Source organism: Sceloporus occidentalis, unplaced genomic scaffold (assembly GCF_023333645.1).
Source record: "Sceloporus occidentalis isolate IW3139 unplaced genomic scaffold, rSceOcc1.0.p SCAF_4, whole genome shotgun sequence".
Lineage (NCBI taxonomy): Eukaryota > Metazoa > Chordata > Lepidosauria > Squamata > Phrynosomatidae > Sceloporus > Sceloporus occidentalis.
The window spans coordinates 133,944,743-135,075,369 of record NW_028316984.1 but is presented as its reverse complement, the minus strand read 5'-3'; the positions used below and the strand labels follow the sequence as shown (position 1 = coordinate 135,075,369).

Below are 1,130,627 nucleotides of genomic sequence, written 5' to 3'. Positions count from 1 at the left end.
AGAAATGCCAAAGGGTTTCTTTGGCATAGTCATTTAAGTGTCAATAGCAAGAAAATAATAAAAAGGCATATCCCATCCATATACATATAGATGGGCATCGTCAATCAATTTGTAAAAGCAGATAAAATTTCATACAAGTCACATAGTCACACCTTCTTTGTTGCCCCCTTTATATAGAGATCCATGCTTTTTATATAACTTCTATTATTAAACAACTACCCGGAAGAAAGAATAAATTCTATGTCAAATATCTTTTAGCAGACTGCAACAAATATGTAACCAGTAGAGTTGCTAAATTCCTTGCAGCTGCTATTACTCTCTGTATAAGATATTTGAAACAGATACAGTAAACCTTGTAAAATTAACTATAGCTGCCATTATTACTGTGGATTTTATGTGGTTAACATATTTAGCCATCTTAATTATATGCCAGTTACCATTGTTTGAGCAAGTATCCATTCCAATCACTCACTCTGTCGGTTTTCAATAAGATACTATAAAGCCTGCATCCATGAAGTTAAACTATGAATCATTGTGATGCCTGATAACATGCCAAGCCATAATTCAAATCAAACTAGAATTTCTGATCCTGCTTGTTTGCACACCACTGTTCAGACACCACATGAAATTAATGTCCTTTTATTTTAAGTGTACTTTGTGTGAATGGTTTTCAACTTTAGTGACATATAGCAAATGATGATGTCATATCTGTATACTTACACACAGCAAGAGAAACAAATCAGGATACATTAAACAAATACATTAGATTCTGATTTAATAAATGGTTTTCAAAAACTGATCTGTTACAAGCGATGAAGGAAGCTATAAATCTTTTGCCATTACATCTGAACCACCATGTAGAGAAAATATGTTGTGCAAATAGCACTGAACTGACAGCAGCAGACATGAGGAGCTATTAAAGAGAAAGGAAACATGGTGAGGAAACCTTGAACTATGCCACAAAATGGACTTTCTGTCTAGCCAGAGCCTATACTGACAATGATTTATGATGGTTATTGGTATTTAAAGTAGAGATTACACATTCTCGGGTTTTATAAGTTGTAGCAACATTCCATATTACCAGTGCAACAGGTCAGACTCTGAATATCCTTCCTAGACATAAAAAGGACATGAGTGTGACACCACGACTGTATATTACATTAGCAATACCATGAAAGCTTTTATTTGACCTGTATCAAGACTGAATGATTTATTTTCAACATGATTACCCTGAAGGTCAGAAACAGCAAAGTACGCAGATATAGCAGACAGCTTCATCCTTCAATGATTCGTACTACTTTTTAAAAAAAGACACAGTGATACAGTGCCCTTTCTGAATATGAAGCTGTTTGGATAACAGCATGTAGTTTATTCCTGCTGTGACTTCGAAACATGTTTTAGGACTTAGACATGATATAACGCTGCTTAGTTATTTTATAGTTGTATGTAACCAGTGGGGTAGAATGAAGATGTGTATGAAGCTATTTTAGAGGAAAATAAGGCAGTAAATCAATTAGGGTGGGGTCTGTAGCAGGCTTGCCAGAAACTGCACAGTCCACTGGCTATAGCTGGTGTCTTACTCAGAAGACGTGATAAGTCACATGGCTGAAATTTTGCAACAGGTGCAGGTCTGTTGAAATCCTGGGTGCAGCTGTTGTAACAAACATTCTTGCATTCCTGTCTTGTTTACTGACCTGGCCCAAGCCCTGAGCCACTTGCTTCTGGACTTTGCTTCTTGACAGCCAAAGGTCAGAGCTGTGCTCTAATTTGAGGTTGCTGCCTCAGCTTTGCTTTTGCAGACATGGGTAGGACTGAGCTGGCAGCAGAAAAAGCTGGGTAATGAGGGTGAGGAGGAAACTATTTTGGGGATTGTTAATGAAAAGATAAAGAATTCTACATCTATCAGAGCTGGGGCCGTATTAACACAATGCAAGTTTTTTCTCTCCAGATTTACTGGTACAGACTTCTTCTTTGCTCCTGGTCTCCCCATTTCATCTTCCCTTGATGCCAAACTCAAAGCTTATTCACTATTTTCAAGCACTTAAAAATGATATTGACTGGCCCTGGATATCTGAAAGATATTTGTTTTAAAAACATCTATAAAAAACATTCCCTAATAAGAGAAATGAGGCAAAGATTTCACATAATGATTCAGTTTTATGGGACCCCTATAAGGAATTGGATGACTTCCTTACTGACTTCCTTACTGGTTCTCCTTTAACAGTTTTGGGGACCATTGAATGAACTATATCAACATTTCTGAAGCATAACTGATAGAGGTGGGCAGACTTTCAACAATTCAAGAACAAACAAAATCCATCCTGTGGTGATGCCAGTATGGGCCTAAAGGTATCGCCACAGATTTAAGATTTTGTTGTGGTCTTTTTATGGTCAAAATAACTACTGTGATTTTTTTTTCATCAAGAAATCAAGGCATCTTGTCCTGGAGGTGCTGCATAAGCACAGTTTCTGACTTGAAAGGGCCCTCTATCGGTCCTACCAATAATCACTACCTTCTCTTTCAGTTCATTTGAGTTCAGCTCATCCCCAACAGCTCTCTGACAGAACATGACACAATGGAATCAATACTGAAACTGTATTCAGAAACACACAGAAAAAAAAAATTCCAAAGGTCACCTTAGAAAATGTGCTATGGTTCACCCATATGAGACCCGAAGAAGGGCGCCAAGCAAAGTTGAACTCAGTGGAATGCTATGACTGCCACCCTTGGACTGGTCTTTAATTCCAAAATTATCATGATCATTTTCTGATGGTAAGAAACCACACCATATGGTGTAGGTTTCCCAGACCAACCAACAGAAGCTCACTTTCAAGCTCATAGTGGATGTGTTGAGAGAAGCAAAAGGTTTGTCTGGTAGCTTGTGCATCCAGGGAGCTTTCTTAACTATGAAACCCTCAAATTTTGGAGTACAAACTAAGCATTTTGCAGTAGCATCCAGACCTGTGTAACAAACGTACCCACTGTGGGGCTCCACGGATTGCCCCAAAGCAAACTGTCATTTTCACTGAAAATATGAGCCAACATCAACTCTGGGTATTGTGGCATCACTCAAAACTATAACCCACATAATCAGTGTTTCATGCTGAAACCAAGAGCTGTACCATGCATTATAATTTCCTAATGATAGTCATTTTGCAAATATTAGAATATGGAATGTGTGAACACAAAGCTGCTACCATTCCCACTCTATTTTGCCTACAGATTTCTTCACTGTGCTGTCACTTAATAATTTCACATGATATTGTGAACAGCAGTATTGGCCCTGCCATATGAATCCATATAACCATTTATCAGGGACGTAGCCAAGGGGGGGGGGGTTCTTGGGGTCTGGACCCCCCCTTCCATTAGAAAAATGCATGGTGTGTGCTGCTGCACCACCGCACCTAAGCCCCATTATAATGGTGGCACTTAGTTTGGACCACCCCCTCTTCCTAAAATTCTAGCTACGTCCCTGCATTTATCCATATTTATCCTGGTGATGACAGGTTAAACTGGTCACAGTACTTTTTTGTAGTAATGAACTAGTGTATATTTGTGTATACAGAAACAAATAAAGAGAGATGTATGCATGTAATTTTTTAATCTATATTTATATGGATGGGGTGTCATGAAAGCCTGCTTTCATGAGTATTATTTTGTCTCTAATCAGATAACAAGTATGGTTTACTTTTACTATCATTTTTATGACTGTTACTTTTGGTGTTCATAACTGGCTAAAGCTCATTATCTGAAGAATCTATTAGCACAGATATAGGAATCATAAGGACCTCCAGATTTTACTGGACTGCAACTCCCAGCAGCTCTTACAGCATAACCAATGGCCAGTGGTGAGTAATGCTGGGCAGTCTAACATCATATGGAGGGCCACATTTGTAATTGGTTGACCAGCCAAACCCAAAGGGTGCTCAGTAATGGTTCTTCTTCATCCTGGAGGGAAGTGACCAGTGGAGTGACACAGGGTTCTGTCCTGGGCCCAGTGCTATTCAACATTTATAGCAATACAGAATATCTTGATTTCAGTAAGGCCTTTGACAAGGCTCCCCCATGATATTCTTGCAAACAAGCTAGTAAATGATATTCTTGCAAATAAGCTCATAAAATATGGGCTAGACAAGGTACAGTAACTGTTGCATGTATTTGTAATTGGTTGACCAGTTGAACCCAAAGGGTGCTCAACAACGGCTCCTTTTCATCCTGGAGAGAAGTGACAAGTGGGGTCCGACAGGGCTCTGTCCTGGGCCCAGTGCTATTCAACATCTTTATCAATGACTTAGATGAAAGAACAGGAGGCATGCTTATCAAATTTACAGATGACACCAAATTAGGAAAGGTACAGTAGATAATACCACAGAGGAGAAGATCAAAATTCAAAATGTCCTGAAAGCTGGGCCAAAACTAACAAAATGAATTTCAACAGGGAGAAATGTAAGGTACTAAAAAATTAAATGCACAGATAGAGGCTAAGGGACACCTGGCTTAACAAGACTACATATGAAAGGGATTTAGGAGCAGACCACAGGTTGAACATGAGTCAACAGTGTGATGCAGCAGCTAAAAAGGCCAATGCTGTTCTAGGCTGCATCAATAGAAGTATAGTGTCTAGATCAAGGGAAGTAATAGTGCCACTCTATTCTGCTTTGAACAGGACTCACCTGGAATATTGTGTCCAGTTCTGAGCACCACAATTCAAAAAGGATGTTGACAAGCTGTGTCCAGAGGAGGGTGACTAAAATGGTGAAGTGTCTGGAAATCATGCCCTATGAGGAGCGACTTAGGGAGCTGGGTATGTTTAGCCTGATAAAAAGAAGTTTAAGAGGTGATATGATATTCCTGTTTAAACATTTGAAGGGATGTTATATTGAGGATGCAGAAAATAGGACATGGAGCAATGGATGAAAACCACAGGGAAAGAGATTCCATCTAAACATTAAGAGGAACTTCAACAGTGAAACACTCTCCAAAGGAGTGTGGTAGAGTCTCCTTTGGAAATTTTTAAACAGAGTCTGGATGGCCATCTGTCGGGGGTGCTTTGATTGTGAGTTCCTGCATGGCAGTGGCTTGGACATGTTTGCCGCTGAGGTCTCTTCCAACTCTATGATTCTATTACATGATTTGCACCCTAGCCCAAGGTTATTTCTCTTATGTGGAGCCAATCTGGGCTGTTAGCAGTTCTATGAGAAGACACACATACACCCACTTGGTAGTACTAGCATCATTAAAATGATTACTGCACAGGAAATCTGAGGTACAGCTTGGCACATTTATCAATGATGAAATTAAGTCCTGCTCACTTATACGTTACATACCTTTCTAAAGAGTAAAGAATGTGAATAGTTTTGGGTAGTGGCAGTACAGAAGCCAGGCTGGTTTACAGCAAATGTTTGGCATCGGTTTTAAATGAAAAGGCCAATGTAGGCTTCTGGATGTTAAACGGGAACCCTGATTTGATCTATCAGCTGCAAAGTTTGGTGTAGTGTTGCAAAAATGCAATTTGATGTGAAACTTTTGGGATTCACTCATAGTTAACAAAGCCCAGTAAGTCACTTTTTTCCCTTTCCGACTGGCAAGATCCTCAAGCTGTAAATCAAAGGTGGTCAAAATGCATTTCTCCAGTTGTTTTGTTCTATACCTCCCAGAATTCTTCACCATTTAAACTATTTTGGTTAGGTCTGATGAAAGCTGCAGTCCACAATAACGTAAAGGCTGAGCATTGCCCCATCTCCATTGCAAGCCCTGCAATTGTGATAATCAAACCCCCATCTCACTTGGCCCCATGTTTGAGCATCCTTTCAGATACCTTGCAGCAATTTCACTTAAAAGATCAACTCTGGAGAGGCCCTTCTGTATGCCAACTCTCCCTGGCTCTATTTTCACCATTCCAAAGAGACATTCTTGAGGCACTGGTGTGCACTGTGGTCCTTGCACTAGCTTAAACCTGAGCTCCAGGAAGGTTCCCACAAGGGCTTGCAATTAAGTAACAGAGTGGAAAACAGAGTGTTGGAAACAGTTGGAAACCAGAGTGTTACTCTCAAAGAGGTGGGACACAAGGGATGGGAAAAGACCAGGCTCCTCATTCACTTCTACCAAGATGGCAGCTCCTGTGCCAAGCGCCCATGGTGCTCATTGTCTTTGAGGAACTAGCAAGAAAGGCCAGCAGTTTGCTTTGCTCTGCAGATCACTCTTTGTACAGACTTTGCTGGGAGGTATTTTCCACCCCTGCTCTCCACAAACATCAAGGCACATTCGGAAGATTCTTCTCCACATGGGCGCAAAAGGGCAGTGCGGCATTTAGCACAGGACAGAAGGGGCAGCAGCTTCTCCAAAATGGTACGAGAAATGTGGGTGTTTGTGTCTTCCCTTAACTCAGCCAGAAAGGCTGGGGCTACACTTACATCATTCATCTTTTGGAAAACATAGACTCACATTGCAGCTGCCACATTTCTCCTTGCCCCAGGGGCCAGGAGGCCTGCAACTTGAGGCTAACTCATTTGCACAAGGATCTGTCAAGCAGATTTGGGGGTAGGTGGTCAACACCCAGACCAGAAACAGCTCTGTTTAAGACAAGCTTGTATGCATGCCTGAAATCCCCAGCTGTGGCAATGTCCTTGGACCCACAGGATTGCTGTATGGCTCCTCTGCACCATTCCAGAGCATCTAAGCTCCACCAGCATGGAAGCAGATAAAGAATGGTGTTTTCTCCTGCCAGTATATGGGTCTGCACCATCCACTGCAAGCTGTGCAGGTTCATCAGGAAGCCCAGGAAGTCCCATCGATGCTTACTCAGCTCCAATAACTCTCCAGAGGCAATGCGTAGTTTGCGAAGCAGGTTCTCATACTCACTGCAGAGATTATTCAGGATAGTCACACTAGCAGGGGAGAGCGGTGCTTTGGAGCCTTTCCCAAAGGCATTCCAGCTGTTGCATACATCGAAAACAGTACTTAGAAGTCTAATAAACTGGGTGGTTGCCTCATGACCCTGAAAATGGGGTAGGCCTAGCCTGGCAGCAAAATGCAAAGCCTGAAGTGTTCCCTTGCTAAATACCTGTGTGGTGCCATTTCCCCAAACTCGCTGATCCTGCAGGCTAATGCCTCCAGCCAGGCATGCTGCCTGGAGCAATCCTACTTCCTGCAAAGCACCCAGATACAGGAGGTAGTCCCAGCAAATAGCCTTGCTGTTCACTTGAAGGCTACCATCAGTCTGTAGAAAGTTATGGATCAGTGACAGCAGATGGTTGGAGTCAAAATAGTATGCAATTTCTAACTTAGGGGTGGCTGGATGGAACAACGTGGACTTGATGGTGAGACCATGCACCACCACATCCAACCGCCTGCCTGTGTCAATATTAGGAGCTGTGGCATCAGATGTCACTGAGATTACCTGCCCATCAACATCATACAATTTGAGGATACAGTAGTGCAGGAGCTAGGCCTGTATGTCGTCTCTTAGGTGGCAAGGAGGAAGTAGCCAAGAGGCACAATCCATTGACCTTGGAAACCAACAGCAACAAACAGGAGGGCTTCTCCTGCTGCCAAAATTTCATCAGCATCATAACTCCCAGCACCAAAGTTCACCAAGCCTTGCAGACTCCTGGTAGAAGGGTCATAGTAAAATCTTCTCTACAAAGGCATTGTCCCAATAAGGAGAGAACACATCTTGAAGGTTTGTTGTTGGCTCTTTCCAAGATTTACCTGAAAACCATGGAGATGTAAGAAAGAGAGAATGAAATTGACATCCTTCGTTTCTTGTTCTGGAGATGACGAGGAAATCAAAATGTTGTCCAAATAAGGAAAACGATGGAGACCTTGTAGTCGTCATGATCTTTATAAACACCCTCGGTGCTGATGAGAGGCCAAACGGAAGCACCCTGTATTGAAGATGTCTGTTGTGATAACAAAAACATAGATATCTGTGGTAGTCTTGATGTATCAGAACATGTAAATAAGCTTCTGTCAAATCCAGAGATGCCAGATAATCGCCTGTTCAAAGAGACTCTGTTATGATCTTGAGCGTTCCATTCAGAAGCGATGTTTTGTCACAAATCTGTTGACTCTTTTGAGGTTGAAGACAGCTCTCCATGATTTGTCCCTCTTGGGGACAAGGAACAGGTTGGACTATGACCTGCTCAAGATCTCCAGAGTGAATGGGCTCAACTGCCCCAATCTGGATGAGATGGTTGATAGCTTCTAATATTAATAGATGTTTGTGTGGTCTTCGAGATTTGAGGGAAGCAAAGAAGTTTTCCTTTGGAAGATGAGTGAAGTCTATTCGGTAACCCGAAGACAATGTGGATAGAATCCATCTGTCTTAGGTAGTTAGAGACCATGTCTGAGAGAAAAGCTGAAGTCTGCCTGCCACCTTGGAATCTAGATAGTCATACAGATGAATTTCATTGTTTTCCAGCAGCATTGGTGTTATTGGACTGTCCTGTGTTGTTTGATCTTCTGAAAGATTTGTTGTATTGGGGCTTAGAGGAGGATCTCTGGTCAGACCACTGTTGTCGGCCACCTCTGCCACCCCTCCCTTGGGATGAATTAAAGGAGGATCGAGAGGGACAAAAAGAAGCTTGTCCCTGGCTGCAAGATTTCCTGTCGTCACAGTGGGTAAGGAAGGGAGAGCATTTTTCTTATCTTTAGTTTCTATAAGGACCGGATCTAAATCTTCACCAAAGAGCATGCTGCCCCCGAAGGGGGCCAAGGTTAAATTTTGTTTTGATCTCACCAGGATCGAGGCTGCTTGAGCGCGGGCACTAAATTGAATAACAATTCAAGAGTCTGCAGCGAAAGCTAAGACCTTAAGCAATTTGTTAATTCCTTGGCGAAGCCTAGTATTGCCACAAGGAACCTTTAACAATAGGACTTTGGCCCAGAGATGAGCCCCCTGGATTAAAATAGACATGGAAGATGCAGCCCTGATGGCGGTGGAGGAAGCCTCAAAGGACCTCTTAAGGGCGGAGTCAGCCCTTTTATCCTCAGGCAGTTTAAGGGAATCTTTGTTGTCTTTAGAATAGATGGCTGAAGTAACGAGGGATGAGACGGGAGCATCTACCAGAGGTATCTGAAGTTTGGTCATAATAGCTTGAGGGACAGAATAAAATGTTTTGACAGAGCTAGGATTGGGTCTGACCATGGCCAGTTTTGTCCATTCCTCTTTGATGACCCTCATGAAATCAGATGGAAATGGAACCTCGTCATTAGCAGGGGAGGGCTCAGGAAAGGAGTCACTTTTGCCCCTTGAAAGGTCAGAAGAGGCTGAGGTTTAATATCTAATTCTAGAGCTCTTATGGCCTTTTTCAGTAAGATAGGAAAATCATCAACACAAAAAAGCCTGGCTGAGGAAGATGTAAAAGGCTCCTTCCTCTGATTCAGAGGCAGAAGTGGATTGCGACTTAGAAACTGTATCATCTTCAGAGGATCTGCCTTGAACAGAAATCTTTTGTTTTTTGGTTTTTAAAGACTTAACCCTAGAGGGCACTCTGCACTTATGTTTGGACTTTGAGTGGGGGCCAACAGAAGTGGAAGCCTGATTGGTGCCTTTTTTATTTTTGCGTGCCGCTGAGTGTTTGAGCGCGAATTTCCCCTGTTCAGATAGGGGAATGGCGTCCCTTGAAGAGCGGGAAGAGGGGAGAGGACAATTCCCTGGCCCTATTATGTTGTTTGTGGAGCCTGTCCCCATCTGAGCCCGATTCCTGGGTGAGAATAACCAAAGAGGCTTCACCTGTGGGACAGGTCTCTCTCTCAGAGAGAGGCAAAGAGGGAGAGATGGCCGCTGCTTGTAAGATAAGGGAAGAAATAATGGCGGGCAGCTCTGGTGGGAGCGGTTGGGGGAAACGCGGGTGCTAACTGTGGCATTACTCATGCTCCTGATGGCCTCTAGAGGAGCTACTCCCTCCCCATCTCGTGAGAGGTCATAGCATGTGGACACGTTGGAGCACAGAGACGAGGGATATCCCTCCTCCAGCTGTGCCAAGCAGCCTCCTGGCTACGATTCTGGGGCTTGGGCCATCTCTCGCCGGTCTGGGGGGGTGGGGCAAAGCGTGTCCAGATTCACCAGACATACCGGGGTTGTCCATCTCCTCTATCCAAGTCTAGCCTGTTCCGCAAGAGAAAGGGAAGGGAAGGAGGAGGGAAGGAATTTTTTTTGATAAGCAAACAGAAAGGAGAAAAGAAAGTGACCTGATGGAGCAAAGGCAGGAACTAGACTGGGCAATAAAGGGGGTGGATTCCCCCAGGGGTCACGCCCAGAAGTCTAAATCCTGCCTGATTGGAGCGAATAGGGGAACCAACTCTCATTAAGGATGGCTCCGCCTTCACCACTGGAAAAAGAAAAGGATCAAGCTGTAGTGATCTGTGCAGATGAAAATCTTTCCTTGATTAGCAGCTTCCAAAGCTTGTAGTCCTTCATTTTCCTATTTATCTAGGCAAATTCCAAGCAAAATGTTATTTTTACCAATTATATTGAATTATCTTGGTTCCATTAGAGTAGACTTGTGCTAAAGGCTTAACAACAGTTCCACCTTGTTCTCTGCTTAAGAAAGGGTCTGTGGGTTCACAAAAGACAGAGACACCCTATATCCCAATGGCAGTCACTTTGATGCTGCTAATGGATGTCCTTTGTCCTGGTCCCAACATAACCAAGAGGGAAGTGGATTTGGCCTGCACTGTGATCCCGCCAAACCAACTGATCTACAACAGAAACAATATCTGATACAAAATATAGGCCTGTGACTCTAACAGTATCTGATCTTGCATGATTCTTAAATGCCCTTTGTCTGATGAAGAAGCCAATGGAGCTTTGCAAACTTGCACAATGTGTTTTGTGTATTTTCGTTGGCCGATAAAAGCATTACTCTTTTGTGGATTTTGTTTTACATAGGGAGGCATTCTGAGTGAATTCTGCTTTTATACTGTGGACTTTGTTGCTGGAATTTGGGGGGGGGGGGGGATTTCTGTTTTCTCCCCAGCCTTCCTCAGTAACCAAGTAAAGAAACCTCTACACTGAATAGTCATGATGGTTTTCTTTACCTTGTCATTGTTTCTGCACAATAAGCCTTGATCTCACCTACTCTAAAGCTCACTATAAACTGGATAATCAGTCACTATACCATTGGAGGTTGAACAGGTAGGATCTCACTCCAGTGTTACCATATATACTCATCTATAAATCTAAAAATTTATGCCCAAAAAGTGACCCCAGAATCCCAGGTTGACTTATTTGCAGGTCACTATGGAAACGTGATAGCAGCTCTTTCAGATTTCCCATGCGGTGTGAAGAAGAGCTTAGCAAGAAAGAATCAAGCAGAAAGAGCCCTGGGTGATTGATTGATAGATACTGCTGTTTGTTTAAGAGTCTCCTTCCCACCCTCACGTCTGGGTGAAACAAAAGCTGAAACGATGAAGCAAAAAGCCTCAATGAGAGCCTCTCTTGCCACACACATACACACACTGATGGAGCCTCCAAGTTTTACCCTTGACCTATGCACGGGGCATGGCAAAATCCAAAATTTTGGCCCCAAAACCTGACCTTGACTTATAGTTGAATATACACAGTAAACAAGAAGGAGTGGTGCCCCAAACAGTGGATGGTACTCTCCAAAACAGAAAAGCCTTGATTCCTTCAGCTCAGTGCCAGTCTGTGTGCTTCTACAACTCCTACTTCCTACCTCCCCTTTTTAATTCCTGTTGCTTACATAGCCCAAAGCTATTTCCATCATACTTGGGCTTTATTAAATAACGTTAAATTATCTAATGACATATTCAACTGAACCATAACACCTTAAATCTATTACAATTCCATTTCTTCTTGAGTGCAACTGAACACTTGGATGCAATCAACCATTAAGCCTAATGTTCTCATCACCAATCCTATGTGCTGGGGTGCAGATCAAGAGGCTTACCAGATGTAGCTGGACTACAATTCCCATTGTCCTTTCCTATTAGCTATGCTGACTGTGGCTGATGGAAAATGCAGTCCAACAACATTATAGTTCTTAACTCTGCTATTTATATTTACCTGTGATAAAGACCTATGATAAAGAAAGTCCTGCTGAGAATAGTGACACATATATTTGACCAAATACAAAATTGTGCTTGATTTTTGTGGGGTTTTTGTGCTATGTGGCCATGTTCTAGAAGAGTTTATTCCTGACGTTTTGCTGGCATCTGTGGCTGGCATCTTCAGAGAATGCTGGCATGGAAGTGAGTGGGGTAAATATGTATGCTGTGCAACTCTAGGTTGGGAGGAGCAATTTGCATGTTAATCTGTGTATTGTTCTGTTGTTGAATGACAAGGCCTCCCGGTGAGAGGATATGTAAGGAGGATTTGTGTCTGCTTAATTAGTGGTCCATTGTCTCCTGAGAAAAACCCTGATCCCAGTAGCCAAACTTTGGTGCGTTACAGACCGCCTGAAAGCGGCGGTCTGCCGGCAGCGCCGGTTGTTCCATGAGGGAGCCGCAACTTCCGTACTGCGTGGCTGCCTCGCAGAGCAAAAAGAAGACCTAAAATGGCGCTTCTTTCTGTGCCCCAGAAGTGGCACCGCAAGTGCCCAATGGCGCACTCGTGATGTCACTTCCGCCGTGAGACGTGCGGACGCTATGCATCAGCTACGTCAAAATGGCAGTGCCCGTGTGGAACGGGCGCTGCCATTTTGTACGTACCCAGTATGTACTAGGGTTAGGGGCGTGCATAAAGCACGCCCTTTCCTAACCCTAGTACGTCCTGGGAACGTACTTTACACCCGTCTGGAACGGGCCTTAGTTTACTTTAAGGGTTTTTTCTTTCCTGTTGAAGTTGTCCAGGTGTTTATGGATTTCAGTGGCTTCCCTATGCATTCTGATAGCTGTTGGCATGGTCCAGAATTTCAGTGTTTTCAAGCAGCATTTTATGCCCAGAATGGTTTATAACATGTTCTACTACTGATGATTTTTCTGGGTGACTCAATCTGCAGTCTCTTATGTTCCTTGATTCATGTTTGGACACTGTGTTTAGTGGTCCCTATACAGATTTGTCCACAGCTGCATAGTATGCAGTAAACTCCTGTGGCTGTGAGAGGGTCCCTCCTGTCTTTCACTGAGTGCAGCATTTGCTGGATTTTCTTGGTTGGTTTATAGATAGCCTGGAGGTTGTGTTTCCTAACCTATTGCATCTGTGACTCCTTTGATGTATGGTAAAAATGCCTTTCCTTTGGGTGGTTGTTTGTCTTCTGGTTTTTTGTTTTTTTTTTGTCTACAACTCCACAACACACACACACACACACACACACACACACAGCACAATAATAGTTACATAAAGTCATTTTGTTCATTTTTATTAATAGTAACTCTTTCCTCTATCTCTTTCCCCCAGTTAGGGCTCTGAACAGTGGTTATCTCCCTCCAATTATTTCCATACAACATTCTAATACTAAATTGATGCCCAGCTGGTTGTGGAGCTAGCTGGCATACTGCTGAACATTTGCAAAATGAATTTCAGAGGATTAGCTATTTCATTGTTGGACCAAATCCTGAAAGAATCCTGTATAATTTTAAAGATTAACTATCTCTCCCACCGTGACTATGCCTTCATAAGCACAATACTTCATCACTTACAAATGATGAACTAAACCCTTTTTACAAAACCCCTTGTCACTGTCTTCACCATACAACAAGATTCTTTCTGTTCCAGGAGGTCATGTTCCTTCTCCCCCCAAACTCTGATAGTCAATCTTAACTCCCGTATTACCAAAAAGGCATACAGTCCTCCCTTCGGACCCCCCCCTCAAATTTGGACGTTCGCATATATTCAAGTCCCATTCAACCTTTGAATGGCCGTGTGCTCCTGCATAGAGCCATGTACATGTGTCATGGGCGTGTGCCCCATTAATTTTAATGGAGGTTGCCCCTCCACGAATAATCAAAACTGCAGATCTCAAGTCCATAAAAATGGAGAGGCGACTGTATATCCCCACTGACTGACTTATCTCTCCTTCAGATGACACCCATTTTGTCCAATGGTGTATTGCCTATGTAGCTCTTCCTAGGATGATATTCTCCAATTTGGCTTCTTGTTTTTGAAATAAGAGAGCCAACAACTTTTTTTCCACCACCTCAAGCAGATTGCTATGCTCTATAGCATCCTCTGTTTGATGGCACAATTTATTATTTATTCATTGGATGTATATCCCAATATCCCAAGACCTGCCTGAAATGGAAATGCTGTTGTTTTTGTTGTTGTGTGCATTCAAGTTAACTTCAATTTATGGCAACCCTATCATAACATTTTATTGGCAACATTTATTCAGAGGTTTGCCATTGCCTTCCTCTAAGACTGAAAGAGCATGACTCACTTGGCTCCATCCACTCTGTGGGAGGGGAGTTTGGGGGAAGCTTGCCCCTTGCCCTGGCCGTTTCTCTGTCCCATGGATCAGCCAGGGCTTTGATAGGATCTCCTGCACTGGCAACAGGAAACAGGATTGAAAGGCATTGTTCTGCCTAAGGATCTTTATGCTACATCATGCCATACAGGATTATGGCCACAGTACTCATATTTACCTCTGATTTACCTCTCCCCTTCCACTATTTCCCAACTCATCAAATTATACACTGTACATTTCTCAGGGCAGGGACTTTTTAAATCATAAATGCTTCTTATTTTTGTATTCTTGAAAACACCATGCATACTTAAGGCACATAACAACAACAACAACAACAACAACAACAACAATTCACTTTCTTACTTTCCGCAGTGAGAATTTTTCCATCAAAAGTTTTAAGACTGAGCTACGGTAATAAAATATTATGACTTTTATACTTTAGATGCCAGAAGGATACAGTGGACAAGTGTTACATTTCAAGAAAATCCACGGAAGTGTCTCTTTCTTTTGGGTGGTGAAATTTTCTTTTTCCATTCATCCTTGACAAATTCCTGGCTTCAGTCCAGAGTTCTTCTGGCTCCGTCAATTAGGTTTAATAATGCAAATCTATTTTTTAACATTATCTTTGAATTCTGTGGAGATGTTCTTCAGGTTGTATTTTGGCACAATGGCTAATTTAGTATTCTTCTTTAGCTTTGTTCTAATTTTTGCTATTAGCAGTTAATAACCTGCTCCTGGTCTTGTTTTTGCAGAGAGAATGGAGTTTTTCCATCTTCTGTTTCCAGTGATATCATCTGGTTTCTATATTAGTCAACAGATGATGTCCATGTTTACAGGCACTTCTTAGATGGCTTGAAGAATGTGTTTGCAATGAACAAACTGATGGTCTTGCAAAATTCAACCAGCTCCTCTTTTGTTTCATTTCTTGATTCTAGGCAAAATTTTAAAGCCTAAACATTTTGAACTTGGTCAGGATCTGCCTCAGCATAAAGTCTAGGGAGCAACAAGTTCCAGTTAAAGGGATTTAGAGGTCAGCAAACAAAGATAAAACTGGAGTTTAGAAGTCTTTCCACATTACAGATGGCTCAGGTCCACCATGTGCCACAAACAGCAAAATGAATTTCCATGTGCTGCCCAACAGTGTTCTCAGCCAGAGATCAGTCATTGACAGGAAGCTTTCACTGTCCTATTCAAAGAAGTAATTATCACATTTTTGCTGCTTTTACGGAAAAGCAGGGGATGAGATCAGGAGACATCTGGCTCTTTTCAGTTGTGCCAGAAGCTAGAGCTGTTGATGGGACAGATTTTTTGAGGGACCCAGCAAAAGGTTTTGAAGAGACAATCAGCCCTGTTGTTCCTTGACAACCATCCTTCGCCCCCTTCAGAAATGGGACAGCAGGAGGGATGACTTGCCAAGTCATATGAGAGTCAAGCTCCTGGAAAGTTATTGTGAACTGTTTAGTACTATTTACTCTTCTGCTATTAATATTCAAAGGACTTTCCTTTCGAGTGAATTTAAAGTTTTGGGAGATGGCAAAGACCCAGGCACTCATTTTTCGACTGAAGTAGCAAACCCTGCATTGTACCAGTGTCTTCTCACAGGATGCTATGGTTATATCACTAATCCAAACCAGATGCTGAACATTTGGGAGACCTTTTCTTTCTAAATGCAATTACCTAGGCATCTCTCTTAGAATTTTTGTACAGGGTACTTTAAATAGCATTTTAAAATCCTGGTTTCTTTATGCAGAGATACCAACATACTTCAGAACCCCACAACTTGTTAAAATGGTTATAAAACAGCCTCCTTTGCAGCCTGAAGCTACACATTGACTGAATGTTACGATGCATCTGGATTAAATCATTTGCCTCTAGAGGCTGTTGTGCATTTCTGAGATATCATCTTACGATCCATGAAACCCTGCATCATTTGCCTATTCACAACACTTTTGCTTTTTGAACATCATAAGCAGTTGTTGAAGTTTTCTGAATGAGAGTTTTCAATTATTATTATTTTAAGAAAACAGCAACTGAATGTTACTGGATTGATCAGTGGAGGCTCCAGGTCCAGGTAGAACAGATCCCCAGTGAATTCTATAGGAGCCACTCCAATCTAGGCTTGACAATACTAGATGACTGGGCAATTGTGGGAAGCTGGGATGGATGCATTATTCTTCCCCAAAGAGACCTTACAGGGCTACACCTCCAATGTGCCTCCCTGCAACCCCCCTGCCCAAATGTTGCCAACCATCCTCTAGTGGCATCTCCTCCCTTGGTGTCACCCAGTGCAGGGCACCGGAGATGGGGCTTCCAGGGGCAGTGCGCTAAGCTTCCCTTGGGCTGCTCCATCCTTCTCCTCATGAGGAGAAAGAAGGGACATCACAGACGGGAGCACACTTGGCCTCCCTCAGGTCACCTTGTCTTCTCCTCATGAGAAGGCTGGGACAGCACAGGGGTGCTGGGTGTCTCCCCTCTTCTGGAGTATCACTTGATGTGGCCTATATCCCCTGAACCCCACTAGTAATGCCACTGCCAACCTCAGGATGCATGTGTATCACATCTCTGGAGTTTATCAGACCAGGGAAATTGGAAGTATAATCCAAAGGCAATCCGAACGCAATCATGTTATTGTTTGATAGAATACCACACGCAATTTCAGGCAATGGGGAGTCAGTCCGAACACAATCATGGGGTTTCACGTTATTGTGTGAGAGGTGATCACACGCAATTTTGGGCAATGGCAAGCTATTTTCGGGCAATGGGAAGTCAGTTCGAACGCAATTTGAATTCACGTAAATTCGCTGAACTAGTAAATTCACGTGAATGCGTTCTGGCCCCACTTTCTTTTCATTTGAAATTAAGAGAAATTCCTCCTGTGTGATAAACTCCTTCATCAAGTTTTTGGCTCCTCCCAGACCTTGTGAAGCCTTGGAGAAGCCTTACTTAGCAACGGAGGGGGTGGACCCTGAAATTACCTCCTGCTCACTTCCCCTTTTATACAAAGGTTTCTTCTGGGCTCAAAATAGTCTAGGGGTCAAAAATATCTCCCATGCCCTTTAGACTTGGGGTATTTGGCAGCAACCCCCTTCCCATTTTTTTAAACATATTGTCTCCTGTGGGCCATTGGCAGTTGTGGGGGCTGTGTATGGACCACCATGTGTCCCTTACCCACCCCTGGAGAAGATGGACACATCTCTCAGCACCAGGCATCTTCCTCTGACTGAATGTCTGCCTTTTCCACCCGTGAAGAGCTCCAGCCTTCCTCATCTAGAACCCTGCTTCAGACTGTAGCCAGCAAGGTGTTTCTGGAAAGAGAAGCCCCGTCTATTGAGTTCGTGATGCTCTAACTCAGGCTAACCAGCTACCCTGAACATTGTTCCCGCCTGAGCCTCAAGTGAATAACAGCAGCAAATGAATAAGCAAGGGAGGAAAAAAACATCTTCCGAGAGACACAGATTGTATTATTTAAAGATGAGATACTATGCAGGACACTGTCCAAAATAAACACTTGCAGGTTTAGAGCAGAGGGCATCTGCCATGGCTATGAAGGCACACAGATCGCCCGTCCCAAGAGAAAAAAAGAGAGCAGTCAAAAGGAAGCCTTAGCTAGTTATGCGCAGCTGAATACAGAGCGCAAGGGAGGAAGGGGAAGCCCCACATGGCAGCTAGATGATAGTATCCCCTCTTGTGGCAAAATCAAACATTCATTCTGTGCCTACAGTTTTAAACTTGGTTCAGTAAAACAGCAGCCTCATATTTTGTATGGAAAAGAAAATCAGTAATAATTTCTAATTAGCCATTATTATTATTATTATTAATGATAACTGTGTTTATAACTTGCCTTGTTGTCGTATTAGAAAAAGCACCTAATAAGAATAATGCAACAGACATGAAATACACAATTTTAATTCAATCTGTATATAAATCCATGACTGACAGAGTACAAACTGAAAATGTTCAGCCCTAAAAGAATGTGCAAATGCAGCGTTTGCTCAGCCCCGCCATGGCCTTCACTTTTTGCCTTATCCTTTCCCCGACTACTAAAGAAACCGCACATTCCTTAGAGATGCACATCAACAGCAAAATCATCTCACAAGTCTAGATGTTATACTTGTTCTGTTCACTGCTGATTTGTCTTCTGCTTCCAGAAAATGGGCACATTCCAGCTTAATACAAGCAATGAAGTCCCACAGGGCAAACAAATACATACTCTAGTTATGGGATGAGTGGAGGACCTATAGTCAGAACAACATAGGAGTTTTGCGTGTTGGACTATGACTCTGGAGACCCTGCTCAGCCATGAAACCCACTGGCACTTAAACCCAGGGCACTTAAACCGGGGCCAAACCGGGTTGTTTCTCCAGTGTGGATGCAGCCTCAGTTGCAATGCTAAGGAGCTTCTGTTGTAAATATTTGGAAACAGGAATATAAAAGCCTCCAAGAGCCTTGGAAGAAGAAGACAACTGTGTCTGTGCCTCATTTCAGGTTGGTCAATGCTTGGTTGCCAGATACCGCATACTGGGCTGTGCTTCTGCACTGTGAGCTGCTCTTGAGGCCAAGCACCTCAGACAGCGCTGAACGTTGGCACCTCCGCCTGGGCCTAGCTAGGAAGCCCCGCCCCTGTCACTCAGGCCCCGCCCCCTGTGCAGTTCACAGCCCGATCTATTTCTTCCTCAGCTAATTGGGGAAGATGCAGGGAAGAGGGAGGAGATACGGTATAGCCCCGCCCCCAGCCACTCGGGACCCGCCCCTTCCACGAAATCCCCGCCTCTGTCACTCAAACCCCCTGCTGTCCAGGCTTCGCCCTATACATAGGCGATCCATAGCCGGCATACGCTTCTCCCTTCGGAGAGGGCGGGGGATTGTGTAGCCACGCCTCCTGCCCCTCAGGCCCCGCCCCGTGTTCGACCTCTTTCCTCAGCTGGTGGCCTTTGGGGAAGCTGAAGGGTTAGCCCCGCCCCCAGGTCCTCAGGCCACGCCCTTATGCTAATAGCCCTAACGGCCGCCCCGCGTGCCGACTCCGAGCCCTGCCCCTGCGCGGATTGGCCCCGGCCGCGACCCGTCGCCGGCTGCCGCGGTGGCTGCTGGGAGGAAGAAAACATGGCGGCCGGGCCCAGTAAGGCGGAAATCCAGACCTTGTTCAAGCGGCTGCGGTCGGCGGCGCCCAACAAGGTACCCAGCGGGGAAGGCCTTTCGGACTGCCCCCTTTCAGTCGTCCATTTGTAGCGCTGTGATGCGGAGGGGTTTAGAAAGGAGACTGGTCCAGAGGGTGGCTCTCTGCAGCAGCAGCAGCAGCCGCCTCGCGAAAGCAGTCAGGCATGAGGTTGCGGGCCAGGCCTTGTGGCAGGACCCCGTGGCCTTTGTGGAGCTCGGAGGCTCTGTCTTGGGAAACGGGCGCCAGCTGGGGCCAGGGCAGAAGCGCTTTGAACAAGGAAGGCGAAGCCTTGAGGGGGTTAATGTTCCTCTGGGGCTGCAACCGCCCTGGAGAAATCACCCACTTTTAACTGCTGCTGAGACAGACGAAGTCCAGTAAGGCCCATAGTGGGACATAGAAAGCAAAGCCATGTGGAAGCATTCGCTCTGTCTGTGTACGAGGAAAGGGATTTAGATCAGGGCCCCGTCAGGGATGCAGAAGGAAAGGGCCCCGTGCTCCGTCTGCCAGGGCTTCCTTTGGCGCCTGCTGGTTTCCCTCAGGAGAGACAGAGAGCAGCCTCCTCCCTGGCAGGGAAGGTGAGGAGAGGAAAGAACGTAACCCAAAGCGCCTGAGTGGGTCTTCATGTCTTCATGGATCTTTGCTCTGGTTGCAAGAAAGGTCCGTATGTTTAAAAGAGAATGTATGGAAGAGGCCTCTTTGTTGGAACCCCTGTAAAGCCTGCCATTTTCTCAGAACAGGGTCCCAGACTCTTTGGAAACTATTCCCTTTTGGGACTGCCGGCAATGAAGACTTGGGTGCCCTCTCATTCTCCTTCTCTCTCCAGCCAAAGGGTTGCTGTGGTGTTCTGGGAACTGTAGTCTTGTGGGACCTTTAGCTCTCTGACAAGAGGGGCATTTTAACTAAGGCCCAAGCCACACTGCGGAAATAACCCAGTTTGAGACCGCTTTAACTGCCTTGGCTCAATGCAAGGGAATTTCCGAGAACTAGTTTTGTGAGACATGTAAACTTTTGTGAAGCCAAAGGCCTTCATGGCCAGCATCCATAGCATTCTCCGAAGATGCCAGCCACAGATGCTGGGGAAACGTCAGGAATAAACTCTTCTAGAACGCGGCCACGCAGCCCAAAAGACCCACAACAACCTATTTCAGCCTTTCTCTGTCAGAGAGAGCTCTGGTGCCACAATAAACTACAATTCCCAGGATTCCCTGGCACTGAGCCAGGTCTCAAACTGGATTATTTCTGCAATGCAGATGCTGCCCTTGATAGAGAAAGTCTTCTTTTTGAGGGAGGTGGATCCAGCCCCCCTGGCTACTTGGGAAGGTCCCAGAGAGCGCTGTGAGGATATGGGATGCTGGGTTAGATAAATCAGTGTTCTGGCTCAGGATAACGCATGGCTGCCCTCCTTATGTACCCTCCCTCTTGCCCTCTTGCCCCCTGGCTCTGTATCTGCTGTTTTTCCAGCCTGTCCTGTTTCTTGTAGTCCTGCTTCGACTGCGGTGCAAAGAACCCAAGCTGGGCCAGTGTTACCTACGGAGTGTTCCTCTGTATTGACTGTTCTGGAGTCCATCGGTCCCTGGGGGTGCATCTCAGCTTCATCCGGTGAGTACTGGTTTCCTGGCAGCGATAGCAATAGAGCAAGTACACTTCTGCACTGCTTATCAGTGCACTTAAGCACTCCCTAAGCGGTTTACAATCTGTAAGCCAATTGCTCCCAACAAGCTGGGTACTCATTTTAGTGACCTACGAAAGCATGGAAGGCTGAGTGGACCTTGGAGCCCTGCCTGGGATCGAACTCACAACCTTGTGGCTCCAGGGCGGGCATTTAACCACTGCGCCACCAGGGCTGCTGGTAGGATGGTTGTTGTATCATACATAGGACCCTTTTCAGCCAGACCTTCAACCTCTTCAACTTGACTGGGACAGGTGATTGCCATGGTTTACTGTATAACCCCAGTATCTTGTCTAATTGTAGTGGGATAAAGTCTTTTGTCCATTTTAATGTGTTTGAGGAACATAAAAATAGCCATCCTCAAGTACTGAAATGTACTTATTGGGTGTATTGTTTGAAAATAATGGGATATTGATACAGGATTCATAACAAGTATACATTTCTTATACTGAAATTCTTCTAGAATATAGTGCACAAAAAGGGATGGTTACATGTTGGTCTTCGCAATTAGAGATATAGAGAATGGACTTTACTGTAATATAGAGCTGCAAAGAACATATGTTTCCAGGATCTACTTTTGATTTTACTTGAACTGTGAGATCCACCAGCCAGAGTCCATAGAGTCATAGAGTTGGACCACAAGGACCATCCGCATCATCCCTCTGCCATGCAGGGCACTCCTGTCTGGTACAAAATACATTCATTTAGTATTAAAGAAAACAGAGCACAGGAATGGTTGTTTGTTTTACAGTATCTGGAGTCATTCCATATAAAAAATCTGCTTTTTGTCACCCTAAACATGCTTTATTTCAGTAGAATTGATAAACAGTGTGAATTGATTGACTGCAAGCTTTGATAATGTTATTATTTCCTGTAGACAGCATTTGTTTTTAATTGTGTTATAGAAAATGTTTACATTTTCTACTTCTGTGGAAGTGGTCCCTCGGTATCCCACAACAAGCCGTTCTGGATCCCCCGCGGATATCAAAGTCCGTGGATACTCAAGTCCTATTGTCCTCAATGGTGGTGTGGCCATGCAGCCATGCTACCATTGAAGACAATGGGACTTCACCATCCCACCCACCCTGAAGCCAGCCGTGCCGCTCTCATCACGGCAGGAGGCTGCCTCTTCCTCCTCTCCTCCCCCACAGCCGCCACCTCCACATATCCTCCTCCTCTTCCTTATCTTCTTTCTTCCCTCTTCCTCCTCTGTCCCCCGCCTCTGCCTCCACTCTCTCCTTTCCTTCCTTCCTTCCTTCCTTCCTTCCTTCCTTCCTTCCTTCCTTCCTCCCTCCCTCCTCCTCTTATCTCTGCTGCTGCTTTTCCTCTTCTTCCTTTCTCCTCCTCCTCCTCTTCTTCTTCTTCCTCTTTCCCCCTGCCACTGCCGCTGTTCTTCCCCTTCTTTTCTCCTTCTCCTCTTCCTCTTCCCTGCTCCCTCCTTTCTTCTCTTTTCTCCTCCTCCTCTGCTGCCCACCCCCCCAATGGGCTTGGTATCTGTGGATGCTCAGATCCATGGATGGCAAGTCTGCAGATAATTAGGGCCCATTGTACTAGCAAAATAATTCTATTTGCTTATGTTCAAGAACAGTGCTTTTGATACTGGAATAGTTGTTAGGTATAGCCATTGACTGATAGCTTTACTGTGCGTGAAAACAATGGAGATGTAGCTGCTGTCTGTCCTTTCTTGTGTCTCTCCTTAACCTTTTTTCTAACATAAAGATCCCTGACTTGATCTTTCCAGTCATTCCCTTAATCATTTTACTTGCTCCTTTTTGGACTTGGCTTCTAGAGAGAGCTCAGGTTTGATTTGCTCTAGGACCCATTGATTGCTCTTTTTAACAGTCTGTTGTATCCACAGAACTCTCCTCCTGCACCACATTTCAAACGTGTTTATATTTTTTCTATCAGCTTTCTTCGTTGTCTAACTCCACAACCATGCATATAAATGTGAAATGCAATGGTATGGACACTTCTAATTTTAGCATTCAGTTATATATCTTTCATTTCTATACTTCAGGATCTTGTCTAATTCCTTCATAGTTGCATTCCAAGTCCCAGTATTCTTCTAATTTTTTGACTGCAGTCACCATTCTGATTAAAGATTGCACCTAGGTATGGAAAATCTTTAACTATTTCAGTGTCTTTATCATCTAGCAATAGCAAGTACATTTCTATACCTCTTACCAATGTACTAAGCGGTTTACAAAGTGTAAGCTAATTGCTCCCAACAAGCTCGGTACTCATTTTAGCAACCTCGGAAAGATGCCAGGCTGAGTCAACCTGGAGCCCCTGGCTGGGATTAAATTCTCAGCCTTGTGGTTTGTGAGTGAGTGGCTGCAGTATAGGCATTTAACTACTGTGTCACCAGGGCTCTTTACAGTTATGTAAATCATCTGTAGTCATTTTTTCTTAATGTTCAGCAATAAACCTGCCTTTGCACTTTCTTCCTTGACTTTCTTCAGTAATAATTCAAAGTCTTTGCTATTTTCTGCTAGTAGTGTGATGTCATCTGCATATCTTAAATCGTTGGTGTTCCTTCCTCCAGTTTTCACACCTCCTTTCTCTGAGTTTAATCTTGGTTTATGTATTATACGTTCAGTGTACAAGTTAAACATGACAGGGTGATAATATGCATCCTTGCCTGACTGGATACCATTCTGTTTCTCCGTATTCTGTCCTGAACAGTAGCCTCTTGAGTCCAGGTTACGATCAAATATGGTATACCCATAGTTTATCATTTTATGTACAGTCAAAGGCTTTGTTATAGTCTATAAATCACAGACTTTATAGGTCAAGAAAAGATGTCAAAAGTACCTTCGCAGTTTCTCTGCGTACCTCTAGTTCTTGATCTGATAGCATAAGCTCTTTAACCCCCTTGTTTTCTGTCTGAAATGCTTGAAATTTGACCTTTTAATGACTAGAAGTCAAATCTAAAGTTAAACTGGAAGTGTTTGAATTGTGTAAGTAGAAGGTCTTTTTTCTCCTGAGACTTAAGACAAATTGAATGTGTATAAACCTTGAATCACTGCTGTATCATGTGACAGAATTAGAAATTCAATATTGATTGATTTCTGGGCATCTTATGGTTGACAGGACCAGACTGAAACATCATCTGCACTGCAAAAATAATATAGTTTGACATCGTTTACCTGCCATGGCTCAATGCTATGGAATTCTAGGATTTGCAGTTTTGTGAGATATTTAGCTTGTTCTGTTAGAGGGCCCTGGTGCCACAACAAACTACAGATCCTAAGATTTCATAGGATGGAACCATGACAGTTAAAGTGGTGTCAAACTGCATTATTTCTTCAGTGCAGGTGAGGCCTGAGGGAACTGAAAGACATCCATCTTGGACATGGGAGCAAATATCATGGGTGACAAAGAGCAAAGTAGAATTTCTTGTGCTTGGGAATTCTTGCATTAAATAAATGTGCAAAGCGAGGTCGTCACATTATTTTTAACAGGGAACTGTGGAGTTAATTGCTGTCTCTCTCTGATGTTTGTACCTTACTCTAATATAATTAAAAGCTTGTGTTCTTATGGAAGTACAGACTCTTCTGTGAATGTAAATTTAAATAGAACTTATAAGAACATATATAAGAGGTTGACGTAGTGCAGCTGACAACAAGCCTAAAGCAGATATTATATGAATGAAAGTGTAAATGCTTTTCAGTTAGTGCTGAGGAATATAATATATATATTTTAAAAACTAGCCTTCATATGTGTGCACACGCATACAATTTCCCCCATCCATACCCATTTTAGTAGTTCCCTATTTGACTTTCTTAGGGTGGGGAAGAAAGTTTGTGAGCCAAGATGGTTGTGTATATTTAAATCATTTCCTTCATGTGTCCCCTAATACAAACATTTTGGTTGCTAAATCATAGTCAGTTCAACACCTTGAATTCAGGATGAAACAAATCTTTGATTCTGATCTGAATTTGCCTGAAATGGTGATTCTGGCTTTTCTTCTCTTCAGGTCCACAGAGCTTGACTCCAATTGGAGCTGGTTTCAGCTGAGATGTATGCAAGTGGGTAGCAATGCTAATGCGGTAAGGATCCATTTAGAATTGATGTTCTTTGGTTAAACACTTGTACATTTTTGGCATGTACTTCTTTGGAAGAAGCCATACTTGGCAGAGATGACAGTGTTATTGAAAAAGTACTCAGAAAACTGTTAATTTGTAAAGTAAAGCAAGTTAATGAACTTATAAAGTAAGACAAGTTAATGAGCTTTTGCTGGATCCCAGTGAAATGCTAAATCGTTGCAGTTCCATGATTAGAATTAGGCTTTTTAGCTGCAAAGATTTTTTTTCACTCCTTTGACTGTGATGTTCTTTTCAAGTCAATGACATTTCCTTTCCCTCCCAGATTGCCTTCTTCCGCCAGCATGGTTGTACCACCACCGATGCCAGTGCCAAGTACAATAGTCGTGCAGCTCAGATGTACCGGGAGAAAATTCGGCAACTGGCAAGTGCTGCCATGGCCAAGTATGGGAATGATGTAAGTACACATGAGCCTATTTAATGTTAGAAAGGAGGAAGGATCTGGTGTTTGCTGTGAATTCATTAGATCACCTTCTTCTTTTCCAGCTCCTAATTGATGGGCTGAGTGGAACTCCAGGTCACTCCCCAGAAAAGAGTGATGCTGATTTCTTCCTAGAACACACACAGGTGAGGTGTTCCAGGCTGGACATTCCTTTTCCTTTCAAAGGTATTCTTAATGGGTTGTCTGGGAGCATTACATAGGTTATGACTGGATTTTAAATCTCTATCTTTTAATAAAGTAATAATTGATGGAGATTTGTTTGGATGATCAGTCTGGCTCAATGGTATGGGCCTGTCATATTCCCCCTAAGTTTGTGGGCTATATTTATACACATGAAGTTGCCTCATGCTGAATCAGAATAGTGGCCTGTTTTGCAGTGGCAGTGATGTATTTTGTGCCTGGAATACTTCCTTTCTGAGAGAGAGAGACAAGGTTGTTCATAGACAGATTTCCAATTTGACCTCTCAGCTGAAAGTCCCATTAATTTAAGTGGCACTTCTATGTAAATATTTATAAAACCGTATTGCTAGTTCCAAGGGCCTTCCCAAAAAGTACATCTGGAGTACAACTGTTCTGCTACTGATGACCAAGAAGCACCACTGATTGAAAGATGTCTGAAAATATTGTGTGAGGCCAATATATGACCTCCATATATAATAATAATAATAATAATAATAATAATAATATGTTTTATTTATAGACCGCTATTCCGCGATGATCATAGCGGTGTACAGTAAAATCGTAATACAATACAAAATACAGTTAAAGGAGGGAGAAGTCTCGTCCTTCAGGCAGTCCAAGATGTTGCTGGGTCTGCCTGATGGCTCCCTCTGAGGCCGAGATGACAGTTGAGGAGGGAGGGGCCTCTTCCTTCAGGCAGTCCAAGATGTTGCTGGGTCTGCCTGATGGCTCCCTCTGAGGCCGAGATGACAGTTGAGGAGGGAGGGGCCTCTTCCTTCAGGCAGTCCCTGATGTTGCTGGGTCTGCCTGATGGCTCCCTCTGAGGCCGAGATGACAGTTGAGGAGGGAGGGGCCTCTTCCTTCAGGCAGTCCCTGATGTTGCTGGGTCTGCCTGATGGCTCCCTCTGAGGTCGAGATGACAGTTGAGGAGGGAGGGGCCTCTTCCTTCAGGCAGTCCCTGATGTTGCTGGGTCTGCCTGATGGCTCCCTCTGAGGCCAAGATGACAGTTGAGGAGGGAGGGGCCTCTTCCTTCAGGCAGTCCCTGATGTTGCTGGGTCTGCCTGATGGCTCCCTCTGAGGCCGAGATGACAGTTGAGGAGGGAGGGGCCTCTTCCTTCAGGCAGTCCCTGATGTTGCTGGGTCTGCCTGATGGCTCCCTCTGAGGCCGAGATGACAGTTGAGGAGGGAGGGGCCTCTTCCTTCAGGCAGTACAAGATGTTGCTGGGTCTGCCTGATGGCTCCCTCTGAGGCCGAGATGACAGTTGAGGAGGGAGGGGCCTCTTCCTTCAGGCAGTCCCTGATGTTGCTGGGTCTGCCTGATGGCTCCCTCTGAGGCCAAGATGACAGTTGAGGAGGGAGGGGCCTCTTCCTTCAGGCAGTCCCTGATGTTGCTGGGTCTGCCTGATGGCTCCCTCTGAGGCCGAGGTGACAGTTGAGGAGGGAGGGGCCTCTTCCTTCAGGCAGTCCAAGATGTAGCTGGGTCTGCCTGATGGCTCCCTCTGAGGCCGAGATGACAGTTGAGGAGGGAGGGGCCTCTTCCTTCAGGCAGTCCCTGATGTTGCTGGGTCTGCCTGATGGCTCCCTCTGATATATATATATGTTGTGATTACCTTGGGACATATGGTATAAAACCTGAGAACACTGATGATAGTTAATGGCTACCTATTTCATTTTAAATTACTGGTTTATTAAGCCCAGTTGCTCCTTTGGGTTGCTACCTAATTGTACTGAATTAAATTGTTGATTCTTCCTGATGGTTGGTTCATTTTCTATAAGGCTTGTAATACATGGGATGTGGCTGAGACAAGTCAGAGCATGGTGGAGCCCTCACTGGAGCTGGAAAAAGCACCAAAGCCATCTGAAAATAGTGAGGACCCACGTGAGTGCTTTTGCTAAAGGCAAATGCTTAACTTCTCTTCCTATGGAATCTTCCTAGGCCTGGATAAAAACAGGCTTGTTTTTGCAGTGGATGACAATTGAAACATTCATGCAGTATGGTTAAAGAAGAAAGGAAATTGCTTCATTGACTAATGCATGTGATAGCATCTCCCCAGAAATGTATAACATTTTGCTTTGACATGAGTATTATTTTTGCTATTAGAAAGGAGAGGTGAATAGTATGGCATCTTGTGTAGTGAAACTATCAGGTATTTGGAAGGAGCTATGTTAGTTGCTTTCTTCTTGGTTTACAGCTGTTTCTTGGTATCTATTTGGAGTATTTTTCTCCCTCTCTTCAGCCATAAAAGCTCTCAGAGTGGCTTCGAAATTATTAAACTGACAGTTCACTGCTGTTAATCTTACAGTAAGACACAGAAGGAAGAAAGAATGACTGTGGGGAGAGGGGATTATGTCCAACAGAAACTGCTTTTTCTCACCCCAGCCCCGCCCCTAGTTGGAGTGGAGGGAGTAACCTCTAGGGTAGGGGTAGGGAACTGGGGCCAATTTTCCTCCTTTAAATCCCTCCCCCCAGCAGCCTGCACACCCATGCATTAATATTCATGTTTCCCTCTCTGTCCTACAAAATGGGTGGTGGAGGTAGAAATGGCATAATGCCACTTCCTATAGCCAGTTTAGAGGAGACAACAAGAAAAGGGAGGCATTTGAGAGGGGTGGGGGCTCAAGGGGGCTAGGATAGGTTTTGTGGCATGCTTGCGCACACTAGAGGAAGGTATCATTTTTGTGCAAACATTACCTGGCAATTGTACCGAAAAAGAAGTTTAAAACCTTGAGGGTGATTTGAGGGCTATTTTGGGGAAAACACAAAATAGTGATTCTAACATGCAATTTCAAATGTCCAAGGAACTGGAACTTCCTTGCTGGTACTCAGCTGGCATTTAAAAAAAAAACATACTTGCATGTTTTTCATTGCAGAGTCCGATAAGGGTCCTTCTATTGATTTGCTGAGCACTTCTCCCAAAGGGTCTCTTGGTAAGTATTTTGTTTACTATTGCCTTACTATTCAACTTCACCAAGTGGTTTCCATTAACAACACTACTTAATCTGGAGGTGCTCTATAGGATATAGGCATCAGCATGTCTGATACCAGTTTAATTTAGTTCTTCCAGTAAAACCATAGATTTGGAAGAGACCATAAGGGCCATCCAGTCCATCCCCTGCAATGCAGGAATATACAATCAAGGCCCCCCAACAGATGGCCATTCAGCCTCTTTTCAAAAACCTCCAAAGAAGGAGGTGGAACCTCTTTTCCAGTACAGTGAGAGGATGTGAGACACTGGTCTTTCTTTTTAGAATTCTGGAATCATAGAGTGGAAGTAACCACATAGATCACATAGGCAGAATTCCTGCTAATGCCAGAAATAGATAGCTACAGCTTCTCTAGCAGATAGTCATCCAACTGTTGCTTCAGAACTTCTCATAAAGGAGGGTTCATCATCATGCAAGTCATCCTGTTTTTTTAATCAAATAGCTCAGCACTGGGTCTGCCTTTCTTTAAACTTAAAGGGTACACAATTAAACTTTGAAGTTTAAAATGATTGCAACTTCCATGGGGCAGATTTTTTTCCCCAATTGGCTGGGTGCTCAAGGGCTTGTGTGTCTGAAGAGGACATGGCCTAAGGGAAGTAGGTAGAATATAGTGGAAGTTGTTAATAAGTTACAAAAATAGGTATACACTGGTTAAAATATGTAAACAATAGGAAATACATGACAAAATATTTACTTGATTATAATAAAAACATTTTTTTTATTAAAGAATGCTCCTAGATCCACTAATAATAAATTTTGAAAACCTTAATTTTAATTAAGTATTGTAGTTTTCTAGGATTAGAATTAATTCATGTAGAGTTTTAAAATTATTTTTATTTATTATAGAGTAATTTTAATTTTAAATCAATATGCCATGTATTTCAAAATAATATACTCTAGTACAGCAGCATTGATTCTGTTGCATTGGCAAATTAAAACCTTTCTATTCCAATTAACTGAGGCAATACTTGGAAAAGATAGCATAAGCCAGGTGCCTACTTGACTGGTCATTGACCAGGTAACTGACTGTATTAGTCAGTTGCATTGTGTTAATGCATTTGGTGGTTTGACACAATTTCCATGCCACCAGTGGTAAATGTTGCTATAAATACTAGTACCCTTTGCCAGCAACCCTGCTTCAGTTCTCACATTGTCAGATTATACCTAGAACGTGTCTTGTTAGTATCCAATATATACATATATGTCTTTTTCTCCTTCAGACGCATCCATGTGTCTGTCTCCTCAAGGGGCTGCTTCTGCCAGAGGTAACTGGCTAACAGCTTACACTGGCTACTTGTGGTGCCTTTGCCTTCCATTTCTTTGGTTCTGCCTTCAGCCCAGTGTTTGTCTGTCTTGTACTCCAAATGAGATGGGAGTTGGTACAGCCTCACCAGTAAGATCAATAATGCATCCTGCTCTCTTGACACTTTTGCAGTCAGCCAGTTAGATGTACATGACTAAAGTGGTAATTGCAATTGCTGCAGTTGCTGGGAAACTGCCTAGAGAACACATCTTCAACCCTACAGTGATGCTCTGTTGTTCTCCTCACAAACAAATCTTAAACTCTTTGTCACCAAATTCTGAATTCCCATGCAGCCACTTTTACTGTAGTCTATGTCAATTCTTGGGCAGCAGAAGTCACTTTTCTAAATTGTATTCTTTGAAGCACAGCTTTTTGGCATGTTTTATGCTGTTTTCATGACCAGGAGAAAAGTTCCAAGAGGCTGTTAATCTGATATTGCATGGTGTGGCCCGTCATACTGGGTTTGGATTTCTGTGCTCTGCTGCCAAGACTGTGGGTATATTAACCATGCATATGGCACATTTGGTCTAGCGGTCCTTGTGCTGTAAAACCTTTAAACTATCGCTGCAAGTGTTGGTATAAACAGCAGCTTATTTATTGCTGTCTTCTAATTTTTTTCATTCTTCATTTTTCTTGTCATAGAAATAAAACCTTCTCTTATTGGAAAGAAGAAGCCTGGTGCTACAAAGAAAGGGGTATGTCTAATGAAAGGATTACTTCTCTTGCTACAAGCATCCACATTTTCCTGGAGATTTGCCTGTTTTTGCCTCACTGATTCTTTGGTACCACTCTCAGCTCTTTGCCATTGCTGTCTAGTGATGATTCATCCCCATCCATCCCCCACCCCCAAATTTAGCTTCCTATGCCTTCTGTATTCTGCTCATTGGCAGAATACATCACTTAAAAGGCACAGTGATACATTGAAATGCATCTGCTGTGGGTCTTTACCTCTTAGTGACAATGACACCACTAATTTGTAATGTCTGTAATGTAGGAAAAATAGAGGAAAAGGATTTGACAAAGTACAGAATATGGCAGCAAATCATATTTATTTAAATGTGTTGTTTTGTCTTGACTTCTAGACTTGAGGCATTAAACAGTCTGCTTACTGAATCAGCCTGTGCATTTCCAGAAATGCTTGGACTTCTGTCTCCAGTAGCACGGGCTGAAAACAGTCACTGAGAACTCATCTCCCTGTGCTTTTTGCTGAGTTTTGGTGGCATTGCTCAGTGGGCATTCAGCCACAGTGGATAGGCAAGGAGAGGGCTACTTAAAGTAGTAGTTCCTAGACTGGTCCAGTCCCTGGTGAGTTTCCAGGAAACAATAATGTAATTGTAGCTGATGGGCAAAAATATGGTGCTGATCCTTGGCACAATGGGGGGTGGGAGTGGGAATTGCTAGTGCCTTGCATAGTCTAAGAAGCGCTATGCTCAGAGATGTTCTGAGATAAAGCTAGGCCCCATGTAAATTTATAGAGAGGACTGGTGATGTGCAGTACCTTGCACTGTACAATGTTCCTAATCAGGACTCAAAAAGCAAGCTGAAGTTCAGAGTAATAACTGAGGATACAGAAAACTGACCAACAGCAGAGCCAGCAAATGATCAAGTTCAGCTTGAATGCCCTATGAAAAAAGCGGGATTTGACCTTTCACTTGACACAGCCAAAGACTTTTCAGGCTTTCTTGGGAAATGCGTTCCTCATATTGGCATTGCAACATAATTTTGGGTTTCATGACAGAGGACCATGCACTTAAGGATTAATATAAGGTCTGAACTGTGATGGTAAGAAACATATCTAGCAATCTCTACAAATCCAATCCATGTGTTTCAAGTTCAGTGAGCATAGAGTCACTTAGGAGTGTGAACTTCTTATCTGGAGAAGCCAGATGCAAGCAGTGGCCTGCCACAGGGTCTGTGCAGGATCACTGTCTCATTCTTCCCTGGATTTTGTTTCAATTCATAGTGGTTGCTGTTTGCCCTTCAAGTAAACTCTGACTTATGGTAACCCTATCCTAGTTGTTTCTTAGCAAGATTTTTCTAGGGAAGGTGCTGCCACTGCCTTCCTCTTAGGATGAGAGAATGTGACTTGCCTAAGGTTACTCAAAGGCTTTCTATGGTTGAGTGGGGATTCAAGTCCTGGTCTCCTGGAGTTCAGCACTCAAACCACTATACCACACTGGCTGTGTTTGTTGTCCATGACCATATACTTTGTGTATAAAGAAATGAAGTTGGAAAGCTTGTTGTGTTGGAGTGTCTAAGTCCTTGGCAAACACACAGCATTTCATGGGTCAATATTCCTTCTTCCAGTAGCTTAGATACATCACACAAGGGAATAGTATAACCTCCCTGTAGTGCACCTATAATCTAGCAAAATATCAAACTTCCTTCCTTTTCAGGAGTTAGTGGGCCACTCAAATTAATTTTTGACATAGCTATATTAACAAATCTCTAGATTAGTTCCTTGGATGTCTTTGTGCCCCTAGCACAGCTTGCTGTTAAGATATCCTAGTAACTCTGGTGTTGGAATTTTAATAATTCATTATGTTTGTGGAGTCCTGGTTGTGTTTTTAGCCTTTTTTCTGCTTGTTCTTCCAGCTAGGAGCCAAAAAAGGTCTTGGAGCGCAAAAAGTGAGCAGCCAGAGTTTCACTGAAATTGAACGGCAAGCACAAGTGGCTGAAAAACTGAGGGAGCAGCAGGCTGCAGAGTGCAGGAAGCAAGCAGAGGAATCCATGTGAGTAGGTCATGTTTGTGACAACTTCAGATGAAGAAAAATGGATGTGTTTATACATCTCAAAATGGTGAAGTACTACGGCAGTGAAGTAAGTCAAAATACAGAGTTCCCTGCCCAGGCCTGAGTATTTGAAGGTAGCTAGTTCTTGCCACATATGTAATGACATTGTCCACTTGCATTGTTTTATATACATTTATGTCCTGCCCTTTTTCCAATACTTGGACTCAAGGTGGATTACAAAACAGTAGCAACCCACTGCAGATTAAAATAATACAGAAACATCAGGGGTGTGTGTGTGTTATTTTAGAAAAACACTGCAAATCTTTGTTCAGAATTATGACACTTAGAGAGATTATATATATCATGGAGAAAGTCTACTTGAATTCTGTAGCTGATTAATAATGCTGCTTCTTTCAGAGTGGCCTCAATGAGACTGGCCTACCAGGAGCTGCAGATTGATCGGAAAAAAGAGGAGAAGAAACTTCAAAACCTGGAAGGGAAGAAGCGTGAACAGGCAGAGAGACTTGGCATGGGCTTGGTGTCCAGAAGGTACTTGCTGTGCTTGAAGAACAAGAGAGTGGGGCACTTGGCAATTGTTTTGTTGCTGTCTCAACAGGCATGACTGTTGTGGTTTAGGAAACCATGTCAAATGAACTGTATGAAGTCTACTCTGTTTAGAGTGTGTGAAAAGCAAGCCTGTTTGAATAAAATTATTTGTGTCACTGATTCACTAGTTCCTAAGGATTCTCATCCTTACTTGGGAATCTGTCTTACTACAGTATGGCTCCTTTTATAAGGAGGGCGAAATGAAGGACCTCTGACTAGGATATTATAGAATATAAATCCAGATATATTAGGAGATTTCATAATCTTGGAATATGCTGTACTGTTCGAGCTATCTCATTTAAGTAGCTTTAAAAAGTATTGGCATGATATACAATTAGATTAACAATGACAAAACCCTTCCTTCAGGTTCCAGTCAAAAACCTTATCTGTCTGTGCTATGATCTGTATGAGCTGGCCAAGTTCAAGGCACACTCTGCAAACAAACAATGCAGCAGCCTTACTGTAGCCAAGGCGCTTTGTGTAATGCCTTAAATATTATGTTAGCCCTTTTGGAGTCTTGAAAGGAAAGTGAGATACAGTCGTCCCTTCCCTTACGCAGGGATCTGTTCTGCCCCTGTGTGCCCCCCCCCCCCGCTAAGGGAAAAAACGTGGATGCTCAAGCCCCATTCAAATGAATGGGGCTTGTGCCTGTGGCGGTGCGGGAGCAGTGCGCGGGGGGCACACCATGGGAGCGTGCACCATTGTTTTCTTCCAGCACATGTCCCCCTTCCTTCTGGTGCGGCTTCCAGCGTATGCTGGAAAGTGTGTAAAACACACCCGCATATAATGCGGGCACACTGTATAATAAATCTGGTCCCTCTTTATGTGACAAGATAGTCCTAGTGTTGAGAATGAAGCATTTTCATATATGGAGTTCTGCCAGGCATTAATTTGGTGCTTCTTCCTCCTAGTTCCATCTCTCACTCTGTCCTTTCTGAGATGCAAGTGATAGAACAAGAAACACCAGTGACAGCGAAGTCCCCTCGGTCCCAGCTAGATCTCTTTGAAGATACTGGAAGCTTCACATCTGGACCACCCAAGTAAGCTTTGTGGTGATCCTTCGGACTTGCTTGATATTGTTTTATCTAGCCTGTATAAATTCTTCTCTCATTTGTTTTCTAGGTACAAAGATAATCCTTTTTCATTAGGGGATGCCTTTGGCTCACAGTGGGAAACAGACAACTCCTCCTGGGGGCTTGAGAAAGGGGAAGAAGAGGCAGACATTGCTATCTCCAGCATCCGGCCCATTGGTGACAGGTAGAGTGAATGGAATGCAGTCCTTTCTACACTTAGGAGATTCCTGAAGAAAGAGTTACGGGCATGTTGTGTTGCTCTTCAGTTAGTGGTTAATCATGCCCCTTTGCCCTTTCCAAAATATTTGTCTTGAACATTATCCAAATAATAAAGGCAGGGCACAAGACATCTTCTTTACTGGTTTCCATATCTCCTCTTTTATCTTCTCCTCAGACCCACTAATAGAAGAGAGACAGAGAGCAAAATATCAGTAGTGGAGTCCAATGAAGCTCGGCAGAAGTTTGCAGGGGCCAAAGCCATCTCATCTGACATGTTCTTCGGACGGGAAGCTGATGCTGAGGTTAGTTCCATCCCCAAGCTCCTCTGTCCTCCAATTCATGTAGCTCGTGGTCTTCTTCTCTTTCAACTTCTCTCTACCTTCCCTAGCATTATTGTCTTAATGAGTCATGCTTTTTCATGTTGTGGCTGAAGTACAGAATCCTCAGTCATATCCTCAATTTGGTAATCCTGGCTTACAGGGAGATTTCAGGCTTGATCCATTTGTTTGTCTTTTTGGCTGTCCTTGGTATCCTTAGCACTCTTCTCCAGCAGCACATTTCAAATGAATTGATTTTCTTATCCGCTTTCTTCACTTCCTGCTCTCACATCATACATGCTAATGGGGAATACAGTGGCTTGGATGATTTTAACTTTAGTGCTCAGCTGTATATCTTTACACTTTAGGATCTTACTTAGTTCTTGCATTGCTGCCCTTCTCATTCCTAGTCTTCTTGTGAGTTCTTGGCTGCAGTCTTCATTCTGATCAATGTTTGATCCTGTACCTTATCCTTTTTCTTTTTTCCAGTATGAAGCCAGATCCCGACTCCAGCAACTTTCAGGCAGCAATGCCATCAGTTCTGCTGATCTTTTTGGAGAATCTGACACAGTGAACTCAGGTCAGGAAACAATCTGAAAGATGGCTGTTCATGGGAAGCACTGTGTTGGGGGATAGTGTCTAAGGGACTGGCGCAGTTATACCAGTGACTCAGAAAGAGATCAGTTGTGGGTGGTCAGTCAACTTGGACAGCTCCTTTCATTTGCTTGTTCGGGAAGGGTTGGTATGGAGTATTAACTAGATTATGTTGGAATTGGAATTACAAAATGTTGTAGGTAAATTCTGACATTGGAGTGCAGGTAGAGGACCAAGTTTTTGTAAGAGGAGCCACTTTTTAATCTCGTAGAGTTGTCTGATACATTCTGTCATCATTCTTATTCCTGTCACCAGGAATTCTTTCCTCCCTGTATGCACTTGTTTTTATTATATGCTCACCATAGATCTTTAGATAGAAAGCAGGATGTAAATACTTTAATAAAAATAAATACATTTTAATAGGTGGTGTATCAATTGGAAATGTACTGCCTGCTGCTGATATTGCCCAGTTCAAGCAAGGGGTGAAGTCTGTTGCTGGCAAGATGGCTGTTCTGGCCAATGGTGTGATGAACTCTCTCCAGGTGAGATGTGGGGAATGTTGCATACATGCTGTGTAATCTTGGCAAGTGGGCTTAAATATCCTAATAAAATGTGTACTCTACTATCCAAGCTTATAGCGGTGAAATCAGCATGTGAGGGCTATTAATTTTGTCTTGTTCAAATGTCAGCAACTTACAACATACAGGCATACCTCAGTTAGTGAAGTAGATAGGTTCCTGGGAATTCCTTCTTTAACAGAAACTTGGGTACCAAAGGTAGAAATAATATGGAAAGAAAGGTCAGAGCTTAGTCTGTCCTGTGAGAATCTAAAAGAGGCACTGACCCTCTGTACTTGGAGTGACTTCTGGCCTTTTGAATACCTGCACAGGAAAATGGTGGTGGTGGCAGCTCTTTGGTGCTTTCCTTCAAAGGACTGGTAGGAGAGTAGAGGGTTCAGTGCTTCTTTTAGGTTCTTTCAGGACAGACTAAGCTCTCAGTTTTTGCCACTCAGAGGAGGGGCTATGAAGGATTTAAATAAGATATGTGGGTGTGTTTAGGGTTTTCTGGATTAAAATCAGGCAGTATTATCACATTAAAGACTGTAATCACTGTTAACGTAGTTGCCAATTTCTCTGCTTTGCTTTTACATCTTTTTTTCATATGTGCGTGTTTTCTTAGTCCTGCCAACATCTAGTCACCCCTCTCACACATACACTACACAGCCATCATTTACTGTAGTTCCCTGCTCATCCATCCAGTCTTTAGGCTAAGCACAAAAAGTTATGCCTGCTGGAATTTTCTAAGTTCTTTGGCACTGGTTTTCTTTGTTTTGTCCTGTACAACCTTTGTTACATGCTCCTAAGTTTTAACCTCACTTTATCCATGGGTCCTATTAAAATCCATAATTTTGGCCCCAAAACTTGTTCTTGAATTATACATGAGATCCGACTTATACATGAGTATATATGGTGTGTAAACAAAAACGTTCTGAATCTTCTAGAGACAACTTGGAAGTTTCTTCCAAAATTTATCCAGGAATGATTTTTCATCAGTCTCCAATTTCCTTATTTCCCACTCAGGGCCACACTTATAGATCTATGTTGTTATTCAATATACTGGGTATAACTTGTGAGGCAGGCTTATTTGCTCTCTTCTCTCGAATTTGCTGTTCACAGATGCTCGATAAGGGATTCTGGAGCATCTGTCATTTACCTTGACTGTTGTAGAGAGACACACAAAGCTACAATAGGATCAGCTAGAGAAGAATTCCATTCTTTCCCACTTCAAGCTTTATTGTATTGTTTGCTGCGCCAAACGTTTGTGTTTCTGTAACCCTCCTTCACCATTCTTTCAGAACTATATATGTTAAGTTCAGATTCTGAAATGTTTTCAGTTTGTTTGGTCCCTCCCAGTTAATGATCATTTATGTAAAACTAGCCTTTGTAATTGTAAATTACATAGGCCTGGGACAGACCACCCAAAAAGGGCAGCCTGCCAGTGGCCTTTTCTCCTCTGGAGAGAAGCCGCAGCCACCAAACCATGCGGCTTCCCTCTGGCGGAAAAAGAACCCAAGAAAAGCGGGTTCTTTTTAAGCTGCAGGGGCGGCGTAACAAGTGCACCACTGGTGCACTCATTATGTAAGCGCCATGTGGCAACATGTGGACGCCACGCGGCACTTGCCTAACAGTGGCAGGACCCGTGTACACAGGGTGCCGCTAATGTTACACCATCCGTCCGTACTAGGGTTAGGGACCGTGTGGTTGCTGCACGGTCCCTAACCCTAGTATTGGCCCTGGTATGCCGCTTATTGGCGGTATGTATCCGGGCCAAAAATACAGTTGCTTAAAAAGCAATAAAATGAGGCTCTTGTAAAAGTTAGTTGTCTAAAGGTAATAGCAGTTATCCAGACATGTGTATGCACAGAGACTTTGGCACAGCTCTTACCTTGCTCTTAGTGCTCTGTGTGATGTCCCAGGCTCAATCTTGTACTCTTCTAGCTACACATTTGGCTTGTTTTCCTAAGTATGCCCACTAAGTTGCAGTCTTTTCTCAACCTAAGAAGAGTCATGCTGGAACAGCCTAAAACCTCTCCAATTCAACATTCTGTTGGACAGTGATCAACTAGATACCTGTGGAAAGTGCATAAGTACAATGCAAGTGCAATTTCCACAGCAGCTAGTGTTCAGAGGAATACTGACTCTGATGCTGAAGGAAGTGTATATCTATATTAAATAGATTTTGTTGATACGTCTTTATCTTTCATTAAAACAGGGCTCTGAACACATTTCCCTTTTCTCTTGTGTTCTTGCTTCTAGAAGCTACTTATTTGCTTTTGCCTATTGCCAAGGTTGAAGTGTGGAATTCTCCATTAATGAGAGCTTTTCTAAAATAAGGTTCACAGGACCTTCATTCTGAACTTGGCAGGATGAGGTTTCTCCCCCATACCTGAAAAAGTATCTCTTGGTGTGATGTTCACTGATCAGCTTTGGACTGGATTTAGTCTACTGATGCCTAGAAATCTTTCATCAGTTTTCCAGACAATTTTCTAAGCTACCTTTCTTTTCCCCCTTTTTAGGATCGCTATGGTTCATATTGACGATTCAGGGGATGTGCATCTCATAGCTGCTGGTGAAACGCCACTTGCACCTTGAGCCCACCTCTAAAAACTCAACAGGATTACTTTACAGCTGAGCATGACTGGGTGCTGCTTTGAGAACAGAAGGAGAAATGGACATGCCTAGCACTTGCTCAAAACCTCTGTGGACATTATTTTGTAATAGAAACAAGTATTTCTTCAAAACCCAGCCTCCAGCTGAGAGTGCATGGGTCCTTCCAGAGGACATCCCTCTATTATTGTGCATCATCAGCACAGGGCTGGAGACAGGCCATGGTGGAGCTGCTCTTTATGCTTTTATACCCCTCCCTGGCTGCTGTTGGTGGGATGCATGTTATGGAAGCAGGAAGTCATGTGTAATATACTTCACACATCTGTGCTGGGAGAAATAGAAGTAAAGGATGTGCTGCTGGGGAAATCCCTAGCATCCAGGCTGTTCCCTAAACAAGGGGAAATTCCCACTTCTGCACAAGATAGTTCTTGCTGCCTCTTTGAACCAATGTGACAGATGTAGTTCTTTTGAGGACTATGACTGAAAAGTCAAAACCTAAAACAAGCAGTAAAAGGTCAAGGCATGTTTGGGCTTAGTAAAAATCCTTGAAGTATTGTGTAGGTATAGTGGATGGCTGGGGAATTACACCCCAGTATACCACACCATCATGGAACATACGAAAGGCATTTCTTTAGTGGGAAGAGATGATCATCAGGTCTGCAGTTCCATGTAATCTGCTGCTTTGCCTCATTGGTGGTTTCTAAAATGAGTGTGACAGTAGCTCTGTCTCATTCCACCCACTTGTCCAGTATTCCTGTCATACAACCATTACTCTCTGCCTTCTCTTCTTTTGGCTTCCCTGAATGTCACATCTTTCTGTGTATTCCATTTCCAGAAAGGAAGTAGATTCAAGGAATACCCTCTCCTTTTCAGGTTTCATTGCTGCCCCTTTGCTCTTTCCAAACTAGCATTTGGGGATTTTTCTCTTAAATCAGTGCAGTTCCACTTCAATTGGTGGAAGAACTGCAATAGATTAAAATAACACCTCATTTCATACTACAAGGCTGCTCTTTAGTTTAAGTGAAAGTATCCTACCCCTGAGCACCCTCTTGCACCTGCATGCTTTATCCTGTCTTGGTGTTGGGTTTACTTTTCCACTGGAAGTGGAATCTCAACGCACTGGAATGCCAAGTCCATGTGAAATGGAGCTTGTTGTTGTAACCATTTTGCACTTACATTGCATGATTGCTGCACCTGTGGGTTCATCTGGAAGGCTTTATCAATCTGCTGTGTTCCATGGAGTACAAAAACATTTAATTTCTCTTATTGGGAGGGCAACCACTAACAGTGCACTGGAGCGATGTCGGGTTTCAGTCAGATAACTTGGCTGGAGGGATGTGAGATTACCAGTGTAGCTTGACCTTTTTTATGAAGCAATGTGTTGCCCACTTGCATATTCATTAGTATTCATTAGTGCAATTGACCTCCTCTTGTGCTTCCTAAGAAGGTAAATGTCTGCATGGACTTGTTGGAAATCTCCTTCCCATTAGCACCTAGGCTCGGTTCCACTTCAGTTTTTGCTCCCTCAGTTCTGAAAATGCACTGTTTGACTATTACAATTTGTCTTAAAGCACTTGCTCCTTTGTTGGGCAAAAGGAGTTGCAGAACTTTAGTTTGGCCCAGTATTGTCTACTCTTAGATGGGAAGAGGGTTCTCTTCTTGGGCTCTGTGTACTTTGAGTTAATGGTAGTATTAATGAGCTTTGTGTGGCCAGGGTTGGGCCTCTGCTGTGTGAGGATCTGAAGGGGAGTGATGTGGATTTCTCCCCAACCCCTCAAGTGAATAAAATCAAATACCTGTGTGTTCAATTTCTGTGACTGTTCTTTTCTTGATATGGAGCCCCTAAAGTATTAAAGCAACAGAAACTTCCTTTTATCTATACTCTAGAGATGGGTGGGCATGTTGCAATGAAGCGGTTAAAGTTCATTTGCTGATAGTCTTAAAACATTCCAGTCTACCAAGATGTTGTGTTAAATTTCTTCCATAATTACTGTCCTGTGTGTAGCATATTACTTAGTACAGTCCTCCCGATTCATGGGGGGCCCATGCCAAACACCGCCCCCCTGCAACTCGGAAAACCCACAAATATTGGAGCCCCATTGTTTTTAATGGCTGCGCACTCCTGAGTACATGCCATTTTGTCCTTCCTGGCTTCCTGTCTGTGGAAATTCAAAACTGCGAACGGGAAGTCAACGAATCCGGACGGACGTCTGTAGTCGAGACTGCATATCTTTCATCAGGACATGCTATGTTCTATTTTTCTTCCCCAGGGAAGAGATCTCACTTGAGTAAGCCTGGCATTGTTTTCCTTCCAGAAGACTTGTGTAAGGTAGAGAGTGAGCAGAACGTTGATCAGTTACTTTTTGCAACATAACTTTGAAAGAAGTCTCATTCCATTTTACAGTAAGTTTTATTTCAGTTCTTACTGAAGTTTAAAGCTTTAGTAAATAATAATGTTCAATCATGTTTCCCCTAAACTAAGGCCAGAAAGAGTGAGCTGAAAATTATCTATCAGCTAGGACGACCCTTTCCCACAACATACATAATTATCTAGATGTCTTGCCAAGGTCATGCAATAGTATCTAATTTGAACAGATTCTTGAAGGTATTCTGGAAGCCTTTATCAATCTGGAGTGTTCCATGGAGTAATAAAACCATTTCATTTCTTAGTGGGAAAGGAATCACTAATGGTGCACTGGAGCAATTTCTTGGGTTTTATTCAGATAACTGGGCTGGAGGGAATGTGAGGTTACTATGCAGGAAATGCCATTTGCAGAAAAAAGTGTAAAATAAGCCTCATTTAAATTGTGAGTCAAGGTCCTGTAAAAGGCTGGCATCCTATTACAGTATCGTAAGTTAAACTTGAGACATTCTAACAGCTTTGCATTCTCACTTGTGATTGTGGTAGTATTGCCACAATTGCAAATGACCACGAAGCCCACCTTAAAAGCCCATCTGCTATCTGGAGCCTCAAAGGTCTGTGCTACCTGTGAGTGGGGCGCTGCTGGAAGAGTAAGCAGCCCTCTCTAGAAACTCAGAAACAGAAGAGGCACCTGTTACAACCCTTTGCAGCATAGCTAACTGGTAGGAGGGGGCTGGTCACATGATGCAACACACAACTCTCCAGCAGAACACTCCCCTCCTCCCCAAATCAGTAGGGGTGGCTGACTGCCTTTTAAGGTGTGCTTCAAGGGTCATGGGAGGTTAAAGCGTAGCTACAACTTCATGGCTGCATGATTCATGCAGGGGCTTGGCCATGTTTCCTCCCCCCCCCCCCAAAAAAAAAATACTGGTTGAGAACGAAGACAGTGCTGAATGGAGCAAAATTTTAGAATCTGGACAAATTCCTACAAAGTTGAAAGCGAGACAGTTAGCCCAACTTTACTAATTTGCCTGCCACAAGAGGGCAATATTACCTTGCAATTGGAATCGGATTGTATTTAAGGCATACCCAACGCTCTACTGAGTATTCCTTCATCGGTTTTGGATGAGAAAAGACCAGTTTTGTTGGATGGCATGGTCAGCTTTCCAAAGAGGGAGATGTGAGTAATGTTTTCAGCCTGTTGGTGGGGAAAGGAGTATCTGAATTGCTATTTTCCCTCTTCCTCAAAGCCCACATTACTTCCATCATAAAGACCTGAAATGAGTGAACACTCCCATACTGTACATCAGTTCTCAGAAGAATCTGTCTCTTCTGTGGAGCCGTCACTTTCAGTAGCCATTTTCCTGCGATGGTGAAGAGGCCTCCATGGGGAAGTGATCCGGGAAGGAGGTTGGGAAGGCAAGTTGGCATTATCCCCACCAGCACTGGCAGAGTTGGAGATAGAGAGCCCTGATGCCTGGGCTGTTCTGAAAGAATACGCCAAGGGGGGAAAAATTGGCATTGGTCATGTTTATTATTTGTGGAGAATGAGAGTATAAGTGAGGAGCTGTTAATACATGTGTGGTAGCTGCACTTACTTCTCAACCACATAGCCAACTGCCTTTGCATTTAAGAAAATCAGTCTTGGAGAACTTCTCTCCCCCAAATTGCTTTTCACTAAGTAGTCAACAGTCTAGTGCAGAGCCCAGGAGCGGCTATTAAGAAGGCCCTGTCTTCTGTCACAGGTTTTCCTGTGAAAGGGGTGGGACTGAAAGAAGAGCCTCTCTTGAGGATCACAGGGTCTTGGCAGGCTTCTATGAGAAAAAGCTGTCTGTCAGACCCATGCTATATAAGGCTTTATAGGTCATAAACAGTACTCAGAAGCTCAGAAACAGACCAGTAGGTAGTGGAGTTGTAATGAGGGAATCCCTAATCATTCCTAGCTAACTACTTGGCCAATGGTCTTTGAAAACTCCAAAGACAGCACAACAACAAAGGGACTAGCATGTGTAGGCAACTCTTGGAGATTAGGAGGCCACACTGTCCTCTCCAGGAGGCTAAAATAATAAAGTCACCCCCCAAATTCCCAGTAGCATCCTCTAGGGGGCATTTTTGCTATGTTTTTGGTTTCCCTCAAGCCATTTAGACCTAGGTGAGCCCTTTTTTTACAATGACCTAGAAATCACTTACTGTTTTTAAAAGGTCCTCTACTATGCCTAAACAACTCAATGGGGGCCAAAAACATTGTGAAATCCCCCCTTAAAGGGTGTTGGGAGCAACTGTTTGACCCTGGAGGCCCCAGGGCCATGACAACTGCCAGGCAACATTTTGTCCACCCTAAACTAATGCAATGTGTCACCACTGTCAGTCATACCATCTCCAAGAAAGGGAGCAGTGGCTTTAACTGCAAATGCACCCTTGGCCACCACAGAAATCTTGGGTCTCAAGGCTGAATCTGGGACCAAGACCAGCATCTTCAGGAGTGTAATCCCATCCGACAAAGGCTAAATCCCTATCCCTTGATCTGCCTTTGAACGAAACAGGAGCATAGTACTGCCTAGTCAGGATTAAGCTTTAATTTGTTCACCCTTATCCAATTTATTAGTGATGATAGACATGCTGGTGAAACACTGAGCTTCCTTGGTGTTCACTGGAAAGGGAAAACATACTTTAGCTTGATATCAGTGGCATGAAACCAAAAGTCTCTTGGACAAACTCTCCCAGTAGTTTCATAAATACGTCAAATAGCATGGTGGACAACGGAATCCTGCAGCACTAACATCTTAGGCTTTCCCCTTCAGGAAAGAATAAAGCCACTTTAAGCCAGTTCCTCCTAGTCCCATCCCAGTAAGGCAGCCTGGAACAATCCCATGGTCAGTGGTATCAAAAGCTGTTGAAGGGTCCAGCAGAACCAAAAGGAATGCACTCCTCCTGTTTAGTTCCTGTCAAAGATTGTACACCAAGGCAACCAAAGCCATCTCCTTCACCAAAAACTAAAGTGGAGGTGGGAGGCCATTACTGGCTAAAATATGGTGATAATGTCTCCCATACTTTTCTAGAACACCATGGCGGAGTACAGACAGCGGGAAAGGGGCTGTCCACACCCACCCCTTTTCTGGTTGGGTTGGAGGCAGAGCAGCCTCACCGGCAGCCCCTGTGACCGGCGCTTTTCCAGGCCATGGAGAAGCGGCAAAATGCTGCTTCCCTGTGGCCTGCAAAAGGGGTGTCGTTGGGGCTCCATGCCCCAGGACACCCCAACAGCTGCAACCAGGTGCCGTTCCCGCAGCCATTTTGTGGCTGCGGGAACAAAGCGCGTGCTAGAAGGAGCTCCGTTTTGGAGCTCCTTCTCGCGCCACTGTTAGGCTGCCACAAGCGGCCTGGGGCAGCATGAACATGTCACGCCTGTGCCGTGCCATTTGGACGTGGCGCAGCCGTGACGTCATAATGGCAGCGCCCATGTTCACAGGGCGCCGCCAATATGCTGCTGCCGGCACGTACTAGGATTAGGGAGTGTCTACATTGAGCCCTGGTGGCGCAGTGGTTAAATGCCTGTACTGCAGCCATTCACTCAAAACCATAAGGTTGCGAGTTCAAGACCAGCAAAAGGGCCCAAGCTTGACTCAGGCTTGCATCCTTCCGAGGTCACTAAAATGAGTACTCAGACTGTTGGGGGCAAATTAGCTTACTTGCTAATTAGCTTACTTGCTGTTCCTCGCTATGATCTTTGGAATAGCGGTATATAAATAAAACAAATTAAATTAATTAAATTAATTAAATTAATTAATTAAATTAAATTAACCCTAATACAGTACCAGCACTCGTACGCCGCTTTTTGGCAGTCTGTACCTGCTCAAGTCAGTTATCAAGGGGAGGGGGGATGTCATCTGAATTTTCCTCTCAGCTGCCCAAGCCAACATAACCTATGCTGTGGATCATTGGAAGTCACAGCCCAACACTTGGACTTACATACTTTGCCCTGCCCAACCCCCTTTTGAATTTTTTTTTTGATGTAGGGTGTTTTTTTTATCTCGCCTTCTAGGATTCATAACCAAATACCTTTGCTCATCATGTGTTATGGTAACTGTAGAGAGCCAGGCTGCTGACTCCTCAGCCACACCACCGCTTTCTGAACAGATACAGGAAAAGATTATGCTATCTTGCTCACTGCCCTTGTAATTTAAACCTTTAAAGGGACTTACAGTTTCTCTAGTTCCTGATCCATAAGTGGGTCAACTAGTAGCTCAGCTTTGTCTGGGAGGGCTCCTAGAAAACAATTGAAAGGAAAGGATTAGCCTGAGTTTTGAGGAAGAGCAATTGACATATTCTATCTACAACAATGATCCATGATGTGAACTGACTCCCATGAGAGGAGGTACAAAATTAGTGCAGACCTGTAGATATTTGCTCCTCAGCTGACCAGAACATGAATACAGTATTCATTGTTCAAATACAACTCCCTGTGCAGTATATAATACATCCCTCTATTTCATATGATAGCAAGCAACTGCTAACTATTGGCTATGTTTGCCAGCCTCTCTCAAAATACAACAGATTTTGCAGAGCTATATGTATCCAGATGACCCCTTTTTCATAATTGCTGCATTTGAGTCATTGTGGGGTATGCTGGCTAGGGCTGGTGAAAACTGTAAGCCAAAAACCCTGGCAGGCACACTCACTTTTGCTACAGACTTCCCAACATTGGGAATCATTGGGGGGCTGGGCTGGATTCCCTCAACAGACTGGGTGATATCAAGCGGCACAACCATGTCTCCACCTGATGCCAAATGGCTTGATTGGACCTTTCCCACCTAGCACTTTTATTGTGGCACCGAACTTCCTGCGCTCTCCTCAAACGCTTGAGAATGTTGGCTGAGAGCATGGCACTGGTCCTCAGTCACAGAATCACAACAAGGGTTTGCTCCCTGCCAATCTTTCTCCCTATCAGTGACATGAACTCTGTGCCATCCTTGCCTTATCCTTGTCTTTGTAAGAAGCATGGAAAGGCCTGGAGGGTGTGCCAGTCTCTTCGGAGGACTGGTAAACAATACTTAAGGAGGACTGATGAATCAACATTGACACAGGCGTTAGGCTGGGCGTTGCAATCTGCCTGACAAACTCATCCCAGCCTTGTGCTAATCCCTAGCCTTCTCTTCCTCTTCAAGGCCCCAGTGAGACTGGAGGGAGTGTGGGGCCCTGCCTGAAAGCTCCTTCCCACTCTGAAGCTCTCGTCTGGAACTGCCCTCGCTGCAGGGCTTTGGGGAGCCTGTGATCCCCGTAGACCAAAGCCTATTCAAATCATCCTGTGTGTAGCAGGGAAGATGAAAAGACACCAAGAGAAGAATCTGCCTTGCCTTGCCAGGGACAGAGCACCTGTTCGACTTGCGGCAGCTGCCCCTCCCTGTGCGAGGCCTCAGCAGGAGGCTGGCAGGGGGCCAGGAGAAGAGGCCTTCCTGAATGGAAGGGAAAACCCATGCATTTTGTCCATAGTATGGTGGGCAGGGCTTTCTCAGCCCATCTGTTTGCTTTGCACCTTGCTAGAAGTGAATTTGCTAAAAGCCAGGAAGAAAGGCCTGGCTGGGTGCAATCCAGGCGGCCTGTGAAAGCACCGCTCTCTAAGCCTGTTTGCAAAGGGGATTGCAGGCTTGTCTGCATGTTGCCTTTGATATATAATCTATGTGGAGCTGCTGGGTAAACAGCCCTCCATCAGGAGAGCATTAGCAGCTCAAATGGTCAGCAGGGGCCTGGGGCACAGGGAAGGAGGGAAGAACAACCCTGGTCTGTGCTGTGATGACATACTGCTTTGATAACAAAGGAACAGCCAGCAGCTCAGGATGGCCATTTACAACATTAAAAGAAGGGATGTACCCAGGACTGCACCTGCAGCAATGATCTCTAATAATGTCTTCCAAAACACTGCCACTTGATGAGTGTGTGTGTGTTACTCTTTCACCACACTATCAATGCCAGCGGGAAACATACAGTTTTTGGCTGCTTCTTCATATGTGTGTAGGTGCAGGACAAACACAGCTTTGGAAAGTGGAGAGAGAGGGTGTGACTGGAATTCAGCCAACTCTGGTCAAAAACCAAAAGGCCTGGTACTTCTTTTGAGGCAGAGGTGCATTCCAGGTGCTTACAGCAGCTTTAATTACTAAAAAAAGAACAGAATTCTGCTGTATGCACATACATATACAGTATGTCTAAGGAAGAAAATGCACACCCATTTGTTTACTGAGCACATTTCCCCCCACTATCAAACAGTGAGAAGAGGGACCAAGATTTCTGCTGGGAAGGGCTGTCTCTCTCCTATAGATCATCCTCCGGCTTCTGAACTTGGGGCTAAAGTGCACAATCCTATAGTGTACATTGAACAAGTGAAAGAGGAAGCAGGACTCTGAAATGACTGGACCAAGAATTAAACCTGGAAGAACTGTTGAAGGAAGAGGTATATACAATGCACCCACCCCATACACAGGCTTGCCATCCACAGCTTTAAGCTTACATTGATGGCAAGCCCTGGATGTTAAAATTGTGTGCATGCCAGTGGCGCATGGACACAGCACCACACGCAGATGTGTGCAATCATTGAAATAAACAGGACTTGAGGTCCCACGTTTTTTCCCTTACACGGGGGGGGGGGGGGGACAGATCTGCTGTGTATACTGATTTAAGTATTTACGTACAATTACACTGTATTTAAGTACAATTACTTTTCTTCTGTTAAACCACAAAATTTAGAGTCAACAGAGATCTATAGTCAGCTGCTTCCTATATGAGATCTATGATTCCGAATGAATGGTTCTCTTTTGCATGCTGTTATCATAAGTTTGATTATAACACACTGTTATAACAACAAAAATGTAATGTATCAAGGGGTTGTTAAATGTTTCTATATGGAAGTTTCTAGATGGAAAGTATTTTCGCTGTAATGCCTGGAAACAGAAGACCTAGATTTTTTGCTTGAGCCATCAAAGCTTCTTTGCTCCAGAGGAACTTCCCTACAATGCCTCTACACTATACTTGTAGCATATTGTGGTCCTGAGAATGGTACAGATATCGAAAGCCAGTCATCATTTTTGATACAGTCAACCACATAATAATGCAAGGAACATTTCTTTACCAAGGGTTCTGTTAACTCCCTGATGTTTGGCAAGAGCCATCAGAAATCCATAGAAAGTCAGTCTCTGCACACTGCTCAGAATTTCCTTGATAACAGCAGATGGAGGACAGCTAGACAAACAAAGAGTAAAACAGGACAAATAATGTGGCATCAGTTAGCACTTTGGTCCTAGATGTGTTTCAAGATCCACCTGAAACATCATATGGCCCTAAGTAAATTGGTTTACTTTACTCTGGAGTCTTTTCCCATCTCCTGGTTTTATGGCACCCAAGCCTATAAGCAATCCTTGTATTTCAGAGAACATATAGGTTGGGTTAGCATGTTTACAGAGAAAACCATGGAGACTGCCAGGTTCTCCCAGATTCTTTGCAGTGGCTGTAGATTTTGTGGAAGTAGCAATGTGCATTTTTTAAAAAAATTCTCACGGCCATTCTGGTAATTTAAAAATAAAGCATGACATAACAGTGAGATGCCTTCTTATTTCTTTGGGTTAGGGCCTGAACAGACAGGCCAAAATAAAGCTACTTTGGGTCACTTTGGATGTTTACTGTTTAAATGATGCACGTGTCTAAGAGACTGGAAGCTGCTTTGGGGCAGCTTCTGGCTTCTTAAGATGCATGTGTCGTTTAAACAGCATACATCCAAAGTAAACCGAAGCAGCTTTATTTTGGCCTGTCTGTTCGGGCCCAATATTACAGTTCTGAACGCTCCCAAACAGAACCCAAAGTGAGAACAATTTCTCCTTGAAGTTCTCCTGTGGTTTTACTCATCATTGCAGACTACTCATTGCAGACACATGGTAAAAGCATTAGTTAACAGATAAAAGGAGAGGTTTGTGTGTTTAACCTTTCTCCCCGTCCCCAGTACCAAGGTGCCCACCAAGTTCCCATTTTCTCATTTTGGTGCATAATGCTGGGTAGAGATTACCTGTTGACAAGGTCCCTTAGAGGAAGCTGGGGATGTTTAGCCTGGAGAAGAGAAGGTTAAGAGGTGATATGATAGCCCTGTTCAAATATTTGAAAGGATGTCATATTGAGGAGGGAGCAAGCTTGTTTTCTGCTGCTCCAGAGACTAGGACCCGGAACAATGGATGCAAGCTACAGGAAAAGAGATTCCACCTCAACATTAGGAAGAACTTCCTGACAGTAAGGGCTGTTCGACAGTGGAACACACTCCTTCGGAGTGGAGTGGAGTCTCCTTCCTTGGAGGTCTTTAAGCAGAGGCTAGATGGGCATCTGTCTGGGATGCTTTGATTTGGATTTCCTGCATGGCAGGGGGTTGGACTGGATGGCCCATGCGGTCTCTTCCAACTCTATGATTCTGTGATTCTATTCTAAGAGGTCTCTTGATGAGGTGTGTGGGCAATTTTCTCCTCTCCAGTTGTTTTTCAGCCGTGTAATTTTATCTCCCTTACGCAGGACAGTAGAGAAACAGCCCCAATTAACTTGCATATTGGAAGAAAATGTTCTCTGTAGGGTTTTGTGTATGTATATGTATGTTTTCTCACTCTCTCTCCTCCATTCTCTCCCTCCTCAGCTATGTGTGTATGAATGAAAGAGAATATATAATCGAGAACACAGCTGAAATAAAATGATGGGAAAGGATGGCACTGTCGGCATGTTATGATTTGCCAGATTACAGCAGCCATGCTGTTACTTGTAGGTACACTTCTACAAAACTCATTTTGTGCCTCTATCCTGATTATAAAAATTGCAAACAACCCTCCCCACAAATAAAACCTGGGGATCTTTGCTTCTTACTCTTGATAGCTGTCAGTAGGCTATGGCTATTACTGTATATACTCATGTATAAGTCTAGAAATTTAGGTTAAAAATTGACCCAAAAAAACTGAGTTGACTTATCTACGGGTCAATGTAAGTACTGTAAGTACTGTACTTTAATTCATATGATACACACACACACACACACACACACACACACACACACACACACCCTCTGGTGAAAGACAAGAGCTTAATCTGCCCTGGAACCACTGACCCTCTTCTACTCTCTCATCCATCCAGCCTTTAGTAAAAGCACAAATAGTTATGCCAGCTGGAATTTTGTAAGTTGTTGGCATCATTTTCCTTTGGTTTGTCATTTACATCCTTCATTACATGTCCCTAAGTTTTACCCCTCACTTATCCATGGGTCATATCAAAATCCATAATTTTGGCTCCAAAATCTGCCCTCGACGTATAAATGAGGTTGACTTATAGTTGAGTATATACAGTAAGTAGTAGGAAACAATACTTTGCTTGTCCTCAGAGGCAGTTTTGCAGGATTCAGTCCTGACATCACAGTGAGTGTTGGGGAGAGCCCTGACTCAAACAGCAAATGCCACACTCTACTTTGTTTAATCATGTTTGTACAGGGATGTAATGCTTACTGCAGCTACGTACAAAGAGATGGACTAACCATACCCTTATGGAAGGATCAGTTCATAAATTTGGCCAATTTTAGCCAGCAGTTCCAAGACAATGTTCCCATTCTGGTAATGCCAATGTTGTGGGAAGGCAGGGAGAGACATCCAATGAAATCCGAATCTAAATTTTGTGTCTTAGTATAGTGGTAAGAAGATGCTCATTTAAAATAAAAAGTACAATACAAAATATGTGTTTTTGTGGGTCTTTAAAAGGACAGTTCTTCTTTAACTCTCTTCATACAATGCTGTTTCCTTCTTATTCCATCTCTAATAATCCTGCATCCATCCTAATCCATTTTTTCCAGGTTCCTATATCATTTACATCCTAGGTGGCATTGAACCAAGGTAAAATAGTTACATTCTAAGTGCTTCATCTCCATTGAACCTACAAATTCAATAAATCCAGAAGCCTCTAGCTACCAGGCATTTAAGACTCTGGAATTTGAGGTATGCTCACTGTTACAGGGTAATCTGAAGCAGAGCTGGTGATAATCGCTTATGAATTATCATAAACAGACTGGAACTATTATTTCTGACACCCATGTACACATGTAATACTACTTTTTGCTGGTTTCAGGAAGCAGAAAGATAAGGATGGGGCTGAGGATATAAAACATGTCAACTGTCTATTCTTAAATCTGTAATATAATTTCCTTGCCTGGATTATTCTTGCAGCTAAAGTTTCAAAGAGCCCCAACCTATCCCCAAGGCAGGCCAGCTGACCAGCTTCCACCTTACCTGTACTTGGAGCGGTCACATAGAGACTCAAGGCACTGGTAAAACGCAGATGCCTCCACCCCATCAAGAGGGCTGCCCTCGCTCAGAGCTTGGCGTGAACGATGCTGCCCAAAGGATGATGTGGGCACAATGACAGTGTTGGGATTCTTACCCGTCAAGAGCTCTTGATAGATAGCAGCCACGCTTTCCAGGAACTCTGAAAATTGAGCAATGACATAAAATTCATGGGCATTGGCCTACAAAGTGCTTCAAAATCACCTAGCCTATAATATTATTGACTGCACAGCAAACTAATGCCATTTCTCTTCTTGCATGGGGGCCTCTTGACAGCATAGACCATATGGAAGAATGTGATTTGACTTGCCTTGTTATGCCATGAGAAGCCCCCAGATCCCACAGTAATATAGCCTAGTAACAAACCTCTTCAAGATGGGACAAGAAAGCCACTCAAGGATTACAGAGTTTGATCTCTAAGGGCCTTGTGGATGAACTGTATCAATCCTGTCTTTGACCAGGGTTTCAATTAGACTGTTTTTGTTTCTTTCCTTGTTGATTCTATGAAGGCCAGTGAAAGTCAAGGCCACCCAATCACAGTAGTGGCTTAAACACGCAAACCGCTGTGATCAGAGAGATAAACATTACAGAGTCAGAAACTGGGCTGTTTGGAATTGTTGGGCAAGCCAAGGGAGGTGGGTTCAGCAGGCTCCAGCCAACATCCTAGTGTCCTTCAGTACAATTCCAAAGTAAATACAAGATGGGGCCCAAAGGGAAGATAGGAGAGAAATTGGCCAAAAGTGCTCTCCTTCAGGCTCCAAGCTTCCCTTGCTGTTTATTCCCAGAGTCTAAATTTAAACAAGTTTGTTTATGGACCTGGCGAGCCATTTACAGATGTAGATTCCACTGAAGAGTGGTTTGCATGCATGTGGGTCACTGCAGTAGCATACGAAAGTGCTGAGTCTGGCTAATGGAAAGAAGAATGGAAATAGGGTTCTGTGGTTTGGGTGTGGAGAACTCTACAACAACTTGGGATATGTACACAAGGGAAGGATGACTAGTTAAGGTAATCTTTATGGCTCACAACATTCCAAGCATGCTACATATTGAAAACAGTCCCCATTTTCAATTCTTCTTCTAGGTCTGCTCAGGAGTGACACTCTGAATTATGGCATGATTGGGTGGGAAACAGAACCTACAGAGGGGGCATTAAATGCCATGAAGCTGGATTTCATCCCTTTCCAGAGAGAGACAACAGAAAGACTGGTCCTAGGGATGAGACCTAAGCAAGCAACCTAGGGCTAAGCAAGCAACCTAGCACATGCTTCCATTACTAGCAGCAACATGACGTAAATAGGCATTTGCACGTTTGTCACAAGTAAAACCTACTGCCACCATGGAGAAGCTCTCCCTAGACAGCCACTAGTACCCTCATTCACCCTCTTGCTTTCACTGAGTTACCAGCAGATACAAAAATGCTCCCTAGAAATTGAAAGAACTGGGCTGGCTTCACACACTTCAAATTACTTAAAAGCAAAATACATTTATGAAGGGAGTGTAAAAACTGTATAGTCTCTGCCATATGCGGTAGCTGCATACTGATCTATTTAATTACAAATCGAGCAGCAGCAAAGGTCCGTGGTATGCAGTTTCCTAGCCTATGCACATAACCTGGAGGCTTGCAACTCCTCTGGTATGGTTTTACACTACTCCTAAAGAACTTGGCATGCAGTACAGCCTACTCCTCAGGCCTAATCAGGCATGGAGAGCAGGAGTATGTGCACCACTCCTTCCACCAAAATCCATGGCATGTAGACCATAACAGGAGGATTGGTTGCAGGGTGGATTCTCAGCTTGTTTAGCCAATCCCCCTTTAGACTGTCCTCTTTAATACGGGAAGGTTAGCAGTGAAGTGAGTGTGTGAGATGATGCTGAGGTCAAGTCTTAAGCACACAGGCTGAAAACCGCTACTACCTAAACAGGTGTCAGTGACCTCAGTGACTCCGAGTGCTGTTTGCCAGCTTAGGCTGATTCATCAACTGTGATTTCATCAGGAGAAAACAGTCCTGGCCTCCATTACATACAGGAAGATTACATCCTGGCTAGGCTACAGTAATATTCTCTGTCTACAATTCGCCTCTGAAGGCAATCTGGAAATTTCAATGGCCAGGATAATTGTGGGGGAAAGGTGATTTGATTAAATCAATTTTGCATGAGTTACACAGGTTACCTGTTCATTTGGGTTGTGGTCTTGGAGGAAGAGAAGCAGCAGCAGACACAGCTCCAACATGCTTAGGCCCAGCAGTGGATGAAAAGTCCTCCCCTCCATTAAAACTGTCACTGCTGTGGCCTCAGAGGGAGAGAAGAAGCAGGCACAGCTCCATCATGCATGCAATTTCCATCTTTTGAACATCTGTAGGATCTGTAAGTTTTTGACCATAGAGACTGCCCATCTGCTTGTCCAAGTCTTGGTTATATCACGCTTGGATTATTGCAATAGCCTTCTGGCAAGTGTGCCTTCTTGCTCTCTTCTTCTTCTGCTTTTAATTCAGAACAATGCCATCTGGGTTGTTTTAAATCTCCCTAGACATTCCCATTTCCTCCCTCTGTAACTCCCTTTACTGGCTACCAGGTCAGGCCAGGGCCATTTCCACACTTTTGTTCCCTTGTATTTAGGGCTCTGTATAATAATCTCCCCCAGTATCTGGCACCTCAGCTAGCATGGTATGTACCATTTAGGAATCTAAGATCAACAGACAAAGGATCATTGTTTGTTCCATGAATGTGCACAGTCTTCTCAAGGTTGGGAGCCTTTCAAGATATGGCCCCATCTGTGGAGTAGCCTTCTTTTGGACCTCTGGCTGGAGGAAAGTCTCATCCATTTTGATAGGAGGTGAAGATCTTCCTCTTTGATTTGCCAGATTAAGCTGCTGAGTTGGGCCAGAGGTTGCTGGGATGGGTAGTGACTGTGGCATGTTGGGGATTTCATGCATATTTACAGTGTTATGTTTTAATGTTTTTGTATTTAATTCTTTATGTTTGATGTTCCATCCTTTGGTGGAAGGGGTGTTATAACTGTTGTTCTTGTTTTGGCTGTTGATGTTGTTATTATTATTATTTAGCCCCAGAAATAATTCTTATGTTTTATGTTTTACTTAGATTAAAAGTCTGATGCCAGGGAACTGTCAATTTAACAATTTGAAAGCCACTCTGGGGACATTTCTGGCTGAAGACTGGCAGTATAAATACTCTAAATAAATAAATGCTGGAAGTAACTTTTAAAGCCTTGAGACAGATACTATTCTAATGGCGACATTTGTCACTCAATGCAATTGTGTGTGTTTTTCTTAGCATTTTTATTAAACTGCTTAATGAGAGTTTGCAGGACAGACATTGTTGCTGTTGTTGTGTTCCTCCAGGTTATTTTTAACTTATGGTGATCCTAAAGCAGAGTTTTCTTGGCAAGTTTCTTCAGAGGGTGTTTGCCATTGCCATCATTTGAGGCTGAGAGAGTGTGATTTGCCCAAGGTCATCCAATGGGTTTTTATGCTTGAACGTGGAATCGAACCCTGATTTCCAGAGTCACAGTCCAATACCCAGGCCACTACACCATGCTGATTCTTAAACATATAAATAAACCAACCAATCAACCATGAGATAGATTGGTATTCAAAGTTCACACATGATATGCTGCATGTAGTTTTCATGCTTTATCTTTCATGAACATATTATCTGTAAATCAGTAGAGTTTGAAATAGTCCTCTAACTCAGACACATGTAACTGGATGCAACTTGTGCTGTTCTGTCACAAGGATTCCATATGGCTGTCTGACCCAGTCCTGTTGCATCCGCCCAGTCAGCTGCAGTTGTGCAGCATGAGACAAGAATACATATAAAGGGCTCACCTGAATAGTAAAATTGGATCTGGAAGGCAAACAGGAAGTCTGAAAAAGACATCAAGCAGTCTACAGCATCATCCATAAGAACAATCCTGGAAACAAGAAGAGACACACAATTCAGCAACAACCAATTGCTAGACTAGCTGACTTGCTACTGTGATATAGTTTAATGCAAGCAAGGAAGGCCCAAAAGGAGCTGACAAAAAGAAATTAACATTCTGCTCTGTGTTTGTCTATTTTATTTCTGTATGCAGATGTGTGGCGTAGCAGTTTGAGTGTTGGAGTACAACTCTGGAGACCAGAGTTCATTTCCCAGCTCAGCCATGAAACCCACTGGGCAACCTTGGGCAAGTCACATGCTCTCACCCTCAGGGATAGCAATGACAAACCTTCCTGAAGAAACGTGCCAGGAAAACCCTATGATAGGTTCACCTTAGGACCGCCATAAGTTGGAAACGACTTGAAGGCACACAATAACAACATCAAACCTCTCTTCCCCTCCAAAATAGGATCCAAAGCAGATCATAACAAGACTGAACAAAATGCAATCCAAACAAAAACAACTTATAATGTTAAAATACAATTAGATGAAAGCACAACATACTATTATTTAAAACCATTTTCAAACACATTGCTAAGGCAAACAGAGCCCCATATATGGTAAAAGTCATTTCATCAGCAACTGGCTAGCTACCTGCCTAACTACCTGTTTAAATTATATGCTACCTGTCTCTCAACATGACACCCACAGTGGGTTACAGTATAGGTTAAAAACAAAAACAGAGGTAAAACAAATTGAAGTCCATAGATTTTAAAGAAAGAATTAAACAAGCAGTCAAGTTAAAAACTTTAATTTTATATAATTTAAAAATGATTAAAAACCTAATAGTTAAGATAAAGTACAGCACACTCTATTAAAAATTGTTCTGCAATGGTCAATTTATAACTGAAGGTTGTTTGTTCGATTGTTTGTCTGCAGAAAGAGAGGTACAAAAAGTTACCCCCAAATTAGTCTCAGGATCTGAATATTTGGGCCCAATCACACATGAAGGCTATGGAAATGTAATATTAAGAGTGCTGTAGTGTGAAAAAAAGATTTGCGCTATTAAGCCTAGTCAACAGGGAACCAGAGAACTATGGGCAGAGGTCAGTACATAGTCAAAGAGGAATTTAAAAAGATACCAGTGGTCAAACAGGAGCAGAAACAATGAATGTCAGAAGAAACCCTTCAAACAGTTAAAGAAAGATGAGAAGCAAAAGGAAAGGAAGACAGAAACAGAAACAGAATCTTGAATGCTAATGTCCAATGATTAATGCATAAGGATAAAGAGAACTACCACAACAATCAATGCAGAGAAATAGAAGCTGACAATAAAAAAAGGAGAACATTAGACCTCACCCACAAAATCCAAGAATTCAAAAAGAAATTCAAACCAAGGGTGGGGTTCCTCCATGATCAAAAGAGGAACATAATACAGTGGGGCCTCCGCATACGCGGACTTTTTATAAGCGGCTTTGAGCGTACATGCTTAAGCCGCTGGGCGCACGCGGGGCGGAAGGGGCGGCGCGTCCCATTCAGTTGAATGGGCGTGTGCCCCCGTTGCGCCGCGTGCGTGCCCATTGCACCCCGCGCACCTCTGCGCTGCCGTGCACGAGCCCCATTGTTTACAATGGGGCTCGAGCATAGGCGGAAATCGCCATACGCGGCGGGATCCGGAACGAATCCCCCGCGTATGGCGAGGTTCCACTGTACATGACCATAATGGGGGAAAAATGGAAACAATACACAGAAGAGCTATACAATTGTGAAAAGGTTAACAAGACATGGGAAGAATAAACTTACAAAGCTGAAACCCAAATTTTGGAAAGCTAAATGAAAACCACTCTCAAAGCAATTGGAAAGAACAAATCGTCAGGAACAGATGACACCCAAATAATACTGCTACAATCCACAGAGACAGAATCAAGCTTAGTTTTAACTAAAATCTGCTAACAAATATGAAAAACAAAGCAGTGGCTCACAGACCGGAAGCGATCAATAACTATATACCTATTCATAAAAAAGAGACACAAAAGATAGCAGCAATTACAGAACTATCACATTAATTTCCCATGCAAGCAAAATCATGCTTAAAGGTTGCAGCAAAGATTCCTATCATATATGGAGCAAGATATTCCAGGGGTACAATCTGGATTTAGGAAAGGAAGAGGAACTAGGGAGCATATGTTGGATAATGGAGCACACCAAGGAATTCCAGTAGAAAGACTGCATGTACTTTAATGACTACAGCAAAGCCTTTGGCTGCACAGATCATGAAAAGCTATGGCTTGTACTAAGTGGAATGGAAGTGCCACATCTGATAGTCCTAATGCACAACCTGTAGTCAGGGCAAGAGGCTGCCATCAGAGAATATGGAGAAACAGAATAGTTCCCAATCAGCAAAGGAGTCGGGCAAGGCTGCATACTATTACCCTATCTATTCAACCTGTATGCAGAAAACATGGTATATAAGATTCAGAGGCAGGAGGACATAGGAGGAAGGAATATTAACAATTAAGATACACTGATGACATAAAACTAGAAGAAACAAAGACTTGAATAATTACTGAAGAGGTTCACAGAAGAAGTTGGATTAATGCTGAACACTTAAATAATAATAGTAACAACAACAGAGAATCTACAAGAATTCACCCTGGACAATGAGAAAACTGAAAAAGTTCCCATACATTGGTTCAAATATTGATCAGAATGGAGACTGCAACAAGAAATCAGGAGACTAAGGGGCCGAACAGACCAGCCAGAATAAAGCTGCTTCGGTTCACTTTGGAGGTATGCTGTTTCAATGACACACACATCTTCAGAGGCCAGAAGCTGCACCAAAGCACCGCTCCAGTCTTTAGGACTGGAGTGTGGCTTTGGAACGGTTTCCGGCCTTTTAGGATGCATGCATCATTTAAACAGCATACTTCCAAAATTACCCGAAGCAGCTTTGTTTTGGCCTGTCTGTTCTGGCCCCAAAATCGAGAAGGGCAGCTATAAAAGAACTGAACAAAATAATAAAGTGTAAAGATGTAACTCTGAACACTAAAGTGAGGATAGTCCAAATGATAGGAGCCCTGGTGGCGCAGTGGTTAAATGCCTGTACTGCAGCCATTTACTCAAAACCACAAGGTTGCGAGTTCAAGACCAGCAAAAGGGCCCAAGCTCAACTCAGGCTTGCATCCTTCCGAGGTCGCTAAAATGAGTACCCAGACTGTTGGGGACAAATTAGCTTACTTGCTAATTAGCTTACTTGCTGTTCACCGCTATGATCTTTCGAATAGCGGTATATAAATAAAACAAATTATTATTATTATTATTATTATTATTATTATTGTTGTTGTATTCCCCATCACCATGCTAAGATGTGAGAGCTGAACAGAGAAAAAACTAATAAGAAATTAAACTCATTTGAGTTGCTGTGCTGCAGAAAAGTACTGAGAATACTGTGGATGGCCAAGAAAACAAACAAATGGATTCTACAACAGATTAAGCCAGAACTCTCTCTGGAAGCCAAGATGACTGGATTGATGCTGTCATACTTTGGCCACATCATGAGGGAAAATGATTCATTAGAAAAAACAATGATGCTAGAGAAGGTGGAAAGCAGTAGAAAGAGAGAAAAACCACACATCTGATGGTTAGACTTGACCAGGGAAGACATGAACCTGGGCCTGCAGGACCTAAGCAGAGAGGCTGAGGACAGGGGAACTTGGAGATGTCTCATTCATAAGGTCCCTATGAGTCAAAGTCTACCTGTGGGCAGTTAGCAACATTGAATGAAAATCTAAGGAGAAACATAGAAAGCTAGATTGCTTTCAAGAAATGGAATGTTCCTAGGATGAGATCCTTTAAAATCTTTGTTTCTCAATTGCAGTACTGAAAGGTGATGGTGGGGGAGGGGGTAATAATTTTGTAGTCTCTGGACTTTGAAATTTCACAACAGCCACTCTAGTCTTGGCAGACAGTGTCTGAGAGAAGAAACATGTAATACAAGAAAGCTAACAGGTCAACTGCTCCCGTAATACATTTCATCTGCCCAGTTCTAAAGTGATAAAGTCATCTATGTGACATCAACTCATTAAGAAAGAGATGTCTGAAACTTTATTATTTTTTTAAAAGACAGTGGTTATTCTCATGAGCACGGAAAAGCATTCCCTTCTTCCTGAAGTTGGATAAACTAGTGAAACAGACTCATTTTTAAGGATGGTGTTGGAATCCTAAAGGGACAAATGATGTAATACTTTCTGCTGGCTGGGTTTGGCACAAAATGGTAATGCATTCTGCACTCAAAGGCTAAAAGTAAAACAAGATTATAGCAACAAATTCCTCCTCTTTGCTGCTTTGACCCTGGACAAACACAACTAATGCTGGCGGGCAGGGAAAGGGCTTTACTGTGCCGATTTAGGCTGACGTTCCAAACTGCGCTTGATATTTATTAAACCAACAGAATGAGATGAAAGCTAAACCTGGGATGCCCTTAACAGAGGATTCAGGAAAGAATCCTTTTGTTCCCTTCATCTCACAAGAATGGCTGGAGTGAGCTGAAGCTCCAGCTTCAATGAGCTAATTAAAAGGCTGTACATGAACAGAGGGGAAAGAATTTACATCAGTTTATCATAGTGTTAATTTGTGAGGGTTGTCTGGGTGACTTAAAAGAAACATGGCAAGGTTAGTGGGTGAGTTTTATATCTTTGACAAGGTAAGACAAAAGGGAGATATCTTTGGGGGGGGGGTCTGTTAAATGTGAGTGTTGCTGATGTCTGTTTAGAGGTCTCCTGATCATCTGGTGCATAAAAATGCTGCTTGTGGAAATTTAGAATAGTTTTCATATGGATTCAGCTTCAAGACTCCCCAGCCAGTATGGCCAGTGAAGATTTCAGTTTTGGATACTTCCTAAAGAGGATATATGGTTTCATATAAAAAAATTCTATTTTGTTTCCCCCAGGGCTGGCCCAAGATGTTTTCCTGCCTGAGGTGAGAGAATGATGGTGTGACTCTCCACTCCATGTAGAAACATGGCAGAAGCTTACGATACTTTAACCCTGGTGACAAGACAATGTCCACCAATGCAGCTGAAGACATCAGGCTAATTTAGTGGGTTCGGGGAGGCCACAGCTTTGTCTGTTTTCCACTACGCAGCAATTACAACCTGAAGCAGCTGCCTCAGGACAGAAACCCGTTAATGAACTATATTAATAGTTAGACATTTTTGTGCAGCAGTGGTGAGAGAAAGAAGACAAAAAGTGCTGCCCTCAAAGAGCTTATTTCTCTAATGCCTTACTTATTTTGTGGCTGTAGCAGCCATGACCTTTTACTTCCTACCAGAGGAAACAGAAACGAGACATGTCTCAAGATGCTCAATGGAGACATGGCTCTAGTTTTTTCTGTTTATTTCACTGGGTGCTTATCCACCCATATATTAAAGTACCGTAACATCCAAAATCTACAAAACAGTTATACCTTTACTCAGCCAACCACAATGCACAAAATGTATGATGCAAGCTTTCGAAGGTCAACTGGCCAAATGTAGTTCCACTTTTTTAAAAAGGTTTATCTTTGTTGGAGGCAAAAATCCCAACTAGTAAAGACTCAGTCCATTTGCTCTCTCTTTAGGATTGTCTGTAGCAGCTAAAGTGCTAAAGAGAATCCTAAAGAGTGAGTCAAATGGACTGGGACTTTCCTATTGGAGATTTGTACTTCCAACTAAGGTAAAACTTTTTTTAAAAATTGGGATTACATTTGGCATATTTTACCAAAACAGTACCTAATTTTTTCTTAATGCAAAAGTATGGAGGCTTCAGTGTTCAATGCCTAACAAAGGGGGCTGTGACCTCACAAAGGATGGAGATGTCTTGGATCTCAGAAGTACTTCTTTGTATTGCTAATAAATTCAAATTTTATCATCTGGACTTTGGAATGTTTTGTTCCCAGTGCCATATGGTCAGGAGGAGGAGGGGCTGCTTTCATAGATATCCCTCCACAGAACGACAACAACAACAACAACACTTCAAGAAAATGCAGGCCTGTGACTAATATCATCATTTTTCCTCCTGTATGATGCTTTAACACCTTTGCCTGATGAAGAAGCCAGTGGAACTTTGTAAGCGTGCATTATGTATATTATGTATTTTGGTTGGCCAAATAAAGATATCACAGTTTTGTGGATTTTTGGATGTTATTGTACTTATACCAGCATGTGCATCAAGAGAGTTCCACCCACAATTGTTATAATAACAGGTAGCCTTAGTTCTCTTGCTAGACAGCCAGCTGGTGATGTAAATGACAAGCTTCATCCTTTTTAAAAAATCTATTTTCTCTTATTTCTCATCAATGTTTTAAACAAGGATGTGATGGTTTTCTCCTGTCTAAAATGCCTGGCCCATTATTTAATTCTATCAAAGGGCAGGTGACAGTCTATTATTGCTTTGGTTTACCTATCCATAACTCTTGCTATTCCCCCCTATATGCATATATTCTAGAAATAATACAAAAACTACACTCTGCTATACTGTTTTAACTGTACTTTTAAAAACTGCTTTTTATCATTGCTTTAGATTGTTTTAAAACAACTGTTTTTAAACAGTATGTTTGAAATCATTTTTAAATTGTATGCTGTAAATTGTTTCTAAATGGTCTTGAAAGCAAAATTCAAAGGCAAAGGCAACCCCCCTCTGAACAAATCTTTCCAAGAAATCCCCATACGCCAGAAATGACTTGAAGACACAAAACAAAAACAACAAAACTGCCTTGAATCCCAATTCTAGGGGGGAAAACATAGGGGGATATATAAAGTTGTTTGTTGTTATTGTTGGGTAAAAACTTAATTTGCTTAGATAAGTGGTAAACTATCATGGGGGGGGGGACACACCCCAGTTTTTGAAAATATGGAAACCATAGCCACCAAAGCAGGAACTCATTCTACTGAGAAGAGTTTGGGCCTAAGATTCCCTTATACTCACTGGCCCTGAGTCATGACGGCTTAGAGAAGAAGGGCAAGGAAACTATACAGGAGAAGGAAGAGATGGAAGCTACTGGAGCTATCTGCAAGCGAAGCCTCCCTCCCCGAGATTCGGACCAGCTCAGTTCAGTGAAGCAAATTCAAGTCCGCAGAGCAGCTTGAATTAATTACTGCAAAGAAGAAAGGCTACGGCTAAGAGGGTCCCCAGGAGAAAAGCCACTATTTAAAACAAAACTCTTTGAAGATGTCAACATGCTTCTGTTTTATTTATTATGTCCCAGAAACCTCCTCTTCCTGTTGCTGTCTAGAGCAGCAGCAGCAGCAGCTCCAGTTCTTAATTCCCACTAATAAGCATGTTACGGAGATTGTCAGTGGCCACATCAAGAGGATGGCTTTGAAGCGGCAGACAGAGCATCTTCCATTGCACAGGCAAAACAGAACAGTCACTGGCATCTGAAACCACTCTTCAAGCCCTGAAATGCTACAGGCCACATCAATGACTCAAAGCTCTGTCCCTTTCTATGCTGCTCAGACAGTCTCTATTAAAGCAATGAACACAGAGCCCTCAAAGGCACTGTCAATATAGTTTTATCCCTGGGTTGGGAGTGAGTGGGAAAGGAAGCTTTTAAAAAAGGTAAAAGAGATCCTTTCCAAGAAAAGGGCTACAGCTTGCTGTTCCAGGAGTGGGAAACTAGTGCCCTCTGCACCTATGTTGAGGTCTTCACCACCACCATAGACTCAGTGTTGGCCACCAGCTTCCAAACCACCAATGTTACGGCAGCTTTGTATTTTCCATTCCTTTCCTGTTGCTACAAGGAAGGAATAAGACAGCCTATGATATGAGAGGAAGCTCTACGATTTTCCGGCACCATAAAGTTTATCCTACACTGATGCGTGTCCTAAGGTGTTGAATGGTAACAGAAACAACACAGAGCGGGGCTGCAACCAAAGGAAAAGGTATAGGGAAAAATCCTGTAGCTTGAAACAGACAAGCATTAAGAGTTAAAAAGGCAGCAATGTGGGGCTTATGCTTTGCAAGTTTGTGAGGCCCTTAATATATTCTGAAAACACTCATTTAATAAATTAGTTAATAAACACTAAGATAACACAGTTTGAAAGGGATGGATACCCCATTTAATCCTTAGAAAGGACACAAGCTTTAGGGAATGAATAGATATTCTCTTGTGCTGATATACTGGTATACTTTCAAAAGCAGGTGTTTCTGATGGTAAGCAATCTCATCATTAGAAACTTAAAAAAAGCACACTGCAGAAATAATCCAGTTTCAGACTAATTTAACTGCCCTGGCTCAGTAGTAGGGAATCCTGGGAACTGTAGTTTATTGTGGCACCAGAGCTCTGACAGAGAAGGCTAAATGTCTCATAAAACTATAGTTCCCAGAATTCCCTAGCATTGAGACAAGGCAGTTAAAGCAGTCTCAAACTGAATAATTTCTGCAGTGTTTTTGGACCATAGACAACTGGACTGTGATGGCTATGCAAATACCATGGTAACATGTCTGCCTCATATGAAGGTTGTGTACACTTTTACTGTTCTAGATAGCTTGGCAGATGGTGCTGAAGTGGAGCCAGCAGTAGCAATACATTTTGGTAGCAATAATATGCATAAATACTCTTAAGAGATCTTGGAAGAAAAAATTAATTCACTACACAAGAAATTATGAAAACCAGAATTTTTCTAGCTTTCTCTGAAATGCTATCCATTTAATGCACAGGGACAGTTGAAGCCAAGGGGTCTCAACATGTTAACAAAATGTTGTTGTGAGGCACTAGAGAACATTTTGGGATAAAACTTGTAAAAAAGGGACAACCCCCAATTGAACCAGAATGGAACCAAATTGCTGATGCTTAACATCAAATAGATGGCAGCACAGCCTTTAATCTGATCCTCAGGGCAAAGGTAGCAGTAGTTGGAAAGCATCTGGTTCAGGATAAAACATCTATAGGAAATGAGAGTGAAAACATTTTTGATTGTCCAAATGGAGAGAGGAGAGATTGTCCATGGGATGGAGAGAGTCCACAGCACAGCATACAGTAGAACATAACAGGCAGTCAAAAAGGACATAGGTGAAAAGGTACATACCAGAGACACTTGAAGAGGGATATATGTCTATATGCTGATGCCAAAAAAAATTCCTAATCAGACCGGTTTTAAAGGAGAAGTGGACAATATTGGCACCCTGATGGAATGAGGAGATCAATGGGGGAAAGGACACTGAATTACTGTAGTTGTTTCCTTGGTATGAGTTACCATGACCCTTCTTGTTTGCATATGACAAAAATAAGTTGTGACTCAAATGCGGTGGTTTAATCCTACTCTTTTACAAATTCATTTTCCTTTCCCTTCATCCCTTCGGTTCTTTTATCACTTCCTCTCCTCTCTGTCTTCATCTTTCTATCTAAATCGATTGAAGAGTGTCACAAAGAGAAGTGGACCATAAATTACTTTTCAGCGGTAACATTGAAACTGTCACCTTTAGCAGTACTAATAACAGTGGTTGGTTGCTAACCAAAAGGATGCCTAGCTGAAATAATGTTCTCACTCTTCCCAAAAGACCTGAGGAGAACTCCAACATGTACAATGGGCCCTTGGTGTCCACCAGTGTTTGGTTCCAGGGCGCCTCGTAGATACAAAAATCCATGAATGCTCATGTCCTATTATATACAGTGGTGCAGCAAAAAGATGTATAAAAAAATGACAAAGTCAAGATTTGCTTTTTGGTATATTTTAAAGTTGTGGATGGTTGAATCAGTGGATGTAGAATCCGTGGATGCAGAGGATGGACTGAATTAAGAAAGTGCCCAACAAATTCAGACATCTAGGAAACCATCGAGCACTAAGTGAACTTCCACATTCCTTTGGATGGTCCAACTTCTGATTGCTTTTCTCTCTGTGACACTCTTTAAGGGGTAGAAGGCTTGATAGGCTGCTGATGGACTGGGCAAATAATCCTGCCTTTAAAGGACTGCAGCTAGCGCACCTCCTTTCCCTTCAACCCAAGCAAGACCAACTGGGCTCATGTCACATGTATCTCATTATTCTAATTTCTTGCCTTGTAGGTTAACGGGGTATTGGAGAGGGTGCTTAATATTAACAAAGCTTAACATTAGCAAGTAGAATGTAGAGAGATCTTGTAGCACCTCTGAAACTGAAGTAGATAGTGAGAACCACAAATAGTGGCAAAAGCTTTTGCCATTATCTGCAGTTCTCACTATCTGCATTAGTCTCAAAGGTGCCTCAAGATCCCTCTACATGCTGATTCTACAGACTAACATGGATATATCTTTGACTTCTACCTCTATTAGCAAGTAGTTACAAACCTTTGTTTAAACATGGATAGATGGGCACATATATAAATCATGTGGTGTGCATACATTTCTAACATGTCCTAGTAATTTGCTTCTAGATGGAATATTCTTCATTGTTCCATCTTCAAAATAAAAGCAAGTACAACTCATGCACAACACAGCCAAAGATAAAAGCTTGCAATCTGGCTGTGACCAATGACTTGTTGACAAATGTGGCAACCAGCCCACTTTCTTGGGACTGAGCCCTAAGCTAAACATGATTGCAGCTGGCCTGAATCTTTAAATGTGTGTCTGGCCAATTGATATATAGTGTGGGGCAAAATGTAGATTACAATGTAAAAAGAGAATGTGAATTGGAGCTGCTGAAACCTCCTTCCTATGTGGACTCTTCCCCAGACATCATCTCCAGATGCTTTTCTCCCAGCCTAGTTTACTTCCTTAGAGATTGGAGTTATTTGGAAGGATGGACTGTAGGGATAAAAGCACTGGGCACAGGGTACTGATGCCTCTCAACCACTCTTTCAGACTTTGAAAGCAATCACACCCTTGCTTTACCTCTCAATTGGGCAAATCTTCATTTAAGGACAAAGGACTGCCACTGTTGTGCATAGATTGGTCATCAGGGTCCCATTTGCATCGATGCTTCCTTCTCCTCTCTGGCCTAATGTTGCATGATTTCTTTCTATTCTAGTGTTTGTTATCAGCACATAGCAACAGTCCCTGAAAGAGCAAGCTGTCCAGTGAAATTGTGTAGCCATGCAGCTTCAAGGATACCAAAAGACTTAGGAATGATGCCTGTTTATGAAATCATAGCCCCTAAGGCATATCAATCGACTCTCCCATTATGTAGTAAGCATAACTTATAACCTGCTCTAAATGCCCCTATGCTGCTGTTAGAGACCCCTAGAAAGATATGTGATCACTGCAAACTACTTGCAGAAACTGTACACAAAGGGGCAGTGGCATGGAAAAATTAATCTCACTCTTACAAATTCATCTTTCTTCCAGGTAATGAGGAAAATGGATCAGGGAACAAGAAGAAACGGGACTTGTGGCATAAACGTTGGGATGTGTGGGCAGAGGCCGAGGAGAAAATCCCAAATAAAGGGCTCGAAAGGTGTAGATGAGGAAGACAGCTCCATATTTAAGGCAGTATCAAGTAACTTCACTTGACTAGCTCTGGAAGTGACAGCAGAGTGTTCAGCACAAGGAGGCTCACAGCCCAGGAAGAGGAAAGGCAGTGAGATCATCCCCACCTTGGCCATGGCACCCCAGAGACACAGATCTCATTTTTCTCTCACACCTGCTGGCCCAAAGCCTCCAGCTTATCTGTCTCCAAGGCACACACACACACAACAGAGGAGTTGTGCAAAGGCTGTCTCCACAGTTGGGCCTCAGCTTTACAATGGCTTGGCAGTTTAAATTCCTTGATATCACTATCATCATGTTTTGGTGGCGGATTCATGGATTTAGTTTTATAGCTTGGTTTGTGGAGGCTATGGACCAATCATGTTATTCTCAACAAATTTTCTCAGCCGTCCTCATAACCAGCTCCTGTGGTTGGCTGCTATTCATTTCCTTTTTTAAAAATAGAACTGAGTTGAATACATAAGCAACTTGTTTAGTTTGTTCCAATTAAGCTATTTCTACACGGTGTTTTTAGGCAAAGGCTCCCCTAGGCAAGGCTTAAGGTTAACATAGGAGTGTACTGGATTTGAGCTCAGGCTTCACAGGCTGAGTATTCTTTAAACCACTGAGTAGTGTTTAGTGTCAATAAAGATGGTATACATTGTTAGTATATGCCACTGTTGCAGTGGATTTTACTGGCCTCTAGCTTTCTGATTCTGCTCTAGGAAACCTGGTTTTCTTTCAAAGCTTAATGAGAAGTTCAGAATAAACAAGGAAACTTTCCTGAATGGTAACCTGTCCATCATTCCCAACTTTCCCCGACAATCTGCAGATACAGGAGAGCGCTGAGCAATGTTATTACATATAGGGAGAAGGTAAGTGCCCTAAAATAGGGGCCAACTGGTTTATGGGATCTATCTTTTAAAAAAGGCTCCTGGGAGCCGTTAAGTGGAGATAGGAACAATATACTGATGGGGTGGTGATCCCAGATTTGATGAACACAGCTGTCTCTGAGCATATCCTCAGCCCAGGAATTTTATTTTCAATACCAGAACCAAGATCACAATCCTTTTATACAAATAACTACTCCTGGTTTTCATGTTAAACATCCTTTAACTGCAGCAGCCAAAATGAAAGAGCTGGGTGGGGTAGGGCTTGTCATTGCTGTTATTCTTAACTGGGTATCAGAACACCTCATTTTTCTATTGAAGAATACCCAGGGATTTACAAATAGAACCCAATCTATCTTCTGTCCATCCACCTTGACCTCCAATTTGCTCACAGGTCTGCTGTAATACACCATGGTAGTCATTCTGAGCAGATGTACTAGTGTGGGAGGTTCTTTCTGAAACAGATCTAGAATAGCATTCCTCCTGGAATCAATTAGTTTACAATGAATTCATTTTCAGTAAGTTTTGAACCTAGAACAAATAGTACCAACTATAGCCTGTGATGCAGACAAAGCTTTCAGATCCAGTTCAATGTCAGTACTATCAAACTGGTTACATCTAAATGAAAAGGTCTCAGGCTAGAATCATAGAATAATAGAATCATAGAGTTGGAAGAGACCGCAAGGGCCATCCAGTCCAACCCCCTGCCATGCAGGAAATCCAGATCAAAGCATCCCCGACAGATGGCCATCCAGCCTCCGTTTGCCCAAACTGCTCAGATTACTGCTGCTTCTGCTGTTACTACTACTGTTGCAGGCATATCCAAATTAGGCAAATGTACTCTTTTTTAACATTTTATTTTCTCTAAAAGATCCTCATTCTCAGCCAGAGTGCTGTAGTGGTTTGAGAGTTGGACTATGACCCTGAGGAGCAGCATTCGAATCCCTGTTCAGCCATGAAACCTCCCTGGATGACTTTTGGGCAAATCACACTCTCTCACCCTCAGAGGATGGCCATGGCAACCCCCCTCTGAAGAAACATGCCAAGAAAACACCATGGGTTGCCATAAGTTGGAAACAACTTGAAGGCACACAACAACAAATCTTCATTCTTTGTCTAAATGGAAATTTTTTAGAAGCATATGCAATGGGAAGCCAGTGAAGACAGGCCGGAGAAACACAGACTTTTGGTTTGGGTTCAGTAGCTTGTTTGTAGAAATAGTGAAATTAAATATGAGCTGGGAAATAATGGGATTCTATTCTAGCCGATCCTATGTGTGTGCCTCCCTACAACAGGTAAAGTAAACAGTAGCTTTTTCCAAAATCCCCAGGAGCACATGTGAACAGCAGAACAAATAGAAAACAAATAAATCTGCCTCACCATGTAACCCACCATGTTTTCTTTAAAGGAAGGCTACCAAAATGTAAATTAAAAAAAAAGTGGAGCCTGGTGAAAGAAAGAAAAAAAATCATCGCAGGATGCATTTTGGAGCAGGCCTTCAAGCAACCTCCAGAAGGCTCAAATGTTTTTATTTACTTAGGCAAAGGTTATCTGACCTAGTTGTTTCATTTCATACATGCTTATTGTTAATTTTGAATAGAAAGTTTGCTGTAATGTATTGATTTATTCCTTCTTTTGTGTGATTGTGTAGGTAGCTATGCCTATTCTTTCCATGTTACTTCTGCTTCTGGTATCAATTTTTTTTATTAAAGAAGTTAAACCCAGGAACATACCTATTTTGTTAACTCAGGTACACTACTACAATACTACTGCCCTGTCCTGTATTACTACTGCTGCTGTTGTCAATTTTCCACAAGTCGAGTTTGACTCATGGTGACATCTCCAAGATCCCCTGTCCTCAACATCTGTGACCAGGTCTTGCAGGTCTCCCTGATTGAGTTGAACCATGTGTGGTCTTCCTCTCTTTCTACTGCCTTCCAACTTTCCTAGCATCATTGCCTTTTCTTTTGATTCATTATGCCTTCTCATGATGTGATCAAAGTGCAACAGCCTCAGTTTAGTGATTCTGGCTTCCAGGGAGACTTTGAGCTTGATCTATTCTAGAATTCATTTCTTTGCCTTCTTGGCTATCCATGGTATCCTCAGCACTCTTTTTCAGTACTGAATCTCAAATGAATTTATTGTCTTTCTATTAGCTTTCTTTGCTATCCAGCTCTCACATCTGTACATGGTTATGTGTGTTACCCCTTGGATTAGCCCTCCTTCACCTCTGACATCATGTTACTATTAAAGGGCTGTTTTAGGCAGGTAGCTGAGAGGACATCTCAGTGCAGGAAAACTAGCCATGGAACTAGTCAAAAGGATTATATTTGGAGATCCTGCTGGCTCAGCATAGGGGAAGCTGGGGCACTTAGCCAGAATAGATAAATTAAGATCAGAATCTGTATAAACACTGATAGCAGTGATGATGGGTGATAAACCTTGGGCTTACACATGAACAGAAGGCCAACATTACCTCCATCTGGGAGTGGGACTCCTTTGTCAAGGGACATTCATGGTGACTGTCCAGCTACTACACACCTTGACTGGGGGGAGATACAGTACTGTTCTGCCTCAGGCAGAAAAATGTCTTTGGTAGCCCTGCTGGCTTCTATATGGATTAAGGACTAAAGTAGCTATTCTCTGGATGACTCTGGTCAGGGAAAAGGACAAAAAAACAAAAACAAAACACCAGCCTTTTCCCTATTCTGCTATAATCCTTAGCTTTATTATGGCAGATCAGTACGTAATGGCAACTTACGTGCAGGCTTTCGTATGGATATGTAATGCAGCTCTCTGAAATTATTTCTGTTAAACCCCAAAAATGTAATATAAAATCCTAAATGAAGTATACTTCTTACTTCAGTTGCTGCAGCTCTAAGATTAATATTTTAAAATTTTAATAGTACCCAAATTTAAATAAGGGGTAACAGCTCTGCCAATTGTGAATAACACTATTATGTTTACATTTGCCTTTCATGCAACCAAGGATGGAGTGAATGTGTCCTTACTTCTGTGTTTATTGCAGGGAAACTGAGTCATTCAAAAACATGTGCAGCTGCTGGTGAATTCAGACACCCTCCCCCCATTTTTTAAAACTATGTTGCTGTTGTTATGTGCCTTCAAATGCTTTCCGACTTCTGGTGGCCCTAAAATGAACCACAGAGAGAAAGATTATGTTGCCAACTTCTTTCTCTCAGTCTCAAAGGTTCTACAAGATTCCTTTGCATACTAAGGAGAACCTATCATGGAATTTTCTTGGAAAGATTTGTTCAGAGGGAGTTTGGCTTTGCCTTCCTCTGAGGCACAGAGAATGTAATTTGCCCAAGATCACCAAATAGTTTCCATGACTGAATGAGGATTCAAACACTGTCTCTAGAGTCAAATCCAAAGCTCAAATCATTACACCACACTGGCTTTCCTACTCAAGTATAAAAGGATAAACTGTCTGTGGCTGTAGAACCAAACTCTGAATGGCTGAGGGTATGCAGAAAAAACTCACCTTGCAGCTTTCTGAGTAAGCTCCATGGGAAAGTCAGGGCAAAGCAACTGCAGCAGGCAGTGGTACTCCTTGGCTGTCAGAAGATCTGCAAGAGAAAGGAAAACGAATAGAAGAATTTGACATTAAAATAGATAGTCCCTTCATCATGCAATCTGGGCAATGTGTTTCCTTTTTTCATGTGTGAAGGAACACCAACCATCTACGTTATGTGGGTGACAAAATATTACTAGAGGAAAACATCATGGACTTGAAACAATTACTGATGATGTTCAAGGAAGAAAGTGCAAAGCCAGGCTTGCAGATGAACATAAAGAAAACAAAAATAATCACCATGGAGGACCTACATAAATTCAAATTAGACAATGAGGAAACTGAAATAGTCAAAGATTTCTTGTACCGTACATCAAACTTTGTTCAGAATAGAACTGCTGTCAAGAGATAAGAAGACTAGGAATAGGAAGAGCAGCCATGAAGAGCTAGAAAATATCCTAAAGAGTAAACATATACAACAGAGCACTAAGGTTAGACTCATCCATGCCATTGTATCCATCACTACATATGGATGTGAGAGCTGGACAGTGAAAAAAATGAACAAAACTAAAATCAACTCAACTGAGACATGGTGCTGGAGAAGAGTGCCTAGGATACCATGGAAGTGAAAAAGACAAACAAATTGAACAGATTAAGCCTGAAATATGCCTAGAAACCAAGATGATCAAATTGAGGCTCTTGTACTTTGGCCACATCATGAGAAGGCATAACTCGTTGGAAAAGACAATAATGCTGGGAAAGGATGAGGTAGCAGAAAAAAGGCCACGCAGATGGCTAGACTCAATTAGGGAGGTCATGTGTATGAGTCTGCAAAATTTAAGCAGAGAAGTGGAGGACAGGGAGTCTTGGAGATGTCTCATTCACATGGTTGCCATGAGTCGAGTTTGAATCAAAGTCAGTTAAAACAACAACAACAACAACACTGAAATGGAAACCAAGGATGGTATTGTGATTTGAGCACTCCAGGTTTGAATCTCCCCTCAACCCACGTGCTAGGCAAGTCACACTCCCCCAGTCTTAGAGGAAGGCAGTGCCAGGAATAAATCTTGCCAAGACAACTGTGAGATTGTCATCATAAACTGGATTTCAGGGTACATAACAGCAACAAAGTGACATACTAGTTATTCTTAGGATATTTCATACAGAAAGCACTTGAGGGCTAGTCTAGATGTAAGTGCATTATGCAAATTGCAGCAGATTTTCACACATTCACACTTGTCTTTACTTTCCTGTGCAAATTTGTGCTTATTCACCCTCCCTCTTGCCATAAAAATCGATGTGAAGTGGATGGATAGCCATGTTTGATAACGTGCATCCTCACCAGTGTTGCCAACAAGCCTCGAAGATATTTCCCCACATGTTTGACCAAAACACAGAATCCCCCCATCTCACACCAAATATTCAGTCAAAATTCCCAGAAAATTCCCGTAATGTTAATATGGCGGATCTTTTGCAAACAGATGTAACCCTAATTGAATAAAATAACTGTAACTTATTTCAACTCTGAAAATTACCACTGAAGCAAACAAAGAATCTTTCAGTCCTAATACTTTTAAGATACTTATTTTGACATGAAGGGGGTCCAGGAAGCTTTGTGCCAAATAGAAACGTGTTGGGCTGCAACCGCGCTGCAGAAATAACCCAGTTTGACAACCCTTTAACTGCCCTGGCTCAGTGCTATGGAATCCTGGGAATTTTAGTTTTGTGAGACATTTAACCTTCTCTCTCAGCAAACTCTGGTGTGACAACAAATTACAGTTCCCAGGATTTCATAGCACTGGGCCATGGCAGTTAAAACAGTATGAAAGTGGATTGTCTCTGGAGTGACGATGCAGCCTGACTTGGGTCCAAGACACACTGCAGAAATAATCCAGTTTGAGACTGCTTTAGCTGCCCTGGCTCAGTGCTAGGTAACCCTGGGAATTGTAGTTTTGTAAGACATTGAGCCATCTCTATCAGAAAGAGCTCTGGTGCCACAACAAACTACAATTCCCAGGATTCCCTAGCGCTAAGCCAGGAGAGTTGGCTGAGCTTTTCCTGAGGGCGGGGGCGACCACTGTCCTCTCTCTAATTGGCTCTTAGTGTGACTCCAAACAGGATTGGTTGGTCTGTAGCCTGGCTCTCAGAGGGAGTCAGGGGCTGAGAGAGAAAGAGAGAGAGAGAGAGAGAGCTTTTTCTGAGGGCGGGGGCGTTGACCACTCTCCGATCTTCTCTCTGATTGGCTGAAAACTGTTAGTGTGTAACAACTCCAAAGGATTGGTTGCTCTGTAGCCAGCCTCGCTCTCAGGCTGGAGCTGAAATGTGCAAAAGTCACCAAATCTGCACTGAAATAGAGCTAGGCACCAAAATCACACCAAAAGCTCTTTAAAAAACCCCATTTTCATGTGAAAGTCACCAGATTGGCAACACTGAGATACTCCAGTAAAGAATGCAAATCCTTTTTCAGCAGAGTTTATGGAGGCATCCTCTCCGCCTGCAAAAAGCTTGAATTCTTCTGAATCATGTCTGGCTAGATCACAGCCTAATCTATTGGAATGAGGAGTATTTTAATTATGTAGACAAGCACATGGGCGGGTTACATAACGCCATTTGGGACGTCCCCAGGACGTCCCAGTTTTAAAAAGGGGCATCTCTTCTCAGCTTTGTAATGGCAAGTAAATGTGACATCAGGAAAATTCTCTTTGTACCAACTATACAGCTATGTATTCCCATGCAAAACAAAAAGAAAGCTCAAGAGGTAGAACAGATCTTAGAATGTAGTGTAGACTATGCTTACTCATAGCTGCAGTCTGGATGTCCCTTGGAAGAGATTTCATTTCAGGAATTCAAGTTAGCCTAGTGTTACAAGCTTGAAATGTGAGATGGATGTTCCTGGTTGAAAGACAACGTGGACAGGTAGGCCACGTTCATTTATTACGTCTCTCCCACCACTTGTAATACAGGAAAATAAAACTGATTTACCTCACACTGTTGTTCAAAGGTTTTGTGAGGTAATATAGTTGGCTCTTTATATTTGTGAGGGCTCCCACAACTTCCTCTTATGATGGATGAAGTGGTTTTAAAATGTGTATATTACACCCAGTCGACTGTCTTGTAATATATGTATTTAATTTTTTTTTTAAAGTATGCTGGCTATCTGCCGTAATAAATGAATGCTTGAATGCTACCTGTGAGAGATCCATTCTGAACTCTCTCATGGATGCCAAGAATTGCAGGACCTCAACTCCTCTTGTTTTTAATGGCAGCTTCTTTAGCTCAGTCAGTTTCAACATACTGCTACAAGTTCTCTTTGCAACATAAGTACTGTATGTTCCACTGATTTAACTGGTGTACCAGCAACTACCAACTTTTGTAATTTCCACTGATTCAAGAGGTCTACTCTAGCTGAGACGAACAGTTGGATTTAGGCAGTAGTGTTTAAAAACCCTTGTCTATACAGGGCTCTGAATTGCACTCAAAGCTCAGAAAGAATTGCAGCAATTCAGCAAGAATTTTTCCCTCTTCAAAAAATATAGTTTTGTTTCTTACTCTGTACTATCCAACATGGTGTAGTGGTTTGAGTGCTGTACTATGACTCTGGAGACCAGGATTCGAATCCCGGCTCAGCCATGAAACCCACTGGGTGACTTGGGCAAGTCACATGTTCTCAGAGGAAGGCAATGGCAAGTTTCCTCTAAACAATTTTTGCAGAAGAAACCCCATGATAGAGCTTAGCATCACCGTAAGCTGGAAATGACTTGAAGGCACACAGCAACAACAAACTATCCAAATGTTCCTTATTTGCTCACACCTCTCCTCCTGCTATTACACTGCTCTGCCAAAAATAAATATTTTAAAAATCTACAAAAATGCATATATGAAATTCATTTACATGTGCAGCATTGCTTCCCCTAGTTTATTTTGAACAACTTATTTTCTGACTGTATCACCAATCCCAATTAACATTGGTCTTAACTCAGGAAATGTGGATATCAGAGGAAGAGGAGGAAAAGCAAGAAAGAAAGAAAGAAAGAAAAGTTTGACACAGGTGAGAATTCAGAAGTAGAAGAGATTTAGTGGGTCAAATTAAATGCTGTGTGTAGATGTGGGTTGCAGCATTACACCAATGGCTCCTTTTAAAGAGGAAAAGTCACAAGGGGCAATTGGAATTCAAGCTAGGCAGAGAAGGTCCTAAACCCATTCCCCCACTAGCTATTTCAACATTTCAAATTGGCCCTTGATTGGTTTTCTTCTCCAGAAAGGCATTTGGAAGGGCCAAGACATATTTCATGGAATCACAGAATTGGAAGAGACCACAAGGGCCATCCACTCCAATCCCTTGCCATGCAAGAACACAAAATCAAAGCATTCCCATCAGATGGCCATCCAGCCTCTGTTTAAAATCCTCCACAGAAAGAGACTTCACCACACTTTGTCAAACAGCTCTTGCCATCAGGAACAGCTCCCTAATATTTAGGTGGCCCCTCTTTCCTTGTAGTTTTAATCCATTGCTCCATGTTCTAGTCCCTGGAGCATCAGAAAACAAGCTACCTCTATGCTCAGTATGACACCTTTTCAAATATTTTAACATGGCTATCATGTTGAAACCATCCGAGGGGATAAAAGCTGCTTGTGGAAGTCAAGATGGAAGTTGGTAAATAGAGGGTACCAGCAGTCCTTGGCAATGTTATTTTTTGGACTATGGCTTCTGGAAGTCCAAAAATAATACACATCTTTCTAAGCTTTGTGTACCAACCCATTCTAAAGCACATATGAACACACACACACAGATCCAGTTGCCCCTCCAGAAAAGAGACCATAATGGCCATGTCACACATATCTGTATGCAACATCTTGTTTGGCCATGAAAAGTCCTGAAAGTCGCTGAAATTTATTAAAAATCATTGGCATAGTATCATCTACTACCACATGCTTGGAAAAACATCCAGGCAACATCTGGCAGCCTTTGAAAAGGCAAACAAGTTTGAGGGACATGTATGAAGAAGTATGGAACGTAAAGCCACAGGCATTATTGCTTTGGCATCCAGCAATACAGCTGGACGGCCTCTTTTGGAATTGTGTGTGCAAATCTGGTGACTATATTAAAAGAAGGCAAAGGGATAACATCCAAAATACACAAGGCAGCCAACCCCATGATTCATCTCTTAGAGAGCTGCTTTGTGAGAGACTGGCAAAGAACTGCCTCTGTGGTTTGTATGGGAGGGGAGTAAGGGAGACTGAAGAGGTGAAGCTCAGGGACATTTATGGGATCTAAAGAGAATGGAAACATATTGATGTCAAAAAGCTGTTCCTGATTGCATGTTCGCTGTCCAAAAGCCTGTGGACTAAAGTTAAGAAGAGGACTGATTGAACAGCAGTAATTTTGCTGTATTTCTATATTTAGAAGAATGCAAAACAAGGAAGACAATCCAGTAGTAGAACTAGAGCCAGGAAGCAGGCAGGGAGTGAACCCAAAGGACACAGAACAAGGATATGGATGAAACCTTTTTGCTCATTTACTTGCTACCCCTTAATTGCTCTAACCTTAGAATCATAGGCCCGGTACAGACCGGCATCATAGCACGTCATGAAGACGTGCTAGGGTTGCCTCGGGGCATCTCTTACAGACGCCCTGCAACCCTATCACGTCTTCCGTATGTCAAAATGGTGGCACCCTGTACAGATTGGTGCCGCCATTTTGACACAAGGGACGCCTAGCATCCACATGTTGCAGCACCATAATGACGTCGCGAGTGTGCCATTGGCACACTACGGTGTCATTATGGCACCGCAAAAAGAATCAGCTTTTTGTGGGGTCTTTTGCTCCGCAAGGAAACCGTGCAGTTTGTCCGCTGCGGCTTCATCGCAGAGCAAACCAGGGCGCCGGCAGACCACCCTTTTTGGGCAGTCTGTACCAGGCCATAGAATCATAGAGTTGGAAGAGACCACAAGGGCCATCCAGTCCAGACCTCTGCAATGCAGGAACACACAATCAAAACACTCCCAAGAGATGGCCATCCAGCCTCTGTTTAAAGTCCGCCAAAGAAGGAGACTCCACCACTCTCTGAGGAAGTGTGTTCCGCTGTAGAACAGTTCTTACTGTCAAGGAAGTTCCTCCTAATGTTGAGATGGAATCTCTTTTCTTGTAGCTTGCATTCATTGTTCTGTGTCCTATTCTCTGCAACAGCAGAAAAGAAGCTTGCCCTATTCTCAATATGACATCCCTTCAAATACTTATCCTTAGCTATCTTTTCTCTCCAGCCTAATCATATCCAGCTCCCTAAGGTTCTCCTCATAAGGCATGGTTTCCAGGCCGTTCACCATTTTGGTTGCCCTACTCTGGACACGCTCCAGTTTCTCAGCTTCCTTTTTGAATTGTGGTGTTCAGAACTGGACACAGTATTCCAGTATTCCTGACCCAAGCAAAATAGAGTGGCACTATTACTTCCCTTGATCTAGACACTATACTTCTACTGATGCAGCCTACAACAGCACTGACCCTTTTAGCTGTCGCATCATCCATACCTTCTTGCTCTAATATTAAATTCACATGGTTGGATCCAAAAGACATGTGTGTGATTGCATGCACTCAGAGTATTCTTGAGCAAAGGTATGGAGGGAACCAATTTCTCTTTCTGTCTGCAGTTCATCATGATTATCCCTAACTGCTTTGTCTACAGCAAGAGTGGGCAAATGTGTATAGGTCAGGTGCCAATTCCCACCCCCAGAACCTCCCACAGGCTGAACCCTAACCCTTGTAGTTGTTAATTTCCATCAAGTGAACTTTGACTTATGGTGACCTTATGAATGAGAGTTTCCAAGACTCTCTCATCAACAGCCTTGCTCAGGTCCTGCAGACTCAGGGTTGTGGCTTCTTTGATTGAGTCTATCACCTGTAATGTAGTCTTCCTTTTTCTTAATGCCTCCCACTTTGTCAAGCATTACTGTCTTTTCAGATGCATTCCGAACACCTCTATTTTCCTTTGCAGCCCCTCTCAAAATGATAGCAGGAAGTGACACAGCTTCAGGTGACACAAATGTGGGATTCACAGGCTACACTATGCCGCTGCCTTGTATAGAGGATCTGTCAATATCCTGGAGAAGCTTTTCAAGAAGGAAATGCAGTAGGAAGGGAATTCTTTGTAAAGCTAGTATGTGTGAAGCCTTTTAGATTCAACACTATACTTCCATCCTGAATTTCATTCAATCTGGGGAAGTTTGTGTGCACACCTCCAGATATTGCTGGACTGAAATTCCCAGAATAACTTATCATTGACTATGCTAGGGCTGCTGGAAGTTGTAGTCCAACAACATCTGAAGGACTGTGCAATTCCCACCTCTACTGAATGACCATCTCTCAGGGATACTTTTAACTGTGATTTTCCTGTACTGGCAAGGATTGTATTAGAAGATGCTTGGTGTTCCTTCCAGTTGTACAGTTCTGTTACTCTAGGTCAGTGATGGTGAACCTTTTAGAGGCCGAGTGCCCAAACTGCAACCCATGACCCACTTATTTATTGTGAAGTGCCATGTCCCTCTAGCTTTCCAGTAACAAATTCTGGCAAACTCTGTGCTGGGGCGATGGCACTGGTGACCACAAAAAGGGCTCTGAGTGCCACCTCTGGCACACGTGCCATAGGTTCGCCATCACTGCTCTAGGTCCATTCTACCAGACTTAAGTTGACTCCTTATTCTACCACAGTTCTCACTTAACGATTTCACATTTTTGAAGTCGAAGGCTTTCACAGCCAGCATCCATAGTTTTTTGTGGGTTTTTTGGGGCTATGCAGCCGTGTTCTGGAAGAGTTTATTCCTGATGTTTCACCAGCATCTGTGGCTGGCATCTTCGGAGAATGCTGGCATGGAAGTGAGTGGGCTATGTGTGACCCTTGGCTGGGAAGAAGTTGTTAATCTCTGTGTTGGTCTGTTGTTGAATGGCAAGGCCTCTGGGTGGGAGGATATGCGAGAGGATATGTGTGTCTATTTAATTAGCATTCCATTGTCTGTGGGCAAACCTCTTGAGCCTGGGTGGTGTTCATTTGCATGTGACGAGTCTTAATTTTGGTGTTTTTCATGACTGGTCACCAAACTTTTTTTATTTTCAGGGTTTCTTCTTTCCTCTTGAAGTTGTCCAGATGTTTGTGGATTTCAATGGCCTCCCTGTGCATTCTGACCTGATAGTTGTTGGCGTGGTCCAGAATTTCAGTGTTTTCAAATAGCATTTTATGCCTAGGTTGGTTTATAATGTGTTCTGCTACTGCTGATTCTTCTGGCTGGCCCAGTCTGCAGTTCAAACGCGAATCAAAGAACATGAGAGACATTGCAGACAAAAAAAACTATGGATTTCCCAGCTGCTCTTTAAACCCAGCATGCTTGCGTTACACTTGTATATGGACAAAAGTGTTGAGTGAATGATCAAGGGACAGAATACAAGATTCTTTGAAGGATGCTGGCAGAACTTTGCTTCCCCTCCACTTGTCCTGTCTTCTTTCGTGGCAAGATATGAAAGGGGACTGAGCTCTGTCCTTCTGCAGACCCCACAAGATGGGGCTTTAGTGGCTCATTGCTTCCCATGGGCAATGAATCTGCTTGGACTCCAGTTTCACTCCAATCTTTCCACACTGAATTTTAATAACCCATTTCCTGGGTTCCAATGACTGCACAAAGCAGCCATGACTAAGGAATCTGAAAACCTGACACCATCTCCAGAGAGGCCAAAGAAGGGAGGGGGGATTTTGTCCATCCTAACAAAGTTAAAAGAAGCAGGTGTGGTTGTGTAGCAGTATCTCCCAAGCTGCAGCAGCTGTGTATGTCTATGTATTATTCTGAGTTGAACACTAATTCCTTGGGACTGAGTCTCAGTAAAATGATATCAAAGGATTTTTCGTCAGCTCCATTGCTGCTCCTAGGTTTTTTTATTATTATTATTAATCCCCAGAGATGTGCAAGCCTTTCTATTATCCAGGAAATGTTCAGTTGCTCTGCTGTTGAGATGTACAAGACAATGAAATGATAAGTGTTTGTTTCTTGCTCAAAAGAGAAAACATGCACAGAAATGCTGGCAAGCTCCAATCCTGTCCTCTTTTGCTGTAAGATAATTGCAAAATGCATGGTGAAATTATGGAAACACAGACCAACAAGAATATTTGCATGGTGAATATAGCTCTCTTCCCTTCTATTGCACAAATGCTGTCACTTATATCTTTGGCTGAGGGGAAGAACCATGTGAACTAGGCATCCACCACAAATGAAAAGTGACATTGTGGAAAGGAAAAAACAAACTGTTTCACAGCACAGCTAAATCAGGAGGAAAGCCCGTTGGTGCTCTACCACTGTAGAAGCAGGCAACATAGTCACTGTGCAACTTAAAGTCACGCAAGAGCATTACAAAGTCTGAAATGAATCAGTTTTCATGTTTTCTGATTGTTATTGTCAAACAAGAGGGCTAAGAAGCTACTTTAGAGAATCAAGAATCTTGAGAATATTGAGACAGATTTATCTGAAAAGACAAAATACTTCTATAGTCTTGGTGGTATGACTTGGGGAAAAATAAGTCCCTTTGATATGTCTTCTGAAATTCCATAAGCAACTCTGAGTCAAGGAGCCTTATGTGGCCCGTAGGAGAGAATCCTTGCTTTGAAGCTGTCTGAAGCTGAATCTGCTATATATCCCTGCTCACCTGTAAAAAGAGGTTTCATTATCAAGGAAAGGAATACTAGCCCCATTTACATCCAAACATCTTACTGGCACATACCTACCCAACTAATTTTAATCAATTCATTAAATAAAATATTTATATCCTACTCTGTATCACTATATTTTGTGGACTCAAAATGTGCATGAAACACACAGATACCACATGCTGCTTAATATTACACTATGGAAACTGTGGCTAGCCATAACAGGAGCACATCCTTTTATAGTTTACAACAAATTAGCATACATGTCAAATATTTTTACAATATAATCATTCTAGGATAAAGTCATCACTCATTGTTCAGTTATCTAGTGAGTATAGCCTAACTCCTTGACACAATTTATGATGTAAATAAAGTTAGCTATACAGCTGCAGTTGAATTCCATGTGGACTTTAATCCTTCATAGGAATTTCTATCATTATAAAGACATACTATTTAAAAAAGCTCAGAAAGATAGCCAGATGTTTTCTTCTGATTTTCAGATAAGATAAGGGGGAGGGCTTGTAGAAATCTCTACTGACATAAGAAGCAGTGTAAAGATGGATAGAAATAATTTTTCAGTGTCATCCATATATAGATCTCATGCCTGAACTGCTTCAAAGCTAAGGCAGGTTTTTTTTGGTCTTGAATTTTTAGCATCACCATTATCAGTTATACAGTAGGCCCTTGGTATCCGCTGGAGTTTGGTTCCAGGAACCCCATAGACATAGAATGTGTGGATGCTCAAGTCCCATTAAATACTATGGCATAGTAAAATAGTGTCCCTTATATAAAATGGCAAAATCAAGGTTTGCTTTTGGGAAATTATATCTTTTGGAATATTTTCAAGCCATGGATGCTCAAATCCGTGGACAAAAAAATCCATGAATGTGGAGGGCAAACAGTACTGTGTTTTCCAGAACATTCATTCTCAGATTCTGGCCTTTCAGATGTTTTGTACGTTCATTAAGCAAATCCATGAGCACTGGCCATGCTGGCTGGGACCTCTGAGAGCTGAAAGTCCAAAACCTCTGAAGGGCAAAAGGCCCTTCACTGCTTGAGAGAAAATATTTTCTCCAAGCTAAAAAACAGTGTTTGACACAACATACCTGGATTTCTCTGACCAAGAGTCATGATTACCTAGTGTATTTCTGGCCATTTTATAAACATTAGGGCTATATTGGAGAGAGTGATACAGTAATATCCAGTAAAATTGCCATTATCATATACACATACACACCCTGGTGACAAGTACACTGGGAGATTGCTATATTTAAATATTTGGGGTTTTGAAGTCTGGCATATAGCTTCACATATCAATGTTATAATAAGGACACATGTCTGAAACTTATGTGGCCTGGTTAGTGATGGTCAGCACTTCTGATGAGTTTTTTATGAAGAGTTGGTAAAGGTAACTAACAACCTTTTAAAAGTTATCAGAGGATTTAGTTCTACCTGGCTTGTGACAGCCACCTGTACTCCAATCCATAAGCATCAACTACACAGCATGGACATACATTCTTTACAGTCCCAAGGAGCAATTCTGATTTCAACTGGAAGTATTATGTATGCATACATATACATCTTCATGTGTACACACACATAATACCACACAGTTGCCCCTTCTCCCATCTGCAAGAGACTGCCACCAAGATCACTGTTTCTTTACTATCAACAATGGGAAAACAAAAATCTTGGAATCCAGTTCGCTGGGGGTTGGGAAAGCTAACTAATAGTGGCTAGAAAACAACAATCTCAGACAACTGGGGCTACAAACACCACCACCACCCTCACAACAGGCTGATCAGCTGAGCAGTGACAAAATGTGACTGGCTTTCTATTGGTTTTAGAGACCATACAGTGAGTGACCATGAACCACATGCACCTCTAGGACAAAATACTGTGTACCTCTGAGTGAGGAAAAACTGGGATTCCAGGTCTCTACTGTGACAAACCCACCCGAATCAACATTCTGGGGCTTATATCCCTTTGCCAATTCATTCCTTTCTTCACAATAGTCAGCTGGTCTGAGCAATTTTGTCAGAGAAACTCAAACCTACGAGGAGGATGAAACCATCCTTCCAGGAAATTTCTGACTGGCTGCTTTGATTACATACAACAAAAATAGAGCTTTGTACAATGTAAGTCCAAGTCTAGGACTTTGCACAATATCAGTCCAAATCAGTCTAGGAGAGAAGGAGGTCTTCTCCTGGTCTGAAATGCCCATATGTAAGGTCTAGGCTAATCCTTTAACTCACTTACAACCAAGTAAACCAGGCAACAAAAGGTACTCTGTATCATGTTCCCCAGCCACCTTTCTTGTATGGAACTCTGTAAATGTAAACTCAACTCTATCATATCAAGTGTAACTAAGCATCTAGTCTTTGCATTTATCTGACAAATGATAGTACAGTATTCTATTTCCTTTTTCTGGAAAGTATTTCCCAGAAATATTTTACAAAATCTTTTTTCATGTGCTAAGTTATATGGGTGTTGACCTTTCCCTTAAAAAAGAAAAGCAGGAGGGAAGAATTGAGCAGCCTCTTTGTGACTGGTTTATTTGAGTATAAGCTTTCACAAAGTTGTAAAGTCGAAGGCTTTCATAGACGACATCCATAGTTTTTTGTGGGTTTTTCGGGCTATGTGGCCATGTTCTAGCAGAGTTTCTTCCTTCTGTGGCTGGCATCTTCAGAGAATGCTTTGCCTGGAAAAAATTGGGTGTGTATATACTGTGTGAGCCTGGGAATGCAGGAGTGATTTGCATGTGTATTGTTCTGTGCTGATGGCTGGTCTCAGGCTGGGAAGCTAATGCAAACAAGGATTAATGTCTGCTAATTGGTGATCATTATCTGCTGGGAAAGCCCCTGACTTTGAATGGTTTCCCATTTGCATTTGCTGAGTCCTTATTTTGCTATTCCTCAGGACTGGTAGCCAAATTTTGTTCACTTTAAGGGTTTCTTCTTTCCGGTTGACATTGTCCAGGTGTTTGTGGATTTCAATGGCTTCCCTGTGCATCCTGACATGGTAGTGGTTGGCATGGTCCAGAACTTCAGTGTCTTCAAACAGTATTTTATGCCCAGGATGGTTTGTGGCATGTTCAGCTACTGCTGATTTTTCTTGCTGGCCCTGTCTGCAGTGTCTCTCGTGTTCCTTGATTCTTGTTTGCACATTGCATTTGGTGGTCCCTATGTAGACTTGTCCGCAGCTGCATGGTATGCGGTAAACTCCTGTGGTTGTCAGAGGGTCTCTCTGGTCCTTGGCTGAGTGAAGCATTTGCTGGATTTTCTTCGTCAGTTTGTAAACCATTTGAAGGTTGTGCTTCCTCACCTCTTTGCCTATTCTGTCTGTGACTCCTTTGATGTATGGTAAAAATACCTTCCCTTTGGGTGGCTGCTTGTCTTCACTTCTCTGGGTATTCCTGGGCCTGGCAGCCCTTCTGATGTCTGAGCTAGAATAACCATTGGCTTGTAGAGCCTGGTCCAGATGTTTCAGTTCATCTTGCAAGAAGTGGTGTTAAATATCCAAACTCTGATATCTCCTGGGCTTTGGGAGAAATGCTTCCTCTCTTTTTCTTCTTCCAGAGCTGAACAGGCAGGAGAAACCTTTGTTCACAGGAATTGGAAATCTCATCCAGATTCTAGTCTGATGCCCCAGATTTTCATCGAGCTGAATAGTGACAAATTATCTTGAGCCTTTTCACATTTGCATACAGTGTGATTTAGTGGTTAGAGTGCTGGACTATGACTCTAGAGACCAGGGTTTGAATCCTGGCTCAGCCATGGAAACCCACTTGTGCAAGTAACAATCTCTTATCCTCAGAGGATGGCAATGGCAAACTCCTGTTGAAGAAGCTTGGCAAGAAAATTCCATTATAGGTTCATTTTAGGGTCACCATAAGTTGAGAAAATGACTTGAAGGCACACAACAACAACAACACGATCACACTGTTTTTAACTAACTTCTTTCCAGTAATTTAAATAGGTTCTATCGATCACAAGGTTGCAAATATGATACCAGCCCTAGAAACCCACTTGACAAGATTATGAGCAGAAAAGAATGCAGCACAGCTTCTTGAGAGGACCATTTAACAAAACTCCAAATGTTTATAAACAAGGCATATTTCTACATGTTTGACTCCTCCTCCGAATGGAAATCCATACTGCTCAGAGTCAGATATGCAGTAGCCCCATTGGTAAAAGCCTCAAAATGAATGAGTCTGGATTTATTCATATTCTTCTCTACCTCATGTGGTCTAGAGAAATAATAATAATAATAATAATAATAATAATTATTATTATTATTATTATTATTAACCTTTATTTATAAAGCGCTGTAAATTTACACAGCGCTGTACATACAATCTTTTAATTGGACGGTTCCCTGCCCTCAGGCTTACAATCTAAAAAGACACGACACAAAGGGAGTGGTGGTGGGGAAGGGGCCTCTCTAGTAGGATAATACATATAAAATACATAGCAATACAGGAAATGATTCAATAAAACAGACAAAAAAAGAACATCAAATAGCAAGTGACAATTATGCAATGCCTGGGAACGCTGCCCTGAACAGGATTGTCTTCAGCTCCGTTTTGAAGCTGGTTAAAGAAGTGATGGCTCTTGTTCGCGGGGGAAGAAGGTTCCAGGAGTGAGGGGCAGCGAGTGAAAAGGGGCGAATCCGAGATGGGGCAGAGGAAATCCTGGGCTGTGACAGCAGACCTTGACTACCAGAACGGAGGGCCCTAGTGGGAAGGTGAGGAGAAATAAGGTCTGATAAGTAAGGAGGGGCCAGCCCATGGAAGGCTTTAAACGTCAACAGCAGGAGCTTATACTGAATGTGGAAAGGGAGGGGGAGCCAGTGAAGGGATGCCAACACAGGAGAGATATGGTCACAGCGGTGGGCGGATGTGATAATGTGTGCAGCTGAATGCTGGACAGAGATTAAAGGACAGAGGTGAGGAAGAGGAAGCCCAGCCAGGAGGACGTTACAGTAATCCAGTCGTGAGACCACTAGGGCATGGACCAGGATCTTGGCAGTAGAAGCGGAAAGATAAGGTCGAATTTTAGCAATATTGTACAGAAAGAATCTACAAGCCTTGGCTGTGGTCTGGATCTGAGGGATACACGACAGAGAAGAATCGAAGTTATAGCAACCTGCTTCAAGGAACCAGCCAGAATTGTTCTTTGGCCAGGCGCTTGTTCTTTCCGCTCCTTCCTGGTTTCCACTAGAGTGCTGGACAATCAGCCCATCCATACACCTAAAACTGTCTTGATGCCGCATGTATCTTCTTAATGTAATACAGTGGTACCCCGGGTTACGAAATTAATTCGTTCCGCCGCCGCTTTCGTAACCCGGAAACTTTCGCTAGCCGAAAAGCCCATAGGCGCTAATAGCGAAAGCCGCGATTTCGTGCGAAATCGCGCCGAAAAGCACCAAAAATTTTCTTCGTAACCCGGAATAACCTTCGTAACCCGGAACTCTTTAATTGAATGGATTTTTTTCGTAACCCGGAAATTTCGTAAGGCGGCGCATTCGTATCCCGGGGTACCACTGTATATCCTTTTCCAATAGTGGACAAGCTTAAGGACACTAGGTTATCTTCTGTCACCACTGTCACCACTGTCTCTGCAGTACTCTCCCCAGCAAGAGTCCTGCCACCCAGAATGTGGGACAGGGCTCACAAACAAGCAGGATCATTTTCTCAGCTAAATTACTCATTGCACAAGGAGGGATCACCACTGCCCTTAAGAAATGTCTGCCATTTGCTATGATTACTGGTTTCCAATGAAGTCACTAAAGGTCATGTGGGAAAATGGCAGTGTCTTGTTGACCTATCCAATCTGCCAAGGGCTGCCCAGAATAAACAGAGGCAGTTTGGGTACATGACCACACCACCCTTCCTGTCCCTAGGGCACTGAGGCCACCAGCCAGGCCACAGTCAAATCAACAATGATCACTGCTGTTCTACAAGGAAAAGCATGGCAGGATGAAGAAAGATACTGATCACAACAAATAAAAACCCAATGCATACAGTAAGTGCCACAAATTACCATTTGCAAACATTCATTCCCAAAAGGTCACACTTATGACAAATTCAACAGGCAATTCAAAACAAACAACATTCCATTTTGCCCACCAAGCTATTGATACCACCCATGAACTCCTAGTGAGACATGGAGTCACTATTGAAGACTGAGTGCTTTTGGGGTTCTTTGATAGCTAAGTATTGTTCTATTATACAGAGACTGAACTGCAATGCTTTAAAATCAATATTTCATCTTTCATGATGCAGTGCATATTGTTCAAATTAATCACTAAAGCACTGTTTGAACTACAAGAGGCCAGAGGAAACCCAACAGGACTACTTTGCAGACTTGTGCGTAGTGCTCTAATTACGATTCACCCCCACAATGGCCTATGAACCTCTCAGTATCTGCCACAACTTCAATATTTGTGAAATCCGTATCTAGCCTTAGAGGTAAATGGCTTTTTCCTTGGAAACAGATGCAACACAGTAGTAATCTCTCCTGTTTTAAAAGAAAAGCAGGAGAGAATTCAGAATGAGAAAGCAACATCTGTTACTTCAATTTTTTTTTTACCCACAGGATCCCAAATGATCTAGACCCATTTTGATTTGAAGTTTCGTTTTGCACAAAAACTAATTTGGCAACCTAATGGACGCATTGCTGAAGCATGGAGGGGGGATATACTTTACGGGGCCCAGAGATTTTGTGGCAATCCAAATTAGAACTCCAACACCACAAGGAAAAAGACCAATGCTAAAACGTCTTGTTGGAGGATATTTATAGAAACTTTCCCTCCTGAATTTTCTCATTATCTAGGACTTCTAAAATTCTTTGGAGCCTGACAGAAACAGTGTTAGAAAAGAAAAAGAAATGCTGTGAATGCTGAACTGCTGAACTAAGCCCCTCACTTTTTTAAAGAAAAGAGTAGATACTTGTGCATTTAAACCAAGACTTGTCTAAGAGACAGAAAGATTTGCATTTCCATATAGGACATACGGTACGCTTTCAAAATTACCACCCCTAGAATTCCTTGTGGACAGAATAAAAATCAGAGTACTATAATCTCTATACTCTTTTATGTTGCTTTAATGTCATTGTAATCAGCTTTTTTTTTAAAAAAAAAGTTTTATTTTTTTACAGTATGTCATCAGTGCACGCGAGGGCGGCAATAGTGCCGCGTGTGTGGAACAAAAGGAGCCCACCAGGAGCAGGTTCTTTTTATGTCTCATGGAGGCTGCACCATTTGGTTAGTGCGGCCTCCATCCATGGCAAAAACGGGTGGCTGCAGGCCGCCCTTTGGGGCGGTCTGTACAGCCACATAGTAATGTTATTACAAATTTTTACATCCCACTTTTCTATAAATTATGTCAATTTTTAGGTTGTCTCTGTTAGTGAGAATACCCCACCTTTCTCTAGTGAGAGATCCTTTTGGAAGCTGGTTCTGCTGGGCCCCAAATCTTCCGCCACCCCCCTGACACTTATAACAGCTGCCCCAAGGTTTCTTTGTTTGTTCCTCCTTTCATTGGGTCTTGTCCAGCCCCCATTCTCCTCACCCACCTTACCAGACCAGAGAAGCAGCTTTTCAGACAACTTCACCTGCAAATGGGAGTCCCTGGGTGGCTGGCTAGTAGGGAAGTCGTGAGTGCAGGCACATGCTCTGCTCCAGTGGCTTGCAGGAAGTAGTGCACTACTTTCCTGGCCAGCTGGTCCAGCATGCCATTCATCCAGGAGCACAGCCACCAAGACTGTTTCTCCTCTGCCTCTGAGGGGATACAGCCAGGGCCAGGTGATGGCAGTGGCCCCGAGCAAGAGGCACTACTGGTTTTCACCACCATGGATAGACTTCATCAGCTGCCATAAACACCTTGGGCACACCGGACTGAGCGGGGGGGGGGGGGGTGTTGAGCCTGCAGCAGTGTTTCATCCTGAGAACTGAGCCAGTGATGGGACAAGTGGGGAAGAAAAAGTGGCAGCTCAGGATGGGCTCTGTCAGAGGCCATGATCCTATGAGCTTCCCTACTCTCCTTCTCCTCCTCCCTCAGGCAGAGGTGGCTGCTCCAAGCACCTTGCCTTTCTCTCTCTCTCCAGGAAAAGGGGAGAGGAGGGATGAGGGCCTCCAAGTCTGGCACCCGGGGGCCCACCCCACAGTTTGAGAACTACTGGGCTAGACAGACTTATTGTGATTCACCAGAGCTTTTCTTATGTTAGTATCAAGGAAGTTGCGGATCTCAGCATATAATGAAAATTTTGAGCCTGGAGGGCAGAGCAATGACTATTGAGTTTGATACAACTTTTCCATAGCAAAAGAGTCAAACATAACTGTGTATAGCAATATGCAAAGGGATCTTGTAGTACCTTTGGGACTAACTGTACAAAAGAAGTTGTAGCATAAGCTTTCATATACTTTGGTCAATTTCTGTAACTTTATGCCATATAGTCAAATTTATGTGACTCCAACTCATGGTGCAAGTAAAAGCCACATATGTTTTTATTTGTGCTAACATTACATATGATTTGACTTTGTGCTTCATTTATGTGTCATGGCCAAACCATGGTCAGGAATGTGGTCTGTGATCATGTCTGTCCACCCACCCTCCCACCCTCATTTGAACATTTTGATTCCTCCACTTCTTGGTTTGAGGTAGCCAATGTTTGACCTAACATGTGAAATGGACAAATGATGTTAAATGCCAACCATAGTTTGCCTCCCAAGTTACATAAACTATGGTTTGAAGATAGTTTTTGAATATTTCTTGGGAGTAAAGTATACTTAGTAGACATTATTAATAATATGTCCAGTTCATACATTGTGACAGAAATTATTCTCATTAACCAAAATATGCTGAAGACTGTGGAAATGCAATAAAGACTTGAAGAGCATATTCAGTACACAGAACATATTCAGTGGCCAAACCATAGTTTGGCTGTGGCATTTGAACTGAGCCATAAAGTTAAAAAAAAAAAAAAAGTGAAAAACAAGCCACAGGGGAAAAGAATGCCTCAAGCTCCTCTAGAACAAAGCAGATGGAGAGATTGTTTAAATTTAAACATAATGTTAGGTATTAGATTTAGTTCTACAGTTCACTATTTATATATATTTATATACTTTGCTATTGGGTAATTTTATGAGCTATCGGTAGATAGAGCTCTTTCAGCTTAGATGGGGCTTATTTAAATGAAAGATCTGAATGAAATATATGGACTGTTTATGTGACTAATCTGCTTTCTGAATGTCAAGGCCAGCTCAAAAATAAATACAAACCAGGGCAGATAGTACATTTGTGGTACTTTTAAGAACTGATTTTCCAAACACACAAAAACAGAAACAGCAGTTGCCTTAATTGTTCCCACTACTGAGACTGAAGATTTAACAAGGACAAACTGAAATAATACAGCCAATCTTGCATAACACACAGAGAGAGAGAGAGAGAGAGGGGGGGGGGGAGAGAGCGAGAGAGCGCATAAAATGTTGCAGTTGATGCCAAGATGACAACAACAATCAAGTGAAGTGCAACAAAACCAGTTAGCCACTTCTGAAGTAATAAGGATGGAAAGAGTTGCTAACTACGCACACAGTTACCAATTCAAAACAGTGTTGATTTTAGAATTGTACAAATTGCTAATACTGAGAAAAGTGTAATTTCAGCAATACACTGCAGATTGTCTGCACTACACCCCAGCACAGCTGGCAACTTTTAGTCCAACAAATAACTCTACTGTCACTTTAAATGTGCCAAAACATGGTGGATACATTCAAGCCACTACCACTCCTGCAACCTGAGTACCGCTTCATCTCTTCTTTTTTGGACTTGGCAAACTAAGCTATCCAATCATGTACAAACTGCTCCACTTGAAAGAAGAGTAATCATTATGGATATGACAAGATTTTTGAGGAAGGAAATATCTGTCACTCCGGGAGAGGTGATTACCACAGTGGGATTTTGATCACACTTGGGAGTCTCGACATGTGGGCAGCAATTAGTTTAACTGGTGCACCATTCTGAATGGAGGGCAAGGAGCCAAGCTCTCCATCTCAGTGGTCTGTCAGCAAGTCTAGCCCACTCTCTTCCTCCATCTCACTTTCCCTTCTATACAGACATGAAATGGCTGAGGGGAAGGGAAGCATGCAAGCAAGCAAAAGAAGGAGGTACCCTTTTGTATAGCCTCTTCTTACTCCTTTCTCAAATCATTTTCCAACTTAAAGAGGCACCAACAGCGGTATGATAGAAAAGGAAATGTATACTCCTTTGGCTTCCATTCCCCCTCTTTTCTTGTTTTTCCATCCCACTTTCAGCTGTGAAAAACAAGATGAAGACAGTAGGGTGCACAAGGCAGAGAAAATTCTCTTTCCTTTACATCTGTCTCTCCCACTTATCCCTCCAAAAAAACCTTCAAAAATCCTGGAAATGGATAAAGGAGAAGAGTGGCAAACAGACAACATTGCTGAGTGAGCTGGTTCCCAGCTTCTGACCCTTATGTTACCACAATGTTAATAACAAGTAATTAATAAAATAGTTATTCCACTTTTTAAAGAAACAAAAAATGGATATATACTACAGAAACATCTGGCCTGCAAGAGGCTTGCAGCAGTAAAGACATATTTCTTTCATGAGGAAGTTTGCAGCAATTCCCCTGGAAGAAAATATGACATCTAAAGCAGGCCATCTGACTACTAAGGTTTGGCAAGAAGGCCAGTGCTTCTGCTCAATAACACTTCTCGCTTAGGGCAAGAGCTTAACAGTCATTATGTGCAACAACTGTATCATAAAGCTTCCTCCAGTCCTTGAGACTTGACCCCACTAGTTTGGAACAGTGCCTCTGGCCTAACATGTAATTATGAGGTCTTATGAGTGGATACTAGACAGTACACGATTTTCCTGCAAAGACAAGGAAATTAAATCTCCCAGATATCCCTTCATGGCATCAAAGCTAAATCCTGAGTCAACATTCATTAGAAAGATAAAAACAAAAACAAATAGACACAAAAAAAATCCCTCTATAAAGTTTCTTTTACTTGATCTAGCATAATACCATCTTTCATCCAATTTGTCATGCCAAGGACTTTTGTGTGTGTATAATTTGATTGTTGTTGTTGTCGTTAACTGCCTTGGAGCCGACTTCCACTCATGACCTGTGGATAAGACATCTCCAAGACCCCCTGTCCTCTGCTCAGCTCCTGCGGACCCAGGCATGTGTCCAGCCTGATCAAGTCTAACCATCTGGCATGTGGTCTTCCTCTCTTTCTAGTGCCTTCCACCTTTCCTAGCAGGGATAGTTTAGACTTGATCTGTTCTAGAACCCATCTGTCTGTCTTCTTGGCTGTCCATAGTATCATCTGTACTTACTTCAGCACCACATCTCAAATGAGTTGATTTTCTTTCTGTCAGCTTTTTTCACTGTACAGCTCTTACATCTGTACATTGTGATGAGGAATACAATAGCCTGGACTATCCACACTTTAGTGTTCAGAGTCTTTACACTTTATGTCCCTGTCCATTTCTTTCATAGCTGCCCTTTCCAGTCCTAGTTATGGAACCAGATTATTTGAAGGACTATATCTCCTTTTATGAGCCCACTAGAGTGTTGAGATTCGCCAGAGAGGCCCTTCTCTCTGTCCCACAACCACCTCAGGCTCGTTTTATGGGAACAAGAGAGTGGGCCTTCTCGGTGTCTTCTCCTAAACTCTGGAACTCCCCCCCCTAGAGAGGCCAGGATGGCCTCATCTCTGCTTTCCTTTCAGAGGCAAATAAAAACATTCTTGTACCATCAGGCTTTTTCAAACTAACAAGAGTTGGGCTTTAAATGGTGTGTCATTCAGATTTTAAGGTTTGTATTGGGTTTTTGACACATATGTTGTAGTGCATAACTGTTTTAAATTAGTTTTAACTTTTTAAATTATTCAATTGTTTTTTAAATATTATATTTATACATTTAATGCTTTTGTCCTGTTTTTAAATTGTATTGTTTTAAATTTGCTGTTCATTGCTTGGAGTCCCTATATTGGGAGAAAGGCAGGATATAATTAAATAAAATCATAATCACCACTACCATCATCATCATCTTCTGATTTCTTGACTGTAGTCTCTGTTCCAATCAGCATCTGAACCAAAATATGAGAACTCTTGACCTATTTCAATTGCTGTACAGTAAGTCAGCATGGCATAGCAATTTGAGTATTCGACTATGACTTTAAAAAACAGAGCTCAAGTCTCAGCTCAGCCATGAAATAGTCAGATGGAGCCAGATCTGGTGAGTAGGGTGGATGGCCTTTGCACTCAGATCCCAAATTCTTAAAAACATCTATTGTCTTGCCAGCCCTGTGAGGAGGTGCATTAAGGTTTTTCCTTCAATGCCTCTTTTTATTGGCACAGCAAGTTATAGTAGTAGTATTCTGCATTAGCTGTTTGGGCCTTCTGAAGATAGTCATCAAAATACCTTCTGTCAAAAAACTGTGGCTGTTGTCTGGAAAAGCTGCCAACAGCCGAAAGCAACAGAGTCTTTGCTTACAAGATAATGACCAAGCAAAAGAGCAAGACGAACACAACGTCTGAAACAATCCGAAGTCCAGAGTATCAGATGACAAAAAAAAATCAGAGCATACTAAGAGTTCAGAATCGCAGAAAGAAGGGTCATCAGGTTGTCCGAGAGTCCAGGGTTTGAGCAAGAAGACACGCCAGGCAGTCCAAGAGTCTGGGGTTTTAGCAAGCAGAATCATCAGGCAAAGGTCTAGAGGGTCAAGCAGCAGAAAGATTTTAAGACAAGGGTGCTTTTGCCAGAGATGTCATTTAACCCCTGACAATGTCTTGGCATTCTTCCCAGGCTTTTATCTCCAGCTCTCACTTGTGCAGCTGTTACTTGACTATTTGGCCTTTTTCATAAATTCTTTGGGAGCAACACACATCTTCGCTTTCTAACTTTCACTGGCTGAACAAAGGCACAGATACGTTTGCCTCCTTATTCTCCTTGGTGCCCAAGCTGGCAGGGACCTCTGCTGTACTGGTGCCAGGTTCCTGCCAGTCTTTATTGCCAGCAATCTCTGCTGGCACCGGCACTGAGGAACTGGGCCAGGCTCAAGGCTGGGTTCCTCTGCTTCCTCCTCCAAGCCTGCAGCCTCTATGCAGGGCATGACAGCCAGTACCTTACCTCGTGGATTTCTTAGCCGTTGAGAACCGAAGTGCTACCATTGCAAAGACTATTGTTCGGTCTCCAGACCATAGTGATGTAACCATGTTCCAAAAAAATACCATGAGATTGCTCAAAAAGCTGCAAAATTAAGATGGAGGTATCCACTCAATTTAGTTTCTGGTCAACATTCAAACCTTCTAGCACCCACTTGGCTGACAGCTTCTGCATAGCCATCTGTTCATGAATTATAAACCCAATGCATTCCCAGGATATCTCTAGTGTCTCAGCAACTATTTTAATTGAGATTCAGTGATCTGCCAAAATCAGGTCATAAACATGCCCAACAATTCCAGGAGCGAACACTGTTGAAGGCTTCTCAGACCTTGCTGCATCTTTAGTCTCAAAATCTCCATATGAAAGTTGGCACAGCACATCTTCACAGTTGTATTTGTCATTCAATATTTGCATCATACACTCATGAATTTCCTTTGGAATTGTCTTTTGCAGGAACAGGAACTTTATGATGGCCTAGCGTTCAGTGCTTGAAAATTATACAATTTTCATTGACATAGTTTCATCAAATCAGAAATTAGAATTACAATCTTGCAAACTGGCGATTTTTACAATACAAAAGAACACTCTTTAAAACTACAGTTAAAAAAATATGCTCAGATTTAAATCTCCATCCTATCTCAATGCACACGCAAACAAAAACACCCTACTGAAAAGCAATGGAACAGAGAAAAGAATGTTATTTCATATGAAGTATATTAACTTGCAAAACCTCTCCTTAACTAGCAATACAGCTTGCAGGGTGGCATGAATACATGCCATCACACAACGTAATGCATGATAAGGGCAATCTGCACAGAGCTCAACATATGAAATGGCCTGATTAACACAATTCTTTTTCCACAAAAGAGAAGTAAAAGTCTGAACCACTTATGATTCACTAGAATGACAGGTTGCTTACCTGTAACAGTATTTCTTCGAGTGGTCATCTGCGAATACCTACAAATGGGTTTCACTGCGCCTGCGCAGTGCTGTTCGGAAACTTCTGGAATCACTGGGCAAAGTTTACTTTACAACATATAGAAACTTTTTGGCGGTAACTCCGCCCACCCGTTATAAGGCCCCTGCCTTCCCGCTCTTTTCCCCAGTTCCGCAATTTTTCCGCCAAGCAGGCGATGGAAAGAGCCAATGAGAGCAGGACACTGAGGGGACGGACGGGTGGGATTTGTATGTATTCGCAGATGACCACTCGAAGAAATACTGTTACAGGTAAGCAACCTGTCCTTCTTCTTCATGGTCTCTGCGAATCATACAAATGGGTTTAGACTGACAAGCTTAGGTATGCGGCGGAGGGAGTGTCCTGAAACCAAAGCTATAGTAAACCAAAGGTATATTTATTAAAACAATAAACACCTTGAACCATAAAGGGAGTCAGTCTTTTTGTTACTGCACGAACCAAACATAGCAACAACATTGCTAAACCTTAGAATGGGAGATAAGGTCGTGCAAGACCATCCCATTGAATTTGTGCAAATCAACCTTCAACAGAATGCAACTCAAAGGCATTATATACATAAATGCTGAAACACAACCATCAGTAGTGCAATCAATGCAACCCTGAAACCAACACAGCCCTCCCGAAAGCTGCTTCTCGGATGGCCCTGGTGTCCAGCCTATAGTGCTTTATAAAAGTCAATGGCTGGGACCAGACAGCAGCCTTACAGACATCCTCCAAGGGGATCCCCGACAGGAATGCAGAGGATGTCGACATTGACCTTGTGGAATGGGACCGAACCCTGCCCGGGAGAGGTTTGCCCAAAAGTTCATAGCAGAGGTGGATGGTACCAGCCACCCATTTAGAAAACCTCTGCGCAGACACAGGCAACCCCTTCTTTGGCTCCGAGTAGCATTGGAAAAGTCTCTCGGATCGACTGGAGGCAGCAGTTCTGTCCAAATAAAACGCCAATGCTCTCCTGACATCAAGAGAGTGCAGGCGTTGCTTCGCATCCGACGTCGGGTTGGATGCGAGGGTAGGCAGTACAATGTCCTGGCACATGTGGAAAGCAGACACTACCTTCGGCAAAAAAGTAATGTCTGTCCGGAGGACCACCTTGTCCTTGTGGAACCTCAAGAATGGTTGGTCCCTCCGTAAGGCACAGAGTTCGCCCGCACGGCAGGCAGAGGTGATGGCCACAAGAAAGGCGGTCTTCCAAGTCAATAGTCTCAAGTCCGCTGTGGCCATTGGTTCAAAGGGCTTGGATTGGAGGGCGGACAGTACCGCCTCCAAACTCCAAGCCGGTGCCGGTACCGACACAGGAGGATACAGGTTGGCACATCCTTTAAGGAACCCCTTCACCAAGGGGTCTTTGAAGAAGGAAACCCTCCCCCCGAACTGATATTTGGCACAAATGGCAGACAAATAGCACTTAATGGATGCGAGAGATAGCCCCTCATCCAAAAGTGCCATCAAAAACTCCAGCACCACTGGAGTGGACACTTGAGCAGGAGACAAGCCACTTTGGTTCAGGAAAAGGCCAAATTTTCTCCACTTGGAGGCATAGGACCGCTGGGTGGAAGGTTTCCTTGCAGCCAGGATCACCGTCCTTACCGCCTCTGGCAGGGCAGTCAGGGCTGTATCCTCCAGGCCACCAGCGGCAGGTTCTCGATGTCCGGGTGGAGGATCCTCCCGTCCTGGATCGACAGCAGGTCCAGACGAGGGTCGAGGCGGAGAAAGCATCTCCTGGAAAGGTGAAGAAGGGATGCAAGCCAGGGTTGTCTCGGCCACCACGGGGTGATCAGGATCGCATGCGAGCGGTCCGTTGTCATCTTGGACACTACCCTGATGATGAGAGGGAACGGAGGGAACGCGTAGAGAAGCTCCCCCGTCCAGAGGAAGGCGAATGCGTCTCCGAGGGATCCGTCCATCCGCTTCCTGGAGCAGAACTGGGGACAATGGGTGTTCCACCTGGTCGCGAAGAGGTCGATCCGGGGGGTTCCCCACCGGTTGAAGAGGTCGCTGACCATCTCGGGATGGAGCCTCCACTCGTGGCACACCGACGGAGATCTGCTGAGGCGGTCTGCCAGGTCGTTGTCCTCTCCCGGAAGGTGAATCGCCTGGAGGAGGATTTGTCTTTGGATGCAGCAGTCCCAGATGCGGAGCGTAAGGTCGAGCAGGGTCTTGGATCTGGTGCCTCCTTGCTTGTTGATGTAATACATCACGGTGGTGTTGTCCGTCCTCAGGAGGACCACCTTGCCTGTGACGGCGAACTCGAACGCCCTCAATGCCTTCTCCACTGCCAGCATCTCCAGGGCGTTGATGTGGAGGAGCTTGTCTTGGGCGGACCACTTGTCCTTGAAGACCAAGTCGAGCAGGTGGGCGCCCCAGCCCTCCAGGGATGCATCGGTTGTGAGAGTCAGCTGCGACTGGGGCTGATGGAAGGGCATCCCGGTGCCGACGTTGTGGAAGTCCAACCACCATCTCAGGGAAGCCGCTACCGGTCTCGGTACCGTGAGCCACTTTGACGGGGGGTCCTCCATCGGAGAGAAGGCGGAGAGGAACCAGGATTGCAACGGTCGGAGGCGAAGCCTTGCCCAAGGCGTGACAAACGTCGTTGATGCCATGTGGCCCAGAGCGACTTGGACATCTCTGGCCCTCACCCTTCTGTAGGAGATGCAAGGCCTGAGCGACGCAGTCAAGGCCTGGAAACGGTCTGGAGGGAGAAAGGCGGAGCATCTTTCGGAGTCGAGAATGGCCCCGATGAACTTGACCTGCCTGGTTGGTGTGAAGTGGGATTTTTCCCTGTTGACAACCAGTCCGAGGGAGTCCAAGAGGTGCAGGGCGAATGAGACTGCCTCTTGCAGTTCGAGTTGTGACTCGGCGGCAAACAGCCAGTCGTCCAGATAAGGGAAGACCATGAAGCCCTTCTGATGAAGGTATGCCACCACCGGTGCCATGCACTTTGTGAAGACCCGAGGAGCCGTGGCCAAGCCGAAGGAAAGGACGTTGTAGCGGTACGAGGTGGAGCCGACCGCGAAGGCGAGGAATCTCCGGTGGGACTCCCGGATCCCGACATGGAAATAAGCGTCCTTCAGGTCGACGGTCGCAAACCACAGGCCCTGGCGGAGCAGAGGCAGAATGGAAGCCAAGGTTACCATCCGAAAGCGACGGTATTCAAGGAACAAGTTCAATTGTATCAAGTCCAGGATGGGCCTGATGCCCCCATCCGCTTTCGGTACCGTAAAGTACCTAGAGAAGAAGGCTCTGGGACATTGGTCAGGTGGTAAAGGGGAGATGGCCCCTTTTTCAAGCAAGGTGCGCACTTCGTCGAGAAGGGTGTCCGAGGGGGGAGTGGACATGAAGGCTCCAGTTGGAGGGAGCTCTTGGAACTCGAGGGCATATCCCCTATGGACGATGTTGAGAACCCACGAGTCCGATGTTATTGAGGCCCAGGTGTTAGCGAAGGGCCTCAAAATGTCCAGAAAGAAGGGGGGTGAGAGGGAGGCGAAGTGCGCTGCGTCCCTTCAGGCTCTCTTCTTCCCCTGGTCGGTGTCCTGCCGACGGGACTTGCGATACCGAGGCGGGAAGTTACGGCGGCCAGAGGAGGAGGAAGACTGCGAGGGGTAGCGACGTCTCTGGGAGCCCTGCTGTTGGGACTGTCGATCCCGAGGGAAGGTCCCCTGTGACTGACCTTGCGGCTGCCACGGGCGCTGACGCCTTCGAAATGGAGAAGCAGGTGCAGAGGACATGCCATGCTTCTTAGCTGCCGCCTTCATCCTGAACTTCCTGTTCAGGCGATCGTCGGTCTCCGCATGGAAGAGTCTGGTCCCGTCGAGTGGCATGTCCTCGATGGCCGCCTTGACGGTCGGGTTGAGGTCCGAGGCCCTCAACCAGGCGTGTCGCCTGAGTGCCATGGAAGCAGACATGGCCCTCCCTGCGCAGTCAGCCATATTTCTGGAAGTGGTGATGAGCCAGCTTCCGATGGAGTGAGTCTCGTCCCTGACCTCGACCAGCTGCCTCTGGACATCATCCGGGATGTCCGGGATGAGAGGGGAGATACGTTCCATGAGGGTTTGAACGTATGCCCCCATGCAGGCGGTGTAATTGCTGGCCTTTACCGCAAGGGCCGCTGCCGAGTAGGCCTTCTTGGCCAGGCCATCCACCTTTTTCGCCTCCCGATCGACGGGGGAGGTAGCCTGCTTCGGCACGAAGCTGTGTTGAGCTCCCTCACCAATAGCCGAATTGGGCCTGGGGTGGTCAGCCAACCAGGGACAGCTCGCCGGGGCGACTCTGTAGAGAGACTCCACCTTGCGGGATGAGGCAGACAGGTTGGCCGGAGAGTCCCAAGACCTTTGAACTATGGTCTGGAGAGATGGCAGCAGAGGAAGGCGGGGTGGTGTGGGCACCCGTCCATGAACCCGGCGTTCCACCGGATCCTGAGCATCATCGTCCGGGAAAGCAAGCTCGATGTCGAGGGCCCTGGCCATCTTCACGACTTGCTCACTAAAGGAACGGACGTCGTCCGATGGGGAAGAAGGTTCAGGATTGTGCATCCTCTGGGGCGACGCCGACACCGAGAGGACATCTTCTTCCTCGGATGGCACCTCGGACGGGGGCACGGGTTCGTCGTCGGAGTCCAAGTCAGAGGAGAGGACATCAACCACTGTGACTTGGGATCTCGGATGGAGCGAGATGGGATCAGCCGAAGAGCGTGGGCGCCGTCAAGGTGGGGATGGAGGCCTCTCGAACACGGAGACGGCCGGAACTGATCTGGCCGACGTGCCCTCCTGTGGGTCAGCTGGACGAGGGTTCAGTCTAGTGAACTCTCTGAGTGCCACTTCCTTCGTGACCGACATGAAGTACCGGCCCGACTGGGTGTCAAGGAACAGATCCGGTGCCTCTTGAGCACGGGGCGGCTGCCCGTCGTCCTCGTCCTCGGAATGGGGAAGTGACAGTGCTCCAGAAGGAAGGACAGGAGCGGTATCGTCGGTCTCGTGGACAAAGTCCATGGTGGGCTGAGGCGGTGGCGTGTCCGGTACCGGAGACCGCTGTACCTCAGGCGCAGTTTGCTCTGGATCAAGAGGAGCTGCCGGAGTGGAAGCACGGGCCTTCTTAGAAGGAGAGCGCCTCTTGTCCTTCGCCTTAGACAAGTCGGTCCCGGCCTGCTCCTTGGAAGGCTTGGACATTTTAGAGCCAGGGTCACGACCCGCCTTGTCGTGATGCCTCTTCTTACCCGATCTCGGGGTCTCCTCCAATGGAAAGAAAGGATTTTCCGGGAGGTCCAGGAGGACAGCAGTCGCTCCAGATGAAGAGGGCCTTCGGGACCTTGTCTTGTCCGAGGATGGGACATGGGTCGCTTCCGCAACCGAAGCCGACTCCCTCGGATTGGAGGCGTGACGAGCTGCCTTGGATGCCTTAGAGGATGAAGGCAAGGCGAGTTGGACCTCCGTCCCGGTCCCTTTGCTCGCGTGCGAACCGTCTGGTTTCTTCGCAGATTTAGGCGCCGGCTCGGTACCCTCAGTCCCCGATGCTTTATGGGGGCGCTTGGAGGGTTTGTCAGTGGCACTGGGCGGTTTGGAGCCACGGGCCACATCGGAGGTGGTGGGAGGGACTGTCCTGGCCGGGACACACACCACGCTGGAAACGGTGGCCCTGGCGGATGTCACGCTGGATACGCTGGCCCTGGAAGATGAAGCCGGGGGCGCGGAGGGCGGGACGGATGAAGCACGAGAACCTCCCTCTTGTACCTTGCCCAGGGCGATCGCCGAGGTGAGCCAGGACTCACGGTTCTTCCGGGCCTGGGAAGAAAGGGACCTGCAGAGCGAGCAGGACTTGGTGTCATGGTCCTTGCCGAGGCAGAGAAGACAAGAAGAGTGCGGGTCCTGGACGGGCACCTTGCCCCCGCAGATGTCACACTTTTTGAAGGGTGCAGGCATCTTGAAAGGACGACACAGCCGAGGGAAAATCTGAGAACGAAGTCAACAGTCCGAAGTTCAAAGTTACCAGGGGCGGGAGACAAAGAATGGTCAAGAATACAGTCCGAGGTCAAAACGAAAGTGATTCCAAGCAAGCAAGAGCAAGCGAAAGTTCCCTGAAGCAGCTAGCGTGGCGGAAAAAAGGAACTGGGGAAAAGAGCGGGAAGGCAGGGGCCTTATAACGGGTGGGCGGAGTTACCGCCAAAAAGTTTCTATATGTTGCAAAGTAAACTTTGCCCAGTGATTCCAGAAGTTTCCGAACAGCACTGCGCAGGCGCAGTGAAACCCATTTGTATGATTCGCAGAGACCACGAAGAAGAATCTCATAAAGCAATAGTGAAGTGTAAATAGAGGAGGAACTTACATAGACATGAGAGGATCACTAGATATATTTTACAAGGCTAATATCAGGTTACTCTGTCTAAGATTCAGGCTAAATATAACTCAGCCATTTAATCAGTGTAATAACATCCTATTTACACAAGCTAGATAGCACATTACATATCCAAAAAGACAGGCTAATACAGTTCAAATGTTTGCAACTCATATAGAATAAAACTAAATTTTAAAATACCTTCACATGGTGTTTTACTAACTGACTAAATAAAAAAGCATTTAGTTGGTTTATGTGTGATTTTCAAATGAATTGGGTGGATCAATAAAAGGCCACTAAAGATGAAATAACTGATTCAGTTGAGGCAGCCAGCAATCGGTGGCAGCCCAGAGGACCCTAGGAAGGAAGAGATGGGGAGGGGCTAACATCTGCTCACATTTCTACTTCTTTAATAGTGCTGTTGGTAGGCCAAGGTTAGGGAACCTGTGGCACTCCAGATGCTGACTGACTCCTTCCATCATCCATTCGCCATTCTAGTTGGAGATAACAAGAATTGCAGTTCAACATTCAGGTGGCCAAATGTTCCCCATCCCCATCCCATTATGACCAATTCTATCAAAGACCCATTTTCAAAACAAAATGGTGGGAGCCCCTAATTTAAGCAAACCTAAACAGTTGGGCATTCCCAGTATAATTTTTGCCTGTTTCTTCTTTTAGAGGGCAGACCACCATGGTATAACACAAATGGCTTTGGAAGGCCCCTAACACCTCATTTTCAAAAGTGGTTTGCCATATGGCAGTCATAACTTCCTTCAGCATTAATATGAGGATACACAAAAACAAAAAGGGCAAATTTTCACCACACATGAAAAAAACATGTGGCAAACACACGGTGGTTTAAAAATTCATAATGGATAAAATAGCCTTTACAAACACAGACAAATCAATGTGCAGGAAAATATATGTGTGCCACTAGCAGATTTTATTTTTAAAAAATGACCACAGTCACAGGATATGAGTTTTCCTCATAGCTTCTCTTAAAATTAAGCAGAGTGCTTTATAATAAACTTGGCAATTAAACTTTGAAGAAAATGGTAAAGTGACAGATATGAGGTGAAGAAAGATTTGGATACCAGAAGCCAGTCACATTTTACCAATACTTTCTGAAGAAACAGCTAAAGCTCCTAAAACTATTCTATAAATTAATACTGAGATGTCTGTAATGTTGATCTGTTAAGGTCTGCAAGCACAAGACTCTATGTGTCCTGGAGGAGAGTTCTATGGTCCTAGAGGAGGACAGGGTTTTACAGATACCATGGACTGCTAAAAAGACAAATGACTGTGTGTGAGAGAGAATTGGGACTAAACTCTTCTAAGAAGCAAAGCTGACTAAACTGAGTTTTTTGTTCTTTGAGCATATCATAAGATGACATGACTCACTGGAAAAGATGATAATGCTTGACAAAATGGAAAACATTAGGAAAACAGGAAGACAGCATTACAGGTGGATTGATTCAATCAAGGAAGCCACTGTCATAAGTTTGGAAGATCTGAGCAGCACAATTGATAACCAGGGCTCTCAGATCATAAATTGAAGTTAACTTCATGGTAAATAACAACAAAAGTAAGATTGATGCAACCAGGCAACTACAGGAAAACAATAAGATACCACGAAGCACAGGCATCACAGGTAATCTGGCTAGAAATCCTCTTTTTTGCTGCACCATCCATTATTTAAAGAGCTGCTTGAGAAATTTCCAGCATATGCTTGATACATAATGAACAAAAGATGATCACCAATCAATCTGCCTTTCTTGAATTTCTGAATTTTAATAAAATTAAGGCACGGGCAATTCAAAAATTGAGCTCCTCTTATCTGCCCACAATGGCACCAAATATGAAACTTTACCTGCTTCCAGGTAGGAAGAAGAGTGATGCTGTCACCATGTCCCTTCCAGGGACAAATGTACAGAAAAGAAAATGGCTGCTCCTACATTGGGCAACCGGTTAATTTTCCATCCAATGTCCCTAGAAAGAATAGGAAATAACATCATTTCCCACCTCACCCAGAGGCATGTGTAGTTTCAGTTCATGGCACATGGCAGGCAGATAAACTCATCTCATCTGCTGGTCTTCCTGTTATCTATCATAATTATAATTAAAAGAAAAAGAAAAAGAAGGGAAGGGAAGATAGATAAGCCAGATCACCTCCTCATGTCTTTGTCTCATAGTAGGAATCTTTGTCCCATACTAAGAATTTAAGTGTGACATGCAGCCTATTTATCACCAATTAGTCTGTTAATTAGTCTGAGGGAACAGTGATATAAATATATTAACTGAATAGAGGAAATTATTGAAGAAAAAATATTTTGAAGTAGGATGAGCATAATCTGGAAATGAATGTGAGAACTGATTTAGATGAACCAGAATGGAGAACAAATTGATTTATGATGAGAAGTGATGAGAAATTAATTGTTTTGCCTTCTGTCAAATACTTCTAAATTTTCAATCACATACATTTGCTTATGTAAATTGGCATCCTCTTTTTCAATAATGAATGCTCTCATTTTTTGACAATTTTTTTTGTAACTGACCACTCTATTTGGCATGGCAGAGTAAGTTATGCTAGTGACCACTTTGAATTTTCTGTTCAAAACAACTTGGCTCACAGCAGGGCCAGATTACTACCGATTCAAGTGGAGCAACTGCTCCAAGCCCCTCTATTTCTGATATAATGACGAAAGTATAGAAATGTCTGTTAATAATGTATAATTAGATGCCTGTTTAGAAATATTTAGTGCCTCAGCAAATGAATACGTATCAATACTATGCAAGGTGCTTGATTCCTTACATTACTGTATTTTCTGATATATAAGACTACTTTTTAACCCAGGAAAATCTTCTCAAAAGTCGGGGGTCGTCTTATACGGAGGTGTCATCTTATAGGATGGGTGCTGAAATTTCTGAGCCAGACAGGAGAATCTGTGGACGCCGCATATGGTGGGAGGAGCTCAAAAACGGCTGCGACCACATCCCCACTGTATGCAGTGACCATATGAAAGCAGCAAGGGCAGCACTGTACAAGTATGGTAGAAGAAAATCTTGGAAATAGGGAGGGCTGGGCAGGCAGGGAGAGCTGACCAATCCAAGCAGGCTTTGTATACAACAAGTTTTCCTGCTAAGTACCTGCATGTCATAAGCATTTGAATTAAAATTACCATATTGAAATCAAATCTGTGTGTTTTTTTTAATTTGGTGTGCACTGGAAGAGGGGTAGTCTTATACGGCGAGTATATCCCAAACTCTATATTTTAACTGGAAAAGTTGGGGGTCGTCTTATACGCCCGTTGTCTTATACGCTGGAAAATACGGTATATGAAATGGATGGTATTATGCTTAGACTGTGAAGTCTATGTGCCTCCCTAAAGGGAGTACTGTGTATGTGTGTTACTGTTTTGATTATGTAAATAAATCACAATTCTTTAAAAGGCTCTTTAAAAAAAGTATTGGCCTCCAAGGGGAGAAGCAGCAGTAGGCACAGTTCCACCATGACTAAGCCCAGGTGCAGATGAAAGGCCCACCCTCCATCCCAACTGCCAGTGCTGGACATTTTTCGTGTTGAGTCTTACTTAGATTGTAAGCCAGAGGGCAGGGAAGGGCAAGTTGCATACATGTAGCTGAAGTTCTTTGGATTGTCATCTGTGAACTCACACAAATGGGTTCACTATGGTTCTAGGACTGTTTTGGGGAATTACAACATAGATGCTGAAGCTGTCCTGATTGGGTCAGCTCAAGATATCATTGCTACCATGTCAACCATGGGGCTATCTCAGCACACTGTTGGTCCAACACATCAAGCAGGGCATGCTCTGGATTTGGCTTTTGCTGTCTTGGTTTACAGAAGATCTGCAGGCAATGAAGCAGGATAGACAATAGGTAACACAGATCTTCAAGTGAATGTGATCAGAATCAGCAATGGCTCTTCATTGTGCCTACTATGCCACAGTGAAGCAGGCCATAAATCATATTACATCTCCAGGATTGTATCCTCAGCCTTCCACCCAGCAGGCCTTTCCCAGGTGATGAGAACTCTCTTGGGTATGGGCCCAGAGAGCTCAGGTATGTAACCCACAGCTACCTGTTATGAAAAAAAATCTAGATACTTGGAGGAAAAAGTTGTTCACATTCACTCAGAAATTGACACCAAACTTATTACAGAGCCTAGGGAAGTGTCCTGTACACCATCTGGTCACTTTTTATGGGTTCACTTTTTGATGAAGCCTGATGATGAGAACAAGACTAGAAGCACTTTGGCTTAATAATAAATAAATAATAATTTGTTTTATTTATATACCGCTATTCCAAAGATCATAGCGGTGAACAGCAAGTAAGCTAATTTGCCCCCAACAGTCTGGGTACTCATTTTAGCGACCTCGGAAGGATGCAAGCCTGAGTCGAGCTTGGGCCCTTTTGCTGGTCTTGAACTCGCAACCTTGTGGTTTTGAATGAATGGCTGCAGTACAGGCATTTAACCACTGCGCCACCAGGGCTCAGTTAGTGCTTAACACAGTATCCTTCTGGAGCACCTCAGGGAGCTGGGTATCGGAGGCACTGCGCTCCAGTGGTTCCAATCCTACCTCTCAGGCAAATTCCAGATGGTGAAGCTGGGGGACACTTGCTCCTCTAAGAGGGAACTGACATCTGGTGTCCCTCAAGGAGCTATTCTGTCCCCCATGCCATTCAACATTTACATGAAACAGCTGGGAGAGATCATCCGGAGACATGGGGCGCGGCGTTATTAGTACGCTGATGACACCCAAATATGTTTCTCTATGTCTCCAACTGATACAGGGACTAAGGATGGCATCTCTCCTCTGAATGCCTGCCTGGAGTCGGTAATGGGCTGGATGAGGGAAAACAAACTCAGTCTGAATCCAGAGAAAACGGAAGTACTTGTGATAGGTTCCTCGGGTCTAAGAAAGGAAATTTGCCAACCTGTCCTGGACAGGGTCACACTTCCCCTGAAGGACGAAGTTCGCAGTTTAGGAGCACTTCTGGACTCATCCCTGCAACTGACATCTCAGGTAGATGTGACGGCCAGAAGTGCTTGCTATCAGCTTCGGTTGATACGCCAACTGCGACCCTACCTAGACCAAAGGAACCTTGAAACGGTGGTACACGCACTGGTAACCTCTCGTCTAGATTTCTGTCATGCGCTTTACACGGGGCTACCCTTGTACCAAGCACAGAAGCTTCAGTTAGTGCAAAATATGGCAGCCAGATTGGTCACCGGTTCATCAAGGTTCGACCATATTACACCTATCTTAAAAGATCTTCACTGGCTCCCTATTTGCTTCTGGGCACAGTACAAGATGTTGGTTATTACCTATAAAGCCCTACATGGCTTGGGCCCGAGTTACTTACAGGACCGCATCTCCCTATATAATCCGCCCCGCACTCTTAGAACATCGGGTAAGAACCTATTGGAGATAGCAACCTCCAAGTATGTTGCTACTTCACAAAGAGCATTTTCAACAATGGCTCCGAGACTCTGGAACAGTCTTCCTGAGGAGATCCGCTTGGCGGCTTCGTTAGAAACATTTAGAAAAGCAAAACCGAGCTTTTTAGCCGAGCATACCCCATCTGATATGAATACCCCCTGGATATGAATGACATGCCCTGTCTGTGTATGATCCCTGCCTGCATGTTGATGCTATTGTTATTGTTTGATGTTGGATATTTTATTGTTTTTAGCTGCTTTTAATTGAATTTTATGTAAACATTTGTGCTTTTATTTAGTCTGTAACCCCGCTTCGATCCACTGGGAGAGGTGGGGAAACATAAATACATTTTATTATTTTTTTATTATTATTACCACACGTAATCTTGACCCTTGCCCTTCTTGGCTGATAAATTGAAGCACGACTGGACTAACTGGATGGGTCCAAGGGGTGGTCAATCCTTCATTGTGGCATGTGGGAGGTGCCTACTGTCTTGAAGAAGGAAGTGGTGTGCCCTCTCCTGAAGAAGACCTCCCCTTACCTAGAAATATATGGGAACTATCATCCTATTGCAAATATTTCCTTTTGGGGCAAGTTGCTTGAGCATGTGGTGGCTTGACAACTTCAGGCGTTCTCAGAGGAAACCAGATTATGTAGACCCATTTCAGTCTGGTTTCAAGCCATGGTATTGTACTGAAATCAGCTTAGTTACTCTAGTTGAAGACTACTCTGAGGAAAGACAGGGGGAAAGCTACCCAGTTGATCCTCCAGGCTTTCTCAGTGGTTTTTGATACCATTGATCATGCCATCTTACCATTTCTAGCCTGTTTAACCCGTTTCAATGCTATTGAAAGCTGCCCTGAAATCTCTTTCCATAGTGTGGGCTATAAATACTTTAATTAAGTTATACAGAAGCTTTTCTAGTTAGCAGCAGAAATGTTGCTTTAGAAGTTTGCATCATTTGAAATAAAAGAGACATAAACAGAGAGAGATTTGGTTGGTTTGTAAAGTCATTTCTTGCAAGACATTTTTTCTTCCATCAGAGTGCTAGCAGAGTTGCTCTCATGACATTTTGGTACATATTTCAAAGCCTGCCAGGAGAGTGGACATATTTAATGAAACAAGTTGAGACAATTTGCAAGAATACTCTGAAGAGACATTGGGGTGACTACAGTACACGCATTTTGCTTTCAGGAATCAGAGTCTACATAACCTTCAAACACACATATTTTTAGAGATCAAGCCACTGAAGAACTACACTATTGATCAAATGCACAAATTTCCCTACAGGATAAGGTTCAGGAGAATATGGATTTGCTGGTTTGCTAGGCTCTTCAAAACACTGCTACCATGAAGTCACTATAAAAACTAACTGGGCTTTTGAGTATATAAATAGGATTTCCAAATCATATATTTTTAAAAATTACTATACAGTGGGCCCTCGCCTTACGTGGGGATCCGTTCCAGATCCCTCCGCGTAAGGCGAATTCCACCTATGCTCAAACCCCATTGGAAACAATGGGACTTGTGAACGGCGCGCCACCCCTTCCGCTCCGCGCGCGCCCTGCACACACCCCCACGGCTTGAGCGTGTATGACGCGGGCACGCTGTACATATATACACCTACTCCTATCTAGGGCTCAAAAGGTCTGGTCCTTGTTTTATGTGCATTGAGCATGCATACCTATTGTGCTAGAGACTTATGCAGCATACAAGGATTCTGTTGCACCTGTGCAGATGGTTATACACAGACGAATCAATGTAGAAAGGATTATCTCAAATTATACCTATAAGAAAGAAGAATGGGCTCTGAAGATTTTTTTAAAAGAAAATAAAAAACTTTATAGACAGTCTCATAATGTTATTACCTAGAAGGGTAACCTTGGACAGCTATTCCCATCAAACATAGCCAACACACCTACGGGTTAGCAATGCCAAAAAAATCAGTCCTACAACATCTGGACAGCTGCAGTTTGCCTGGGCTAAGGCATTCACAGTAACACAGTAACATTACAGAATGTTATGCGATATTCAAGGAATCAAAAGAATAGATTCATATATTTTGTAACAATCTTCTGAAGTCACAGAAATGGAACCAAGACTGAAGCTAGTATTCCTGTGGACTGTACGTGCATGAACACATGCATCCCTCACTGCCAAAAGAGCATTTTGTACAAGTTCTCACTGAAAGTGGTGAAGGCAACTGAGATATCCTTTCCAGTGCCAGGCTTTACATTGGACATACAGTCTCTTTTCCAAAGGTTTCCTTTCCCAAACCAGCATACATAATTAGCATCTGCTAAAGCTGCCGGGGGGGGGGGGGGGGTTACAGCAAAGCTACTCGATACTGCATCTAAAAGTGCTCCTGTTCCGGCTGTGTAATGAGTAGAGGATGAAAAGCAATATTTTCTCTTCATGTGGAGCTCAGTGAGGAAAGTTCCAGGCCTGCCACACACAACTTCTTTAATAATGCAACCCAGTGCCTTTGATTCCAGGAACATGGAGAAGAATAAACAACCTATTAATCTGAGTTTTCAAGTTTGCCTCAAAGTACAAAGCAGCAGTGAATAAACCTCTTGGCTAAACCAAATGTACTGAAATACAAAGTCGCTTCTCCTCACTCCCGCAGAATTACTCACAGGGAAATAAAACAGAAATGGCTTTAATGATGGCTGCTCAATTACAACAGAGGGTGCAAAGTAGTCTGAACAGAGCTGTTTTGTGTTTTCACATGAAAGCACTTTGATATAACCGGATACACTCAAGCCAATTATGAAAGGTGCAACGCTATCCAACCCAAGGAGTGAGAATCATCCGCTTAGCCAGTTCTCAGTGCAGCATCACTAAGTACACTGAGAAAAGCAGAGATAATTTTGTGTGCCTCACATTCTTAAGGATTTATTTGTCTCGGATAACTCTGCAGTGGCCTGTGAATGAATTATACAGTTTGTATGCCGCCAATATGAAAGTACAGGATGATGATGATGATGACGACGACAACGATGACTTTGTATCCCACCTTTTCCCTAAAACTAAGATTCAAAGAGGCGTACAGTTTAAAAACATAGTACAATTAAATACTTACAAAAGTGACAATTAAAATAGAATTAAGCTATTACAATATTAAAGCAGATCATTTGTTTAAAAATAGAATACAATTAAGATAAGAGCACTTAAAAACATACGTTTTAAAACTGTACAACACCCCCAGGGAATTCTTTAAAAACTTTGTTTTAAAAACATGTCTGAACAAAAAGGTCTTAGCCTGCTAGCAGAAGGACAATAAGGAGGGGGCCATTCTGGCCTCCCTGGGAAGGGAGTTCCAGAGTCTAGGTTGGAGCAGCCACTGAGAAGGTCCTCTCTTGCATCCCCACCAATGCTTGCAATGGGGGTAGGACTAAGAGAAGGGGCTCTCCTAAGGATCTCAGAGCCCGGGCTGGGGTTCATACAAGTAGATACGGTCTGCCAAATAGCTTGGACCTGAGCCATATAGGGCTTTATAGGTCATAGTCAACATTTTGAATTGTGCCAGGAAACAAACTGGCAGCCAGTGAAGCTGTTTCAACAGAGGCATTGTGTGGTCTCCGTAACCTGTCCCAATTAACAGTCTGACTGTGGCTCTTTGGACCTGCAGAAGTTTTCGAACACTCTCCAAAGGCAGCCCCAAGTAGAGCGCATTACAGCAGTCCAAACAGAACATAACTAAAGAATTTACCACCAAGGCCAGATCCAGTATCTTAAGGTATGGGCACAGCTAGCACACAGATTTTAAATTTGGAAAAGCACTCTTGGTCCCTGCAGAGACCTGGGCCTCCAGGTTCAAAGCTGACTCCAGAAGTATCATCAAAATGCAAACCTGTGTCTTCAGGGACAATGTAGCCCCATCTAACACAGGCTGGATCCCTATTCCCTGATCTGCCTTCTGACTGACCAGGAGCACCTCTGTCTTGTCTAGATTAAGTTTCAATTTGTTTGCCCTCATCCAGTCCATTACTGATGACAGACATTGGTTTAGCCTCCTTGGATTGAGGTGGAAAGGAGTAGTAGAGTGTCAGCTGCATATTGATGGCACAACACCCCAAAATGGCAAATGTCCTCTTCTGTCAGTTTCATGTATATGTTGAATAGCATAGGACAAAACAGGACCCTGAAGGACTCCACAAGCCAATGGCCAGGGGGTCGAGCAGAGGTCCCCTAGCACCACCTTCTGGGTTCATCCCTCTAGGAAGGAACAGAGCCACTGTAAAACAGTACCTCCAAGTCCCATACCTGCAAGGCATGCCTCATCCAACCAGGTCTCTGTAATATAGGCCAGGTCAGCGTGCTCATCCAAAATCAAATCTGGAATGGCACTTGTTTTTCCATTAACCAGTCTGGCATTCAGCAGGAGCATTTTTAACCCAGGGGGACTGTCACCAAGGCTATTTGAGCTATTAACAAAGCAGCTGACAAAAAAGCTTCTTTTTACAAAATCTTTTTGCACCAGTCAACCTCCTTTTCCTCCTTGCACTCTGTGTCACTGGAATATTTTTAGCAGCATTGGCACTGAAATGATGGTGAAGGAGGGCTGAGAATCCATCATCATAAGGTTGTAGCAGCATGGCTACAGTAAGAAATGCAATAAAGCTTAATCTGGAAAAGAATGGGATTCTACTGTAGCTGATCCTATTGTAGCTGTACGTGCCTGCAAGGTTAACAGCTGCTGCCACCAGAATCTCTTACTGAGCATGCACGAAGAGCAAAATAGAGAGAAATGGGGAAATTGGATAAGTCTGCCACACCAGCTATCCCCAGCATGCTAAAAAAAAAAAAAGGAAAAAGGAAAAAAAGGCATATATCTGGTCACCAAAATGGAAATCATAAAAAAAGTGTAGGTTGATCAAATAAAGAAAAAAATCATCCCTGGATGCATTTGGAAGAACTTTTCAGCTGCTTTGCAGAAGGTCCAAAACACTTTTCTTCACTAATGCAGGACTTAACTGACATGGTTGTTTCATTTCACATGCACATATTGTCCCCTAAAGGACAACATTCGCAGTTTGGGAGTACTCCTGGATTCATCCTTACAGTTATCATCCCAGGTGGATACGATGACCAGAAGTGCTTGGTACCAGCTTCGGCTGATACGCCAATTGCGCCCCTGTCTGGACCAAAAGGACATTGAAACTGTAGTACATGCATTGGTAACCTCTCGTTTAGATTTCTGTAATGCGCTCTACATGGGGCTACCTTTGTACCAAGTTCGGAAGCTGCAGTTAGTTCAAAATGCGGCAGCCAGATTGATCACGGGGACACCTAGATCCGACCATATTACACCGGTATTAAAATCTTTACACTGGCTGCCAATTAGCTTCCGAGCCCAATACAAAGTGTTGGTTATTACCTTTAAAGCCCTAAATGGCTTGGGCCCGAGTTACTTGAGGGAACGCCTCTCCCTATACAATCCGCCCTGCACTCTCAGAACAACTGGGAAGCTCCTACTCGAACATCCTAAAGTGAGATTAATAGCTACTCACCAAAGAGCGTTTACAGCTATGGCCCCAACGTTTTGGAACAATCTCCCAGAAGAGATACGACTCATTCCCACACTAGTTCAAAAAAAACCCATCTCTTCCAGAAAGCATACCCCTCTGACCCTTTATAAGGAAAATCACCCCTAACACATACCTACCTCAGGATGTGGTTCTTTTTAATTGTATTTGTAAATAGTATGTTTTTTAGATATGTTATTTTATGAAGCTGTTTTTAAATTATTGTAATTATGATGTATCATTGTTTTGATACTGGCTGTAATCCCGCCTCGATCCGTGGGGAGAGGCGGGAAAATAAAATTAAAATTTTATTACATTATTATTATTTCTGAATTAAAGGTCCACTGAAAATGGTGAACTGCTCTCCTTTTTTTCTGATTAGGGAACCTATCCCTAATTTTCCCATGTTATTTCTGCCTCTGGTACGGATTTTTCTGTTTAAAATGTGATGTCCAGGAACACCTCTGCTTTGTTAACTGAAGTAAACCTGTATGCATTTTGCTTACTACTGGGCACTACAAGTGAAGCCAGTTGAAGGACTGAAACTATTTAAAAAATCCTACGAAATACATTTCTGCTGAAAACATTGTACTTGGGTACAATACCCCCACAGTCTGTTTCCCCTGGGAGAATCAATCCTGTTTCCATCAATGATTTGGAGAATGAGTTTATTTGGACAAAAGCAGGATCATAGAATCAAAAAACAGTAGAGTTGGAAGAGACCACAAGTGCCATCCAGTCCAACCCCCTGCCATGCAGGAAATCACAATCAAAGCATCCCTGACAAATGGCCATCCAGCCTCTGCTTAAAGACCTCCAGAGAAGGAGACACCACCACACTCCGAGGGAGTGTGTTCCACTGTTGAACAGTCCTTACTGTCAGGAAGTTCCTCCTAATGTTGAGGTGCGATTTCTTTTCCTGCAGCTTGCATCCAGTGCTCCGGGTCCTGTTCTCTGGAGCAGCAGAAAACAAGCTTGCTCCCTCCGCAATATGACATCCCTTCAAATATTTAAATAAGGCTATCATATCACCTCTTAACCTTCTTTTCTCCAGGCTAAACATCCCCAGCTCCCTAAGTCATCCCTCATAGGGCATGGTATCCAGACCCTTCACCATTTTAGTTGCCCTCCTTTGGATACGCTCCAGTTTCTCAATGTCCTTTTTGAATTGTGGTGCCCAGAACTGGACACAATATTCCAGGTGGGGCCTGACCAAAGCAGAATATAGTGGCACTGTTACTTCTCTTGATCTAGACACTATACTTTTATTGATGCAGCCTAAAATTGCATTGGCCTTTTTAGTTGCTGCATCACACTGTTGACTCATGTTCAGTTTGTGGTCTACTTGGACTTCAAGATCTCTTTCACATGTAGTTTTATTCAGCCAGGTGTCCCCCATCCTATATCTGTGCATTTCATTTTTCCGCCCTAAGTGCAGTACCTTACATTTCTCTGTGTTGAAACTCATTTTGTTAGCTTTGGCCCAGCTTTCTAGTCTATTCAGGTTTTGAATGTTGATCCTGTCCTCTGGAGTATTAGCTATTCCTCCTAATTTGGTGTCATCTGAAAATTTGATGAGTATGCCCCCAATTCTGTCATCCAAGTCATTGATAAAGATGTTGAATAACACTGGCCCCAGGACAGAGCCCTGTGGGACCCCACTGGTCACTTCTCTCCAAGATGAAAAGGAGCCATTATTGAGCACCCTTTGGCTTCGGCCGGTCAACCAATTACAAATCCATGTAACAGTTACCTTGTCTATCCCACATTTTACAAGCTTGTTTGCAAGAATGTCATGGGAAATCTTGTCAAAGGCCTTACTGAAATCCAGATATACTATATCCACAGCATTCCCTTCATCTACTAAGCTGGTCATTTTATCAAAGAAAGATATCAGATTTGTCTGGCATGACTTCTTTCTCTGAAACCCATGTTGACTTTTTGTGATTATGGCATTGCTTTCTAGATGTTCATAGACTCTCTGTTTAATTATCTGCTTCAGAATCTTTCCTGGTATTTGATGTCAGACTAACTGGACGATAATTGTTGGGATCCTCTTTTTTCCCCTTTTTGAAGATGGGGACAACGTTTGCCCTCCTCCAGTCTGTTGGCACTTCTCCTGTTCTCCAGGAGTTTTCAAAGATTATTGCCAATGGCTCCGATATTACATTTGCCAGTTCTTTTAATATCCTTGGATATAGTTCATCTGGTTCTGGAGACTTAAATTCATTTAGATTAATCAGATATTCCTGTACTATCTCTTTACTTATTCTGTGCTGAAATTCTCCTATTCTGTCTTATTCCTCCTCCTTTCCTGTTTGGCCTATTTCTCTTTAAAAGGTTATACCCTTCTATTTCCACATTCCAATTATGAGACTCATCCCACCAGGTTTCACTGATGCCTATTATATCATATTTGCTTTGTTGTACTAGGAGTTCGAGTTCATCTTGCTTATTTCCCATGCTCTGTGCATTAGTGTAGAGACATCGCAGACCAAGGGTCCCCTTTACTTGCTGCCTGTGCAAGTTTTTTTGCCTCCCACTGTTGGGTCCTTGCACTATTTGTCTTGTTTCCTCTATGTCAGTTTGACTATTTTCTCCAGCCCTTTCGCCTTCCTTAATATTGTCTCCCTCCCCCATGAAACTCAGTTTAAAGCCCTCCTGATCAAATTCTTGAGACTGTTGGCAAAAACATTTCTTCCAACTGGTGTGAGATGCAACCCATCCATTGCAGTCCCTCCTCATGGAACCGCAGCTCATGATCGAAGAATCCAAATACCAGCCCTTAATACCTTTGTGTGCCCAATCCAGGTTCAATGAAATTTAAAGCAGTGCCCATGGGAATACAGTGCAATTAATAGTCTCACAAAGGTTAATCCTACACTTGGCTTAAAAGTAAACTTGACAGCAAACCTACACTGAACCACAATACAGCAATTACATTTATGTTTCTCTCTGAGTACATCTCACTGTGCTCTTTGGTGGTCTCATCACATAAGATTTGCCACATAAGATTCCATAAGCCAATAAATCTTTGTACAGACTACTCTGGGCTTCCAAACAAAAGCCCTGAACATAAATATTAGCTTTAACAAATGCAAGAAAATCAAGTCCCCTCAGACCAGGACTGCATGTACCAGACAATGCTTCAAGGCCTCAGAATTCAGTTTTTTGGGAATCTGATTGTGGGTTGGTTGGGTTGTTAAAAACAAAATAAGTTTCTAGTCCTTGGGCTAAAATATGCTAATATGGATGTAGCCAATGCTCACTGAAAACCAAGAAACCAGCTGGCTGCCTAAGATTACCAGCTAATGAAAGGCAAGTCTTCCATGCCTGCACAGCCCCCTTTGTGTTACCTCATGGCTCTCACAACCAAGATAAATCCTAGAGGAACAATGAACATTTTGTTATAAATTCTGCAAAATAAGAGACATCACGAAATTTCCTCTTAATATATATACAAGTTGCATAACTTGTGTGGAGACAACATCTAGATTGCCAGATGAAATTTCAAAACCCAATGAAGCATTTAAAACCCAATGCTCATTTTATTAACCATCATGATAGTGATGAGGATGAAAATGAAGTTGAGGATATGAGAGTTTGAAGGTAATGATACAACCCCCAGAACTGATTTTAGGATGGGGGCTCGACATTGGCAGCCTGTTATTAATTTAGCCTCTTTGTAGGTATTCTCAGGGAGAAGGCATATTATTTTTCCTAGCTGTTATCATGGAAACATATTTAAATATGAAGCCTCAGTGTCGCCAGTGTAGAATTCAAAGATATAGCCATATTAGTCTGTAGAATCAGTATGTAGAGAGATCTTGTAGCACCTCTGAGACTAACTGAAAGAAAGAAGTTGGTAGCATGAGCTTTCATTGATGCATCTGAGGAAGTAGACTGTAGTATACGAAATCTCATGATGCCAACTTATTTCTTTCAGTTAGTCTCAAAGGTGCTAGAAGATCTCTCTACATACTGTCGCCAAGTAAGTACTCCCAAGTAAATCTGCACAAAATAAATTGCAGGCTGTCTTTATGATTCTTGGATGGGCTCAACAACAGTAGTTGTCTTGATATTTCCTAGTGTTTGATTGTTTAGTACACTTTTGATTGATAATGCCTGATTCTGCTAGACCAGTTGGGGAGGCAGGGAAGCCCTGTATCCTACACTTTAAGGGTACTTAAGCCTCCATGTTTTATTATGGATAATGATGGGAGGAAAAAGAAGGGAAGAGAGGAGGAGGAGGAACACCCCACCCCCACCACAAAGATTTTAGAAATTATATTTGGCTGCAGTCCAGCACATGTATGTGGATTAGGCCCAAAATATTGTACTGTAACCTACTATTCACTCCTGTAACAGAAAATCTCATAGATATTGTAACTTCTTTTCAATATTAAAATTAATTTCCCCAATCTACTCTGTTAAATCATACAAGATTGAACTGATAAGGGCCTCCTTCCTTTAAAGTAAGCTAATAACTGTTAGGACTGAATCATTCAGTGCAATGCTCATCCAAATGTCATCTTTGCTTTCTTTCATTTTAATATTGTTATTAAACAGGACAGAACACCACTTGCCTTGAGCAAGAAAGTGTTGCAGCCAGCTCCACCCAGTTGTTTCTAGGACACAAGGTGCAGAAAGGTGTATCTCCTTCAATCAAATCCATATATGCCTTAAGGTCTCCTACATGAATACAAAAATATGTGCTCGTATAAGAGAATGACTTATCTCTTTGATGTATGAAAAGTTATTTATAGAAAACAATTTACCTTTATAGTGGGATATGAAACATGACAGACCTATGAATAAATCCCATCGTATAATAATACTTTGTGCAAAAAGGTATCATAAATGATTTTTACTGATTACTGTTTCACTGAAGCCGAACTTTTAAAGTAAATATTGTTTCTTCTTATAGTTTAAAATGTACATTGACTTTTTAAAAAAAAAGTCCATGGGTTCCAATCATGTTTCTCCATTAGGTCTGCTGCTTCTTCCAATGAAATAAGGATTTGCTCCCATCCACCCACCCTCTAAACTGCCAAAAACCTGGACTAATGAGTGGGAAAGCTTTGGAATAGCTTTCTGGAATCACAAAGGGCTGTGGAAGCAGAAGGAAGTCCCGACTCCACTGGTGGAAACTGGATCAAGAGAAAGTACACCACTGGATCTTGGTCAGAAAGCAGATAATGTAGTAATAAATATAATTCACACTGCTTCTATAACACCAAGAATTGCACCTAATTAAATAAATACTAGTTGGTCTGTTTATAAAAATGAAGTTGAGCAGATTAATTTGCAAATAAGGAAACAAGCCAACAGGTCACTAATTCTGAAGAAGTGTTTTAAAGGATACATGTAACTGTAGCAGGCACCATAGTAGAAGAGATACTTCTTTCAGTATGAGTAAAAAGGAAGCAAAACAAATAAACAGCTTCATTTACAGTATCCACCGCTTCATACTGAACTAACAGTGTCTAAGCGGTTTACAACTGTATGCTAATTGCCCCTAACAATCTGGATACTCATTTTATCAACCTCGGAAGGATGCAAACCTGAGTCAAGCTTAAGCCCTTTTGCTGGTATTGAACTTGCAACCAGTGGCTGCAGTACAGGCATTTATCCACTGTACCACCAGGGCTCCTGGTGTTTCCTTTTAGGAGAGTGCTTGGCATTTGCACTCGTTATAAGAACTTCTATGAACTAATTATACATTTCTTTTTAAAAAATATATTGACTGTTTCATTGTTGCACTCTTTCAATGATCGATCAAAAATGATAGATCAAAAGAACGCATTTATATATTTACTACATTTAGCAGTCATTTTTGTAAGCTGCTTTGAGTCCCCTGTTGGAAGAAAAGCAGGGCATTAATTAATTATAACAAAAAATAGTCCCCAAGAGATTGCCAGTAAGTAAAAGATTAACAGTATGTGTGTAAAAAGAAATCAAAATGAACTGGTGAAAATCAATTGAACCTTGTGGCTGTTAGTATATATATATTTGTTATATATATTTTGTGTATTTTATTTTATTCTCTTTATTTTTATTGTTGTAACCCGCACGGATTCCTTGTGATTATTATTATTATTATTATTAAAATAATAATAAATAAACCTTGCCTATGCCTATGCTCTTCGAAAAATTCTGGAATACTAGGTTCACTGACCAAGGAGAAGGAAGAAGATATTGTACTGATAAAACAGCAGCTCCACACCTGCATGAAATTTGAGGACAGTGTCAGACATGACATTTGTTCAGATATCATTCTATGCAAGAATGCTGGCACCCAGCTCTGAGGAGTTCCACAACATAGATCATTTGAAGGAGTCTCAACCTTTAATGCAGTGCTTCCCTACGTGGTAATCCTTGAAACAGAGACAGTCATTGAGCCACTGGCTGTCAGTCGCTTACAAGTTTCCAAGAAAAAAAGAAACAATTGCATTCAATGGGCATGAATGTAGTGGCAGTCCTTGGCACACTGGCGGGGGGGGGGGGGGGATTGCCAGTCCTCCACATCTGGTAGCCTTGAATGCAGTGTTTTATGTACTCAGTACAAATATCTGAAAGACCATACCTACCTATATAAACCTGCTCGAGCTGTAAGATCTTTGAGGGAAGTAATTCACTACCATCCAAGGAACATTTGAGGGCCTTCTTGAGGACTGCTCCCAAACTTTGGAATTCCTTCCCTAGGAAGGCTAGGATAATAATGACAACAACTTATCATACGGCTTGGGTCCAGGTTATCTGAAGGACTGTATCTCCCTATACTCTAGGATCATCTTCTCTCTGTCCCACCACCCTCTCAGGCTCATTTGGCAGGAACAGGAGACAGGGCCTTCTCAGTGGCTGCTCCCAGACTCTGGAACTCCCTTTCCAGAGAGGCCAGGAGGGCCCCATCCCTGCTCTCCTTCCGGCAGCAGATAAAAACATTCTTGTGCCATTAGGCTTTCTCAGATTGACAAGGGTTGGATTTTAAATACTGTGTAATTCAGATTTCAAGGTTTATATAGAGTTTTTAAAATACATTTTAAATATTAATGTGTAATGTTTTTAAAATTGTTTAATTGTTTTTAAACTTTGTATTTACATTTGAAATGTTTTTGTATTGTTTTTAACTTGTACTGCTTTAAACTTTTTGTTAGCCGCCTTGAGTCCCTATGTCAGGAGAAAGGCTGGTGGTAAAAAATAAATAAAATAAAATGAGTAATAAATAATAAATATTAATCTATTTCAATTTATCATCTATTATTATTATTATTATTATTATTTGGGGTTGGGAGGGAGGGGAGGGGGGTATCTGGCTTGTGTTTGTTATCGTTATTGGTATGGTTGTTTGTAATTGTGTCATATATCTGTTATCCCCTCTATTGTAAACCGCTTGGATTCCCAGTGATTGGGCGGTATATAAATAAAACCTATTAATATTATTATTATTATTATTATTATTATATAAATATTTTTTTAAAAAATATTATTATTATTATCATTATCATTATTATTATTACCTGCCTCTCACTATGGGAACAAAAGATTAAAATACAGCAGATGGACACATAACATTAGTTAAAAATGCATAACACCTTTGACTAGCACGTGAAAACTTTCCTATTCCAGCAGGCTTTCAGGATCTGGGCACAACAGTTTTTTAATGGTTGTGTTGTTTTTCCATATGTGGTCTTTTAGTGGATTTTTAATGGTATTAATTCCATAGGCCATTAAATTACTTTTTAAAATAATATTTATATAGTATTTTACTGATTTTTCTATGTTTTTAATCTGCTCTGGTTTCAATAGTCTGTAAGCTGCCTTGAGTCCCAATATTGAGAAAAGGGCAGGATATAAGTGAATAAAATTATGATGTTGAATATTATATACTGTAATTCATTTCTTTAGCCATGAACATCACAGATATTTTGTAGATGAAATTATTTGGCAGGGGACCCTTAAAAAAACTATTTCTGAAGGGAAAAAAGGTCACAGCATAATTTATTATATCTAACAGGGCGTGGGGAGAAGCAGGAATAGTAATAAAATGTACCTTAAGTGTGGTATCAGAAGCTAGCTCTTATATTATAGAACTCTCAACAACTCCTGTTTATACTCATGCATAAGTCTAGAAATTTTAGTCAAAAATTGATCCAAAAAACCTGAATTGACTTATCCACAGTTCAATGTACCTAAGTACTTTAATTCTTATAGGAAAAGGAACCATCCCCTGGTGAAAGGCAAGAGTGTAATCTGTACTGGATCCACTCACCCCTCTCTGCTCTCTCATCCAGCCTTTAGACTAGAGCAAGCACAGTTATAGTTCTTCAGCATCGTTTTCCTTTGCTTCATCATTTAGATTCTTTGTTACATGTCTCTACATTTTACCCTCAGTTTATCGAAAGACTGTATAAAATCCACAATTTTGGCCCCCAAACCTGCCCTCAATTTATATATTAGGTTTATAGTCGAGTATATACAGTATGTTGTTCCATTCGATTCTTAGATCAAAACATACTGGAGGTATCAGCCAGATAGACTTGAATACAGTTCAGACATACTGGAAGCTACATTTAGGAATCAAGATGATGCTGTCTCTTCACTCTTATACACATATTGCTTCTGAATATTTTGCACCCATTTTGTCATAACATGGGATCTGTCAATTAAGCCAGTTAAAAAGAAACCAGACACACTTCAAATTCACGTTGAGAATCTCATCACGGTGCTTAGACTGAGTTTAGAAGTGTACCTAGTCAGAATCTGGCAAAGTTACTATAGGAAAAGAGATTCCACCTCAACATTAGGAGGAACTTCCTGACACTAAGGGCTGTTCGACAGTGGAACACACTCCCTCAATGGAGAGCGGCAGAGTCTCCTTCCTTAGAAGTTTTTAAACAGAGGCTGGATGGCCATCTGTCGGGGATGCTTTGATTTAGATTTCCTGCATGGCACGGGGTCGGACTGGATGGCCCTTGCGGTCTGTTCCAACTCTATGATTCTATAAAAAGTAACATTCCTAACCTTTACTGTTAGTTACAGTTTAATCTGGGTTAACAGACTAACAAACACACAGTGCAATGTACTGGCAAGAAAAAGTGGAGGAGGAGAATGCGCATGAGCCCATGGCCTGTTTTTGATCCCTGAACCTTGGCTTTCCATCAAGACATCTTAGTTACTACGTAACTATTGGGATAAAGTTATAAACATTCTCTTGGGAGTAATGGAATAATACTTTCTCCTCAGCAGCAAGATGCCCAGTAACACAACTGCCAAGTACAATCGTGTAGCTCTAACTCAATCCATTAGAGACCCTGGCAGAGACTATTAATATTAAAACTATGCAGTACTCCACATCATTTCATGTCTATTTACAACTATTCTTCTCAAATGCTAATGAGGACATTGGCTCTTCAAAGGAAAGGGAGAAAGCTCGCTTCTCTTGCCAGTCTCTGTCTTGGCAGTCTCTGTCCCTGAAACAGAAGTTTTCAACAAGGGACTGGAGCCAAGAAGTGAGAATTCAGGGAAGAGCAGAATGATGTGAAAATAATGTCTGTAGTACTATAGTGTAAGGGACCCAGTTGGAAGCTTAAAGGAAGTGTTAAAGGAAGTACACATACCAAATATTATGTTATAGTATGTATCACATCACATACTTTCAGGATAAAAAAGAACTGTCAGAAAACCAACAACCCCACCTCCATGCTAAATCTCAATCTTCAGTGTTTTTTTACCATGCATGTAGAATATACAGTATTTTAAAATTAGGATATTAAATAAGCAGGGCATAATAATGTAATTTTATTTCAACAAAAATAGGCTTTTTTACTTTGCTGTTCATATAACCATATATTACAGCAGTCTTTTTTTAAAGAATGTAATCCCAATCTGCACAGGATAACATGAACCAGGAATATGGCTAACCCAGATACCCATTTAAACCAACATACTCTGCCCTCCATCCACCTGACAGCAAAACCCAAATCCAGGGTATGCTCTGCTTTATGTCTTGGACCAACAATGCGTTGAGACAACCCCATGGTTGTCATGGCAGGGATGCTGAGCTGCCCTGTCAGGACAGTCTCAGCATGTATGTTGAAATCTCATAGAACCACAATCCTAGGGTTTTCCAACACAAACTCCGAGACCACCTCAGTCAGTTCATGCAAGAAGACTGCTAGTAGCAGGGTGGGGTGTACACCAGCAGCATTCATCTTCTGTGTCTCTAGCCAAACCCAAGGTAGAAACCCTTGAAACTGGTGCCTGGGCTATGTGGGGCTTTATAGGTCATAACCAACACTTTGAATTATTCTCAGAAGAGAGTGGGAGCCAGTGAATCTGCTTGAGTCTAACTAGAATGTTTGTAGGAAATGATTTTGCATGCATGTTGTTTGGAGAGAAGGATTCTTAGTGGGAAAGGAATTTTAAAGCTATATACAAAAATTCAGTCCTTAAAAATACTTAAGAAAGTAGTCAACCTGGACACAAAGCGTCCCAGCACCTAGTTGATTTCCCCAAGAAGCTGATTTTAAATCTGTAACACAGAAATCAGTTTAGCTGCTTATTTGTTAAGAGCTTTTTACTCTTTTGTTAAGATCATTTAAATTAGTATATCAGTCTTAAGGTCGGAGAAGCACTGATATTGTTAGCTCTACTTAACTAATCTGTTGATTGGAACACAGAGATATAAGCATAAGGATCGTCAATCCTGTTCATTCATTAATTCTTCATAAAATCTGTGCAAAAGCCTTTCCCAAACAACAGCCACAACAAAATTCATACAGTAGACAGCTGTATGAGTCTGAGTCTCTGAGGGCTAGCAGTGGATGCCTAGTGGCACATGTAGTCCGATCAATAAGAGTTGTACAAGAGCTCTACTAACAGGTCAGGCCAATAGGCATTTTGCTTGGACACCAGGAGCCCTGGTGGCGCAGTGGTTAAATGCTTATACTGCAGCCATTTACTCGAAACCACAAGGTTGTGAGTTCAAGACCAGCAAAAGGGCCCAAGCTCGACTCAGGCTTGCATCCTTCCGAGGTCGCAAAAATGAGTACCCAGACTGTTGGGGGCAAATTAGCTTACTTGCTAATTAGCTTACTTGCTGTTCACCGCTATGATCTTTGGAATAGCGGTATATAAATAAAACAAATTATTATTATTATTTAGCAGAGATGTTTTGCAAGCCCAGAGTTCTGTTTCAGAGCTACTTAGGCGCGTTACAGACCGCCCTTTTGGGGCGGCCTGTAGGCGCTCCTTTCCCCGCCGGATTGGGGCCTCAGCTGCCACAATGGTAGCCTCCGAGGCCCCAATCCGCCGCTTTCCAGGCCACAGGGAAGCGGCAAAAGGCCGCTTCCCCGCGATCTGGAAAGGGGTGTCCTTGGGGCTTTAAGCCCCAAGGACACCCGGCGGCAGCGGGGAGGAGGAGAAAGGGGCCGCTTGGCCCCTTTCTCCTCTGCGTCGTTGGTGCAGCCATGTAAAGGCTGCGCCCAGCGACACAAAGCTGGAAGGAGCTCCAAAACGGAGCTGCTTCTGGGGCCACAGAAACTCGCGCGGCCCCACTACGTCACAACCGCGCCACCCCGTTTAGAGGCGGCACAGTCGTGACGTAGTCATGGCGGCGCCTGTGTGCATAGGGCGCCGCCATTTTGTATGGACTGGGTCCATACTAGGGTTAGGGGCGTCAAGAAGTGATGCCCCTTTCTAACCCTAGTATGGACCCAGTCCGTACTTTTATGCCCGTTTGTAATGGGCCATAATACTGAATAAGGATGTGTGGAAGCTGCTGTAGTCACAACAGCTGTGATATTTTTCTGTTCTTGCCAGAGGATATGGTAGCTGCAGCAACTACATATTGGTTGTACTGCTGGAAGAGAAGGTCTAGCAATTTGACCCCCATGTATCTACTCTTCAGCTGATTTCATGTAGAACTACTCAAAACCTTCCTTTCCTCAGACTTCTCCCAAAAGAGTGCTCAACCTGGGGAAAATGGAGCAGATGACGCAGAAGGGGAAATGCAGTACAGAAGAGATAGTACAGTAATCCCTAGCTACTCTAAATGAATTCAAGTTCTCAGCACCAGATTAACTATGGTATATCTGAGGATACTGAAAAGAACTGGCAGAAGTAATCTCACAACCACTGGCAATAATATTTGAGAATTCCTTGAAAACAGAAGTGCCAGCAGACTGAAGGAGGGCAAATGTTTTCCCTATCTTTAAAAAAGGAAAAAAGGAGGACCCAGACAATTACTGCCCAGTCAGCCTGACATCAATATCAGGAAAGATTCCATACCATTAAACAGACAGTCTGTAATACTTAAATATTAAGTATTATAATATTAAGTCAACAATATTAAGTCAACACAGGTTTCTCAAAAACAAGTCATGCCAGACTAATCTTATCTCTCTCTCTCTTTTTAATAGAGTTGCAAGCTTGGTAGAAGAAGGGGAGCGCAGTGGATGCAGCATATTCTCATTTCAGCAAGGCTTTTGATCCTTGCAAACAGGTTAGTAAAATGTCAGCTATACAGTGCTAATATTAGGTGGGTTTGTAACTGGTTGACTAACCAAACCCAAAGGGTGCTCTGCAGTGGCTACCTGGACTAGTGGGGTGCCATAGTGTTCTGCCTTTATCACTGACTTGGATGATGGAATAGAGGGCATTATTATCAAATCTGCAGATGGCACCAAATCAGGAGGGGGTAGCTAATACCCCAGAGGACAGGATAACACTTCAAAATGACTTAAACAGATTAGAAAGCTGGGCCAAAACTAACAAAATGAATTTCAAGGTACTCCATCTAGGCAAAAATTGTAAGGTACTGCATCTGGGCAGAAAAAAATGAAATGAACAGATACAGGATGGGTGGCACCTGGCTTTACAACAATACATGTAAAGGAGATCTTGAAATCATAATATACCATAAACTGAACATGAGTCAACAGTGTGATGCAGCAACTAAAAAAACCAATGTGATTCTGGCCTGCATTAATAGGAATATAGTTAGATCAGGGGAAGTAATAGTGCCACTGTTCTGCTTTGGTCAGTTCTGGGCACCGCAGTTCAAGAAGGATATTGACAAGCTGGAACATATCCAGAGGACAACAACTAAAATGGGAGATGCTTAGGGAGCTGAGTATATTTAGCCTGAAGAAGAGAAGGTTAAGAGGTGATGTTAGCCATGTTTAAATACTTGAAATGGTGTCATACTGAGGATGGAGCAAGATCGTTTTCTGCTGCTCCACATACTAGGACATGGAGCAGTAGATTAAAACTATTGGAAAAGAGATTAATCTAAATGTTAGGAACAACTTCGTGACAGTAAGAGCTGTTTGAGAGTGGAATGTGCTGCCTCCGAGTGTGGTGGTCTTCTTCTTTGGAGGTTTTTCAACAGAGGCTGAATGGCCATCTGTCAGGAATGCTTTGATTGTGTATTCTGGCATGACAGTGAGCAGGACTATATAGCCTTTGTGGTCTCTTCCAGTGCTATAATTATGTGAAAACTAATTCAAAGATAAAGCAGAATAAGAATAATAAAATCAACAGACACCAGTAATTTAATATTCAGCCTAGACAGTATGAAAATCTAAAAATTCAAATATAGTCAAAAGTAAGAACAGCCTTTCAGGAAAGGCTGAAGAAAACAAGTTAGTGTTCACAGAGTCCCCCAAAGTTTCCAAATGATGGCATCTATGGACTCCAGATGAGTCTAAGGATTCCAGAGATGCGGACCTGCTATGGAAGAGAAGTTTTCTAGTATAACATGGATAAGTGAAAAGGGCCTCTGATGCTCATCAAATTGGCTATTTCTAACAAAAATCCACAAAATAATAAACTACTAAAACTAATCTTAATTCTATTTACCTGAATTCAGTGGGACCTACTTCTGAGTAGACTGTATAGTAAACTGCTTAGCGTTTAAACATGCCATATATTTAAAGGTGCATCTTGTTGTTTTAACTTACTGTATCTATTATCTAAAATCAATATATACTTAGAGACAGGAACTGTGAGCTGAGCCAAAACCTTCTAATAAATTCTTCTGCCAGCAACAGTCCCCAAGAGTGCCCAAGAAGGAAACAATTGTTCAGCTGAAATCTGTAATAGAGATTCTGTTTTCTTTTGGATTTGAGCAGTAGTCCTACCAGAATATGATTGTTACATTGCTTAATACCACTTGGGAAAATTACAAAGGAAGAAATGTCTTTCATAAAAGGCTATGTATCTCTTCAAGAAAAAATTGCTTCAACAAAACTTCAGAGAAAGTGCCCATGAGCTTGGCCCTAAGCTACAAGAGTGTCAGTTGTTATGCCAGTAACTTAATATATGCTAGTTAGACAGCTAGAACACAAATACCAGACCTGGAGATTGCCAAAGAGTTTGGCATGCTAACAGTCCTTACTGTGAGATGCTTCTTTATAAGCAGCATAAATATACAACTCTGCAAAGTCAATGTATAAACTAGATTGCTCAGGGCCTATCTGACTAAGATGGTACTAAAATATAACCACTAAAATCACTAAATTGAAGTCTGTGGCTAAAGATGATAATGATGATGATGATGCAGATTAGCGACACATTTAAATTGATTATGCTGCCATCTAATGACTGAAGGTGGCACTAAGTATCATGATGTGCTTTAAAACGTAAATATCCTCAAGATACATAAACCCACTGAGTGGCCTTGGGCACTCAGTCTCTCAACCTCAGAGGATGGCAATGGCAAATCCCCTCTCAAGAAACTTGCCAAGAAAACCCTGTGATAGGTTTGCATTAAGGTTGCCATAAATTGCAAAAGACATGAAGGCAAATGACACCAATGCACATAAACCACTTTGGGAAGCCACATTTTAGGTTGTCTTGGAGCTATGACAAAGATACACATGCATACACTTTATTAGTATAGACAGGAGGTGGCAGCAAGTATGAGTAGGACACATAGTTTGATAACTAAGAATTTTACTCAAGTAATTTCAAATGTTTTTATTTCATTCCCAGCCTAGAGTATGGTTTTATTATGTGCTAGCTCCACTTACAGTTTATGATTTCTATTTCATATGTTTAATTTTTGGTATATTAGCATGAGGATGTCTGTAAACAGGGTGTACAAAAATACAACAAACAAACAAATATGTGTGAAGTCAAAGGCTTTCATGGCTGGCATCCATAGTTTTTTGTGGGGCTTTCGGACTATGTGGTCATGTTCTAGAAGAGTCTCTTCCTGGTGTTGCATGGGCGAGTTACACACCGCCATGAAAGTACGCGCAGAGCGCATACTAGGGTTAGGGAGGTGCGGTGCTTCCGCACCTCCCTAACCCTAATACGCGCTCTGCGTGTAAAAAATGACGGCGGCCGTTCCAGACGGCCGCCGCCATGAGGACGTCACGGCCGCGCCGCCTCTACACGGGGCGGCGCAGACATGACATCCTCACTCCGCACCAGGGCGCCTAGGGCGCCCTTAGCACAAACCAGGAAGGAGCTCCATTTCGGAGCTCCTTCCTGGTTTGCGGCGCCGCTTTGCTTCGCTGGGCACAACCTTCAGACGGCTGCGCCCAGTGAAGCAAGGGAGAAAGGACACCCCTTTTCAGGCTGCGGGGAAGCGGTGTTTTGCCGCTTCCCCGCAGCCTGGAAAGTGGCGGATCGGGGCCTCAGCGGCTGCCGTTCTGGCAGCTGAGGCCCCGATACACCGGGGAAAGGGGCGGGTACAGCCCGCACCAAATAGGCGGTCTGTAACCCGCCATAATGTCCACAAATATTCAGGTTTATGCAATTGCGTAATCCTTTCTTAATTTTCTCACAAACTACAGCCAGCTTCTTTTTCTCACTTTGGAGGATGACACACAGGAACATAGGTCAACCTATTTGTCCAGCTAGTCCAGTTTGTCTATTGTAACCATCAATATAGTTCTCCAAGGTCTCAGGCAGAGATCTTTCGTATCACCCATTATCCTGAAATGGGAAATACCGGGGATTTTGCTCTTTCACTGAGCTATACTTTCATTCCTAGGGAAAGTGGGACCCTTCCATTGTTCACCACTTCTGTTACCCCTTTTGCTTGGAAAATACATCTCTAAACTGTTTTCTGTGTGAAGAATGTAAGCACTTCCAAATCATAAATCACTAAGATAAAATCTCTTGGATAAGAGCCGACTTAGATGCCATCATTGTAGCAGAAGTTGACAGTGGAGTATCCACCAACTCTGTGAGTGGGTAACACTGGACACTGGATCAGTTCCAATTGGTGACTACTGCCTATGTGGACAAGTTTCTGGGGCAAGTAAGGAAGACAACTTGTCCTTGCAATCCCTGTCCTTCTTTGCTGGTCATCCAGGGAGCAGAGACAATTAGATTTCAATTACAATATATTATTAATGCATCTTTCAGGAAAGGACGTTTTTCATAATGTTCAAAAGAAGCGATGGTATAACCACTTCTAAAAATGACCTCCCTGGGCTCCCTGGGCTTAAACAACTATAGGCGGGTTACAAACCGCCACTTGGGACGTCCTCAGGACGTCCCAGTTTAAAAAAGGGGCGTCTCTTCCAGATGTCCCTACTCCTGTTATGGACTCTGTCTGTAACAAATGGCGGCGGCCGTTCCACACGGCCGCTGCCATCTTAATGTATTGGACGCTGTGCATCCGCACATCGCATGGCGCTAATGACGTCACGAGTGCGCCACTGGCGTCATTAGCGCGCCTCCAGAAAAAGCTCCATTTTGGAGCTTCTTTTTTGCTCCGTAAGGGAGCCGCACGGTTTGGCTGCGGCGGCTCCCTCATGGAGCAAACAGCGGCGGCGGCAGACCGCCGCAAAGCGGCGGTTTGTAACCCTCCATAGAATAGTATCAAATCTCCCTTTTCTGGGCAAGGTGATCGAGAGGGCAATTGACTTCCATCTCCAAGAAGGCTTGGATGATACAAATTATCTAGATTCATTACTTAGGGTTCCCGGGGCTAGGCTTGTCTCCACTACTAGGAAGACATTCTCCATCGCTGCCCCGGCCCTCTGGAATACGCTGCCCATAGAGCTCCGCTCGGCCACCTCCCTGGCCCAATTTAGAAGGGATCTAAAGACCTTCCTTTTTTGTAGTGCATTCCCCGACTAAAGTCCAATGGGCCTCCTTCCTCTTCACTGGCAAGGGGATTGGCTAATTCGGGGCTTTTTTGTTCTTTTTATTGAATTTGAGATGTTGAATTTGTATGTATTGATGTTTTTACTGTACTGTTTTTTAACTTGTTGTTAACCGCCCTGATCTGTTGGAAGGGCAGTATAAAAATAAAAATTTTATTTTATTTTATTTATTATATCAAACTGGCTTCACAGCAGGATACAGAGTTGAATACTATGGCCGCCTTAGAGGATGACCTTCGCCTGAGCATTGACAGAGGGAGTGTCCCTGTTGGTGCTTTTGGACCTCTCAGAGGCATTTAATGCCATCGACCATGGTATTTTTCTGGAACACTTAGGGAGATTTGGGAATGAGAGGCACTGTGCTTCAGTGTGTCTGGGCCTATATCTTGGGCAGGTTCCAGATGGTGGTGCTTGGGGATAGCTGCTCCTCAAAAATTGAGCTGTTATATGGCATACCACAAGGTGCCAACATATCCCCAATGATATTCAACATCTACATGAAACCGCTGGGAGAGATCATCCAGAGGCTTGAGGCAGGGTCCTATTAGTATGACACCCAAATATATTTCCCCATGCCTTCAAATACAGCCTCAGCTAAAGATAGTGTGTCTCCTCTGAATGAATGCCTGGAGGAGGTAATGGGCTCAATGAGGAAAAACAAAATGAAGCTGAATCCCACAAGACAGAGGTGTTTAGTTTCAAAGATCCTAACTTTGGAGGTATGTCAACCAGTCATGGATGGGGTTACACACACACCCACCCTGAAAGACTGTGTTTGCAGCTTGGGGATGCTTCTGGATCCATGGCTCCAAATAAGAGCTCAGATAGATGTGATGACCAGGAGTGCTTACTATCAGCTTTCGCTAATATGCCACCTAAGCCTCAACTTAGAACTGGAGGACCTAAAAATTATAGTGCACGTATTGGTAACCCCCAGGCTGGACTTTTACTGTGCATCTGTACCAAATCCTGAAGCTTCAGTTAGTTCAAATCATGGCAGCCAGATTGATTACTGGGACATCCAGGAGTGATAATATTAAATACTTATATTAAAATCACTCCACTTGCTGTCAATTAGTTTCCAGGCAAGGTACAAAGTGTTGGTTATTACCTTTAAATCCCTACATGGTTTGGGTCCAGGTTACCTACAGGATCGCTTCCTCCCATATAATCCAGCCCATACACTCAGGTCCTCTGGTAGATGTTTACTCCAGTCAGCCACAACTAGATTGGCAACTCTCTGCTAGAGGACTTTTTATTCAGTTGCCCCTAAACTGTGGAATGACTTGCCGGAAGAGATTCAACAACTGAATACAAAATCTGAATTTACAATTTTTGTAACAATTGCAACAACAATTCACTTAAAAAGACATAAGTTAAAACACATATCAGTTTAAATCCACATTTAAAATTTACAGTTTAAAAATCAGCTGGATAAGACTGCTGGAAGAGACTGGTCTTTAATACTCTTTTTAAACTGTGAATTTTATATGTGGATTGTTTTAATATGTGCACATCTTATTTAAACTGATATGTGTTTTAACTTGTGTCTTTTTAAGTGATGTTAATTGTTCTTTCCCACCTCAATCCATGGGGAGAAGTGGGTAAGAAATATATCACCATCATCATCATCATCATCATCATCATCATCATCAGGGAAATTTAGTTCAAATGTGGTAGGGAAGCATTTCTCAGCACAACTCTTATTCTGTTCTGCCAGAGAACAAGGTATCTGTCCAGTAGAGTTGGCTCAGAAACGATCATGTTTTACCAAAATACCAAAAAAGCACAAAGCATGAGTAAATCTGGGCTGAGGCCTGGAGTACAATGCCTTCAGAAGGTAATTGGAGAGGGCAACAAAGAGGAGATCAGTGCTTTTTCCAGAAATTAAGTTTGCTTTCATAATGAGCTTCTTAATTGGCTTACTTTCTTAATAAACATAATGGCAAGTAAATAGTTAATAATAAAAGCTGTCCCAAAGAAGGGGGAAGAAGAGAGATGGATGACAAGTGATGTGGCTGCACGCTAGGAAGCCTGCTCAGTGATCCTTTTCGCTTACACATGGAAGAAGGAGAGAGGGCAAAGCAGTGAACTAGGAAAGCTGACACGAAGGGGGGAAATTAAACCTTTCCTTCCTAATATATTATAGATAATAGAGGGAAGGGGGTGCAAAAATCCTCAAAATCATGTTAAACCCAAAAAGAAAATCCAAAGATGAGACTTGGCCTCAGCAAATCTTTATTGGGCAGAGTCTGCATGGCATGGATGTGCAGAGAAAGCAGAGCTTGGAAAGTTGCTTTTTAAAAATAACTACTAACTAAATAAAATAACTAATAAATAAAAACTAGGGAAATGTTACCAGTAAAGTAACTTTGTTCCCACTCATTACATTCCTTCTGGGGCATTAAAAGTACTTTGTTGCAGGTAACTAGAGGACCAGCATCATATAGCAGTTTCAGTGTTGGACTAGGGCTCTAAGAGATGGAGTGTTGACATTCCAACTCAGCACTCAGCAAGTCACTCTCTCTCAGCCTTAGAGGAAGGCAATGGCAAAGTTTCTCTGAGTAAATCTTGCCAAGATGACAGGCTCACCATAAGTTGGAGTCAACTTTGAAGGTATATAAAAACAACAACATACCTTACTATTAGTAGACCAGATTATATTTTTCCTTGTAAGAGCATTTTCTGAAGATCACGGGCTAGAAGTACAATGACAGCTAGTCAGCCAGAACTTTCATACAGCTGATTAACCAAATGGTTCTCTCTTTGAAAACTCTTGACAAAAGACAAATAGAATACAACTCAAGTGACTTTCTAGCCAGCCCTATTTAGGTATTCTATTTGTGTTTAGAATCAACATGAAAAGGGGCAGAGTGGAGACACGTGTAGCACCTGCTACACCCACCCACAAACACTATTCTTGCCTTCCATGAGTTGGCACCAGCATCTGTAGCAGGAATCCTTTTCTATGTCTATAGGTTTCCAGACCATTGAGAACCCTGTAATACAGTGGATTCTTCTTATCTGTGGGCTTGCGAGCTGCGGATTTGAGCCTCCACATATGGCAAGCCTTGTTGTTTTAAATGAAGGTGCGTGCACACTGTACTGTCATAGTAAAAAGCACTTATCCTGCATTTTTTGTTATATTTTTTGTTGGGGGGGGTCTGGAACGGATCCCCCACACATACTAAGGGACAACTGTACTGAGAGCCCAACTTAAATAACAAGGAGACTCTGTTACAGATATGTATTTACCTTTCCCTCCAATTCAGTGGGCAAGGTGTGACAGAGAATCTGAGTAGTGCTAACCCTGGTGGTGCAGTGGTTAAATGCCTGTACTGCAGCCACTCACTCAAAACCACAAGGCTGCGAATTCAAGACCAGCAAAAGGGCTCAAGCTTGACTGAGGCTTGCATCCTTCCGAGGTCGCTAAAATGAGTACCCAGATTGTTAGGGGAAATTAGCTTACAGTTGTAAACTGCTTAGACACTGCTTAGGTGGTATGAAGCGGTATATAAATGAAGCTTGTTTGTTTAGCACTCAAACAGCCAACTGGAAATGCTCTTAGAGGAAGTGTAGAATCAAATCCAGCCATGGCTTTAATCAAGAACATTCCAGATTGGGTCCTTACCAATACACACACAGTTATGCTAAATGAAGGCAACATAACAGAAAAGCTTGGGAAACTATAGAGCATGCAGGAATGGAAAGGTCCATCCCCCCCCCCCTTTCAAATGGCAAAATAACCCTTTAAAGATTACTGCATCATGGACAAATTTAAGTGTCCACTCTTTGTCATAACCTTGATGCTAATGATCATGCTTAAAATTACAGTTTATGCACTCATGCAAGATTACACTATTCACCTCAGGCGAACGAGTGAGAGGAATTTGGCAAGTCTGAATTAATTAGCTTAATTGATGACTATCAAGACAGAGTACAAGGGAAGGGCAGGAGTGTCTGTACAAATAATTGGACTGGTATTATGTTATGTACTGAGGTTGATTTATTACTTGCTTTTGTATAAAATATAAATATACCTAACAATATATTATCTAGATATGGAATGAAGTCAACACTTTAAACCAGAGCCATAGAAGCTGAAGCCCTCCAGATGTTGTTGGGCTCCAACCCTCATTCTCCCATGCCATTTACCATGGTGGCAGACCCTGGTGGGAGCTAGAGTCAAATAATATCTGGAGATCCATCTCTTTCTCACTCTCCCTTTAAACAAAAGTACTCATAAGCAATCAATGGTCATATTTACACACTCTTAAACATATACTCTAGAATGGGGAGCCCTGGGCCATCCAGTGTTTTGGGCTTTTTTCAGCTCTCAAAAACTCCAACCAGCCTGACCAATAAAAAGGTACAATGGAGAATGGTTAGGTAAGGGAACAAACATACTTCTACACTCTGAGATGTAAGGATAAGAAAAAACGTGTTTAAAACAACTTCAAGGACATGCAATATCACAAATCTACTGCAGAGTCACAAGTGGGAGAAATAAAACTTGGTTTTTAATTACATTTGTTAACTACGTTAGTCCCTTTTTTAGTAGGAAGGTGGGATTAAAATGACATAAACAAACAAACAAACAAATGGGGAAGAACCCACATACACACAAAATAATTTTAAAAAGAGAGTGAAATAGTCCATAGCTCAAAATTTGTGTTGAAGTCCAATTCCAACATGAGTGGTATCAGCCCCACTTTTGCTTTGCACCTACTTCATTTAGGGTCTGAGGTTTGCGTCTCCAACATATTAATCACATTCTCTTGACTTAATCACATGAAGCAAGTAAATCACAATAACACCAGGATAATATTGCTTTTGGCTGGAGCTTATCACATAGTGTCATCCCTCTTCTGTTGTTCTGATGGAAGACTGTTTGGGAAGGGTTTCTTTTCATTAACACACACAAAAATTTAGAGAATCCCTTTCCTGCTACTGTTCTGCTACCATTTCCAGTATTCAATTCTGTTTTAATGTCAATTTTGAGTGGTAAGGGGGTATGTTTTGGGTGTGGCTTAGGTACTCTTTGCTTACCAGAGAAAAGCCAAAGGGGTGGAAATTTTCATAGAATCATAGAATCATAGAATCATAGAGTTGGAAGAGACCACTAGGGCCATCCAGTCCAACCCCCTGCCATGCAGGAAATCCAATTCAAAGCATCCCTGACAGATGGCCATCCAGCCTCTGTTTAAAGACCTCCAAGGAAGGAGACTCTATCACCCTCCGAGGGAGTGCATTCCACTGTCGAACAGCCCTTACTGTCAGGAAGTTCCTCCTAATGTTCAGGTGGAATCTCTTTTCCTGTAGCTTGCATCCATTGTTCCGGGTCCTGTTCTCTGGAGCAGCAGAGAACAAGCTTGCTCCCTCCTCAATATGACATCCTTTCAAATATTTAAACAGGGCTATCATATCACCTCTTAACCTTCTTTTCTCCAGGCTAAACATCCCCAGCTCCCTAAGTCGTTCCTCATAGGGCATGGTTTCCAGACCCTTCACCATTTTTGTCGCCCTCCTTTAGACACGCTCCAGTTTCTCAATGTACTTTCTGAATTGTGGTGCCCAGAACTGGACACAATATTCTAGGTGGGGCCTGACCAGAGCAGAATACAGTGGCACTATTACTTCTCTTGATCTAGACACTATACTTCTATTGATGCAGCCTAAAATAGCATTTTAATTTGCTTTACTTTCATCTGACAAAGTAACTGAGGAACTTTAAAAAAAAACCTGCTCCTACAGAAAAAAATTCCAGTGGCAAATTATCCCTCCCAACTGGGCCTTGTCAGAGAAGCCAAGAAAGGAAAACTTTGCTCACTGCCTTCCCATCCTGCCTTGTAGCGCCCTGTCCCCACACACACTCACACCTAGAAATATCAGTGGAAAGGGGTCTTACATTTAAAAAATTATTTCATTAATCCTGGTGTCTCTTTCTTGCTGTTTTCTTCTCACTGTTGACTTAACTAATTGCTAGGAGATAAAACCTAGCATCAGGATAGATCAGAACAGCTCCTGGCTTTCATCTCCCAGCAATTAGTTAAGTCTGTAGCTAGAAGTCTGATCTATCTCGATCAGGAAGCTGCCCCCAACAAGGGGAAAGAAAGTCTCATTTATATTTCTGTGGCAGGAGCATCTGTGTGTGCCAAACTAGGGAAGGGGCAGGGATAATGTCTTGGAGAAGGTACTGGGTAGTACTGGGCAGACAGTCCCAAATGCTTTGTATGATAAGCTGTTAGTGCAAACAAAGGCTGCAATCATTGAAAAGTCTCCTAAAGTGTGATAGAAAAGAGAATCAAGTGACTACATAACGTTTTTAGAAACAACACATTTGAATTTAAAAAAAAATATATTTTTATTCAAGATTTAACACGTATGTCTAGACATACATAGACACAAACATAGAAATAATGCATTTTTAGCAGGAGAAGAGCGTCCTACAAACATAGAAATAATGCATTTTTAGCAGGAGAAGAGCGTCCTGTGATAAAACGTTTCCTGTCTTTTTACAAAGAGCTCAAAGTAGCACACATAGGGGCAAACCAATTTGATCATCACATTATTCCTGCAAGGCAGATTACTCACATTTGAGTAGGAGTGATTGGCCCATGAAAAACCAGGAAGTTTTTTTAGCTGAGCAGGGATCTGAACCCCTGTCTCTTTGGGCAAGGTCCAAACCTGTTGCTGCACTGATTGTCAAAAAATCTGCATATGTTCTTGGTTTATTTTTAACATTTCTTCTAGGTCTTTGGAGACCAGAGTCAGCAGCATCTTAGATAATGAAAAGGTGTGGCAACATAAAATTGCTTTGAGATGAATAATCTTGCAAGCCATTTCTTTTTTGCCCTAAATATCTGATAATCTTTTTCCTTCCAGATCACTTTGGCTGATCATCTTTCTCAAATAGCCACTGTATGTTGGATGGTACTCATACAGCAATTGTTTTCTGAACACACTCAAAGTTCTCTACCATATGGACTTGATCAAGTTCTAGGATCCTGTGCTTTGGGATGTCTACTCGATATAATAAAATATGTTACAACAGATAAAAGGCATTGCGATAGATAAATAAGTAAATATGCTATTGTTGTAGACACTGCACATTGCATCTGCAATGCTCATGCTCATGACCTATTATTTGCATAGCATATGCCAGTTTGAGGTGAGCTAGTCCATGTATCTTTTCCCAGAAGGCACATCCCTGTTCAGAGGCCAACTCCACAATGTGTTTTACCAAATGCCAGAATCAAAGATTAACAGGAAATTTTGTTAGAAGGGGAATGATTTGCGTTACTGAATGATTCAATTTAAAAAAATTATAATTAATGTACTAACTGTAATTACTAATAGGACTTCAACCTTAACTCACCAGGGTAGAGCAATATGCAATTGGGTGTGTTGTTTTTAGTAGGTATTTAAAGTATTTTAATTGTTTTAATTGTTAATGCTTTTAAAGTCATGTTTTAACTGGATGAATGGTTTAATTTTTAAAAATGTTTGTATAACATATTGTTTTAGATGTTCTATTTTAATTTATATTGTAAGCCGCTTTGAGTTCCACTTGGGAGAAAAGAAGGATATCAATCAAATAAATAAATAATAAACAATGGGCTCTTCTAGATTGGTCTAAAATCCTACATTGCACCAATTTGGTTCATAAAAAGCTGCACTTGTAGTTCAGGCTGTAAGTTTTACCAGTGTTATCAGTAAGGCTGAACAATCACTTACTCACTGTTGCAATTCTAAACAAACTACCAACATTTATTTGACTTAGGTGCAAAACAGATGGGCATAATATGCCGGCTTTGGGGCGGTGTGAGGGCATGGGGTTAGATGACACCTTCAAGCTAGTGTCGCACCGCCCAGACAACAGGCAGTGTGGAAATGCTCCTGCGGCAGAGTGATTAGATGCTGCATGCCACAGGAGTGGAGAAGAGCTGCCATGGCAGTGAAAGGGGCATCTTTTTCCTGTTGCAAAAAGGAGCAGCTTTCTGCTGCTTCTTTTTGCGCCTGGAAAATGCCAGTGCACAAAGCAGCGGTATGACACCACCCCTTTAGGCCCATCTGTTTTCTGCCTTAATCTACACTCTGGATCATACCATATGCCAGTCACAGAGAGAAGCAGCAACAACAGTGTGATGCATGACTACAACCTACTAAAACTGAATATTAAAACTAAGATGCCAACCATATCAGCAGTTACAAGAAGCTTATCCACAAGTAAGGAAAGAGAAAGAGAAAATAGCCACCTTTCTCAGAGTGGGTGAGAAGAGGAGTTTCCTAAGATGCTGAAATAGGACTGCATTCTATAGAAAACTGTGTCTACATTGCTTTTGCCATACTAAAGCTGGCTGGTGCAAATTAATTCCACTTGTAAAAAATATGCCCTCTAGAATAATTGCAAACGTCATCACGATCCTATTGGGTAAATTGAGAGCCAGTGTGGTGTAGGTAGGGTTGCCATACGTCAGGACCTCCAAACCAGGACGAATGTAGGGCAAATGTAGGGCAACATTTTCAAATGTAGGACACATTTTTAAAAGTGGAGGACACATGAAAAAAATGATGATCCCAAGCAGGCATAGCATTTGCAAGACCACAGGCAGTCCCTTGTGCCACTGCAAACTACATTTCCCACTCCCAAGCCTTCTTAGCAATCCCCCTTCCTCCTTCTCCTTGCCCCCTCCAACCCCCCCCAAAAAACCCTCACCCCCTTTTTTCCCCAGGTATGTCTCAACTTAGGGGGGATTTATGGGTCAGATCCCTTGCAAAGTATTTTTCTTTTCTAATGTGGGCAAAGCCTTGAGAAACCCTGGACCCCTGAGAAGAAGAGGAGGGGGGGCTTAGAGAGAGAGGGGTAAATAAGGGGGCTAGAGGCAGGGTTGCCATAAGTCAGAAAGGAGTTGGGCACACAACAACAACAACAATACCACCAACAACAGCAGAGGAGGAAGGGGGACGAGGAGAAAAAAGGGGAAGGAGAAAGAAAAGGAGGAGAAAGAAGAAGAATAGGAAAAAAAGAAAAAGAAGAGGAGGAAGAAAGGAAGAAAAAGGAGAGGAGGAAGAGTGGAAGAAGAGGAGGAGAGGAAAGAAGTTGGAGCTTGCCCAAATAAGGAAGCAGAGAGCTGGCTCCTTGAGAGGGCTGGCCAATAGAGGCAGGGCAGACCACCAGACCCCACCCCCTTCTAGCTCCAGCCTGGCTGCTGCTGCACTCCCTGGGCTCAGCACTTTATAAAAGGGAGGCAGCAGTGCTGGTAGCACTGAATCAGGCAGCCACCCGGGAATGGGGGGAGGGCGGGACGGGACCGTGCACGCCCCCCAGAAGGCGGGAAAGTCCCGCCCACTGCCGTGAAATGGCAACCCTAGGTGTAGGGGTTTGAGTGTTAAACTACTACTGGAAACTAGGGTTCAAATCCCTCCCCAGCCACGGAAACTCACTGGGTAACCTTGCGAAAGCCACACTCTCTCAGCCCAGAGGAAGGCAAAGGCAAACCCTCTTCAAACAAATCTTGCTAAGAAAAACCCATGATAAAAGTTACTTTAGGATTGCCATAAGTCAGAAACAAGTTGAAGGCACACAACAAAAATTCTGCAACCATGGAAACTTCTGAGACTAACTGAAAGAAAGAAGTTGGCAGCATAAACTACAGTCTACTTCCTCAGATGCATTACTAAGATAGGTTTGCCTTCGGGTCTCCACAAGTTGGAAATGTCTTGAAGGCACACAGCAACAATACCTCAAATAACAAAGTAGATGTGTCATGGGAATTACTTCTTTAGTAGAAACTTTGGTATCAGAGGCAGAAACAACATGAAAAGAATAGGGATGGGTTCCTGCACCACAAAAAAGAAGAGCAATTCAATATGTTTTGACACACTTTTTATCCAAAAATAACAATATGCACATGTGAAATGAAATGACCAAGTCAAGTAAGCCTTGAAAAAGTAAACAAAAACATTTCAACCTTCTTGAGACCACCTGAAACCTTCTTCTAAAAAGCATCCAAGGACAATGTTTTTTCTTTCACCAGCCTCCACTTTATGATATACATACAGCTACAGCAGGATTGGCTAGAACAGAAGTCTGCTTTTCACATCTGAAGCTTCGTTGCATTGTTTGCTGCAGACATGCTGCTGCAACCAGTCAGTGAAAATCTGTATTTCTCTAGTCCTCCTTCACAATCGCCAAGAGCTGATGCTGCATAAACCTTCCAGTTAGGCAGAGGGAGAAAGGGAGTAGACAGGGATAAAAAGTCTTTGTAAAAAAGGGCTTCTTTGTCAGAGGCTGTATGAATGTAGATAATATACAGCCACAAATATGGTTTACACATTTTAATTTAAACTCATCTGGGATATAGTCCCCAAACTTATAATTTGAATAATTCTACATGCTTGAATCCTGGGATTTGTGGTTTAGGGAGGGGCATTTAAAATTCTCAGCCAGATATCTCTTAAAGATAACTAAACTACAAAACCCAGAATTCCACAGAAGGTAGTCACAGCAGCTGAAGTGGAATAATGCAATATTGAAAACAGCTGTTTTCTGAGCAACAGCCATATTTCTGCTTTGAGATGTCCTGAACAAAGTTGGCTTGTGCCAGATGCTACTGCAAATGTAAGTCTTGAACGTGATTTGTCCAAATTACACAGGAGCCTTCTAGTACTACCAGTTACATTTCTCGGACTACCAGCCACATCTTCTGTAGCCACTTGTTTTACAATTCTACAGTTGGAACATCATGTAACAGAAGGGTGAACATGGCTAAAGAAAAAATCACTTGAACAAAATCTTCTTGAGTTTCCTAAGAAGGTTGCAAGTCCCTCTTTCTATCTCTCTGCTGGTTTGCCACTTTCTGAACTAGACAAAGATGCCAAAAAGGACAAAATCTTCTACACACGTCATCTTAAGTAAACCCTACCAAACAAAGTGGTTCTGGCTTTTGAGGAAACATCCACAGGGCAAGGCTGTAGAACCCTGCAGCCTTACATATATATGTTCCTGGGAAATTCCACTTGAATACATGTGATCTACTTCCAAGTAAATGCATTTAGGATAAGAGTATAATGTTCTACTAAAGTGTTTTTGTAAACATGATGAACAACTATATTCACATTAACACTCTGTCTTCAAAAGGATGTTTTAAATATGAAATAATCCACTGGCACATTTACAGAGCAGCTGGTAGTACATTAAGGGCAATTCACCCGTTAAAGAAGCAAATAATCAGTGGCTTGTAACAGCTAAACACAACTGGCCTACTTGTACAAGCAGAATACCATTTGAGGAGAGAATGCAAGTGAACAGCAGAATTCAAAACCTTTTTTTTTAAAAAAATGCTTTAGACATATGGTTTTGGTACTGGACAAAGCTTCTCCTACTGTACCACTGGTACAAGTCATTCCACTTGTAGAAGTCATTGAATATATAAATATTTGACTAACTGTACACTTAGAAACTTAAATCTATATGCCCCTTTGAAGTTATAAGATATTAGATGGAAATTAAAGTTTGTCTCCAACCCCAATATGAAAAATGTTGTCACCTAGCAAAATGAGAAAAGCTGCAGTGTAATTCTACACTTTTTATTCAATCTCCTGGTAAACAGCTGGGGAAATAAGCTTACAGATCATGGATGACATAGATGCCATCAGTGACATGGACAATAAGAATTTGCAACACAGCTGGTTGAGGCAGAGGAGCCCAACATATTTTGCTGCCTGTGCCAGAGGTACAAAACAACACCCCTAATAACCCAGTAAAAGGGCATCATATCCAAAATGAAACAAACTATTTTGGCGCATGTAGTAGGAAATCTCACAAGCTTAACCCCATTCCCTGGCAGTAAAAATATAGTAACAGAGTAAATAACTAATAATCTGCTGCCTGGATAATACAGTCTTAATCTATTGCCTAAGGTAGCTTTAGTGGTAGGGCTGAACCTGGCACAAAATTAATGCTTTCACCTTCATCACTATGCTGTTATTTTTTCTTGTCTCAGCAGAACAATAGCAAAGCCAAGCAAAAGTTCCAACAGTAGCTCCACAAGTATTGCTGTGTGTCATACAGTAGCACTTTTCTCATAGTTTGAGATAAATATCTAATGAATTTGCCAAAAATGTTGACCTACAACGAGGAAAAAATAAGAAACATCCTACTTTGCTTTTTGCACTAATGTATCAAACCTAGATGAGGAAATGCACATGCTCTGGCAAAAAGGAAAGCTATATATGTATAATTTAGTCCTTTTGAAAACTGCAGAGTTTCATCATTTGAATTGGTAAAACAGGCAGGAACCTAATTGGACATGAATATGTCCTCATACTTGATTGAGCATGCATACATTTTCCACCAAGGCATCTGTACCTGGATACCGAAATCAAAGTGAAATGCAGCCCTAAGGCAATATCAATGTGTATTTGAGTTGTTATGTTTTTAATGAGATACAGTTGCTACAGATTCTTCTTCTTCTTCTTCTTCTTCTTCTTCTTCTTCTTCTTGATGTTCTTCCTGATGAATACTTGTCAATGCACCCAAAAATAAGGGGGTGGAATAAGAAAGGTGCCAATGAGAAAGTTGCCAATCTATGTCAACAAGTTTCAACTATTGGGGCTGTCATCACCTCACCGACTATTCATAGCTGAGAATTACCATGCCATTATTCCAACTTGAAAAATAACCTGATCAAACCAAGCAAAGCCATGAAATTCAAATGACATCACTGAATACTGAGCAACACCTGGCTAATCCCCTTTACATGGTAATTTCCTCCCCGATTATTTCTACCCTTTTCTCTGTAATTATTATCCAGTTTGGTCACTGGATACTTCTGAAAACTAACTTTTTTTCCCCAACCAGGCTGTGCCATAGCAATAAGGGACATGAAAGGTAAACATAATAGTTTGCTTGCTTTCTCTCTCTCTATATATATATATACAGTATATATATTGCTGTGTCTCAAAACAGACAATACATGTGGGCACTATGCCCGCAACTTTCTAGCACTGTAAGCCACAGATATATATGGAATCTATCATTTCCTTAAACTAGTCTGTTATTAGAAGAGGAAAGTAAAATGATAAGATCTTAGCAATAAAACAGCCACTTATAAACCTCAGTTAAATAAAATAGAATATTAGCATGGAGTATTAATGTGGTTTTATTTAAAACCATTCTGCTTCCTCACATGTCTTCTATCTTTTCTACATGTGGTATGATTTAATAAAGATTGAAATGCCTTTGACAGAGAAAAATTAGGTCTAACTTTGTATACACAGTGAATTTTTAAATCCCGAAACTGAGGAAGTACAGTTGTCCCTCCATATTTGCTAGGGTTAGGGGAACAAGACCCCTGTGAATATGGAAAAACCACAAATTACAAAAACACTGTTTTTACCTGAGAGGACACCTCTCTAGGAATCTCTAGGTCCTCCAGTGCAACTCTGTGGTCAATGTCCAACATACACTGACCATAGAATGGCACTGGAGTAGCTACAAATGGTCTTTCAGTGCAACTTTTAGTTAAAGTTGACCACAGAGTTGCACTGGAGGACCTAGACAGTCCTAGAGAGTACATATTAATGAAATCCGTGAATAATCAAGGCCGCAAATATCAAAGCCGCAAATATGGAGCGATGACTGTAGTGTGTGTTAGTGGTCAGCTATCAGACTGAGATGATGGATCAAAGCACTCCATACATATTACCAAGATTACACATGAAGTTACCTATGAACAACATACTTAAACTAACTCCCCAAGGCTGTGAAGGCTGTCAGAATTAGAAGTCAGACACTCCCAACTCTTAGACAATCATTTTGGTGCCAGGTTAAGCATCTTCAACAAACTTCCTCACTAATCCTCCTAACTAGTCCAATATAACAATAAAAAGTAGACACCATTCTTCCTTTTCATCCATCGATTCTACTTTTAGAATGGATAGGAAACTACTCCAGTTTATCTGCACCCATTGGAGGCCCATGAGATGTTTAATGCTTATATACAATGTAAAAATTGCATGTAACATCCTGCTGAAGTACAGAACAATCGGCTAATTTGAGATGGCCTGTTTTGAAGAAAATCTTTTATCAATAGCAAGCTTGCTTTTCTGTTGTACAAAAGATGTTACATAGAAAACTGACTTTTTGTGCCCTTTTACCTCCAGGCTTCAGAAATTCAGAGGTCTCCCACACTTCATTTAGTCTGATCCATTTCAGGTTGATGTGCAACGTAGCTAACATCAACAACTGAAAATGAAAAAAAATTATAAATAAACAAGCAAGAAAAATTAAAATTAAGATGAGAGCCAAGATAATTAAATTCAACATTTGTCATGCTAAAGGCCTGTCGGAAAAAAATAGTCTTGTTGTTGCATCAAAAAATTATCAAAGGGGTCTAGATAGATCTTTCATAACAGAGTTGTTGGGAAACTGACATACTAGAAAATTCAAGGTTTGTTCCCACTTCCTTTTTTACTGTGCATTAGGATTAGGAAACATGATTTATGAAAAAGATTAAAAAAGGGGACGGAGGAGAGGGCAAATAATGGCCATAATCTTTGATCAGTACGTGAAGGAGTGTAATATTCCATGCACACAGTTCCACTCCAGCAGCTATTAGGACCTGAGAAACTGGCATGACCATGCTGGGGCTGGGGATGTTTAGCCTGGAGAAGAGAAGGTTAAGAGGTGATACAATAGTCCTGTTTAAATATTTGAAGGGATGTCATATTGAAGAGGGAGCAAGCTTGTTTTCTGCTGCTCCAGAGACTAGGACCCGGAACAATGGATGCAAGCTCCAGGAAAAGAGATTGCACCTCAACATTAGGAAGAACTTCCTGACAATAAGGGCTGTCCAACAGTGAAACACACTCCCTTGGAGTGTAGTGGAATCTCCCACCTTGGAGGTCTTTAAACAGAGGCTAGATGGCCATCTGTCGGGGATACTTTGATTTGGATTTCCTGCATGGCAGGGGGTTGGACTGGATGGCCCCTGCGGTCTCTTCCAACTCTATTATTCTATGATTCTATTCTATACCTATACTTATTATCACACCTTGTTTTGCCAACTAATAGGCTAGGCAAGTACAACATCTGATTTCTTTCCTTCTTCATAAATGAATACTCACATGTTCCAAGTACAGTATAACATTAGCTGAGCATTTTCTTTTAACTTAGATGGACCAAATAATCTGGGATCATTACAAATAAGAAATGAAACATGCCACAATTAATTTAACATTCATCCACCTATACCACTAAAAAATGGATGTAAAACTTTGATAAGCTAGGGGGGTCACATTAGCCCCCCCCCCAAAAAAAAAAACACCTCAGAGGGCCATACTCCCACTACACCTCCTGCAAATAAATACAACATTTGCTCCCAAATGCCCTCAACATCCTCTACAATGCATGGGGGACATTGTGTCATGTTTCAGGCTCCTATTTTACAGCCAAAGATGACTTTTTAACAACCAAATGTAACTGGAAGTCTATGCCTGTTCATTTCCTAAATTAAAAGCAGTCCTCTCTTGGACCTAAATTAGATAGGACCTAATTTTTCCCCAGGGCATCTGGTGGCAAAACAGTTTGATTCCTGAGGGATCCTGGAGGCTATGTTCAGCGCACAGGTCATACTTTGTTCACCCCTTGCATTAAAGCATACAAAAAGCAAAAATATAATAATCTATTTACCAGATTTATGTAATTTATGTAACTATAAATCTACTTTCTACTAACATGAAAGCAATGAGAGAGAGGAGAACAATCTTTCCTACCTGGGACAAGTATGGTATCACAATCCGCTGTACTTAATAAAAATGTTCACTTGCTGCATATGCAAAGTTTTCTAGTGCACATCGCCTAAGAAAAAGCTGGATAACATTTAGCTAGTAACATCATTCAGAGGTTATACAGATGTCTTTTCAAGCCTTCCAGGAAGGTGATAGTGAGCAACAAATGTTAGGTTCTCAGTACTATCTCTTAAAAAACCAGCCAGTTAGGCAAGTGTAAGGGGAGTTTAAAAATATTTGCAAGCAGGTTCCCAATGCATCCAGCCTCTGTCTGAAATTTCCTGTTTTAAATGGGTACTAAAGTATTCACATACTATGTTAAACATTAGTGATTTGTTGAAAAGTCTTGCAGACTGGTTTGTCCTCCGGAAGAAAACACAGAAAATCCAGAAAAGGGAACCAAGAGGTCTCTCTTCTTTACTCCTACCCTGCTAACCCACGAAATTAGCAAAACAAACTAAAAACATCAATCTGTCAATGGGCTCTATGAAACAACTTCCTTCTGCTTAAGTCCAAACTATATGATAATTAAATGCATTATCATACTTGCTTGTCTTCCTATGCAAAATTTGCAAATCATTAAAAGATTTGTGGCATCAGCTTCTTTCTTGGGGCAAAGAGCAGTAGGGATTACTGTTCAACTTGTATTATGGGGGGAGCTAACCCCTTGCTCTTATGTTGCCAATCCAGCTGGGTCGGACACACACACACACACACACACACACACACACATATATATATAGAGAGAGAAAAGTTATAAAAGTGTGACAATGTAATATATTATCAAGTTTGACCATTATTCTAGATAGAGAGAACAGCAAGAAACTAAAATGTAAAAAAGCATATTTTTAAAAATAAATCAAATGGACTGCAATCCATAAAAGTATTCTATAATATGGCTGTTAATCTTTGAAGTGTCACAAGACTCTGTTGTTTGTGCTCAAGAGTAAGGTAGTTTATGGCCCTGTACAGATAGTCCAAAATAAAGCTGCTTCGGGTCACTTTGGAGGTATGCTGTTTAAATGATGCATGCCTCCTAAGAGTCCTGAAGCTGCATCAAAGTCATGTTCCAGTCCTAAGGACTGGAGCATGGCTTTGGCACAGCTTCCATACTCTTAGGATGAATGCATCATTTAAACAGCATACCTCTAAAGTGACCCAAAGCAGCTTTATTTTGGCCTGTCTGTATAGGCCCAATGTTAAGTAGATGAGATTTGGGTGCAAAACTAGTTACTTCTGCATTAAAGAGGCTCATGCAAGCATACTTCCAGTCAGCAAGATCTCCTACTCAATGATTATTCATAAAGCTAAAGGCTGGGAGAGAAACCCTGAGAAAAGAAAATCACAGACTCTCCCTCTTTGGGATTCATTACAATCCTATAAGCTTTGGTTGGAATACAACACTCCAAAAGGCATTCTCCTGCTTTTTCCTAAGAAGTCAATCATTCTTACAGAACTGCCTGTTGAAAAATGGGCAGAGACGAGAACAAGATGGAAAGAACACCCTTTTCACTGCTATAAGGCAAAATTTCCATATTTGAAAGCTGTTACACAAAAGCTGTATACAACTGTATACCTGGTCTAGCGCGGAGGGGGGAGGCTTACCAAGAACCTTCAATAGCATTTCTGGATGCTGTCCAAAGGTATGAAAGTCTGTGAAGAAGTTTCAAGGGACTTGGAAATTAAATACTCTGAGACAACCAATACATCGGTAAAGATTTCCCCCCTCTTGTCCTGGTTTAATTTTGCATAGTATTTAAATCATATCATACTTTCTAACAAACAAGCAAAAAGATGCAATCAGTATAAATCATGCATTATTTTAGCATTAATTTTTTTACTCTTCAGAGAAGAAAGGAAACATGTTAAGTTGCCTTCACCCCAGGGAGACAAATTCCCTTATTAAAAGTCCTATTAGGGGAAAAATATTTTTTTTAGATGTAACACTTAACAGGTGGTTTCTTGATCAAACACCTGAGCTTTTACCTCATAATTCATCTCAACTGAAGGCAACTTAAAGTAAATCTATTTCACAAAGATGTTTAGCCAAAGAAAACTTACATCAGTCAAACTTGGTTTGACTCTCTTGGTCTGGAGATTTCCCTCCATTTGTATAAATATTACCCATATGCAACAGTAGCCTTTTCTGCTTGAGAGTACATTTTATTCAGCTATTTCATATCAATCCCAGCTGGATTCAGCTACAAAAACTGTGGCCTGCTTAATAATAGGTCACAATTACCCTTTCAAATTCTGCCTTATAATTCTAGCAAAGAAGAGACAGTAAATTAGGTTACAGAATCTAATTTTTGACAAGGCAGATTACAAAATATGGTAAATTTTATTTATTGTTAAATTTGCATCCCGCCCTTCCTCCGAGGCAATCAGAGCAAGGTTTTAGCTGCATGGCAAATTTGAGAAAGAGAGAGAAAGATTAGACTGAGAGATAGGAAAAATTCATTCATGAAGACACTTCTATCCATGGAAGTATAAGGTAATGGCTGCTGTTTGACTTGAACTGGAAGATATGAGGCACTGACTGTATGAACTGGCACCTCCAAAAGTTAGTAGTCGCCACTGCTCAACTCCTGGGAAGGCAGTAACGTGCCTAAGGGCACCTAGAGCTTTCACATGAAAAAGGGATCCAAGTTTTTTGTGGATTTTTCGGACTATGTCGCCATGTTCTAGAAGAGTCCCCATAATGGACACTATGACACTCATCTGACAATTTTTTCCAGAGGACATCACAGCCCTGTTCGAACATTGCCTCACCACAAGCTATTTCCAGTGGGACAATGGATTCTATGAACAGAGAGATGGGGTAGCAATGGGAAGCCTTCTAAGCCCAGTGATAGCAAACTTTTATATGGATCACTTTGAAAAGCAAGTCCTGGAAACAGCACCGAAAAAGGCCACAACTTGGTTCCGATACGTGGATGACACCTTCACCATCTGGAGCCATGGAGAAGAATACCTGGCTGTATTCCTGAACCATCTGAACAACATCTACCCCAACATCCAATTCACTATGGGGGAAAAAAAGGAATGAACATTGCTATTCTTGGATGTCCTAGTCATCCACAAGCCGAACCAATGTTTGGGTCACACAGTATACAGAAAACCTACAGATACAGACAGATACCTGCACAAGAATTCCAACCATCACTCAGGACAAAAAATAAGCACAATAAAACACTGGTATACCGGGCAAAACACATCTGCGAACCCCATTTCTTGCAAGATAAATTGAAGCACCTAGACCGGGCTCTACAGGTGAATGGTTATTCCAGCTCAGATATCAGAAGGGCTACCAGACCCAGAAAAACCCAGAGGAGTGAAGACAAGCAATCACCCAAAGGGAAGGTATTTTTACCATACATCAAAGGAGTCACGGATAGAATTAGGCAAAGTGGTGAAGAAGCAGAACCTCCAAATGGTTTACAAACTGCCCTAGAAAATCCAGCAAATGCTGTGCTCAGCAAAGGACAGGAGAGACCCTCTCATAGCCACAGGAGTTTACCGTATACCATGCAGTTGCAGACAAGTCTACATAGGGACCACCAAATGCAGTGTCCAAACGTGAATCAAGGAACATGAGAGACAATGCTTACTGGATCAGCTAGAAAAACCATCCTGGGCACAAAATGCTGTTTGAAAACACTGAAATTCTGGACCATGCCAACAACTATCAGGTCAGAATGCACAGGAAAGCCATTGAAATCCACAAACACTTGGACAACTTCAACAGGAAAGAAGCAACCCTTAAAGTAAATAAAGTTTGGCTACCAGTCCTGAAGAACACCAAAACCAGGACTCAGCAAATGAGAAACCACTCAGGGCCAGGGGCTTTTCCAGCAGACAATGATCACCAATCAGCAGACACTAATCCTCTTTTGCATATCCTCCCACCCTGAGGCCTGGCCATCAACAACAGCACAATTACACAGATTAACATGGGAATCATTCCTGCCTACCCAGGATCACACAGTATATATATACCCACTCTCTTCCAGGTCAGCATTCTCTGAAGATGCCAGCGAAACGTCAGAAATAAACTCTTCTAGAATATAGCCACACAGCCTGAAAAACCGACAAAAAACTATGGATGCTGGCCATGAAACTCTGGAGACCAGGGTTCAATTCGTGCTCAGCCATGTAACCCACCAGGTGACCTTGGGCAAGTCACATGCTGTCAGCCTCAAGGGAAGATAATGGCAAACCTTCTCAGAACAAATCTTGCCAAGAAAACCCCATGATAGGATCACCTTCAGGTCGCTATAAGTTGGAAATGACTTGAAGGCACACAACAACAACAACACATCCTATACCTACCAAACAACAAACAGGAACCAGCTCAATTCAGTGGCTACCATACTAGAACTTCAACAGAGTCTGTGCTGCTGCAAATGATGATATCAACATTAAAATCCAATGTAAGTACCCACACAAGCACAGTGAGGTAGTATCTCCACTATCAGCTGAAGGAAACAGGGTGTCCCCTCCTTAGCTTCATCTCAGCAGTGACAGCTGGGGATTGAAATGTGTACCTCTGTTTCAGCAGATGTTGCAAAGTAATGTGGCCAAACATCAGGAATAAACTCTACCCAGAATATGGCCGCATAGCACGAAAACCCCACAAAAAACTAATATGAAGTATGTTATCTGAAACAAAGACTGTCAGTGTTTGAAAAGGCTTTATGAATTTAAAATCACAAACCTCTTTCCTGATGTTACAACACAGGACAGAGTTCAGCCAAAGCACCTTATGCCCCAGCAATTTCAATGGGAGAGCTAGGAACATATTTAACTCCTTAGTTTTTTGTGGGTTTTTCAGGCAATGTGGCTGTGTTCTGTAAGAGTTGGTTCCTGATTTTTCGCCAGCATCTGTGGCTGGCTGGCATCTTCAGAAAATGCTGACATTTAAGTCCTCCCTATAGAAATCCATGCATTATAATGTTCACCATTAGGTATGTATGAGTTTGACCAATTTTGTTTTGTGGGGAGACTTCTGAATCACCCCAAAGATCACTATACTGCCTGTCCTCACAGATAATGCCTCTTTCTCATGTAACCAAAAAGAAAGGAAGAAGAAAAGAAAAAGAACAGTTTCTCAAAAACAAAAAACAAAAAACACCACATTAAATTGAATGAAGAGCACTAAAAGAAAAAATATAATAATTAAAACCAGAGAGTCACCAAGTCTTGCAAGGCTTGGGAGAGACATGTGCTGACCTTATGAAACTCCACAGCAGATCCTTGAGGGACTGTTTATACTTTGGAAATACTATTTTAATTAAACAGTCCTGGGGAACAGACAACAAGCTGCAAAAAGCAGGTCACCTAGATTCCAAAGGTCAATTGAAGAGAAAGCATGAAGGAGACAAAGTTTTTTGATCACACTTCCTTCTTTTGCAAATATGTACAGCACAAGCACTTTCATCAACAAATTAAAAATATCCACAACAAAATATATAACTGAACAAATTTATATGTGCTCTTCCACTATATGTTGTTTTATAATCAGAAACATAGTCAAAATGCTACAGCCAATTGCTTGCAAGTATTATTATAACTGATGCACGTTTTTTTAATATGCACATAAACTACAACAGATACTTTGCTTGTTCTCAAGCAACCATATGACTCAGCACACCAATTTACAGGTAGGTGTTTTATAGTAACAATGTATTCCAATGGATGCATATGGATTCCTGCCCACATTTGCCTTCTCAAAATTCTTGGAGCAATCAGCATTTCAAAATCATTACAAATGTTGTGCCACTTAAAAAAAAAAGGACGAATTTCACATCTGGTACATGGTTGTTGTACTTGTTTGCATGTAGTAATGATATCACTTTGTATCACTCTATTTACTGAAGATTGCTATTCTGTCAGTTTACGTATACTGTCCAAGATACATAGCAAGTAATGCAAGAGGCTGCCAACCCCATTTTGCAAAACAAAACATAGCCATGGGGCTGTATTCAGGATGTAAAATTACATTCTGGTTAAAAAGAAACTACCCAGATGTACAACTGCACCATATTTAAAAACGAAGAGGCAGCAAGGGTGAAAAAATTAAAAAAGAAAAGAAAAGAAAAGAAAAATAGTGGAAACTGAAGCTTTATAATTCACATTGTGCTTATATAAGCAAATTATCAAAGCTAACAAATATTTACTTAAGTCATACTTTAAATCATTCTCAGTTGATGAGAGGGACTGGATTGTCTACTCATCTCTCACAGCTTGCAGCATTTATGGCTCAATGAGTCTGCTGGGCTTAACTAGGAAGGTTCTAAGCAAAGAAAGAACATTCTTCAAGACATTTCATGTTTAGCCCAAAATTGTACAAACAGCTAGCTGATTGAATTGGTGAGTCAGTCTTTTCCTTCATTTCCAAACAGGGTGAGTGGAATCCCCCATTCCCTGAATAAAAAGAGCTTGGTGCTGCTACAAAATGCCATTTTAATTATATCCCCTTTTTGATTAAAGTTCTACACAGAATCTGAAACTATGCTTGAAGCCATTTTTTTCATTGCCATCATTCCCAGAGGTGAAAAGTCTAGATCATTTAAATATATATTAAATAATGTAAACATATTTAATATTAAGATTGTCCCTTCCATTGAAGTTCACTACTTAAAAGATTATGAAGCAAACAAAGAACATGTCTAGTCAGAATATGGCCTCATACAAGTGAGGCCAACTTCAGAGCTGGAAATGTTACATTTGGATTAGAACTCCGAAAATCTCTTCATACACCATTGTTTGTGTTTATGTTCTTTACGATCAAGTAACAGCCTGTATGTGTGAAAGAGTCATTAGCTCTCTCACACAACAAATGAAACGTGTCAGATGAGACTATATTTTCAGATTAAATACCAACAGAATCAGTTCACACATTTAGTTGGATGTCAACAAATATCAAAAACAAGTAATAAGCAATATACAGGCATATGGGAACCAACTTTCAGGTCCTCTTTAAGCAAACAAAAACTGAAAAAGCAAGACATTCATGATACCATCAGGGATCAACCTGATACGTGACTTCTTCATGCACTCTTGTCTAGCTTCTATTACTTCTGCTGTACAAGGAAACACTATACTGGAACACAGATTCAAATCTATCTGCCTCACTGTATGAAAAGGATGGCAGATTGGTCTGTTAAAAGCTAGCATCCACACTCCATCAAGGTATGCTTCCTCCCAGGTAACTCTAGCAGGAAGAAAGTGAGCTGTCCTGCTAAGAGTTGTACAAGCGCTCTCTTCTAGCATATACCCAACTGAAATAAACAAATGAAGCAGCAGAATATTCTGGGGATCAATTTTTGCATTCCATCACTGAAGATCATGTTTCCTGTCACTGTGACACCAAAGACATCTGGAATTATCGCTCCATTCATTAAAAACAAAGCCATCACCACCCCAAACCCAAACTAGTATGCCAGACAGAATATTCTGGCTCAAACTCAAATATTTGATTGTTGAAAAACAAATTAAAGTAATTTCCAAGTTCTTAAAGCTTCCTGAGTTGTACTAGAGTTTAAAGTGGTACTATGTTCTAAATAAATTTGTTTGGAATGATGAGAAAAACCACTACAGATATAATAGAGAGTGTGGTAGTTCTAATAAACCGGTTGAAGACTATGTACAAACCTGTAATACCTAGGCAAGATAAACTAGAAAGGGAAAATTTGAACATTTTGTTCTATTTAGATTTCTGTTCTTAAAGATATGTAAACTTTATTACTGTATATAATATATTTTATTATTGTATACAATATAATAAAAACTCATGTATTATTTTATTGGTATTATTTATTAATAAAAGTGTCATGCTTCCAAACTGTTCATATCTTCTTTCCTTTGAATTCTTGCCGTATGTCATGTCGAATCAAAGGAGGCATGGTATGTTAAAATAGATGCTGAAGTCTTAACTACTACTATAAACCTCTATTTAGTATAGTGGGATTCACATGAACTGTCTCAATCTCAAATGTGCTGGATATGTCTTGCAGTTATGAGTGTGATGGCCACAGCTTAAATCCTATAAAAATTTCATTCAGAAACCAAGTTCTGATCCAAAATCTGCAAAGTTTGGGAGGGCCAGATTATTTCAACTAGATAGCTCACCTCACAGGCAGAACAATCCTATGTAGCAGGAGAGAGAGACTCAAAGTCAGCGGAACACCTTTCCTATGGCCTGCTGGGTTCAGTGCCCAATTATGAGAAGTTAGTAGGGGTGGTATTCTTCTTTTCTCCTGTACTAGTAAAATTCTTAAAACTTGGCTAGCATAGTTTTCCCTTCCTAATGGGTGTACAGTTGAGGAACAGAAATGTTTGGGATCCTGTGGATCCAAAGCTTCTTCCAGAGTATTCCTAGAATGCCATCACATCCTCCTGCAAACCCCAATGCCGAAGGAACACCAGCTGGAGACCTTCTTGATGCCTCATAGGAGGTTATGAGGGTAGATCTCTTTCTAAGGACTTTATCACACATGAGGAATTTCTCTTAATTTCAAATGAAAAGAAAGTGGGGCCAGAACACATTTACGTGAATTTGCTATTTCAGTTAATTTACGTGAATGTGAATTGTGTTCAAACTGGCTTCCCATTGCCCGAAAATAGCATGCCATTGCCCGAATTTGTGTGTGGTAGTCTATCACGCAATTACATGAAACTGCATGATTGCACTCGAACTGACTTCCCATTGCCCAAAATTGCGTGTGGTAATCTATCACGCAATAACGTTAAACCCCATGATTGCGTTCGGATTGCCATTGGATTATACTTCCAATTTCCCTTGTCTGATAACGTCCTAAGTGTAGACTGCTTTCTCCCTCAGAGAAGGAGATCCAAGGAAGCCTATGGCCCCAGGAAACACTATCTTAGGAACCATAGAATTGTAGCCTAGCTGTTTATTGGCACTTTTTACTAAATACTGCTTTTCATTTTAATATCTTAACATGTGTTTGAGCTGTTTCTATTTATGTATATCATAAATCAGACCTATCCACACCTAATTTTCCCTAGCATGAGACAGGCTTTAATTTGAAGCCTTGTCTTCTAAAAACCCCACCACCAGAGCTACTGGCCTTGTTTTACCTCAACTGTTAGAAAGTAGCCGGTAGAAACCTACGGGGGAAAAACAGACTAGAAAAGGTTTGCCTGGATGAAAGGAGAGATTGCAATCAAGATAAAACACCAGACATTACTGAAGAGCATATGCTTTTATGAACTACACAGATGTGAAAGGACATGCAGATAAGGTTTAGAGGAACAAAAAGTTCAGCCAATAAGTTAAAAATATTAGATATCAAAGTTCTAGTCATACATTACAATGAACATGTTAACATAGTACAGGAAGTCTACCAAGAAAGGAGGACAGAGATTTTCTTTTTAGACTTACCTCCATTTTTCCCCACCGTCCTGAAACATCGCCAAAAGGTCCTTAGAAATGATGCTCTATTATGTGGTGTTGCTTGGATAAAGTTGAACTCTCTAAACAAAATATGAGTTCCTTGACGCACGCTGTTAAAGCTAAAACAATAAAGTAAAGCATTGGTGTCAGTTGCAGCAATAGGAAGGTAAAACCAGTAAGAAATCATGTACTCAACTGGAAGATACACAACATCCAAAGGTCTATACCTCCTGGGGTTATGGGCATTCACTTGATGAATTTGAGGTCCTCAATAAGTTAAAATCCTGGAAAATGTATACATCTACAAGAAACAGGAGCACATTTAGTTCAGTGCTACTCAATGTAATGATTCACTGACGGGTACCAGTTTGTAGCAGTTTTTGTAATCAATGGTCACAAATATAGTACTGGTCCCTGACAAACTAGGGGAAAAACACCAATATCATATCAGATAGCTTAAGAAGTACACGTTTAGCAAATACCTGCCATTATCAACAGTCTTGGCAGAAACTTGATAGTTCACTAGTCACAACAGTGAGTAAGAATCCCGAACCACCATTTTGTAAAATCACCCTTCCAAGAAAAAATAGAAAGGATTTGAATCTTTGGTCCAGCACAACCAACAGAGATATACTCCCTCTGTTCAGTTCCTGATCGAGACTGTCCAGTAAATGTGAGAAAAGCGCCTTTGTTCCATAACTATGCCTGAAGCCAGGTTGAAATGGATCTAGATAATCTCTGTCATCCTGAAACACTTAGCAGTGAGATGCCATCATATATGCAAAACAGGAATAAAATCAAACCATTCTTCACGAGCATTCTAATGCTTAAATCTGTTTGGTAGTCTCAGCTAAAGTATTTAATCAATGGGAACTTGTTAACATTTACATATATCTTATTGATTCAATGTATAGTTGAGAGTGACAATCAGATTTAGGTCTATGGCCCTGTCAAGATGGGCCTTTTAGCATGTATTGAGTATGTGCTAGGGTTGCCTCGGAGCGTCCTTTACAGACACTCCCTAACCCTAGCATGTACTCCGTACGTCAAAATGGCGGTGCCCTATCTACATGGGCACCGCCATTTTGACATGACGGCCATGCCGCGTCCAAAAGGTGGGGTGCGGCCGTTACATGCTGGTGCCGCTACAGGGCACTTGTGGCGCCCTTTCAGCGGGGCTGAAAGGAGCTCCGAAACGGAGCTCCTTTCGCCACACATATCACTGGCGGGGCCTTTACACGGCTGTGCCAGCAATACAGAAGAGAAAGGGGCCAAGCGGCCCCTTTCTCTCTCTCCCCGCCGCTGTTGGGGTGTCCTTGGGGCTTCAAACCTGTCGGGGTGTCCCTGGGGCCCCAAGGACACCCCTTTCCAGGCCTCGGGGAAGCAGTGTTTTGCCGCTTCCCTGAGGCCTGGAAAAGCAGCAGATCGGGGCCTCCAGGGCTGCCGCTGTGGCTGCTGAGGCCCCGATCTGTTGGGGAAAGGGGCGGTCTGTATCCTGCCTATGTTACAACTAATTTCACTTTTAAGTGTCCAAACCCTGCTGCACCTGAAAACATGCTGGGATCAAATAAAACCTATTTCTGCAGACTTGGATATTTCCTCCTCCTTTCCCCAAATTTAATCTCAAACAACCGCATTAGGGATTTCAATCTCTGCCACATTCCACCCCAGATGCCACCTGCAAATAAAAGCATTGCCGGGTTTTTAACAGGTATCTTATGAACACTTTGAACTTTAAAGAAACACAACCTAAATGCACCTTGTTTATTTAGTGCAATAAATGTAAAATTCAAAGCAGTGCATTTATAAAGGATGTAGCTGAAAATAAAACGAACACATGCACAAAGAATTATATCGCCTTCATATTTGCAAGTTTGGACTAGGTGGTGGCTGGTTATTCCACAAACATCCCCCTAGAGGCTGTTTGATTATGCCACTGACATAAATTATGCTAGTACATAAGAACAGTTCTTCACAGAAGATATAGCTGGTCTGGAGCCTCTAGCACTTGCTAGACTGCTGACTAGTGGTCCAATTTATTCTAAATAATATTTTAATTTTACACAGAGCTAACATACACATAACTATTTTACTTGTGTACACTAGGCACAGAATCTCTGCAAGATTATCATTATGATATTTTTTAAAGTGAAAAATGCCAATTTATTTGTGAAATGTGTTTCACTAGTTGTTTCAGTATAAGCCTCAAAAGAATAGTAGGAAGAAAGCTGCAAGGAGGGCTTGCTGTTGTCAGTTCTGATGTTTTTACCAAAGGAAGGTATTCTCTGCACTCAGAGACACTTTTGCAATGTCAGATTTGCAAGAACAAAACATTAAACTTTCATGTCAGATAACCATTGCTTTGGAATGTATACAAAAAGATTTTCATAACCAACTCATGTAAATAAATCATTCTGTCTGGTGCTTCATGGCAAACAGGCCACTGCAAGAATCTGGTGGATTTCACCTATCTTTTCCCTCCCTAGCTCCCAGCTAGGGAGATTATTGCACCTGGAAATCCTGCTGGGATAGACGCAGTATTGAAAAGTAAAAAACAGGTGTTATCACATACAGCTGCAGTGGGGCAAGTGCAACCCATGTGCAGCCAAGACCCCAACAGCACTTATCCAGCCACTTTTCAAAAGCAGGAGCTTGTTGTTTTTGAAAAGCATATGGATAAGTGTGGCTGGGGTCCGAGCTGCATATGGGTTGCACTCACCCAGCCGTGGTTGCATTTAATAACACCCAGTTTTGACTTTTCAATCCCACATTTATTCCAGCAGGATTTCCAGGTGCTATAATCTGTTTAGATAAAATTCGTATTAAGTAGCTTCTCTAATTTGAAATGTAACCGAAACCTTTGACTGACTCACACTTACACTTGCTTAGTAGTTTCACAAGCTATGTGAAATAGAAGTTTCTACCTTATGTAATGGAGGCTATGGCTTTAACATGACAGAACAACAGTGTGGATGACTGTCTGAATTTCAATATATTAGTGCTGTGAAAAAGGAAATCTTGCAAGGGTCTGTGTGTTTCTGTCAGAGGAGAACCAACAGCTGTTTGAAAATTAATAACTACACTTCCTTGACACTCATGTTGATTATCTTGGTCTAACAATACATTCCATACTTCTTGCTAAGTTCTAGTTAAACCAGCATGCCAATTTGCTTGTCTCTTCATATAGCTGATTCTATATTCTACTTTTCTCTAATAGTTCCCTCCTCTCTCTTCTTAACATATTCGTGTTATCCAAGTTATCCAAGTTAATGTTAAACTTTTGCTATTTGGTACAATCTGTTGTATACTGTTTTTATGGAAATTTTATGTGTATTGTAATATTACTTTGATTTTTGCAATGGCCATTGGCCAAAAGCAATAAAGAGAGAGAGCCCTCCTCTCTCTTCTTTTAGGATTTCCTGGGTTTCCCTGATAAAAAGGAGGAAGGGAGGGAGATGAAAAATAAATGTGGCATCAACTTTATGGCTAATTGGTTTTTAATTTAGCATGAGCATTTGTGGATATAAACGCACTTCTTCAGATGCAGTACAAAGTAATAATAATAATAATAATAATAATAGATTTATTTCTAGCCCGCCCAATCACAAAGAATCCGGGCAGGTTACAACAAAAAAATACAACAAATTACAATAGAGTTAAAAAATCAAACCCTAGACCTACCACCCCCCCCTCATTCCCAGTACTAAAACAAGAATTAAACAGTAATAATATTAAAACATTAAAAACATTAAAAACATTGAACAAAAAAAAAAATAGGCAGAAACATTGGTGGGGGGAAATAGACAGATGAGGGGACAAATATCTCTATATCTGGGGAGGGTAACTAAGTTGGAAAGGCCTGCCGGAAGAGATCCGTCTTGAGCGCTTTCTTGAAAGCTGCCAGAGTGGAAATGTGACGGATCTCCTCCGGCATGTCGTTCCACAGTTTAGGAGCAGTAGTAGAGAAGGCCCTTTGGGAGACAGATGTTAGCCTAGATTTTTTTTTGGCTGTAGTAGATTTCTTCCAGAGGACCTTAGTGTGCGGGACGGACAATAGGGAAGAAGGCGTTCCCTCAAGTACTCTGGGCCCAAGCCATGTAGGGCTTTAAAGGTAATCACCAACACCTTGTACTTTGCCCGGAAACTAATAGGCAGCCAGTGCAGGGACTTCAAGACTGGTGTTATATGGTCATTCCTAGAAGTTCCCGTGATCAATCTGGCTGCCATATTTTGTACCAGCTGAAGTTTCCGAACTTGGCACAAGGGTAGCTCCAAGTAGAGCACATTACAGAAGTCCAATCGAGAGGTTACCAGTGCATGTACTACTGTTTCCAGGTTCCTCGGCTCCAGGAAGGGGCGCAGTTGGCATATCAGACGAAGGTGATAGCAGGCGCTCTTGACTGTCGCATCCACCTGAGCTGTCAGTTGGAATGACGAGTCAAGAAGCACCCCCAAGCTGCGAACAGAATCCTTCAGGGGAAGTGTGACCCCATCCAGAACTGGCTGACACAACTCCATTCCTGGATTCGGGGTTCCTATAGCAAGTACCTCCGTCTTACCTGGATTCAGCCTGAGTCAGTTTTCCCTCATCCAGGCCATTACTGCCCCAAGACAGGCATTCAGAGGAGAGATGCCATCCTTAGTCACTGCTTCAGTCCGAGACATAGAGAAGTATATTTGGGTGTCATCAACGTACTGATAACACCCCGCCCCATGTCTCCAGATGATCTCTCCCAGCGGCTTCATGTAAATGTTGAATAGCATTGGGGACAGAATCGCACCTTGAGGGACCCCCGATTTGAGCTCCCTCTTGGCCGAACAGCTGTCCCCAAGCGACACCATCTGGAACCTGCCCGAGAGGTAGGATCGGAACCACTGCAATGCAGTGCCTCCAATACCCAACTCTCTCAGGCGTTCCAGAAGGATACCATGGTCAATGGTATCGAAGGCCGCTGAGATGTCCAAGAGCACCAGCAGGGTCAAAATGATCTTAAAGCCGTAGGTATACAGTATGGAAGCCTCAGTAAGAGAAATTGTATGGATACAAAAGCCAGACGGATAGTGAAGAAAGTGGAGAGGAAGAAAATAAACTCAACTGAGATGTGGTGCTGGAGAACAGTGCTGAGGATACTGTGGACAGGCAAAAAGACAAACAAATGTGTCCTTGAACATGTCAAGCCTGAACTCTCTGTGGAAGCCAAGATGGCAAAACTGAAACTGTCATACTTTGGCCACATCATGAGAAGGCACAACTCATTACAAAAGAGAATAATGCTAGAAGTAGAGTGCACCCACACCATATGCGTCTTCCAGCTTATGCGGAAGCCGCACAGCGAGAAAAACAATGGTGTGCATGTTAGGAAATGACATTTATGTGTCCACAAGATAGAGCTGTAGCGGAACCTATTACAATTCCAGTGGCAGTTGACAGTTGACACTTGCATTATGGAATGTTGATGCTGTCAGTCCTGAGAGAGAGTGTCAGTTATGACAGTTGGTGTTAGAGTAACTGCCTCTCTGTTTTGTTGTTATGGTTGTTTGGTTGGCAAAGTAATTTATTTATTAAAGTAACTTATTTATTAAAGCCCTCGTGTAGAGTGAAGGCTTGAAGTGCTCTTGTCGTTATTTCTCAAGCCGGGAGCTTAAGGCCGTTTGCAGTAGTGAAGGAATCTTTTCCTTCTTGGCCTGAATACCTTTGCAGACATCTCTTCAGATTCCTTCTCCCTGGTGTCCTGTCGACGTGGTTCAACTCTGTAGGTGGTCATGTTGGACACAGCGCAGCTTTCCACGTCCTAACAGTGCACACCCGTAGCGTGTGCTGCCGTGTCACTGCATGACCGCGTCCCATTGTTTCTAATGGTATGTGAGCATATGCAGATTCCCCCTTACTCGGGAGGATCTGGAACGGATCCCTCATGTAAGGGGAGGACCCACTGTAAGAGTAAAATAGTAAAAAAGGAAGAGTTAGAAGGGCTAGTCAAATAGAGAAGGCTTTTTAGTATTAAAGAGATGAGCTCTTTCTTTATATGTAAAGGTTTCATGATTATTTGTTACAGGCTTGGGGCGGGGGGTTATCTTGTCTTAAAATAATAATAAAAAAAGAAAAGACCATAATGCTAGGAAAGGCAGAGAGAAGTAGAAAGAGAAGAAGACAGCACCGCCACATGGCTAGACTCAATCAGACAGGTCAAAGGCCTTAATCTGCAGGACCTAAGCAGAGCAGTGGAGGATAGGGAGGCTTGGAGATGTCTCATCCACACGGTTGCCATGAGCTGTGGATGACTTGAGGGCAGTTAAGAAGAACAAACAATTGTGGGGGTGGGACAGAAGTTATTCTATCCCCAAGTTATTTATAAAACTTTGATTTAATTAAAAGTAATATGATAATTTGGGCTCAAAACATTGGACATAATATCGAATTGGAACAATGGGAGTTTACCTGGAACAGAAGATTAAAATATACAAGAAGCCAAAATCTAAGAGAAAATTATTATAAGATGCTCTATAGATGGTATATTACACCAGAGAAATTAGCTAAAATTTATGGAATTATCAATCAATGCTGGAAATGTCAAAAAGAAAAAGGAACTTTTTATCATAGCTGGTGGACTTGTTCCAAAGTTAAAAAATATTGGCAATTAATCCATAAAACAATTTGTAACATACTGAAAATAAAATTTAAATTCACACCGGAGACCTACTTGTTAAATATAATTGATAGATCATTAGAAAAAAAACACGGTAGAATAATATTTCTCTTGATCACTGCAGCAAGAAATCATATTGGCACGTAGATGGAAAGAAGAAAGCTTACCAAAATTGGAAGAATGGATTGTTAAAATTTATGAATTAGCAGAAATGGACAAATTAACAAGACTATTGAATAACGAAGATATAGAAGAATTTCACAAAGATTGGAAGGAAGTGATGGATTTTTTACAACAAGAAAGAAAAGAACTTTTTACAGAAGGATTTAAAGATTAAATAGAACTAAGATATAGTAACAATGTATTAATCATATTAAAGATACCAGACTATGATATGTATATAGAATATCAGACAATAATGCTAAGGAAATGATTACATATGCTAGAGTTCGTTAGAAATAGATTTATTTATAGATAGCAGGTACATGATAATAGCACAATGATAAACAAGGACCACAAAAGAAGTTATAAATTATATTATCTAAGTGCAAAAGAACGGAAGAATTGTTTTAGTTATGTGTAGTTAATGTCTAGAGTGTTTAGGAGGTAATGTAGGAAAATGTATAGTGTTGTGAATTCTTTTTTTTTTCTTTTCTTTTTTTTTCCTTTTCTCTCTTGTTGTGTTATGCTTTAGGTATATGTGAGTTATTTATTAAAGCCCTCGTGTAGAACTATTGGTTGTGTTTTATGTATTATTAAATGACATAATCTTTAATAAAAATAAAAAAAAACTTTGATTTAAGATGGCAGCATCCTGAGTAAGTGCAGGGTGAAAGCATGTGAGTACACTTCTTTTGTTTGTGAAAAGTCACCCACAAACTAGATCTCAATAAGAGTATCACTTAGACTCATTAAGTCTGTGACAATGTTATTTAAAAATGGGGATGCTTTGAGGTTGGGCTATCTGTGCATAGAGTTATAATGTCCAAAATGAAGCACATCAGTTATATTTTGCAGAACTGTGATGTCTGTGAATTGGGAATAACTCTTTGAAACAAGGGCCATCTGGTAACTGGACAGTTTTACTTACAGAGTCCTTTGCTCTATTACAAAGTTTCAGTTTCTTAGCTGTGAACACTGCAGGGCAATGTCATTTAATAAGTCTCTTGGTCTCTCATGCAGTTTCTTTGTTTCTTTTTAGAAAGATCTTAGAAATCAGGAATATCAAGTTTCATGAGCATCTGAAAGTGCCCCTTTAAGATGCTATTAAAGTTCAACATGCAAATTAAATCGTAACACCACCAAAGAAAAGAAAAGAAAAGGCACAATACGAGATACCTTAAAGAAAATGGATTCATGCTGTTCATGACCCTGTACTTCACTTAAGTTTGGCAAATGTTTCAAATCTTCCAGAGAGATCATGAAAGTATTTCTCTGAGACAGCAGCTTAGTGAGTCTCCTGTGAGAAAATTAATGAAAAGATTCATGCTTATCCTCAGTGGGGGAAGATCTTCTCAACAGGTAGCTTCCCCACAGTAACCAGAATCCATGGCAAACAAGGGACCCTCTTAGTTCTTTTGCACTTCATAGAGTAAGATCCATTTAATAACATTTAATACACTAACTGTTCAGTGACAAGTCAGTTCCCCTCCAGAAAACTTTTGAAAACTGTTTCAAGATCTTTTGTGAACCCACTCTCATACCCACATACACACACACACACACACACACAATAACAGAAAAGTTAACTTTCTGCTATGGGTCTAGGAAAACTTCTCTCTGGACATAACATGATTAGTCTCCAATTTGCACAGTCATGTTGCTCATTTGTCTAGTTATACATCAAAGTAATATCAAAGTTTTTCCCCCAGCACAGCTAGATTTTTTACCCTTTCCCTTCAACTATTTGCTATTTTAGGTAAGTGCTGCTGGACGCTTATAAATTCTTTTATAATTATCAAGTACTTTCTGTATGTACAAATCAGAGGAAGACACAAATTGTTACTTAGCAGTAGATGACAAGATAAAGACATGACCAGAATAGACCTACAATGCCCCAAAGGCCTGATTCAAAGTGCACTGAAGTCAATTAAAAATAACTCCACCTTCACCTAGCTTAGAACATGTTTCAGATAGTTTAAAATAGTTGAATCAAAAAGCTGTCTTTAAAAAGAGATACCTATAGTTTCTTTGACATCTGATAATAATGACACCACTCTTTTATTGTACTTTATGCTCAAAAGTGTGCAGGGCTCAGAAACATGAATAAAAAAGATCTGAAACAATCTGTCACAGTGCTTGTTAATAAAAGCTCAATAATAAAACAGCTATCCATCCATCATCTCTGCCTTTTCCTAAAAACATTCATAGGCAATGCATACTTACATTGATAATAAATAATTAGATCAGTGGTTGTTCACTTGTGGTCCACCCTAGGAGGTCTGGAAACGATTGAAGAAATGTTATGAACTTTTACAGTTAAAAAAGGATATTTACCCAAGTTATTTTTGTATCAAATTTCATCTTGATCCATCAATTGTACTAATTGTACTAACCTACCACCTCATTAAAAACAACAGTTTAAAAAATGGTTATGCAAATAACTGTTTGATAGCAAAAAAAATGTACTGAGCACTTGCACATGTGAAAACATGCAAGTTAATGACGTTGAGTGGGTGAGAAAAAGCACCGGGCAGTTCTTGCTGCCACATGTACAGCCAAAAACTGCCTTCATAGCTGCACTAATATTTTGTGTTGTCCATGTTGTGCCACCACATTCTCAGGACATCTATTGCTTCCCAGAATTCTATAGCTGTGTTGGGAAAGCTCTCAAAGAAATTCATGTGTAGAAGGATGGCCATGTTTGCAGGAAAAGTGAGTTGGAGCCAGTGAGTGTGAATAAGTATTTGGATTGATAACTGCGGATGATTGAAAGTGATAGTGTTTCTTCTTCAATTTCTGCACATAAAAGGAGTTCGTTATTGCTGGGAAAATGACTTTTAGATGTTATTGTGGTGAATTTCATAACAATACATATTGACTGAACTTCAGGCTGGATTGCTGTCTGAATTTGAAACATTATTTCAAATGTTTGTACAGTACTGACAAAGTTGATATGGGTGCATCCTGTTCAAAGCAAAGCAAAATCTCTTCCAGTAATCTTAAAGGGCATCACTGTTACCACAAGGAATATCCATTGATTGGCTTCAAGTGTACAGGCTTAGAAGACAAGCAACTACCAACCGTGTGTCACATTAAAATGTCCTAGAAGAAAAGCAACTACCACAGTGTGTGTTGCATTACAATGGATTTCCAACGAGGCTATGAAATTGTCAAAACTGCAAAGACATGTTGATACTAAACATAAAAAACATGCCACAAAGATCATTGTGTGTTTGTTTGTTATTTCAGAAGTAAGGAGCAAGAGCTTTGATAAAGTCAGTGGGAAGGAAGCAGTAGGCAGACTTGGTTTCAAGGTAGTCAGTCACAATTTCTGTGAGGGGTGGCTGCAGGTGATTAGAAAGTATCACAAGCAGGAGTGTGTGTTCGCGCAGAAATAGTGGGGGTTGGGGGCTGATACCGATCGGGTGTCAGGCTGACACAGACAGGGTTTTGAGCTAATAGAGAGAGAATTTTGGATTTGAGAAAGAAGGCAAAACTGCCTATGATATTGGGAAACCTAAATAACAGAATATTAGAGTTTATTATATTCTCATACTGAGTTTAATAAATCTATTTCTGTTGTTATTTTAAATCTTTCTCTGTCTGTCAACCCTGTTGACATACATACGAGCGAACCCATACAATAACTGAGTTGCAAGTTCATATATAAAGAGGTCACCTTGAAGCTTAGTAACCGAACCCAGAAAGGGAAGAATTTGGAGAAACAAGGTTCCAAAACTCACTGCAGACATAATCCAGTTTCAGATCACTTTAACAGCTCTGACCCAATACTAGGGAATTCTGGAAACTGTAGTTTTGAGAGACATTTAGCCTTCTCTATCAGAGTTCTTTGGTGCCACAAGAAACTACAATTTTCAGGATTCCCTAGCACTGAGCCAGGGCAGTTAAAACTGGATTATTTCTGCAGTGTGCTTTGGATCAAGGGAATGGTGAGTGGCACGATTCATATAGGCTGGAGTTTTGGGGACCAGCCTGGGTAAAGGGATAATTTTTGATAAAGAAAAAAATGGTAACTATGATTGCAACTGGTTGTAGTGACAAAATGCATTAAAAGTTTCTTAGCTAACAGCAAAAACAGGAAAACCACACATAACAGCTGAAGAACTTATATTACCTGCTGGAATCATGGTTTCTGCATTGATCAACAAGAAAGCTGTCTGCCAAGGACCTTTCCTTAATACCTTTGCTAATGACAAAGTCAGGAAGTGTCATTTGTCAGCCAATATCAAGGAACAGTTGTTAGAAAGAATTCACACATTACTCTGCAACTGGACGAAAGCACAGACATAACAAAGCAACCTTATTGTGCTACGTTAGATATGAGTACAACATAAATATTTTTGAAGACTTATTATTCCTCTCCTCATTGGAGAGGAACACTACAGCTGAAGTAATATTTAATACAGGGGTCGGCAACCTCCGGCCCGCGGGCCGGATGCAGCCCGCGGAGGCCGTTGGAGTGGCCCCCGACTGCGGCTGCCGCCGCCGCCGCCACCACCGGCGGCGGTCGCGGCTTTTTGCCGCTCTGGACGCCGCCATTTTTTCGTCCAAAATGGCGGCGAAGTCTCACGCGACCTTCTCTGAGGTCGCGCAAGACTTCACCACCATTTTGGACGAAAAAATGGCGGCGCCCAGGGGCGAAGTCTCGCGCGACCACACAAGAGGTCGCGCGAGACTTCAGCCTCCAGGAGGCCCGCTGCAGCCGCCGGAGCTCTCAAATTGGGCTCAGACGGCGGCAGCGGGCCTCTGTGAGGCTGGGGCCGTCACTGGCGCCGGCGGGCGGGCTGCCAGAGCCAAGGAGGCTTCGCTGTAGCGAGGCCTCCTTGGCTCTGGCCGGCTCTCCCCGCCGGCGGAAGGGCTTCCAGAGCCAAGGAGGCTTCGCTGTAGCGAGGCCTCCTTGGCTCTGGCCGGCTCTCCCCGCCGGCGGAAGGGCTTCCAGAGCCAAGGAGGCTTTGCTGTAGCGAGGCCTCCTTGGCTCTGGCCGGCTCTCCCCGCCAGCGGGAGGGCTGCCAGAGCCAAGGAGCCCCTCTGCAGCAAGGTCTCCCTTGGCCCTGGCCGGCTCTCTCCAGGCAGGGAAGGAAGGCGCGGGGGGGGGAGGAGGAGGAGGAGGGAGGAAGGAAAGAGGAAGAGGAGGGAGGAGGAGGAAGGAAGGAGGAAAAGGAGGGAGGAGGAGGAAGGAAAGAAGTAGGAGGAAGAGAAGCAGGGAGGAAGAAGAAGAGGAGGGAGAAAGAAGAGGAGGAAGGAGGAAGAAAGGGGAGGAAGGAAGGAGGAGCAGTGCATTTCTGTGTAGTTTCAGTGCATTTAATGCTAAAAGGTCTGCTGTAACAATGATAGTGGTGGTCGTGGTGATGGTGATGATGATGAGTGAGCTTGAGAGCCATGCAACTACTGTTTCTGAAGCTGAGAAAGTTTCACCTTCCAAAGCGTGTTTTGTGTGCTTTTAATGCTAACAAGTCTCCCTTGCTTTGACAATGATAGTGTGATGATGGTGATGATGATGAGTGAGCTTGAGAGGCAGGCAACTACTGTTTCTGAAGCTGAGAAAGTGTCACCTTCCAAAGCGTGTTTTGTGTGCTTTTAATGCTAACAAGTCTCCCTTGCTTTGACAATGATAGTGTGATGATGGTGATGATGATGAGTGAGCTTGAGAGCCATGCAACTACTGTTTCTGAAGCTGAGAAAGTGTCACCTTCCAAAGCGTGTTTTGTGTGCTTTTAATGCTAACAAGTCTCCCTTGCTTTGACAATGATAGTGTGATGATGGTGATGATGATGAGTGAGCTTGAGATTCATGCAACTACTGTTTCTGAAGCTGAGAAAGTGTCACCTTCCAAAGCGTGTTTTGTGTGCTTTTAATGCTAACAAGTCTCCCTTGCTTTGACAATGATAGTGTGATGATGGTGATGATGATGAGTGAGCTTGAGAGGCAGGCAACTACTGTTTCTGAAGCCGAGAGAGTGTCACCTTCCAAAGTGTGAAATGCACAAATGTGCTGTTGTGTGTGTTTTGGAATGCAGGTTGGGGGTGTTTGTCCAGAAAGGGACCGAGGAGGAGAGGGCGGGCACACGCCTCTTCCTCCTTGCGGGGCTTCGGTGGAGGCTCCGCCCCTGGAGGGTGGAAGCTCCGCCCCCAGCACGCAGCCCCGCCCCCCCCCCGGAGGGTGGAAGCTCCACCCCTCGGCTTCAGCCCCCCAACTTGTCTGAGGGACAGCAACCCGGCCCCCGGCTCCAAAAGGTTGCCTACCCCTGATTTAATATCTTAAATGAGGTTCATGAGGACATGGATTGGTTGAAATCTGTTGGAATTAGCACAGACAGGGAATGAGCAATGTCAGGAAAGTTTACTGGATTTGTTGCCCAGATTAAGCAAATCATACTGTTGGTGACTTGGTGCCATTGCTACATTCATAGGGAAGATCTAGTTGCTACTAAGTTACCAGAAAAACTAAAACAGACTTTAATGAATCAGTCAACATTTTCAATTTTATAAAAAGTAAATTACTGAATTCAAGACTTTCTGAACAGTTTGCAAAGATATAGAAAGGTTTTGCTACATTGTCAAGTTTGTTGGCTATCACAAGGTAAAGATGTGTCTCATTTTTGGGAACTGAGAGACGAGATAAGAGTATTCCTTGTGGAGCAGCAATTTCACCTCAGTGATCATTTGGCAGATTTTTTCTGGTTACAAAAATTAGCATATCTGTCAGATATCTTCACTCATTTAAATATGCTCAACTTAAATCTTCAAGGAGAAAAGTTACAGTTTTTCAGGTTGAAGACAAGATCAAAGCAATGATGAAAAAGCTGGAATTGTGGCATCGTCGCCTATCGAACTGAAACAATAAGACATTTCCAAGCCTTACACATTTTCTTGTTTCCAACAATGAAGAGTTGTTTCAAAAGGACACATCACTTATCACATGGCATTTGAAAGATTACAGCACAGATTCTGTGAATATTTTTTTGCTCCTGATGCAAGCAAAAACTGGATTAGAGGTCCATTTTCAGTTGATGTTTATGAACTAGAGGGATTCACAACAGCAGAGGAACACGAGCGCATAGAAATATATATATATATATATATATATATATATATATATAGTTTGAGCAATCAGATTGCTCAAACTATTGAGGTATAACACTGGTCTCCAACTATCGAGGTATAACACTGCTCTCCATTGCTCGAAAAATCCTTGCAAGGATACTCCTGAACAGATTAGTTCCTGCTATTGCAGAAGAACTTCTCCCTGAAAGCCAATGTGGCTTTAGAGCTAATAGGAGCACTACAGATATAGTATTTGCCCTTAGACAACTGCTAGAGAAATGTAGAGAGCAGAACAAAGGACTCTATGTAACATTTGTTGACCTCATCAAAGCCTTCGACACTGTGAGTAGAAAAGGTCTGTGGCAGATCCTGGAACGACTAGGATGCCCCCCAAATTCCTCAAAATAATTATCCTGCTACATGAAGGCCAGCAAGGTCAAGTCAGATATGGCGACACTCTCTCAGAGCCCTTTCTAATAACAAATGGTGTGAAACAAGGTTGTGTTCTTGCTCCAACTCTATTTACAATCTTCTTCAGCATGATGCTCCAAAGGGCTACGGCAGATCTCGAAGAAGAAGACGGCATTTATATACGCTACCGTACTGATGGTAGCCTGTTTAACTTAAGCCGCCTGAGGGCCCGCACTAAACTATCTAGTCCGTGAGCTGCTTTTTGCTGACGATGCAGCCCTCGTTGCCCATACGGAAGCAGCTCTGCAGCACCTAACATCTTGTTTTGCTACAGCTGCAGAGCTCTTTGGGCTGGAAGCCAGGCTGGAAGTTCTCTACCAGCCAGCACCACAGGAAGCACACTACCATCCCCACATCACTGTAGGCAAATCTGTGCTTAAGTCCATCCAGCAGTTCCCCTACCTGGGAAGCATCATCTCCTCAGACGCCAAGATTGATAAAGAGATCGATCACAGATTAGCAAAGGCATATAGTGCATTTGGAAGACTTCACAAAAGAGTCTGAAGTAACAAACACCTGAGGCGAAGCACAAAAATCGGTGTGTATAGAGCCATTATACTGTCTAGTCTCCTTTATGGGTCTGAAACATGGGGCACCTATCGCCAACACCTACGACTCCTCGAACGCTTTCATCAGCGCTGTTTATGCACAATTCTAAATATGCACTGGACTGACTATGTGACAAATGTTGCTGTCCTTAAGCAAGCAGGGATCACCAGCATTGAGGCCATGCTATTGAGGACGCAGCTGCCCTGGGTAGGACATGTTTCTAGGATGAAGGACCATTGCCTCCCAAAAATAATATTCTATGGTGAACTCGCCACGGGTCAGTGTAAGAGGAGCGCTCCAAAGAAGAGATACAAGGACTCCCTGAAACAACATCTCAGGCTCGGCCAAATTGATCACCAACAATGGTCCACTCTGGCCTTGCATCAGGAGGCATGGAGACGCACTATCCACGATGCTGCAGCCTTTTTTGAAAGCTCACGCCGAAGTCTCGAAGAGAAACGACAACACAGAAAGAACCACAACCCGGAAACATCACCCAAGGAGACTTTCTGCTGTGCTTTCTGCAACCAGACTTGTTTATCTCGGATTGGTCTTTTTAGTCATCAACCTGCTTGTAGAAAGCATGGGATGAGTCCTTCCTGAATCTTCATTCATGAAGAAAAGCCATACACTCACTCACTCACTCACTCACACACACACACACACACACGGAACAGTATGTTCAAAATTTCTGAGTTCACTTACAAGCAGATTTTTCAGAAGAATCGAAAGGAGCTATGAAAGTATTGATGCCTTTCATAATGACATACTTGTATGAAAAATCATTATCTGTATGTCTGTGATTTTCTTCTTCCTTTGCAATCTTCTATTCCTCCTTTCCAAAAAGCTACTTCAGGCTTGGGGACCTTCCAGGATACTGTAGGAGATGGTCTGGGGTTAAAGATGAAGGAATAATCAGTGAAAACCAACTGCTTCATCATTCCCACTGGTGTGAATTTTCTGATCACAGTTCCATTCAGGGAATGCCAGAAGAAACAAAGCTGCATTCAATCCATTATCCAAATTAATAGAAACTACTTTTCCCTATACACTTATTATGCCTTTGAAATGAGCAGCTGAACACCTTTCTCTGGACAGATCAGAAGAAAAGGTGATTTCCCAACCCAGCTTAAAGCTGTTGGTTGCCTTTTCTGTATCATGATGTCACCATCTGGGATCATAAACAGGGATTAAAGCAAACCTCACAAACCACAGAAATTAAAAGCAAGACAGAACTCAGCTGAAAGGGAATCATTACAGTGTCAGAGCCAGTAGATTATGCCAAATCTTGATTTTCTAAACATTGTCTAAAAACTTGAAGTCTGTGAGTATACCATATTAAAATTACTGAATCGTACGTAAGCCCATAAAAAAATAACCCAAAAAAGACAGTGTTGTTACAAACTGAAGAGCTTTGTGATAGGTGCATAGTCCCATAAACGGCTACTTTTCTATCCTACTCACAAACACAGAAAATTTGTAAATTTCCAATCTAAAGAAGGACAAGACAGCAATAATAAGCTACACTAATGTAATATAAACATGTTTGGGGAGGAAATCCAGTTATATCTAAGGTTGCTCATACTTGCCTTATTCAAATCTCAGTCTAGACTAGGGAAAAGAAATAGTGTACAGATTTTTTTTACTGCAACTGCCATAAAACAGCAATAGTTTAACACCAGCAATTGTGCTAGCTATAATCCAAAACATACAGAAGGCATTAGCCTACCTACTATCTCTAGCCTAGAACAGGGATGGAGAACATATGGAGAACATGTTATTGAACTACAACTCCTATCAACCTGCACAGACAATGGTTGGAGATTATGGGACTGGCAGGCAAACAACACTTGGCAAGCCCCATGTTCCCAATTCCTTTTCTACGAAAAGAGCACTATAAAAATACCTGAGCCTCCAGGAGTACCATTTGACCTAAAATGATCTGACGCAATACAATGTTAGGATATTAAGAGATGTCAGTGTCTGGCCATTTGACTGCATCAGATACGAACAATTAATTAATTTTTAATTTGTTTTATTTATATACCACTATTCCAAAGATCATAGCGGTGAACAGCAAGTAAGCTAATTAGCAAGTAAGCTAATTTGCCCCCAACAGTCTGGGTACTCGTTTTAGCGACCTCGGAAGGATGCAAGCCTGAGTCGAGCTTGGGCCCTTTTGCTGGTCTTGAACTCGCAACCTTGTGGTTTTGAGTGAACGGCTGCAGTACAGGCATTTAACTACTGCGCCACCAGGGCTTTTGGACAAAAGCGAGGGGGTTATATAAACAATAAAAACGGAGAATTTAATGTATCCCACTGCACACAATAAGACTTCAATGAGTTGAGTAGCTCATTGTTTATATTCTAACAATAAAAGCGCATATTCATCATGTTAAGAAGGTATTTCAACATTTTCGATAATATTCACCATGCAAGGAATACATTATTTTTCTATAAAGAAGTATTTTCTGGAATTTCTTTAAAACTACATTGACTACATTGAAACCTGGAAAAGGGGGGGGGGGGATGGAGGAAGGAATCTAGCAGCAACTTTAAAGCTGATCTATATTTTAGCATAAGTTTTTGTGACTATCAATCCACTTCTTCAGGTGCACCAGACACTGAATCCTAGTAACTGGTTGTGCATTTTCATCCTAAGCAGTGCTTCAAAGACCGATTACTTTACAACTAGTATAGAGAAAAACAGAAGAGGGGTTTCTTTAAGCAGAACAAATCTGTTCCATTAACATAGCCAACAGGTGCATCCCTTTACATGTTAAGAATGACAGCCACTACACAGTTGTCAAATCTTCTTGGTGAAGCAAGAGACTTTCCATTGCTTTGTCCTCCCCATAGCCTCTCAGGGGAGACAGGCAAATTAGAACATTAAGCTGAAGTTACCATGGACACAGTTCCCAACATGTCTACTTGCACTAGCAATTAAAACTAAAGCCCTCATTAGTACTCTAATATACTTCAAGCACTTGCATTTCACTCAAAGGTTTCACTGGGTTGATGGGCACTCCCTTCAATAGCAATAGTTGCCTTTCACATCACAGTGATAGGAGCCAGAGGGAGGGACAGGAGACAAGATCCAGGCTAATTCTGAAAATTGTGAAAAGGCTTTTAGAGCACTGCGGGTATCAGCAAAATAATTCTGTGCTCAGAGACCTTGCCCTTACATGCTCGACAGAAGGCAAACAAGACAGGAATCTTCTTAGAGTGCCAAGGAGTGGGAAAGATGTGCCTTGCAGCATACTTGCTCTACACACATGAATAAAGTAAAATGATGGAGGACTCTGCCATAATGAAACCAATGTTCTTTATTTGATGAACATGTGTGGGGATCACTAGTGCTCAGGTGCTGCTTCTCTGAAAACAGAACGTTCTCTTAGTAAAGCTTTCTCTGCCATTGTCTAATTACATTTAAGCAATCAGCCAAACCTCAGTAACCTTCAAGTACTCCCCTTAAATCTTTGGATTTTAACATAAGTTGTAAAAGTTCTGTGATGCTGCGGTAACATCCAGATAAAAACCAGTCATTGGTTATTGACCTAAGACTACAAGAGAAGGCCAAGCATTTGGAAAGATCTTCTAGGCCACTTTCCTTGGAGGATAGTAATTTTGGCTCCAAAGTAAAGCACTGAACTAATTTACAGGATGTGTCCCCTTATCAAAGAGGCAGCAGGGAATGTGAAGTGCATCTGGCTCTTCAGTTTGCAAGAATTTTCATTAAAGTGAGGGTCACATCATACATGATTTATTTCCTGACAAGGAGATAACCTTGATATAAGAAACACACAAACAGTGAGTTGTTTTCTCTGCCATGTTATCAGCTCTCCATTTGGTGTAACTGCTGTTGGGGGGGGGAGCAGGATATACAGACTGCACTGTGCAGGAGTGAAGGAACATACAGTTTGTCCACCATATCCATAGATTCTACATTCATGGATCCACCCATCCACAGCTTGATTTTTTAAAAAAAAAAAAATCCCAAAAGCAAACCTTGATTTCACCATTTTATATAAGGGACACCATTTTAATGTCTCACGTTTACGGATTTTGGTTTCCTGTAGGGATGTGTATGTCTTGGAACCAAACCTCATAGGGTCCACTGTATTAAGCAGCCTTGAGAAGTAAGTGCTTTCTTGAAAAGGAATCTGATTATATGAGAATAAATACCAACAACTTGTACAAATACAAAAGGTGAGAAAAATTCCACAGATCAATTTAACCAAATTTATTGATTTTATGTTTAACACAAACTAGTTGACTCTTTCCTAGCATCAGCACCAGGGTGAAGTGAGGAGAGGAGGAAGAATAATGAGCCTATTTATTCAGCAGTACCTCAGGGAAAAGGTTTCCACCCTCCTGATTCAAAAAAGAACAGAGTGTGATGGTTGTCATTGTCAACTCCTTGGTGAAGGACTGGGCAAAGTTATCCCCCTTCCTTTTAGTGGGAAAACATGAGGGCTCTGATGCAGCAATTCCTCAAAATTCCCTCCTGCTGCCATCTAGTAGGAGCAGCATCCTCCACCCTTCTGTGGACAAGACAGAAGAGACAGCAGAAAGGGTGCAAAACATCCATCAGACTTTACTCTTCGGGCTATTTCCTAGATAGTGTGTGCGTGTGTGTGTGCGTGTGTGTGCGTGTGCGCGCGCATTGGAAAGGTAGAGTCCACCCAGTAGAGCCCCCACCTCTGGTCTTTTGACCCTTTTAAATTACAGTACTATATAATCAGAACCCATTAATTCAATATATGGTTGAAAGAGCAGACCACAAGTTCACTCTATGGATTCTGGGTATAATTCAGAAAGGTCAAAAGAGCAAGTTGTCAGAAAGCAAAGCATCAAAAGATGGGGGACACCTGTATGACTTCACTGCTGTCTTGTTATAATATTAGTGGAATACATAACTCTAATCTGTGCATATACAGAGGTCTATCATCAAGGAGACATGCAACAGTATTTATGCCTCACTGCTTGAGTCCCATGCTTCCAGTTTGATAGATACTGTTCTAATGAAGTTATGACTTCTGGAAATGAGATGTGCCATTTTCCCAACATTCAGAGCTACAAACAACAGTGCAAGTGACTGCTGATGGTCCCCTTTTTATTTTTGTTCCTGCCATTCCTATATTAGGTCAAGAGATGCAACAGAGAACTAGGTCAGTTAGTTTATAGCCTGATCCCTCCAATCAAAACATGCACTGTTTTTTCTGCGTTGAATTATTGGGCCACTATATTTAAAAACAAAAGAGAGAAAGAAACAAAGAACAAGAAGAAAGAAAGAGACTTTTTTTAAAAAAACAACAGAGGTCTTTTGATCAAAGTTGCATAGTACAGCTTGCTGTAATTCAAGCTGGCCATTCTTATGTGGCAGGAATTAAGAGTTCCCCCTGCCAGGCAGAGGCCTATTAAAAGACAATGGCTGTTTGAAAAGGATAAGCAAGCTGATATGGATATAATAGGCCACATATAGTGCATCCTTTCTACTCTGAAATAAAGCATTTTAGAGTTATGAGTTGGGAAATCCAGTATGCTGAAGATAGCAGGCCTATCATATAAAAGGCTAAGTAGCCATGGAGAAATGCTTGGAGATAGCTCAAGGAAAAGGAAAGAGAAGTTCCCAGCAATACATCAACAGTTAAGAATTAGTGTTTTCAAGTGCTATGTTCTATTCCATATAGACCACATCATTGTAATGCTGTGTAACTGGCAAAGACATCCAGTCTTCCGCATGAATATTGGAGCTGAAAACTTCTTGTGCAGAACAATGGAAGATTATTAGATCACCTTCTAATCACTGATAGTTCTGGGAAAACAGGACCAAAATTACATTACATTACACTTCCCAAGAGTATCAACTTGCCCTGGTTTTCAATAAGTGCCACTACAGCCCAAGTCACAGTGACATTTAACCCTTCTTTCCATGCTTCACTGACTATAGGACAGAATGCTGGGAAAAGCAAGTTGAGGCACATATAGCCTCATACCTCAATTTTCCTTAGCTATAACGAATTTACAGACTTGGATGGGGTGAGAGATTATATTCCATGTCTGATGCTCTTTCAGGGGCCAGGGGGAAGACTTTTAACAGTGATACTGTACTTGTACAATATCTCTGTTTTCTTTCACACAAATGACCCAAAGATATAGTAAATTTGAATTCTTTTACAGGTGTAAAAGTAGCCACAAGATAGGTTACAATCTGTTATGATTCTCCATCACCACCATTTTGTAATGCAACACAGCTGAACAGATCTCCCAAGGGTAGACTCTGTTAACATTTTTCTTCCACTGACAAATGCATATTAAAATAGTATATTAAGATGTAAAATCCATATGGAAGAAAGGTCTGTGAGCAAGCAAACTAGGATCCTCATGTTTATGGACTCTTTCTGGAAAACCCATGTGGATTCTACATTCCAATGTGACAGTTTTCACAAGTGTTTATGCACAAGGAAAAGGTATAATATTGCAATCAGCCTTCAGTATTTTACAATGTATGTTTTATAGTGATAGGATTACCACAGTTTGAAAGGAATTTCCATTTTTAGTTGAAGATTTTTTACAAATTATTTCATGAATGGGGGGGAGGGGAGTTGTATTACTCAATGACAGGCTCTGTTATGAATTCCACTCCTTTATGTGTCCATTCTGAATTTAATTATGGGCACACTAGCCAGAAAGCCAACAAAGCAAGATATTAAGATAATGTTCAGTGTTCAAATAACAGGAACATGTAGTTCAATAGATACCCAGACACCCAGCTGAATATAAGCATCTGAATATTCTATGACTAAATAACAATAAGAATAACAATTAACACAAAACAGAGGAGTTTTAAATTGGGTCAACAGCAACAAAAGACAATCTGCCATCATATATCTCAACATAGTACCTCGGGCAATCCCAGTTCTCTGAGAAGTGTACATGCATGATAAATGAGTTTTCAAACTCCTGTTTATGACATTTAGATTTTACATTTTTAGGTGTTACCTTTAAAAAAAGTGTAAAAGCACACCCTGAAAAACATATTAGCTGGAATCCTGTTGGTAGCACACACACACACACACATGTAATTCCAGATTATGAGTGCATATACTTTGCTGTAAACATTAGGTACTATAAATTTGTGAGAAGCTAGTGAATAGCTCCTTATGCAAGGAGTTATTCACTAGCTTATCACAAATTTATGCACTAGTTTGTCATCCCAAAACACTCCTCAACTGTAGTTGGGACAGGTACTCCCTAGTCAACTCCCCCAACTTTCCCATCCAAATGGTCATGCCAGTATCTCAGGTCCTAATAGCTGCTGGAGTGGAACTGTGTGCATGGAATATTACACTCCTTCACATACCGATCAAAGATTATGGCCATTATTTGCTCTCCCCTCTGCCCCTTTTTTATCTTTTACATACATCATGTTTCCTAATCCTAATGCACAGTTAGAAAAGGAAGTGGGAACAAGCCTTGAGTGTTCTAGTATGTCAGTTTCAGAACAACTCTGTTATGGAAGATCTATCTAGACCCCTTTGGTGATTTTCTGACGCAACAACAAGACTATTTTTTCCCGACAGGCCTTTAGCATGACAAATGTTGAATTTACTGATCTTGACTCTCATCTTGGTTTTAATTTTTTCTTCCTTGTTTGCTTATAATTTTTTTCATTTTCAGTTGCTGATGTTAGCTACGTTGCACATCAATCTGAAATGGATCAGCCTAAATGAAGTGTGGGAGACCTCTGAATTTCTGAAGCCTGGAGGTAAAAGGGCACAAAAAGTCAGTTTTCTATGTAACATCTTTTGTACAACAGAAAAGCAAGCTTGCTATTGATAAAAGATTTTCTTCAAAACAGGCCATCTCAAATTAGCCGATTGTTCTGTACTTCAGCAGGATGTTACATGCAATTTTTACATTATATATAAGCATTAAACATCTCATGGGCCTCCAATGGGTGCAGATAAACTGGAGTAGTCTCCTATCCATTCTAAAAGGAGAATCAGTGGATGAAAAGGAAAAAGAATAGTGTCTACTTTTTATCCCATAGAGGATCATTATTTGCATTTTAAGTAACTCTAATCACAATCCTGTAATTTGAAATGAATAATGTATATACATACATACACATAGTTACATAGCATTGCAAATATGCCATTTTCCTTTTTGCCCAAACTCTTAAAAGCTCATACTTCCGAGATGCCAACCGCTTGATTGTATACATTATGCATAAAACATAATATTACAGAGAAGTTCAAAGAAGAGCTCCTGTTGAGATGGAAATCAGTTGAGTCCTTCATCTCTAGATTGAGAATAGTGATTTATCTCACAGGATTTTTGGAAGGATGACAAAAATAAGAACTTGAGATGTCCATCACACATGTGTGCTCAATCTGCCCAGCACTTAAAAAGGCTATGGCTGGAACTAGCTGATGGGTATGGTCCATGCCTTTATACAATAAGACAGGTTTCCAATGTCTTAAAGAGGCAGTTGTAAGACCTCTGTGTTAAAAATAAAAGCCCTTCCTGAATCATATTACCCAGGATTAATATCAGTCAGTGTCCAATAAAAATTTTGCACAAGGTAACAGTCTGTGTAATCACAGAAGCACAGAGTCGGAAGAGATATCAAGGGTCATCCAGTCCAACTCCTTGCAATGCAGGAATACACAATCAAAGCATTCCTGAGAGATGGCCATCCAGCCTCTGTTTAAAACTTCTAAAGAAGGAGACTCCACTACACTCCGAGGGAGCGTGTTCATCTGTCAAATAACTCTTACTGTCAGGAAATTCTTCCTAATGTTGAGGTGGAATCTCTTTTCCTGTAGTTTGAATCCATTGCTTTGGGTCCTATTCTCTGGAGCGGAAGAAATGCTCTATCCTCAATATATCCCTTCAAATATTTAAACAGGGCTATCATGTCACATCTTAATCTTCTCTTCTCCAGGCTAAACATACCCAGCTCCAAGCTCAAGGGACTTCTGGATGAGATGGGTTTCCTATGTGTTATTTCAAGTTTGGTTTCAGGCTCGTGCTGGGATGAAGATGATAACAATAGCAATAGCAAGTACATTTCTATACTGCTTATCAGTGCACTTAAGCACTTCCTAAGTGGTTAACAATGTATAAGCCAATTGCCCCCAACAAGCTGGGTACAATTTTATCGACCTACAGAAGGATGCAAGGCTGAGTTGACTCCAAGTCCCTGGCTGGTACTGAACTCACAACCTTGTGGTTTGTGAATGAGTGGCTGCAATACATGCATTTAATAGCTTTGGTTGTCTTGGTGGATAGTCTTCGCAAAGAACTGGACAGGGGAGGCGTGTCCCTCTTGGTTCTGCTGAACCTCTTAATGGATTTGGTATCAGCCATGATATACTTCTGAATTGCCTTTCTCAGATGTGACTTGGAGACACTGCTTTACAGTGGCTCCATTCGCTCCTAAATGGGTGAGCACAGAAATGGTGCTGGGGATTACTGTTGAACAAATTGGACACTGGTCTGTGGAGTCCCTCAGAGTTCTTTTTTTTACCCCTCAGTCATCAGGTATTTCACATATACATAAAACTGATGAATGAGGGTGACTGGGGGCTTGGAGTCCATTGCTACTGATTGTCATGTCCAGCCTGGAAGATGATTCAGAGGACTCAGAGGATGAGGCAGAGCCCCTGGGACCTGAACCTGTAATTGGGGAGCCTGAGGCTGGCCCTAGCTCTGCTGGAGCAGAATCTGTGGCCTCTCCACAGGCCTGGGGCCGAGACTGTGGTCATAGAGGAGGATCTGCAAAGTGTGCCTACCTTCAGGGAGCGTCAAGCCGAAAAAGAGGACCTTTGCAGATCACAGAGGCTTTATGAGAAGCGTGTTTGTGATCAGACACACCTGAAGGCCTGCTGCTGGCCTATTTAGGCAGCTGGAGCAGGTGTGGCTCTTTGTTAGTGGTTATCTGCCTTTTCTAGAGGAAAGACTCTGTCTCTGGCTCCTGTGGCTTCTTGGAACAAATTCAGGTGCTCCAGAGACTAGGACCTGGAGCAATGGATGCAAGCTACAGGAAAAGAGATTCCACCTCAACATTAGGAAGGATTTCCTGACAGTAAGGGCTGTTCGACAGTAGAACAAACTCCCTCAGAGTGTAGTGGAGTCTCCTTCCTTAGAGGTCTTTAAACCTTAGGTCAAAGCTATCTGCCCCCAACAAAACAATCTGGATCCTTGCCAAGCTTCTTGCCAAGAGATGCACTTGCGGGTGAGCTAAGAAGTTCAATCATAGTATTTTATAATAAGTGGAAAATAAAATTATCCTATCTTTGACCTTCTCTATTGTAAATGTGGAGGACATATTGCCAATACAACTGCTGACACAAAGTCCCACTGTATCTATGCCTACTAGAGGCAGCTGTTAATAAATGACTATTAATCTTTCAACTTATGCCAGCCAATATTTAAAAATAACAGACACACACTTTCAGATGCTTACTGTACTGTATGCATTCAATTATACTGGGATCCTTAGCTGCGAAGTAGGACAAATAATGGTTTTCAAGGAATTGTATAAAAGCCCAGTGAAACACCTGCTAATTTGCAGCTAAATGAGATCCAGAACATTTTTGCACATTTAGAAGATTAACACTTCTTATTGTCCAGGATACCATGGTGGGTTACAAACCGCCATTAGGGACGTCCTGAGGACGTCCCAGTTTGAAAAAGGGGCGTCTCTTCTAGATGCCCCTTACCCTATCACGGACTCAGTCCGTACAAAATGGTGGCGCCCTGTTCATACGGGCACCGCCATTTTGACGTAGCGGACGCTCTGCATCCGCACGTGGCGCACCAGAAGTGACGCCATGAGTGCACCCTTTGGCACTTGTGGCGCCTCTTCCAGGGCCTGAGAAGGAGCACGATTTCCACGCTCCTTCTCTGCAGCGTCCGGGAGCCGCGCCGTTTAAAGGCTGCGGTTCCCGGACGCTGCAAGCAGAGGCAGAGCCAGACCGCTGCTTCTCAGCAGTCTGTAACACGCCCATAACACATTTGGGAGACAAATTTAGCTTCTCAAAAGAGCTGGATTCAATCCTATAAATTTCCTGATGAAGCATCTCCAATATGTTCACATATTTTTCTTGTTTTGAGAGGAAAGCAGCATGTCCTCTTAGTTTATTCATTACGGGAATAAAGCCACATTTACCTACAATGTTGGAGGTGTTCTTTAGTATATGGAACTGAGTGGTACAGCAGCAACAGAATGGAATGTCAAATTCTTCCTGAACAAAACTATTCCAGAGTCTTTTAAGTAGTACTCTAGGTAAGAAAAGACAGGTTTTCATAAACAAACAAATTATCTTCCAGCATAACACAAACTCTGAATTCTAGAAAGCCTAGAAATGAAAGTTAAGCAGTCTCCAAACCAGGTTGCAGCTTGAACACAACAAATTAACCCACCTATAAATATCATAGTCCTCTCCACCCTAATTATGTATCATCCCAACATAGTTCTCAACAGCAAATTCCATTTCAGGTAAGGGTTGCACCACACTTTCACTCAAGAAGTAAACATCACAATCATGGCAAAGAAATCCTGAAACTGAAATTGTTTTGTTTTTTAAGTTGTGCATTAAATTTTCCATAGCTCCTATTTTATCCCACATAGGGTTGCTGTCCTGAGTGTATCACTGTGAAATCATTTACCAGCAATGCTTCCTTTAATACACACACACATCTTTAAAGCATTTTTTATCATTTTCTTCAGCTGAAAAGATTCCCATGGCATCTTAAAAAGGTCAGTAATGAAATAGTCCCTGCTTTCAGATTTATAGTCTAAAAGATGCAATACAGAAGGAAAACAGATACAGAAGGGAGGAAAAAAGTAAATTCAAGCATAGTTCTTAGTCACAAAATTGCTATAATTACTGACTTAATAGAATAAAAGGAGTTTTTAGAAGAGGAGGAGCTAAAATTTGCTCGTCTCTCAAAACAAGGCTCATGAAATAGTCCTGCTTCATTCTCTCCCTCACTGGAGTTTGAAGGAATTTTTCTTAGGACATCAGTTTCAAGAAATGGAAATCTCAACTGTTACAAACAAATGTCAATATCAAATTAATGTCATCTGCTCAACACAGAGCAGGGCAAGATTACAGAGCACAGACTGAATGTCCCAGCAACTATTTTACAAGCCAATTAAGTCTTATGCTATAGTATTTTTCTATGCCAACTAGTGATGGCACAGAATACCAGTTTTGGCTCAGTGAGCATAAGTAAGTGGCTCCCAAGAGCAGACTGTTGAGAAGATGTCAACACTCAGGGCTTTAGCCTACATTTATGTGAGAGCCTTGATGAACTTCCCCAACCGAAAGGAAGGCCCAATTACTGTAGTAGGAACAGAATGTGGTTGCAGATCAACATCTCTGACTATCAATTATAAGGAAACAGAACTGTACAATCAGAATAAAAAAAATTGTGGATAAATCACTCTTCCAACCTTACAGTTGATGGAAGATAGTGAAATACTTTCAGATGAAATACAGAGGGGAAGGAATAAATAAACTTAGCAGACACAAAAATAAAGATATGGAAGTACCTGAAAGTCTGGAAGTATAGTAGCATTCCTGCTTACTTCTTTCTCCTATTTTTTCCCTTCTGTTCTGTATGTCTCTGAAACTCAATTTTACCAAGCAAATCCGAAAGACAGTCAGTATAATGTGATCGATTCCACAAGCCTTCTGATGTCATGTCACAGTAGATATTGGGCAATGGATGAACTTGCAAAAGTAGTGGAGTCTTCTATTTGCAAGGGTACTGAAACCTTTTGGCTCTTACTGGTTCAACAAGAATGATATCGGAGCAAAGTGACAGAAACAGCCCTGCCATAAGGTTGACCCCAGGCACAGGGATTACCAATTTGAGAGATAGAGAAAGAGAAAGAGAGGCAGAGTGAGATTGGACACAATTCTGTAGCCTGTTTCCTTAATCTTCACCGGAATATTTCCTCTCAACCAGGTCCCAAATTTGGAGCTGGACTTCAGTTTGTGGACAAAAAAAAATAGAGTCTATGTAAAATATACACTAACTGCAGCTACCAGGTTGGACACAACACACAGAATCTAATTGGCTCTTGTTTATCTAATTTAGCAATGACTGCTGCACTATTCTGACACTCCATAAATGATGGTGGAATCCTAGGTTCACTATAGAAATCAATTGGATATCTAGGAATAAAACTTTTAGTGAACACCATCAATTGTATGCTACAAGTCGGGGCTATTAGTAAAATAAATGTGCCTTTTTTAAAAAAGATGCATTTCCTAAAAATGAATCTTTTTCTTTATATCAAAAAGAGAGGTGAATATGGCAGCTTCTACTGATCCAATGGTGGAGGAAAAGTTGGATGAGGGTGCACTCCACAACAGGTGCAAAACAGAAGGGGGTGCAATGGTAGTTCCTTACTTCCCCCATCCTCCTTGAGGTGCTAAGAAAAGGAAGAAGGGCTCAGCTGCAAGGAACGTGAAAACTGAATAGCAGACACTCACAACTTGCCTCAAGGAGAGCTGAATTCCTCCCCTCTTTCCGTTTCCCTTTGGAATTTCCTTCAATAAGCCTTGAGTAAGCCTAGAAAGCCTTTCCTTTAACAAAAACCTGTGAAATTCTTGGGGTCGCCACAAGTCAACAGGCATCTTGAAGGCATGTGCACACACAGTGAGTCAGGAAAGGAAAGAGCTGCTTCAAGCTACAGAGATAGAATCCACTGAAATTCTAACTAAAATCTGCCAACAAATATGGAAAACAAAGCAATGGCTGACAGACTAGAAACATTTGATACACATTCCAGTCCCCAAGAAAGGGGACACTAGCAACTGCAGTAACTTCTAGGACATTGTATTTTTCTCCAGTGCAAGAAAGTGATGCTAAAAAAAGAAGAAGAAGAAAGACTAACATCCAAACTGGGTTCAGAAAGGGAAAAAGAACCAGGGATCATAAAGCAAACATACATTGGAAAATGGAGCACATCAAAGAAGTTCAGAAGAAAATCTTCCTGTGCTTTATAGATTATAGCAAAGCATTTGGTTACGCAGCTCATGCAAAACTACAGATCAATCCTAATAAAATGGGTATACCACACCATTTTTTTATTGCCCTGGTCTTGTCTTATACAGGACAAGAGACCACCGTCAAGTCTGAATCAAGTGAAGCAAAACAGTCTGCAATGGGCAAGACTACATTTTATCATGAAATCAAATTGATATGCATGCTACACAAAAGGTGAATTAGACCTGGAGGAAGGAGGTGTGAAAATTGGAGGAGGAAACCTCATGATATAGAGATGACATCCCACTGTGTATGTGCCTGCCTTCAAGTCACCTGTCAGCTAATGGCAACCCCATGAATTTCATAGGGTTTTCTTAGGCAAAGAATATTCAGAGGTGGTTTTGTCAATTCTGCTGAAAATAAAGACTACAACCCCTGGTATTTATTGGTGGTCTCCCATCCAAGTCCTAAACAGGCCTAAACCTTCTACAATGCTACCAAAAATAGCAAAGACTTAGATCGACTATTAAAGAAAGGCAAGGAATAAAGTGCAAAGCAGGACTACAGTTTGTTTGTTTTTACTGACACAATGGTATATATAAATACATTCAATAAAAAAGTATTTTCACAATCTATGCGGTTTTTTGTACATTATTATTATTCATTTCATTTCATTATTATTACAGAAAATAATTTTGTTGCAGAGAGGGAGGTGTTAAAAATGATCCACAGTAACTGTCCAATATATTAGGTACACTACTGTATGGATATAAAAGGAGGGAAAGGGTAGCATGAACGTGACATCAAGCACACAAGTGGTTGGGAGAGCCAGCATGGTGCAGTGGTCTGGGTGTTGAACTAAGACTCTGGAGAACAGGAGCTTACTCCCTGCTAGAACATTTTAAAAAAAAACAAACACTAGGTGAGCTTGGGCAAGTCACACTCTCCCAGCCTCAGAGTATAGCAATGGCAAATCATCCTCTGCAGAAACTTGTCAACTCTATGATAGTCAATCATGCTTAAGGGTTATCATAAGCCAAAATTACTTGGAGACAAACAACAACAAAACAACAACAGGCCCAACAAGCATACGAACAGTGCTCCGGACCTGAACAGAATCATCTTGGTAAGCAAGTTAGTATAGCAGAATGCAGGCATAGATAATGAGGGAAAGGCAGCAAGAGGGGCCTGACTATGAATTGTCTTTTAAAAATTGCTCACATCTCAAACATGTCACAGCATCAAGCCCTCAGAAACATTGATTGTGTGTACATGTGCAGAGACATGTATATTTGTGACCTCTCAGAAAGTGCAAAGCTCCTTAAGCAAACTGGAGGATCTGCTACAGAATCCATCTGATGCAACATTATCCACAATTTCTGGAGAGTATGTCCCATCACTTCTTTCATTCAACAAATCATTGGGATATCAAGGCAAGCCTTTGTTAGTTAATGTTCCTTCCCAACGCTCCTGGGAGCAAGGAAACCTAGCTATCACTGAAGACCTGTCAGGAATCTGCAACACAGAATCCCAGTGGACGCTTCTATCTGAAAGGATCACTTCACAGCCAGGTTGGTGACAGCAGTAGCTTCACACCTGTCACACAGCTTGTTGTAGACAGCCAGTGTTTGTGAGATAACAGTGTCATCTCCTCACTGGAGCAGGGACAATGCTGAGGCCTAGAGGAGGAGTAATGAGGGAGATAAATTTAAAAATGCACTGATAAAAAGGCTCAAAGGAAGAAAGAAAATACAGAGAAGGTCTTGGACAGGGGGATGAGAGCTACAGGATGCAAATATTTTAAAAGATATTAAGAAGCTCAGAAGATAATGAAAATCTGAACCGTAATCTCAAAATTGTTCTGAATGGGCTTGAGGAAGAGAAAAAACAGACTCTCTAGCCCTGGGGCTATTCTCCAGCTTGCTGTCTGGTGGCTCAATCACAGGCCGGAAGAGTCTGCAATCACCACAATTTACTATTTTTACTCTGAAATTATCCCCTAACCCCCACCTTGTTGAAAACAGCCTTTTTGCAAAATAATCTGACAGAAATTAAGAAATCCCAGAACAATCTTTTTGATCAGAAAAAGATGCACAAACATTTTGCTATTTCTTCTAAAAAGGGGTGTGTGTTTGGGCAGGTAATATTTCATTGTACCTTCATTGAAGATGTTACATTTCCTAAAAAATGTGAAAAATAAAAATATAAAGAGATAATTTTCCTTCCAGAGGTGAAGAAACTGGATTCTTAAAAGTTGCAATGTTTCCACAAACTTGCCAAAATGGGATATGACTTCCAGTTTGCTATCAATGAACCAAGTGTGGCCTGCTGGTGAAAACTGACACCCCCCCCCCTTAATTGACCATCAATTTTTTTGGGTTTACAACATCCAGAATAATTTTTTAGAGTTCCAGTTTTACGAATAAAGCAGTAAAACCCATTGGCCCTTTGGGTAGCCACATCTCCCAATCAAGTACTTCATTATGGTCATCTGCCATGGATGCCCCAAAAGGAGAAGAGAGCTTTCTTTTCTGGTAAACTCTTTTGTTAGTTAGGAAAATAATACAGGACTCAAGCTGCCACGGTGCCAGACTTATACTGAACCTGATGTGCCTCCCTGTCACACCAAGCTTGAATGGCAGATCCCATGGATGCTATCAGTATGCTGAAGACACTCTTCAAAAATAGGCTCAGCTAAGGATAATGTGTCTTCTCTCAATGAATGCCTGGAGGAGGTATGTTATGCATCTATTTTTTACTTTTTTAACCTGTTGTTGGTCCTCATCTCAATCCATAGGGAAATGTGCATAAGAATTATTATTATTATTATTATTATTATTATTTAGTCCATTTACCCTTTTGGATAATGACATGTCCAGCTACAACTCACAAAAGGAAAATTATAGTAGCAACACCTGAAAAAGTGTTCTTCTGCACTGGTTTTTAAAGAGGCACTAGGGAGCATTCAGTTAATAGAATGAATAGAAAACCCTTCTGGAATTCCATATCCTCTCTTCAAGAGTGTCAGAGAAATACAATCCCATTTTCAAAAACTTTTGATCTATAAAATCTGAGCACACTGGCAATCGTTCACTCATGTTCTATGCTGGCTTCATATTTACAAAAACAGCCATAGGTTTGTTTGATCAGACTCAAAAACACACAGACCAAAACAGAGGCCCATCAGATCAAGAACTACAAAGCTGGGAAAGGAGGCTGACACTGGAGATTTTAAGGGAATGCTTTCATCAGTACAAGATCACTATACTTAGAAATTATTAAATGTAACCTTAAAGAAGATGCAATTGATGCTTATTCTAAGGCTTGTTCGGAAGAGATCCGCAACATCTTCAAGGACAAGCAATGACAAAATAAATGCTTGAATGTGATTCAAACAGGGATATTAAATTTTGTCAGTTGAATATTCATTGCATTTCTCAGGGTCCAACTAGCATTCTCATGCCGTCCGAGTTCCTTTGTTAAAATGCACTGTACACTGACCTACCTTTGTACTAAATTTGGAAATTCAATTAGTTGAAAACATGGCAGACGGATTGATCAGCGGTAGATCTAGGAGTGAGCATATCACAGTGACATAAATGTGAGCCAACTGACTAGGACCCAAGTTGCTTCAATGACTCAACTCAGCAATAAATGACACACTAACTGGACTTACAACCTTTTTATTTTTAGCAAGTGACTTGCTGGCGTCATTCACTTTGAGCAGCAGGCAAGACCCACTCCCAAACCATGGGGCGCATTTCTCAGAGGTGAACAACAAATGCATTAGGCAATGAGTTTGAGGTAGGAGGATCCTTCTAAAGTTTTTGAAAAGCTTTAAAAGGCTCCTCCAATGTGTGTACTGGGGATAGACTGTCAAGCAGACCTCAACCCCTGCCACAAGCCCACTGAATAATACATTTGCTGTTCCGCTCTGAGAAATGTATCTTGCCTCCTTTTTATTTTTAAATTAAAATTGACTTTCAGACTTGACTTCAGACTTGATTTGAAAGTATCTTGCAAAGACCTGACACTTGACTTGAGACTTGATGTGTGACTTGGAGTAAAAGACTTGAATACACCACACCAATATTAAAATTATTCTACTGGTTTCCAGTTAGTTTTTAGGTAAAGTACATAGTTTTGGTTATTACCTTTAAAGCCCCATGTGGTTTGGGGTCCAGGTTACTGATGGGATCGCCTCCTCCCGTATAATCCACCCCATACACTCAGGTCACAAACACAAAGCGAGCCAAAGAATTCCAAAAAAGAAGAAAAAAAAAACAGCACATGCTTTATAGACTATAGCAAGCGCTTTAACATGAAAAGCTATGGAATGATCTTAAAGACATGGGAGTCCCACAACATTTGATAGCCCTGATGAGAAATCTGTACTTAGGAAAAGAGGCTACTATAAGAATAGAATATGGAAAAACAGAATGGTTCCCAGGGGCAGGCCACCCTGCATTTCATCACTCTATCTGTTCAATTTGTATGGAGACAATATCGTATGTAGAGCAGAAATATTATTATTATTATTATTATTATTATTATTATTATTATTATTATTATTATTATTTCTTACCCACCTCTGCCCAAGGGTCAAAGCAAGATACAACATAGATGAAAATACAAAATACAATTATTATTATCATTATTATTATTGGGTTGCAAATCTCAAACCCAAATATGTTCATATTTTGGTTTGCAATTTTGCTAACATTTACATTTTTCACACATTTTGTCCATTGTCTGAAGTATATCTGACGGCATTTTCAAACACATACATTTAGTCGCATATCATCATTTGGGGAAGGTGAAAGAAACATTCTCATGATTTCTTGCCAATGATAGGAAAGCTAAAAATAGCTAGGCTTAGCATTTAGCAGGTTCTACCTCGATAAATCCATTAAAATTTTGGTTAATATTAGTTTCTTTTCTATCCCAAGGCTCAAATGGCATATTGGTTAAATTTGCAGGACTATTCACACTGGCCAGTAAAGAAAATCGAAAATATACATTAGTAATACTTTTATTAAGCCAGCCAGAAAGCTGAAAACTAGCATCTGAAGCTCACTGACATCTTCATCAGGCAAAGATGGCCAAAAAACAACACAGGAGAAACAAAAGTGAGTCACAAAAGCCTGCAGGGATCTGTATCTTGTAATTTTGGATGTTAAATCAGAGTGTTTTTATGCAGGCAAAAATGTGAGTCCTCACTCCCACCACAGTCCCCAGCACAAAGGCTGAAAGGAGACCGTAACATTTCAGTTCTCCACTGGAGCCACAAAAGATCTTCTGAGATCTGAAAGCCCCTTTTTATTACCAAATTCTTTGGTAATTATTTGATATTCTTTTGGTAATTATTTGGTAAATTTGTACACCACAAAGAGGATGTTCCATGGTTTCTTTAGGCATTCCAAGTGGAAGTCACTGAGCATCTATGTGCCTCCACATACCTGGATTTTTGGGTCATATAAACAAACCTGCAGAATTCCAGGATTCAGCCTGGGCAAGCTGTGAGCTGAAGGAGAAACCATATTCTCCGAGTTGCTTTTTCACCCAAGCAGAAGAAGACACAGGCATACCAAAGCTTACTCACATCCCTTACTATGCCATATGATTGAACAGTTGCACAAAGAGGTCTAATTATACTGAACAAAGCAACTAGTTGGGGAAAAGTTCAGCTGTCCCCCTACCATGCCCCTCATCTTTTATTTAACTGCATTTCTCTGGGCTGCTTTAGGTTTTAAAAAATGTGGAGAAAAATATAGACTTTGCATGACTTGCCATTTGCTCCCATTGCACAAAAGACATTTAAAGGATTCTCTGCTTCATATCTTTGCTTGGATGGAAGATTTTACTGGGAAACAATGTGGAATGTCAGGAATGCCAGCAATGTTCAGTACACAAATGGCCACCTGTGCCACACACAGCATGGCATTCCCCAATACTGTCATTTTTCACAAGCTGTGACCTCCCTTACCCCTATTGACCTGAAGACAAATACATCATTCTTGCAATTATCTGTTATTCATGTTGAGCCATTGCAGCCTGGTTTTAGGAACACTTAATTCTTTAAGGTATTCACCATAGTCTTCACATTGTCATACCTACATTAAGGATTAAGGAGTCAAGAGAAAATTCCTATCCTTCCAAAAACAAAATCTGTTTCATTAAGGCTATTTGTTCCTTTTGAATTGCCTCAATATGAAATCCCTCAGATCTAGGAAGAGCATAAAAGGCTATACATCTTAAATATTTGGAATAAAACACAAATCAAAGTGCCAACAATTGGAAGTCAATTCAATGTTTTTGTTTTTTCTATTTTTTCCAAAAAAAAAAAAAAAAATCAGTTTCTGAAAGATGAAGAATAGATAAGAGTTAAAGATTAGTATACCGCAAAGTACAGTGGTTATTTAATTACTTTCTACTTTGTGTTTCTTTTGACCAGGGACACAAAACAGGGTATAAATTCAAAAATTTTGGAACAAAGTCCAGTTAAACATTACAGTCAAGCCCTTCGTATCCACGGAATCTGCATCTATGGATTCAATCATCCAGGGCCTGAAAATACCCCCCTCCCCAAAAAAATTCACAAAAGCAAACGTTGATTTTGCCGCTTTATACCAGGTACACCATTTTACTACACAACTGTATAAATGGGACTTGAGGATTCATACATTTGGGTATCCATGGGGGGTCCTAGAACCAAACCCTAGCAGATACCAAGGTTTCAAAAACACGAAAGAAGGTAAAGAAGAATTTGGTAGAAATCAAACAAAAAAAGTCACCAGGAGAACACCAAGTTTTTTCATCTACAGCCTTATTATGAAAATAGCATTTTACTCCTACAAAGGGAAATGTAGTCCTCTGGATGTTACTGAGCTACAATCTCACTGTCTATGTTGGTTAGGGTTAAAATCCAACATCATGGCATATTCTTCATCCTCCTTTATACAGAAGACCTCCACCTACTCATGTTTCCTTCCTCCTCATGTTTAGTATAGGGAAAATTGGAAATACAGATATACCTCAGTTATATTCTTTCCCTGTGCAACCTTTATTGCACTGTTTACTACAGACGTGCTGCTGCAACATGACACCAAAAGTCTGTGTTTCTCTAGCCCTCTTTCACCATACCAATGCTGGTAGGTGGAAAGAGGAGGTGGGTTGGTGTAAAAAGACTAAAAATGAACTTCTTGTCAGATGCTTTGTTAACTGAGATGTGTCTCTATGATGGCTACAAGCTGGAGAATAACTAAAACCAGAAGAAATAAACAACACTGACTTTTCTTTATTCTCCAAACTCTTGCTTTAGGAATTTCTTCCAAAAGTGCCAATCAATCACTTTATTTACATACGGTCTTTCCCCCCAAAATGGGACTCAAGGCAATTTACATAATAAAAGTGTACAAGTTAAACCAAATATAGTGAAAAACATGCAAAAGGTTACTATTAAAAATAATACTAAACTGTCTGTATTATTAAAACCGTAGAAAATATTAATTTAAAAGCACAAAATAAAAACACTACCACATCAAAATAGAAAAACCATTATATAAAACAGCCATTTCTTTAATGCCTGCTGGAAAAGAAGCCTTCACTTGAGAGCAGAAAAATAGCAAAGAGGACACTGACCTAACCTCTGAAGGAAGGGAATTCCAGAGTATAAGAACAGCCATGTAGGCCATCTCCCACCAAATGTGTCAGGAAAGATGGTGGGATTGAGAGAACTTACTTCCCCAAATGTATTAGTAAATTAGAAGGATACAAAGTACAATGAGGTTTTGTGGACGGAAGGTACATAAAAATGGAATTGATTTCAGTTGTTTCCAATTCCAAAACTGCAATTCAGCATGGGTGCAGATATAACAGGTCAAATTCCATCCATGCTGCGCAACCTGGAGGACAAGGCACTCTTTTACACACACACACACGCACGCACACACACACACACTGACCAGACTATATTGTTTTCTCCTGTCCACACATGTAAGCCATCTAGGAATGGGACCTGAATCATTAAATTCCAAAACAGAACCAAGTTTAGAAGGTATTTATTATACAATAAAAGAAAAGAAGACAGAAGAATATGACTGCACACACACGGAAAAATAAACAGAATAGATATAGGCATACTTGGACTTTCATATAACGCACACACACAAACACACAGTTCCTTCGGTCCTTCATTTATAGTATGAGCAATCCTTCTGGGATGCCTCTAATAAACTAAATTCCCATACTGTCTCACCTAGGAAACTGCATTTTTCAGCTTAACATGCTACAGTACTACAACAGTTGCAAACCATGACTGGCATCTTGTTCAATATTTACAAGACTGTAAGCGGGACCTTTTTTTTAACTCCTGAGATTCACATTTACCATCCTCAATGACCAAACATGGCAACAGAAACTTACCTCTTAAGCCAGGCAGAACCCCAAACAATGGTGTATAGATATTGTAGATCATGTAAAATTATGACTGCAGCACTCTCTCGTTTGTAGGACACATTGAGACAAACAGTTGCAATATGACCCCACAGAGGTATCTCCAAATGTCTGGCTTGTCCCATGGCTGAGACAGCACTGCAGTCTTAATTTCCCAGCACCTTTATTTGCAGAGCCTCAGAAACCCTTTTCTTGGGGCATTGCCTGGCTTAAGTAGTAGGTTTTTGAGAAGTAACATTGGCAGAGGTAACTATGATTGTAGAAGTCCATCACAGCTATGTCGGTTGATGTATATCTTCGTCAACGATTTCACATGAACTGGCCATGACATTAACTACAATTTGCTCCAAACCATGCTGATCAAAGACAGAACTCCTGGCATGTATTATCAACTTAATGCATAGAAAAGAGTTGAGATTGGCATTGGCTGCCATTGTAATGGCAATTCTGTAGAATTCTGTGTGTTGCTAATTGGACACCACACACACACACACACAGGAATGACAGACTAGATTATACAAAACACATTAGTATTACACACACGTACAGTTAATAAGAATGCATGTATAGATATTAATTCCATGTATAAAAACATTTTTCAGGGTGTAAATACCTTGAATGCACCAGATCCTGTTTGATCTTAGAAGCAGAGTCAGGTCTGGTGCATTTGGATGTGGGAACGTAGGACCAACAAGAAATACCAAGTACAGTACTACACTACATTTCAGAGGACGGGAATGGTAAACCACCTAAGTATTCTTTGCCTAAGAAAATCCTATGAAATTCATGGGGCTGTCATAAGTCAACAGGTGACTTCAAGGCATACAAAAAACATCATGTGTAAAACACTTCTCAAACACATATTTGGCATCAAGCCAACCACTACTATTGCTGTTGCTGAGCTTTCCAAACTTTCCAACAAGATTACTTCTTGCTTTGTTACTTTTTTTCCATGCCAGGATCCTGTCCTGAACCTCCCTGCTTTTTCATTCACACTAACACAGATTCTTGAAACTCCTGCAGTTTTCCACAAAGTAACTTTCCTTCACTGTGGTTATTGATATAATTCTCAATCCAACACCTGTTCTCAATCCAACACCTGTTAGATATCAAATTAGACATGGAAGAAAAAGGCAAAATAAAGGACTAGAAGAATTATGACCAAATGTCAAATTTTTCACAACTGTATTTAAAGAAATGTATATATTGTGTCTATAATCTGGCAACTAACATGGAAATAATACATCAAAACAGGCAGTGCTTCCTCACACAAACAAAAATTATCCACTGGGTCCATTTTTAACTTTTGTATTGTTAAGTGATAATTGTGCCAGTGGGTAAGCTACAACAGGGACAAGAGCTGCAGGCATAATGTTAATAACTGAAGCAATTTAAAAGGTTTGATGATGATAAGCGACGTTCAGCACAGAAACAATAAATAGTTCATACTGTAAACTCAAACAGCTACAGTGCAATGAATCCAATGATCTCTCTCTGACTCTAGAAAAGCAAAGCAAAAGAAAAGAAATGGAAAAGGAAAAGTGAGTGGGAGAGGATAATGGGAAGTCCACAGTGAATTGATTTTACAACCACTGAAAATGGGGAGATGTTGGGGGGAAATTGAACGCACATTGATGCAAAACCCAGAAATTAATCTTCTCTCTGTCACAGGGAGAACTGCAGTCATCTAATCATAATGACTGATTTGCCATTTTTAAATAAGACCCATTTATTGATATTAATCACTATCTTATTGGAACCAACTAAGGGGCGAAACAGACCGGCTCTAAACACCAGCTGCCCAGCAGCTTGGAGGCATAGGAGGTTGAATCCAGAGCAAACGGAGGTACTAGCGATAGGTTCCCTAGGTCCTGGGAAGGAAATTAGTCAACCTGTCCTGGACAGGGTCACACTTCCCCTAAAGGACGATGTTCGCAGTTTGGGAGTACTCCTGGACTCATCACTACAATTGACATCTCAAGTAGATGCAACAGCCAGGAGTGCTTGGTATCAACTTCGGTTGATGTGCCAACTGCATCCCTACCTGGACCGAAAGGACCTTGAAGCAGTGGTACATGCACTGGTAATCTCTCACCTTGATTTCTGTAATGCGCTCTATATGGGGCTACCCTTGTACCAAGTTCTGAAGCTTCAATTAGTACAAAACGCAGTAGCCAGATTAGTCACTGGTTCTTCGAAATTTGACCATATAACACCTACCTTGAAAGATCTTCATTGGCTACCTATCAGCTTTCGGGCGCAATACAAGATGTTGGTTATCACCTATAAAGCCCTACATGGCTTTGGCCCGAGTTACTTAAAGGAACGCCTCTCCCTGTATAATCGCCCCGCACTCTCAGAATGTGCGGGAAAAATCTGTTGGAAGTACATCCATCCAGACTGGTTTCAACTTCTCAAAGAACCTTTACTTCAGTGGCTCCTAAACTATGAAACAACCTCCTGGAAGAGATCTATCTTATTACCTCCTTAGAGGATTTCAAGAGGGCAGTTAAGAAGGATCTCTTCTGGCAAGCCTATCCACCCAATCTTCTGTAAAGACATAATTCACTCTTCTATTCAGGGTCAGAATATTATATCTTGTAATTGGTTGACTGTACTGTTTTTAATTGTTTTAATGCTTGAAAATTATATGTTTTATTCTTGTATGTTATTGTTGGGTTGTAATCCCACCTTGATCCACCTGGGAGAGGCAGGAAAATATAAATAATTTTTATTATTGTTGTTGTTGTTGTTGTTGCATTTAGATGCCACATGCCCACAATATGCTCGGGAGTCACCCAGCTGCCTAGATGTGGGCCAGCTTCCAGGTGCTCCAATGGTGCAGCATTTAGAGCTGGACACTACAGGAGAGCCATAAAACCGCAGCAGGGCAGGAAAAGCTGGCTTTTTCCTGGCTCAAAAAAGAGTGGCAATTTGCCACTTCTTTTTAGGCTAGCAAAAAGGCAGATTGGGGTGGCTGTGTGCAGTTGCCACAGCCTCAATCCAGCTTTCTCAGGGGCAGCTTCAAGTCATCCCTTTGAGGTGGTCTGTTTCGCCCCTAAACAAAGCTGAAACTAGAGGTGGGAGAGAACTTTGGCCCACATTTTTAAGCACAACAGCCTAATTCACACTTTCTGGTTTAAAATGCAGATCACAGCACAGTTATCATTCAGACTATGCATTTATCTAAAAACATGTCATTTTCTTCTCAGTACCCATATATGTATATAAAGGAAAGTGGTGTACAAAACACAGTGGGAAAGAATTTGGCAGAAGTGTTTGAAATATACAATATCCCAAACCTGAAAGAAAACTGATATAAAATGTTTTATCAATGGTATCTTAGCCCTAGCAAATTGGCTAAAATATATAAAAATTGTAATAGTAGATGCTAGCAGTGCGGTGAATCTGTAGGAACCCTCTTCCACTGTTGGGGGACGAGTAAACATGCTAAAAAATATTGGAGAATGATTAACGATTTAATTAGTGGGATAATTGGTAATAAATTAGAACTGAAACCAGAAATTTATTTATTGGGAATATTTGAAGACCAAATTGAAAAAAAAATTGAGGAAATCCTATTTTATATGATTACCATTGCCAGAGTCCTGTTTGCACAAAAATGGAAAGTAAAAGAAATTCCAAGTAAAGAAGATTGGCTTTGGAAACTTTACAATATTATTGAAATGGGTAACCTAACTTGTTTATTAAAGGGAAACTCTCTAGAAAAATTCAACAAGGATTGGGAGAAAGTTACTGAATTTATAAGAGAGTAATGGGGGAAATAGCAATTCTGAATTTGAAACAGAGAAATAGGTTGATACCAAGGTAAAGCTATAGATATGTGAACTAAACAAGTCAATGATGAAATTATAAAAGATTTATGAATAAAATAAGTATAATGGAAGGTTATATTATGAATTATATTAATGGAGAGAAGGAAAGAAAAAATAAATAAAAGTCAATATATATGTACAGAAAGAAGGATTAATAGCGAGGAAGTTGGAATGAATGTTTAGTATGTAGGTTTAGTATGTTATTATATTCTGAATTTCTTTTAAGTGGATAAAAAGAAGAATTGATGTGGGAATGGATTATGAGGGATAGGTATGTAGCTGAAGGTGAGTGTATATTGAGAAAGAGGAGTAGGTATAAGTAAGAAGAAGGTACAGTGGACCCTTGTTATACGCTGGGGTTTGGTTCCAAGATCCCCCGTGTATAACAAAATCCGTGTATGCTCAAGTCCCATTAAATATAATGACATAGCAAAATGGTGTCCCGTATAAAAAATGGAAAATCAAGGTAAATTTATACTTTTTTGGAACATTTTCAAACCGTGTATGCTTGAATCCGTGTATAAAAATCCATGTATAAGAAGGGCCGACTGTAGTTAGGCGAAAGAAAACGAAAGTAAGGAAGGAGAGAAAGATTGGAATGGAAGAACAAAATGGCTAAAAGGGAAGGGCAGATTGAGAAAGAAGAAGAAGAGGAGTAGTGTAAGAGAGAAAGGATAAGGAATAATTGGATGAGTGGGGCAAGGAAAATAGGAAAAGGGAGAAAGAATAATTAGTATTGATGTGGTTGTAAAAAAAAATTCTTTGAATTTGTTGTTTGTTTGCTTTATATTTTCTTATTTTTAACTGAAACAATTAAACATTATTATTTTAAAAAATTAAAAAATGTGTTTTTAAAAAACCAGAAAATGGTGCAAGAATAGAATTGAATTTAAGCCTGAATGCCCACAAAATTTGTCTATTAATTTATCCTCACTAGATGAGAACTATTTTATACTCAGCTCCTTTGAAACACATTTAACTTTGTATCAAGTATTAACTACTGACATGACTGGATATTTCTTTCGGTAAAAGCAACCAAAAACTGCTTGTTTGATACCACTTTAAGTGCCATGCTCAATGCTACAGAATTCTGGGATTTGCAGTGTTGTGTAATAGTTATCCTTCTTTGTAATTTGTAATATTTAGCCTTCTCTGTCAGTGAGCTTTGGTGCCAGAGCAAGCTACAAATCGCAGGATTCCATAACACTGAGCCATGGCAGTTAAAGCGGTATCAAAATGCATTATTTCTGCAGTGCAGATACAGCCTTGATAAACTGTACAGGCAGCTGAGCTGGACTTCATGGTTCACTTAAGTGATTCAACTGGCATTTGATGCCTGCATCGAGAAGTGATTTTCATGTTGCTCTTATTGCAATATTCCCCAAGTACTTACTATTCAGTGAAGAATCTGGCAATACCATATTGACTAATATCTTCTCTGCTTTCCAGAAGCTGACTCACTGCATCTTCCATATATGTGATGACATGTCTTTGAGCTGAAATATAAAAGAAAAACAATTCTAGAAAACTGAAATATTTGGGACCATGAAATTATTGATTTGTTTGCTAGGCTCTCAGTCTTTCGGTACATTACAAAGAGAAAGGATGTTTATCTTATTAATGGTAAAGACAATTGTTTTCCTATCACTTCTCTCTTTCCCCTAGCTTCACAGAATAGTTAAACATTTCTGGATTTGTCACCTGCTTTATGTCATTAGATTTTGCAGATGAAACACATACTGTGATGTAATCTTGTCATCATATTAATCAAAGGTGTTATGTAAAGCATAAATGATAAATGTTATATCCAAGATGATCTGACAGTTTTTTTCCTGGATCATTAAAAAATATATTAAGGCTTGATTTACATTACCATTTTTCACATGTCAGTGAAAACTGCCATGAAGGCACAACTGAATTATAAACTGAAGATGTGTCTTTACAAAGGACCAAACATTAGTGCAAGCAGTGTCTAGAATGAAAATAAGCAATGCACCCAAGTCAGTCTTTTAGTGCAGCACTAGGAAACATAGATATAGTAGTTTTTTGTGTTTTTTTCAGGCTATGTGGCCATGTTCTAGAAGAGTTTCTTCCTGACGTTTCACCAGCATCTGTGGCTGGCATCTTCAGAGAAGATATAATAATAATAATAATAAATAAAAACTTTATTTATATACCGCCTTTCCGCAGTGATCAAAGCGGTTCACAAGACCACCAAATACAATTGCACAATACATCAAATACAAAATAAGTAAAACCGCGAGTGCATATATAATTAAACAAGCATCCTTAAAATCACAAATAAGAACATTAATAACATCTGTCAGTCATAAAGAGCATCTTTCAACAAGGAATAATTTCTACAGGGAGTCAGAAGGATATGCTAACCGGAAAAGATGGGTCTTTCTTAAAGGCATCTAAAGAGGAACTAAGCCTTATCTCCTCCGGAAGCTTGTTCCAGTATGTGGGAGCTGCAGATGAAAATGCTTTTTGGCGAGTTGATGCCAATCTCGTCTTAGGATATTCAAGTAAGCATTTCCCAGTAGTTCTGAGAGTGTGGGGCGGATTGTATGGGGAGAGGCGTAGCCTTTTAAAATTTTACCATTAAGCTTGTGAGGGTATTTTTAATTAATTAGTAGTATACTTTCTTTCTCCTTCCCCCACAAGCATGGGCCATCACTTCTTTAACTAGTTTCAAAACTGAGTTGAAGACCATCCTATTCAGAGAAGCGTTCCCAGGCATTGCGTGACTATTATTTGCTATTTGACGTTTTTAATTTGTTGCCTTTTTTATTGAACCCTTTCCTATATTGTTATGTGTTATTTATATGTATTATACTATTATTTCTTAGATTGTACCTCATGGGTAGGTTTACTCTGATCTATTTTATTGTTTGTATGTACAGTGCTGTGCAAATCTACAGCGCTATATAAATAAAGCATTATTATTATTATTATTATTATTATTACTACTACTACTATTACTATTTTACAACTCCAAAGAAATCAAGTACATGCTTTTAAATGTTGATTTGCAGACAAGACTTTCTGAACAGTTCAACCAGCTCATCCCTGGAAGACACCCAAATAGATACTTTTCCAGGAACAACTGGGTGCACATCACAGCAATGAGAGAACAGTAATTATATAAGAAGCATATGCTCAAGCGATTGAAAATGTGAACACACCATTTATAACTAAAAGAGCGGCTCAAGGATAAGTTTAATTTTTTTTCAAATGGCTTGAGATTTGAAATGACATGTAGGAAAATAAACTAGATCTGTAACAGGTATTATGCTGGTATTGCTGTACCATTCAACAACTGTCCAGAAAGATGGAGCACTATTTCTTCTTCAACGCTCAAAAGAAAGCAATGCTCTTTGGAAGCAACCCTTGCTTGTGGTGTATTGTTAAAGACCATGAGAACTCTTCTTACAAGTGCCATGGAATGCAACTGACCAAGCCATACATGTGCAGATCCAGTTGGGAGAGAAAATAACAAGTACAGAATTTTTTTGTGTTCAAACAGAAGAGAAAACTGTATGAGTTTATTCTTAAATCAGCTTGTAAGTAAGAACTTATAAAATTATTGGAAGGCTGTTCCAAATGTCCATGCCCCAAAACTTCAACTATAGTTTAACAGTTACAGTACAAGGACACAGAACTGTGCACAATTCCATCAGAAAACAGCACAAGGAAAATACTTTGGGGTTACAAATAGCTGGTGCTGGATTATTATTATTTTCTTCCTTGTCAATCGCCCCCTCTCCCTCTGCTTATTTCCCCAGCACCAACTCTGAGTGTAAGTTCTGCAGGCCAATTCAACTATGCTTGTAGTGACTTCACACACCTTTAGTACTTACAATGATAACCTCTGATATCTCAGCATGATTCATAGTTGGAATGGGAGGGTAGGCTGACCATAAGAGGAGACGTAGAGAAGATAATTTGCTAGTAGCAATTATGATTAAAACTTTAGAGGAATTCTGATTGTTATCACAGGTTTTTGCTGTCTAGAACACTATTTAGTACAATGGCAGACTAGGTAAAGCACACCCTGGAAAATACCTTGCAGCCGATAGCCAAGACTGAGCCAGAGGTTCAAAGATATTATCTGGCAATAAAAGATACAGGGCGTAGCTTTATTTAATTATTTTAATGCAAAGGAATAAATTTTAATTTATGTGAGTGATTAAAGAAAAATAACTCTGCGCACCTGTGTCGCCTCAGGGAGGAACAAGTCGTGCAACTCAGGCAGTCGCACTCCTAAAGTTAACAGCAACCAGGTTATTTTCATCTTCTCTCCGCCCTTTTTCCTGCGTGCCCAACTTCTGTACTCAGAGATCTCCCTCCCAGAAATTAACTGAGACAGCAGCGATACTTATTTGATCCAAATACAACATGCCAGTCAACAGTCTTGCTCTTCCTCTTACAAACTTCTTCCCCTATTGCTAGTGTCAGCCCCTCCCTTTCGTTGTTCATTTGTTTAACACTGTGGAAAAGGAGATGTCTTTCTTGTTTGGCCTGGTCTTTTGCCTAAGCCCTGACCTCTGAACATCAGTGAATCGTTACACAAAGTCATGCCAAACATGCAACTGCTTTTGGTGCACCACAAAAGCTGTACTTAACAAGATTATGCTGTGCAACCTGTATTTAAAGGAGTTTAATTTGCTATGCACACTCCTAAAACCCTTATCAGCAGTCTCATAATTCTGCTACAATGGTGGCTTTAAATGTTGAAATAAACTTCCCAACCAATTACTGTTGATTTGGGGGGGGGGGGGGGGAATTCCCTGCTCTTCAGACAAAAAAGTTTCCCATCTAAAGGACATCACAAAAAAGGGAAAGAGCTTGAGGTGGGAAAAGAGAAGGAAAAAAAAGAAAACACAGGCACTAGTTCTTAGTTACAATGTTCTTTTGATGACCAAGTGAAATAGAAATACTTCAAAGCAAGTATAAGGGAGTACTGCTGGCCTCTCAACAGAAGTGATTGCACAATCCTTCCTTTTGTTACAACCTGCTGTGAAGGTATCTGTTGGGTGACAACTGAGAAATCATCATTATTGCAAACAAATGCACCTAATTTATAATTGCGAAGTTGAAGGCTTTCATGGCCGGCATCCATAGTTTTTTGTGGGTTTTTCAAGCTATGCAGCCCTGTTCTAGAACAGTATCTTCCTGACATTTCGCCAGCATCTGTGGCAGTCTCTGAAGATGCCAGCCACAGATGCTGGAGAAACATCAGGAAGAAACTCTTATAGAACATGGCCACATAGCCTGAAAAACCCACCAAAAACTAATTTATAATTGTTTGAATTAACTGATTTGTTCAGTAGAATGCTTTGAATAATTATTTCCCTCTCAAATGTCTCCACCCATCTTTTACATAGCCCAATCACTCTTTTTTTTCTTTTAAGGGGATGGATGGTGCCATATTAGTTGGTAAGTCAAGCTCAGCAGATAACACATTCAAACACTGATATCTAAGGAGAAAGGGTACAAATAGGAGCAAATGGGAATGGTGACAAAATTAAGCAGAACACATGTTTACCATAAATAATGCTTATTGGTGAGACATGGTTGTATATACTGTAGTTATGAAAAAAATCTGAAGGGGAAGATGAAGCAACTACTTGACTTATTTCTATTACTAGGCAAGTTAATTACTTTTTGAAACTCTATTCCTCCCCCCCCCCAAACACCTCATTTCTTGGATGTCTGCCAAACAAGAATAGAATTTAACAGTTAACTGATGAATCTGTGTTCTCATCTCGGTAAATTCTAATCAACATTTTATCCTTCACCTGTTCCTTTTATATAGCTTTGCTACTGATAAAGTTATTTGAGGGCAATCATGGAATCATATCAATTATAGAATCATAGGCTGGTTACAAACCGCCATTAGGGACGTCCTGAGGACGTCCCAGTTTGAAAAAGGGGCGTCTCTTCTAGACGCCCCTTACCCTTTCACGGACTCAGTCCATACAAAATGGTGGCACCCTGTTCATACGGGCACCGCCATTTTGATGTAGCGGACGCTCTGCGTCCGCACGTGGTGCCCTGGAAGTGACGCCACGAGTGCGCCCTTTGGCACTCGCGGTGCCTCTTCCGGGGCCTGAGAAGGAGCGCGATTTCCACGCTCCTTCTCTGCAGCGTCTGGGAGCCGCGCCGTTTAAAGGCTGCGGTTCCCGGACGCTGCAAGCGGAGGCAGAGCCAGACTGCTGCTTCTCAGCGGTCTGTAACGCGCCCCCGAGTTGGAAGAGACCACAAGGGCCATCCAGGTCTAAGCCTCTGCCATGCAGGAACTTACAATCAAAGCATCCCTGACAGATGGCCATCCAGACTCTGTTTAAAGATCTCCAAAGAAGGAGACAACACCACTCTCCAAGTCAGTTTGTTCCATTGTTACTGTCAAGACGTTCCTCCTAATGTTGAGGTGGGATCTCTTTTCCTGTAGCTTGCATCCACTGTTCCGGTTCCTGTTCTCTGGAGCAGCAGAAAACAAGCTTGCTCCATCTTCAATATGACAACTCTTCAAATATTTAAACAAGGCTATCATATCACCTCTTAACCTTCTCTTCTCCAGGCTAAACATACTCAGCTCCCTAAGTCTCTCCTCACAGGGCATGGTTTCCAGATGCTTCACCATTTTGGTTGTCATCCTCTGAACATGCTCCAGCTTCTCAACATCCTTTCTGAATTGTGGTGCCCAGGACTGGACACCTGACCCAAGCAGAATAGAGTGGCACTATTATTTCCTTTGATCTAGATACGACACTTCTATTGTTGCAGCCTAGAATCGCATTGGCCTTTTTAGCTGCCATATCACACTGTTGACTCATGTTCAACTTTCACACGTAGTCCCATTAAGCCTGGTGTCTCTCATCCTATATCTATGCATTTCATTATTTTTCCCCCTAAGTGCAGTACTTTACATTTCTTTGTATTGAAATTCATTTTGTTAACTTTGGCCCAGCTTTCTAATCTATTAAGGTCATTTTGAAATGTGATCTTGTCCTTTGGGGTATTAGCTATTCCTCCTAATTTGCAAATTTGATAAGCATGCTCCCTATTCTTTCATCAAAGTCACTGATAAAAATGTAGAATAGCACTGGGCCCAGGACGGATCCCTGTGGCACCCCACTGGTCACTTGGCTCCTGGATGAAGAAGAGCCATTGCTAAGCACCCTTTGGGTTCGACTGGTCAACCAATTACAAATCCATTTAACAGTTACCTTCTCTAGCCCACATTTTACCAGCTTGTTTGCAAGAATGTCATGGGAACCTTGTCAAAGGCCTTACTGAAATCAAGATATGCAATATCCACAGCATTTCCTTCATCTACCAAGCTGGTATTTTTATATATATATATAAAAAGAGATCAGATTAATCTAGCATGACTTGTTTTTCAGAAAACCATGTTGACTTTTTAAATTATTCTTCTAAATATTCTAAATATTCACAGACTCTGTTTAATGATCTGCTCTAGAATCTTTCCTGGTATTGATGTCAGACTAACTGAACAATAATTGTTGGAATCCTCTTCCCCCCCCCCCCCTTTTTGAAGGTGGGGACAATGTTTGTTCTCCTCCAGTCTACTGGGACTCTTGTTCTCCAGGAGTGCTCAAAGATTAATGTTGATATTTCTTAGAAAACTGAAAGGACATAGTTATTAAGGTACATTTTTATAATCTAAGATGATTACAAAGGCCTATTGCTCTGACATAAATAATGAATCCAGTAGATGGAGGTACATGGCAATCATAACAGCAATGAGGCTGGGACAATCAGCCTCTATTCAATAACAGTTGAATATTCTAAAGGTAAGTACTCCCCAATCTTTTAGCAGGTGGTTCCCAGTTTCAACTGAAGGATAGGAAGATTAGCACTTGAAGTTAATAACTCTCCCAACATTTTCTTGATCTTTTTGCATTTTAAAAGGAAATCCAGTGAAACTGTCAGATTCAGTGGCAGACCAAAGCACTTATTGGAAAGCTGGGGGAAGAGGAACAGCAGGCTGGGAAGGGGAACAGAAATCATAGCCAGCAAACCCATTACATACTGGATGGAGGGACAGAAGACAGATTAGGAGCTAACCAGGGAACCTCCAGTAGAACCACAAGGGTTTCCTGCTCCCTTTGTTTAACAGCAACAACAAAAAAGGGTGGGAACCCCAGTCCCCAAGTTCAATTAGGTTAATGAAATGCAAAATACTAAGAACACCAACCATGGATCTCTGTGTAAAAATAATGCAAGTTAGTTTCTAGTACTAAACCCAAGGTGAGCATATGCTCAGAAGCACTCTGTTTCCCTTCACTCACCCCTCTCTTTATGGAACTATTTTTAAATCTCCAAAGCTGGTCCCATCTTATCTATTCTCAGACATGTTTTCTAAGCAAAGCAACAGTCATTCTGAAGATTATGAAGACACTAGACATTAGGCACTTGTCCCTTCCCAACTAGCAGTGCAATCATGTACACATCTAGTCAGAGGTAAGCACTACTTAATTCAGTGGGACTTAATCCTAAATAAATGAGTATCAGATTGCAACATGAGGGTTGTCAAGAGCATGCTGTCTGGAGGAATGTGAGATTGTAACTGCTACAAAGACAGAGAGGATATGATAATGCCAATTTTTCATATCAGGTCCTGGAAAGGCTGAAACATATCACAATACAAACAATGCACTATCACTCCCTATTTAAGTTACCGTTTATTCTAAATGCTTATCATGAGAATCCACTAAACTTCAGGAGAGTTAATATTTTTAAAATATTAACTGTGATGTGTTTTAAACTTAATTTTAATTTATTAAAAATCAGTTTTATGAAATACTGTGGAGGGTAATCAAAATGTTTGACATTTTATCCTATCCTTTCTGAAAATACTAGCAGCCAAACTTAAGCAGAATATTAACCTGTCCCTAAAATCCTGATACACATTTCCTGATGCCTACAGGTGACAAGATTGATTCCAGACACTAGAGTACTTTGGCTGCCAATCTGATAAGAATTTATTCACAACCAATGTTCTGTGAGCATGTACAACAGAAACAAAATGTACAAGAACAAATTGGGTTATTATATCTAAAATGCTAAATTTTGTCCACAGAGGTTGCACAGTCCTAAGACACAATGAAGCATCAGTTACTTAACAGTGTCTTTGTAGACATACATAATGCAGAACAGTTGTCTTAAGATATGAACACTTTTTGAGAACAGTCATTCTCTTACAACAAAAGAGTACTCTACACTTGAGGAATAGTGTCCCTTTGGACAAAGAAGTATTTAAAAAACAAAACACACCTTTCTTGTATTGATTTATATCTGGAAAAATATATCAAGCCTACAGTCACACTAAAATTCACACTGGAACACATTTGACACATTTAGAGTTTTTTTCATGTAATACATATACAGCAAGAGGATTTATACTAAGTATACCGGGCAGTATACTTATCTCCCTGGAATCTCCCTGGAATCCAAGATGAGAAAGTTGTGGTTATCATACTTTGGTCATTATGAGAAGGCACAACCCACTGAAAAAGGCAATAAGGCTAGGAAAGATGGAGGGATGTAGAAAGAGAGGAAGACCACATCCTAAATGAATGGACTCTATTAAGGAGGTCACTGATATGACTTTGCATGACCTCAGCAGAGCAGTGGGAGATAGGGAGTCTTGGGGATGTCTCATCTACAGGGGTGCCATGAGTCTGGATCGACTCAAAGGCAGTTAACAACAACAAAACACCAAGCAGTGGAACCAGCATGGTGTAGAGGTTTGAATGTTGGACTAGGACTCTGGAAGACTAGGGTTCAAATCCCCATTCAGGCATGGAAACTCACTGGGTGACCTCAGGCAGGTCAACCTCTCTCAGCCTTAGAAGAAGACAATGGTAAACCATCTCTGAATAAATCTTGCTACAAAAACCCTAGGATAGGATCACCAGAAGTTTACTTGAAGGCACATAACAACAAACACCAATTAAGGAGCTAGAATGTTGGATTCAACAAAAGACACAAAGATTCACGGTCATCCTAAACCATGAAGGACTCTGGCTGATCTTAGGCCAAATAATTATTTATCTGTATAATCTTGTGAAATTACTGTGACCAGCGCAGTTGGTGCACAAACTTTAAATGTGCAAAAGCACTTCTGGTCACTGCAGAGACCTGGGCCTCCAGATTCAAAACCGAGTCCAAGACTACCTCCTAACTGCGAACCTGCATCTTCAGGGGGAGTGTAACCCCATCAAACGCATGCTGGATTCCCGTTCCCTGATCTGCCTTCCAACTGACCAGGAGCACCTCTGACTTGTCTGGATTAAGTTTCAACTTGTTTGCCCTCATCCAGTCTATTACAAATGACAGACACTGGTTTAGGTCCAGGACAGCCTCCTTGGACTGAGGTAGAAAGGAGTAGTAGAGCTGAGTGTCATCGGCATATTGATGGCACTGCACCCCAGAACTCTGGATGATCTCTCCCAGGGGTTTCATGTATGTCAAATAGCATAAGTGATAACATAGAACCCTGAGGGACCCCACAGGCCAATGGCCAGGGGGTTGAGCAGGTAAAATTGGTAAAAAGGTAAAATTGTGTGCCAGACTTACTTTAATATTACATGCTTTGACTACGGGGGGGGGGGGGGGCTGGTTTAAAACTAAAAACAGTCTAAATACATTCAGGTTTTTTCACCCAAGATTTAGGGTTAAAATCAAGGCATGGGAGCAGCAGTAAAAAATACAGGTGTTACAAACATGCCCTGTCTGCTAGGTAGCTGGACAGGGTTTCACATTTCACCATTCCTCTGTGGCTGAATCTCACTGCATATATAATGCAGTTTGACACCACTTTAACTGTCTGGCTCCATCCTATGGAATTCTGGGATTTGTAGTTTGTTATGGTACCAGAGCTCTGACTGAGAAGGCTAAATAACTCACAAAACTACAAAACCAAAAATTCCATAGCATTGAACCATGACAGTTAAAGCAGTGTCAAACTATGTTATTTCTGCCATATGAATAGAGCCTTTCGCTCCAGTACTACTGTTTAGAATAGAAATGGAAAAGACCACTGCATATGAATCAGAAATCTTTTGAGAAGTTGGTGGGCTAATATAGCAAGTATGCTTCCTCATAGCCTGCATTGGGCAAAAACATTTTTTAATAGCACCAGACTATTTCAAGTTCTATAGAAGACACTACTGTCCATTAAAAAATAAAAAACAAATGGCTGACGCTGGAAGAAAAGATCTACATATGTGTGTGAATCAAAGTAAAATTGTCATACATTATAGAAATCTTGATTTTTGTGTGCTGTTTCCTTATCAGATCATATCAGTGTGCCTCAATACATATAAAGCCTCCATGCTAACAGTACAGCACAAAATATTTTATTTTCCTCACTCTTTTAATATTTTGCAGCTCTGGTGCCAGAAGCTTAAACTGCTCTTTAGAGTGTGGAGGTTAGCTGAGCATTACATTTGGTTGACATTACAGCCTGCCAGGAGTACATTACTACAATGATTCGTTTTCTCAATGCTTATTTCCCCCCTCTGTTCCAAGGTTTTAGACCTTATCTTCAAATGCCTGTAGCCAGGCTATTCTGGCTGACACTCAAAAAACATGTCCTGCCACAACAGCTACAGTCCACTGAACTATTCAAGCTGTCAGCCAAGAGAGGGAGAAAGAGAGACACGCACGTGAGGGCAGTTCTGTCTTGGCAGATGATCCCATGCTGGCAAAGTTGAAGGTGCTGATAGTCAGGAACAAGCTGCCCTGAATAATAAGAGCAATCTTTGTTGGTTATATGCTTCACTAACTGAGGCTATGATTTGAAAACCATTTAGCTGGGAGTAAGCCTTGGTGAATTCAATGAGAATTACTAAAGCAAATACATCTCTAGGATTGCCTTGAAAGGTGCTGAAAACACAACTATTTGACACAGTACAAATTTATAAAATCCACTATTAATTGTTTTGGAAGCCACTGGAATCTGGCTAGTATCAGAAGTTTGGAAACCTAAACCCACAATTGGAGGAATGTTTTTAAAAGTCACATTCATATGCACCTGGGATGGAATCTGAAAAATATCTAGACTTTGTATAGTTCAATTACTTTGCTTTGAAATTTGTTCCAGTGATGTATGGGAAACTGGCATCCCCAAGTGTTTTTACGACTGCAGCTTTAAACTATAATCTTCAAAGTGCTAGCTATACATCAGGCTTCAATGTCAAAATTGTATTATCAGGTATAGATAGGTTCCTGCTGCTTAACTGCTCACTCCAGATGGGCTACCACACAGTGGGCAGAGTCATAATGAAATATAATACATTCTAACTTTCTTAATATCTTCTTAATCAAAGTTGTTTTAACCCGCACTTAAAACTTCTGACCAAAGAATCTTGTGGCACCTTAATGACTAACATTTTTTGGTATTTAAGCATATGTTTTCATGGACTACACCCACTTCCATCAGATGGGTTTTTGCCAAATAGTTTGTGACAAATAAAAGTTGTTAGTCTCTAAGGCTCCACAGGACACTTTGTTGTTTCTTTGCTGTAACAGATTAACATGTCCACCCCACCCGCCCCAGAAACTAAAACATCAAACATGCAAACCTATTTTTTGTCTCTTCAACGCAACTGATTGTTTGACACCATATTTTATATTTATAGCAAGGACTCTGCAGAGAGCAAAGAGGACAAAGCAAATAACTAATCAAGACAAACAAAACGTAGCTAGTTGTTTGCCAACAACATTTTGCCTTACACTTGCACAATTTTGTGATTCTAACACTTTGTTAACCCCGTTTATCACTATTTACAGGGGACTTCTCTACTCTTTGGCAAAAGGAGTTGGCCTGGCATGTCATTCCACAGATAGTGTTACAATGCACAGTACATGTTGCTGATCTACGACATGTGTTGCAAGGCTATACAATCTGGCAGTATTTTACCACTAAGGACAACATGGGTCAAATGGAATCTAAATTAAGAACAAAAGCATTTCTCAGCCTTGAGCTCAGCTGAAAACAAGCACTTCTGTGTTAAGGTAGCATAGCAATAAGAAAGAGCAACCTTTACAGACAGACCAGGCTGAGACTGCCACATAGCCTTTCAGTGTCTCTCTTTTATTTAGAATACAGGTATATCTCAGGTAATCAAATAGATTTTCCTGGGCATAGTTTTTATTTTAAAAAATGGTATCAGAGGCAAAAAAACATGAAAAGAATAGGGCTAGATTCCTACAACACAAAAAAAAAGCAGTCATACATGTTTCAGAAAACTTTTAAAATCCAAAATTGAAAGTATGCAAATGTGTAATGAAACAACCAGGCCAAATAAGCCTTGCATAAACACAAAAACATTTTGAATCTTCCAGAGACCACCTCAAAGCTTCTTCCAAAATGTATCCAGTGATTTTTTTTTAATTTTGTTTATCAGCCTCCACTTATCTGCTTATCATTTCTCTCCCTGATAAGGGACACCAGATAACCCCCTCTTGCACCACTTCCAGAATTGATCTTAGACTAGTTTCCATGCAGAACTTCCGCTTGAGAACAAAATGATTGACCCTGTGAAGGTCCAGTATAGCCCTCCAGTCCTTGTTTTTCTTTGGAACCAAGAAGAGCAGTGAGTAGGATTCCAAAAATCTCTGCTGAGGCAGCACAGGCTCTATAACCTTTATCTGAAGCATGTGTTCCATGGCCCAAAGCATCTGGCAGTGCTTTTTCACAAACCTGTGACTGTGTGGCTGGATAAAAAAGTTTGAGGGCTTTTGAGTGAAATGGCTGGTGTTACTGTCCCTCACAAGCCTGCACACCAAAGTGTTGAGAGATGTCTGCTCACTGCCATGGACAAAGTGCAAGAGGGAGCCCCCACTGGGAGCTGCGCCAAGTCAGAAGGTTTGACTGGACCTTCCACTCTGGTGAAAGAGCAGAACCACCTTTACTGAACCCAGAAGACTACTGCTGCTGCTGGGGTTCTTGTTTAGAAGAACCCAAATTCCTGTCAAAACTGGGACCTTGAAAAGCCTGGGCTCCAGGCTGTAGGGGCTTGCAAAATGATGATGCTTTCTTATTGTCCTTGTCTCAATCAACACCTCATCCAAGGCTTCACCAAATAATTTGGAACTCTAAAAAGTGTATGTAATTATATTAGCTTTGGATTTGTTATCAGCATTCCAATTCACAATGAATAACGGCCCTGATAAATAGGGAGGTCATTGAAGCAGCTCTTAACTCTTAAAACAACAAAAAGAGTTAGTTTCAATTTCTTCATCAGTAAACAACAAAATACAAGCATTTAGCAAAAGCTGGAGCTGCCTTTGTCACAGCAGGATGAGCCCACTGCCCTCTACTTCAGGAAAGGGTACAAGTAAATGCTCTTACTTAGCCTTATCTCTGATCTTTGGAACCCCTCCCACATTAGTACCAGAAATCTGGCTGCTAGAAGTCAATCCCAAAGACTTTCTCACTTTTCTAAAAAGGACAGGATATAGTTCAGATTCAGACAAAGGGGAAGAAACATAATCAGGAAGAAAATCCCCTTTCTCCAGGGATGTCTCACATTTTTGCTTGTCTAAAGTCTCTGGAGCAGGGGTAGGCAACCCTTTTGAGCCAGGGGCCGGGTTGCTGTCCCTCAGACAACTGGAGGGCCGAAGTCAAAAAATAAATAATTAAATAATTTTTTAAAAATTAAATAAATAAATAAACCGGGACAAATGTAGGACAAAATTTTCAAATGGAGGGCACTTTTTTAAATAAAAAATGGAGGACACGCAAAAAAATTTGCTGATTTTTAAAAAAATGTTAAGATAAATGCATGTTTCTGAGGCTTCTATAGACAATTGCCCCACCATGCCCCTCGCGCGAGACGCCAAAGGCTCCCAGTGCCAATGTTGCTAAAAAACAACAACACCTTTCTAGCTAGACAGAGGATAATGAGGAAAAGTGTAGAGTTAGGTGGGCATAAAAAGGGTTTGTAAACAGGAGTTTTGCTATCAGAGACCTTAGCCCTTATCAGATGAGTCTGGAACTGGGGGTCTTCAGCACTGGGCGGTTCGAATTCACGTTATTTCGCACAATACCATCATACCTGGGAGCCCCTCCGAATTGGCATGATTCAAATTGGCCAATACGCATTCGCGCGAAGTGCATTCAGTGCAGAATGTTTTGTCACACCGGTGCTCAACATGAGGATTGGCCGATTCGTATCAGCCCCCTCGCACATGCTCAGTGGTGCCCTGCATGGGTTGCGACCTTAAACGCTTCCGGGGTGAAAGGGGAGGTCACGTCATGACAGCCCGGTAAACAGCTGGAGAGCCAGCTCATGCACATTAACAATCGCGATACAACGTGCCCTCTCTACATTCCTCTCTGTTTCCTTTCTACATTCCTGCTTGGTTTTAACGTTACCATGACCTTCCCTTGCAACAAATTAGCAATGCCCGGTTGTACGTGTGTGTGTGTGAGTGTGTGAATATGTATTCTGGGGGGGGGGGGGAGGACCAGTTCCAGCGGCTGTCAAAGAGGCTGGATGGCCATCTAAGTAAATGGGGATGCTTTTTTCCTCCTCCTCCTCCCGGCTTGGGAGCCAGCATAAGCTGCATCCCAAGAAGGGAACAGGCGCGGGGCCGCTAGAATCGCGGCGATCGCCGCCGTTCCAGCGGCCCCCGCGCCTCTTCCCTTCTTGGGATGCAGCCTATGCTGGCTCCCAAGCCGGGAGGAGGAGGAGGAGGCTGCCGGAACCACGATTCCAGCGGCCCCCGCGCCTCTTCCCTTCTTGGGATGCAGCCTATGCTGGCTCCCAAGCCGGGAGGAGGAGGAGGAGGCTGCCGGAACCACGATTCCAGCGGCCCCCCGCGCCTCTTCCCTTCTTGGGATGCAGCTTATGCTGGCTCCCAAGCCGGGAGGAGGAGGAGGCCGCTGGAACCGCCCCCCCCCCCGCTTCCCTGGAACCGGCAAGAGGAAAGACCCACCGGAAGTTAAAATTGGAATCTGGGGGTCTTGCGATGGAATTCAGGATTGGGTAGTCACACCAGAGCCATTCGCACTGAGATCAAACAGCGCCCCAATCCAGGATATTGCCAATCCCCTTATCAGCGCACTGGCCAACACGCTCCAAAAAGAGGAGCCAGTACGCATTCAGTTCGGCATCTCGCGCATTCACGTGAGTTTGGATTGGGCCATTCGAATGCTGGTATGATGGTATTGTGCGAAATAACGTGAATTCGAACCGCCCAGTGCTGAAGACCCCCAGTTCCAGACTCATCTGATAAGGGCTCTTGTTAACAGAGGTATGCTTGTAGGTTTCTCTCCTTCATGAAAACAAGAGAAGCAGCATTGTGTGTACATTGCTAGTCAACATATTACTACTGTGACAACAAACTATCACTATACAAAAGCCAGGGTTGTCTTTTTTTAGGCCTTTTTTGTTATGGACTTGTCACCCTTTATAAAATTATGACTCAGGACTTATCTGCACTGCATTATTAATGCATTTTGACACCACCTGAACTGCCATGGCTCAATGCTATGGAATCCTGGGATTTATAGTTTGTTCTAGAACCAGAGCTGTCTGGCAGGAAAGACTCACAAAACTACAAAATCCAAAATTCCATAGCAGTGAGCCATGGCAGTTAAAGCGGTTTCAAACTGCATTAATTCTGCAGCACAGATTAGACCTCAGAGTTGGAAAGGACTTTGTCAACATTCTTCTTCAGCTATGGAGACACACGTTCTACAATTAGGTGTTTTGGATAAAGGTCATACTGCTAAGTTCTTCTTGTGATTTACGAAAACCCTGAGTCCAAGCACAGTGAACATATGGGTCCTCCAGATGCTGCTGGACTGCAATTGCCATCTTCTGTCCCCACTGACTAGGAGTGATGGGACCTGATGGAGCTGCAGCTCAAACTCTGGGTGGCCATCAATTCCCTATCCTTGTTCTGGATCTTTTTCAGAAGTACTGAAGCTTTGCAGCACACCGTAGCTACCACTGCTTTCTCTTGTTTTCTCTATTCAGCTTATTCCCTTAGGCTGAGGGGACTTTCACAGCTTTTCGGTAGTCAGAATTCCAAGGATTAGATCCAAACCAAGTTAATTCCACTTAGATCCCACTGAAAATAACAGAGTTAGTAATATTTAACTGTGACTAAGTCTTCAAGTCATTTCTGACTTGTGGTGACCCTAATGTGATGTTATAATGTGTTTTCTTGGCAGAATTTGTTCGGGGGGGGGGGGCTGCCTTCCTTCAAGGCTGAGAAACTGTGACTTGCTCAAGTTCACCCAGTAGGTTTCCACAGCCAAGCAGGACTTCAAACCCTGGTCTTCCAGTGTCATAGTCCAACACCCAAATAACTTAGCTGGCTAAGTTGACCCAGCTGCAATTCATAGACCTTAAGTATAATAGAAAAGCAAAGTTACTAGTTTTCTTTAACTAACATATCTATCAATTCCAGGTACCTTTGTTGCCTAACAAATTGTTAACTGTTATGAAGAAAAGCAGCCAGACATGAAAGAAGGTGTAGCAGCGCCTGTTATAAGGCATCAAACACATCAGCAGTTCATTTTCATGCATTAAAAGTCAAGGAGTCTTTAGCTAGTAATAGTAGAACTGTCCCAATCCTCAGTTACTCTCCTTTCATATGAGAGCACAACATCTGTGGCATCAATACATACCAGAGTTTACAAAATGCAGAGCTTCCCTGGCAGGGAGGCTCATGTTCTTACATGTCCTCAGTTGGCACAAGATGAAGGAAAAGGGATTCAACAAGAAAGGGGAAGGAGAAGTATGTAACTCAAGAGAGAAAATAATTAAAAGTTTCAAAATTGTTCTAAAACAGTAAGCCCTCAATTAGAGCGGGAATATGTAAAGAACTTCACTGAAAGGGCAGCATTTTGTCAAAAAACCCCAAGAAATCAAGGCTAAGAAACATAATCGGCCATGGTGTAGCCACTGAAAAAGCAAGCTCTGAGCTAAGAAGGTTCTAGTCAAGCAGCTATGAAGTCACAAGGCAGCCTTAGCACAAGGGTAAGCCAACATCCTCCTTTTCCAGGACATGTCCTACATTTCAATCTTCTATCCAGGAGGAATTTCAAAATGTCCTCCATTTTGAGCATAACTAAAAAGCATGAATTAATATTACTGAGAGGGTTTTTAGCTTTTCTTTGGTAGTGTCCTCCATGTTTATCGAATGTCTTACATTTTGCAGAGCCTCGTCTTACTTTGCAGTGAGGACATCTCATCACCCTATCTTAAAAACAACCACTGAGCCTTAGCCCAAACTCTACAATACAGAGATAATTATGACTAACCAGACTGAATATTACACGTGTGACTGAAATTATGTATTTAGAGCACTTTGCACACACTTAATAATATTACAAGTATTCTTTTCACAAACTATGCACATATTTAGTAATACTACGAGTATTCTTTTCATAAACTATAGTTTCTATCTCTGCAGCATTCTTGACTTCAACAAGTATCTGAATATTGTTAAACAAACAGAAAGGATATCTTCAGCTTGAAACAGGGATCCCAATTTCACCCTGCTTCCATTTCAAATAATCCATTTATTTTCAGTTTTCATTCATTTCTGCTTTTTCTGTCTCTCTTTATCTTGAATTGACTCAATTTCCTGGGCCTGTTCTGTTCTTAATAATGTTTACCCTCAGAAGAACTTTTGTTCATGGCAAGGGGGAAAGATTTCAATAGAAATGTATTGACCAAGAGTATATGTGTACCAAGAAAGCATAGAAAGGTTCTGCTTGCTCTATTCCCTGTCCAGCCAAACAGCTAAATGAGCAACTGCAACACTTGTATCTTGCTTAATATATATTGAAGATAAAAGTCAGTAATGATAAAGAGAAATATCTTAACATTGGAAAAAAGTACCATGTTGTTCAAGGGTCTAGAAATATGATCTTTGTACCTAGACTTAGAACTAATGTCCAAAATACACTGCAGAAATAATCCAGGTTGAGATCGCTTAACTGCCCTGCCTCAATGCTAGGGAATTCTGGGAACTGTAGTTCTGTGAGACATTTAGTCTTCTCTGTCAGAGAGCTCTGGTGCTACAATAAACTACAATTCCCAGGATTCCCTAGCACTGAACCTGGGCAGTTAAAGCAGTCTCAAACCGAATTATTTTTGTAGTGTATTTTGCATCTATGTCATATTGTTATTAAATCTTGTATAGAAAATATTGTGGAACAAATTGACACAGGCAATATTCACTAAGGCTGCATTTACAGTGCAGAATTATTGCATTCTGACATCACTTCACCAGCCCTGTTGTAATGCTATAAAATACTGGGATTTGTAGTTTTGTGAGACATTTAGCCATCTCTAGTGCCACAACAAATTACAAATTCCAGGATTCCACAGAATGAAGACATGACAAATAAAGCAGTGTTAAACTGCATTAATTCTGCAGTGTGGCAGCAGCACATCAGGGGATGTTGGAAAGCTGTTGAAAAGCACCCCCTAAAAGCAATGCCTGGCTATTAGCAGTAGATGTGTCAGGGCTTAAAGTTAGTCTGCCCATTCCAAAGAAGAGCAGCTGAGCTAAGAGGCTCTTCAAAGAACACCTGATATGAAAGCCTGAGGCAACAAACAGACATTTGAATGAGATTAACATGATTTGGTTTCTCCAGTCACAATCACCTATAGTCTCACAGCCAGATAATGCTATTAGCAAGACCTTGAGAAACACAATAAAGCACCTGGAGGGAGGTTGCTATTCTTTTCAAATAATTTTGTTTGAACAAATGCAGGTCAATGCTGAAAGAGATTCAGAAGTGCTTACTTTTACTGGATTCCTATTTGTCAAACAAGCTCTCAGTCAACATCTTTTGTGAAAACTATATAGGCTCTCCTCACTTTGTAATCTAGCACTACATACATACATACATACATACACAGAGAGAGAGAGAGAGAGAAAGAGAGAGAGGATGAACCTCCCTTACCCAGAATTCCAAAATCTAAAATATTCCAAAACCCAAAACCATTTTTCTTGAGTGGCTAAGATAGCGGCACCTTTGCTTTCTGATGGTCCAGTGTATACAAATTTGGGGGCTCAACAGAGGGGCAGCTCCGCACCGCCCGTCTTTGCCCTGAGTTGGTGCTGCAGCAGCTGCACTTTTTTGTGGCGCCATAAACAGGAAATGGTCCTGCCATGACGCCACTTCCTGCCTGCGACGTCTGGATGCTGCACAACGCTTACTGTGGACAGGAGGCAGCCACGATGGCGCCGCCGCCATGCTAGGGTTCGAGAGCATGTGGTTGCTGCACGCTCCCTCGGACCCTAGTTCCGGCCCAATTACAGCGCTTCCTGCACGTCTGTACCTAGCCTTTGTTTCATGCACAAACTGATTTAAAATATTGCATAAAATAACCTTCAACGTATGTGTATAAGGTGTATACAAAACATAAATTAATTTTGTGTTTAGATTTGGCTCCCATCTCTAAGATGTTTCATTGTGTACGTGTATACAAATACAGTTATTCCAAAAACCAAAACAAGCCAAAATTCAAAACACATCTGCTCCCATGCGCTTGTTCTTGTTGTTATGGGCCTTTACTGCCAACTTACGGCAAACCCTAAGGCGAACCTATCACAGGATTTACTTGGCAAAATTTGTTCAGAGGAGGTTTTCCATTGCCTTCCTCTGGAGCTGAGAGTGTCACTTGCCAACACTACAGTCGTCCCTCCCAATTCGCAGACTTGGAGTCAGGGGTCTTGATCATTCACAGATGGCAAGTGGGGAGAGACAAAATGGTGCACGTGCTACCATTCAAATGAATGGTGGGGGGGGGGGGTCTGGAACGGATCCCCCGTGAATTGGGAGGAACGACTGTAATCTAGGAGGTTTCCATCTCTGAATTGGGATTTGAACCCTGGTCTCCAGAGTCATGCATGTACATGTGGAGCTTTGGTGCCACATCGAACTACCATTCCCAGAATTCCATAGCACTGAGCCATGGTGGTTAAGTAAAGCCAAACTGGATTAGTTCTGCAGTGTGGATGCAGCCTAAGATTGCACTATAAGGATCCTCCTTCCACTGGCCCATTTGAAGCAACTCCTCTGTCTTTCTTCTCTAGAAAGGAAAAGGGGAAAAAACTTGAAATTTAATACTGAAGTATGTCTAATGTTGCTCCACCCAACACTACTATACTGTAATTCTAGGTAGGCAGGGAACTAGATGACTATTGCATTCTACCTTTGTATTATGAATGTAAGGGTTATTATGAGTGTTTGAATTGAATACATATGGCACACTCATGGTGTTGATAGCTGGCTTGGATATTCCTTTCAAGCAGAAAGTAAAGTTAAAACATTAAAAGGAAGATGAAACAGCAACATGTCCTCAAGCACCACACTACCTTGCTCTGGTACCGAAACACACCTTTCAAACACACACACACACCCCTAGGGTGCATCTACATTGTGGAAATTATGCAGTTTGGCATCACTTTAACTGCCATGGATCCATCTTACAGAATCCTGAGATTTGAAGTTTGTGCCAATGCTCTTTGGCAGAGAAGACTAAAGACCTTGTAAAACTACAAATGCCAGGATTCCATGGGATGGAGCTACAGCACTTAAAAGTGGTGTCAAACTGCATTATTTCTGCAGTACAGATTAGACCTAAGGGCATAGCAACACTGCAGAATTGAAGTGGTTTGATACCAGGTTCACTACCATGACTTATCGTACAAAATCCTGAGATCTGTAGTTTGGTGGGGTATTCAGCCTGGTCTTTCGGAGAGCTATGATGCCAACGAGTACTCGGTTGGTTCAAATCTCATCCTACTCCCAAAATCCTCCTTGAGGAGGTTTAAGCGCAGGCAGGAGGGTCATTGTTCTTCAAAATTAATTCCTCTTTGGTGCCATGTGGGGAGCTGAGCCAAATCCAACAAAATGAATTTCAACAGAAATAAAGGTAAGGTTCTATATGCAGTTGCACAAATGGATGATACCTGGCTTGGCATATAAAAATACATATAAAAAAGACTGAGGAGTCTTACTAGACATCAGTGAAACATGAGTCAATAATGTAATTTTGGTGCCAGAAATAGTAATGCAGTTCTAGACTTCATCAATGGAAGGTAAAGGAGAATGCAGCCAGCATGGCATAATAGTTTGAACGTTGGGACTATGGCTCTGGAGACCAGGGTTTAAATCCCTCGGTTCAGCTATGCAAACCCACTGGGTGACCTTGGGCAAGTCATACTCTCTCAGCCTCAGAAGATGGCAATGACAAACCCTCTTTGAAGAAACTTGCCAAGAAAAACCCATGATAGATCGCCTTTGGGTCGCCATAAATCAAAAATTACTTGAAGGCACACAACATCAACAACAACGAGTAACACGTATTCAAGCTCAGCTAAGAGGGGGAATGGACCGGGGGGGGGGGGGGGGCAGGAAGGAAGCCCTTTGAAAGGAGGGGATCACAGGGTGACCAGGTGTGGTCCTCTTTTTCAGGACATGTCCTACATTTCAAATGGCCTCCATTTTCAGCCTGACTAAGAAGCATGGATTTATATTTCTATGCGTGTTTTTAGCTTTTCTTTGGTAATGTTCTGTATTTTTCTTGAACTGCCTACCTTTTGCAATGCCTTGTCCTCCTCTGCAGTGAGCTCATCCTGGGAGAACAGGGTTTGAATCCCTGCTCAGCTATGAAAACCCACTGGGTGATCTGGGGATGTCACAAATTCTCAGCCCCAGGGGATGGCAATGGCCAACCCCTTCTGAACCATTCTTGGCAAGAAAACCCCATGATAGGGTTGCCTTAGGGTTGCCATAAATCAGAAATGACTTGAGGGCACACAACAGCAATAAGCAACAGTGAGAAATAGTGTATTCAAGCTCAGCTAAAGGGGAAATCATAGAATCACAGAGCTGAAAGAGACCACAAGGGCCATCCAGTCCAACCCCCTGCCATGCAGGAACTCACAATCAATGGACTGGACAGAAAAGGAGGGACCCTTTTGGAAGGAGGGGAGAAATCATTGAGTTACACACATCCTAGGCCCATCTCCTCCAAAGGAAAATGAAGGTGAAGCAGGGTGTCCAGATATCATAACCACAAAGGAGGACAAGGCACCACAAAATGGAGGACATTCAAGTAAAAATGGAGGCCAATACACAATAAAAGCTGAACAATAACAGTCATAGAAATATAAATCCATGCTTCTGAGTCATGCTCAACATGGAGGACATTTTGGAATTCCTCCTGGAGGGCTGAAAAGGAAGAAATGTCTGGAAAAAGGAGGACTATGTCTGGTCATAAAATCATAGAATCACAGAGTTGGAAGAGACCCCAAGGGCCATGCAGTCCAACCCCAATCTGCCATGCAGGAACTCTCAATCAAAGCATCCCTGACAAATGGCCAGCCAGCCTCTGCTTAAAGACTTCCAAAAATGGAGACTCCACAGCACCTTGCACTAAATCCATGCTGGCTTAGGTCTAAAACACACTGCAGAAACAATCCAGTTTGAGGCCGCTTTAACTGCCCTGGCTCAATGCTAGGGAATCCTGGGAACTGTAGTTCTGTGAGAATAACATTGCGCCTTCTTCCCTTCTGTGATAAAGAGCTCTGGTGCCATAACAGCCTACAATTCCCAGGATTCCCCAGGGCAGCTAAAGCGCTCTCAAACTGCATTATTTCTGCAGTGTGTGTGTTTTGGAGCATAGAAATGTAAAGCTATGCTCCAGATGGTGGAGGACATTCCTCCCGGAGAGGAGGCTGGAATGGAGGACGTGTCCTGGGAAAGGAGGAGGGCTCAGCCTGGTCACTGAGTGCGAATCCACCTGAGGGCCTCACCCAGATACTCCAGCCCTGACTGAGAGAGGCGGTCGGGGCTCAGCATCCTCCTCTCGTCCCTGGGAAGCCACCGCCCTCTTCCTCCTTCCCTCCTTCGGTCTCCAGGGCACCCAGACGCCGACTGCAGCAGTAGCAGCAGGAGAGGCAGGGGAACGGCTCCGGGCAGAAACAGGCTCCCTGGCAAATGGGGCCCTCCTCTGTGGCGGGCGGCGCAGGGGAAGGTGCTCCCAGGATGCTCCCACCGGAAGTCCTCCCTCCCGCCATCTTGCCTCCCCCTGCAGCCCCAGGGCAGGGCATCATCAGCACTCCTTGTTGTCGTTGTTGTTGTTGTTGTTGTTGTTGTTGTGTGGCTTCAGGTCGTTTCCCCCTTATGGCCACCGAGTGGTTTGAGGAGAACTCAAAGCCAGAGCCTTGTTAGTCTGTAGAGAGAGATCTTGTGGCACCTTTGAGACTGACTGAAAGAAAGGAGTTGGCAGCAGGAGCTTTCCCAGACTAAAGCCTGCTTCCTCAGGTGCATTTGGTGGAGTGGAGAAACTAGGGACAAACATACATGTGGGTGTGTGTATATATATATATACACACACACATATGTATATGTATAACACCTTTGAGATTAACGGAAAGAAAGAAATTGGCAGCAGGAACTTTCCTAGACTAAAGTCGTCTTCCTCAGATGCATTTAGTGGAGTGGAAACCAGGAACAGAGGTGGATAGATAGATAGATAGATAGATAACACCTTTCAGATTCACTAAAAGAAAGAGGTTGGCAGCAGGAGCTTTCTTAAAGCCTACTTTTTCAGATGCATTTGGTGGAGTGGAAACCAAGGACAGATATATATATATATATATATATATAGAGAGAGAGAGAGAGAGAGAGAGAGAGAGAGCACTTTTGAGACTCACTAGAAGAAAGAAGTTGGCAGTATGAGCTTTCCTAGACTTAAGCCTACTTCCTTAGATGCTTTTAGTGGAGTGGAAAGCCAGGGACAGACAAATAGGTGTGTGAGAATGTCAATTCAAATTCAGAATCCTTTGTGTGTGGAAATGAAGCAGCAGGTCCAAAAGGCTAGTTTCCATTGCCTTGGTTCACTAACGACCACCTTGGCACTTCATTTCCATACATAAAGGATTTTGAATTTGAACTGACATTCTCACACACCTAGGGCACATATAGGTCTGTCCCTGGCTTCCACTCCATCAAATGCATCTGAGGAAGTAGACTGTTGTCTACAAAAGCTTGTGCTACCAACTTCTTTCTTTCAGGTAGTCTCAAAGGTGCTACAAGATCTCTCTACATAGTGGTTTGAGTGTTGGACTATTAGCTTACAGTTCTATACCACTTAGACACTGTTAGTTCAGTATGAAGCAGTATATAAATGAATCTGTTTTGTTTTTGGACTACAACTCTGGAAACCAGATTCAATTCCCACTTGTCTATAAAACCCCATTGGGTGACCGTGGGGAAGTGGCACTCTCTCAGCCTCAGGGGAACACAATGGCAAAACTTACTCTGAACAAATAATGCCAAGAAGACCTAATGATAGGGTCCCTTTAGGGTCGCCATAAGTCAGAAATGACTTGAAGGTATACTCTCTCTCTCTCTCTCTCTCACACACACACACACAGCAAACTTATCATCGAGTTTTCATGGCAGGTTTCTTCAGAGGGGGTTTACCACTGCTATCCTCTGAGGCTGAAAGAGTGTGACTTACTCAAGGTCACCCAGTGGGTTTCTATGGCCGAGTTGGGATTCGAATCCTGGTCTCCAGAATCACTGTACAACCCTCAGACCACTACCCTGTCCTGGCTTCCTACGGTCACTCCTTATAGGTCCAAAACACATTGCAGAACTAATTCAGTTTGAGACTGCTTTAACTGCCCTGCCTCAATTGTAGGGGATTCTGGGAACTGTCGTTTTGTGAAACATTTAGCCTTCTCTATCAGAGAGCTCTGGTGCCACAATAAACTACAGTTCCCAGGATTCTCTAGCACTGAGCCAGGCTTTAGCCAACTTTTTTGCACTGGCTTGTTTTCAAACCAAGCTTTGGTTGCAGAGCTCCAAAGCTCCTCAGAAATTAATAAATCAACACTCCTGGAAAGCTAGATAAACTGAAATAAATCTCTTCTTACTCCCAAAAACTCAGGCCAAAAAATTCTTAGAAACACACATGAGAATTTACTTCTGGTTTCATTTTGGCCATTTGCTAGGGTGGTGCAAACCAGAATGTGACTGAAAAATGGGAACTTTTAACACTATACCATGACAGCGGTAGGATCCCATGTTAAATGCCAGAGCCGTATCCTGTGGAATCCTGGGGTTTGTAGTCTTGAGAGGCACTAGAGTTTCCTGGCCTTCTCCCTAAACTGCAAATCCCAGGATTCCATACGGTGGAACCTTGGAAATTAAAAGTGGTTAAAAGTGGGATCATAGTATAATTTTGTGGTGTGAAAAGACTCGGTTTCTCCACATTCGCCCACCTCCATCTTGCCTAGTTCTTCCAGTCAAGGGATTCCCCTCTCTGTCTACAGCTTTCAATCATACTGTCAAAATCTTTATCCCTGATAATCAGGGGCTTTGTTTTGTTTTGTTTTCAAAAATACCATGCAGCTGTCTGCAGTCAACAGTATACTATGAGTTGCTGCATTGTTCGCAGCTTTTCAAAATTAAGCTACCAGCAAAGTAAACATTTAAAAGAGATTACTGTCATTGTTTGCTAAAATTGTGCACCTGGAGGAAGCTGCCTAACTATGTGCAATACTGGTTTCTATAGACTTCTCCAAGATACAGTCCTATGGACTCTTCACAGTTCCTAATAATTTTGTGATCAGCATAGGTATGTTGGGGTCATTCAGACAATAGGTTTGTTTGACAGATGGTGCAACAGCACCAATGGCTTCTGCTCCCCTGGCACAGAAGATCAGTTCCCAGTTCCAGATGAAGATAATAAGTTGTGAGACATCCCAGTGATTCAATTCATACTCCATTTCTTAATTATTTCATACTGCATACAACAGGGCACTAGTAGAATATTGTAAAAAGAGAGACAGTACTACAAGTGCAGTCTACGACAAATGCAGGAAATTCACAGCTAACCTGTTTAAAAATCTCCCAAAAGGAGGGCCTACAACTGGTAGCGCATGTCACGGTCAAATACATCTCACCATTGGGAAGTTCTTTCTCATGTTCGGCATACTCTTATTTTTTGTAACTGAATCCACTGGTTCAAGTCTTAACTTCTAGAACAGAAGAAAACAAGGTTGCTCTGTCTTCTGCACAACAGCACTTCAAAGGCTTGGAAATAGCTATCATATCACCCTTCCATAGTTAACATACCCAGAGCCCTGAACCATTCCCAATCAGGACTCAGTTTCCAAGCCCTTCATCATTTTTGACACTTCCTCAGGACACATTCCAGCTTGTCAATGTCCTTCTTAAACAAAACTGGTGGCCAGAATTGGACACATTATTCTGAGCAAAGCAGAACAGAAGGCACCATTCCCCTTTACCTGGACAAGAGACTATACTCCATTGATGCAGCCTAGAATTACATTACTATTTTTGACACAGAAATCACATTATTAACTCATGTTTAGCTCATGTCTACTAAGACTGCTCGGTTCTTTTTATATGTACAGTTGGCCCTTGGTATCCACTGAAGTTTGGTTCCAGGATCCCCCGTGGATACCAAAATCTGCAAAATTGGACGTGGTTCCATTAAAGGCAAATTCCATTAAATACAATGGTATTGTAAAATGGTGTCCCTTTTATAAAATGGTAAAAGTAATGTTCGCTTTCTGGAATTTATGATTTTTTAAAAATATTTTCAAGATATGGATAGCTGAATGGTAAAGAATCTGTGGATTGTACTGTTGCCAAGCCAGGTATAATCCATTTTTGCATCTGAATATAGAACCTTACATTTATTTATGCTGAAATTTATTTTTTTAGATTTGGTTCAGTTCTCCAATCTGCTGTGGTCATCTTGAATCCCAATCCTATTGTTTGAAATATTATCTCTCCCTCCCAATTTGGTGTCCATTGAATGAGCACACCTTCTACTCATTTAATGAATATCTCTTCATCCAAGTCATATCTGAAAATGCTGAACACTTGGCCCAGAACAGAACCCTGTGTCATCCCACTTGTCACTTCTTTCCAAGATTATGAGGAACCACAAACAAGCACTCTTTCAATATGCCCTGTCCACCAGCTACAAATCCACATTAAACCCACATTTCTCCAGCTCTTCTGCAAGGATATAAATGGATTAAGATATTTTTATTCTCTCAGATGTTTTAGTCCTTTTGTTGTTAAAGATGGTAGCCATAACTTTTTAGATCTTTGCACTGTGTTTATCTTCTGCTGCTTTTTTAACTTAAATTCATTCTGTAGTCCATTTAAAAAGCATTTTTGGTACATTGTGTAATGTTGTCACAGTTCTCATATTTTATTATTTTAATCTCATTTTTGTAAACTGCTAAGAGACCTTTAGCTCTTGAAAGGTATAAAACCATACCAAACAAGGAAGCAAACTGCTAAATAACACATGCTTAGGCCTTGTTAAATGTTATTTGTTTTAATACAATTGTTAGTCTCAACTAGAGCAGAGCTGCTGAACAAATTAAACCTGAAACTATTGACTTGCCAAGTTCTCACTGATGCAGTGGGAACTTGTTGAGTCTAAATCTACTCGCATCTGGGATACATCCATGCTGCACATTTATAGTGGCTTGATGCCACTTTAACTGCCATGGCTCCATCCTACAGAATCCTGGGATTTGTGATTTAGTGAGGTACTTAGAATTTTCAAGTGCATTCCCCTGAACTACAGCATTAGAACTCTCGGACAATGGCTGCAAAGCCCTTCGTTAAATTGCAAATTAAAGGATTCCATCGGATGTAGCCATGGTAGTTAATGTGGTATTAAATTGTTACAGTTGTATAATGCGGACACACTTTCAGACTGTACATTGTTGTGTTTTGGATATTATATGTCCTTTGCATGATGTAGACCAGGGGCCGGCAACCTACGGCCCGCGGGCCAGATCTGGCCCAGCGAGGCCTTGGGACCGGCCCCAGCCCAGTCCTGCCGCCGATTGCTGCCCCCACCGCAGCTTCCGCGCCGCTCCGGGCGCCATTTTGAGTTTGGCCCCCCAGTTATCTGAGGGACAGCAACCCGGCCCCCGGCTCAAAAAGGTTGCCTACCCCTGATGTAGACTGTTCACATCATACTGGGTATGCCTTCAAGTCACTTGTCAACTTATGGCAGTCCCATCAATTTTATAGGGTTTTCTTAAGCAAGGAATATTAATGCCAGGAATAAACTCTTCTAGAACATGGCCACATAGCCTGAAAAACCCACAAAAAACTATGGATGCCGGCCATGAAAGCCTTTGACTTCACAGTACTAAGGTGGTTTTGCCAGTTCCTTCTAAAATATAGCCTACAATACCTGGTGTTCACATGTACATGTTATATTATATCTAGAAGTTGGAAAAATTATTGAATTCCCAGAATCTCCAGGCCAGTGGCTTTGTTGTAGTATAGAGGCCAGTTGTAGTCCAAAAAGATAATTTTTCTAAGTTCTACATCTAGATTTAAAAGGTATGTTTATATTTCTATAATCACTTTTCTTTCTGCCACTTTTTCCAAAATGTATGTGTCACTAATATAAGGGTTTTTTTCTCTCCCTTTTTCTCTTTAGACGAGCTAAAGGGAAAAAGTCTTCTTTTTGGACACAAAGCCCATTTGTGGTTGTAATAATGACAAGCTTCAGCACTACTGGCGCCCGACTGCTAATGACTCTTTAAAAAAAAACTAAATAAAAACAAGATGTTGCTTCTGGAGCCCTTAACACATTTTACTCTGCTTATTATCACTTCCCCTTGGTCTGCCAGAGCCTTGCATTAGTTATTACAAAATTGACTGTCAAAACCACCTGTTCTTCTACAAGTTAAGAGGTTTATCAGAGTTTTAGGGGCTTTTCCTTCCTAAGGTCACGATGGATCTAGTAGCACTTATGTTGTTTTATAATCCCGACTCTCAATTTGAGGCAAACATTGAAAACAAATAAAGACACAAGTAAGGGTACGTGCTCAGCATCGAAGGGCCAATTCACATTACATGCCTCTTTTGGAGTGTCAGGCAAAGTGCTGAAGCCATCTAGACTGCCATTTCACAGGGTAAAATAGCTGTCCATCAGGCTCATGGCAATTATTTATCAAGCTCCTGCTGAATCACTTGAAACTCCTATGCTTATTGGCTCTCTGCCTGTGGCCAGCCAGCCACAAACATGTTGAAATATTTCCCACAGAACTGTGCATCTACATTTTAGTTGTTAGTTGTGGCATACAGGATGCTTATTCCTGTGTAGGGAATAGCACCAATGTAGTGGTGGCTTCACTTGACAAGCTGGCCAAGGGCATGGAGCCAACATGCTCAGGAATTCCAAGTGGCTACTAGAAGGTTGATTGTTTGTGTATTGTCTCCATGTGTTTCCACAACAAGCACAGAAGTGCACAGAATGCAGGTCAATGTGCCATCACTAATCTTCTGAAAGAGGATTTAGCAACTGCATGCTGACTTGCAGTCTTTGCTCATTATGAAGTTCTCAGGCTTCTAAGTTCCTCACAAGCAGAATGGCAGCCCAAAACTCTACGACGGACGTCTTGACAGCTCAAAAGAATTGAGTGAACTGACCATAGATTAATAACTGGGAGATCCAAGTTAAAAGTCCAACCCAACCTTGCCCATAGCAACTTGCAACAGAGAAGTTACTATTGACCTTAGGTCTCCATTTGCAAAACAGGAATAACATGGGTGGGTAAGTGTGTTGTGTGCCTTCAATTTGTTTTGGACTTATGGTAACGCTAAGGTGAACCTGTAATGGGGCTTTCTTGGCAAGATTTGTTCAGAGGAGCTTTGCCATTGCTTTCCACTGAGGGTGAGAGAATGTGACTTGCCCAAGGTCACTGCAGCAATAATTTTTTTTTTTTAACAGCAGTGCTTTACCCACAACAGCAATGTGAGAAACATTAAAAAAGAATTTAAAAAGACCAATTAACACCATGCAACTATTCCACCGGAAATGTCTTGTTTCAGTCCTTGGAATGTCTTCATCTGGTTTAGTACACTCTCTAACATATTAAAATATCTGATTTGCCTATATCTATGGCAAATTTTATTGTCATACTAGCTGTGTTACTGTGCTGGAAAATCTACGTTACAGTCAATGCCAACTTTTTTCCCCCAATGCTATAAGCAAATTCATCAACAGTTTAAAGTGTTTGGAACATTGTTTTAAAACGCGTCTGCTTTTCAGATTATCCAAACTGATGTTTCCAAAATTCCTCTTTGAGACAATGAACAAGAGAACTTAACTTTTTCTGAACTAGAAAAAAAATATCTATTTCTAGAAGAACTCAAATTGATAATATATAAAGCAAAGTATATCAATTCCACATTACTAGCCAACAGTTAAGACTGATTTACTTTTGTGAAGTGGACATCGACTGTGTCTGCACTGCAAAAATTATGCAGTTTGGCCCCATTTTAATTGCCATGGCTCAGTGCAATGGAATTATGGGAGTTTTAGTTTGGTGAGACATTTAGCCCTCTCTGTCAGAGAGCTCTGGTGCCCCACCAAAATTCCAGAATTCCATAGCATTGAGCCATAGCAGTTAAAGTGGTGTCAAACTGGATTATATTTGCAGTGTGGATGCAGCCATTGTTTCACTGCTTATACCAATTTGTGTGTGTCAGTTTTAATTTTTTTGTTTAAAATTGTCAAAATCTGCTTTTAAAAAGCACAATTATTTTTTACTCATCTTGTGTCTTATAATTCATACACACACATCCTTCCTTAGAACTCCTGATCTAAAGACCTAAACCAAATCCACTCCACCCTAACAGCTGGGAAGGCAAGGGCAGCAACGCACCTCACATAGATAAGCAGGTATCTGTGCTACAAACTGGATCTACTACCAATGCCATCCCTATGCTATATATGAATACTTGTCTTGACTGAACTGTACTGTACTAACACTACTCGAGGATGGCAAGGAGCAGTATTTCACTCACTCACACACACACACACACACAGACACACACACATACGTAAAGATATCTGTTGACCAAGAGCAGAGACATCACTCCTAATACTACACTGATGGTCAAACACTATTAGCATTTTTCTCTTACAAAACCACAACCCAGCCACATGGTGCTTACCTGCAGGGAGGAAAAAGATGTTGGGAAAAATTTAAGAGACTTTTAAAACATTTTAAACATTAGTTTTAAACATTTATAGCCACTTTTAAAGGTTTTTAAAAAAACCTGTCCATCAGCTTCAAGAACAAGGTAAAAAAATTAATATAAACTCAAAGGTTGGGTTTTAAATTAGCCATGTGTGTTACTGTTTTTTTAAACTGTCTGGTTTTAGAGCTATTTTAAAATAGGATTTTGCACCGTTTTTTAAAATTATATTTTGTTATTTATTAAATGTTTACATCAACTGTGCATCACCTTGAGGACCTTGATGAATCAAGTCATAATAAATAAATGCCTCAAATGAATGAACATTAAATAAATAAATAAATAAATGTAAAAAAAAAAAAAGACAAACCAATCATGGTAACAAAAACATCCCACCCAGACAAAGGAGCTTATCACACGGGGGTAAATTGCTTAAATCCAGTGCAGAAATGTGATTTAAAAGTCTGAACCACCCCCACCCCAGCAAAAGTGGGTTGTTTTTCAGGGTGGGATGTTTTTGTGCTTGTGTAAAGGAGAAATAACACGAAAATAGCCTGAACAGAAAGCTGCCTAAACCACCTTCTTTTTACTTTCGGAAGTTCCAAAAAGTAAAAAGGAGTGGGTTTTGGTGACTTTCCGTCCAGGTTATTTTTGCATTATCTCTCTTTCACCCAAACGTCACCTGAAAAACAACCCGCATTTGCAGGTTTTTCTACTATCTGTTTGGGTTAACCCCAAACATCATATGAAAAACAACCTGCAAAAGCTGGTTGTTTTCACATTAAATCTAGTTTCTGCTTCTGTGTGATAAACTACAAAGAGTGAGATTAAAGTGGGAATGACATTAAATCACATCAGCAGCTGTTACTGTCAAGAAGTTCCTCCTAATGTTTAGATAGAATCTCTTTTCCTGTAGCTTGCATCCATTGCTCCATGTCCTATTCTCAGGAGCAGCAGAAAACAAGCTTGCTCCCTCCTCTATATGACATCCCTTCAAATATTTAAACAGGAATATCATATCACCTCTTAAACGTCCTTTCAGCAGGCTAAACATAACCAGCTCCCTAAGTCACTCCTCATAGGGCATGGTTTCCAGGCCTTTCACAATTTTGGTCATCCTCCTCTGACACCCTCCAGCTTATCAACCTTCCTTTCTGAACTGTGTTGCTCAGAACTGGATGCAGTATTACTTCCCTAATTCATTCTAAAGACTATACTTTTAGAAAGCTCTCTTTAAAAATATTTTAATTGATATACACCATTAAAATGTAGTTACATAGATACACAAGTATCATCTAAGAAATTCTAATGAAATAGCTATCTCTTTCCACATGTGGCAGTTAAGCTCTTTAAAGAATTCTGACAAAACATTACAGAAACAATCAGAACGTAATGGTTACACAATCATTAGCTTTACTGACACTGTTTGTAAAAGATAACAAAGATATATCATGTGAAAAACTAATATTCTTTTGTTCAGCAGCAAGACTACTGTTTACATAGCAATGGAAATGTGTACATAACTTGGAGTTTGGAAAGAGAAAATGTGGTCACTTGTCCTTACAGAGGAACTTGCTGGTAAAATTCAACACTCTCAAAATGAACACTAGGAATAATTTTTTACTGACTGGTTTTCATTTATTTATTATATTAACTACAACAAAGATATATTAATGCTTCTGCAATTTCATACTGGACTTTGAAATTAGGTAACTAGTTATTTTGTAAAATGCTGCTTCCAAATCACGATATTTGAATTTCTGTCAGTAGTTGTCTTAGTTTTGCATTTGATTTTATATTTCATATTTTATGTTGTGTTTTTTCCTATAATAAAACCCACTAAAAACAAAATATCACCTTCATATCTGGTGTGATATGGGGAGCAGTACTATTCTCATACAGCAGCTATTGGCATAATTTGTGTGTGCAAAAGTGCGAGAATGGCATCGGCAGCATACAGAGCTAACAAAAATGGAAATATGGGAACAGGATAGCAGAATTTTAGGAGTTTGCAGTGAGCTGATAATTACCTGTATGATAAGCAAACCATGGAAAGCTGGTGTGGCTCAGACTGGGAGATCTGAAGGCAACACAGATGATACACAGAGTGCGGAGGTGTGTGATGGCTATGTGCCAGCTTTGTGTGCAGAGGGTAGGTTTTAGAACCATATTTGTACCTAAAATGTAGCCTCAAGTAGTAGGTTATCTCACCAGGTAACAAAGGCTGGATGTCTTTTCCCAGGAATCAACAATGGGATTTCTGAGTGATTGATGATTTTAATTTTAATGTGACAAAAACAGTGATTACATCAGGATATCCCCAGAATGGATGAACAGGGAAGTTTGGGAACACAACAAGGGGTAGGCAGGAAGATTGGCTTACTGCTTTGGAGATCCTTTGTCTTAAATTGCAAAAGGAAACACAAATGACTTGGGAGAAGGAAAAAATGTTTGATACACCCATCTGGATTTGATTGTCTTATTTATTTGGATGTGCATATGCCTCAGGACATGCTCCTTTTCTATTAGGAACCTGACCTAGTGTTTCTGAAAGACCATTGATTTTGTTTGTTTGTTTGTTTGTTTGTTTTCATTTGTATGCCACCATTCTCCCAGAAGGGACCCAAGGAGACTCACATTTATGTCAACGAGGAGTACAAGAAAGGTGTTAAGGGGAGGAATATATCTGCCACATTGAACTGGCACTTATTTTGATTGTTGTTCTTACTCAAAGGAGCTTATTGCTCAGCATTTTAAACCAGTTCCAGCCTCCTGGGCTGGAGCCATGATGCGGGATGGAGCCTGGGATTATCGCACACTAAATCGCCACTGAACTGCTGGCCTCCATCAGCCCGGGTCCCAGCCAGGTCCAAGCCACACTCTGCCAACACTTTTTAGAAGTCGGAAAGCTGATGGCAGCCAGTAGTTCAACGGGCATTTACTGTGTAATAATCGCCACCTCCATGCTGTGTTCTGGTTCAAGCTCAGGAGGCTGGAGGCAGTTTAAAATGCTGAGCAATAAACTCCTAAGAAATAGTTTTTTGTGGATTTTTCAGGCTATGTGGCCATGTTCTATAAAAGTTTATTCCTGACATTTCGCCAGCATCTGTGGCTGGCATCTTCAGAGATTGCTAACCTGGAAGAGACGTCAGGAAGAAACTCTTCTAGAACATGGCCACATATCCCGAAAAATCCACAAAAAACTATGGATACTGGCCATGAAAGCCTTCGACTTCCTAAGAAATAACTTTTGACATTTCCAAAGAGGTAGCTGTGTTAGGGTTTTTTGTTTTTGTTTTTGCAGCAAAAACAACAGGCTATAGTATCTACCTTTATCTACCCAGCAGTGCCTATCCTTAAACATGAGCATGAGCTTTTGCTGACTGCAGGCCACTTCATAAGACACAGGGAGAGTTACCTCAGCTGGCAGATATTCATACATATGACCGGGATGGGAAGATGTAATTAGTGAGGTGAGAGGGAAGGAAAATGTAAAAATTACATTAATAATTACTCTCACTGTTATTATCTAATGATAATTGAGTGGGAGCACAGATGTCCTACCGCATATGAGTAGTACCTGTTTAATTAAAATGGGAGAAAGGCAGTTAAGCTGACTGTTATCTGTTTATAAGAAGACATTTATTCTGTAGCTTTGAAGGAAATCAGACATACATTTTTCCTTTAATTTACTTCTATGTGTCCCTAGTTTCCTCTGGATCTTGCACTGTGAATCAGATGACTTTTACTCTTCTTGTGGTGTTTTCATGGATCTGAAGCTTTGTGCCATTATTTAAACACTGATGGTAAAAAAGAGTGATCTGATGAGAACACCACTAAAAGTCTCTGTGCATATTAACATTAACTATGTTAATATTATTTATTGTTCTTTTATTTGTACTACACTAGAAAAGTAATTGCCTACTTTACATGGTATCCTCTCCCTGTTAAACAGCACAGCAATCCTGTAAGGTAGGATTTATTGTGTGAAAGTGGTGGCCCATAGTCACATGATTAATTCCATGACCAAGCAGAGATTTAAATTTGGGTCTGTTCCAAGTTGATCACTTAAAACATTATCCTGGTTATCCTGATTCTCTCAGATCAATTGAAACTGTACAAAGACAGTAGGAAGTTTGAATTAAATGCCCAGAATTGAGGAAGTGGAATAACACAACTCCAAGATGGGCACTTGTTTCCCCATCCATGCAAAAATTATAGAGGTACTGTAATGCAGTGGATGATCAGTTTGAAGATGTTCAGATGCCATCTAGCCTAACAAAATCCTGAAACAAGAAGTATTATACCCTTTTGACCTTGCTCTGTCATGCCTTCCACGAGGGATTCAGTATTCTAGAAGAACCATAATTAAGGCTCTGGTTTCTTGAGCCAATCTGACAGTCAACGTTTGTTGTCCCCATGCTAACCACAGTGAACTAAATTGGGCCTGCAATTTCCACTTTTTACTTTGGTGGTTTGCTGGAAAAATTCTGGTAAGCACATATTGCAGCCTTAGTGACTCAGAACATCTAACCACAAACTATTGTTGTAAAGATTTGTAGTAAGCATGCTAAATGAGATGCAGCAGCATAGATAAACATGGGTGCAAATGAGATGCAGCAGCATATATTAGGACGTAAAGTACATGAAAAAGGGGAATCAGGGTTGGCCTCACCCGGTGTGGTAATTTTGGGAGGCAGCAGCAACAATCTCCCCAAACACCTCTCAAAGCCCAGGAACTGCTTTGCCAAGGATGGGTGGCCCAGCCAAAGCCCAACTGGGGGGGGGGGGGCAATTGGGAGGGAGGTGGTGAGGAGCCCCCCAATGAAAGAGAGAGTGCTTCAGGGGTATCTCCTCCTCCTCCTCCTCCTCCTCCTCCTTGGTGGGAATAGTTCAATAAGGTAGTATGCATGCAGGCAGGTGGGGAAAATCTAACAACTCACCTACCTTCATGCTGCCCAGCCGAGAGCTACTATGCTGCATTTGCCACCACAGAGTAGCCTGGTGCCTTGACTGAGCAGACTCATGTTTCCGCCCACCTCGACATTGCCCAGTTGAGGCTCAGTGGTGGTAATGGTGCTGCTGCTGCCACTGCAGAATAGCCTGGTGGCTTGACCAAGCAGTACACAGGCAGACAGTGGGGAGTCCCCTGTTGCCACCTGTCTAGCTCTGTGCTGCCTATGCTGCCACTACTGTCAAAGAGCTGGAGGAGGAGGAAGAGCTGCTGGCAGGTGAGAGAGAAAAAAGACTTCCTTTCCTGCCTGGTCAGCAAAGCCTCCAGACCCTGAATTTCAGCAGTTTTTCTGAGTATGATGTTGCTGCTGGCCAGGCAAGAGAGAGAGAAGAAATGAACAGATATAGGATGGGTGACACCTGGCTGAATGAGACTACATGTGAAAGGGATCTGGGAGTCCAAGTAGACCAGAAATTGAACATGAGTCAACAGTGCGATGCGGAAGCTAACAAGGCCAATGCAATTTTAGGCTGAATCAATAAAAGTATAGTGTCTAGATCAAGGGAAGTAATAGTGCCATTCTATTCTGCTCTGGTCAGGCCCCACCTGGAATATTGTGTCCAGTTCAGGGCACCACAATTTAAAAAGGATGTTGAGAAACTGGAACGTGTCCAAAGGAGGGAGACCAAAATGGTGAAGAGTCTGGAATTGATGTCCTATGAGGAACGACTTAGGGAGCTGGGGATGTTTAGCCTGGAGAAGAGAAGGTTAAGAAGTGATATGATGGCCCTGTTTAAATATTTGAAGGGATGTCATATTAAGGAGGGCGCAAGCTTGTTTTCTGCTGCTCCAGATACTAGGACCCGGATCAATAATATAATAATAATAATTTGTTTTATTTATATACCGCTATTCCAAAGATCATAGCGGTGAACAGCAAGTAAGCTAATTAGCAAGTAAGCTAATTTGCCCCCAACAGTCTGGGTACTCATTTTAGCGACCTCGGAAGGATGCAAGCCTGAGTCAAGCTTGGGCCCTTTTGCTGGTCTTGAACTCGCAACCTTGTGGTTTCAAGTGAATGGCTGCAGTACAGGCATTTAACCACTGCGCCACCAGGGCTCCATCCAATGGATGCAAGCTAAAAGAAAAGAGATTCTGCCTCAACATTAGGAGGAACTTCCTGACAGTAAGGGCTGTTCGACAGTGTAACAAATTCCCTCGGAGTGTAGTGGAGTCTCCTTCCTTAGATGTCTTTAAACAGAGGCTGGATGGCCATCTGTCAGGGATGCTTTGATTTAGATATGCTGCATGGCAGGGGGTTGGACTGGATGGCCCTTGCAGTCTCTTCCAACCGTATGATTCTATTATTCCCACTAGTGCACTGGATGATACATACCCACCCACCCTGAGTGTGGTCCACACTCCCTGCATAATGACACCCCTACCTTACATGCTAAAATGTATTTATTTTATTATTTATTTGCTTCATTTTTATGCTGCCTTTCTCATAGAAGGGACCCAAGGCAGCTCACAGACAAAAAAACACAGACAAAAAAAAGGCATGTTAAGAACATCACAATAAAATTCAAACAATTAAAATAATGTAAAAACATTATACAATAGCCAGATCTGACATCTCATGGAATGGGTGCAGCTGGCACACTAGTTTTAACTGTGCAAATGCACTCCTGGCCACTGCTAAAACCTGGGCATCCAGGTACTGGAGAGCAATACAAATAGGAGAGCAAAAAAGCAAAGTACTTAAGAAAGTACATTACTTTCTATAATTAGAGGTATTAGGTAAAGAACAGACCTACATTTGCCCCAGAGATTTTTAAATTTAAACAAGTGTGTGTTCTGCTTTGAGGCAGAGAAATCAGTTCTGTAATCCACTAAATGATACCTAGAGCAGTGATAGAAACCACAGGCAGCCACTAAATCAAACTATTTAAACTGGCATCTTGAGAACCAATGTAGCAAAGTGGTTTGGGTGCTGGGCTAGGATTTCGGGAGATCAGGCTTTCAATATCCTCTTCAGCAGTGAGGCTGGGCAAGCTACACTATCTCAGACTTAGAAGGCAATGGCAAGCCTTCTCTAAACAACTCTTTGGGAGTGGGGGGAACCACAGTAGAGTCTCCATAAGTTGGAAATGAATTGATGGCACATGACAAGAAGAAGACTGGCTCAGAGAAATGCTGGAAAAAAAGAAGAAATGGAGACAGAAAGCCCAAGACATTAAAATCTATTACAAAATGTGTCCAATACATTTTCTTCTTTTGCAGGTACAAAAAAGTGATGTATGTTGTTCCAACAGCTAAATCAGATAACTGAGAAACATGGAGAAGGTGAGGTTTGATTCCTATCATCTCTAGTAAAAGAATCATATAGGAGTGATGAGGAAAGCATCTTCTTGAGAACTGCAGAGGGAGAGGCACTGCCAAAGTAGATATTACTCTACAATGGAGGGATAAATAATGTGATCTGGTATAAGGCAACTTCTATTATGATGCTCACAATTTCCAAATTTAGTAGTCACCTTCCTGCTCACCTTTTACCAGGTGCAGGCAAAGACTTCTCATTTCAAGTAGAGATTAATTGGTTGCTGGGGTTATTTTCATAGCAGTGTGTGCTGTATTTCTAACACTGTGGTCATGCTCTTAAATGATTTTACACTTTTTAAAATATAATGAAAGTATAATATGATTTTCATATGATAACTTGTTTAACAGTGTTTTAACTTTAAAATTTAATGGGATTTTAATATGATTTTAATATTATGATTTGTTTAATTGTATTTTAGCTTTTTTATTATAAAGTTTTAGATTTTGGTTTGATTTGTTTTTTAGTATTTTTATAAGCTACCTTAAGTTCCATCCCAGGAGAAAGATGGGGTATAAATGAAATATATTATATTATAAATTTATGAGTGACACTCTGGGATTTCACCAGTGCTTTTTGCTCTCCATTTAGATGTCCTCCCTTTTTTCCAGCCCAAAGGAAATGCCCCAGAATTAGCCAAGCAATTCTGTTTTTAATTACTACACTTATAAATCATAATTTCTTGAAACATTCAGATTTGGAATGCAGGTAGCGGGTAGCCACTTGTTCCCCGTGCCAAATCAATTAACCAAAACATAATTTAAAATGCAATCCTATAATCCCTGGCATAGTATATGTTATTATTAAATGTCAGAGATAAGCAAAATTTAATTTAATATGAGTGTTGTGAATACAAGTGGAAAGAAAAATAAGTTAAAGGAAATGAGAAACAAAACCCTGATAGTGTATCAAAGAGGCTAAGTCCCCTCCTTCAAAAGACTCAAATTTAGTAATTCATCTAAGGTCAGGGAAAATATTTTAATTGCCTAGTCATTCCAAAGCATAGGGGGTGCAATATTATTAGCAATAAATTTTGATAGAAAAAAGGGACACAATGGAAAGATTTGTATTTCTAACAGGAAAGCCAGAAGGAAAATAAATCACATAAGGATAAATTACATGGACCAGGTTCAAAAAATGTTTTTGCAAACAACTTTCCAAAAATAAAACATATTTAAAGGGTAGAAACAATGTTGGCAGGAAATCTGAACCTTATTAAATAAACATAAGCTGGTGGCACATGAAGACAAACCTTAGATGAAAAGGGTTATAGCTTATCTTCCTCTAAGGAACATACAGAAGAATAGATTTGCTTTTTTTTCTCAGTCACTGATTCATGCTCTAAAATTGTCACAAATTGGGCCTATTAGAGCTTCAGACTACACAGCCCCTCTCATAACTGTGTACATCATAGCAGAGCAAAATTCAGCATAGATTGGGTGTCTTAACTCTGTCTTATTGCAAAGGCGAACACTGATTGCAACAATGGAAGAAGATATCAAGGCGAGCTTGCTATGTTAAGGCTTAATTCACCCCTTTAAAATAATTTGTACTCTTGATCCTGATCCTGTTTGAACACACAACATTTCTCTGGATTCAAAATGAAAGAGCTTCCTTTCAACACCTGATGGCTTTAAAGTGATTTTTTAAAAAAGCCCCCTTTTAGTCTGCAATTTATTGGGCATAAAAGTTTCTTTAAAAATGTATGTCCTGCATTCCAAATTGGGATCGGGGTTGGGGTGGGTGGGACAGGTTGGTGTGAGGTCACCTTGGCATCCTCATCCAGCAAACATGGAGTTGCCATTTGTAACCCACGAAGGGCAAAAGGAAAAAGAAGGAGAAGGAGGATGGAGGACAGAGTGGTGGGAGTGGAGGACAAGAAAAATAAGAAATAGTGGTATTGGCTAGTGAGAAATGGATGAAAGGGGAGAAAACAGGAAAGTGGGGCTTCGTCACTGTGAGTTCTCCTTTGAGCCCTCTTTCCCCCTCCAAGCACTGCAACATCCCAGACTCCAGGCAGTGGCCATATTTACAAACTCTCCAGGCGCATACTATAACATGCAGGAAAGGGAAAAGTTGAAGACTCTCTCACACACAGGCTAGCCACCCACCACCACCAAGAATAGCTTGAGGTGGGCAAAATTCACAATAGGAAGGTTCCCAAAGGAGTTTAGCTTGGCATCCCAAGCCTGGCAAGCATGGTGTCAACATGTTTTAAAATTAAGTGTATTTGAGCATCCTAAGGGACGCCTCGGTTTCAAAGCCCTGTGAGCCTTCAGACATTTGAAAATGCATAAATAAGAAGGAATAATCCCCTAATTTCAGCTTGCTCTAGGGAACCCTTTTAGCCAGGAATGTTGTATTAGTTTCCAAACAGGAAAATATGGTCTCTAATGTGTGTGTTTGGATGAAAAGCTGTGAGCAAGTGTGGCTTGTACTTAAACATAATGCAAAATGGCATGGCCAGAGGTGATTTTTAGGTCCAGGTTTTGGCCTGGAAACTTCAGGGCCTAAAATGAACCTGAACTGGCAACCCTACTTAGATAATGTGATACACATGGATCATTTTTTCATATGTTGTTGAAAGATATTTTATTAATGTTGTCAATAGATGTAATGTAATCCCAAATTAGCTTTACTATTTTCTAATGGTCTAATTAAAATTTATCATACAACAGTATATTTTATATCATTATTGTTGAAAATAGCCTCAAATAATAGTTAAAAATGTGAAGTCAGTCATAGGACTTTTCTTAGATGATTAGGTCCAAGCATGCTGTAGGGAACTAGCAAGAGCAAACAATAAACCAAAAAAATGGCTGGAGACTAGACCAGATTTAGAGAGCTGGCATTCCTCAGCTATGTACACAAATAGGATAAGCATGATGAACCCCCATCTCCACATGGAAAGCTAAGGAAATCTTTTTAAATTAAGGTTTGAAATACTAGAAAATATGATGCTTGACAAGGTAGAAGGCATAGGAAAAGAAGAAGACCCTGTTACAGATGGATATATAGAATCAAAGAATTAATGGCCCTTGCAGGACCTGAGGAGGGCAGTTTTCAAATATTGCTTTCTGAAATCTGTAAGCTCACTGCCCAATTGGTGTGTGCTACTATTCAGGCTCAGTACTGATTGAGGATTGCCAGAGTAAATTTTGGAGAGGGCTCCTGCACCTTTAATGTTTGTGTAGAAAGGGGAATTTTAGTTACTGACAAGTAACATCTGCTGAAATTCCTTCTTCTACACAACCATTAAAGGTATAGGAACCTTCTCCAGTTTTCAACCAGTCCAAAAGCATTCTTCATCTTCAGAGTCTGAATGCCTTCTATCATGAAGGACATGATAGCTCAGTGGTTAAGACACTGACTCTGATGATCACAAGGTCAGCTGATCAGCAGTTCAAGGCCCAAATGCTACATGACTGAATAAGCTCCCGTCACTTGTCCCAGGTTCTGCCAACCTATCACTTCAAAAACCTGTAAAAGTGCAAGTAGATAAATAGGTACCACTTTGGTGGGAAGGTAATAACGTCCCATACAGTCTTGCTGGCCACATGACCACGGAGACATATTTGACAATGCTGGCTCCCTTGGCTTACGAAGGGAGGTGAGCACTGCTACAGTCAGACATGACAATTATGTCAAAGGGAAAACCTTTACCTTTTATCAAGAGATTTAATGTAGACATAAGTAAAACCTTGTTTATACACAATCTTATTTTTTGGGAATAATAATTCATTTTAAAAACAGTTCATAGAATTTCTGTCTACTGTGGTAGGATTGGGGCAAGCAATCTTCATGTTACACTCTCAGTTCTGAGTCTCAATACTAACACTGTGTTGTTTCTTGACAGTGTATTCAAAACTCTTCATGTGATGTTATTGAAAAATATTAAAGGAGGTTTCATGGCCTTTCTATTGTAAATTGGAATTTATTACTGTAACCTATTTTCCACATAGAGCAATAGACACAGGAAAAAATGACAGAAGGCAAGAGGGGTTATGAGGATTCAGTATGACCTTGGCTTGGTAAGATATCCTTTGTTGGTTTTAATTGTTCTTCAGAAATTACAAATAATCAAGATGCAATACAATCATTAACACTAATACTGACAAAGGGAAACAAATCTGATCTTTATAGTGCATAGGTTGTCAAACTGGGGTAGGGTTGTGGTTTACTGCATCAAGCTGGCCTTCAGGTGTTTATCACACGTGAGACTGGAACTCTAAACCGAAGCGCTTCCATAGCAGAGTCACTTTGAATCCAAGGCAATTCACGTGATGAACTATCACACATGAAGAACAAAATTGTGGTAATTACTGGGTCAAAGCAGAGTGAGTGCACATTGTATCACCACAAGTTGCCTTATCATCAACAGCCCTGACAGTCTTTACTTACAAATCAGTCTATTGGATAGACTCTATCCCAGACTCTATCTTGCAGCTAATATAGAAATAGACAAGTGTGTATTTGTTGCCATGTAGTTTAAAATCCTGTTGCTGTGTTCAGGACAGGAACGTTGTAATCTGCTAGAGGTGACTGATGATTACATTAAACTCAGGGGAGGTCATACTGTGGCCATTTTGAGTTCGAGCCATTGCAGATGAGACACAGATTTTTAGAAGAAGAAACCAAAGGAAAGTCTCTGTTCAAATTATCTCTTCAGCAAGGAAAAGGACACATCTTTAAAAGTACTTAAGTATCAAGCAAATGACCCTTTACTGTTGGAAAGCTGCCTCACTAATGATGCAGAGGAAAAAAAACAGCCATTTTTGGCAGACTAACAGTTTTAAAATGCTTGGTCAAAATATATAATACTTGGAAATCCTGGCATAGGAAACGCATCTGGCAGCCAAGATTGAACTCATCTTGGGGGGCATCTCAGGAAGTCTTTTGCTTCTCATCCCTCTTTCTAGTTTGCTGAAAATTCCCTGTAATTCAGTACTGTGCCTGTCCTCTTGTCCAGATGTGTGGACATGGATGTTTCTGTCTGTAGGATGTGGGTGGAAACACAGTGAACATTAAAACTGCTGTATCCTCTTGGGTAAGTGCTGGGATCCCAAAGAATAATTTTCAATCAGAAGTGTACTTTCGGTATGCAGAATCTTTAAAAATTAATTATGTCCTAAAATGAGTTGTGTTGCTGCGATATTTTCAGAAGAAAACACTGAAGATACTGAAGAAAGATAAATAATATATGGTACCTTACAACACTTAACAGAATAAAAACCAGGATGTGTGTGGCCAAGCAACATCAGAGTGTGGTCACAGTGGCAAAAGTTATTAATGAGGAATAATACACAAGCCAGGAGAGGTTACAACAGTTTGCTTTTGCCGGCGTGCACTGTAAATTACAAAATTTTGCTCCCTCCTCTCCTCTTGCCCCTGTTGAATTAAATGAGTGAAAACTGCTTTTGCACTTTGGGCTCAATTTGCAACAATTTATGCATGCTGTGGAAAAAGATGGAAATAGGACAAGAAGAGTGAAACTGGGACATTTTAAAAGCAACTGAAAAAGTGAGGTGACAGAGGATGAATTGGGACTTTTACTGCCAAACTGGGACAATTGGAGAGTATGAATGAAGCCATGGGAAATATGTAGGATCAGAGAAGCAACAAAACAGAGTGTTGCAGTAGGAAAAGTGCAAAAATATTGTTTTCCTTTTTAAATGTCCTAATAACTAGCAATAGAATAAATACAGAAAAGTGTGTCCCTCTGTCCTTTCTTTGTAGGCTGAGTTGCAGCTGGGGACACTTTCAAGGATGTTTATGGTATTATCTGTACAAAATGTGAAGACCAGAAGGTTTGGAGCATTATCTGAGTCTAGAGAATAAAATGAGAAGCAGATGATGGTCAGAATGAGAATCAATTATAGAGAAGAAAACAAATAAAGCAGGGAAAAATTAAAACCATGGTGACATTTTTTAAAAGGGCACTTCTAGATATGACAAACAATTAGAAGTTTTTAATATTTCTCTTGCCTACATCCTGCTGCTCCCTTCAGCCCCATCAGACATAAAGGGAAATCTTTTGGCTTTTATATTACAATATTTGAGTCCTGTATTTAACTATTGTGATGTGCAGTTTTTACCTTCACCCAACAACCAAAAGATCACAGCCAGGTACCCTTCAAATGTGTTAGCCTACAACATCCATGATAATGGGATAATGGAGACTCTAGTTAGGTGCTTGTAGGTTGGGGAAGGCTGTCTTAAATTTACTAGTCCTGATTCACTCACCAAAACCACGTTGCTATTAAAGTTAAAACAACAAAGCAAATCCTGGACAAAATTTATCTAGAATTTTAAAATCTCACGAAGACCACAAAATGTTAATAACAGCTAGGGGGGAAAACTTTTTAAAAATTAATTATGAGCTCTCAACTTTGGAGAGAGAGATCAAATACAAATCTAAACGGTGTGACTTGAAACCATATTTATTATTTACCAGCACACTGATATGCTCTGTACAGAACAAAGCAAAAATGACACAACCTCTATGCTGAGATCAGACAATCTGCATATTTAAAAATGCAGCAGATGTACACACAAAGCTCTAGAAGTTTAGAATATAAAAATCTCTGTCCTAAATATGCTGTTTCAACTCCATACAATTTAATGGGCAGCATATATTTTGTTTTTAATAAAGCTCCTAGCATCTCTGTCCTTTCTATTTTGTTTACCATCTTCTTTTTCAAAAGTTGCCAGGATGTTTGCACTCCCAGTTAATTCCTAGACTGCATGCAAGATGTCAGCAATTATTCCAATGCAAACTCTGCACAACAGCAGGAAGTATATTACCATCAGATGCCAAAACTGGGGAACCAGTAGGTTGATGCATACAGCAAAGAGATAGCAAGTCAGATAACCATGTGCAAATGTTGTGTCATGTGTATAAGCCACCAAAATGTTCTTCAAACTGCTCCAGACAAACATATAAAGTAAATATAAGAACACTTTTCAGTGTATATGCACTGTGGATAAAGTTTCAGAGTTGATTAGCATATATATAGCCAAATAGGATTGACATGGAGTAGATCAGGAAACTAGACTGAATCTTCTTTTAAGAACTACCTGTGCTTCTCTCTCCTCTCAAATACTTCCTTCAAAAAGACCCATACTTGAGAAGTAGCCATATCTGAATTAACTGTCTGAGATTATGAGTCTAAAGAACTACTACATATTAGATTTTTTATAAGAATGCTGAACTTTGAAAAGACTGAGAAGTGTATCATGAGAATAATCAGATGAGAATAATCAGATGTATATGTTCACAACAGGACGTTAGGACAGACACTCTAATAAGATGTGATGACTGTTTTTGGTTTCTATGTCTACATTGAGCATTAGACTAAATCCCAAGGGATTTCTTTATTAACAGCTACTGGCCATGATGGCTAAATGTGCTTCCACTATTCAGCATCACTGATTACTGAATTATGGGACAAACAGTGCAGAAAGACTGCTGTCTTCATGCTTTGCTAATGACCTGCAACAACACAAGTAATTCTTTGGTGGACAGACATGGGCATTTTAATACAGATTACCTTGTGATGGTCATCTTTGATAAATATTTTTTGAGATAACCTCAAGGTCCATAGTTAGAGAAACTCATCCCATCTCCCAGATGTATAAGAAGGACTGAATAAAAAAATGTATAATCTATTCCAAATGATTTGAGAACTAGAGTTCTGCTGCCTTACTTAATTATAAAGACAATTCCCTTAAGAAGGAGTTTGTTTTTACAGATGAATCTACTCATTTAAAGTAAAGCAAAAAAAAAAAAAAAAAATCCTTTCTCCATGGCTTTATCTGGCAGTAATGCAACATGTTTCAAGCCTCCAATTCACGAACTCTCATGCTCATTCTCCAGCATGGAAATATTTGCTTCTTTTGAAACCAACAATGATTGCTTGTTGTTATGCTCAGTGCCAATTATCAAGTATGGTTATGAGCAAGAGTCCCCAGCATTTCTTTTTTTTTTTTTTAATTTTTTTTAAATAAGTTTATTGATATAAAAAACATGTATACATATTCTAATATCACAAATCAAACAACAACATTAAAGTAATAAAACAAACAGTCCCGCACCAGACAACAACAACAACATATTACAAACATACTATTATGACAAATATACTCACGATTCCCTACTCAAGTATCTAAAACATATTCTTCTTACTTCTTTCTATTTCCTAAAAAGTGTTTCTCAAACCTTGAGTATTGGGTCTTCTGATCTTCTCATTCTCTCTAACTCTCTCTCTCACTTTGACATTCATACAACTTCCTTTCCTTTCCGTACTGTTTATACCGCGAGTAATCAGTCGTGACCTTCTTTCCTACATTATATGTTTTGCGACTTCACCTAATTCTATTACCCTAGGATATCCAAGTAAAACAATGTGTCTGTTGAGATTATCTTAATTTGACCAGAATATACAAGTTACCCGGTTCATTTACAGATCCCAGCAATCCTCTCTATTTCAGCTTATTCTATCTAACTGTAACGTTCCATTCTCTCAATTATGTAAATTATATATATCTTGTATTCCAAGTAACCCAGAATTACCGCCCCTTAATACAACCCATCGTCTAAACTACCCAAATTTTCCTTAAGTAATCCGTCACAGGTTTCCAGTTGTCATTTACAGTCTCTGTCGATTTTCCTCTTAAAATTTGCGTTAGCTTATCCATTTCTATTGCTTCATAGAGATTAGATAGCCATTCCTTTTTGTCCGGAATCACTTCTTCCTTCCACTTCTGTGCCAGCAGGATTCTTGCTATGGTAATTGAGTAAAACAGAATTTTACCAAAGTTTTCCTCCAAAGATATATCAATCATATTAAGTAAGTACAATTCCGGCTTCTTATCTATATGTATTTTTAACATATCTGATAACGTTGAATTGATCATATCCCAGAATTTCCCTATTTTCACACAGGACCACCAACAGTGGAAGAAAGTGCCAGGCTCCTTTTTGCATTTCCAGCAAGTGTTACAGCTGTTCTTATATATTTTAGAGATTTTGTCAGGCGTCAGGTACCAGCGATAAAATAATTTGTAACAATTTTCTCTAATTCGTTGCGAGGCAGTATATTTTTTAATATTCTGCCATGATTTCTCCCAGTCTGCCAATTTTAATTCGTGCCCAATGTTTCTAGCCCACTTGATCATTACTTCCTTAATTATTTCCGATTCCATATCTTCTCTCAATAATATATCGTATATTCTCCCAATCATACCTCTCTTATCTGCCAGAATAACTTTGAATACTTCTGGGCTTTTGTTCTTATCTATGAATCCCCACTGTTTCTTATCCAGACAAAATCTTTCAAAGATTTGTCTGTATGGAAACCAGTCTATCTTAATTCCTTCTGCTTCTAATTTGTCTCTGGTTTTTAACTTTGCTACATCCACATTAAACTTTAATAATGTTCTATAAGTAAGCCACTTTCCGCTCTGAATGGTATCCCTCCTCTGAAACGCCTCCGTGGGAGACACCCAGTCTGGCAGCTTAGCTATCCATCGTTTCTTGTACTTTTTCCACACATCTAGTAAAGACCTTCTAATACAATGATTATTCACCTCAGGGTTAGCTTTCGCTTTATCATAAATAAGGTAGGCGTGCCACCCAAACCGCAGACCTGCCCCTTCAATGGTTAACAAATTGTCATTTTCAAGGGTAATCCAGTCTCTTAGCCACGACAAGCAACAAGCATCATAGTATAGTTCAATATTGGGTATCGCCAATCCTCCTCTTTGCTTTGAGTCTTGTAGAATTTTCAACCGAGCCCTGGATTTTTTCCCCTGCCAGATGAAAGACGAAATTTCCTTGTGCCAATTCTTAAATATTTTTTTCTTTATTGGTATCGGGATCATTTGAAAATAAAAGATCATTCTGGGGAGTATTGATAGTTTAATTGCCTCCATCCTTCCAAGAAGGGATAACCTAGACTTACTCCATCTTCTCATATCCCCTTTTATTGTTTCCCAGATCAATTTATAATTTTTATCAAATAAATCTCTATTGTTATTAGAGAGGTTTATGCCCAGATATTTCACAGATTTCTGTGTCTGTATACCCGTCCTAGCATATAGCTCTTTCTCATCCTCTGACGTTAAATTTTTAATTAAGAAGGCTGACTTATCTTTGTTTATTTTGCATCCGGTAATTGCACCGAATTCATCAAACCTTGACATCACCCTTTCTGCGCTCTCGCTAGGTTCATCCAGTATAATCGCCAGATCATCTGCATACGCTCTTGTTTTATATGAGTGTGTTTTTATTTTAAGTCCCTTGATCTCCCTATCACATTTTATATCTTTGATTAAGAGTTCAATTATTAAATTAAAAAGCAGTGGTGAGAGAGGGCACCCTTGCCTCGTACCTCTTTCTATGCGGAAAAATTGGGTTCTCTGGCCATTGATACTAATTTTGGCTGATTGTGTTTTATATATCTCCGTGATCCACTGTCCAAATTTATCTCCCAATTGCATTTTTCCTATTATATAACGTAGAACATCCCAACTGACAGTGTCGAAGGCTTTCTCCAGGTCAGCGAACAATATTCCTAGCTTCTTGTCAATTCTTAGTTGGTAATACTCCAATGTATTTAGTATTATTCTTAAATTGTCCTGCATATGCCTTCCCGGAAGAAAACCTCTTTGGTCAGTGTCAATCCAGCATCTCATGCACTCCTTCAGTCTGTTGGCTAATATACTAGTGAAAATTTTGTAATCCTGGTTTAAAAGGGATATGGGCCTATAGTTTTTCGGATCCTTAGAGTCTTTGCCATCTTTAGGAATAACTACTATACACGCCTCAGTCCATGATTGCGGGATCCCTTCTCTCAAAATAGCATTCATAGTTTCTTTTAAAGGATTAGCCAGTTCGGCTAAAAAAGTTTTATAAAATTTTGCAGTAAATCCGTCCATCCCTGGGGCCTTGCCTTCCTTAGAGTTCCTTATTGCCTGGGTGACTTCCTCTAACGTTATTTCCTGATTTAATCTCTCTAACTGATCTGAAGTGGGGGTATAAACACCTATCCTGTCCACATAGTCCTTACTTTTCTTTGTATCTGAGGGTCGCGCTTTGTATAGGCCTTCGTAAAAATTTAGGAAAACTTCTTTAATCTTTTCATTGCGAACCAAAGATCCTTCTTCATTTATGATCTCTGATATTATACCTCTGTTTTTCTTTTTCCTTAGCTCTGCAGCTAACCATTTACCGACCTTATTGGAGTGTTCAAATGTAATTTGCTTTGCCCTTTTTAAATTTTTCCCTATCTCGGAGATATTTAAAATATCTATCTTCTTTTGAAGTATCTTAATTTCCTCCCTTACGTTTTTGTTAGCAGGATTCCTTAATAGGATTTTTTCTTTTTGTTCTAATTCTTTGTTTAATATGTTCATACTCTCTAGTTTTTTCCTTTTCCTAATTGAGCTGTGTTGTATAAAATGCCCTCTCAACACTGCCTTACAGGCTTCCCACACCACAGTAGTTTTTGTTTCTCCTGTCATATTTTCTTTAAAATATTGCTTAATTACTAATTTTGTGTCGCTAATGAGATCCTGATCCATTAATAGGTCATCATTAAGCCTCCAACTATAGGAATTCGCCATCTCCTTTAATGTGAATGAAATTTGGTTGTGGTCCGAGATTGTTCTTGGGTAGGAGTCAGATTTGATTAGCTGCGCGATCAGAGATTTGGAGAAAAAGGCCATGTCTATCCTGGAAAATGAATTGTGCCTTTCTGAGAAATAAGTAAATTCTGTTCTATTTTTATATAATTGTCTACCCCCATCAATCAAATCTAAGTTTTTGATCAGATTGAAAAAAGACCTAGGAAGTTTCCCTTGATTAGCCCCAATTTTCTTATCTGATTTTCTATCAATCTTTGGACTTATCACCCCATTGAAATCGCCTAATAGTATGATATCCATGTATCCTAATGTGTTAATTTTCTCATGCAGTTTCTTATAAAATTTCCCTTTGTTTATTTGAGGTCCATATATGCCAACCACTAGTATTTTCTCGTTACCCCAGTCCACTTCTATGCCAACATAATGTCCATCAGAGTCGTTAAATATCTCTTTTGGGTTCAAATTCTCTTTAGCATGTATCACCACTCCTTTTTTCCTTAATTTGGACGCTGATACAAATTCTCTTCCTATTTTGTTACATTTTAAATATTTTTTGTCTTTACTTTTGATACGCGTTTCTTGTAAGCAAATCAGACTGAATCCCCCTTTCCCAATTATATTATACACTTTCTTACGCTTTACTGGTGAATTCATTCCCTTTACGTTCCAGGTTGAGAGCTTCATTTTAAATTTATTTCTTTATTATTACTGTTATTGTTATTGTTATTTTTTTTTCCCCTCTACTAGTCTCCACTCACTTCCACAGATACAATTTCAGGTCACAATTACTTCAGATCTTAGTTCTTTTGGTGTTCTCTGTTAATACTTACCTCTTCAATCCAGTAGTCAGAATTCTAAATCTTCCCCCTTGTTCTCCCTTTGGTTATCAGTATTTAAGTCCAAGTCTTCGTCTGTTATTCCCTCTCTTGACAACACTTCTTCTTCCAGCCGTTCTTCATCTTCAGGACCCCCTTCTTCTTCGTCTGCCGAGTGTTCTTCTTCCCTTGTCCTAAAATTTTCAATTTCCTCTCGATATGTCTTCCAGAATAGTTGAGCTGCGCTTAATGAGTTCAAGTTAACTCTTTTTTGCTTCCAAATCAGTGATATTCCCTCTATCTCGGCCCATCTATATGAAATTCTATGTTTTTTCAAGGGATCTGTCAAAAATTTGTAGCTCCTCCTCCTCTTCAAAATATTTGAGGGGATGTCCTTATACACGTGAACTTCTTCTCCTTGTATAACCAATCTCGTTTTAAAATTTTTCTGTAGTAACTCATCTTTAACACGTTTTCTGGTCCAATATACGACAATATCCCTCGGGAGTCCTTTTTCTCTTGCTACCCTCGAGTTCAGGCGGTACATCCGGTCTATCTCCCAATTAAGTTCTTGGGAGGTTTTATCTAAATATCTTGCTAAAATTGGTGTTAAGAAAGCATATAAATCTTCATTAGGTTGCTCTGGAACTCCTCTTAGTTTCAAGCACGACTCTCTTTGTTTTAATTGCACCTTTAACATCGTTTCTTGTTCTTGTTGCTGTATCATTGAGATTTCATCTACCCTTTTCTCTAGTTTTTTTGAAGTCACTTCCAGTTTCTCTATTTTCCCTGTAATTTTACTTATATCTTTATTAATTCTGTCCAAGTCATGTCTAATTAATTTAGTCTCAGCTTTTAATTCCGCGGACATCCCACTTCTGGATTCCCTAATTTCTTGTTGCAGCTCTTGTTGAGAGCATTTTATGGCTTCCATCAACTGGTTGGATTGGTCTTCACCTTTAAAGTTCACATCTGTAGATAATCTTCTTTGTGCAGCGACTTTCGGCGGCATATTTCTTAGTGTGACTGGCATCACTTTCTGCAAGATTCTCTATTCCTACAGGTACCTGGGTATAAGATTCTTTAAGTTATTACAAATTGCAGGACTTTCCTTCCTTTTTACTTTTCTACTGTTAGGATAGTGTTATATTCAAGGTTTTCTACTATCAACTTTTGAGTTTTAAGTTAAATTCTCTCACTTTAGTCCTATATGTTTACCTTACATCTGTGAACTTTACTCCTTTTGTTTGGGAGTGGTATCAGCCAGATGTCTGTTGAGTCCCCAGCATTTCTGAGCCTGTGGGCATATTTAGAAATTTGTAAATGTTGTGGGCATTTTCACAAAATGGATGCTGTAGGCAGCTCAGCTACTAAAAAATATAGCTGCCATGGAGTGTATATCCAGTTGGATCTAGTAAATTAGACGAACAAAAAATATAATGAATCTACATAATTTTAACATGAGATGTCAATACACCTACAATCAAATAACAGAATATATATGTGGGCACAGACATGACCTATTGATTCTGACCTTCCTTGCTCACCATGCTCTTCTCTCCCCACATTCCCCACCTGTCTCCCTCATATGCATTATTTATCCAATGGTACCAGTTATTTTGTATTTCTCTTTTTCAAAAATGTTTTTGTAGCTCAGCTGGGTATACCTCAAAGCTAAATGCCAATGAAGTTCCAGCTGTTCCTATATTCAGTTTCCAGATCATGCCACTGGGCTTAGCTCGGGCCCCAGAGGCATTCTGAAGAAATTAAAAAGATGGGCAGTTGGAACTTTGCCAGTGCTTACCTTTGAAGCTGTGCCATTAAATATTTTTTTAAAAAACATGGGGATGCATTTGAAGATGTTGAGACCTTGCAGGTATCATGGGAAGTTTCTGCAAGCAAGAGGGAAAAGGTAAGTTTTTTTAAAAATCCAAACATGAATTATAACCCTGGCTCACTGGCCTAAACCATAGTTAATATTAGTCACTGTTCTGGGAAAGACATAACAATAAACCACATTTAATTGAAAATGGAAATTGAAGCTTTCAGTTTCCTCCCCACAGCTGTGCCAGGGAAGAAAGGGTATGGGGAAACACAGATGCCCAATAATCATCGAATCATAGAATTGTAGAGTTGGAAGAGACCACAAGGGTCATCCAGTCCAACCCCATTCTGCCATGCAGGAACTTTCAATCAAAGCATCCCTGACAGATGGCCATCCAGCCTCTGCTTAAAGACCTCCAAAGAAGGAGAGTCCACTACACTCCGAGGAAAGAGTGTGTTCCACTGTCAAACAGCCCTTACTGTCAAGAAGTTCCTCCTAATGTTGAGGTGGAATCTCTTTTCCTGGAGCTTGCATCCATTGTTCCGGGTTCTGTTCTCTGGAGCAGCAGAAAACAAGCTTGTTCCCTCCTCAATATGACATCCCTTCAAATACTTAAAACAGGGCCATCTTATCACCTCTTAACCTTCTCTTCTCCAGGCTAAACATCCCCAGCTCCCTAAATCTTTCCTCATAAGGCATAGTTTCCAGTCCCTTCACCATTTTGGTGGCCCTCCTTTGGACATGCTCCAGTTTTTCAACATCCTTTTTGAATTGTGGTGCCCACAAATGAACATAGAATTCCACGTGATTGTCTATACCTGTGGCTTCAAAAACGAATACTTGCAAGAGGAGGAGGAGGAAGAGGAGAACATAGGGTAGTGAGTAGGGGTTGAGGACAAGGGCTGAAGAGATCATGAGGGGCCAGCAACAGCCTGATTGCACTAAAGGAGGGATGTGCAGTAGGGATTGTTCCCAAACCAGTATGTATTGTACGCAGTTCCCTTCATTAATGTGATTGCAGTGAGAATGGGGCATGTCATAAACTCCAGTGTGAGAAGGAAACTCTAGAGAAAGATTGCTTTTCAATTATCTTTGCATTAAATTCTCAGAATTTCCAAAATATGACACTGACCTCTTGGGTAAAGCAGAGAGCATTTCCCTTATTTTGTATGTTTTTCAATAGCACAATAGGAATAGCAACTTGTTAGCAATAACAAGAGTACTGCAAAGTACTCTTCTGAGTACAGTAACTATAACAAGTATTGATCTGTTTGGCAGTTAGAGGAGTAAGTAAAGCAGTTTATTTTAAAGAGTAATGTTCCAAGCTCTGGGTCAGCACAAGGATTTATGACAGTAATGCAGAATGTGTGTCCAGGAACAAAAATATCTAGATCATTGAAGAACTAAAGAAATTTTATTGAACAGAGATAAGATGTACACACCCTATGCAGTACATTATAATGCATTTCCCCACAAGGCTATCATGCAATAAAACAGCATATTACACCAAAGACTTCATTCATAACAAGGAATATAGTTTATTACAGTTTTAAACTGTCCAGTAATCAAAGTTCTCTTCTTGGTGTACAAACATAAAATACAAGGTAACAATAAAACAGTTGCTATAAAATGTCCCCGATAAGAACAAAGTAAAACAGGAGAAGAACATAGCAATAAAAAGGTGAAGCCATTTACTGAACAAAAGTGGCTCATTGCCTCCTATTCAGCAAAGGAAGAAGGCAGGCCTCCAATGTTTGGATGGAAGTGAGATCTGAACATTTACTGTCCTGAACCACACTGACAGTTGGTCTTAAAAATTAACACAATGGCACCTTTCCTTAAATCTAGTTGGAACTAGAGAATTCTTGCTTAAAGGTGTTAGCTACTAACTGATCCTATTATATCAGTTTCAGGGGGAAAAACAGTATTTGAACCAAAAGGATACAAACAACTAGTTACTCATTATTCATAATTCTTATTTCTCTTCCTCTTCTTTTTTACGATAAGTAAAGGCACAAATAAATTTTCATTATGATAATTTGGTTATGAGTAACCTAATTAATTTTGGTTGAATAATGATAACTTTTAGTTACTTATATTAATTAGGATGTGGCCTCGCTAAATGGTGAAAGACAAATATAAAATGGCTCAAAGGTGGCCAAAGTTGTGCCTCAAACGCCTATCTTGGCCGCAGTAACACATGTCTTAGGCCCTATACAGACCGGCAAAAAGTGTCACCCTGTGGGCAGAGACAGGGCACAGCATCTTCCTCACACTGGATGTCCTAAGTCCGCCCCCATGACACCATTTTGGCACATGCTGGTCCACACGATGGACACCATCATGGCGCACTTCCGGCACTGCATCCACATGATGGTGTCCCTTGAAGGGTGCAAAAAGGAGCATGAGGTTGCTGTGGCCCCGATCTGGCCAGGAAAGAGGCAGCTACATGCCGCCCCTTAGGGGCAATCTGCATAACCCTTAGTCACATCCCACTAGTATTATTATAAAGTACTTTATGTAGGGCTGCCTTTGAAGAGTGTTTGGAAACCAAACAGCTGCAGTCAGATTGCTAACTGGGTCTGGGGCTGACTACTAGTAGCACATAACTCCCGTGTTGCCACATCTCCTCTGACTGCTGGTCACAAGTCAAAGTGCAGGTTACAACTTAGAAAGCCACATACATCTCAGGTATAGGCTATCTGAAGAACCATATCTTCCCATGTGAGCCGGCCCAAGCTTTTTCTGCAGGGGAGGCCCTTCTCTCTATGCCACCACCTTCATGTTTTCTTTGTGGATGCTGCCATGCTTTGGAACTCCTTCTCTAAGGAAGTTAGATGGCTCCTTCTTTGTTTTCCTTTCAAATGGCAAGTTAAGATCTTCCTTTTCCAGCAAACTTTTGAAAACTGATTTTAACAACAACTAGAAAAAGAGCTACTATGATGTTTATTTTTTCAGCTGTTTTAAAGTAAGATGTTAATTTAATTCTGTTGTTTTTAAAAAACTGTTTTAATCTTATATTTTAACTATCCGTGTTTTATTGTATTTTCTGCTTTTTTGTAAGCTACTTAAAGTCCATGCCTGGGACTAAAGCAGGATATAAAGGGAGGAAAGGATGTCTCACACTTTTTGCTGGGCATTTAGGTGACACTGAGGTGAACTAGAGGAGTCTGAGTTTTGTTTTAAAAAGCAGTGCCTTCCCCCACCCAGAAAAAGTAAGTAGAAGCAAATATTTGAATTATTTTTTATAACCAGGAAAACAAAGAGTTATTTTTTTATTACTCTAACAAATGCCTGGTTTTGCCCTTTGAATGATAATGGTTAGAGTACCTTTTACAAGTAATTTCCCAAGCCTATAATTTTTATCATATTGAGGCCACCCACATTAGACTATTTTGGCAGCATTAGCAAACTGATATATTACGTTCAGCAGAAGAATTCAAAATACCAATGAATAAGTTTGTAAAAGTTCAGGAACTTCTCATCTGATGATGATGATACCTTTATTTATTTATATCTCACCATTTCCTAATAATTTAAAAATTAAACCACATTCATTCAATATGAATAAAAACATAAAAGATCATTAAAATTTTATAGAACATTTTAAAAAAATTATACACACACTGAAAAATAAAAGATAGTTTAAAAAACAGTACAGCACCCTAATAAAATTCATTATTTAAAAACAGTCGGTTCCTGAGATAATGAGCAGATGTGTGGGGAGGAAGTATGTGCTACAAGTACTAAGTGTTCTTGTGGGAAGCCATATCTTGGGGAGGGGGAGAAAGGGTAAGACCTGGGAAGATAGCATGATCTGAATTGCTGACAAATGGGGTGAAAGCTTTTGAACTGAATTGTTCTAACGCTGCATATATGGTGTCACTGAACAAAAGATCTTTAGTCCTGACAACAGTTTATGTACTGTGTTCTACTCTGCTTTTCTGAATCTACCCTATACACTGGACTATAAATTGAGAAATCTATGCCCTAAAACTGACCCTGAAATCCTGGGTCGGTGTATATATGGGTGAGTAACTAGTACTGCTCCACTCTTGGTGCTTCTTGGTGTGTGTGTGTGTGAGTGAGTGAAAGAGGCAACCTTTTTCTTCTCATGGAAGAAACTTCCCATCTAATACCATTTGCTTCCCTCCCTAATCTGATTTGCAAGCCTCCTCTTCCCATGGAAAAAAAACCAACTTCATTTAACACTACTTTCTTCCCTTCTCAATCTGATGTTAAAATCTCTTCTCCAGCACCTGGGAATTGGTTTTAAGTGGTTGGAAGAGGTCTAGAGAAGGAGAAGGAGGGATAGAAGTGGCATTTCTCCCTTTCCATCCTTTGTTATAACCCCCTGAGTTCTACCCTCAACTTATCCATGGGTCATATCAAAATCCATGATTTTGACCCTGAAACCTTCCCTCAACTTATACATGAGGTCGACTTGCACACGAGTATATATGGTACTCAAGGCTTATGTTCCTGGAGTGAGGTTAACCTGTACACAGTTGTTACTAGGGTTGGTGTCACTTGGTGAGGGTGCTGGAAAGGGCTGCTAGGGGGCAGTGGTGGTTGTAGACTGGATTGTCCTGCCCTGTCTACCCACTGTCTTGCACATTGGCCCACTGCAAACCTCCTACCCAGCCAGACCCGGAAATAGCTGCCAGGGACTGTGGCAGACTGCCCTAGCCTGTCTTACCTCCTGCAGCCTTGGTCGCTCACCCTCATCCTCTCCAACCAGTTAGACCCAGAAGGGGCTGCTGGTGGAGTGGCAGTGGCCTGCCTCAGTTTAGTTCATCTTTATTGAATATGTCTCCACAGCATTTCAAATTAAAAAAAATATTACAAGATAAAAAAGAAAAAAAACATACATAGTTAAAACTTACATTTTAAAAATCTCTATAAAATTTAAAATATTTGAAACTGATTACACCCCTCTTGTAATTTGCACAACAGTCTATCTGAGGCCCTTTTCTACTTCTTGCTTCCGTAAAATAGCAGCTTTCATGGCGAACAAGGCAACCTTAAATGTTATAAAAGGCTCTACTTGAAATAGCAGAGACAGTTTGCTTTCACCATCCCTTTCCCTCAAATTTCTGAGGATGGGAGCTAGATATTGCTTTCTAATATAATTGAAAATGCAGCAGATTTTAGGTGCCCCACATATACAGAGTTTTTCAAGAAAAAGGATACCCTGGTATCTTCCTTGAATCACCCCTGAATCTATTTGCTCAAAGCGAAGGTTGGCTCCGATGTTCTCTTTTCGTAGAGAAAAACAGATATTTCTCTTCCTGGAAGTGCATTTTGGCCCTTGATAGCCATTTCAAGGATTTTACTGAGGCCAGACCTGCTAGATCCGTTCGAGCTCTAATGTCAAGCATTCTTTGTTTAAACATGCTGCCAGCATTTGTATTGATCTTTCTAATAGCCATAACGCTAAAGCCCACACTGGAGAGCCTTTTAGAAAAGTTGAAAAACCAGGAATTTGATGTAAGATTATTCTTCTGTTCAATTAAACATTAACTTGGGTAGCTTATCATCACACATTTGTGTTAACTTGATCCAATAATTAAACATTCTAAATACTCACAGGTCAGAAATAGCTGCCATACGAAATTCACCTGTTTACTCATCTTGTCTTCTAGGGAGAGTGATATTGTGAATGAAGTTGCTTTAAATCCTGGGATGCCATCCATTACCAGCTGGTGGCAGGGTTTACTGTCTCAGCCTGAAAATATTTGTATGTGTGTTATATTTGCATAGTTTTAGTGCACCAAAAAGGTAAGAGTCAGCGGAGGAGATAGTGGATCCATGCACTTGAGCTCATCATGCCATTTAGGCAAAGAATGGAGCATCACCATCGCACGTTATGAGTCTTCTTGTTGCACATGTCCTACCAGCAGCAACACAGGAACATAGGGAGAAACACACTGTGAGCTGGCAGTGAGTCCTTCTCAATCACATAGTAGTTGCATAGTCCCTGGGAAAACTTCACATCTGCCATATGTGCTGTAAGTAAGGAGTAGAAATGGCACCTTTGCTTTGCTGCCTGCATGGACACCAACATGAGCTTTTGTCCTCAAATTTGTGCTGCTGTATTACCACATTAGCTGGGTTTCACACAGTTTGGGAGCCATTAACCTGGATTACTGTTTCCACAAACCATTGATGCAGAAATATGCCCCTTCCCAATCCTTCCCATCCCTGTCCATGACATCATGAGGACATCTGCTGCTGTGACATCACAAGGAATATCTCCTTTTCCTCATTTGCCGACCCTGAAATCTTAAGGAATGGGGTGCTGGTGACAGGATAACCTCACTGTGTTCTTCTTGCCTTGTCTGTGGCTTTCTGCTAGTTAAATAAGGGCCTGGCACATGTGCAGTCAATCTGCTGTCACAGGGAAACTCTGCCACCATTCGTCCCTCATTATCAGGCCTGAGAAAGGGCATGATATAGCAGATCGGGAGGACCTCTATCTAAATAAATATTTAGAGTCTGTGCAGACTGGCCCGGAAGAGGCAGCCTGCAGCTGCCTCCATCTTCGCCAGATCGGGGCTGTGGCAACCACACACCACGGCCCCAATCTGGCTTTTCTGCAGCGCAAAAAAGGAGCCGCAAAAAGTGGCTCCTTTTTACACCCTGGAAAGTGTGCCGTAGCTGCCAATGCTGTGGCTTTATGGGGCTCCTTTGGTGCTGCGTCATGTGGACACAGCCCCAAAGCGGCATCATGCTGCCATGAAGGCAGAGGTGAGGCATGCATCGTGTGGACGCTATGTCCCAACTCCACTCCCAGGCCAGCCTTAATAGCTGGTCTGCACAGCCTGTTAGATACATATTTATTTATATCCTGACTTTTTCCCAGCAGAAGTACACCCCTATCAAAGGGGGCAAATGACATCTGTCCTGAAACTTGCATAGATGTTTTCCTTCCTTACTGTAATTAATGGGAGGGAAAATGCAACATCTCAGAAATAACTGAAAACAATATGTACACCTTCTTTCAGTTTAGCAAAATGATAGTGATTATTTTGCCATAGATTCTCTTTCCTTTTTCCAGGTATAATTGCTTAGCCCAGAAGCAATCCTATACAGACTTACAAAGACGGAAGACTTGTTTAACTCAGTAGGACTTATTTCTGGGTAGGCATGTATAGGCTGGCAGTTTTAAACAGTTAAATCAGCACTCACAGAAAAGCCTTATATTTGGAGGAAAGTGCTTAGTGGTAGAAAATCTACTCAATGTAATTAAACTTGTGGTTTATATACTCAGGGTGGGGAAATCCCTGAGGCTCTGGAGGGGCCAGATCTCTGAGGGCCTAGCCCTAGACAGTGAAAAAGCAAATAATACATAGTATCTCAGCAGACCAAAGAATGCAGTTGCTAAATTTAGAAGAGGGGGCAATCACACATGTTGCCCAAGCCCAGTGCCAGTTCTCAGCAAACCTAGATATACCTCAGAAGCATGTTGGAGAAGTGGGTGGGGTTGTTAAAAGTTGTTTTCTCAGTATTCTTTGTGGAGCTGTGATTTAAAGTAAGTAAAGAGCAATTAACTTTTCCTTTTTTTAAAATCAGGAACTAATATGAGGAAGGAAAGAAGTGTCAAAAGATGTCTCCGATTCAGTCAGATGATAGTAAAAACCAGACAGTTGACACACTGTCTTTTGCATGCTGACATTGCTTGTTTCCCTCAAACTTCCAATGAATGTGTTTGTTCTGAATCAGTAGAGCCAAAATGCATGCCATACCCATCTGTCCAGTTTCATGGGCTCCAGTTACAAGAGGAAACTGCTGATAGCATCCTACCATTTCCTGTTCAGCAGCCTTTTGTATCAGAAAGACTGACTTAAGTGTTGCCAAATGTCCCGATTTTGGGGCAAAGGGTTTATTAATTTTCTAACATGCTTTGTATTAAGAAAATGTATATTGTCCAGTCTTCCATACAAAAAACCAAGTGAAACCATTAATGGAAAGAAACCAAAGTACTGTACTTTTATAGAAATTATATTATAATGTCCTTCTAAAATGCTGAATGGCCATAAGTCTCATTGATTTCATACTATCGTAACTTTTACAAGGAAGCTTCATTTAGGCCTATGTGACTTTTTATTAGGAAAGCCTTTTGTGTTTTCTGTGATTCTATGATTGAGTTGAAGCAATAAAAAATGGACTTTTGAAATGGAAACAAATTAGTTCTACTTTTAGTCTAGATTATTTAATGTGGATTGTGTTCACTTTAAATGATTAAATGGATAGATACAAGTACCCCTAACTTGCAGTAGCTAACACAAACAATTCACTATACCAGTTTAATATACAGGAACGCTTTAGGAAGAAGAAAAATAATATTATCAAGATCTCAGTCTCAGAGCCTCTGCACATCCAGTTTTAATGCAATGGGGTTGAGTTCCAGAATTTAGCTTCAGATGACACTCACATCTGGAGGTATCCTAGGGAAGGCAACCCAAGTTTTGTTCCTATACAAAACAATTTTATTTTAGAGACCTATATGACATTTTCCTCATTCCAGAGTATTTCCTGTGAGCTGCCAGCAGTACCAAACACTTGTCATCTCATTTCCCAACCAGTTTTAATTAATTTAGTACAGGTACTTTCCAAACTGTGTGTTTCTACTAGTCGTGGAAGCAGGTTGCCGCCAGCAAACATGCCTGTTGTTTCCAGGACAAAGATTCAACAGAGACCAAGTGAGGAAAAGAGGAATGTTAGCACTAAAACAAAATGATCTAAAGCTCAATTAGTGTAATATTGGTGCGGTACACACTGCCAGGAAGCAGTGTCTTGGTGGCGATAGTAGGGCTCGGGAGCGCGCACCAACTGCACACTCCTGAGCCCTATGATGAGAGGCACCGCCCACATGGTGGGCGTGTAGATGACGTATGGGCATCTGAGCAACCAGAGGTCTCATAGAGGAAGCAGCATTATATGACGCTGCAAAAAAGAAGCCACTCTAGGCAGCTACTTTTTTGCTGCACAGCTTTGCCCCACGGTTTTGTTGCTTTGGGTGGCTGCACTGTGTTTTTAAAAATAAACAAGAAAGCCAACAATTAAAATGCATGTAACTTGCAGTTTCATTATAAGTAAAATAATTAAATGGAAGACAAAAATGAGAAATGTTTGAAAAAGGCAATGTGGCTGCACAGTAAACTCAAGGAGAAAGTGAAAAGAAAAAAAACATGCATAAAGAATGGAAGGAAGAGTGACTCACCAAGGAAGAGTACAAATGTGTAACCCAAGCTTGTGGGAATAGTGTAAGGAAAGCTAAAGCTCAAAATGAACTGAGACTGACTAGGGAATCAGTAAGCAACAAGAAGGCAGTGTGTGTGTGTGTGTGTGTGTGTGTGTGTGTGTGTTCAGATATGTTTGAAGCAAGAGAGTAATCAAGGAAATTATGGCACTGCTTCTCAAAAGTTTGGTAAACAAATCCAAGAAATCTGTAAGGTGTAGCCATGACAGTTAAAGTTGTGTTAAATTGCATTATTTCTACAGTGTAGATTCACCCAAGTATCACCAGGGGATGATCCATCCATGATCTGCTCAGCTTAGGACAGAGAATAAAAGAGCATGGCCTGTCACATTTTGGGACACCCTTAACTCCATAATGGTTCTGATAGGTCTGAAGACAGTGAGGGGAATTTTTCCATAGCCACATTTCAAATAATGAAATTACTGAAAGGACTGGTCAGGTGAACCAGGAATCTGCACACTAATGCTCACTGCAGCTTCTTTGCTGCAACATCACATGTCTGGGCCATGTTCAAGTTAAGATCCTCAATATTAACATCTATGGAACTACTACCGTAAATTAAAAATACAACAATAATCCCCAAATCCTTTTTGCATGTAGTACTGCTGTGCCATGTATCCCCCAACCTATAACTGGTTTTTGTGGCCTAAATACAGAATTTTGCATTTGTTACTACAGTTGGCCCTCCACATTTGTGGCTTTAACTTTTGCGCATTTGATTATTCATCGATTTGACTAAAATGTTCTCTCTAGGAATCTCTAGATCCTTCAGCATGACTCTGTTGTCAATGTCTGCCAAAAGTCACACTGGATGACCTAGAGAGTCCTAGAGAGAACACTTCTCTAGACATTTGTAGATCCTCCAGTGCAATTTCATCGTCAACTTCTGGTAGATCTTGGCCATAGAATTGCCCTGGATGACTTAGAGATTCTCTTAAATAATAATAGTAATAATAATAATAATAATAATAATAATAATGTAGTTTTTATTTATTTGCATTTTTTCATGGGGGTCCGGTGCCCCTAACCCCAGTGAATATGGATGGTTCACTGTATTGAATTTCATTCAAATGCCTTTAGCCTCAGCTCCTTTTTGCTGGCATTTCTTCCAAGGAGGTAGGGATGTGCTGGGGATCCATACATCAGAAACCGTGACCACCATCCCATCCCCCAGCCAACCAGGATTCATGCCTCTGGTTGCCTAGGTATAGGTTTTCTTCTCCTCTGCCCCACCTCCTTGTTTTCCATTCTAGATTCACAGGTAGGGCAGTTCAGGAGCAAGAGCTGCTTCATTCTGGAATTTGTGCTCTTGCTGGATTCCTGCTGAAACATATTGAAGGGACAGAGCTGTCAGGGATTGATGCTGTGACCTGGATGAAATCTGTTTGTGAGCTGGATATAGCTGATGTGCTGGGACCTGGGGATTCCCCACTCCAGATGTACAACCAAAGCCTATGATATCATATTTGTTCTAGTTTTAAAGATTTACATTATGTATTCTTAAGGCTACAATACTCACATAATGAAGAGAAGATACCACTCAGCAAAATCAGTGAAGAAACCAGTACATTAGGCTTGTATCCAAGAGTTGCCTATAATTAGATAGGTTCAGAAGAGAAATTGACAAAATGTCAGTATTCTTGTCATATACAGAGTCCAGCCAAAATCATTCCAGCGAATTATTAATAATCTCAACCCAATCTAGATTATGGTTATATTTATCTCTTATAGGCTGTGGCTTGTTCTTGCTTTTAGGCAGCTTCCTAATCTAAAAGCAAAGGGATCTTGCAGCACCTTTGAGACTAACTGTAAGACAGAAGGTGATAGCATGAGCTTTCATAGACTTCAGTTTACTTCCACAAATGCATGCCACCACATGCATCTGAGGAAACAGCCTGAAGTCTATCAAAGCTCATCCTATCAACTTCTGTCTGTTAGTTAGTCTCAAAGGTGTTGCAAGAGTCCTTTGCATACTGATTTTCCAAACTAACTAACATGGCAAAGTCTTTGAATCCTAATCTAAAACATACTCACCAGCAAGGACACCTAGTATATCTAAAGGAGCCCTAAGCCTGCAGCACCTCTTGATGTTAACTCTGCCTACATTCACAAGCAGGTAATACTATTATAGGACTTAATGACATCAGCCATACCAATCACTCAGCTGAGCTGCAAAAGCAAACAAAGATCAAACATTTCCATACTTGTAAGCTCTTTTCCCCTCCCTTCTGATTTTGTGCCAAACAAGAATTTGCCATTACATCTGAATGTATAGGTGGGAGAAACTATGATTTATATTCAGAAGTCCAGTTAAAAATTGGTTGAACTCTTGTTTGCAGTCTTGCTCACAAAAGTACTCTGAATATACAAATAAACAATGGCTTGCTACTAAATTGGAAGTGAAGGAAGAAACCAAAGAGTGAAGGTATGAGCAGAGTATGCAAACATAGGGTTCACTCACTCACAAAACATTAGTCAGTATTTGCGTTGTAATGTTGCTGAAGTACTGTACTACACTAGTGTTACATTGGAACAGACATGTGTGATAATATATCATCATCTGCCATCAGTGCCCTTCTGCAGGTCATACAGGACATAGTAACTGTTGTAGTTGCGTACCTCCTTGTTGTTTCCAACTTATTGTGACCTAATCATAGGCTTTTCTTGGCAAGATCTGTTCAGAAGGGGGTTGCCTTTGGCTTCCTCTGAGGCTGAGTGAGTGTGACTTGCCCAAGGTCACTAGTGGGTTTCCATGGCTGAGTGGAAATTCGAAATCCTGTTTTCCAGAGGCATATGACACCACACTGGCTCATCACTTTGCAAGAGAATAAAGGGACACAACCCTGACATGAGCAAAAGTGGTAAAACATTTAAAAAGGGAGAAATTTAAAACTCTGTTGCTAACCTTAGATTCACCATACATCACCAATAAATAAATAAATCTGGCTATGTAGAATTCTTCAGTACAAAGTATGTTATTACTGTCAAAGTTAACTGCGTCTCTTATTTCTGTAGAGTAGGTGTTAACTTCACGTGTCATAGCCAGGAAGATAACATTATCACCATTGTTGTGAATGGGTCACCCTGTTCTTGTATACATTAGCACAGAGATTTCACAGACAGATTTCTGTACAGATTTGGTGCCCTTTTGAACCCACTGTTTACAAAATATTTTCTCTGCCTAGTAACCAGGTACGTCTGCCAACTGAAGATAAAAACTTGTGTATCTGATTAAGTGAGCTCTAGTCTATAAAACCTATGTCACAATAAATCTGTCAGTCTTTAAGGTGGCACAGGATTGTTTGTTGTTTTCAAAATGAATGTTGTTTTTTCCATGAACACAGAGTATTGTTTGTGTGTGAGAGAGAAATCCATACAGATTATGGCAATTTAACTGTTTCTGCCTGTGGCTAACTAGCTATTAAGAAGTGGGGGGAGAGAAAATAAAGAAAAATAAATACGCCAGTGCCTTTAAGACTAGTCTTAAGACTAGACTTTAGGACTAGTCTTATAGGTGCTGCCACATTTCTTTTTCTCTCTTTTATTTTCTTTCTTCCTTCTTCCTCCTTTCTTTCTTCCCTCTTCCTCCACAAAACAGAAGTGAAATGTAAAGGTGTTAATATGTTATTGATTTGTTAACTAAAATTCCTAGATATTTAGAGTACTTAGTAGACAGTTTTAAAAACTGGCTCTAGACAGCAGGATCAATCATAGACTAACACAGCTACTACTTTGATGGCTACAATATTAAGAGTGTTCAAAGTTGTCTGTTAGTCTATGATTAATCCTGCTGTCTGGAACCAGTTTTCAAAACTGTCTACTAAGTACTCTAAATATCTAGGAATTTCAGTTAATAAATCAATAACATATTAACACCTTTACATTTGGCTTCTGTTTTGAAAGATGCTAGTATTCAAATGGATAAAAGGCCTTCATGTCATCCCAGCTCCCATCTACATCATTTGGATCTCCCAACGTTTTCCTCACATAAATTCTTCCAGCAGTTAAATTCACTATTTTGTACATTTGTCTGGAACTACCTGAAATGTACATGGTGCTGCCTGAATCCAAACTTATCACTCCAAAAGGGTGGACGGAGCTTCCTGTTTTCCTGCTTACTGAAGGAATCCTATCAGCAATATCACAGAGAATCCTCTCCCACTTCCCCACCCTTGGATTTTTGTACATAATGAGATATCTTAGAATCATAGAACTGTAGAGTTGGAAGAGACCACAAGGGCCTCCAGTTCAACCCTCTGCTATGCAGGAACTCTCAGTTAAAGAGCATACCCGACAGATGGCCATCCAGCCTCTGTTTAAAGACCTCTAAGGAAGGACACTCCACCACACTCCGAGGAAGTATGTTTGAATTCTGCTTTCTTGCAGTATTTTCAACGGCAGCACTGTCTTTGTTCCAACTTTAGTTCCAATGCCCTTGAAGCTGCAGTTTCATTGTGGGGCCATTTGTCAAGATGTAGCAGTACATTGCATTGTAGATCCTGCCCTGACAAGGGGCTAGATTAAGACTGGATGTCTTCACAAGAGCCTTCTAATGCTGTTTCAGGCCTAAATGCAATTGCTTATTCCATCTGCAATAGACCCAACTGAATCAATGGAAAATTGGTATGTCAACATTTTAATATAAACTCCATTGACTGAATGAGTGTCCTCTAGCTGGGACTAGAAAGTGGATTTAGGATTCTATGTAAGGCAGGGCAGGTGATACCTATCTACCCCTATTTTGTTTATCAACTGCATACATTTTGTGCTACATCCCATGTTGTTCTGGAGCCTTTTGGAAACTTATACAGCATGAGTGGGAATGATGTGGTTCTTCAGATGTTGTTGAGCTGCAACTACCTCACCACTGACTATGCTGGGTAGGGCTGCTGGGATTTGCAGTTCAATAATTTCTGGAGGGCCTCATGATTCTCACCTGTATGGTAGACCAGTGATACTCAAAGTGGTGGTCCCTGATCCAGTGCCAGTCCTTGGCCAATTTGCAGTAAAGAAAGAAGTAACTGTGGTAATCAGGCACAAATATGGTGCCAATCCTTGGCACACTGGAAAGGGAAAAAAACTGCCAGCCTCCTATGCCAGATAACCTGAGAAGCACTGTTGTGGATCAGTGGTTCTCGGTCTTTGGTCCTCCAGATGTTTTTGACCTCAGCTCTCACAATGAGTGACCAAATGAGTGATCATGGATGTAGCTGGCTGGGGAATCTGGGATCTGAAAGCCAAAAAATCTTGAGGACCAAAGTTGGGGAGCCACTTGCTTTACCTGGGATTGGCAAAATCCAAGTGCCCTGCACTGTTTCAGCAAAAGATTTTTCCTCCCACAGCAGAATGCTGCCCATGCAAACATGTTCCTCTGGAGTTTAAAGTTTAATCTCAAATTTAAATCTGAAGCTTTATTTAAACATTCAGTTTTTTAAATCAGAAAAAAATGTAGGCAGAAGAAACTGGCAAAACTACCTCTGAGTAACCTTGCCTAAGAAAACCCTTTGAAATTAATGGGGTCACCATAAATTGTCAGGTACATATGCACACCAAACAATTTTCATAGCACTTTTCCACTTCAGCCACACAGAACAGTCATGAAGTGCTGTAGCAAAACAATAAAGAAAAAGCTCTCCTATGAAAGGAGAGAAAAGTGTATGCATCTGCAGTAAGAAAACCAATGCCTGTCAATAAATCTGGGGAAAAAGGGACGGTAGATATGTGTACGTTTGTCCCATTGGGTGAAATTCAAGACAGGAAAGAAAACACAAGTTGAAAAGTAAAAGAAGACTTTTCAGGGGTTGGCTGAGCACCAGGGCATCCAAAAGAAATTTTGCAAGGCAGAACAAGACTGTTTTTGGGCCTGAGGGAGGGTTCGTCTCAAAAGTGAGGGTTTAATGGATCAAATATACCTGAAATCCTCAATTAAGTCTTTTAAAGGAATATAATGGTATAACATGAAATTTTAAAGTTGTAATTTTTCTTTCTTTTTAGAAAAATATGGTTATGATAAAATATTAACAGTTTTTGATGTATGATTATGGAAGTATAATTGAACATGATGGCTAATCTCAATCTATCTGAATATGGCCACTGGTAAATTTTGTAAACGCTTTATTCTTGCTGCATCAGAATGACCGGATAATAACAATAAGCCTAATCAGCTACTGAAATGAGCTTTTCTGGCTCTTTTGTCCTTTCCTGTCATTTTGAGGATGGCTTTAAAAAAGTAACGTGTCAAATTTGGACCTGAAAGACATAGTAAATATGTTACATATTGAAAAAGTGGCTTTCCTAGTTACAATGTTAATGTGACCTGTGATCAGCAACCAGAATTTAGAATACACCCCTTTCACAAAGTGACATGGAAGTGTTGGTTTTACAGGAGAAATAAATAAATAAAAAGCCAAGAAAATACCTGAAGAGCTACAGGTTGGCTAACCTTTCTAAAATAATGCAATGGAAAGGGGCTGTGAGGGCTTTTTTTTGGGGGGGGGGAGGGAGGGGGCTGTCAGAAATGAATGAGTCCCTCCTTGACTCTCAGACCTGGAGCAACAGACTGACTAAACGAAACCCCCTTCTAGGTCCTTGCTGGGTACCTACATTGTAGCAGACACACATGAACATGTCTTGTGGCACTTTAAATGAAGACAGTATGAAGTTTTATCTGGCATACTTTGGTGGACAGGGCAGTTAAAGCGGTGCCAAACCGGGATATATTTCTCCAGTGTGGATGCAGCCCTGGAAAACTTTGGGAAGCTCTGCCTGGCTCCTTGGCAGGACTCCTCCTCCTGGGAGGGCTGGACCTGGCCTGGGCTGGGCAGGCGGAGCTAAGGAGGAGCAGCAGCAGCAGGAGGAGGAGCAGGAGAGCCCAAGCCAGAACCAGAGCCCTGGCTGCTGCCTGCAGAGGAGGAGGGCTGCTGCTGCTGCTGCTGCTGCTGGCTGTGCCTCTGCTGCGCAAAGGAGCCACAGCAGTTCTTCAGCCAGTCTTTGGCCACAGCAAGGTCGCCCAGCTCTGCAGAAGGAAGGGAGGGAGGGAGGAAAGAAAGAAAGAGCCCAACTTTCCCCCTCCAGGCAGCCCAGGGAGAGGAGGAGGAGGAGGAGGAGGAAGAGAGGGAAGCCCGCCTGGCTCTTGCAGGGCTAGCCACCATGAGGCAGCCGAGGGGTCTCCTCCTGCCGCCCAGCCCAGCCCCGAGCCTCCTGCTCTTCTTGCTGCTGCAGCTGGGAGCCCTTCTCTCCGAAGCAGGTAAGCGCCCTCGAAACTCCAGGAAGGGGCCAGACTCGGTCCTCCTTTTCCAGGACACGTCCTCCCTGCCAGCCTCTTGCCCGGGAGGGATTCCCAAAGGTCCTCCATTGGGAGCAGGGCCATGGGTTTACCTTTAACTCAGGGTGACCAGACTTGGCCCTCCCTTGGAGCAGGACTAAGAAGCATGGCTTTACCTTCATAGGAGGGCTTTAAACTCAGGGTGACCAGCTTTGGTCCTCCCTTCCAGCCTCCTGCCCAGCAGGGATTCCCAAAGGGTCCTCCATTGGGAGCAGGGCGATGGCTTCGCCTTTAGAGGAGTGTTTTTAACTCGGGGTGATCAGACTTGGTCCTCTTTTTCTAGGACCTGTCCTTTCTTTCAGCCTCCAAGACCCAAAAGTCCTCCCCTTGAAACAGGAAAAAGAAGCATGGCTTTACCTTTATAGGAGAACTGTAAACTCAGGGGGACCAGGGTTGGTCCTCCTTTTCCAGGACCTGCCCTCCTTTCAGCCTCCAGGAGTTATGCCCAAAGGTCCTCCATTTGGAGCAGGACTGGGGGTTTACATATATAGGAAGTATGCATTTACCTTTATAGGAGGGTTTGAAACTCAGGGTGGCCAGACTTGGTCCTCCTTTTCCAGGACATGTCCTCCCTTTCAGCCTCCAGGAGGATGCCAAAAGGGACCTCCATTTGGAGCAGGACCAAGAAGCAGAGAGAGATTGACATTTATAGGAGTGCTTTAAACTCAGGAGTGCCCTGAAAAGGAGGACTAAGTCCGGCCACCCTTTTCCAGGACCAGCCCTCCATTCCAACCTTCTGCCCAGGAGGGATTCCCGAAGGTCCTCCATTTGGAGCAGGACTTCGCTTTTCCCCTTGAATGCCTTACATTTTGCGGCCTCTTTTGGGCATTTGGTCCCTCCTGGGCGCAGAGAGGATGGCAAGCTCAGTTTGGGGGAAAGTCCCAGGGGTGTGTGTGTGTGTGAGAGAGAGAGATGTGTCCTCAGTCCTGGCAGCCCAGCCTCGCAACCCCCTTAGGTGTCCCCCCCCCCCTCAAAGGCGCTCAGCTCGTGCTCAGAGGCACTCTTCTTGGCCCCTTCTCTGTTGGCTTGACTAGGGAAAGCCCTGGGGGTCCTTGGCAGGCGCCACAGTCTGGCAGGGACTTTCTCTCCCTACCTTTCCATGGGTTTCTCTCTTTTTTGGGGGGGGGGGATTTTTACCTTTCTCGCCTCAAAGTGAGGCTGCCTTCCTCCCTCCTCAGAGGTGCAGCCTTTGCTTAATTTCCGCGGGAACCAGAGTCTGGGCACAAATACTGCTCCCCATTGGAGGACCTGTCCTCACTTCTTGGCCCCCTTCTTTTCCAGCCCCTTTGGTTTCTCAGGGGAGAAGGGGGCGCATCCTCCAGTTGTGTGTGAATGTGGGGCTGTGAGAGAGAGGGAGTTGTGTTTAGTTTCTGCTGGTAGTAATGGACAGAGAGGAGGGATATAAATAAAGTTATTATTGTTATTAGTTAGGAACAAATACTTTCCACATTGTTGTTGTCACTGTGTTCTTCAAGTCCTTCCTGACTTAGGGTGACCCTAAGGCGACCCTATCCTGGGGTTTATCTTGGCAAGATTCGTTCAGAAGAGGTTGTCCCTGGCCTTTCCCTGAGGCTGAGAGAGTGTGACTTGCCCAAGGTCAGTTTCTGTAGCCGAGCTGGGATTCGAACCCTGGTCTCCAGAGGCATAGCCCAACACTCAAACTACTACACCGTTTCCTGTCATAGTTTAATTCTCTTTTAATGTATCACTTTTCTCTCTTTTTAGTTTTATTTCTCTTAATGTTGTGAGCCGCACTGGGTCCCAGTTCTGGCCAAAGAGTGGGATATAAATAAATATAACAATAGCAGCAGCAGTAGGCCACACTGGCTCTCACTTTGCAGGAACTGAGGTGCAGTATTAACACACATTCTATCCCCTTTCTATGTACCAGGGCTGATGGCCCTCCACATATTTCGAGAGCCTTGAAACTGTGTCCCCTTCCTCCACCTTTACTATTGGGAAGAAAAGATGGTGGGGCAAAGCTCTGATGAACTCTGGCTCAAATTAAGGCCTTTTTTGCATGCAGGAGGCGGGTGGAGCGGAGGCGACAGGGGCTCATTTGCAAGAGGTGCTGGGGAGTTTCTGGCGCCAGCACATGGGGCCTCCTGTTGAGCTAACTACCTGCTTGCTTCCCTCCTTGGCGTTGTCTTTGCCTGCATCCACATTGCAGAAATAATCCAATGTGACACCACTTTAAGGCATGGCTCCATGCTATGGAATGCTGGGAAGTGTCGTTTGTTGTGGCACCAGAGCAGCTCTGGTGCCACAACAAACGACACTTCCCAGCATTCCATAGCATGGAGCCATGGCCCTTAAAGTGGTGTCACATTGGATTATTTCTGCAATGTGGATGCAGCCATTGTCCCATCTGTCTCACACACGCCTAGTTTGTGTGTGTGAGTAAGTTCTTGGTCTCAGTCAATTTTAGTTCCTAATATATTCTTGACTCGCCTGAACCATTGATCCACTTTCTTGTCACAGCTTTCAAAGCTTTCTTCCTCCAACCCAGCCGGATCCTTAGAAAGCCGCCACCACCGAAAAATGATCTCAGCTTCCTTGGATGTATTCATGCCTGGAAACATGTCCTTCTCCCCCCCCCCCCCCTTCGCCTAAGAGGCAGCCTTCTCTTTTGATGTATCAGTGCCCACCCTCCCTGCTTTTCTTCTGAAGTTCATCTAATAAATTTAGCCCTTTTACATCCTGCCTCTTGCTTCTGTTTCCCTTTTCCCCTTCCCTTTCCTCCCCCCCCCCCCTTTTGTGACTTTCTCTGTTGTGGGTGAGTGAGTGAGAGAGACTTTAGCATTGTTGAATGCAGAGCTGGAAGGTTGTATGTGTGCAGGTTATTTCTAGCCTGGGTTGCATGTTGGGACAGCGGCCCTTCCTCAACAGGAATGCAGCTGCTCTCCTTACTAGACAAGCCCCTTAAAGGTACCGCTGGAGTTGGGTGGAAATTTGTGCTGCCATTTCTCTCTCCTTTTTCAGATCCTGGCAGTCTTCAGAGTGGCGGTATGTGAATGTGTACATGTGAAAGGAGACACACTGGAACATAATGCCAAAATGTTATTGTTGTTGTCTGCCCTCAAGTTGTTTCCCACTTATGGCAACCCTAAGGCAAAAACCTATCATGGGGGATTTTCTTGGCAAGATTTGTTTGGAGGAGGTTTGCCATTGCTTTTCCCTGAGGCTGAGAGAGCGTGACTTGCCCAAGGTCACTGCATGGTTTTTATGGCCAAGCTGGGAACCAAACCCTGGTCTCCAGGGTCATAGTCCAACACTCAAACCACCACACTAGGCTGGCTCTCCAAAATATTAGGAGTTGGCAAGTAACTAAACAAGAAAGGAAACAATTATTTCTACCTATTTTGCCTGTCTGTCAGAATTATTTTGCAGAATTATTACCAGTTAAATGTAAATATAAATTATTATGGCTCATAAGTTAGTGTTGAGCATATTGCTGGTACTAAATAAATGTTGGTAGAATAACAGTAATATCACTTTTCCTGGAGAAGGGGATAGGCATCTGTTGCTGTTTATGAATTAGTTAGAGTGCTTTATAGAGGGAAGTTAGAAGAATGGCAGAAGTGCATCTTCCTGTTACGTTTGTCTCCTTTTGGCTGCTGCCATGTAATTTTATCCACCTGTCTCTCCAGATGCTGACTGGAAGTTGGAGGAAGTTTCTGATCTGAAAATATAGGCTCTCATCGTTTTCATAAGCGTTGGCCTGGGGGCACAATGGGGCCGTATTTAGCTTAAACAGTTCCTTTCTAATCAGAATCTGACTGCACACACACACCCCTGTGATGGTAGAATGGATAGCTTTAAAATGCTAGATAGAGCTGCCCTTTGATTTCTGTTATTGTTAAGTGCGGGATTCTTCACCACACATTCAATGAAAGCAAGAAGGAAGAATGTAAAGGCAAGAGCTGCTGGATCACTGCTTAGTTGAAAGGACTGGGTGGAATTTTTTTGGCTTTTACCCAGGTGCTTCTAGTTAATGTGTCCTGGCAGTTAATGACTGTTTGGGGGGATGGTTTGCTATAAAGTGCAGGTCATTTGTCATGCTTGCTTGTAAGTGGCAGTATGTTGATGTCTGCAGGAATCATTTTGTGCTAGCTTGACTGAAGAGAGCAACATCTTTTAAGTCTGCTGCTCTGTTCCCAGCACTGTGAGAAGATTCTGGCATTTAGGCTTAAATTTAGGATAGGTTTAGTATACTGTACGTGAAGGACTGATCGCTTTCAGATAGCAACCTTTTTCCTCTATTAATACTGCGACCTTAATTACTGAGGTTACACCCCATTGAACTCAAGCTGCATCATCACTTGAGCTTCCTTGATGGAATTACTGTACTGAATTTCAGCAGTCTACTTTCTTTGTTTGTAGACTCAGCATTTGCATTTGTGCTGTTCCATGTGGCAAAGGTGGGAATTATGTGGTCCTCCCAGTGTTGTTGAACTCTGGCTCCCTACGTTCCTAATTGCTGTCTGTGCTGCCTAAGGTTGATGGGAGTTGTGTTCAACAAGTTGATGGGAGTTGTAGTTTAGTGAAGGTCTTTGGGGAAAGGCTTAGCTTTCAAGCTTCAGATCTCAAGGGGCTTTTGTCATGTGAGATGTGTCAGTTGTTTTTGATGTGGTGCTGTCCAGTGCTTTATTTTCACTCATAAAAACGAGTGGCATTCCTTCATTTGTATGAAAGAAAGTAAAGTGATGTATTTGAAAAGAGACATCTAGCAAAGTGGATGTTGAATGTGTTTCCTGTCCCTGGCAAGTCCACCCTAAAGGATCAAGTCTGTTCCTATCTAGATACCTAGATAATCTGTCTGCATCTGAACTGGTGCTTGCATGCATCTCTGTAGATATATTTCTTACTGTTTTATTATCTTTATTGCTCCCCCACTATCAAGTTCAGGTGATGAGAACTGAAATGTTATGAGTCAAAATTAAGTCACTGGAAAATTCACCACTGAAAGCATGTCTGGGTGAACCCCAGTTTTGCAGATATAGCTTCCCCACAAAGAAATCGTACATGGCACCCTGCCTCCCCAAAAGCATCTCACTGAGGATTTGACATTCTCAGTAACCATAGACTTGTGAGTATTGAAAAAGAACAAGTGAAAAACATGGTAGGCTGAGTGGAATGTAGTATTTTGGAGGAACATTGGCCAGTTGACTGGAATCCTGAATATGAGCATTCTGGATAGAAACTAAGAATGTTTTATGACATTTCCCTGTATTTCCTTATATTGACTCTCTGTTACCCAGTATTGTCTGGTTTTCAGTTAGTGTTCTTCAAGGTGTTTTGTAGTTGTGTGTATTCAAATCATGTCTGCTTTATGGTGACCTTAAGGCCACGGGATTTTCTTGATTTATTCGAGGAGGATTTGCCATTGCCTTCTTCTGAGGCTGAGAGACTGACTTGCCTAAGGTCGCCCTGTGTGGGTTTCCATGTAAGTGGAGACTTGAACTCTGGTCTCCAAAGTTGTACCACAACACCAAAACTGGTTCTTTCTCCAGAACAACCTTGATCATATAACCCACAACTTAATGTAACCCACAATATTAGAGGCACTTTCACCAGCTCATCATCTAATATGACATTGCTCTCCTCTGTCAACAGTGCTCCCCTTTAGCACTCTACATTGGACAAATAGGCCAGCCTCTACACCCTAGGATACATTGACATAAAGCAGATATTAGGAATGAGAACACAGAAAAACCTTTTGCATAACATTTAAATCTTCTTGGGCATTCCATCTCTGACTTCAGGACAGCAGTACCTGAACAAAAACAAACAAAAAATTTCAAAGGAAAGTTGGAAAGAGAAGCAGCTTAATTACTATATGTCCACAAACTCCAGTCCATCAACAGTGAATAAAGTCAGTGGCTTTCTGGCACACTACATATAACACTGGATGGTCTTAACTAGTTTAACATATCTCTTTTCTGGTTCAGAGCCTGCACACACCTCATTCCACCCACCCTGACCTCAGACAACACCTTTTCTCATGCCTTTTCCTTTCGATGACCATAGATAAGACTGTACGTGTCACCTCATTACCATACCTACAAGTTTTGTATGGCTATTTATACAGTGATGATAAAGGTCCTTGTTGGGCACCAGTTAACTCCACATATCTGAAGTTGTAAACTAAGTCTACAAAAGCTTATGCTTCAGCTTCTTTCACACAGTCTCAGAGGTGCTGCAAGTTCCTCTTACACACTGATATTTTAGATTAACACAGCAATATCTTTGAATTCAACTTTGAGGGTGTTAAACATAGATTTTTCCCAAGCCACACAACCTAAGCTACTTTTCACTAAACTGAACCTGGGGCTGTTCTGACCAACACATGCATTCTACTTCAGTGATGACCCTTTCCCTATTGGGTGAGATGAACTACACATACTTGGAGACAGTCTTCATTATTACTTCAAGTAACTCAAGGTTAAATGCTGGATTGTAGAAGATCCTGAGGCCAGTGATGGCAAAGACTGTGCTCAAAATTGTCTGCAAATTTCCTGACTGTGAAGATTGAATATCCAGATATGGAATAACATCCAGAATCCACAGAACAGTGATACAGTGGGCCCTTTGTACACACAGGGGATCCAGTCCAGACCCTCTGCCCTGCATATGGCAAAAAAACACAGGACCTCAGGTCCTGTTTGTTTTAATAGCTGCGGTCACCATGGGTGCACACACCATTGTAACATCTGGGGTTTTCCATCCACGTAAGTTTATAGCTGTGGATGGCAAGCCTGCGTATGGGGCACACACACACTGTATCTCTATTGGGCCAACCCAAAATGCACAAAATACATCATGCAGACCTTTGAAGCTCCACTGGCTTCTTCATCAGCAGGCAAGGATATTAAAATCATACAGGGGAAGAAGAAGAAAGGATGATGGCCTACACAGGCCTGCATTTTGTCAACATGTTGGTTTTATTATTGTCAGTTAGCATGGTCTGGAAGGATATCAATGCAGGCAGAGGCCATTCCTCTCTTTTGCCTGATGAAGAAACCACTGGATCTTTGAAAATTTGCATGATGCATTTTGTGCTTTTTTCATTGCCATTATTGCTGGATATGTATCCTGAAATGGGTTGCTCCTCCCTCTTGCCTTGATAGGCAGGAATGGTGAGGCTTCCAGCATGTACTGAGCTAGCCAAAGAAAAGCCAGTTAATGGAGGAAAGTTATGTGTTCTGAAATGCAGAATAGCAGACAATTATTATTACACTAATATTATTTTGTTAATACAGTATATGTGATTGACTTATAAGAGATGATTTACTTCATTTCTTAACTGCTTTTCAAGATTGGAATTTTACCACAGCAGCTTTCTGTGAACTAAACTCTTCAGAAAATCAGACTAAGGTGAAACTTTTATGTTGTTTGGGCCATTTCTGTTTCACCCATCAGGGAGGAAAGCATTTAGAACATGCAGACAGTGATGCATAGATTCTACTCTTTGTCTTTGCTACTGATTATGTGACCTAGGAAGGCTCTTGTAGCTTTTGGGGCCTCTGATTTCTCATTTATTGCTTCCAGAATCATTACTACTTATGCTACTTTGGATATTGGGATTGTCTGATCTACTATATGCAAACAAATTTGATCACCAAGGAGGAATGTCTTGAAATGTGTTTATAATTTACACCTTATCATGTATAGATATAAGTAATGGAAAAAATCACTTTGTCTGGGAACTAGAGAACATAGTTTATTAGTAGCATATAAAGGAGCACTTTGCAGACACAAATGTTTCTCATCTTTAAAGCACTTTGTAGACTCTAAAAGTATAGTTGGGTCAATTTGAGTTCATAGCTGCAGGTTCAGAAAGACAAAGTGTTAATATCATGTAAGAGATTATAAAAAATAATTTATTTACTGTCTTTTAGATTTAAAAGGCAGATATACTTCTCTGTAATGACAACTGTGATGTTTAGGGGAATCTAAAGTAAAGAAATATTGTATAAAAGCATTTCAATTCTAAATTGTATGTGTCACTAGTTTGAGCAATTTAACACTAGTGGTTAATAATAGATCATTACAAATACTTTCAGTCTACAACAGCCGACATATTTACATAGAGGTGAAATGTATTTTCCCAGTATGGCTTCAGTAGTGTTTGCTTCTCAACACAGAAAAAATGTTTATGGCTCTAAAAACAAGACAGAAATGTTAACAGACACTTCTCCATTTATCTAAGAATGAAGATTGCAAGGTGTATGTATAGTATATTTACAGACAGTTTAAACAAAATGATAACATGCCAGGGATAAAAGAAAAAGCAGAGGGATGGGCATGGGAAACAGAGATTTAATAAACAGACTGGAGTTCACACAAAAAATATGTATAAATTAAGAAGCTTTCAAAGATGCATTGTAATAAAGTTCATGTATAATGAAGTGCTTATTACAAAGTGCACTAGTAATCAGCTTGAAAGATTGTATTTATAGAAATTTCCCTCTAGGTGAAAATTGCAAGAGGGTGCATAAAAATTGTAAAAGTTTCTCATACAGAAATTTGGTTCCCTTAAGTTCTTTTTGCTGTTATGTGCTATCAAGTGGGCTTTACATTATAGTAATGCTATGACTGAGAAAACTGCAGGTGATCCTGTTATTAACAACCATGTTCATGTCTTGCAAACTTGGGACCATGGCTTCCTTGACTGAGTTAATCCACTTAACGTGTGATTTTTCTATTCCCCATTGCCTTCCCCTTTATCGTCTTTCCCAGTGATGCCTCATGGTATGTCCAAGGTGCAATAGCCTCAGTTCAGTCATTTTGACTTGGAGTGAGAGTTGAGACTTGATTTGTTCCAGGAGCCATTTACTGGTGATTATGAGTGAAGATTACAAATAATTGTTTGTTTATTGCAAATGTTTTCAGACACATTTGGATAAACAATCAGAAAAGTTTGCTTAGGGTATTTAATTATTTAGGCCAGGATTTTGCTGTTCTGTTAACTGAAATAGTGAGGGATATTTCCTATTCCCCATGTACCCTTAAAACTAGCTGCGATACCCTGAAATGGTTTCTGTGTGAAATGCATTACAGATGGAAGAAGAAGAGGCAGAAAGTTGTGCTAACCTGGTGTTGTAGGTTATAATTCAGAAGAAGGAACTGGCAAAAACGCCGCACAGTATTTTTTGCCTAAAATCCTGTGAAATTCATGCGGTTGCAATAAGTCAACAGGTGACCTGAAGGTGTACACACATACACATGGGTTCTGTAGAAGTATAGAAATCTGAAACTTTTTGTTGTTTCCAAAGTGAGATAAAATAGGATTCTACTTAAACATATCTGTTGAGATCCCATAACACCATTTCCATCTTTGAGGTCTCTGGAAATTTAAAGCTCCATTTATTCCTTTTTCTTCATACAGTACTGTGAAAAAGATTTAAACAAATAGTGAAAGATGGCTGACTGTCTATGTAAAGGTGGTAACTTTTCTTTTATTTGGTACTGTAAACTGACATTGCTTGTACAGTCATTGTTATTTCTGTCTGGTTGGACTTTTTCTTGTAGTGATTGAAGCCCAAACAAGTGGTGGAGAAAACAAAATAAGCCTCAAAAGCAGGGGTAGGCAACCTGCGGCCCGCGGGCCGGATGCAGCCCAGCGAGGCCTTGGGACCGGCCCCAGCCCGGTCCTGCCGCTGGAGCCTTGGGGGGGCAATTGTCTATAGAAGCCTCAGAAACATGCATTTATATTAACATTTTTTTAAAAATCAGCAATTTTTTTCGCGTGTCCTCCATTTTTTTAAAAAAGTGTCTTCCATTTGAACATTTTGTCCTACATTTGTCCTGGTTTATTTATATATTTAATTTTTTAAAAAAATTATTTAATTATTTAGTTTTTGGCTTCGGCCCCCCAGTTGTCTGAGGGACAGCAACCCGGCCCCCGGCTCAAAAAGATTGCCTACCCCTGCTCAAAAGCATGGTCAGTACTGAAGGTGGTTGCTTTTTCACCTTTGCTCATTAAGGATTTAAGAGCTTTCTCTACGAGTAAAATTGACTAGCCCAGAAGCTGCTTGCAATTTAGACATTTTCATCACGGCAGATGTTTATGTGACAAAGGAAGATGTCTGGATTTTGCAAATTGCCCTCCCTGTCTCTCTTAAATTTGTGGCCACAGCATGCGCTCTCTCTCTCTCTCTCTGTGTGTGTGTGTGTGTGCCCTTTAGTTGTGTATTGACTTAACTGCATCCCCCATCAATTTCATACAGAAGGAAAACCCTATGAAAGGTGATTTTGCAGTTCCTTCCTCTGAAATATAGTCTACACATCTGGTATTTTTTTGTCAGTCTCCCATCCATGTACTGTATATACTCTTGTATAAGTCTAGAAATTTAGGTCAAAAATTGACCCCCAAAAAAACTGACTCAACTTATCCATGGGTCAATGTAAATACTGTATCTTAACTCTTATTTAAAAGAAGGAACCATCTCCTGATGAAAAGCAAGAATATAATATGTGAAGCACTGACCCGCTCTACTCTCTCATCCATCCAGTCTTAAGAGTAAACACATAGAGTTCATTTTATAAGTTCTCTGACATTGTTTTGCTTTGCTTCGTCCTTTAGATCCATAATTTTGGCCCCAAAACTTGCCCTCGACTTATACATGAGGTCGACTTATAGTCGAGTATATACAGTACTTATCACAGCTGACCCTTAGTTTCCAAGTTCAGAGAGGATCTTGTGCCTTTAGTGTATTTAGACTGGTTACTAATGCTGCAAGGCTAATGTAGATGTAAAGGATGACTTCATGCTGTTGCTCCAGAGAAGTGATGTATTGAACACAGTGATTTTACAGAAAATAATGAACCTGTTCTTGAGAGTCAAATACAGGGACCGAAAAGATTCAAGAAACAAAGCTTTTCTTTCTTTCTTTCCTTCCCATTGTCATTTCTGTGGCTGATGCTTTAATATTAGTAAAAAACCTGCTCAGGGGTTTGATTAATCTTTCCTTCCTGAAAGATATGAGAGTGCCTCTTTAAATATGCTGGCTTTACCTTTGAGCTGGGCTTCTCTTGGCATGCAGCATGCTCACACTGCATTAATTGGCATACTGTATTTAGTGGCTGTCTGCATTTCACACAGATCCTGACAAAGAACACTAATCGCAGCTGTCATCCATGAAGTTAATGTGCCTAATGGTTCAGCTTTTACCATTGGGTTTGCAAGATCATTGGTTCACTGACACAGCTGTTATGTTAGGCGTCAGTCTTATATGAGATTTTGTTCTCTGAACTGCTCAAAAATGGAGTGTTAGGGATATTAATTAAAACCCTTTTCTCCATCTCCATGGAACAAAGTTTGCTGATATAGAAGGGGGAAATAAGGGGTATCCTCCACTGCACTGCTAGTACTAAATTGCAAACCCAGAAGTTATGTTCATGGTATGGTATGTTCATTTGTATGTAATTAATAAAGGTAAGTTGTGTTTTTTGCTTGCTTGGATGTAGATGAGTTCATACATAGTTTTTCAATGTTCTTCCATAGTAGTTCCCACGTGTAGCTACAGTGAATTAAGTACATAATGTGTTTATTTTCTTGCCTAATGTAATTATTCTTCAGTGGTTTGAATGCATGTTAGAGGATATTGCAAGACACGCAAAAGGGTAATTCAGCACAAAGTAAAATCCACTGAAATCAACTCTAAGTTGCAGTGTAATGTGAATGTGAATAAAGCAAGTATAGAAAAGGCAAGAGTAAAAAGTGTTCCTTCATTTCTCCCTTTATCTATTTTAATTACTGGCATTACAGTGTGTGAACAGCTGTTGGTCAGCAAAGTTTTGTCACTTGATTTGGAATTCATGGCTGCTTTGCAAATTAATGTGCATATATGCCATTGCCTTATAATTATAATGAAAGATACGGGGTATTGTTCCTTTGAGAAAGTGTGGTAAATCGTATAAAAACTCTTTTTCTGGACTTAAGTAATACATAGGTTTTTCAGTAGCTTTAATGATTTCCCACAAATCTTTCACACTTAAGTTGTTCTGCTCCATTCACAAGTTATGCTTGTCCTCTTCTGTCAGTGTAGGAGAAAGTTTTTCTGAACATGCTTACCCTAAATGCTAGCCTATTTCCCTCTTAGCTTGGACAAGGTCCAGTCAAGATACAGCTGATGTATTACCTCTCTTTCTCCATTGCCTTCCTGTATGCCCACCCACAGTTTATTTCACCATTCCCATTCTCTGTTAAAACTGGCATGATAAAGAGAAAGAAAGCCTTGTTTGTCATGATCTTTCATCAGGTTTCTATAAATATTAAAGTATTGCTATATACGTCAGCATTGATGTACTTGCATTTACTTTTTTGAGAGGGAGAGAAAGCAAAAACAGTAAAACTGAAGAGTCTTTTCCTCAATTTTATTAGCTTTATTTGAAGCTGAGAGAGGAGACAGTAAAGAACATCAATAACAGCAACAGTTGCCAGACAGAGTTATACTGAATAGCACCCAGATATATTTCTTTATAGACAAAATAATTTAAAATATGGAAAAACTTGTTTCCACTTGTAGAGAAAACTGGTGAGGAGATGAAGAACTGAAAATAGCCTTCAGTTGGTCGGTGTACATTTGCTGTGAATGCACATACATAAACACCTGTGATTGCAAATTTATTTACTTTTATGGCAATTAATCCATTAAAAAACCCTAACAGAACGTGTGAAATCTTTGGTTTATAGACAGCCAGTGTTGGATAATATAATTTATGAGTCCGTTCAATTGATTTATATAGCTAACCAGATACAAGCAAAAGAGCTGCAAGTGTATGTTCCTTCTTAGAAAATGCACAGCAGTTTAAAACACCTTCATACAGTTACCCCACATAAGATTGGAATTGGAAATGACAGTCATCTGCCATTTGAATACTTGTTTTCCTCTAAAGCTGACATTGCTTGTAAGACTGTTCCGAAGTGGTTTTTAACACCCATATAATCATCTGCAAAACTGTCCCAATTCTTATGTGGGTCCTGTGTGCAACACCTTGATCACTCAAAAAATGTAGCTAGTAATAGTGACAGGAGCAAAAGTGCACTGGCAAAATCCTATTGTTGTGAACATTAGGGAATAATTCAACACTGGGTGCCCTGTGGTGAATATTAATTTCAAGAAATCCAAACATTATCAGCAGTGAAACTATCTGCAAAACACACCTACTAATCACTAGCACACTGGTTTGAGCTTTGTTATTAAGTAAGGCGAGATCTTTTGTAACTCACAGATAACTCCTCCACGGTTATAGAGTTGCATAGTAGCAAGGTTTTTGTTGTATAGTTTGTTAATGTTCAGACATAATTGGGCTAACTGTCATAGCTCTCTCATAGGAACTCTCACAGTCTAGCCCCCCCCCCCCCATCTCTTCCTTGCATTTCTCATATGACCCCTGTTGTCACTTTGTTTTCGCCTATTAAATTTGTACTGGTGATGTGGCATGTGTGCTGTTTTTCCAAATAGACTGAAGTTGGCTGTAACCAGGAGAAGCAGTTAAATAGTGCCCAATTTCCCTGCTTCCTGGCGTTCAATTGTTTAGCACCATTTTCTGGATTTCTACAGTTTTGATTTACAGAGAAGCAAACCTCTGTGGTGCCTCTGGGCATCTCTTAAAGCCAGTAGAACAAACTCCATTCTTTTCATGTGCTTTTCTTGTTCTCTTCATTCCAGAGCATGCATCACAATGATGTATTCCCTGTAAAGCCTTTTGGAAAATGTTTAAGATTATCTTTTAACACTTGGGGACGTTTCCAGGTTGGAAGAAGAGATTGGGGGAGGATGAAATTCAGAACAGGTTTAGGGACAGTCTCACTGACTTGCACTGAGCCTTGACCTGTTATCATCTCTGACTTTATCTCTGCTGCAGAGGGTGTGGTATTAACAGAGGTGAACTGAAGTTGGCCATGAAAAACTCTGGGAGAAAAATTTATCTGACAGAGAAGTGTTGGTACAAAAGTGCTGTATAATTTATCGCCAAGACTTTATTTCTGGTTTCTTTTCCTGGAAAAGACAAAAAGGTGCCTTTCTCAGCTTGCTGTTGCCTTCTTCAAGGGAGAAGCTAGAGCAGGAAAAAAAGGCAGAGGGAAACTTTATTGCTGAAAGCTCCATCTATCTTCCACTTTCCTTCTCATGACTCTGCTTTCCCCCACTCCACTTGAAAGGGCAATGCCTTTGGCAGGAACTCTATTTTTGTCATTGGTCTGCCAAATGGTTCAGTTTCTTTTAAGTCTTTGCCTCTTTCCTAGTTCTACTCTTTAAAGTTAAATTGGTCTTGGACAGGTTGTTTGAGGAGGTCTTCTTGGTTTGTATTCGAGGTCATGGGAACTTTGTTCCACTTAGTATAGATATATCTTTATAGTAGATATTTATTTTGGTTAAATGGCATGTGCGAAAAGTGAGATACTCATTGAAAGGGAAGCAGTGTATGTTCATTTTGACATAGGATATAAAGTGGGCATAATATCAGTATGGGAGAATTATGCATTCTGCTCTTTGTGTGCGCAGTCTTAAAACTCAAAGCAGGAATGAATTCAAAAGAGTCAGATTGTTTGAGAGGAGGGACAAAAGTTAAAAGATATAAATTTTCCATGGGAAGAAGATGGAAACTTAAGTGTTGAAGAAAATGTTTGAAGTGCCTCATCTGCAGAGAGAAGGAGAACCAGTAGAGGTATGGGCAGGAGATTGTCTATTATAGGCAAAGAAACACTTGCGGAACAAGACGGAAAGCTATCCAGAGTCAGGCATAAGATGAACATTGCTATTTATATATTGAAAGGCTAGTTGGGTGAACCAAAACAGCAACTGAATGAAAGTAAGGGTAAAAAGAAGAACTGTAGTGCTTCAGATTGAGGAAATGCCTGTAGAAAAAATTAATTAAGAAGGGAGCAAAAGTCTAGAAACATTGTTAGAGTGGAAACCATATCTATATGGATATTTACATGGTAACCAGGGGACAGAACATTCTGTGCAGGGTTTTAAAATATTAACAACTCAATTTCTTATAGGAGAGAAGGTGACTGAAGGTTGACATTAAAGAAGCTGGAGAAAGGAGGCAGCTGGCAAAATAGCAAGCAGATTGCTTGCAATAGGGAAAGAAATTGGAAAACTAAATATAAAAAGAGGAATAATTGCATCAGCAGTGGTACAAAATTAAAATATTTATGATTAATCAAGTTTTTCTTCAGCTTTGAATGCAACCATCATTAACATATTAAATAAAATATTAAATCTGCCTGTTCTGAACTATTTTTGACTATTGTTAGTGTTTTTTATTGTTGTCCTAGCTAGCATTATGTTGAAGAAGTGGCTAATATTTTATTGTTCCACATTGGCTCCCCAAATGGAATATTAATTTAAATAAGTATTACTGTTAGCAAAGACCATTGGTCACTCACTCAACTGCAGTCCTTCACATTCTTCTCTTCCTTTCTTGAGCCCTATCATTGTTTAAATCTGGTTCTCATCAGCATTTAGTAGTTTTCATGAACAGAAAATCTTTATGTATTCTTCTCTTAGCACTAGCTTACACACTCCCATTTTATTTGGCAGTATAGAATAGTGGCACATGGGGAAAGCATCCAATAAACCCATTGCTCAAAATGAGAAACAACACACACAACTAACAAAGCTTTATGTGTGGTGAGCAACTAGAGAATTTAATCAAAAGCAAGCAATGTGGGACAGGAGTGGGGGTTCAGCCAGAGTGGGTTTAGTTTTAGAGATGTGTAAGGAAGTGTATGGTGCATAGTCATCCCTGCTGTCCCCTCTGAATATTACATATGTTGGGAGATTTTTGATGGGGAAAGTGCTTTAAAATGAAGGACTCTGCAACATGCTTTAAGCTAATATAGCGGGAGACATGGTGTTACAGATGCATATGCACACTTCTGTCAGTTCTGAGCCTTTTGTTGAAAGGAAACGATTTGCTTCTTTTTTCGGCTCCTGGGAACCGTATAAAAGGGAATAAGCAGAAACTGCTCAGTGAAAAGATCATAGCCAGCAGGATGTGAATATAGAAGAGGAACAGAGTGGCTGACATGTGCCTTGTCCCTAGGCTGATTGTGCTATGCTGTTCATTCATGTTGTTCGTTGACAGTTGACAGCACCTGGAAGTAAGTGTGTGTGTGTGTGTATGTGTTCATTCTGATCTGGGCATTAGCTATGCAAGGTGTCAAAACAGAAATGACACCTGAAATCTGTTTAAAGATCTGCCAGTTTTTAAAAATTAAAAGCAGTGTAGCCAGTGGCTACATTGTTTATAATCAAGACCATAGCAACCAGAGAGAAAAAAAGATGTTTCCACTTTCAGATGTTATTTGGCCTATTGAATACAGTATGAGTTGGTCAGGGAAGGAAAAATGAAAGCTCTGGACACTATCTGGTATCAATAGGGGGGAAATGCACATTTTCGTCTCTTGCTCTGGTGTGCTAAACCGTTTGTTCAACTACTGAGTGAATCCTTTCTTTAGCAACTCTGTAACTCAGTGGAAAGAGCAGAGATTAGGATTATCTGGCACATCTACCCATCCTAAATTTTGCAGCAGACGAATGGACATGGTGTATAGTTGTGGCAGAAATATTCTGCATTTTAGAGCTTTCTTATCTGTTTTGGCTGAGGGTGCTTCCAGATGAGGGCTCCTAGTGCTTCCAGTCAACAGGTGCTATGCAACTGTTCCATATTTTCCTCTTTAATGGATTGTTTCCTGAACCCCTTTCCCCACTTCTCATGCTAATTGAAGAACCCTTTACAGAATATTCCAGGATATATGGAATGTCACACAAGTAGCTGCTTCTAATGTGTTTCCCTCACATAACCGTGGCCTATTCAGAATTCTAGAATGGATAGAGAGGACATTTTAAATGACTTGACTAGTTGTTTTTCCCCTTTGAGAGTGCCATACTTGGCTTTATGCTATTAACTGTTGAACTTTAAAGACCAGGGTTGAATTCCTAGCTTGGCCATGAAACCAAATGGGCAAGTCACGTGCTCTCAGCCCCAGGGGAAGGCAATGGTAGGCCTCCTCTGAACAAATAAACAAAACCATGATAGTCGCCATAGCCTTAGATTCACCATAAGTTGGAAATGACTTGAAGGCACACAATAGCAACAACAAACTTTAATGGTTTATGTGAGACTAGAAGTGAAAGAGGAAAAATGCAATACCGGAATCCAGATTTCCAATGCTGCATTTGAATGATCATTTACATTGTTTCAGAGATTGACTCAAAGGTGTTACTCTGAATGAATATCTCCTGTTTATACATGTAGAGTACGGTATTTCATATCTTCTGTTTGGAATCATTGCTAACTTACCTTGTGTGCATGATATGGATATTGAACTCCACTAAATCTGTTTACCTGTAGAAATTGCCACATGTGGGTTTTTTTTTTTTTTTTTTTTTGTTTTTTGTACAGTTTCTTCTTTCAAGATAAAACTGTGGCTTGCTTCCTTATTTTTAGTCTCTCTCAGCCTTGGTTTTAACCCGTTTGATAGTGTAAACAGATTAAAGTGAGTTTAAAGCCACTGGGTTTGTTATGTCACAATAATTGATCATGTAAACAAGCCCCCAAATAGGTGGAACGCATGGCCTTTGGCAAGTATGAAGAATGACAGACTAACCCAGCACTGAATGTGTCTGCTTATCCCAAGCCAAGTGCTGAATGTCTAGGACTCCTGGGGAGTGTTTAGAGGGGGTCACTGGGGAGATTATTCAGATTTTGAAGTGGTCTTCATTGAGTACTGGCTGACTCCCACACCCCTTTGAGCTGCCTGTCTGAATGGACAAGAGCACTCAGAAGCACTTGCTACTTAGCAGACAAAGGGTGCTGTGCACACTTTTCCCACCCCCTTATCCTTGCCGTACTATTGGGACTCTTGTGCTTGGTGCCCTTTCTCTCCATTGATTGGGTGCTCGCCCAGTGATTTGCTCAGGGAACAGGCTCTCTTAAACAAACAATACTGGCTGGGTTTTAACTCTCTGGTGTGGTAGAAAGAAATATTTAAAGGAATGTGACTTCTCAGGATGTGAGCTGATAGATCTTTTTCATTTGCACCTTATACATCTGATCAAGATTTGTCAGGAGACTCTTTAGTTCAAGAATATAACTTTCTCTCTCTTGAACCTCTTGACATGAAGGCAAGGGGGGGAAATTTCAAAGCTCTAACTGGGAAAACAAGAACTGGTAACCCATGGCATGACTATAATCCCGGAGAGAAAAATGAAAAGAAAGCTTGTATTAGAATAATTGATGGTGGGTTAATGGTGCTCTCACACACATCCTGCAGTAATTGAGACAAAATAAAGTCCCCATCAAACATAAAGAAACGCATTCCTCAAAATGATTCAAGTAGCTAGCACAATTGGAAAAGCATAGATCTGCCTCCTGTACCACTGAAGATGCACGCAAAGCTGGGCTGTAGAAAGCTAGGAAGATGTACCTTGAGCTTTAAGCATATTTAGTTAAGCTTGGTTCTACTTTTGGTAACTAAGAGGATGACCTGGGTTCACTGCTATATTCCAATCCCATGCCTTGCTCTTGCAATTGCCAGCTTTGGGTGAAAAACTTAAAAATCTTTTCCTCTAGACAATTACTCTTTCTAAATATATCCACTTCTTTTTCTGTATGTATGTTTTTTGTATAGAAAACAAATTTCTATCTTGTAGACATTTGTCATGTAAAGCAATGCTTAATCTATTGGATGTGGTGGATAGACGGTTTTTTCCCCTAGTGGGCCAAGGACTCACACCATATTGATGCCCATTGACTACAACCGTTTATTTCCTTAAACTTGCCACAGATTGGCAGTCAATAGTTTACTGACTGGCATTCATCTGTGAACCACCACTTTGAATAACACTAATGTAGGGCATATAAAGAGGAAAGATGTCAGATTTCCGAAAGCATGAAAACATCACTATTCTCATATAATACAAACTGTTCCCTTCCCATTTTTCAATATTGTTTTTCTCCTTTTGATTCTCTTTTTGTAAATGGATACTGGAAAAGAGTAGCCACAGTATTAGAAAAATTGCATAAGCATGTCTGTACAAGAGTGCCATCAAAAAGTCTTTAACATTGACAAACTTAGGTAGAAGAAAGAATAGGAGCTCAAGGATTTTAGTGCTATAGGAAAAATATACAGCCTACCACTAGGCAATAGTTTTGCTCAGATTTCTGTCCCCAGGTACCTGTTGGAGTGATATTCATAGACCATGAATACACTATTTCTACCAATCTAAAAAGAGATGATTTTCTTGGTGGTACTTATACCATGTTACTGTACTATCCCTCCACATTTATGGGTTAAGCATTCACAGATTTCATTACTAATGTATTTCTGTATTTGCCACCACCTCTGCTGTTGCCCTATACGTGACTGAAAAATAAGTTCTCTCTAGGCATTTCTAGGTCCTCCAGCATGATTTTATGGTCACCTTCTGTGGAAATTGACCAAAGAATTGTATTGGAGGAGCTAGAAATGCCTAGAGAAATATTCTCCCAGGTAAATAAAAATAGCAAGCCTCTTTTCACATTTCCCCCACTTTTGCGGTGGTACTGCACCCCTTGCCCTCATGAAAGATGAGGGGCAACTATAGAAGTGCATTGCCTTAAACCTGTAAATTAGATCTAAATACCATTGCTACTTCTAACTAAAGTAGACTTATTCAACTGCAAAGTGGTAAATCAACAGTTACATAAATTCCATTGATTCATTTATCTACTATAGCTGTAACTAGCTTTGGGATTTAGACTTTAATCATAATTACTTATAGAGAAACTGAGCCTTGCCCTTTCATTCTTCCTTGCAAGATTCCAGTCTACACCTCCAGTATTCAGTTCTCTCCCAGCTAAAAAGGATGATATGTATATTATGGTGAGTCTATTTGTTACTTGCCTTTTTAATATGCCATAAATGTTTATGAAAGGGTTAATACATTTTATTATCTATTTTTGTGCAGTTGCAAATTAGCAGCATAAATTTGTGCAGTCCTGTCATTTTTTAAAAAAACTTGGAAATGCACAACTTTTCTGAGAGGTTTGTGTATGTGTGTGCTTGAGTGCACAGAGGAACATCTACAAAAGTGTTAATTATCCCGCAACATACTTTATCATCTAGTTAAGGGTATCAGCTTGTTAAGGGTGGAGAAGGTGCAGCCAGAGGGCTGGAGGTAGCTTTCAGAGTCCCACTTTGCAACCTCAAGGCCCAGAGCCCCCTGAAAAAATATTTGATTTTGGAGGAGCTACAAAATCTCAAAATTGCCACATGGAATGGGTTTGCAGCCACAAACTCCCAAGATCCTCTACAACACTCAGGCCACCAAAACCTTTTTAAAAACAGTTGGAAACTGACTGAAAATGAAAAAGGAATTGATGTCATTTCTGATCACCTTGGGCACGCAGGGGCAGTGTGGAGTGAAAATGATCCCCACTACTTCCTCTACAGTTCTCCTCCTAGTTATTTCATCATGTTTACTCTAATAATAAAAAAACCTAATACTTCAAAAGGACTTCACTTTCAAGAATAGGAGAGAATCAGAGACTTGCCAAAGATGATGAGCATTATTAATCAAAACCACATAATAAAGAATACTATAAAGTCACTTGCGTTGGAGGTATGCACAGAAAGTAAATCAACAAAGCAGTCTTTACCCAGTATGCTAGTAGTTCAGTGTCTGACAAAAAAGATATTCTTACAAACCATATTGCATATTAATAAACAGCTGTTGATTGACATGTTACCGTAGTAAGATTTATTGAAGTTCTGCAGACTTTCCCATTCCCCTGAGCAACACAATATTTCCCTCTTTATTTCTCATTGACTCTGTATTGGTTCCAGGCCTATTGGCATTGTTTGTTGTTGCCAGAAGCCAGGGACGTAGCCAAGGGAGGGGGGGTTCTTGGGGTCCGGACCCCCCCTTCCATTAGAAAAATGAATGGCATGTGCTGCTGTGCCGCTGCACTCAAGCCCCATTATAATGGTGGCACTTAGTCTGGACCCCCCCCCCCCCCTTCCTAAAATCCTAGCTATGTCCCTGCAGAAGCTGTGGATATAGTGATTTTTGCTATCATGAAGTGGGTAAACAGTTTTGTTCATAGATACATTAAAATCTTTTTAGTTTCTGCAACTTGAACTTGAAAATGGCCATTAGGCATTGTTTTCCATTGTCAGTTAAAAGGGCATTGCTTTATTCTTCCATTTTGAGCAAGAGTCAGTTCATTTTATTACAATAAAGAAAGATGGTAATGATGGCTGTGTTGGGATTGTATTCATCTAGCTATATAGATACTTGATTTGTGTTAACATGCCTGCAAGGAGATACTAACACACCCTTGAATTATAATAATTGTCAACTGAACCATTCAGCTGTCATTGTTAAGCTGCATCACTAGGTTTGGGATGCATAAAAATATGTATTAATTTAGCCATCAATTAATTGCCCTTTTTGAGAGTTTTCTTTGACTTGTACATTTTAATTTTTAGATTCATGTTTGATTAATAAGAAGTGGAATGATATGATGTTCTTTGTCTTAAATAAGGCTTCCAGAACTGACTGGAAATACTAAGATGTAAAACAATAAAATAACCAAAACAGCAGGGATTCCAAACATAATGTTTAGATCCAGAAAACTTAAATTATCTCTTGTTGAATTATGGCTAATTATAGGCTTTGTCCTTTGTTTCCCTTCATCCTTTCTCCCTCCTATTTTTAAAAATAACTTCGTTTATTTTTTTCCTTATCCACATGATAAGATACTGATATAGGCTCCTTTTTCACTAACTCTCCTTGTCTTTTCTTTAGCTGAAATTAAAGTTCTATAAACCTTTTAAATGTTAGAGGGTTTTTTTTAGCTATTTCACATGGCATGATATAGAACTGGCAATAATTTACATGGTCTGTCTCCAATAACTCTCATATTCTATAGGAATGTCATGGTGGTGTGCTGTATAACTTGCTTCAACTCTCTCTGTTGTACAAATGCCCAGTAAAATTTGAGGAACAAACAGATGTAGAAACCTCATCTTTAAAAGCTTGGATGGGAAAAAAACTGCTTCTTACACCAAATGTTTTACCTGTTAGAGTGTTTTCTTTTGTTGTGATCATTATGGATATTTTGTTGACTTAATCACCTTTCACACTATATGACTGTAGTACTGTTATTCCGCATTAATGCCATGGAATGCTAGAATTTTATTCTGGGGAGGCAGGAGCCTCTGGCTGCCTGGACCCAAACGGTGCTCAACAATGATTCCTCTTCATCCTGGACAGAAGTGACCAGTGGGATAGCATACAGTTCTGTCCTGGGTCCAGTGATATTCAACATCTTTATCAGTGACGTGCAGGAAGGAATAGAGGACATGGTTATCAAATGTGCATATAATACCAAATTAGGAAAGGTAACTTAATACCCCAGAGAGCAGGATCAAAATTCAAAATGACCTTAATACATAAGAAAGCTGGGCCAAAACTAACAAACTCAATTTTAACGGGGAAATGTAAGGTACTACAGTTAGGCAGTAAAAATGAAATGGACAGATATATGATGGGGGACACCTGGCTTGACACAGTTCGTGTGTAATGAATCTAGGTGTCCTAGTAGACCTCAGGTTGAACATAAGTCAATAGCATGATGTGGCAGTTTTAAAAGCCAATGTGAATCTAGTCTGCATCAATAGAAGTATAGTGTCAAGAGTGAATGAGGAAAGTAATAGTACCACTCTATTCCGCTTTGGTCAGGCTTCTCCCGGAATACTGTGTCGATTTCTGTGCACCGCAGTTCAAAAAGGATATTCACAAGCTGGAGTTTGTTCAAAAAAGGGTGACCAAAATGGTGAAGGGTCTGGAACTTCCTGACAGTAAGAGCTGTTTGACAGTGGCACAGACTCCCTCAGATTGTGATGTAGCCTCTTTCTTTTGAGGTTTTTAAGCAGAGGCTGGATGGCCATCTGTTGAGGGTGCTTTGATTATGTATTCCTGCATGACAAGGGATTGGACTGGATTATTTTTTCATGAGGTTAGAATTTCCAAAAATTTTACATCTCTGCTCATAATTGTTTGCATGTGAACACATGTTCATGATAACATGTGATCACCCTAGTGCAGTGATGGCGAACCTATGGCATGGGTGCCAGAGGTGGCACTCAGAGACCTCTTTGTGGGCACATGTGCCATCGCCCCAGCAGAGAGTTTGCCAGAGTTTGTTACTAGAAAGCCAGAGGGACATGGCACTTTGTAATAAATAAGTGGGTTTTGGGTTGCAGTTTGGGCACTCGGCCTCTAAAAGTTTCACCATCACTGCCCTAGTGATATACTTATCTCTTGGATTGTAACACATACACCATGTATATATTAAATTATTCATGTTATTTGAGAATAACACTTAATGCATGCAAGTAAGTGGACACTGGGCTGTAGAAGATTATGATAAATTTGAGAGCCAGTAACTGTGGTTTGTTCTTGCTGGCAAGAGAATACCATGGTTATCCTTTTGGGAAAGTTCAGGCTCATATATCTATAGTCAAAGATGAACCAATTTTTCTGTTAAGATTGTTCCTAGAGTCACTGGTTTGAAAGGAACCAAATCCCTGCCTTGAGGCAAGATTTATACTTTCAAGCATAAATCACAGTGTACCACCGACAGAGAACAGGTGCATTAGATAATATTGGTTGCAGAGCAAATAGCTCATAGTGAGCCAAGTCACAGTTGTTGAGGCTTTATCTGTTGGAAGAAAGGTTTGTAGATTATTAAAAGAGTAACTGGCTGTTCCCATGATGTCCATCCAGGTAATGTTCTCAGAAAATAAATGATGCTGAATTTGGCTGTAGTTTATTTTATTTTTCACAGTAGTAGACCTGTTTATTAGTTTTAACTTTAGAGTGCTATGTGTTAGCAATACATTTTTTAAAAAATGCTTATTGTATTGAAATTGCATTATGCTGTTGTATTGCAATCACCATGGTGACTTGGAGGTCGAGGTTAGCATGTGGGGTGTGATTTGATGGGGCTGCACAAGAGACATATGGGTCACTCTGCCTATGGCCTGCTTGTTTTATCAGTTGCATGAAATGTGCATTTTTTCCTCCTGTACACAGATAATTCATTTTATAGTTTTTGGGCCTGTTTAGTTATGTACTAACTATATTGTATTTCCCATTGTGATGTTAAAAACAAACTGCTCCGTTATATCTTCTTCTGTTTCTTGCTGTTCTGACAGATGGATGAAAAAAGCCCAAGACTAACTGCCTCTTTCATGTACTGTAGTTGTAGTGTGTATGTGCTTTCAAGTTGCCTGTCAGCTTATGGCAACTTCATGAATTTTGTAGGGTTTTTTAAGGCAAGGAAAACTCAGAGGTGGTTTTGCCAGTTCCTTCCTCTGAAACATAGCCTACAGCACTTGATATTCGTTAGCAGTCTCCCATCCAAATACTAACCAAGCCTGATTCTGCTTAACTTCCAAGAAGAACAGTATTGCTGATAAGCTGGCTGCTGAAAAGTGGTACTCTTTTCCCAAAAAAGCATTTTTAAATACGATGTTCAAATTTACAGATATAATATAATTGTGTTCTTTGTTGCTGTGTGCCTTCAAGCCATTCCTGACATGACAGTCTTATGGTGAACCTATCACAGAGTTTTATTGGAAAGATTTACTCACAGGGGGATTGCCCTTTCTTTCCTCTGAGGTTGAGAGAATGCGACTCACCCAAGGTCACCCAGTGGGTTTCCATGGCCAAGTGCAGACTCGAACCCTTGTCTCCCCATATCCTAGACCAACACCCAAACCAGTATACCATGTTTGCTCATGTCCATCCAAAAATATTAATTCATGACCTCAGAATGACAGATCATCACTTATTATGAACATTTAGGTCATTCAGCGGTCACAGAGTCTTAATTTTAGATTGACACAATTCTATTACTTCTTCATGGTTATATTACTTCTGTCAACTTGAGCAGCTCACTTTAAAAAATCATTTATGGTATTTGTGTCAATATTTAGACTGAGATTTTTCTCCTGCTATTCTTTGATTTTCCTGATTTTCCTGTCATAGCATTTCATAGCTCTCCCTTCATGCTTTTTTTTTTCTTTTTCTCTTCTAATTTATCTCCAGGTTTTCATTTTAAACACTTCTTTTGTTCCATTTGTGAGAAAAAGCCTCCCAAATAGAACTAACTCCCAGCAGCATCTGCTTGTGGAAAGAAAATCGCCTGTGTGTAAGTAAGGGAAATTTAAAAGACTCATGTTGGTATAAGAAGAACAGTTGCAAATTGGTACAGCAATATTATTGTATAGAGCTGGCACACAGAAACCCACTGAGTGCAAGGATATTTAAAAAAAAATCCAATGTATTGCATCCTTACAGAGAGGGACATGGAGGAATTCACATTAGCTGCTATGCTGTCTTTTTGAAGCATTGTCTCTTCCCTGCCTGAGCTGCAGAATAGTCACTTATGTCTTTGTTAGAGAAAAGAAACATTTCAGATTTTTTGACCTCTGTGTTCAGTATTCCTTTCTCTTTCTCTGAAAAAAATTGTTTCTCCCCTTGGGCATTGTGGGAGAATCTTCCCCTCTGCAGGGGATTGTGGGAACCATTCTGGCCTCACTTATCACCAGTGACAAATCAATGGCAGCCTTCAGAAAGCAGGGCCCCAGGATTCCAGCTCAGCCTAGCCTGGGAGCAGTGGGAGGCTTCCCTGGTGGATAAAAGGCTCCTTGCAGCTCTGACTTGTTGCCTTAAATCTAATGGAGGAAACCTTTTCACTCCCTTTAAAAGCAGCCTTTCCCCTCCCATCTCAATTTGTCTTGCGGAGGGTGGTGTCTGGGGGTGGGGGGAAGCAAAAGAGAGGCACACACATTGTATGTGGGGTGCGGGGGAGGGTTTGGGTTGGTAATGGTTTTTTTCTGTTTCTTTTTTACAATGGTCTGGCCAGGGCATGCAGAGCTAGGCTCACAAAGCCTCCCCAAAGCGGCTGGAATCCCGCAGGGCTCCTCACAGTGCGTGTTTGCTGTGTGTATTCCTGTGCACAATACAGCAAGACTCGGCAACAATCTCCAGCTTTGGGCAAATATTTCTATAGCTTTCTTGTAATGGCTCTTTTTGGGAAGGGGGATAGTGGTGGTAATGAGGAGGATCCTGTCTGTGTGTGTATAGAAGGGGGAGGATAAATAGGCTGAGAAGTGGGCCTGTTTCATGGCTTGCTAGTTAGTTGGGTTTCTGGCAACCTTTGATTTCAGCTGTTCTTATTTTCTAAACAGAAGGGTGATAGGGTGCCCTTGTCCCTAGCTTCAGAGGCCTGTATACTGTTTTTCAAGAAGAAGACGCTTAACACATGCACATAAGAACTCTTGTTCAGCATAATTTCATGGGCTGGGCATTCTCAGTGTATGTGTGCATGCTAAAAGTGCTGAGTTCTAGCTCAGAAAAAGTCCTGGGCTTGAATTCTGAAGGTGCTCTAAGTGGAGTCTGGTACAGCAGTGCATCTCTTGAAATTCCTAGCAACTACTGCCAACCAGTGCTTGTGTGTGTGTGTGGGGGGGGCATATGTATAGACTTACTGTGCTATCACCAAAACTGACCATAGGTCTGGAATTAATAACATAACACTCTTTCCCTTCGACTGACATTTAGTGATGGGGACAGGTAAATAACATTGCTCCCCTCATCATTGAATATTGCTTCAGTGCAGCTGGAAATTGCATTTTAAAAAACAGGGTGAGATGGTACATGGTGGCTGTGGCTTCTTTCTTAGCTTTATTAGACAGCTCATAACTGTGAGGGCTGGGCCTGTGCTAATTGCCCAGAGTATGTCCTTGAAAGAAAAGAAAATATATGTTATGGTTTTAGAGCATTATAGTGCATTTAATGTCCCTTTTGAGATCCAGCTTTTCAAACAGACAGGAAAAATGGAAGAGTACGAATAACTCCTCTTTCATAAAGGTATGCTTCAATTTTTAATTTGGGCTTAGTATTTCAACTTTAGAAACTTATAAGAAAATAACAAGTGTTTTATTTATTGGAGGAGAAAACTTGTTGGTATGAGATATATGGTACCCACATAGATACAAACACACACATATGTAGACACAGAAATATACTGCTGGCGACACAGGTGGGATGCACAGAGCATGCATTCAATACCAGCCAGTGCTCAGGCTTGACTCAGGCTTGCATCCTTCTGAGGTCACTAAAATGAATACCCAGCTTGTTGGGGGCAATTAGCTTATAATTATAAACTGCGTAGAGACTGCTTAGGTGGTATGAAGTGGTATATAAATGAAGCTGCTGTTTCTATTTCTCTTGTGTTTGCCGTGGTCCCAAGGTATCTTCAGTGTGGCTGTCTTTGTGGCTGTCAGCTTTGGCACTCACTTTGTTCAAGTAATGTTGGTTTAAGACAATTTTGACTTTTTAAAAGATCAGAATTTAGGAGTTTACTTTTTAAAAAGTAATTTCTCACACTCTTATACACATTTCATTGTTAGTTACTTTTTCATTTTTTTATTTTTTATTTTTTTGGGAGGGAGGATATCCAACAATGGCATATACAGTCAGCCCTTCTTATACTTCTTTTTTCTACATGGATTCAAGCATCCACGGTTTGAAAATGTTCCAAAAAATTATAAATTTCAAAGATCAAAGATCAAACCTTGATTTTCCATTTTTTATAAGGGACACCACTTTGCTATGTCATTATATTTAATGGGAATTGAGCATACATGGATTTTGTTATACACAGGGGATCTTGGAACCAAACCCCAGCGTATAACAAGGGTCCACTGTAGTTTGAGAAAAATCCCCTCATGCCCTGCAGCAGTAACAAGACGGGAAAGTAAGAAGTAAACATTTCTAATTAAAAGAGTGGATGGGTGGGTGGAGGAGTTAATAATGTTATCATTTGTTAGTTAAATGCAAATGGACATTTTTATGCCCTCTTTACTCTCAAAACTAACATATTACAGATATCACAACTTGTATTGTATTATTTTCAGGCTTTGAGGAGAACACACTCATTTTATTAGAGCTGTAGATGTTCTTCTGTATGCCCTCCTGACTTACTAAAGATATATTGAAAGACGTAACTGTATTAGACTGTGTCAGTATGAAAAAGGAATCTTCCAGCACTTTTGAGACTGAGAAAAAGAAGTTTGTAACATAAGCTTTTGTAGACTGGGTCCACTCCCACTTCAAGGGAGCTCTGGTGATACAGTGGTTAAATGCCAGTACTGCAGCCACAAGGTTGTGAGTTCAATCCCAGGGCTCCAAGGTTAACTCAGCCTTCCATCCTTTCATAGGTCACTAAAATGAGTACCCAGCTTGTTGCAAGCAATTAGTTTACACATTGTAAACCGCTAAGGGAATGCTTAGATCACTGATAAGCAGTATAGAAATGTACTTGCTATTGCTATTGGTATTCATCAGATTGCACATATGTATCTGATGAAATGGATCCAGTCTATGAAAGCTTATGCTACAGACCTCTTCCTTTCAGTTAGTCTCAAAGGCTACAAGAGCTCTTTGTCTACTAATAATATCTTCCTGTAGCCAATTTCTTGTTAAGCAGACACCCACCTTCGATGAAGAGCAAAGCCTTCACTGACACTGTTTGTGGTAAGGGATTAATGGAGGAAGGATGTTGGGAAATCAGATGCAGACGCCCACCTTCGATGAGAGCAAAGCTTTCACTGACACTGTTTGTGGTAAGGGATTAATGGAGGAAGGATGTTGGGAAATCAGTTTAGGAAGGTGGAGTTAAAGAACATTGAATAAATTACAATTAATTATAAGTTGTTGTTGTTGTTGTTGTTGTTGTTGTTGTTGTATGCCTTCAAGTTGTTTCCAACTTACGGAGACACTAAGGAGAATCTATCATGGTTTTTTTTGGGCAAGTTTCTTCAGAAGGAGTTTGCCGTTGCCATCCTCTTGAGACTGAGAGAGTGTGACTTGGCCAAGGTTACTCAGTGGGTTTCCATGGCAGAGCTGGGATTCGAAACCTGTTATCCAGAATCATAATCTAACACTCAAACCACTACACAACTCTGGCTGCCTAAACCTGTGTATACAACTGTCTATCTGATTCTTGGTGGCTGTTCCTAGATTCTAGCCTTCATAGAAAGGCTAGACTGTCTCCTTCCTTGTCCTTACAGTAGGTGAAGACATTCTAATTGGCTTTTGTTAACTGACAGTTTCATGCAAGGAAAGGCTTTTATTAGTATGCCTTTTAATGGACAATATACTTTTTATACAGATGAGACATGTTTCAGCTGTTTTTTTAATTCTATAGATAGATTAATGGCATTTAATATTAACTTTTTATATGTTTTGGACTATATGAGTTTTGACTGCAGCTCTATTTTTTAAGCCTCTTTGAGTCCCAGCTTTGAGAAAATTAAATAAATAAATACAATATTACAAACTAAACAAAAGAGAGAAACTGCAATTTCTGCAAAATGGAGCAACACAATTGGGGCATTTTTGTTCACTTTGGCTGCGTCCGCACTGCAGAAATGGTCCAGGTTGACACCACTTTAACTGCCCTGGCTCAATGCTATGAAATTCTGGGAATGGGAGTTCCTTATGGCACCAGAGCTCTCTCTGAAAGAGAAGACTCAATGTCACACAAAACTACACTTCCCAGTATTCCATACCTTTGAGCCAGGGCAATTAAAGTGGTGTCGACCTGGATTATTCCTGCAGTATGGATGAAGCCATAGAAAACTTTTAGCAGCTTTTAAAAGAAAAATTAAAAGGAGTTAAGAATGTGTTTGTGGGTAACTGTGCGTATAGAATAAAATGTTGCTGTTTGAAGAATTTTTCTGTTGCTTTCTGTTACAGATAGGAACTCAGAAACAGCAATTTACCAAAACCTCACAAATGTACATGAATCTAGAACTTTATTTTCTCAAAACAGAACAAAACATGAGAGCATATTGATTTTTTTACACCCTCTATAAAACCAGATCAAACACTTTCTCTTTAAATACCTTTGGGGCATATTTTCTGTCCAGGCACATAACCTGAAACTTGGCAGTCTGTTTATGAGTTCACTAAAGGTCTGCCATTTGAAAATCTTCTTGCAAAACATAATAGAGATTTTGGGAACATCAGCTCTTAAATTCAAACCAAGTAAAAAATTGCTCCTCTGGTAGTTTTGATTTCAAGGAGTACATTTGTGGGTCCCTGGCATCTGTTTACAAGCATTACAGGATGAAATATCAGAAAGATGAACTATTGTATTTAAACAGGGGAAGTTCATAGAGGCAGATAGGCACTATATTCCTTTATGCTGTCTGTATCTATTGGAAATAAAGTAATGTGTAGCTTACATGCTTTTATTAATGTGTAAGATTAGGACAGTTTATATAGAGAGTTCACTTCACTGGTCCTGCTATACCAGTAAATCGCAAAGGGAGATTGATTTGAAGAACTGGTGAAAACAAGATCTGACAATGAATTGGGAAGAGTTCCCTCTGCCTTCTCATAACATTTTCTTTTGTGACAATGAATTGCATGATTTTGCCCCCTTCCCATTTTTAAAAAATTATTTGTACAAACATCTACTAATGCTCAACAGTTACAAATGAATAGAAAAACACTTTATTTCTTTGACAAACTGTTTTGTATTTGTTTTTACAAGCAAAATTTCTTTTAGTGGATTTTGTTTGTATAGTCTTGTATTTTTATGGTCATAATGCTTGTAGAAGCGGCTGCCACTGTGACAGACTTGGCAGGATTTTCCCCATAGCTTCTAAGATAATGCAGCTAACTTTGTGGACTCCAGCAAAGCAGCTCTAAATCCACAGTGCTCTAAACTTTACCCAACCTTCAGATTTCTGGGTATTTGTAAATTGCCTAACTTCCCCTTGGGTATTGTTAATTAATAGCAATGTCTGTTTCTAAGATAATGATTGCCATACGGGATCTGATTCTGCATGAGTGGCACTGGTTGGATGAAGTCAGTACAAAGGGAAGAAGGAGAAGGTGAGGAAAATTGACAGTGATGTATGTCTGTCTCACCAGTTTCCCTATTTGTCAAGTCTCCCCATTTGTCAGAACGTTCTGCTTTGGTGCATGTACCTAGTGCTGCACAGATGAAACAAGCTTAGGGATTTGCTAATGTGACCCCATCTTGCAGGCTAGCCATCTCCCAATGGAGCAGGTAGGGGTGGTATCAGACTTGGTGATGGGGTCCTCCAGTTTTTATTTCTTGGACATTTCAGTATTCCTGCCAAGGCCCCCATCTTAGAGCTTAATGGCTGCCATGACAACAGTGAGCCTGCGTCAGGGCTTGGGCCTCACTGGGTGACAGTGGCGGCTGCAGCCTTCATCCTGCTCACTAATGCCTTTCTTCGGTTTTTGCCAGACTATTTTTTCTTTCTCTGCTATTTTTCTCTTTCTCTTGGGTGTCAGACACTTTCCAGCAGCAACACTTAACCAGACATTTTACTGGTCTTTCAAAGCCTTCCATCTCCAGGCAGAAGTCTACTTAATACTGGGTAACTCACTGTCCCAGGAGAAACACTTGGAAAGTGGGCATTCTGCAGCCCTCATTTGGCAGTTCACCTGAAAAGAAAAATACTGGAGCTGTCAGCAGTCTAGATCTGCTCTTTGAAATGCATCCCTTGAGAATGCATGTGTGTTGGGGGCATTTTCAGCACAGACCAGATGAAATTAATTAATACTTTACATCAGACCTAGCAACCTTAGATTCCCCATCTCACTGTACTATGTGATGTACCTTCAAGTTAAGTCTTCCTTCTGGTAAAGTTATAACAGGATTTTCTTAGTAGGATTTCTTCAGTCTGGGTTTGCCATTGCCTTCCTCTAAGGCTGAGAGAGTGTAACTTGCCCAAGGTCATGCACTGGGTTTTCATGGCTGATTGGTATTCAAATCCCGGTCTCCAGAGTCCTAGTTGACCATTCAGACCACTACACCACACTGGCTTTTCCACTAAAATTTGTTGGTACCTAGGTGCCCTGCCATTCTAACTAGATTCCATGCAGTTCTTCAGTCTGAGAAGTAGATGGCAATAAAATGGCAGGAATGAGTATATCAAATAGAGACTGGAGCCCATATGATAATTGCTCTATGGGTATAGTAGTGGCAAAGTGTTTTTATTTCACCAGTGCTGTTACACCAGCATAGCACCACCCAATTAAGCTTTTCTGGTGAGCAAGCTTTCTTAGATCAAAGCCTTAACCAGAAAGTACAGAGCAATTATGCCTGGAGCATCATGCTTATAAAAGAGTTCTCTGGTAAATTTGCTTCCATGTGCTACATCTTATACACCTTTGAATGAGTTCAGGAAGTGATCTTATCTGGTTGTTTTGGATGAATTTCAGTTACCCATGGCCCCAGGCTAAGTTCCTTTCAGCTATTCAGCATACAATATGTTCTCTAGATTCCTTTTCAAAATCAGCAAAGGAATGCTAGTTGATTTTGTTACTGGAAGTAAATGTCACATTGAGAAGGGGAGGATTTTCTATTTTCTTAAGGAGATAGTGGTTAGGCCACTTCTAATGGAAATGAGCTCTCTCTAGATATGGATAATTACAGACCCGGCTCAGATGTTGTCATTTTGAGCCAAAGTGGGTGGTGATCATTTGGCTACAGGTTCTTTTGGCTTGGGTATATTTGCTAGACCCATTTTAGTTTGTAAAATGTCTACTAGAGCGAGCTGTCAGTGAGACTGCTTGGCAGTGGCCCAACATGGTGGGAATCTGGCGGAAGGTTGTTCTAGGATACTATTTCTCCATCAATTATGAGATGTCTCTAGTGGTGCTGCAAGGTTCTGTCTTATTCCACATTCTTTTCAGCATATAAATTAAGCTTCTATGGGAGGTTGCTCAGAAATTTGAAGTGAGGTACCAACTGCTCTTTTTCGTCATTATCCCCAAGGCAGTAGAATCCCTGAGTAGTTGTCAGGAACAGACTGTAGGGTAGATGATGGTGAGTCCTGCCTAAATACCCTAAAGGCACCAGATCCCATTTGAGGTGCTGTAGGCTATATTTCAGAGGAAGGAGCTGACAAAACCACCTCTGAATATTCCTCACCTAAGAAAACTATGAAATTCATGCATGGGGTTGTCATAAGTTGACAAATGACTTGATGACGCATCCACACATTCACATACACACACAAAGTGGAATGAACTGAACTTCAGTCTAGATGAGAGAAAAAGAGATATTACTGGTGTAGTCCAGATTGTTGAGGAATGGTTCTTCAGACTAATTTTTTTTCCTGTTATTTGTTTTACTACTACTATCTATTTGCTATTATGTTAAATTCACATTTTTAAAATGATGGTAAAGATATATTGTATTGAATTTCTTTTATATTACATCTCATTTTGAGATCTTAAGGTTAGGCTAGTTAACTGTAATCTAAATAGCATTGAGTATCCCTTATCTGAATTCTGAAATACTGCAGAATTGTCCACCTAGGTTCATTCTTGTTATGCTAAACTATGGTTTAGTGTTACATCTGAAATTAACGTCTTAAGTCCCTAAAGTGCTTGTCGCTGATCTTTCAGTTACCTGCTGCAATATTGCATTTCTGGTCAAGTGCATTAGGATCTCCTTCTGTTCTCAGCCAAGAATCATGAGCAGTTGGAAGATGCACTAGAGTCTGGTGGCCTAAATACCTAGCATGTAAAGGCCTTGTCCTCAGTCTTGCCTTGTATGTAACTCTCTCTCCCCAACCCAGGCATTTAGACAAACTTCAAAGGTTGTCTATTAGTGAAGTGTCCAAGCATACTAGAGAGATAACACTTCAAATAGCTCAGGGTTTAGTTTGTTTCTTGGCCTTTAGCGATGTTGATTTCTGCTTGGATGGATGCCCTGGATTTTTTGTGAGCCTAGGCAAGACTAGAGCATAGAAGACACAGTAAAAGAAATTGGGACAGTCAGGCATAGACAAGAGCCAAATGTTTATATTCTTGTCCACTTTTCCACTGTTGTTGTCAACTACTGCCCTCTCTAGATCTCTTCACTTCCCCCTTTCATCCACAATTCTTGAGATACAAGATAGGTTATGCCTTTCTTTTTTTGTTCTTTGAGATAACTATATTTATTTTCTATATTAGAAAGCCAGATGTGAAGCATTAGAAATCAATAGCTATGTAATTCCCAATGCCAAAAGTAGGATTCTTTTTCTAAAGTAGTTAGTGTTTTTTCCTATGTTTGATGGATTAGTTCATGAAAAATGGATCGGAAGCATATGAATTTGTACATTAAAACATAGTGTGTCTGTTGTTGTTTTTGTGTGATTTGCTGGCAACGTAATTGCCCAATCTCATTTCAAGTTACCATGAATACTAAAAGAAGTCACGATCTCTGCAAGTTCTGACCTTGTGTAGTTAATGATGAGCACCTAGTAGAGTTGTAATGTTAGTTTTCAGGTTTTCTTTTTCTAGCACAAGTGTATGGTAGACTGAAGAATAAGAAAATCCTTTCTCCTGCTGCATGGCTATTTTCACCTCAGCCACTTTTGTTTCTTTCTCTTTGTTGTAGACAGCAGTTAATAGATACCCAGCCCCCCTGGCTTAGCAGCTTCTCTCTATGATGGCTCCCTTCCTGTCACTTATAGTTTAGGGTGCTTTTCTCCATCATGAGGCCCTCCTCATGTTTTGGATATTTCCCTTAAATCTAAGCATGCTTAGCCTGTGGCCAGGGATGCTGGAAATTGTAGGTTAAAACATCTACAAGGCACTAAACTGGAGAATATTTTTTTCAGGACTGTAGGGGACATCAGAGTCTGGCTACACAACTTTGCACATAATATGTGTTTTGGTTCTTAGAAGATGCATTCAGCAGTCCACGTTACCTTGGTGTATGTGTGTGTATTTGTCTTTCTGCATTGCCACCCTTTCTAGTATGGATGACCAGCTTGCAGAGCTTGTTTCTTGTTGGACTAATAGCTGATGACTGATCACAAGAGTAACACCTCCCATTTGTAGGGTTTGATGCAGAGGGTCATATTTGAATGTGTTTCTTTTCTGCTTTTTTCCTTTCCTTTCCTGTTTAGTTTTGTGTTGTAGCAACTGTCTTTTTATATGAGCCACTTGGTAGGGGTAGAGTACCATTGAACTGTTGGTGGCTTGGTGCTTATGTCCTACTTCTCTCTCAATGATCTGAAATGAATAAGAGGGAGAGGATGAAAGGCCACATGCCTGCACACAAAACAACACTGAGTATGAGCTGGGATCCATGTTGATTTCCACCAGGAAGCTGCCTCTCAGCAATTATAGTCCCAACTTCCTAAAGAAGAAAAGAGTTTTGTTCCCCCATGACCCTCACTCTCCAGCAAATTCTGCACTTTCTCAAACAGACAGACCAGTTGTGGAATGGAACAGGTCAGCTAGGGCCTGAGAACTTTAGGGGGTTTCTTTTGAGGTTTCTGTTTTCTCTATACTGTGTGATGGAGGAAGGCTGGTTCTTGTCTCTTAATCTCACATTATAATAATGGCAATAGTAATTAATAATAATAATCATCATCATCTTCATTCCTGAAAATATATGTTTGTTTGTTATTTAGTCCTAAAAACCCCTCCCTATAAGGTGAAAGGGGACAAGTGAGAACAAAACAAGTCTGGCAACAGGAGGAGATGAATAACACTGGCAGAGACTATTGTTCATTTTAATGCTGCAGCAGGGACAGAGGGAAATGTTCACACGCCATTTTTGGGCATCCTGCTGGGCAGGCAAGGAAAGGGGCATTCCAGCAAATCATGAGATTTGGCTGGCCAGATTGAATTGCGTTGAATAGATTTCTGTCCATTTAGTCTACATTTGTGTGTGTGCTTTTAATAGTAGCTTGATGAATTAACTGCAACAGAACCCAATTAAAACAAGAATCTGAGTCCAACATAGAACAGTACAGACACAAAGCTCTCAGGCTACTAGTATGAATTAGCTTGACCTTAACCCTTTGTCAGCTTTAGAACTTGCTCTTGTCATATTTAACATACAGTCACTCACAGAAACAGGGTGCAGGTTACGTTCATCCTGCTCTAGAACAGTGCTTTTCAAGCTGTCTCATGTGGGGAACATGCAGCTTTCTCTCTCTCATGTTCTGAGGACCTGTACTGTATTTGTTCCAAGTGTCTACAGCACTTTCATTCTTTCATCAGAACTCTCAACGAACTGGTAGCCGATTGCTTGCACACCAGCAGCAGTCCATGGACCTCCACTTTGACTAGCACTGCATTAGAATGTTCAACACCATTAAGAATGTTCATTCTTAATTTCATTCTTAATTTATGAAGAACATCAAGTAACTGACAAAAACAACAGACACAAGTTTGCAGAGAACAGTCTGTACCAGATTACCTAAAAGACACAAACCAGCCATCCCCAGGAACTGCAGAGAACTGGGACATTTAAAATGATAGGCAGTTAAAATGTTTTCTCTTCTTCAGTATGGTCTCATGTTAGAAAAACATATATACCAAGGATGGACAAATTGTCTTGCAGAAAAATTGGGCTACAAGCTCTATAATGTGTAATCCTGATTTTTGGCAATTGTGGCAGGGTTGGTAGGAACTGTTGTTCAAAATATCCTCAAGGACAACGGGAGCAAAAAGGCACTGATTTGCCTACCTGTTACGAACATAACAAAAAGATGATGATAAGTCTGCTTGGGCACCTATTCACTCATCTAGCTTTGTGTACAGAAACCATATCTGTATGTCAGGCACTGGAAACAAAACATAGGACAAGACAAGCAGTAGCATGTTCTACCTTATGAGCACACCTGGAGTCCTTTGGTTGACTATTGCTGGAAATGGAGCAGATGGTTAGATAGACCTTGGTTTTGATCAATAAATTAATTTTTTTGAGGAACTGAAAAAATGCACTAGGTTTGGTATGGTCAGAGCAAAGACCCCAAAGTTTTCCTTAATTAAAGCATGTAAAGTTGGAGATATTATTTGCAGACTTTGCATATAGACTGCTGGTTAAGAGTGACTGATGGTTCTTCTTCTTCTTCTTCTTCTTCTTCTTCTTCTTCTTCTTCTTCGTGTGCCTTCAAGTCATTTCTGACATATGGGGACTCTATTTGTCAGGAAAAAAGCCACATGGGATATATAGTCACAAGAAATATAATATGTATATGAATGTATTTGAAAGTAACATGACACAGCAAAAGTTATTGAATTGTCACACAGGTGTTGCAAGTAATGTAATTAGAAGGTCCTGAAAGCCAAGGACATATGAGGCAATGACAAAGTGAAAAGGTGCAAATTGATATCACCTGAGAGTCATTGAGTGGACAGTAATGTATGATGCAATGTGAGGTCTAGATTGAGCCAAGTATGGTATGTCAATCATAATGTATGTACACGCCCAGGAGGTGGCAACTGTATAATGAATAGAGAGACAAATGTCTATATAAACAATAATGTATGGCAATACTTTTTGTGGGTATTGAGGAGTATAGTAGTGTGGGTATTGAGGAGTATAGTAGTGTGAGTTGTGAATTGTGCATAGTGTATATAGTAGAATAAAAGTAGATCTTTTTAAGAAGACTACAGTGTTGACTGGTGTCTTGAAAGCTGAACAAGAGCCAGCAGACTCCAGAGAAGATTGGAAGACATCTTCAGCCAATTCTCAGAGCTACTGGTCAAACTGGTTGTTCTTCCGCTGACCAAGGGTGGTGAGAGTGAAAGCCAGGAGAAGAGCTGCAACTCCCATCATCCCTAACAAGGGTTACGGGCCCAGCGCCAGTTACTGGAACACCCAGCATCCACAGAAACTGAACTTTCCTGGAAGAGAAAGAAAGTTTTGTGGACGACCGATCAGAGCAAGCTGTGTACGCTGCACTGGTAAGCTCGTGAGTGAAGTGTTTTGTGTTTTGGAAAAGCCCGAGACGAGGCAGCTGTGCAAACTCAGGAAGGACTTTGCCAAATTGAGTCACTGCACAAGATAAGATGGAAGTGTTGAAGTTTAGCAAGTTGAACTCCCACAATTACTCCACCTGGAAAGTTTATGCACAGTCACTACTGATTAAAGAAGGTTTATGGGCCACAGTCGAGACGGGGCTAACAGCCGATGCAAGTGCAGCCGCCAAAGAAAGAGATAGCAAGGCAAAAGCATGCTTGTATTTGATGCTCGAGGAGGACATGATAAACGATGTGAGAGATAAGGGCTCCGCAAAAGAAGTTTGGGAGACTCTTGAAAGGCTACATACTCCAACTACAGCTTTTGCCAAAATGCTTTGGTCTAAAAGAATCTATAGACAAAAGATGACTAAGGGACAGTGTGTGATTGAACATTTAAAGAAAATGCAAAACCTGTTTGTGGAGGCAGAATTAAGAGGTGTCCAAATAAACAAAGAACAGCAATGTTACATCCTAATAGAGTCTTTAGACAGTTCATGGGACTCCATCACTAACAGTCTTCAGAATCTGCCTGAGGCTGAACTAAGCAGAGACTTAATAGTAGCAAGAATTTTGGAGGAAAATCAGAGAAGATTGTCTGAAAAAGAAGACTCACAGAAATCGGCACCAAGACTGCACCAGGCTCCTGAGTTAAGAGAACACCAAGCAGCAGCTCCCGTGAGAGAAAAACGACGTTGTTACCACTGTGGAAAGGCAGGACATTTGCACAGAAACTGTCAACAATTGGCTGCTGACCAGTACAGACAGAGAGATAACAGACCGCAGACGCGGAACTTTCAGCAACAGAGACAGAACAAGCCGACATTTTTCAGGGGCAGTTACAACAAGAAGGAACGTGCAACAATGATAAAAGAGAAACATAGAAAAGATTCTAAATGGTTAATAGATTCTGGTGCAACTAGTAATATGTGTAATGACATTGAGTTGATTGAAAATAGGAAATCTGCCAATATTAATGCAGTAATTCTAGCTAATGGCAATGAAGTAAGTTCAGTAAAAGAAATGGGATCTGTTTACATTCCGGGGTTAAAACAAGAATTTAATAATGTGCTACATGTGAGAGAGTTGGAAAACAATTTATTATCAGTCAGTAGATTAACAGACCAGGACTACACTGTAATTTTTGAAAAGAATTTTTGCAAGATAAAGTTAAATGGTGAGCTTTGCGGAATAGGGCTAAAGAAAGATAAGCTTTATTTTCTAGAGGAAAATGTTGATCATTACAAAGTAGAGAATGTAAACAATGTTGATAATGTTCCGTTACACAAGGATTGTATACATGAGTTACATAGAAAATTTGGTCATGCAAGCTTTAAATGCTTAAAGAACCTAATCAGTATGTGCCCTGATCTGAGAGTGGCAGACTGTAAAAATCATTTGGATTGTACCATTTGTAGTCAAGTGAAAATTAAGTCATATCCTGTAGCAAAAAAGACAAAAAGAATTGCACGAAGACCTTTTGAATTTGTACATGCTGACGTTGCCCACGCAAACTGTTTATCTATAGGAGGTTGCAAGTATTATTTGGTAATTGTGGACAGATACACTAGATTTACATTTGTCAGAATACTGAAAAATAAGTCAGACGCTGGGCAAAGCTTAAAATCTTGGATAAGAATGGTTGAAAGAAAATTTGATTTCAGAGTAGACACAATTATAACTGATAAAGGCGGGGAATTTTTATCTAATGAATTGTTTTATTGGTTTCAAAAGGTTGGCATAACACACCACACAACAAATCCTGCATGTCCTAGTGAGGATGGGCTTGCAGAGAGAAAGATTCAAGAAATCAAAAAGTTAACTGCTTGTATGATGGCTGACGCGGGTGTAAGTGATAATTTTTGGGGTGAAGCTGTTTTGACAGCTGTACACATAACCAATAGACTCTATCATTCAGTAATAGATGATATTCCTTATAGAGTTCTATATGGTAGAATTCCTAATTTTAAATACCTAAGAATCTTTGGTCAATATGCATATGTGTACACACCTGCATGCTTTAGAAACAAAGGTGAACCCAAGAGTAGAAGAATGATGTTTTTGGGGTATTCTGGAAACAGTTACAAATTCTATTTAGGAGGAAAAGAAGTGAGACATTCGAGATCTGCCAATTTTGAAAGATATGCTGGTTGGGAAAAACTCCATGCAAATAAGGAAGTGTTTGTGAAGTTAGGCAACTCAAGTGAGGCAGAGACTCAGACCCAAAGCCAAGCATCTCCAGGAAATGGAGGGGTTATAGTAAAACCAGAAGAACCATCCACGAGTAGCAGTGATAGCTCCTCAGATAGTGAAATGTCCAGACCAAAAACCACACGCATGACAGAGGACAAGAGATTCAGTAAGAAAGCCACAACTTCCAGTGTAGACAGAGATGAGGAAGAGAGAGGCAGAACAACAGAGTTAGTACCTAGACGTAGTCAAAGAACTAGAAAATCTCCTGACAGATTTGTGGTGACCAATGCAAAAGCTTGTTTGGTTTTTGAAGAACCAGAAAGTTTTGCTGAAATAGAAAATTTTCCTAAAGAGGAACAGGAGAAGTGGTGTGAAGCAATGGAGTGTGAATTTGATTGCTTAGAAAGGAAAGATGTTTTTGAAATAGTAGGAAGACCCAAGGATAAAAAAGTCATTGGTTGCAAGTGGGTTTATAAAAGGAAAGACATGCCTGATGGTAGTGTGAAATATAAGGCAAGGTTGGTAGCAAAAGGCTTTTCACAGGAACAGTTTGAAAATTATGACAAAACTTTTTCTCCAACCGCAAAAGCAGAGAGTTTAAGAATGGTATTAGCAGTTGCAGGAAAGAGAGATCTGATTGTAGAGCATTTTGATTTTGAGACGGCTTATTTAAATGCCAATTTAGAAGAAGAAATTTTCATGGAGCAACCTCAAGGTTTTGAAGTAGGTGGTAGTCAGAATGTATACAGGTTGAAGAAAGCATTGTACGGTCTCAAGCAAAGTGCAAGAGCTTGGAATATATGCATCAATGATGAATTGGAGAAGTTAGGTTACAAGAGAAGTGTTGCAGATGCTTGTGTATACACAAAAGGAGATGTAATTTTGTTGATCTATGTGGATGATTTGTGCGTTGCAGCCAAATCAAAGAAAGAAATTGAGTTGGTGAAAAATGAATTGTCAAAGAAATTTGTGTTGAAAGATTTAGGTATGTTGAAGTCTTACTTAGGGATAAATGTAGAATGGACTGAAGAAGGGCATTGTTTGCTGAGTCAAAGCAAGAAAATTGAAAGGTTAATTGAGAAATGTGGTTTACAGAGTGCAAAGGTTGTGAAAACTCCGATGACTACAAGTTTTGTGTCAGAGGAAGTTACAAGAGCTTTTGAGGATAAAAGATTGTTTAGAAGTGTTGTTGGATCTTTACAGTTTATTTCTAGCCATACCAGACCAGACATCTCGTACGCGGTTCATGTTTTGGCAAGAAGAGTAAACGACCCGAGAATTGAGGATTGGACAGCAGTGAAACATTTGATTAGGTATCTGAAAGGAACCATAGACAAGAGGTTGATAATTAGAAAAAGCAATGCTGATTTGGATTGTTATGTAGATAGTTCATTTGCTTCGGAATCAGGGGACAAAAAGTCAGTGACTGGAATGATTATAAGATACAGCGAAAGTCCCATTGTGTGGAGAAGTAGAAAACAGACAAACGTAGCATTGAGCACTAGTGAGGCTGAGTTCGCAGCTTTGAATGAAGTCACAAATGAGGTACAGTGGATAGAACAATTATTGATTGATTTGAATGAAAGCTTTAAAATTCCTGTAGAAATTCATGAAGATTCGCAGTCCTGTATAGCAATGGCAGAAACAGAAAGTCTGAAAAACAGAACAAAGTACGTAGGTGTAAGATACCAGAACGTAAGAGAAATGGTCCAGAAAGGAGAAATAGAGTTAAAGTACATAGAGACACAACACAACATAGCAGACATTTTTACAAAGGCTTTGACAGTTGAAAAACACGAGAGATTGTCTCAGTTGATTGGAATGACAATATAATTCACATACAATATTCTATTTCGGAGGGGATTGTCAGGAAAAAAGCCACATGGGATATATAGTCACAAGAAATATAATATGTATATGAATGTATTTGAAAGTAACATGACACAGCAAAAGTTATTGAATTGTCACACAGGTGTTGCAAGTAATGTAATTAGAAGGTCCTGAAAGCCAAGGACATATGAGGCAATGACAAAGTGAAAAGGTGCAAATTGATATCACCTGAGAGTCATTGAGTGGACAGTAATGTATGATGCAATGTGAGGTCTAGATTGAGCCAAGTATGGTATGTCAATCATAATGTATGTACACGCCCAGGAGGTGGCAACTGTATAATGAATAGAGAGACAAATGTCTATATAAACAATAATGTATGGCAATACTTTTTGTGGGTATTGAGGAGTATAGTAGTGTGGGTATTGAGGAGTATAGTAGTGTGAGTTGTGAATTGTGCATAGTGTATATAGTAGAATAAAAGTAGATCTTTTTAAGAAGACTACAGTGTTGACTGGTGTCTTGAAAGCTGAACAAGAGCCAGCAGACTCCAGAGAAGATTGGAAGACATCTTCAGCCAATTCTCAGAGCTACTGGTCAAACTGGTTGTTCTTCCGCTGACCAAGGGTGGTGAGAGTGAAAGCCAGGAGAAGAGCTGCAACTCCCATCATCCCTAACACTATTATGTGGATTTCTTGGCCAGGGTTGTTTAGAGGGGGTTTGCTTTTGTCTTCCTCTGAGGCCGAGAGGATGACTTGCCCAAAGTCACTCAGTGGGTTTCCATGGCTGACCGGGATTTAAACCCTTTCTCCAGAGTTGTACTCTAGTGCTCAAAATACTATACCATACTGGCTCTCAAGAATGGTTGTACATTTCCTTATAGAATATAATTAAATGTACTTTTATCAGAAAAAAAAGCTGGGACTGAAGGCTTGATTGGCAGTTATTTGCCAATACTGGAAAACCGCCTGGAGTCTCTAATTTCTTCCCCCTAAGTAAAGAGTTTGTGCATTTTCACAATGTTTGGGGACATATAGACGGGATTGATGAATTGTTATTGTTCTAGTCCTCACTTGAATAAGAAAAATGAACAACAATCAGAATAAGGATAGAGAGCTAGTTTGTCCATGTCTCTCTGGGTTTCCTTATTTGTCTTTCTGTTGTATCTGAGCAGCTTGTTAAGCTATGTCTGGAGACTGCTTGATTCATGCCCTTTGGTCCTTCTGCCACTTGTTCAATGTGTTGTGTTGTTCATTAGTTTATTTGTGCTGCTAAGGGGTTCAGCTTCAACACAAGCTACCAGAGCCTTGTGAAAAGGATCTCTGTGCTATGAAAAAGGGCAAGGGAGAAGCAATTCTCACCTCCTTGTCTCCTCTGTAGTGTTTGGTATTCCAAATGGAAATATGGTGATGGGAGGATTGTGGTAATGGAACAGATCATGAAACACACTAAGAAGAGTTCTCTGCCTGTTTTGCCCTCCCCCAAGCCCTAGGGATGACACCCCCCACACACACACGTGTACACTCAGTAGCTTAGAAATATTTTCTGTAGAGAGGTGAAAAGAGCAGGACACAATTGGGAGGAGAATAAAGGTTCTTTGTGGGCCTTTGGGAACATTCTTAATGGGTTTGTTCAATGTCCAGTACACATTTGGGGAGGGTGGGAAACCATGGGGACAGGACCGGGCATTTGAAGTGGGTGACATTGCTTGTCCCTGTTAGAAAAGTAGTGTTGCTGATTGCTCTCCATTGGGTGGCTGCATAAGTAGCACTCCATAAATAATCTCTTCCTTCATTACTAGCAGGAAAAGGAGTGAATATTTAAGGATTACCTTCATCGCAATCCCTGTGAATATGCTTTTTACTTTACAAAAATAACATAGGATGCAGAACTTCCATGTGTCAGTTTTTTAAAATGAGAGGAATCAGAGCTATCAAACTCTGGTGGTTTCTGTGTTTTGAATTTTCAGAAAGAGAACTCCTGCAGAATTCCCAGGCATTGCGTGACTATTATTTGCTATTTGACATTTTTAATTTGTTACCTGTTTTATTGACCCCTTTCCTGTATTGTTATATATTATTTATATGTATTATGCTACTATTTCTTAGATTGTACATCATGGGCAGGTTTACTCGTATCTGTTTTATTGTTTGTATGTACAGCGCTGTGCAAATCTACAGCATTATATAAATAAAGCATAATAATAATAATAATAATAATAGAATTAAATATTGATTGAGGCAGGTGCTCAAGAGAGTTATGAGCCCTTGACCAGCATAAATAGTACCTTCTGAAACGGAAGGCCATTGCACATAAGAGTAAAGTTTTGCTGCATGGTCAGGTAGGCATTGTCTAATGAAAGTGCTTCATAATAATTAAAGTTGTTTAACTTCAGCAGGGGTACAAATTGTACAACCCTCTAGATGTTGTACTGCAATTCCAGGTTTTCCTCACTACTTCCTGTGCTGGCTATGGTTACTGAAACTTGCAGCTGAATAACATACAAAGAGATACATGATTCCCACTTCTGGATTACAACTACACTACTGACCTAGCATGCAAACAAAGAACATGAGTGATGAACTGAAAGTACCTAATGGTGCAGTGGTTAAATGCCAGTGCTGCACCCACAGGGTTGTGAATTCAATCCCAGGGCTCAAAGTTGACTCAACCTTCCATCCTTTCATAGGTTTGTAAAATGCATACCCAGCTTGTTGGGGAAAGCTGCCTTACAGATTGTAAATCGCTTAGTAGTTCCAAGTTCACTATTAAGCAGTATAGAAATGTAAATACTATTGCTACCTACCTAGTTGTAGGAGCTCTACTGTTGATTTGGTCCAATTCCTTTTGAGTGACATCAATGACTATGTAACACATAGAGTGGCTCTTTTTGCCATGGCTGCAAAAAAGATTAGGAAGAGAGAGTTAAACAAAATTGCCATAAATTGCCATGGAGACGCCATGATTATATCATATATGTTTACTAATACCCAGGAAAGGTGTCTCTTTTTCCTTTTGTCCTTTTTAACAATTAACTATTTTTAACCGCACATTAAATATTGGGACATTTTTGTCCTTTGTATTCTGTGCCTTTTGTTTTAAATTTTAAATGTTTTATGTTTTTTGATAAGCTCATTTTGTCATGGCCTTCGGCTAGTACAATAAATGTTAAGTTATATATGTTAAACCTAGTTGTCCTTAGCCTGTGATACCATGGGCTTTCACAGAGAGATAATATTTTCTTCTTTACTGGCATGTTCAACAGATTGTTGTAATACGGTATGTGGGCAGCTTTATAGGCTTTGTTTCTGTTGTGTACCTCCTACTAAAGAAATTTACTGTGGCTAAACCAGCGAAACACTGAAATGATGAAAATACAAGTGTGTATATTCAGGGGACTCCTTTTCTGATGTTGCTTGTTTCTTTCAGGTCATTCTCTCCTCACAGCTCTCAGGGCAACAATTTATAAACAGGCCAGAAAAGGTACAAGGATTATTGATATGTGATGATGTGGCAACTTGGCCAGTTATTTATGTGATTTTAGTCCTATGAAAATTCCATGAATATGATACAAAACTATTTCCCCCTTTATCACATTTACTTGGTACTAGAATTTATACCTTTGTTAATTCCTTAAAGTAGGTTAGGGCTAGGGGAGCTCCTTAGACCCAGGGGAGTTCATTTGAATAGCTGGTTGGAGTGACGTTAGTGTTCTGTGTACTCTGTTTTAGTATATAAACTACATTCTGCACCAAGGTGACTCAAAGTCTGTAACAAGAAAAGCTCAATTTTCTCATATAATCACATTAAGCAAATGTGTTTGTTTAGCAGATCGGTTGTAAATTCTTACATATGTGAATCAGTGGTATCACTCAGTGTGGGGGTGCTGCTGGGGAGCTACTGGGGAGGTAGAGGTAGAGGCAGCCAAAGGGTGCGCTCACCCTTCCCTTTTGTTGTAATGGTGGCTTCCTCCTCCTCCTCAAGACAAAGCTGCCACCACAGTGAAGCTGGAAGGGGTACACTCACACAAAAACAGCTTCAGTTATATACCGCTTCATACTGAACTTACAGTGTCTAAGCAGTTTACAGCTGTAAGCTAATTGCCCCCAACAATCTGGGCACTCATTTTAGCGACCTCGGAAGGATGCAAGCCTCAGTCAAGCTTGAGCCCTTTCACTGGTATCGCAGCCTTATGGTTTTGAGTGAGTGGCTGTAGTACAGGCATCTAACCGCTGTGCCACACCTTCTCACCCCCAGTGGGAGGAGGGCCTGACCAAGGGTCACCTCTTTTCTGATGTGTCACTAGGTGTGAACCGCAACAAATGTACCTCCCTAGTGACACCACTGATGTGAATACAGCATTTTAAAGGGGGTGGGTTATGCACTCATTACCAAGATTTGTACAGTAGTGGGGGGGGGGGGGGGAATCTATATTATGGGCATAGCAATGAAGATTTTTCAACCTCAAAATGTGATGCCATAGGAAAACGTCTGTCTTTAAATAAAATAAAATTTATGGTATCATGAGATTTTATGGTGTCATGACTTAGATGTTATTTTTGTGTTGGTTTGTTTGTTTTTCTGCAACACACACCTTTACACCTGCAAATTGGCATTGTTACTGAACTAAATTGGGAGAGGTCAGAAGCATTGTTTCCTCCTTCTCCCCGTAAATATAGAGAATGACATAAAAATATCCATTGTAGTCAAATCTGTCAAATCTTAGTAAGAACTTGTGTTCGCCTTTCAGGGATATGGCTGTTAAATGCAGAGCTTTAGAAATAATGTGTAAAAAGTAACTCATTAAAAGCAACATTACTCAGAGCTCATCAACCTTCTATTGTTACAGTATGTGTTTAGGGTGGTGAACAATGTAAAGGTTATAATTCTTGCTTAATGGGAATGTATAATGTACTTGCTATTGCAGACATTTCAGTTTGGAAGGAATCTTCCAAATCTTAGAATCATAGAATCATAGAGTTGGAAGAGACCGCAAAGGCCATCCAGTCCAACCCCCTGCCATGCAGGAAATCCAGATCAAAGCATCCCCGACAAATGGCCATCCAGCCTCCGTTTGAAGACCTCCAAGGAAGGAGACTCCACTACACTCCCAGGGAGTGTGTTCCACTGTCGAACAGCCCTTACTGTCAGGAAGTTCCTCCTAATGTTGAGGTGAAATCTCTTTTCCTGCAGCTTGCATCCATTGCTCCGGGTCCTAGTCTTTGGAGCAGCAGAAAACAAGCTTGCTCCCTCCTCAATATGACATCCCTTCAAATATTCAAATATTCTTCTAGGAGATTGAGGGTTGATTAATTAAAAATGTAACATTAACATGTTGTTAATACAGTATTTTACTAGTTCCTCATTAGTAACATCTTACTTGGGGAAAAATAATGACAAATTACTAATGCATTGCCTTCTGAGTTATATTTCCATGTTTATATCTAGTGGATCTGCTAGCATTCTTTGGATAACTTCTTCCACCTAGAGAAAGGTCTCTCCCTTTTCAATGTCCCTATTTTGACTTCCTTTGGTGCTTGTCTCTGTCTGGTGTGTTCTATCTTTGATTGTATCTTAGTAGCTTTGCTAAAGTTTTCCTCCTATGGCTCTGTCAACATTTAACAAATTTCCCTCTGGTTTTCATGTTTCCTTTGGCTATGGATCAACGCAAACTCCCAAAATCCAAAACTAATTCAGGACTCAGAGTAACAGTAGCATTTAAGTTTTGGAATTGTGCCAGTGAGTCAGGCAGCCTCTTCATGGAGGAGTAATCTAATTCCAGTGTCAACAATTGCATTGGAGCTGGCCTTTCCTTTTTAAGGTTAGCCTTTTCGTAATTTAACAGCTAGTACAGGAGATTGCGACCTGCAACAGTGTGTCTTGAGCCTAACGGGGCTTTGTTTTCCAGTAACACAGGATGCTGATTGCACTTTATTTAGGTCGGGGGCCAAGAGGGAAAAGACAGACTGCACTTTGATTGTTGAAGTGGAGCAGGAGGCTTTATTTTGATTTCCTGAGTTGAAGTGTGGAAATCCTGACACACATGTGTGACACTGAATTGGTTTCCATAGGGTTTGCTTAATGATGTGTTTAGTAGCAGCATAGTCTGGTGAGAGTGGGAGAGAGAATGAAAACTGATCTTCTGGCTTAAGCTTCATACATCATTTCAGTGTCCAGCTCTCTCACAGTCCAGGTGGATTGACAAGCATGCCACATGAGCTTGAGATTCAATAATGAAAAATAACTGTAATGGCTGATGTGTAAAACCCCAGTGTGGAATTGTAGAGGTGATTGATTTTTTCCTTGCTGTCTGACTGTTTCCTTCTGTTTGGGTTTCAGAAAAGATTACATCACTGCCATATAGCCACAACATGAAAGATGAAACATACACACGTGTGTGTGTAGCAGTTGAGTTGGTACTGAAGTGTGAAAGTAGATATGGATTATAGCACTTGCCACTTGCCAATGCATAGATCCAAAGATTTGCTGCTAGTAAGGTGAGGAAGTATTTTGTTCTCATCTCTTGAAAAACTGGGTAGTACTCACATAAATCCTTTGTGAACTGTAGATATAGGAGGTTGGAGCCCAGCAACAGAAAGTGTCGAAGAATGAGGCTTCATGACCCATCTAGAGAGCAGAAAAGGTGTGGGTGGGCTGAACAGAGCTGATCTTCCCTGGCTGCTCTGTAATAACTTTACAGCCAAATAGGTGGTTTTTCCTTTTGGCGGTACTACTGGAAATGGCTGGCCCCACATGAACCCATAGAAAGTATTTATCAATGTTGGTTTCCCCCCTTCTCCCACAAAATACTGTCTAAGGTTCCTTTTACTTTCAAGTCTTAATTTCTTCCAGTTTTCTGGTAAGCAGTGGGGGATCTGTGATGACATTGTGGTGATGTGGTGCCCCTGATTTGATGAGTCTGGCTTAGTTCTGCCATAGTCAGCTCAGTCTGGGCAGTTAATAAGCTCTCTATTTTGCTCATTCTTTGGCGGGAAACATAATACTGTGTGTGTTTAGTTAGATGTTTTAAAATTTTTATAGAGCCATTCTTTCTCCCAAGATAGTGACATTTATCTTGTGGTTCTCTTTTGAAGTTCCTTGGCCTGTGGTATTGCAAAGTAGACATTTCTGCTTCATTTTTGCCACAAAGCCACACTTTGTCCTTGCTGAGAGAACTCCTTTTGCATAGTTAAGGTCGCTGTGGCTTGCTTTCCCAATCTCTGGTAGAAGAGAGAGTAGCAGCAAGGGAGCTGTATTTCACAGATACTTCTAAAATGGAGAGCTTCTTATACCAAAATGAACCCTTTGCCTGACCCTTTTTGAAGAAGAGGTCTGGTTTGGGTTCTGCTGCTCATGTCACAGTATTGTAATAAAAAATGTCAGATTGCAGCCCTTGAACCCACAAAAATGTTACATGAGACTGAGCTCGTCTTCTTCTCATCGTCTGGCTCTTGGCAGTTACAGCCCCACTGGTGAGCAAGACTTTTCCTGGTAACACAAATTTGTTACCAGGCCCAGGATAGAAATGTGCTGGAAGAATAGGGTACAGAGCACACACAGAGCTTGTTATAGAGAAGCTTCTGGTTAGATGTTATTAGGAAGACCCTTGAGGAATGATCACACTCTTAATTTATGGACATCTAAGTTCAGTGAAAGCCAGTTGTGCAAAATCTTCCATTCCTGAAGTCTGTGGTCTAGTCAGAAAATAGGAACTTTTCTTAGCAGATGAACCCACACTCTTCGTGAGCTTAAGCTTGCACCTCCAAAGAACTGATAAGTTTTAATCACAAGGGCTATTCTTTAAAAAGAGCTTAACTTTAGGATGCATGTTCAAGGACAAAGCAGAGGTTCCATACATGTTTGGATTGCCCAGGAGAGTGGTGCCTAGAGCACCAGGTAGTCTAGTGGTCACTGTTGAGCTCTATCATATGAGGATACAGGTTCCAAAGTAATTTAGTCTTCAGATGATGTGAAATCTGATATTAAAGGTGTCAAAACATTGTCATGAAGAGAGTAAAGAAATAACAGCCACGAACAGCTGGAACTGGAATTGGACTTCATTCCTAGAGATATAAAAGTAGTAAGCTCTTAAATAATGAGAGACTGTTCTTGCCACTTGGGATTACGCAGGATCTTTAAAGGCCATACAATTAGAGTTGTTGCACAAACACCCAGTGTTTATAACATTGGTCTAGTGTAGGACAGGAAAGAAGGAGATAGTCTTTTGATAAGCATTCTTCATTTTAATGTCAAATGACAAACTTGGAAGTTATTTTTGACAGATAGTTTCCTTTCACTGGGCTGTTGTTGACCCTTAACTTTTACTTCAGACTCCAGTCTTTAAACTCCAGATTGTGCACTTAAAAAAATCTCCAGATCCTTTGCTTAATTGTGGTATCAGTGTTTCTAGACTGTATCCTTTAGCTTGCTTTTGGAGAATATTTGGAATATTTATTCCAGTAGTCAGTTCTGTGGAATAAATTTTAGTGGATGTAAGGAAAGACCTGGGGTGAATTGATAATAGTACTGGAGCTTTTCAGTACTTACATGAAAGTAAATTGCATTATATTCAATAGTGTTTAATCTCAGGTAAGGGCATAGTGGAGCCTATATACCCTAAAGTCACAAGATCTGTCTGATCTCGGAAGCTATGCAGGGTTAGCCCTAGTTAGTACTTGGATGGGGGACTGCCAACAGATACCAGGTGCTATAAGCTATATCTCATATTTCAGTGAAAGGAACTGGCAAGACTATCTCTGAATATTCTTTGCCTAAGAAAATCCTATGAAATCCTGTGAAATATACACATGTAGAGTGGACTGCAACCTTGATGACCCTCTTCAGGTTATTCTGCTCTGATATTCCTAGTCTCTTGAAATAGGATTAATTACTGGAAGGCTGGAGGAACTTATTTCCTTTAATAATTGCGATAATGCTTTCAATAAAATGGGGATAGGAATTGTATTAAAACAATATTTGTATTATTGTAGGACTTGCATTTTGGAAGATTATTTATGTATCTCAGGAAATGTATTTTTATTCTTAATTGGTTCAGAAAGGAAAAATAACAAGAATTCCTTTCTTGTGGTGTAAACAGAAAATCTCTTTTCCTGAGGCAGTTTTGCAAATCTTCCAGTGCTTCCACTGTTACACCAGTAATTTTTATCAGCTTCTAAAAAGTTTTATTTAGAGCATAAAGCAGCCAGAAGTCCCTCCTTTTAAGGTTGCATGCAGTTGACACCTAGCATATAATTTATATCAGTATTCTAGATGATAAGCAGTGAGTATGTTGTACTTTGTCATATTTTGCAGCTGATAAGTTTCAAGGTATCAAACCATGTGCCATTTGGGTGGTCTTGTTTGTTCTGACCTCTAAAGGTTCTTGTAATTTAATACTACACTGAAGAACAGTGAGTGTTCAAAAATTATTCCTATAAGAGCTTGTAAGTGAATGTGAAAATACTAAGGATTAAATGTGTTTTTCTTTTCAGTCTCCTTGAAGAGTCATTGGGTAGTTTGTAGTGTGTGGTATGTGATACTGTGAGACAAATTTAAGTTCTGAACGATATGCATGTACATCAAGAAAAGCATTTGGTAAACAGGAAACACATTTTCTCACCCCCTAGAACTATCTCATCTACAGTACACTGAGGCACTAGAATCAGACCAGTGAGTTGGGACTGATACAGTATGTTGTAATGAGAGGTCTGGCTTCAAGACTGAATTGAAGCCTGTCCCTTGGAAGTACCAAAATATCAGAGCTAAAGCAAATTATTGTGGTTTGAGATTAGATGAAGGAGACCCTGGACACCCAGTGCCATTTTGGAATGCATTGGAAGCTCAGTGGCTGTAGACAAGCAACTCAATTTTGCCTGAAGGATTCATGCCAGGCCACTAGAAAGGGGGCAGGGAAACCACATCTCACCAGATAAGTTTACCAGCATGCTGTGTTGACTCAGAGACATAATGTTAGCTTCAGATTTTCAAAATCATGATTCATGCATGAGTTATGTTTAGAAAGCTTGACATTTAGTATACAGTTTATTTTAAAGTGCAAAATGGTTACCTTTTCAAGAGTTTTCAAGCTTTATCTAGGCTTGAGAAATAAATAACATTCCTGTAACCTTATGTTCTTCCTTTTTAAATCCATATAGTATCTACTATACTACACGGTTGCCATCTAGATGTGCTTCATTACAACCTCTTATTTAATTTAATTATGGTTTCAGCCTAGTCCAAACCTGTTTATACTCAGAAGCAAGTCCATTGAGTCCAGCATGGCCAATATTGAAATGGGATGATGTGAGTTGTAGTCAACAGATCTGAAAGGCACCAAGTTGAGGAAGGATGAAATGTGGTTTAGAATATAAGTGTTAAATATTTTTTGACAATAGGGAACCAGCATTGATGCAGAAAATGATAGGAAGACAATGCAAGGCAGAATGAATAATTAAGATTAGTATTAGCAGCCTTCTTTTCTTTCTATTAGCAGATTTGGCCGAAAAGTTCTAAGATGATGGGAACAAAAGGCCATTCCGGAAGAAATTTGCAGTAGTCTAAGTAAGGCATGATTAGAACATGGATGAGGATTTTAGCAGTAATTATAGAAAGCAAAAAGGTGATTCATGGGTGCAACAGCAACCTTATATTTCTGCAGGCAAAGGAGTTAATAGTCTTATCTGTTACATGGCACAGAACAAGGGTAGCAAATGCAATAGGTTTGCGAGACAATTTTTTGTCCCTGGAATTCTCCAGGGGATTCATAGGCTGCTAAAAATGCCAAAACAACCCCCACCCCAGTAACTGAAAGGGTGTTTCAAACGTTAAAACATTTACATCTGTATGTTCTGTAATGACTATAACAGATGCAAAAGCTGAATAGCTGCTTCTGGAGGTTTCATCCCTATTTGAGGGCAGAAGATGGCCTGAGGAGTCTGAAGATCAATGGCAGAATATTCAGAGAAAATATCTGTAGATCAGGTCAAGATTCAGAGTTCACAAATCTCAGCTTCCTCTTAACATGTCTTGTGTTTTGTTTTGTCTTAAACCGTGACCTTGACTGTGGAGATTATCAGAAGGGGGAAAAAAGCTGGGAGTAAAAGATAAAGTCCCGGTAAAGTCATGCCATCATGCTGAAGACTTTCAGACACATTGTGCTTACCCAAGAGTTAACCCATGAAGATCCAGCAATGCTCCAGCAGCAAACCATGGGGAAGTCCCAGGAATGGTTTGTTGCTGGAGCATTTCTGCATCTTCACGGGTTAAGTCCTGGATAGGCGTGATGTCGTCTGAAAATCTTCAGCACGATTGTGCAACTTTGCCAGGAGAATGATTTTTCTTCCCCAATTTTCCCCATCTGACAATCTCCTATGTTTACTCCAAAGCCATTTTAATTTCGTTATTATTTCTGTTCCAGTAATGATGCTGTCCTATCTTCAGTTATTTGGAAGTAAGCCCAAATGAACTCAATGGACTTGCTTCTGAGTATAAACAGGTTTGGACTAGGCTGAAACCATAATTAAGATTGAAGCATTAGTATTCCTAAGTATGCTTCTCTTGTCTTATATTTGTGTTAGATTGCCTCCCATCCCATGAGCTTGACTTGAGTCTTAAGTTCCTGCCTTTTATCTGGTTTTGCTCCTTCATGAGTATATGTTGCCTTTTCTATTTTGGTGTTGGCTCAAGGCCTCTCAGTGTGCATTAATTCCCACTTCCCAGGTCACTAATGAAGATGTTTGAAAAGAATAGATCTAAACACAGGCCCTGTAGTTTCTAATAGCTCCATCCCTCCTGCAGCTTTGGTACATTGCCGTTTCTCATTACCCTTTGTTTATGATTCTTCAGCCAGCTTTTGACTTGTGTGTTCATATTCGAGCCAATTATCATTATTATTCTTAATAGCATTCCATGATATAAATTTTCATCCTACAAAGGTCTCTAAAATAATTCAGTGAGCCTTTTGCAATACTGTACTGTCTCTGTTTTAAAGATGGATTGTCCAAGATATTTAATGAGAATTTCTTTTGAAGTAGCACTTAATTAGAGTAGGACTGACACAGAATCTTACTTATTTCTTCACTTATTTTAATCTATTTGTATTCTACTGCACTACCTTAAATGATACCCAGGACTGCTTACAGTGACATAGTGCTAATACAGAAGATGAATAAAAGAATAAACATTTAAAACTTGGCTTAAAAACACACCAGTGTAAGGAAATATACAGTATCTGTTCAGTTAAAAGCCCCTGTCACAGAAAGTTATATCAATTGCCAGATGCTCTTGAATAATTAAAAATGTTTTTTGCCCAATGACGGAGAACATGGAGAAAGACTTACTCTAGGTAGGGAGTCCTGGTACCTGGCAAGTCCCTGAAGAAGCCCTCTCTTGTGTCCACACTAGTGTCACAGAAGGTGGTGGGACTGAAAGGATATCTCCCCAAAATCTCAAAGCCTAGCTGGTCGTACTGTATGTGGGAGAATGTAACCCTTCAGGTAATTTGAACTCACATCACATTAGTTACATTTATATCCAACTTTTCCTTTAGTGAGCTCAGGGCAGCATATATGGTAGTTTTTCTCCCTGTTGTATTGCAGTGGTCTTCAGTCTTACTAATTACAAGATCTGCCATCTTAGTGTTATTTTTTAACTGACAGGAAGGAAATGCTATTTTTCTTGTAGTGTTGCTAATTCTTTAACTTCTGAATGAGAGGGTGTACTTAGATACGCATTTCAAACAATTTCTGCATTACCAATATAAACTGTGTATTTAGTACAACATTCTCTTGCCTAGTGTTCTCTGACCAGGGAACTGGGAGTTGTAGCTCACTGGGCCTGGAAAGGCCTTGATTTTGTTGAAACTAGCAGAAGCTTTCAGTGTGTGCTAGAAAATGTTAGGCCATTTTCATTCCAGCCATTTGCTTTCAAGGCAAATTGTTAGAAGTCCTCCTTTCTCTTATTATCGCCCCTTTCCCTCCAAGTGCTGAAATGAGATTTACTGCTTTCTGTACTGCGTTCTTTTATCATGGAAAAATACTTTCCTCAGATTCCAGTTAATCTTTATAGCATGTGCGATTGATGTCATTTATGCTTACCCAAGTTGTAAACCTTATCTGATCTGTAGAGGATTGCTGTATTTCTTTTCCTCATCTGTACAAATTAGACCTGCTAAATTTGTTCCTATAAGTTTTTAAGAAATAAAAGGAAAACCTTTGAATATCAAAATATTGTACATTAGTGTGTCAAATAAGCACTGAGGATGAGGCAACAGCTTCCTTGGTGCCAGGAAGGAGGTGAGTAATTTGCAATCAGAATGGTCTCCTGTAATTCAAAGGAGTCTCCCCTTTCTCATTAATGTTTATGTATAATAAATGCTAGTGGCAAGATTGATTGCACAAGACTTGCATTTATAGAAAGCTTGACTTCAAATGCCACTGGTTCCAGAGCTTGGAAGATAAGCTAGCCTTTACAATCATCCTTAATGCTGCCTTGCATCTTTTATATTCCACAGATGGTATGTTAAACTTCTAATCCCTGTTTTCATGTTGTTGTAAATGGAAGTTTGCACCCAGCTTCTGCTAGGACCCCATTCGCACTGCAAAATAACCCAGTTTGGAAACCGGGTTATTTCCCTGTTGTTCAGACTTGTACCAATTGTACTCGGTGCAGTTTGCAGGGAGGCAACCAAAAAACCCATTTAAGCCCGGTACATTTGGCACCTGATCTCTTAGCAGTTCTTTTTTTAAGTACTGCAGTGATCCACGTCTCCCATAGTGAGAGTAAGCTATTGGATTGGTTCAGATGGCACAGCCACTGTTCAGGAAATGGGTTTGCCTCCATTTTGACATGGAATGGTGACTAATGGGAGCTTCAAACCGGATTTAAATGCCATGGAGAGATTCACTGCCTTAAAACATAGTGAGAATGGTGAATAGATTTTGAATCAATTCACAGATGCAAATTTCTCCATGAAAAAAAAATTGACCCCTATGTTTGTCCACAAATGCAACATGGCAAAACTGTTATGAGGTAACTAAGATTATATTTGTGTCACCATCACCAAGGAATGGAGCACAAATGGGTTGATAGTCCTTGACAGTTGCATCCACAAACACCCCATTATGTTGTTTTAAGTAGTTTGCATTCTTGTCAAGTGTCAGATCCCAGGAGGCCAAAAGACCCACAGTTGTAATTAGTTCTGCCTCTTCTACTATTAGCCCAACTTGGTGGGCTGCATCACTGAGTGATGTTTCTACTGTCATCAGAACATATGAGTGCAATGTGGCCATCCCAGTTTCTGTCAGAAGAGTTCTCTTTTTAAACAATGGGTCAGCAAATCCCTCTATTAAGACTGGATTAACTGTTCTTTCCTTCAGTGGGAAACTGCTACTTGAGGATCAAATTGGTTTATCAAGAGACAAGCAAAAAACCTGCAGGCATTTGCTTCAGTTCTTGCATGGGAAGGGTGACCTTCAGATCAGAGAGGATTGTTCTCCTAACTAACCTATGCATAGGACTTCAGTCATTCTCAGATATTCAGCTTGCTTAATGAGGCAGTTCTCCAAAGAAGATAGACCAATAAGTATGGATGTGCTGTAGTGGTGATTGATTGATAATGTAATTGAAGAATCAGCAGAAGCCAGGAGCCAAACAAAGCCTCCTGCAAGATGATATTCGGAGGGGTGATGAGTATCTCCTATTCCATTGAGGCAAAGTAGGCAGAAAAAAATTATTGGTAAATCTCTTAGTGTTTTACGGTGTTCTGACTCCTAGGCCCTTATCACACAGAGGGACTTACATTGCCAAAATGTTGCTGAACTGTTGCAGAAGTGCGAAAGTGGAATTGCCCATCATGCTTCTAAAACCTAATTAAGGCTTCTCACTTTCCTTCCGTCAATGAAGTGTGTGCAGAGAAGCCAGGAGAAGGCATTTTTTGAATAATATCCCGTTATTCAAAAAATGGCTTCTCTGCACATGCTTCATTGATGGAAGGAAAGTGGGAAGCCTTAGTTATGTTTTAGAAGCACGATGGACCATCTCACCTTTGCGCTTCTGCAACAGTTTGGCAATGTTTTGGCAACGCAGGTCCCTCTGTGTGAAAAGGTCCCTAGTTGCCTAACAACTAAAAAGCTTCCTAAATTAGGTTGCTGAAAAAGAACACATGGAGAAAACTATGAGTGAGTTTATGTGTCAAGGGCCATGAAAGCTTGGGTTCTGGTTTGTTATTAATAGCTGTCAAGCTGGCTTTGCCTTATGGTGTATGCCCTATGTATAAGAGACCTCCAAGTCATCCTCTCATCAACAGCCTTCTCAGCTCCTGCAAATACAGTGCTTAGGCTTCCTTGAGTGAATTAAAACACCTGTAACACAGTCTTCTTCATTTACTAATACCTCCCACTTTCCCAAGCATCCCCCCACCCCCAACAAACCATGTTGTCTTGTGATATATCCAAAGTGTGAGGGTCTTACTTTCATCATTTTGGCTTCTAGGAGAGTTTAGGCTTGATTTCTGACTTTATTTCCTCTTGGACCCGTTTATTGTTTTGGGCAGTCAGGGGTATCTATAAAATTTTCAAACAGAAACACATTTCAAATGAGTTGATCCTCTTATCAGTTTCCCCCCCCACTGTCCAGCATTTATATCCATACATAGAAATTAGAAATGCTATGGGTGACAGTTCTTGTGCTGATCGTAAATCACTGAACTGAGCTACATGTTCAGAGTCACTCTGTTCCTTAATTCTTAGCATATGTCCTCCTGACATACTAGTTTGCATAGTCTAGTTGTTGTACTTCAAGGTTCTTGTTATAAAACTTCTCACAGAATTTAAAAAAAAAATGAACGCACAGTACATCCTGCAGTCCTAAAGTCTTCCTGCCACGATACACTTAGTAGTTAGTAGTTGATAAAAATTGCCTTGTGTTCTGCCAGCTTCAAAAATGCTAGTGAAATGTTTCAACTTCAGAAATGGTAATGGCTATTCCTGATTTAGAGTCTGCAGCAACACAAATAGCAGAAGAAACATTCTGACATGATTATAAGAAGGGTGCATATTATCCCCTTAATCACTTGCTTAACTTATCCAATAGGCCGGTGGCCTGACTTCCGGCTCATTTCCGGATCTCCTCAGCTGACCGGAGTTGGAACATGAGACAGTGAGAAGGTTCAGTGCACAGATCCTGCCCTGGGTTTCTCAATCACTTGAACAGCATGTCACACATGCCCTTATTTTAGAGACATAGCTCACGTATAAGGAATATAGCAATGTATCTTCAGGGAAAACACCAAAGATATATCCCATTTCATATCAGTAGGTATACATGAGTGTATTATTTGTAAAAATCTGAAGAAGAAAATCTGAAGAAATACATGGCACACAGGGTGGGGAGCTGCTACTTTGTGAAAGAGAAATGATGCCGTGGGCACTGTAGATTTGGGAATGTAGTTTCTTTCATAGTTTTGTGCTGTTTGCTTCAGTTTATGTACAATTTGGAAATGGGTAATAGGAGTAAATCAACAAGTCTATAAAAGTCTGTAATTTATGCAGGATTTTAAATGGTGCTGTGCTATTTTGAACAGTAGAGGTAAATGTAAGATTTTCATACCTGTCTCTACAGACCATTGGAGGCTTATAGTTCTGACACCAGTGAATCCATTCCAGGCAACAGCCCTCCTTGTTGGCCTGCCGGTGGTAGGCTAAAACCTTTTTATTCAGAAAGGCTTTTAAAACAGTTTTTAAAGAAAAAGCTTGGGGTGCTGTAATGTTTTAATACCTGTTTTTAATTTTTTTTAAAATTGCATTTTATTATTTTATTGTGTAATTTGTTTTAATACTGTAATAGTTTAATTCTATTTTAATGCACACTTTTTATATTTTTAATTGTATTGTTCCAATTGTGAGCCACTGCTACAAACATCAGTTAATGTTAAGCCCATTATGTATCATTGTGTATAAAATGTATCTTAATGGTTGATTCCCAAAGGCAGTGTTGTCACAATGCTAATCTATTGGAGGGCAAAAGGGACCATGACCTAAATTTTCTCTGAACAAGCAGCTTGTCCATTACTACTCTTCTGTCATACTAGGTTAAGTGTAGGCATGTTTCACGCTCTGGAATCAAGTATATCTCTGAAGTCTGTTCTGCAGTTTACTAAAAGCCAAAGATCCACCACTTGAAGCAAAATGCAAAATAAACATGGGTGAAATCAAATGCAAAACTGTGGTTCAATAAGTGGAGTGAGCAATTGTATCATATGAGCAATATTACGAGATTGACCTCTCTTTGTAAGAACAAATCTGTACTCAAGTTACTACAAATCTGACTGTAGAACAGCCAAGTTTGGAAGCAGTGGAGCCATCCATTTTGCTGTTATTAAACAATTTAGAGCCATACACCCTTGCTGATTTAGTGTGGATCTTCCAGCAATCTACCAGTCACCTTCTGCCCAGTCTTAGTTTTCAGCATGGGAATTTTAGAGATTATCCTTTTAGTTTTAAACTGCAGATTTTAAAAATAGAAAACTGCTTACCTTCCAGACTTGCTTTAAACTCTCTACTACAGAATCTGAAAATGGACCAAATGAGCTATCCACTTTTGAGATGAGATATGATGGGAGAGGGACTGGAGATGGGCATGTTTGGGTGAACAATATTGAACCAAATTGTCCCAGATACTTGGACATGGTACTGATTCCTAGATTTTCTTTCTTTCTTTCTGAATGATTGCATTTAGTTGTTGTTTCCACTCAGTTGCATCTCTGGAATCGAAGACACAGAGGTTGTGTGTGTGTGTGTGTGTGTGGTTTATATGTGGGAATATATTTGCAGTGTCACCTTGCTCTGTATGCTTTCATGTAATGTAGAATAATTTGTGTGCCTCTTTCTTGTCTTATCTCTAAAGCATGCTGACTGTTTCTGTCAACAGGTGCAGCAACCAGCATGGAATGTTCCTGTGGACGCAACCACTTCACCTGTGCAGTTAGCGCCTTTGGTGAATGCACGTGTATCCCTGCTCAGTGGCAGTGTGATGGTGACAATGACTGTGGGGACCATAGTGATGAAGACGGCTGCAGTAAGAAAATAATCTCTTATTGGGAAGGAAGACGAGAGGGAGGGATTGAGGCTCAAAACTACTTCAATGCATTGTGGTGTTATAGTCTAAAATGCTATACAAGAGGGAGGTTATTGTCTTGCCATCATCCATTCTTATAAAAACTGCAGTAGAACCAGTGACATGTTGTTAACATGGAGCGTGTGGAAACATGTTCTATTCTCCAAGCATTGTTTTCACCGGCTTTCCTGTGATTCAGAGCCTTATTTATTATTTAATTAAATGACCTGTACATTTAGCAAAGGAAAGAAAAACAGTGTTTGCAGTTGGGGTGTGTGTTCCTATAAAGATCAGTCAGGATACAGGTCACGTTGGCTGTGTGTGTGATGCAATCCAGGATTGCTTCTCACTCACTGGCCAGTGTACTTGCTGGCAGAGAAGGAAGATGTGCCTGGCAAACATTGTAGAATCCTTTAAATGGGCTGACAAATTGCAGGAAGGTGGGGAGAGAGATTCCCAAAGAGTGCAGGATGACATGGGGAGGATGTGAAATACATTGTATGGAGCCCAGCAGAGAGCCAGAAGGTATACAGAACAGATATGGAAATAGAAATGAAAGAAGCAGTTTACCTGCAGGAGGAGAATTCGAGGCATTTGAAAAAAGTGGTGCAAATTTTAATTTAAATCAGAAAACCTTTGAATTATGCACAGTTTCAGCTCCATAGGCCGCACTACTAGAGCATTATCTTGCTATGCTAGCCATGCTGCCATCTCCCAGGTCATCTATAGCTGCCATATAGTTTGTCTTGGCTATTTAGAGAGGTTTTGTTGTCATTAACTACTATCAATTTGACTTTTGGCAACCCTATGAATGTGAGACCTCCTGTTCAGGTTTTGCAAACTCAGGGCCATGGCTTCTTTAATTCAATCTATCCACCTATAATGAGGTCTTCCTCCTTTCCTGTTGCCTTCTGTCTCACCAAGTATTATTATCTGTTTTAGTGAGTCATGTTTTCTTATATGCCTAAAGTATGACTGTCTCATTTTGATAATCATGCTTCTAGGAAGAGTTCAGACTTGATTTGCAATAGAACATATTTATTTTTGTTGCTTTTAAAAATCAGTCCATGATATCATCAGAACTCTCCTCTAGCACCACATTTCAAATGAGTTGATTTTCTTTCTATCAGCTTCCTTCACTATCCAGCTTTCATGACCATACTGGAAATATGATAGCATGGGCCATCCTAACTTTAGTTTTCAGTGATATATCTTAACATTTCAGAATCTTCTCTAGTCCCTTCATACCTGCCCTTTCAACTCCCATTCTTCTTCTGATTTCTTGACTGCAGTACCACCTATCTTTAAAAACAATCACATCAGTGACTTGACTATATACAGTTTTAACTGTATCTGCCTGACTCCAGTGATGATGCTGGAATGTTACTTTGGCCTTGAGGAAGCATCTGCCCTTTACAACTCTAGTTTCTTCTCATGTTGTGAACACAACCAATGCTTGGCTGTTCCTGAAAGAGTGGGTAGCAAAGGTAGGCTTTGGGTGCCACTTTCCTCCATCACTCATGAAACTATTTACATTGTATATCTTTAGGATTGTCAGATATCACCATCTTGTAAGCTTTGCTGTAAGTATCCCTAACGTTCAGCCCCCAGAGTCTAAAAGCCCCTTGAGAAGAACAAGCAGGCAGATTTCAATTATGCTTAGGCCCAGAAGCAGATCAAAGATCCCTCCATCCCAGCTGCCATTGTCCTGACCTAAGAGGGAGGAGATGATAATGATGATGATGATTGTAGTAGTAGTGATGATGATGATGATGATGATGATGATGATGATGATGATGATGATGATAATGATGGCACAGATCACTTAAATGTGAAGTACATAACACATGCACATGGGGTTCACCTTGACAAACTTTATGAAGGTACAACAAAAGAAAGGAGGAAAGTGTTTTCATCAAACTTGATCAAACTGTTTTCATCAAATGGGACAAACTACCTAAAAAGATGGCTATTAAAATCCAAATAGTCAAATATCATGTGCTTTATGCATCTAATAATGATTCTTTAAGATTATCAATATACTCTTAAATTTTAGAAGAGCAGAAGCTTCCCTAGAGATCTCTTGTTTTTGAATCAATAGAGTGCAGTTATGTTCCTGAGATCCTTTACTTCTGTAGACAAAGTTCTTCAACAGCAGAACACCTGTCACAATAACTGCAGAACAGGGATCCTCGCCACTGATGTATGTTAATATCAAACTGTACCTAGAAATGAAATCCCAAGGTGAACATATAGTTTGCCTGTATAAAGTTAACCATGAAAGGCTTGTTTTTCTAAAACCTCTTATCTAGAGGTAAGGAGCAGTGATCTCTGTAATGAAGAAATCAGTCAGAAAGTTATCTAACATTTGTTTTCAAATACATATAGGCTGAATCCTATTGGTTGTTTCAACTTAAGTAGACCCATTGAGATTTTTGTATGTATTGGTTCATAATTAAACAGTTGATTCAATTAGTGTACTTTTGGGTGGGTACGTTAGCCTATATATTTACACCTAGTTTTGTGTAGTCTTGACTGTCAGCAGCTGCCTCTTCTCCTGCCCCTTCTTAATTGTGCCGTATATTTAAAAGATTTTGGATTGGCAGTTTTATTAGTGCCAGGAAATTTCATGATAACAAAACAGTCAAGGTGGAGCTTTGGGCAGCAGATGATGCTTGAAATAGAAAACGGAAGAAATAAAGAAGAGCTTGGAGGAAGATCTAGGACTTAGATCAGTTTACATCAATTGTTCATAGCCAAAATAGGGCTCCTTTCTCCAGTGGACATGGAAAACAAAGGGGAGAGGGGGGGCACAGAATAAAAGAGGGAGTTCAAAGCATACATAAAAGGAACAATGACACTGACTTCATTTAATTTTCCTGCATCTTATACCTTGTTCTGAATAGATTTCCTCTTTCTCTTGCCAACACTCCCTATACTTAGTGCAGTCTGGGGTGTTTTGAATTTCCAGTTGTGATTTCAATAATAATTTTTACCTTGGGAGTGGGAGAGTTATGACAATAAAATGGGTTGGTTCTGAAGGTGTTCGCTCTGCCTTATGTGCAAGTTATTATATGAAAATTGTGTTTTAAAGAAAGGGTGCAAATAAAGGGCAAGGAACCTGTGCTGTGGGAGGCATTGAATTAACTGGATGTTTTCACATAATGGAAAGGAAGAACTGACTGTGGGTGGAACTGAGCAGATGCACTTTTACTGCACTGAGTGGGAGAGGCACATCTGGCAAAAATATGATAATTGCTTTGTATCAGGTACAGACACGAAACTAACAGTTATCTGAGAAGTACCATTTAATTTTCACCTTTGGTGACTGTCCTCAGCTGTACGTCTAGTGGAGTCTGTTCACCATGTGGGATTCTCCTAGGTATGATTACTTGATGAATCTTAGTGAGGTTATAAGTCTCACTCATCACCTAACACTTCATTTGCAATCATTGGTCTTGCCAGTCCCTTGTGATAAACCTCACTTCTTAATAAAGATAGTGGCTCTGTTTTTGCTTAGCCTTCAACAAACAGAGCATCTGAGAGACTTTTATGCTCTTCACACCACTGTCTACCCAGTTTCCTTCCTGTTAATGTTTTTTTTCCTTTCTTTTTGAGGAATTGTTCTCACTGAAATCCCTTCAGTTTTTTAAACTTTTTTACTTGGAAGGTGTTTATATAAAAAGTATAACAGATGAACAGGGAACAGGAAGTATCATTTGGGGATAAGAGGGGCCATAACAAGCCACTTCTGTTCGTATTTATTTTCTGTCTGTTACTGGAAAAAAATCTATAAAGAGAAAGTAGAGATATTTGGACTTTTCTATCTCAGATATGGGAACAGGTCTTCTGTGGCTAACTCCACAGTTTTCAGAGTTTCATTGCTGTGAACCTGGAATAATGACTGTATAGTAACTGCTCAATTGGGATAAAACAGTTGGTTCATCTTGTTGTGGAAGTGAGCTTTTTTTTTAATCATCTAGTCCCCATGCCCCACTGTTACTTAAAGAAGGATGAGAGTCTGGGGAGAGATCCCCACTAAGTATGTCAGTGTTATTTTAAATGTTGGATAAATTAGCTTCTGCAAGAGGCTGGGTAACCTTTAGGACCATTTGCACCTGTATATACCAGTAATAACTGAGGAGAACTCCAGGTTTGGGGTGAAATAAGAGAATTTCATTTAAAAAATGTGAAGTGCAATCATACACACAATAGCAATCCACACAGACACAGCAATGAGAGCTAACTGAAATGGAAATGTGGGAAATGGATAATGGAGTTTGCAGCGGAGTGATAATTACCTGTATGATGAATAGACTAGGGAACACTAGAGTGACTGAGACTGGGCAAGTCTGAGGATGGCACAAATATTTATACCTGGAATCTAATCCCAAGTGGTGGGCTATTTTGTAAGGTATAATAAATGCTGATGCCCTTTCCCAGGAATTGACAGCAGAATTCTGGATTTGTTGATGGCTTTAATTTTAGTATGACAAAAACAGTGTTTGGGATCAGGATATCCCCAGGATGGATGGACAGAGATTGGCTGGGAACACAACAGGGGTAGGCAGAATGGTTGGCCTATTATTTTGGGTGCAAAGAAATCCTTTGTCTCAGTGTGCAAGAGGAAATGCAGATGACTTGGGGGAAGCACTGAGTACAGCCATTTAGATTTGATTGTCTTATTACCTGGATGTGCACATGCCTCAGGTCTCGCTCTTTTTCTCCTGGGAACCAGACCTGGTGTTCCTAATGGTCATTGTGACTGGTTCCAGATATGGAACATGGGGATCCCAAATCAAGAGTGGGGTATGCAGGGTGTCTTGCTTCGCCTTGCTGCTCTCTTTTGCAATACATTATGAACTGTGAAAACAAAAACTCTGGAAAACATGGTGGCAGATTAGTTTAGACACATGAACACATTTTCATGCAATTCCGGAGCTCTGCTACTGTCAGTTACCACTGGTTAAGTTAAAAAGAAGAAGAAGAAGAAGAAAAGAAATAGGAAACATTGTAAAATATGTCTAATCATGAAGGTGAATGGAGTTGAAATGTGATTGCATGATTTTACAGTTCTTTGTTTCCCAGTCCCCACATGTCCCCAAAAATGGGGGAGGGGATGGCCTTTGCTTGCATTGATATCACTCTAGTCTAGACTATCTTAATTGACAACAGAAGAACATCTTAAGACAAAATGTAGGGTTGTGATTGTAACATTGTCATGTCTTTCTTTTCCTGTATGATTATTAACATCTTTGCCTGATGAAGAGGCCTGTGGGGTTTTGAAAGCTTGCATTATGTATTGTGTGCTCAATAAAGATATCACTGTTTTGTGGATTTTGGATTTTGTTATATTTAGCCTCAACAGTAGAGATGTTCATGTGTTCATACGGTAAAACTGGAAGCCAGGAGTTCAGTTCATAGTGAGATGCAGCAGTTGTGCCTTTCCCTGTAAGAAGAGTAATGCTGAAGTAAGCAACCACTAGTGTGAGATAATTAAAGCCCTGGGCTCATTTTTTGTTGTTGTTTTGATTTTATCCCTTAACAACTGTAGAATGAGTTTATCGATTTCTTGGTTTATTTGTCCTTGCCTTTGCTCCCATCTGTTATTATCATTTTTCTTTTTTCTCTGACGGATTTTCTTCCTTGAGTACTTCTCTTTATTATTTGATATTATTGTTTCAAAGTCTGTGAGCCTGTAGTTTTAAAGATCTCTTCGTGTCCCGGGAGAGGGTAGATTTATAGATAACAGTTGGCTTCCCTTTATTAGGAGTAGAACTCTCTGCCTACCTGTCTTTGGCAAGGGTCATTTCTGTCTCTGTGCTTGCAGTCTCTATTGCAATGTTTACTTCTTCATTCCATTGACTTTTTCATTCCATTATGTTTACAAGCGTAAACATTAGAACAATCATGGTAACAGGCTGCTTGAGAACTGTCAATACCAGACTTATTGGTCAAGCAGTAGCTAGGGCAGCTCAGTTGCTAGATACATATCGCTAGCTGTAAAAAAGAAAACCACAGAGAATTGGTCATCTTGAAAGTTTGGATGTACCCTTTATCAAATTACTGTTAACAGTTGTTCTTACTGATTTCTTATTCCAGGTCTGTGCAACAGTGAAAAGCTAGTAATTGTGTGCCAGTATTCTGCTGAGATGCATTTTAATTGTTTACTTATCTTATACATCTATATCATTTCTTCCATAATACTGAAAGCAGAATACAGCGCGCCCGTGTCATACGCGGGCGCACCTTACTCGGCTTGAGCATATGCACGCGGGGCGGAAGGGGCGGCGCGTCCCATTCAATTGAATGGGTGCATGTGCCCGTTACGCCCTGCGCGCCGCCGCGCCGCCACACCGCCATGCACGAGCCCCATTGTTCACAATGGGGCTTGAGCATAGGCGGAATTCGCCTTACGCGGAGGGATCCGGAACGGATCCCCGCGTAAGGCGAGGACCCACTGTACACAGGTTCTAAGGTGGTCTCCCATCCAGGCTATGACCAAACCCAGATTTGCTGTACTTCAGCAATATTGCTGCATTATGCTTTCACATGGCCAGTTTAAGATCTTTAGAGACCCCAAGCACTTAATAGATTTTGGTGTCCCCATTTGTTGTTGTTATTATTATCATTATTATTATTATTATTTCTTACCCTCCTCTCTTCATGGCTCGAGGCGAGTTACAGCTTAGTTAAAACACAATCATTACATAAAATACACATATTAAGCTAAAAAATGGAGAAATCTTCAAGAAGCCATAAGTCAGAGATGGGGTATATTTTTTTTTCTCCTGAGGGCTGTATTCCTCATTATCTTTCTCCAGCCACATGAGACATGGGTTTCAGACAGGCAGACATTTTCAGAATCCTGAGTAGTCTCAGATTAAGATGAACTGTACTCATTAGACAGAAACCCATTATGACTTTCTCTTTTTCTTTTGCACAGTGAAATGTGATGACCCTGCATTTTTGTCCCACTGTTATTTATTATGCCATTTTATCTTACCTCTTCTTCCAAGAAGTTTAGGGGAAAGTACATAATCTAAACCTCTCACTCCCTGCCACATACTTCTTGTTCCAGTTGTGCTGTCCTCATCAGTGCTTTGAGGTTAGGGTTGCCATAGCTGAGGACCTCCAAACCGGGACAAATGTAGGACGAGGTTTAAAAATGTAGGACCTTTTTTTTTTTTTTTTTTTTTAAAAAGGTCCTACATTTTTAAACCTTGTCCTCCTTCTCCTTCCCGGCTTGGGAGGAAGCCTCGGCCTGCTCCCAGGCCGGGAAGGAGCGTGGGGGCCGCCTGTCATCGCGGCAATCGCCGCGATGACAAGCGGCCTCCACAGCCTTGCAGAGGCCTTGGAGGACCCTGTGGCCGGAGCTCCGACCACGGAGTCTTCCAAGGCCTCCCTGGGGCTTGGGAGACGATGTCTCCCAGGCAGCAGGGAAACCTGGGAAGGGGCTCCGCAGCCGCAGAGCCTGCTCCAAGGCCTCCCTGGAGCTTGGGAGAGGATTTCTCCCAGGCAGCAGGGAAGCCTGGGAAGGGGGAGCAGGGCACCGCGATCGCGGCGATTGCGGGCGGCCCCCACTCCCTTTCCCGGCCTCTGTGGAGGCTTGGGCCTCCATAGAGGCCGGGAAGCAGGGAGAAGGGCACCCGCGCTCGCGGCGATTGCAGGCGGCCCCCACTCCCCTTAGAGGCCAGGAAGCAGGGAGCAGAGCCAGGCTGCCTCCCTCGCCGGCGGAGGAGGCGACAAGGCAGCGGAAAAGGGCCTCGCCGAGGTGAGACCCTTTCCTGCTGTCAGGCCGCTTCCCTCGCCAGCGGAGGAGGCCAAGCAGGGAACGGAGGCGAGGCTCCTTTCCCTGCTTGGAGTTCATCGTGGGGTGGGGGGTGTCCCGGGGGTGGGGCCAAACCGGGGTGGGACCGTGCGGACCCGCCCCAAACCGGGAAAGTCCCGCCCCCCGGCGGGATATGGCAACCCTATTTGAGGTGAGTCACTTTGACTGAGAGATGGTAACTGGTCCAAGGTGACCTAGAAATTTTCATGGCTGTACATGAATTTGAAACTTTGCCTCTCTGGTCTGTGTCCAGCACTGCAACTGCCATACTGTTGATCTTATGTTTGGGAGGCGGAGGGCATGAATTTTGAATATGTCGTCTTCTTTTTACTGGTGGTTTGAATGTTTGAAATTATCATGGGGTCTTCTGGCAATGACCAACTTGGATTTAACATGAAATTACCACTTATGGTAAGCCCTACACTGAAAAGCAGGGGTGTTTCCCATTTTAGCCAAAGACAGTCTGACTTTAGCTGAATTGGCAGAAATGCTTATTTGCTGTTGAAGTGGGAATAAGGGGCCCCTTTTGTGTATATCTGTTTCTCTGTGTCATTTTCACTCCCACCCCTCTCAGTTTCCCTAACCTGAAGCTCATTTTTCATATTTAAGGAGAGTATTAAATTGGGAGAAACTGCTCCCTGTAGGGTTGGAATTTTCATTTTGAGCAGTTGCTTCGTGAGAGTAGCAGCAGTTCAATGGGATAATGGTATCTGCTCTGAACCAGTGCTAATGGCCTAACCCTGTGGGAGCCTGAAGAATTCTCCCCCAGAGAGCCAGCATGCAAATTCTCTTCCAGGCGGCTACTGCACAGGCCTTTGGTGATTAGTCACGCTGGGGCTCAAGGCTGCATATGTTGAGAAGGGGAGGGGGTTTGGGTCCTCCCCCCAAACCTGCATCTGAGGCCTGGGAGAGTGTGGTCAGTGAGTAGAGACTGATTTGATGGGAAAGATGGAACAGTGTGGGCTGCATCTCTTGTTCTTAGGCTTTTTTTTAATGGTGAGGAACACAAGATTTCCGGAATTTAGTGGACCTTAGAAATCATGTTGCTATGTAATAAGGGTGTAGAAAGTGCTGACTTCTGATTGCATGGTGCCCCCAAACCCTTTTGTCCTCCCAAGCAGCCACTGATATCCCCTCTCCAACTTGCATACCCTGAATTTTATTTCCAAACATTTTTGGATGAAAGTCATCCCCAAAGGTTCAGTTTGTTTGTTTGTTTCATTTTCACACTGTCTTTCTCCCAGCAAGGGACCCAAGGTGGCTCACAAATAAAAACATTTCAAAGACTTTACAATAAAAGTTTTAAAAACATCAAGTAAAAACAGTATAAAATTACATTACATTAAAACCTACTATACACACCCCATATAACAGACACCCCATATAATATCTTATTTTTTAATTTATTTATGGTATTTATACCCCACCCTTCAGCCCTAAAGGCTATATAAAAGCTATCCCATGATTAGGTATTAAAAGCTTGCCTGCATAAAATAAGTTTTGCTTGCCGACAAAAGGAAAGCAGGGAGGTGGCCAGCCTAGCCTCCCATGGAAGGGAGATCCAGTGCATTGGAGCAGCTTTTGTGTCCTCACCATATGAGCCTACAAAGGTGATGGGACTGAGAAAGCCTTCTCTTGAAGATCTTAGGGGTCTGGAAGGTATGTGTGCCTAGATGCGTCCAGGAACAGACTACTAAATCTTACTCCTCTAATCCCACTGGGATGCTACCCACCCCCCCAAAAAAAAAATGTGCAAAAGAAAACCCACCCTGGCTTTTGAGTTATGCTCTGCATAAACAAAAATGGAGAGGTATATATAGTTGTATAAGATGTAGACAGTACAAAAATGGGGTACAAAGATTTTTTTCTTAGGTGTTTTGGAACTGACCACATTGTAAATAATTTCTCGCTTCATTACTAGTAATAGGTTGTAATTGTAACTGACTCAAGAACTGTGTCATCCTTTATTGTCAATCTGGAAGTTTAAGGTTCCTTTCAAGAACCATGTTTTTGTGCTTAGTCAAGTCAAAGACTATTTTTATTTTTCTTGTTAACATAAGGCAATTTAACGTGGCTAAAGAAAAAGAAAGCTGCATTGTAGTTAAGTCCATGTGGACCCCTGCAGTTATGCTGTAAGATGGGCAACATGTGTGGGACAGTAATAGGTGTATGTCAGTCTTGGCTCCATGTTGTGTTTGATTGCTTCACTTTGAGCACAGTTGGCCTGCCAAATCCATGATGAGCTGAATGAAATAACTCATATGAATGGGTTCTTAATTGCTGTAGAAGAAGGAGGGCTGTTCTGCACATTTATAAAACAAATGGCACAAGGTTTCTGGAATTAATACCACTTTACAATGCAAATGGGGATCTCATGTTTGAATGCTCCTCCATGTCAGAACTGCTACCCACTTTATTCACTCACATGTTAAAAAGCAGAGGATAGAGATTTAACCTGGGTGCTTTATTGGCATGCTTGTTTTCACTGCACATAGCATTTTTGTATAGGGAGATGTCTTAAACCAGTGGTAAGGAACCAATTTGGCTTCTGGATGCACATATAAGAGTCTCATGCATGTAGTCCCTGACGTGTGTCCTTCTACCACAACTTTACTTACTGCCATTCATGTTAATATAAATACTGTACATGGCGGCAAGGCAGACTCAATTGGCATTGGAAGAGCAATGAGCAGTGCGAGGCACTAGTTGAGTATGTAGCTGCTTTGCTTACCCCTTGTCCTTCCTTAATCTAAATTTATGTATGATTTCTCCCCGTCTGAATTCTGAAGAGCTACAGTTCCAGAAGGGCCTATATACTGCATGCTTTTTCATAAATTCATGGATTGCTTCTGTGTAACTGAGATGGGTACTTCCCTAAGCTGGCCCACATGCTGAAAGCAAGGAGAGGGATGGGGTGGGGTGGGGAGAATGTCAAATGCTAAAACATTTGAGCTTTTATAACCCATAATTCCAATTTGTTCTACATAATTTGGATTTCCTTGTTTGTTTTAAGATATAAGAATGAACTGTGGTTATGTTAATAACATTTGTAGGAGGGAAGTGGATAAAATGTGCGATGAAAATTGTGGAGCCCTCCAGGAAATATTGAACTATAGCTCCTAGTAGATAGCCAGGTGAGTGGTGATGACAGCTGGGAATTGTAGTTTGATAACATCTGGAGTTCAATAACATCTGGAGATGTCACAAGATTCCCAGATCCAGGCTTCCCTGGGCAACTGTGGAAGGTTAGGGGGCTGGGTTCCACAAAAAATAAAAATGAATTTATCCCCCCAAATGTCCTCTGGGGACATGGGAGCATTGTCATTCACTGTATGTATTTCAGGTCCTGGAGATGGGAAGTGAGCAGAAATCACTTCCTATTTCAAAAATTCGTTTTCTAGGCCTGAATTGGCCCAGAAAAGCCCAAAGGGCATTTGAGGGGTAAAAAAATTATAACGTTTTCTTTTATGCCTCGGATCTCAGGGTGCCTTGGGGTATTGTGGAAGAAAATTTACCTAGGGTGGAAGCAGAAAAAGCCCTGGGGCTGCATTTGTAAAAGTGTAAAAAAAGGAGACTGCAAAAGCTCAAGGAAATTAGGTTCCACTTTCCACCAGCTTCTAAACACTGAACCACAATCTCATGTACTTGAGCTATGTGGGGGATCATCTAAAATCATTGCTGTTTTTTTCTTTCTGTTTTGGCAGCATGGCAGGACTGGAATTACAATCTGCTGCCTCCCATATGAGCCCACCAGAAATTTGAGATCTTTGTAGAGGAGGAGACCCTGTTGTGAGTCCCAACACCTTGTAAAGTTCCGTTATTGGGTACTATAACTGGGCTTTCTCTTTAGCAGTGCCCTGACTGCAAAACTCCCTACCCTAGGAAGTTAGGTTGGATCAATCGTTGAAGCTTCCGGCAGGCAGACAAAACAGTATCCAGTATTTGAAATTGCTGTTTTAACTATTTCAAAACTGGATTGTTTTTAGACTGTTTTTAGGAGTTTTTAAAGGGTATTTTAATGTGTTTTAAAATGTTTTTAAAACAATGTAAATTTTCACATTGTAACATTGTAAAAATGTAACAGGAACATTAAAAATTTTTTTAAAACAGGTGGGTTCTTGAGTACATAAAACCAGAAATTTCCCTGAAAGCCAAGATAATCAAATTAAGGCTGCTATACTTTGGCCACATCACAAGAAGGCATGACTCATTAGAAAAGGCATTAATGCTTGAAAGGTGGAAGACAGTAGAAAGAGTGGAAACCTGCATGCCAAATGGATAGACTCAGGGAGACCATGAGTCTAGAAGACTTAAGCAGAGCAGTGGCGGATAAGGGGGCTTGGAGAGGTCTAAGCCATGAGTCGGGGATGACTCAAGGGCAGTTAACAACAACAAAAATGTTTTATCTTTGTATTGTTCCAGTTGGCTTTTATGTGTTCATCACCTCGGAAGCCCTTGTGGGCTGGGAAGCAATACAGAAATACTTTAAATAACTAAGTAAATAATAATTATAAACTTGGATGTAAATAGGACCAAAATATGCTTGTTTTAATGTGTCACTGAAATAAAGTTGGTTAGGTTAGGTTGATTTTTTTTCCATTCCACATTTTGAGTCTCTTTGCTTACATGTCTGTTCCATGCTATTTCAACGTTAATTTTGTATTTAAAGAGAGAGAGAGAGAGAGAGAGAGCCTGCTTTAAAATGTGCACTTAAATGAAATTTGAAAGATTTTAACACTGAAAAGTGTGCCACCAAATCATGGGAATTTCACAGTTTGAAGGATAGTGTGCATGTAGTATACTGGTAGCACCTGAGTCCAGTAAGTGCAAATCTGATTAGTTTTGATTAGTTTTGTCAGTTCTGAATTATAAATACTGATTTCCACCAATGTTTTTGCACTGAAGGTACCATTGGGAGAAGGAGAACACTGTTCAGGGAGCTGTGCTTACGATTTAGTAACCATAGCAGGATCCCAAATTATACAGAGGAAAAGTGTGTAAATATTATTTGTTGTTCTTTTTATGGAATGGGTGGCATGTGTAAGTAAGAGTAGATTAATTAATTTTGAACCTATTTACCTATGGTTAGTAAATTATTTTCTTAGTCAGTCAGGCTCAACCATATTGCTGAAGTGCTGAAGTGAGTACAGCAATGTGCTGTTTGTTATAATTGGCAGCATCAGCTGAGAAAAAAAAACCCAGACCTCTCAAAGAGAAAGAAAATTTATAGTAAAAAAAACCCCAAGAAGCTAGTAAGAAAAAAGTAGCTTGTCTGCACAGAACACAGATCAGGTACTATATTTCTTGTGATTTTGTGCTGTCCTTTTTAGCAAACCTCTGGGATGGTTCTCAGCATGGGTAGTGCTAACAGTGCACTGGAAATAGTGTGGATCGAATAATGTCACAGTAACAAAAATGCGTAAGACAAACCTGAGTGAACAATGGGAAGCCCAAAAGAAATATCTATCTTATCCAGAGATTGTAAGTTGCTTTTTGGACTACAATGTCTATAGGTTGAGTCACCCTTATTCAGAATTCCAAAATCTGAAATATTCTGAAATCCAAAATAGTCCACATGGCTGAGATAGTGTCACCTTTGCTTTCTTATAGTTCAGTGTAAACAAACTTTTGTTTCATATTTAAAAAATTGTGTATGCAATTACCTTCACGCTATGCATATAACTTCTGTATGAAACATAAATGAATTCCATGTTTAGACATGGGTCACATCTCCAAGCTGTCTCGTTATGTATATGCAAACATTCCAAAATCAGAAAAACACTGAAATCAAAAACACTTCTGGTCTTAAGCATTTTAGATAAGGGAGACTTAACTTGTACAATATTGGCTGAGGAATTCTGGGAGTTAGCATTCTCCAGAAAGCACTTTTCAAAACTCCAATTCTTTGCATTTCAGCATTCTATTTCAGAGGACGTCCTCCAAGAAGGCATACAAAGCACATCTCCACTGTTTGGTTTCTTTTTAAGACTTATAGTTATACTGTCTCTTGACATGGAGATTCCATTTAATTGTCATAGGTAGTAGCTGTTAATAACCCTGTTTTCCAATGATTTGCCTGTCTCCTTTTCAGCCCATGAAGTCATTTACTACATCTTGTAACAATAGAAGTTCCACAGGTTAATTTGATGTTATCTGTGAAAAAGTACGTACTGACTTGTTTCTTGAGAATACTACCAAGCCACTTCATTCAGTGATTGCAAGTTCTAGTTTTTTGAGAAAGCAAAAATCAACTTCAACTCATTTTCTCCTAAGCCATTTCATAACTGTATGGTGTTAGTCATCCCTTTTTATATTCATGTATTTCTTTATTTATTTTTATTTTATATCCTACCTTTCTCCCAATATGGGGACACGAGGCAGCTTTATTGTTGTTAACTACGATCAGGTCGACTTTAATTTACGGCAACTGCATGAATGAGATATCCAAGCTGCACTGTCACCAATAGTCCTGCTCAAATCTTATGGACTCAGGACTCTGGCTTCCTTGATTGAGTCTATCCAACTGAAATGCTGTCTTCCTCTTTTTCTACTGCTTTCTATTTTACCAAGCATTATTTTCCTTTCTAGTGAGTCATGTCTTTGCATGATTTGTCCAAAGTACAATAGTCTCAGTTCAGTCATCTTGGCTTCTAAGAAGAGTTCATGCTTTATTTGCTCTCAAACCAATTTATTTGTCTTTTTAGCATAGGATCATAGAATCATAGAGTTGGAAGAGACCACAAGGGCCATCCAGTCCAACCTCCTGCCATGCAGGAACTCTCAGTTAAAGCATACCTGACAGATGGCTATCCAGCTTCTGCTTAAAGACCTCCGAGGAAAGAGACCCCACTACGCTCCAAGGAAAGAAGTGTGTTCCATGTCGAACAGCCCTTACTGTCAGGAAGTTCCTCCTAACGTTGAGGTGGAATCCCTTTTCCTGGACCTTGCATCCATTGTTCCAGATCCTAGTCTCTGGCGCAGCAGAGAACAAGCTTGCTCCCTCCTCAATATGACATCCCTTCAAGTATTTAAACAGGGCTATTATATCACCTCTTAACCTTCTTTTCTCCAGGCTAAACATCCCCAGCTCCCTGAGTCTTTCCTCATAGGACATAGTTTCCAGACCCTTCACCATTTTGGTCACCCTCCTTTGGACACACTCCAGTTTCTGAATGTCCTTTTTGAATTGTGGTGCCCAGAACTGGACACAATATTCCAGGTGGGGCCTGACCAGAACAGAATAGAGTGGCACTATTACTTCCCTTCCAGGGGTGGGCCGAATCTGGCCCGGCGAGGCCATGGGATCAGCCCTAGCCTGGTCCTGCCGCCGATTGCTGCTGGTGCGGGGCAGTCGGCGGCAGGACCTCTCACACGAGCGGCCTTTGGCCCCGTGCCCTCGCACGAGAGGCCCATGGCGAGGGCGTGGGGCCTTTGGGGGGTAAGGGGGGCAATTGTCTATAGAAGCCTCAGAAACATGTATTTATATTAACATTTGTTAAAAAAAAAAACAGGAAATTTTTTGCATGTCCTCCATTTTTATAAAGTGTCCTCTATTTGTAAATTTTGTCCTACATTTATCTTGGTTTATTTATTTATTTAATTTTAAAATAGTTATTTATTTATTTATTTATTTATTTATTTATTTATTGGCTTCGGCCCCCCAGTTGTCTGAGGGACAGCAACCCGGCCCCCGGGTCAAAAAGGTTGCCTACCCCTGATCTAGGCACTATACAGTGGTACCTCGGGATACGAAATACCCAGGTTGCGAAATTTTCGGGATACGAAAAAATCCCATTGGAAAACATTGTTCCGGGTTACGAAAGTTTTTTCGGGTTACGAAAAAACTTTTGGTGCTTTTCGGCGCGATTTCACACGGAATCGCGGCTTTTCCCCATTAGCGCCTATGGGAATTCGGCTTGCGAAAGCCTTTCGGGTTACGAAATTGACAGCGGAACGAATTAATTTCGTAACCCGAGGCACCACTGTACTTTTATTGAAGCAGCCTAAAATTGCATTAGCCTTTGGCCTCTACAGCAGTCTGTAGACTGTAGAATTCTCCTCCATCACCACATTTCAAGTGAGTGGACTTTCTTCCTATTAGCATTCTTTCTGTCCAGCTTTCGCAGCCATACATAGAAACTGTCATGGCCAAGGCATTTTGCAGTAAGTTAAAATAAAGAACAGTTAAAACAAGGGAGGATACAGAAGGTAAAAACAAATTACGGTAAGCAAAAATATCATATTACATATGATTTAAATTTAAAACAGAATTTATAGTAGTTTAAAAGGCAACTAAAACATGGTGGTGGTGGTGGTGGTGATGATGATGATAAAAATATAGTACACACCAATTAGAAGGCCTTTTGTAATGGCAAGTCAACAAAGGCTGGATCAACAAAAAGGTCTGCCAATAGAGAAAAAGCTAATCAAGTTTCAAAATATACAAGCCTCATGCAATGGAAACACATAGAAGGGGAGCAGGTTTACATGAGCTAGTTTCCAGTGCCAGCTTCCATGCTTGGTCAACTGCGTGGAGGACAGGGATTCATTTTTTGTCCTTTTGGACCACACCAGAATTTTGGCAATGTACAAGTGACATCGCATCACTTTCTGTTCCTATCGCAATCCCATTCTCTTCTGTATGAATATTCTTTACCCTTTTTTTGCTGACAGGGGAAGCTGGGAGTCACAGGCAAACACATCTGGAAGTCGCCAAGTTAGAGAAGGCTCTTATAGACTTTAGCATTGATTCCAGGTGGTTGGATGTTAAGCATACCAGCAAAACTGACTATCCTGAGTGACATTCCTAGCTTTCAAAGGAAATGCCTCTCTTCCTCTTTCTCTTGTTACTGCTGCATTCTTTTCCTCATCTATTCCCTGTGTTTGGTGGTAAGGAAGAAGCCCAGCCGATGACAGTTGGAAGATAGTATCAGTAGACCAGCAGGGATGGAAATAGTTCTGTAGTCACCATCTTCTTCTTGGTGCTTTCTTTCTTTCTTTCTTTCTTTCTTTCTTTCTTTCTTTCCTTTTTTTTTTTTTTTTTTTTTTTACATTGTTGAACTAATGTCATTCCTTTGGAGAACACACCTGTCAGGAGAAAAATCCTGTGTTACTCCCTTCTAAGTCATAGTTGGCAGCCCTTGAAAGCAGAGCCTCTTACAAGGCTGAGAGTTTCTTTCATCCCGGAAAAGAAGGGTGGGTCATGATTGATTTATGCTGTCCATTTGAATATCAGCCTTTATATAGATGACAGCTTCAGTTTTTCTAAAGGGTTTTCTTTTTCTTTCTCAATGGGATAGATGATGCTGGCCACATTGAGTAGCACTGTTGTTTGAAACCTGTATATGCATTTTCACAGCAGCTGTGAAAGAGTCTTTCCAGACAAACAGTTTATAAAGTATTAAAATGTGTTCTTGCTGCCTGGTTGTTGCATATGGTTGTTTAACTGAAAGGAGAAACAAAAGGGGTGATGTTTCTTTTTTCAGCAACCTGAAGTACAGTACAATATTCCTGCATTGCTTTTCCTTTATAACTGCTGTGCTTGAGATCCAAAAGCTGTTTTTTAAAAAAGACATATCTTTCAACCCTTTTGATGCCCCTGCGTTCTTAGCCAGTAGTCCAGGACCAGTACTCCTGAATTTGAACAATAGAAAGCTCAGGAAAACTTTTGCTTTCCAGTTTCCCAGATCAGAGAACTTCTGCTTTACAGTCTGTCATTCTTATAGCAATATCAATAGCAAGTTCATTTCTATAGTGCTTATCAGTGAACTAGCACTCTTTAATCAGTTTACAGTGTGTAAGCCAATTGCCCCCAACAAGCTGGGTACTCATTTTACTGACCTGTGAAAGGATGGAAGGCTGAGTGGATCTTGGAGCGCTGCCTGGGATTGAATTTACAGCTCTGTGGCTGCAGTACCACTGCACCACCGGGGCGCCTTGTTCTTGAAAGTCTAGATCACCTTTATATTCAGCAAGCAGATTTCCCCCCAACTCCAGGCTTAGCAGCAGTAGGCCAAATAGTTGGATTTTTCCTATTAGCTAAAAAAGTTACAAATGCTTTTCTTCAGATCAGCATAGACCGTCTCGTTGTCAGCAAAGTAGTGAGTATCTTGATTTGCTTACTGTTGATCATTAAGAAAACAAAAATAATGATGACTACAGAGGATTTATATGAATTCAATCGAGACAACATGGAAATTGAAATAGTTAAAGAATCCCCATACGTTGGATCCACCATTGATCAGAACTGAAACTACAGTCAAGAAATCAGAAGAAGACTAGGAATGGAAAGGGCCGCTGTGAAAGAACTAGACAATATTCCAAAGTGCAAAGATATAAAACTGAACACTAAAGTCCGGATCATCCAGGCCACAGTATTCCCCATCCCCCATGAGAGCTGGACAAAAAATAAATCTGATAGAAAGAAAACCAACTTATTCAAGGTGTGGTGCTGGAAAAGAGTTGTGAAGATACTGTTGGTGGCCAAAAGGACATACTAACGCATCCTAGAACAGATCAAACCTGAGTTCTGCCTGGAAGTCAAGATGACAAAATTAAGGCTGTTGTACTTCAGCCATATAATGAGAAGACATGCGTCACTAGAAAAGACAACAGTGTTAGAAAAGGGGGAGGGCAGTAGGAAGAGAGGAAGACCACATATCAGATGGATAGACTCAGTCAAGAAGTCACAGTTCTGAGCCTGCAGGACCTGAGCAGAGTAAATGAGGATAGGGAGGTTTAGGAGATGTCTCATTCATGGGGTTGCCATGAATTGAAGTTGACTCAAACAACAACAAGGGAAGAACACAGACTTCAGTGCCCTTAATTTAGAGGATGCCAACTGTGTGAGGAATTATGTGACACATCCCCTCCTACTGGAGCTGCCTATCTGACTGGGATTGAACTGAGAAGTGACAGCCTTTTGGGCAAACATGATCTTTTTGGGGCTTGTGAAGAGGGAAAGTAGGTAATATCAAGAAAGCATAGGATGAAATAAATTGCAAAGAGCTTGGGGATAAATATTTTGTGGTGATTTGCAAAAATGTCATGAGGTCTGAGACCACTGGATGTGGGCTACATAAAGGTTTGCTTTCGTTGTTGTTGTTCACTTCCACATGTCAAGATAATGGCTGTTCTTCATCATTCCTCCTACTCCAATCAGCTGGCGAGGGATATGCCATTGCTTATTTAGCAAAACCATAAGAAGGGGAAGAGACTCAGAATATCATTCAGGAGGATGTGACTTACTCATGGAAAAAGTGAAAAGGAGGCCCCCACACTGCAACAGTATTTGTTTTCTGATTTTGAGGTCATAGTCTAGTTTTAAATACTCAGGAGTGAGAGGCATGATGAGGCTGTTCCACTCCCTGCTTTGGAGCTCAGGCCAAAGACTAAGAAATGGATCTAATTTTACATCATTCTGTGGCGGGTTTGCTTGTGAGTAGCTGTGGAAAGGCTGACTTACCTGCCTTGTGTCTTTTGGTTGAAATATTTTTAAAAAAATTTGGCACTGGAAGACATGTTTCAGTAGTAAGATAAGGAGAAACTGGATTTGCTTTCAGTTGTGAGAGGAACTGAAAATACTGGTTTGCATTGAGATCAAAATGACTGCAGTCACTATATCATTAGCAGATTTTTCAAGACCTCCAGTTAGCCAGGTAATAGGAAGGCTGTCTCTTGGCTTATATAATTGCCTCCTTCTGAGGAAAGAAAGTGAGAGATGTTAATCAGAGATGCCTGGAACTCCATATTATTATAGGGTTTGTGTGTCCTTAAGTTCACCACAGCTTCAAATGAGTGCTCTGTTGTACGATGCTCCTTGTCATAAGATGCTCTGTTGTAAGATGCTTCTTTTCATATAAAAGATCAGAATGTATTTCCTATAAACACTTGCCTACTTCACTGCTGAATTAGCATTACTTTTAGTTATCTCTCCACCAATATTTGTTTGATGTGATATAGTAGCAAAGAGATGCACTTGGGATCTACAAGGGAGGGGTAATTAGTTGTCCTTTTGGCATAATTCAGAAGGTATTGCAGCGTTGTGTTTTCTTGGTGATAGAAACTGAGCTTAGGAAGAGCCAAATTGGATAATGAAGGATTTGGGGAAGAGTTATAGGATTTTCTTAGATATGGCAACACTGCTAAGCTACAAATGTTCTGGTTGCTGCTGCTGCTGCAACTATATCGCCAACACCATTATTATTATTATGTATTTTCTCTGTTTTCCTTATGTATAAGATTTTAAAAAATAAACATATAAAAACTTCTATTTACTCCCAGTGTCTTAATTTCTTTTCTTCCTGCATTGCAGTGCTACCCACTTGTTCCCCCTTGGATTTTCACTGTGACAACGGCAAATGTATCAGACGTTCATGGGTCTGTGATGGAGACAATGACTGTGAGGATGATTCTGATGAGCAGGACTGCCGTAAGTCAGCCAGTGACAAGTTATTTATGCAGAATCATTTTATTAAAAGAATTTAAATGTTATCGCCATTATTATTGGCTCTTCTTGGAAATATATGTGTAACTAATTACTTGAGTAGATATTTGTGTTGGTTGTAGTGCCTCACAGGGTCTACTTTCATCTTTAATTGGTTTGTCAACTGTGATATTCCTTGACTGGAATAGTTTGGGCACAGTATTCCACACCTTTGTAACTTTACATCTTGACTACTGCAACGTGTTGTATGTGAGACTGCTCTTTCAGATGGCTTAGAGGCTTGAAAAACTTATGCAGCATGCCTTTAGTCAGTTACAGAACAGTCTGTAAACCTGGGGTCACATTACAAATGATTTTCCATGTGCCTGTTGATATCCGAACCTACTTCAGGATATTGACGTTTCCTTGTCCCTAAAGCTGTGGTTCTGAAACAGTGGAGTGGGACGCCCCACAGGGTGTGTGAGAGTTGTTCAAGGGGAGCATGGAACTTGGAGGCCCTGATCTCACCCACTTCCTCCTCCTCTTCCCAAACCTTTCCAGCCCTGGAGGGGAAGAGAAAGGCTAGGAGGGTGCTTGGAGCCTCTGCCTTAGGGAGGGAGAGAAGGAGGAAGAGGAGAGCTATTTCCTTATAAAATGTTAAAATATGAATATACATGAATGTATAAATGAAAATATGCACACTACACAAACAAAATATTTTTATTCATATACTATGTCACACGAGAGCCAGGATGGCATAGTGGCTTGAGTGTTGGACTGCAACTTTGGACAACAGGGTTTGATTTCCTGCTCGGCCATGAAATCCACTGGGTGATCTTGGGCAAGTCATATGGTCTTAGCTTCAGGAGAAGGCAATGGTAAACGTACTCTGAACAAATCTTGTCAAGAAAACCCAATGATAGCATCACCTTAGGGTCGCCATAAGTCAGAAACTACTTGAAGGCACACAACAACAAGAACAACAAAAATTATGCAGCTCCCACATGTACAGTGGACCCTTGTTATACACTGGGGTTTGGTTCCAAGATCCCCTGTGTATAACAAAATCCGTGTATGCTCAAGTCCCATTAAATATAATGACATAGCAAAATGGTGTCTCTTATAAAAATGGAAAATCAATGTTTGATATATGAAAATTATACTTTTTTTGAACATTTTTAAACCGTGGATGCTTGAATCCATGTATAAAAAATCTGTGTATGAGAAGGGCTGACTGTAGATGTAAAGTGGGTTACAAGAGTAAAAAGTTTGAGTATCACTACCCTAAAGAGCATGGGAGCCCAAGTACTTGCTGGAGATCCACACCCAGTAGGTACCAGCCTGGAATTTTTGGATGGGATTTGTTCATAGTTCTGCCTGTGGGCAGTGCCTAGAGAGCAGTGGCTTGAGTAAGGGTCTTATCAGTTGGAAGGCACAGTATGGAACTCCCTGTGGTTGGAGGCACAGTAGGTGTCTTCATTAGCTGGGCTTTGTTAGCTCTTTAAGATGCAGTACCTCTTTCCCTATACTTTTGGGTCCTGTTTGAAAATATGTTTTTTGTTCAGTAAAATTTGGTATGCATTATCTCGCTGCTGGTTGGATTTGATGAGCGTTTGGAATTTTACTAGTATTGCTTTATATTGACTGTGTTTTGTTTTTTATCTCTCAAAAGGCAAAGGGGGGGTCCTTTAATTTAAAGCAAACAAGTTGGGGTTAGAATAGTTCATCTCAAACCAATGAAATTTGAACCACAGATCACTCCCCTCCCTGTGGCAACTCAAAGTATGGGTACATTGAATGACTCCTCTTGTACCTTTACTTCAACTTCAGATCAACACTAGAGGTGTGGAAGAGATGAAATTAAACACAAACCTTGATAGTGGCATCCACGAACAGCAGATTCACAGTGTATGCAGTGAAAGCATCTTTACAATCGAGTTGGCCCATTTTTGGGGAGAAGACATTCTAATGTAATTTATGGCTTTAATTCAGGCAGACCAGGTACACAGGATCCCATGGTATCACTTACAGATACGGTTTCACCATTAGATATAAAAATTTCCTGTCTCTGTGCTAGTTTTGAACTGTAAATGTTAGAACCTCTTCACAAAAGAGGGTAATACATTCCTCGCAAAAGAGAGTAATACATTCAGCAAAGCTAATGAAATCTGTGCTGAGTATTCTGCAATGAGTAAGAGGTTAAAATATTCTTACAGACTTTCAAAACACTTTACAGTTGTCCCTCCACATTCATTAGGGTTAGGGGAACAAGACCCCCGTGAATATGGAAAAAACGCAAATAACAAAAACACTGTTTTTACCTGAGAGGACACCTCTCTAGGAATCTCTAGGTCCTCCAGTGCAACTCTGTGGTCAATGTCCAACATACACTTACCATAGAATGGCACTGAAGTAGCTATTTTTTTTCAGTGCAACTTTTAGTTAAAGTTGACCACAGAGTTGCACTGGAGGACCTAGACAGTCCTAGAGAGAACATATTAATGAAATCCGTGAATAATCAAATCCGTAAATATCAAAGCCGCAAATATGGAGGGATGACTGTAATTTCCTGATATGAAACACAAAAATCCGTTCAAAAGAAATCTAAAAGAAATCACATTGGAATGTCAGCATCACACTTAATCAAAGCTGAATAATAACTGAATCAATAAAAATATTAAATTTGTGAAAGAACAGCGTGTGCCATGACATTTTAATTGTGTTTTTAAATTTAGCATTCCAAAATACATTAAAAGCAGCTACAATATTGAAAAAAGTATGCTACCTACCAAACAGCATGCTTTGTAACAGATTGGGCTGCTTGATGCCTAGAGCTACAAGGGCATAGGTTACAGCACAACAATTGTTCATTATTGAACAGGCTGTAATAAAATACTTTTTTCCATGTTGTTTTTGACTTTCTTCCTTTTTATACCTTGTGTCTCAACAGCTCCACGGGAATGTGAGGAGGATGAATTTTCGTGTCAAAATGGATACTGTATACGCAGCTTATGGCATTGCGATGGGGACAATGACTGTGGGGACAACAGTGATGAACAATGTGGTTAGCATCTAAACTGTGATAAATAAAACATTGCTTGGCATTTGTACAACCAGGTGCTCTAGAATTTTAGGCAGAGTATTAGTAGGATTGCAATCCTGGAGTGATGGCCTGTAAATGATGCCTTGCAAGATTCTCATTTGCTGTGCTTCCCAGTAGTGGATGTTCATCATAGCACAAGGGGCTAGTTTTTCAGTGTTTCTGTGATCAAAACAAAGACCAGTGTCTACAGTTATGTTTCCTTAGGGAGATTTTTTTTAAAAATGAGAATTACTGTCCTAGCTGGTAATAACCATCATAGAGGAAAATATTACAGAATTGGCTTGCTATATTAAGCAACCTTCCTTCCTTTCTTTTGGTAAAGGTTACAACTGGAGGGTTGTGTTTGCACAGTGTCTCTTACAAGCCAAATCATCATACTTCATAGTAGTTCATCAGTGTATCTGAATACTACCAGTGCAGTGTATCTGTGCTTTTTAATCTGTTCTGTTTATCTGTTAAAAAACACCACTTTGTAATATTAGAAAACTAAGCATGCAAATAATGATCAGTGCAGGAAGTAAATTTCTTTGGGAGCTACAAGCCATACTAGCCAGGGGATGCTGCAGGTTCTAATCCAAAAGGAAGCTTTTCCAAGTTCTGGTTTTAAGACACCCTCAAGGGTTAGAAAAGTAAAATCTGGTTCCCAAGAAGCTATATAGGGTGCATTGTCCTTAAGAGGGTATGCTTTCAGTTGAAGTGGTCCTTCATCTGTCCTGCAGATATGAGGAAGTGTTCGGACAAAGAATTCCGCTGCAGTGATGGCAGCTGCATAGCTGAACACTGGTTCTGTGATGGTGACACAGATTGCAAGGATGGCTCAGATGAGGAGAACTGCCGTAAGTATCCTCTTTCCCTCATGGTTTCCAGCACCTCAGATCTTCTTTATGCTTCCAGCCAGAGCCTTCTTTAATGCACATCAGGTGTACTTCAGTGTTCTCAGTGTTTATGTAGTGTCTCATTGTGACTCTGCCATGCTATGGTGTAATAGAGTACATAGATTAGTACTGCAAATCTGTTCAGGCACCGTGCCAAAATCATATTCATGAGTCCAAATCCTTGCTTAAAATTACATCACCCTCTCCTCCCTTTGATAACAGCATGTGTCTCTTAAGTTTTGAAATGAAAATGGAGATCAGTTACTATAGCTGAAACCTCACAGAACTCCATTCCTTTCTTCTTGTTTTGAAAGAGCAATGTATTCTCTCACAGTAATGCTTCTTAGAATGACTCTAATAGTGGAATACAAATGGAAAAAGTTATTGGAAGTTGAAAATCCACATGTATTTAAAGGAAATACAATAGGTATTAAGGAATCTGTTGTATTATTCAGAGAGAATTGAGTATATATATATATATTTACTTTTGATGTTTTATTTTATTTTTGACAGTTTTTCTTCATATTGACCATTGCTCTTCAAAGTATTATGTGACACATAGAGTTATATTGGAAATGTTTATTTCCCATATTATCCATTATCATTTCCACACTTAGAGACACATGCTGCATAAACTTGAAAACATTTACCTTCTCCTGCCCCTACCTCTTGGAAGAAGACAAATAAATACTGTCCAAGTATTTTCATTGTCTGTAAGCAAACCAGTCCACCCATGTCTTACTTCTCTTACTGCTGTAGGTTGTTTGCAAGATGGCTCTGTGTACCTAAATTTATGGGATTACTATGATAGCTGAACATCTTGTATTTTTTAATGTTAGTCTGTTTGTTCACTTGGCCCAATAAAAGCCCAACATGTTTCTTGTTTTGTATCTACTTGGTATCTTTTGGCAGCTGGAAGCTGTTTTCCCTGTCTGTTTCCTGATTACTGGGACTTTGAACAAGGCCTTGAGCAAAGATTTTTGTGAGCTTGGGAAAGTGGCTTTAATAAAGTAAACTTTGAGACAGAAGATCTGCTTTAATATGTGCTTGAAAATACTTGAAGAAACTCTCTTGAGAGATGTCTTCTTGGGACTCTTTCCTCCCTTCTCTTCCTGCCTGTGTGCATTTGGATCATCCTTTCCTAAGCCCTCTGGACTGGTTGTTTAAGAATTTATTGTGAGTGAGTTAAAAGAGTTTGGAGTTAAGTGATGGCATATAGCACTTCCATCCGGTTTTATGCCTTTACTCCTTTATTTGAGAAGTAACTAACAGTAGATTTTGTGCAAACCTGAGAACTTTCTTTTTCCTTCCGTACTTTTGTCTGAAGGGCATTTCTGCAGAATTTGTTCTAGATAGGGTGAAACTTCAAAGGGTTGGGTTGTTGGTTGGGTGGGGAGAAAATCAGGCCTGCCAGCTTCTGAAGGGCAGAGATGGGGAACAGGGGTGGGGGGTTCGGGTGCGGATGAAGAGGTTGTCTTTCATCTCTTCAGATAATGAGAGCTGGCAAGGTGCCAAAGCTGCAGAGATTTTTGAGCCAGTAAGAGACACAAAGAAGAAACCAGCATCATTCTCGCCTTTCCATTCTCTGTGTCTCCTCTGGTTATTAATATACATGCCTGCCTTGGGAATGGGAGAGGAGCAATAACCTAACCTTGTAGGGTGAAATGAGACTAATAAGATATCCTCTTAATCCTTTGTGTTTCTAAGATACCTTACTTTACCTTACCATATAGATACATTCTTCGCTGTCAAAACATGGAGTGAAGAATTTCCCCTCACTTTTAAACTGTAATCAACTATCTACTTTTGCTTTCCTCAGCGTTCAAGCTAACCACTGTCTGCTTGCTTTAATATGGATTTGAAGAAAATGCTTGGCCAGTGAGATGAATGGAAGAGAAAACCGAATTGTCTTGATGACAGGGCCATTAGATTCTTCAGTTGTCTGCTCCTCTTTCCTGACATGCTCTTAGATTCATTTATACCTGAATATTTCACCATCTTTTGCTGTGGCAATGCCACTCAGATTTCTTCCCAAAGTCTTCTTTCTGTTTCTGCTAGTTGGTTCTGATTTTTTGGTTCCTTGAATCTACCATCTGATCATGCATTCATGGGAACATTATCAAACACAGAGAATTCTCTTCTCCTGTGTACTTCTCCTTAGAAGTTTCTTTTCTGTCCATTATAAAACCTTTGTTTTGGATTATACTGGGACCTGCACGGGGTCAGTGTGTTTGGGAAGAATTCTTGCACAAAAAAGGTGTTTGTTCTAAATTTTGAGGAAAAACAGTGGCCTGCAAAGGCCTGCATTGTTTTTGGTGCCTTCTGCTAATCATTTGTGGCATCATAGCCCTCAAACCAACAGCTTTGCTTTGGCTAATGTGAAAACTACATGCAATTGTCCCTTAGTCATATTTAGATGTGTCTCTAGGTATGTGGAAAATTATAATTCCATGCTACCCTAAAGCTACCTTGTAAGTTAGCTTTCTCTTCAGGCCTTTAGAGAACAGCATGCGCTAGTACTTGGTAAGTGCTTGAAATGTTTGTGGTTCTTCACAAGTGAGTTGACACATTATGTCATACACATTATTGTTGCAGTTCATACATGAGACGAGGATGGTGGATATAAGCATATGTTAAACGCACTAAATTTTTAGAGTTTATCACTGAATTTTTAATATTTAGAAGAGCATGTCCAGATTTTTCTTTCTGGCAAGTCACAAGGGTGTGACACTACTGAAAAGTGCTGCCGGGCTACTCTTTAGTGGTGTGATATTCTTTCTATAACTGGTGTGTACATGAAGGGAGCCCTGTGTACTATCTTCCTGCCATCCTGAATGTGTACAATCTTTCCGCTCTCAGTATCTGATTACAGTAGGTCACTGCTTTTTACCTATCAATCAAGTGCCCTTATATAAGAGCTGATAAGACAAAGTTCTGTGACACTTGGTTGCAAGCAGATTGAATATGTTTCTGTTCCTTGAAGAGTGGTAAAAGATTTCATACCTCAGTGGTTGATTTATTCAGAATTAAAACTATACTGTGTGTGCAGGCAGTTGTGTTCCATTGCAACCAGTACTGTAGCACTTTTCAGTGCAGTGGAAAGCTAATGTTCAGAGCGTCCATTTTGTTCCCTTCCCCTTCTCACAGTAAGTTTTCTGTTTACAGGTCAGAAAGTATAGAGTGTTTTGGAGGAGTCACATTTTAGCTTTGGTTGTTTCTTTTTTAGCATCAGATATCCCAGCAGCAACATGTAGTCTGGAGGAGTTTCAGTGTGCATATGGCCGCTGTATCCTGGACATCTATCACTGCGATGGAGATGATGACTGTGGAGACTGGTCTGATGAATCTGATTGTTGTAAGTTACCCAGGGAAGGCATGAAGGCAGGTTGATGGGCATGTTGAACTGAAACATTTCACTTTCATAGCTTAGAAAATAAGTCAGATATACAGTGTGCTTGCATCATACGTGGGCACATTATACGCTGCTTTCAGCCTACGCTGGAAGCAGTGCTGGAAGAAGCAGTGCCGCATGCTGGAAGGAACAATAGCATGTGCACCTATGATGCTCGCACGCCGCTGCACCACCGCAAGCATGAGCCCCATTACTTCTTACGGGGCTCAAGCATATGCACAATTTCTTTTACAGGGGGTGGGAGTGGTCTGGAATGGATCCTCCACGTAAAAGAAGAGACCACTATATCAAGTATTGTCAAGTTTTGTCCTCAAAATGAGTGAACAAATCCAGAAAAATAGAGATAAGAGGTACAGCTTTGATCCAAGAGGATCAATAGATAACCTAAAGTTCATCCAACTTGTGAAATCCCAGTACCATGTTCCTATTAGAACTCAAAAGAGTTACTTTTTTTGGACCACGACTCCAAATCTCTCAGCCATCAAGGCTCACCAGCCAGTGTAACTTCAGATGTTTTCCAAAAATCCAGAGTACTTCTCTATATTCTGAGAAGAGAATAGCAGGAAAATATTTTAGAGAGTTAATCTGCTATCCTCTGGCATCCTCCCTAAAATTGGGAGTGAATAGCCAGAACAACCTGGATCTAAAGATTTTTAGCAACAGAACATGTAATGAAAGGACATGAGCTTGTTACTCAAATATGGGCTCAACAGAATCATGGATTGCAGCATGTTATCTTTTTTTGTTATAGCCTCCCATCAACCATGTCGCTCTGGAGAGTTCATGTGCAACAGTGGTTTGTGCATTAATGCTGGCTGGAGATGTGATGGTGACTCCGACTGTGATGACCAATCAGATGAGAAAAATTGCAGTGAGTAATTTTTGCGGGGATTGTGGGGGATGAGGGGGAGAATGTAGCTGATGATATAAAACTAGTGGCTAAAAGAAAGGTGTGAAGCCAACAGGTCAGTTTCACTTAACTCTCATTTTCATTCCTTCAGCCACATCAATGTGCACAGCTGAGCAGTTCCGTTGTAAGTCTGGCCGGTGTGTCCGCTTATCTTGGCGTTGTGATGGAGAAGATGATTGCTCTGATAATAGCGATGAGGAAAACTGTGAAGATACAGGTGAAAATCATTGAATTTTTTTTTTTGCAGCATTCCTGTAATGAAGTTCTGCTGTTAAAATTGTATACTGTCCAGAATTAGGAAGAGAATTCTAGATTTTGGTTTCTCTTATGAGGATGGAAATCATTGCTCTTCCAGATGTTGTTGAACTGAAACTCCCATTGGCTGTGCTGTCTAGGGCTGCCAGGAGTTGCAGTCCAACAGCATGTGGATGGCCATACTTTATTCACCCCTACCTTCCTGGATAAGCCAAACCGTTAGATCCTGATTCTCGATGTTAGTATAAAGATCACTGACCTTCTAAATATCCATGTGTAGGTATGACTGGAATCTCTTCCAAGGGGTGGGGTTGGGAAAGGGAGGGCATTAAAGGGTCAGAACAAATAAAACTAAAATTAGAAAGTAATATTTCTGTGTCTCTTTCCTGGTCTATTAATTTTTCCCTGTCCTCTGACATTTTGGGTTCTTCATGGAGTTTGGAATTCACCTTTTCAGAGACTGGCTGATAAGCTTCTTCTATTAGTTCAAGGAGCCAGTTGAATCCTGACTTTATTAGATTATTATATATGGTGAGCATTTTAATGTGGTCCTAGGTTTATAATCAGTTTGCCCCACCAACAGATATTTAATATTTGCTGTAGAATTTTATGTTTAAAATGTTCTTAGTTGCCTTGCTAAAAAAATGTTCAGGTCAAGATATAGTAAATACAGCCAGAACAATAGATAATATTAAGTACTTTAATCACTTAAAAGTCAGTTTTTTAAACAAACAAACCAAGCCATTTCTGTGACATTCAGTGGAAATGGAAGAATGAATCAGCATGTACATGAAAGATCATACAGTGAACAACCTTCATTAGAGGAATTAAGGTATATGTTTTACATGTTGAGGAAAAGCTTTGCTGTCTTCTGGAATGTGGCTGCAAATGGCAATAAAATATTTGCTAGCCCTTAGTATCACTAATTTTCTTTTCTCCCCTTTAGGGAGTCCCCAGTGTGCTCCTGACCAATTTCTGTGTGGGAATGGACGCTGCATTGGCCTGAGAAAGCTTTGCAATGGTGCAAATGACTGTGGAGATGGCAGTGATGAGAGCCCTGAACAAAACTGCCGTAAGTTTTGATTCACAACTCATTCCATCCCAGTTGCCCATAACTGATTTGAGATTTAATCCCAGAGGCACAAGAGGCTGCAGGAAGAGATTCTACAGATCTCAACAGTTGTTTAAGCTAGAGTTGGGAATAGGTACTACAACTGAGCTGGCCTTTTGAGTGAGTAGCAGAGATGAGAAGGAAAATCCTTTACCTGGGTGGGCTACTATAAACGAGCAGAGGCAATTTTTAATCCAGCATTTAAGAGATCTCAAAAGGAAGGATGCCACTGGATTGCTACTGGAAGTTGGGGGTGAACATCTGAAGGTACACCAAGGCATTTCCTATCCTCAGTATCATGGGAGCCTTGTAAATATGTACAAGAGTTCCTTGACTATTACTGATTTTGCCAGCGTGATCAGGAACCCAATATCTTTGAGAAAGGAAATGAACATGGTTGATAGAGAAGGGGAAGGTTGTTAGAAAGACCGCATAGGAAGTAGGCTTCAGGTATGCTGAAGTAGGAGAGAAAAGGCACTGTAGGAAGGTGAGTCAAAGGGTCTTCCTAGTGGTCTTAGAACCTGCTCCCCATATAATCTTATCAAATTCTATACCATGCTCAAAAAGGTTATTTAAGAGAGCAAAAGAACAGGCTGTTTCTGAAAGGAAATGTTTCCTATCTGGAAAAAGAATAATTATTTTCCTGGAGAAACAGGTATGTTGTTGTTGTTGTTGTTGTTATGCTTCTTTCCACACCTGCATCCTTACCCCAGAACAGCTTGTCCATGCGGAGCTTCTGCTACCTTTTTAATAATAGTTTAGTAAACGGTAGCTGAGTTCTGAGTTACTGTCGCATGGAAGAAGCTTGACATTTCTGTTTCACAGGTCCTCGAACTGGTGAGGAAAACTGTAATCTCAACAATGGAGGTTGTGCCCAGAAGTGCCAGATGACTCGAGGGACAGTGCAGTGTACCTGTCACACAGGTTACAGGCTTCTGGAGGATGGCAGATCATGTCAGGGTAATTTATTTATTTTTATTTATTTATGGAATTCAAGGTGGCTTGACCCATTTTGCTGTAAAGCTTACTCAATCTGAAGTCGAAGGCATTCATAATTTTTGTGGGTTTTTCGGGCTCTGTGGCCATGTTCTAGAAGAATTTATTCCTGACGTTTTGCCTGCATCTGTGGCTGGCATCCTCAGAGAAATGAAGGCTGGGATCTCTGAAGATGCCAGCCACAGATGCAGGTGAAATGTCAGGAATAAATTCTTCTAGAACATGGCCACATAGCCCGAAAAACCCACAAAAAACTTAGTCTGTTGGTAGAATCTTGAACAGCTACAACTAGAGTCACTGTGGGATTCAGATTCGTGCCCAGGCCCCTGACTTGGCCTGGCTGGTATTCTAGCAGTGCTAGACCCTGGGGTAGAACAAATTCAAAATGAGCTGCACAGTTAATCTGAAATGTCTGAATGATTTTGTGCTGATTTCCTGGTAGATGGAAGGGATCATTTCAAATGGGTAGCTCTTAGTGTTAACAGGCAAAGCACATTCTGCATCTGTTCCATCTACCCCTGCTCACCTATTTTTTCCATGATAAGACTGAAGAAGTAGTGGGAAGACATGGGAGAGATGCAGGTGGAACCCACCCACCTCCAGTAAAACATCTGAATGAGGGAGAATGATTGCTCCAAAGGCTCTTAGGAGGCATGTAGGTCTGATGGAGTACTTGCAGCATGGTGTCCCAGAAAGATGTAGTGGTTGGAATAATAGACGGGGAAATCCAGGTTCATATTCTCACTGAGCCATGAAATTCATTGAGTGATCTTGGGCTGGGTAGTTGTCTTCTGTGTCTGACCTACATCATATGTGCTTCCTTGAACTTGTTGGTGGAAAGGTGGGATGTTATTGTAACTAACAAATAGGTGTTCTTTCTCATTGTACTGAGCAGCGTATGTGCAAGAGAGTGGAATCCAGAAGTGGGGGCAAATGTCTCTTTTATACATTTAAAGAGGTAGTAATTCCATTTCTCTTTCCCTGTTCCAGATGTAAATGAATGTGCAGAGGAAGGTTATTGTAGCCAAGGATGCACCAACAGTGAAGGGGGCTTCCAGTGTTGGTGTGAACATGGCTATGAGCTTCGCCCAGACAAACGCAGCTGTAAAGCACTGGGTAAGAAGGAATACTCTGTTCTTGTGAGCCGATGGTGGTGATGATGATGATGGTGATGAATATTTATTTATATCCCGCCTCTTCTGATTGAGGAGCGATGATGATCCTGCAGCTGTAGAACCAACACAGAAGCCATAGCTGAGTCCGATCTGATATTAATGGTTTTGCTTAGGGCTTCAGTTTTTCTTTGGTGTAGAATCCTCCATTGTTATTTGCTTCATGCACTAAACCAGGATGAGTCACCCCTAAGGATATGAGGGCTGCACCATTCCTCCACCCAAGACCTCAGTGAGTTGCAACAATCCCTTTTTAAAAACTGGAAGTGACCAAATGGCTATATCTGGCATTGAATGTGGTAGGATTTAGTTACTGTTTGCTTGCTTGCTTGCTTGCTTTTGTTTTTGCCTATATCAGATGGGGAGGAACATAAAATAGTGGTTAAATGCTCTGTTGTGACTCCTGGATGTTTCTTGGAATGTGATTGACCATGAATATGGTGAAAATTGGTGTGAGAGGGGAAATGAGGATTCTGGGGGTCTGCACTGCAGCCTACATGAGCTTCACAGGTTACATAATTCTCGTGGCTAGACTAGACTCATGATCTTTTCTTCTCTTCACCCCTGCCTGCCTGCTTATCATGAAAATAGAAAATTCAAGTGAGAACAGGCAACCTATGCAGGTGTGCCTTTAGCATTTTTGCAGGTATTTGGGCATCATGTAAGATCCAATGGAATTAATGTAAAAGAACTTGGAACTAAATGTGTGATTAATATTATTGCCAGGAGATGAACCAGGAGATTTTGCATATTCGTGTGAACTGTTTTTTTCAGGAGGGAAAAGTTGCAGTTTAGATATCCTGCTTGATCTGATTCCTGAAAAGTCACATGGCAGAACTATGCCAGTTTCCCAACACTGATTGAGCAGCAAGGGTTCTGACCAGCAAAATAAATAGGTGTGGGATTGGAACAGGTGGCATAATCAATGTTTAGACAAATGAACTTTTTGATTTATGACTCACAGAATCCCTTCCCCAGTACGGCCAGTGGGCTTGGGGCAGGAGGAGGAGGAGGTTCTTGGTAGTTGGAGTCCAAAAAGTAATGTATTCCATGTGCAAAAAACATTTTGGAGAATATCTGACTGACAGAAAAGCCAAATCAGAATAGCTGTGTGGGGATGAATTTTCTTGTTGCATAATATTTCTGTGTTGGTTTCCTCTATATGAATTGGTTCTGTGTTTGTCACAGTTAAACTGATGTCTTGCCTGATCATACTGTCTCTTTTTTCTGTCTGCTTGTGTCCATCAGGTCCAGAGCCTGTGTTGCTCTTTGCCAATCGGATCGATATCCGGCAGGTCTTACCCCATCGCTCAGAGTACACCCTACTTCTGAACAACCTAGAAAATGCCATTGCACTTGATTTTCACCATAGCAAGGAGTTAGTCTTCTGGTCTGATGTCACACTGGACCGGATCATGAGGGCCAACCTGAATGGTAGCAATGTGGAGGAGGTAGTATCCACAGGACTGGAGAGTCCAGGTGAGCATCACAAGGAGTCAGAAATCTTCACTTCATATATGTGTATATGCCATCTCATGTTGCGTTTATTGGGCAAGGGATAATAGAGGGCTCTTACTCCCATTTTATTTTAGTGCAGAGGTGAGCAGCTGTGGTACTCAACATATTGGCTGACTGCAACTCCTTGAAGTCCTAGCCAGCAATAAGGATCAGAAGAATTGCAGTTCAGGATAATCTAAAGGGCCATAGTTGCCCACCCCACTTTTGTGGAACAGAAAAGTTTCTTTGGTTTTTCTTAATAGGATTCTGTTGCACAGCTTACATCAGTCTTTTCTAATTTGGTGCCCGCCAGATATTTTTGTGCTGCAGCTTCCATCAATTTCTACTTGCATGTTCAGTTTGCTGTTGCAAAGGTATCACTAGGATTGGCATCACTGGGTGTGATAACTCATGGTGTCACTTCCCCACTGACTTCCCATACCACACTATGCAGAATCTTTAGTAATGTTTTTTGTACTAATGTTACTTATAAATCCTAATTCCCATTTATCACACTGAATGTAATTATAATAGCTGTGATATAAACAACTAGCAAAATTAAAATTATACCTTCAAATTACAATAGCATGCACACAGTTTAAATGTAGTTACATGTACATAGTTTCATGTAGTTAAAGGGAAAATATGATAAGATGTAATCTTTTTAAGGAAAAATTTAAAAGAATAATTAAAAATATTTTTTAAAAAATTTTTAAAAAATTAAAATTTAAGTTAAAAAAATGTGAGGCCTCTCTTTTCACCTCCCACTGAGCTTTGTCCCATTCATACAAGCTTTTCAGTGTTTCAAAGGGATGCAGGTGAAGGCCACAGCCCATTTCGGCCAAAAGACAGATGTTTGGGGAGCTGTGGTGTCACACACACCCTTAGGGTGTTATCTTGTTTGGCCTACAGCCCCCTAATGATGCCCCTAGATTATTGGATTTGTAGTCTTAAAACATCTGGGCAGCATCAGGTTGGGAATAGCTAACCTCAGCTAATTCCAGACATCCTTCTTCATATGGGTTCTAGGTGGGCTGGCTGTCGATTGGATCCATGACAAGTTGTATTGGACAGATTCTGGGACATCTCGCATTGAAGTAGCAAACCTGGATGGCACCCACAGGAAGGTGCTTCTCTGGCAGAATCTAGAAAAGCCTCGTGCCATTGCTCTTCATCCCATGGAGGGGTGAGTGAAATAAAATAACTGGTCCCCATTTTAGCTTCTTTCTTGAAATCTACTGGGCTAAAGTTGGCCATATTCATTGGGCTAGATCCAGATTAGCCCTTCTGTAAATGGATGAACTCACTGAAGGGAGTAAGATTCACTGAAGGGAGTAAGATTCTGCAGAAACTGGAGGGGTGGAGTAAGTGGTTTTGTAAATTCCCTTTTTCCTTTGCATCTCTCATACCAACTCCTCCCACACGGCTTTGGACAATTCCCCAATCCTCCATAGCAGCTTTTCAAGCAATTTTAGGTGAACAGTGGAACTTGTGAAAATCATCTCCTCGTTCCCTTCCTCTGGGATCATCTTATGAGCAGTAGGGAACTCTGGATTTAAGCCATTGTTCTGTGCTGTTCAGCTCCTCATAGTATCCACTATTTCAAGAACTCCTGATTACTGGTGCAAAGTATTTTGCCATAGTTATTGGTTTGTGAAATTTTTGAAGGCAAAAAACTCCAGCCATAAGTGGTGCTTGTTGAGCCGTGGAGAACTGCAGTTTGAATTTATAGCTCTTGGTATCTTACATTGTGCCACTTGTCTTTGCTTTTTGGCTTTATGTTGTTGAACTACTAGTTACTCTTGCTCTTAAGGATCATGGATTTGTATTTGTTCTTTTCTGTTCTCTAATAGCACCATCTACTGGACAGACTGGGGAAATACCCCTCGTATTGAATACTCTAACATGGATGGTTCCAATCGACGCATCATTGCTGATACTCATCTTTTCTGGCCAAATGGGCTAACTATTGACTATGCAGGCCATCGAATGTACTGGGTTGATGCAAAACATCATGTTATTGAGAGAGCTGACTTGGATGGACAGAACAGGAAGGCTGTCATTAGCCAAGGTGAGTTGTGGATATTGAAAGCCGTTCTTCCACTGGAGAGCAGAGCTTGGAAGATTAGTTTTTGAAAGTAATACGTTATCATTTGTTATAGTACTATATACATGTGTGTGTGTATGTATACAGTTGCCTCTCCATTTTTGCAGGGGATACATTCCAGACCTTCTCTGCCAAATCAGAAATCTGCCTATATTCAGGCTTGAATGGCGGTGCAACCCCGTGGATACCTGCAGGAGTGCCCCCATTTTAAATCCCTCCATTTTCCCCTTGCAAGTAAGCGAGGGACACTGATTCAAAGTCTGCACAAATGGAGGGACAACTCTGTGTGTGTGTGTGTGTGTGTGTGTGTGTATATATATATATATATATATATATGCTACTCATTTTAGTGTTGAAAAACTAACGTGACTTGTTGCATCACTAGTTATTTTTTCATTAGTTTTCATTCATTTAGTGGGAAACCCTTGGGATTGATACAAGAATGGCATCCAACTGGAACTGTTTTCAAATAGATAGCCATGTTAAACTATTTCAGCATTTCAAAAAGGGGAGGGAGAAGCCACCTCTTTCAGACGGAGAGTTCAGATGGTTTGAAGGAGTGATACTTGTAGGTTTAATATCCTTCCACAGTGCATCTGAAGAAGTGGATTCATATCCATGAAAATGCATTCTAAAATAAAATAGCCTCAAAGGTGCTGCTAATTCTCTCCCTGTTCCCTTTTGTCTGTCTGTGTGTGTGTATAAAAATGGAATAGGAATGCCCGAAGGTTCAAGTAACTTGTAAAATTAAAAAGTAAAATTCACTCATTATACCTATGAATTAATTATTTCTTATGTCTTTACTTTCAAATATAATTTTGTTACACCATCATCTCCACCTCCTGTAACTCATTCCAGGTGATGCTGCAGAAATTGGAGGGGTGGAGTTAATTTTACTGGGGGGGAAATAGCAGTGATCGAGGGCATAATAGAAGACATCCTCTGGGTTGATGATAGAAGTATCCTTTGGAAAAACTAAAGAGTTGCAGTGATATCTCTGAAGCCTTGAAATAATTCATGTCCTTGCACTTAACTTCTTCTGCAGGTCTTCCACACCCTTTTGCTATCACAGTTTTTGAAGACAGCCTCTACTGGACAGATTGGCATACTAAAAGTATAAACAGTGCCAATAAATTTACTGGCAAGAATCAGGAGATCATCCGCAACAAGCTTCACTTCCCTATGGATATACACACATTGCACCCTCAACGTCAACCAGCAGGTAATTGCAGAGAGAAAAGAGAGGTGAAGACATATTTTAAACATGATGTGAAAATATGATATTCAGATCTTCTATCATTAAGAAACACTTGTAGTGTCTGTGACCTAATAGGGTTTTGGCTATGTTATCTCTCATTTTAAAAACCCTTTGTTTTCGATGTAAAAATAAGCTGTAAGATAAATCAGGAGGCAATGATTTTAAAGGCATCCCATATTTATTTTCCATGTATCTCCTAAGGGACTAAATTAGTGTTCTAAATATTTTGGCAGTTTGCCTTCAGGAAACCTGATAGTGCTAGCTAGACTTGAAGACAAATGTTTGCAAGAGACTGTTCTCATCCACTGTCCATGGCTTTGCACCCATCATTCTGTACCTAATCATAAGTAAACAAACATTAACACTGATTGAAGCTTTCTGGATTTTGTTGGGATTCCAACATGACACTACATGCAGGACAAAGACTTTGTTGAATCTAACCAGAATTCCACTTTGAGTACACCCTTGCCCTCTTAAATATAAGTCATATCATCTTTATTTCGGTTGACTCCCCAATAAATGTGCATAGGACTGCAGCATTTATGCCTCTAGCATTGATCTCTCAGTTGCATTGTGAGCTCTTGAGTGAGGTATGATGACATCTGATTATCTATTTACTATTATTGTGATCTGTATCTAGATAATCATTTCCTGGCACTGATCCTAAAGAAGGTAAAATTAGTTGTAACTGTTATTCTTCTCCCATTGCTAGCTGTATGGTATCAGTGAAGTACAGCTCAACTGTAGTAAATAATCTTAATGGTAAGGGTGACTTTATTATTCATGATTTACCATCACAGTAGTAGTGAGGAAATATATATATAATAAAAATTGCCAGTATCCAAAAATAGTGAAATGCAAATCATCTATCACTTGATGAGGCAGAGAGATTGTCATTATACAACAAAAAGTAATTTGATTTAAAAAAACCAAACCACATTGAGTCGTATCTTTTAAAGCAAAATAAACATTTAATTTTTGAGGGCATCAGCACCACATGTTTGCATTGTAGGGATAAATAAATAAATAAAATAAAATAAATTATTTCTATACCGCCCTTCTATATAATCAGGGCGGTGTACAACATTATAAAACATCAACAGAAAAGCAATGATTACAATTACATTAAAATTTACAACTACATTAAAACAATCTACATTAAAACAATCTAGCCAGCTTGCCACTGCTGACATAGGGAGGGGGGGGGGGGAGAACTAATTGGGGCCTGTGTCAGGGAATGCTGATTTGAACAGAAAAGTCTTAAGCCCCTTTTTAAACTGGGCCAGGGAGGTGGCCGAGCGGAGCTCAATGGGCAGAGAATTCCAGAGGGTCGGGGCCGAGATGGTGAAAGCTCTCCTAGACGTGGAGGCTAACCTGGCCCCTGGAACCCTTAATAACTGCTGCCCAGATGTTCTGAGAGTGCGGGGCGGATTGTATGGGGAGAGGCGGTCCTCAAGGTATCCTGGGCCCAAGCACCTTGTATTGCGCCCGGAAGCGAATAGGCAACCAGTGCAGATCTTTAAGCACTGGTGTTATGTGGCTGGCTCTGGGTATGCCAGTAACCAGCCTGGCTGCCATATTCTGCACTAGTTGTAGCTTCCGGGTATGGTACAAGGGCTGCCCCATGTAGAGCGCATTGCAGAAGTCCAAACGAGAGGTTACCAGAGCGTGTACTACCGTTTCAAGGTGTCCCCGGTCCAGAAAGGGGCGCAGCTGGCAAATCAGCCGGAGCTGATAACAGGTGCTCCTGACCGTCGCATCCACCTGAGATGTAAGGTGGAGGGACGAATCAAGGAGCACCCCCAGACTGCGTACCGAGTCCTTCACGGGAAGCGTGATCCCGTTCAGGACAGGTGGAACCACCACCCTCCCCGGGCCAGGGGAACCTATCACGAGCACCTCCGTTTTCTCTGGATTCAGACTGAGTCGGTTTTCCCTCATCCAGCCCATTACCGACTCCAGGCAGGCCACGAGAGGAGAGATGCCATCCCCAGTCACTGCATCAGTCGGAGACATAGAGAAGACTATTTGGGTGTCATCAGCGTACTGATAACCCCGCGCCCCATATCTCCGGAAGATCTCTCCCAGCGGTTTCATGTAAATGTTGAAAAGCATGGGAGACAGAATGGCTCCTTGAGGGACCCCAGATGTGAGGGCCCTCTTATCGGAGCACACGTCTCCCAGCTGCACCATCTGGAACCTCCCAGAGAGGTAGGATCGGAACCACTGGAGCGCAGTGCCCCCGATACCCACCTCTACTAGGCGCTCCAGAAGGATACCATGGTCTATGGTATCGAAAGCCGCTGAGATGTCCAAGAGCACCAACAGGGACACGCTTCCCCTGTCCATGCCCAGACGGAGATCATCAACCAAGGCGACCATGGCTGTCTCAACCCCGTAACCCGCCCGAAAGCCGGTTTGAAATGGGTCCAGATAATCCGCTTCGTCCAAGATCGATTGAAGCTGGATTGCAACCGCCCTCTCGATCACCTTCCCCAAAAATGGCAGTAGCGAAACTGGCCGGTAATTATTATGCAACAGGGGGTCGAGGGAGGGCTTTTTGAGCAGCGGTTTTATAGTGGCCAATTTTAAGCTGGATGGAAATTGCCCATCCCTCAAAGATGTACTTATAATCCGGTGTAACAATGAAGTTACCACCGGTCCCCCCTGAGCCGCTAGCCATGAGGGACAGGGATCGAGAGAGCAGGTTGTCTTCCGAACGCTTCCAAGGATCTTGTCCACATCATCGGTACTAACCGACTCAAACTGATCCAGTTTAATGGAGTCCACGGAGGCTCTGGACGCCTCTACTCTGGGTTCTGCCCTAATGCCGGCGTTAAGACCTTCGCTTATCCGAGAGGTTTTATCCGCGAAGAAGTTGTTAAATTGGTCACAGCAGGCCTTAGAAGGTTCAAGGATCTGGTTCGGAGCAGGAGGGAGCTGAGTTAGCTCCCTGACTACCCTGAACAACTCTGCTGGACGCGACTCCACGGACGCGATACGAGCACCATAGAAAGAGTTCTTAGCTGCTCGTATCGCCTCTCCGTAGTCCTCCAAAAGGCGGTCTAGGAGAGCCTTGTCGGCTAAGCGTAGGTGTTTCCGCCAGCCGGGATCTTATTTTTATGTATATTTACATTCACAGAAACAAATATTGATTAAAGAATCCATTCCAAAGCCAGTCCCTTGGTAGTTTTGACTGTTTCCCCAGGTACCAGCTAATACTATTCTGTGTCCTACTAGTTTCCTTATATGTGGTTGTTTTTGGCTATTTGAGCAGGGAGAAATCGTTGTGGAGCTGACAATGGGGGCTGCACTCACTTGTGCTTACCAAACAACAAAGCGTATACCTGTGCCTGCCCTACAGGTTTTCGGAAGACCAGCAGTCATACCTGTGCCCAGAGTAAGTTCACAAGAGAAGAGCTAATGCACCTAGATGTATGTGTGCATTACAGACAAACAGATAGATAGAAAGAAGTATTTCAGACAAAAATAAATCCCCCAGTTCCATGTTAGGATTATTGGGGAAAGTGTTGGCAATAATTTTTTTAGAAATTGTAATTAATGGCAAAGCTATATGTAAACAGAACGTTAACATCTTGTTGCATCTCACACAAAAAATATTGTATGTTTTGAAAAGATGTAGGAGGCATCTGGCAGGATAATGAAGGGGTTAGACTACAAAGAAAAATTAATGTGTTTGGGGCCTTTTATCTTATTGATAAAAGTGATACATATACCTTGAACAAGTAGTCAGAACTTGGCAGAAGTTTAGAATATCACGTGGATAGATATGATACTAGAATTCAAGGAACCCAATAGAATTGTTTGTCAGTATATTCAGGACCAGAGCCTGGAACATCACTTTTTGGGGCAACCATTCTCAGAGCCCTTTCAAATAGCATTGACATCCAAGATGCCCAAAAGGAAGTATTTCTTCCCTTAATACATGATTAAGTTATGGCTTTGCTACAAGATGCAGTGATGGTTACTCTCTGAGGTGAATTTTAAAAGAGCTTAAATAAGTCCAGAAACAATACATTCAAAACAGTTATGATAACTTTATTGAGACATGATAACATGATAACAACCATGATAACTTTATTGAGCCTCTAACATTAGAGGCAGTTTATGTCTGAATACGTTTTATGAGGAATAAACTGGGGGAGAACCGCTGTTGCCTTCATGATATACTTGTGGGCTTCTTAGAAGTATCTGACTGATCATTGTTGACAAGAGGTAGATGGGCCCTTGATCTAACCCAAAAGATCTGTCTGTTCTTACTCTTCATCTGTATCCAAAAAAATAATGTTTCCAAATTCTGATAAATATAAAAGAGTACAGACTTCTTTTCCTTCATGTTTAGAGAGACAGAACTGACAGTTCTCATTGGTTTGTGCCTTGTTCACTTCATTTAGGGACAAACCCCAAGAGGCCCTTCCTAGCAATCCACCACCTTTCTACATTTTTTCTGCTTTCTAGCTACACCAGAATTGGTCTCCAACACTCACTGTGGGTTGGATAAATAAAGCTATGTAGATGGGAATGAAGTAGTACAGCTTAGATGTAACAGGATAATTTTTCTGTGTCTGTTACTATGTTGTTGAAGTTAGAGAAATTAAAAGAAGACCTTTCGACCTTTGATCAGGTCTTGACAAGTTCCTGCTTTTTGCCCGAAGGATGGACATCCGTCGTATCAGCTTCGACACAGAAGACCTGTCTGATGATGTCATCCCCTTGGCTGATGTGCGCAGTGCTGTGGCTCTGGACTGGGATGCAAAGGATGACTATGTCTACTGGACAGATGTCAGCACTGATTCCATTAGTCGGGCAAAATGGGATGGAACAGGCCAGGAGGTAATACTTCTTAAAATGGAGAGACACTGCCCTGGATATGTATTAGTAAGATCAAGTTCTGTCTCCTGCTTTTTTGTGTGTGTGTGTGTGTGTGGATTTTGATTATATCCACTTTGTCTAATTTTAATTACACAAGAATTTAATTGAATTCAGTTGTTTCAGATTTTTGAATCATTAACATTTTTCATTTCACTATCTTACCAATGATATGGATGCTCTCATTTAAGCTTTGGGCTGTATAGATTAACTACTCTCTCTTCTCCAAAAACAGTCAAATAATAATAATAATAATAATAATATTTATTTATACCCCGCTTTTCAGCCAAGGCTATCAGAGCACCTTACAATTTGTTAATTAGACATTTCCCTGCCCTCTGGCTTACAACCTAAAAAAGACAAGACACAAAAGGAGAAGGGAATGACAGTAGGGAAGGGGGAAAGTCCAGCACATCTGCTTTCATAGGCCTCTCTCCCCCTCAAGATGGTGGTCAGAAGGAGGGCTCTTCTTCTTTCCAGGCGAGGCCTGTTGTTGCTGGCCTGCCTCTCCCCACCTCAAGATGGTGACAAACATTTGCCAGTGTAGAATGAAACGAGTAAAACTATTAAAATTAAAACATTAAAAACTAATAATTTGAAAACCATAAATATAAAAATGTATTTCTCAAAATTCATTGTTTCTCTAAACATCTTTTGGGTGTATCTACAGTTTATAATCAAAACAGTTTGCTAAATCTAGAGCTTAGAAAAATTACTTTTTTGACTGCAACTTTCTGAATATCCTAGCTGACATGATAGTATGGTACAGAAAAGTAACTTGTCCAGGCTCTGCCTAGATCTTAGTCTAGCCAGTGTTCATCTTTTAGATGTAGAGATGCAGTTAGTTCTGACACCATCCCCCAATTTGTTCTTTCCTTTTTCCACCCAAAAGTGAATATTGCTGGTACAGGTGAGTACAAACTGAGAGAGAATAAACAGAGATTTTGGGAAGGAGTTATTTTCTTATGAACACTTCCTTCTTGTTTTTGTTTCTTGTCAGGTTGTGGCAGATAGCAGCTTGGAGAGCCCAGCTGGTCTGGCTATTGATTGGGTCACCAACAAGTTGTATTGGACAGATGCAGGTACTGCGCTCTACAGAAGAGGTCATTTGCTACCTTAAAAAGTTCATTGGCCCAGGAAGGTTGCCTTTTGAATTCTAAGTGGCTCCCGCTGAAAATTCATACTGGAAAGAATGTATAATAACTCCCTACAATATGCAATGATTATGATTTTCATAAAATTTCATCCTATTTATGCACAGCAGACACAGTGAATTACCAGAAATTCAGATATTGGAATTTTATTTTATAATTTGAGAAAGCTGATATAGTCATTTTCTAACATCTTCTCTAACAACTGCACAAATGCTCTTGCATGACATTTTTAACAGAAATAAATCTTTAATGGTCTGTTACTACATCAGAAATAAAATATCAATTAAAAAAATAAAATGCTTAGTTTACACCTTAATCCTATGCATGTTTACTTTGATTATTTTCTACAGTAAGAAGATGGTAAAACCTTCACCCTGTTGTACTATCTCATTCTGTGGGTTGAAGATTGCATATTTGAATGCTTCCTCATGAGGTTAGAGAGCATTCTGCACATAGAAAACCAGTATGTCCAGGTAGCAGGACTATTCAGTCTGCCTTTCTACTTCACATACTATTTTTCTGTGTACATGCATTCTACTACCACACTGTCCTCATGGTAGGACGTTTAAACATGTAGTTCATCCTGCAAGGGGCACCATCCAGGAAAATCTCTACTATGTTATAAAGCTGATTCAATAAACTTGCCCAGTTTCACAGATGTTGGTGGAGATTTTAAGTAAGGATACTTAGAAATGCTGGCAATAAGATCAAGAGTTTGTAGAGGTCTGGAATGATGTTCTCTACTGAGGATCAAGGCTGCTGCACAAGTCAGCTTGTCCATAGTTCTTGTTGGCCTTCCTCTTGGGTTGTAGGTATGGGAATGAGATTGGAATGTAAATTACACCTCTGTATGATGAGCAATTATTTTCTGGGATCTCTCCTGTGTTTCAGGAGATTTTTTTGACTTTTATGTTCCTTCTTTTCTAATCTATGCAGGAACCGACCGGATAGAGGTGGCCAACACAGATGGGACGATGAGGACTGTGTTGATATGGGAGAATCTAGACAGACCCAGAGATATTGTGGTGGATCCTGTTGGAGGGTGAGAATTACTTTTGACTCTGTTTTGATTCTTCATTCCTGTGCCCAACCCTGGAAAGATTCCATTATAATTTGCAAAAGGAGAGGACTTTAATGTTGGTGCTTGATAGCTTTCAGAAAATAGCAGCACTGGAGGCGGTCAGATTGTTGTAGCCAGCAATAAGGTTGCTGCATGTCCAGCATCATTAACAGACCAACTGATTATGTGCCAAAGACTGAAAGCAGAAAGGCCAAAGTGCACTATATTAAAGGTAACTTTAGAACAAGGTGTTATTTTGGTAAAACAAATAAAGTTGGGTCAGGGAAAGTGGCAATGCCATATGGTACTTTAAAATTCAAATAAACAAATCAACCCCCACAGTGGTTTTCAAGTAGTCTGTTACTTAGTTCATTGAATCACCAGCCCCTCAAATGAATGTTGTAACGTTCTTCTGGGAATGGCCCTATGGTATCTCCTGGTGTCATTGTTGGAAAGAAATCTGGCATATCCACACTGGCCTTTAAATCTCTTTCACACTGAATAACCATCTTTTTTCTTGGACTGTGTGCAGATTCATGTACTGGACTGACTGGGGAGCAAACCCAAAGATAGAGCGTGCAGGCATGGATGCCTCTGGTCGCTTGGTAATCATCTCTTCCAATCTGACTTGGCCCAACGGACTGGCCATTGACTATGAATCTCAGCGACTGTACTGGGCAGACGCTGGTATGAAGACGATTGAGTATGCTGGACTAGATGGCAGTGATAGGAAGGTAAGAAAGCAAATTGAAATGAAGAGTTCTGGGAAGGAATTGTTAAGTAGGAGATTCTTTCTTTCTTTCTTTCTTTTTTTTCTTTCTTTCTTTCTCCCAATATGAAATACAAAAAAGTTTACAGTAAAATAACAAAATAGAGATGAAACAATGTAAAATACAAAAGAAGCCACAATAATAAATAAGCAAACCAATAAAAAACATTAAAACTGTTTAAAAGACATTTAAAACCTTATATTGAAAATAAAGTACAGCACATCGCATTAAAACACACATCTGTAGTGGCCAGTTAACAACTGAAGACCTATCTAAACAAAAATGTCTTCACCTGCGGTGTGAAAGAGAGCAGAAAGGAGTCTACCTGAGCCCCCCATGGGAAAGAATTCCATAATATGGGAGCAATTACTGAGAAGACCCTGCTCCATTCCTCACAAAATGTTTTTGCAACATATTCTTTGGGAGGTCTCTAAGAAACCCGCTGAGAATCTTAAGATTTGGGCAGGTTGATAATAGGGTGATATGTCCTGTCAGATAGCCTGAACATAAGCCATATAGGGCTTTATAGGTCATAATCAGTACTTTGAATTTGCCTAAAAATGAATCTGTTATCCTGAAATTCAGCTGCATTTGTGGCTGGCATCCTGTTTCTGATGTATTTAAATAATTTATTATCATTGGTCTTGATGCTATTAGTGATATGCCCCTCAAAATCCTCTCCCCCCCCCCCCCCCACTAATTTTCCGCTTGCCTTTCCTTTGTGAAAGTTTGTATTATGTTCACCTCATTTGGTTAAGACTTGAAATTTCTAAGGGAGCCTTTTTTATTTTTAATAGCTTCCTTTACACTCATTAGTCATGATGGTGACTCTTGGACTTCTGCATTCTGATTGAGCTTCCATTAATGCAGTTTTAGGCAGGCCCAGGAATCACTGGAAAGATTTTACCTTTTTGACTTTTCAATTCTCTTTCCTTTTATTAGTTTCCTCATTTTTTATGTTTCCTCTTTTCAAGTCAAATTGGACTATGTTGAAGTTCCCATCCTGTTTCCCACTAATATCTAAATTTGACTTGAAAGCATTGTGGTCATTGTTTTTCCCAATTTAACATATGATATTAGGTCTTGAACATGTGCTCCCCCTGAACTTTGCTTACAAAGTAAAGGATACTTCCAGGGGCATGATTCTGCTTCACAATATGTAAGCACTTTATTTTAAAGGAAAGCATTCATTTTTCCATGCTGCCACAGTATGAGAACCCTTAAGAAAGCATATATGGACTGTAACATGTGGGATTCACATTGGCCACCACTGCTTTATATATTTAATAGTCATTTTGGACATTACTCTCAGGCCACTTCTGTGCTATTTCTTTTTTAAAAGCTTGTTTATTTCTGGTGGTTGGTTGGGCATAATCCTCTTAATGCCTTGTGGATTTTCCCTTTGGGGCTGACAGGTATTGATTGGAAGCAATCTGCCTCACCCATTTGGGCTTACTCTTTATGGAACTCGGATCTACTGGACTGATTGGCAAGCAAAAAGCATCCAGAGTGCTGACAAGAGGACAGGGCTGGATCGTGAAACTCTACAGGACAATCTAGAGAACCTTATGGACATCCACGTGTTTCATCGACATAGGCCTCCAGGTATAAAAGATTACCAGGTCACGATGGGAGGATATGAAGTTGCTTGCTTATGGGAAGCTAGAATTAGTCAATTTAGTAGCCTCTTGAAGTTTTGGACTACAGCTTCCATAATCTCTGATTTATGGACATCCTAGTGAGGCTTATGAAAGTTGTAGCCTATAATATCAGTAGGGCGCCAGGTCTTATTCATGGCTATATTCTGTTACCACTCTTCATCCCAGCCGATGTCTAAAACTAAATCATAAGAGAATGTGGCTACTTCGTTAGAAAATATTACTCTTTCTATTAATGTCCATACACTGCTCTGTAAAACATTATAGAATGTGGTTTCTGACCTCTTCTTTGTGATGCATTTGTTTTGCTCTTCTTTCTCTTTCTCTGTGGGTCAGTACACACACCATGCAGTGTTAACAATGGTGGTTGCAGTCATCTTTGCCTCCTGGCTCCGCTTCCTAAAGGGTTCAGCTGTACTTGTCCTACTGGTATCAACCTACAACCAGATGGCAAAACCTGCTTGCCAGGTGAGTATCCACTTCATTTGGTTTGGCTCTATAATAATTTGGTCTTCTGAGTCCCTTCTTCTTCTTCTGGCAGGTTTACAAGTACAAGGGCTTATGAATAGTTTTATTTTCAACTTTACAGGCACAGGGAATGGAAAAAATACTTTTAGTAATTCTGTGTGAATTCGCCCTCAGTTTCAAACATATCTTTGTGTGTTAAAACCATCCAAGCCTCGTTGTGGCAACAATGAGAGAATTAAATCCAAAAATAAAAACTAGGTGACGTAAAATTAATAGAATGACTGTTGTTGTTAACTCCCTTTGAGTCGACCCATGCATGAGATATCTCCAATCCCTCCTGTCCACTCTGCTCAGTTCTTGCACACTCAGGGCTGTGGCCTCTTAGATTGTATCTATCCATTTAGCATGCAGCCTTCCTCTCTTCCTGTTATCCTCCACCTTTCCTAGCATTATTGTCTTTTCTAGTGAGTTGTGTCTTCTCATTATGTGGCCAGAGTACAACAGCTTCAGCTTAATCATCTTGCCTTCAAGTTAGAGTTCAGGCTTGATTTGTTCTAGGGCCCATCTTGGAAACAGAACAGAACAGAACTATGATCAGAATAAATTTTACACAGTTACTATCACTGCATGTTTTGGTTCAGCATAGTTCTGCCTCAATCTTTAGAATTTACAATAAAGAAATGAATAGCAGAAAGCAATGAAGAGTAGCCAGTAGGGAGAGCAAGGAATAACAGGCAGAGAGACCTAAATGAGACAGTAAGAATTTAGTCCAGATTTTTACAGTTTATTTGTCTGATATCTTGAGAAGTAGAAAAAGATGTGATTTTCTGGTTGGCTAATCATTTTCAAATAGCAATCTCTGACCTACTGCCACAAAGAAGCATGAAAGGTGCACAGCCTGGATATCAGAGCCTTAAGGCTGTAACTCTTACTTGTGTTCTTTCATTTCACATCCCCTGAGGGCATGCAGTTATGGCATATAAAAATTACTTTGTGTGCCATCCCTAACTGGAACATCTCTCAGGAGTCTTTAAAATGTTTATAGTGTTTTAAAGGGTTATCTTTGTCTCTTTATAGCTATTGTTATGGTTTAGGTAGCTGAGAAATGGTATTTATGAAGTCATGTTTATGAAGCTTTGATTGAATTGCATTGTCTATCCATACTATTGTTGTGCCTTTAATTCTGCAGGAATGACTAGTTTCCTGATCTTTGCCAGAAGGGCAGACATCCGCCTGGTTTCCCTTGACATTCCATATTTTGCGGATGTTGTTATCTCTGTCAATGTTACTATGAAAAACACCATTGCCATTGGAGTGGATCCTCAGGAAGGTTTGAAATTTTATGTAGTTTCACTTATTTTAAGGACAGAATGGTTCAGAGCTACTGCTGACTTAGTGAAGGAGCTGACATTCCTGGGTGTTCCCCCCTTCCTCTTTTTCCTATTGGGTAGTAAGCGTTCCCCTAGGTGTTTTCATTTTAAAATTTAAAAAATGCTCTAAGACTTGTTTAGAATTTTGTTGAGAATTGTCTTTAGCAAAATATCAGAAGTATTTCCATACAAGAAGTCCCTTCTGCACTTACTCATACATTTTTCAAAGCTAGCCATGACTTATATAAACGTTATGCCCTAGTGAAGAAGAACACTTCACTCGTAACATGTTATGGGCTACATTTATTGTTTTGTGGACTATATTTTACATTCACTGTCTGTAAGTTTCCCTCACCCCAGCAAATCCTATGTGCTGAAATGGCTGGTGGCAGTGACATTAAAAAAACTAGGTTTAATAAGAGGAGGCTAATCAAAAATAAGCTTTTTTCACCACTTTCGTTCCAGAAAAAGTGATAGTCCATTTTAAGTGTCTCTCCACCCAAAGCAAACTTCAAGAAATACTTTAAACATTTTCTATGGCACAAGATTATTCCAATAGGAGATGAAAAAAAATCCTCCTTGGGTGGGAGAATTTAGGATCAATCATATTTGATCACTATCTTTATTAGTTTTGTTGACTTCAGAAAATTGAGAAGATACAGAAACTGAATGAATTAATAAATGCAATGCTGGATTCTATAGTATGGTATGAACTTGTTGTGTGATTTCAAGTCATTTTTGACTTATGGTAACCCTAAGGTGAATCTATAACGGGACTTTTTTGGCAAGATTTGTTCAGAAGAGGTTTGCTTTTGCTTTCCTCTGAAGCTGAGAAAGTGTGACTTCCCCAAGGTCATCCAATGGGTTTCTTAGCCAAGTGGGGATTCAGATTGTTGTTTTTGTGTGCCTTCAAGTCATTTTCGACTTTGAGTTCCTGAGCTGCATAGCGACTGTTGCTGCAGAGGAAGGGGCTACTTTTGTCCCCCATGAGAGGAGACCAGGAGGCTTTGCAAGCAAGATCATGTGGAGCGGGAGAGGGAGGAGGCTATTTAAGGGCCAGCCGCCCACTCCTGTGCCCCTTTTCTCCTGATCTCTGCAACCCACCCACCTTCCTTCAGTGCAGTGTGAGCATTGCCAGTTGTTTTGGAGCTGAGTAGGACATTTTCCCCCTTTACTTGGTTTTTTTTTTTTTAATCTACCCTACACTGTTGGGACTTTCACAGTTGACATGTGATGGTGGCAGTAAATAGGCTTCCATCTGGCAGGTAGTTTGGATCGGTATATACCTTGGCACCCCTTTGTGGTGGAGGATTAGGCTCTGAAACTGTCTCCATGGGACACGGAACTTGGGGGCTTGGGAAACAGCCACCCTTGAGCCTGATCTTAGGGCTTACTCTCTGTTTTGTAGTTGCAGGGCTTAGAGAGAGCCCAGGTTGGCATTCCAAAATGACCATCTGAGATAGCAACCAGTCTCTTTGGATTGCACTTGCAGTCTGGTGTTTTGCCCCAAAGGTGGCTGGGTAGGTGTCATAGGTTGACAGCTGTATCTCAGCTAAAATTGCACCACATTGCTCCCCTCTTTGAGATGCTTATTATCTACAAACAGAATTCTCTAATATTGTCATATTTCCTCATCAGGAAAGGTCTATTGGTCTGACAGCACACTGAGGAAGATCAGCAGAGCTTCCCTGGATGGTTCCCAGTATGAAGATATTATTACTACAGGTAACTGATGCTTTGCCAGAATAACTCAGCCCCCCTCAGCTGTTTCCAAAGATAGACTGTTTCGAACAGTTACAGTTTAATTAGCATTGCTTCCTATGAATTTACTAATGGAGTTCCTGGGATCATAATCAGAATACTTGGGATATGCTCTAGATATTTTAATACCTTTGAAGATTAAAAATCTTAAACCTGTGAGTGGGCTGCAGGAACATTAAAATTGTTATCATTTTTTAAAACTAGGGTTGCAGACTACAGATGGATTAGCAGTGGATGCTATTGGTCGCAAAGTATATTGGACTGACACTGGAACTAATAGGATTGAAGTTGGTAACCTAGATGGGTCAATGAGAAAAGTTTTGATATGGGAAAATCTGGACAGCCCAAGAGCAATTGCACTTTATCATGAGATGGGGTGAGTACTGGTAGAGGATGTCCTCTTGATCAAAGGAAAACCTGAAGCTGAGAAGACTTGGAAATAATGTATCACCTTTTCCATTAACTGCTTATTGTCTTTTTTTTCTTCAGGTTTATGTATTGGACAGATTGGGGTGAGAATGCCAAGTTGGAACGAGCAGGAATGGATGGCTCCAGTCGAATGGTCCTTATCAACAACAACCTTGGATGGCCTAATGGATTAGCTGTAGATAAGGGTGGATCACAGCTACTTTGGGCTGATGCACATACGGAGGTTAGAATTGACATTAAAGGATCTGTAGAGGTTCCTAGTTTACAATTTGAAGCTTTGTACAGTGGTCCCTTGGCTTATGTGGGGGATCCGTTCTGGACCCCCCCCCCATGTAAGCCAAAAATGCGTAAACTGGTGTCCCGTTCAATTGAATGGGGCTTGTGCTTGCGGCATGGGAGAGTGTGCGCCATTCACTCTCTTGTCGTGTGGCTTCCGCGTAAGCTGGAAGCCATGTTTGGGGCGCCTGCCTATAGCGGCGTCGCACTGTATATGAAGGAAGTGATGGGCAGGAGTGATTATTTGGGGAATACAAGTAAATTTACATGTGCATATTCATCACTCAGTGACTATGACATCTCTTGATGATGTGTATGTCTGAAAACACCCATCATGATAAAATATCAAGGGCAGATTCCAAGTTGCCTGACATTATATCGGATACTGTTTTTCAGTGGAAACTGTTTAGATGTTGCTTGATGACTCATAGCTAAAATCATCAAATGAAGAGATATCTATGTGTATTGTGTTGTGAGTCAAATTTGACATTTTAGATGTCATAGCTTGGAGCTAATAGCTTTTTGAAACTATTTTCAGCTTCTTGAAGATTTTCTTTTTCTCTGACAAAGAATATAAAAGTTAATTACATTTCTTCCTTAAAGCGTATAGAGGCTTCAGACTTGAATGGTGCAAACCGCCGCACCCTCCTTTCTCCAGTGCAGCATCCTTATGGCCTCACTCTGCTCGACTCCTACATCTACTGGACTGATTGGCAAACACGTAGCATTCACAGAGCTGACAAGAATACTGGTGGTAATGTCATCCTGGTCAGAGCAAACCTGCCTGGTCTAATGGACATCCAGGCTGTTGACAGGGGGCGTCCCCTTGGTAAGCTTCCACCTTTATCTTCAGTGCAAAGTTCCAGACTCTTTGGTAGAAATGCCTCTTTAGCCACTGGCAATAGTGGGAGCTTTTTAAAGATGATAGGATGTTGTGGAGAATTTGTGTGTGGAGCTCTCTTCTGATTTCAAACTCTATCCCCTGGTGTTGCTGGGAAATAATATAATATACTTAATTTTAAAGCACTGTTTTAAGTCTTGAAATTTCCTCCTAAAGACTTCTAATTTTCAAGTCAATGTGTTCATTCACTTGATTCCATGCCTTTTCATCAGGGTTAACGCTGTTGCCTAATCACAGATATTCAAGGCTTTAAACACCATAACTTTGCAGAAAACACAGACTATATTTGTAAGCCTTCAATATAATTTGAACCAGCATCCTTCCAATTTCCCTCATACTCATAACTTTATTGTGTTCTTGCTCTGTGTCCTGATTTAGTTTCCAGAAGCCTGATGTTATCATGTCTGTAGAGTTTTTTGTTTGTTTGTTTTTTGCAGTTTAGCAATGCATTTTTGCTGTCATTAAGATAGTAAATGAAAATACACCATCAAGACCTGCTTCCAGTTGGTCTGTTTATTATGTTTTTGGGAAGTCATATATTCAGAGATGTTAGATTGTAACAAGCTTTTCTTTGCTAAAATTTAGTTCTCTGCTTGTCTGTTTAGCCTCTCCAGAATGTGCTCTGGGTAGGTACAGTAGACAGGTAGATCTGATAAAAGCTTACAGATGTCTTGGCTATTTGCTTGGAAATTATGTTTACATGACCATGTATGAAAGTAATGAATTAATCATCTTCCTTTTTTCTAAGGTGCTAATAAATGTGGCATGAGAAATGGTGGCTGCTCTCATCTCTGCCTTCCAAACCCTGAAGGCTTCTCCTGTGCTTGCCCTACTGGTATTCAATTGAAGATAGATGAGAAGACCTGTGACCCCTCTCCAGAAACCTTCTTGCTCTTTTCTAGTCGTGGTTCCATCCGGCGGATCTCACTGGATACTAGTGACCATACTGATGTTCATGTCCCTGTCCCAGAACTGAATAATGTTATCTCTCTGGATTATGACAGTGTAGATGGCAAGATTTATTACACAGATGTCTTCTTAGATGTTATTAGGTAGGTATCCATGAGCCTATTTTTGTGTTAATAAATTACACAAAAACCTACACTTCTTTTTCTGGCTGCTCTTTATGTTGTGAGATTTACCCTATAACCTGACCTTTCAGTAGGTGGAGTCTTTTGCTCATTCTCTGTGATTTCTTCTTTCAGGCGAGCAGACCTGAATGGCAGTAACATGGAAACAGTTATTGGCCAAGGTCTGAAGACAACAGATGGTCTGGCTGTGGACTGGGTGGCTAGGAACCTGTACTGGACAGACACAGGTCGTAATACTATAGAAGTTGCAAGACTAGATGGTAGCTGCCGGAAAGTGCTAATTAATAACAGTCTGGATGAACCCCGAGCAATCGCTGTCTTTCCCAGAAAGGGGTAAGCCTAGGTTTGTCTAGAGTCAGGTGCTTATGGACAGAATGAGATGGAAGGAGGGAGAGGTGAAGAGTGCTGACTCAAGGCAGATACCTTCCTTGAGACTGTGGGACCATGTGATCTGCCAGCTGGATAATTGCTTTGTCAGAAGATCTTTTCTTGAGCAAAGACCCAGACCAGTTGTTCAGCTGCAGCAAGTCAGCTGTCTGAACTCCTGCCTGAGGCACTGCTAGACCAATGGCAAATAAGACAGTCTGGCTGTCCAAACCCAGCCTTCCAAGTCAGGCTAGTCATCCTGATGTGAAACTGTAGAATATAAAGTTGCTGAAGGATGTTTTTTATGAAGAGGCAGACATGCCTTCTGTAGTCAGCAGATCTACTAAGTAGCAAGAAGCATAGCTTTTGGCACTTAACAGACTCTACTAATTTGACATGAAAGAGTGGAAGAATGAACAAAGTTCTCCTGCTGTCTCAAAAATAACTCCAAAAAAACATTCAAGAAGGAGAGATAATCTAAATTTGCTTTCTTTTAACTCCAGGTACCTCTTCTGGACAGATTGGGGACATGTTGCTAAAATTGAACGTGCAAACTTAGATGGTTCTGAGCGCAAGATACTGATCAACACTGACTTAGGCTGGCCCAATGGGCTAACCTTGGATTATGACACCAGAAGGTCAGTATAATATGGCATTCCAAAATTACTTGCTATGTAAGTGGCATTCTCACTATTCAAAAGCCTTTTCTCTGTTTTTAAAGCAGCCTGGAGCTGCTGCACTACAGTTATGGGGAGCCAGGAAAGTTTGTTTCTGTGGTTTGTGAGATTACAGTGGATGGTGGCTTCACTTTCATCCTTTCTGCTCTTGTAGGATATACTGGGTAGATGCTCACCTAGATCGCATAGAGAGTGCTGATCTCAATGGGAAACTGCGTCAGGTGCTGGTCAGCCAAGTCTCACACCCCTTCGCCTTGACACAGGTACAAAGAAAGTTGGTGATGTATGCTGCAGTATCACTTGTGTTACAGATCTCCTCAAGGGAATATCATCATCATCAGTTTCACTCCTGTTTCCCAGCACTGAGACTCTAGCCAATTTAGAAAAATTAAAACAAATACAGTAAAAATCACTTGCAAAGACATAAGTACTGTAAAAACATACAGAATGTTTTTGTGAGTTTTTCCGGCTAAGTGGTGGTATTATTATTATTATTATTATTATTATTATTATTATTGTGCAATTTAAGTATCCATAGACTTAAAAACATTTAAAAGAGCATACTTTGATTTATGCATGTTTGGAAAAGTTCTCATTTTTCATTTATGTTGTATTATGGAAAATAGAAGGTGCTTTGCTTAGACTTTGGAGAACAAGCAATTGTATCATCAGTATATTTTGTCAGATTATCCTAATCCTATTACTATTTTTGTATTCTTTCTGAGTAGCAGGACAGGTGGTTGTATTGGACAGACTGGCAGACTAAGTCTATCCAGCGCGTGGACAAATATTCTGGTCGGAATAAGGAGACTGTTTTAGCCAACGTTGAAGGGCTTATGGATATCATCGTGGTCTCTCCTCAAAGACAGACAGGTAAATGCTACATTCTGGGCTTCATCACTGCATACTTAGAATTAAAGAGGGCACAGTAGTAAAACATACTCTAAATCAGTCTTCCCACACTTTTTGCCCTCTGGATGTATTGCTATACAACTCTCATCACCCTAGAGCAGAAAAAATTGGGAAGGATGATTTAGTGTATACTGTTCATGCACCTTCTTTGACAATAGGGCAAGGTGTGCAATTATTGGGAGGGGGGGTTAGGGACCAGTTTTTCACCTCCTGATCCACCTATGGGCCACCACTCCAGTGTGCCAAAACAGCTTTCCCCCCCTTTTTTCCTTCAAAATGGTGACCAAAAGTAACAGTGCATTTGAAGGGGGAGGGGGATTCTGAGGGGGTTGGGAGTTAGGGATGGGTTTTATTTATTTATTTATTTTGTATGGTTGCACATATTTTCACCTGAAAATTGTGCCAGTTTTTTCTTTTTAATTATAGGGTTGCAGGGTGTTTGGGAAACTGGTGGAAGGTTTCATGGGTTGCAAAGTTGGGCTCCGGGCCTCCATGTAGCCCATGGGCTACACGTTCCTAGCTGCTGCTGTAGGGGCTGTGTGCTAGTGTGTGAATAGTCAAAAACAAAAGTGCTCTATCTTGCTTTTTCTCGTGCTCTTTCTCTGCCACCACCTTTTCGTTTCATATTGTCCTTCCCAACAAACTGCTGAGAGAAGGACAGATAGATCTTGCAGAAGCCAAATCTGGTTGCTATCAGTGGGTTTCTGAAATTAGGACCACATAATACTAAAACCAACGAGAACCAGTGTTGTGTAATGCTTTGAGTGTTGGAATAGGACCCTGGGAGACCATGGTTCAAATCCCTACTTGTCAATAGAAACCACTGGGCAATTCACATTATCTCAGCCTCAGTGGAAGGCGAAGGCAAACCTCCTCTGTACATTAAACAAGCATTAGGTTGGAACCCAAATCCAGAGGTATCCCAAGAGGAATCCCAAGCTTGATGAAATTAAAATTTAAAATTAGAAGTCCTTGAATCCTCCAAGCAGGAAAAATGTGATTTTGCAAGTTGTACCTCTGGTCTAATAACAGGTCCCTCTCTTTAAGTATGTACCCTGTGGGTGTCTACCATTTTTCAGAATATACCTCAGTTTTATCTAACATTCTGACAAATGCCATATTAAGGTTTAGAACAGGCATGGGCAGAATCTTAGAAACCACCCTAAGAAAACATCAGCTGTGTAAATATCTATATTATAACAATAGCAGTAGGATTAGCAATAGCATTTACATTTCTATACTGCTTCATAGTGAACTCAGCACTCTCTAAGCGTTTTAAAATCTGTAAGCTAATTGTCCCCCAAAAGCTGGGTACTCATTTTACTGAACTACAAAAGGTTGGAAGGCTAAGTCAACATTGGAGCCCTGGGATCAAACCCACAACCTTGTAGCTGTAGTACGGGCATTTAACCAATGTGCCACCAGGGCTCCTTTTTAAAAACAAACAAACAAATAAACAAAAAACAGGCAGTTCCTAGATTCCATCCCACATAACACCAGGCTACAGGTCAGAGCAATACAGAATTTTTTAAAAGCCTGGTCAGCTTGGTTTTTGTGGAACTCTTTCAATTGTAAGAGGCACAGTAGATCAGGGGCGGGATACTGTAGCTTCCAAGTTGCATTTGACGTACAAGGTCATTTTTGTGCCTCCCCAAACGTTCCCACCCCACCCCTAAATTTGGTTGAGGCCATTTTTGCCACCAAATAGCCAATACCTCCTCTCCTCTGGATGGTGCTATTGGCTATTTCCCCAAGTTTTCAAGCCATTCTGGAGCTTCATCTTTTTTAAAAAAAGGCCTTTAGAAGCCTTCGGTATCTCTTTTCAAACCAGGAAATTCCTAGTTAGCGTTCCTGGAACTTTCTGGCTAGCTACCTCTAGGTTTATGGTCTGTTCTAGATGTTATTGTCTGCTCACCAAATACAAACAATTGAAAAGTCCTGCTTTCACAATCTAGCTTCTACCTGGGTTGACAAATTCTAAACAGATTATAAAACAAAACAAAAGTACAGGCCCTGGGCACTTGGCCAACCTGGACATGGTCCCCAGCCCTACTGCCATTGCCCCTGTAATAAATGATTTGTAGTACAGGATATAACAGAAGAGATCAATATTGCATCTTACTCAGATCAATAGACTAGGTTAGCCTCTACTCAGTGGTGTTCACATGCATTCTTTTACTAGCTCTCATATATAAAAGTAGCAGCTCTTCACTCCTAGGTGAGTAGCATAAATCACTGAACTTGATACAACATTGTTGGAGGAGAGAGATACAGAAACCTATCTACTACACTGTACACTCAGTATCCTGGCCTTCTGTAGAAAGAATTGCATAGTAAGATTAACATACACTCACACGTACACAATGGGTTTACCTGTAAGATAGAGATCTCCCTAAAACACTTTGCCTGTCATAATGAATAATTAATTTTAAAAATTGATTTTACTTAATATTTTTAAAAGAACATTATGACTAACTTCTCCTTTTGCTATAGGCTTCTTTACTTTGAGGAAAAAGGCATAATAGATTTGGTAATTAAAAATTTAGAATGCAGACAAGTGTACTAAGGAGGAATTTCAGAACTAAGACAAAGAGGATAACTGTGCCATGACCTGGTGCTTCTCCTTACTGTCCAGTGGTACACAAATTGAAGCGTTGTCCCCTTAGAGTGAGATTCTTTTTAGAAGAAAGACTGAGAGCTTATCAATCTAGAAAAGGGCTAACAAAAGTTTCCAAGGATCAACCAAGTGTGTGTGTGAGAGAGAGAGATCTGATTTCTGTGATATAAATGGATATCAGAGTCAAAGATACTCGCAATTGAGTCATAGACATTTGAACTGCTGGTAATAGCTAGGACAGATTGCTGAATACAGTGAGCCTGTGCCATATGTGGGCTTCACTTACGTAGCTTTCAGCATATGCTGAATTTCATCAGTGGCGTGTGCGCCCTACACCACCACATGCACGCACCCCATTATTTTCAATACGATTTTCCCCTTATGCAAGGGTATCTGGAATGGATCCCCCCACCTAAGGGGAAGAAGGACTGGATTATGAGTTGTTCTTTTAGCCAAAAGGACAATGACTAGCAAACTGAGAGATAAAAAAGGAAGAAAACCTAAAACAAAGCAAGGAGCTAATAAAGGCTTTGCTGAAAAATGCTAATTAAATTATCATTTTCTGCCACTTGGCTTATGGCCATTAGTTTTTTAGCTGACTTTAAGAGTATAAATATAGCTGCAGCCTTGTTCCCAGCATATAACCCAGTTCATATTTCTATAATTAGATGTAGGTTCCTATAATACCTATAAGTTCTATAATTAGATGTATTCCTATAATTAGATGTATACTGAGATTCTGTCAGGCCTTCACCTGACAGAAAAGTTGACCAAGTTTCATGCAGCCAAGCAAATGAAGCTAAGCTTGTAACCACAGGTGAGTTCTTCATTATCCTTCACTATGGAACAGAACAATTAACAGTTATAACAGCAGTTAACAGTTTTGGTCTAGTTTGTGTACAATCAGACAAAGACTGGAGGAGCACTAGGCACGCGATAGACGTCTGGATGCAAGTAGATGGGCATCTAAGTGCTAGGGGGAATAAAGGTAACTTGCTCACATTGATAAATAGATTTAATTCTAAGGCCTGCTGTAACTTCAGTTGGTTTGGAGAGTCAGCTAATAATATTCAACCTAATTTTTGAGGCTGCACCTGCAGCCTAAAAGACTGGCATTCATGAGGCAGTGTGTCAGGCCTCCCAAAGTCTCAGATTACCAGTGGTGCAGGTGAGATGACATAGTGGCTTCTGGAGGCCCTGGTTCAAAACACATACTTGCACACACTTGGTATCTTAAAAAGTTATGTCACACTTAGTGACAAAACAAATGTTCTATCTTCATGAGCTAGTATTAATGAAATTCTTTCTGCTGTTGATTCTTGCCATCCTCCAGTCCCTTGATTGGCTATGTGGGTTGCTGTGATCCTGTAGTATTGGGCGGTTGGTCAGAACCACTTTATTTAACTTTCAGCACCGTTGATTTTGATGGGAAAAAATATTAAGCCCTTGTGGTTGTGGAGAAAAAATGATACTCTGTGTCAAATGTGTTGTCTGTTTGTTTCTTCTAGGTACCAATGCTTGTGGAGTGAATAATGGTGGCTGTACCCATCTCTGCTTTGCCAGGGCTACTGACTACATTTGTGCATGTCCAGATGAACCAGATGGGCATCCTTGCTCCAACAGTAAGTTTGTAGAACTTAATACATAAATCACAATTTGTGTTTCTGTTTAGCAAGACCTACTTGGAGAACCAGCTCTGTGTGCTTTAGTAAGCCAAGTTTAGATAACAGAACAGTATATACTCCAGAATAATTCATTCAAAAGATTTACCGCAGAGATTTTTATTTTGTTGCCTTTGCAGGCAGTTGCCTTGTAAACTTGATGTTTTTTCTTTGAAATTTCCTTCTATGCTCCAGATGTCCCAGATGCATATTTTAACATTCTGGGTCTCAAAAGAATAGTGTATGTGATTGGCATTTTGTGCAGTGACTTTAAAAATGTACTTGCAGATAATACTGAGGCTTTGCTTAGGGAAAAGTGGCAGATTAATGAGAGAACTCCAGTCTCTTTTGCTGCTTTCATAAAGGCTCTAACAGTAAATGATTTCAGTATACTAATGCTTTCTTCCTACTTTATCATTCTTGTTTTCTTATGAGTACATTATTTGTTGAACCAAAAAAAAAACCTTAAAAATAATCTCCTGCTATGTCTAGAATAATGAATGGCTGATTTTGGATAAAATTTGTATCTTTATAGTTATTTCCTGTTCTTCAGGTTCTGTTTTCATTCTCTCTTCCATATAGTTCCTGGCATGGAGCCTTCAATTCCAGAGACCACTCATTCAAGCAAAAAGTATCAGACTCCCACAGATAGATCTGGTTCTTCCACAACAAGACCACACATATCTGTAGAAATGACAGAAGGAAAGTAAGTGGCTTCATTTATTAAAAATATGAATGTAAAGAAAGATTGCATCTTTCTCCTTTCAGACTTTTCTCCCCTAAGCTGTAAAGAAATGTTCCAACATTACATACCATAAACTATCTCTCTGTAATATATACCATTATTGCATATTCCTTTGTTCTTGTAAGACTGAAATTTACCCACTGCTCAGATATATTAAATAGTTTTTTTTTAAAAAAAAACTGCTGTTCCATTTACATTATATTTGATAAGGAAAAGAGGTTATTGTTATATTTCATGTCTAGTCTGTTCCAGTCCATATCAGCTTGCTTCAATCCGTCATAGGATGACTGGTTCTCTTGAGGCTGACTTTCTGTACCTTTTTTGTTGTGCAGCTGCTCTGACAGGAAGGCTGGCCAAGGCCTGTGCAGCCGAGCAAATGAAGCTGTGCTTGCCACCACAGGTCAGTTCTGCATTTTTATTCTTCACTGTTGAAAATGGCACCAAAAAGCAATTAACAGCTATAAGTGATCAAACTAGGAACACAAGTTACAAGTATATGTGTGTGTATGTGTGTAGGAGGCTGGCTCAAGGAAAAACAAGTCAATTATTATTATTATTATTATTATTATTATTATTATTATTGTCTGAACTGCTCTTCATCTAGAGGGGTCTCAGGGCTGTCTACAGAAGTAATTAAAATAATTAAATTATTAAAACAGTTGTGGATTTGCTTTGTGTTTTTGCTGTTGCTGTGTTTGCTTCATGTGTTTCTCTATCTTATTCCTCAACTCAGATTTACTGTGCTGCAACAGCTGTCTTAAACTTTGCAATGGCACAGTGGGTCTCGGCATACTAAAGAGGTCTTAGTGGACAATGGAGCAGTGATACCACCAGTTATGTTGTTTATCTAAATAAAATATGCTAATTTTGCATATCAGCCCTCATTCTGTCTGAATTGTGTTCTTTGAAAATGATATCTATCTGTTTCTGATGAAAGATTTTGGACAAATTTTTTAGAAGCAAGCAGATTATTAACATTAATGAAAGTAAATTTGAGTTATTAATACTACATTTTGATGGGATAGCTAAGGCAGTTTATAGTACTTGTTTCCCATGAATATAGGTATCTAGAAATGTTGCTGAACAAAGATGAGGCTTAGATTAATACAAAGTCCATGGTAATTGTACATGTTGCAGCAAAAACAGCAGAGTCCTGTGGCTTCTTAAAGATTAACAAACACATTTATTGAGCATAAACTTTTATATAACACATTTCATTAGATGCATGAAGTTTTAAATCTGATCCATTAAATGACAAATTAAATGACACGGCAAGTATTTGCACAAGACAAATTGCCAACAGTAAACTCTAAAATGCTACCAACGTTTTTGTTCCCATTTTGGATTTTGTCTCTTGTAATTCTGTTTGGGTTTTTTTTAATTAAATCAAATTCTATTTTGCTTCAGTAAACTCATTTAGAATGCAAATGTTTCATGTTAAGAACTGAGTTAAAATACTTGGGGTAACAAGATTTATAGCCTTTTACACATGGTAGACACACTTGTAAAATGATGTAAAAACATAATTCAGACTATTTTTTTCAATATTTACAAATATGGAGTCACATTCAGAAATTTAGGAAGAATGTTTCATCTGCCAAGAAACTTACAGTATGAATCATTCCTGATAATTCTCATTACCCAGAAAGATCTTTTATATAACATTTATGAAGACTGGGTTTAAAGATTAGAAGTATAATGACAGCAGACTTTCAGGCTCCCTGTAATTTACAGGCTGTAAATCATGAGACAGCCAAGGTGGTTTCTATAAATTGTGGGATCAGATATAGATTCCTACAAACTGTGGTATTAGGGACACAGCACTGCACCTATTATGAGGAAAATGCTTGGAAATACTGTAGTTTGGAGATGTCATCAGGGCAATACAGATTTCCAGCAAATTTGTGGAGAAGTAATAAAGAGAATTAATACTGGAGGAATGTTCTTAGAAAAATTAAAGGCATAGTAGGATACAGTATGACAATAGACAGCCACTGTAGAGTAGTGGTTTGAGCATTGGACTGTGACTCTGAAGATCAGGGTTTAATTTCTTGTTCTGCCATGGAAACCCACTGCATGAACTTGGGCAAGTCACACACAATAGCGTTTTCTGATTTATGGTGAACCTAAGGCACAACAACAACCTAAGACAGAAACAACTTGAAGGCACACAACAGCAACATTCCAAAAAAACCCTTTAGTGAATTTCGTAGTTTACATAGAAGTCTGTGTCTTAAAAATATACAGTACATAAAGTTATTATGGGCATGCTGTTAAGAAGAGACGGTATGTTTAGAGTGTGGCAAACCTGATCCTATGGTGAAATGATATTTTACAGACCTTTGTCCTTATACATATACATCTTTATTACAGCTTCTGTAACAGGGGCTGTTCTTGTGATATACATAGTAGAAAAGCACACATTCAATTATTTCAGCCGTGCCTGATTGATGAAAGCAGGAATAGGGGATACATTATCAATTTAACTCTTAAGAAATCTTATGATAAAGCATCAAAAGTAACCAAGGTGAGGGTGCTACATTATTTAGGGACCTCTGGCAGTTGGCTAGGACAATTGTTTGCTATAATTTCAAGTTGCTGGGGAGTTCAGAATCCACGGTCTATTTCCCTCAAGAGCTAAATTAGCTTACAGTTGTAAACCGCTTAGACACTGCTTAGGCGGTATGAAGTGGTATATAAATGAAGCTTGTTCTTTAAATGCCAGCTTCTCCCCCTCCAGACATATTGACTACAGTGTCTATTATCACCACCCGTGTGTGTGGATGGTGGAAGTTGTAGTCCAACATGCCTGGGAGATGCCAAGTTAGAGAAGGTTTCTTTATAGCCTGAGAACATCCTTTAACTAACTTTTTGTCCTATTTCAGGAGAAGGACTGCATGTCAGCTACATTGTTGGAGGCCTTCTCAGTATATTGATCATATTGTTGTTAATTGGTGCTGTAATTATATACAGGTAATGTCCTCACTCTCTTTCCATCTCTTTTTCTTTATGAATTTATCTGTTGGTTGGAACATTTCCAATAAAGCCCAGGCATTCCTTGCTATGTTTTTGGAAAAAATTCATTAAAAGTAAATTCTGGAAAGGTAGCCATCTTATTCTGTAACAGCAATACATGTGGTATGATGATAATATTCTTCAAGATTTAACTAGAGTTAAGGAGCAAAGTTTCAGCCATAGACAATAAAAGCTAAGATGCTAATAGTCCCAATATCATTATTGTTATAATATTGTTAATTATCCTGCCTTTCTCATAACATGTAACAAAAACAAGGTCTGTGTTAGTGTTTCTTCCCCCTTTTCCACTTGTCTATCAAAAATGTCAGATGCATTAGGTATGCTTTGACTGAACAAGCAACTGAAGAAATGGTCAATTTGTGATGAAAGTGACTTTCTCATAGTTTGAGTAAGGGAAATGCACAGATTGGAATTACTTGTCTGCTGTAGAACATGGCTATAGAACTTCCTAACTATAATACTGAGGTGCTCTATCTCTTTGTTGATTGTTGATTATTGTATTCCTTTAGACACAAAAAGTCCAAGTTCACAGATCCTAGCCTTAGTAATCTTACCTACAGTAACCCATCTTACCAGACATCTACTCAAGAAGTAAAGATCGAGACAATTCCCAAGCCTGCCATGTATAACCAGCTATGTTTTAAGAAAGAGGTAAGAGATGTTTCAGAAACTGAAATAATTATAGTCAAGAATTCAAAGATATAGCTGTGTTAGTCTGTAGAATCAGTATGTGGAGAGATCTTGGAGCACCTTTGAGACTAACTGAAAGAAAGAAATTGGCAACATGAGCTTTCGTAGACTTCAGTCTGTCAGGGATGATGGGAGTTGTTGCTCTTCACCTCTGGCTCTAACCACCTTGTTATGCAGCAGAGCTGACCAGCTTTGGTCAGTAGTTAATGCTTTTCTTCCAAGCAGCAGAGTTTCAGAGAATAGGCTGAAGACCCTGACAAACTCTCCAAGCCTTCTCACTCTTCTTCCTCAGATGTCTCCAAACTTCTCCAGGATTCTGCTGACACTTGTATCTTCACCCAAGACACCAGACAACTCAGTAGTCTTATATAAAAGATCTACTTTATTCTCCTATATACAAATGCTATATGCCCTACAAATCACAATCTCTACAATCTCCAATATATCTCCAATACTCCACTACCCAAACTACCCACAAAATACATTGGCAAACTTAGCAATTATTATAGCCATTGTTAATCACCACCCACTAGTCAGTTTCCACCCAGTGGGCATGTACATCCATTTTGATTGGTTCACATAGTTCCACCCATACTTAAGAATTTCATCATTTCACCTTGTACACTTAATGAATCTCAGGTGTTTCCAATTGTACATTCTATAATTCTGTCCTTGACATTCAAGTCTTCTAAATTACATTAGCTTTTTCACCTGTGTGGCTTCTTAATTGCTTTTGCTTAGTCACTGTGACTTTCACATACATGTTTTATTTCTACTACTGTATGTCCCATGTTGCATTTTCCTTAACACAGTCTACTTCCTCAGATGCATTCCTCAAATGAATCTGAAGAAGTAGATGGAAGTCTACGAAAGCTTGTGCTGCCAATTTTTTTATTTCACTTAGTCTTCAAGTAGGGTTGCCATAAGGCAGGACCTCCAAACCGGGACAAATGTAGGACAAATGTAGGGCCACATTTTCAAATGTAGGACACATTTTTTAAAAAATGGAGGACACATGAAAAATTGATAATTTTTTTAAAATGTTAATATAAATGCATGTTTCTTAGGCATGCTCAAAATGGAGGACATTTTGGCATTATTCCTAGACAGAAGGCTGAAATGTACTTCTCCTTCTGGCCAAACACCCCCCACCCCCAATTCTACAAGAACATTTCCCACTCCCAATCAGGCATAGCATTTGCAAGATCACAGGCAGTCCCTTGTGCCACTGCAAACTACATTTCTCACTCCCAATCAGGCATAGCATTTGCAAGATCACAGGCAGTCCCTTGTGCCACTGCAAACTACATTTCCCACTCCCAATCAGGCATAGCATTTGCAAGATCACAGGCAGTCCCTTGTGCCATTGCAAACTACATTTCCCACTCCCAATCAGGCATAGCATTTGCAAGATCACAGGCAGTCCCTTGTGCCACTGCAAACTACATTTCCCACTCCCAATCAGGCATAGCATTTGCAAGATCACAGGCAGTCCCTTGTGCCATTGCAAACTACATTTCCCACTCCCAAGCAGGCATAGCATTTGCAAGATCACAGGCAGTCCCTTGTGCCACTGCAAACTACATTTCTCACTCCCAAGCAGACATAGCATTTGCAAGATCACAGGCAGTCCCTTGTGCCACTGCAAACTACATTTCCCACTCCCAAGCCTTCTTAGCAATTCCCCCCTTCCTCCTTTTCCTTGCCCCCTCCAACCCCCCCAAACCCCTCGCCCCCTCTTTTTCCCAGGTATGTCTCAACTTAGGAGGGATTTATGGGACAGATCCAAAGCCTTTTTTCTTTTCTAATGGGGGCAAAGCCTTGAGAAGCCCTGGACCCCTGAGAAGAAGAGGAGGGGGGCTTAGAGAGAGGAAGAACGAGAAAAAGAAGATGCGGAGGGGGAAGAAAGGAAGAAAAAGGAGAGGAGGAAGAGGAGGAGAAGAAAAAAAACAGAATAACAAGAAGAAGAGAAGGAGGGGAAAGAGAAAGAAGGGAAGTAGCTCGCCTGAATGCAAATCCCTCCCTGCTTGGATGTTGCCCAAATAAGGAAGCAGAGGGCTGGCCAATAGAGGCAGGGCAGTGCAGCAGCCCCCACCCCAGCTGGTTTCAGTCCTCCTGCTGCTGCTGCTGCTCCAGACAAGCTGCATAGGCAGCACGCTATAGAAGGCAGGCAGCAGCCCTGGGAGCTCAGAGTTGGGCAGCCACCCGGGAATGAGGGCGGGGGTGGGGTGGGACCAGGCACGCCCCCCAGGGGGCGGGAAAGTCCCGCCCACCACCGTGAAATGGCAACCCTATCTTCAAGGTGCTACAAGATTTCTCCACATACTAATTATAGTCAAGTCACAGTATTATTAAAAGACATTTCTCATAGGCCTAATTATTTTGCCTTGCTCCTAAGCAAACTAGCTACAACTACACCAAAAATTCTGTATCTTTTATTTCACCGATATGGATCACATAGGTAAATTTTTATATTGCTTTTGTTATGGGGCACCAATCATGGGGCATAGGACATTTATCAGCACTTTATAAATAAAGGTTAATAATAATAATAATAATTTTCTGATTTATTGTGATGTCCAGGGGAATTGAAGATCACTGTCTCTGGCCACTGTAATTCAATAAGCATGAGTGGTATTGCAGTAGAAAGATGTAGCTGCACAGTGCATAGATCCCTAGTGGGAGGGAAATAGAAATTTTTGGCATATGACAGGCATTTGTGTTGCACTATAGCTGATGCAGGACCAGTGATTAGCCACAATTCCTTAAGACACTTAGTCTCACCTCTGTCTTTCTTCCTCAGCAACTTTCTCACCCCTCTGATAGTCTTTCACCATTCCTCTTTTGACCTGTCCACAGCCTCACAATCAGGTATCACAGCTCTATGTTTGTACAACATCCACTACCCTTATTTCTGTAGTGGTGAATGGCCTGATGCTGTCCTACAAGTATATTACTTGTCTGCTTGTCTGGCTTTGTATATGTGCGTGTTCACCTGCCCCTTAGAAATCCTTCTGCTGCATTTGTGTGCTGGGAAAGAAAATACTTATTGGAGACTCTTAATATTTGCCTTGATCATCTAATCAGATTTAGTTATAGTTTGTGTGTTTTAATCTGCATACCCTTGATTGTGTATGTGTAAGGTATGCTCAACCAAAGAGGTCTTTCTGTCAGTGTGAAGCACAATTTATACGTACAACATAGACCAGGGATAGGCAATCTTTTTGAGCCGGGGGCCGGGTTGCTGTCCCTCAGACAACTGGGGGGCCGAAGCCAAAAACTAAATAATTAAATAATTTTTAAAAAAAATTAAATATATAAATAAACCAGGACAAATGTAGGACAAAATGTTCAAATGGAAGACACTTTTTTAAAAAAATGGAGGACACGCGAAAAAATTTGCTGATTTTTAAAAAAAGTTAATATAAATGCATGTTTCTGAGGCTTCTATAGACAATTGCCCCCCCAAGGCTCCAGCGGCAATCAGCGGCAGGACCGGGCTGGGGCCGGTCCCAAGGCCTCGCCGGGCCGCATCTGGCCCGCGGGCCGCATGTTGCCTACCCCTGACATAGACCAAAAAATTTGAATTGCCTTAAATAATGGCACACTCTCCTACCTTTTCTTATCAAATTCATGTGCACCTCACTGTTTTTAAATGAGACCTTCCCTAAATTTTTTGCTTTTATCATCATACTGATGTGACTTATCTTTTTAACACTTAACATCAGTGTTTAAGCCTTTGTGATTATTTTTATGTTGCATTTACCAAGTCTGTCTTGTATCCCATCCACTTATTGACAACATTCCTCCACTGCATTCACTTTGTTTTTTGTTCTAACAAAGCTCAGAGCACAGGAGATTGTTTCTGAAAATCATCCAATGGGAGATTGTCCTTCTGAGAATCTATGCTGTTACGTTCTCTGTTGAATCACAGATAATCTCCTAGCTGAATGCTTTTTAGCCTCCAGTACTTGTTTTAGTTTTGTTTTGTTTTCTAGATTCTCATGCATTTCAAATTATTCCTCATTCCTGCCCCCTCAGTATGTCTACTACCTGTGCTGTTATCTCTTTCTGTCATTTATGGGATTGCAATGGAATTTCTAATAACAGTGGTTTGTTAGGAAAGGAATTGTACTGTACGTTGTATCCAGATAGCATTTCATAGTTGCAGGAATTTATGAGTTGGGTGCATTTCTGAAGCACATCTTACTATTTTCATGTTCAGTTGTAACTTGTTTGGACAAAATATGTGTTTCCCCTTCTCTAGCCATGATTTTTATCCTTTTCTCTGATTCATCAGGGACTGCCTCAACTAGTGATGTCTTTTTGTGGGGTGTGAATTTAAACCTCAATTTTAAACAAAGCATTTTAGTGGTGGGTTTGCTCATTCTTAGGATCTGAATTAGCACATTTAGCTTATATTTTTTCACCTCTGTTCACTTTAGATAGTGACCTTGTTTCTTCCCCCATTTTTCGCACCAGAATTGCCAAAGGATATAGCTTATTTACTTGAATCAGAGACGGCTAAATCTGGAAGGCTAGGAGGGCACATTATGTGTTACAAAAAGACATTTCCTGGGTCTAAATGGGTCCAGATATCCCATGGAATGTGGTGGAAATGTGTCCCCTGTATGCTAGTTGGACATTTTTGGGTGACAAAAATTTAAACAATTTTTTGCAAGAATTATTTTTTACTTGAGAGGGCAGGGGGGGTTCCAGGTGTGGTGGAAATCCCCTCCCCCAAACCTTCTAAAGTGCATTAGGACCATTATGGAGCAATTCTTTTTTTGCAAAAAAAAGACTCAAGGGGCCCTGGGGTCTACAAAATTGCCTGGAGAGGTGCGTCCTGACTTAAGTCATTGGAATCAGTTCCACAGTAGATCCTTCTTGCTTTGTTCACGCCATACTCTTTAAATCTGGATTACAATTAGCCTTCCCATTCTGGTGCCCTCAGAATGTGTAAGGTGCCCCTCTTCAGTCATCTCAGTCATGAGATGTTTTATTTAATATCCTGCCTTTCTTGCTGCATAGCACTACTAGGTTGTGAGGATTATCTTAAGTGGAGCTGTGATTTTGGCCCATTTCCACTGTATGCAGTGGCTTTGTGCACAAAACAGGAACAGACTTTTCATTAGTTCTCCTGTTCAAGGCTTCTGCTTTACACTACAACTTTGCAGGTTTCATTTTGTCTGTCTATCTGTCTGTCTACAGGCTGGTCCTGATCATAGCTACACCAAGGAAAAGATCAAGATTGTAGAAGGAATATGTCTCTTGTCTAGTGATGAATCTGAATGGGATGATCTCAAACAGATACGAAGTTCTCGGGGATGTATTCTTCGTGACCACGTGTGCATGAAGACTGACACAGTCTCTATCCAAGCCAGCTCTGGCTCACTGGATGATACTGAAACTGAGCAACTGCTACAGGAGGAGCAGTCAGAATGTAGCAGCATCAATGCAACAGTCACTCCTGAGCGCCGAGGCTCTCTTCCAGACACAGGCTGGAAGCATCAGCGTAAACCCTCAACAGAGAGCGAAGTTTAAAGCACACTCAAAGACACTTCTTCTCTGCCATCCTTCGCACTGACAAGATAAGATCTTGCCTGCTCTTCAAGGAGGAACTCAGACTAGCCTCTGTATCTCATGGAGACCAGAGACTACTTTTGATGAGGCACCTGAACTAGACTGCCTTTGTGGCTCATGGGAAACAACTCAAGAGACTTTTGGCTCATTGATAGTTTATGTTTATTTATATGTCCCTTTTCCTAGAAACTGTGGTGTTGAGTTCAGCAGCAGCTTTTTCCCAGCTGAATTTGATACAGCTTTCATTTGGTGAATGCATGAGTGAACTGAGGACACTGTATCACCAAGTGGCCAGAGTTTCTGAACTTACCTACTCCTGATACCTGTTGCCTTTCTTCTGAGGATATTGGCACTAACTGGATTTTGCACTGTACTCTTTCTACTTTAAGGGGGAAAGGGTTGGGCGCAGTAGAGGTGAAAGAGGTGATGTAAAAGCAGATCAGTTCTACAGATACAGGGAAAGTAAATGCATCTGTAATTTCATAGCAAGGGGTAGTGTAATATTGCTGCCATCTTTTCAAGCTGTAGAAAACCACTACCAAATCCAGCATTGGATAAGAGGAATCTAAAGTGTACATCAGTCTGTTGCTGGCAATAGACATTGCTCCTGCTGTGTCTAGTTCATTGTGCTAGAATGCCCACTTCTCTCCTAAAACATACTTCTGGGCTTTGCAGATATTCCCTGTGGGGACCGATTCTTATTTTTAGAGCTTCCCATTAGCTTTGACTTGCAAAGAATATGTTGAGTGCAATGGTTTTGTATCACAGTTCTTTGTTAGTCAAAAGGCCCATACTTTAGAAATGTGTGCTACTGAAAACCGTGTTAGCCTGTGGAACATAAGTCAGGACTATGTGGTTATTTTTAAATTTTGGAACGTAATTGGATGAGAAGTGAACTCGAAACTCCAGCTTCAATATGCTATTGCATACCGTATATACTCAACTATAAGTCGACTTCATGTATAAATCGAGGGCAGGTTTTGGAGCCAAAATTAAGGATTTTGACATGACCCATGGATAAGTCGAGGGCAAAACTTAGGGGCATGTAACAAAGAATGAATCAAAGCAAAACAATGCCAAAAATATTACAAAATTCCATCAGGCATGTTTGTGTTCACAGTAAAGGCTGGATGGATGAGAGAATAGAGTGGGGTCAGTGATTCCAGGAGATTATGCTTTTGCCTTTCTCCAGGTGATGTTTCCTTTTTAAAATAAGAGTTAAAGTACAGTACCTACACTGGCCCATGGATAAGTCGACTCAGTTTTTTGGGGTCAATTTTTTGACCAAAGTTTCTAGACTTATACACGAGTATATACAGTAAATCCAGTAAGGGACTTTTTCCTATGCCTTTTTGGGGGGGAAGGGAGTCTCTTTAGAGATTCTGGAAGGGAAAAATTTGCTTGTGACTTCTTTTTGTAGTTGCAGGATAGGTTGAGCAGTGAAAGTTTGGTGTCAGAAAGCGGGTATGTGCAATTGAAAGATAATGAATGTTAGGCAGGTACTGAGGCAGGAGACATACTATGAATTGCTTAATCATTTAAAGTTCCATTTTCATTGCAACTAACACATGGCTGTGTCCATACTGCAAAACAGGCCCAGGGCATGGGAAACTGTCTTTTCAGAACATGAGATGGCAGTACGTATCACAAATAGTTGCTGCGCAGGTTCTAGACATCCTTTGGCAGAACAGCAATTAAGTTCCTACTTGGAACTGTTAAAGCACAGTATATATTCCCTGGGTAAGTGCAGCAGTTTTGTTCACCACAGTCCTGCAAGTGCCTCTCCTGTGATAAGTAAGTGTTCCACAGACTGTGTGTTGGGTGAATGGCTTTGGCATCACTGATAAACACATTACTTCCCTGTGTCATTACCACTTTGTCCATGGATCACTTCCTATAATTTAAATGTAGAGCAAGCAAGTAGCTAAAATGTAGTAGTAGACTCCAGCACAGTTATTACCTTTTTGCTTTCAAAATTGTCTCATTCAGTGGTGACTTCAGCAGAAGCTGTTGTTAATTTTTTTTTGGGGGGGGGGGGCTGCCCCCCCTTTTAAAAACTTTATTTGGCTTTCTCTCTGTCACAAATCTGTATTTCTTTCAAAAATCAAAACATTTTATATGCTCATCAGAACTGGCAATACTGCATGCAGTAAATGTGTGTTTCAGTCATCTGTATCAGAATGTATGTGCAACATCACTTGTATTGAATGTTGTATGTTTGTTTCACACTTCACAGAAACTTGTTTGCGCTTGGTTGTCTGCATCAGACCTCTCATTCTTCTTCCATTTCTCTCTGTCATCACATTTGCTTCTGTGTTGTTCTCAGAATGTTTCCAGTTAAATTTGTTCATTGTTAGAGTGGGATTGTATCCACATTCTCCATATTATAAAGAAATATGGAGGCCAGGAAAGTCCTGGGAAACAGTAGGAATGCTAGATGGACTTAGAGCAGCCTGTTTTGGACTAATCTTGGCCTGCCTGACAACTCACTTAACTGCAGGTGTTGGTTTTTTTTTTCATATTATAGCTGTCATGCAAAATCGTATCTTGCGAAAGCTATACATTAGCATTGCTATATGTGATCTTCACTTAATGAAAACATGCACAAAGTTCTGCTGCAGAATCCCATATCAAAGCCAATATGTCCTTAAAACGCAATTGCTTTGGGTAAGTTTTGCCTAGCATATGCCTGTATTGTTCCTTCAAAAATGTACTAGTTCTGGCTCAAGAGACCTGTTTTCATTGTTACAGAGAGGACAGGTGATGGAGTATCATCTTCAACCATGGGCCTTTATTGAAAGTCAGATATTTAAAGTGACAGTTTTTCTCCAATGGAGACTAGTCCCTGTGATTCAGCGAAGATAAATAGTAGCTAACAATAGACAAATGGTTCATTGTGCAAAACAAATCTCATATTCTTGTCAAATATGTATTGCACTCTACTTTAAAGAAGCATTATCTCAAAGCAATTCTTTGAAGGTGGTTAGGCTGAAATATACTGTACTATCTAGTCTAAAATTACCCATTAAACCTTATACAAGTTGAGTCTCCCTTATCTGAAATGCTTGGAATCAGAAGTGTTTTCAATTTTGGATTGTGGGGGAGTTATGGCATATTTGCACATACATAGTGAGATGTCTAAGAAATGAGACCCAAGTATAAACATGAAATTCATTTATGTTTCATATACACATTGCACACATAGCCTGAAGGTAATTTTATACACAATATTTTAAATAATTGTGTATTTGAAACAACTTTGGTATACATTGAACTATCAGAAATATAAGGTGTCACTGTCTGAGCCACCCATGTGGACAACTTCGGATTTTGGAATTTCGGATAAGGGATACTCAACACATACTTGGATGGGAATTTGAACACAGACTTTCTAGGCCAAATCCAGAATTCAGTCCACTGTGAGTTCAATACAGATTTGGAACAGCCATTATGTTGTCGTTTCCAGCATACTAATCGGTATTAGGATGTAGGTGGGCCTTCATAGTGCTCAAAACACTTACTCAAAGCAATTAGTTTTGGTAACTAATGCATACTTCAAAGTATACATTCAAATAGTTTACCTTTTTACAGGTAGCTGTATCCTATCTTGGAGATACAGCTCATAGAGAAATTTCAGTTTGATCAGGATTGTGTGCCTGCTGTTGTGAATTGTATGATCTCATTGGCTCAGAAGTGTTCTCCTTTTCCAAAATAGCCTGTCATTCATATTTGTGTACAAGCCCATTCATGTTTACTGCTGTTATAACATCCCGGGCATATATGTGATTGAACATGAGCTTTGGTTACTTGGATGTAGGGAAAATCAAGTCAACCAAGCCCTTACAGTTTTCTCAGCATGTCTGCTTTTCCCAGACGTAAACTCAGAAAACACAGGACACTTTGGAAGGAACTATATGTTATGTCAGCAAATGTTTATGGGAATGCAGATGTGGCATTCATAGGAAAGGGTTGCTTAATACTGCTTCTCCATCAGTTCTCATCTGTGGTCCTCTTCCAAGAACCTCCCTCTCTCAACAACGAACAACTACTTAGATTCACATCTTATTTTAGAGATTTCTTGGAGGTGGCACAATTTTTAAAAACAATGTGAACAGCACACAGTATAACAGTCAAGTACCCCATCCTGTCCATTGAATTTCTCCTTCACATTCTTGACCCTAGGTGTTAGAATTACAAGTAGAAGAACAGTGTTGAGAACTCTGTATTTAATCCTTAATGTCTGGTTCCATCCTTTGTAAACATTGCCTGTTTTGCATTCACTTCCAATGCACTTTTATTTTCATCCTGTCCCACAGACTCCATGCACTTGACTTTAACGTTGACTTCTGCTAATAACTATGTTACACTTTGCTTTCCTCTTTCCTATTCTGAAAAAGTGCATGCATTTCCAGTTTACTGATAGTTACTGGCGATAGAGGTATATGGACAAGGACAAAAGTCTAGTATCATTTCTTTTTTTGAGAGAGAAGAAAGCAGTGTAAAGGAATTATGCTAGCTATATGCTGGTGTTTTTAACTGGTTGCAGAGAATTATAAATCAGATTAACGAACCCTGGATGATGTGCATTCCTATGACAAATTGGTTATGACTGGGGCATGGAGCTATTTTTGTATTCATTGGTAGGCTTATTTCTCTTCTCTCAGAAAAAAAACATATTAGATTTTAATTTAATTCTGTTTATTTTAATTGGCTCCAACGTTTGTGGTCATGTTTGCTGAAATTTCCTAAGATGAAGAGGTGATGAAATCAAGTCTCATCAAGGCAAGTATATTTAGGGGGTAACTGTATCACAGCAACCCATGATCAAAATTAAGGCCTATAAATATGGGGGGAATATGAAGCCACACTTCAGACATTGATGAAGACATTGAGACTAGAGTGAAGTTTTGCATATAGGCAGTCACGTTTAAAAGAACAATCTATTAAAAATAAATTAGTTGAAAACAGCTTTATCTCTTCACTTCAGAGGTTTAGCAAATCAACAGAAAAAGCTGCTTCAGCAAAGAGCCACTGGATTTTCACCCCTGCCACTTATATTAATCTTCCCTTGAAAGCACTCTTGTCTTGGTAAGGACCCTTTCTATTGCACACTCCAACCTTGAAACCTGTTTTCTCAAAACCTGTTACCTGGCTCCTCCATTCCACCACTAGCAGGAGTCAAAAGAGCTGCCAGGCATTGAAAGAATGGTGCCTATTGTCTTAGTCCTACTTCTGAAATTAGGATGTGAATCTCTGCTCATATATCCAAGCAAGCTTTAGCCAATGCTGCTGATGGTGGTGGTTGTGATTATGGGGCTCATTACACGCATGCTGAAGTGAAGTCTCACTTTACTGAGACTTTACAGAATGGGGGGAAGGCCAGAAGTGGGGACAATCTCTTGAGCACTGATTGACTGTGTAAAAAGAAAATGTATCTCTCCTGTCTATTAATGGAAGTGATATCCCTTCATTCCTGTGTAATAGTTTTAACATTACTCATTGGAGAGAGATGATTTTTTTTCCTGGAGTTATTTAACCACTATGTTCAGTATTTTAGGAAATGATGATGATAATTTAATATAAACTTAGCTTTTCTTAATCATTCTTCTGTCCTTTTGAATTGTGAATCACAAGCCTGTGCTTTAAACATGAGGCTCCATATAGATCCTTATCTCTTGAAGAAATAACTAAACCGAGAGCAGTGTGGGAAAAACAGAATGGGAATTTCACTTGATGGGGCTATACTACACATTCTAAATATGAAAAATGCCTGAACCTCAGATTACTGGGACTGCCACTTTGCTATTAAGTTGACACTGCTTACAGCCTAATTTGAAGCCATATGAAACAATGTTTTTTGTATTTTGCTGATTTAAATATTTAAGATGCATTCCTTTTTTTAAAAAAAAAAGTGCATTGATATGCTGCTTATTGCATTTTGAGAGCCTTGTGGGCTTTTACTGTGTTTTTCCTTTTAGCCCAGAGTCAATCCCTCTTCCAAATACACCAGTTCCTAAAATCATTAATGTAAAGTGAAACCAAAAAAGAAATTTCAAGTGCTTTACTCTATGTCCAGGTCAGGGTAAGCAAGCTGTAGGCAGGATAGCATATGGTGCGGGAAGATGTGAGTTGTGGTCCACCACACCTGAAGGTCCTTAAGTTGCTCATCCCCATATCTTGTCTATTATGTCTTGCACTCACAGTTGCTTTTATAAGCATGAAACACTAAACCCGTTTTGAACAAACTGCTTTGCTTGTGAATAGAATGTTTTATCTTTTACAGGTAGTCTAAAAGCCTATCTTTTCATGAAAGATTAAAAGTCTTTCATGAAAAGTCCATGAAACATCAGTTGACATGATTCCTCCATTTTAGTTCCCTTATGTTTCCACACAGCATAGCAACCTAGAAAATGGCACCATAGCTAGCTTCAAAAGTAGATGAAATGTATGCCTTAGACATACCTTTTAGTGAACCTTTTAGAGACTGAGTGCCTAAACTCAAAGGTGTTCCCGCACCAGATGTCACCTGGTGCTGGAGTGGGACTTCCGGGGGGTGGGACATTAGGGGGCAGAATTCCGCCTTCTGGGGGCAGGATTCCCCAGAGACAGCTGAAGGCCCGGCATGTTTGTTCCTCCTCTTCCCCACCCTTCATGTGCCATCTCTGGCACGTGCCATAGGTTTGCCACCACAGGCTTAGAGCAACATAAACCATGTGGTTATTTCATGAAAGAAAGATATCAGTACGTACTTATATTTTTATAGATTCACATGTAACAAGAAATCTTAAGCCTCTCAGATGTCCATTAAATTGCTCTATTACATGTCATCTGTATCAAGTGTTCAGCAGGCAATTGCAAAAGGATGAAGCAGAAAGCAGTTTTGCCAATGGGGGAGAAGGGAGAGGTCATTGTTCTGCTCCAAAAAGTTATGTAACCATGGTGCGGTACATACCGCCAACAAGTGGCCTACCAGCGCCAATTTTGCGGTTAGGGAATGCATGGCAACCACATGGTCCCTAACCTTAATATGTGCCGGTGGCGTAACAATGGTGGCACCCTGTGTACACAGGGGCTGCCATTGTTATGTAAGAGCTGCACGGTGTCCTCACATTGCCACATGGTGCTTACATAACGAGTGTGCCAGTGGCGCACTTGTTACGCCGCCCCTGTGGCTCAAAAAGAATCCGTTTTTTTCCGGGTTCTTTTTCCTCCGTAGGGAAGCCATGTGGTCTAGTGGCCATGGCTTCCCTCCGGAGGAAAATAGGCTGCTGACAGGTCATCTGTTTCCAGCGGTCTGTCCTGCACCCATATGTCTAGCATCAGCAGTGAGCCCCCAATGGTTTGACTAAGTATGCAAAGCTTTGAGCAATTAAAGTCTCATCTTTCCCTTTGGACCTCTGGCTTATACTAGTATCAGGATGGTGTAAACATTGTGCTTCGTGTTGAAACCAACTGTAGAATGATTTTTTAAAAATAGTGGAAGCTGAGAGCTCCATTGCCAGTCCTGAATAACCAGTCCTGCTTTGAGGTAGTGAGGCATCATATCAATTCCTCCATCTCCCAGTGCCACATCGTACATTTGTATAGTATCAAACATCCATAATATAAAAGCACAGGGGCTATCATTACTACAAACATAGACTGTGCCCAACAGATCTCTGAATTGTATTCTCATGAGCTGGAGAAATTAGAAATAACTTTCCTAACAAACGAAAATGATTCAAATGTGAACTATCTAATTGCAAATAGTCTGTACTGGGGGTTATAACAACTGGCTAGAATGCACGTTGGATCAGGAAATACAAGAATTTCAGAATGAGAAGCTTGAATTAAATGTAATAAGCTGTGGTTCTTATATTCCACAGAAATCACTTCATTGTCCCTAGGTGGTACATCATTCCAACCTGTGCATTATCCACAAAGGGCAAACTGCAAGGTAAAAGATTCATAGTACTAACTTGTGAAAAGTGACTCAGTCATCTTTCTGGAAAGTCCTTCTGGAGATCATTTATAGATGACATATTAAATTGCTTTTGCCTTTGTTTCCATCCACACATGGGACTGCTATGTCTCAATGATTAGCTGGAAATTAAACACCTCCTATTTATTGTGATTTCATTGTTTATTCCAGAAGGAATGAGAATGCATGCCTCAGTCCTCCTGCATTTGCTTCATCTATTCCTGCTATGGCCCAAAACGATATTATGATTTTTTAAAAATCATTTTTTTAAAAAAGCATCTGTTTTGGTATTGTTATATTGCTTCCAGTTGACTCTACTTATGACAACCCTATCACAAGGAAATTTATTCAGAGTAATTTTGCCATTGCTGTCTTCTTAGGCTGAGAGAGTGTGACTTGATTACTCAGTGAGTTTCCATGGCTGAACAGAGATTCAAATCCTAGCCTCTCACAGTTCTAATCCAATCTAATCCAACCTTCAAACCACAAGAGCACTCTGGGCTGCCAGGAGTGCTCAGTTGTGGCAGCACTATTTTCAGCACCATTTCCACTATTCAAAACAAATATTTATTTTTTAAAAATCAAGCATTTGGCTTCCACCTTCTTTGATTATGTCCATAGGAATGGGAGAGATAAAAAGCATCCCATGACAGTTATGGAATTCCCAAAGACTATGCATCAAATTTAGTGGATGATCCAAACATATATGCATCATTTTAAACTAAACATTTGTGACAAATTTCTTCAGGATCCCAAAAAGATGCATCGAATTAAATAAATTACTTAATAAATTAACAAAATGTTTCAGCTTCTGCTTTCTTTAGTTGCAGAAAATAAAAAGTTAAGCAGCAGTTAAGCTGGTTTAGATACAAAACACTGTTATCCACTTACCTGTGTTGACAGTGAAGTGCAGCTGAAAAAGACAAGCCAAAATTTTGCTAGTTTATTGGGTTCTGTTTACTAATCGCTATATCTAAAAACTTGGATAGTGTCTTGTATCCAGGCTTATACGAACAAAGATTTTGCCTCTGCTTCTAGGTTATAAACTATCTAGTTGCAATCCAGTATGTTTTAGTGGTTATAACTACTGGTTAGAATACATCAGGAAATAGACTAATTTAAAAATGGAAAACTTGATTTAAATCACTGAACTCTGTCCTCTAGTGACTGATAAGGACTACTTCAGGCACAGCATGAAAAAACTGAAGATAGATACATTTCCACCTGCAAGCATCTAAGAGAGTGTGGTGTAATGGTTTGAGCATTGGACTACAACTCTGGAGACCAGGGTTCAAATTGCTGCTTGACCATGGATGCTCACTGGGTGATCTTGGCAAGTCACACTCCCTCAGCCTCAGAGAGAAGAAAACCCCTCTGAAGAAATCTCACTAAGAAAAAAAGTGGTAGTTTTGCTTTCGGGTTGTCATGAGTCGGAAATGGCTTCAAGGCACACAACAACAAAAACAAGCATTCAACAAAGGAAATTCATATTTTTGCTACAGCAGTCCCTTTGTATCACCAATTCACTAGTGTGAAATACAGCTTCTCCTTTCCAAAAAGCAGAATTCAGCTGTGGAACTGGCAATGGTCCATTCTAGTTTGTCTAAAAAGACTCATTGTTCTTGTGTGTTGCTGTATCATCCACCAGCTGTCTGGAGAAAGAAGGTCTGTTCCTATTGCTGCAAACAATTTTGGCATGGTTGACAAAGCCATACTTTACTACCTAGCAGGAGCACAAGATGTACTTGCCTGTTGTTATAGAAGTAAGAAGACAATTCCTTAGCCAGGCTACCTGGAACAAACAGAGGAGCTGCCAAAGGCAATACCATCTTTTCACCTTCAGGTGTCGCCTTTCACAAAGACTGGTGTTTGTTGAAAACCAAGTGTGTTCAAATAGTGTTCAGGCTGTTAGAGGGAGTCTTAAAGTTGGAATAACAATTTCCATTTATGCAACCCTACCTTATATTGAATAACATTCAGTACTAAAACAGGTGAGACTCCCACCAGTATCTTTTATCGCAATGATTCCCAGATGTTGTTGGACTACAGCTCCCATCACTTGATATCCCTCTGACGATCCAAACTGGTGTATATTTTTCAAACAGGATGTGTGACTTTTAAAAAGAGAGCGTGTTATACTCAGCATTGTTACATTAGCAAAGGCACTTGTCAGTCTACCTGTACATGTCAAAACCTGAAACGGGATGCACTTCTGCAACATAGAAGCAGAGATCCAAGCTGATCTCCTCTACTGCCCTCCCAGAAACTTTGGGAGACTTGTTAAGAGAAGGACACACAGCATGAGAATCTGTCTTACAGATCTATCAAAAGTTTTATCCCAAAGGGTCACAAACAGTAGTGACTTACATGGTTTTTTGTGGGTTTTTCAGGTTATGTGGCCATCTTCTAGAAAAAAATTTTCCTGATGTTTCGCCAGCATCTGTGGCTGGCACCTTCAGAGAATGCTTGCCTGGAAAAAGTGGGTCTATATATACTGTGCAGAATGCAGGACTGATTTGCATGTGCATTGTTCTGTGCTGATGGCTGGTCTCAGGCTGGGAGGCTAATGGAAAAAAGGATTAATGTCTGCATAAGCCTCCCAGCCTAAGGCTGGCCATCAGCACAGAACAATACACGTGCAAATCACTCCTGCATTCCCAGGCTCATCTAAATGAATTTAAGTCTCCGGGACCAGATGAACTCCATCCAAGGGTATTAAAAGAACTGGCAAAAGTAATATCGGAGCCATTGGCAATCATATTTGAAAACTTCTGGAGAACAGGAGAGATCCCAGCAGACTGGCGAAGGGCAAACGTTGTCCCCATCTTCAAAAAGGGGAAAAAAGAGGATCCCAACAATTATCGTCCAGTTAGTCTGACATCAGTTCTAGGAAAGATTCTGGAGCAGATCATTAAACAGAGAGTCTGTGAACATCTAGAAGGCAATGCCATAATCACAAAAAGTCAACATGGGTTTCAGAGAAACAAGTCATGCCAGACAAATCTAATCTCTTTCTTTGATAAAATTACCAGCTTGGTAGATGAAGGGAATGCTGTGGATATAGTATATCTGGATTTCAGTAAGGCCTTTGACAAGGTTTCCCATGACATTCTTGCAAACAAGCTTGTAAAATGTGGGCTAGACAAAGGAACTGTTAAATGGATCTGTAATTGGTTGACCGGCCGAACCCAAAGGGTGCTCAACAATGGGTCCTTTTCATCCTGGAGAGAAGTGACCAGTGGGGTCCCACAGGGCTCTGTCCTGGGCCCCCCAGTGTTATTCAACATCTTTATCAATGACCTGGATGACAGAATTGGGAGCATACTTATCAAATTTGCAGATGACACCAAATTAGGGGGAATAGCTAATACCCCAGAGGACAGGATCAAGATTCAAAATGACCTGAATAGACTAGAAAGCTGGGCCAAAGCTAACAAAATGAAATTCAACACAGAGAAATGTAAGGTATTGCACTTAGGGCGGAAAAATAAAATGCACAGATATAGGATGGGTGACACCTGGCTGAATGAAACTACGTGTGAAAGGGATCTAGGAGTCCAAGTAGACCACAAGTTGAACATGAGTGAACAGTGTGATGCGGCAGCTAAAAAGGCCAATGCTATTTTAGGCTGCATCAATAGAAGTATAGTGTCTAGATCAAGAGAAGTAATAGTGCCACTGTATTCTGCTCTGGTCAGGCCCCACCTAGAATATTGTGTCCAGTTCTGGGCGCCACAATTCAGAAAGGACATTGAGAAACTGGAGCGTGTCCAAAGGAGGGCGACAAAAATGGTGAAGGGTCTGGAAACCATGCCCTATGAGGAACAACTTAGGGAGCTGGGGATGTTTAGCCTGGAGAAGAGAAGGTTAAGAGGTGATATGATAGCCCTGTTTAAATATTTGAGGGGATGTCATATTGAGGAGGGAGCGAGCTTGTTTTCTGCTGCTCCAGAGAACAGGACCCGGAACAATGGATGCAAGCTACAGAGTCTCCTTCCTTGGAGGTCTTTAAGCAGAGGCTGGATGGCCATCTGTCAGGGATGCTTTGATTTGGATTTCCTGCATGGCAGGGGGTTGGACTGGATGGCCCTAGTGGTCTCTTCCAACTCTACGATTCTATGATTCTATGATTCTATGATCAGGAAGGAAAATTTTCTAAAACATGGCCACATAGCCCGAAAAACCCACAAAAAAAAAATGGATGCTGGCCATGAAAGCCTTTGACTTCACAGTAGTGACTTACCTTGTTTGCTTAAATACTAGCTGCTAGGAAAGGAGCTGGTTGTTTACCTGCAAGGAACAATTCTATTATCATCAACTGCTGGTTCTCAAGGCAATTCCAAGCACTGATTTGAATCTTACCTGGTTTCTCAATTGTTCCTTGGAAACACTGTTATGCAGACATACGTTCATTTTTGGTCATCACTGCTGACATTCACAATCTAGGGATGGGAAATACTGCTGTGTGTATCCCACTTGTTCAAGCTATGAGAAATCCCAGGCTTCAACAAGCCAGTTTCCTTTGAAAAGATATCACGACAGGTTTAAGTGCTGTAGCTTCAGCCTATAGAATCCTGGGATTTGTAGTTTGACAAGTTCTGTCGCCTTCTCTGCCAAAGAATGCTGGTGCCTCACAAAATTACAAATCCCACAATTCTATGGGCTGGAGCCATGGCAGTTAAAGTGGTGACAAACTGCATTATTTATACAGTTCTACTGAGCTCTACAAAGAGAGACAGTTCCCCCAAATAATGTTAGTATATGCAGTCCCAAAACTCAGCTCTATTTGCTGGATTAATACACCCTTTGGTAAAGCCAGGGGACTATAACTCCCAGACTTCCCCAGCCATCAGGGTAGTAACTTTACCAAGCTCAGCCCTTCATTAGTGAGAAGGTCTGCCTTTGTCCTTGATGGCCCTTGCCCTTCAGAAGATTCTTCAAAGCAGCCTTTCCCAGTCTAGTGGCTTTTAAAAAAATGGACAACTACCATCAGTCTTGTCCGGCATGTCCAATACGAAGTGTTGATGGATGCTTTGTCCAAAATCTCTGTAAAGAACTGGTTGGAAAAAGCTGTTCCTAATGGTCCTGTATCAAGAAGTACAGTTGGCACTCCATATCCATGGACTTTTTATCCATGGATTCAAATATCCACAGATTGAAAATGTTAAAAAAAATCAATTCCAAAACGCAAACCTTGATTTTGCCATCTTATATAAGGGGCACCATTTCATTACACCATTGTATTTAATGGGACTTGAGCATCCATGGATTTTGGTATCCACAGGGGGTCCTGGAACCAAACCCCAGGAGATACCAAGAACCTACTGTAACTGGGAGACTACAGTGGACCCTTGTTATACGCTTGGGTTTGGTTCCAAGATCCCCCGTGTATAACAAAATCCGTGTATGCTCAAGTCCCATTACATATAATGACATAGCAAAATGGTGTCCCTTATAAAAAATGGAAAATCAAAGTAAATTTATACTTTTTTGGAACATTTTCAAACCGTGTATGCTTGAATCCGTGTATAAAAAATCCATGTATAAGAAGGGCCGACTGTACTTCTGCATTCTTGTGGAAACATCGCTTGTACATTTACAACATTATTTTCTCAAGGCTGGCTAGTTTTGAATATTTATATTTGCCAGTTCACAACATCATATAAGGCTGTTGTAGCAGGGCCAAAAGCTAATGCAGACCTTTTCTCCCAGTGGTCAGCCAGATAGCTATGACAAGCCCACAGGCAATGAGTGCAAGTTGGGAAGGGGCAAAGAAGCTGGAGACAAATGCTTGAGCTTCCAGAGTCCTGGAGCACCTGTCTTCCTTTTCATAGGTCAACAGGCAGAAATGCAAGTCTAGCCATCCGATCCCTCTTAGCCAAGGGTGGGCAAAGTATGGCCTATGGGCTGTATGTGCCCTCTGGGGCTGTTCTTTAAGTCCTTAGGGATCCCCAAGGGAAATAAAAAATTTTAAATGCTACCTAAATCTTTTAGTGGGCATGGGGATACTTTGGCCATGCTTTTGGCCCAGGAGATTTTTTTTTTAAGAAATGTTGTTAAAAATGCCTCATCTTAGCCTAAAATAGCCTAGAGGATTAAAATCACGGCAAAGATTCTCCCCCACCCCTCTTAGAGGGCATTCTGAGTATTTGGGGGCAACAGTTTGTTTGTTTGTTTGTTTGTTTTTGTGGGGGGAGGTGCAGCAGCTCTCCAAGGTCTCCTGATGGGAAAACTCTGGCTTTTCTCACTTGCCTAGCGCTACACTGAGCTCTTAAAAAAGGTATGAGTCAAAGGCGTATTTGCCCAGCTTCTTTTTTCTGAATAGATATTCAAGGCACAGAGAGTGTGATTTTAACTGGGCACCCCACTGCTTCAGGCTATTTCTGGTACCTTTTTATGATGCTGAGACACCGCATTGGGATTGAGAAACTAGGACATGGGATCACCCAATGGAAAGTACAGTATTCCAGCAGATTCAGGAGAAACAAAATGAAACCCTTTTTCCACACATAACTAAATGTGAAACTAGGTGGCACAATGGTCTCCCAGTCATCTTGAGTTATAGAGTCCATATAGACCCAGATTTACATTATAGATACTCTATAATAATGTCACCTGAAGTGTTGCAAACAATGTCTTCAACATTACAGCCACTTGACATATAGAATCATAGTGTTGGAGGAGGCCCCAGAGATCATCAAGTCCTTCTGCTAAATGCAAGAAATCCAGCTAGAGTGTCCCCAGCAAGTAGCTGGCCAGCCCCTTTTTAAAAAAAAACATCCACAGAAACAGCCCCACCACCTCTGTTGGTAATTGGTTTCAATGCTGAACCACTCTTACTGTCTAGAAGTTCCTTCTAATGTTCAGTCAAAGAGCACCTGCTATCAGCTTTGGCTGATACTTCAGCTGCACCCTTTCCTGGAACCGAGGGACCTTGAAACTGTAATACATGCACTGGTAACCTCAAGACTTGATTTTTGCAATGCACTCTACATGGGGCTACCCTTGTGCCAAGTCTGGAAACTTCAACTGGTACAGAATATGGCAGCCAGATTGATTACAGGAACAACTAGGAGTGACCATATTACACCAATATTGAAATCACTCCACTGGCTGCCTATTAGTTTCCGGGCACAGTGCAAGGTGTTGGTTATTACCTTTAAAGCCCTTCATGGCCTGGGCCCAACCTATTTAAGGAATTGCCTTCTTTCGTATAATCCACCCCATGCACTCAGATCCTCTGGGAGGAATTTGTTGCAGTCTGTAAAGACCAGATTGACTGCAACCTCCCAGAGGACTGTTTCCGCAATTGCTACCATGTTATGGAACGAGATCCATCAAATTACCAACATAAATAGCTTTAAGAAAGCTGTCAAGATGGACCTCTTCTGGCAGGCCTTCCCGGAATAGCACCCGACCACGTAAAGATCCCCCCACAGACATATATATGTGATGACTCTGTCCACTATTCTATTGTTTTTAGATTTTAGTCTTTATAATTTTAATTGCTAGAACTGTTCAATCCTTTTTGAAGGGGGGGAATTGTATATATTATTGTATCATTTTAATGTTGTACACTGCTTAGATTGTCGAATCAAAAAGCGGGATATAAATAAAAGTTTTATTTTTATTTATTTAATCAAAATCTACACTCCTCTCACTTAAAACCATTAGACTTGGCCCTATCCTCTGGGACAGAAGACAGGACTGTCCCCTCCTCTCTGTGACAACTCTTTAAATATTTAAACAGTGTAGTCATGTCACACCACAGTCTTCTCTTCACCAGGCTGAACCTGTCAAACTCCCTCAACCTTTCCTCATATGGTTTGTTCTCCTTTCCCTTAATGTCCTTGTTGCCCTTTTTTAAACCTGCTCCGCCTTGCCTCTGTCCTTCATAAAATGAAAGCAGTATTATTTATTTGTTTTTTTGAATTTTATCTTGCCTTTCTCCAGAGATGGGGAGTAGTCCAGAAGAGGAGTGATTAGCACAAAATATAGTGGCACTATTACTCCCCTTGAAGTGTAGTACTATTAATGCAAGCTAAAATATTATTTGCTTTCGTTGCTGCAGCATCCTACTGCTGGGACTTCATGCAAAGGGGTATTGTTGCAAAGTGGTATTGTAGAACCTTCGAGAATGAGAGAAAGAAAGAAGTCTCAAAAGTGCTACAATACACCTTTGATACTGATCTCAACTAAAACAGCTATGTTTTGGATATTATCAGATGGGGGAAAGGAAGTCCTTGTCCTATTCTTATTGCAAGATCATGATAAGTCTTTTTGATGATATCGTGCTTATCCTGTCAGTGCCCTGTCAGTGAAGTGCTATTGTCTGTGACTGCGCAAAAGACTTTCAGATGATGTTACGCTTATCCTGTCCTTGTCCTGTTAATGAAGAAGATAAGTGTGACATGTGACTGTCTTTCGCACGATCGCGATAAGGACAGGATAAGGATGGGAGAGGAATCCACTTTGCTCCCATCCTGTCCATGTCTGATAATGTCCTTTGAATTTTACTACTGGGTCACGTTCAACAATAATCCAAAGATCCTTTTCACATGCATTGCTGCTGAACCAAGTATCTCCCATGTATTTTTGTTGTTGTTGTTAACTGTCCTCGAGTCAATCTTGACTCATGATGGCCCTGTGGATGAGACATCTCCAAGACTCTCTGTCCTCCACTGCTTGGTTTAGTTCCTGCAGAGTCATATCCGTGACTTTCTTAATGAAGTCCATCCATCTAGCATGTGGCTTTCTTCTCTTTCTACTTCCCTCCCCTTTTCCTAGCAGTATTTTCCCCCAGTGAGTTGTGTTTTCTCATGATGTGTCCGAAGTATAACTGCCTCAGTTTTGTCATCCATGGAGATTTCTGGCTCAATGTGTTCTAGGACTCATTTGTTTGTCTTTTGGGTTATCCATGGAGCTCTTCTCCAGCACCACATTTCAAATGAATTGGTCTTCTTCCTATCTTCTTTCTTAACTGTCCAGCTCTCACATCCATACATGATAATAGGGAATACAATGGTTTATATAATTCTAACCTTTGTGTTCAGCTGTATATCTTTGCATTTTAGGATCTTTTCTAGTTCTTTCATAGATGATCTCCACATTCTTAATCTTCGGATTTCCTAGCTGGCATCCCCTTTCCTATCAGTTCCTACAGTATGCTAACAAGTACTTTTTAAAATCTGTTCTCAAACTATCACCATTCAGCTTCATTGAATTTTCCACATTATGACAGATTCCACATTATGGCAGAGAACAAAAATATCCTAATCCATGTTCTCTAATCCATGTATAATTGTATGAGTTTCTATAATGTTTCTCCTTAATTGCCCTTTTCCCTTTAAATTAAACAGCCATGTTTTGGGCCCCTGTAAATATATTCCTCATGGGGTGAGGCCCTAATATCATTTTGATAGATCTTTTCTGCATTTTTTTCCGCTTTACAATATTTTTTCCCATATGCATGAACCAGAACTGTACAGAGTATTATGGTGTGGGTACAACAAACATTTACTCTATATACTCATGTCTAGAAATTTTAGTCAAAAATTGACCCAAGAAATCTGAGTTGACTTATCCATGGGTCAGTGTAAGTACTGTACTCTTATATACAGTGCACCCTCGCCAAGTGCGGGCTTGCCATCCATGCTTTAAGCTTATGTGGATGACAAGCTCTGGCTTTCTCAGTGGGTGCACGTAGCAATGCGAGCAGGAGAGTGCGCCCACTGACAAGAATGGGACTTAATCCCCTGTATTTTTTTACTGTCCGTGGGGGATCCGGAACAGATCCCCTGCGGATTAGCAAGGGCACAGTGTGTATAAAAAAGGAGCCATTCCCTGGTGAAAGGGAAGAGTGTAATCTGTTCTGGAAGCATTGACTCCCTTCTACTCTGACATCCATCCAGCATTTAGTGTGAGCACAAACAATTATTCCTGCTGGAATTTTGTAAGTTCTTTGGCACTATTTTCCTTGGCTTCACAGATCCTTTGTTACATGCCCCTAAATTTTACCCTCAACTTATCCACAGGTCATATCAAAATCCATAATTTTGGCCCCAAAACCTGTCCTTGACTTATACATGAGATTGACTTATATTCGAGTATATATAATATATAAACATTTTTATATACAGATTATATAAAACACTTTGCATCCATTGTTCTGTGTTCTAGTCTCCGGAGTAGCAGAAAACAAGCTAGCCTCATCCTCAAAGTGACATCCCTGCAAATACTTAAACAGGGCTATTGTATCACCCCTTAACCATCTCTTCTCCAGGCTAAACATACCCATCTCCCTAAGTCTTTCCTCATAAGGCACGATTTCCAGACCCTTCACCATTTTGGTCGCCCTCCTCTGGACACACTCCAGTTTATTAACATCTTTTTTGAATTGTGGTGCTCAGAACTGGACACAGTATTCCAGGTTTTGAACCCGGGTCTCCAGAGTCATAGTCCAACACTCAAACTACTATTGCCATGCTGGCTCTTTGACCTGTTATTATGACATCCCTCCATTTTGAGAACTGCCCATTTATCCGTTGCATTGCTCTCTGGTCTGGTCAAGTACCAATGCATTTGAAGATTTTTCCTTTAACCATGTTAATGTTAATTCAGACATCTCCATCGTTACACGGGATCATATCTGCTGCCTTCCTAGGTGGGTCTTGACCATAAACTCCAACTGTTCTTACTGAACCAAGGAGACAGCTCTAATTTTATATGTACTGTACTGCCCTGGGGGAATCAGTGTCCTAGCAATATCCTCGATTCTCGTCATTTTAATTAGAATTTAAAATTAAACCAGGGAGCCAAGTGGGGCTCCCTTGGTTTTGCTTAAAACCATGGTGACAGGAAATGAAGTAGTTAAAGTGGAAGACGACAAGCCAACCTCATGTATCTTGACTGGCTGTTCCAGGCCAGGAAATGTCCTTTACAATTTTAACTAAATTTAAACTCTGCAGGTATTGCTCAAGGTGGCAAAAAGAGTTGGCTTGAGCAAGGGATGGTGATGTGGGGTTGAGAGGACAATAAGTGGCAAGTCAGGCTTGCCTTGTTGAAATACCTTCCTTCAGTCGACCTGTTATGACACTATAACGTGACTCCCTCCTTTCTGCCTTCTGTTCATAATTTAGTGGTGGTGAACTCCACTGTACTGTACTGTTACTCTCCTAATCTTTTCCCCCCCTGCCCATCCATTTACCCTAAACAACCTGCAGCTTGAATGTTTGTGTTGTGGATGCATGAAAACATCACAGTTCCATAATAAGGGTTTGGAATAAACTACAGAGAAGAATAAAGGCAGTTGTTCCTCCCCTTGAGGGAGTCTGAATTTGTAAGAACTAACCAATATCACCTTGAACATTGGCGTAGGGAAAGTTATCAACATAAATTAATTAAGAAAGGAAATTGAGGCAGCAGTCCAATGCACACCTACTTGCAAGTAAGCCTCACTGAACCAACTGTACAGAAAAGTAAATATGTACAGTGTGGCTTGCTACTGTTGCCATGCAATCATTTTATCCCACTACTGAGCATAAATTGTCCACAAGTAAAGGCATCATCATCTTAAGCTCATCATCTTAAACCCACTGGGAAACTTTGGGCAAACCCCACCCTCTCAAGCTCAGGGTAACGATCATGAAGGTCTCCAGTTGTTCGTTGTTGTTATGTGCCTTCAAGCTGACTTGAAGGCCTTCAAGCATATCATAGTTCATTTGTTTTTTTTGGCAAGATTTCTTCAGAGGAGGTCTGCCATTGCCTTTCCCTAAGGCTGAGATAATGTGACATGACTAAGGTCACTCGAGGGTTTCCATGGTTATGGGGAGATTTGAACCTTGCTCTAACTCTTAACCATTGGACTCCCAGTCCAACAATGAGACCACTAAACCATGCTAGCTAGTCTTTAATGAGATTTGATGGTTTCTTCCACATCAAGGGCAGCCTTCCAAATGTTGCCGGATTACAAACCCAGTAGCATACTGAATGGTAGGAAATGTTGAGAGCTGCAGTACAAGATAATCCAGAGAGATATATGATTCCCACCCAATTTATATAGTATTTATTGGGGGGGGGGGGAAACAATGGTATCAGTTTAATATAAACAATATCTATTAGTGAAGTTGAAGGCTTTCATGGCCGGCATCCATAGTTTTTTGTGGGTTTTTCAGGCTATGAGGCCATGTTCTAGATGAGTTTATTCCTGATGTTTCACCAGCATCTGTGGCTGGCATCTGCTGGCAAAAGGTTAGGAAAAACATCCACCCACAAAAACATCTATTAGTCTTGCACAGTGGGTATTTCCTTTCCACGCACTGTGTTGAATTCTGATGATGGTGTTTATAGGAAGGGTATACACTGAAGGCCCTTTGGGGCAATTTTAAATCTTTGTAGTGGTGGTGGTGGTGGGGGGAGATTTGCTGCCCCCCATAGTCTCTGACAGGGGCAATACTGTCCCCAAACCCCTAATAGTTGTCCACCAATAGATTATGGTCTGGAAGGAGCAGATTGCCCCTTTCACTGGCCATGGGTCCAAAGTCTTTCATTGGCCATGAGCCCCAAATCTCAGAGCAACCAGTTTTGAGGTTAAGGCTGGGGAACTTGTGAAATCTTGACCCCGCATTTTGTCATTACAGCCACTGCTGACGCGTGATGATGGGAGTAGTGGCAGTTAATCACAACCCAGAGGACAACACCAGGCGCTCCTTCTGAGGAGGAGGACTCAGGCTTCCCTACCATCATCATATATTTTAATTAGTATTTTACATTACTATTATTATAGCAAGGCAGGCCAGGCAGATATAATGTGAGGGATGCGGTTATTTGCATCATGTGAGGAGACGCTGCCTGTGACGTGGCTGCGTCTGTGTGTGTGTGTGTGTGTGACGAGAGAGTTGTGAGGCTTTTTAAGGCTGCATCCAGACTGGAGAAACAACCCGGTTTGGCCCCGATTTAACTCTTTTGTGGCTCTTTGCTATGGAATTCTGGGAGTTGGAGTTTGTTGTGGGGTCCAGAGCGGAGCGGAGCTCCGCTCTGGACCCCACAACAAACTCCAACTCCCAGAATTCCATAGCAAAGAGCCAGACAAAAGTTAATCCGGGGCCAAACCGGGTTATTTCTCCAGTCTGGAGACACAAGGCCTCAACCGTCGCCCTCCGTCTCCTAGGAACCCAACCGCCGTGGCCGGATTCAAACCGCCCAATCACGTCGCGCCTTGGTGGAGAGGGCGGGTCGAGTGGCAGCCAATAGGCGACGGGGATATTGTGGGGGGCGTGGCCTGCGTCAGTGCTTTTTCAAACCCTGCGGAGGAGCCGCGGCCTTTCTCAGGTCGGCCTTAGCGCTTGGCTACGGGTGAGTCTTTCTCTCTCTGTTCCCTTTGTGAGGAGGAGGAGGGGGCGATGTGAATCAGGCGAAAGGGAAGGGGGCGGGCGCGCGCTCTCCAGGGCCGTCGTCAAGGAAACGGCCGGGACCCCCCCTCAGCGTCGTACTTCCGCCCCGGCCGCCGGTCTTGAGGCCCTCCCGGCCCCCGTCGATCCCAGCGCCTGCCGAGCGAGGGTTGCTAGGGCAACGGGGAAAGGGAGCGGCGGCGGCGGCGGCCGCCTAAGGCCTCCAGGCCCAGCTCTCCGAGTCTCAGGTGAAGTGGGTCCCCAGGTTGCCTCCACGGGCCTGGCCCCCCCCCCTCTCTCTCTCTCTCTCGCAGGGCGGGGCTTTGAGGGTCTGTCCTGCCCTGTCAGGTTGGTGTTGTGTGCCTTCTTCAAGCCATTTCCGACTTACCGTTGCCCCGAAGGCGACCCTGTGTCGGGGTTTCCCTGGCATGCTTCGTTGCAGCGGGTTTGCCTTTGAGGCTGAGAGAGCGTGACTCGCCTAAGGTCACCCAGTGGGTTTGCGCGGCCGATCCGGGATTCGAACCCTGGCCCTCCATGCCGTCTTTGTCCAGCGCCCAAGCCATCGCCTGCCTTCAAGTCCTTTCTGACTTATATTGACGCTATGGAGGCCCAGCCATGTTTTCCCTCCATTGGCATCTTTCCTCACAAGGGTTTGTTGAAGAGAAGGTTAAGAGGGGATATGAGAGCCCTGTTTAATATTTGAAGGGATGTCATATTGAGGAGGGAGCTAGTTTGTTTTCTGCTGCTTCAGAGAACAGCACCCGGAACAATGGATGCAAGCTGCAGGAAAAGAGATTCCTCCTCAACATTAGAAGGAACTTCTGACAGTAAGGGCTGTCCGACAGTGGAACACACTCCTTCCTCAGAGTGTAGTGGAGTCTCCTTCCTTGGAGGTCTTCAAGCAGAGGCTGGATGGCCATCTGTCAAAGAGGATGCTTTGATTGAGAGTTCCTGCATGGCAGAATGGGGCTGGGCTGGGTGGTCTTTGTGGCCTCTTCAAACTCTATGATTCTGTGTTGTTATTGTCATTGTTATATTTATTTGTATCACAATATTACAATATTACAATATTAAAAAACACAACACGCTTATTCCTTCCATATTTCATAGAATCATAGAGTGAGAAGAGGCCACAAAGACCATCCAGTCCAACCCCTTTATTCTGCCATGCAGGAACTCTCAATCAAAGCATCACCTTTGGCAGATGGCCACCCAGCCTCAGTTTAAAGACCTCCAAGGAGGGAGACTCCACTACACTCCGAGGGAGGAGTGTGTTCCACTGTCCATTTGTGGCTTTGATATTTGCAGATTTGATTGATATGTTCTCTCTAGGAATATCTAGGTCCTTCAATGGTCAGCTTTAACTAAAAGTTGCACTGAAAGACCTAGAGATCCCTATAGAGAATACTCTACTAGGCCTTTGTATCTCCTCCAGTGCAGTTCTGTGGTCAGCGTCTGTCAGACGTTGACCACAGAGTTGCCCTGGAGGACCTAGAGATGCCTAGAGAGGTGTCCTGTCAAGTAAAAACATGGTGCTTTTGTTATTTGTGGTTTTTCTTTATTCACGGGGGTCTTGTGCCCCTAACCCTAGTGAATATGGAGGGTCAAGTGTACAATGAAAAACAGAAATGGTTGCCTTTGCTTTCCTCTGAGGCTGAGAGGGCTGTGGCTTGTCCAAGGGTTTTCATCCTCTAGGCAAGATTTGTTCAGGGCAGGGGACTGTCGAATAACAATTTGTAAACTGCTCTGAGAAGTTTCTGTGGCCAAAAACAGATGTTTATTTGCTAATTGTTGTTTTCCACCTTGATCCGTGGGGAGTTGCGAGTAAGAAATAATGTTTGTTTCTTATTTATTTACTTGGACTATTTATACCCTGCTCTTCAGCCACAAAGGCTCTCAGAGCAGCTTACAATGTTTTTATTATGCAGTTCCTTGCCCTCAGGGAATAATAATTTAATTTAATAATTTATAATAATAATAATAATAATTATTATTATCACTCTTACTATTGCTAGAGCAGGGTGTACGTACTCTAAATAAATAAATAAAATAGAAATTGCCATTCTCTGGGGCTGGGAGGGTGTGACTTGCCCATGGTCACCCAGGGGGTTTCCATGGCTGTGGAGGGATTCGAACTCTGCTCTCCAGAGTCATAGTCCAACACTCAAACCACTATGCCATGCTGGCTCTCAAAGCCCCTTATTTTGACTTGCACCTGACCTCCATGTTCTCCTATCACACACCCCTGACAAGACAAACATTGGGGTCTGCTGCTATGAGAAACAACAGCAGCACCCACTCCCACAGCTCCAAGGGAGAAAGCTGGCAAGGAGACTTTAGCTGCTGATCTTTGGGGCCACGGTTGGCTCCTTCTCACCTGCCTGCCCTGCTGGGCAAGTGAGTTTTTTGCTCCAAGACGCCTGTTGCGGTTTGGCTGCTTGGCTTCCTTCCTTCCTCTTGAGAGTGGGGAGTGTTTCTCTGGTGGAAAATAAGCAGTTCCCAGGATTTTTCCTCTGCTGCTGTAATGCAGAAGCTGCCACATGAGTGAAATAAATAGGGGTGTCATAAATATATCTGTACCATAGTATGTAGTGGTGTCTCCTGTGTTAGAGAAGCAGAGGAGAAGATGCTGCTACTTATCCACAAATAGTGATGGTTGCTGGTAGCAGCAACAGTCACTACATACCAAGAAGGGGAGGGTTCAAGACTAAATGGTGGTAACTGCTATTTCTAGTTGCTGTTATTGCTCACTTGGCCTTGTAACTACAAACCTTGCAGCTACTACCATGCCTTCCTAGTATTATTCAGGTTCATTTTCTCTCTTAGGAAAGACAACCTCCAGCTCTTGAAACAAAAATGGCTCTTATTGAGCTTTTCTAGGAAGGGTTTTCACTCTCTCCAGAAGGCCTTAAATGCAAAACCTGGGTGTTTCTCCTTAAATGCTGGAATGCTGGTTCTCTGTGTTTCTCTTCTCTAGCTATGATAGGTCAGCTCAGGGTCACACATTTCTGATCACTAGTGCTTTCTAATATGGGGTTGCACAACTATTCTCTTGCATTAGCAGCTGTGTACCAGCAAATAGCTAGGTTATAACCCATATAAAAAGTGCTACAGGGCCAAAGGGCTGTCTAATCTAGCATTATCTTTCCTATAGGGACCAATCATATGCTCTTGAGAAGTTCTTCCCTTTTCTCCTTTTCAATAAAGGTGGCTTATTACAAGGGAGAGTTTGAGTTCCTTCAGTCAAGTTATTGAGAATAGGAGATACCTGAAAGGGTTCCTCAAATACGTTGAAAGATTCATTTAGCTTCACTCTTGGCAAGGAGAGGCATAAGTACCTTTTTGTAGAGTGAAGTCCCCCCCCCTTCCAAATGGAGATAGTCGCTATGTCCCAAGAGGCCTGGAAAAGTACTAGGTATCCTGGCACATAAATATTTGATATTGATGTCTTGAAGCTGGAAACATTTTAGCTCTCCACAAGATTGGTAACACCTTACTCAGAGGGAAACTACTGTAATGTAGTATCTGATCAGGCCCATTCCCATGGTACCTTCCATGATCTGAAATCTGCTTCCGTTATGGTTGCTAAGTGCTCTTTACTCCAAAACTTGGAAAGTTCATAGAGCATAATGGTGCTATTACATTCGTCCCTGTACATTTGTGGCTTTGACTTTTGCGGATTTGGTTATTCACAGATTTTATTAATATGTTCTCTCTAGGAATATCAAGGTCCTCCAGTGCAACTCTATGGTCAACTTCAACCAAAAGATGCACTGAAGGACCTAGAGATTCCTAGAGAGAATACTCCACTAGGCATTTGTAGTTCCCCCAGTGCAATTCTATGGTCAATGTCTGGCAGATGTTGACCATGGAGTTGCACTGGAAGACCTAGAAATTCCTAGAGGGGTATTCTCTCAGGTAAAAAACATAGTGTTTTTGTTACTTGCGGTTTTTCAACATTCATGGGGGTCCTGTGCCCCTAACCCCAATGAATGTGGAGAGACAAGTGTATTTCAGAACCCACTTGTTACTTAACACTGTCTAGAATATGTTGCAATTTCAAAATATCTTTCTTTGACATTTTAACTGCATAGAGCTGCTGCAGATATGGGTTGTATCATTTCTAACAACAGCATCTTTGTGGCTTCTAGTACTGTAATAACTTTGCAAGCTTGCTGCAGTTTAGGATTGGGTCCTCATCCATTGTTTAAAAACAAATGAGCCCAGGAAGAGCTTTGTCAATCTGGAACTAAAGCATTTTTAAAAAACTCTCTTAAATGCACTTTTAAATTTCTAGTTCTTATGATTAGGCTACCAATTACTTTCTGAAAGTGTTTTGTCTCAATCTGGTCATACTTTAATGACAGCTTGAAAATACACTGAGGATGCTTTAGATACGGTATGGAGCAAAAACTTTGTAAAAACGAGCTGGAATATTCTGCTTCAGTGTGAAATTAGGTCATGTTTGCCCTGTTTAGAGTCTTGCAAGGGTAGGCTTTATATTAACTATGATTACTTGCTCCGTATTTTCCCATGCACAAATGTCAAATGAATTGCATTTTCTATGATTCGGTGATTCTCCTGTTTAATAATATTGTCACTGTTTGGATTGTTTGCTGTTAGTGTTGTTAATTTTAATAGTGATAAGAACTTGAAATGCCTTACGAGAAAACAAATTGGAAATGGAACTGGAGAATAGTGGCTTTCTCCATGCCTCACAGCACTTCAGTTCTCTTTCCACAGGACATGGTTGTATAAGTGTGTCTTGTTTCTAGCTGGAAAAATCCATTCAATAAAAGACATGGTTTTACAATCATCTCCTGCAGGAAAAGGTCTGACGCGCTATGACATGCGATAAGGCACAGAGAGAGCCACTACTCTCCAGCTCCAGTTCCAAGTTGTTTCTCATGCGATAATGCTTGTTTCCCCCAATGTGGTTGTAGTGCATATGTTATTTATGTAGGTACTTAAGCTGCAGTCCTATACTACACCAGGGAAAGGGAAATTCTGGTCTGCATGTGTAATTTGACCTGCAGGTGGCCCCCTCTAAACCCTTTCCCTCAAAATTCTCCCGCTTCCCCTTTCTCCATGTCAGTCAGAAAGAGGGCAGGAAATGAGGGTGGAATCATCTTCATTGAAAGACTGGAGACAGCAGTTCATGCACCTAACTGGGAAAGTCACCAGTCTCAGAAAAGGAAAAACGAGGAGGAGTTTTACCAAAGTGTTGTTCCTTTTGGAGGAAAGAGCAGAGCAGGCAAATCTTCCTAGACCTGAGTTCCTGCAGTTAGTGCTTGGGCTTTTGAATTGTCTGTACCAAATTCCCACCAGCAGGAGCGTGCAAAACTTCCCAGGTCCCAGAAATACTCCTGCAGCCACTGGATTGGATACATGCCCAGCTTTGTTTCTCTTCTTACCTTCACCCAAAAGAAAGTGAGGACAGAGCAAAGACAAGTCATGACTGACACACGAACTGGAAACTAGGATGTGACCATATCTGGGATATCAAACAGTGTGGCTGTGTCCCTTTATGTCATCTCCCCTTACGCTTACATGGTGATAGAGGAATGGGTGTCTGGCTCAGGCCTCATACCCCCTATAAGCAACTGGACTCCTCGGAGTAAACTCAGTGAACTTGACTTCTAAGTAGACATGTAGTATTGCACTGTTACTGCTCTTATAAAGATAAAACTGTTCATCCAAAGAAATTTAGCAAAATGAATAAAGATTAATTGTGAATTGCTTTCTTCCTACCTTTGTAGTGTTGTGTTTCCTTCAAATTGCTGGATACTGCCTTTTAAATTAACTTTGTTTCCCACTTGATAATGTCTTAAAATTTATTATGCATACAGAGAGCTTGATTTGAATTTAGAAGCCTGGTTAACTACCAGTGAGATCTGTTAGTATGTGATCCTTATTTCTTTCCTTTCTCTGTGCATGAAATAAAATCAAGGTTCCACATACTTTCTGGAGGATGCTGCATACAGCCTTCTAGAATCTAGACCTTAAAAGGTAGAATTTGTTCAGTTCACCGGGTGTTTATCCAATAATTAGCCTCTGTATGTTGCTATTAAAACTATATGATCCTTTGTCTCCTCCTTTGGAGGTTTTTAAACGGGCCGGATGGCCATCTGTCTGGGGTGTTTTGATTGTGATTTCCTGCATGGCAAGGTGTTGGACTGGATGGCCCTTGCGGTCTCTTCCAACTCTACGATTCTATGATTTATGCAATTGCTACTGTTATCCTTGTTCTATAATGCTGTTGTATGTTGGGTGCATTTTAGTAGAATTGTGTTAGCCTTTCATGTTTCCTGGACGTCTGGGTAGTGACTAATAAGGCGTTTGTTTTTAATATATTGGGATATAATTTTAGCATTTTATAGTGTTGTGTTTTATCATCCATTCTTGGTTATTTTTGTGATTTGATGATCCGCCCCCCTTTGGTGGAAAGAGAATGAAGTTAGGGAATTTTAAGAGGGAACTCAAGCTTTGCAACATTGTTTATTAATCATTATTTGCATCATTAAGAAATGTTACAAATTTGTATTCAGCTATAGTCTCTTGGAGCAATTTTGGAGCAAGGTGCTGCAGTTCTAATAGCTTGAGAAGTGAGATGTAGTTGGTCACCCTGAGGGTGATATAACCGGCATGCTAAAAGGGCTGCAGAGTTGACTTCAGCAGGAGAAGCTAACCTTGTATACTTGCAGTTCTGACTTGGAGGGAAGGAAGTATAGTATCTTTCCAGAATGTTTACTGGAAGGAAATGGAGAAGCATTAGTTGTGCTTTCCATAGTCTTTATAAAAGGGGCTAAAGCACAAAGATGGAGGACATGTTTTGTGCATGCTTTTCCAGGTTCAGTCCAGTGCATCTCAAGTAAGAGTGGGGAAGAAGCTCTCAACAGTGGCTAGTAATCAGTGTAGCTAACACTGAACTTGAAGGACCAATGGCTTGCAACTTTTTATGTCAGTTCTGCTGGGGGGGGGGCAGTTTTTCTATACATAAGAACAAAAAAGGGACCCTTGAAGCATTTATTTCCCTTGGCTGGTCAGTGAGAGTAGCACTGCTGCCTGGGCACCATGTGAAGGCCTTCCAGTGTCCCCTGCAGTGGCTCAGGCATGGCTTCAGTGAGACAGAGGGCCTGGATGTCTCTCAGGAGAGGCCCTCTCTGTCCCTGCCAGGCCTTGGGTGCTTATAGGCAGCTGTTGTCGGAGCCATTGCAGGAGAGCTAATAGGCAATTTGGGCAGTGTCCACATGGTAGAAAGAATCTGGTTTGACACCACTTTAACTGCCATGGCTCACTGCTAGGGAATTCTGGGAACTGTAGTTTGTTGTGGCACCAGAGCTCTCTGACAGAGAAGACTAAATATATTACAAAAGCAGAAGCTGTCAGAGTTGGCTAAAATAGTGTATTGTGTATTTAGAGATTAGGGCTGCACTGCAGAAATACTCCTGTTTGATGCCACTTTGGTCCAAAACACACTGCAGAAATAACCTGGTTTGGGACCGCTTTAACTGCCCTGACTGAGTGCTAGGGAGTCCTGGAGCCTGTAGTTAGTTGGGCACCAGGAAAGGCTCAACATCTCACACAATGACAGTTCCCAGGATTCCCTGTCCTTGAGCCAGGGCAGTTAAAGCAGTCTCAAAGGGGATTATTTCTGCAGTGTGTTTTGGACCTTAGGTCAACTTCTAGGTACAGAGGTCATATTTCTAGGCCCTTGAACAACAAGGTATTGCACTCCCCCCCCCCCCCCAATATTAAGATTCTCCATGCTGAGGAATTCGGGGAAGGGTAGGTTTTTGGGGAGTTTTTGCTCTGTTTTGGGGAGACATTTAGCCTTCTCTGCCAGATAGCTCTGGCGCCACAAAGAACCGCCATTCCCAGAATTCCACAGCACGGGAGCCATTCTGGGAGTTGGAGTTTGTTGTGGGGTCCAGAGCGGAGCGGCCCCACAACAAACTCCAACTCCCAGAATTCCATAGCCTCGAGCCAGACAAAGAGTTAAAGGGGGGGGGGGCAAACCAGGGTCTTTGTCCCGTGCAGCTGCGTCCTGGGAGGGGGCCAGGGCCCTGCCTTGTGGGGCTGAGCCCCCTTTCCCTGGCTGCGAGGAAGGGCGGGGCCGGGGCCTTTGTCTGTCCCAGGGCTTCCAGGGATCCAGGGCCTGCCTTGGCTCAGGTGCGGCGCTGGATGGGCCCGCCTCTCCCCGCCTTTGCAGGAGGAGGAGGAGGAGGAGGCGCTTCTCCTCCTCCTCCTCCTCCTTCTTCCGCTGTCTGGCTGGAGATGCAGGCGCCCTCCCGCTAAGCCGGCGCTGGGTAAGGAGGGCTCCGGCCTAGTCAGACCTGGGAGGCTGAGAAGGACAGCCCCAAGCGCCTGCCTCGGTGCGGGCAGGCAGGCAGGCAAGAGCAGCACTGCCCCGGGAGAGGCCTCCTTTTGCGCCTCCGCCTCTGGCAAAGGCATCCTCCCGATTGCCCTGGGTCCCAGGCTGAAGGGAGGCCGGGTCCTGTCGCCTGCGAGGGCTGGGAGGAAGGGGAGCCAAGGGGGGAGAAAGGCCCATGCAGGGCAATGCGAGTAGGCTGAAGGGCCATGGGAGGCCCCTGGCCTCAGTTGGGGATCGGGGGGGGGGGGGCTGCAAGGAAAACAAAGACTTGGTGGGGGAATCAGGGAGGGAGGGGGGAAGGGGATGGGTCACAGCAGTCGGAAAAGACAAGCAGAAATACCATACTGCTCTTCCATTTGCTGCTTTACATTTTTGGGTTTACTGATGGGCCTCCGCAGCTCTGTTAAAATAAAGCAACCCTATTGCCCCAGGTGGCTGAGGAGCAATGATGACAGGCAGCACTCCCAAGCCTTGCCTCAAGCTAGACCTGCAAAGCCATCCTCCTCATTTCTTTCCTTACCTCCTTTGGAAGGGTAGGTTACAGGGCCTTCTCAGGTTGTGGCGTGCCTTCCGACATAGTACCTGGGAAATGTTTTCTTATATGCTTTTCTACTCTGTGAACACGGACACAAGGGTTGGCCTTGTTTCAAGATTTTTAAGTCCTACATAAAATGCTTGCTTTGAAGGTCTGATATCTTTTTGTTTTAAAATCAACATGGTGCAAGAACCTAGTTCCCCCTCCCCAACCAATATCTGGCCTCTGTTTGTCAGCAGATGTCAACATCAACGTAAATGTTGATGTGAATCAGGAGTCGGCAAAGTGTGTCCAAAAGGTGCTACTAAATTATTACCACTTTTGGCTTTACAGTGTAATCTTATAAGTCAGAGATGGGCAGCTGTGGCCCTCCAGAAGTTTCTGGATATCAGTTCCCAGAGTTATTCACCACTGTGTATGTTGGCCATTGCTGATGGAAGTTGTTACCCCAAAACAGCTGGAGGGGCACAGTTCCCTCCTTCATTTTGCTTGTTTACTCAGAAGCAGATTCCACTGTATTGTGCCATAATCTGATGCACATTTACCTGGAAGTAAACACCATTGTGCACAATGGGTTTTGCTTCTAAATTCCAAAAATGCAGAAATAATCCAGTTTTAGATAGCTCTAATTTTTGTGGCTCAGTGCTAGAAAATCCTGGGAATTGTAGTTTATTGTGGCACCAGATCTCTCCAATGAGAAGGCTAAATGTCTCACAAAATTACAGTTCTCAGAATTCCCTAGAATTGAGCCAGGGCAGTTAAGGCAACCTCAAACTGGATTACTTCAGCAGGGTGTTTTGCACTGAACGTGGATTTAAAATTGTACTGTGAAGTCGAAGGCTTTCATGGCCGGCATCCATGGTTTTTTGTGGGTTTTTCAGGCTCTGTGGCCATGTTCTAGAAGAGTTTCTTCCTGACCTTTTGCCAGCATCTGTGGCTGGCATCTTCTGAAGATGCCAGCCACAGATGCTGGTGAATCATCAGGAAGAAACTCTTCTAGAACATGGCCACAGAGCCCAAAAAACCCACAAAAACCCATATAATTGTACTGTAGGTATGGTTGTATTTTCTCCCCTGAGACATAGGTTGACATTCTGTTTCATTTTCCCATAGACAAAATGTAAACATTTTTAAGCTCCATTGTCATTCAGTAGGATCCAGTTAAGCCTTTGTTAATTCTACCATTGACATCAAGAAGACATTATTGTGCTGGACCATTTGATTGATGCCACCTCCTGAGTTATAAGCATGTTGGTCCAAAACAGACTGCAGCAATAATCCAATTTGAGACCGTTTTAACTGCCCTGGCTCAGTGCTAGGGAATTGTAGTATATTGTGGCACCAGAGCTCTCTGACAGTGAAAGCTAAGTGTCTCACAAAACTACAGTTCCCAGAATTCCCTAACATTGAGCCAGGGCAGTTAAAGCAATGTCATTATTTTGCAGTGGATTATTTTGCCATGTGTTTTGGACCATTGACGCAACAACTGAACTCAGTAGGGCTTACTCCTAAACGAGTATACATAGGATTGCAATAAGAAACTTCCAAATTAATCTTTTTGATAACACCCCAAACTGTCAACATTATACAGTACTAGAAACTTTTTCATTTGTGTTTTTAAAACAGTTTTCCCCCAAAATAATTATCTAAGATGGTTTAATGCTTGAAGCTTTGCATTGAGACTTGCTAAGGGAGAGTGCTAGTGTTTCTGTCACTGAAAAACTAGGATCTACTGGAGAGGGAAGACTTATGCACACTGCACCTCTTTGCTCATCACACATACTTGCTGGATGGAACAGAGCTAATTACTGTTTTTTGGCCTGACCTCACAGAATGATTAAGTATAAAGTGAGGTATATGTTTACTTTATAAGAAAACAAAACAGACCTAAAGGTGCTTTTTCATCTTGCAAATATTGGATAGCTGCTGGATTGACACAGAAAGCTTCATTAAAAATTCATCTAAGGTTTTGCTTTTAAATGAAATCTTGAGCCTAGTTTATCTTGGATTGCAGCATAACAATAGTAACTTTCTGAGTAATGGCAAGTGGCAGTGATCCAAAATAGTATTTCAAATGCAGCCATCAGCTGAGTAGTATGTACAGCTGCACTTCCACACATTCATCTCTTGCTACACCTATCTCTCCTTCCTGCTTCTCTGTTAGTTCTCCTACTTGGTAAATTCATATCCCACTAACCCATCTGTTGAAGTATCAGAACTTCCCTCTTGCATGTGGATTCTGTCTTAACTTTCTTTGTTTCTGAGGCCATCCATGTCGTGCTTGTGCTAGTGTTGCTTCCCAACTATGATTTGGTAATTGAACTATTGCTTGTTTTAGATTGGGGCAGTGTCCTGTTTGTGTTTTCAATTGTAAGTTCTGTACTCACCTGATTGAACAGTGCATGAAATGCCAGCTTCCTGCCACAATAAACTTACTGGTATCTCAAAAGAAATGAGAGCCAGCAAGTTGTAGCAGTTTGAGCATTTCCCTAGGACACTGGGAGACCAGGGTTTGAATCCCTGCTTGGACATGGAAATCCACTGGGTGACCATGGGCAAGTCACACTCTCTCAGCCTTAGAGGAAGGCAAGGGAAAAAACACTGCAAACAAATTCTGCCAAGAAAACCCTGTAATAGGATTGCCTTAAGGTTTCTTTATATCAGAAATGACTTAAAGACATACAGCAGCAACAACAGCTTACCAGTTTCAAAAGTGCTGACCATCAGCATTATAGTGTGATCTTCCTGTTCCCTGCTGGAAGGAAGTGCCAGACAGCTGTTGGGAAGTTATAACATAAGCTGCTTTCAGGAGTGTAGGAAAATGCCTCCACTTGAGTTTATCAGCGAGTGGGAGGGAATGGACATACATAGTTGAGTGTTTCTGGTCTTGAGGGGGGAAAGGTAGCTGCTGTAAAGACAGGAAGATCTGCTTGAGTCACTTAGCAGGACCCTAGTTTTAGGTGGCCAGAGGCATTCTGTTAGGATAATGTAGTAGTATGCCATATAGTATGTGAGCCAGCATGGTGTAGTGGTTTGAGCATTGGACTATGGAGACAAGCATTTGAATCCTGACTCAGCCATGGAAACCTGTTGGGTGACCTTGGGTAGTCACACTCTCTCAGCCTCAGAGAATGGCAGTGGCAAACCCCCTCTGAAGAAACTTTTGGAAATTATTTGAAGGCACACCACCACCACCGCAATGCCATATAGTGTCTGGACAGTTGGACACTGAGACTGTGGGTAGAGGAGTTCCCTCTTTGCCTTTTTGTCCTTTCCCTCCACATGTTCGTAGATCAGCAGAAATCTTGACAATACCCCAGGTTTCCTCCTCAACAAAGTGGTCTAAGGCTTTGGTGAGAAGAGGTGCAGAATCGAGCTGATAAGTGGGGTTGCTCATTTTTATTGTTGGAATACTGCAAGACCACAGATCAAAACCCCTTCAGATTCCTGTGACTACTCTGATGTTTTGCACCAAGGCACATGCAGTCAGTTGGAGTGTATTGCAAATAGCATAAGAGTCTATATGTTAAAGGCTGACAGCATTTCCCTCCCATAATTAGAACTGTCTATCCTGTTTTGTAAGACACTTCAGTGGCTGGTTGTTGGGATTCTTGGAAGTTCCTGATGTTCTTGTTACTCTTGGATACTTTCTTCTTTTTCATGGTTTTTAGCAACTCACAAGAAATACCAAGCAAAAACTGCTTAAAGAAAGGTTTTGTAAATCAAAACTGCTGAACCAAACTGTTCTGCTTTTGTGTGACTGTTTTTTTAAATATAGCAGTAGCATTCTTAAACTTGTAACAACTGTTACCATGGACTGATACAGACTGCCAAAATAAAGCTGCTTCGGGTCTCTTTGGTGATATGCTATTTAAATGATGCATGGGTCCTAAGAGTCCGGAGGTCATGCCAAAGCCACACTCCATTCCTAAGCACCGGAGTGCAGCTTTTGGTGCAGCTTCCGGATTCTTAGGACCCATGCATCATTTAAATAGCATATCTCTAAAGAGACCCGAAGCAGCTTTATTTTGGCAGTCTGTAACAGGCCCATGAGACTCTTACTTTAGTACATTCAATGGCCATCATCAACTGCTAATGCATGTTTTGCTTCTAATTAATATCTTTTTCTATGTGTCACAAAAATGAAAAGAGAGGTAATGCTTTATGATTCTAGGAGATGGTGATGTAAAATAACTCTCAATATAGCTTATGATGTTCTCTGTAAATATTATGCTGAATATTCAATACCATTGTGTTGCAATTTATTCCATTTTAGTAAGTGATACTGGGAGCAGACTTTTGAAACCAGCTGCTATATGGTCAATAATGTTTCAAAACTGGTGCTGTAATATATACATAGAAATGGTCATTCTTTCCCAAGCTGGCTTTGTAACTACCTGCTAGCTTAGGTAGTTACAAAAATTGGACACTTCTGTCCTATTATTATGTAAATGGTGTTACATGAAAGACAGCTTTCTTCTATAATACTCTCATTAATGTTAGAGCTGGTAGCTCTCTTGGGTGTTCCAGATACCTCTGCTCTATTGACTTGGGATTACAGAAACTGAGCCCAGGCTTTGCAGATCCCTTGGAAGGGCAGCACATTCTCCTATATGGAGGTCTCTCTGTATGACAAAATCTTTTTATATTCTTGTTTTTCTTCTATAGTTGGGTTTTTAAAATTTTGTTTCTCTGTCTTTTTGTCTGTCTTCCATGTGTTATTATTTATATTATTTATCTTGCTTCTAAAATTGTAAGGCTTTTAACTGCATAGATTGTTTTAAAGATGCTGCTGTTTTGTTTTTTTAATTTTAAGTGTCTATTGGCCATTCATATAAGTTGGTTCCTAATCTCAGAAACTTTTCTTCCTTCTCCACAGAGGTGTCATTGCAATTATCTTCTTGTCTGAACGTTCTGAGTTTTACTTATTGTACTGTGGTCTCGATTCCTTGGCAACATACCATAGTATGCCAGTTTTATTTTAGGATAGTTGGACTAGATAGCCATCATTCAGGTCAGATATATTTCAGCCTTCCCTTTTGTTTTTACAGAAGACTACAAATGATACCTTGCAGTTCTTCTGAATATCTCTGAATTGTTTTGTGCATTAGTTCATTAGCGATTAGGACATGTAGGGAACATTAGTAATGTAGGAGCTGCTTCTGTGGAATAATCTGATGGTGCTCAAATTAATGTTTATAGTAACATTGTACAGTCGGACCTCTGTATCCGTGGGGGATCCATTCCAGATGCCCCCCTCTCCCGCATGGATACCAAAACCCACACATGCTCAAGTCCCATTAAAATTAATGGCGGCATGGCCATGTGCATACACTACCGTTAAGCAAAATGGGCTTGCCATTTGCAGATGGTTAAATCTTATAAATTGACCACAGGAGTTAATTTAAATTAATGACAGATTCATCATTCTTTTTATGCCTTTTCCTCTCTTTAGAGAACAGAGAAACATTTCCTGGACTCGTAGAATTGTAGATTTCAAAAGTAATGGTATAAGGTGTTGAAATTATTAAATACTTTGGGTATATCATGAGACAACATGACACACTGGAAATGATGATGATGTTCTGTAAACTGGAAGGCAGTAGGAAAATGAGACCATATTACAGATGGATTGATTCAGTGAAGGAAGCCATAGCCCTGTGTGGGCAAGACCTTAGCCGTGCAGTTGATGGTTGGAGCTCTTGGAAGTCTTCCATTTATAGGGCTGACAGCAAACAACAAGAACAATTCCTCTGCTGAACTGCCTTTGTATTTATAGTTTTTTTGTGGGTTTTTCGGGCCATGTGGCCATGTTCTAGAAGAGATTATTCCTGGTGTTTTGCCAGCATCTGTGGCTGGCATCTTCATAGAATGCCTTTTTATTTATTCTGTGGTTTGGAACCCTAGCCTGCTTTGAGAAGAACCAGTGAATATATGGACAGGAATATAGCTATCTATCTAGATATATAGATTAATATGATCACTGAGATCTATGTGCTAATTATGTACTGGTCTTATATCACTGCTTGGTTACGAGTGTCACAACTTTCAGATTTAGTGAGAATTTTGAGGGGAGAGATATATAGCATCTGTGCAAGCAAGCTCACAAAAGTTACTACTGGTAGTTGATTCCCTCAGCCTTCTTGAAAACCAATTAATCTGAGAAAGTTCAGGATTGCAAACAAAGCTGTGATAAGATATATGATATGGTATAAAAAATTAAAAAATAATAAAATAAGGGAAAAGCAAATGTAACAGAAGAAAGTACTTAGATTTAGATATACTGTAACTTCAAAGAAAAATGTAGACAAATGCAGCCTGTAGCTGAAGAAGAGCCTTTCAATGCTGGCTTTTCTTCACAAATTGTTCACTCAGAGAGCAAAACAAATTATCTTTACCCAAACTGGCACCACTTTATGACAAAATCATGCAAGGCTTGGCAGGCACCACATCCCCATTTCCTCTGTGCTATTCTCATTTCTTTCATATTTGAGACATAGTTTGCCAAAGCTCAGGTCAGATCTTATTTTACTGCCAGAAGCAGATAAAGCAGGGGTAGGCAACCTGCGGCCCGCGGGCCGGATGTGGCCCGGCAAGGCCTTGGGACCGGCCCCCGCCCGGTCCTGCCGCCAATTGCCACTGGAGCCTTTGGCCTCTCGCATGAGGGTGTGGGGCCTTTGGCCTATCAGGAGGAGGCAGGCAAGGGGGGCAATTGTCTATAGAAGCCTCAGAAACATGCATTTATATTAACATTTTTTTAAAAAATCAGCAAATTTTTTCACGTGTCCTCCATTTTTTAAAAAAAGTGTCCTCCATTTGAAAATTTTGTCCTACATCATCCCAGTTTATTTATTTATTTATTTATTTTAAAAAAATATTTGATTGTTTATTTTTTGGCTTCGGCCCCCCAGTTGTCTGAGGGACAGCAACCCGGCCCCTGGCTCAAAAAGGTTGCCTACCCCTGCGATAAAGTGTAATTTTTAAGCATCAGTGGAGTATTATCATTCTCTAGTTTTTTAACTCTAGAAGTAACTGTGAACAATCTTGCACAGAGATCTTTTAAATCTAAAACAGAGTTTTGAATCCTTAACCACTTAGCAGCACTTTTGTATGTTGCATGTTTGTTTGTGAAGTTGCTGCATCCTGGGATTGACTTGGGATGGAGCCCATATTGGCACAGCACAACACTGAGGCAGCAGGGGGAGGGGAGCTTGTATATTAACAGGTGAAAGAACAAAACGTGAATGGAACAGAAGGAATTGGCAGGTTAGAAAACGCTTAGATCGAAAGTACAATTAAAGAAGTAGTTGAAAATGGTTCACGATGTAGTAGGCAACTGGAATCAAAATTGTCCTGTAGAAATGCCATGAGTTGGGTATGTTTCAGATAATAATTTCTTAATGGCAATAAAGAACATGTTTGCTATTTATGTTAAGCACTTCTGATGAGAAATAACTGCCCCTCAAAGCTTTTTCATAGAACTGATTTCTTTAGAATCAGTTGTTGAATGATGACTCAACACTTGTATAAATTCCACTTATTTCCTTTAGTTGAGACCACTAATACAATTCAGGCCAGTGATTGCAAGCCTTATTTTATCCTTATATTGTGTTTCCTATATGCATTCTGTGGTGAAATTATTAGTGTTTTGCCACAAACTGAGGTTTTTGTGCCTTTGGTAAATGTAAATGTGACCATTGGCCATTGAAAAGAGTATTGAACCAGAAACAGTGTGAAGTGCCCTGCTGATCATGTCATCCTGTTACGTCCCTGTAGAGTCCAATACTTAAATTAGTGCATCTGGCCTTACTAAAATTGATAGCATCAGAAATAGAACATTGATAAGGAAGATATTATAGTAGGGGTATAATACTCAAAGTAAGAAAGAACTTGTACTAATAGTTTAGATTCTAGTTCTTTGTAGCTTTTTTTTAGCAGTTGAATATTGCAACTGCAGGACTCTTAAGAGACATTAATTCTGTTTACTCCCTCATCTTTGTATCTTTTTTACTGCACAAATGCTAAAAGAAAACCTGTACCTCAGTCTGGCTTCAGCTCCCTCCACTTTATGTGGTCATATGATGTAGTGATTTGATTTTTTGGCGTGACTGGTTGACTTTTTGCATGTTTTTTTGAAAATGCACAGTGGGGTAGTTCTGTTGTTCCTGCCACCTCTTCCAGTCTTCGCCTGTTTGTCATACGCCTAATATTTGCCCCATCTCAATTTTCTCAGTTATTCCTGTTCCGTCCCCGAATACTCAGCCTGCAGAGAGAAGAAAACTGTTTCAAACAATGCTTATGCACATTTAAATATGTTTGAGTGCAGAATTTGGACTTGGACTGTGCAGAATCCAAATATGTGGCACGGCTAAAAGTGTCTGCTGCTTTCTCTTTATGGTTGGTTGAGGTTTTTTTTTTTAATGCTGCAGTTTCAGCCAAACCCTATAATTGCCTGGCAGTTCATTTCAGCTTATCATGTTCCAGAAAACTGTTAGTTCATTTCTTTTTGTCTTCCCTAGGAATTACTGTGAAGAAATACAAGACATTAAAGCATCATGGGGGATGATAGTGAGTGGATGAAATTACCCATTGATCAGAAATGTGAACACAAGGTAAGATTATTGTGTTTTAAGAAGTGGCATTTCTCAAGCTTTTGCTCAGGAAGTAAGATAATAATCTCAAAGTCACTAGTTTTAAGAATTTTGTCAAATACCTCACAATCTCAGATTGATTTTGACAAACTTGAAAGTGCACTTCCCTTATTAGCCATAATGTAGTGGTTACATCATGATCACTAACTTGTTTTCAATGACCTATTAATAATACAATAAGTTCTTTGTATGTGCAATCCTGCATGTGGGTAGATGCTTTTGAGATGAATCAGGATGACTAGGAACGCTCTCTGTCCCCCTATTCCCACTATATTTCCACACATGGCATCAAAGGGGGCGGGCAGAGGAGCTAATGCATTTTTTTCTACAGAGGACTACAACAGGCATGAACTTCTTTCGCTGTAGAGTTGTGTGTTATTTTATTCTTCTCTGGATTGTTCTAGTCTACAAATTCTTTTAATTCTTATCTCCATGCCTAGTCATAATAATAATAATAATAATAATAATAATAATAATTTATTTTTATCCCGCCTCTCCAGATGGATCAAGGCGGCTTACAATATGAATGAAATACATAGTAAGAATAAGATAAAATACAGAATAAAACCCATTATCCCTCCATCCAATAGAATAACTTACAAAAACAAATTCAATGCAAAAATATCAAATACTTTAAAAGAATAAAAATGCTTAAAACACATTAAAACAATATAGTACCCCCAGGCTTTTCTTTAAAAACATTCTGTTTTTAAATGCAGGATTGTTTCCAGGTTGAGCCTCTTCACTTTTAACTGCCATGGTTCCCTGCTGTGGAATTCTGGGAATGATCGTTTGTGGAGCTTTCGCACAGAAAAGGCTCAGTGCCTCATCATCACAAAGCTACAAATCCCAAAGTTCCATTATAGCACTGAGCCATGGCAGTCAAAACAGTGTCAAACTGCATTTTTTCTCCAGCCATAGCCTTATTAGGTCCAGAACAAATGCAGAAATAATCCAGTTTGAGACGGCTTTAACTGCTATTGCTCAATGATGAAATAAAAGCTAAAAACACCCATAGAAATATAAATTCTTGCTTCTTAGTCCTGTTCAAAATGGAGAACATTTTGGAATTCTTCATGGACAGAAGGTTGGAATGTAGGACAGGTTCTGGAAAAGGAGGACCTCTGACATGATTTATTTTTTCCCCATCTAGTGGCATAGGAAGGATCATATAGTGAAGATTTGTAAGAACTGACAGGATCAAGCACTTATACATATTTGTTCCTTTTTAAAAAATAATTTCCCTTTGTACTGCATTTTTGTGCTCAGGGCTGCTCACAAGCCTTAAACACACACACACCTTTCCTGATTAGATACCTGGCCATTAGAAAGAAACTCGAATTTGTTGACCCCAATTTTGCTACACCTATCGTGCATTATTTATTTGTTTGTTTATTGTTTATTTGATGTACATTATTTTAAGAATGTTGTAATTGTAATTTGTTTAATTGTATTTTAAGTGTGGGTGGATTCAGCGGTCATGGGATTGTATATTTTAATGTTGGATTGTATATTTTAATGTTGTAAGCTGCCCCGGTTGCATTGCGCAGAAGGACGGGGGATATAAATACTATTATTATTATTATTATTATTATTATTATTATTATTATTACACACTCCACAGGTCAGTGGAACAACATAGAGCTTTTCCACATTTGTTTCAGGTCCTCCTTCCATATCCCAAATCTTCTGGGCCTCTGTTTCCATTCAGTCTTCAATTACAACTACTTGACCCAGTTGCAGATTTTCAAAATACAAACTAGTCTCAGAGATGTTATTGATCCTATCTTCTCATGACAGTTACAGCATTTACCTTTACAGTACATCATCCTACTTTTCTCTTGTTACCTTCCACCTTTTAGGCCACCATAGGAAAACCAAAAAAGAAACACAGGAGGCAGTGAGTCTTGAACCCTTCTGTTACTTCAACACAGCTATCCATTGTTCAGAAATGTAGTTGTTTAGGATTTGCCTAGGTGCCATCTTTTAACTTTTTGCACTGTGATTTCAGTGTCAAATCAGATAGGGTCTTCGGTGTTTGTCATGATGTTATGAACCCAAGTTTCTTTAGGGCCTGCTCATCCACATTATTATTTCTGGTCTCTTTGTCATGTCTCTACATTACACCATTAATTCAGACAGCATGTTAGTCCATCAACTTATATGAACAATATGGTAAACTAAATGACTTGTAAATTTCTGGATTGTTTTTTAGAAATTGCTTGTTGTGTTGGCTGCTTTCTAGTACTCTGGTGCACAGGTCAGAACTATCTAAGGCATTTGCTAGAAGATCAACAGATTTCTTACATAGTCCTAAGAATTTGAATTGTTCAGGAGCTCTTAGATGGATCTGCAGATTAGCATATTAAAATATTAGTTCTGGCACTGGTATCGTCCCTAGATCTTTTTTTAGTAAAGCAGAAAAATTTCATTCTTTTCTACAATTTCCTTTTCCTTCTTTAATCGTTCTTTAATTTCATCATTCACTGGTCTTGCCTCCTCTCTATCTGATTTCCTGATTCTTCATGTATTTGAAAACTTTTTAAAATTGTTGATCTTGGTACTTCTCAACATCTTTTTTCATCCTTTATTGTCTGTTTGTATTTATTTATTTATTTATTTATTTTTGGGTGACTGTAATAGGTTTTCATTGTCTTGAATCACAGAGCTATAGAAGCCCTACGAAGAAGAGATTGAGTTATTTCTGACAAACATTTTTCCTCTCCAAAATATACTTTTAGAAAGGGGAAACTAGAACTTTGAAGTTCTAATGGCATCAGTATCCCGCACAACATAGTACTCATGCATTCTTTCTTTGATGAGTTTCCTACCATGCTGTATATCACCAGATTTTAGAACTGTAGGGTACTGGCAACATTACTTCAAATTTGGCTCCCATTCTAATAGCCATCAATTTTTATAGATAGAATTTTGTTCATGTACAGTGCAAATTACCAATTCATTGACTGAATACTTCAGTTTTATAAAATAAAGAAATGATGCATATAAGAAGAAATAAGATATTGGCATTAATCCAACTTCTGCTCTCATATACACCTAATGGAAGGCACAATATTGCTCTTAAATTTTTATTCTGTAAGATCTCTAATTTATTTGTCTTAATATTTCCCCATACCTCTGCTCCATATGTAATCTGTGATATGACCTTTGCCACAAAAACCCTTACAGAAGAACTGCATTTCCACCTTTCACTCTTGCAAATTTTAAGACTGTTTATATAGATTTTTGTCTTCAAATTTATAGCTGTCAAGTGGTTATTCCATGAGTCATTCTGGAAAAAGCAAACCCCTAAATAATTAAATTGCTTAACCCGTTCCAGGTGAAATGCATTCAGTACCAATCTATGTTTGGGTGGGCACTTGCCAAAGACCATAACCTTTGTTTTTGTATAATTCATGCAGAGTTTTTCTTTGTTACATACTTCCCCAAAAACTTTCAATAATTTTCTCATGTCTATTAAATTTTGTGCCAACAGGACCATATCATATAGTATATAAGATATATTCATATAGTACAGTGCACCCGGGTTATATGCAGATGTGCCTTACGCGGCTTGCAGCATCCATTGGAAGCCACACTGGAAGAAATGGTGCCGTGCATCGGAAAGAGTAATGGCGCAAGCGCTGCCACACCACTGCGAGCACGAGCCCCATTGGCTTTAATGGGGCTTGAGCTTACACAGAATTTCCCTTACGCAGGGGGGTCTGGAACGGATCCCCCGCGTAAGGGAAGGGACTACTGCAAAATATTGATTTTCTGACTTCCCAAGGCCACAGGAAATTTAGAGTCATGGACCATTGCTGTTATATCATTTACATAAATATTAAACAAAAATGGGGCAACCATACAACCTTGTCTCACACCCTTGGTAATTTTAACCTCTTCTGATAAGTGTCCCTTTTTTGCTTACTGGGATACTAGTATCTGAGTATAAATTCTTAATCAAGATCAACAACCATCTATCCATTCCCAACCTTCACAATTTGTGCTATCCCATCAACATGGGTTGATTCCATCTCTCACTCCGAAATAAGGACTTTAATAATTCTTCTAATGTTTTTTCTATTCTTCTTATATTCATGGTCTGTTCTCTCTTGCCTTGGCAACTACCTGCAAAAACAACTATGTTTTCTTTAGTCTTGCTCTATCCCTTTGACTTTCTAATGGCTGAAACAAAGCCAGGCAGGGAGAGACAGTTCATAAGCTGCTGTGCTGCGAGGCAACTAGGCCCAACTCCAGCATTAAAGAAGAAGACAGCCCAGCCATGTCTGGCTGAAGGGGCTGAAAGGTCAGAGAGCCCAGCCACGGCTGGAGGAGGGAGATCCCTCTGTCCTTACCAGATGTGCTCTACTGCAAACTCCAACCCTGGCAAGGGGTCTGCACAGTGAGATGGACAACCTAAAAATTATGGATTTTGATATGACCCTTGGATAAATCGAGGGTAAAATTTAGGGACTTACAACAAAGGATCTAAATGATGAAGCAATGGAAAACAATGCCAAAAAGCCTACAAAATTATGGCAGGCATAACTGTTTTGGCTCACACTAAAGGCTGGATGGAAGAGAGAATAGAGGGAGGTTAGTGCTTCCAGGACAAATTGCACTCTTGCCTTTAACCAGGGGATGGCTCCCTTTTTAATAAGAGTTAAAGTATAGAATTTGCATTGACCTGTGGATAAGTCGACCTAGATTTTTGGGGTCAATTTTTGACTAAAATGTCTAGACTTATACATGAGTATATACAGTAAATACTTTTTGGAGGAAGTTGTATATTTTTCTTTTAGATGATTCAATATAAAACAGTAGTCAGTAGCAGATCTGCACTGTCAGAAATCAGCCTGCTTCTCACCAATCACATTGTTATGACCTGCCCAGTCTTCAGCTTTAGACAGAAGATAATGTGTATTTAATTTAGAGGTGATGTCTAATGAACTAATAGGACGATAACTGGCTGGTAAGGCTTTATTTCCCTTTTTTAAAAATAGGAACCACAATACTTTGTCTCCACCCATTGGGGAATTTCCCAACTGAGTTGATAAAAGTAAAAAGCTTTGCTAATATGAGGGCCCGCCAGTACAGATTATCCAAGAATAGCTCTGGAGAAAGCATGTCCTTTCCAGGTGCCTTCTTCCTATGTAGACTTAGAATTAGTTGGTTCACCTCACTTGCTGTTACTACTGGCCATGTGTGTTTGCATTTGTGGAAGTGGGGATATTGAAGATACGATACACTATATAATACGTTGCAGGATATATAAAACCCCAAGAGATAAGTTTCTGAAGAGAAGCTTAGAATTTGTAGCTAACAAAAACGATCTGGAGAAAATCACTTACTTGTTAGCTAATACAGTTAAGTCTGTTATGTTTAACACTGCCAGATTCGCTGTGAAAGCAGCTAAATTTAGATTAGATTTTGAGGATAAAGGCCTGCGTGGGAATCTGCAATAAATAGATTATACTAATTTGAATGGATTACATAACATTGTGATGTGTTTAGTATAAAACATTTTTGTAATTTTAGTGTAAACATTTTGCTTTAGATGAGAGACAACTGTGACTTGAAAACTTTTTAAAATTTCAATAATTTGTGTAATTTGCTGGCTGTAACCTGTATATGGTTGTCATGAATAAACTGTACTGTACTGTATTTGTGTGCGCGTAATATCATGTTTATTTTTTCTTATTTGAATAGTGCTTTCCATTTCTGGAGGAAACCATGATTCTAGTAGCGTTCTTGACCTTATTAATTATGCACTTTGGAGTTCCTTTTGAATTTGTAGATCACTGTTTTATACCATTCTTTCTTCCTATGTACTCTTGAAATAAGTTTTTCACCCTGGCTAATTCAGCTTAGGCTGCATTTACACTGCAGAATAAATGCAGTCTGACACTGCTTTAACTGCCTCGGCTTGATGCTGTGGAATTCTGAGATTTCTAGTTTTGTGAGGTATTTAGCCTTTTCTGTCAGAGAGCTGTGGTGCCACAATAAACTGCAAACCTCAGGATTCCAAAGGATGGAGCCATGACAGTTAAATTGTTGTCAAACTGCATTAATTCTATGGCATATCTATAACATGATAACCAAGGGATTATCATTATTACTGATTCTTTTGTAAGGGAACTCTCCATCCTGTTCAGCCATACAGGTTAGGAAAAAAACCTTTCTGGATTTCCATTAAAAAATTGTGTGAAACTCGCTGTGTAAGCGTAGCCAATATGTAACTATATTATTTTCAGTTTTGTCTTTCCATATTTCTTACACAAATTAGTCCAAAAACAGCACTGAAATCTCTTTTTACATGTGGAAATTTGACTCATGATATTTTGGGTGCCATCCCTGGTGAAGGGCAGGGTATAAACCCAATAAATAAATAACATTTGCTCCCAAAAGTTCTTGTTTTTTGCATGAATCCTTGGCAGGTTCCTGATACATTGTGAATCACTTATAAATATTCAGAGTTGTGCATTACAACAATATTCAGATCGTCTGAGCTAGCTTCTGGATTCATTTTCTTTTTCTCTCTCCTGTAAAATATTTGTGAATCCAGTTTCCTTTCCTACCCAGTTTTGGAGGAAAAGTTGAACGTTCCCATTTAAATTCATAATCTTGTTTATGGATGAAATCAATTTTCATACAGATTCTCTTTCAAAATATTATAATTTTTTTTTTACAAAGTACTAGGCAATTTCCTAAACTTGACTTTTCAGGTATTTTAAATTTCAATTAGCTTATCATTACAGGAGCTAAACATGTCCATTAATAACCCGATCATGAACCTCAAGCCAACTAGCTGACAGTTAGATTGAGCACTTCTTTAAAAAGTGTTGTTTAGTCTACAGATAAATAATCTGTCTTATTAATGCAACTAATAAATTACTTAATATTGCAACCTTCTATGGAGACAAGCAATGAAGAGAACAGTTTGTTTCTGTGATTAGCTTTAAGAAAAACTACGTAGTATTGTAATTCCACTTGCTTTTGTTTAGTTGTTTTAATGAAAGGGGGGGACTGAACATTTGAAAAATTAATGTCTTGTTTGCTTAAGCTCAATTTAATCAAACAAATGCATTAATGTATCTTTCTAATACCTTTCTATTCTCTTCCTAGTTGTGGAAGGCCAGGTTAAATGGATATGAAGAAGCTTTGAAGTTGTTTGAGAAGATAGATGATGAAAAGAGCCCTGAATGGTCCAAGTATCTTGGACTTACAAAGAAATTTGTCACAGACTCCAATGCAGTAGCTCAACTGAAAGGACTGGAAGCAGCACTTGCTTATGTTGAAAATGCTCATGTTGCAGGAAAGTAAGTAATTTGTTGTATTTCAGTACAGTACTTTTAAGAAGGAATTTCACCAGTTTTTGCACTGTTTGCCACATAAAATCAAATGATGCTAGAGAGAAGGCATTAACTAGTTGACTTTTGGTCATGTGAGACTGAAGAACTGTTCCTGTAAACAGCTATTTTTCTCTATTATCTTTATAACTCTGCTCCAAATGTTCATTCCCCCTTTTGGGGGGTTTCCAAAATAAGTTGCCTAAATAACAGAGTATTACTCTAAATCTGAGCTTGGTGGTATCATAGTTGATGCCAATGCATTGATGTTGGTGTTAAATCAAGATTTAATTCATGAATGTTAATAGCTTTAGTGAAAACTATAAACATTGTTGTGTTAGTCATGCATCAGAATTAGCATAACTAACCATTACCAAATTACTTCCCAAAGTAATGAATTGATCTTTACTTATTATTGTCATTTAATGATTAGAAGGATGAGTTTTTATATTTTTTTAATTAATTAGTAACAAAAAATAAATGTTAAAAGATTACTTTGGGGCTCTGAACAAGTCATAAGCAGAGGTTCCCCTGGATATTTTTTTAAAGCTATTCCCACTGTATATACTCTTGTAATATTCATGTATTTGTCAGCCTTATCTATAAGTTGAAGGCAAAGTTGGGAGCCAGAATTAAGGATTTTGATATGACCCATGGATAAGTCAAGGTAAAAGGTGCGGGCATATAGCAAAGGATGTAAAAGACAAAGCAAAGGAAAGCAATGCCAGTGAACTTACAAATGCTGGAAGGCATAACTGTTTGTGCTCACCTTAAAGGCTACATAAAAGAGGAGGAAACTATAGTAAATGGTGACTGAGGCATAGGGAAGAGGCAACCAGGTGCAGGCAGTACTAAGAAAATGACACATGTCAAAAAGAATGTAAAGGTAGAACCTAAAAGAACCACCAACCTCCTCTATTCTCTCTGTGCTCCTTTGAGCACTGTGAGCTCCCAAAGAGGTGCTGCCACCACTGCCATTTTCCTACCCAGGCATTCAGAAAGGCCAGAAGTGGTGCTGCAGCAAAAGGAAGTGGAGGGGGGTCAGTGTTTCTTTTAGCTGTTCCTGGGACAACTAAGTTCTTGCCTTTTGTCATTACTCATAGAAGGAGATGGTTTATTTTTTTATACATTGACCCATGGATAAGTCAACCCAGATTTTTGGGGTTGATTATTTGGATTAAAATTTCTAGTCTTATATGTGAGTAGTACATACAGCAAGCAGTTGTGTAGAATTCCTAATAAGCCTGAATTATGGGTAACTGTCTTAACTAGAGAGCCAGTGCAGTTTAGTAGTTTGAGCATTGGACTCTGGACAAGGTTTGAATTGCTACTCAGTCATGGAAACACACTGGGTGATCTTGGGCAAATCAGACTCTCAGTCTCAGGAAGACAAGGCCAACCCCTTCTGAACAAATCTTGGCAAGAAAAACCTATCCTAGATTTGTCTTATTATTTATTTATTTATGGTATTTATAGCCCACACTTCAGCCCTAATGGCCATCTTAGGGTTGCCATAAGTCCAAAACAGCTGGAAGGCACACAACAACAATAACTGAACAGGCCTCTGATTTTTATAGAAAACTGGGTTTTTCATATGCTAATTTTCTAGATAAAACCAAAAGGTTCTAAGTAAAGCATGGATTATCAACTGAAAATTGCAAGAGTCAAAACTTTTTGTGAGCCTAAAGCAGAGGGTTGTTTCATCTGGCTTTCAGTCAAGCAACAAGCAGATGACTCTTGATTCTTAAAATAAGATATTGTCCTAGAGCAGGAATGGATGTGTGTGGTGTGTGAACTGCATGTGGCCCCTGGGGCTTTTTTTGTTAGCCTCAAGCTTCCCTCCCCCGTAATGAAAAAAGAAATTAAGCCTAAAGGAACAGTGATATTCTTTAAAATAGCCACCCCTCTAAATGAACAGTAGAAATGCTTTCTGGTTTCCTTTTATGGCTCAGAATGGTACAGTCCACCATGGGTGGAGGAATGGGCCTCTATACCTGCTGTGGCTGCCCATCCCTTTTCTAGAACAGTATAGTGGTTCTGGTTTTTCCTTCCATTCTGTTTGAAAAATGAATCCAAATAGATCATTCCCTAGAGAGCTGCTACCAGTGTAAGTGATAAGTTTATTTTGATAGAATTAAAATCACACAACACATTTGTTTACAATATAATTAAGCTCTTGTATAAGTTGCAGATGGCTGCAGCTGTAATTGTGATAATTGCATTCTTTCTGATACTGAATTGAAAAATATACCCATACATAAAATATCTATTTTAATCCACTGGAAGTGCAGTACATAATGTTTCCAGGGATACAGTAAAAAACCCTTTTTCTTCACCATCAAAAGCACACTTTGTATAAGGTACTCTGAGCAGAGGGAATGATGTGTAGGGTATGGGCAACCTGCACTATTATTTCCCAAAAATATTTATTTATTTATTTTCAGCACTAATCCTGCATGCATTTGGGGAAACAGGTATCTGTGGGAGTCTTATGTGCTGATATTTGTTGCACTTGCCTCTAGATGTATTTCAGTATTATAATTAATGTGTTTTTGCTCTAGTCTTAAAATGAATAAAACCAAGGAAATCAGTAAAACATGGGTATTGCTTTTCCCTAACTCTCATTTGGTTTGATAATGTACTTTTGCTTTAAACAGCTTGAAGTGGCCTGTGTAACAAACGTACCTTTTCCCCTGACCAAATAATTCATTAATTTTTAGAATAAATGTTAAATAAGTTTGTGCTGTTGGATTTTTAGATTTGTATTGCTTTAAAAATATGCAATGGGGAGAAAGGAGAAAAGACTCCTGGTTAAAGACTTGTGCTTAGAAGAGGGTTTAAAATCAATGTGGCTTTTGCAGCTACATTGGAGCAAATTCTTTGTGGATGGCCTTAGAGCTGTTCAACAAATGCATGTGTTGCAATACATTAATGGAAATCCATACTGCAACTAGTTTAGGGAAGAGGACTTCATTCCTGTATGTTCAAAAAATAAAAGTAATCTCCCTAAGGAAGATGAGTGTTAATTTTGATGTGTGCTAAAAGTATTATTGCCCTCTTCTCTTTTTTCTTTTTAAAGAACAACTGGAGAAGTAGTGTCAGGAGTTGTAAATAAAGTGTTCAATCAGCCTAAAGCCAAAGCCAAGGAGCTAGGCATAGACATATGTCTGATGTTCATTGAAATTGAGAAGGGAGAAGTAGTGCAAGAAGAGCTACTCAAAGGCTTGGACAACAAGAATCCCAAGATCATAGTGGCATGTATAGAGACCCTGAGGAGAGCACTAAGGTAAGATCCCCTGAAGTCACTAAAAATCAGACGGTGTCTGGTGTAGGTGACAGTTTTGATTGACAGAATTTGATATTCCTGTGTATTTGAAACTGCAAATACTGTACACAGTAACTCTACGCGTATTACCATATACAACATTAACCTCAGTATATTTCTCTGTTCAGAATGAATGAATGAATGAATCTTTATTTGTATACCGCTATTCCAATGATCACAGCGGTTTACAATCAGTTAAAATATGATACAACAAATCCAATAAAAGAAATCTCCCCACATTAAGCAATAAAATACAACAATAAAAATATCCATCATTCAATCACCTTTTAAAACCATTAAAACTAATAACAGCAATAACCCCAAAGACATCCATTACATTACAATTACAACAGCATAAAGGAGAAGAGTGGAATTAAGGGACATGGGGGAAAGCAAGGCGGAAAAAATGAGTCTTTAGGTTTTTTCTAAAAGACTCTAGGGAGGGGTCTGAGCAGAGCTCAACAGGGAGAGAGTTCCAAGCCTGCGGGGCCAAAGCAGAAAAAGCCCTATGTGCAGACATCACATATCTCGTGTCAGGAACTCTCAAAAGCTGTTTCCCACCCGACCGGAGAGTGCGGGGCGGATTGTATGGGGAGAGGCGGTCCTCCAAGTACCCTGGGCCCAAGCCATTTAGGGCTTTATAGGTTATAACCAACACCTTGTATTGCGCCCGGAAGCCAATTGGCAGCCAGTGTAGGTCCTCCAGTACCGGTGTTATATGACTGGCTCTGGAGGTACCTGTAACCAGTCTAGCCGCCATGTTCTGAACCAATTGAAGCTTCCGAGTTTGGTACAAGGGTTGCCCCATGTAGAGCACATTACAGAAATCGAGTCGAGAGGTTACCAGTGCATGTACCACTGTTTCAAGGTCCCCCCGGCCCAGGTAGGGTCGCAGCTGGCGTATCAACCGAAGCTGATAACAGGCGCCTCTGACTGTCGCATCCACCTGAGAAGTTAGGTGGAGCGACGAGTCCAGAAGCACCCCCAGACTACGAACAGTGTCCTTTACAGGGAGTGTGACCCCGTTCAGGACGGGTGGAAAAATTTCCATCCCTGGACCAGGGGAGCCTATCACCAGTACTTCCGTTTTCTCTGGATTCAGGCTGAGTCTGTTTTCCCTCATCCAGCCCATTACTGACTCCAAGTAATGCCGTCCCTAGTCACTGCATCAGTCGGAGACACAGAGAAGACTATTTGGGTGTCATCAGCGTACTGATAACACCGCGCCCCGTGTCTCCGGATGATCTCTCCCAGCGGCTTCATGTAAATGTTAAATAGCATAGGGGACAGAATCGCTCCCTGAGGGACCCCAGATGTGAGGGCCCTCTTATCGGAGCGACAGTCCCCCAGCTCCACCATCTGGAATCTACCCGAGAGGTAGGAACGGAACCACTGCAGAGCAGTGCCCCCGATACCCAACTCCCCCAGGCGCTCCAGAAGGATACCATGGTCGATGGTATCAAAGGCCGCAGAGATGTCCAAGAGCACTAACAGGGACACGCTACCCCTGTCCATGCCCAAACGGAGATCATCGACTAAGGTGACCATGGCAGTCTCAACCCCATAGCCCGCCCGGAAGCCAGTTTGAAATGGGTCCAGATAATTGGTATCCTCCAAGACCCTCTGCAGCTGGGAGGCAACCGCCCTCTCGATCACCTTCCCTAAGAATGGCAGCAGTGACACAGGCTGATAATTATTTCGAATTAGGGGGTCAAGGGAGGGCTTCTTTAATAAAGGTTTTACAATGGCCGTCTTTAAATTAGATGGAAAACGGCCCTCCCTGAATGATGAATTGACAATACGACGCAACATTTCTGTTGACGCCGTTCCCCCTTGGACTGCCAGCCATGAAGGACAGGGATCGAGAGAGCAGGTCGTCTTCCTAACGCTGCCAAGGATCCTGTCCACATCCTCGGTACTAACAGACTCAAACTGATCCAGTATAACTGAGTCCACGGAAGAATATTATAACATATTCCTAGAACAGAGAAATACTCTGCAGTTATTATTGCAATAATGTCTTGCAGTGTTTAGCTATATGACCCAATTTATCACACTGTTTTCATTAAAATGTCCTAATAGTAGAGTTTTTCAATGATTAGCTGTCTTATCTTGTGAGTTGCTAAAGGGAAAAAAGAAACATGAGACTAGTGTCACAATGGTTTTGAGTGTATTGCTCTAATACCAACTTCCCCTGTCCATACAGCACTTTAAAAAAAAATGGAAGAAAGCTACCTAGCAGTTTGAAAAATCGCATTGACATAATATATTTATTAGGGCAACCAAAGGGATACAAAAATATGTGCTGCACAAAAATTGTTTATGGCCCAAAACATACTGCAGAAATAATCCTGTTTGAGACAACTTTAATTGCTGTTGGCTCAGTGCTAGGGAATTCTGGGAACTGTAGTTTTGTGAGACATTTAGCTTTCTCTGCCAGAGAGCTCTGATGCCACAATAAATTACAATTCCCAGGCTTCCCAAGCACTGAGCCAGGGCAGTTAAAGCAAACAAACAGGATTATTTCTGCAGTGTGTTTTGAATCAATGACACTTTTAAAGAAATACCAACTCCCACCAGGCTGCAGACTGGAACTCGTAGTTCCAGCCCTCCCCCCAAGACTGGCACATGTAACTGCTTTAAGATAAGCTTTTATTTTGTGGTAAATTTTATAGCAAGTGGTCTACAGCAGATGAAAGCATCACAATCCTTTAGCTGATGGCTTCCAGTATCCCTTCACAGCAAGGTAGTTATTACAATAATATAAGCTGGTTGCTAAAAGCAAAATTTACTCCCTGAGTATGTTCCCATCTTTGAACTGCCCACCGTCTTTGATTTTAATTATTTTAATGTTTATGTAATTTCAATCCTTAACTGTTTAATTCTTTTTAAACGGGGAAATATTGTGTATATGTTGTTGTATTATTTTAATGATGTACACCACTTTGATTGTCTTAACAAAAAGCGGGATATAAATAAAAGTTTTATATTATTATTATTATTATTATTATTATTATTATTATGTTAAAGTGAACCAATCTGTTGCAACCAATCTATTATTCCTTATTATGAAGTGTTTGGCTGTGAGTTAGATAAGGATAAGGACTCTACAACCCGTCTGCATGGTGGAAGGGACCACAACATACTGCATCTGAATACCTGTTAGGATCCTGACTACACCTGACATATATGTTCTGTTTTTTGTTTGTTTGTTTGTTTACTGCCACGGAGTAATTAATCCAGTTAGAAGACTGGTTACAAATAGGACAGTCTCATTTACAGTGGGCCCTCTACATTTGCTGGGTTTAGGGATGCAGGACCCCTGTGAAAATGGAAAAACTGCCAATTAAAAAACACTACTTTTTGACCTGAGAGAACACTTCTCTAGGAATTCCTAGGTCCTCCAGTGCAACTCTGTGGTCATTGTAAGGTAAAAGGTGACCATAGAACGGCACTGAAGGACCTAAAAATGCCTAGAGAAGTTTTCTCTCTAGGAATCTCTAGGTGCTCCAGCACAACTCTCTGGAGCTTTTGTCAGAAGATGACCATAGAGTTGCACTGGAGGATCCAGAGATAACCTATTGAATAAAGCTGGAAAGTCAAAGCTGCAAATGTGGAGGGCCTACTGTATTCAATGTTGAGGAAAAGATGTCAGTCTTCAGTAGCCTGTTTAGTTTTGCATTAACGGTGATGAGCTGTTCTTGAAATTTAATAAAAGCTTAGCATAATCCACATCTTTTCAGTGTCATATATCCGCTTTACAGTTTCCCAGTAGATAAGGATGGAGCATCCTATAACTTTGGTAGGCAAGAAGAAGAAAGGCCTTCCAGTGTCTGTCACATGGGAGGAGCAACCTCGAGGTCATCAGGTTTTTTCCTGCCTACTGTTCCGATAGAATGTGTTTCAGTCCTCTCCCAACCTCTGCTTGAACCTTTTTCTTTGTCCTTTCTTTTTTAAAAATAATACCTGCTTATCTTTTTGTTTGTTTGTTTCTCATTTTCTCTTTCCTCAATTTTTTTTTTATTGTTGCCCTTTCGTTACACAGAAGCCATGGGAAGAGTCACTGGTACTGAACTACCTCTGCCTAACTCTAAGTTGATCGTGGGTTGGGGAGGCAAGCTGGCATGATGATGCAGGAGAAGTAGTGAATACAGAGGCACTCCTACACATAATCAGCAAGGAGTCCCCTCCTGGCCTGGCTCTGGGTGCAGGGCGGGCTCTAGGTATTTGGCCACCCTAGGCGAGAAATATTTTGCCCCCCCCCCCCCCAAGTAGGTCCTCAAAGTGTAGGAAAAATGTAGGGCACGATGTAGGACAAATTGTAGGACGTTCAAGAAAAATGGAGGACACGACCAACTAAAAGCCAAAAAACATTAATAAAAACCATATAAATTCATGTTTCTCAGCCATGCTCAAAATGGAGGACATTTTGACATGCCAATCAGCACAACTCTTAAGACCCAAATTCACAACTACTAATTCATTGGGGACAGAAAAATAGAGAGAAACCACAGCACATGCAAGGAAGCCTTGGAGCATTCTGAGCATCTCTGAGACCAGGGTTCGAATCCTGGCTGAGCCATGCAAACCCACTGGGTAACCTTGGTCAAGTCACATTCTCTCAGCCTCAGAGGATGGCAAGGGCAAACCCCCTCTGAAGAAATCTTGCCAAGAAAACCCCAGGATGAAGTTGCCATGAGTTGGAAATGACTTGGAGGCACACAAGAGCAACATCCACAATATGAGAAGGACGCCAAGGTCCAAAATGCACAGCAGAGAGAATCCAGTTTGAGACTGCTTTAACTGTCCTGGCTCAGTGCTGGGGAATTCTGGGAACTGTAGTTCTGTGAGACATTGAGCCTTCTCTGTCAGAGTTCTGTTGCCACAATAAACTACAAATCCCGGAACTCCCTAGCACTGAGGGCTGCTAAAGCAGTCTCAAACTGGACTGTTTCTGCAGTGTGTTTTGGACCTTGGCTTTATGTGCTATAGGAGTCCAAAATTCTTGCTGCTAGGACTCAGTGTATATATACATAAATATAGTGTATGTGTGTATACACACACACACAGAGTATATGTATATGTATGTGTCTGTATATACACACACACTTCTTAGTCTTCTTAGGTCCAAAACACACTGCAGAAATAATCCACTTGGAGACCACTTTAACTGCCCTGGTTCATATAAAGAAATGAACAACAGCAAAAATAAAGTTGAGAACAGCACACTATCACCCCAGAATTGTAGTTCCTGGGAACTGTGGCTTCTTGTAGCCCCAGAGCTCCCTTTGACAGAGAAGCCTTACAGAGAATGTCTCCCTAAACTACAGTTCCCAGGATTCCCTAGCATTGAGCCAGGGCTGTTAAAGGGGTCTCAAAAAAAGGGTTGATTTCTGCAGTGTGTGTCCTGTGGACTTGCTCCATTTGGGAGCCCCTAGTCCTGGAGGGAAGGCTGGGAAAGGAGGATCCACCTGTCTTGCCAGCAGCCTCTTCTCGGCTGGGCTCTCAAGGCTCCCTTGGATGCATGGAGGTAGGCACATGCCATTTTGCCTGGGAACCTCTCCCCAGCGCCCCTCCTGCCACCGCCTTCCAGGGCCAAAAGCAGCAGGAGGAAGAGGCTCCTCTTTCTTCTTGTTGTTGTTTTCAGGTGCCTCCCAAGTCCTTTCCCTCCCAGCATCTCTCCTCTTCCTCCGGCGACTCGCACCTCTTGGGGGAAGGGGGCGGGGCTTCTGCGACTTCTCCCTCTGCCTTTCCCTGCTGGGGCAGTGCAGCCCAGCAAACCCAGGGCAGCAGAAGGAGCACTTTTGGCACCCTGGGGTTGGAGCAGCTCGCGCGCATGCTCCAGCCAAGCGCCCTCTGCCTTTCCCTGCTGCTGCTCCTGCTGCCCTGGGTTTGCTGGGCTGCACTGCCCAGGGAAAGGCAGAGGGCGCTTGGCTGGAGCGTGCGCATGCGCAGCTCTATCCTCAGGGTGCCAAACTCGCTCCTCCTGCTTCTCGGCTGGGGCTAGAGCTGCGCGAGCACACACCCACGCACGCTCCAGCCAAGCACCCTCTGCTTTCCCTGGGCAGCGCTGCCCAGCAAACCCAGGGCAGCAGGATAAGAGTGTTTGGTACCCTGGGCTTGGCTGGAGCTGTGTGCGTGCTCTCCAAGAGGGGCGCAAATTATGCCCCTGATCTTTCTGTGCCCCAGGCGACCGCCTAGGTCGCCTGTATGGAAGAGCTGGCCCTGTCTGGGTGGTCATGGCCCAGGAAGTCATTGCCATAGCTGGAACCTGTTCTGGGGAAAACTAAGGACAGGAAGAAGTCACTAGTTCCTGGTAGGAGAAGGGAGGACAAGAGACACAACAGGCAGAAGTTTCCTTTCTTTCATGATGTCACCCCTTTTTTCAGTTCTGCCTTTTAGTCCAGGGTCTCTAAGGCCTTCAGAACACAGTGGAGTGAACATAGGGTCCACCTCAAGCAACAATCCTTTACTGCAGCTGGCAGACCCCAGTCCAACACAATTACTTGACAATGGAAAGATCAATAGTCCCAACACTGTCCTGCCAATAGGAGTGAGACTCCAGGAATTCACTCACATATGAGAGACATCTACTACAGGTGGTTGGGTACTGGACACTTTCAGACATGGATACAAAATAGAGTTGTCCTGCAAACCCCGAGATATTCATCAACTCTCCCAAGTCCAAGAACCTATGGAAATACCACTTCTTACTGGAAGCCATTGATCAGTAGCTTCATATTGGAGCAATAGAGTATATACCACTCTTTCAGAGGTGCAGAGGCTGCTATTCTGTATTCTTTCTAGTGCTCATTATGAACCGCAAATGGAGAGCCTTCCTGAATGCTAGGAGGGTGAACTGCTTCGTCAGGGAGAGATGTTTCCACCTCGGAACACTTGACACGTGTTCTGGACGTGATCCAGCCCGGGGACTTCCTGTCATCCCTTGACCTTACAGAGACATACCTTTTTATCCTGATCCACCACTCACATGTTCAGTTCCTGCACTTCGGTTACAACCTGCAGAATTAATATTTCATGACCCTCCCTTTCAGACTGTCATTAGTTCCTAGCATATTCACCAAAATCTTGGTAGCCCTGGTAGCTATACATTGCACAGGCCCTGCTGTAAGAATGTCAAACAAATCAGGATCTCCTTGAACCCCCAAGTGCAGTGGTTCCTGAAGGACATATCAAACCATGCACTGCCTACTTACACATATCCCTGAAAGCCTGGACAGTTTCCCATTTGAACCCCTGAGGGAGGCCTCCCTCAAGCACCTGTCCTGGAAGGTGCTAATCCTCATAGCCATTACCTCAGCATTTAGGGTGTCAGAGCTGGGTGTCTTAGAGCGTAAGGAACTCTACATCATCAGGTCCAATTTGGTAGGTCTTCGCCTAGACATAGCCTTCATGCCCAAAGTGAACTCTGTCTTTCATAGGATTCAGGAGGTAATTCTTTTCCTGAAGATATGGTACACCTTGAACATGTGCAGGACAATCCAGATTTATGTGAGGAGGACTAGCAGTTTTCTCTTTTTCAGATGCCCTGTTCATCTGCTTCCATCCCTGATCCAAGGGTAGCAGATGCCTACCTCCACTGTGAGCAGGTGGATCAGGGCTTGCATTATGGCCTGCTACAAGTCCCAGAAAACCCTGATTCCAGAGAGCACCATGGTGCACTCCATTAGGAGCACTGCTACTTCAGCTCTGTCCACTAGCACTCCCTAATAGGGATCTGCAGAGTGACCATATGGAAGTCATCCTCCACCTTCATTGGGCCTTACAGGCTAGATAGCATGGACTCAGCTGAAGCTGGTTTTGGAAGGAGGTTCCTGCATAGGTAGTTAAAGCCTAGGCCCTTGGGACACCAGCACAACTCACCCGAGTCAGGGAAGCTTTGGTAAATCCCAAGTTAAAGGATGCTCCATCCTTCTCTACTGGGAAAAGGAGTGTTGGTTCTTACTTGTGATGAGTCTGTTTCCAGTGGCTGTCAAGCATCCTCTCCATCCTGTGGGTGCTGGCATTGGGCTAGGTGTAGTGATGTAATTAGTTTGCCATCATACGGAGCAGTTTTCGCATGTTCTATTACTGTTCTCTTCTTAAATATCATAATGATTCCTACCAAGTTAATAAATTGGTGAAGTTTCCTTCTTTCTGGATCATTTGTCTCTGTCTGTTTTAGCAACTGACTTTCTAGGGTTTGGTCCGCCCATTTGGGGGACACTGGAAGGTTTTTCTTCTTCCTGCCTTTTGGAGCAAATGGCAGGAACTACCCAAGTTATAGGATGTTTGATCCTCACCTACTGGAAATGGACTTAGCACAGGTAAGAACCATATTCTTTTCTCACACAGAGCTTCCTAATTACTGCTAGATCCTAAAACTACAGTGTTTACTCACTGAGCACAATGAAAAGTACAAGAATATTATCTAACCTGACAAAAAAATGAAAGATAAAATGTTCAACTCCTATGTGTGATTTAAAAATATACAATTCTGAAATTTTATGTGTGGGAAGGGGGAATGCAAAACCTGTTTAAGTAACACTCACATTGTATAGTTTATTGTGTGCTTCAAGGCTTTTAACTGTTATTTGCTAGAAAGTAAGCTCCATTCAACGCAGTGAGGCTTGCTTCCAAGTAAATATATATAGGACTTCTCTGTAGATTGTTTTAAAAACTCACATTTTAAATAAATAAATAAATAAATTTAGATGGGAAATAAAAACATTGGTTTAGCACAAGTAATCCTAGAATGATGCTTTGAAAGCATTGCCAAATATATGTATGACAAAGAGACCTTACATGGTAGTCCTCTTGATGACAGCATAACTGTTACTCTGTTACATTTATTTGTCTGTTTTATGTTTCAGTGAATTTGGTTCAAAAATAATTTTATTAAAGCCAGTAATCAAAGTGTTGCCAAAACTCTTTGAGTCTCGAGAGAAAGCTGTTCGAGATGAAGCCAAACTCCTTGCTATTGAGATCTATAGATGGATAAGAGATGCTCTCAGACCTCCGTTACAAAATATAAACTCTCTTCAGGTAAGTTTGCCTAGGCTTATCTTCAATCATTCTTACCAAGAAGAGTTCACTAAGTAGAGCAGGATACATTTTCTAAGATCAGCTTATACATACCATCATTCAAGACAGACAATAGCATTACTTGTGATAGGGAAGGATAATACCACACCCATATCAGTAACCCAGAATTTTGTGTTTCGACTCTAACAGTTATTTTGATTCTTGCAGTTAAAAGAACTTGAGGAGGAATGGGTCAAACTCCCATCATCTGCTCCCAAGCAGACCCGATTCCTTCGTTCCCAGCAAGAAATGAAAGCAAAGTTTGAGCAGCAACAGGCAGCTGGTGGGGATGCAGATGGAGGTAATTTTGACCTGGAAGTTCAAAGTTGAGATTGAAATTTTTGCTGTCAAGAATCAGATGAAATTGACTAGAAAACACAAGTAGGCACTGAAGCTAAATTCAAACCAGTATATAAATGTATGGATTGCACCTTTCTTTGCTTTGTAGCCTCTGGGTATACAGTATATTTAATACAGTGAAATTGGCAACAAAATTATCTCATCTTTAGTAACATTTGCTAATTACTGTCTGCAGGTGGAGATGATGGTGATGATGCTGTTCCACAGGTGGATGCTTATGAACTTCTGGAAGCTGTTGAAATTCTCTCCAAACTTCCCAAAGATTTCTATGATAAAATAGTAAGGGATGATATAGTTAACCATTACTTCTTCTGTAATCTTCATTTGATCCATAGGAATTTAATTAATCTACCCTCTTTTTGTGGACAATTAGTATTCTTATATTATGGATAGTACAAATATCTACAAAACAGTTTTTCTGTTTTGTAAAGACTTCATGTCCTAGGATTGGCAGCTATTTGGGAACATTTGCATTGTATCATTGGATGTACTGCTATGAATGAAAATAGTAAGAATGCTTCATTTTTTAAAGGTTTGTATGTAATTTCTTATATACAGATATTATGCATAATGCGTGTTCTTAACACTGGATACATTTTTTTGCATTGCATTTGTATACAACATCTTCCATAATATACATAAAAATTCTGTCCCATAGATATAGTATAGGTATTCCTTGGCTTATGATATGTTCTTGGGCTTTACTTTTTTAACAGCAACTTTGGTATCAGTGGTAGAAAGAACATGGAAATACAGTTATCTCTCGCCTTACGCGAGGGATCCGTTCCGGCCCCCACCGCGTAAGGCGAATTCAGCCTATGCTTGAGCCCCATTGGAAACAATGGGGCTCATGCGCAGTGGCGCATGGGGTGCCATGGGCGCGTGTGCCCATTCATTTGAATGGGGCGCGCTGTCCCTTGGGCCCCACGCACGCCCCGCGGTTTGAGCGCCTATGCTCAAGATCGCGTAAAGCGGGCGCACTGTAATAGTGATAGGTTCCTACACCACAAAAGAGAAGAGCATTTCAACATGTTTCAGCAATTTTTTTAAATCCAAAACTAACAGTGTGCACATGTGAATTAAACAACCAGATGGTGAGCCTTGCATGAGTAAATGAAAGCATTTTGAATCTTCTAGAGATGACCTGAAATCTTCCAAAATCCATCCCAGGATAATTTTTTTCATTTTAACAGCCCCAATTTTCCTTATAATTTCCACTTTTGTGATGAAATTTAAAGACTGGTGCTTCTTTTCATCATGCTAGGGCAGCTGGTGAGGCAGGCTAATCTGCTTTCCTCCTTTCTTTCTGTTTTGCTCTTTGTACATGCTCTATAGGTGATTCTGGAGGCAGTTGTTTACTTTTCCTGTTGCACAAGCTAAAATAGGATTGCCAAGAGTAGAATTTCTTTCTTTCCCAGGGCAAACTTTATTGCATTGTTTACTGCAGACATGATGCTGCAACCCTGAAAGTCTGTCTTTCTCCAATCCTCCTTCACTATCCTCCCAGGGCCAGTACTGCCAAAAAACAAAAAAAGTAAACAAAATTAGTTAGACAGAAGACAAGAAAAGGAGGTGCTCGGCTGCACTCCAATAAAAAAACTTTGCAAAATAGAGGTTCTTTGTTGAGGTTTTGCTAATTTAGGTATACTTCTATGTACCTATATGTGTGAAGCCAGCTGTCTGATGGTATTAGAATGTATAAGACTAAAGCATATATAATTTTTGTGTTTGCATTTTAGGAGGCAAAAAAATGGCAAGAGAGGAAAGAAGCTTTGGAAGCAGTAGAAATGCTGATTAAAAATCCCAAACTGGAAGCTGGAGACTATGCAGACTTGGTGAAAGCCCTTAAGAAGGCAAGGATCTCTGTATCCCTCAAATGGATCTTTTGCATCCAAACATAGGCTTCTACTATTATTATACTTAAAAGGTGGAGTGCAGTTATGATGATCAAAGGAATACTGGAGCTTTGAGACTAACTAAAAGAAAGAAGCTCGTGTCATGAGCTTTTGTAGACTTTAACCTACTTCCTTAGAGGCATATGGAAGTAGGCTCAAGTCTATGAAAGCTCGTGCTACCTGCTTTTAAAGGTGTTACAAGCTCCTTGATTTTCCAGACTAACACAGCTATGTCTTTGAATTCTAGTCGCAGACTTGCGTTGATAATGAGAGAGAGGTCTTGCATAGAAACGGAATTGAAGATTAGCTAACAAGTATTTGTGCCTTTTATACATGTCGATAGAGTTAAATCTGCCAGCTCAGAGTTCACGTATACCAAAATGCAAGTATGTGGGAATGCTATTTATATAATAATAATACTTATTTATTTATACCCCACTGTCTTCTTAGGTTGTTGGAAAGGATACCAATGTGATGTTGGTTGCTTTAGCTGCCAAATGCCTTGCGGGACTGGCTACTGGACTCAGGAAGAAATTTGGACAGTATGCTGGTCACGTAAGTTATATTTTACTCACCTGTAGACTTATACAGTTAATAGAACTGCTATTTTAAGTTTAGACTGCTAATGCACTGCTGCTTGCCTATGAAAATCATAGAATCATAGAGTTGGAAGAGACCGCAAGGGCCATCCAGTCCAACCCCCTGCCATGCAGAAAATCCAAATCAAAGCATCCCCAACAGATGGCCAGCCAGCCTCTGTTTAAAGACCTCCAAGGAGGGAGATTCCATGACACTCCAAAGGAGTGTGTTCCACTATCGGACAGCCCTTATTGTCAGAAAGTTCTTCCTAATGTTGAGGTGGAATCTCTTTTGCTGTAGCATACATCCATTGTTCCGGGTCCTAGTCTCTGCAGCAGCGGAAAACAAGCTTGCTCCCTCCTCAATATGACATCCCTTCAAATATTTAAACAGGGCTATCATATCACCTCTTAACCTTCTCTTTGGGGAAGCTACAGGAAAAGAATTTCACCTCAACATTAGGAGGAATTTCCTGACAGTAAGGGCTGTTCGACAGTGGAACACACTCCCTCGGAGTGTAGTGGAGTCTCCTTCTTTGGAGGTCTTTAAGCAGAGGCTGGCTGGCCATCTGTCGGGTATGCTTTGACTGAGATTTCCTGCATGGCAGGGGGTTAGACTGGATGGCCCTTGTGGTCTCTTCCAACTCTATGATTCTATGATTCTGTCCCTTGTAGTGTGGTGGAGTCTCCTTCTTTGGCAGTTTTTAGAGGCTGGATGGCCATCTGTCGGGGATGCTTTGATTAAGATTTCCTGCATGGCAGGGGGTTGGACTGGATGGCCCTTTTGGGTTCTTCCACCTCTATGGCCCGTTACAGATGGGCATAAAAGTACGTCCTGGGGACTTACTAGGGTTAGAAAGGGGCGTCACTTTGTGATGCCCCTAACCCTAGTACGGCAGCACCCGTTCCACATGGGGGCCACCATTACGATGTCACAAACGTGCCGCCTCCAAACGAGGTGGCGCGTACGTGACATCGTCACGCCATGCAAGGGTGCCTAGAGCGCCCTTTCCACAGCACGAGAAGGAGCTCCGAAACGGAGCTCCTTCTGAGGCTTGCGTCTCTGGTGCAGCCTTTAGACAGCTGCGCCAGGGACGCAAGGGAGAAAGGGGCCGAGCGGCCCCTTTCTCCTCCCCCCTGCCGCCATTGGGTGTCCTTGGGACATGAAGCCCCAAGGACACCCCTTTCCAGGCCACAGGGAAGCGGCCTTTTGCTGCTTCCCCACGGCCTGGAAAGTGGCGGATTGGGGCCTCGGAGGCTGCCGTTGTGGCAGCCGAGGCCCCGATACAGCAGGGAAAGGGCCGCTTACAGGCCGCCCCAAACGGGCGGTCTGTAACACGCCTTTGATTCTACGATTCTACGATTCTATATAAGGTAGAGAACAGAATGGAATTAAAATTCCTAGCTTTAACACTTGGATAACATTTTATAGGTTGTCCCAACTATCCTAGAGAAGTTCAAGGAGAAAAAGCCGCAGGTGGTGCAAGCCTTGCAAGAAGCCATTGATGCCATCTTCCTTACAGTAAGTGCATGGTGATGAATGTTTTAAACAAGACTATGAAGGCCTTTCTTTAACTAAAACTATATTCCTTTATTCAACCATTTCAGACTACATTACAAAACCTCAGTGAGGATATATTGGCTGTGATGGATAACAAAAATCCAACCATCAAGCAGCAGACATCCCTCTTCATTGCAAGAAGCTTTAGTCACTGCACTCCTTCTACCCTTCCCAAGGCACTTCTCAAACCTTTCTGTGCTGCTCTTCTCAAGGTAAAAGAAAATGTGTTGCTGAGGTCTATTTTGGACTGGAGGCAGCATGATATAACTATTCTGTAGTAATTCAACAAAAAATAAAACCTATACAAGAATTTTGTTTCAGTCTGGTAGAGGAATTGGCACTTTTCTAAATCTAGAGGCAGAAGAAAGAAGATGAGGTGGTAGAGGAATTGTGCTTTCATGCCCACAGGATGAACAGCCTAAGTAGCTTGGCTGAGGACCTCCATTGTAATTACCACAGTTGCCCTTTGTGTCTTTGGTTTAGCTTGAAAGTGGTTTAACAAAGTGGATTTTAGAGGTAAGACTGATTATAGATCAGTTTCTTTAGGAGTATGTGAAAAAGTAGAAGTGTGTATGCAAGAAGCAGGTTACTACTTTGCTTCTGCTGAAAAGGACATGTTACAATACTGGCTATAGAACACCAGTACCTGCAGTCACAACAAACAAAAAATCAAAAGCATTCCTTCTTTCTCCTGTACCTACAGTCTCAACAAACAAAAAGTCAAAAGCATTCCTTCTTTCTCTTTCACTGAGTGAGGTTATCCAGGAGTACACTTATTTTTTAGACTGGTCTCATGGAATGACTTGTCTTCCATTTGAGGGACCTTTCCTGCTTTAACTTCCAATCTTATCTGCTTCAGCACTTTCACAGAGCTCAGTTTCAGGCTTCTATGCCATTCTGGAGACCAGATACATTGTGTATTTTTTTCATAGTTTATCATGGCCCTTTAGAAACTAATGGTTGAGGGGACGGGACACTTAATGTTCTAATAGTTGTAAATTTAGTTCAGAAGCTTAAAGGGGGAAGAATCTAACCATTTGGCATAATTCATCATTATTGTTATGTCACCTGTGTTTTGTTTGCATTGGCTCACTGTGTTGTGTTTACAAAGAATCTTAACAGTTTAGGCAAATGGTAAGAACCAAAATGATTAAATATAGGCCCAAGACAGACAGGCATAAAGGGGTGTGGCTGTGGCGATTTTAGCATTAGGGACTGTGCACTAACCGCACAGTCCCTAACCCTAAAATGTGTCAGCGGCTGCATCATGGCGGTGCCCCATCCACACGGGCACTGCCATGATGATGTCATGCACGCGCTGCGTCCAGATGGTGCGGCGTGGGTGTGACGTCTCTGCGCTACCCCAGGCCGCTTATGGCGGCCTGGCTGCACCGCGGAAAGGAGCTCCAAAACGGAGCTCCTTTTTGGGAGCTGATAATTTCCACGGCAACCACACAGCCACGGGAATGATCCTGAGGATATCCGCCCCTTTCTCCTCATGGTTCCCGGGATGTCTCGGGACATGAAGCCCCATGGACACCCCTTTTCCAATCCACAGAGAAGCGGCATTTTGCTGCTTCTCTGTGGCCTGGAAAAACTCTGAATTGGGGCCAGTGAGGCTACCCTGGCCCCAATCCAGTGGGAAAAGGGGCGGGGCCATCTGTACTGTGCCATAATTTCCATTTTAGTACAGTTCTGAGTGCTTGAATGCTTTAGAAAAGAACCTTTTATGCTTAGTGTGAACTAGAAATGTATCTAGATGAATATTTGTTATGTTTGGCTGCAGCATATTAATGATTCAGCTCCTGAAGTTAGAGATGCAGCCTTTGAAGCCTTGGGTACAGCCTTGAAGGTGGCAGGTGAGAAAGCTGTGAATCCTTTCCTGACAGATGTGGACAAACTGAAACTTGACCGGGTAAGTTGCATTTGACAGTGAACTTTCAGACCATTACAGAATTGAAATACAACAGCATTGGGGATGGGCTTAGAATGGGTTAGACCAGTGATTTTCAAATGGTGGGGCTGGAACCCTGGGAGGAGGACATGAAAAATTTGAGAACCTCCCTCTGGGGTTAGATGTTTAGACAGCATTGTTTTGGGATTCTGGAGCTTCCATCAGCAGTTTTATGAACCTTGTATAAGCTTAGTTTCTATAACATACTATTGTAAGTAAGCATATGTATTGAATACATTTGTCTTAGTCTTTGATTAGTTAATGTTTTTGTATATAGGATTCCTAGTTTTGTGTCTTTTAAGAGATTGTGTGTGATAATTTAAAAGAAATAGAGCAATCCAGTGACAACAGAAGAAGGTGAAGCACTGTGACCTTGTTATTTTTGCTCTAATACAAATGGTTAAAGCTTGAGGGTGAAATGAATTGTATACTGACAATTTCTTGTAATGCCTTTGATCTCTTAATTCTGTCTGCTAGATAAAAGAGTGTGCTGAAAAAGTAGAGCTGGCTGGTGGTGGTAAAGTTGGTGGAGGAGCTGATAGAAAAGAGAACAAGCCTGTTGCTGGGAAGGCTCCAGTTCTTTCAGGGGCTGCAGGGGACAAAGATACAAAAGAAAATTTAGCCAAATCTGGTCCATTGAAAAAGGCACCTGCTGCTAAGGTATGAAAAATTAATCAGTTCAAAATAGGGGTCTTCCTCTGTTAATATAAAGAATAGATCACATGTTCATGCATTTATTCTGCTTAAGAGCTTAAAAAGGTTGTATGATAAATATGTAAAATATATCAACAGTTAAAACAAAGTGAAATACACAATATGCACTTGTGTGGGTGGATTTACAGTGTGCCCACGTCATATGCGGCTTTCTGCATACACTGAAAGTTGCGCAGGGAGAAGGGGTGGTGCTTCCCATAGAGATGAATGGGGTGTGTGCCCATGGTGCACGCGCACCGCCACGTGCACAAGCCCCATTCATTTAAATGGGGCTCGAGCATAGGCGGTATTTGTTTTACACGGGGGAGTCCAGAACATATCCCCTCCCCCCCGTGTAAAGAAAGGGCGAACTGTATATTTGAAGCCAAGCAGAGTAAACTCCCAATAGTGCTCAAAGGCCTACTCCAGCAAAGATTTCTGACGGTATTAGAAAAACCTTTTTTTTTTTTTTTTGATTGAGTAGACTTGGGACAGTCAGAAATTTGTAATAATGTATATCAGTGCATACAGTATTTTTGTTTAATGCTGTGATTATAAAAAAATGCAAATTATGAGTTGCAGTCTGTCTGCATTCTTAAAAACTAGAATAGACTGAATGGAGAGAAATCACCCAGAAGAGGGTAGGCTGTAGGTGACTCTTCTACATGATTTTATCTCCAGCAGCCTGAGAGTTTCTTGAGAATCCAGAAACCCTGTTGAATAAATTGGTCCGAGGAGGAATGGGAATGGTCAAATATTGGATGGTGGAAGGATCTTTTTGTGATGCTTCACTCTCTTCCACTAACATTTCTCTTAGAAATTGATTTCTAGAAAATGTGTATTGACTTTTACTAGATTTAAAGAGTTTATTCTCTTCCCTGTTAGGCTGGTGGCCCATCCAAAAAGGGTAAACAAATCGCAGCTGGAGGGGCAGGAATTGCTGGAACAAAAGGCAAGAAAGGAGCTGAAGTAAAGGAGATATTTGAACCAGAGCTCTCAGTACGTATGTCATCACATGTTGGAGTCCAATGCAAAAACTTGTGTTTCAAAGTACATCTTTTGCTTAGTTCTCATCAGGCATGCATTTATGCTAGTGTGGAGATTGAGAACTATTTCATTTTGCTGTAAGTGGTATTTCCAAAGAGCAAGACAGAAAATTAGCATGGTCAACATTTCTTCTTGAACAAATGTTATATTTCTAAGCAGCCTTAGGTTGCCTTTAAAGAGCAAGTCAACTTGATTATGACACCTCAGTTTTAAGTGTGCCTAAGAAGGGTGCCAGGATGTAGATGGATCAAAGAAGAGTAGAGAATGGTAAGTGTGTGTTTTCTTTCAGATTGCACTGAAGTGTTACATATCTTGTTCGAACATTGCAAGTGAAGTAACAGAAAATGTGAGAACCCAAAGTTAAAAAGTAGTCTTACAAATTGTTTCTCTATTTTGAATGTTAAATACATAGTTCTTCTTCGTGGTCTCTACGAATCACACAAATGGGTTTATTCTGCGCCTGCATAGCAATGCTCGGAAACTTCTAGAATCTCTGGGCAAACGTTAGTTTGCAACTTTTTGGCAGTAGCTCCGCCCACCCAATATATAGCCCCTAACAGTCCCGCTCTTCTCCAGTTCCTTCATTCTGCTGTGCTTAGCAGCTTGAGGAACTTCACTAGCTTGGTTTACCTTGCTATCGGCCTTTTTTGTGAAAATCTCTGGACTTCTGACCAAGGAATCGTTCTTGACCACTCTCACGGACTATCCTACGGACCTTGTTATCAATCTACGGCTTGACCACAGTATTTTGACTACCCCTCTGACCATGGCCTCCTTCAAAAGATGTGCCAAATGTGGGGTTAAGATCCCAATTTCAGACGGACACGATAAATACGTCCTTTGCTTGGGGGAGACACATATCCCTAGGGATTGCCCCCCCTCCCTGTAAGGCCATGACCACTCAGGCCTTGAAAACTCAGAATCAGAAGTTAAAGGTTTCCCTTTGTGAAAAAGTCCGCTAACCTTCTTCAGCCTCTACTTCGGCTCCTCTCTCAGAGCCTTCCATGAGGCTGTCCACTTCGGTGGCCCCAAAGGAAAAATCCCTAAGATCAGGGAAGGATCTGCCTGGAGACGCTGCAAAGTCCTCCAAGAGGAAACATGGAGACAAAAAAAATCCTCCAAGTCCTCCCTCTCCAATCAAGACACTAAAAGAGCTAGATCTGCCTCCCCTGTGGCAAAATCCCGTCGTAAGGGCCCTTCCAGCACTGTCTTGGCGCCCCCGCCAGACTCAAGGCCCACGGCCACTCCGACTGTGGTGTCGGCGTCCATTCCGATTCCCTTGAAACCAAGAGTACTTCTGTCAAGCCATCTGACTTTGAAGGATGACGATCTGCAGATTGTCAACCTTGACCAGAGCTCCAAATCGCAAGGAGAGATTCCGGATTCTGATCCCCCATCCCTGCTCAAAGGGTTAGGTCTTGGTCCTGTTCTCCTCCATGTAGAGACCGGGCCGCACTCAGGACAGAAGCCGACGAGGCCCAAGCTCATGACCAACCCGACTGTGATCTTTTCGACCTCTACCCTGATCTGGTCTATGATCATCAAACCAGACAATATTTCTTGCCCGTGGATGCCACACACTTCCGCCGCAACCTGCCTGGTCTGACCAGAGTGATGCCCTCGTCTCAAACTCATAGGGATATTGTTGGCCCTTCTTATACACGGATTTTTTATACACAGATTCAAGCATACACAGTTTGAAAATGTTTAAAAAAGTATAAATTTCAAATATCAAACCTTGATTTCCCATTTTTTATAAGGGATGCCATTTTGCTATGTCATTATATTTAATGGGACTTGAGCATACATGGATTTTGTTATACATGGGGGATCTTGGAATCAAACCCCGCGTATAACAAGGGTCCACTGGAGACTCTCAACAGAGGCGTCTGACCCCTTCAAGGGACATCTTGCCTCAGTTTGAAGGCTCCTCGGACTGACGCCTCATGCGGTCTCGTTCTCGGTCCCGGTCACACTCTCCTACACCTAATTTTGATGAGGACGGATCTGCATCTCCTCAGAGATTTGGCGAGCCTGATGCTCCTTCTCCCACAGATGATGTCAGGTCATTCTCCGACAGAATCATCCGGATGGCATCCGCTGTAGGCCTAGAGGTCTCCCAGACCGATGAAGATGCGCTCGATCCCATAGAACAAATAATCTATGGCTGTGCTCCAGCCCCTCCATCTCTAGCCTATCTTCCATCACAGGAAAAGATTGTTAAGAGATCTTGGAACACTCCTGCCATGATTGCATCCACGTCACATAAGATAGAGAACCTCTGTAGGGTGACACTGTTTGGGCCAGCTTGGCTTTTTCAACATCCAAAGCCTAACCCAGCCATTGTGGAAGGGTCACAGACAACCTTCGCTTCCCCTTCATCTTCTTCCCCGGCTGACAAGGAGAGCAAGAAGATAGATGGTTTGGCCAAAAAGTTTTATGCCTCTGCAGTCTTCGACATGAAAATTGCCAACTATGCTGCATGCATGGGGGCCTATATTCAGCTCTTGATGGAAAAGTGGGACCCGACCATCAATGAGCTTCCTGATGACAAGAAGAGGCTTGTTGCTGCCCTTTGCAATGAAGCTCACCTGGTTGGGGGACAGCAGATAATCTCAGCTAGACATTCTACTGATTGTTCCTCCATGATTTTGTCAGGATCCATTGCCCTCAGACGCTATGCTTGGCTTCGCTTCTCTGGCCTCACTCCACAGGCCAGATTGGCCATAGAGGATATGCCCTTCGACAACTCTGGGTTGTTCAGCCAAGAGATTGATGAAAGGCCCTTGCCATATTAAATCTTTCCTCATGCTTCCAAGGCAGTAAGAGAAACAAAGAGAAGGAAAAGGACTGGAGTGGCTGTAGTGAAGAAGTTGCAGAGCAACAGCAAACACATCCTACTGGAGTGATAGGCAGGACAAGACTGACCTTCTAGGGTTAGCTCCACCTACGTGGGGTCACCAGAAGGTCTTTCTTTTTTACTTCCTGCCTATTGGTGTGAGTGGAAGGAGCATAACCCAAACTACAGGATGTGAGGATCTTATCTACTGGTAATGGACATATCACAGGTAAGAGCCAATGTCCCTATTTCCGCTACAGAATGAAAACAGCAACAAAGAAGCATGGCATGTCCTCATCCTCGACATGGTCACCGCGTCAGAGATATGGGTCCCAATGCCCTTGGTACCCTCCAAACCAACATTGACTGTACCAAGAACATGAGCATCAATACCAAGCTCAGGACAGACTTCCTCAGCATCATACATCCCAGTCTCCTTCTGCCTTCTCTGATCGCCGACAACTTTCTCAGCCTAGATATCAACAAGGCTAAAAGAAGAAGGATACTCAAGGCAAGAAAAGATACTGAAGTGTTCCCGCACACTCAGTCACCATCTTCGGAGATAGGTTAAAGCCATACTTTGACACTTGGGCTTCTATCACCTCTGACTCTTGGGTCTTAGACATTGTTCGTAGGGGTTATGCCCTCGAGTTCGAAGAGCTCCCACCCATCAGAGCTGTTCTCTCCACCCTCAGACACCCTTCTTGACTAAGTGTACACACTCTTGACAAAAGGCGCCATTGAACCTGTAGACCTGTCAAGGGCTCAATACTGCTTCTTTTCCAAATATTTCACTGTCCCCAAAAGGGACTCTGGACTTAGATCAATTTTGGACTTACATCAATTAAACACCTTTATTGTTAATCGCCATTTTAGAATGGTAACCCTTGCCTCCAATTTGCCACTCTTACAGAAAGATTCCTGGTTTGTGACTCTGGATTTGAAAGATGCCTACTTTCACATTATGATCTGGGAAAACCATTGCAGGTTCCTCACCTTTGCCATTGGGACCAAGATGTTCCAATACAGAGTCCTGCCGTTCGGTCTCTCCACAGTTCCGAGAGTCTTCACAAAATGCATGGCACTGGTAGTTTCCTACCTCCACCAACAGGGAATCACAGTCTTTCCCTCCTTGGATGACTGGCTTTTCACGGCTCCATCCCAAGATACATTGCTTCAGAACGTACACTTTGCTCTGTCCTTCCTGGACTCCCTTGGTCTCAAAGTCAACTTGGACAAATCAAATCTGAACCCCTCCAGGCAGGTCAGATTCATTGGGACAATCCTCAACTCCGAGACTTCCATGGCATACCTGCCACAAGACAGGTTCCAGTCCCTTCCCTCAGTGGTCCAAGCATATCTTCCTCGAAGACACATACAGGCCCATCTGATCCAGATAGCCATGGGACATCTGGCCTCAACCACCCTTGTCACCCCTTGGGCGAGGCTCTGTTTGAGACCATTCCAATCCTGGTTTCTCTCTGTGTTCGATCCCGTGTGGGACTCCCCCTCCAAGATGCTGACCATTCCAAGACAAGTTCAAAGACAGTGTGTACACCAGGATGCCTTTCTTCTTGCCCACAGCCAGACATCACTCTCACGACGGATGCCTCTCTTCAAGGCTGGGGGGCCCACACCTTGAACTTCACCATAAAAGACAGATGGACAGTACCAGAAAGCCGCCTTCACATCAACGCATTGGAGATGTTGGCGGTGGAGAAAGCACTCAGAGCCTTCCAATCACTCCTCTCTGACAAAGTAGTACTTTTGCTGACGGACAATACCACCATCATGAACTACCTCAATAAACAAGGTGGCACGAAATCTCAGACCCTGCTCGACATTACTCTCAGAATCTGGGACTCATGCATCAACCACAACATTCTTCTCCAGTGCATACACCTGTCGGGAGAAGAAAATGATCTGGCAGACCAGCTCAGCAGGTCTTCCAATCCGTGCCACGAATGGTGTCTCCATCCGGACGTGGTCGTCCTTCTTTTTCAACTATGGGGACAGTCGATGATCGATCTTTTTGCCTCACCACGCAACACACACTGTCCTAGGTTTTGCTCTCGGACCCATGCTCTGTGTTTGTTAGGAGATGCTTTCCAGCTCAAGTGGACAGAGGGACTGCTGTATGCCTTCCCTCCTTTTCCTCTCATCACGAAGGTATTGGCAAAGATGTCATCAGAACACTCTGACATGATCCTGATCACTCCGTTGTGGCCGAGGCAGTCCTGGTTCGCCCTTCTGCTGCACCTCTCCCAAGGGACTTACCTCCGACTGGAGTTCCATCCTGACCTGTCCCTGCACAATGGTCTTGTTCTTTATCCTGATATGGAGACCCATTGGTAGCATGGAGGATGTCGCTTTGACATCTTTACCGAACAACATTAAAGATGTTCTCTTGGCGTCCCAGAAGCCTTCAACACAGAAGTCTTACTGTTACAAATGGGACAACTTTCTTGCCTTTCTACACGACAGAAACATCCTTCCATCCCAAGCATTGGTCCAGACAATCTTGGAATTCCTAATGTCCCCAGCAGACACAGGACTCTGTTTGACTTCTATCAAATGCTACCTCTCGGCCATCTGCTGTCTGGTCCCAGCTGTTGACTTTCATCAAGCACTACAGGCTGGACACCAGGGCCAGACAAGATGCAGCCTTTGGGAGGGCAGTGTTGCTTTCTGGTTTGCGTTGACTTATAGTCTATTTGCATGTTTGACAAATGACAATGATAAGTGCACTTGATATGCACATCTTTATTTTGGTTAATAAATTCTACTGTTTCAATTTGACAACCTGTGTCATGACACTCCCTCCTCCACTGATCTAAGCTTGTCAGTCTAAACCCATTTGTGTGATTAGCAGAGACCATGAAGAAGTTCAGGTTGCTCACCTGTAACGGTGTTTCTTCAAGTGGTCATCTGCGAATTCACACAAACCTGCCCATCCTTCCCCTCAGTGTCCTGCTCACTTTTCTAGCCTTACTGTCGCACCTTGCGCGGCTCATTTGGAACTGGAGAAGAGCAGGACTGTTAGGGGCTATATATTGGGTAGGCGGAGCTACCGCCAAAAAGTTGCAAAAGGTTGCAAACTAACTTTTGCCCAGAGATTCTAGAACAGTGGTTCCCAACCTTCCTAATGCCACGACCCTTTAATACAGTTCCTCATGTTGTGGTGACCCAAACCCATGAAATAATTTTCATTGCTACTTCATAACTGTAATTAAATAAGTGTTTTCCAATGGTCTTAGGCGACCCCCATGGAAGGGTCATTCGACCCCCAAAAGGGTCCCAACCCACAGGTTGGGAACCACTGTTCTAGAAGTTTCCGAGCATTGCTGCGCAGGCGCAGAATAAACCCATTTGTGTGAATTCACAGATGACCACTCGAAGAAACATTGTTACAGGTGAGCAACCTGTACTTATTAATAGCCATAATAAAAGGGAAAGTGTGAGACATTTTACAGCAGGTTTCTAAGGTCTAAAGGTAAAATATCCCTTAACTTTTAAGAAATGCATTGTGAGTGTTCCTGCAGTATAGTGTTAATTTCACAGATGGCATGGAAGTCTTGTTAATCAAGGTACCTTCTCTGTGCATTTCTCAAAACATGATACACAGTGCCTAAATAGCCCCATCAAAATATACTTGGAATACAAGAGTAGGATATCAGGGTGGCATAGTAAGGCACTGTTAACCTTTCTGGATAACAGCCAGATTCATGGTTAACTATTAAGTGGAAGTCAACTACAGATCTCTTAGCATAATGGATGAAAGGCTGTAGATCATAACTTCAAAGGGAGGACTAAGTAAATATGGGAAAAGTGGCAACATCTCAAAACATTGATCCCTTTTTAAAAAAATATAAAATATAAATGTATGTATTCAATAGGTGGGCAATTGTTCCAGGCACAGGGGCTAATTTTCTCCCCTGGGATACTCTAAAAGCCACACTGACTGCCAAAATGTGCAAAAATAGAAACAGAACAACCAGGAATGGAGCTATTTCTGGTTTGACCCCAGTTATCTTCTTAAACAGTGCAGGAAAGACCTGCATTCTATTTAAAAGGTGAATTGTTCCTGCTGGGGGCTTCCAGGAGAGGTGATTCCCTTTTATGTCCAAGGGGGAGTCTAGTGGAGATGAGAGCACTAAAAAGAAACTTCGGGGGATGCATGCAGGTGCAAGGCCCACACTTGGGCCCCAGTATCCTATGCTAAGAACTAAGTTATGAATTTTCTGATGTACTGAACTTTATGTCAAATATTAATATTTATTATTACAGTGAGTATCTTGATAGGACTTTAAAATGTGTACTTTTGAAAAGTACCCAAATGTGTTTACCTCGTATGTAGGTACTGAATATTATTTTTAAAAAATTGGAGACACAAACTCTTTATCTCCTTTCTTTCTGCTAATAGATAGAAATGTGTGAGGAGAAAGCCTCGGCTGTTCTTCCAGCCGCGTGTCTGCAACAGCTAGACAGTGGCAACTGGAAAGAAAGACTTGCTTGCATGGAAGAATTTCAAAAGGTAATCATGTGATTATGATCTTTTTAATCTGCTATTCTAAAGCAGAAAAGTAGTCTGTGCCTCCACACACACATTTGTAGTTATTATAACTTATTCTGCAGCTCACAGAAAATCTTGGAATTGTATTATGCCTCCTACATTTCTGGGTGAATTTTTTAATTAATAATTTTGAAATTGGTGTGAGAAACCCAAACATCTTTCTTCAGTTAGATTAACTGCATTTTTCTCCATAAAAATTTCTTTTATTTTAGAATATCTTCTCATTCATTGTCCATTGTCTTGGACAGTACTGGGTATTTCCCTTCCATCCCCCATAATGTTTTGCTGTGTGTATTACCCTTTTTCATACACATGTTTTTCTGTCTTTGGACAGCTTTTTCTTTTATTCTTGATTCTGAGTACACCTTGGTTTTTCAGTTCAGTAAGTGCACATATAAATATTGAGGTGAAATTTTCAGCAGAGGTCAACCGTTATTACCTTCTTTCTCTATTCTATAGCATTTAGAACACATCTACCCTGTTTATTGTTTTTTTAAAATTCTAGAAACAAATTCTAGAGTGGCATTGGCAGTTTTTATTGTTTTCTGTTATGTCTTAATTTGCTGTATCTAGTTAGAAAACTGCTCTGTGAACCAACACATAAACCATAAAACCCACTTTAGGGTCACCAAAAGTTGGTAATAACTTGAAGGCATGCAGCAACAACAACAACAGAAATCATATGTTCTGTGGTTGTCAAATAGAGACCTGATTGTAACCTGAGCATATGTTAGAACGTATTTGGTTTTGTAAAAGACAATTCAGTTGTGTTTACAGTTCTGAGGATCACTTTGCATTTTCTGTGGATAATGACTGTCTTCTCAACCTTTAAGGCTGTTGAGTTGATGGACAGAGCTGAAATGCCTTGCCAGGCTCTTGTAAGGATGTTGGCAAAAAAACCTGGATGGAAGGAGACCAACTTTCAGGTAACACAATAATCTGTTTTTCTTTTAATACAACAAGCCCCATGAAAAGCTGTAGCGTTAACTGCAATAATTTTTATAACTAATCAGCTACATCAAAAAAAAGTACATCAGATGTTATTTCTTACAGTGTCCCATTCTACACAAACCCATTATATTGCAACAAAACATAGTATAGTGTTCTGTTGCCTCTTGTTTGAATAGAGGTGGTACTGTTCTGTGCACTCCCAGCTTGAGGAATGAAAATGATACTGTTGTAGTAAAACATTCAAACACATTCCCAATCTTGTGAGGTAAAATAAGCTGTACAACAAACTTGCTCTATGTTATTTAGAAGTATTGCCACCATTGTTTGCATTTTGAAGAAGTTTAGTTCCCTAACTATGTGAGGAAATCAGGCTTGTAAGTATATGGAGAAGTATAGGTTCACTATTCAGAGCTCCCTTTTACAGATTTAAAATAAGATTAGTGTGACCAGTGTCATGGATGAAGCCAATCCCCTGAATATCCAAGGGAATTAAATCTGCTCCAAGTTTGGTTCAACACATTTATTAAAGAATCCAATGGAGAAAAGTTTGAAGATCTTTGCTTTCAACATAAAATGAACAAATAAACCCTTAACTAGCTGAGTTTGCCCAAGAATTAGTCACCAAGCCAGTTTTGAGGGGGAGAAGACCCCAGGCCTCCCTGGATACCTTGAAGTCTGTCTTTGCTTTTTGCTGTTCACATGGAGAGAAAGGACATTTCTCTTACAGCCATATTCTCTGTGGATGTGGAGAGGAGACCTGGACCTTCTTCTTCCATGTGATTGCTGGGTGGTTAATTTGGCCAGCAATCTGCACAAGAATGCAGATTTGATCAACAGCTTTCTTGTGTTTTTCATTCAGATATATTCCAAAAGTGGAAGGGTTGTGGGGTGGAGTGGATATTTGGCTCATTGTGCATCGTATGAATTAAAATGCTAATAACTATTAGAAAATTTAAATAGAACCAACCAGGTCTATTTCAGACCTGAAAGTGCATGGCAAGCTATGAGGCAAATGCTTAAGTGGACTGATCAGTTAAATATTAATGACATTTAAAGCTTCTTAAATTATACTGTATTCTGTTATTCAGATGTTGCTATTCATAGGCTTCCCCCTAAATTTTACTTTTGCAGGTGATGCAGATAAAGCTTCGTATAGTTGCCTTGGTTGCTCAGAAGGGAACTTTTTCCAAAACCTCTGCTCAGATCGTGCTGGATGGTCTTGTGGATAAGATTGGTGACGTGAAATGTGGAAACAATGCAAAAGAAGCACTGACATCCATAGCAGAGGCCTGTCAACTGCCTTGGACTGCTGAACAGGTGTGTGAAACTGTCAATATGGTAAAACAACAAAGATTTTTGTAGAATGGTCTATGTATATCATTTATGTACTTGGTCCTACTCAGTGGTATCACTAGGGTGTGTGGGGGGTGCTGATCGCACCAGTTGACACCCCAAGGGGTGTGTATGACACCACTGCTCCTCATATACTTACCTTTGGGCAGAAACTATGGTATTCATCTGCTTCCCTGCTTTAAGAGATGGTTGGAGTAGGGTAAAACTCATTGGGGCAAGAAAGGAGAGACCCCAGAAGTTTTTAAAATTAAAATTTCAAAATTCAATTTTTTTTAATGAATTTTAAAATTTTCTTTAAAAACATCACATTTTGACCTAAACTTCACTATATATATGTAAATACATTTAGGTTGTGCATATGATATTGTAATCTGATGGTATAATATTTTAATTTTGCAAGTTGTTTATGTCACAGTGATTAGCATGACATTCTGTGGCATATGGGAATTAAGATTTACCAGTACAATTAGTGCAAAAAAGCATTACTAAGGATTCTGTATGGTGTGAAATGGGAAGAGGTCAGTGGGGAGGGGGGGTGAATGATACCATGAGTTACTGCACCAGGTGACACCAACCATAGTGATGCCACTAGCTTCTTTTTCTTTTCTTTTTTGGGGGAAGCTCTATAACATCTGTCTAGATGTTCGTATATTCCTGATGATCAAGAGGAGTTGTGAAAAGAAGTAAAATCTTCTGTTTTTATTCTAGGTGATGTCCATGGCCTTTTCTCAAAAGAATCCAAAGAACCAGTCGGAAACATTGAACTGGCTATCAAATGCAATTAGAGAGTTTGGATTTGCGGGGTAAGTTTTGAAAAATTGAGAGAAGAACAAAGGATGGTGAAAACAGTTGGTCCAAGAGGTTGGATTACCCATGATACTAAAGCCAATCAACTAGATGGTGTCATGGGGTCTGAGTGCAAGACTGACTCTTCCTGTGATATTAACTAGCACTGCCACATCCTTTCCCCCCTTTTCCTTTTACCAGAGAGAGGCCCAGAGAATCCTGATCTCAGATGGGAAAGTCTATCCTGCCCTATATCTGGTGATCTCAGGGCAGGATAAGAGACCATAAAACAACATCAAACCATTTAAAAAGAATTTAAGAAATAGAATTCAAAGATAGAGCTGTGTTAGTCTGTAGAATCAGTGTGTAGAAAGCTCTTCTAGCACCTTATGAGACTAACAGAAAGAAAGAAGTTGGCAGAATGAGCTTTTGTAGACTTAAGTCTACAAAAGCTCCTGCTGCCAACTTCCTTGTTTTCTGCAACTCCAGAAACTAGAACATGGAACAATGGATGCAAGCTACAGGAAAAGAGATTCCACCTAAACATTAGGAGAAACTTGCTGACAGTAAGCTGTTCGACAGTGGAATGCACTCCCTCAGAGTGTGGTGGAGTCTCCTTTAAAGATCTTGAAACAGAGGTTGGATGGCCATCTGTCAGGGATGCTTTGATTGTGAGTTCCTGTATGGCAGGGAGTTGGACTGGATGGCCCTTTTAGTTTCTTCCAACTCTATGATTCTATGATCTCTACATAATAAAATAGAGTAATATACAGAAATGTGCCATTTAACAGATTAACTGTAAATTACAGTAACTGGACCTGAAAACCTTTTGTGATGAGTCCATATAGTACAGTGATGGTGAACCTTTTAGAGGCCGAGTGCCCAAATTGCAACCCAAAACCCACTTATTTATTGCAAAGTGCCATGTCCCTCTGGCTTTTCAGTAACAAATTCTGGCAAACTCTGTGCTGGGGCGACGGCACGTGTGACCACAGAGAGAGCTCTGAGTGCCACCTCTGGCACGTGTGCCATAGGTTCGCCATCACTGATATAGTAGTTGAACCTCCAAGCAAGAGGATACCTCTCAACCAGGCTGCTGCAACAGAGGAGGTGCCAAGCATCCCCAACCCCCATGCTGCTTGTGTTCCTCGTGTGAAATCTAAATAGTTTGGGTCAGAAATCCTGTTGCTGTGTCTAGTCTGAGATCAAAAATAGCATTGGGATTTCCTCTACCCTGTGCATTCTTCATTCGAACTGAAAGTGGGAAAATCCCGCTGTTCTCTCAGATTTGAACAGCAGCAACATTCCTTTCCTTGTATTTTCCCTTCCTAATTGGCACTGTAAGATGTGTGTATGAGAATCTGCATTTTGGCTCGGTTCTGACAATGATACAAACATCAGTAATATGAGATAACTATGAACTTAATTGTATGTATTTCACTTTTGAATAAGCTCTAAAAGACAAATAGAAAAGGGGTATTGTATTTTGTCCTCGGTAGTTCATTTTGGTTTCATAATTCATATGTTATGTTGGTTCATACAAGGTTGATCTTTCCTCTATTGTGAATCTCCACCTTCAGGGCTAAAAGGGTCATGCTTCATCTGTGAGAGTAAAGTATCTTTAAGAAGGAAAAACTGTACAATCAATTTCTAGGTTTCAGTTGAAGTGACTAAGATCTAGTTCTTGACTGAAGGCTGAATATAGAGGGGCTGTTGTAATGCAGTTTTTTGTGTGGGGAGTGGGGTTGCTTAACAGTTTCTTTAAAATGGATACAGCAGTGCTGTCAACAAGGGGTATTCTGTCCCAGAAAGGTGGAATGTGTGCAAGTAGTTCTATTCTCAGTGTCATTACATATTCTCTTGTTGGTAACATTTTGAATATGGAAGCAGTTCAGACAAAATAAGACCTTAGCACAAAATTAGCCTCCTGTAGAGAAGGGCTAGATTGAATTTGCACAAAGTCAGTTGTATAGGAGTAAAAACAAGATACAGGCTTTCTTACCATCATACCAGTTTTCTATGGGCTAAAATGTATATGTGTTTCTGTAGATGCACTTGCTGTCATATATGCCTTCACCTGTAGTCTAAAGAAGCGCTACTTTGAGCGTGGGTATAGGGAACCTTTGGCACTCTAGGTGTTTTGGACTATAAATTTCACAACCTGTTACATTTGACCATGCTAGATCATACAATCATAGAGTTGGAAGAGACCACAAGGGCCATCCAGAACAGTTAGGATTTCTATGTTGAAAATGTACAGGGCCAGATGTTTGTAATCTCTGCCATAGAGTTAGATCAGTCCTATGCACAATTATAATCTGATTGTAAAGAAGACATGTCCTTTTCAGCTTCCTCCATCAGACTGTGTGTCTTTACTTTGTGCATGAATTTCTTTCTTATGTGTTATTGTAGAATAAGCATGTCTTACGACCATAAAAATGTGCTGCTTTCAGCTAATCTCTGTGTTTTCTTCTCTCAGGTTGAATGTAAAGGCTTTCATCAGCAATGTTAAGACTGCTCTTGCAGCGACAAATCCTGTGAGTAAGCGTCTCCTCAAGTTAAGATCCCAACACTGTCTGAGTAGTTGAAATTAAGTGTTTCTCTTTCCTCTCTCGTAGGCTGTGAGAACATCTGCTATTACCTTATTAGGTGTAATGTATCTGTATGTCGGCCCACCTTTGCGGATGTTCTTTGAAGATGAAAAACCTGCTCTTCTTTCACAAATAGATGCTGAGTTTGAAAAAGTAAGACTAGAAATCTTCTGCAAGTGCATTGGAGCATTTTCAGCCTAGTAACTTCAGCTAATATTACTGGTAGTGCTTTCAAATAGAGGAGTGATTTCTTCAGGCACTGTTTTGGAAAAGTACATGAACAGGTGGTCATTTTAGAATGAGTTGAAGCCAGGCATTTTAGGATAGTGTTTACTAATGTGAATGGCACTAAGTCATCACAGTGTAGTGCTAATGCTAATTTGTTACTTGATTGGAGAGATGTGTTGGATCACTTATCTGGATAATATACTGAGACAAGGAACAATTTAATTCATGTAGACCTGTTTTTATATCCTGAGCCCATAGCTGACACACTACTCCCATTTTGACCATAACTTTTAAAATTTTAATATTTATGTATAGTATAAATATACACAATAAATATCTCAGTTATGTACTAGAATATTCTAATATTGAAAAGGTGGAGGTGAGAAGAAATATGACTTATTCATCTATTTCAATAAGAGCAGACCAAATGTTTCAAAGTAATCCATTTGTGAATTATGTCTGTATACCACTCTTCCAAATGTTGCAAGCAAATGAGGTCTTGTATCCATTGAATCACAGCTAGAGGAGAATTAAATACTGAAGTATTTAATTCCAAATTTACTCATGTAATGACTTCTTTCCAAAATTAGGCTACTACAGGACATATACAAAACATATTTTGATTATAACTTGTGTGACTTCCAGTTCATGTAAAGTGGAGTGGTCGACCACCTAACTACTATTGATATCTATGTCTATAATTTTCTCCATTCATATCATATGTGTTTATTTCCTATTTCAGATGCAAGGCCAAACACCACCTGCTCCAACTCGAGGCAATTCCCGCAATACTGTTGTCAGTGGGGATGATGGCGAAGAAGGAGAAGAACAGGAAGATGCAGGAAATGATGTTGTAGATCTCCTACCGAGAGCTGATATCAGGTATATTGGAGCTTGTTGTGCTGACAGTTCTTCTTTCTACCATTAAGACATGCAAATTTATGTTCTTCTCCAGCATATTTTATAAAGTTGAATTATTTATAATCATTGTTAATCTATAGGATACTTACAGTTTCTTCTTTCCTGTTTAAAGGAAACTAAATGTAAAATGTTAACTTTTCTTTTTAGTGATAAGATCACATCTGAACTGGTGTCTAAAATTGGCGATAAAAACTGGAAAATCCGAAAGGAGGGTCTCGATGAAGTAACAAGCATCATCAACGAAGCCAAATTCATACAGCCAAACATAGGAGAACTTGCACCTGCATTGAAGAGTCGTCTCAATGATTCTAATAAAATCCTGGTATGCTATTTAAATCCTAGAATGAGGAATGGACCTGTTGCTTTCCCTTGTCCAAATACCAGCTTCATTTAAATCTTGTAAGCGGAAACAAAGGACAGTAATGTTGAGTGCAATACCTTCATTCCATTTCACCCTTTTTAGATAGCAAGGGGCTCTGTATTCCTATAACTGTCAATTTATCTATTGATCTTGCAGTTCTTTTTACCCCAATGGAAAGTGATATTGTTGTAGACTCCGTACACTTTACAGAAACTACTTTGTTGGCATCAGAGCAAAGGAGATGTGTTGTACCATAGAAAGTAAAACAAGCGCACAATCAGGCTTTGTTATCTTCTTGTAACACATGCTCCCAAGCACAGCTGGTTAGATTTCATAACACCCTTTTAATGGTTCTTTTGTTTGCCCTGCAAGTCCATCAGAGATTATCAAAGGCTGCGATTGAAACAAGTGAAAATTAAGTTGACCTCTAGTTCTGACTGCAAATGGCCATAAAATGCAGGTACTGTAGCTCATAACATAATTTTAGCAGTTATGACTAGATCAGACCAGCAGAGTGTTGGGCAAATAATAAATGGCATTAGGCACCTTGCACCATTGTAGATGAACCACACGTTTGCTAGGGAGAAATCTTACTTGGTGTGCATATTATAGACCATGTAACAGTAGTCTTGAAACAATTTTGCTGTATTTTTATATGTTTCCTAGACCAATTCAAGGCTAATTTTCAGCTGTAAAACTTTAAATGACTTAGGGCCAGCGTATCTCCCATATGAACCTGCTTAAAGCCTGTGTCCATCATCTTATACCCCATTACTTGCCCCACTTCCTAGAGAGATGAGGCTAGTGGAGACTCTAAGCAGGACCGTTTCATTTATGTAACTCCTTTCCCAGATTAATTAGATTTGGTGTTTAGATTACTGGTTAGAACTACTGTTCTGCTGACCTTCTGCTAATTTATGTCACTCTGGAATCTTGTGGGAGAGGTTGTATATCATTGTTAGCATGAATGCATGCTGAATGTTCTATGCTCATTCCCTGACAACGCTAAGTAATGTTAGAAGAATTCCTGCCTGCAAGCCTGGAGACCTGCTATCAGTTACTGTAAACAGTATTCAAATGAGATGGTTATGTCTACTTTACACTGTGAAGAACTAGTGGAGACAAAACAATTTTCTCTGTTTTACTGAAGTTGTTATCTTCAGGGGTTTTGTTTGTTTGTTTTGTTTTTGTGGAGTTTGCTCCTCACATTGGCAGAACCAGAGTTTTGTCAGTTCCCACTTCAAACATTCCTTACTGTTCTTGTAGCTACACTTGTAGCAAAAAATAAAATTTCATGAAGGAAATTCAATGTGTAATTATATACTGAACAAACTATATTTATAATATATCAAATATTATAATTTTATGCCAAAGGTATATATAGTGAATATTATGTTCCTAAATTTCCAAAATGACTTTCAGTTTGAAATGTAGCATGAGTGTTGTTATTGCACTTTTCCTGTTTTTCTAAATAGTTCCCTATTTTTCTGAAAATGTCTCCCCTTTCCCCTGCCATCGGTTCAAAATTTCTGGAAATTTCGCATCTCTAATTTGATCAGTAAATACTGTACTAAATACTACCAGTAAATAAATACAGTTGGCCCTCCATATCCACAGATTCTGCATCCACAGAATCGACCGTCTTTGGGTTGAAAATATTTTTAAAATACTTTTAAAATTCCAAAAGGGTAAACCTGGATTTTGCCATTTTATATAAAGGACAGATAATTTTTGAATACCCTGTATATACTGTTTGTATACTCCTACTTTGTCCATTCATAGAGATAAAATATCCATGACAAGCAAACTAAGATCCTCATACTTTGCTGTTTAAATAATGCAAAGCCAGAGAACAGATGAATTTCATAGATTTTCTTTTCCATTCAGGTACAACAAACTTTAACCATCCTCCAGCAGCTGGCCACTGCCATGGGCCCAAATATCAAGCAGCATGTGAAAAATTTGGGCATTCCCATCATCACAGTCCTTGGAGACAGTAAGGTAATTTGCATATATCTCTGATAGCATTGCCAGTGGGATCTCTGATGTGTAATAGATATCTGTTGCTAAATCTTCCTGTGAAAGAGGGACATTGTAAGCAGCACTGCAAGTTCCAGAGTGGAAAGAAGGAATATAAGTGTGTGTATTCCAAAATAACTTCTGAATCAGTGTGGGGTCAGGAGGCTAAGTCTTTTTAGTAAGTATTGAGATATTGGTGCATTGAAAGCCCCATGAGAAGAGAAGGAGGAAATAATAGTATTTATATATATTAAGAGCTGGCAGAAGATGAAGCACAGTCCTGTGACACTGATAAATACAGAATCGATCTAAAACAAATCAGTAACAGTTGGATGCGTTTGAGTTTGGCTAAACATTAGAAGAAATGGTTTAGAGTAGCTTGATGAGGTGGTGGACTTTCCTTTGCTAAACCATCACTTAGGAGTTCTTTAGTTACATACTACCTTCCATTTCCTGTGGTGAGCATGGGCTTGGATTACGTGACTTCCGAGGTATCCTTCAGCACTCTTGATTCTACGAAACCACATGTAAAAGGAGGTTTGCTGCTTAACTTTGACACAGTACACTGCCACATCACTCCCTCTATTATGGTTGTGACCCAGTTATGCAGGTGTGGAAACAAGGAGAAAGATAATTTAATTCTGCATACAAGGTGTGGAAACAAATCTTGGTCTCTTTAAATGTGACCTCAGCTTTTTGGTGTAGGACTCCTGCTGAGAAGTATGTGATCTGTGAATGAAGGTGATAATACTGATAAATCTGTCCTTGTGCCCTTGAGATGTTTTCAACTGCCTTCCCTGGCAGCTTAGGTCAATGGTCATGAATGGTGGAAGTCTGAATCTAGAACATCTGAAGGAAAAACATTGAGAAATGTTGCTATAGATAGAGCTATCTTAACTTAGGCAGGATACAGACAGCCCCCTTGGGGCGGCCTGCACCCGCCCCTTTTCCTGCCAGATCAGGGCCTGAACAGCCACAGCAGCAGCCCTGGAGGCTCCAATCTGCCACTTTTCCAGGCCTCTGGGAAGCAGCAAAATGCCGCTTCCCCCCGGCCTGGAAAGGGGTGTCCTTGGGGCTTCATGCCCCAGGACACCCCAGAAAGCTGCTGCCAGGAAAGAAAGGCTTCATTCCCGCAGCTGTTTGGTGGCTGCGGGAATGAGGCGCTCCCCAGGAAGGAGCTCCATTTCGGAGCTCCTTCCAGTGCCGCAAATAGGGCACCCAATGCGCTCTGTAGCGGTGCGAGCATGTCACATCAAAATGGCGGCACCCATCTGTACAGGGAGCTGCCATTTTGACGTACGGAGTACATGCTAGGGATAGGGAGTGTCTGTAAAGGACGCTCTGAGGCAACCCTAGCACATACTCGGTACGTGCTAAAAGGCCCGTCTGGAGAGGGCCTTAGTTCCTAGGGACTGACATGTTTTACCTTATAATAAGAGTATTCTCAACACAACCACCTCTATTCTCTGAAACTGCTAAGGCAAACTTAGATTTCTCCTCTAAAGTCTCTTAAATGGGGATTATCTCCATGTAACTGGTTTTGTGAAATGCTCAGTGCTTAGCAAAGTTAATTTCATGTGCTGTATTGAGAGCCAGCATATTGTAGTGGTTTAAGCATTGTACTAGAACTCAAGATGAAGGTTTGGATCCCTGCTTGGGCCTGGAAACTTACTGGGTGACCTTGGACAAGTCACACTCTCTCAGGCTCAGATGGAGGCAAAGGCAACCCCCCCAAACACATTTTGCCAAGAAAACCCCGTTGTAGGCCTTAGGGTCACCATAAGTTAGAAATGAGTTCAAGGCACACAGCAATTGAATTTACATGTAGAACTGTCCACTATGCATTTAGTTGACTTAACAAATGTGATAACATTACATGTGCACCTCAGATAACAAGGCCTCTAACAAAGAAGCTCCTTTTTAGAAAATGTTTTATGCCCTTAGATCCCACTTTTCCTCCTCATGCTCTGCTTAGCTGGACTTTTTTAGCATCATCAGCACTGGGAGAAAGGCAAGGGAAGGCTGGCAAAACACAGACTTTCTGTGACCGTTTACAGGAATGTGTCTGCAGTAAATAATGCAGTGCATGAGGTTGGAAGAATGGGATTCTGCTCTAGTCAATCCTACTGGTGCTGTGTGTGCCTGCCTGCAACACACAAAATAAACAAGAGCTGCCTGCAGAATCCCTTACTGAGCATGTGTGAGCAACAAAAAGAGAACAAAAGAGAAAGCAGATAAGTTGTCTCACTAGATGTTTCCAGCACATTAATGAAGCATAGATCTGGAAACTGGGCCACAAAAATAGAAAACATAAGAAAACTGATGGCCAGTGAAATTTAAAAATCATTCTTGGATACATTCGGAAGAAACTTTCAAGTAGCCTGTAGAAGGTCCAAATGTTTTAGATTACTTCTGCAAGGATTGCATGGCCCATTCTTGGCTGAAGCATGAACTAGTTCTTTTTTTGTAATGTAAGAACTATCCCTATTCTCTCCCCCCCCCCCCCCTGTGTTATCTCTGCCTCTGGGACCAAATTGTCTGTTAAAGAGTTAATGCTGAGCAATACATCTGTTTCATTAACTGAGGTATACCTGTATAAGCTTTTGGCACAGAACGGAAAAGTGGAGGACATGCTTTTATAAAGAGAGACAAAAATCTTGCTTAGTTAATTTTCTTACATCTTAAATTTAAATCTTATGTTTCCTTCAGAACAACGTACGAACAGCTTCCTTAGTAACTGTGAATGCCTGGACAGAACAAACAGGCATGAAGGAGTGGCTGGAAGGGGAGGATCTGTCTGAGGAGCTCAAGAAGGAAAACCCTTTCCTAAGGCAAGAGGTAAGGACTGTGTCATGAAAATGAGGTTTGGTTCATACCACCTGAAAAGAATCTCTGTAAAGTCAATCTGCTTTGTATAAAATTTAGAGACAGGCATTGTATGAAAGAGAGAGTGAAATCAGAATGTTTATTGCACTTAGAAGACAATCCAGATGAGGCCCAAGTGCAAGTAGTGTCAAGTAGAAGTATTTACTTAAGAGAAAAGGAATATGTTTACAAACAACAACTGAGCTTGTAACTGTATGAGGAGTACCCCCATCCAGAATTCTGAAATCCAAAATACTCCAAAATTCAAAATTGTGCACATGAGTAGCTGAGATAGTGACACCTTTGCTATCTGATGCTTCAGTATACTCAAGCTTTATTTCATGCACAAAATTATTAAAAATATTATGTATAAAATTACTTTCAGTCTGTGTTAATAAATGTATACAAAACATGAATAAATTTCATGTTTAGGCTTGGGTCCCATCTCTAAGATATCTCATTATGTATATGCAAATATTCAAAAATCCAAATTAAAAAAAAATCCAAAATCCAAAACAATTTTGGACCCAAGCATTTCAGATACCAGAGATTCAACCTGTATATTCTTAATTACATTCATTACATTTCCCTTCATCTTCCTCATTCTTTCCTTCTGGCATAGTTTGTGGATGTTCTTGGTTCAGGCCATAAGAAACAGGTGCTATAACATAGCGTCTAAAGTGTCCATACAGCATTTGGTCACTGATAATGGCCTACTTCCTCAACCTGTTGCTAATTAGTGGAATTCCTTGAAAACTACAAGAAATGTCCTTGTCATTCTCTGGGTGGTTCAGAGGAGCAATCCACTTACTAACGGATTATTTCCTACCTACCAGTAATTGTTGCAGGAATTCTAAAATCCAAAGTTCTTTTCAGTTACAAATGAAACTCCTGTGCCCCCCAAGTCAGTTTTTAAAATTCCTACCAAACCAGCTAGATGTGTTTTAGCCTCCATGTGTAGGAAGTTAAATATCTTGGAAAGAATTAGGATGGAGATACACAGAAATGTAAATAAAATCTCTTAAGATGTATTGCTTTTTCCAGGTTTAAGAGATCTCTGCTTTCTTTCAGCTTTTAGGTTGGCTTGCTGATAAGTTGCCCACTCTTCGCACTGTCCCATCAGACTTGATTTTATGTGTGCCTCACCTGTACTCTTGCCTGGAAGATCGGAATGGAGATGTCCGCAAAAAGGCACAAGATGCATTGCCTTTCTTTATGATGCATCTAGGATTTGAGAAGATGGCCAAAGCCACTGGCAAACTGAAGGTACAACATTTTGATTGTGTGAAAAACTGAATACAGACATGTATTAGGGTGGCAGAGGAAAAGAGCACATAGGGAGGGGGAGAAGGGGACTTCAGTTGGGATGGGACTCGTCCTTTAAGAACAAAAGGATTGGTATGACAAACCCCAGGTGCCAGTTTTTTGTGCTTCATCACCTCCATGGAGCACGCCAGCCACTTGTCTGCTGTGCTTCTACTTGTTTCTTTGCAAGGCAGAAGCAGGTGGAGGAGCACTCGCTGTAAGTTGTTTGGCATCGTTTTCCTTTGCTTCGTCCTTTTCTTTCTTTGTTACATACTCCTAAATTTTACCCTTGACTGGGTCTTATGGGTCTTATCAAAATCTATAATTTTGGCCCTAAAACCTGCCCTCAAGTTAAACATGACATTTACCACATAAGAGTATACAGTAGTACTTGAAATGTGATCATTATCTTCTTTCCAGAGGTCTGTTTGAGAGAAAATACCTTGCAGTTGCTTGCAAACAGAAGAAATGTGGCTTATTAAGTAAACATTAATGTGGGTATCTTCAGAATCTTATTTTTACTTTCTAGCCAACTTCCAAAGACCAAGTACTGGTAATGCTTGAAAAAGCCAAAGCCAACATGCCTGCCAAACCTGCTCCACCTAATAAAACATCTTCCAGAGTGATAGGAACAGCTCCAGCCAAATCACAAGCTGCATCAGGTAATTTTACTTCATCCCACTAGCTTCTTCCCACTTTTGAGAGAGGCCAAATTTTAAGACAGTTGATAAAAATCAATTTATAAACCAGGTGCATCCACAGATGAATGTAGAGTTATCAATGAACTTGTGGCATTATAAACTGTTGTCCAACTGAAGCAATTTGACTTACTGTTATATGTTAAGTATCCATGGAAGAGAAACATTGAATCAAGACATAGTCCTGATTTGCAGTTATGCAAAGATGCAGCCATTTTAAGGCAGAGATGTGAGCTGTCTGACGTAGTTCTGCATTTGTTGTAGAGCTGATAAAGGAGATTTGTCCTAGCGTGCATAATCTTAAATCCAGATGCTGGTTCCATATAGAGTAGATCCAAAGAACTTGTATACAGTGGATGTTGACTTTCTAATTTCCTATATAAAGCTATGCGTTCTTTTCTGTAATATCAGCACAAAGTACGGGTGTAATTGTAGATTACAGGCCTCAGTTTTCTAAAGGTTAGTTAGTGCAGTGGACAATTGGATGGGGTGGCTGAGAGTGATTGTTTCCTTAAAGATGGAACTTAGGCCTGAATAGAAAGAGCCACTTCAGGCATGCCCCAAGGACATGGAAATCCCTAGCCATTATTATTATTATTATTATTATTATTATTATTATTATTAAGCAGAAGGCTTCTCTCTTTCATACTGGAAATAACTTCTGAAAGTTGTCTTAAGCTGCATCCACACTGCCATGGCTCCATGCTATGGAATCCTGGGAACTGTAGTTTGTTGTGGCACCAGAGCTGCCTGACAGAGAAGGTTAAATGTCTCACAAAATTACAATTCCCAGAATTCCATAGCACGGATCCATGGCAGTTAAAGTGGTGTCATACCGCATTGTTTCTGTAGCTCTGTTGGCGGGACAGGGGGACGATTTCTTTTATGGTGATTTTGATGTCAGTGTTATTGTAGTTTGCGCTGTGTTACATCTCCTGCTCTAAGGTTCTAGTGAAGAGTTTTCATCCAGCGCTGTGGAAACCAAACCAGATGCCAAAAAGCCTAAAGCAGGAGGAACTGCCCCTAAAACTAAGGTAAAGTTTTTCGGCATGATAGTTATAATTGGTTGTCATAAGCCATGTATATTGTGTTTGTAATATTCCATCATATCTTCTTTACCCTAAGAAGTATTAACTGACATTAGTAGAAGTCTCTTCCCCCAAAATTGTTGCAACCTTTCCCCTTTGTCAGGACATTTGCTTTCTAAGAAGGAAACCACAAGGTTCCATAGATTCCACCATGGACTGTTACATATATCAGATATGTAGCTGATCTGTTATATATACTGTACCTATCCTTTTATTCAGGTAGCTCAGGACACCTGTTGTATGATCTGAAAGAATATATTTGTTTTGCCTTTTAAAAGGGTTGTGTCATATTCCTTGAGAATGTCGAGGATTGTAAGCTATGAAGCAAGTGTTAAAACATGGATAAATAATGTATTGCGTCTGTTATAAAGGCCAGTGCTAGGAAGAATTTATAAAAATTGCCTTACTACTAAAGGATTCTGGCCATGACCACAAGCAGTACAGTGGGCCTTTGGTATCCGCTGGGGTTTGATTCCAAGATTCCTCATGTATACCAAAATCCATGGCTGCTCAAGTTCCATTATGTAGAATGGCATAGAAAAATGGTATTCCTTATATAAAGTGCCAAAATCAAGCTTTACTTTTTGGATTTTTTTAAAAAAAATTCCAAGCCTTGGATAATTGAATCCATGGATGCAGAATCTGTGCATACTAATGGCAAAACTATTTCTCCAGAGGATTTGGAAGCAGGTACAGTCGGATTGCCTATTATGCAAAGGATCCATTCCAGGACCCTTTATGTAACATGGTTTTTATTTATAAACTGGAATGATATTTCTCTTACCTGAAATGAATAGAAAGTGATGTGCCTAGGCATTTTCTTAAGTCCTCCTGAACGATTGTGGTCAACATCCAGTATATGCATATCATAAAATTGCACCAAGGACCTAGAAAATGCCTAGAGAGATTTTTTTTTCTGATGTGTGTAAGTAAACCTTTGTTATATGAACTTACATAATACACTGCCCTACTTAACTCTCATTTATCTTGCAATGATTCTTTAAAAACCTTTATATTTTACATGGTGTGCCATATTCTTATTAATGTAGAACCGATTACTGTACCTGAGGTTTCCTGAATAAGATAGTTATTCATAACACTTCTGAAGTTTCTTAGGCTTAGTGTGATTCATTGCATTAAGCATAGAAAACTATGTAGTTAGGATTTTTCTGCTTAGAAGCATTTCGCACATCAAAATTCATACTTAAGTTCATGCCTCCTAGGTGTTTAAAAATCTGAAAGGGCCTCTTGCTCTGTTCATTGCTTGAAAAAATAGTTTGCATGGGGAAAGGGAATGATTCTTTCTCAGCTACTACACTGTCTCAGTACTTAAGGTTCCTTCTCTAGAAAGCAGTTTTAGAGCTTGAGATGAAAAGACAGGAGATCTGTATTTAGTTGAACTAGCATGGGGTGTCCACCTTATCTACTGTGTAGTTTGCTATATAGCCATCAGAAAGGAGTGAAGTACATAAGGTTTTACCCTTCTTCTTCGTGGTTTCTGCAAATCATACAAAATAGGTTGTACTGTGCCTGCGCAGTGCTGCTCAGAAAACTTCTGGAATCACTGGGCAAAGTTAACTTTGCAACTTTTTGGCAGTAGCTCCACCCATCCCTTATAAGTCCCCTGCATTCCTGCTCTTTCCCCAGTTCCTTTTTTCCGCCATGCTAGCTGTTTTAGGAATTACGGACCGTTTGACCATTCTTGATCTCCACCCACCCCCCCCCACCCCCCGGTGTATTGTTGACCATTCTGCACGTCTTACAACTTCGATTTAAGGATTTGAATCAGCTCATTATGACTCCGGCATTGTTCAAGAAGTGCGACGTCTGTGGTGGTAAGATCCCGGGACAGGATCCCCACTCTTCATGCCTTCTCTGCCTCGGCGAGGCTCACAATCCTAAGGCTTGTGCCCTTTGCAAGTCGCTAACTCCTCAAGTGAGGAAAAATCGTGACTCTCAGCTGATGGCTGCCCTGTATAAACAGGTTCTCCAACCTCCGCCTGCCTCCTGCTCCACTTTGGCACCTGCTGCCTCAGAGTCAGTACCAGCAGCTGCTGGTCCTGTGGCTCAGAGCTCCACCACTGAGCCAAGCGCCACCACCATGTCTATCCCTGAAAAGGGTGACAGGACTGAAAGAGCATGACAGATGAAGTCTAAGTCCTCCAAAAAGGGCAAGACTAAGTCGAAGGACTCGAGCTCCAGGAAGGATCCAGCCCATGTTAAGGATACGAGCTCCCTTGTGGATTCAAGCTCAAAATCCTCCTCAAAAAAGAGGCACAGGCCCTTGGATTCAGGAGACGGTTCTCCTCAGGGCTTGTCGAAGAAGAAGAGGCCTTTGGATTCAGGGGATGGCTCCCCTCATGGCTCTTCCCACAAGAAGGCCCCTGACAGCACCTGGTCATCCTCCAAAGAGCATGCATCACCTTCAATACTCAGACAGGACGCGTCAGTACCACTTGAAGCCAACTCTTCCTGGGCCTGTCGGACACCGGCTTCAGTCGACTCTCCACCTGCCACGGTTAGCCTTCCACCAACTCTCCGAAGAGGAAGTCGACACTGCCACTCAGTCACCTCGTCGCCGATCACCAACACCAGTTCCTCGGGTTCAAATCCCTGAGGCAGAGGTTCACCAGCAGTAAGACTCGGACTATTACTACGACAGCAAGACGGACAGATATTTTGTCTCAGTCAGTCGTGACGTGGTCCGCAGTCGCTTGGGCCCTAGATCCACTGTGCCACTGTGCCACCAATGGCAAAGTCCACTTTGCCACTGACGTCAAGATCCACTCCACCACCAACGGCTCTGGTACCGTCGCCTGCGTCAGTCCTGAGACCTTGTTCCGTTGTTGCCACTGCCACCCAGACGCGGCACTCTTCTTCTTACGTGGTGCTGGATGCTGACGCCTCTGAATCTGACCATGACGACTCACATCATGGGGATCGTCATGTATCACAGGTTCACTCAGGCTCCTCGGACAAGGTCGCCCCACAATCTTCTCGAGTTATTCCAACCAGGTGCTTCATCTCCCACCGATTACATGCGTACCTTTGTGGAACACATCATTAAGATGGCAAACACGTTGGACCGTCAAATCACCCACATGGAGGATGATGCCGCCGACCCCATTGAGAGACAGATTCACAGCAAGGTTCCGACGCCACATTCTGTCCCACTGCTGCCTTCACTTGAAAGGATAGCTAAGCGCTCTTGGGACGCACCTGCCTCGCTGACACTCACGACCAGGAAGATTGAATCCCTCCACAGGATTACTCCTTCTCAGTCTTCTTGGTTGTTGGCACACTCCAAGCAGAATCCTGCCATTGTCGAGGGATCTCAACAGTCTTTCACGCCAAAGACGTTCACGTCACCTGAGGACTGAGAGGCCAAGAAGGTGTACGGCCTAGCAAAGAAGGCCTACTCCTCCTCTGTTCTGGGACTTAAGGTTGGGACTTAAGGTTGCCAATTACAATGCCTGTATGGGAGCTTACATACAGTGCTTGATGGAGAAGATCTCCCCCATCATCCTGGACTTTCCAGCATGTTCTGACGGAGATCAGAGATGAGGCCCACTCCATTTGAAGCTGGTTGATCACATCAGCCTGGCACTCCACAGATTGTTCAGCCAAGCGTGCTCTCAGGAGACACGCTTGGCTCCATTCTTCAGACCTGAACCCGAACACGAAGGCCACCATTGAGGACATGCCATTCGACGATGCAGGCCTGTTCAACTGTGAGACTGATGAGTGCCTCAACTTTAAATACTGTATGAAGGCGGCTGCCAAGAAACACGGTATGTCAACTCCGTCCCGGACCCCGTTTCGAAAGCGCCAGTGGTATGGAAAGGCCGCTGGCCCTGGCCATACCACTGGCGCTTTCGAAACGGTCTGGGACGGAGTTGACATACCGTGTTTCTTGGCAGCCACCTTCATACGGTATTTAAAGTTGAGGCACTCATCAGTCTCACATTCGAACAGGCCTGCATCGTCGAATGGCATGTCCTCAATGGTGGCCTTCGCGTTCGGGTTCAAGTCATCCCAGTCCTCTTCTTCTTCTGGCTGCCGCCAACCCCCTGCTCAGTCCCGTAGGAACTGCAAACAGGATACCGACCAGGGCAAGAAAAGATCCTGATGAGTTCCTGCATGCTCCATCGCCTCCACCTCCTTCTTCTGCGACATTTTGAGGCCCTTCATTAACACCTAGACCTATGTGACTTCTGACTCTTGGGTCGTTGACATCCTCTGCAGGGGATACGCCCTCAAGTTCAAAGAGCTCCCTCTAACTGGAGCTGTTGTTTCCACACACCCCACCCAGACACCCTTCTCGACACAGTATGCACTCGTTTGGCTAAGGGCGCAATCTCGCCTATTGACCCCTCTCAAGCCCCTACATGTTTCTTCTCCAGATACTTCACGGTTCCCAAGCCCGATGGAGGCATTAGGCCAATTCCACCGTCTGCCACCAGTAGAGGCTCCATCCCAAAACGGTTGACGACCTCGTCAGTCGATGGGGAGCACCCCGGATCGACCGCGCCCGCTCTCAACAGCCACTGTCCCCAGTTCTGCTCCCGAGCACACAATAAGAACTCCCTCGGAGACGCGTTTGCCTTCGTTTGGTCAGGAGAGATGCTGTACGCCTTTCCTCCATTCCCACTGATCACCAGAGTGGTGTCCAAGATGACAAGGGACCTCTGGGATGCCATCCTGATCACTCCCTGCGGGAATGCAGGGGACCTATAAGGGATGGGCGGAGCTACCACCAAAAAGTTGCAAAGTTAACTTTGCCCAGTGATTCCAGAAATTTTCCTAGTAGCACTGCGCAGGCGCAGTACAATCCATTTGTTTGTATTCGCAGATGACCACTCGAAATACCGTTACAGGTATGCAACCTGTCCTTCTATAGCAGGGGTCGGCAACCCCCGGCCCACGGGCCGGATGTGGCCCGCGGAGGCGGCAGCACCGGCCCCAACCTGGTCCTGCCGCCGCCGCCTCCTCCTCCTGGGCCACGCGACCACGCTGCCCTCCTCCTCCACCACCGCGCGGAGGAGGAAGAGGAGGGCCACTCAGCCTGGGGCAGAGGAGGCAAAGGGGGAAGCCCCGCACTGCCCTCCCCGTGCGGCCCCGCGCTGCCCTCCCTGCCTCCCCGTGCAGCCCCGCGCTGCCCACCTCCTTCTCCTCTGCCTCCTCCGCCCTGCCCCCAGGCCGCACGGCGCATGGAGGAGGGAGGAGGAGAAGGAAGAGGAGGGGGAGGAGAAGGAGGAAGAGGAGGAGGGGGAGCAGAAGGAAGAGGTGGGCCTTAAGCTTTTTCAAATTTTATTTTGCATGCTTTAATTCAGGGGTCGGCAACCTCCAGCCCGTGGAGGCCTTTCGGCCGGCCCCTGCCACCGATTGCGGCTTTTCCTGGCTCCCGGGTGCTGCCATTTTGTTTTTCAAAATGGCGGTGAAGTCTCACGCGACCTTCCCCGCCATTTTGAAAAACAAAATGGCGGCGGCCTAGAGGTGAAGTCTCGCGTGACCACAAGAAAGGTCGTGTGAGATTTCGCGGAGGCCCGCTGCGGCTACTGGAGCCCTCGAGCAAGGCTCTGGCAGTGGCAGCGACCCTCTGGGAGGCCCGATGCCGCCGCCTGAGCCCTCTTGGAGAGCCCCAGCAACAGCAAAAGGGCCGGCAAAGAGGAGGAGGCCTCCAGCGCTGGTGGCCCCCACCGGCTTTTTTGCTGGCCTCTGACAGGGCTGGCAAAGAGGGGGAGGCCTCCAGCGTTGGCAGCCCCCGCCGGCTTTTTTGCTGACCTCTGACAGGGCCTGGGGCCCCGTCAAGGGCCAGCAAAGAGGGGGAGGCCTCCAGCGTTGGCGCCCCCCGCTGGCTCTTTCCCAGCCTCTGACAGGGCCTGGGGCCCCGTCAGGGGCCGGCAAAGAGGATGAGGCCTGGCCCCCGGGGGGTGGAAGCTCCGCCCCAGGAAGGTGGAAGCTCCACCCCCCCGCATGCGGCCCTGCCCACAGAGGATGGAAGCTCCACCCCCCCGGCTTCGGCCCCCCAGTTGTCTGAGGGACAGCAACCCGGCCCCCGGCTCAAAAAGGTTCCCTACCCCTGCTTTAATTGCTAACAAGTCTCCCTTGTTTTGACAGTGATAGTGTGGTGATGATGATGATATGAGTCAGCTTGAGAGGCATGCAGGCACTGTTTCTTAAGCCAAGAGTGTCACCTTCCAAAGTGTGTTTTGGGTGCTTTTAATGCTAACAAGTCTCCCTTGTTTTGACAGTGATAGGTGATGATGATGATGATGATGATGAGAGTCAGCTTGAGAGGCATGCACGCACTGTTTCTGAAGCCAAGAGAGTGTGACTTTCCAAAGTGCCTTTTCTGTGTGTTTTTGGTTCTTTAATGGTGATATTGATATCAGAAAGCCTCTGAGGCAAGGCCAATGTAAATTGCTGTGATTTTTACAAACTCATGCGCAGGGAAGAAATACCAAAGTCCCTTGACCAAGTACACACTTCTGAGAAGTACACTTGGTGCAAGAACTGTGAAACCACCTTGACATGTTCAATATACAAAGCCATGTGAACCCATGTTCAGTGTGAAACCCGAAGAGTTTAGTTATGCAATAAACCTCTGAAATATGCAAGAGGCCATCTTCTTAAGTAAAGCCATGTTCAGTGCCCAAATGTGCTGTTTGGAATGGGGGGAGGGGGGTTGGCCAGAAAGCGAAGTACATTTCTGCCATCTGTCTAGGAATAATGCCCAAATGTCCTCCATTTTGATCATGCCTAAGAAACATGCATTTAGATTAACATTTTTTAAAAAACATCAAATTTTTTCGCATGTCCTCCATTTTAAAAAAATGTGCCCTACATTTGAAAATGTTGCCCTATATTATTTAATTATTTATCCCCCCCCCCCCCCCCGGTTGTCTGGGGGACACCAACCTGGCCCCTGGCTCAAAAAGGTTGCCTACCCCTGTTCTATAGTGTTGCCCTGAAGATGTTCTTCCTGTGTATTGAAGGAACATTAGTAACCATGTTTGGGGGGGTCTCTTTTAGGCCCAGGAGGAGCTCTTTCCTAACAGAGAGTCAACCAGACATTGACTTCCAAGTCCTTTCCTGTTGTTAAAAAGCCCTCCTCTAGGCCTAAAACAGCCCCGTGGGGGCCCACAATATGGCACAATTGACTCCACTCTCTCTAGAGGGCATTTGTAGGCAAGATAAATGATTTATTGATTTGTGGAAGGAATGCAGCCTTCAAAGGTCTCGTGATGCTGGTGGAGCACTGTAACCCAGTTGCACCTATCCTGGCATAATGCTAAAAGAGTGATCCAGTGTTTCGCTTTAAACTGAATTTTCATGTTTAGAGTAGGGTGGTGGTCCTGAAGCCTTCAAATTCTGTCTTAAAATGAAATGGCTCAGAAAGAATTCCTGAAACACAGTAAGTGGCATGCTTCAGAAGCTTATACAGTGTGCCCTTTGTATACACAGGGGATCTGTTGTTGACCCCCCCCCCCCCCGCATATGGGAAAAACTGTGGTACCTCAAGTCATGTTAATTTCAATGGCGGCACGCTCCCTGGAGTGTGCCATTTTGTTCCCCTGGGCTTGCCATCCGTGTGAGCTCAAGTTCATGTACGGCAAGCCTGCGTATGGGGTGGGCAGACTGTAGTAACTTACTAATTTTTTTTTGCCTTGTTGCCCTCCAGGTCCTCTTTAAATGATCTTTAAATTATACACATGATGAATAAGAACCCTGCCCCCCCCCCCCCCGAAGCTCCAGAAGTAATTTAACTAACGGTATTGGTAGGCTGTATTTTAGAGGAAGGAACTGGCAAAACCAACACAGAGTATCCCTTGCCTAAGAAAACTCTATGAAATTCATGGAGTTGCCATAAGTTGACAGGTAACTTGAAGACACATGGATACACACATCACATCCGTTGGCTTTTGGAAAGAGTGTGAACAAGTGGCTCTGCTTGAATTTTTGAGCATAGGAAATCTTTCTGTGCATGAAGAACCTGTATGTGAAGGCTGTATGTTGAGGAGGAATATACCATCAATTTAGGGGTTGTCAGGACTTGCCATTCTAATGGTATTGAAGTTTGTGAGTAGTTGTGGCAAGTTTGCACATAAAGGATGTCCCATAGTCTGTTTCATGTAAGGCTAATGAGCTTTAAAAATAATGCTGATGTGACATAGGAGGTCTGAAGCTTCAGGATGATGGTTTGGTTTGGAACCTTCTATTAACCATTGAGCATTTTATTACTTGTTTTCAGCCCTCTGATGTTAATACAAGCCCCACCAAAGGCAATAGCAATCTGACAAAGAACAGGTCTAGTAAACAGGTAATAAGTAGATATCAATAATAGTGCACTGACTCCTAAACACTTGCTATACTAAAAACCGTGGGGCACTGTGGTGGGTTTCTTTTCATAGTACTAAGACATACACCTGATTATTACAGTGCACTTTCTAACTCAACTTCTGTGTTGGCAAGATATTTACCTTGCATGCTTTATGGGACAGGATTTGTTCTAAATAAAACTTATTTTGAGTGCAGTGCTATACATTTCTGCTCAGAAGTAAGTCTTGTTGAACTCAGTTGTACTTACACTCTGAAAGGTGTATAAAGAATTGCAACCAAAAATGAAGTGATTGTTCTCTGGTTTTGGAGAGAAATATTCATTTTTATTTTGTTCTAGGGTATACAAGGAAAGAAGGTACCAAGCAAGTCTAACTTGAAGGAAGATGATGACAGATCTGGTCCAGTTTTTATCTTAGTCCCCAATGGGAAAGAGCAGAGGATGAAAGATGAAAAAGCATTAAAGGTGAGGGGCATTAATATCATCTAGTCTTGAAAAAAGTGCTTAAAAATCATTAGTTCTGAGCTCATTTTTACTCTAGTATACCTAGGATATACAATGAGGCATTTTAAGAGTGCATTCTTTGTAGGCAATAACTTTTGTATATTTAAAACATAAACCATGTAAGGTAACTTGACATGAGTTTAAGGAAAAACTCTTCCATTGGTTTCTGAAAATAATGATGCTCATAATGTTGTCAGTCGTCCAGTTAAATGGACAACAAAATTTGCCCGTCAACATGATCTGGAAGACCATGATAAACCACACTTGTTTAAATTTACAAAGTTCTCCTGAGTTTAAATGTAATGATAAACTTTGATTAGATAAAGTATAAAGTAGATGCAGCAAATTCTTCTTCATGGTAATGCCAGAGGAATGATGGAGAAGGTGGAACATGTAATTGGAAGACTCCTTTTCCACATTTTTGCATAGCACTAAATCATGGTTTAACACTTTCAGAAACAGATCAGTGTTGTCCTCAAAGCTTTGGTCTAATTCACCTAAAGAAAGTGATTTGGAACTGAATCTTTTGAAAGTGAAAAAGATTAAGCTTCACTTATTTGAGTGGATAAAGTACAGTATTTTGCACTTATTTGAGTAGAATTGTGTGTCAGCATTTTAACTTAACAGTTAAACCCAAACAACCTTGACTAGAGAAGAGCTTTTTAGCGTAGGAATTGAACTACTGAGTTTCTAATTTGTATTGAGTAGAATGTTGTGTTCTTTTCCTGTTCAGGTTTTGAAGTGGAATTTCACTACCCCTCGTGATGAATATATTGAGCAATTGAAGACTCAGATGTCCAGCTGTGTTGCCAAGTGGTTACAAGATGAGATGTTTCATGCAGATTTTCAGCACCATAACAAAGCTCTTAGTGTAATGGTTGAGGTGAGAAGAATGGATTTGTTGTGATGGCAGATGAAGGATTACAGTAGTAATGCTGATGGTATAAAGGGTGTCTTTCCTGAGTAAGGAAGTTTTGTGAACACCCTGTTCAGTTTAGAGATCTACGTAATATTCTTATCAGAACAGTTAAACAAGTGTAATCTTCCCCGTTTTCCCCTCAAGGCATTGTGCATCAGTTGTCTCAAGTTAATTGTTATAATATGATGCAAGGAATTATGAATGCTTCAGGTAGCTATCTTCAGTGTCCATGCTACCAGTAAAACTAATAGTTTGGTTAGCCAGATGCCTCTTTGCTTTATCATAGTGTAAATGCTGTCTTCTGTCAAAACTTAACCCATGTTCCATTTTCTCTCAAGCACTTGGAGAGTGAGAAGGAAGGAGTGATCAGCTGTTTAGATCTGATCCTCAAGTGGCTCACACTGAGATTCTTTGACACCAACACAAGTGTTATGATGAAGGCCCTGGAGTACCTCAAGTTGCTGTTTACAATGTTGAACCAAGAGGAGTACCATCTTACTGAAAATGAAGCCACCTCCTTCATCCCGTATCTCATCCTAAAGGTATCATAATCTAGGAAAGCAGAATAATTATTTTACCTTGGTTCCAACTGTTGAGTGGAGAAGAGAAAATAGGAAACATCTTACTTAGACGATAAACTGAAAAACAATGATAGAGGCAGTGGTCACTGGGAGGGTGCAGGAGTGTGCCCCGTACCAGTTGACGCCCCAGAGAACAAATGACACCTGGTTGAGCCCTCCTCCCACTTGGGGCAGGAGGAGTGAATGCTCCCTTTTACTGCCTGCTCCACTTTCGAGCTTTCTCCATGCACCCCTTATGTCCCCTCTTGCTGCATCACTCATCCAGTCAGTGACTAGAGAAGCAAGCCAAGGGAGTCTGCCACAACCCTTCCAAGGTGGCTGAGCAGCTGCATGAGCTAGCAGGAGGAGGTGATGCAGGCCACTACCATGCCCCCCACCCACCCAGCAGCCCTCCAACACTAGCTGTCACCACAGGTAGTGACACCATTGGATAGAATTCTATAAGTTTTCTGGTGGGAAGAATGGAATTGGAAGGTAGTTGCTCAGTTTAGTATGGTTAATTCTGTTATTCCCAGCAATCTATTGTGTTGCTTAGAAATTTGTTTCTAAGCTCAGTGTTTCCTCTTTAATCATTCAGGTTGGGGAACCAAAAGATGTTGTCCGTAGGGATGTGCGTAGCATTCTGAACAGGATGTGCCTTGTTTATCCAGCCAGCAAGATGTTCACTTTCATAATGGAGGGGACAAAGTCAAAAAACTCAAAACAGCGGGCAGGTAGGAAGCTTGTAATAAAAATGACTGATCACTAACTGATTGCTAACAAGTAATACAGTTCAGAATATGCTTACATTGTGTTTTCAAAATAAACTTTTGTGGCACCAATAAATCTAACGAAGTTATTATGGCATTTTGTAGACTAGGGTCTATTTCACTGTTACTCTCAACTGGCCAGTGTATTAGTACAGATGCAGATTCTAACTTCATACCAGCATAAATGTTTGTAAAGTAAATGGTGATAATGGTAACTGTCCTGGTATTATTACTCTAATTGACATCTATAGTAGGAAGGCTTATACAGGCCCTTTTTCAATAGGGAAAACAGTGTTTTCCCAGTAGATAAGTCCCCCACTCCAGTCCTTTTCCTTCTCTTTGTTTCTCTTACTGCCTTGGAAGCATGAAGAAAGATTTAATATGGTAAGGACTCCCAGGATTGGAGAAAGGTCTTGGCTTTGCCTATGACTCTCCTCCAAAGCTGCCCCCTTTCATGGTGGGAGCACAGGGGATTTTTGCGAACAGTTTTACAGCACATGGGAACCGTGGGAACAGGTGGTGAGGGGTTATCCCCTCCATGTCTCTGTTTCTCCACATCACCTCCGCCTAGCCTGTTCAGGGGCAGGGATTAGGGAGGCAGCTGGCTAGAAGTTATGGAAACTTCCTTTCTTAACATCTCTGCCCAGCCCGTTTAGGGCCAGGGTTCAGAGAACAGGCCTGCCAAAAGCCATGAGAAAAGAGTTTTCTCTACAGCACCTCTGCCCAGCCTGAAACAGGGCCAAGGTCAGAGAGTCAAGCCAGCCAGAAGACACAGGATAAGGGGTGAGTACCAGGGGCCCCTCCAGTCACCAATAAACCAGGTTTTTAGGGAGGGAAATGCTTCCAGTTGTGTGTGTGTGAGAGAGCATTAATCCAGTTCAAGAGTGTGAAAACATGGGATGAAATAGCCACTTGTGCTTCTCACAGATGACTGGGGAATGTTGTAGGGATTTTTTTTCATTGAAAAATATAAAATAGTTACTTTTTATTACCCATGAGATTAGTTTACCTAATTAACTGAATTTGGGGAATGCAGAAATGTTGATAAGTCTCCTGATTTTAAAATATTATTGTGGCTCTTAATGGATATCTCTTTTTTCTGGATATATTTCTGTTTATTGCCTTAGAATGTTTGGAAGAGCTGGGGTGTCTAGTTGAATCGTACGGCATGAATGTGTGTCAGCCAACTCCAGGCAAAGCCTTAAAGGAAATGGCAATTCATATTGGTGACAGGGATAACACTGTCAGAAATGCTGCACTCAACACCATTGTAACTGTTTACAATGTGCATGGGGACCAAGTGTTCAAACTGATTGGAAATGTGAGTAAAATTAAATGAGCAAATAATCTTAATTGCAGTGAGTCATTCAGATCATGAAATTGATAAACAACTATTCTGGCTTCTGCCTGTTAAGATGTGTACCGAGATCTCTGATTAAGAACTAATACTGCAACTGATATGAGAGTGGGGTGGGGATAGTGTTTGTTTAAGTAGTTACTATGTACTCAACGATTACATCTACTTTACCTTGCATTCATTACCATATTACTGTAATCTGCCTGATAAATGCAACAATAGCCCCACCCCCACCCACCTACCCAAAAGTCCATAAAGGAGCAACCTGCTTCCAGATTTGATCCTGCCAAACATCAAGGCAGATTGTTGACAAATGCATGAGGTTAAAGTTTCTCAGACTCCTTCTTTCTAGTTCCTTGTGCCCAAAATACGCATGGGGAGACTTGTTGTAGTATTAATAGTCCACCACTGTTGAAGTGCATACATAAGACACTGGTTAAATGTACTTCCAGATAAGGTTTTTGTTATATGCTGCTGTGCCTCATCCACAGAATTTTATTGGGGAGCTCTAATAATTTGTCATCTTGTTGTAATGCTCCTATGTGCCCCCCTATGTATATTTTGGGCACAAGGGACTGGAAAGAGGGAGTCTGGGAAAATTTAACCTCATGCACTCCAAAAATTGGAGGAAGCCACTAGCACATAGCAAGGACTCCCCCTCCTTAAAAAAAACCTTCCCTCAAAAGAACAAAAGTTTCTTCTGTTGCAGAAAAATGAATTACTTCCACAGTTTCTTTTAATTGGAGTATTAGTGGCCGTCTATCGATTCTAGAAGCATCCATAGTCTTGTAGTTCCAGTAGTCAATGCATAGTTGTTAGCCAGGATGCCAGCTATCAAATGGGGAGGTAGTTTTTGAGGGAGAGCATCTTAGGGGACAAAGTCCAAGAGCAGCCTTTCCCAGACTAATGTCCTTAAGATGTATTCACTTTTAATTCTCATAACTTCTAGACTATATTGCAAGCTAGTTAGGGACTGTGTACAACACCCTTACAGGATGCTAAATGGGGCAAAACCTTATTAACTGAGAATTTGTTGATTTAATCTAAGGGGCCTACCTAACTTTGAAGTATCATTTGAATAGAAAGTTCAGAAGATGAATGTGTGCTTGTATGTGCTGCATCCTGATGTTTATGTAAATGAACTTTATGTATTCTCTTAGTTGCAAAAAAGTTTACAATCATCACTTAAATAGGGGCTCTCGCCTATGACTTACTACAATGTATATCAAAGAAAGAAGGGCCAGATGTTGATTAATTGATTGGGAGAGTGGAATTTTTTTTCTAAAATGGCCCTCAAGAGCATGGATGCTTGATTATGCTGCAGAGCTGTCTGGATGGAACTGAAGGTTGAGGTCATTTTAGGTCCAGGAGAGGGCTTCTTTCCAACAGGAAGTGACTGGCTAATGACATGGAAGGGCCACTATGTTGGGAAAAAAGCTACTTGTGGGCATAAAGCAGCTTAAAGTGGACCCATACATAACAAAATTATCCCCACATCTTGGGTGGGACATTTGGGAAAGGTTGCTGGGGTGTCCTGGAGGCTACAAATTCAGTCTTCCATGGCTCCATATGGACCTTAGGCTACAATTTCCTGAGCCATTGTATAAGGTATTTAAAATGTTCATTTTGATTTTTCTTCCATGCACATATTGTATATATCTTAAAAATGATGAGAGAAGATCATTGTCCCCTGGCTTTAGGCAAATAATCCTTCAAGTAATCCTGATCATATCCCCCTCTTTGAAGATTAGGACAATTGGTTTAAGATACCTTGGCCTGTTACAGACTGCCAAAATAAAGCTGCTTCGGGTCTCTTTGGAGGTATGCTATTTAAATGATGCATGCATCCTAAGAATCCGGAAGCTGCACCAAAGCTGAACTCCGGTGCTTAGGAATGGAGTGTGGCTTTGGTGCGACCTCCAGACTCTTAGGACCCATGCATCATTTAAATAGCATACCTCCAAAGAGACCCAAAGCAGCTTTATTTTGGCAGTCTGTAACAGGCCTTAGATTCATAGCTGCATGGGGTTATTGGAATGTGTTCTACATTGTGAGTTCAACTGGTATCTGGAAGTTCTCTTTCTAACCACAAGAGGGGTAGGCCAGTGGATGGGTCTTTACAGACCTAACATTAAAAATGGTGTTATAGGGATTTAGGAAATGAATATAAATTCAGAGCAGCCAGGATTTTTATCTTGCACTGTAAACCCAAAAGCATTCTGGAGGTCCTGCAGGGCTTGCCAACTTAGTGTACAGATTCACTATTCTGTGTAGGTAACTTAACTGGAAAGTACTTGAAAACTTTTCTGGGGCAGGTTTATTTTGTCATCTGTGTGGGGAGTTGAGAGGAACTGAGGCAGATAGGGCTCTTCTACTCTGTTGGCTGGACTAATACAACTGTATCTTCTTTAGACAGGCTAGCTTGGACTAATTTCTTCTGCATGGACAGGAAACTATGGGGAAAATGCTTCTTTTACATGTTATGCTTTTAAAGGTTGTGCTATCAAAATATGTTGCCACCCCTTGGATATCTAGGTGCCTGCAATAAAGGTGGGAATTGAATCAGTTTGTGTATTACCTATAATTAAGTACTTCACAAAACAATTTAAACCTATGATCTCAGCTTAGGTGCTTAGTCTAGCAGATATATAAGATAAGGAAAGGTGTGTGATTAATTGCAAAGTCTAGCAAAAGGACAGATATTGAGTGTCTTTAAAACTGTAAAGAAAGCAGGCAAGAATGGGAAATTCCATTAAATATGATATTTTGGAAGCATAACTGCACAGACATAATAAAGGAATGTGTTCAGTGGATGTTACTGTTTCATTAATTGAAAATGTTTAATGCTTCAGTAAACAAATTGTCTTCTTTGGAATCTAACTAGTTTTTAAAAATCACTTTCTGACCAAAATCCTCTAATTATTTCCAGACTAGACACTGTGAAGGATGATGCTGGCATTTCATATAATTAAATGCTAGGTTATGTCTTGTTCCTACTTCTTGTTTGGAGAAATCTTTACAACTTACAAAAACAAAGCATCCCCCCCACCCCCACCCCCCAAAAAACCCCCACCAGAACTAGAAATAATTTCAGAATATAGTAAGTCTCCTTTGAGCTGAGTTATAGGAAGGTAGCAAATTGGATTGTTCTTCCTGGCAAACTTGTCATGACATTGAAGATTTGCTTTTCTTGTGCAGCTTTCTGAGAAAGACATGAGCATGCTGGAGGAACGAATAAAGCGATCTGCTAAGAGGTCAAATGCTGCTTCAGCAAGGCAGGTGGAGGAGAAACCGCAACGCATTCAGAGTGCCAATGTCAATGCTAACATACTGCGCAAGGGACCTGCTGAAGACATGTCTTCCAAGCTCAAGTATGTAACGTGGGCAAGTGCAAAATTTCTCTGACATTTTCACAGTATGTGCTAAAAGCATACCTTGTTTCTGCCTTGTGTTTGTCTTTTGTTTTAATCATCAATGTCTGCATGTCTCACAAACTGCAAAAAAAAAAAAAAAAAAAGCAAAATGTTTGAACCTTTCTTCATTTGTTTTGTCTTGTCTTGAATGCTTTCTAAATGGTATTGTGCCTTTTTTCACTGCTTCTCCATGGACAGAATTATGTATCGCACTTATAGGATGTAAGTACTGACCACTAAATCCTTGGTAGAAAGGCATTGTCTTCATTTCCTCATGCCCTAATCTGAAACAGACTCCAAAATAAGTTTCATTGACTTGAATGCCAAAATATGTAATAAGTATGCATAGGATTCTAAGAGGTTCTGGGGAAGAAAGTTGGACTTGTTTCTGGGAAGCCTAGCTTCAGATTCTATCTCTGCTGTAATTAAGTGGCACCAGGCAAATTGTAGGTCTGTTTCTAAACTGGTAATAGCAGCTTGTCCTCCTGGGGTGGTGTGAAGGGTAAAACAAAAGCTATACAGGACTCCTTGAACTAAAAGTGATGCTATCAATTTGCTTGATTTTCTAAATCTGTCTACAGTTCAGTAACAATAACTAACAGGTGGTTTTGATCCACCTAAATTTTGAAATATCTAGGAAACTGCAAGGTATACTGTAAATACAAATTGCTACAGCAAGTTCCTAGTAAAATATTTGGGAAACTTGCCTGTTGCATTGGATTTGTTGATACGGTTTCATTCTTTTGAAAGCTCACAGAGTGCTGTACTCAGATGTATCCCATCACCATTGGAATGGACACTGCTAGAGGCATTGATTCTCCAACTTTGCACTACCTTAATTCCTCCAAACATGTTTCAGAGGGTTGGGACAGGAAATCTGCTTACACAATGTTGGGTATTACCCAACATTAAATTAAGATGTAAATCTTTGAAACCTTTTCTGGAAACTGATTGTTTCCTGTTGTACCTAATGCTATATGCTGTTCATGTTCTAGAATAACCATCTTGTATGTAGTACCTAGCAAAATAGTCAAGTTAAACAGGAAAAAATGTAAAACTTCTCCAGCTAAAGTGCCTTGGAGAATTTGGGCTTGAAAAGGGCATGTTTACTGTAGAGCCCTTTGCCTTTACCAAAAAGAAAAGAAAAAAGATTCAAATGATGAATTCACCAGCATTGTATTTTACATAATGAATTTATCACAACACAGTAGTGCTTATATTACTTGGTGTTCTGAAACCTGTCATTGTAGGTGGAAACCAGCATCTCCTTAATAAACCTGCTAAAAACTTCAGATTGCCAGTTGCTAGGGCATTGAATAAAGTTCTTTAGCTGTGTTGACAGTGGATTTCAATCATCTGGATTATTGCATTCACTGATAGTGATAGGTAGGAGTTTGTAAATTGTGGCTTGGTTTAGTAATCATATTATTTGTGGTCATTGCTGACTGCTGTGATCCCCCCCTCCCCTTTCATCTTTCTCAAGTCCTAAGCAAGTTCAGAGGGAAATCGAGAAACCTCTCCTTTTCCCTCCTGACTTTTCTGTGAAGTTCAGAGAACTTTGTGAAGACAGGAATAGTTTCTCTGGCAAAACAAAATTGTGATTTCCACAAAATCACAGTATTTTGCAGCTTCTGCAGAATCTCAGAAAGAAGAAAGGAAATGTACTCTTTCTAAAGTTACTGTATATGCAGCTCACAGAGAATTCACAGTGGATGGGGTGGAGCAATCAACACTAGTAACCTAATGAGTAGGATTTTGGAACTCTGCTAATGAAAAAAAAATGCTCTTCTTGGTTTCTGTAGCCAAGCACGTAACATGGGTGGCCACCCAGAGACAACTCACGCTGTTCCGCGGGAGTTTCAGCTGGATCTAGATGAGATAGAAAATGATAATGGCACTGTGCGATGTGAAATGCCAGCACTTGTTCAGCACAAATTGGATGACATCTTTGAACCTGTCTTGATCCCTGAACCCAAGTAAGTGCAGATGGACGGTTACTAAGGACCAACAGTGTTGAGGATAATGAACATCTCTCCCCCCCTCCCCCCCCCCAGTCTGCTTATCTTCCTCTTCCATCATGGGTAAGAAACTTCAACATAACAATTCCCCAGCCCCTCATTTGACCATGGGAATGAGGTAAAACACTCTTGAGTGGTGGGGATTTTGGCATTGTGGAGTTAAAATAATGTGTGTCCTATTTGAACATAGAATTCAATTTAAATCTATTACATGGCAGAACTTGATGATGGTAGGGTGTGTATTATGTTTCTTCATTGTCCTACATGGAGGCTTTGTTTATATAAGATGAAGCTGTATTTCCACCAGCTTTGCCTGCAGGTAGAGATTTTTGAAAAGTAGAAGCATTAAATGGTACACTTCAAACAAGAAAGGCTTTCAAAATGCTGAACTTTCATATATCTTTTTATTTCTGTTGAACGCTGTCTTCTTCCCCATAATGTCTATATATGCATCTCCTTACACATTGGGCATCTCGGGAATCATATATATTCTCACTAGGAAAGAGGATATATTTTTAGCCTTTAATGCAGTGGTTCCCAACCTGTGGGTCGGGACCCCTTTGGCGGTCGAATGACCCTTTCATGGGGTCGCCTAAGACCATTGGAAAACACCTATTTAATTACAGTTATGAAGTAGCAACAAAAATAATTTCATGGGTTTGGGTCACCACAACATGAGGAACTGTATTAAAGGGTCGCGGCATTAAACCACTGCTTTAATGGCTATGGTAAAGAGAAGAAGGTGAGACAACTTAAGAGCTTTTTACAAAATCTGCAAAAGGCTGGCTAGAAATTTTTGAACAAGAGACTTAATGCCCATCCCATTTTGTAACAATCTCTACCTGTTGTTTTCATTCACCTAGTCCTTGAAAAATAGTTCTTTTTGTAAGTAGAATACATTTTGAAAATAATCAGGGATGTCAACAGTTCTGCATAAACATAGTTTTGAAATTTTCTTTAACAAATACAACACTTTTGCAGGTGATTTGTTGGGATTTCCCCTAATAACATGGCTTTGGTTTATTAGTTGAGGCATTGCATTTCATGAATAGTATTAATGTGCACTGCCTCCGAAATTAATGACAATTTGCTGTTTCATCTCTAAAAAGTGGAGGTGAAGTTTTGAACTAAAATGGCAGAAATGATTTTATGGCTGCCATTTTATTTTAATCAATTTGAATCTTAAGTGCAAGGGCTGTACTATTAAGTGTGTTGCCCCCTTACTATTGCATTCTTTCTCCACCCAGGATTCGTGCTGTGTCTCCACACTTTGATGATATGCACAGCAACACAGCTTCAACAATCAACTTCGTTATTTCCCAGGTAGCCAGTGGTGACATAAATACTAGTATCCAAGCTCTAGCACAGGTAAGTTGAGCATTTGTTGGTTATCACTGCTAGCAGTCAGGAAGTAACTTGCGAGAGTGATGAGTTGCACATTTGGTGGAGCTGAGTGTCAGTTGACACAAACTCCACTCATAACCCCCCTGATGACAAAGTCAAGTGCACAGGGGCCATCTGACTCGCTACACTCAATAACAAGGTAAACAATAAAATAAAATTTAAAAATATTGGCAACATAATATTTCCACATTTCTTGAAACAGTTGATTTCTGTATTAAATGTTGATATAGTAGTGTTTTGTAGCACCTACTCCATTTATAGCACTTACTCCATATATGGGTTGATTCTCCCTTATCCAAAATAAGGTGGGACCAGAGGTGTTTTGGATTTTGGAATACCTATTTGTATGCCCATATCTGATGAGATATCTTGGAGATGGACCCAAATCTATACACAAAATTCATTTATCTATCATATGCACCTTATACATATAGCCTGAAGGTAATATTTACACATTACACTGAATCATCAGAAAGCAAAGTTGTCTGTGGCCCGGTACAAATGGGCGATTTGCGCTGTCCTGCCAGGAAACTAGGGTTAGATAAGGCTGGGCATTTACATGCTCAGAAGCCCTAGTCCACCAGCACGCCGCCATGATGGCTCGCCCCTGTCTACACGGGCGGTGCCATGATGGCGCGAGTGTGGTGCAGTGCCCAAACTGTGCTAGCCGGTAGTGACACAATCGGGGTGCACAATCGCATCTCTTCCAGGAAGCTGCTTTTTGCTTCTGAGAGGGAGCTCATCATTGCTGCGGCAACGATGCAGGGCAAAGACAGGTGGCATGGAGCCACTCATCTGTTGAGCCCCACTAATCTCAGTCATGTCTTGCCATGAAAAACGTTTTGGATTTTGGAATAATTCAGATTTTGGATTTCCAGATAGGGGAGACTCAGCCTGTATTCACACTGTTACAGTGGAAGTAGAAAAGCTGTTAAATTGGACTGGAGTGGAGTGGTCTCATAGGACTCATTTTCATCCAGTCACTTTTTCAGTTTGAAATAACTATTACCAGTTGATTGTATTATACTTGGCCCTGCACAGATTCTGCATCCACAGAATCAACCACCCACTGCTTGAAAATACTCAACAACAACAAAAAAATCCAAAAAGTAATGCTTGATTTTGTGATTTTATATAAGGGACACTATTTTACTAGCACGTTATATATAATGGGATTTGATCATCCACAGATTTTGGTATCCATGGGGGGTTCCACAACCAAACCCATCAGATACCAAAGGTCCACTGTACATCATTTATTGTCTTGCTTAATTAACTGTGGAAGCTTCTGTTGGGATGGCTATATGCTGTGTGTTGCAGTTGTGTAGCAGTGTTCATGAATGAAAAAAAATGAAATGAAAACAATGGACTGTCTACCACTGCTTCTGTCACTATACATGGCCAGATGCTTCAAATGTGTACATTGGTTGTGACTTCCAGAATTGCTGATTTTCTAAGAAATAATGAAATAATAGGAAAGAGATGAACTTGGTTATATAAGGTGATTAAAATTTTAGAAGAGAAGCATAGAATTTAGACAAATACGGAATAAGGTTGTAAAACGGAAAGGTCATAATTACAAAGTATTAAGATAAATAAGATAATAAACTATATAAGTGAGCTTAACAAGAATTAGATTCGGGACTATTACAACTTAAGTAGATGTGGTGAACAATAACATACTAGCAATAGAAAGCCAATATTAGAGGGGAAAACAAATTGGCAAAGGGTAGAAAGGAAGTAAGGAATAACTGTAGAGTAAGAAAGTGTTTGAAGGTAAGAGTATGTGAATAGATGGTGAGTGAAGGGAATCTGAAGTTTGATAAGGTTAGGGAAGATAGAAAAATAAGAAAGTAATAAGAAAGAATGAGGAAGAAGAAGAAGGGGAAAGATGGAAAAGAAAGTAAAGGAATGTTGAGAAAGTCAAGCGAAGTTAAGAAGGGAAGAATTATGGATGAAAAGAGAGGGGGAAAGGAGGGTTCGCAGTAGAGGGTTTTAGAAAGAGAAGAATAGTTGAAGGCCATCATTGTCAAATATATTAAACAACAAGCTATGATTGTAAAACAATATAGATAGTGCTATGTATGTTTGAAAATATGTATTTGTGTTTGTGTAAAATTGTGATTGTGTGATTAGGATAATGTACTGTATAATGTCTGATGTTTTAAAAAGATTTTAAAATCTCTAATAATTTTTTTTAAAAGAATGGTATAAAACTGAATAAGAACAGCTTTACTTTTGCATCATTCTCTTTGAAGTATGTTGATGCCAATACGATAAGTACTGTACAATATGAAGAAAAACAATTATTGTTTCTTCCTGCAGATTGATGAGGTTCTAAGGCAAGAAGACAAAGCAGAAGCTATGTCTGGCCACATTGACCAGTTCCTAATAGCTACATTCATGCAGCTCCGTCTTATTTACAATACTCACATGGCTGATGAAAAACTGGACAAGGATGAGATTGTCAAATTGTACAGTTGCATAATTGGAAATATGATTTCGGTAAGGCTTTTGTTCTTTGGAAATGGAAAGGAAACTTCAGTCATTTGCAACAGGGAAGTAAAATCATCTTGTCTTTAGTTAATTTGTTGTGCTATATAACAGCCTCTTAACAAGTATTCTAGCAATCTTATTCCTAATAAGTGTAAGTGTCTTTGGAATAATTATAGTTACCACTATACTTATGTAACAAGCAACACTTGCTGAAATTCCTACTTCTACACAACTATTAGAGTCCTCTCCAGTTTTCAATATGGCAGTCCTAATGTAGGGGGAGAAATACAACAATTAAATTCAAGAATCTCATTTAAAATTTAAGACATCATCTGGGTATTTTTTCTGTTGAGAGAATGTGATGGTACCATCAAGTATGTGATAGTAAATAGATTAAGGATAGAATTGCAGAATTATCTCAACCATCTTAATAGCAATAGCAATGGCAAGTACATTTCTATACTGCTTGTCAGTGAACTAGCACTCCCTAAGCAATATGTAAACCAATTGCCCCCATAAGCTGGGTGCTCATTTTACTGACCTACAGAAGTCTGGAAGTCTAAGTGGATGCTTAAGCCCTGCCTGGGATCGAGCTCACAGCCTTGTGGCTATGAGTGGCTGCAGTACTAGCATTTAACCACTGCGTCACCAGGGCTCCTCCTTATCAGAATATTTTCTGATAATTTTATTTAAAAGGTTCAGTGAAACATACATACATTGCTGATAGCCCTAAGCCCATAAAGAATATATATTTCCTGCATAACGTCTGCTTAGATTGGAGTGGAGCAACTTGGTCCAGGGTTGGAATCCTGTTGGTTACACCCAACTAGAGTAGACCCGTAACATCAATTGTTGAATAGTTTGTCAAATATGGATGTAAATCCGCATGATTCAGTGAGTCTGTTCTAGTGAGGACTTACAGTAGGATTTATTCCCAACTGTTTTTTACTCAAATTCCCTCAAACCCCATTATAGTGTGTGGTGGGAAATGTGGGAATTGTAGTTCCAAACAGTGATGGAATAATCTCTGCCATAAAGTTTAGACAGCACAAGAAACTGAGTTCTGGAAGGGGAAGCTTAATTGCAGTGTTTTATCCAGAAGTCTGGTATCTAACTCTTGAATTCAATTGACAGCTATTTCAGATTGAAAATTTAGCCAGAGAGGCATCTGCGGGAGTGTTGAAGGACTTGATGCATGGCCTCATTACTTTAATGCTAGATTCAAGAGTTGAAGATCTAGAGGAAGGTCAACAGGTTATCAGATCCGTTAATCTCTTGGTGGTTAAAGTTTTGGAGAAATCTGACCAAACCAACATTTTGAGGTAAATCTGTGCAAAATTCAAAAACCCAAGAGGGTCCTTCATTATGTTGCTGTAACCTTCTGCCACAAAACTGAGCACTTACTGTAATCTGAGCACATTTTCTTGGAGTACTTCACTGCCTCACTTGGTCTTCCTCAGAATAAATGACTTGTTGATCCCTTCAATTATTGAATAAAACAGATTAGACTAAACATTTTTTTCAGGATTTAAGGGACAAGAAATGTTGCTTCTGCTGGATAATCCCTTGCCTCACACAGCAGACCATAGTGAATGAGAGAGTGCTGAAATGAGTATATTTCCCTCCCTCAGCTGGGACCTGTCACTGTATGAACAACCTATTTACTGATTTTCCGCTTCTTTCTCCTCATGCCCTCCTCTAATCTGAATATTGCTGCTGCTGTTGCTTTTGCTGTTTTCCTAGACCTTCCTCTCTAGCTTCCCCCATAGTGCTTTATTCAGGGAGCAACACTGTCAGCACCCTGGGTCTGCCCTACCTGTTCTCTCCTAGCAGCAGCTTCTTGTCCCTACCACTACCAAAGATGTGTGAGTCTTTGATGAAAAAGAGCAGAAATTAATACAGTGTGCCCGCGCCATACGCGGGCGTGCCATACGCGGCCTTGAGCATATGTGCTCAAGCCGCGAGGCACGCGCGGGGCGGAAGGGGCGGCGCGTCCCATTCAATTGAATGGGCGCGTGTGCCCGTTGCGCCCCGCACACGAGCCCCATTGTTTCCAATGGGGCTCGAGCATAGGCGGAATTCGCCTTACGCGGAGGGATCCGGAACGGATCCCCTGCGTAAGGCGAGGACGCACTGTAGTGTTGTAAAATGCACTTGCTTCTTTCTGCCACTTCATTTGCTTTAATTGGTTACCCATCTTCCTTTCACTGTTTAACAAACAACAAAGTCCAAGTCAATTGGGGTCAAACTCACTTAGATACATACATCTCTGAACATTTCCACCAGACACAGAGCATCTCAGGTAGCTATTAAATAAAGGAGGAATGCCAGGAATCTGCCTTTAGGCATACATTTTTGGAATTGATCGCTCTGTCTAATATGTATAAAAGGCAGGTAGGATAAAGACAAATGTGCACTCATTCTCCCTGGTATACATTCTCATTTCTTTTTTTTAAAAAAAAACAAATCAGTACAATTCTTTGTTTCCTTCTTACAAAGGGGTACAAGCTTTAGCAAATAAAGATTTCAGACCCCCTTATGGGCAATGGTGTTCATAAGTCAGGCAATAGAATACAGTTGTCTCTTGAAAGTTAAGTGATCACATCTTCATAAGACACAAGTCTAAAAATGGGGAATGCTGAACTTGTAGATTGCCTTTTATCAAGAAGAAATCATATTCAAACATCATGATTTTAAAGCAGGGCTGGGGTGCCAAGTTCTCTGTTTGAGAGGTTTATTCTTTAGGAAACAAATATTTGTGTTATTAATAAAAGTCTATTTTAGTTTGATCTCTGCTTCTAATAGCAGCTCATATGTCATTTATTTAATCTGTTCTTATTTTTTGTGGGTTTTTCAGGCTATGTGGCTGTATTCTGGAAGAGTTTATTCTTGATTATTCGCTAGCATCTGTGGCTGGCATCTTCAGAGAATGCTGGCATGGAAGTCAGTGGGGTGTACATACACACACACACACGCACGCACACACACACTTTGTGACCTGTGGTTGAGAGGAAGTGATTTACATGTTAATCTGTGTGTTGGTTTGTTGGTGAATGGCAACAGACACAAATCCTCCTCACATATCCTCCCACCCTGAGGCCTTGCCATTCACCTACAGACCAACACACAGATCAACATGTAAATCACTTCCTCTCAACCAAAGGTCACATAGTATATATATACCCTACTGACTTCTATGTCAGCTACAGATGCTGGCAAAACATCAGGAATAAACTCTCCCAGAACACGGCCACACAGCCCGAAAACCAACAAAAAACGATGGATGGCAGCTGTGAAAGCATTTGACTTCATATTGTTCTTACCGTATATACTCGGCTATAAGTCGAAAAATTTATGCCTCAAAATGAGCTTCAAAATCCCAGGGTAGACGTATATAAGGGTCAATACGGTAATCCCCCTTTCCAAGGCTGGGCTCGCCAAAACCGGGAGAAAAAAAGAGAGTCCAAACCTCCTTTGCAAAGCTGGGTTCGGGAGGAAAGCAAGAGAGAAAGAAATGGGGAAAGATCAGCTTTGCATCCCAAACCTCCTTAGCAAAACTGGGTTCAGGAGGAAAGCAAGAGAGAAAGAAATGGGGGAAAGATCAGCTTTGCATCCCAAACCTCCTTTGCAAAACTGGGTTCAGGAGGAAAGCAAGAGAGAAAGAAATGGGGAAAGATCAGCTTTGCTTCCCAAACCTCCTTTGCAAAACTGGGTTCAGGAGGAAAGCAAGAGAGAAAGAAATGGGGAAAGATCAGCTTTGCTTCCCAAACCTCCTTTGCAAAACTGGGTTCAGGAGGAAAGCAAGAGAGAAAGAAATGGGGAAAGATCAGCTTTGCATCCCAAACCTCCTTTGCAAAACTGGGTTCAGGAGGAAAGCAAGAGAGAAAGAAATGGGGAAAGATCAGCTTTGCTTCCCAAACCTCCTTTGCAAAACTGGGTTCAGGAGGAAAGCAAGAGAGAAAGAAATGGGGAAAGATCAGCTTTGCATCCCAAACCTCCTTTGCAAAACTGGGGTCAGGAGGAAGGCAAGAGAGAAAGAAAGAAAAATGGGGGGAATCATAGAGTTGAAAGAGACTACAAGGCCATCCAGTCCAACCCCCAGCCATGCAAGAACTCTCAGTCAAAGCATACCCGACAGATAACCATCCAGCCTCTGTTTAAAAACCTCGAAAGGAGGAGGCTCCACCACACTTCGAAGGAGTGTGTTCCACATCTAACAGCTTTTACTGTCAAGATGTTTCCCCTAAAGTTGAGGTGGAATCTCTTTTCCTGTAGCTGTCATATAGAGGTATGGAAATACTCAGGATATTTGGAAACTACATTCAGTATTTCATTTCAGCAAGTATCATTGATCTCTTAAACTCACCAGATCAGCCTTCTATCCCAAACCTCCTTTGCAAGGCTTTTTTCTGGCAAAAGCCGAAGGAATGGCAAGAGAAACAGAGCGGTGATAGGGGTTTGTTTAGTAGTTTTCTGCATTAAAATCAGGCAAAGTTATAGTTTAAAAAAATAGTACTGAAAAGCCTCCTGGAAACCTATGAACAACAGCCTTGGGGATTGTCTATTCACCTCTTTTCTGATTGCAGTCCTTGTGATTTCATCAGGGTCAACCAGTGTGCAAACTTTTAAACTAATAACCCATTGAAGCATGTTATTGGTTTCATTAAAATATACTTCTAGTTAAAAACGTATTCAACTACGTACATTCCATTCTTTATCAAACTATTCGTTTCAGTTCAATGTAAAGACAATTCTTATGTTAAACAGGATATTATGATGTTGCTTTGCAATGAATTTTCTTTTTTTTTAAAATGTGAAGTTGGTGCTTTACTACATGATCAAACTTGCACTCAAAAGAGTTGTAAAATATAAAATTTATGGAAAGTTATAAAGTTACATAAATTAATCACTGCTAGTTCTCTGGCACTATTTTCTTTTGCTTCATCTTTTAGATCCTTTGTTACGCATCCCTAAGTTTTACCCTCAACTTATCTAAGGCCTGTTACAGACAGCCAAAATAAAGCTGCTTCGAGTCACAGTGGAGGTATGGTGTTTCAATGATGTATGCATCCTAAGAGTCCAGAAGCCACACCAAAGCCACACTCCAGTCCTTAGGGCTGGAGCGTGGCTTTGGTGTGACTTCTGGACTCTCAGGACGCATGCATCATTGAAACACCATACCTCCACTGTGACTCGAAGCAGTTTTATTTTGGCTGTCTGTAACAGGCCTAAGGGTCATATCAAAATCCAAAATTTTGGCCCCAAAACCTGCCCTCGACTTATACATGAGGTCGACTTATACATGAATATATATGGTATATTGTTGCAATGGAATAAACTGTCAGCCGCTTTTTGAATGTGATCTTATTCTGCAAGAGACAGGTCCCCTAGCAGACTTGCATTTCCCACAAATCATATAATGATGTGGTCTGTTCTCACAGTGTCCATCAAAATAAAATGCATTGCCTGCTGACTTTGAAAAATCAGGTATTTTCTCTCCTTCCTGAGGAAATACCAAACAACACTATTATTTGTACTACTTAAGTACAGGAAACATAGACATGAAGCATTATTTCATCCCTTGAGTCTAAAAATCCGTTAAGAACCAAAGTTTTAGTTATTGTCAAATGCAATATGTGATTTACATTTAGGGTATGTTGTAAGTTAAGCTAGGCATTTGTGTCTTAAATGTGGATGAAAATTGATATGTCAAACTATCTTACTTAGTTGCTATGAGAGAACAAGTATGGATGCATAAATGGGAGAAAGCAGTGGTCCCAATTATGTTAGAATTGAGGCAGTTATTTTGTGGTCTACTTCAGGTACCCAGGGCCTTGGATCTGTTCTTCAAAGTTGTATAATACAAGGGTATAAAACTGGAAGCCTCTTCAAACTTCTCTCTAAAGCACTAGCCCACTAAGCTTGTCTTCTCATGACATCCTAATTAAACACATGCAATCAATTATATAATGATGTGACAGAAGCAGAATTAGCTGTGTCTGAGCAATTTTGTGCTAATCCTCTGTATGGGTAATGCTACTGCATGTATTCTCCCTAGTGCCCTGCTTGTTCTACTTCAGGACAGTCTCTTGGCAACTGCAAGCTCTCCCAAGTTCTCAGAGCTAGTAATGAAGGTAAGTGTGCATAATAGTCTTCTTTTGATAAACTTCTTTCTGCATAACGCATTACTAGGAGAGACTATATGTTGTAACTGGTCACAACCTAAGGCTTCCATTGCTCAAAAGCCTTGCTAAACTAGAAAACCCATGTTTTGGGAATAATTAAGTTCACCTTAATTCTCTTCAGTTGTATTTGACCAGAACAGCACTAATTCCCCATTTTGTCTCTCTTTTCTTCTCCCTGCTGAAACCTCATGTTTCGTTCACATATCTACTTATTCTGAATGCTGAGATCTGCAATCTTGACAACTTCTCTGTTGTCTCTAGTGTTGAAATATTTGTAGTCTGCCAGGAAACCATAATTTATGTTCAGCCATTAATGATCCATTGTAGTTCTATCATCAGTGTAGTTCATTCAGGATAATGCTGTCCTCTCAAGGACTCTTTGTGGGACACCATTACTCACCTCCAGTCTCCAAATCTCAGACAGGTACTTACCTAACAGGAGAACACTGAACACAGATTTGTACAAAGCCTTGCCACAAACTCAGATGCCAACTGTATCCACACATCTATTCAGGAAATATCATCACAGGCCCTATTAACATCAGTTACAATATTAAAGGGACTTTCACGTGCTCATCCTCCAGTGTGATTTATGCAATACTACATCAGCAATGCCCTTCAGTACTCTATGTTGGGCAAACAAGCCAGTCCCTACGCCAAATGATAAATGGACATAAATCAGACATTAAGAATGGGAATAGACAAAACCAGCTGCAGAACACTTCAGTCTCCCTGGGCATTCCATCTCAGAACTCAAACAGCAGTCCTTGAACAAAAGAACTACAAAGGAAGATTGGAAAGAGAAATAGCAGGATTAGAATGTATCCACAGATGACAGTCCATCAGCATTGGTTTGAATAGAGCTAATGGTTTCCTGGCACACTACACACATCTAACCACAACCCTCATGAGGGCATCCTTGACCAGTGTATGACATTCCTTCTCTGCTTCCCACACTGCATTCCAATACTCAATCTGTGGTTATCTACTCTCCTTGGCTTTATGCAACAGCCTTCCTTCTGCCTTTGTGCCCCAATGACCATATTCATCCTAATGGTGCAATGCCACCTGGATAACTACTTTAATGAAATTGTCTTTTAAGCATCCCTTGTATGTGTTTTTCTGTTAACTCATAGCCTAAGCCTGCTTGAACATTTTGTTCTTGTTGTTGTTGATTTAATGTGGAATTGAAATGCCATAAGTTTTTTTAAAGAAAATAATAAAATGCAATAAAAAAAACCTCTTTAAAACAATACAACTAAAAACTACAGCACCCGCTAACCCGTTCTTTAAAAACTTCTGTTTTAAAAGCCTGTCTAAATAAAAAGGTGTTAGCCTGCTGACAGAAGGAGAAGTGGGGAGCCATTGTAGCCTCCCTGGGAAAGGAGTTCCAGAGTCTAGGGGTGACCACTGAGAAAGCCCCCTCTCATGTCCCCACCAACTGTGCTTGTGATGGTGGTGGGACTGCAAGAAGAGCCTCTCCTAATGATCTCAGAGCCTAATACCAGGAGATACGGTCTGTCACATAGCCTGGACCTGAGCCATAAAGGGCTTTATAGATCATACCAGTTTGCTCTGAGACTTTTCATTTTATTTTTATTTTTTTAATCCAAGTTCAGCACTTGGATTTTAAAAAATTCCCAGGTTTTAGAAATACCTCCTTATCTTGGGTGGTTAGTTTCTCTGATAGATGCTCTCTTCCTTCCTTCCCAGTGTTTATGGAGAATGGTAAGACTTCTTCCTGAAACTATCAACACAATCAATCTGGACCGAATCATGTTAGATATTCACATCTTTATGAAGGTGTTTCCAAAGGAGAAATTAAAGCAATGCAAGAGTGAGTTCCCAATACGGACACTGAAGACCTTGATTCACACTTTATGCAAGCTCAAGGGGCCGAAGGTAAAAACAAATTGCTTCATCCCAGCTTGTGTATTGCTTTCTAGATCGTTAGAAGGTTTTGCTCTAAAAGCAATCACATTTTCTTAGATTTTAGATCATCTAACAATGATAGATAACAAGAATGAATCTGAGTTGGAAGCTCACCTGTGTAGAGTAATGAAACATTCCTTGGACCAAACTGGAAGTAAATCAGATAAAGGCACAGAAAAAGGAGCTTCTCGCACAGTAAGTATTGCATTTTTTAAACGAAAGAAAATTGCCATAAAATGTGAAGTTGTTCAGTTTGCTAAACACAAATGGAATTGTTCTGAATTGTGGATAATACTGTGCCATGTCTTTACTTAAATCATTTTGAGGGCTAAATAAGCTCTCTCTTATGATGGCTTCATGACAGCATTAGGTCAGAAATATAAATATAATTTATATTTATATTATAAAATATAAAGAAATATAAACATTTCATTGTCCGCCAAATGTCTCGGCTTTACTAGATAACATTTCAGACAATTTTCATATTTAAAGGGGTGGACTTTAACACAGTCTGCAGTCTCCCCATCTCTTGATAGGGTGATGGCTAAGCAGGGCATTGTTCATTTCAAAAAGCAGTTGTCGGGAAGGGTTGTACTGTTCCCATCAAATCCATGTAAACTTGGTGCAGTACAAATCCAATTTCACTTAACTGTATTGTATTTGGAATATCCTTAAATTGCAAGATGGTGTTTGCTCATAAAATGGAGAATAACAATTTCCATTGAGTGCCTGTTATTTTAACTGGTTCCTTGGTTAGTTGGATGGTACAGTTACTCTTTCTTGGTGTGTAAAACCTTAAGTGTTTAAGGTTTTAGTATAAACCAGAATATGCAGACAGATGCATCTTACACACACATGTGAAAATACATTAAGGAACTGAAGAGATGAAATTACATGTAGAGGAGAAACATCTTGAACAGAGTGGTGAAATGCTTCCCAGAGTCTTTACTGGAAGTAAATCATATCCTGACCCCCACAACAAATCTTGCATCCTGCTTGGGACTGGATTCACACACCATTCAACCATGGATCACAAACATGTCTATTGCGTGGTGGCAGTGTTGTGTTGATGGCAAGTTCTTTGCTTGTACTGTGCCTCCAAGTCACCTGGTGCATGCAACCTGTGGTACAGTACCTAATGTTTGACCACTAGAACTGCACAATTCTAGTCTATATTGGTGCTGAAGGCAATTCTGATTTGCACATAATATCCAAAATATATTACTGATAAGATGAAGTTCACTATAGGTATTATGGTACATAACACAGTAGTAGTCCTAGCTGATTTGTTTTCTGGTATGTGGAGGGAAAGCCCAGCTTATATGTTCCTAGCTTCAGCTGCTGTAACTTCCACGCTTTTGGAGTTTTTTTGTTAATGTATTTCAATTTCTGATTATAGGATGAGAAGTCATCAAAGGCCAAAGTGAATGATATTTTAGCAGAGATATTTAAAAAAATTGGGTCTAAAGAAAACACTAAAGAGGTAAGGATTTTACCACTGTGGAGAGACTGAGGAATTGATAATTATGTCTTCCTGTGTGTGTTGAGCACTACATCTCTCTGTATGCCATCCTTTGGCTGGTCAGGAGAAGAGTGTGGGCTTGCAGAAAGTTCATGTTCAGTCCCTGACATCTGCAGTTCATGCTTGGAAAGGTTGTTGTCTGAAACCCTCAACAGGCTTTGCCAGTCATAGTACGTCAGGGATGGGGAAAGTACCCTGCATGTTCTCTGCAGTTACACCTCCCACCCTCCTCAAAATGGTTTTAAAATGGTCAATCATGCCATGCAAGTCACAGGGGAATGGTGGGCCATTTAAATGCTGTGAAGGAGAGGTACCATATATACTTGACTATAAGTTGACCTCATGTATAAGTCAAGGTCAAGTTTTGGAGTCAAAATTATGTGTTTTGATATGACCCTTGGATAAGTCAAAGGTAAAACTTAGGTGCATTTAACAAAGGATCTAAATGATGAAGCAAAGGAAAACAATGCCAAAGAACCTGCAAAATTATGGCAGGCATAATTGTTTTAACTCATACTAAAGGCTGGATGGAAGAGAGAGTAGAGGGAGGTCAGTGCTTCTAGGACAGATTGCACTCTTGCCTTATACCAGGGGATCGTTCCCTTTTTAATAAGAGTTAAAGTATAATATTTACATTTGACCCATGGATAAGTCGACCTGGGATTTTTGGGTCAATTTTTTGACTAAAATTTCTAGACTTATACATGAGTATATACAGTATTTTTAGTCCCAAATAGCCTTTTCCTAATGTCTGTTTGGAGCTTTTAAATACCTAGTAGGGCCTGAAATAATCTGTAAATTGGGAGTTGTGCTTCCCAGAAGCATATGAAACAGTGGGGATAAGGGTGAAAATGGCACCCTTCATTGTCTACCACCTGTCTGCAAGTTGCCTGCCCCAGCTGTAGACAATAATGAATTAGGTGGACCAGTGATCTGACATGGTATAAGATATCTTCCTATGTATGTATGAATCTGCTTGCACAGAGCAGTTTAACAATATCATAGGATCCTAGACCTTCAGTTTGTAACATTTGACTGGTTGTTGTTTTAATTTCTCCAGGGTCTAGCAGAGCTGTATGAATATAAAAAGAAGTATTCCGATGCAGACATTGAGCCCTTCCTAAAAAATTCCTCACAGTTCTTCCAGAACTATGTGGAACGAGGTCTTCGGTTGATTGAAATGGAAAGGGAAGGCAAAGGGCGCATTCCATCTTCTACAGGTAATTCCCCAGTACTGTGATAGCATGGACTTGAGAGACCTAGTTGTTGCTGTTCTGTTGCAGCTGTTGGACTTACTCACTTAGTAATATGTATAGAAGACTTCAGAAGTATTATATATGCCAGTTCTTTTTGAACTGGTGGTATCAAAGTCATGTTTGCTTGTTTGATCATAAGAAAACCTAGTTCATGAGTTACATAGGGATGGGATTTCTGTAGCCTTCCATGGCAGCTACTAGCAGCCCCAGCTATGAAATATGGAGAGCTCTGGAAGTTGCACTTCAGCAACATTGAAGAGCCATGCAGTTACCATCATTGTATGCCATAAAAGAAAAGAAAATAGTATCATTGGAGGTTGAGCTGCATGAGTTTCAGATCAGTAAGATTCACTTTCCCATGCAAGGAAAGCAGCAACACAAAGTGACATAGGTCATTTGTGATTTGTTTTTTCCTTATTTCAGTGTAACAGATAAAGGGTCTTAGACTCAGCCTTTCAAACTCAAAAGAAATTCTAGCGAAAGCAAGTAGTCTCCAAAAAATAGCTGTTGGAAAAAAAATTCTGCATATTCTGCAGCTGTAAATACTTTAGGTAACACCAAATGCAAAGATGTATAAAGACCTGTGAAACCAGAAGGATCCATTCTGACATCTGAACGGCACAGAAGTCATCACAACATGGCTCTTTTTCTTACACTACTAAGAAGACATCAGAAGCCACAGATCCCATGGGCGGAATGGCTCTTTCTCATGTAGTTCAGGGAAGGCAACATTTGCATAGGAAGAAAACGCATTGGGGATCCATCTAGGGCTTCTGAGGGTATCCTGTAAATGTTGGGAAAAGAAGCCCCTCAGCAACTATTACACCACACTGACCCTGCCCTGTGAAACTTCACAATCTCTTTGGTGTCTACTTGGACTCATTTTGTGTGTTGTGTGTGTGTTTTTTGTTTTGTTTTGTTTTCATTTTCCAGGGGTTTCTCCACAGATGGAGGTATCGTGTGTCCCCACTCCCACCAATACAGTCTCCTCATCTATAGGAAATTCAAATGGGGAAGAGGTGGGGCCTTCTGTCTACTTGGAAAGGCTAAAAATTCTCAGGCAGCGATGTGGTCTTGACAATGCAAAGGTATTAAAACAGATTTACATGTGCGTTGATTTCTGTGCTCTAGTATTCTCTATAGACCAGCCTTTCTCAACCTTTTTACCTTGGAGGAACCCTTGAAATAATTTTCTGGTTTCAGAGAACCCCTACTTTTAAAATATTATATTGACAGCTCGTGGTACATTAGTGGGATCTGTAAGTTTTAGATATAATAATTCAGTAAGAATGGTCAATGCTCTTTTCAGTAGAGAATGATAGTTTTCTTTGGATCTGTGTATTTTGACCAGCCTATTAGCCTTTTGTATGGTTCCCCCTCCTCACAAAGGATAGCAACTCTAGTGCAAGTCAGTAGTGTAGGGAGAGAAAACGTCAGTAACTTCAACGTGGAATGAGAGGCTACAGAAGGTAATTCAAGAGGAAGAGGCTGATATAATGACCCTATTTTTCTCCTGTCTTGTGCTCACCTGACCTCCCCATCTGGCATCAAAACCAGAATGGACTCAACAAAATGAACATGGTCCTACCATACTCTGCCACCTCAAACAAAATTGCTAATAGGGTTGTTTGGTCACTGTCCACACTACAAGTGCTAATACTGAATGCCATACCTTGTTGTTGTTTTTTCCAAATCACAAACTCGTGGAAGCCCTAGCAACTTCTCACAGAAACCTAGGATTTCAATTTGAAAAACTGTTCTGTAGACCTTTAAGCTGAATCCTTTTTTGGTTGGCATGCTTGCTTTTGCAATGGAAGTCTCTATGCATCTTTGCTTACAAACTACTTGCTTTTGCTCAGATTTTCTTGGCGTATGCAATTGGAATTGAAGGCAACTTCTGAAGTTAAATAAAAATGAGGCTAGACCATCCATGAGTGATATGGTTTGGATGGTGCTCTTTTGCTACTTGTATTATGATAGGAAGATGAGGCTTGCTGATATCGCCTGCCATGAAACCCATCTTCTGCCCAGATTTCTCTGCCACTTCTTTTTGGGCCAGGAAAAAGCTGTGCGGTTGCCGCAGCCCCAGTCTGATGCTCAAAGGGACGGTATTAAGCCACCCCTTTACAACCATCTGTTTTGGCCCATAGACTGACTAGGGCAGCAGATGTAGCAAGTGGGGATCAGTGTTCCCTTAATTCATGTGTATGATTGAGATTGTGCAAGTGTTTGTTGAACCATTTTAAGTGAATGTAGGGGAAAGAAAGCCTTCAGGAAACTTGTTACTGCTTGATTTTTGGATTTAGACACTCAGTTGTGTACCAGTTTGTCATATGGTAAGCTTACTTGGGGCAGACTTTTCTCCAGGTGACAGATACTGTATGTATAAAGATTTTTTGTGAAGCAAACCAAGATGTGGTAGAAGTATCAGTTACATCATCTGAATTGTCATGTAAGACAGGAGTATGAATCCACTAATTATTTCTGAAGACATAACACAATTTTGCTTTTTAAATTTTTCTATATAGTGATGGCAGAAAACACTGGTAGCCAATAACTTCTGTGCATAAGTAAGTGGTTTTCAACATTGTCTCCATCTGCAGCAGGAAGACAGAGCCCCACTGACCTCCCAGCTGTCCAAACCATCACTCCCTACAGTTGCATCCTCCACAGATATGCTCCACAGTAAGCTTTCTCAGCTCCGTGAATCACGGGAACAGTACCAGCACATTGATCTGGACTCCAATCAGACCCACTCGTCTGGCATTGGAACCACCACATCCTCCTCTACAGCATCCAATATTGATGACTTGAAAAAAAGACTGGAGAGAATAAAAAGCAGTCGCAAGTGAAATTGCGTGAGACAGTGTGGCTGTTGCAGAGCTGGCCATCTTTAGTTTACTAAACTAGAAGTCTTCATAGCTAAGTGGCCTCGTGTAGGCCTTATGTATACAAACTGGTTTCTGTGTATAATACAGCAGATCTTGGAGGGGCATCCAAGTCATTGTGGCACAAGTCTTTGTACATACTTTGCTTCTTTGTGAGCATTTATTTCTTTACTGTAGAAGGCTGTCTGTGTATTAGTTTTAGTGTACAGAGCTGTAAACAACCGTCCTCCTTCTCAGTCCAGTTTCTTATAACTTTATTTGTTCAGTTGTCTTATCTATTTTTAGCTCCCTTAACTCTTAGGAACTTTTCAGTGCATTCATTTTTAATTTTGTAAATTCCTTCATATAATCCTTGAACTGTTTCTGTACGAACGCATGGCATGAAGTAACTAATTTAAGTGTTTTTTGTAAATAAAGTTTGCATTAACTCTCTGTGGGAGCAATAGTAACTGTTGAAGGCAAATCTCCATTCATGTCGCAGGTTGCTAGTGACCCAGCATTTCCACATGTCACTGAGCTGTTGTCAAAATCTTATAGGGGAGTAATTTTCATTGGGAGTACGTAGAGAAGCCGAGATACTAGAAATGCATACATGCTCCAGGTGAAGGAAGCTTCTGATATCTGCCAGTCATTTTGTTCCTGTTACCATGGTTTCAGAATAGTTTGGGCAGAGGCAGAACACTTTAGTCTTTACAGACAATACCTTCTGAAGCCTTTCTTCATGGTATCTAGTTAGCCAGCAAGTGGTATGTAACATTAATATTCCTTTTGAGGAATTAATTTCAATAATTGTTTTTGAGTACTGAAACTTTAACAAGGTGGGTAACCAAAATCCCACATTCAGGACAAGTTGGGCTGCTTCTTATGATTTTTTTCACCTTCATGTCATTAATATACATGCTGGAATCCAAAATATATAGGTTTGTACTAAATGTGTGATTAGCAATTGCTGGTGGCTGAGAATATTCACATGGGATTCTACTTCCAGATGTTTGTGCACTGAAGTGGATCAAATATTGCCACAGTCAAAGGACATCTGTCCAGGTGATTATGGGGAATTGTCTGAGTGACAATACTGGTTTTTTGGATATGGGCTATGCATTTGTGTGCCGCTTGGTGTGATTCCTAAACCTAACTGCAGCATACATAGTTTCTGTAGCATCTTCTAGGACAGTGATGGTGAACCTTTTAGAGACCAAATGCCCAATCTCAAAGGCATTCCCACATTGGGTGTTACCCAGTGCTGGGGGCAGGGCTTCCTCAGAGACAGCTGAAAGCCTGGGAGGGCAGGGGAGAAGAGGAGGAACAAGTACGCTCCTGTTCCTCCACTTCCCCACCCTCCAGGGCCTTTAGCTGGCTCTGGAGAGGCAACTAATGGCATGGGGAGGGTGGGGGGGGGGGAGGATAAGCCCTCAGAAATGGCTTCACGTGCCATAGGTTCACCATCAGGGCTCTAGGATAGTACTTTCTGCTTCTCCCTCCTTAGATGTTTTGAAATAAGTGCTGTTGCCACTGCATAATCACTACATTGGTATAATGCACTGAACTGTAAATTAATGGCTGTCAGAATTACTATTTACAGATGTATGGCATGACTGAGATTTGGAACTGCAGCGAAGCTTTTGTCTAAAAAGAAACCTTCCTCCCCACCCCCAGCCTGATCTATGGCTATAGTTTTCATAAAGATTTTCCATTACAATGTTGGTTTCAGAAATGCCCTATTTAAGCCACTTTTAGCTTAACATAGAGCCAATGGAAATGTTTCTACCATAAGTTTGAATAAATGTTACATTTTACTATTTAATTTTTCTGTAGTTCCTAAATCTTGGTGATTATAGCTGGGGAAGGTACTCCAGAAGAAACAGAACTTTCTTTGCCAGTGGCTGGGAGGCCAAGTACAGAGAATGTTTATTAATAAGCAAAGGACATAACTTAATCAACAGTCATAAGATTTGACCGGTTTCCCCCTGTGTGTCTTATAGAGCTTCGCTCACTCAGGTGAGGAATGTTTGCTGCTATAGGAAAGGCTCAGTTAACAACTATGGATGTAGTGGGATATCATTTTGCTTGCAGAAATGCTACTGTGACTTTTAAAATATCAACTGAATAAAATTACGTCCCTTTAAATATTCCTGTTTATCATTAATGCAGTCTGTCACTTAGTGTGAAATTGGCAGTACTGCCTGGCCTGCATTTTTCCCCTCCTGAAGTGAGTGAAGAGCAGAACCAATCATCTTCCAAAATACAAGAAAAATTATCTTTGCAAATTTGAACTATGATAATTAAGCTGGGGCTTGCCCAGCAATGCATATTCTGCTGCAAGTCTGTCTCCTGTAGCTGGCTCCCACACCTCACTGACACTGATGTGCAGAAGCACTAATCACGTAGTTATTTCTTACATTAGTTCTACATCTTGCATCACTGGCATGGAAAGTGATTGCCACCTCCATATTTTATGTGTGTAAATGAGCACCGACAGTTGAAGGGATTTTTTTCTAGCCACCAGATCAGAAAGAATTTGTAAGCTAGCCCGTGGTTTGCTACTGTAAATGCCAAAGAATGATTATAGTTTTACTATAATGAGGAGAATTGTTCATGCTGACATTCATTTCTCCATGTCCCTGTGTCGTTAGAAGAAAAGGATACTGTAACCCTGGTTTCATTACAGATATATCGTATTCTGGGGCCTCAAACAGGTAAATTCTAAGTTTATCTCCTGCAGTTGATACCAGAGAGGAGAATAGGAACTTAGTCCAGAATTTTTATTGGGGTTTGTGGTCAGTTACCATTTCCTTTTATAAGCTTTTAGTTACTGTAATGGTTAATCTATAGAATATCTATGAACGAAGGTGCCAGTGCTGAAGTTAGTATCCTTTTAAAGCCCATGTCTCTCTGTAGTCTTTTGCAACCATTTCCTCAAGCGGAATACATGGGTGTAGAATCCATATTTGCCATCACGATCGCAGCCTTCTCCCCATGAGACAATACCCACTTGATACCATCGCTCAAGCGTTGGATGCTGAAAGAATAGGAGTGGGGATGAGAACAAAAATACCGAGAAGAGAGTCAGCACCTGGCAAAAGTTGTATGTCATATAAACACGGGATAAACAGTAGCAGCGCTGTGTTGACCACAGGGCCGTTAAAATAGATCCAGAGGTGGCATTGGCTGTAGAATAGAGTCTTCTGAGACCATGTGTTTCTTAAAAGAAACTTGTGGAAGACGCCTATTTGAACCTCAGAAACAAGTAGAATTGCCGAATAATATCAGTGCTTTCCTGTCCATACAACTATTCCACTAGCAGCTTGTATTATGAAAAACAAAAGTCCATGCAAGTAACCTTAATTTTCATGAAATGTTACAGAATTCATATCTTAACTCCACAGTTTTTTTAAAGCAAGGAGAACAAACCCATGATCAGAGTTGGTGAATGCTTTCATTAAAAGCCCCAACACTGAATCTAAAGACAGGTTGTACTTAAATTAATAACATAGAACCAACTGTTTTACAAGCTTGATTCTATGTGATCAGTAGTAGGTTCCCTGAACACAGGCCTAACATATACTAAATCTCTGTGTAAGATTTTGAGGTAATGCCTTTAATCCAGTAATGATCTCAAGAGGTCATAAAAGCAAGTAATGACCATTTCATAGGTGAAGGACACATTAGTTCAGCCTCCAGCTCAATGCAGAACTGGTAATGCACGATGTTACTGCTACCCTTTAATTTTTTTGTGTGTATATTGCACTGCTCTGACCATTACACATACCTTCATGACAAAAGGACCCCCACTGTCGCCCTCACAGGCGTCTCCCCTCTTGGAATCCTCAGGACTGTACCCTAAAAAGAGCAAAGGAATTTGAAGCTGTAGCTGACTAGAGAGAGGTTCAGTCTGTCTTGTGTTTTCTTTAGTTGATTCTAGCTTTTGATAACCTGATATCAACAATTTAATCATGCTTATCCTTTCACACCCACAAAGCAGCAAAGGCCTCCCCCCCAAAGAAAACTTACAACTTCATATCCTTCATACAGTTGGTGTGGCTTGGTGTACAAGTTCTTGTTTGTTTTTTAACTTTATCTTTGCTAAGTCTCTCAAGAGACATCTATTTTTCCAGTGGCATTTGGTATTTGTAAGATTTCATTTCTTTAGTCAGTCAGGATGCTGTGTTATACATATGTACGTTTTGCAAACAGTTTATACGTTTACAGTAGGAATCAGCAGAGGAAGATAATATAAGTTTGCTACAGAAAGCACAGCACATCCCTTGCGATCCAGCTTAGCAGGCTATTAGAGTTCCTTCCTCAAATCTGCTTATCATTGCACATTAATTTTTTTCACATATATCTTTCCTTAGCATGCTTTGTTTTGTGGTTGGTATTTAGAGAGAAAATGAGGGCTAAATTTACTAGTCTGATTGTAGAGGCACCTATCACTTTGAAAATCCCATTGTTTGGGGAAAATAGGTTAACTTTTGGAATATAGTAATACCCCCATGTCCACAGATCTAATATCTGTGGTTTCACTTATCCACATCTGAAAAAAATATGTTCTCTAGGCATTTCTAGGCCCTCAAATGCAATTCTGTGGCCAATGTCCAGCCCAAGCGTACTATAGAATTGTTCTGGAAGATCTAGAAATGTCTAGAGAAGCATTCTCTTTAGGCATTTATTATTATTATTATTATTATTATTATTATTATTATTTATATAGCGCTGTAGATTTACACAGCACTGCACATACAAACAATGAAACAAATAAAAATGAAACCTGCCAATGGTGTACATTCTACAAAATACATATAAACAATAGATAATACAGTGCGCCCTTAACTTTATGTGGGGGATCCGTTCCGGACTCCCCTGCGTAAAGCAAATACCACCTATGCTCGAGCCCCAGTTAAATGAATGGAGCTCATGCACGCGGCTGTGCAGCACCCCATTCATCCCTATGGGATGTGCTGCCCCTTCTCCCCACGCGGCTTTCAGCGTATGCTGAAAGCTGCATAAAGTGTGCCTGCAGTATGATGCAGGTACACTGTACAAGATAGAATTAGATAAAGATAAGCAGACAACAATTTAAAAAGATCAAATATCAAATCAATATCAGATAACAATTTCTAGCTCCTCCAGTGTGATTTTATGGCATGCTTGGTCTGGTAGTCATTGACAATACGGTTCCCTATTGTTTGCACTTTCAGGTAGCCATGGAAGGTCTTAGAACATACAGGGAGTCGTACTATACTATTTACCTTAATGTCATGTCTGATGCTTTATTAACTAAATGTGAGAGCCATCTCCCTCTCTAAAAGGTTACTTGGGTCCTTCACTGTTATTCTCTAATATTGATAATTTTGATAGGAAATATAATCAGATTAAAATTGTTTCTCTTTAAATATTTTTTGTATGTTTTTAAATTGGATTTACAACATTAACAGCCATTTACATAGCTTCTGCCTCATATTAAATACTCTTCTAATTTTAAAAAAAATGTGCCAAAATGTCCTGAATTGATGGTGGGCCTTGATTAATTGTTGTCTAAAACGTGAGATATAAATGGATTCCGAGAACTATTTGGATTCTTAGGATCATGAGCTATAATTCTGTGAGGGGGGGACTTCTGGCAAGGGATGGGTTGCATCTCACCCCAGTTGGCAGAAATGTTTTTGCCAGTAGTCACAAAAATTGGATTAGCAAGGTTTAAACTGAATTATGTGGGGGAGGGAAACAATATTTTGGAAGGCAGGAGTACATCAAAGGCTGGAGATAATAGTCAAACTGTTATAGAGGGAACAAGGCAAATAGGGCAAGGACCCAACAGTGGAAGGGAAAAACTTTACACAGGCAGCTAGAGAGGAGGAGCCATGGTCTTCGATGTCTCTACACTAATGCACAGAGCATGGAAAATAAACAAGATGAACTTGAACTCCTAGCATAACAAAGCAAATATGATATAATAGGCCTCACTGAAACCTGGTGGGATGAGTCTCATGACTGGAATGTAGTAATAGAGGGGTATAACCTTTTTAAGAGAAATAGGCCTAAAAGAAAAGGAGGAAAAATAGCATTATATGTCAGGGATGTTTACACCAGTGAAGAGATCCTGGACATCAATACTGGAACCCAGGTGGAGAGCATCTGGATAAAAATTAAAGGGGAGGGAAACAACAGGGACATTATTGTGGAAGTCTACTATAGACCCTCAAGTCAGATGGAGGAATTGGATGATGCCTTTCTGGAACAGATGACCACACGCTCAGGAGAGATGTAGTAGTGATGGGTGCTTCAACTATCCTGATATTTGCTGGAAGTCAAACTCAGCCAAACCCTCAAGGTCTAGCAAATTCCTCACTTGCCTTGGAGACAACTTCATTGTCCAAAAGGTGGAAGTGGCAACAAGGGGGTCAGCTATTTTAGATCTGATCCTAACCAACAAGGATGACTTGGTTAATGGAGTGCAAGTGGTGGGATCCTTCGGTGGGAGCGACCATGTTCTTCTGAAGTTTGTTATACAGAGGAAAGCAGAAGCCAGGCATAGTCAGACATACATTCTAGACTTTAGAAAAGCAGGTTTCAGTAAATTTGGGAAATACTGGGGATGACCCTATGGTCAAGAATTAGTAAAAGAAGGGCATTCAGGATGGATGGGAGTTTCTCAAAAGGGAGATACTAAAGGCATAATTTCAAACAGTTGATGAGGAGGGGAAATGGGAGGTATATCAAGAAACCAGAATGGATGACTAAAGAATTTTCAGCAGAGCTAAGTTTTAAACGGAACATGTATAACAAATGGGGAAATCAAGGAGAAATTCAAAGGAACAGCTAGGTAAAGGTAAAGTCAGAAAAGCAAAAGTGCAGGATGAGCTCAGGCTTGCTAGAGAGGTGAAGAACAATTAACGGGACTTTTTTGGTTATGTCAGTAGCAAAAACAAGAAGGAGGAAATGGTAGGACCACTGTGTGGAGACAATGGTGAAATGTTAACAGGGGACAGTGAAAAAGTAAAACTACTCAATACCTTCTTTGCCTCAGTCTTCCAAGAAAAGGAAAAGCATGGTCAACCTGAGGAAGATGGAGCAGAGGACACAACAGGGGAAATGCAGTACAGAATAAGTAAAGACGTAGTACAGGAGTACCTTGCTAATCTAAATGAAATTAAGTCTCCAAGACCAGATTAACTATATCCAAGGATATTAAAAGAACTGGCAAATATAATGTCAGAGCCATTGACAATAATCTTTTGAGAACTCATGGAAAACAAGAGTAATCCCAACAGACTGGAGGAGGGCAAACGTCCCCATCTTCATAAAGGGGTTAAAAAGAATCCCAACAATTATCATCCAGTTAGTATGACATCAATACCAGGAAAGATTCTAGAGCAGATCATTAAAAAGAGATTCTGTGAACATTTAGAAGGCAATGCCATAATCACAAAAAGTCAAGATGGGTTTCAGAGAAACAAGTCATGCCAGACAAATCTAATCTCTTTTTTTAATATAAAATTACCAACTCGGTAGATGAAGGGAATGCTGTGGATATCGTATATCTTGATTTCAGTAAGGCTTTTGACAAGGTTCCCCCATGACATTCTTGCAAACAAGCTAGTGAAATGTGGGCTAGACAATGCAATTGTTGGGTGGATTTGTAATTGGCTGACTGGCCAAACTCAAAGGGTATTCAGCAATGGCTCCCTTTAATCCTAGAGAGAAGTTACTAGTGGGATGCCACAGCGTTCTGTCCTGAGCCCAGTGCTATTCCACATCTTTATCAGTGACTTAGATAAAAGAATATGTGGCATGTTTATCAAATTTGCAGATCACACCAAATTAGGAGGAAGGACAGGACCAAATTTCAAAATGATCTTAATAGATTGGGCCAAAGCTAACAAAATGAATTTCAACACAGAAATGTAAGGTACTGCACTTGGCGGGGGGGGGGGGGATTAAATGCACAGATATAGGATGGGGGATACCTGGCTGAATGAAACTACATGTGAAAGAGATCTAGGAGTCCTAGTAGACCACAAGTTGAACATGAGTCAGTGTGATGCCGCAGCTAAAAAGGGCAATTCTAGGCTGCATCAATAGAAGTATAGTATCTAGATCAAGGGAAGTAATAGTGCCACTCTATTTTGCTTTGGTCAGGCCTCACCTGAAATACTGTCCAGTTCTAGGCACCACAATTTAAAAAGGATGTAAAAAGGATGTTGAGAAACTGGAGCGTTTCTCAAAGGAGGGCAACTAAAATGGTGAAGTGTCTGGAAACCATGTCTTATGAGGAGAGGCTTAGGGAGCTAGGTATGTTAAGCCTGGAGAAGAGATGTTTAAGAGGTAATATGATAGCCCTGTTTAAATATTTGAAGGGATGTCATATTGAGGAGGGAGCTAGCTTGTTTTCTGCTGCTCCAGAGAACAGGACTCAGAACAATGGACGCAAGCTCCAGGAAAAGAGATTCCACCTCAACATTAGGAAGAACTTCCTGACAGAAAGGGCTGTTCGACCGTGGAACAAACTCCCTCGGAGTGTAGTGGAGTTTGGAGGTCTTTAAACAGAGGCTGGATGGCCATCTGTCAGGGGTGCTTTGATTGTGAGTTCCTGCATGGCAGGGGGTTGGACTGGATGGCCCTTGTGGTATCTTCCAACTCTGATTCTATGATTCCCACAAAGTTATTTCTGTTTCTGTTGTAACTGGAGGCAGGCAGATGATATACAGGGCAAAGGTGGGAACCTCTTCTGCCTGGTTTTGGCTTGAAATTTATTTGTTTTACCATGTGTGTCTGCCTATACTGGTAGGCTGTAAGGACACGTCCATTCAAACAAGTATTGCAAAGTAGTCTTGACCTTCAGCTTGCCTTTTGTTTTTTCTTAGCTGTCCACATTAGTGCCAGAAATCTAGACTGATTTATTTTCCCCGCCCCATTCTCCTCAACTCATGCTAGAAGCTTCTAGAATCTCGACAGAGGTAATTTTGTTCTGACCATGGTGCTGGCTTAGCTCAGGTTCTCACTTGGCTGGTATCATTCCTTGAATTAGAAGATACCTCTTATTAAGACGTTGTCTTCTCATTGACTCCAACAACAGAATAATACTTCCAATGTAAGCATGAGGCAGCCACCTCAAGTGGCAAAAGTTGGGGGGAGAGGAGCAGTAACAGCAGCATGGTGATGGATGTTATCCAACTGCCAGTGCCAAAAGTTAAGATTTTGTTTTGTTGAAGCTAATGTCTTGTTTTTGTTTTTTATATGGAGTAGGATTGGCATCCTGTTGTCCTTTTTCAGGGAGAAAAGGTGTCTTGGGACAGCCCTGAGACACCTACCTCTCTTCTGTCCTTTGAAAGGATTCTAAATGATGGATTCATTTGCACTAGGTTGGACACGTATCACATTCTTCAGACTGAAGATCACAGATCCTTCCTAGACAAGGTACGTGTACAATGGTGCATAAACACAGCGGAATGGTGCCAGCTGCAGAGTTTCTTGGACAAAGTCATTCCACCTCTCCCTCAGTGAGTGGAGTAGTTGTCCATCCATTATAGAAATCAGACTGGCTTAATTCTTTTTCCATTCAGTATGTGGCTTGACTTACTCCTCTGAAAGTATTAACTTTGCTATTTCAGTAATCCAGTTGCCTGCAGTTTCATCATCTTCTACTATTGAATGTTTGGGAAAAGGTTAAACTTACCCGCACAAAACATGTTGTCTGTGACTTTGATTTTGGTAGAGGCCTTACAGGTTTCCCGACCCACGATGGGCAGGTTCACTTGTTGTAACACATTGGGAAGAACTGAAGGGTTAGTTGTCCATGTCTCAAATAGGTTTCCCCAGCCAGTCACGCGTCCTTTGTATCCAGCTAGCAACAGGCTGCAGAACAAAAACTTTACATGAAAACCAGATTAAGAACACCACAGAACAATGTTGAACATGGGCAGGCTAAACATCTAACTTGCCTTCTGATAAACCACTGAAATTAATCTAATATTTATATTCAATCTGCACTATACATTCTTATGACACCATTTCCAGTGGTATCTCCCCTGTGCTCTGAATTGTCTGGCAGAGAATATGCTGCAATAGGAAGGATGGCGTGGCCTTGTTGGTAATCATCTGTAGAGAAGAAGAAAGACACGGTGGATGCCACAATAAAGAGAGCAAGCTGTAGGAAATAGCAAATCTCTTGCTCACTGCAAACGTCATGCCAATTCTGATCTCACCCAGACTTTGTTGTTAATCTGCCTTTAAGTCTTGTGGCTGTGACTAAGATTGTTATGCTGACTGTCCCTGGATCTCAAGAGAAGTTACTTTTCTGTTGCTAATGGGAACTGATTTTTTATTACCAGTCTTTTATTGCTCTTTGTCTCTAATCTTGACATGGCCAATAAGAGAGTGGCCTCTGCCTCCATTGAAATCTCTCAATACCATCTTAACTGGCTGCATCTCAGACAGAACGTAGGCCTGTGATTAGCATCAGGACCATTTTTCTCCTTGATTTTTAACATCTTGTTGAAGAAGCCAGTGAAGCTTTGGATTTGACCAAAAAAGGCATCACTGCTTGTGGATTTTGTATTTTGCTGTTTTTTGTATTTCAGCTACCCCAAATATTTTTATATAGAGATGTTTCAATATATTGTGCAAGCTGCCTTGGATCCCAACTCTGGAACAAAGGCAATTTAAAACTAAGTTAAGTGGGCTAAATAGGACTTATTCATAAAATTAAGTTTATCATCAAACTCATACCGGTAGTTCACTGAAGTGTAGCAATTCTTGCATGAAACTGCATTCTTTTCCTTCCCATTGTTTCCCCATTATGTTTTCTAGTTAGAAACCAACTAAAGAGTCTATTATGAGAGCTCCAACTTGATACAACTCAAATCCTGTTACTGAAAAGGGAATTCCTCTGTTGATACCAGATCTTTCCTAAAGTTGCCACTACTCTTGCATTTATCAGCAGCAGGACTTAGGAAACTGGTGGTGTGGGAGCTCTTACAACGTTGTTTCTGCTTGAAACAATATCACGATGGTTCCTCTCGTAAAGATTACTTAACAGGGCACATTGTTGGAAAAAAATCTATCTCCTTACCTTTGAACAATCTCCTTGGTGGGCAAACATACTGGCTGTATATAGTCACTGAAAGCAACTGGCTTCTTCAGGTGTAACAATGCGATGTCTCTGTCCAAATTCTCCTTCCAGTTGTATTTGGGATGGATGATGATTTTATCCAGCATGACAATTTTTTCCATGTTCCTTTCATATCTGAAAGGTTTCCAGAGAACAAAAGAATATTTATAATATTTAAAGGCTGTATCAGGATAAAACCTGTTCTGTTTACAAGTGTATTGAACCCTCAGTTAAACAAAGCCCCATCTCCAACCTCAACACAAAGGACTGTGGGAATACTATTGTAAAACCAGGAGTAAAAGTAATGGGGTAAGACACCCTGATAGAGGTGCCATTCGTAGCTAATGACAAAGTTACCAGGCAATTTCTTACAGAAGCTACAAGGATATTCAGGTGAACTGTTTTTGTGGGAACTAATTCTTGCATGACTGATTGCATTTTCAGATGTTCTGAAGAGTGGGCGGAATTTGAAAAGACAGGAGAAGCTTAGGATGATATAAGTGAGAAGAGAGAAGACAAGGTTGTCATTTTGGCATGAGAAGCCAGAGAAGGATATAGAAATACAGTGGGACCTCCCCATAGGCAGGCTTGCCTTCCACAACTTTGAGCTTATGTGGAAGGCAAGCCCCGGCAGAGGTAATGAGGCATGTACCCGCACCACACCGCAAGCATGTCCCCCATTATTTTCTATGGGGCTTGAGCATATGCTCTGTTCTCCATATGCGGGGAGGGGTGGAACAGATCCCCCGCAGATGGGGAGGGTGGACTGTAGGTGTAAAGAGCATCAGACTGTGAACCCCAACCTTTGTTTGTGGACATGCTGATTCCCTCTCCTAACCCACTCCCTAATTTTACTATTCTGAGCAGTAAAGGCTAAAATTGGCTTCTGCGTGAATGGTAAGGTGCCCAGCCACTCAGAGGTCTACTAAAGAGAAAGATTTTCAACCTCAAATCAAAATGGTTTGGAAGATAAAAACAGATAGTTTAAGTGAACAAGAGAATACCTTTTCAGACCTTGCTGCCCAGTGTCTGCAGCCCTGTGATCATGAGGCATGTTTATGTGTCCTGTTCAGGCTTAAAACATGAGAACAGGACTAGAAGGAATTGATTCATGGGCTCTGCAAGCTCTGAGAGAGAAAACCATTTGGAGCAACTACTACTCTGGAGATCTGAAGTTGGCCCATGGATTTGAGCATCCCTTGGATATTATGCTGTGCCTTCACCTGTATGTGGGGATCCAGAGAAGGGGCACCCCATACCCATTGACTTTTCCTGTAATGCCACATACACTTCATGCTCACAGTTGTCTTTCTTCTCTTCCAATTAAATTAAACAATTGGGCCACAACAGTGCGAAAACACCTGACTCTCACCATATTCCTTTCATTTTCCCAGAATGTTTATGGAACCTATGAGGACTCTGATAATGGATAGCTGTAGATCAGGGTTTTGTTTATAACAAAACCTGGCTGCCTGCTAAAAACTGTCCCCTCCTCAAAAAGAGAACAAGAATTGTGTATTTCTGTTTGAGATGGGTTGGTTGTGTTGGTAGATCCCCGGTACATCTGATCTGGTAAATATGGGAAGGAATACAAGGTGATTTGGGATGGAAAAGGCCCTCAGGGTGACTAAAGGATCACTAGGGAAAGTTAGAAAGTGAACTAGAGGGAGATGAGGGTAATCTGTCTGGGGGCTGGCAAACAGGGTGCCTGGGAGGGCTTGGGGCCACAGACTGTTAGAGATGGCTAGAGAGAGTTGCATGGGTTGGAAAGAGGTAACTTAAAGGATTGTGGGGTAGAAGGCTGTGAGATGGAACTGGAGAGGGCATGGGTAGGGACTGAGGTAAAAGGATGCATGTGTGCTTCTGTGGTGAGTGGTGGAATCTCTATTCATGTAATTTCAATCCATTGATTTAAAGTTTAGGCTCTGCAGCAGCAAACAAGCTGTTATCTCAAAGAGAGAGAGAGAGAGATTAGGGCTGGTTTAGCATGACATGTTTTGAAAAAACCATGATAGCCAATCACAGCATTCCTTTCTAAGTAAGCACAGACTGATTGGTTTATTATCTGTTCAAGAAGCTTTCCTTTAATTTGACTTAGAATCCCCCTGCCCCTGAGCTCTTACTTCTTTCTGTTGTGTTTGCCAATCCGTACAAGGAGATCATCCGTAGTGAAATTCTTATCCCAGGGTGGATAGAAGATACAATGAGCAGCTGTGAGGACCCAGCGATCACTTATGAGACTGGCACCACAGACCAACTCCTGTGGGCTTTTCTTGAATAGCATCACTTGCCTATAAGAAGGTCAGGGGGGAAAACCCTGGTGGTCAGCATCTTAGTAGAGATATCAAAAGCCAAAAGCCCAGACAGTACATAAGAGCCTAACACAGTCTTTACACGGCTTCTATTTGCAATGGCAAGCTAATTTGTGTGATTGCTCCACAAAAGAGGAATGAGGCAGAAGCAAGCACACATCTGAGGCACACCTTTGAAAAGGAAGGGAAATGACCAGTTCTCAAATGGCCATTCCCAGTCTCAGGAATTCCCTACCAAGGGATGCTAGCTTTCCTGTCTTTCCTGCTAGCTTCCTGCAAGCAAATACATTTTTTATTTAGGGAAGCTTTTGGCTGCTAACCTATCTTGCAGCAGTAGGGACTTTTAATGGGATAAGTGCTGCTTTTTTTTTTCTTTTAGCAGTGTGTTATTAAACTGTCTTTTAAAAAAAAAAAGGTTTTCAGTCATTTTACATAATCTTACTATTGTACTGGAAGCCATCTGAATTATATTCATAGGAGGAAGGTAAAATTGGAAAAAAGATAAAAATAAATTCACTCTGCAAGAAGTTCTTGGTATGGCAGCAGCATTCCAAAGACTGGCCAATGGCACTTATGAAGCCCCTAAATCATGGCTACTGAATTAAAACAGATGAGGGGACCAATTACCTTAAGTAGTCTGGTGTTGTCAGAAGACATGGCTATGCTCATCAGGTTTGTAGCACTTTGGCCAGAAACCAGGGGCTTTTTCACAATACACAGTTACTGCACTATGATTCCATTTTAACTGCCATGGCTATCTTTTATGGAGTCCTAGTATGTGTAGTTTGGTGAGGCCCTGGAGCTCCCTAAACTGCAGATCTCAGGATTCCACAGGATGTTGCCATGGCGGTTAAGATCTAATTTTATGGCTATGAGTGTGTAATGTAAAGTGGTTCTAGGCTTAGTTATCAAGGGCAAAGGAGCAAAGCTCTGTCACCCAGAACTTCCAGAACTCATATCTGAAGCTCAGTTATCTGGTCAGACACAGTGAGGACTGGCTTTCACAGATGGAGAGGGAGAGTTTTCAGAAGAGTAAATCAGGGGAGTAGACCCATCTGTGCATGCTATACGCCTTCAAATCATTTCCATCATGGGGTTTTCTTGGCAAGATTTGTTCAGAGGAGGTTTGCCATTGCCTTCCTGAGGCTGAGCATTTGACTTGTTCAAATTCACCCAGTGGGTTTCATGGCCAAGTGGGAATCGAACCCTTGTCTCCAGAGTCGTAGTCAAACACTCAAACCACCACACCATGCTTGCTCTGATCTAAATGCCCCCAATCAACAATAGATATGAATGAATCAAACTAGTGACAAAACATACCATGGAGCACTGCCTGCATCAGCATCTGAACCTTTCACAATTCGGCCTGCCAGATAGGATTCCAATAACTCGTGCTCAGAGTTATCAGGAGTCTTCTTTTTCTCAAAGAGGGGACGGACACCACAATCTGAAAACACAATCCCACAGTTATCTATGATGGTCCTGTTAACAAATATGGATCTATCACAATGAGAGCCTCCATTTTCTGCTAGGAAAATGTGTTCTTGAGATATTTTCATATTTTTACCATGCCTTGTATTCCAGCCTTAAGGTGAGAAATAAAGAAATAAATGACGGTGAAAATTTTCATTATTGCTTCTTTCACCAGGAGATGTCTAATCTGATACTGTCCCAGGTCTCTCATCTTAATGGAAATGTGGAAGAATGGGAACTGAGCTGCAGGACCTGAACAATTTATGCTAGATTTGTAGCATTATTTTCTGTGAGTTTTAAAGGGGGTTTGTTGTTATTCTGTGCCTTCAAGTAGTTTCTGACCTTAGATGACCTTAAGACAAACCTATCATGGGCTTTTCTTGGCAAGATTTGTTCAGAGGAGGTTGGCCATTGCCTTCTCCTGAGGCTGAGAGACTATGACTTGCCCAAGGTTGCAAAATAGGTTTCATGGCTGAGCAAGTAATTGAACCCTGGTCTCCAGAGTCATAGTCCGACACTCAAACCAATACACCATGCTTGCTCTCCTTTAAAGGGAACACATAAGTGTAAATTGCAGAGAGGAATAGATGATGTATGTTTGCAACACATTTACCTTTTCTCTCTGGTTACTTCCCCAGTTGGGAAATTATACATCTACTTCATTTCAACATGTCAGCAGAAATATGGGGTGGGTGAAAAAGCTGACAACCCTGGCCTGGGTAACAACTAGTGAAACCAGGCAAGCAAACCACCACCAGAGGTTTTGATTATTCAGCAATTCATTGGAGAGAAAAAAAGCTAAAGCTTTAGTATTAGCTTTTTGTTGTTGTTGTTGTTGTTATATCACATCCTCTGCCCTTGGTTCAGTTTCTCACCTGCTTCACCTTCACCAAAGGTCTTGGGGTCAAATAAGACTTGATGTTCTACAGCAGTTGTCCGACCTGCTCTTTGTTCTTCATCCACATCATCTGCATAATTCAGAACAGTGTCTAAAAGAAGAGAGGAGGTGGAAGTTCAGAAGAGGACAAGAAGGAGGAATTTGTTTTGCAGAAAAAATGAGGATGTAATTCTTGACATATTTTACCTGGAAAAGTTTTACTTAACCTAGCGTGGACTAATTTTTTATTAGATATCCACAGGACTATTAGTTACCTAATTATAATTTAGCCAGATCCTAGCCCTGGACGGACGGACTGACTGACTGACTGACTGACTGTCTGTCTGTCTGTCTGTCTGTCTGTCTGTCTGTCTATATAAAGCATATGACACAGAAATGCACTAAGTTGCTAAGGATCTTCTCAGCAGAATAAGATGAAAGTTGGTGGGTGGTCAGAGGGCTCCCTCATGTAGCCACAGAAAATTCTGCTAGAACTGATTTGTCTGCCATGTTTTGCAGATGGAAACCTAAAGGGAACATTCCTGGGTCATGGTGGGAAACCTATTGATCTCCAGGACTTAAAAACCCCTTTGAGACTGATTACCCATTGTTGAAATTTCCCCAGGTCTTGAAGAACATTTGCTCCTAATACTAGAAATCTTGCACAGACTATCCAAGTGGAAGTACTATTGCACTGGCTGTAGTCTTATGAGCGAAGAAACAAAATCAACTTTATCTTCATAATACCTCCAACCTCTGGCAAATACCAACATGCATATAAGACCTGTCCCTTACTCTTTCAGATCCCCAGTCTTCATTGTCATAAATTCCAGAGTCTTTTTTTTTTATGAAACAAAGTACAGGCCTGCCTCTCACAGGCTGCTCCTCACCACAGTAATCCAAGTCACAATATTCATGTGTCACATTAGGATTTGCCACGTAGCACCAGACACCTTCATCATCACCATCCGGATTGCGACAATAATTCTCTACCAAATTTACATTGGGCAAGAAGTCTCTTCTATGGCTAAGCTGTCTTGTTGCTTCGGAGGCCCACGGCAAGCACCGGGCCCCAGAGCGGGTGACTGAGAGAGACCCAGTGTACTGCAGCCCCTTGTCAGGTACACATGGTTGCTGCTGCTGTTTTTTCTTTGGTGGGCTCGTTCTTGGAGAAAATGGAACAGTGGTCCGGTTCTCACCTGAAAAGCAAGAGAACCATCACTATTAGGAAAGGGCTGCTGGTTATTCAAGAAAAAGCAGCAGGATGTAGCAATGCTGGGCAGCTGTATACACACATGCCCCCACTATGTTGCCTGGCACTGCCGCTACTGCCATGAGTCGCTCCCTTTGAGGTCACAACAAGACACCTAGCATTGATCACATGGCTAGGTGCCTCGTTGTGACCTTAGAGGTAGCAAATCAAGCCAACAGCAGCAGTACTGGGCAACACAGTGGAGTATGTGCATGTAGACAACTGCTCTAACACAGTGGAGTATGTGTGTATGCCTCAGGATTTCCTGCAAAATCTGGAGTAAAAGGTGAGTTATTTTAAACTGGTTTAAGAGCGGAATGGGCTGCCGATCTGGCCTCACATAGTGAAGACAATCTGTATGTGAACTGGGGATTTAGCCCTGCACCATGAAGATAGTTTGATGTGAGGACAGTGGGGCAGGGACAACCTCTTCATTTGGCCCATGTAGTGGTTTGAGCATTGGACTCCTGGAGAATAGGGTTTGAATCTTCACTTCGAATTCAAATAGGATTCAAATCCACACTTAGACATGAAACCCACAGGGTAACCCTTGGTAAGTCACACTCTTTCAGCCTCAGAGGATGTTAATGGCAAATCCCCTCTGAAGAAACTCACCAAGAAAACCCCAATGGGTCAAAAAAAATGTTGGGATTAACTTGAAGGCACACAACAACAACAGGCATACCCTAAGTTGGATGTAAAAGGGAAACTTGATGTATGCTCCTATAAATTAAGGCTGTGGCTTAATCAAAAGAAATATGAAGCTCCAGCACTGAGACTCACCACAGAGGGGGACCGCACACTCTTCTGCTCTCACTACTGGGTCGCGTGTATAGCACCAAGGCCCCAGGGGGTTGCTGTTTGGGTTCCTACAGTAGTTTTCAGTAAGGTTAGCCTGTGGATGGGTTGTCACATTGAACCTGAAAGAAGAAACCATGTAACAATAGAAGGCACAAGAAATAGAGGAAAACAGAAGTCTCTTACAATTGGATTTACTGTATAATAAGGGAGTTATGGATTTCTCAGGTTCAGGGAACACATTGCACTTGATCTTTTCTGTGACATGGAGAGAATATCCATAGAAAGAAAAGAGAGGAAGCTTATATATACTTGTGTGCTTTATTATATTTCTATCCTGTCTTTCCACTAATGAACTGCTGCTCAAGGCAGCTAAAACCCACATTATATATTAAAAAATACTAAAACATATGCCATATTTTGCTTGCATTCTTGCATAAGCACCTATTAATACACATATCAATCCTGTGTCCATAGTTCTTTCTGCATACATGTTAAAATGCTGTGATTGTCCATGGCTTCTCAGCATAAATGGACCACATATCTATATACATAAGCAAAATAAACTGACCGTGTATTTATACGCAAATTTCAGATTTCCCTCAATGTGATCTGGCTGATGGGGTGGACCAGCTGTCAGCACTCTTACCCTTTAACTCAGTGATTTTTTAAAAAAAATTCTGCCTCTAGGAAACCCTTTTTCACACCCACTGGTCTTTGAAAGAACCTCATCATCTGTCAGGAAACCTGCCACATTGCAAGGATGGGTTATTTGTTGACCTAGGATTTATGCTTCTTTTAACGTGATGTGCTAATCCTGGCTATTACACTCCCTTGCAGTTGTGCAATTCAGAGTAAAGGCTGGTTATGAAAGACAAGCTTTCATTGGAGCATTGGCAATACAAATCCTCTTGTGGAGATATCCCTTAAAGAAACTTTTTAAGGAACTCTATTGTTCTCTGAAAATTAATTAGATAGCCTTCCGTCAGATGATCAGTAGCACCTCTAAAGATAAAACATCTTCCTACTTCATTTATTTTTATTCAGATAAATTATTTAAGGACACAAAACGTGCACAAAGCAACCCATAGCTAACCACTGCCCCAAATTATGGTAAACTGTCAGAAATGACAGCTGATGCAAAAGGCAGGCCAGAATTCTTTATCAGCTACCTAGTTAAGTATACTTGATTGAACTTAACTGAGTAACCTCTCCTGGCCCAGCTCTCCCCACCCTGACAAAAACATCATTCACCCCTGTTCTCATTGCTGGCAGAAATGGACTTCATCCTCCCATGCAGCTGATGCCCAGAAAAGTGTTGTGTGTGTGTGTGTGTGTGTGTGTGTATACAATTATGGCAATAGTGTCACAATTGTGAATAAGTAGCAATTGTGAATACAAAACAGTTTTGTATTCATGACTATGACCTAGTCAAGATATCTTTTGGCAATGTAGATCAGTAGTATTCAATCTTTTTCAGGCTACTGCCCCCTTTTCTCTTGGGCAATAACCCTAGAGCCCCCAAACACCTATTTCTTGATTTTAGATCTACTGTTTGTGCAGCAGCCAGCTTGCCAGCAGCATCTACCTCAGATGTGCCAAGCTCATTACTGTCACCTCTTCTGCCTCAGCTTCTCATGTGGCTGTGGTCCAGACTTGCTCTTCTCTCTCATCAATGCTGGCCTTACCACAAAAAGAAGGCCAGCTGGCTGGATACTTGGTTGCTACTTCTAGGGTGTCAAGGTGCAAAGAGAAACCAGTTGAGCAGGCAAAGACACGTGTAGACAAGAGGCTTCTTAGCTGCTGCTTGACCAGCTACTTGATTGCTGTTCCTGTTGCATCTGGGCCCCCTTGGACCACCAACCGGGGAGTGACCGAGAAGCTTCTCACTTGTGCCAGTCTTGCAGCAAACACTGACATAGGCAAGAAGATTCTCAGCTGCTACTCGACTGGCTGCTCCATTGCTGCTCCCTTTGCACTTAATCACTTTGGCAGCAGCAACTAAGTAGCGACCAAGAAGCCTCTAGCCCATGCTGGTCTTGTGGAAAAGACAGGTGCAGGTAAGAGGCTTCTTGGTCACTGCTCCCTTTGCACCCTGGAACCAGCAACTGGGCAGCTGGCTGAGAAGTAACTAAGTCCCCTCTTACCCGTGCCAGCATCAGTAAAGACCATCACGGGTGAGAAGTTTCTTGATCTCTGCTTGACCAGCTACTTGATTGCTGCTCCCAAGATGTTCGGGTGCAAAGGGAGAGGCTTCTCCACTGCAAGGAAGTGGAGGGGGCATGAGAGGGCTTTCTTGGTGATACCTCCATGGTTAAGAATATTCCCCTCTCCAGAGAAGTTAGACAGAGCCTTTCTTTGCTGTCTTTTAAGCAGGCATTTAAGATGGTGTAATTCCATCAAATATTGAGTTCATTTTACTTTGTTAACTATAGGCATTAATTATCTAATGTTGACTTTGAATCCCCTTTTAATACTTTTTTTCAAAACTGTAAAACTGCCTGGGGAGATTTTCCAGGGTTAAAAGGTTGTATAAAACAATTTTCTGAATAGATAAACTTACTCTGGCCTGTGAGGAAATTTGCTGGACCAGTATTGGCATTCAATTCCTGACTTGGTGACAGAAATAGTTCCCCTGTAATTCTGCCCTATATCTCGGACACAGTCACCTGTTAAAATTCAAAATGCAAAAACAAACAAAAAACAGAGTGATTTCCATGGCATGTTTATAGAAGACTTCCCATTTCACATTTGGTTTTAGACAGATCTATATAGAGTTTGTTCACATAAACTTCTATTGCATTATTATTTGAATCTACATTTCAAACAGCACAGCTGCATGTGTGAACTGTCTTTATTGAAACACATTGTGTGGGTGTTTAATTGTGCTTTAAGTTATATAAAAGTGACATGTAATGTGAGATGCAAAAAACAACAACCCCATCATGTGCACAAGTAGCCATGAACTAATACATACATGAAACAACCACACAAAAGCTTTTGTTAAATACATCAGTACAGATATATAACATTTCTTTTAAATATTTTTCTTGTGCCTCAGCTGGCAAAGCCTCTAAAGCAGATTACATAAAACCAATGCAAGGATAAAAATAAATATATTTGTTCACAAAAAAATATTCTTAACATATATATGCATAATAGAAAAGCACTAATTCACAACCAGACCAAAGGAGGGTGTTTTAAAAAAATGTCCAGCACAGAAGACATACATCAGAAAATCAAAGGAAAACAATGTGTGCTTCTGGTGCTTAGAAATGACAACATCATTGTTCTGGCATTACATGCGAAAGGCCCCAATGCCTACTATCTACAGGTAGGTCTTGCTCTTAATTCCTGCCATCTCCAGGTAAGTCTGAGAAAAGATTCCTGCTAGAAAACCCTCAAAACAATAATAGTGAAGCAGTACTGATCTAGCTAATATTCTGAATTAGACTAAGGCAGCTTCTGATGACACCAAGTGGTATTGTTACCTTTTCCCTATTTCTGGGTCCTCAGGGTCTAAAAGGAGAAGCCAGGCCAGATCCACACAAGAGTTGGGAATAGCTAAGACACCCCATAAACACAGAAGGAATGTATTATAGGCTGTATTATAGTCATGTCACACATTACAAGACACAAACTTGTAATAGATTCCTTCTGTGTTTCTTAAGGCACATGCCTGCAGCAAAAAAGAAACCAGATCAAAATAGCAACAATTCCATCTCCAGCTTGTTGCTGCATGCACAAAGCTTTCATATCAACTGTATTGTTCAAAACCTGAGTTTACTAGGCTCACAAGTTACAGAGTATTATTAGCATGTACACCATATCAGCATCTGCTAAACATCTGAAGTGTCCATTATTCTGATGAGGTTTTAGAGAAGAGTCCTTCTTCTCACTGGCAGTGCCCAATCTATGCTTCTACAAAGAAGAAGAAGAAGAAATTGCTTCCACCTTCTTGGAAAGAGGAGCAGCCCTTTTACTGGGAAACATTCTGGCCTTGTTCATGGAATTATACAGAGAGCCTAAACACCATTCTCTTCCATGCAGCCTTCCATGTTTTCCCATTACTTCTTCCTTATGTAATTCTTATCACTCACCACTGCCAAGACAGCTGGATTCTCCTTACCTTTTAAGCACTCATCCAGAATTGTTCTGGGCTTCCTTTGAGAGCTGCAGACTGGCAAATGAAATAGAAGAGAATGTGTTTGTTATTTATTTCATTAAAATATTTGTAATCCAGTCTATATCGCCAGATTCCCGGGGAAGGTAGAGTCAATAAAATCTTGTTAAAACAACCTCATATAGTTTGAACACATTAAAAACAATTTTAAAACAATTTAGCAAACTGACTGTGACAGGACCTTCTTAAAGACCTAGGTTGCTTTCACATTCCGAGCTCAGAAGATCCCCCTGCTTTTACCCTTTTAATACTATCCCGAAGTATACAAGGGCTAGGATCCCAAGTGTCTCCATAAACCACTTTCAATATTTTAGGTAATGTGTACATTCTTCTTTGCAGTTTATATTCATCACTCCAGTCAGAGTTAAACACTGTGAAATGAGCAGGAACTTTTATTGAGAAACATGCAGAAATAAAGTATCTTATGTGAGTTAATTTCATGTTTGTTTGGTTATATCAAAATCAAACACTTTGGCAGGCTTTTAAGCAGTCTTGATCCTACTCCCTCTCTCTTAGTAGAACCACCAACCAGACCCTGACTAGACAAGGCCAGACCAAGTGACACAACTGAACTCTGTTTTGTGCATTGCCTGGCCACCAGCTATCACTGCACCCCAAAAACAGCCAGCTTCTAAAGCCAGTTTGTCACACCGATGCCCCCTAAAACCTCAGACAGGACCTTCAGAGTGAGGATTCGTGCCCAGCATGCAAGGGTCCCAATTCACATGCTGAGAGAGAGATTTTTTTATGGCACCTTATTAAATCTTAGTACACAACCAACACAAACCATGAAGGGCTTCTAACTGAATTAGTACCCAACCACAAAAACACAAACACACAGATGTATAATACAATTAAACTATGTATGGCTATTTATATACATATGTGGTAAAGAATCTTACAAGACAAATTTGGTTCATATGCATCAACAAGTAACTAAAGTACAAAAAATACCCATTTTGTATTATGAACAGAAATTAAAGTAATATACAAGAGGGGGAAACTTCCCAATTGTTGAAAAACAATAATGATTAAACAACAGTTCAGAGTTGTAAGAATTGTTGGCAAGCAGTACTAAATACTGGCTGAGAGCTGCAGCAGGACAGACTATCCCTGGGTGGCTTTCTTCTCCATTTCACCAAAAGATAAGCTTCTCCAACAACATAATTAGCTTGCAAAGAGATCTTGTAGCACTTTTGAAGTGAAATAAAAGATAAGAAGTTGGTAGCATTTGCTTTTGTAGACTTTAGCCTACTTCCTCATCTGAGGAAGTAGGCTGAAGTCTACAAAAGCTCATGCTGCCAACTTCTTTCTTTCAGTAAGTCTCAAAGGTGCTACAAGATCCCTTTGCATACTGATTTTTCAGACTAACACCTTTGAATTCTATATAATTAGCTATGTGATAAACAAGATAAGGCTAGTACCAAACAAACATTAGAATGAACAAACAATTAAAATCAGACAGCAACGTTTGAAGCAGTAATTTTGATGCATTTAGCTTGCTGACATAGGATTCTGACAAACAAGACGGCATGCTGCCAAGTGACCTTCATCCAACTAACTATTGACAAAACTGAATGTAAAACACCTGTAGACACAGAGGCACTGGCAGATAACAATTCCTAGCATAGAAGGTAATTTAATATTAATTTGCCACAAAATGTATTTATAGTGGCCACAAAGCATTATATCACAGAAGTGTAGCAATCTACAAGAAACAAGCCAAAACCAATCTACCCTTTAAACCACGAGGAGCCACAGTGTTGAGACTGTATATCCAAAAACTTTCTCATTTGAGAAGTGCCACTGAGATATCCTGGCAAGCCTCAGTATTAACTACTTGGATCACCCAAAATTTACATGGGTTAGAACGATATCCAGCCTGAAAAATACGTTCCTATAATGAAGAGTCTCTTGCTTCCTCTCTTAGGTGGCTCCTATGCTCTGACAGTCTGTGTTTGAAAGATCTCAGTGTTTTGCCAATGTATAGTTTCTGGCATGGACAAATAACATTTTTAGAATTACAACTGGAAATGAAATGTAAGGGTATTTGCTTTCCTGAGAATAAATACTGGTAGTTTTTCCCCTATACTTCAGTTACTTCTTGATACATATTGAACCAAATATGTCTTGTAAGTTTCTTTACCACATGTGTATATAAATAGCCATACATAGTTTAATTGTATTATACACCTGTATGTGTATGTTTTTGTGATTTGGTACTTCATTAAATCTTGCAAGATTGAGTATACACTGCTCAGTAGCAAATCATGTGCGACACACTGACTCTCAAATTCCCTTGTCTGCACAACCATTGAAGGTGCATGAGCCATCTCCAGTTTTCACTCTGGAAGTCATATTCTGCTCCCTTACCTTTGAGGGCAACCCATTGTTACCAATATTAATTTGCTTGAAAATAAAAGTGAAAGTGTTTTTCTTACAACTTCAAAAGGTATAAACACAGGACAAGATGGATTTGGAAGATGTTTTGGTCTTCCCTGACCTCCACTTTGAAATCGATTGTTCATCCAACCTTACCAGTTAGAAAACGTAGGAAATCTATAGGCTCCAGACAATGGGTCTTGTGGTCCTCGAGGTTTGATTATGCTGCAGTCCCCATCATCCCTTGCCAGCATAGCTGGTGGTGAGGGATAATGGGAGTTGCAGTTCAACATCATTTGGAAAGCCAAGAATTGTCCACTCTTGACCTAGAGAAGACTGTCATAATGGCTAATCTTCTGCTGCAACAGTTTATGAAACCTAACTTACTTTTGAAATCTGATTATACATACAGTATTAACAAATACGGTTTTTTTATAGTTTGGGGACAAGATAAGAGCAAGTTCAATAAAAAAGGTAAAGGTATTCCCCGATGACAAGGTTGTCAAGTTGTGTCCGATCATAGGGGGCGGTGCTCATCTCCATTACTAAGCCAAAGAGCCAGTGTTGTCAGAGACTACTCTATGATGATGTGGCCAGCACGATTGCAAAGAATGCTGTTTACCTTCCCACCAAAGTGGTACCTATTTATTTACTTGCATTTGCAAGCTTTTGAACTGCTAGGTTGGTTGAAGCTGTGATGGGAGCTCAACCCATCATACGGCCTCGAACTGCCAACCTGCTGATCTTGCAATCAACAGAGTCAGCATGTTATGGAAACATCTGAATAAAGACTAGGACATTTTAGCAGTAAAACAATGAGAATGGGCTAGTTATGAATGGGTGAACTATAACAACATATATAAACCTGGAAGCTTGGAGGAAGAGGGACAGGGAGAAAAATAAATCAAGACGACAAAGTTTGAAGAAATTAGTTGACTGTAGGAAAAGAGTGTGTGTATATTTGTATCACTGGCAAAGAAGGCCCAAATAGTATGAACAATTTAAAAAGTACGGACAGATGGGTAGATGGAACTGGATTTTCAGTGGAAGAATTCCATAGTCAAATACAGTCATGTGAAAAGAAGAATTAAGAGATATTATTATTATTATTATTATTATTATTACTATTATTATTAAAACTCAATCCTATGCAGTGATACCCACTGAATTTCATGTACTTTTGGCATCCCTTGCTTATTCAATGGATTATTTGATAGGGACCAGGTCATTGTCTGAAAGTGGAACTGGTTGAAAAGTAGATTTTTTAGCTTGCAAATGCAAGACTGAACACTAAGTGGAGCCAAGTCAACTGAGAGAAAAGACAACAGTGAGCCAAGCAGAGGGAGGCAGGTTGACACCACTTTAACTATCATGGCTCCATGCTCTGGAATACTCTGAATGGTAGTTTCTCGTGGCACCAGAGCTCTCTGACAAAGGCGGCTAAATGTCTCACAAAACTACAGTTCCCAGAATCCCAAAGCATTGAACCATGGCAGCTAAGTGGTGTCAACCTGGATGATTTCTGCAGTGCAGATGTAGCCTGAGCGATAAAACTCTTCAGCATGCTGAGTTGACTGAGAGGGTTACAAATAGAAGCAGCAGTGGTTGAAAGAGCAGCCCAGAGGTTGAAAGGGCAGTACATGGCTATAATCTAGATATGATGAAATAGCAGAATGTCCAAAAGGTGAGCCATTGGAAAAAAGGGGGGATGCCTGGTAATAGTTTAGGACTGATGTTCTAGAGTACCTAAGGCTAACATTGGTCATTGGCTTGGGGAGATGAGATGAGAATCATGAAATCCTTCAGACATTGCTGGACTGTGACTTCCAACATTCTTCACAATTGGTTGCTGAGACTTGCAATATGACAAGATTTGGAGTGCGAATGATTCCCACTTCTGGGACAGATAAGTCTTGAGTCTGTGAGGGGAACTACAATCTAGATATTGATGATCAATAAAGCATGTAAAAACATTGGATTTTTTTTTTACAAGACTCAGGCAAACATACCTGTGTACTGTGTCCAGAAGAGATCCTGCAAGACAAAAACATTCCATTTAGAATAATGGACAGAAAGAATGATAGAAATTTAGTTCTTTCTCTAACATTGTACATATCTGGCCCTGTAACTGTCTGGATGGGAAACTGCTCATCAATACAAGAGCCAATAAGAAACAAAAAGGAGAATTAGGACTGGCTTTGCATCTGCTGTCACAAATCCACTGGCGATATGCTAGGGTCCTTTTCTGCTGTGATTAGATGCAAATAACTCTGGGATAAGTACTGAATGACAAATCCATCTTTCCCTAGAAAACAAGATAACATTCACTTTGGCTGCAATACAACATCCCCTCAGCATAGTATAAACAACCACATGTGGAGATAATGCTATGCTCTCATTAAGCAACCCTGATGTAGAACAGCAACATGGCATTATACATGGTAAGGACTGGGGACTGTTGTGCATTGTAGAACCACAATGTGCAACATTGCTGTGCATGTAACTGAACTTCCACCGCTGCCATCAGAATATGTCCATGGCATTATTGCAAATAATTTGCCCCACAAGTGTCACACAATTTACACATATGTATGCCACTAACAAGATGCCAGCCATTGGTAGCTGGAGCCCTTAATCTTCTTACTTGTGGGAACAAGGAACATTAAATGATACATACTGTTTGTACATCAGACTCAAGGGCTTCACGGGCCTCCTCATAGCTGCAAGTTTCCTCTAGGCACTCCCGCTCCAGGTTGCCTCTCCGCATCTCTTCCAGTAATCCCTTGTTGGCTCGGCGTGTGCGCTTCAACAAGGAGAATGCTTGTCTCTGTTCAAGAAAGACTAGCAAGAGCAAAACACATAACCAGTCACTTGTGGAGCAGAAAGAGACCACTTCCTCCCTTAATTTTTTAAAAAAAGTATTTGAGGAGGAGGAGGAAGAAGAGGAAGCACAGGCCTCCAGCAACCTCTATAGCAACACTCCACAAAGGGTCAAAAAGTGCAAGTGCCTGTGTTAATCTAGAACAATTTCTGGTATACTTTCTATGTGGAGAAAAGCCAGTGCATCTTGTCAACTCAAGACCAAGCCATCCTCAAATACTTTGGATTACAGCAGGGATTATTGACCAGGAAAATCAGTTACAAGGAAAATCAATTTCCATTCCTAATACTGTGGGGATTACAGCTACAGTAACTGTAGGGAACAAGGGAATTCAGGAGGTGACAGAAGATGTCATATTCCCTGCTAATTAAAAAAATCCTGGAGCTTTGACATTGCAAGCCCTAGCCTCACAATACCACTTAGATCATAAGTAAACAACTGTGGCCCTCCACATATCATTAGAAAAGACAACCATGTTTGGTAAGGTAAAAGTCAGTAGGAAAAGAGGAAGAGCACATTTCAGGTAGATAGATTCAATCAAAGAAGCAAGGGCTTTTTATTTATAAGATATGAGTATAGCTGTTGATGAGAGGATGACTTAGAGGTCTTTCATTCATAAGCCAATGCTGACTTGGCAGCAAATAACAACAGCAAAGTTCCTATTAAGGAGTTATCAGTACTCCAGATCAGCTACACCAAAAGAGGCAGCTAACCCCTTTCCTGATGTTTTTGGACAGCAATTCCCTTGATCCTTCACCTTTGGCTCCACAGTCTTGGACTGACAGGAGCTGCAGTCCACTCAAACTGAAAGAGTAATGAGTTGCATTTCTTACAGTATATAATGTTGACCTCATTGGGGCAGAAGAAAAAAAAAGGATACCAAAGAAAAGTGCTTCAAATCAAAAACTCCATGTGGCCCAGCCAAGTGAACTACATCACACCTAGCAGAATAAGGAAAATTATCAGTATGTTTTATGAAGACAGTTCCAGGTCAAAGGTTCTTCCAAGAATACATTTCTGTGATTCTATTACCTACAGAAAGCTTGACTATTTGAAAATAATGCAAATGTAAGAATCCCCTGATCATCAATTCTACTGACTGCCTTATGTCAGCACAAAGAGTTATGTCATTGAATCATAGAGTTGGAAGAGACCACAAGGGCCATCCAGTCCAACCCCACTCTGCCATGCAGGAACTCTCAATCAAAGCATCCCCGACAGATGGCCATCCAGCCTCTGTTTAAAGATCTCCAAGGAGGGATATTCCACTACACCCCGAGGGAGTGTGTTCCACTGTCGGACAGCCCTTACTGTCAGGATGTTCCTCCTAATGTTGAGTTGGAATCTCTTTTGCTGTAGCTTGCATGTCACATTACTAGGCTCCATTTCTAGAATTATTCCCAAAATACATTGTTATTAGCTAGTTTTCTCTGATCTGCAAAACATTCCTTTATTCCCGCTTTCTTTTATTTTTTCCTTTGTGTTAATTTTATTTTTGCTATAGTTTTATATAAATAAAACTCTTTTTCTACTGTTTTATTTATTTAATTGTTGGGTTAAATTTCTTCATCATCTAAAACTCAGTAACATTCCCTCGTCTTGTGAAGATTACTGGGTAAAAGCGGTTTGCAGGGAGAACAATTTTGCTTGGTCAGGCAATACAAAATCTGCTCTTTTTATTTTTCAAAAGCTTTACTATGGTCCTATTGGCTTCCTATCACAGAGGCCTTTCTGTGCAAACAGGAAGGGATCAGTAAAAAGGTGCACAGAGTACATTGTTTGCACACTTTTGGTTCTGTATGCAAATCAAGAGCTGTTTCTGCTACCATAAGACCAGCATATAGCATACCCCCCAATATTTCACAGATGAAAACAGATGCATGTGACCAACCAACATTGGAATGCAGCCGAGATGGCCAAAGTTATTAATGAAAAAGAACACAAAGGTTAGGAGAGGCTGAAGCAGTTTCCTTTGGACTGATCCTACTGAGACGGTCAAGATTACATTTTAAAAACAGTTGACAAAGTGGAATGACAGACAATTAATCAGGACTGTCCCTACCAAATTGGTACAGTTGGAGGGTATGGCATAGACTGGCAATAAATAAAAACATAAAGAGAAAATAAATGACCAGCCTATGATGGTCTTAAGGTGCCAGAACCAGATCTTCTTGTTGCTGTTAATTGTCTTCAAGTCACCTTCAACTTACAGTGATCCTATGAATAAAAGACCTCCAAGAGTCCCAGCCCTGCTCAAGTCTTCTAAACTCAAGGCTGTGGCTTCCTTGAATGAGTCTATCCAACTGTAATTGCGGTGGAATCATAATATGATAGACTTGGAAGAGACCCCAAGGGCCATCCAGTACATCCCTGCCATGCAGGAAGACAAAAGCAAAGCACTCCCAAAAGATGGCTGTCCAAGTCCTCCAAAAGAGCAAACTTAGCCAGAATCTGAGGCAGCATATTCTACTGTTGAGCAGCTCATCCATCAGGATGTTCCTAATGGTTAAGTGAAATCTCTTTTCCAGTAGCTTGAATCCATTGTTCCAGGTCCTAGTCTCTGGAAACAAACTTGCTCCTTCTTCAATATACTGTAACGTCTTTTCAAATATTTAAACATGGCTATCCTATCACCTTCTCTCTCTCCAGGCTAAACATACCCAGCTCCCTAAGCCATTCATCATAAGGAATGGATTCCAAACATTTTACCATTTTGGTCAACCTCCTCTGGACATGTTTCAGCTTGTCAATATCCTTCTTGAATTGTGATGCCCAGAACTGGGCACAGGTGAGGCCTGACCAAAGCAGAATAGAGTGGCACTATCATTTCCCTTGATCTAGTATCTATACTCCTTTTGATGCAGAGTAAAATAGCATTGGCATTTTAAACTGCTGCATTACATTGTTGATTCATATTCAGCTTGTGGTCTATTAAAACTCCTAGCTCCCTTTCACATCAACTGTTGTCAAGCCAGATGTCACCCATCCTATATCTGTACATTTTATTTTTTCTGACTAAGTGTAGTACCTTACATTTATCCCTGCTGAAATTCATTTTGTTAGTTTTGGCCCAGCTCTCTAATTTATTTAGCTCATTTTGAATTGTGATCTTGTCTTCTGGAGTATTATCTACCCCTCCTAATTTGGTATCATCGGAAAATTTGATAAGCATGCTCTCTATTTCATCATCCAAGTCATTGATAAAGATGTTGAATATCATTGGCCCAGGACAGAACCCTGTAGCATCCCACTAGGAACTTTTCTTCAGGATGAAAAGCAGCTATTGGTGAGCACCCTTTAGGTTCAGTTTGTCAACCACTTACAAACCCACCTAACAGTAGCATTGTCTAGCCTACATTTTACTAGCTTTTTTGCAGCAATATCATAGGGTACCTTGTCAAGGCTTCACTGAAATCAAGATATATTATAGCCACAGCTTTCCCATCATCTACCAAGCTTGTAATTCTGTTTTAAAATGAGAAATAAGATTAGTCTGGCATGACTTGTTCCTGAGAAACCCATGTTGATTTTAAATGATCAAGGCATTTCCATCTAAGTTGTTACAGACTATTTAATTATCTGTTCTTAAATTGTTCCCAATATTGATGTCAGGCTGGGTGGGCAGTAATTGTTTAGATCCTTTTTTTCTCCCCCTTTCTGAAGATGAGGATAATATTTGCCCTCCTCCAGTATGCAAGGACTTCTCCTGTTCTCCAGGGATTCTCAAACATTTTTCATACCTGAATGCTTTTGGGGAGAAGCTTTCATGTGGACTCTAGGAGGTTCAAAATGTTTTTCTTTGCTTATGCAAGGCTTACCTGTTCAGGTTGTTTCATTTTACATATGCATATTGTTAGTTTTGGATAAAAAGATTGTTGAAACATGTTGAATTGTTCTTCCTTTTTAGTGCAGGAACTGATTCCTGGGTTTTCTTCATGTTATTTCTGCTCTTGGTACCAACTATTCTGTTAAAGAAGTAATGTCTAGGAACACATCAGTTTTGTTAACTGAGGTATACCTTTATTTTTAGATTTAAAAAAGAATGATGGAGAAGAATCTGCTCTTCTTCTTTCTTATTTACTTGCACTCTACTGTTCTTATGCCTTCACTCCTCCAATGAAAAAGTAGTGAACTGTGGGGAAGAATGGAAAAGGCAGGGATGTACTCTCATCCTGCTATGTCCCTTTTAGTAAAGTTACCAAATACTTCCACTTATTACCAAAGTACCATGTATTTAATACAGAAATGTGCATCTGGTTTGGTCAAACTTTCAGCCCAAAAGAGGCTGTAGGAATCTGCTCAGCAACAGTGGAAGAACAACCAGCACTTGGAACACATGAATTATTAGTTTGCAATATTAACGTTAAGTTCAACACAGGCTAAATGTCATTTCAATCAGTATCAAATTTAATGCAGATCAAAAATGTTGCACATGGACTATCAATTTAAATTAATATCTGGAAATAGTTTAAATTGCTCTGTTTGCTCTGGGTTGCTGAAAGGAATGTTGGCTTTCTCTTTTCCTACTTTACCAAGCATTATTGACTTTTCCAATGACTCATGTCATCTCATGACTTCTGGGGAGAGTTCAGGTTTGATCTGCTTTTGGACCCATTTATTGGGCTTTTTGGCACTCCATGGTATCCACATAACTCTTCTCTAGTACCACATATCAAGTGAGTAAATTATCTTTCTATCAACTTTCTTCAGTGTCCAGCTTTCACAAACATATATAGGGAACTTTCACTGAATTTAATACTACAGTTGTACCAATGAACAAATGCTTGCAAGATGATGGGGCATCTTTTTGATCTATGCACATTTCAATCTATTCCTTCTTGTTTGTATAAAAAGGCCTGTTTATTCAGCCCTCATGCAATGACTGTCTCTTTGGTGGCACGTGCTGGTCTCTTGTTTGTCTAACCCCAGTGTTTGACCCTTTGTTGTCCTCTCCATATGCCCCATGCTGGGACACTCATTTTCTTTTTTTTAGACAGAAAATCATGCAGCCTAGTTTCACCCTCAGGTTTAGAAGAATTAGAGCAGGACAAAAATATATCAGTGGCTGACTGGCAACGGATGGGCTGGGTTGAAAATACTGGAGACCAAAATAGCAAAGAATGTTGTGGCACCTTAAAGGCTAACAAATATTATGGATCTGATTATTTGGGATGTAGTACATAAAAGCCTTTGCCTTAATCAATTTCTTAGGAGTTTAGCGCACAGCTAAATAATCGTTTTACCTTGCACAATTTGAATCCCCTTCTGGGATGCAGACAAATATTATCATATGCATTTTGCTGCCGATGCTGTCTCCCATCTAAAACCTGCCTAAATCCCCCCTCCCAGCCATGCTTAGCTGTATGATTTGCAAAGTTGGGAGCTTTCCAGCTTTGCAAATTGACTGGCTGAGCTCAGATTCTAGGCAGGATTTAGGTGGGTTTTAGGCAGGAGGTAGCATCGATGGCAAAATAATAATAATAATAATAATAATAATAATAATAATTTATTTGTACCCCACCTCTCCCTGTGGATCGAGCCGGCTTACATACGTAAAACATGTTACATAATACACAGAATTCATAAAATAACCAATAACATGAATTAAATCCTCTAAATGTATATGATAATATCCAGATGCATCCCAGACAAGGATTCAAACCAGACAAGGTAAGACAGATCAATTAGCTGTGGGCTAAACTCCTTAGTCTTCAAGATTCCATAAAACCCCTTGTTCATTTAATAGTAACAGAGTTAATAAAACTTTGCTTTGGAAGTTGGAAATGGAGACAAGCTGGTTGGAAAATAATAATGAAGGATATGAAATCAAACTGCCCCTTTCTCCGCCCTATACATGGGCAGACGTTTTCCTCTGAGGGACAAAAGAGCAACCAGGCATAGCTCCATCATGGCTTTGCCCAACAGCTGGTAAGAGGCCCTCCCTCCATGTTCCGACTGCCATTGCTCTGGTCTCTGAAGGACAGAAGAGTAGCTAGTATCTGCTGGACTCAATCTCCTCCCCCACTGCCGTTCCTTCCCCCTATATGTCATGTCTTATTTAGATTGTAAGCCTGAGGGAAGGGAAGAGAACTGTCAAATTAATGATTTGTAAGCTCCCCTGGGATATTTTTTGGCAGACAGGCATGACGTAAATACTCTAAACAAGCAAAAAATTTTTTAAAATATTTCCAAAGCCTGGATAAGTACATTTTAAAACTTTTGGTAATGTTGAATTAAATCCATTCAGATAATGATTTGGAGTTAAAAGGAACAGATAAGGCATCCCTCCTTGACACACACCCTGTTAATCTCTCCAAAAGAAACATGGACAAATACAAACGTATTCAGCCTAGGGTGGTTCTCAAATAATCTGTACTTAGTTATATGCATTGAAGTATAAAAAGAAAATACAAAGTTGCCTGAAAACAGATTTCACCAGAAGCATTCTTCCAGTCTTGCTTTCAGAATTTTCTTTCAAGGCTCACAGGAGATCCTTTCCAAAGGTCTACTTTTCCAGATCTTAATGCAAGTCTACTTTTTTTGGACTACAATGCACAGAATACTCAAGGGATTCTAGGAGCAATACTTTTTCCATGTTCTGATCTTTCCAGTTCCAAAGTTAGGAATGCAAAGATATGTCTGTATCCTGCTGCCATTCCCATCTCCTCTCCACGGTACTGCTGACTATTTCTCTCAATAGTTGGCTGCTTTCTCCTTCACAATAAGGATGTCCTGCAGTCTCTTTCTTCCCAACTATGATAGGGACCTTCAGAATGAACATTTTGTTCCAGTCCCACAACACTATCCTGGATTTGTTGACTGACAAACACCATTGAGTTCAATATAATCCTTCTCTGGTTAAGGACTGCCACCTTCAATGAAAGGAGGGATGATCGGACAGTTTCCATTCAAGTTCACCCACCCATTGCTGGAGGCTCTTACCCTTGTCGTAGCTCAGGGTGAAATGCAAGAGGCTGGTGAGGAGAAAGGCCCTCAGCATTTTGGTTCTGCTCTGTCCCATTGTGTGGGTTCCTGAACTGCAGGAGAAATGCAGAGGGGAAACAGAAGAAAAACTATTGCAGCCCAGCCTGAGTTAATGTTGAACCAGCATGAAGAAACAGGAACCGGGTCACAGTGTGTCAGGGACAGTCATAGTGAGGATCTCACTATCGCACCCACCCTGGATTCCCTCCCTCTCTACAGAACATTTTTGTTTTCTGCTACTTCATTGGCATATGCGAGCAATGTATAAGGACTTCATGCATATATTTGGCCTCAGAGTACCAAATCAACCCAAACAGAGCTAGATATCCTGTGCTTTATGAAATAATATAAAGACCACTTTGCAAAACAGTATGTCTAAATGTCTTTTTGGCTTAGAACAAAATTGTCATACACTCTTTAAGTAATGAATCTAATTGTCACAGAGATTTTGCCAAAGTGTTATCAGATTATTGGCTTCCAAGTCTTTGATTTGGGAATCTAGTTCTGAGACACAGCTACTCCAAGGAGTAGCATTGCTACTTCAGTATGTATTGCTATTTCTGATAAACATTTTAGTAAGATGGAGTTTCCTTTTTCTGTCTTAATAAGAAAGCTCATTGTTTAGCATCTTACATCTTAATGTGCGAATTGCCTCCATGAGCAACTATTCTGTTTTAACTGATGCAAGATGACCATAAGAAGCTGCCCTACTGTTAGTGAAACCATTGGCTCATTCACATGTACAAGTTACACTTGATTTTGTATGCTCATTAATGTGCACATGAAGATACAAATATAGGCTTTTATTTGGAATGATATCTGGATTAATTTTCACTGCACGTAATTCTTTTGATGAAGCTCAGTACTCCAGACAGTTGCTTCTACTGCTCATGACTTTTATTTTATTATTTATTTCATTCCTATGCTGCCATTTGCCCAGAAAGGAACCCAAGGTGGCTCACAAACAAAACTTTTTTAAAAAATTTAGAATAAAAAATTAAAAAACAAATTGCTTTGTCTACAGATTAATTTCCCCCCTTTTCTCGCCTATTTGATGGCTCCATGACTCTTCCAGCCTTTATCTCATGTTCCAAATTTCTAGAAACCAACTTCAATATCCCCATTACTCTATGGGTTCTATCCATCTAATAACATTGTCTAAATTTCCTTTCACTGCTAGTAAATTTATCTTCCTAAATTCTACAAAAGTGTAGAGATGAAGCAAAGAATAGGCCTTTCCAATATGTTTCTTCTTGTGCAGTTTATGTTTCAATACTGGTACCATCTCTTGGCAAGAACTATCACCAGTGAAACAACCTTAGCTCCCCTACAGAACATCTAAAGAGGGATGTTTGCTGCATGACCATCTCCATGAGGAATGAGGCCAGATTGGGGTGAAAAAACCTAGCGAAACACTATCTATTTGGATCCAGTTCAGGTCCATTATTATTTTTGTTTAAATCTCCAGTTTGGTTGTACTTCAGGTACTAACTTTTTAAAAAGGGGTTGGCAACCTATTCATCCCTTCGGAACCAATTTTAAATGAGTAAAGGTCAATTTATACACTTAATGCCATAATCTCGTTGAGACTGTGGTGCAACCCCTTTATAATTACAACAATGAGAAATACATAGCTTGAACAAAATTTAAGAAAACTCAAAAAGTTCAGAGAGACAGCTAAGCTGAAGAACCCAGAAGACTCTTCCATGAAGAAAGGCTTAAGAATATGGGTCCAAATTGGTAGTCATAACTAGAAGAGACTAATTGGATCAATAAGATTTACATAAGGGATGTCTCACCCTTCATCAGCTGATTCAATAGGTTTACTCTAACTGGAACTACCAGAACAATTCAGACTGTAGTGTTTAAGTGGTAACTTAAAACTGAGGTTTTAAAATTAAGAATGTTTAGCGAGAGAACACTCTCGTCATACTGGAACTCAGGGATATTTAATGTGCTGTAAAGCCAAGGCATAAATCTTCAAACAGTTAAGTCCAAGATCTTACTTCTTCTTCATTGTTGCTGTGTACCTTCAAGTTATTTCTGACTTATTGAGGCCCTAAGGCAAACCTGTCATGGGGTTTTCTTGGCATGACTTATTTGCAGGGCAGGGTGTCTTTGCCTTCCTCTGAGGCTGAGAGAGTATGACCTGCCCAAGGCCACCTAGTGGGTTTCCACGGCTGAGCAGGGAATCAAAGCCTGATCTCCAGAATTGTCGTCCAAAATCACAAACCACTACACCATGCTTGCTCGCTTGCTTCTTCTTCACATAGTAAATAATTCACTTTTGCACACATCTCATAATTAATTGGACCATAGGATGTGGTGACAATTACAAGCTGAGAAAACTTTTTAAAGAAAAGGGTTTGGACAATTAATTAATAAAGGCTAGGCTCATCAAAAGGTGTTGACTAATATATTTAAGGCCACAATCCTATACACTTGGAAGTAAGTTCCTTGGATGCATATTACTTCTTTGAGATACTTAGGACTGAATGTAGAAAGGCAGTATACTTCTCAGAACGTAGTAAAAAAAAACCAAGAGGGATGGCTATTTTCATGATGTCATCCTAGTGAGCTTCCAGGGACATTTGGCTAGATGACTACTACAAACAGAATGCTAAACTTGATGGCCTTAATCCTATTGTTACTCCTGATTAGAATAGACCCATTGAATCAGTTGGATTTATCTACATGTTGACTCACCATTCAACAATTGCTTAAATAAGTCTTCTTTAGGTGGGATGAACAAACATGATTCCAGCTGATAAATCCAACAAATAAATTCTTACTATGTTTTCACTTGTATTGGGATATGACTCACTGATACAATAATTAAATTAAAGAAGTATGGACTTTGACTATATGTATGTCTCTTTCAATAGGCATCTTGGAGTGGGGGGGAACAGTGTTTGGATGGTATGGAAAATAATTACATGGATAGAAACACTCAGTTCATCACTTATGAATACTGTAAAGGAAACTCAACATTTATTTTAAATTTTAAGTAGCCTTATTTGGGAGGGTTTTGAGACAACAGTAAACTGGAGGGGAAACACCTTCTGTGCTCCTCTCAATCTTCTTTTCCTTCTCAAATGGTTTTCTAGTTAGTATTTGTTCTCTCTGTCATAGGCAGGTTGGTAAATATTAGCATTAGCACAGCTGGGAAACAACTCTTTGGTCACTTGTACAAAGAGCAATTACACATTCCCCCATTCCAATTTGAGAACAGGGTTTGAAGAACAGAGAGTTGCACACATCTGTTGTAGGCCGTAGAGATAATTGAGAAATGGCTTCTTGGTCACTTCTGTCTACGTTTATATAAAGAGTGTGAAATGATATGCCACCTCAGAAGTGCCTGCAAGTAACAGCTCAAGAGACAATTACTGTACTGTGACAAAGGCCCAGACAGATCTTACATATGTTAGGAGGACACCAGAGAATACAGAGTTGTGGAGTTTCCCAGTCCATAGAATCACAGAGTTCGAAAGGACCACAAAGACCAATCTAGTCCAATTCTTTATCAAGCAGGAATACACAACTACCATATTCTTGAGACATTACCATCCAACTTCTGTTTAAAGAGCTCCAATGAAGGAGAGACCACCACTTTCTGAGGCAGTCCATCCCACTGCTGAATAGCACTTAACATCAAGAAGTTCATCATAACATTTAGTTGGAATCTCTTTTCTTGCAATTTAAATCCACTGGTTTGTGTCTTATCTCTAGAGTAGCAGAAAACAAGCTTCTTCCATGTTCCATACAATATTCTTTCAGATACAAGCATACCTCAGTTTAACAAAGCCACTGACAAAGATGCTCCTTTTTACAAAGTCTTTCTATGGGAATCCAGTCCCCTCTTTTCTCGTCTTCTGTCTACCTGGACACTTTTGATGTTGTTTTCAGCATAGGCATTGGGAGATAGTGAAGGTGGATTGTAGAAAGACAGACCAATACTGGGTTGCAGCAGCATATCTGTAGGCCTGAGACAGACGGGCGACACAGATGGCCGCCGCACTTGCGTCATGGATGCGTCACAGTGCACCAATGGCGCACTGATGTTGTCTGTGCGCACCAAGAAGAACCCAGTTTTTCTGGGTTCTTTTTGGTTCAGAGGGACGCCACGCAGTTTGGCTGCTGCAGTGTCCCTCTGGAGGAAAACTGGGCACCTGCAGCCCAGACTGTCAGAAAGGTATGTACCGGGCCTCTAGTAAACCTTGACCTGGAAAGAATGGGATTCTCCTCTAGGTGATCCTGCTGTAGCTGTATGTGCTTACATATAACAGGCAAGATAAACAGCTGCCTCCAGAATCACTTACTAGACATGTGTGAGGAGGAAAACAGAAAGAAAAACATAAATATTAGCCTGCTTCACCAATTACCCTGTCAGGTTGAAAAAGTATAGATCTGTAAGTTTTGCCAAAGTGGAGACTATTGGGAAAAAACAACAATCCTGGGATGCATTTTGGAAGAAGCTTGCAAATGGTTTCTAAAAGATTCAAAATGCTTTTGTTTACTTATGCAAGGTTTACCTGGTTCATTTCCCATGTGCATAATGGTAATTTTGATAAAAGGTTTGCTGGGACATATTGAACTGTTGCCTTTAGTTTGTGTGTATGGTGTAGGAACCTATCCCTGTTGTTTCCACATGATTTCTACCTCTAGTACCAGAGTTTCTGTTAAAGAAGCCCAGGAACACACCTAGCATATATATTCGAGTATAAGTTGACCTCATATATAAGGGCAGGTTTGGGAGCCAAAATTATGGATTTTGATGTGACCCGTGGATAAGTAATGGTAAAACTTAGGGGCATGTAACAAAGGATCTAAAAGATGGAGTAAAGGATAATAATGCCAAAGAACTTACAAAATTCCAGCAGGCATAACTGTTTGTGCTCACATTGAAGGCTGAATGGATGAGAGAGTAGAGGGAGGTCAGTACTTCCAGGACATATTATACTTTCCCCGTTCAGTAGGAGATGGTTCCTTTTTAAAATAAAAGTTAAAGTACAGTAACTTCATCAACTGAGATATATCTGCATGTATAGATATTTAACATGTCACCTACATAAGTATCTTAAATACCATGAAGACACCAAATCCTGTCTGATATTGGAAACTAAGCAGAGTCAGTCCTGGTTAATACTTGGATGGAGACTTCCAAGAAATAGTGGGTGCTGTAGGCTATATGGCAATCCACCTGAGAATTCCTTGTCTAAGAAAGCCCTATGAAATTAATTGTATCACCATGAATCAACAGGCAACTTGAAGACATACACACACACATTATTTCACCTCTCAGTCATTTCTTCTCCAAGCTGAACATACCCAGCTCTTTCGTTTCCTCATACGGTTTGGTTTCCAGACGTTTTACCATCCTGGTATACCTCCTCTGGTTGCCTTCCAAGATACTCAGGTGTTTCCAGTCACAGGGCTTGTAGTGCTGCCTATCAGAATAGCTTGTGCAATATTCTGTCTTTCTCTTCATAAAGGAGAGGTTAGCTAAGAAGCGAGAGGAAAGAGGATTGAGAAAACACAGGAGAGTAACAAAGTGAATATGATTTTGCCCGGTCTCCAAATATCAGTAAATAAGATAATGCAATTGCACAACAAAGACTTCATGTGGAAAACATCTCTATTCCTTTGTCCCAGTCACACTGCTGAGTTCCCAGGGAAGAGCTGTGATCCATGAAAATCAGGGGCCCATTCACACAACACAATTATAGCCCTGTTATTCCATTTTAACCGCCATGGTTCCAGCCATAGTGGTTTGATGAGGCCTTGAGCATGCTTGCCTTAAAGGGCCAATCCCAATTTCCACAGTATGGAATCAATTCTTAAAGTGGAATAATAGCACTATAATTCTGTAGTCTGAGGATTTTATTAACAAGGATTGAAAAGTGGATTTACAAGCAGGATAGTAGTGTCTGTACCTTACCACAGTAGCTGGTCTGTAGTCCATCCATTACTGAAGCACTCCTCTTTATTGACAGGCAAAACGTGTCAATGCCTTCCAGCTGCTCTGCTTTTCCACTGCTGATGTACACGTGATAAGCTTCTTCCAATAAATTTCAATATGCAGGCAGTCACAGGGTGCAAGTGGGTATGATTCTGTTCATTTCTCCCCTTATGGGCTGTTTTTCTTTTCTCCCCCTGCTCCAATTTCTTTTCTTTATTTACCTCTTACTTAATAGATTGTCATGATCATGTAATTCCACTAAAAGTAAAAATTAAAACAAAAACAAACCGAAAGGCATGCTCAGAAGGGCATAGGACAGGGAGGCAGAGATATGGAGACTGGTATGTGAAAGACAGAGGTCAGGACAGAAGCACTTTGCAGGGCTGTTGCAAGATTAAAATAGGATAACCAGTATACTCTACCCCCAAGTTCCTTAGGGAAGGATGAGAGAAAACATGACATTAATACTCTAGTATAGCTACATATACAACCTGTCTGGCATAACTGTAGTAATCAAATCTGCTTATCAAAATAAAGTACTTGGAGGATTATACAATTTTGGGACAAGGAGAACATGGAGTAATCTAAATTGTGCAGAAAACGACAATGCTGGAATGGTTCCCAGGCCTTTATTTATGTAAAAGCTTGAAACCAAGCTTCAAGTAAACTGTAGAACCTAAAATTTATGTGCTTCTTCTCTGAAAGAAAAGCTTGCTAATTGTGAGGATAGTCCTCCTCCATCATGGGGATGATGCTAGAAACCTCCTTAATATATTTCTGCATGTGCAGAAAGCACAATGAACATAGAACATGGATTAAAAGGGGCAGCCTAAGAGGAATGGTACAAAAAGCAAAGTAATTGACCAAAATTCCATTATGTGTAGGTCTGATATACCATCAATTTAGGAACTTGTGAGGTCTGAAGCCTAGAAATGGTCCTGTCAATGAACATGAAGCTACTGACTAAAGAGATGCCCTCTGACAGAATGATCTGGGATATCAAAAGCCACATTGTGCGGAAGACAAGGAGGATCACCATACCAGAAAACAGCCTGAGAACATTATCCTTACTGATGGTGCACAGCTGTACAAATAAATGTGAAATCTGGGGGCACTATCTTGCTAATTACCCTTTTTTGAAGAATGATAGGGCAGATCCTAACAGCTCTTATAGCATCTTGCCTTTGGATCTGGTGGCCCCATTCAAAACCTAGGTTCAAAACACAGGAACAGTGCTGACTTTTTGCAGTCCTTTGGAGAACAACCAAAGGCTCAGCCTAAACTGTTGTTTTCCCCATAACATTTTCTTGAACCTTTGCCTTTGTGAAAGCTAAGATAGGATGACTTAGGAGACTTCAGTCCAACCTCCTCCCGTTAGAGGAGACTCATAGCATATCAATCTTGTAGCCTATTTTATCAGGCAATTTTTTCACTCCCTTGGTTCCATTCTGCTTGGTTCCTTCTCTCCCTAAACCACTTCAGTTCAACTTGGTGATTATAAAAATTACTATGTAACTTTAAAAACAGGTGTCTTCAATTTCTTGCTTTCCTATCCCTTCCTCATTATCTTTTCTTCTGTGCCAAGTTTTAGTCACAAAATTGTTACTATGCAATTTGGCCCCAAAGTTTACCTGAGCAGGTTTATAAACTCAGAAACAATGAAAGGCTGAACAGCAGAGTTTAAGTAAAGAAGTTCTAAATAAATAAAAAGCTATTTGAAAATATTGGAATAAAGTAGCCTTACTTGAAATGCTGAATTGACTACACAAATCTCTAATGTGAGCCACCAGTTGCAAAAAAGACAACACAAACCTCCATAAGGAATGAAGCTCACTATGTCCCCACCTAGTGTCAGAATTGATAGCTTGTGGTACTGCAGGTTTTGTGTATTTGTTGTTGTTGTGTGCCTTTAGGTTGTTTCTGACTTATGGCAACCCTAAGGCAAAGCTGTCATGGGGTTTTCTTGGCAGGTTTCTTCAGAGGGGGTTGCCATTGCCATTGTCTGAGGCTGAGAGAGTGTGACCTGCCCAAGGTCACCTAGTGGGTTTCCATGGCCGAATGGGGATTCAAAACCCTGGTCTCCAGAGTCATAGTCCAATGTTCAAACCACCACACCACACTGCCAGCATTTTAATGCTTTGCCACTGCTGTCACTGTTTTTATCTGATTGCACATCTGATTCTTTAATTTATGCTGCTGTTTCACATTTCAAAGTTTCTGTTCTACTGAATACTTAAATCCTTTTGAGAGGATAATTTATTCCAAATAAGTGGCTTGAAAAATGTACAAATTCTAAAAAATATCAGAATTAGAAACAAAAATAATACAAATAACCTATCTTACAAAATTGCTTAGATAACAAAATGGAGGTAGAGGGATCATGTACTACCTTGAGTTCAATAAAAAATAAAACCCAGGATATAATGATAAAAGCTGTTAGCCTACAGCTCCAGGGCTGCAGTGATGTAGATATTGTACTTCTTTGACAAGAAAATCCTATTTTTGTATAGGCTTGGACAACATTTTAAATTATTATTTTATTAAAATATTCTCAAAAGGGCATAAAATAAAATAATTTAAACAATTTAAACATAATTTAAGACAATAGAAATAATGTAAACAGAGTAAAAGAACATTAAACATTTTCACAAGTTAAAAACAAGTCAGTTTAAAACAAATTAAAATAGGCTAAATCAATTTAAATCCATGCACAAATTCAATGGAATCAATTACGACATTAGTAAAAACCCATGTTTTTGCTGGCACAGAAATGATAACAAAGTGGACTCTATCAGGCATCTAAGGGGAGGATATTCCATAATCAGTGTACCCACACCTTCACACAAAAGTCCATCAGTCCTTGGGTAGGTGTATTTAGGGAGGCACTCCTTTGAGCTTGAAAATTGCAAGCCATTTTGGGGGAGTTAACTTTTCTCTATTGCTAACTTACTTGTACAGTTCTCATTGCTACTAGGGAGGAGATGGATCATGTGTGTGGACTTTGATTTTCTACATTTGCTTCTGCACTAAACCTCCCTTGAGAGTCCATCTTCCATTTGCCTAGGCTTGAGAAAATGTGTGCACTGACCCAAGTGCTCTATGTGTCCAGCTACAGGGAACTGATTTGATTGCTGGATGAAGGGATACGTCTGCACAGAATTTGTGTGCAGCCCAATTCTACCATTGACTGTGAAGGGTTCTGGACTGCGTCAGCAAAAGGACTGGAATGCTTCACTGCTGTATACCATCTGCTGTACAGATGGCCCTCCTTATCCACGGATTCTTTATCCACAGATTCAACTACCCACAGCTTGAAAATATTTAGGGGGGGGGGGAATCCAAAAAACAAACCTTGATTTGTAATTTTATATAAGGGACACTATTTCATTACTCCATTGTATATAATGGGACTTGACTATCCATGGATTTTGGTATCCATGGGGGACCTGGAACCAAACCCCAGCAGATACCAAGGACTCCCTGCATTATTTATCAATACAGCATATGCTAAAGTAGTCATATTTGTCAGTGTTTGGCACTGAAATAATTCACTGGGATGCCTGGAACTACCCCTATTTCTGGAATGAGACACACCTCTTCTCTCTCCATTTCTTTTTACGCACTCTTTTCTCTCCCTCTTCCCACCTAGTGTGCTGCCCTTTCAGAGACTTGACTTGACCACTTGCATAGGTTTTTAAATTGGATTGAGGGCAGCATGTAATCAGGGCAGAATCCACATGAAAATTAGGAATGTAGGTTGCTATAGAACTAGTTATTAGTTTCCCGTCTTCTTGGATTGGAAGCTGAGGGATGGATTCCACCCAGTTGCAACAGACCAGTGCACACACATTTGTGTAGGTAAAATACGTCGGCCCCCCATAACATATGTTTGTGTAGATAAAACACTCCCTCCCCCATAGCAGAACCTGTATTGAATACCAGGATTCCCTGTACAAATCAGAGAGAGCAATTACTATGGCAGTTACCATGCTAATATCACAGCACTACAATATGACCAGTAGGATTTTCTTTTTTCTCATCACCTATTTGTTAAAAATATACCATCACAAAATCTTGTTTTCAAACTATCTGTAACATGCAAACAAACAGTTTGTGCTACTTCAGATCAGCCCATGAGAACCTTGCTGTCAAGGAAGTCAGATGAAGAGACGTGCTTCCCACCACGGTAAGCCTGAGTGGAAGAGAGATTTTTGGACGCATGTACTGCCTTTCTCGTTTTGGCTTCAGTGAGGTCACTTTGCAACTGTGTCAATATTTGATACATGCAAAAACTGGATTGGTCTCTTGGAACAAACACTAAACCCCCACACCAGCCACCATAAACTGTTATTCAAAATTTTACTGGCTCAAAAAGGAGCTACAGTCAAGTGCTTACAATAGTGACTGCTTGTAAACATACCACAGGATGTAGCAGTCAACAATGCTGCATCTGGTTATTTTTCCAAAACAAAGATGTAAACATGAGAGCTGGCTGGCTGCAATCCTGTACAGCTAACCGTATATTAGGAGTTCTTCATGCCAACCTAAGCTTGGCTGAGCCATATACCACCCCCAGGAATTACCATTCAGCCTATGAAGCTCTTCCTGCATGGCCATCCCATACCTTGTGGGGAGCAGGCAGTATGGGAGAAACATCTGGCTTCGTCCCCAAAGCCAGATGCAAAATGATAACAGAACTGAGATCTGCTGGAGTCCTCCATTTTGTGTCTGACACAGGAACACAGCCAGATGCTTCGTTGATCCCTCCTGCTCTCCCCAAGGCACGGAATGACAATACATGGGGGCAGGTCAGAGATATACAGTATATCCGGATGGGGGGGGGGGGGATGACGACTTTGGGCACTGAGGAGGGGAATACAAACCTTTGCAGTATCCAAAAAAGAATATACATAGACATAAGAGAAACATATACATTTGTATGCTACTAACAAGATGCCAGCCTGTTCAGTAATTATAATGTCATAAGTCTGATTTACACCACTAAAATTAACTTTTATGGTCATTGTACATACAATGACCAAAAGTCCCCTGAAAACCTTACTTTCAGCAACAGCCCCCAAACATGACCATTTTCAGGTTGCCAGAGTGGGGGAGGTGGGATGAGCAGAGGCGTGCCTGGTTTTCTTCTTGTAGAATGGATGTGCTGCGACAAACATCTGCAGGGTCCTCCTGTAGCTATGTCTCTCATTGCAGAAACTTGGTCTTAGTTTACCAAAGTTAAACTGCAATCTGGTTCAGTCGTGGACAAGCCACATGTTGTCTTTGTAGCTACAAAGTGCTTCCATGTAGTCAAGTCTCCACATCACAGCTGCAATAAATGCAACTAATAATTACATGATTTAGCTACATAGCACAGCTTGTTTCCATTGCAACACCAGTAACTTTACATGAAGGATACAATTAGTATAAAAATATACACATGGTGCTTAAAGTCTGCATGATTTATCAGTACAATGTGGGTTTTTTGAGAGCTGCCATATATTGTGTTACACACAAACAGATCCAAAACAGTCCTGACATTATGTTAATTTGAAACCTCTGAGAAAAATCACTGCTCTGTTAGGCACAGCCAGTCAACCAGTCTTAACAACTTTGGGAATCAGACAGTCTTGGCCAATCAAAAGATATCTGTTCCCTTCCTGGTTTTCAAAGCTTCTAAACAATCCAATAAGCACATTGTGATCCTCGTTACCTGTTAACAGGCAGAGAATGAGTGCATTCAAACATCAACATGCTATTTTAATGTTATCTATAAAAAGATTGGCAATCATGTTCCCACCTCTACTTCAATCACCTCAGTCACTGTGCTAAAACCAACACCCTCCTGGATAATGTACATGTCCTCAGAGGAGCTCTCCTCCTGCACAATTATGCATTCCTCCTCAGGGTCTGAGAGTGCAATCTCCATATCCTTCTGTTGGGCAAAGCTCTGCTGTGCAGCAACATAGTGTCTATTGCTTGTGACAAGGAATTCAGCTTTGTGCCTTGGCGCTGCCACATCGACTGACTGCATGACCAGCACTGCAGCCTGCTCCAAAGCTGGTGGCTCCTGATAGCTCCTCCTGCCACACTGGGATGGATCTTTGCCTGAGTTGCTCTTGTGCTCAAGCTGATGGCGTCGTAGGCTCTGGGGGAGGGCATAACCCATACCACAAATGTTGCACCGGTGAGGTTTGTCAGCATGGTGGGTTTTTTGGTGGCGTCGCAATTTTGTGGCTAGAGGATAGGATTTGGGACAGAGATGGCAGCGGAAAGGCCGCTCACCTGTGTGCAGTCGCTCATGAGCCCTCAAGGTGTGGGGATCCCGCAGTGCCTTCCCACACACTGTGCATAGGTGAGCCTCACCTGTGTGAGAAATCAGGTGGCGGCGCAGCTCAGGGCGCTGTGGGAAGGCATCTCCACAGAAGTGGCAATGGTAAGGACGCTCCCCTGTATGCAGACGGAGGTGCCCCCGTAGATTGCCTTGCTGTCGGAAAGACTTGCGACAATAGGGGCAAGAGTAGGGTCGCTCACCTGTGTGAAGCCGCATATGGTTGCGTAGTGAGCCAGGATTTGCCAGCTGCCGCCCACATATCACACACTGGCAGGTGGCTGTGGCAGAAGGGCTGGGCTCTTTGGCCAAGTGTGTTTTACGATGGATGCGAAGAGAGGGTCTGCGGGCAAAGGATTTCCCACAATCAAGGCAGGCAAAAGGGCGCTGGCCTGTGTGCAGGACCTGGTGTTCTTGAAGGTCGCGCTTTGTGCCATAGGTCTTGTGGCACTGTGGACACTCATAGGGCCGCACCCCACGGTGGCCCAATACGTGGGCTTTGAAGCTTTCTTCCGAGCTATAGTTCTTGCCACACTCTGTGCACAGAAATGGTTTATGATCAGTGTGTACAAAGTGATGTTTTTTCAAGTGGCAAAGCTGCAGGAAAGCTTTACCACATTCTTCACACCGGTGTCGTCGCTCACTGCCTGTCTCCTTCAGCTGTTGAACAGCAATCATTTCACAACAAAGCTGTTCTTCCAGTTTGGGATTCCTTTCCTGCTTCCTCATCTTGTCTTTGGGTACAGATATGCCACCAGCATTGGTGACTTCTTCAGTGCAAGACTGGCTTCTGAGCACCTGAGGCTTCTCAGCTAACTGTGTATCAAGGCAACCAACATTGCACAGGAATGGCCGTGAAGAAGCTGCATTCAGTTTTCTCTCTGTCAAAGTCTCATTCACTTGATCAGCCAGAGAATCTGTCACATCATCCTCTGTGTCTCCTTCTTCCTCTTCCTCCATGGGACAGCTCACAAAGAGCTGGCTTTTTTCACTCTGTGAATTGGCCTCCCTCAGCTCACACTGCAGGGCCCAGTTTTCATTCCTTTCCTCGTGTCTGTCATCCAGCCCAAGGGGCTGTGTATCCAATAGCTTTTCATGCAGCCTAGGAAAACAAAGGGATCTTGCTATCTGCTTCACAACCTTGGATGCATCAGGAGCACCTGCAGATTTGAAACAGTAACTGTTAGCTCCCTTAGATAGGCAACAAGGTAATTACTGATAGTTCAAAGGAAAACTTCTTTGTTTCTGTGAACTGCCTCCCCTACTCATGCCCTATATCCAGGACTATCTGACTCAGTGTAAAGATTTAAAGAGTGTTCTTGGTGACCAAAGCAATGGTTCTGAGAATGAGAAAACTAACACTTAGGACATTCTACTTGAATTACTAAAGCCCTAAAGTTTTAGGACTGTAGGAACACTGCTTCAGCATCTGCTAAAATTGATTCTGCATGGCTGTTCTTTTTGGGAGCAGTTTCCCAGAGTTTGTGAAAGATATTCCTTTTTGGACAGCTTCCAGAATCCTTCCAGCCAATATGGCTTGTTGCTGTAGATTCCAGAAGATATCATCTGAAAACTAATGTTTCCAAGCACTTTCTTTTCCTACATAGATGATCTTTGTGATTTTGAAAGAAACAGCTACAGTGATAGTAACTTTAATTTTTGTACTGAGTACACTGTGTTTTTTAAAAAGGTGTTTATGTTGCCTTAGGTCTCATACTGGGAGGAAGGTGAGATATTAAATAAATAAATAAATAAATAAATAAATAAATAAATAAATATATAAATGTCTCTCTTAAGCACACTCTATTTCATCAAAGAGTTTTGTTGCATAATTTCAAATGAGGTTAAAGAAATGTTAAAAAGGAGTGTTGTAATGGACACTTATCTTTCACAAGATTTGTGGTTTTGTGTATCTTTAAAAGAAAAACCAGTAACAGCCACTATGCAGCAACTTAATATCATACCTGTGATAATGATACCCAGTATTTTCCTTTAATTGCCACAGAGTGAGCCACACTTTTTTTTATCCAACATTTTTAAAGATGGGCAAATAGAATAATATCTAAGGAGATGTATTTCTGTGTACACATGTGCATAAGAAAGTGAAGAAATGCCAAGATTAATTCCTGCATGAAAGACAAGAGGCGGCCAGGTATCTGCTAATGTCAAAGATATAATCTCTGCTGTGTATGATAAACCCCCCAAAAAGAAAAAAGAAACAGGAGGAAAAATGATCTGTGAATGACACCTAATTGTAAGCACTCAAAACAGGTTATTTTACACAAACATATATTATATTAAGACATAGGAATGCACAAATTTAGAACGAGCAGAGAACCTTGTGAATTGTAGTTCTTTGATGTGGTAAGTGGTCTAGGACCTTTGCACTTCACTATGCCACAATTTCCATGGTTATTTCCAGGAGGCCACAATAATTTAAATCAGCCTTGTTTTGCAGTATAGACATACTATTAGATACATTATTCTACACACTCTGGAGTGGCCAAGAAACATTCTGATTCAACAGGTGTGCCAGTAATTTTCAAAGCGGTGTACTTTTCAAAGGACTCTACCAGCATTGTAATGAAACAGCAAAGCACTGTTCATAAGCAGGGCACTTGCTAGCGAAAATACAAGCCACTGGACAGAAATTTGTGAAACAATATATGTTAAACTTGTACTTAGCCCTGAATTTACAAAGTGCTCCTAGGAAAGCCTTAAATTGTTTCAGATCCAGTTCCCTACCTCTCGAAATCAGGATATGGAAAGGCAACCTTCTGAGATCGGGCGTCAATGACACAGCCATAGTTAATTCCCAACAATGGAAAGCATGCATGCCCCAAAAATAAAAAATAAAAAGATGTAGGTTATCAAATACTTGATTATATCCATTAAGATGATGGAGGGTGGGAACCTCTGTGTTTATACTATGAATTGTTCCAGTTGGTAAAAATATTGGATACTGAATATGATGAACATTAAATATAGGTAAGGATAGAAAGACAATTAAAATAATATGGAATATAACTCTATATTGGGAATGGGGCACGGGGAAGAAAAGAGGAAAAAACATTAAAAATAAAATTGATGTCCCAACATGATCAACATGGCAAGTGTGGGAGGGATAAAAATACTGAAAACAGAAAATTATAAATGGTTTCCAGTAGAATATTTAAATAAAGATGGAGAGGAAGGAAAGGGAAAATGATAAAGAAATTAAAAGAGAAAGGATATAAAACAAATAGGTGATCTATATGAAAATTAGGGAAATTAATAGATGAATAAATTACTTGAGTTAATAGGAAAACAAGATGAATAAACAAATGTTTGCAAGAATTAAATATTAAAGAAGAGTGTCAATATCCGTTAGAAGTATTAGTTAGGATAAGGGTAGGAGGAGATAAAGGAATAGGAAGAAAATATAAAATGCTATTGGGTCCAAAACACACTGCAGAAATAATCCAGTTTGAGACTGCTTTAACTGCTCTGGCTTAGTGCTAGGGAATTCTGCAAGCTGTAGTTTTGTGAGATATTTAGCCTGCTCTGTCAGAGAAATCTTGAACCACAATAAACTACAGTTCCTAGGATTCCCAAGCATTTAGTCAGGGCAGTTAAAGTGGTCTCAAATTGGATTATTTCTGTAGTGTGTTTTGAACCTTGGTAAATTATTTTAATTTGATAGAAGGGCTAGTGGAGATCTGGGGAAAATTATGGAGGTTTATAGAAAAGAAATTCAACAATAGATACAAAAATATTAGGATAAAAATAGGAAGGTAAGAGAATGACAGTTAACAATTATAGATAGATGGTATAGAACTCTGCACCAGTTAGCATGAATGCATGCATGTATAACTGTTCTGAAGAAAAGTTGTGGCTGTGGAATTTTTGGTTAAAGGAACTCTTGCACAACCATTAGATGTCTGTAAAGTCAGTTTTCAAAAACAGTGCTTCCTGTATTTATCTAGAACCACAAATATAGCCCCTTCTTTGACATCCTTTTTAGGACTCCAGATACAGTACCTGCAACAGAATCCACTGCATTTCCATTTAGGGAAGCATTGCCTTGTTGCACCACAACCTCTACTTCTACATCTGTGGTCTTGGTCACTGTTATCGGTTCTTGTAGTTTTTTCTTCTCTGTAACAAGTCTCCCAACTGATGCCGTCGTTGGTAGCTTTGTTTCTAAGCAAACAGGATTGGCCTGGGGCTCTCCTAACCAATACAACAATTCAGTGCCAGCATCAATGGGGCAGCATACGTGGATGTGGAGCTCCTCACCCATCCACACTAATGTCACATTTGCTTCTTCTTCATTTTGACTTTGCTTCACCAGGCTGAAAAACACATCAAGTTGGCTATTACTAGCCAATTCAAGCTCAATTAAAAATACAGCATTTTTACCAGAGGATATGGCAGTAGAAACATTACAAGAATGTGGACAATGGAAATAGTAAAAGGGGGGTATCAATATGATCTTGCAACAATGGGGCGAAGCAGACAGGTGGCTTGGAGTGGCCTCTGGCCGCTCCAGTTGTGATTGGCCCCTGACCACAGTGAATGGACTGCCCACTTCTGAAGTAGGCCTCCACCATGGTCCCAAACAAGCCTCCAGCAGAAGCACCTTTTTGTCACTCCTTTTGTTGACGGCTTCGGTCATGCAGCCGGAAGCCACTCTATTTGGCTTGTCTGTTTCAAGCCAAAGAGACCTTGACAGTCTGCTAGAAAAGCCAACTTGGATGACTTTTTCTGAGTCTCTTATTAGAACATTGCCTTGTACAGGCACATGTTTCATCTCTCTAGCTTACTACCGTGTACGTGACCCTTTACATACTTCTGAAATGCAATGTCCATCAGCACTAAGCAGTGGATCATGGGGAGAAATGTTGGGAAATATAGTTGAAAAGCATCTGGGAGGCTATATTTGCCCATCTCTGGACTATGCTGACTAGCAGTAGTTCTACAGGATTTCAAACAGAGGTATCTCCCACCCCTACCTGAAGATATCAGAGAATTAATCAGGGTATTTCCACATAGAAAGCAGACCTTTATTGAAGCCAATATCCTGCAACAAACAAATAGCCACTATATTGTCTAGCCACATCCATTTGCATTCATGACAATAGCGCCACAATCACAAAGTAGAATTTATAGCAGTTACAATATCCTATGTCTAATTTAGGATATTGTAACTTACTAACAGGATGCCAAACACATATATTAAACTTCTTGATCTTGGATATTAGAAGACAAGATAGTCTTCATGGATTGGTAATGGAAAAGATTTGTCACCAAGCAGAAACAGCTACATATATGGGTACAGTGGCTTGTAGATATTAACCATTTGCCCTTTGTCTTTTCCACATTTTGTTCTGTTACAGCTTAGAAATGAAATGGATTTAACTGGAATTCTTATCACTTGATGTACACAAGATATCACAGCAAAAGTACAAAATATTTTTATTGTTACACAGAAGATAAAAATAAATTGGTACTTGCTGATTGCATAAATATTCACCCCCTTTGAAATGTTTAAATATGCTCTGGTACAATCCACTGCCTTTAGAAGCAAGTAAATGGAGTCTATTTGCGTGCAATTTCAGTGTCATGCGCTCACAAATTAAATACATTTCTTTCTGGAAGGCCCCAGAGTTTGCTGGAGAGCTTATAGAATCATAGAGCTGGAAGAGATCTTAAAGGCCATCCAGTCCAACCCCCTGCCATTCAGGAACTCACAATCAAAACACTCCCGACAGATGGACACCCAGTCTCTGTTTAAAAACCTCCAGAGAGACTCCACTACACTCCAAGGGAGCATGTTCCACTGCCAAACAGCTCTTACTGCCAGGAAGTTCTTCCTAATGTTTAGGTGGAAACTCTTTTCTGGTAGTTCGCATCCATTGCTCCAGGTCCTATTCCTTGGAGCAGCAGAAAACAAGCTTGCTCCATCCTCAATACGACACCCCTTCAAATTCTTAGAGAGCTATTATATCACCTCAGGAGCTATCAGAACAAGTCTGGAATAAAGTTGTGCAGAAGTAGCAATCAGGGTTAGGTTATAAAAAAGTTCAGCTTATGAACATTTCGTGGAGCACTGTTAAATCCGCTTTTGCAAAATAAAAAGAATATGGCTGAACTATGACTCTGCCTGGAGAAGGCCATCCACCGAAACTAAGTGACCAGGTAAAGAAGTATTAGTTAGAGAAGCAACTAAGAGGTTAATGGCAACTCTGAAGAAGCTGGAGAAATCTGTAGCTAAGATGAGAGAAACATTCATACAACAAATATCACTGAGAAACTCCTAAAAACACAGATTTATGGAAGAACGCAAAACGAAAGCCAATGCTGAAACAAAGCCATATTAAAGCCCATTGGGAGTTCCCCAAAGGTCATGTGGAAGACTCATTAAACATGTGGGGAAAGGTTCTCTGGTCTGATGAGATCAACATGGAACTTTTTTTTTGCCTTGCCAAAAAATATTATGTGTGGTCTAAAGCCAACATTGTTCATTGGCCTGAAAACACTATCCCCATGGTGAATTATATTGGTGGCAGCATCATGTTGTTAGGATGCTTTTCCTTGGCAAGGATTGGAAAATTGGTCAGGAATGAAGGCAAGATGGCTGGACCCAAATATTGGGGAATTCTAGAGGAAAACCTATTTCAGTTGGGAAATATCTTGAGACAGGTTTAGCACTTCACCTTCCAGGTGGACCCTAAACACAAAGTTCCAAAACAAGAACAGGGTTGAATTAGGAGCCCTGGTGGCGCAGTGGTTAAATGCCTGTACTGGAGCCACTCACTCAAAACCATAAGGTTGCGAGTTCAATACCAGCAAAAGGGCTCGAGCTTGACTCAGGCTTGCATCCTTCCGAGGTCGCTAAAATGAGTACCCAGCTTGTTGGGAGGAAATTAGCTTACAGTTGTAAACTGCTTAGACACTGCTTAGGCGGTATGAAGCGGTATATAAATGAAGCTTGTTTGTTTGAATTAGAATATCCCAGTTAAAACCCACATCTCAGTCTGATTGAGAATCTAGGTCAAGGCTGGAAAGTTGCTGCTTATCAAAGGCCTTAGTTGAGACAAAACTGCAGCAAACTATGCTCAAACAAAACCCAAAACATAAGCTAATTTTTGCATAAATATATTATACTTTAATAAATGCAGATAAATAAAGGACAAGAAGAACATAGAGAGCATGAGTGTGGATAGACATAAAGGAGAGAAAAGGAAGCTCCAAAAGGGAACTGAGAAGTAGTTTCCTGCTTGAATCCTTCTCACCCCACCCCCTTGATCTTTTTTCCTATTAATAAGGAATATTAGAAATATGTTTTCAAAGAGAGACATTAATATTTTTAAATTTTATGATTGTCCACAACATGGCTTCTTATCCCACAATCTTCTGCCTCACAGTTAAAAAGCCAAAAAACGCAGCACCATATTATAGGCATACAGATATTGAGCTGGTGGTTAGACACTGCAAATAACATGCGTTATAGACACTCACTATAGAAGATTTATAAAGAGCTGAGAATTTCAGTCCTTTCCTTAACAGATGAATACTTACATGGGACAAAGGTCATTATGGTTATAAATGGCTTCAAGATATGAGAATTCTTGTGATTGATACTAGAAGCCAGTTTAAGGGGAAAGTTCCATTTTTTCACTGCTTGCTGTTTCCCTCATTTCACCTATCTGCACCTTAGAATTTTCCATGAATCTAGTTCTTCTTTCACCTTTTGACATAACATTTCAGTTTAGCACCTCTTGCAAATTAGTCATTGGCGGGTTACACACCGCCAAAAAGCAAGTGCTCGGCACGTACTAACCCTAGTACGTGCCAAGCATGTACAAAATGGCGGCGCCCATTCTATGTGGGCGCCGCTATTTTGACGTAGCGGATGCTTAGCGTCCGCACGTCGTGGCTCAGAAATGACACCACAAGTGCACCATTGGTGCCTTGTGGCATCATAACCACGCTGCAAAAAGAACCCACTTTTTGCTGGTTCTGTTTGCTCCGCCGGGGAACTGTGCGGTTTGTCCGCTGCGGTTCCCTGGCACAGCAAACACGGGAGCTGGCAGAGCACCCTTTTTGGGCGCTCCGTAAAGCGCCATTGTTACCTGTGTAACAGCAGTGGAGTTGGAAACTACTTAACAGTTCTGCCATGTGGTGATTGCCCCCCCCCACATATATATTATGACTCTACCACTTTTACTGGTTTTAATTATTATGAAATTTTAAATTCTATATTGTTTAACTGTCTTTTAAAGGGGGGATATTTTGTATATATGGTTGTACTTTAACTCTTGTAAGCCGCTTTGATTGTTTTAAACAAAAAGTGCGATATAAATAAATCTTTTATTTATGATTATTTTATTAATTCCTATTAGAGCTGTCAAATAATGGAAGAAACTCTAAACAATTAGTCATGCCAATTTATAAAGAATGTGCATATATATTTTTCTATTAATAGAACAGATCTGAATATAGACATTGGCTGGAATTATGTTGGTGATACACACACACATAATTCAGGGTTATGCACATATGCCTTGTATAATTCTCCACCACTACCTCTAAGGCAGCTGTCAAGACCCAGGGATGTTACCATGGCAGTTTATGTGCTGGGATGCCACCAGGCAGTTTCCATCTTGGCCACTGGGGATCTGGGACATCAACCTAATTTCTCTTCCTCTGGGTGCAGAACTACAACTTGAATGGACACTGTCTGGTCACATCCCCCCTCCATTCTGGTTGTGACATCCTTCGTGCCAGGGTTGCAGTGGGGAGCTGCACAGTCTTGTTATGCTCTGCATTCTCCAACACATGATCTCAGCCATTATTTGCACGCTTTTAGATGATGTGTATATTTGTAGCAGCATGTAATAGCCCAGATCCTACATCAAGCAAAGCATTAATATTCCACATGCATAGTTCCATGTCCTCCTCTATCATGGAGGTTATCCAACCTGGGAGGGGGGGCAACTGCTGCTGCTTAGTGAGGAGGGGGGAGAGGATAGAGACAGAAGGTAATTCAGACCATGAAGAAGCACCATGATTCACTAGCACATGGGTACTGGATGCCCTGCTTGATCATCAGCATCTCAGAACAGTTAGTGTGGCTGCCTGGCTTCTACAGTGGGTTGGAGGAGAATGAATTGGGTGATGGATCATAGCTACATCATCGTAGCTGTGCTTCTCATGCAGGATCTCAGCCTCTATTTTCAGGTATTTATTACTGGTGCAGAACCTCATTGTCTGGGTTGGGGATTTAAAATCTCCAGCACCAGAAGACAGAATCCATTTAGGAGGTGTCAAAAGGTACATTACAGCTTTTGGAGGAAAAAGATAACCAAGGAAAGCAACACAAATTTACATCATGCTTCCCAAAATTACATCATGCTTGTTAGCTTATCTGCATACCCTATAGCTTTCTGATTTTCATCAGCATGAAGGAAACATTGCAGGATATATTAAAAAAAAGTCCAAAGATGAACTAATCAGCCCTAGTGGTGGCAGAGAGAAAGTGCAGAAAGCCAGTTGAATTTCTACATGGGTAGCGAAATCATTTCTTGATTAAACAGTGCCCATTTATCATGACTACTTAACATACACAGAAATAAATTCTAGAATAGCCAAAGATTTAGATTCAGATGACTGAAATTTGCTCCAGGTTATGCAGCAAGACAGTCATCTGATTGTTGTGTTGTATGTTTGGACTCATTTTTTCTAAAGCATGAAAAGAAGCTTACTTATAATTTCATATGCTGAAAGCTGCCCCAGCCACATGAAGAAACAATCTGATTATCCCTGCACTACATTAGTTTTGTAAATGATCCTGAAACTGCTGTGTTACAAAGATAGAAAACTGGGCCAAAGCTAACAAAATGAAATTCAACACAGAGAAATGTAAGGTACTGCATTTATGGCGGAAAAATGAAAAGCACAGATATAGGATGGGGGACACCTGGCTGAATGAAACTACGTGTGAAAGGGATCGAGGAGTCCAAGTAGACAACAAGTTGAACATGAGTGAACAGTGTGATGTGACAGCTAACAAGGCCAATGCGATTTTAGGCTGCATCAATAGAAGTATAGTGTCTAGATCCAGGGAAGTAATAGTGCCACTCTATTCTGCTCTGGTCAGGCCCCACCTGGAATATTGTGTCCAGTTCTGGGCACCACAATTAAAAAAGGACATTGAGAAACTGGAATGTGTCCAAAGGAGGGCGACTAAAATGGTGAAAGGTCTGGAAACCATGCCCTATGAGGAACGACTTAGAGAGCTGGGGATGTTTAGCCTGGAGAAGAGAAGGTTAAGAGGTGATATGATAGCCCTGTTTAAATATTTGAAGGGATGTCATATTGAGGAGGGAGCAAGCTTGTTTTCTGCTGCTCCAGAGACTAGGACCCAGAGCAATGGATGCAAGCTACAGGCAAAGAGTTTCCACCTCAACTTTAGGAGGAACTTTGCGACAGTACGGGTGTTCGACAGTGGAACAAACTCCCTCGGAGTGTAGTGAAGTCTCCTTCCTTGGAAGTCTTTAAGCAGAGGCTAGATTGCCATCTGATGGGGGTGCTTTGATTGGATTTCCTGCATGGCAGGGGGTTGGACTGGATGGCCCGTGCAGTCTCTTCCAACTCTATGATTCTATGATTAATTTTTAAACAGAAATGCATATGTTGTTGATGTACCAAAATACAAAGTGCTCTGGTGAGGCAGACAACAATATTTAACTTGCATATACCTAATTTTCAGTGACCTGAAACAAGGCTGGAGAGAAAAGCTTGGTGTTTTGAAGAGTTTTCAGGATAAAAGAACTTGATTTCACCAACACACTTCTCTACTAACAGCAAGTGAATCAGGTGAGATACCTGGCATGAAGCACCAAGGTTTCCAGTTTTGTTGAATTATAGTTGACAGAGCTTAAGGATATTGGCTAGATTCTTAGGCTAGTTTGCACACACATTTGCATATTGGATCCTTGTCTCTCAGATTAAAACTAACAAGGAAGGAACAGCTGGTTGTGCCTAGGAAATCATTAATATCTGTTTGCAAAAGGGAGAGGTCCTAGAGTGTCTGAAAAAGTCTTTTGTAAGACCATTCCTGAAGAGGTCCTCTATATACCTACAAGATGCTAATGTTAGGAACGTATCCTTTTTGGGAAAGATGCAGATAGTTGTAAACCACCTACTGTTTGTATGAATCAATCATATAGGGTCATCATAATTTGAGCAATCGTAGCCAATAGTCGATATTGTCAGATGTATGAAGTTGGCTGAGAAGGCTGTAAAGAAGATTGTACTTTACCCATGTGTTTCTATTCTCCTCACCTCCTCCAACTGGATACTTTGCTGCAGACAGAAGCCCCTTTCCAGCAGGCTGATGAAAATGACTGAAATGGAAAGCAAGCAGGGCCTCAATTAAAGAGGTTTTCTGGGAGTGATCTTATGCTAATTACTATTGCATTAGCTGTGGCTTTTACCTAACGTACAGTCAAGCTAGCATATTAACATATAGACTCATGCAGCCCCAGAAAAAATCATATACAATGCTGGTGGCCTGTAGTTTGGTCTCCTAATGCCATTTTCTTTACTTAAAAGCACCCGTGTCTCCTCCTTTGGATCAGGGTCCTCAATCTTGCCATGTCTCTTCATTTGAAACTTATTACCATATTATCCCCATGTCTATTAGCCTTGCTGGGACAGGGAGACAGGTATATATACTATACTAACAGGAGCTCTGGCGAGAAAGACCTTGATTATAGAAATGATTAATCACAATGAGCACTATTCCTTCCTCAATATCTCCTCCCATTTCAAACCACAGGAAGAAGTGGGTAAGAAATAATAACAATAATAATAATTTTAATTTTTTAACCCAGTTTCAGGAGTGGGATGGAATGTAATATGATACAGAAAGATGAAAATCATGACCCTCGCCCTAAACTTTCAACGGGATGCCTAATGTGATACAGGTCTTTCAGACCTTTACAGTGGTCAGTTAGTGTTGATGTATGAAAGCAATAAATCTGCTTATCAAGTCACTTCTCTCTATGAAGTGGGTTTCTATAGCCAAGTGGAGGAGAGTCAAAAGATGTCAAATAAGGGGTTGTCCGCACAGGTCAAAAGGCCTGTGTCCCCGTTTAGATGAAGCAGGTCTAAACCCCAGGGCCAGGACTGGGCCTGAACTGGTAGACACAGATCTAGTGGATCTGGCCTGATCCTGTGGTAAACAGCTTTTATCCCTGGGTCAATTTGATCTCCAGTTTTCCTGGAAACTCTGTAGCAACCCGCAGCTGTTTAGATGGCCCCCTGCATCCCTTACCTTGCCTTGCTGTTGCTCCTACTGAGAATGTCCCTGTCACTGTGTGATGTGGAAACAGGGAATCTGGCCATATAGGTGCATCCAGGTGTCTCGTTTCCACAACAGACGTGGTGACCGGGAGCTTCTCTGTAGGAGTGGCAGCATGACAGATAAGAAGCATGCACCCAGTAATGGGTCCCACTGGCATAGGGAGAAGTGTGTAAACACTCATCCATCCTCACATCAACCCAGGTGAGCACCTGAGCCAGAACAGTACAGGCTCAGCTCATGCTATCCTGGCCCATCTGCTCAGCCCCAAGTGTGTATTGGATTACAGCCCCAAAAGACTTAGTTTTACAGCAAAAGATGTTTGACTAGTTTTGCTTTACACTTCAGTTTCTCAGATCTATCAGTGCCATCTTGCTCACTCTTAGACTACCCATGGTAACATGGACTTTACACTTGTATAAGGGCTCTGCTTGCTCAGCAAAATGTCTCATCCAATCCAGATATTTGTTTCCCACATGAGCCACTCAAGATGCCTAGGGAAAGCCCTCAAGCAGAACATATTCTAATACTGCCCTCCATCAATCAGTATGGAGTGCTATACTGTGTCTGTATGACACCTACAGCTGTGGTTGCCAAGTATCTCTTATTATGAGAGAGGTTCCTCGTTTGAGACTCAGAAAACATGTCTCTTATAGTACTGGCAGGTGTCTATTACTATAAGGGATGTCCCCTATTTGAGGGTTGAAAAGCTTTTCCTGTTATACAGACTGAACAAGATGCAGACATTTTCAGTATTGAGTGGGGGAGCTTCATAAAGACAGAAATATGTGCTTCATGTCATTTACAAATGTGGACAATATGATAACTTTACAGAAGAAGCACATGGCTAAGTTACCTGTAACCAATACTTTCATTGTGTATTTAGCAGAACACAAACTTGTTAACAGCTGCCACCTAAATGAGGAAAGCCAGTGTGGTGCAATGGCCTGAGTGCTGGACTAGGACTCTGGAGACCTGGGGTTCACTCCCTTCTTGGGAAGCCCACTGAGTGGCCTTGGGCAAGTCTCTCTCTCTCTCTCAGCCCCAGAGGAAGGCAAAGACAAGCCAAACTCTGTTGGTGCTTTTGAATTTCCTTGGAAGGTTACATGGCGAATAATTCTGTCTTTGTAATTCCACAGCACTGAGCCGTGGCAGTTAAAGTGGTGCCAAACCGGGTTATTTCAGCATTGCAGATGCAGCTCAAGAGATGGTGGGTTTGAGGAAGGACATCCACAGCAACTTCAGGGTTCTGGAAGCCCTAGAGCCCACCGACCCCTTCCCTGCTCTCACCAGCTCCGGCTCCTCTTCTTCCTTCAGTCCAGGCTTGAAGGGCAGCAGCGTCCCCGGATGAAGGGGGCGCCCCACGCACCACACGCCGACGCCTCGCTCGGCCGACAGCGACGGACCCAGGGCCAGGCCCCGCGGGAGGCACCACATCAGTTGGCAACAGCAGCAGCTGGAGGAGGAGGACCCATCCTGAGGCATGCTTCGGAGCCGGTCTGCTGGGGAGGAAATGGAAATGACAGTCAGACAGGGTCACCAGATGCGTCCTCCTCATCGCAAAGGAAGGAGGACAACACACCACAAAATGTAGGACCCTCAAGGAAAATGGAGGATACAACCAAGGCTTAAAAACACCCACAGAGGTATAAATCCTTGCTTCTTCGTCCTGAAAATGGAGGACGTGACACAATGAAAGCTAAAGAACACCACTCGATATAAATAAAATAATAATAATAGTTTTATTTATATACTGCTGTTCCAAAGATCATAGCGGTGAACAGCAAGTAAGCTAATTTGCCCCCAACAGTCTGGGTACTCATTTTAGCTCCCTCCTCGGAAGGATGCAAGCCTGAGTCGAGCTTGGGCCCTTTGCTGGTCTTGAACTCGCAAATTCATGCCTCTTAGTCATGGTCAAAATGGAGGGCATTAAAAAAATGGAGGTCACGACACAATAAAAACTTTTTTAAGTGATATATATATATATATCTCCATTCTTCTCAGGGAGGGAAATGGAAAGGAAAATGGAGGACGTGACGAAAGAAAGGCTAAAAACCCCTCTAGTTCGTGCTTCTTGGTCCTGCTCAAAATGGAGGACGTTCAAGAAAGAAATGGAGGGCACCATGATGACACAATAAAAGCTAAACAAGAACGGCCCTAGAAACATAAAGCCCTGCTTCCTGCTGCTGCTCAAAATGGAGGGAAAACTGGAAGACGCGACACAATAAAAGCTCAAAGAAAAGCCCCTACTCCGCTCCTCCTCCATGACGCCTCTCGCGAAGCGGAACCTCGAGCTCAACAAGCCTCAGTTTCCGGACGGACTGCTTTCCATGTTGCCCCCACCGGAAGTCGGTTGGGGAAGGGGTTACCATGGCGACCTACCCGTCTTCCGGTCGAGAGGCGGATGTTTGCGAAGCGGGAAAGAGTTTGACAGGCGGGAGAGCGGAGGCGTGCCGGTGGGCGTGGCGTTTCCTGTTCATGAAACGCTCCACCAATCACGGAACGCGCCTCCCCCCCTCCCCATTGGCTCTGAGGTAACTGCCCTCTCCTCTCTCTCTCTCTCTCGGCGCTGTTCTGGGACCTGGGGGACAGCTATCACCGTCGGGGGACTTAAGGCCGAGAGCGCATGCGCGTAGAAGGGGGCGGGGGAGAGCGGTTGCTGGCTGCGTAGGTTTCTCCCTGGTGCAGCTTCGCCGGAGGGTCTCCGTGCCGCCTGGGAGCCGGAGGCGTCGGGTGTGGTCTTGTCTGGCCTTTTCTCTTTATCCTTCCACTGGATCTGTGAGTGTCTCAACCTTGTATTTGGCCATCCCCCCTTCCCTTGCAATAATGGTTTCTTCCACACTGTTGGGGAGCCCCTGCTGCACAGGACGAGGAGCTCTTTGCTCTTTAATTAAGTTATTCAGGGGCCCATGTCTCAGTCTCTGCCCCTTTAAGAGATTTTGGACTTCAGCTCCCAGAAGCCTCAGCCATGTCGGCCAATAGTATGGGATTCTGGGAGCTGAAGTCCAAAATATCTTAAACAGCACAGTTTAGAGATCACTACTCTACATGAGACTAATGCTTCTAGTGGTCCCCCAAACTGTGCTCTTTAAGGGATTTTGGACTTCAGCTCCCAGAATCCCAGGCTATTGGTCACCACAGCTGAGGCTTCTGGGAGCTGAAGTCCAGTCTCTTAAAGGGCACAGTTTGGGGAACCACTGATGTAGAGGCTGTGTGGGGCAGTGGTTTGAGGGTGGGCTAAGACTCTGGGGGTGGGCAAGGGTTTGAGTGTTGGACTGTGACTCTGGAGGCCTGGATGCAATTCACAGCAAAGCCATGAAACCCACTTGGGGGCACCTTGGGCAAGTCACACTCTCTCAGCCTCAGTGGAAGGCAATGGCAAGGCTCCTCCAGACAAATCTTGCCAGGAAAACCCCATGAATAGGTTTGTCTCAGGGTTGCCATAAGTGCAACCTAAGGTTAGTGCCACCCAGAGGGGTAACTCTGGTGTCCCCCCCCACTGACCTCCTCCCCTTACCACACCATACAGAAGCCTTAGTAATGCTGTTTTGCATTAATGTTACCACTGAATGTAAGACTAATAGTTGTGTCTTAAAACAACTAGCAAATTTGAAATTATGCCTTCAAATCACAATGTCATATGCACAACCTAAATATATTTACATATATATATATATCTGCGGCTTTGATATTTGCAGATTTATTATTCACAGATTTGATTGATATGTTCTCTCTAGGAATATCTAGGTCCTTCAGTGGTCAGCTTTAACTAAAAGTTGCACTGAAAGACCTAGAGATCCCTATAGAGAATACTCTACTAGGCCTTCGTAGCTCCTCCAGTGCAGTTCTATGGTCAGTGTCTGTCAGACGTTGACCACAGAGTTGCCCTGGAGGACCTAGAGATGCCTAGAGAGGTGTCCTGTCAAGTAAAAACATGGTGCTTTTGTTATTTGTGGTTTTTCCTTATTCATGGGGGTCTTGTGCCCCTAACCCTAGTGAATATGGAAGGACAAGTGTATATAGTGAAGGTTTGATTAAAATGTGATGTTTTTAAAGAAATTTTAAGGAGAATTAAATTCTTTTAAAAATAAATTTTTTAAATTAAGTTCAAATATTTTTGAAATTTCAATTTAAAAAACATTCTGGGGCTTCTCCTTTCTCCTCCCACTGAGTTTCACTCCACTCCCACCATCCCTTGAAGCATTTTAAAGGGAAGCAGATGAATGGCACAGCGCGTTTCTGCCAAAAAGCAGGTGTTGGGGGCGCAGTGGTGTCACACACTCCTTGGGGTGTCACCTGGTATGGCTGGCACCCCCCTTAGTGACACCACTGAGTCAGAAATGACTTGCAAGCACACAACACCAACAAAAATACCTTCCTAGGATGAGATGCTGTTTGCCCATGAATTGAATTATTCGGAGGTCTGTGTCTGTAAAGCATCAATCCCATGCACCTTTCTGTAGACTTAGTCTGTGTGGGGCAGTAGTTTGAGTGTTGGACTATGACTCTGGAGACCAGGGTTCAAATCCCTGCTCATCTATGGGACTCCGGTGGGTGACCCTGGCCTGGGCAAATCACACAGCATCAGGGGAAGGCAATGGCACCACCCCCCCCCCTTAAAGAAACTAGCCCATGATTGGGTTGCCAGAAGTAAAAAAATATATACTTGGAGGCACAGAACAACAACAACTTTATGTAGAAAAAAGCCCAGTCTCTGAACAGTGTAGGTCTTATTTCTGAGTAAGCATGAAGAGAGCTGAATGGCCTGGGTTGCTTAGAAGGGAAATAAAATGCTTTTCTTATCAGGGAGAGAAGCATCAGCATCTTCTCCCCTTTTACTCACTTTCTGAGGTGAAAGGAGTCTGAACCTGGTGATGTTGACACTATGCATCTTCTTAGTTCACATAAGTCAATTTGGCCATCTAAGAGAGAACAGTTGTTATTAATTGGATTAGGTCGGTTCTGCCATACTTGTATGGCAAATGTAATCCTGTAAATACTTTGCAGTACTGTATGCTGTGCTGTGATCCAGTCACAGGAACGTCAGTAAGACTCTATGGTCTCCATATCTGGACATATAAAGCGGGAGTTGCATAGTGGCCTGGTTGGTGTTGATATTGAATCCAGTGCTGTGACAAAAACATGGCCGCAAATCCAGCTGTTAGTCCTGACTAAAGTATGCCCATTGAATCAGTCAAATTTACTTGTGTGTTTACTTAGCATTCAAAAATAGATTGAATGGGTCTACTTTAGTGTGGACTCACCAGTAGGATGCCAGCCATGGCTTTTTATTAAAGCCAGTGGGGGTCTAATGGTTTTATGTATTTTGTACACCCATGTGGTTTTAAACTATTTGAAGTTATATTAAATTGTCATGTTGATTAGTATAACACTGTTTAGATATTTTTCATTATTTTAAAATTTTAGTTGTTTTTATCATGCATAAATATTACATTATTATTATTATTTTATTATAGATATAGGTCCCAAACACCTTGCAGAAATAATCCAGTTTGAGACCACTTTAACTGCCCTGGCTCAGTGCTATAGTTTTGTGACACAGTTAGTCTTCTCTAGCAGAGAGCTCTGGTGCCCCAATAAACTACGATTCCCAGGATTCCCTAGCACTGAGCCAGGGCAGTTAAAGCGGCCTCAAATTGGATGATTTCTGCAGTGTGTTTTGGACCATAGAGAGATAAAGCGTGGAAGGCTTTTGATATAGGGCAGAATATAAATATTTTAATAGAACAAATATTGTATAGCTCTCTGAAGGCAAAGGTTATGAAGGGTGATGATGGTTCCATTCAGAAAAAAAACACAGCAAATGCACTTCTTAAATGTATATGGAGTACAGCAATATTTGTTCCAGGGAAACAAATCCTTTCCTCTCCTGTCCATGGGACGGAGCATTTTAAGGGAGCATTACATCAGAATTATTTAGAACATTTTGAAGCAAGAAATACGAGGCTGTTCATTTTTACGGCAGTGTCTGTTTTGAGATCGAGTGAGAAAAAAATCAAAAGTATATGCATTCTTCTAGAATTCTGTCATTGCAGGAACATTAATCCAATCAAAGCAGAAGGCCTGATGCACCCTCAGTAGTGTTTGGCCTATAGCTTATAAATATGACAAGCTTCCCCCCAGCCCTATGCCCAAGCAAGGTTTGTTGCAACATTTTCTGACATAAGCGATCTCTGGAGGAGCTCTGCATGCTCAGAGAAGGCAGGTTATGTTGTGGCAGGGAAGGTGTGGTGTATTTTTCAGGCCTGTCACCTGACATTTCTTGGCACTAAACAGAAGGCTTTGTTTGGGAGCGGATATTGTTTGACTTTGGTTGGCAGCTTGTGAGGGAGGGGGAGCTGTGGCAGGGACTGCCGGCTGTGGCTCTGTTTTTTGCCTGAGGTGGAGCACACTGCATTAATGGTTGTCTTTCTGTACAACATCTAGCATGGATGTGGCAATAATTGCAACTCTGGAGGCCCAAAATAGCTGTGGCTGTCACTCGCATTACTGGATCAACGTGGTTGCTGCTGATATGAAAAAAAGTTAAGGGTGAGCTTTTCTCATGAACCAATGGTGTTAATCTCACAGCATCAGTGATTAACATGGCAGGTGTTTTATACACACACACACACACACACACAGAGTGGGACCTTGTTATCCTCTGGGGTTTGTTTCAAGGATCCCCTGTGGATAACAAAACCTGTGGATGCTCAAATCCCATTAAATATAATGGCAAAGCAAAATGGTGTCTCAAGGTTTGCTATTTGGAATTCATACTTTTTTGGAGTATTTTCAAGCCGTGGATGCTTGAATAAGTGGATAAAAAAAATTCATCCTCTATCTAATGTTTTCTGAAGAAACCCTTTTGTGGATATCATCCTGTGAAGAAGTTTGGCCTTTGGGATTCTGGAGCAAGACATTTTGGAGTACTGCATTTATGGAATAGTTTCCTGCAAAGAAATACTAAAATTCCTAAAACTAGAACATGAAGAAACTTGCAATTTTGTGTGTTCTAACAGATATAAACTGCTTCTTTTGAGACTTTATGGCTGGTTTTACTTCCAGCTATTCATGTTTTTTTCTCTCTGTTAAAAGTATATAGCAACATATACATACATTTCTCATTTCTTTATAAGTAGCTTCTAAGAATAACTTAAAAGGAATAAAACAATCAGAATATTTCACTTTAGAAATTCTAGCAGAAAAATGAATCATAAACACTAGAAATACATGAAATCAGATTCCAGTTGTTAATAATTAATATTAGTCACCTTTTCCTTTAGCTCATTCTAACTTTGAGAATTTTAACAGGCCCAAATTCAAATGCAATAGTTTGAACTATGGTAGACTGCTGGATGATAACTCAGCACTTTGATAAATACAACTGATTCAGGGGTTCCCCCCAGCTGAGAGTAACAATTACCAGTAGATATAGGCGAGCAAAGTGTTATTGAGTTTGGATTTGTATACATTTTGGGTGCCAAGCGATCAAAAATCATGACCCCTGACTGACCCCATCGCAGCTGCCATTACCCTAAAGGCAAGCTGACCATGTAGCCAAGCAGCCTTGCAAGGCATGGCTATAGCAAAAAGTAGATTTAAACCTTAAAGAAACCAGTTCTGGGAGTTGCCCTACAAGTTTCGCAGGCAACCTGAAAGAATGAGGAGAAAGGAAGTTTGTCTCTCCTTTTGATGGCATTAAGTACTCAGCCATCTAGATAGTGGTCCTCTCCCAAAGAAGTGGCAGACTCCTCTTTGTGTATCCATTGTTAGACTTAGTCAATAGATAGCCATCAAGACTTTTGTTCATCAGATAGCCATAGACTGAGGATATGTTTCGCAGTGTCAATAGGACCTAGATTCCTGCCCTCATTGGGCTTGTTGAGCTGAAGTTTCAAACCTCAAAACCTTGCTTGTCAGAGCTGCTGCTCCAGGCTTGAGTTCTCTGAGCCTTGGGCTCTGCTGAAATCACTTGAGCTAAGCCAGTGCTCACTGTCTCTTTCGGGCCTCAAAGTTAGCTTTGCCCGCTGGAACTCAGCTCCTAGCCACCGCGGTCGCCGCTTGCTTTCCCCGTTCCCCCGCGGCTGTGTTCACCATCCACCATCCCTCACATCCATCGTTTGGAGAAGACTCCTAAGGTAATTATTTCAACAGTGCCTCTATCCTTTCTCCTTTACTCCCAAACTCTTCCCCCCCTTGCTTTAGTATTGAATGTGTGTGTGCGTGTGTAATCCCTTTTGTTGTGTGGCTTTAATAAATGTTTATATTTTAATTGCAACTCATTGGCATTGGAGTCTCTGTTTCTTGGGGTTGGACTAGATGACCTCTGGTATACACATAGGGACCCGATCCGCTGCGTGCATTGTTAGGGCACGCCTCTCGTAAATTTGAGCTAATTAAATTCCCCTAATTCGATCCTTCCTAACAAAAGTGTGTCCCTGCAGATGTTGCTGGACTATAGCTTCCAGAGCCCTAGCTAGTATAGTCCATGGTGAGGAATTAGTATTTATTTACTTATATCCTTCCTTTTCCCTAACACTGGGATTCAAGGTACTTTATAAAGATTAAAACAAATGCAGATTAAAAAAGGATAAGTAGAAATATACTAAACTATTTTTAAAATCCGTTAAACTGTCTATAAATGCTGGGAGGTATACTCCAACAACATTTGGAGAACTGCCCACTCTTGAGACAGGCTGTAGACCTATTTTCACTCTCATCAAACAGATATAAAAACTTCTAAGTGCCTTAATCTGTGGTACTTTTTGATCAGAGTATAAGTACATGTATTGTGTGATGTGAAACGTACTATGTAGTATAAAAATGTCATGTGTCCACAGGACTGTCTATAAGTGTAGAAATGGTTGTACCCAAACACCGAACCAATAAACACATTTCTGTTTGGTGGAACACTTTTTAAAGTTGTTGCTATCCCTCCTTGTTTACAAAAGACAAAAACCAAAACCAGTGCAAGTAGAATAGATCTGTAAAAACAATTTTTGTCCATATCTGTCTGTCTTGTCTGTCTGTGCTAGAAAGCTGAAGCTCTGAGACCTTGTTTACAGCTCTTCAAGTGCCAATACTGTGAGATGTCTACCTTGCAGATCTATTTCTTTATGAATTCTATAATAAAACGTGACTCGTGTCTTGTTTGCCTATGTTGGGGTAAGCAAGAAGTATTTTTTTAAGAGCAGTGCTTCTTGGGCTAGTGTGGTGGACCATCAGTTATTTTTTCCATTGTACCAGGGACCAGCACTAAATTTGTGTTCATTGGATACAGTTGTTTCTTCTTGGAAAGTCTCTAGGGTTCAGCAGCTGATGGCTGGAGGAGTGGCATCAATCCAAAGGCTGTCACATTAAGCAGCACAGTCTTGGAGGATAAACATTAGTCTGTCTGTTTGGTTGAAATGCAGACTACATTGTTGAAACCAGGATTGCCTGAGAAAAGGTAGATGTGTGTTCAAGTGTTGTGACACTGGAACAACCCTTTGAAGTAGCACAACACCCTGATTAGGTTTGCCATTTGGGCAGATTCTAAGCAAAATCCCTATACATGGGATTTAAAAGAAGCTTGAATTATGTTTGAATCTGAATGCTGAATACTGTATTGGGGGAAGCCTGTGCCATTTATCGTTTTGGTGCTGACCTGCCTGCCAAATGCTTAGATATGATTTGATTTTTCTCAAGGGTAATAAACAAAAGAGCTGTGCTGGATCAGACCAAGGGGCTATGTCCACACATTGGCCACACATCATTCTGTTCATGCAGTGGCCAATCACTTGTCTCTTAGAAGCCTATTAATGATATGACTGCAACTGTACATTTTTCTCATTCTCTGGCAACTGATATACAGAAGCATATCTCCAATATCAGAAAAAAATAAACCGTCTGGTCTTCATATTCATGGGAGATCTGTTCCAGATTTCCTTGTGGGTTAAAAAAAATTCGGGACCTCAGATCCCATTGTGCTTCATGGCGGGCACAACACCATGCCCATTGAATTCATTGGGGTTTGCCATCCACAGATGTTCAAATCCGTGGATGGCAAGCTTGCAGATATCAAGTGCCCACTGTATAGCCATGCTGAGTAGTAGTCACTGATGAGCATAATCTCCATGCATTTATTGAGGCCCTTTCTAAAGTTGGCAGACATAACTCTCTCATGGCAGTGAGCACATCTTATGGCACTTTAACTATTCACTGACTGAATAAGTATTATCTGTCTTCAATCTCACACCATTTAGCTTCATTGGATGGCCCCAAGTTCTATTATTATGAGAGAAGGAGAAAAGCTGTTCACTATCTCCTTTCTCCACACCATTGTAATTATATGCTTCTACCATTTTTTCCTTTACTTGTCTTTTTCCAAACTAAACATGTCTAAACAGTGTATCTGTTCTTCATACAGAAGCTGCTCCCATACCTTCATATTTTGATTGCTCTTACCCTTCTTTGATGCAGTGACCAGAACACAAGTGTTCCTGATCTGGTCACACCATAGATCTTGTACAAGGGTAGAATGATATTGGCATTTTTATTTTCAATTCCCTTTCTAATTATGTCCAACATGGATTTCACATTTATTACAGCAGCCACACATTGGATTGGTATATTCTTTCAGCTATCTACTTGAGCCTCAAGAGCTTTTCTTGGTCAGTTGCTGCCAGTGCTGATTCCATTAATCTATATGGAAACTTGGGATTTTTTGCACCGATATTCCTCACTTTACATTTGTTTACTTTGAGTCTCATTTGACCTTTTACAGCCCATTTTTTGGAGTTCTTCGCTACCTGCTTTTGTTCTCACCAGCCAATTTAGGGTTATCAGCAAGCATGGCCAAGTCATTACTCACTCCAAACTCTGGATAGATTATGTACAAGGTGAAAAAAGGATCCCAATATAAATCTTTGAAATACCCCACCAATTGGTTACCTCCATTGCAAATTTAAGTTTAGGGGTTTGGCATGACTAAGAAACAGGAAGACTTAAAATGAATTTTTACTATGCCTGTCTTCAAATCAACAAGAGGTGTAAATGAAAGACCTAGTGTAAATGGTTCACATATGTATAGAACTGACTGGACTCTGCTGAAAATATGTGCTGTTTCCATTCAAAACTAGTATTTTTGAAATAGTATGCATGTTTGTTTGTAGTGTTTGAGCTTAACAATATTCTAAGTCATTAAGTGATGGACATGCATGTGCTAATACACCCATGATGGTGTACAACCAAATGCCATTTCGGTTGGCCACATATATCTACTATTTCCCATTTTCTCCCATCTGCTAGTTTGATAGGTCTGTGTTCAGTGAGAGGTTTTACAAAATCCTTCTTTCTTGGCAGGGATGCAGAAGGGATTCATCCCCTTAATAGAATGTTTTGTAGAAGACATATCTCAAGTGCTTTGGCTGTGTAAATCTATGGAAATGAGGGTCTTCAAGAACTACAATGAGCCAGTTGCATTTAGTGTATTGAAAATATTTTGAATCATTATATATGTATACACACACAAGCAAGTTTGGAACTATCTTCATTCTGATGCCAGCAATATTGTGTGCGCATTTTAAATTGTATAGCCTGATCATTGTGAGAGTATGTTGCTAGTGTTGTTTCAAAGCGGGTGAGTCATTGCAACTGCTGGTTAAGGTTTCCATAGAAACTGAAGTATATTGCTAAGAGCAGATGGCTAGTTGCAATTTAAGCATCGTTACAGCATTAGCTAATAACTCAGAAGAGGAAAGTGTACTGATCTTTGCCCTCACTGAGGTCAGGCATCTCCTCCAGTCTTTGAGAGAGAAGCAAAGACCAGTGAAAATTGACTTTGCAAATTTGCCAGGCCCTGAATACTTTTTGATCAGCCCTGAAGATTGTGTGACCATATATGTCTTGTTTTGTCGGGTTACAGGAATGCAATTTGACTTGCTGTGCAAAAGCTTAGAGCCATCTGGAGAGTAATGACAATGAGTGACTGTGTTTAAGTGTTGAGAGCGATATGTGAAGAGGCCTTGTACAGATCACAGCTCCCTTTGACACTCAGTTTGGCCCAGTACCCAAAATTCAATAACATTTTGGACAAAGGCCAGGATACCCTCTTAATGAAATGTAAATAAGATCCAGTGGCACTTTCTCTGCCCAGGTGTTTGTGGAACATCTTATTTCAATTTTTGATATTCATTCATTTATTTATTTATTTAAAACACAACCTGCCCTGTATCGAGGAGACATAAGGGAAAACCAATACTAAAAAGTTAAAATAGTTTAAAACAATTAAAATATTTTAAATAGAATAAAAATATATTAAACACCCCATCAAGTTAAAGCAGTTTAAAATCCCTTTGCATAGCGTTAGAAGTAAGTCAGTGATGGCCAAGGGCTTTATTCAGCTGTGCCTTCAAGTCATTTCCAGCTTACAGAGAACCTAAAGTAAACCTATCACAAGGTTTTCTTGGCAAGATTTGTTCAGAGGCCTTTGCCTTCCTATGTAGCTTAGAAAGTGTGACTTGCTTGAGGTCACCTAATGGGGTTTCATGGCTGAGTGGGTCTCCAGAGTTGTAATCCAATGCTCAAATCACTACACCATATTGGCTCTCAATATGAATTATTTGAATTAGGCCAGCATTGGTACTGTTTTGGCCTCCAAAGGGAGGACAGTCCACAATTCGGGTGTTGTGACAGTGAAAGCCCTCTCCCATGTCCTTACATAATGTATGATCTCACTGGTTGGGACACAGATGCACCCCTTTCCCAGGCTGATCCCAATCCTTCGGCAGGCACATATGGAGATATGAGATGTAGCCTTGGTTCTGTTCACAGCCATAATGTCTTTCTTCCATGTGTTACTTGGGAGATGAAGTTTTGCATTGGCTACATTCTGGAAGATCTTTGTTTCTTCTAGTGTTATGATTAAAATTGCTTTCATGTCTTGAAAAAAATAATTAACTTCTAGTTGCTTTATGTGTATGGTCATTTGTGGACAGTGGCGGTGTTACGTCTTGTGGTGCTTTCTAATCATATTGATGAGTGTATTAAATGACTACCTGAAATACAGTCTTATGGAAAAGTCAATGGTTTAAAAATGTAGGACGTTGCTCTAGTATGCTGTCTATTTGATACAGCAGAGAGCTGTTTGTAGAGTTCTATTTTGCATGTTGCAAAGGATATATATGGGTGTACTGTTGGTGTTTGACTGAGCAATCAGTGAGGATAGTGATATCTGAGAACACTTCTAGAAGGATAGCTTTACTGGGCAGGCTGTTGCAGGGAAGAGCAACAAGTGGGAACTTGTATTATCTGTTTACTTTCCCTGCCATTTTGGTGTAAATTCTACAGATAGAATATAACCAGACCTTCACCAACGAAGGATGGATAGGATCCTTCTCAGTGAAAGCATTTTTGTCTCCACCCCTTTCTCAACTGTAATGAGGGAAGGGAGTGATGGGCAGGACATATGTAGCAGTATACAAAATAAGGGCTTTTGGGGAGATACCATCTACATTGCTTGGTGTTTGCCTGCTTATTTGTGAATTTTTGCAGTCTTCTTTTTAGACTTTATAGCTACACAGTCAAAGCTTGACAACCATGGAGCAGTATCCTGATCTGCAGGAAGACTTGAGTTTGGAAGATACCAATGAATCTCTTAATCAGCTCAAGCTGGCTTCTCTAGATGATAAGAACTGGCCACCAGATGAAGTTCCTGTTTTTCCGAAATCAGGTGAGTATGTTCGCCACTGACTAAGCAAGGTGGGGAAGAGGGGGTTGTGTTTTCTTTCAAAGAGATCCATGTTTTGAAGACCTGTTGTAGGGAGTCTTGCTTGCTCTTCTGAATCTAAATTGGAATATTAAGATATGTGTTTAATCATGTAGTATAGTTGCATCTTAGGGTCACCATAAGTCGGAAATGACTTGAAGGTGCACAGCAACAAATAGGTATCTGGGTATATTTTATTCTACTTATTTCTAGTTGATAATTTAAGAATTATGTGGTGGGGGATTTTAGATCCTTGATTTCTTTCCACTGATAATTTAGACTTGCACATTTACATTCATGCTTGCACTTGTTTATTCTGAAATCTCAGGCTCTTAACAAAAATAATAATATTATGTTTCAATTTTCCTTCTGCACTCATGACCCATCTGCTCTTTTGTGTGTGTTTGCATGTTCTTTCACTTGTTTTGAGATTTTTCTGTTGACAATACTTTTTGTCTTTCTTTATGTAGATGACATGAAGGGTTCTCCTGACTCTGTAACTCACTTACGGTGGGATGACCCATACTATGACATCGCTAGGCACCAGATTGTGGAAGTAGCCGGTAATGATTTCTTTTCACCTTTTTGCTTTCTAATAAATATGACATTTTGGCACAGCTTGGGACTTGGAATAGAAAAAGATAAACTGGGAGAGGCCAAACAATAGTTTGGTTCTCATTGCAGAAATAACAGTATTTTTGTCTAGATAATAATTAGACTCTTGCAGAAAAATTGAGTTCATGATAAGGCAGTAGGGATAAGAGCTGTGATTCAGGGGTACACACTTGTAATATACCTGTATCTTTTATAGTTGTTTGGTGATCCCTTGAAACAGCTGGCTTGAACTTCCAAATTGCTTTTAAAAAGTATATAATTATGAGAATGAAATATAGGAAAATGTAGGCTCGAAACAGATGGGCCAAATACTCCTCTGGACACTTTGGGTGTGTAGCATTCCAATGATGCACACCCCCAAACTGCCCGGAAGTTGCTCTGAAGCTGCCTAAGGCAGTCCAAAACCAATCCCAAAAGAAGTGGCAAAAAGCCACTCCTGCCGGTGGCCCATTCGGGACCGCAGCATCCTGTTGCTGCTGTCCTGGAGCAAACAGCCACAGAGTGGCTTCTGGCCATTCCTTTTGTGTCATCTGCTTCACCCATAGTGAAGAGATACATTTATCCTGCCTTCTTTGTAGGAATGGTGGAATAAAAATATAATAAAAAAGGTCATGTACATTTGGAAGCTGGTTGTTATTCAGAAAGAACCATGTCAAGTTCCATTTAATATATATATATATATATACACACACACACACACACACACACACACACACACACACACACACAAACACACACACCGTATTTGACCGAAGTAAAACCTTTTCCAAGTAATTCTGTTGTGCTTGCAAGGTGTACAGACTCTACGATTACATCAGTGTTCTATTTATTACTCCGTTTGTGGTGTATCATTCTCTGAGCCTGGATCACAAAGATGATAAAACATAAATAATTAAGCAGGATCCTTTTGTGCTATTGCATTGTCAACAAATCATACAGTTCAGACACCACGGATATAAGTGGTGCGCTCTGCAGTGTGGACCACTTTTAATGTTACATACAAAAACATTCATGTAAATCTGTATGTGAATAGTTGTGTTGTTCAAGGTTTAATTCTTAGTAGTTACTGATTTTGTGGCTCAGATAACATGTAATCAAATGGATTTCATTTTATTGGAATGCCTACAGTAGTACTGGATTTTTCCCCTCTCAAATGAGTTTACAGTCACAGAAATCTTAATATCTGCTTCTGTCTGTCAGAAAAACAACATGCAGAAATTCTAATTAGAAATCCTGGCTGGTGTAAAGTCAGCTAGACTAAACTAGATAATAAAGGTTAAAGCTGCAATCCTTACGCATTTCTTTGGGAGTAAATTGATGCTATAGCTCCATTTATAGCAGGGGTAGGCAACCTGCGGCCCGCGGGCCGGATGCGGCCCAGCGAGGCCTTGGGACCGGCCCCAGCCCGGTCCTGCCGCCGATTGCCGCCGGGGCCTTTGGCCTCTCACGCGAGGGGCATGGTGGGGCAATTGTCTATAGAAGCCTCAGAAACATGCATTTATCGTAACTTTTTTTAAAAATCAGCATTTTTTTTCACGTGTCCTCCATTTTTTATAACATTTGTCCTGGTTTATTTGTTTATTTAATTTTTTTAAAAAAATATTTAATTATTTATTTTTTGGCTACGGCCCCCCAATTGTCTGAGGGACAGCAACCTGGCCCCCGGCTCAAAAAGGTTGCCTACCCCTGATTTATAGAGTGTAGTTGTCTGGAAAATGGTGTTATTTTTGATGTATTAAAAAACTCAGAAACAAAATTTGGATCAATACATACAAAAACCAAGAAAGAAACAAAGCTATTGTAAAATATGATATTATTCTGAAAAATTGCTTGATGCATTTCACACTTAAATTTCTTTCTGAGAGTTATCTTTTCCAGTTTCTTGCAGAAGAATAAGTTTTATTCCTTTCAGTTTGGAACAGGAGCAGAAAACTATTCCTCAAGAAACTAGGAAAGTCTCATGGGAAAGAACAATATGAATGTTCTAAGTACCATATTGGAGTAAAAAATCAAGCCATAGGTAGAGAAATCAGATAAATAGATTGTCAAGGAAAGAGTGAAGTCACTTGGTCTTTGACCAGTAACTAAACTGATGAGTTGGTATTCTTGGTTTGCTCCATGTGGTTGCTTGAAGTAGTAAATTAAGTAGTAAATTAAGAGTGAAAAGACAGAAGGCAGGCCCAACTCCATCAGGGCTAGCCTCAAGAAGAGCCCTCCCTCCATGCCAATTGTCAGCATCAGGCCTGGGAGGGAGTGAAAAGGCAGGGCCAACTCATCAGGCCTATCTGTGACTTACTGTGACTTATGTCGCTCTGTTTTATCTTATTTTATTGTATTGTATTTTATTGTATTCTCTATGTATTTTTATTGCTGTAACCCACCCAGATTCCTTGTGATAGGGCAGGCTATACATTATTATTATTATTATTATTATTATCATCATCATCATCATCATCATGTATCCCAGTTCCAGGCAGGACATTCACGGCTTTTCAGCCATTTGGAACGTCCCGTCCTGGGTATGGCAGCCTTCTCGGAACTCCTGGCCACCACCTCCTTCCTCTTAGTTGCCGCGCTTTTAGCATGGCAGTGGCAGTAATGCAAGGCCTAGCTGCCATGCTAGGCCTTGCTGAGAAGGAGGGCTCAGGGCGGAGCCACACAGGATCTAGCCAGTGGGCTGGGCTCCAGAGGAGGAGGCCATGGCCATGCGGCTTCCTCCTCTGGAGCCGAGCCCACTAGCTAGGCCCTGTGCGTCTCTGCCTCCAAGAAGGCTTGCCGCCTAGCTGGGCTCCGAAGAGAGAGGCCACTGCCACGGCCCCTCTCTTCGGAGTCTAGCCGGGATGGGTGAAGCCTTCTCCGGCGGCGGAGGACTGTCCTCCGCCTCCAAGAAGGCTTGCCGCTGTTTGTATTAATGCTTTTTTAATTTATTAATTTTTTGTTTTTTAGTTGTTCGTATCCTCCATTTACAAAATATGTCCTACATTGGGGGGATTTTGTCCTACATTTGTCCCGGTTTGCAGGTAGACAGTTATGGCAACCCTAAACTATAGGCAAACTTGGTTAAGCAGATAAAGGAATGTGATGTGTGGATGACTGATGGAAATGTAATGCTAAAACTTAGGCCTGTTACAGACTGCCAAAATAAAGCTGCTTCGGGTCTCTTTGGAGGTATGCTGTTTAAATGATGCATGGGTCCTAAGAGTCCGGAGGTTGCGCCAAAGCCACACTCCATTCCTAAGAAATGGAGTGCAGCTTTGGTGCAGCTTCTGGATTCATAGGACCCATGCATCATTTAAACAGCATACCTCCAAAGAGACCCGAAGCAGCTTTATTTTGGCAGTCTGTAACAGGCCTTAGAGACTGTGTTTTAACACCTAGGTCCAGCTCTACCACTGAACATTGTGCCTGGTACTGCAGAAATACTACTTCTTGGCTGTATGAATCCTTGTTTCTAATTCATACCAGACATGAATAGAAATGAAGTCTGTTATTTCTAGATATGAGTGATAGACAAAGGAGGGAGAACATTGAAAGGATGAAAATTGAAAATTGATGTCTGAATCTGTAGTAGGCCCTAGCTTACATGACCCATGAACAGGGTTCACCTTCTAGGTTTGCTATGTCTGGTATAAATGCATTCTAAATGCATGCTCAGTACTTCGTGTATCAGTTCAGTAGTCGCATCAGAAAAGAATGGGTTGTATCCAGTGTTGATGGCCAGTCTCCTTCTTCTCCTTCCTCGCCATCCCTGTAAACTGTTGTATATCCTGAAAACTCTCCATTGGATCAGTATGAGGGATGGCACAGGGGTAGGGTTGCCATAATTCTCTACCACAAACCAGGACAAAATTTAGACCAAAATTCAGGACAATTGTAGGATAAAATTTAGCCCAAAATGTAGGACATTTAAGATTGAACAAGGATTACCATCTGCTATAGGATCCTTGGACAATTTGTTCCCTCTGTAATTCTTCCTGCTGTGGTCTTATCACCTTGCAGGTGCTATACATAGATGATAGTAATTGGACAAATGGTGTTTTAAAATGTACTTTACTTACACCAAGGTATTTTAAAGTTTAAATAACTTTAAATTCTTCATGTAGTTTTTTTGGTGTTTTTTTCGGGCTGTGTGACCATGTTATAGAAGAGTTTATTCCTGACATTTTGCCAGCATCTGTGGCCGGCATCTTCACATAATCTTTTGTGAAGATTATGATTAAGTTTAGCCTTCAGCAATTAGTACTCCTTACCTGCTTTATGGAGCTCAGGCTTTAAGTGCCAAAACTTGCTTGAATGCTTGGGAATATTAGTTATATGCTGTATTTGTTGCTTTTATCTTTGTTGGATTCCTGATTTATTAAAATTGAATGTAGTAAGTATTATCACCTCTTTTACACTTATATTGCTTGATTTGTATAAAGCCACTGTCTTAGTTCAAGTAGAAAAGATTATACTCACTCATATTTTAAATGCTTGTTAGAGTTAGGCAAAAGAGCTAACAAATAATTGTAAATGATCAACAGCCATGAACCATTTGTGTGATGGGAGTACTATCAGCACAATAAAAAAAGCTGATTTACAACTTGTGGAAAAGGCTTTGAGTGACTTGCTATGAAATGGTGAATTTCCTGCTTGTGACTTTGCCAGATGCATTTCTTCCTTCTCATAATAGCTAAAAGGACAGAGGACCTGAACTTGTGCTTTCTTGTGATCTCTTGGCACAGAATGGGCTTCAGCTGCATGTCCTCTCTAGTTTCTGTCTCTGGTCTTCTTCTGAGACATGTGAAATACATACCTGGAGCCTGTGGTACATTTATAGCCTTTCATATTTTGGTCACAGGATTTTCTTCCCCAGTAGATCTTATTTTATTTGTTTAACCCAGATGCAGACATACCTCAGTCAACAAGGCCTCTGACAAAATCTCCTTTTTACAAAATCTATTTTTGCTTGCCCAGTCCCCCTTTTTCTCTTTTTCTTCTGTCTAACTGGGCATTTTTTTAGCTGCTTAATGATTAGGAGGATGATTGAAAAGGGCTGGGAAACAAGCATCAGGTTATAGCAGCAAGTCTACAGTAAACAATGTAATACAGCTTGAGTTGGGAAGGTATAAGGATCCACTCCAGCTGATCTTACTGTAGCTGTGTACATGTGTGTCTGCACATAATAGGCATGATTAACAGCAGCTGCCTCCTTAATCCCTTACTGAGCATTTATGAAGAGCAAAGCAGGGGAAAGCAGATAAGGCTGCCTCACTTTCTGCCCACAGCAGCCTACTGTATATACTCAACTGTAAGTTGAAAAATTTATGCCTAAAAATTGAATGAGGTGTTTGATGGGGAGAGAAGGTTTTAACATCAGACTGGGAAGGGAAGGAAGTGGAGTTAAATGGGATGTTTGTTTGGTGGGGAGAGAAGGATTTTTAACATCGGATTCTGAAGTGAAGGAAGTGGAGTTAAATGGGGTGTTTGGTGGGTAGAAAAGGATTTAACATTGGATTGGGAAGTGGAGGAAAATGATTTATTTGGTGAGGAGAGAGATCCAGAAAGGAGAAAGAGGAGGATGGGAAGAGAAGAGAAGGTTTTAACATTGGATTGTGAAGAGAATCACCTCTTTCTCAAATACACACACACACTCTCCTGCTTGGGCAGCTCTTTCAGAAATCAATGCCGAGGCACATGGTGTGGTTCTTCTTTCAGGACCTTTCTAAGCAGTACTATTGTATTGACCCATATATAGGGTCGATTTTGGAGCATAAAGTTTTTTTACTTATAGTCAACTATACACAGCGATTGATTGATTGATTGTATTTATATCCTGCTCTTCTCCCAAAGTGACAGTGCTGTTTTGTGGGTCCCTTATCCCACATTAACAACACATCCCCCCATCCGGGATCCCAAAAGGCAGCTGGGAATGACGTGGTGCCACTTCAGATTGCCCAAATGGCTGCTGTGACAACACTGATTGAGTCCTTTGTGGAGCAAAACACTCACTGGTGTGGCCTTCCGGGCATAGCTTTCCTTATGCTCAGGTGTATCACCTTTGGTCATCACCAAGTGTCCATTGGGAAAACAGTATGTTTATTTTTCTGTAATCAATACTTCCTACTTCTTTCTTGGTAACGTATTGCATTTGCTGACTTTTGGAAATACCAGAATAGTAAGCAGAGTTTTGATGTTCCTGAAAGCTTGGTGTTGAGTTTTTCCATACAGATTTTGCCTAAAGACATTTGAGGTATGTCTTCACATGCAGAGGCCAAACAGCTAAGATTGCTACTTAAACATTCGTGTGATTTATTTGAGTCTTAAAACTTATGTGAGAGAGGAACAGAAATGATGATGGATTTTTTGTTACATGCTTTATCTAGGGCATCTTGTTTCCATTGGTGAACACTTCTAAGGATCATGCAATGAACATGAGAACATCTGAGTCCTAGCTCTTGTTTCAATATTTTCCTTTGCAAATCAGGTCTAACTGATTGAAAGCTGTCTTACTTTTCAGGACCACACCACACTGGTGATTTCTTCAAATTTCTTTCTTTTTTTAAAAAAAGTCTCTGTTAGCTTAAAAAATTCTGTTGTACTTGCAAAATTATGGTGTTTTTCCATAGTATGGAAAAAGTGGTTTATTGAGATAGTAGCAAAGTCTGGAAAAGGGAAACGTCTTAACCTAAAGATTTCTCCAGCAAATAATTAGCTGTTTTTCCCATAAGAGTAGCTATTGGGAGCTAAGGATGTGAGAGTGCATGTGTATGTTTTATTGTTTGTAGATCTTTCTGTCCAGCCTCTTAAGCTCAGTCTTTAGGATTGTTCTGGTTAAAGGACTTTGAATATAACTCTATTTCTATTCCTTCAGGGCAGGGTGCACTTCATGGGGCCCAGCCAGGTAGGTGGAGTACCTAGTAGTCTTGTCATTGGCACCTAAAGATCATGGCATTCTTTAGCATGACTGTGACCTGTGGCTGGGTTATCTCAGGGGAGGCCCAAATTCTGCAAAGCTGCAGACTGCATCCCAGAACCTCATAGTTGCACTTCCTGTTCATTCTGCCAAGTAGATTGCAGTCATGCTTCCTTATCTTTAAACTCATTGTACAACCATCTGTCCCATACTGCTTTCATATTATTTTCCTGACTGGTTATGAATCTTGGAAAATCTCTGACAGAGCTTAAGAAAATCAGCTTGCAGCCTTTGCTTCACATGTACAGTTCTTATTTGTTGGTCTCATTCTTCCACCTTTTTCTTTGGCTTATGAGAGGTGCAGTATCCATTGGGAGAAAGGTGTCAGTTAACTGTGACAATGATGTACTGCTTACCATTATTTGAAGCTATAGAAGATGGGACTTTGCTCATTTTATTCCTGTTTAATGTTTTTAAGATTATTGAGGAAAATCTCTTCTAGGACACCTTCAGTCTTCATCCTGGCATTAGATTGAGACCTTTGTTTGTGAAACAGTCTACACAAGTGCTGATTGTTTGTGAAACAGCCTACACAAGTGGTAATCATTGCTGTTGTCTTCCAAGTTTGCTCTAAATCCATTCCTTACATAAATCTTCCATTCTTCATCTCTGCTTGTGAGAGTTAGATGGAACTATGAGTTAAATGTAACTTGTAAAGTTTTATTGTTGCTATTTTTTCATTTTTAAGGGTAGGATTCATTAAGCTTCCTCAGGTACATCATTATATGCTTCTAGAAGCCAGGTGAAGATCAGAAGGGAGGAGATAACTTGAATTTGAATGTTCTAGTCTTGTTTGTGCCCACAGGTTAATAATGTATTTTTTTAAATTTGAGAAACTGAAATATTTAGACAGAAGTGCTTACTTCTCAAGGATGTTTATAAGTCAGAGTCACTAGGCTTGCTTGTTATCATCAATACTTTTGATTACCTATTTGTTTAGTTCTTATATGTCAGATCCTTTCATTCTCCACTTTTAGGGTTGTGTCATTAATGCTTTAAAAAAGAGAAGGGCAACTTTCTCTGCCTAATCTGGGGTGATGATTTCCTGTGTCACTCCTTGCATACTCCTCTATGTTGAACAGGCAGTTCTTTATTCTAAAATTCTCCCTAAGATGAAGCTCTTTAAGTTATCATTTGCTTTCTTATTCACATAGATCTATTTCAAATGTTGATCCTTTGAGATGGAAAGAATTTCTGGTACAGGAAGTGTTTGTTTTGTTTGTTAACCAAAGGATTCTCAAAAGAAGAAAAAATATTCTGCTGCACTTCAAACCAAGTCATAGGTGCATGCTTTCCTAGAGAGGGACAGTTTTCTTAGTGGTGTTAACTGTGTATCCTCAGTTTTTGCCCTAAAAATATTTTCATTTTAGCAGAAGAGTTCTACAAATAATAAAACATTTATTGCTGCTCTATAATTTTATAGCAAAGGTATATACTCTTGTTTGTGCTGAAAATATATTTTCTCTTTAGATTTTCGTAGAAACTAGACACCTGGCATATGATGCAAAGCATGCCAACTATTGTCAAGAACTTTATTTCATGTTGGCCTTGTACCTCAAATTTCAAGCAACTGGACAGTTTCAAGATAATACACAGTGGTAAAGGTTTCTATTTATTTGAAAGCAGACACTTTGTTTAGTAGCTTTGCGCATCTGCCTGATGCATCTGGGCCACATTTCATAAACACACAGACTTTCTAATGTACATGATATTTTTACAGTTCAGTAGCCCTTGGTTCTTCATTGAAGTTTAGGCAGCTGTCTTAAATGTTTGCTAAAGCACCTGTGGTTTGGGACAATGGGAGTTGAATAATTACTTAGTGTTGTTTGCATGCTAAATGCAACACTGATGGATTGGAATATCATTTGAGGAATATTACTGTAAAGCAGTCCATGTACATTAATCATACACCATGCTTTATGCACTGTCATTTTTTAAAAGCAAACTGCAAAAATCTCTGCAGAAAATTGAACTTTTACAGTTGGTTTCATTAGTGAAGATGCAAGTTTTTCAAATTATTGAGGAACAATCCTAGTTTCAATGTGAAGTCGAAGGCTTTCATGGCCAGCCCGAAAAACCCACAAAAACCAATCCTAGTTTCACACCACTAGTTTCACACCACTAGAGGCATTGATCTTTCTATTCCTAGATACTATTCCTTGGTCTTATCTTAACAATTCAAATTGAGAGAATGAGCCACAATATCATTGTTCCATTTCTTAGTTGAAAGTGGTGGTTTGCAGAGTCAAGATCCTGCCTTTCATATCTTGATCAAAACATAGTCTTTTCTGATAACTCTCTTCACAGCACTTACCCATCACATGATTTGGTACATTTTTGGCCATGGATATATTGTGCAGTTCAGCAAAGCAGAAAAGTAGTTTTGCCTTCATAGAAAGAGATGCAAGACTGAAAAAGGAACTCCACATTATTGCATAATCTACAAGATTGGGAAACCCTCATTGAACTGCTAAAAGCATCTGCAATCTACTCTAGGGCATACACTGGATGGGCATATGTATTGTTTAAGGTCATGGAATTCTTGGGAAGCTGTCTGGAAGTTACTTGCTTAGGTACTTCATTTTGGGCAACCATGGGATAAACTGTTAGATGTTGGTCTTGTGACCTGGCTTTAGTTGTGTATGGTGATTACCCTTGCTGGATTACCCTTGCATTGTCCTCACCTAGTTTTATGTCTCTGGTGGGTGCCATGTTGTTCTGCTGTTCCTTCTACTTCAGCATGCTTCAGATCTGTTCATGGGATAGTATATTACCTTACTCTGCCCTCCCTCGTGGCATTTCTGTGGTGCTGATCCTCCTACCTTAATCATGTTCTTGCCTTTTCTTTTAGTACATATGTAAACATGTGGACTGAGTTACTTTTATCATTATATGATCTCTGTATGTAGTAGGAGGCTAGTGTGGAAAAAAGGAAATGGACAGGGGAAAGGAGAACATTTTCCCCCAGTTAAGATTTTAGTGTACAGAAAAAGAGGGCAAAAGGGCAGACATTTTGATTAGCTGAATGTCCACTCTCTTTAATGCATGTAGGTAGTAGCTGTTTTTATAGTATATGTAAGATAGCAATTTCATACATACTGATATATGATCAGAGTGTTCTCTCCAGCTGAGTGGAACATGGAAGTTGCTGATCTTTGCTGATGGTTTACTTGCATTTTAGTGTTCATCTGTGATTTTAGCAATATGATCTTTGTGTTGTCAGAATCTATTATTGTATTTTATTTACATTTTAAGGCAATCTGGGCTCTTTGAAAGGTATAATGGGATATAGACATAAATAAATAATAGCCCTCTCAATTCTCTGTATATCAATTCTGATGTAGCCAAAACATTCTTAGCAGGAAGCAGGAATCCTTCAGGCCTGTGACTAAGGCTTAAGGAAGTTCAAAAACATTTTGAGAAAAAATCTCAAGGGATGTGGAACCCCAAAACAGTCCATTAAGGACTGAACATAGGTGCTGAATGTTGCATGTCTGTTTGGGATAGGGGGAATTGAAAATGTGTCATTATGAGGAAGTCTGCATTCTTTGAGGCTTTGTGAAGCAAACCATCTAGTGATGTTTCCGCTATTAATAATTTCACGTTTTGTGAAAGCATCTGCTGTGTCTGGATCACGATTATAATTTCCATTACATTGTGCAATAGAGGTTCCTTTATCAGTCATGAATAAGATTAATCCAATAAAATACTCTTTAGCGAGCAAGTGTTCTGTATTGCTTGCTGCCTTAGTTATAACAGATTAGAGAATCTTCAGATCATTTTCCTTCTTTAAAATCCAATATTATATTCTCTCCCATCCTGAGGCATGGCTTGTAAAGTGGGGAACAGAAAGTGTACTGTGCTAGAGGAGGTAGCCTTTGTTGTGAATGATATAGGGAAACTGTATCACCCTTAATTCTCAGCATACCCTGATGATGGTGATGGTGAGAGTCTCATGACATACTGTATTTTAAAGCTACTGAAACCTGCATCCTGTTTTCCTTTGCAGAATACACAACTTTGCACTCATAGGAGAGATTCCCTGGTATTGGAATTCTCTCTGTAGGTTTGTATGTGCAAGAGGGGGGGGGGGGCTAGAAGTAGCTACAAACATGTACAACAGGTAACTAACAGCGGTTGCTTAGATAAGACTGTAAATAGTCAAGGAATGAAGGATTACTTTGTAAAATGATGATACCCAATAATTGAGCCATCCCAGTGATAATCATATAGAATGGAGTTATCATCTGCTTTCCTTATACATTTTAACTTATCCAACATATAACTCATTTCCTCATAAACTGACCAGATGGCCACCCCTCTATTTCTCAAATCTCTTGCTGACAAGTCACTATTATTGCTGCTAACCATAAGCACTGGCTTCTACTGATATCATAAGTTTTATGTTAGTGGTCAAGCATCTGTTGGTCTCTCACTTGATAGGAGCTATATTTTCCCAGGCTTATGTTACAACAAACAAGTTAGGTCACCTGCCTGGTTGGGGGAGCAGGAAGGAAAATAAAAGATTATTTACAGAGTACATGTTGCGGGGCAGTGGCATATTTCTGTGTGTCATTCTGTAGTCTGCTATCAGCTTGATGTAGCTTTACTCACATCTGATTTGCTTTTTTCCATAATATTTGAGAGGTTAGTTCATTAATGTGAAATTCTTGGTTTTGTTTGCTGTGCTTTCCATTTGTTGAACCTCACCCCTTATATCCTGGGACAACAAGTGGTGTGCAGTTGGGTTTTTTTTTTTGGGGGGGGGGGGGGAAATGTGGACAAAAACAGAATTATGTAAATGTGTCCATGCCTTCTTCTCTAGCTTTCTGTGGTGAAGGGATTTTTTACTGCCTTGGAATTAGAAACATCAGCAATGTTTATGACATAAAATTGTTATTTTTCGTCTTTATCATAAGAATGACAATTCATATGGTCTTTGGGTAACTCAGGGATATCACGATCCTGCATAACTTAAAAAAAAAAAAAAAACAGCAACATTCACCACTCTCCTCCATTGCTTGCCTTAGGTCCTCACAGCCTTTTCCAAAATGGAATCCTGTGAGCATTTTACAGATGACATTTTATATAACAGTATTGCTTTTATGATAAACGAGTTTACTTGAGTCTTTTTTTGTGGGTTTTTCGGGCTATGTGGCCATATTCTAGCAGAGTTTCTTCCTGACGTTTCACCAGCATCTCTGGCATCTTCAGAGAATGTTTGCCTGGAAAGGACTTGACTATATATATTGTGTGACCTGGAAAGGCAGGAGTGATTTGCATGTATATTGTTAATGACAGGCCTCAGGGTGTGAGGGTCTGCACAAGAGGATTAATGTTTACTTGAATTTTCCACTAGAATGATGTAGGAAGAGTCAAGCGCTAAGCAGTGCTTGCGTCATTGACTGTCTTTTCTATTGGCTTCATGTCTTTTAACCTGTGATGTGTGCCATTTTTTCTTCAGGTGATGACAAGTATGGGCGGAAAGTTATTCTGTTCAGTGCCTGTCGGATGCCTCCTAGCTATCAGCTTGATCACGTGAAACTTCTGAGGTGAGTGCTGCTATAAGGAAACACCTATTTTTCTGAAGCTTAGTCCTGAGATTCTTCCCCTAAAAATTCCATTCTGTAGATACAGTGATTTTTGGCTGGCTATATCAGTGAAATTTTTTTAGTGCCTCTCATTTATCCCAACAACTTTTGAGAGGCCATATCTTCACATCTTTTTCCTTGCAGTAGCTAGATTGCCTTTATGCTGCACACAGGATAGAAAAAACAAATAAATACTAAAGTCTTGGTATGTCCATCTTCTTTTCAGTTATTTGAAGTATACATTGGACCAGTATGTGGAGAGTGACTACACCTTAGTGTATCTGCATCATGGCCTGACTAGTGAGAACAAGCCCTCCCTGAGCTGGCTACGGGATGCCTATCGGGAATTTGATCGCAAGTAAGTGTACTTGTGGTGGATTTTGAAATGTTCAAGGTGCAAAAATTTGAAGTGTAATTAGTACTATTACAGGATGTCCTAACAGCCAGTATTATGTAATAGTTTGAGTGCTGGACTGCAACTCTGGAGACGAAGGTTCTATTCCCTCCTTGGCCATGAAACCCATTGGGTGACCATGGGCAAGTTACATGCTCTTAGCCTCAGGGGAAGGCAATTGCAAACCTCCTCTGAACAAATTTTGCCAAGAAAACCTTATGATAGGTTAAGGTCACCATAGGTCAGAAATACCTTGAAGGTACACAACAACAACAAACATCATGTAGCCTAGTAGTTTTTTGGGTATGAGTGATTTGGGATAGTTGCTCCTTTTTCTCACAGAAAGTCAAGTTCTCTCTTGTCTGTCTTACCATTTTTAGGTACAAAAAGAATATCAAAGCATTGTACATTGTGCACCCAACCATGTTCATCAAGACACTGCTGATTCTCTTCAAGCCTCTGATCAGGTAGGAGATGGTGAATATGCTATTTTTGCAGCCCTCAAACCCTCTCTGCTCCCCAGATTGCTTTTATCTGTCCCAAAAAGGTGAATTGCCATTTATAGCAGTTTCCATAGTCAGTTTGCTTTTCTAATAGGTTTTGGAGCTCCTCTTTGTCATTAAAAATACTGTTTTATTTTCTGAAACTGGAAGTGGACTTCCAGGTAATCTCTTTTTGATGATCTATGCAGTCCCAGTGGGTCTGAGACAGCAAATTGGCCATCAGACCTACAGTTACCCACCCCTATTCTATTACATGTTTATATTTGACCTTCCTACAAAAATAATAAATTGACCTCTTACCAGTTTTTCCACAACCTTGACAGAAAGGTCAGGCTGAAAGGAAGTGACTAGAACATAGTCAGCAAATGAGGATTTATATTTCTGTCTCCCTAGGTTACATTCAGTAAGCTAACTGCTGTTCTACATTGAATTTAATTTGAATAAGACGCTGAAGTTTGTTCATGGCATGTGTATTCATACATGTCCTCTTTTAAAAGCTGTTTAAAAAAAACCAGCTTTTGCTTACTGACATTTTGTAGTTCCTGTTATAATTCACATGTTTCCCTAAATTTTCCCCTTATATCAAGCTTTCCATGAACAACTAGGCTTGCATAATGTATTTCTCAAAGGCATGAGGGATGGTGCCATGTTTTCACATACTTTGTACTTCTTCAGTAGACAGTTCAGAAATTGTTCTGCAAACCAGTAGCTCATTGATGTGAAAACCCTGAGAACATAGTTTGTTCCTTCCTTCTTTTTGCGCATAGTTAGCTGCAGAATTCAGCTTGATTAATGATGTATTTGACCTGCACTAGACCACTGTCCCTGACTTACAAGAATCATAAGTTCTCAGCTTTTGCGGATCATGTGCTTGCATTGTTTGTGTAAGTGTTGCTTAATTGGCTGATAGCCCAGGCTTCCTACATAGATTTCCTGGCCTCTGACAGGGGTGGGGGGGGGGTAGATGAAAACATAATGCACTGTGCAGTGTTAGCAGAATCTTCAATCTACAGTACCATCTTTAGGAAGAAGAACAGATTCCAAACCTTTGCCAAGTTTAAGGATAGGATATCATTCCAGTAATCTATTATAGTCTGCCCTTCACGTTTATAGGGGTTAGGGGGCAAGACCCCCACTAAAAGTAGAAAACACTCTTTCAGGATGCTCTGTTCCTGGGCTTCCACAGGAGGGGGGGAGGGAGACCAGGATGGAATAGGAGGAGGAGGAGGAGCACACAGTTCCAGGCCATGTGAAGTGGGTGGAGAGCACAGTTGCCCTTCAAACAAACTCGTGAATATTCAAATCCATGAATGTGAAACCCACAGATGTGGCAGGCCGACTGTAATTACTATGTCTGTGCAATTAAAAATAAAAGGGCATGCCTGTCAACCCCTGCACAAGTATTTTTCTTACAACTTTTAGCACCATTTCAGCTTTTTCATACTGTGTCTATCATCCATCCTCAAACATGTTGCTGCTGCCCATAGCTACCCTATTATCTTACATACGGTTTTGTCATCTGTCTTGCAGCTTTAAGTTTGGACGTAAAATTTTCTATGCAAACTACCTGAGTGACTTGGAGGAACATGTGAAGTTGGAACAGTTGGGGATCCCAAGCCAGGTGCTAAAGTGAGGCCATGCTATTTTTCTACTAGCTTTCTCCCAGCTTTCTTACTGAATGAGAAAAAAGAGAAAGGGGAGAGAGTGAGAAAGAACTGTTCAGGAAGGACTGTCTTTAAAGGTCTTTAAACAGAGGCTGGATGGCCATCTGTTGGGGTGCTTTGATTGTGTGTTCCTGCATGGCAGGGGATTTGATGGCCCTTGTAGTCTCTTCCTACTCTCTGATTCTATGGATCCAGTTTGCCTGTAGATATTCATATAATGCTGTGAATTTGTGGGATAACTCTTAGCAAGAATCAAGATTTTTTTTTCTCCTTTATGTTTGGGTCCCATTTCCTACTGTCTTTATGTTGAATGTTGTATCCCAGATAGCCATCTCTGCCCCCTTCTGCCCTTTTTACTCTATTAGCTGTTGCTAAGGAGTTAACGATTAATCTCTTGAATCAAGACTTTCTGCTACTGCCAGTCTGGCCCTGACTATTTATGGTGCCAGATTCTAACACTCCACAACCGTCTCATAGCTTCCTCAGAGGTGTGCAGCAATTACTAGGCTGTAATTGTTGCAGGAGGAATTTGTGAACGGTTTTCCCAGGACCTTCCCTGATGAGTCCTTAGGTAAGAGGATAGCAGACATCAGCTTAGAATTTCTCTTATAAAATGGTATGATACATATCTTTCTGTCTTTTTCTCACTCTAGGTATGATGAATATCTGCGATCATTGCAAAAACCCTCCCAAGTGCCTCAGAAAGTAACACCACCCCGCCCACCATTGCCAAACCAACAGTTTGGCGTTTCTCTCCAGCAGTGAGCATTCCTGTTCTTTTATTTAACATTTTGGTCCAGTGTTCTGTTTGTGAGTAATTCTGGAAATACTTTCCAATATTCTTGAATCTACAGCTCTGCTAAGTGTTTTTTCTGCCATTCTAAGCTGCTAAAATCACATTCTGAAAAAAATTGGATTAGGTTAGATTCAAAGATTTTCAGGTGCTTTTGTAGTTCCCCAAATGCTTGAGTTCTCATATGCTGCTCAGTGTCCAAGGTCTTGCTGTGTACACCATTTAGATCAAATAAGTTTAGGAGAAGCAACAAGAAGGATCTAAGTTTCTCCTTTCTCAACAGCTTAAGGGAGAAGAGCCCAGACCAGAATCCCATACCTCTGGTGGTCAAGGAAACCATTGCCTATCTGCAGGAGCATGGTACGTGAGCTAAGAAAATCTCTGTATCTTGTGCCTCTTTCAGACTCTCACAACGCTCTTCTAGATTGCATGATCTCCAGCCAGAGGAGCTGGTAGATCCACCACCATGATTGTATCCAATCTACTCTGGATTTTACCACCACTTCCCACAGTGCTCCAGGTTGAATAGGAGCTCTGTTGGTTCAGTACCAGTGATGCTCCCATTCAGCTCAGAACTGTCATTTATTTATTTGTTGGATTTATATCCTGCCTTTCTCCCAAAATGCAGTTCAGGTTATGGGAGAAGCAGTATTCAAATCTCGGGTGGATTTGTTGCCTCCACAGTGGCAAATCCCCCTTCCACCCACTCACCTGCCAGTCAACTAACTTGAGATGTCTTAACACCATCCTGTCATAAACACTTTATTTTTCCCATCCCATGTTACTGTTTTTCTTTGAACCAGTATTAGGACTTCAGAAAATCAGAATGAAGTTGAACAGTGGGTAGACAAGCTGCTATAGGTTTCTTGCTACTGATGTGCCCACATACTGCTCCCATTTAATATCCAAGTCATCTTGGAGTAGCGGGAGAAGCTGTGATTCTTCCATTTTACTGATTTGAACTGTTGTTGGTTTACAAGGCTCCCTCTTTTTGGGGATGTGCCATACTTGTTGCTCAAGTTACCAGTGATAAGTCTGCTCTTCTTTCTCTGTGTTCCTAGCTCTTACCACACAGGGGATTTTCCGTCGATCAGCAAACACACAAACAGTCAGAGAGGTTCAGCAGAAGTATAATATGGGTAAGTACTTGGTTTTGTCTCAGGAATATGCTTGAGCCATCCGACTCTTCCTTTTGTTCTGTCTAGTGTCCTTAAATCTACCCTTGGCACGTGGAAATCCTGTCAAACCACAAGGAGTTTTGTCTTTGAACAGAACTTTGTTAGAAACCTGACTGTAACCCAGTAGTTTGTTCTCTTTGACATAAACTATTCCAGAATAGATGTCCACATACTGAGTAAAGGAACGCATTTAGCCTGCCATAGCACTTTTGTTTAACCAGAATAACAACTTTCTCCTCTGTCTCTGTCTGTACGCATCCGTTGTCCCTGCTATTTCTTCTCCAAACAATCCTAGTTGTTGCTGATTTAGAGGAGGTTTAGATGACACTGATTCTTTTGTCGGACTGTTTGTGCTGTCTGCATCTGCCTTGTTTCCAGCTCACATTATTATGGTCAATGCTTTTATGTGCCTGGTTAAAGATAATTTAGCCCTTCCATGGCAAGCCATGCACTTGTGCTGTCTTTGAACTAACCTGCTTTGTCTTGTTCAGGGCTGCCTGTGGATTTCCTGCAGTACGAAGATGTGCATCTTCCTGCTGTGATTCTCAAAACCTTCTTACGGGACCTTCCTGAACCTCTCCTCACTTTTGGCCTCTACAGTGATGTTGTCAATTTCTACAGTGAGTGTTTATTGAAAGAGTCCTGATTTCACAGCAGAATCTCATCCAAATCAGCTCATTCACAGTTAGGCTGTAATTACATTATTTTTATTTATTTTAAATGAAAATCATATACTACATTTCTTATCAAAAGCTCCCAACCTTCCTCCAAACAAGAAAATAATTTTAATACAACACTAAAATATCTAATTCAGAATAATTCAGGGCAACTGACAATGCGAGCAGTCAGAAAAACACTCAGGAAAACAAATGTGATTGAAGTTGTTCTTGGAGAAGTCTGCCCTTAGCTAATCTCAGTAGTGAGCTCATTCCATATTGTCTGTGCCACAGTGGAAAGTTTTCTCAGTACATTGACCAAATGAGAATCAGTAGGCTGCGGTATGATAGGCAGGACTTCCCCTTCGGAATGTAATAACTGGTGTTGGTTTACAAGTCTTTAACCAGTTAAAAGCCCATAATCAAAGAGACTGTCGGTAATTAACTGGCATCCACTTTCAACACAGAAGTCATATGTGTGCAGTAGTAGGCTTCACAGAACAACCTAACTATTAAATTAGCTGCAACTTCTGAAGTGGTTTCGATGACAGTCCCAAATAAATCCTGTTAGAATAGGAGTGCTCATAGCTGTTGTACTAGCCAAAGCTGCAGTAGGAACATTTTTGCTAAAAGTCTGAAAGATCTGATTAAAAGGGCTCTAAACTGAGATGTGGGAAGGGAAATAGTATTCTAGAGGGCAGGAATTTTAAGTGCAGGAGATAATAGTCTAAATGTTATACAGAGAACATATCAAATACCACAAGAGCCTGACAGTGGAAGGAAAAAGAACTTTAAAATACAGATAGGGGAAATCACCTATGGTCTTGGATATCTCTATACTAATGCACAGAACATGGGCAATAAACAGGATGAACTTGAACTCTTAACACAAGAAAGCAAATATCATATAATAGGCATCACTGAAACATGGTGGGATTAGTCCTATGATTGGATTCTAGTAATAGATTTCAAAGAAATAGATCAAACAGGAAGGGAGATAGACTAGCATTATACATTAAGACTGTGTACACCTGTGAACAGATCCATGACTTAAAACCTGGAAGCTGAGAGCATCTGGGTAAAAATTAAGGGAGAGAGGAGCAACAATCTCCTACAATCTCCAAGCCAAACTCAGAGCTTTGATGATACCTTCCTGAAACATATGACCACATGTTTAGAAAGGAAGGGTGTAGAGTAATGGGGGTTTCAACTATCCTGGTATTTGTTGGAAGTCAAACTCTGCCAAAAATTTAAGGTTCAGCAAATTCCTCACTTGCTTTACAGGCAGTTTCATTGTGCAAAAGTTGGAAGAGGCAACCAGGTAGTCAGTTATTTTATACCTGATCCTAACCAACAGGGATGACCTCAGTAATGGGGTAGAAGTGGCAGGATCCTTAGGTGGGAGTGACTATGTACAGTGGAAAGGGGAAGCCAAGCACAGTCAGGCATGCATTCTAGACTTTAAGAAAGCTGATTATAGTAAACTTAGGGAAATTTTGGTGGCAATCACATGGTCAGGAATACTAATAGAGAAGGGGATAAATGAGGGAAGGCAGTTTCTTAAAAGCGAGATATTGAAGACACAGTTTTAAATAATTCCAGTGAGGAGGAAAAATTGGAGTTGTCTAACAAACCAGGATGGATGTCTAAAGAACTTTCAACTGAGCTAAGATAAAAGAGACACGTATAAGAAATGGGAAAAGGAGGAATTCAAATAAATAGACAGCTTGTGTGGGGGGAAAAGTCAGAAAAGCAAAAGTACAAAACATGCTCATGATTGCTAGAGAGGTTAAAAATTATAAAAGGGGCTTGTTTGGTTATGTCCATAACAGAAGAAACAACAAGGAAATGATATGGCTACTGCATAAAGAAGATGGTGAAATGTTAACAGGGCATAAAGAAAAGGCAGAACTACTTAACACCTTCTTTGCCTCAGTCTTCTCTGAAAAGGAGAACATTGCTCATCTTGGGAAAAATGGAGCAGATGATGCAGTAGGGGAAATGCAGCACAGTATAGATAAAGAGGTAGTACAGTAATCCCTACCTTCGCTAAATGACTTCAAGTCTCCAGGGCCAGATTAACTATATCCAAGAGTATTGAAAGAACTGGTAGATGTAATATCAGAACTACTATCAACAATTCCTGGAGAACAGGAGAGATCCCAACACACTGGAGGAGGGGAGATATTGTTCTCATTTTCAAAAAGGTAAAAAAAAAAGAGGACCCAATAAATTACCACCAGTCAACCTGACATCAATACCAGGAAAGATTCTAGAGCAGATTGTGAAATACAGTCTGTAAACACTTAGAAAGGAATCATGATCAGTAAAAGTCAGCATGGGTTTTTAAAAAACAAATCATGCCAGACAAATCTTACCTCTTTTTTTGATTGAGTCACAAGCTTGGTAGATGAAGGGAATGCTGTGGATGTAGTGTATCTTGATTTCAGTTGAAATTCATTTTGTTAGTTTTGACCCAGCTTTCTAATCTGTTAAAATCATATAGAATTCTGATCCTGTCTTCTGAGGTATTAGCTACGCCTCCTAGTTTTGTGTCATCTGCAAATTTCATAAGAGTGCTCTCTATTCTATCATCCAAGTCTCTGATAAAGATGCTGAAGGTTAAGGGGTGGCATGTCAACAGTGTGATGCAGCAGCTAAAAGGCCAATGCAATTCTAGGCTACATCAATAGAAGTATAGAGTCTAGTTCAAGAGAAGTAGTAGTGCCACTCTATTCTGCTTTGGTCAGGCCTCACCTGCGATACTGTATCCAGTTCTAGGCACCACAATTGAAAAAGGATGTTGAGAAGCTGGAGCATGTCCAGAGGGTAACCAAAATGGTGAAGGGTCTGGAAACCATGCCCTATGAGGAGAGACTTAGAGAGCTGGATATGTTTAGCCTGGAGAAGAGATGGTTAAGTGATGATACGATAGCCCTGTTTAAATATTTGAAGGGGTCTTATATTGAAGATGGAACAAGATTGTTTCCTGCTGCTCCAGAGAATAGGATGTGGAGCAATGGATTCCAACTACAAGAAAAGAGATTTCACCTCAACATTAGGAGGAACCTCCTGACAGTAATAGCAGTTTGACAGTGGAACACACTTCCTCGAAGTGTAGTGGACTCTCCTTCTTTGGAGGTTTTTAAACAGAGGCTGGATGGTCATCTGCCACAAGTGCTTTCATTGTGTATTCCTGAATGATAGGGAGTTGAACTGGATGACTCTTGGGGCCTCTTCCAACTCTGGGATTATATGATTCTAGGTCCTTCTTGCCTCCAGTGCCACTTGGGCACCCTTACATTCCTGTCCCTTTAGGAGATTGCTCAATTTCTGGAATTACAAACTAACAAACCACACAACCTGTTTTACCAAAATTCAATATCAGTTTCTTGGCCCTCATTTAACAACTCCATATTCATATCTTCACTAGAAGGATTGTGCACAGCCACCTCTGGGGTAATATGGAGTTTGAGGTGGGGGTCCTTTGGCTGGATATCTCATTCAGTGAGAAATTGCTGTTTCCCAAACCAATGTAATGAACTCCTTTCAGATAGTACAACTTTCTTTAGGCTTTTTTTCCCAGCAAGCTGTTCCTCCCATCCAGGTTTGCATCCTGTTTGCTGGTGAACATGCCTTGCTTGTTTTGCTTCCAGGTGTAGAGGAGGGAAAACGTGTGGATGTTGTTCGCAAAACACTCCAGACTCTGCCAGAAGAAAACTACCAAATCTTGTGTGTGTTGATGGCGTTCCTTGGGCAGGTAAGCTTATCCAAATGGCTTCAGCACACAGTGCATACTTCTAAATAAGATATGACCATGGTGTTGGGCTTTTAAAGGGGTTTTGGCAGTGATGTATTCAAAGTCTTTTACTCTAAATCTCAAATCGAGTCTCAAGTTCAGGAGACAGGTTTAACACAAAAAAGGAGGTGGTGGTCAGGAGACAGGTTTAACACAAAAAAGGAGGTGGTGGTGGTAGGGTGCTTTGTCCATTGCTCAAACCGTTGAAGTGACTTGAATCTGAGTCAGTTGACTTGAGTCTACATTGCTGGTTATTGGACCCCCATGTCAGACAGCATGAGAAAAACATTTCTTCAAAGGGCCCTGCGTGAAGGCATTTCACTCAACAAAGATTTTTTTAAAAGTATCTTTATACATTTGTATGCAGAATCTGCTTATCTCAGCTGTTGTTGTTGTTGTTATGTACCAGCCTCCTTGAATCCCATTTTGGGAGAAAGGTGGAATATAAATCCCATAAACAAACAAACACCTAGCTTTCAGTCTTTTTCTACTTGTGGCGATCCAAAGGTACAGTAACTCTTATCATGTGCTTTTCTTGGCAAGATTTCTTCAGAGGGGTTTGCCCTTGCCTCCCTCTGAGTCAGAGAGTGTGACTTATCCAAGGTCACCCACTGGGTTTCTATGGCTGAGCAGAGACTTGAACCCCATTCTCCAAAGTCTTTGTCAAGTGCTCAAACCGCTTAACCATGCTGGCTCTCAACTGTGACCTGCAGCTGTGAGTTTAGTACCAGCCAGGGGCTCAGCATTGACTCAGCCTCACATCTTTCTGAGGTCACTAAAAGAGTACCCAGCTAGTTTGGGGTAATTAGCTTACACATTGTAAACTGCTTACGGAGTGCTTAAGTGCACTGATAAGCAGTATAGAAATGTACTTGCTATTGCTACCTTTGTTTAATTTATTCATGCATGGTTGTCCTTGAGCAGGCAATAAAGACCTATTAGCAAAATTTACAGAAGAGGCATTAGAAAAATTTACAAAAATACCTGCTAAGTACAGTATACCTGCTAATATTGGTTTGTTGGCATGAATCAACAGAGCTGCCTGTATTTTTTTACTGTCCTTGGGACATGGTTTTTAGGCTGTAATGTTAAGGTCCTGTGTCTACCAGAATTTACCACTCTACCGCTGTCCTTGGAGGGAGGGACAGCAAAGAATATGAACCAGGAGTCAGGGACAGTGGCACTCTAGTGTGGCAGTCTGTAAACAAGTTGCAGCACCTGCATACAGATTACAGAGAAAGATGTAGTAATCCAAGATAGTAGCATTCCTGTTGTTGTTGTGTGCCTTCAAGTCATTTCTGACTTATGGTGACCCCTATCCCTTGATCTTTTTGGCAGAATTTCTCCCAAGGGAATTTGGTACCCTTGTCTTCCTCTGAGGCTGTGAGAGTGTGATTAGCCCAAGGACACCCAATACGTTTCCATGACTGGCTGGCTAGTCAAACTCTGGTCTCCTAGTTTCTTAGCCCAACATGCAAACACTACATCACTCTGGTTATCAATATCATTTGGGACCGTACTAATTCAGACTACAGATAAATGAATCTAATTTCTAAACATTCTACTACATTAAAATGCATACACACAGTAAGGAGGGTTGATGCTCAAAGCTTTCTTCTTTCGTATGAGAGCAGGAAAGGGTTTTTTTGTTTGTTTGTTTTTAGGGTGGGAGACATAGTATTGAAGACCATCCATCTGCAGTCTGACATGGTACAGTCAGGAATTTTGCTGCCTCCATCTACCACTTCATTCTGAGCTTGTTGTTGATGTTAACTTTCCTTGAGTCAACCACAACTGTGTTCCAGCTTCCTGTTAGCATGCAGCTTGTTTAGGAACACTTGCAGGTTACATTTGAGATTCAGACCTCAAGTTTCTTCCAGATTATGAGTTGAACAAACTGTAGTCCATGTACATTCAGTGTTACATACAAGTACCTAAGTTTTTACAAATGTGTGAAAACCAGGAACTGGGCCTGCAGCACCCCTTCTTCCTTTTTCCAAAATTAGCACTAGGTTGATATAGTATATAAAGGTTGCTACTTTTTTTTTTTTTTATCAGATTATGGTTAGAGAGGAATGTGTGTGTGAGAGAGAAAGAGAGTGAAACTGAGGGAGAGCCCTGAAGGGCTGAGGAGGCAAGGGTGCCTGCACTTATTTTTTTTCCTCCCACCTGGGAAAGTGGGTTAGGAAGGGAATCAAGTGTTCAGACACTGCTCAGACACTTGCCTGAGCAGGAACATCTGCACTCACTGGAGAGGAGGAGGAGGAGACAGTGACAGGTAGGCGGGTTACAGACCGCCATTAGGGACGTCCTAGGGACGTCCCAGTTTGAAAAAGGGGCGTCTCTTCCAGACGCCCCTAACCCTATCACAGACAGAGTCCGTGACAAATGGCGGTGGCCATTCCACACAGCCGCCATATTGACGTAGCGGATGCTGTGCGTCTGCACGTGGTACCCTGGAAGTGACGCTGCGAGTGCGCGACTAGCACCTCGCAGCGTCTCTTCCGGGGCCCAGGTAGGAGCGCGATTTCCGCGTTCTGTCCTCAGAGCGTCCGGGAGCCGCGCGGTTTGGCCGCTGCGGCTCCTGGATGCTGCAAGCAGAGGTGGAGCCAGACTGCCGCAATCTGGCAGTCTGTAACACGCCCCCGTCAAATTCTCGGCCCCTTGTCACCTTAGGAGGACTCACTTGCCTTTTCAGAGCTCTTTTGGACTTTTTGATTTGTTTGTTATCTCTCCCCTTCATCATCTCACCCTCTGCCCTGGTTTCTGGTCCCTCGCTCTCACTTATTTTTCCCATACCAACCCTCCTCCATTTCTTTGTTGTTTAGAGCTTAGTCTGAATTGCTTGGGAGGGGGCTGTCTTTAAGAACAACAACAGCAGCAGCAACAACAACCAAAAAAAAGCTATCCGGTCTCATTCCAAATCAACAAGCAAGCAACTAAAAGAGAGGGAGAGAAGGGAAAAAAACCAAAGAGAGGGGTCACTGCCCACACGCACATGCACACACACACAGGCTGCACCAGTGACAGCTGAGGCAATGCAAGATGTGATAGAGGTGGGAGTGAAAGAAGGATGAATATGTAATGTTACTGAACCACGACCAGCAAGTCAGTAGCTAAAAATATGCAAGTCTTGAGTCAAGTCAAGTCAGTCTTTTATTGCCAAGTCAAGTCCAAATTGAGTCATTGCAGTGACTTGAGTCCAAGTCAGTAGACTCACGTCTACATCACTGGGTTTCAAACTCATTTGTAGAGGTTGTCTGCCACTGTTTATGTGCCACATAAATTAAAGGAAGCTGCCTCATTGGCAGTGCACATACAGATAGTAGATGCTACAGATGATCAGTGATGGAGTACAATGTCACTTTCATGCTTTCCTTACTGACTTCTTAGACTCACTGGCCACTGTTTCAGAACAGAGTGCTGGTTCTTTGGTCTGATTCATCTCATCTTTTAAGGACAGGGAGGACCCATGACTTGAGCAGGTTTCTTTCTAGAATATGTTATCAAGACCAAATTGTTTCATAATCTGCCTTCTTATGAATGTTCTGTTTGCAGTGAGACATGGATTTCTTTTTAAAAGCCTGCTTCACTTCATCCTGTACTAGAAGAGTTCTGACTTCTCCTAAGGCAGGGATTGGCCAAATATAGTCATAGAGACTAGTTCTGTATACACATACTTCAGAGTGAGTTCTCTTGTAATGAATTGGCCGTTATTCTAAGTAGACTTTGGATGGCTTTTACATTAATCTTAAAAGATTGGATCTTAAAAGATGAAATGGTGACCTTATGTATCTTGGGCTGAGTTTCCTGAAAATATAGCTGAAATCCTGGGACTAAATCTGTTTGTCTTTAAAGTGACAAGTCTCCTTTTCTTTCTCTCTCTCTCCCATGTAGGTCTCTGCTAACAGTGACATCAACAAGATGACCAATGCTAACCTAGCAGTAGTTTTTGGTCCAAACCTCTTGTGGGCCAAGGATGCAGCCATTACTCTCAAAGCCATCAATCCTATCAACACCTTCACTAAGTTCCTACTGGACAATGAGAGGCAGCTTTTCCAGAACCTGGAGGCTTGATCCAAAGTCTGTTGGGGCTACCGCACCTTTTGTGTCCACTGTGACCATCTCTTTTCCTCTCGTCCCCCTTTTTCTTTCTACCTTGTCTTGGAGCCGTGGCCGAGTCTGGGAAAACTCCAGATGATGAGCAAAGTGAAGGAGGGCTTTTCTGTGTGTATGAGGAAGAGTGAAGGGTTTGTGCATATGCATGATTAAGTGGGGGGTAGGAAGCAGGCCTCTCATCTCTAGATATCCTTGGCTCTTCTATCTGAGATGCTAGTAACCAGACTGCTCTTGAATACTACAGTGCCCTTCTCTTTCTAAGTTGTTTCCATGAAATGTCTCTCCTAGGACTCCAGCAGATGTCTCACCTACTGGTGCCTGTGTGGTCTAGTCTAATATAATTTGCTGCAGTGGCCCTGCCAGGGCAGATATTTCAATTCTTTTCCTCTGGCCCATGTTGCTTCTCCACATGTACCCAAATCATACAGTCCTGAGCATCCTTCTGTTAAAACCAAGTGACTGCAGTTGAGGAGAACCAGTCTTTGACTCTTGATGGAAAAATGAACTCAATGAGCTCAAAAATGAACTCAATGTCCTAGGGCCATAAGAGAAGATTGTACTGTTTCTGGGAATGCCCATTTTTCTTACTAGTACTTATATTGTTATTTGTACATTTCCAGGCATTCTGGCACTTGCTGTAGAATTTCCCTATCTTTATATAGTTGACCTCTGATATTATGGAGCTCACTTACTTCACTGTCTTTACCATTCTGCAGAAACCATCTCTGCCAGCAGAGTTTTTCTTTTAAACTGACCTTGCCAGTAAGCCCTTCTTTTATAATATGTTTAAGCTGGGGTTGTTTCCCTGCCCCCAAGTCTATATAGATTATACAGACGCTGTCTGCCCAGGTGGCATTATCTCCCCAAACTGCCGTAGCCCAGAATCAAGCTGCCAAAGTTACATTCCTGTTATTAAAGCACAGGCACTGCACACACTGGGAGGCATCTGTGTCCCTGGCTACAGCTGTCTATCCATTTGGAATGGAGCATTTTTCAACAAAAGGTTGACCTCTGAAGCCAAACCACAAGCAAGAACTACTCTGCCCTATATTCTGGTGTTTCTTGTGCCAATGTTTTGATGGGCATTAAGTTATTCACATTTCAGAACATCTGTCTTCATGTCCTTGTTGGGCTCATAGTTTTTCTAACATTTGCAGACTTGGTGTGTTTGATACATGGAGATATGGAGTATTGCTGTCACTTTCCTAAACTGAATAGACTTCATGTCGCTGTGTAGTATGGTTACGTTCTTGCCCATGTGAATTGTTCCTCTTTTCAGACCAGGATGCTGTGTCAGTCTGGACTTTGAACCAGGCTCAGCCATTATCACAGATTTTCTAAACCAGTTTTTTAAAAAATCGAATAGCAGTTCCCTGTCTGACATGAAGCCAACTTGCTTTTACATAAGATTTTAAGGGCACTTTTTCCATGATATATTGCTGTGAACTGTCTTTGTCTACAGGAAGTTTATAAACTGACCTGGTAAAATAGTAGGATTACTGTTCACAGAAAAAGTCAGCAATTATATTATGGTTATTTAGAACCAGGGGTTTCCATTACCACTTTAGATTATAGGGAGCACAGCAAGCAACTGTTTTGTAAATGCAAAATTGGCTCCTGTTTAAACCTGAATGAAAGCCTTTGCTGTGGTCTTAGTTGACAAATGAGTACCAACAAGTATGTGAAGATTATCATTAAATGTAGCTCCATATCCAGTGAATTGACTCTTCTCATTAGTATGACCGTTATTGGAATCCTTCCAATTTTTTTCAAAGATGATAAACCAAGTGGGACTACTTTGAAGTGATAAACCTGATAGTCCCACTTCAGTACTCTTACCTTCTGATGTGTTCTTCACAAAAGTTAGAATGGTTACATGAGGAATAGTCTGTTAATAAAGCTTCATTCTCCTCCCATTTTAAAATTCTATATGGCCCATTGTGGTGCTTTGCTGGTTGCTGCTGTCTGATATGTCCTTTGTGGTGGATCACTGGAAGCAACAATGTGCTGATTTCAAGCTGCAGCACTTCTAGTTTGCTTAGGAAAAGCAGCTATTCTCCATAGAAACACTAGTCACAAAAAAATAAAGGCCCTGATATATGAGGGCCTAGGGCTGCTGGTTCAGCCACAGCATTCTAAAACTTGAAAAATTCTGAAGCCAGGCAGGGAGTAAAGAATGTTTGGGTAAGGATTGCCCATTGATGAACAATTTCACTTTTTATAAATTCTGTCATACACTTAAGTATGATTTCCCCTTCCTGTCCCATTGCAGAAATCTGTTTCTAGGTACTGCACATAATGCACTCATAAACTCCTCAAAGTGAGCCACTGTAAATAGCTGTTACTTTTCTCACTTTGCTGGCGCTGCCAGGAAGTCTACAGCACATGATTACTTGTCCTATTCTCTCTCTCCCCACACAACTCATTTTATCCTTTCCACCCTGTGGAACTGCATATTGTGCTTGACTGTACTCTATTAATGATGTCTGGGTCTTTGCCAGGTAGCTTTGAATGACATTCCCTTTTACTATCTGATGGCTGCCTTGTCTGCTATTGGTATTAGTGTGATAGATATCCAAGCAGGCAATTCAGATTACTAGAGGACTGTCATGGGTCCAGCTATATCTTTTCCTTCTCTTATAGAAGCTGAAAGCTAGCTAGATTGCAGTGGCAAACGCATTCTGTCCTCCTGTGTCCCCAGTGGTACACCTGCTTGGTTCTCCCTTACTGCTTGCCTTCAGCATTAGATATTATTGACCACAGTGCTTCTCTGGATGGAGTACTTCCATCTCCGCCATACTCCTTGCTTGCCTGATAAAACCTATTGGTGTCCTTCAGAGCCCTCACCTCTACTAATTCTGTCTGTAATGAAGACAGGTTTTGAGTGATGCACCTGATGATGAGACCAAATGGATGCCTTAAGGCAACCTGTCACTTTGTTGACTCAGTAGAGGTCTTTCATGGCCAAATGGCCTCTGGTTGCTTGCTTGATCACTGGGGCCCTCATGCACAGTTTACAGCTTTGCTTTTTGTTGATGATATCCCCTGCATTTTTCATTCTCATGATTGATGTTTATTGGAAGCAGGGCTGGGGTTTTTACTGTGACATTATTTTACACACCCATGTTTATTTCCTTCTAATGGCACCAATCTTGTATTTCACAGTTTGCACTTTTTGTACTTCAATAAAAACCCAATGCCAATATAAGATCTTCATGTGTTTGTTCAATAACCAATCATCAAAAGAGGTTTGTTAGTAATAATAATAAAAGTTTATTTCTATCCCACTTTTCCAACTATTGATCAAAGCGGCAAACAGTACCATCCTTGTGATGCCTACTCGAGAGTACAATATGCATTATACAACTTAAAATTATATAATTATACTATCCTTGCATAATTGTGCTGTTCTTATAATTTTGTACATAATTTAGTACATTTAATCCTTTTGAAAGAAACGTTGGTCATTCTTAACCTCATTCCATTATCTTGGAATGGTATATTACTGCCCACTGCAGTAGGTTTTCATTACCCACCAGCTGATACATGCCTGCCATACCTTGTATCCCAGCTGTTCTATTCTGATATAATGTGCCTTCATAGCTACCTGTTAATGCAATATATTGTCATAGTAACAGAAGTTAGGTCAACTTTAAACTGGAATGGCAGTGATGACAAATTTATGCAACCTGGCTCTCACCAATTGATCTTCATCTGAGGCAGCAGAGTAATTACGTTCCTAAAATAGAGGCTGCAATGTGCCCAGCTTCTTTGGATATATATATGGCAGAAGAAGTTGGTTTCTGCAAGAAAACTACTTTGAGAGCAACATTTTGTAGTTGGTATGGGGAGGGAAGGAGAATGCTATGTCCTACCTGTACTGGGTAGGGAGAACATGACAAAAAAGGAACTAGGTCTAGATGAGCAGCAGCTACTTTTCCACTGCTGTAGCTCACATGGTCTATAATCCATCCTTGTTCCAGCCTTTCTGGATCCGGACTTAAAGCCAAATGTCACAGACATTAGTGCAGTTTGCACCATGTGGTCATACCACTTTTTGGAGTATAACTATAGTGGCTATGAAATTTGACCTTTTCCTAAGAAATCCAGTTAGTAGCTAGTTTAGAATGATACACCCTCTCTCACACACACAAATGTAAACCATGGCTAGTATGGGCCCCTGAGTAATGGTGTTTATATGCCATTCTGGAGATTTTTTTGGAGTAAGTACTTGCATGGGAAGACAAAACTTATGAAAACCAGAAACTTATGAACCCCAGATTTTGGAAAGTGAAGGCTACAGACTCAAAGCAATAGAAAATAACAAATCACCAGGGACAGGTAACATCCCAATAGAACTGCTACAATCCAGGGAGCCAGAATCGAGCTCAGTTCTAACTAAAATCTGTCAACGAATATGGAAACAAAGCTGTGACCCACAGACTGGAAGTGATCAATATATATTCTCATCCATAACAAAGGAGACACCAACTATTGAAGTAATTACAGAACCATCACGCTATTTCCCCATACAACCAACGTCATGCTCAAAATTCTGCAGTTGAGACTCATATACGGAGCATGAAATCCCAGAGGTACAAACTGGATGGCTTGTGCTGAGGAATGGGAGTGCCACAACATCTGATTGTCTTGGTGCATAGCCTGTGCTTAGGACAAAGAGGCTGCCACCAGAACACAATATGGAGAAACAGGATGGTTCTAAATCAGCAAAAGGGTCAGGCAAGGCTGCATACTATCACCCTATTTACTTAATCTGTTTGCAGAAAATACTGTATGCAGAGCAGCATAGATTCAGAGGCAGGAGGAATGAAGATAGGAACGAACATTAACAATCTAAGATACACAGATGCTTCAGTACTGCTAGCAGAAACAAACAAAAATCTGGAACAATTACTGAAGAAGGCCAAGGTGGAAAATGCCAAGGTTGGGTTAATTCTGAATGTTTAAAAATAAATAAATAATAATGACCCTGGAAGATCTACAAGAATTCACCCTAAACAATGAGACAAATGTAATAGTTAAAGACATCGTTCCCATACCTTGGTTGATCAGAACAGAGACTGCAGCCAAGAAATCAGAAGAAATCTACGACTGGGAAGGGCAGCTATAAAAGAAATGAACAGGATCATAAAGTGTAAAGACATAACTGAGCACTAAAGTGAGGATAGTCCAAGCCATTGTATTCCCATCATCATATATAGATGTGAGAGCTAACAGTGAAAAAAGCTGACAGTAAGAAAATCAACTCATCTGAGATGTGGTGCTGGAGAAGAGTGTTGAGGATACCATGGATGGCCAAGAAGATAAATGGGTCCTAGAACAGATCGAGCCCAAAGTATCTCTGGAAGCCAGGATGACTAAACTGATGCTGTAATACTGTACTTTGGCCACATCACGAGGAAAAATGACTAATTGGAAAAGACAATGATGCTAGGAAAAGTGTAAGGCAGTAAAAAGAAAGAAAGACCATGTGCCAGATGGTTAGACTTATCAGGGAGGACACAGCCCTGGGCCTGTAGGACTTATGCAGAGAGGCTGAGAACAACTTGGATGGGAGATTGCCAATGAATACCAGGTGCTGTAGGCTACATTTCAGAGAAAGAAATTGGCAAAACCACCTCTGAGGTATTCCTTGTCTAAGAAAACCTTAAGAAATTCTGGAAGTCTCCTCCATAAGTCAACAGGTGAATTCAAAGCTTGTATGCACAAACACAATTAGTATACATCATGAGACTACAGGTGTACCTCAGTTAATGTTGTAGATGTGTTCCTGGGTTTTACTTCTTTAGTAGAAATGCGTATACCAGAGGTAGAAAAAACATGGAAAGAATAGGGATAGGTTCCTACACCATAAAAAAAAAGAACAGTTCAACATGTTTGAGCAAACCTTTTTTTTTTATAAAAACATTATGAACACGGGAAACGAAACAACCAGATCAAGTAAGCCTTACATGAGTAAACAACATTTTGAATGCTACTTTGAATGCATCTGAGGAAATAGACTTAAGTCTACGAAAGCTCATGCTGCCAATTTCTTTCTTAGTCTCAAAAGTGCTACAAGATCTCTCTGAATGTTAATGACTGGAAAGCTTATTCTAAAATGCATCTCAGTATCGTGTTTCCTCTTTCAGCAGCCTTCATTTTGGTAAGGAAACTAAGGTTTTTCAACATGCCATGGCAAATGGTGAAGCAGACTGATATGCTTTACCCTTTCCTTTCTGTTTTGCTCTTCACACATGCTTGGTAAGTGATTCTGGGGTCAGCAGTTTACCTTGTGCATAAACATACACTATCACAGTAGAATCACCTAGAATAGAATCCCTCCAGCTTTATTGTAATGTTTACTGCAGACATGCTGCTACAGTCCACCACTGAAAGCATGTCTTCTCTGACCCTCCTTCACCATCCTCCCAGTGCCAATGCTGAAGAAAACAAAACGAAATGAAAAAAAAACCAAAAACAACCATGGCGCCAGCTAGATGGGGGCCGCCCCTGGACTGGGCTTTATTAACTGAGGTAGGCTCAGTTATTTTTATTTGATTATTGTTTAAGACTCTAAATGGATTGGGACTTCAATACATGATGGAATGGCTCCCTGTATATGGTTGCTTGAGTTCAGATCTGCTGGAGGGGCCTTCAGATGTCTCACTGGTGAGGCTATACGTTGCAAGAATGTGGGAGAGGGCTGTCTTTGCTGTGGTGTCCTAGTTTAGAATACTCTTTCCTTAGAGACCTGACCAGAACCAACTCGAGTGTCATTCTTTGTATGCTGTGAAGGAGACATTCTAGATTGGGTTATCTCCTGTTGCTGCCCAGGTGAAGCAAGGGTCATTTGATAGGAAGAGATGACTAGCATAGGAGTTTATCACACTAGGGAGATCCTGAAGAAAAACAGGATTTAAACTAGATATAAATTTTTAAAAATGCAAATGCCCAAAGTTTATCAGATGATGTCACTGTTAAAGTGAAACAACGCGAAGTTAAACTGAATGTAAAGCAGAGAGAACCGTCAGCTTTTACTTTTGGAACTTCCCAAAAGTAAAAAGCTGCTAGTTTTCTCCGCTTTACGTTCAGTTTAACTTCGCGTTATTCCACTTTGGGGGTCATTTGGTGTGATAAACATCCTGCATTTGTAAATTTTCTTTAAATCTAAAATCTCTTTTAAATCCCATTTTTCTTTGGGATCACCATAGTATGATAAATTCCATAGGCTCCTAACTCCTTTTCCAGATTTCCCCCTTGTTCTTTTCCCAGATGAATTGCTATTTTGCTCTGTCTGCTACATGTATTTTTCCTAATCTTCTTAACTTTGTTAATTTTTTTTAAAAAAATCCTTACCATCTTGAGCCTTCTTTTCATTTTCCTATTTTACCCATTTTACTATCCTTCTCAGTCTTTCTCTCTGCCCCCTTCTTCACCTCACTCTTGGTTCCTACTGCCTCCCCTGGGAGCTGTCCATATCTGTGTAACCAAAACCACCACCCCAACACCATATTTTAAAATAATTTTTAATTCAGATTTTAGGGGTGCTACCCTGACTTGGGGGATGTAGGGGCAGCTCCCCAAGCACAGTTGTGTAAACTTTGACCCAGATTTCCTGCCAGTGGGTGAACATGTTGACCCACTTCCACCCAACCTGGATCCTCAATACTGGCCCCAAACAGATGGGCCAAAATGCCACCTTCAGACCAATCCAGGGTCATGGTGTTCAAATGATGCATATCATTGGATGCTTTTGAAGCTGCACTGTGGCCACTTAAGACGGCCCAAACCCGACCTCAAAAGGAGGACAAAATAGCACTCCTTGCTGTCTGTCCATTGCGGATTGTGGTCGCTGCAGTCCCACACTGCTCAGGGCACACTCACAGCTGGAGTGGCCAGAGGATGCTGCAAGCCGCCTGTCTGCTTGAGGCCATTGTTGAGCATTGCTACTTTCTGCAGTTTGACCACCATCCTAAGAGCAAGTTTCTCCCTTCTCCAGTCTCCAGTCCCCCCAAGAAGAGTCTGCTGATCAGCCTAGCTATTCAGAAATTTCTACCGATACTGACAAATCTGTTCCACCCAAGTAACTCTTTCTGGGGCTCTGTTCAATTTTCTTCCTAATACCCAAGGGTGAAAGTATTTTCAGTCCTTGCTGAATGTCAAATATATCAAGTGATGCATCCAGTACAGTTGAGTCAGGATGGAATATGTTAAAACCAGCCAAGAGGTTGATCACTAGGAGAGTCCCTCTTCTCTTATCAGTCTCCCAGAAGCTGACCCTCCCTGCCCTTATCTATCACAATCACAAGAAGTTCCTATGTTTTCATTACAGCTCCTTGTGCTGTAGAGGAAGCTGCTGAAGTGACTGGCTATCACAAAATCACCATGCCTAATAGGTGGACTAAAGACATTAGATGTGCAGAAGAAAAGCATTTGATGGATCTTGTGGGTTTTTTGTGTTGATCAGATGGATGATGTGTATGGAAGGGATAAGGATTAATTGACTAAAGTTTACTATACCAATCATGGATGGCTAGGCACTGGAAAATGACAGAAAAGTCCTTCCTGGCTGGATGTTGGGATGGAGAATTAATTAATGGGTCATCCAAATAAGGATAAACATGGATGCCCCAGAACCTGAGGGAGCCTAATACAGGGATCATTAGTTAATACATTGCTACCCAGGTTCCCTATTCCTCTCTCCACTGGTAGAGGCTCAGGATGCTGACCACCAAGTTTTCAGCATGTCTTTCCTCACATTCTGTTAATCTTCAGACTTCTCTGCAAAATTAGACCTCAGTGTGCAGAGATGGTGTTCATAATCCCTTTCTGGCTCTGTAGGTGATGGTTTTCCAAGGTTCTGGAACTCTTCCTCCAGGGCCCATGTTTCCTTCATCAGATTCCCCCACCTCCTATCTCAAGGGTGAATCTTTTACCCACATCCACCTGTGTACATCTGGCCACCTGGAGACTATGCTGAACTTCTGCCTAAACCTAAGCTATTTGTTTGAAGTGGTAGCTGCTGTCAGACTCCTGACAATCTTGCATTCTCAGAATATATGAAACCACTTTGAAGCCCTTTACTCACTGGTGCCAAATAAAGGTTGCTAATCACTCTAAAGCTGAAGGGAATAATAATAATAATAATAATATGTTTTATTTATAGACCGCTATTCCGCGATGATCATAGCGGTGTACAGTAAAATCGTAAAAAATACAAAATAGAGTTAAAGGAGGGAGAAGTCTCATCCTTCAGGCAGTCCAAGATGTTGCTGGTCTGCCTGATGGCTCCCTCTGAGGCCGAGATGACAGTTGAGGAGGGAGGGGCCTCTTCCTTCAGGCAGTCCCTGATGTTGCTGGTCTGCCTGATGGCTCCCTCTGAGGCCGAGATGACAGTTGAGGAGGGAGGGGCCTCTTCCTTCAGGCAGTCCCTGATGTTGCTGGTCTGCCTGATGGCTCCCTCTGAGGCCGAGATGACAGTTGAGGAGGGAGGGGCCTCTTCCTTCAGGCAGTCCAAGATGTTGCTGGTCTGCCTGATGGCTCCCTCTGAGGCCGAGATGACAGTTGAGGAGGGAGGGGCCTCTTCCTTCAGGCAGTCCAAGATGTTGCTGGGTCTGCCTGATGGCTCCCTCTGAGGCTGAGATGACAGTTGAGGAGGGAGGGGCCTCTTCCTTCAGGCAGTCCCTAATGTTGCTGGGTCTGCCTGATGGCTCCCTCTGAGGCCGAGATGACAGTTGAGGAGGGAGGGGCCTCTTCCTTCAGGCAGTCCCTGATGTTGCTGGGTCTGCCTGATGGCTCCCTCTGAGGCCGAGATGACAGTTGAGGAGGGAGGGGCCTCTTCCTTCAGGCAGTCCAAGATGTTGCTGGTCTGCCTGATGGCTCCCTCTGAGGCCGAGATGACAGTTGAGGAGGGAGGGGCCTCTTCCTTCAGGCAGTCCCTGATGTTGCTGGGTCTGCCTGATGGCTCCCTCTGAGGCCGAGATGACAGTTGAGGAGGGAGGGGCCTCTTCCTTCAGGCAGTCCCTGATGTTGCTGGGTCTGCCTGATGGCTCCCTCTGAGGCCGAGATGACAGTTGAGGAGGGAGGGGCCTCTTCCTTCAGGCAGTCCAAGATGTTGCTGGTCTGCCTGATGGCTCCCTCTGAGGCCGAGATGACAGTTGAGGAGGGAGGGGCCTCTTCCTTCAGGCAGTCCCTGATGTTGCTGGGTCTGCCTGATGGCTCCCTCTGAGGCCGAGATGACAGTTGAGGAGGGAGGGGCCTCTTCCTTCAGGCAGTCCCTGATGTTGCTGGGTCTGCCTGATGGCTCCCTCTGAGGCCGAGATGACAGTTGAGGAGGGAGGGGCCTCTTCCTTCAGGCAGTCCAAGATGTTGCTGGTCTGCCTGATGGCTCCCTCTGAGGCCGAGATGACAGTTGAGGAGGGAGGGGCCTCTTCCTTCAGGCAGTCCCTGATGTTGCTGGGTCTGCCTGATGGCTCCCTCTGAGGCCAAGATGACAGTTGAGGAGGGAGGGGCCTCTTCCTTCAGACAGTCCCTGATGTTGCTGGGTCTGCCTGATGGCTCCCTCTGAGGCCGAGATGACAGTTGAGGAGGGAGGGGCCTCTTCCTTCAGACAGTCCCTGATGTTGCTGGGTCTGCCTGATGGCTCCCTCTGAGGCCGAGATGACAGTTGAGGAGGGAGGGGCCTCTTCCTTCAGGCAGTCCCTGATGTTGCTGGGTCTGCCTGATGGCTCCCTCTGAGGCCGAGATGACAGTTGAGGAGGGAGGGCCTCTTCCTTCAGGCAGTCCAAGATGTTGCTGGTCTGCCTGATCTCTCCCAAAAATTTATGCATGGTCCAGAAGGAAGGATCTTTTAAGAACTTTTACAGGCTGGTTTCAACAACAGCTTCAAACAAAACACTCTCTGACACCAAACTTCTATGTTTCTTTTCATTTGAATGCCTTCTTCCCATCAACACATCATTTCTCAGAGCAGCTTTTCTCTTATCTCCTCTAGTTGTTCCTCTCTTCCCTACTTGGAATCTCCACATGGTTCTTAAAGCACTTACCAAATCCTCTCTTTGAACCCATCCATTCTGTCTCTCTCAGTTTGTTCTCTTGTTCTATATTCTTAGTAGCCATAACTTCTTCTAGAGATGGACTCAGGTGAAGCTGACAGGGGGCTAGGAGTGGTCTCTGGCCATTCCAGCCCCCATTGGTCTCCAATTGGCCTGAGACTGTGGTGACCAGATGGCCTGTTCCCAAAGTGGGCTGCTGCCACGGTCCCAAGCAAACCACCAGCAGGAGTGGGGTTTTTTTACCGTTTCTTTTGCCAGTGGCTTTGGGCTGCCTTAGACCACCTCTGAGCAGCTTCCAGCCACTTTAGTGACGTATGTCGCCTGCACACCATGCCCCTGAAGTGTCCAGAAGCCACTCTATTTGGCCCGTCTATTCAGGCCTGTCAGCCTGATGGCACCTGTGTTGCTTCTCTGTTTTTCATCATTTTCTTCTAGTATCATGTCTTCTTTCAGCCCTCATCCTTCTCACCCTTCTGAGTGATTTTAGCATAACCTTGACTTTAGGAGCCTTTGTTTCATTCCTTCAGACACTTAGTGGACTGATGTATTTCATTTCTCCAACTCCCTGGGAAGAAAGGTCATGTACATCACTTTAGTCCAATTGCTTAAGGCTTACATTTTCATGGTGTAGAAATCTTTGGGCCTTCCAATACCATTGGCTGTCACTGCTTATTCAACTAGGATGGCAGCCAGCACTGTAGCCTTCTATAATGCTTCCTTGGGGGAAATTTGTAGGCCAGCAGCCTGGTCAAATCTTTCTACTTTCACCAAATACTACAAATTGGAAAAATGTGTGTCCCCTGAAAAGTCTTTGGCAGGCATTTTCTTCAGCAGCCAGTATCCCACGCTATTTCTGCAGTAGCTTGGGTATATCCCAATGCAGAATATAGTGCATGCGGCATACAGGGAATGGCACATTGCATAATTATCATGAAAGTACATTCTTGCATGCAGGAAGAGACATCTATTGTGCCCTCATGAGGCAGTCTGTCTCTTCAGATAGTCCTGTTTGTGGCAGCTCTCTCTGTTTCTTTTGCTCCATATCCCTCTTTCCAACCTCACTATGGAAAAAACTGGGGGAGTATTTAGAATCCTGTACTATAATCAGGGATGTAGCCAAGGGGGGGGGTCTTGGGGTCTGGACCCCCCCCCTTCCATTAGAAAAATGAATGTTGTGTGCTGCTGCGCCGCCGCAGCCAAGCCCCATTATAATGGTAGCACTTAGTCTGGACCCCCCCTTCCTAAAATCCTAGCTACGTCTCTGCTATAATTCTCTCTTCCTATCATGATCCTGGTCTGGCCTGGTTCCTAACCGGAGACAAGCCTGCTGTTTATATAGTCTTCAAGTTGCCCACACCAAGGAAGCAAATCAGCATATGACACCAAATTAGGAGGAATAGTTAATACTCCAGAGGGCAGGATTAAAATTCAAAACGACCTGAATAGACTAGAAAGCTGGGTCAAAGCTAACAAAATGAAACTCAACAGGGGGAAATGTAAAGTACTGCACTTCGGGCAGAAAAATGAAATGCAGAGATATAGGGTGGTGGACATCTGGCTGAATGAGACTACATGTGAAAGAGATCTGGGAGTCCAAGTAGACCATAAATTGAACATGAGTCAACAGTGTGATGCAGCAACTAAAAAGGCCAATGCAATTTTAGGCTGCATCAATAAAAGTATAGTGTCTAGATCAAGAGAAGTTATAGTGCCACACTATTCTGCTTTGGTCAGGCCCCACCTGTAATATTGTTTCCAGTTCTGGGCACCACAATTCAAAAAGGACATTGAAAAACTGGACCGTGTCCAAAGAAGGGCGACTAAAATGGTGAAATAATTGGAAATAGTGAATTGATCATTTCTCCCATAGTGCACTGATTTTCCATATTGCACTGGTTGTCTTACTGTTGTGCATGAAGACCCTGGAGAAATAACAGAAGGAATGTATTATTTTATTAACCAGAGGAACTGGAAAACCAACTGAAGGTACATTAAAGTAGTTTAACAAGAACTGGTTTTCAAATAACTTAAGCAGTGGCCCTGCATCTTATGATTACTGCAATAAAATGCTTGCTTTTTTAAAACTGCAGGAGAGTGTTGGTTACTAAAGAAGAGTGGGACCACTGGAGCATATTTTTGTGAAGATAACAAAATGGCTCCACTGCATTTCCATATTGTCTGATCTATCATAAGAACCTTACTATAAATTTAATATATTTAAAAGATAAATTCTTGTATCCACATAATTTTTTGAATGTTTGTTTTGTGCTATTTTAAAAGTATTTGTCCTTTTTGATGTATCTTGAATAAACAGTAGCAAATCTACTCTTATCCCAAGCCTCAATCTGGGTTACCCTTCTACCATTACTGTATTAGTAAAGTATGATAGTGAATTAATTCATACTTCTTCAACTGGCTCCAGCAATGCTACTCCCTGATCATCAGTGTAGTTCACAGCATCACATTTTATAAGAACCCTATAGTGTCAGAACAGTAACTTGTGGGCAACTTCAGCCTTCCCCAGGAAGATAAGGAGTGGAATTAATGGGTGTGTCCTCTCTAGTTATTATTATGGATGTGTAAAAGAATCCTAGCAAATTGCTTCTATCTTTTGAACATTTTTTGTATTTCTGTGTGTATACAATTCAGAACACTTACTGCCATCTCATGGTTTGTTGTTGTTGTTGTTGTTGTATGCCTTCAAGTTGTTTCTGACTTATGGCGATCCTAAGACAACTCTATTATAGGGGTTTCTTGGCAAGTTTCTTCAGAGGGGAAGAAACTATTTCACCTTGATAAAAGTTTGCCATCCTCTCAGGCTGAGTGTGACTTGCGCAAGGTCAACTAGAGGGTTTCCATGGCTCAGTTGGGATTCAAACCATGGTCTCCCAGTGCCCTAGTCTAATGCTCAAACCATTACAGCATACTAGTGTCTTTAGTTAAAATGAAAAACCTCCACTGAACACAGTGGTATATACCTCTGAATCAACACACTTCAGATTGTGCTGTGATATGCAGCCGCAGTAGAAAAGCTATTCATTTTCTAATAGGTGCACCACTGGTTCTGCTAAGCCTGATTTTTCAGACAGAAACACTAATTACACAAGTATAGACAAACTATGTGACAGCTGATTTAAGAGTAACATACATAAAAGTTTTATTGTAAATTATATTAATACATGTTGAAGTACTCTGAAAACTATTTCCAAAGAAATGTAATTTAGGATCTTTCCCCTTCAACATAAGCATTTTAATTATAGTACAGAACAAGGTTAAGTAAGTGGTCAGTATTTTTCTTTGAAATTCTGCAAAAACTGGATCCTTCCTTGAGCAGGTTTGATTTCAGCTAGTAAATTAATGTGTTGATAAGGCAGAACTAAGGAGCAATTTACTTTTAGAATAAGCAAGGTGTCAGTGTTCCAAAAACCACACAGAATGTCGTTCATTATTCTTAGAAAACCCAGCCGCTCTGTACATTCGCTATCCCTTGACAACTATTACCAGCAGAAGCAGTCTACTATGGCAGTTCCCTTCAGAGATACAGTTGTGACTTTTAATCTAAAACTGCACAAGCAATCTTTGTGCTTGCCCTCCTTCAACCATCACAGTATAAAAATGAGGATCAAGGAAAGGATCACTGTGATAGGAAAGATCCTGAGTAGGAAGATGCACAAAATACTTAAGTATAAACTTGGAAGCATCCAATGGAATCTACTGAAGAAGCTGGAGACATGTCTCAAAATGCTCAAAAGATGGTCATTCTATTAGTGTAAAAACGACAAGAACAAAAAGCTCAGTACGTTTCAGTTTGTGTGTACTCTTATGGTCTTCCACATGGACTATTAGAAACAAAGTTCAGAAATCTCTGGATCAGGAATTCTCAAATCATTTACTAGACAAGTAAAAACATAGAGCAAAGGCTGAAGGTTATTCTAAATAGCCTCACATGAAGGCCTCATGAATATATACAGTACAGACAAAATACATCAGACTAATAAAACAACTATGTTTTAAGTATCCTGAGATGTATCTACAGTTTCTTTTGGGGAGCACAAAATACATACCAGCAACCTATTAAGCTCAACATAGTTGGCAGGAAAAATTCAATTTGATCATCACAGCATGAACAATTTAACTGCAAGCAGTTAACATACCTGAACACTGCCAAATGTTTTTTGATTTTCCTAAACAGGTTCTTCTGGTGTTTATGCTTTAAAACCAACCTGTTTAGACAAGGAAGACTGGCTCTATATCAAGATTATCACTCGTCTTGGACACTTCATTGGAAACACAAGGAATACAATGTAGTGTACATGTGTTCATATTCCAGGCTGGCAGGAAGGATAAAAGCTTTAGCCTGAGAGCTAAGGCCCTAAATTATGCACACATTGTGACTAAGAATTGTAATATTTCTCTCCTGCAGATTCTGAGATGCCTTTCGGGCTGTTTTGATGTAGATATCATTCGTGGCAAGAGATAACTACATCAGAGCAATTTAAGTCAGAAACTGGATTTAAGTGTGTTTTTCATGATCAATGACATGTAATGATATTGCTTGCTATTTAATTTGAATAAAAATCTTAAATGTCACTTTCAAGTCTGTATCAATAAGCCTCTCACAATTTGAGTAAATAATGCAAAACAAATTTGCTAGAAGGCAAGAAATTGAGCCTTCAGCTGTTTTCTATGAAACAGCAAGGATTAAAAAGCTCCAGAGGCTACATGGTTAGACAAGGTTGAAGAATGGCGCACTGCACTTTGTGGAATTAACATCTATTTTAATCAGGAAGCCACCGAAGTCCTTCAAATGTAAAAAGGCCTACAGTTATTAAGAAATAACATCTAAGATAGCAGGCAATAGTAGAGGAGGGATAAATGGGTTTCTTCAGCATTTTACAGTGCAACTCTTAGCATATATACTCAGAAGTAAACTTCTGTGTTTAATGAGACTTACTTCCAAAGGATTTTGTACAGGACTGCAGCCTTAGCCTGATTTAAAATAGCAAAAAGGAGTTGTGCCCAGAGTCCAGCTTATCCCTGAGCTTGTGCATATACTGCTTCATCTCTTCCTTTCCTCATACTTGATGAAGGATGCAGAACAGATAACAAGATACAGCAATGCCAGCCAACCACACTGCTTAATGGCTAGCTCACTACAAAAATAAACCTCTAGCCAAATCAAAACCCAACTACCACAAATCTCTTTAAAATGTGCTTCTTTGAATAAGCTATTTTCTAATTGTAGATCACACTGAGCTTATTTTACTAGACTGTCAAAACCCAGCTTTTAAAAAACTTCCTGGAAATTCACTGACATCCATGGACTCTTAACAGGGCAGAATGGAAATCAAATCAGCTCCCAAGAGAGAGGATTTTCCCAGAATATTCATGTCTGTTTCTGAAAATAGTTGTTATGGTATACTCTGTGGAGTGGGGGGGGGGGGGTTGGAGAGGGAGAGAAAAGGATTGTTTGGTACAGGACTCTTATACAAGGACAGGGCAGCCAATATGACTGCATGACAAAGTGAAAACATCACATACATTTTTTTCTTTAAATATAGGTTTCCTTTAGAGTAATAAATATTTTTCTTATTTATCTTATTATAGAGCAGCAACATCTGAGAGGGAATCAAGAAAAGAACTTTGGACTAAAGATCCCTAATTAAATAACCCTAGAGAATTAGGATTCCTAACTCATTATTTACAACTTCTTACTGAAATCATCTCCAAACGCCACACATTTTGTCTGTGCCCTTGGGGAGGTATTATATTGACATACACTTGTGTTGGCAGGTAATATACAGAAAGCATTTCTTTCTGTTTTTGTGGATTGCTTTCCAACCGTACATCACACTGGTCCATCACTTACTGCTTCCGACATACATGTATGCAAAATTGTATTTGCCTTGTTTAGAGCACTAAAGGTAAACATTTGTTCCTTGCCCTAATGCCTTAATTGTACTCGTTGAAGACAGGCTGATTCTGCTAAGCTGGTGTTTGAACCCATTCTAGCAGAATCTGTCCAATCCTCAAGATAGTTAGGTTCAGTCAGAGTATATTCTGCCTGGTGGTAATGCAATGCAAGTGAAAAGAATGCCCTTTAGAAAGCAGATCTTATAACCTAGTTGATGCAGGAAGCAGCTCTGGAACATCTTGAATCAGACCAGAGAATGGAAATAAGGGCCTTGATCTTCTTTTCCTAATGCATTGTTTTACGTACTGTATAAACTTGAAACTGAGAGGAAAGAAATCCATCCCCATCCCAAGGTCAAGTTCAAAGACATATAATTGTTTCTCCATCTGATGGATCAAAGCAATCAGTGCCTAGTAAATGGGCTGACAGGGCATCACAAGACATTGAGAGAAGAAGGAGGCACAATTTATGGGCTTCCTTTTCTAAGGTGTCCAAGAGGATGTTTGGTGCTGTTGTTGTAGAAGAGGCTCAACTTTACTGTAAAGTCTCTACAAAGGCATCAAATTCTTTGACATTTTTCTCATGGACTGCCAGTTTCTCTGGAAGTGAGTCCTGTGAAGAGAAGCAAACAATTTTTTTTTAAAACGAACAGCTACATCAGTCAGATCTGAAAGCAGCTTTGAATAAACAGATGGATTCAGTGCACTGTTTTTATCTAATTTGTGCAATACTCAACATTCAGATCTCTCAACCCATCTCCACAACTCTCTCATGAGCAAAATGCTCTAGCCAGAAACTATCATTGGGCCAAGGTTTGTTCTACAGGCAGGGAGTACAATAGTGAATGAAAAAGAGAAAAGGAGCAACATGTGCATATGAATTATGGAATTTCTTGGAAGAGCTACAGCACACAACTGCAAAGAAAAGGATACTGTCACTTGATAATATGTTTTTTTAAAATCTAGATTACTGCAGGTATTACTATGAACCCTATTCTGATGCTGACATAACTTTTGACTCTTTTTTCACTTGACTGAAATCTAACATTAAAGTGGTTGTAGTTAGACAGATTTTTGCATTGTTACTGAGAAGCAACACAAGTTAGCAATTACAAGATCTGTTTCATCTGTTTTCATACCACCCATACAAAATGAGATTTGAACTGAAAGCTTCCTGGTTCAAAGCTCAATCTGTCCATGATACTACCACAGTTCTCTAACATACACCATAGTAGCTACAGTATTTTAATATGCCCTCTTAAATAAGGCTTGTTCAGGTAAGGTGTGGATAGATGCATGGTAAGAATCAGTGCCCCCCTACATGCTGAAAATCCATTTTCACATACCAGATCTTCTGCCATGGATTGAGCCCCAATATCAATGGAAAGGCTGCTGAGCTGAGGAGGATTCTGAAACTCACGATAAAATGTCCCCAAGTCCATTGGGAGGATGTCATCTTTAGAAAATGCTGGTTTCTAGCATTAAGATACAGACAACAGTCACCTCAACATAGGTGAGGCTGTGCAACATTTTTGAACAATTGTCATCACTATGTGTTACACAGTCCTGCTCTGATGATAGGTAGTATAGAAATGCTTTAAATAAAAGGAAACAAACAAACCACCAGTCATTGGAGAAATATATTATCCATTAGCAACACCTGTCATAGTTTGATCTGGTGATCCCATAATATGCAGCATATAAGTGAACATAAAAGTTTAATTTTTGTCTCATCAGATCTGGTACTCTGGGTACTTTCTGAAGTGTATGCACATTGTTGTTGCAGAGCACTTTTTAGATACAGCTCTTTGCTTATGTCATACTGACACTTGAGTGATCACTGCTTGAAATTAATTTGGAGTGACAGTCTGTGAAAGATCAAATTTTCAGGCAGAAGGCTAAACACAAAGGCCTTTGAGTTATAATACTATTATCACAACAGTTTCTGATCCCTTAAAAGTCTTGTTGCTCTTGAGTACCTGATGTTTTCTAGTGCCATGAAAGAGGCCCAGTCTTTCTGTCTTTTTTTGGGCTATGTCAGTACATTTCAGGGTTTTTTTTTAAAAGGAATATTTATAGAATCATAGAATCATAGAATCGTAGAGTTGGAAGAGACCACTAGGGCCATCCAGTCCAACCCCCTGCCATGCAGGAAATCCATATCAAAGCATCCCTGACAGATGGCCATCCAGCCTCTGTTTAAAGACCTCCAAGGAAGGAGACTCTATCACCTTCCGAGGAAGTGCATTCCACTGTCGAACAGCCCTTACTGTCAGGAAGTTCCTCCTAACGTTCAGGTGGAATCTCTTTTCCTGTAGCTTGCATCCACTGTTCCGGGTCCTGTTCTCTGGAGCAGCAGAAAACAAGCTTGCTCCCTCCTCAATATGACATCCTTTCAAATATTTAAACAGGGCTATCATATCACCTCTTAACCTTCTTTTCTCCAGGCTAAACATCCCCAGCTCCCTAAGTCGTTCCTCACAGGGCATGGTTTCCAGACCCTTCACCATTTTTGTCGCCCTCCTTTGGACACGCTCCAGTTTCTCAATGTCCTTTCTGAATTGTGGCGCCCAGAACTGGACACAATATTCTAGGTGGGGCCTGACCAGAGCAGAATACAGTGGCACTATTACTTCTCTTGATCTAGACACTATACTTCTATTGATGCAGCCTAAAATAGCATTGGCCTTTTTAGCTGCCGCGTCACACTGTTCACTCATGTTCAACTTGTGGTCTACTTGGACTCCTAGATCCCTTTCACACGTAGTTTCATTCAGCCAGGTGTCACCCATCCTATATCTGTGCATTTTATTTTTCCGCCCTAAGTGCAATACCTTACATTTCTCTGTGTTGAATTTCATTTTGTTAGCTTTGGCCCAGCTTTCTAGTCTATTCAGGTCATTTTGAATCTTGATCCTGTACTCTGGGGTATTAGCTATTCCCCCTAATTTGGTGTCATCTGCAAATTTGATAAGTATGCTCCCAATTCTGTCATCTAGGTCATTGATAAAGATGTTGAATAGCACTGGGCCCAGGACAGAGCCCTGTGGGACCCCACTGGTCACTTCTCTCCTGGATGAAAAGGAGCCATTGTTGAGCACCCTTTGGGTTCGGCCGGTCAACCAATTACAGATCCATTTAACAGTTCCTTTGTCTAGCCCACATTTTACAAGCTTGTTTGCAAGAATGTCATGGGAAACCTTGTCAAAGGCCTTACTGAAATCAAGATATACTATATCCACAGCATTCCCTTCATCTACCAAGCTGGTAATTTTATCAAAGAAAGAGATTAGATTTGTCTGGCATGACTTGTTTCTCTGAAACCCATGTTGACTTTTTGTGATTATGGCATTGCCTTCTAGATGTTCACAGACTCTCTGTTTAATGATCTGCTCCAGAATCTTTCCTAGAATTGATGTCAGACTAACTGGACGATAATTGTTGGGATCCTCTTTTTTCTCCTTTTTGAAGATGGGGACAACGTTTGCCCTTCGCCAGTCTGCTGGGATCTCTCCTGTTCTCCAGGAGTTTTCAAATATGATTGCCAATGGCTCCGATATTACTTTTGCCAGTTCTTTTAATACCCTTGGATGGAGTTCATCTGGTCCCGGAGACTTAAATTCATTTAGATTAACAAGGTGTTCCTCTACTATCTCTTTACTTATTCTGTGCTGAAATTCCCCTATTCTGTCCTCTGCTCCATTATCCTCAGGTTGAGCACCCTTTGCCTTTTCTGAGAAGACTGAGGCAAAGAAGGTGTTGAGTAATTCTGCCTTTTCTCTATCTCCTGTTAGCATTTTGCCATCTTCTCCACGCAGTGGCCCTACCGTTTCCTTCTTCTTCCTCTTGCTGCGGACATATCCAAAAAAGCCCTTTTTATTGTTCTTAACCTCTCTAGCAAGCCTGAGTTCATTCTGCGCTTTAGCTTTTCTGACCTTATCTCTACACATGCCTGCTATTTCTATGAATTCCTTTTTCGTGATTTCCCCCTTTTTCCATTTCTTATACATGTTCCATTTCAAACTTAGCTCGGTTGAAAGTTCCTTAGTCATCCATCCTGGTTTCTTGAGACACCTCCCGTTTTTCTTTCTCACTGGAACTGTTTGAAATTGTGCCTTCAGTATCTCCCTTTTGAGAAAGTCCCATCCGTCCTGAACTCCTTTATCTTTTAGTATTTCTGACCATGGAATCGCCCTCAATACTTCTCTAAGTTTACTGAAATCCGCTCTCCTAAAGTCTAGGATGCATGTCTGACTCTGCCTGGCTTCTCCTTTCCACTGTATTACAAACTCCAGGAGAACATGGTCACTTCCACCTAATGATCCCACCACTTGCACCCCATTAACCAAGTCATCCTTGTTGGTTAGGATCAGATCTAAAATAGCTGACCCCCTTGTTGTCTCTTCCACCTTTTGGACCATGAAATTGTCTTCCAGGCAAGTGAGGAATTTGCTAGACCTTGAGGATTTTGCTGAGTTTGACTTCCAGCAAATATCAGGATAGTTGAAGTCGCCCATCACTACTACATCTCTCTTTTCTGACTGTGTGGTCATCTGTTCTAGAAAGATATCATCCAATTCCTCAGTCTGACTTGGGGGTCTGTAGTAGACTCCCACCGTAACACCCTTGTTGTTTCCCTCCCCTTTGATTCTTATCCAGATGCTCTCCACCTGGCTTCCATGATTGATGCCCAGGATCTCTTCACTGGTGTAAATATCTCTGACATATAGTGCTATTCCTCCTCCTTTCCTGTTTGGCCTATTTCTCTTAATAAGGTTATACCCCTCTATTTCCACATTCCAATCATGAGACTCATCCCACCAGGTTTCAGTGATGCCTATTATATCATATTTGCTTTGTTGTACTAGGAGTTCGAGTTCATCTTGCTTATTTCCCATGCTCTGTGCATTAGTGTAGAGACATCGCAGACCATGGTTCCCTTTTACTTGCTGCCTGTGCAAGTTTTTTTGCCTCCCACTGTTGGGTCCTTGCACTGTTTGCCTTGTTTCCTCTATGTCAGTTTGACTATTTTCGCCATCCTTTTCGCCTTCCTTAATATTGTCTCCCTTCCTCTCGGAACTCAGTTTAAAGCTCTCCTGATCAAGTTCTTGAGACTGTTGGCAAAAACATTTCTTCCAACTGGCGTGAGATGGGTCCATATTGGTTCTTTGAAGACTTTTTTGTTCAAGGAATTTCATCAATTTGTATTGTTTGATTCCACTTTAGACACTGGTGATTTAGTAGAAATACTTCTATGAAAATACACAGGCCAATGCAGACTTACAAAATCTACCATAACAAAATCGTCATGGATGTTTCCACTGCTGCTATCACTGGAGCCCACTGAATGTAGACTGCCCTGGAGAGGAGACTCAGTTTCTGGAGAGCCAGGAGGATTCACCTGTTGAAAAGATCCAGGTGTCAGACAATAGACCCAAATGCTGGCATATGAAAGCTAAATGGGTGGGAGAAGCTTGCTTTCAGTTAGAAAACCCAGGTATGCTAATGCATGAATTAGGGCATGCAGGGCTAGATAGAGAGAGCAAGACTGGAAAGCATTCTACATTCTTACCATGGGGTCATTATCTTCCAGCTCAATGTTCTTGGGAGCAAACATAGCGAAAGGAATGTCCAAACTGGCCATGGTCACCTAGAAGTACAAAAGACAAAAATCCCAAAGGACTCAGTTAGAAAGCTGTTCTTTCTACCCAGTTTGCCACATGCCACTGAAAACATGGACAGATAGGAGCACTGCAAATTGTCAGCTCCTCAAGTACTAAGATTATAGAAATATATACACTGCAGTGAAGTTATGATGACACAGCCTATTGCTTACTAACTCTCATGTCAAATAACAAGAAAGTTTTTGTGCTTTGAGCAAATAGCACCCAATGAAGCTACAGCAAAGCAAGGAGCTTAAATTACCTGATTGATGGGCTTATTGACAAAGGCTCCCACCTTCCGGACAAATATGGTCTCCAAGAGGTCATGAGGAGATCCACTCTTTCCTTCACTACTATTAGATACCGTTTCTGTGTCCTCACTGAGAAATGAGAGAGAGAGAGATAGTATTTTGGCTCTGCACTAGCAACAGGATGAAATGGTCTTCCATGAGTGAATCACCATCACCATCAATCATGATAGTAAACAACAACAAATAGATTTCTATCCCATGTTTTCATTGGAGGCACACAAGTCAGCTTACAACATTTTTATAGTGTACCATGAGAGCAAGAAAGCCTCTCTAGGAGTCTTTTTATGGTTGAGAAGATGAGTAAAATTCCTAAAGATAAATTGAAGTTGGCTTAAAAATGTTTTCCAGTATGATTTGAATCTTCATTCCATGAAATTTTATCCTCAAAGGTGGTACATTAATAATGATCATAAACAAAAAATAAAATAAGTTGCAGGCAGAACTTATGGTTTATTTCCATCAAACATGATAAGCCATTTGCACAGACAGATTTGTAAATTATATTTGTTCATGCCATACAAAAGCAACAATTACCACCTTAGTTTTTTAAAAACATACAGGAAATGTTTAAACTTTAGGAATAACTGAAAAATACTAACATCAAGGAACATGAAGACTAGGCAGACAGCTTTTGTATTATTTGTTTCAGTTCCTGAGTGGATAAGTGAACTTCAGAGTCTTTGACAAGCACCCTATGAGGTGAACTTCCTAAGGTGGTGCAGGTAATTGCCTATCAAACCCCTAGGATCGCCAACTTTTCCTCCCCCCACCCCTTTCCCCATCTACTTTTTTCTGCTTCTTAGGTAGGGGTTACAGATCTTGCCAGAGTTATTAAATTGTCAAAGTAGATAAAGAATTATAAACCATTTTCCTCTGATACTTGGGAAGTCTTAGACAAAGTGCTGTAGTTTGGGAAGGCTTGTTATGAAAGATGCCAAGATGCTCATAAGAGACTGGCAATTAACCTGCCATATGAATATAGATGTAATTAAGAGAGATGTAGTTAAGCAAAAGACTTTAAGAAACCAAAGCGTTCAGAAAAATCCAAAGCATAAAATAAAATTTCATACATGATGGCCAGAACAGGCAGATACAGAATCTTACCAAATACACAACCATTATGTTTCTGGCTGGTACCAAAATTGGTGGCCTTTCTCCAAACACCACGACAATACCAAACTTTTTGATCAGGGATGGGAATCAGGTAGCCCTTCAGAGGTTGCTGAACTGCAAGTCCCATCAGCCATAGCCAGCATAGCCAATGGTAAGATGAGGGGAAGCTGCAGTTTAGCATCTGGATGGGTGAAAACCTCCCACCCTTGCTTTAGATACTGCAGCATCAACAGGTTTTTAAATGAGTGATGAAACATTGACAGATGAAATAAAATGTGGACTTAATGTTGTCTGTATGTGCAGATGTCTTTTACCGCGAATAGGTTGAATCAAATAATTTTACTTAAACAATTGCCATACCCTCCCATCTTTCTATAAGGGTCCTACCAAAAATAAATGTAGTAGAAGACGCCCTTGTACAGAATACGTACCTGCTGGATGGAGTAACAGCAGAGTAGTGGCCTCCATCCAAAGGCGTGCATGTTACCATTCTTTCATGATCAGCCTGAGTTCCATGCATTGGTTGACTAGGAATTAAGGGCACTCCTCCATCTTTCCCTGGAACAACCAACTGGAAAGGAAAAGAATAGTCAGTTAACAAATGTTCAGTCTAGTTGAAAAAAAGACTACACTCTTACCTCGGGATACGAATGCGCCGGGATACGAAATTTTCGGGTTACGAAAAAAAATAAAAATAAAAAATATTTCCGGGTTACGAAGGTTATTCCGGGTTACGAATAACCTTTTGGTGCTTTTCGGCGCTATTTCGCACCAAATCGCGGCTTCTCTCCATTAGCGCCTATGGCTTTCTCGGCTTACGAAGACTTCCGGGTTACGAAAATGGCGGCGGAACGGATTAATTTCGTAACCCGAGGTAAGAGTGTACATTAAAAGTAAGAGCTGGGCTACCCAAAATGTAATAACCATGATCTGAGAACATATGTTTGCTAAAAACTTTGACATCTTTCTACCAATCTCAATCACACTTATCATAAATTAAAAGAAATTAGAAGCATATGAAAGAGCTGGAAATTGACAACAGAACGTTGGACAAAAGTGCCATATTCCACTGCAATACTCTCAAACTTAATTAGCCTGTTGACAGACAGCTTGAAACATCTTATCAGGCAGAGCAAATCTGCTCCTTACAAAATTAGCATAATATAATTCAGGTCTATCTGCCTTGGTTTTAATTTATTTAGAGTTATATTCTGCCTCATCATCACAGGCAAATAAACAGTGCAGATGTGAAATCGAAGGCTTTCATGGCCTGCATCCATAGTTTTTTGTGGGTTTTTCGGGCTATGAGGCTGTGTTCTAAAAGAGTTTATTCCTGATGTTTCACCAGCAGCTGTGGCTAGCATCCTCAGAGAATGCTGTCATAGAAGAGAGTGGGGTATATATACTGTTGGTTGGGAGGAAGCAATTCTGCACTGTTTATAGTTTTTTATGGTTTTTTTGGACTATGAGGCCATGTTCTAGAAGAGTTTGTTCCTGTGACTGCCTTTCTCTGAGAATGCTGGCATGGAAGAGAGTGGGGTATATATACTATTGGCTGAGAGGAAGTGATTTACATGTTAATTTGTGCATTGTTATGTTGTTGAATGGCAAGGCTTCAGGTTAATGATCCATTGTCTGCTGTGAAACCCCCCTCACCCTGGGTGGTTTTCATTTGCATTTACTAGGTCTTGATTTTGGTGTTTTCCATGACTGGTAGCCAAACTTCGTTTACTTGAAGGGTTTCTTCTTTCCTGTTGAAGTTGTCCAGGTGTTTATGGATTTCAATGGCTTCCCTGCGCATTCTGACCTGATCATTGTTGGCATGGTCCAGAATTTCAGTGTTTTCAAACAGCATTTTATGCCCAGGATGGTTTATAACGTGTTCTGCTACTGCTGGTTTTTCTGGCTGACCCAGTCTGCGTTGTCTCTCATGTTCGAACACTGCATTTGGTGGTCACTAGGTAGACTCGTCTGCAGCTGCACAGTATCTGGTAAACTCCTGCGGCTATGAGAGGGTCTCTCCTGTCCTTCGCTGAGCACAGCAATTGCTGGATTTTCTTGGTTGGTTTGTAGACCATTTGGAGGTTGTGTTTCCTCACCAGCTTTTCTATTCTGTCTGTGACTCCTCTGATGTATGGTAAAAAAATATCTTGCCTTTGGGTGGTTGTTCGTCTTCACTTCTCTGGGTTTTTCTGAGTCTGGCAGCCCGTCTGATGTCTGAGCTGGAATAACCATTAGCCTGTAGAGCCCAGTCTAGGTGCTTCAATTCATCTTCCAGAAAATGGGGTTCACTGATCCTTTCTGCCTGGTCTACCAGTGTTTTTACTATGCTTCTTTTTTGTGCTGCGTGATTGTTACAGTTCTTATGTAGGTATCTGTCCATGTATGTAGGTTTTCTGTATACTGTATTCCAATGGTTGGGCCACACAGTATGCAGAAAACCTACACACACGGACAGATACCTACACAAGAACTCAAACCATCACCCAGAACAAAAAAAGTATGATAAAAACAGGACAACAGAACAATACATAGATTATTGTAAATTAGAAAAACACCCAGACTGTAGTGAAAATAAGATTAAAATGCATACTACTTCTGTATTCTTAATCTCTGTATAATATCCAAACCATCTTGGATTCCATCCTGGGAGACATGCAGGATATAAATCCATTCAATCAATTAATTCCAGGCCACCAAAATTAGCAAGCAAATCTCACAGCACTTCCATAAGATGTTCAGTTTTGGGGGGAAGTATTCAAGCAGAAGTTCTGTAATTGTAAGAGGTCTACTGAGAATGCATTTCTATACCCAAATTAACTGGAGGAAGCACACAGATGCAATTGACTAGGATGTGCCAATACTATGATATAATGAGAGAACATTAGAAATACTCACTCTTACAAGTGCTATTAAATGCATTTCAATAAATACGGACTCCATTTATTTATCTAACTAATCCCCATTAAGATCTCAAAGGGCAGTGTGAAATTAGCATTCTTTGGCTTTTGCTAGCATAATGATATTTCTAGCTGTTATCCTGGGTTATTTGCCAGTGTGATATAAATGAATACAGATGTATGTCAAGATTTAAAAGGAACAGTGTTAGCTATGTCCCAGACATACTTAGTGGCCTTCAGCCTCCAAGAATACCTGCTGTGGATGTGCAGCACTCAAGCCGCCAGCAAAGACCACTGGATAGCCCAAGTCAGCTGATCCAACTCCCAAGGCTGCAGGCTGATAAGAAAGACGAGAGCTGGAGAGCTAAGAAATGAGAGGGGGGAAGGGAAAGGGAGAGAAAAGGGAAAACCCCACACAGTCTGAATAATTTTTAGAATTGTTGGACAAGGCCAGGAAAAGAACTTGGGTTTGTAGTTCAAAATAATAGTCCCGAACTCTCATTGTCTAACATGCACACTCTCATACATATAGCACAGCATGCTAAATGCATTTGTGCTGAAGAACCAAACTAGAGTTCAAAATTACTAATGGTCAATTCTCAAAACACAGTTTTGCTTAAAATAGCATGTAAATGTGAATTATAGAAATGCCTTAAATATAAGCTCAAAGAAAACAGGGAGCAGGCTACAGTTCACTCATAACATGCTGGACAAGGAAGCCTTCACTTAAGAACTACAATAGCCTGTTGTGTTGCTGACTGTTGTGTCTTATTAGGGGTTTAATTATTGAAAAAATATTGTGATCAACTGCATAATCTTCATTGTCTTCAACTAAGGATGGTCAAACCTGAGCATAAAATCATGGTTACAGGACCAGAGATTTCCTCAACAGGCATTTTGTAGTCTTCAGTGTGGAAGTCTCGCTCAGAGCCGAAATCAACTGTTGAGGAGTTTGTTCCCAATAATTAATACTTTGATAAGAGCTTAACAACCCTAAGTATAGCTAAAGGACATAAATGGTATTCCATTAGATCAAGTCTCCCTTTCACATGGTGACTGCAGGAATGGGCAAATGGATTGGGATTTCCTGGAACATCTCTCTACAATTTGAAGCAGACCTCTAACGTTTAAGGCATCCAATAATTTAAAAGCAGCAACAATAAAAAAAATCCTCTCCTAAAAATTCCTGCCCTAAATCTAGTGGCTGAAATTAGGAAAGGTAAAAAAAAAAAAAAAAAACAAGAAAATATTTGGATATGAAATCAGTTGTGAGACAGCACCAGTCCTAGAACTGAAAAGTAAATTCCAAAGCTGAGCTCCCTAGCACCTCCCTATCATTTCTACATTCACTGTCACCTCAATTCTAGGTTCCTTTTCCTGAGCTGTATTTGGTTTTTGGCTCTAGTATTCCAGTGGAAAACAAAGTACATTGTAAAGGCCTAGTGTCTGCCCTGCCTTACTGATGTATGAATAGCTAAGGAAAATTTATCTCTCAGATGTTTGCAGCAATCAAACTACTACTAAAATAGGACTAAGAAACTTATGGCTCTCCAGATCCTGGGTGACAATTCTCATGATCTTGTCACTGGCCTGCTGAGTGGGGATAATGGGAGTAGGAATCCAACAATTCCAGAAGGACACTCCTGAACACTGTTACCAAAGCATCAGATTGCATTGTAGGAAAAATCCGCCTAGTAACTAAGGTAAATAGGAAAAGGCATTTGCCACTGAAGGGCAACAAAATTCTCTTGACTGTTTGTTTTCCAGACCTTCTAGATTTTCCTAAATGTCAGGGACTCTGTTTTTAAAAAGCTATTCTCCTTCCTTCCAAGAATGCCAAGAATCCACCAATTCCATTTAAACGTTCCTCAATGAGTTTATCCTGCTAAATACTTCTCACACATCCAGCCATAATTACTATTACTTAGATTGGAGTAATAAACTGGATTCCAAACAACATCAACATGTACCAAAATGTTCTTAAGCTCCCCCTCCACACTGTAGCCTTTGCACTATCCAACAAAGCATTCCTAGAAAGGGGGAGGGGGGAGATTTTGGAATTAGCTTTTGACAGAAAGCAAGGAACTGTAATGAGAACAGAAAACTAAGGAAGGGCTGTGATCAATGGACAATTATATGAATGTTTTAAATGATAATGAAAACAAGTATATCCATGTGTTGGGAACGCCTGAATTTCAGGCTATGCAAAAGAGAACACTTTAAAGGCTGATCAGTACATGAATGAGAGGTGTCTGCAAATGATGGTAAGAAGAATATATGTGAATGCATTCCTTCAATTTGCTTGTCAATTAATGACAACCCTATGTAGGGTTTTCTTAAGCAAGGAATCCTCAGAGGTGGTTTTGCCAGTTCCTGCCTCTGAAAGATAGCCTATAGCACTTGGTATTCACTGCCAGCCTCCTATCCAAGTTTAGTTTCCAGGATCAAATGGGATCTGGTGCCTTTAGTGTATTTACAGTATTTAGAGGGGGAGCTAGAATGACTGCACACCAAGTCACAGAAGGTTCAATAAAGCCCTGTTTAACTTATCTCTGTGTTTACATTCCAGAGCTTATGAATCCTTATCTGAAACATTGGAGGAAAGCTTAGTGGGAATATGAGAGGCCTGGCTAAACCACCCATTTCAGCAACAAGCCTTTCCACTGTTCACAAGCACACATACACTCAGGTGTACATGTGGCTGGGAAAAGGGGGCATAATATTTCTATTGAGTATTGTGGGAATCTTCCATGTGTGCTCACTTGTATCCAAAAGTTTACTGGATTCTAGAATGACAAACGGAGTGCTTGGAAGTGAGAAGATAGGTAACAATGGCCTGTTACAGACAGCCAAAATAAAGCTGCTTCGAATCACAGTGGAGGTATGGTGTTTCAATGATGCATGCGTCCTAAGGGTCCAGAAGTCACACCAAAGCCACACTCCAGCCCTAAGGACTGGAGCATGGCTTTGGTGTAGCTTCTGGACTCTTAGGACACATGCATCATTGAAACACTATATCTTCACTGTGACTTGAAGCAGCTTTATTTTGGCTGTCTGTAACAGGCCAATAAAAATGGAGGCATTTTGTGTAACACGTTTGTGCTAGTAGCTCCCCTGAAAATAGTCTGCTTGCTAGGAAAACAAAAATACCCATTTCCTTCTGTCAAATTATAGAATGTGAAATCTGATAAAGGCAAGCTTTCCTAAGTAGCATTCCCATTGTCAAGTAACCGGATGAATAGGGCTGTACAATCTGCCCAAGTGCATAAGCTGAAATTCTAATACAGTAGTCTAAATGAGATAGTAAATACTTCTACAGTAGCAGGGAAAACCAGAAATAGACCTCTCAACATGTTTGAGGTAAAAATATTATCTACACCCTGACTAGAAAAAGGAACCATTACAATTTCAGAAAAAGTTCATCTTTCGTAATGAAACAGGACACCTCTAAATGTTTGCCTGGACCTTTTTAACGTATCTCCATTACAAATGCTAATCTACAAATTTCCTGTTCTGTGTGAAAACAACAAATGTGATAAACTTCACAAACAATGTTTTTGCTTCATTTTCTTACTTAAATAGATCTTAAGTGGACCAAATCCAAAAACCTGCTTTGTTTTGGGGATAATTTCAAAGCAACATTATTTACTGCTTCCTGCAAATATACCTGTGATATATACCTCCAAGTCTGAAATGTCTTTTAAGGCCACATTCTTCTACAATTAACTCACTTGATGTGAAAAGGCCAGCCCCATCACAGGGCCCTTCAAGGTGTCCATCACCACAAGAGGAGAGCTCTGAACATGTGCTTTAGTGACAGTAAACACATACTATACAAAAACAAAGACACAAAAGAAAACACGAAAGGAAGAGAAAGAAAGAACTTCAGAAAGGAAACACTGAAAGGATTTGGATGAACTAAATACTGGTGACGAATCTTGTGGCCAGAGCTACTGGAAACATCAATGTGTGTCCAGTGTATCACATAATTGCAAGTACATTGCACAACTGATAAATTATTTAAAATGTCAAAGAAATTCTTGTGACCTAGTTATAAAGTGGAGTCTCAAGAATGCTCTCAAATTTATACAAACTGGGATTAAACAATAGGTTCTGGCCAGGATCTGATAGTCTACTTCTGCAGGACCCTGCTACTTCTGCTAGAATCAGCAAGCCCCTTCCTCTCTGCCTGCAAAATCTTTTTTACAGGCCAAGAAAATGCTTTGGAGCAATCTTGGAACAATATGGAGGACTGTGGCAGCAGTATATCAATAGATTTTGGCCTCTCTGTACTAACTACTGTTCTTTCCATCCTGCCTAAGATTAAGATATGACCACCACATCTTTGCATAACCAACATATCTTTGAAAGTTCTTCATGTCGTCTCCTCCCTCCAACAGTGTCTATTTGCATTTCTCATAGAGCAGATACAGAAGTTTGTTTGCAGATTAGGACTGTCTTGTTGAATTGGGTTTAAAGATAACTCTTATTTCTACACCTGTTACACATTTATAAGACTTTCACATCTGTTCAGAATTTAGCAAGACCATTAGCTTGAGTATGAAATGAGTTTTTAAAAGTTCAGAGCAGACAAACTTAGATATTCTTAAATATTTAAAAATGGAAAATTGTTAAAAGTTAGAAATGGAAATTATCTGATCTATAGCTGGTCCCCAAGACCAATTCAAATCCTAATATGTACTCTGCTCTCAAACAGCTGAGAGTGGTATCAAATCACTTCTGGTGTTGAGATATATGTGGAAATAAATTTAAGCCTATACAGTAAACAGAGATTAAATTCACCACCTAAATTTTTAGTAATCTTTATATTTACATATGTCCTGTACAGCCAAAACAAACAAACAAACAAACAAAAAACTTGGTTGTCAATAAACTGAAGTGTTTATTGCTGACAAAACATGATTGTACAACACATTCTCAAAAAAGCAGTACACTGGGTAAAATCTGGAATTGCCTTCTTAAAGTAACTTACCTGGGATGGTGGAGAAGTAGAAAAAGAAGTAGTACACGCTTCTTGGGAATCTTCCACAGAAGGGTATGCAACTACATTTTCCTCACCAGTTCTGAAACAAATGGATGAGATAAATTTCACAATGGCGATGTTCAATAAAACAAAGATCTGAAAAGTACAAACTGAGACAGACAATGCAGAGAGGAACCAAAATGTGGAGTGGAGTTGAAAGGAGATTATGAAGGAAGCTCTTATTCTTTCCTTATAAGGGCAAAAGGAAACACTACTAGGGTAGATCAAGTATTTTTGGAAAGGCTTTTTTTTGGGGGTGGGGGAGACAACTCTTTATAAATCTGTTTTAATCCACTAGCTGTAAAGATATACAAAATATAATTTCAAAAATTGTCACAAAATCTAGTTCTGAGCACACTGCCACAACTTTTGGGATGACGATCAAAACGTTAAGGAAAGAAAATTCACTTCAGCTCCCAACCACTACTAAAAAAATGTTACACATGGGAAATTCTTAATCATTTCTGCTTCTCACACTGACATTTGAGCATGCAAATACTAAAATGGATCTTTGCAGGAAACTTGTGTTAGCTTTTTCTTGTAAGACATTTGGCACAGCAACAGTACAGTCTGGGAGAATATGAACAAGGCATAGGAGACTTCATACTAAACCCTGTGTGAATTGGAGTGAATCTGAAACTTTTAAGAATTCAGCAGGCCATATTTCATCTACTCACTCCTTGAAGAATAGAAACTGCAGGCCTTTTCTATGTACATTTTGATTAAAAAAATGAACAGGACTCGCATCCTTTTCTCCACCCAGCAGTGCATGCTGTAAAGGCTCTATACTTGGGAATAACTGCCTTTGTCTATTATCTGCAACTCCTGTTTCCTCACCTGTAATTGCAGGGGTGCATGGGTGAGGAGCTGGGGTAGGGACGGTCCACAAAGTGATCAATGATAATCCCCATGATAGGTGGGGTCCTCTCAAACTGCCTGCAATGCAACAAGCACACGGTGTTATTCATAAGACTGTTTTCCTTTCTCTGTTGCAACCCAAGTTCTGGCAGCTCTTTCCGTCAGTTGTTGGGGAGGAGAGCAACACCACAATTCAACCCTGCAACTCCACACATAGATAAGGGATTTCATATTCAGGAGTAAAATGTAGAGCTACTAAATAATATCACTCTGCAATCCAAGCACCTCAGGACTATGGATTTAAGAAGTGGAGAGCACCCTGGAAAAGCAGTTTAGTTTTGCAGATGATATCCTCACCTGGTAGACATGAAAGCTAAGTTGATTCTATAAGCACAGGACAAAGTGATGGTGCCCAATGGAGTACCCACTGTCCCAACACAGACTGTCTGAAATCCTATGGAAGCAAAGGAGAAATGATTAAAGTCAGAAGTCAGAAGTACTGTCAACTCCATATATCAAGGCTAATTTGCTACTTCCTTGCCTTTGGATGATTGTTTCTATAAAAAACATTCTCATTTATTCTCCTACTATCATAGAATCATAGAGTTGGAAGAAACTGCACGGGCCATCCAGTCCAACCCCGCCATGCAGGAAATCCAAATCAAAGCATTCCCGACAGATGGCCATCTAGCCTCTGCTTAAAGACCTCCAAGGAAGGAGACTCCACTACACTCCGAGGGAGTGTGTTCCACTGTCGAACAGCCCTTAGTGTCAGGAAGTTCCTCCTAATGTTGAGGTGTAATCTCTTTTCCTGTAGCTTGCATTCATTGTTCCGGATCCTGTTCTCTGGAGCAGCAGAAAACAAGCTTGCTCCCTCCTCTATATGACATCCTTTCAAATATTTAAACAGGGCTATCATATCACCTCTTAACCTTCTCTTCTCCAGGCTAAACATCCCCAGCTCCCGGAGTCGTTCCTCATAGCGCATGGTTTCCAGACCTTTTAGTCGCCCTCCTCTGGACACGCTTCAGTTTCTCAATGTCCTTTTTGAATTGTGGCGCCCAGAACTGGATACAATATTCCAGGTGGGGCCTGACCAGAGCAGAATATAGTGGCACTATTACTTCCCTTGATCTAGACACTATACTTTTATTGATGCAGCCTAAAATTGCATTCACTTTTTTAGCTGCTGCATCGCACTGTTCACTCATGTTCAACTGTGGTCTACTTGGACTCCCAGATCCCTTTCATATGTAGTTTCATTCAGCCAGGTGTCCCCCATCCTATATCTGTGCATTTTATTTTTCTGCCCTAAGTGCAGTACCTTACATTTCTCTGTGTTGAATTTCATTTTGTTAGCTTTGGCCCAGTTTTCTAGTCTATTTAGGTCATTTTGAATGTTGATCCTGTCCTCTGAAGTATTAGCTATTCCTCCTAATTTGGTGTCATCTGCAAATTTGATAAGTATGCTCCCAATTCTGTCATCCAAGTCATTGATAAAGATGTTGAATAACACTGGGCCCAGAATCTTTCCTGGGATTGATGTCAGACTAACTGGACGATAATTGTTGGGATCCTCTTTTTTCCCCCTTTTGAAGATGGGAACAACGTTTGCCCTCCTCTAGTCTGCTGGGACTTCTCCTGTTCTCTAGGAGTTTTCAAAGATTATTGCCAATGGCTCCGATATTACATTTGCCAGTTCTTTTAGTACCCTTGGATGTAGTTCATGTGGTCCTGGAGACTTAAATTCATTTAGATTAACAAAGTATTCCTCTACTATCTCTTTACTTATTCTGTGCTGAAATTCCCCTATTCTGTCCTCTGCTCCATTATCCTCAGGTTGAACACCCTTTTCCTTTTCTGAGAAGACTGAGGCAAAGAAGGTGTTGAGTAATTCTGCCTTTTCTCTGTCTTCTGTTAGCATTTTGCCATCTTCTCCACGCAGTGGTCCTACCATTTCCTTCTTCTTCCTTTTGCTGCGGACATATCCAAAAAATCCCTTTTTATTCTTTTTAACCTCTCTAGCAAGCCTGAGTTCATTCTGCGCTTTAGCTTTTCTGACTTTACCCCTACACATGCCTGCTATTTCTTTGAATTCCTTTTTTGTGATTTCCCCCTTTTTCCATTTCTTATACATATTCCGTTTCAAACTTAGCTCAGTTGAAAGTTCCTTAGTCATCCATCCTGGTTTCTTGAGACACCTCCCATTTTTCTTTCTCACTGGAACTGTTTGAAATTGTGCCTTCAGTATCTCCCTTCTGAGAAACTCCCATCCGTCCTGAACTCCCTTCCCTTTTAGTATTTCTGACCATGGGATCACCCTCAATACTTCTCTAAGTTTACTGAAATCCGCTCTCCTAATGTCTAGAATGCGTGTTTGACTATGCCTGGCTTCTCCTTTCCATTGTATAACAAACTCCAGGAGAACATGGTCACTTCCACCTAATGATCCCACCACTTGCACCCCATTAACCAAGTCATCCTTGGTTAGGATCAGATCTAAAATAGCTGACCCCTTTGTTGCCTCTTCCACCTTTTGGACCATGAAATTGTCTTCCAGGCAAGTGAGGAATTTGCTAGACCTTGAGGATTTTGCTGAGTTTGACTTCCAGCAAATATCAGGATAGTTGAAGTCGCCCATCACTACTACATCTCTCTTTTCTGACTGTGTGGTCATCTGTTCTAGAAAGATATCATCCAATTCCTCAGTCTGACTTGGGGGTCTGTAGTAGACTCCCACCGTAACATCCCTGTTATCAACCATGAGGAGGATAATAACATGCTCTCCGACAGTATCCCTGACCTTAGGCTTACGTTTTCCTAAAACTCACTGACATAACATCAGTTTTACTGTGTATTTGCAGTGGTTTTAACCTAATCTACTGTAGTTCTTCATGTCTCCCTTCTATACTCAAATTATTCATACTTCTAAAAATATTATTATGATGCCATATGTCAAGGAAATAAATGATTAAGGGAAGATAGGAGAGGGAGTTAGTCTAGTGAAAAGTATGTATGTGAGGTGGCTGAGAGGGATGTTTATTATTATTACTAAGAAATATAATGAAATTGAATATACTTGTGGATATTGGATGAATTTATATGGCTACTGGATGAATGCATGCTTATGCAAATATGATTTTGTTAATAAAAATTGTAATAAAAACTAACAAACAAACAGTGTGCATATTGCCCAACCATACCTTCGCCCAAGCCACCGAGCTGAACTTCTCCGAAGTATATCCTGCAGTAAACGGGAAGAGAGGGTACACATTCAATGTGGTCTATTTTGTAGTATAAAGCCAGGCACAAAGTCTTCCAAGGAAAGCCAAGATATAAATCAATAAATAATAACATTATAATAACTACTGATTCAACATTTCCAGTGTATAAAGTTATTTATAACCTTAATACTTTTTGATATGTATGATAGCCTGTTTACACAAGGGGAAACAGGGCTGAGGGACTTCCATAGCTGACATGGAAAGCTAGACCCATTAATAATATTTTATCCACTGGATGAGACAGTTATCAATTGACATAGTACCCAAACCAGACTAGTCAGATGCCCTGACAGGTTTTTGCCAAGCTTTTTCTTTCAGATCTTTAGGAAATTTTTATTTTTACTGGCCTTTTGTTAATTTGGAGCTCTCTGATTTAATTGTAATTGCTTTAATTTTCTTGTATCATGTTACAATTCTTGTTTTTCTATGTTTCTGTTATCATGCATACCAATTTAAGAGGGTTACGTGTTAAAGGGCCTAAAATAATTCCAAATAAAATAATTATCTAGAAAATCCTATTCAGACAGTTGCCAACTGGCATAGTTAGGACCACTTCAGACTTGCATTTTCTTTTCAGAAAAGATTTCACCACAGACATTTAGTAAGTCTAAAACTGGCTGCCAGAGCATTCTTAGTTGATTTGGAAATATGTGGTAGTCTCCCGATCCCACAGATTCCTGGATGAAGCAGGTTACTTAGATCTATTTCAGTCTGACTTCATGCCAGGCTAAAGGATGGAAACAGCTTTGGTCAGTTTAGTGGAAAACCTACATCTGGAACTAGATGGAGGAGTGTGTCCCTTTCCATTCTGCTGGGCCTCTCAGCAGCTTTCAATACTGTCAGTCACAGCATTCTTTTGGACAGATGCAATGGTGACACTGAAACGAGTATTCTTCTGGGTTGCCTCTCTGAGCTTGGACTTGGGTCTGGCCATTGGCCTGTTGTCTCTCTCAGTACTTAGTTTTGTTCCACATGTTGTTTAATGTATGCATGAAACAGCTGGAAAAGGCTGTCTGGAATTTGAGGGTACAAAACCAATATACTGGTGACACTCAGTCCTATCTCTCTTTTCCATTCACTTCCAAGTAAGCTTTTTTAATACTAAACCAGACATTATTACCTGCTGTCAACAATAGATTGGATAAGGGTGAACAAACTGAAGCTTATTCTAGATAAAACAAAGGTGCTCCTGGTCATCTAAAAGGCTGATGAGAGAATAGGGATTCACTCTGTGCTGCACAAGGATTATGCTCACCTTGAAATCTCAGGTTTGTTGATTGGGTCTACTATTGGATTCAGCCCTGAGTGTAAAGGCACAGCTTTCAGCAGTAGTCAGGTGTGTTTTTACACAGGTAAAATGAATGTGCTAGCTTCACCTATTCCTAGAGATGTCTCCTCTGGCCATGTTAACACATTCCTTGATTATATATTGTTTGGACTACTGTAATACACTTTATGTGGGGCTGCCTTTGAAAATTTCAGGAGGTCCAAAATGCTGTGGCCAGGCTCTTGACCTAAGCAGAGAAGTGGAGGATAGGGGGTCTTGGAGATGTCTCATCCATATAGTCACCATGAATTGGGGCTGACGCAAGGACAGTTAACAACAACATGCTGGAATCCAGGGAGAAAATGACCACACAGCGAAACAGGACTTGTTAATCATAAGAAATTGGAATGCAAAAGTAGGAAACAGAGCAGAAGCAAAGACTGTAGGAAAATTTGGCCTAGGATCAAGAACTAAAGCAATGACTGATTGAATTTTGCAAGGCCAACGGTCATTGTAAACATATTCTTCAAGCAATCAAAGAGGCGAGTGTATACATCGAAATCACATGATGGCCAATACAGAAATCAAATAGACTACATATCTGGAAGCAGAAGGTAGAGAAGCTGCAAAAACAAGACCAGAAGCAGATTGTGGCACAGACCATAAACTGCTAATATTAAAAATTACAGTAAAGCTATGACCATTGTGCCAACACACAACCTAAAGAATATCCCTGTAGAATTTAAAGTTAATGTAAAAAATAGACTTGCACTATTAAGCCTAATTGACGAGGAGCCAGAAGAATTCTGGACTGAAGCCAGGGACACTGTCAGAGAAAAATGCAAAAAGACACTATCTGTAGCCAAAAAAGAAAAAGAACCCTCAATGGATGACAGATGAAACTCTTCAAGCAGTTAAACTTTTCAAAAATAAAAGACAAGAAAAGTAAAAGGGGACAGAAATAGTTAGAACCCTGAATGCCACTGTTCAGCGACTTGTGCACCAGACATAGAGAACTTTACAGTAATCAATGCAGAAATAGAAGATGACAAAAATAAGGAAAAAGAGACCTATTCCACAAGATTCAAGAAACCAAAGGAAATTTAAACCAATGGTGGTGATACTATACAACCTACAAGGGAAGGCATTACATAACCAATTACAAACTTAATGGAAACAATATACTGAATAACTATAACAAAGATTTGAAAGGATGATAAATTCATCCAAGAAAGAACCTTTTGAAAACGAGCCTACAATTTATGAAAGTGAAATGGAAGCTGCATGCAGATCATTGAGAGAAGGAGGAACAGATGGCATACCAGCAGAGGTGCTTCAAGCTACAGAGACAGAACTGACTCTAATTCTAACTAAAATCTGTCAACATATATGGAAAACAAAAGAATGGCCCACAGATTGGAAATGCTCAATATACATTCCGGTCTCCAAGAAAGGTGGCAAGAGGGATTGCAGTAACCACAGAACCATTGCATTAATGTCCCCATGCAAGCAAACTGATGCTCAAATTCTACAACACAGACTTTTACCATATGTGGAGTGAGAAATGCCAGATGTTCAAGCTGGGTTCAGGAAAAGAAGAGGCACTACGGATCACATTGCAAACATGTGTTCGATATTGGACATTTCGGAAGAAAATAAGCCTATGCTTTGTAGTATGCAAAGCCTTTAATTGTATAGATCATGAAAAACGATGGATCCCTCTTAAAAGAAATAGCTATAGCACAACATTTGATTGTCCTGATGTATAACCTGTACCCAGGATAAGAGGCTACCATCAAGACAGAATATGGAGAAACAATGGTTTGCAATTGGCAAAGGGGGATTAGGTAATTTAAGCTATGCAGATTATATCATACTACTACTAGAAAACAGCAAAAACTTTGAATGATTACTGAAGGAAGTCAAAGAAGAAAGTGTAAAGGGAAGTTTACTGTTGAACCTTAAGAAAACAAAAATAATGACCACAGATGATTGACATAACCTTAAAGCAGACAATGAAGATATTGGAATAGTTAAATATTTTCCATACCTTGGCTCAGCCATTAATCAAGAAATCAAAAGATTAGGACTTTAAAAGGCAGCTACGAAGGAACTAAACATGATCCACTAGTGTTAGGATTCTGAATACTAAAGTTAGGATTGTCCATGACACCATATTTCCAATTTCTATGTGTGGTTGTGAAAGCTGAACAGTAAGAAAAGGTGACAGTAAAAAAAAAATCAACTCATTTGAAATGTAGTGATGGAGAAGAGTGCTATGGATACCAAGGATAAATAGGCCCTAGAACAAATCATACCTGAACTCTCCCTAGAAACCAAGATGATTGCTTCCACACATCAACACTGACTGACCACTATAAAAATCTGAAAGCCCTGTATCACCTTGACCAGCCCTTTGAAAATGTAGGGCAAGGGTCTCGATTTGCATCTTTCTGGATCCTATTACATTCCATCCAACTCTCACAACTATGCAAATATGCTTTATACTTGAACATTTACTAGCACTCTGTACTGCATCTGAAGAAGTGGTTGTTATAGCCATGTGAAAATGAAAACATTAGTCTTAAAGGTGCTGCCACATTCTTTTCTTCCCTCCCCCTTCCTTCCTGCTTTTTATGCTGCAACAGACTATCATGACTACTTCTTTGTAAAATGAGACTCTTGTACTTTGGACATATTATGAGAAGAAACAACTCACTACATAGAAAAGGCAATTGATGAAATCAGGAAAGGAGAAAGAGTACATTACAGATGGATAGACTCAATCAAGGAAATCACAGGCCCTGAGTATGCAAGGCCTGAGAAGGGCTGTTAGGAGTGACTTTGGAAATCCCTCATTCATAGGGTCACCATAAGTCAAAGTTGACCTTACAGCAGTTAACAACAACAATGCCAAATCTTTCATCCATTACTGTATGGAGAACACAAGAGCTGGGGGAAGTAGATACATAGTCTGATAAGTTCAGCTGTGGCTTGAGGTTCCCACACGAGCACAAGTAAAATTAAGTGACAATACAAAAAGTGCAGCTGAAGTTAAGAAGAAGCACCAACCTACAGATACTCAACTTGCTTTGAAGAATATAATTAATGTAACATTACGTATTAACAATGTATTACTTCTTTATAATATGGTATTTTAAAATATGAGTAAGAGTAAATTAACAAGAAAAGCTCAAGAGACCTTCAGAAAAAATTGAGAAAGCATGCTTAAATATGAATGCACATTCTAAGCATACGGAGAGGGTACCAAAAGATAATAATAATGGAGACTTATGCAAGAAAAAAAATTATAGGAAGAAAAGCATAGCTGCTTATAGTGCTATTATTTCAAAGGATTATCAGTGAGTATTACCTGTACAATATTACATATTCATGACCTTGCTTCCTTGATAGTCTATAGGCAGGAGTCACCCTTGTTATAGCAAGCAAGGATTTCAGCAATAGAGACAGTCTATTATACACAGTGTAAGAAATTTTAATTTCTTTATCGCATCTAAAAGCAACAAAGAAAAAGTTAGTTCAACATTCTCAGTAAAATGACAAAAATTACAATAGTAAGATCTAGAGATTGGGAAATTTAAGATCTTCTTTAGAATTAACCGATGTAAAATTAAAGCAACTGAGATTACAGCATGCCATTAAACTAAAAGAATATGATTCAGCTTTGGATATACAAATATTTTGTAGAAGTTGTGCAATTTATTCCAACAGAAACATTATTTAATTCTAATACAAAGGCATTTGTGGGGCACCATACAAATATCTTTGAATCAGAATTTGATAAGACGTTGTACATTTTGTAGCTTATTTTTATATTCTGTAGATACCTATATCCCTTCAGAATTTTTATTACTGGATGGCCCTTGTGGTCTCTTCCAACTCTACGAATCTATGAGTCTATGATCAGTAATTTATTGGAACTCTATATATTTCAGCATATAATCAGATTCAAACTAAACAAAAAATTATGCAGTGGACCCTTCACATTAGCTGGGGTTAGAGGCACAGGACCCCCATGAAAGTGGAAAAACCATAAATAAAAATACTTTTTTTTTACTTCAGAGAACACCTCTCTAGGAATCTCTAGGTCCTCCAGAGCAACTCTGTGGTCAAGATCTGCCAAAAGTTGACCATGAAATTGTGCCAGAGGACCTACAAATGCCAAGAGATGTGCTCTTTAGGAATCTCTAGGTCTTCCAGTGTGACTTTTGGCAGACGTTGGCAATAAGTGTCATGTTAGAGGACCTAGAGATTCCTAGATAGAACATATTAATTAATTCCGTGAATAATCCATCTGCAATAGTCAAAGCAACAAATGTGGAGGGCCAACTGTATTCTGCTCCATCCCTCCGACCTTTCCCCCCAAAAACCAGAGTAATAAAGATTTAACTAAACCATTAAACATTTTCATTAAACATACACTCACTTTTCATTCATTTCTAAACACCAGATTTCAAGCTCCATGGAATCCCCCTGCAGTTGAACAAAGAATATTTAAACACCTGTGAGGAAAATGCTACTACAATTGATTGTAAAATGATAAGGTAACTCTTCAAATAGCTGCAAAAGAAGCAGTTCTCATTGTAATTACAAACCAATCTAAATCTAATTGTGGTTCTGGGGTGTTCCATAAGACTCTGAATAGAAAAACACATTTAGGTTTAGGCTTAAGTTTATGATTATAGTTTGCTCACTTAAGATACATTAATAATGTGTACATAAAAAGGAATCAGTACAATTTGTTGGCCTATATGATGAGTCTGCCTTTCCTTTGCAGTGAATGGGACCTTCCTCATCAGTGTATCATCTCCTCACGTTTCATATAGCTGGATTATTCTTTGGTTTAAAACAGTATTTAAGGTGGAAATTATTTTGTTGCTCTGTTATAGATACTTCTACACAACAACTTCCGCTTGAGACACTTAGGACATGCTCCCGCCCCTAAATTTAATCTTGAGAAGAGTTTAAACTTGGAGATTGCATTTTTTTTCAGAACAGTGCAGCTCCTCTTTTTATTTACATCTAGACTCCCCTTATCAGTATCAAGAGTGGCATACCAACAAATTGGTTTTCTAGGTATCATTTGCATTATAGGAAGACAAACAATAAAACTTAACAAAGCAAAGACGGCAAATTAAACAGATTTTTGTTAAAGTATTACCTCAGAGGTTTTGAGAGAGATTTCCACACACATAGACCGCCCAACAGCAGGCAGCTGTCCTGCCAAGGCTTTTTTTGCTTCATGAGTAACTTCTGGTATATCTTTGATTGCCAAATTGAACTGAAACATTAAAGAATATATATATTAATTTTTAGGCACTTATTTGAGATACCTCCTCTATCTGCCTTGAACTTGGCATCCATCTTGACTTCCAGCTTATTGTAAACCAATACTTTCTTGTTCTCTCAATGACTAGCAATCTTTTATGACAACAACATAATTCTCAATGAAAAGCAGTGACAAAACGTTCCAGCTCCAATCTGTTAAGGAACCAGGAATTCCTCAACTGTATTCCTTATTTGTACACTCAGCCCCAGAGGAAGACCAGGTAGTTTTATGTACAGTATACAAATGAATTTTTTTAAAAAATCAGAATATTGGGCATTAACCTTTTGTATTTTCATTTTAAATTTTTGGATAAAGTGCTTCCTTAACGTGACAAAACAAATGTGCTTGTTCTAAAGTTTTACCCAATCAGAGCCTGTTGGTGAGGATGAGGATCGAGTACAAATCTTTTCTCCAAGTCGGGCTTGGACAATCACTTGTACAGTCTGAAAGGAAAAAAAATTAGCTTACTGAACTCATAAGAAGCCAAGTACAGTTTCTGGAGAACATCAGTCCACTAAAATGGTACTTTTATGGAAAGAGATTAAGTGAAATACAGTTTGTCTATTTCACATGTTTTTGCTGTTCTTCAGTTGTTGCACCTTGCCCCAGTCTACTCTACAGAAAACACTGCCACCAAAATTATTCATTTTTCTTGTTGCTCTGACCTTCATGTCTTCTCTTTAAATCTCTATCGTTGGCTTCTTGTCTGCTTCTGGGTAAACTTTTATCCTTCCTTTCAGAACACTCTATCCATGTCCTTGTGCTTGTCCCCACCCCACTGAATCTTTTAGCTCTTATGCTCATTTATCTATGCCTGTGACCTTTGCTTCATGTGCACCACCAGCTGGCATCTGAATGATTCTGTCCTTCCTTCCTCCTTTGCTGTGCCACATGGCTAGAACCTGACTTACGGAACATGCACTTGATGTTACCTCTCTTACTTCAAATGCCACCTCAAAATCAAGCTTTTCTGTGAAGTCTTTGGCACAATCCCTTAGGCCCCATGCTCACCATAACTAAATCAAAGAATGTATAATTGACATCAATAGATATTCTTCCAGTAATTCCATCCATGTCTTCCTCTGCTTTCCCCACATGTTGAATTAAGATTATAAACTTCTTTGGACAGGGATCTGTTTTATAGTCTGTAAAATACCATGCATATAGATGATATAGTGGACCCTTGTTATATGCTGGAGTTTGGTTCCAAGATCCCCTGTGTATAACAAAATCTGTAAATGCTCAAGTCGCATTAAATATAATGACATAGCAAAATGGTGTCCTTTATAAAAAAAATGGAAAATCAGATATAGGAAATTAATACTTTTTTGAACATTTTCAAACCGTGTATGCTTGATTCAGTGTATAAAAAATCTGTGTTTAAGAAGGGCCGACTGTACTGTACAAATAATGCTGCTGCTAATTGATTCCATTGATGAGTACCTACATTTAATGCATAGCAACATATAGCCACTTTTTGAAAAGTATGGTTTCTGTGTTATATCCTGATAATAAGCAACTACTAAAATGAAAGGAATTGGCAAAAACACTACTAAGTATTCATTGCCTAAGAAAACCCCATTAAAACTCATGCGGTCACCATAAGTCAACAGGTGACTTGAAGGCACATACAAAAATAGTTCTCTAGACCAGTGCTACTTAATGTAGTGGCCCCTGGACTGGTGCTGCTCCCTGAGTTTTGGCTTCCAATCCCTGGGAAGCTTCCAGACAAGAAAGAAAGAACTGTACACAATGAGCACAAATATGGTACTAGCTTGTGATACATTGGAAAAAATAACTGCCTGTTCACCACATCAGACAGCCTGGGAAGCACTGCCCTAGTCAATGACTAAATATTGTACCTAAATAAGATATGTAATCACGTATTTGGAACATTAATCAGTTTACTTTCCTTTTTAAAAAAATTGATTGTTGGATTTTAATAGGTCTTTTCTCTGTTATTTTTCCTGAGATACATCATACCAATCTCAGCATGTTTGCATTCTTTACCATATCTAACAATCTGGTCCCAAACAGTCAGCCAATTTCTTGATCTATAGTACCTGCTGTTTCATATCAAAAGCATATGTATGAAATACCAGCCACTCAAAGGTTAGGCATGTTGTATATAGAAAATGACACAATCTTGTCCATATTTGTATTGTTCATCATTATCTTAACAGCTTACCAATATTATTTGTCTGGATGGAACACATCTTAGTCCCTATCTGACAAGGCACATCGGCTCAAGTATCTCTTATTCAGTTCTTAACACTGTGCCCCATGTGAGGTTAATCTTGAAATGTAGAATTAAGATGACTTGAAAAGCTTAGCTTCCTGCACTGGCATCGAAGCACCCTCTATCCTTCAGGGAGGAAAGTGTCAAAAGCCCACTGAACTCATAAAGATGAATGAGAATTTCCTTAAGAATGGCCATTAAGCACTTTAAACTACAAAACTTTTCTAAATTGCCATATAACACTCAATCTCATTTGAATGAATCAACATGACATAGGCCCGTTACAAACGGGCCTTAAAGTACGCGCGGAGCACGTACTAGGGTTAGGAAGGGGCGGTGCTTCCGCACCCCCTAACCCTAGTATGCACTCCGCACATAGAAAATGGCGGCGGCCATTCCACATGGTTGCCGCCATCACTACGTCACGACTGCGCCGCTTCCAAACGAGGCGGCGCGGTTGTGACGTATTGGGGCCGTGCCAGGGCACCTAGGGCGCCCTTTTCGCAACCCCGGAAGGAGCTCCGTTTCGGAGCTCCTTCTGGGTTTGTGTCGCTGGGCACAGCCTTCAGACGGCTGTGCCAGCGACGCAGAGGAGAAAGGGGCCAAGTGGCCCCTTTCTCCTCCTCCCCGCCGTCGCCGGGTGTCCTTGGGCTTGAAGCCCAAAGGACACCCCTTTCCAGGCCGCGGGGAAGCAGCCTTTTGCAGCTTCCCCGCAGCCTGGAAAGCGGTGGATCGGGGCCTCGGAGGCTGCCGGTCTGGCAGCTGAGGCCCTGATACAGCGGGGAAAGGGGTGGGTGCACGCCGCCCCAAACGGGCGGTCTGTAACCCGCCATAATTAAACACATTTGTCCAGTTGGCCCTTGGTATCTGCTGTAGTTTGGTTCCAGGACCCCAGTGGATATCAAAGTCCATGGATGCTCAATCCCCATTACATACAATGGCATAGTAAAATGATGTCTCTTATACAGAATGGCAAAATCAAGGTTTGCTTTTTGGAAGGATTTTTTTTGGGGGTGTGTGTGTGCAGGGGAATATTTTCAAGCTGTGGATGCAGAATCCATGGAAACAGCGGACAGACTATATACCAGGCTTTCTTTCACTATGTCACTAAATGAAACTACATCATGATTCTTAGTGGCAAACAATATTTCTGTCATCCCTTAGTGAATAGACATTTGTTTTTTTCTTTCTGAACCAAGTGTTAAAATTCTGCTGTTCCCCTAATCAAAATGGCATCCATAAATTGATCCCAAGCGGTAATGACTGTGTGTCTTTTGGTTTCATCTTTCTTGAATCCAAATTCAACATAAGCTCCTTTCTCCTTTCTTTATGGCAGAGACAGGAATGTTGTTTTTTGACTTGTGGGCTATGTTGGCTTTGGACATGCACATTGGGGGCTCCGTGTTAACAGTGAATATGGGCAGTGCAGTAAGCAGACAAGACACCTCCTGTTGGCAGGAGGCCTTCATATATGCTTGCCATGTTGCATACATGATCACGCCACAACCTGGTGACTGTGCAGATCATGAACCTACATCCACTGTGTTATTGTGCACAGCAAAATGAATTCAATGAGATATCTTTCTTGAAGCAATGACTCCTTCCTGAGCTGGCTATAGTGGGCATTTGCTTTCCCCAATGGGAAAGCTCCCATGGTGCTTCTGGCATCTCCCTGTGAGGAGGGTCCTTTATAGGCTGGGCAGGGAGGCCTGGCTGATTGGAAAATCCTGCCCCCCACCCTGATATCAGGTATTTATTTATTCTTTCAATTGTATTTATTGGTACTAAGGAGTTTTAAACTGTTTAAGCTTAATTGGTGTTTTGGCAATATGACTGGTTTTATTTGCATTTTAATGTGTTCAGTTTATTGTTTTGTTATGTACAGCTTTTAAAAATTATTTTGAAGGCCACACTGCATCCCAGATAGGATATAAATAAAATAAAATAAAATAATTCTTCACCCCAAGGATACAGAGTTTGGGTCTAAGCCCATAGATCCTCTGTAGCCACACAAGAGAGTGAAATGGAACATTGGCACACATAAAATCCAAATGCAGACTTATTGGTTTTTAATTTTTCTGTACTGTAATCAACTTTGAGATCCAGTATAGCATATTGGTTTGAGCAGCAGTACAAAAAGTGTAGGAGCAGAATTCTGAGAGACCAGGTATAACTTTCCACTCAGACATGGAAACCTACTGGGTGACCTTGGGCAAGTCATGCTCTTTTACCCTGATAAGAAGACAATGGCAAACGTCCTTTCAATATTTCTTACCAAAAAAACTATATGACAGAATTGCAATAAGTTGGAATCAACTTAATGGTACATAACATAAGGAAACTTGAAGATTTGCAAAAAAATGGTGGATGGTGGCGCTAGGAGACAGTTGCTCTTCTAAAAGAGAGATAAAATTTGGTGTACCCCAGGGCGCAATATTGTCTCCTATGCTGTTTAACATTTACATGAGGCCGCTGGGAAAAATCATCCGGAGACATGGGGCAGGATGTTATCAGTACGCTGATGACACCCAAATATATTTCTCTATGTCTCAAACTGATGCAGTGTCTATGGATGGCATCTCTCCTCTGAATGCCTGTCTTGGGGCGGTAATGGACTGGATGAGGGAAAACCGACTCAAGCTGAATCCAGGTAAGACGGAGGTACTTGTTATAGGAAACCCAAGCCCAGGTATGGAATTATGTCAGCCAGTTCTGGATGGGGTCACACTTCCCCTGAAAGACTCTGTCCGCAGCTTAGGGGTGCTCCTTGACTTGTCGCTTCACCTGACAGCTCAGGTAGATGCGACAGTCAGGAGCACTTGTTATCAGCTTCGGCTGATACGCCAGCTGCGCCCATTCCTGGAGCAGGGAGACCTTGAAACAGTTGTACATGCGCTGGTCACCTCTCGATTGGACTTCTGTAATGCACTGCATATGGGGCTACCCTTGTGCCAAGTTCAGAAACTTCAACTTGTACAAAATATGGCAGCCAGGTTAATTACAGGTACTCGTCGTACCGATCACATAACACCGGTTTTGAAATCCCTTCACTGGCTGCCAATTAGTTTCCGGGCAAGGTACAAGGTGTTGGTGATTACCTTCAAAGCCCTACATGGCTTGGGTCCAGAATACTTAAGAGATCGCCTACTTCCATACTGTCCGTCCCGCACTCTAAGGTCCTTGGGGAAGAATCTACTTCAGCCAATAAAATGTAGGCTAACTTCAGTCACCCAGAGGGCCTTTTCCATCGCAGCTCCGAAGCTATGGAATGACCTGCTGAAGGAGATCCGTGACATTTCTACTCTTACAGCCTTTAAGAAGGCTCTTAAAACGGATCTCTTCCGGCAGGCCTTCCCTACCTAGTTCTACTCCCCATTTACTGTGACTTATGTCACTCTGTCTACCAATTCTTCTCTTAAATTTAATGAGAAGAATTAAATTAAAATTAATTAAAATAAAATCCTTGCCTCAAGAAGAAGAGCCCTCCCTCCATGACATCATCATCAGACCTGGGAGGGAGTGAAAAAGAGAGGCCCAACTTCCATCAGGCCTAACTGTGAATGTACTCACTTCGCTCTCTTTAATTTTATTGTATTTTATTTATTTATTGTATTTTATTTTATTATCTTTATTTTTACTGTTGTAACCTGCCTGGATTCCTTGTGATTGGGCGGGCTATAAATAAATTATTATTATTATTATTATTATTATTATTATTATTATTATTATTATTATAAAACGCAAAATAACAAAAACCCTCTCCCCCCCCCCCCAAAAAAAAAAACCCACCCTGTGCAAAAGGACATCAGTGCTGTGTGAATCCTTGTTATATGTACTAGTAACACCTAAATAACTACAAGGCATGTTAGTTTTTTTCATGCTACATAAATGCTGAAGCAGTATGATTATAACAATAATTACCTTCAAGGCAAAAAATTTGATAAACTTGTCCAAGTCCTTCCTGTCTTGGGAACTGAGATCAGTGTCCATTGCATACAGAGATCTGGAAGAGAACAGACATAGCATATTCAATTTTTATTTGGCTTCTGCATTCAGAGAGCCTATAGTATTATTAAAAACTGATCAAAGCCAGTAACCTCAGTGAGCTAATCATAAAGAGTTGGTAAACTAATATTCAAAAATATTCACTCATTGCTGGCTGAATAAATTTTTATGATCTACATTAATATATTACCAGAATAACAGAAAAGCAAGCTATGAAGAGAATTCACTCCAGAGAAATTTCCATTTTTAACAGTGGCAAAGCATCTTCATTTGTTTTATAATCAACTCAGTCAGGATAGGAATGGGGACAAGAAAAGATCACATTTTCTTTGAACTACTGAACTTGCTACAACTACTACATAATAGCAATAGCAGATTCATTTATATACTGCTTCATATGAATTGTCATTAGGCACATCTAAAGAAAACTAGCTATTTTTTTTCCAAATACAAACAGCAATTTGCACAGTAGCATCCTAGCAATTTATTTATGCCCCCCCCCCCATCTTGGCTGTCCACAGCAGATTTGCTGCTGTCCTAAGAACTTGCAGATTATTTAACAGCTGATTGCTTGGATTTCCTAGTGGTCCAATAAGCTGCCTTCCCCAGGTGAGTGTGCAGCCAGGGACAGAAACAGGATTTGTGAAATGCTTTGAGATTTCCTTCACAAATCCTACTTCAATAGTTATTCAGAGGGGGAGATCCATAAGAGCCTTGACCCTGTATCAGAATTCTTCCCCAAATTGAGGAGCAATATGTTTTGACTTCTTCACCAATTGGAAAATATTAGTGGTTTGCTCCTTGCAATGCAATCATTTCTGTGCTCCCCTCCCCCTGGATTCAGATTTGGATTGAGAAACAGTGGCAGAAATTTCAGAAAGTACAACTCTTGGTCTAATAATAAATGACCTTGCGAAACAACAATCCAGCAGAGGCAGCACTACCATGCACATCTTGGTGATACAGCAACTGAGGGACACAGAATGGGGTCATGAATGCTTTGCAATATAATCCAAGGGCCACATTTTTCAACTAATTAGTAGCATTAGCAGTGTTGCCAACAAGCCTCGAAGATAATTCGGGAAAATGTTTGTCCAAAACCCGCTGAATCCCCCTAGATCACACGGAATATTCAGTCACAATTCCCGGAAAATTCCCATAATGTTAAAATGGCAGATGTTTTGCAAATAAACGTAAACATAATTGAATAAAAATAATTGTAACTTATTTCAACCCTCAAAATCACCATTGAACCAAACAAAGAATCTTTCAGTCCTTTTAAGATATTTATTTTGACATGAACGGGGTTCAGGAAGCTTTGTGCCAAATAGAAATGTGTTAGGCTGCAACCGCACTGCAGAAATAAATCCAGTTTGACACCCTTTTAATTGCCATGGCTCAGTGCTAGGGAATCCTGGGAATTCTAGTTTTCAGAGACATTTAACCTTCTCTCTCAGCAAACTCTGGTGTGACAACAAACTACAGTTCCCAGGATTTCATAGCACTGGGCCATGGCAGTAAAAACGGTATGAAACTGGATTGTCTCTGGAGTCTGGAGTGAAGATGCAGCCTGAGTTGGGTCCAAGACACACTGCAGAAATAATCCAGTTTGAGACTGCCTTAACTGCCCTGGCCCAGTGCTAGGGAACCCTGGGAAGTGTAGTTTTGTGAGACATTGAGCCTTCTTTATCAAAAAGAGCTCTGGTGCCACAACAAACTACAATTCCCAGGATTTCATAGCACTGGGCCATGGCAGTTAAAACGTGAGTGAAGATGCAGCTTGAGTTGGGTCCAAGACACACTGCAGAAATAATCCAGTTTGAGACTGCTTCAACTGCCCTGGCTCAGTGCTAGAGAACCCTGGGAATTGTAGTTTTGTGAGAAAGAGCTCTGGTGCCACAATGAACTACAATTCCCATGCATCTGAGGAAATACGCTTAAGTCTAGGAAAGCTCATGCTGCCAACTTTTTTTTCAGTGAGACTCAAAGGTGCTACAAGATCTCTCTATCATCATCACCATTATTATCATTAATAAATCCAAATGCAGCTGAAGAACTGGACTTAAATTGGCAACACTGATATCCTGTAGACTCATTCTCTGGGGCTGTGATCTGGAAGCGTGCAGGCAATTCCCTTGTCAAACCAGGGAATCCTGGGAATTGTAGTTTGTTGTGACATGTTGAGACACTGCTTTTACCGGCAGCCAGGGCTCCATGCATGAAATTCTGGGCTTGGTGGTTTGTTGTGCCCAGAATCCCATCATCGCAGGGAGCCTTGCAGTTAGAAGCAGTGCCAAACTGGATTATTTCTGCAGTATGGATGGCAATGGAAAAGAGAACGAAAAAGAGAGCCACAAAACAAAATTCTGGGAAGGCAGGGCAGCAGGGGTGCCAACTGACCAGGTGCTCTGCCCATGCTCAGAGGCATATTTAATCACTAACACACACACACACACTCAGGGACATCACATTCACATCACACAACCCAAATGGTCCTCACAGTACAACAACGACCCTGAGAGGTAGGCTTGGGGCACTCTGCCCAAGCTCAGGAATTCATAATTCAAATGTCACTCTCAGGCAGACACAGAAGTCCACAACATCAAGCCATGATACCATGATCAAGTATTGCCTTTGTGTGCCTTAAAACTTATTTCTGACTTGGAAATCCAAGGCAATTGGGATTAAGCCAGCCAAGATCCCTCACTCCCTGCCTCTCTCCAGCGCTGCAGCAACTTAGCTTTGCCCCTGGAGCCTGAGAATGCCTGGGGGGGGGGGGGCAATAATCACTGTCCTCTCTCTGATTGGCTGAACTGTTAGTGTGAATGTGATTCCTCCAAACAGTTGGGGTTGGTTGGGCTTGCTCCCTCCTGGCTCTCAGAGGGAGTCATTAGAGAGAGAGGCCTGTTACAGACAGCCAAAATAAAGCTGCTTCGAGTCACAGTGGAGGTATGGTGTTTCACTGATGCATGCGTCCTAAGAGTCCAGAAGCCACACCAAAGCCATGCTCCAGTCCATAGGGCTGGAGCGTGGCTTTGGTGCGACTTCTGGACTCTTAGGACGCATGCATCAGTGAAACACCATACCTCCACTGTGACTTGAAGCAGCTTTATTTTGGCTGTCTGTAACAGGCCAGAGTTTTTTCTCCAGCCCTCTTGGCTGAAAACTGTTACACTCCAAAGGGTTGGTTGCTCTGCAGCAGTCTGGAGATGAAATGGGCCAAAGTCACGGAAAAGGCACTGAAATAGAGCCAGGCACCAAAATCACACGAAAAGCTCTGAAAAGTCCCCGTTTTCGTGTGAAAGTCACGAAATTGGCAACACTGAGCATTAGTGCAAATCTACAGCGCTATATAAATAAATAAATAAATAAAGTGGTTTGAGTGTTGGACTACAACTCTGGAGACCAGGGTTAGATTCCCAGCTTAGCCATGGATACCCATTGGGAGACCTTGGGCAAGTCACACTCTCTCAGCCTTAGAGGAAGTAAAGGGCAAACCTCCTTCTGAACAAATTTTGCCCCCAAAAACCCGCATTATAGGTTCACCTTAGAGTCTTACTTCTAAATAGACTGCATTTCATGGTTTTATATACAGACAAACTAGAGAACAAATTTTGAGTTTGGTAGAACATTCCTTCAGGCTCAGTATTAAATATGGTTTTATGAAAAGACAAACTAGAGAACAAATTTTGAGTTCAGTAGAACATTCATTCCTTCAGGCTCAATGTTAAGCTAAAATACAAAAGGTGGAGGCAAATAGAACATGTTGCTCATAATGGAAAAGTACCCAAAAAGTGTAATGATCTTAAGATGGAATGCAAGAGGCATTATATACCTTTAACTAGGTTAGGTCATGTAAAATGTAGAACAGATATCATGTTACACCAGCTGAGAAAAACAAACAATGTCTCTTCACCTTTGAAAACATCTCTCTGGAACAATGACATTTTCAGTAACAAAAATTAGCAATAATACAATTTTCTCAGCATTGTTTTCATAATTTTTAATGCATAGAGAAAAATCCACTGAATATACAAATTAATAGGATCAAATTTGTGATCAATTGTTTTTTTTTACTGTCTCTCAGGCATATTTTTCTTCAGGAATTATGACATGCAGGTCAGCAGCAGAATACAATGGGAAACTGAAACATTGTCCCATTGGTTTCACAGGCTGCATCCACACTGCTGACACAGAGTTTGTGTCTGAATAATTTCTTTTTCAGTGCAGAAGAGCATTTGGTGTTATCAAAGAGCAGAGCTCTCTGTTGATGACATCAGGAATTCCTGGGTTCTAAGCTTGGAAATGCCAGTGTTTCAGACAAATAATGTTTTGCATACTTTTTATTGTATTTTTTCTTTAAAAATATACACAATATATATGCAAACTATAGCATTTAGAAATTATGAAGTAGAAAATGGCATTCTAGCACTAGTTGAGAGTTGTACTTCTCTACATCTGGAGATGTCAGACTGTACAAGGCTTTTTGGAAACGATAGCATTTTCACTGTTAGGATGATTTGAAGATTAAGCAATGAAGGAAATACTCATTAAAGGCATCCTGATAAATTATACGCAACTATATTCTAATAAAATGCCTCAAACATTTTATGCAATAATGATAAGTGCTTCGTATTTCTTTATTTGGCTGCAATCCTGCACCCATTTACTTATTGAATTCAGTTATGTATATTTGTGAGTAAACATACATATGATTAATTTTGTCCATTCTTGTATTTGTTCCATTGCAAGATACATTCAAATATTGTGGGTTAACAAGTGGGACGAAGAGGTGAAAGAACATGATGCTGGAAACATGCTAGAAATATACTTGTTTTTTCACATTTGCGCCTTTAACTTTTGCTGATTTGATTATACACAGATTTTATTAATATGTTATCTCTAGGAATATCTAGATCCTCCAGTGCAACTCTATGGTCAACTTAAACCAAAAATCACACTGAAAGACAAAGGTATTCCTATAGAGAACACTCCACTAGGTATTTGTGGCTTCTCCAGCACAATTCTGTGGGCAGAATGTCAGGCAGATGGTGACCACAGAGTTGCAGTGGAGGACCTAGAGATTACTACAGAGGTGATTTCCCAGGTAAAGCCAGTGTTTTTGTTATTTGCAGTTTATCCACATTCATGGGTGTCCTGTGCTCCTAACCCCAGTGAATGTGGAGGGACAAGTGTACGTTGGAAGCACAGATCCTTCACCAAATGCTAAACAATGATCACTAATTTAGGATGGCCAGATCCTACCTTCGGAATAGATTCCTTTGTTTGGGAAAACCATGCTTCAGTGATTAATCGTGGACTTTACATGCCAAACAGCCCAGGTTTAACCCTCAGTTAAAGTGAACTACAGACCAAAACAGACTGGCATAAAAAGCTGGCTTCCAGCCGGCTTGGAACTGTGGCATACAGACGATGCACACCCCCAAGATGCCTGGAAGGCAGCTTCAGTCCACCTGGCTGCCCACATGTGGGCTGGCTTCTGAGTGCTCTGGTGGCATGGAGTTTATATGCTGCCGGAGCGCGTTAAAGCCGGCTTCCGGCCATCATGCAGGCTTCAAGGCAGATTGGGGCCACGGCGTGTGGCTGCTGCAGCTCCAATCCACCTTTGGAAGGGGTGGGCTATTTCACCCTTAAGGTAATTAAAAAAACCTCTGCTTGACAACTTAAAAGTACTAGTCAGCCACTGGAATCAACACTGGGGTAATATAGCCATGGTCCAACTCAGAATGGAGACTGCACTTTATTTTATATAAACCTTTACAATTCACATCAACATTTCTTTTTCCAGAACAAACTCCTTAAAAGCAGAAAAACCTTTAAAGAGATTGCAATTAAAATCCCAAATAAAAGTGCAATAAGGGTGTGACTCAGAATCTGCTTCTCTGGCTAACTGCTCGTGTTTTTAAAGGAGCAGCAGCACTGGCAACAGTTGCATCACCCTTTCCTAAGAGGAATACTAGATATAAAGTTCCAAGCTAGTTGATTATAATTGTAGGAGAAATAATTATACTTTAATTCAAGTTCTGGCAGATTTAATGTATGCCACCTCACCATTAGTCTTTCCTGAGCCTAGGATCAGCATGGCCCATTGGCCCTATTACACTGCTAGAAAAAGGTTTTCACAGTATTTGGCATCTGGATGCTCAACGGCATGGCAGCCAGTTGTAAGCTTCTGTAAGATTTTTTTTAAAAAGCAGGAGAAATGTGATATGCAATATATATTTATTATATATTTAGCCAGTGCATAGAAATCAGATTCAAATTCTAGATTTCCAAATTAAGTTCAAGTACTGAATATCTATCTAATCAGATACAGCAAGAGAAAAAAGCTGAAATCCTGGAAAGAGAAAACAAATATAAACAAAACAAAAACAAAAAATAAAATAAATATAACCAAAAAAGCAAAAATAGAAGCAAAATTGTAGTTCTTTTGCACTGTGTAGGGATAATCTCTTCAGAAAAAATATTTCATACCTGAACTGACCCTTAACAGTCTCTGCCTACCTTTATAAGGTTCTTTTAAACTAAATATGGACAGTAAAACTGTAATCTTAACATTTTGAATGCATTATCTGTATGTATTACCATTATATTACAACAGAAACTATAAGAGAGGTATCCAGTGACTCTGTGGACTATGTTAAACTGGATCACTTTGAGCTTGTAAATACCGATGAAGTGGACAAGCTTCTTGGATGTGTAAGGAGGACAACATGCCCTCTCGATCCTTGCCCATCCTGGTTGACCACTCAGGGAGGGGATGCAGTAACAGCGTTACTCCAACCCATAATCTATGCATCCCTTAGGGAAGGGAAATTTCCATCTGAGCTTAAACAAGCGGTGGTAAAACCACTTTTGACAAAACCCTCCCTAGATCCCCTGATAAGAAATAATTATAGACTGGTCTCCCTACTACCATTCTTGGGCAAGTTGATCAAGAGGGCAATTGCCTTTCAACTCCAGGCTGTCTTGGATGAAGCCGATTATCTAGATCCATTTCAAACCTGCTTCAGGGCGGGATATGGAGTTGAAACTGCCATGGCTGTCTTAGTCAATGATCTCCGTCTGGAAGTGTGACCCTGCTCTTGGACATTTCAGTGGCCTTCGATACCATAGACCATGGTATCCTTCTGGAACGTCTGAGGGAGTTGGGTTTTGGGGGCACTGCGCTCCAGTGGTTCCTTTCCTCCCTCTTGTGCAGATTCCAGATGGTGATGCTGGGAGACAGTTGCTCTCGTAAAAGAGAGCTGACATCTGGTGTCCCTCAGGCGCCACTCTGTCTCCCATGCTGTTTAACATTTACATGAAGCCGCTGGGTGAGATCATCTGGAGACATGGGGCATGGTGTTATCAGTATGCTGATGACACACAAATTCACTTCTCTATGTCTCTGACTGTTGCAGTGACTCTCCTCTAAATGCTGTCTTAAGTGGTAATGGTCTGGATGAGGGAAAACAAACTCAAGTTGAATCCAGAGAAAACGGAGTGCTTGCGATAGGGACCCCTGGTCCAGGGATGGAGATTTGTCAACCTGTCCTGGATGGGGTCACACTTCCTGTAAAGGACGAAGTTCACAGCTTGGGAGTGCTCCTCGCCTCGCCTCTACAGTTGTCATCTCAGGTGGAGGTGGCCAGGAGCGCTTGGTACCAACTTTGGTTGATACGCCAACTGCGCCTCTACCTGGCCCAGGGGGACCTTGAAACAGTGGTACATGCACTGGTAACCTCTCGTTTAGATTTCTGCAACGCACTCTGCATAGGGCTACCTTTGTACCAAGTTCGGAAGCTTCAATTGATCCAAAACGCTGCAGCCAGTTTGGTCACAGGTACATCTAGATCTGACCATATTACTCCAATACTAAAATTATTACACTGGCTGCCGATCAGCTTCCGGGTCCAATACAAAGTGTTGGTCATTACCTTTAAAGCCCTACATGGCTTGGTCCCGAGTCACTTAAGGGAATGCCTCTCCCTACACAATCTGCCCCGCACTCTCAGAACATCAGGGAAGAAAATATTGAAATATGCAAAGACCAGACTAATCACAACTTCCCATAAAGCATTCACAGCTGTGGCCCCCATACTTTGGAACAACTTACCGGAAGAGATCTGTCTTATCACCACCTTAGATGCCTTCAAGAAGGCACTTAAGACAGATCTCTTCTGGGGGATCTACCCATCTGATTTTCTATAATTGATCTTAAAGAATCTTCCACACTTGTTCAATAGTACAGAAACAGATGATGATTTGGCTATTTTAATGACCGTGCATGTATTTTTGTGTGCTTTTATTGACATTTTGTAATTGCATTGTTCGATTTTATTTGTTGTAATTACAAATAATTATAAATATATAAATAAATTGTATTATTATTATTATTATTATTATATCTGTCTTTCATCTAAAGAGCTTAAGCTAAGTTCTTGTTTCTATTTTATGTTCACAACAATTCCATAAACTAGTTAGACTCAAAGAAAGTTAGGTTCACCCTTTGGGCTCCATGGCTCATTTATTCCTGTAAAGACAGCTGAACACGATTGTTCTTATCTCTAAGTAAACATATGAATGGCTGCACTATAAATCTCTGTAGTCCAAAATTTGCCAAAACTGCCTTAAGTTTGTCACAAATCAGAATGGTAATTTAAAGTATACTTTGGAAACAAGGAATGGCTATATTTTTCAAATAACTGTGAGGTCTTAAGATTGCTCCCCCCCCCCTTTTAAAAACAGTGATTCTGAATTGACTTTTTGTGTACAAATACTTATTTTCAAAGGCCAACATCAGAATCCAATCATACTACAGATGCAGCCGTAAAGATACTTACTTAAAGGTAAGCCTCATTAAAGACTGGACTATTTAGTATTTCAGAGGAATTAAAAGCATGTTTCCATTTATTTTGGATTTTGAGTCTCAAGTTATTTCACCCTCATTCACTGAATGATTTAGAAATATCTCCAGATCACACATCCATTTGGTCATATCACATGATGAGGGCAAAGTAAGCAGTGTAAAGACTGGCTGACCCTGAAATGCCTATGTGATGTAAGAACAGTAAGTGAAATGTAACTTACTTGTTGGAACTCTTTGAACACTGTTTTAAATACAGTGGTTAACAATAGCCACCTTCAACTACAGCTTTGGTGAAGCACATCAGCATAAATATAACTCTATTTGCTTACATTCATAAAATAAAAGCAAATGAATTATAGGTGACACTCTTGTTCAATGTCCTGTATCTCTGAATGTGCACAGCAGTTGAATTTAAACCTAAGGTTATGTGCACTTGCCACATCCTACTGTGATGACATCATTTGTATTTAATTATTTTTCAAACCATTTTCAGATCAATAATACTCCTGAACTGGTTTACAAGTCTATGAAAAAGAAAATGCTCATACAAAGAACATTAAAATGTTGAAACACTGTCAAATTGCACAGCAAAAACTAAAAGCACATAAATCAATAAATCAAAATAGCGGCTGCAAATAAAAATGTTAAAATAGGATCAGCTATTTCAAGCTCAACATGGTACAGTGGTTGAGCATTAGACTGTAACTTGGGAGACAAGGGTTTGAATCCCTGCTTGCCCAGGGAAACCCACTCGGTTATCTTGGGCAAGTCACATTCTCTCAGCCTGAGAGGAAGGCAAAAGCAAACCCTTTCTGAACAAATCTTGTCAAAATAAACCCACAGTCTTAAGTTGGAAACAACCGGAAGGCACACAACAATGACAATTTTCAAAACACCACAAATCATCCGAAGGCTGACTGCAACAAAAAGGCCAACAAAGGGGACACACACACACACATTACTCTTAATATTCTGGAAGCTCAGAACTACCACAAAAGGTCTTGTGCATGGTTTACTGTCCTGTTCGTGGATCAGACAGCAGAGAATCAAATGTTGATTTTAAGTCCCAGCCACCTACCTAAGAATGGAAGTGAAGAAGAGAGGAAGAGCTGTATGTAACCTACTGCCCAAATTTGTGGATGCCTTCACCCAAGGCTTTTCCACTTGGAATATTGTGTCCAGTTCTGGGCACCACAATTCAAAAAGGATGTTGAGAAACTGGAGTGTGTCCAAAGGAGGACGACTAAAATGGTGAAGGGTCTGGAAACCATGTCCTATGAGGAATGACTTAGGGAGCTAGGGATGTTTAGCCTGGAGAAGAGAAGGTTAAGAGGTGATATGACAGCCCTGTTTAAATACTTGAAGGGATGTCATATTGAGGAGGGAGCAAGCTTATTTTCTGCTGTTCCAGAGATTAGGACCCAGAGCAATGGATGCAAGCTGCAGGAAAAGAGATTCCACCTCAACATTAGGAGGAACTTCCTGACAGTAAAGGCTCTTCGACAGTGGAACAAACTCCCCCGGAGTGTAATGGAGTCTCCTTCTTTGGAGGTCTTTAAGCAGAGGCTGGATGGCCATCTGTCGGGGATGCTTTGATTTAGATTTCCTGCATGGCAGGGGGTTGGACTGGATGGCCCTTACGGTCTCTTCCAACTCTATGATTCCATGATTCTATGACCAGGTGACTTGAAGGCATACAGACAAATCCAGGATAAGATACAACTTGAGATACTTGAAAAGCAAATGACCATGAGGTAGAACAGATATTTCCCAGTACCCCTGTAGTGGTTTGAGTGTTGGACTGCAACTCTGGAGACCAGGGTTCGAGTCCCAGCTTGGTCATGAAACCGACTGGTTGACATTCTCTCAACTTCAGGGTAAGACGATGGCAAACCTCCTCTGAACCCTAGGATAGGGTGGCCATAAATAAGAAACAATTTGGAGGCACACAACAACTCTCAAGCAGGAGCAATACCACTGGAACCCAGTGCTCTCAAGTCCCCAAGTCCTAACCCACAAAGTCAACCCAGGAAGATACATGTCAATGAGTGGATCAAGAGAACTAACTAAGCAGAGTTCTTGCTGTTTATGGTCCAAAACACACTGCAGAAATAATCCAGTTTGAGGGCACTGTAACTACCCTGGCTCAGTGCTAGGGAATTCTGGGAATTGTAACTTCGTGAGACATTAGCCTTCTCTGTCAGAGAGCTCTGGTGCTACAGTGAACTACAATTCCTGGGATTCCCTAGCACTGAGCCAAGGCAGTTAAAGAGGTCTCAAACTGGATTATTTCTGCAGTGTGCTTTGGACCTATCTCCCATCATAAATCATCTACCAAGGGGATCAAAGTAGTGTATGCCACAAATCCATGACTGAAATCGGACTGGCATGGATTTAAAAAGTGTGTCTGACAAAATCCTATACTGTACTGTACATTAAGTCTCACTTCTGGGAGAAAGGCAAGCTATACATCCAATGAATACATAAACAGGAAACCCAGTGCAGATTATGTGTATCTAACCGACAGGCCAGTGTGGCATAGTGGTGTGAGTGTTGGGACTACAACTTTGGGAGACTAGGGTTCGAATCCTGGCTCAGCCACAAAACCCACTGGGTGGCCTTGCGCAAGTCACACTTTCTCAGCCTCACAGGATAGCAATTCCAAACCCCTTCTGAAGAAACTTGCCAAGAAAACCCCATGGTAGATTTACTTTTTGTTGTTGTTGTGTACCTTCAAGTCGTTTCCCACTTATGGCAACCCTATCACGGAATTTTCATGGCAGGTTTCTTCAGAGAAGGTTTGCCATTGCCTTTTCCTGAGGCTGAGAGATTGTGACTCGCCAAAGGCCACCCAGCAAATTTCATGGCCAAACTAGGATTCAGACCCTGGTCTGCAGAGTTACTCAAACCATGAAGCCCTGCTGGCTCTCTAGATTCACCTCAGGGTCACCATAAATCAGAAATGACTTGAAGGCACCCAACAAGAACAACAGTAGGATGAGGAGCCCTCCCTCCAGCCCATCCACCATCATCCGGCCTCAGAGGGAGAAGGAGGCAGGCCAGCTCCATCAAGCCTAACCCAAAGTAAGGACATTATCCCAGGGGGGAGAACTGGAAGTATAAACAGTGATTAATCTGTGATAATCCCGCAACTGTGCTAATGGGTTTCACACGACGTTGAGATGAAATGTGATTAAAGTGCCATTATCCCATGAATAACCAGGCAAGAAACAGCAGCAAATCATTCATGGGATTTTCCCATGAGTGTCATTTTGCTGTTTATTCCCTGCTTATTTACAGGATAATGGTTCTTGTGTTAATCTCATTTTAATAGTGTTTTAATGTGATAAACCCTAATGATGAAGAGCCCTCCTGGCTCCAGCCCTTCTGCCATGGCCATGGCCCAAGAGGGAGAGAAGAACCAATGAAGTTAATCCCTTTCCCCACCGCCATTCCCTTCTCCTTTTGCTTCGGGTCTTTTTAGATTGCAAGACTGCGGAAAGGGAACTGTCTCATTAAAAAAAAGTATGTAGAGAGATCTTGTAGCACCTTTGAGACTAAGTGAAAGAAAGAAGTTGGCAGCATAAGCTTTCCTAGACCTCAGTTTACTTCCTCAGATGAAGCAGATTGAAGTCTATGAAAGCTCATGCTGCCAAGTTCTTTCCGCTAGCCTCAAAGGTGAGATATATATATATATATATATATATATATGATATATATCCCTGGTTTCCACTCCACTAAATGCATCTGAGGAAGTAGATTGATGTCTAGGAAGGCTCCTGCTGCTAACTTCTTTCTTTCCGTGAGTCTCAGAAGTGCCACAAGATCTCTCTCCTTGTACCGATTCCACAGACTGACACGGCTAGATCTTAAAAACCAAACCAAACCAAACCTGTCAGGCGCTCTGGGAGCCTTTCGTGGCCGAAGAGCGCAGGGTATAAACACTCCAAGAGAGACAGCTTAGGCTTTGTAAAGCGTCCCAGGAGATCGGCAAGCGGTATAGAAATGCACTTGCTGTTGAGATAGCCCTATCTCATAGGCTCACAGAGTTGGGAGAGGCGCCAAGGGCCGTCTGCCATGCAGGAACTCTGCCACCAGCCTCCGCTTAAGGGCCTCTAGATAAGCCCCCAAGCATCCAACCCCCACCAGGCAGAGGAAAGGACCCTTACCAAGGGCCGAGGCGAGGGTCCGGGGTCTCATTCCGGGGATGAGCCCAGAGGCTCCGCATGGCCAGACCCCAGGAGAGACCCTCCCCGAGGGCCTTGGTCTGAGGGGCAAGGGAGGGGAGGGGAGGCTTCCTCAGTCGCAGGAAGGCAGCTCTCCTTTCACCCGCCTCTATGAGGAGATGGGCTCCCTGTAGTCCTCCTCCCCTCAGGAAACGGGGGGCACAGGGCCCTCAGAGCCGCCGCGTCTTCCTCAGGGCCTCTCCTTCTCTCCCGCAGCCGCCGCCATTGCTGTTTGTTTTCATCCGCAAGCCGGGCTGGGCGTTCGCGGAGGCACTTTCGATGGGCGCCCTTCGGGGGAACCTATACCCGGACCTGCTTCTTTCCCCCCCTTTTCCCTCGGGGAAGTAGCCAGGATGTCGCGGGGGGTGTCCCCCGGCGCAAGGGATTTTTCCCAGGGCAAAGCGTCTGACGGTGAGGAATCTGCCTTTGCGAATGCGCAGAGAGAGACGCAACGCAAGCGGAGCAGAGCTGCTTCAGGGAGAACGAGGAGGAGGAGGAGGAGGAGGAGGATTCTCGCGCCGGAAGCGCAGCGCCCGCGAATTATTTCGCGCCTTCTCCAGCCCTGGAAGGTAGGCCTCCTGCCCGAACGCAGCTCCCTTCCCCCGAACTATTACTGCGTCCGCACTGGACAAATAACCCAGTTTGACACCGCTTGAACTGCCAGGGCTCGAGGCTGTGGGATTCTGGGAATATCGTACTATGGGACGTTTAGGTCCTAAACACACTGCAGGAATAATCCATTTCGAGACTGCTTCAACTGCCCTGGCTCAGTGCTAGGGAATTCTGGGAACTGTAGTTTTGTGAGGCGTTTAGCCTTTGAACTACAATTCCCAGGATTCCCTAGCACTGAACCAGGGCAGTCAAAGAGGTCTCGAACTGGATTATTTCTGCAGTGCGGATGCAGCCTAGGTGACACCTGAGGGGCTGCCCTCCTCTGACTCTCTGGGACTCTTTCCCCCTAAGTTTCCATACCATAAGGAAAGGCCAGGCAAGTGTGTGACCAGATGTCCCAACCACAAAAGAGGACAAGATGTGGGGCATTCAAGAAAGGCATTACCCCCCCCAAGCGCCCCCCCCCCACTAATATAAATGTTAATTCATGCTTCTTAGTCATGATCAAAATGGAGGACACTGAGGAATTCCTCCTAGACAGAAAGTTTAAATGTAGGGCCTGTCCTGGAAAAGGGGGGCGTCTGGACACCTTGCACTAAATCCATGAGGCAACACTTAGGTAAATCCAGGGTGACCAGATGTATCCTAACCCCAAAGGAGGACAACTAGGCACAATGCAGTGGAGGACATTCAAGAAAAAAGGAGGACATAACCAAATTAAAAGCTAGAAACACTAATATAAATAGAAATGCATGTTTCTTAATCATGCTCAGAATGGTGGACATTTCGGAATTCCTCCTGGACAGAAAGTTGAAATGGAGGACATTTATTGAGGGGCGGAGGAAGACATCTGGTCACCCTGAGCTTTCATAATCCCTCCCTGTTAGCTTTCCTGGCTAGGGAAGGTGGGAGTTATAGATGAAATGCTCTGGAGGGTCACAGTTGCCCATCCATGGCTGCACTGGCACTGCACAAATAATCCAGTTTGATACCGCTTTAACTGCTATGGCTGAGTGCTCTGGAGTTCTGAGAATCGTCCAAGCCATTGTATTCCTCATCTCCATGTATTGATATGGGAGAGCTGGACAGTGAAAGAAGCTGATAAGAAAATCAGTCCATTTGAGATGTGGTGCTGGATAAGAGTTCTGCAGATACCGCAGACAGCCAAAAAGACAAACAAATAGGTCCTACATCAGATCAAGCCTAAAATCTCCCTGGAAGCCAAGATGACAAAACTGAGGTTGTTATACTTTGGCCACATCATGAGAAGGCAGGAATCACTGGAAAAAGCAATAATGTTAGGAAAAGTAGAAGGCAGTAGAAAGAGAGGAAGACCCCACACAAGAAGGAAAGACGCTATCAGGGAGGGCACCAGCCTGAATTTGCAGGGCCTGAGCAGAGCAGGGGAGGATAGGGTTTTTTGGAGATGTCTCATCCACAGGATCACCATGGGTCATGGTCAACTCAGGGTAGTCAACAACAACAACAGAAGTGACTACTGTATATACTCATGTATACGTCTAGAATTTTTAGTCAAAAAATTGACCCCAAAAAGCTGGCTCAACCTATCCACAAGTCAATGTAAGTAGTGTATTTTAACTCTTCGCCTTCTCTGAGTAGCAAAAAGTAAGAGCTTGCTTAGTTCATCCTGGGAGCACCCACTCAAAAAAGGACCAACTCCATCTACTCTTTCCACCATGATGCTGCTTCTGGCCTTTTTGAATGCTTGGGTGGGAAAATGGCAGTGGTGGCCCCTCTTTGGTGCTTCCTCTTAAAAGAGTGCCAAGAGGAACTGGGCTTAGAAGGATCTGAACAAGACATTTCTGTATGAAGACAGTAAACTTCGTCCTTTACATCCTTTGTTGCATGGCCCTAAATTTTATCCTCGACTTATCCACAAGTCATATCAAAGTCCATAATTTTGTCCCCAAAACTTGCCCTCGGCTTATAGTCAAGTATATACTGTATGTTTTTTTAATACCTTGCCTGATGAAGATGCCAGTGGAGCTTCAAAAGCTTGCAACATGTATACTGTGTATTTTGATTAGTCCAATAAAGGTATCACTGTTTGGTGGATTTTGATGTTACTGGATTTGCTATATGGCCAATATCGCTATCCCTAGATGTTTTCTGGATTTCAAAATACTGCATTATAGCCACAACAGGGAATCCTAAAGAGAGAGCCAGTGGAGTGAGACCTTACTATTTGAGGTTTTAGCTCCAAGAAAGGTAAAACATTCCATCCCCTAAAATTGGAACGGCATTGGCATGGTTTACATCAACACCACCTAAAGTTTTCCTGATTGAAAAGCATGAAGGCTTCTTGAGAAATTCAGTGTCCTCTGCTTAACAAAGGGGCCTGTGGCCTCACAAAGGATGGAGACATACTAGATTGCAAAGGAAATATCTTTTTGTGTTGCAAATGGATGTTCAATTTCCTGGACTTTGAAAATCTCTTAGTAGCCACATGGCCAGAAGGAGGAAGTTCCAACCTGCAAGAAGTACCCCTTCATACACCTGAACTGAGAACAAAAACAGAAAAAATGCAGGCCAATGACTGACATCTTCAATTTTTTCATCTCCTGTATGGTTTTTAAAACCTTGCCTGATGAAGAAGCCAGTGAAGCTTTGAAAGCTTGCAACATGTATATTGTGCATTTGGTTGGCTCAATTAAGGCATCACTGTTTGGTGGATTTTTGATGTTATTAGATTTGATATATTACCAACACAGCTATCCCTGGATGTTTTTTTTTCCCCAAACAAAAGAGGCACTAAGATTAAGTCTGTCAGCTCTGGTGCCATGAGAAACTACAATTCTGACAATTTCATCACATTAAGCCATGGCAGTTAAAGTGTTGTCAAACTGGATTATTTCTGCAGTATGGATGCAGCCCTTGTTGCTCTGCGATTAAGGGATGATGGATCCTTTGGTGCAGCTGGTGTTGAAGAGCTAGCTGGTTCTTCATTATTTCAAGGACATTCACTTTAGGTTCCAGAGGGATTTGCCTCTTAGTCTGTTGCAACAAAAGCAGCAAACGTTTTTGTTGTTACGTCATAATAAAACTAATCTTTAAGAAGCCACATAATTTTTTTGTCCATTTGAAATGTTTCAAGTGAAATGTTGATTTGATCATTTTACATCTTCTTCCTAATCTTTCTTTTCTCAATAACTTAATCTTATTTTCATCTCCTATCCTAGACATTTTATTTCTTTCCTTTCCTTTTTAGTACTCCATTACTAACTATCCTCAGCATTCCTTTTTTTTAAAGAGTCATGTGGGTTTAACCGATGAATACTGTACATGAAAGAGCTTGAAAACAATACAGTGTTTCCTCTCAGAGTGAGGATGGCCACTTTCTGTATTCTTGCTTGCCACTTCACAGAGTGGTCTTGTGGGGATGTACCTGGAATTTGCTAGAGATCTGACCCCCAAATAAAGTTTCTGGAGCACTGTACTTAGTGTCTGCTGATGTTGGCTACAGTCCACACAAACTTATGCTCACACAAATTAAGTCTTAAAAGTGCCACAGGACTTCTCTCTCTCTCTCTCTCTCTCTCTCTCTCTCTTTCTCTTTTGCTGCAACAGACTTAACAGGCCACTCCTTCAAAAATCCCGACATGTTGTTTATATATCCTATACAACATCTAAAAGATAATGTGCAATATTGACGTTTGGAATATCTGTTCAGTAAAGTATTAGAAAAATTTTCATTTCTTTTCAAGTGAAATAGTTGACCAGCTTTTAAAACAGACATTGATTGAAATTCAGTAGGGTCAACAGGGCCTGGAAACAAAGGTTTAGGTTTGAGTATTTATTATGTGACATCAACTGACCACCTCTGAAAAAAAAAGGAACTTGTCTGTAGTTTAAATGATAAGAAATGGGCCTCTAACATATCTAGTCAGATTAAGCCTACTGCTTCTGTTTTATTTTACTTTAGTTTTGCAGACACAATTCAGTTAGCTGGATTCTATATGCATTATAGGACATTTACCTGGCCAGTGATATGGTTTTATATTCCCTCACACATTCTGTGCAGTCCCTTCAAAATGTTATAGTTGTTAATAACACATGAGTATAGTAGTTATTTGTGGGTTTACCATTTACTGTAGGCGTTTAAGATTTTTCTTCTCATTACTGAGATAGAAAAAAAATCTCCTGTATAGATGCCAGTTACAACTATGTTTGTTAATCACTGGGGAAAATAAATCGTTAATCTTTAATGATAGCACAGATCTTCCCTGACCAACAGTGTTTTTATAGGAAATGAGCAATCATCACTCAGTTGTTATGAGCTTCCAGCTAAGGTTTCACTAGTGGAAAAACATGGCATTGAAGCCAGAGGTGAACAGGGATTTGGGAACAGAATGGCTACCACTTATTAAAAGAGCTTTTTCCCCCCCAGGGACATATGAGGCTGAAAATTAGTACCAGTTTGAGAGGACATTCTTATTATCTGTGGTTTTTTCAGGCTATGTGGCTGTGTTCTGGAAGAGTTTATTCCTGACGTCTCGCCAGCATCTGTGGCTGGCATCTTCATCTCTGAAGATGCCAGCCACAGATGCTGGTTAAATGTCAGGAATAAACTCTTCCAGAACATGGCCACATAGCCTGAAAAACCCACCAAAAACTATGGATGCTGGCCATGAAAGCCTTGGACTTCGTATTTTTGTTATCTCCTTCTTCATGAAGCACTGCTCTTTCCCCAGAAACACTCTCTTAATTCTTCAGCATAGATGTGGGCTGGTGGCTGCAAAGGGCAAGGAGCAATCAGCTGACAGATGATACTGCTTTGTCTGCAGACACAACTGGATTTTGCCACTTTTTTGGTAGCTCATGACCTTTACTACAGAAACAGTAATTGAGCAATCACATACAGAGCAAGATAAAGAGTTTAGAGAATTTGGATATAATCGTCTCCTAACAGAGTATTTGGAAAGTCATTTGTTTCTGTAAAACTGGAAGGTCTTACTGCATGGCAAATGGTCTTGTGATTTATTAAAACATAAGAACATGAGCAGATGAACCAAGCACATAACATTTTCAATACCAGGTACATATCCAAATCCTTTGGGGCTAGAACTCACAGCAACGGCTCAATGACATGCCAGCGGTGCAGCCACGTTTGGATGCTGCACTGCTGGAACATCATTGCTGCATGCACCATCTGGATGGTGCCGCGCAGCTGCGGTGCGCCCATGATGTGCTAGGGTTGCGGGGCGTTTGTCTGTACCGGGCCTAAATAAGATGAAGATCTTGAGGCTGTAAGTAAAAAAAAAAAAAATCCTGATAGTCTTGTTTATTCTATCTATGCATACTTAGAATTCTCAGATCATGACTAAATTTGGTTTCCTGTAGGTTACTTCTAAAAGAAAATAGTTCTTTTCAATAATTAGCTCAAACTACAGCTTTTAGAAATAGCGTTTTTCTGCAAAAAACCATAATCCTGTTAACAAGTTCTCATCTGCCTAGCCTAATTAACTTTTCCCACATTATTTTACTGATTGTTTGTGTGCAGTAAAATTACTGACAAGTCTTAGTTTTTATTATTGTACTTGTTGACTTCTAAATTCTCTCAGTTGCTTGGACTTGTGAAAAATATGAACCAAAAAAGAGCTGCACACAGTGTATTTTATGCAAAAGTGCAAATTATGTGGCTGTCCCCAATATTTCTGGGCTGCATGACCTAGTCTCCTTCACTATTGGCAATGCTGGCTTCAGTCAGTTCTGCAATGTCCAGAAATCTACACAATCTCCCTCTTCCCATGTTCACTTGGACTCATAGGGAAACATTCCTCACGTTAAGTATGTAGGCCTTGCCCTTTGTTATATGCCAGTCAAAAGTAAGTGAGGATTTACCTTATGTCTTCACCCACACTCTTTACAGTAAAACTGGGGAGAAACTGCTACTACCTCTACTTGCCAGATTGCCCTCTGTGTGTGTTTTCCAGAAAATTCAACTGTTATTGCATGGTAAAGGTTGAGAATAATCTGTGTAGCTTCTTTGTTAACTTCAGATGCTGTCCAGTCAAAAGATTAAGAAGGATTCTGTGCAAACATCAAATTAATATGTTACTGTATAGTGATAATTTAACATTCTTATTGATTATTGCTATTTTTCATTTATCTTAATTCATTCTTTTACATTATTACATTGTTCTTATTTATGGCATTAGCTTTAACTAATAAAGTAAATAATTTTTGCATGACTACAATGTTTTCATGTTTGCTATCTTGTGAGTATAGAAGTGCATGACTACTGTAGGAGATGGGATAAGCAGTCTAGCCTTGTCCCACACATTTTGAGGGAAGCACATGGATATTTCAGACTTTCACTTGGTTTGGCTCTCTCCTGATGTTTTGCACTTTATGCCCTAGTATTAGCCATACTGGCTGGGGCTGATAATTAGCAGATTATGCAGATACTGTCTTTTTCTAGAAAATGAAACAAAAATACATTAAGGAGAACAGATCGATTATCTTGTATAGATACAATCTTAAGCACACAGACTATATCTGGTGTCAGTATAACTCTTCTTTTACCATTCCTACTTTTTTCCTTCATATTCTAATTACTGGGAATCATTGATAGACATGGGGAGAAGATCAGAATAGCAAAATAATAAATAAATAAACAAACAAACTTACTTCGTTGAATCTTTGATTTTGCAAGATTGGAAATCCCTGTGGTTCCCAGAACAATATGTCCTCTCTGTCAGAATATGACTGACTAGTTTAATAGTGGAGGAGAGTGGATGGGTGGTGCCTCTGTTTATATAACACACTCTTGTAGAGGCATATATTCCCATCACATTTATTTATTATTGATCATCTCCAGACTGTTTGAAGTTTTAGATTTTCTGGGGGCTGAAAGAAAAAAAAACACCTATCTTGAAGAATCATGAGGGAGACCACAAATGATAGAAGAAGAAGAAAATACAAAAAAGTAACTCCACTTGTAGTACTGCATGTTTCTAAAAATAACATCAGCTTTGGTATTACTGATTCACACCCTTGTGTTGGATACAGGCAATTAATTTTTGCATCAACTCTGGAAGAAGAAGCTTTCCTAGACTTGCTTAACTGGTTCAGAAAGCAGTCAAAACATGTCACTGACTGCCTGTAGAACATGCACCCTACAATTCTAGGTTTGCATATGACCCCAGGTCAGTACTAATGGTGTATTCTTGCATCCTGTAGTATGTCCCATAGCTCTCAGGGAAATTTCACACAACTTCAAAAATTTTACACCAGACCTTTGCCAGAATCTTAACTATGATTTGTTGAACCATTGGCTGAAATTCCTATATTTTCCAGTAAAATTTTATCTGGTAGGACTTCGGTATGTTAATAGAACTAAGGTAATTTTATTGTATTTCTTTTGATTATATTCTGTGAATTGCATTTTTCAGTCTCACAGCATCTAGAGCTAATGGAAATTAAAATTAGAAGGTACATTTGCAAATAGTGCCAGTAAATATGTCAATAAATATGTCTTTACAGATGAACTGCAATGAAGATGACAGAAAGGTACAATATTTTTAGCTATGTACTGAATTTCCTTGTTTGGCTGCAGTGCTGGTGAATACCTGGAACAAAATCTTAATCCATCATGGCTGTTCCAATAGCAATCCTGGACTGTGATCTCTTGCTTTATGGTCGTGGACATAGGACACTTGATCGCTTCAAGCTGGAAGATGTTACTGATGAGTATCTGGTGTCTACATATGGCTTCCCCCGTCAGTTCATCTACTACCTGGTAGATCTTCTGGGTGCCAACCTTTCTCGTCCTACCCAGCGATCTAGGGCTATCAGCCCAGAGACTCAAATTCTTGCTGCATTAGGTTTTTACACATCTGGCTCTTTCCAGACCCGCATGGGAGATGCCATTGGCATCAGTCAGGCATCTATGAGTCGCTGTGTTGCCAATGTTACTGAAGCCCTAGTGGAGAGGGCTTCTCAGTTCATTCATTTTCCAGAGGACAGTGCATTCATGCAACAAGTGAAAGATGACTTCTATGCATTGGCAGGTATGCCAGGGGTACTAGGACTGGTGGATTGCACCCATGTAGCAATAAAGGCACCAAATGCTGAAGACTTGTCATATGTAAATCGAAAGGGCCTTCATTCCTTGAATTGCCTAATGGTGTGTGATGCCAGAGGATTGCTGCTAAGTGCAGAAACACACTGGCCAGGCAGCCTGCAAGACTGCACTGTACTGCAGCAGTCTGCCCTAAGGAACCAGTTTGAAGCTGGTATGTACAAAGATGGCTGGCTACTTGGTAAGTTCATTATGATGGCTGACTTTCTGAAAATGTGTTGTGGCAGAATATTTCACTAGCATGTTAGATAATGTGATTATGTCACAAAATTTCCTAGACTTTAGAAATCTCTATAAAAATTAAATAAATAAAGGTTGATTAAATTAACCTTTATCCCTGTCTTTGTTTGGAAGGCTGACTTCAGATGACTATCCAATTCATTATCAAATCCTGGAAATTAAATTGGAATGTCATTTTCCTATTTGTTTTGTGACCTCTCATTTTTGTGTTTGACAGGTGATAATTGTTTCTTTCTTCGCCCTTGGCTAATGACTCCTCTGCATATTCCTGAGACACCTGCAGAGTACAGATATAATATGGCACATTCGGCCACGCACAATGTCATTGAGCAAACATTCTGGTCAATTCGATCCCGGTTTCGTTGCCTGGATGGATCAAAGGGAACATTGCAATATTCTCCAGAGAAAGCCAGCCACATCATCTTGGCTTGCTGTGTGCTTCATAACATTGCTCTGGAGCATGGGCTGGATATATGGTCTTCCCTGACAATGGGACAGATGGAACAGCCAGAGGAAGAATATGAACATATGGAATCACTTGACTCTGAAGCCTATCAAGTTCGCAAGGAATTACTGATCACTCACTTTAGCTAACACAATGAGACATATCACTGATTTTAAAAAAAGGGTGGGGGGGGAGGGGAAATGAAGCAAATATGGCCAATTCTGATTTTCCTTTAAAACTTAACAAGAGAATGGAATGGAGGTAGGATTATTTGTAGGTGCTATGTGGGGGCGGGGAGGTGCTGAAACAATTGCTTTGTATTTGGAAAATATTCCACATTTATTAGAATTGCTTTTTGTTATGCAAGTTTTAGCTCAATCTGAAAATACTCAGCATTTCACTACTAATGTTCAGTCTTTTTGGATGCAGTTCTTCAGAGACACAAATATGAGATCAAAGAAGATGACTGTCCTAGTAAAATGTAATATCTTTAAGGATTGCAAAATGTATTAAAAAGCATCTTGTTCGCAGTGTAATTAGATTCTAAACAATTGCATTTATATTGCTAACTGAAAGTAATTACATATTGACTTGTACACAGTAAAAATCTACATAAGACCCCCCTTTTTTGCTATATAATTTACCACTCTTGTTTGTCTTTTAAAAATGTAGGAACAATTGCAGTTGTGTAAGGGAATGAATGGCACAAAGTCCTTTGTTTCTTGTACAAAATGACAATACGTTGTGGCGTATTTATGTCTTAGTGGATATATGAAGGTATTTACAGAGGCAAAAGTGTAATGGGAGACTTAAAATCTCTTGCCTGGGAACATTTATTTGAAATGGCACATGTGGGCAAGTGAATTTTTAACTGGTAGCATCTGTTTGAAATGAACCAGATTGCTAAGTTTAAGCACATCTCCCATAGCATAGGAGAATTTTTGTTTTCTTGCTGTTAACACAGACAATATTATTAGATTCATTGGTTTGAACAAAGAACTGGTGTGCATTACTTGCAAGAAAAAGCTATGGTACTGGAGATTTTCAGTTTAGACAAAACAAAACCCAGGCAAAGGGAAACTTGATAGAGCTTTATACAATACTATATAGTGTAGCGAAATTGGACAGAGGGTTTTCTCTTTCATTACACTAGAACTCAGGGTTATTCAGTTGAACTAGCTGGCAGGTGAACATAGTTGATTTATGGAAATCACTGCCACAGAATGTAGCAACAGGCAGTGTCTACTAGCTTGCATCATGTTAAAAGGGGACTAGACAAATTCATTGAGGAACAATCTTTCAGTGGCAATTAACCAAGATATGAAATCTCCATGTTGAGTGGTAATATTCTACCAACAGCCAGTTGCTGTGGCAACAGTAGGACAAGGATTTTGTCTTTAGGGCCTGTTTGTGAGTTTCTAAGAGACATCTTCTTGTGCTACTAGTCACAGTGGGAAACGTTGTTAGACTAGGTGGGTCTTTAGTCTGATACAAAAGGGCTTTTACATTAATGAGAGCTTCCTATGGGGACATTCTTATGTATTAAACATGAAAAGATTCTCTCAGGCATGAGGGGTTGATATATATGACAGAAAACAAGGGTATATACTATATTATGGAAGATCACTGGTGGGTGCTAACCTAACCCTTGTGCCCCAGTTTCTTTGGTAGGAGAGGCTTCCGTAATTGCAGCCTCACAGAAATCAAAGGAAATAAATTCTTATCTGCACCTGCCCTGGTTTCCATTTCTTAATCATGGCCTTTTCTATGATCCTTGCCATTGAAAGTTGGCAACTTTAATTATAAAGCCTAAAAATTGGCTTTTATTTGAAACTGTCCATCTGTCCTCTAGTTCCTTCTTGCCATCCTTCCTCTAGTTTGGCTGTGGAGAATCACGTTGGGAAAGTGGTGGTGGTAAATTAATTCCCTGTCCCATAGCCCTGCGTGGACTGGATGATGTTACAGGGTGTATTTCTGCCCCGATATCAGCTATGGCTGCACTGCTGTTGCTGTTGGGTTCCCCAGTAAGGTGTTGAGTTCTGCTTTGCACTTTCCCAGGGAACACCTTTGTCCTTTTCTACTCAGAGAAACATCAATGGGAGTAAAACAACAAACCCCTGGCTGGGCTTTGCTATCCTTTGTTTTCCCCACCCTGGGATAAAAGCAGGAATGATCAAAGTCTTAGCCAGGTTTGTGAGCACCATGGCTGAGTCCCAGTCAGGACCTAGGGCCTGAACAGACAGGCCAAAATAAAGGACCACTTTGGATGTATGCTGTTTAAATGCTGCATGAATCCTAAGTGGCTGGAAGCCGTGCTAAAGCCACATTCCTGTCCTAAGGACTAGAGAGCAACTTTGGTGCAGCTTCTGGCTTAAGATGCGTGTGTCATTTAAACAGCATACCTCCAAAGTGACCCGAAGCAGCTTTATTTTGGCTTGTCTGTTCAGGCCCTTAGTATCATCACTTGCAGGACTGGCTAGTAGTAAGTGGCTGCCTCATTTTCTACCTGCTTTGCCTTCTAGTGGGGCGGATGCAATGCTCAGAGAGGAATCCTCATGTTATCTGCAATAACTGAGCAGAAATAATACGGTGAATTAACCCATGTGCTCTTTTCCAATGGGGAGGACGAGTGAGGAGTAGGATGGAAATTTTGAGGGCAAGGGGCTTTAGGAAGAGGAGGGGCAGATTAGACCACATTAGCTCTAATTCTTCCTGGCTTTGTTCCTTCCTGACTGGGCAGTCAGGATTGACCTTTTGTTTGTGCCTGTCAATATCCTGATGTAGATTAGGCTGTTGGCAAACCCTGATAAACAGCCTAAAGTTCTTCATTTGGATTTAGCTCAGGAAGCTACAAAAAACAATGGCATCCGTCTACAAGTAAGACTGGAAAACCTGTGGGTCCTCAAATATTACTGGATTTCAGATTGTAATTTCTTGTTCTGTGCTTTGCAGTCAGCTCTGACTATTTGAAAATGTATCCTAAGGCTCTATTGGGAAGATATCTTCCAGTGAGCTTCTGCACTGTCTTCCTGAGGTTGAGATTGTGTGACATGCTGTCAGAATCTGGGATGTTCTGCCATGTGTAGATCTGTCTGGTTGTGAATGGTATTGTAATAGTTATAATGGTTTTTAGTTGTTAGAGTGGTGGAGAATGAAGGGACACATAATACTAAGGAAAGCTAGGGAGGCAAGATTCAAAGGGGTGCCTGGTCTTTGAAGCTGGAATGTGCAGATGTGAGTGGGAGGAACTTTCCTAGTTTCTGTTGAGAAGCAGATAATGGTGAGAACACTGGAACAGGTTTTAGGGACTGGGCGAAACAGTTTGTGTTGGGGAGAAAGGGCTGGTTTGTTTTGGTTGTTAAACAAATTAAGGAAAAGCCCATGTAGTTTATAAGTGGGGTACTGTTAAGGTTATGCCAGTGTTTGTGGATTATGGCACTTCTAACTTCAGATGTCTTTCTGTTAACACCTTGGTATTTTCTGGAGTAAAGTTGCCTGTTTGCTACATAGACTTATTAACTAAACAACTGGGGGATAAAAGCAGTTCTTGACACTTGCCCAAAGTAATCTAGTGGATTTTCAAAGCTAAGCAAGGATTCAAACCCTGCTCCTAAACTAAACCTGCAGTCCTAGTCAGATACAGTACCATGCTGACTGTTAGGGGAATAACATCTGTGAGGCCAGAGGTTCCCTAGTCTTAATGTTCCAAGTAAGATTCTAGCCTCCACTATTCTTGTAACCTACAGCATTAAATAAAAACGTGAGGCAATTAGATGCTTAGTTGACTTTCTTTATGACTCCTGCCAAGATGTGAAAAAGTGTAAAGACTCCGAGAGACCCTAGTCTACAGCACGACTTCTCTGTGTGCCAAAGCTATGGAGAGTTGGCAAGTGTCCATAATAGAAAAAAGAGAAGAAAAACTCTTTCAACTCATTTTTAAAGTGTTGACTCCATAATACCATTTTAAAAAATAAAGTTATGTAAGGTAATTGTATAATTGTAATTGTCACAATGACATTTCAAAACATGCAATAATGGTAGGAGAATGTGCTGCTGTGGCATCGAATTAGTATTTTACTTGTCATTTTATTATCCAACTACCATTTAAACAACTGTGCTCATACACACCAAATGTGGAAACCAGACTTAGGCAAAACTGATTAGAAATGAGAGGACCTTATGAAACCCAGACATCACTATGCATAACAAATTGTTGCTTAAGGAGGTGAGGCTGAACCTTAATTAAACACTCATCAGCTCCTAGTGAGATCATGACAGAGCTGTCAGTAATTGGCACTATTACAAAAAAATTAAAAAATATAAGTGGAAACATCAAAGAAAACTTAGTTTAAGTTGTAAATTGGGATGAGATCCTACGTACCCTAATATCTCAAAATGATTCTTTCATATTATTTATGTTTGTTTGTATCTTGGATGTTTGAGCAAAAGCAGTCATAATTTGTGAAAATTATGCAAGACTATCTCACTGTGTGTTTATTTGCATGTACAGCATATCCCAGAGCCAGGGAACTGACAGACTTCTAGATTACCAACTAGTATCCCCCACTATTGGCCAGGTTAGCTCAGGCAAATGGGAATTGGTATCCAACTGCATCTGGAAGATCACACATTCCTTTGCCTTGGTGTAGTCCTTGTACTTTGGGAAGCCAAATGGAGTAGCAGCTTTTTGACACACTCAAGCATGATAAAATAACCATGTGCATGGTAAATGAAGTGTTGGGTATTTGTATTATAACAGAAACACATTCTGCAATTATCTAATTCAAGAGTGGGGAACAACTGAATCTCCAAAACTTAAAAAAAAAAAACCCACTTTTTTTGAGGGAGGTTTAAACCTTTTGGGGAGTTTTAACCAGTTTTTTTTTTTTTGCATTAATGGTTTAATGAAATAATTTGAATCCTGCTTATATTAATATGGTGAAACATTATTTTATGTGTTAGAAATCTTGATCAACAGAGTTTTTATGCTTTCTAACATTAATAATCCAACATAATTAGGCTTTGGTAATAATAATAATAATCATAATAATGATTTATTTATATGCTGCCCAATCACTAGGAATCCGGGCGGCTTACAACAGAGGAATAATACAAAATAAGCAATAACAATAAACATAAATAAAAGAGATATAACATAGCAGCATATTAAGATCACAATCAACAATAGCAGTAGATTACAAAAATAAAATATAGCAAATCAATAGCAGCATATTAAATAACAAAATACATAGCAGTTAATAAAGCAAAACAAGTAAAAGGGAAAACTAACAAACATTCTTTGCAATAAATAATTAAAACAAACTAAGGGAGGGCGAGTTCCTTCAGCGTCCTCCAGCTGGCCCTTGTTGGAGTTTGGGCAGGAGATGGGAGGAGAGCACTGGGTCCCCCCTACCCTCTCTTGGCTGTATGATTTACATCTTTCAATAAAACCTTTTATTCACTACTTATTCCTATTAAATCTGAATATATGTAACTATACATAATAAAACATACAAAGTACTCTCAGACTACATGCAGGGAACTTACATAACTATACTGTCCCTAGCTTAAACTACCTTTTGGTTCCAGTGACTGACCTGGGGAGGTAGCAGAATAATAGGGTAGGAAGTGTGAATAGGTTCATACTACTTCTCATAGTATGGCTGTCTTTATGGCCCCACTGCCATGTTTTCACTACTAGCCCATACTGTCACTCTGATTTCCATCTTCCTTCAGAAAATGCAATGGCTGAAATGGAAAGATAAAGAGCTACGCTTTCCAGACAGCACTATAGGTCTGTAGTGTGAATGTCATCTGGTGGTCCATGTACTAGTCAGGCCCAACCTTGTTTAGCTTCAGAAATCAGATGAAATTAGTATGTTAAGGATCTTATGATGCATTTAGAAATATGATTTTAATTTGAAACAGCATAAGAACTAGATGCTTCTTCTTTTTAGCACTTTTTATTAGGGTAACATGTATCAGTTTACTAAAGGAAATGTTTGCCCTAAATAGTTATCTCAAAACATTTTTGTCATCAGTCTATATTGTGATCTGTTCTAGAAGAAAGGTGTGTTTGGAGATGTATAACCTATACAATTAGAGTTTCAGAGCTTTAGCTATCCCCTTGATGACCTTTAGCTAACTCCTTTATGACCTTTAGTAATGTGATCAAGGATTATTGCAATTCCTTCTTCTAAATCGTTTTCCAACCTCACTACCATGCTTTTTTCATCACATGATGCTCTCTGTTAGTGCTGCCAGTCTAATAGCATGATCCTAAGTGTATTGACGTCAACTGCTACATTTTCCTGAGTTCAATGGGACTTACTGCCAATGCCATTTGCAGATTTAATCCTGTCTTCCTTTTTCTCTCTGCTGTCAGTGGAGAGGCATGCATTATTTATGGGAAACAGATATTAAAATGAATTTTGTGTGTAAAGAAAAGAACAACAGAAATTTATTTGGAAAATGTATTTTTCATTTTTAGTGAGTGATTTTCTATATAAACATATACTGTTTTAAGGAAAACCTGCACTGCAGCACTAAAATATTACTTGGAGTCTCGGCTGATTAGAGACTATTAACAAAAACAAATTACAATAACATCCAAAATCCACGAAACAGCAATACTTTTTTTTTAACATCCAAAACCCACTTTTGTGGATTTTGGATGTCATTGTACTATACTTTGCTGTATTGCCAACACAGCTACCCCTGGATATGTTTTCTGCATTTGAAGGTAAAAACAAATTGTCACGGGTAGCATAATAATGCTATGAGGCCTCAGAAATAATAGCTTGACTTTAATCAGGCTTATTTCCAGGAAATTTTGTATAATATAGGGGCTTTGACCCTTTAAACCCCTTAAAAAGCAGAAATGAACAACCCTTCCAGGGTCTTTATTGGCCTGATGGCAGCCACAGTTCATAAACACCTGGAAGGTCATCCTTCTTCTGAACAAGGTTTTCCTGGACATTTCCTACATTTCAACCTTCTCTCCAGGAAGGATTCTGAAATGTCCTGTTTTGAGTATGACTGAGAAACCCATTGAATTGCTGTTTGCTGTTCCCCTTGGAGAAATGTGTCTACTTGGCAGCCTATCCATGCTGCAAACAGTGGGGTTGGATGGATTGTGGAAAGGACAGGATAATAAACTATAATAAAATACAGTGCAAGTCTGCATGGCATAGTGCAGTGGTTCCCAACCTGTGGGTCGGGACCCCTTTGGGAGTCGAATGACCCTTTCATGGGGGTCGCCTAAGGCCATTGGAAAACATCTATTTAATTACAGTTATGAAGTAGCAATGAAAATAATTTCATGCGTTTAGGTCACCACAACATGAGGAACTGTATTAAAGGGTCGCGGCATTAGGAAGGATGGGAATCACTGGTATAGTGGTTTGAGTGTTGGATGACTCTGGAGACTAGGGTTCGATTCCCAGCTCGGCCACTAAACTCACTGGGCGACCTTGGGCAAGTCACACTCTCTCAGCTTCCTCTGAAGAAAACTTGTCAAGAAAACCCCTTGATAGGTTTGCCTTAGGGTCCCCATAAGTTGGAAATTACTGGAAGGCACACATACACAACAAGTGAGTGAGCCACCTATAGGGCTCCTTGTCCAGGACATGCCCTACATTTCATCCTTCTGTTCAGGAGGAATCCCATAATGTCCTCCATTTTGAAGACTGTTGACACCCGATGCCAATAATTATTTAACAAACACCTAATGAAAGAGACTGCCCATCTCTTTGGGGCTCCTTTGGCACATCCATATTATGTATGGTTGATTACATAATAAAATACAGTGCATGTCTGTAAATAAACTATATGAAATGAGCTTATATTAGTGTTTTTAGCTTTTCTTTGGTAATGTCCTCCATTTCCCTTTAGTACCCCACATTTTGTGGTGCCTTGTCCTCCTTTGTGGTTAGGACATGTGGTCATCTTGTTTGGACTGTATAAAGCTGCCCCCTGGGCCCTCTTAAGCAGGGCAGTTGAGAAAGTTGTGGTTAACTGCCTTTGGGTCAATCCCGACTCAAAGACATCTCCAAGACTCACCATCTTCCACTGCTCTGCTCAAGTCCTGCAAACTCACAGCCTCCTTAATAGAGTCCATCCATCTGGCTTGTGGTCTTCCTCTCTTTCTACTCCCCTCTGCATTTCCTAGCATTATTGTCTTTCTTCAGTGATTCATGCCTTCTTATGACGTGGTCCAAATATGACAACCTCAACTTTCATCACCTTGGCTTCCAGGGAAATTCCTGGCTTGATCTGTTCTAGGACCCATTCGTTTGTCTTTTTTGGCCATCCGTGGGATCCTCAGCACTCTTCTCCAGCACCAAATCTCAAATGAATTGATTTTCTTCCTAGCAGCTTTCTTCATGGTCCATCTCCCACATCTATACATGATAAGGAGGAATACAACGGCTGTACAATTCTAACTTTCATATTCAGTTGTATATCTTTACATTTTAGGATCTCTTTCACGGTTGCCTTCCCCATTCCTACTCTTCCTCTGATCTCTTGACTGCAATCTCTGTTCTGATCAGTGTTTGATCTAAGGCAGGGGGAAATCTTAACTGTTTCGATCTCCTCATTATCCAGGTTGGATTTATGCAGATCCACCACGGTCATTATTTTTGTTTGATGTTCAGCAGCAATTGCCTTTGCACTTTCTTCCTTAACTTTTCTTAGTCATTGAAATATGAGATACCTCACTGGATTTAGCTTTACTCCACACAAGAGCAAAAGAAAAGCACAGAGTGATATTCAGAGTTTCAGTTATTTCAATGTGACTCAAGACAGGCCAAATAAAAAAGGAAGGTGGGAGTCAAATGAAAAGGAAGGTGCTGGGGACTCCAGGCTTCGTGGCTGACTGAGGGAGCTGGGGATGTTTAGCCTGGAGAAGAGAAGGTTAAGAGGTGATATTCTAGCCCTATTTAAATACTTGAAGGGATGTCATATTGAGGAGGGAGCAAGCTTGTTTTCTGCTGCTCCAGAGATTAGGACCCAGAGCAATGGATGCAAACTGCAGGAAAAGAGATCCCTCCTGAGAGGAAGAGATGTTCAATGTAGAATATATATATATATACATACACATACATATACATAACAATTCTTATATTCCTCAGAGTGGTGGAGTCTCCTTCCTTGGAGGTCTTTAAACTGAGCCTGGGTGGCCATCTGTCAAAGTGGGAGCTTTGAGTGAGAGTTCCTGCATGGCAGAATGGGGCTGGACTGGATCAGGGCCCTTGGGGCCTCTTCCAACTCTATGGTCCCGTGACCCCGCCCCTTCTGTGACGAAGCCAACCACTCTCTCGCTTTGCGTTCCATTCGTCCTCCTCTCTGGGTTCCATTTTGCGCATGCGCCAATCGATTGGCTCTGGGCTCTCTCGAGGAGGCTGCTGCTGCTGCTGCTGCTGTGGATCCGTGGGCTAGGCGCTCGGCTAGGCGCCCTGGCCTTGGTAGTAACACGGAGCAGAGGCGGCGGCGGCGGAGGAGGCGGCGAGGCGCTGCAGCGGGAGAGGAAGGAGGAGGAGACTGCCGGCGGATTTGGGTCGCCCTGCGTCCTCCCGGATTAGGAGCCCCCGGACAATTGGGCAGAGGCGCCCCAGGACGTTCCGGGCCTTTCCGGGGACCTTGGTCCCTCCCTATCCAACCCAGGTAGGCTCCGGGCCTAGAGGCTCTGGGCCTGGTCCCTCTCTGGCGGCGGCGGCGGGGGAAGCGGGGGCGAGGCGGGCGGGCGGGCGGCGGAGAGGGGGCCGGAGGGTAGGCCGCGGAAGCCCGGCCTGGATTGGTTCCGCCCCGCCCACCCGATCCTCCCTCCGGGGTCCCCTTGCGGCCTCCGGAACCGCGGGGGCCTTTCTGGGCCTCAGGAGCAGCCCCGCGGAGACAGCAGCCCAGGCCCAGCTCCTAGGGACCCCTCCCTCCCTCCCTCCCTCTCTCCCTCTCTCTCAGGGACAGGCCTCGCTCGGTGCAAGGAGAACCTGCTTTCCTTCCTTCCTTCCTTCCTTCCTTCCTTCCGTTTATGTAAATGTTCAGGCCTCTGGAAGGCGGACCTTCCCTTCCTTCTTTCCTTCTTTAGTTGATAGAATTGTTCAGGCCTCTGTGAAAGGAGAACCTTCCCTCCTTTTCTTCCTTTTTTCTTCCCTTCTTCTATCTTTCTTTCTTTAGTTTATAACATTGTTCAGCTCTATGTTGAAGGAGAAGCTGAATGCCTTCCTTTTCTTTCTTTCTTTCTTTAGTTTATACAATTGTTCAGGCCTCTGTGGAAGGAGAACCTGCTTTTCTCCTCCCTCCCTTCCTTTTCCTATCTTTCTTTCTTTATATAAAGAAAGTCCAGGCCTCTTTGGAAGGGAAGAAACCTGCTTTTCTTCCTTCCTTCCTTCCTTCCTTCCTTCCTTTTTTCTATCTGTCTGTCTGTCTTTCTTTAGTGCATGTAATTGTTCAGGCCTCTGTGGAAGGAAAACTAACCTTTCTTTCTTTCTTTCTTTCTTTCTTTCTTTCCTTCCAGTGCTGACTTAGCTGATATACTTGTTGATGGTGTTGGGCCTCCCTCAGACAGAAAGACACTCCAGTCCTCAGCCGCCCGCCTTTCCTCTTTTCCTGACTCCTCTTCTGCTGCTTCCCTTTCCTTCTTCTGTGGCTGCATCCAGGAGCACCCAAAATACACTGGTTTTCCCCTGTGAAAGCATTGGGGCCCAATTTATATTTCCCAGGAGCAAATCCTACTCTTCTAGAACATGGCCACATAGCTTGAAAAACCCACAGAAAACTACAATTCCCATGATTCCATGCCACAGAGCCATGGCAGTTAAAGTGGTGTCAAAACGGGTTATTTCTGCAGTGCGGATGCAGCCAAAGGCAGAGAGAGATGGAGCTGGTTTTGCCAATGTTCTGTGAAGAATAATCTGAATTTAAGCCCCACAAAACAGAGTAGGAAATATGAATTGGACTGCAATGTATCACAGAGGAAAACCAGTGTATTTTGGGTGCTCCAGGATGCAGCCACTGAAGAAGGAAAGGAAGCAGCAGCGGAGGAGTCAGGAAAAGAGGAAAGCAGGCAGTGGGAGAGGGGACCAGGAGTGTTTTAGGAGCACCCAGAATAACTGATGCAAACAGAGATCCATCACTCATACCTCTGTTGGCCAACCGAAATGGCCAATATACTGGTTGCAAGCTTTCAAAGCTCCATGGACGACTTCTTCAGGCAAGATGTTAGAAACCAAACAAGAGAAAAACAAACAATTGGAGATGTTAGTCAGATGCCTGCATGTAGTTTCAGTCCTTAGTAAAGATGGTTTGCTGCGAGGATATCTTTTGCAACCAGGCTTTTCCTCCTGTAACTGCAAAAGTTATCCTCCCCATGATAACATCTTTACTAAGGACTGAAACTACATGCAGGCATCTGACTAACATCTCCAGTTGTTTTTTCCCTCCTGTTTGGTTTGTAACATCTTGCCTGAAGAAGAAGCCCGTTCTGCACTGTTTTTTGTGGGAGGACACTGGCAAAACCAGCCCCATCTCTATCTGCCTTTGGCTGTATCCGCACTGCAGAAATAACCTGTTTTTGCACCAGTTTAACTGCCATGGTTCCATGCTGTGAAATCCTGGGAACACATCCTCTCGCATATCCCTGAGGCCTTGCCATTCAGCAACAGACCAACACAAAGATTAACATGTTAATCACTTCCTCCCAGCCAAGGGTCACACATAGCCCACTCATTTCCATGCCAGCCTTCTCTGAAGATGCCAGCCACAGATGCTGGCGAAACATCAGGAATAAACTCTTCCTGAACACGTCCAGATAGCCCCAAAAACCCACAAAAAAATAAAAACACACTCCCTTTTGGGCTTTGGTAAACTTCACTTCATATTTAAGTCTCTTACCAGGAAACCATGTACATCTGGGGGGAAGTGTTAGATTTAAAATAGGAAAAATAAGCTTATTTGAACCATGTGATCTGTTCTCAGACTGTTCTTGGCTCGATTTTGTTGTTTGGTTTTAATTTTAATTTTTGTGTGTATTTTTAATTTTTTATGTATCAAATAAAAAGTAAAAATAAGTAATAAAAATTATCCAGTGTGATGCCATTTTAACTGCCATGGTTCAGTGCTGTGGAATTCTGGGGATTGTAGTTGCAGAGCTCTAGTGTCACAACAAACTACAGTTCCTAGAATTCCATAGCATGGAGCCCTGGCAATTAGAGTGGTGCCATAACGGATTATTTCTGTAGTGCGGATGCATCCAAAGGCAGAGGGAGCTTGTTTTGCCAGTGGTCTGTCCCCCACCCCCAAAAAACAACAGTGCAGAGTAATCTAGACTTCAGCCCCACAGAATAGAGTAGGCTTTGCTTCTGTGGAAATATAAATTGGATTGCAGTGTTCCACATAAGAAAACCAGTTTTTTAATGTGCTACAGACAACTCAATCATAGAATCATAGAGTTGGGAGAGACCACAAGGGCCATCCAGTCCAACCCCTGCCATGCAGGAAATCTAAATCAAAGCATCCCAGACAGATGGCTATCTAGCTTCTGTTTAAAGACCTCCAAGGAGGGAGATTCCACTACACTCCGAGGAAGGAGTGTGTTCCACTGTCGAACAGCCCTTACTGTCAGGAAGTTCTTCCTAATGTTGAGGTGGAATCTCTTTTCCTGGAGCTTGCATCCATTGCTCCGGGTCCTAGTCTCTGGAACAGCAGAAAACAAGCTTGCTCCCTCCTCAATATGACATCCCTTCAAATATTTAAATAGGGCTATCATATCACCTCTTAACCTTCTCTTCCCAAGGCTAAACATCCCCAGCTCCCTAAGTCGTTCCTCATAGGGCATGGCTTCCAGACCCTTCACCATTTTAGTCACTCTTCTTTGTACATGCTCCAGTTTCTCCACATCCTTTTTAAATTGTGGTGCCCAGAACTGGATGCAATATTCTAGATGGAGCCTGGCCAGTGCAGAATATAGTGGCACTATTACTTCCCTTGATCTAGACACTATACTTCTATTGATGCAGCCTAAAATTGCATTGGCCTTGTTAGCTGCTGCATCACACTGTTGACTCATGTTCAATTTGTCTGAGGAAGATTTAAAATCTGGTGCATGTTTACTTGAGAGTGCTCTGTTAAGTGCAGTGAAGTCAGGGTGACCAGTCATCCTCCTTTCCCAGGACATGTCCTCCATTTCAGCCTTCTGTCCAGGAGGAATTCCCAAGTATCCTCTGTCTGGAGCATAACTAGGATACATGAATTTATATTTATATCAGCTGTTTTATTTTGCAAGGTCTTACATTTTTCTTGAATGCTCTACGTTTTACAGTGTCGTGTCGTCTTTTGCAGTTATGACATCTGGTCACCGTGAGTGTATCTGACTCCCCAATTAATGTACTTGAGATTGTCCTGTTGTTGAAAGTGTTTTTTTTTTTTTTTTTGTTCTATACATTCTACCCGTAGAAGTTTAAAAGAAAACACCTGGTAAAATAAACAACCTACTCCTGTATGTTTTCACATGTATACAGCACAAAACAAAAATGTTAAATGCCCATACTTTCCCTTTTGGTCCCAGCTTTAAAATCTTGATAACTTTCACCTATTATAATTTGAACAGGCTTGTTATGATGTAAGAGTTAAAAAAGTTGCGCAATTTTAAGAGTGATCTGCTTATAGTATGTACATCTTGGGTTTTTTAAAAAAGTGTTTTATGTTGCTGTGCAGTAAATACAAAGTTATCTGTGCCTGCAGGGATCCAAACATACTCTGGCTGGTGCAGAAAACATAGCATTTGACCAAGAAAGAATGGTTGTATTGTTTCTGTAGTGATGCAGCCTCCCCCACCAGTTATTATATCTAATCATATGATAAGTGTTGTGTGGGATATATTTGTGTGAATGTCATGTGTGTGTATTGTTTAGTATAGCTTACGACTTACACAACCTTTCCCCTTACAGTGAAGCTTTAGAGTTGTGATGATCCATCAGCAAGGCTGCCTCTTGCCTCTCACTAAAACATTACCAATTTGTAGTATTTTTGTTTTCCTCATTTGTTTTCAGTTTAGTTTTATAGTTTGTGCTTCTCCAGCAGGTAATGTGCTGATTATGTAAATAACTCTTTAAAATTCACTGAATTCCTTTCAGTAATATGAGCAAAATTAAGAAAACACTTTCTTCAAGGCCCAGAGGGATGCCGTTCCCTGTAGCAAGAGTATTTCCCAGTATTTCCCAGTTTCTGTGGCATGACCCCATCTATATGCTGTCCTGTCTGTGTTTGATGTCTTAGGAGCTGTACATACAAGCCTGAAAGGCCAGGTTGGGAGCTGAAGTCGGAGTGTAGTGTCTCCTTGACTCATGCTCCAGCTTCGCCCCCAGGGCACAGCAACACCACATGCCTCAGCACATGGCACACGGCCTCACAGCGCTCTTCCTGCTCTGTGTCCGAAGAAGCGCTGAAAGAGCACCGTATGGTTGTGGTGCTGTGGCTCTCGCGCCCTTTCCAGGGTGCAAAACGGAGCAGTTTTTTGCAGCTCCTTTTCGTGCTCTGGAAAGGCCACTTCGGGGCCGCGGCTTGCAGTTGCCCTGATCTGGCTGAAGAAGAGGCTGCTGGAGGCTGCCCCTTTGGTGCTGTTTGCACAGCCCCTTAGTGTGCTAATACAATATAATGCAATAGTAAATGTTGTTGATGTACACTTTAAGAAATAATATGAATAAGCCCCTCCCTTCTCGAGAACTATGTGTTAAATTAATTTTTTGACTATTAAAGGCAAAGAATAGTTCATGGTATCTTGCCTTGGGGCAAGTGATAAAAAATAATCTTGGAAATATTTTTGAGGTCCCATTTCTGACATCTTTCTTTACGTGAAATATCAAGAATGGGTCAAAATCAGCTGAATGTGAACAGGAGAGTTGGCTGTTTATGCTGTTCTTTGCAGGTGGAGGAAGCTATCCGGTTATCTGAGAACTGTTATTTTGAGAACTGAGAATATTTCTTTGTATTCTTTGAGAAAGCCACTTTTAGAAATCCAATGATTTTAATCTTTGGCATAATAATTGGGATTCATTTTTCATTTTGTTATTGGAAGAAATTTTAGTAGGATTTTGTAAATCTGAACTAGTCTCTGTGTGGATGCATGCTGTACCATAAAACCTGATTATCAACTTCTTTAGAAACATTTATTTGGTTTGATTGAATCAGATTCTCAAAAAAACATATGGCTCCAGAGCATATTCGGAACATAGATAATGGTAGTTAGGAATAAATGGGTGGTAGCATCCAGTATAGTGGTTTAAGCATTAGACTGTGACACTGGAGATCAGGGTTTGAATCCCCGTTAGACCGTGGAAACCCACTGAGTGACCCTAGGCAAGCCTTAGAGGAAGGCAAAGGCAAGCTTTCTCTGAACAAATCTTACTAAGAACACTAGGTTCACCTTAGGGTCACCATAAGTCAGAAATGACTTGAAAGTACAACAACAAGGAATGGGATGCAAAGGGATCTTGTAGCACCTTGGAGATTAACTTAGGTCTGATACAGATGGACCAAAAGTGCCAGCTTTGGGCCGTGTTTGGAACATGGCATTTTTGCACGCCAGCCTGAAAGAGCTGGCACAAAAAAGCGGCGAAAAGCTGTTTCTGCTGGTGGCTGGATTTAGGACTATAGCAACCTCACAGGCCAGCTTCCAAAGCAGGCTACTGCTGCAGTCCCAACATAGTTGGGGCAGAAGCAGTCTCTGGCCACTCCTTTTGCCCCATCTGCATGACCCCTTAGTCTCAAAGTTAGTCTCAAAGGTTCTACAAGATCCCTTTGCATACTGATTTTCCAGACTAACACAACTATATCTTTGAATTCTACCAACAAGGAATTTGATGTTTGTTTATTTTAGAGAGTTTATACCCTGTTCTTCAGCTGCAAAGGCTGTCAGAGCAGCTTACAAATTGTTAATTTCACAGTTCCTGTTGTGAAGATAGTTTAGAGAAGAGATAACAAACAAAGCACTTAAGTCTTTTGTAGCCCCCTTAAGATCTGTCCTAAAATGACCATCATACTTTATAACAAAACATTATAAAAATCACACTGAAATGTTTACAATTTCAGATAAGTTACTTTGATGCTGTATCTGAAGCATCTCTGAAATGAAAATGGCGCTGCTGCTTGTTCCTCCTTTTATGTAGTAAGACTGGATGATGCGGGTTTAAAAAGTCATGGAACTATTTAATAATTGTCCTTCCTCTTTACACAAATGAAAGGTAACACTTCTGCAGGAAGAACAATAGGGTAAATATTTTACTAAACTTTCTCAGTTCTGGCTCTGCATAAAACTAGCAGTTGAGATTTCAGTAGTGGTAATAATTGCGCTTTTTAGTGCTATTTCAGATATTACTAATCATTGTGCTAGTGTGTGTGTCTTTGTAAACCACTTTGAGAACCAATCTGGAATTATAATTATAGTGCAATCTCATGCTCTAAAGTAGAATATATGTAAAGTAATCTTTGGGGCTTTCTGCTCCTGAGGGACGCTGCAGCAGCCAAACTGTATAGCGTCCCTCCACACCTAAAAGAACCCGGAAAAACTGTATTATTTTAGGAGTACATGCCTGATGTCATTAGTGCGCCATTAACACACTGTGGTGCATCAGTGATGCAAGTGCAGTGCAGCGACATATGGGCGCTGTGCATTGCTTGCGTCATGGATGTGTGCCCTATGTGGGTGGGGCTGCGCAGTCATGGCGGCACCCGTACATCCTAGGTTTCGGGGGTGTGAGGTTGCTGTGCGCTCCCGAACCCTAGTATCGGCACCGCCATGCCGCTTTTGGCCCGTCTGTACCGAGCCTGTGTTTCCTTAGGTTTCTCTGCATATTTTCAAGCAAGTAAATTCCACAAATGTCTTTAGATGCTTTAGATTCTTACGTAGATTTGTTATTGTATGCCTTCAAGTGCTTTCTGACTTATGAAGACCCTAAGGAAACCTGATTATGAGGTTTTCTTGACAAGATTTGTTCAGAGAAGGTTTGCCATTGCCTTCCCCTGGGGCTGAGAGCATGTGACTTGCCTGAGGTCACCTAGATGACTTCTTGGCTGATTAGGGAATTGAACCCTGGTCTCCAGTCATAGTCCAGCACTCAAACCAATAAGCCATGCTGGCTTTCTCTTATGTAGATACTGCATTTCTTTTACAATTAGGAAAGCTAACATTCAGATGGAGGGTTCATCTTAGAGTCTAGGAGCTATGATTTTTCAAGGGTAGTGCCCTGAGCTTTACTATTCTGGACTCATCTTCTTTGTGGCTTGATGTAGCAACTATTTAAAATAAAACCCTTTTGTTGGAAAAAAAGAGAAAATCTAACATGTACCTCAGTTAATGAATATATACCTCAGTTAATGAATTAGAAGTGTTCCTTGGTAATATTTTTAAACAGAAAATTTGATGCAAGAGGCAGAAATGGAAAGAATAACCAGCACAAAAAAGAAGAATAACTTAAAATGTTTAAGCAAACTTTCCCTTGCCAAAACTACCAATATACGCATGTGAGATAAAACAACCAGGTCTGGTAAGACTGGTATAAATAAACAAGAACATTTTGAACCTTCGTTTTCCAAAATGCATCCATGGATGACATTTTATTTCATCAGCCTCCACTATATTTTGAGAGTCAGACATACAGATCTATCCTTTTTAAAAATATGTTGGAAGTAGCTAGTGAGGCAGACATATTTGGTTTTCCCCTTTCTCTGTTTTGCCAGTGAGGGATTTGGGAAGCAGTTGCTGCTTACTTGCTTGTTGTAGGTAGACATGAAGAGCTACATTAGGATTGGCAACAGTACAGTTCTACTCCTTCCCAGTTCATATCTTGTTCATTGCATTGTTTACTGCAGACATACCACTGCAGCCTTATCCTTCAAGTCTGTGTTTGTCTAGTTTTCCTTCAGTATCTTTCTAATGCCTTTGCTGCTAAAAGAAACTTTCAACCAGATAGAGGATGAGGAGAAAAGGGAGGCTGGGCAGGCAGCATAAACTATCTTTGTAAAAAGGAGCTTGCTGTAAGAGGCATTATTAACTGAGCTATACATGTACCTATATCAGTTTACCTGTACCATATACCCAGTCATTCTCATCTTAGGTGGGATAGATATTAGTTACTTATTAATCTTGAAGGTAAAAGACTTGAATACTGGCAGCATATTATCACCATCTTTGTCTTTAACAAGCCAACTACTTCAGCCTGTCTTCATGAGGTACAGAAAATCTTGAGCTCATAAACAGGGCTCGTGAAGATCCAACTAACATGCTGGCTTCTGAGCAGTACGATTGTCATCTTGGCTTATTTCATTTGTTTACATCATTTCTTTGAAGTAGTGTTGTCTAGCCTGCCATTCCTGCTGTTTACAGCTGTGTAATTAAGAGGATTTATGTATCCATGTCATTATACATTTGTTTGTGTTCAATATCTTTTTGTTACAGTCATTTCACTTCATTTTGATATCATTAGACTTAATTAACTTCCCATTTTATGTGTTTACGTATCTCAGTTATTCATGCTTTGCAGATCTGCGGAAAAAATGGCTGATATCCTATTCAGTAGTTAGGAAATTATAAGATGGACATATGTTATGACTACTGGGGATTCATGTTTTCTCTTCTTAAGGCCCAAATGTGATTTATAGTGTCTAAATTGAGGGAAATAATAGTATCACTCTATTCTGCTTTGGTCAGACCTTACCTAGAATGTTGTGTCCATTTCTGGGCAGCACAATTCAAGAAGGATTTTGATAGGTTGGAATGTGTCCAAAGTAGGGCACCAAAATGGTAAAAGGTCTGGAAACTGTGTCCTGTGAAGAGCAGCTTAAGGAGCTGGGTATGTTTAACCTAGAGAAGAGAAGGTTAAGAGGTGACATGATAGCCATGCTTAGCTATTTGAAGGGATGTCCTACTGTGGATGGAGCAAGCTTGTTTTCTGTTATTCCAGAGACTAGGACATAGAGCAGTGGATTCAAGCTACAGGAAAAGAGATTCCACCTAAACATCAGGAAGAACTTCCTGATGGTAAGAACTGTTTGACAGTGGGACACACTCCCTCTAAGAGAGTTGGAGTTTCCTTCATCGGAGGTTTCTAAACAAAGTCATTTGTCCATATAGTGCTTTGATTGTGTCTTCTTGCATGACAGAGGGTTATAAAAATGGAAAATCAAGGTTTGATATTTGAAATTTATACATTTTTAAAACATTTTCAAACCGTGGATGCTTGAATCTGTGTATAAGAAATCCATGTATAAGAAGGGCCGACTGTACTAGCAGTAGTTAGCAACAACTGGGAAATCCATATTTTGGACCTAATCACTGCTATAAGTAATTGATGAATGATGGAATGGAGAGACTGGATACTGAGGACAACATAATTTTAAAACCTTATTAACTATGAAACCTGTAATAGATATTGCTGATCCAATTGTAAAGCAAAGACAATTAAAATATAAATATGTTCCACTACAGGGAAAAAATCTGTACATGTTAATATGAATGTTAGAAGTCATAGAAGTTTACCAGATGTTGCTGTAAACCTAGCCTCCTAAGGGTGTCTAGATAAGATAGGTATGGCAGGTTGTCCTTATCGTTGTACTCCTCCTGGAGATGTCTTTAAGTATAGTATGACGTGTTTCTGGAAACTTACAGGAACAGGATTAGTGATTGTTCTTGGGATGTACTGTCAAGTGTTAGAAAGATCATGTGCCTATGCATCCTGAATGCTATACAAAATAGGTGGAGTCAAGGCAAGCCTATAGTGTTGCCGTCTACACTAAAACCATCACAACAGGTAGCTGCGATCTGTGCATCTTTTCATGTTGTTGTGCTGCAGCTTCCAGTAGTCCTAGCCAACCTCTTGTTGTTGAGAGTTGCAAACCAGCAGTCTTTCTAGTATCACATTTCCCTGTTGCTGCATCAGGAGAGGGAAAAAGGATTGAATCAAAAAGGGGAATGTGGGAATTGAGTAGAAATCTGTTTGGACCCCCCACCCCCCAAACTTATTATTTCTTCTGGTGTTGGAATTGTCAGATGTTTCAGAAGTGGTTTTGACTACTGTTTACAAAAGATAAGCAATCTCTTGTAGCTTTTCACAGGTGGCATTCCTGTAGAACACATTGGTTCAGGTCTTTGAGTGCTGTAGTCCCTTAGAATGTGTTACATAATTGCTAAGAATCTTGTATAATATATAGTTGTATTGACCTCTGTCTTTCAGAATGTTCTTTCTGACTTGAAAGGTTTTGGTTTATATTGTGCTGGTTTGTTCCGAAAGGGGCTATTAATGAAAGCCTTGCTTGTAGAAAATTGCCTTTTTGTGACTCTTTTTGCCTTTCTGCACTCTTTGTCACAGTGAAATATCTTTTGTTTTACTGAAATATACTATTTCTTGCATGTTATTTTTAGATTTCCATTCAGAAATGCACTAGTTCTAAGCCTGACCGAACTGTGTTATCTGTGAACCAGCTTTCACCCTGTTTAGGTAAGAATTTTTTTCCCTTTTGTAACTGCTGTATTTCTTCATCTTCTTATTTAGGCTGAATTATAAACAACTGGACAGAGCTTATCACAGTGGTTCTAAAATTAGTTGGAGATTTGGTTTAAGTTGTCAAATTTTCCTTTTGAAAATGTGAACAATTGAATTTCTCTGACTGCTTTTGGTTATAGATGTTTTAGGTTATAATTTTGTATTATATAGAATTGCTTAGGATTTTGACTACTTCTCTCAACCAAGTACTCAGTCTTCCAGAGATTTTACAGTGTAGATATGATGCTGTGCTTGAAAGACACAAATAAATGTTTTTTAATTCTTTCATATCATAGGGCATTTAGAACTACCATGCAGGTTATCAGTATGAAAAATATGTGTCACTTCACATAAGCTAAAATGAAAATTGCCTGGTCACATCGACCAGGTGTGACAGAGTCACTGGGAAAACTTAGTTTCCTGACTGGCGATCCTGGTTTGAGCTGACTGTGAGCGAGGTGCTGAAGGGGGGAAGAGTAGATATATAAGGAAGGAGTGAAAGGGAAGTCAGTTAAGTTCATAGAATCGTAGAGTTGGAAGAGACCACAAGGGACATCCAGTCCAACTCCCTGCCATACAGGAAATCTAAATCAAAGCCTCCCCCACAGTTGGCCATCCAGCCTCTGTTTGAAGACCTCTAAGGAAGGAGACTCCACTACGCTCCGAGGAAGGAGTGTGTTCTACTGTTGAACAGCCCTTACTGTCAGGAAGTTCCTCCTAATGTTGAGGTGGAATCTCTTTTCCTGGAGCTTGCATCCACTGCTCTGGGTCCTAGTCTCTGGAGAAGCAGAAAACAAGCTTGCTCCCTCCTCAATATGACATTCCTTCACATTTTTAAACAGGGCTATCATATCACCTCTTAACCTTCTTTTCTCCAGGCTAAACATCCTCAGCTCCCTAAGTCTCTCCTCATAAGACATGTTTTCCAGACCCTTCACCATTTTAGTCGCCCTCTTTTGGACACGCTCCAGTTTCTTAATGTCCTTTTTGAATTGTGTTACTCAGAACTGGACACAATATTCCAGGTGGGACCTGACCAAAGCAGAATATAGTGGCTCTATTACTTCTCTTGATCTAGACACTATACTTTTATTGATGCAGCCTAAAATTGCATTGGCCTTTTTAGCTGCCGCATCACACTGTTGACTCATGTTCAGTTTGTGGTCTACTTGGACTCCTAGATCTCTTTCACATGTAGTTTCATTCAGTGAGGTGTCCCCCATCCTATATCTGTGCATTTCACTTTTCTGCCCTAAGTGCAGTACCTTACATTTCTCCGTGTTGAATTTCATTTTGTTAGCTTTGGCCCAGCTTTCTAGTCTATTCAGGTCATTTTGAATGTTAATCCTGTCCTCTGGAGTATTAGCTATTCCTCCTAATTTGGTGTCATCTGCAAATTTGATAAGTATGCTCCCAATTCTGTCATCCAGGTCATTGATAAAGATGTTGAATAACACTGGGCCCAGGACAGAGCCCTGTGGGACCCCACTGGTCACTTCTCTCCAGGATGAAAAAGTGCCATTGTTGAGCACCCTTTGGGTTCGGCCAGTCAACCAGTTACAAATCCATGTAACATTTACCTTGTCTAGCCCACATTTTGCAAGAATGTCATGGAAAACCTTGTCAAAGGCCTTACTGAAATCAAGATATGGTAATTTTATCAAAGAAAGAGATCAGATTTGTCTGGCATGACTTCCCAGAATAGATCCTGGCCATGTAATGCTCCCCCCACAGTCATATACAAGCAAAGACTCTGCCCACCGTTATTTTATTATTGTAGTATTGTTTTTAGATTTTTATTGTCTGTAATTTTAATGGATGGAATTGTTTAATCCTTTTTAAAGGTGGGGGGGAATTGTATATATTGTATTTTTTAAAGGTTGTATACCACTTTGATTGTGGAAACAAAAAGCGGGATATAAATTAAAGTTTTATTTATTTATTTTACTTCTTTCTCTGAAACCCATGTTGACTTTTTGTGATTATGGAATTCAGCCAGATGAGTTCCGTGCAGTTAAGAGAGTTCAAACCAGAGGAGTTCAGTTGAGGAGGAAGTTTAAGAGAGTTGAAAAGGGTTGAAAGGAGGTGTAGAAAATTCAGTTTAGAGAAAAATACTGAATGGGAGAGAAAGTGTATCGGAAATTGTAAAAAGGAAACTGTGAAATGCCTGCAGCTGTAATATTTATGTAACCATACCACCTTGGGACTGTTCCGTCTAAGCTACATTCTTACTAAATATTGTTCAATTAAGTCAGTGTTTATTTGTTATAACAGAAGTCTTGGCCTGTGTGAATTCTAAATCATATAGGCACATAAAAACACACTATCAAAGATATTAAACTTATAAGAGGAAGACACTTGGGAAGACATTTAGGAAAAGTGTATAAAGGGTGGATGTTGGGCAGGTGTCCTTGAAGAGGGACCTTCTAATAGTGAAGAGGTAAAAGGAACCTCAAAGCATAGATAGGAGGTCACACTTCACACCAGGCAATCCATTTTCCTCTTCCTGTTCACAAATGAGGTTGTAGGGTACAAAATACCATTCATAAAGATAAATATGGTGTACTGTTTGTTTTAAATTGCATGAAAAGAGAAATCCTGGGGAGAATGTGCAGGGGCCTGAGCATCCATACAGAGACAGGCAGGGATACACCAATTTTGTTACTGCCTTTTCTTTTTCTCCCTTGACTTGTGCCAGGTTTACCTCTACTGGTGCAACTCATTTAGAAGATGTACTGATATACCAACTACTGTACAAATGTTGGTTTGGTAGTATTTGTGTCTCAACATGCTGCCGGTACAGTCCAGCTTTTATAATGTTGAAATGCTGTATGCTTATTGTATATTCAGTGAAATGTTCATTCCCTACTCCCCTTTAAAGCAGTACATATTTTTACAGTTGACAGCTGCTTTTGGGGAGTAGGTGGAAGAAGGCAAGTGACTTCACCAGTTCCCTGTGATTCAACATGATGCATGGCCAGCTCCTACAACTTTGAAGTAGGAATATAGATACATGATATAGAAAGAGATCTCATGTCTGATTCAAATTTGGTGCATGCACTTCAATCAGGAAAGTCTGGGCACATCTTTAGACTACCTTCTGCCATTACAACATTGTTTTATTTCAAATAAATTTAAAGAAATGACCAGGCCTCTGTTTAGCTGATGAGAGAGGAAAGGAATTATTATGTTTCTCAAGGTGCCAAGATATTATTCCTCAAAGGACTAAAACACAGCAGGGATCTAGCTCTATAATGCGTTACTTATGATCTGCTGGCTATCTATAGGTAGATACAGATACACAGATTATGTGAACTGAAGTGGGCAGAGTGGCTGTAATTCTCCAGCTTGTGACGTAGAAGTCAAGGGATAAGCACAATTCTAGTTCCTGTATAGCATAATGATTATTTGTCCCGTGGGATGCAAAAGTTTGAAGGCATCACAATGGCCTGTTACAGACTGCCAAAATAAAGCTGCTTCAGGTCTCTTTCGAGGTATGCTATTTAAATGATGCATGGGTCCTAAGAGTCCCGAGGTCGCGCCAAAGCCATACTCCATTCCTAAGCACTGGAGTGCAGCTTTGATGCAGCTTCCGGATTCTTAGGGCCCATGCATCATTTAAATAGCATACCTCCAAAGAGACCCGAAGCAGCTTTATTTTGGCAGTCTGTAACAGGCCAATGAATGATTCTGTGGAGAGCTTCCAGTGCTAACTTGACTTCACTTCAACTATGCCAGATAGTTTTAATAGATGTAGGACAGTGGTTCCCAGACGTTCATCATCCAGGTGTTTTGGACTTTATCTCCCAGAAGCTCTAATTGGCTTAGCCAACAGTCAGGAATTCTGGGAGCTGAAGTCCACAACATCTGAAGGACCATAGTTTGGGAACCAATAGTGTACATGCTGCTTGAAGAGCGCTGGGAGCAAGGAATCTATTTTTGAGTAATGTACAGTGGGACCTTGTTATCTGCTGGGGTTTGGTTCCAGTATCCCCCATGGATAACAAAATCCATGGATGCTCAAGTCCCATGGAAAATCAAGGTTTGCAATTTGGAATTTATACTTTTTTGGAATATTTTCATGCTGTGGATGTTTGAATGTGGATTAAAATAATCCGTGGATAAGGAAGGCCGACTGTATTTGCTGTATATTCTCATCTATAAGTCTAAAAATGTATGCCTCAAAATTGAACCCAAAATTCCAGGTCGACTTATTTACAGGTCACTAGGGTAATGTGATAGCGGCTTTTTCAGATTTCCTCATGCAGTTTCTTTCTTTCTTAAGCCAAGTAGAAAGAGTCCTGGATTATTGATTGATATTGCTATTTGTTGAGGAGCCCCTCTTCCTCTCACGTGCCTCGCTGTCTTGAAAGCTGAAACAAAAGCTGAACGCTGAAGCAAAAACTCTTTGCCACACACACACACATACACACACAGAATGAGCATCCAAGTTTTACCCTCAACCTGTTCATGGGTCATGGCAAAATCCATAGTTTTGGCTGCAAAACCTGCCTTTGACTTAAACATGGGGTCAACTTATAGTCAAGTATATACGGTAATAGTAGTGTTTGCTTCTACTGAAACAGTGTACAGTCAGCCCTCCTTATCCATGCACTTTTAAACTATGGATTCAAGCATCCACGGCTTGAAAATATTTTCTAAAAATAGAAATTCATAGAAACAAACCTTGATTTTGCCTTTATATATCATCCATGGATTTTGGTATCCACAGGGGGTCCTGGAATCAAACCTCAGTGGATACCACTGTATATTATGTAAAATCTGTAACATGTTTAACATCTATTTAATAAATAATAGTTTTGGATTTTCTAATGTGGGTGGGTATGTGCCTTTAGTCACCTGTCGACTTAAGGTGACTCCATGAATTTCAGAGGGTTTTTTGGGGCAAGGAATACAGTGGGCCCTCATCTGCAGATTTGCTATCTGCAGATTTGAGCATCTTCATTGGGACAATTTGATAAAAGTCCCTCTGCCCGCCCGCTCCCTCCCTCCCTCCCTCCCTCCCTCCCTCCCTCCCTCCCTCTGCCTCTGAGGTTTCGGCCCTGGCTTGGCACCCAGTCAGCCAGGGCCGGGGCTTGAGTCTTGGAGCCCCATCTCCAGACCCAGCATTCACGACCGAGCCTCTGGGCTCTGAGACCCAGGCCTAGAGGCTCCATCCCGGGTGCTGGGCCAGGGCCAGGGGCTCTGAGACTCCAAGGCGAACCTATCAGGAGGTTTTCTTGGGAACATTTGTTCAGAAGGGGTTTGCTGTTTCCTTCCTCCTAGGCCAGCGGTAGGCAACCCTTTTGAGCTGGGGGCCGGGTTGCTGTCCCTCAGACAACTGGGGGGCCGAAGCCAAAAAAAAATAATTAAATATTTTTTTTAAAAAAATTAAATAAATAAACCGGGACAAATGTAGGACAAAATTTTCTAATGGAGGGCACTTTTTAAATAAAAAATGGAGGACACACGAAAAAATTTGCTGATTTTTTAAAAAATGTTAAGATAAATGCATGTTTTTGAGGCTTCTATAGACAATTGCCCCACCATGCCCCTCGCGCGAGACGCCAAAGGCCCCGGCGGCAATCGGTGGCAGGACCGGGCTGGGGCCAGTTTCAAGGCCTTGCTGGGCCGCATCCGGCCCGCGGGCCGCAGGTTGCCTACCCCTGTCCTAGGCTAATGGGTTGTGATTTACCCAAGACCCAGTGGGTTTCCATAGTAGACTGGGGAGTGGAATCCTAGGCCCCATTCATACTGCCCTTTTTGTGCTGGATGGTACTGGGCAGATTCGGTTCCCCCCTTCCCCGAGTCCTTCAGGAAGCAAGTGCCCACTACCTCAATTAAGGTATTTTAACCCTGAATGTCTTTTTAGCTCTTGCGGAGAAACCGGTGTAAAATGAAGGCTCCTTTGCTGTCAATCAAATTCAGTTACGCTTTCGTCATAGGTGACGTTTCCTGCACCCATTGGGCAATCGGAAGTGTGCTTCCCCCCTCCTTTAAAAAAAAAAAACAGGCAGTGCGCGCATATTCTGTCAAATTTAAAAACCTCCAGGTGTGTGTGTGTTGTGTGTATTTGGGTCACTACAGGTTATGGCAACCCTAAAACAACCCCATCCTGGGGTTTTCTTGGCAAGAATTGGTTCTGGGGAGATTTGCCCTTGCCTTTCCCCTGAGGCTGAGAGTGTGTGACTCCCCCAAAGTCATGGGTCTTCGCAACCCTTCAGCCTCCTTAATTGAGGTAGTGGGCACTTGCCCAATGCAACCTCCGAAGCCCTTGCCTCCCCCCATACATCCTCTTCCCATCACAATAATACTAATAATAATTCATCACCCCAGAATGCCATCTCTGCAACCTCTTGCTTTGCCAACCCAGAATGCCTCACATACACATACAACAGCAACAACAACAACAACAATAATAATACAGTCGGCCCTCCTTATACGCGGATTTGCCATCTGCGGATTTGAGCATCCGCGGATGGCAAATCGGGAAATTGTCCCCAATGGTGGCGCGCGTGCACGTGTGCCGCCATTGGGGACAATTTCCTTCTCCTCCCCCCTCCCTTGCTTCCCTCCTCCCTTCCCTCCCTGCCTCCCTCCCTTCCCTTCCCCTTACTTACCTTTCTCTCTCGTCGCAGCGGCTTGGCCTCCGCCGCCGTCGCTGCGGGGGAAGCTGGGTGGCAGTGGCGGCAGCGGAGGCCAAGCCTCGGTTTCCTCGCCACCGCCGAGAAAGGGCGTGATGGTGGTGCTGGAGGCCTCTTGGCCCCCAACAGCACCGCCACCGGGCCTTTCCTGCGGTGGTGGCGAGGAAGTAGGGCTGCCGCGCCGGAGGCCTTCAAGGCCTCCCGCGCCGGCATCTGGCCTCCTCCAGGCCTCTGCCGCTGTGGAAGGGCCGGATACTGGTGCTGGAGGCCAAGAGGCCCCAGCACCGACACCTGCCCCTTCCGTGGCGGCAGTGGCGGTGAGGAGGCTGGGTGCTGGCGCTGGAGGCCTTGAAGGCCTCTGGTGCTGCTGCCCTCCGCGCCTCCTCTTCCCCACCTTCGTGCCTTTTTTGGAAGAGGAGGCGCGGAGGGCAGCAGCGCGGGAGGCCTTCAAGGCCATGGAAGGGCCGGGTAGAGGTGTTGGAGGCCAAGAGGCCCCAGCACCGATACCTGGCCCTTCTGTGGCCACGGAGGCCTGGAGGAGGCCGGATGCTGGCGCTGGAGGCCTTGAAGGGAAGGGAGGGAGAAGGAACTTTTGTCCCAATGGCGGTGCGCGTGCACGCGCGCCGCCATTGGGACAAATGGGACTTGAGCATACACGGATTTTGTTATACGCGGGGGGGTCCGGAACGGATCCCCCGCGTATAACAAGGACCCACTGTAATAATAATTCCCCACCTTGGAATGCCATCTTTTCATCCTTTGCTTTCCCTCATTGCCACCCCAGAATACACATACTGTATGTAGCAAAAGCATTCTGTATCAGTTTGCCAAATTAAAAGAGAAACATTTGTAACATTTGCATTGTAGCATTCACATATAAAAATAATTTAGATAAAAAGCCTTTTGCAAAGTGCATGCTGGGAGCAAGGAAATGAAAGGGAAAGTACCACAAGCAGACACACATTCTATCTATATATGTATGTACCTGTAGAACTATGCGCATAGATTGTCAGATATATAAAAAATATAAAAAGCCTGGTGCGAGAAGGAGGCTTATTCCGTTCTGTGCCCTCCCTCTGACTTACCCTGAACTTAACCCTTTCTCAGGCACCCTGATTGCACTTTGCTCACTTCGGTCGCCCTTTGCATCCTTCCTCTGGCTCCTTCCTCCTCCTCCTCCTCCGATGAAGGGGAGGGAATGTTCTGCTCACTGCCCTCCCTCTGACCTAAATCCCTCCCCTGAACTTGCCCCGATCATGATCGGGGGCAAGTTCATATTCGCCGAACCTGTTTTTTTCAAAAGATACAGCTTTTACTGCACTTCCAAATGTCCTGCGCTAAGGGGCATTTGCCCCAGAACGGGTGTGCAAGCCTCTGATTCGCTTGTGGAAGATTCGGGGCGAATATGAACTTCACGTGCATAATTTGGTTCCTGATCCAAGGTAGTCTGAATGGCCCCCTAGTCTTTTGCAGTTGCAGGTCCAAAACACACTGCAGAAATAATCCAGTCCTGGGGATAGTAGTTTATTGTGGCACCAGAGCTCTCTGACAAAGGCGGGTTACAGACCGCCATTTCGGATGTCCTCAGGACGTCCCAGTTTGAAAAAGGGGTGTCTCTTCTAGACGCCCCTACTCCTATTAAGGACAGAGTCCGTAACAAATGGCGGCGGCTGTTCCACACGGCCGCTGCCATTTTGACGTAGTGGATGCTGTGCGTCCACACGTCACACGGCGGAAGTGACACCGCAAGTGCGCGACTAGAGCCTCGCAGCATCTCTTCTGGGCCACAAGAAGGAGCGCGATTTTCGCGCTCCTTCTTGGCAGCGTCTGGGAACCGCGCCGTTTGGCTGCTGCAGTTCCCGGACGCTGCAACCGGCGGCAGCCTGTAACACACCCATATATCTCACAAAACTGCAGGTCCCAGGATTCCCTAGCATTGAGCCAGGGCAGTTAAACTGGTCTCAAACTGAATTATTTCTGCATGTGTTTTGAACCCTGGTCCAGTATTCAAAACTACTACAGTGGTACCCCGGGATACGAATTGATCGCGTTACGAAATTTCCGGGGTACGAAAAAGTTAGATTGGAAAAAACTGTTCCGGGTAACGAAAGATTTTTCGGGTTACGAAATTCATTTCGGCGCGAAATTCAAATCCGAAGCGCGGCTAGCGGCTTTCCAGCGCTAACGGAAAGCCTTTTCGGGTTGCGAAATGTATCGGGTTACGAACGGCGCCGCGGAACGAATTAATTTCGTAACCCGAGGTAGCACTGTACATCATACTGACTTTCTTCTCTGTAATTTTTAGCATTTATGTCCTCTGTGGCATTTCTGAAATCAACCTCCCACCTCCTAGAGTTCATCAAGAGGTTAAATTCTATCTCTTTAGATTTGACAAATGCTTTTTATCACCATAAATGAGTTAATCTGTTTATCTATGCTAGGATGCCCATGTCACTTTTGAAAACTGTGACATCTCTATTTTCCCCTACCTCAGCATGTGCATAACTAAATGACAACTAGGGTTCATGCTATTCTTCATGAATTTGGTGAGATGGGCCTTCTTGAAGGAGAGAGAGGCAGGCTAGCTCCAACAGGTCTGCCTGGAAGAAGAGAAGCCCTCCCTTCATCCACCATCTTGAGGGAGAGGGAGGCAGGCTAGCTCCAACAGCCCTGCCTGGAAGTAGAAAAGCCCTCCCTTCAGCCACGATCTTGAGGGAGAGAGAGGCAGGCTGGCTCCAAGAGGCCTGCCTGGAAGAAGACAAGCCCTCCTTTCATCCACCATCTTGAGGGAGAGAGAGGCAGGCTAGCTCCAAGAAGCCAAGTCCTCCCTCCAGTCCATCTGCCTTGGTCCAGGCCTCAGAGGTAGAGAAGAACTGCTGGATCTCTTCCTCTTCCCCACCACCACTCCCTTCTCCTTTTGTGTCATGTCTTTTTAAGTTGTAAGCCTGAGGGCAGGGAACCGTCTAATTAAAAAGATTGTATGTACAGCGCTGTGTAAATTTACAGTGCTTTATAAATAAAGGTTAATAATAATAATAATAATAATGGGCAGCATTCCTTGAAAGGTTATGCCAAATTAATCTGTATGGTGTCACAATACTTCATATTTGTTACAACAGATTAAAATGGCTACCCCCTGCAAAATACAGTATTGTGACCAGTGCCTTGAACTTAACCTTCTTACATGGTGATTTAAATCTCAATTTGGTGCTGATTACATAAAGCTGTGTGAAATGTGGATGTCTAATGAAACAGATGCAGCACACTCCTAAACATATATTTATTCAGAATTCTGAGCAATCCTACTTCCTACTCAATTTGAGATTACAGTCTGAAGCAGTTATTATCACTCAGTGACAGTCTGAAGAAGTGGGTTTAGATCCATGAAAGCTCATGCAAAAATAAACACCAGTTAGTCTTTAAAGGGGCTGCTACATTTCACCCTCCTATCCTCCTTTTTATGAGTCAAAAGCAATGTTATTTTAGTTAAACTTTTTGAAGAGTTTTTCAGTTTAGATTGCATGTTGGCCTTGGTGCATTATCCTTCAGACAATTCATGGACTACATGCAACAAATGAAGTAGAAAGACATAGCACTAAATTTCTTTTTTTTTTTAAAAAATGGAACACCTCACGAATTTACATATCATCCTTGCGCAGGGGCCATACTAATCTTCTCTGTATTGTTCCAATTTTAGTATATGTGCTGCCGAAGCAAGCACTAAATTTCTAAAGCCTCTCAGTGTAACAGGCTTTGAATTAAACAAATTCTACTGTAAATGAAACTAAAACAATTTCTTATTTTTTGTGTATTTTTGTTTATTTTCCTGGGTGCTTTCTGCCCCTCCAAACCCTCTGCAGCTATATATGATTACTATTCCTTGCATGTACAATTGTTCCTCTGTATTCACGGAGGTTAGGGTCGAAGGAGAATGCGAAAATGTCATGAATAACCCCTCCCTCAGTTACAGAGGTTGGGGAGGAGTACATGCACTTGCCTCTCTTCACTCTCCCTGCCACCCTGTAACTAGCTCAACTGGGCAGGGAGGGGAGGTCTCCTGTCCCTCCAGGCATTGGAAGGGAGGGAGATGGACCTGTGCAGGTCTCTCCTGTCCCCTCCAATGCCTGGATCAGCTGTTGTAGACATGAGAGGGGTCAGGAGAGACCTCACGAATAACCAAATTTGCAAATGCCAAGTTCGTGGATGAGGAGGGATGACTGTATTGTGATACTCTGTGTGGAACAACACTGATTTCTTCTTTCCTACATACAGTATTAAGTATTTATTTACCAAAGAAATTTAGATCTATTGAGCAAGCAGACTGACAACTGACATCCATAATATTACTCAAACTGTAGTGTTTTTCCTCTCCCAAGAGAACTGAGGCTCTTCCTTGAGCTTATTGTTATTTGCAGTATATTTTAACTTATAACCTATGAATGAGAGAACCCCAAGATCCTCTATCACCAGGTGGCCTCAGATCTTCCAAACTCAGGGCCATGGCTTCCTTGACTAAATTAATCCAACTGTAGTGCAGTCTGCCATCTTTTCTGCTACCTTTTGCTTTACTGACATTGTCATTTCTATTGAGTCACATCATTTCATATGTCCAAAGTCAGTTTAGCAATCTTTGCTTCTAGTGATAGTTCAGGCTTGATTTGCGGTAAGACCTATTTGTTTGTCTTTTTATCACTCCACAGTATCTTTATCAGCTTTATTCACTGACCAGCTTTCACATGCATACATATGGGATCAATAATAGTATGGCTCTGATGATTCTGGTGTTAGTATTCAATTATGTATCTTTAGATCTGAGGATCTTATTTAATTCCTTCATAGCTGCCTTCCATGTTTTTTCTGATTTCTTGGCTACAGTCTCCTTTTTGATTATTAAGTCAAAATATGGAAAACCTTTATGCTGCCCCAGAACACACATTCATTAAAATGCAAGGAGCACCCTTTGCACCAGAGGCTTTGTGCTTTGATGCCATAGCCTCTAAGATCTCCTATCAGCTAGGCTGCAAGTCATGTCATGTTAAATATATATGTTATATTTTTTATGCCATGTTGTAAAAAAAAAGTTTGTTCTTCAGTTGAAGAATATTGATCTTATAGCAGTTGGTAACTAACCATTAATTCATAATGGTAAAATATTAAATACAGTATAATAGCTCCTTTTTCATTACTGTTTGTTTGGTTTACATGTGGAGATCATAGCAGCTCATAGTTATTTACACAAGTTGTTTAATGGATCCGTCACGAGAGAATTTTTAAACACAGATGGCTACATATCTTTTCATTTTCCATTGTACACACATTTTTATTCAATTTTACAGATAAAGAATGCAGAGCTTGGGGAACTGGCCAAATTAATTTTGATGTAACACTAAAAGAACTGGTGCTGACCGTACAGCCTACTTTTGCTAATGAGAAACAGCTGTATATAGTTCTCACATATAAGGGTCAGTATGCATGAGATGTTTTCTTTTTCTTTGACAGAAGGCATTGAGACTAGGTCTAATTCGTACCAGTACCAGTACCTCAACCCCAGAATTATTTTGGTGCCAACATTCAGGCCTGACTTAAATGCAGTAATAATAAAGGTGACTTGTCCTCTCTACCTCACCAGGTTCTACATCCAATAAATGAAAGTATAAAAGTTTAGCGGCAGGCAGTCTTCCTGCCTCTTCCAGAGCTGGCACTTTCTGCACTTCCAGCACTGGCATGGAAGAGTCAAACCTTCCAAAGATGACACAGACAAGTATCACTTCCTTTGTAGGGCTGACTCTGTAGTACACAAAGAGCCCATATCCATGCATTCAGTTGTGCATATTTGCAGTGAACCCACATAACCATATTGTCCTTAGCTTAAGCCACCTTTCTGCTCTAGCGAGTGACCTGAGGAGGTAGCAGAATAATAGGTAGGAAGTGTGAGTAGGTTCAGAGTTCTCTTCCTAGTATGGCTGTCCTTAGGGCGCTGCTGCCACCTTTTCACCATTCCATACTGTCACTCTGTTTTGAGAGTTCCTTCAGCAGATACAATGACCGAAATGGAAAGAGGAGCAGCTAAGCTTACCAGACAGCTTCTCTTGAGTTGGTAGTACTATTTTAATTTCTTCTGCCATAGGTGCTGTATGGATTATTGGGAAGAGCTGGACACATATATTCGGTAAATAACAGAAGAAAATTTCCTTCTCACCTATTCTCTCATACATAGAGCCATTTCTGTTTAGTGTGTGTCAGGTTCAAACTTGGTGAAATTATATATATTGTAATGATTTAATAATGAAACTGGTATTTGGATCCATTGATTACACTTGTCCAAATAATCTTTATTTAATTGCTAGAACTATAATGTGTGTATTCAGAGATGTAAGGCAGGGAATCTTTCCCCCCCAGATGTGCTAGATCTCTTTACCAGATACAGTATATGTCAAACATGACTTTGGAATATTGAATAGTGAGCCCACTTCATGAATTTTGAGCCGTTTCTTGGGCCAGCAATGTAGTTTTCCTGTGTCAGATCTGTGATTGACATAGGAATTGATAACTGGGTTGCTTTACAGTTTCTGTGGAAGTGGGAAGAGAAAATGATTGATTCTCCTGTTTCTCTACTTCTACCCAGTTATTAGAAAATTATAATGTGTATGTGGGAGATTTTCTTTTCCTGTCTTTTTGGTGGGTTACAAACCGCCACTTGGGACGTCCGCAGGATGTCCCATTTTAAAAAAAGGGGCGTCTCTTCTAGACGCCCCTGGCTCTAGTACGGACTCTGTCCGTACAATATGGCGCCGGCCGTTCCACACGGCCGGCGCCATCTTTACATATCGGACGCTGTGCGTCCGAACGTGTCGCGGTGTCTGTGACGTCGCGAATGCGCCCCTGGCACCTTGCGACGTCACAGAGGCACCGCAAGAAGAAGCTCCATTTTGGAGCTTCTTCTTTGGTCCGCGCGGGAGCCGCGAGGTGTGGGTGCTACGGCTCCCGCGCGGATCAAGCGGCGGCGGCAGCAGACCACCGCAAAGCGGAGGTCTGTAACCCGCCTTTGTTTAAGGAACAGAAACAGGATGAAAAGCACAGTTTACTTTTGTGGAATGTATGAAATGGCTGTAAATTGTTAAGAAGTAAGGACATGTTACTGTTTTGAAAAATCCAACGGTTGTTACTTATGAAGAAGCTTGGGATTCCTATGCCCTGTTTTAAGCCTTAAGCATGATTCAGTTTATCAGTTTGAAACAAATCAAATCTGGATTGTCTACCCATTAATTTTTATACTATTATTTCCAGAGGCACTCATGCTGGACTCCAAAAACACAACAAAGAAAATTTCATTATATTCAAAATAGATTATGAAAGTTACATAAAATGTATACAAATTAATTAATTTTATGTAAAGTTGTTTTATTGTATCTGAAAGTAAAGCGCTTCCTCCAGAAGTTTTCTGAAGAACGGTGCTAGTGTTCTTTAATAAGAAAATTTTCTCTTGTGGTTGCTGATTAACAGTATATCTCTTCATGAGCAGCTGTTGTCTTGGGTCAGCAGTTTGGAAGCTCTTAAGAAAGTAAAGATTGTTATGAGAGCTTCCTATTTTCTTGCTTTATATCTCCTTTATATATCATATTTGATACAAACATTTTTTCCATGCTCCAGGAAATCCATTTGATCATTTACTTGGACATGCGTACAGATTCTATAACCCTGTACATGTTATGTAACCTTGGTTACACAGAAATCAGGTCACTGATAATGAATGTAGACATATTTGGGGTTTGGGTTTTTTTAAATTGTAATTTTTAATTGTTTGATGTTTTATTTATACTGTTGGAATCCACTTTGATTCCTTTGTGAAAAAGGGGAAAATAAATAAATATTATTGTTATTATTATTATGGTAAAAATAATAATAATAATGATAATAATAATAATAATTTATTTCTTATGCGCCTCACTCTGTGGCTTGAGTGGGGAACAACAATAGATGAACAACATCAGTTTAAAAGACATTAGTTAAACACACACATCAATTTAAAAAAATAAACAAGATGTACATGTATTAAAACAATCCAGATTTAACATTTATAATGTTATTTTATTTTATAAAATTTATTTAAATTCCATAATTTAAAATGAATGGAAATAATAATAATAATAATTAATAATTAATAATAATTTGTTTTATTTATATACCGCTATTCCAAAGATCATAGCGGTGAACAGCAAGTAAGCTAATTAGCAAGTAAGCTAATTTGCCCCCAACAGTCTGGGTACTCATTTTAGCGACCTCGGAAGGATGCAAGCCTGAGTCGAGCTTGGGCCCTTTGCTGGTCTTGAACTCGCAACCTTGTGGTTTCGAGTGAATGGCTGCAGTACAGGCATTTAACCACTGCGCCACCAGTGCGCAGTGTACTATAGAGATAGCAAATGATACAGCATCAGTTATCTTGTTAATCAAATTTAAAAAGCTGAAGGGAAACTGTTTGGACTGGAGACAGTTTTTATTCTAAACAAGAATATTAATATGTACACATTAGAAAAAAGAAAATAGTGCAAAGTGATCTTTACCACAAGTTATATAAAATAGGTTGAGAAGATTTTTAGTAACAAAGTGAATGTTCAGTGAAGTAAGCTAGTAAGAAGGGGACTTGTGGTTCTAGCCATAATAACTGTATATTACTGATCATAGAAATTCAGGTTGGTCACACAGAAGATTACCTTTTTTGGAAGAAAATTATCCAGAATTTCTTTGTGGATTATTATTTGTTGGCTACTTTCTTTGTGACAGATTTGGAACAGAAATATTGCTCCTCAGTGTATCCTTCTGCAACCTAAAATAAATTTGGTTTTATATGCTATAAAGTTGTCTCACCTCTTGGAATCTGATGATGGCAAAGGAACACAAAGATGGTAGGGAATATTAATAAGTAGAGTGGTACTTGGAAAACTCTGGCTTAGGTTTTGAAATATCTTTCCCCATCTAGATTTCGATGCGGATAGCCTTGGAAGGTGTAGATGGCCCTTCTGTAGATTCTTGGGGCTTTTGATCCGGGTGTCTGTTGGTGACTCATTCCCCTGCATTGCAGCAGTAAAAGCCATGAAGGTTGTACCAGAAAAGAATGCCGTCCGAATCCTGTGGGGCCGAGAACGAGGCACACAAGCTTTGGGAGCGCAACGACTTCTGCAGGAATTAGTAGAAGACAAAACTCGCTGGATGAAATGGGAAGGAAAGGTAAAGTTTTTGCAAGTGACCTCTGTATCTGGGAATATGAGAAGCTTCTTTATTCTAAACCAGATGGTGGGGAATTTCAACTCAGTTATCTGCACTGACTGTTGATTTGGGCTGCAATATTTCCTTGTTCTACTTGGAGAGACCAGGATTTGAACTACGAATCTTTTGCAAAGTATGTGCTTTTCTATTGAGCTAAAGCCTGTTTGTGACCATTATGCTTGTGAATTGTTGATTCTAATACATTTCCTTGGTTGATAGATTTGGATTTACCATATATACTCGACTATAAGTTGAGAAATGTAGGCCCCAAAATGGACTTCAAAACCATGGGTTGACTTATATACAGGCAATATGGTAATAATGCTTATAAAGGTTCTAAAAAAAACCTTCTTTCATAGTCAGGGATCTTTAAACAGCTCTCCATTTGAGTCCCTGTGCGCACCCCCCCCCCCCCCGTTAGCCTTCCCTTGCAGCCAAAGCTAACACAGCTGTTGAGGGTCAGAGAGAGAGAGAGAGAGAGAGAGAGAGAGAGAGAGAGAGAGAGAGTGTATGCCGAGGCTTGCACCCCGTTTTGCAAGCCATGAGCCTTGGAAATCCTGGGGGTGAAGGGAAGAAAGAGAGAGAGGTTTGTACCCCATTTTGCAAGCCATGAACATTAGAAACCTTGGAGGTAAAGGAAAGGGGAGAGAGAGAGAGAGAGAGAGAGCTAGCTGTACCCTGTTTTGCAATCCATTAGCCTTGGCAATCCTGGGGGTAAAGGGAAGAGAGAGAAGAGAGAGGTCTTTACCCCGTTTTGCAAGCCACAAGCCTTGGAAATCCTGGGGGTAAAGAGATGAGAGAGAGAGACAGAGACAGGGACAGAGACAGGTAGGTTTGTATCCTGCAATCCATGAGCCTTGGAAATCCTGGTGGTAACGGAAGGGAGAGAGAGTGTGTGTGTGCATGTGTGTCGAGGTTTGTTTCCCCATTTTCCATTCCGAGACTGTGATCCTTGGGAGGGTCCAGGGAGGAAGGGAAGTGGTGCTTTGTTTCCCCCTTTAGATCTTTTGTAACATGCCCCAGTGTTTGGCCCCAAAAACTGCCCGTGACTTACACATGAGGTCAACTGATACACAAATATATATGGTAATATTTGTATATGGTATGTGCCAGAAAGACTGAGAAAACTTTATTGAAGTTATATAACCCATTGATGCTCATGAAAATACTATTAACAGATCTCATTTCTCCTGCATACTATTTATGAGAAGGTAGTGGTATGTGTGATGGATATTTTGGTCTTAGAAAATGTTTTGTACTCTTTAACTTTCAGAAGGTTGAGCTGCCAGACAGTCCTCGCTCCACATTCCTGCTAGCATTCAGCCCAGACAGGTATACATTTATTTTCTGTTCTCTTCTGAATAATCTATATTTCAGAATGTTTGAAGGGAAATGTTTCCTGGTGAGTTTGGAACTGACAGCAAAAGCTGCTAAGGTATATTTCTGCTTTACAGTAACAAATTCTGACTTTTTTGAGTGCATGGGATTATTTATTTGGAGATAGTCTTTTTGACAAATGAGAATGATAATTAGACAATTTGTGACAGAAGATATTCTTGTGAACCAGTGAAATTCTGGTCACGGTGAGTGAAGGGTAGAACTGCAACTCTTATGCGACTTTGCCACCTTAGCCAATGGTGAAGAATACTGGCAGTTTAAATCCAACATCTCGAGGGCTGTGTTTTTCTTAACATCGTTTTACACAGATCTCACGAGCATATCAGGTTTTGTACTCACTGTAGCAATATCTCTTTTGCTTCTCCACTCTCAGAAATCTCATAAATGTTATTCTGGTTGCTTTTGTTTCATATAAAACTAAAGAAGGCTGAGCTATTGACAACTTCACTTATCTTTGTTTTTATAGCCACCTGAAATTCTGTTTCAGTTGGTCCCAGGAATTTGTTTCTATTCGTGAGATCACTGTATTTGTGACAAATACCATATGCTAATGGGATTACTGCAGTCTGTCAAAAAGAAGTGATACTTAAAAATCAGTAGTGTATCTGTAATGTCTGCTATTGTAATAAGTTAAATTCACAGGCTGATACGACTCCAAGGCAGCAGAGGCAGGATTTATTTTTTCACAAACTCCAGCATATATTTTCATGTATATCTGTATCAATAAACAAATATTTAAGAAAATTACAAAAAATTGTCTTTACCGCCATCCTTCCTTAAGGAACAGATCTATCTGTCTGTCTATCTATCTATCTATCTATCTATCTATCTATCTATCTATCTATCTACTGCTGGAGGTATAAGGTATACGTGTCTCTCATGTCCTATTCAAAAATATCTGCATCCACCTTCTCCCATGATACTTCAGGAATCTCATGTGGCTCCTTTTGATTGCTAGGAGCAAAATGAGCACAAAGAGAACAGTTTTTAACAGCTATGTCAATATCTTTTGACGTGCCAGGCCAATATATCAACCCTCCTGCCCTAGCTTTAATTTTATGAATGCCTTGTTGAGACTCATAAAGCTATGCCATTATACTCTGTCTTTGAGATACAGGAGTAATCATTCTCTCTTTCATGAAAAGAATACCATCTTGTTGCCAAAAGGACTTTGCCACTGGAGCAACATCTCTCAAATATTGTTGTCCTTACTCTACATAGTGCTTGAACTGTCTGAGTTGACAATCTTGCTTTGTTGCTTCTTGTATCTGGATGCATGACTAATGTGGTCACTTCATATACTACTCTCTTACATTCACCACATTGTGGGTTTCTTTGGGCTGTGTGGCCATGTTCTGGAAGAGTTTATTCCTGATGTTTCGCTTTATGAGGAAGGTACTTTGCCTGATACTGTACTGACCCTAAAAATCTGAGCACACCTTGTCTTGTCTATCTGAGGGGGCTTCATTTCCTGAATACTGTAGCTTAACTTGCTCATTATCCGGTTAAACTCTTTCAGCAGTCACTATATGACCCATATACTTTACAGAGTTAACCTTAAACTAAATATTTCCTTTATTAAAATTTATATTCTTAGCATGTGCTGTTTCTATAATATGACATGCAAAATGTCATCATGCTGCTTAACGGTCTCTGCTGCTATAATCATATACAGTCAGCTTTTATACACAGATTCAAGCATCCACGGTTTGAAAATATTCAAAAAAAGTATAAATTTCAAATATCAAATATTAAAGTGATAGACAATTAAAGCAATACCTCCACAGTGGTGTATTGAATGTACATAGTTTTCCTCATCAATAACCATCTTTGTCATCTGCAATTGTAGAGACTTTCTTTCCAACTACGTGACTCAAAACTTCTTCTACTGTAGGAATAGTATAATGTTGTCTCTGAACAACTTTATAAGGGTCTCATGGATCAAGATATGCACACAAGGTCCCTTTTTTCCTCCCTGTGATGACAAGGCTACTCCCCCAATCTATAGGGCATACAACATAAGATGTAACATCTTCATTTTCTGTAAGACACAAAGTATCCTTTAATCTATTATTTATTGCAAAAGGCACTCCCCAACATCCTTGAATAACAGGAACAACTGCTGAATCAATATGTGATGATGACCTGAAATTCACCTAAACCTTGAAATATCACAGGATATAGGTTAAAGAGTTTTTCCTGTGTTAGCGATTCAGCTGTGTGTATGCTATCAACCCAATGAACTAAATCCAACATGTCACAAGCTGGTGTATCTGGTAATGGAATTACTGAGCAATCTGTTCCATAAAACAATAATTTAGCCATCCCTTTTGGAAGTGTAACATTCAAACACAGTGGTTTCCAGTAGCTGTACTCTCGTCCTACAATAGGCCACAAGAACTACATCACTCTTAGTCATCACTTTCTTGCCTGCAATCTTACAAAATACAGTGGTACCCCGGGATACGAAAGCACCGCCTTACGAAATTCCCGGGATACGAAAAAATCCCATAGGAAAAAACTGTTCTGGGTTACGGTTTTTTTTTCGGCTTGCGAAAAAATTTTTTGGTGCTTTTCGGCGCTATTTCACACGAAATCGCGGCTTTTAGCGCTAGCGCCTATGGCTTTTTCGGGTTGCGAAATCTTTCGGGTTACGAAGGGCTCCGCGGAACGGATTAATTTCGTAACCCGGGGTACCACTGTATACTAAATGGCAAGACATTTGCTTCAGCACCCATATCTAACTTAAAGTTAACTAAACATCCTTATATAAGTAATAGCATAACACCTTGCACTTTTACTTGCTGCTGCACCAATCACTTCCTGAGTCAACTTTTCTATTATTAAATTGCTTACATTAAGCTCATGAATGTGTTGTTTGTGTTTAATACTTTTATGGTTTAACAACATTACATAACTTGGCATAATGATTTTTCTGGCCACACGTGTTGCAAGTCCTTCCAAACGCTGGGCATCTTCAAGGTCTGTGAACTGTATCACAATGAAGACGCTTTTTATCCAGTCATGTTTGTGTTCCTACTGCTCCCAGAACTTTAACTGAAATTCCTTTATCTTCTGAGCCTTCTGTAGCTCGTATAATTCCTTAGATACTGTTACTAGCTAAGCTCTTGTTACTTCATTAACATGGCATATTTCAGTAACCTTCTCAAGAGTAAGGTCAAATTCTTTCAGAAGTCTTTCAATTACTCCTTCATGCTGAACACAGTTTTATCTCTCTCACCATGTCATTATTTGCACTACCAAATTCACAACTAGCAACTTTCAATTTGAGCTCAGCAACAAATTGCTCAGTGGTAACTCCTGGACTCTACACATTGCTCCAGAAGCAAAATCTTTCAGAAGCAATGTTCTTACAGCACAAAAATGATTTCTAAATTTTTCTGGAACCTCTGAGAAATCTCTTGGATCTTTCTCAGGGAAAACAAAAGTATAAAAGTATAAAGACATTCCTTTCTCCCCCAGACAGTGTAACAAGATAGCTACTTGCCTTCTCTTTGCATTATTTTCAAGTCCAGCTGCAGTGACATATATCTGAAAAGCTTGTTCCTAATGTCTCCAGTACTCAGTTGAATTACCTTGGCAAACAAGAGTAAATGTAGACTGAAATGAGTCCATATCTTCAGTTAGAACAAGCTCACTCCCAACTACAATAAAGAAGATTCTACGCTAATCTCTGATGCTATGTAATGTCTGCTGTTGGAATAAGGAAAACTCACAAACTGATAAAACTCCAAGGTAGCAGAGGCAAGATGTATTCCTGCACAATCTCCAGCAAAGCCTTGTGCATGAAGTCTGACAAACACAAGAGTTTCAGCCCGTTAAATACAGTTGGTACTCCATATCTGTAGATATTTTAACCATGAATTCAACCACCCACAGCTTTAAAATATTCCAAAAAGATACATATTCCAAAAAGCAAACCTTGCTTTTATATATAAGGGACACCATTTCTTATTCCATGGTATTTAATGGTTCTTGAGCTGCCAATAATAATAATAATAATAATAATAATAATAATAATAATAATAATATAGTTTATTTGTAACCCGCTTTTCCAAAATTTTGATCAAAGCGGCGAACAATTATTTATAAAAACATTCCAATAAAATCAATTAAAAATAGCATTAAAAGCAACATAGTAATACTAACGACAAAAGGGCCAGATGGAAGGGGAAATCGATATATACAGTCCAGGGTCATCAATGAAAAGGGGTAAGAGAAGATTTTTCACAGTGGGAAGGATTGGGAAAAGAAATACGTCTTCAGATTCTTTTTGAAAAGAGCTAAGGATGTGGTGGAACGAAGCTCATCTGGGAGACTATTCCAAGATCTTGGGGCCACGATAGAGAATGCCCTCTGTGAGGTCCTCACATAGCTTGTCGCTGGGACCTCCAACAATTTCATCCCTATTTTTATATGTACTTTTTATATGTACGGTGGGTCCTGGAACCAAACCCCAGAGTTGTCAAGGACCCACTCTATTGTACAGTTGCACACACGCGTGCACACAGACCCGCACACAGACCCACACACAGCAGATTTGCTGTAAAGAAATATTTCAGCACAATATCATCCTGTTATGATGATATGAAATATATGAAATAGGAAAATTATTCTCTAAATTCTGTCTTAATATGGAATAAAAAGATATGTAATATAATATGACATGAGAAGAAGATCTAATTAATTAGCCTGCCAGTTATCAATCAGTCAGTCTTTATTTACAGTCAATAGGCCCAGCAAAACATACTATAACTTAAAACCATATAAAATAGAAAGAAAAGCTATAGCAAAATGGTCACAAACATTGTACTGGCCCCCGATATCAGAGAACTTTTAGAAGCACTGTTTTAATTGATAGGTTTGAAGCTTACACTAATTACAAAAATGAAGGAGCTATAGTGAAATGATAATAAATAATAATTAACTTATTGTACTTATTGTTAAGTTTTAGCAGTGTTAAGTTAGGTTTGTATATTTTTACGATGTGTCACTCTCAGTGAAAGCTAGTCAGAATAAGCTGTTACTGATCATTTTTAAAAAATGAACGCAGTTGGTGTTAGAGCTGTGATGTGTGACTTCATATCTGGAGAGGATTCTGCACAAAAGATTCATAATTTTCTACCTCTTTGCAGAGGTTCATATCCTCCTTGCATCCATCCATCTGTCTCTGTTTCTTATACAGCTTGCTAAACAACATCCAACACATGGACCAAATGTTTATAGAGCTTTTTATTATTTCTCAGGACCCTTATGGCATCTACACATGTGAATCACAATATTTATATCACAGAGGTGAAAACGGGCAAGTGTGTGCACTCTCTGGTTGGGCACCGACGTACTCCATGGTGTGTAACCTTTCATCCTACCATCCCAGGGCTTATTGCGTCAGGGTGTCTTGATGGAGAGGTTAGAATCTGGGATTTGCACGTAAGTTCCTTCTAATGCAACTTTCATTTCTTTTTATACAGGGCCTTTAAAATGTATTTTTAATTCATAGGGTTTATATATGCATTGCCACTATCATGTGGACCTCCCCCCCTTGTGATTTTCCCACACCCCTCTGGTAACCTGCATATTCAAAGAACCATGTGGGTGTGTCCAGTGACATGCTTCTTACAGCCAAATATCTCCTCCCAGTCTTCATTGTTCTGAATTCTTCCTGATCTCAAATTGTCAAAGTGTAGCATACTTTGGAGTCTTGCTGTGAGACGGTGGAAGGCATCTTTACTAGATAATGATAAATCCTTTTGATCACTCATTTTCATTTCTGAGAACAGTGGACATTTTGATGAAAGACTACTATAAGTTTTGTGCCATAAGAGGTGTTTCATGCTGATCACTATTTCCTGATGTACAATACCTGTAAAGTCTGTGTGAATTCAGATAAACTGATAAGCCTAGCAGATTCAGATAAATTTTAATTGCTGTGGAATGTGTCATACCCTTTGTGTAGCTTCTATAGTACATAGCAGTGCCTTTAGTTCAGTCAGATAAAGAGAGTCTGTGCAGTTATGGGGCAAATATAAGATGGAACCATTTGAGATAATTCTCTTGTAGGCATGGAATCAGATAAGTGATGGAGTCCTATTTTGGGGGGAGGGGAGGAGTCTCTGTTTTAAACCCATTCATGATTCTAAGCTGATTTGCTCTTAGGGTGGAAGCGAAAGCTGGTTTACAGACAGCAACAATGCCATTGCATCCTTGGCTTTTCATCCAACGGCCCAGTTATTGCTAATTGCAACAGCCAATGAGATTCACTTTTGGGACTGGAGTCGCCGAGAGCCTTTTGCAGTTGTGAAGACAGCCAGTGAAATGGAGCGAGTTAGGTGAGTAGTCCTTTGTGAGTGTATAATTGGGAAGAAATATGGGAGAGGAGTCATCTTTGGAGAAAATCTTTAGGGACATAGTTATACTAGGTAGATGTAAAAGGAAAAGTTTGTCCATTGCACTTCAGAGTTTAGTGATAAACTGGTTTGTGAAAGAATGGTTTTGAAGGTTTTGATGTTGCAAAAGCTTAAACTCACCATACCTACTGTGTGGCTGCAGGATGTCTGGAAACCATATATAAACTGATCTGAGTTTTCCAAAGGAACAATGGGATAAATGTTAGTAGTAAAATGCAAGTTATACTTCAGTTTTTGAACCCTTGCTAAACCTCCCAAAACATTACTCAAACTAGCAGAATTCTGAGACTTGTTAGCAATGGTGGGTTCCACACCGCCAAATAGTACGTGCTTGGCATGTACTAGGGTTAGGAAGGGGCGTCCTTTCCGGATGCCCCTAACCCTAGTACGTGCTGAGCACATACAAAATGGCTGCGTCCATTCTGCATGGGCACCACCATTTTGACATAGTGGATGCTTAGCATCCGCACGTCACGGCGTGGAAATGACGCCGCAAGTGTGCCACTGGCGCCTTGTGGCGTCAAAACCGCACCGCAAAAAGAACCTGCTTTTTGCGGGTTCTTTTTACTGCGCCAGAGAATCGCGTGGTTTGTCTGCTGCGGTTCCCTGGCGCAGTAAACACCAGTGCTGGCAGACCGCCCTTTTGGGCGGTCTGTAAAGCACCTCTGTTAGTTAAACTAAATCAGGGATATGTGTTTAATTTATCTGTTGGTTGCATGAGATACAGTGTTCTGGATATCCCCCCCCCCCCCCCCCAATTCTATTTACTTGGGGTGATGGTAGAGCAGATGCAAAAAGTTTTATATAACAAAAAGTTAATACTTTAGAATATATATATATATATATATATATATATATATATATATATATATATATATAAAAGTGAGGACACTTTCTGTAACCATTATAGTTGATTCAGGATCCTTGGTAGCCAAGGGTGGCAGAAGCTGAACTGTGCTTCATGGCAAACTGGGAATGTCAGATTGTACCATAAGGCTTGGTCATGCTAGATGTTTTAAACTATTAGGTCTACTTACCCCTCCCTAATTTTTGCACATAGCCTAATGAGAAGTACTGGAATACTTGAAAGCTTGCATTTTTGTAGTTGATCTTAAAATATATTTCATACCTGTGAGTATTGGACTATGTGATATAGATTACTTTTGATTTTTGAGGACTTTGTTTTGAGTTGAAACCAACATCCCATGTACCTCAGGCTTCCAGAAGACAGCAAGTGTGTTTATACAGGCTCACTCTGAGACTTGAATTCATAAGATGAAATCCATTCTTACTCTTGTCCAAGGATATCCCTCCTCTTCTCATTGCAGCCTCTTCTATCATCTTCCTAATATGCTCTGGGGAGTGCAGATTTTGAGGGAGTATATGAGACTTTAGGGGATTGGGGGAGTCTCCCCATTCTCTTCCATTGATTGCAGCCATTCTGTTGGCTGAAGTGGTTTGTTGGATACTACCAACAGACAAAAACTGAACAGATACTTGTACAGAGGTTTTGCTGCTTGGATAAATGAATGCAATCTTAATACTGCATTGTTCACCCATTCAAATTCTGGTTTCTGTTTGTTATGAAGATCTATATCTAGTCCATTTTCCATCCCAAAACGAACTACTAGATAATCTGAAATAATAGCATATTCTGTAAAAGAAAGTTCACATCCTACCATGGCTGTGCAAAAATGACAGAATATTATGCTGTCCCACTCTGTTTCTGTGACTAAATATGTCTTTTCCTAAAGTGTGTGTGTGTGTGTGTTGCTCTCCATACTAGCAGTTTACCATTTAGGCAAAATCTGGCTCTTTTGGGATGGATGAACATCCTTCTTCCTTTTAATTGTGAATAGGATAAACTTTTTTCCTTTGAAATTGGGGTACTGCAAGACATACATGCAAGTGATTCATATTGATTACACTTCACAGTGCTAACAGCTGGAACAACTAGTTCTGTTAGTAATTAACATTTCTTCTGTTTTCCAGACTAGTACGATTTGATCCCCTTGGGCATTATTTACTCACAGCGATTGTTAACCCTTCTAACCAACAGGTAATGTGATTTGTCTGTTACTTTGTTTAAGAATGCTACCTGTCCTAGCCCGAGGATGTTTGAGAATTTTAATACAAACTTAAGATATCTCTTGGTGTAGAGTTCTATATGATGTTATCAGTTCATTTTTTTTAAAATTGAGGATGAGTGATCTGGAAGTATCTGATCATATAATCCTATGAAAGATAAATAGATGTGAATCACATAGAATGTGGATTGGAGACCATTGAATAAACCAGTGTGAACTTCCCAAAAGAAGGTTAGGAGGTAAGAAAAAAAGGATCCTTATACCTAATGTCAACCGTTCCCTGATAACTGCCTTCCCACCGCATCTGTTCATGTTAATGCTCCCAAAGTCTACTTCGCTCTGATCATTCTTATGAACTGCAGTAGGACTTTACTGTGTAAGATGTAGATGTGGCCAAATCTATGGCAAAACTGCTCTACCATGCAGGGTGGACTGTAGCAATATAAGGTAGACTTTTCTGAGTTCAGAAAGCAAGTCCTATAAAGAGAAAATTTATTGAAAATGTATTAAGAAAAGAAGATGGGAAATTACCTCCACAGGAGGAGTTAAAATTTTGGAAAGAAGGGAATGGTGGGGTGCACTGAGGGGATATTTAGGATTTTTTTGTTAAAAAAATGAATAAGATGCAAAAGTACATATATGTATGGAAAGAATGTTAAATATGTTTTGTTTTGTAAAATTTCAAAAATACTAAATAATAATAATAAAAAAGAATTTTTTGCTTTGCTTGTTGCAGTGATTCTTTTGTTGTTGTTTTCTGCCTTATTTCAAAACAAGGAATTCAGCCACTTGCATTTTCTTTTGCAGAATGATGAAGAGGTGGAAATACCTGTGGATAATACAGAAATGCCACATTATCGTCAACGGTCCATTCTCCAGTCTCAGCCCGTGAGACGCACACCACTCCTTCATAATTTCCTGCATATGCTGTCTTCACGCTCTTCTGGTATCCAGGTGGGAGAGCAAAACGCCATGCAAGACTCAGCTACTCCCTCCCCTCCCCCTCCCCCTCCCCCTCCCCCACCTCCTCCACCTCCACCTCCTCCACCACCACCTCCAGCTAGTGAAGCCTCTAGAGCATCTGCCTATAATGGCCTCAATGAGCCTGTCAGTTACCCCTCAGTAAAATGTTGCCAGCATCTGGGGGTGTTGTGCCTTTGCAGGCGATGTTCTAGTGCAAGACTTCCTTCTCCTCTTTTCCCGTCCCAGGACAACGCCCCTTCCACATCCTCCGGGTCCACTGGCACATCTTTTTCTTCTGTGCAAATGGAGCCTTACCAGCCCCAGGAGCAGGCATCTACAGCACAGCAGGAGCAGGGACTCCTTAATCGACCATCTGCTTTCAGCACTGTGCAAAGCAGTACTGCTGGCAACTCCCTGCGCAACCTTAGCCTGGGGCCCACTCGTAGATCCCTTAGTGGGCCTTTGTCAGGTCATCCGTCCAGGATCCACCCAAGAGAGATGGCCTCTGGGTTAGAGGGTTCTGAATGGACTCGAACAGTGTTGAATATGGGCCCTCGCTCTGAGCTGGAAGGTATGCCTCCTCCTAGAACCAGTGCCTCTTCAGTGAGTTTGTTGTCAGTATTGAGACAACAAGAAGGAAGCTCCCAGTCCTCTGTTTATACTTCAGCTACAGAAGGGAGGGGTTTTCCAGCTCCTGGAGCTGAAGCAGAAAGCGCCAGTAGCGCTGGCCCAAGCAATCCAGCCAGCCTTCGCAATGAGCTTCAATGTGACTTGAGGCGGTTCTTCTTGGAATATGATAGGCTACAGGAGCTAGATCAGGGAATAGGTGGCGAGTCCAATCAGTCACATCAGGCCCAAGAAATGCTTAATAACAACATAGAGCCTGATAGGCCTGGTCCTTCTCATCAACAGACCCCACATAGCAGTGAAAACAATTCCAATTTGTCACGGGGGCACCTGAACCGCTGTCGCGCCTGTCACAACCTGCTGACTTTTAACAATGATACACTTCGCTGGGAAAGAAGCACGCCTAGCTATGCACCAGGGCAGGTCCAAAGCACATTTGAAGGTGTGCCATCCAGCAGTAGCCAGCTACCATCTTCTGAGAGAATGGAAAACAGAACTTCTCCCTCTAGTAGGCTGCCACTGGGAAGATCTTCTAACCCTCCAGAGGAAAGGACTGTGAGAGTGGTCTTTAACCAGGAGACAGGGCACTGGGAAAGAGTTTACAGCCAATCTGCTTCAAATAGACCTGGGAATGTATCACAGGACGCCTTAAACCAGGAAATGCCTGAGGAAAGTTCAGAGGAGGATTCACTCAGGAGGTAAGACTGTTAGACTCTTCCAGTTACGTGCCTTCTCAATCACTGCCTAGAACCATGCCATCAAATGTGAACAACTGAACAGATGAGGAAATAGTCGTGTTTGATAAGATCATGAATGTTTCTTTTAGAAATCTGGATGTAGGGATGATCTAGTATCTACATAAGGGCTCAGTCAGAAATAAAGGTAATTTAAAATGTGCTAGGGCTATCCGGGGGAGGAAGAACTACACTATGTACAGTGCGCCCGCGTTATAGGCGGGCGCACTTTACGCGGACTTGAGCATACGTGCTCAAACCGTGGGGTGCGCGTGCGGCGCAAAGGACAGTGCATCCCATTCCAATGAATGGGGGGGCCGTGGCACCCTGCGCACTCCCACGCCGCCGCGCATGAGCCCCATTCAAATGAATGGGGCTCCAGCATAGGCGGAATTCGCCTTATGCGGGGGGGGGGGGGTCCAGAATGGATCCCCCGCATAAGGCAAGGGCCCACTGTAGTTGGAAATAATTTCTGTCCAAGGGTTATTTTTTTGTCACTTAGGTGTTGTTTATATTTACTAACCATGGACATTCTTGAAATAGCTTATGCAGTACACTGGAAATCCTCAATAGGATGTTTTCATATAATTTCAGCTGCCAAAAGCAGCAAATGCTGGGATCTCCCCACTGAAGTTGGGTGAGTGGCCTCTTATCTTTCAGGAATAATCCCGCTATACAAGTTGACTATAGTTACTTCTACATATAATAATTTCTTATTTTGAGAAGTATGACAGTTCTTACCTTATTTTGATCTTGAACAGTGTGTCTCACAATTACTTGAAGATGGTTAAGAGAATATTTTAAGTGTTTATTCTCTAGACTTGGAGGGAAACACTGAATTCTTCCAGAAACATGTTGTACTGGAAGGGAAATACTGCTTTTTTGAGGAAAGAACATATTTTTTATTCATCACATTAAGAAAGTATGATTCTGAGTTGCATTTAACACATTATTAAGCAGTTTTTAAGCTTCATGTTTAATATTTAGTTTTTGTGATGACAGCATATCTTTCTGTTTGAAAAACTCTGCCTTACTTCCACCCCTCTGTGCTTTAGTAGTCTGCTGGTTGACTGTACAATTACTCTAAATTTACCTAATGCTGATTTTAACAGGTGCTTATCTCACACCGCCCCCCCCCCCCCCAATATGAATGACTGATCTTACCTTGAATGACTGGTCTGCAGGCTGCTTATATCCACTTTATTTCATTCATACCTGTTGGTAGGTATAGAGGCCCTTCCCTGTCCACTGACATATACAGATTGTACCAATTTAAAAATTTTTATAGCAGCTAAAAGGCTTTTACCTCATGCTGGACTATTACCGTCACCTTTCTGTTTTCGTGGATTTGAAGTCCACGGTCTCAATTACTCATGCAGGGGAGCGCCTTATTGGCTAAAATGCCATGCATGCCTGAAAATGTGTGGCCATTCAAGCCAATGGGGCTTCAATATATGTGAGTTTCAGTTTTCACAGGAGGGGGGGGAGTGAGTGTATCTGGAACGGATCCCCCGTGAAAATGGAGGGAGGACTGTAATATGTTTTGAAAGACATGGGCCAGGCACAGTGTTTGCCACATATAGCAATCTTGGAAAGTTCAATGCTTACCAGAAGTACTGGGGCTGGAAAATCATTTTTGGCAAAGCTTCTTTTCAAATCTACAGACCTTCTTCCCAAGAGAAATGAAAGAGAAAGCCAATTAAACTTTTATTGTATTAAAATTATATTTATTAATATGTACTTCATCCTATAGACTTAGAGAAGCTTTTATTAGTTATGCTACCCATAGTGTGTGATTGTGAGAAGCCAGAAGAGGAAGCAGTGTTTGGGGTGGGGCTGGCTGAAAGTGTGTATGTCTGTGCTTTCAAGATAAACTTGGGGAGGTTATGGAGTGCACCTGTGATGTTATAGAATTGGCTTGAGGGAAGAGAAAAGTAGACGGAGTAGGAAATGTATAGAAGAGTCTGGTAATGATAGAAATACTGGAAGATAGAAAGTCCCAAAGAAAGTATTTTAAATAGTTTAACATGCAGTCATTTTATTTTTAGAAAGATGAGTTTTGTTTCTATGTATCTTTATTGCATTTTTAATTATTTATGCATTTCTATTGCCTCAGTGGCTATACTCTGCTTTGCATTTATTTATTGAAATAACTGAATTAAACATCTGTAGGAGATGAAATAACTGTGATTAGATTACAGCATATTAAAAATAAGTAGGAGTTACCATGTGGACTGTTGAGGGGAAGCAGTGGTTTAGCCACATATTGTGATGATCTTTTTTTTTTTGGTTTAGTTATAGTGTAAAAAGCAAGTGGACTCATTCTCAGAGGATGGACTGCATGTGACCTATTCAGACTGTTCCTTGTTTCTTATGATCTTGCTGATTCAGTCTTTGAGCTGTATTAACTGTCATAGGTGGTTACGTTCTTCCATCTCCTCTGAGGCAGTGGCAGCTGTTCTCAGACAATCTGTCAGTCATTTACCTCTCTAAACAGATGCTTTTTGCTATGGTAAATGAATCTGGAGCAGGCAACCCAGTGCGTGGGCTTGTTTTGGTATGCAGTCCTTGCAAATTTCAGCAGTACAAAGCCCTAGTAACTTTCTTGTACAAAAGACTGTTTCCTACACTCTTTACTTCTGCTATGAATTGTCTCCCTCTCATCACAGTGGAGTGGATGCTGGAGACACAGTGTGAGCATTCTGGACACTTTCCATGGCATCACCTTTTCTGTTATGGTTTATTCAGGAACCATATGGTAGGAGCCAATAGCATGGGGCCTTTTATCCAGTCATTAGCTGACAGCTTGGAGGACAGTGGTGTGGTGGTCAAGTCCTGCTATAAGCCCTTTTCATTTAGTTTTCAGATTCAAATATTAGCAGGAGCAGGTGCTAGAGCTGCTTGGGTCCATATTAGAAGGAATGCAAGATATAAATATAAAAAATAGCAAGGAACTGTTGCAAAGCAGCTCCTGTACTTTGGAAGATAAAAGTGAATAGAATCAAAGGCTGTTCTTGCACAGCAGTACAACTGTGATGGAACATGATTGGGAGAAGATGGTTTTGAGAGTTACTGATGCCAAGTAACAGAGTCTTTAGATTAGAATTTGTATCTTAGGTATTACTAGGAAGGCAGTAAGAACTGCTGAAAAGTCTGGAGGTCAGTTGGCAAAGTGCTGCAAGTTGTACATCCTGTCAACAGGTGGAGTAATGCATTTAGACAGCAGTCCGACATCTTGGTATGTACTTTATGAAGGCAGCTCTTATGCAGAGCACACTGTAGGCTGGTACATAGGATTTTGAGGTTAGATTGGTATATGTGATCAGTGTGCAGTTAATGTGACAAACTGGCCTGACCACTTTCTTAGCTGTTGGAAGCTTTGGTCATATGTGAACTCCATTTGCTAACTAGGGTATGGTAGTACTTCCAGACAGTATGTTTAAATGATCAAGGAAGGTCAGAATCTTTTAATGACTAACAAGTGCTCAGTGACTGTTCACAGATTTCTGAATGTTAGAATTGGTGAACCAGGTTTAGATATGAACAGTAGAGCTAGCTGTTGTCAGTATGCTGTTGTTACTCTGCTCTAGGTTGCAATATTATCCCAGCAATCCCATGTATAGCTTGAACAAGGAAAAGGACCAAAATAAAATAAAATAATCACCAAAACTCCCAAAGAGAGTCCTTAGGTTACATTGATATCCTATAGTGTGGGGATTAGCAGAAGAAATCAATGTATTAATGAACACCCAATCACTTGTTTGTCCAGCAGATGCCACACTTAGCAATGCAGTTATTGAATGGGCAGTTGCAGGCTTCAGATGAAGTGAAATATGTAGTTGGAGTGTTGGCTGTCTCTGTGTCTGCTATCTCTGTGTCAGATTAGTTTTTCTTAACTTGATTTAAAAGTTTGAGACATTGCTTGTTTGTGAAGTGTATCTGCCAGACATAGAGTTAATGAAGGCTAAATGAATGCTGACCGTATATCATGTTTCACACATTGGTCATGTGTCAGAGGTGTTCTAATCTTTGAGTGGACTTGGTTACCGTATATACTCGACTATAAGTCAAGAAAGTTTTGCCCCAAAATGGCATCCAAAATCGCGGGTCGACTTATCTACGGGGTAATGCGGTATTTTGGCCAAGCCTCTCCCCAGCCAGGCTACCTCTGCAAGAGATAGCCCAGCTGGGGAGGCGCTGGGAAAGGTGCCCGATTGCCCCACAGCCCCCCCTTGACTTGGCTCCCTCTGACGGGAAAAGCCCAGCGAGGGAGACAATTGTGCGCCCTGCAGCCTCTCTTCAGCCAGGCTTTCCCCAGAAAAGGGGCCTGGCTGAGGAGACGCCGGGGAGGGTGGTTGCCTTCCCCAAAAGCCTCTCTTCGGCGAGGTCCCTTCTCTGGAGAAGGAGCCCTGCTGAAGAGACGCCGGGGAGGGCGGTCACCTTCCCCAAAGCTTCTCCTGGGTGAGGCCCTTTCCTCAGTGAAGGGGCCTGGCTGAGGAGACGCCAAGGAGAGGGCGCGCGATCGCCCAAAAGCCTCTCCCTGGCTGGGTTTCTTTTGCGAGGAAAGCCCAGTGAGGGAGACGCTGAGGAGGGCACACCCTCGACGTATCCATGGGTCATAGAAAAATCCATATTTTTGGCCCAAAAAGTTGACCTCGACTTATACATGAGGTCGGTTTGTACATGAGTATATATGGTGATTATATTACGTAACACACATAGATATTAATAAGCTTCTAGCTGGCTCTTTTTATTGGTATCCCTAGTCTCATTTCTTTATTGGAAGGACAGATCCAATAAACCTATTAAAAAGACTGTATGCCTCTCCCAAATGGTTTGATCTGAAACAAGATAGACCAATTATGTGATTTAGTGCAGATAGATTTTCTGGTATAGCCAGGAAACTTTGGTCCCAGGTAAATTGATAATGAAAGTATTTTGTAAATGGATACACAATAAAGTGAAACAAAGCCATATGGCTGTTTCAAAGGAATAGAGAGTGTGAAACTTAATTTTCTTCAGTGAGTGTTGTATGAAAGGCAGTGCCATTTGTTTACAGTTGCCTTTACCATCTGTCTATTTGTTGCATCTCAGGGTGACTTAGCTTTGGAAATATTTCTATATAAATGTAAGCTACCTAATTTAATGGTGCTAGTGCATGAGAAGAAAGTATTGGTAGACTGTTAAGCTTTTGATAATATTGTGCACTGTACCTATATTAGTTCTTCTCTAGTTGTGTTTACTCATATATGCATTCTGCTAAATTCAGTAGGATATACACCTAAGTAGGTACATGAATAGGATTTTACTTTAGTATTGTTGGAGAATAAGATTGTCCAGAATCTCTTTGGGGCTTTATACTTGTGTAATGGACAATTGTACATGTGGCTGGACATTTGGCAAGCATTTTCATAGATTCACAATAGTCCATGGTGCTCCTCACCAGTCGTGATGCCTAACTTTCTTGCAGAGTAGTACCAGTGCAGTGTATTTTGTGTTGGCTCCTCACCAGTTTTGATGCCTAACTTTCATGCAGAGTAGTGCCAGTGCAGTGTTTTTTGTGTTGGCTCCTAGTAGGATCTTGGCCAGTCTGTAATTTGCTTTCATGTTGTACGGTTAGTGCAGGAGTATAACACTGCATTTCTATTTGAGAGTGAGGTTGGATAACTATGACCTCCAGATCTTCTTGGATTGCATTTCCCATAATCCTTTCCAATGGAGCACTTCTGATCTTAGAATCTAAGCAGGATCAGATCTGATTAGTACTTGGATGGGAGACCGCCAATGAATACCAGGTACTGTAGGCTTTATTTCAGAGGGAGGAACTGGTAAAATCATTTTTGAATATTCCCTGCCTAAGAAAACCCTATGAAATTCATAGGGTCATCATAAGTCAACAGGTGACTTGAAGGTGTCCCCCCCCCCCCACACACACACAGTAAAGATGAATGTTGTAAGCTAAAAAACAAATTGAGTTGCAGATGCTAGTAGACTGTTAATTGCTTGTCAGTTAAACGTTTGGTGGATGTGTGTGCATAACAATCTGTTCTTTAAGTTTATTTATTAGTTACATTTTTGTCCTACTTTTTGTACAGTGAGCTCAGGGTGGTGTGTATAGCTTCCTTCCTTCCCATTTTATCCTCATAATGACCCTGTGGGGTATGTCAGGCTGAGAGAGTGACCCATGATTACTTAGTGAGTTTTATGGTCCAGTGAGAACTTCAGTGTTGAATCCCAGCACAGCATTCTTGCTGTTGCGCCACACTGGTTTTCAATATAGCAGGCTGTACTACAAACTCTAGCAAAAGGTTTTAAAAGTTGCTTCATTAAATAGCAATAATTGCCAGAAATTTTTTAGCACTAAAAGATGTCATAGCAAATTATCATATTCAACTCCAGTCTAAAGTAGGGGTGATGACATCACAGTTTTTATTTGCCTCCCTTTGTCCAGGCTGCAGGAAAACTTCCCTTTTCCCTCTCTAACTTGCTCCTCTCAAGAATATAGGCCTGTATGTAGTTAAGGTCAAAGCAAACTATGGTGGAAGGGAAAATAAAGTAGAAGAGAAGGGTCAGTTGGAATAGACGTGGGGATAGGAGGGCCATGAATTGGAGGACAGAGTTGGATATTGGGTGGAAGAGCATGCTGGCGATGGGTAGCAGCAAGAGAGTTGGTATGCAAACAGGAAAGGAGGGCAACAAGTCTCATAGTTCACTTGGTGAAAGGACAAGCTGGCTGGTTGATTAGCAGTCCAAAGGTTGAGAGCCAAGGTATCAGTAGGAGGCAGGGAACCAAAATCGACAGGAAGCTCTCAGAAGAGTAATCTGGATTCAGGAACAGGGCTGAGTCTCAGAGTTGGCTTGAATGTCTCTCATGGAGTGGGCAAGTGATGTTTCTAGATGCTGTAGAGCATTTACTACCTGTCTTATCTAGGGAGATTGATTGTGCAGTGCAAACAGCTGGGGCCAGTCCAACAGAGCTGCAAGTTTGCTGAGCCTTTCCCCAAACACTGCAGTCCTGCTAGTTTGTCTGAAGGAGGCCCAACAAGTATCAACAATACTTTTTGATATCCAGCAATACCGGATGGAGTGCTTGTGCCCAGAGTTGTTACCAGCTCTTTCAGCATACTCCGTTTTTGTTCTTGCCTTTCCCCCAGTCAGCATTCCACATACCCTTTTCATGCTTCTATTCTGTTGGACCTTTTTTGGGTATTCCCTCTTAGGACTTGGTTTTTGTTTGTTTGTTTGTTTTTTTGTTCTCCAAGCCTTGCAGTTTTCCAAAACTTGATGAAACCGTTCTAGTGCTTAGTCAGGTTATTTCAACTGCAGTCAAAATAATAGAATTGCTTTTAGTATACATGATATTCTGATATAGAAATCTGTAGATCAAAAGTTCAAAGTAGGAATAAGTGGAGGGAGAAGAAAGAGCAGAAGATTGGGCATCTCATATATTTTCAGCTGGACTTTGAACTCAGCTGAGGAGACTGTACATGCCAAAAATGCTTGTCACAAAGATGCAGAAGGAAGTTATCCGAAAAAAGGCTTTTTCTATAATATACTGTGTAAGAGTGTAGCTTGATTGGCTAAGTGTTGAAGAGAGCAGTGACACTACTTTTGACACTATTTTTATAGCACTATTGGATAACTGGTTATTGAGATTCTTCTGTGTTGTGTTTTCAGTGGATTTGCATTTGAACTTTAGTGTTATGCCATAGTTATACTCAGTTTTATATATTTTAATGACTAAGCTATCAGGGTACTTTTTTGCTGAGGGATTAAATGTAAATAATAATTTGCCAATCTAAATGGATGATCTGAAAAACTGTTTATTAGTCACATTTCCACATATACCTATTTTAAATGGTGTGGATGGGGTTTTGAAACAATCCCCGGTGTGGTCATCTGGAGACAGTTTTGCCTTTTTACAAGTAGCCAAACATTTTGCTATCTAAAGCAAAGGAAAAATTGCTTTCTCTAAAATTTCCGGATACAGAAGCTGATTGCATTGGCAACTAAAATTACTTCAATACTAACCCTAGGAAAGAATCCTGCGTGCTTTGAAGGTACAGGACATGTGTGGCAGTACAGTTCTGTTCTCCAGATACCTCACTACCACTCATCTGCTCCTACTGTATCAGGTGTTCGCCTCAATTATTCTAATAGTAGTAGTAGTAGTAGTAGTAATAATAATAATAATTTTTGTCTATATTCCCTCCTTTCCCTGCAGATTGAGGTGGGGTTACAACAATAAAAACAATTACAAGATTAATTGTACTACAATGTCATATAAAATACACTCAATAAAACAATATACCATTACCAATACAATGTATTGACTAAACCATCATTTAAAATACATATCATTACAAACAGAGGTGGAGTATTTCTAACTCTCTTATAACAGATTGGGCGGATAGGCCTGCCTGAAGAGATCCATCTTAAGTGCCTTCTTAAACGCATCTAAGGTGGTAATAAGATGGATCTCCTCTGGCAAGTTGTTCCACAGTTTGGGGGCTACGGCAGTAAATGCCCTGTGGAAATTTGTTATTAACCTGGTCTTAGCATATTCCAATAGTAGACTCAAGTGGCAGTTTGCAAGTTGAATGATACTCCTTCTTCCCTATGTTAGGCTAGTGGGCCAATCCTATACTTGTATTTTGCTTAGAGGGGCTTACGTCTACATTAGGTTAGTCAATGAAATTGGTCTTGGGGCTAGCCCCTCTGTTTCTGTACTCATAGTTTCTGTAAAATTTCAAGTGGGACTATTTTGTGGTTTGTAGCTATTATTTTAAATAAAATTCTAGCAACTGCCCCTGCTTCAATGAAATTTTTAGACCATGAATTAAAGAGCAAGATTCTTGTCCTCAGTTTGACATCTGTTAAACAAAATTATTACAGAACAAGAGTAACCAGCTTGTAGCTTGGCATGGTATCAGATGAAATCATGCACCATACACAGTTTGTGAGCCAAGCTATTGGCATCAATTCTGTTCCATAGCAGAATGTAAATATTACCGTGTGAGAGTTATCTCTGCCTGCAGTATTTATTTTCCAGTATTCCCTCTAGGTTTTGAGTAAAATCTTACTGATTTTACTTAAAGGGACAAAGTTTCCTAGGAGGAGCAGAAGAACAAGGCCAGAAGAGTTGAGAAGAAAAAAATTGGGAGTGCTTCCCTTCCAGGAAAGAGACTTTCACTGAGATGGTGTATTGGAATATAGCTGAATAAAATGTTTGTCTTCTGAACTAGTCTCTAGGGCATCCTTGTTTAATATTTAAGTTAATTTTATATAATTTATATACTTTTGTCAGACCTTCTAGTGTTGTTTTGTTTAGAATGACTTACTGTACCTACATTTTCTTTGAAGATTTTTTTTTAGTGGGGATGGGAGCTGATAGCTAACCTGTGTTCCAGTCTTAACCTTCTTGATGTGTTGGAGTACAACCCCCATCATTTCCATTCAGTATGGCATGTACTGTCTGGGGATTATGAGAGTTGTATTTTAAAACATTTTGGGAACCTCCAGACCACTTGCAAACAACCCTCAGATGTTTTTATATTAAAATAAGCATGGTATCCATGTGTCTTTCATGCCACTAGAGGGTGCCTTTCTCAAACCTTAAACAGAATTACAGAATCTCATTCTGCTTTTTTCTTCACTTAAGATAATTTGAAAAGGCTTCACATAGTCCATCTTTCTACATCCATGAATCCCCTCTGTGTGGCAGGAGCAGCAACTGTGTAATGATTGTATGGAGGCTGGACTTCATGCAATATAGAGTAGATTACTGGTTCATAGCCTTTTCTGGGTCATGGTCTCCTTTGGGAGTCTGATAAAAGCTATTGACTCCCCACTTGAAGAAAAAAAATGGAACATTTTGAATGCTGTTCATTTTATTTTATTGGAAATCCTAATGTGGGGATAGTAATAATGGTATATTTTCTACTGTATGGTGCATGCTGTATAATACTACATTTGTTTGGAATGAAACAGTATCTTAACAATATCATTTGATGTTAAAAATACATTTTTTCCAAATGAAGACTGAGTAATAGAATGGAAATCAAAGGATAAAAATACATTTTTTGCATCAAAATCTCTGATCATCAAAATCTCTTGAAGCCAGTTTAGAGATTTTGATGATCGGAGATTTTGATCCAAAAAATGTATTCTTATCCTTTAATTTCCATTCTATTACTGGGGGAAAATGAAGACTGTCTATGGTCCACCACTGGACTGGATATTCCTTCTAAACAGGTTATCTTTGAAAGTAATATAACATTTTTTATATCTCTTTTTATATCTCTTTTTATATTAAACTGTTAATCGTGATTCTGTATAACTTTCAAATATTGTATATTAGGGTAGTACAATGTTTCAACAGATTTGGAAAAATACCACTATGTTCAAGAAAAGTCAAGCATTGCAAAGGTTGAGATAGCATCCTCAGAAGTAGAAACCTCAAAAGTATAAGACTAAGTTAGAACTCAAAGGGATATGAACTAATTCAATATGAGTTTAAACTGATTGTAGGGCAGGTGAACAAAGAGACAAATGATATAAAGGACAAATAATTTTTAAAAGCCCAGTAGCGGCAGATAACTAGCCTTAGAGGCTGTAGGCCAATTAGATAATAGTACAGTTGGCCTTCCATTTTCGTGAGGGATCCATTCCGGACCCCTCCCCTCCACGAAAGTGGAGGCTTGTGCTTATTGAAGCCCCATAGGCTTGAATGGAGCATGACCCCATGTGTGCACGCTATTGCAAATAGTGGAGGTCGCCCATCCGCGTATATTCAAGGGTGCGGATCTCAGACACGTGCCTTAGGAGGGGCGACTGTAATCTGAAAGGTTCTGTCAAGATGGAAGAATAGTTGCAAAGAAGCTGGATTAATTCTTTGCATGTCTTTCTGCTTTAGATGTGCTGCATGCTTAATTCAAGTAGGACATTAAAAAAAATTATGTAGTACAAATGAAAATTTATAGGACTGAATTATAGATTAAAAATTATTAAAGCACCTATTCCAGACACATATAATTGAGAGTTGTTAATAAATTTAGACATGACATTTTTGAATTTACAGTAAAAATGAAACTTTTCACTGGATTTAGCTTCTTTGCCCATTGAAGAGTTAAATCTAGAGAGAGCAAGGGAATTAGACTTGATTAATTGATTTCATTTTGTGAGCTTCCTTGGGTTCCACTTTGGGAGAAGGGTGGTATAATAAAGAAATAAATTAAAAATAAAAATTGTTAGGCTAAAGCCTTTCACAGTAAATTAGCAAAATGTGTGATTAAAATTAGAATTATTTGTAAGCATAGAACAAATAGAACTTGGAGGACCGCCTCTCCCCATACAATCCGCCCCACACTCTCAGATCGGGTGAGAGACATCTTTTAAGAGTTCCAGATGCTAGATATGTTTCATCTCGGAGGGCCTTTTCTGTTGCAGCCCCACAGCTCTGGAACTCCCTCCCCAATGAGCTCCGTACATCCACCTCCCTTGATGTCTTCAAAAAGAACCTGAAGACTTATTTATTCCGCCAGGCTTTCCCCCCATGAGCCTTGTTGTTATGCTCTTCCCCTTCACAATGTTTTGCTGTATTCCATTCTACACAGCCACTTGTATGGATGTTGTTGTTTGTAATTGTTTTTATTGCCATTCTTGTAATACTGTTGAGGTGTGGGGTTGTGATGTTTTTATCTGTTTTTATCCTTGTTGTACACCGCTGTGATCTTTGGAACAGCGGTATAGAAATAAAATTTTATTATTATTATTATTATTATTATTATTATTATAAATCTTGCTGAGGAAAAATCAGCATGGCTTTTGTTAGTGTGGTTGTGCAGTCAGCGTCTGGCACCAGATTTTTTACCTTCAGAGATGCAGACAGCTGCTTGTAAGCTGGAAAAACACCTCTCCCCTTCAGTGTCAGTGAAAAGACACTGCAGAAAGACGTCTCACAAAAGAGGCTTTTATTCTTCAGAAGTTCCACTATACACAATGCTATCATACAACTCCAACACCGTCCACCATCCACCATCACAACAACCCACTGCGACCCACACTGTGACTTGAGGCACTCCCCTTTTATAGCCAGGGCTCCATGTGGCCTTTCGACTGGTTTAGATCTTATTTGTCAGGCAGATCTTTTGCAGTGGTCACAGGCGGTCAGACTTCGCCCTCTGTTCCCTTATCCATTGGAGTGCCCCAGGGCTCTGTTCTGGGTCCCCTTCTGTTTTCTCTCTACACACTGTCCTTAGGTAAACTCATTAGCTCTTTTGGTTTTTTCTACCATCTGTACGCCGATGACACCCAGTTGTATCTTTCCACCCCTGACCTTTCTCCAAGGCTTGAACAGCAAGTTTCATCTTGTCTCATAGCTGTCTCGCAGTGGATGTCCCATCGGCGTTTGAAGCTCAACATGTCCAAGATGGAGCTTCTTGTCTTTCCTCCTAAGTCCACCCTCCAACACTCCTTTTCTGTCTCTGTGGACAGCATTTCTATTCAACCAGTGCAGCAAGCCTGCACTCTTGGTTTTATCTTTGATTCTTCTCTGTCTTGTATCGCTCAGATCCAGACCACAGCCAAGGCTTGTAGATTCTTTTTATACAATATGGCCAAAATCCGACCATATCTCTCTGCCTCTACTGCCAAGATCCTGGTCCATGCCCTAGTGGTATCACGACTTGATTACTGTAACATCCTCTTGGCTGGGCTTCCTCTTTCCCACCTCTGACCTTTAATTTCTGTCCAGCATTCAGCTGCATGCATTATCACTTCTGCCCACCACTGTGACCATATCTCTCCTTTGTTGGCATCTCTTCACTGGCTCCCCCTCCCTTTCCGTATTCAGTATAAGCTGCTGCTGTTGATGTTTAAAGCCCTGCGTGGGCTGGCCCCTCCTTACTTATCAGACCTTATTTCTCCTCACCTTCCCGCTCGGGCCCTCCGCTCTGGTAGTCAGGGTTGGCTGTCCCAGCCCAGGATTTTCTCTGGCCCATCTAGGATTCGACCCTTTTAACTTGCTGCCCCTCACTCCTGGAATTTTCTTCCCCGTGAGCAAGGGCCATCATTTCTTTAACCAGCTTCAAAACGGAGTTGAAGACCATCCTGTTCAGAGAAGCGTTCCCAGGCATTGCGTGATTATCATTTGCTATTTGATGTTCTTTTGTTGCCTGTTTATCGTACCATTTCCTGTATTGCTATGTATTTTATATGTATTATCCTATTATATCTTAGATTGTACGCCATAGGCAGGTTTACTCTTATATATTTGTTTTATGTACAGCGCTGTGGAAATCTACAGCGCTATATAAATAATAATAATAATAATAATTTTGGCCCTGCCTCTTCCTCTTGTGTCACAATGATCTCTGTCTCCTGTCCAGGGTGACTTTGCACTTTTGCAGCACTTTACTGCACTTGGTGACCATCATCTCTGATGTCACATCCCATGACACAGCACTGGTGGAATATGCCTTGTCATCATGGCTGACAGTAACCCTTTGTTGTCCAGTCACTATTTAATACCACATTGTACATTTTCTCAGGACTCTATATCCCAACAGCTTTAACTGAGTGAAGTGTGACCTATCAGCTTTGTAATATTCAAACATACCTTCATTGCCAGTAATAATAATGGTGGTGGTGGTGGTGGTGGTGATGATGATGATGATGATGTATTTCCATTCATAATCGTTTTACTGTATTTGTATGCAGTTGTAATCTTATATAACTGGGAAATACATATGATAGATCAGTTGATATGATTCCAAAATGACTAGATGTTTGGGAAATGATCTGTCCTCATGAAGTCATGATGATGTCTTTCTGCTAGACACCTAATGCCTTCGAGAAGGCTGAAATATAGTTGTGATTAGAAGCTGTTGTGTCCTAGTTCTGCAGTCCAGCAAGTGCCAAGGACAGATTTTGAGCTCAGTTTATCTTGGATAGTACCAACATGGGGTGGCTTTAGATAATAAAAGGGATTTTCTTATAATTATTATTGTTTTTAAGAGGCCTCAAAACAGTCTTGTAAATTCCCAAAGTAAGGCTAACAGTGACAGGTATGATGGAAAGTTTATTTTATCCATATATAGGTCATACATATTTTTCTCTCTCTGTTGGCTTACTTACACATATATGGATGGGTGGTAAGTGGGGCATCTAGGTATAACTAAATGTTCACTGGAACACTGCAAATTTCAGACAGACGTATAAACATGTATGTGTATATATTTATTTGTGGAAGATACTACAGCTGTTGAGCTTAATACAGTATCTGTATGTTGTATCACGCTGTAAATTGGATGGGCAGCTACAATGGGCCTGTGGGCTAGTTTTGTTTTGTTTAGCTTTAGGAGCATCTAGGAGTTGTGCAAACGGCCCCTCATGCCCCCCAACCCAGAAGTGGCTGGAAATCTACTTACATTTGAAAAAATGGTTTCATTAAAATAACGCAGGGTGAACCTATTTAAAAGGTAAATGGTTTCTTCTGCAGTTTTCAACTGTAAAATGAATGTACAGTGTGCGGATGCGCTATGCACGGTTTTTAGCATATGTTGAAAGCCGTGTGGGAGCGTGCAGGGCGGCGCATCCCATTGTGACTAATGGGGTGTGTGCTCGTGGCGTGCGCACGCTGCCACGCCACCGCATGCACGAACCCCATTCAGTTAAATGGGGCTTGAGCATGCGCGGTATTTGTTTTATGTGGGGGAGTCCGGAACGGATCCCCCGCGTAAAGCATAGGCGGACTGTATTTGCATGGCTGTGAGGTTTATGGTGCAAAACACACTGCAGAAATAATCCTGTTTGAACACTGCCCTGGCTCAGTGCTAGGAAATCTTGGGAATTATCATTTATTATGGCACCAGAGCTCTCAGACAGAGAAGAATTCCCTAGTACAGTCAGCCCTTCTTATACACGGATTTTTTATACACGGATTCAAGCATACATGGTTTGAAAATGTTCAAAAAAAGTATAAATTTACCTTGATTTTCCATTTTTTATAAGGGGCACCATTTTGCTATGTCATTATATTTAATGGGACTTGAGCATACACAGATTTTGTTATACACGGGGGATCTTGGAACCAAACCCCAGCGTATAACAAGGGTCCACTGTATTGAATCCGGGCAGTTAAAGTGGTCTCAAATGGGATTATTTCTGCAGTGTGCTTTGGACTTTATCTCTTAACATTTGTCTCAGCATTATACTGTCTTCTTCATTTTTATTTTTCAGTCTAGCATTATATTTCCATCCTAAGTAAGGAGGAGAGGGAGCACACTTTGAAGTAACATAATACTTGTAGATAGTACAAAATAATGAAAATGATAGTTTCATGTCGAATGGGAGTGAGGATTTCATAGAATCATAGAATAATAGAATTGGAAGAGACCACAAGAGCCATCTAGTCAAACCCCCTGCCATGCAGGAAATCTCAATTAAAGCATCCCCCACAGATGGCTATCCAGCCTCTGTTTAAAGACCTCCAAAGAAGGAGACTCCACTACACTCCGAGGGAGTGTGTTCCACTGTCGAACAGCCCTTACTGTCAGGAAGTTCCTCCTAATGTTGAGGTGAAATCTCTTTTCCTGGAGCTTGCATCCATTGTTCCAGGTCCTAGTCTCTGGAGCAGCAGAACACAAGCTTGCTCCCTCCTCAATATGACATCCCTTCAAATATTTAAACAGGGCTATTGTATCACCTCTTAACCTTCTCTTCTCCAGGCTAAACATCCCCAGCTCTTTAAGTCATTCCTCATAGGGGATGGTTTCCAGATCCTTCACCATTTTAGTTGCCCTCCTTTGGACACAGTCCAGTTTCTCCACATCCTTTTAAAATTGTGGTGCCCAGAACTGGACACAGTATTCCAGGTGGGACCTGACCAAAGCAGAATAGAGTGGCACTATTACTTCCCTTGATCTAGACACTATACTTCTATTGATGCAGCCTGAAATCGCATTGGCCTTTTTAGCTGCCGCAGCACACTGTTGACTCATGTTCAGCTTGTGGTCTACTTGGACTCCCAGATCCCTTTCACATGTAGTTTTGTTCAGCCAAGTTGTCACCCATCCTATATCTGTGCATTTCATTTTTCTGCCCTAAGTGCAGTACCTTACATTTTTCTGTATTGAAATTCATTTTGTTAGCTTTGGCCCAGCTTTCTATTCTATTAAGGTCATTTTGAACTTTGATCCTGTCCTCTGAGGTATTAGCTACTCCTCCTAGTTTGGTGTCATCTGCAAATTTGATAAGTATGGCTCCAATTCTGTCATCCAAGTCATTGATACAGATGTTGAATAGCACTGGACCCAGGACAGAACCCTGTGGGACCCCACTGGTCACTTCTCTCCAGGATGAAAAGGAGCCATTGTTGAGCACCCTTTGGGTTCGATCAGTCAACCAGTTACAAATCCATGCAACAGTTACTTTGTCAAGCTCACATTTCACTAGCTTGTTTGCAAGAATGCCATGGGGAACTTTGTCAAAGGCCTTACTGAAATCAAGATACACTATCTACCAAGCTGGTAATTTTATAAAAAACAAAACAAAACAAAAAAGAGATTGGATTTGTCTGGCATGACTTGTTTGTCTGAAACCCATGTTGACCTTTTGTGATTATGGAATTGCCTTCTAGATGTTCACAGACTCTCTGTTTAATGATCTGCTCCAGAATCTTTCCTGGTATTGATATCAGACTAACTGGATGATAATTGCTGGGATCCTCTTTTCCCCCCCTTTTGAAGATGGGGACAACATTTGCCCTCCTCCTGTCTTCTGGGATTTCTCCTGTTCTCCAGGAGTTCTCAGAGATTATTGCTAATGGCTCCGATATTCCATTTGCCAGTTCTTTTAATACCCTTGGATGTTCATTTAGATTAACCAGATATTCCTGTACTATCTCTTTACTTATTCTGTACTGAATTTCTCCAAATCTGTCCTCTGCTCCATTATCCTCAGGTTGAACACCCTTTTCCTTTTCTGAGAAGACTGAGGCAAAGAAGGTGTTGAGTAATTCTGCCTTTTCTCTGTCCCCTGTTAGCATTTTGCCATCTTCTCCACACTGTGGTCCTACCATTTCCTTCTTCTTCCTTTTGCTGCGGACATATCCAAGAAACCCCTTTTTGTTGTTCTTTATTTCTCTAGCAAGCCTGAGTTCATTCTGTGCTTTAGTTTTTCTGATTTCCCTACAAATGCCTGCTATTTCTTTGAATTCCTTTTTTGTGATTTCCCCCTTTTTCCATTTCTTATACATGTTCTGTTTCAAACTTAGGTCGGTTGAAAGTTTCTTAGTCATCCATCCTGGTTTCTTGAGACATCTCCCATTTTTCTTCCTCATTGGAATTGTTTGAAATTGTGCCTTCAGTATCTCCCTTTTGAGAAACTCCCATCCGTCTTGAACTTGCTTCTCTTTTAGTATTCCTGAGCATGGGATCACCCCCGTATTTCTCTAAGTTTACTAAAATCAGCTTTCCTAAAGTCTAGAATGCATGTCTGAGTATGCCTGGCTTCTCCTTTCCATTGTATAACAAACTCCAGGAGTACATGATCACTCCCACCTAAGGATCCCACCACTTGCACTCCATTAACTAGGTCATCCCTGTTGGTTAGGACCAGATCTAAAATAGCTGATCCCCTTGTTGCCTCTTCCACCTTTTGATAGATATTGTTTGTGCTTTGCCCAGTATCTATTTACTAGCCCATCTGAAAGAAAGGAGAATGTGTAGCTTTCTGTATATTTTTTAACTGTTACTTCCATCAACTCTAGCCAGTAACACCTGTCTGACTATGGACTCTGTATCTAAAATGATAAATGCAGCTTTGCTTTTTTGCATATTGAAAGCACTTATGATGTTGTAAGACTTTTTTCCTCAAAAACTTGATGTAAAAACAAGTTTTAGTTTTGCCACCAGCTTTTGTAGGCTATATTTCAGAGGCAAATCTACATTTGAGTATTCTTTGCTTAAGAAAACCAGACGAAATTCATGAGGTTGACATAAATCAACATGAAGGTATGCACACGCAGCCTCTAAGGTGGCCTTTTAAAAAGATGGTAGACATACGTTGTCCATAGAAGGTTAAAAGTTAATGGAAGAAACAATAGCTGAAAGTTTTAAAAAAATTGTGCAAACTTTGTAGTTAGACAAATTACAGTCTTGAAATAAAACCAACTGTTGCATTATACTGCTAGGAGTTTTCTTCTGTATATAGGTCTTATGCCTGCATAGAAAATATTTATATTGTTCAAATAAAAATGAATGGGATAAGACTGAAAAACAATATGAGAATTTATTGGGCTATTTCACACAGAGTATCACATTTTAGAAAATTTAACTTTGTTCTGTTAGGTTTAGACCAGGGGTAGGCAACCTGCGGCCCGGCGAGGCCTTGGGACTGGCCCCAGCCTGGTCCTGCCGCCGATTGCCGCCGGGGCCTTTGGCCTCTCGCGCGCAGGGGCAATTGTCTATAGAAGCCTCAGAAACATGCATTTATATTAACATTTTTAAAAAAAATCAGCAATTTTTTTTGCGTGTCCTCCACTTTTTAAAAAAAAGTGTCCACCATTTGAAAACTTTGTCCTACATTTGTCCCGGCTTATTTATTTATTTAAATTTTTTAAAAAATTATTTAATTATTTATTTTTTGGCTTTGGCCCCCCAGTTGTCTGAGGGACAGTAACCCGGCCCCCGGCTCAAAAAGGTTGCCTACCCCTGGTTTAGACTAACTGTAATTGATATGTTTTAAAACAGGTGAGGAACCTTTGGCTGATGTTTTCCCAGGAGTGAGGAATTAAGGGAGTAGTAGTTAAATTTAGAGAGTTAAACGTTACCCATCCTTACTTTGATAGAATTGGTGAGTTGCTCACTGTTATATTTGCAGTTGACAGAATCTTCTGAAGACATTCAGTAACATGTTTAAGCAAGGAATATATGTGTTACTGTATGTCAAAAGATTTGAAGGATAGCTTCTGTGCAAATTATGGGTTTGTTTAACTGTAAAGAGCTTGGTGCCTCTTTATTTCTGTTGTTTCTCTTTTCTCACATCGTACTGCTCACTCTCTTTGTCCACCATGTGCAATCTCAATTTCACTTCTTTGTAATATTAGAGAATTTGTGACACAGCGAGTCTCTATGTTGTGATAACTCTACTTAATCTTAGTTTTGATTGCTATCAATAAAAACAGTGTCATGAAGTGGCCATTGAGCCTTGGTTGTATTTGTGGGCCTTCAAGTTGTTTCCGACTTTTGGTGACCTGAAAGCAAACTTATCACAGGGGGGTTTCTTGGCAAGATTTTTTTCAGAGAGAGTTCGCTTTTGTCTTCCTCTGAGGTTGAGAGAGTGTAATTTTCCCATGGTCACCCAGTGGATTTCTGAATGGGGATTCAAACCCTGATATCCAATCTTAGTCCAACATTCAACCCACTATATCATGCTGGCTCTGTAAGGCGTCTGCAGCTATTGGCTGGTAATGTGAGCCTTTGATAGTAATTCTAATATACTGCATTTCCTTTACAGATTGATATGCTATTTACACATTACTTGCTCTCACACATATTCACTCTTCTTTCAGATAGTACTGATCTGTACAACAATTTGGGTCTGATCAAAGATGGCAAATAACAGAAATATGATTGAAAACTGACAAGGAAGGAATGGTTCACATTTTGAAACTCATGGTTCTGTATGCAGTGAAGTGCTGCAAATGGTCCTTTGTCCACCCCCAATTGTATTACAGCATTGCTGATGGAAGAAAGACAGGCCTGTAGTCTTCCAATTCTTTCCTTCTTGACTCATCCTTCTGTTCAAGAGTTCTCTTTGAGCAAGCTTTTCTGCACCCACTGTAGCTTCCTATTTTAGGAACACTGATGCTACTGCTGTTCCACTACTACTGCCCTTTTACTTTGATTTCTTTTGTTGCTGAGGTTTGGTGGGAGAAGATTTATGCTTGCTCCTCCCTCACTTTCCTAATGACTAATAGAGGACATTATGTTGATTCTTTATCAATTCTGCTGTGTTCTCATCTAATTGGGAGAGGAGAAGGTCTTAATAACTAAACTACTCCTTGTTTTAGATTTGGTTACTCAGTATATACCCGAGTTAAAATGCATATATGTTTCAGAACAACATATCAAGATCCCATATTTTCAGAACACTTTCTAAGCACATTAATTATTAGATTTGTGAATTGTAGGTTCCCGTTTCTACTGAGAACAGCCCCTTTTCCAATCTTAGACTGTGGAGATAAGAAGCAGCTAAACAACCCAATATATGCTGGTAACAAATATTGTAATGAAGCCTGTGGCCATATCTGTACAACTGAACTTGGATGTCATGGTGTATGAAAAATATTTCCTACTCCCTGAAGAACATGAAACTGAGAGTCGGGGGGAGGTTTATGCTATGCAAAGAGGGTTAGACATTGCCAACTAAGAGGTGGAAGTGCTCACTGTTATACCTCCAGCAATAGTAGTGAGTATGTGTTTTTGAATGAGTACTGTATGTTCTCAGACCAGTAGGATCTTGAAAGTTTGTTTCAATGTATACATTGCACAACAGTAAAAGCACTACAAGACTATTGAAGCTGATGGGATCTGAAAAATATCTTCAACAGAAGGTCTGCCTAAATTAAAAATGGACTTCTCTAACCAAATGTTAAGTAACTTAATGCAGGAGTTGGGTACATTATTCTTTGCGGGGTGCGATGGGGTATTTTCAGCTGGAGGCATCTTGATATCTTTCAATCTCTTCTGAGGAAAGAGGAACCATGCCCCAAACAGAAAATTTTACATCTGTCATTATGGTGATGGTGTTGGTAGTCACCAATCAACATGTTGTCAAGGTGGCTTTGGAAGCTACAGCTCATAAACAACAATATTAAAACATATTAAAGAGGCAGCATAATGCATGGCAGGGGGTTGGACTGGATGGCCTTTGGGGTCTCTTCCACCTCTACGATTCTATGATTCCATGCTATGCTTTCTGGAAGACAAAAACAACATCAGCCATAGTTTATACATAGTGTCCAGATTTGTTATATTGAGCCCAGGTAAGTAAAAAGTTCTTCCCGTGGTTCAAGAAAGCCTATTAAACAAGGGCCATGGGAGCCCCTCTGGCAAGGCTATTCTACCGGCATTGTGGATCATCAAATTTTTTTTTAATTGAATGTATAGCATCATATTTTACTAGATGTAATCACAGAACAGTAAACCTAATTTCTCAGCATACCGGATGAAAGGATACATATCTTCGCCCTTTAATATGGTGCTAATTTGATACTTTGAAGAAATGTAAAGCTGATAGTTTAAAGAGAAACAGTTAGAAATAGTTAGAATTTTGCATCCTCTGTCTGTTTATAAAAGCTGCACAGAGTAGCTTTAAATATCCACTTAATGTGCCGTGTTGATTTAGTTATTTGCTCATTGTTACAAAGCTTTGGGCTGGGAAAAATTCCAGCTCTGGGATTCAATTACCTGGAGACCTTAAACCCAGCAGGGTCCTAAGGCAGAAAGAGGGAGGCCTCTATGGCTTGACATGACAAGTTTAACTGGAAAAGTGATTACTTTGGTTTTCTTCAGTTCAGCCATTCTGGTCTGTTGAGTAACTAATGTGCATTCTAATTATTTTTCTGTATGCTCACTTAACTGATTGCTCCAGAATTCAAAGTGATATAACTGACCCCATTTATTTTTTATTCAGACAAAGGTGGAATGAATAGGAAAGATTATCTTCCAGAATGCACACACATCCTTCCTCCCTTAAAATAGCAACTAAAACAGATAATTCTTTCTAATGGTAGAAATTTAAAAATAAAATAAAACTGGAGGTGTTCTTCACTGTGAATATCTGAATGGTTTAACATCTGAAAGGTTGATCTATATTCTGTACAAGTACTGCTCTTAACTACTCTCAGAGGAGCCTATTCCTTGTGTTTCTGTTATCTAAGGCCCAAAATAGATGGCACAAAAGCGCCGTTTGGTTTTCCGATGATGCATGTCCCCAGATTGGGCTGAAGTTGGCTGCAGCCACCTAAGGTAGCCCAAACCTGACCACAAACAAAATGAAAAAAAAAAAAAAAGCGCCCCTTGCTGGCAGTCTGGTGCAGACCGCAATGGCGGCTGGCCTTGGGACTGCAGCGCTTGATCTCCACAGTCCTGTACTGCTCAGGGTGTCAGAGGTCACTCCAAGCCACTCGTCTGCTTGAGGCCTAAGTTTCCCTTATGGATTTGTAAGAATGCAAGTCCAAGACTGGCTCTTATGCAAGAATGAGGTGTATAGTACTATGAGGGCTGGGAACTCTTCTGCATCTCTGTGCCATCAGTGCAACTGAAGAAATGGATTGTGCTAAAAAAGATTGTGCTAAAATCAGTTAGTTTCAAAAGTGTTGCTGGTCACTGTCAGCACCCCTCCCCCCCTTTTTTTAAATAAAAAGCCAGGAATGATTGAAAGCTGAAATAGCATCAAATGCAGAGAGAAGGAGCAAACCTACAAGTCCCAGAGGATGGCTGGAATGTGAGAGGTAAATTGCAGAGGAATTCAGTGGACAGTTTCTTCATGTTAAATGTAGGGTGCTACAGTTAATAGATTTTACACTCAAGAGTAGATGACTTAAGCATTTTCTGTTTTGGTCCACCATTCTCAGCTATTGCGTTCAAGCAGTTCATATTTGTAGAGGCAAGGTGCACCAATTTTGAATGTAAGAAACTCCATAACATTTTGAATCATAGAATTGGAAGGGATTGCAAGAGCCATCTAATCCAATCCTCTTCAGGTCAGGAATACACAGATAGACCCTTGAACCTCTGTCAACCAGTTTCAAATCTATCTAACAGTAGCACTATCTAGCTTACATTTCTCCAGTTTGGATGCAAGAACATAATGGGGAATTTTAACAGAAAGCCTTATTGAAATCAAGAGACATTATATAATAATAATGACAACAACAACAACTTTTATTTATATCCCACCTACTCTGATTAGGATTGAGGCAGTTTACAGTAAAAACAATCTGATACGTAATAAAACAACAGTATTCAATAACCCCAAATTCTACCCCCCTAAAATAACAATTAAATCAGTGATGGTGAACCTTTTACAGACTGAGTGCGTAAACTGCAACCCAGACCCCACTTATTTATTGCAAAGTGCCACGTCCCTCTGGCTTTCTAGTAAGAAACTCTGGCAAACTCTGTGCTAAGGCAACAGCATGTATGCCCACAGAGAGGGCTCTGATTGCTACCTCTGGCATGCGTACCATAGGTTCACCATCACTGAATTAAATCATGTATACATTAAAAAATACATTAAAATCAACAAAATGGAGGATCGGGTGTGGACTAGTGGGTGAGATGGGCTTGACGATGGTCAATGATCAATTCAGTTCAGTGGGTGACTGATATGCTATTCTGGGAAGGCCTGTCAGGTGAGATCTGTCTTGACAGCTTTTTAAAAGCTGTCTAAGCTGGTAATATGACGGATCTCGTCTGACAGGCTGTTCCACAATCTGGGAGCGGTTGCAGAAAAGGTCCTCTGGGACGCCACTGCCAATCTGGTCTTTACTGGCTTCAACAGATTCTTCCCAGAGGACCTGAGGGTGCGGGGTGGATTGTATGGAAGAAGGCGATCTCTTAAATAGGTTAGACCCAAGCCATGAAGGGCTTTATAGGTCATTACCAACACCTGTCATGGCCAGCTACGAGGAGGACTCGGAGGATGATGAAGATGACTCGGCTCCTCAGGTGCAGGAGGAACCTGTGGCTGTGCCGGGCAGAGAAAGAGAGAGAGGTTTCTACCCCCTTTTGCAAGCCATATGCCTTAGGACAGGGGTAGGCAACCTGCGGCCCGCGGGCCGAATGCGGCCTGGCAAGGCCTTGGGACCGGCCCCAGCCCGGTCCTGCCGCCGATTGCCGCCGGGGCCTTTGGGGGGCAGTTGTCTATAGAAGCCTCAGAAACATGCATTTATATTAACATTTTTTAAAAAATCAGCAAATTTTTTTCGCGTGTCCTCCATTTTTTTTTAAAAAAATTGTCTTCCATTTGAAAATTTTGTCCTACATTTGTCCTGGTTTATTTATATATTTATTTATTTTTTAAAAAAAATATTTAATTATTTATTTTTTGGCTCCCCCCCTGCCCCCCCCCCCCCAGTCATCTGAGGGACAGCAACCCGGCCCCCGGCTCAAAAAGGTTGCCTACCCCTGCCTTAGAAATGCTCTTGGTAAAGGGAAGTGTGTGTGTGTGCGTGCGTGCGTGCCAAGGTTTGTTTCCCCTTTTCCATGCTGAGACTATGACCCTTGCGAGAGTTCCAAAGAGGGAGATGTTGGGAGGGAAGTGGTGCTTTGTTTCCCCCTTTAGATCCTTTGTAACATGCCCCAGTGTTTGACCCTCAACTTATCCATGGGTCATATCAAAATCTATGATTTTGGCTCCAAAAACTGTCCTTGAATTATACATGAGTATTTATGGCAATTTATATTAGTGGTTTTTTGTGGGTTTTTTCGGGCTATGTGGCCATGTTCTAGAAGGTTTTCTTCCTGATGTTTCGCCAGCGTCTGTGGCTGGCATCTTCTCTCTGAAGATGCCAGCCACAGATGCCGGTGAAACGTCAGGAAGAAAACCTAGAGCATGGCCACATAGCCAAAAAAAAACCCACAAAAAGCATGGATGCTGGCTATGAAAGCCTTTGACTTCAAATTTGTATTAGGTTTAATAGCAGGAGGGTATACAGTTTGTTGGTTTACTAACAGCTTTGAGAGAATTCTCTCACTTGTTTCACCTCTACAGTATGCTGTTGAATTTTTCTTGATCTCGGGTCTTAAATTTTCTTTAGTGGGTATTCATGTATGTTTTTTGTATAATATTATCAAGTCATATTTTGATTAATGATTCCTCTCATTATATGAAATAAGAAATTATGATAGTAACTTTGGGATTGCTTGGTGAAATTAATCACACACTATAGTGTGTAGTTAAGACTAATTCGCCAAAATCCTGAAGTTTATATGTGACTCCTAAAGCAGAGTAAAGGCAGATTGCAACAAGAATAGAACTAAACACAGTGTTCCTATAATAATCAATGCAGCATTTTCAGTCACCCAACAAAACTCAATCAATTGTATAAATAGCAGTTTTTAAAATTTAAGTTGGAGCAAGAATATTCTAGCTTTTTGATATATACCATTCTGCCATAATGTAAACAGTAAATCATTTATAATCAATTTAAATTACAGTGGTTTATTCTTTTCCCCATTTATACTTTACATATTCTATTTTGTCAAATTATAGAGAGGTTTGTACCCTGGTCTGTTTCATACTGTTCCCTATAGGTGGCTCAAATGAATTCCCTGTAGTAAAGTCTTTTGAAGGGGGGAATAAGCTCTTTCTGCATAGGGAGATCTTCAAGTGTAAGATAGTCTTGTTAAGCAAATGCTACTACTTCTTTTTGAAGTGGTAAGAGTTGAAGATAGCATTTCAGTTGGACATAGTTTTTGGTTCAGTCTTCTGCTTTCTGCATACAAAGCAATTGCTGTTAAATATTGCCCTACCTAATACTTTTTGAAATGTGGAGAAGAGCAATAAAGAATTGTAGTGAACTTGTTTAGCCCTTCATCTTCTTAACTTTTAACTTTTATACAGGATCTTCTGACAAACAAGCATTGTAATAAATATTAGACTTCTGATGATTGATGTAGATGTTATACAGTGCACCCGTGTTATACATGGGCACGCCTTACGCAGCCTCCAGCATACGCTGGAAGCTGCGCCGGAAGAAGTCTTGGTGCGCCAGGAAGAAGTAATGGGGCAGTAAGAGTGGACTATGCTGCCTCAGAGTGTTGTGGTGACTCTTTTGGAGGTTTTTAAACAGAGGCTGGATGGCCATCTGTTGGCAGTGCTTGATTGTGTCTTCCTGCATGACAGGCATTTGGACTCGCTGGGCCTTGTGGTCTCTTACAGCTCTGCTTCTGTGAAATCTGTATTACTATGCCTCATACCACATTTGGGCAAAGGAAAGAGAGAGAATAACTTGCCTAAGGTCACAAAGTGCATTGCAGAGGGAAGACTGAAACCAGCATTTTTCTGATAACATGGCTCAGTTTCATAGCTGTGTTGCACCAGTTCTTCTTTATATTAATTATAGTTCAGTGTGTCTGAGTACCTAATAAACCGTGGAGCTGTGTTAGCTCTCCTGACATACCTTTTCTGTTCAGGGAAGTCTTGGAGATTAGATGCTGAGCAAGACAGATGCTTTATTATATAAAGTCTACAATATTTATTTACCTTATTATATCAACTAATTTAAACCCTTTCTTGAACAGCATTTTTATTTTTATTTTAAAATTTAAGCAAATAGTTACAAAACATTGAAGTCAGATGACATTTCAAAGGAGGCATTTGGACAGAATAGCTTTTAAAGAGAAGTACTAGTTATATAAATACAAGCATATCTGCTCTTTTTCTTCAGAACTGTTGTTTAATTGCGCGTGTGCGTGCGTGTGTGTGTAGATGAGTGGGTTTTCTTAATTGCTAGGTTTCAAAAACTGGTGAAATGAGAAGACCTTTGCAATCATTTTTACAATAAATACTTAGATGACACTCTGAGCTTTTAGATATAACCATTTGAACATTCTTAATTAGTATTAGTATGGTGGTGGTATGAGTACAAGAAATATGAAGAATATAAAATGGCAGGCAAATGGATGAGGAGAGAATTCAACAGTCAAGGTGTCCTAAATTGACATTTTTTGCTCACCAATCAACATACAGTGGATCCTTGCTATCTGCTGGGTTTGATTGCAGGATCCCCACCCCCACCGCCCCTGGCATGGATAGCAAAGTCCATCAATACTCAAATCCTATTAAATACAACGGCATAATAAAATTGTGTCCCATATACAAATTGACAAAATCAAGGTTTGTTTTTTCGGAATTTATACAGTGGGCCCTTCCCATGTAGGGGATCCGTTCTCGGAAACTCCCCCCCCACATAAAAGAAATCCCACCTACGCTGTAACCTCATTAAAAATAATGGGGCTTGTGCCTGTGGTGTGGCGTGGTGCGTGCTCCATAGGCGCACACCCCATTACTACTTCTTGGGTGCACCATGGATTTTTCCAGCACGGCTTTGGGCGTATGCTAAAAGCTACATATATCACGCCCGTGTATGACAGGGGCACACTGTTAATATTTTGAAGCTATGGATGATTGAACCTGTGGATAAGGAATCTTTGGACATGGATGGTCAATTGTAGCTTTTTTGAGTTTGTTTTGTGTGCCCTCAATGATATTTGTCACATATATTGGTTACACCTCACCATTTGGCAACAATGTTCATACTGTTGTCTGGTTGGCAAATAAATTCTTAATTTGAAAATACAAACTTCAAACTGCCAGGGAGGGAGACTTCTAGGTTGCTTCATTAATTCTTGCTCTCCCATTTTTCAGTCTTCCCTCAGCTATTGGCATTCTGCGGCCTCTAAAATTATTCTTTTCTCACAGACTATTCTTTTTTCCCTAAGGAGTTGTTTGTTTTTAATATACAAACCTTGGTTTCCTTTAGAATTTGCAGTTTCTACCTTCTTGTTTGCAGGTGCCACCACTTGGCCTTATAAGAATTTCTACTCAGAGAATCTGCTTATTATCAATATATTATTTTGAAAAGTTGTAGAATACACCTTTAAACACCAAATGTGACTACTTCACTCTAGGTTTGGGAATAATACATTCCTTCAGATGTTGTGGATAGCAAGTTTCAGAAACCATAGCTAACATAGTCAGTGGTGAGGAAAGCTGGGTGTTTTGGTCCAAGAGCATCTTGGGTGACACATGGCTCCCTTACTCTAAAGCAGTGATTCCCAAAGTGGGCAGTACTCCCCCCCCCCCCCGACTGATGGTGCAAAAATCCAGTGAGGTGGTAGGGAAAAAGGGGGTGGCAAGAGGGATTTCAAAGTATTGGCATGCAAGAAAGACAAGGGGAACTAACAGCCTTTAGGACAGTGGTTCCCAACCTTCCTAATGCCGCAACCCTTTAATACAGTTCCTCATGTTATGGTGACCCAAACCCATGAAATTATTTTCATTGCTACTTCATAACTGTAATGAAATAGAAAGGGTCATTCGACCCCCCAAAGGGGTCCCGACCCACAGGTTGGGAACCACTGCTTTAGGATCATGGTGGTGATGTGGGTTGCATGGAACTTCTCTTTCCTGGGTACTTTAAAACTCCCACACAGCCTTGCTGATTGCTTCATGAAGTGGTGTCTCCCATCCTTTTCTTGCCTGTGCAAGCTTACTCGCCTAGCTACATCTTTTCCCAGCAGAGAAGGGGCCGAGCATCCTGATCTTGGGTAGGTCCGCCTGCAAAGGCTCCTATAGGCAGGAATTCAAAAACAAAGGCCAGGGGCTTGACCCCGCCTCATGGGCGGAGCGACCCCCGGTAACCTCAGTCCTCTTCCTGCCTAGCTCCTGGTAGGACACGTTTTTCTGGATACCTGCGAGATCCACAACTATCCTATTCTTCATCTTGGCTCCCCGGACTTGCCTGGCTTGATTCTCTCTTTCTTCCATCCCTGAATTTTCCCTTTAAAAAAAAAACCCTTGCCCTTTCTTGCCTGCCTTCTCTCTCTCTCTCTCTCTCTCTCTCTCCTTCCTCCCCCCAACTATGGCGGGTGAGGAAGATGCCAGGTCAGCGGGCGAGCTTGCTTCCACTCAGCCCGGGCAAGCCCCGGCTTTGCTGGATGCGTGCCCAGAGGCCCACTCCACAGACGACGACCAAGGAGTGGAAGCGTGGCCGCAGTGGGAGGAGGGCGCCCCCTCACAACCCGCTGCCAGGGCCAGGGCCTCCCAACCAACCAACCCGGGCAGGGTTGGAGCCAGGAGAGCCATCGATGGCGCACGAGGCTAAAGAGCCGGTGTTCAGAAAATCAAACCTTGATTTTCCATTTTTTATAAGGGACACCATTTGTTATGTCATTATATTTAATGGGACTTGAGCATCCACAGATTTTGTTATCCAAGGGGGATCTTGGAACCAAACCCCAGGGTATAACAAGGGTCCACTGTAGTAGTGGCAGTGATGGTTGAGAAACTCTTGCAAGGCTTGAACACAGGCAACACTTCTATGACTTAGAATGGTGCCATTTTTGTACATACTGATTGAGTGAACCAAGGAATTACAGCACTTGGTGGCAGGGGAGAAGTGGTAGCAAGAAGTAGCTTTCAAATTTGGGATGCTGCTTAAGCTTTGTGAGCTTTGCTGGCACTTGGCTGATAGGTTGGAGCTGTACTGCTGCTCCTGCTTTCTATTGTCAGAGAAGCTGAGAGAAAAGGTAGCATAAGAAAGAATGCTGGGGGGAAGGAGGAAGGGATGACTTGAAGCTGCATTGGAAGAAGGGGGAAGAGTATCTGGGGTCTATTCTTGGAAAGAATTCTTCACATTGGAGTGATTCCTGTAGTTCTCTCCCTTTCCTTGTCCACACCAGTCTCCGGTCCAGAGCATGTGGCCTCTGTAATCTCACTAAACACACACACTGGCTGTACCCCTCTCCACCCTGGGAAAGGATTGAGAGGCCTTTCTTGCTGAGAAGAAAAGTGGGAAGCTGGCTACACTCTTCTCCATCCCAGTGCAGAAGGATTTAGAGTCCTTCATTATTGGAGAGAAGCTTCTTCCTTAGCACCCAGTCACCTTTGGAGGAGGAACTGAGCAGCCAGTCAAGCAGTGACCGGGAAGCCTTTTGATCACACTAGGCCAAAGCAGTTATGGCAAAGGCTGGCATAGGTGACATGTTTCTCAGTTGCTGCTCAACCAGCTGCTCAGTTGCTCCTCCCTGGGTGACCAGATGCAAAGGGAGCAGTGACCAAGTAGCAACAGAGAAGCCTTTTACCAATGTCAGTCTTTATTGCAAGGACCTTGGGTCACTGTGGCCAGTCACTGATCAGCTGGCTGCTTGGTTACTGCTCCCAAAATGACTGGGTGCAAATGGGGCAGCCACTGAGATTGGTTGTTTTGAATTTGCAGTAGAACAGTAGACCTAATATAAAGGAATAGCCATTGGGGGCTGCTAGAGTTGTTGCCTTGGAGGAAAGCGGGGGGGGGGGGCAGTAGCCTGAAAACGTTTGGAGACCATTGCTCTAAAGAATAACATGTCATGAATTTAGTTTACTCAGGCCTGAAGCAGATGGGCCAAAGGACCACGCCGGCCCTGATTGTGTGTCCACTGCATGATGCAGGCCACCACCAAATCTTGAACCAGACTGCAGGAAGGAGCGGATTATACCCGCTGCTTTTGGCCCAGTTCTTATTGCTTGCTGCAGCCTCTGTGTGATTTCTGGGCATGTGTCATCTAAACGCCATGCCCCCCAGCGTGGCCTAGTTGGCACTTTTTGCCTGTGTGTTCCAGGCCCCAGTCATATTTAGGCTTTTGCTGCTTAAGTTATTTTTGAATTCTCTCCATAGTATACAGAGTCTTTGGCAGGTATAGAGGGGATGATTCTTATAGTCTTAAAACAGTGGGGTTGCTTTTAAAATGCGTTGAGAGAAAAGGAAAATGCATAGGAAGGTATTTATATTGGCTGCCTCTTTTTTAGTATGTGCTAACTAAATTTGCCAAGTTGCTGATGTATGAAGCCACAGAGGTGCTCTTAGAAGGTCTGACAGTGCGAAAAACCATCTTATATCCTAGTATTTAACTTACTTTGCTGTTTTTAATTCCAATATTGCATTACCATTCTGGTGACAGTGTTTTGAGTGAAAAGAAGATTAGAGAGGAAAACATATTTTTTAAAAAGTGTAAATGGGGTTTCCAGGTCCCTTTTTCCTGTTTTCAGAAACAGCTTAAGTCTTTCCATAATAGGGATCAGAACATTGGCAGTTGCAAAGTTCTTTCCACAGGTATAAATATCTGAAAGGCAGAAAATCTGTTGAAATCACAATAGAGAGCAGTGTTGAACAGATGGCAAGTAATACCTCTTATAGTAAAGGAAAAGAGAGGAAAAAGGCACAGGCTAATTTTGTAAGGTAGGTCCACCACATCTTTCATTAATTTTCATCACTTGGGATTGATGGACAATCTGGAGGACGTTAATGTATGACTCTCCTAGTATGTGGGGAAGGATAATAGAAGTTGCAGTTTCTTCACTAATTATGCTTTAGATGCCATTTGTGGCAATTTTCATGTTGTCTAGACCGGTCACACAGTGCTTGCTTCATGAGTCAGTGCTCCTTTGTTGTAGATCTGGGCAGTGCAAACTGGAGTGAACTTAGTAGCTGGAAGTGTGGGCATTCATGGTGGAGTATCAAACTTGATGAGAGCTAGATGAAAGTTTTCAGGGGTGAGAATGCACAAATAAAGCTTGTTACTTTGATCTTTTTCTTGTCCTCCTCCCATTGCCAAATATGCATTCCTGCTCATAACAATTACAACACCCAGCACTTGGTATGTGTATGTTCCTGAATTTTCTCTTTTATTGCAGAGACGTATTCATAATTATGGGTGCTGTTGTAAATGTTTAGAGTCACAAATAACAAGGTGCTTCTCTTTTGTGCTATACCAGGGCTTTATGTGCTGAAAATACTGAAGGCAATTAAAATTGTGTGCCTGGAAAACAGTAAATACTACATCGTGTATGCATTACATGAACTGAGCAAAGCAGTGCCATCAGCCATATCCTTGTGTTGAGGTTCAGTCATTTTTGTCTAATTCTGCTCCAATTTTTATTTCTTGTTTTAGAGAAGAAAACATTATTTCAAAACCCTACTCCCAATTAATTGTGACCAAAGTCCAATTGGGTACTTATGCTGCAGAAGAATCATGTCAGAAGCTTGAGGAAGAAATAGCTTTTGTCCTTATGTATCATCTGAAGCAAGACTTCTTCTTGCCCCTCCCTGTGGTGACATCAGAAACTCTGCTTTGGAGGACTTCCCATCCTTCTGGAGTAGAAGTTAAAGGTGTACAGGGGGTTTCATGTGTGAAGGAAAATCACCACTTCCAGTATCTGCCTTCTATTAGCATAAGCATCCAATTGAATCCTTGCTAGCTAAACTTTATTAAGCTACTCCTGGCTTTTGAAATTTCAACAAGCATACCATCATATTCATAAGAACTAGAAACATACACCTTTGTTAATATTTTCAATTAAATTCTTCACTCACTAATACAACTTCCATTTTTTTCTATGCTTCTGCAAAGTCATGGAATACAGGCCTGACTACATTTGATTTATCTTCTGTCTTCTGTTTCTAAGGCCATGTATAATGTAGGAGAAGGCAAAGTGCAGTTTTGTGATACGTGCAGTCCCCTGAGTTCTTCTGCTGAGGCCACTATGTGCTTCCAAGACTTTTTGTGTTGTTTTGTTTTTTAAATTGACCTCATGGTCTTAAAATTTGGGGGCAAACTGGCTAGACTCACTATAATCAGAAGGAAAATGAACAGGATGTAATAGTGAAGATCAACCAGTTTATTTCAGTATTAAAAGCAATATGAATTTGGTAGACCAGGAGAGTGCTATAGTTGTAGTATATCTGGATTTCAGTAAGGCTTTTGACAAGATTACCCCGTGATATTCTTGCAGACAAGCTGGTAAATTTAGTGGGCTTTTACAGTGTTATAGTTAGGTGGATTTGTAATTGGCTTAACAACAGAACCTGGAGAGTATTCCCCTATGGTTACTCTTCATCCTGGAGGGAAGTGACTGATGGGGTCCCTTAATGTTCTGTCCTTGGCCTGGTATTGTTTAACATCTTTATAAACGACTTAGATATGGAATAGAATGTATGCTTATCAAATTTGCAGATGACACCAAATTACTGGGAGTAGCTAATATCCCAGAGGAGAGATCAGAATTCAAAATGGCCTTGAGAAATTGAAGAACTGGCCAAAAACTAACAAAATGAATTTCAACAGAGATAAATGTAAAGTAATACATCTGGGCAGGAAAAATGAACAATGTAAGATTGAAAGCAGTACGTATGAAAAGGATCTAGGAATCTTAGTAGACCACAAGTTAAATATGAGTCAAGAGTATGATACTGCATCCAAAAAAGCCAGTGCAGTCCTGAGTTGCATGAACATGAGTATAATATGCAGATCAAGAGAAGTAGTAGTCCCATTCTATTCAGCTTTGGTCAGATATTTCAAGAAGGATATTGGCAAGTTGGAAATATGTCCAAAGAAGAGTGATCAAGTTGATCAAAGGTCTGGAAACCAAGCCATATGACTTAGGGAGCTGAGCATGTTTAGCCTGGAGAAGGGAAGACTGAGAGGTGACATGATTGTTATCTTTAAATATCTGAAGGGATGTCATGTATAAGATGGAGCTAGCTTGTTTTCTGCTGCTGCAGAGACTAGAACACGAGCCAGTGGATTCAAATTACAAAAAGATTCTGTCTAAACATTGGGAAGAATTTTTTTTAACTGTAAGAGCTTTTCAGCAATGGAACAGACTGCCTTGGAAGGTAATTGAATCTCCATCTTTGGGTGTCTTTAAGGAGAGGATAGATGGGCAACTTTTTGGAGTGCTATAATTCTGTATACCTGCATGAAAGGGGGTTGGACAAGATGGAACTTATGGTCTCTTACATCTCTAAGATTCTGTCATTGGATAGAATCCAATAGATCCCAAAATGACTTGGTATTCCTGTCCCCTGCTTTTGGACAACTCCAGTTTAATGGATAAAAAATGCAAGCTTTAGAGCAGATTAAAATTCTGCTGCTTTTTGCTTGCAGATTTCTGGTGGGAAACATTTTTGAAAAAGCAACTTGTTCAACATATTTCTATAGTTTTAGATTTTTAACTAGTAATTAGACTTGGCCGACTAAAGAGAACAGAACAATAAAGCAAGACCAGATTTCTTAAAGACTGTTGGGAACACTCTTAATGCCATAGGTCATTGCTTTTTTGATTCTAGAAGCATCTTCATTATTGAATCCATTTATCATGCTGTTATGATGTGTTCTTTATTGCACCTTGACCCCTCAGCCCTGAACAAATTTATTTAAGCTAATAAAACGTTGGTGTTAAAACATTTGGTGTTAGCTTCAGGCATGGACATTCTGTGTAGCCCTCTGGAGTATTGTATAGGGATATTGTCCTTCTGAATCATGCAGCTTGGTTCTTTTCTTGTTGCACCCCTGGATCTTTTTTGCATTAATATGTCCAATTTCCACTGTGTTTTTGTCTCTTGATATTTTCACAGGGCTCTTAATGCAAGTGAAAGTGCAGAGGTTTAAAATCAATTTTGGCAACCTCTCTTCAGGCTGATTAAAGAAAACATCCGGAATGCACTGAGGGTTTCCTCTGAATGCAGGGCAGCTAGGGTTTGGCTGGTGTCTCTTGTGCCTTCCCCCAAGAAGCATGCATTTCTCCCTAATTCTGTGGCTTCTCTGAAGAACTCTGCACACCTAGAAGTGCTATTAAACCTTTTCTGAATCCAACCCTTTAGCTTATTGAAAAGGGAGAAGAATTGCCTTCTGGTGTGCTGCTTCCATGGAGTAGAGTGACAAGAACCGCTTGCTTATAAGTAATAAGAAGATTTCAGACTAGCCTTTGATATGATCCTTTTGTATTTGTGGGGATTTTGTGTGTGGGGGGGAGGGGGGGGGGAGGGAGTACATAGTACATATTTGGATATTTCCTGAAATACTTGAATGTTTTTCAAATATATACCGCCCCATCTATTTGCCTCATTCCACACATGGAAGTACTGTTATTCAGGAACATTTTACTGCTTCTTAAGTCTGATGATTGTATAAACCATCCCTCAGAGGCCAAGGATAAGTGGGGTTTATTTTAGTAGCATGTTGCATACATTTTTAATGACGACGTTTTATAAATGTTGCCCACTTCAAGCCCTCAGGGATAAGTTGGGTTATAAATCTAAATAAATAATAGGCTGTATCTTGAAGACTGTTAAGAAAATGAATCTTCAATGGAATATGTCTAGTGAAAACTTCTTCAGGATTATTTTGCATTTAGCTGTATAATAGCTGAGTGTTGAACTAAGAATGTTTTAGACTGGAGCGCTTGTTAAATATTCCATTGATTTTTCTGTGTTAACTGGAGAATGAATTAACCTGAAAAAAGATGTAAGAAGCCCTTATAATTGAGAATACAACTTCCTTCATCATTCTACTTGATCACAGACCTTTGGATGAGGCAAAGATCTGTGGTTCCCATAGATCATGGGCCTTTAGTTTGGCAACTTCTGTCCTACTGAATATCCTTCCAGCTATGACTAGGCGTCTTAACATTTCTATGGATACATAGGAGGATATCACACGACTGAAATTGGAAGTATAATCCAGTGTCATCCTAAACGCAATCATGCGTATTCACGTTATTGCGCAAAAGGTTACCACACATTATCACTGGCAGTCCAAACGCATTCCAAACGCAATCATGTGTCAATCCACAGTTGAGTAAATTCGGTGAACTAGCGAAGTCACAAACCCTACTCCTAGGCAATTTTGCACTCAGTGTGCAATTGTTTGGTGTGATGTGCATGTCTCCGTTGGTTCTGGTCCCCCCTCCCCCAATCTGGAATTTTGCTTCTGCTTGTCATTCAGCATTTCTGAGGGGGGGCTGCTGCCTGCTAATTAAGAGGCATGGACCGGGAGCTATTGGATAACCATTAAGGTGACAAAAGTGAATATATGCTCGTTTTAATGTGAATAGAGCATGTTCTTTCAACCATTCTTCCTGGCACCCCTCCAACCTCTTTTGTAAATTGGGGATTTCTTGGTTCCTCTCTTTCACTCACCTAAATATGCTATGCTCCAGTTATCTGGAGTCTCACTGAGCATGTGCAAAGGTGCCAATTCGCAGTTAAGAACCCACAGATGTGATGGCTTACTTTGCACAGAATCTGGGTTGCATTTGGGGCGGCCATTACGGTGAATTTAAGGTGTGATAAGTAATCACATAATTGTGTGAATTTTCGAATTGACCTCGCTGTCTTCTCTTTCGAAATTGAGAGCCTCCTGTCCTGTTTGATAAACTCGATAAACACGCATGGAAAGTTATTAGTGATCTGGACTGTATTAGTGATCTGGACTATCAAGAGGCTGAAGGAGAGGTGGCTTGTTTGGCTGGAGAATTGGGGTGGGAGAGGATGAGGAGGGAGAGATAAACAAGTTCCGGAAGGGGAGACAAAGGGAGTGTGGCAAGTCTGAGATGAAACAAAGAATCTTGATGGTGAAGTCGAAGGCTTTCATGGCCTGCATGGTTTTTTGGGCTATGTGGCCATGTTCTAGCAGAGTTTCTTCCTGACATTTCACCAGCATCTGAAGATGCCAGCCACAGATGCTGGTGAAACGTCAGGAGGAAACTCTGCTAGAACATAGCCGTATAGCCCGAAAAACCCACAAAAAGCTGTTGATGGTGTTTTAACCAGAGCTTTAGGATGCTTAAATAGTTCCTCCTTTCATATTTCAGTTGCTCTTATTCTGGCCACTAGAGGAGAGCAGAGCAGCCAAGAATGGATCCCTCATGTTTGGGTAGCATTGCCTGGTGACAGCTCCTCCCTCCATATCCTAACTGCCATTGTTTTGGCCTTCCAAGGTGAAAAGAGGAGACTGCATCAGCTGAACTTAATTTCTTCCTCCACTGCATTCCCTTCTCCTTTTGTGTTCTGTCCAACTGGATTATAAGACTGAGGGCAGTGAGCTTCCAAATTAACTTTTGCAAGCCACTCTGGGAGCCTTTTTGATTGACAGATGGGGTATAAATACAGTACTTTAAATAAACACATATTAAATACATACTTAGAGATCAGAGACTGCACTGAGAAGAGAGAAGGTTTAGAAACCTGGATAACTGTGTCTCAGGACTCTGAGAAGAAGAGGAACAGCAGACATAGCAGAGATTTGGGCTTCAGGGTTTAGATTCTGATGATGTTAAATACTTTTTCTTCCTGGGATGAGAACCAAGAAAATATCCTGTATTTTGAGTGTGTAGCGAACAGGCAGTACCCAAGAATCAAAGTTCTGCCCCCCACTACCAAAAAAACAAAACAAAACAAACAAACAAACAAAACCAAGAAAGGGAAGATTAACAATGGTTTTGTTTATTGTTCCCCTGAAGTCACTTAATTTGGAAAAGTCTTCACCGTAATTTTGGACAAAGAAAAGGAGGGCCACAGGAAACCCACTTATTGATAATAATACAAGGCATTAATTTAGTAGTTATTCCTGTCCTTTGGATCTGTGAAGGTAGCTAGAAAGAAAGAGGTTTCCCCACTTGGTTTCTTTTGCATTAAAGACTGATGTTCCTTTTGAGGGAAAGCATTGTACAGTTGGCCCTCCCTATGCACAGATTCTTTTCTCACTGATTCAAGCATCCATGGCTTTGAAAATATTAAAAAAAAATCCCAAAAGAAAATCTTGGTTTTGCCATTTATATAACGGGCACCATACATTTGTATTTAATGAGACTTGAGCCTGCATGGATTTTGGTATCCACAGGGGGTCGTGGAACCAAACCCAGGGGATACCAAGGTCCCACTGTAATTTTCTGAAGCAATTATCATTGGCTTATATGACCAAGTCTCAATTTGCTAATTAAAATTAAAGATGATGAGAAGCTGCTAATTTTTCTGTATAGCCCATCCTTACTCTGATTGGGGTGTTATTCTCATAACTTCATTAGCTAGGCAAAAATTAACATCCAGTCTGGATAAAACGTATGTCTACTTCAGAAGAAAGCGTATTTTGAAGGCCAAGCTGTATTTGCTACTTCACAATATAAACAATCGGTTCTTTGAATTGTAATAAAAGCTTTGGTTGACAATATGATTGTTTGAAAAATTTAGAACACTCCACGTGACACTAATTTATTTTCATCTTATTTCTGTTGTAGTACGTGTTAATTCTGGCTCAAAATATTATTTGTTATTTTTGGAAGCATAAATAGTGCTAAGTAATGTAAACTACTTGCCTATCCTGTAAACTGAGGTCTGCTATGTACATGATTATTTTTCTATCCTGAAAGCAGTACTGTACAAGAAAAAACAAAAACCCTTGGAAACAATTTGCTATAAATCCCACGCAGTAATTCCATGTGCATTCCCTTTACTGCTTCCATGTGATGTCCATGCAGGGAAGTAGACAGGGGCAGTTGTATCCAACTGTGTATGCATGGGCAAAGTGATGAATGTGTGATTCCCAAGTATGCCAATCCATGTTTTATATTCAAGTTTCTCTTAAAAAATGTGTGCAGGAAATGTTAACATTTGAAATAAGCCTGAGAGAAAATAGTATCTGAGAAATAGATAACCCCCTGCTTTAGCTTTAATTTCTGATTTGTGTGTGTCATAGGGTGATTCCCCCCTCCTGTCAGTTCCCTTCTGTTGCAGGTGATAGAGGGAAATGCTTCTACTGAGGTGCAGGCGCGTGTGAAGACTGGGTCACAAAGATTTAATTTTTAGGCATATTATATTATATTTATTGTATTGTAATATAATATAAAACAATATGTGCAATAAATGAAAAAGGGTGCCATTTAACTAATGTCAAAGTACAATGGAGTTTTGCTATTCTTACATGACAAGAAAGCATATGAAGCCAAAACAAACAAACAAACAACAATTTGCAAGTTCTTCTAACTTTTAAATGGAAGACGTAGCTGGACATAAGGATGATTATAACTTAATTTTGCCAATTAAAGGATATGTTTTCTTCTTTAGGAGGCTTTTGGAGTCATCACTCATTTCACTATCACGTTATGATGGTGCAGGATCCCGGGAGCATCCAATCTATCCTGATCCCGCTAGGTAAGGACAAATTAAGTCACTGATAGTCTTGTGCATTTGTATGAACCTCACTTCCTATGTAGAATAGATGACATGCCTTCTAGTTTTCTTCACACCATGTCAACTTTAAGAAAAAGGGAGTATGTAGATAGATAGAAGAAGAAGAAGCACTGAAATGATTTCATTTTGTCAGTTCCTTGTTCTTAGAACTCACCGAAGCCCCATGCCAAATTACATCTCTTCCTTCAAAAGCCACTTTTCCTGTAAAGTTTTCGGCCCATCCCCTTTATCTTCATCCCCATCTGAAATGAAATGTATTTCATGTATGTGTAATAGCGTTTTATCATAATCATTCCTTTTTAACTTTAGCCTTCCTTTCCCTTTTGTCTTGTGTGTGAATATAAATATGTGTTCATTTCAACAGAGCTGCATCTGCATGTGTTGCTTATGCTTACTCTGGGGGGCCCAAAACCCACTACAGTAATAATCCAGTTTGAGACTGCTTTAACTGCCCTGGCTCAGTGCTATGTGATCCTGGGAACTGTAGTTTACTGAGGCACCAGAGGCCTCTGACAGAGAAGGCTCAATGTCTCAAAACTACATTTCTCAAAATTCTGTAGCATTGAGCTAGGACAGTTAAAGAGGTCTCAAACAGGATTATTTCTGAAGTGTCACTGTTGAGAAAATGGGTTTAAGGATTTACTTTACATACCAAGAGTCCTTTATATTTATGCATGTTTTTGAATTTTGGGACCTAGGCTATACAATTTCTGATTTAGATAGCACCAGAGATAGAGAGAAAGTGTTTTCAGAGCTAAACACAGACTACTTGACCTTTCTAGGTAATATTGAAGATAATGAAATCAGAAGCTTAGAATATAATTTTGCTAAATGTGGATATTGTGAATCTGCTTTATTAATAGTAGGTATTGAATTATGCTAATAACAATGAGATGTTGATGTCTTGGATTTGAGTAAGAGGGAGGAATTCAGAATTCAGTAAGGGCCAACACAGACCAGCTCTAAAAGCTGGCCTTCTGATGGCTTGGGGGTATAGACGCCACCCCCCAAGATGTCTTGAAGCCACCCAGTCAATCACATGGCAGTGGCTTCAAGGTGTCTTGGGGCTATGGTGTTTAGACACCACACACTTAGAAGTCACCTTGGAGCTGCAATGGGGCGCCTTAAACCTGGCCCAAATAGGAATGGATCTTTTCTGCTTGTATTTGGGCTGGATTCCCGGTAGATTGGGGCTGTGGCATGTATAATAATCTTTAAATGCAATAATTAAACTACACTGATGGCAAGTCCTTTTGAAAAACACAATTTCACAAAGAGGCTATTGTAGTTTGGAAAAGCTAAAGTTTATGAATGCGGATACACACACAAAATCTCTACCTACATATAGACTAGCAAGGTAGGGAAAGATGGATGGATTATTTCTGAAATGGTTACTTTCTTTGAAAACTTCTGTGCGATTGATATAAACTCCCTTCAAAGAAAATGACAGCAGTAATGACCATTTTTGGACATGATGAGAACTTTTAAAAAAACTAACTATTGATGGAAACAAGTTAGAGAACGTTAGGAAATGTCTCTGGTGAAAGATGGGCATAACAAGAAAACAAAATTTCTGACAATTATTTCTGAAATATCATTAATAATAATAATAATAATAATGATAATGATAATGATAATTTTTATTTATATTTCCTGCCTTTCCCTGCAGATCTAGGCAGGATTACAACAATAGAAACAACACTACAGTACAAGATAAAAAATTACATATAAAATACACTCAATAAAACAGTAAAACCCCTATCAATACAATACATAGACTAAATCATCATTTAAAATACATATCTTTACAAATAGAGGCGGGGTATTTCTAACTCTCTTATAGCAGATTGGGTGGATAGGCCTGCCGGAAGAGATAGGTCAGAGATTAAAAAAAATATTTGCAACACACAAAGGTACTTAAAAGATGCAGTTCTTTCAGCATTTTACAATTAAATACAAGTTTACTGCTGGGGGGAAGGTGGCTAGATTTAATCAGGCTCACAGATTTTCTGCATCCAGCCCAATGAAGGTCTGGCAGAGGCCCTGCCACTCCACCTCCAACCCCAGGCTTGGTAAGATTCCCTTGTTCTAGATGGAAAAGCCACATACTGTAATGGTATGCTGCTCTGAGTCCCAGTCCTGGGAAAAGAGCGGGATACAAATAAATGAATGAATGAATGAATGAATAAATAAATAAATAAAAATATTGTATGCTAGAAAAGTGATATATTACTTAGGATCTTAATTGCATGCTAAACAATAAACCATTTAATTAAGTCTTCTCCATATTTGAATAGAATTTTCTGTCTCTTCACAACTCTCAAAGATGCTCGATTTATATCTTGCTTCTGAAAACATCTGTTGATAAGATTATGAGTTAGTTTGACTGTCGGTTACTCAAAGTCAAATATAAGTAACCATTTCTTTTGCGAATATTGTGACTTGCCTGTTAGGCAAAACATAAGAACTTTGCTGGATCAGATTTTTTAAAAATGTGGTCTATCCTCGAAGAGGACCAGCCCTCCTTTCAGCCACCATCTGGGAGAGAGAGGCAGGCGAGCTCCACCAGGCCTGCCTGGAAGAAGCAGAGCCCTCCCTCCGGTCCATCTGCCTTGGTCCAGGCCTCAGAGGGAGAGAAGAATGCTGGACCTGATCCCCTGCCCCCTCACCATTCCCTTCTCCTTTTGTGTTGTGTCTTTTAGATTGTAAGCCTGCGGGCAGGGAACTGTCTGGTTAAAAATAATAATAAATGTAAGCCGCCCTGATAGCAATTAGGGCTGAAGGGCGGGATATAAATACCTAAATAAATAAATAAAAAATTTAAAACAAACAAACGCTAAAACAAAATTCTTTTATTATCTATAGAAAAGATGTATTCAAATATTCATCAGTATGTCATAATCAAATGAGGTAAGTTAGAGAAGTAGGAAAGATGTCTCTATTTTGGCTACAGATTTAAATAGTGAAGTTGCAGTTCTACATGTTCTTAACAAAGAAGCATGTCCCATTTTATTTAGTGAGTTTTGCTTCTGAGCTAACAGTGACCTTTCATGTTCTCAGGTTGTCTCCTGCTGCTTATTATGCCCAGAGAATGATCCAGTATCTTTCACGCAGAGATAGTATTCGCCAGCGCTCCATGCGATATCAGCAGAATCGTCTCCGCTCTTCCTCATCTTCTGCTTCCACCTCTGAGAATGCAGGTCCCGCTGTAGAAGGAAATGATCTAGAGTTTGAAGACTTTGAGTAAGTTCTTCCTACACAGAGCCTGTTCAAAGACTCTTTTCTCTTCTTTCAAGGTGTCGTGGATATACTTCAAAGATAATAATTTGTACCTCACAAAATGTAAAAGATTAATATTCTGTTATTTTTATATTTATAAATCTTTACACTGACCTCTTACCTCTGACTTTTTAAAGTGTTAGAAATAATTTAACAGCTTAATTTGACCTTAATGTGACAAAATTGTTGACAAATTAAGTACATTTAATGTATCTGCTTTGAGATTAGTATCAGTCATCAGGGTCACTGTATTTGGTAGTTTTATTTGTGTATGTGTGTTTGTGTACTTTATTAGCCAGTGCTTCCATCCAGTCTCTGTTATGTTATTAAGAGTGGAGAGCACTTTTGAGGACAATCTTTTCTTTTTCTTTTTCTTTTCTTTGTCTTTTTGCTAAACCAGCATTGTGGATTGAGGTGCACAGGTAGATCTGCATTTATTGATAGATCTGTGGATTTCATTAGCCCAGCCTGTTGGCGAAAACATAATTTCTAAAACAGAAATCCAGGAAGATGTGGAAATACTGTCAACTCTATGCAGTTCTAGTACTCAGAACAAATTTCTGGGTTCAGATTTCTTTAATCCTAATTATATGTCTTTTATACCACTTGCTAGTTTGTGGATCCTGGGGTTCTAATAAAAAACAAAGTAGATCATGCAAATCTTAATTGTGCAGTTGATTACACAGTCGTCCCTCCATTTTCACTGACTTTGAATCCACGGTTTCGGTCCTTCACGGACAGGCACACAGGAAGGATTTAAAAGGTGTTCACACAGAGTTACACGTGGGAGCATGTGGCCATTCAAGCCAATGGGGCTTGAATATTTGTAAATTCCCATTTTTGCGGGGGGAGGGATCTGGAATGGATCCCCCGGAAAAATGGAGGGATGACTGTAGTGTGTAAATAGGGAATTGAAAGGAAAGAGTATGACTTACTGAGAATAGAAAACTTATGATTGAGCAGAGTGGTTTCATATTTCTTGGTCCAGTGCTGTAACAGTGAATGTAATCTGACTTTGTGTGTGTTTGTGTGTCTTCCAACTCTATGATTCTATGATCCAAGTAGCCTGTCAAATTTATGGCAACCTCATCAATTTCATAGGGTTTTCTTAGACAAAGAGGTGGTTTTACCAGTTCTTTCCTCTGAGATATAGCCAACAGCACCGGGTATTTGTTGGTGGTCTCCCATCCAAGTACTAATAAGGGCTGATGTTAATTTCCAAAATCAGACATGATCTGGTGCCTTTAGGATATCTGGGCCTTCTTAAGATGACTTCATGCTGGGTACAAAGAACAGTGAGCCCGCACCATACATGGGCTTCTCTTCAGAACAATATAATAATTGGTATGTTCACACATGGCGCATGCGCCATGTGGCGCTGCATGCACACACCCATTATTTTCAATGGGGCGTGAACATACGTGGTTTTGCCCTTATGCGGGGTGGGTGGGGGTGGTTTCCGGAACGGATCCCCTGCGTAATGGAAGGGAGGACTGTATGAGTAAACCCTGCAGTCAGCAGTATAATAGTACAGTAATCCTGTGTTATTAGGTATTCTGCCTGGTTTAGTCTGTTACTCTGTGTCTTGCAAACTGATTTGTCCTGAGTACTTTTCAGATGAACAGTGAATATCTGCAGTTATTTTCCATAATCTAATATGATATAGCTTTAATCTAATATTCTGTGGTACCTGATGACCTGTTGGTTAGTTTTATTTTCTAACCATCTGTTTTTGAACATTCCTTTTAGTTCATTCAATTTTTGAGCAGATTTTAATAATAATAATAATAATAATAATAATAATAATAATAATATGTTTTATTTTTATACCGCTTTTCCGAGGTGATCAAAGCGGTTCACAGAATCAATAAAAATTAACACATCATAAAAACAACATGCAATAAGACAAGCAAGATGGTGGTCGGGAGGAGGGCTTGTCTTCTTAGCAGGCAGAGGCCTGTTGTTGCTGGCCTGCTTCTCTCCCCCTCAAGATGGTGGTCGGGAGGAGGGCTTGTCTTCTTAGCAGGCAGAGGCCTGTTGTTGCTGGCCTGCTTCTCTCCCCCTCAAGATGGTGGTCGGGAGGAGGGCTTGTCTTCTTAGCAGGCAGAGGCCTGTTGTTGCTGGCCTGCTTCTCTCCCCCTCAAGATGGTGGTCGGGAGGAGGGCTTGTCTTCTCAGCAGGCCGAGGCCTGTTGCTGGATAGATAACCATCTACATTTTAGATAACCATCTACATTGTTTTCCCTCAGAAACCAGTCTGTCATTTTCTGTTATTGTGGGTCTTCATCTGATCTTTAATCTGCTTGTCTGGGTTAAATTTTTGTCATTGCTCAAACTCCAGTGTCTGTCTGGAATTAGGGACATGGAGAACTCCATCACACTCTGCTTATTCTGTATTGTCGCCAGTAGGGGTAGAAATATGACTCCTTTATGCCCTTAAATGTTAGTTGCACACCTTTTGTGAGCCAGGTAGTCTGAATTTGTCTCCTTCTGGAACAGCAGAAAATAATCTTCTAAAAGAGAGTTGATGGTGGAGGCAGAACCCTTGTTCTTTCATGCTCCAGCAATTAACTACTTGGAAGCATAAGGGAATGAATGTGTCTTCCTTTTTCATTCTGGTTTTGTTTGTGTAAGATGTAAATGAAGGCAGAGATGTAGAAGCATCAGCCGCCTAATAGCTTTCCCCAAGCAGCACCACAGGCTGCAGAAGTAGGAGTGAGGCAGCCTGCTGGGGCCTATTGAGATGTGGAAAGCTCAGCAAGAGCAACCCTCAGTTATTTCCATTACTGCCTCCTATTCATCCTCTTGAGAAGGGGTTCGGCTGCTAAAAAGAAATGGTACATTCTTCATTCACAAAGCTAGGCAGATACCTGTGGAGAAATGTGTTCCCCTGCAGATAATATTCACACAGGGAAGAGGTCCATTCAGGAAAGCGATTCAGTCAGCCATGCTAAGACCAGAGTTTTATTTCATGCTGAGTGGGGAAAGGAGTGTGTTTCTGTCCTATGCCCTAGCTGTGCTTTTTGGTAACAAATGTTCCATTGTGATCTTAGCCCTTCTGTGCATTTGAGGTATTCTCTCCATTCTGTGCAGTTATCTTCCTTGGCTGGTAGAGAGCCTTTGAGGTGGAACCTTTCCCTACTAATATTTCACAATGAATTTTTTTTTTTTTTGGGCTGAATGTCTTGGTTCATCCCTTTCTTTGCTTTTGCATGTTTTTGTAGTTTTAAAAGATCAAATTATATAACTTTTTAAAAGCCCACACTGCCTTTCTTGGTTGGGAAGGTGAGGCTTTTATCTTTCCCAGACCAGAAAGGGTAAGGTTCCTTCCTTTTCTATGCTCTGTATTGTTTTATTACATAAGGATATAAGTATACTAGAGGCAAAGGATTGTATGTCATTATTTGACAAGAATAATGTATACGGTCTCCCTTAAATAGTAGTTTGTGTTGTTCCTGGTGTTTGGGAAAATGACTTCTAGACTTTAAACTTCATGTGTGCCTAGTCAGGATAACAGAGACTTTGTGACTTAATTTAAATATCTGGATATTTAGTCAAAATCCACAAAAATGTGATACCTTTATTAGACCAGCCAAAATTCACAACATACATGATGTAGGCTTTTGAAGCTCCACTGGTTTCTTCATCAAGCAGGGTGTTAAAAATAGGAGAAAGGAAAATAGGAGAATGTTAAGAGTCGCAGGGCTACATTTTGTGAAGATGTTGTTCTCAGCTAAGATGGTATGGAGAGATCTCCATGCAGGTAGAGAATATTCTCCCCGATCTCTGTTTAATAAGGAGGAGGGTAGCCTCACAAAGGATAGACACAGCCTGGCTCTCAAAGGAAGCATTTTTTGTGTGTGTTGCTAATTAAATTTAAATTTTTATTTCCTGGACTTTAAGACTCTTTGTTCCCTGGTGCCCACATGGTCAGAAGGAAAGGCTTCTGCTGTATGTAGATCCCTCCATACCATCTTAATTGAAACAATAACAACATCTTGACAAAATGTATGCCTGTGACTCTAACATTGTTGTATTTTTCTTTCTCTTGTATGATTTCTTCTATTTTTTATTTTTTGTTTTATCAGATAACAAGCTTATAAACAATAGACATAACAAACCTTGGGAATGAGCAAAGAAAATTTCCACCCAATAATATATTCTTTTGAAGTAAAAAGATCCAAAAGGGGAAATCCTAGATCATTTTGTTACAGTTGGGTGGTCAATGTCCAAGATGTCCTTCCAAAAACCAGCTTGGTGCGAAAGTGGAGCAAAATGAGATATATTGTTGCTCACATAATCACTAAAAACAGACGGGTCCTCAATGAATGTGTGTGTCTTCTTTTGTCTGGATCTGTTCTTAAAGGAATAGGAAAGTTTTTCCAACAACCATATGTCCCAGACCTTCTTCCACCAGTTTTCAAGTAACAAATTCCCTGTCTTCCAGCATCTCATAATTTTCAGTTCTGGATAGAGAGATTAGAGAATATTTAAAGTCTTTGGTATTGTAGATGACTATTGGTTTAGCTGGAAAATAAGGCTGGACAAAATGTCACTGATTTGTTTTATAATGTCAGATATCAGCAACAATATTGCATTCCAAAAAGCATTGATCCTAGAACATTCAAGCCACATGTATGTGTAAGAACCTTGAACCTTATAGCCTCTCCAACAGTATGGTGAAACATTTTTCAATATCTTTGAAAGTTTCATGGGGGTAAAATCTCATTTGTATGTTGCTTTTAAAGCACTTTCCTTTGCAGCTGCCGATTTTGATTTATATATGGAGGAGGACCAGATGCTTGCCCAGGTTTCCTCTGATATAAACATATTTAAATGTAACTGCCTGATTATTCTAGTAGAATGATTTTTGTTTTACCATAAGTGGACTATATTAGGTTTTTGTATATAGTGGCCACTCCTCCCTTGGATTGTCTTTTATCTATACAAATGGATTCATAAAAAGTTGGGCTTCCAAAACTATAGCCTTTTAGCAAGATATGACATGCAACGGAGAGGACTTGCACCGTTTGGAGCCAAGTAAGGATGACTTGTCTCAGCCTTCCTGCATCAAATGAGTCCATTATCCTATATATTCCACATTTTTCCAATTTCTGAAGTAGGCTAATCTATCTGTCTCATAAAAGCTGGGGTGCACTAAAAAGGACAGATAGGTGAGGGATCAGGGATAATTAAGTGCGCCCATTGTTTCCATATGAAGATGAAATTGTTGAGGAATGGATTATGCATGTCTCTCAATTTTCTCTGAGCCTTAGTAGAAAAGAGGAGATTAAGATCAGTTAAATTATTATCCTCTAGTTCCATATGAACCCATTTAGTGGAATGTGATTCTATGACAAATTGGGAGAATTGGTTCAGTTGAAAAGCATGAAAATATGTCTTGAGTTCAGGAATTGCTAATGCACCTTCTATAGCATTGGTGAATTAGGCCGTTTTGGGAAATCTGGTGTTTTTTTTTACCTTGGAAAATAAATTTTTTTGCCAGACCTTAAATTTTTGTGAGGCTGGACTAATAGGAATAGATTGAAATAAAAAGAACAATCTTGGGGTTGGAAACATCTTTACCAAGCCAATCCTGCCAAGGAATGAGAAGTTCATCTTTTTTCCATCCCCTTATTTTAGCTTTCATCCACTTAATGACTGACTGGGTTACAGTTTCTAGGGACTAGCTGAGATAAATTCTTTGTGATGAGAATGCCCAAATAGGAGAATCCAGAAGGCCATGTTTGTAAATTAGAAATACAGTGGAACCTTGCCTTACGTGGGGGGTCTGTTCTGTTCCCCCCACGTAAGGTGAATTCCACCTATGCTCGAGCCCCATTATAGTGAATGGGGCTCATGCACAAGGTGGCACGGTGCGTGCAGCAACCACATGCACCATTGAAACTTGCAGCATGGCGGCCGCATAAACCGGCGCGCCCGCATATGGAGCAGGCGTGCTGTACTTGACATTTTCTCTTGATCTCGATTGGGAGACATTCATATACGTTATTTTGGATTTGTGATAATTACTTCTGAGCCCTGAGAATTTTCCAAAGGTATCTAGGATGCTCTTTAGGACATAGAAGGATGATTCAGGATTCTGGACCTCTAAAAAGATGTCATCTGCATACATCATTATTTTATGGCCATTTATCTGAGGTCCTAACACACTCGAATTTGATCTGATCATTTCAGCTAGCAGTTCTATAGAGATTACAAGGAGGAGTGGTGATAGTGAGCAGCCTTGTTTGGTGCCTCTGTGTAAGCTAAAGGTTCTGAGTCTATTCCACTGACCAGCACTGTACCTTTCAAGTGTCCGTAGAGATGTTTTATTGTAGTAGTAAACTTGTCTCCAGGGTTCTCTTCTTGTGTTTTCAGAATGAAGATGAATCTTGACCTGTGTCAGCTATGAGGTGGAAAACCCTCACCTAAAACTTCTTTGAATAGGTGGAGTAAATGAGAAGATAATTCCACATTAAGAAGTTTGTAAAACTCTCTTGAACAGCCACCAGGACCAAGAGATTTGAATGGCTTCAGTTTACCTATCACCTGTTTTATCTCCTCCAATTCTGTTGGTTTGTTCAAGCATGATGGGTGTGAATCAGAAAGCTTCTTAATACAGTGGACCCTTGTTATACGCTGGGGTTTGGTTCCAAGATCCCCCGTGTATAACAAAATCCGTGTATGCTCAAGTCCCATTAAATATAATGACATGGCAAAATGGTGTCCCTTATAAAAAATGGATAATCAAGGTAAATTTATACTTTTTTGGAACATTTTCAAACCATTTATGCTTGAATCCATGTATAAAAAATCCGTGTATAAGAAGGGCCGACTGTATTGAGAGATTTTATAAACTCACTAGTGGTTGTGTCACAAGTAGCTTCCAATATGTATAACTCTTTATAGAATTTGCTGAATTCTTGGACAATATCTGCTGAAGAGGTGGCCAGACCACCTTTACAAGTGGATAATGCAGTTATTAATTTTCTGTTTACCTTCTTTTTAACTGTTCTGGCTAGTAGGCACGAGTGTTTGTTATTAAATTCATAATGGTATGCTTTGGTATATTGTAGTGCAACTGAGATTGATAGCATTTCTAATTTGATTTTGAAATTTATCATTTGCTAGAAGGGGAGGATTAAAGCTTCATATCCAAGATCGCTGAGACCCCTGTCCTATCCTCCAGTGCATGATAACTGGCTCATGGTCGGAGCATGTGATGTCACTGATTTGGACATCAGTAATCTCAGGAAGGAGCAGCTTAGAAATAAAGAAAGAGTCAGTTATGGAGTAAGACTTATGGGCTCTGGTTGCCTCTCGTGGGGATGCATGGCTCTCTAGGGATCAATCAGAGAAGCCGAGTTAATGATATTTAACAAAGGTGAGCTATTTTAGCACAAGATAGGATTTATCCAAGTTATAAAAGATTGGAAGAAGAGTTTTTGATTTTTATTTGGGGACTAGAAGGTGGTGGGAGTAATCTGCCTGCCTGCAATTGAACCCTTTAGAATGATAAAGCATATCTCTTATCACTAGTTCCTCTATGAATGAGCACAATTTGTCAAGCAACTCCTCTAGCTTTCATAGAGTCACCTGTCATATATTGGGTCTGGAAAACTTTTCAGGAGAGGATTAGTCCTGCTCCCTTCCTATAGGTCTCTTGAAGAAATGTAATATTGGGTTTAAATTTTTCAGATAATTTGTAATTCATGAACATTTAGGAGGAGGAGATCCTAAGCCTTTAACATTAAATGACACTATTCTTAGGTTATCCAGGGCACATGTAGGGGTGTGTGAAATGAAACTTCATTAGGTTTGGTCTGTTTCCCATAGCTAGATGAGAATCCATATACAGAAGTTTAGTCAAAGAGTTTCCCAAAGGTCAAAACATAAACTGCATGAACTTACTGAAAACAATTTAAAGATTAGTAACATCATCACCAAGAGGGCAAGAGCTTGCAGCACGCTGCTAGAATTGTTCACTGCACTGAAGGCTGAAACCCTCTGGCAGGGAGTGTGGGGAGATGGCAAGCAAATACAATTATTAACAGGAAGCTAACCAAAAATGACAAATATGTAAAGTAGAGAATAGTATAAACACAATTGACGCATTATAACAATCTCATATAAAATATCTTAAACCAATGCAGATAAAAGGAAGGTTAGTGCAGGGTATAGCAGGCTCTGTTGCCAAAAGGGACAAAAAGGCAGCAAGAGAAAACCTTCATGCCATAATGTAAGGGAGGAGGAGATAGTGACTGACTGCTCAAAATGGAGGGCCAGACAGCCCCCTCTGTTGGGTGTTGTGAGGAGAGTAAAAAAAATAAAATGGAGGCCACCTCAACCTGTCCTTGTAATCATACTTGCTATGCTTGACCCCTTGAGCAAACATGGAGCTATCTCCTAATTCCTTTCACTGCAAGTTGACAGGTCTTGTTATGAAGAGAAGTTCTGAATCCTAGGGCTGGCTTTTTGTATTTATTATGCACCTTTCTTTTGAACTGTAGCCCACTCAAAAGGATTCATGCTGCATCTAGGTTCAGCATCCAATTCCCGAGGCTCCTTGACGTCCAGCGTCTTGCACAATTTAAGCATCTGGTTCTTGGTAGAGGCTGTCAAAGTGTCATTCTTATGTAAACAATCAATTTGAAGGGAAAACCCCACCAATATTTTCTCCCTGCTTACTGCAGGAGGGAGGTATATGGCCTCAGGTTTCGTCTGCAGATCAATGTCTAATGAGAGATTCTGAAACACCTGTACTGGATGGCCATTGTAAGATAAATCTTTCATCGAGGAGAGATTGCTCAAGACAGACTTTTTGACATGGAATCTTGCAAATCTGATCAAGATATCTCGTGGTTGCATGGATGATCTCCACCTCAGACTAAGCAATCTGTGTATTCTTTCTATGTCTGGTTCTTTTAGGTTTAGCTTAGGACAGACAATATTTATCCATTCAGCTATAAGAGAGAGGAGGTTACTTGGCCCTTCCTCCACACCTCTCACGTGAATGTTGAGGTGGTGATTTCTGTCCTCAAAATCCTCAATCTGTGATTGCAGGTGGTCAGCAGACTTTTCCAGTGCAGAGAGTCTGTCTGCATGAGATGAGGCCTTATGGAAGACCACATTTGCAGTCTCTTCAGTATCTTGGATGCGCTTTTTTAGGGCTGTCAGCTTAGTATTTATCGGTTCAACAGCAGAAGCCCTGTCTCACTGGATATCTTTCACTAGGTGTTCTCTTAATTTCTCTAGTAGTTCTGGAAATGAAGGGTCTGCTGACATCAGTTACTCAGGCTTCCCTCCTTTTCCTGATCTATTGGGGCAACATGCCATTTTGGAGTTTTCTGACAGCTCCGTGTCGTCTGCAAATTGTCTTAGATCTTTTGCTGGAATGCAGAATTCCGTGATCGTTTGTTAGCTAGATGTTTTGCCCACAGTTTAACAACTGTAGAACACATTGGTTAAGGGTAGAAGTTGTTCACTTAAAGTTTCCAAGTCATTTTATTCCCAGCGTGAGTTTGAATATGCGTTTTCCATATCCTCATCTTACATCCAGCTCCTAAACTAAGCTCTCTCAATAAAGGGTAGTGCTGGAGGGGGGGGGGGGGAGATATTATTTTAATGAGTTTGGTATATGGTAAATAGTTTGTTTAAGCTTAAAGTTCTATATTTACTATTTCAGCATTAAATACAGCAGTATGCTGAATTTGCTATCTGTCTCCAGCAAGTGATGCAAAATATGCAGAGTGTAATGTGTTTGACACACTTGGAAATGCAATTATTTGGGATAGTTAGTTGTTCAGCTGTTCGAAAAGCATATCTGAAAACCTTAGTCATCATTGAATAAACTATTTTCCTACATTCAAGAATTACCTACATAATAGAATATAAATCAGAAATTATTTGTTTTTTGGTTTTTTTACAAAATGACTTACAGTTGTCCCTCCATATTCGCTAGGGTTAGGGGAACAAGACCCCTGTGAATATGGAAAAACTGCAAATAACAAAAACACTGTTTTTACCTGAGAGGACACCTCTCTAGGAATCTCTAGGTCCTCCAGCGCAACTCTGTGGTCAATGTCCAACATACACTGACCATAGAATGGCACTGGAATAGCTATAAATAGTCTTTCAGTGCAATTTTTAGTTAAACTTGACCACAGAGTTGCACTGGAGGACCTAGACAGTCCTAGAGAGAACATATTAATGAAATCTGTGAATAATCAAAGCCGCAAATATGGAGGGATGACTGTACTTAGAATTAGTACCTCCTTTCATTCTAGATGCCTTCTTTTCTTACTAACAGTTGTGTATAATTTTTTGTGGGTTTTTCGGGCTATGTGGCCATGTTCTAGCAGAGTTTCTTTCTGATGTTTCGCCAGCATCTGTGGCTGGCATCTTCAGAGAATGCTTTGCCTGGAAAAATTGGGTGTATATATACTGTGTGAGCCTGGCAAAGCATTCTCTGAAGATGCCAGCCACAGGTGCTGGCGAAATGTCAGAAAGAAACTCTGCTAGAACATGGCCACATAGCCTGAAAAACCCACAAAAAACTATGGATGCCGGCCATGAAAGCCTTCGACTTTACAGTTGTGTATAACTTACATCATTAACAGGACTCAGTGTTAGGCCATTGGTATTTCTTACATGTCTTTTCTTTCATATTTTTCAAACCATATTTTATGATTGAATCATTCTGTACAATTCCTTTCTTCTTAAATACCAGGAAGGAGCAGGGAGAGGTTTCTTTTGTCAATATAACTGCTGAGCCCAATAGCTATTGGCAGAAAAACTGCTGGGCATATAAACCAATTCTGGAATATAGCAGAGTAGTTGACAAATTTACAGAAACGTGGTTCACAGTCCTCAGTGAAGATGACAGGCACTGGATGTCTTCCAGAAGTGAAGGAATTGCAGGAATCTCGGGAACTCTCCAGCAATAGATGCTGCTCCAGCTGCAGCTGAAGAAACAACCAGAGAAGCCAGGCTCCTGAAAGTGCTATCTTTATTTAAACAAGCTTCATTTATATACCGCTTCATACCGCCAAACAGTGTTTAAGTGGTTTACAACTGTAAGCTAATTTAAGCTAATTTACAGAGTGCTAACCATAAATCACCAGTGCTATTATACAGATCAAACGAATACGAACTCCTACTCAAACCCACAAGCAATTACTGGAAGCCCTTGAGTTTATATACACTCCAGACCATGCGGTCTTCCAAACTCAGTCACTTCCTGTCCCACACTGTAAAGTGTCCTCCTGTCCATGCAGACACATGTTTCATCATCCAGGCTTTGCTGCACGTAGGCAAGCAGAGTGACCTTGTGCCTATGAGCATCAGCTGTGGCTGATTGGCTTTGTCCTTCTGGTGCTGAATGCTCATGGTCAGACACACACATCTAAGCATTTCTCAGTTTGCTGGCTTTAACCCTTAACATGTTGTCTAGCATGCTGCAGACAGGTGAACTATTCCTGAGTGAAATACACTGCACTGTAGAGAATATGAATAATTATGAATAATTATTTATAGAGCCTCTACATTAATGAGATGCTGTACATGAGATGTTGTAAGACACAGGTGATGCCTCTCAGGCTTACAATATAAAAGACAAGGCACATGGGAAGGGGAAGGAAAGGAAGAAGCAAGAGGGAGACCAGTTCGATGCTGCCGAAATAAATTTGATTTATTGAAACCATCAGTCATAACAGTGATGATAAAAATAGCATAAAACCATGGTGGGGGACAAATTTACACCACTGCTGTATGTAATTTTTTAAATGTAGACTTGTCACTGTTAACGCATGTAATGTCAACAACATTTTTTCTTACCTTTATGGATTTGGGATCTTTTTCTTTGTAGAATGCTAAGAATGCATCTTTCAGTGGCTGGAACGGCAGCTTTTAAATCAAATCCATTTTTGCAACCGTTGGCTTTTAACGAGAGGGTTGGTTGACTGGTAGTTCTGAATTTAGATATTTTGTGTCTATGTGCCTTCAGGTCTTACCAAGACAGAATCATCTCAGTTACCTAAATAAAATATTTTTATCTGGCTGCTTCCCTTAGGAAGCAATGCCATTCTTATGGTGTGTTAAGTTCCATTAATTCTTTTTTGTATATAATCTTATAATTATTGTTTTTAAAAAAGCTTTATTAACAACATAAGTAAACATCTTTTCATGATCATTCATATATTAATTCTCACCACCTATAGCTCCATATCAAAAAAATACAGTTACATTTTCCCATTTCTTCCTAAATTGTTGGTCCAATTTTCTATTAATGAACATTGTTAACTTGTCCATTATCCAGTCTTCTTCTTTTTCTTTCCAATGCTTAGCGTATAAGATGCGCACCGTTGTGATCGATTATAGTAAAATACTCTTTTCATCTTGATCCAGCTTGTCTTTTATTTCCTCTCTTATATTGAGTAGGAAGAGTTCTGGACTTAGTTTAAATTTTAGTTGTAATATCTTTGATATATTCTCATGTATGCTTTTCCAAAATGTTCCAGCTTTTTTACAACAACACCACATATGATAATATGTGCCCCTTAGAAATTCACTTTTCCAGCAGTTGTTATTATTGTTTGTATGGATTTTTGCTAATTTAGTTGGTGTTATATACCATGTATAAAAGAGTTTATAGTAGTTTTCTATCAAGAAATTACCTTTAGTAAATTTTAAATTGTGTTTCCAAACTTTTTTCCAACTTAATAGTGGAATCTCTTTTTCTATATCCTGCATCCATTTGATCATTGTCTTTTATTGTTTCTTCTTCCAGTTCTATATCAAGAAGCAGTGTGTAGATTTTACTTATTAAAGTGCTCCCGCCTTATACGCTGAAAGCCGTGAGGGAGCCATATGGGAGCGCACGCGGCGCAAGGGCTGCACGTTCTGTTTACTTTCAATGGTGCTCGAGCATATGCATTTCTTTTTTACGCAGGGGGTCCGGAACGGATCCCCCGTGTAAAAAAAGGGCGCACTGTACATGTTTGTCTCCCTGAGCTGTTATCTTACCTAGTTCGTTAGATTCAATAATAATAATAATAATAATAATAATAAGTTTATTTATATTTCCTGCCTCTCCCTGCGGATCATGGCGAGATTACATCCAATAAAAATACAATACAAATGCAATCAATAAAATACCAAATTGCATAGGATCATAGCAGCATAACAGTCATAGTCAAGGAAGTGGAGCATTTCATTTAATGAAACTCTTATATAAAATTGGGTGGGTAAGCTCTCTGGAAGAGATGTGGAGTGCCTTCTTAAGTGCTTTCTTAAAAGCATCCAAGGTGGTAATAAGACAGATCTCTTCCGGTAGGCCGTTCCACAGTTTGGAAGTGATGGCAGTAAAAGTTCTATGGGAAGTCATTGTTAGTTTAACCTTTTGATATCCTAATAGGTTCTTCCCAGATGTTCTGAGTGTGCAGGGCGGATTATGTAGGGAGAGGCGTACTCTCAAGTAACTTGGGCCCAAGCCATTTAGGGCTTTAAAGGTAATAACCAATACTTTATACTGTGCCCGGAAGCTGATCGGCAGCCAATGAAGAGATTTTAACATAGGTATTATGTGGTCAAACCTCGATGTACTGGTGACCACTCCGGCTGCCGCATTTTGAACCAATTGAAGCTTCCAAACTTGGTATAAGGGTAGCCCCATGTAGAGCGCATTACAGAAGTCTAAACAGGAGATTACCAGTGCATGTACCTCTGCTTCAAGGTCCTTTCAGTCCAGGTAGGAATGCAGTTGGCGTATCAACCAAAGTTGGTACCAAGCACTCCTGGCCGTCACATCTATTTGAGATGACAGCTGTAAAGACAAACCCAAGAGTACTCCCAAGCTGCGAACTTCATCCTTTAGGGGAAGTGTGACCCCATCTAGGCCTGGTTGGCAAATCTCCTTCCCCAGACTTAGGGTACCTATCACGAGTACCTCCATTTTCTCTGGATTCAACTTGAGTTTGTTTTCCCTCATCCAGCCCATTACCGACCCAAGGCAGGCATCCAGACGAGAGATGCCATCCTTAGTCACTGCAGCGGTCGGAGACATAGAGAAATAGATGTGGGTGTCATCAGTGTACTGATAATGCCGTGCCCATATCTCCGGATGATCTCTCCCAGCGGCTTCATGAAAATGTTAAACAGCATGGGGGACAGAATGGCACCCTGAGGGACACCAGATGTCAGCTCTCTTTTAGAGGAGTAGCTGTCTCCCAGCATCACCCCTGGAATCTGCCCGAGAAGTAGGAACGGAGCCACTGGAGCGCAGTGCCTCTCAATTCCCAACTCCCTCAGGCATTCCAGAAGGATACCATTGTCAATGATATCGAAGACCGCTGAGATGTCTGAGAACACCAGCAGGGTCACACTTCCCCTGTCGATGCCCAGACGGAGATCATCAATGAAGACGACCATGGCAGTCTCAACCTGAAGACGGTTTGAAATGGGTCCAGATAATCGGCTTCCTCCAAGACAGCTTAATATTTTATTATTCCTCTTGAAATCTTCACATATTTGTTGATAAGATAACCCATGCAGGTCTGTTCCATCTTCCAAAAGTTTATATTTTGTTTTAATTTAATTGATCTTCCTGTCCTCATTAAAAGATTTTCATATCTGAGCCAGTTTCCTTTATATAACTTTTTGCTCTTATGAAAGGCTTCTTGGGTGGAAGTCCATCTAGGAATCTTAGACTAAAAGTATTTTTTATATTTGACCCAAGTTTTAAACAATGCTTTCCTTATCAAATGTTTACTAAACTCCTTATTAACTTTATGTCTGTCATAACAAAGGAAGGCATGCCAGCCTTCTTTTAACATTCCTCTTTCTAATGCCAATAATATTTTAGTCTCCAAGGTGATCCATTCTTTCACCCAGATGAGAGCACAAGCCTTATAATATAAATAAAGATTTGGAAGTCCCAGGCTTCTTTTATCTTTACGATCCTGCATTACTTTCATTTTGATCCTAGGCTTCTTTCCTTGCCAGATATAATCATTTAAGTCTGTTAACCAGCTCCTAAATTGGTGTTCTGACATGATTATTGGTATGGTCTGAAATAAGAAGAGCATCTTAGGTAACACATTCATTTGTATGGATGGTATTTTCCCTAATAATTATAATTGAAGATTTTTCCATTTTTTAAGGTTTTATTTGATTTCCTTCTATGTTTTCATATAGTTGTTCTCATATAAGTCCTATTTTCTTTTTGTAATTGTTCCCTGTAATTAATTTCATTCGCATACAACTAAGGTAAGAGAGCCATAGTGGTATAGTGGTTTGGGAGAACAGGATTTGCATTCCCATTGAGCCATGGAAACCCACTGGGTTAACCTTGGGCAAATCATGTTCCCTCTGGACAAATGTTGCCAGGAAAATCCTATGATAGGTTCGCCTTAAGGTCAGCATAAATTAGAAATGACTTGAACACAGTCATTTCTAACAACATACACACGTATGGTAAAGTCCAAGTCATCTGCTTCTCTGTCTTGTATCTTTCATCTTCTTTTTGTTGCTTAGTGAGTCTCTTTGTGAGTAGTTGGCTATCTCAGCTCTTTCACAACCTCCTGATAGTGAGTAGAGCTCCACCATTTGCTATAGGTGCATGCAGAGCTCTTTGAATATAATCCTCTGTAACTAGTGCGGAATCCTTGTATAGTAGTTTAAGTGCTGGCTTTAGACTTGCTGGATTTGTAATCCTAAAAAGGAGGGAGGTCTCCTTAGAAAAGGCCTGTTGGAGAATAGCCTTAAGGCTTAGACTATAAATTCAGTCTAAAAATGCAGGACTTTTATCAAGTGATGTTAGAATAGATAGATAGATAGATAGATAGATAGATAGATAGATAGATGATAGATAGATAGATAGATAGATAGATAGATAGATAGGATATTCTTTTCTGGGTTGCACCAAGAAACTGTGATATCCCAGAGAAACTGCAAACATACTGGGGCAAAGTGTTATCATTCACCATTACAAGCTCCCTCAAGTCTAATAAGATGCTCTTTAGATGAATGGCCCTAGTGTCATTTTAATCAATACTGATGGTGCCTTCATGTAGCATCCACTAATGTTTCAGCTCATTTCAGTATGTATTTGTCAAGGATTTTCTCTTTCCCTTTTGAAATGCAATGACCCATTGCAGCCATGTAATACAGTAGCTTATTGTTGACGTGGTAATTATTTATCAGGGAGAGAGGTAGGATCAGAGGAGACTCATTTAGTTTCTGGGTCAGAACACAAACTTGTGACTTTTTTGCTTTTCAAATTGGCTTTCCTGTCACAATTTATCTTCAGCATTTAGCTGGTCTCTGCTGCACTTGACCCAGGTGATGGATCCTTTTGCATTAGTCCTTTTCAGAAGTACTTGATCTTGTGAAGTGCTCTTTGTGTTGTAGAAATCTTTCTATTCTTTAAATGTCCCCGTGAGAAGTAATCAAAGCTATGTTTTTGACTCTTGAAAAAGCCATTTAATAACTCACTGCCTGTAGTCCTGCTGGCTTAAAACTTTATCAGATAAATTGGCAAGAAGTATTGTAGTGTTTCCCAGCAATAACTGGAGCATAGACTATGCTTAGTAACAGGGGAAAACCAGTTTAGCAACTTGATGGGCATGGCAATATGGTTCTGCCTGGCTGTTATATTTGTTATATATATCAGACATTTGGGTTGCTGGATGAACATCAAATCTAAGATTTTCTTACAGCTACGATGAGAATGTTTTTGTTATGTCATCCCCCCATACCTTAAGATTTATTGCATATCCACTCAGTTTCTTAAGAATCTCCCCCAGTTTAATACACAACCCTTTCAGAACTATTCCTTAATTCAGCACATCTCTTTCATTTTGTTTATACCTGAAAGAATATTTTTGTCTATAGTGATAAAAAGCTTCAAAATCTAAAAATTGTGTTTTAGGTTCTCTTATTCTCTTAAAATATTCCTTTTAACTGAGAGGGTTTTTAGATAAGAACATAGTGAAATAATTGTACTGTTTAATCTCTCTCTCTTAGCTAGAATTGATTACAGATTCATTTATTCTTTTGAATTCAATGTGTTAACGGCAGTTGTATTAATTGGCCAGTGGTATATATCAGTGGCCATTAATTGGCCAGTAAAATAAAGAAAATGTATTTGTTAGACCCACCACATCAATTATACTGATTTGTACAATGAATAGTGGAACATATGATCTGGCCAAATTTGGTCAAGGTTTGTTTAGAAGCCTTAGATACATAACAGTTACAGGTTGCTCATGCTCTCTTTTTATCTCGAATCTACGTAGGAGATAAAAATATACTACTTTTCAAAGATATAGATACTCAGTAAACTTGTATTTACTATGTTCTGTTAACACTCTGTCAACACACTTTTTTTTGTATCACCAATAGTAAATTTGGACTCAGTGTGAAATCATTAACCAGCTGCCACTCTGCCAGTTATTTCTCTTGTCCTTACTGTTTGCAAAAAACTGGAATGTGATTAAATTCTGATCCGACATTTTAAAATAGATACTGAAAAACTGGTTAACATATTCTGTGTGTGCAATGGAGAATTTCTCTTAACTGGAGCATTCTATAATAAATTAGCAAATTTAGAATGTCATTGATGTGACCAACTGGACTCCGCTCCTGAAGTAACCGGTGAGCAGAATTTGTCAATGCAGGTTGAGTATACATCAACTGGAAATCTGAAATACTCTTACATTGTCCACATGAGTGGTTGAGATAGTGACACCTTTGCTTTCTGATGTATAAGATTATTTAAAAATACTGTGTATAAAATTACTTTCAGCCTAAATATATAAGGTGTATATGAAACAGATTTGATTCACAACTTCAAGATAACTCATTATCTGTATGAAAATAGATATTCATATTATCTATATGAAAATATAGATAAATTAAAAAAAATCTGAAATCCAAAACACTTCTGGTCCCAAGAATTTTGAGTAAGGGATACTCAACTTGTAACTTATTTGCAGAAAGTATCATAGGCAAAGCAGGCTTAGACTCAGAGGAAGGGGAAATGAAGATCAGAGGAACCTAAGATATTCAGATGATACCATAATACTAGCAGAAAATAACATAGATTTGGTATAGTTACTAAGGAAAGTCAAAGATAAAAGTGCAGTTTAAAGTTGAACTTTAAGAAAACAAAAATAATATCCGTGGAGGATCTACACAAAAGGAAATTAAAATAGTCAAAGAGGTCCCATACCTTTAATCAGTCACTGACCAAAATGGAAATTGCAGGCAGTCGGGAGAAGATTCGGGCTGGGAAGGGCAGCTATGAAAGAAAAAGACAAGATTCTAAAGTGCAAAGATAATCAACTGAACATTAAAGTAAGGATTTTTCATGCCATCATATTTCCCATCGCTGTGTATGGCTGTAAGAGCTGGACAATGAAATGAAAAAAGAAAATCAACTCATTTGTGATGTGATATTGGCGAAGAGTTATGTGGATAATGTGGATGGCTAAAAACCACAAACAGATAGGTACAAGAACAAATCAGATTTGAATTCTCCCTAGAAGCCAGGATGACTAAATTGAGGCTGTTGTACTTTGGCCTTATCATGAGAAGGAATGACTCATTAGAAAGTAGGAAGATAATAAAATGGCAGATGGTTGGATAAACTCAATTAAAGAGAACACAGCCTTAAGTCTACAGGAACTACAGGGTTGTTGAGGACGGGGTATCTTGGTGATTCACAGGCTCACCAGAGGTCAAAGTCAACTCAAGGGCAGTAAATAACAACAAATAGTTACAAGTAGCATACTTAGGTATATTGATAAATTTGATGTTCTTTGCCTAAGAAAGGGGTGAGTGGCCTCAGCCTGGATCTCAATGGAAGTGACTTGAATGGAGTTGATATTTTATTCCTTGGATTTTACTACTCTTTGTTTCCCAGTGCACACATGGCCAAAAAAAGTGATTGCCCTTTTATTCCTCCAGAACATCTGTAATGATGGCGGAGTGTAAGGGGATAGCCTAATGTATTATTGTTGTATTTTGTTTTGTATCCTATCGATCCTGTTTTGTAATCCACCTTGATTCCTTCGGGAAAAGGCAGAATATAAATAAATAAATTATTATTATTATTATTATTATTAACTGACAACAAAACAACATCTTGACAAAATGTAGGCCTGTGTGTGACTCTAACATTGTCATTTTTTCTTTTCCTCCTGTGTAATTTTTCACACCATTTGCATGATGAAAAAGCCGGTAGAGCTTTGAATATATAAATAAATGCATATTTTCTGCATTTTTGGTTGACCCAAAAAAGATACTGCTTTTTAATGAAATTTGGATGTTGTTATATTTTAAGTATATTAAAAGAGAGTTTGAATCATTGTGTTACTCTTGCTTTCCCTCTAACCCCCATACCATTACAATGCTTGTTGGGATGGGAAAGGAAGTAACATCTTGTGCTGTTTGCCAGCAATATGTTATATAGCCATTCTTGGCAACAATGCTGCCTCTTACTTTCAGGTTGAGGGAGTGAAGTTTGCATTATAAGTTCTGACATATAGAGGAGTTTGAGTGTAGATATAATGTTTTTATACAGACAAACGTGTGTGTATCTTATATGTCTTTTAAAATTTTAATTGTGCAGGAGCCATATAAAAGGCTTTACTGAAAACTGGTTTTATTACAAAAGCATTTTTCCTCCCCATAGAGGTGATTCTTCTCTTGAGATGCAGAATAGTGCTATATTTTCAGATTTTATATGAAATGTCTGTAATGTAGGTTGAGGCCAGATCATTATCTTTAGTGTTCAAAAATTACTACCTTTAATGAGCCTCAGGCATTCTGGACAAAGAAAAGGAAGACTGCAAGGTGACTCAGATCTGGTGGTTTACTCCTTAGTTAGCCAAGGAGGGCCTATGTGGCCACTTAATGAGGTTCCTGAGTGCTTGGAATGTTACATTTGAAATTGATTTGTTAAGTATTAGAATTTTGGAAAATAATAATTTGTTATTAACACCAACAATTGAAATAAATTCAATGAATTGAAATCCTTTATTTATTTCTTAATCTAGTTTTTGAAACAGATAATGTAGTTTACATAAAATGACTTGGGAATGTCATGATTGACTTTTAGAAGTGGTTTTTGTTTATTGACTGCTTAAAATGTGATCTTATTGTTTTAAAATTGCCTTACCCCAACCTGGATTTGGGGGGGGGGGCATATGGATGGTTGTTGTTGTTGTGTACCTCCAAGTCATTTTTGTCTTATGGTGACCCTAGGGTGAACCTATCATAGGTTTTTCTTGGCAAATTATTTTAGAGGGATTGTGCCATTGCCATCCTCTGAGGCTGAGAGAGTATGACTTGCCCAAGGTTACTGAGTGGGCATTTATGCTCAAGCATAGATTTGAACCCTTGTTTCCAGAGTCATTGTCCAACACTCAGACTGCTACACCTCAGTGACTCAAACCTCTTTAATACAGTTGCAACCTAAGATAGTGGGAGACCAATGCATTCAAAAACTGTCAGGTTGGGAATGTTGCCCATAAATCATGGAATCCTATTTTACAACCTGTTCAGTAACTAATTTGCAACTGTGTTCTCTTTCCGCTCCTTGCTAACATGGGCTCTGTTCACTTACTTCTTCAACACCTTATGGGTTAATGGATAACAAGAAGAGGTATTCGTGGTTAGAAAACAAGGATTGTGCTTATTTCAGCTAGAGGCCAGTGATCCACTGTAAGTGCAGCAATAAATGGATGGCTGCAAAGTTTAATAAGTGAATCAAAAATGGTGAATTTGTAATCAGAAATGTTTGAGTATGTCACTGCATAAGCAGAATATTTTTCTGTGCAATTGAATCACTTTATCCTCTTTGCCTCCTCCCCCCAAATAAGTTAGGCGTCCTGCAAAGATCAGTGTTAGAACACATGCTTACAATTAGGAGCCAGAGACCCTAACTTTGCTCTCTAGTTTAAAAGACTAGGTATCTAACAAGCCCACTTTTCTACTGTAGTCTAATTAAATCATGTCATATTTGCACTTATTCATTTTGTTGTGTGTCTGTTTCATATAGTATCTTGCAGAAAAGATTCAGAAAGAAATCAAAGAAGTACAGGAACTGGTGAATACATTGTCATTAAAACATCCAGCAATTTTGTATTTTGTTTGCCTGGCTTTGCTGGTCTTCTGTATCCAAACCTTCAAACTTCCACCCCATCATCTAAAAAAGGGACTTATTAGAAATAAATGCAGCAATCTATAAACACTTAAAGAGGGGGGAAGGGGGAGAGATGGGGAGAGACCCCCTAACAAATTCTAAATAATTTGTTCATGTGTAAAGTTATATATGTGTAAGGTTTTTATAGACTATGGAAAAGCCTTTGACTAATAGATCATGAAAATGTATGGAATGCTCTTAAAGACAAGGGAGTGCCATCACATCTGATATATTTCTGAGAGAAATCTGTACTTAGGACAAGAGGCTACTGTTAGATCAGAACATGGAGAAACAGAATGGTTCCCAATTAGTAAAGGGATCAGGGAAGGTTGTATTCTATCATCGTATTTGTTCAACTAGTATCCAAAAAATATGAGAAGAGCAGGCTTAGACCCAGAAAAAGGAGGAGTAAAGATAAGAGGAAGGAATATCAACAATGTAAGATATGGGGATGGTGCTATACTACTAGTGGGAAAATATCATGGACTTTTAACAATAACTAAGGAAAGTCAAAGAAGAAAGTGTAAAGGCAGAGTTATTGCTGGACAAAACAAAAATAATAACCAGGGAGGACCTACATACAATGAACCTAGACAATGAGGAAATTGAAATAGTTAAAGAATTCCCATACCATGGATCAAACATTCTTCAAGAAGGAGACTGCAGTCAAGAAATCAAAAGACTAGAAATGGGAAGGACATCTATAAAAGAACTAGAGAAGATCTTAAAGAGTAAAGATATACAACTGAGCACTAAAGTTAGAATCGTACAAACCATTGTATTCCTCATTACCATGTACAGATGCGATAGCTAAGTAGATAAGAAAAAAATCAATCAATTTGAGATATGGTGCTGGAGAAAAATGCTGAGAATACCAGGAACAGCCAAAATACAAACAAAGCAAACCCCAAACAAATGGGTCCTAGAACAGATCAAGCATGAAATCACCATGGAAGTCAAGATGATTAAGTTAAGACTGTCATACTTTGGTCATGTCATGAAAAGGCATGTCTCATTAGAAAAGACAATAATACTAGGAAAGGTGGAGGGATGTAGAAAGAGAGGAAGACTGCCTTCTTAGATAGATAGACTCTATTAAGGAGGTCACGGATATGGGCTGCAGGACCTAAGCGGAACAGTGGAGGATAGTCTTAGAGATGTCATGGAGTCACCATGAGTTGAGATCAACTTGAAGCAGTTAACAACAACAACAAGGTTATAGCGAGCCAGCATGGTGTCGTGGTTTGACTATTGGACTAGGGCTCTGGAGACCAGGATTCAAATCTTCGCTGTGCCATCAAAAGTACTGGGTGGCCTTAGGCAAGTCACACTCTCAGTCTCAATAGCAAAGGTCCTCTTTCAGAATATGGCTACAAGGCCTGAAAAACCCACAAAAACAGTTACAGAGGAGCAGCAACAGGAACTTGCCTGATTTTGCTTCATTGACCATAGAATCAGAGTTGGAAGAGACCCCATAGGTCATTGAGTTCAACTCCCATTTCAGCACAGGAATGCCAGCTGGAATATCCCAAACAGGTATCCCAAACTGGTTTAATTTGTGAACCTTTCTTTATGTCAAGAAGTTCATTTTTATCTTCAATCTTAATCTACCTTCCTATAATTTAAAACCATTAGACCTGGTCCTAACTTCTGGGGCAGGGAGACCAAAGCTGCACATTCCTTTCTGCAATTAGATACTAAAATAATCTAATCCCGTAGTCTTCCCTTCACCAGGTAAAGCATGACCAATTTCCTCAAACTTTCCTCATATATATTGTTCCCATGTCTCTTATCATCCTTGTTGCCCTTCTGTGAACTTGCTCCAGCTTGCTATATACTCTTAAAACGAGACATCCAGAACTGAATGCAGTATTCTAGATGAGGCCTAGTTAACATAGAATATAATCTGACAATCACAGTTGGTCCTCTACACCCACAGATTCTTTATAAACCATCCACAGCTTGAAAATATTTAAAACGAAAATATAAATTCCAAAAAGCAAATTTTGATTTTTGTCATTTTATATGAGGGACATCATTTTAATATGCCATTGCATTTAATAAGATTTAAGCATCCACAGATTTTGGTATCTATGGGGATGGGGGTAGCTTGAAACCAAACCCCAGTAGATACCAAGGCTCCACTGTACTTCTCTTGTCTTGGAACCTACAGTTTGGTTACCTCTTCTGTTCTGTTCCATTTATGATCAACAAGGTTCTTTTCAACACAGGCTGAATCCCTATTCTCTGGTCTCTCTTTTGACTGATCAGGAGCATCTCTGTCTTGTCTGGATTAAGTTTCCATTTGTTCATCTCATCCAGTCTATTACTGATAGTAGACGCTGGTTTAGTGTAGACACAGCTTCTTTGGAATCAGATGGAAAGGAGAGATAGAGTTGGAAAACCACAAAACGTGGGATGGCTTTTTCCAGCGATTTCATGTAAATATTAAACAGCATGGAGAACAGAACAGAGCACCATAGGTTACTGGCCAGGATTTCAAACAAGTGCCCACCTGCAGCACCACCTTCTGGGTCCATCCCACCCCACCCCTAGGACATTGTGGATTTTTTAGTTGCTCTGACTTGTAGTGGGACTGTTAAGCAGCATGCATAAGCACACTGCCTGTAAACAACAAGCCAGGTTTCCTGTGGAATTTTGAATTATTGTTCCATCCTAAATAACCCAATTACAATGGGCCCTCTCCTTATGTGCAAGGGAAAATCTGCCTATGCGTGAGCCCCATAGGAAATAATGGGGTGCGTGCATGTGGAGTGGCACGCATGTACCTTGGGCACACACACCATTGTTTTCCTCCCCAAGTGGCTTCTGCATAAGCTGGAACCCATGTAAAATGCATCTGGGCACACTTTAATCTGTTTTTAGGATGTACAAATATTTTCCTAACATTAGGTTTTTGTTTTAAGAAAAACACAAAAAAGCATGTTATTGTAGAATTGTAATGCATTTTAAAATTCAATTACAGGTCACATATCCCTTATCTGAAAATCTGAAATGTTTCAAAATCCAAAACTTTTTTTCATTGATGGCTGAGATAGTTAAACTTTTGCTTTCTGACGGTTCACTGTACTTAAACGTCATGCACAAAATGATTAAAAATATTGTATAAAATTACTTTCAGGCTATGTGTTTAACGTATTTACAAAACATTAATTTCATGTTTCAATTTGGGTCCCATCTTGAAGATATTTCATTATGTGTATGCAACATTTCCAAAATCTAAAACACGTTTGTTCCCAAGCATTTCAGATACCATATATATTCAACTATAAGTCGACCTTATGTATAAGTCGAGGACAAGTTTTGGGGTCAAATTATTGATTTTGATATGACCCATGGATGAGTCGAGGGTAAAATCTAGGTGCATGTAACAAAGGATATGAAGGATGATGCAAAGGAGAATAATGCCAAAGAAATGACAAAATTCTAACTATTTGTGCTCAAAATAAAGGCTGAATGCATGAAAAAATAGACGACCAGTGATTCCAGGACAGGTTACATCTTTGCCTTTCACCAGGGAATGGTTCCTTTTTTAAAATAAGTGTTAAGTACAGTATTTACAGTACCTACATCAATCCATGGATAAATCAACTCAGGTTTTTTGGGTCAATTTTTTGGCTAAAATTTCTCGGTTTATACGTGAGTATATACAGTAAGCAGTAATAGATTAGCACTGTAGTATTATCTTGGCTTTACTTCGCAAATGAAGATCCAGAAAGGACTCATCCGTGCTTTTTACAAGCACGTTGATGACGTTGGATGTATCCTTCGAGCCTGTGCAATGGATTTTTCTGGTGGAGCGCAGCATGCACAGAACTGGCCTCACCATTTAAACCAGAGGTTCGACTGCTGAGGCCTTGACAAGCATGGACGGTGGCAGTGAAGTCCTTGGGTCGTAGGTTTGATTAGAGTTTCCTTCTCTTAGATGGTTGATCTTACAGGGTTAGACGAGCACCATCTGCCCAGGTTTGGGATTAGAGTTTTCCTTCTCCTAGGATGGTTGCCATAAGGCTAGAGAGCCCATCCTGCCCTTTGGCGCTCTGGTCAGACCCTTCGGTTGTGACCTGTCTGGCATGGGAGGCCCTACCGGTGGCTATTATACCACTGCCAGCATAGCTCACAACTTCATTAGGGTACGCAAGCCTCTCCCCCACACAGTCAGAGCATAGCTGGAGGGGAATAGGAGGCCAGAAGATGACAGTTAAGGAGGGAGAAGCCTCTTCCTTCAGGCTAGACCTGATGGAGCTGCGTCTGCCTGATCACTCCCTCTCAGGCCGGAAGATCAGAATTGCCACTAGATAGATTAGGTTCCTACATCAATTAAGTTACAAAACCAGCAGTACCATATCTATGCATAATTTGTATCCCAGATTCTCTCAACATTTCTGCTGGTTTGTGTATGTGGAGTGTGTACAGATGTGAATGTGAATGTGCTTGTGGAAGAGATAGTTGAGAAGATTAGGTCATCCAGCTCTGCTGTGGTCTTGAGGGACATAAGAGGAAAGAAAATAGAAAAAACTTAGTATTTCTAAAATCTTGGTGATACTGTATTGCAAATTACCTTGGATAACCCTGGTAGGCTGAAAGATAGTCTTGAAAATGTATTTATACATAAATACGTTGGAAGTAAGTTGCTTTGATTCAGTATTGATCACAATGATTACTTTAGTATGGGGGTAAATAGAAGGTTGATCTCGTTGTCCCATTAGATCTTTGGTTGATTTGTGTTAGATTGACAACAATCTCTGACTGCCAGTTATTTGACAGTAGCAACAACAAATTGACCCCCCTTCTATTATTCTTCTAAAGTCAAAGAAGCATGAATTAGTCTAGTTTGTTTAGTTTTATTTTGGATTGAAGGACTGCATGATGTAGTCTGTTCCAGTATCAGTACAAATCGTTAAGGCTAACAGTTCCTTAATTCTAAGTGTCTGTGAATCTTACAGTGTGGAATTTTTTATCCCTTTTCTTCCCTAAGGGACAATGGAGACAGATCAAGACACCGAGCCCCCAGGAATGCCCGTATGTCTGCACCATCCCTTGGACGCTTTGTTCCCAGGTAAAGCATGCATTCCTAACAAGGCATGACAAATTTGCTGTCCATTGTGCAGTTCCTTTGCTGAGGTATTACTGTGTCTCATCATGTCAATATCCTCTTCTAGGCGTTTCTTGCTGCCTGAGTATTTGCCTTATGCTGGGATTTTCCATGAACGTGGACAGCCTGGTTTGGCCACTCACTCCTCTGTTAACAGGGTCTTGGCAGGTAAGGATTTTTTGTGCCTACCTCCATTGGGAGAATGTGTTATACATATGCAAGAATTGGTCTGAAAATGAAAATGTTTATATGACATAATCCAGGGGTAGGCAACCTGCGGCCCGCGGGCCGGATGTGGCCCGGCAAGGCCTTGGGACCGGCCCCAGCCCGGTCCCGCCGCCGATTGCCGCCGGGGCCTTTGGCCTCATGCGCGCAGGGTCAATTGTCTATAGAAGCCTCAGAAACATGCATTTATATTAACATTTTTTAAAAAATCAAGTTTTTTCGTGTGTCCTCCGCTTTTTTTTTAAAAAAGTGCCCACCATTTGAAAATTTTGTCCTACATTTGTCCCGGTTTATTTATTTATTTAATTTTTTTTAATTATTTAATTATTTATTTTTTGGCTTCGGCCCCCCCAGTTGTCTGAGGGACAGCAACCCGGCCCCCGGCTCAAAAAGGTTGCCTACCCCTGCCATAATCTGTAAAAATAGATGCAGGAATGGATTCCAGAATAGCTGAATTATCCTTATTTATATATTTTAGGTGGTTAATGATAAGACAGGTTCTGCACTTGAAAAAGCAGTAGTAACCAGGTGAATTTTAGGGTGGAATCCCAAGAGAAAGATGGGCAGAACATTAAAAAAAAAGAACCCAACTCCCAGAAAACCCCCATCAGAAGTGTCTCTGTTCCTTTCTTTCTCCTTAAATATTAACATTCTGACAAGTTAATGATTAGTTTGCTGCAGGTCCCACTAATTTAATTATAGAGTGCCTTGTTCATGTTCTGGCTTGTAAAGCTCTCAAGAACAGTTCAGATTCAATTAGGATCCTAATAGGTGCATATTAAAACTTTGGCAGCATCTGGTTATAGAGCACAGACAATTGGAGAGTTTTGTGTGTTGAGTGGGAAGAAGGTAGAGCCAATGGTACTTTGCCTGCCAGGAAAGGAAGTTTTCTGATAGAATTCTGAAGTGTTGGTTTGTAAGTCTTGAAATATTCTTTGTTTGATACCAGCTGCAACAATGATATAATGTTTGCATTCATTTGGCCATAGCATTGTGCTCTTCGGGTGTAATGAGTGTTGGACTAATATGGATATGCATGTTATTTTACTTTGCTTGCATATTAGCAACGTACTTGTCCTTCACTCTGATAGAAAGTAATATTGCAAGGTTGGAAATTGTGTGACTTCTAAGCATTGTTGGGCTTCCAAGACCCATCAGCCCCATCCTGTAGCCACTGGTGAGGAACGCTGGGAGTCACAGTGTAGCAACTTCTGGATGACCACATGATTCCCACCCGGAATACTGGAAAAATATTTTCATATCAGAAAATTTGCTCTGCTGTGTAATTATATGAATATGTACACCAAATAAGATCTGAGCTCCAATTTAAAGGTATGAAAGCTGTATAAAAACAAAAATTTATAATAATTATGATTACCATGGGCTCTTGCCATCAGCGGGTTTACTATCCATGGATCTGAGCATCTGTGGATGCCAAGCCCTGTTTTTCACAATGACAGTGTGTGTGCTGCATCGTCATTGAGGATAACAGGACTTGAGGTCTCGCGTTTTTTCTTATCCACATGGAAAGGTGGGCCTGGAATGGATCCCCTGTGGATACGAAAGAGCGACTGTATTACAGAATACTGAAAGATTTACTTTTGATCGTTAATGCTGTCTGTGGTTGGAAAGTCTTGGACTTCTGGATCACAGTCTATTTGCATCTGGGACTTGATATTTTTCAGGTCTTTCTTTCTTAATGTATCTCTGCTTGTGATTAAAGAAGAGGATAATTTGTGTTATCTTGTTAATCAAGTTTTAGAAATTAGGGGATTCCATCCCACTTTTTCAGATTCTATGTGCTTTAGGTTTATTCTGAAGTCTTCTTCTGTGATCTGCATTTTCTTGAAATACTTGTTGCAAGTCTACAGCCTGTATGCTGCTTTAGTACAACATGGTTTCATAAGGTGAGCTTCAAGGCTTGTCATGATGTGCAAATGCATTCTCTGTTTTATAAAGTGTGTAGGTAAAGGATAAAGGAAGAGACAGAATTTACACATCTCTTCCAGGTAAATATGGCCCTTGCTAGGGGAAAAAACCCTTCCCTTGTTCTGAGCATTTCACTTTCAGATGTAAGTTAATTTTTAACTACCTTCCAAGAGCTAGCTTGTTGTAGTGGTTTGAGTGTTGGACTGTGACTCTGAAGATCAAGGATCAAGTCCCTCACTTGGCCATGGAAACCCATTGGGTGACCTTGGGTGAGTCAAACACTCTCAGCCCCAGAAAACCCCATGATAGGTTTGTTTAGTGTTGCCATAAGTCAGAAATGATTTGAAGGCACACAACCACTACCACCAAACAAATTTACCAGAGTAGGGGACTTTCATCTTTGCTTATCCCTGGAAAGAAGATTTCAATAGCTAACAAAATCTCTCCTTTCTTTCTATTTTTGTTGGAATACTTTTGCTAAGCAGTCCTGTGTCAGTGCATGTGAAATAGAGAAGAGGCCTCTTACTTTTGTTTGAAATGCATCCTTTCCTTGTTCTAGATCTATGTGTGGGATTTTTTTTTTGTAGGCATATGGAAATAGCTCACCAAGAGATGATAATTTGCTGCCAGGCAACACTGCAGCATTTCTTTTCCAGCTCTACGTTGCTGGAGACATCTGCTTTTACTCCCTGTTCAGAAGCTTTCAGCTGCAGCTGGTGGCAACTGTTCTTGCTAGCCAATTTTGATGGGAGTAATTGGGTTTTGTTTTGTTCACTTTTCTCTTATGGCTGTGATGTGGTATGCTTATATTCTCCAAGAATAGTATTTTTGAACTTCAAGGGTGTGTATAAGTAAACATTTAACACCCCAGGAAGGCACTTTTTTTATCAGTCAAAATACTGTGATGATGTTGAAGTTAAATTGAGATTTTAATAAACCATGAAGCTCAGTACAGCGTGTCCGCGCCAACAATGGGCTTGCCATCTATGGATTTGAACTTCCACGGACAGCAAGTCTCGGCTTTTTAAATGAGTGCATGTGCATGCAGTTGCATGCGCACCCATTGAAAAGAATGGGTCCATGGGGACTGTACTGTACTGTCCAAGCTAATTCTAATAACATGTTCAGGTGTTGTGTTTTAGTGCTTTTGGTAAGGGAATGGATGAGGGCATGTAAACAAGAGTTGAATCAAAACAAGACATGTGCTGTTGGTGGGTGGAGGTAACAATGTATAGGATAGAGTTCCATTGTCCTTCAAAGAACCGGCTTGAAGCTTGAAAACTTTTCTGGCTGCAGTGTTGTTTTTTGATGCCCAGATCACATCCACAGTTTAAAGTATCTTTTTTCAGGTTTGAGGTGGTGTGCTAATTGGACCACCTGCGTGAAAGGAATGGCTTTGCTACAGTTTCCCATGTTCTACTAATATCTGACCCAAGATCAATTACTGAAATTCATTAATTTAAGACTGCCTTTGAAAACACTACAGTTTGTTTACAAAAGTAAGAGGTCATCATATTAGATATTAAGGGGCTTTGTTTGTTTTCCTTTTTCATTTCTGGGAGTAATGTAAAGTGATTTCCGTTACCTTTCTGAAATCTTAAACAGTCTGAACATGAAAGATTACCCATTTCTCTGTATGGCTGTCTGACCCCTGAATTGTTGTTAGGGTTTCCTGGTGTTCTTCCCAGTGGGGCATTTTCTGTTACTGCACCACAGTTAAGACTACCTTTCAGGGTCAAACACCATCTTTATTATGTTTCACTTGCCAGGCAAACTCTGTCCTACATACCTGGGGTTTTGATAGATGGCTTCTATTTATTTCTGTATGCTTGGTTCGACTTAATAGTTTAGTTACTGTCTCTTGTAATTATTTAGCACTTGTGTGTTTCTATCTTAACTAATGTTTAGTTTTTAAGTACTGTTCACATTTTTTAAAAATGATGTAAACCTTCTGTAACTTACAGTGAAAAGTTAGAATATATATTTTTAAAATATTCTGCCATATTTCCTCCATGTAGAAAATTTGTGTTAATTTTAAAGTCTTTGTGAAATCAGTTTTGGTGGTCTTTTTTGAGAAGCCATCATAAGTATACATGTGCTTAGTGTTAATGATTAAAAAAATAATCTAGCTATAATAAAGTGCAGTCCAAAGTTCAATTAAATAACCTTATTCAGAGAGAATGGCTAAGACCAAATTTGTTGTGCCTTTGATATGATATTGTTTAGCTTTTCTAAATTTCAGATAGTTTCTGCTTTCAGATACTCCCCAAACACATCTGTATGAAGTTTACTGAAATTATAATGTGATCTATCTATCTATCTATCTATCTATCTATCTATCTAGGCTCAGGCTTCAAGGACCGACACATAATGTAAAACAGGCAAAAACATTATTTACAACATTAAAAGAATAAAACATTTAAGAACTTTATCTGAAAACAGACTGGGATAGTTTATTTAAAACAATTCTAACAGCCAAAGAAGCCACTTCAGTGCTGAGGACCAAAGTCCTTATGAAATAATGCAGTCTTAGCTGCCCACTGGAAATTCAAGAGGGGTGGCTCAATGAGCCTGACTTTTTTTTGCCGGGGGGGGGGGGGGAGGGCGGATTCCATGAACTGAGGTGCTAGTACAAAGAAAATCTTTTTGCATGTATTTACCAACCTAGATTTCTGCCACACTGCAGAATTAATGCAGTTTGACACTACTTTAATTGTCATGGTTCCATCCTGTGGAACCCTGTGGTTTGTTGTGACACAAATCTCTCTGACAGAGAAGGCTCATAAAACTACTAATGCCATGGCATTGAGCCTTGGCAGTTAATGTGGTGTAAAACTGGATTAATTCTGCAGTGTGGCTGCAGACTTAGTCATGCCACAGGGTCTTGGAGAATCTTATATTTTGGACAGGGTCATACAGAAGGAGGCAATCCTTCAGCTGCCCTGGTTCCATATGTTCTTGGTTTTGTAGGTTAAAACCAATATCTTAAATTGAATTCAAAAGCAAATTGAATGCCAGTGCAGCTTATGCAAGACCAGTGATACGTGATGTAAGGCATAGACCTGACGACAATATTCTGGCAACCTCATTTTATGTTGGGAGTCCAAACACCTTACAAAGGCAGACTCATGTAAAGATTGGAGGCTTGCTTAAAACACAGTATTCCAATTTGGATATAATGTATGCAGTTTGATTATGCAAGGAGTATGTTAAACCATGCCTGGACAGGTGCTTGAGTTTATACTCATTTCTAGTGTCTAAAACAGGGTTTGGGCAATCATCTGAATCCACCTTTTGTATCTCCTTGACAAAAGGATATCTTGTTAGGGAATTCTGGAGCTAAAATTGGTTCTCTAATATATCCTTCACTTTCCTTTTACGTGAGCTACTCATTCAAGTGAGTGACTTATGATTCATTCCATCCCAGTAGGAATTAGATCTGCTGTTTAAATGCCTTAGGTAAGTAGACAATTAGTGGTGGTATGCTAGCTGTTGCTTCAGTAATTAACCCAATTACCTTTCACTTTTTCCTTAATGATGAAAGTGAGCATGTTAACAAGTTACTTTTGTTGCCTTGGAAACTAAATTCCATACAGCTATTCAACATTTCTTTCATGTACTGGTAAGATGCTGTTTCTGCATTCCACTCCCTTTAAGACTAAATTCCTCTTTACTGCTACATTCTCTGGCATAGTTGGATTTTTCTTTATAATCTCCTGTGGTTTTTAAACCAAAGGGAGCTTACCTGCTACTCTTAAGACATCAGTACCACTTTTGAACATTTTAGACTCTTTCCTTTCAGTTTGTGCTTAATTATTGAATGCCAAATGTATTGGTCTCCTTCACAGATTAAGGTCTTCTTAGTTATCTTCCAGACAGTTTATCACTATTCTTCTTTAAAAACATATGGAGAAGACGAATGTGTCCAGAGGAGGTGGGGAAGGTGAGGAGCCTTGAAAGGATATCCTCTCAAGCAAAAATAGCTGATTGCTGTGGGGACTGGGACTACTTTTCAAGTTGCTCAAATGCTCCTGAGGCTCACTTTATTTTATCATTTGAAAAGTTAAAAATACAGAAATATTTGCTAAATGTATTGTAAAATTGATTAAAATTGAGCTTCAGTTGATTGGGGATATGGTTGCTTAGTGGTTAAGACACCAGTTCTTTCTTTCTTTCTTTCTTTCTTTCTTTCTTTCTTTCTTTTTACATTTTCAAATAAAAATAAACCAAAATCATACATACAATGCTCTATGCTAACTTGTTAAAATTGATTCTTCCTGTAGTTTCTTATTAGTTGGGCAAGATATATGTTTCCATATAAGAACCTCTGGGTCTCATCAACTGACATCTGTCCATAGTTGATTTCAACTGTTTTCTTATTATTTGCACTGATTACTTTCCGTAAAATTATTAAATAAAATGTATGTATTGCTAAACAAGGGACAAATTGGGTCTCATCAACTGTCATCTGTCCATAGTTGATTTCAACTGTTTTCTTATTACTTAAACTGATTACTTTCCATAAAATTATTAAATAAAATGTATGTATTGCTAAACAAGGGACAAATTTTCTCTTACCTGATTTGTTTCCATAAACGTACTCTTTATATGTCATACATTCTAAATAACAATAAATCTCTCATACCTGATGACCATTATGCAATTTTAACTTTTAGTTTGAAATTATAACTTTTATGTATTACTTCTGCATTCTCAAAGTTAATATTCTGAATATTTTTATGTGTTGATTTAATTACTTCAACCTTAGATTCCATTACTTCATTCAAAATTTTTCGAAAGGAGGCCAGTCCTTTTCTTCTTTGTTTATGGACCTGTTATTAATTAATAATGTCAAAATATCTAATTCTCTCATGTCCATAACCTTCAGCTTCCATTTGTCTAATTTTGGTACTTCTTCCAGTTTCCATTTTTTTACTGTGGTTAATAATAATAATAATAATTATTATTATTATTATTATTATATTTCCCACCTCTCCCTGTGGATCAAGGCGGGATTACATCCGATAAAATAAATAGAAAATTCAAATACAAAGATACAATCAATAAAATACTGACATTATTAATAAAAATTCATGACAATCATAGCAAACATAGCAGTCATAATCAAAGGAGTGGAACATTTTATTTAATAAGGCTCCTATACAAGGTCGGGTGGGTAAGCGCGCCAGAAGAGATCCGTTTTTAGTGCATTCTTAAAAGCATCTAAGGTAGTAATAAGACTGATCTCTTTCGGTAGGCCGTTTCACAGTTTAGGGGCAGTGCCTGTAAAAGCTCTATGGGAAGTTGTTGTTAATCTAGTCATTTGGTATTCTAATAGATACCCAAGACTTATTATGATATTAAAAAATATCACAAAATCTTGAATGCTAAAAGAAACAAAGGCGGGTTACAAACCGCCATTAAAGTACGGACTCAATCCGTACTAGGGTTAGGAAGGTGCGGTGCCTCCGCACCCCCCTAACCCTAGTACGGACTGAATCCGTACAAAATGGCGGCTCCCCTTCCACAAGGGGGCCGACATGACGATGTCATGACCGCGCCGCCTCTACACGGGGCGGCGCGGACGTGACGTCGTCGGTCCGCGCCAGGGCGCCTAGGGCGCCCTTTCCGCGGACCAGGAAGGAGCTCCGTATTGTGCTCGGAAGTGAATAGGCAGCCAGTGCAGATCTTTCAGAATAGGTGTTATATGGTCAAACCTGGACGCACCGGTGACCAATCTGGCCGCCATATTTTGTACTAACTGAAGCTTCCGGGCTTGGTACAAGGGTTGCCCCATGTAGAGCGCATTACAGAAATCCAAACGAGAGGTTACCAGAGCATGCACCACCTTTTCAAGGTCCCTTTGGCCCAGGTAGGGTCGCAGTTGGCATATCAACTGAAGTTGATAACAAGCACTTCTGACCGTCACTTGAGGTGTCAATTGTGGGGACGAGTCCAGAAGTACTCCTAAACTGCCAACTTCGTCCTTCAGGGGAAGTGTAACCCCATTCAGGACCAGTGGACAAATTTCCTTCCCCGGGCCTGGGGAACCTATCACCAGTACTTCCATTTTCTCTGGATTCAAACTGAGTTTGTTTTCCCTCATCCAGCCCATTACCGACTCCAGACAGGCATTCAGAGGAGAGACGCCATCCTTAGTCACTGCATCAGTCGGGGACACAGAGAAACATATTTGGGTGTCATCAGCATACTGATAACACCGCGCCCCGTGTCTCCGGATGATCTCTCCCAGCAGTTTCATGTAAATGTTAAACAAAGTGGGGGACAAAATAGCTCCCTGAGGGACACCAGATGTCAGTTCCCTCTTAGAGGAGCAAGTGTCCCCCAGGTGCACCATCTGGAATCTGCTCAAGAGATATGATATAATTTAAAGTACATTGACCCGTAGATAAGTTGACTCAGGTTTTTTGGGTCAATTTTTTAACCTAAATTTCTAGACTTATACATGAATATATACAGTATACATTTTGCCACCAAAATGGAAATCATAAGAAAAGTGGAGACTGGGATGCATTTTGGAAAAAGCTTTCAAGTGGTTTCTAGATGGTACAAAATATTTTTGTTTAGTTATGCAAGGCTTATCTGAACTTTTTGTTTCATTTCACATGTGTGAAACATTAGTTTTGAATAAAAGATTTGCTGAAATATATTGAACCGCTCTTCTGTTTTATGCACTAGGAACCTCTCCCTATTCTTTCAGTGTTATTTCTACCTCCAGTACCAACGTTTCTGTTAAAGAAGTCAAGCCCAGAAAAAAACTGGGATATACCTGTAAACTCTTAGGTAAAGGCACTTCAGTGATGCATGCATCTGCCATTCATCTGCTTTGCATTCTCCAACTCCATCTATTTAAAATCATATTCAGGGGTTTTGCATGTTTTTTTTTTTTGTAGAAAAATAAAATAAAACAAAAGTTCAAGGTTTTTGGTGTTGCAGGGTTGGGGAGAGCATGCAGCCAGTGGTCCATACTTGACCCATTTTTGTTGAAGAGGATAGCACAGCTGGTATTGACGGGCATATTTTTGTGCTTAGAACAGCATCATACAGAATTGTGAAAACCAGCCCTTCAGTTTTGTCACTTCTGTGAGACTTTCAGTTTAAATGTTGAGTTTAATCCATCATAACCAGTTCTCATGGTCTTTAGTAGAACATAGCCAACATTTGCATTTACCAGTCTGTATTACACTGGAAAGCAGTAGAATAGTTCCAGGAGTGTAGGTTGTTTAAATCAGAGACACAAAAGTCTTTTTTTTAAAAATGCTTTTCCAACTCAGCTTCTGTTTCAAATCTGCTGAAGCTGCTCTCCTTCTCTATTCTCCATTTTAATCTTTGCATGCTGCAGATTAATGCAGTAGTCTAGAGAATAGTTTCTGAGAAGTGCTCGAAAGGATCATGCCAAGAGATTTCTAGGGTTATGGAAATGTTTGTAGCATCTCAATGTCTCTTCTGTTACGTGGGAAGTGATAATTCCTTGACAGCATGTCTCTATCAATGTAGAGAGGAGAGTGTTAGGAAATGATTAGCTTTCTGTTTAGTAATTACCATCATCATACTGGGAAGAGGGTATTGGCATCATGATTATATTGCTAAATGCAGGTATGAGGATTTAATTACACTGCTTTTTCAGCCTACATAAATAGAGACCTATGGCCTTCATGTTCACTTATGAAAAATGGCATTACTAGAAATAGAGAAATACTACAGGTAGGACCAAGTGGGTAGAAAAAACTGCAGTGCTGCAAACAGCTTCAATTAGAGAACTTTTTTTAATGCAGAAAGCTTATTGCTTAAGGTACAGTGGTGCCTCGGGTTACGAAATTAATTCGTTCCGCTGTCAATTTCGTAACCCGAAAGGCTTTCGCAAGCCGAATTCCCATAGGCACTAATGGGGAAAAGCCGCGATTTGGTGTGAAATCGCGCCGAAAAGCACCAAAAGTTTTTTCGTAACCCGAAAAAACTTTCGTAACCCGGAACAATGTTTTCCAATGGGATTTTTTCGTATCCCGAAAATTTCGTAACCTGGGTATTTCGTATCCCGAGGTACCACTGTATTTCAATCAGTGTTATTTTAATCAACAGTTCAAAAGTCTAACCAAGAAATAGAGAAATTGAGAAAAGTTGGAGACTGACATATTCTTTTCATTTGATATTTCTATAAAGGACCTGATGATAAGTTGATGAGGGTAGCTTTGTCTATGAAAGAACTGTCCCTGGCATACATAGGCATACATTTAATAGAATTATGGCAGTTCTAAGTGTTGAAACAAGAAACTACAATAGCCATGTAAAGACAAATGGGTAGTCCACTTTTTAAAATGGATTTGTACAGGAAGGAAATACAAAACCAGCCAAGCATACTCCCAGTATTGGATCTCAGCTAAAGAGAAGCAATATAAATAAACACTGCATACTCCTTACTTGTACATCCACCATGCAATGTGGATAAAGATTAATATTCCTTATTGTACATCCACCATGCAGTTTGGATAAAGATTGAGTATTCCTTACTTGTACATCCATCATTCTTTTAAAATCAATTCCTTCTTCCTTTCTCATCCATTTACCCACCAACTCTTTACTCATGATTGGGGGTAGTTCCAAGTTTCAGCTAACTAAGCTGCCATCACACTTAGTTTGACCCCTAGTTTTCTTGAAACAGAATTCTGGCCCGCAACAAACTATGGTTATATTTTGTGCCAGCCTTGGTGGCATATCTGCCTTACATTTCAAGCATAACCACACAATTTATTAGCATTGTCCACTGCTAGAAAGGCTAACCTGGATTTCTTTTAAACTAGGAACTGAAACTGCAGTTAAGGAGAATATGAGAGGATAATCATTCCAGAAACCAGGTTCTGTTTGGCTAATCATGGTTTTCATGCAGCCAGTAGATACTAACTGAAAGATACTAATACGTAAGGCCTTTTGACATCACATGTTGCGTTAAATATTGAATTTACTTAAATAAAGCTGTTCCAATTTGAACAATGTTTCCTTATAAAATGTTAAAATGTGAATATGCATTAATGTGTGAATGAAAATATGCACACAAAATAAACAAAATATTTTTATTCATATTGTATGTTGTGTTGGTGGTCACCATCCTCATGTAAATGTAAAGAGGGGTCTCGAGGGCAAGTTTGAGTACCATTGGATAAAACTGCTTCTAAAACTTCTTGAAAGCATGTAACAAGCATTTGCTTTCTCTTTTAATCAACTGTGACTTACTCTGTTGTTTGATCTGCAAACTATACTTTACAGTAACTGTGTCTAACTTCAGCAAACAAACTTTTGGTAACTCCAGGTCTAGGGAAGGAACTTTGTCATCCTGTCCTGGATGGGGTCACACTTCCCCTAAAGGACGAAGTTCACAGTTTGGGAGTACTCCTGGATCTGTCTCTACAATTGTCATCTCAAGTAGCTGTGACGGTCAGGAGTGCTTGGTACAAACTTTGGTTGATACACCAACTGCGTCCCTACCTGGACCAAAAGGACCTTGAAGCAATAGTGCATGCTCTGGTAATCTCTCGTCTTGATTTCTGTAATGAGCTCTACATGGGGCTATCCTTGTACCAAGTTTGGAAGTTTCAATTAGTTCAAAACATGGCAGCCAGATTGGTCACCGGTTCATCAAGGGTTGACCACAGAACTCCAATTCTAAAAGATCTTCACTGGCTGCTGATCAGCTTCCGGGTGCAATACAAGGTGTTGGTTATTACCTTTAAAGTCCTACATGTCTTGGGCCTGAATTACTTGCGGGAACGCCTCTCCCTACATAATCTGCCCCACATTCTTTGAACATCGGGGAAGAATCTGTTGGTATTACATACAACTAGAGTAACTTATACTTCCCAGAAAGTCTTCACTGCAGCTGCTCCAAAACTTTGGAACAGCCTCCCGGAAGAGATCCGTCTTACTACCTCCTTGGAGGTCTTTAAGAGGGCAGTTAAGACGGATCTCTTCCAGCGAGTTTACCCACCTAATCTCTTATACAATATATTTTTCTGTCTCCTTAACCTAGGTTGAAACATCTCTCTCCTTTTCACTTTGATAGTATTGTTTTAATTGTTATCCATTTTTATATTTTATTGTACTATATTGTTGTTTTTATTGTTGTGATTTGCATTTTTATACTGTATATTGATACTGGGCTGTAATTCTGCCTCAATCCACCTGGGAGAGGCAGGAAAATATAAATAAATTTTTTTTTATTATTATTATTATTATTATTATTATTATTATTATTAAATGATAGTAAGTTGTTTTTTATTTTGTTTTTTAAAGAAATTAACGATAGTTATCATTAACCACAGTTTTCACTAGGTGTTATGGTAAACCCCAGTGAACTAAAAATAAAAGTAGAAGTTCCTATTGGGGAAAGGCTGAAGGGCGTGTGAAAGCCCAATTCTTTCTTATGCATGCCAATTTAACATGGCATACAAATTCAGTTTTAATGTTACCAAAGTGCAAAGACTGGAGCCAAGGCTCTGCTTCTTTAAGTTATTAAAGTGATGGTCATGAGGTATTAAATTGAAGATCATGTGCAAATGGGGAGCTGTACATAACATCTAATTTGGCATTGATATCAACTTCAGAGGGGCAGAGCTTAGTGTTTTTGTGATCAAAGTGTTGCATTATTCTACCTCCTCAGTTTTGTGCCAAAATTGCACATTCTAGAAATCTGCTTACTAGAAAGGATATATGTTTGCAACAGTGCTCCAATATCTGTGAGTGAGAAAGGGCCCCTTGAGATTTTATGCCTATTTGTAAGCATTCAGGCTTACTTAGTCAGCCACAAAGTACTTCTCGCATCCTGTTGGATCTTTTAAGAGAGCATTACACACAGTTTTTGTACAGAGATTAAGAGAATGAGTAATGGAAAGTTCCTTGAAAATATGCAGAAATTTATAATTTTTGTTTTCCACAGTGGCTCATATTGTTTGCAATAGACATATCAGAGATGAGTAATTTTAAAAATATATTGTTTAGGATTCTTTTTCCATGCAACCTTGGAAATATAACTCAGGCTTAACATAAAAATAACAGGTACAATCCACTCATCCTGTAAAAATTTGGGGCACTATTTTACTGAATTTAAAATGTTGATTGTGCTCTTAAATATGAGTATTCTCTTACTGAAGGAGCATATATGCATCCTGTGGTCATAGGACATATAACTTTGGCCTGAAACAAACAGGCCCAAAGGAGTAGCATGAGGCCATGCTGGTGCTGTTTATGCCAGGACAGTGGCAATTGCATGTGCCCAGTCCCAATCCAAACTTCCCCCATAGTCCTGAACCAGATTGCTGAAAGGAGCAGATTCTATCTGTTCTTTCTTGGCCCAGTTCTTTGCAAATGATGTGGTGTCGGCACGGCTTCAGGCATGCATCATGTAAACGACATGCCCCCAATGTGGCCCGAAGCCATGTCATTTTGCCCATGTGTTTCAGGCCTTAGTTAGCCTTTTGGAAAATCTGTGAAAAAATTTAGTTAAAAAATAAACTAAAAAAAATCTGGGCTAATTTATCATGGGTCATTGTAAGTGCAATGGGCCCACCATTATTTCCACAGGCTCAGGAGTCATGGATTCAATGAAACATGGATTCCAAATGGTAGTAGCTGAGATGTCCCCACCCCAGTCTCTTCTTGTGTCTAGCATGATTTGACAATCAACTGCTTCTCTTTTTGGGTATGAGGAGGGTAAAAAGTGGGGGCTAAAATTCAGTTTGCCCAGCAAAATAAACAGAAAAATCTTAGAGCTTGATTAGGGTTGAGGGGAAAGACATCTCTCTCAGCTACTGTTGCAGTGTTCCTCCCAAAGAGGGAACCCAAGCTGTCTCCGTCATAAGCAAACAGAGCTATGCTGGGGCAGTGGGAGAAAAGAGCATGTTGGGGGAGTGGGGGAAGAAGAGCTGGACTGCCATTGAGACAAACCCTGGCCACCAGTTCTTCATGCTCCCTTGTGTCATGGTCAGCCAGGGTGAGGACTCAGAGGAAGAGGCTGAACCAGGCCCTAGCTCTGCTCTGCCAGCTCCAGCAGAGCCTGTGACTCAGCAAACCAGCCTCTCCCCAGCAAAGATTCCAGGCCTGGGAGACATAGAGAAGCAGGACGACGAGGTACCTCCCTTCAGCCAGCAAAGGACAGAAAGGGCGTGCCTCCTTCAATCCAGGAGGTTATATGAGAAACGCTCAGCAATCACTAAGCACCTGTGATTAGGAACTGGGCCAATATAAACAGGTGTGAGATGCTGAGCTGCTTTGTCAGATCCTATCTGTGTTTCCTAGCGAAAGCATCTTACTCTGACTCCCTTGGACTTTGTTGCCTGCAACCTTGCCTCCTGGACTACAGATTGATCTGGAACCCTTGACCCTGGAATTGACTCTCTGACCTGCCCTCTGGAATCCTGGACTCTTGGCTTGCCCCCTGACTCTGCTCTATTGGACATTGGACTGGTACTGTAATATTGGATTTGGGTTCTTGCTGTTGCAAAGCCCTTGCATTTGTTTGTCTGTAAAGCTAGCCTCAGCTCTTATCAGCAGTCCGTTGGCTGCTTTCCTGGACACTTTGCCTCTGCGAAGCACACCAGTCACTCAGCTGCAGCACTTTTGCTCGTTCCTTTGCAAGGCAGAAGCAGGCAGGTGTATGATGGAGGCAGAGCACAGAAAGAGGGAGAAGAATGAGACAAGTGAACAACAGCAGGTGGTGCTGTCAGGAAAGATTTGGCTTCTTGGAGTATGGTATGCACTTTGATGAAGAATGATTCCTGGCAAGAGACAGATTGTATCTCATAATGATTAGTAAGAATATACAGAAGGCCATTGGTATCTGGATCCCCCCATGGATACCAGAAGTCCCAGAGTAAGCACAAAAAATTATGCCTGCCAGAATTTTGTAAGTTCTTTGGCATAATTTTCCTCTGCTTTGTGCTTTACATCCTTTGTTACATGCCCCTAGGTTTTATGCCCCTCTGCTTAAGCATGGGCCATATAAAAATCCATAGTTTTGGCCCCAAAACCTGCCCTTGATTTATACATGAGGTCAGCTTATAGTCGAGTACAATTGGCTTCCTTTGGTTTGATCCACTGTGGTTGCTGCCATACTACAGAATTAATGCAGTTTGACACCACTTTGACTGTCATAGCTCCATCCTATAGAATACTGGGATTTTTGGCTTGTTGTGGCATCAGAGGTCTCTGACAGAGAAAGCCAAATATCTCACAGATCTGTAAATTCGATAGCATTGAGCCATGGCAGTTAAAATGGTGTCAGTCTGCATTAAGTCTGTAGTGTAGATGCAGACAAAGGTTCTTTTTACATTCTTATCCCACTGTTCTTCTGAAGCGCTCCAAGCAGTTAACAATCAGGATAAAATCATAAATTAAAATGTTATGATAGATTTTCAGTATAATGGCAGTAAAATGTTTTTTTAAACAACAGCTAAAAATCAAGTTCAGTAAAGTTATTTGTAGTTCTCTTAATCCTCTTCTTTTTCTTCTGTGGTTTGCTTTGCTTCCTTTGTATATTCCCTCAAATCCCAAAGTTCAATTATTTTAATTTTTCCTTGTGATCTTCTCTTTTCCTTGTTGATATTTCTACTGCACCATGAAGAGCAAGTTGCTCTGCTTTCTGGTGACTTTCTCGCAATCTTGATTTCATTCCAGTTCCTTAAAAAAAGCATTTGCGTTACTTTTGTTCTGGCACATGTTCTCTTTTCTCAGCACAATGCTCTTTGTGATATGTGATCTATAATACTGGATTGGTCATCTTCTCTCTTTGCCTTTTTTCTTCCAGCTGACAGACTCAGCAGCCCTTTCTTTTATCTGTGGTTGCTTCTGTTCTATTTGATTCAGTTTCTTCATTTTCTTTTTGAATTTTTTTCAGTGCAGAAGATACACCTGGGGCCATGCTAGGACACCATTTGCAAACAGTTTCCATGTCAGTCAACATTCAGAGTAGTTGACTTTATTTTTAATTGCCTTAAGTGCGGAAAATATACTTGGAACCATGTTGAAGCACCATTTGCAAACTGCATTCATGTCAGTTAGCACTCAGAGTGAATGGGATACTCACTAATCTGTTATCATTGCTATGCTTGGGACATTTGTCTTTAAGTCTGCAGTCCTTTTCTCTTTTTTTCCAGCAAATAATCCCTTTGTGGGGAAGATAATTCAGGAATTTCTCTAAAAAGTTGGTCTGCAGCAGGGCTGCACAAGATGTGGCCCGGGGGTTTGGGGAGGGGGATGCGGCCCGTCAAAGGATTTCTGGAGGCCCGGAGAGGAGGGGGATGTCCTGGCTCTCAAAATCCTTGCCCAATTGCATGGGGCTTTGAAGGACGAGAGCAATGGACTCTTCCCCCAGAGTTTGCCTCTGCTTCCCAGGGGAACTTTTGCTGGGGGCAGGCTTACAGCTCCTCTCACCCCATTGGCCAGGCAGGCCCAGAGGGAGCAACTTTTTGTAGGCAAGCAGCAGAGACAGCTGAGAGGGAAGGGAGAGATCGAGAGAGCAGACAGCAAGAGAGCTAGAGATGACAAGAGAGCCTTGGGCCCTTCTTCTGGTGAGTGAGGGGAGGACGGGAGAAAGAGAGGAGGACATCTGCCCACCATGTTGTCCTCCTCCTCCTTTGCCAAGTTGTTCGCTTTTGAGCGGCCTAGGGGTTTTGCCTTTCAGCAGCAAGACTGCCCGCCTGGCAAAACCCCAAGTAGGCTCAAAAGCAAATTACTCGGTAGAGGAGGAGGAGGAGGACAATGCGGTGGCCAGGCATCCTCCTATCTTTCTCCCATCCTCCCCCTCTTCTTCCTCACTAGGCTGCCTTCCCAGCAATGGGGGAAAGAGACAAGAATGCCTGCCCACCGCGTTGTCTTCCTCCTCCTCTGCCAAGTCATTCACCTTCAAAAGGCAAGGCTGCCTGCCTGGCAAAACCCCAGGCCGCTCAAAGGTGAACAACTCGGCAGAGGAGGAGGAAGACAATGGGGTGGGTGGGCGTCTCTTTCTCCCATGTTCCTCCTTGTCCTCTGGAAGGAAGGGAGGAAGGAAAGAAAGAAAGAAAGAAAGAAAGAAAGAAAGAAAATAAGGTAGGAGGAAGAAAAGAAAGAAAAAAGAAAGAAGGGAGGGAAGAAGGAAGCAAAGGAAGAAAAAGAAGGGAGGGAGGGAGGGAGGGATGAAGGAAGCAGGGAAAGAGAGGAAGGAGGAAGGGAGAAAAGAAAGAACCAAGGAAATGAAGGAAAGGAGGGAGTAAGGGAGAGAGGAAAGAAGGAAGCAAAGAAAGAAAGAAAGAAAGAATAAAGGAAGGAGGGAGGGAGGGAGGGAAGAAGGAAGCAGGGAAAGAAAGAAATGAGGGAGGGAGGGGACACCTTGTCCCCTGGTAGGGTGACTAGACTTTTTCTCTTTTCCCCAGACATGTCCCCCATCTTAGCCTTCCTGTCCAGGAGGAGGGATTCCACAATGTCCTCTATTTTGAACATGGCTAAGAAGTATGGATTTGCATTTTGCTTCCAGCTTTTATTTGATCATGACCGCCTCCAATTTTTTTAATGTCCTACATTTCACCTAAAACTGTTGTCGGCCCGAACAACCTTAGCCGATCTTAATTTCAGCCCCTACCTCCTTCCAAGTTGGGCACCCCTGGTCTAAAGGAATTGGTACCCAGACATTCTGACTGTATTCTGTTGTCTAATAGAGCTACCTCAAACTGGTATATTTTAACCAAAGTACAAATGATTCATACATACATAGGTAATATTTTGAGAGTAAAGGCTGGATGGCAAAAATGGGACGAGTAGAGATAAGATTAAAGCTCTTTAACATTGAGAAAAGTAACAAGTGGTTCACTATGAAAGTGTTTGCAGAGGGTGGCAGAAGAACAAGGACAAAGAGGGATCATGGGGTGGCATGAATTTCATGACAGTGTAGTGCAACTTTCAGCTTCAGAAGTGATAGTGAGAAGGAGTAATTGTGGTAGGACTGATAGTCATGAAGATGCTTGAAGAGAAATAGAACAGGGGGAAGGTTGTTATGTGGGTTTTCTTATTCTGTTTGGAAGCTGGTGAAGGGAGTTATGGTTCAAGATTGAACTGCAGACAATTTACTAGAAAGTTCATGACTTGGAGGGATATTGAAATAGTTTGGGAATTTAGTTGGGAAAAGCTGAATGCAGTTCTGAATCTTGGGGCTCAAGGAATGCTGCTTCTGGTGTTTCAGTGCAGTGGGTGAGCTTATTTAAGCATTTGAAGAACTTGGAACAGTATAGAATGGCAATTTGCAAAGCATACAAATAAAAAGGAAAACTGTGTGCTTGTTTAATACAAGGGGTCATGGGCTTTTAAATGAGTTTTCAGATGAGACTGGCAGTTCTTCCATTACAGGTTACTATACTTCTTAGAATTTGGGTAGCCAGTTAAGAACAACAAGTTTTGATTAGATGAGAAGTGGCATATGCTTGAATGTTTATAATCTTATCAGATTCTGTTATAGTTCAATAGGTAGAGACTGTCCAAGCCAGTAGGGGAAGTTAGTAGGAAATTCGCTTCATAGCCCCGTGAAGCATAATGTTTCTTGCAAGATAAAGTTTTGTTTTCTGTCAACATGCCCTACACGTACAGTTGCTTGGTCAATGCTAAAGTTTAAAAACTTGAAAAAAAGCAATTTACATTGCTGTATCCATTTTATTATATGACAACAAATTGCTGTGGAATTTAGGCTGCAACTATCTGAACATTTAACTGGGAGTAAGCATCACTGGAGCTTCTGAGCTGCCATGCCTGGAATTGCACTGGGAGTCTGTTGTCTATACCTTGATGGATGCAAAAATGTCCCTTGACATTAGTTGCTCATTTCTTTACCAGCAGCACTTCCTACTCTTTCCTGTTAACATCAACATTTTATCTGGAAAAAAAAAGTTATGCTGGGTGTCCACTTTGTGGTCAGTTCTGCTTCGTGAAGTTTTGAAGAACTAATTCAAGTTGGATTAAGGTCAGCTCTGCCCTGAAAAGAAATTCAACTTATTTGAAATATGTATCTTTTTCTTCTTCTTCCAAGGACCAGATGCTGAGTAGTTCTTCTGTATTTTGCCCTAAGCTCAGACTTTATTATTAGCTTGTCTGAAAAAGATTGTGGAATGACATTTTTAAATAATACACAGGCCCCAAATAAATGTACTTATCTGTACTAAAGTATGCTGAAATCAGTGGGCCTACATCTGTTTGGGCAGTGATCACTGAGTATTAAAAGATAACATTCTTTTCTTTTTGTTCTGTACCTAGTTCTGAATTATGTTAAATCCTCCTGAGCTGGAACAGATGTTAGACTGACAATCTGCTGAGCTATCATTAGAAGCAGGCATTGGCCAAATTAACCATTTAACTAGGTGCCAACATAGAATTCTGTTCTTTGTCTGAACTCTACTACCATGCAATTTAACTCACTGAATTTTCTGTTAGGTAGCTTTTAAAATTTATTTTATATTGGACTAAATCCCTTTATCTTAAATGCCACATCAGGACCTTCAATCAAGTCCACAAATCTTCATTCCTTCTTTTTCATTTTCATTTTAAGAATTGTATCATGCCTTTCTGTCCTATAAACTGTATTCTTATACCACAGATTAGAATTCAAAGATATAACCGTGTTAGTATGTAGAATCAGTATGTAGAGAGATCTTGTAGCACCTTTGAGACTAACAGAAGGAAAGAAGTTGGCAGCATTAGAGTAAACTATATTTGATTTAAAAATAGGATACATGGCAATACTTAAGGAACAATATGTTTTATTGTGCTCAGAGATTTTAGAAGTAACACCTGAATTCTGTAGATTAACAAAGAAGGAAGGTGGCAAATTGAAGTCTCAGTTTGGACTCCTAGTTGGTACATTCTCTAAGAAATGGGATGAATACAGATTTTCAAGCTGCTTTTAAAATTCTGTTAGAGGATTGATCACAGGCTCCATGTTTATAGATAACATCAGGCATTTTGTCTATAATAATATCCTCTCATTTCAGCTATTTCACTTGCAGAAGAAGCCAAGTAGAAACTCTCAGATAGTATGTACTGCAAAAGCCATAAATCTCAGTAATTCTTCTTTCCTGTTTTGGGTGAACTATCCCTATGTGTGCTTGTCTTCCAGATTTTTTTAAAAAAAGTTTGTTATGTGAAGGTTAGCTCTGTTTTTGGCTTGCCCTTTTGCTCACCCATGTCCCCTTGCAGCTCTTGCTTTCTACCCTGATGGCTCATTAAGCTACCTTAGCAGTATCATACCATAATGTAATCTTTGATTATACAAGTATCTGTACAGATATTTACCAAATTGTTGCTTCATGTAAAGCTTTGGGACTCAGTGGTCCCTCACTTTACTTGCATGGGAAATTAATGCAGTGGTCCTTTGAGTGCTGCAATTCTTGGTGTTCCCTTTCTTGGGGATTGGAATTTATATTGAACATTTCCAATCTGTAGGTCATTGTTTTGTTTCCCATATTTGTTGACAGATTGTAGTTAGAATTACAGCAGATTCTGTCTCTGTAGCTTGAAGCCGCTCTATTGGTACGAAATCTGTTCCTGGTGATTTGTTTCCCCCATGTCCTCTGAGTGCAGCTTCCACTTCATTTTTTTTAAATCGGTGTTTGTCTTCATATGGTTCTTCTTTGAATAAATCTGTTAGCATTTTATCTCTTTTATATAATTCTTCTGTGTATAGTTTCTTTTAATTTCTGCTTGGTTTTGTGTTCCGTTGTTGATTATATAGCATCTTCACTCTTGGTTTAAATTTCCGTTCGATTTCTCTGATCTTGTAGAAGAGGGGTCAAGCAGGCTGGTAGCTTGGAGCAGCCTCTGACCGCTCCAGCTCCAGCTGTTCCCCATGTGGTGCGGTCAGAGGCTGCTCCAAGCTACCGGTCTGCTTGACCCCTCTTCTACAAGATGCCGCAGTCCTGAGGCTGGCCGCCACCGCTTTTTCAGTGTTCCTTTTGTGGCTGGCTTTGACCCACCTCAGGCATTCATAGCACAGCTTCAGCCCAATTCAGGGACATGCATCATCTGAACACCATGTCCCCAGATCAGCCTGAAGTCAACGCTTTTGTCCTCTCTGTTTACGGCCTAATTCTTCCTTTTTTGTTTTCATCATCTATTTATTTGCATTGATAGTTATAATAGTTCTTCTTGATCCTGCACGCTAGTTGTTGAACAGTTGTTTAGAGGGTTCTGATTTTATTTCTGTCACCTTTTATTTTTGCTTCTTGCCCATCCATAACTGCTTGAAAAATTTCAGGTGTCCTCCATTGACATTTTCTTTTTCATTTTGGCTATAGAGAGTGTCTTTTTGCATTTATCCCTGATAATGCCCCTGGCTTTAGTCCAGAGTTCATCTAGTTTCTGGTCAGTTAGGCTTAATAGTACAAATCGGTTTTTCACATTATCTTTAAATTCTGTGGGGATGTTCTTCATGCTGTATTTTGGCATGATTGTTTTAGTGTTTTTCTTCAGTTCTGCTCTAACTTTTGCTGTTAGTAGTTCATGGTCTGTGCCACAATCTGCTCCTAGTCTTGTTTTTTCAGAGAAAATGGATCATTTCCATCTTTTCCTTTCAATCATGTAGTCTGTTTGATTTCTGTATTGGCCTTCTGGTGATGTCTATGTATACAGTTTTTGTTGTGTTGTTTGAAAAATGTTAGCCACACAAAATCTGGTCAGTTGGTTTCCTGTTTCATTTCTTGATCCTAAGCCAAATTGTCCTGTAGTCTTTGTCCTGTAGTCTCTTTTCCTATTTTTGTATTCCAGGTGCCTGTGATTAATAAAAAGCCCTGTTCTGGTATGTAATCACTTTCTTCTAGGACTCCAGCATAGAATCTTTCAATTTCTTCTTTCAGTCTTTAGTCATATCAAATCTCTTGATACTCCTTTTTTTAATTGCCATTCCTGGCGATTCAGCACCTCACAAAACCTAGGACATTCTGTTCTGCTTTTTCCATTTCTCCCTGATCTTCTATACCTTGGCATCTGCTGAAGATCTCTTACCATCAACTTGAGGGAGAAATCATAAATTAGTCCCGCAGGCACTGTCCTTCAGCCATGTATCTTTCAGGGAAGGTGAATGAAGTCCCTTTTCCTTTCAGTCATAGCATCTGGCCTGGGAGCCATCACACTGGTTCATAGCCCTTAATGAGAACCATGTGCAGTCCATAGGCATAGCTGTCAGCACTTGTTTCCTCCTGTGACACGCTTTACAAAAAGGGTTTTATTTTAAGTTGTCAAGAGTTTCATTTCTATTATTGAAGCTTCATTTTCCTTTTGTGTACACTATTAGCCTCAATATCCCCTCACATTATTATAAATTTGGTATCAGTAAGTAATATTTGAGTAGTGCTCCTCCAGTCATAGGATATGTTAGCTGGAAAGGGTAATCAACTGTAGTGTGTATGTTTTAACCTGAGTCACTTTATAGTGAATCCAGAATTATGTTGGCACACTGGAAGGATTTTTCATTTATTTGCCAAGTTTTTACTCTGTTGAAATAAACAAAATTGATTTTTTTTTCTATAAGGAGAAATAGATTAACCTGCAGTTTCAAGTGTTATAGTTTAATATTAAGGCAAAGAGCACTGAAGTGGGACTTGAAATCTCAAAGAAGAAGCATTGGCAACCTCGCCTTTTATTGCAGAAAATGATTGCCTGTTTCTTATTCATGGGAGTGCATTGCACAAGTGTTGCAGCATGTTTGTGTCTTTTTATTGTTGCCTGAGCACAAACTGAAGAATGTGTTTTTATATTGCAGCTTTACATGTCTTTTATACCCATTTTTGAAGTCAAGTGCATTTTTAGATAATGCGTTGAGGCCCTTGTTGAAGTAAAATTAAAGTACAAAACACATAATATGCAGAAGAATAATTACTTATTTATCTTCCCCCTTCCCCTAAGGAACTGAGGTGTTACAGAATTTGATGAACGTTCCAACTGCTGCTCAGAAGTTAGAAAAACTGTCAGCAGAATGTTGGTGGGAAAGGTTGAAGAGAAGGAATAATAGAGTGGGTCCTTGGTATCTGCTGGGGTTTGATTCCAGGACCTGCTGTGGATACCAAAATTTGTGGATGCTCAAGTCCCATTAAATACAGTGGTGTAATAAGATGGTGTCCCTTATATAAAATGGCAAACTCAAGGTTTACTTTTTTGAATTTATATACTTTAAAAAATATTATAAGTCATGGATGATTGAATCTGTGGATAAGGAATCCATTGATAATCTGTACAATCTGTGGATTGTATAGAGAGCCAGCTGTGTGTTGTTATTTGTCTTCAAATTGACTCTGACTTAAGGAAATCTTGTTGTAGGTTTTCCTGGAAAGATTTATCCAGAGGTTTGCCATAGCCTTGCCTAAGGCTGAGAGAGTGTGACAAAGTTACACCCAGTTTCCATGGTCAAGTCGGAATTTGAACCCTGTCTTGTACTAGTCCAGCACCCAAATAATTACACCAAATTGGCTCTTAAGGAACCACCTTAAGGTGGTTGTTGTTGATTCTGCTCTCAGATTAACCTTGACTCATGGCAGCCCTGTAGATGAGACATCTCTAAGATCCTTGCCCTCCACTGTTCTGCTCAGGACCAGCAGGTTCTGCCCTGTGGCCTTTGTGACTGAGTCTAACATATGGCCTGAAGTTTTCCTCTCTTTCTATTGCCCTCTACCTTTCCTAGCATTATTGTGTTTTCGAGTGATTCATGTGGCCAAAGTATGACAGCATCAGTTTAAACATCCTGGCTTTTAGGGAGAGTTTGGGCTTAGCAATAGTGATTGTAACCTCTGTGTGGAAGAATTCAGCGAATGAGGGGGGAAAACTTAGCGAAGGCACAACCTGTGAATATTCACAGGTCTCTTTTTGTGGCCCTGTACAGACGGGCAGGAAGGGGTGGCGAGATGCTGCCCCTTTCTCCCCTGGATTGTTGCTGCAGCAACCGCACAGCCACGCTCCAAAAGGAGCTGCAAAACGCAGTTCCTTTCCGTTCCACTGCCAATGCGCCATTATTGCCCCGGAGCGGCACGGTGACATCTCTTGTGTGCCACCCCATTTGGATGCAGCACACAAGGCACGTCATCGGCGTGTGTGCTATGTGAATGCGCATGTGCCAAAATGGCACCCGGAGAGCATAGAGCGTGCAGATGCTATGCTGTCCTGAGCCCTAATTTCAGCTCCAGGATGGTGCTTTTTGTCCATCTGTATAGGGCCCTGGTTTCTTTCCACCATAGAGTCTTCCCATCATGGAGTTCCGGTTTAGTTTGACTGATTATTGCAACTTGAGACAATAAAAGCATGTGGGGAGGCATTCTTATTGACACTGAAGGAAGCTCTGGAATGCCTCTGAAGATCTGGCAAAACTTGAGCCAGTCAGTTATTTTTTGGGGGGAGGGAGGGTGTTGTTTTGGTTTGGATGATATCTTACTAGGGATGGTAGAGAGAAGAGTAGAAAGCAGAGTTGGCATGTGGGGTAGAATCAAAGATCTGGAACCCTGAACACAAGAAAAACACCTTGGTCGTATCTATATATTTTCTATCTGAGCTATATTCTTTTTAAAAATACACAACTAACTCACCATGAACATCAAGGACAAGGCTGACTAGAGACTGGGACAAAAATAGTTGCTTTGCTCTATGGAATAGGTCTCACACATCCCTTGATATTCTCCTTTGACAAAAACTTATGCCTGGTGAGAGGTAGCACTGTGGCGCAATAATATGGGGAGATCAGAAGATTAGAGCAGAAATATTTTGGATTGTGTTATCTTGATTCACAGAATGTAGAAAGGAACAGTGAAGCAGTAAGAGAGAGATGGCTTCCTCCTGTCAATTTTATAGTTATTTAAAGATTTCAGAGCAAACATCCCTTATTAGTGGTCAGTAAAACAAGAAAAGAAGGCTGTTGTGATTGCTCTCTCCTAGTAGTTTCATCGTAGCAAGAACATATGCAGGTTATGCTCACTGTAGGAAGGTTGCACTCATTGTCCTGTGTAGCAGGCCTTGCCATCTGAAGCAATTAGGATTAGCAGGCATATTTCATGCTCTGAAAAGTCAGAAAGAGGGAAGAGAGCTTTACACAAAGAAATGCCTGCCAGGCACAAATTTTGCTCTGTTTTTGTGCAAGTTATAACCAGGGATGTGAAGGCTAAAAAGTAGATTCCCCCAGCATTTAATGAAAATGCAAGAATGTGGGCAGTGGGATCTAGGGATAGAACTATAGAGGCCATTTCTTTATATGTGTGACTCTGTAATAGAGTACAGATCAGCTTTCTGAGACCTTGCAAGTTAAAGTTCACAAAGAGTTCCAAAGGCTAATGCAGCAAAGCCAGGGAACTTGACTTTTGTTTTCTAAAGTCACCAGTGAACTGAGAAGGTGAATTAACAGTAACAAGAGCTTGTGAACTTGTCCTTACGTACTTAAGGAGCAAAGTAAAATAAATATGTTTAATTTTATTTTCTATTAACATGGGCACTTTAAAACACCTCTGAGCTGTGGGATAAATAAATATTTTTCATTTTACAGACCTTATTGTTTCTAAGACTTTCAGGTATGGAGTAGTGTCAGATGTCTTTGTAGGATAATAAATGCCCAGCAGGTGCCTCTCTTTTTCATGGACTCCAGACTAATTTAAGTATATAACACTGCAATGTACAAATAGGAACACACTTTAATGATCATGAATAACACAGTTTCTTTCTCTATTCTTGAATGATTCACTATGCTTTAATACCAGCACTCCCTTCTACTAAGGAGATGTCATGCCAGAGCTGAAACTGGCCTTAACAGCAGTTTTAAGATTTTAAGATTAACAGTACTTAAGTCTTTTCATTAAACTCCACTGGTCTTTCATCTCAAATGGGATGAGAACTTGAAATCAACTTGCTTTGGCTCCTGTGTAAACCCTCTTTTTGCAGACTGAATCTTGTTGCTTCTTGCATGTAAGTACACAGCTTTTTTGAAAGAAAGTGGGCTCCTGGGGCAAGTTTTAATAATAATAATAATAATAATAATAATAATAATAATATGTTTTATTTTTATACCGCTTTTCCGAGGTGATCAAAGCGGTTCACAGAATCAATAAAAATTAACACATTATAAAAACATGCAATAAGACAAGCAAGATGGTGGTCGGGAGGAGGGCTTGTCTTCTTAGCAGGCCGAGGCCTGTTGTCGCTGGCCTGCTTCTCTCCTCCTCAAGATGGTGGCCGGGAGGAGGGCTTGTCTTCTTAGCAGGCAGAGGCCTGTTGTCGCTGGCCTGCTTCTCTCCTCCTCAAGAGTTTTCAATGGTTTTCTCCCCACCATCTTTTATCTGGACTATATTTTGTTCAGTAACCTTTCTGTTCTGACTTGTTGGATGATTCTACAAACTTAGAATGTGTTGAGGGCATTCTTTATATGTAAGAGTTTAATCTATTGACATTTCCATCTATGTTGGAGAAGTGTGCTCCTTGTCTGCCCCCAGCTATAATCCACTTTGTTATTTTGGCAGTTCTGATTCTGAACAAGTACTGTTCGTTTTTGCCTTGTGTACTTAATTGACTGAACTTCCCATGCTGGAGTCCAGAGAAGGTCATCATCTTTCCTTAAAAATATAGAAAGTAACCCTACCTCATGCAGACTTATAAAAACATAATTGTACCATGGACCAATTAAATAGGGTTCAATTCCTATAGAATTGTTTTTGAAAACATGTTAATAATTTTGATACTCTGTTCACACACGATAGACATACACATGAAAGTACATTCAGTGTGACTAATCAGTAGTGATTCAAATAATTTATGGTATCCTAAATAACCATTGCAGTTCCCACAGTCACATGTGCCTGCCTTTTAGATACTCTTTTAGACATAATGTTCAAGCAATATAGATTCCATCATACAGGTAAAGAGTAATAACTCTAGAAAGAAGACTATGGAGACATGGTCCATATTCATCTTTCTAGAGATGAATATAGACCATATTCAGAGATGAATATGGAACCAGCTTGGATCTCAGTTTGAGACAAAGGCAGGCTATAAGTGCAAATAATTCTATGAAATAAATAAACAAATGGCTTAAGCATGATCTGAAGGTACTGTTATGTAGCAGAGATGTGTGATAGTGTTGAATTGAATAGTGCTCTTAGCAACTAAAATGTGCCTTCAGCAACCAGCTGGAAAACTGCTTGTGGGCATTATATAGGCCAGTGATGGTGAACCTTTTTGAGACTGAGTTCCCAAACTCACTGGCATTCCCACACCAGGGGTCACCAGGTGCCAGGGTGGGACTTCTGGGAGGTGGAATGTCTGCTTTCCGAGGGCGGGGCCTCTGGGGAGAAATCCAAGGCACATTCTCTCAGCCTCAGGCTAGCAGTGGCAACCCTCCCTCTGACCAAACTTGCCAAGAAAACTCCATGATAGTTTCACCTTAGGGTTTCCATAAGTCAGAAACAAGTTGAAGGCACCACACATACAAGTCATGCTCTCTCAGCCTCAGGGGATGGCAATGGAAATCCTCCTTTGACAAAGCTTGCCCCATGATGATGTCTCACCTTAGGTACGTCAGGAACCAGTGTTCAGAAGGAAGGGAGGGTGCTCCATAAGTTGGAAATGACTTGGAAGCACACAACAGCAGCAACAAGAAGCAGAATAAAGCATAGTAGGCACAGCACAGTAACAAGAACAAAGAGAGCCAGCGGTTTGATCATGCAACTCTGGAGGCCAGGGCTCGAATCCCAGCTCAGCCATGAATTCCACTGGGGAACCTTGGGCAAGTCACACTCTCAGCCTCAGAGGAAAGCAATGGGAAACCTCCTCTGAAGAAACTTGGGGAAAGACTTGAAAGCACAAAAAACCAGGGGCAAGCTACACTCTCTCAGCTTCAGAGGGTGCCCATGGCAAGAAAACAAAATGTGACGAAACCTTGGCCCTTATCACATGTGAAATTGGAACTCCATCCAAAGCCATTTTGAAGGGAAAGGGAAGCAGAGTCGATTCAAATCCAAGGCAATTCACGTGATTAATTATCTCATGTGAAGAGTGAAATTGTTGTCATTCCTGAGGTAAAGTGGAGCGAGTACAAAATAAATTACCACACCAGACAGATTCGAATTGGCATTCTTGCGCAAGCTCAGTGGGGCTCTGAATGGTGGCATCCTTCCCTGCTTCCTCTGTTTGCCCCCGCCTTAGCACCAGGGCACAGGAGGCCAGTGGGGGCGAGATTGGGGTGAAGGAAGAGGAGGAGGAGGAGGAAGCACCAAGACACAGGGGGGCAGGGGGGGCGAGATCGGGGTGAAGGAAGAGGAGGAAACACCAGACGCAGGAGGCCAGTGGCGGCCAGGTCGGGGGGGGGGGGAGGAGGAGGAGGAAGCACCAGGGCACAGGGGGCCAGTGCGGGTGAGATTGGGGTGGAGGAGGAGGAGGAGGAGGCGAAAGCAAAGTGGCCTTCCACACCAAACCAACTTGGATTGAAATCGAAGTGAGGTTAGAAATTATTTTTGTGAATTTACTTGTTACCGAATTCACCTAATTCTGGAGTGACTTTGGATTGACTTAGGATCGGCCTCGGAATGATTCCCCATAGAAAGCAATCACATGTGATAATCTTATCACGTTACAACGTGAATTCGTATGGTTGGATCCAGAGTGGCTTTGGATTGGAGTTACAAAACCCGTCGTGTGATAAGGGCCCTTGCCTAGAAAACCCTATGATAGGGACCCTTTAGAGCCTTCCTAACTCAGGAAAGGCTGGAAAACACAGAAAACCAGGGGCAAGCTACATTTTCTCGGCTTCAGAGGGTGGCCATGGCAAAAAACCCAAACTAACCTTGCCAAGAAAACCCCAGGATAAGTTCACCTTAAGGTCGCCATAATTTGGAAATGGGACCTGATGCCCTGGGAAGCCGAGCACCCTTCTTTCCCCAATCCTCATCCCACGAGGAGGAGAAGAAGCCCACAGGGGATGGTCACTCAAATGGGAAGATGAGAGCCCTTCCCACCCCAGCCCCATTTGAAGTGGCCCCTCACCATACGCACTGGCTGGGGAGAGAAAGACCAGCCCCAGCAGGAGAGGGACCCCAATGGCAGAGGGTCTCAGGGCTGCTCTATTCACGTTGCCAGTCCAGGCTGACATGCTGGGCAGAAAAGTCAGTCCTCCCTCCTTGGAGTGCTCTCCTTTTACATGCCCACCTGCAGCTCTAGCCACCTCCTAGTCAGAAGACTGGGCAGGTGTGTGCATGGGTGGGCGGAGGCAAAGTGGGGGGCATGCAGGGGTTGGACAGAGGATGGCCCCTCTGCAGGAGGGAGGAACAGAGCAGCAGAAGCAGGAGGAGCAAAGGACCCCAAGAAGTGTCCTCTCTCTGTCCTCACCTCACTCACCACCAAGGACAACTAAAACACTGCATAATGAAGGACCTTCTGGGTGGAAGGGGCATGGCTTCCATCCAGAAGGGCCACACAACACCCCTCCTTGTTGCAGCTCAGTTATCCACAGGAGAACCAGCTGCAGCAAGGAGTTGGGAGGCCATGCGCACTTCCCTGACCGTCCTTGCTGTGGCTGCTGCGTGCCTGCTCAGATGGGTTCGTGTGTCAGAAATGGCACCTGTGCCATGGGTTCGGCAACACGGATATAGGCGCATAATAATACTAGAAACGTGTTTTCGATGAAGATAAATTAAGTACTTTTTGTTTATTTGTGGCAGAAAAAATAAGAGCATTATGTACAGCATTATAGCCAGTTCACATTTCTGATGTTTAAAAATAAAATAAATTAAAATTAATGATTGGGATAAATGGAGTAGCTACTGCAATAATTGCAAAGTACAAATAGCTAATAATTAATGGAACAAATACTGATAAAATGAATACTTTATCATTGCAGTGGGACTAAATGTTGAAGTGTCCACAATTTGTTCATGAAATACAAATCTCCCAAATTCAATTAATCAGCTGAATTCACTAGATCTTGTCTCACAGCACTGCCAAATGGAAACAAAGATGTCTTCATATAAACATGAATGTATGCTATAGTTATTCTAGAAATCAAATAACAATCATTTTGAATCATGTTTTCATTAGAAGAATTCAAACCTTTTTCATTTCTGCTGGGGACATGTGAAGTAAGTCTTTTGTTTTACATTTCAGCTTCACTTGGAAACTGGTTGTATATAATAAAGCAAATTTATGTAATTCTTTGAAATCCTGATACCTCTTGTGTTTGGAATGTTTGTCCCTCAAATGACATTTCCCAGTCAAATGTCTTCTAAAATGTACCACCTGCTGAGGAATCAGACCTGTCCGCACCATTTGCCCAGATGTTCAGTTTCCATTTGCATTGCCTAATCCATTCATGAGGCTGATCTTGATATTCAAATAATGGCTAGTAACCTTTTGAAACTACAGTTTAATTAGGAAGCTTTGCTGGCACAGTGGTTCAATGCTGGAGCCACAAGTTTTGACTAATATATTTCAGAGGAAGGAACTGGCAAAACCACCTCTGGAGTATTTCTTGCTTAAGAAAACACTGAAATTCATGGGGGGTCACCATAAGTCAACAAGCAACTTGAAGGCACATACAGACACACATATGATTTAACTCTGAGGGTCTTACTGAGATTCCTCAGCATGTTTCAGAAATACAGATTTGAAGTATGGATTAATAAAATGGATGGTTAGGTTACATTAAGGCAGACTATAATGGGGGTGGGGAGGGGATACAGATTCTTTTTATTGTTGAAGGGCTGATTTCCCCTCCCCCCAACTCATTTGTCATGTGTTGACTGGGGGTGGCTGGATTAAGGGGGGGGGGGTGAATATTGCAGAAAGAGTTTATCTTCATTTCTGTCATCGCCCAATGTTCTATTATCCAGTGATAGACAGGCGCAGGAAAGTTGCCAATCAAACCCACATTCACTGCATTTCAATTGCCCTTCAGCTTGCACTTCAGCATTTTTAAATATAAATAATCTTTGGAGACAAAGAAGTTCTGATTTCTTGTCCACAGCAGTAGCAAACTATTGAGTAACTTCCTTCCACACCTCTGAGTCTTGTCAGACAATGGACATTTCAGAAATATGTCTGAGATTGCTGAAATGGTTTCCTCAAATTATTGACAGTGCAGGCCCGGTCCTGACTGATCTGGTTACAGTGTTCTAAGCTGCTTTGAGGTAGAATGTGATATCATATCCTTTTCTATCACCTAAGGTTTGTACCAGGGAGAAATTTTATTTTTTTTAAAAACATTTAATGTAATTCACAAAAGCAGCAGTCCTGTCCTTCTATGCCCCTAAGGCATTTGTCCCCTTGGAATGTTCATATATATTTCCTTTATTGAAAATATAATATAGATAAAGCCTCTTGTGTATTAGTCAGTTGGTGTGACTCACAGAGCTTCTTCTTCGTGGTCTCTGCGAATCACACAAATGGGTTATTCTGCGCCTGCGCAGCAATGCTTGGAAACTTCTAGAATCTCTGGGCAGAATGCAAAGTAACTTTCTGCAACTTTTTGGCGGTATCCCCGCCCACCCCTATATAAAGCCCCTAGCGGCCCGCTCTCCTTCAGTTCCTTCATTCCGCCGCGAAAGCAGCTTGAGGAACTTCGCTAGCAATCGGCTACCATTTGGACTGAATCTCTGGCAATACTGACCACCGGCTTGAACCACTGAACTCCATACGGACTTTCCCTTAGATTTAGACGCACTGTGTTTTTCTCCGCTCGACCTGGACTGGTAAACGACCTCGACCCCCGCAATACCGCTCTCACCGGCCGTTATGGCCTCCTTTAAGCGGTGCTCCAAGTGTGGGGTGAAAATCCCCATGTCGGATGGCCACGCTAAGTGTGTCCTTTGCCTGGGGGAGACCCATATCCCAGGCTCTTGTGTCCATTGTAAGGCCATGATGTCCCAGGCCCTAAAAAACTGGGACCAGAAATTGAAGGCCTCCCTTTACGAGAAGGTCTTCCAACCATCAACCTCCTCGGGAGAACCAGCTCCCCAAGAGGCATCGTTTGTGTCCCATGCCGAGAAGGCAAAGGCTCCGAAAAGGAGACATGAGGATAAGCAAAAATCCTCCAAGGAAGACAAGGAGAAAAGGCACAAATCCTCTAAGGAGGATGAAGGGGCCAGGCAGGCTTGGTCAGTGTCTCCAGTCCCGAAGACGAGGCGAAAGGGGCCGCCGAGTACAGTCTCGGTTCCGCCTCCGGACCATAGGACTGTGGCTACTCCGATTCCGGCTTCAAGCTCTGTTCGTCCACCTTTGGAACCGAGGGTCTTGCTCGTGCCTCATCTGTCCATTCCTGATGAGGACCTCCAAATAGTCACCTTGGACCATAGCTCCGAATCGGAGGGGGAGATCCCGGATTCCGACCCGCCGGCTTCGCCCCGCAGATTGAGGTCGCCTTCCAAAGGTTCCCGTCGGGCCCGGTCTCCCTTACGCAGAGACAGAGCTGCCCTTGGTACTGAGGCGGATGAGGCCTTGGACCAGGGCCGTGACGACCGCGACTTACCGGATAGAGACCTCTTTGATACCTACCCGGACTTGGTCTATGATCATCACTCCGGACAGTACTTCCTGCCTGTGGATGCTTCCCACCTCTGGAAACGCTGTCCGGGCCCGACCAGGGTGAAGCCTCGCTCTCCACGGCAAGACACCACTCGCAAGTCGGATGACTTGTTTACGAGGAGACCATCTTCGGAGAGGGACCTTTCGCCACCTAACCGACAACCGAGCAGGTCCGTCTCAAGATCTCCATCCAGATCCCATTCTCCGTCTCCATTCCCCAAGGAGGACCAACCTTATGTCTTTGGGGTTCCGGACGCCCCATCCCCATCTGACGATGTGAGATCCTTTGCCGATAGAGTCGTCCGTTTGGCCGACGCACTGAAATTGGAGGTGTCCCACACGGAGGATGATGCCCTCGACCCCGTAGAGAGACGGATCCACGGCTGCGCTCCTGCTCCTCCCTCTCTGGCTTTTCTCCCATCTCTAGAAAAAATTGCCAAGAGGTCCTGGGACACTCCTGCCACTATCTCCTCCACATTGAGGAAGATAGAAAACCTTTATAGGGTCACTCCATCGGGCCCGTCATGGCTTTTCAATCATCCCAAGCCCAACTCTGCCATAGTGGAGGGGTCGCAGACGTCCTTTACTCCCCGTCAAGCTTCCTCTCCCGTGGACAAAGAGGGAAAGAAGATCGATGGACTGGCTAAAAAAAATTACACATCCGCGGCGCTGGACATCAAAATCGCCAATTATGCGGTGTGCATGGGAGCGTATGTACAGCTCCTCATGGAGAAGATGGACCTGACCATCGCAGAACTCCCAGATGACAAAAAGCGGATTATGACAGCTCTCCGCAATGAGGTTCATCTAATTGGAGAACAGCAGATCATTTCGGCCAGACACTCCACTGACTGTGCCTCCAAGATCTTGTCGGGCTCGATAGCCCTCAAACGCCACGCATGGCTGCGCTCCTCGGACCTTACTCCACAGGCGAGGTCTGCAATAGAGGATATGCCCTTTGATAATTCCGGTCTGTTCAACAGAGAGACCGATAAGAAGTTAAGCTTCCGTTACCGGATGAAGTTGGCCGCACAGAAGCATGGGATGTCCTCATCCTCCAAATCTCCTCGCATGAGATATGGCAGCCAGCGCCCATGGTACCCACACTCACAGCACCGGTCCCAACAGCAGGACCGCCAATTTCATCCTCAAGACAGGCCGCCTCAGAGCCGTCCGTCCCAGTCACCATCGGCCCAGCCGGATCGACGCCAGACGTCACAGCCCAGATACCAGCAGGGCTATAAGAAGAAAGATGGCAAAGGCAAGCGTAGGTTTTGAAGTCCCCCAGCGCACTTCGCTCCTTCCTTTTCTGACAGATTGAAGCCTTTCTTTAACACCTGGGCTTCGATCACAACGGACTCTTGGGTTTTGGACATCGTCCGACAGGGTTATGCCCTTGAGTTTCTGCAGCTCCCGCCCACCGGAGCTATTAATTCCACCTTACCCTCGGGCACCCTTCTCTACGAAGTGCGCTCCCTTTTAGAAAAAGGCGCTATCGAGCCTGTGAATCCTGCTCGGGCCTGATACTGCTTCTTCTCAAGATACTTTATGGTCCCGAAGAGGGACTCTGGACTTAGACCTATCCTGGACTTACGCGAGTTGAATTCTTTTATTATCTACAAACGTTTCAGAATGGTAACTCTTGCCTCTATTTTGCCGTTGTTACAGAAGGACTCCTGGTTCGTCACTTTAGATTTGAAGGACGCTTATTTTCATATCTCCATCAGAGAAGGTCACCGTTGGTTCCTCACCTTCACCATTGGGACCGACATCTTCCAGTACAAGGTTCTGCCATTCAGCCTTTCCACAGCACCGAGGGTTTTCACGAAATGTATGGCCCCCGTGGTGGCATACCTGCGGCAAAAAGGGATAACCGTCTTCCCCTACTTGGACGACTGGTTATTCACCGCTCCATCCCAAGAGACGCTACTGCGGGACGTCCAGTTCGCACTATCGTTGCTAGAGGCGTTGGGACTCCAGGTCAATTTGCAGAAATCACATCTCTCCCCAACGAAGTGGCTGGACTTCATTGGGATGACTCTAGACTCCGAAGAGATGAAGGCTTTCCTTCCGCGCCGAAGATTTCACGCTTTGACCTCCTCTCTAAAGGACTGTCTCTCCCGAAGGAAAGTCCAGGCACATACAGTCCAAGTCGCCATGGGCCACTTAGCTTCCACGACATTCGTTACCCCCTGGGCCAGGTTACGCTTCAGGCCTCTTCAGTCATGGTTCGTCTCTGTCTTCGATCCCGTACGAGACTCTCCAGCAAAGGTGCTTACCATCCCGAGGAAGGTCCAGAGATCCTTGCGCTGGTGGCTTGAACCCGACAACGTCTGCGTGGGCATGCCCTTCGTACCTCCACAGCCGGACATCACCCTTACAACAGACGCCTCCTTACTAAGATGGGGTGCCCATGTCCTGGATTTTACCATCAAGGACAAGTGGTCGCGGACAGAGACTTCTCTCCACATAAACGCTCTAGAAATGCTCGCAGTGGAGAAAGCTCTCAAGGCCTTCTGCTGCCTCCTCGCCAACAAGGTAGTACTATTGCTTACGAACAATACTACCACCATGTATTACCTCAACAAGCAAGGAGGCACAAGATCAACAACGCTCCTGGAGATCACCCTCCGCATCTAGGAGTGGTGCATCGCCCACAGCATCTTGCTGCAGTGCATCCATCTACCAGGGAACTAGAACGACCGAGCAGACCAACTGAGCAGATCCCCAAAGACCTGCCACGAATGGAGGCTCCATCCGGAGGTGGTTGCCAACCTTTTCCTCCGATGGGGGTTCCCAGTGTTGGACCTTTTTGCTTCTCCAAACAACACCCACATTTCAGAGTTTTGCTCTCAAACTTGGGGACTGGGCTCCAGGGGAGACGCCTTCCAACTCGACTGGAGCCAGGGACTACTGTATGCCTTTCCCCCCTTTCCCTTGTTAACGAGGGTGCTGTCAAAAATCATGACGGACCAAGCCGACGTCATTCTAATCTCCCCGTGGTGGCCGAGACAGCCGTGGTTCGCTCCACTCCTCCGTCTGTCCAAAAGCCTTTATCTCCGACTCGACTACCGTCCCGACCTCCTCTCCCTCCACAACGGGATGGTCCTGCACCCTGACATGGAGTCTCTCCCATTGGCAGCATGGAGGATCCGCTGTTAGATATCCAGGACGTGATAATGGCGGCTCAGAAGCCCTCTACGCGCAGGGCCTATAGTTATAAGTGGGACAAATTTCTCGCTTTCCTCAACGAGAAGGATATTATACCATCCCAGGTTTCTAGTTCTACGATTTTGGGCTTTCTTATGTCCCTGGCCAACGCAGGACTGTCTTTGAATTCTATTAAGTGTTATTTGTCTGCTATCTCCTCCCATTATACGTTTGGAGATAAACCCTCTTTATTTAGAAACCCACTGGTGAAGAGATTTCTGCGAGGATTCAATAATCTTCACCCGCCTTGTTCTTCCCCTTCCCCTGCTTGGAGCCTAGAATTGGTACTCTCCAAGCTGACCTCCAAGCCCTTCGAGCCCATGGCTACGACGGACCTGAGGCTGTTGACATGGAAGACAGCCTTCTTGGTAGCCATCACCTCTGCTCGTCGGGCCAGTGAACTGTGTGCGCTACGGGCTGACCAGCCCTATCTCCTCTTCCACAGGGACAAGGTTGTACTTCTGGCTGACATCACTTTCCTGCCTAAGGTGGTGTCAGCCTTTCATCTCAATCAGGACATTATTCTTCCCACTCTGGCCCCGAACCCATCCACTGATGAGGAGTGTCGTATGCACTCACTAGATGTCAGAAGGCCACTGGCATTCTATCTGGACAGGACCTTGGGCTCGAGGCTCTCCAATAGACTTTTTGTTTGCTACTCGGAAGCGAAGAAGGGACTGCCTGTTTCATCTCAAAGATTCTCTAAGTGGGTTTCAAACACCATTTATTTGTGTTATGAACTGGCAGGCGTCCCTGCTCTGGTACGGGTTCGGGCCCATGGAACTAGGGCGGTGGCAGCATCCTCAGCCTTCTTGATGGGGATTCCCCTCGAGGATGTCTGCCGGGCTGCTACCTGGTCCCAGCCACTGACATTTATTAGGCACTACAGGCTGGACTCTAGGGATAGGCAGGTAGCAGCCTTTGGGAGGGAAGTGTTACTCTCAGGTTTGCATTGATTACACAGACAAGGCCATGTTGGTCATATTGTTTATTCTGTGTCATTAAATTTCATTGATATACATGCTTGGACACTCCCTCCTCCGTTGACTTTAGCTAGCCAGTCTAACCCATTTGTGTGATTCGCAGAGACCACGAAGAAGAAGGACAGGTTGCTCACCTGTAACTGTGTTCCTTCGAGTGGTCATCTGCGAATTCACACAAGTCCCGCCCATCCATCCCCTCAGTGTCCCGCTCATAATTATTGCTGACGTTACCGTCACGCTGTGGCGGCTCATTCGGAACTGAAGGAGAGCGGGCCGCTAGGGGCTTTATATAGGGGTGGGCGGGGATACCGCCAAAAAGTTGCAGAAAGTTACTTTGCATTCTGCCCAGAGATTCTAGAAGTTTCCGAGCATTGCTGCGCAGGCGCAGAATAATCCATTTGTGTGAATATGCAGATGACCACTCGAAGAAACAGTTACAGGTGAGCAACCTGTCCTTCAGCCTCTGAACTTGACATAGAAGTCTTCTCTCACTGTTACTTTTGCATTAGCATTAGAACCTCCTGCACAGGGGTTCCCATCTTGGGGTGCCTGAATCCCCAGGGAGTGTGAGATGGAATTTCAGGGGTGCAACAAAGAGTGGCTTGTGTCCTTGTCTGATGAGTCACAAGTCATTGCTCAATTTTTTCTGAATAAATTAGAATGTAATTTCTCAATTTAGATGTGCATTTTATGCACTGAATCACAAGCTTATTTTTTAAAGTTAGGTTTGTTCACCTGCAGTATTGTGTGTGGTGCAACTTGTGGTTCAAAAATTAGAAATTAGACTGCTTCATCTTAAAATGTGATAATACTTTTGTAGGAGGTGCAAACATTTCCTAGGGATGTGGTGTATAGAAAAGGTTGAGAACCATAATAGGTGTAATTAGAAACGATGCAAATATTAAGAGTGTTATGTTGAAGGTACTTATTATAAAATTTAATTTATACACAGTTGACATGTTGCTTTTTAATGAAATCCTGTAAATAGCATCATCCCATTCAAAAACATTCTAAATAGATTTCAGATACATATTGGATTAAAATTCAATTACAGCAAGTCTAAATTATTTGTATAAAACATAATTGGTATTTCAAAAGGAATTTTAAAACTTCTAGATTTCATCTTTGTTTTTCAGGGTTCAAATATCTTGGAGTTTTAATTACTAAAAATCCTGCTCAATTAATCCATCATCATTATAACATAATTTGTGAATATCTAAAAGGTAAAAATTATGGGATCTCTCTTAGGGAAGATTGCCAAAGTCAAAGAATATATTTTCCCCAGGTTTCTTTTTCTTTTTCAATCCATTCCACAAAAGCCTAGAGTGGACATTCTGAAAGATGGCAACCCCCCCCCCCCCCAAAAAAAAAAAACAACCCCACTGTTGAATGATTTATTGCTTCAAAGAAATCATGGAGATCTGTAAATGGGATTAAATATGGCATACTTTAGAAGAAGATTGGTAATAGTGTCTGTTGAAATACTGTGAAGCATTTCAGTTAGCAGAGATTTTGAAGTCTATTAAAGCAGATAAACCAACTACTCGCGTGCCCTAGAGAAACATTAACAACGAGCTTCATATGTGTCTTTAATTTGCTAATCTAATATTCATAAAATACCTTATTAACTTAATAAATCCATTTACAAGGGAAATGTTATATAAAATTGCTAGCTCTACTGTTATCTCTACTGTACCCTTTTCTGGAACAAAAGGTAAACACTTTGCATCTACTCAATCAGAAAAATTAGAAAAATTAAGATGATTTTGATTTCTGATTGTCCAAGTGACTACATTTGCATGATACTTACACAGATCTCTAGGATCATTGAAAGCTTTAACTATGTATGAAACTATTTAAATAATTCTCTTAAAACAAAGGATTAGTTTCAAACAATTATGAAAACATCATAGAGGATTCATTTGGTACTTAAAAGGGACAAAATTAATACTGGAGTAAAAAAAACAACAATCCAAAAACATCTGATTTATGTCACATGAGCTGGACTTCCCCACCATAAATGTATGTAAGCTCTTTCCAAAGAACTGGTAATTGAAATAGTTCAGATGTGACATTTACTACCAGTTAAACTACCCAAAATTAATAATGCAATTTCACAAAATTGTTGGAGACAATGCAGGGATGTCAGCACTTTGTAAGGCATGTGGATCTTTTGCCTTAAATTTGTTAAATCAAATAATAAATAGAATATTGTTTTCTTAGAATCTTTGTTAATACTGTCAGTTTTTGATTGAGAAAATACAATACTGCTGAAAAAGATCTGCTCTCAGTTAAGACTGAAACTGCTAGAGACAAAATTGCCAGATCCACAGAATGGATGTGCATCTGATGCCAGCAGGACAGGCTATGGTGGACTGCAGTAGCTGAAAAAAATGACAATAAAAACACAAGTGGCAAAGGAAAAATTAGCAAAAAGACAGCTTTGCAGATATATGGAATCCATTTATATGTAGGGTTGCCATAAGTCTGGACCTCCAAACCGGGACAAATGTAGGACAAAATTTTCAAATGGAGGGCACATTTTTTAAAAATGGAGGACATGCGGAAAAAAATGTTTTTTTAAAAAATGTTACTATAAATGCATGTTTTTTAGGCATGATCAAAATGGAGGGCATTTGGGCATTATTCCTAGACGGATGGCAGAAATGTACTTTCCCTTTCTGGCCACCCCCCCTTCCCCCATTCCAAACAGCACATTTGGGCATTGAACATGGCTTTACTTAACATGGCCTCTTGCATATTTCAGAGACTTATTGTATAACCAAACTCTTTGGGTTTCACACTGAACATGCTATGCATTCATACTGAACATGTCAAGGTGGTTTAACAAGAAGTGGGTTTGCCTTCGGATTCAACTCTACTTCTCAGAAGTGTGTACTTGGTCAAGGGACTTTGTTTTTTTTCCACTGCACATGAGTTTGTAAAAATCAGAGCAACTTACATTGGTCGTGCCTCAGAAGCTGGCTCATATCATCATCATCATCATCATCATCATCATCATCATCATCATCATCATCGCTATCCTCTTCCTCCTCCTCCTCTTCTTCCTCCTTGTCCTTCCTCCCTCCCTGCCTCCTTGCTCTCTCCCTCCTTTCTCTGCCTCCCGGGCCCAAGCGGAGGAGGTGGGTGGCTGCCTTGGCGTGCTCCCCGCCCGCCCGCGTGCCAAGGCAGCAGGTAGGCAGCCACCCACCTCTGCGCGACTGCGCTAGGTGCTTGGCTTGGCCCTGGCAGGCGGAGGCAGAGGAGGAGGCAGAGGTGCCTGCCTGGCTTGGTGCGCTCCCTGCCCGCCCACGCGCCAAGGCAGCAGGCAGGCAGCCACCCACCTCCGCCTCAGCCTCCGCCTCCCGGGCCCGAGGAAGTGCCTAGCGCGGTCGCGCGGAGGCACGCGAGGCGGAGGAGGCAGTGGGTGGTTGCCTGCCTGCTTGCCGCGTGGGCGGGGGGAGTGTGCCAACCCAGGCAGGCACCTCCGCGTCGTGCGATTGTGCGCAACTGTGCTGGGCGCTTGGCTTGGCCCCGGCAGGCGGAGGCAGAGGAGGAGGCGGAGGTGCCTGCCTAGCTTGGCGCACTCCCCGCCCGCCCACGCGCCAAGGCAGCAGGCAGGCAGCCACCCACCACCTCGACCGCGCTAGGCGCTTGCCTTGGGCCCGGGAGGCGGAGCCAGAGGAGGAGGAGGAGGCGGCGGTGGCTGAGGGCCCGCCGGCTGCATGAGCAGCCACACGTGGCCAGAAGAGAAGGAGGCGGAGGAGGAGGAGGTGGTTGGCCGTGGGTGGGGCAGTCCCGCCTTTGGCGCAAAACCGGACTGGGACCGGAACCGGAGCGCCAAAAGCGGGTTTGTCCCGCCTACCAGCGGGATATGGCATCCCTATTTATATGTCAAGTTGAAAACATAATGGTGGATCAAGACCCACCATTAACTTACTACTTTTTGACTACTTTTTGTCATGACACTGTTAAAAAAAATCAAAAGAAATGTTAAAATATAAGGACTGTCATTAACTAAATTCTTTAGTTATATAATTCACTGTTAAGATAAAGTGATGGCTTGGGAGTTTGAATGTGATTTTGAAAAAGCAAATTTGTTAATTAAATTCAGTTAGGGTTTAAATAAGCAGCAGTGAAGGTCAGCTAGAGTAAGGGAGCAGTTTAATCAGTGAACTTTAGCTAGTAGTTAGTAGTTATGTTTTATTCAGAATAATTCTAGTCAGGGTATAAATGTAGTGGTGTGATAAGTGAGGGACACAGGTAGTAATCCATATAGAGATTAATAATCAGTTAATAAATGTTAAAACACTAAGCCTTAAAACCGTATAAACATAAGCTGCTTCACACTGAATAATCTTGACCTGTATATTTATCTTCTGTTAAATCATTCGTAATATATTGACATGTCTGTTGGAATGCTGCAGTAGTGTGCTAATAGTGTAGTTACACGTTCAGACACACAGCGTCTATCTGACAGCAGTTAATTCAGTGCTGCTACTACTCAGTGCTCTGTACTTTTTCTTATCATGAAGGATGATTTTTGAAGTCTTCCTTCCCCCCAACATAGCCAGCTAAGACCAAAGAGTGACCTTATATTAAAATGTCTTTTTCTCTCTTGTGGACTTTATGTCTCTTTTATTATCCTTGTACTAGGGTGGCAGAAGCACGTGGATACATAGAGGTTGTTTGCCTTGACGTTGCTATTAACTGTTGCTCTTCAGTGTTGAAGTATTGCTTCTGTTAAATTGTTAGACCCTTTCATTTCTGCTCAAATCCAGGTATTCTTTAAAGGTACTAAAGTAGGATGGGATGTTTGGTAGGTGGATGTACAGCAATTTTATTTTCATAAATGCTTGCTGTTCTTGCAAGTAGAGTGGAAAACTATACAGTGGGCCCTCGGTGTCCATGGGCTTCAGGTCCACTAATTGGACCATCTGCTGAAGCATTCATATTCACAGTGATGCCAGTGAATAATATGGATATGATCATCCATGTTTACATGCATCTGCGAGACCCCCTAGAACCAAATGCCTGTCAATACGGAGTGTCCACATACGGCAGTGCACAGTTGATTGCAGTTGGAATTACAGGCCTGATGCTGCAGAATTCCCAATTTGAAATGCTTTGGGTTTTGTGCTTGCATTCATATCTTGAACTTGACTGGGTTGAGAAATAAATGTCCAGTGCTTTCTTCAGTTTACCACCTTTCTCCTCTTCTACTTACTTTCTTTTTCACTTGTAAAGATATATCTGAGAGTAGCCTTTCATAATATAGAGCTTCTTGTTAGGTTTTGATAAGTAAAGACTACAGGAAGAAAGATTGAAGACAGATGGCTAAGCCTGTTCCCCTTGCATTCTGTTCTATCTCAGTTCATCGCAAACATGAATCATCTGCCAGAACAGTAGGATTGGCATATAACACAGACCAAGTTGCCTGTTTTGTTTAGTACTGTTGATTGTCATTATCTTCTCTATCATCCTTCTGAGAAAACTGATTCTAATAAAATGATCACATTTCCTAAGAATTCTTAGCTAAATGCTCATTTACCAGCGTTTAAGAAATAAATGGCATTGCCTCTTTTGTTCCTTTAAAAACCATCTTTCCCACCCATTCTTCAACTTTGTGACTTTAATCTCATTCCATTTGAACAAATGAAACTGGATCTAATATCTAACTCGAAGTTTATCATCATAGCTCTTGGGTAATTTCCTGTTGCCATGACACTTGATCCTGTTGACATCTAGCATGGGAAAAGGCAGCTTCCACCAAAATAAACAATAGTGTTACTGACAATAAAGAACTTCAGGTATAACATACAATGATCACTGCTAGTGTGCTGTAAACTAGTAACAGCTAGATAACAAAATATGCCTGCTCAGTAATAGGACTGTTGAGGTAGATTTTGCTTTCCTTTTGAAAAATACTTGGTACCACTTCATACTTTATTGAATCATAGAATCATAGAGTTGGCCATCCAGTCCAACCCCCTGCCATGCAGGAACTCTCAATCAAAGCATCCCCAACAGATGGCCATCCAGCCTCTGCTTAAAGACCTCCAAGGAAGGAGACTCCACTACACTCCGAGGGAGTGTGTTCCACTGTCGAACAGCCCTTACTGTCAGGAAGTTCTTCCTAATGTTGAGGTGGAATCTCTTTTCCTGTAACTTGCATCCATTGCTCCGGGTCCTAGTCTCTGGAGCAGCTGAAAACAAGTCAGCTCCCTCCTCAGAATGACATCCCTTCAAGTATTTAAACAGGGCTATCATATCATTTCTTAACCTTCTCTTCTCCAGGCTAAACATCCCCAGCTCCTTAAGTCGTTCCTCATAGGACATAGTTTCCAGACCTTTCACCATTTTAGTTGCCCTCCTTTGGACACACTCCAGTTTCTCAATGTCCTTTTTGAATCGTGGTGCCCAAAACTGGACAAAAAGGATATTGGGGAGTTTATCATACAATCTTGGGGTAGTTATGGAAAGGGCTCTCTTCATTGCCCTAGAACAGTGATGGCAAACCTTTTAGAGACAGAGTGCCCAAACTCAGTGACGTTTCCACACTGGGTGTCAACTGGTGCTGGGGGGGGGGGAGGAATTCTGGGGGGGTGGGACCTCTGCCTTCTGGGGGTGGGACTTTTGAAGGCAGGACATTCAGGGGAAAAACCCAAGGCACACACTCTCAACCTCAAGCTATCAATAGCAACCCCCCCTCTGGCTAAACTTGCCAAGAAAACTCCATGATAGTTTCACCTTAGGGTCACCATAAGCTGGAAACAACTTGAAGGCATCACATACACAAGTCATGCTCTCTCAGCCTAAGGGAATGGCAATGGAAAGCCCCATGCCCCATGATAGTTTCACCTTAGGGTCGCCAGAAATCAGCACTTGGAAGGGAGGGCTCTGGGCCCATAAGTTGGAAACAACATAGGAGCACACAGCAACAACAACAACAATAACAGACATAATAAAGCATAGAAGATACAGCACAATAAACAAGAACAAAAAGAGCCAGTAGTTTGAGCATACAACTCTGGAGACCAGGGCTCGAATCCCAGCTCAGTCATGAAACCCACTGGGCCAAGTCTCACTCTCTCAGACTCAGGGGAAGGCAATGGCAAAGCCCCTCTGAAGAAACTTGTCAAGACAAACCCATGATACCAAAAGAAAGGAAATCCAGCTTTTGATCTGACCTTTCTATAGCCACTGTTTATCATTATTTGTGAATTTTTAAGTATGTTTTAATTTTAATCTGTTTAATTGTATTTTAAAGGGGGTGGGTGGGAATGATGGTTTGTGTAGGTATATTTTAATGTTGGAAGCTGCCCCGATTGTGTTTCGTAGAGGGGTGGGATACAAATAAATTTATTATTATTATTATTATTATTATTATTATTATTTGTATGCCATTCCTGGGAGACGTTTCCAGCAGCAAGGGAGAGCCTGAAGAAGGGGAGGAGGAGGAGGACGCTCCCAGCTATGGGGAGGCTGGAAAGGCTGGCTGTTTGGCCAGGAGATGGGGCTCCTTCCAAAAGTCCTCAGAGAGGAGCGGGCAGAAACTGTGCAGGAAGTGGCATACTGGGGTTTCGTCTCACCTGGTGCTTGGGGGATTTCTGGGTGGGGTGGGGGGATTTTCGGACAGAAGGGGCGGGACTTCTGTCTGGAAGAGGTGGGGCTGTGTGCCCATCCTTGCTGTGACCTGGGCCTCCCTCACCTCATGTCCTCTGAGATGGCTTCGCATGCCAGAGAAGGCACACATGCCATAGGTTCGCTAACATGGCCCTAGACACTACCACCTCACATAGTAAGCAGAGCTCTTTCCTGCAGTAGAAAAGCAGTCATCTTGTGTGTTATTACCTGCCTTGAATGATGTGTCATTCTGGCAGCCTGCTGGGTGGGCAGAAAGGGTGGCATAAGGATAGACCTGTCCATCATGTTTAACCACTGCTCATGTACGGCTTTTGGGGGGACAGGCACAAATCCCTTGTTTTGTAAAAAAACAAACAAAACCAAAATACAACACTGCATTAGTTGTCATGCAGCTAATTCTCTCTCAATTTCAGTGCAAGATAAGTGCTGCTCAGAAGCCTTTCTTGTGCATTAAATGCAAATACAGTTGGGGAATGGGGATGTGTTGTCTAGCCTTGCTCTAGTGTTACAGGTAGTGATTAACCCTGCCCTTTGGTGTCCAGTACCTTTAATTAAAATGGCTGCAGGGAAGAAGCCTTTCCTGTAAATGCTTGCAACTAAGATGTAGAAACCAGCAGATATGGGCTTGTCATTGTATGCAGGAGTGGAACTGGTCCGTACATTCCTTCTCACCTTTCACCTGCTTATCTCTCACAGTTCAAAATGTGAGAGAGATTTCTAAATAAGGCATTTTGTACCGTTGTTGTTACTTACACAATTTTTGTATGTTTCTCAGAATTTTGTGAATACAGCACTACTGTGCAAACCCATTGATTTACTATTGCTCACCTTCTTTATCCTGTCTCCAGCGAATGTTAATGTTCAACAGCATTTCTAGTTGCATCTGTCTTTTTTCCTTTGGCTTTTATGCATATTTCATCTTAACTCTTTGATTTTGCTGGGGACCCAGGAAATTTTTAGCTGTTTCTCTGTGTCTTTAAACTTCAGTGAGTGAATTAGTAATCATTTCTATTTTTCCCTCCCCCCAGGGGCTGTGATTGGAGATGGACAGTCTGCTGTGGCCAGTAATATTGCCAATACCACCTACCGGCTTCAGTGGTGGGATTTCACCAAATTTGACTTACCTGAAATAAGCAATGGTAAGGAGGAAATGAAGCTGGTACCTATCATGAATTTTAAAATCTGTTTGTGATGTGGAAGGGAAGGAGGCAGAGGAAATTGCTGTGCTGCAAAAGACAAGCCTATTGTTCATGGAGATATAATATGCACATTTCTTCTGAGCCCCAGTCAGTAATTGGGCTTTGATGAATATATATTTATTTTATTCAAATATTGTTATCCTTCTTCATATGATAAGCTCTGAGAGCAGTGTAAAAATAACATCAATTTAAACATTTTTATTTATTCACATATTGTTATCCCTCCCCACATGATAAGCTTTCAGGACAGTGTAAAAAGAACATAATTTAAACACTCATTAAAAATAAAACAGTAAAATTTGAACAGGCTAGAAAAAATATACTAAACAACTTATACTAGTATCCAGTGTGATCCAGAAGAATCATTAGACATTGTCAATGTTCATTTAGTTTCAGCTTCTCTGGAGGATGAGTGCACATTTTTTTAGGTGCTCAAACATTCCTCAGGTTGCACATCAGTGTCAGCTGTTTCTGAGAGAACATACCTTCTCAGTAAATTGCCAAATGCAGTTCTCTGAATAATTTCAGAAAACTTTGGTGGTTCCCAAAGCCACCCTCCCCCCCCAAGTTTATGTTAGAACATGTCAAACACCCCTTCTAAATTTAAAGAAAAATTGGCCACCTGTTTATACTTTATGAAGAAACAAACAGAAACTTAACTTTGTTTATTCAACTAGTGTAAACAAATTTATAAAAATATAATTTTTAGAAGTTGTTGAAATCTTTCAAATGATGTGCTGTGCTACTCAGTATGGATGAGCAAATTATTGAGGTACACTTCAAGTTCCCCCAAAATGGATTTTCTGTACATCATGTCAAGCCATATGAAATAGAGGCCTAAGTCCTGTTGTTAGTGCTGACTACAGACAAACTATTATTAACTTACTAAATCTAAATCTATATAAATAAAATTGACCTTCTGTCTGTCATGTATAAGTCGAGGGCAGGTTTTGGGACCAAAATTATGAATTTTGCTATGTCCCATGGATAAGTCAAGGGTAAAACTTGGGGGCGTATAGCAAAGGATTTAAAGGATGAAGCAAAATAAAACAACGTCGGAGAATTTACAAAATTCCAGCAGACACAACTCTTTGTGCTCACTCTTATGGCTGGGTAGATGAGAGAACAGAGGTGGTCAGTGTTTCCAGGACAGATTATACTCTTGCTTTTCACCAGGGGGTAGTTTCTTCTTTTAAATAAGAGTTAAAATACAGTACTTAACACTGACCCGTGGATAAGTCGACCCAGGTTTTTGGGGACAATTTTCTGACCTAAATTTCTAGACTTATACATGAGTATATACAGTAGATAGATTTACATCAAATTTTGATTGTGTGACAGGAAGCCTGTTGGTAGAGTAGATCTATACAAATCCTGGGTAAAATCCATGAGTGAATGGCCCAGAAGTTTAATTTTATTTATATAGATTTAGATCTAGCAAGTTAAAAACAGTTAGTTTTTATTTGTCTTGTATTTGTAAACAGTTTGTCTTATTCTTAAGAAAACAAAAAATAATGACCACTGATGAATTTATGTAACTTTAAAGTAGACAACTGCCATGGCTCAATGCTAGGGAATCCTGGGAAATGTAGTTTTGTGAGACATTTAGTCTTCTCTATCAGAGAGGTCTGGTGCCACAATAAACTACAATTCCCAGGATTCCCTAGCACTGAGCCAATTCAAGCAGTCTCAAATGGGATTATTTCTGCGGTGTTAGTTAAAAGATTTTTCATACTTTGGCACAGTCATTACTGTATATACACCACTATAAGTCAAGAAATGTATGTCCCAGAAATAATAATAATAATAATAATAATAATAATAATAATAATAATAATAAATATTTATTTGTATACCACCCTATGGCAAACCAATCCGGGCGGTTGACAACAGTAAAATATAAAATATAACAATTAAAAATACTTTATCCCTCCCCCCTTAAGACAGTATTAAACAGACCCTAAGATCATCTTATATAAGGGCCAGTACACTAATACTGGTTAGAAAGGTCCTGAAAGGAGCACCCCCACTCTTCCCCACTCTTTGTGCCTGGAGGCAGGAGTTTTTGTGTGTCTGTTAAAGAGTTTCCTAATCTGATTTGAAAGCCTTCTCTTCCCATCAAAGAAACACCCCATTTAACTCCACTTTCTTTCCTCCCCAACCCAGTTAAAATCTCTCCTCCAGTACCTGGGAAGTGATGTTTGGTGGTCAGGAGAGGAGAAGGAGAAAGAGGAGCGGAAGTGATGTTTTCCCTTTTCCATCCCCTATGTTTTACTCTCGACTTCCCTATGGTTCATATAAAAACCCATGATTTTTACCCTGAAACCTTCCCTCTACTTATGCTTGAGGTTGACTTGCAAACGAGTATATACGGTAATCAGAATAGAGACTGTCATAAAGAAAAGGGAAGACTACGACTTGATAGAGCAGCTAGGAAGTATTTATTTATTTATTTATTTACGGTATTTATACCCTGCTCTTCAGCTCTAAAGGCTCTCAGGGTTGCTTACAGATAGTTATTCAGACGGTTCCCTGCCTTCAGGCTTACAATCTAAAAAGACATGACACAAAAGGAGAAGGGAATGGTGGTGGAAAAGAGGATCAAGTCCAGTGGTTCTGAACTGGAGGGAGGGCCCATCTTCTTCAGGCTAGCCCTGATGGATTTGGTTGGAGGGATCTTCAGTCTCGCAAGATCTTCAAGTGCAAAGATATATAATTGACTACCAGCCAGGAGTGCCTATGCCATCATATTTCTGATTTCTGTGTATGGTTGGAAAAACTGATCAGTGAAGAAAGCTGATAGGAAGAAAATCAACTAGTTTGAAATGGGCTGCTGGAGGAAAGTTCTGTGCATATTGTGAACTGTCACAAAGGCAAATAAATGGAGCATATTGACTCTCCATAGACGCCAAGATGACTAAACTGAGATTGTTGTACTTGGGCCATATCATGAGAAGACATGACTCACTACAAAAGACAATAATTTTTGATAAGGTGGAAGGCAGTAGGAAAAGAGGAATACTGAATTACAAGCAGATAAACTCAATCAAGGAAGCCACAGTCCTGAGTTTAGGAGACCTGACTGGGCTATTGAGAATAATGTGACTTGGAGGTCTCTCATTCATAGGGTCACTATAAATTGAAGTTGACTTGACAGTTAACAACAACAACAACAAACGTTTGGTTCTAAGCAGAAATATTTCATTCAAAAGAGACCTTATTTGAGTATACCATTTTTATACCATTTGTCAAGTTTTGAATAGAACAATTGCCTAGCTGATAGTACTCTGGTGAAAATTCTACATTAAAGATTAGCTAGGCAGGCACCTTTATAATGATGGAAGATAACACTAGTACTGTAGCATTAGTTCTGTTTCTATGGGTTACAGTCCTTGCATAGCCTCAGCTTGTACCCCATCACCCCAAAATTCCTTTGATGTGGTTAATATTAGAGCGCAGTACCTGAAATCATTGGGAAGTTGAAGTTTCCAAAGAGTATTTCATTAGTGGTAGATATTCACAGTCAATTCAAGAAGAGAGATAGGTTTCAATGTATATTTTAAAGAATTTACTTCATATTCATTTATATTCATATTATATTCATTTTAAAAGCAATCTCTTCTTTATTATCTTGGAGAAAAATAGACTTTCTAAAGCACCAGCTAGGTTATTATCTCCTTTTCAACCGTTTAGCACCTATGTTCTGTTTTCCAAAGAATGAGGGACCATATGGACCTTGTGATTCCCCAAGGTACTTCTGCTGCTCTTGAACAGAGCACATACTTAGGTCCACTTGCCAGAGATTAGTTATAATGTATGCTGGAGATATTCTGAATATATTTTACTTTTACTTCATAAATGTGAATCACATTGCATGTGGAGATTTGTATTACTTTTCTACAAAAATAATTTAAACTTAAATTAGCATATTCCTAATTTGGGTAGATAAATGGGTTCTTCTCACTTGTAGAAAGGTTTTGCCCAGAGTTTGGGATTAGATCAGTGTTGCTAAAGTCAGAGACACCATTTCAATTAATTAGGATAGGTGCATTGAGAAAGCAGGGTATACTTTTGGTCAGGATAATGTATGCTATAGGATTAGAGTCAGTTTGCGAACAGTAGAAAACTTTTTCCCTATTTTCTTCAAATTAATTTGAGCTTTTCTGAAGGATTCTAATGTTTTTCATAAAGCATGACAATTATATAAAGCATGACAGTTGTTAAAAAGGCCTGCAAGTAGAATGGTGACATTCAGACATGATACTAAACTGATATTCTTAGTCTAATAAACTAGAATATTAATGGGAGTGAAGGTTTGCTTCTTGATCATGGCTTGTCTACAACAACTTAATCATAATTCCTGGTTCACACATCATAGAAAGATGTTAAGTGCTTAATCTTGACTTGATCACGCAGCACACAGGTGGAATTTTGGTTTAACATGGTTTTTCCAAAAATACATTTTTGATCTGAATACATTAGATGTCTGAATTGTTTACATAAAGAGAGAACAGTTTGATTCTTAAGTAGACATATAATAAGTCTATTTCTTTACTGACACATTTCTCTATTCAGAATAATGTATAATTAAGATTACAGTTAGTAATAGAGTAATGGCAACCTATATCCTTTACCTGATGATATCTTAGGCGCGTTACAGACCGCCGAAAAGTGGCGGCCTGCACCTGCCCCTTTCCCCGCCGGATTGGGGCCTCATTGGTCAGAGCGGCAGCTGCTAAGGCCCCAATCCTCCGCTTTCCAGGCTGCGGGGAAGCGGCAAAAGGTCACTTCCCCGAGGCCTGGAAAGGGGTGTCCTTGGGGCTTCAAGCCCCAAGGACACCCCACGGCAGCGGGGAGGAGGAGAAAGGGGCCACTTGGCCCCTTTCTCCTCTGCGTCTTTGGGCGCAGCCATCTAAAGGCTGCACCAGCGACGCAAGACCAGGAAGGAGCTCCATTTCGGAGCTCCTTCCTGCGCCGACGAAGGGGCGCACTAAGTGCCCTCGTGTGGCGCGATGGCGTCACGGCCATGCCGCCTCGTTTGGAGGCGGCGCGTTCGTGATGCCATCATGGTGGCCCCCATGTAGATGGGGCACCGCCATCTTGTACGTCCTCAGGACGTATTAGGCTTGGGGGCGTCAAGAAGTGACACCCCTTTTTAAACCTAGGACATCCTGAGGATGTCCCTTATGGCGGTCTATAATGCGCCTTAGACTGGTTGTTATACTACTGGATTAAACACATGACTGTGCAAATACAGTTTGAAATTATACTCTTCACCTTTAAAAATGGATGGCTCAGAGGACAAGAGTAACAGGTGAAACTTAAAACAGGCACAAAATTCTGTAGGTGGGTTCTCTTTGTAAAGTTTACAAATCAAAAGGGTTCGATCTTGTTTATGTGCTACCTGGCTTTAGGGTTGTTTGCTTTTCCATCATCTAAATTTGAAATTTGTTTTGTATTTTATCCCATGACATATTTCCTGTAGGTATTACAGGCTGTCAGAAAATCAAATGTTTGATATAAACCTTATAGGATTCATAGAACTAGACTTGACAGTTATTGCTTTCCTTGCTGTCTTATAGATGGAAAGTTTTAAGGGGCAAAAATAGTGAAATGTGTACTCAGTCCATTTAGAACGTGCTCAGCAAGACTGCTGTAAACAGATGAAAGACAAATGACGGCTGTTTGAACTACAAAAACGCTTAAGGCTCTTAAGTGTCTGGATTTCCTGGGATTGTTTCACTCCATCCTCTAGAATAGCAGTAAACAAAAAGAACACTACTTCACGCAGTCCAATCACATTGGCCACTGGCTATGAATAGCTTTTAAAGCAGAATTAGATGAATTCATAGAGGCTTTGACAGCAAAATTGAACCACCATGTTCAGAGTCAATTTTGTTGTTGTCAGCTGCTTTTGTGTCAATCTTGACCCATGGCGAACCTATGGATGAGACATCTCCAGGCTCCCCTATCCTCTACTGCTCTGCCCAGTTCCTGCAATTCATATTTGTGATCACTTTTATCACACTGTATACAGGTACTACATGACAAACAATAAAAGTTGTTGCATTTTTGACTCCAACTTGTGGGCTTCCCAGAAGCACCATGCTGATCAATTTGGGAACATGGATGTGGACTACTGTATGTATAAGTATACTTATACAAGTACACTCGTCCCTCCCCGTTTGTGGATTTGGGATCTGCAGTTTTGGTCCTTTGCAGATGGCAAGCAAGGAGGGACAAAACGGGGCTTGAATATCTGCAATATTTCTGATTTGTGGTGTGTGTGTGTGTTCTGGAATGGATCCCCTGTGAATCGGGAGGGACGAGTGCATAATTTCTAAATTTTAGTCACAAAATCAGTCCAAAAATGTCTCAATGTAAGTACTGTAGCTTAATTCTTGCCAAAATAGAAACCATCCCTTTGTCTTAGTACAGTGGTGAAAATGGAGAGCTTAGTCCATCCTAGGAGAGCCTGAAAGAAGCACCAACCTCTCTCCTCTTTCCACTGCAGCTCTGCGTCTGTCCTTTTTGAACACCTGGCCGCAGAAATTGTGGTTTTCTTTGGCATCATTTTCCTTTACTTCATCCTTTACATCTTTTGTTACATGTCCCTATATTTTACCCTTGACTTACCCTCATAATCCATAATATTGGCCTCCAAACCTGCCCTCAATTTATACATGAGGTCAACTTATAGTTTCTATACTGTATAGATTGTTTCTTAGTGTGATCTATTAAGACTGCATTTATGTTTCTTGAATTGAGGGACTAGAACTTTTAAGTTAGGAAACAGGTAAAACATACGACTAGAAAGGAATAGAGTTGTAGGTGTGTATGCTACTAAATCCCCTTTGTCCCTAAATGAATTTTGAATTCTTGCAGTTTGTGCTTGTAGTAGTTGGATGTGGTTTTCTGAGCCATATTGAGTCAGATTAAAGGCTTATCTTGTCTAGCATTCTGTTTCACAGTGACCGGTTAGATGTCCATGAAAGACCCATAAGCAAGGTATGAGTGCTCCAGCACCCTCAAACTTTCTTTTCCTAGCAACTGTGTATTCAAAATCATACTGCCTCTCATACTGGATGTAATATATAGCCATGATAGAAAATATATTTGTCCTGCAGATTTTGTACAAATAGCAGTTGATAGTAAAATTAAAGCAGTTAAAATGGTTTTCTAATTATTTATGCTTGGCCCATTTCAAAGGCTATGGGAGATAGCACTGAATTTAAAAATACACCTAAAAGCTTACATAAAACAGAGAAAAATCCCCCAAAGCATATCAGGCTAATGGCTTGATTCTGCCCATTAACTTAACCAAAATATGCTTCATACAGAAGACCATAACTACTGGCCAAATCCAATTGTTAGTCTTGACTGCAGTAGACAAACTGAACCAATGGGAACTTACATAATTGATTCAGTGGATCTACTCTAAATGGGAATAACAATTAGATTTAGGCCACTGTGCTCAATCAGTAGTAGTTTTGTTGTAGCTCTGTGCACTAAACTTGCCATTTGTGTTGGTTTAACACCAGCTACTGCAGGTTTAGGTACACATTTTCATTATTAACACTTTTGGCTAAATTGGTATCTGTTTTTGCTTTTTTGTCTGAAAATTTTTTATGTATCATCTCATAAGTGCTGGCCATTGCAGAAAAAGGTGGTGAGGGTTAGTTATGGAGAATATATTCCCTGAAGTTGCTGTTATAGCATACCACAGCAAATTTAATCTTCGGGATGGTTATGGAATATGTGGCCACAATCACCAGTCATTCGCAGGGTTGATTTGATTTAAATCAGTATAAATCCTGATTTAAATAGCTTCTTTGGAGGACTTCATTTTAATTACTTAAATCATTGCTTCATAAGCTTTCTGATGTGGGGTACCAGCAAGATTTTCCCCCCAATGTGCCGGGGATCGGCACTATATTCATGCCCACTGACTTCATCTGTTTCTTTTTTTCACAGCCAAGTAGCTCATGGATCAATCCATGGACAACCATTTTGAATAGCTCTGAATTAAATCAAAGCATAAATCATTAGAATCATAGAATCATTGAATAATAGAGTTGGAAGAGACCACAAGGGCCATCCAGTCCAACCCCCTGCCATGCAGGAAATCTCAATCAAAGCATCCCATACAGATGGCCATCCAGCCTCTGTTTAAAGACCTCCAAGGAGGGAGATTCCACCACTCCCTGAGGGAGTGTGTTCCACTGTCGAACAGCCCTTACTGTCAGGAAGTTCCTCCTAATGTTGAAGTAGAATCCTGGAGCTTGAATCAATTGTTCTGGGTCCTAGTCTCTGGAGCAGCAGAAAACAAGCTTGCTTCCTCCTCAATATGACATCCCTTCAGATATTTAAACAGGGCTCTCATATCACCTCTTAACCTTTTTTTCTCCAGGCTAAATATCCCCAGCTCCCTAAGTCGTTCCTCATAGTGCATGGTTTCCAGACCCTTCACCATTTTGGTTGCCCTCCTGTGGACACGCTCCAGTTTCTCCACATCCTTTTTTAAATTGTGGTGCCCAGAACTGGACACAGTATTCCAGGTGGGACCTGACCAGAGAATAATAATAATAATAATAATAATAATAATAACAATAACAACAATAAAATATTTATTTATATTTCCCGCCTCTCCCCATGGATTGAGGCGGGAGTACATCAGATAAAATCACCATTACAGCAAGCTCAAAGTAATCCAGAATTACATCAGTTAGTTAACAAAGCAAATTCAATAAATTAATACAAATCCATACCTATATATGATTAATGGAAGATAGGGTGTTACCCAGGTTCAGTTATAGTGGATCAAATGGATAAGCCCGCTGGAAGAGATCCGTCTTAAGTGCTTTCTTGAAAGCATTTAAGGTGTTGATATGACGGATCTCTTCTGGCAGGCTGTTCTAAAGTCTGGGGGCAGCAGCAGTAAATGTCCTGTCATAGGTCAATTTCAGTCTGATTTTTGGGTACTCTAATAATATCTTTTCAGATGTTCTGAGTGTGTGGGGCAGATTGTGTAGGGAGAGACGTTCCTTCAAGTAACTCGGGCCTGAGCCATGTAGGGCTTTAACGGTAATAACCAACACTTTGTATTGGGCCCAGAAGCTAATCGGTAGCCAGTGTAAAGATTTTAATATCGGTGTAATGTGTTCCAATCTAGATGTTTTAGTGATCAGTGTGGCTGCAGTGTTTTGAATCAGTTGAAGCTTCCGGGTTTGATACAAAGGTAGCCCGATGTAAAGCGCATTGCAGAAATCTAAACGAGAAGTTACTAGCGCATATACCACTGTTTCAAGGTCCCCCTGGGCCAGGTAGGGACACAGTTGGTGTATCAGTCGAAGTTGGTACCAAGCACTTCTGGAAATCGCCTCAACGTGAGATGACATCCAGGATCACGCCTAAATTGCAAACCTCGTCCTTCAGGGGAAGTGTGACCCCATCCAGGACTGGATGGCAAATCTCCTTTCTTGGGCCAGGAGTACCTATCACTTGACTAATACCTCCATTTTCTCTGGATTCAACTTGAGTTTATTTTCCTTTATCCAGCCCATTACCAACCCAAGGCAGGAATTCAGAGGCGAGATGTCATCCTTGGTCACTGCTTCAGTCGGAGACATGGAGAGATAGATTTGGGTATCATCAGCGTACTGATAACACTGAGCCCCATGTCTCCGGATGACCTTGCCCAGCGGCTTCGGGTAAATGTTAAAAAGCATGGGGGACAGGGTGGCGCCTTAAGGGATGCCAGATGTCAGCTCTCTCTTATGAGAGCAACTGTCCTCCAGCATCACCATCTGGAACTTGCCTGAGAGGTAGGAACGGAACCACTGGAGTACAGTGCCTCCAATACCCAACTCCTTCAGGCGCTCCAGAAGAATACCATGGTTGATGGTATCGAATGCCACTGAGATGTCTAAGAGCACCCGCAGGGTCACACTTCCCCTGTCAATGCCCAGACAGGGGTCATCGGCCAAGACTACCATGACCATCTCTACTCCGTATCCCGCCCTAAAGAATAGAGTGGCACTATTGGTTCCCTTGATCTAGACACTATACTTCTATTGATGCAACCTAAAATCACAATGGCCTTTTTAGCTGCCACATCACACTGTTGATTCACGTTCAACTTGTGGTCTACATGGACTCCCAGATCCCTTTCACACGTAGTTTCATTCAGCCAGATGTCCCCCATCGTGTATCTGTGCATTTCATTTTTCCGCCCTAAGTGCAGTACTTACATTTTTCCATGTTGAAATTCATTTTGTTAGCTTTGGCCCAGCTTTCTAATCTATTAAGGTCATTTTGAATTTTGATCCTGTCCTCTGGGGTATTAGCTATTCCTCCTAATATGGTGTCATCTGCAAATTTGATAAGTATGCCTCCAATTCTGCCATCCATGTAATTGATAAAGATGTTGAATAGCACTGGGCCCAAGACAGAACCCTGGGGTCACTTCTCATTAGTGAGGAAGATTCTAGTTAATCATCATCTTTAGTAGAACTATATTATTGGGCAATACATAGTCAAAAATGCAGATTTCATTATGAGGTAGGTACATACTAAGCTATTATTCTTAATCATATTCAGATGAATTTTCAATTTTCAGTTCATAAAAATAAGATACCTTACATTTATATCCAGAATCCCCTCTTTCAGATCTATTCCATGCGAAGAAAATATTCAAACATAAATCCACCAAACAGTGATAACCTTTATTGACCAATTGAAATGAGCAATATACAAGTTGCAAGCTTTCGATGCTCCACTGATTTCTTCATCAGGTAAGATGTTATATACCAAACAGGACAAAAATTAGAGATGTTACTAAGATGCCTACATTTTGTTGTTTCTGTCCTTAGTTAAGATAGTATGGGGAGGGTATCTTTAGCAGGCTGGCTCCTCCTCCTCTGGCCATGTGGCAATTGGGGAAAGTCTGTTTGCATATCAACAAGGACTCCTCTTTGCAATCCAACATGTCTCCATTCTTGTGAGGCCACAGGCCTCTTTGTAGGCAGATGGAATGGAGACATATTGGAGGGGCCAGCCTGCTAAAGATACCCTCCCCATAACATCTTAACTAAGGACAGAAACAACAAAATGCAGTCATCTTACTAACATTTCTTTTTTTTTTCCTGTTTGGTATGTAGCATCTTGCCTGAGGAAGAAGTGAGTGGCACTTCGAAAGCATGCAACAAGTATATTGTGCATTTCAGTAGGCCAATAAAGGTATCACTGTTTGGTGGATCTTTGTCTGAATTTAGTAAATGGCCAACACAACTACCCCTGCATGTTTTCCGAACAGAATACAGTTAACAGTTATTTGTAACATGTAGTTTTGGTATCTAGTTCTTTTTTTTTTAATCAATTGTTTTGAGAAAATTTTGAAATTTGAGTTAATTTTTTTTAAAAAAACATGATATAAATTTTAACACTTTTTAAAATATAAAATCTTTTTGTTTTTTTAAAAATTATTTATTTTAAATTATTTTATTATAATAATTAATTTAAAAAAGTAATTGCACTTTATCAACTGTGATTATTAGTGTCCCTGGAAGATTCTTTTATAGAAGATAATAGTCCCCCCCCCCCCACAGTCTGGAAAAGGGGTAGTCTGAAACATGCAAGTAATATGTGATCTGGTTCATAATTCTACTAAAAGTAGCAGTTACGGAATTCAGAGTTTTACTTAATGGACACCTTTGAGTCGGTGGCAGTAATCTAATTGAAAAATTAGCATATGCCACAGTATCTGCTTAATAAAATAGGCTATAAGAAGAATCAAACGCTAGACTTAAAAGACGATGTGATTCACAGACCTAATCAAGCTATAAGATTCGTGTTTTCTGAGTCCAGGAGAGCTAGATTTAGATGTAAAGGACATGGAGAGTTAAAGTGAGTGTGGCTTTTGGCACAAAAAAGAGAAAATCTATGCTCTTTAAGGGATAAAAAAAAATATAGAAAGTGCAAATGGAGTTCGTGCCAAGTCCAAATTTCGCACCTCTTTTGGTAAGCTATCTTAATGTCTTTGTCACTAGAGGGCCATTTTACATTTCTGTACATATTGTAGGCTGCCTCAGCCCCACAGAAATCAGCTGGATAACCAATTTTTCTAAGGCTATGAATTGGTCAGATAGAATTTTCCTTTTTAGGAGCTGTCCAACTTCACTGAAGTTTCATTACCTTTACATGTGGTTTTTCATCTGTGAACCCATGCAACCCACCCTCCTCCCTTTTTCCCGTCTTGCCTTCAGTTCTGTTACCATGAACATGGAAGTGAGAAGAATAGCTTGCCAAACCCAAGTTTGATGCTGAGAACAATTCATTTGAGGGTTGTGTATAGGTGAAAACTCCACATGTGTGGGTGTATAGATGAACACTGAGAACCACAGTTACATGTAAAGCCTGCATAGAAGAAGTGAGTCTTGTTGACGCCTTTAAGAGTAGCTAGTTTATTTCAGCATATGCTTTTATGGTGTCCACTGTAGTATTTTGGATTCAAACTCCTTTGGCTTTGGTAACGGAATTATTTTTCAAGACAGAAATGAAGTAATTGCATTTTACATTATTCTTTGTAGACTCCAATCCACATTTTTGTTACACCAAGCTGTGCTTTCTCCTATCACTGAATTAGGGACATATAACCGTGGTTGGACATTAATCTTGACACACCAAATGCTTCATTTTACAACACATATAGGCACCCTATATTTGTACCAGGAGTACAACAAAAGTCATAACTGGAATAAGAAAATGTGCCAACGTAGTACACCCTGTGTTACAGACGTCTCCAGTGCTGTTGTGTGGGATTGCTCCTGATCTGTGGAACCTAGAAGCTGTCAGTGACATTACACAGTAGAGATCCATTGGAGTTCAGTCCTAACTGTGCCATAGCAGGGTGTACTCATCTTGGTTTTACCATTTGTAGGCTATATACCATGTTCTAACACACAGGTAAATGAAAGCATATAGGTATATAACTAGGTTTTTCCTACAGCTGTATTTCCTATTTTGGAACAGTAGCACAATGATTCTAGAAAATGTTCAACTAAGTGTAACTATCTGACAGTTCTGTCTTGTATACTTGATAGAGGGGGGATACAGATGGGCAGAAAGGGGTGGTGAGACATTGCCTCTTTCTCTCGTGGATTGTTGCTGCAGCGACCGCACATCATGGAAACAGTGCGCCTGGAAAAAGGAGCTGCAAAATGCAGCTCCTTTCTCCGCCACTGCAGAGGCTTCATTGGTGCCCTGGGGTAGCACGGTAATGTCCCTTGTGTGGCGTGTCGTTTGGACACGGCGCACAAGCACATCATCGATGCGTGCGCCCCGTGTGAATGCGTGCGCCTGTTCCATGGAACAGATTAAATGATAGTCTAGTGGATTCTGATAAAGATTTTGGAATGGAAGGGGCAGCAGGTAGTGTTGACAGTTGCAGAACTAGGATTTTTGTTCATGTTTCACAAATATGCAATAGTAATTTAGCATGGTCTCTATGTGAAGTGGTGCATTTTCTGTCATTCTGCTTGCTTTTCCATTTTTTAAAATCTGATACAAGATGGTATTCCACATTTTTTGCATATGTATTTTGCTATGGTGAACATGTAGCAATGGCTATCATCTGATATCTAACTAGAAATTCTGCATCCTATATTAACATGTATCAATGTTTAATAGAGAATCAGTAATAATGAGAGGCTGTTTGTCTGTTTCTGATTAAGAATTTTTCTTAACCCCCTGTATTAGTGAGAACCATCTCATAGAAGAAACTGTATTTTTTAGTTTCTTCCCTTTAACAGACATCTCTCCTATGAAAGAAGGGAAGGAGAGGGGAGCCGGCTCTCCTGAGGCTAGCTGACTGAGGTTCCCTGTGTTTTATAACAGGGACTTAATTTTGCCACTAAAGTGGAGCTTGGTTGGTAACCTTAATCCAATATATCTTTCACCTCATATGAGATGATTTTCTCAAAGACCCTCAATGCATGTAAGCATTAGAGATCTGCTGCGTGACCAGAGGAGGGAAGTATCTTTCTCCTTGCTTGAGTCACCCTGTTTATTAGACTTTAAATGAATCTGTATTGTTAAAGCTTATGCTCTTACTGAAAAGTGCTAAGGCTGACACCAATTTGCACAAGGGAGATAGAACCATGTGCTCATCTTATGTCTTAGGCTGTTCCAGCTAAGGCAAAAGGGCTCTGGCCCTAATGGAGGCAGGGATGGAGGCCCATGAGGAGGGAAGAAAAGTCATCATGTGGCTTTTATGGCTAGCCCTCTCCTTTGTTGAATTAGTTTCCAGGCATCTCGTCTGCCCTGGTAAAAAAGAGAGGGGGTTGAGCAGAAACAGCACAACTCAAAGCTCATGGGCTAACAGTAATAAAATGAACACCAGAAAAAGTTAACCAGTATCTCTTGTAAATCTGAGCCTCCAGACCTGTTGATGTGGGGTCTCTCCCCTCCTTGATTTGCCTGATCAGGGGAGACTGCCTGGGCAGTAGCTTCTTCCAGGCTACTGAGGAAACTGCTCTTAAGTTAGCAGTGACTGAAGACCATTGCTAATCATGGGTAGATAGCTGCATATGGCCTGTAGTATAGCTCTGATATTCACAGGGCATTTTATTTTATTTATGTTTGAGACAGCCCCAACTTTAAGCTGGGGTTTAGAAGCTTAGCCCTTTTAATCTCAGGCAGGCTTTATAGTAACCTGGTTGCATTATAGAAGCTGGCTTGGTCCTCAACTCCCTTCCCACTTGTATAGGTAGCTGGGAAGGGCAGAGGAGGCTGCTGTGGGACATGGCTCCCCATTTACCTGAGATATGACCCCATACAGACTGCCAAAATAAAGCTGCTTTGGGACACTTTGAAGGTATGCTGTTTAAATGTTGCATGCATCCTGAGTCTGGAAGCTGCGCCAAAGCTGTGCTCCAGTCCTTAGGACTAGATCGTGGCATTCTTTTCCTTGTCGGGTTTTACAAATACTTTTATGTTATTTTCCTAGGCAGAACTTAGAGACATTTGTAGCTATCACTGGGCAGGACATGGCAGCAAAAAGAAAGAAACAGATATGTTTAATTAAAAATATGACAATTAACAAACATGGATATTTAAGCAAATATAAGAATACATAAGCTATAATGTTCTTGTTTTAGTTAAATTAAACTATTTAAATTATTATTATTAAGGTAATGATTATTCTTCTCCTTCCAATAAAGTACAGCAGAAAAGTTGTCCAAATAGGAATGATTAGCTTATTAAACTGGAGATAGTTCACTTCACAATAATTTCATAATTATCTATCTATCTATCTATCTGTCTATCTATCTATCTATCTATGATGTGTTTCAAATCAGTATTTTTTAATATAACTGTAAAACTATTTGAAAAGTTGTTATTCCAAAAATGAAACCTTCATTTGGTTGTAAATATTAAGATTATACCAGCAAGAATGAGTCTTCGGTAACTCATGAGGTGTGTAATATATATATTAAGCTTATAGCGAGAAAGAGTGCCTTTTTTGAGAGGGTGGGAATCACATGATTAAACTGAGTCTTTCTGAGTGGTGATTTAACTCATGATTTAAATCAAATCCACCCTGGTTCTAGATCATTTTGTTCAGTGATCTAAAGTATTGTCATAGCAACAAGAGCAATTGGTAACTAGGAACAGTAGTATAAGAGTAACAGGAGGTAATGAATACCTTTTTATATTGTTGTTTAGCAACTGAATTAAAGACATGATACCTATGTGAACTGCTATTTGTGAGTGTGCCTGTCGTGCTTGATTCAAAAACGTGCATTGGTTTTCAGTCTTTAGATCCTTTCAGTATATCTTATTTTAAATAGTTTATAATTCAGCAAAACAGTGAATGTTTTGGAACAACTTGAGGATAATTAAAAGTTTTGCAGCTTCTCTTATGAAATAGTGTCCCTTCTGTGTCTGTTTTCCATACGTTCTGATTTACATTCTTAATTCTTGATTTTTCTTTTTCTTTCCTTACAGCCTCTGTGAATGTGCTTGTTCAGAATTGCAAGATTTACAATGATGCCAGTTGTGATATTTCTGCAGATGGACAGCTTCTTGCAGCCTTCATTCCTAGTAGTCAGCGGGGCTTTCCTGATGAGGGAATACTGGCCGTTTATTCCCTAGCATCACACAACTTGGGTGAAATGCTTTACACAAAGCGATTTGGTAAGAGCCTATGGATGGGTCAACTTGTTGAAGGAAAGCTCTAAGCTTGTAGTATGATCATAGAAATGGAATAGTAGCGTTGCAAAGATTGAATTGATACAGTGTGTCATAGCTGTATGAAAAATGTTTGTAGAACCCTGCCCCTGTACTGATTTGGAATGGAAGAGTATATTATGCTGACATAAGAGTATAGAAGACTCTTGCATGGTGTACCTTAATATGTTCAGTCAATTAAATGTAGCTGTACACTGTTTACACCATCATTCGTTGACTAAGGTCCGAAACACACTGCAGAAATAATCCAGTTTGAGACTGCTTTAACTGCCTTGGCTCAATGCTAGGGAATTCCAGGAACTATAGTTTTGTGAGACATTTAGCCTTTTCAGAGAGCTCTGCTGCCACAAAAAAACTACAGGTCCCAGGATTCCTTAGCACTGAACCAGGGCAATTAAAGAAGTCTTAAACTGAGTTATTTCTGCAGTGTGTTTTGGACATAAGTTGACTCTCCTTTGATATTTCTAACTAATGCCTGTAATCTTTCAAGTTTCTTATTTCAAGGAGTTACAGAGCAAGCTTGTTACACTCCTAAACTGTGGAAATGGAAAAGGAGATTAGGAAATGTGTGGCAGCCACAAGTGCTTTAATGGGGAAAGCAAAAACATGTTTGTGTTTCATCTCTAGGTCCCAATGCCATTTCTGTAAGCCTGTCCCCAATGGGCAGGTATGTCATGGTAGGATTGGCATCTCGACGCATCCTGTTGCACCCTTCCACAGAACATATGGTGGCTCAGGTGTTCAGGCTGCAGCAGCCACATGGAGGAGAAACCTCAATGAGGGTAAGTGGTATTGTTTGTTTCACCAGCCCTTTCTTTCTGTGTCTTTATCTGCTTCAGTTGTCCTACAATACAATCTTCTCATGTTTATTAGAAAGTATGGTGGACCCTTTGTATTTTCTGGGGTTTAGTTCCAGGACCTCCTGTGGATACCAAAATCTGTGGTTGCTCAAGTCTTATTAACTACAATAGCACAATAAAATGCTGTCCCCTATATAAAATGGCAAAATCAACTTTTGCTTTTTGGAATTATTTTTTATTTCAAGCCGTGAATAGTTGAATCCATGAATAAAAAATCAATTCTGCTTGTCCATGGATTATTGGATGGCTTTGGAGAAATCATTATCTTTCATTAAAAGAGAAACTGTTGTGTTCAAGAAGAATGAGATGCTGCTTGTAAAGTACTATATTAATAAATAATATTTCTTCGGTCCAGACGTTATCTACATGATATGATCTACTTTCAGATTCTACATTTGTAACCGGTGTTGCTTTCATCATAGGGCAATTAATAAACGTAGATTGTGAGCCCTTCGGTGTCAAGGAATTATGTCTCAGTATACTTGCCTCTTATTCAGAGCTCTTAAGATAAAGGAGGCTATAAATCTTAACTAAAAGTTGCCAGAACTAGCCTGAACAAGCCAATTGATTAAATGATAAATTGCCTGAATACTTAAAAAGTATTCAGGACAAAGTTTTTTTAATTGTTTATGGGTTTAATAATGATATAAAGACCTGGACATGAAGATTAGTTTAGTCCCATCCAGAGATATTAAAACGCTGCTATTGTGTACCTTCAAGTTACAGTGACCCTAAGGCAAGCCTATCACAGGGTTTTCTGAGGCTGAGTCCATGACTTGCCAAATATCATCCAGTGAGTTTCCATGGCTGAACACAGATTCAAACTCTGATCTCCAGAGTCATAATCCAGCACTCAAACCACTACACTACATTGGTTCCCCAGCAAATATGCACAGCTAAGAAGCAGAGGTGGCAAAAGGAAGAGCTATGGGTATGGAATAGACAGAAGTTAATGAAAGATGACTTGGTGCAGTTTAGGTACCCTTGTCATTCTTTAAATGCCTTTCACCTTTGGCTGTCATCTTCAATAGTAACTTCTAAAAAATAAATTCAGATAGAAAAGTTGTGCTATGTGGTTATTCTTGTATTTACCCAAGAATTGTCTTGCTGAATTGTTAACAGAATCAGTGAAATTCGTGTGTATTTACATCAACCTTGCCAGATGTACAGAGTGATTCAAAAGAATATGGTGCAAAAGTAAAACTTGTTACCAGTTTTGCACCATTATTTTTGAATTATCTTGTATTTATTCCTCCCTCCATGAGTGTGAGTCTTTTGGTTGCAGAAGCATTTAAAAGTCACAGTATAGAAAGTTCTGTATTATGCACCTGATAAATTTGTCTTTGGACCCGAACAGACAGGCCAAAATAAAGCTGCTTCGGGTCACTTTGGAGATATGCTGTTTAAATGACACACACATCTTAGGAGTCCAGAAGCTGCGCCAAAGCTGTGCTCCAGTCATTAGGACTGGAGCGTTGCTTCTGGCCTCTTAAGACACATGCATTATTTAAACAGCCTATCTCCAAAGTGACCCGAAGCAGCTTTATTTTGGCCTGTCTGTTTGGGCCCTTAGTATCCTAAAATACTCCTGTCCTTACGAATAAAAGGACTTCTCAACACTTTATGCCTGAATACTCAAAGCAAAAGAAATAAGAGCTTTTGTTGGGTTATTCTTTGCTGGTGAATTTAGTAATGATAGAGTTATTGATGTTTAATTCTAGCCATCCATGACTCAAATAATTCTTATTCAGGTTTTCTTTCTTTCTTTATTAATTCTAATTGATTTCATTTTCAGCTTGTTTTGAGCAGGAGTCTGTTCACTGCCATTGTTTGAGGTGTTTTTTTACTACTCTTGCATTTGATGTCACAATGCTTTGCAGTCAGTCAGATTTGACTGTGTGGTATCATTGCAGACAAACACTTGATGTAAAGCAAGCATAGTGCTGCCTAGATAGTCAAAAGAGTGATCTTCACTAGTCATAAATATGATGAGGTCAGTGGGGGTAGAAAGAGGCTCTTCAGTCCATTCCTCACAGAGGTCTTGCATAGAACCCCCCCCCCCCCAAAAAAAAATGAAACCTTTTAGCTGATTTTGGATGTTGTCACCACCACTCTTTCAGGTCAGTCCTAGTTCTCTTCAGATTCCTGGTCCTAAGGGTGGGGATAACTTAACTAAATAGCCTTGAAATAACCCCAAGAAGTTTAGTTACATAGTGTTACAGCTGAGATTGGGGGGAAATGCCTTCCTCGCTAGTCATGGTCTCTCTTTTGAATCTACTCTGGCAACATTGTTCATCCTGCTTTGGGAAATGAAGGGAACATACCAGCTTCTTAAATTCTGGTTGGTTGCTTTTATGTCACTTGGGAATCTATTGTTAGTCTGCCAGTAATGCAGAGGAATTAGTACCTTGGAACTGCTTACTAAACGATTTGGAAGCATTTCCAGTAGTCTCAGTTTCACCAGCTAAGAAACTATTCCTTGGAACTTTTCGTTAGTTCCAGTATTATATTTTCCATTTGCAGCCATTTGATCATACTAATTTGTTCATGTTATCCTGGCAGGTATAAATATATCCTCTGTTGTGTTATACAACTGCTGTGATTTGTAATGATTTTAGAGATTGAATAGAATAGTTTAGAGTTATATAGGTTTTCCTTGAGATTTAGACTATTAATTAAAATATTTTCTGAGAGACGTTAGTATAAAATAGTCCCATTTATAGGTAATCTGTAGAAAAAAAATTGCCTGGCACCATAGATTAATTTTACAGATAAATTATTGGATTTAGCCTGTTTCTTTTTTTCTCTCTTATTGAGATTAATCTTATTTTCTTTTTTTTATTAATTTAGCATCTTACGCTTATTTTGAATCTCCCTTGAGGTTTTCTTATATTTATAAGGTTTTCAATTTATTACACAAGTGTAAGACCTGCACTAAAAGCCAGCATTGTGTAGTGGTTTGAGTGTAGTCTTTGACTCTGGAGACCAGGTTTTGATTCCTGCTCAGCCATGGAAACCCACTGGGTAACCCTGGGCAAGTCACACAATCATAGCCCCATGATAGATTCACCTTAGGGTTGCCATTAGAACAACAAAAGCCACACTAGTTCATTGTTCCTTATGGAAGGAGTCTTACCCACACTTTCTTCCCATTTCATTGAACTGAGTAAAGTTCAGATTCTACTTGTGGAACTTGATTCAGCATACTGTCATCTGTTATTGTACTGTGATGAACCACACTTCAACAGTAGTGTATGTACTTTTATGCCAAATTCCAGTCTGGATTTAGCCTGTATCTCTTCCCTGTCTCAGCTATAAGTCTGTGTAGTGATTAATTTGTGTTATACTACTTTCCCAAAAGAATTATTTTTTACTCCCCAGCTTTTCATATTCTTTTTATTTGAGCCTAGTTTCTATTCTTTAAAATGTGAAGAATCTTTTTACTTTCAGTAATATGCTCCAGCTTTTCCACTTTTTCAGATGATTAACTAATGTTAAAAACAATTGCTATGAAGCTCAGTACCCTCTGTCTCAGTTGCCTGGCTTGTCTATTAAAGTCTTTTGGTGTTTTAGTCCAGTAGTCTGTGACAATGTCATGTTTGGGCGAATCTGAATGACTGTTCCAGATTTCACATGTCATAGTATCAAGTTTTCCTCTGAAATTTTGCTCTGCTTCATTAACCTGCTGTTTAATCACTTCTTTTGCAATCAAAAGACCTGTCAAAGAAATGGAAACACAGTAAAATTGTAGTTTGTTTTTAATGATAGTGTTTCATCTTGAAAATAAAAAAGCAAACTGATAATTTGTATATCTTCTTAAATGATGAGAAGTGTGTATATGGATGTGCATTTACTCACAAGCTGCTTTGAAGTAAAATTAAAATATCTATTAAAGCTGTCCCCCCCCCCGCCCCGCCCCAGCAAATCACCACTTACTTCAGATGATTAGACATGCTATTACAGTCTGGTGGATGAGATGTACTGTAGTGGACATTTGTTTGGGAATTTTGGATCTTTTGCGGATATGATTTTTTTTTATTATGCTTTCAATTGTAGAAGTGTGAGATATATAGGTTAGGCTTGAAATATTTTATAATATGTCAGAACAGTGGCCTTTATCATTTTTATCACTTGCCTGTTTCCCATAGGTGAAGAATTAAAGGAGAACTAGTCTCCATGTTCTATATGAAAGTCAAAAATGTTATTTCTTTAAAAGCCCAAGGCGTTTCAGCCTTGTCACCATTCATAGTAAATGTGTTTTTGTTTATTTTAGAATAACCCCTGAAGAAGGCCAGTTGGTCAAAAAACCTAAACACATTGGGCTTTTAAAGAAATAAACATTTTTGACTGTCATATTATTATCGCCTTTTGTTCTTCCCACATAGATGACCAAGAATGCCATACAGGTGAGCATATGGAATTCCACACTGTCAAGTGATCACCCTGATGAAAGAGGGACAAATAGTTCATTTGCCTGTTTAGTTGTTTTTTGAGTCAGCTGCACATGAAGCAAAGCCCTTTCTTCCCCAGCTGTACTTTAAGGAACTACAGAATAGTCCAAGCCTCCTCTACAACCTGCACAGTGTCTTTGATGAATATGTATGAAGGATACGTGAGCAAATCTAGCCCCAAAATGTAGAGGGCTGATGGAGGGTGTGTGGTGTTCTCTCTGGTGTCCTGGGGAATGGGTTGAATGTGTTACAGCTCAGAGTTTAACTGATAAATACCGTAGTTTGATTGTTTCACTACTTACACAAAGTTGATAAGTTCAAACTTGTTTAGCTATAGAATGTATTTGCTCCTCCTGAGATTGTTGCATAGCACATGCACACCTTAGTGGTTTTACATGTGCTTTTATACTGAACTACACTTTTCTCCAATAAAGAAAGCTTATTGTAGCTAGTGGATACAGAACTTGGGACAGTCAAACATAAATCTGTTTGAACAAGATCCTGTCCTTCAAAGTGGAAGTCCTTCCCATCTTCCTTTAGAGTGCAAGTGGAAGGTTTCTTCCTTCTCTACAGCTTTCATCCTTGGCTGACTATAAGTTCAGCTGTCAAGCTTACCTGGGGTATGTATGCACAATTCTTGGCTCCTTGTATTGGTTTGGGAGATAGGTTTTCACATTATGTACGTGCACACATACACAGACACCAACTCTCTCTGTCAGGGCTGAAAGGTCTGCTTCTGGTAAGCCTATCCTGCTTGATATGCTGGTTCAGCATTTTATTTGTTTGACTAAAAATATTAATAGAACACTTTCATTTTGATGATGTAAGCCACCTTAAGAACTCTATTATGTGGTGACCCACAAAAACTGACAATGATCAATATGTTTTGAGGTTTCTCAAGCCAAATAGAAGCTTTATCTGTCCCCCTCTGATTATTCCTAGTTCAATCAATATTTCAAAAATCTATCTGAGAAACACAGTACAGGTTAACTCTCCCTTATTTGGAATTCAGAAATCCAGAATACTTCAAAGCCAAAACTTTTTTCATGGGTGGCTGACATAGTTACACCTTTGCTTTCTGATGGTTCTATCTACACAAACTTTATTTCATGCACAAAATTATTTAAAATATTGTATAAAATATTTAATATGTGTATAAGATGTATATGAAACAAACATATTTTGTGTTTAGACTTATCTCCTCATGAACATATATGCAAATACAGGTATTCCAAATTTGAAAAAAAAATCCAAAAAACTCCTGATCCCAAGCATTTCAGATAAGGGATATTCAATCTGTAGTAGCAGTCAAACAATTTGCCCAACCTGTATGCTACAGAGTTTCCTTTTTGAGGTAACTTATGGGGTCGCCATAAGTTGACAGATGACTTGAAGACACATACTCACATGCTGACACTTTAGTGACTGAGTTACTTAGTCATTAGTGGATCCAAATGCAAAATTCTTCATTGTGACAGGAACAATAAAGAATACAGTGCGCCCGCATGATATGCGGGCGCACTATACACGGTTTTCAGCATACGTTGAAAGGCGCATGGGGTGGCGCATCCCATTCGGATGAAAGGGGCACGCACCCAGGGTGTGCACGCGCTGCCACATGCACGAGCCTCATTCACTTGAATGGGGCTTGCACATGCACAGTATTTGGATTACGCAGGGGGTCTGGAATGGATCCCCCGTGTAAGCCAAGGGCGGACTGTACCAGTTTATATTGATAAGCTATTTGCATGTGTATTGTTGAAGATGCCAGCCACAGATGCTGGTGAAACATCAGGAAGAAACTCTTCTACAACATGGCCACATAGCCCAAAAAACCCACCAAAAACTAAGAACAGAGTTCATTTAATTATTTGATTTATAACCTACCTTTCTCCCAGGTCTGGGATGCAAGGTAGTTTCCAGCATAACTTTTAAAAGCTTCCAATAAACAAAACTTCAATAAATTACACATATTTAAAGGTACCTATTATTAAAAATAATTATATTATATCATTCAAAAACCAAATTAAAAAAACCTTTAAATTCCACACAAATAATAAGTAAGCACTAAAGCTTATGTTAAAGCCCACTGCATCCAGTTTAAAAATTACATATATAATAGATGTAACTTATTGCATGTGTAGAAAGATTTTTGCATTCCAACAGGACAATAGGGAGAACCTAACTTAGCCTAAACTCCCTTTACAGTTTCACAAGCCAAAACACAACTCCCTGTCCACTGTCATAGAGAATTCTACCCAATTATATAACATCATTTATCTAGACCAAGGGTCCCTAGCCTTTTTGACTCACTGAGCTCTTATTTCTATGGCAGGGTCCCTAAGAGGCCTACCCTATGTCTTACAAGTTAATGGTGTTTAGGGGTGTGTGTGTATGAATATATATTTATTCTTTAATTTCATTCAATTTTTATTTCTTTAATTTCCCTGGTGCAGCCACGGAACCCCAGGGCTCCTCAGAGCACGGGTTGGGAATCCCAGAGCTAGACTGGTTTTTTTTTGGAGGGGGGGTTGGTATGAGAACTTCACAGAATGCTGCTTTCAAAACTAGAAATTTTCAAATAGTACAGCTCTAAAAAGTAGTCCAGCAAGGCTAGTATCCAACTGAGCTGTACTAATACAGTAAAATTTCCCTTTTCAACTGAAAATGTACACTCTGAAAGGTGTCTATCTTTCGTCTCAGTGTGCTAGTTCCTTTTCACAGTAACTAAAAAGCCTCCAGTTAGAAAGTTAATCTTTTGGTTTTGGCTTGCATAGGAAAGCAGAATTAGACAATGTGTGTAGATTCATAAAACTTTCCTTCATAAGGAAGGGTCACTAAATTCAGAAGATAAAAATGAAATGTAAAAAGAACAGGAGAACAAGGGATCAGGCCTACAATCCAAATCCCCACATGATTCCCTTTTTATATTAATCCATTTTACTAAGTACAGTATATTGCTCCTATGTATTTGAGAAAGACTTGAAGATGGGGAACATGTGATTGTTGGATTGCAACTGACTAGGGTTCATGCAATTCACAACATCTGGAGAGCCTCACATTTTTACCCCTGATTGGCATGCAGAGCTAAAGAGTTTCATTCTCCAGTTTAAAAGAATAGTTAATGCTAATTGTCAAGCCTACTGACCATTACCCCTTCTTTTGGTTCATGTGGGAACCAATGATACCACAAGTCACAGCCTTCAGAATATCATAAGGGATTATGAGGCTTTGGGTAGGAGGTTGAAAGAGATGGATGCACAGGTTGTCCTCTCATCTCTTCTCCCAGTTGAAGGGCATGGTCCAGGAAGGGAGAAGAAAATAATGGCTGTAAATAACTGGCTCCATACATGGTGCCGCCAAGAACGGTTTGGATTCTTGGATCATGGACTGAGGTTCCAAGAGGAAGGACTTCTTTATTATTATTATTATTAATAACCTTTATTTATGAAGCGCTGTAAATTTACACAGCACTGTACATACAATCTTTTTAGTTAGACGGTTCCCTGTCCTCGGGCTTACAATCTAAAAAGACATAACACAGAAGGAGAAGGGAGTGGTGGAGGGAAAGGGTAAGAGGTCCAGCAGTTCTTCTCTACCTCCAAGGCCTGGACCAAGGCAGATGGACTGGAGGGAGGGCTTGGCTTCATAATAGATGGTTAATCATTTTCCAGGGAAAATACATACTCTCAAGTAGGATAATGCATATACAGTACATAGCAATACAGGAAATGGTTTGATAAACAGACAACAAAAGAAAACCAAATAGCAAGCGACAATTATGCAATGCCTGGGAAGGCTACTCTGAACAGGATGGTTTTCAACTCCGTTTTGAAGCTGGTGAAAGACGTGATGGCTCTTGCTTGTGGGGGAAGAAGGTTCCAGGAGTGAGGGGCAGCAAGTGAAAAGGGGCGAATCCGGGATGGGGCAGAGGAAATCCTGGGCTGAGACAGCAGACCTTGACTACCAGAATGGAGGGCCCTGGTGGGAAGGTGAGGAGAAAGAAGGTCTGATAAGTAAGGAGGGGCCAGTCCATGGAGGGCTTTAAATGTCGACAGCAGGAGCTTGTACTGAATACGGAAAGGGAGGGGGAGCCAGTGAAGGGATGCCAACACAGGAGAGATGTGGTCAGAGCGGTGGGTGGAAGTGATAATGCGTGCAGCTGAATGCTGGACAGTGATTAAAGGACGGAGGTGAGAAAGAGGAAGCCCAGCCAGGAGGACATTACAGTAATCAAGTCGTGAGATCACTAGGGCATGGGCCAGGATCTTGGCAGTAGAGGCGGAGACATATGGTCGGATTTTGGCAATATTGTACAAAAAGAATCTACAAGCCTTGGCTGTGGTCTGGATCTGAGGGATACATGACAGAGAAGAGTCAAAGATAAAACCAAGACTGCGGGCTTGCTGGACTGGTTGAATAGAAATGTTGTCCACAGAGACAGAAAAGGAGTGTTGAAGGGTGGGCTTAGGAGGAAAGACAAAAAGGATGGGTTGCATCTCATGCCAGTTGGCAGAAACGTTTTTGTCAATAGTCTCAAGAATTTGATCAGGAGGGCTTTAAACTAAGTTACGTGGGGGAGGGAGACAAAAGGGATGGAGAAAATAGCCAAACTGTCATAGAGGAAACAAGACAAACAGTATAAGGACCCCACAATGGGAGAAAAAATGTTTGCACAGGCAGCAAGTAAATGGGGCCCGTGGTCTGCGATGCCTCTACACTAATGCACAGAGCATGGGAAATAAGCAAGATGAACTTGAACTCCTAGTACAGCAAAGCAAATATGATATAATAGGCATCACTGAAACCTGGTGGGATGAGTCTCAAGAATGGAATGTGGAAATAGAGGGGTATAACCTTTTTAAGAGAAATAGGCCAAACAGGAAAGGAGGAGGAATAGCACTATATGTCAGAGATATTTACACCAGTGAAGAGATCCAGGACATCAATCATGGAAGCCAGGTGGAGAGCATCTGGATAAGAATCAAAGGAGAGGGAAACAACAAGGATGTTATTGTGGGAGTCTACTACAGACCCTCCAGTCAGCCGTAGGAATTGGATGATGCCTTTCTAGAACAGATGACTACACACTCAGAAAGGAGAGATGTAGTGATGGGCGACTTCAACTATCCTGATATTTGCTGGAAGTCAAACTCAGCCAAATCCTCAAGGTCTAGCAAATTCCTTACTTGCCTTGGAGACAGTTTCATTGTCCAAAGGGGGGAAGAGGCAACAAGGGGGTCAGCTATTTTGGATCTAATCCTAACCAACAAGGATAACCTAGTTAGTGGAGTGCAAGGGGTGGGATCCTTAGGTGGAAGTGATAATGTATTCCTGGAGTTTGTTGTACAATGGAAAGGAGAAGCCAGGCATACTCAGACATGTATTCTAGATTTTAGAAGAACGGATTTTAGTAAACTTAGAGAAATACTGGGGTTGATCCCACGGTCAGGAATACTAAAAGATAAGGGAGTTCAAGACAGATGGGAGTTTCTCAAAAGGGATATACCGAAGGCACAATTTCAAACAGTTCCAATGAGGAAGAAAAATGGGAGGTGTCTCAAGAAACCAGGATGGATGACAAAGGAACTTTCAACTGAGCTAAATTTTAAACAGAACATGTAAAAGAAATGGGAAAAGGGGGAAATCATGAAAAAGGAATTCAAACAAATAGCAGGCACGTGTAGGGATAAAAACACAAAAGCTAAAGCGCAGAATGAACTCAGGCTTGCTAGAGAGATTAAAAAGAATAAAAAGGGATTTTTTGGATATGTCCGCAGCAAAAGGAAGAAGAAGGAAATGGTAGGGCCACTGCGTGGAGAAGATGGCAAAATGCTAACAGAAGACAGAGAAAAGGCAGAATTACTCAACACCTTCTTTGCCTCAGTCTTCTCAGAAAAGGAAAAGGGTGTTCAACCTGAGGATAATGGAGCAGAGGACAGAATAGGGGAATTTCAGCACAGAATAAGTAAAGAGATAGTAGAGGAATACCTTGTTAATCTAAATGAATTTAAGTCTCCAGGACCAGATGAACTACATCCAAGGGTATTAAAAGAACTGGCAAATGTAATATTGGAGCCATTGGCAATAATCTTTGAAAACTCCTGGAGAACAGGAGAAGTCCCAGCAGACTGGAGGAGGGCAAACGTTGTTCCCATCTTCAAAAGGGGGAAAAAAAGAGGATCCCAACAATTATCGCCCAGTTAGTCTGACATCAATCCCAGGAAAGATTCTGGAGCAGATCATTAAACAGAGAGTCTGTGAACATCTAGAAGGCAATGCCATAATCACAAAAAGTCAACATGGGTTTCAGAGAAAGAAGTCATGCCAGAGAAATCTAATCTCTTTCTTTGATAAAATTACCAGCTTGGTAGATGAAGGGAATGCTGTGGATATAGTATATCTTGATGTCAGTAAGGCCTTTGACAAGGTTTCCCATGACATTCTTGCAAACAAGCTTGTAAAATGTGGGCTAGACAAAGTAACTGTTACATGGATTTGTAACTGGTTGACTGGCCGAACCCAAAGGGTGCTCAACAATGGCACTTTTTCATCCTGGAGAGAAGTGACCAGTGGAGTCCCACAGGGCTCTGTCCTGGGCCCAGTGCTATTCAACATCTTTATCAATGACTTGGATGACAAAATTGGGGGCATACTTATCAAATTTGCAGATGACACCAAATTAGGAGGAGTAGCTAATATCCCAGAGGACAGGATCAACATTCAAAATGACCTGAATGAACTAGAAAGCTGGGCCAAAGCTAACAAAATGAAATTCAACACGGAGAAATGTAAGGTACTTCACTTTGGGTGGAAAAATGAAATGCACATATGGGTGACTCCTAGGTGAATGAAACTACGTGTGAAAGGGATCTGGGAGTCCAAGTAGATAAAAACATTACATATTAAAAATTAAAATGTATTAAAAACTCTATGCAAACCTTAAAATCTGACTTGCAACATTTAAAAGCCCATCCCTTGTCAGTTTGAAAATGCCTGACAGCACAATAGTGTTTTTACCTGCCACTGAAAGGATAGAAGGGATGAGACCATCCTGGACTCTCTAGGGAGGGAATTCCATAGCTTGGGAGCTGCCACTGAGAAGGCTCTTTCCCTTGTTTCCACCAAAGAGCCAGAGAGGGTGGAGGGATAGAGAGAGAGGCATATTAACAAGCTGGAAGGTGTCCAGAGAAGGATAACAAATAGGCTCAAGGTTCTGGAAACCATGCCTTACAGAGGAAAACCTTAGGGAGCTAGGTATGGTTAGCTTGGAGAAGAAAAGACTGAGATGTGACATGGTAGCTGTCTTTAAATATCTGAAAAGATGTAATGTAGAAGATGAAATGAGCTTGTTTTCTGCTGCTCCATAGTCTAGAACACGAACCAATAGATTCAAATTACAAACAAAAAGATTCCACCTAAACATTAGGAAAAACAGCTTTATTGTAATGACAGTGGAATGGACTGCCTCAGAATGTAGTAGACTCAACCTCTTAGTAGATTTTTGAACAAAGGTTGGATAGGTATTTTTCAGTGGTATCTTTCAGCAGTGCTTTAGTTGCATATTCCTGCGTGGCGGGGAGATGAGCTAGATGGTTCTTGGAAACTATGTTATAGCTAGGTTCAGACTTGAAATGTAATGAATATTAATTTCATCCTTAGGAGCCATGATTTGAATAAGGACTGATCTTGAACCTTAGGAAATCAATAAGACGGGTGAGGCAAAGCCAACTTCAAATCTAAAATGGATGTCTGCATTGTTTGGCCAACACAGCTAAAAGTACAGCAGTATGAATATTAATAACTGCTTAGATGTGTTCTGAATGAGTGCTGCATAATTATGTGTATGCTCATTGATTCTGTAATATTCACTTAAACTGGGATGACAGTTGTGCGGGCCATGGCCTGTATGTGTCCTAGGGAGGTTCCTGTGCAATCATTGCCCCCTCTGACTCTCCCAAATCCCCAATTTAAAAACAGTGGCTGAAAACACAGAGTTTTATTCTTAAATGCTGTTTGGAGAGGGGGTGTGACCTGAAACAGTTAACAGCATCTAAAAAGAGCAAATGGAAGTTACTAGAATGTCAGTTCTGATTTTGGAAAATGGCAGCTTGCAGCCCACAGGTGTTATGAACAACTAGAAAATGGCACCGTGAACTTTTGTGTATTCCAACCCATGATACAGATCAGGGGTGGTGAACCTATGGCCCTCTTAAGTTCTGATGAACTACCATTTCCATCATGCCCCTGATTCCACCAGCCAGGCGCATGAGGGCTTGATTGTAGCTCCTCCCCTTATGGTGATGCTACATAAGTGGGGGCTACAACCAAGCCCTCATGATCCTGGCTAAAACTTTTTTTTTTTAAAAAAGGCTGGCATCTTGTTAGTGAGTTACAATGGTATAAAACCAACTCATGCAATAACTACTTCCCCTCCCCACCCCCCAAACTCACCTTTTCTCTGCAGCAATCCTCCCAACCCATCCATTTCTTGGCTGATGGAGGAGAGAGGAAGTAGCAGAGAAGAATTTAGCTGAGAAGAACCTGTTATTGAGAGGAACATCGTAATAGTCACCCCCTGGGCCATCATAGGGGTACTCCAGAGGCCCTGAGGGCAATGTTGTTGTTGTGTGTCCAGCTGTAGGTAAATAGCTGGACATTTCTCTGCCACTATACTAGCTCTACTGGCCAGGAAACTGCTGAAGTGGGGGGATGCTACAGCAGTGAAAAGATAAGTTTTGGGGAGGGGGCTGGAAGGAAGATGTAATGTGTTTTACATGTGTGCAATATCACCCAGTCCATGATCCTGGCCAGAGTTTACTACTGACCTGTCAACTGTTAAATTTACTTGAGTTACCTGTAAGTAAATTCTAAGGGGAAACATCTAGTGTCCCGTCTGAGGACCAGACCAGATAATTAGGGAGATGCTTTTAATTGTATAGCAGGAAATTAGAAGAGAATTAACAAGGACTAGTTTTTGCAGGAATAAATAACAGTGCACCTTCCACAGACAGAATGACTGTGCTTATTTAAAAAAACAACAGCCACTTTCCTGCTCTTTTCGCTTAGTGACCTTACACTACAAGTTAAGGAGTACTGGTAAAATGAGAACTGAAAATCAGAAAGGAAAGGAATCAATCCGTTTTCCAGATTAGTTTATCTATAAACTAGGCAATGCCCATTGAGGGATAAGCATAGTGAAAAAACAGCAGAAAATATAAAGATAATGGCTATCAGATGACAGAAGATGGATATTGGGGCAGCTCAAATAGGAATGGGAATTGAGCCTAACATGACTTTGCCTCAAGCTACTGCTGATCTCTAGTAAATTGTTCTTACTGTCACCAATCTTGAATAGACTATTCAACACAAAAATACATTTACTGGCAAAAATGTGATTGTTTCTTAGTTTTTGGCCTTTAACTGTTTGTGACCTAGACCTTTGAGTTCCTTGCTTAATTGTCAAGATATAGAAAGCAGCACAAATTTAGCATGGTAAAATTATGGCCAAATTTACAGACACAAAAGATGTGCTTACAGCTGTCATGTCTTCTTTTCCTTCCAGCCAGCTGGGCCTCAGTAGAGTAATATACAAGACCAAAAGTCAATGATATGCTGTCGACATAGTGATATGTTATGCATTTGCTCAGAAGTTTCTGGCCGTGATATATAAATGAAGAAAAGAGCTGAAAATTCTTAGTCTCTATAAAGTAGAGATGAAGAATTATAACTATTTTTTTAAAAAAACACTAAGTCAGTGTCCTTGTACTGTAGCACTTTCTGAGTCAGTCTAAAAGTACACAGTGGATAGCATAACAGGAAATCACAGTGGACCTTCCTTTGACAATAATAAAGAACTATTTTAATATATATATTATTGGTCCCTTGAAATCATTATCCACTGCGGAAGACTATCCTAGTATTGCAGATTGTGTCTGTTAAAGTGTACAATGAGTGTAAACCATTAGCTCAAAACTGAGAACACATCCATTGGGCACTCCTGAGGACAGTCAAGAACCATTGGATAAAGGAATATTATATATGTTTAATTTATTGTTCACATTGTAGATGAAGTATTTTAGCATTTTACTTTAAGACTCTATTTTAAATCTCCAGTTCTACTGATAAATATGGGTTTTGTTTAGTCAGGGCCTGATATTGTGCCAACCTTAAAAACATCTCTTTATATTATAAGCTATAGAAGTTAAGGATTTGATTTTTTTTTCCCCTATGACCATCAAAAACACCTGGGGAAGAAATGATACCCCATGAAGTCATTACCTTAGATGTTGATTTAACATCTAAGTCAATCTCTACATGTATAACAATGTGCATCATATCATTACTTCTGGTTCATTCTCTGATCTCCAAGCTGTGGTTATACTGTTATCCCAGAACAGGAGTTTGCTGTCTCCGGTGTGCCTATGCCAACCAAACAGACACACCAGAGAGGGGAAATTTTTTGTTGTTGTTGTGTGTCTTCAAGTCATTTCTGACTTATGGCAACCCTAAGGTTTTTTCTTGGCAAGATTTCTTCAGAGGAGGTTTTCCATTGCTTTCCCCTGAGGCTGAGAGCATATCTTGCAGAAGGTCAATCAGTGGGTTTTGTGGCCAGACTGGGAATCGAACCCTGGTCTCCAGAGTCCTAGTTCAACATTGAAACTATTATCCCACAATTACAACTATTTTATTTACTGCAGCACATAAAGGTGTCTGGTATTAAAAGCCACAAAGGAAAACAACAGGCATCTTAAGCATTTATTCATTTCTATATGGAAATCACAAAACACTATATTTCTGCGTTGCAACTATGTCACTAATAAGCAGGTCACATTTCTTGAGCATGCATACAAGTATATCCTAATCAGCTATTTACTTGTTGCTACTTCATTAGCATGTTAAGGCTCCACTGGGGAGTGTTTTTAGTTTTAAAATGAGGGGTATGCTACAAATGGTCACAAACTCTCTATGACATTTGGGGTTGCCATAGATTATTAGCCATCTTCTACATGTATGATGACCTTATCTTGCATTATCGCCTATCTGTTACATTCCATTCCCCATTGCCTTGTCAAGGTGATATGGCCCAGGGACATTAGGTACATTAAGTGGACTCTTTCTGGGGGCTTGGTGCAAGGTACAGCAGGCTAGAGCAAACTAACTTCTTTCTATCCATGTCAGCAATTTTATTTTCCATACTGGGATCCCAGTTTCTCCCAGTTTACCTTATCAATACCGGATAAAATGTAAAATTGAGCCTCGCCTTACGCAGGGATCTGTTCCGGGACACACACACACCCCCCCCCCCCCACGTAAGGTGAATTTTGCCTATGCTTGAGCCCCATTCAAATTAATGGGGCTTGTGCATGCGGCGGTATGCTAGTGGCTCAGTAATCTTTCCCCACATAATACAAGGGAAGTGGAAGTGGAAGACATGTTTCCTTTTCTGTTTGCTTGTTTGTTTAAGGGAAAGGATGTCTATATCTGTTGAGGATTTTTTTGTTTTGTTTTTAATATCATTAAACATACATAGCTGACTAGTAAGTAGAGATGAGTTGCTGCTTATCATCACTGATAATATCTATAGTAAACTAAAATTATTATATCCTATCGATAGTAACCTACATATTATCTGTAGTAACCTATAGATTTCCATGGCATTTTTGCACTCAGTATCTTATAAATTTGTTGTAGTCATGGGGATAAAAAAATCATTTCTCAGTGACAAAAATTGCACTGAAAAATGCTGCAGAAGTTTTTCTTTCAAGAAAGACCATGTGAATTCCTTGCAAGAACAAATCATTTATTGTTTTTAAAAGCCAGGTTTTCTTTTAAAAGATCCTGAGCAGTTATGACTGCAGTTAGTATATGTGAACGAAAGCACCAAGTAACTGCTGACAGTGTTCATTATGCCAATATTTTATCTGATAATTTCAAAACCCACATGCACAGTCAACCCTTAATATTGTGCAGCAGTTTCCTATTTCTGTAGGATTTGGTAAATAGCAGGAGAAAGCAGAGCTCTAGATGAATAAAATTGATAGCTGACAGATAGGCTATCCAGGAGACATCCCCAATTTGATATCTTCCAGATATTTTGGACTACACTTCTGTCAGACCTATCAAGTTTGGCCAACGTTTATGTGTTATTGGCAATTGTAAACAAATGATTAGGAGCGTTGCTCCTAATTGCTACTTGCTGAGAAAGTCTCCTGATATATTTTGTCATTTCAGAGCCTTACAGATAGTTTCTAACAGTTAAGTATGTTGCAGTGATTGCAAGAGCTGGAGGCAAGCCCAGGAAACCTGTTTCGTTAGCCACCATTCTTTACCAAAAAGTAATAGACCAGGATAAACTACAGTATTGACTCATAAAATAAGTTTGCCGTTTAATCACTAGAGTGTTCTTTTCATTCTGTCACACTTCAGACAATGCTTATTTTGTCAAAAAATGCTGTTTTGCTCTTATAAACTCCTTCTTGTTATCATAACCCCATTAAAATTGGAGATCTTATAATTTCCATGACAACAGATGCTATTATCAACATACCTAAGATTGTTTGCTACTTAGTCAAGAGATGCAGACAATAGGCCAAATATGCTGAGATAGTTTAAGTATTGAGAACATGAGGGACTTGACAACCTCAGTTGACACTGAATTCCTTTGAATGTCACTTAACTTCACTGAGGAAAATAAAAAGCCAAAGAGCACTGATTAATATCTGACTTGCAAAGAAATCAAGGAAGAGTCATTTGATATTCTGCTAATGTTACCCTTGCAGGGCACAACTTTATTGCTGCATCATTCTTAATTCTTTATTGCTGTATCCATTAAATATTTGAATTTCAGTTCACTGTGCCAGACACACAGCAAAAGGGGTTTCCAGACTTAAAGATTGGAGGATGGGGGACCAAAATCAGGAAGTTGCAAAATATAGGTAAAAGTAGAAGCAGATTTAGAAAGCAATTTTTGTAACAGTTATAGTGCAATAAGATGTTATTCTGATAGTCCCTGTCTTTGATTCCTTGTTTCTGGCCTATCGTATTTCCTGATATCTGGTTCATACTAGCTTTTGCATTATGCCATCGTCTGCACAAGTAGAGAATGCCCAATAAGAACTAGTAGCAAACTGCAATTCCCACTATAATTTGGGTTGTTTTCTGATAGAGGCTGCTATGCAGAGGATTCTGTTAAAGTTATTTAATGTTCATGGTTCCTTATTCCTTATTTGTCTTTTATTTGATGAAAATGCATGTGAAAAATTGATTTGTTCTGCAAACTTGATTTACTGATTGTTTATTTTTATTTTCCTCACAGAGAGTATTCAACGTTTTGTACCCAATGCCTGCTGACCAAAGGAGACATGTCAGTATAAATTCTGCTCGCTGGCTGCCTGAGCCAGGTTTGGGATTGGCATATGGCACTAATAAGGGGGACCTGGTGATATGCCGGCCAGAGTAAGTGGAATACTATGAACATGACACCTTAACTTTCATTCTTTAACAAAAGTGAACTGTCATCAGTTTGTCTTCATTTATATTGAAACTTAGGAGGATTAGAGCTTTTTTCCTAATTAATATTTTGATTTGTGTTTCCTTTTAGAACATACAGTTGCCCCTCTGTTTTTCCAGACACCCCCCTGCAAAAATGGAAATCCACCTATATTAAAGCCCTATTGGCTTGAATGGCGGTGCACCCCCTCCCCCCCCCCCCCGGCGTGGGCACCAAGGCCGAGCTGCATTTCATAATTAGGGGGGAGTTCTTTGTGTCTGGTGATATAATGGCAGAAAGTGGGAGCCTTCAGTGGCATACAGTACTGTACTTATTTCTGAAGGTAATATTGGCCCTTCCAGAAGGGCACCCTAGTACGTACTCCGTACATACTAGGGTTGCCTGGGGGCGTCTCTTTTAGACGCCTCCAACCCTAGTACGTACACAGTACGTACAAAATGGCAGTGCCCATTCTACATGGGCGCCGCCATTAGAACATCACGGCCGCGCCGCCTCCAAACAGGGCGGTGCGGACATGATGTCCTGGCACCGCAGAAGGGCGCCTGTGGCACCCTTTCCACAGTGCAGGAAGGAGCTCCGAAACGGAGCTCCTTCCTTCATTTGTGTTGCTGGCATAGCTTTTACACGGCTGCGCCAGCAACACAAAAGAGAAAGGGGGCAAACCGTCCCTTTCTCTTGTTCCCCACCGCTGTTGGGGGGTCCTTGGGGCTTGAAGCCCCAAGGACACCCCTCTCCAGGCTGCAGGGAAGCGGCCTTTTGCCGCTTCCCGTGGCCTGGAAAAGCGGCAGATCGGGGCCTCAGGGCTGCCGCTGTGGCAGCTGAGGCCTCGATCCGTCGGGGAAAGGGGCTGGTACAGGCTGCCCCAAAGGGGCGGTCTGTAAACCACCATTGCTACTGGTTGCTGACATAGTGATTTGAGCACTGGACTATAACTCTGGATACTAGGGTTTGAATCACCCCTCAGCCATGGATGACCTCAGGCAAGTCACACATTCTCAGCCTCAGAAAACCCTATGATCAGATCACCATACATCACAAACTACTTGAAGGCACACAACAATAACAATTGAAGGCACATAACAATAACAACAAAGTGTTGCTAGCAGGGTTGTTAATAGAAGGAAGTTCTGCATTTGCACTCCTGCACTGTTTTTGCAAAACCATATTTTGGCCCTATTGAAGATCAGCTCATTTCGTAGCCTCTGGCTTCTTGTACCCTGTGTGTGTGAATTATTTTGCTTGTTGCTTTCTGTCCCCCTGGGAGATGTTAAAGCATTGACTAATGTGATGGTACTTGCTTGCAGCTAGACAATTCTGATGTCAATGAAGAAGTAAATGGGCAACTTAGCAACACAGTCTAATTTTCATGTTTCATGTAAAACCCTTGGGTCTTTGCAAATTTAAATCATTCCAGTATACTGAAGAGCAATCAGATACAGTAATGTGTATTTTGAACAGCTTTCCCCCTGAACCAAACATTTTTTCTGACTATGTTTGGCATTTACTAATTTAATTTAAATTACTAAATAATGTTAACGTATCATTACTTCTTTTTTAAAATAGTTATTGCTGATTGCTTATTTTAGACCAGAGATCTGTTTTGTTACTTTTCTGAAAAGATTCTGTAGACTGCCAATTACCAAATTCTTTCTGCTGCTTTTTAAATGTAATTGGGGTTATATTTATTTGTAGTTTTGGATGCCTGTTCTTTCTGCCTGTCTGGTTAGTTAGATAGTTATAGCATTTATCTGTTGCCTTCCAGCCTCCCAGGGCCTGTAAGTTGATATGTAACAGATAAAAATATTTAAAACATTAGATCCAGAAATCAAAACACAGACTAAAACAACTACTTAAAACTAGTTTACAAATCACTAGGCAGTTAAAACAAGAAGAATCATACATTGTTTTAGGAATCAAAAGAGTAACACGGTCTTGGCTGTCCATTGAAAAGGGATTCAGCCAGCTTGATTCCCCTTGGGGGAGACGTACCAATGGGGGGGGGGGGAACACATTAGCTTTGCTTTCCCCTGATGGATATGGAATATCTTATACCAGTTGTAAACATTCTGAATGGGCTCTTCTTTTTTCCTTTCTTTTTCATAAGATTGTCAACTGCCAAAAACTGGCACATTTTCATGGTGTAGGATTCTAAAGATGTCTGATTTATAGGCTTCTAAGATTTTTTTCCTGATGGTATAGACATTTGAGATGTGGTGCTGGAGAAGAGTGCTTAGGATACCATGGACAGCCAAAAAGACAAACAGATGGGTCTTTGTCACAGTTCAAACCAGAACTCTCCTTGGAAACCAAGATGATCAAATTGAGGTCATCATACTTTGGCCACAAAATGAGAAGGCATGGGTCACTAAAGAAAACAATAATGCTAGGGAAGGTAGAGGGTAGACGAAGGAGGGGAAGACCTCATTCCAGATGGATAGACTCAGTCGGGGGGGGGGGGCACAGGCATGGGTTTGCAGGGTCTAAGCAGAGGGGGACAGGGAGTCTTGGAAGTGTCTCATCCACAGTGTCGCCATAAGTCGAAGTCAACTTGAGGGCAGCTAAGAACAACAAAACAGACAAAGGCCCATCTTGAGGAATGCATTGTCAATTTCTTATAGACATGTTTCAAGGTCTCGCAAATACCACAACACTGCTCTGAATATGTAATACACATTGGGTCACAATAGCAATAGCAGTAGCAGCTTCATTTATATCCCGTTTCATACTGCACTAAGCAGTCTCTAAGTGTTTGGGTGGGGTTTTCAGACTATATGGCCATGTTGTAGAAGAGTTTATTCCTGATGTTTCGCTTGCATCTGTAGGTGGCATCTTCAGAGAATGCTGGCATGGAAGAGAGTTGAGTGTGTGTGTGTGTGTACATACATACTGTGTAACCCTGGGTAGGGAGGAGTGATTCCCATGTTAACCTGTGTATTCTGTTGTTGATGGCAAGGCCTTAGGGTGGGAGGATATGCAAAGATGGTTAGTGTCTGGTTAGTTAGTGATCATTGTATGCTGGGAAAGCCCCTGACTTTGGGTGGTTTCTCATTTGTATTTGCTCAGTCCTGATTTTGCTGTTCTTCAGGACTGGTAGCCAAACTTTGTTCACTTTAAGGGTCTCTTCATTCCCGTTGAAATTGTCCAGGTGTTTGTGGATTTCAATGGCTTCCCTGTGCATTCTGACTTGATAGTTGTTGGCATGGTCCTGAATTTTCAAACAGCATTTTATGCCCTGGATGGTTTATAACATGTTTTAATACTGCTGATTTTTCTGACTGACTCAGTCTGCAGTGTCTCTCGTGTTCCTTGATCTGTGTTTGAACACTGTGTTTGGTAGTCCCTATGTAGACTTGTCTGCAGCTGCATGGTATGCGGTAAGCTCCTGCAGCTGTTAGTGGATCTTTTGTCCTTTGCTGAGCGCATCATTTGCTGGATTTTCTTGGTCGCTTTGTAAACCATTTGGAGGTTGTGTTTCCTCACCAGTTTCCCTATTCTGTATGTGACTCCTTCGATGTATGGTAAAAATACCTTCCCTTTTGGTACTTGCTTGTGTTCACTCCTCTGGGTTTTTCTGGGTCTGGCAGCCACTCTATAACTGATTTACAACTGTAAGCTAATTGCCCCAACAAGCTGGGTATTCATTTTAGTGGCCTTGGAAGGATGCCAGATTGAGTGGACCCTGAGCCCCTGGCTGGGATTGAACTCACAACCTTGTGGTTGAGTGGCTGCAGTATTGTTATTTAACCACTGCATCATCAGGGCTTCTAATATCACACTATTCCATATATTATGTTATCCTGGCATGAGGACAGTGGTAGCCTCTCTCTTATCCATTCTTATTTTAATTGGCTAAGCAAAAAGATGGCTGAAAATGCTTTGCCTGTGGCTGGAGATTACATTAGATGACTTTGAAAGTCATTTCCATTTTTATAACTTGATGTAGGTATTGGCTCATATATATTCTGAAATTTGCTTCATAATGCTGAAGGTTGTGATTCCTTCCTTCATACACTTTTGTACCCCTATTAACCAACCACACACCATCCCCATTCTCTCTCACATGTGGTTTACTAGATAGACAGCATGTTCTGAACATGTATAGTACTGTACATTATGAGTTCCATAATTAAAAATGGTGTGAAAAATAACTGTTAAATAAAAACTTTACACAATTTATGCTATTACTAGAACATAGCATATAGCAGACCTTCTCTTTGACTGGAGCGGTTTCCAAACAGACATTATACCAACTGAGAATTTGGCTGGCAAGTTAAACCACCACAAATTCTATTGGGGGGGCCCAGATATTTTCTTTCAAACTGAGGATGGAAGGTCCTATAAATAAGCTATTTCTTAACCTTTCACCTCAAAACTGTCATGGACTGTTCTCAACCAGACCTTTTGTACAGTGCCAAGTTTCAGATCAGTCTGGTTTTCGGAATATAAGCTAGAGAAGTGCCACTGTTCATGCTTGCAGTGGTGGAATGTTATTAATCTGGACCAATAATCACATAGGATCACTCCCACCACTCGATAATGAACGATAGATGAAGAAACAGAACGAGCAGTTTGAAGAGGATAATTTGAAATATAAATTATCTACCGGGGGACCAAGACAGTTGCAGTCTCAGAACCAAATTATAAAACAGATTGAAAAGAATAGAGATGATCAGTGCCATCCCAAAATACTGGAAGCTATGTAACTAGTACCTGCCTACAACTTTTGAGATTGTCTAATAATTATATCAGCATGATATAAAGTTGGTTTCTTTTAATAATGACCTAACCACAGCTGCTTTGATGACTACATTGATAAACTCTCTGTGGGATATTAAGTACCCCTACTGCCCAGTAGATCAGAAAAGCTACAACAGAGCAGGTTCAAGCAGAGTTAGCCTTTGCCTCTTCATGCATTCTACATCTTTAGTGTTCACACACCAAAAATATTCATATGAATATGACAAATAGAGGCAGTGGGAAAACCCAGAATATTCTGTAATTAGTTTTGAGTCTATGCTAACAAATAAAGCATTTTTAGCCCCAAAGAATCTTCAAATTGGTCACAGCAGGCAGTTTAGGATTCTGCTATTTCCCTTTGAGAGTTCAGATTGTAATAGGACCATCACTGTATAAAATAGTTCCCTTGGATAACACTAAGCAGTGGTGGAAAAGTAAGCTTTCGTGCCTGCTCTCACTGCTGTAATCTTATATGTACTCCAGCACATGTTTGATTAGCTTATAGAGCAGGTACTAGTTGACAGTCTGTAAGCTGTTCTGGTTTTCTTTTTTTATTCCCTAAGGAAAAATAACGGTTCTCTCCCCCCCCCCCCCCCCCAGCTTTTGAGGGAAACTTTCTATGTGTTATCTATGAAGATAAGTGAAACTACTGAATAAAATAATACATGAGGGACTCTGAATAGCTTTGTCTGCCTGGTTTAAGTGTTTACATCTTTTTGCCCCTTGTTCTGTCCACAGTTTCCTCCCTGAGTGTAGCAGTGAAATAGGGCACTTGCTGATTTCTGAAAAGATGTAGAAGTTGAGTCAACACAGCAGGATGCATAAGTAATTGGAAGAAGACTTTAGTTCACCAACTCCAGCAGGGATAAAGAGAGAAGGAAAGACCAGGTAGTTTTCCCATATGCTGTGAAAGGAGTGCAAGGAACTGAGTGGGAAGAGGAATTTGGGCTCAAAGTATAGGTGTTCCATGGGAAAAGAATCCTTGATTGGAAATGAACAGTTGAGACTTGTGGCACAGCTCAACCCCAGGAGGAAACATTTAAAAAAAACAACAACCCAGTTATATCTGCTGTCTCTGCCTTTGTTACAAAATGAAGCAACAGAATTTCTCTTTTTCTAAGTAGAGTGAAAGATTTTTTTCATTTGTGATAATGCCTATCACAAATGCCATTTCCTCACTTTCTGTCTCCCATTCCTACCCACACATCAGCTTCCTCTGTTAGCTCTCCTGCACTCCTGTTTGGAGCAAAATAAGAGAGGCAACCTGAAGACAGTTAAAACATCACATTTGTCTTGCTCCATAAATTCTGCTAGCCCTTAAATTTAAGGATGCGAGGCATGAGTCTGCTGTATGCTAACACTTTTGCATAATATTTTAGTACTCAGTTCAAGCATACAGTTATTTTTATGACTTATTTGTTTGTTTGTTTGTTTCATTTACTTATGTCCTGCCTTTCTCCCAATAGGGACTCAAGATGGTGAACAGCAAATTTAAAGCAATACAATTTAAAAACAGTACGAAATCATTAAAAGGTATAAAAATAAAATTTAAAAACAATCAAACAATTTTAAAAGCTAGAACAGTTATGAATTAAAATGTAACATGTTAAAAACTCAATTCACATCTTAAAATTTAAATTGCATAGCATTTAAATCCTAGTCTGTGTCAGTTTGAAAAGGCCTGGCAGCACAAGAATCTCTTTACCTGCCGCTAAAAAGAGAGCAGGGATGGGGCCACCTTGGCCTTTCTAGGGAGGGAGTTCCAGAGCTTGGGAGCAGCCATCAAGAAGGCCCTCTTCCTTGTTCCTACCAAATGAGCTTGAGATAATAGTGAGACCAAGAGAAGAGCCTCTCTGGATGATCTCAACACTCTAGTGGGCTCATAAAGGGAGATATGGTCCTTGAAATAACATAATGAATTTAGAATCATCTTTCTACAAACCATTTTTCTCTTTCTAAAATTTTAAAAGCCTGTATACTGTTTGGTTATGATTGCTTGACCACAGTTGGGATTTAAAATAGGCTAAATGCTATACCTAGCTTAAAGAGTGTGTTGAACTTTAAGGTGATATAAAGACTTAAATAATTTAATCTGATTGTTACACGTTACCTAGTGAAATGAGAAGCTCTATATTTTATGTCACTCTCATGCAGGAACCCTATCAATAGCAAGTACATTTTGATACAGTTTATCAGTACACTTAAGCACTCCTTAAGCGGTTTACAATGTAATTGCCCCAAACAAGCTATGTACTCATTTTAATGACCTTGGAAGGATGCCAGGCTGAGTTGACCCTGAGCCCTTGGCTGAGATTGAACTCACAACCTTGTAGTTTATGAGTGAGTGACTGCAGTACAACAGGCATTTAGCTAAATGGTGTCACATAAGTAAAATTATACAGATCATCTAAATTTGTTAATATGCTAGATAGTTTACAGGGTTATTTGTCCAGTTAATTTTGCATGTAACACTTATCTGATCTTTAGCATTCTGTAGGATTTAAATTTTATGATGTTTGTTTTTGTAGGAATGGCTTCATACCTCAAATCTCTCCAAATGTAATACACTGTAAAATTTGATGAAAAACTGTGTTGTAGCTAGAGCATTCTGGATGCTTTGTGCAGTACAACACAGAAAGTTCTCTCAAAATGTGCTTTTTTGTGTCTTAATCTTCCATTCATTTGATCTAACGTGTTGCAAGTAGTGTTGAACTAGTCTTTAGCTGCAAATACAATATGCTGCAGTTAAGACAGTAACATGTAATCAGTCACCTGTGCTTCCAGACCTATTGTGTTCACTTAAAAAAATAACAGCATGAGGTTAAACAGAGTCCACTTTTTAATCCTGTTTGTTTTGTTAGGTCTGTTTTTGCAGTTTCTGCTGAGCCAATTACTTTAACAGTATTGGCACCTTTCCCGAAAATAAATACCAAAGCTGCAGTCTGGGCTTCCAGTTTCCTTCTCTTGTTTGTTTCTGTTCATAGATTCTTTCTGGGGAAATGCCTTTCTGGGGAGGTGAATTGAAGGCTGTGTTCTGCAGATTATACTTTCATATTTGCATTCTGAAATTATTATCTTGTAGTTTGAATTCTCTCCATTGCCAGTTCAGTTTAGTACCTGTTCTGAACAAATGCATAGAGATGCCATCTTCTGCTTCCTAATAGCCTCTCTTAGAAAGAACACAGCATCCTTTTTATGGAAATTCCATGTCTGTTTGTTGCTGCATATCTCCAATGTAACCACTTTCTTCTAGATTTGTCTTTTTTCTTATCACATCTCTTCTTCTGTAGAGATTAAATGCTCATTGTGTGGAAGGGCAGTCAGACTTCACCTGCATATTATTTCCTGTAGGTTCTCCCTATGGAAGAGTTTGAGATATACAAAAACAAGAGATGGTATTTTAGGCAGACCTGTTATTCAGAACCAGCTCTAATAGGCTCACAGGAAGCAGGAAAGTGAGCCATAAACCTTCAGTTCAAGGAACAGCCAGAAAAGAGAACTGGTCTAAAAGGTCTGAAACCACATTTCTAGATCCCTTAAATCAGTTGAATTTACATAAGCTTGGATGTATAATTCAGTGGATCTGCTCTGTTTGAGGCTAAAATATTGGAATCAGGCCCTTATCAGAAGCATAATGCAGCATCTTTCCCTACCCATAATTCAGTGGCAATCTCACCTCATTGCTCAGCCTTCTATACTTAGACTGCAGATATGCCAACTAATGCATTTAAAGAGACCTGGATGCTTAGGCCTCTTATTGCCAGAGTTGAACCTGAACATGCTTATTTTTACAGCATAAACATTTTAAATACCATGTGTGGAAAATTTTTTCAAAGGTTATTAATTTCCTACATGGAAACCTATTTAGTAGATGATATAAAAACATCTGTGGTCAGACAATAATATCTTACACATCTGTAGATAAGCTAGGGCCTCACTTTATTTGTTACTCTGGCTAAGAAAACCCCAGGATAAGTTCCCCTTATAAGTTCAAAATGACTGGAAGGCAAACAACAATAACAACAAGAGAGCATTACATCTGAAAACAGTTTCTGCATATTTTGTTGTAGGACAATATTTTGTAAGAAATTTTCAACATTCTTAGAGCTGCTTAACATACTTGCAAATGTCACCTTAATATAGTGTATATTTGTTTCATTGTAAAAATGTTCATTTCAACCAGTATGTTCTGACTTAGCTTAAACTTTAATAGAGGTTATTTATCATAAAATCATAGAATTCTAGAGTTGGAAGAGACCACAAGGGCCACCAGTCCAACCCCCTGCCATGCAGGAAGTCTCAATCAAAGCATCCCTGACAGATAGCCATCAAACCTCTGTTTAAAGGCCTCCAGGGAAAGAGACTCCACTACACTCCGAGGGAGTGTGTTCCACTGTCGAACATTCCTTACTGTCAGGAAGTTCCTCCTAATGTTGAGGTGGAATCTCTTTTCCTGTAGCTTACATCTATTGTTCTGTGAAGGAAGCAGGCTGGGAGGATGGAAGGCCCGGGGCAGAGGGGTAGAAGCAAGGAGGTCGGGGGCGGAGAAGACTGGGACGGATTCGAAGCCGCCTGGTTCCCACTTGGGATTAAACGATTTATTTCTAAATTGATTCAGCTCTAAAGACCCAGTGAAAACCAGGGACTTTTTGATGCAAGTTAAATGGGTCAAAAGCATGGCCCTCCTTCCCGAATCGCTTCAGCGATTCAGGTTAAGTGAGAACCATGCTCGTTTAAACTGGATCAAACCGAATGATGATCTAGTTTAAATCATAGTGGGAATGAGGCCTTGGTTGTTCTTAACATCTCTAGCAAGCCTGAGTTCATTGTGCGCTTTAGCTTTTCTGACTGTAATTTATTTTATTTATATTTTCTCTTTGTAAGTCCTACCTCCTGTAGATAGAGTACAATATGGTATTATTTCCAGTTGAATAGTTTCAATAAAGTATGTAAACTTTCAAAGTTTTGGCCCTGTAAAGCCAGGTAACATTCCCAAATCAGTTAGGCAAGCTTCATGATTGTATAACTTTCTTGCTTTCACATCTTGGGTGCTTCCCTGGGGTACTGTCTCAGGGACTGAAGTTTCTTAGTATTTAAAAAGAGACTTGAGGCTCATATACAGTTCCATTGAGTTTTCTTGGATGGAGAAGTGATTACATTTGGAGGACACCATGAAAGCATACTGAAAAAGGGGTACATACTGAGAATAACTAAAGAGATATTAAATTGGCTCAGTTGTAGCCAAGATCTGTTCATCTTGTATAAAAAAATTCCACCTGAGATGCCTGTTTCTGTTTATACAGCTTTACTGGTGTGTGCACTATTTATTACTACCCAGTTCTTTGAGGAGCCCTTCTCCTCTTATTAGGCTCTATAGGGCACTCTGCCACTCAACTTTTTTGACTGGGCTAGTTTATTTGTTAGAGCTGTGAAATGGAAATTGTTTTTAATTTCCATAGGTTCTTAATTTTCACCTTGCTACTTTTGGACATTTGTGTTGGCGTGAAGTTGATGTGGTTGAATTAGGAAATCTCAGTAATTGAACCATTTCTTACATACTAACTGCCAACAACTAAATTAATTTAAAGTGTCCTCCACATTGCAGATATATTTACCATTTTTGTCAGTCAGCTTGTGTGCATGTTTTCCACCTCTGCCTCATTTTGAAGCCGAAGGGGGCTTAAGCAGTTAGATGTTCTACAGGACATGTGCTACGTTGGTGGGATGATGCACCTTCATATAAATTGAGATGGCTTTTCAGCTAACCTCAGATTCCTTACTTTGATAATATAGTCATCATGAGCAAACTTGCAATTTAATAATAATAACAACAACAACAATAATAATAATTTTTATTTATATTTCCCACCTCTTCCTGCGGATCAAGGCGGGATTACAACAATAGAAACAACATTTCATATAAAATACACTCAATAAAACAGTAAAACCGCTATCAATATAATACATAGACTAAATCATCATTTAAAATACATATCTTTACAGATAGAGGTGGGGTATTTCTAACTCTCTTATAGCAGATTGGGTGGATAGGCCTGCCGCAAGTACCATCTTAAAGGCATCTAAGCTGGTAATGAGATGAATCTTCTCCGGCAAGTCATTTCATAATTTAGGAGCTAAGGCAGTAAATGCCCTGTGGGAAGTTGTTGTTAACCTGTTGTTTACATACTCTAATAAGTTCTTCCCGGTTGTTCTGAGAGTGCAGGGTGGATTGTGTAGGGAGAGGCGTTCCTTCAAGTAACTCGGGCCCAAGCCATGTAGGGCTTTAAAGGTAATAACCAACACTTTGTGCTGTGCCCAGAAGCTAATCGGTAGCTAGTGAAGAGATTTTAATACTGGTGTTATGTGATCTGATCTAGATGATCCAGTGACCGATCTGGCTGCCGCATTTTGCTCCATTTGAAGCTTCTGAACTTGGTACATAGGTAGCCTCACGTAGAGCACATTACAGAAATCTAAATGAGAGATTACCAGTGCTTGTACCACTGCTTCAAGGTCCTTTTGGTCCAGGTAGGGACGCAGTTGGCGTATCAACTGAAGTTGGTACCATGCACTCCTGGCCATCATATCCACATGGGATGATAACTGTAAAGATGGGTCCAGGAGTACTCCCAAACTGTGAACTTTGTCCTTTAAAGGTAGTGTGATCCCGTCTAGGCCTGGTTGACAAAATTCCATCCCTGGACTTGGGGTACCTATCGCAAGTACCTCCATTTTCTCTGGATTTAACTTTGGATTCCCTCATCCAGTCCATTACAGGAAATATAAATTATTATTGTTATTGTTGTTGTTATTATTATTATTGTTATTATTATTGTTATTATTATTATTACCAACCCAAGGCAGGCATCCAGAGGAGAGATGCCATCCTTAGTCACTGCAGCAGTCGGAGACACAGAGAAATAGATTTGGGTATCATCAGCGTACTGATATCATTGCGCCCCATGTCTCCGGATGATCTCTCCCAGCGGCTTCATATAAATGTTAAGCAGCATGGGGGATAGAAGGGTGCCTTGAGGGATGCCAGATGTCAGCTCTCTCCTAGAATAGTAACTGTCCCCCAGCCTCACCATCTGGAATCTGCCCAAGAGGTAGGAGTGGAGTCACTGGAGTGCAGTGCCCCCAATACCTAACTCCCTCAGGCATTCCAGAAGGATACCATGGTCTATGGTATCGAAGGCCGCTGAGATGTCCAAGAACACCAGCAGGCTCACACTTCCCCCGTCGATGCCCAGACAGAGATCATTGACTAAGGCGACCATGCCAGTCTCAACTCTGTATCCCACCCTGAAGCCGATCCAGATAATCGGCTTTATCCAAGACAGCTTGGAGATTGGAGGCAACTGCCCTCTTGATCACTTTGCCCAAGAATGGTAAGAAAGAGACCAGTCTATAATTGTTTCTTACCATGGGATCTAGGGAGGGTTTTTTTTAAAAAAGCGGTCTTACTACTGCTTGTTTTAATTCAGATGGAAATATTCCCTTCTGAAAGGATGCATTAATTATAAGTTGTAATAATATTTTCATTGCATCCCCTCCCTGAGCAGCCAACCATGATGGGCAAGGATCGAGAGGGCACGTCGTCTTCCTTACATTTCCAAGGAGCTTGTCCACTTCATCGGTATTTACAAACTCAAAATGATCAAGTTTAATACAGTCCATGGAATCACTGGACACCTCTCTTACTGTTTCTGTCATAAGGCTAGTGTCTAGATCAACCCTTATCTGAGAGATTTCATCCACAAAGAAGTCATTAAAAGCATCACAGCAGGCCTTAGTTGGTTCCAATAAAGAGTTCAGGGTGGGACACAGTTGAATTAGGTCTTTACCCTGAACCAGCTCTGCTGGACGAGACTCTGCAGATGCAGTACGTGTAGCATAGAAAGAGTTCTTTGCTGCATCTATTGCCTCTCCATAGGAATCCAACATGTTCTTATGACGTGTCTTTGTCAGATAAATGTTGATGTTTCTGCCAGCAGTGCTCTAGTCATTGTGCAGCCCGCTTCATTTGACGCAGATTTTTTGTGTACCATGGCTTTTTATTTGAAGTGGGCTGGAAAGGATGCTCGGGAGCGATAGCGTCTATGGCCCTGGTAAGATTGTTATTCCAGGTATCAACCAGGGCTTCGACAGAATCGTCGTCGTTCCCAATCATAAATCCTTCTAGAGCTTCGTGGAACCATTTGGGTTCCATCAGCTTTCAAGGGGGGACCATTTTAATAGGTCCTCCACCTATTAGGGCTCCACTTAGAGGGCTGTATGTAGTAGCCTTCACTCCCACTTTAACCAGAGAGTGATCTGCCCATGACAGGGCAGAGATCTGAACTATTTCTTCCCACGGATATTCCTGATCTGTACTAAAGACTACATCGAGTGTATTACTAGCACAGTGTGTTGGACCCGAGACTATCTGGGACAGGCCCATGGCTGTCATGGAGGTCATGAACTCCCGAACTGTACCTATCAGATCTGATGAGCTGGCCTCGAAGGGGATGTTGAGGTCCCCCAGGACCAAAAGCCTGGGAGACTCCAACACCAGCTCCAAGACCAGCTGTGTCAGCTTGGCCAGGGAATCTGTTAGACAATAGGGTGGACAGTATACAAACAGAATCTCTAGACTGTCCCTAGCCTTCAGGGTCAGGTAAATACACTTGATGAGCTGTTTTCCGGACAGGTCTCCTGGTCAACATGATGGTACATTTATGGACCAAGGCTACTCCTCCCCCTTGCCCACTTTCCCTGACCTGCTCCTTGAGAGCCTTAGCCCAGGTCACACTATCCTCCCCCAGCCAGGTTTCTGTAAAACAAGCTAGGTTGGCATTCTCCTCTGACAAATAATAGATTATGTGAGATTTGTTTCTCACTGACCTGGCATTACAAAGGAGCAAGGTGAAGGTCTGTGGTATGATTGGGATGACCCTCGGTTCTTTTGGGCTAATGGGGTAAGCGGAAGATAGGATAGATTTCAAGCTTCAATCTCGTCTTCCCTTGTATTTCATGCCCATCCTGTTAACGCTATATCTCCCATTGCCCCACACTACTCCAATTGGCGCACCATAGCTAGAGTCTACAATCTTATAATTTTCCCCATCTGATGTTTTCATTCCCTTCCCATTCCTCCATTAACAGATGTGATAATAGTAATACCAGTATGTAAAAAATCAGACTTAGTGGTTGTTTCACAGTTTGACTTCTGGTTCCTAATTGAACTGTTTCCCCGGGGGTGGGGGGGGGGGGTCTTACAATTGGTTTGATGGTAATTATTATCTGCCTTTCAACAACTGATCTGCTGGATATAGTTCTAATTCAATACCAGTATATTCCAAGAAGGTGGTGGAAGTGGGAGGAATATTGATCTCTGTCTCCACTTCTTCTTCTGCTACAATGAACCGCCCAATCAATTCAGGATAGATACAAGTCCACAGCATGGTGGGTGTGTTCTGGCGCTGGCGCTTGGGTTTCTGGGGATGACTGGCGGGCCAGCTTGGAAGGTGCCGCTTCCACCAGCCCCTCCCCTTTCTTTTTTTAGTTCATTAGTATAGAACTCATCCTACTGTCATCCAGTTATATGAGAATGTAGTTCAAATAATTGTTTTTAGCATCTTTAAAAATGTATAGAAATTGAACACCTTTGTGGAGATGAGTCATATCATTATAGTAAATATTGATGACATCTGTTGAATATTTTTATATTTTTATAGTTTATCAGTGTTGGCCACATAACCAACACATAACAAGTGATTTCTGGTGCAGATTTTTGTATTCTTTAGTTTATTAATGTTGACTACATAGCCACAAAGTCATTGGTAACCCTTCTCTTAGACCCAGCACGGTCAGTGTGTATGCAAGAGAGGGCTTTCTCAATAGTTTAGGCATCACAAGGAGGCCAAAATGTCCCTCTCCTTGTCTTTCTGTCAGTAGGCTAAAACCTTTTTATTCTGACAGGCTTTTAAAATGGAAATTTTTAAAAGAATGAGTTAGATGGTGCTGTATTATTTTAACTGAACTGTCTTTAATAGCTTTTTTCATTTCAAATTGCATTTTATTCTTTTAACTTGAAATTTGAATTGTTTTGTTTTAATACTGTGAATAGTTTAATTCTGTTTTAATTTTCACTTTTATATGTTTTTAATTGTATTCTCCATTCTTGGGAGTAAGGCAGGATAAAATTTTTAAATAAATAAATACAGTTATTTTAAATTGTGAGCCTCTTTAAGTCTCAATGGGGGGGAGCAGGATATAATACAATAGAATCAATAAATAAAAATGCCCTAGACAGGTTTTTCATAGAAAAATCTCTTAATTCCCTTCTTGTTTTTGTATGACAGGGCCTTAAACTCTGGAATTGAGTACTACTGGGACCAGCTGAATGAGACCATCTTCACTGTGCATTCCAACAGCAGAAGCACCGAGCGGCCTGGGTAAGTCTCATGGAGGAGTGCAGAGCTAACCATTCATTGTGAGAGTACATGCTGTATGCATGCTCCCATTACATTTTCCAAGGATATTTTCCACTATATTTTCATCTTACTTCCTTTTCAGATGTTTCCCTTTTGAGTTAAACTGTTATCCTCCCTCTGGCACTTGACTGACACCAGATGGTATAGTACCAGTGGCTGTATTTGGTCAGTGCATAGTACAGATTGAAAAATTAAACTACCTCTGTCACCACAGTCCTTCTAGCTGTCAGTGATACTCTTACTTACATCATTTGAAAATAATATGTGCTCTTTATATGAAAACATTACATGAAATTAAAATAAATGGTAAGTGGATGATTATGGACTTATTTCAGCCTAAAACTAAGATCTAGTAGTCATGGTATGGGATCTAACAGTCATGGTAAATACAGGCTTAGACTACTGGTCATACCTTTAATCAAAATCAACTATACAGATAGAAAAGTAGAAAATAACTGAATACCATCTGGATAATTCTTCATTAGGATGCTAATGGATTCCTGATAAAATTGTGGAATGAATGACTGAGAGTCTGTTTTCAAGTCTGTTCAGGTTTGGCATATTTTTCATTCAGTTCTGATGTGTGTGTGTGTCTTTGTCTCTCTTCAGAACTAGCAGGGCCACATGGAGGACAGACAGGGACATGGGTCTAATGAATGCCATAGGCCTACAGCCACGAAACCCAACCACCTCTGTGACATCACAGGGCACTCAGACTCTGGCTCCTCAGCTTCAGAATGCAGAGACACAAACTGAGAGGGAAGTTCAGGAGCCAGGAGGTTCTGCTTCAGGGACTACAGAAGGTAAGATAATGTATGCTAGTAGCAAAATACATCTTTCTGCACACTGACTAAGAGAACCTGATACATTGATATTCTTCCAAGAGGAATATATGTGCACATAGAACAGACAACATCTTGTATGTATGAAAGGTCAGTTTGAGGATAATCCTTGCTAGTTTACAGGGTGTATGATTAGGAAATACTTTACTTAAAAGAAGCTTAAAACTTCACAGATATCTGGCAACCTGTGGCATTATCTGTTTGTTTGTTTTTCTCTTATTTTTCCATAGATGTTGGATTAGATTTGCCAGATAGTTCTTCCATTTCAGCAGTGTCTTTCAAGAAAGAATTTGTTGCATTAGGTCATGAGGAAGCTCTAATATGTGCTATTTTTTCTTTCACATTGATTTTTCATCCCATTTTAGATTATGGAGCTCCATAATGATGATGCCACACTTGCCTGGAGTTGCATAAAAGTTGCTTGCTCTGTATATCTGTTCCATTGAACTATAAATAAAATTTGGGTTCATCATTCTGCCATTGATAACTGTTTGTTTCAAAGGCACTGGTGAAGCTGGAACTAACTACTGCATAGGATGCTATACCATTTTCTGCCTGTGCAATATGTCTCTTGAGGGGGCAGCCCTTAGCAACTCCAATTTGGCTTTTTGGAGCTGAAAAGGTTAACATAACAAAACAATATATTTTGGAACATGGAAAGCCCTTATATAGCATGGTAACTGAACGTTTTCTGGTAGATCATATGTACTGTTTGTACTAATTGAAGGTTCTATAGCATTTCATATGAAAATGTAGATACATATAGGTGATAGATCCATGAGGCATGCACTCCATGTTCACACAAATGTTAGTTGCATGTCAAATAAAATACCAATGAGCACTTCTGAAGAAACACAAACTGTGTTCACTGTCATCTGCAAGATAGGACTTAAATATTACATTATTCAGAAAGATGTCCACTAGATTCTGCTGACTAGTGACAACTTCATACATTGATTTTTGTGTGGGTAAACCTGTTATGTAAACCTATGATGTATATTCACATGTAGAGTGCAAATACTGCAAATATGTATTTTTATAAATGAGTACATTTGAACAAACTCAAGTTTCCTTCTCCATGGTATGCAAAATGTACCTCAGGTATCATGAGTCTCTTGTTGTGTTGTTGTTGTGTATTTTCAAGTCATTTCTGACTTATTGCAACTCTAAAGTAAACCTATCACACAGTTTTCTTGACAAGATTTGCCCAGAGGGTTTGGAAACCAATGGGTTTCCATGTCTGAGTGAAGACTTGAATCTTGGTCCCCAGAATCCAATGCTCAAGCCATTGCACCATGTTGGCTCTCCCTTAAGTGTCAACCACAATAAAAGCAGAAGAGGCATTATAATTTGTAATTCAGGGCTTGCAAACTCTCCTCAAGTTCTAAAAATAACATATAGTGTAGGAGCCCAAACACACATTGTTTTTGGCAACAACCTTTTCTGCTACTAGTACTTCCCTTTGCAAAATGTGCCCTTTGGCAAGTAATGAAAATCGCCACAAAAATGTGTGTGTGTGTTTGTGTATGTGCCTTCAATTCTCCTCTCAACTTAAGATGACCCCATGAATTTCATAAGATTTTCTAAGAGGTGGTTTTGCCAGTTCCTTCCTCTGAAACAGCCTAGCTCTACAGCATCTGGTATTCATTGGTGGTCTCTCATCCAAGTATTAACTAGAGCTGACCATACTTAGCTTCTAAGATCAGATGAGATCTGATGCCTTAAGGGCATTATTTGAGGATTTGTGATTTAAATGCCAGCAGCTTCTTCTAAACATACTTATACTGCTGGGCACTGAAATTCCCAGTTCTTTCCAGCTTAATCTGCTGAACCAAGAGTCACTGGGAACTTTTATTTCCTTGCACCCCTTGATAGGCCATGGTTTTCCCCCAAGGATTTTCTATGAAAGCTTGAAAAACTCTGCCAGTTACAAACCTGGGTACAGTATGTTCTATGAAATAACATGGTTGGGATTCAGAAATTCCTGATTGAATATCCCAGAGCGTCCACAGTCTGGAATCTTTGGAAGTGGTTGAATTTACTTGTAAATTTCATAATAATTTGATCATAGCGGTGAACAGCAAGTAAGCTAATTTGCCCTCAACAGTCTGGGTACTCATTTTAGCAACCTTGGAAGGATGCAAGCCTGAGTCGAGCTTGGGCCCTTTTGCTGGTCTTGAACTCGCAACCATGTGGTTTTGAGTGAATGGCTGCAGTACAGGCATTTAACCACTGCGCCACCAGGGCTCCATTGTAAATTGGAATAAACATTCCCTGTAGCAATTCCTCAGGAGATTTTGTGGATTAATTAGTATTTGTAAAGAGCTTTGTTGATGTAAATCATTAGGAGACTGAGTGGTATTGGTGGCACTCATTTTCAGTGACTGCTTTGAATAGAAAAAGAAGAATTGTATATTAAGGATGAACTGGCTTGTACATTTTTTAAAGAAAAATCTGCTTTGCCAGAGCAGACCTGAAGAAGGGCAAATTTTTTAAAGATGTGGATTTTGTGTGGAAAGAATGAAGTATAGCATCAGCAATGGGTCTTCATAAATTGGTAAATGCAGCCCATACTCCTTCCTCTCTAGGGCTCTGAAGAGATTGTCTTTCTGAGAGTCTCTGCTTCTTCTTTGGAAGGATGATGATAATGTGAATAAAAGTGAATCCCTCTCTTACAGATGTTTCCTTTTCTGACAGTTAATTGCTATCTTGTGTACTCTGTAGCTTGTGAAGCTTGCATCAATCAAAGAAATGTAAGTTTCGACAAAGATTTAGAGAATGACATAAATAAATGTTTGTCTCAAAGATCTCTTGCTGCTTAAAAAGAGAATTTAACAATATAGAGCAGAATCCACAATGAGTCCCATTGATTTCAGTGATAGCACATGCTTAATTATTCCAGTGAAAGTAATGGCATACAGAAGTGCTTAGTTTAGACTGGATCATATCTACAATGCTTAGTATTTATCAATCTTGGCCACATTGTAGTCTAAAGCCATCAGAATACAAACACAATAGTGTCAGTGGAACCATAGAGGAGAACTTACCGAGTGCATGATCCCTAGAAGCCATAAAATCATTTATGAATTTATAATAAGAGCAATCTTTTTCATTTTCAGATCAAATTTCTTAATAAACCTGCCACAGCGAAGAGAAGCAGTGCATCTTAATTTCCTAATCTCTTTAATACTCAAGAGTTTCTTCCATGATGTAGATTTGTAGGCAAAATAATAAATTCAATTCAATAATTTATTACAGTCATAGACCCGCATGAAAACAGAAAGGACAGTTTTTACCACAAGCTGCTTAAAACAAAATAGCACAAAATAGAATAAACACATAAAATTCACATTTAATAATAATGTTAAAAATAATAAGAAACCAAAAGGTATGTCAGTCACAACACTCTACATAAACCTGAGATTTGTACATAATCCATCTGGCCCCACATGGCTCCCACAACTACCTGAATACTAAGAAGTCTCTTTGCATTGTTATTTATTGCTGATTTATCATCTCTCTATGGGTCACAACCGAAGTCACAAAAAATCTAGTGATTTTATCCATGATCTCTGCATCCTGGTCGGCAAGCAGAATGGAAGGATAGAATTCTTATGTTCTGCCAGGAATATTCCATAGAATAGGTGTAATTAAAGCAATACATCCTTTAGCAAAAAGTTGCAGTATAAAAGAAGATGGCTGAGAATTTCTACCACCTCATTTGCACAGGGACAAATGCACTTCTGCCATGGGATCATCTTATGTTTTTCCTCCAATAAAGCAAACAGTGGCACATGCTAATGTAAAACCTTTCTTGTACTTAGGTATTGTAAAATAATTGGGGCAGCAAAAAGGTTTTCTAATAATTCCAAGAATATGGAGTATTTAGTGACTAAACTAAAGTGATTTTGTAACTCTGAGTTCCTTATTTGTTGTTTGATGACAGATTTAGCGTTACTGTAGCCAAGTACTATTAAAGCATTAGGTGTAAACCCATATGCTTAATATGAAGGTTTCTTATTTAGTAACTGTATATCTGCAGCTAGCATTAGAGGAGCCCGCCCAAATGGAAAAATGGTTTTGCCAGTAATTAATCATAAGAGTCCAGGCCTTAATGGGTCTCAGTGTTGATCGGGCTTGCTTCACGATGCAGTGCTGTATTGGAAATATGGGATGGCATATACGCTTCTGAGAAATTTCATCTGTCACACTTCAGAAGAATCAAAATTGTTATAAATACACAATTGCAAACTGTACAACATGGATGCGAAGGTGATCTGACTGATAACATCTATCACCCTATTGATTTACGGAGGTGGTATGGCAAAATATTATAAACTGATGTACAGCATGGTGTAGTGATGATCCTAGAATTGAATGCATAATCACTCCTCCTGTAGCACATTCCATTACCATGTTTGAGATGAAATCTTCTTGGTAACTTAACACGGGTGGAACATTACAATTTTTTTTTTCTGACATTGCATAAGACGGCATTTAATATACCATCAGCTGGATGCACAACAGCTGCCAGAAAGCACTGGATGCAGTCTTTCTCCCTCCCATACCATTGGCCATTTACCACTCCTGGCAAAATCAGGGAGTCCAGGTTCTCTTTTGTTTCAAATTCATTTTGATCAAGAATATAGTACTTTACAATCATAGGATTGTTGGATGATCATTTTGTGAAACTAGGGCTGGAAATAACTGAAAATTTTTAGAAGGCAAAGTGTGTGGCGGAGATCTACAAATGAGATCATTTAGGAATCAGAAGGTAATTGTACCACCTTTCATAAATATGCTGGCAAAACTCTGTACTCTGCCAACTTTAAATAGGATCTCAGCCTTTGGATTCAAAATTAAATGTTAACACATGTAGGAAAATCTTTTTGCATATAAAATGGTTTTCATTGCCTATCCCTTGGGAGTTGATTCTTTTACAGATTTCTTTTCATTAGTTGCCACTTCTACAGGATCTATATTTCTGTTATGTTATTTTAAGTAAAATTAAATAATTTTGAAGGGCTGATCTGATGGATACTTTATGAATTTGTCTCAAAATGATGTCATACTAGGCAGAAAAGATTAGAATTGGTAGCACACACTGATGTCTTGGCTTTTAGGATGAGATACTGTGAAGTACTTGTATGCATAACAGATAGGGATTTTAGGGGTGGGAGGGGCTTTGAGGAGTAGATAAGTTTGAAACATTGGACAAACATCCTTTAAAATGTATTACAATCCTTTGAGATTATAGCTCTGGGCTGTTTAAAAGACCTGGTGAACCTATACTCTGGACAGTGTATGACATCTACCTAGAACAAAAGGTAATGCATCTCTGGTGTTTGAAGGGCAGATTTTGTTTTGCAGGTGATTTCTGGCAAAATGAAATGAGAACAGGTGCTTATCTACTAACACATCTTCCAATGCCTTTGCTTTCTTGTGTTCATTCATTTGTTGGCATAAATTTATCCTTTCTGTTGTGGATTGTCTGCTTTGTCTGGCTAGTGAAGTTGGTGTCACTGTCTCCCTATAGGAGGGCTGACTGGCAGTCTGATGTCTGTGGAAGGGCCCATAGCAAGTTCAAGTTTTAAACTTTTTTCAGGGGGTTGATCTTGAGAATGTCCATAGTTCTTCTTCCTTTTTGTTTTACATGCAGAACCATTTTACTTAAAGGATTAGAAACAATAATAAGATGCAGGAGTTGTATATGTAGGAAGTTCTGAACTTCTCTTCTAATTATCTTATCCCTACCACTTTAGACTTACTAACCTTTCCTCCAATTATACTGAAAGAAATTAAAAGGTTTAATGATATAAAATTATTCTAAATAAGTTATTTACTTCTAAAGGTAAAGCAAGGCTCAATTTTTAAAGTATGTAGTTAACACAGGAAGATTTTATATATCTTGCCATCATGTTATCAAGCTGCATAAAAGAACTTTGTGCCTCAAATTAAACTTTAAATACCGTAATTTCCGGCCTACAAGACGACTTTTTGACCCTCTAAAATGGGGTCAAAAGTTGGGGGCCGTCTTGTACGCCGGTAACAAGAGAGCCCCAGGAACCCAGCGCACTTACCTGGTTGTCCTGCCAGCTTCCAAAGGGCTCCGGAGGCCTTTGGAAGCTGGCGCGGGGGTGCCTCCCTGGATGCCGGCTTCCAAAAGCCTCTGGAGCCCTTTGGAAGCTGGCGTTTGTGGGCATCAGGCCCCCTAAACTTGGCCTGTAGTAGGCCAGGGCACTGCCTGAATGCAAGGCAGGCTTTGAAGGCCTCAGCAAAGGCCTGGGGTAAATAAAAATAAAAATAAAAAATTAGAGAGAGAGAGAGAGAGAGATGAGAGAGAGAGAGAAATAGAGAGAGAGAGAGAGAGGGAGGGAGATAGAGAGAGAGGGGGAGATAGATAGATAGATAGATAGATAGATAGATAGATAGATAGATAGATAGATAGGAGAGAGAAATAGATAGATAGAGGGAGATAGACAGAGAGAGAGAGAAATAGAGAGAGAGAGGGGGGGAGGAAGAGAGAGAGAGAGAGAGAAATAGAGATAGATAGAGATAAGTAGATAGATAGATAGATGATATATATAGAGAGGGAGAGAGATGAGAGAGAGAGAGAGAGAGAGAGAGAGAGAAGCAAGCAGGCAAGCAAGCCAAGATTAGAGAACGAGTTGGGGTAAATGCAGTGATGTTTTTTAAATTTTTATTTGGCGTGCATTGGAAGAGGGGTGGTCTTATACGGCGAGTATATCCCAAACTCTATATTTTAACTGGAAAAGTTGGTGGTCGTCTTATACGCCCAGTCGTCTTATACACCGGAAAATGCGGTACTTACTGTAATGTTACAGAAACTGTATAGTACTCTTCTTGGGCAGAACCTCATGTATAAAAATGAACCTGATTCAAAATGCTCCTCATATACATGCACTCTCACACATTATTTTTCTTCCTGCTGCCAGTGCTTTCCAGTGTTCTTTCTAATAAGTTATATAAATAGTTGGCTATGCCTTTTGCCAGTTACTATTTCTGTGCAACCTAGGTAAAAACTGTGGTAGCAAGATAATCAAAATAAGCAGGAAAACTATGAAATGTATCCAATTGCACAGTAGACTGAGTTCAGAATCCAGCACCCAGGAATTCAGACATCTTTAAATTAAATATTGTACAAATGTAATTCACTCCAGCTATGTTTTCAAGGAGAACGGTTGAATAGCAAATATTCTGGGGTAAAAAAGTGGGGGAAATGTAAGAGATGTGCAGGTTTTAAATTTAAAAATTCTTAAATGCATATGAGTAAAAGAAAAGATTTACAAATGACAATAGAATTATTTTCTGTTGCTATTGTAAGAAAGGAAACACACCCGTCTCTTCATATTCACAGGGGAACTGTTCTGGATCCGCCTGTGGATACCAAAATTTGTGAATAGTCAAGTCCCATTTTCCTCAATAGCGGGCCGCCATTGGGGACAATGGGACTCCCTCCCTCCCCCTCCTTCTCCCCCCCCCCCCCCGGTACCTGGGTCTGTAACCCACGCTGGCTGCATGGGAACTCGCTTTCCCAGCAGCATTTGGAGCCCGGCATGCACATTCCACACTCTGTCCCCCTCCAACGCAAAAAATGGGCAGTTGGCTGCAGCGGAGGGGGTGGAGTGTGTGTACGCTGTGCCCTGAGCACTGCTTAGAAAGTGAGTCTCCATGTTGTTGGCATGGATTAATAGGCCCTGGTGGCTCCGGTACCAGGAGGAAGAAGGAGGGAAGGTGAGGGAAGTTGGACTTGGCATCATGAATGATGAAAACCACGAGTGGCAAGTCCGTGGATACCGACGGATGAGTGCAGTATCCAAACAAAAAGCACTGTAGGTTTGTTTATGAGAAAAGGCTTTTTGAAGCTTGAAATAAATTGCTGGATTGGAGAAATATCTCCTGAAGCATGCAATAAATACTGCATAACTTACTTATACCATCATTATTAGAGCCAAGTTTATGAAATATGAAATAGATGCCATATAGAGTTTACCTGTCAAAAATTGTATTTGGTACTTAAATGCAGCTGTCCATTCACTGTTAGTCTGGGTGGAAACTGCTTCTTCATGTTGACCTTCCACCAGTGGCATCATTAGAAGGGTGCAAGTGGTATGGACCACACCAGGTAACACCATTTCTGCTCAAATATTGCCTGTTAAATATTGCATTCGCCTGTTTCCGTTTAAAATGTTGTAAGAGATGGGGTGAGGCTCAGTGAGAGGAGAAAGGAGAGGCCCCAGATTTTTTTTAAAAAAACTAAAATGTCAAAATTCAAAATTTTAGTTTTAAAAATTTTAAAAAGTAATTTTTAAATTAAAAAAAATCAAATTTTAGCAAATGTTCACATTAACCATATGAAACTGTGCATATGTAATACATTTAGGCTGTGTGCATGCTATTGTAATTTGAAAGTATATTTTTAATTTTGCTAGTTGTTTATGTCAGAACTATTACCATTAGGTTCAGTTATATATGGGAATTATGATTTTAAGATTAATTGTATTATTTTTATTGATGTATTTTATATGTATTTTATTACTGATGTATGTGCTCTACCTTGGACAAACAAGACAGTCTCTGTTCAAGAGGACTGATGGATACCAATCTGACATTAGCAATATCAGTATCCAAATACCAGTTGCAGAACATGTCAGCATTCCTGGATAAACAGTCAGTAATTTACAGGTTGCAGACCTTGAACAAGGAAATTACAAAGCAAGACTTTAAGAATTTCTTCTTTCCTTTTGAAGTTGTGTAGGCGTTTGTGGATTTCAGTTTCCACAAACACCTAGATAACTTTAACAGGAAAGAAGAAACCCTTAAAGTAAAGCCCTGAAAAACACCAAAATCAAAACCCAGTAAGTGCAAATGAAGATCACCCAGGGTCGGGGGGGGGGGGGGTTCCCAGCACACAATGGATCACTAATTAAATAGACAACACGAGGCCTTGCACAGATTAACATTTAAATCACTTCCTCTCAACGAAGGGTCACACAGTATGTATACCCCACCCATGCCAATATTCTCTGAAGATGCCAACCACAGATTCTGGTGAAACGTGAGGAATAAACTCTTCCAGAACATGGCCACACAGTCTGAAAAACCCACAAAAACCTATGGATGCCAAACGTGAAAGCCTTCTACTTCACATTCGTATTTGTGTTACAATAAAATTATTGCACCATCAAGTTTTGAGTCCTTGAATTCCATCTTGGCACAAAGGCAGGGTATACATTTGGGGGATGCTGGAAAGAACTCTCAACTTAGCCTGGATAAGTAACATATTCTAGGGCCCCCTAAAGCAAGGGATCATGAGATACACTCCTTGGATCATCACTCCATCCTTGTATCTTATTCTGAAGAGAAAGTACTGCATGTTCATTACAAGCTAAATTCTTGTCATCTGGGAGAACATCTGGTGGATTTGCTAAAGTTGGCTTATGCCACAATAAATACTGTACATTAAGACACCAAAGCACTCTATTGCAGCAAAAATAAAAACCTGTGCCTCTCTCTGAAATTTCTCATTTAGAAAGAATCCTATCACATTCAGAGGAGACATGAGGTAGGCCAAGAAAGCAATAGGGCAAGTGGTGAAGCATGTGGGTCAAAGCAGTGAGTCTGAAGATCTGTCCTTTGGTGAAAATGCTAATGTTGGCTTCTATGAATTTCTTCATCTTTATTAATCAGATCTCTCCTGACGTGATAAATTGCTGAACAGCCTGTGTTGCTGCTGTGGAATCAGCACCTGCTGCTTCTGTGCCTAGGCAACAGCCTCAGCCCTGGAACTCTGCCCTTGTTGAAGAATTAAAGCCAGTGCACACCATGGAAAAGGAAGGAGGGAAAGATGAGCTACCTGAAAGAAGTGGAAAAGCTCAGCATATTTGCCTCAGTTAATGGGAAATACAACCTTTTTGGCAGTTATGCTCAATTTGCATCTCCAAAAAGCTTGACCCTTCCCATTTTATGAGATAGAAGTGTACAGAGAGTTATATTTCAGGTAGGGTTGCCATATCCCGCCTGGGGGCGGGACTTTCCCAGTTTGGGGCAGGGCCACATGGTCCCGGCCCGGTTTGGCCCCGCCCCCGGGACTCCCCCCCCCCAGCGAGGCCCTGGAGGCAGCTCCACCCCTCCCCATGGCTGTGTGCCACCCTCCCCGCCTCCCTGCCTGGGATAGCCTAGAGAGCAGGTCTTCAGGAGACCTGCCACTCAGAGCTATTGCCAGCCCACTTGGTATATATGTCTTGCAAGAGGCATTACTTTCCAGGTTACAGAGAAAAAATAAAAAAAGGTCATAAATCGTTCCTGTTTCACTGGGAGTCTAATTGCCTCATCTTTTAAATGTATACCACATCAGTATTGTTGTAATTCTTTATCACAGGATCGTTTTTGAGGCCCTAAACACCTTTACTTGTAATATGCAAATTTCTCCCGAAGCTGACCAATGGGAAAGAAGCAATCAGCCCTCCCCTTGGGTTGGTTTTCAATGGCTTGGTGAAGGAAGAGATTTTGCCTTGCTTGTAAATAGGAAGGGCTTTGGGGTAGCAAAAGGCTGCAGAAATAGTTTGACCCCCCCCCCTTAAACATCCATGGCTCAGTGCTATGGGATTCTGGGAATTGTAGTTTCTTGTGGCACCAGAGCTCTCTTGACAAAAGGAGGCTGAATGGTCCACAGAGCTACAGTTCCCAGGATTCCATAGCCTTGAGGAGGAGGAGGAGGAGGAAAGCTGAGTCAGTGGCCATTAGGTCTGCCTTGGTTTTTTGGAGGTTTTGAATTATTTTAAAAAATATGAAATACTTATTTTATTTTATTAATTTTTATTATTCCTTTTTATTTTTTATTTTATTAATTTTTATTATTGCTTGTTTTATTTTATTTCATTAATTTTTTGACTAAAAAGCATGATTATTTATTTATTTATAGGAGTGTTTTGAGCTTTTATTTGGGAATGTGGTGCATCCATTTTGCATTGCCTTGTCCTCCTTTGTGGTTATTATTTTAGTGTTTTTAATATTGTTGTAAGCAGCCTTGATCTCATTGGAGAGCTGGGGTATAAATAAATTATTATTATTATTATTATTATTATTATTATTATTATTTAGGTCACAGAGTTCACTAGGGCCAGAGTCTCCTCAGGAGGACTGGAGTTTTTGGCCCCTGGCTGTGAAGGGAGGACTACATTTCCCAGAGGCCATTGTGCGCAGGGAAGCTCTGAGCATGTGTCTCCATAGCCCTGCTCAGCTCTTGCTTCCATTCAGGGTTATGGCTGAGTGGGCAAAAGCCCTGGCGGGCATTAAAGGGCTGCTATTAGACATTGTGGGGTCCTTTATGACAGTGGAAGCGAAGGAGGCAGAGTCCCCATCCCTGGATCTATAGAGGCTGTCAAAAAGTAAGTGGGGAGGTGCTTTTAGCCCACCTTTTTAGCTCATCATCCCAATCCCCCCCCCCCAAAGCCCCTGCCATCCTTCTGGGCACCTTGCTTATTCTGCCAGAGATGTTGCAGGAGTGTTTGGTTTTTTCCCTCCAGCAAGCAGGGAGTTTGCATCTACATTGAACAATTAATGCAGTTTGATGCTGCTTTAACTGTGGTATATGGCATTCTGAGATTTTGTGGATCTGTGGGCTGCTTAGCCTCCTCTCTCTGGTGCCACCACAAAAACTGCAAATCTCTGGGTCCCCCAGCACTCAGTTTTAAAGTGATGTCAAATTGCATTGTTCCTACAGTGGAGATCAGTGGTCGTCCCCAAACTATGCCTTTTAAGATATTTTTGGACTTCACTCCCAGAAGCCTCAGCCATGTTAGCCAACAGTCTGGGATTCTGGGAGCTGAAGTCCCAAATCCCTTAAAGGGCACAGTTTGGGGACCACTGGTATAGCTATATCCTATGGCTGCCTCTGCTCTGCAGAAACCATCCAGCCTGACACTACTTTGCCATGGCCCAGTTCTATGGCATTCTGGGATTTTGTAGATTTGTGGGCTGCTTAGCCTTTTCACTTTCTCTGGTGCCACAAGAAACTACAGACGCCAGGATTCCCTAGCACTCAGCCATGGCAGTTTAAAGTGGTGTCAAACTGCATTGTTTCTACAGTGTGGATTCACCCTATGGCTGCCCTGCAGAAATCACCCACTCTGAGACCTCTTTGCGGACAGCAACCCTGTCATGGGGTTTTCTTGGCAGGTTTTTTTTCTGAGGGGATTTGCCATTGCCATCCTCTGTGGCTGAGAGAGTGTGACTTGCCCACGGTCACCCACTGGGCTTACATCACATGGCTGAGCCAGGATTCAAACCCTGACCTCCACAGTCATAGTCCAACACTCAAATCACTACACCACGCTCACAGTTTGATTATTTTATTTTATTAATTTTTATTATTGCTTGTTTTATTTTATTTCATTAATTTTTATTGTTGCTTGTTTTTTATTTTATGACATTAATTTTTATTATTAAATATATACACCCCTGCCTTGTTTTTTATTTTTTCCGCATTAATTTTTATTATTAAATATATGGAAGTGCATTTTCTGTGTATTTATGGCGCTTCGAATGCTAACAAGTCTGCCTTTCTTGGACAATTATAGTGATGATGATGATGATGGTGGTGATATTGATATCAACAAGCCTCTGAGGCATGGCCAATGTAAGTTGCTGTGATTTTTACAAACTCATGTGCAGTGAAGAAAAACCACAGTCCCTTGCCCAAGTACACACTTCTGAGAAGTACAGTTGAACCCAAGGGCAAGTACATTTCTGCCATCTGTCTAGGAATAATGCCCAAATGTCCTCCATTTTGATCATGCCTAAAAAACATGCATTTATATTAACATTTTTTTAAAAACCCTCAATTTTTTGCACGTCCTCCATTTTTAAAAATGTATCCTACATTTTAAAATGTTGCCCTACATTTGTCCTACATTTGTCCTGGTTTGGAGGTCCTGACTTATGGCAAACCTAATTTCAGGGTACTGCCTTATGGAATACTTTTGAGTTCTGATATTTAGTAGCACTTGGGAGTGATTTGTCAAATAAACCAATAGAATCTGTGAATGCAGTTGGCATACTGCCACCCAGACATTCCATCCTGTCTGTTGGAAGATTCTAGATTTGGTTGAAACTGCCTCTCCATAAAGAACTGTTAAAACTAGATATGGAATCTGAAGCGGTCAAAGACTGCATGATAAAATGGGCAAAGACTGTGGGGAACCTATCTCATTACAAGAGTGGGAAAAATGTTGGCAGATAAGGCTTAAATATACAGTCTGCATGGACTTCAAAGAACAATATTATAAAATGCAGCACCGATGGTACATGACAAAATCACCCATATGTTTAAGAACTCCAGCGACTGTTGTTGAAAGCGTGGGAAAGAAAGGGGAACCTTTATACATGTCTGGAGGCCAGAAGATACTGGGATGCAATACAAAAAACCATTAGAGATATTCTTCAGATAGAATTAAAGAAAATCCCAAAATGTTTTCTGCTCAGTATGATTGACCATGATTTGGAGAAGAAATATCGTAGAGTCTTATTTTATATGTTAGTGGCAGTCAGAATAGGCTATACAAGGCAATGGAAAGAACAAGATATTCCGTCCACTCATGATTGGATGTGTATTATAAATGATAAATTGACACATTTGATTAAATTTAATTCATTAGAGAAGTTCTCTGAAGATTGGATCCCGGTTTTAGAAGTTATGGAAAAAGTTCTGGACTTGAAACTCAAACCAGGTTGATCCCTGTGTTGATCTCCAGTGAAATGATTTATTTAAATCAAAGAAAATATGTTTTTCACTTTGTAAATATGGTTATACCCAGTACAGTGGGCCCTCTACTTACGTGGGGGATCCGTTCCAGACCCCCCCCCCCATGTAAGGGAAAATCCGCCTATGCTCAAGCCCCATAGGAAATAATTGTTTTCCACCCCAAGCAGCTTCCGCGTAAACTGGAAGCTGCGTAAAATGTGCTCGTGCACGGCACAGACGCACAGATAAACAATGGGAAATAATTACAGAAAAAAACAATATACAATATATGACCTTTCAGTAAACTCACTTTAAAAAAAAGAAAAGAAACCCCTTTCCTTTGAGATAAAATATGTGTTTCCAGTAGGAAGGAGTGCGTGAGAGGCTTGCTTCCTTGCCTTTCGTGGTACATCCCCAGCAAGTAATTACATGTAATGGAATTAGTGAGTAAAAATAGTTTCATTGAGCAATTGTTTTCTTGTTGTTCTGTGCCCACAAGTCATTTCTGGCTTACGGCAACCCTATCACAGGATTTTCCAAACAGGTATAATTATTCACATATCTGGTACTCAGTAACTAAAGGCTGTAGAAAAGTAACTTCTAACTGTCTCTTTATAGTTGTTTCAGTCAACTCAAGTATATTCACTTTTTATTTTTGGCAAAAACCTTGTTCTTGAAGTTAAGTATCACAGCTTTAAGGTAGCTTTCTTTTCTGCTTCAGATCCATCTAAAGTTATCGTGAGGTGGTCTATGTTTTATTTTGCTCCCTCCTTACATCACTTCCTACTTACTTAAACTGACCCCCCCTTTTTTTTTAGATCCAGTTTTAAGAGTCCCACAGAAATTGTCACAGTCAACTTGTGTTTTCACCATCATTAATAATTGGTGTCTTCCATAGACTTGACTACCTCACTGCTCACTCCTGAGTCCAAATCATTTTATGAATAAGTGTCATTGGTTCTAATTCTTTTCTCTGCCCAGTCTGCTAAAAATCAGTACTGCTTCCCCTAGTGTCAGTGTTATACTTTAAGTTATGTAAACAAAATAGAAAAACACCATATTCTTTAGGGGGAAGCACTGTTGTGTAGAGCTCATTCTTATCTGGACCAATTTAAAAAGGGGCTCAAAACACACTTTTTCCAGCAGGCATACCCCTGAGATATCCCCTTTTCTCCCCTCATTGATGCACAATTGTTCTAGTCTGGACAGTTATTTTCATTGTAGGATGTTTTAACTGATGATTGATGTTTTAATACATTTTATTGTATTTCATGGACTGTATTGTTGTATGGTCTAAGTGTTGTAATCCGCCTTGATCTTTGGAAAGGCGGGCTAGAAATAAAGTTGTTGTTGTTGTTGTTGTTGTTGTTGTTGTTGTTGTTATCTGCTCAGAAGTTGGGGCATTTGAGGAGCAAATACAAGTCAATAGACATTATATGTAGTAGGTACAAATCTAGCTTGCCTAGTAGGGACTTGAGAGACTGTCTCCTTATGCTGAACTGCACATGAACTGTTCACGTTCTGATGTTTCTGTACTGTGATAGTGTATCAAATAATTCCAGAATACTTTGGGTACATATCTGTGTTAAGTACTAGTTTATTTTGCTTTTTTATTCAATATTAGCATGTAAACTGTCATCTTTCTCATGTTCTGTTTGGTTTGCCTGTAGCTTGGGAAGCATTTGGCCACTTCCTCCTCTTTTGTAATCAGTTCTGATGACTCTGCAATGACTGCAGAAGGGAGATTTATATCTTTAATAAGGATCAGGTAGCCTATGGTTGCTGCCTCTGTGGAGCAATTCAGTACATTCCACTGAATAAGGATCTTTCCTTAGCAGCCTACTGATGAGAGGCAGCTAATTTCTGATTCTTTCATGAGGCTACTCCAATGAGCCATTTTTTCACTAGGTATGATTTTATTTTGAGGATAGGCACAGGCAGTGCTTTTTTCTTCTGTCTGTGAATAAAGGGACAGTGACTTGTTTGGTAAGTAACCAGAATTGATCAGTGTTGTGCATGCCTCATTTCATAGTTTGGAAAAGTTCCTGTTTGCAATTTACAGCTTCCAGAATCCCCTCACCATCATGGTTAGTAGCCGAGAGATCCTGTGAGTTACAGGCCAAGAAAACAACTTCTTCCAGATCTTACTAGGAAAAGTGAGCCAACAGGGCAGTTGGGCTGAACATAGGGCTTAGGCAGATTCAATCAATGACAGCTCAATTCATGGTCCAAACTTGCCAAATTATATCTTCTTTTTTGTTTGTTCTTTGTTTCAAGGGCAAGAGAAATAATGTAATTTTATACCTTTCTGTTTTGATGACATGGAGTGACACCATTATCATACCTCACAAAGTTGTTTATTTCTAAAAGAGTGGCTTTACTTGAAATTAGTACTGAGTCATGTGCTGCGTCCTTCCCTCCCCTCCATGATAGCATTGCCAGATGCTTCCTGTGGCTGAAAACATCAGAGTATTTCTGCCTGTTTTTAATACCCTATTGGGAGTAAAGCTGGTGCTGAATGTAGATGAACTTACATAGAAGCATTACAGCGGGGCCTCATTATCTGTGGGCATGCCATCCATGGATTTAAGCATTTGCGGGTGGCAAGCCCTGTTGTCCTCAGTGGCGTTGTGTGCATGTGGCTGTGCTGGTGGGTGGGTGTGCCCATCGCCCCACCATTAGGGACAATGGGGGGGGGTCTGGAACGGATGTATACCAAGGTCTGACTGTATTTTTTTAAAAAAGAGCTAGATTAATATGGATAGTTCAGTTCATTTTGATATCTAAGTAGGGAAGCAGCAGTTTTGATAAATTAATTTTGGTGGAAGAGATAATTTGGATGTTGGCTGAGTAGAGGAGATCCTCAAGGACTGCTAGGGAAGATCTGCTAGGACTGGTATCTTGGTTTTTGTGCCTTCAAGTCGTCTCTGACTTATGGAGACCTTAAGGTTAACCTGTCTTGGGGTTTTCTTGGCAAGATTTGTCAGAGGAGGTTTGACGTTACCTTCCCCTTAGACTGAAAGCATGTGACTTGCCCAAGGTCACCAAGCGGGATTCACCTTAATTTTAATGGGCTTACCTGGCAGGAGAAGGCAATTGGTTGCTGATGTTCCCTTACTGGGAGAGGATGAATAGTTGTTGGAAGCACAAAGAAAGTAAAAATATAGGCTGTGTAAATCATTCCTGCTTCATTTGTATCTCATATTTTCATGTTAGGTTATTGGAGAATGTAAGGATGTAATCCAGCAGTAAACATTTTATGTGTGAGACCTCTCTCTATTTTAGCTTTTAGATATAAATTATAGTAGAGGAATGCAAATGCTGCATGAAGAAGGGATTTATATATTTTATTTTGCTGAAATTAAAAAAAATCATCCACTGCTCAAAAAAAATTACAGCTGTAAAAGATAACAAAGCAATCCCACAGGACAATGTATGAAATGGCATGTGTATGCCATGACACTAATGACAAATTAGTAGATTGTGCAAAAATTGCTTCTCTTGTATAGAAGCACCACACTAATTGTAGATAGCCTGGGTATTCTGGGATTTTCAAGAAATATGGTTGGCACCCCGTATCCATGGATTCTTATCCATGCATTCAACTATCCATGATTTGAAAATAATAAAAACAATATATAAATTCCAAAAAGTAAACCTTGACTTTGCCATTTTATATAAGGGACACCATTTTACTGTGCCATTGTATTTAATGGGACTTGAGCATTCATGGATTTTGGTATCCACAGCGGGTCTTGGAACCCAAACCCAGTGTATACCAAGGGTCCAATGTAATAATTTCTTTATAAGCTATTTTGCTTTCTCCTGGTTTGTATCATCATGTTTTCCCCTTGCCGATCTCATGACCTTTTATTGTGTCATAGATTTCTGCCTTTCGGGCACTGGGTGAAAACTGTTTTTGTTTGCTTGTGCTTTTGATTGCATTTATTTGATGGGATTTATTAATAAAGTTCCTGCTCTAATATTTGCTTCTGTTTTACCGTGTGTGTTGTATTGTAGTATGTGAGACGGTTTTTAAATAATCTTGTAAACTGCCTGGAGGACCAATTTTTGATTGAAAGACTTCATAAAAATCTTATAAACAAGTAAAACAAAAATAAATTTGTCTCTGTTTTGTTTTATTCCAGGTAGTCCAGAATATGGTGCTGCTGGGGAGGATGCCCTGATCAGGATCCAAAGATTAATGGCTGAAGGTGGCATGACTGCTGTGGTTCAACGAGAGCAAAGCACAACCATGGCATCCATGGGTGGTTTTGGCAACAACATCATTGTGAGTCACCGGATCCATCGTAGTTCTCAGACTGGTACTGAATCCACTGGAACAGATGGTAGCTCATCTCAGCCATCCACTTCTCAGGAACTGGTGGCTGAACTAGCGGGACGAAGCCTTTCTGAGTCCATGCAGGTGACAGAACGTGACCTGAACCCACGGACATCCTCTGATGAGGTTGAGGGAGAATCTAGTGGACAGGGCCTGTCAGAACAGGCTCAGTCCTCGATGGACACTGAGGGACCAATTGAGTACAGTGACTTAACTAATAATAATCATCTTCCTGACAATACCAACTTCTATAGTAATGGTAGCACTGGTGGAGAGTCTCGGAACAGGTAGAGATGAATTTGGTGTTGGTGCTACCCTTGTACTGCTAACAAGAGACTCGTACCTCACAGCTGACCAGGAACTGAAGAAGTAGGGGGATTTTGGCTCTGACCAGATACTGGTAATTCAGCGGGCATTGGTATACAGGGGTGGGAGACCATCAATTGTATAGGAGGATCCTTGAAGAGGTTTTATTCTGTGTCTTAGCTTCCCGCATCCGTTTTGCTGCACATTTTCTACAATAGCTGTAATAAACCTTGATATTCAGCTGAGCCTTATGTAAATTTCTCAGCTCACTGGCTACAGGAATCCATTAAGCTTTGCCCTAACCCTGCAGTGCTTTTAATGTTACTCTTTGTTTTGGGATTTTTTTATTTTTTATTTTTTAAAAAAGACACTTTCCCCTCTTTTCACCTACCAGCTAATTGGATCAAGGGGACTGTAGTTTCTTCTTTTGGAGACCTGCAACCTTTTTGAGTGTGTATGTTTCTTTTAAGTGCTACTGTGGAGGGGATTTGCACCCCAGCTCTGCTACTGGAGTGGATTTATCTTCCAAGCCACCCTGCTAGGAAGCAGTAGGCAAGTTTTCAGAAGTTGAGAATTGTGGTGGCTTGAAAGAATTCAGACTGGATAAGGCCAAGTACTTTCTCCAGGACTATTCCATTCTTCTTTCCAGCCCTGAACTAGAGGCAGGAGAGCTGTGCTTGGGCTTCACCATCCCTTCATGCTCAGGAACCTCTCAGGAGTATGGGCCTTTTGTTTTCAGAGTTACCTACTTTGTATGCAAGCAGGACCTGTACAAGGGTTGCTGTGGGTTGGTCAAGATATAATTGTAAAGCATGTGGGTAGGGTGGGAACTGCTCCCCAATAAAGATGGCACTTATACAGAAATTGCTCAAGGCTTAGCAACACCATTTGCTGTGCCAACAGTAACATAATGTAATTCAGTCTGATGAGGTTTGGCAGGATCATGGTGCCATGGCCAAGCTACACTTCCCTATTTGGGGTGGGGTGGGGTGGGGGAAGAAGGGGTTAGCTCCGCGTCAGAACGTGAGGTATGTGTCTGTGATGTAAGGTGTTGCATGTGAAACCTTGACCTTGTACATGTAGTTTCTAGTGGAAAAATCAAGGCTCTGATATTTTTTGTTTCTAGTCTAATATGTGATTTTCCTTTTTGTTTGTAACTCTCCATCCCAGTGAGCTTGTAGCAGGAAGGTAGGGGGAGAGTGTGTGCTAATGAGGGAAACACCAAAGATCAACGTCATTAAAACATGACAAACCCTTTTCTGGTCTCCTGTTTTCTCTTACTGGCTACACATATTTTTGAAAAAAAGGTAACCTTTCCCTCGTGTCATCTCTTCATTTGACCATAGTATGGGGAAAGACGATGCTTTCTCTTCAAAGCCCAGAAATATCTTCCTTTTCCATCTCAAGAAAACATAATGGGAGAGATTCTTATCTACTAGACTGTGGAATAAGCAATATTGGTCTGTTCTGGTAAGAAATTGAATTCTTTAGACCTTGGTGGGAGGGGGGGCAGAGGAAGAAATGGAAAAGAAAAAGAAACAATAGGCTATCCTGCTGCCTTGACAAAGTGGATTTTCTCTTATCTTTCTGAGAAATTGTTATGTGATATCTGTCAGAGGTCTCCCACCCTTGCATCCCAGCTCTTGTCTTCTCAGCACCATGAGTGTGTGACAGTAAATAAAGCCTATTGTTAAGCAGCTCTTATGATCGAAGACAGAAGAGTCTGTTAGAGAACATTAAGCAAATGTTGCCTTAAATCACAGCATGGAAATGAACTTTAAATCAAATCAGTGGGCTGCCAGAGCTCATCAGAGTGTTAATGAAGCACTAAAATCTGCCCTGTGCCAGTCGCACTTCTGAGCTACGGGAACCCTGGGCCTGATAATGGAATTCACATCTATAACTTAGTAGCATGTTTACATGAAGATAGGCTAATGCCTAGAATCCACAAACAATTCACTCTGCTAAGGTTAGGAGGGAGTGTGCTTGTGTTTCTGACAGAAAAAGGAGAGAAGGACTGCTTGAATATCGGAATCAAACAAGATGTTTAGTGATGCCCAAACCCCTTGCTATTTTTTCAAGCCTCACTTCCATTGAGTTTGTGAGCAATGCCTGCTAGATAAGTTCTTTATTACTTCTCATCATCACTGATGATGACCAAACAGCCTGACCTGAAAGTTCTTATGGTAAATAGAAGTATTATTATTTTTTAATGCCTTTTCTCAGAATTTGGATTTGTTTTTGTCTTCAAAAGACCATGTTTTGTTTGCTTACTGTTGCACTGCCTGAACCACACATAGGTGTTAAATACTATGACAAGCTAGTGATTTCTTATTTCTGGGTTGGGGCAATGTGGCAGAAAAAAAATGGTTTTGCTGTGGATGTTATTGCCAAGTCTGGGGACAGAACACAAATGAATGGTAAATATCATTATTGGCTTCATCGGAAAATATCCATGGGTTTTAAATGTGTGTCATCCTTTTGTCTCCTGTTTTCACACTGACCTGTGTGAACAGTGCAGCCACATAGGTAGGCAGAGTGCATGTCTTATGAGAGCAGCAAGGTACTGATTCCATGGAAACTTCCACAAGGTTGGGTCTGTCTGTATCAGGGGTAGGCAACCTTTTTGAACCGGGGGCCGGGTTGCTGTCCCTCAGACAACTGGGGGGCCGAAGCCAAAAAATAAATAATTATTTTTTTTAAAAAAAAATTAAATATATAAATAAACCAGGACAAATGTAGGACAAAATTTTCAAATTGAAGACACCTTTTTTTCCAAAAATGGAGGACATGTGAAATGCTGATTTTTAAAAAAATGTTAATATAAATGCATGTTTCTGAGGCTTCTATAGACAATTGCCCCCCAAAGGCCCCGGCAGCAATCGGCGGCAGGACCAGGCTGGGGCCAGTCCCAAGGCCTCGCCGGGCCGCATCCGGCCCGCGGGCCATAGGTTGCCTACCCCTGGTCTATATGGTCACCATGCCTAAAGGAATTACAGTCCAAGTCTTGTGAAAGATAACCATATACTGGGAGATTTACAAAACTTGGACAAACCTAGGTGCATTAATATTTCCCATGCTCTGTGCATTTGTGTAGAGACATTTAAGATCATGGGTCCCCTTTACTTGCTGCCTGTGCAAGTTTTTTTGCCCCCCACTGTTGGGCCTTGCACTTTTTTTCTTGTTTCTTCTATGTCCGTTTGACTATTTTTTCCATCCCTTTCGCCTTCCTTAATATTGTCTCCCTCCCCCACGAAACTCAGTTTAAAGCCCTTCTGATCAAGTTCTTGAGACTGTTGGCAAAAACACTTCTTCCAACTGGTGTGAGATGCAACCCGTCCGTTGCAAGAAGTCCCTCCTCATGGAACTGCAGCCCATGATAAAAGAATCCAAATAGTTCTTGGCGGCACCATCTGCGAAGCCAGTTGTTCACATCCGCTATTTTCCTCTCCCTTCCTGGACCGTGCCCTTCAACTGGCAGAAGAGACGAGATGACAACCTGTACATCCATTCCTTGCTGCTTCCTACCAAGCACCTCGTAATCCCTTTTGATGTTCTGCAGGCTGTGTCTTGCAGTATCATTGGTTCCCACGTGGACCAAAAGGAAGGGGTATTGGTCAGTAGGCTTGACCAGTCTTGTCAGCCTCTCTGTCACATCACAGATCTTTGCCCCAGGGAGACAACACACCTCTCGAGACATCTTGTCAGGCCTACAAATCACTGCTTCTGTACCCCTCAGCAAGGAGTCCCCCACTACGACCACACGCCTCCTCCGAGGCTTAGCAGCAGCTGTTCCCTTGGGTGGAACTCTCAGGCTTGCCTGCTCTTTCCCTGAAGTCTGTCCATGCTGCTCTTCTTCATCCTTGATAAGGGGAAGAGCTTTGAATCAATTCTCTAGCTGCAAGCTCCCAGAACAATCCCTTCTTGGCCTACTTCTCTGTGTGACATTCTCCAGCTTTCTGCCTCCTGTGTACGTGTAGTGACCTCCTCCGCCCCAGCAACTTCTTCTGCATGTTACTTGTCCAAGATAATTAGGTCCGTTCTGTCCAGGAAATCCTCCTGCTCCCTAATATGCTGAAGTGTAGCTACTCTGGACTCCAACTGCTGTACTTTCTCCTACAAGAGTGCTACCAACTTGCACTTGGTGCATGTGAAGTTCTCCACTTCTGTAGGCAAGAAGACAAACATCCCACAAGTGTTGCATGTGACTGCAGCAGATCCCTCAGAGTCCATACTGCGGAGTCTTTAGTAATGACTGAAACAGGTCTGTGGTCTTCCTCCTCAAAAAATCCTCTGGTAAACACCAACGTTGAGGCCCCTGATGACCTGTCCTTTTCACCAGTCTTTGGCAGCAAGCTCAATCTACTGGGAATATAACTTTATAGGAATGTCCTGGCTGCTATCTTATACTTAAAGGCAAGGTTCTGATTCAAGTTCTGCTTCTAACCTGATGACACTCATGTAGGTTTCTTTGAATTAAAAGACTTACTCAAAATGGCTGCCCAGCTACTTCTCCTCTCTCTGGAAGAAGTTATATAGAGCTAGCATCTGCTCCCTAGTGACTCACAGATGTGAGTCAGAGTCACAGAAGCTCCACCCCTTCAGCAACAAGCAGACTTACTCAAAATGGTTGCCCAGCTACTCCTCTCCTTCTCCTCTCTCTGGCATGACTGTTCTGGAAAGCTTTGGTTGTACTGATGCAAGCCTGTATACTTTGTCATATGTAATGAAGTAGCTTGTGGTCAGGTACCTTCAAGTGTCTGACAGTGCTTGAATTACACAGGTGCCAGGAAAGTGTACACTTACTATCTTTTAATACTTCCCATAATGATTGTTTTAAGGCTATAAGGTGATTTGGCTAAAATTGGTAGAATGGGTGGGGCTTATCGTTTTAAGACCCCCTGAACTTCCCTCATGATTTTGAGCACGAGTGTTGAGGAGGAACAATTTTTGTCATTTATATTACATACATAGCAGTGTTCTATATTGCTTGTATTTGTCTCTGGGATCTTTCATGCTTCCTTACAACCTTTCTGGCAAAGCTTAAATAAAGTATTTCAGTGGGACTAATTGAAAACTGAGCCTACCCCATAATGAGGTAGCCCATCCTTTAAGCTCACCAGATTTAGTTGCATCTGTATGGAACAAGGGGATAACTATTCAAACTGCTAGCTGCTACTTCTACAGTTAATGGAGATGGCAAACTACAGGATAAGAGATTCCATCACAACTTTAGGAAGAAGTTCCTGACAGTAAGAACTGTTTGACAGTGGAACATGCTAACTTGGTGTATAGTGGAGTCGTCTTCTTTGGAGGTTTTTAAACAGAGGGGGGGAATGGCCATCTCTCAGGAGTTCTTTGATTATGTACTCCTGCATGGCAGGGGGTTGGACTGGATGGCCCTTGTGGTCTCTTCCAGCTCTGTAATTCTATGAATGAGACCAGCTTTATTTATTGTGTTGTGATAGGAACATTTTGAGAAGGCCTGCAGCCTGATAGTGCATACCTCATAGAGATGACCTGGTCTCTTAATTTATTTATAGAATACTGCTGCTCACCAGGGACTACTGCTGAAAGTATTTCTGTCATAATATTTAAACAAAAATAACCTTGTTAAGCATGACCACACACGGTCTTGCTGTTCACTGATGCTCCTAGTTTTCACAGCTGGGGGTGAAATGTGATATCTACCTTTTGGGTGCAGGAAGTAATCTGAGAACCAAAGGCTTTTGTTGGCTTAACCACCTGCTAGAATTTTTTAAAAGAAGCATAGATAAAGGAAAAAGCTGGTGGAAGGAATGTATTTAACTTTCAAAAGCTTTTTTGATGAAAAGTATCTCAGAAGATGGGTTTCAAGGAAACTTGGCCACCTTTAGGGTTAGAGGTAAGGTTCTCTTGAAGATTTTAAAGCCATGTGTGATAAAAATTAGAAATAAATGTCCACTTCTTAGTGTGAAAAGAGGTTAATAATGGGCTGGGCCAACAATCCAAACTAAAGCCCACATTCTATAAATGCCTTAATGAGCTACAAGAAGGGTGCTAGAAAAACAGGGAGACTTGCCAAAGACATATAACTATCTAGGTTACTCAGGAGGAGGAGGGAACTGGGAAAGCCAAGCTATTGCAAAACTCTGGTTGAGAGCTGGCAAAGACAAAAAGAACTTCATGCTGGAAATGGCAGATTATTTCCCTCTTAGGAAGCAATCGCATATGACTAGAATAGGATAGTTAAAGGCCAAGTCACCACAGGGCCCAAATTGCTGAACAGAATAAAACAGAGGAAGCAGATATAGTGATGGCTGAATGTGTGTGTGCGCATGCGTGGGCGCATATGCCTTTAAGTTGCCTGTCAATTTATAGCGAACCCATTAATTTCATAGGATTTTATTAGGTAAGGAATACTTAGAGTTAGCTTGCCAATTCCTGCTTCTGAAATAAAGCCAAACAGCTCCTGGTATTCCTTGGCATTCTCCTATCCAGGTTCTAACCAAAGCTGATCTTGCTTAGCTTCCACAATCAGATGGGATATGATGCCTTTAAGGTATTAGAACTAACATAGAACCTTGATCATGTTCTTGGGTTTAGTATATTCTCTTCTAATCTCTATTTGATTTGCACCTTTATTATTATCTCCTCTGTTTTACAAGCACTCCAGAAGCTGCTGAAGGAAATATCACTCACTTACTAGTAAAAGGCAGGTCTGTGTGGGCCATCTGTATGGGGTGCCTGTAATGAGTAGAATTTTGTTTGAGATAGGCAATGTCTCTGAGCCCTAGAAGGATAGCTTCAAACAGCGAGCAACCCTACTGTCTTCGGCAGTGATGACAGGTTGCAAGGAAGTCCTATGAACTAGTGTCTGCAACTAGTTTATCTGCAACATGCCTTGTAGAGTATGCTGCAGGTGGAATGCCAAGGGCAAACACAGAGCTTGTGGCCTTACTTACTAGAGAATTCTGGGAGCTGTTGTTCAAAACAGTTACTTATCCAAATAATGAGCTAAGAGGCATCTTGTATGGTATTTCACATCACCCTGGCATACAGGGCTGCCATTTTTTTGGTCAGGCTTTGCAGAGCCGTCTTTTAAACATAGTCACCACCACAACTGGCAAAATCATCAGTAATAGGGACTGAATGGCTACCTGAATGCCAGATTGTTTCTGAAAAGGTGAAAAAAGAGATTATTGTGTTCTTTAATTCACATTGTACTGGTATCTGTTGTCAACACAGCCGACATGTATTCCAACACTAAATGATCATAAAGGACTAAGAATGGGGAGTCGGACACCCAAGAAATCTCAAAGTAATATGTAAACTCATGACTTATTCAAAGAGTGCATCGTACACATAACCTGAGAGCTCCAGAATGAGCTAGGCTCAAGAAGAGCCTAGCTCAGAAGAAGATCTCCATATGATATAAAGGTGACTCCAGATACACTTCATCTGTATCTGCAGGTTTACTAGAATTACTGAATCTGTAGTGGTTAGTCAGAAGTCAAGCTACTGAGCTGAAAAGTGATGAGTCTTGATATAAAAAAGAGGGTGTTGAGTGAGTAAGTACATATAGCAGGGATTGAGAACCATTTTTAATATGGTAGTCAAATTTCAATTTAGGGAATGAGGAACTCAAAATAGAGTGAAATGTAGTTCTTAGCCAATCTGGACATTATGCTACCAGCCATACAAAGCATGGCTCAATTCTAGACCTTTACTCAAAGGTAAGCCCCCACAAAATAGCTTTTGGGCATTCAAAGCAGAGCTTGGTTCTATTCAACAGCTTACCAAGCTGCAAGACATTGCTTAGTTCCATGAAGTAAATTTTCTATGCTACAGAGAATAGCTGAATTCATGACAATTTACTAGTCTTTGTATATGCTTTTTTCCCCTAATAATTTATTGGAAATAGCATATAAAAACATGGGGATAGGGAGCCTCTATAAAGGAGTTTCCCAGTCTCAGCCCTACACCAAACATCTTCCCTTTGTTTGTAAATTGACAAGCTGAATACTCTACAAGATCAAGAAGAAATAAAAAGATGTTGGGTGCAATACACAGAAGAGATATAAAATATGAAAAAATGAATGACATATGGAAGGAAGTGTCAGGGATGATGGGAGTTGTAGCTCTTCACCTCTGGCTCGAACTCACCACCTTGTTACGCACCGGCGCTGACCAGTTTTGGCCAGTGGTTAAAGCTTTGCTCTAAAGCAGCAGAGTTACAGAGAATAGGCTGAAGACCCTGACAAACTCTCCAAGCCTTCTCACTCTTGCTTCCACAGAAGTCTTCACACTTCTTCAGGATCCTGCTGGCTCTTGTATCTTCACCCAAGACACCAGACAACTCAGTAGTCTTATATAAAAGATCTACTTTATTCTACTATATACAGCTCCAAAACTATCCAACACAACTCCAATAATACTACCCACTACTACTACCCACAAAATACACAGGGATTCATAGCACTTATTATAGTCATTGGAAAATACCACCCACTGTTGTCTGTTTCCACCCAGTGGGCGTGTACATCCACTCTCATTGGTTCTCTTGGTTCAACCCACAATTAATGATTTCATCATTTCAGCCTTGACCACTTAACAATTCTCAGGTGTGTTCAATTATCCACTTTGCATTTCTGTCCTTGGCATTTAGGACTTGCTAATTCCATTACCTTTTACACCTGTGTGGCTTCTAATTGCTTCTGCTGAGTCACCCTGACTCTCACATACATGTCTTATTTCTTTCACTGTATATCCCATGTTGCTTTTTCCTTAACAGGAAGAACCATACAAAGACGAACCTCAAGTTCTAGAAACTGAGGTGGAAGCAGCAATAGGAGAAATTGGGAAGAATAAATCATCAGGAACGAAATGATACTCCAATTGAGTTGCTATAATCCACACAGACCGTATTAACTCTAGTGTTAACTAATATATAACAACACATATAGAAAACAAAATGGTGGCCAACAGACTGGAAATGATCGATATACATCTCCATCCACACAAAAAAAGATTCAAAAGACAGCAGTAACTAGGCCATTGCATTAATTTCTCACACGAGCAAAATGATGCTCTACATTCTGCAACATACACTCACACATGCCAAATTATGCTTTACATTCTGCAACAGAGGGCCTGAACAGACAGGCTAAAATAAAGCTGCTTCAGATTACTTTGGAGGTATGCTTTTTAAATGACACAAGCATCTTAAGAGGCCAGAAGCTTAGGACTGGAGCATGGCTTTAGCATGACTTCTGGCCATCATTTAAACAGCATACCTCCAAAGTGACCTGAAGCAGTCTGTTCGGGCCCATAGTCATGGAGAGAGAAATCCCAGAGCTGCAAGGAAGAAGCACTATGGACCACATTGCAAACATATGATGGATAAAGGAGCATACCCAAGGAATTCCAGAAGAAAATCAGCATGTGCTTTATAGACTATAGCAAAGCATTCGACTGCATAGATCATGAAAAGCTATGAATTTCCTGTTGAGAAATCTGTACTTAAGACATGAGGCAACTGTCAGCACAGAATATGGAGAGACAGAATGGTTTCCAATTGGCAAGGGGGTCAGGCTAGGCTGCATTCTATCACCCTATTTGTTCAACTTGTATGCAGAAAATATCATGCAAAGAGCAGGTTTAGACTCAGAAGGCGGAGTGAAGATAGGAGGAAGGAACAACAACAATCCAAGATATGCAGATGGCACCATACTACTTACCACATTACTAAGGAAAGTCAAAGATGAAAGTGCAAAGGCAGGTTTACTGCTAAACATAAAACAAAAATAATGACCACCGAAGATCTACATAAATTCAACCTAGATAGTGACGAAATTAAAATAGTGAAAGATTTCCCATGTCTTGGATCAAACATTGAGCACAACGGAGCTACTATGAAAGAACTAGACAAGATCCTTAAGTGTAAAGATACACAATTTGGCACTAAAGCTAGAGTCATCCAAGCCATTATATTCCTCATTGCCACATATGAATGTGAGAGCTGGACAGTGAAGAAAGCAGATAGAAATAAAATCAACTTATTTGAGATGTAGAGCTGAAGAAGACTGTTGATACTATAGACAGCTAAAAAAGACAAAGAAATGAGTCCTAGAATAACTCAAGCCTGAACTCTCCCTGGAAGCCAAGATGTCAAAACTGAGGCTGTTGCACTTTTGCCCACATCATGAGAAGGAATAGCTCATTAGAAAAGACAATAATGCTAGGGAAGTAGAAGGTAGAAGAAAGAGAGAAAGACCACACATCAGATGGCAAGATTCAATCAGGGAGTTAACAGGCATGAGTCAGCAGGACCTAAGCAGAGCAGTGGAAGATAGGGAGTCTTGGAGATGTCTCATCCACAGGATTGTCAGTCAGGGACAACTCAAAGGCAAAAGGAAGTAACCTCAGGAGGACTTGTGGATGATTCTTTTATTTTGAAGCAATTACTAGTCCAAAAGGGCCTCTTTGGGGCCCTACAGACTGCCCCTAAGGAGCGACGGGAGGCCACCCCTTTCCTGTCCAGATGGAGCCATGGTAGCCTCACTCTGAAGCCCCGATCCGACCTCTGGAGGGCACAAAAAGAAGCCGCAAAAAGTGGCTCCTTTTTGCGCCTTGAAAGGGTGCCACAAAGGAGCCCTGGTGGCGCAGTGGTTAAATGCCTGTACTGCAGCCATTCACTCAAAACCACAAGGTTGCGAGTTCAAGACCAGCAAAAGGGCCCAAGCTCGACTCAGGCTTGCATCCTTCCGAGGTCGCTAAAATGAGTACCCAGACTGTTGGGGGCAAATTAGCTTACTTGCTAATTAGCTTACTTGCTGTTCACCACCATGATCTTTGGAATAGCGGTATATAAATAAAACAAATTATTATTATTTATTATAACCACAGCAGCATGGCTATAGGGTGCTCCTTAGGTGCTGCATCATCTGGACGCAGTGCCAGAAGTGCGCCATAATGCCACATGCCATCTGGAATGGCACATGGCATAATGACACCCTGGGCGGAGTCATGGCATCCATCATCAGGATGCTGCGCCCTGACTCCGCCCACAGGCTGGCCTTTTGGGCCAGTCTGTATAGGGCCTTTGTCTCGGGGATGCATACTGAGGAGGATCCTGAGCTGTTCTTAAACCTGGGAATAGAATACTCCGAGGTCATGGCAGATGGGAGTTAAAAAACTCAGAATGATGAAACAATCTTAGAGAAGCCTTGCCCAACTTGACACCGTCCAGTTGTGTTGTGACTACAATTCCCATAGTACTGTACAGCCAATTTCACATTGAGAAATTGCAGAAATTGGTAATCCAACACATACTGGAGGATGCCAGTTTGGAGAAGACTGTTCCTACAGAAAAGCAACTTTTTTCAGGTAGTGATTAGAAGGAACAGTCTACTTTGACCTAGTTCAGCTGCTTCTGCACCTGAAAGCTATCTTAGATTCAAGATGCTTTACTTCCAGCTCTTCTTGGCTGTAATATTACAAACCCTCCTTTTTCATTTTTCTGTTGAGTCTATTCCCCATTGCTTTGTCCCCTTCTGCTGAGGTTTAGTGTCTGTTCAAGACAGAACAAAACATTATGAAGTTAGACTTCACCACTTCTGTTTCTATGGAAATGCACATTAATTTAGCCGAGCTACAATTGGGGTATGTGTATGTGTCCTGCCTCACTTCTTAGTCTCCAGCAAGCCGAGCCTGGATGAAAGTCTCTTGGAGTCAAAGCTTGGGAATACTACAACTTGGCTGTTATTCCAAAACATAACTTCCCTAAGATCTGAATCAGCTGAATGGCATGGATATAAAACAAAACAAAAAAACTTGTCTCTCCAGCTGCCCCGCCCCAGGTGCATACAGGGTGGGAGTTGCCAATCGGACAAAGGGCAGGGGCCAGACCTGCCTGGCTGCCCTGGGCTGAGGCTGATGGAAGAAGCAGCTTGCCTGGGAGCAGCTGCTCTCTCCACTTAGTCGCAGTCTGTCAGTGAAGCTGTTCTCCAACAGGAAAAGGCATATTAATTAAAGCATGCCATGTGGTGAGCTGTCCTAGCTTTAATTGGGATCTCAGCACACAGCATGTAAATGTCATTCTTTTCTCCTGATTCTGTGCAATGAGAGCTCTGTGCTTAGAAAGGGAGGGGAGAGAGAAAGTGCTGGCACTGAGGGGACATAGCCATTGATTTTCCAGCTGATGCCCTCTGATAGGCATAGGCCAATTACTGTCTTGTGCCCTCCACTCCCCATCCACTTTCCACCAGCCTGAAGGAGCCAGGCCTTCTCTCCACCTCCTGCACCTCCCTGCTGTCATTGCCTGGCATTCTTGCCATGGTAATTGGGTGGGAGGCTCATTAAAACATGTTCACCGCGTTCCAGCAAATATACATATTTGTTTCCCCACAGCATCCCTAGTTGAAGCACATCTCATCTGTTCTTGGTTACTTTCTTTACAAATGTTTGTTTTTACTTTCAAGTGATTGTTGCTAGCACACAGCACATGCCGGGAGGAGCAGCTCCCAATCTGTACCACCTGGTGGACTTGTAGGCCAAGTTGTTTTACACGCTGGTGCCCCATCAGTTGTGACAGACAGTGTAGAGCCAAGAGGGAAAGTTGGTAGCTTCAGAGTTAACAGAGAGAGGGCTTCCATGGGGATATCTCTATCCCCATGGATCTCTATTCCCCTGGTCCAGCTCTCTTTATTCAGTTGGAATCTTAGAGGTGGGAAGAATCCTAAGGGCTATCTAATCCAACCCCATGGGCAAGAATCCACAGCTAAAGCACTCCACTGCTGATCATTCAACCTATGTTCAAAAACTTCCTCAGTGTAGAAGAGTGGACATTTAGTCCATTCCACTGTGGAGCTGCTCTTTCTAAAGTTTAATCAGAATCTCCTTTGTAATTATCAGAATGTTTTGGTTTGGGTCTTTCCTCTGGAGTGGAAGAAAACAGCTCACTCCATCTTCCACATGACCTTCCTAGACATATGTGATATATCATTCTCTTCTCTAATGTAAATACCCAAATCACAGAGGATTTGGCTTCGACCAGCTGCATTTGGACTCATTTAGCTTGTAAATATCTACACTACCTCAAACTCTGCTGTGCAGAACTGGACATGGTACTTCAGGTGATGTCCGATTGAGTTGGAATATCATAGTCCAGTCAACCCTCTGTATATACTGATTTTGCATCCATGGATTCCATCATTCATGGCTTGAAAACACTCCATTTTGAAAATTTCCCAAACTTTAATTTTGCCATTTTATATAAGGGACACCATTGTATATAATGGGACTTGAGTGTCCACTGATTTTGGTATTCATGGGGGAAGCAAACCCCAGCAGATACCAAGGACCTATTGTAATATTACTTTCATTGAAGAGTGGTATTATTACAGTCATCCCTTCCCTTACATGGGGGATCTGTTCCAGACCCCCCCCCCCCGCGTAAGGGAAAAAACGCAGATGCTCAAGCCTGATTCAAATGAATGGGGCTCGTGCCCATGGCGGCATGGTGGCAGCATGCAGGGCGCATGCCACAGGAGCACGTGCCATTGTTTTCTTCTGGCGCGCGGCTCCCTTCCTTCAGTATGCTGCGAACCACGTAAAACGCGCCCACGTATAATGCGGGCACAGTGTACTTACCTTTAACTGTTCTCTAGATACAGCCTAGTGATTGCTGTTGCATCAAATTGCTGATTTGCATTAAACTTGTTGTCTACTATGACCCCAAGATCCTTGTCACATAAGCTTTTGTCAAGCCAGGTACACATCCTATATTTGAATGTCTGGTTTTTCTATGCTCAGATATAAAACCTTACCTTTATCCTGGTTGGAAATAATTGTGCTAGCTTTGGCCCAGCTCTAGAAGCTTTTAGAATCCTGATTCTATCTTCTGATACATAAACTACTCTACACAGTAGTGTACAAATGAGTTTGCCCTCTCTTCCATCATGCAAGGAATTGCAACAGTCACTATCTGAATAGGGGTTTCTTTGAGTTGTGGTCCAAAAAAAGAGTAAATTTTGCAGGCATTGAACTGATTTCCTAAACTCTGTATCTTTGTTTTCCTCAACACAGGGACTCAGAAGCCAGACTGTCCCTAACTACAGCATCAATGTTAGTGTAAATGAGAAGGTGGCTTGAGGGTAGTACTGCCTTTTTTGCCTACTCAGGCATCTCTCAAAGTACTTTAGGGTTGAGAGGCTTCCAGAAGAGACAATACATCTTTGGGGCAGGAGAAGCTGCGGGGGACCCAGGGGATCTGGAAAGGTTGCAAAAACAGGTTGCATGTGGCCCCAGGAACTCACTTTACCCATACCACTGTAGAGGAAAGGAAAAGCCACACCCATACTATCTTAACACAATGTACTCTTGCAGTCTACTTCTTGTTCTCGGGATGCTATTTTGATGGGCTGTAGGTGACTAGGCAAAATCATGTTGGAGGTCTGATGCCAGACGTGTGTCACCAGTTGGCCCTTCCTTCCTTCCTTCCTTCCTCCCTCCCTTCCTTCCTTCCTTCTTTCTTTTTGGAAGGTGGATTGATGTCTGTTGGGATGTTTGCATGCACCAAGCAACAATAATGAGAAGAAATCCTACCTTCCTTTCTCACTTATGTTTTTAATTTTGAAATACAAAAGCCTGTTCACTAGATCTGTATTACATTTCATGTGGCCCCTGGTATCTGGTGTTGCTCTTCTTCCACCCCGACACTAGGACAGAGTGTGGCCCTCCAGATGTTGAGAAGATCACCACACACAGCTTTTAAACTGCAATTTAATTGGGAAGGAAGTGGCTTGGCAATGCTGATCACATGACACCACCTCCCACCCCTAGTTGCTCTGTTCCCCTGTCTCTTTTTGTTCATAAGAGAAACCCGTGAATGGACTGGTAATCCCACAGTGCTTCAGATATGAAAAGTCATTCCCAGGGTATTTTGCATGATTGCCAGTCACATGGTGTCACTGTCCCCTCCTTCCCTTTTCTCCCTTCCCTTTCACTTGTCTTTTTAAAAGTATGTTTTTCAGTTTTCTTGCAATTCCAGAGCTCTGCAGCCTCAATTTAAGTTTTAAAAAACATTTAAAAGCTTAAATTGTGGCTGCAGAGCTGCGGAATTGTACAGAAATGGTGGGAATAATTTCAAAAGCCCAACCCTAATGGCATGCTGGGTAGGGCATAAGGGAAGGAAATTGGGTTAAGGGAGAGGACAGGAATGAAGCGCAATGGGGCAGCAGCCCAGGTCACACAAATGAAAAAGGTGCAGTGGTGGCTGCTCTACAAACGGTATGTTCGCATTTTATTTTCTGTGATTGCAGCGAGAAAGGGGCTGGTGTGATAATCTCCTGAAACTCCCAGCATTCCACACCATTGACTATACTGATTAGATCTGCAAGGAGTTACAATCCAGTACCACTGGGAGGGCTGGACTTTGTCCACTTCTGCTTTATAGTACAGTGTAGTGGAATGCTATTTATAGGAGAATACTGGGGGACGAGAGATAAAAATTAACTGTCAAAAACCATCTTCCACATCTAGCAGTGGAGGCAGGTCCTCTGGATTTGTACTTAATCAAGTTGATGAAGGACTTGTGGAATTGAGAAAATTTTTAAATAAGATGTGAGAGTTACATAACAAAGCAGAGAGAGTTTAAATCAATCCATTTACATACTGCAGTAGAGGAAGATACATTTATTACTAAAGAAATGAGAATGTTCTTGGCAATTGAAATACAAAAAGGAATATGCTACTTAATAAACCTGTTACAAAATTAACTTTCTTTGTCCTAGGATGTTATAAAAAGATAAGGCACCTACTTCTATAGTCACATTCTTCTAAAGAGGATTCACTTCTGTTTGAATTCTGTAGTTAGAGGATTCTACATGATTCATTTCTGTTTGAATCTGGATAACAATTTTTTATCACACTACATTAAATTGCTCATTCACAAAATGACTGATAATAAATGTCCGGGAACTAGACAAGCCAGTGTTAATAGTGTTAATAATGTAACTGCTACAGTCAATAATTCATCATCTAATGCTATTTTGATGTCACTGTTTACAGTCCCAACTCCAGCCATAGATGTATTTGTGTATGTGTGTATAATGTAATAATTATATAATGCACACCCACCCACACTTACCTGAAGGTTAGAATAACACTTCATTCATCTGACAACCAACAAAAGTTTTTGGTTATAGTCTAGGGAAGCGCCTGCTATAATAAATTTGTTAGGCTTCAAAGTGCTACAGTGCTTTGTTGCTTATGCTGATAGGATTCTCTTCTTTGTGCTAACAAAGGATGAGCTGGGTAACTGGTTTCTGCCTACAAGAAGTTTGATTAGAATTTACAATAAGAAAATATGAGGGACCAGCAATACAAAACCACTTCTTGACATTGCTTGGAGAGAGGAAAGACAGCTCCGCTCCTCCCAAGTGACAGGCTGAATTACACAAAAGAAATGCCATATATACCTAAACTGCTTAGAAGCAGGACTTAAGTACTGCTTAGCTCTGTGGCAAAGAATGTGTAGACCTGTCAGAATATAATTTCTATCAGCCCTAACCAGGATAGACAATCATGAGTAATCATGGAAGTTGCAGATCAACATTTGGGAAGGCCGCCTGATTCCCACTACTGTGTTAGCTCCTAAAATTGTTTAGGCCAGTGTTTCTCCATATTTGGTCCTCCAGATGTTTTGGACTTCAGCTTCCAGACCCCATCATCATTTGCCATGCTGGCGGAGGGTACTTGGAGCTGAAGTACAAAAAAGTTGGAGAATCAAAGCTTTGAGAACTCCTGATTTCAGATTTTTTCAAAATGTTGGTAATGTCAAGCTGCCCTATATAAAACAGTCATTGTGGCTATTAGATGCTAGTTCATCATTACAAACTAGTCTAACCAGCAATGTTTCACTGACAGTGGTGAGCTAAAGAGAAAAAAAGTAGTTGCTGTGACCGCTGGGAACACATTTATGCGCATTTGTCCTATTCCCCCAAAGCAGCAGCTGGTGAAAATCTTGGTCCAGTAACTGGACTTATCTTTGTTCTGCTACCAAGGGAAGGGGCACATGTGGGCAACTGCAAGCGGGTGTGGTATGGAGCTGCATTGCCCCTTCATGGGACTTTGAAAGATCACACTAGTGCTTTCTCTCTATCCCACCCCCTTTCTTTTCCTTTTGTGTCAAAAGAGCCGCCAAGAGGTAGTATCGCCTCATCTCATCTTAGCTATTGTGGGCACAGGAGAGGTCTAATTAGGAAATCCATACAAATCAACTTGGAAAAATTAGGAGTATATATACTAGAGGACTCTTGTGATCCCAAAATGGGCCACACTTTCTCCATCCCAGCTAGAAAAGATGTGAAGATAAAATAAATTAGTGGGGGAGAACTGTGGATAGGTGAAAGAAGCAGCAAGTAGGTTGCCACTCCAAGGTCTGGCCCTCTGTGTCCTCCTCTGTTCCAGTATCAGATTGATATCAAAAAGGATGTTTAGAACACACAGCTGTGGGGGTGCCTTAGTATGGGAAACTAACCTTAACATATGAGGACATTGGAGAGGCTCAGCATGGGGGAGCCAGGATAGATGGATGAAGATTGGGTTCTGCATAATTCCTTCACTGATAGGTGTGACGGTGGGTGATAGACCTGAGGTTTACAAGTGAACAGAAATCCAAGTATACTTCCTTCTGGGAACAATACTCCTTTGTCTAAGGACATTAGCACTGATTGTGATTGTCTAGCCATTCACAATTTCCACTAACCCACTTCCATTCTTCCCTCCTGGAAGCTATCCCTCAATCCTGAATTCTGCCCCAGGACAGGTTTTGTACTATAAATATGCCCACTTGGGTAGTATTTGTCAGACTTGGTCAGACAGTCACTCTGTCCGTATCTCTCATGGCATTACTGGCCATTCCATGATCCTAAGGCAGCTTGCTGAGCCACATCTCTTCCCAGTAATCTCCAATTGGAGCTCTGTATTTGGAAGTGGTACAGTATCTACCTCTAAAACCTTACAAACCACTATCTGCTACCACCTTTCATTTTGTTTGTCCTTGAGCATGTATGTGAATGAGTGTCTTTGCATGGGTGGTTATATACTTTTGAAATTGCATTCTGGAGTTCTGTTTCTTAGAGCCAGTATCCACAGGCTTCATCCCCACTTTGAGGTGCCCAGGCCCTCTCAGCTGATTTTTAATTGAGTTAATAAAATTCACCCCAACTGATTATTAATTGTAGGTGCCCTTGCAGGATCCTGGCATATTGGGTAACAAGGTGGAGAAATCTATTGCAAGCTGTGAAGAAATATCTTATTTCATGGCTGATGTACCATGCCTTTGTCACTCTATTGCCAAAGCAAGACCAAAACAAGATCAGGGGAAAGCCAGCACAAATCAGTGGGCTCTGGGCCTGGGGCCTTACTTACACATTAATATAATTATTTGTCAAGTCTTTTTAACATCCATTGTAATATTAGTGAAATTCAGAGAAAATTATGCATGAAAACTGAAATCCCATTTGCGGTTTTTTAGCTGTCCTTCCAGAAGCGTAAAACTGACACTGCATGGGCCAGAAAAGGAAACTGAACTCCTTGGAAGCTGTTCCTACAGCTGCCAAAGGAGGTGGCCTGACCATGGAAGTAAAGTCCTCCTGTCTCCAGCTGAGCCACATTCCAGGCTGCTCCAGGGGCCCTGTCCCCTCTCCCTTGCCTGCTGCATCTCATCTTCTTCCTGCCTTGCCTTGCCTGCCCTCCCCTTTCCTTGCCAACCAGAACTCTTCAAGGGCTCCCAATAGGGTGCTCCTCAGGCTGCAGGTTTCTGGAATCTCTTCCTGTCCACAGGAATTCTAGCGGGGAGGAGCAAAAAAAGATCTCATTCCTCAGATTCTCTCCCCTTCATGCACAGCCAGATGTCTTTTTCCTGGTCACCCTGAGCCCAGGGGCATTTACCCTGCCAGCTGGCCCATGGTCACCCACAAGCATCCCTGTTCATCACACACTGGACTTCTCCTGCTGGTCCTGCCTGTACATTTTCTTTCACTGGGGCCTGAACCTGTTCTCTATCGCCCTGCTGCCAAAACTGCTCTTCAGTCTCCTTTTTGGTTTGGATTTTTGTGGGGTGAGGGTCTTTGTTTTCTCAGCATACATAAATAACATCACTTCTTGAGAAGGACACAGATGTTGGTGAATTTGGAAGCAAATAGTAAAAATTGTTCACCCGTGGGAATTCTGTGTGTTTTTTCCCCCCTCATTTGGAGAAAGTGTACAGCCGTTCCAGTAATTTAATATAGGCTCTGATAAGATCTTAGCTATTAAAACAGGTTGCTCTATTCCCAGTTCAATAGTACAGTAATACTCTGATAGGATCACAGGTTAGCACTGATCACAGATCAACTCTAATCTATCTTTCAGAACAGAGCACAAGGTAAAGCTGCTGTATCAGAAGCAAACTTTAATTTGCAGATTATTTATTTTTGAGGCTGACTTTAGACAGAGCTAAGGCTAAGCAAGATCCTGTTATTTGGCTGCTGACCAGGCATTTCAGCAGCCTTTTTCCCCCAGAGAGGTTTAATAGGCTCCAAAGTGCTTTGATGTATGGTTTCTGAATCCAGCCTCTGTCCTTTCACATACTCCAGCAATACTTCTCATCTTTCTTTTAGGATGATGATGATACTTATATTCATTAAGAACACTTTGACCATTCTATGGAAGCCTTGTGCTGATTTCTAGAGCCCCAAAAGACCACATGTAGCTATGTATTTGTTTAAAATATTTTAAGGTTACTTTTTAGGGCCATATCATCACAATGCAGTATATTACATAGAGAACATAAAAAGTTTTTTTAATGGACTTATTTGACTATGGCTATTGCTAGCTGGTCAGCTATTGGACTACACATCCAGAAAAGTTAATTTTACAAGATGTGATAAAAATCATAGCCATTACAGTCTCTGACTAAAGTCAGCCATTTAAGAAGAAGTTTTCAGGTTAAGTCCAAAAACTAGTATACAGAAGGGGTGTGTCCTATGTCATTGCAAATGGGACTCTACCTTTTTGTGGCCACCACCGAGAATGCTGCATTACCAATCTTAACTGTAGAAACTCATTAAAGCACCCCATCAGATTTCAACATACAGGCAGCACTGTTGGATTGAATGTAGTTGGACAAATAATCCAGTCCCAAGCCATTTAAGACATGAAGGTTAAAGTGAATTCTCTCCCCCCACTCCTTATATTAGCTCTAAGACTTCATGGATGCCATGAGCATCCGGGCTGTTGCACCTTCTGGATTATTTTCTAAGATAGCCCTGCATGAAATACATTGCAATAATTTTACTTGGGACGTAACCTATGAATGGGAAAACTGTGAAAACACTATGCCTATTAAATTTGTAGCAGGGCTTACTTTTGAGTAGCCATAGATTGCATTGTGCTGTAGATTATGTTGGAAAGTAGGGATAAAAGTAGCAATAACTAACTTGTTCTATAGTATGTTTGACCTGTATTCCTCCTAGAGTACCTCAACATTGACTCTACTGTCTGGGGATGCTGTGAATCACACTCTGCCCACCCTGTCCTAAAGGTTGTGTGGGGCTTCAGTTTTGATTAATTTGCTATGCTTTCTGTCATAAAAGGAGAGAAGGGCACTTTTGCTGTTCTGCCTTAGGTAACAAAACATCTTGGGACCCATTGGTTACCAAATTTTATTGAATTGTGGGTACTCAGGAGAAGAGAGTTGACCCTGGTGGTAAATGAGGCTGACCATGGTGCTAAAATTGATACCACAATTCTATTAGGTAAATAAGGATACTTGCAGGGCTGGTCCAAGGCATTTTGCTATACCCACCGTAACCTCATAAAGTTGCATGGTACCTAAAATCAACCATCAGATTTGGCACCTAAGGCAGAAAAAATCCATAAAATGCATTACAATGGATGGGAAAACATTAACCATTTCCTACCCTTTCATGGTGCCCCAAATCATTCTCACTTTGCATACTCTTAGGCCAGGTCATTCCTAAATAACTGTACAAGTGGAATGAAGAAATGATTGATCCAGAAGAAAAGATTCGATTTTCCATCTGTTCAGAGAATATTTTTATGCCACAAGGGGATCACATGGTTACTGATGGCAGTAGGAGAAGTCATGTCCACATGTTAGCACAGTGGTGTATGAGTCGCCTTCACACGCTCAAGCCCTGTGTTCTTTGAATAATATCTGGGGGGAAGGGGATGATGTCTGTGAGAGATATCAGCACATTCACTCCAGGAAGGTGGGTAGCATTATATAAGAAGGAACATATTATTTGACTGGCTGCATGGTCCTTGCTTGGTGTGATACTGGGGAATCAAAGGACTCAATGGGGGGGGGGGGGGGTTAAGTATTTTAGGGTGTTACAGTAATGTATGAGCTGACCCTAAGAATGATTACAGTTGTGATCTTATGCCCACTTACTTGAGAGTAAGCACCACTGGAAGAAAGTCCCATTGAATTCATCTGCAAAGTGACTGTTGCCCATCGTTTTAGATACTGAGGATCAAAGTAGTACTTCTTGTAGTTACAGATATATTCATTTAATTTATGATGAAACCCATACATTTCTACTTGGAAGAAAGTAGACATGTATGGGTTTCATCACAAATTAAATGAATATATCTGTAACTACAAGAAGTACTACTTTGATCCTCAGTATCTAAAACGATGGACAACAGTCACTTTCCAGATATTTTTGATGCTGAACCTCAGCCAACATAGCTAACTTAAAGGAAGTATGAGAGATGCAGTCCAGGAGAGCCACAGTTCCTTTTGCATGTCCTCATGCATACCTCATGCTTTCTTTTTGATGCCATGGCATCCTCTTTGTTTGAGCAAAACATTTTTGTAATGCCCATAGAACCCAACCAGTTTGGTCACTGTAAAGTAATATCCATCCAAAGTATTCCCAATGAAAACAACACAGAAGCCAGACCAAGACAGTGAACTATATTTATCACCTTGCAGAAATAATAATGACAGAGAAGCTGCTGTTTGACTCTTTTACCTGCTCTTCTTCTGAGTAATAGACAAGGCACAGCTCATCTTCAATTATCCCTAGTAATGAGACAGTGGAGCTAATTAATAAGAAGACAGCAGTGTTCTCCTGTCAAGTAAATATCATGGTTGTGTTCTCAAACTTGATCTTACTGAAATGTTTAAGGCCATCCTGAAGCCTCTTCAGTTACCAAATGTCTTGGGTTCAACCATAGGCATAATTAGGAAGGCTTCAATTGCTTAATGAAGACCGACTGAAAACCATTAGTAGGGTGACATTAAAGCATTTAAATGCTATGGAAGTTCAGCAGGCTACACATCTGTCTTCCCACTGCAAAAATGCCTAAGAAACACTGCTAGTAGTCCTGTGGTAATCACCTATATCAAAGCAAACACTAATTAAAGCAATTACTTAAGGAAGAAATGAGGCTGATCCTTGAGCCTTTTCAAAAGCAGCCTTATTTAGCCACTGTTTTCCTGCTGTGGGGCTCTAGGGATTGTTTTTAGTAATAATGACACATGGAATTGCCAAGGGCATGATTTACAGTATGCCATGAAATGTTCTAGTTGCAGACTTTAACCATGTCCTTGTGAAAACAAAATGTAGACTGACACCTTTAGCAGCATCAGCCAGCACTTGATTCCCCTAATGCCTCTGGTAATTCTACTTTGTTTTGTGCTTTTCTATTCCAAAGATGGAATGTAGTCCTATACGTCTTGTTGGACTGCAACATGATTGCTCACCATTTGATATGTGCAATGCAACAACATCCAGGGGGCAACATGCTCCCTACTCCTCCTATGTACCTTACTCTTTTTTCATATTGGCTCAGATCAGACATAATGACAAACTATAGTTCATTGACAGAAGGGCAAACTATGGTTTGTCATTATAAGGACAGGTGCAGATCTAAAATGTCATATGCTTCCTTTTCATCTTCTCTTTCATTTCATAACAGGGGAAGGCAGGGAATTACAAATCTTTTGCCTCTATTAAGTGATAAACCATAATGTATGGTAGTGTTCCAATCTGGCATACTCTAGTTTGCTCAAATTCTTGTCTGCCCACGAACAAACACTAACAAGCACTAATATGAATTTAATATCTGCATTCTCTTTCCTTGACTTGGGTAATTTAGTCTTGATACTTGAACTATTTAAAAAAAAACTAGCTAATAAACAATATTGTATACCTTTATCTTGCTTTTTGGCTGGGGTTCAGAAAGGTTTTGGATGACAGTGTTACAGGCTGAGTGTTGAATGAATAGATATTTTGCAAAAAAAAATAAAAAATAAAATAAAAAGGTAAGCCCCGAACCCTGAAAGGCAGAGAAATAAGCATTTCTCTTAAAAGTATGAGACCAGATTACAAGCTAGTTCTAGGCATGAAAATGTAAACAAAAGACTGGAAAATAGTGAAACTAGGAATTTATACTGTAGTGGTATGATAGGGTTACTTGCATCTGACAACTGATGTAATCACTTAAAAGAAAGCTGATGCAATCTGATGGCAGACAGAGAGGAAACTGTGTCTAGTGACACAGACTAGTGATTGGTCACTGAGTGGCCTCAGGTAAAGATCTCATCTTTGATTGGAAGGGAGAATCATTGTTTACCTTACCAGGGATTAGTGAGGTCTGTCTCTGATAGGGTAGATAAAGACTAAAGATGCTATATAACCCAGCTCTTGAGAGATGGAAGCCAGGCTGTGTTGCTTTTATCATGCTGGTAATGTTGTTCCCAGCTTGGAGATATCCTTAGAAATGCTGGCAGGGGAAAGGAAGAAAGAACTTTGCTCTCAGACAAGTTATATTTCTTATCTCTTTTACAGCTAACTGCCTGATGTACATATAGAGTGAGCCAGCATGGTGTAGAGGTTTGAGTGTTGGGAGTATATCACGCAGGGCTTTTTGGGGATTTTTGGAGCTCAGATCCAAGGTGACTGTGGTCTACAATGCGAATTCACATCACAACGTGAATGTGCTATCAGATGAGATTCCTTTCTAGGGGTGCTCCTTCTGCCGTGCTTCTGCAATGATTCCAAAGTGACCCTTTATTTTGGTAAAATCAGAAAAAAAGCGAATTCACAGAATTTGTGTTCAAGCTCACTTCGGTTTCACTTCAAATTGGTCTGGTGTGGAAGATCACTCCGATATCACCTCCCTTGGCCCCCTGCATCCTGCTCCTTCATCCCTCTCCTCCTCCTTCATGCCATCTCGTCCTCTCTGGCACCCTGCGACCTATCCCATCATCTCCTACCTTCGCCTGCATCTGAACCCTGACCCCAGTGACCCCCTGCACTCTATCCCATCATTCTCTGCCTTCTTCTACATCCAAATCCTGGCTCCAGTGACCCCCTGCAACCTATTCCACCATCCCCTGCCTTCTCCTGCATCCGAATCCTGGCCCCAGTGACCCCCTGCGACCTATCCCATCATCCCCTGCCTTCTCCTGCATCCGAATCCTGGCCCCAGTGACCCCTGCAACCTATTCCATCATCCCCTGCCTTCTCCTGCATCCAAATCCTGGCCCCAGTGACCCCCTGCGACCTATCCCATTATCCCCTGGCTGCTCCTTGAGCCCGATCCTGGCTCCAGTGACCCCCTGCGACCTATCCCATCATCCCCTGCCTTCTCCTATAGCTGAACCCTGGCCTCAGTGACCCCCTGTGACCTATCCCATCATCCCCTGACTGCTCCTTCAGTCCGATAAAGGATGACAGCTAAGGAGGGGGCAGGGAAGGAGGACAGTGTCCAGAGCCCCACTGAGCATGTGCAAGGGTCCCAGTTCGAATCGTTGAATCCGCATGGTATGCACCGGTGTGGTAATACAATATGCACTCACTCCGCTTTGCATGAATCCGCATCACGTGACTTGCCTTGGATTTGATTCCCCCTCAATTTGGAAGGGCAACAGAAGGGCAACCAGGTGTGATAAAACATTCACGTTACGATGTGAATTCACATAGCTGAACCAGGAGTCACCCCGGATCTGAGCTCCAAAAAGTCCCATGTCATATACTCCTTGGACTAGGACTCTGGAGATCAGGGTTCAATTCCCCACTTGGCCATGGAAACCTGCTGGTGACCTTGGGCAAGTCACACACCCTCTCAGCCCCAGAAAACCCCATGATAGTGTTGCCATAAGTTAGAAATGACTTGAAGGCACTGAACAGCAAACACACACACATATAGCACTGGTAATGTGTTTATTCACAAATATTTTAGTTCCTCTATGAATTAAATATGGAGATGCTTATGAAAAAGAAAGCAGAGGACATAAAGGTTCAATTCCTTACTCAACTATAATATCTATATAAATGAATGTGTATGATATAAGATATGCAATGGGAAAGTGATAAATTATATGCTTAGACAATGGAAAGTCTAGGTTCCTTTCTAAGAGGAGTATATCTCTGTACGTTTACTGCTTTGTCTATTACTATGTTGTCCATTTTACATAAATAGCCTAAATTATTACTAAGAGCTTGCTCATACTCTTTTTTAAAAGTCTTTAAGAGCAGCATTGATGCTAACTGTTTAAATCGAGTGTTTAAGAGGATTGTTGATGCAAACTGTCTGTTTGGACTACATCTTTGATCACAAGTTGGGAGCCCAGGCAACCAGATAGTGACAAAAGGGGCCTGCAGACAGATATAGATTAATTGACAGGTAATCCCTAAGCCTGAAGAGATGGGGATTGAGGAAATAATGCTTATTTCAACAGCTCCCACAATCCCCCAGCTGGCATGACAACAGAGTAAGCACTATCTCAAAGAAAGAAAGAAAGAAAGAAAGAAAGAAAGAGCAAAGCAAGCCAGTAAACAACAATACCAACACATCCAAACTGAACACCAGTTATTAATTAGTCACAACCTGATTGGTTCTGGAAATCCTCTAAAACAAAGCAGATCCAACACTTAACAATTTTATATTCTTGGTACTTGGTCACATGTGAGAATGGGAAGAAACCAGATGGCTGCTGGCATTACACTGGTGGATCACTGTGAGCCATGTTGGATGATTTCCCTTTGGTTCTGCTGCAGTTCACACATCTGAAGGGCAGGACTGGCATTCTGGCAGTAGAGAGAGTGCTGTGATGCTGGGGGAAATCTTGTTTTGGATGTGCTGTATTTCTGCTTCCCTAAAGAGAGCCTCATGTTTTGCCAAGGGTAAATGCTTTACCACTTGCCATGTGACCTGAAATGTGTCTAAATCAGGGCAGCCACCTGACCAATTATAAATGTACAGTATAACATATTTGTTCATCATGTGGGCTGTGAACCAGAGGTTCTTGGTTTAAGCCTCTCTTCAGCGTTCGCTTCCATAAGACCCAAAAACCTGATGAAAATTGCTCTTCTGTCAGCCTTGGTCCAACCTCTTAGCCATCTACAACATTAGCATTATAAAATCCATCCAGTTTAAAGGATTGTTTCAAGTTATATTCAGGCAAAATTCAAAGGTGCAATTTAAATGTTAAATGTTTTAAAGAATTACTGTTATAATATATGTGAACCATCTCTCTCTGTCTGGAGTTTATCACACGGGAGGAATTTCTCTTAATTTCGAATGAAAAGAAAGTGGGTCCAGAACTCATTCACGTGAATTCGCTAGTTTAGCTAATTTATGTGAATTAGAATTGCGTTCAAACTGACTTCCCATTGCCCAAAATAGCTTGCCATTGCCCAAAATTGCATGTGGTAGTCTATCACGCAATAACATTAAACCCCATGATTGCATTTGGATTACCATTGGATTATACTTCCAATTTCCCTTGTCTGATAACGTCCTTTCTCTCGTCTGGAATGGGAAACCTTTGGCCCTTCAGATGCTCTTTATCTCCAGTGCCCATCAGCCCCAGGCACCATGGCCATTGTGACACTATCTTGAGGGTCACAAATACCCCACTTTTTGCTCTAGGACCCATCCACTGGTTTTTTTTTAGCAATCCATGGCATTCTCAGAACTCTTCTTCGGCACTACGTCTCAAAACAAGTTGATTTTCTTCCTGTCATCTTTTTTCACTGTCCGGTTTTCACAACCATACATACAAATGGGAAATACAGTGGCATGAACAATCCTAACTTTAATATTTAATGACGTATCTTTACACTTCAGGATCTTATCTAGTTCCTTCATAGTTGCCCTTCCAAGTCCCAGTCTTCTTCTGATTTCTTGACTTCAGCCTCCACTCTAATTGATGACTTTTGAACTATTTCAATCTCTTCATCATCTAAAATTATGTAGATTGTCTATGGTTATATATATTGTTTTCTTGATTTTCAGCTGTAAATCTGTTTTTGTGCTTTCTGCCTCACCTTTCTTCAATAATCTTTCCATATCTCTGATATTTTCTGCTAGTGGTATGGTGTCATCTGAATATCTTAGATTGTTGATGTTCCTTCCTCCAATTTTCATGCCTCTCTCCTCTGTGCCCAGTCCTGCTTTTCATATGATGTCCTCAGCATACAAATTAAATAGACAGGGTGATAGAATACAATCTTCCTGACCCCCCCCCCTTGCCTATTGGAAACCATTCTATTTCTCCAGATTCTCTCCCAACCGTAGCCTCTTGTCCTGAGTACAGATTAGGCATCAGGACTATCAAATGTTGTGGCACACCCAGTTATTTAAGAACAGTCCATTGTTTCTCATGATTTCTAGAATCAGATGTTCTTATATAGTCCATAAAGTACAGGCTGATCTTCTTTTAAAATTCCTTAGTACATTCCATTATCCAGTGTATGCTTGCTATATGATCCCTAGTGCCTCTTCCTTTCCTGAACCCCACTTGGACAGCTGGCAATTGTCACTCCATATAAGGTAAGAGTCCTTGTTGTAGAATTTTAAGCATCACTTTGCTTGCACGAGAAATTAATGCAATTGTTCTGGGATTGCTGTAGTGCCTGGTGTCTCCTTTCTTGGAGACTGGAATATATATTGAGTGTTTCCATTCTGCGGGCCATTTTTTGTTTTGCATATTTGACATATTTTACTTAGAATTAGAGTAGACATATTTTTGTTAGAAATTGGAGTAGATTCTGTCTCTGTAGCTAGTGACAGATCTATTGGTATGCTTGAACTTAAGTACAGAAATTAAACACAGAATTTAAGTACAGAACTTAAGGTACAGAGCCATAAAGAGTTACATACAACTAGACTGACAGTAGGTCTTAGACTGTGCCTTGGTCATTAGGCTTTCAAGTATACAATTATAACACTATATTTTAATTCAAATACCATGGCAACATCCTATCCCTGAGATCTACAGTTTAGTGAGGGTCATTTAGAATTGTAGAACACTACACATTGTAGAAAACCTCAAACCCCAGGATTCCACAGGATGCAATCATGTAAGTTAAAGTGTAGTATAGTGAAATAACTGTGTAATGTGAAAGGGGCTGTCATCTAAAATACATTGCCTTGGTGGAAGAGCTTTCATAGATATTCCTCTAATATTAGAGCAGGCAGCTTTTGATTTAGTCATTAGTCCCCAGTCATTATCTGTCACTATTAGGTATACTGGCAAAATAAATAGTATCAGGAGGGCTACATACTTCCCATCTTGCTAAGAAAGAAGTGCTTTCAGATATTTGTCATGATCCTAGATTGGAAGATGCATTATAAAATTCTGCAAAGGCAGTACTACAGCACATCTTCCTCAGCCTACATTTTAGTTGTTGAAGCCACCCCACCTGACCTCACAACACAGTCATTTACTGGGTGGTAAATGGCACAGAGAAACAACAATAAGTGTCCAGCTGTATACCTGTAGCTGGACGCAAAGCAACAGGCATCATTCTTGACATTGGTATGCAGGGTTGAGTTTGGTCATGTGCTTAGTAAAGAATTCTGATCTCCATACAACAAGGTGAGTTACATAGGGATAAATTGCACTTACACTTTTGAAAAATCACTAATGGGATGCCAGGCATTGTTGCAGACAGGCTGCAACTGCCCTGCAGAATTAATTCAGTTTGACACTATGGTTGAACACTATGGAAATCTTGGAACCGTAGTTTTAGGAGCTATGTTGCCTTCTATGTCAGAGAATTCTGATGCTACAACAAACTAGTCTTGGTTTCATTTTTTATTTTTCTCTGTCATGTATCCCCCAGATCCAGGCCACAGCCAAGACCTGTAGATTCTTTCTCTACAGTACTGCAAAAATCCATCCACTTCTTTTGGCCCCTACTGCCAAGACTCTGGTCCACGCTCTGGTTGTCTCACAACTAGACTATTGTAACCTCCTTCTGGCAGGGCTCCCTGTCTCTCACCTCCATCCTTTAATTTCTGTCCCGCATTCAGCTGCACGCATTATTACATCCCCCCACCGGTCCATAAATATCACTCCTCTATTATCATCCCTTCACTGGCTCCCTTTCCCCTTCCGTATTCAGTATAAGCTCCTGTTGCTGACTTTTAAAGCCCTCCATGGGCTGGCCCCTCCTTATTTATCAGACCTTCTTCCTCCTCACCTTCCCACTCATGCCCTCCATTCTAGTAGTCAAGGTCTGCTGTCTCAGCCTAGGATCTCCACTGCCCCATTCCGGATTCGTCCCTTTTCACTTGCTGCCCCTCACTTCTGGAACCTCCTTCCCCCATGAACACAGGTCATCACTTCTTTAATCAGTTTCAAAATTGAGTTGAAGACCATCCTGTTCAGAGAAGTGTTCCCAAGAATTGCATGACTATTATTTGCTATTGGGTGTCTTTAATTTGTTGCCTGTTTTATTGAACCCTTTCCTGTAGTGTTATGTATTATTTATATGTATTATGCGATCATTTCTTAGATTGTACACCATGGGCAGGTTTACTCTTATCTATTTTATTGTTTGTATGTACAGCGCTATGCAAATCTACAGCACTATATAAATAAAGCATAATAATAATAATAATTCCCAGAATCCCATAGCTTTGACCCATGGCAGTTAAAGTGATGTCAAACTGGATTATTTATGCAGTGTAGATGCAGCCTTTCTCTCTCTCTCTCTCTCTCTGCCTTTCCTCCAATGGCCTTGAGGCAGTGAAACTCCTCCCCCTCTCCATTTGTTCCTTACAACAACACTGTGGGGTAGGTAAAGCTGGAAGCGAGTGCTTGGTCTCAGTTAATTTCATGGCGAGTGGAAAATAGAGTTTCAGTTTCCTAAGACCCAGTTCAACACTCTAACCACTAGCTCACACTGGGTCTCACAGTAAAGGCTGTCTTTTATTTTTACACATGACCACCCCCAGATTTCTTGGATTGCCTGCCTGCCATCCTCTTATGTGTGTCTAGGTATGCACTTGAAGCAATTGGTTGCGGTATGATTGACAATCCTTCACTGATTCTCACAAACAGATGCATCACAATATTTGGTTTACTCTAGTGCTTGAACTGGAGGCAGAGATGGAGGAAAGAAAGTGTTCAATATCACCTAATGCTAAGAAGCTATCCTATTACACATTTAAAGGTCAGTTTGTTCACTCAGTCAGAATGATTTAAAAATGGACTTAATTATTGTGAAGAATTATTATTATTCTAAAGGACAGAATTGTAGAACTGTAGAGTTCATCTGAACTGTGGTGTTGGAGAAGAGTTCTGAGGATACCGTGGACTGCAAAAAAGACAAATCAATGGATCCTAGAGCCAATCAAGCTTGAACTGTTACTAGAAGCCAAGATCACTAAACTGAGACTTTTGTACTTTGGACATATTATGAGAAGACATGACTCACGAAAAAGACGACAATGCTTGGTAAGGTAGAAGGTGGTAGGAAAAGAGGAAGACTGCATTCCAGGTGGATAGACTCAATCAAGGAAGCCACAACACTGAGTCTGCAAGATGGAGCAGGGCTGTTGAGGATAGGATGACTTGGAGGTCTCTCATTCATAAGATTTCCATAAATTGAAGTTGATTTGAAAGCAGTTAACAATAACAAAGAGTTCAAAGAGTCCCAATGTATTAGTCATTGAGTCCAATCCCACTTCCATTCAGTTCCCATTTTCAAGTGAAATATCCTGTATGAGAAGTAATTCAACTAAGAACCTTATTGCACTCACAATTTTCAACGTTTTGGGGACTGAAGGAGGACGCTCATGTGCGCGTGCGCTCTGCAGAAAGCGGAGTTTACCACACACGAAGACGTCCTCCAAGAGGCCCCGTTTCGTCCCCCAGTGCGCACCAGTTCGCGTCCAGTCCTGACGGGTGCCATTTTTTGCTTATGGAAGGTAATCTGTCAGGCAAAAATCACGCCTGTCAGGACTGGATGCGAATGGGTGCACACTGGGGGACGGAATGGGGCCTCTTGGAAGACGTCTTCATGTGCGGTAAACTCCGTTTCTGCAGAGCACATGTGCACACAAGCATCCTCATTCAGTCACCAAAACGTTGAAAATTGTGAGTGCGATAATGTCCTAAGTGTCTGATTAATTTTTTTAACTAAATATTCCCAGGGAATAGAATTCCTCTGGGCAACTTGTTACTGTTAAAACTATTCACAGAACTGGGAGTTTCTTTCACCTAAATATACATCCTTGATGGTTAACAGTTCATTCCTAAGCATTTGTATCTAAAAGTAAGTCAGGTTGAACTCTTTGGAAAATACATTTAAGGAAGCAGTCTAAAATAGTTTATTCTTTTTCTATCTTCAGTGCCTTGGGAGGGAGAATATACAAGAATTTTAGCTTATGTTTAAAACTCTGAAAACTTCCTTACTTAGATTTTTATCATAATATTCAATTAAATCTATTATAATTCTAATGTTTTGCTTAATTTGTCTGCCTGGTAAGAACCCACACTGATCTTCCTTAATCCAATCTTTTAGAATTAATTTCTAAATTTTCACTGTTATTTTTGGATGCTGAAAAAGCTTTCGATAATTTGAGTTGGGAATTCATGCTAAAATTATTTTAAAAATTGGATTTAGGAGACAATATACTAATATGGGTAACAGAAATATACAAGGAACAATCAGCAAGAATTATAGTTAATGGAATAAGAACTAAAGAATGTAAAATAAAAAAAGGAACAAGACAAGGTTGCCCTTTATCACCCCTAATATTCATTATGTGTTTGGAGATATTGTGCAATAAAATAAGAGAAGCAAAACTAATACAAGGGACCAAAATTAAAGGGAGGGAAATAAAGATAAGAGCATATGCGGATGATGTTATGTTAGTCATAGAAGACCCTCTAGAAAATATTCTTAAAACCTTAAAAATAATAAATGAATTTGGGGAACAAGCAGGTTTTAAAATAAACAAAGAAAAAAATCAGCAATAACAACATGTAATATGACAAGAATAAAACAGGGAAAACTACAAGAAAAAATAGGAATCAAAGTCCAAAAGAAAGTAAAATATCTAGGAATCCAAGTGACAAGTAAAAATAATGAGTTATTTGATAACAATTATAAAACAGGATGGCAAGAGATTAAAGGGAATATGAAGAAATGGTCTAAATTGCAATTATCTCTGTTAGGGAAAATAGCAATTGTAAAAATGTGTATTTTACCTAAAATACTATATTTATTTCAAAATTTACCAGTAATACATAACAATCGAATTTTTACCACATGGGAGAAAGACCTTAAAAGATTCGTTTGGGCTAGGAGAAAAGCAGGGATAAAATGGACAATATTGACAAAGATAGAGGAGGTTTAGGGATGCCAAATTTAAAATTATACTTTCATACGAGTTGCTTAGATCGGATTAATAGTTGGATAGAATTAAAAGATGAACAACTATTAAATTTGGAGGAGTTTAACCTGAGATATGGTTGGCATGCATACATGTGGTGGGGAAAGACAGATCTTAATAAGGAATTTAAGGATCATATATTGAGGAGAACTTTGTGGAAAGTATGGATGCTATATAAAGAGAAACTATATAGATTACTACCGGAATGGGCCTCTCCACATGAAGCAATATTAAAAAGGGGGAAAATAGAAGGGAGGGAATGGCTTAGATATAAGCATATCTTGAAAGTGGAAAAGGGAGAATTAGCAATGAAGACGATGGAGGAATTGAATAAAGAAGGATATAATATGAATTGGTACTTATATTATCAATTAATGGACAGATATAAAACTGATGACAAGCAATTCGGAATATCAAAAAAAAAGACAGAATTAGATTTGATAATACTAGACAAAGGAAGAAAAAAATCAAAATATTATAAGCTATTACTGAAACTAGAGTTGGAACAAGAACAAATAAAACATTGTATGATACAGTGGGCACAAAATTCAGGTAAAAATGTTCAAATTGAAGCATGGGAAAGAGCGTGGGGGAAGGATCTAAAATTTACCCTATGTTCAGATATAAAGGAAAAATTTTATAAGATGATATATAGGTGGTATATAACTCCCAGTAGATTGGCAAAAATATATAAGAGCGAAAAAGGAAATTGTTGGAAGTGTGGGAAAAGTGTATGTAGTTTTTTTCATATGTGGTGGACATGCCCCCAAGGTAAATAAATTCTGGGTAGAGGTTCATAAGAGGATAAAGAAAATTATACAACTAGAATTCCCATTATTACCAGAAATGTGTTTACTAAATATAGTGGAAAACAAAACATTAAGACAAAAATTGAAACCACTTCTTTATTTAATAACATCAGCTAGAATTACTCTCGCAAAATGTTGGAGAAATGAGGAAACCCCTAAGATAGAAGACTGGTTAGAGAAGTGTTTAAACGTGATTGAGATGGACACTATGACAATGAAGTTAAAGGGTGAAGAAACGGAGGAGGAAAATAAAATTTGGATAAATCTGAGGGAATTATATAATGGAAAATAGAAAGATAACAAATATGATAGAAGGGAGAAGGGTGACTCATTGCTGTAGAAATAAGCTAGATAATGTATATTCGAATGTTCAATCTTAGTAATTAAGCTAAAGAGGGATGGTTATTGGGAGATAAAGGAAATGATAAGTTAATTTTTTAGAGGAATGTAGAAAGCGTACCTAAAATGAAGCAACAACAATATGAGGATAGTAGAAGGGAGGGGGGAGGGAGGGGAATAGAGGTAGTAGGAGTATGTAAAATAAGAATGATAAATTCAAAGTATTGTTGTATCCCTTTTTAATTTGTATATAATTCAATAAAGATTATAAATAATAAAACTCTGAAAACATCAAAGCTTAATTTAATACAGATCAAAAAGGACTTTTATGTGATTATGAACAGAACTGAGTAACAATGTTGGCCAAAATGGTGAACAAATATCCCCAACCCTATTAAACCAAGTTTAAAACACTTGGAGAACTACCCACTCAGCAATTAAAATGTTGTTGTTGTGTACCTTCATATCGTCTCTGACTTATAGCAAACCTAAATCGAAACTTTCACAGGGTTTTTTCCATTAGATTTGTTCAGAGGAGGGTTGCCTTTGCCTTCCTCTGAGATTGAGAGAGTGTGACTTGCTCAAGTTCACCCAGGAGGTTTTAACAGTTGAGCAGGGATTCAAACCCTCCAGAGTCTTGGGCTGCATCTGCACTGCAGAATTAATGCAGTTTAACACCACTAACTGCATCGTAGTCTTGTGAGACGTTTAGTCTTCTCTGTCAGAGAGCCCTGGTGCTGCAAAAAAATAAATAAAAAAAGCACTTCCCAGAATTCTATAGCATTGAGCCATGGCAGTTAAAGTGATGTCAAACTGGATTATTTCTGCAGTACAGATGCAACCATAGTTCAACACTCAAACCACTACACCGCGCTGGCTCTCCGGTAAAATGGGTACCCAGCTTGTTGGGGGCAATTAGTTTACACTTTGTAAACTGTTTAGGGAGTGCTTAAGTGCACTGATAAGCGGTATAGAAATGTACTTGCTATTGCTAATACCTCCAGACAGTGGCAACACTAGTGGGGTGCAGCCCACACTGGGTGCCAACCCAGATGGGGTGACACCTGATCTGGTCTTCCACCTCCACTGACCTCTCCTTCCTTCTACCTCCACCCCAGCATGTTTTCTTCTAGCTTGACAATGCTCAAGTAAATCTGGAATCCATTTATGTTCCAATTGTTTTTGTGCTTACCTTTCCCTTACCCCATCTTGCTTAAATGCATAGTTTAAGTGCATAGTTAAGTGTGCACACATTTGCTTAAATGTCTGGCAGTGCCCCACCAGCTCAGAAGGAGAGGAAATGTCCAAGCTGTGTGTTTTCAATCTACTCAGGGACGTAGCGGGGGGGGGGGGGGTTGGGGGTCCGGACCCCCCCCTTCAGGCCCTGGGAGCGTTCAAGCTCCTTCCTCCCCCCTCCATCAAAACCACGGAGAACTCGGAGAGGGAAAAGGGGAAAGACAAAACAAAAGTTGCAAGCTCAGAGAGAGAGAGAGAGAGAGAGGAGGGGAGGGGGAGAGAGAGAGAGGGGAGGGAGGAGGAGGGAGTGGGTCCCTGTGATTTCTTTCCCTTTCGTTTCCATCGGAGTCCAGCTTCCACTCCTCCTCCTCCTCCCCCTCCTCCCTTGTGCTTTTGCCAGAATAAAAGTCTCTTCAGAAGAAGGGAAGGAAGGGGAAAAAGGAAGGAAGAATGATAGGGAGGGAGGGAGAACTGAAGAAAAGAAGGAAAAGAAAGGGAGGAAGAGAAAGGGGAGAAAGGAAGAAAGAAAAAGGAAGGAAGCTTCTAAAAGGAAATATAAAAGAAAGAAAAGGTGACTTCTAACTTTCCTTTCAGCAGTTATATCCATATACAATATAGTAAAATAATAATAATAATAATAATAATAATAATAATAATATCCCTTACCCAAAATGCTGAGGACTAGATGTATTTTGGATTTTGGAGTTTTTCAGAGTTTGGTATATTTATATACAGTATGTCTAATGGGATATAATGGGAGATGGGATCCATGTATGTCTCATATGCATCTCATAGACATAGACTGAAGGTAATTTAATGCACAATATTTTTAAAATAATGTTGTGCTTCTGCACACTGAGCTTCAGCAAAACCCTGAGACCACTATTCCTTGTATAATTCAATAATTCAGTAATTGATCTAAACCTTCAGGATTCCCAGGTTTCCTTTTCTTGGGGTCAGACCAGATGCTCTCAGGGTCAGTTTTGGGTTTTGGAATAATTTAGGTTTCAGAAGTCCAGAGAAAGGAGACTCAGACTCTACTCTGGACATTTCTCCTGAGAATGGACTCAGGTTTTCAAAAACAGTCATTTCTGGATTTTTGCAACAACAAAAAAGAGGAGGGTCTGTGATGCAAAAAGGCAAGAGGCTTCCTTCCAGCCTTGTTTTTTCTCTTTTTTTAAAGACAAATAGAATAAAATACAGTTAGCTGGCCCTTTTTCAGCATGTCAATGGGGATGCTTTGATGGAGAGTTCCTGCATGGCAGAATGGGGTTGGACTGGATGGCCCTTCTTGGGGTCTCTTTCGACTCTATGATTTTATGATTAATTAATTAATATATGGAATCAATCTAAGATGATGAATTGGGGCTGTGGAGTCCTATGGCCCTGCTCCAGGCAATGCTAGACTGCAGGCCCCATCATCCAGCAGCATCACAGACTGCTGGGAACTGCAGTCTAATAAGGCTGCACACTGCAGAAATAATCCAGTTCGACACTACTTTAATGCTATGGAAAATCCTGGGATTTGTAGTATGTTGTGCCACCAGAGCTCTCTGACAAAGAATGCTAAATGTCTCACTAAACTACAATACCCAGATATTGCTGTTGTTATTTTCTTATATCCCGCCTTTCTCCCAATATACGGACTCAAGGTGGTGATTTTCCATAGCATTAATCTATAGTATATCTTTCTACAATGTAGATGGACACCTCCATTACATAATTTGTTGAGGATGCTTTGACTGGGAGTTCCTGCATGGCAGAATGGGGTTGGACTGAATGGCCCTTCTAGGGGTCTCTTCTAACGCTATGATTCCATGATTCTATAGCACTCTGAGCCTACTGTGATTTTAATTGTTTTTAAATGTATAAAGGTATAAAGTCTTATAATGCAAGCCATGCACTGATGGACTATTGCACTATAATTTTTATTGATTGATTTTATACCCTGCCTTTCTCCCAAAATAGTATTCTCTTAAAGGGGTTTGTTTATTATAAAAAGAAAGGAACGTATAATGGCTTGGAATTAAAAATTATGGTAGATAGATAGATAGATAGATAGATAGATAAGTCTTGGAATTAAAAAGTGTGTGTGTGTGTATCTTAAAATTAAAAATCCCTCTTGGAAGTGGGAATGAAATGTGTGGATGCAGCCTGGGTTCTTAGCTCAGCTCAGAAATTGGAATACAGTGTCTCAAAGCATGAGCAGAGTGTCTCTGAGCATGAACAGAGTGGCTGCTGCTCATTGCTCGAGCAGCTGCACTTTGCTTTATCAAGCTGAATTTATCTGATGTAAACACCTTCAGAGGAAGGACTCAGTTTGCATCTGCACTGAAAAAATAATCCAGTTTGATGCCACTTAAACTGCCCTTGGCTCCATGTTGTGAAATGCTGGGATTTGTAGTTTGTTGTGGCACCTGACAGATGACTCAACAGGTCCTCAAAACTACAGATCCCAAGATTCCACAGCACGAAGCCATAACGGAAGTTAAAATGGTGCCATCGAGGTGTCGAGGGTAAATGCTCGACCCTCTTTTTGTGTCTTGGGGGGGCTCTTAGCCTCTCAAAATGGTGGCACTTAGTCTTGACCCCCCCTTCCCAAAATCCTGGCTACGTCCCTGATCTACTGGTACACATAACATGTCCCAATAAGAAATGAAGACTGTATCCAAAATGTAGATAGGATTATGATTCATGGCACAGCATTTCACAACATGCAAAGTGCTCCACAAGTGTTATGTATATGCTTTAAAAAAATCTATTCCTTTCCCCTCCTCTCCCCCTTCGATGTTCATCCTGCCATGTAACTTTGTGGGGGGGAGAACAGCACGTTCACAACCTCTTTGCCTACTGCAGCTGCTTTCTCAGAGATACTCTTTTCACCGAACAATATTCAGGAGGAGGCACCGCTTGCTAGAAGCTGCTTCTTATGACGCACCATCTCTAGTTTCATGGATGGCATATGCAAGGACGCATGAAGAACGCAAAAGCATTTCTCTGTGCCAGCTCGTCTCTTTCTCAAGAAGGAAGGGAGGTGTAACCCCATGTGGGTGGGAAGGCTTGTCAATGCCACCACTGGGAGATGATTCAGACTAATAAAAACTTCAGCAGACAAAGTGTATTTCAGCATCTCAGAAGCTTGCATCAGGCCCATAGTGCGGGACAGAAATAGGTTTATCTTCTAGAGATGCCCACATTCCTTGTCTACCAGCATCTACCTACCCAGATCCTTAAAAAGTAGGATACAAATTTATATAATAAATATATAAAATTTAGAGGAAACAAGAAACATTTTGTAGTTGGCCATCAGGCAATTCCTGATTTGCACAGTCACAGCCAGGACAAAATCTTTCAGATGCACACTTTACTCACCAAGGACAACTTTTTAACAATGAGAAGTAGTACAGGGCCCTCCATGAGCCTCATCACTCCCAAGATGCTTTGCAAAAACTACCTGAAAGGCTGAGAGAAGATGGCTACTTCCAGGGATTCATTCTGATTTTCTCAAACCAGACTGCTCTATGTTGACCATGGTGCGTGGCAGGGGGATGGAATTGCTGGGCTTCACTTTTCTTTCACAGAGATCTCAGACTCTGATACATTGAGGAACTGGTCCAGTGGTTTACTGGAATATTCTGAAGTGCAGATATTCATTGTCATAGGACCTTATCACATGGATATTTAAATCAGTTTACCTCAGTCTGGTTTAACACTTAATTTGGGTAGCATCCTGATATTATCACAAGGTTTTTGGCTCCAGTTTGGCTCTCTGCTTCCAGGAGGGCTCCGTCAGCCATTTTTTCAAGCTGGAAAACTCCCGGATCTGAAAAGAGCTGCAAGGAGCAGCTCTGGAAGTGGGGATAGACCCGGGATGTATTCAGGCAGCAAAATTGGAGCTAAAAACCTTGTGATAATATTAGGATGCTACCCAATTAAAGGTTAAACTGGATTGAGGTAAGCTGATTTAAATATCCATGCGATAACCTCCATAGTCTCTGTAGCCATGGGTCCAAGGAGTTCAAAAACACACACACACATTTAGAATCATAGAGTCTGAAGAGAAGGCGTTCACCCCTGTGCCATGAAGGAATACACAACCAAGTACTTCTGACAAATGGCCATCTAGCCTGTTTTTTAAAACCTCCCAAGAAGGAGATTCCACGGCACTCTGAGGCAGCATATTCCACTGTCAGATAGGTCTTACCATCAGGCAGTTCTTCCTAATGTATAAGTAGAATTTCTTTTCCTGTATTTTGAATCCATTGTTTCATGTCAAAGTTTTTGGAGCAGCAGAACACAAGCGTACGCCACCATCAAGATGACATCCCTTCAAATATTTAAACAGGGCCATCAAATCACTTCTTAACCTTCTCTTCTCCAGGCTAAACATACTCAGTTCCCTAAGATATTTCTCATAGGACATGGTTTCCAGACCTTTTACTATTTTGGTCACCCACCTCTGGACAAATTCCAGCTTCTTAATATCCTTTTTGAATTGTGGTGCCCAAATCTGGATGCAGTATTCCAGGTGAGGTCTGAACGAAGCAGAATAGAGTAGTATTATTAGTTCACTTGATCTAGGCACTATACTCCTACTAAAACAGTCTAGAATCATATTGGCTTTTAAACTGCCGCATCACACTGTTGACTCATGCTTAGCTTGTGGTCTACTAAGATCCCTTTCACATTTACTATTTTCAAGCCAGGTGTCCCCCATCCTATATATGTCCATTTCATTTTTTTCTGCTTAAGTCTAGTGCTCTACATTTCTCTCTGTTGGAATTCATTTTGTTAATTGTGGCCCAGTTTTCTAATCTGTTACGGCCATTTTGAATTCTGATCCTGTCCTCCGGGGTTCAGAGATAACAAGAAAACCAGAGAGTGGTGGGGCAGGGGAGGCCATTATTATCAGCTGGTTAAAAAGGAAGTCCTGTCACTAACAAAACATGGGTGTTCTAATTACTCTCTGAGAGACCAGATGTTGAATAGGACATATTTCCAGATCATGCTGGGTGTCTCTGTGCATGCCCTATATCTCACACCTGAAATGGCTTGTGATACCTCAGTCTGCTTTGGGGTTTGGAAGAAGTGGAACCAATACATTCTTGGTTCTCCAAACGCTTTTCAAATAAACTGTTCTGTTCACTTATCCTGGTTGGCTCCTCTGTTATTAGTGACACTTCTGGATTATAATTCCCAAGATCATGATAGAGTCAGTAGGGGAATCTTGGGAGCAAAATTGTTCCTGAATTAGGGGGAAAAACTTGATTGGACTACATCTCCCAGCTGGCTGGGGGATTCTGGGCATTATAAACATGTACTATTTTCAAGCTCTATCTCACTGTGTTGTAAGGGCTTACATTGCTGGAAATGGCCTGTTCAAAAGAAGTGTCATTGCTGCAAGCCTGTTCGTATCCTGCCTGCCAATACCTATCATGGTCTCCAGTGAAAGATGAGGAGGAAGCCAGTGGTTTCAGATGTGGGAGAGCAGAATCTGTGGAGACATTTACTTTTTGCCCATCAAGGTGGCGTTTTGTCTTAAAAGAAGCAAGCAATGAGTGTCAGGCAGGTGCTCCTCAGCTTGTTCACCCGTTCCCACTTCCCAGCTGGTGAGCAGTTATGAGCCATTGCTCCCCCTTTTTCCAATTACTTAACATGAATGGTTGAGTTGAGGGCAATAATAAATCAGCTGATGCTACCAAGATTCTTTTTGCTTTAAGCAGCCCCTGCTCCATCTCAATTAAGGCTTTTTAAATCCATCCAGATGGCCTAATAGGCCTCATAAAAGTATAATTTGTGTCACAGTTCAGCGCTGTTTAAAGAAATACAGCTCAATATCACCGGTAAGAATTCAGCTGTACCTGTCACACATCCATCTCTATTGATCAAGGAGATGAATAACAGAGGAACCCCTTGACCCAGGAACCTTACAGCAAGCAGGAAGCTGCTTACAGAAGCCACACTTTCGTGCTGTATGCTTATACCCTTCTCATCTCCTTTGAGACACGGTTGCTTGGTTTCACCAGCTATTGGCAATCACTGAAGACAGTTGTGCATGAATGCTGCTTCAGAAATCAGTAGGAAATTAGATGACACCCTGCTTCCACCATCCCCTTTTATTTGCAGAACCTCAACCAAATTAAGAAAATTTGTGTATAGTTCCTCTCTTCTATATATATTGTAACTACCTGCAAGTTCAGGCAGGCCAGTGTAGGAACAGCTTGGGATCTTGATACGTAAAGGAGTGTCTCTCCTTGATAATGAAGTCTATTGAAAGGGCCCTCCTTTGTGTTCCACCACTGGGGCCAAAACAATGTGAGAGGATGTAGGACAAGGCCTTCTCTACTGTGGCACTCCCACTGTAGAATATTCTTCCCTTAGAGATACAGTTGGATTCAGCCTATGCTGGATGGGCTTACATTCCCCCTTGAAGAAGCCTGCAGTTTAAGTACAATCAACCCTCCATGTTCACAGATTTTTTTATCCACAGATTCAAGCATCCACTGCTTGAAAATATTCCAAAAATATAAATTTCCAAACAAACAAACAAATAAACCTTGCTTTTGTCATTTTATACAAGGGACACCATTCTTACTGTGCCATTTTATTTAATGGGACTTGTGTATTCATGGATTTTGTTATCCACAGAGGGTCCTGGAACCAAACCCCAGTGGATACAAAGGGCCCACTGTACACTCTTGGATTCAAACCTGGGCCTGGGAGCATAGATTTCAGAGGTGGCTTTTTGCTCAGTTGAGGATTGTGCACCAAATCTGACCACACTGACACATACCTCAGTTATTTCCCATTTGGAGTACTGTAACCCACTCTCCATGAGGCTGCCTTTAAAGAATGTTCAGAAACTTAGCGGGTCCAAAGAGCTGCAGCCATATTGTTAACTCAGGATAGTTACAGGAAACACATAACTTCCTAGTTGCAACTAGGGATGCCATAACCCGGTGGCCCCCGTGACAAACCCGCTTTTGGGGGCCCCGTCACGGTCATGGTCCGGTTTGGCCCCCTGCCCCCGGCTTGGGGCCCGTGCGGTGCCAACCCACCTTCCCCTGCCTCCCCGCGTGGCTGCGCCACCCACCTCCTCCTCCTTCTCCATTCGGAAGCAAAGGAGGAGGCAGTGCGTGGGGGGAGGGTGGCGGGGAGGTGGGGAGGGGGCGCGGGTGTGCGCAGGAGGCGCACCTCCTTCTCCTCCTCCTCCGTTCCAAGCCTCCCTTCCTTTCTCCCTCCTTCCTTCCTCCTCCTCCTCTGCCTCCCAGCCCAGGCCCAAGCGGAGAAGGAGGCAGAGGTGCCTGCCTGCCTGGCTTGGTGCTCCCTGCGCGCGCACGCCAAGGCAGCAGGCACTGGCAGGCAGCTACCCACCGCCTCCTCTGCCTGGCGCGCCTCCGCGCTGGGCACTTCCTTGGGCCCGGGAGGCGGAGGCAGAGGAGGAGGCTGAGGCGGAGGTGGGTGGCTGCCCGCCTCCTGCCTTGGCGCGCGGGCGGGGGGGGGGCGCGCCAAGGCAGCCACCCACCTCCTCCTCCACTTGGGCCTGGGCTGGGAGGCAGAGGAGGAGGAAGGAGGGAGGAAGGAAGGAGGAAGGAGGGAAGAAGGAAGGGAGGAAGAGGAGGGAGGAAGGAAGGAGGGGGAGGAGGAGGTAGGACGGAAGGAGGAAGGGGGAGGAAGGACGGAAGGAGGGAGGGAGGAAGGGAGGAGGAGGAAGAAGGAAGGAAGGAGGGAGGAAGAGAGGAGGAGGAGGAGGAAGGAAGGAAGGAGGAAGGGGGAGGAAGGAAGGAGGGAGGAAGGACAAGGAGGAAGAAGAGGAGGAGGAGGAAGAGGATAGTGATGATGATGAAATGAGCCAGCTTCTGAGGCACGACCAATGTAAGTTACTCTCATTTTTACAAACTCATGCACAGTGGAAAAAACCCAAAGTCCCTTGACCAAGTACACACTTCTGAGAAGAACAGTTGAATCCAAGGGCAAACCCACTTCTTGTTAAACCACCTTGACATATTCAGTGTGAAATCCAAAGAGTTTGGTTATGGAATAAGCCTCTGAAATATGCAAGAGATTGCCATGTTAAGTAAAACCATATTCAATGCCCAAATGTGCTGTTTGGAATGGGGGGGGGGGGTGGCCAGAAAGGGAAAGTCCATTTCTGCCATCTGTCTAGGAATAATGCCCAAATGTCCTCCATTTTGATCATGCCTAAGAAACATGTATTTATATTAACATTTTTTTAAAACCATCAAATTTTTTGTGTGTCCTCCATTTGAAAATTTTGTCCTACATTTGTCCTACATTTGTCCCGGTTTGGAGGTCCAGACTTATGGCAACCCTAGTTGCAACAGTTCTACTGGCTACCAGTCCATTTCTGGGCACAATTTAAAAAGTGCTGGTTTTAACCTATAAAGCCCTATATGCCTCAGGCCCAGGTTTTCTGAAGGGCTATAGTTGCTCATATGAGTCTATCTGTGTTTTGTGATCTTCAAGAGAGACCCTTCTCTTCATACCACCACCCGTACAGGTATATTGGTAGGGACATCAAGAGACAGCCTTCTTGCTGACTGATTCAGAGTTTGGAATTCCCATCCAAGAGAGATTCGGTTGCCACCCTCCTTGCTATATTTCCACAGACAAGTGAAGACTTTTTTTGTTTGGGCAGGCCTTTGAAGATTCATTGCTCAAGGAGAATGGGTTCTGCATGATGTAAAGCTGTATTGTCTATTTGTTGTTTTCTTTTATTAGTTGTGTTTTCAACTGGTTTTAAATTTACGGATAGTTTAATTTTTAACTTTTGTATGAGGTGTATATTCAGCTCTATCAGTTTTTACTATTGCAAGCCACTTTGAGACCTGATCAGGGGAAAAGTTGAAATACTACTACTACTACTACTACTACTAATAATAATAATAATGGGTGCCCAGTCTGGTGTCATGTTGGGGGTCTAAATGATTTTATCCAGATTGGCACTTGTACATGTTTTAAACTGGTTTGGTTTAAAACTGTCTTGTTTTAGGTTGTCATATGGTTTAATATGCTTTTAATTTCTCTCTCTTTTTGAATGGTTAAACCTGTTTTATTGTTGCCCTTTGGGCAACATTTTTCTGGATGCAGATGGTGAAAAAGGATTGGAAACACAACCAGTTTGTTTGTTTGTTTGTTTAATCTATTTAATTTACATCCCACCTTTCTCCTTGCAGAGGATATAGTGATTTATTTATTATTTGCTTTATTAAATATTTATTTCTTTTCTTATAGCATGGGATCTCAGAGTAGCATACAATAAAACAGGTTTAACCATTCAACAAGAGAGAGAAATTAAAAGCATATTAAACCATATGACAAATGGGTCAAATGTCTCTAATGCTTATGAATTCTAGAGTGGGAAAAGTGGACGCAGCAAGAATTCTTTCTGTCTCATAGGACTTAAATATTAATGAAAATGTTTCCAATAAATTATTTTCCTTACATGAATAAAAATACTGGCAGGAAATTCAGGAGTGGAAAAGGGCGGCATATGACACAGACTTCATAGCAGCCCAAATCATGCATCCCTCCAGCCTGCCAAATTCACTGCTATCACCAATGAAGGCAGGCACACACTTCATGCATCTTCTCCCCTTTATAGTAAGCATATGTAATCTTCCCTGTTTGGGGGGTGGAGAAGGGTCTGCCCTTCGAAAACCAGGATTTTGTTGGCCCTCACCATCCTGATCCCTGCTTCCTAAGAGATTACAGCAAACCTAGGAATGGGAAGTCTGAACTTCCTTTCGCCACCCATTGAGATGAGTAGGTCAGAGAGCATCTATGTCTGTCTAGATGTAGGAGAAATGTGTGTCTGTTTGTTGTGGTAAGATCTCCCCTCCCCCTTTTTTTGGTTACAGAGAAAAGTTGTGATGTAAGTTGCCTTGGGTCCCGTATTGGGAATAAGGCAGACAATTAATTAAGCTGTGTTTATGTCTGACTGGTGTGGGAAAAGCTTTCTCTCTGGTAGAGGAAGAATCTCAGGATGTGAGACTGTGGCTCTTATCACACAGGAGGGAAGCACCCAAATCCCATGGATAAATGGGGTTTAAATCAGGGAATATCCTGCAAAAGTGGGCTTGTTTCCAGATGACATTGGGCTAATTGAGCATTACTACAACATTAACCGGTGCAGAAAGTCGCAAAATCACACTGCTTTTTATTTTTGGGAAAATCCCGAAAGTAAAAAGCTGCACAGTTTTGCCCACTTTCTGCATTGGTTAATGTCATGCTAATGTTCAATTAGCCAAGTGTGTCTGAAAACAATCCCACTTTTGCAAGATATTCCAAGGATCTAAACCCCATTTATCCACAGGATTTGGGCACTTTGCCTCCCATGTGATGAGGTTCTGTGATCAAAAGCACACTGCAGAAATAATCCAGTTTGAAACCGCTTTGGAAGAGCCTTAAGAAGGTATAGAAAACATAATGAAAAAACTGAACACCTTTGGGAAATATTCAGGTTTCAAAATAAGTAGAGAAAAGACATGGATACTAACTAAAAATATGACACTGACAGAAGAAGAAATGTTAGTTAAAAGTCAGAATGCAAACTGGGTAAAAATTAAGTATTTGGGTATTTGGCTCAAAAAGAACATCTTTTTGATAATAACTTCAAGAAGACTTGGAAAGAAATTCAAACATTTACTAAAATGGAACAAATTAAACTTATCAATTTTGGGGACACTCTCCAGAATAAAAATGATGATACCTCCGAAGATTATGTTTCTGTTATTAAACCTTCCAGTTATAACAAAAGAGAAAACTAGAGCAGAATGGAACAAACATTTAAGGAAATTTATTTGGAAGGGTAATAAACCCAGAATCAAATGGGACATTTTGAAAGATAGCAAGGAAAAAGGAGGTGACACTCTTTCAGTCTTAAAACTGAACCCGTGGGCTTGGAGTCTTATCTGGATACAAGACTGGATAAAACTTAAAACTAGAATTTACTGAACTTGGAGGGTGTGGATCTAAGATATGGGTGGCATGTCTACCCCTGGTATAGTAAAACTGCAGTCAACAAAGATTTTTACAACCACCAGATCAGAAGCGCCTTACTGAAAATTTGGATAAAGGTAAAGAAAATGTTCTATATCAAAATGCCCCTTTGGATATCAATACAGGAGGCATTCTTTGAAAGATGGAATAAAGATCAAGATTGGTTAATGTACAAAGATATAACTAAATTAGACAGTTAAAGCAAAGAAGTGAACTGATGAGAGAAAATAAAAATGTACATTGGTTTACTTATTTACAAATTAAAGTAAAATTCACAGAAGATATAAAAAATGAAGGAATAGAAAAAACCCAGAATGAATAAGATGAAATTTTGTGGAAAATTTTGTGACAAGAAAAAGATATCTAAAATTTATAAATTACTTTTGAATAGAAATAAGGAAATTGAACCTATCAAAGAATACATGATAAGGTGGGCACAAGACATCGGGCACCCGAGTCCTTTTGAAAACTGGCAAAAGGCATGGAAACATAGCATCCCAAGACCTTAAAGAAAACTTTATGAGAATGGCAAATAGGTGGTATTATACACCTTTAAAACTGAAAAAAGATTTATAATCTAACAGACAATAAATGTTGGAGGTACCACACTGACACAGGTTCACTGTACCACATGTGGTGGGCATGCACTAAGATTAAGAAATTTTGGACCAAATTCACAGACAGATACAAAGAATACTTAAAATTCAGTATCCAATAGTTCCAGCACTATATCTACTAAATATTACATCTACCTTAAAAACACTTGACGAAAGCAAATATTGGAGAGTTATATTATACCTAATAACAGTGGCTAGACTGATGATAGCTAAAAAAATGAAGCACCATCTTTAGAAGAGTGGATACTAAAAGTAAACGAACTAAGAGAAATTGACAGACTAACACATATGATCAATAATAAACCAAAAGAAAAACTTGAAAAGGTCACAAATTTTAGAATACTGGGAGGAGACATGGGGAATAAGAAGGGAATTGTTGATCAACCAATAGAATTTGTATTAAGTATTTGAAGAAACAGAAATTTTCTTTGGCTGAAATAATAGACCGTGAAGAACAAGATTGCAAAAGTAAGATGATTGTTAAAGAGAATTCATCAAAATAAAGATGAATCTACTGTAGGCAAAATTAAAAACAACAGAGAAATGGAGAAGGGTCTTATAACCTGATCACAGTACAAAAAAGAGGTTAAAAAGAATGTTATGTACTAATGCAGTGACAATTCATTAAACAGAAAAGGGTGGGATCGAAGTTTGGAAATGAGGTATTTATGTTAACAATAAGGAATCGATCTGTACAGTAGAACTTATCTAATGGAAGTCATGAGAATTTATTGTAAACAAATCAGGAAAATGTATTGTTGTAAATGATTTTTATTTATAAAGTAATGTTACTAAAATATATTTTAAAAAAATGAAACCGCTTTAACTGCCCTGGCTCAATGCTAGGGAATCTTGGGAACTGTAGTTTTGTGAGACACTGAGATTTCTTTGTTAGAGAGCTCTGGTGCCACAACAAAGTACAATTCCCAGGATTCCCTAGCACTGAGCTAAGCTCAGGATGGAATTGTATTAGTGCAGATGTATTTTTTTTAAAAAAGGAGTACACAGACAGATCAAGAATAGGGTATCAGGAGCTATGAATCATGGTGGCTAGATATTACTTCCAATATCAAAGGCCGTGTGTGTGTGTGTGTGTGTGTGTGTGTGTGTGTGTGTGTGTGCATGCCATCAAGTGGCCTCTTGACTTATAGTGACCCCATGAATTTCACAGCTAGAAAATTCAGAGGTGATTTTTCTCAGTTCCTTTCTCTGAAATATAGCCTACAGTACCTTGTATTCTACGGAAACAGGATGTACTCTAGTTCTAACTAAAACCTGTTAACAAATATGGAAATGAAAACAACCCACAGATTGGAAATGGTCAATATAAATTCTAATTCCCAAGAAAGGAGACACCAGGGATTTCAGTAACCACAGGACCATTGCATTAATGTAAATAAACTGATACTCAAAATTCTACTACAATTACTTTATCATATATGGAGCAAGAAATGCCAAATGTCCAAGATGGGTTCAGGAAAGAAAGAGACACTAGGGATCATATTGCAAAGATATGTTTGTTAATGTAGATTACTAAAGAATTTCAAAAGAAAATCAGTCTGCTTCTTATAGACTACAGGAAAGCTTTTGACTGAATAGATCAGGGGTAGGCAACCTTTTTGAGCAGGGGGCCAGGTTGGTGTCCCCCAGACAATGGGGGGGGGGGCCCGAAGCCCAAAAATAAATAATTAAATAATATAGGACAACATTTTCAAATGTAGGACACGTTTTTTTAAAAATGGAGGACATGCCAACAAATTTGATCGTTTTTAAAAAATGTTAATATAAATGCATGTTTCTTAGGCATGATCAAAATGGAGGACATTTGGGCATTATTCCTAGACAGATGGCAGAAATGTACTTCGCTTTCTGGCCAACCCCCCTCCCCCCATTCCAAACAGCACATTTGGGCACTGAACATGGCTTTACTTAAGAAGATGGCCTCTTGCATATTTCAGAGGTTTATTGCATAACTAAACTCTTCGGGTTTCACACTGAACATGGGTTCACATGGCTATGCATATTGAACATGTCAAGGTGGTTTCACAGTTCTTGCACCAAGTGTACTTCTCAGAAGTGTATACTTGGTCAAAGGACTTTGGTTTTTCTTCACTGCGCATGAGTTTGTAAAAATCATAGCAATTTACATTGACCATGCCTCAGAGGCTGATATCAGTATCACCATTAAAGAACCAAAAACACACAGAAAAGGCACTTTGGAAAGTCACACTCTCTTGGCTTCAGAAACAGTGCATGCATGCCTCTCAAGCTGACTCTCATCATCATCATCATCATCATCATCACACTATCACTGTCAAAACAAGGGAGACTTGTTAGCATTAAAAGCACCCAAAACACACTTTGGAAGGTGACACTCTCTCGGCTTAAGAAACAGTGCCTGCATGCCTCTCAAGCTGACTCTCATCATCATCATCATCATCATCATCATCACACTATCATTGTCAAAACAAGGGAGACTTATTAGCATTAAAAGCACCCAAAATAAAAATTTAAAAAATCTTGAGGCCTCTGGCCACTCATCACCTCTTCCTTCCTCCTCTTCCTCCTCCTCCTTCTGCTCCCCCCTCCTCCTCTTCCTCCTCCTCTTTCTTCTTCTCCTCCCCCTCCTCCTCTTCCTCCTCTCCCCTCCTCCATGCGCTGCGCGGCCTGGGGGCGGGGCGGAGGAGGCAGAGGAGAAGGAGGTGGGTGGCGCGGGCCTGCATGGGGAGGCGGGGAGGGCGGCGCGGGGCTTCCCCCTTTGCCTCCTCTGCCCCAGGCCGTGCGGCCCTCCTCTTCCTCCTCCGCACGGTGGAGGAGGAGGAGGGCAGCGCGGTCAAGCGACCCAGGAGGAGGAGGAGGAGGCGGCGGCGGCGGCAGTGGCGGCAGCGGCAGGACCGGGCTGGGGCCGGTCCTGTCGCCTCCACAGGCCGCATCCGTCCCGCGGGCCAGGGGTTGCCAACCCCTGGAATAGATCACAAAAGGACATGCATTGCTCTTAAAGAAGACAAAGACAACCTTTGATTGTCTTGATGTGTAACGTACTCAGGACAACAGTCTACAGTGAGGACAGAATATGGAGCAATGGAATGGTTTCCAATAGGCAGGGGGGTCAGACAAGGCTGCATTTTATTACCCTGTTTGTTTAACCTGTATGTCAAAAATATCATACACAAAGCAGGAATAGATTTGAAGGAAGGAACAATGAAAAATGAAGCAGAAAACTAGGACTTGGAAGGGCAGCTATGAAGGAACTAGACAAGTTCTTGAAGTGTAAAGATATAAAATTGAATACTAATGTTAGGATTGTCCATGTCATCATAGTTCCCCTTCTAATGTATGGTTGTGAAGGCTGGACAGTGAAGAAAGCTGATAGGAAGAAAACCAACACATCTGAAATATGGTGGTGAAGATTTCTGAGAATACCATGGACTGCTAAAGAGACAAATAAATGGGTTCTAGAGCAAATCAGGCTGAGACTGGCATGTTTTGGCCATATCATGAGGAGACATGACTCACTAGAAAATATTATAATGCTTGGTAAGGTACAGAGCAGTAGGAAAAGAGAAAGATTGCATTCCGGATGGATAGACTCAGTCTAGGAAAAGCTGTTGAGGACAGGGTGACTTGAACACCTCTCGTTCTTAGGGTCGCCATAACTTGATGACAGTTAAGAAGAAAATCCCAATACAGTGCGCCCTTGATTTACGTGGGGATTCGTTCTGGACCCCCCGCGTAAAGCAAATAGCGCGTATGAAAATAATGGGACTTGTGCATACAGCGTGGTGCAGTGTGCATGCCATGGGCGCGTGTGCCATGGGTGCATGCACCATTCTATTTCCATCGTGTGGCTTTCAGCATAAGCTGAAAGCTGTGTAAAAGGTGCCCACGTATGATGTGGGCGCACTGTATTTGTTGGTAGTCTTCCATCCAAGTACTAACAAGAACTGACCCTGCTTAGCTTCTAAGATTAAATGAGTGCATTTAGGGTATTTAGGTCCTCAATCAGAGGCCATATGCTTTTGAAAATTAGTGCTATGCAGGACTGTGATACCGAGCTAATATCCTCCTTCTGTGCTTCTCATAGGCATCAGGTTGGCTACTATGGAATGCTGTACTAGTTGAATCTTTGGTCTGATCCAGCACGGCTCTTCTGACATAATCTGATAGATACATGCAAAGTGGTAGTTGAATTTTTAATGCACTCATCTCCTGCAATACCCTAGTGACACAGAGTTGGGCAATCAATGACCTAGAAACGTAGCTAAGGGAGCACCTGCTTTTCAAACCCTTAGTTTATCATACAGTTGTTGGCCTTCCTATTCTCCAGGTAGGCAGTTTGTAAAGGAAGATTTTTGGTGCTCAGCAGCTGTTTATTGAAATGAGAAAGCTGTTCTGGAAGAGCTATTAATGAAATATGCTCTCAGGTCTACTTCACTCATTACTGTGTACCTATGTGGGGATTATGTACATGCAAGCTAAAAATGTTTACCATAATGTGTGAAGTACAGTTCCCAGTTGTCTGCTATGAAGTATACAGATCAGGAAAATGTTACATGTCAAAACAACTGCTATTTGTGGTGTAAACTGTCCTGTCCTAGGCAATCATTCTGGATTGTCAGGTAACTATGTCCATGGAAGAGTACCTGAAGATTCATTTTATTACAGACAACATGAAGTACAGGCCAAGAACTCCAGGATCTTAACCAGGGAGAGGAGAAATACTTTTAAAAATATTAATCTTTCCCTGAGTGCTGAAGGGCCAGCCCTCTGCTTGTTGGTGAACACAGTTTTTAAATAGAACCTCTTTATCATGCTTAGCAGTCATTAAAGGGCTGTTCTGTGCTACAGTTTAAACATGGCTATATAGAAACATTGCATCCCATTTAAGCTCATTCTCATTTTGTTTTGAACTTTGATTGGTCCTTGAAGTTTTGAAGCCCAGGAACTGGTGAGCCACTTGACTAGTATTTTATGTCAGAGATGGCTCAGAACGATGGGTGCCTTGGTCAGAAAATTCAAATGGTTTACTCAAGGTGATAAAAATACATGGTGCTAATGAACAATTTCCATTTGGATCTGTTGTCTGTAGCAGACTCCCTCAAGTTCAATGGCAAAGATAGTTTATTCTGTTTAGCAGCCATGCTGGTTGAGAATGTTAGGAAGTTCTAGTGCAAAATGGTAATTTTTCCAAGCATGTACAAATGGTCTCCAAATCTTTTACTGACCCCACTCCCTGGTGCACCCAGTGCTCCCCAGATTTTTTTTTAAATTGACATCTCAGTTTGCTGCCAAAATTCAATGAATAACATAAATTACAATTAAAGTCCTGCTATAAATATTCTGTACTGAGTATGATTAGGAACTAAATGCACTATCTTTGTTGTTGTATGCCTTCTAGTCATTTCTGACTTATGGTGGGTCTAAGGCCACCCTATCATGAGTTTGTCTTGCCAGAATTTGTTCAGGATGATTGTCTTTGCATTCCTCTGAGTCTGAGAGCGTGACTTGGCCAATGCCACCAAGTGGACTTTCATGGCCAAGTAGAGATTTGAACTCAGAGACAAGCGAGGAAGAAGGCAGTAAAAGTAACAAAAATATGTAATTGTATACCTTGTTTGTTTCAAAAGGAGGAGGACTAAAGGCCTCCACATCCCTACCAAAACACAAAAGAGATTTGACAGTCATCTCACTTATGGGAAAACCAGCTCATGTCCCTGTCACAGTCCACAGACTGTTCTGTATAACTGCACAAGATTGTGACTCTCAGAAAACACTTTGGAAATAATTTTTCAATATTCCTGGGTAAAACAGGGCCAGTGATATTTCACTGAGATGCTTTCTAACCTCAGTAACTCTACTCCTCCCATTTGTTTACCACAGTGGTGAGAACAGTGCAGGCGTCCAGATGTTACTGGTCTGTAACTCCTAGAAGCACTAGCCAAGGAGAGACACTGGTACAGAATTCTCTGAAGATGCCAGCCACAGATGCTGGAGAAACGTCAGGAATAAACCCTTCTAGAACATGACCACATAGCCCAAAAAATCCCACAAAAAACTATGGATACCGGCCATGAAAGCCTTTGACTTCACAATGGTACAGAATGCTAGGAGCTGCAGTTCAGCAATAACATGAAGCCCATGCAGTTTCAAACCCCTGATTTGTAGGATAAATAGGGAGGTAGTGGTTCTGCAAACAGACCAGAAAACAGATTATACAAACCCAGTCTGCCTTTCACAGCTAAACATTTGTCTGTGCATATAAATGGAAAAGAATCTGTTCAGTGAATCCATTTTTAACATCTTTATTTCTCCTTCAGACATCTTACTCTGCCAACTTCATGTGAATGATCTGCTATAAATATGCTCTACTCATACAAAAAAAATGCCAAAATTGGCAATTGGCAAAAATTGTCTTTTCACTTTGGAGGCCTGAAGGAGCTTGCAAAACTACTATACACACACACATATAAATATCCCCTATAACATCATCACAGAGTTATCCATAAACTCTGCTGAAACTACATATTTCAAAAGAATGGATTATATAGCAATGCTCCTTCAGAAAGTTCTGGGGATATGTTAGTTGGAAAAACTCAAGTACTACGAACTCCAGAATCCCTCAGCCAGTATAGCTAATCCTTGCCCAAGACCAAGACTGATCCCCCCCCCCCCCATGGACCATGCCACTGGATTTCACATCCTCTGTAAAACAAATGGGTATATGTGTTTTCTGTTTCAGGGGATGGAGCATGGCATTTTCTCTTGTCCAAAATGGAATGCTGATTTTGCTGATCCTGCACATCGCCTGAAGGTTATCCATCCTCTGAGCAGCTGGCTGACGTCTGTGTGGCAATCAAGCTTAATGGACTCTTAGATGCAGCTGTGAGAGGGCAACTCAGTTTTTGTGGTCATTAACAAGCAGAGCAGAGTTGCTTAGGGAATATTTGCATACCCTCCAACATTTCACAGATGAAAACCAGGACACATGTGGCCAAGCAACTTTTGAGTGTGGCCAAGATGGCAAACATTATTAATGAGGAAAAATATGCATGCTAGGAGAGGCTGCAGCCGTTTGCTTTTCCCTGAACCTGCTGGGAAGGGCAAGATTCCATCCTCTCCTCTCCTCCTCCTCCAGCTGAGTTAATTGAGTACCAACTACTTTTGCACTTTGAACTCATCTTGTAGTACTTTGAAGTAAACTGAGGACAAAGAGGCCAAGTGGGAGGAGAAGAGAGAAAGTGAGATATTTTAAAAGCAGCTGAAAATGATAACAGAGGATTAACTGGGACAGCCCCTGATTAACTGGGATAGTTGGAGGGTTGCTTCTGAAATGCACAGCTTGGGTTTGTGGCAGCTATAAGGAAAGGGCTTTAACAGTATGTGTAGGCATGGTATATGCAATTTGTCTGAGATTTGCCAGAAAGCAATGAGTCTCTTGATTAGTTTTTTTATAGGGCTGTAAATGTACACAATCCTGTACATACAAATGATCAAATCAATAAAAATGAAACCTGCCAATGGCGTACAATCTACAAAATACGTATAAAATAATAGGTAATAATATAAGATAGAATTGGTTAAAATAAGAAGGCAACAATTAAAAACATCAACATCAACCATCCAATCAAATATCAGATAGATAATCACACAGTGCCTGGGAACGCTTCCCTAAACAGGATGATCTTCAACTCAGATTTAAAAGTGATCAAAGAAGTGATGACTTGTGTTCATGGGGGAAGAAGGTTCCATGAGTGAGGGGCAGCAAGTGAGAAGGGATGAATCCAGGATGGGGCAGTGGAGATCCTAGGTTGAGACAGCAGACCTTGACTACTAGAATGGAGGGTACGAATGGGAATGTACGGAGAAAGAAGTTCAGATAAATAAAGAGGGTCCAGCCCATGCAGGGCTTTAAAGGTCAACAACAGAAGCTTATACTGAATACGGAAGGGAAAGGGGAGCCAGTGAAGGGATCATAATAAAGGAGAAACATGGTCAAAGCAGTGAGCAGATGTAATGATGCATGCCGCTGAATGCTGAATGGAAATTAAAGGACGAAGATGAGAGAGAGCAAGCCCTGCCAGAAGAAGGTTGCAGTAATCTAGTTGGGAGACCACCAGAGCATGGACCAGAGTCTTGGCAATGGTGGTTGAGAGAGATGGACAGATTCTGGCAATGTTGTAAAGAAAGAATCTACAGGCTTTGGCTATGGCCTGGATGTGGGGGATAAAAGACAGAAAGGAGTCAAAAGTGAAACCAAGACTGTGGGCTTCCTGGACTGGTCGAATAGAGGTGTTGTCGACAGAAACAGAAAAGGAGTATTGAAGGGAGGACTTAGGTGGAAAGACAAGAAGCTCTGTCTTGGACATGTTGAGCTTCAAATGCTGATGACGCATCCACTGAGAGACATCTGTAAGACAAGATGAAACTTGCTGTTCAAGACTTGGAGAAAGGTCAGGGGTGGAAAGATACAGCTGAGTGTTATTGGCGTACTGATGATAGGAAAAACCAAAAGAGCTGATAAGTTTTCCTAGGGACAATGTGTAAAGAGAGAACAGTAGGGGACCCAAAATAGAGCCCTGAGGAACTCCAACAGATAAAGGAACAGAGGACGAGATCTGAGCACTGCAAAAGATCTATCTGACAAATAAGATTTAAACCAATCAAAAACAGAATTCGAGAACCTGAAGTCAGAAAGTATATTAACTAAAAGACATTGATCCACAGTGTCGAAGGCCGCAGACAAATCAAGAAGAATAAGAACAGAGTAAAAGCCATTCACCTTGGCCCGTAGTTCAAGGATACACTGGTGTCCTCTGTCTCAGAGCAAACTAGAGAAATACACATACACATAGGTAGGGGGCAATGGCAGGGTTTCCAACATTTTATCTGCCCCCAGGCCACATAAACCCACTGGGCACACCTGATATGTGCATCTATTATAATGTGCTGATCAGATTTAGCAAAAAATTGAAAAACAGAGTATGTGGTCGTATGCACATATAGTGCCTTGTCATAGTCAAAGCACCACAACTGCCTTGCTGCAGGCTGTATACCATGAATCTCACACATGCACACACTCCACTTCTGAATACCCAGATGTTCAGTGGTTTGCCTTGGCCAATCCACCCAAGTCATCATAGTATTATGACACCTTCCTGTTATACTACCTTCATGATCTCTGTAATGCATAATACTGTGCTCAGTATGGCTTATTTTCAGGAAAGTGTGCCTAGGTTGCAGCCTGTGTGAGATATGAGCTTCATATATCACTCTTAGAAATCTACTCTTAGAAATCTACTGCTGTTCTTTGTCAATGGGCAAATTCCCAGCCTTGATACCTCTTGCTCCACTGATTTCTTGGAAGATACTTGCCTAGTTAAGTCCTATGTGCTTCTCTAGCTGTCACACTGCTGAATGTTTTCCTAATGGTCCCTGAAGTGACAGGTGTTCTCTGTTTGAGCCCTTCTTCCTTGATTTGCAGTGAGCCATGTTCTGCAGCATAAACTTGGCTCGCTTTCATTTTCTCTCCCAGAATGCACCACATTGTGCCTGCCTTGTCCCACATGGCATTCTCCAGCTTCCACATTACAAGAGCAGGAAGCCGTGCACAGCATGGTGAAATAATGCTGAGCTGCTCTCACTGTGGGAAGAAGAGGAAATGGAGACCACATGCTAGGCATGTGGCAGGAGATAGGTTCTGAGTTCCAGTGGAGTGTGTCATGACAGACAGCAGCATTTAAATGCTCAGTAGAGAAGATGTGCACCAGTATACAGGGCTGACAGACAGTTTCAAGTCATTTACCAAGGATCATGTAGCTCCAATTTTAAGACAAAGAAAAACCAATACCCAATAGAAGCCTACAAACTGGAGAGAGTTAAGTGAAAAGCGATACCAAGCATGAACTACAAAAGCAACTTACAGACGAAGAGAACATTAAAGGATGCACAGCTTGGCTCTACAATTTAAGTGGTTTCCAATCCATTGCTAGGCAGCATTCAAAGCTCCAGTTCTGTCTCATTAACCTCTACAAATGGCTTGGGGATAAGTTGCATGGAGGGCTTCTATTTCCCTCACTGATTTGCCCAGGTGTTAATATCAGTCTCTGATACATGCTTCAGATCCTACTACTTTCTGAAATAACAGGGTGGTGGTGATGGCTGATGGTGCCATCTTCCACTGTGGCACAAGGACTCATATCTCATCCCCCATGCTATGGGCCCAGCTCTATCTTTTTTTGGTCCATGGGGAAACCTTTTCATTTCCCCTAGTATTTAAGGGTGCAATATTCTGTTAGAATTTTCTTTTATTTGTGCTGCTGTATAGTGTTACATTGTGATTTTTATTGCTTCAAACTGTGAGTTTACTGTTTTACTGAGGATCACTGAAAAATGCCTTAGAAATATACTAAAGACATGCATACATAAATTAATTAATTAAAAATAATAGCCAATATTTAAGGAAAATATTCCTTCACCAATCGCAGTTAGTGAAACAGGAAAGTAAAGACCAGGTGCAAGGTGTATGTATGGTCCAAATTAGAACCCTGGATGTTCTCCCTCCCTTGCTCTTGCTGCATCTACATTGCAGAAATAATGCAGTTTAACACCACTTTAACTGCTATAGCTCAGTGCTATGGAATCCTGGGATTTATAGTTTTTGTGGCACCTGAGGTCTCTGACAGAGAAGGCTAAATATCTCACAAAACTACAAATCAGACCACCTGGAGGAGGAGTAGCTCCATGGTAATGCATCCACCAGCTGTCCCTCATAGGGGCACTTTCATATGCTCATCTATAGCTGATGTCTTTTACATAAACACAGTTGTGTGGAAAAGCTATTACACCAATCTTTCCCATCATAATATATTCTATAAGACTGACATCTTTGGTGACGATGGGTAAGAAGTCATTATCCTCTCTGCCATGGGCACCACAGCCACAGATATCCAGGGCATGGGCTCCTCCATAAAGAAGCGGCTCCTATACCACTGCAAGTAGAAATGAGTGAAGCCTAAAAAGAGCCATTTGAAAAGATGCCTTAAGGCAGCCTTTCTCAGTCTAGCACTCTCCAGATATGCTGGAATGGAACACCCATTAAGCTGTATTTGCTCAAATATATTATTTCTTCATTCTAAAATACAGAGCCTTTCCATAAGACAAAGCTCTAGAAAGTCTTCAGAAATTTTGAATTTCCATTGCAGAATCCCTGACTATAAAGGCTGAACGCCGTGGAACCTGCATTCCAGAAAACGTGGAGGAACAGAAGTTGGGAAGCACTCGGCTCTAACTAAGTCTGGGTTAGATAATGAACTCTTAGCACATGTACAGAGTCTCAGACTAACTTTGCTCTATAGGGAGAGGTATTTTATTTGCATTCCATGTTCTATTTGTGAAGTTCAGGGTGGTTTACATATGAAATCACTTCTCCCCTATTAATTCTAAAAACAAGCCAGTCCAAGTCACCCACTGAGTTTAATGACTGCTCAGGAATATGAGTCCCAGTCGCTTTTGTCTTAAAACGATATCCATTGTGCATTATACTCTTTTGGTCTCTAAGTGCATCTGCCCCTTACTGAAACTGGCTTTACCATTAGGCTGAGTGGGGCAAGTAATTCAGGCAGTAAATGCTGCTGAGCCCCCTGGCCATTCTCTTGACCTGTGGAACTGAACTCTGTGTATCCCACACAGCCTGTCCTTCATTCCACTAAACTGGCCTGCAGCCCTTTTGAGGTATAAATGGGCTTTCCCACTGCCAGTGTTGAAGACAGTTTTAGCTGCCGATCCCAGTCTGTTTCTGCAGGTGAAATGGAATGGAAGGGCTGTCATCTTGTCCTTTATCTCAGACAGGAGAATGTCAGCCTTGCTTGTTATACTGGCCTGTCACCAAGGGTATGCCACTGTCTTTAGCAGTCCCTTCTCACCCTTCCCTGTCTTCTGCCAGTGTCCCTGACTGACATCTTTGGTGGCCAAGAAGATCTGCCCAGGAGGCTCTCAGATACCTTGCTAATGGCCTCTGACCCAGTATGAAGGATGTGCTTAATATGTGCTCTCCTTCTGTGACTGCAAGCACACAAGGAGAAGGGGGGGAGAGCTGGCTTGCTGCTTTTTCACATAAGATGGATGATGTGATAGTCTCTGGTGGCAGAAAATTGTTTTATCTAAAGATGACAACCTGCCAAAAGCCATGGGCAAACTCCTGGCCTAAGAAGCAAGTTGTGTAATTGGATTGTGTTTTCTGATCAACCTAACAATTGGGCAACTTAGTAAACAGTATTGTTAACAGTTCCTGCCTATTTACTACACCATCTGCCATCTAATATTAGCAGCCATCCTGGTGGATCTCTGTTGTGCCCTGCCTCCTTTTGCTAGCAATGAAGAGTAGTGGCTTCCACATTGGTGGGTCAGGGACTCCACTCCAGATTTCAGTCTGAAGTGCAAAGGACCAGTTTTGAGATAGGGTACAGTGCCTTGGATAGTCCCTTTCAAGTTCTTACCAAAACTCAGAGCACCACAAAAACAGAAGCCACCAGCCTCCTCTTTTTGGTAGACTGCAAAGCCTCAAAAGATATGCAAATAAACACAGCAGTTGTGTAACCCTTTGTAAGGAGAATACAGCAACAACTGGCCAACTTGTTTTTGGAGCTGTCATGAACTCAGCTGAACAGGGAGAAGGGCACGGGTGCCCATCTGCATGTCAGACAGGTGTGCTGACAAGGTAGGAACGTAGCACCAGGCACATCAATCTCTCCTTGTAGAATGAAAGTAAAAAATAAATAAAACAAACCCCACAACATTTGGTGCTGGCTGGCTGAGCATGGTTGGCCTCCCCATCCTCATTTTGCTACACTCACTACTCTGAGCCTTATTTAAATAAATGATGCAATTACTGGGAATTAAGGAGAGGTGAGGGATTACTGCCAAAACAGAAGCTTCCAATTTTCACCTTCATTGGATCTTGAGGGATTTGCTTTACAGCAAAAGGGAGAGCAAACTGCTCTTCCAGAAAAAATCTTATAAGAGATGTCAGCATTGACGTGTCTGCCAGATTCCCTCCCCCTGCAACTAATAGACTTCTTTGCCTGCTTCTAATTCTGTGCTGCAGTCTTCTTTGGAAGTTTCTTCTTTTTGGGTATCTTTCTCATAGACCCATAGGGTCATAAGATGGAGGGGCATGGGACCTTCCAGATGTTGTTGGACGGCAACTTTCAATATCTGTAGTCAATATGGCCAGTGCTAGGGGATGATGGTAGCTACAGTCCAGTAATGACTAGAGAGCAATTCATCCCCCATTCCTGCTTTAAAGTCACCCAACACATTGCTGCTGATATACTGTACCTTATCAGACTCACATAAAGTGCCCTGTTCAGTCAGACCAAGCTCTGCACAATTCAGCACCTCATTTCCAACAGCAACCTACAAGATGCTCTCTGAAGGGAATGAAGATGGTAACCATGCCCTATTCTGTGTCTCCATCCTTTGGCAGACAGAGATATCTTGCCTCTGGGCATGTAGGCTCTGTTAGTGGTGACTAACTGCTGCTGGAAGATTTAATCTAATCTTCTCCAATCTTATGCTAATCAGTGATGTTGAACAGCAGTGCCCATCATTCTCAGCCAATAGAGCAGTGGCACTGTTTGAGAGAGATGTGCATTGTTGTCCAGACAGGAAAAGGGTAAAACAACATCATCAACAACAAAAAACCTGGTGCTGAACACCACTGGAAAAATAGCTGGGAAATCCAAAATCGAGTTCTCACAAAGGAAAAAAACTTAGTGGATGACTTTGAGCAGTGATCTCCTTTCAGCTTAACTTCCTTTACAAATGTGTTGTGAGGACAAAATGAGGAAGCAAAAGACCATCACCTTATGCTCACTGAAGGAAAGTGGGATAGAAATGTAATTAAAAAAATCAAATCTAATGGAAAAATAGCTGTTTAGCTGATTCATTTGAGATTAGGGCATTCCTTCACCAAATCTCTTGAATTACTCTGGCTATTCACACCATTTACAGTTTTTTGTGCAGCCCTAGGCTTTTCACCTCTCCCTTTCTGCCTGCTTTATTTGGGACTGTCTCTCTACTGTGTTGATCCTCAACACATCTAGACCAGGTTGGGAAGGCTAATCTAGACCTTTTTATTTTTTAAGGAATCATTGTAAGGAAGGCATCCATCACAATGTCTTGGCAAAGTAGTGAATTTCAGAGGCTGATTAAGTATGGTGTGCTGAGATCTCTTCACAGAGTCTGTCACATAGCCTGAACAAGTTCGTATTTGGGGGACTAGAAATGCCAAAATCTGGCAGCCTATATGCCTGGCTGAAGTATTCTGCCAAGTAAAAAACAAAAAAGTAGTACTTCCAAGCTCTGATCCTGACCACATCTGAGATTAGCTTTTCAATATGAGAATTGTTTTATGTGGAATTCACTTAACATGGCCCATCAGACTCCAAATCCTGTATCCATCAGTATCTGAGCATTGCTTCATTCTCCTCATCTCCTTCCTAGGTTTCTTAGCTCAAAACATGGAGGCATCCAGCAGAGAAAAGATAAGTAGAAGAATGTGGTCTTACAGCACAGGGGCACCCTGGGGAGACACTGATGCCTTTGCTTTATGAAAGTTATCATTTTGACTTCATCTGGCATGACCCTACAAGACCTTTGGGTGCCCTGGAATGAAGCAGCCAAATCCCCTGGTGTTCCTGCCAGGTCTAATAATAGAGACCCAGTAGTATCCTCTTTCATCACCTTTAGGAACATAAGGTATTTGGTAGGAAAGAGAAGGCAAGAAAAACAGGATGTCTTTTGTTGGCTCCATTTATTTTGCAGGTGATCGTGACCTAGCAATGCTATAGCACTATAACAAAGTTGCATCCCCATGAACTGCTGGGTGCAAAGTGGTATGGCCCATCACCATGGTCTCCATTCAATGCACTGTCAGCCAGCTGGTGAAATCAATGTATGGGGCAAATCTCTGCAGGCAAATTGCAATGGGCTGAGATCTGAGCAAGGCATAGGTACAGATTGGTGATGGAGATTTGAGGCTTGCAGTGTTGTCTCCTTCCATTATGCTTCACCAGAGAATTTCTCATGGACTACAACTTTGGGTACAGGATTCTGAGCAGATGGGACGGGCAACTCATAGAGAAGAAAGCAAGGGAACCTTTAATTCTTTTAGTTCTGAGATAGGCAACTGTAGTCCTCACAAGACTCATCAGGTGCCATCAGCATAGCCTGTGGTGAAAGATACTGAGAGTTACAGTCTAACAACACCTAGGAGGGTGGGCACATTTACCTACTCCTGAAATGAAAAAACTAAGGCCTGTTACAGACAGCCAAAATAAAGCTGCTTCGATTCACAGTGGAGGTATGATGTTTCAATGATGCATGCGTCCTAAGAGTCCAGAAGCCACACCAAAGCCACGCTCCTGTCCTTAGGGCTGGAGTGTGGCTTTGGTGCGACTTCTGGACTCTTTGGTCGCATGCATCATTGAAACACCATACCTCCACTGTGACTTGAAGCAGCTTTATTTTGGCTGTCTGTAACAGGCCTAAAAGTGCACTTGCTTTCTTTTGTACAAGAAGTTCCTTGCTAATCTTGCTAATCATTTTACTCTTTTACTTCTCACTGCTGAGCAATCATAAGAGATACTGTTGCTATAGCCTCCTTTCTTATATCTTTGCTCATTCGTAGGAAAGAAAGACATTTTTCTTTTATTAGCCTCTCTCCACCTGTTGTACAGCAAAAAGAATATAAGCTTCCTAGTGCAGCATTGTAATAACAGCCCAGAAACTTCACATCTGTAACCCCCTGCTGAGCAGTGCTTTTTTTACTTAATTATTTACTTAAAGCATTCCTATCCAATGCTCCTACAAAAGATCCTTGTAGAAATTAACATTCTAATTAAAATAGCTAACTACAAAATGTAAATTTTTCCAAGCAATACAAGTAATATCTTAAAACACAACAATAACAACCACAAATCATAGAGCAGTATTACAAATTAAAATTCACAAAGCACCAGAAACCAAAAGCCTGCAGGAAGTGCACATGTCGATAAAGCAAGGAAGAAGCATAGCGAATTTCACCAGGGTAGTGAGTTCCAAAATCAAGGAGCTGCTGCACAGAAAGCCCTGTCTTATGTGGTTGCCTATTATACCACTAAGTGGCTCAGCGGTTAAGATGCTGACTCTGATGATTGCAAGGTTGGCAAGTTGGCAGTTTGAGGCCCAGGTGCTGCATGACGGAGTGAGCTCCTGTCACTAGTCCCAGCTTCTGCCAACCTGCTGCAGTTCGAAGGCATGTAAAAGTGCAAGTAGATAAATAGGTACCACTTTGGTGGGTAAATAACAGTGTTCTGTGAAGTCATGCTGGCCACATGACCATGGAGTTGTTTTTGACAAAGCTGGCTCTTCAGTTCAGTAACAGAGATGACACAACTTGACAATCTGTCAAGGGGAAATCTTTACCTTTACCTTTATTATACCACTAAGGATGATAGGACAAAGACAGGGAACGTTCCTGAAATATACAAACATTTACAATGAACTAAAGCAGAATATTATAAGTATTACTTTTTTAGACTACAATTTCCATAATTCTCCCAACCAACATGTCCGCTGAATCTCTCTTGCTGGCTAAGAATGCATATGGTTATGGGCAGCCACTGGTTTGCTAGGGGAGTTTGGGAGTTTTAGCAAAACAACAACACCCTTTTCCAATTTCTTATCTGAAGTCTCTATGACCTATTTCTGCGCCTAGTACTCAATACAGTCCTTTTTGCTACCTCAGATCACAATGTATGAAGCTCATCATTACTCACCCACAAGCCAGAATGCCGCCTTTCAGTAAGAAAATAACTTCCCCTTGGGCAGCCACATGGCATGTCTCCATTTTATTTTGTCATCAAGCAGAAATCCACATGAAACCTCAACTCTCATATATTAGAGGTCCTTTGATCCTTGACAGTTAGTGAATCCTATGTAACAAGTTTCCCACACTTTGGCACACTTTAACCTACATATTTGAAGTGTGCTATTTATTGATGTTAATGCAAGGTGTTGACTGTTGGGATTATTTATTGATTTGAAAATTTTTAACCATACCTTTTGAAACCAAGCCTCCTCAAGGCTGTTTACGAGATGAAATTACAAAGCTATGAAAGATAAAATACAATTAACTAAAGTAACAGCACAAAACACTTAAAATGACAGCAATGGTAAATATTCCAAGTTTATATTGGCATCCATGTGTTTGAAAGCAGACTAGAACATCCAGGCCTTTAAGGCCTGTTTTAAAACTTTGTGCCAATGTATCTACATTCACTGATAGCATATTTGATTTGACTGCAACACTGCCATTAATGCTGATGGAACTGATGGACATTGGCTGTGTCTACACTGCAGAATTAATGCAGTTTGATGCCACTTTAACTGGCATGGCTCAATGCTAATGCTATGGAATTTTGGAATTTGCAGTTATGCAGCAGTTCTGGAATTTGCGGTTGTGAGATATGTAGCTTTCACTGTCAGAGAGCTCTAGTACCACAACAAACTACAAATCCCAGCATTCCATAAGATGGAGCCATGAAAATTAAAGCCATGAAGGAGAAAGGGTTGTGTGTGCCCTGGTCACCACACTTGCTGCACTTGGGTGTCATGGAGGATATAAGATTCAGCTTCCCATTGGGACAAATGTTCTACATGGAATGGGTAGGGTAGGGCGGAATATCATCTTGCCTGCCTCAAACATGGTGGGGCTGTTGATTTCCACATTATAGTGCAATAAATCTGCTCTGGTTTTTAGTCTTTAAAGGTGCTAAAATCTATCCAAAATAAAATTATTCCATGAACCTAGCAGAGTTAACAGTGGTGTCACTAGGGAAGGTGTCCCCCCAGTGTGGTAACTCATGGTGTCACCCCCCTCTATCGACTTTCTCCCATACAAAATCCTTAGTAATATTTTTTGTACTAATGCTACTCATAAATCGTAATTCCCGAATAGTAGTGACACAAACAACTATCCATTTCCCACCCCCTGTATGATTTTTAACACCTATGCCCGATGAAGAACTAATGATGCTTCAAAAGCTTGCAACATGTATATTATGTGTTTTGGCCCAATAAAGGTATCACTGTTTTGTGGATTTGGGATGTTATCGTACTTAGCAAAATTAAAGTTATACCTTTAACTGACCATATCATATGTACCACCTAAATATATTTACATGTGCATAGTTTCATGTGGTTGAAGTGAAAATTAGGAAAGAGGTGATGTTTTTTACATAATATTTTTAAATAATACATTTTTTAAAAAGTTAAATTTTAAAATTTTAAAAATGAAGCCTCCCTTTTCTCCTCCCACTGAGCCTCGCACCATCCACACTATCTCTTCCACCAAACCCCATCATTTTAAAGGAACACAGGCAAATGCCACATCCTGTTTCTGCCAACAGGCAGACCTTTGGGGAGCAATGAGGTCACCCCCCCCCTTTTTAGGGTGTCACCTGGTATGGCCCACATCCCTGCAGCTAGAGACACCCCTGAGAGTAAATCTAGCTTTTAAGAAACGCAGCTATATTTAATCCTGAATCAAGCATGGACAAGTTCTATGTCCAGTCTCAACTGCTGCAAATTGGTTGCATGTAACTGGAATCATAAAAAAAAAAGTTACGTTACCAGATTTAGGGAACGAAGAATGATCTAAGAGTTGTATGGAACAGATTGTTTTGACAAGTGCATCTTGTCAAATTTTGTTGTTGTTCCAAGTTGTTTCTGATTTATGGGACCCTAAGGCGACTCTATTACAGGATTGTTTTGGCAATATTTGTTCAGAAGTGGCTTGTCTTTGCCATCCATTGAGACTGAGAGAGTGTGATTCACCCAAGGTCAATCAATGGGTTTCCATGGCTGAGCCATTCCATTCAAACATGGTCTCCAGGGTTGAAATCCAACAAACAACTACAACACGTTGGCTCTAGTCATATAGGCAAGAGAAAAGCAGCCGCTGAAGAAATTCTGACTTTTGCAGAACTCCTTCTACAGAACTCCCCCAGCTGTTCTTTGCCACTCAGGAGAACAAGCTGAGGATTCAGAGCAGGGGTTTGAGGGAGAACAAGGATGCAGTGAGGCCAACAAGATCTCAATGGAGGCATTCTTATGAGATGAATTCTTCACAATTTGTAAAATTTACCTTTTTGAACCTCAACTCCCAGAATTTCTCAGCCAACATGGCCATTGAAAACAACATTATCAGGCTCTCTTCCTGATTGGGGAGGTGACTGGGGTCAATCCTTGTTCTCAGAGCTCAACTAGGAGTTAATGGGATTTATTCTTAACCAACCTTGGGGTCCCCCCCCATAAATAGTTATTTCTTGGCTATCCCCCCTCCCCTCCAGCAAATAGCTATGTCTTACTACATTCTAACATACATGCCTTCGGGAGCAAGGTATGTTTAGTTGGGGGAAAGGAAGGTTAAGGGGTGACATAATTTCCATGTTTAAAAATTTAAAGGGATGTTATATTGCCATCCTCATGAACTTCTTTTCCTGCTGCTCCAGCAATTAGGGCATGGAGCAATGGATTCAAACTACAGGAAAAGAGCTTTCATTTAGATATTAGGAATAACCTAGGCAGTGGAATTCACTGCCTCAATGTCTTTCAACTCCCTCTGTTTACCCTACTAGAAAAGATTTATCGAATAACTTGTTCAGCTAATAGAAATAGAAAATTCCCATTTTACAGATGGGAAAGCTAAGATTTAATTAACAAGAGGCTCAAGACCACCACATAAATACAGGACTGAGCTGACTACAGGAGCCCTGTACTCTTAAACAATGAAGGCATACTTAGAGCACATTGCTGTACTTTCATTGCACATTCAACAACTCTTTCAAAAATAAATAAATAAATAAATGGGGGGGGAAATGAAGTTGGCCATGTTGATGTGTTTCTCTGTCTGCCCTTGCAGCCTCCACCCACAATTTCCCCATTATCCCCTGATGGACAAAGGAGGAAGATTATTATAATGATCCCTGACAAGGCAGTATCAGAAATTATACTGATAAATCTAAAGAGACAGCTGATACAGAAATCACAGTCCATAATTTAATATAAAACCATTAGCTTGGCTGGTAAAAAACAGACCCCCACCCCCAGTACCCTGAATATTCTCTCTTCTTGGCCTCCCTTTCTAAAATAGGCTTCTGATTGAATTCTTGCAGTGACTTCTTAAACCTTTGCTCCAAAGGTGCTTCTAGCTGCACTGGTAATGGTACCATCAAACATGCCAGAGTCAGAATACACAGAGTAGAAAACACTTCAAAGCAAAGACACTTACTAGCATAGTCCTTCTGGACTCCTCCTCATGGTTTTGTATGATATCTATTTTACTTTCTATGTTGTTCTATGTTGTTCCTTTTGGCCCATTTTCCAGAGCTTGGAAAAGTTCTATTTTGGTCTACAATCATATCCTGTTTACTTTTGGACTATATCAATCATGCTGGCTGGATTGGGAAGGTAGTCAAAAAGGTGAAGGGAGTATCTATGTTAATTTGTTCTGAGAATAATGGCAATTAAAAAAATCTTATACTGTAACATCTTGTAAAATGATTTTTCACTGCTGTCATAGAAGTTAAAGTTCCTGCCACTGAACTAACTAGTTTTGAATGTTGGTGATGCCAACACTAGTTCAAGCACTTTCTTACTTTCCAGTGTCATGTATGCCAGCAATTGTCTCATGCCCTACTGCATTCTAGATAGGATAAGCAATCTAGTGTCTATGTAAAAGGTGGTATTCAAAATGGCAGTATTCAAAAGCTAATAGATTTTTCATTATCCCAGAACAGTGCCTATCAATGACTTTAAACTGGCTATTTTTGAACAAAGGCCTTCAATGATAAATTTCCAGAGGTTTACCTCCATCCTGTGGCCCAAATAAGGACAAAGGCTGTTCAATCACATGTGCTAACCAGCTCAGCAATGCAATATCTATGTTATCACTCAGTTCCAGTTTTGTTAATGCCAGTTATTGGGAATGTATTTTCAGAGATCAAATTTAACTTTGGACTTTATCACATATGGCTTTTAAACTGCCATAAATGTTTGATAATACCACCTTTGGCGATACCTATTGCACAACTTCGTCTCCCTCTCATTGCTGGCTTGTCTTCCAGTCATGGTAGCCCACGCCTTGCCATTGATGGGGAAAACCCATCAATAATCGCCCAATTATGCTAGTCCTCAGGTGTGATATATTATCCTGTCATAATTCCAGGATTGCATAATCATGTGATATCGGTGTCTCCTCCTCACTCCCTTTACTACTCCAGAACAGCTGGGATTTTTGTTTTACTTTCTTTTATTCCTTTTTCTTTTTCATTAAACTGGATTAAAACAATTCCAGAATTGTATTAAAAAAGCAAAACCAAGAAAAACCTTCCACTATCTACCTCCACCAAAAACAAAAGGCATATTGAGTAGGGCATAAGATAGGGAGGCAGGGTTGAGGAATAGGGTGGAAGCCCACATGTGGGACCAGCAGCAGCCTGGTTACACTAATGAAGAGATGTGTGGTAGGGAGTGCTCACAATCTAGTATGTATGCATTTCCCTTCATTAACATGATCATGATGAAAATGCCAGTTGTGTGATAAAAGTGTCCTGCAAGTTCTTCACAGTGTACCTCTTGGTACAATTAATTTTCTTTCCGGTCAGATTACAAAGACCCCTCAGCATGTGGAAAAGCTTCCCAGATGACACTGTGGAAATGCAACACAGGTGGAAAATCAGCATCCTTGGAACAGAAACTGCAAAATATTTTTGAATATATTTTATTATGCTACCTGAGTTGAGAGATATATAGGAACTGTAGTTTGGTGGAATAGCAATAGCAATAGCAAGTACATTTCTATACCGCTTATCAGTGCACTTAAGCACTCCCTAAGTGGTTTATGAAGTGTAAGCTAATTGCCCCTAACAATCTGGGTACTCATTTTAGCAACCTCAGCAGGATGCAAACCTGAGTCAATTTTGCTGGTACTGAACTCGCAACCTTATGGTTTGCAAGTGAGTGGCTGCAGTACAAACATTTAACCATTGTGCCACCAGGGCTCTGGAAGTGCTGAAATGTTTTTATTAGAGATTTCCCCATCACCACTTAAAGAAGTACATTTTCCAAATTCCTTGAGGTGATGAAATGACTATTAGACCAATTAAGTAATTGTTTCTGATGTGCCCTCAGAAGCCATATGGAAGCTGTGCCTGTGTTGATGCACAATACCCAAATGACAGACTGAGATGATCCATCAAAGGATTGTCTAATGATTGTTTTGCAAAAACCTGTGTGGCTTTACACTTGTTGTGCCTATAGGTCACTGGTGGGAATCATGTGGCCCATAGGCTACATGCAGACCTTTGGTGTTCTCATACAGCCCTTGGGTTAACCTAGGTGCCCCAATCCTGAAAAACACTCATGGGGACAGATTAAGCCTTTCTACACTATTTCAGCCCTCCAGCTCAAAACAGCATTATTGTGATGAATTGTCTTGTCATGTCCACTCCCCCCCCCCCCCCAAATGGTTCACATGACATGTCACTGCAGCCTTCCATACTTTAGGAGAAATCAAGAAATGGTGTGTGACCCTCTGTTTTCTGGATCATGCTTAATGCTGGATTATGCAACTGGATACAATCATACAATCAAAGGTGACCCCCCCCAAAAAAAAAAAAATTGTTGGATGGCAACTTCCTTAATCAAGAAATGATGGATGGAAGCTGGAAATGTTTGGATAAGACTCAAGGACCTCTGGAGAACTTCAACTTGCCCGCCCCAGTCTGAAACAAAACATCCATAATCTCAGACAAAATAAGAGGATGGATGTGTGAGTCAGTTTGCTATGATAAATATATGGTCAAATTCTCCTCTTTCCAAAATTTCCTCCAATAGTTTTGCCATAGTCGCCTGGTATAGATAAAAGCTGCTTTCTCATTTACAGTTAGCCCTTCCTGAGTCATGCAAGCATGTTTCTGGGTTGAGTATTTTCATTATATTTCCCATAATTACATTCTTGCAGACACCACCAGCTCCCCTTCTTCTTCTCTACCCGTCATTTTAAGTTCCTCCATGCAGCAGAGACAGACAAGACCATGTTTTTTTTTATGTTGAAATGAACTCTAAATGGAGTACCTCCACATGCTGCATGCCACTCCAGATGATGCATTGTACAGTGGGTCCTTGTTATCTGCTGGGATTTGTTATCTCTGTGGATACAACAATCCATGGATACTCAAGTTCGATTAAATACAATGGCATAAATCCATAAATGTAATGAAAACTGGTCATGTGGGCTTTTCGAAACTGTACATACTGATTTCTTAGGTCTCTACAAAGAGGACCAATAGCTGCTTTTATATAGTTCTGCTGGCCAACATTGTGCAGATGCAATGGTGGTTGAAAAGACGTCTCTATTAGAGTATATAGTGAAAAACAATAAAAATGTAATCCGGATCTTTATAATATTTTTTAATGTAAGAAATGGGTATTAATGTGTCAAATATCGACTATATAGAAGAATCAAAGATAGAATGAACATATGATGATAACACACTCTTTGAAATGAAAAAGAAGAATAAGGGATAGCACGATAGGGTAAAAAAAAAGAAGAGTAGGAGGAATAACTAAGATAGCTGTTAATTTGACATATATGCTATAGAATATTAGAGTCAACTTGTGAGGGAGGGGGAATTAGAAAAACAAGGAATATATATTAACAGATAAGCATGATTTATACATGACACATTGAAGATTATCGCACCGGGGTTAAAAATGTTGCATGGTGAATCTGCCACAGTCCTGATGTCTGGAATGAAAAACTAAACTAGCGTATTAGTATGATCACTCCCTAAAGTCCCAATCTTCAAATTACAGAACATTCTCACTCATGGATATTCTGTGGAGATGATGGCCATGAAATATTTGGGTCAATGGCTTGAATGAAACTAACTCCAAGAATCCACTTTCAGATTTTTGCTGTGGTAGGGATGACAGCAGAGACATCTTTTCTTTAAAAAAAATAAATAAATAAAAATTTCTTTATATCCTCTCAAAATGCAATTCATCTTCATTTATAGCAATATAATGAAGATTATCGCACTGGGGTTAAAACGTTCCCTGGTGCGTTCTAACGTGCACGCGCAGGGGCGCGCATGGAGCGTGGTGGGAACCCGATGGGGCCCAGAAAGCTAGTTTACTGCACACAGGAATGCTGCCGCCACCGCTGAGCATTCCCATCGTGTTCCCATCGAGTTCCAGGGGATGCCATTTCTGGGAACTGTTTCCAAAGCGTCCCCAAAAATGGCATCCCCTGGAACTCGATGGGAACGCGATGAGAAAAGACGTCTCTGCTGTCATCCCTACCACAGCAAAAATCTGAAAGTGGATTCTTGGAGTTAGTTTCATTCAAGCCATTGACCCAAATATTTCATGGCCATCATCTCCACAGAATATCCATGAGTGAGAATGTTCTGTAATTTGAAGATTGGGACTTTAGGGAGTGATCATACTAATACGCTAGTTTAGTTTTTCATTCCAGACATCAGGACTGTGGCAGATTCACCATGTAACATTTCTCCCAGTATATCCCCAGTAAACCATAGAGACTGTGTCATTATATCCAGGGAAATAAATTCTCATCTTTTCAGTTATATAAGGAGTGTCTGTCCTCAGCCATCCTGAGGAAATATAATCTTTTTCTCTCCTCCTCCTCCTCTTTTTCTTTTTCTCGCTTCTTTCTGTCAGTTTCTCAATTTATTGAACCCCTCTCATTTTCCTTTCCCAATTTTACAGTCCCTCCCCATTTTTTCCACTAAGAATATTTTTTGAGAACCACTAATAAGATTAGGGGGTATCACCCCCCCCCCGGGTCTGTTTCGGCACTGTACATTATTTTGTGCGGCTGTGCTCAAAGCAGCCACACTGTAGCCTCAGAACCCCAGAAACCACAGAAATCAGGGCCTTTCTGTTTATAGCCCATGGAGGACAGAACAGAAGAATCAATTCTTGAGAAATTCAGTGTTCTCTGCCCAGTATAGGGGCTGGTAGAAAGGTCAGCCATTCGAGACCCAAGTGCTGCATGATGGAGTGAGCTCCTGTCACTAGTCCCAGCTTCTGCCGACCTAGCAGTTTGAAAGCAGGTAAAAATGCAAGTAGATAAATAGGTGCCATTTCAATGGGAAGGTAACTGCGTTCTGTGCAGTCATGTTGGCCACATGGCCACAGAGTCATTTTTGACAATGCTGGATCCCTTGGCTTAGTAATGAAGTAAGCACAGCCCCCTACAGTCGGACAAGACTTGACAACATTGTCAAGGGGGAAATCTTTACATTTTTAGCCTCACAAAGAAGGAGGCAACCTGGGTCTCAAAGGAAATACCTTTGTGTGTTGATAATGGGATTTAAATTTTCTTTCCTGGACTTCGTGGCTCTTTGTCTTCCAGAGCCCATGTGGCCAGAGGGAGGAGTGGCCTGACTGCATGGATAACCCTCCATACAGTCTTAACTGAGTGCAACAGCAACATCTATGATTCTATGATACTGACAAAATGCAGGCCTGTGACTAACATTGTCATATTTTTCTTTCTCCTGTATAACTTTTAACACCTTTGCCTGGTGAAGAAGGCAGTGGAGCTTTGAAAGCTTGCAACATGTATGGTGTACATTTTGATTCTTCCAATAAAGGTATCACTGTATTGTGGATTTTGGATCTTATTATATGGCCAACATGGTTACCTTTGGATATACCCTCTAAACATGTTACTGACATTAGCAATTCTGATATTTCTTTTACCTCTGAGGGTACAGGGCTACAGACTGGCTACATTTTGCACATGGTGCTGGGAAGACCAGGAAGATGGCAGCAAAAAGTGTCCCTAGCACCAGCCCTCTGGCTTCTTGTGAAGCATGGGAAGAAAAGCTTAGAATAAACCTTGAAGTCCACCATACATAGCCTATAAACACCTTCACAGTAAATCAATGAATCTAGGCATCAACTGGGAAGGGTGGAGATGGATGTCCAGATTTTAATACCATCTCACAAACAGGGGTTCTCCTTTCTCTTCCTCCCAGAACTTCAGACTTTGAGGTTTCTGCCCCAGCTTGGAGATTTGAAGGAGCATAACAATTCTCTGAGGTTTTGATTGGTTTTATGAGACCTGGCAACCCTAATGTTATCATTGGCCATGTCTCCATGCCCTCCAGCCACATCCAGAGACCCACAGGTCCTCCAGCCCTTCCCCAAAGCATCAGACTTAGCAGTCTCAGTAGCACAGCCAAGACCAATGACTATTTCGCTAGATTTAAACTTTTCCATGAAAGCCTTCTAAAATGCTTGCCTAGCCATGAGGATTTAGACTGAAGCACTGCAGTGAGCTGAAATGACCAGAGGCACCTCTGAAACATTCAGCTACAGATGCAGCCTTGTGCACTGTTCTTGCCTATCTGTGGAATGGAAAGGCGAACATTGCCTTGCAAGATAGTTTCAATTATGTTCTTTCATTATCCAATCTGGGTGACAGGTTCTTATTGCAAGAGAGCTGGGAGGGCAAGGCATGGAAGGTGAGATATGAACAGAGGGCAGGAGAGTTCCATAACCAGCCATGCATATAGAAATTACCAGCTCCCAGAAGCAATCTCTCTCTCTCTCTTCCATTCTCTGGAGTCAACCTATGCCTTGAGAAGGGAAATTACATGTTTTCTTTTGCCTGCATTAAACTCTCTATTGACACAGCAATTGCTGACTTTAAAAAAACCAACAATGGCGGTGTTGCACACACACACCAAAGGTCAAAGTGATGCTTCACAGGCTTTCAGCAGCAGCATCCCTCTTGGTTTGATTACCTTTCAATAGACCTGTGGCTGGCATTAATATTAATGAGAGTGCTGTAACGTTGGTAAATATGTATGGGGGCGGTTTCAAGTTTGTCCAAACCCCAGAGTGCAGGAGAGCTGTCTGGGGTGAGACACCCATGGCTCATTGTGCCTCAACAGCATTGATGATTACATCAAGCAGAGGGGAGCTTTCCAAGCCTTGTTAATAGAAACCTTGAACAATGGGTGCATCAAAGCAAATATTGATTAAGCTGCCTTGTTATTACAAGTCAGGCCTCATCAGGCTGGCTTGCTAAGAGATCAGCCATAAACAGAACAGACAGGGGAAAGAGCACTGCCACTGCTGATTTATGGGTTAGAAGCCCTTGGTTACAAAGCCAATGTTAGTAAGGTGCACTAAGCACCCAAGTTTTGTTTTTGCTTGTGTGTCTTCCACATACTTCTTGAGTGGGCCCTTAGGAGCTTGTAGATTATGGCAGGGTGAGGTTCTAGCCACTCAAGTGACAAGTGTTAAGGGGTGGGGATAGAAGCAATATTTTGGAGGGGATCGATGTGTGCTGTGTATGACTATAAGTATGGTTGTGAAAGCTAGACTTTGAAGAAAGTTGACAAAAAGAAAATCAACTCATTTGAAATGTGGTGTTGGAACAGAGTTCTATGGATATCATGGACTGCTAAAAAAAGCAAATAACTAGGTCTTAGAGCATACCACACCTGAAACAAAGATGACTACATGGAGGATGTTGTAGTTTGGACACCTCATAGATGATGTGATTCATTGAAAAAGTTGCTCAGTACCATTGCTTCATAAAGTGGAAGGCAGTAGGAAAATAAGAAGACCACATTACAGGTGGATTGATTCAACCAAAGAAGCCATCAGCAGAGCTTGCAAGACCTTAGCACAGTATCTGATGACAAGGGATCATTCATAGGGGTGGCCATAAGTCAACCTGACAGTTAATGACAACAACAAAGAGCTGTGTGCCACGTGACTTTCCCTGTGTGCCCTAAGCAAGGGTGGGGTGGAGGGACCCTTTAGGTGGGGTGGAGGGACTCTAGCTCAACCTGAAGGTACATACACAATGACAATAATGATGACAACAACAACACAGTCTCTGTCCTCAGGATTCCATTCTAAAAGAAAAAAAAGATTAAAGGGAAAAGAAATAAAAGAAAAGAAAAGGGAAAAGAAAAGAGGCAGGAGAAAATAAAAAGCAAATTCAGGCACACGTTCTTTTAGTTACAGAATTCTTTTCATGACTAGGTAGGATGGAAACTGTTTGGGGAAATGAAGAGCCAAACTGAGCCAATGAAACTGACTTCTCCTATTCCTTTCCCTCTTCTTTTCTCTCCTCTGCCCCTGCTGTAGCCCAGTGAAATGACCATGCTGAGTAAGAGTTCATGACAATTGATGGCTTTCATGTGAAAGCAGTGAGGCAGTAAAAACACACAGTGTGAACTTTAAAGGCATGTGTCCAAGGTGATGGACCTTATCCTCAGAACTGAATCAGTGCCTTGAATGCTTCCTTTAAATTTCTGACTAAAAACCAGAACAGATTCACCCCCTCCTCTGATGTGGGAACCACCAGACGTCAATGGTGACAGTGGGAGGATGGCTAATGGGTCTGACAGTGCATTTCTATGTCCTCCCGGAACTGGCAGTTTGGAAGCCGCAGGAAGGGTGTCAGTGGTGGTTGCAGAATCTGTGGTGGCTGCTGCTCCTTCTCACTGGTGGGGAATGTAGGATGTAGGAGACACTTTGAGTGATGAAGATATGGCTGGTCTGTTCTCCAGGGGGAAGAATAAGAAGGGTGCCCTCACAAATAGAGTCCACAGACTGCTGCCAGTCTGTAAGCTGTTGGATGATGGTCTACTGTGAGTTTCCAGGGAAAAAAAGGAAACAGTATAGCCAGTAGACAGAAATATGGCCACGATTCCTGACATATCAAAAACAAACAAACAAACAAACAAAAACCCACTGCTGGTCCACCATATTACATAGTTTGAGAACCATTGGTATAAACTACTCCATCTCTATTTGGTGTGTTTCCCCAGCTGAGGTAAACCACTGTTGGTTAAGGCAGTAAGTCTGAACATCTCCCACAGGGCCCTAGTTTGGATATCACCAATTTGTGCTTATGGAGTAAGAGCTTTTATAGATTAATGAGTGCTGGGCATCAGTCAAGCCCTTTATTAAGACTAACAGAGCCAGCAGTAGTTTTCATGAAATTACTGAGCATGTGTAAGCCTGAGGGGTAGTAGGAGATCAAAATATTGCTTAAGGTACAATGACACTTTTTTTTTTTTTTTTTTGCAATCAAGATCATACAAACTGTGCTGGCACAGCGCCTGCTTTCAGCATCAGAACCAAAGGAACCTGGACTATGCTGATTTCAGGCGCTGTGAGCATAATTACACGGCAATGCCAGCAAAGGCAAATTTACGCTTCTTGGGGGAAAGTTACTTAGGCATCTAATGAACAAACAAGCAATCAACTGTGCCGCAGTTGGGAACCTGGGTATTTTCAGCAAATGAAATGAGGGAAACAGACTTAATCTTTGGAGCAGAAACAGCACATTTCCACACCATTCCATCTTTCTCTTAACCAGAGAGAAAGTAACTGATGCACAAGGAGAACACTTAAGGAATGGTCCTTTCAAGGCCTCCCCTGGGAATCTTATATCAATATATTTATTTATATTTATTTATTTACGTCATTTATACCCTGCCCTTCAGCCCTAATGGCTCTCAGAGAGGCTTACAATTATTATTTTTAATAAGACGGTTCCCTGCCCTCAGGCTTACAATCTAAAAGACACAACACAAAAGGAGAAGGGAATGGTGGTGGGAAAGGGGATGAAGTCCAGTGGTTCTTCTCTCCCTCTGATGCCTGGACCAAGGCAGATGGACTAGAGGGATGGCTCTTCTTCTTCAGGCTAGCCCTGGTGGAGCTGGGCCAGCCTATTCACTCCCTCGCAGGTCAAAGGATGACAGTTATGGAGGGAGGAGCCTCTATCCTCAGGCTAGTCCTGGTGGAGCTGGGCCAGCCTATTCACTCCCTCACAGGTCGAAGGATGACAGTTATGGAGGGAGGAGCCTCTATCTTCAGGCTAGCCCTGATGGAGCTGGGCCAGCCTATTCACTCCATCCCAAGCCAAAGGATGACAGTTATGGAGGTAGGAGCCTCCATAATATACATTCCAAGGTTTGGAGATGCTCAGGAAGGCAGGAGGGAACGAAGGAGCAACAGCTCCCATCACAGAAACTTTGTTTCCCATTTGCTGAAATGATGTACTTAAAGCAGTGGTTAGAATCATGTAGCCCTCCAGATGTTGTTTGATCTGTAACCCCTGCAGACCTCTAGGAGATTATGAGATGGGGGAGGGGGGAAGCAGGGAGTAAAAGGCATACTCCTGGCATAATCACATAATCCTTCTGAAGATTTTCAGACACATTGTGCTCATCCAGGATTTATCCTGTGAAGATCCAGGAATGCTCCAGCAACAAAGTATGCACAGGGAAGTCCCAGGAATGGTTTGCTGGAGCATTCTTGAATCTTCACGGGATAAATCCTAGATGAAGGTAACATCATCTGAAAATCTTCAGCATGATAGTGCAATTATGCTGAGTGTATGCCTTCTACTCCCTGCATCCCCCGCCCCCCGATCTGATAATTTTGCTTGTTAGCATGCCTATAAGGAGGAATACTGGAGCTGCAGTCCAACAACATCTGGAGGGTCACATCATTTCCATTCCTTCCTTAAGGATTCAGACTGTCAGGTGGACATCTCTTGGAAGGCATAGATCATCTTGAAGGGAGCATGAAGAATGGATAGACCATATATACTCGACTATAAATCAACCTTAAATTGAGGGCAGGTTTGGGGGCCAAAATTATAGATTTTGACATGACTTGAGGATAAGTCAAGAGTAAAACTTAGGGGAATGTAACAAAGGATCTAAAGGATGAAGGAAAGGAAAACAATGCAAAAGAACTTGCAAAATTCCAGCAGGCATAGCTGTTTGTGCTCATACTAAAGGCTGGCTGGATGAGAGAATAAATGGGGGTCAGTGCTTCCTGGGCAGATTATACTCTGGTCTTTCACCAGGGGGAGATTCCTTTTTTCAAAGGAAAGTACTTACATTGACCCATGGATAACTGGGGTCAATTTTTAGACTAAAATGTCTAAACTTATACATGAGTATATACAGTAATCTTCTGGTAGGTGGATGCTTTCTTCTCCACACACCAAGATCTGAATAGGCTGATCTGAATACCCAGAGCACTGCTTGACTTTAGATCTGTTTCTCCACTGTCCCATCATTTCATTCTGATTTGGAAAGAAGGAAACAGATCAAGACCATCCATCTTAATGGAATCTTCTTATGTGTAGTTTTGAGAAGAGTTTGGGTATATTCTATTCGATTTATTTTTTAATGTCACTGTTGAACTAATATTCCAGAGCTTCACAAATCCTCACATTCTGCCAGTGGGGGCTCCAAACGAGGATGCATGAGAAGCTGCCCTGTTGCAATGCCAGTGTGAGCACTGCAGAAGACAAATGTTTGACTGCTGGTGTTATCATTAGTCAGCTCCTGCTCTCTGAGGTGTAGAACTGACATGGGCAAATTTAGCTAAATACATCTGTCTATTTTGGTGATTCGCAATTGTCTTAGGACTTCAGGCTTGAATCACCTCCTAAAATGTCACTCTTACTTGAACAGCAAATTGCTGCATGAAACCAAATTGGCAACATTTTGCCTTTTTAAACATTCTTTATGCACCCCATTCCTATCAGAAGTGTGTGTTTGTGTGTGTGGATATTTTTGAAAGATTTTTTGCATTTGGATTTTTTTTTTTTTGCACAATCAATGATTTTTTTGGTCCCAAAATAATGATGCATTTTGCGCAGTCCACTATTGCTGCTACCTTGTTTTTCTAAGTAAAATGACTTGATGGGTTGTTTGTCTTTTACTAATCAATAATCCTCTACTTCTGTGCTTGCTGAAAGTGTGCACTTAACAAAGGGGGACAAAGAAAATTTTTGTAGACGCACCTTGTGCAAACTGGAAACGTGGTTTTTCAGTGGTGTGTCTCACCATGTCAAGGAACCATTTTTCATTGCGGATGCCAGAATGTGTGAATATTCTTTGTTACGTGCCTTGAGGTCCACTCCAGTTTGCGGTGTTTTCTTATCAAGAGTTTTCTTGGCGAGATTTATTCAGAGGAGGTTTGCCTTTGCCTTTCTCTGAGAATGAGAGAGTGATTTGCTCTAGGTCATGCAGTGAGTTTCCATGGCTGGACAGAGATTTGATTCCTGGTTTCCCAGAATCCTAGTCCAACACTCAAATTACTGTGACAAACTGGCTCTCTGAATATTCTTTACATCCCTAATTTTCACTGAAGAAAGAAGTGTATGGAAGATGGTTCACAACTCAGAGATGGCAGCTTTTTGTATACATTCCCAGTTATAGTGAGAGACAAGGCAAGAGATGATTCTGGTGACTCTTTTTCTCCTGCTTTTTTAATCAGCCCAATTCTAGCTCATACCTGTCATCCTACTTGTCACAGCAACTGCACAAATGTATAAGATGAAAGGATCAAGAAAAAAACAAAAAGAGAGGGAGAAGCCACAGCTGCCCATCTTCCATAAATACAGAAATAACTGGGGTCATTTCCAAGAGCAGTCTTAAATAAGAAACTGTCTTATATCAAGTTACACTCTTTGTCCATCTAGTGCAGCACTGTCTTCTCTTATTGGCAGTGACTCTATGGGATGCAAAGTCATTTTCCCTAGCTCTATATAGTGATACCAGGGGCTGAATTTGGTACTTTTGCATTCATTCTGCTATCCAATTACACACCTTTCACATAGTCCAGAATGTCCCCATTTTTAATTCGCAGAGGTTGTGGAATTTGAATTCCACTACAGGGGCCACCTTTTGCAGCAGCTCTGATGGGTATGAAGACACATGATAGACTATCTACCATAGGGCCAAGGCCACCCATCCCCACAAACCTGAATTTGACAACCCTAAATAGTAGAGGAGACAAAGTGGTGTAGTGGTTTGAGTGATGGAACAGGATTCAGGGAAAACTGGGTCTTAATCTTGGCTTACTTAGTGAAATTCATTGAGTGACCTTAGGCAAGTCACATTCTCTCAGCCTCAGAAGACGGCAATCACAAACCCATTCTGAACAAATTTTTGCCAAGAAACCCTTGTGATAGGTTTGTCTTATGGTCACCATAAGTTAGAAATGACTTGAAGGCACACACCGCCAACAATGGATAGCAGAGTGGTACATCTCTTGGACAAAAATGGTAACAATTTCACATTCATTTATAGAGACTGCCAACAGTACTTGTTCTGTGGTATTACTAGACCCAACATCTTAGCAATTGATTTGACTTCATTGTGATGGAAAGCTATACTGTAATAGTCTGATAAAGATTTGGAGTTTAGCTTTTTAAAAACACCATAAAAGGAGAGATTTAGAATGAGATACCGCTCTTTTTCTGCCCACAAAAGTTAGAGTTGTAAGAGCCAAGTATGGAACAAAACAATTATATTGAAATATTTCATGTCGTGCCTATGTGGCAAATGTGACAAAATTGAGCGCATCCTTAAAATAGCAGCAACCATCTTTTTCAAACACAAAGTGGATGATTATTGATGGAAATGAGAACACAGTGCACAAGAATGGGGAGAAGAATAGTGCACTTAACTCTAAAAGGAGTGATAATAACTCCACCTTGCTAGAGTGCTTACAGGTATTTTAATCAGGTTTGTAACAGAATTTCTTTTCCAGCTGGGACTTTAATCCTAGAATGCAACAAACATTAATTCATAGGTAGAGCCTTTTTCAAATTTTTTCAACCTAAGGAGAGAAGCGACTAGAGCTTATAAAATAACTTTTTGGACTACAATTTCCAGAATTCCCAGTCAGCATGATCCTGGGGATTCTGGGAGTTGTAATCTTACATTATGGCATTCATAAGCCACAAGATGAAGGCATCAGTGGTAAAAGCAGATCCATAGTAGTGAAGTCTAACTGTTCATACTAGATTTAATTTATTGTTAGGACAACCAAGGTCACTAACATGTCTGTTCCTATATTGATACTAATATTGGATAAATGCCATCAAGTTTCATTGGAAAATCTATGCTGAATCCCCCCCCCCCCCGGTTTATATTAGCAGTTTTGTTCACAAGCATTTTTCCCATACCCACATCACATTCCAGTAGGAGGCAAAGGAAGATGTCCTCTCTCAGTTAGGCTATATGAGTTCATTGAACATGGCAGATATGGTCAAGAGGTATGACATAATGGCCACAATCCTATGAATACCCATTTACTGTTTAGGAATACAGCACAGTGAATCAATACAACAGGTTATCAGTCTTGACACACTCCTCCTCCTTGCTCCCCCTCCCATTTGAAACTCTTTCCTGTTGTATGTAAAGCTCATAGACACATGAGCTTCTTTTGACTGTGGCCCTTAGACATCGCTGTCTAAGGTGAAGGACAAATGGTGCCCCTTCAGTTACACATACAAAAGCCAAATGGACTAGTGCTTGACTCTTACTCCAAGGACTTTATCACACCAACCTGTTGTCCTGCCACAATTGTTCTAGTCGAAGAATGGGAAGCATACCTGTTTGGCATAATTTCTTATCACATTTTTCCCCATGGCACTGGCACTGTGAATGTGGACACAGGAGCTGGCTCTGGGAAGGTGTTGGCCACTGCGGTTGTTAAAAGGGGGTGGTGGAGAGAGGAGGAGAATCATGGCCACTCACACCATGTAACTGCCTGAGAAGCAGAGCTGCAGTGGAATGAACCTATTGCATGAAGGCAACAATGGAACAATATCAAGACTGAGAGCCTATTGATAGGTTTTGCCTGTCAATGAAAAGGTATACTACAGTGAGGAATGAAATGCAAGGCAACAGCAGGATGAACATGATGTTGTGTGATAAATACTAGCCAAAGACACTGTTATCCTGTTAAAATTCTGCTTTTATAGCCTCATGTGATAAAGTCTCCACTTTGGAACAGGACATCACCCTCCACTGAAAGCATCAAGCTATCACAGGGAGGAGAAAATAGGCCATGTGGTACATGTGATTCAATCCTTCATCTTCTCATTGTCTTTTACAGACCTCCCAACTGTCCCAATTTGACAGTCCTGATTAATGCTCTGATTTCCTACTTTTTCAGATGCTTTAAAGATGTCCCAATTTCCCTCTTTCTTCCTCTAACTTTACCGCTTTATCTTCAGCTTATTTTCATTTGTATAAAAGTGGTTCAAAGTGCAAAAGCAAACTGATTCAGCTTTTCATTGTGGTTGTTAACTGCTGTCAAGGTGACTTCAACTTATGGCAATCCTATGAATGAGAAACTTCAAAGTCACCCTGTCATAAATAGCCCTAATTAGGTCTTGCAGACTCTGAGTCATGGCTTCCTTCATTGAGTCTATCAATCTGGAATGTGGACTTCCTTTTTTCCTACTGCTGGTTTCTACCTTACCAAGCATTGCTGTCTTTTCTAGGCAATCATGTCTTCTCATGATATGGCCAAAGTATGAGAGTTCTGGTTTAGTCATCCTGGCTTCTAGGGAGAGTTCAGACTTGATTTTCTCTAGGACCCATTTAATGTCTTTTTAGCAGCCTGTGGCAGCTGTAGAAATCTTCCCCTGACCACATTTCAAATGAATTGATCTTTCTGTCAGCTTTATTTACTGTCCAGCTTTCACAACCATACATAGAAATGGGGAATCAGAAATGCTATAATATGGACAATCCTAACTTTAGTATTCAGTGATATATTTTTATATTTGAAGATCTTGCCTAGTTCCTGCATGACTGCCCTTCCAAGTCCTCGCCTTCTTTTAGCTTTTGACAGCAGTCTCCATATTGATTAATGACTGCACCAAGATATGGACAATCGTGTGTGTTCTGCCTCATTAATAATGTTTGCCATCATGTCCCAGTTTTCTTCTGTGCAATGCTGAAGGGTATATTTTTATTGACTTCTAGTACCAGTTGCCTGCAGTGGCTGCCCCCTCTGCCTAATGATAAGACCAGCCCCACCAGTTTTGCACTTTCATATTTTACAAAAATTGGTTCCTGACCAGCTTGGTTCTTGGACTTCCAGAGATAATTTCTTCAGAAGTATACTCAGCAGACAAGCTTCACTCTGTCTCACCTCTTCTTTGCCCTATTGGTCCATGTTTATCTAAAACACAAATATACACAAAATGAGCTGGAGCTATTCTGTCAAACCGTTCTGATGATGGTGTAATGAGATGTGAGAGTACGGAGAGTTCTTCTTGATCTGAAAAAAAAAATGCAGCTCTTTTCCTATTGCAGTCATCCAGAAATGATATCTCCAGAGAATATTGAAGGAGGACATTTTAAGCGTAGGAAGGTCTATAATTTTCATCTGCCTTGTTACTTAGAGCTGTCATCCATATAATTCTCGAATGGGTGCTTTACAGTTTTTTCAGTGATTCCCCCACCCCATCTGACTGATAAAAATGAGCAGCTAATTGCTCAGCATTATGACAAAGATAACAACATGACAGTGTCCTGCTTGAAGTGTCTAGTACCTGATGAAAAGTGTAGGAATGTAGACATAGGAATCAGAACCCTTCACAGCTTGGGCCTATATCTGGGAAATGTGTGTGCCTTCAAGTCACCTGCTGACTTATGGTGACCCCATGAATTTCATAGAGTTTGCTTAGGCAAGGAATACTCAGAAGTGGTTTTGCCAGTTCCTTTCTATGAAATATAACCTACAGCATCTGCTATTCATTGGTGGACTCCCATCCAAGTACTAACCAGTGCTGATCCTGCCTTGCTTCCAAGATTAGGTCTATGATGTACTCCAATAATGAAATCTGAGCCATAATAATCAAGATTCCTATGTTTCTTCTATGGAGGCCCATTCTACTCTTTACAGGAAGTTACACATTATTTTTGCATTACTAACATTCAACTGACTTTCATTGTTAGGAATGTCAGGAGAAAAGTGGAAAACAAATGGCTAATGGTGAAACCTGTGCTGGCCACCCTGAGATGGCCTCTATAAACTCTGAGCCCCTGGGATTTTCTAATCTTTCTCCTTCCTTCACAACATTTTTATAGTAATTAGAACTTTGTTAGTCTTCCAGTGCTATTGGTTAACTCCTGGTAGAATTATATGTACAGCCACGTGCCACAATAGTAGCTATTACTACCAGTGAGGACTCAAGAAATTTTCCTGCCTGAGGTGAAGTACAAAAAGGTACCTCTTCTCCAGCCAACACAAGATACATAACACTCAAAGCCTGGAATGTTATTTTGTCTCAAAGACCTTTCCTTATCCTGTTCCTCACAGTAACAATACAGTCAAAACATATTAAATAACTAACAATTTACTGTTCTTTTCTGAAACCCTGAATCTGTTGCCAGAAATGGCTGCCTCCTTCTGCCTAATGTTAGAGCCGGCCTTGGTAATTACCATGCTGTATGACTACTCATACCCAACATTTAAATAGTACTAGGGGATGTCTAATACCACAGTAGTCAGTTTTTGTAGAGGGCTGTACACAGAGCTGTTGCCTTTGATTATCTTCAATAGGATGCAAATGACAGTAGTCTAACTTAATGGCCTTTCTGTCAAAATGGCCACTTTGGCGACCCAGCCTTGTGTCTAAATGGCTCCTTTGGCAAGCTGTTTCCAGGAGCATTATTATTTTCCTGCTTCTCACCCTCATCTTCTGTATATCATTAAAAAGAAAACAAAAACCAGGGGCGGGGGGCAGGCCAGAACGCATTCTCTCTGTGTTTTGCTTCAGTTGCTAAGCTAACAATGTATGGTACTTTTTAGTATTGTTTATGAGGAAGAGAAAATAAATTTCCAGTAGAAAATCCTTAGGGATTGAAATCCTATATACATTTACACATGAACAAGTGTAATTGAAATCAATGGGACTTATTTCAGAGTTAAGCTGCATAAATGTGACGTGCAAATCTATTGCTGCCTCTTTAGAAACAGAACTAAAAAGTACCACACTAATTGGGATGCTCCCAATTAATCCTTTGTTGCCCCACTTTTTCAGGTCCTTTTAAAATACTCCAGTTTCTCTTCCCTCCTTCCACTTTACCCCTTTGTCCTCAGATAACTTCAATTGGTGTAAATTGAGTTCAAACTGCAATAAGGGTTTGTATTCAATTAATTTGGGATGGGGGAGAGACAATTGGGTGGAATTCACACGTAGGCACCAGAGATATCAGGACTATGTGGCCATCCTGGTGTTGCTGAACTACAGCTGCCACCAATTCCCTTTACCATGGGAAGGGCCACATATGTGTTTCCTCTTTGTAGAAAAGCCTTGTCTCTCAGATTTATAGTTAAGTGTATGTGCAGCAGTTTGTGGGGATTCTGGTTTCAAGGAGTGGAGGCTCAGTCCATTTTCCACAAGAAGGCACTCAGGGATTTGTTGGCCTCAGTCCTTCCCAGCAAGGTGCTGGTACATCATTGCCTGACGGGGACATGATTTCCTCTGGGTGATGAAGAGAGACTGAATGGGAGAGCAAAGGCTTTGTGCCAGTCCTTGTCGCTTGTCTTTTAGCTAAGAGGAGACAGGCAGCCGCCTTTGTGCTATTTTGATTACCCAAGACAGATGCTGCCTGTTATTTCTCCACTCTAATCCCTTTGTAAATGATCCATCCCATCACACTCTGCTTGTCTGGCTGTTTATCAGGAGCCAAGCAGGTGTTGCCAGTGGACCTCATTTTTCTCAGTAGCAGCAGCAAATGGAATGAAGTCCAGCTCCTGGTGGGGCCTAGATATTGATGCTTCTGGATGAACTGGGTTTTGGGGGTTGGGAAGAAAGACAAAAAACCAAAACAAATTGGGAGTCCACAACTGGAAACTGTCCTTCATTCTCCTTCAACCAGCCACTTTCAAGAGGCGTAGATTAAAGATTCCATCAGTCCCATCAGATAACATATCTGGAGATAACCAGCTGGGAGGAAACTTATGTAGGGATGTTAATATTCAATATTTCATTTTCGCAAATGAGTACAAATAATTTCCAAAGTTTTCTGCACAATTATTGCCTGGTATTTGCACATGTATTTCAGGAAATACATACCATAGAGTCATAGAATCGTAGAGTTGGAAGAGACTACAAGGGCCATCCAGTCCAACCCCCTGCCATACAGGAAATCCAAATCAAAGCATCCCCGACAGATGGCCATCCAGCCTCTGCTTAAAGACCTCCAAAGAAGTAGACTCCACTACACTCTGAGGGAGTTTGTTCCACTGTTGAACAGCCCTTACTGTCAGGAAGTTCTTCCTAATGTTGAGGTGGAATCTCTTTTCCTTCAACTTGCATCCATTGTTCCGGGTCCTAGTCTCTGGAGCAGCAGAAAACAAGCTTGCTCCCTCCTCAATATGACATCCCTTCAAATATTTAAATAGGGCTATCATATCACCTCTTAACCTTCTTTTCTCCAGGCTAAACATCCCCAGCTCCCTAAGTCGTCCCTCATAGGGCATGGTATCCAGACCCTTCACCATTTTAGTTGCCCTTCTTTGGACACGCTCTGTTTCTCAATATCCTTTTTGAACTGTGGTGCCCAGAACTGGACACAATATTCCAGGTGGGGTCTGACCAAAGCAGAATATAGTAGGACTATTACTTCTCTTGATCTAGACACTATACTTTTATTGATGCAGCCTAAAATTGCATTGGCCTTTTTAGGTGCCACATCACACTGTTGACTCATGTTCAACTTTGTGGTCTACTTGGACTCCCAGATCCCTTTCACATGTAGTTTCATTCAGCCAGGTGTCCCCCATCCTATTTCTGTGCATTTCATTTTTCTGCCCTAAGTGCAGTACCTTACATTTCTCTGTTTTGAATTTCATTTTGTTAGCTTTGGCCCAGCTTTCTAGTCTATTCAGGTCATTTTGACTGTTGATCCTGTCCTCTGGGGTATTAGCTATTCCCCCTAATTTGGTGTCATCTGCAAATTTGATAAGTATGCTCCCAAGTCTGTCATCCAAGTCATTGATAAAGATGTTGAATAACACTGGCCCCAGGACAGAGCCCTGTGGGACCCCACTGGTCACTTCTCTCCAAGATGAAAAGGAGCCATTGTTGAGCACCCTTTGGGTTTGGCCAGTCAACCAATTACAAATCCATGTAAGAATTACCTTGTCTAACCCACATTTTGCAAGCTTGTTTGCAAGAATGTCATGGGAAATCTTGTCAAAGGCCTTACTATAATCAACATATACTATATCCACAGCATTCTCTTCATCTACCAAGCTAGTAATTTTATGAAAGAAAGAGATCAGATTTGTCTGGCATGACTTGTTTCTCTGAAACCCATGTTGACTTTTCGTGATTATGGAATTGCCAGTTTTGGTGCCACAACAAACTAAAGTTCCCAGGATTCCCTAGCACTGAACCAGGACAGTTAAAGCAGTCTCAAACTGGATTATTTCTGCAGTTTTGGACCTTAGTTTGCTTGTTCCACTGTGTTGAATGACACAGCCTGGAGGTGTGTTGTTTGGAGGATTTGTGAGGGGGATTTGTGTCTATTTAATTGGTAACCCATTGTCTGTGGGAAAACTCCTTGAGACTGCGTGGTGTTCATTTGCTTGTCATGATTTTGGTGTTTTTCGGGACTGGCAGCCAGCCCTTGTTTACTTTCAGTATTTCTTCTTTATGTTGAAGTTGTCCAGTGCAGTGTTCAAACATGAATCAAGGAACATGAGAGACGCAGCAGACTTGGCCAGCCAGAAAAATCAGCAGTAGCAGAACACGGTTATAAACCAACCAGGGCACAGAATGCTATTTGAAGACACCAAAACTCTGGACAGTGCCAACAACTACTGGGTCAGAATGCACAGGGAGGCCATTGAAATCCACAAACACCTAGAAAACATGAAAAGAAAAGAAGTAAACAAAGTTTGGCTGCTAGTCCTGAAAAACACCAAAATCAGGATGCAGGAACATTTACAATCTTTTGTAATACACAAAGATGAACATAGTAATATTTTAAATATAAGATGGATCAGGAGGAAGTTATAATGAGAGAAAATAAGGGTGGAGGAAAGAGAGAAAGGAAAAAACCCCAGAGAAGTGAGGGAAATACAGTGAATTTTAAAATGCATATTGAGATTAAAAGGTATATGCTGAAAATGATGAAATGCTATTCTGGTCCCAATACATAAAGACACAGAAAAATCCCTTTTGGCATTGTATGTACATTTAGGGATCAGGCCTATGGTGCAGGATTGCATTCTCTGTCCCTAACCAATGCACATTCATTTTGAAAGTCAATATAGACCCAGGGCTTTAAAATGTTCCTTTTATGGGCCTACTCCCAGAATCCCCAGCCACCTTGGGCAGTGAACTTTTTCAAGCTCTGCATTGTTTTTATATGCATACACTCGTGTACCTTTCAGTTCTATGAAGCCCTTGTAGCTTTGCGGGGGTAGAGATGCAGTTACAGCCATCTCCCTCAGAGTGTGAACATTCAAAATGGACCTTTCTCCCCCCCCCCCCCTTCCTCCAGTCTCTCTCAAGCACAGGCAAAGCTGGGCACAGTTTACAACACATTTCCTCTACAATTTCACTTCCTGCACATTCACGCTTTCTCAGATCTCTCTGGTTCACATATAGTAACATAGCCTTCCACAACCCAGCCTTTCTGGACCGCTGCACTACAACTCCTATCACCTAGACCTAGGCTAAGGATGATGGGTAATGTAGTGCAACCCATGTAGAAGAATCTGGGTTGTGTGAGGCTGTCCTAATGCAGGCAGGCAGGCAAAGCTCTCTCGCTGTGTTAGTCACTGATCAAAATTTTTTTTACTCTCATCTTTTTCATACTAATTTTCCCTCTCCCTTGCCTCCATCCTCTGCTTGTGTATAGGGACAAAGAGTTGGTTTTGCCACACATGATCTCAATTTAATGTTGTAAAGAAGGAGGTGACACATTTTTCTTTTCATTTCCAAAGTGGAGGGGATTTGAATCTTCTCTCCCTCTTTGGTTGATAGAAGGATTAGCATGTATCACATGACTGACTACAGAAGGGTTATTAAAAATGATTTACAATGTAAATACTTTCATCATCAACCACATGTTTTCTTTAGACTAGAGTTGACTTTTATGAATATTAAAGGCACCAGAGTTGGTTTAGCAGGTCTGTTAGAGCGTGTGGGGGGTGAGGGGAATGGAGGATTTCTATGAGTGCATAAAGTTAATAAGAAAATATCTGTAAAACCAGAAAATCAGTGTTGAGGAGGCGAACTATCAATCTGTGCAAGAAGTGTTTTTTTTTTATTTAAAAAATTGCATTGTGTGAAGGTCAGGGGAAAAAAAACCTCAACAAGTTTTTGTACTTGTGTGGGCATGAGAGAGAATATATCTGAGACAGAATGAGTGTGTAGTTATTTCTTCTTGTCTACAATGTTTCCTCCATAGTATATTAATCTTCTCCATTCTTGTGATGGGCAGCTCTACATGATACCTACTAAGTACTATTTATGTGTAGGGCTGAACCTACTATTAACAGAGTAAGGCAGCTCAAATGAAATGGCTGCAAATTGTTAGTTATTTAGCAAATTGTTAGTTGTTTTTACTTCCAAGGGTAGGGGAGAAGTGTTTTGGGGATTTTCTGCTTCTTGTACCAAAATAGCCTGGCAGATTGGTTACTCTGCACCTTGACTTTGGAAGTGCAGGAGATACCATTTTCCGTGACAGCAAAATGTTGTTGGCCGTCCCTGTTTGTGCAATTGTGGCGGGGTACAGACCGCCGATTTGCGGCGGTCTGCCGCCGCCGCCAGTACGTCCACGGGGGAGCCGGAGCCTTCAGACGGCCCGACTCCCGCGCGGACCGAAAAAGAAGCTCCAAAATGGAGCTTCTTTTTCAGTCGCGTTTGCGACGTAGCGAGGCGCCAGGGGCGCGCTCGCTACGTCACAAGCGGCGCGACGCGTACGGACGCTCAGCGTCCGATACGCAAAGATGGCGGCGCCCATGAGAAAGGGGCGCCACCATCTTGTACGTATAGAATACGTACTAGGGTTAGGGGGGTGCGGAAGCACCGCCCCTTCCTAACCCTAGTACGTATTCTATACGTACTAAATGGCGGTGTGTATCCCGCCAGTGTTTTCTTGAAAAGTATGGATGTTTGGGGAACTTGGAACCTTTTGCATTAAACAATTACAGTACTATGATTTCAATTTAACTGCAATGGCTATAGCCATTGCAGGCCGCCCTTTTTGGGCAATTTGTACCATGCTTCTGTATAGCATTTGGGTCCCACTGTGGCTGTCCAGGTGCTCATGGGATGTCCACAGACAGGAAATGAGCATAATAGTACTTTCCATGTAAACGTTAGTGGGGTGGGGGTGCAGACCACACCAGGTGACATTTCAGGGAGGGGTGTCTGCCTTCAATGACTAGAGTGCTGCTGGCAGAAACACCAGTGCTTATCCGACAAGACACCCACTGAGAACTTATTGAGGTCTTACGGAGTGGCGATAGGTACAGCAAATAATTCCTCCTATGCTGTACGTATCGCGTCTGCAGAGTCTCGTCCAGCAGAGCTGTTCAGGGTAATTAGAGAGCTGATGCAACCGCCTCCCACCCTGAACCCTTGACTTCAACCAACTAAAGCCTGCTGTGATGCTTTTAATGACTTTTTTACGGACAAAATCTCTCGGATAAGGGATGGTCTTGACACCAGCATTATCACAGAAACAGTAAGAGAGGTGTCCAGAGACTCCGTGGGTCATGTTAGACTGGATCACCTTGAGTTTGTAAGTACCAATGAAGTGGACAAGGTCCTTGGAAATGTAAGGAAGACGATGTGTGCTCTTGATCCTTGCCCATCGTGACTGACCGTCCAGGGAGGGAATGCTATGATTACATTATTGCAATCTATAATCAATGCATCCTTTAGGGAGGGCAAATTTCCATCGCAGCTAAAATTGGCAGTGGTCAAACCTCTCTTTAAAAAGCCCTCCCTAGATCCCCTGGAGAGAAACAACTATAGACTGGTCTCCTTATTACCATTCTTGGGCAAGGTGATTGAGAGAGCTGTGGCCTTTCAACTCCAGGCTGTCTTGGATGAAACCGATTATTTGGACCCATTTCAAACTGGCTTCAATGCAGGATAAGGAGTGGAGACAGCCATGGTCGCCTTAATCGATGACCTCCGTCTGGGCACAGATAGGGGAAATCTAACCCTGTTAGTGCCCTTGGACATCTCAGCGGCTTTCAATACCATCGACCATGGTATCCTTCTGAAATGCCTGAGGGAGTTGGGTATTGGGGGCACTGCGCTTCAGTGGCTCCGATCTTACCTCTCAGGCAGGTCCCAGATGGTGAGGCTGGGGGACAGTTGCTCTTCTAGGAAAGAGCTTACATCTGGCGTCCCTCAGGGCTATTTAACATTTACATGAAACCACTGGGAGAGATCATCCAGAGACATGGGGCACAGGGTTATCAGTACACTGATGACACCCAAATATGTTTCTCTATGTCCCCAACTGCTACAGTGACTAAGGATGGCATCTCCCCTCTGAATCCCTGCCTTGAATCAGTAATGGGCTGGATGAGGAAAAACAAACTCAGGCTGAATCCAGAGAAAACGGAGGTACTTGCCATAGGCTCCTTAGGTCTGGGGAAGGAAATTTGTCCACCACTTCTAGACGGGGTTACACTTCCCCTGAAGGATGAAGTTCGCAGTTTGGGAGTACATCTGGATCCATCTCTACCTACGTTTGTCATCTCAACTAGATGCGACGTCCAGAAGTGCTTGGTACCAACTTCGGTTGATAGGCTAACTGCGACCCTACCTCAACTGAAAGGACCTTGAAGCTGTAGTACATGCTCTGGTAATTTCTCGTCTTGATTTCTGTAATGCGCTCTACATGGGGCCACCCTTGTATCAAGTTTGGAAGCTTCAACTAGTGCAAAATGCGGCAGCCAGGTTGGTCACTAGCTCTTCGAGATTTGACCATATAACACCTATCTTGAAAGATCTACACTGGCTCCCAATTAGCTTCCGAGAACAGTACAAGGTGTTGGTTATCACTTTTAAAGCCCTACATGGCTTGGACCCAGGTTACTTACGGGACCGCATCTCCCTATACAATCTGCCCCACATTCTTGGAACAAGTGGGAAGACCTTGTTAGAGGTGCCAGCATCCAAACATCTTTCCACTTCCCAAAAAGCATTCAGTATAGCTGCCCCTAGACTATGGAACAGACTCCCAGAGGAGACTCGCCTTGTTACATCCTTGGAAATTTTCAAGAAGGCGGTAAAGGCAGAGCTCTTTCGCCGTTCATACCCTCCTGACCTCCTATGGTATGGAATGAGAGCATGTGACCCCGTGATTGATTGATATTTTATGTCTTTAGCTGTGGTTTTAATTGTGTGGTAACTAATGTTGTAATATTGTAAATGTTTTTTACTCTGTTGTGATCCTGTGGGAAGATACAAATAAAAACTATTATTATTATTATTATTATTATTATTATTATTATTATTATTATTATTGTGTGGAGTGTACTTCTGTGCCTCTCTGCAGGTAGACCAGAACTCCCAGAGACTGAAGGGTCTGGGAAAGACCCAGTCCACCTGCCTGGAGGCTGGCTAGGATGCTGTCAACATGCCACAGTAAACACCTAGAGGCCTCTCCCATCACTGAATGGTGCCTGGACCTTCTCAGTACTTGCAAACAAAGCAGGGAAACAGGAACAACCTGGAAAACACTGTCCCTTTGGGTGCCCTGGTCCACCAGCTGGCAGCAGCAAGTAGCCTGGAGCTTTTCCATTCCACAGTGGTACGACGTATTCCTGAAGGACTATTGGCCTGGCAGTTCTGAGCTTGGAAGTGACAGCATGAGTTACCACACTGGGGTTACATCAACCCTAGTGACATCACTGGCACCTTCCTGTTCATGTTTATAAAGCAACTGGTTTCAGAGTTATATTGTTTTTAAGTTTATATATAATGATTATGAAGAGTAGCTGTTCAGAGCTTCATTCTCTGCAACACAAGTGAACAACTGTGCTGGGTCCAGGAGCCACTTTCACAGATTTCCAAAAGTGCAAACCAAACAATAAAAAGCCCCACCATGAAACTGCAAGGAGCTGGATGTCCACTTGTTCTTTGAAAATGGGTATTTTTAAATGTTAAACAGTGGTGGTGGCGGCGGCTGCAACCTATTTGAAGGAGCTGTTCCTAGGACAGGAAATTTTTAATACCAGAAAAAGAATGTTCCAGTGTGTATGAGAGGATAAGGGCCTCAAAAATAGCCTTGGAAGTATCATGCTACAATTTTTTCATCCCTGCTCTACAAGTAGCATTGGAATGGGTAAAATAATTATCTCATTTTGGGATTTCTGTCATGGGAAGTTCTTCACTTGGTGATCTCACTCCCTTAGCTTCATGTGAGGGACTATTTGTCTGAAACTGCAATGAAAATTGTTGAAGTTACCATATTACAGAAAGCATGGCTTTCTGCTTTTTCGTGTGTCTCTCATGATGCATCTCTTAAACCAGTACAAAACTGAGACAATTACTGTTCACAGAGGACATTCATCTTGGAAATGCACACACAAATTGCCCTTTAGGACTTGTACAGAGAGTTAATAAACCTCAAATCTTTTGACTTTGCTAGCAGTATTTCACCCAAGTTTTACACACTATCTCAAATTTGGGGTGTGTGGGTAAGGACAATAAGTTCTGATGTAGTTATTTTGGGAAACTAGGGCAAGTATGACTTCAAAAAACTAGGAATGTGGAGACCATTTCAGCAACCACTTCCCAAAGGATGGGTGCAGGATACTGTCTGCCTGCTCAGGAGAGGAAAAGGCAAAATCTGTCTCAGGCCAGTGAATAATGATATGTGTCCAGAGAGTCTTTTGCTAATTACTTCATTATCTTGCTGAAATGGCTTTCGTTGCTGAAGTCACTAGAGTGGCAAGTGATAGATGCCTCTTCAAGTGGAAAGGGCTTTGAAAGGGAATTATGCCAAGACTTCACAATGAAGTTTTCATATCAAGGTAAAGTTCAGTGCCCGGGTTCAGTGTCCTGGGTTCATCAAGTCCTCAGAAGTCACTGTCAATTCCTGATTCATATCAGATTTACCTTTCTCATGAAATCCCTTTGGCTCCAGATCCTGGCATCCCTTCTGCATTATGCAACTATCAAGAGCAGATCCTGCTTGCTTATTGGCTAGTGCCAGGAGGAGGCAACAAATGCCTGTCCTTTGGATACCAAAAGTCCCGTGCCAGCCCTGGGCAAGGTTCAGCCTCTACCACCCCAACACCATCTGGGTGTTCCCTAGTCAACATTTGCCTCCTTAGAAGTATGGTCAGCATAACTGCCTTCTGTCTCCTTCTGCTTGCCAGGCTTGTAAACAACAGAGAGCAGTCAGGGCAAGTGGCAATATTCAGCCTAGTGCTGACAGAACTGTTGGGTAAAGCCTCCAGAGCCTTAACAGCAGCAGCTCTCATTTCCATTTCCCCTGAATTTTGCAATGTATATGATGCCACAATAAAGCAATATGTTGGGGCTCAAATGTGTTCTGCAATAATAAGGACAATGGCAACAAGGACAAGCGTCACTTGTCTTTTCTCTGCTGGGCATTAGGAAAATATCTTTTTATCAACAGCAAGAAGAATTCAGTAAAACAAAATGAAAATAAATCGAAAAAGAGTTTTTTTAAAAAAAAATATTTTCTATTATTAAACAGCAGGGATGTTGATAACAGAGTGTCTTGGAGGTCCCTTGTTCATAGTTTTGCCACAGACTGAAGCCAAGTAGATGGCAATTAACAACAGATTTTGCCCCAGTGGACAAAAGGCTCTAACCAGAGCTAACTTCAGGCCATTCACAGGTGCAATTAATTTAAAGATTGATTTAAAGCAGAGCTTTTAAACAGACAATAACATCTGTGAGATGAAGCAACAATATATCAGAAATCAAAGGAAAATCAATGCATTCCAGGGGAAAAAAAGATAAAAAATGAGAACAACCTGCATTAAATCATCCAGTGAAATTGGTTCTTACATATCAAATTTAAAACCTGAAAAATAAAGTACAGTTAGCCTTTCATAAACCACAACCCCTCTAGTTAAAGCCTACTATATTTTTGGGTGCTTTTAGCACTTTGGCCTGAAGATTCAAGAAGAAAAAATTCTTATAGCTACCCATCATAAGAGTTAGATTCCCAAAAACCTAGGTGAAGGTTAGGGAAGATCAGTCCAGGAATATTCAGATGGAAAAATTAATCCAGGGAGAAATAGAAAATAAATTTTTAAAACAGAGTTGTGACATTAGAATCTCATCCCAGACTAAATGTATAATTAAATAAAGTGGGGAGGGGGGGGAGGAAATGAAAATTTAATCAAGGCCAGAAATCTATTGCAGCAAAAACTTTGTTGTTGTTATTTGTCATCAAGTCGACCTCAATTTATGGACCCATAGCCATTAATTGCCCTGCTGAGGTCTTGCAAACTCAAAGCCATGTCTTCTTTGCTTGTATCAATCTACCTATAGTGAAGCGTCCCTCTTTTTTTACTACCTTCCACTTTACCAAATGAGTCATATTGTTGCATGATGTGTCTAAAGTATGACAGCCTCAGTTTAGTCATCTTGGCCTCTAGTGAGGGTTCAGGTGTGACTTCCTCCAGGTTCCAATCATTTATCTGTGAAAGATGTTATTCTGGATCAATTTCAGGATGTGGACAAGCTTCTTGGGAGTATGAAAAAGACAACTTGCTCTCTTGATTTTTGCCTTTCATGGCTGGCCATCCAGGGGGGGAAACCAACAAAAATGCTTTTAAGACATATAATTAATGCATCTTTTAGGGAAGGCCACTTTCCAGCTAGTTTAAAAGAAACATTGGTAAAACCACTGTGAAAAAACACTTCCCTAGACCCCCTGGACAAAAACAACTATCGGCGAGTCTCACTCCTGCCATTCTTGAGTAAAGTGGTTGAGAGAGCTGTTGCCATTCAACTCCAAGCAGTCTTATTATTTAGATCCATTTCAGACCGGCTTTAGGACAGGATGTGGAGTTGAGACTGCTATGGTCGCCTTAGTTGATGATCTCTGTTTGGGCATTGACAGGGGAAGTGTGACCCTGTTGGTGCTTTTGGACCTCTCAGCGGCCTTCAGTACCAGAAGATCCGTTATATCACCACTCTTGACACCTTCAAGAAGGCTGTCAAGACAGATCTCTTCCGGCAGGCCTTCCCACACTGAGACTGACCTCCCATTATACCAACATAGATGGTTCCTGTCTGCCCTAAGCTGCCTCACGTCTGTCCACTGGTTTAAACTATTTTAATCTGTATTTTTATTGCTATTGTTTTTGTTTATGGGGGAGGGTTAGGGGATTATGTAGGGTTGGTTTTGTTTTAATTTGTACTCTGTATATTTTGTATATTTTGTGTTTTATTGAAATGTATTGTAACCCGCCTCAATCCGTAGGGAGTGGCAGGATATAAATAAATCATCATCATCATCATCATCATCATCATCATCATCATCATCACTCCATGGTAACCACAGAACTTTCATCTGATACCACAGCTTTGTAGCTCAAGATCCAGCTCTCAGTCACCTTTCTATGACTTTTGATTTCTAGTCCATATCAAACAGTGATGTCTTAGGCAAGTAGCCCAAATGGGTGCCCTGCAGCACAGGAAACCAGCTATACCAGGTTGATCTAGATAGCTCAGCCTGGAAGAAGTGCAAGATACTTAGTCATGGTGAGATCTCTTCAGATAGAAAACAGCATATTCCCTAGACTATAGATAGATGGTAGTGAGCTGGACTGGGAAATTGTTTGCATACAGCAGACAAAAGGAGTTTACTTCTGGGAACAAAACTCTTTTTGTCTGACATGCTGATTGTCCAGTCATTATTACAAACTGCACACCATGCTTCTCTCCTGGGAAAGCCATTTAAGCCTATCAGTTCCTGAAATTATGCCCTTAGGACTCATTTCTGGGTATAAATATGAGAGTGCCTTGGCATTAGCAAATTGATCTAGTCTGAAACCAGGCAGAACCTCTGTTCAATTTTAACTCAGCATCTCAGTAGTTGGCAATCCCACATTGCACAGGCAGCTACTGAGCCACTTTCAATCTGGCTGTCCCAAAATTGGAACTACGCTTCAGGATTGGTAGAGTATTGCTTCTTAGCAACCCTGTAACTTGCCATTACCTACTACCTTTCCTTCATTAGTTCTTGTGTGCATGCGTGTGTGAAAGAGTATGCTTGTGTAGTAACTCCCCTTTATAAATAAACTATTTTAATTTGAACACTGCCTCTGGAGTACTCTGGGTTTGGAACTGTTATACACAACTCAAGATCCTGGTTCTATGTTACTGGAGCCTTCTTGCCACCTCCTATTGAGCTAAATTAATTTCCTCATTGAGTAAAATTTGTGGGTGCTCTAAGAGGACGCCTTGCAATTTAGGGGCTCTGCAGATTACCCCAAAGGGGCAGCCTGCAGTCACCCCTTTTTGTGCTGGATCTGGCCTTACAAGGGCGCAAAAAAGGTGCTGCAAAGATTGGCTCCTTTTTATGCCCTCAAAAAGGTGCCATAGAGACGGTGACATGGCTATATGGTGCCCCTTCGGCACTGCATCATCTGAACAGAGTGCCAGAGGCGTGCATGATGCTGCATGGCATCTGGAGTGGCGTGTGGCATTAGGGCGCCCTGGGGGATGGAGTTGGGCATGCATCATCAGGATGCTGTGCTTTGACTCTGCCCCCAGGCTGACCTTTCAGGCTGGTCTGTAAAGGCCCTTAGATAACAGTTTGCTCCACTGTCCAGCTTTTGCAGCCATACATAGAAATCAGAACTACCATGGCATGACTGAGTCTGACCTTTCTATTTAGCAATATATCTACACTTTACAGGAAAAACTGGTTCTGTGTAAATTAAGAGAAAGTTCTGAATGGAGAAGAGCAAAATCACACAAAAGAAATGAGATTAACCAGGGCAGTGCCAAAACCTAACCATTGTAAAATCTGAAACATATATCAAAACCAAGACAAAGAAGTGAAATAGGGTCTAAAGGGGCCGCCAGAACTGATGGAATTTGCAAAATTTAAAATTCCATTTAAAATAATGACAGCAAAGGTGAGCCCCTCTCAAAGAGTACTAATGATTTTTGTTCCACTGATACCCCCCCCCCATTTTTCTGCCTTCTTCCCCCCCCCCCCCCCTTATCTTTAAAATCTTGGTTGGCTGGAATGATGTTGGGCAGTCACAAATATTGACCCTAGAGGTATACACTCATTATTCCTTTGTACTCATAATCCCTAGTTGCCCCTAGTTTAGGAGATACATAGGGGCTGTAAAGATTCCACAATAACTGAGTTCTGTTCCCCTGTCATTTGGTAAGCAGTTGGCTGATCTTCTGCACTTGGGTGAGAGGTACTGCAGTTACGCTTAAATTTTAAAATATTTTCTGATTTGATATGTTCAGCTAGAAATGACAACATGAAGTCTGATACAAATCACTGTCATCTTGTCATCTTCTTGGATAATATATGTCCTCTTCTTTAGTGTTTTGTATGTGGCCATATTAATGTGAGTCAGTCTCCCTACTGAGATCCAGGGGGCTCTTATTGGAGAGTGTTTTGTGCCTGTTGAAGATGTGTTCATTTGCCCAGGCATTTTTCTGATGACCCACCTAGCCAATTATCTCTAATTATTTTAGTGATTCTAATCATATTTTTATTGCTTTATTGCTGTTTTATCATTTTATAACTTTATTTTATTATATTGCTTGGGTTTTAATGTTGCAGTAGTATGAACCTCGTTGAGGTTTGGTCTGCATGGGTGAAAAGCCCCTCCCTGTTTTGGTGGCATCCTATTTGGATGACGCATGGCCCAAGCCTGAGTTCTGATGCAAACAGTCCAGATGACATCTGGCATATTCAGCACTGGGAGCTATATTCCCTGGTAGTGATTATTTTACTGAAGGTCTCTGTCTTTCAGATTTCAGGAACAGAACTTTGTGCCAATATTCTTTTGTGAAGTTGTGCAGCCTGCTTAAACAACATGAGAAGAACAGACTGGGTTTCTTTAATCCTTAATTTCCTTCTTCTTTGTTTGTTTTCTGGCCCTGTTTCCATGATCAGTTTTTCCATCACCAGATTGCTCTTGTTGTGGTTATTAGTAGAATGCTGCAAAGCAAACAAACCCCAAAAGAGACCACTGTCCTTTAAAGACAGAAAGTGACTTTACAGACTTGGTTTATATTCAGCACTCTGAACGATTTACTTTTTGCCAAGTTAAACATTCAGGATTTGCCCAGGAGCTGTAGGCTCCCAGATTAATAAACTGAATGGAAGGGTAGGGGAAGATTTAAAGCAAAAGGATCTTGATGGTTCTTTGCCAGGTGATAATGGAGACAGAGTGATAGTCAAAGCAGACAAGAATCAGGGAAAACATTATGGGAAAAGCTATAAAACAGAAGCTATCTGTAGATTCCATGGATTATAAATTGAATGTGGGAGTGAGGAAGATTTAAAGCAAAAGGAACCTGGTGGATCTTTGCCAGTGGATAATGGAGACAAAGTAATTGTTAAAGCAGACAAGAGGCACAGACAATTTTATGGGAAAGGCAATAAAAAGAACCCATCTCCAAACAGATAATAAAGTATGATAGCCAGTATAATATACATGGCTACTTATGTGAAAGATGGCCGACCCTGTGACTCCTTTTATGTCCCATCTTTACTGTGATACTTAGTGTCCCTCTTTAGTCTGCCAACCCAATTGTTTGTTAGCCAGAGCTGCATAAAATCAATCAGTCAAGTTCTTCAGTGTCTAGAAGGGTTACAAGTCCTTTTTCTCAAACAAGAACTCCAAACCATTCCAGCCCTCCCTTTCAGAGGCATTAAGCCTGAAGTCAAATTAAGTCTTAACGAATGGCTGTGTTTTAGATAGATATTAATGCACATAAGTCCAGATAAAAGCTGTATAAAACTAGACCCTAGAGACAGGCTTAGAGGCAAGCTTCAGAGCAGTAAAGATTATTAATAATTAGCTTTTACTGGATTGTTTTAAATACTGCCAAAGACAATTTAATAAAGAGCCAACACAAACTGCTTCACAGAGTATACAACTTTCAGTTGCTCTGCAGCATCCTATTAAGTTCATAAGATGAGGTCTGAGGCACCAGACCAAAGACCCATCTAGTTCAGCATCCTGTTTCCCACAGAGGCCACCCAGAATCATATGGGAAACCATGAGTAGGGCATAAACACAATATCTTCTCCTGTGACTGGTATACAGAGCCATACGCTCTCTGATACTTGTGATCCCTCTTTAACTGACCAGGCCATGGAAGGGCAACTATGAAGAAACTAGGCAAGATCCTCAAGTTTCAAGATATGTAATTGAATACTAAAGATAGGATTGTTCATTCCATTGTATTTCACATTCCTATGCATGGTTGTGAAAGCTTGGACAGTGAAGAAAGCTGATTGGAGGAAAATCACCTCATCTGGGGAAGAGTTCTGCTGATACTGTGGACTACTAAAATGACAAATAAAGGATTCCTAGAGCAGATCAAGCCTAAACTCTCCCTAGAAGTCAAGTTGACTAAACTAAGACTGTCATTCTTTGGCCACTTCATGAGAAGACATGACTCCTAGAAAATGCAATAATGCTTGGCAAGGTAGAAGGCAGTAAGAAAAGAGGAAGACTGCATTACAAATGGATAGGCTAAGTCAAGGAAGCCGTGGCCCTCAACTTGCAAGTCTTTAACATGGCAGCTGATGATCTTGGAGATCTCTTATTCATAGTCAACTTGACAGCATTTAACAACTATAACGTGGTGGCTTCACAACTCCAGGGGTTCTTGGATGAGGCAGATTATCTAGATCCATTTCAGGCTAGTTTTAAACCTGGTCATGGGACAGAGATAGCTTTGGTTGCCTTGGTGGATGATCTCTGCAGGGAAATGGACTATCAGAGTGTGTCCCTGTTGATCCTGCTGGACCTCTCTGTGTGTCATGCCCCCCATTGAGAGTTTGGCTTCTGAGGATAAAGCAGACCTTCTGGTCAGGCCCCCACTTGAGAATTCAGCTTCTGTAGATGAAGCAGACTTACCAAAGCTGTGCCTTCTTTCAGCTCAGTCTAACAGCCATCTGAGTGCTTCGCAGGAGGACAAGATAGGTGAGATAGTCTCAACTCCTCATTTCTGATACATGCTCAGTCCCTCTCCCGCATGTGATATGAGAGGCTGAGCATATGCGGGGGGGGGGGGGGAGACACCCTCCTGAAATACAGTCTGCAAGTTGGGTGGCACTTAGTTAGCATGCTTTATAAGTCAAATAATAATAATAATGGGCTTTTCCCCTTTCAGCTGCTGGAAACAATCTTGATTTCTGTCTCAACTCTGTGCTTACAGCTTAGTACTTATGGCAACCTTAAGGCAAACCTATCATAGGGTTTTCTTGGCAAGTTTTTTCAGAGGGGGGTTGCTATTGCCATCCTCTGAGACAGTGAGAGTGTGACTTGTCCAAGTTCATCCAGTGGGTTTTTATTCTCGAGTGGGGAATCAAACCCTGATCTCCAGAGTCATAGTCCAGCACTCAAACCACTATATCATGCTGGCTCTCCAATGATGATACCTAGCTCTATTACTCCATTCCATCTAACTCCAAGGACGCTGTTCCTGTGTTAAACCAGCCTGGAAGCTACAATGGACTCGATGAGGGTGAACAAACTGGAGCTTAATTCAGAAAGGACAGAGGTGCTCCTGGTCAGTCAAAACACAGATCTGGGAATAGCGATTCAGTCTGTGTTAGATGGGGTTCTATTACCCCTGAAAATACAGGTTCACAGTTTGGCAGTACTCATGGTTTCAGCCATGATCAAGAATCTATTAGCACAGCTAAAGCTTGTGTGCCAACTGTGCCCATTCTCGGAGATGTTGGATCTGGCCACAGTAGTGAATGCCTTTAGGTATCCCATTTGGATTACTGTAATGTGCTCTGTATATGGGGCTACCTTTGATAAGTGCTTAGAAACTTCAGTTTGTCCAAAGAGCTGCAGCCAGATTGCTAGCTGGGGAGCCCACAAGTCTCATTTCAATAGCTCTGCTGGCTTCATTTCCAGGCACAATTCAAAGTGCTGGTTTTGACTTATTAAGCCCTATATAGCTTGAATCCAGGTTATTTGAAGGAACATATCTCCCCATTAGCCTCTTAGAGATCTATGATCAGCTGGAGAGGCCCTTCTCCCCATGCCATCACCTTTCCAGCCTTCTTTGGTGGGAACAAGGGAGAGGGCCTTCTCAGTGGCTGGTCCTAGACTTGGAAACTCACTCCCTGAGAGAACAGGTTGGCCCTGCCCTCGCTTTCCTTCAGTCAGCAGGAAACATTTGTATGCCATCAGGCTTTTACAAATGGACTAAGATGGGGTTTTAAATGCTGTGCTATGCTGTTGATAATGTTTATATGTGATCTTTTAATGCTTTTAAACATTTTTAATGTTTTTAATGTTTAATGTTTTCACTTTATAAAATGTTTAATTACTTTTCAGATAACTTATATTTATGAAGACCTTTAAAGGTAAGAAAGAACTAGAACTTTAAGTTCTCCCCAGAAATAGTGTGGAAGTCTCGGGATATGAAAAGATGGCTGGTGGCTTACATGTCAATTGAACAATAAATTTATTCCAGATTTTATCCTAAACTTTAAAAGACCTTGGATAGCTCCTTTAAAATTCACATTAAAACCCACCTGAGAACAACTGCCACTGCAAAGCCTTTCCAACTTGTGATGGAAATTATACTCAGTTTTTTTTAAAAAAATGGTTGAAAAGCATGTTTCTTGAGTGTTGAGAAACCCTATAAAGGAGAATCCTGAACTTATGAAAATCTTTGCAGTTCAGGACTTATTATATACAAATATTTCACATGAATTTTCTGTGAAGAAAACAGCATTTCCTGCACAAAAAAATATTTCTGGACAGAAACCTTATGCTCTACATGAAAACTGCTGCTTCCTAGATCACTTTCTGCACAGAAAATATTATAGAATATAATATTTCCATGAATAAATATTATTTTCTTTACAGAAAATGCTTTTTTCTGCACAGAAAATCCCAAATACATGTTTCTCCACATGTGAAATATGTGCGGAATAAGTGGCAAACTGTAAATAGACTTTGAAAACTGTATAGTTTTGGAAGATTTCTTCCCTGCAGGAAGACAAATGCTAAAATTGCTCATTGCTTCCTTAAAGAACTAAACTGGCAAGGAATGACATCCCTACTCCCAACAAACTGCCCTAGTTACTAACCTCACAACTGTACAGGTCACTAAGTGCAGTTTCCCTATAATCTTCCAAAGCAGCCTCACGCACCATGCATTGCCAATGCTATAGCCTAATCTTTCCTCACTCCCCACTTCATAGAGTCATAGATTTGGAAGAGACCACAATGGCTATCCAGTCCAACCATCTGCCATGCAGGAACTCAAAGTCAAATCAGCCCTGACATATGACCGTCCAGCCTCTGTTTAAAAACCTCCAAAGAAGAAGGCTGCACTACACTCTGAGGAAGTGTGTTCCACTGTTGAACAATTCTCACTGTCAGGAAGTTCTTCCTAATGTTTAGATGGAATATCTTTTCCTGGAGCTTGAATCCATTCTTCCGTATCCTGTTCTTTGGAGCAGCAGACAAGCTTGCTCCATCCTCAATATGATATCCTTTCAAATAACTAAACATGGCTATCACATCACCTCTTAACCATCTCTTCTCCGGGCTAAACATCCCTAGCTCCCTAAGTCTTTCCTCATAGGACATGATTTCCAGACACTTCACCATTTTAGTTGCCTTCCTTTTGACACACTCCAGTTTTTCAACATCCTTTTTGAATTGTGGTGCCCAGAACTGGACACAGTATTCCAGGTGAGGCCAGATCAAAGCAGAATAGAGTGGCACTATTACTTCCCTTGACCTAGACACTATACTTCTACTGATGCAGCCTAGAATCATATTGGCCTTTTTAGCTGCCGCATCACACTGTTGACTCATGTTCAACTTGTGGTCTACTTGGACTCCCACTTTCACACATAGTCTTCTTAAGCCAAGTGTCCCCCATCTTCCTATGCATTTCATTTTTTCTACCTAAATGCAGTACCTTACATTTCTCTGTGTTAAAATTCATTTTATTAGTTTTTGCTCAGCTTTCTAATGTATTACGGTCATTCTGAATTTTGATCTTGACCTCTGGGGTATTAGCTATTCCTCCTAATTTGGTGTCATCTACAAATTTAATGAGCATGCCTCTATTCCTTCATCCAAGTCACTGATAAAGATGTTGAATAGCACTGGGCTCAGGAGAGAACCATGTGGGACCCCACTGGTCACTTCTCTCCAGGATGTAGAGGAGCCATTGCTGAGCACCCTTTGGGTTTGGCCAGTCAACCAATTACAAGTCTACCTAGCAGTCACATTGTCTAGCTCACATTTTACAAGCTTATCCTCAAGAATACCATGGGGGACTTTGTCAAAAGCCTTACTGAAATTGAGATATGCGATATCTACAGTTAATCAACCAAAGCTTGCCAGATCAAAATACCTCATTACCCTTTTTTTTAGTTGCATCAATTTCCTGATACCATGCAGGAGCAAAAATGTCCTTGCTGACCTTTCAGGCAATCAAATGAAAATTACTCCACCCCATATATTAACAATTCCAGGTTTGGGCATGCAGTTGTACAAATATGGGAGGAAATAATACTGCACTGTCATTTCCTGTCTATGTACCTGTATAACCAACAGTACATATCATAACAAAGGGAAAACACCAGATTTTTTATAGAACGGGTGTAGTTAAGTCTGATTCCCCCATCTAACATCTGTTGTTCTAGTACCTTCTTTGTTTGCTGGGTCTTTTTTTTTATATATAGATGTGGAGGTGATGATTAAATAGTACCTACAGTGTGCAAAGGACTTTGCCATTCTTATCTTAGCTCATTTATCCTCACTAAAAACCTAGTGACATAGAGACAGGAAAAGAGACTGAGAGACAATGGTATTTTCAAGGCATCAGTGCTTCCAGGACAGTAATAGAATATACCAGCCAGTTCTTTGTTAGGTTTGCTCAGTGGGATGTCATTGATTTCACTGGGATGTCACTGCAAGCAGGGATTGAAGCCAAGCACATTTACTTGGTAGTTCCCCACACTGCTCAAAGCTTGCTTCTGAGTAAGCTTGCTTTAGCTCTGGCTGCAAATCCTCCAGAATGAAATTCATCATTTTATCCATTCAACAAGATTTACAGATTTACAGCCTGATCCTGTTAGCCTGTTACTTGAAAGTAATTTGAAAAAAAATTCCTCAAATATTTTACATCTAATCGGCATGGTGTAGTGGACAGAGCATTGGATTATGACTCCGGAGATGACAGTTTGAATCCTCACTCAGCCATGGAAACCCTCTGGGTGACCTTGGGCAAGTCACACCTTCCCAGCTTAAGGGGAAGGCAAAAGTGAAGGCAACCCCACTCTGAACAAATCATGCCCAGAAAGCCCTGTAATAGCCACTCTAAGTTAGCCACCTTAGGGCCACCATAAATTAGAAATGAATGGAGGCAGAAAACAACAGCAACAAGTAGCAAATGAAGCTGCTGTTGCATAGGACTACAGCCAAAGGGAGCCTCTGGACTGTCCTTTTCAGCTCAATGGATGTTGAGTTGTGCATATTTAGAAGTTGTCTAAGACATCATTAGAAACAGAACATGGGAAACATTATTTTGGACTACAAGCCTCGGAAATCCCACTGGCCATACTGGTTGGAGGATTCTAGAAGTTGTACTTCAATGAGGTAACATTTCCAGGTTCTGATCCTGAGGCTGCAAATCTGTCAAGGGAGGACTGGATTTTCTTAGCTCTGAACGCACTATATGATGTGTGGGAAAATACTGTTCTTCTGAACAGATCATCCATTGATATTTATAATTCTTTGGTGGATTGGTATGTGGTCTTGCAAAGTTTGAGCAGGGAGTACTTATTAGATCTGAATGACAAAATATCCTCTTCCATTGTTTCCTTGTTTATTTATGATGTTATTACATTTAATGCTGTCAGTAGCTTGGGAGTTTCCAGCACTCCTAGTGCTGGAATATTCTTGTAACACCAATCTTTTTTTTTAACAACAAAAAGTTTGAAAAGCAGCAAAGTGATGTCCTTTCCAGTGCTTATTTTAGCAGCCTTATTATAATTAATTTTTTAAAATATCCTCATTTACTGTTTGCTCCCTTGCTGTGCAAATGCAACTCAAGAGTACTTATCCTACTCTGTTTTTTAAAGAACAACAGCAACACACAACTAGTGAACAGCATCATGGCTTGTTTTCTTTTTCAATCGCAGGCACAAAATAAATTCTCCAAGCCTACTCAGAGGTAAGTCTCTTTGACTGCAATGACATATACTCTGGGTACCACACCCCAGTTTAATGTCATATACCTCCTAATAGCTACACAATACTGCTCCTACATTGGATAGTAAGGTTTTAAATGAGGGACTGGAAAATACAGGCTCAAGTCCTCACTCAGGCATGGAAAGTAACTTTCTCTCAGCCTCATCTTCCCCTCAGTGTTGTTGCTGTGTTGATAAAGTGGGGGAGGAGGAGAACTGTGTCTGCTATATTCAATGGAGGAAAGGTGCAATATAAATGTAACGAATAAGTAAATATTTAAAGCAACCAGATCCTAAAATGTGCCTTAGTGTTATCTGCCTGTAAAATTGTCACAGTATCTTTGCAAAGTGTGATGTAATGAATGGGAATTTAGAACATAGGAGACAACCTTACACTAGGTCAGACTGTTTGTCCTCCTAGTCTCTCAGTACTATCTGCTTTGCCAGGCAGTGGCTTCCCAGGGTCCCATTCAGTGGTCTTTCCCATCACCTGGTACATAAACCCTTCAACTGGAGATGCCAGGATTGAACTCAGTATCTTCTATACGCAAATAATGCACTCAGCATACAGCTTCTTACACATGTTTTGTGATAGTGAACTGAGCAACTTTGGATTTTCCCCTGGAAAGATTTGTTGTAGCATTTCAATTACTATTTAAAGTAAGTCAAACATGCATATGTTCACATTTCTGTGAAGCTACATTAATTGTGTACACTAGTGTATGTACAAGAGATTCCTCCACAGCATAAACATGGCATTTATATCTAAGACTCACCTGGCACAGGCAACATTCTTGGATCCCTATTCCTGTCATTTCAGTGCTAAGATCACAAATATTCACACTGAAATATTTTAGAGCTCAGAAAAGATTTTTAATGCCAACTCCCTGAATCCCAATCTTACTAAGAGAGTTTGGGTGGCTGCTGTCACACTGAAGAATTAATGTAATTTGGCACAGCTTTAACCTGTCAATGGCTCCATCCTATGGAATCAGAGGATTTGTGGTTTGTTATGGCACTAGAGCTCTCTGATAGAGAAGACTAAATATTGCACAAAACTAAAAGTCTCAGAATTCCATAGTATTGAAGCCATAACAGTTAAAGCAGTGGCAAAGTGCACTAATTCTGTAATGTAGATGCATCTGGAAACATCATCTAAAAAAGTAATTTTTCCAAGTATACAATGATAAAAGGCATAACTCACCAAGATCCTCTTGCAAGAGTGCTCAGGTACCTTTCCCTTGATTTCAATTGGGCATTTTGCAGTAATATCCCACATTGGATGGTGTATAGTGCTGTCAGCTATCATAAGAATCAACAAGCTGAGTAAGAACGGTTTAATTTTCTACATGTCTTTTCTATAATATGCCAGCTAAGTTCGATTTGTCTTCTGTAGCTGCTCATATTTCCATAGTGATTTATTCAATTTTACTAAGCCAACAAAAGAATCAATTCTGAGGCATGGTAAACTATAAATTTTTGAAGGCAATTGTGTCTCTGCATTGGCATCTATTGTCACTTGAGCTTTGCAGCAGCTTCAATCTTTGATCTCTCCCAATGTAGGGTGAATAATAATAATAATAATAACAACTTTCTGTTCTATGTATTTACACTGGTGCCAGGACTGGCTGCATTGGAGCTAGCACATTGAACAGTGAAGTGTATACTCCAAAACATCTGGAAGCCTTCAGAGAGGCTAATTTTGCAAAGTGATTCAAATTGCACCCTGTTGATAAAGGGCAAATGTATACCTTAAAAATATAAATTGCATATGTTAGAAACCCTAAAGCTGTCTCATTGCACAGTTGAAGCACACCAGCAAACCCAAGTTAACAATCTGTTCTGTACCAAGCCTGTAAGTAAGTCTATTTTAAGAGAACAGTTTGATAGACTTGAAGACAATGCAAATCTTGAGGCTCAACACTAGACAAGCTTCAGGTTGTCTGCAGTGCAGGGGGAAGGAACTATGAGATGAGGGATACAAGGTGGCACAACTCTTGTTGGTTTAGTTCATTGTTCTAACAATGGAAGGAGCAGAAAGAATATGGTTTCTGTTTTGAATGGCAAGTGGGGACTCTGCAGTGGAACTTCCTAAAAGCATCTGAAGCAAGGATAAGTGTATTAAAATTCTTAAGATAGGGGGAGGGAGATTTGGAGGAGCAGTTTGTACCTTGGTTGCATTAGAAGAAATATTTATTTGTGCAAGAGAAGCGCAAAGTTCTTACTGGTGAGAGTGGGAGGAACTAGCATGTAGTTAACCATGGAAAAGCTCTGCTTTTTCCACCCAGTTTGATTGCACTTTTTGATCTCAGTATCTCATCAGTTCTGGAGAAAGAATATGTGGTGTTCATTATGGTCTTGTGTCTATCCATGGGGAGCTGAGGCTTGAAACAGAAATCCAATCAACTACCACAACTCCAGTGTAATCAAACTGTCTTTGAAGCAGAGCAAGTTGAGCTTCTTTCCCCCTGCTGCCTTCATAAGAAAGTTCTCATAGTTTCTTTAAAGCTTTGTTGTTGATGTTTGGAAGAAAAATGGGTGGGAAAGACAGGCCAGAAAGGAATTAATTGGCTTGAAATTAACTAATAAGAGGGAAGATTTTTGGGGGAGGGGGAGGAATATCTATTTTTATGATGATGACCATCTTGTTGAACCAGCTGGATGAAACTGATTCCTTGGAGGTTGGAGATGACTTGTATGTTGCTTTCAGCTGCTTTCTTGCATGTCCTGTTGCAGGATTTCATTACTTTTAGAAGATAAGGAAAAAAGAAGGATGTTGGTTCAATCATGGAGCTTGTGTATTATGGTAGAAGATCCCTGGCATTACAAGTTACAAAAGACCTCAGATGATGGCTGGGTTAGAAGGGATAAAAACTGCTTGAGATGTTGGGGAACCTCTGTAAGTCAGACTGGATGGTACTGCTTTAGACAGGCGAACCTTTCCAACTCAGTGTCTTCCATATCTTTTGGACTACAACTTCCATCATCCACCACTACAGGTTACTCTGGCTGATGGGAAGTGTATTCCTACAAATCAGAGGGCTCTAGACAAGGATTAGTGGAATAGACAATTGCCACAAGTATTATGCTTTGCCCACTAAACTGTATGACTCTTCAGCAGCTCATACATCTACAAAAAAACCTTTTCATTCTGGGACTACTTAAGTCCAAATAGAAAATCTGCCACTAAGAACTGGGAAAAGTTACATTTTTGACTACCATTGCCAGGATTTTGTGAGTTTTTGTCCCCTAACTAAATTTCACAAGCTCTAGTCCCATTGCAAAGTGGACTGGCCTTCCAGTGTTCAGTATGGATGTAGCAGAATAGGAGGGAGATTGGAGCTTATCAGTCACATGAGAACTGTAGCATGTGAACAACAGGTTACTGAACTATGGTGCTGTGCTTGACATTGCTATCCCAGCATGAAAAGCACACCTTTCAGTATAACTACAAGCTTCCTCCACTTCCTTCTCCTCCACCCAGTGAGTTTTCATCAGATTCTTTCTTCCCAAAGGTTTCCAACCCAAGATGACTAATTTAATATAAGCAGTGCTGAGAAATGGCCTATGAATATGAGTCAGTGTGGCCTGGTCTTCTTTTCACTAGACTGCTGGGAAACACAGTGTTCTCTGCGTGTATACGCATGAGTATAAATTCAGTATTATCAATGAGGAGATAAACTGGCCAAATTGCCTCCCTGTGTATATCGCCTGAGCATTGCTGGAACAGATGAACTGAGTTTGGGGCTGAAGAAACAGTGAGGAAAGGCATGTTTGCTTATTCTTGTGTCTGCTGTCATACAGTGTATTAAGTGCCTGGGCATATTTGAGCATCTCCCTCTCTCTCCCTCCCTCTCTGTGGGTTTTTTTTAAATAGGAAAAGGAGCATGTGGATAATAGAGAAATCCAACTCTTTCTTTTTATGAGCAGACATTTGAACTAAAACCAGGAGCCTTTGGTTCTGTGTATGGTTGGATGTGAGATCTCAAGATAGCAGTTTAGCGAAACTTCCAGCCAGCAGGGAATTATTGCTAGGATGATAGCCATGCTAGTCTGTTGCAAAACCAACAGAGACTCTAATGGCGCTTTAAAGACTAACATGTTTTATTTGGCATATGCTTTTCTGAATGCCAGCTCACATCATCAGATGCATCTGATTAATGGGGCCTGGAATCTTTGAAAACTTAGGGTAAGTAAAACATGTTAGTCTTTAAGGTGCCAGAAGACTCTGTTGTTTTTTTGCAACAGACTAATATGGCTATTCTAGAAATGTTCACTGGGTCATTGTCAAAGAAACAAGATCTTCTTGGCTCTGGTGTGTTTGTGACTTTCTTTGCAGCCCTTGGTCCCACTCCCTAGTTTAGTGTGCCCTCGCTCTGACATACAGTTTCAGCCAAAAGCCAGTCTGGTATAGTGATTAGGGTTTGGGACTGAGTACTGTGGGATCTATATTGAAATCCTCACTCAGCCCTACATCTCACTTGGTAATGCTGGATCAGTCACTGTCTTAACCGACTTCCTAGGATTGCTGTAAGGATAAAGTGGGGAAAGGAGATCTATATAGAGGAGAAAAAGAAGCTCAATTAATAATTAAGTACATGATCAAACTCCTGGCTCCTGTTTCCCATCTACTGGATGGCTCACCATTGACAGATGCCTATAGTTCAGAGTTTACAGTTGTAGAATTTGCCTCCACCCCTCCACTTCACACAATTCCCATCGGAATAGTTCACAGCTGAAAAACAGTGCTTTGGAAGTGAAATAGGGGTAGGGTAAGGCACAGGGGTGAATGAAAGGACTTAGCTATCCTCACCTGTTATATCCCATTTGGTGTAATATACTTTATACATGCACAACACCCCTGGCCACATTAATAGCAAAAGTGACTACTATAATCAAGGCTGCATCTATAATGTAGAATTAATGCACTTTTGGCACTACTTTAACTGCCAGGGCTTCAATACCGTGGAATTATGGGATTTGCAGTTTTGTAATATATTTAGCCTTCTCTGTTAGAGAGCTCTAGTGCCACAGCAAACTACAAATCGTAGAATAGGATGGAGCCATGGTTGTTAAAGCTTGGTCTGCTTTGTCGTCAATCTAGTGCCTCAGTTTCTTTGAGCCAAGGACCTGTCCCAATGTTTGGACAAGTTATGCATTTGTGACTACAATGCCTAGATAGAGGCATTGTAGTCAGCAAGTACCACCTGTTTCAGGGTGCTGTCATCCAAAAAAGTATATTTTCCAAGCTCTGCCTTTGCTCATTCATTTCTAGAAGCTGATTTGCAGATGCTGAGCAATGTGTGAGACTTCCTTGTTGTGAGAACAAACCAGGCTTGTCTGTGGTCTGTTCACCATGTCCAGGGAAGATGAATTTATCAAGGATAGGTGGGAGGAAGACCACAGTAGTTGTGGCCAACAGATTCTGTGCCTGACCTTTCCCAGAGATTGAATGATGCATTGAAACTTCCAACACTGACAAAGTGACAGGAATGAAAACAGCCTTCATTACAATATGGTATTATCTTTGCTATGACTCAGAAATGTCTTTGTCTCACAGGGCAGGAAACTCCAAGTGAGAGCATAGTGGAGATGGCAAGCTAATCCTCCCCTTTGCCCTTTAGATTGTGGGATCTTGAAAACCTGACAGTTTCTTAACAAGGGATACCATAAAAATCTGCACAAAGGAGGGGTTACAGGATTTGAGTGGGCATCCTTCCAACTGCGTCAAAAGCCCTGTAATGAGACAAGATGAGGCAGCTGCCTCAGGCAGCTTGTTTTAGGTGTCATTAAAGGCAGCAGAATGGCAGACAGAGAAATCAGCTAACCCAAGGGGGCAATCAGCCAGGACAGTCTCCTGCCTGAACTTCATTGAAATGAACTGGAGTTATGCAAGAATGCTTCTTATGCACCTTTCTTTTCTTTTCTTGGAAAAGGTTTGGTCAGCAGAACCTTCTGGTAGATTATGTTCTCTGTTAATTGGTAAGAGAGAGTCAAGCATTGGGATTTTCTGCCATGGGCCTCAAAATGCATTGAGGATGACTGTAAAATATGTTGGCAAGGAGACCAAATAGCTTGATTTCTTTTCTTTCACTTATTCACCTTCTCTTTATCACAAACGAGATGCGGCAGAAGTACTAAGAAGCAAAAATACTGTTAGGAAATGGTGCTTTGCTTCTAGCAGACTCTATTTTACCCTTAAAATGGGATAATGTGTTTCTTGCAAAGCTTTCTGAACATCCCCCTTGAATAACATTCTTATTTCTTCTACAATGCAATTTCAGTTCCCCAAAGTGTGTTAGTTATGATAAAGACATAACTTGGGACTGTCTCTACAGGTTTTTGACTACAGCCTCTCTCTATCAGCTCAGGCCAGCATAAAGAATTAGAATAGCCCAAAACATCCGGAGGGCACCAGGTGTCCTATCCCTGTGATTAAGTGTCTGATTTCTGCAGGTAGGAGAAAAACTAACAAGTCTGTCTGAATGAAGAATATTAATCTGGTCACTTGACAAATTGGCTAGCACTAAAATCTAAAATGGAAGAAAGATAAACTAAACATAGTGGGCTCTTGGTATCTGCTGGGGTTTGATTCCAGACCCCCTCCCCCAAGGTGGATACCAAAATCCATGGAAGTTCAAGTCCCATGGAATACAATGGCACACCTTTCTATAAAATGGCAAAATCAAGGCTTGCTTTTTGGAATTTATATATTTGAACAATATTTTCAAGCCATGGATGCTTGAATCTGTGGATAAAAAAATTGTGGATATGGAAGGCTGGCTGTATAGTTTTGTTTTGTAATTGAAATACATCTCTTATATAATAATGGCATTTCTCAGATGTTTTAAGTGAGAGAGAACATTCGTGTTTCTGCACTTTCATTTGTACACTTCTTTCACTCTTCTGGGAGTGCTTTCATTATAAGCTGATCAATGATTCATTCTTGGGCAGCCCATGTGACAAGTTTCTCTCTTGTGTAGGAATGAGCTCTCTGTCCATGGTGCTAAACTGTGGGTGGTTGTTCTTGGGTGTGCCACAGGGCAGGCTGAGTCCTGGAGCCAGATCCCTATGATGGTCTGCTTGAAACAGGGATTCCCAACTTGGGGTGCCTGCACCTCCAGGGGGTTTGAGATGGCATTTCAGGGTGTGTGACAAAGAATGACTTGTGTCCTTGAGTGATGACTTACAAGTCATCACTCATTTTTCCCCCTGAATAAATTAGAATCTAATTGCTCATTTTAGATTAGCATTTTATGCACTGGTTTACAAGCTTATTTTTTAAAGCTGAATTTGTTCACCCACCATATTACATATGGTTCAGTTTGTGGCTAGAATTAGAAATTAGGTATCCTCATCTTCAAATGCAATATTACTTTTGTTGGTGGTGTGAACATTAATAAAACATTACCTAGGGGTGTCGGGCATAGAAAAGGCTGAGAACCATTGCTTTAAAATGACCCCAGAACTTTTTGACACATCGTCAATGTTATTGTGAGAAAACCTCCAATGACATATTTTTGAAAAAAGAAATCAAACTTACATTGGGGGAAGAGAAAAAATACGGGAAAATAAATCTCCCATCAATATTTAAAATGAATGTCAGGTGAAATTGCAGGGTTTCAGATCAATGTGTCATCTGCTGAAATGTGAACAGCTGCTGCTTTTGTGGATGCTTTCCTTCCCCTGGTTTTTTTATTATTATTATAGCATCACTGATCTCTTATCTGCCTGATCTGTTGCACTGACAGAAATATCTGAGGAATTGGGATATGGAAGCACAACCTAGCCTAGAGAAAGCAGTGAGGAGAGAAAAGAAACAACTTGATAGAGTGACATTTTCTTCCCAAAATACTACTATTTATAGCTGGTTCTATTGCAGTTATGGTATTCTGCTGTTCTAGCCAAGTAGATCCTTAGTGGTATTTGGACTCAGGACACTCAGCAAGTGGACTCATGCATTTAATAATAATAATAATAATAATAATAATAATAATAATAAAATGTATTTCTATTTCCCGCCTCTCCCTACGGATCGAGGCAGGATTACAGCAGTCAGTATATCACATCAGTAAAAACATAACAATTACAAAGAATAAAATCTACATACTATCCATACAATATAATTTACAATTTTTCGACTCTTCATGAGGACAATTGTGTTGTATCTTAGGTAACCCAAGAACTATGATGAAGTGTCCTTTATTCTGATGGCAGGTTCTTCTGTGGCAGTACTATTCAAAATGGTGGTCTGTGGATGGTGCTGGTTTATAAATCATCAGCTGCTGGTATTGTGGCAACTTTTCAGGAAAGAAAGGATCAGCTGTAGCCAATGCCTACAAATATGCTACTGCTACCTGACACAATAAGGGGAAAAAATGCGGATCCCCCACATTAGGTAATTGGAGCAGCACTGTTCTATGGGACTAAGTGTGTCACTTTTTTTCTGATCTAGCAATAAAAAGCAAGATCTGGGCCTATAACTGGGAGTTTATGGAGGAGGGCCACTAAAAGTCAACATGACATTCTCAAAAACAAGTCATGCCAGACTTGAGTGTTCACCAATGGCTCTTCTTCATTCTGGAGAGAAATGGCTAGTGGGATGCACCAGGGTTCTCTCCTGGTCCAGTGCTATTCAATATCTACATAAGTTACTTGGATGATGGAACAGACTCCAGTAACGCCCTCTACTTGGGGCTGCCTTTGAAGAGTGTTCAGAAAATTCAGCTGGTTCAAAGAGCTGCAGCCAGGCTGTTGATGGAAACAGGTTTTAGAGATCACACGATGACCCTGTTGAAATAGTTTCATTGGCTGCCAGTTTGTTTCTGGGCACAATTCGAAGTGCTGGTTATGACCAATATGACCCAGATCCAGGCTATTTGGCAGACCGTATTTTCCTATATGGACCGGCCCAGGCTCTGAGATCCTCTGGATAGGCCCTTCCCTCCATCCCACCACCATCACAAGCACAGTTGGTGGTAATGCAAGGGAGGGCCTTTTCCATGGCTGCCCCTAGACTGTGGAACTCCCTTTCAGAGGAGGCCAGAATGGCCCCTTTCTAGTTGGCCTTCCACCAGAAGGCTAAGACCTACCTGTTTAGACAAGCTTTTAAAACAGAAAGTTTTTAAAGCATGCGAAGGGGGGGCAGTATATTGGTTTGAAGTATTTTTAACATTTTTATCTTTTAATTGCGTTTTATTTTGTAAATATGTCACTTGTTCTAACATTGTAACAGTTTAATTCTATTTTAATGAGCTATTTTTGTATGCTTTTATTTGTACTGTTATTTAAACTTGTGAGCTGCCCTGAGTCCCAGTTTTGGGAAAGGGGCAGGATATAAATAAATATAATAATATAACAATATAATAACATAGGGCATGCTTACCACATTAGGAGAGGTAACCAATACCCCAAAGAACAGGATCAGAATTCAAAATGACTGCTCTGTCCCAGGTAGGAAAATGTTTTTGGCCTGCCCTGGGATTAGTTGTCAGTGGTATCCATTGGAAAGTATTCTGCAGTGAGGGTTGGGCAGGATAAAATGAAAAAGTGGTAATTTTCCCAAAGCCAACAGAAATGTCTGTAACTCTGTTGCCAAGTGCAAGAATCTGTTTATTTTCACATCCGTGCATTCTTAGCATCAGAACTGTACATGGTGAATCAAACAATTATGTTAAGTTCAAAAGCTTTTGCCTGCTGACAGTGAAAATCTTCCTTAAATAAATAAACAAGCACTTTGTGTTTTTTAAACGGCTAGACTTATAGATGAGATTGTGCAGGCCACGTGAAACTCAAGTGTAATGGAAAATGTCTTTCAAACATCTTGAGAATAAATATGTGGCAACAGTTGTTTCATAAAAATTAAGGGCTTTACTTATAAGCAGTCACCCAAGGAGACCACCAGTGGTGGCTTGTGGACTTACTGGGGACTTACTGTGAAATGGAAGGAGATGCACACCCAGTTCAGATGTGGTCCATGAACCACCCATGATACTACTGTCATTCCCAAATGAGTCTGGGGAAAAAATATACTTTTAGCTGCTTTTTAACCACTCATTCACTCTGAGTTTAGGAAGGTTCTTACAGGGGGTCACGGGTTATTTAAAGCAAAGTCATAAAATACTACTTATAACTCATGCACATTCTAGTTTTTTATTCCCCTCCTTTGGGAGGGATAGCATCGGCTAGGAATATCTCCCTTCATTACATTTACTTCGTTCTGCTGCTTTCCTTCAGTTTACCTGTGAAAATAGAGCCTTTCATTCAGTAATTAAACAATTATCTATGCCCCATTAATGTATCTAACACTTTTAAACAAGCATCTGAAAAAAGCAGCCAAAGACTGAATCTTGTTTCCTAGGTACACAAGGGCAGCTGGATGGCATCCAAGCACACTCCCATGACTGATCAGTGGCCAGAATGGGGGCGGCTTCACATTGTCCTTGCAACCGGGGACAAAGACATAGTGCAAGGAGGTACTGGATAACTTCTTGCAAAATTCCTTTAAGTAGGGGTGGGGAAAGTGCAGCCACATTGGGCTCTTGGGGTTGTTTTTGTGGCCTCTAGGGCCCAAATTATTATTATTTTTAATGGGATAAGTCAGTGGAAACAATGAGACCCTCTAAGCTCTGACAGTTGCCCACTGCTCCCTTAAAAGGTATTTACGCTGGCATAACGAGACCAGCATAAACCAACAGAAAGATTGTGGTCTGTGACAGCAAACACTGTATGCTAATTATGCCTTGTTTCAAGAAGCACTGTGATGCTGGGGGAAGAAGCTGCTTTTAGGGTAAATCCCTTTTGTAGTTTCATGCTACCTATAGGCTATTACACCAAAAATTTCACTTTCTCATGGATTGCAACAGAATAGGAGCTTATTCAGGGATGCACATGCCATGTGATACTGACAGAAATTATTGGACAAGCAGGGACTGCACACCTATGCCACCTGTTCCATGCCACCAGTTGCACAACAGTGCTGTCCAGTAACTCCAGTGTAGCTACAATGGTATAATGTAACACTGTGCAGGCTCTCAGCCTATGATTTATGCTGCTCCAGCTTGACTGGTACTCTTCTTGGCACAAAAGTTAAGATGAAAAATCTCTGTGATCTAGAGTAGAACTGGGAAGACTTCAGGCTGGGAGAGTCTACTTTGTAAAAGAAGTACACACCTAGAATGAAAGAATTCTTAGTCCAAGGATTGGTCTCATGTTTCAGAGCTTCTAGACATACATCCACTCCTGGCTGCCACAATGGCAAGTTGAAATGCCCTTCCTATTGATGTGCCTACAATTCTCTGCTTTCTTCTCAGACAAGCCTTTCCTGACTAACAGATGCCAGTCATTGCTTTAGTACTGTTTTCTTTGTAAACTTTTTGTTTGCTTGCTTTAATCTATTGTATGCTACTCTGAAGTTTCCAATAGAGTGCTTCTCTGTTCAGAAAAATGCTGTCTTCCTTTTGACAGTATAATTTATGGTGGGAAGGAGTTGTTCTGCCACTGCTGTTGGTAAACAAGTTTAAAAAAAATCTTTCCAATCTACTGCAATTCATCCAGAGATCCATAAGCAGACCCATATCCAGTTCATGTCTACTTCTAGTCTACCCTCTAGTCTAGTTTAACAGGACAGGTTGCAGCTGTGCAGGTGTGGCAGAGACTGGGGAATGTTATGGTTAGATGGATTCTTTTTTAAAAGCAGTTTGGCCAGGAGAGAGCTAGCCTCCAGACAGAAAATCTCAAACCATACATCATATGTCATTCCATTAAGTACCGTTGCATGCTCACAGTCGTAATAGCCAATCCAGCCATAACTTAAATGCAATCAGGGTGATGCATGTCTCAGAAATGTGTCATGAGCCAGACACAAAGCTGGGTAAATCAGGTGAACAAAAGTCTGAAGCGTTAACACTTTCATGAGGCACTTCTTGGTACTGTTTACCAGTACTTACAGACACACATGCACACATGGAGAACCCCAGAGGGGCTTTTGTAGGCAGAAATAATTGCTCTCTCTTCAAAAAGAATTATCATGCCATATGTTTAGAAGTCTGCTATTCAAACCACCAGGCAAACTCCTAAATTAGGGTATATAACTTGTAGCCCTCCAGACGTTGACTGCAACTCTGGTAGCAGTCCAGTGACATCAAGAGATCCACAGTGATTTTGATGGAGTGATGAACACCCTCTGATTTTAGTCCAGTTGGTAAAGGATAGCTATCCAAGGTGCCAAACACTCCTAATACAGCCATACCTTGCACACTGCCTTTAACATTCACACTAAAACCAGGAGCAGATTCATCTCCCTACTGGTATTGAAGCCACCACAAGCTGCTGCCGTGCCTATGTTTGTCTTAGGCAGAACCCACCAACCAGTTCTTCAGATGAAACAGTGCACTCCTTGGCCCCACCCTGAAACAATGATGAGGCACCACCTGGCATATGCTTCATGGTGTACTCCTTTCATTAATGTTCTACTGTTCTGGTAAGGTAGCAAGAGTACATGGCATTCTGTCCAAGATGTGGCTGGCTCTTCAGGATCGCCCAGACCAGGTGATCCTGACTGGCCTGGTTTGAAGATAATAATATTGTTGTGGTTGTGGTTGTGTGTCTTCAAGTCACTTTCAACTTTTGGTGACCCTAAGGCAAACCTATCATAAGGTTTTCTTGGCAAGAATTGTTCAGAGGAGGTTTGCCATTGCCTTCCCCGGAGGCTGAGAGCATGTGGCTTTCCCAAGGTCACCCAGGGGGTTTCACAGCTGAGCTGGGAATCAAACCCTTGTCTCTACAGTCATTATCCAGCACTCAAACCAAGTTGGTTCTATATATATTATTTGATATTCTTAGGGGAAAACACTTAAATGTATTGGACAAAGCAATAAAGAATTATGGAAAGATAAATGGCATATTGTGATTAAAAAAGTAGAAGAGAAAATGGGGTCTGAAGACAATAAAAAATTAATTAATTATATATTCAATATTGCTGAGAATTATTGTTAATTTAAATGGACTGTAAACTCTCCATGTGGCTTTTTGTGGAAGTGGAGAAAAGGGAGCAAAGAAAAAAAAGTATATTATGAATGATGGATCATATCATTTGTACTACGTAAATAAATAAATAATTTAAAACACATCAACAACAACAACTAGTGACTATGCCTGGATGAGAAATTATATGTACTAAAGTGGAGAGGAGAGGAGCGTCTTTTTGGATAGGCCTGGATCTCTTTCTGCCCAGAACCATTTACCCAATGTTTTAGAAAGGTGCCCTAAATTGAGACTTGAATTTATACGCATTTATTAGTACAACTGGTAGTTTTCTGAGCAATAATCTGAGATTTTCCTCAAACCAAACTTGCTACATTTCTGTTGTGGCTCATAGTTTCCACTCACCAGCCCTTGCTCAGACCATTCCACACCTATCTCTGTCATCCTCAAGGAGGTCAGCAATATCTTCTCATTGCTGATGGTGGGTGGTGGGGTGATCAGGTGTGGCAGGGCTCAGGCAAGGCGATCAGATGTTCACCTTTTCCAGGACATGTCCTACACTTCAATCTTTTGTCCAGGAGAAATTCCAAAATGCCCTCCACTTTGAGCATGACTAAGAAGCCCATTAAGTAACTCTTTGCTCTTCAATATACTTGGCAGCCTGTCTTTGCTACAAATAGGAGGATAGGATGGATCCTTCTACAGTTCTTTTTTCCTAGGACCACCAGCAGACTAGTGTTGCCCCTAGAGCTTAAGGGAAATGGAAAGCAATGAGCTGCTTGAGGAAACAGTGCAAATGATGAAAGTCCTCCTCCTTTAATTTCAGCACAATGTACAAATGAAAGAAATAATTTAAATGTAGATCCTGTCAAGGGTTTGTTGCTAGTAAAATACAATGCTAAGCCTTTGTCTTTCTCTGAGTTCTATAAGCATATTGCAAGCCTACAAAGCATTTTAATTAAGATATGTTGATTAGAAAAATATGGCTGAGTACATAATAAAACACAGTATCTGTAATATAGCTGTAAATAAACCATATGCAATGAATTTTTATTTACATTCATGTTTTAGCTTTTATTTGGTAATCTCCTACACTTTTCTTGAATGTCCTATATTTTGCAGTACCTTGTTTTCCTTTGCAGTCAGAACAGCTGGTCACCCTTCTATCCCTTGGTTAAAGTGTAGAGGAGAGAAACACTGTCCCAAGGAGGAGTATCTTTTTGGATAGGCCTTGATCCCTTTCTGCCAAGGTGTACAGTTGGATCTCTGTATCCACGTATTCTTTATTTGCGAATTCAACCATGAACAGTTTGAAAATATTGAAAAAATATATAAATTCCCCAAAACAAACTCTGATTTTGCCATTTTCTATAAGAGACACCATTTTGTTATGCCATTGTATTTGATGGGAGTTGAGCATCCATGGATTTTGGTATCCACAAGAAGTCCTGGAGCCAAACCCTAGCAGATACCAAGAGCCCAGTGTATTTGTTGGAAGATTATCTTTTCTTAGATTGATAGGGATTTCCTGCATGCAAACTCTCTTCTCTCTCATTCAGACTAACCATGTGATTTAGGTCACTCCCCCTTTGGGAATAACAGAGATACTCTCTCAAAGATTTTCAACTGAGCTGCATGTTTTCCATCTTCCTCTTTTAACTTTCTTTGGAAAGATGAGATGGAGAGATAAAGATAAATATTTCTTTTTATGCAAACTATTCACTATCTTGATTAGGATATAGCCTTTATGTATATATAGATTAAAGCCATTAGTAAACTTTTGTTTGAACTACAAGCAACTTGTGCTGTTTTTGGAGTCAGTCTCAGTTCTTAGGGACCCACATGGCCAAAATGAGGAGAAGGAGGAGGAGGCCTGCCTGTCCTGGCTGCCTGAAGACCCCTCCGTATCATCTGAACTGAGGCCAACCACAACATCTTGACCAAATGTGGGCCTATGGCTAACACTGTCATCCCCGCTCCCCTTTCTTTCTTCTGTATGATTTTTAACACCTTTAACGCCTGATGAAGCAGCCAGTGGAGCTTGTAGAGGCTGAGATGTATATACTGTGCATTTTGATTGGCCCATAAAAGTTTCTGTTTTGCAGATTTTGTATGATCTTGTACTTTCCTATATGGCCACAGGGATCTCCCACTGGATAGATGTCCTATCTCAGTCACCCTCAGAGAGAATTCAAAGATATAGCCATGTTAGTCTGTAGATTCAGTACATAGAGAGATCTTGTAGCACCTTGGAGACTCACTGAAAGACAGAAATTAGCAAATGCATCTGAGAAAGTAGACTGAAGCCTATGAAAGCTCATGCTGCCAATTTCTTTCTTTCAGTTATCCTCAGGGAGGTCAGTGATTCCTCCCAGGGCAGATGGCAGGCTGTGGGCCACTCAGGGGAGGCAGGTCTAGGCCAAGGGAGCGCCACCTCTGAAGTGAGAGCAAAGCTAGAAAAGAATTGGAACCTGGGACCGTCCCAAGCTATCAGGGTCTCTCGGTTCCAACCCTATGGAGGACACCTCCTCCTCCTCGGAGCCCTGGATGACAGAGGGGCTCCAAAGAAGACTTGGAAGCGTCTCTTTCAGACCCCTACTCTGCCCAGCTGCTCTTCCTCCTCCTCCTCCTCCTCCTCTTCCCTTCTCTTCCTCCTCCCTCTCTCCTCCTCCTCCTCTTCCTCCTCTTCTATCTCTTCCTCCCTCTCTTCTCTTCTGTTTGCCTAACCTCCCCCGATAAGGCTCAAGGGAGCTGTCCAGGTGCTGAAACGCCCCGACGGACCCTTTTGCCTCTTATGTCTTGGCCCCCAAAGGGCCGGCGCTCGAAAGAAGTGGGCAGCGGGAGGGAGGCAGCTCCTTGGGGAAGCGGAGGAGGAGGAGGAGGAAAGCGGGCCTGCTCTCTGGCCACCTAGGGCCAGGCTGTTGAACCGGGTGCCTTGCTATGCCGCGAGCGGCTGGCCCCAGGGGAACTGATGGTAGGCCCTCTTTCCTCCTCCTCCTCCTCCTCCTCCTCCTCCTCCTCCTCCTCCTCTTGCTCCTGAGGAGGGTCTTGACCTCCTTGGCTTCCCCTTCTCTCTCCCTCCACCCTCCCAGGCCAGTCTGTCGGTTCCAAAAAAAGCTTCACCCACCACCGACTTCAAGGTCTCTCCAGGTCACTGCCAAGTCAGTGGCATGTAAGCCAATGTAAGACTATGTGGCATGTGAGCCTGGAAAAGGAAGAGGTCTCTTTAAAATCATCATCATCATCATCATCATCATCATCATCATCATCATCATCATCATCTGCTACGAGGAGGATGCTTCATTTACAAAATGAAGGGAAACCCTCTGTGTGGCCCTTTTTGGGAAGGTGGTGAGATACGTGTCCACACACAGAGACACACACACACACACGGAACCCACTGGGTGACCTTGGGCGAGTCACACTCTCTCAACTCCAATTCCCAGAATTCCATAGCAAAGAGCCGGACAACGAGTTAAAGCGCTGACAAACCGGGTTATTTCTCCAGTGTGGATGCAGCCTCATATTGGTGTGGTCTCTCCCCACCTTCTTCACCTTAAAGGAGAGGAAGGGTCAGGGCACCCTCTGGCCTGGAGTCTCTCTCTCTCTCTCTCTGTATGGTAAGAGATGGGTCCCTCTGGGTCTCCCCCCCCCCCCAGTCCCCCTCTTTGCCCCACTTCCCCGGCTGAAGTAAGGAGCCCAAAGAGCGCCCGGAGCGCCTTAAGGATTGGAGGAAGCGCCATGACATCATTCCTAGGATTTCTTTCACTCTCTCTCTCTCTCTCTCTCTCTCTCCCCCAAGCCCCCTCCCCCCAAAAAAGGCTGCTTGACTGGTTTTCTGGCACTGGGGGAGGGGGGGCAGTGGCAGTGTGGTAGTTCCTAGGCACAGGAGGAAGCGCAGGAAGAGCAGAAAGAGAAGGAGGAGAAAGAAGAGAAAGAGGAGAAAAAGAAGGCGGGAGAGGACAAAAAGGAGGGAGAGGAGAAAGAGGAAGAGGAGAAAAAGGGGGAGAGGAGGAAGAGAAAGAGGAGAAAGAGAAGGAGGGAAAGGAGAAAAAGGAGGGAGTGGAGAAAGAACAGAAAGAAGCGAAAGAGGAGAAGAGAAAAAGGAGAAGGAGGAGAAAGAGAAAGAGGAGGACAGGGAAAAAGGAGGAAGAGGGGGAAGAGAGAGCTAAAGAGGAGAGGAAGAAGAGGAAGAGAAGAAGAGGAAGAGGAAGAAGAGGAAGGCTGCTGGCTGTGCCTCCTCCCCCTCTGCTCCTCCCCGTCCCTCGCTCCCTCCCTGCCTCCCTCCCTCCTCCTGTCCCCGGCGGCATGTGCTCCCGCTCGGATCCCGGGGGGCTGCTGGGGCTCCTCCTGCTCCCGATCCCGCTCCTGCCGGGGCTCCTCTGAGCGGGGCTTGCTCCGGGGCCATGGGCTCAGCCGACGCCACCCAGGAGCAGCGCTGGGACCTGGCGGCCGGTGAGTTGGCCCTCCCTCCGCCTGAGGCTGAGCGGACCCTCGCGGGGAAAGAGGGAGGGACGTTTGGGGGGCTGCCCTGCCAGGCCACGGGGCCCCCTTCGGAGGCAGGGGCCAAGGGGGAGGAGGAGGAAGAGGTGCTTTGAGGAGAGTTCCTGCATGGCGGAAGGGGGTGGGTCTGGATGCCTTTGGGGTCTCTCCTCCAACTCAGATTTGGGGACACTTCTTCTGCTGCCTTGTCTCTCTGCTCCTCTCTCCATCCTCCTCACCCCATTCCTTCACATTTCTCTAACCCTCAGGAGAACATGAGAGAGAGAAAGAGAAAGAAAGGGGAGGGGGGAGGATATATATATGTTTGTATGTATGTATGTATGTATGTATGTAGGAAAGCCTGCAGGTCTGTTGGGAGCCCCCCTGAATCGAAGTCACTCTTGCAGCCAAGAACCTGACTGTGGAAACTGCCTGCAGGATTAGCTTGCCTTGAGAACTAGGTGCCCTGGATTCTGGTGGTGGCATTCCAGCAGCGGAATCCAAGTTTAGGCAAATGGGGATCATCCCTCTTTCCTTCCCTGCCTCCCTCCCTCCCTGCCTCCCTCCCTGCCTCCCTCTTGACTGAGGCAGGACTCCTCAGGAAGGCACCCCCAGCGAAGGAGGGGATCCTCTGGCCTTGGGACTCCCCTGGACTGCAGGGGAGCAGCTGGGGATTGGGGCCCTGCTCTGACCCTCAAGTGTGTGCAGTTTCCTTGACAAGATTCGCTCAGAAAGATTGACCTTTGGCTTCTTCTGAGGCTAAGAGAGTGTGACCTAGCTAAGGTCACCTAGTGGGTTTCCATGCCTCGGTGGGGACTCAGACCCTACTAGAGTCCTAGTTTAGTGCTCAAACTGCTTCACCAAGCAGGCCCCTCAACTGAAAAGCAGGGGTGGCAAAAGGAAGAGTTTATGGGCATGAAGTAGACAGAAATTCCTGAAAGGTGACTCAGTGCAGCTTAGGTAGCCTTGCCATTCTTTAAATGCCTTTCACCTTTTGATATTCACAATAGTGGATCCAGGTTCAGGCATGGGAAATTGTGTTGGCAATTCTTTGCTCCCCACAGCCCCCTAGATATGCGTAAAAGGGGATTTGGGAGATCTTGCTGAGTGGGGTAAATTGTAGCACAGGAGGTGGGGATGGGAGGCATTACAAATGAAAGGAACTTTATGAATCAATGGGGAGCCATTTCTGTCAACAGGACGCAGATTCTGGATCCAGTCCTGTCATTGCAAAGACACATAAGAAATTATTTTGCTTATATTCAGTTGCCATTATTTAACTTACATAACTTAGGATACCTGCAGAGGCAAACCTTGGATTCTGCTTCATGAAACTTGCGGTCCAAATTTCAATACTGGAAAAGGAAGATAAAGGGGGGAGGGTCAGGGGGCAGGCATGGTAAAGGCAAGGATGAGGGAGGGTGAAAGTTAGCAAAGTTATTCCAGTCCACCTAAGGACACTTTTTAGGCTTGGCATGTGAAATGGCATACTGTGTCCTGTTGGGAGTGGCTACCATCTCATGACATGTGTGTTGATGTTTGTGTGTCGTGTATATGGCAACACATACACGCGCACACACACACTCCTATAAAACCACATATAGCTTAGAGCAGTAATAGTGGTGTTTTGTCAGGGGAAAGTGTGGTTTCTGTTTCTAAGGGCCTTAAAACCACTCTTGTCAGATTTGCAACAATATTTTGCGGATGGGGGAATGCTCTATTAAAAGTGCTCATGCCATCACTCTTCATTTCAGAACTAAAAAGCTGACACCCAAAACTCACCAGATTGGTGCACAAAGTGCAAGATTTACAAGAAGTTTATTTACCCAGAAGCAATTCCTGCTTTGTTCAATAGGATTTGCTTTAGCAAGAGAACTAATAGCATTTTTTTCTTGTCAAGGATCTCAACATCCCAGTACTAAATCCTCATCTGTGGACTATTTGTTTTATTTTTATGTACTTTTTGATGCCACCAATCCCCGTAGCGTTGCCCAGAAGCATTTTTCCTCCTGTCACTGTATACACTAAAGGGTGTAAAATGACTCAGAACAGCCCTGGGTAAATAAGCAAGCAAGACAGGAATATAACACGATGTTCTACCCATCACTGTCCTCTCACTGCGGTCATGTTTAAACAATGGCTTAATTTTGGTGCGATGCTCATATTGTTCGTTTTGATGGCAGCCCTTAATGAAAGTGTTGGTTCTAGTGACACGAAAGTAGGAGGCTTTTGGCATTCTGGCATCAGAAGAAGCACCTGACGTTCAGTTTCTTCTACCAAAGAGAAGTCTTTTTACAGCACCAAACCACCTTGCGTTTCAGTGGCTCCTTTCCAAATAAATATCCCTATTCTCAGACATCACTAAGTAGGTAAACAACGATGGTTATGACATGGCCAGCGAACAAGTTGGTGGAACAAGCCATGTGTTGAAATCTGATTAGTTTAGATAGAATCACCTGCATACATCTAAATTAAAATAAAAACATCTGGCGTCTCTACCCACCATATACTGTTATGGGGGAGAAAACCTATTAACCAAATGCCACATGCATGCAAAAATAAGCATTCATATGGCACTGAAGATATTTGTGCACAGGTGGGCTAATTAAAAATACAGGGAACCTTGACTTACCAGAAAGAATCCAGATTTGGGGATGTTTCAGATAAATGATTTAAAAAAATAAATACAGGAGTTGCGAGTTGAAGTCAAAATGAACCAGCTAAACCCCAATGGGTATGTATGTGCTGAACCTTTTATTTTTTTTAAATGGCACATAAATTGAGCCAAAATGTGCTGGAGTGAAGAAGAACCCAATCTGAGTGTACTGGACCTTTGTCAAGCTTGGTCCAACAAATCCAGATCAGATGAAAAAGTCAACGTGTGTTGGCTTTAGCATGCTTAAAGGTGCCACGGTTGAAAGGAGACCCTCGACTGAAAGGTTTTTTTTACTCCTGATTGTCTGGCTTTTGAGTTGTCCCTCTAAACCAGCCATAGTATATATAATAACTTATGACTACAATGCATTTATTTAGATTTTATACTAGCTTAGCAGTCATACTTTCCCATAAAGAATGGTTAGGATTATAGTTAGGTGAGATGGTGAAGAATTTTCTATTAGATATCCGTAGACCTTGTCACAAAACTATAGTTCCCAGGGTCCTTGGGAAGAGACTATTAAATCAGTCTAAATCTGTGAGTGTGCATGCTCATAATTCATAACAGTTATGCAGCCATGATTATTTCAAGGACAAAAAGCAAGCTCCTGTTTCAGAAAAACCAGTCCTGCTTTTGCAAGACAATAGCATCTCTTGGGAGATGGGAAATAGAAACTCTGTGCTTAAAGAGAGGTAACCCACTGCCAAAGAAAGCCCAGCTGACCAAAACAAACAAAGCATAACACCAGTTCCATCCTGACAACATAATGCCATGAAGAACACCATACCTCATATAAATAGTTACAGATCCACTGAGGAATGGTGCGCTTTTGTTTTAGGTCGCTAGCTGGGAAGTCTAAAACAGAATGTAAAATTCAATTCAGTAGCCAAAGAAGTGCCATCAACAGAAAAGGGAGAAAGAGAGCGAGGCTGTTGCCACACTGCAGAATTAATGCAGTTTGACACTGCTTTAACTGTCATGACTCCATCTCAAGGAATCCTGGAATTTGTAGTTTGTTGTGGCACCAGAGCTCTCTGAGAGAGAAGGATCACAAAACTACTAATGTTCTAATTCCATAGCAGTGAGCCATGGCAGCTAAAGTAGTGTCAAACTGTATTAATTCTACAGTGTAGATACAGCCAGAGAGAATGAAAATGAGATTAAGAAAACAATGTTCTCAGATGCTGTCTGGTTTTCCAGAGGAGTAAACTTGCTAATCTGCTGTAGCAAAAACAACCCCAGACTCTTAAACTTATTGTATCACAAGGTTTAATGGACTACAGTCTACTTTATGAGACAAGGAAGTGTTATATTGAATTAGCTATGCATGTGTGTGTTAATATACATATATGACTATTCAAGGTGATGCTCTCTGAATCTGTTGAAATGGATTCTTGTTCACAAAATTTATGCCCAATTGCTTTGTTATGCCATAAAATTGTTTAAGAAGGGAATTGCTCACTCATTTGAAGTTAGGAGAATGCATTGTAAGCAATATATGAAAAATTGCAACCCTGGGTGGTCCCGCTATAAGACTTCAGAGGTATCTTGTAATATGCAATTGAGCTGAAGCATATTGTTACAGTCAGCCTTAATGATTAAGAAATTAATATTGCTATGAAAACTGCTCCAGGCATTGACTTTCTTTGTCAGATTTGAACTGTAGAAAATCTAGATAAACCAAAAGAGGATATAGATGGCTGTAGTCTGATCTTGAGCAAATATACCATTTTAGAGTTTGATATATGGGATGCACTTACTTCAGTGGAGACTGGCTCTGTGAATGAGGGTTAATACAATACACTTAAATGGGTTATCTTGCTTTAAACATATACTGACCTCGGCGGATGAGTGTGATTCCCCTTAGTGCAATTTCTTTTTAATCTGACTAAAAATGATGAATCATTAATGTGATTCAATTAATGGGAGCACTACAGAAAAAGACAATGTTTTCAGGTTAAAAATCTGCTCCCTACTGGATTCTGTCAATTTGGTCAGTGACAATAATTGATAAGGGACTTGAAACTTCACATTTCACTGATACCAAGAGGATGGCTGTTTCTTACCAGTTGTTTGTCCCTTGGAGTGTGGGGTTCGAAGCCAAGCAGTGCAATATTTGAGGACCTCAGTAAACACAAAATGAAACCCACATTTGAAAAAGAATGCTTAATATCGCTACTTTGATTGTGAATTAAAGGCAGTCAACGGGGTGAGGAAAAGCAATGTTACAGTAAACGATAAATAGCAGTTGCTTCTCCTTTCCCTTCAGAATAAAGACTGCAGCATCAAGCACCCTTTTCAAATATGTATTTCACTGCATCACGTTCAGTAGACCCCTGAATTATTTGTTGCACACGTGCGTGCATGGGGAGGAGGATGTTACAGTGTAATTTCAAATATATCTTCATTTATTTTTGTGCATATGGAAGGTGTTCACACAAAGGTCAGTTTATAGATCAGAGGGGGTTAACTGGAGAAGGACTTAGTGGTCAATTTTCTGTCCCTGCGGTCATATAGGATGTTTCCAGGCGTGATCTAGAGTGCTAAAATAAAGCCAGAAAGTGGGTGACAATCAAAAGTCATTTTAACTGGTTTTTTTAAATAGGTATTTTTGATGTATTGAGAGCCAGCATGGTATAGTGGATTGAGTGTTGGACTAGGACTTCTGAGAGACCAAGCTACAAAGCTATGGAAACCCACATGGTGACCTTGACTGAGTCACATTCTCTCAGCCTTAGAGGAAGGGGATGGCAAACCTCCCCTGAGGAAATCTTGCCAAGAAAATCCTAGAATAGGATTGCCTGAAGGCACATAACAATAATTTTTGATGTGAAGGGACCCTCTTCAACCTATTTCAAAGGTGAATTGTCATATTTGAAGGCTTTCAGGATGGGTAATGTGTCCTTAGTAGGGACAGACAAAGGTCAGTCTAGGGATTGTGGACTGGCCAAGGGCTACACAAGCATTCTTGGGTGTTTCATGTGACCTGAGGGCAATGTTGTGCCCACTCTGGTTGCAGATACAGCTCATGTCAAGTTTGATCCTTATCCAATCAGATGTGATGTTTTATTCTCCTGTTTTATTGTAGAATCCATACAGAAATGGACCCATGAGACATACATTTTATGATGTCGTTTTCTAAAGAACTGTAAACAAAGCACCCATGTTTCAATCACCTGCTGTATGCAAGGATTTTTGTTTTTCTTGGACAGAAAGTGCATTTTACTTGATAGTGGAAACAGACTCAGATCAAATTTGAAAATTGAACTTACTGTCAGGTTTGTGATTATCTGTGTGATTCCACTGGATGTTGAGTTTTCCTAGCTTGTTCTCCTGAAGCATCCCTTCCTATTCATGGAAATAGGACTGCCAGCGGCTTGGTAGATGTTCAGTGGGGATGAAGAGGTTGTTTGTTGATAACTGTCCTCAAGTCGATTTGACTCATGGTGACCCTGTGAATGAGACATCTCCAAGACGCCCTGTCCTCAGCCTCTCTGTTCAGGTCCTGCAGGCCCAGGCCCATGTCTTCCCTGATTGAGTCTAGCTATCTGTCATGTGGTTTTCCTCTCGTTCTGCTGCCCTCCACCTTCCCTATAATCGTTGGTTTTTCTAATGATTCATTTTTCCTCATGCTGTGGCCAAAGTACAAAAGCCTTAATTTAGTCATCTTGGCTTTCAGAGGTAATTTGGGCTTGACCTATTCTAGGACCCCTGTGTTTGAGTTCTTAGCCATCCATGGCATCCTCAGCATTTTTATCCAACACCAATTCTCAAGTGAGTTGATTTTCTTACTGTCAGCTTTTTTCACTGTCCATCTCTCACATTTGGACATATATGGTGACGGGGAATGGAGTGGGTTTGACTATCCTCATTTTAGTGTTTTGAGTTATGTCTTTACACTTTATTTTCTTGTAAATTTCTTTCATAGTTGCCCTTCCTAGTCCTAGTCTTCTTCTGATTTCTTGGCTGCAGTCTCCTTTCTGATCAATCGCTGGAGATGTAGTTACTGTGATATAACAGCCAAGCACTTGTATGGAGAGGTTTCTCGTTCTTATTCTCATCTGAGCAACAACTTTTTAAAGTGCCATTAGAATAGGCTCAGTCTTATGCCTTGAAGGTGTTGCTTAGCTATGTCCCCCATCCACACCCCCAGAATACAGGAATGAGGATATTGACAGCTTGCAAGCTTGTAAGAATTCTTGGAAATAAGAAGCACGTTTAGGTTCTGTAAGTGGTTCAGCCAGGCAGCCAACTAGCTTGGTGCAATAGTTAGAGTGTTGGACTTGGATTTAGAGAGCCAGGTTCAAATCCTCCCTGGGACACCAAGCTCAGCATCAGGCAATCATAACCTACCAGGCAGGGTCATTGTAAAAATAAAGTGTGGAGAAGATTATGACATGTCCATTACCTGGATTTGTTTGGTGGAAAGACAGGATATATATATATATATATATATATATATATATATATATATATAATAATGTAAGCTTAAGTTAAGCAAAGTATGTGTGTGTGTATATATACACACACGACTGGATAATTTGCAACTGCCCTTTGATAATCAGCTGTTCAATGCATTCTTCTTAGTGGAAGCTGGCAGAATAAAGCCTGTAGCAGGTATGAGATTTGAGATTACAGCATCTGTTAAATTTCTTTGCCCAGAAGCTTGCAAAGAGCAGTTTTTGGATCAATGGAATGTTCTATTTTACAGTATGCACAAACTGGGTACAACTTTTCTATAGCCATTGGAGGGCAGGGAAGTGATGGGGAAATTAATTTTTGTCATCTAATTACTCCTTATTAGTTATAAAGATTTGTTGTTTGGAGGTGACATCACATGTTTTTGAATGAAATGGGCAAGTCTTTTAGACTAGGAAGAAAAATTAGTTGTGCCTGACTATTGTTGCAAGCCTGTATGACTGTGATTTGCCCAGATCTTGGAAAAGTTACTTTTTTGGAATAACACTCCTAGAATCCCTCAGCCAGCATGGAAGCTGTAGTCTAAAAAGTAATTTTTTCAAAGCTCTGGTGGTGTGGCATCTTCCGAAGGCACCCCAGGGTGTTGCATGGCCTTAGCTGGCTGAATCAGTATTCCTGCAGTTGCAATAACCAGATGTAGCTTGTCAGCGCTGTGCAAGGCAGTTATTCCCTTGAGACATTAGCAGAGAAGAAGGGGCACAGCAGGATCATGATTCCTGTACATGACATCCCAGTGGTATTTTTCCAAACATGCAGACAGCTGCTTCACTAACCCCCGTGCACAAATATTTAGTATTAATTGTGATAGGCACTATAGCAAAACAGACTTGCTTCTCAAAGAAAGAAAGAAAGAAAGAAAGAAAGAAAGAAAGAAAGAAAGACTGTGATGATGGATTTACATCAGCACAAACTATTCTGTGCAGTCTACCTGTATGTGGAGGTGTGGGTTTTTTCTAGTGTTTTCTTTGGGGTTGTCCTGGAAACTTTGTCAGCTCATTTTTCAGTGTATCGACAATAGAGTGGTAGTGAACATATCTGTACCAATTCCAAATCCAGCAAAAGATGGCCTATGACAACTCTTTCACTAACAACAATAACAACAACATTGTTGGGGAATTTTGTTGCTTAAAGATTATATAAAGGTCTAATTGGAATGTTAGCCAATATTTTCATCATGCAAGTTGCCACTAAACCAGTTCCTATTTGCCAACCATACATGCCCCCCTCCCCCTGCAGTTTGAGAAGTCTCTTGCTTTTGTTAGATAGTATGTGGCTATCCAAACAGGTCAGGCGTGGAACACTTAATAGATGGCTGGTGAGTTATGTTCAGCTTGGTGGGTTACAAGTACGGAGGCCTTAATCTAGAAATATATTTCCTTACACACTAGGAATGTGCCTTCAAGTTGGGAAGGTCATAAACTGGCAGTCATCACCACGTCACTTGTACTGCAGTAATAAATAACCAAAATTCTGTTGCTTTCTAAGGGTTTTGCTCCCACAGACATTTTAAAGAACAGCCCCAACATTTCTAGGCACATTTCAGCATTTGCTCTGCAAATCCTGAAATGTGTTCTGAAATTCCACAGTGTTGTGTAGCTAATTAGTTATTGCATTAATTAGTTGCAAGTCCAGCCACAGCAATTTATTATCCTTGTCCTGTATCAAATGCTTCTTACTGTTAATTATGCATTCAATTGGATGGCTCCCTGGGCCTTGAATTTACTGGATTTGTTCTTGTTCACATTGCTTCTCTAGCCATGTATTTGTATTTGATCCTTTGCATATGTTCAGAGTAGTCTATTGGCTGATCTTGTGAACCGCTCATTTTTTACTCCTCTGTTTGGCTTGCGGCCATTCCTTTGGGCCAGGAAATGCATGATGAATATCCCTTGCCAATTTGTTAGATGAGGTTTGATGCCAAATGTGAGATACCCTAGAAGGGGTATAGGGGGTGAAGCAGTGTAAAGAGTGGTGGAAGCACCATATCTGCAAAATTTGCTTTTCCACTGCAAAGCACAATAGCAAACATTTTAGCAAATGGATCCCAGTCTTTGTGCAGATAACACTCAAAGGCACCATCTGCACACAGACTTAACATATTAGCTTTACTCCTTCCTTGTCTGCAGGTGATCGGTGTAGGGATTTTTAAAATAACTGTGTTTCCTACTCACCTAAAACACCAAGTTATTTAATATGACAACTCTCTAGAAGGGTGAATATGGATGATCAGCTTTCTGTGGATGCCACAGTTCACTCAGTCACATGCAAGGGAAAATTTGGAGGGCTGTCTGTTACATTACTGTAGCTGTTGTGCAATTCCCCCATGTCTAGATCACATGTGGGCTGCTCCCACATACATATATGATCTTTTGCAATTCTGGTGCTGCCTGAATGGCATGAGATCTAACCATAGGGAAGGCACATCCTTGTGTTCATTGTGAGAAAAACTAGGGAACAAATTTAAATTATAAAATCTAAATATCCATACAGTTCCAGATTAGTTCTGACATACACTCTCTGAAACAAAATTCACTTGACCATTAAGCAATATGAACATATGGCTTCTAAAGGATGAGCCTGGTGGTCCATGTATTCCAGGGGTTCCCAACCTTTGGTCCTCTAATTGTTTTGGACTTTGGATCCCAGAGGCCCCAGACAACTTGGCCAAGAGTCAGGAATTATGGAAGCTGAAGGCCAAAATATTTGGAGGACCAAAGGTTTAAAAACACTAATTCTAGCCAATGATTATGAGCAATGATTATAAGCAATGAATGCAGTTACAAGGCTTTTGCTAGTCCTGCTACTACCAATTATAATATTTTATGTGGTCTTATAGGAAAAGTGGACCACAAGCCTTACTCCATGTGCCCTACTAGTAAAATACTACTTTAGCTTTGTCATCTTGCTCCTCCTGCATGATTATAACATGTATTGAACTTCCTTGAGCATATAGCTCAGTGGTAGAGGGCATGCTTTCCTTTCAGAAGGTCCTGAGTTCAAATCCTGTTAAAAAGAGTAGGGAACTAATGTGAAAATTCTGTGCCTGAAACCATGGAGATCAATTGCCAGTCAAAGTAGGCAGTCATGGGCTAGATGACCTCCATTCTGAGTCATACAATTATGGAATCATTGAGGGGACCCACAAGGGTCAATCTTCTGCCATGTAGGAATACACAATTAAAGCAATCCTGAAAGGTGCTCATCCAAACTCTGTTTAAAGACCTCCAAAGAAGGATAGTCCACCACCCTCCAAGGCAGTCCATCCCACTGTTAAACAGTATTCATATACCTGGGAACATTTATCAGAAGATCATTTCTGATGGTAAGAACTGTTCAGCCGTGGAATTTGCTGCCTCAGAATGTGGTGGAGTCTCCTTCTTTGGAGGTTTTAAAATAGAAACTGGATGGCCATCTGAGTGATTTGATTGTGTATTCTTGTATGGAAGGAAGTTGGACTAGATGGCCCTTGTGGTCTCTTTCAATTCTAAGAGTCTATGGAGATTATCACACGGAGGCTTACCATCCTTAAAACATGGCTAGATTGTCCCTAAAATGTGAGGGTGTGATCACCAGTCGCTCTTGTCTCCTGTGATGAAATTGTCATGGAGGTATCCTGTCATTAAAGTGTTTGTGGAGTTGCCATTTCTCGGCATAATGAGAACTTCTGTTATGCAGAGAAATGGCGGCTCCACAAACGCTTTAATGATGGGATGCCTCCATGATGATTTCATCACAGAAGACAAGCGTGACTGGTGATCCCAGCCTCGCACTTTAGGGATGATTTAGCCATGTTTTAAGGATGTTAAGCCTCTATGTGATATTCTCCTATGATTCTGGCTATACCTGATGAAAAGTGAAATTCGGCAACTCTTTCAGGGCATGGATTTTCCAAGCCTGCAATGTACCACATAGTGCCTTTAATCAGAGAACTAAAGTTCTTTCTAAAGTAGAGAGTATAGCATTGTCTGCAGTAAGATAAATGGATACAGTACATGGACTACCTTGTGCAAAATCCCAGAAATTATGAAAGGCATTCACTCCCACTGCCACCTTATTCAGGGGCCACCCTACCATGAGGCAGTGATGTATTCAAATGTTTTAGTCCAAGTTTCAAGTGAAGTCTCAAGTCTCTATGTTGACGTCTCAAGGCAAGTCTCAAGTCCTTGCAAGATACTTTCAAGTTGAGCCTCAATCTGGGAGCCAATTTTTAACTACTACATAAAGAGTGGTATGCATTTCTAAAAAGGAACGGCAAGCACGTTAGGCAATGGGTTTGAGGCAGTGGTTGAGGTCTGCTTGGCAGGCTGTCCCCACTGCACATCACTGGAGCCTTCTCAAACTTTTCAAAAGCTTTAGAAGGATCCTTCCACCTCAAATCACTGCCTAACATAATTGCTGTTCCCTTCTGAGAAATGCCCACCACAATTTGGGGGTGGGTTTTGTCTGCTGCTCAAAGTGAATAGCACCAGCAAGTCTGTCATTAAAAATATACAAGTCTCAAGTCAAGTTGGGTCAGGGTGTCATTTCTACCAAGTCACAACACTGAAGTTGGACAAGACTGTGACAAGTTCACCTGTGAATCTGCCCAGTCTTCTTAAGTCCAAGTCAATTGACTCAAGTCTACATGACTGCCAGAGTGCAGATTTTAGGTGCCAGAAAAGGATAGACATGTGTTCATTCCTTTGTCATTTTTAAAGGTATATTTATTTGTTTGTTTGTTTTTGCTGACAGGCAGAGAGAGAGATGTTGTGGTACCAAAATAACTGGCTAAGCTTTGGGTATTTATTTGCACCTTGTCGTGTGTGTGTGTGTGTGTGTGCATGCGTGTGTACGTGCATGCATGTGCATCTGTGCACTTGCTGCTCCACCTCAGATAGAAGAGCATGTCTTGAACTGGCTTTGCCATTATATATTCTGCAGCATAACAGTAGTATTAAAAAAACACCAAGCACCCCATAGCATTGAACCTTCTCTTTCTTGGTGGGGAAGGAGAATGTGGTTTGCCTTTTGTTTTGACTCACTGGTTACCAGAAGTGCTGATATTAGCAACATTAGAGCCATACTCCCTGCCCTGTCATTACAACCTCAGAACTTATGAAGGTGGGAGGGATGGTCCCCTCCCCCCGCAAGAGTCTCCTGGCATTTCCAAACCTGTTGTATTTTCTGGCATCTCCCAGGGCCTTGGGTAGTTGTACTGACAGCTCTTTCTGTGGCATTGCAGCAAAGCCTTTTGTCTCCCAGATTATGTAGATTCTACATTGTGTAAAGCATGGGACTGTTGGGGAAATCTCGTCACTTACAGCTGCTGCCTAGCAAAAAATCACTTTTCTAGCATAGAAGAAGATGCCTCATCTATTCTGTGTCTTTTTGCAATGGATGTTCTTCTAAGTCCTCCAGTCCTAGTCTGAGCCTGTCAGCTGTGTTGCCGCAATCAACATAATCAGGAAGCAATCGCAGCTTTAATATTTTGGAGTAAGAACTGACTTTTTGTAAAACATCTCATTAAAGAGGCCAGCTTGAATTTCATTTTTAAAAAAAACAGCTGAAATCTGGAAAAGAGTTAATTTATAGGAAACAAAAAGGAAAGCAATCTGTCCTGAATGATGCAGGTTAGATCTGTAAGCATCCTGGTTGGCAGACCTCCCACGGATGAAAGGAATAGATGCAGGAAGACCCAGCAAGTCTGTGAAGTGGGAGAGCCAGATTAAGCTGAACCAGAGACTTATTGGTAATGCTTTGCCCAAGCTCTTTCACAGTACCTACTGTAAAGACAAAATGAGGCTTGGAAAAGTTGCTTTTTTGGACCATAACTCCCATAATCCACCAACCAGTATGGTCACTTGTAGTGGCCAAAGAAGAGTAAAATTTCCAAGCATTGGAGAACATGGGAAACAATGTATTATTACCCATCCTTAGCCTTTGAACTAACTATTTTGCACTGCAGTTCCCATTAGCTCCAGCCAGCATGGCCAATTATTATGGGGGTTCTGGTTCAAAATCTCAAATATATTTTTCCCTGAGAGTGACAGACAAATCTCTATCTGTCTGTCTACCTACCTACCTACCTACCTACCTACCTACCTACCTACCTATATGCCTGCCTGCCTGTCCAGCTAGTTATCAAGTTCATAATATCACAGTGTTAATCTTGGAGTTATTCTAATATTCAGTTTCCTAGAAGAACTTGGTCTCTCAAAGATTAACCAGACCTGGACATCACTTTACAAGTGGGATTATATCCATGAAAGCCTATGCTGAAATAAAAATCAGTCTTAAAGTTGCTGTTATATTCCTTCCCCACCTCCACCCCAGTTCCTTCCTACTTTTTTAGGTCTTGTCTTGTTGAATTTCTTATCTTTCCCCAAGATGGCAAAGGAGATGGCCAAGACATATTGCTGGCCTATTTTAGAGAAAAACACACAAAGCATTTAATACTCATTCCTTGACATTAGCCTGTTGAATAAACTGTCAAGATGCCCTTTAGTATCTATTGGAAACTGGCAATGTGTGCACAGTGTGTATATTTACATGGAGAAAGATGACATACACCTTTGCTCAATCTATGACTTCAGCTGCTTGGTAGCATGTAAGATATTGATATAGTTCTTTAAAAGCTTGGAGGTTTGAAACAAATGCAGTCCTGCTCAAATTTACACAAAAGTAAGCATCACTGCGATCCATGAGACTCACTTCTGAATAAGTATGCAGGGGTCATAATAAAAACTTTCTTTGTGATAAGATTTCTGAAGAGTTACCCTGTCATGAAACATGCTGGCAGTAACTACTTGAGCTACAGCACTTTTGGTTTGGTGGCAGACATTTTTCGGGTGAACAATTGATGTCAAGAAGCCATAAAATTCTGAGCTCCTATTCAGGACCAAACTAGATGTGATATTACTCATGTCTTTTGCCCTGTGTGACTGATGCTCTGCCTAATAAATAGCTACTAGATGGCAGTGGAAGATGGGTTGTGAATGTGTTGTATGAGATGGCCTTTAATCTTTTGACCTTGCCATAGTCCAGTCCAAATTGGTAGCAAGGAGGAAGCCGGACCATCTTGCATCTGTTATTTGTAATGGTAGGAAAGTTGAAGGAAAAGATAGGTAGGAAAGCTAAAGACATAAATAATGCCATGATTAATTTGGCCTTTGATTACTTTGGTGGATGCGATGCTCCAAAACAATATGGCCAGCTGGCAGCGTGTACACATACCATCATACTCAGGATAGTAATTGTTTGCTATATGGATATGTGAATCTGCCTCATCCTCAGTCAACCCCAATAATGTAGTTGTAGCTCTCTGATATATTTTGATGTTGGACGTCTTTGGAGCTGAGAAAAATCAAACCAGGGATCCTCTGCACGCAAAACATTTATGGCCCATCTTTGTGGCAAATGTTTAATCAGCTATGTTTGGACCACATGCCCCCCCCCCCATCAGGAATATTATGCTTGGAAATATATAACACATTGTCTACTTGGTTGTGGGCTACAGGATAGCACAAGTTGGATTTTCAGTGCATTGTTTCTGCTACAATTGTAATTCCTTAATACGTGCCAGCTAAGAAACACTACAATCTTAGTGAATGCAGACCTTATGCAGTCAAGTATGTATTAGCTTAACTCAATTTTGTGACTGCAAAATAACTAGATAATTAAGAAATCTTTTTTTACCTAAATGTACAGGACTGTAAAGCATCTTTTTGTTGTTGTTGTGTACCTTCAAGTTGTTTCCAACTTACGGCACTGCTAAATTATCACAGGGTTTTCCAGGGCCAAAAGTGTGCGCCTCGCCCATGGTGGGTTTCCATGACCAAGCAGAGGAATCAAATTCTGATCTCCAGAGTCGTAGTCCAACACTCAAATCACTACCCCATGCTGCTTCTTAATTGTACAAAACCTTCTGTAGATGTACCTAAGGCCTAAATAGCCTAGACATCACTAGATGATGTCTGATTTTAGAACCTAAGCAGGGCCAGCCCTGCTTGGTACTTGGATGGGAGAGGGCCAAAACATACCAGGTGCTGTAGGCTATGTTTCAGAGGAAGGAATGGTCAAAACCACATCTGAATATTCCATGCTAAAGAAGACTGTATGAAAAATTCATTGGATTGCCATAAGTCATCGGGCAAGTTGAAGGCACATATACACACATAGATGTAGCTGGTTACAGAAAGCAGACTGGGAAGAGATGGCTAGTTTAAGTAGGTGACAATTGTGTTACATAATATCCCCCCCCCCCGACATTGATACCTGAGCACAAAATGTGCCAACATTTCCCTTAAAAATGCATGGAAATAGGAGTCCTGTCCTTTCCTTTTTTGTAGTTTCTATGTATTTCCATGGGAAATGCTACATTTGAGATATACAGTATAGGTGTTCCATGCATAACTGATGCAACACATGCATATTTTGTACTTCGGTTCTGCTACTCAAGTCCAACATTCAGTGTTGGAAACCTTATTAATTTTCAGTGCTACTCCTGCATTTTCTGCTTTGTGTTCTCTATGAAATTTGCTAATATCACAACCATGATCTCAAATTATCCTCCCATGTTATTTTCATGAGTTAGGGGTGAATCTAGCTTGTCATATATGTTTCCCATATGTAGTCATGGGCTGGCTTTTTAAAGATCATATGGATTAATCAGGCTTTACAATGGTGCCTAAGTACAGGAAACATGCACCATTTTGCCATCAATTTCACTACAAGTAAAAGATTCTTGGTTCACACAGACAAAATATTTGGGAGAGATACAGGGCATATGTGTTTTTCCTGTCTCATCAGAGAAGGTTTCCAACCTCCTTGCTTTGTTCCTAATCAAGAGTATTATTTAGCTATTGTAGAAACCCAAGCAGTGGAAACCTAAGCAGTGTGAGCTTAGCTTGGAGCTACAAAATTCGTAAAGCAAAATTCAAGCATATGCTTAAACCAGAGTTAATTGAAGAAAGCAGAAAGAAATAGAAAATGACGCACAGATGGGAAGAAGCACAACAGCAAGTTAACTAATTATTCTCATGGTTTTAGCTGTTTAACACAAGAGTTTCCAAGAGCACATTGTTTCCAAGAGCACATCATCCATTTCAAATAAAGACTTTCTATATCCAGAGAGCAAACAGGTTTATGCATCTTAGCATAAACATTTTGTAGATTTTCAATCTATAGGAAAGCAGGGGGATTTAAGGGATTATTTTAGATGATTGGGAGGACACCCTTAATGTATAAATGTTTCCCTGTTATAAATAGAATTTGGAAAAATTCTGGGTTTTTTTTCCAACTAAAGCTCCTAGAGATCTTGTCTAAAAAAGTAACTTATACTTTCACTTTGCTGATAACTCTTGGATCCACTTCTGAAAATGCTAGTGTGCGGGGAAAGATGAAGTATACATAAAGGGATGGTTGAAGGAAAGGATGGAATCTAGAATGAGATACAATGAGTTTTCTTCTTTTACATTTAGCTTTGGTTCAAGTCCCCCCAACCCACCCCAGTTATGACTCCACTTTAGATGTCTAGTAGCTGGGTACCATCACACACACAGACACAGAGACACACACACACACACCTTAAGACAAGAATGAACAGAGTGTTTAATCAAATCAACAACCACCAAAACAGAGAGTAAAATAAACAAAACTACAATTCCCCAAGTCCAATACACATCCCACTTTCCTAAAGTCTAAATGTGCCACTTAAAATATTTCTCTTTGGCATTATTCCCAGTTAATCCAAATATATTAATAGGTTTGGTGTTGTGCTATTGCAGAAAAACTGAGTTTCTTGAAATACAGCAAGACAGTAAATAGATGGCTGCAGCACTCCCTGCCATGTCCTACAACAAAGGCAGCACATTATAATATCTGATCTGACCCTCATACATTTCAAAATATAATTCTAACAGCTGCTGATGCAGATCTTCTTCTCCTGCTTGAGAAGAATTGAGATCTGGAGGCTGTCAAAAGAGAAAATACTAGGGTTATACATTATGTATCTGTGCAACTCAGAGAACAATAAAAGCTAGTTCTTCAATGGAAATTTAGGCCTGTTACAGACAGTCAAAATAAAGCTGCTTCGAGTCACAGTGGAGGTATGGTGTTTCAATGATGCATGCGTCCTAAGAGTCCAGAAGCCGCACCAAAGCCACACTCCAGACTGGAGCGTGGCTTTGGTGCGACTTCTGGACTCTTAGGACGCATGCATCATTGAAACACCATACCTCCACTGTGACTCGAAGCAGCTTTATTTTGGCTGTCTGTAACAGGCCGTAGTTTGGGATACTGGAGAAATAAGATCTACCTCTTCTATATTTCATCTCAGTACCCAATCTGAAATAAACTTAGAAAAGGCTCTCTGGATGGTTGAGACTTAAAGTTCCTTCCTTCCTTCCTTCTTTCCTTCTTTCCTTCCTTCCTTCCTTCCTTCCTTCCTTCCTTCCTTCCTTTCTAGCCCTCCATTTAAAGACTTCCAGATGACATACAATAAAGTCAACGTGACTCATTTAAATTAGAGCAAACAATAAAAATGATTTTAAAAAACTAGAACCTATTAAATAATTTAACAAGTTAGAAAGATAGGCTAAGACCAGAAAAAGTAGTTTTAAATGATTTAAATCCATGCATATGTATGAGTTTGCATGAAACCATTTAGACCCCCAAACCTTTGGTGAACAACCATGTTTTCACTTAGAATCATAGAATCATAGAATCGTAGAGTTGGAAGAGACCACTAGGGCCATCCAGTCCAACCCCCTGCCATGCAGGAAATCCAAATCAAAGCATCCCTGACAGATGGCCATCCAGCCTCTGTTTAAAGACCTCCAAGGAAGGAGACTCTATCACCTTCCGAGGAAGTGCATTCCACTGTGCAACAGCCCTTACTGTCAGGAAGTTCCTCCTAATGTTCAGGTGGAATCTCTTTTCCTGTAGCTTGCATCCATTGTTCCGGGTCCTGTTCTCTGGAGCAGCAGAAAACAAGCTTGTTCCCTCCTCAATATGACATCCTTTCAAATATTTAAACAGGGCTATCATATCACCTCTTAACCTTCTTTTCTCCAGGCTAAACATCCCCAGCTCCCTAAGTTGTTCCTCATAGGGCATGGTTTCCAGACCCTTCACCATTTTTGTCGCCCTCCTTTGGACACGCTCCAGTTTCTCAATGTCCTTTCTGAATTGTGGCGCCCAGAACTGGACACAATATTCTAGGTGGGGCCTGACCAAAGCAGAATACAGTGGCACTATTACTTCTCTTGATCTAGACACTATACTTCTATTGATGCAGCCTAAAATAGCATTGGCCTTTTTAGCTGCCGCATCATACTGTTCACTCATGTTCAACTTGTGGTCTACTTGGACTCCTAGATCCCTTTCACACGTAGTTTCATTCAGCCAGGTGTCACCTATCCTATATCTGTGCATTTTATTTTTCTGCCCTAAGTGCAATACCTTACATTTCTCTGTGTTGAATTTCATTTTGTTAGCTTTGGCCCAGATTTCTAGTCTATTCAGGTCATTTTGAATCTTGATCCTGTCCTCTGGGGTATTAGCTATTCCCCCTAATTTGGTGTCATCTGCAAATTTGATAAGTATGCTCCCAATTCTGTCATCCAGGTCATTGATGAAGATGTTGAATAGCACTGGGCCCAGGACAGAGCCCTGTGGGACCCCACTGGTCACTTCTCTCCAGGATGAAAAGGAGCCATTGTTGAGCACCCTTTGGGTTCGGCCGGTCAACCAATTACAGATCCATGTAACAGTTCCTTTGTCTAGCCCACATTTTACAAGCTTGTTTGCAAGAATGTCATGGGAAACCTTGTCAAAGGCCTTACTGAAATCAAGATATACTATATCCACAGCATTCCCTTCATCTACCAAGCTGGTAATTTTATCAAAGAAAGAGATTAGATTTGTCTGGCATGACTTGTTTCTCTGAAACCCATGTTGACTTTTTGTGATTATGGCATTGCCTTCTAGATGTTCACAGACTCTCTGTTTAATGATCTGCTCCAGAATCTTTCCTAGAACTGATGTCAGACTAACTGGACGATAATTGTTGGGATCCTCTTTTTTCCCCTTTTTGAAGATGGGGACGTTTGCCCTCCTCCAGTCTGCTGGGATCTCTCCTGTTCTCCAGGAGTTTTCAAATATGATTGCCAATGGCTCCGATATTACTTTTGCCAGTTCTTTTAATACCCTTGGATGGAGTTCATCTGGTCCCGGAGACTTAAATTCATTTAGATTAACAAGGTGTTCCTCTACTATCTCTTTACTTATTCTGTGCTGAAATTCCCCTATTCTGTCCTCTGCTCCATTATCTTCAGGTTGAGCACCCTTTGCCTTTTCTGAGAAGACTGAGGCAAAGAAGGTGTTGAGTAATTCTGCCTTTTCTCTATCTCCTGTTACCCTTGGCACCTGAACAACAGGAATAGGGCCAATTGGGCATCCTAGGGAGGGTTTCTATGACTGGGGAGCCACAGCAAAGAGAGCCCTTTCTCACAACATATTGCCCAGATTAATAGGACACAGAGGAGACCCCTGTGAGACAACCTCAAAGCTTGGGCAAGCACACATATATAGAAAGAAGCGTTCCTTCAGGTATTCAGGCCCAAAGCCACTTAAGGTTTTAAATGTCATTACCAACACTTAGAATTTAGACCAGAAATATATTGGAAGAGAGTGCCATTCCTTTAAAGCCAGTGTTATATAGTTTTGTATGATGTTCCAGTTAATCTGAATAATCTTCAAGGGCAGTCCCACATAGAGTGCATTGTAGTAGCCTAAGCACAAAGTTACCACCACATGGGCTAATGTGGCTAAGGGTGCATCTATACTGAACCTACGTATTCCCTACATGATTGAATATGTAGGGGCTGTGAATATTTATCAGTTACAAATGTGTATCAAATGTGAATTTGTAACTGGGATCTTGAATGCCAGCCCATTTTTAATTTTTTTTTTAGAATTTTTTTTATTGTTTACAAAAGGTAAAACACAATTATATCACCATTCTACTTTAAAAACACAAGCTAAAATACAGATTTACAAAACTGAGGTCTCATTCAAAACTCCAAACCAAAATCTCCTGTGGTGCTGTGGTGGAACATGAGCATGAGAATTGGAATTAATATACTGGTATTTTATAAGAGGTAACCACTTTTCCTTGACCTGGTTGCAGTTCCTTGCCTCAGAGGTTCTCCTGGCATCGTCTGCAAGCTTCTCCATTAACCATCCTTCCCAGAACTTTGTCCACCATTGATCCATGGACAGATTACCTGTTTTCCAGTTTCTGGCTATGATTAATCTAGCTAAAGCAACTGAAAAAGATATAATTTCTTTAAGATGGAGAAATTTATTGTCAAATTGAAATATTGACAAGAGAACCAACTCCGGGGTGGGTTGAACCTTTTGCTTAGTGATGTCTGATATCAATTGAACAATCTGTGTCCAGAATTGTTGGACAATTAGGCACTCCAACCACATGTGTAGGTATGTACCTCTTGCCCCACAACCCCTCCAGCACAAAGAAGATGTCTTCCTTGTCATTTGTGCTAGCTGGACAGCGGTCAGGTACCATCTGTATACCACTTTCAATGTGTTTTCCCATAGGGCAGATGACTTAGACTTATAAGGAGGACCATATATGATGCCATTCGGCATCTGAAATAACCAACTGTATATCCCACCCTGTTTTATAGAAAGTACCCCTCCGATAGGAGTTTTCAACCATCCAGTTATACAATGCAGCTGAACCTTCCTTACTGGTGGACCTGGGACTGTACACATTTGTTCAAGTATGGTCAATGATCTAGGGGTTTCTCCTGACCATACTAGTTGAGACACAAATGAGGTAATTTGTTGAATTTGGAGCCAAGAGAGTCTAAGAGGCAACAATATCAAAAATACTTTGTGTATTTTTAGGTCTAGAATTCTGAAATAAGTCCTGTATGGTATAGATGCCCTTATCTTCCCATCCTTTAAATTGTGTGAATTTATCTGGACTAAAAAAGGAAGGGTGTAGTAAGAACGGTCTAATTGGGGAAGGGCTGGGAGCCATCAGATGGCACCATTTCCTCCAAACTGAAAGTGATGTCCGGAAAAAAAAAAAAAGAGTTTTCTATGTTGTTTAGAGTTCTGGCTGAAATGTTAGGAAAAAAAGGTCTGACTGATTGAGGTTTTTATATGCTTATTTCTAGTTCTACCCAAAGTGTAGAGGTAGATCTTTTAATGAGCTGGATTAACTGAAATTGACAATTTTTAGGCTATCAAATTTGTTTACTTGCAAATATAAAGTTGTCTATTTGTTTTCTCCATGAAATAAAATATGAACTGGGAGTCGACAGAGGAATCGTTTGGAACAAAAACAAAAACTTGGATAGAAGGTTCATTTTTAATAAAGTTATCCTACCCAACAGTGAGAGTTTGTATGTTTTCCAGAGTTTCAATTTAGATTTCATCCAATCTGTGAGTGGTTTATAATTCCGTGGGAACAGTTGGAGTGGATCTTTTGTAATTAATATACCTAAGTGAAACCCAATGGACAAAGATGGAGGCTAGTCAAACGTTGCCATTTCAATTGCTTATCTAAGGGGGTATTAAGACAAAGTAGTTTGTATTTTTGTAAGTTGACTCTGAAGCCTGCTTTTACATCAAAGCAGTGGAGAACATATTTTAGTGCGGGGAATGAGGTGTCCGTGTCTTGAAGAAGTACAAGAACATCATCTGCATAAACGTTTAACTTATGCTCCCGCATGATTTTTTAAAATATATATTGAAAATATCTTTTTTATCAATCTTTATTTCGCTCATTGACCAGTATAAAATAAAATAAATAAATAGAGTAAAACAATGAGATTAGAATAAGTGGACTAAATAGGTAAAATAAGTGAAATGGATAAAATAATTAGTAAAATACAATTGTTGATACAAAATTAGAGATGATCTCTTCCATCTGACATCAGATATTACCAACCATCTGTTGATGTGTTTTACACATAATGTAACAAAACCTTGCTACCTTCAGTATGACAGTTTGGTTCTGGCTGTCCAACAAATAGCATAAATAAAACATGTCAGTTTTATTGGTTACAAAAGGGGTAATCAGCTGGTGACAGATATCCTTATAAAACTGACAATACAAAAGAACATGAGCTGTGGTTTCAATCGCACCAGTTTCACAGGGGCATAGTCGGAGCTCATGAGGAATTTTCCTATATTTCCCTCCTAGCACTGCTGTTGGGAGAGCATTTCTATTGAAAGTAATATAACTTAACAAAATTCAAGAGAACAAAATAAAATTTACAGTGGGACAACATTCCATGCTGAGGCAAATGTGGAAGAGTGTTATTGTTTGTATGGCCCATGTATGGCCTTCCTAAAAATATTTGATTGGCTACTGTAAAACAAGGCTGTCTATGACCTCCCAGAGGACCTTCTCAGCTGTTGCTCCCAGATTGTGGAATTGCTTGCCGGACGAGATCCATCATATTACCACTCTAAACAGCTTTTAAAAAGCTATAAAGATGGATCTCTTCTGGCAGGCCTTTCCTGAATAGTTCTCCAGCCATCGGAAGGAAAATCTAACTGCTGACCTCCGACTTCACCACAGTTATTGTATTGTTTTTTAAAGTATGTTTTATGTTTTTAATTCCACACCATTTAATTGTATTTTAAAGGGTGGGTGGGTTGAGGGTTTGGACTGTATATTTTAACTTTGTAAGCTGCCCCAATTGCTTTTTGTAGAGAGGCGGGATATACATAAATTATTATTATTATTATTATTATTATTACACTGTTGGAAATAGGATGGTGGACCAGATGGACCAGGGGTCACTCTAATCCAGAAGGGCTTTTCTAGTTATTGCTTGGAAAGGTTACTTTTTTGGTCTACAATGCATAGAATTACTCGGCCAGTATGCTTGGTGAATTTTAGGAATAGTAATATTAGTAGTGGTAGTATTAGTAGAAGTTGTTGTTACAAGCCTTGTTCCTCTTACTATTACTTTCTCTGAGCTTCAGCACAAAGCAATATTCATCTACTTAAAAGAGCTGTTGTTAGGCTTACAGTAGCTATGTATAAGGAGCATTTAAAAACCCGCAAATGTTCAGTATAAATGCAAAAGTATTTGATTTAAAACCAGCCATATCCTAAGGACTTTAGAAAGATAAGAACTAGTGTGTTTAATGCATAGCAAAGCACTGCAAGGATTCCAATCTGACTGGAAACGAAACCCTTGGCACCAAAGCACCAAAACTGAAACGCTAGTCAGGTGCCTATGCAGAAAGAAGACACTTGGGTCATGCCCAGAGAACTTCTGGACTTTGATATTGCTTCATATGGTTCAGGGCTGACAGCTGTTAATAAAAACTAGTTCCAGCATGGAGAGGAGAGGAGCACTGGAACAATTAAAATCCTGACAACAGTCTCATAGTAACAACCTAATAAAACAACCTAATAAAACCAACGTAAAATGTAATGTAAGCAACTGAGTAGAATAGAAAATACTTCACTCTTTAAAAGATTAGGTTGTCATTCCAGAATAAGTAGCATTGTCTTTTAGAACTGACAGATAATATTAATGTACCTCCTGTTGCTAAGGCAAATAACTAGTAATGATAACCAAATGGAAGGAGATTTCAGACAGAGACCTTTCTAGTGCTATGAGTAGAAAGGCACTGTGCAGCTATTCAGTCTGTTCTTTCTTATCCATTTTTCTCCTAACAGGAAGGATGACAGAAGAAACAGTGGTAAATCGGGGGGAAATTTATAGTTGAAGATAGGGTTGCCATAAGGCAGGACCTCCAAACTGGGACAAATGTAGGACAAATGTAGGGCCACATTTTCAAATGTAGGACACGTTTTTATAAAAAATGGAGGACACATGAAAAAATTGATAATTTTTTTTAAAATGTTAATATAAATGCATGTTTCTTAGGCATGCTCAAAATGGAGGACATTTTGGCATTATTCCTAGACAGAAGGCTGAAATGTACTTCTCTTTCTGGCCAAACACCCCCCCCCCCCCCATTCTACAAGAACATTTCCCACTCCCAATCAGGCATAGCATTTGCAAGATCACAGGCAGTCCCTTGTGCCATTGCAAACTACATTTCCCACTCCCAAGCAGGCATAGCATTTGCAAGATCACAGGCAGTCCCTTGTGCCACTGCAAACTACATTTCCCACTCCCAAGCCTTCTTAGCAATTCCCCCCTTCCTCCTTTTCCTTGCCCCCTCCAACCCCCCCAACCCCCTCGCCCCCTCTTTTTCCCAGGTATGTCTCAACTTAGGAGGGATTTATGGGACAGATCCAAAGCCTTTTTTCTTTTCTAATGGGGGCAAAGCCTTGAGAAGCCCTGGACCCCTGAGAAGAAGAGGAGGGGGGCTTAGAGAGAGGAAGAAAGAGAAAAAGAAGATGAGGAGGGGGAAGAAAGGAAGAAAAAGGAGAGGAGGAAGAGGAGGGGAAGAGGAGGAGGAGAAAAAAAACGGAATAACAAGAAGAGAAGGAGGGGAAAGAGAAAGAAGGGAAGCAGCTTGCCTGAGTGCAAATTCCTCCCTGCTTGGATGTTGCCCAAATAAGGAAGCAGAGGGCTGGCCAATAGAGGCAGGGCAGTGCAGCAGACCCCGCTCCTGCTGGTTTCAGTCCTCCTGCTGCTGCTCCAGGCATGCTTCACAGGCAGCACTCTATAGAAGGCAGGCAGCAGCCCTGGGAGCTCAGAGTTGGGCAGCCACCCGGGGGCGGGGGCGGGGGCGGGACGGGACCGGGCACGCCCCCCAGGGGGCGGGAAAGTCCCGCCCACCACCGTGAAATGGCAACCCTAGTTGAAGATAATGATGTCTGTAATGCCCACATACCTGCAATTTCATGAACAAGGCAATGTGGTAGCAAAATAAATGCCAATTTGGAAGCATCTCTCTTCTTATCTAATCCTAACTAAATCCAAATCATCATCCCCCCCCCAATCCATAAAAAGTCATAGTGTTAAGATAATAGAATATGTGGTAGTGGGAACGTCAGCTCAATCCTAAGCAATACTTCCTGGGGAACAAATAATCTTAAGGGGCACATATTACATTAAAGGAGAAATTGCATTTTAAAAAATAGTGGTTGCAAGCTTGGGAAGGGTACAGCACACCCTCTAGAGTTTGTCAGATAAAACCAGAACACATGTGGCCAAGTGACATCAAACTGTGGTCAAGATGGCAAATTTTATTACTGAAGAACAAAGCACAAGCTATAAGAGGGTGCAGTAGTTTGCTTTTGTCTGAGCCCACTGGGTAAGGCATTATTTCACTCCCTCCTCTCTCTCCCTGCTGAGTTAAAAAGGTAAAGGTAGTCCCTTGACATGAATGTCTAGTCGTAACCGATATTAGGGGGCAGTACTCGTCTCTGTTTCTAAGCCGAAGAGCCAGCATTGTCCAAGGACTGCTCTGGCGGTCATGTGGCCAGCATGACTACACCGAATGCTGTTACCTTCCCACTGAGAAGTGGCACCTGCTTATCTACTTGCATTTGCATGCTTTTGAACTGCTAGGTTGGCAGAAGCTGGGGCTAGTGACAGGAGCTCACCCCATCATGCAGTCCCCAGGCCTCAAACTGCCAACCTGTCAATCTTGCAATCATCAGAGTCAGCATCTTAACCACTTGAGCCACTGTATCCTTTTTCTCCCTCCCTCCCTGCTGAGTTGAGTATAAATTACTCTTGCATTTTTAACTTAGTTTCATTAAACTGAAATAAGCTGAGAAAGTGGGAGGAAAAAAGAGAACTTGGAACATTTTAAAAGCAGCTGAAAAAGTGAAAAAAAAGATTCATCAAGATTATTCCTGCCAAATCAGGACAGTTGGAAGGTCTGCTACAGTTAGATATTGGAAACATTACTTTTGTGGGCAACAGCTCTCAGAATCCCCCAGCTGACATGGTCATTTGTTGTCCAGAAAAGTAACTTTCTGAAGGATTTCAGTTAGGATTGGCATGCAAGCAAGAAAAGGTTGTAACCTTCCTTCCCAGCCATGGTATATATCGAAAGCATACTTCTAATACTACTCTTTGGCCTGGATAGGTTCTGTTCTGGCAACAAACAACTTTTCTCCTGTCCCAAATAGCAATGATGCGTATGTGGATTTTTTCAATTGGGATCATGACCCAGGGAAAAACAATTAAACCTCCCTTTTCACAAACCACCTTCCTGATTTTGTTCTCCACTTCCTTTTCCTAATCTGCCCACACACATTTCTTTGGAATATACAACAGCCACCAGCCATGTTAAATACAATAATCCCTTTGACAAAATGACCTAAATCGGTAGTCCTAACTATGGTAAAGACATTGAATCAATAGGATTTATCTATTTATCGACTCAGCATTCCAAAAATGATTCATTGGGTCTACTTTAGTTAGGTTTAACCAACAGGATTCCAGCCAGTGTGTCACCAAAATCAGTGAGACATACTTACAAGTAAACATCATGATAAATGAACTGAAACTGTGGTAATACCATGCCAGTGGGACAAAATTTTGGAACATTTATCTACTCAGATTCTCTGTACCGGTGGAAGCAAAAGCTTCTGTCAATCAACCTAGTATTGTTTAAACAAATTGTGTCTTTCCAACAGGAGTCCTTAACAATAAACTCTTGATTCGATCCGATTACAGTATCACTTCAAGAGAACTACATTAAATTACAGCAGTACTGTCAGCTGTGGAATGAGATTAAAAGGCACTAGAAAATAGACACACAAGTCATTTCCCACAATCTAAAAGGCCACTAGGGTATTACTCAGTCTATTAAGAGATAGGTTACGAAGCTCTCCCCTGGTAGCTAATGTCCTCGTGTTCCAGAAGGAACTTGGAAATATACAAAGACTTCTGTTATGACTGCAGTTTTTTGAACGGGTAAAAGCTAAATGATGATCATGGTGATGCTGTTTATGTTGTTGATGATAAAGAAATCACTTTAATTTTTCTGAGATTCCATGTTTCAAAGAATTCTGGGAATTGCCATTTGTTGGTAGGACTGACAATTATTTGTTAGAGACTTTTGTTGGAGGTTTAGTTCTGTAGGAGATAAATTGTAATAATTCGCAAGCTGTGTACTTTCCCCATAAAGCTCCTCTTGGAAAACAAGGGTTTTGTAAGGACACATTGGAGATAAAGAAACATTTTTGAAATATATGCTGAAATGCTTACCTACAAGGTAGATATGCACATTCATTTTCCTGCCACAGCATTGGCAATGACAAAATGGGGGAACAAAGCTAGCCTGTGTGTTTGCTAGCCAAAGAAGATCTTTGTTGCTGTAGCAATGGGCAGAAGGCTGAATTGGAAGAAGTTACCAGGAAGGGGCTTCAGTCAGGTAGTAAGAGCCATTTATGCATCACCCCCCAGAAGCAGATATGTTTCTATAAAAAGGGGACAAAAAAGGGAATAAGTCTGCATTAAATGTGCATGTCAAATGAATATGTAGATATTCATGATTATTTATTTATTTATTTTATATGCTGCCTTTTTCCCAGGGGGGGATCCAAGGCATCTTCCAGAAATAGTGAATTAAAAATGTTTACAATAAAATTTTAAAACAATTAAAATCACCTGGGAAAATATATTAAAAATCATCTTAAAAACAACCAAACATTTAAAAGATAAATAAAACATCCCAAATAAAAAGCCCCTCCCCCAACATTAAAATCCTGCTTAATCAGAAACACTATGTAGAGAGATCTTGTAGCACCTTTGAGACAAACTGAAAGAAAGAAGTTGGCAGCATGAGCTTTCATAGACTATATAGATGCACCTTTGTCTAGCCTCTCATGGAAGGGAGTTACAGAGGGTGGGAGAGGCCACTGAGAAGGTTAGAAGTAAATACTATAATTTAAATAGAAACACAATATATCTAGCTCACCATGCTGGTATGAAAAGCCAATCTCTGTGGCTGCTCAAGAAGCTTTCAGTGGCTAGAATTCATCTAGTCCAGTTCACTGCCAAGGATGGCTGACAGATGGCTATCCAGCTACAGCTTAAATCCTCCAGCAAAGGAGAATCCACTACTTCCTATGGTGCTATGTTCTTTCCTATTTGTGGGCAAGGTTCATCACCTTGCCTAGCACCAGCAAAGAAGAGTCTACTGCCTTGTATGGCATTGTGTTCTCTCCAGAGACAGCTGGCAGCTTCCTTATCAGCGTAGTTGTGAATCTCCTCTCCAATTTAAATTGAACTGGATAGGTCCAATGCCTTCGATTCACTGCCCAACTGAACATGGAAGTTACCATGGGTCATTGGTTCTGATCTTTTTTGTAGGAAAGTAGGTATAAATTTAATACATGCTGCAGACACAGAGTTTCTCCTTACACTGTATTAGGCTGCCATCTTCTTCCCTACAGCTTCTAGTTCTGTCTACCGTTAATCTTCTCTTCTTCATGCTAAACATGCTGAACTTTCTGACCCACTCCTCATAAGACTTGGCTTTCAGTGACAACCTTGCTAAAAATTCCTCAGTACCATTATAACCCTGCTGACACAACTTCAGTTCATACAGAGAAAGATCTGTCAGTCCCATAAGCCTTATGTGTCCCTTGAGACCTGTGGCCAAGCACAGATTGTATCATCCTCCCAGATTTTGCCTTTCTGATGATGCTTGAATTCCTCACATAAAGCCAAAATGTCTCTCCATTAGTGCAGCGCAAGAGATCTTTTAAAATACACATTGAACTTCCATATTTGGAGCAGGGATGGGTGACAATTTATTCAATTCACATTTCCAAATTCACACTTCTCAAACTTAAATACAAACCAGAAAGTTGTTAGGCACTTGAATTAAAGCTTTTTTGAAAGTTGTGCTACAATTTGAAGGGGGAAATGCATACATTTGGAAAAAGTGTGTACAGAGGTACAGAAAATGAATACATTTGAAACAGCATGTAAGTAAAATATATATTAGGGGAAATACATGCAAAAATGCTTTATTCTTTTGGGAAGATGCCAGCCACAGATGCTGGCGAAACGTCAGGAAGAAAATTTTCTAGAACATGGCCACATAGCCCGAAAACCTCACAAAAAACCACCCTTGCAAAAATTTGGGGAAAAAAAAGAAAATACATGCATTTGGAAAATGCGTACAAAAATGTGTGTATTTCTAAAAATGCACACGAAGAAGCATACCGATTTTGTGTAGAATAAGAAACTGTTTTTGCAAAACTGAGATGGAATAAACATACCAGAGGAAAAACAAGAACCTTCAAGCCACCTGTTGATTTATGGAAACCTCATGTATTTCATAGGGTTTCCTAAGTCAAGGAATACTCAAAGGTATTTTTTGCCAGTCCTGTCTTCTGAAATATAGCCTATAGCACCTGGTATTCATTGATAGTCTCCCATCCAAGTACTATCCAGAGCTCTTAGCTTAGCTTCCAAGATCAGATGGGATCTGGTACCTTTAGGGTATTTAGGCACTCCCACAAAATTTACTTGATAGATTGCCCCGTCTCTAATTCAAAGGAGATTTTAGACAATGGCTAAGCCAGTTGGGATGAAGTTCAAAAAAGTATTTCCCCCCAAAAATTCTAGTTCAGGGATACAAATGTCACTGAACATTGTTAAATATTGGCTAGTGGGGAGCAACAGTGAGATGAAGTTTTGTTTCTATGTATTGTTTATGGTACAATTGCCCATCTGGAGGATGACTGTGGGAAACAGAAGATTGGATTAGATACACCTTTGCGCTAATCCATACTGCAACTAATAAAAAAACCTTCTATGATTAGGAAATCAGAACAGTTGGGCAAAAGGAGAACAAAGTAGTGAATTACAGAATTATTTATAGAATTGTATTGGAAGGGACCACAAGGAACAACACTTTGCCAGTAAGGAACACACAACAAAAGCACCCCTGAAATATACCCATCCAACATATGTTTAAAGACCTCCAAAGATGTAGCATCCATCACCCTCCGAGACAGCCTATTCTATTTTCAAACAGTTCTTACAGTAAAAAAAAGTTCCTTTCTAATGTTTAGGTGGAATCTTTTTTCTTATAATTTGAATCCATTGGTTCATGTTGTAGTTCAGGAGCAGCAGAATACAAGCTTGTTCCATCTTTTCTATGACAGCCCTTCAGATATTTAAAGATACCTATCACATCATCTCTTAGCCTACTTTTCTCCAAGCTAAATATATGCAGCTCCCTAAATTGTTCTTATAAGACTTAGTTTTCAGACCTTTGATCATCTTTGTGGCCCTTCTCTGGACATGTTCTACCTTGTTAACATCCTTCTTGAACTATAGTGGCCAGAAGTGGACACAATATTCCAGCTGAAGTCTTAACAAAGGAAAATGATACTTAACTCTGCCAGCCTTGATAATGTCAACAAGGACAAGATGCCCCCCTTCCCCATTGGATACTGTACAGAAACCAATTGGACTAGCAGTTGGATCTTACTCCAACACAAACAATGGGATAAGTTCCTTCAGCATCTCTGAGGGAAGCTGGCTAGTACAGGGCACCCATGAAATGTTGTGTGGCTTATACATTGCTATCCCTTCAAGACACTGAACCTATTTGGGGAGATAGGCTTCAACACCATGAATAACTTCTGTATATTTCAAACTAAAATCCAGAGCAGAACCACTGCTCCTCTGAAATGAAAACCACCAGCCATCATGGGGTTGTATGAGTTCCTGAGCAGCCCCAGCCAGACAGGTATACGAATGAAAGAGAGAAAGAGAGCTATTGATGCCCTATTTTTTTGTTTTTAAAAATTCCAAATCTTCCCTTGGTAGTGATCCTATTTCCACACCTCTCAATCCTTTGGCCAATTAGACATGAATTACATCATGCACCTGCAGCTGAGTAAACACATTTCTGCTTACTAACAAACTTATTAGCATTTAAATCAGGAATTTTGGAAAGAATTGAATTTCTGACACAATTCCTGGGAAGGCAGAACAGTTCCTTCCAGTTGTTGCCTAGGTGACTAATACTGTACCATACATACCAAACAAAAACAAACTCAAGTTGCTGGCTCCCAAAATGGAACTGGGAGCTTTGAAAACAACAGCCAATCATGTCAAGGAGACATTTTTTTTCAATGTTAATGTTCCCATTTTACCGAAGGTAAACTGAGGTCCAATGAGACCAAGAAACAGACTTGTTAGTCACTTAGATTCTGTCCAATAGGCTGTGAATCTAACATTACAGAGGACAATCCTCTACCTGAAAAGATCTCCAGTCTAAGACTGGTTTAAAGATAAAAATCTTGAGGAAGAACCACATCAACAGGTAACCCTTGGACAGCCAGTAAAGCAGGCACATCAATCATCTGGTCACTGTCCTCCATAATTATAATGAGGTGTATTGTACAGTGCGCCCACACCATACGCAGACTTGCCATATACGGGCTCAAGGTCATGTGGACGGCATACGCCACACCATGCACTGCAGGGCTGCACCCCATTGAAATGAATGCAACTTGAGGATATGCACAATTTGCCTTATGTGGGGGAGTCTGGAATGGATCTCCCATGTAAGGCAAGGGCTGACCGTATTTCTATATGAGCATCTGTACATATGGATATATCCGGTGTTATAAACATGCATGTGGGCTGGCAGAATCAGATTCCTTATCCTATCCCCACCTCCCACAGCATCTGCACTAGTCCCTGAAATGTCAGAAGACACCTTCTGTGACTAGAACCATTATCTCCATGGAAGGCAGAAATGGCCCAATCCTTATGAAAGAGCCTATGGCATGTTATGTGGATCTGTGCCATCTTTGGACCTCTTTTTTTCTGATGCATTCCTTTCTCACGAATGACATGTGGCTTGCCACCCTATTCACCAGCCACCTGCTTACATATTTTCTCAGGTAAAGTCTAAGCCTGTTGCTCAGGAAACTGTCAAACAACTTTAGGCCCTGTGGTTTGATTCACTGTATTATTATTGTTTTGTTGTTGTTGTTGTTGTTACAAAAATTGAATAAAACCATTTAACAGCTAAAAAATTCTGTAAACTTCTACAAGATTACCCTGTATTCATTGGGCAGTTTATGGCTGAGATCCTATTTGAGGCTAACAGAGCACAAAGTTCTACCAGAGTACTTAACACAGAGGTCTGGTCTACTAGAGAGGGAATATAAAGGCAGTTAGTAGAAAGCTGTTGCAAGCTGAGCCCCCATAACTGACCAGGGGTCATTTGGGACAGAGAAAATGGAACCGCACCGTGGTATGATACAGAAGCCATTGCACAGCAAGGTTAAAATTATTGTAGAAGGAGGTACTGGATACCCCTTTTTGCAACATCAGAGTAAGTAACTATGCTAGCATACGTTTATTTATGCAAGCATAAAGCCCAAAAGCTTATGAATGCAATCAAGAATTGTGCAACAGGAATATGAGCTTGGGTCTTGATTCTCAAGATCCAGCCTTGACCATTATTTTTCCTGGTCAGCACATGCTTGAATTCCTCATTGGAAAAAGTAGTTTAGGCTAGGGCCCTTATCACACGAGCAAAATTTGAAGTTATCCCAGGGTCAATGTGAAGGCAATGTGAAGACATTGCCTTCACATTGACCCTGGGATAACTTCAAATGTTGCTCGTGTGATAAGGCCCCTAGCCTAAATTACTTTTGCAATGCAGGGGCAATCATGGGGTTTCAAGTTTGTTTATCACACGATGCCAAATGCCATCAGGAGCCATCTTAAACACAATTGGGGGTCATTCCAGAGTCATTCCAGGATTAGGTAAATTCGGGGGGAAAGAGGATTTACCTAACCCTGGAATGACCCTGGAATGCCCCCGATTGTGTTTAAGATGGTCCCTGATTGAAACCCCATGATTGCCCCTGCGTTGCCTTCACATTGACCCTGGGATAACTTCAAATTTTGCTCGTGTGATAAGGGCCTAGGAGAATTTTGGCAGGTGAATGCCTGAAATAGGATTCAGTACCTCCTTATCCACTGCTCCTCTGCTCCAAATCTCACTTGCTTTTATTCAGGACAATATCACACTACACTGTTATAGCACTATTTTTCCTTTTCAACTCCTGTGGTTGTCTCCTATGGAGTCCTGGGATTTGAAGATTAAGGAGGGGCATTTAGAATTCTCAACCAGAGAGCTCTTAGGCCTCACTAAACTACAAACCTCAGGATTCAACAGGAGGCAGTCATAGCAGTTAATGTGGAATAATAGTGCTATACCAATGTAGTGTGATATTGTCATTAGAAGACAAATCTGCTGTGGTTTTGTCTGTGCTGTGTGTGTGTGTGTGTGTTTTTTTTAACATGAATTTGAAAGAGGGAGTACAGGTGCTCATGTACACTCATTCCACTTTTGTGTCCAGTAAACAAGTTTTGCTGGATTTTATATTGTTTTAAATGCCTTTTTAACTAGAGGCAATAGCAGGCCAAAAGAAATATGTCAGTACTCTTATTCATTTTCAGCTCTGAATAATTGTCAACTGCCTTAGGTCACAGTGTGATCTTGTTATCCAAAAAGGTAGAGGGATTTGATAGCTTCTCCTTGATATTTTGGGGAAATTATTAAGGCAAAGAGGTGGCCTGTGAGAGGTTGGGTAACTTCAGGGATCTTTTCCACCTATGCATATCAGTACTCACTACTGAGAGAATCCACTTTGAATGAATGAAAGAGTTTTATTTAGAAAAGTACAAAGGTGCATTCAAAACTACAAAACTAATGCAACCTTAAGACCCATACAAGGCTAACAAAAATGAAAGGTGTGAAAGGTTGGACAGCAAGAAACAGGGAGTTAGAGGGGGGAATAATCACCAGTTATGAAGAGAGGTTTCCCTGCAAAGCAGAGAGTGGCTGAGACAGAGTCTGAGGGAGACACAGTAAATGAGAGAGACCCTCTGTGCATACACGAGGCTAGAGCTGGGAGAGATATTTATATCTAGTTTCATAGCATCAAGAGGTAAATTTACAGCACTTTATAAATAAAGGTTAATAATAATAATAATAATTTGGTGCTATCTCACAGTATAACAAAGACCTGATAATCTTTCCATGGAAAGTCCAATAGGATTCTGGAATGGCTGATGGCTTTAACTTTGAAGTAACAAAACATTGGCCCATTCCGGATGGGCATAAAGTATGTGTGGAGCGCGTACTAGGGTTAGGAAGGGGTGTCACTTCCTGACGCCCCTAACCCTAGTACGTGCAGAGCGCGTGCAAAATGGTGGCGCCCTTCCACATGGGCACCGCCATCTTGATGTAGTGGACGCATAGCGTCCGCACGTCGAACCCCAGAAGTGACGCCGTGAGTGCGTGACTAGCACCTCACGGCGCCACTTCCAGGGTGGAAAAAAAAGCGCCATTTTCGGGCTTCTTTTTGCCGCATCCGGGAACTGCGCGGTTTGGCCACTGTGGTTCCCAGATGCGGCAACCGGCAGCGCCGGCAGACCGCCACTTTCAGGCGGTCTGTAATGTGCCATTGATAGGATTTGTGACACCCCCCAGATAGATGGATAGGATGGGAGAGAATGAACACAGCCTGGGCTAAGAAGGAAGTTTGGTTTTTAACTGTTTTACGATGGGACTCAGTCCCTACTGTGATAGGATATGTGGAAAGCCTGGGGGAGGATGGAGTATTCAGCAAATCCATTTACTGTCATCCACATGTCTTTGGGCCAATGTGTGTTTCACATATGAAAACTTTCTAGTGAGGTTTAAATCATTGTGACTGCTTAAAACATGCCTGACACTAGATTTGAAATAATGAAACCCCATATTCCAGTGAGGGGGTGAAGATTATGCCATGCTATGGTCTCTATGCTCAAAGCTAAGAGTACACATCTTTTGTCCAACCTCAGTATCACATTGTCCTGCAGCCTGGACAATGGCTGCATTGTACAATAAATGAAAAAAAAAAGGCTTATGTTTGTACTTTCTGGCTTTTTGAACAAATTCAAAGAGCCCAGCATTCATTTCAGATACACTTTTATTTTGATGTCAGAGGTTCCTTCCTAATCATTCCCAACCTTCACGGGCTGTCACTAGTAGAGGCAGAGAAACAGCACAGATCAATAAATGTGCTTAAACATTGTAAACAGAAGAGGAAAGTTTGCTATGTGTTTACCTGTTTGGGCATCAGCTTCATGTTAATTGAACATCTAATTTATTCTCCCCAAAGTGATGGGACCACACTGTTTGGGATGATGGGGGCTGGAGGAAAATTCAGATTCCACAATGAGCCAACTTTTGGGTGGAACAGACCACCTGGAAGGAGCAGCTTTAAGCCGCCCCTTCAGAAGACAAATTGGGGCCACAGCAACTGCACACTGGCTTTTTGCCTGCACTGCAGCTGGAATCTGGCTTTAAGGTACTCTGGCAGTGTGTGGTGTATAAACACTGTGCTGCCTGAGTGTCTTGAAGCTGGCCACCATGTGGGCAGCCAGCCAGCTTCAAGACATTTTTGGGCCATGCGCCGTATTAATGCCATGTCCTTAAGCTGCCAGGAAGCTGGCTTTTAGAGCCAGTCAGTTCTGGCTCTTTATTTACTTTGATACATAGATACTAGTTACAGAGGGGCACTTTTTGCATTCAAGCAGTAGTAGACGAGTCTATGAAATGCACTTCATACATGTGGGTAAGTAGTCCAAGTCTACAAAAACTCATGTTACAACTTACACAGATAGTCTCAAATGTGCTGCAAGGTCCCTTTGAATGCTGATATCTCAGACTCGTGGCATTACTGTGTGCATGCACAGGGGTTCAGACCACACCAGGCGACACCCGAGAGGAGGAGTGACACTCATTGGGCCCTGCTTCCCCTATGGAGTGGTAGGGGTAAATGCACACCATTCTCAGGTTCTTTGTCTCCTTGAGAGGGAAGCCCAGTACCAGAGCAGCTGGAAGGGTGAATGTGCCACTTCTATCACCTCCCACTGCCTCACTTGCCCAGCCTGAGCAGTGCAGTGGCTGAGGAGGAAGAGGAGGCAAGGGAGTCCACTGCGGCAACCCTTTCAGAGTCTGGCCAGGGAGTGGGCTACTGGGTGCTGGGGAAGGGAGGATAGGCTTTTGAGTGATCATGAAGGGGTGAGATATGCCCCCTTCCACATTGGTAGCCCTCCACACCAGGTGACACCCTAGCTAGTGCCACCACTGTGCAGACTAACACAACTGTGTCTCTGAGGGCTGCTAATAGAGTTGGATAAACTGACATCCTTTCCTATTAAATGTTGTCTCTCTCTTATCCAGCAAATTTCTAAGATGACTTTTACTGGCACAGAAGAGAGTAGGAACAATTGCTTCCTGAATGTAAATGGGTGCCGTGAGTCAGTCACTAATTAATGGCTGTTAGATAAAGCCATTGTCACCACAAACCATCTTTGACTACATAGCCTCTCTCTGTCAGGTACTTGCTTCATAAACGTACATATCTGTTTACAATTCTCTCCTCCTCCCTCTCACTCTTCATGCTGCCATCACTCCATTGCCCTCTGTCTTTCTTCCTATCTTTCTGTTCCTCTCCCCCACCCCCTCTCCCTGCCATTGCTTGTGCGATCTTCCCTAAATGCTGAAACCAGCATTACAGTTGCAGTTTAACATGATAGAACTAATCCCTTTAGATTTCTACCCTTTTGGTGCTTTTTGGCAAGCAGCGATAAGCACTATGTGGCTGGCAATTGGGTTGGAATGATTCTCACTCAGGCCTTTTTGTTTTGTTTTTTGCTCTGGGCAAATCTCTCACTGTTTCCAGCCAAGCTATGTAGCTTGATGTTTTCCTGGCCTCTCAACAACCCTTGGCCTGGTATATTAGTGACAGTTGAGAGTAGCAACCTTTGCTCAATGCTCAGTTTAGCTGGGGAGCACCAGAATGTCACCCCCAGATCCTGTTTTTCCCAAAACCATAGAATCATAGCTGGAAGAACCCACAAGGACCATCCAATCCAACCCCCTGTCATGCAGGAATATACAATCAAAGCACCCCTGACAGATGGCCACCCAGCCTCTATTTAAAAACCTCCAAAGAAGGAGACTTCACCACACTCTGAGGCAGTATATTCCATTGTGGAACAGCTCTTACTGTCAGGAAGTTCTTCCTAACGTTTAGGTGGAATCTCTTTTCCTGTAGTTTCCTGTAAAATTTTCATTGCTAGGACTCCAGCCAGGACAGCATAGAAATATAGAAAGCTGCATACTATTGAATTAGGGGTTTTGATCCATCTAGCCTAGCAGCACTAACACTGACTCTGCAAGGCTTCAGGCAAAATTAGTACCCAGCCCTACTGTGGAGATGCCAGGGGCTGAACTTGAAAATTTCTGCATACAAAATATGTCAGAATATACAAAGGGCATTGCCTTCAGCAGTAAACAGCATCAGTTCCCTTGAATAACACATACAGGTTTTTAGGAGTAGGATTTCTATGTTGGCTTAATGCTTGATCTCTCCTCTCCTCTTTTTAAAATAGAACTGGTGGAGATGCTATTTATCATTAGGAAATTCAAAGTTGGGGGAAGGGAGGGAAAGAAAGTAGGAAGGAAGGAAGGAAGGAAGGAAGGAAGGAAGGAAGGAAGGAAGGAGACAAAGAGAGAGATTTGGTGCATGTGTCCTTTTAAAAGCCTTGAAATCACTGAAAGAACAGAAGCTGAAACAGAGACACATATGAGGGCATGAAGGTCCAAAGGCCAAAGGTTCCTACTTACCTACTGCACATACTACCACCATCCCTGTAAGCATAGTAGTCCATTGCCTTAGGTGTTTACAATCCATAGTAATTCAATGAAATAATTATTCCTTGAGAGAAAGGGGGGAGGGGGAGAGAAAGGAATGGTATTATTTTTACCGTAAGGATTTTGTTCTCTGATTCTCAGTAAAGTGGAAGGCAACAGGAGGGGAGGAAAACCGCAGTACAGGTGGGTTGATTCAATCAAGGAAGCCACATCTGTCTTGAGTTTGCAAGACCTGAGCAGGGCAACAGATGATCAGAGCTCTTTAAAGTCTCTTATTTATAGGGTTGCCATAAGTCGAAGTTGACTTGATGGCAAGTTACATCAACAACTGTAGCAGTAGGGGAAGGGGAAACAGAGGCAAGTGCACTTCCCCTCCCACAGATGCCAGACCTGCCTTTAGGCTAGGAAAAATATTTCGTAAAGCCATCTGATGCTAAACTAGCCTCCCGTGTGCTGTCTCTCCCAAGGGCAAACAATGGGCACTGTGCAGTGGAATAGGTTAATTCATTTAAATGTATGCAAATTTCCAATTGCTCATGGCTTAGCACTGAGGCAGAGCTAAAAGGAAGGGCTGAGTGCCAGAAAAGCACCCAGTCAAGCAGTGTTAAAAAGTGCCTAAGTGGCAACCACACGCCCGCTCCTGAATCTCCAGGTGATTCGCCCAAGGTTTCATGATTATTCTCTCTATGCAATCATGAGCAGCAGTTTGCACAATCATCATAATTGCATGGCGGAGCAACATGTTTCCTGACAGCCAATCCTCTGCGTCTCAGGTACCAGCAGAGAGGGACTCATCTGCATGATGGGTTAAATGAAAGGGTAATATATGTCACTCTTACTTAGCCAGCAGAAAATGAAAATAGACAGCTCTTGCTGGAATAGCAGCAAAAGCTCTGGTGGCACCTGAAATATTAACAAATGTGCCATAGCAGAAGCTTGAGTGGTCAGAAGCCACTTCAGCAAGGCATGAAGTGCTTCTTGAACCACATGCACACTGAGTCCAAAGACCCAGCAATGCAAGAAGTTTCTTCATTAACCATAGCAAACAAGGTGCTATGAATGGGGAAGAAAACCAAGACAGCTCCATTGGCAATGGGTTGAAGAAGACAGTAGCTTACTCCAGGGGTGGCAATTTTGGATTGACCAGGGGCTAGGTTTGTCCCAGGCTACATTCCCCCGTCACTGGGCTGCACTTGTAGCAAACTGGAAAGAGTCCTTAAAACAAGCAGGAAATGCAATTTCCAATTGCTCATGTCTTAGTGAGCCAGTGCAGTCCAGTGGTTTCAGCACAGACTATGACCCTTAAGACCAGGATTCGAATGTGGGCATGAAATCCTACTGAGTGACCTTGAGCAAGCCACATTCTCTCTGCCCCACAAAAAGGTAAAAGCAAACCCCTCTTAACAGATCTTGCCAAGAAGATCCCATCTTAGGGTCACCATAAGTGGGAAACAACTTGAAGGCACACATCACCACCACCGCCACAACATGGCTTAGTGCTTGGTTTAATTAAATCTCCCCATTTTGATGCTGGATTTCAGTGGGGAAACCACAAAGGAGAGAGAGAGAGCTTTTTATTTATTTAATAGCATTTAGCAGTTTGTCATTAAATGATGGACACATGATTTACTGCTGAGTTTTGAGTGTGTAGTTTTGGGGGGCACTGGGCTTTGAGGGGTTTGGGTTACCCATCCCTGGTGCATGCAAACTTCTAAAACAGGTCAATTGCTTTCCCTAGGGGGCTATGCTCTCCCAAGAGCCAATATGCATTTATTTGGGAGTAAGTCCCATGGAACCCAGTGTGACTTGACATTTGAATACATGAATTTCAGTTCTGCAGCTTCATGCCAGTCGAGCTTTGATTTTCTAAAAGGGCACTTTTATTTGTTTACTCATTTTGTTGCAGCATGGCAGCTTCCAAGCCTATAAGAGAATCTCCAAGGAGACTGAAATAATCCCACGCTGGTTTCTATGAACAAGTATGCCTCAGTTAACGAAGTAGATGTGTTCCTGGGCTTTACTTCTGTAACAGAAACTTTGATAACCAGAGGTAGAAATAACATAGAAAGAATAGGGATAGTTTCCTACACCATGGGAAAGATGAGCAGTTCAACTTGGAAGTTGGCTCTGTGTTATTATTCAGTGCCACATAGCATGATGCAATCTTACTGTAATTGTCCCATGGAATATATGTCACCTGTCTATCAAAATATTTTTCTATTGTTTCATGTACAATTACTCCACCAGTTATGTGCCTTCAAGTCATTTCTGACTTAAGATGACCCCTAAGACGAACCTATAATGGGGCTTTCTTGGCAAGATTGGATCAGAGGAAGTTTGGCATTGCCTTCCCCTGAGGTTGAGAGAATGGGACTTGCCCAGTGAGTTTCATGGCTGAGTTAGGAGTCAAACCCTGGTCACCATATTTGTAGTCCAACCACTGCACCACACTTGTAAGTAAATAAAAACATTCTGAACCATCTGGAGACAACTTCAAGGCTTCTTCCAAAATGCATCAAGAGATTTTTTTTCCTCCACCAGCCTCCCCTTTCTTGTGATTTCCATTTTGGTGGCCAAACTTCTATATCTATGCTTTTTTTTTTTTTTAACATGTTGAGGGCAGCTGGAGAGGCAGGCTAATCTGCTTTCCACTTTTCTTTCTGTTTTGCTTTCCGTATATTTATTTACTTACTTTCTATGCTGCCTTTTCTCCAGAAAGGGACCCAAGGTGGCTCACAATAAAAACTCTTTAAAAACTTATTACAATAAAACAATTAAAACATCACATAAAAACAATATAAAATTACAAACATTAAAACCACAATAAAACCATGATATCCACCCATATAACAAATAGCCCATATAGAAAAGCTATCCCATGATTACTCATACATGCTCAGTAATTCTGGAGGCAGCTGCATACCTTGCCTCTGGTATGTAAGAACACACACAGCAACAGTAGGATCACCTACACTAGAATCCCATTCTTTCCCAAGTCAAGCATCATTACATTATTACAAACCAACATTGAAGGTCTGTCGTTCTCCAGCCCCCTTTCACCATCTTCCCAATGCCAATCCTGCAAAAAACAAAAACAAAACCTTCCAACTAGACAGAAAACATGAGTAGGGGAAGCTAGGCTGGGTTCCCGTAAAATGATTTTGTAAAAAGGAGCTTCTTTGTTAGAGGCGTTGTTAGATGTATGTTTGTATTACTGTCTTTCCTATATAATTTGTAGCCATTTACAGGTAGTCAGGTTTATCCAATGTCAATGAGAGAAGGACCACAGCTGGCAGCAGATGGCAAATATCCCATTAGTTATTGCTGTGTTTTCCTCGGAGAGCGAAGAGAAACAATAGCATCATCTCATTAGTCACTGTATTAGTTCATACATAGATATTATCATCAATTGAGTGATGTCGTTCTCTCTTGGGCTGGAAATTAGGGCTTGGATCGAAGATTGTTTTCTCTCAGAGCAATCCAGAGGTCTTTGTGCCAGGTGATATGAGGCCAAATTTAGCAAATTCTGTGTGATTCTAGCAGGAGGAGGGAGTCTTTCTGTCATGGGCTTCTCCACAGCTTCTGGATAATTTGTACTCAGGCAAATTCTCAAGGTACATGTGGGACCTTATCACACATGGGGGTCGGTGGGTTGCAGCTCAGATCCGCAGTCACTCCTGTTCTAGCAATGCAAAGCGTGATGTTTTTCCACACCAGATCCAGAGTCACTCCTCTCTAGCAATGCGGATTGAGGTTAAAACATCATGTTTTTCCACACCTGGTTGCCTTTCTGTTGTCCTTCCAAAGTGAGGGAGAAGTCAGTTCGATTCCAAGCAAGTTACGTGATGTGGACTCAAGCAAAGGGGAGTGAGTGCACATTGTATTACCACACCAGAGCATACTTTGAGGGTTCAGTGATTCAAATCGGCCCCCTTGCACATGCTCAATGGGGCTCTGGACACTGTCCTCCTTCCCTGCCCCCTCCTTAGCTGTCATCCTTCATTGGGATCTAGGAGAAGGCGATGGGATAGCTCTCTGGGGGTTGCTGGGGCCAGGATCAGGATGCAGGAGCAGTCAAGGGATGATGGGATAAGTCGCTGGGGGTTGCTGGGGCCAGGATCAGGATGCAGGAGCAGTCAGGGGATGATGGGATAGGTCGCTGGGAGTTGCTGGGACCAGGATCAGGATGCAGGAGCAATCAGAGGATGATGGGATCAGTGGCTGGGGGTTGCTGGGGCCAGGATCAGGATGCAGGAGCAGTCAAGGGATGATGGGATAGGTGGCTGAGGGTCCCTGGGGCCAGGATCAGGATGCAGGAGCAGTCAGGGGATGATGGGATAGGTGGCTGGGGGTTGCTGGGGCCAGGATCAGGATGCAGGAGCAGTCAGGGGATGATGGGATAGGTGGCTGGGGGTTCCTGGGGCCAGGATCAGGATGTAGGAGCAGTCAGGGGATGATGGGTTAGGTGGCAGAGGGGGCGAGATGGGGATGCAGGAGCAGTCAGAGGATGATCGGTTAGGTGTCAGGCTGAAGGAGTGGAGCAGATTGGGGTCTAGGAGGGCACAGGGGACGCAGGGGATGATGGGATCGGCTGGTCGGCAGAGAGGAGGAGATGGCATGAAGGAGGAGGAGGGGGATGACGGAGCAGGACGCAGGGGCCAAGAGGGGTGGCATCGGAGTGCTTTTCCATACCAGAACAAATCGCAGTGCAATCGAAGGCAGCCAGGAAGCGAATTCTCTGAAGCCACTTTTTCCCGTTTTAACCAAAATGAGGGCTGACTTCAGAAATGCTGCTGAAGCAATTCGCAAGGGGCTCCCATAGAAATCAATGGTGTCTGATAAAACAGTCCCTTTATGAGGTGAAACCGCATCGTTGGAAGTGCAGTCACTTCGGAAGTGAGCTGGAACTGAGCTACAAAACCACCCAAAAGCTCTGTGTGATATACTCCGTGGACTGAGGCGATAGGGTCAAGGTTTACTGGTCAAAGTGCTGACTCTTTTTGATGAGCTGGATCAATCTGCCACCCTTCCACCCCTCCCAAATTCCCTATTCCCTCTTAGTTTAATTGTAGTCCTCATAGAAGTTGCAAGGAGGGTAGAAGAGAATGGACCTCCCCCCCCCCCCCCCCGCAATGATACGAGACTGTTAGAAGATACCTTTATTCCAATGCAGAGTGTTTAGGAGTGATTTGGTTTCAATAAGTAATTGAGACACCTTAGTTGTACAAAATACTTGCGCCTGGTAGAGGGGGGGAAAGCTCTAGAACTGGCTTGATGACAATGATCAACACATCTGTCTGTGCTCTGGACTCTCAACTGTCATGATGAGTGATTAAACTTTAAAATTTAGCCACTACCCCCCATCCGTGTATGTGGTAGCCAGCTCTCCAGAGCTTTGAAGGTGTGTGTTTGTGTGCATGTGCGTATAGTGTTGGCTCTGATGACCGTGGGGCAACAAATCCATTCCAGGATTTACTCTGAATTTTAAAGGATCTAAACAAGATGCTTAACCCTATCCTGCAATTGCATTCAGAACACTGGATTGTTCCTTTAAAGTTTTGGGTTAAAATGTAGTGCTTATTCAACACTCCACTAACATCAGAGCCCCGGCTGCCACTGTGTGTGGTGCATGTGTGTGTTTGTGAGTTCAGTTTGTGTATGGGTCTTCCACTTGAAAACAGCAAGAGGAAATGGGAAACACACTGGAAATAAACAACTGAAACCATTGCTGAATGCAAGGTGAACACTTAGGTAAAGCTCGCTGTTTCACTCATAAGTCTGTTCTCGTTGGGACTGGCAGTCTGCTTTCAGCATGGGACTGGATGGAGGGGAAATGGATTTTCCAAACAAAAACAAATGTTAAAAATCCCCAAGATTGTATAAAAGCCATGGCTGGGGATGTAGCTTTGGGTGTGAGGAATGAGGACATTGCCCCCACCCCCAAAACAAGAATTCACTACCCAAAATTCTAGCATTGCAGTAACTCAAAACGTGACTTGAGCATTTAAGAATACAGTTCAGGCATCCAAAGAAAAGGTCAAGCAAGGTGAGCAAAGAGATGTGAACCCAGAAATGGGTTGTACTAGGTGTGAACAGTTTTCAGTGTCTCACTCTGTGCAGTGCTGGATATTTAGGTACTGATGGAAAATTTAACAGGGAGCAGAATTCTTATTGGGGAGGTCAGTGCCCTCGGTTTGCTCTCTTCCCTCAGCTTTAACCTTGGCATGGCTTCAGCAACAGTGGTGAGGGTGGGGAGTCATAGCTTTTTATCTCAGGTTTTTCCCTGGCCTTTTAAAATACTTGTGCAATAATGTAAATGTGACAATGCACGTGTGCTTACAAAATGGAGCACTCTCTGCCAAATTGAATGGTAGTTAGAATCACAGAATTTGAGAGTTGGAAGGGACCCCAAGGGCCATCCAGATCAACCCCCTGCCATGCAGTGCTTATTCAGAATCAAAGCATCCCTGACAGATGGCCATCCAGGCTCTGTTTGAAGGTCTTCAAAGAAGGAGATTCCACCACATTCTGAAGCAGCGTATTCCACTGTCTAACAGCTCTTATCATCTGGATAATATATAATCTAATGTAGTTATTTAAAAACAATCATAAAGATAAGTATATTGACAGAGAATATGGGAAGAATTTATTTTCAATAATGCCACAGGCACTACATAATAGGTTAGTGGTGAGTAGGGTTGCCTGCTATTCCTTTTTATAAGAGATGTTCCTTATTTGAAGTCTGGAAAGCTTTTCTTTTTATATAGAATGAACAAGATGTCTGACAGGTGTCTCTTATTATAAGAGATGTCGCCTATTTGAAAAGCTTTCCCTCTTATATAGACTAAACAAGATGTTGTGTGTGTGAGTCCCATAATTTGGGGGTATGGCTTTATCATAAAGACAGAAATGTGTCCATCATGTAATTTATGAATGTGGACAGTATGTTCATTTTGCAAGGAAACAAATGGCTAAGTTGACTGAAATTAATGCTTTAATTTGGTATGTAGGTAGAACACAAATTTGTTAACAGCTACTTCTTTAATGTCAGCCCTGCATGCTGTGAATTTCGACTGTTCCTTATTGCTGTTTGACAACCTGGCAACAGTAGTGGAGATGTAATCATGGTCCATAGGCGAGATGCAGCCTAAGGCACCCCAAGCACCCAATTTTGAGGGAGGTGGGGTGGAAATCATTGTTTTGCTTGAAAAAGCCCTCCATGTCCCCTTGGTGCCAAAAAGGAAAAAAAGCATAACTAAGTAGATTGCCTATTACACTCCCAAAAAGCCAATCATGTATAGATATACCTCTTTGTAGAGCCAGTGTGGTGTAATGGTTTGAGCATTGGATTATGGCTCTTGAGAGCAGACTTCTCTTCTTGAAGAATTATTTGCTGCTCAAAAATCTAGACTGCGTACTCTTGAATCACCAGTGTTTGGCTGAGTAAAAGACATCACTTAGCTCCCTTGTTTTGCACCACATGGGGCCGGCCCTACCATTAGGCTGAGAGAGCAGCATTATGATAAAAGGGCAGCAAATTATGCTATTTAGATTGTTATCATAGTATTTTTACTGTCAGAGAAGGGGAGTTTCTGGGATTTGGCTGCCTAGATAACTTGACAGCCCTTGGGAAGTATGCGCATTGACTGTGGGGTGGAGGATGCTATTTGCTGCTCCATGTCATACAGTTAAATGTGTTGGTCCAGCCCCAGCATCACGTTTTAAAAGGCAGCCTAGCCCAGCTTTCTTCTCATAGTTAATGACTAGTTCTATTTATAGCTTGGGGATCAACCACCCGCAGAAGCATAGAATAAGAACATTTTAAAATCCTGCCTTTTGCTCCAGGCCAGTTTTCTATCTTGGAGGACCCATATGTAAGGATGAAAAGGGCTGGAATTGATTACATCTCAACAAAAAGCTGTTCCTTCAATATGTCTTATTTTATTATCGCTATGTTTATGAAGGGAAGGTGATGAAGTGCTGACGGATGGTGCCTCTTCTACTCAGGCTTTGTCAAACGAAAATAATTTCATGTTCCTTCAGGCGAAAGCAGGCTTCTGCAACCTGGCACTATCCAAAAGTTGTTGACTGCGGCTCCCATCATCCTGAGACAGATCTTCAGCCACTGTGGCCACCCATCTGAGCATTTTGGGCAGGGGCACTGAGTAGTTTCCATGTCAGTGGGGTGATGAATCCACTCTGAATTTTAAAGGAGTTATCCAAGGTATTGAAACTATTTTGAGGATAGGGCTCAGCATGTTAATGTTCAAACTAAACCCCAGAGTGGATTCACTGCCCCACTGACATGGAATCTACCAGCTACAACTGGTCACTGCTTAGCTGCTTGCATACTTTTATTGGACCCCTTTCTGATTAGGGATTGGCTTCCTCGGTGCCCCATAGATTAGTTTGCTTGGCAGATATACCCCCCCACCCCAGATTTCCTGGAAAGGACAATGTCACCAAAACCCAATTAGATACATCTTGTCATTACCTCTCTGCATCACTTTTGCTTGCTGGAGTGACAACATATAGCCACGAAGCACATCAGCACCGTTAGCGAACAGCAAGCCCCTCCAGCTAAACTATAATGAGTGCCTTAAAGGAATGCACTGAGCACCCCTTCTGTCTTTAAGGGTCGTTCAGTCCTTCCCCTGGTATGTCTGTACCCATACATACAGGCATAATTATCTCAGCCTCTCTCTTTTCTGAGAGGAGATGTGCACTGTACTTGTGGCCATCCTCTCAAACAAGACATTGGTCATTTCCCTTATTCTGACACTCTGCTATGATGGCCCTTCTGCAGCAATTAATGTATTTGCTTAGGCTTGTGTTGTTGTTGCCTTTTTGACATAATTTCAGACTCGGATTGTTGCAACTGTAAGTTGTGTTATTGTTGCCTTCGTGGTGTATTGCCTGGGGAGCTATTAGGGCTGAAAAAAGAGTCTGATCAATCAATCAAGTTAATTAATTAATTAATGGGTCGGCAACCTCCGGCCCGTGGGCGCCTTTTTGCCGGCCCCCGCTCCCTCCTGCCGCCAAAATCGCTGCCGATTTCGGCCGCCATTTTGCCCTTCAAAATGGCGGTGAAATGGTCGCGTGAGACTTTGCCGCCATTTTGAAGGGCAAAATGGCGGCGCCCATTAGGAGGCCCGATGTGGCCTCCGGAGCCCTGAATCAGGGCTCCAGGGGCCGCACCTGGCCTCTGAGAGGCCCGATGCGGCAGCTGGAGCCCTGAAACGGGGCTCCAGGAGCCGCACCGGGCCTTCAAATGTGTGCCTCCCACCTCCTTCCTGGCTCCGCCCACCTCCCTCCTGGCTCCGCCCTCCCTCCTCCCTCCTATAAATGGAGGGGCGGGGGGGAAGAAGGAGGAGGCAGAGAGAGAGAGGGGGAGGGAGGGGAGGAGGAGAGAGAGAGAAAGGGTGGGTGGGAGGGAGAGGAGAGAGAGGGAGGAAGGGAGGGGAGGAGAGAGAGAGAGAGAAAAGGTGGGAGGGAGAGGAGAGAGAGGGAGGGAGGGGAGGAGAGAGAGAGAGAGAGAAAAGGAGAGAGGGAGAGGAGAGAGAGGGAGTGAGGGGAGAAGAGAGAGAGAGAGCAAAATCTTTGCAAAATCCCCCCACATGGACTTGCTTGCTCTTTTCTGGGTTGAGACAGTGTGCATGCATTTTTCCTGTGTTATGGCATTGCCGGCCCTAGTAGCTTCTTGCAAATATTATTATTATTATGCGGCTCCGCCCCCAGAGGGTGGAAACTCCGCCCCTGACATGTGGCTCCGCCCCCCGGATAGTGGAAGCTCCGCCCTGGCATGCGGCTCCGCCCCAGAGGGTGGAAGTTCCACCCCCCATGTGCGGCTCCGCCCCCGGAGGGTGGAAGCTCCACCCCCCCGGCTTCGGCCCCCCAGTTGTCTGAGGAACAGCAACCCGGCCCCCGGCTCAAAAAGGTTGCCTACCCCTGAATTAATTAATTGGTTAACAGATGGCTTTAGCAACAGCAATAACAACAGCACGAAGCTCTCTTTCTCTCTCTCTCTCCCTCCCCCCCTCTGTGTGTGTGTGTGTGTGTGTGAGAGAGAGAGAGAGAGAGAGAGAGAAGGAAATGGCTGGTAGAAAACTCTAGCTATTCTCTAATGAGGGCAGCCATCCAAATACAGAGCTTAGAAAAGTTATTCCCAAGATGCTGGCTGGAGGATTCATGGAGTTCTCATGCAATAATAATAATAATAACAACAACTTCCCCAGGTACTGAGAAAATGTCCCTCAATAAGAATGGGAATTGCTTTTTCCATAATCTCCAGACACCACTACCTTTCTTGTTTCCAGTGTTATGTTTGTTCCCATAGGCCCAGGAGTTCCTGTGTGCCTTAAAAACACTTTGTCCATATCAATTTTCAAAAAAAAAAAAAGAAAAAAAAAGTCTGAGATCCAGCTGAGGAGGAAGACTCCCTGTTAACAGATCAAAGCTCTATCAGTAGGATATACCATAGTCTTGGCAATGCCATTCTGATCAATCAGTGGTAGCAGCACTCAGAGATCAACACCACTTACTGTTATCACAGCTAGGGAAGGCTTCCTTCTTTTTTATTTTCCAGAACCAAGACTGCCCCCTTGTGGCTCTTGGTCTCTAAAGGAAAGTTTTACTTTCCATAGCCAGAAAGGAACAAGCCTGAAACAGGTTCCTATAGAAACAGAATTCCTTTGAATTCTCTTGGCACATCTTTGGGGAGCAGGAAGGATAGAAGAGGCTATCAACATTCACAGGCACCTTCCCTTTCCAAAACAGAGGCCTCTTTGCAGAGGCTTACTCTAGAGGAAGGGAGGGAAGGAAGAAAGTGGGCTCAGGTGTACTTCTCCAAGTGAAACCTGCTCGGGCGCTTTCCTTAGGCCCATTTTCCAATGAAGTGAGCCTTAGTGTCAATCCTGACCACACAGACGATCTGGAAAGGCTTAGCAGTTAGACATCTACAAACAAGTTTCTTTGATACACACAGAGTCATAGTTGGAAGGAGCCTCAAAGGGTATTGTGTCCAATCCCCTCCCCTGCTCAGAACAGGAACTCTAGCTAGAGGGTCTGCAGCAGAGCTGACCAGGCTCTTTCTGAAGATGTTGCAAGAAAGAGATCCCATTACCTTTCTAGGTAATCGGTTCCATTGCTGAACTGCTGAGGAGTTCCTTCTAATGTTCAATTGAAATCTACCCTCCTATAGCTTAAAACGATTAGAACCTGGTACTTGGAGGATAATAAAATCTGAAGCAGTTGAGAGGGAGGAGTGGAAGGTTGTTGGGATTCTGTCCTAGTAAGTGACTAAAACCTCTTCCCTGAACTAACCCCCTTTCTCAGCTCCTTTGTGCTTCCCTGAACCTACCAGAAATTCCCAGATGTGTGAGCCCTGACAGGAGGCAGAAGCAGCAGGATGCCCATGCAGTATGTGCCCCAGATCCTAGAAACATGATAGCCAGGGATTTTTTTAGAGTATAGAGATAGAAGGAGGTAGTTACCTGGCAGGAAGCCAAACTGACAGCCACAATGAGATCCATGTCTACTAAATTTGATACAATGGGCCTTGCTCCTAGACAGGGATTTTTCAAGCTTTTTTGTTTTGTTTTTTGTTCTCATTCATCAAATCACAGGATTTTGTTTCTGCCGTATTTTACCAACTCTTGGAAATCACATGCATTGAAATTAATTTAGTACATCATGTTTCAGATTTGTTGTTCTTATTAGCTGCCATTGAGTTGATTTTGACTCATGGTGACCCTGTGAATGAGACATCTCCATACCCTCCTATCGGCTTCCTCTCTTCTTAGTTCCTCCGGCTCAGGCCCATGATTTCCCTGATTCGGTCTATCCATCTGGCATGTGGTCTTCCTCTTTCTACTCCCTTCTACCTTTCCCAGCATCAGTAGCGTCACAGGGGGTGGGGTGGGGCTGACTGCACCTGGAGACATCCCATACTCTGTCCACCGTGTGCACTGCCTAGTTTCCTGCCCATGCATGCTTCTCTCCGCACGCATGAGCTCCCTGTCTGCACACGCATGCACTACTCCTTCCCCCCCATACATGCGAGAGGTCACTTGCACTGTCCTTGGAAGTCCCACCCCTCAAACCCAACTAGAAGTCCCATCCCTGGATGTCCTGCCCCCCACACCAGGTGACAGCCAGTGTGGGAACACCACAGCCTAGCATCATTGTCTTTTCTCATGATGTGGCCAAAGTATGACAGACTCAATTTAGGCCCTGTGCAGACTGGCTCTGTCGGCTGGCCTGGGGTGGAGTTGGGGCGTAGCATCTATATGACGCACACCTCAGCTCCACCCCCAGGGCACCGGGATGCCACCACACAGCACAATGCAGCACCGAAGGAGTGCTGTATAGTGAAGGTGCTGCAGCTATCACCCCCCTTCCAAGGCGCAAAAAGGAGCCACTTTTGTGGGTTCTTTTCACACCCTGGAAAGGCCAGATTGGGGTTGCAGTGTGCGGTTGCCGTGGCCCCAATCTGGCTGAAGAAGGGACGACTGGAAGCTCCCCCTTAGAGGCTGTTTGCACTGCCCCTGTGTCATCTTGGCTTCCAGGTAATGTTCAGCTTTCATCTGTTCTAGGACCCAATTGCTTGTCTTTTGGCCATCCATGGTATCCTTAGCACTCTTCTCTAGCACAACATCTCAAATGAATTAATTTTCTCCACTCTCCAGCTCTCGCATCTGTACATAGTAATACAATGGCTTGGATGGTTTCAATTTTAGTGTTCAGCTCTATATCTTTACACTTTAGGATTTTGTCTTGTTCTTTCATAGCTGCCCTTAACATTCTTAGTCTTCTTCTGATTTCTTGACTGCAGTCTCTGTTCTGATCAATGTTTGATTTCCTCATTATCTTGGTTGAATTTATGTAAATCCTCCATGGTCATTATTTTTGTTTTCTTTATGGTTAACATTAGGCCTGCTTTTGTGCTTTGTTCTTTGACTGTCTTTAGTGATTGTTCCAAGTATGTGATGATTTCTGCTAGTAGTATGATGTTGTCTGCATCTCTTAGATTGTTGATGTTCCTTCCTCCTTCTTCCATGTGTAAACCTGCTCTACGTACAATATTTTCTACACACAAGTTGGTATGTTTCGAATATCTTTGCTTACGGTTTAGGAAGGATTCTTTTATTTACACAGTTTATAAGCAAGTAACAAAGTCAGCACATAGTTACTACGTAAAGGTAAAAGTATTCCCCATTGACAAGATTGTCAAGTCGTGCTCATCTCTGTTACCAAGCTGAAGAGCCAGCATTGTCAGAGACTACTCTGTGATCATGTGGCCAACATGACTGCACAGAATGCTGTTTTCCTTCCCACTGGAGTGATACCTAATTAGCTACTTGCATTTGCATGCTTTCGAACTGCTAGGTTGCAGAAGCTGGGACTAATGATAGGAGCTCATCCCATCACGCAGCACCTGGGCCTTGAACTGCCAGCCTGCTGATCTTGCAATCAACAGAGTCAGCATCTTAACCACATGAGCCACCACATTCCACATAGTTAGTACATGCATTATTAAAGTCAACACAAGAAAAATTACTTGTACATTTTTTGTCATAAAGGTAGAGACTATGTTCAGCAACCTGTTCAGCAGTTATGACAGTGTAAGCTGGGTTTACAGTATCATAACTGCAATTTCTGGGGATTCAGATTTACAGTTATAAATGACTGAACATGACCCCAAATCCTACCTTTGTAGCCTGGCAGCATCCTGACCAAAGCATTTCCAAATGTCTGGAGATCAGGGCACTGGGAAATGGTGTCCAGCATGTGGTTTTGGTCATGGGGTGCCATGGGAGAGCAGCTGTGGCAGGACTCCAGAGGGTCCCTCCAGCTGCCTATTCTCAAGACAGTCTGTGACTTTAAGTGCACTGTGGACATCATTTCTTAACACTGCAAATTCTAGCACTTTAGAAACACTTTGGTTGGGATGCTGCCAGGTTGTGAAAGTTGGTTTGCAAGTTAGGGAGTGTTGTCAGTTGCAACTATGATGATAGAGCACTGGAATAGTAGTTATGATGACAATGCAGGATCTCAGCTAATATATAGAAATACTTTGCACATTTTGATAAGAAATACTGCATATACACAGGATAATTATTTCGCACTAAATAAGTCAGCTTCTATATAAAATAACATAGTGGTATATTCCTTCAGTTAACTGTGGATTCCTTACACAGGAAGGATGGACTAAATGACCCTTATAATTCTTCCAAATCTATGATTCTAATTCTGATAAAATGAGATTTGATATCTAGATTTAATACGAAAAAGTCTATATAGTTTTATAAGAAGTATAAACTACAAAATGAATCCCATTTTGGGAGAAAGGCAGGCTATAAATCCAATAAATACAGAAGGAAAATATTGTATATACACAATATTGCATCCAGCACATAACATACTATGTGTTAAATAATTCAATCCCTTCTAGGCACGTAAAACCACCAAAAATTATGTAATTTTTAAAGGCCGTTAACAGTTCAGGACGTTTGGCACAGACATGCATCTGTGCCAAAAATGCATGTGGCACATTTTGTTTGTTTTCTGTACATAAATCCTATTTTCTGCCACTGGTATATGGAGAACAGAGCATCTGGCAGACTGGAATAGAAAATCACTTTAAAGTATAAGGCCTTTTAAACAGTAAATCTACAAAAAAAATTTTTTTCCAAACTTCACTGTGTTGAGCACATCAAGTGGAATAGTTCACAATGCATGTATAATATGTGATTTCTTTATATTTGATTACTGAACATTTGATCTTTCCCTGGCAGCTAACAATCAAATGACTCTAAAAAAGCATAGAAATTTCACCTTGTGGTGCTAAAACAACCCACTCTTCCAAGGAAGCCCTTGACTGACATTTCACTTATCAAAGTGATCAACACAGATGATTAAAACAGACCCATATTGAGTGGTGGCTGCTGGCTCCCATATCAGTCCAGACTTCAAAGTCTAAACTTTAAAGGAACTATCCAAAGCATTCAGGTCTCATGGGGATAGGGTTCAGCACTTTGGATCACTCCTATTTATGTATGGATTTTAAATTTTATTTAAATATTTGTTTATTGCCTCTCAACTCTCCAGAACCCCCAAGGCAATATATAACAGATAAAAACATTCCTCTCCTGGGTGAGAGGAAGTCAGTTCATTAAGTTTTAGGGGGGCAGGCTGTGGGTGCTGTGTAAAAGGTGACTCTGTGATTATAATGCACTGTTACCCAAAGTGGTGGTCCATAGCCCAGTAGCAATCCACAAGCCATTAGCTGCCAGCTCCTGGTGAGTTTCCAGGAAAGAAAGAAACAATTGTAGCCAATCAGTACAAATTTGGTATGAGTTCCTAGCACAATTCCAGGGGAAAAAATATCCCAGCCCCCACATCAGATAGTTTGGGGTGCAGTGGTGTAGAAGATAAAGCAGAGAATGACTGACAGAAGTCTGCTCCAAGTAATACGCTATTTCTTTTCTTGTATTTTTATGAATCTCTAAATTAACCACATGATCGAGCTTGAGTATGATGTATATGAGTGGTTACTTTTTTCCTCTCCTGCCATCATGCTTAGAGTGAATTGATTGTCTAAACAGCTAATCATGAGCACGAACAACACATTTACAGAGAGCCATAACTCTTTTAAATATGGATTGAACAGTGGTGTGAAAATTGCAGGTTGGGCTTGTGACAAATTATTCAAACAAAACCATTTGCCATATGCATGGTGCAGTCTGAGTAGGGAATAATAACCAGTTATCCATAGGCATAGCAGTTATATGAATTACACACATCAGAAGAAGCAGTATTTGTTTGCTATAAAATGTGGATGGTCTCTAGGGAAACTAGAATTCAGCCAAACATGGTTGTTGGTTCTGGAAATTTGAGGAGCTATTTCAAAATTCACCATGCTTTTGATTCATGTATAGGTAATGTTTAGAGGAACAAAGACATATTCATATGATGTCTGATTTTTTTCTGTTTCATACCATTTTGTGCTGTATGTTTCTATTTTTATCCCCATGTAATAATATTTATTTATTTTGATTGGCTGACAACGTGTTAAGTAGTTACATTACCATAAAGTGATTTAAAATAGTAAAATCATAGAGTTGGAAGAAACAACAAGGACCATCCAGTCTAACCCCCTGCCATGCAGGAGTACCAAACAGAGAAATCCTGACAGATGGCCATCCTGCCTCTGTTTAAAAACCTCCAAAGAAGAAAACTCCATCACTCACCAAGAAAACATGTTCCTCTGTCAAACAGCTCTTACCAACAACAAGTTCTTCCTAATGTTGAAGTGAATCTCTTTTCTTGTAGACTGAATCCATTACTCCATGTCCTAGTCTCTGGAGCAGCAGAAAACAAGTTTGCTCCATTTTCAGTATGACATCCTTTCAAATATTTAAACATGGCTGTCCTGTCACCCCTTAACATTCTCTTCTCCTCACTAAACATACCCATGCCCCTAAGCCACTCCTCGTAGGGGCATGATTTCCAGACCTTTCACCATTTTGGTTGTCCTCCTCTGGGCACACTCCAGCTTGTCATCATCCTTTTTGAATTGTGGTGACCAGAACTGGGCACAATATTGCAGGTGAGATCTGACAAAAGCAGAATAGAGCTTCCCTCAGTCTAGACACAATGCTCCTATTGATGCAGCCTAGAATTTCATTAGCTTTCTTAGCTGCTGCACCACATTGCTGACTCATTTTCAACCTGTGGTCCATTTAAGACTCATAGAGTTGCAATCATGTAAGACTGGACCGCAGTGTTGTACAATGTCCTCTTTTCAAGAGGGGAGCAGTGATGTAGCAATGTCTCTGGGATTACTGTAAAAATGGAACCACCATATAGCCATTGGCTCTGTTGTGCAATATGTCCTATGGCACAATGGGCATCATCACACTATGGGTCCCATGGCACAATGGGGGCCTGGTTGTCTACCAAGGTGTCTCACATGCTGCCACATTGCACAACAGATCCTCCCATTTTGCAACGAGATACTGGATAGATTATCACAATAAATGTCATCGCAAATCACTAGAAGGGTTGTGTAACATGTCAGACATAGCTACGGCGGGTTACAAACCGCCACTAACGACGCACTCCGTGTGTGTTAGGGTTAGGAAGGGGCATGTTAGGGTTACGAAGAGTCACCCCTTCCTAACCCTCTCTGGCCCCAACACACGCGGAGCGCGTCGTAAACGGCTGTGCCCAACCACATGGGTGCCGCCATTTTGACGTCTTGGACGCTGTGTGTCCAGACGTGTCACGGCAGAAGTGACGCCGCGAGGGTGCACTCCGCCCCTCACGGCGCCACTTCCGCGTTTCAAAAAGGAGCGCCATTTTGGTGCTTCTTTTTCGCTGCGCGGGGAAGCCTCGCGGTCTGGCCGCTGGGGCTTCCCTACGCAGCGAATGGCAGCGGTGGGAAAACGGCCCCTTGAGGGCCGTTTGTAACTCACCTGCATCATTATAAAGTTACAGATCATAGCCCCTGATGCAGAATCTTGCCCAGAATTTATATACTCCCAACTGGCAGTGTCATTGGGGTGGTTCATGAAAAGAAATGCAACCCCCACTAAAAACAAACAAACAATAAAATCTCAATTTTCACACACATACACCCAATGTAAAACATCCAAAATAGAAACAAAATATTTAAATCAAGATAGTGGTAATTTCCCTATTACATGTAAAGAAATATTTTCTTTAATCTGTCTTGAACCTCATGCCAGCAGGTTTAATAGATCTGGTTTCTGGCACAATGGGAGGGGAAAATAAATTGCATTATGACAGATGTAAGATATTTTCTATTCCCATGAGAATGCCAAGTGTCAGGTGGGCCAGAGATAGGTTAGCCTTTCATGTACACTTTACATATTTTCTGATCCCAATGAGAATTCCAGAATCTGTGTTGCTCTTGAATGGGGCCAGCAATCCAGTGACAACCAGAACATATAACTTGTGCTTTACTGTATCATGATTTGCTAGCAAATGGTTTGGTCCTTTTTTTCTTGTTTCTTTTTTAGTCTCAATATTTTAATATTGACTTTAAGAAGAATCTCAGTGGCAAAAATCAATAGACTTGTTGGGATATGGTTTGTTGCAACTGTTTTGGGTTATATATCAAACCAACAGACAACAGTACATGGCAGTTGGCTAAAATCTGGGGGGAATTGTTTACACCAGTCCACATGGCAATGCTACAGAATGTCTATGTTATTATTTCTACATGGATGCTCTGAAAAATTTGTGACTCAGGGTCCCATCCTGGTGCACGATGGTTAAATCTTCATCAAAAGAGGCATCTCAGATGTGAAGCGTGGATACACCCGATTCCCATTTGTAAAAGGAGCATTACAATTTAGTACTCACTACATCTGTCCCAAATTGATGGGTCCCATGGCACAGTGGGGTCCTGATTGTCTACCAAGGTGTCTCAAATGTTGTCTCATTGCACAACAGAGCAATAATGTGACTTTTTTGTTCAGGTTTATGGTTACCACTGTGCATTCTATCAAGTTTATGATAGCAAAACTTAGTTTCTTCAGAATTCAAGTTTTCAGAAGAACTCTGCCCTATTTTCTTGGAAGAAAGAGGTGTAGCTATGACCTGGGTTGGGGCAAGAGATGGGGGTAGAAACTGCAAGTTTAAATACTGGCTCTCATGTCTTCCCTTGGATCTCTACCAGGGCATCTGGACTTTTTTTTTTTCTGCATCAAAAAGGAAATAAATGATCACATCAAACCATTTTTCTGTCTGGACGGAGACAGCCCCCACTCCATCCTCCTTCTTCCCAAGCTCTGTTTCTCTAAAGGTCCTGATTTAATAAGCACAGATCAGAAGCTGATCTCCTCTGGGAGGAGATTATATTCATATGGTTTAGAAAAATTAATTGGTTTATCTAATTCATGTCATTCCCATATCTACATGTTTCTCCTACAGACTTATTAGTGTTTGTCCTTTTTTCTCCCCCTGGTGATTATTCTTGTTGGGCAGATGCTTCCACTTAGCCTGTTTTTACTTGCTGCCCTTGTTTTTCCCAGTCAGAGAAAGCCTATTTTATTAAGCCTGCAAATGGGACCTCTTGTATACATTTTCAGTATACCAGCTGTGGGCAAAGCACAGACACTTCACCTGTTGTCAAACTGCAATTCTCATCAGCTCTAGCCAGCATAGTTAGTGGTGAGTAATGCTGGGAGCTGCAGTTCAGCCATACCCTGCCTATCATTGGCACACATTTTGGGCAAAAAAACACACATCCCACCAAAGAGGCTCTTCATCCAGTTCTGGATAGCTGCTTTCCCCCACCCCTAAGATTAGGGAAATTACATTTTGGACGAGACCTACAAGAATCCCCCATCTTTTCTGGAGTATTCAGAAAATAAATAAATAAATGTATATAGAATGTATTTCCATCGTACCTCTTGGTCTAATGTCTACCTATTTGTTAACATGCCGGAAAAATGACATTTTCCTTGATTAAAGTAACAGCACAATAACCATGCATGCATTCTTGGAACAGTATGCATTTTTGGTTTTCTTTTCTATAAAACCTTTTTTCTTTGTGTTTTTCTAGTTAATTGATCTCTTGGAACATTACCTCAGTGGGAATACCTTGCAAATCTTTGCAAAGTATAATGTTTAGTGGTGGTGGTGCTGATTATAATAATAATATTAATATCCTATGTTTTCCCCACTTTGGGTCTCAAAGTGACATACAGTAGTTAAAAAAAGTAGATGTCAGACAAATATGTTGTTAAATCTTTTACATATATATGTATGCTGGTGTGTAGGTGTGTGTGTGCCCACACACAGGTTCATGTGTGAAATTTTGAAATTTGCTTCTCGCATTCCATACAAATGCCTTTCTCTCTCTCTGTTTTTGAGATCTGGGTTAAAAAGCACCCTGAGCTCTGAAAGGGTCTAAAGTAGGTGGGCAGAACTGCTCTGTAGATCTGCTTCCAGATTGTCAATGGGCTCTACATACTCAAGCAGCACAAAGATGCTGGAGTGCAGATAGCCTGAGAAGCACACTGGCTACCATCAGAGGCACACACATATACATACTTGCACTTAATAAGTGCTTTAGCTGGTTTATTCTAGCATCTGGTCAAGTAGACTGGAGTCCATGAAAGCTTACACCAGCATAAATCAATTTATCTCAAATGTGTTACTGGATTCCCTTATGCCTTTTTATTTTAAAACATAAATTGTGTGCCAGTTTCTTCTTCCACCTCTTCCTCCTCCCCCACCATCACCAGTGAGTTCGTGCTTGTGTCCGCACTGTAGAAAGTTTGCCACCACTTTAACGGCCATGGCTCAGTGCTATGGAATTATGGGAGCTGTAGTTTGTTGTGGCACTGACAGAGAAGGCTAAAATGTCTTACAAAACAAGAAAAGAAAACCAAAAATTCCCAGAATCTTATATTTTAACATTTTTGTTTTGGAAGCCAAAGTAACGCCTTCTTGGTTACAAGGGATGCAGGAATGAGCATTTTTGTACAAAGAAAACATATTACCACCATTGCATCGATATTTCCACCCTCTCTAAGTCTGGGGACATCTTCTTCTGATAATATGAGCAATGCCTAATTATGCTAAATATTGTTTTTCCACTGTAGGCTCTTAAGCCAGTGGAAGAAACTGATAGAGACTCAGAAATTATTAGTACACAAAACGTCTTGTACTTTAAAGGAAACTGCTCATTATTCACAGTATGAACTCTGTTTTGTATATTAACATCTAATAGGCTTTGTGCACTCCCTATGTATCATCATAAATTGATTTTACAGTCTCAATTTGTGTTTGCTTTTGTTACAGCCTTTGTTCATGTTTGCTTTTGTTGTATAAATTACATTTTTAAAGTTATAGAGGTACTTTAACTTTGAATACAAAGTTCAAAGTTATATATGTGTATAGTCTCTATGGTGTGTGTGCCTTCAAGTCAATTTTGTCTTATGTTGATCCTTTCCTTGGGTTTTCTTGGTAATATTTCTTAAAAAGACATCTGTCACCCAATGAGTTTCCATGGCTGAGTGAGGATTTGAACCCTAATCTCCTAGAATCCTAGTCCAATATTCAAACCTATAGCCAAATAAAAGTTTTTTATTGCTGTGCACCGACAAGTCATTTCTGACTTATGGCAATGCTAAGGCAGGCCCATCATTGAGTTTTCTTGGCATAATTTGTTCAAAAGAAGTTAGCCATTGCCTTCCTCTGAGGCTGAGACAGTGTGACTTCCCTATAGGTTTTCATGGCTGACTGAGGATCCAAACCCTGATCTCTAGAGTCTTAACCCAACATTCAAACCCACTACATCATGCTAGCTCTCTTGGATGTACTTTGTCCCCAATGAAATTAAACACGACACATGAATAAACTGCTTTCTTGCAATAATGATTTTAAAAGAAATTGTATGATACCAACTTTAAAAATGGTTACATTCATCTTAATCTAAAAAGTAGTTTTTTGCTTTTGGATATCACAGTTGTGTTCCTCAGGAGGAAGAAAGGAAGATAAATTATTTTGACATAGGAAGGAAAGGAAAGAAGGAAGAATACAAAAATCAAAGATTTTGAAATTTGAAAATCATTTTAAAATTTTAAAATGTGAAACTCAAATACTTATACTAGGACAACAAAAGAGAAAACTAAAATGAAAACTCAGACTATAGAAATAGGAAGGTTTTGACAAAAGGCATGAGAGATCCACTCTTATGAATTTAATTTAGTCCAAATCATCCCAGACCCTGGATCTATTGGTCAACGTAAAGGATGATGGACAGCCACCACCAGAGTCCTCAAGACACATGAGAGCATCAAATTAATAGTGGCCCCAGGGCAAGGGGACATAGATTTCCTATTGTAAGAAAGTCATTGGGTGTTCTTGTTGTTTTAAATAAGCTGAACTTCTTGGGATAATAAACATTTGGGGTCTAGTCTCTGAACTATCATCTGAGTTTTGGTTCAGTTTCAGGTTCTGACATCCTCTCCCTGGAAAAATGTCTTGAGATTAATGGTAGTTTTGGGTCTCTTGCCAATTCTGATATGTAGATCTGTTTGTGCCGTGTTCAAACATAAGGCCAGAAGAGGTCTGGAAAAGAGAACACAGACACACAGCTGGGCCTTATCTTGTAGGAGTGCCAAGGTCAGAATCGTGATGACAAGACTTAGAGCAAAACAATCTGTAAATCAAAAATGGAGAGGGAAGAGGGACAAGGACAGAAATTGAGTTTGTGCTGGATTGCTGGTCAAAAAGTATCTGTGAGACCATCTGTTGAGATCTCCAGAAGAATGGGAAAGAGCAAATCCAATTGGCATCTGTGTTTATTATTGGTTGTCATGCCCATGAACCTTTTCAAAACACCATTGTGCCAGACCCGCAGTTTCTCTAGGGCTGTTTTGCTAAGGCAGATGGGCAAAGTTATAAGAGGACCAGACAGAAGTAAACAGGGGCAGGAGACACAAGAAAAGAGGTGAATGACATGATGAGTGAAAGGAAATGAGTTTGGTCAGGAAAATGTCAGGGTTAGAAATAAAAGAAAAAAATCTGGAGGGACAGAAAAAGCAGGACTGACTTGTCTATAGATTGTTTCTGTTCACTCAGATTCCTATTTTTACATCATAGTGCTATGTATAAGCAAGTCCCACTGTGTTAACCTAGGCTTATATGTTTTAAGTGTGCTCAGGCTTGCAACTTTAGTGCCTTTGGTTTTTTTATTTTTATTTTTATTATGAAACATAAAATCATAACATCTTTAACAACTTTAGTGCCTTTGGTTGTAATCTTGTTTCCCATTTTTAAGTACACAGTAGGTATAATGCTTCTAGCCTTCCAAGTCATTTTTGTGGATCTCACTTAATACCCTATTTGCCTCTGCTAAACCATGCGTCATATCATTTCTTCCTTCTAGAAGAGAGGGAAACAATCTACTCTATACACTGGGTGAGCTCTCAGGGTATTCTGGCATTCTACTGCACTGCATAAAATGCTACAATTTCTACTGGGATTTTTGCAGAACTGGTGGCCCTGGTTGATTTTTAGTGGTAGCAATGTGGCCAGCAGTAGATTTTGAAGGGGAAGGGGAAGAATACGCTTCCATAAACTCCACAATTCCCAACTTTGGCTTCAGCAAATTGGACAGAATCCTTAAGTAATACATCCAGTACTATATGTTGCCTGGTTACACAAAACAGACAATTTCCATGTTCAATCCATGCCCTATGAGGAACGACTCAGGGAGATGGGGATGTTTAGCCTGGAGAAGAGAAGGTTAGGAGGTGAAATGATAGCCCTGTTTAAATATTTGAAAGGATGTCATATTGAGGAGGGAGCAAGTTTGTTTTCTGCTGCTCCAGAGAACAGGACCCAGAGCAATGGATGCAAGCTACAGGAAAAGAGATTCCACCTCAACATTAGGAAGAACTTCCTGACAGTAAGGGCTGTTCGACTGGAACACACTTCCTCAGAGTGTAGTGGAGTCTCCTTCCTTGGAGGTCTTTAAGCAGAGGCTGGATGGCCATCTGTCGGGGATGCTTTGATTTGGATTTCCTGCATGGCAGAGGGTTGGACTTGATGGCCCTTGTGGTCTCTTCCAACTCTATGATTCTATGAATCACTCTCAAAGGCTGCCAAGGGCTACCATTACATTTCTGAGCACATTTCAAAGTTCCGGTTCTGACCTATAAAGCCCTATAATAATATAAAATAATATAGTTTATTTATATTTTCCCTCCTCTCCCAATGGATCGATGCTTTTAAAAGATTTCATATTAACTATTCATGGTTTAATATGATTAGTTTGTTTTAAACTGTTTTTATTTTTTTTAAAATTAACATCCCTTGTTTTAATTCAGGTGGTGAGTTGCCTTGGGTCTTACTGGGGAGAAAGATGGGGTATTAAATAAAGAAATACATAAATTCAACATAACCACCAACATTTTAAAGATAAAAGGACTGAGCAAAGAAACCTTGGAATTTTCATAGAATCATGGAGTTGGAAGAGATCTCAAGGGTCATCCAGTCCAACACATTGCCATGCAGGAAAACACAATCAAAACATCCCTGACATTTATGTATCCAGTTTAGGAAAGCCTAAAAGAAAAGAAAAAAAAATCCCAAATCAATAAACACATGTGCACTTTCTCTCTTTCTGAGTCTCCCTGTTGGTGTATGTGTGTGTGCATGTACAGGATGATTAACAATAAATATCATAACATATCTCTATCAGGCCCTGTTCAAAATTACAGCTTTCTCTTAAATCCATGGTCACGGCATGAGCTTTCTGTTCACACCCACCCACTCTGCCCAAAGCACTTTATATTTCAAGTTCAAATCCCAGCTTCCCCATAACATTCATGTCATCACCTTGAGATAATCATAGCCTTGCAGCTTAACCTATTTCGTCTGGCTGTTGTTAGGATAAAAATTAGGTGGGTGAATGGGGGCTGGGAAAAATAATATACAGGACTTTTAGCTGCTTGAGATAAATAGAGTGAAATTAATTAAGAAACATAAAGAAATCCATACATTCCAATGGACTTTAAGGTTATCTCCCTCGGCCTATAATCCTATATACAGATTTATCTAGGAGTAAGTCTTATTGAACTTATTATTGAAGCTTTCTTCTGAGTACATGTGTGTATGTTTGCATTGTTCATGTGAATGCAGTACTGCTCTGCAGAAGAAGAACACTCTCTCAGAGTAAATATCCTGTGAATTCCCCTCAGTGCTGGATTTCTACAAGATACACTTTCTCTCCTATGACATTGTGTAGACCAAGCATACACACACACACACACACACACACACACACAGGATTAGTAAATCAAAAAGGAAGAGATGGAGATTAGAATACCAGCAAAACTAAGCCTTAAATGCACATCTCAAAACAAACATATCTATAGACAAAACTCAAATGGGGAAAAATAGTATTTGCAAATCAGGAATGTTTCTCTGCAGTATTTATCCTGTTTAAGGGGAGAATAATAGGATTTATATACTGCCCAATCACTGGGAATCCGAGCGGTTTACAACAGAGGGGATAACAGACAGTTCCTTGTCCTCAGGCTTACAATCTGAAAGACATGACACAAAAGGAGAAGGGAATGGTGAGGGGGGAGGGGATCAGGTCCAGCAGATCTTCTCTCCTTCTGAGGCCTGGACCAAGGCAGATAGAGCAGAGGGAGGGCGCTCTATCTTCAGGCTAGCCCTGGTGGACCTAGCCTGCCTCTCTCTCTCCCTCAAGATGGAGGATGCAGGGAGGGCTTTCTTCTTCCAGGCAGACAGTTGGAGCTAGCCTGGTTCTCACCCCCTCAAGATGGAGGATGCAGGGAGGGCTTGTCTTCTTCCAGACAGGCCTGGTGTGGAGTTAGCCTGCCTCTCTCTCCCTCAAGATGGTGAATGAAAGGAGGGCTTGTCTTCTTCCAGACAGGCCTGGTGTGGAGTTAGCCTGCCTCTCTCTCCCTCAAGATGGTGAATGAAAGGAGGGCTTGTCTTCTTCCAGACAGGCCTGGTGTGGAGTTAGCCTGCCTCTCTCTCCCTCAAGATGGTGAATGAAAGGAGGGCTTGTCTTCTTCCAGACAGGCCTGGTGTGGAGCTAGCCTGCCTCTCTCTCCCTCAAGATGGAGGATGAAGGGAGAAGAATTGTGGGACACTGTAAGAGAGTGATTGAAAGAGAGCCTAGTACTCAGTTCTGGTGTGTTGCAGTTCAAAGAGGGATCTCTTCAAAGAGAATCCCTCTTAGCTGGTCCTCCACATCCCCTGTGTGTGTGTGTGTGGAGTTTCTTCTTTTTGCTTACCAGAAAAAGCAATTGGAGTTATGCAGGCTACTGAAACAGAGCAAACCTCAGAGTGAGTGTAGCACCTCTTCCTTGACCTTTTGACCTAATCCTACTGAGAAGAGCAGGATTCTAGTCCCTCCCTTCCTCCTTGCTAGAACTTCCTCTTCTTTGCTAAAGTTCCTTCCTGCTGAGTACTGAATGCAAAGTATTCAAAGCTGCTACAACTTCAGTAGACTGCGATGGTACTAAGCAGCAGGAGACTGAGCTCATCTACATTTGCTAGAATACTCTGGGTTGCCCTGGAGTATTCTGGCCCTGATTCCCCATCTTACCTGCTGCAGCAAAAAAAGCAGTGATGGCAAGTGGCTACCTTCCCATGCAGTTCATGCAAGAGCCAGTGCCCAGCCACATTTTAATCTGCATGCTGTCCATCGCCTTTATATAAGTAATGTAGACAAGCCCTGACAGGAAAGAGGAGGGGAAAACTGGGACACTCAAGAAAGATCAGCTGAGAATCTGGGAATGCAGAAGACTAGCTGTGAGACTACAACTCTCAGAATCTCCTTTCCAACATGATTATTGCTGAGAGTTGTAATCTCCCAAAGTAACATTTACAAGATCATTTTACCTTTATAACAACCTTGTGAGGTTGTTTAGGCCAAGAGAATATTATCTATTGAGTCGTATGGCTGAGCAAGGATTCAAACCTAGAGCTTAATCTGGAAAGAGAGTAACATTTCCAAGTGTGATGAGATAGTAATAATTTGTCATTTGCCTAAACCTGTCCTCTCAACAAATAGGAAATTTCCCACTAGGAACATTTACCTTGTCTTCCTAAACCAGGAGATGACAATGCATGGCTCTCCAGAGGTTTTTAGACTACAGTTCCCATCAGCATAAGCCAGCATGGGCAACTGTGAAGGCTGATGGAGATTGCATTACAATAGAGTGAGCAACTGGGAGGTTAGGGGGGCACATAAGCCCCTAAGGAGACCTTGGGGAACATCACCAACCACACCCCTTCACCAAAAATGTATTTTGTGCCCAATAGTCCCCATGTCCACAATAGGCAACATGGTTTTATGCACCCCTGAACCATTCTAGGCCCAGGAGAGATCTTTTTTTAAAAGAGGAAACAACTGTAAGTAACTTCCAGATTTTTTAAAAAGTATTTCCTTGGACCTAAAATGCCAAACCTGATATGGCAAAAATAATCCCATACTGTACAGAGAACATTTTGTGGGATTCTGGAACATTTTGTTTAAATTTTTAAAATTGTTAAACAGTTATTTGGACGTCTGTGTAGACTCTCTCCCCCTCCAAAATGTGCTATATGGTTGTTTAGGAGAATGTAATAGAGCCATGGCATTGATTGCCTCAATTTCTCTCAGATTCTTTTTAGTCAAGCTTATTTTTCATTTATTTTGGTATTAACAGGGTGAGGGAGGTTTAGAAGAGGAAGAGAAAAACAGTCCAACTACCAGAACCAAACTTTAGAAGTAAGTAATTACATACAAGAAGCTACTTGTACTTACACTTAATCCCCTCTTTTAAAAAGTATATAAGGCACCATTGTGATTGTGACATAACAAAGGATAACTTTATTCCTTTAGCAATGTTAGCATACTAATTTTTTATATCTGCTAGGGTCGTGTAAACTCATTATTTGTTGAGGCATACCCCAGAAGAATGTGGCATTCCAGTGGATATTTTTAAAGACCCAAAAGTGTGCCTTTTAGTTACTTTAAAACAACGAGACAGTAGAGTTGCTTTTTGACATTGGCAACTAAGTTGTAAGCAGAAGTTGCAAATGTAATTGTAGCTGGAGTTTAGAAATATTATGTTTTGGATGACAACTCGCAGAATCCAGTGTCATGCTGGTTGTGGGATATGGGAACTGTCATTCCAAAACCTAAATTTTTCAAAGTTTAGACTGTATTTAACTAATTTTTAAAAGTATCACCGGGCCTGTACAGACAGGTCAAAATAAAGCTGCTTCGAGACACTTTGAAGGTATGCTATTTAAATGATGCATGTGTCCTAAGATGCCAGAAACGGTGCCAAAGCCACACCACAGTCCTAAGGACTGGACCACAGCTTTGGCACAGCTTCTGGCCTCTTAGGATGTATGCATCATTTAAACAGCATACCTCCAAAGTGACCCGAAACAGCTTTATTTTGGCCTGTCTGTATGGGCCCTTTCTAAGCTTTAGTTAGAACTATGTTTTCCATTATGCTGGGTTTGCATCAGGGATGTACTGGTACTGCATAATAATAGCACATTAACATCAGCCACAGCTCCAGAATATAGAATTCTGGAATCTAGAGTTTGGTGAAGTACTCAGGTTTCTATGCCAGAGAGCTTTAGTGTTATAGTTCAGTGGAGTGGACTAAAACTCTGTAGCAGAAAATTTGAAGTATTCCAACAATCAACAAAGCTCAGGACCATGGAAGATGGAGTTAAAGTGGTATCTAACTGCTGTAAATATGCAATGTGAATACATTTGGAGGCAATATGCTGAAAATGAAGGAATATCATGGCAGTGGTGTATTGATTCGACTGCTTGGAAAGCAAGAACTCAATTTTCTTATTGAAATATGCATAGCCTGGCTGAGACCAGATCTATTTTATTTCCATTTCTAAAGTATTTCTATCTGGCCCTCTTAGAGCAGCATACAATGAAAACTATATAAGCAATTTAAAACAGTTCCACATAAAAGCAATACAATAATTTAAATAGGATAAAGGCATATTAAATAGATTACCAAGTTAAAACTGTAGAAAAGGCTAAAACATTTGAAACCATTGATCTAAAAGAAAAAATAGACGCTTAGAAACTGACATTGGCACCAATCGGGCCTTCAAGGGGAAGGCATCCCATAAAGCTGGGAATGCCATCTCCCATGTCCTCCAATAACATATTGCTCCTACTAGTGGGACATGAAGGACACACTCTCCAAGAGATCTTAGTTCTCAGTGAGATACACAGACATACTCATATCAAGGTCCCAAGCTGTTTAGAGCTTTGAATATCATTACCAGTACCTTGCATTCAGTCAAGAAGTGAATTGATAACCATGTTGCTCCAGACTGACACAGAAATCCTAGCCACTTCTATGCAGCAAAGTATCCCCGCCTTATCTTGCTTCAACTATGTATGTGCATGTGTGTGAATGTGTACTCACATGCACACTGATCTGTGTGCAAGTTATGGGGGGGGGTCTTTTTGGTTTGCTCACTGGGTTGCTCATGTGGTCTCTGAGGATTCTGATGAGTTACTGCCACAGGAAATACCAAAGAATCTGTCCAGGATGGCTCTTCCATCTAGCCATGAATGACAGTTTTTGTTTATAAAATTGTATGCTATCTCAGATGTTCTTCAATGTCTTTAAAAAGAAAAGTACACTTCAATAATGTGGAAATGAGCTTGTTTCATTGATTAATTGATCTGTTAATCTGTGAAAAGACAGATAATTAAGCAACTAAAAGAACTAATTAAGCAGCTTTCATCACCTGACAAGCCTTTCTAAAGCAATGTGATGGCGCTGTTATGCATTAACATGTGCCCAGCTTAGAGGACTGATTTTACTTGAGAAGGAAAGAGGGAGATGGCAGGAGGGAGATACTGAGGGCGAAATGACCCTTAGTCAACCTTCGTTTCATAGGTATGTTTGTTTCATTTGGTAGATCCCTGTTTGACTCACTACACTAGATCTCATGCCCACCATAACAGCTTGATCCTACAGTGGAAGATGGTAACCAGAGTAAGGTTGCCTCTGCTGACTTTTAACTGACTCTCCATGGGACACTGATACAGTGAGTGAATTTATTCATTTCTTCCAAGCTTTTCCTCCAAGCCCAATGGGATTCTTGCATACATGACCAACCACTTCCCCTTTAGTTCTCACAACACACACACCTCCCCTTGACTTTCCCTTTTGATTCTGAAGTAGTTCAGGTTGAGAGCATGTGACTGACCCAAGATTGCCCAGTGGGCTTCACAGCTCACTAGAGAATAGAAGCTGGGTCTTCTAAGTCCTGCTACATCAGTTTAACCAGTACAGCAACCTGTAGATTTTGTTGACAAACCATATCACTTCTGGTTTATCTTTAACTTTGCAACATGCAGATTTGGTAACTTTACAGTGTACTGTGTACAAACAAAATTCTCTAACATACTTCTGCAAAATTCTGGAGATTCTAATTCTCCAGAACATTTCAGGATCAATAAAATTTAATACATAAAAGGGCAGAGAGAGAATTTATTCTTTAACAGAACAACCACCATCACCAGTACTGAGCTTTTAGGCATTCAAAGCACTTCCCACTCAATCTTTAATTGTGACCCTTACAACAACCTGGTAAGATAAATATTAAGATCAGTATTATTATCCACCATATTTTGCAGATGAGGAGATGAAAGTGATTGAGAGGGAGGGAGAGATAGAGAGAGGTTTGCTAAGTAAGTTCATGCACATTCACTAGTCCAGGACCTTCTGATTCGTCATGGTCACTACATGTTAGTTCCTACCCATCCACATGCAAAAAAATGTGATCTTATGTCATGGTGGATTTTTACCATCCTTACAATGTATGTTTAAATCTCATTCTCCTTTTCTGCTTTTTCCTTTCCATTTCAGTATTACCTCCTTTTGATTTTTTTTAATTAGACATGAGGGCTACAATAAAACATCTTCTCAGCATAGCATTAATATCTGCATATAGAGATATGCCACATGGGCACTATGCAACCCACTCACTCCCACAGAATAGCAACAATGACTAAGTCCCATTACACAATGAACAATACATGGTGTATAACTGCAATGCACAGTGTACAATATGCAACTGCAATGCACAATATAGGATGTGTAACTGCAACACACAGTGCACAACCTTAACACACAATGCACAACTACAAAATGCAATGCAAAATGCACAATTGCAAGTTGCAAAGACAAGGCACAGAGGAATATGCTGTTTGTGCAACTCTGCTTCCACCACTATCCGAAGAATACACCTGTTGCACAAAGGTGACTTTTTGGCCCCACATGCATAGCCTGATATGCATGCAAATGCCAGTCCATATGTGTCATATTAAGTTGTCTTAAGTGTCTTATAGTCTCACAGCCCACACTGCTGAGAGGTGTGCTGATTGGCTCACTTAGATGATCTGCCTGGTTAGTTTTACTTGCCAAGTTTTTCTTGCCATGTCTCTTGTACCTTTAAGGTCTGTCTAGCCATGAGAAATTTAACAGGTAAAGCTTTTCTTTACTGAATGAATGCTGGGGGGGGAAATCCTTTTGTTACTGGGGAAGGAGAGAGGGAGAGAAGAGAAAATGTATATAAAATTGAAAAAGTGTAACACATTAAAAACCACCCAAATAATTGTTACTGCTACTGTTACCAAGGTGTTTTTGTAACATGTTGCCTTAATTATTGTTTTTGTTACTTTAAAAAAAATCCAACTAAGCTGTAAGGATATTTCTCCACATGCCCCCTAAGAATTTTAAGTAACATGAAAAAGTAACAAGTAACTTAATGTACCTTGAGGCAGCATGGTATAGTAATTTAAGTGTTGGGCTAGGATTCTGGAAAACCAGGATTCAAATCTGTATTCAATCATGGAATTCCACTGGAGGATCTCAGAGAAGTCATAGACTCTCAGCCTCAAAGGAAGGCAAAGGCAAATCCCTTCTGAACAAATTTGCCTAGAAAACCTTCAGATAGCATTGCCATATGTCAGAGCCAACTCAAAGTCTCATAACAACAACAACAAAAACAACTTATTACATGGGGGAAATGTTACCAGTTGTCTGTTTTCAGCATATTATATGCAAAAGAAATAGCTATTATGATCTCATTATCTCTAAACACAACGGCTGGCATCCTGTTAGTGACACTGGCATATGCCTTTTTTGGGTTGTTATGGAAGGAAGAATTCACCGACTCCCTTTTGCAACCTCCATCCTTGCACAGTTTACCTGTTGCTTACATTTAATGGATAGGGGAGGGACACAGTGGAGAAGCATTCAGCTATGTCTCTATTGGAAGAAACACTGCAATGACATAATTCTCCAGGACTCCTGAAGAACCCTGGGTGATCCTGGAGGAAACCTATAGTCAGCGTATCTTGCTATAGAGACATAGATGGATATTCTTCCACTGCCTCCTGTTTGCCACTGATCATTAAATGGCCATTTTGGGATGGAGCAACACATGAGTACTCTGCAAGGGGAAGCAGTGTGAAGTTGCATTTGGGCAGAACTTTACACTCCATCTCCTCATGCAGGATCTCAACCAATGTCATTATGTGTAACACGTTACTTCCAAGTATGTGAAAGAGAGACTGTTTCATTTGTGGGAGGTGTTGTTGTTTATTTGATAGCCAGTGGCGTTTGAGTGTTGGCCTACGACTCTGGAGACCAGAGTTTGATTTCCAGTTGGGCCATGAAACCTATTGGGTGACCTTGGGCAACTCACATGCCCTTAGTCTCAGGGGAAGGCAATGGCAAACCTCCACTGAATAATATTGGAAAACTTCAGAAACACCACAAATAGATGAATGTTTATTTAAATTAACAGATATGATGGAAATGGATAAACTGACAGTGTGCTTAAGCCATAAGGACGTGGAGAAGGTTACAAATGAATGGTTGAAAATAGTTGAATTCTGTAAAGAAAGATGGAAATATGAGCAGGAATCTATTTTTACTGTGTTAAAGTACTTATAAGTAAAAGGACTGTGTAGGATAAGCTTATTGGGGATAAATCCTAGGAAATGATATTATTGTACATGAAGAATCAATGTTGAAATTTTATCGTTTTGTGTAGGTCACTCAAGGGGAGGAGGAATTTACTTGTACTAAAACTTTAAAAGGGTTTTTTTCCCAATATGTGGAATGAAACCCACTAATAAAAAGTGTTTATGTTTGTTAATTGTATTTTTTTATTTTATAAAAATTTTAATAAAATTTTTAAAAAATCTTGCCAAGAAAACCCCATTATAGGATTGCATTAGGACCAACTTGAAGGCACACAACAACAACAACAACAACATTGTTATTTATTGCTCCAATAGGACAGAAAGGAGAGAGAGAGATTATAGGAGAGTGTGTCCCTCTTAAACCAGGGATGTTATGGTGCTTTTGACCTTGTGGCCTACTCTTGAATTAAGTCTGCATATATGGTATCACAAGCATGTACAGCAATTTCAAAGATGCAGTAAGTAAGTAAGTAAGTAAGTAAATAAATAATCCTTGAGATTCTAAGATTGTATGACCTGACAAATTTGCAGTGCTTTCTTCTTGCTGTTATTTGCCATCAAGTTGACTTTGATTTACAGTAATCCCATAAATGATAGATATCCAAGATCCCTGATCATCAACTACCCTGCTCAGCTCTTGCAAACTTAGGGCTGTGGCTTCCATGAGTGACAGAATCTGTTATCTGCAGAACAACTGGGGAAACTGTCCCACTTGATGAAATGAACAACATAAAAGGTTAAGGCCATGCTAAATGAAGCCATGCATCAAACAGCAAATGGCAAACATTTCTCCAGCTCATACAGAATGTCCTTTGTGGTTTCCTTTTCCCCAAATTAAGGCAATGTCTGTGGCAGAACCTAAAGGGCTCACTATAATGGTTCAATAATGGAAAGATCCAGCAGAGGGCAGGCTCCCCCAAGCAAAGCCCTGGAGAATGGGCCAGCCAGAAGTCTATTAACTAGACTTTTTCCAGGCTCAGTCTCATTAATTCTGGAGCTCTGAGCATCTGAATAAACTCATGAAATGATTGGGAAAAAAACACCACCTAAGTTCTGAGTGACTTCTGGAGCTTGTTCACTATGGTACAAATGGCTGCCATAAATAGCTCCAGTGGAGAGGGCTGAAGAGATTCAAGGGCAGGTGGGAATTGTAGAGAAAGACTGTTTCTCATACTTTAGTTAAAGATAACATTGGCCTGGGAAAATATTGGGCCTTAAAGTGACAAGGCTGTTTTGAGCTGACAGGTAACTGTTTCAAGCTGCATAGTCTCAGGAAGGATGCTAAGGGATATAACAAGTTTCTGCTGTTTGCTGAGTAGCAGCTGCAAACAAGCCTCATTCCGAGAAAAGCGCAGGCAGCTACTTTGCGTAGGATAGCTAAGCTGAAATTGTTTTCTAAGGTCTCTTTCACACTACACAATTATAGCACTTTGAGTCTATCCTATGGAATTCTGGGGTTTGTAGTTTTGTGAGGCACAAGAGCTCTTGTCATAGAATTATAAATACTATATGAAACTATAAATCTCAGGATTCCATAGCATGCAACTGTGGCACTTACGGTAGGTATAAAAGTGCTAGAACTGTGTAGCAGAAAATAAACCTACGGCTAAAGAGACTATGCAGCTTGAGACAGTTACCTTTTTGGGATTCTGCTCCCCCAACAAGTTTGGCCATGCATCATGGCTCAGAGACTCTGGGAGTTGTAGTCCAAAAATGGTTTTAAAAAAGATTAGCAGCTAGGAAGCTACTCAAGAACATTATTTCACTCCAGTAGGAATGGATCAATAAGAAGAAAACACCCAACTTCACCCAGATACTAGGTTCAGTACTATCTAATGAATATCTAATATGTAACATAGATCACAAAGTCATTCCTCTAGTTTATTTAGCTGTGCTTTGAAATTTCATGAAAATAAGAAAATGGGAAATGGGATCAAGAAATCAACTCTAGTCTTATGGGCTGACCTGTTGAAACAAGAGGAAAGTAGTGAATTAGTGCTTTTGCCACTGTTTCAGGGGGCTGAGTCCACTATTTACCATTATGAAATCTAGATTTTTCTGAAATCTGCTTTACAGAGCTAGAAGATGGCTTAGTAAAACTGTTCTCAGACTGCAGAATTTCAGAAATTCAAGATGGCCTGAGGGAACTACATAGTTAAATTCTTCCTCTTGAATAAGGTCCCTCACATATCATATCCACCAAGGAGAAGGCTAGGCTTCTTACTAGTACAATCATCCCTCCACATTTACAGCTTTGACTTTTGTGGATCTGAATATTTGCAGATTTCTCTAGGCATCTGTAGGTCCTGTAGCATGATTCTGTAGTCAAATTCTGGCAGATGTTGGCCACAGAGTTCTGCTGGAGGACTCAGAGATTCCTAGAGATGTGTTCTCTCAGGTTAAAAAAGTAGTTTGCTTATTTGCAGTTTTTCCACTTTTCATGCGGGTCCTGTGCCCTCAGCCCCAGTGAATGTGGAGGGTCTACTGTGTCTGTGTTTCAATGTGGAGAATGTTCTATTTGGTGGAACATCAGTCACATGAATCCCCACAGGAAATCTGAATGTTTGTTTGTCTATAGATGCAGACGAAGGCTGAGATCCTGCGTTGTGAGATGTAGCTACTACGACAGAGCTCCATTATCATAGCTTCTTCTTCTGATGTCATCCCCCAATAACCTATCACTTATGCCAGGCAGTGCCCCATCCAAAAAGTTTCTGAGGTGGTGCAGATCAAGATGCTGGAAAATGATGATTGCACACTCACCCAATTGCAGAATGCATTGAGACGGGCAGTTGAAGAAGACAGCACTGCAGATGTCATGTCCTAGTACCCCAATCAGCAATACCACAGAAACTCTTTGGATGGGGCACTGCCTGGCATAAGTGATAGATTATTGGGGGATGACATCAGAAGAAGAAGCTATGATAATGGAGCTCTGTCGTAGTAGCTACATCTCACAACGCAGGATCTCAGCCTTCATCTGCATCTATAGACAAACAAACATTCAGATTGTTTGTATGTAAATCAAACACAGAAGAGATTTAAGAGGAAAGTTGGGGGTGGGGGGTCTTGTTTAGTTATTAATGACCATAAACACGAATCCCAAAAGTTATGAGATCATAAGTCCGGCTTGAGATCTTGTAAATATTGAACAGGATGCCATCCATAGCTTTAACTTATGATGTCTAATGACCAAATCTTGAGTGGAAATTTGCTAATACACTGTAAGCTGATCTTTACAAAACTTTGATATGGTCTGTTCTTCACTAAATGTATCATACCCCAGCATCCTGTCTTTCTCTTCACAACAGCGTGAGATTAAAAATAGGCAGTGTAATAACAGGCTGGATACTTGACCCAGTAAAATCCATGGCTGAGAGGTGAAGTAGAACCCCAGACTCCCTAGTTCTCCCAAGTGCCAGTCTTCCTTTAACTACTACACTGCTCCTGCATTGTAGACTTTAAAAACAAATGAACAAAAAGGAAAGAATGGGATACAAATATTGTGGTCTTGATAATGCAGGACAATTAAGCTAAACAGTATAAACAAGGGCAACTTTTGTCAAATCAGAGATGACCTTCAAGAAATAATTTCACACCAACTCTTGTTTAAGAATCCTCTGCATTAAAATGCTCATGAATGGTGAAAAGACATTCACCCCTGAGACAATGAATTAATTCACATTTCCAGAAACAGACATAGAAAAATCCTGTTTGTTTTCTGAAAGGGACCCTGTTTTATCTTCCAAACAACGCTGGCAGGCCAGTTAGTCATAAAGAAAGAACTTGGCCCAAGCTTAGCCACTCAGCTTCATGACTGACTAGGCATTTGAACCATGGTCATCTTAGTCCTAGTTTCACATTCTAACCTTTGCTCCACAGTGGATCTCCAGAATGAGTCCTACAGATGTGTAATACTGTACTTCTTCAATGTTTCCTTCCTTTCCTCTCTCCATTTCTACAGAGTCTGCATACAACTTCTCTTCTCATTCTGGCCTGATGAAGATGGCTAATTTCACCAATGACAACATCACTGAGGAGGGCACCACCAAATATAAGACTGTGGAGATGGTTTTCATAGCCACAGTAACTGGCTCATTGAGTCTTGTCACTGTGGTGGGGAATATCTTAGTCATGCTGTCCATCAAAGTGAACCGTCAGCTCCAGACTGTCAATAACTACTTCCTTTTTAGTTTGGCCTGTGCAGACCTGATAATTGGAGTCTTCTCCATGAACCTCTATACAGTCTATATTATCAAGGGCTATTGGCCACTAGGGGCTGTGGTATGTGACCTTTGGCTAGCCCTGGACTACGTAGTGAGCAATGCCTCTGTCATGAACTTACTAATCATCAGTTTTGACCGCTACTTCTGTGTCACCAAGCCACTGACCTACCCAGCTAGGCGGACAACCAAAATGGCAGGGCTGATGATTGCAGTTGCTTGGATATTGTCCTTCATCCTCTGGGCACCTGCCATATTATTCTGGCAGTTCATTGTTGGGGAGAGGACAGTTCCAGAAGGGCAGTGTTACATTCAGTTCCTCTCCAACCCAGCCGTAACATTTGGCACTGCCATTGCGGCTTTCTACCTCCCAGTGGTCATCATGACTGTGCTGTACATCCATATCTCACTGGCTAGCCGAAGCCGTGTGAGGAGACACAAACCTGAGAGCAAGAAGGAAAAGAAGTCTAAGCCACTAAGTTTTTTGAAGAGCCCTCTAGTTAAGCAGAATAACAACAACTCTCCCAAAAAAGCAGTGGAAGTGAAGGAGGAAGTGAAAAATGGGAAAGTAGAAGAGCAGCCACTACAACCCTCAGAGACAACTGGACATCAAGAGGAGAAAGAGACCTCCAATGAATCTAGCACGGTAAGCATTACCCAGACTAATAAAGAAAAGCAGGTACTGGATATTGTGCCAGCGGACCAAGGGCAGAGCCCGGCCCATCCAAGGATTAATCCTGCCTCTAAGTGGTCAAAAATTAAGATTGTCACTAAGCAAACTGGTACAGAATGCGTCACAGCCATTGAAATTGTGGCAGAAAAAGAACCCAGTTCTACTGCAATTACCTTGGCAAACAGCCGTCCAGCTAACGTGGCCAGGAAATTTGCTAGCATTGCCAGGAGTCAGGTTCGGAAGAAGCGCCAAATGGCAGCTCGGGAGAAGAAGGTCACCAGAACCATCTTTGCCATCTTGCTCGCCTTCATCCTGACGTGGACGCCTTACAATGTGATGGTCCTCATAAATACCTTCTGTGATTATTGTGTCCCTGACACAGTCTGGTCCATTGGGTATTGGTTGTGCTATGTCAACAGCACCATCAATCCTGCTTGTTATGCCCTTTGTAATGCCACATTCAAGAAAACCTTTAAGCACCTTCTCATGTGTCAGTACAGGAATATTGGCACAGCAAGATAATCTGGAATTTGGACATTTCTTGGCAGAGCTGCTGCAGAGACTTGGTCTTCTGTCCTCCAGACTGTGCAGTTCTAACTGTGCTATTTAATTCCAGATGCAGCCCTTCAAAAAACCCCAAAACCAGATACAGCGATAAAACACCAACACCTTCCCCTTTCTTATTTGCTAACCATGAAGCCGCCATTATATGGCCCCTGAGTGTGCTTCTCCAGAAAACAAAGGATAAAGAAAGCAGGGATTGGATGCTGTGATGAAGTTTAACTGGAGAGGCATGCGGGATTCCCCTCCCTGGCTCACTGGTCTTGAAATACTGGTGAAATGTTTGGTTCCCTTGCACTTTCTGGATATAACCAGAGGTAGGCAGGATATAATCTGCTGGTGATTATGCCAGGGTACTGGATGGGACAAAAGGATAGTATGTGACAGAACTTTCCTCTTTTCCCAGAAGGCTTTGCACTCATGTGTGGATGAAAAGAATGTGTGCAAGTGTATGGAAAGTTGCCGACAGTGCTAATTAATTCACAAAAAATGAATGTGAAGACAAAAAGGGACTGTCTTGGCACCAAACCCCAAAATTCTGCTATTGATTCTGCTTGGAGCCAGAAAAGGTGACTGACGTGTACTTTCATAATATTTTAGCACTTTGTCCCAGTTGAATTTCCAATGTCTCAAGTTCAAGGGATGTGTTCCCCTCAGGGAGTATTCCTACAACTGGACCAACCTGCCTGCTTAAAAGACTTTCCAAGGAATTTACAGACTGCCTTGATTCCTTCTCAACTGCCCATGACAGACGGATGGGCTAGAGTGGAGAGACTAATGTCTGCACTGAAACAATTATAACAAAAGTAATTTTGGAAAAAAAAAAAGATACATACACACAGAGTCAGTACTGCAACATTGTTTGACCAGATGCCAAAGGAATGCTTCTGTAAAGATATTTGGGTGGATTGTTTCGAGTGACTGTCCTTGAGACAGCTGACACTTGATGAATGGCTCTGAAGAGAATGGTACACAAAATGTCATGGTGGAAGATTCCAGCATTGGGGAGTCTTTCAGAGGGCCTGTAATCTTTCTAATGTAACCAGGACTCTCCTTTGTTTTTTGTTGTTTTTTTGGTAGGTGTCCTCTGCGCAATGTTTCCTCCTAGTTCCAATGTTAAGGGAAATTTCCTTTAATGACTAGATATTTTGATTCTGACAGCAGGTTCCTATATGTAGGGAATAGGGGAGGCTCAATAGAGACTTCCACACTTTGCTTCTGCGCCAAGTGCCTGAGGGCATACCAAGAGAAGATAGCCCCTGAGCTTTGTAAATGGATGTTTACATCCCTTCTAGCCAGTGTTGTCATGGGAGTCCTCAGCATGTGGGCTCCAGTGTAAGTGTACAGCCTGAACCCCAGAATATTAATGTTCAGCTTTCAATTCAGTCCAACTATTGCACAGTTTCTCTAGATTTCAGATTGTCCCAGCACCCTCTGGGTGCAGTCAGTATGGGATGAAAGCCAATGGCCAAATGCTGGCTGGGGTGGTGCAGGATGACCACTAAGGTATGGAAGAAATCTCCATCTTATGCTGAAGGGCTCTCAGCTTGGGAGATGCCATTGTATTTGGTAGTTGCTTCATTTTGCTGGGGAAGAGGCAGCCATGTTGCCACTGTCTTTGGAATAATTTGCATAATATTTCCCAAAAATGCCTTGCAGATTTTTTTTATTGTTACACCTACAGAGCGGCCCACTTAAATAAAGTAACTGAACTAAATATATCCTGTTTTTTCTCCAGTCAGTCATTTTAAAACCACTTGCACACATATTCATCTTTAGGCAAGCGAAAATTGTCATTTTAGGTATATAACCCAAAAAAACCTGAAGATATAAAAATTACTCCTTTACAAATTCCAATATACTGTTGACAGACTGTAAATCAGGGATGGGGAACTTTTAGCCCTCCAGATATTTCTGAACTGTATCTCTCAACATGACTACTCGTTCGTTATGCTGACAAGGACAGATGGGAGTTGAAGTCCAGCAACATGTGAAAAAGCAATATGTCAAACAAACATATAGAATGCAGAACAAAGAAGAACGTAAGGGTGACTGATAGGCAAGTGTATAGATTTGTCACGTCGTGAAACACAAAATTGCTGGGGTTAGACATGAAGACTAGGAAACAGAGTGTGAGCAGTTAGTTGGCTAGGCAGATCCTATAGCTGTACTATGATGGGGACTAAACATTTCTTCCAACCTGCTATAAGACCCTGCCAACTCCCTCCCATTTACCAAGTGTGATGGTTAGGGCCATGATAATAGCAGTAGATCTTGCCACAGTGATGGTGGCAGTAGGGAGATGGCCCTAGAATGCTCCTACTTTTGCAGGTGCCTTGGCACACTGCTAAGATAATTTATCAAGAATCCTGGGGAAAGTGATTTTCTCAGAGCATCTGAATTATTTGTTTGGAAATAAAGCACTCTGAAAATACTGACCAGGATCTTACATGAGCCTGGCAGAGCATAGTGCTCCACCAGCATAATTCTGCTCCTTTGTCTTCCTCTTCCGCCCCAGTGCAACTGACCTTGTCCATGCCAGAACACACCCTCATGACCACTCAGGCAGTGTCGACATGTCATGTGCAGCCAGGAGAAGAAAGAATACCTTCATCTACAGCAGGTCTCTACCTTGCCCAGTGTTGATTGCACTGGGTGGTGGGTGGTGTACAAGGAGGCTTTCAGTCAGTATGGTCAGGGATGACCCTATCAGCCACCTCCAAAGATAGTGAATCCTTTTTTGGGGGTGGGGGGAGCAATGGTAGCTCCCCAGCTGTTCCTTGTGAACTTTCCAGCTGTTGCTTAGTATTAATGGACAATGGTGTGTATGTGTACCTCACAGCCTTCCTGGGACCCCTAACCTAGCCTGCTCATCAGATGTGGCAGATGAAGAATGCTATCCCATTGCAAGTGTTGAAGCTTTTGACACTCAGTCCAGTCAGCTTCTGTATGATATGGTCACAGAGGATTTGTTTAGATTGCAGATTTTATTTCATGTTGAATTGTTTTAAACTGTTTAAATTGCTTTCATTTTTTCTTTTTAAAAAAAGCTGTTTTGTTGACTGGAACTGGACTTGTATGCTGTATGTCAGTAAAAGACCTGTACAGTCATCTTGAGATATAATGTGTGGCAGAAAGAAAGAATGGAATCAAACCAAACAATGCAGTGTAGCATTCTGTTCCCACAATGACTAACTAGGTACCTATGGGAGGAGACAGCACCTCTACTCTGTTCTGAAGCAGCTGGTGGCCCTTTCACACTATATGACCATGGGACTATGATTCTATTTTAACTGCCACAACAACATTGTACTGAATCCTAGAATTTGTTGGTTGGTGAAGCACTAGTGGTCTCTGGCTGAGAATTCTAAATATCCCTCCCACACCTGCAAACCCCACGATTCCATAGGATGGAATCATTGACAGCCCAATTAAAGGGTAAAGAATCATCACACTCAAATTGTCTAGTGTGAAAAAGTCCCCAAATACTGTAAGACATAATGCTTCTGATACTAGAGTTAATATATAGCCATCAGGGCGAGTAGCAATTGATAACATCTTCTATGAATGTGTCCAGTTCAGAGTTTGGAAAACATATTTTCAAAAGTATTATTACAGTTCTCTAACTCTCCTCCACAGCCATGCTGACAGGGATTCTGGGAGCTGTAGTTCAAAAAAAGTGTTTTTCCAAGCTCCTTTTAAAGCTGTTGACCATCATTACATCTCATAGGGATTAAATCCTATAGACTGCATCTGCATTGCAGAAATAATGCAGTGTGACACTGCTGTAACTGCCATGGCTCAATGATATGGAACCCTGAGATTTGTAGTTTGTTGTGGCATCAGAACTCTCTGACTGAGGAGGCTAAATATCTCACAAAACTACAAATCCCAGAATACCATAGCATTGAGCCATGGTAGTTAAAGCAGTATCAAACCACATTAATTCTGCAGTGCAGATACATCCATAGTCTAACTTCCTTCCTGAATCCATCATCTGGGCTAGTGTGTGAGCACAGTGAATTGGCAAAATGTAGGATGTTTCCAACAATAATAAGAAGTCAAAGGTGTAGCCATGTTAGTCTGGAAAATCAATATGCGAAGAGTCCTTTTGAGACTAACTGAAAGACAGAAGTTGGCAGTATGAGCCTTTGTAGATTTCAGCCTACTTCCTCAGAGGAAGTAACTGGGGCCTTTTTTGCACTAGACAATTTTAGCGTGATGATTCTTTAGCAGAGGGAGTAGGCTGAAGTCTACAAAAGCTCATGCTACCAACTTCTTTCTTACAGTTAATCTCAAAGATGCTACCAGGTCTCTTTGAATAATAAGAAGTGGTATCTTCACTGCTTCTCTTATTAAGAGAAAAAACAAAAACAGTAATTCCCAATAGCCAGTGCTGAGCAGGAAAAGGCTGCTGTGCTGAAACAAGCGTTGCTGTGTCCCTGCTCATCTTTCTCATAACCTTTTCCTTCACTAGAGGTGACTCTTCTGCTGGATCAAGAGAAGAAATCTGGCTGGGCAATCTTTACTCAATGATTTCCTGCAATTAGGGGGCTCCTGGAGCTGGAGAAAATGGATGCCTCCCTTGGAGAAACTAAGCAAATGAGGATGGCAGGATAGGTCTCGTCGTCACCACCATCACCACCCTGGCCGTTCTTCGTTTTCAGGGCTGCAGGAGGAGTAAGGTTTGACCCAGCACCTGACCTGGTGGAGAAACCCCTGGAGGAGCACCCCTGGGAGCCAGCCAAGAGCCGACGCTATGCTGCTACTCGGGGCAGCTGGATGTTGCCCTCCAAGCTGTTTGCTTCAGAGGGTTACCCTGCCCTGGAGTCTGTTTCTAATCATCCTACAGTTTTTTCCAATCCTCTGCTGCATCTGGTAGCAATTATGCTGCATTATCTGAGGAATTTTAGCAGACTGAAAGGCCTGGGGCAGGGATTTGGTTCTTTCAAGGGAAGAGGTGCATTGGAAGGAGGGGGATGGGTGGGTGCAAAAATTTGGCAAAGCATGGTGAAGCTACTTTTTGAACTTCAGTTCCCAGCATCCCCCAGACATGCTGGCTATGGCCCCTGCATGAACACACAAAGATCTATGGGGGCTCTTTGGCCGACAGGTATTGGTTGTACACCTGGTCACGTGGAGAGTCAGTACTGCCAGGTCAGCTACTGAGGATGAGAAAGGGGTGAAGATGGTTAAAATGTGCTGTGTCTCAACAATGAATGCAAGGATACAAGGTGAAAGATATGATCTGGCCTATTCCCATCACCAGAGAACTAGCAGCAAACCGCTGCGGGTTGTAACCTGTGATGGGAAGCTGCAAGAAAGAGCAGGATGTGTGGGTGGATGGGATGTACAAGCGTGTGTCTGCTTGTGTAAGAGGTTGATGCTGAGCGGATATTAATGATGAAAGGAACACCTTTGGGGGTAGCCCCATTAAAATGAGCAAAGGTGAAACAAGAACCCAAGATCTCATCCATTTTGTATGTAATGGAGATCACTATCTCTCAGAGGATTGTGGCAAAGCCAGCTCAAGAGGTGATGGCACTCTACCATTCAGGCCTAGTTGAATTTGAATTCAATATTGGCAAGAAAATGGCATCCTCCATCACACCAGAGGGCAGTGGGCGGCACACAATTTTGTCCTCCTAAACCTTACTGCTGCTTTCTGTTGCTCAACATTTTCTACTTCAGGTGGCCGTCTTACTGACTAATAGTAGGGCTGCCCCTGGCTGAGAGCTAAATTCCCAAGTGAGAACGGAGCATCTCAGTCCCTAGACTCTGATGCTACTGAACAGATTAAGAACATAAGAAGGTAAGTTACACCAAAGCATTCCACCATATGAGTTAGAACAGTATTGCCCCCACACCACTGACTCTCCAGGATTTCAGGCAGCAGGCTTTACTATTCCTGTTTGGCAATGCCAGAAAGTGAACCTGGGAGAGAACGTTTATATGCCATGCATACGCTCCTAAAGAGTAAAGATACATACAACTGAGCACTAAAGTCAGAATTGCCTGAGCTACAGTATTCTCCATCACCATGTACAGATATGAGAGCTGGACAGTGAAGAAAGCAGATAGGAAAAGGATCAACTCATTTGAGATGTGGTGCTGGACAAGGATACTGTGCACAGTAAAAAAAAAAAAGCAAGTGGTTCATTGAACAGAATCATAGAATCATAGAAAACTCTCTGGAAGCCAAGATGAAACGGAGGCTGTAATATTTTGGCCACATCATGAGAAGGCATAACTTATTTGAAAATACATTAATGATTGAAAAGGTAGAGACCAAACACCAGATGGATAGACGCAGTTAGAGAGGTCAAGGGCAGAAATCTACAGGACCTGAGCAGAGCAGTGGAGGATAGGAGGGCCTGGAGATGTCTCATCCAGAGGTTGCCATGAATTGGGGCCAACTCAAGGTAAGTTAACAACAAACATGCTGTGCTTTTGAGCCACCCCAGTCCATGTTTTTCTGGATCACCATTGGCAAGCTAGGTTAGAACAACAGCCACATAAGAGGGTAATACATCAGTTCCAAATGCAGATATGGTAACATGCTGTATATACTCATGTATAAGTCTAGAAATTTTAGTTACAAAATTGACCTCAAAAACCTAGGTCACCTTATTCACGGGTCAATGTAAATACTACACTTTAACTTTTATTTAAAAAGGAACCATCCCCTGGTGAAAGGCAAGAGTGCAATCTGTCCTGGAATCTCTGACCTCCCTCTACTCTTCCATCCTAAGTTTAGTTAAAGCCAAAATAGCCATGTCTGCCAGAATTTTGTAGCATCTTTGCTATTTTTTCCTTTGCTTCGTCATTTAGATCCTTTTCTGCATGCCCCTAAGTTTAACCCTCGACTTATCCAAGGGTCACATCAAAATCCATAATTTTGCCCCCCCCCCCCAAACCTGCACTCGACTTATACATGAGGTCAACTTATAGTCAAGTATATACGGTATGCAACACATTTTATGAACATATTGAGGGCCAGCATGGTGTAGTGGTTTGAGGGTTGAACTAGGATACTGGGAGACAAAGGTTTGAATCCTGGCTCAGCCATGGAAACCAACTCGATGACCTTGGGCAAGTTGCACTCTCTCAGCTTCAGAGGATAGCAATGGCAACCCCCCTCCCCAAAGAAACCTGCCAAGAAAACCCCTTAGGCTTGCCATAAGGCAGAAATGACTTGAAGGCACACAACAACAATGATTATGTATATATGCAAATTGCCAGTTGTTTGTTATCAACTGCCATCAGCGTGTTCATGTGTGGAAAAAAATGGGCTTCCTTATGTGTATTTTTAATGTTTTGCTCAAACAACAAAATTTGCATTACAGTCTGTAACAGGTAGGTTTTACCCACATAAACGTAGCAGTGTTGAGCCCCCATACTCATTATCACACACACACAAAATTGTTCTCCACTTCTAGTCATCCAACTAATAAGAGACCTCCAACACCCTATTATCAACAGTCCTGCTCCAGTCTTGCATATTCAGGGCCATGACTTCCATGGATCTGTCCATCTGGAATGTGGTCTTCCTCTTTTTCTACTGCCTTCTCTTTTACCAAGCATCATGTCATGATATGACCAGAGTACAACAGTCTCAGTTCAACCATCTTGGCTTCTAGAGAGATTGTCAGTACTGGAAAGTGTTACATACTCTTGTATATTTTCTTCAATAAAATATTAGATATTAGGTCTACAACATTAGATACCAAGGCAGCATATTGCCTGTGCTGGCTACCATAAATTTATACCCAATGGAAGTAAAGTTCTATTCAACAAAATAAAAAGGAAAGAATCTAGCAGCACCTTTAAATATTGATTGATTCTAGCATGAGCTGTCATAGATCCCCTTCTTCAATCCTCTTCTTTAGATGCACCAATGAAGTTAATATTAAGGGAATGGATACATTAGCAGTTAGCAAGATTGCAGGGGATCAGAATGTAATAGAATACACAAAGATGAAATTATTGGTTTTCACAACTGCACTAAAAGAACTCTCGGGAAAGTTTCTGACTTCAAGAGAAGTACATTGATTGCTTTCACACCTCAGGAATAAAAGACCAGATGTTTGACAGACCTGTATCATCTTACACAATGAGTGTTT

The 1,130,627-nt window shown here is 41.2% G+C and overlaps 11 protein-coding genes and 2 non-coding genes across 40 annotated transcripts; 8 read left to right on the top strand and 5 right to left on the bottom strand.

Moving 5' to 3' along the window:
• Positions 1 to 19,410: 19,410 nt before the first annotated feature.
• ARFGAP2 (ARF GTPase activating protein 2) lies at positions 19,411 to 40,727 on the top strand. 3 transcript variants are annotated; one of them, XM_089521573.1, is made up of 17 exons: positions 19,411 to 19,542; positions 21,006 to 21,124; positions 25,174 to 25,246; positions 25,566 to 25,697; positions 25,787 to 25,867; positions 27,700 to 27,802; positions 28,795 to 28,851; positions 30,129 to 30,173; positions 30,854 to 30,906; positions 32,807 to 32,943; positions 33,361 to 33,492; positions 34,461 to 34,589; positions 34,672 to 34,806; positions 35,017 to 35,143; positions 35,648 to 35,738; positions 36,176 to 36,294; positions 38,829 to 40,727. In XM_089521573.1, the coding sequence occupies exons 1-17, from the start codon at positions 19,471 to 19,473 to the stop codon at positions 38,847 to 38,849; spliced, it is 1,626 nt and encodes a 541-aa protein (XP_089377699.1). In that variant the 5' UTR covers positions 19,411 to 19,470; the 3' UTR covers positions 38,850 to 40,727. The 3 variants fall into 3 exon arrangements, with proteins under 3 accessions (XP_089377699.1, XP_089377700.1, XP_089377701.1); XM_089521575.1 differs by having other exon boundaries at positions 19,455 to 19,542; positions 20,987 to 21,124; XM_089521574.1 differs by lacking the exon at positions 30,129 to 30,173 and having other exon boundaries at positions 19,413 to 19,542.
• CSTPP1 (centriolar satellite-associated tubulin polyglutamylase complex regulator 1) lies at positions 21,660 to 220,249 on the bottom strand. 4 transcript variants are annotated; one of them, XM_089521578.1, is made up of 9 exons: positions 219,892 to 220,249; positions 197,447 to 197,549; positions 154,843 to 154,973; positions 71,305 to 71,389; positions 55,461 to 55,546; positions 51,562 to 51,757; positions 48,399 to 48,508; positions 45,481 to 45,544; positions 21,660 to 21,878 (listed from the first exon to the last, which is right to left on the bottom strand). In XM_089521578.1, exons 1-9 carry the CDS (start codon positions 219,935 to 219,937, stop codon positions 21,818 to 21,820), a joined length of 882 nt encoding a protein of 293 aa, XP_089377704.1. In that variant the 5' UTR covers positions 219,938 to 220,249; the 3' UTR covers positions 21,660 to 21,817. The 4 variants fall into 4 exon arrangements, with proteins under 4 accessions (XP_089377704.1, XP_089377703.1, XP_089377702.1 ...); XM_089521577.1 differs by lacking the exon at positions 21,660 to 21,878 and adding an exon at positions 41,337 to 42,768 and having other exon boundaries at positions 219,879 to 220,242; XM_089521576.1 differs by lacking the exon at positions 21,660 to 21,878 and adding an exon at positions 41,337 to 42,768 and having other exon boundaries at positions 219,892 to 220,242.
• Positions 220,250 to 266,179: 45,930 nt separating this feature from the next.
• Positions 266,180 to 401,659, top strand: LRP4 (LDL receptor related protein 4). The gene is made up of 38 exons (XM_089523127.1): positions 266,180 to 266,276; positions 326,186 to 326,332; positions 346,516 to 346,632; positions 349,577 to 349,690; positions 350,449 to 350,565; positions 353,831 to 353,959; positions 354,768 to 354,887; positions 355,018 to 355,143; positions 356,128 to 356,253; positions 357,118 to 357,252; positions 358,279 to 358,404; positions 359,709 to 359,939; positions 360,987 to 361,143; positions 361,811 to 362,028; positions 363,110 to 363,286; positions 366,600 to 366,722; positions 367,968 to 368,176; positions 369,213 to 369,294; positions 370,303 to 370,408; positions 370,959 to 371,160; positions 372,612 to 372,801; positions 373,191 to 373,322; positions 374,512 to 374,652; positions 376,331 to 376,417; positions 376,658 to 376,829; positions 376,943 to 377,105; positions 377,762 to 377,987; positions 378,808 to 379,111; positions 379,265 to 379,483; positions 380,020 to 380,154; positions 380,348 to 380,456; positions 380,922 to 381,066; positions 385,231 to 385,344; positions 385,966 to 386,089; positions 386,461 to 386,528; positions 389,014 to 389,101; positions 389,674 to 389,815; positions 395,066 to 401,659. The coding sequence occupies exons 1-38, from the start codon at positions 266,180 to 266,182 to the stop codon at positions 395,396 to 395,398; spliced, it is 5,751 nt and encodes a 1,916-aa protein (XP_089379253.1). The 3' UTR covers positions 395,399 to 401,659.
• Positions 401,660 to 416,649: 14,990 nt separating this feature from the next.
• CKAP5 (cytoskeleton associated protein 5) lies at positions 416,650 to 522,141 on the top strand. Of its 8 annotated transcripts, none has more exons than XM_089521563.1 (45): positions 416,650 to 416,750; positions 434,214 to 434,306; positions 441,474 to 441,667; positions 444,777 to 444,983; positions 453,896 to 454,067; positions 454,275 to 454,407; positions 454,642 to 454,745; positions 456,206 to 456,319; positions 456,812 to 456,916; positions 458,372 to 458,461; positions 458,548 to 458,712; positions 460,287 to 460,415; positions 460,932 to 461,114; positions 462,033 to 462,146; positions 469,457 to 469,567; positions 470,440 to 470,532; positions 471,689 to 471,874; positions 472,619 to 472,713; positions 475,176 to 475,233; positions 475,315 to 475,440; positions 476,258 to 476,397; positions 476,584 to 476,758; positions 478,685 to 478,798; positions 481,526 to 481,654; positions 482,753 to 482,947; positions 483,516 to 483,648; positions 484,630 to 484,718; positions 493,027 to 493,095; positions 493,453 to 493,578; positions 494,351 to 494,500; positions 494,875 to 495,078; positions 495,695 to 495,830; positions 496,994 to 497,187; positions 500,422 to 500,594; positions 502,439 to 502,612; positions 503,902 to 504,022; positions 506,384 to 506,563; positions 507,689 to 507,876; positions 512,613 to 512,688; positions 514,453 to 514,641; positions 514,729 to 514,866; positions 516,071 to 516,154; positions 517,254 to 517,413; positions 518,383 to 518,537; positions 520,053 to 522,141. In XM_089521563.1, the coding sequence occupies exons 2-45, from the start codon at positions 434,250 to 434,252 to the stop codon at positions 520,299 to 520,301; spliced, it is 6,177 nt and encodes a 2,058-aa protein (XP_089377689.1). In that variant the 5' UTR covers positions 416,650 to 416,750; positions 434,214 to 434,249; the 3' UTR covers positions 520,302 to 522,141. The 8 variants fall into 8 exon arrangements, with proteins under 8 accessions (XP_089377689.1, XP_089377695.1, XP_089377694.1 ...); XM_089521569.1 differs by having other exon boundaries at positions 518,397 to 518,537; positions 520,053 to 520,141; XM_089521564.1 differs by lacking the exon at positions 416,650 to 416,750 and adding an exon at positions 416,896 to 417,033.
• On the top strand, positions 504,072 to 504,182 carry LOC149314652 (small nucleolar RNA SNORD67). The gene has a single exon (XR_016281184.1). It is a non-coding gene; the product is annotated as a small nucleolar RNA SNORD67 (small nucleolar RNA).
• Positions 522,142 to 523,084: 943 nt separating the features above from the next.
• Positions 523,085 to 554,626, bottom strand: F2 (coagulation factor II, thrombin). The gene is made up of 14 exons (XM_089521572.1): positions 554,548 to 554,626; positions 547,402 to 547,565; positions 546,734 to 546,758; positions 542,289 to 542,339; positions 540,723 to 540,828; positions 538,145 to 538,281; positions 537,000 to 537,308; positions 536,108 to 536,221; positions 535,080 to 535,206; positions 533,571 to 533,738; positions 531,409 to 531,582; positions 530,014 to 530,192; positions 524,107 to 524,177; positions 523,085 to 523,356 (listed from the first exon to the last, which is right to left on the bottom strand). Exons 1-14 carry the CDS (start codon positions 554,624 to 554,626, stop codon positions 523,213 to 523,215), a joined length of 1,848 nt encoding a protein of 615 aa, XP_089377698.1. The 3' UTR covers positions 523,085 to 523,212.
• Positions 554,627 to 564,890: 10,264 nt separating this feature from the next.
• ZNF408 (zinc finger protein 408) lies at positions 564,891 to 581,214 on the bottom strand. Of its 2 annotated transcripts, none has more exons than XM_089521560.1 (4): positions 580,522 to 581,214; positions 578,211 to 578,272; positions 570,900 to 571,234; positions 564,891 to 568,039 (listed from the first exon to the last, which is right to left on the bottom strand). In XM_089521560.1, exons 1-4 carry the CDS (start codon positions 580,714 to 580,716, stop codon positions 566,337 to 566,339), a joined length of 2,295 nt encoding a protein of 764 aa, XP_089377686.1. In that variant the 5' UTR covers positions 580,717 to 581,214; the 3' UTR covers positions 564,891 to 566,336. The 2 variants fall into 2 exon arrangements, with proteins under 2 accessions (XP_089377686.1, XP_089377688.1); XM_089521562.1 differs by having other exon boundaries at positions 570,900 to 571,213.
• Positions 581,215 to 581,840: 626 nt separating this feature from the next.
• ARHGAP1 (Rho GTPase activating protein 1) lies at positions 581,841 to 622,456 on the top strand. Of its 4 annotated transcripts, XM_089521558.1 has the most exons (15): positions 581,841 to 582,009; positions 585,679 to 585,783; positions 592,780 to 592,945; positions 593,452 to 593,544; positions 600,450 to 600,479; positions 606,016 to 606,103; positions 606,369 to 606,500; positions 606,917 to 607,003; positions 608,570 to 608,668; positions 609,357 to 609,464; positions 609,780 to 609,856; positions 610,558 to 610,635; positions 611,166 to 611,294; positions 614,987 to 615,090; positions 619,027 to 622,456. In XM_089521558.1, exons 3-15 carry the CDS (start codon positions 592,813 to 592,815, stop codon positions 619,204 to 619,206), a joined length of 1,338 nt encoding a protein of 445 aa, XP_089377684.1. In that variant the 5' UTR covers positions 581,841 to 582,009; positions 585,679 to 585,783; positions 592,780 to 592,812; the 3' UTR covers positions 619,207 to 622,456. The 4 variants fall into 4 exon arrangements, with proteins under 4 accessions (XP_089377684.1, XP_089377683.1, XP_089377682.1 ...); XM_089521557.1 differs by lacking the exon at positions 585,679 to 585,783; XM_089521556.1 differs by lacking the exon at positions 585,679 to 585,783 and having other exon boundaries at positions 592,768 to 592,945.
• Positions 622,457 to 633,437: 10,981 nt separating this feature from the next.
• ATG13 (autophagy related 13) lies at positions 633,438 to 681,768 on the bottom strand. 7 transcript variants are annotated; one of them, XM_089521545.1, is made up of 18 exons: positions 681,294 to 681,768; positions 668,169 to 668,250; positions 662,371 to 662,451; positions 661,841 to 661,960; positions 661,106 to 661,152; positions 660,032 to 660,172; positions 655,311 to 655,351; positions 652,465 to 652,561; positions 652,087 to 652,185; positions 651,199 to 651,289; positions 649,937 to 650,035; positions 646,459 to 646,569; positions 643,737 to 643,876; positions 642,144 to 642,261; positions 641,791 to 641,868; positions 641,503 to 641,619; positions 637,565 to 637,693; positions 633,438 to 636,831 (listed from the first exon to the last, which is right to left on the bottom strand). In XM_089521545.1, exons 2-18 carry the CDS (start codon positions 668,235 to 668,237, stop codon positions 636,754 to 636,756), a joined length of 1,656 nt encoding a protein of 551 aa, XP_089377671.1. In that variant the 5' UTR covers positions 668,238 to 668,250; positions 681,294 to 681,768; the 3' UTR covers positions 633,438 to 636,753. The 7 variants fall into 7 exon arrangements, with proteins under 7 accessions (XP_089377671.1, XP_089377674.1, XP_089377672.1 ...); XM_089521548.1 differs by having other exon boundaries at positions 646,459 to 646,542; positions 681,294 to 681,767; XM_089521546.1 differs by lacking the exon at positions 681,294 to 681,768 and adding an exon at positions 681,017 to 681,085.
• Positions 681,769 to 681,834: 66 nt separating this feature from the next.
• On the top strand, positions 681,835 to 690,927 carry HARBI1 (harbinger transposase derived 1). Of its 2 annotated transcripts, none has more exons than XM_089521553.1 (3): positions 681,835 to 681,919; positions 689,469 to 690,247; positions 690,524 to 690,927. In XM_089521553.1, exons 2-3 carry the CDS (start codon positions 689,578 to 689,580, stop codon positions 690,898 to 690,900), a joined length of 1,047 nt encoding a protein of 348 aa, XP_089377679.1. In that variant the 5' UTR covers positions 681,835 to 681,919; positions 689,469 to 689,577; the 3' UTR covers positions 690,901 to 690,927. The 2 variants fall into 2 exon arrangements, with proteins under 2 accessions (XP_089377679.1, XP_089377680.1); XM_089521554.1 differs by lacking the exon at positions 681,835 to 681,919 and adding an exon at positions 687,092 to 687,229.
• Positions 690,928 to 700,260: 9,333 nt separating this feature from the next.
• On the top strand, positions 700,261 to 924,376 carry AMBRA1 (autophagy and beclin 1 regulator 1). 3 transcript variants are annotated; one of them, XM_089521544.1, is made up of 20 exons: positions 700,261 to 700,417; positions 711,165 to 711,240; positions 726,907 to 727,154; positions 728,467 to 728,525; positions 733,859 to 734,042; positions 734,769 to 734,941; positions 737,012 to 737,078; positions 737,914 to 738,060; positions 738,982 to 739,394; positions 778,105 to 778,191; positions 781,291 to 781,473; positions 807,716 to 807,796; positions 807,900 to 808,000; positions 853,407 to 853,517; positions 869,583 to 869,771; positions 870,453 to 870,607; positions 888,455 to 888,594; positions 903,733 to 903,825; positions 904,474 to 904,667; positions 922,620 to 924,376. In XM_089521544.1, exons 3-20 carry the CDS (start codon positions 727,020 to 727,022, stop codon positions 923,102 to 923,104), a joined length of 2,997 nt encoding a protein of 998 aa, XP_089377670.1. In that variant the 5' UTR covers positions 700,261 to 700,417; positions 711,165 to 711,240; positions 726,907 to 727,019; the 3' UTR covers positions 923,105 to 924,376. The 3 variants fall into 3 exon arrangements, with proteins under 3 accessions (XP_089377670.1, XP_089377668.1, XP_089377669.1); XM_089521542.1 differs by having other exon boundaries at positions 737,914 to 739,394; XM_089521543.1 differs by lacking the exon at positions 922,620 to 924,376 and adding an exon at positions 905,072 to 905,100 and having other exon boundaries at positions 737,914 to 739,394.
• On the bottom strand, positions 721,544 to 721,650 carry LOC149314645 (U6 spliceosomal RNA). The gene has a single exon (XR_016281197.1). It is a non-coding gene; the product is annotated as a U6 spliceosomal RNA (small nuclear RNA).
• A 121,713-nt stretch (positions 924,377 to 1,046,089) lies between the features above and the next one.
• On the top strand, positions 1,046,090 to 1,123,314 carry CHRM4 (cholinergic receptor muscarinic 4). 3 transcript variants are annotated; one of them, XM_089521538.1, is made up of 2 exons: positions 1,046,090 to 1,046,647; positions 1,121,012 to 1,123,314. In XM_089521538.1, exons 1-2 carry the CDS (start codon positions 1,046,599 to 1,046,601, stop codon positions 1,122,463 to 1,122,465), a joined length of 1,503 nt encoding a protein of 500 aa, XP_089377664.1. In that variant the 5' UTR covers positions 1,046,090 to 1,046,598; the 3' UTR covers positions 1,122,466 to 1,123,314. The 3 variants fall into 3 exon arrangements, with proteins under 3 accessions (XP_089377664.1, XP_089377665.1, XP_089377666.1); XM_089521539.1 differs by lacking the exon at positions 1,046,090 to 1,046,647 and adding an exon at positions 1,111,739 to 1,111,779; XM_089521540.1 differs by lacking the exon at positions 1,046,090 to 1,046,647 and adding an exon at positions 1,117,481 to 1,117,513.
• The last annotated feature ends 7,313 nt before the right edge of the window (positions 1,123,315 to 1,130,627 follow it).

Coding starts and splice junctions, on each gene's coding strand:
- ARFGAP2 (XM_089521573.1), top strand. CDS start 19,471: ATGGCGGCCGGGCCCAGTAAGGCGGAAATCCAGACCTTGTTCAAGCGG. Junction 27,803..28,794: donor TGAAAATAGTGAGGACCCAC/GTGAGTGCTTTT, acceptor TTTTCATTGCAG/AGTCCGATAAGGGTCCTTCT. Junction 28,852..30,128: donor TTCTCCCAAAGGGTCTCTTG/GTAAGTATTTTG, acceptor TTTCTCCTTCAG/ACGCATCCATGTGTCTGTCT.
- CSTPP1 (XM_089521576.1), bottom strand. CDS start 219,937: ATGCTGAGCCCCGACCGCCTCTCTCAGTCAGGGCTGGAGTATCTGG. Junction 55,547..71,304: donor CTTACTCAGAAAGCTGCAAG/GTGAGTTTTTTC, acceptor TCTTGTTTCCAG/GATTGTTCTTATGGATGATG. Junction 45,545..48,398: donor GGGAGTTAACAGAACCCTTG/GTAAAGAAATGT, acceptor ATTGTTTTCTAG/GAGCCCTCCCAGACAAAGCT.
- LRP4 (XM_089523127.1), top strand. CDS start 266,180: ATGAGGCAGCCGAGGGGTCTCCTCCTGCCGCCCAGCCCAGCCCCGAGC. Junction 358,405..359,708: donor ACGCAGCTGTAAAGCACTGG/GTAAGAAGGAAT, acceptor TGTGTCCATCAG/GTCCAGAGCCTGTGTTGCTC. Junction 377,106..377,761: donor GGGCTGATGCACATACGGAG/GTTAGAATTGAC, acceptor TCTTCCTTAAAG/CGTATAGAGGCTTCAGACTT.
- CKAP5 (XM_089521563.1), top strand. CDS start 434,250: ATGGGGGATGATAGTGAGTGGATGAAATTACCCATTGATCAGAAATGT. Junction 506,564..507,688: donor TAATTGGAAATATGATTTCG/GTAAGGCTTTTG, acceptor TTCAATTGACAG/CTATTTCAGATTGAAAATTT. Junction 516,155..517,253: donor CTAAAGAAAACACTAAAGAG/GTAAGGATTTTA, acceptor TAATTTCTCCAG/GGTCTAGCAGAGCTGTATGA.
- F2 (XM_089521572.1), bottom strand. CDS start 554,626: ATGGGACAGAGCAGAACCAAAATGCTGAGGGCCTTTCTCCTCACCAGC. Junction 535,207..536,107: donor CTTTGGTGAAGGTGAAGCAG/GTGAGAAACTGA, acceptor TTGTGTTTTCAG/ATTGTGGTGTCCGTCCCCTC. Junction 524,178..530,013: donor AGACAACATGTTTTGTGCGG/GTAAGTTTAACC, acceptor TGCTCTTTTTAG/GGTACAGTCCTGAGGATTCC.
- ZNF408 (XM_089521560.1), bottom strand. CDS start 580,716: ATGCCTCAGGATGGGTCCTCCTCCTCCAGCTGCTGCTGTTGCCAACTG. Junction 571,235..578,210: donor AAAGTATCCAGTTGGAGGAG/GTGAGGAGAATA, acceptor GGCTAGTAATAG/CCAACTTGATGTGTTTTTCA. Junction 568,040..570,899: donor TGCAGTGGATTCTGTTGCAG/GTACTGTATCTG, acceptor TCAAATCTGCAG/GTGCTCCTGATGCATCCAAG.
- ARHGAP1 (XM_089521557.1), top strand. CDS start 592,813: ATGGAGCAGTATCCTGATCTGCAGGAAGACTTGAGTTTGGAAGATACC. Junction 609,465..609,779: donor TTTGGCGTTTCTCTCCAGCA/GTGAGCATTCCT, acceptor CTTTCTCAACAG/CTTAAGGGAGAAGAGCCCAG. Junction 615,091..619,026: donor TGATGGCGTTCCTTGGGCAG/GTAAGCTTATCC, acceptor TCTCCCATGTAG/GTCTCTGCTAACAGTGACAT.
- ATG13 (XM_089521545.1), bottom strand. CDS start 668,237: ATGGACACTGATCTCAGTTCCCAAGACAGGAAGGACTTGGACAAGTTT. Junction 662,452..668,168: donor TCAAATTTTTTGCCTTGAAG/GTAATTATTGTT, acceptor TTTTCCTTTCAG/ACTGTACAAGTGATTGTCCA. Junction 643,877..646,458: donor GTGCTGCACATCCACAGCAG/GTATTCTTGGAG, acceptor TTTCCTTTCCAG/TTGGTTGTTCCAGGGAAAGA.
- HARBI1 (XM_089521553.1), top strand. CDS start 689,578: ATGGCTGTTCCAATAGCAATCCTGGACTGTGATCTCTTGCTTTATGGT. Junction 690,248..690,523: donor CAAAGATGGCTGGCTACTTG/GTAAGTTCATTA, acceptor TGTGTTTGACAG/GTGATAATTGTTTCTTTCTT.
- AMBRA1 (XM_089521542.1), top strand. CDS start 727,020: ATGAAGGTTGTACCAGAAAAGAATGCCGTCCGAATCCTGTGGGGCCGA. Junction 808,001..853,406: donor TGTTAACAGGGTCTTGGCAG/GTAAGGATTTTT, acceptor CCCTCCCCCCAG/GGGCTGTGATTGGAGATGGA. Junction 904,668..922,619: donor TGCTTCAGGGACTACAGAAG/GTAAGATAATGT, acceptor GTTTTATTCCAG/GTAGTCCAGAATATGGTGCT.
- CHRM4 (XM_089521538.1), top strand. CDS start 1,046,599: ATGGGCTCAGCCGACGCCACCCAGGAGCAGCGCTGGGACCTGGCGGCC. Junction 1,046,648..1,121,011: donor GCGCTGGGACCTGGCGGCCG/GTGAGTTGGCCC, acceptor CCATTTCTACAG/AGTCTGCATACAACTTCTCT.